Here is a 1,004,859-nt window from a genome sequence, read left to right as displayed (position 1 = left end):
GAGGGAGCCAGAAAAAATCTTGATCAAATATTTGGTGGACCATAAGAATATGTTTAGTATGAACCTCGAAAATCTTGTGGAGGGAACCAACAAAATGATGAAATAGTCGGATAGATTCGGATATTTAAAATTTTCAGGTTGCCATAAATTGAACTACAACAATCAACATTAATCGTTTTGAGCGTGGTCGATTTGTTTGATTATTTCGACTGATATATTGTCAAGATATGAAAGTGAATTCCACAAACACTTTTGGAATTTTCACAATGTGAAATGCCTTTAACAGCATACATTTCTAATCAATAGTCTCCAAAATAATTCGAGTTAAATCAGTGATCCCATCCATCTAGAGAGAAAGTACATATCCAATTGGTACTTACATTGTTTACTTCTTTAGTAAAACTATACCTAATACAGCTTTATGCATACTTTTAGAAATTAAAATGATGCATGCCAATAAGTGGGGAAAGTCCAGCAATTCAAACTAAATAGTACCCGTAAATGGAAGCAAATTGCAAATTCATTCAAATCGTCAGTTAATACAAATTCATCTAATGAATATGCATATACTCCATTCACATTTATTTTCTCAAGTTTTTGTAACTAGAACGGAGTAAGGTTGGCACTCATGAAATGTCGTTAATGTCATAACGCCTTTGCCACAACTAATATAAATTTTTATTCCTAAAATGCCGAAAGTGATTGAAAAAAGAGACAGGGTTTCAGGAAGTGTTATTTAGAATTCAGGTCCGCTCATTCAAATAATTATACCCTGATATTCTAAAATCCACAATACGTCAGACGGTAGCGAACATATTCAATGTAAGAGAATTTATATAATGTTTCATCTGAATCTAGACGACTTATATTTCAGCAGAATATTTCCACAATCAGAAAGATTATGAATGAAGAGGATGACAAAGAATTTCCTTCTATTGGGAGACCCAAAAAGTGGTAGCATTTGAGAATTTTATATTTGAGTGAATAAATGCAAAAAGTTTACTTCAGGATTTTCGATGAATGTCATTGTAGAATAAGTTGCCAAAAATTTATTTTTCATTTGACTTGTCCTATACATTGTAAATGTCTTAAGGTACCAATAAATACCTAATTATTATTATTATTATATCAATGTATTAAGATGAACAGCCACAAATACGCGCCAGTTGTCCTGTTAATTGTTCATTCATGTGAAATTATTGTACAAAGGTGAAGTTCATCTTGACTTGAAACTTTCTTTAATTCCTTTTACTTATATTGATGCAAGATGATTTTTGTTGAAGAATTTAACATTCTTGTAATTATCTGTTAATTCCTTCGAGACATACCCATTCCCAACCACTGCATCATATGCATTTCATCTTCGGGTTAATATTTTTGAAATCTACAACGTATTCAAACTTTAGCCATAGAAGATAACGAACATCAATTCTCCTCAAGCTAGTGCATATTATGATATTTTACTGACCTCTTGTATTTTCCATGCAAATAACTGGATTTGGTATGGCAATCAGTTTGTATAAACTTCAATTATGTTCGTCACATATTTTCCGAAGAGATTCGACATTATGATAAAATACATAATAACAGAAACTTTTACGTAGAACGGGCAACATAGCGTTGATTTAAAACCTCAATGTTTTGACAAGAGTCACAACCCAACATTTTCGTACTATACAGAGTGAAATGTGTCAAATTTCCATGGCTAACAGAGTGCTAAAACTAAAGTGAATGGAGTAAAGAAATTATTTGACATCAATTTCAGTTTCCTGTTAAATTATTATTTACTACATTCCTTTGGTTGACTTTGTTTGAAATTAGTGAAACATGTATGTAAAAGCTAATATTGTACCATCTTTTAATTATTTTCAATTGCCCCAGTTCAAAACAGTAAAGCTCTAGAAATTCGAATAGGTACGCAATTTCCGGATGTTTTCCATCTCAGATTGCGCCCATTATCAAGCGTGCTGGTCCGGTTTTATTTGTTCTAATCCTTCGGCAGTAATTCAGACTTATCGACAATTTTATTGTGAAAAACCTTCCATTTGTTGGGCGAAAAAGCAGAAAAACACACTCGCAATCGTAAAAACCAAACGACCGATAAATTCAAATTACAAACTCCACTCGCAATATTGTGCAGCCATTGTCTTGAATTTTTATTTTTCGAACAACTTCGCAGGACCTTGATGGCTGGATTATCCAGATGGAACATCGTGGGATGAAGGCTGATGAAAACGTTCATATTGAAGGCGCGTGTAGGTCGTTTCTTCAGTACCTATAATTAGTGTTCGTCTCTGCTGTTGACAGATTCGAAAATTAAATATATTTTGTAATTTTTAACTGCTTCGGACATTGGACGATAACACTGATATTTTTCTCAAGATGACATTATGACATAAACTTATTTTTTGACATGAGCCTAATCAAATGCATAGATATGGAGTCTCTATCTCTATGTTCAAATGCTACGAATGCGTTGTGATGTATATACGTAATACACATATCTATTGGTTTTTGAATTCTTTCATCCATGATTCGTTTATTTATTCTGCTATGCTCCATTCACTTTTATTCTAGCAGTCGGTTGCCCATGGAAATTTGACACATTTTACTCTGTATAGTACGAAAATGTGGGGTTATGAAGCTTGTCAAAACATTTTTGGGTTTTAAATCAACGCTTTGTTGCCCGTTCTACGTAAAAGTTTCTGTTATTAAGTATTCTATCACAATGTCAAATCTCTTCGGAAAATATGTGACGAACATAATTGAAGTTTATACAAACTGATTGAAGGCCTACCAAATCCAGTTATTTGCATGGAAACTACAAGAGATCAGTATAACATCATAATATGCACTAGCTTGAGGAGAGTTAATGTTCGTTATCTTCTTTGGCTAAAGTTGGAATACGTTACATCAGTTGCAGATTTTAAAAATATTAACCCGAAGATGAAATGCAGTGATTGGGAATGGGTATCTCCCGAAGGTATCAACAGATAATTACAAGAATGTTTAATTCTTCAAGGAAAATCACCTTGCATCAATATAAGTAGGAGGAATTAAAGGAAGTTTCAAGTCAAGATGAACTTCACCTTTGAACAAAAATTTCTCATGAATAAACAATTAGCAGGACAACTGGCGCGTATATTTGTGGCTGTTCATCTTAATACATTGATATAATAATAATAATTAGGTATTTATTGCTACCTTGACACATTTACAATGTATTGGACAAGTCAAATGAAAAATAGAAAAATCAATTTTCGGGAACTTATTCTGCATCGAAAATCATGTAGTAAACTTTTCGCATCATTTCACCCAAACATAAAATTCTCAAATGCCACCACTTTTTGGGTCTGCCAATAGAAGGAAATTCTTTGTCATCCTCTTCATTCACAATCTTTCTGATTGTGGAAATATTCAGCTGAAATATAAGTCGTTTAGATTCAGATGGAACATTATATAAATTCTCTTACATTGAATATGTTCGCTACCGTCTGACGTATTGTGGATTTTAGAATATCAGGGTATAACTATTTGAATGAGCGGACTTGAATTCTAAATACATATAGCACTTCCTGAAACACTGTCTCTTTTTTCAATCATTTTCGGAATTTGCGTAATAAAAATTGTTATCAGTTGTGGCAACGGCGTTATGACATTAACGACATTTTATGAGTGCCAACCTCACTCCTTCTAGTTACAAAAACTTGTGAAATGTGAATGGAGTATATAGGTATCTATTTATTTTCACACAGCTTGATAGGTGCATTTTGAATTTAATTTACTGATCTAAACTATCTTGTTTTCAATGGAGAATTCATTTTTGAAAATCTACATTTTCACTGTGGTATGAAGAATCATCATCAGTTAATTTTCATATTTTGAGCCAGTGGTTCAAAATAATCAAGTCACCAAAAGTTAATTTCTCAATGGCATAATATGAACAAGGCAAAGTTTCTTGCGAAACAAATTTTAGGGGTGGGGTTTCCTACCTCTTGCAATTGTAAGGCAACACCAACATTATTTTCATTACCTTCTCGCGCCCATAGAATGTCAATTTGATCACCTTGTAGGATGCCCATGGATCTGAGAATTTAATTCATAGAAATTGAAAAGAATTCTTTTCCTGTCGCAAATGCTAAGTTTTATTCTAAATGGTCGACATATTTCAGAGCAAGTCACAAATTTTTTTTTCTAAAAACATTGACACCCTTGGAATCTCGAAAACCAAGTAGGTTAGAACACCTGAATGAAGGAATAAATATCTTGTTTCTTCCTCATGAATTTATGGTTTAACGATTTAACCCAAGGTCAAACTGTATATTCATATACCCATGGAATGAATGTATCCAAGGGATGCTCACAACGACAATTGATCCCTAAAACCCCTCGGCACGCACGAGCCTTGGGGTAGCGATCCATGTCAGATAAATCCGCACTCGCAGAATCAACCTACAATACCGAAATCAACGCATAACGTCACGAGATACCGAACTGTAAGGATAATCAGGATCCCGTTGCGACGTCGCCGTCAGCGTCGCGTCGTTCTGAGTGATTAGTACGGCCTGTAAACACATCCCGGAGCAGACGACACCTTCGAATCCCCTTTCCGGGCAGTCAACGTCACCCCCCGGGTTCGCACACGTGCGACATTCCCGATTGGATTTCGCCTGGTCCGTTTTTTCGAGACTTGCTTACTTTAATTATATTTCAGCCGGGAGATGCAGCATCCCGCTTATCCAAGAAGTTTGGCGTGGTCCTGTCAGCTGCAATGCCTGATGGAGGCGATGTCGAAATCCTAAGTAGCTGGATTATGTGCGGGAGATGAGATGAATCTTCATAAAAATGGGTCTTTGTCTCGAGGAGATTACAGCACAATTGAGTTGCCAACGAAATGAATTGGGGATGAGTTGGATAGATGACATTCCACGTTGTATGTTAGAAATGTCGCTTATATGTTGGGAGTCCAGGGGGGAAATTTGGAAATCGAGCTGCTCCTTCACCATCTGTTCATTTTCACAATTCAAAGCTACAAAAACCGCCAATATTAGTTTTTCTGAAACATCAGACGGAATACAGCGATATCTACAAGCAACGATGCGAGAGTTGAGAGAGAGGCTTTACAAACATTGAATAATAATAGAGCCCTTGGACCAGTACAGAGACAATGGACCAGACTATGGACCAGTAGGAATAATCTTAGAACATAGATACATGGAATGGCCATTCAGTGCTACAATTGAATGTTTTGTAGTACAAACATTCGATGTTTCTCTGTCTATCGCGACACTAAGGCAGTGGCGTTGAATTGAAAAATTCACATATTTCCTATTTATTCGTACTGAAAATTGATGTGACACTGATGTCCATATCAACTATCTCAAATGTGATTGGCGACACTAAGCAACTATCTCACTCCAGTCTTTGGAATGTTTATTTTCCATTCCATGTATCTATGTTCTAAGGGAATAATAGACGAGATGATAAAATATGGTGATCTATTACTGGAACAGTTAACTCATCATCATCATCATCATTATCATTACCATTGATGTATCCCTTTTCCGAGAATAAATCTACAAAAAGACTCAAAAAAAAAATTATCGCTGCGAACAAACTTTTTCTTAGGGATAATTGCGACTGTATGCCCTCCAGTGTCTGAAGAGACCCAACCGTGACCTACAGATCCTTCACAATCCGGGCATGGATCGTCACCAACCAGATCTGGCCGCCACTGTTCCTTCTCGAGTCTCCATTATAAGAGGATATATTGAAAAATTCTTAGCCTACTAGAGAACCAAACAGAATTTCAATATCAAATGATTTTATTACCCAACATATTCTCCTCTTAACTGGTCACATTTATTACAGCGAACCTGCAACATCTCTAGACCTTTCAAAAAATTGTTTCTTCTGGCTCTGCAAACCAGACCTCCACAGCTTTTATTACCTCCTCGTTAGAAGAAAATTTACGACCTCTTAAACTTTTTTTCAGTTGAGGAAAGAGATGATAGTCGGATGGAGCCAAATCTGGTGTATAAGGGGGGTGTTCTAGTAATTCAAACCCTAAATCACGAATTTTTTGCATAGCAACATGAAATTTGTGTGCAGGGGCGTTGTCCTACAAAAACAAAACACCTTTGTATAGCTTTCCGGGTCTTTTATCTTTAATTTTTTCCCGTAGAGTGGTCAGTAATGTCGAATAGTAATCTCCGGTTATTGTTCTACCTTTATTCAAAAAAACAATCATGTTTACTCCATGCCAATCCCAAAAAACTGAAGCAAGAACTTTTCCAGCAGATCTTTGGACACGAAACTTCTTAGGTTTTGAATAAGAAGAGTGTCGCCATGCCTTCGATTGTTGATTTGTTTCTGGATCGTAGAAATGTACCCAAGTCTCATCTATAGTAACAATTTGGTTTAAGAACTCTACATCGTTTTCAAATCGAGCACAGATCGAACGCGATGATTCTACCCTTGCATGCTTTTGGTCAACATTCATTTTCAAACATTTGGGGATCCATTTTGCAGCAATTTTTCTCATGTCCAAATTGACGTGAACTGTATGATAGAAGCGTTCGTATGAAATATTCAATGCTTCAGATATCCGTTTGGAAAATTTATTTCTTTTGAAGCTTGCAGTTCAATTTTTCACGGTCGTATACGAAGGACATTGATCACCAAGGCTATTAAGCATATCTTCGTAAATCTGCTTTCCTCTTAACCCTTTTAAATACAGGTACTTAATGATGGCTCGATTCTCCGATTTCGATGGACATCTTCTTTCTTTTAATTCATTGCGTAACTATAAAATGACACTTCTAATGAGTTATTGTTCGTTCTATGGTAACGCAATATTTTTTTATGCATGGAACTGGTCTAGGCTAACTAGATATCAATACGTCCTCGTAACTGTGGAACAAAAACAAAAAGAGATAGAGAATATTCTATCTAATTCTCCAACGAAATCTTCGAGACAAAAAATAATAGGAATAAATCAAATAAACCATATATCTCTGCTGACAACAAAGCCCAAATAGTAATTTTATGGCATTTCATATACTACTGAAAATCTACCTCAGTTCGATCCCCTGCGAAAGCTATTCTTTCATTCACCACAGACGAACAGCGTGAAAGACGTACCCCAAAATTACACCCCTTCCACTTCTTGTATCATCCAGATATTTTAACACCTTGCATGGGAAAACACACATCGTATTTCACCAAATCTCCCATATCCGCCGTACGAGAGAGCGAACACGAGGATAGACTTTTATTGTCTGTTCATGAAGACAAGGAAACTGGAAATGATTTGATTATTCTCTTCCGACAGAAGCATATGTTCCATTGTCAACGCAAAATCTTTCTGAGCCTTGGGCTGATTGAATTTTCTTTATATGTGACGTGGAAGATGGAAGGTGGTGGCTGAAGAAATCCTCAGAATTCGAAATCTGAGGTGAATACATCAAGTGCTGGCGTATTTGCCTGTAGTCACTTTGGGGCCTACTTTACATATCATAAGACAGCATAGTTTAGCAGAATCTATCGTTGAAGAGGAATGAGTAATGTTAACAGTGGCCATAATTTCATATAATGTTTCATTAAAACACTCATCAAAAGTGTGACATAAAATATTTATTGAATTATCATTTGAAAATAGAAAATACCTGCGGAAGTTTGTGCAGTATAAGTCCTTAATGGAAATCCTATTGATGGACTGAGCAAATCCCTTGTGGGATATCATATTTACTTTCGTTGGTGAATATCCCCCTTAAATCTGATTCGAAATAGATATCCATAGTATCATGTGTTAACTGGGAGCCTTATATTGAAATCAAGAAAGTGTTAAAATGCGTAATTCTGTTTCGAAAATATCCAGAAAATAATATCCTACTATTTTCCGAAGGATCCCAAGAAATTATCTGCGAAATTTTCGCCTGTTCGATTTTTCAAAGGGTGCATTAAGTCTAACAAATTCTGAAAGAAGCTAACATTTATGCAATTTGTGCTTCTTTCAGAGAAGAGTCGTTAAACTTGGCAGAAGAATGTATATGCTTTCAGGATACGTTTATTCGGTTACTCAACTCGTATTCCTTTCTTAGAACGGAACACATAAAACGAACCGTTTAAAACCTTATACTTAGCCATTTTCCAGCCCCGCTTATAGCTGAAAATGGAGTGTTGACAGAATAAACGGAGTTGTGTTCCAACTCGGATGTTTGATAGGAAACCAATAATATCAGAAAGTTCTGTCGTTCCAATTTAATTCGTGGGAATATAGTGCGGAGTGAACTGGATAATGTTCTATTTTGAACTGGATATGTTGGAGAAGTTAACGAGGTTGGCATCATCCAGACTGTTTGGATATACTCTATACTTCACTTATATCCTATAAACACAAAAAAGCACAGGGTGTTTCATCAATATTACGAACGAATTCAAGAAATCAATCTAGGAGTTGATTGAGCCGGAAAGGTCTAGTAGGCCTTTTTTCGGAAATGCTTTGTTTTAAAAATACTGGGATGTTTTCCAACACAATATGGGACAGCTCTGATTATTTTGAAAGAATTCGGCACAGCTATAGAACGTGAAATAATTATTTCAATGAGCTATTAAAATATCGTATGCAGTTTCGAGAATATCAAGGAATTCGTTATTTTTTTGGATACATTCAACCCTCTGTATCTTGGAAACAATGCATTTCCGGACAAAATCGTAAAAGGCCTTCCTGACTCCAAATAACCCGGAGAACAATATCTAGAATTTGTTCCCAATATTCATGAAATACCCTGTATAATCTGATCAGAATCAAAACAGAGAGATGGAGATGCTTTGATAAAAATAATTACTGTTTCAAAACTACAGTCCTGGAATTCCCGTTCATAAAGAAGAACTTTTTGAAGGAAATCTCAGACCAATTGCAATTTTTTTCAAGAAGAATATATTTCGGAAAATGTGTGAATACTAATCTTTTGTAAAATTTGTAGCGTTTTCGCAGAATCAGACTAACTTCCTGGGAAGTCGAGCAAATTTGAACCATATTGAATGTACCGGAGGCAGTATCAAAATAATCCAAAGGGACTTCTCGAATTGTTAGGATTTTCCACAACAACAATACCACAAGTGCAGCCAATAAATGTGAAATTCATGTACCGCTTCATCAATAATATAATCAGAATTGAAGCCATTAGCATTCACTATGGTAACATAAACATTGAGTAGATTGAATATTATTTCTGACACATTATTTCCAACGTACACACTAGTAATTAATTGGAGCAAGAAATTCTTCCTCTTTCGACAGTGTAAAATTTTTGCCTTGAATTGCCCAATTTTTGGTTCTTCTCAGTTGTCTTTTCTTGGAGCTTGACACATTTTAAGGTATGTTAATCGAGAAATTAAATATGGAAAAAATCTATTTTCAAAGGAGTTAATGATATTTCCATGAAACTCGAAATATGTTTTGACATAATAATACAAGTAGTTATATGATTCAATCAATGCAAGCGATGGATGCGGCAAGATTTGGCAGGTTACCAGCTCACTTGTTTAGCAGAAATCAAAAATTGACTCAAAACTTGGATCGCCTCAGAAGACGAGGCGTTTCTTCGAAATCAACTGTCTGAGAAATGAAAAAAAGTAGTAGCAAGCTGAAGAGAATGCGGTATATTATCTATTTATTCATTTCGTTCTGAAATAAATGCTTTTTTGAACCAAATAAACCGACCCAACTAATTTGTACTCCAAATACTTTCCCGATAAAGTAGTAAGTGGTAAAGTGAATTTTCCCTGGCTGTTTTCGGAAAATAAATTTTTGCAGCACTAGAGAGTCGTAAAAATATAATGTTCCTCACTCATGCGTAAAATAACTTTCCCACACGCGACTGCTTGCCCTAAGTTTGCTTTGGGTCAGAATCGCTTTAACAGAGTATGACCAGAGACAGAGTTTGTCTCTGGTATGACTATAGATTCTAGATTCTTTATTAGAGGAGGAGCGAAAGGTCATCCAACCTATAACACTGTGACTATATTAGTTTTTAACATCAACTTGATTATTGCAAATAGGGAATACTCCATCTGACGAAAACGATGTATTTTTTATGAAATATCTTTGAAACGTCACATTTTGAAATAACCATTTCAACCGTTTCCTAAAAAAAATTATTTTAAGTACTTACTTTAAAATGAAAAATTGAAATGGGTATTTAAAATTTAAAGCGTTTCGTTTCTATTGCACAAGTTGGCAACATCGACTGAAATATGCGTTGATAATAAAGGATAACAAATACACTATCTTGATGAGATAGACAAAGATGGCTGTCTCTGAAGTCTGCGACGAACGAGGAAGGTCGTAAAATTTTATAGGATTTTTATGCCCGGTTGCTGTTGAGGCTCGCCAGTGAGTACGCGCCTTATGATGGCTGTTATTTTATAAGCAAGCCATTGTTCTTCTTATTTTCTAGTAGGCGCTGTTGCCAAATCGTAAACTAGAAGAAGCGATTTAAATTTTAAAACCTCATATTTGAAGAATCAAACTCATAATTATTCAGTTTAAACTTGCATATGCTGTGATAACCTAAATTGAAGAGAATTCCCCATTCATCGTAGTATTCAAGTTTTCAATATTACATCATATTAATTCCAGGCAAAGTCCCGAATCCTTTTTTTTTCCGTAATTGTCGTTTCTTGAGAGCACCGAGACCGTGCCACTTCATCTCTCAAGATTTCATTCCTAATTTTCGCCAACATATTGGTCTGCGCCGTCAATCTCATCTCGCCGGAGAAGTGTCGACAACAACACTCTCAAAAAGTTTTCTTTCATTCCTCTCAACTAATTTGGGAGCACCTAAGTCTCTCCCATTGTTCCCGGGATAAGGGAGGACCTGGAAAGCTGTTATTTATTTTCAGGAAACAATCCCGCTGAAAAAACTTATATGTCGTCCGCAGACGTTGCGACATCAAGCCTGAATTTGAATTCTCCTTTGTTATATTTGGTTTTATTGCTTGTTTTTGGAGGTCTGTTCGTCGGGATCGTTAATTATATTTCGTGTGCTCTCGAGTTTGAGGGAATGCGAGGAAAGTATGAGTGGAAATCCGCGGAAAATTCGCGATGATGCTAGATCGCTTGTTACTTTTATTATCTTCGCCTTTTCGCTCAATTGATCTCGATGATTCCAGGAAAAATGGTCAAGGAAAAAAGTCTTTCTTTGGACCTTAAGAATCTACTGTTAAAATATTTGTCAAAGACTCACCCTGTATATATAGAATGAACTACAATGATGCAAATGTTCCAATTCAGCCTAAAATAGTAAAATGATTCGATTTATCGAACAGAATTCCCCTTTAGGCAAGTTCCAATCTCATTAGATCGGTTTTTCTTATAAACTTTCGTTTTTCATTAAATCATATTACCCTCCACTCTTGCAGAAAATGGGGGCCCCCATTTGGTATATCATCCAACTACTTGGACGTCGCTCATATAGTTCAAGAGCAAGGGTTGAATGCCACACAATGTATTACATTTTCATTGATGTAGCATTGTTCCGCCGTTTCATGTCAACAACTGTCGAATTCCACAAACTGTACTCGAGTCGATTGCATTTGTAATCGTTACATAGCCAATTCCCTTCGAATATTAACTCGATCTATTCAGAGTTAAACATGCTTCAACAAGAGATAGTCGGATACTGTGAAGGATGAGGTGGACCATGAAAGGATTCTGGTACGTCTATTCACACTAAACTGCAGATCATGCATGCCAATTCATTTTGAGAATCAAATGCAAATTATGTGGCGAGGGAATTAAGAAGACAGAGATGGAAGTAAGAAATTGACACCCTCACTATTTTAGAATACTCACTTTCCTTTTATCTTTTTCCATTAATATTCAAGTTATATGAGAGTGACTTAATAATTTTGCACCATTTTCAATGAACCTCTGTACCTATATTCTAGCAAACTATGCGAACGTGATCGCTTTTTACCAATAGGGTTTCCCTATTTTAATCCCTATTTTTTGCTGCATAAAATCACCCTTTTAAATAATGCAGGCGACTTAGGTGTATATGAGATATTAGTAAGCAGTCTTTATGAAAAATGAAAAGAAAATTGCGGCTGAGGTGATGTGATTTCAAATCTGAATATTTTTTAATGAACAAATTAATTCAGATGCATAACATCCACAGATAATTAAATCAACGAATGTTATGATCTGAATCGAACTAACAAACTACCATCGCTCGATGTATTACCAGAATTTTCATTTCGTTGAAGGCGTGATACATTTCTTATAATTTTCAATTCTGAATAAATTTTCTCTCTGCTTTTCTGATAATGAAAATTCCAACACGATAAGTTGTTTCTTGTCTTTCCAATATAATATCGAACGTTATTGAAGAGATATAGAAAAAGCAAGTTAGATGGAACTCCTATTCAAATTATTCAATATTTATGTATGTCGACATTCTAGTTTTCAAACTTAAAAGGGGAGCCTGATCCACTGATCGATTGAATGGGATTTTACATAAGTGTTAATTTATTAACACTTCCTCATCAACCGCACGATCCCCTATTCAGTGAATAATAACCGTGTTGCCTAAATATTTCATGGACATCATTGGCACCCATTATTGAAGCCTGAATAATTCATCCTAGCCAACACACCGAATATATTCATAAAAGAGAAAGCCGTCGGTCCATTGTTTGTTTTAACGAGCTCAGCCATTAAAATATCTGGCAAGAGGAATTTTCCACCAATTTTTCTCTTTTACCCAAACAAACTTCCACAGGATCTTATAATATTGTCGTCGTGAGGCAACTAAGAGGTCCATAATGAAGATTGAAATAGAAATGAACTTCTAAAAAGTACATAAAAATTTACTCAAACACTTGAACTTTGTGGAAGGAAATAGAAATACAATGTAACTAATACGTTTCTATTTTTTGATCCCTAGGTTCACAGGATGATATTGATGGTGTGTTACTTTGTTGCAGGGCCCTTCAGAAAAATATAAAATGGACGAATACCCCTTGAACTGAGGTTTTTTTTCACAATTTGAAGTTTCGTTTGTTAATTATTAGAAATGGTTCCAGAGTGTTTTGAAAAATGCATAATATACATATATTATGCAGAAATTCAATGCAAAAATATGAGATGAATACTATAATAATGAATAATATAATATGAAGAGAAGCAATTTTCGGGCTCTTTAGCCTTCCACTCCGAATTGATAAATCTTACACAGAGTTTCTCTGGAGATACCCATTGCACTCATAAAAAACGCTGAGAAGCCCAGAAATTTCCAATACCCCTTTGGTACCTATATTACATAACTATATACCTAGTCCCTATATATTTTTGTATGAAAAAAGCAAATTCCTATGCAACAGCCACAAATCCATTTATCCGCTCATGTTTTCGCTTGAAAATAAATTACGAAAGATGTAGAGGATAAAGAAGGAATGGGCAGATTCAGCTGGTAGTGGATCCCCTACTCTCAAGAGCTGAAGCTGATATAGCTACTCAAAATCGATGAAAGTCTTCCGAAAAATACATAAATCCTCATTTGGACCATCCGAAGAAGTTCGTATCTATACTTTTCCCACTGGATATTATGGCCGGCTCTCATGTAAATTGATTACAGAGGGAGATCAGTCCGATGTCCTGCTTGAAACATTCCACTCCCTTCCTACGAACCCTATCTTAAAGCCCATTTACCCCATTTCCAAGATATAATACATCAAAACCCCCTTGCTTTCTCTGGAAGGTGAACTTCCTGAACTTTGGTAATCTTTTCTACTTCCCGAAGGATTTACAAGTGCCCTATTCCCTGGTAGTGCTCATTGGGGTTTCTCAGTAATAATAACTTGCGTTGACTGCGATCCTAGAAGAGTTTTACAGAGATTTGAATGCGAAATTCGGAGAGAGAGTGAGAAGATTTTTCCTTTTCAGGTCACAGCAAAACGCAGTATTTCCGATAAGAGATTGCTTCAGATTGCCATCTGCGATGTTTCATTCGATAATAGGCTTACACGCCATCTTGGTGAAACCTACAATATTAAAATATTTTGCTAGTATATATACTGGTGGGTTCATGCAGAATTATTGAGAACTAAGGCTCAGAAACGAACCAAAGTAATGGGCAAAGATTATAGAGTAGAAAGATAGGAAACGCCCTCATATCGCTAGTACTAAAAACCGACTACATTTTGGCCAGTGAAAACACATTTGACAATGAGATGGCGCTGAAAACGTATTATCAATACAGAAAAACTGTTTAATGACAGTTTTCTGTTTTATAATTGGGGGGCGCCAAATTCGAATTCTATTCCTTGTATTGAATTTCAATATTGACCTTGTTGAGACCAGAAAACAAACATCCTGAGCAACAAAACAAAAGGATGGTTTTGTTTTGTGACCAGGATGTTAGTTTTCATCTGAACATTGTTTGGAATCGATTGGTATCAATGAAATACGCTGTTGGATGTGATAAATTTTTATTTGCAATATATAAAAAATTTACAAAAATTTGAAATTATGAACAACGAATAGAACTTTGACTAGGATACAAGAGTACATGGTTATCTGCTATAGGTACGTCAAAGGTGTTTTATCTGTGAAAACGTTTTGAATTAATAAACTGAGTTGAATTTGTATAATTTATATTAGAAATTGATATGAACCAATATTCAATTTACCGTCATAGGTTACACATTTCCGTTACTTACATATTATTTACAAAATTTTCAGAACCACAATTGAAAAAAACCTTACAGAGGTATACAAGACCTGTATTCAAGCCCGTCAGTATAATTTCTTCATGCTTCTTTATAATTTCTTCATGGTATGGTGTATGGTCTCTTCATGACACAAAATATATAAATTGATTGACGAATGAACAAAACACTCACAGAAGGTTTCATAAAACTTTGACTTTCCAAACAACAATTTGACAGTCACCCTATTCCCAAATCGAATTCCATAAAACTTTTGCATTTCTGAATATATTGAAGGCAATTGAGAATCTCTGAATGGACGTATAAAAGTCATAATTTCCCCTAAATGAGCCCTTCATGTAAGGGATGCTTTTGCATACAACAATTTATGTGGATGAACAGTTCTCAATCGACTTGCAGTAAAATGTTCATTGCACATGGTGTAGTCAGCAGTGTTTGCAGGCCTTTACGCCCTGAAAATTTCATCCACTTCGTAGCACTGAAAATAAAAGTCGATGAATGAGTCACATGTTACCAGTTTTAATACTTACATTCCCATTTTCCTTAGTAAAATTCGTTTTATTTGATCCACAGTTCTTCACCATACAATAGTTTTCGAACGATATTCTGAGGTTTTCGCCAAGAAATTAGACAAAATTTCAATAATCAGCTACTAGAACGGGCTTGAAAAACAAAAGGCGATACGAGGTTGTCTATGGATACGAGAATCAAAACATTCAAAAACTGTTTGATCAAAATGGCCATCTGACTCTGACATCTCGCAAAATTTCATATGTCCCTCGAATTAAAATTTTAACCAGTCTAAGGGCCTTAAAAACACATTTTAAACACAGATGGCGCTCACATCACTTTAGCCGCTTCGTTTCCTATCTTTCCACTCTATAATCTTTGGTAATGGGCAGAGGACCGTTACGTCAACGCCATCTGCCAATTAGATTTATCCCTTTTTTAGGTATAATCTCTTAGCAACTGCATAAATGTAACTGTAACGTAAAGGTAATTCTGGCGAATGCAACTTGGTCATTTGCAATACAAAATTGACTTTTAATTTCCAATAATAATAAATCCATATCTTCATACAATATTAGGATAAACTGAAAAATATTGCCACAAATAAGAGTGAACCTAAAAAAATAATTTACTGAAATCAAATATACTGAATACAAAAGATGGAACAAAATTTTTATCTGCACTTCAAAGGATGCAGTTCTGTAAAAACGGTTAGAAAAAATATTACTATAAGTATTACTTATTAGTAAGAATATATACTAATGAAGAATAAAAGTAGGTAAGTTATTCATATATTCGATGGTTTCAATGCCAAACAAACGCCTTTTTCCCATTTACTAACTGATATTCAATGCGAACACTTCATCCATGAAAAAAAATTGTGTCGGATACGAGGGTATCAATAATTTTTTCGTGGCTGGAACGAAACGAAGCAATTTGTTAGCATGATATCCGAATCGTAAAAAGAGCTGACGTTGAAATCTCTATTACATTTTTCACGTCAACGAGAACGGCTTCAGCTAATGGTCGAAATGATGGACCCATATTTTGTTAGCATGCCACTTTCAACCCTATAATATGTCAATTTTGGTTGTGTCGGACGCTAAGGAAATGGAACAAGATATTTTTTCTGAAGATTTGCTCAGTTTTTCTCTATATTTTTATTTATGTGTATAATTCTAGTAAATCAGAAAATTTATAGTTTACTACTACAACTACTAATATAATTTGAACTTTATCATTTCAACTGATCTACTAAGGACATTTTTTTCCTACAGTTATGCTGTCCTCTTCCTCTTATTTCGATCGATTGCTTCCCTAATCCTAAGACCCATGATTACAAGATTTTTTTTTCAATAAATTCAATAATACTATTCGTAGGTATTCGGTTTTTCTTTATCATACCATTCGTGTAACTAGTTAGAGAGAAAGTGGTTTAGAAGGAATTTTTCATGTAGTATTTTTAAGATAATTTTATATTCGCGATACTATTTCCAAATATGATTCCCATGATATCGGATGAAGAGCAAGAAAATTCTCAGCCACAACTATTTCGTTGAATTTTCAATGAACTGAGAAAAAATAAGAAAATATGTTAATACAAAGAATGCCTCTAATCTCCGAAACGAAAGAACTTCTTGCGAAATAAAAGAAAATCCGCATTCATCCTAGCCGCAAATAGGGATTCCAGGTCAACATTTTCCCGACTTGACGTTGAAGCACCGTCCTGAGCACCGCTCAGCTGTAGGGTGTCTATCACTCACCCCCCTATGTTAAGTCGGACGTATGACCTGTCGTTCGGAGTTTCAATGCCCTTGAGCGCTTCAGCGCTTTCTCCTTTTTGCATTCTGCCCACTGAGCACAAACATGTTCAGGGTAAAAACAACACTCTTCAAAGAACAATTCCACGGGAAAATACGTTAACGAAGAGAATGGGCTCTTTAATGATCAATCATTTTTTTTTCGACGGCTGCTGTGTCAGGAGAAGTGCGGCTCAATTACAGTCCCATTTTTTGTGGAGGATTGCGACTTGATGTTGAGTCTTTAAGGTGGGCGATAAGCAGGTTTTCGTCTTTTCTAATATCAACATCAAAGATTATACAAAGGGCTCTTACTATAAAGATGCCGGGAGAATGCAGGAGGTGAATCCTTTTTCGAAAACACTAATATTTCGTGTCGAGGAACATAGGGTCAAATCAAGTCTTTGCAGCCTGAATTGAATTGAGATAAAAAAAGGAGAATACTTTTTGCTTAGATACAGACCAAGTTTCTTGTTTTTCTATATCTATGTTATAGTAACTTTACCACCTGCAGTAATATCCAGGAACTAAGAGGAAAATTTTTCAGAATAATCGACAAGAAAAAGAATCCTGGTTATAACAGAAAAAGAGCTAAATTCTCAGGATGGCTTGAAAAAAATTCACACTCCAATTATCAAGCCCGAGTTCAAAATGAAGCTGCATCCTACATATTACTAATTCTCCATAATCCAGGCATCCCTTTGTTTTGCGGTACAAACTTGGATACACAATTAACACATTGTCAATTAATTTGAAGGTGGAATACAGGCAACTCTCACACGTACGTGTAAACATAGAATACCGAAACTTGTAGTCCTGCAGACGTGCCCTGAATGGAGAACGGTGTTATTCATCAGGACTAACGTTGGCAATCTTCCTATGATGTAGGCCAATGTGTAGCCGCCATTGTGATGTCAGACCGAACATCCACCATGACCAGATATAACCATGATGAGTTCCGGACAGTTACCGCCTCTAATATCTAATATACGTTTGTCAGCCTCAAAAGCGCAGTTTTTTGCACTGAAGGAATTTTAAAGGAAAGTTAACATGTTATACATCGAGCAAATTCGAATTTCCACATATCAGAACGTTAAGGTTACAAAATTTTTATAAATAAGTTATAAAAATTTTGAGCTCGAAACACGGTCACATGAAAAGTTCTACAAAAAAAAAAGATATCCAAATAATTTTTATTTTGAGTGGCCATTTTTCCCCTGAAACAGAGGTGATTATAATTTGGTTACAAAGTTCTTCCATTTGACTTACTTCCCCTCTGACCTAAAACAGTATATTTCTTGAAAATTCATTATTGCAATTGATTCTGCGAAATCAAGCAAAAAAAATTGTCGATTCTTTATACTGTAGAGGACAATAGACCTAAAGGTCGAAGTAGAATGCAAGCTCCCATCAATTCTCCCACATTTTTCTTATTTTTTTTATTTGCCAACCCTGCTTCAAATCAATTATATAAGAAGTGAAGAAATACTTTTTTTAGTTAATATCAATATCAGTATGTACATTTAACCAGGGCTCTGCTTAAAATCGTACTAAATATCCTTAGCACTCATATTAAACTGAGTTCACCAAATATGACGCAAAGATGCAGCAGTTGATCCTTGTCCAAAAACATAATATCGATCCATAAAGCAAAAACCCATGAAGTAATACTGATAGAAACAACATATGTGTCTGAATACAAGATGTAGGCTTCATTGCTGTATATTAGAAATTTTTTAGAAGATAATTATCAAGTACATTAATAATGATAGACTTCAAACTTTTACTTATCTAAAATTTCAAACAGTGTTTTTGAAAGTTCAAATTTGCAAAATGGCGCATGCACCACCAACAAATTTGTTCTAGTTTTGCACAGCAGTTGATTTGATTTGGGACTTCCATTATCTACTTAGTGATAACACCTTTATATAACGGCTATACAGTGGTGGTTTTATAATTCCAGGACTAGAGAAGATCGACGTCACTGTAACTCTCAAAGATACGGATTTTCTAGGTACTTGAAAATTTCAGGCTTAGTTGAGTTCGTTTTTAGACAAAAATATTTCGAAAATTATGAAATCTAACTACATATATGTCACTTTTTTCTGATTTTTTCTGTTCAAATCTATACTTCCTTCATCAACACAATTTTCGATATCTAGATACTAGCAGTACAGGGTGGGCAAAATCCGTTGTCTATTGAGGGAATTTGGAGGACTATGGCAGCTAGAAGAAAATAGATGACACATTCTCGAGCTCTTTTTCAGAAAAACAAAGAATAGTGAAAACCGTTTTTGATTTATTAGCAAAAAATGAAATTTTGACGATTTCGAAAAGTTCTCATAACTTTTTTGTCTTTGAAGTGATAGATCTGAAACTTGAATCACGCCTTTTTCCACGTAGAGTCCACTGACGAGCACTAAATATTTTTTCATTTCGAAACATTAGGCGAACTTTGGTTTTTTCAATGCAAAATTCCATTGTATTTGTTATTTTTGAATTGGAAAAAAAGGTTCTGTCAGTAGAATCTACGTAGAAAAGTGACTAAGAAGGTTCAAGTTTCAGATCTGTAACATCAAACACAAAAAAGTTATGGGAACTTTTCGAAATCGTCAAAATCTCAATTTTTGTTTATAACTCAGGCCGGTTCTGTTTTCAGATTTGGATTAGTCATGAAAAAAGAGCTCGAGAATGTGTCATCCGTTTTATTTTAGCTGCTATAGTTCTCGAGATCCCCTCAGTAGACAACGAATTTTGCCCACCCTGTACTACGAATTCGCAGTTCTGAGTGACATCAGGAATGTTTTATCTTATTATTGAATATCAATAAATTATTCATTGAAATCATGAGTTGAAGCATTTTCTCCGAAGGAAATGGAGTGGGTATTCCAAGTGCCAGTGTTATTTTTATTACTTCATTCAGATTCGCGAAGAGAAAACTAATACAAAAGTAGAATAATCCCACTGAAACCATAGTAGGAATCAAAGAGTCTATCTTCCCTGCAAGGCATTGTGTTTAGGGATCAGATAGAGTGAATAATCTAATTAATAAATATTTTCATGTACAGGGTGGGCAAATTTCGATGTTTTAGCACTACAGCTTTCAAACCAGTGGAGATAGACAAAATCTGATACCCCATTCTCGTTCTCTTTTTCTGAGAAACTAACAAGAGTAGTAGCCATTTTTGGCCACCTTCTTTTGTTTAGGAGTTATAAGCGAAAATTGGAAAAATGGCGATTTCGAAATAAATTTATATCTCCGCTAATACTGATGATAGAGCTCTGAAATTGAAACATTATACAGGCACTTTTTTACGTAGAATCCAGTGGCGTGCTCGCATTTTTAGCAGGATTTTTAATTACGGAGCTATGACCCAAAGTTATGTTTTTTTAAATGGGAACAATAGTTTTATGTGCAATTTTTTGAAAGCTTAATTTTTACTGATTCCAAAAATATATAACATCATATGGTTTGTATCAATATAAATAATAGAAAATGGTCAAAAACATTTTTTCCCAATATTTCTATGGTTTCAACTTTAGACGACCACAGAAAAATAGAGTTTCCTATAACAAAAGCAGTCTCCTTCCGGCAATGTCATTCTTTCTATGCTTTTTCCCAATTTCCACAAAATTTGAATCCAGATATATTTCATAAATTTTCATAATAAAGAAAGGACTTATAGAAGGAGACACTGGTAATCATACGATGCTTCATTTTTCTATGCTCATCAAAAATTGAAACCATAGAAATATTGAGAAAAAAGGTTTTTGACCATTTTCTATTATTTATAATGATACAAACCCTATGATGTTATATATTTTTGAAATCAGTAAAAATTAAGCTTTCAAAAAATTGCACAGAAACCTAGTGTTCCCATTTAAAAAAACATAACTTTGTGTCATAGCTTCGTAATTAAAAATCCTGCTAAAAAGGCGAGCACGCCACTGAATTCTACGTAAAAAAGTGCCTGTGTAATGTTTCAATTTCAGAGCTCTATCATCAGTATTAGCGGAGATATAAAGTTATTTCTATATCGCCATTTTTCCAATTTTTGCTTATAACTCGAAAACAAAAGAAAGTGGCCAAAAATGACTACTTCTATTGTTAGTTTGTCAGAAAAAGAGAACGAGAATGGGGTATCAGATTTTGTCTATCTCCTCTGGTTTAAAAACTGTAGTGCTAAAACATCGAAATTTGCCCACCCTGTACACATATTATGGATGTGTACTAATAATATAGCATAAATTTTATAATCGCCAATCTTGATGTTTGCGCCATATGCATCATCCCATCAGCTCACTCGTTAAACAAAACCGTTCGCCCCCACATGAACCACCACAATAAATAACCAATGTTCTAGTTAACGTGGTATTCGTGTTCCACTAACCAGAAATAAAAATACGCCCTGTGGGTCAACCGTCGTTTAGCGGATTCGTGCACTCGGTTTGCTCGCAACAGGATCGAATAATGCATTGGTATGTAAAATAATAGGGAGCGGGACAAGAAAAGGGATAAGGGGAAAGCCACAGCTTTATGTATAACCACCAGTTGCGTTTCGAGTGGTTCGGATTGATCGGAGTTGACTGATTCCTAGGGGGGTTCATTAGATTTTCATGGATATTGCGGTTTTGAATTTTATTCCCCTTATCCGGCTGTGTCATTTCGACTTCTCGAAAGCGTTTTTTCTTTGTCTCGTTAAGTGGTTTCACTTTGAGGAATTGCTCCTGAGAATCGTTCATAGTATTTTCTTTGGAATTCCGAAGAATATTTATATCTTTTTCATTGCACAATAACTGTTCAGTAATTCGAGAAAAGGAATCAAAATTTCGTAATGACATCTCAATTTGAGGATGTATTGATATCTAGTTAGCCTAGAGAAGTTCCATGCATAAAAAAATATTGCGTTACCATAGCAACGAACAATCACTCATTAGAGAATCAGTGTGGAGTTTGAGGTCAAAAAAGTATACCAGAGTATAAATTGAAAAAAAGAAAGATGTCCACCGAAATTGTGAAATTCGAAAACTTTGAGTATGGAGCTATCATCAAGTACCTGTATTTTAAAGGGTTAAGAGGTAAGCAGATTTACGAAGATATTACGGGATCAATGTCCTTCGTATGCGAACGTGAAAAATTGGACTGCAAGCTTCAAAAGGGGTAAATTTTCCATTGAAGATGATGACCGATCGGAAAGGCCAGTTTCTCTGTCAGTCCCCAAAAATATCGATGCAGATCATGACACGATTTTATCAGACCCTTCGAATTGGGCTAAAACGGATATCTGAAATACTGAATATTTCATACGAAAGCGTTCATCATATAGTTGACGTCAATTTGGACATGAAAAAAATTGCTGCAAAATGGATCCCCAAATGTTTGAATGTTGACCAAAAGCGTACAAGGGTAGAAGCATCGCGTTCGATCTGTGCTCGATTTGAAAACGATGTAAACTTCTTAAACCGAATTGTTACTATGGATGAGACTTGGGTACATTTCTGCGATCCAGAAACAAAGCAACAATCGATGGAATGGTGACCCTCTGGTTCTCCAAGACCTAAGAAGTTTCGTGTCTAAAAATCTGCTAGAAAAGTTCTTGCTTCAGTTTTTTTGGGATTGCCCTGGAGTAATCATGATTGATTTTTTTGATAAGGGTAGAACAATAACCGGAGATTACTATTCGACATTAGTGACCACTCTACGGGAACAAATTGAAGAGAAAAAGCTCGAAAAGCTATTATATATTTTGTTTTTGCAGGACAATGACCCCGCAGACAAATCTCATGTTTCCATGCAAAAAATTCGTGATTTAGGGTTTGAATTACTAGAACACCACCCTTAGTCACCAGATTTGTCTCCATCCGACTTTTATCTCTTTCCTTAACTGAAAAAAATTGAAAAGGTTGTAAATTTTCTTCCAACGAGGAGGTAATAAAAGCTGTATAGGTCTAGTTTGCAGAGCAAGAAGAAGTTTTTTTTTTGAAAGGTCTAGAGACGTTGAAGGTTCGCTGTAATAAATGAATCCAATTAAGAGGAGAATATGTTGAGTAAGAAAATATTTTGAGATTGAAATTTTGTTTGGTTTTATAGCAGGCTGAGAATTTTTCAATATATCCTCGTACATTCAAATAAAAATACATTTCGCGTTCTTCATTACTTGAAGTTTTATTTCTTATTTTTATAGACTTCTTCACGCCATATTTTATGATTTCGAATGTTTATTTTTCCAAGCCCTTCTAAATGAGTGAAATTTCTGGCAATCCCCTTGTGATGGAGTAAGGACGAAACTCGGGAAGTCAGTTCAGCCCCATCTTCTGTACTAACGCTGCCATCGAGACGATTCCATGGCTTGGAAAAATTCGAAACATCCTCGCCGAAAGCCCTTATGCGTGATTTCGTCGCTTCAAGTTCTTACGGAAGAACCTTCCGTCGGCCCATCTAAAAGTTTAGGGCCGGAACGTGAGCCGTTCCTGCTGAATTATTGCGTCTAAAACGCCACCGAGGGGGCGAAAGATTCTTGGGGCCATTCTATTGAATTGTCGAACAGACAAAATCATTCATAATTCCGAACTGTGAGGGGTTGAGCGGAATGCTAATCGTGATTGAGAGACGTGGGCTTCGATCTCGATCGCAGCAAGTTTCACTTTTTTTCTCGCACCGTTGTATTTTTCTTCTGCTGTAGAAGTTTTATCGGGGCTGCGGAGAGAATATGATTCCACCTTGGTGAAGTTGTCGGTGAGGGGCTGAGATAAAAATTAATGGGAAAAATTCAACTATCGGTAGCAGGAAAATTCGAGTCACGGTGTGTGAAGCCATAGGTAAAGTTTCATCGAGAGGGAAGGTAATCGTTGAGATATAACTTGAAGAATTTGATTACTAATGCTGTACTAGACACATATTCACTCACGAGGTATTCGAGGATATATTGAAAAATTCTTAGCCTACTATAGAAACAAACAACATTTCAATGTCGAAATATTTTATAATTCAACATATTCTCCTCTTAATTGGATATTACAGCGAACCTTCAACGTCTCTAGAACTTTCAAAAAAAATGTTTTTTCTTGCTCTGCAAACCAGACCTCCACAGCTTTTATTACCTCCTCTGTGGAAGAAAATTTACTTCTTTTAAACTTTTTTTCAGTTGAGGAAAGAGATGATGTTCGGATGGAGCCAAATCTGGTGAATAAGGGGGTTATTCTAGTAATTCAAACCCTAAATCACAAACTTTTCGCATGGCAACATGAGATTTGTTTGCAGGGGCGTTGTCCTGCACAAACAAAACAGCTTTGGATAGGTTTCCGAGTCTTTTCTCTTCAATTTTTTCTCGTAGATTGGTCAGTATTGTTGAATAGTAATCTCCGGTTATTGTTCTACCCTTATCCAAGAAATCAATCATGATAACTCCATGGCAATCCCAAAAAAACTGAAACAAGAACTTTTCCAGTGGATTTTTGGACACGAAACTTCTTAGGTCTTGGAGAACCAGAGTGTCGCCCATCCATCGATTGATACTTTGTTTCTGTATCGTAGAAATGTACCCTAGTCTCATCCATAGTAACATTTCGGTTTAAGAAGTCTACATCGTTTTCAAATCGAGCAATAATCGAACGCGAGCTTCTACCCTTGCACGCTTTTGGTCAACACTCAAACATTTGGGGATCCATTTTGCAGCAATTTTCCTCATGTCCAAATTGGCGTGAACTATATGATGAACGCGTTCATATGAAATAATCAGTGCTTCAGATATCCGTTTTAGCCCGATTCGATTTTTCACGGTCGCATACGAAGGACATTGATCACCAAGGATATTAAGCATATCTTCGTAAATCTGCCTACCTCTTAACCCTTTGAAATAGAGGTACTTGATGATGGCTCGATACTCCAATTTTTCGATTTTCACAATTTCGGTGGACATCTTCTTTCTTTCAATTTATTGCATAAGTCTAGTTTACTTTTTTGATCTCAAACTTCACACTGACACTTCTAATGAGTTACTGTTCGTTGCTATGATAACGCATTTTTTTTTTGCATGAAACTGGTCTAGACTAACTAGATATCAATACATCCCCGTATAACTAGATTATTTCTTGATGGAAGGGATTCATTAATTTCCAAAGAAATTTATTAGGAAAAATACCAGCCGGGTTGACGTAAAAAACTTCAATCGTTTAGAGTTAGCTTTATATTTGAGGGTATTATTAATTGATTCTGACTATGAATAGACTGCTGTTATCTAGAATATACTTTGATTCCTCTGGAATGGTGCTGTACTCCATTCTAAAGCAAAATAGTATCGGCACGGTAAATGGATGGTGTCGGACTGATGTGGAGTGAGATGAAATCAATATTCTCGTACATTGACTTTTCTAAGCTTCCGCATATACTTCTGCAACTTCACCATAAGTCTAGAATATCGTCAACCATAACCAAATGACTCTGACAATGAGCTATTCAAAAAAAAATTTACCTTATATGAGTTCAACTATTTCAAACCACACCTCCATCACAAAATCTGTTCATCTATTTCAATAGAGGAAGAATAGCAATATATTTTAACAACAATGCATAAATTTCACAAAAAAACCCGAAAATATCAGTGAACAGTTTTGAGTAAATATTTTTATATATGCCTTATTCAGAAATCAATACTTCGTTAATGAAGCCCTTCAATTTCATTCCATCATGTCTCAATAAATTCAATTTTCGTGATCTCACAACTGCTGAAAAGCTTTAGTCCCCCGGACTTAACAAATAGGTAAGTCATTTAATTTACATTTACTCCTCATGAGCTGCACTATAGAATCATAAAGAGAGTGCGAGTCCTGTGTATCCACTACATCCTCAACCTCAGCCGTAGAACCGTACCTATAATAAGGAAAATAAAACATGAAAATATGAAAATATTGAAAGATATTTATTCAGAATTTTTTGGTTCAGAGAATTTTACGTGCCACATAATTTAGTTAATTCACGAGAAAATTGAAATTAAAATTATTTGGTATACATTGTATGGTCGGAAGTAGGAATGTTTTATTTTGTTTGATGTGAACGACTGGGTAAACGTGAGTCGATCTACTTAAGCGAAAAATTCTCAATTGACCTCGGAACCGAAGACCTACATCCTAAACATCACCTGAGGCACCAGAATGAATCATAAATTATTTTCACGAATCCTTGAATTCAAACGTTTCCTTCCTAAACGATAATAAAGGTAATGAAAACCTTCAAAATAACCCCATAAATCCGCGTTTTTAATTTATGGTGTGCCATTTCCCGAGCCGCCATACACAAGCGCCCACGCTCTCAAAAATAATTGTTTCATTGTTCAGAACGACAAAAGAAATACTTTCGTTCATCTATCAATATAAAGTGCTAGCGTTTTTATTTTCGGCAATAATGTGCGATATACTAACCCTCTTGCCGTCGAATGAAACTAGTGGGGGAGAATGTTTTTTTCTGGAACAACAGACGGCGAACCAGCGGAAAGTCCACAATATTCCTGAAATATTATGTGTTGTATTGCCGAAAATCGAGATTAAGTCGGAGAATAGACTACATGTAGTGTGAACAAGGTGGATCGAAAATGTCCAGCTATTTTGCCAGGGGTGATGAAACATCAAAAAAGGCCCAATAACTTCCGAAGTAGGTACCATAATATGTACATTTAAATATTCGGTATTATATGGAAATCCCAAGACTCCTTATTGGATGAGAGTAATCTGCAACTAGTCTTTTTTCACCACTTTTTTGAAATAAACTGCAAAGAAAAATTTCATCCATCATCCCAAAATTAACTTTTTGCTATTCATCAATTCAATAGCTTAACCTAAGACTAGCAGCGGGTTTCATAAAACTTAGATTGTCTTACCAACGATCACTAGATTTCTAAAACAAAATCACATATATTGAAGAAGTAGCAACTGAGAATAATTGAATGGACTTATGAACATCATAATTTGATGCGAGAATGATAATGACTGAATTATTGATTGAAAACGAATTGACGTCTATTCGTCAATCAAGCGTTGATTCCCCGATCAAGCTTTTTAAAACCCGGATTAGTACTTGCTCAGAGTGAGTCTGTTGATATTCAGTTTTTCCTAAATTACTCGAAAACGATTGATTTATCGATGATATATCATACCTTCTATGAAAAGATTTAAAGAACATAATTCCAATATGAATTTTCTGAAAAAAATATAACTGAAATCGTATCACAAAGTAGTTTGACTTATATCAGTAGATAATAACAATATTGAAAAGAAATTCTTTTCATCATATCCATAATCTGACGAAATCTTCACTTCAACCGCAACAATCCTTTCCAATATTGATTTTTCTACCCAGTTTTCTGAGGATCGTGAAAACATTCATCCGGGCGGAAGAACATAATGACATATCCAATTTTTCCGAATACCGGATTTGTGATACGACCATCAGAATAAAGTCTCGAATTTATTACTTCAATTCACCCCCAAAGTATCAACCCCGATTGATATCCTCAATCATGTAACGTACGCTGCCGTCGTTCTTTAGCCACATACCGTTTTAAGAAAATTACAAGTTTATCGGTTTTTCATTTCCCATTCCTCCGAGGCTAGATCGTCTCGAACTCTATAGAGAAAGATATGTTTTTTTCATGATTCGATATTCCTTTCTGAAAATAATATCGCTGTAAATCCGAAATGTTATCTTTATTTTAGAATTGTTAGGATTCTGAATGATTTACCACTTTCTGAACTCAAATATAAAAAAAACATCCTTTGATACAAAACTACAATAAAAAGGGTTCCAAAGGTCATATCAAAAGTGGAATGAGATTAGAAATGAGAGCAATTAAAATTAAAGGGAATTTAATCGATGGATCCTGCATATTTAGATTGAAAATGAATGATAACTACACCTAACCTAACTATTAAGTTAGTTAATTACATAGACATATAGACATGGACTGTGCCTTCCCTATTTATCTATTCATGAAATACGGTCAAAAAAGCGACAGAGAGAAACGCACGTCGGGCATGCAGTTGTCTATTTCTAGAATTTTGATTGGTCCACACCCACCTCTATGTGAACAAAAAAGAGACAGGTAAATGCCGGACGATCATTTCTCTCTTTCTAAAAAAAAACATTTTATGCTGACATTGCTTAGTCCATGTCTCTATGTCTATGGTTAATTACGATAACTATTAAGTTTAGTTGTCATTCATAGTAAGCCCATAGATCTACCTAGTATACTGTATTCACATTTATTTTAGCAGTCGGTTGGCCATGAAATAATTTTCTCAAGTTTTTGTAACTAGAACGGAGTAAGAACAAATAATGAACTAATATCAATTAATATTACAAAAATGCCGAAAGTGTTTGAAAGAGAGAGAAGACAGGGTTTCAGGAAGTGCTATTTAGAATTCAGATCCGCTCATTCAAATAGTTATACCAAGATATTCTAAAATCCACAATACTTCAGACGGTAGCGAACATATTCAATGTAAGAGAAGTTATATAATGTTTCATCTGAATCTATACGATATTTCAGCTGAATATTTCCACAATCAGAAAGATTGTGAATGAAGAGGATGACTAAGAATTTCCTTCTATTGGCAGACCCAAAAAGTGGTGGCATTTGAGAATTTTATATTTGGGTGAATTCATGCGAAACGTTACTACAGGATTTTCAATGAATGTCATCGTAGAAGAAGTTTCCGAAAATTGATTTTTCTATTTTTCATTTGACTTGTCTCATACATTGTAAATGTTTTAAGGTACCAATAAATACCTAATTATTATTATTATATCAATGTATTGAGATGAATAGCCACAAATACGAGCCAGTTGTCCTGTTAATTGTTTATTTATGTGAAATTTGGGTTCAAAGGTGAAGTTTATCTTGACTTGAAACTTTCTTCAATTCGTTTTACTTCCATTGATGCAAGATAATTTTTGTTGAAGAATTTAACATTTTTGTAATTATTTGTTAATTCCTTCGAGATATACCCATTCCCAACCACTGCATCATATGCATTTTATCTTCGGGTTAATATTTTTAAAATCTACAGCTGATGTAACGTATTAAAACTTTAGCCAAAGAAGATATCGAACATTACCTCTCCTCAAGCTAGTGCATATTGTGATATTATACTGATCTCGTGTATTTTCCATGCAAATAACGAGATTTGGTATGCCTTCAATCAATTTTTATAAACCTCAATTACGTTCGTCACATATTTTCCGAAGAGATTCGACATTGTGATTAAGTACGTAATAACAGAAACTTTTACGTACAACGGGCAACATCGCGTTGATTTAAAACCCAAAAATGTTTTGACAAGCGTCATAACCCCACATTTTCGTACTATACAGAGTGAAATGTGTCAAATTTCCATGGCCAACCGACTGCTAAAATAAAATTGAATGGAATATAGGTAGATTCACCTCTGCAGGCTGATTCGCCTTCCTTCTCTCCACTTTTTCGACAAAACAAGAAATGAGAAAAACTGCATTCAAATTTGACAACACCTTAAAATTTTGTACAAAAATCTTCAAATGGAAAATGACATTGCCCCCCGAAAATGAGTGCTTGATCCGCCGCTGTGAATAAGGCTGTAATAAAAAAGGAATTGCTGGAGATCGCAGCAGTAAGTTAATAAAAGGAGACGACACTACTTGAACCGGCTTCTGAAATAACTCGAGAAATAAATTCCGCCAAATACGAGCGACCTTCAAGTGATCTAAACCCTAAAAATGGGTACTTATTTTTCCTCCTTTCGGCCGAGAACTTACACGCCGAGATTATGCTCAGCAAAAGCCGAAAACGACCAAGAAAAATACTCCTTCATAGCTGTCGGAGAGGAATTGAGGGCTCCAGCCAGCCACAGCTACATGGTGGTTAATAAATAATGTAACATTCCATAAATAAACCAATTCCTGAAAGGAGTAGACGGGCTCCACCGAGATTTCGCGTTGCGTCCCTTGTAATATAAATCACTGCATTTGCAACAAGATCATATACCAGTTTGTTTTACGGTTCTCTACATTTTTTATGTGTTTTTTATAGCTCTCTAATTCCCTAAGATGCGGTCGTAAAAATCAGATGTACGCTCGATTTCAACGTTCATTTTCTTCCCTGCGTTGATTGAATTTATTCAGACACGGAAAGCTTTCTCTACCGGAATTGCTCTATGCAACAGATATGTGCTTTAGTTGCGGAGACCAAGAGGGAAATTTGGCATTTATTCGGATTATGATCAACTTTTAATTCTACGCTATTTCTCAGGAGAATTTCTTTTATTCACTACTCCCAATTCAGCTGTGAGGATTGCTTCTCCGGTAGAAACTGCAAATAAAATCTGCTGAAAGGTTCATGCAGTACAAATATTTGATCCAGTCAGCAATTCAAAAATTACCCGCTCAACTCAAGTGGTCTATCTACTATTAGTAGATAGCTGTTCTTTAGTGTTCGTTTCTAAGCGCTCAGAAATTTTCGTGTGGAGCAAGTGTCAACATCTCTCCTGAATGTTTACGATTAATATCTATAAAGATTGGGACGACTTTCTATACTCCATTTCATATTGTATACTACGAAAATGTGGGATTATGACGCTTGTCAAAACATTTTTGGGTTTTAAATCAACGCTATGTTGCCCGTTCTACGTAAACGTTTCTGTTATTACATATTTTATCACAATGTCGAATCTCTTCGGAAAATATGTGACGAAAATAATTGAAGTTTATACAAACTGATTGAAGGCATACCAAATCCAGTTATTTGCATGGAAAATAGAAGAGATCAGTATAGTATCATAATATGCACTAGCTTGAGGAGAGTTAATGTTCGTTATCTTTTTTGGCTGAAGTTTGAATACGTTACATCAGTTGTAGATTTAAAAAATATCAACCCGAAGATGAAATGCATATGATGCAGTGGTTGGGAATGGGTATCTCCCGAAGGAATTAACACATAATTACAAGAATGTTAAATTCTTCAACAAAAATCATCTTGCATCGATATATGTAAAAGGAATTAAAGGAAGTTTCAAGTCAAGATGAACATCACCTTCGAACAAAAATTTCACATGAATAAACAATTAACAGGACAACTGGCGCGTATTTGTGGATGTTCATCTAATACATTGATATAATAATAATAATTAGGTATTTATTGGTACCTTTAGACATTTACAATCTAAAGGACAAGTCAAATGAAAAATAGAAAAATAAATTTTCGGAAACTTATTCTACGATGACATTCATCGAAAATCCTGTAGTAAACTTTTCGCATTAATCCACTCAAACATAAAATTTTTAAATGCCACCACTTTTTTGGGTCTCCCAATAGAAGGAAATTCTTTGTCATCCTCTTCATCATTGTATAAAGACCACAGTCTTTATACAATGTCTTCATTCACAATCTTTCGGATTGTGGAAACAATCAGCTGAAATATGAGTCGTTTAGATTCAGATGAAACATTATATAAATTCTCTTACATTGAATATGTTCCCTACCGTCTCACGTATTGTGGATTTTAGAATATCAGGGTATAACTATTTGAATGAGCGGACCTGAATTCTAAATAGCACTTCCTGAAACCCTGTCTCTTTTTTCAATCACTTTTGCCATTTTCGTAGTAAAAATTGATATTAGTTGTGGCAACGGCGTTATGACATTAACGACATTTCATGAGTGCCAACCTTACTCCGTTCTAGTTTCAAAAACTTGAGAAAATTATTTCATAGCCAACCGACTGTTAAAATAAATGTGAATGGAGTATATATATTGTTCCATTCAAACGAGGAAATTTTCCATCTGTATTCCAGCTCTTCATCGAGGATTCAAAAGAAGTAAAATGGTTCATCGCTTCCTGTTCTTTGCCGCTCCAAAAAAGGAATCCCTAATAAGTGGAAATGAATTTGGGACGACTACTTTATATTCCATCCTGGTTTGTGTTCGTTGTTTTCCGTTGAGATAATCGTGTTTCGAACATTGCTAGAGGGTCGTTTTTTCGGTTATCTGGTAAATTGTTCCACATGCCAGAAGACTGAAATTGTTTCCATTCTTATATGTCGGTCTCTTATATTTTTTTTGCGGTTTCAATTCCGAGAGTGACATAATAGTAAAGGAATATTGTGGATTGTATTTTATATTCTATAGCTAACCGGAAACGATTCCTTTGCCTTGCAGTAAAGATTATAGTTTTTAAATTTCTGGTTTTGAGCGTGAATTTTACCATAATACAGATACCCAAAATGAGGTTCCAATCATCGGCAAAATTTCATTTCGATATTGAAAAATTTTCAACTTGAAAAAAAATTATCTCTGAGAGAATGCTGAATCGTATTATTTCCTCCAAAACATGTTTTTGCAATCAGAAGTAACGTGCCCGACATAGATGGATTATTGTTGAAAAGGAGATATCCAAACCTACATCAGGGGTCATTTATATTCCCTGCAGATTCAACCCAGATTAGATCGCAGTCCTTTCCCAGATCGCTTTCGTTTAGATGTTTTCTAGTTGAATTTTTACCCCCATCCGTTCACAAAATAGAGTATGCTGTTACGTTTTGTTTCTTCGTCCAGGATAAAAAACTCGTTTCCACGAACTATATTTCTTGATAGATATAAAAAAAATTTCATCCACTATGAAACAATAATGAAGAAAATGAAAAACCTCACATTTTTTTATTGAAACCTTTTTGTACCACATATTCTTCTTGGTCAGAATATCAGTATCAATACAATGAAGTATGCTTACATTCTGATAAAGAAAACAACCAATGATAGCATGATATAAAGTGTAATGACATTGTATGAGGAGAAGAATGTCTTTATACAATGATAGTAACATTCCAAAATGTTATAAACGTTTCCAGTAGAAATCAATTTTGTTAAACAATAGTGTATGAAGATTGTTAGTGAATGATTTCACAGTTATCGATAAAAGTCGAGTTCTACAGCAGAACATAATTATTGTGAAAGCCATCAGTTTTATACCAGGAAGATCCATCGAAGAATTTTAACAAACTCGAGGAAATTCATTTAGCTGACATGTAGATATATTATAAAATCATGCACTACTGGTTAGTGGCAGAATCTTTAAGTTCAAAATTCTCTTTTTCATAATAGTTGGGGAGCCGACGATGCTAAATCGGGATTTACTCGAGCATCGCGGAGACCTAGTGTATTTTGAAGATTAGATGGTAGAAAGAAAAAAGGGTTCTATGATGTATGCACTTTCAGCGGTGGGGAAAGCGTCTGCAGGGTCTCAAAGATGTAAAAAAAAATCGTCAGGTGTACATACTCGAGCGTATCAGATTAAGATTCTGTATATGCCCTACGTGTCTCTGATAATGAATTCATACTTATCTGACAGTTTGCGCGGTGGGACTGGCCGTACGGGAGAGTTGAAAATGGTAAAAATAAATTTTTTTAGCGTGTCAGATTTTTGAAGGATATGTTAATTGGGCCCAAAGGAAGCTACTTTTCAAGGGACTGACAATTTGGACGTGACGCAAGGTCACAGCGGTCTTTTGAAAATGTAAAAAAAAATCGTTATCTGTACATACTCGAGCGTGTCAGATTTTCATATAGATGGGGGGGTTTTCTTAATCTGACACTTTGAAGATGATAAAAATGCTTTTTTGTCGAATATTCCCCTGCCACCTCTAATCGTTTTTGTATTCATAACGAAAGTTGTGGATAATAAAATTCTACACAACTTTTGTCTGAAGCAATTTTACATACTCTTAACCGTTCTCGAGTTAAAGGGACATAAGGAGGAGGTTAGCCACACATGCGAAAGGGCAAGGTCAATGTAGAATCCCAGTCTAATGTACATTCATCGCCATATATCTCAAGAACCTTCAAACGTAGAAAAAAATGCATCGGAAGAAATTTGTAGAAAATGTTATGCTCTACAACTTTTATAATGAATGCGAAAAAGATTTGAAGCCCAGGGGAGGAGATAATTCAGAAAAACTGATTTTTGTGACCTTTGTGGCCAATTTTTATTGTTACGGCTTGCTGAAACTGTCAGGATATATTTTTTCCGTTATTCTTGAATCATAAGCTCCAAAATAAGAAAAAACGCCACCGCGCTCGAGAATGTACACGTGACGTTTATTTTTTGCAACTTTGGTGTCCTCCCACACATTTTTGACAAGCTTTAATTGTCAGATTAAGGGAATATATAGTTTTCAACATGTAATTAACCACATATATCTCAATCTGACACGCTTGAGTTTGTACAATGCTCGTTTTTTTTACTATTCTGACAGGCTGTCCTAGACGATTCTCCCTATATATATGTATTGATCTGACACGTTCAAGTAAATACCGAATTTCCCTCTTCGGTTTCCCAACTAGGTATAAGGTTATATTGCAGAAATATCCTATGCAAACTGCTAACTCAACTTAGACGTTGAATGAACGAAATTTTCTTGGGAACTTTGAAATTAATAGTCCCTATAATGCTGAGAGGATTACAGTGGGAACTCTATTTGATGGAGGGATTTTGATTTTATGATACTATCCAGGAACATCCTATAACTGATAGGTATATTAATTTTAAAATATAATATAGGTGGACTGATAGAAATATTATCACGAGTACTTGAAAGCTTGTTGAAAGCTGTAATAAAATCTAAATTGTTGCAAAATCAACAAAATATCGAATGGACATTCTCCACTTTTACACAAATAACAGAAATGAAAAAAGTCTGTATCGATCCATTAAATTATCTATTCGAGAACTTGGGGAATTATTTTGAAAACTCCATTATCAAGAAAGAAAACTTTTCGGCTTTTCCACGGAACGCTGTCGCCATTCAATCTAAGGTTCCTGAGTGATTTATGCCTGCGGCAAAATTGGATTCGATGTACTTTTTTCCGATAAAGATGCACCGCATTGCCGCCGAAAAAATAATGACGCTATCGATGTGCTGAATGCCGGGAAAACCGGAATATTTCCCGTATGAAATATAGCCTATTTCAATAAAGGGGGAGTTTTTAATATCAATTTCTCGTATAAAGGATCCGCGCGCGAGAAAGGTTTTATGCATTCACGAAATTTTCGTCATATCTTGAAGCACAAGAGTTCAGGTAAGAAATATCTTTTTCGGATACGAAAGACGTGCTTAGGGTTCATTCGGTTCTTATACGAATAACAAATTTCGTTTTCTCCGTCTTATCATCGGAAAATTTGCTTCTTACCTTACGAAAGCGCTCTCCTATGTCTGGGTCTGTAATAATTGAAGAAAGTTGTACTCAAATTTACAATTGGAAGGTGTGTTTCTGGATATGACCTCAGATGAGTTGGAAAACACGTTCGGTCAATTTTCCGTATTAGGTATATCTCCATCATTTCTACTTTTGCTATGAAATGTTTCTCTCTGAGAACTTTGTGGAAAACAGACTGGCCTCGTAGTTGAAAGTTGGGGATATTTAAATTTAGAATTTTTGATAGATTCATATTTTATGAAAAAGATTTTCTGGACCACATTTTATTCAGAGCGGGAAAAAAATATGTTTGCAAATCCAAAAAACTATTTTCCTCAGCAAGTCCTAAACAAAGTATCCTTATCTCATTCTTCTTCTATGATGTAGCATAAAACCCAAAGATTATAGAGTAGAGAGATGGGAAACGAGGCGACTAAAGCGATTTAAGCGCCATCTGTGTGTCAAGCGTGTTATTAAGACGCTAGGACTAGTTAAAATATTAATTTGAGTGCCATTCCATTTTGATCGAAGAGGTTTTGAATGTTTTGATTCTCGTACCGCTTTTTGTTTATCTAGCTCGTTCTAGTTGCTGATTATTAAATTTTTTTGTTATATTTCTTGGTGAAAACACCAAAATATTGTTCGAAAATTATTGAATGGTGGACATATGGACAGAAGGTTTTTCCTTCTAGAGGAGGAAATAAGATTTTCGACATAGCTAATGCTCAAATCTCACCTGCTGTCAATTCGACACGGGAAAGTTAGTGAAAAAGCGACAGTTCTAATTGCGTTAAGTGAAATTTAATTTGAATTTAACGTCCGGGTCCGGAGAACTATTTTTATCGCTGAATATATAGAAGAACTGAAAATTAACTCTCATAAACTTAGGAAGTTGGGCAAGTAAGAGATTGTTTCAGATAACCATTTATGAGAGTGCTAAATTTCTTGAGAACCGCTTTTAGGAGGCTATATTCAAGGATAGAGAAGGATAAAGAAGGATCCCGTTTCCATTGTTCGCTAGGAAAGTTTAATTCATTGCACTACTGGTTCAAAGTTCATGCAGTTATCAAGCATAATTATAAGAAATTAACATTTCATAATCATCTTCACGAATTGAATTCAATATCCAATTAGAACCATTAGTTAGGAAAATTCTGTAGTCAAATAAGCTTAAGGGTAATCATTTCGTGGAGAAAATTGTCCCATTTTAATATGACCAATTGTTTTTTTCGTTAAAATTCTTCTTGAGCATATTATTGAGATTAGTGAATATATATTATACCCCTAAATTTTTTAAATTGGTTGCATATTCACTTTCATTAATGTATTATCCTTCGAATACACGGAAAGATATTCTTAGTTATAAAAACTGCTTTATTTCAACAATCTCGGGGTTCAAAGTTTGACTGATACATTTCGTCCTGAAACACTGGCCTGAAAGTAGACTTGGGTGGTCAATGGTAGACAAAATCATTCAATTAGCGTCTATTGATGATAGTATGCCAATTTTCTAGATTAGCTCTCCCCTCGACTGCTGTTTTTTCTCAGAACGTCCCTTCGGTTTGGAGAGCTTTCCGTTCTGTATTTACTGCGTAATTTTTTTTAATTATCCTCTGAAAAATTCTGGATCAAAGTCTCCCTCTGCGTAAATACAATTTTGCTGGTGAAAGTGAATCATTTTTTCCGAAGAAACCCGTGAAATTACCAGTCTGTATTTATTTTTGTAATTCATTTAGGGGGGAATATTTCAATACGAAAGTTAAAGCTAGGATGAGCTAACAGAAAGGGAAATTTAATTATGATGTTTTTTTACGTTAATTGCCGGACTTTTTGGGATAGACAGAAGGATATTACAATTTTGATTCTAATTCACTTATAATTCTGCTAATTTTCAGATAATGAAAGATTTCAAATAAACCGAGCAACCTCGAAATTAACGCCCCAAAAATATTTGTAATACTTCAATAGTTTCAAGTGTACACGTAAACTACTGAAAATAGGGCTGTCAGGATCAACCAAGAAAAAATCAATTTGTGGAATGTTCACTTAATTTAGGATTGAATAATGTCCTGTAGTTTCATATGATATTTTTTTAAATGATGAGATAAAACCTGAAATATACTTTTTTGTAATTTTTGTAATTTTTATCAACATAAAATCAAAAAAATTTTGGAGTCGTTAATGGATGAACTTCTCAGCGCATTCGGCATTTTGCAATTGAGGTAAGCATCATCTGATATTTCCGTGAAGCCCAGAATATGAAAGCAAAGGAAGAATTTCAGCACATTATCTGTGTTTTTTCTCTCCATGACATTAGGATCAAAGATTATAATATTTGATCACAGATCACAGAAACATCTGTGGTCTTTGATTTGGATAATCCAATTCTTGTCAAAAGTTTTTTTTTTCGCTATAATAATTCTGTCCAGGAATATGGCAGATGATGAAGATGATAAACACCGCAAATATATCGAAAAACCGGCAGATATAACGTGAGTACTTGACAGAAGTAACGACTTCATTAATTGAAAAAATTTCGTTCATCAGGAAATCAAAGGAAAATATAGTGAAAGAGATACAACTGCTCGACTGGGAAGTAAGTACCTACCAGAATATTTTTCAGGCTCAACTGAAGAATGAATCCTTTCATTTCAGGATGACAGAGAACACTTTTCCTCAAGATTTTATTATATTCTTTCAATGATACAAATATGTCTATCATTTCATGGTATATTCGGATGTCCTTTGGCCTCTCTCAAGTAAGAATTTAGTTTCTTAATGTTTATGGTTCCAAGCATCTTCCTAATAGCTTCTTTCTATCTCTTTTATTTTTCCCACAAAATTCAATGATCTTAATACAAAACTCACCGGAAAATTATATGCCAACTGAATTTTTCCGGACCATTTTCTATCGAGTGTTCTTATTAAACTCTGGATTCATATGATAGATATGCTGCTGTAAGATCACACTGTATTTATTTATAATTTTCATCAGTGCTTTCCACTGTTTGAATTTGAATACTTATTCATTTTGAAAAACCTCAAACCAATACAGTACAAATACTACAAACACTGATAGTTCATACTTATCACACCAAATATAACATCTATATCGAACATAAATACCCTAACCAACCAATGAACGCTTTTATTTGTACGATGATTAATTCAAAATGAAGGAGTAGTCAGAAGTTTTTTTTTAGTCTGAAGTGAATTTGTGTTTTCGAATTCGCATGTCAGAGAGTGACGACTTTCTTGTTAGTTGAGGTCATATCATATAGCATCGACTTTAATATCAGTTTTCTTGAATAATAGAAGAGTTGAATCTCCTCATTTTCAAATAAAGCGAAAATATTTTCAACATCACTGAAGCTGTTTTTCTTCTTCTGAGGTATGTACTAATTTGGTTCATCTTAGAAGAAGCACTGGTAAGACTACATCAAATATTGCTTCGTGGCATAATTTGATACATATCGATACGATACGACAAGTTGGCGACCTGAGTGCGTGAATTTTAGGCACGTGCCAGTACGTAGTGCACGTAGCAGGAAATTGAGTTATCGGACGGAACCTGTTGATAGAAAATACTCTGTAGAGACAAACGAACGGTCCATCGTTGCTGATTAGTAACCTTTGAACTCCGCAAAATGATCGTTTGGGTTTCGCTTACGGTCATGAGGGTCCTTCTTGAAGCGGATTGCGATGACGATTCGGGCATTTAATGGACGCCTTGGAAACGGCGTCTATCAGAAGTGGAATCACATTACAAGTGTAATCGAATTTCGACATTTAACCCTTAGATGGACGTTGTATGGGATATAATATGATGGGCTTTCCTCAATGGAAGGTATAAGTATAATACACATTTATAGTAATTCATGTTATGAGTGAAATAATCTGATAATTCTCTCATAATAATAATAATAATAATTACAACCAAAGAAATTCAAACAGAAAAAAAAAGAAAACCATTATGTTTCATACAATAACAGAACTTAAAAATTCACTTTTGCTATAGAAACATCTTCCCAACAAGAGTTCTTTAATTTCCCTCTTAAATCTAAAGTAATCAAAATTTTTCAGTCTGTTTGATAGATTATTATAAAGTTTAATCCCACTATACATGGGTATACATATTACATAATCTTCATAATTCAATGATCATTCAAAAAAGCGATAATTCAGAATTCTCAATTATCTCAATCATTCTCAATTATCTCAATTATTCTCAATTATCAAGGAGCAGCATAATGTAACTAAATGCCAACTGCTATAGTATAGTAGTATCATTGATTATTTTGAGGTTGAATACTCAAAGGTAATATACATGTTCAATCATTTATGACCTAGTACTATCATACGCTAAGTATCCATACAAATATCTGCCAATATGAAATTAAAAAGACTTCTTGCATCAAAGTGAGATGATTTAAAAAAAAAAACAAGATACAAGTGATATAGATTAATCGAAATAAATCAATTGCAAGGTACATTTAACAGATGAATCGCAAATAATACTAACTGCAGATGTATTGATCAAAATAGGGAATACTCCTTCTGACGAAAATGATGTATTTTTTATGGAATATCTTTGAAACGTCACATTTTGAAATAACCATTTCATCCGTTTCCCAAAAAAATTATTTTAAGCACTTAAAAATGAAAAATAAAAATAGGTATCTGAAGTTTAAAGCGTTCTGTGAGAATTTTACAAGCTGGCAACATCGACTGAAATATGCCTTGATAATAAAGGACAACAAATGCATTATCTTGATGAGATAGACAAAGATGGCTGTCTATGAAGTCTGCGACGAACGAGGAAGGTCGTAAAATTTTATGGGATTTTTATGGCCGGTTGCAGTTGAAGCTCGCCAGTAAGTACGCGCCTGTAGATCAACAGCTGTTGTTTTATAAACAAGCTGATCGGACATTGTTCTTTTCATTGTTCTTATATGCGTTGTTGCCAAATCTTAAACTCCACACAAAGCGATTCAAATTTTAAATCCCATATTTGAAGGATGATTTTGAATAGTTTCCGCATTGAATTTGAAAAAATCATGAATTAAACTCATACTTATTCAGTTTAAACTTGCATATGCAGGAATAACCCAAATTGAGGAGAATTCCCCATTGATTTTTCATTCTATTCATTAATCGATTGAAATTTTAATTGATTAATCACTAACCGTGTTCTCAGCAATTACCATACCTTTTCATATCACCATTTTCAACAGAATCTGGCGCTGTTAATCGACAAAGTTCAAATTGCTTCAAACGAGACGTCGAAAGCAGATATCGACCATCTTATTTGGTCGATGGGGTCGCCAAACAATTGATTTTCATTTCCGAGTACACATCATAAATATAATTCACCGCTAATGTTCAGTTAATCGATTCACAATGAAGGTTTTGCCCGTTGAAATGATGTACTGAGCAAATGAGTGGTTGGGTTAGGTAGTCGTCGAAAAAAGAATAATCACAAAATCAGATCATGAGAAAAAACTGAAGATTCAGTATCATCCCTTGAGTTTAGAGATATTTAGAGATAGAGGGTAGATATTCGAAGTGAAGTTTGACAAAGTTTCCAGAAGCAGGCTTTGCGTTATCAGAGTCAATCAATGTTATCAGCCATGGGGAAGAGATTCGACGACATTAGGAAGCAAGCATAACATCGAAAAATTAGTTTTGACAAAATTCATCAGGCTCTAACAGTCAGCAATTCACGGTGGGTTATTTGTCACGAATAGGCAACTATCGAAACCAAGATAGGACTTTTGAGCTTCTGGATCTTTTTTCATTTCTTCCTTAAACTTTATGTCTTTTACTATCAGAAAAGTAGTTGTAGTATAAGTGTAAGAAGGTATATTTTTTGTGAGGATATTTCAACTTAGGGTTTTTTCACCCGAATTATGTGTACAGTGTGGAATTCGATGTGATTGAATGGCAGCACTGTATCTGTAAGATTTAAGTCAAGTAAAATAAATATAAATTTTAGGTTCTGCAGTCACTTTTTTATGTAGAATTCAGTGGCGTAGTCAAAGGATGTGTGGATTCGAGTGTCAATTTATTTCATAATATGCTGTAATCAAAGGATAATGAAAGACAATTGTTCCTAATTGATGATCAGAATCGTAAATTCCATAGAATGAGTACTGTTCTATTTTCGAAACACAGGAGCGTCTGCCGCCCGGTAGATCTCAAAACAGGCCGATCTAATGAAGTAGAAAAATCCAACAACGTGTTGTAGACAACGCGGATACAGCTGCGTAAGGGGGTTCAAATGAGTGTGAACATCCATGCCCGTGGTGCGAAAACCGAAAATCTAACTTTTCCGTTCGGTTCGAAAGCTCCATAAACAGGGAATCCTGTCGGCTTTTTGCCCGGTATTATGCTCACGGTATCTCCGATTTCACATACGGTTGAATTCGGGGCTTTTTAACATCGTTTAAATCGCGTTTCCCCGATTTTTGGACAACTTATCTGCTTTAACCAAATAGGGAAAAGCATCCTTCCTTTGGACGACATTCCAAACCCTTGGGATACGCGAATCTGCATATATAGATTCAATTCTATGACTTTGGAAGGTAAGAAGAAGAAATATCAATTCGATGCTGCTGATATACTGTATAAATCCGGAAAGTATCTAATCGATATTCTGAAGTATGTGGTGGAGAATATCATAAAGAGATATTCCATAGTCTACGACAACTTTATGAAAACGGTTAAGGCGGTTAAAAATAATATGTGTCATGTTTGTAAAAGTCCCTTGGTTTTCGAGATATTGGAGATTTTCGAAAATTCGAGAATGGCACTCGTTTTTGAGGCAAGTGTTCAAATGAAGGAATTTATGTTTTGCTGTTTTTTGGGTAGTAGGGGAGACTGGGGAGGGTTGATACGTTTTTTGGAATTTTTATTCTGGAAACTGAATTATATGAAGAAACAGGACTTTTCTTATATTATATGATTCTTCAATTAATCGTTCAACAAAATAAATATATAAGTCTCAAAACATAACCATCTTATTCTATACAGAACGTTGAACACAAAAACATGCAAACTGTCTCAAGCCTCCCCACATATGGGAGGATTGATACGATGTACTGGGAGAGTAATCGAGAGGATTATTAAGCTCAGTAGGTAGGTCAGCAATGATACTGGCTTGCTTTGGTCCCATAGGTGTAGAAAAATCATGAAATGGTCGGTTAGTCACTTCCGCACAAGAAAAGTCGACCTCGTTAAATACATGGGGATTGTACGGATAAATTCCAGTTGTTAAAAATCCCTTTGATATGTTGGATGGTGAAAACGTCTTCATGTAGGCCTATCCAACTAGCTAGGGAATATTTTTTTGAAGATGATTCATGTATCAGGCCTCCCCACGACAAATGTCTCAAACCTCCCCGAAAGCAATTTTTAGAGGGATTTATGTTTTCATCTTATACTCATATATTTTGAAAGGCGAATAAAACTGTAAATTGAGTAGTTTTATGCATATTTTCCAGTGAAATGTTTGTTTATGCCGAAGAATTAATGCATGCTCATAAAACCCTTAGGTAACTTGAGTAAAAACTTACAATTTCTCACCTCGAAACACTCTTCGTTGAATATTTCACAAACAAACTACTGTAAGCCTTACAGATTAACGTCACGCCAAAGAATAGTGTTCACTAGTATAAAACTTTTGAAAACGGCTACAGATCGCGGATATAAGCCTGTATCAAGCCTCCCCATGTATCAATGCTCCCTAGTCTCCCCTATTCCTGGATAGATGCGCTATCGAATGTTTCTTATGATTTTTGGGGCGCTAACGTCCTCTACCATAGGGTATCATATTATCCTTCATTATGCAACACCCTGTATATTTCGAGATTCGTGCATCCATCTTCAAAGATTGATTTTTTCGTTTCGTTTCGTGAAATCTACGTCTACATGCCTTACAACGTGAACTATGAAACAAAACATTCTACACATCTACAGGGGTTCAGTTATTGATGCAAAAGTTCTTGCATTATCGTTGCTTTGTCTTGAAACATGCATGCAATGCTTGCGTGTCATCTTATACTATTACCTCTAAGTCTGTGCTTGAAGTATATTCGTACATAATTATGATAATATAGTTTCTCGATTGTTAGTTTAACCGATGTATTATCGCTTTTACCAACCTTCCAACTTAATGAATATTTCGGAATAATTAGTATCCTTGGCGCAATGGTTATCGTCAAATTATGAGGCTTGAAGATAACCCCAATTTCCGTTATGAGAGCCATTATTGCATTAAACTGCTGCAACGGAAATTATTGCGAAAATAGACAGCGGTCGTAAAATCCAGAGCTCATGTACGGAAAGGAGCAACGTTATCCTGATCCTTTCCCCGACTTCAGCAACAATAAAAGTATTTTACTAAGGATCCGAATGATCCACAGAATTCAGAGTTTAATTTGATTTTGGATTCGGAGAAATTGAATTAATTTGAGGCGATGGTAGAGCCAGAGATCCACTTTCTTCGTGGAAATTACTGCTTCACCGTTACTGATATTCAGCTACATGAAGGACCAGAAATGTTTCGATATACTGAATTCTTCATGTTAAGAAAAGTAGGTACGCCATAAGGCACAGGTCACTTTTTGACAACTTTCATAAAATCCGAAAGACACAGCAGAAATACACATACTCTTGTTTCATAATACTAAAATAAACCTTGTCTTCAAAGTCGTAACAATTTTGGGCATTCATGCCAGAAAACTTGACTTTAACATTCTCCTTTACATCCTAATTATCATATTATAATAATATATTGTATAATCATCGAAGAGCAATTTCAAAGTAATCATATTTATTTTCAGTCATGGAGGTATAGCCTTCTTCATTCCCTACACCCTGTTCACGTTCATCTTGGGATATCCCATACACTTCATGGAAAGTTCGCTGGGACAATACTCTCAACTCGGACCTGTCAAAGTATGGAACTGTGTACCCCTGGCAAGAGGCATTGGAATATCTTGCATCTTCCTCTGCCTTATAGTGGCCTTCTACAACAACGCCTACGCCATCTACGCAGTTATGTACTTCTCCAGATGTTTCGATACGGTTTTACCATGGTCAGATTGCGACGAACCAGAGTACAAGAACATAACCTGCGTTCCCAGGATGGGTTATTTGCATAAAGACCAATATTCACCATCCCAGCATTACTTTTACGATCACGTTTTGCAGTTGGATCTCACGCAACATATTGGACATTATCATTTTGGGAGGTTCATTTGGCAGCAAGCCCTTGCTTTTGTTTATAGTTGGTTCGTGGTTTACATCGGTGTGTTCCAAAACATCAAGAGCCTAGAAAGGATTTTACCAATTTTTATTGGAGTCCCACTGTTTTCCCTCCTAGTTTTGTTTTCCATCGGCTGTCAACTTCACGGAGCTTTTCACGGTTTCAAGCTGCTTTTTTCAGCGTCGAATTTCGTCCATTTGGGGAGGATTTCGACGTGGTGCAAGGCTGCTGAAATGGTTATCATTCAGTTAGGAATTGCGCAAGGGACTTTGATTACGTACGGGTCTTATGCCTACCACAGAAATAAAACCCATAAAGATTCAATGAGGATTGTATATACGAATTATGCAATTTCCATTGGATCTACATGCATCGTTTGGCTATTTTTGGGATCGTTGAGTACTGAAAGGGGTGCTCTGCAAAATCACTACGAATTTGGGGACTTCAGTTACGTGTTCGTTGTGTTCCCCGAGGTTTTGAGTAAACTAAGCGGCGTTAGGCTTTGGAGTATCATTTTATTTTTGTTAATCTTTTTTTCATGCATCAATTCCCAAATAGCCCTGATACAAACTATCGCTTGCAGCATATACGACCAGTTTCCCCAAGTTTTAGAGTTGCGATGTATTCTCAATCTAGCTCTATGCATGCTTTTCGCCAGTTTGGGCGTTCTCTTGTGCTCCAGCACCGGTTGGCTGCTCCTGCAGCCATTTTTCGAAATACCAAACGTTGTCTCCAGGATTCCGATAGCGTCTTTCACGGTCGCTGTTATAGTTCTCATTTACGGAATCAATAAATACTGCGAGGACCTCCATTTTCTGATTAATTATTATCCTTCCTTCCTAATGAGGTTGTTATTTTACGTGGCTCCTTTCCTGATGCTGGGACTGCATCTCGGGACTAACTGGAGACTGTTCGCTCCATTTTCAGACGGTGATTTCTCCCCCTTCAAGTTCCTTCTCTATCTGATACTGATCTGGAAACCTATCGGTTTTTTATATTGGGTCCTTCGGTCAGCTATTAATGGGGAATTGAGGGATTGTTGGAGATCGTTAGAAACATGGGGACCTGGAAACGAGAAGGCGCGATTAGCTAGGGCGTATTTTTCATCGGAGAGTAGGGTTACGCTGTCGATGCCATGGAGAAAGAGGCTACATTATTAGGAATGATTCGAAAAAATTATATTATTTATTTTATCTGTTTATGCAACTCATTTACTTTGGGATGAATAAAGTTTTTGATTGAATTTCAGCTGCAAATTCCGTTTTGACCGGTTTTTTTCATTTTTTCAATCGATAATGAACCGTTGTGAATATGAGACATGATTACCCAATAAAAGCTGTTGTGTTCCTCCAACACTTGAAGAACAGAGATCATCACTCAGAAGAATGAATCCAGTCAAAAGACCCTCCTAGTCAAGAGCAAGACTTTGAACATTATAAATTTCCATTGTAATCTACCACAAAAGTTAGTATTCACAAAAATTAGATAAAGATTATGATTATGATCTAAAACTTGGACTTTCTACATGCACTTTTTTACGTAGAATCCACGGACGAGCTCAAAATATTTTCTCATAGCGAATAATTAGGCGAACTTTCGTTTTTTTTAAATGCAAACTTTTATTGAATTTGTTATTTTTGAATTAGAAAGAAACATGTGAGTAGGTTTTACGTATAGTGTCTAAGAAGGTTCAAGTTTCAGATCTTCAAAGACCAAGAAGTTATGAGAAGTTTTCGAAATCGTCACAATCTAATTTTTCGCTAATAACTCAAAAATGAAGAATCGTGGGAGACTAGGGTTTTCAACATTCTTTGTTTCTCTGAAAAAGAGCTAGGAAATGTGTCATCCGTTTTCTTCTAGCTCTTATAATTCTCGAGATCCTCTTAGTAGACAACGAATTTTACCCATTCTGTACATAGTGTACACGTCCCTAGATTACATACGAAATAATTGGATTTCTTATGAAGGTTGTCATTTGTCTAAAACTCTAAAATCCTGTGAGTATTCCATTTTCGGTGCTGAAAACATTCTTCAGGATACAAGACTTGTAGTGCTTCTGATGATAATATAAATAAATATCGAAATCTTGAGCTTTATAAAAAATACTGCAATTGTCTTATTACTGAATCTTGAAACTTATGTTCCTAGAATAAGGAATATGTGTATAAATAATAGAAACATAGCAATATCTCGGCAAAAATACCAATTCTTTTTCTAAACTGGCCTCATATTTCCGTTGAGACCGGAGACTGGTAATTTAAAACGGAAATTTGAAGTCAATGGCACACACTCTGCCGGTTATTGATGATTTCGAGGTGTTATCGTTATCGAAAACATGCTATTTTTCGTAAGGTAGTAATGGATGAAGTAGGTATCGCAAATAAAAATCACCATGAAAAAACTAAATGAACATGTTATTTACACGTTTTTTCATCTTTCACACTATATTACGAAAAAGACGATTTTCGAATTCATTGAATTGAACTCTATCATCATCATAAGGAATTAATTAAATAATTTCGAAAAAAAAAATTCATATAATGCGGCATCTTCTTCATATGACCGAACTTGGCGAACTCCCAATTTCCAAATAATAATTCTACCTATTTTTAAAGACACATTTTCCACATCCATTTTACCTCACGCCACCACTCCCACCCGCTTTATCTGTAGATAATTAATTATGAAACAGTTATTTCTCAACAATCAGAAAATTCAACGGATTCATAAGGATAGGTGTACATCGTTTGAATATATAATGTTCAAAATTACATCACGTGACGCCTATTCAGCTTGCGTATTGGCATCTTCTAGGCTGATATGAAACTGTTTACAAATAGTGTATCAGAAATAGCCAGAGAGATTGTTCGATGGGTTTTGTTCCACATGATAAAGGAAGTGTGATAAAAAGCGTGGGCTTCTGATTGAATAAATTGATTGATGATAAAAGTTTATTAGTGGCTTGACATCGCCTATCAGCAAGTGAGTGGCACAATAGTGAGTATTTTGCTCTCTGCAAATTGATAAACAGGACAAATTTAATTAATCAGTTTCTGTTCAAGATCACATTGTTTCACTTTGAAAGACGTTCGTTCAACTCAATATTTTAGATTGAATATTGATTTATTTTTGAATTCTCGGAGTTGATAACCTTAAAAAGGGAATGAAATAATCAACAACTTGATTAAGTCTATAACTTGAGCATATACAAATCAGAAATGTAAGGAGTTTGTAACAATGATATAAGGAAGAATTCTAAATAAATAATGATATTAGAAACATAAGAAAGTGAACTCAACCAAGCTCTTTTTTACCGAAGTGAACTATTATTATATTTAAATAAAAAAAAGTCTATATCGAATATCTGCATGATGACTGAAAAGAAGCAAGTAGCATGTGTGTCAGTTATAGATAAAGTTCATTGGTCCCAAGCTCACCAAACTTGCTATCTTGTTATTCATATTATGTCCTTCAATGAAATATGATCATTCTGTTCAAGGTTGTACCTATTTCAAAACAAAATATCGGAACAAGGAGATTTTTTTACGAATTTTTGACCAACATTTTTTTACTGAAGATATTAGCGAATATCTGTGGGTTTTACAGATTGATGCCAAAATTCAATATTGGTCCAAAAGTTTCTAATAACTGTTGGAATGGTCGCGATCATACGTAAATGAAAAAAACTTTGAAACTATGTATAGCAATCAAGTCATATTTCACATTCAAATGTTCGAAACAGTACGTTAGCCTAAAATAAAGGTTGGAATGTGGAAAACCCAACAATCACAACAATCTCATTTCTAAACAAAATTCACATGAATGAAAGAAATGTTGTTTTTTTTTGCCCTTTATTCTTAATTTTTAATTTCTATTCCTATCAACCACGTACGTCAATGGTATGGTATGGAGGGTACTCATCCAAGAAAAAAATGATAACCGGAAAATTTCCACGAAAATTCATGGCATTGAAATATCTGGTATATTCCTTTGAATAATAACAGGAACAAAGGTCATCATATCTCACGGCTCACGGTGGATGTTTAATGAAATTTCTGCAAGGATGAACAGCAGTTAAATGACCGTCAACGTTGGAGCAGTTTCCCAGGGAAATGGCCCTTTTTATGTCGTTAAGCAATGCAAAAGTGCACAGTTGGACTTTGCCGTGAAAACATCTTAAGCATTTGATTTTATTCTCGGACTAATTACATGACAAGATTTACTACTTCGTTTATGTTTGAACGTAATTTCTTTTACTTTTACGAAGCTCCAGTTACTTTGAAATGAGGATGCCAGGTTGCTTCTTCATCCCGAGTATCGTAGATTCTGGTGACTTGGGACGATTGTTGAATTCAATTTGTCATATTTTCAAAACGGTGACCTATTTTTATCTGAAAAAGAGGTTCGAATATGCTTAATGACTCAGACTATTGATTATGATATATACCATGCTTCAGAATTCGGATATAAATTTGGAAAAAAATGAAATATACTTGTCCCAAGTCACCCACCGATTTGGGAGGCTTGGGATACAAGTTAATATATCTATTGATTCCTCAACTCTCAAATGAAATAGGAGACTTGGGACGGTTTATAGTTTTGGAAAATTAGAATTTGTGATGATATAGTTGAAATTCGGTATGGAAATTAAATGCTAAACCCCTATTACAGCGAAAGTAAATATATTGCAACTCAAATGTAAAAAAACTAAATAAAACAAGGGAACTATGATTTCTTTCATTCTTTGGTGATTTATTTGTGGAAATAACGTAAATAATAATATCCTGCGAAAAATCGGCATATTTCCTGCTGCCAATGCGCCGCTTGTATCTTATATCTATTCGGCAATGTCCCAGTACACCCTATGAAACAACAAAATACATGAATGAGATCAGTGTTGCCGTTTGATTTGTAAACAACCTTGTTTCATGAAATATCTAATATCCCAATATCCCACGTATACAGAAAAAAAATTACACATGCACAAAGTGAAACACATGTACAGGACACTAGAAAGTATAGGGGCCATAAAAAAACGCGCTTTTGATCTCCTGAATTTGTTACTTTTTCCTGTCAATTCAAACGCTCTGGTAACGGCAAACTCAACAGGAATTAATCGTTACACTAAACGAAAAGACGCTACACAATTCAATAAGTTTGTCCCTTCACTCATAAATGGTAAGAAACAAAGAAATCTGCAAGGGGGGTAATTGTCCCAAGTTACAGAATTGTCCCAAGGGGATAATTTCAGAACGCCTCAATGTAATACTCTGAAGTCATTATGTTTTTTTCGCACATACGATAACAAAATTTTTCGGTTTGTTGGAAAAATTCTTTTGGCTCGTTAGATCAATTTTTCTGCTTTCTAGCACAAAAATTCGATAGACGACTACGAAATTGCAAATGAGCAAGCTCGAGAAGGACTTTATGTAACTCCTGATATAAAACCCATTCAGAGATATCGTCAACCACCCAGTTTCATTCCCGAAGTGCAGGCATGAACTCCCATTAAAACTAACGCTGCCATATCCGAGAACATTGACTCCTTAAATTTATTAACGTTTACAACGCTCTAACTAGGAGCGTGATGGATTTGCCCCGGAGCATCTTGTACGAAATTACGGCTAAATGTGTAATCAAGCTCCGAACTTAATCATTCCTACTGCAACGTTTCGACAGTCTGAATGTCTACGTATAACTCCCTTATAACTGGGGGTTGACTTTGGAAGCTCCGCCTAGTAATCAAGACGTTTTCAAACTTATGGTTTCTGGTCAACCGACCATACAACTTATTGATAATAATATTGTATGGACTGGTTCAACACGTAGGTAAATAATGAAGTGTGTCCCAGAATTAATGCAAGATTTGAATTTGTTTCCATTCGTGCAATTGAGTGTTAGTAAAAACAAGCAATGTTAACCGTTTGAGATTGGTCTGATTTGTAAAACTTCAACAACTTGTTTTCATCAAATCATTCTTGAATGTGAGATGTTTTGAAGGATCATAACAACAAACATAAACATAAAAATGAGGAATATTAATACTTGAATATTCCGCGAATATCAAATTACTTGATTTACCTGTCTTATCATTCTATACTTTTTCTTCTGAAGTTTCTGAACCCAGGATATTAATTGGGAGTTCTCTATTTCGAATTCTGCTCTAATGAAGTGTTCAACTCTTTTTAATAAACCATTAGAACGATATGAAAGATTGAGTAAGTCGATTTTTCAAATTAAATCTCCTCGAAGTTGTACTATAATTACACTGAGCAAAAAAATTAACGCACATTATGGAAATCACAAATTTATTCTACAACTGAAGGTGTTCTCAATGATAATTATTTTTATCAGAATTATGCATGAATATGTTATCCACTTTCAACGGTTTTCTTCAATACAGATGTTTTTTCCCAGCAGGAATAAAAAAAGATGATATTATCAGATTTTGAATGTATTGGCTCCATTCTAGAATCAGTTTTTCTCGATCAGTTCTAGTAATCAATAGTTTTTCTTTCGTTTGATTTTCTACACTCGATCGCTATGTAACGCGAAACACGCAATTTGACCCAAGAGGAATGTGCCCAAGCGGTAGTTTTGCGAGAAGAAGGGTGGACATACACAAGAATTGCAGAAAGGTTTGGAGTTTCCCATACAAGTGTGTCCAGAATGTTGCAGCGATTCAGCGAGACAGGCATGAATGTCCGAAGACCAGGACAGGGTAGACCACGGGTAACAACTGCCATTCAAGAACGTTACTTGAGAGTTTCTTCGTTGAGACAACGGTTTGCAACCGCTCGCCTCCTTCAAATTCAGCTTGAGCAAACTCATGAGGTTCAAATTAGCACTCAGACAATATGAAATCGCCTCAGAGAATATGATTTAAGGCCTCGTGTCGGGGCAAGAAGCCCAGCTCTTACCCCAGCCCATCGAAGGACGCTTTTGGATTTTGCGAGAGAGTATATCCATTGGGAAGAGGCCGATTGGGAAAGAGTTCTTTTCACAGATGAGTCTAGATTCTGCCTCTACCATTGTGATCGACGTTCCCTTGTATACAGACGTCCACATGAAAGATATGCTCAGTGCAATTTCCTGAATACTACTGGTTTCGGGGGAGGACAGACCTAGTGGTCGTTGATAATGGAGCTATGAATGCTGATAAGTATATGAGGAACATTCTTGAAGAGCATGTAGTGCCATTTGACCCATACATTGGTGAAAATTTCATTTTTATGGACGATAATGCCAGACCTCATCGTGCGCGCATCGTTCAGGAGTACCTTGAAGAGGTTGAAGTCTCTCGAATGGAATGGCCAGCAAGAAGTCCAGATCTCAATCCGATTGAGAAGGTTTGGGACAACCTCAATAGAAGGCTGAGAAGTTCAGAAAATCATCCAGCTACTCTTAATGACTTAGGAATCCAACTCGGAGAAATCTGGGAAGGATTAGATCAGAACATTTTAAGATCACTCATTTTGAGTATGAACCGCCGTTGCCGAGCTGTAATTAATGCAAGGGGTGGAAATACCAAGTATTAAATCACTTATCAGCATTTCAGTATTTTGAAAATTGTTCATTTCTCTTCTTTCACATAAGATTCGGTGAAATCCTGAATTTTTCTTCTATTCAATGTGTCTTGTTTCGTTCAAAACCTTCCCGAGAGAACATAAAAAATAAGTTATAAAGTCAATGTAGAGTTAACTTTAATTAAAATTGAGATTTTCAGAATGTGCGTTAATTTTTTTGCGCAGTGTATTAACCAAAAAGATGCAGAATGCAGGTACAAAACAGGAATTAACGGCAACTACTACCATATTAAGACAACATTCGCACCTGTTTTTGAAAGCCTTTTCGTTTCACAAATATTTGCCACTTCATTTCCATAAAAATCAGTATACAGTGTTCCATCGAATGGCGAAACACGGTAAAATAAACGAGAAATCTGAACGAGCGAGACCTCTCAAATAGATTAGTAAACAAGAATTTATTTATAACACCACTCCAAACCATCAGGCATGTTTATTACTCTGGGGTATTAGGTTCGAAGTGATACCTTGATTTGTACCTATATTTGTGTTCTTTGTATTGATTGCAATACCAACAACTTTCGGAACTTATCTATACCTCTTTGTCATCGATAGTAAGGCTGATTAATTGATTTGATTGAGGTCTTTAAACAGTTCTTATTTTCATATTTTAACCTCTATAGTTACCGACACCCCGTAAATTTTGGTTGTTTGGGTTATAAAGGGTCTATAATCATTTGAACAATATAACATCGTGGAATAAGTTAACAGAATTAGATATATTTCAGAAATATGTTGAACTTTGACATCGAATATCTCGAATTGCAAACATGTTATCCATTTTTAGTTTTATGTGCTGAAGAAGCAAATTATTACCATATGCATGCCTTCTACCGGTACTTTTCAAAATCTTATTCTTCGAAAACCTATACCCTATACTCGCCGACAAAAATCTGTTCCTATATCTAGGAAATGAAGCTTTTCATGATGGTTTCCTGGTGGTAATGGAATCTACTTTGAAATCGAGGAACGACTAAAAATAACTGGAAAATTCTATTATTTTTCCAATGCATGAACATTTTAATTTTTAATGAGGAAAATATATCTACCTACCTTCCCTACTATAGCAAGTGCAAGAATGTAATACATTTTTTGTAGCGATAAAAAATTCTTTAGGGTGGTTTTAACTGAAAGACTGAGATATCGATACATTGTATCAACATTTTTTCAACGAATCAACAAATTAATTGCAGTTTATAATTACTATTCCTTCATTCGGTTATCCATCCTTTACAATTAGGAATTCGAAGTGATATTCTTCCATAATTGGAGTATATAAAGAGCCAACAACTTGTTCACTGGCGGATAACAATAATTATAAACCCATAAGTAAATTGGTAATCAATCTTATCTCTTTAAAGATAACATTTGAAACTTGAACTCATTTGACTGAACAGAAAAGGGGAATTGAAATGAATTACAGATCAGTGTAAAGTGTACAGTGACATCCCAGACCAGTGCAGATTTTTTATTTTTATGAGAAAATATTTGTCATTGTCATCTGAGCTTTATCCCCAGAAGTTTTTGCGGAAATGAATAAAGGTTGGCTTTTTTCTTCAGCAATAGTTAATAATGAATGATACGTCTGATTGTTATTATTGGCACTGTTGATTTTTTTCCACGCAGACATGGCTCCACCAGGTATAGGAAGCTCTACAGCGTCGGAAAATCAGAACGGAAATGGTTATACAAAAGACCATAGGCAAAAAAACCTTGACATTACAATTTTGGATGGTGGATTTGCAACTCAATTGAGTTGTCATACAAACAAGCCAATAGATGGAGATGTTCTGTGGAGTGCTAGGTTTTTGTCGACCGACAAAGAAGCTGTGATAAATGCTCATCTCGATTTTCTCAGAGGTATGTAACAATTTATTGAAAAAAGTAGGAATGTTATCAAATATAGCTTTCTACTTTCCATATTTTAGTAATAAAATATTAATGCAGCGGCTGTGACGCTAAAGAAATCTTGGAAATTTTATAGGTAGACAGTGAGAATGTCTTCGAATATTCTGATATTCAAACTGGCAATTATAAAAAAAATTTCTGCATCCATTCAACGCTTTCGGATTTTTCTGCAATATTGATTCGAAACATATCATTCTTACATTTTGCCTACCTTTATATAATTAAGAATAGGGTTGGGAGTGAAAGTACTATAGAAATTTCCAATATAAAACGTATCACATAGAAATTGCCACATTTCTTGATACAAAATGTAGTGAGCATTTTAGTCGCTAAAGCTCCATTTTCCATGTGATTGTGATACAAAAAAGACAAGCAGAAAAATCTTTGAAAAATTATGTTTATCGCTCGGTTTATCGCCAATTCCCCAGTAAAACAGAGGTTTAATTTCAGCGGGAGCTGACATCATAATGACAAACACATATCAAGCAAGCATAGGGGGTTTCGTAGAACATCTTAAAATGTCAGAAAAAGAAAGCTACGATTTGATTGTCGAATCAGTTCACCTAGCGAAAATAGCTGTAGAGAGGTTTCAACAAGAATTCAACACAAGCAGTAAGTAATAATCAATACCATTTAAAAATCAAAAATAGGACATCATTCAGCTCACAAAAATCTTTAGATTCTATTTTAATCAACTGTGTGTTACTACCCCAAAAATCACTTCCATCGAAAATTTCAGAGAAGCCCTTGATTGTGGGTTCAGTTGGTCCATATGGAGCATCTTTGCATGATGGATCTGAATACACCGGGTCCTATGCTGCCAATACACCAGTGGAAACTATGAAGCAATGGCACTTACCAAGGATTAGGGCGCTTCTTGAAGGTGGCGTCGATCTTCTTGGATTAGAAACCATTCCTTGCAAATCAGAGGCGGAGATGTTGGTGAAGCTTCTGAAGACCGAATGTCCACAGACCAAAGCTTGGCTAACATTCAGTGTTAGAGTGAGTAACTATAGGTATAGGGGGTTTATTAGTATCTGTACAACGAATCAATAATCGAAAATTTCAGCTGATTTCAATACGATTGCCGTAATTAAATGGCTCCAAGATCTTTAATGTCCCGAAATTAATGCAACAAATTTGGTCACAAATTATCAAGAAAAAGTTTGGAGACCCCTATTTTTCATTTTTGCCGGAGGTCCCTTCTTTCGGAGTTACAATCCCTTGAATTTCGACAATTAAAAAAGTCTTTTCCTTTTATCTCAAAGGTCATACGAAAATCACTGAATTTGGTACACAGGAGTTTTATGATATGGGAAATCTCTTGGGCAAAATGAATAAAATCTGTTGTGCCAGAATTGAATCACACCGTTTTTAATAAACATTCAACGAAGGAATAATACTGAAATATATATTTCCAAGGAACTCGAAATAAAAAAAATTATTTTCCAATTTGGAGATTTTACGATTCATAAATAATCCCATTCTCTTTGTTTACGCTCTTTCTGTATTGTCCTTCGTCCTTAATTCCTCGAGCGAATTAGGCATAAAGGTAGCATCGTACACGCAGTTGAACGGGTAAACGATTTTTTATAGGGGCGGTAAAATGTCTGTTTTAATACCTATCCGAAATGTCTTTCAGTCATTTTGATACCTCTGGCAATCGTTCTGCGAATGACATTTTTATCGAGGCATCCTACGTGTAGGTATTAGTATGGAATAAACTTTTTTAACGCCGAATCGTTACATCCAATTTTTATTATTGAAATGAACTTGGATTTGTAAGCTGGTCAAAATAAGGACCTTGAAGGTGTTTTTCGTTGAAACGCAATTTGTTAATGCATAAATTCACTATAATTTTTCAACAAGAACAAGTATATATATTACATTAGTCATGCATGGAAAAATTTTGGTCATTTGCACGTGCAAATTTGTACTTATACCATACGGAATTTTGAGCTTCAAACTACCAAAACTTCAGATTTCAAAATAGGTATGTTAACATATTTTGAAGGTTTGAAACTATTACTCGATTTCTCCTCAGTCATTCGATTTTCATAAATAAAATGACTCGAAACGTATTTGCCAATTACGATAATAAATTGAAAATGTAGCAATTGAAAATCAGTAGATTTAACAGAGTACCCTGCAATATTTGAATGAAAACCTACTGTCGACCAATATTTTCCCAATTTATGGTTTGATACCCACCTATATATTTGATGAATTTTGAGATCATTACTAGTTTTCTAGATACAGGTGTCAAATATGAAAGGTGAAGCTTTCGGCTCAGAATTAATAAAAATTTCGAGAACTCACATACGCCTATATGTATATATACTTTGGTATTATCATTGTGTGAATAGGATTCCTTAATGATAGTACAATGTCGCTGCGCAGGGATCTTTTATCCATTATAATTTTTGTGCTCTCCATAACAGGGTTGAACAAATTAAATTTCAATTCGATTAATTTCGAAGCAACCATCATCAATAATGCGAGTTCTCTGAGCAGACTTGAGAATTCAATTTATATCCTTATGAACTTCCCCAATTTTGATCGAAATTAATTGTCATATTTCTTTATGTAGGGTGATTACGTTTTCAGTTGAAACGCTTTATAATTTTTTTCTTTCTACCCCATCGCATTTATATTCTCATCCTTAACTTTTTTTCAGCCAGATGGAAAATCCATAGCTTTCGGTGAAAATTTCCAGCACACTGCTAAAAGCTGTTATGATCTCAACAGAAATCAATTAGTGGCCGTCGGTATAAATTGTGTGGCGCCCAGATTGGTGGAAACCTTTATTTCCGGCATTAACAGGGGAAGGGAGAGTGATCCAGTGCCTCTGATTGTGTACCCCAATAGCGGAGAAAGCTATAAAGTTGACTTGGGGTAAGTGAAATTTTTTTTATTCAATATGTAGCAACAGGAAAGCTACCAATAGTTTCATCATTATCAAAAAATTTAAAATTCTACCGATATGGAGCTAAACGTTTAGTCATAGACCAATTATTCTACTGTATAGGCTATACATTAAAAGTAACCTGATATTTTTATTTAGGAGAAAATTAACGTACGTTAAAATAAACGCTTAGAGAAAAGTATAGTTCTAAACAATCTTATGTTACAGATGGATAGACAGAGACAAGTGTGAGCCTGTTGAAGTGTACGTCTCCAAATGGTTGGATTTAGGTGTTACTTGGGTTGGTGGTTGTTGTAGAACCTACGCTGTTGATGTAACTAGAATTCATAATGAAGTTCAAAGATGGAAAAGTAAACAAAGGGAGATCAACTGTTCTTCAACAGATTGACCTCAAATCAAGAATGTAATTATAAAGAAATTATAAGTACAAAAATCATTCTCAAATAAAAAAAATGTGGAAAGAAACTAGTCATAACACAGAATTTATTATATGTTGAATGATTGTATATTTTGAAAATACAACTGTTATTTACAGAGTTTATCATTTTATTATCATTTTTTTATCTTGAAATTCTCCTATAGTATTTTCTACAAGTTCCTATTACACATCAAATATCATACTCAATATAAAGAATAAGGTTTGATTTATACCGTTCACTCTTTTTCTTGTGATTACCCTGATAATATTTAGAACACAGCAAACGATATAATTTATTTGAGGATATCTATGAAGTGTCAATCATAAACAATGAAAAATTCAGAAGAAAATCTGACTCAAAAGATTATGCAGATATTTCAGGAAAGACGTGAATCACAATTTACTATTGCTGCATATTTCCTTGCGGTGGCATAGGCATTTGTTGTTGCTGTTGTTGGGGCATCATAGCACCATTTCCTGGCAAATTCCTTACGCCTGGACGAGTTTGCATATGCTTTACCCTCAACCTATCCAATTCATTCACCCTAGATCTAGCATGTTCTAATCTATGCCAAGCCATTTGCAATACTTTTTGTGACGCATATCCAGAACCTTCATGAGGTTGACCAGTTGAGACTTGCGTTAAATAGTTGATTTGATCTGTTAACTTGTTCTCCACTGTGCTGAGAGTTTTCAAGAAAGTTTGAGTATGATTTTCTGCTTGTTTGAGACTGGATTTTTCTTTGCTGAGTTCGACGAAAACTTGACCTGAAATATGAACTTGGTTAAGAAGAAATCAGTGTACTTGAATATGGGAATATTACCAGCGCTGTGAAGACAAGTTATTATGTCTTTTTCTATAGAATCTAACACTTGTATTCTTTCCATTGGGGCCGTCATTTCTACAAAATTAGAATATTCTAAAACAATAACATAAACTTCATAAACACGAACACGACTTTGTTTATTGTTGTGATTGTCAAAATTGATTTAGTAAAAAATCTTAGGTTAATGAAAAGAATGTGACGTTTCTCCGTTTCTCTTTTTCTTTGGGATAAATCATGATGGGAAAGATGTGGTAAGAATTACATATATTTCAGGATAATATCTAAAACATATCGAAATTATGTTTCTTCTCTTATAATTCATAACTTTCAGTCAACAAATACAAAAAAATCAAAGATATTTGAAAAAATAAACAGATTTTAAGGTTACTTTTAGTTGTCAAATATGACAACGAACTTGTAATTATTTTGTGTATTTCTAATTATAAATACATAAGAGGATATTTTTTCTAATTTAGTACCATCACTGTATAATGTAAGTTTGATAATCTTTTGAGGACATAATTTGCATAAAAACATCTAATACTATCAACATTTAAATTTTTCATTCCTTATGATTTTTGAAATGAAATATAAAATTTCATAAATATTGGAATACTCTTCAGTATTTGATTGCATTCATCGTACATACGATATGACCAGCTCCAATAAAATGAAAGTGTCTATGTAAATTTGGACCAAAGCCAAAAATATCCTCAAAATGAACTATGTGCCAAGAATGTGACAGCATTTGAAAATTATTTTTCCTCAAATCATTTCTAGACTTATGAGTAGAGTATGCATAATGCGTTCTCCTTTTTAGGTCCCAAAACTGTGATATCAATTTAATCTGATTTTCCCATCGCTAATTTATATGTAGTTTCATTGAAATTAACCAGAATTCTGGATTAATGGGAGAAGAATATGGCTTCCGAACCTATTGTAGTTCAAGCTATATTCTCATTCAAAGGAACCAATAACGATGAAGTAAGTAAAAACAAATTATAATTATTCTTTAATTCACAGAAGATAACATTATTACTTGGTTGAAAACATAAAAAAACCACAAAATCCTGTTTTAAAGTTACCATTATTGATTGACCTGTTGTCTATATATTCAATTCATGTCTCGCTAACATAAATACATGTTTTGTTTCAGCTTTGTTTCAAGAAAGGGGATATAATAACTGTCACCCAAAAAGATGAGGGATGGTGGGAAGGAACTTTGAATGGTCAAACTGGTTGGTTCCCTAGTAATTATGTGTTCGAATGTGCTGGTAAGTAATTTTTTGTTTGAATTGATGTTTTGTACATTTATATTGGTTACATTCTATTTTAATAGATGCTCCAAAACCAAAAGCACAAAATACTCAGTATAAAAGTGTTGTTTTGAGGGATTTAATAGATTCAGAAAAAGCTCATGTAACTGAACTGGAAGGACTTGTTACAAATTTTTTACAACCCTTAGAAAAAAATTCATTGTAAGTACCTCATAAAACAATAATTAAATAGGTCATTTCAAATATAAATCCTCTGTTCCTTCCACAGATTATCAGGAGATGAATATAAACAATTGACCAGTAATATCAATGAAGTATTAGAAACACACCAAATGCTATTGAATTTATTAGAAAAAGAAGAGTCGAAGCCTGGAAATGATCAAAAAGTTGGTAAACTATTTCTCAATTGGGCACCAAAAATAAAAAATGTTCATCAAACATATTGCTCTTTACATCCCAGGGCTGTTTGTATATTAGATAAATATAAGTGAGTTGATTTGAAATTTCTACCTTGTTTTGTACTTTTTCAAGCTTGATTTCATCACCTGAATGATGTACAGTTTTGCATAATTCATATTTTTGTCAATGATTATCATTTCTTCAGAATCAAGCTTCAGTTGCCACCTAGTGTCATCTGTTCCCATCTTATACCTACTTGTGTTTGTGTTGGCTTAGGAAAGCAGGTCAAATATTTAATTTATTTTTAATCTTTCCAATTATGAATCCAATATCCAATGAAGTCGAATCTAAATTTATTAGCATATTTCATGTATGAATATGAATATTGAAATGATAAATTCAATATACCAATAATAAACTAAAGGGGAAAGTACCTGCTTTAAGTCAGGAGCTTTGGCGCCCTTGTTAGGCGCACCTTTTCATTTGGAAAAAAAAAAATTCCGAAAAAAATTTACACAGTTTTCGAGTTATTAAAATTTTCAAAGAAATTGTTGTGGATACGCTACAGTTGGCAATTTCAAATCTGGTGATGTGAAATTTTGCCAGTTGTTGCCGGAATACTCAATGATTCGAGCACAAATTTTTTATCAATAATAAACCCAACTGTGTGATACAGTTTTCCTCTTCAGAAAAATAGACATTTTGGCAGAATGATAACACTCTTGTTCCTATGAAAATGTTCTCTAGAAAGCATATGATAGGTACCTACATTGAAAGGGTATTTCAGTAGCTTTGTCATTGTTCCAATTCTTGAATAATGCTTACAGAGATGAACTCACAAAATATATGGAATCCAAAGGTGCCACAAGCCCAGGAGTGCTTGTTCTCACAACAATGCTGAGTAAACCTTTCAGAAGACTCGAAAAATACGCGGGAATGTTGCAAGAACTTGAGAGGCATATCGAAGAATTTCACTCAGACAGAGGAGATACTCAAAGATCTGTCGCAATATTCAAAGATATAGCCGTAAGTTTGCGCTGTATCAACTTCAATTAATTATTACAAATCTGTGTACCTTCAACAGTCCACATGCGCCGCTACAAGAAGGCAAAAAGAATTGGAACTTCAAGTATTAACGGGCCCTATACGAAACTGGGAAGGACCAAGTTTATTAACCTTTGGAGAAATTATTTATATGGGGTCTGTTGCTGTTGGACCCCAACACAATGACAAGTATTTTGTACTTTTTCCATCCTGCCTTTTGATTTTGTCTGTTAGTCATAGATTGAGTGCTTTCATCTATGAGGTATGTGAGTTAAATGTACTCTTTAATATGCATACAATAATCAGTTATTGCTAGTTATCGAAGAATGTGGTTTTGTGGTGATGACAAGTTTGTTCCAATGACCAGTGCAATGTTTTCAGGGAAAATTACCTTTGTCTGGTTTGTCAGTAACAAGACTACCAGATAGTGATCAGTATAAGAATGCTTTCGAGATAAGCACAAGTATGACTGAGAAAAAGATTGCTGTTTGTCAGAGTAAGGATGAGGCGAACTACTGGGTGGAACTGCTCAAAAAACAACTGCCAAAAAATTCTAGTACTAGTGAACTCAACCCAAAAGCATCACCTTCCCAGGCTCACTTTGTCCCTCAACCCCCTCCACATGTAAGTAAATTTCATTTAGTAGAATGGACATTATACATCCAAATTAAATTTTCTATTTCTGGTAGAACATATGGATTTATCTTGTCAACATAATAAGTCAATCCCTATATTACTCTTTGAAAACATTTTTGCATAAATCTTTTTCATGTGTAGCAATAGTTCTAAATAATTAACAAATTCTTCATGCTGAAATATATTTCTTCTCAAATAGCTGAATCTACGTGGGTATTGCAACCGTTCCTCTGTAGTGAATTTCAGACCCAAAATAGACTATGAGTTGTTACTACCTCCTGAAGACTACCCCTCAGCAGCTCCCTTCGCCTCTTTAACTCGTTATTTCCGAAAACTCGTGAAAGAAAAGCAGATTAATAGAAGTCTTTTAAAAAAATTACTATATCCAGAATACCTCAATAAATTCAATCTGAACTTGGTGAAGATTCGACACCACCGAACCGAATGTGTGATATTTACCAAAGATGTACATTGTAGAGACAGTATAATTAAGTGTGATAGTGACGAGGATTCTAGTAGTGAAAGTGATAATTTAAAAAATAAAAGAAATAGGAGAGTTAAAAAATCGTTTCAAAAATCATCCTCAGACGACGATAGTTCCGATGGTAGTTCTAGTAACCCTTTTGGTTATATACGGTATTACAACCCCCAAACTGGTTCTACAGCTAACTCCGAAACGCGTTTTGAGAGTTTTGTTGATTATGGTGAACCCACACCTGAGCCTAAGATGGTCGAAGATACAGATAAAAAACAAAGTATTCTTCTCACTTCAATGGCTAAAATCCGACTGAACAAGCAGGATTCAGAGAATTCTGATGCAAGCTCAATGTATTTGTCGAAAGAAAAGACGGCTTTTCATGATCTCACCAATTTAAAAGCAAGCTTGGAAATTGGGAACGATTTAAAAGCACCTCAAGTATATTTTCCCTCTATCAGGCAAAGTTGTCCCACGAAAATGGTGGGGAATAAGTTCAATCAATGCAGTATGACTTTTATTCCAATTCCTTCATATAGTAACAGTGATAACAATCTCACTTACCCTGGAAATAATAATAATAATACTACCGAGAGGATTTCGGAAGCCTCAAGTACAACTACACATTCCTCTAGCTTGGAGCTGCCTGTGAATACCATACCTTTACCGGACCCAATGGTAGCTGAACTCCTATACAATTTCGATCAGTGTGACATAGAGGTTGATGAACATAGAAGCTTAAGACGAAGTCAGAGTAATCGCAATGTAAGCACGTCCAAGTCTGTAGTAGCTCCACCTTCGATGTTCCAGAATGAAACTGAATCGGCATCTGATAAAGTAGAGCCATCTCTAAGTCTGTCTATGAAAAACGTCGGTTTCAGGACGCACAGTATAAATTCGGACAAGCCCAAACGGAGATCTAGCGTTCAAATAAATCCAAGTTCGAACAATTACGCATCCAAGGAGAAAATGAGGCGATGTATAAGTACCCAATTTCTACAGATGTCATCAAACAAGTTCGGAAATTCCAAAACAAGCTCTACTGGTCAAGGTTCTTTGTGCGAGTTTTGCATAGACGGTCTTCATAGTCCACGCTCTTCGGATTCTGGCATGGCACGAAGTTGCACGATGCTATCCCCCGATCTTTCCAATCTCAACGATTTGCCAACTTGTTCCAACGATGGACTCTGCAGTTCGGAAATGCACAATCTGTTTCAGAAGTACAGCGATTTCTCCATGTTGAATTCAGATGCGAGGAACGTGATGTCGCCCACTGAATTCGATGCCGCTGATTTTGAATTGCAGTGTCCTTGCATGTCTCCTTTTGGTTCGACGCCTAGGACTTCTTGTCAGACCTCCATCTCTGAAAATACACCTACCGGATCTCATGATAGTCTCAGAAAATCCGTCACAACTAGCATTAATCTATGTACCGAAGGATCTCCGTCTAGAATTCATTCCAATAGTGTTGAAATCAATACTAGAAACAGCCGAGAAAGTTGCACTTCGAAAAGAGATTCGTTGAGCGTCAAGTCCAGATCTACCGGTAATCTTCTGGATCCAGAGGCTGAATTGGCGAAGGTAGAGCTGGATGAGGATGGTACGCCTATGCTGTATTCGTCTGGTCTATATGCCCATTGGTGGTTGAAGGCAAAGATACCTGCTGAAGTTGTTAAGGGAATTTATATGGACACTCGATCGCCAACTACAGGCAAGGGCGTTTGTTGTGTGATGATATGCTTCTTTAGATTGAAAAAGTGCTAACATGTCTTAACAGTGCTTTTGCCCTTGCCTGTCTTAACAATTTAATGAAAATTCCTTGAAGTGATTCACATAAAATTGATGTAACAACTAAAATATGTAACTGTGTTTGCTTCAATATAATAATGATTATTGGATTATCAGATAGATTTGAACCTTTTTTATTCTTTTTTGTGTTTTAAATTTGCTTTAAGTTATCTACTAGTATTAATTTCATTTCACTGTGAAACAGTGGAGTAATATAAACTCGACTTATTTAATTGTTTTGTAATCAGATGCGTCATTCAATTACCAACCATAAACCTGAAAATGATCGGTTGAAAAATAATGACAATATAAAATTATCTCAAATATTAAGCTCTATTCAGATCATACTTCTCACTTGCAAGTTTGAGGTTCAATAGAGAGTTTATCAATTTTTGTCAACTTTCTTCTGTATAATGATTTTTGATATGTAATCTGCTATAACTGCGATTATTTCGTGGAAGTGTGATTATTGTTCTTCATAGATATGAATTTCCCTCACTGGTATTTATGATCCATTATTTCAATTGCAGATGTCTCCACTAGTAGCAGCGTCAAGCATCCCCAATCGCCAAACAGGAAAAACAAACAATAGGCACACGCCAACACCCCCGCCCCATGGTAACCTAAGCAACCATAGATGCTGGTCAGCTTGTTGTCTAAGACCATCTCCACCTTTGCGCCTTTGCTTAGCAAGAGGTAGCACGGTAAACGGACTGTATAACAGATCGCACAATAAACATTTCTCATTCAACGAAGACAGCCTGATACTAGATGTGATAAATGCTTATTGCATGGTAAAGCCCAGAAACACTGTGAATTCAGGTGAGTTTCAAAGTACAACATTAATCCTTTTTTTCTGTTGAAAAGGGTGGATCTTCAGTAGATTGTTGAGCAAAACTGCCATTTTGCTTTTGGCCAAATCTGTATTCGTGGTTCATAAATAATTTTAATAAGTAGCTTTGGTTAAAAAATTTCTGTCTAACTTTTTTGCAAATATAGTTTTTGTAATACACTTTTCTTCAAATCGGTATTTCCCTTCATAATTGTGCAAAATGAAAATTTTTTAGTTTTGGTGAAAATAACGTGTATTGATTTTGATACGAAGTACATAAAATGCTCTCCAATCATTAGTCCCACCTTTTTCTTGTGAACTGTCGACATTCCTAAACTTTCTTCTGTTTCATCTCGTTTGTGTCGTGAACCTCGATTCGCAGTGGACCTTTTGACTGGTGGTAACGTACAAATGCATGATAAACTTGCACGCGCAAACAGGACCAGCCTGAATCTAGGCCGTTCTTCGTCTTCAACGCAAATAACTCAGCAACCTTTGCAGCCGCGTAACTACAGGCCGCACGCACCTAGAGCCACCACATGGTGCTGCGGTTCCTTCGTAGTTAGGCAGCTGCGAAAAACTCAGCATTTGGAGTGAACGACTCAGCAATAGTTGTTCTCTTGCACTTTTAGTTCGCGAGTCAGAACCCAATCTCACAAATATCGATAAGCGCGGGCTTTGCTTCACGTAGGGGTGTTTCTTTGAAACTAGCGCAGACTGCTGCATTATATTTAGAGTAGGTGGAAAGATTATAACATTTTTGGCGTGAGACAGGGGTTGAAAGTTTTTAAAATCGACTAAGAACAATCAGTTAGTGCGAAAACGCTTTCAAATAATCGTTTCTCGATAACTTCATAAGTGCTATCGAATTGATCACTTGCTACGGGAAGAAATTATTTTTCAAATTATCTCCATTAAACTTAGTATGTACGAATTCGAAATGTTAAAGCCTTATGAAATTTCCAAAAGAATACAGGGTTACCCATTTAAATTGAGGGTATTTCCCTACGTACAATAACAACAAAATAACTCAGTTACGTTTTGCGTCATTTTATGAATATCGTTATTTACTTGGTTCCACATGTTTCAATCCTTAGCAATATAGATTGAAAAAATGGAGTCATCACCAGTAATTTTTCATGATCCGCGACTAAAAATAAAAAGTTTTCAAACCAAACACTGGACAGCAAGTAGATTATTATTTGTTGATGCTTATCGATCGTCTTTTATGGCATTTACAATTCGATATCGTTTCCTGCATGAGAACAAGTATATGAGAACGTATCAGTCAATCATTGAAGATGCTAAATTTGTTTTACTTACCATGGTGTGCTTGATAATGTGCCTTACCTTTGATAGTTAGATGTTTGTAATTTATCTATTTTTATATAACTATTTCAGATGTATGTAAAAGTTTTTATGTATATAAATATATGAGTAATGAACATGCATTGTCATTTTTGAAGTACAGGCTGCCGTATTCCTTTTAGCCTGATCGTACCTTCCCCCGCTATTTTTGTTGTGATTCGTCAACATTTTTATGTTGATATTAACATTCTTGTGCATAATTTGCAGTGAATCTTCTGAATGGAACAAAATTGGATCCAAACAGGACCCTTATAGAGTCCATCCAGCTGCTCCAAAGCAAAGTGAATATCTTAGAATGTAATGTAGCAACTCTATCTCAACAATTACAAGAGGAGCGAAGTGCAAGATGCAACCTACAAACTGTTGTAAAGAATTTTCTTCATCCTAACACCAAAGACTGTGAATTAGGTACAATTGACTCTAAATAATACATAAATGTAGGCTTATATAAACAATTATACATTATCAAATATTATCAGTATGAATAATATATATTTTTCTATTGTATTTGTGTTTTACTCCTTAATTACAAGAAAGAATTGAAACTTTATCACTCCTGAACATTTTAAGAGGATAAAGATAATTGGGTGTTCCAAATTAGAAGAGTAGCAAATGGAACTGCCTCCTGATGGGAAAAATTAGTTATTTCTTTCATCCATTTGTAAATCCTAGTGTAAAGCTTGCAACATCTAATGTGCTTGAAAATACACCACACTCAGAAGTCGATTACCAAGTACATAATTGAATCATTAAATGAAAGACTATGATGATGCATTAAAAATGAGACTTTATTTTAGTCAACATAAATAACAGAATATAGGTTATCTCTGTCCTATAACCTCTAGTAAACTAAAAGTAATGTAAAAATTACTCAACACAAATAAAATAATATTGCTAGTGGAATATTTGTGCTTTCACCTAAAATAAATAAGTGCATTCAAGAGTGGTTTTATCAGATGATGTAGCATCTGGACAAATGAAAAGATAAATATTATTTCCCAAATTTCTATAAAATGATTGGAAATATTTACAATGTTTTCAAATCTTCTAAAAATTATATTTCATCGAAAAAATATCGTATATAATAACTTAAAAATTTATACTAAGAATTGTAAGCCTTATTCCAACAAATCTCATTTGAGATCCTAAAACTGCTAGTGTTTGGGCTGAACCAGACGGATTCAAAAAGTCACTGTTGAGCATTATTAATTACCATTAACATAACTACCTAATTGACATTCTGATATCGATTTTACAAAGAACACGAAGTTTACATGTCTTACATTATATATTAATCTCAGAATGACGAAAAGTTAAGAATGTTACTTTTAAGAATAACACTTTAAAACAGTAATTATTGAAAGAGAAGAAACAGGAAAAGTCTGTCCATTTCAACCCAACATAGAGCAAGTCATTTTGAAGAAGACTTATATCGAATATTTTTCCTAGTATTTCCATCCTTAATTATTGATGTGCTGTTTAGTCAAATCTCAGCCAAGAGTTATAATTGGCCTAAATCATAAATAAATAAATCAATCTCATTATCCAATAGAAAACTGTTATTTGGAACCTTGGGGAATAAATTAAAATATCACAGTTACAAGAATAATATTGTAAACAATAAGTACGAGTTTTAAAATTAAGTCTTATGATATCCCAACATCAAACTCTGCTTTTTCATGTAACTCCCATACATTTGCCTAGCCTGATTCAGAACTGAAATAACATTATGCCTCCTGATCATTTTATCGAAATGCATGGCCATCTCGTTGTAGTCCATACCTTTCTCTATAATATGATCCCTATGCTGAAGCAATACTGTGATACATAAAAACATCAAAAATGGATTACCTCCTCCAAACTCATCAGGGGGAGGAAGAATCGCACTCTTTGCATTTTCCGTTACTTCCTCACAGGAATTGGTCATATCTGCACCGTTAACTTTAATTATATTTTCAATGCTTAAACACTGTGGAGGTTCCTCAGGAGAAGCTCCTACACTTGGTTCTATGGGTACAGACTGTATTTTGGTAACATTGTTTGAAGATTGAGTGTAATTTACAATTCTGATAGGAGTGACGGTTTTCGAAGCAGATACTTCATTAACTATACTAGGAATTTCAGAATTCAAATCTAACTCAGATTTGGGGATTTCACAGGAAGGTAGTTTTTGCGAACTGGGACTAGATTGGTGTAAAGGATTTTCCCAAATGAAGACATCATCACACCTTTTATTCTCAAGAATCTCTTCAGCCTTTTCTAATTGAATGTCTTTGACCTTATTAGTGATATGATTGACCTCTTCTGTTTCTTTTTCTGTCTTATAATCGCTACTGCATTCACTTGGCGATGAATCTATTAAACGATCATTGAAATGATCCCCAAAAACTTTTCTATCCAGATTATCCATTTCTAACCTCAACTCCCTAGTCACGGATGTGGTGAGTGGAAAATATTCATCTGGGCTGTAATCTTCAAACGTGTCATCTCCACTACAAGATGTTGTTGACATACATCTTGATTTCGAAAAATTTGATGAGTTTTGATCTATACTTGATGCATCGGAATCGTCAAGACTTGATTTAGTGAGCGTGATTTTTGGGTTATCTACACTATTGTCATTACCAATTTTGGAAATTTTATCTGATATTTTATTTTTGTTGACTGTAGCGAAATGAAGGAACTCGTTGAAATTTTTTATCAATTTAGGAGGTTTATTTTCGGATTCCTCCTTGGCATGACAAGATTCAAGTTGATCTAAAGAGCAGAATATTTTCGATGTCGCAATTTTTGCTTTGAGCTCTCTGAAGTGGTTCCCTCCCTTTTTCTTATTTTTATTCAAACTACTCATACTGGAAGACAAACTGGAACTGCGAACTTTAGTGTTTGTCTTATAGGTATTTATATGGTTATTTAAAATTACAGCAGAATCAGATTTTTGTTCTAAGGGTGAGACAGATCTTGCCCTCGGTTCAGGTTTAGTCAGGTGGTTCAATGCTTCAGAACCCACTTCATTTGAGCCTTCTAATACTGGAGAGGTTTCACTAGGTTTTGGTGTTTTAGGAGATTTTGGTGTTCTTGATTTTTTTGGTGAATTTTCCTTAATTCTAATGGATAAGGCAGCATCGTCTAAGCTTTGCTGTTTGGGTTTGATCTCACTCAAGTTTTTGGATTTTGTCAGCATTTCATCAAGGCTTTGATTCAATCGTTTAACTTTATCTAGTTTTCTCTTATTTTTGAAACTGTTCAATGACATGGAGGAACTACGCCTTCTTATAGCGCAAACTTTGGAGTAGGCATTCTCACGGGGAGTTTTGACTAAAGGACTTATCGGAGGAGTACTCAATGGGGTTAGTTGAAACTTAACATCAAACAATTTCAATTCAACCGCAGGAGGATCAGCTGGTAGAGAACTCCATAATACTTCCAGCATACGTAATGAGTCCTCAAATGCAAATTCCCTCTTCATCTCCAAAAGGAGCCATCGGTAACAAAATAGTAAATCATCTGCCTGGAAATTCAGTCATACTATACATACTTTAAGGTTCCCATACATTTATTACTTTTTTCTTCATAGAAGTCATAAAAATTCGATACTACAAGCAGGTTGTAAAATTTGATATTATTTCAAAATGGAATTCTGATTTGCATATTGCAAAATCATGTGTGAGCAGCTGGTCCAGCACATTTCAATTTGAAAAAAATACAATTTTGTGCTGAAAAATGTGCTATTTAAATTTTTCTTTGTTTGATATGGTTCTCAAGATATTCCACAAAATGTATGAAATGAGCCAGTCCATCACTTATCAATAAAATTCTTTATCTACTTATTTTCATGAAGAAACGTACGAAAGTGCTGAATTACTTTTTTCTCCACTTTCAAGGGGGGACTTACACAAAAATTCAAACAGGAAAACAAAAATCATAATTTTCAAAAATGTGCTGGCTTATTTATAAATTGCATGAAATATCTTGAGAGCCATACTGAATAGAGAAAAAATTGCAACTGCACAAACAGCAGAAACCTAGCACGGAGAAAAAAATGCGTTAAAATAGCAATGTACATAAATCCAATGAATAATCTCCCTTGCTGAAAAAATTCATAAAGATTAAATTAAGACTCACCTGATGCATTTTAAGGTAATTGTAGAACTCAGGATCATAATACATGATTGCTTCAGACAGATGAGTGAATTTTTGGGTCATAGCTATACCATCTATCATAAAATTTGTTGACAGTCTTTCCATAAGAGCACAAAAGCAAATGTAGGCATGGGCTTCATCATTCATTGTCACCAATAACGGTGATGCAAGGTCACTCATACCTTGGCAATAGCTTACTTTTGGATGATTCAGAGCATATCTGAAACAATGGATTTTGTTAACAAGTTTTAGTTGAAGGAAAACAGGGCATTCTCTAGAAATTTTGAACTTACGTTGTGAGAATATTGAAGAGTGATGCAATGTTCTGATTGTCATCATTGCCAGCATAAAATTCATGATGCCTATCAGTTCTCAGAACGTCTTTTTTTACCATTCCAGTTGTATAAGCCAATTCACCATCCACCGATCCTTGAGCTATGGCAGTTTTCCAAATTTCTCTCAAAGAATAATACTCTAAAGCTTTCTTCTTAATGTAGTCCATTCTTTCTTTGCCAGTCATTCCTTTTGGGTAGACATTGAGGAGATGCTTCCAAACAACTTTTCTGTAAAAAGAAATTAGTAACTTCTTAGTATTTAAAATGATTCCACTTACCTTAGGCTAGGTTCAATACCCCCAAAATAAATACATGATCTCAATTCCTTGGCATTTATTATTTGACCAACTGGATCAAGATACCTCCGAAATTCTGCATCAGACAATGGTGCTTTTGGGATATATTGTAGAGAAGTATTATTTCCAACATCTTCACCGAAGTTAAAAGCACGTTGCATCAAATTGATAGTTTTTCCAACCTTGAAATCACATAATGTTACATGCAATTTATACCAGAATTCATTAATATAAACCTGGTTGAAAATTCCATGTAATCTAGGTTGTTGCTTGATTTCTTGAAGAGGAACCAAGGGTTTGATACGATTTTGAGCAGCAACAGGCTGCCTGATCTCAAAGTCATCTGAACACTCCTCAAATGGCTTCAGATCCACTCGAAGACATAAGCATGGTTCAGTTTTAGATACTAAGGATATGTTTTGAGCCCTAGAAATGAAAAGTTAGACTACAATTAGGATTTATGTTCATTATATTTATTCACTTTCGGTAAATCAATAATTCAACTTTGTAATTCACTCACTTCAAAAATGCTGCGTCCAAATCCCAGTCAGATACCAGCGGCATATAAATTCCATTATCAAATCCGTCATCTATGCGGTAACATATTGCAAAATCTCCCTTTAAATCGAATGCTTTGGCGAGAATACTCTGAAGAACTTCGAATGAAGTTATTTGGGGGTCTACGCTGAATTTCCTGAATTCTACAGGCAAGGAACCCTCGCATTTCTGAGAACATAATAATGTTTAGAAAATTATAGGGAAAAACAAATACAATAATACTCACTTTTACTTTAACTCTGATTGCTTCGCGACTAAAACCAAACATTTCGGGATCAATGAAGATTCTCAAAAAACATTGGGTACAGCGTAACTCAGGCACTCGAAAGGGGGTACTTTTTTCTGAATTTGACCATAATTTTTGCTATGTATGAGTGGTTTTCAATTTCCTTGGATGGACACGACGTAAACCGACAACAGTGACAACTGTTTTGACAACAAATGTCAAAAACTGAAAGATTACAGCTGATAAATAATTTACCTTTGAATGTCAAAGGTGCCAACCGTATATAGAGTGTATCTATATTACCAACACAAGAAAAATAGGTAAAAAATATTTATACAGAATGTCCCGTGTAAATTTTCCTGGAATTAATGGAAGAAATTTCACGATTGACGTGAGAAAAAATTATAGTCTCTATCAAGAAAAAAATTAATACTTGACAACCTTGATAATGCTATGCAAGTATAAAAAGAATTGTGGAAACTACTATACAGAGTGATTTCACGAAGTTCAATCTGATTTTGGAGAGGACAAAATTTTATATTTGAAGGTATTTGAGGTATATATTTGTAATATTGTATCATATGCTATATGCTTGAAAGAAAACTACTTTGAAACTTATTCATATTGGAAGGGGGAAATAAAATCATTTTCCGATTTTCGAAAAAATATTTCCTTCAAGTTTTCGAAGAGCAACTTTTGTACTAATAAATCTCGAAATTTCATCCAGCTCTGTGCAACCGTTCGATCTTGCCGAATTTACAATTGACTTCATCTTTATATGGGAAGTTTAGGACGCGTATCTCCCAGAAAAATCATCGTAAATGAAAATGTGATACATATCCTAAAAAGCAACCCTTCTAGTAATAAATCTGAGAATTTCATCCGTCTAGGTGCAACCGTTCAGTCTTGACGAATTTTTAACTGAACCCATCTTTTTCAGGATTTTTCGAAGGTCAGCTTTCGAGTCGTTTATCTCTTAATAAAAGTAACCGCAGATGAAAATGTGATACATATTCTGAAAGAGCAACTCTTCTAGTAATAAATCGGAGAATTTCATCCGTCTAGGTGTAACCGATCGGTCTTGACGAATTTTGAACTGAAACCATCTTTTTCAGGATTTTTCGAAGGTCAGCTTTCGAGTCGTTGATCTGTCAATAAAAGTAACCGTAGATAAAAATGTGAGACATATTCTGAAAGAGCAACTCTTCTAATAACAAATCTGAGAATTTCATCTGTCTAGGTGCAACCATTCAATCTTGACGAATTTTCAACTGACTCCATCTTTTTGGGAATTTTTTTTCGTAGGTCAAATTTTGACATGCGTATTTCCCAGAAAAATCATCGAAGATGTAAGTGAAACGTTGCGAATCCTTCAAAAAGATTGGCATTCGGTCAAAGTACCAAATTTTTCGAATTGGTATAATATATCTGATATTTTCTGTACCTTTTAAATCGAGCCGATTCGGAAAAGATATTAAAAAAAGTGTTCCTGTTGACCTAGAGAATCTACTGTTAAAATATTTGTACGAGTCAAAGACTCACCCTGTATTTGTAATTAGACGTTAGGTTCTCCACAAATTGTAGCAGTAATGTTGGCAGATCTGATAGAAAAAAATAAGATCTACAGATGAGGAGGAATAGCCCAAAGTGTAGTGAGGTTGGCTTAGTAGGAGAAAACTAACCCCTGTTTTTAAATCACCTTGCCCCTTCAACTGTACAACAACTCCAAGATCGGACTCTACAGAAATTGTACTACAAATTGTTCCCCAGTGTAATCAAAGTTTTCCGACACCAGCCTCCATCAGTATATTTCCCCAGGAAAGCCCAGCTTTCTTCACTTTTCATCTGGATTTTTCCCGGAGTGATTGAGATCGGACCCTTTTCAACTGTCCCCTGCCCCAATGTGCGAGGACAATAACACGAAACCTAGCGCGCGCAATAGGAAAAGGGCGCAATACGTCTATATAACCGGTAGATTTTCCGCAACAAAGCCAGTACGCCGCGCGCGACTTCCTGAGGGTGACGCTTTCCCAGCTGATTTCCCGCTTTGGAGGGGTGAAATACAACGTGCTTCGTGCTATCACGGAGGTCCGCAGAAGTTTCAAAGTATGTTGTATTTCGAATAAGTGCTCTTTTTTGTGTTTAGGCATGTTCTGGGATGTAGTTCGCATGGGGAAAATGGTCAATGAAAAATTCTTCGAGAATACTAGATATTGAAATGGAAATGAAAATGCCCTACACCCTTTCGATTTATCAAAGAATTATTTGGGAGAAATTAATCAGGATTTTTTCCTCCAATACACTTTCGTTTGAAAAATAAGAAAAATGTATGTAGAAGGGCATGTTTTTAAACAATAATAAATAAATAAGAAATATAGGGAGACATTAACATTTTCCATGAACTAGATGGATATCTAGCACTGCAATCAGTGTTACCACATTTGGAATTTTGGGTAATATCAGTCGATGCTCCTTATTTTCAAAAACGAAAGAGTTTGATATACAATAAGGTGAGGTAGTCAGTAGTCAGAAGCAATATCTCAACACTGAAGATGAGACATAAAAATAATGCGATTTGGCTAACCACTCTGTGACTATGCATGTCATTATCGTGAAGATCTGTTTTTCATTCAACTCAAAAACGGGGGAAAAACTTGTACGAAGCTGATGTTTTAAGAACTTTCTCACAGTTATAGTTATTTCAACTATTTTCAGTTCTTATTGGCCCAATGACTGAATAGGAAATTATACCACCAAATACAACTGGAATTCACACTAAAGATGCCTATCTTCAACAGAATTTTATAGATTCTGGCAAAACTAAGAAGGAATTATTTCTTTTCAGTTAAAAATAAGTACAAGCATTTTCAATAAGTGCACAATTGTCAAAAAATATCACAAAATTTTATATCTATCGATAAAAGAAAACACAACTACTGTGAACTGTAGTAAAAAGAGTTTTTCCTGAAATTATCGCTTTCCAACCCTGGAAAGGTAGTTTTTAAATGATTAATCGTTCATTTGAAGCCGCTTATAAAAAAACAAGGATTCACCATCACGACTGATGGTGGTAGATTATTTCATATTTCTCTGAATGCTATTTGTTCAAAAAATTCTATCCATTAGGTTGTTTCCCTAATAATACTTATCTCGAACCGCATTCTGAATTTCAGCGCAGCACCTTCCTAGTCGCAGACAAGTTTCCAGCTATTTTAATGAAATTTTTTTCGTATTCTTTTTCTACGCTCACAGACGTGAGCCACAGCGGATCCCTTCAAACTATCCGGTAATACTTTGAGAAACTAATGAATTTTCCCCTGATCGATTCTCTAATTACGTGGGGAGAATCCTCATGGAAGGGATTCCTGGATATTCTGCCCAGAATTCTTTAATTGGGATTTTCCGTCTGGGACGGAAGTAATTTTCGGTATTTGGGGATGTGATTGGTGTTTAGCATATAGATGACGTGTTCCGAGTAAACGGGGATATGAAATGAGTTTTAGGGGGTTCGAAGGTATTGTTCTTCAGTGGGGTTTGTAGGATTTCATAATTGGCTTTTCATTCGTGATCATTTTCGTCCTACATTCCAAGTTTCGTCATTATGTGAACTCTTCGAATTGAACTGAATTTTACTGTATTTCAATCGAGAAGATTTCCATCAAGCATGGAAAATATGGAACGAATGTTATTCATAGTGTTGTTTCTCTTCTTGACAATTTTAATTCGAGGATGTGGTACATATTTTGATTTTGTATGAACACTGAACTCCGAACTGAGTCATCTTTTTTAAATAAAAACTGTGTAAGATAGGACTACTGTTAATTGTTATCAGTGAATTGAAATGGCAATTTCCTTGTGTCGAGCTATAGTTGCAAAATGGCGAATGCACAGGTTTTCCGTAAATTATCCCAACTTCACATTTCATTGCTGTTTTCTTTTATCTAAATTATTTCAGATATATAACAACCATCGATATAAAAATCATCAAATATCACGATCTAAATCGAACTATCCGACCAACATCCCTCGGAGTACAAACAGAAATGCCATTCAGTCAAGGGTAGAAGTATCTCGTTCGATCTGTGCTCGATTTGAAAACGATGTAAACTTCTTGAACCGAATTGTTACTATGGATGAGACTAGGGTACATATCTACGATCCAGAAACAAAGCAACAATCGATGGAATGGCGACACTCAGGTTCTCCAAGACCTAATAAGTTTGGTGTCCAAAAATCAGCTGGAAAAGTTCTTACTTCAGTTTTTTGGGATTGCCATGGAGTAATCATGATTGATTTTTTGGATAAGGGTAGAATAATAACCGGAGATTACTATTCGACATTACTGACCACTCTTCGGGAAAAAATTAAAGGGAAAAGTCGCGGAAAGCTGTACAAATGTGTAATGTTTTTGCAGGACAACGCCCCTGCACACAAATCTCATGTTGCCATGAAAAAAATTCGTGATTTAAGATTTGAATTACTAGAACACCCCCTTATTCACCAGATTTGGCTCCATCCGATTATCATCTCTTTCTTCAATTGAAAAAAAGTTTAAAAGGTCGTAAATTTTCTTCCAACGAGGATACAATGAAAGCTGTGGAGGTCTGGTTTGCAGAGCACGAAGAAACATTTTGTTTTGAAAGGTCTAGAGAGAAGTTGCAGGTTCGCTGTAATAAATGTATCCAATTAAGAGGAGAATATGTTGAGCAGTAAAATATTTTGACATCGAAATTTTGTTTGGTTTTATAGTAGGCTAAGGGTTTTTCAATATATCCTCGTATACCCCAGCGCCTCCTGGTAGGAAACGAAGTCCTACTCAATTAATTAGCTTTCCTAACACTCACAATAAAGATGACAGCATGTATCCTCTTGATTTTCATTTATTCTTATTCTCGTTTATTATATTTCATCACCTTTGAATTCTTAAGAGATATCGCTTGAATTAACTGAATAGATTTTTTCTGCGACACTTCGATCTTGCAGGCATAATTCCCTGTCGGGAAATCAGAATCAAAAACTCACCACCTTCTATCAGAAGCCGATGTAGAGAATTCCCCAGACGCCGGTCCTATTCCGAATAAGCAGTTAGTCGTAAGTGCGAGACATTTCGACAGGGACTCTTCAGTCAAATTGAAGGGTTTCTGAAGACTGAATGTAGCGTTGGGGACCGGAGAAATTGAGTTGAGAATGGTTCGAATGCGTACTTCAATCAGGAACAGATAAAGGCGCAATCTAAATGAGGAAGTGAGGGCGGAGGGATAAACGAGAAAAAAGTTGATTTTCTTCCGTCTGGATCTCCTCCCCACTCTGGTTTATGAACCAGAAGTCGGCACGCTGAATTGGAAGTATTTATGAGCTTTTTATTCGCCCTATTATTCAAATTCATTCAGTCCTGCTGTTCTGGTGGCGTAAAAATTACCTATTCAATATAGTTTTTGAACTCCTTTTTCTGGAATGACTGATTTCATTCCCCTTATTTTCTGTGGCAAAGATCCTATCGTTTACGATCCCGTCTGATGTATATGAGAGGAATAATCACCAAAAAATAATTTACTACAAAAATTGTTCACTTGTCTTCTGTAGGCAATATTTTATCCTGGCTTCGGAAATAAAGCTCAAACTTACGTTCTCCTGAAGGCGCCAGTTAATAATGTTGATGTGCCTAATGGCCCAACGAATTACTTTTAAAAGTAGATATACATAGTTCGTATTCAATCACTCAAAAATAAGTCACAATTAGTTCGGTTTTTATGAGGAAGTATACATATAATTTTGAAAAACAACTCTCGTAGCCCTCATAGCCTCTGTGGTTTTCCATCGAAGTTCTCTGGAAATCCCATCCTGTTCTTTTTTGTTCCCTTTCTGTAGTCCCAGGAGACTAACGCAGAACGGTCACGAGAATGACGTGAGAAATGGTGGGTTCTTACATTTGACAGAACGTCCGTCCGTTCGATTATTTCGAAGAGAAATGGTAGCTGAATTTTTGTGTTGTTCCTTTTAATTTCGGAAGGGAGTGAATGATTGCGGTATATCTATAAGGTTTACATTGAGAGCTTTATATGATTGAACTAATGAATCTCCTTTCGACGCAAGAAAACAAACGTTTGAATTTTTGTGATTGTATGAAACTGCAGTACCTAGATGAAGAATGCTTTGGGTTATCTAATCTGAAATGCCCTTCCATAGCCATCTCTGCGAAATTTTGGATATTTTTAATGAATATAAGTAGGTAAACATAATTCATTAACTTGTTCAATGTTTACTGATCTCTTGTATTTTCTATGCAAATAACGGTATTTAGTATGACTTCAATCAGTTTGTATAAACTTCAATTATGACCGTCACATATTTTCCGAAGATTCGGCATTGTGATAAAATACGTAATAACAGGAACATAGCATTGATTCAAAACCCAAAAATGTTTTGACAAGCGTCATAACCCCACATTTTCGTACTATACAGAGTGAAATGTGTCAAATTTCCATGGCCAATCGAGTGCTAAAATAAAAGTGAATGGAGTATAGAAAAATTGCTTCTTCGGAATGTGCATCACTTTCGGATCTGTGATGATTTTTCTGGAAGATACGCGATTTGAAAGATGCTTCGAGATCGGTGTAGTTCTCAGAAAAGGAAATAAAATTGCACAGATAAAAAAATCCTGATCCAACATATATTCTATGGATGTATTTTTTCTGAGGAAAGTCTCTTAATCTTTCAAGAGCTACTTGACTTGTTTTCTGTGTTTGCCGAGATGTTTTGATGTCCTTTTGTTCTCTTTCAACATATACCATGAATGCTTAATAGTATTCAGATGTGTGGAACAAGGAGGACATTCTAGTAATCTCATTCTTTCCTACTCTCCAGTACACAATCATCCAAAAAAAACTTGGATTTGTCCACACGCACTAGGGGTGATGTTTGATTCTATATTTCTGTTTCTGAGGATTAAGATTGATACAATCAAAAAATGTTTTAATTTTAAAAGATAATATATGCAAAACAAAGCAAAAATTTAGATCCAAATAACTAGTACAAACAAATGAAACTCAATTCGGAAAATCTACCACAATTCGCACACCTTATCATAAATGAATCCTATGAAACATGATCTCTTTCCAGAAGCCACCTTTATTATCGAAAACCATAAAACACCGTTCAGCCCCTCCAGACACAATTCTCCAGCCCCATTGTGGTCGAATTCCCAATAACATTCGACTTCTGACTTACGTGTTTCGTTTAATCCAATCCCTCACATTAATTTCGCCGAATTGCGAAAGGATGCGGAAGGAAAGTCTCAATGGAAAAGCGTTAGATCCATAAGTCCTCATTCAGTTAAGGTTGTATTTACGATTCGTGATATAGGACCCAACTGAATTATCGGTAGGCAGCCCCTTTCGCAGTTCGATACACATCTTTAGGCTTTTCTGTTAGTTCGTTAGGTATTTTATGTGAGCAGGGCGTGAAACAAGTGTACTGGGATCTCTGGATGGTTCAGATGAGGGTTTGTTTCGTTTATTAAATATATGGGGAATTCGAGGTGAATTTTGAGAGTCTATCTAACAACCAGAAGATAAAACTACATTTGTGTTGTGACTGATATATTGAAAAAATGCAGAGCAATATCAAACACCAGATTGGAAAGTACGAAAATTAATCATTAGCAACTGAAAAATATCATAACTGATATCTGTATTTGTAAGTCAAGTATCATATTATCCAATTGAAAACTCTTACAAACGATACAACAGTAGCAGAAAAAGATTCTATCATTGGAAATAATTTCATATCTTGGGGAGAGTTTTACCTCAAGAATATTATAAAACCGCGAATTCCTTATCTTCTTAAAAGAGCACAGGAGCCAGCCAAAATTTCAAATGAAATATTTAGGAAATCCATTAATCCTCCTCAGCCATAATTTTCAATTCAAGACGAGATGATCAGAGGCCGGCTTATTGCAAGTCTCCGAATTTATATGCCTCCTTAGCCTTCATTAGGGATGACTCACCAGAATATAGAATAAAACTGCCATCTTATTTCATCAAGGTTCAATATCTTCGTGTTCCATTATACGAAAAGCCAGAAACTTCCTCGCTTTCACCCTCGATATAATCGCCCCCCTCTTGTTCTTCGTGAGAGGGTGCATTTAAAATAGACAAGAAGAGATGGATGGAGGATTTGACTGCAGGCTGAACTGAAACTATTTTCTTGTAGTGGGGCTTCAGGGGCGAGCGAAAGCGTGAAATTGATGTAGTAAGTGGACCTTACTACTTAAGGGTGTTCTGCTCCGTTGAATTTTATCGTTTGTATGACTTTTACTGATTTCTTCTTCAGTTGAAGTGAAAAATTGAGGAAAAAAAGAGTATTACTTATTTAAAATGTGTTCCTCGGATGTGGAGTAATTTTTTTTTTCAATTTCGCGTATCATCAGAGCCTTCATACTCATAGGTCATAGGATTGATTTGACCTCATTGCCATTTTTTATTACTAGACCTAGTAAGACAATATACAGAAAATTCGACTGGTGGATATTTTCTACAACAAAGTTCTTTCGTACCATGAAGTGGTAAAGCGGATTTTTATAATTATAGTATGGTGCATAAGGATATTGTCCATGTAGCAATAAGACAATATTGTAATAAAACAGCTTCCATTGAGATTTAGTGTCTGGAATTGTGATACAAAAATTGCCTTTGAAATTACAGCACCTACTTAATCATGAATTCAAGCCATCGATTTTATGTTTCTCTAATCTTGGTTCTTTTTTCAAATTGAATCTGTATTTTATTTTTCACGATAGGCAGATAGACACTATGCAGAAGAAACACATCATCAGGTATTCAGGGTAATCATAATCAATGAAATCATTATAACTAAAATCTAAGAAATAAAATTGAAAAGCACAACCTTTGATGCCTAACATGCTGGGGAACTCTCACCATTGATATTTCTGACTTTAAATCCACACTATGTATTATTAGAGCTACGATTTTCTGGGGAAAACCTTTCATGAAAATTGTCACGTACGATGGAAATTGCCTGTTTCTTTTTTGCGTAGTAAACGAAAATCTGTTGTAGCCGAGGGAACTTCATTGAGCTCCAATAGATTCAATGGAATGCTGCGCAAGTAGTATTTTCGAGGCCGAAGAATATGATGTGAAAGATGAAGGACAATTTGGATTCATGATACGTAGGCCTAAAAGGGATGCTGTTCCCATTTCGCGAGGGTCAGGTTGTCAGGTATACATTCAGAAGTTAGGGATTTGATATTTCAATGAAGATCTCCCCTTTCAGTGAGATACACTTTTCTTCAAATATCTCGTTATTGTTATTGGATAAGTTTGTTATTTTCAAGCATTTTAGTCTGTTATTATGATTCCTCTAGTTTAATCGAACACATATCCTCAGTAATGGTGTAGGTATACATACATATAAAGGGAATTTTGCCATGAGATCAGATTCTGATTCTTTGACCATAAAAATCTTATCTATCATAACTTGATTTTTAACATTCGAAGGCAAGAACAAAACATTGCATTGAGTGCCATTACTTCATTTGAAATTGCTTGAATTCGTTAAATACTCCGATAATTTTTCAGTATAGATCGGATTTACGCGCAATGCACGAGGGTTCCGAATCGAAAACGAAGTTTTCTTCAGTGTATGTATAGGATTATTTGATGGAACGTGAGGAACCCTACGGTTTCGCGTGATCGTGCAACATTCTGTGTATTTTTCGGCCACCCCCAATGTTCGTACAAATTGGGGTGCATTTCATAGAACTTATTAAAAGGGGGGGAAAACGTATGGACCAGCAACTTGTAACTCAGGGGTGGCTGTTTCGAAATGGGCGTTCTTAATGGAATATTTCATGAAAATTTCCTAGTTCTCTACGAGCTAAATTACGGGGGTTGTAACACAAAGAACACAATCAGTTGGAAATGGATTTGAGAATAGGAAAACGAATGTTGATGGGTGTAGAGTTTTTTCCTATTCTGTTCTGATTGATAACTGAATGTTATTGATTTCTGGTAATATAAAATATAAAACACTCAAATTCCTCTGTAACCATCGGACTATATAAGGTTCTAGAAAACCTGCAAAAATTTCTAGGAAGAGAATGAACAAAATGATCACTAATCTGAGTTTTCCTCGACACGTGTTTAGCTATCACAATAGCATCTTCAGGTGGGTGATTCTAAACTTCAGTTTGATTGATAGGAAGTTTTATCAAATTCAAAGGATATCCACAAAAACTTACAGTAGGAGCTTGTCAAGTACATAACATCAACCTTGTACATTTCACCACCTACTTGAAGACGAATATTTTTGAATTTGAACGCACATTATTGTTTTCCTGTGACATACAAATAAGACAGAAAAGTTTACATTTGTTCAGAGCTAAATGGATTTGAGCTCCAGGTCTGAAATTTCTTTCTACATTATTAATTTGTAACTATCCCTCACCATCCATTGAACATAGATACACAGGCTCTTCTACTCCAATAATTACAATGAAAATGTTCGTAAATATTTGCCTTTCTGTATTAAACTGAATATCAGCTCAAACACAAGATTTGTCAACCATATCATCACATCCTACGTGGATTCAATGTCGCCCTGAGTATAATCCAATAAACACGATCTACCCCCATCATCAATCTTCGGGCTGTTCTAACAACAGTTCGATATTAATTAAAGCAGAACTATTTCAATTTTCCCAATGACAATAATGCCCACCTATATCATTTACGTTGATCCAGGGATTTCCCAACAGAACTAATCCTTCTTTTGTGTTGAATTTTCGAAAGCCGCGTCCACGTTTCAGCCGAATGTGGCAAGAATTACGCTTTGTTGGGGATCAAAGGTAATCCTAGCCTGAAGGATCACAATGTGGTAATTTCCTTAAACGCTTACTCGAATTTATGGGATGGGGTCTCTGCTATTATTATATGAGTTTCATACGCCATAGGTATGGCACTGGGATAACTGAACAACCGATTTTCACCACAGAAATCGATATAGATCCAATGATGCCAGAATGATTTTCTCAAATTCAACTTCATGCCCAAGAACATAGCAATTTCGGGAGTGAGTTCTCCTTTATACAAAGTGACACTGAAATTTCATGTTTAGTGAGTAAGTGTATTGTGATTATTACTCCTAATGCATTAGAGAAAGTGAAAAATCGATTACCAATACAGATACCAATACTTAATTGTATCTCATGGCTGAGTACTTAGTACTTATTTTTTTCTAATTAGACTTGGAGCTCAAGAAAGTAAAATAGTATTTGACAATCAACCTCGCATATACTTCTGAGATTATTCTGATGTAGATTAAAATTTAATTTAACACTTCTGAATCCACCTTGAACTCCCTTCTTTCCGAGATATTACCAATAATCACTTTTCCGGTTCATTACCAAGGAATTCCTCGAATTCTCGTTATTGACACGACAATGGAGGGTGGATTTTTCGATCCCCCATTCAGGAGAGTTCGAAAGCAAAAGCCGACTGGGGAATCTCGCCGAATTAATTACCCGCCATAAGCGTCAAGAAGTCAATTTCTCATCACAGATCAACTTCCGAACTTTTCGAATTTTGTCCCCTCCCCTTCGGCGTTCTTGCATTCTTTTTTTTCAGTGCCAACGGACAGGTTTGCCAGATTGTTCGGTTCGGGATATGAGAGTTTTAGCAAGCATAAATTGTGGAAAAATATTGATGCAACAACAGATGAAATCATCGAAAATTACGAAAAAACGAAAATGTACGAGCTATCAGAATTGAAATATCAGCAATTCAACTCATAGTGTTTAAAAAACAATAAAAACTTCCGAAATTGACCGGTTGTGAACTTTTTCAAGGTGGATACAGTTTCCAACACCGTCCGACTTGACGTCATGGCATCCCTTAATAAATAGACTATAGAAGACTTAGTTATTACTCAAAGGGACCTAGAAGTGGAGTTATCTATGCACTCTAAAGTTTTAAACAATGGTAATGACAATAAAATGTAAAGCATTCTCTAGCTGCTCGTACAAAAGTAAAAAATAGATCGTTCTTGTTTTTATTCAAAATTTAAAAGAACTCAGCTCCCACCCGACCAGTCGAATATCAAATATTGATAGAGCTTTTGTGAGTTGTTATGAAATCGCTTATTGACTTAGAAGCTTTTGGAATCCACATTTATATACAGGTGTGTCATACGCTATTTTTATCATACCTGCATCATAACCTCAATACCAATGTTCGAAAACATTTTCAGATCAAGATACTTACATTTAAATACAAATCAGGTATGTAAATGACATCTGACGTCACGTCTTGATGTAATGGGTAGAATAGTAAATGTCATTTACAAGCTTATCTGTCATGTTATATAATACTAAGTTCGAAAAATACACTCCATCGCCTCTCTCTACTCCTATCGTTCTTTTAATCGAATCTTTTCCACTAAACTCAATAAAAAAAACAATAGGAATAGAGAGAGGCGACGGAGTGTGTTTTTCGAACTTAGTAATAGTCGAGAATTCTGCATCAAAATCGATACCAGTTCTCACTTTAAAAATATGGTGAGTATAAATGTTCATATGACCAGTAAAAATGGAGATTCCAATATGATAAATAGTAGGTAATAATTAATTATTAAACAAATAGAATTGTGTAATCAAAATTTACTTGAGTAAGTACATAGTTGTGTACCGTAGATTCGGGTGACTAGGGACGATTGTTGAATTCAACTTGTCATATTTTCAAAACGGTGACCTATTTTTATCTGAAAAAGAAGTTCGAATATGCTTAATGACTCAGACTATTGATTAGGATATATACCATGCTTCAGAATTCGGATATAAATTTTGAAAAAAATAAAATATACTTGTTCCAAGTCACCCACCGAGTTGGGAGGCTTGGGACACAAGTTAAAACCTATTGATTTCTCAACTTTCAAATGAAATGGGTGATTTGGGACGGTGTATGATTTTGAAAAATTAGAATTTGTGATTATATGGTTCAAATTCGGTGAGGAAATTAAATGATAAACCCCTATTACAGCGAAAGTAAATATATTACAACTCAAACGTAAAAAAAGTAAACAAAACAAGAGAACTAGGATTTCTTTCATTCTTTGGTGATTTCTTTGTGGAAATAACGTAAATAATAATATCGTGCGAAAAATCATCATATTTCCTGCTGCCAATGCGCCGCTTGTATATATTCGGCATTGTCCCAAGTCACCCTATGAAACAACAAAATAAATGAATGAGATCCGTGTTGCCGTTTGATTCGTAAACAACCTTGTATCATTAAATATCTAATATCCCACGTATGTAGAAAAAAAATTACACATGCACAAAATGAAACACATTTACAGGACACTAGAAAGTATAAGGGCCATAAAAAAGCGCTTTTACTCTCCTGAATTCGTTAATTTTTCCTGTCAATTCAAATGCTCTGATCACGGCAAACTCAACAGGAATTAATTGTTTAACTAACCGAAAAGACGCTGCACAATCTTATAAATTTGTCCCTTCACTCATAAATGGAAAGAAACAAAGAAATCTGCAAGGGGGTAATTCTCCCAAGTTACAGGACTGTCCAAGTCACCCGAATCTACCGGCATGGTTAGAAATTATTTACTTTTTTGCTAGGGACCACATAAAATTTTCCGGTGGTTCAATTTCATCCACAATAGAATGTATTTGGAGAATCCTCTATCTCCTCGATGTCTAACCAATCCGACAACCCCGCAAGGGAATGTTCGACCTCATCCTATTATCGCGGTAGCAATGATTAATAATGCCGTCATTTACCCAAAACGGCGAGGGCTGAAATGTTTTTACATAAGTGGCTGCAGAGGTAGGCCGAAAAATTCAAATTAATCATACTTCGCAAGCGGCTTTAAATATAATTGAAAAACCTTAACGATATTTTCGTGTCGTGCGTTAAGGTTTGCGTTTCCTCGGACCGCTCTTGGATTTGACAAATGAGGTCTTAGTTTCTGATTGTTGCGAGATTAGGGAAAAGGAAAAATGCTCTAAGAAGCTGCTGATTTTCGCGTGAAATATTAAGGTGGTATTTCCGGAGAATGTTGCCTAATGGATTATAGAAAGAACGCATGTTTTTCAGAGTTACTTTTAATTGAATTTCATACATTTCTTTATGATCGTTTTTTATTCTTATTTAAACCATAATTTGTATTTGTAGCTATTCATGAATACTTATCAGCACTTGGACTTGAGAATGAGTGCTCCAATCTATGTAAAAAACCTTAGGTACAAAAATAAATTACATCTTCTACAAATTCCGTCAAATTTCACTCTACAGGAAACTATTTTCCTTATTGTAACATATCCAGCATTCTCTTTATGATTTTATTTGTTTCTCATTTGTAAACGTCAGTTTCCAAAAACACAATATCAATCAAGAAAGTTTATTTTATCAAGTCACTAACTTGTAAAACTGACAGTTAACTTGCAAAATTTTTACAAGTTAGTAGTATTATTTACATTAGAAAATTTTGTTTTATCGTCATATATGTTGAAAATCATGGTACAATTGTTATTTCCAGTAACACAGATTTTCGATGATGAAAGAGTTGATACTGATAATGATGAACCATCTGTTGACTCAGAAACTGATGAACTCGAGGACTGCAGAACATTTGTACTCTCCTTACTACCAAATAATTTGCTAGACATTTCGATTTTTTTGTTGACCGAATCATCGACATAACTCATCGCAATTTCGGTGCTCTTCCACCCTCCTCCACGCTTTAGTGCTAAAATATCTCCACCCGAATCCGCAACCATAGTGGATCCAGTTCTGGGAAAAGATTGGCCGGTGTATAACTCTGGGTCTTTTAAACCTAAATATTTCGCTCTTTGCTTTGGGACACCACCATTAGTGTGCTGGCCAGCATTGAGGGAAATGCACTTTCCATGTCGGTATGTCAAAAAAAATCTTAGGCTTTCTGTTCCAGGAGGCCGAAGATTCACATATTTTCTGTATAACATGCAGGGCTTGAAGCTGCAGCCATCATCGGTTATGGTGAATCATTTTGTTGTTAAATTTTTGTTTGCCGCAATGTCACAATAACTTATTTTCCCATATCTTCTACATCATTCATGTTTAAGGAGAGAATTTTGTCACATCGACAACATCCAAAAATCCCAAATATTGTTACAATTTTCGCCAGCAACCACTGGTCATCAGGAGCATGTAAAAGAAATTGTTCAGCCTCTTCTTTATTTAATACCTTGGCCTTTTTTGGCGTATAACGCTCATTTTTTCGTTTCAGAAACGCTATTACCTTTTGAAATCTGCAAGTGACAACCAAAAGTCATATTTTTCAATAAATTTCTTAAGGAAAACAAATCTGCGAACAGGGGCATTTTCTTTCATTTCCAAGCAGCTTTTCAGCATAGACCATTTTGCCCATAGAGTATTAGGGCTGAATCTAGCTGATAATTGATTCAAGTAGACCAACAAAACATCTTCAGTTACCCCAATCACACTATTTTTGTTTTGCCACTTTTTGAAGTCGTCGTATTCTCGCTCGTACCTTGAAGCTGATTTTGCAGGTAATAAACTTGAAGCTACATTGTTGGCTGCCTCAATAATTTCTTTTGGTACATTCATTTTCGCTTTCGCCAAAACAAATGTAAAGAAAAATAAACAGACATGTTCATGGCAACGCTTCCATAGCTTACGACATTTGCGACAAATTATTGAGATTTTTTTGGAATTTATCTAACCTTTTTACAAATGAGAAACAAATAAAATATAAAACAATACACGCAAGGTAACGGGTTTTACTGGCTCAAGGAGGTAACTGACTCGCCTGCGGCTCGTCAGTTATATCCTCCATTCGCCAGTAAAAATCCTCTTACCTTGCTAATAATGTTATATACATATACTATATCGTATTAATATATACAGATGATATCACCCGTATTATTTTTACGACGTAGATAGTTCTACCAAACAATGACCCTATCGCCCATTCACAAACAAAAATGAACCGAAAGCAATCTTCAACTGTTGTGTGAGAAAGCGAAAAAATCAGATTATCCTCCGATGCCATCTCATCAGTTCACTTGACAGATCACCGGGAGGAAACTGGAATGGGGAATGACACAATAAATAGATTTTATGAATAGCAAGCGGGCGCCAACAGAAAATTTATTACAAATTGGCCACTGCCGTTTGGAAACGATCGATGTGAGTCGTCTTTTTGGAGAACGGCCAAAGAGGAATTTTATGTACGCTTGAAGCGATATAAATATAAATATTTCACAACCGCAACTCAAGTTCTTAGAGTTCTGCTTCATTCGAATACTTATTTCTGGTGGAACAACGTTTTCGTGGTTCAGTCTGGTAACTTCCGGGGAAGTGAGATTGTTTGAAATTATCAATTACACTTCTGCGTGAAGAGTCTGCCGAATTTCACATTCAGCAATTGAAAAGTACACATATTGTTAGATATGGAATCTTTTCTTTTTGAGGGTTTTTTAACGACTTTTTTCGACTCTCACAAACGCCCAAATGCATGCAAGTTGAGTCTTTGACTCGTACCGTACAAATATTTTAACAATAGATTCTTGAGGACAAAAGAAACACTTTCTTCATATACCATTTTTTCCGATTCGGCCCTGATAAAAAGATATAGCCATTGTGAGTTTTCATTATGAGCTGTGCCACCCCTAGAAAAACAAAAATCACCTTCAGAATAACTAGCTAAATCTGTGAAACTACATATATCTGTGGATCTTCTAACCAGAAAACATCAAATTTCTCGAAAACAGCGCATTATGAGAAAATATGAAGAATACTTTTATTTTACAAGACAAGTATTCATTAAATAGTGTCCAACTTAGTTTAAAGAGTTGGGTTTTTTGAATTTTTAGTATTTTTTATGGTTTACAGGGTTTTCCTAAATTGAACGTACAAACGAAAAGGGGAGATTCCTTAAGTGAGTTTAAGAAAAAAAAGTCCCATAAACATGGGGTCGCAAACGTTTCGTTTTCGAGATAGAGTGTTGAAGTTTGAATTTTTTTCAAGTTTTTTTCTCATAGTATCTACACTTCACAAGATATTCAACTGAAATTTGGCATAGATATTACATTTTAGAGTTCTCACGACGTGACATGGCAATTTCGATAGAAGATCTACAGGGTGATATTTTTTCTGGAACAATGCCACCTGTTCTTCTGCAGAACTTTTTTTTGGTGAGCAACTGTTAATTTGAAAAAATGTAAAAAGAAGCTTTGTTCTTATACTAAACTTTTCGGTCTCTTGTAGTTTTGTCGTATCTACCAACGATTTCGAGAAAAAAAATTGAAAAAAATTCAAACTTCAACACTCTGTATCTCGAAAACGAAACGTTTGCGACCCCATGTTTATGGGACTTTTTTTTCTTAAACTCACTTAAGGAATCTCCCCTTTTCGTTTGTACGTTCAATTTACGAACACCCTGTATAATGGTCATAATGAGAAAACTAGAAGACGTGATATCTTCTGTTCGGAAAAGATTAATCAGATAAATGAAAAACTATCTCCCGAAATTCATTTCATTCGATGAAACCGTTTATGAGATTGGACTAAAAATCAATAAAATCATTTTTTTATGGGTTTTCAACAGCCTGTAGCCTGTATCTTTTAAACCGAGCAGAATCGGGAAAAATAGTATACGAAAAAAGTGTTTTTTTTTTTTACTTCAAAAGAATCTATTATCAAAATATTTGTACAAGTCAAAATCTCACCCTCTGGGATTAAATAGTTTCCTTTCAAATGTGCAGAAATTTTATTGGGTCAGCAGATAAAATTTAAGACTTCCTCAAACAATATTCATCACGCAAAAAGATGTATAAGTTCAGCAGGAATTCGTTCGAAATCTCACACTGCAGCATATTAACCCTGAATATATTCAACTGACGCCCATTCTTGAAAAGCTATTGGATCCGTTTGCCTTATTCTTCGTAGTCGTTCGGAGTTTGTCAAATTAAAAAATTCTCGATTTTATTTTTTCGCCCCTTTTCTAGTGTCGATCATACTGGTGTTCTGTATAGCGATATGGAATGGTGTAGGGAAAAAACAGCTTCCTATCCCATTGGATTATTGGTTTGTTTATCAATAATTCAGACATTCATTGTGGTGATGGCCAGTGATGGCAGAAAATATTCTGATTTGAAAACTGCGTCAATTTGACGCAACTCGTCGAATTACAGTCCATTCAGTCATTCCTCTTCGATATTTTTCATAAATATTATTCCAACAAATGGAAAAAGACGAACCATTCATCACCGACGACGTTATTCCCTTCTTTTCCCTAACCCGATTAGGAGTCAATAAACCCATAAAAGCTATGATGAGGGAGGACTACAAAGAACCGCAGGAGAGGGTGGATCTACGGGAGATAGCGAAAACGAAACGTTTCGGCAAATCCTTTGTGGAGTGCTTGGCCGAAATCGATCTCGAGGAGGGTTATGCCGATGGTTTCGCCTACAATTCGAATTTGAGGATGACCAGACAGAGGAGAAAGGGTGTATTGAAGGTTGTTGGGCCAAGGGATATGTACAGGTATGCTGGTGCGAGATCTATGGATTTAGGGTGGTGGGATGAGGATCCTAAGTTGGATTCTTCGTGGCAAGAGATTAAGAGGTTTCCTAAGCCCACGTCTGAAAGGACTAAGTACTTTGATGGTATGAGGAAAGTTTACAAGTTTTTCAATATGTGAAAGACACTTATTCACTTATTATTAAGGTGAATGCGTTTATTGTATTCTTTATTGAACTCCTTTGATTATAATCAAGGAAATGATATGTATTTTAAGTATCAATTGAAAAATATACAATTTGAAAACTTACTAGTTTTCACTTCTGATATGATATTTAACAAAACGTGTTCCCTTTTGTTCTACTTCGACTGCAGTCTATCTTTTAGATTTGAATTAAATCAAACTGCTCAGAAATACTGAACTTGAACGAGCTTACATCGTTCAAACTAATCCTATTTGCGTTCTTTCACTAAGGCCCGGTACTTTCACGTGCGAATAAATAAATTTATTCGCATTTATTTAAGTCTTATTCGTTAGATTAGTAAAAATGCAGTCTTTTCACTTTCAGATAGTGTTATTCATCGAATAAATCTGTCATTGAAACTTGATCAGAAGAGTTTATTTGTCATAGATCGAATGTCGGTACGTCATTATTGGTTGAATAAAATTTATTCGAAGGTGAAAGTACCGGGCCTAAGTAAAACGACTAAAAACAACCTTCATGCAACTAATTATAACCTCAAATGTCATGGATCAATTGTTATAAATTGATTCGGTCCGTTAAAATAAAAAACTTTCGCTGTTGGTTAGACATCAGTCCTTAATATTTTTTTCACATCGATTTGAGTAACATAACAGAAAACCTGTTTTTCACTGTCCTGATTATATTAGATTTTGTGTTAACTATACATGATGATTCATAACTATTGGGACATAGGCTAAGGACAGATTGTTTAGACCAAAATATGGCGATAGGACCAAATATGCCTCAATAAAATACTGCTGTGGAAAAAGATAGAGGGCGTTAAAGTTGAGTTTTTTATAAGGAGACAGAATAATATTTTCTTTGAAGTTCGAAAGTCCTTTATTAAAAGAATTAGAAAAGGCATAGAAGTCGGAGGAGGCCACGTAGAACATTTAATTCAAGTTTATTCTTTTTATGTTACATTGTTTTTAATTATGCTTTATCGTCGAAATAAAAAAATAAAATAAATAAATCGTTACTTGAAATCCCCTTCCGATGCTCTGAACTGTTCAATTGTATTTTTCTTAAAAACGGACGAAAAAATATACAGTGAAATTATTATATTAGCACTAGCTGACCCGGCAAACGTTGTTTTGCCATATAAATAATTTCCATGTTGTATCATAAAAAAATATAAATTAAAAATTTTGTCTAAAAAATAAAAAAAAATTTAGGGGTGGACTACCCCTAACATTTAGGGGGATGAAAAATAGATGTTGGCCGATTCTCATAGATAGCTGACCCGGCAAACGTTGTTTTGCCATATAAATAATTTCCTAATGATTAAATTACTAAAATGGCTATTAAAAAATAAGGGTTGATCGTATAAGGGTGAAAATTGAGGATTGTATTATATGTATTTTTGTATGCTGTATCATAAAAAAATAGAAATTAAAAATTTTGTCTAAAAAATACAAAAAAAAATTTAGGGGTGGACTACCCCTAACATTTAGGGGGATAAAAAATAGATGTTGGCCGATTCTCATAGATAGCTGACCCGGCAAACGTTGTTTTGCCATATAAATAATTTCCTAATTATTAAATTACTAAAATGGCTATTAAAAAATAAGGGTTGATCGTAGAAGGGTGAAAATTGAGGATTGTATGTATTTTTGTATGTTGTATCATAAAAAAATAGAAATTAAAAATTTTGTCTAAAAAATACAAAAAAAAATTTAGGGGTGGACTACCCCTAACATTTAGGGGGATGAAAAATAGATGTTGGCCGATTCTCATAGATACCGGATAAGCACAAAAAATTTCATCAAAATCGGTCAAGCCGTTTCGGAGGAGTATGGTAACGAAAACTATGACACGAGAATTTTATATATTAGATAAAACGAAAACAAAATTCAACTTTAACGCCCCCTATCTTTTTCCACAGCAATATTTTATTGAGGTATATACACGGTCTTTCACGGGGAACCTCACCCATATTTATACTGTTGAAGGGAAAAGAAATAGCTGAAAATTCAAGACGAAAAACAGTTTTTTGTGAATAACTCAGAAAATATCCACTTTAGGGCAAGGGTGTGATGCATACACTCACATTATTTTTTAACGTAGATTCAATATCTGCCATAAAAAAATGGGGTTCTAATTTGAAAAAAATTGATTTTTCACGATTTTGTCATCCCTAACTTTGAAAGCGATTTTTTCACCCCCTGTATCATGAATCGCGATTTCGATTTTTAAAGTGGATACATCAATCTTACATCTTGAAAAATCCCAAAAATGAAAATTTTCCATCCAAAAACCTCGAAGTTATTCTTGTTTCAGCGGAGCTCTATTTTCGATTTTTTTTTTCGAATTTTCCCGCTCAGAGAGAATTTTCCAACCAAAACTGAAAAATGTTACATCAAAATAACTTGAAATTTTCTAAGGAATCTATTTCTGCAAATGGTGTTCTAATTTGAAAAACGGAAGTTGACGTCATTTCCGGAAAAACCGAGAGGTACTCATGCCTTGAAAATATTTTTGATTTCATCAGCATCGTGAAATACTTATAAGTGCTGAATTTCATGAAAATACGTTCAGAAGTTTCCCATATAAATATGGGTGAGGTTCCTCGTGAAAGACCCTGTATGGTCCTATCGCCATATTTTGGTCCAAACAATCTGCCCCTAGCCTATGTCCCAATATTTATAAATCACCCTCTATAAGCAGAATCTTCTATAGAGACTTCAGTTTCCTGCCTTATAAGAAATGCATTGAATACTTCTTGTGGAAGCTTATTGTGACAATGCTTGTAGTGATAAATAATGTAGATTTTATTGAATGCTTGCGACGTTTAAAGAATGGTGAATTCAGCGTTGAAGTGGTGGCATTACTTGATGAAGATCCGAATCATGTGGACTAACTACTGAACTGATTCAATGGGAATCATTCAAAAGTAAGGCAGTTGAGTGCCTCGTGAACTGAACACTTGGGCATGGAAAAGCTTCATATGTATCGAAAAAATAATCAAAAAGTACTTGGAAACGCATCTCTCTTGATGTCTGGTTGCGCTGAAGAATGGAGTAGGTACGATTTGGTAGGTCACCGAAAATTGGGAACTTTAACACAGCGAGATCTGTAATTTTTCGGAGTAACGTTTGTTATTCCCTTCAAAATTGAATTTAAGTAGCCCCGTGTTGTACGCAAGGGATAAATCTGAATCATTAGCAAATAGCAGTTGTCTGAGCTTGCATAATTCCCTGAATGAAATTCAATGAGAATCAAATTGAGCCTTAGCGTTCCACTCGCTTCAGAAAAATACGTTTTAAATTGCTAAATCCAAAAGCTTCTCCTGCGACCGCTTGTTTTTCAATACAGAACATTACAATTCAAAAACAAATCTGGGAAAGAAGAGGGCCCATTCAGAAATTTGAATATGAAAGCGCGGAATGCGGCCTCTTCATGAGGAAAACTCCCTGCAAAAGGATGTTCTTATTGGATTTAAAACTTACGTCTAACTATATACGTCGGATGACTCCGTCTTAACAAAACAGAACTCGCATCCAGACAATACTTATTAAATTTTTTGTCAGACGGATGGAAGCTTTGTGGTAACCATCTCTACTATGAGCTTTCCCGTCTGGAATTCAATTCCGCTATGCAAACATTATATTTTCCGTATCAGAATTTTCTCATAAGACTGACGAAAAATTCGTTGTTATCGAAAGAAAAAGATGCGGGGAGTATGCCGTAATGAGAAAAGTTCATTCAGTACGCTTTGTGGTGTGTTGCAAGCGGAGAAAATGAAACGTTTCAGACTGCGAATTATTGAATTATAGAAATTTCGACGAAGATTCGACTCGCTACACTTATTAAGCGGACCCTCACCACAGTTTTATCGACTGAAGTAGCTTCGCTCCCTAGGCTTTCTTGATTCTTCGATGGATAATACGATGAAAAAACTTCATTCTATCATGAAAAAGAAAAATAAATTCTAATTTTCGTACGTTAAACCTGTAATTTGACAACTAAGTGATAATACACAAGCATATACCATTAATAGTCATTCGAAAATATAATTTGCTTGATTTGATGTACGAGGAAATATTGAAAAATTCTTTCCCTACTATAGAACCAAACAAAATTTCAATGTCAAAATATTTTATTACTCAACATATTCTTCTCTTGATTGGATACATTTATTACAGCTAACCTGCAACGTCTCTAGACCTTTCAATAAAAAATTTTTCTTCTTGCTCTGCAAACCAGACCTCCACAGCTTTTATTATCTCCTCGTTGGAAGAAAATTTACAACCTTTTAAACTTTTTTTCAGTTGAGGAAAGAGATGATAGTCGGACGGAGCCAAATCTGGTGAATAAGGGGGGTGTTCTGGTAATTCACTAAACACTAACACTAAATCATGAATTTTTCGCATGTCAACATGAGATTTGTGTGCAGAGGCGTTGTCCTGCAAAAACAAAACAACTTTGGACAGCTTTCCGCGTCTTTTCTCTTAATTTTTTTCCCGTAGAGTGGTCAGTAATGTCGAATACTAATTTCCGGTTATTTTTCTACCCTTATACAAAAAATCAATCATGATTACTCCATGGAAATCCCAAAAAACTGAAGCAAGAGCAGTGTGTCGCCATTCCATCGATTGTTGCTTTGTTTCTGGATCGTAGAAATGTACCCAAGTCTCATCCATAGTAACAATTGGATTTAAGAAGTCTACATCGTTTTCAAATCGAGCACAGATCGAACGCGATGCTTCTACTCTTGCACGCTTTTGGTCAACATTCAAACATTTGGGTATCCAGAAATTTTTCTCATGTCCAAATTGACGTGAACTTTATGATGAACGCGTTCGTATGAAATATTCAGTGCTTCAGATATCCTTTTCAGCTCAATTCGACGGTCTGATAAAATCATGTCATGAACTGCATCGATATTTTTGGGTACTGACACAGAAACTGGCCTTCCCAATCGGTCATCATCTTCAATGGAAACTTTACCTCTTTTGAAGCTTGCAGTCCAATTTTTCACGGTCGCATATGAAGGACATCGATCACCAAGGGTATTAGGCATATTTTCGTAAATCTGCTTACCTCTTAACCCTTTTGAATACAGGTACTTGATGATGGCTCGATACTCCAATTTTTCGATTTTCAGAATTTCGATGGACATCTTCTTTCTTTCAATTTATTGCATAACTCTGGTTTACTTTTTCGACCTCAAACTTTACACTGACACTTCTTATGAGTTATTGTTCGTTGGTATGGTAACGCAATTTTTTTTTGTGCATGGAACTGGTCTAGGCTACCTAAATATCAATACATCCTCGTACCTACTTATTTATGTGTTGATTAATTATTGATATTCATATTCATGAACGAATATATAGCTTGCAATAAATTGAAATGCAGGATTCTAATCGTCAATAATATCTTTATATTCCAATAATATTTCAATAATATCTAAAGCATTTCTCACGTTATTTTGACAGACATTCTAAAGACTCAGGGAATATTTTCATCTGTAAATTTGCATCTTGTGAGTAAGAGTGAATTTAATTAGTATCAAACCCTAGAAACATTACTAAAACAAACAGTAATCGAATGACATTATTATTTCTTCTTTTAGAATTGTGCAAAATATCAACATATCAGTTTCATCAAAAGCAACCTGAAAGAAGTTATATTTTTGTACACCCCATATATACGAAGGGATGCATATCAGAGCCCATGTTTATTCACGAAATTTTGACGTTTTAGGTCCAAAAACCATCTCTGCATTATTGCCGCGTATTCATTGGAGTAAATACTTACATTAGGATCAAGCGAAGTTGCTTGTATGGTCCAATATATTCAGTTTCTTGATTTCGTTCAGCATCACTCAGTGAAATAAAAAAATTTCTAGACGTTTTTACTGGGTAGAAATAAAACTACGAAATCATTCAGAAATTATGGTCAGTGAGAAAAATATGACTTGAATAAAAGTTGAAAAGTTTAAAATCGATGAAGAAGTATGTGTCCTACAGAAGCCATACTGTCCACGGATCGAGTGTCCTATTTGCGAGTATCCGGCTAATTAAGTTCCTGAATGATTTATTCACTGAAATTCCTGGCGATCTCAACCGTTCATTAATTCCATATCTCTCCATTAGCCCATTGAATTCCCCTATTTCTGTCAACAATTTTGTTTTATCGGTCCGGAGCGATATTGAGCTGGACGAATAACAGCAACGCTCTGAATCGCAACAATAGTTTCGATACTTAACAATAGTTATGCTATTATATCGGAATAATGCCAAACCAGTGAGTATCGGACAGATACAGCGCTGCGTTGGAAGAGATGAAAACTATTCAACGGAAAATGTTGACGAATTTTCGACTGGATATGAGCCGGTGAAAATCGGGCTTGATTAATTAGGTGTGTTCAATCACGAACGGGTAATCCTTTTTGGAAATGAATGACATTTTGGCTCGTGTCATAGGAACGTATTTATGTGTTCGATAGCTGAAAAACTGCTGCTATTCGAACTGCTGCGGTCAGATTTCCCGAGCTTGTTCGAGCTCTATGTGAATTGGGTGAACAGATAGAGGCAGCTGACATAGTATAGCCATCAGTTTTCATCATAGTGAACGTCATGATACTCGTATATATTTTTATTTAGGGTTCAATACATTCATCCAATATACCCCTTTTTCAGAAATAATATGAAATGTTTCATATTTACCTGGAGAGTTGAATTTTTTATGTAAATGTAATGATAAATTTTCCAAGCGTATACTTATCTGGGAATATAATGAAAGTTTTCTCCTACACAACTTCTGAAATGTTACCAGCATATATGCAACTGCTTGATACAATTTGAGGAAACCAAGACCCGTTATTTGCTTATTCTTCTTCAGATTCACTAATAGTAGTTCCAAGGAGAGAGAAACCATTTTCTAGACCAATTTATGGGTTACAATTTTTTTTTAGTATTCTTTGCATCAATCTTTATCGACATATAATCAAAATCATCTATTGAAGATTGTAGAATCCTCAGAAAAGGATTGATGATCAGGATTTTAGAATGATTACGAAAGGAGTAACCTAATGCATTATATTCTGCATATAGTTTGTTGAGAGTAGAAAGACGTGATATCTGCTTATGCTATTGGTTGGATTCACTAAGGATATCAATGAACTGTTTTGGACTTATTAAGGAAAAACAAATTATCAAAAGAAACTTTTTTAGCGTTGAAGCTCCTTTGGACCTTTTGTAAATAACTTCTTCCGTTGGTTTATTTGACAAACACAACTATTTCTCCATATTCTTTAAGGGTAACACTATACGACTAGAAAGAAGTAAGCATTTGTGGATAATTTCTGATTCATCTAAGGTCTTGAAAGACAAACATTTATCATTGAACTTGAATTTCCTTTCTCAAGAAAAAGCTGCGTAGAATACTTTGGCCATATGAATCATCTGAAAAAAATATTTAACAAAAAAAAAATAAGAAAACAGTCTCTCGCCCCTTAAAAGCTACTCCTGAATCTCAAGAAACACACATAAGTTCCTGATATCATCAAATGTTTATTGTTTAAAAAATTGTTAGTGAATAAATTCATATGCAATGTATCCTGACAATGAAACAAGTTCAATATAACATAACCAGAAATTATCCCTTTTTAAATGCGATCTACAATGAAACGTTTCGGTTGAATGATTCTCATCAGAAGAGAGATGTCTCCAATCGCAAATCTCGATCCTCCCCATAAGAACTGTAATTGGAAGCTGAGCTGGCGTCTGACAGTATTCAATTAGGTATGAAAGCTGAATGTCAATCTTCAGCTCGATTTTATCCCTCTCTCTCATTATTTACGAATTAGAATTTGGCCGTTGATTAGAGGACTTGGAGAGCACAAATTTCAGAGGGCAATTGTTGGTTGTTTTGTTTCTAGGAAACAGACCTCACGTTACTTGTTTTGTAAATTGGTGCAGGAGGGAACAATAGAATTTCAAGCTCAATGCAAATTATGGAGGTTTGTCATGTTTGCCTATGATGAGATTAACCAAAGATTGTTCAGAAATTGTATGATTTCTTTGTTCGTTAACATGATTTCGTTATGGCTTGCAGGAAAATCAACAATGATTGAAGATTTGGATTAGTATAAGAGGAAAATTCAGACAGATATAACCTCAGACCAAACATTATGTTATGCCTATGGATATCACAATATCTTCAGCAGAGAGAGAAAATTCGTTCTCAGTAAACTTCAGAGAGAAATATCAACTGGATAAATTGCATGTGCGAGAATAAAATTTCTACATTTTTCTCCGTATTTCAATAAAGCTAAAAGCCCATTCTTAGATTATATGCATAATATAAAGAACCAAGCACTTTGCAGTGGTGTACTAGATTCGTATAGGCAAATGTTTAGCATACTTTTGTAGTTCAGAACCCCCATCTCGAGGCAGAATATTTGATTTTATGGAAATATACGAGTATGGAGGCTATAAACACGAAGAAATGGCTATTGACCTCTAGATTCAAAACTGAGAAAATCGCAGATTACATGCTGTGGAGTGGCTCACTGAAGAAAAGGAATATATTTTACGCGTAAATATGATACATGAAAATTTGTGCTAGTTATTCATTCTTAAGGTTTATCCACAACTTATTTTGGAATTATTATAATTTCTTCAAAAATTTGTTTCTGTCCACGCCATTAACAGCGAATCAAAAAACTTTGATTGTCAGATCAACGATTTGACAGAACAAAATCACTGAAACTTTTTCATCCCGTAATATACCTATACTTGATAGAAGAATGATTTTTGAGATATAATATTATCAATATTAAAGAATAGCTCTTCAAAAGAAGAAGTAATGGTTTCTATTGAAATGAAAAAAAAAATTCATTTACATTTTTGACTAGCTTTTATAATGCAAACTTTTTAACGTTTTAACTCTCCAGAAATGTATTTGCTTCTTCCAGGTAATAGCGTTAATTTCACATAACCTAGGTATAAGATTCTTCAATGAATGCTATCCATAAGAGACCAAAAATGACTAGTGTAAAGCAGTAAAAAAATTACCAACGCATTCGCCATTTTGTAACACATTTTTGACTCGTTTTTAATTTTCTCAAAAAAGCATAATATTACAGATATTCTCTACGAATTTGATCATCAGCTTTCAAACATGAAATATTTCAGCTAGATTGCTTGCTAACGATTCTTAATCAAATTAGTCGTAAAGAGAGACAATTCAGGTACAGTTTCGAATAAAATAGAATTTGAATGGATACATAGATAATGCAATTATAACAGATATAACTTCGATCGTTATAATCTCTTGAATGCAAATTACGTCCTGCGCTAGCTTTCGAGAACTGGAAGGGTTCAGCTCCTTCCTAATCCAGGAAGCTATGACGCCACCTCAGTTACTAATCCTGAGAAAACTCCTGGGTCGCTAGCGATTTCCGACGTCTTCATCGCAGAAGCCCTAAGAGGATCTTGGCGTCGAGACGTTGAGAAAATTGGATACTGATATCGTGAAGTACGTCTAGTTACTATCAGAAATTTAATCTCGTAGAGATCTTCTTGTGCCCTAACTCGTAACTTGGAATTGGTGCTCACAAAGAACTTGAGTAATTCCTAACTTTAATATCGAGCACTTCAACAACTGTCCCCATAAATTCGATTAAGTCTTTTATTCCAATAGAATAAATGTATTAGTAGTATGAGACTATATGACAAATAAAGAGAATAAAATGATATTTTCATCGTTTCGAGGGTGAAAAAATCATCATAGAAAGATTCAGTGGGATGATGAAAAAATATTCTTGGTTTTTAGATTGTTAGTGTATATAAAACAAATGTTATATATGTATAGAATCGTTCGATATCTTATAGGTCACGTGATCATGAATTAATCATTGGTACCAATTTTTTTTTCGTGAAAAATGATAATTTTATGTTTCAGATTTGGTTGTATGGTTTGAGAATTTTTTATAATAGGTTATTCTGTGTTATTTTATGTATGATTTTATGTTTTTTCTTTTTCAATATGATAACTAACGCATTGTTGTTTATCATTCAATGAAATGCGATCACCAAAATCTTTCGTTGATGAATGACTGAGATTGGCCAATTCTTTTTTCACGTTAGTCATCCCTTTTACCGTTGATATGAGACACCTTTCTCTACTGATGATATTATGAGCAATTTTATTTATTTTCTGATAAAATATGTTGAAAAGGACCAAAGTTAAATTTCAAAAGACATTTCCATCCTAAATTACTTCTGATCTTATAATTTATAACATTCATTGCTACATATAAAGTTTGGTTGTATGTATAGCATATGACACTGAGAAGTTCTACTCAAATATTACTCACTGTGAATTTTGACAAACTCATATCAGCATGCTTGTTTTTGTCAGGGATGGAACAAATTTCATGTCAAGACAAATATTTTAGGCGGAAGATAAATAAGACCAATTTCAGTTTTTCATGATTTTCATTAATAATCTTATTTTCAAGATTACCATTTCAAATATTAAAATGAGAACTGCACTGGTTACATTTCCAGTCTTTGTCTCTTTTCATTATTATATGTGACTTAATATTCCTCATGGAGATAACACTGAAACTGGATTTTATTACAGGTAATCTGGCGTATCTCTTCAATAATTCATAGGAAGGGAAGTCTTCTCACTCGAGGTAGGTTTACGTAGTAAAAATTTACGGCAAGACGTAAAATACAGAATGATGTCGCCTTCGGTGTCTGCCATCTCATACAGAGAAATATACTCGTAAATATTAACTTAATTATTCCTCGTAAACACAAAATGATACTGATTTAATCATCACATCGTATCATACTGATGAATGATGCATGGGGAGGATGGTTCACAGACCATTATATTCAAGGGTCAAATACAACTTTTTGATTGAAAGCCTTTTCAATCGGAAAGAAATGGAATATCGTGTACTTATTCATAACAGATAAGATTATCAACAATCAAGATATGTTGGAAAACTTTACTTTGGCGAATCAAGGTAGGGTTGTTTTTCAAATACCCTTCATTCCTCTTAGGGTACATGACCAATCTCTCACGATTCTCTACACTATTCAAGATACAAACTGACTTGTTCCAAAATCTTTCTACAAAATAGTAGTTAATATTACTTATTTGTCACTCTAACTAACATGGGTTTTTGCGAATTGTATTTTTCTCTTCTTATTTACAACTTGAAATTTGTTTTTTTTTTGACAATAATTAGCAAGTGTGAAAGCATTAGTTTCTCAAGCTTGATTTGTCTTCTTCATTTGATCGATTTGATAATGTATAGAAAAGCTAATCTTTCGGATCGAAATTTTGCTGTGTTAAATTAATTCATCTGGTACAATTTCGATCACGAACATCGGAAATGCCGTGGACTCATCTTCCGCAGAAGCCAGAGAGCGAAAAACGCCCAAATTGTCGACGACAAAACAAGCGGAAACTTTCATGACGAGCCGGGGACTGAGCTGGAATGTGCTGCGGTTTCTGGGAAGGCCGGATTCGATATTAAAAAGTTTTCCCGGAGTTTCCCTCAAAAGGCGGTACTCCCCGAGCACAGAGTCGAAGTTACGAGGCAGATCACGTAGTGCCGTGTGGATGAAATGGAGTTGAATCTAGATTTTGTGTACACAAATATTTCTGAATTATTCATTTTCATTCGATGAAAGTAGGCAGGTTGAATTCGACTGCATCGAGCGCAGATGAATTGGTTTGTCCAATTAAAATTTTGGAACTTGTACCGCATATTAATTGGTAAACGTCTAATAAATAGTGCATATTCCGGCATTTTAACACTCTAGAATGATGAATTCGATAAAATTTCATACGAATTTTGCCATATGGGGAGTCCGGGAGAGTTGAACCACTTTTCACTTTGAAGCCACTTAAGTTGTATCTGTAAATGGTAGCAACTCATTTTTTTGCGTAAAGATATCATGCTCAAATAGATAACCTAACCTAACCTAACCCATGGGAGAATTGAAAAGGGGCGAGAGAGACTTGACCATAAGTTTGTTTTTCCTGAAAAACATTGAAAGAAAACAATTTCCATTGACCAACGATTGTCTATGTCAAGGTTTTCATTATCAGATGTATCAGCGTATGAAATACATATTTTCAATTACAGAGTCACTCTTCCTTATTTCCGAGATGTTTTTCACTATTTTGAACCTTTGTATATTTTTTCATATTCATTTCTATTATTCAATTATCTTTTTTGAAGAAAACTATTATCTAAGCTCAGTGCGGGAAATGTGGCCCATGTTGATTATGTCTCAAGACCATAGCATGGGTCAAGTCTGCCGCACTCCCTTTTAGTCTCTTCAACAGATGTTTTCTTGATACTTTTACAACTATTATTAAAACGGTTCATCGTTTGTTAAACAATATTAATCAATGAAAGAAATAAAACTAAATAACACTACGCACCTATCAAACTTTTTAGACAATGTAACAAAGGAAAATTATTCAATTTCTTACTTCCTAACAACAAAATCAAGTTCAACCCTCTCACTTCCGAACTATTCCGATGGCGGCCAAAATGGAGCCGCCACTAGTTGTGTCTTGTTACAAGTACATCGCAAGCTATTTACGATACCGGTAGCGCGAAATTTGAATTGAAATATTTGAGGTGGTTCAAGTCTCCTACATGAGCAAATCTCCCGGACTCCCTCTAATGTTAATGATCTCAATTTGCGGCATATTCATGAGAATCGTGTTTTTTTTCTTTTAATTTTTTGTAAACGTCAGTATAGATCATCACAACTAATTAATTCAAAATAAAAGTATTGAAAAATACAAGAGTAAATATAAGAGTAATACAACCTTCTGGACTTTTTAATATTTTTGTCGATTCCATGAGAAATTTCAGCTCCATGTGGAAATACAAGAATTTGAGATGGGGAAATCATAATTGCCGTTGATGCGAAAATTCTACTGAAAGTTCCCGTCAAATTTCCTCCATTGTCGGGAATCTTGTCGTTCGGGTCATATAAAATTCACAAAACATTCCGTTTCGCAGCAGGTTCTGATGACTCATTCAACGGCCCTCTTCCAATCATAAATCGACGGCGAGACAGAAGAGAAAAACAAAAATGGCAAAAGGGAAAAGCTGCCTGAGCGTAGCATGCAAATCCCCAAGTGCCATGCATCAGAATAATGTCACGTGGCGCTCCTCGGACTGTGAAAGGGTCAAGAAGTCAGGGGTGGCTGTAGACGTGACTTCAAGGGGGAAGGATTCGGATCCCCATTCATTATTTCGATTTAAAAAGATCTTCGAGATAGGACAGCTGTCAAACGTTCACGTTGAGGTGTGTCGGGCTTGAAGACTAAGCTTTAATCTGAAGAGAATTCTTGGTGAACTATCTTATGATTTCATAAGTGAAAGTGATCATCTCAAAATATTGCTGAGGATTCATTTCGATATGAAAACAAGAGAAATGAATCCTTGGTGAGTGATAAGTTGGTGAGTAAGAAAGCTTCACGAACATATTCATTCAAAAGATTTTCAGTTTACAGTTTACTGAGTTTACAGTGTTTACAGAGAATGCGGAATGAATTATTTTCTCAGCGCTTGCGCCAATTCCAGAAGAATTATAAATCTCTGCGGAATACCGAACTTTCTGACACGTATTGAAAAAAAATGGGCAGTGATAATCGTATGAATTAAACATTCCGGTGTTATTGGTATCCCTGTAGGCTTAGCCCCGAGATGAATATTTCATTAATGCAATTAAAACCGTGCATTCCATTCAGGGGAGCATAAATATCATCTGAACAAGGCTGTCGTTCCAGGGAAATACTCGTAATTAAAGTGGGTTTCAATAATAACTGGGACTTGTGACATCGGTCGTGACCACAGGGGGGGATTTAGGGATCTTTGAGAAAGGATTAATTTAATATAGATCCATGGAGTTCATAATACCACCATAAAAACCTATAGGCCATGAAATTTAAAATATTTTTTATTTGAAGAGATAATTTCCGGTTGTTCGAAAATATTCATGGATGTAATATAAAGATCTTTAGCACCCTATAACTTGCATCTGAGTATTTTCGATATAACTATGAGGAGAAATTTTTTTTCATGGGCCAAATTTAAACTGTGATAGACGGAGAGTCAGTGACTAAAAATCTCTCTGAATTTACAAGTGCTGGTTTGTGGCTTATTCATTCGCCCAAATTAAAAAGTTAACCATGAATATTATAGTACTTCTTTTGGGATATACAAATATGCCATCAGAAAAATTATCGAACATAGGCATGGAAAGTTATTTCGGAAAACAGTTTTGCAAAACAAGAAAAATTCTGTAGATTAGTCTGGTTTCCACTGGTATGGGCACAATTTCTGGCCATTTTTATTTTGGTTACAACTTCCAGTTTTCCCCAAAAACTGCAAACTTGCTAAATGAATAAGTCACAAAATCCAATGACCCGCTTACATGAAACACACTGCACATCTTGGAAACTGTAAGAGCTGGAGCAAAATCGATGAAAAGTTTCTTAGCTCTTTTTCAGAGAAACGAAAAACGGTGAAAACCGTAGCCTCCTACGATTCTTCGTTTTTGAATTAGAAAAAATTGATATTTTGACGATTTCGAAAATTTCTCATAATTTTTTTGGCTTTGAAAATACAGATCCAAAACTTGAAGCTTCTACAGGCACTTTTATACGTAGAATAATCTGAAGCTTCAGATCTGTAACTTCAAAGACGTATAAGTTATAAGAACTTTTTGAAATTGTCATAATCTCATTTTTTACTAATAACTCAAAAACGAACAATCATAGGAGGCAACGTTTTTCACCATTCTTTGTTTCTCTGAAAACGAGTCTCTCTAAAATGTGTCATCTCTAGCTATTCTAGTTTCTGAGAACCTCTCACTGGACATCGAATATGGAACACCCTGTACATAAGCATACTGCATTTTGAATGAATTCAAAAAGGCTAAAAATGTTTATATAATTGTATATTGTAAATAAATTAGAATTATGACCGATGTCAGCTCTGAATGGGGACGTTGCGGGTTAGTCAAAGCCACTTTGTCATCATCTTCTAAAGAGAAATTCGGAAAATTCCTCATATATCGATAACCATTAAATTTAGTTAGGTGTGACACACCGTTATAGATGAGACTTATCTAATCCTCGTTATAATCAATTTTGACCATCCCAAGAAACATTATTACCACAAGTAGAATCTAGTCTAGATGGTGCAATTTTCAACGCTTTAACTGATTTGAGTAGTTGAAATTCTATGAAAAATAAAATATAATAAAATATTCGATGTACCCCTTGAAGTAACAAAGTTTTGTTCAAATTCTGGTATAACAGGAAGTTACTGACTTATGATGAATCGGTATAGGTGATTCTTTCAGCATGGTTGCATCTTCTATCAGTTAAGCCAAGTTTTTAATAATTTCTAGTATAATTAAAAAACTATTGATGAGAATCGATTCAAGACTGCCACACTGTTTGAGCATTCGGTCGACAGTACCTATACAAGTATACGATTTCAAATAACCTCTCACGCTATAGAATTCTGTTGGTCGAGGGAAAAAGTCCCCACAGGCTTGTCTCTGCCTGGGAATCAGAAGGGACGCAGGAATTCCAATACAATTTTTTATTTTCTATTGGGACCATTCAGCGCCGTCATTATTGAGGGTAGAGATATGTGGGGATACCCGATCATTCAAATCCCCGATAGCCGGTGTACTCGGGTGGAAGATATACGAGCTCATATACGGTTTCCGAAAATAAGAGGCCCGACTAAATTCTCCATTTATCTGCTGCATGCCCGACTTGAGTAATCGGTTTAAATTCCGGCATGGAATTGATCTTGCTTTATAAGGAAGTTATGCGAGAATGGAGTGGAGGAGTTTTCACTCTATTTGCTAGCTGATACGGATGAAGCGAACGATAAGGAGAAATCTAAGTGGGACTGTTGAGATTGTGAGATATGTCTTTAAGAAAGCGGATATTTCTCTAGGACCGTTCGCTTTGTGAACATAATTCTCTAGAAATTTGTATTTTTGCTGGTATTTCTCGACTTTCAACATTCGGGGTTAAAATAGGCTTAGCTGTGAGTTATCACAGTTTATTTATTGATTCATAATTGATGCATAAAGTGATCGTAATCTATCCTTTTCCTCAGACACTACAAAAAAACTTCATGGCCCAACCAAATGTCTCTAAACATTGATATATACATACATAGAGATAACATACAGATATAGTTAAACATTACATCTACTCGAAGGTTTTGCTCCTATTTGAGGAATATCATTATGCTTTTTGAACAGACGCAGAATTGGCTCAATTTTTCCATTTCCCTCGACAAATCAGCAAAGAACTGCGAAGAATGAAACGTTCTTCATTGGAATATAGATCAACCTATTCAAGGAACTAATGATCGACTATCTGTCGTGAATAAAGAACGTTTGGGGTCATCAATTCCTGTCTATATTGGCATGATTTATGATTATTTAGTCAAAACTGTAACAGTCGGTTGTTAATCTATTTCTAGAACACTTTGCGACATGAAACTCACTGTCGATTCATGCAGTGATTGAACATTTCATAAAGCGAGCACGCTAGCTATGAACTGAACCCTCTTTCGTTTTTGAATAATTGTACAACTTTACAAAATAGGGGATAATAAATTAAATTCTCCAATTCTGATATCTGTTTTTTGGTCAGTTTACAATAATATTGAATTGAAAAATAACGTATTTCCAAATTTGCTAATTCCAGAAGATATATGTATGTATCTCAGACGTGCATCGTCTGTTTTTTTTTCGTAAACTGAAATTTGCCATATCTTAGGAATTCGGGAATGAGAATTTTCTTGTGAAATCTTTACTCTCTAGTGTTTTTTGATTAAATACAACTAATAAGTGGCATTTAAACATACATTCAAACTCCGTGCCACTCATCTATCTCTCATGGATTTTTTTGGTAATAACAGCTCATATTTTTCCCGGATTATTTTCTGCTTACTTCAGAATACTCCGAGAACTATACCGTCCACCGTTTCAGACAAAACCCTAGAAGACATTCATCAAAACTTTAAAATCCTCATGAACTCTTTCGTCAGTTTTTCGCCTCAACTTTCTGCTATGAAATTTGAAATTCAATTCATTCGTAAACTTAGCACGTCCCCAGAGAACGGAGATAATTTTAACTTTCCGATACCAGAACTTTCCTTTCATCTGCATCAAATGATAATTTATGTTTTATTCGTGAAATGAGAGATAAGTATTTTGAATTGACAGAATTCAGAGGTAATCAAGGAGCAAAAATAATAAACAACTGAATTTACACAATTATTTTATCATTTAACATTCACATATCTGACATCCCTTTCTTAAAATATGATCGATAAAAATATCATACTGTAATCAGTTAAAAGGCTCCGAATTAATTCGAACTTTCATCAATTAGGAGGATTCACATTAGGAGGAAAACTTAAACTTCACGTAAGCGAATACGATCGGCAAAGTAATATTTCACATATATTTGCCAAGAATCGAAAATTTTCATCAGTTCGAAAGACTGAAATGAATTGTTTGAAAAAACCTTCAGAAATGAGGTATTATATTGAGAAATAATACAAACTCTCGAGCGCTGTGGGAATGTCGTTGAAGCAGCTTTTAAATTGAGGAGTTTTCTAGAGCGTGAACACCCATTCGTTAGGTTAGCATACAAACTGCAAATTCATTCAAATTTTTTACACGCGTGAGATTTTAGTGATAAACATAAACGGCTTAGCTTCAAGTGTTTGCTCATTGTGACATCTTGCATGTTCTGCTGAGATAAATATATTCTTTATGTAAGTGTTCTTTCATATATTGGGATATGGAGGATTTTCTGTTTTTTTTAACGAGATGAATTTGAGGAGTTGCATTTTCGCTATAAAAAATAATATACCCAGGAAAAATTTCCCAACAGTTCCAAATAATAACGTTCATTCATGGGTAGTTCTGTGTGAAACTCGAGGTTTCTTCACAAAATTGCCTCAATAGATTTGAAAGTGCAACAGCTTTGGAAATGGAATCTCGATGAGAAGTATATACCTATATTTGATGGGTTCTTTAGTTTGTTTTCAGAATTTCATTTTGTATCTTCTCAATGTTACTATATTATGCATGTACCTATATTTTGCTATATAGTTGAATTTTGTACCCATGTTTTGTAAGATTTCCAATCAGCAATTAATCAACGAAACAAAAATTCAGATCGTTAGACTTTTTTCTCCAGAATCAGAATCAAAATCGACTAAACTAACAACCATTTGTTGTATGAAATCCAGTTGATTGTTTGATAGATAGGAAATGTAGATATACCTAGCGCATTCGCCATTTAGCAGATCCTCATCAACTATCTGGTTGTTTCCCAATTATGACCTAACACACTTCTGACAAACTCTCGTAATAGTGTTGATAGATTTAGAATTCCTTATAATTATTCACAAACGATGTTTAGCTGAGAAAAAGAGAATATCCTCATTTTTTGGAGCATGACCAAGAAATTCGGTAATCTTTCATATCCAACCTCTCACAGAACGATTATTTTCCACCCGGCATATCAAAGAATGGACCCTAAGGGCATGCCGCTTCCGCAAGACATTTTATCTTCGATAACTTTCCGCGAGAGCCTAATAAAATAAAAATTACATTTCTGGACATAAATCGATTCTTATCAGGAACGCTCAAAATGAAAATGGTTCGCGAAGAGCTATTTCCAGGCCCCTTGAAGTTGGTAAATTGGGAAATTTCCTACAATAATTCCATTTCCCCTAATCAGTTCTGCGTGTAGTGGAGCGGCAAGAACGTGGTCTTTAGTCTTTATTGTTATATTATAAATTCGGGCGACTTACGTGATTCATTTACACAGTTTAGGAGTTTTAGGTTCAATGTGAAGGTGTTTTGGGAGGAAGTGATTAATATTCTCGAAAATTTTATCGAAGTTGTTAATTTGTACCTTGATTGTCACCCATTCTGGATTAACAAGAATTATTAGGTACTATGTAAATAAGATCAATTAGGATAAAAATTCCATACCATAAATAATTTGAATGAATCAGATGTATTGAGTTCACGATGTACGTCATAGTTACAAAATAAAAGTGGGGTGGATAATATTGCTATCATAAAGAATTGTGTATTTCCAGAATCAGTTCAGCTGTAAAGCAATTATTTTTCTTTATTTATCTTCACCATGGTAACAGCGAAAAACTCGACATCCATGATAAAAAAAGAGTGATGAAACATCGGAAACCCCTAGAGAAACAAACGGAACACGTACTCTATCAACCTCAAAATAACGGAGCACCTCAAGTCCTAAATAATTGATAACAACCCACATTTATCCGCGAATACCGCTTGAAAATCTAATTTTTTTCTTTCATTTTCTCAAGCGGGATTTATGATGGGTTTGCTGATTTCTTTCAACGAACGTTCGAAACGAAAACACGTAGTTTGTTGAAGCTTGAGAATGTTGAAAATTTCACCATTTGCTTCACCCAAATTGTTCTCAGGCTTATGGCAAAAGAAATTTCAGGTCTATTGAATGTTAGATTTGATTCTCGGAATCCCTGGAAGAATTATAAACAATGATTTTCGAACACAACAAACAATCTGCCAGATATTTTTTTTTCTAAATACTTTACCCGGGCACATTCTGTGGAGTTCAGTATTCCGAGTAAAATTACTCGAATTCCAGGAGTATTTTCAAAGTAATTTCATTATGAATAGTATTGTTACCTAGCAAGTCCCAAAATAAAAAGAGTATTGCCCTTTTTCACCAACGATTCCTAAAGAAATTGTAGCTGCTTTTGCAGAACTCTCACGTAAAGCTGGGTATCATTAAAATTGAGAGATCGTTGATGTAAACAAACATATTATTATATGTATGCCAGACTGTGTTTTCTCCAAGTTTATCATTATAACTCACTCTTAGCACCCTATGAAAAACCCTGCATTATCCAACTAAAATTTTTAGGAAGTATTAAGCTCAAAGAGATCAAATTTCACTTTGAGAGGTCATTTTATCAAATTGTAAACCTGCACATTTTTCACTGAAAAATATTTATTGTGAAACACTCAGCAAAATGGAATATAGAACTGTCCAAATGAACACATCATTTTAATGGGGTAGGGACGCAAATTGCATTTCTAGAATCCTCAGGATTGGCCTCATGCGGAAGTTCAACCTCGAAGTTTTCAACGAAATAATGCGTCATCCATATTAAATTGGACGGAAGGGTCGAAGGGACTCGAATTTCGTCTCCTGAAGCCTTATCTCCTTCGGCAGGTCACTGAATTCCCGGGAACGAAATCGAAATATAAACGAATAACTCGTTGAAAAGGTCAGTTAGGGGGCTGCAAAACGTTTGAGTCTGATTTATCATGATGTTATATGGAATTAAAAATAACCTAACGAATAAGTTTTTGATCTGCTATATACCAGAAAAATCTGCAATATTGTTACCTTACCATTTATACCTACATAGTAAAAGTTGATTTTGTATACAGAGTGAGTCTTTGACTTGCACATATATATTGATAGTTGGATTCTTGAAGCGAAAAACACTTTTTTTATTTTTCCGCTTCGACCCACATAAAAAGTTATAGCCATTTAAAATTTTCGAAATAAGCTATGCCACCTATTATAGATTAAACATCAGGATTCCTTCTGATCCTGTATTTACTGAAACATATAATGTATAATATACAGGGTGAGTCTTCAACTCGTATAAATATTTCAACAGTAGATTCTTGAGGTCGAAAGAAACACTTTTTTCTTTACAATTTTATTCGAATCGGCTCGTTTTACAAGATACAGACTGTTGAAAAAACATAAAAAAATGTTATATTTAGTTCTATTTCACAACGAGTTTTATCGAATGAAATGATTTTCGGAATATACTTCTTCATGTATTTGATGATTTTTTTTCGAACACAAGATATCACCCACGTCTTCTAGTTTTCTCATTATGGCCATTATGTACCATAAAAATACCAAAAATTTGAAGAACCCAACTGTTGATACTAAGTTCGACGCTATCTAATGAATATTTGAACGTTTTGTAAAATAAAAGTATTCCTCATATTTACTCGCAAAATGAGCCGTTTTTGAGTAATTTGATCTCCAAAAATTAAAAAGTGTCTGTGAAATTTGAAAAAATTGTTACTTTGACTGAATACAATTCTGTTTAAAAATCCACAGATGTTTAGTGTCGCAGATTTAGCTAGTTATTCTTAAGGTAGTTTTGTTTTTCCAGGGATGGCACAGCTCATTATGAAAATTTAAAATGGCTATATCCTTTTATCAGGGCCGAATCCGAAAAAATGGTAGAGGAAAAAAGTGTTTTTCTGACCTCAAGAATCTACTGTTAAAATATTTGTATTAGTCCAGGACTCACCCTGTATAATCTAAGGTAACAAGTTCAGTGGTCTGTGGAAAAAAGGTAACACTATATCTTCAGCTAAAGAAAGAAGAAGTCTGTTCAAACTTCCCCAAGATTGCAGAGGCGAATTTCGCACTCAGCCCAAGGAGTAAATAACACAAAATTCAAGGGTAGCGCCTTGAATCTCACAATCAAACCCCAAGAGGGACATCGTCTTTGAGAACGATCCCGTCCGACAAACCCTTTGATTTTGAAAGGAGCGGAAATTCGAAAAGATTGGGCGATCGGTTTCCTACGGAATGAGCCTGCAGAAAATGCAAACAATGCCGGAGAGCAGATTGGAATTGGAGTGACGGAAAATTGCAGGTTTTCCCCGTTCGCTCGGACGCAGTTTTGGCAACAATCCACTGTATTGCGAGAGTGGAGTTGTGAGATGGAATCTGGTATATTCCGCAATTGGGAAGAATTGTTTCGGTAACTGGAAGTTCCGCCAGTTGAGCGAAATGAGTTCTCATGTTTACTAAGCGACATTTAAAAAGGAAAACTGGAAACAACTTTTCGGAAGTGTTCATTCTGTCCACCATTATGTGCTTCCACTTGTGTTTCTATTGATCATATGGGACGATAAACTAGCTTACTTTGTTCCAGCCTGACTGTAGGTCATCTTGGAACACCGCCAGCGAGAGCTTGCAATTTCGAACTCGTGTTCTTGAACGATTTAAACGTGTTGAAGGATGAATAGAGCATCAATTTGTTGAAACCACCTGAGGAGGAGAGCGCCAATCCAAATTTTTTGTTACTTTCGTTGCTATGCACAAGCAAAATGAAATGGGATGGGAGTTTGCATACAAATATTCCATAGCCAATCAAGTGGAGTTTCTTCAGAAAAAAATTGGTAGTGTTATTCTCAGAACGAAGAAATTTTTGTCCTGAATCTCTTCATAGCTGTGTACCAAACATTCTTCTTGAATTTTGTCAGATTTAAAAAAATTTAAACATGCCTCGTTAGGTTCTGAAGATGTAACTTCCTTCTTGAACTCTTTTTCTGTACTTCTCAGAACATAATGTTTGAACTCCAACATTTTCAATAACTGTTATTGCCATTTCATGAAAAAAAGAAAAATAATTTTCAATGAAGGTGGAAATTTCGTCGATAACTCCTTCCAAAAACATAAATCTTCTCACTATCCCCAGAGGAACAAACAGGAAATGGAGAATCATGCACAGACCAGCGAGTAGATACAACGAGAAGGTGCATTTGGGTAATGAATGTAACACAGCCATTCAACCAGTATCCCCTTGCTCTTATGACTCAGCTTGACTATCCCTAGGGATGAACACGAGAACTACGGGGCAATAATATATATATATACTTCTCCGAAATACCAACTGCAGGTAATATATGGATGCATTAGGTTTCAACGTTTATCATCACAGAAAGCTGTTGAATTCGAAGGATAGTTTCTCGAATATTATTACGTAGGTATGGCAGACTTTGGAATGCACTGAAGAGTTTTGTGGTGAAGTATGTTGATTCGAAATTTAATTACAATTGTGTCCAACTACTGTAGACCAATATCAGGTGAGAGTGATATCAAAATAAATTAGAGATCTTCAATTGGAGTATACAGGCTGTCTGTAAACAGATGCGAAGGACTTAGGGAGACGATTCCTCGATGAAAATAAGCAGAGGTACAAATTTTTTTCGAAATCGACCTCCATTCCAAACGATAACGAGTTGGCAGTTTTTAATTTTTTTTACGGGTTCTAAAAAACACTGACTCATAAAACTATACATGATATGAAGCACTAAGTAGATGTTACTCAAACAAATTTTTTAGTTCTTGTAACTTTATTAGTAGGGTTTGAAAACAACAACCCCTTATGATTTTCCTTCAAAAATTGTTTTCATGGGATACATTTTCGAAAATTGAAATTCTCTTATGGTGTCCCATTCAATTTTGGAGAAAAAAGTCTCTAGCCAGATTTCGATACAGTCGATACTTTTCTCGGAATAAATAAAAACTTACAAGCAGTATACGAAGGTCTTTGAGTCAGAGAGTTGATGCATGTATTTTAGCGGGAGGAGGTCATTCTACGGATCACTTATACGATGAAATAGAATGAACAGTGATCAGAACTGCTCATAAGTTTTTATTCATTCCGAGAAAAGTATCGAAATTTTGCAAGAGACTTTTTTCCTCCAGAATTGAATGAGAAATCATAAGAGAATTCTATTTTTCGAAAATAATTTTCGAAGGAAAATCATAAAGGGTTGTTATTTTTAAACCCTAATAATAAAGCTATGAGATCCAAAAAAATTGTGTGAGTAACATCTACTTAGTGTATCATATCATGTATAGTCTTATGACTCAGTGTATTTTAGAACCCGTAAAAGATATTAAAAACTGTCAACCATCGCCTTCCAAAGGCTGTATCTTGAAGAGGAGGTCGATTCCGAAAACAATTCATAGGAACTACCCCCGCTTATTTTCATCGAGGAATCATCTCCTCAGTCCTCAGACACCCTGTATTATGTAATTTCATCCCTGCTCACGAAGCAATATACCGATCCACGAAACGTCAGTTTACGTTTGCAACCATCTCACTCTCGTAATTTGAGTACATACTATGAATCTTCTTTCGTAACAATTCTTTTATTTTCCTCATAATCCAAATTTCTCAATTTTCTATGATTTTTCTTTGAGAGTATTTCTCAAAAATGAATTCTTTTCCATTAGGTATTTTTTTTTCACTATTCAACTATTTTTTGTCTATCAAAAAGAATTAATTATTTAGTCTGAACGCATTCCCATCAATCAGAAAAATATATAACTATTTTGCCACAAATCGTAATCAATGAGTGTTTCCAGATACGCCACGAGTTATTTCCACAGAATTTTCCGCCATATTCGAACAAAATAGAGCCCTATTTGCGGAACATTCCCCACATTTATTTAAAACCGGAATACGACACGGTTATAAATTATTCATATTTCGACCCTGCCCCTTTTCATGCTTTCCACCAGAACCCAGTGATCCAAATTGATTCGACAATCGGGGAATAAAAGAACATCTCCATATCTCGCCCCAGAATCCATCGCTCAATATACACATGCGTTGCTGTCGGAAAAATGTTATTTCACGGCAGGGAGATGGATGAGAGATTTTTTCCAGATTATCGCGATACAATCATCATATTCACGGTTTGAATTCCTAGTATTCCAATATTTAACAGCTCCCAGAAAAAACTGCATAATAATTTGTTCTTCACTGACACTTACATCGCTTGGGCACTTCCCAACCGGTCATAAAATATAGAAATCTAGTAATAAGTTTCCCTTCCAGAATAACAAAATATCATGGACCAAATTCAATTCCGCTGTTTCCCAACTTTATGAGACATATACCGAAATATAGTCCCATATATATTTATGGCAATTCTGTATTCTTTACGAGACCATTTGCGAAGAAGTGGGTCGTAATGGATGGGACTATATTCTGGCGAGTAGGTATTGTTCGAATCATTCAAATGACTCTGTTGAATATGTCTCTCAGAGTCCCAAAATTAAATTTTCATAACAAATCTCTGTATACGACATTTATGACTCGGTATCTGTTGTTTTTATTCGAAGACCAGCATTTCTTCCACTTCGAATCATTCGACCCATTTCATGTAAAGTAGTTTATTCGAAAACTTTGTTTTCTTTCTTTTGTATAAAAATCTTCCTTTATTTTCTGAGGAATGTATGTGCCCTTGTTGGCATTTCTCACTGGGATTTCCAATATCTACGATTCTCCCTTTTCGTGTTCCTCTTATTTTTACAGTCATATTTGCGTTTTTTTTTATTCTCCAGTTTCTATTTCCAAGTTTTTCCTTATTTGCTGTCACGAAAATGTGGGAAATTTTGATGTTGCTGTTCTTATTCCTATTTTTCAGTGTACTCAGATGTTTCTTTCAATAATCGTATTTATATATAATATAATTCAATAATAATAACGGGTACAGAAACCCTTGCTTCTTCTATATGTTTTTTCAAGTCAGGTAGTTCGCCCAATACTACTCTTAACCTATTCCATTATAGAATCATTATTATTCGGAACAGATCAACACAAATCGAAGAAATTATTTTAATGTTGAGAAAAATATAATTCTTCTATCCCTCTTCGAAATATTTACTGCTTTTGTTAATATGGAGGTTTTTGAGTTTGGTGATTTTTCTAGCCGATAGTAAAATATTGTCACTTATTTTATCCTTCTTGCTGTGATCGTGAACCATATCTTTAATTACGTGGATGAGTGTCCCATCTTAATTGGTTTCATTTAATTGATTCGTCATATGAATATTTTTTCTGTGGAATTAATTCTTTTACAATATTTACCACTTTTTCAGGGTGAACTAAGTGTTTCAAATTACCACAAAAATGAAAACGTAGGGATTCAGATCCGAGAATCAATAAATTGGCACACCATATTGACCCAGCGTTCTTTGAACAGTTTCTGCGGTTCCAGCCAACAGCCCAGTATCATTTTCGGGTGGCCTGCCTGCAAAGTTATAATACTTAATCCCACTCCAATTACTATCTAATTGCTCAAAACCATTAACGCCCTTCCCCCGGTAAACCACCCTCGAAACGCACGTAATAGAGGCTCAGACAAAACGACCAGCAAATCAAAATTGACTCTCGCAACAATTCAGCAGGCATTATTCAAATGAGTTCAACATAAATTCGTCCCATTATATATTCATCAATAGAATCAATCAAGGATGACATGTACGAATAGAGCGAGATGGGCGATTTCAATAGCATATAGACGAAGACGCGATGTTTAAGGGGTGGAATGTTCGATGAATAATCATCGGCAGATGTGACGTTGGAGGAAGAGTGGAGAATATGCAAACTTTGGAGAAGTATTCCGCTCTGATTTACTGGCAGATGAAATGTTGGATAGCTGTTTATACAATATACTACACTTCTCTGTATGGGAATTTCTAACTCTCGGAAATATTGACAATTGATTTGCATTACCATTCTAACGTAATTTAAATCAATTCAATTTTCAAAGCAAATAATAAAATAACTTCAAACTATTCAAGAAAAAAATTTGTAATTTTTTCAACATAATATAATTTTCAACAAGGGTTAGCATTAAAAGCATGTATAAATACAATAGAAAAACGGTTGAAGACAATAAATTACATATGTAAGCCAATGTTCATGAAGCGTTCTTGCCTAACTTTAGGAAAGTGGATTAGAGTTCTTCTTGAATCGAAACCATTTTGAAATTATCAATCTTATGAACAGTCAGATAGGCTTGTATGTATAAACGACACTTGCTCTATCCACATCAAGAAGACGTGAATCAGATCTCCATAACATAAGTACCTACCTAATTAGCTGAATTGAATATAAAGATGACTATCCTTATCTGAAAACCAACCATTTCGAGCATTGGTATTGAGGTTATAAAATGTACTTATGATTGAGAAATACTCTACAATAAATGATTATAAGTGTTGTTGAAGCTTTGGTGGCTCATCCAGACTCTTGTATCTTTATAGAATAATACAGGGTCCTTATAAATGATAGTTATATCGCAGTGGCGCCAGAATATCTTCACTTTACATTGAGAAGAGGGAAAACAATAATTGGAACGATTATCAACTCCGAAATTCCATGATATTCGATGGTATTGAGCAGCAAATAATCATTCATAAAGCCCCTTTATATTGTTAGTACTAGTACTGCGTATATCTGTCAAATACTTCCATCAAAATTCACTGAACCAACTGTACCAAATTGCAAGCCCAGTGAAATGAAAAAAGTGGATTTATGTGTTCAACAATATTGAACCAAACGTTGTTCGAATGATTGGAACCAGCATGCCTCACATTCGACTCTGGCCCTGCGATGAATTCATGGCATTCAAATGGTGGAAACTTCCATTTTTAATTTCCCCCATCCACTCAGTTCACACACCCGGCAGTGCGAGAATTTGCATGGATTTTCTACGCCGAATGTTTCGGAATCGTCTAATTTCACGCTCCAGCAATACATCCCGGTGCAGCTAGGTCACCAGGCTCTTTCACTGGGAGGTCAGAGGGCGCAAAGACCCAGGAGTGTTCCACTGAAGTACAAAAAAGTCAAAGGAACCGACTCCAGCGTGCTGTTCTGCGAAGCACGAAGCAGAAAAATCTTGTCTTTCAATGTATTCGTTGGAAATTCGTATTTACCAACAGAAAGAAGTTTACAGTTATCTGCTTGTAGGATTATCACTCCTACTCAGACGTGAGATTCAATGAACATCTATAGTTTGAGTATTTACCTAACTGGTGATTTGCATGAGGTTTCAAATCAGTGAATGTTACATATACCAGGTTGATCAGCTATACTGCAGTCACATTTATTTTAGCAGTCGGTTGGCCATGAAATAATTTTCTCAAGTTTTTGTAACTAGAACGGAGTAAGGTTGGCACTCATGAAATGTCATTAATGTCATATCGCCGTTGCCACAACTAATATCAATTTTTATTACGAAAATGCCGAATGTGATTGAAAAAAGAGACAGGGTTTCAGGAAGTGCTATTTATAAAATTCAGGTACGCTCATTCAAATAGTTATACCCTGATATTCTAAAATCCACAATACGTCAGAGGGTAGCGAATATATTTAATGTAAGAGAATTTATAAATATAATGTTTCATCTGAATCAAAACGAATTATATTTCAGCTGAATATTTCCACAATCAGAAGGATTGTGAATGAAGAGGATGACAAAGAATTTCCTTTTATTGGGAGACCCAAAAAAGTGGTGGCATTTGAGAATTTTATGTTTGAGTGAATTAATGCGAAAAGTTTATTACAGGATTTTCGTCTTAGAATAAGTTCCGAAAATTGATTTTTCTATTTTTCATTTGACTTGTCCTATTATACATTGTAAATGTCTTAAGGTACCAATAAATACCTAATTATTATTATTATATCAATGTATTAAGATGAACAGCCACAAATACGCGCGAGTTGTCCTGTTAATTGTTTATTCATGTGAAATTTTTGTTCAAAGGTGAAGTTCATCTTGACTTGAAACTTCCTTTTACTTATATTGATGCAAGATTATTTTTGTTGGAGAATTTAACATTCTTGTAATTATCTGGTAATTACTTCGGGAGATACCCATTCCCAACCACTGCATCATATGCATTTCATCTTCAGGTTAATATTTTTGAAATCTACAACTGTATAACGTATTCAAACTTTAGCCAAAGAAGAAAACGAACATTATCTCTCCTCGAGCTAGTGCATATTATGATATTAAACTGATCTCTTGTATTTTCCATGCAAATAAATGGATTTGGTCCAATCAGTTTGTATAAACTTCAATTATGTTCGCCACATATTTTCCGAAGAGATTCGACATATTGATAAAATACGTAATAACTGAAACTTTTACGTAGAATGGGCAACATAGCGTTGATTTAAAACCCAAAAATGTTTTGACAAGCGTCATAACCCCACATTTTCGTACTATACAGAGTGAAATGTGTCAAATTTCCATGGCTAACCGACTGCTAAAATAAAAGTGAATGAAGTATAGCTTTCTGTTTTTACTTGTTTTTAAATTTCATTTCACATTTGATAACATATATCATAGCTTGGATTTCTCTGCTTGTCTGGCTTCATAACCGGATGTGATTTCCATTTATCCAACATCTAATTCAATTGAGATTGAGTTCTAGGATATTCCAAAAGATTGTGGCCGAAATGTTGAGGAATCCCCAAAGATTTCCGATTTTAAAGTGTATGTGGAGGTAGTTGATGAGAATCCAAAGCTCTTTGTAGCTGATTCCGAGCGTCTCAATGGAATTGAGGTCTGGTGACCGAGGAGACATGGCTAGATATGGAATTTCTAGAGCTTCATCAATAATTCTCGCATGATCGTCCAAAAATAAGAAATATAGCTCATAAGCAGCATAAAGCAAAGGAAAAATATTGTCAATGACTGGCTCTTTGCATCTGCGCATTCATGGTAGCATCAAACATCAAGAAGTACGTCCATTGAATTATATTTCTCCCTAAATAGTAAATATACCTATCACCTCTGAACTGATGAACTCAGTGAACCCATCTGCGATTTCTGGAAACCAGAGAACCGACTATATCTCGATTATTATGTGACCCATTCGAATAGATCAACGTCTTGAAGTCTTCTACGAGCTGTTTCAATCGGAACTAAATCACCTGAAACGTTCAAAAGCTGGTGTTGCATTCGAAGGCTTCCTGAAGTATTTCCTGAACGGGATTTTCAGGTGGTTGCAAATTGGCGAATGCGCCAGTGTTATAGGTACCTACGTTTTTTACTTGTTCTGAAGTTGGGAATTCCACTATTGTTGGACATGGCCGATAAATTTCGCATCCTCTATTGTGTGAGATTTCTTCATCTTGAATATGGCAAACAGAGCACCTGAGGAAAGAGAATATTACTAAATCAGGATTAAATCAGGATAAATGTTTATCCGGATGGACGACAGCGTATATTCATTCGGCTTTGAGTTGCGGTCTGTCGGCGGTTTGGATTTGAATTGATTCGTTGGCGGTAAGACCGCATCGTTCAGTTTCACTCCCCAAGTTTCATACGTCTGCTGGCCATTTATTCCCCACTCCGGAAAGGTTGTTTTAGTTCGAACTCCTATCTGAAAACGATATTTGAGCACTAATTGGCTAAAAGTTCTGATGGAACGGTCTCGAATTTCATTCCGAAGAAGAAATACAAAAATCGAAATTAGGTAATGAATATCCAGATTGAATTTCATTTGAAGCATTATTAATTGCGAATGGAAAACGAGGAGAGATACACTTGAAGTAATTGATTGAATTGTGAACATAGACATGTGCATAATTTTTACATTTCAATGACGATGTGTTGGGTAAGAAATTTCGATATTTGTTTTCATCCTGAAATGGGTTTTTCAATCAAGCATCATTTCAACAATCAATTCATCAAGTACCTGTATTTTCAAGGGTTAAGAGGTAAGCAGATTTACAAAGATATGCTTAATACTCTTGATGATCAATGTCCTTCGTATGCGATAGTAAAAAATTGGACTGCAAGCTTCAATAGAGCTAAATTTTCCATTGAAGAAGATGACCGATCGGAAAGGCCAGTTTCTGTGTCAGTCCCCGAAAATATCGCTGCAGTTCATGACATGATTTTAGCAGACCGTCGAATTGGGCTGACACGGATATCTGAAGCACTGAATATTTTATACGAAAGCGTTCATGCGTGCAAAAGTAGAAGCATCGCGTTCGATCTGTGCTCGATTTGAAAACGATGTAGACTTCTTAAACCGAATTGTTACTGTGGATGATACTCGGGTACATTTCTACGATCCAGAAACAAAGCAACAATCGATAGAATGGCTACACTCTGGTTCTCCAAGACCTAGGAAGTTTCGTGTCCAAAAATCTGCTGGAAAAGTTCTTGCTTCAGTTTTTTGAGATTGCCATAGAGTACCTAATCATGATTAATTTTTTGGATATCGGTAGAACAATAACCGGAGATAACTATTCGATATTAATGACCACTCTACGGAAATAAATTAAAGAGAAAAGACGCGGTAAGCTATCCAAAGGTGTTTTGTTTTTGCAGGACAACGTCCTGCTCACAAATCTCATGTTGCCATGCGAAAAATTCGTGATTTAGGGTTCGAATTACTAGAAGACCCCTCTCATTCACCAGATCTGGCTCCATCCGACTATCATCTCTTTCCTCAACTGAAAAATATTTTAAAAGGTCGTAAATTTTCTTCCAACGAGGAGGTAATATAAGATGTGGAGGGTATGGGTCTCATTGTATTCAATTACGAGGAGAATATGTTGAGTAATTGAATATTTTGACATTTGAATTTTGTTTAGTTTTATAGTAGGCTAAGAATTTTTCAATATATCCTCGTACATAAGGTACCGTTGGTAGGAGACTCATTTTTTATGAAAAATGGTAGAAATTTTTCCACCAACGGAGAAAGTTGTACATTCAAACACACAGATACGCGATGCAAGCCTCTACTTGCTTAGAGTCGGCCATACAATCTGCAAATTTCAGATGGTTATGTGTCTTTCATACTAGCTGTTGTCTCGATACGTTAATGTGGCCATCATTGTTCCATTGTATTTTATTTTTATAATATCACTAGCCTCCTAAGCTGCACATTTCCTACTAATATCGAGTTTTCCTCCTCCAGAAAAGCAAAAAAAACAAAGTTTGGACGGTACATTCGAAATTACAAACATTCCGCTAGTTTTAAAGATGAAGATTCCTACTGCCTTTTTCATTTTTCATGACTCACTCTGGCGCATCTGGAAGGAAAGATCCAAGTGGTTGCAGCCCTGAAGGGCTGGCTCAGCCTTTACAATCCCGGTCCTATATTAATGATTATAATATACGAGTTTGACTAACGATTGTAGAGTTGGAAGATGCCTATCTTCAGTCAGATAGACTGAGAAGGAAATATTCTCTATACAACGACAGTCCCATACAACGGAATGATTTCATTCAATATAATTATGTGCACCTGATGTATTGGATTAAACCAACGGATTCTCTAATACACTGTTCCGGAATCTCATCGAAATATTTCAATCCAATCTCAAGCATCGGCGAACAGGAACTCCTAGAACTCTCAACGCCGAACAAACTGAGGAACGGGAATCCCTTTGTCCCGTTTACCCTTTAATATGCACAGTAATAACAGCTTCAAAGCCGGCTTATCAATGGAAATAACACATCGGTCCTGATGATATCGATTCCATCCGAGACTTCCTTAATGCCGAGCTAGCTGAACGAGCCTTTCTTATAATAATACGGAAAGGATGCGAGCCATCGTCTTGGGGTCGTACTTTGAATTCGAATTCCCCGGATGATACTCCATGCCGAAGAGATTGTGACATGAAGCAATTTGTTTGGAAATGAGGTGGCATTACCTTTTGTCAGAAGCGAACACTGCACTGAAGCAGCTTTCAGCATGGGCAGGTGAACGACTGAGTTGGTTGAAAAATATAGGGGCCCTTATGAGAAATAGTTTTCAAGGTGCTGTTTCTTTTCGGTGTTGGAAAGTGAACCAACGAGTAATTATGGGACATTTGAAAAAAGTTAATTAAACGAAAATGGTTGCGTAAACGATAGCTAATAGGAAGTTTGAACAAAAATTAACAAGACAATAATGTTTTTCAATTGAAATATTTAACGATTTTTAAGGAATTCCAAATACGCGGTTAATGTTTCGTGGTTGTAAAGACATTGTGGCACAGTAAGTAAAGAGTTTCTTGAGGGGGACCATCAACAAAATAGGTAGCACTTTGAGATTTGGCATATATGAGGGTTTATTGATATCTAGTTAGCCTAGACCAGTTCCATGCATGAAAAATATATTGCGTTACCATAGCAACGAACAATAACTCATTAGAAGTGTTAGTGTGAAGTTTGAGGTCAAAAAAGTTAACCAGAGGTACACAATAAATTAAAAGAAAGAAGATGTTTACCGAAATTGTGAAAATCGAAGCCATCATCAAGTACCTGTATTTAAAAGGGTTAAGAGGTAAGCAGATTTACGAAGATATGCTTTGGTGATCAATGTCCTTCGTATGCGACCGTGAAAAATTGGACTGCAAGCTTCAAAAGAGGTAAATTTTCCATTGATGGTAATCTCTTCTTCTTCTTCTACGTGCGGTGCCCCACCGGGCTGAACTGAGGCCTCGTGACCCATTGTTCGTCCGCTTGTAGTTGGAGAGACTTACACTCTGTGACATGCTGACAAAAATGCCACAAGTCGACAGAGAGGTGTCCCTCTCACCATAGGAGCTGTGGGTGTTCTGTTTCCTAGATGTGTCATCCTTAAGTCCTCAAGGTTGATACAGAAGAACAAAATGTGTTCAACCGTTTCCTCCATGCTCCAGCACCAGCGGCACAGGGAACAGCTAGTCAGTCCCATTCTATTTGATGGTAATGACCGATCGGAAAGGCCAGTTACTGTGACAGTCCCCGAAAATATCGATGCAGTTCATGACAGATCGTCGAATTGGGCTAAAACGGACATCTGAAGCACTGAATATTTCATACGAACGCGTTCATCATATAATTCACCTCAATTTGGACATGGGAAAAATTGCTGAAAATGATCACCAAATGTTTGAAAAACATTGCACCAAAAGCGTGCAAGGGTAGCAGCATCCCTTTCGATCTGTGCTCGATTTGAAAACGATGTAGACCTCTTGAACCGAATTGCTACTATGGACGAAACTTGGGTACATTTCTACGATCCAGAAACAAAGCAACAATCGATGGAATGGCGACACTCTGGTTCTCCAAGACCTAAGAAGTTTTGTGTCCAAAAATCTGCTGGAAAAGTTCTTGCTTCAGGTTTTTGGGATTGCCTTGGAGTAATCATGATTGATTTTCTGGATAAGGGTAGAACAATAACCGGAGATTACTATTCGACATTACTGACCACTCTACGGGAAAAAATTGAAGAGAAAAGTCGCGGAAAGCTATCCAAAGGTGTTTTGTTGACAACGCCCCTGCACACAAATCTCATGTTGCCATGCAAAAAATTCGTGATTTAGGTTTTGAATTATTAGAATAAAAGCTGTAGAGGACTGGTTTGCAGAGCAAGAAGTAACATTTTTTTGAAAGGTCTAGAGACGTTGCAGGTTCGCTGTAATGAATGTAGGTATCCAATTAAGAGGTAACATGTTGGGGAGAATATGTTGACATTCAAATTTTGTTTGGTTCTCTAGTAGGCTAAGAATTTTTCAATATATCCTTGTAATATCATAAAACTCCCAGGTACCGAATTTGGCTATTTGGTAGGTCCGGATTCTGAGATAAAAAGAAAACACTATTATCTGGGGCGAAATGCACCCTCCTGGCTAAAATCAAATAGGAGTCTCCTTCTGTAATCAACTGTCAAAATGGACAGATCTGAAATCCAATATTTCGGCGATCAATTCAAGAAAAATTCGGGGAAGTAGAAAATTCAAATCATTCAAAATCCTGCTCAGTAATTCCCACTCCTAAATGAAAAATAAGGAGAGAATATAAGGGAGGTTCTTGAAAATAACTCATACCGTGGAAAAAACAAACACAACTTCCTCGAACATAAACTTCTTCATTTCTTTCTGGAATTTTCAACAGCTACACTGATAATCTCTTTTCCCCCTTTTTCCACTCAATACAAAAAACATTAAGCGAGAGCGCCATCTGTGGAATGTGGTAGGAGCAAGTTAATTGGAGTTGCGTGTTCCTTAATTAACAAAATAAGATTCTCCTGGTAACTTTTATTTATCTTAATTACACCCGAGATGCTCTCTACTGAATTTTCTTTTACCAGATATAAATTGCGGTCTTTATAGTCTCTGCAACGCTACTTTTACGCATAGCGATTTTGAATAATGCAAAACAGAAATAGGATTTCGTGAAGAAGGTTACTTTGATATTTGCTCGAATGTTTCATTGAAATATAATTAAGGATATTTTTGAGAAACTGTACCTCTATTTCATCAGCGTAAACCTGCTGGTTCGAGAATTAAAATTCACTGATTTGAGTTTTTTCTCTTGAGAATACGAGAGATTTGAGAAAAAACTAAATAAATTCTTCGAAGAAGAATTTATACATCTACATCTTCAATGAAGATTCAATTATTTAAAGAATCACTTGTTTTTATTTTTCGAATTGGAAACTTATGGCACGATAAATGAAAATTATCCATTAATATATTATGTGCAGGAACATCTACCACCCCTTGAACCCCACTGAAAAGAGGCTTTTTTCGGATTTCTCTTGAGAATGTTCCCCGCCTGCAAACATCACTTCTTATTAAAGACGACGAATGCCATGCGTTTTCATCTTTGTGGGGGAAAACCAGGGATGAGGTGGTAGTCCCATAATAAGTCACTGTCATTTTGCTGTAATGTAAAAAAGCTCTTCGTCTCCAGTTTATCACAAGTTTGAGCTGGAAATATGGTGATGGAAGATACTTAATTGCTTACTTACAGCATTTTGGGGACATCGTGTCAGTTTTAATGAGTGTTCATCGTAAAATAAGTGTCTTGTGCGATGTTCACAACGAAGACTCGAGAATTAAATGAAGTGGAATTGCTTTAGCGATTCAATCAACTTCCAATGATAATGAGTGTCAGGTTAGAACTGGAATAAATCTCGATAGAGTTGAGAACGTGTTCTCGATTTTATTCGACTAATATTGATGATATTTTTGTACTCAAAATACCCTCACACAGTGTGTCAATGAAATTTTGGATAGGCAAGAATAGAGTGTGTTTATATCTCATTGCGAATGCTAATAGTAACATAATCAAGGGGTTTAAATCTTCACAGAGACATCCGACTTCGACCGTCTTAGATTGTAGTAATGAAGGAATAAATTACGAAGAAATTTGTTTATTTTGCGATGTTGTACCCTAGATTTTGTTCGTGCTTGATTTCAATAATAAGCCATCTCATATTCCATGTAGAAACAAGGGAATTTCCAGATGTAAGCGCTTATTTTCAGCTAGAACTAGCGTTCCAGCGTTTATGAACCATCAAGAAATTTCCGTCCTCCTGTAGATAATGAAAATAAGAAAACTTTATCGTGCCATTTCATTGAAGCACCTCAAGAACGAGCAAATGGAAAATTCGAGGAAACACTTCATTAGCGACAAATGGCAGTTAGAACACCCCATCAATTTATTTCCCCGTTAATATACACGTTAAGGGCCATATTTGTTTTATATTCAGGGAATGTACTGGAATGCCTCTTCAGCAGTCAAGATTTATTACCCTTGTTCAAAGTTTTCACGCAAGAATCCTTGCAGGCAATTTGAAAATCAAGGAGGGGATTTACTGACCTCCCAATCATTGTCGTATATGATTATTGAAATAATGAAATTTAATAACGGTATGAAACTGAATTATATCCCATAATATATTCCTAAAGGCTTGGTCAGATTTTGAGAAAAGTTTTAAGATTTGGTTTATAAATAACGATACCAAAGGCAAAATGATTCGAAAGGTATTGGGATTTACTTACTGGGAATTAGTTGATTTATTCGATCCATTTTTTCAATATTTTCCTACTGAAGCAGGCAACAAAATCTTCACACATTATCTAACATATTGAACACAGTAAAAAAACAAGGTTTTTGTACAAAGTTCAATTGATATGGACTGAAAATTATGGAATTATGTCTAACCTCTCTGGAACCACTAAAATCATCTGCAGCAATGAGAATTTTGATATAACAATCATGTTTTTGAAATGCAACTAATTAATTTCTATTCCCGATAGCTAGAACATCTCTGGAATACATAAATTATATAGGTTAGGTACCTAATTCTGATAGATCACTGGCGCCGTCTAAACTGTAAATACAACATGATTCAGATGAGTAAACCCATTCTGCTCTAAATTGAAACGGGATCTCATCTCACATAAGTATAAATCTTGAAGAGAATAGGTTTAAATAGCTTTCAATGTCCCTTCTGGGTGTAAGTATCCTACTTTGCAGACTGTAAATACATAAAACAAATTGTGTACTCCACCTAAAGACTACAGGAGTGAGCAAATTGCCCCTAAGGGTAAATTTTAGAAAAATATAACTAACATTCGTGATACCATTACAGCAAATTGCGCTATGTTTTTTGCTTTAGTCCAGAATGTTACTTATGAAATGTGAGTTGGAACGGGGGTCGGAATTCCAATACAAAAAGGGTTTTAGGACTGTTTGTCACAGAATTTCGATTATTCATTGAAATATATGTGTGTACGGGATGTGTGATTGAAACCAGGGCCGGCGCGAGTAATTTTGGCGCCTGAAGCAAAAAAAATTTTGGCGCCCCTGCCAAAAAAAAAATTTTTTCTTCCTTGAATGAGTGCGTAAAAAAAATTAAATTCGAGTGAATGAGGGATATTGAAATGTGCTTTTATATAATACATATTTCACTTGGTGTTTCCAAGGTTTTTGAATGTGATAACACAGCAAAAAAGAAATCTAGTTTATTCATACATAATTAAAAAATATCGTACACATAAACATAATTTACAAAATAACAAAACAAAAAATTAGTTTATTTATAACAAAGCATGAAAAGTAAAACAAAATATCACATTTGTTAATGAGATAGAAACTGTAAAAAAATCGTCATGACATATAAGCATGTTTAAACCTACATACATAAAATATGAAAAAGCACATGGAATTTGTAGAAACTAAATGCATATAGCATTAAAATTTTATTAGGATTAGAACTAAGATAAATCACAGTATTTGTACCTTTCTAGATTTAATCCTGGCAAAATCATCTATAATATTTTCAAAATCTATTTGTGATTTATCAAACTAATTGTGTGTTAAATAGATATTATTGCCAGGCCCGAAAGTTTCTCCTGATGCATCGCGGAGCGCAAATAATTTTTTATAATTTTCAATTTAGAAAAAGAACGTTCTCCACTAGCTACAGTTACCGGCATTGTAATTAGTATCCGAAGAACAATAACTATATTAGGATAATTTTCAGATAGATTACCCCCCTCCAAATAATTCAGCAACTTGATAGGTGACATTTTAGATTCCAACGTGCTGCTCAAAAGAAGCAATTCTGTGCTGAGATTTCTGGGCTCAATGTCATTTCCTAATTGCTCGAAGAGTCCATTGCAATTTTGCATTATGTGCTCTGGTGATTTTGTAGCTAATGCCTTAACGTCATATAAGAATTCAAACAATGAGCTATGTTCTTTCAGTTGTAGGAAGCGTTCATTCAAAGAGTTAATGCAAATATCTAATAAATAATTGAAAAAATCTATCTGAAATTTTTTTCGAGGGTCTGCTATCGGTGTATCTCTTCCTTCATATTGAAAAAGCCTTGTTTTCCTACGAATGCGGACTTCTCTCTCAGATTCGAATTCAGGGTTCATTTCCATATTATCTGCCATTTCTTTAGCAGAGCAAAGCATTTGCTCGAAACCATCAGCTCTCAAATTTGCCAAATATTCTGAGACTTTGTTCAGCTCGCTAACGCAAACATTTATTATCATACCTGGACTTTGCAATTGCTTGGAAACGTTATTGATACGAACTAAAACCTCGTACCAAGTAACTACTAAACAAATGAACTTGAAACATGAAATTTTCAAAGCCAAATTTTTGCTCTTACTTCTGGTATCGCCATCATTCTCATCATTCGCTGCTATTTCACAAAGAGCATCATATATTTCCCCTAACTGATACCTTAGCGGCGTAATAGCATTTATTCTTCTTTCCCATCTAGTGGTACTGAGACCTTTTAGAGTTAGTGCTAAATTGTGTTTTTTCAAAATTCCCCACCTTTTAGTTGAACTAGAAAAAAATACGAAGATTTCTTGGACAATTGAAAAAAATTTGATATTTCACCAGATTTACTAGCTGCATCGTTAATAACTAAATTCAAACTGAGCCGATATGCCGCCCCTCAGACAGTGGCGCCTGAAACAGTCGCTTCACTGTTTCACCCCTAACGCCGGCCCTGATTGAAACACCTTATTAACTTTATTCTGATAGTATGGCCTATTGCTGGTTTTCTTTCATATTAATGGGAATGGAAAATAATAATTCACCAGTTGAACAGCCTACCTTGAATACGCAAAAATCAGACTCTTTTCAATAGTTATTTCTTCAGAAACATTTTGCTTTTGGATAGTTTGAATTATAAATTGGCTGCCACTATGTCGGAGCATTTTCAACCCTTTGAACAAATTTGGCAATTTATCATTATAGAAATAAACATTCTGAATCGATTGATATAAAAATAAAAAAACATTTCGATCTGATGGGAAATTCAGCACCCAATTCCTGATTCAACTATTCACCAAAAATTAATTCTTGCCCTGGTGCTACCTTGAAACTCTGCTGATATGAGCAAAAAACGCATAAAACTCCGTTATAATCGTGCTAGAAAGGAAAAGTCTATATATCACAGTCAAAATGATGAATTGCCACAGACAATCGATAACCAAACTTAGGCTTCTGATATATTAAGAACTGCTTGTATCTCTAGAAAGCAAAAAAATGTTAGAGTCTTATCTAGAAAGAAAATAAGTTTGGGGGAATGTGATTCACGTCAACCCATTTAACAAATCTCGGGAAGTTTTTTCCTGAATCGAATATTCTTTGATATAAAATAACCTCGATCCATATATTTAGTACTTGGTCCCTCCTTAGGTGTTAGTTCTTAGTAACTTTGCGTAAACTCACCATTTCCCATAGAAATTTTTGTTGTAACAAGTTACAACGATACTTCTGGAGTTACTGTAACTGTCTTGTCAAGCACGTCTTGATCTTTCTATTTTGGGGAGTGTGGTTGTAGTGATTATTATTATATTATCAAGTACTATGACTTTACGAAATATGCTGATACAAAAACTTTGGCAGCGGTGGGATTCGAACCCACGCCTCCGAAGAGACTGGTGCCTTAAACCAGCGCCTTAGACCGCTCGGCCACGCTACCGTTGTGGGTAAGGGTGGGATAACCAGCATAGACGCCATCCAAGGACTAATATCTAAATAAGGAAGCGATGCTGAACATGGCATCGCCATTTGGCAATTTTATTCGTCTCTTTCTAAAGTCTTCGTTCTTAGGAGGTCTGCACAAACTAACTAGGTTTGTCCACCCTTTTTTTTCATTTGTCCAGGTACCGTTCCAAAGATACCGGAAAAGAAGTTGTTTCGGTGCATTCTCTGGAGCTGCACCCCCATTTTTAATGGTATAGATCGTTTGTCCAACGTAAGTCCACTTTGTCCACCCAATTTTTTCATTTGTCCATCCACAGAACCATAGAAATCCATCTATGCAAATTTTGGAAAGTGTGAGGTTGGCACCCCCAAATGAAATTTTTTAACTGAACCCAGCTTTTTCAGGATTTTTGGAAGGTAGGCTTTCGAGTCGTTTATCTCTCAATAAAAGTAATCGTAGATATAAATGTCATGCATACTCTGAAAGAACAACTCTTCTAGTAATAAGTCTGAGAATTTCATCCATCTCGGCGCAACCGTTCGGTCATGACGAATTTTTAACTGAACAGTCAGAAGTCAGAAGGTCAGTTTACAGGTCGTTTATCTCTCAATAAAAGTAACCGTAGATAGAAATGTGATACCTATTCTGAAAGAGCAAATCTTCTAGTAATAAATCTGAGAATTTGGCATCTGCAAAATAAATTGTTTGATTCCTATTAGATATTAGTTTTCACTAATGCACCATTAATGGTGGATTATTTTGTGATTTAGAAAGAAACCAAAGTAAGGTTCTAAATTCACAAGAAGTGTGCACAAATCAAGCATCAATTTTATAATTAGATATTGATGGAAAAGTATCAGGAAGGCGCAAAAATGTAGTCGCCCAACGTGGGGCTCGAACCCACGACCCTGAGATTAAGAGTCTCATGCTCTACCGACTGAGCTAGCCGGGCACCTGAGCAATTCATATATTACTTCGTATAAAAGGGTACTGACATATTTTTTTTAATTAAAATAGTTCGAACATGAATGAACCATTTTTCAGAATCAATTATGATTGACCTAATTGAAATATATTAAAATTTTCCAATCAATGATCACAATTTTGGATTGCCAGCAATTTTAATGTGCTCATTAGAGCATGTATTGTCTACACTGATTGTGCCGAAACTTTTCCTAAGTTTTTGTGAATACCCTGCTGAATTGAAGTTAGTAGTTTGTTATTGCAAAACAGAAGGATATCAATTTATATGTAAATTGGTTCAAATTCATTTGTCAGGTTCCAAATTATGTATGTAAAAAAATTATTTAAGTGAGCTCGACATGGAGAGTAAGGGTAGTAAAGCGTGGCGATAAATGGAAAAACCTTGCTCTGCTCGATTGCTACTCGCACTTGGCCTTTTTTCGATCACCATTATCGGACCATTGCCGAACGCCGACGTAGGATTCAATCAGGCCTGTAAACGCTCACAAATCTCTTCCACACGTCGTGTAAACATGAAAGATACAACAAATCGACGAGAACCAATCAACCGAGCTCGTTTTTTCAATTCCCCATAACTTCCCCCAATCAACCATACGTGCGGATAAATATTTAACCGAAGATTAATGTTTCTTGGAGTATATGAGGAGAAAGGCTCTTTTCCTCTGGGGACTGTCCCAGTCACATCCCCTTATACTCTGGAGTCCGACCCCAGACTAGACACCCTCAGACTCCACGGTACTGAAATATTAGCTGCCAGGTCTCTTTCTTGTCTGAGTCACTTTTTTCTTTGCCAAGCCTCGATCACTTTGTGAAAGCGCACACCTTTGGGATTTGGCCGTTCATTAGATGTAAGACAAGACACATTGCCGTGTAGAAATGAAATATCTTCAGGGAGGACGTATTTCGATGTTTTTCACACGAGGACATTGAAGCATTGAAGTTTAAGAGGAATGATTATGAGCAAAGTATTCTGACGCATTCACCAATTCAGGTACTAATGAACTCGCCCTGATCACTTGCTGGGTTTGTAAATTTGCCTACAACTTTTTATATGAAAAATATCTGAATATATGAAAATTCAGATCTATAAAATGGTGAAGGTTTCAGTCACAAGGAACTGAAACCTTCACCTATTCTAATTGATATTAGGAACGATAATTGCTTTTGTTGTTGAGAGAAATTCTGCAAATTAATTCTGTAACTCCGAAATTATCAGATGATTATCATATGAGGGGTTCAGAGCTGAAGTGAATCAAGTCCATTCAGCCTTATTTTGAGATGAATGGCTTAGAAGTTGTTATCACCAATTAATTCAAAAGTAACGTCTTTATTTATTTTATTATTCTTATGTAAGCATATGCTCACATTCTAACTTTTTAAAATCTAAAGAAGTCACATTTGAATTAATGGGTGATAAACAACCTTTAAGCCATTCATCTCAAAATTAGGCTGAATGGACTTGGTTCACTTCAGCTCTGAACCCCCCATATACAGGGTCTTTCACGAGGAACCTCACCCATATTTATACGGGAAACTACTGAACGTATTTTCATGAAATTCAGCACTTATAAGTATTTCACGATGCTGATGAAATCTAAAATATTTTCAAGGCATGAGCACCTCCGGTTTTTCCGGAAATGACGTCAACTTCCGTTTTTCAAATTAGAACACCATTTTTTTATTGCAGAAATAGATTCCTTAGAAAATTTCAAGTTATTTTGATGTAACATTTTTCAGTTTTGGTTGGAAAATTCTCTCTGAGCGGGAAAATTCGAAAAAAAAATCGAAAATAGAGCTCCGCTGAAACAAGAATAACTTCGAGGATTTTGGATGGAAAATTTTCATTTTTGGCATTTTTCAAGATGTAAGATCGATTTTATAACTTAATACGAATTATCACCAAATTAATAGTAAACACAAAATGCTACTGAATAAAGAGGAATTTGGCAGATGTAATTAATGATATCTATCATTAAAAAAAAAGAATGTAAAACATGGTAAGTTTTTGCATATGGTTCATAAGGAATTATTTATTTATCACTGGAGAGAAAACCGATGGCCGATTAGTTGAAATAAAGAGGTTTCCGATACAAATTCGAATCAAAATTCGCCATCTATTTAGGAACAACCTGTAACTTTTTTTTCTTGCATATTAGGGTAGTAAAATCTAAAACATGGTTTAAGTAACAGTTCCTGAAAATTTCATCTTTTTGGCGTGAAGGGAAAAGAAATAGCTGAAAATTCAAGACGAAAAACAGTTTTTTGTGAATAACTCAGAAAATATCCATTTTAGGGCAAGGGTGTGATGCATACACTCACATTATTTTTTAACGTAAATTCAATATCTGCCATAAAAAAATGGGGTTCTAATTTGAAAAAATTGATTTTTCACGATTTTTTTATCCCTAACTTTGAAAGCGATTTTTTCACCCCCTGTATCATGAATCGCGATTTCGATTTTTAAAGTGGATACATCAATCTTACATCTTGAAAAATCCCAAAAATGAAAATTTTCCAGCCAAAAACATCGAAGTTATTCTTGTTTCAGCGGAGCTCTATTTTCGATCTTTTTTCGAATTTTCCGCTCAGAGAGAATTTTCCAAACAAAACTGAAAAATGTTACATCAAAATAACTTGAAATTTTCTAAGGAATCTATTTCTGCAATAGAAAAATGGTGTTCTAATTTGAAAAACGGAAGTTGACGTCATTTCCGGAAAAACCGGAGGTGCTCATGCCTTGAAAATATTTTAGATTTCATCAGCATCGTGAAATACTTGTAAGTGCTGAATTTCATGAAAATACGTTCAGTAGTTTCCCGTATAAATATGGGTGAGGTTCCTCTTGAAAGACCCTGTATATAATTTTAGGAGCAAGTACCGTCATACTTTTATGGCAACTGCAGAAGAAATGGAGAAATAAGTGAGGCAGCCTTTACCGTTAACCCTGACTTCAATTCGTTCGTACAAACGGGCACAAAGAATTGAATTTAACCTCATTTTTGCCATCAACAAATCAAACCCAATCGTTTGAGTGTATTTTCGGTTCAAAATAAGTCATATTCCGCTTCGTGCTACCATTTCGATAAATTTTTTTGACATCCCTTGCACCAGCTTGCACGAGCTAAGTTAATCTTGTTCTGAAGATATTTTTACAATGAAATTTCATTAATTCCTTATCTAAATTTTTCGTGAATTGACCTCTGCAGAAATTTTATATCGATATCCTACAGGATCCTCAATTTTTTTCATCATAATTCGAACATATTCAACCTTTCACATGAGAGGTCAAAAAAATAATCGCATGTTCGAAATCATTCCTACATCTATGAGAATTTCAAGCGAATACGAGTATATCGATCATTCTTTTGGCCTTGCAGGAATCCACTCTCTATGGAAGCCGTTGTTTTGCAGAAATGAAATTATGAGTTTTGAACATCTGCCCTCTGGGACGACCTGCTACGAAACTAGCTGCAATTCGATTTCGAACAAGTTTTTTTTTGGTTTGCCTCGGGACTCTCAGGAACTGGCGGAAACTTTGGAATTTAGTACTTTATCGAGTCTGTGTTTCTGCCGCACCTGTTTTGTTGTGAAATATTGAATCCAGATTTCCATGCGGAAGTAGATTTTAATGTAGGGTTGCAGTTTTTTCGTTTTTTGCATGTTTGAAAACTTGGCACTATTTCCTGAAACTTTTCAGGGTTTTCACTCCCAATCTCTGGAACAAAACCAATTAAAAAAAATTGAAATAAACGATTTGCTCCTGCGTAAATTTTTTGCAGAATCCTCCCAGAATAATAAATTCAAATTGACATTATTTCTCTACCAGAATGCTCCTACGAGACGAATGAGTTGATCTATGAAATTTCATTTCTTCCAAAAAATTGCAATTCTGATATGATGATGATGGTGATATCCTTTTTGAAATTAGTTTGTTATAGGTATATGAAAAATGCTGCAGAATTTTTACAAATGATGTTTAACAAATAAAAAAGCATCCAAGAAAGTTCTATTATTTATATTATAGTGAAATGAAAATCAAGCGATCTGAAGTATTAAATTTTTTTTTTTCAGATACTGTGCACAGCTTGGTAAGTATGGATTCCTCACTGCAACAACATTTTCAACCGAATAATAAAGAGAGTAGGACGTCAAAAACTCTATTTCTGCAAGAGAACGCCTTATCTTCAGAAAGTGGCACATCAAGGACTTGTCCAGAGGGAATATCAAATCCAGATAAAAGGACAAGTAATCAGAACCTACACAGAGGTTGATATGAGTTTTCCACTAATCAGAGCAGCGTACTCTCTAGTTTGAAACCATTGGCGTCGTTAGGAAACTCACACAGTGTTTAAGTGCTACTCTTTTCATGACAGAGGGAAGAAGAGCATGCAGAATATCGCCTATCCTGTCCTAACACGTTTTCACTGTTGCCATAACATTGCGATCGAAGACTTCAAGGGACGAGACATTCAGATCTAGGCCTAATGAACATTCAATTGTAGGTACCAAAGACCCTTAGTCTAATCATGGGGATATGTCTATAGTTTTACATACATAGGTACTTACTACAACGAAGATGGTTTTTGAGGAATTATAACGTACCATCAATCGTAAATGTGATCTCGGTCAAGCAAAGATGATTTTGATCATGGTTGTTGGTGCATCTTTTTGGTCTAGACCTAGATTCAGAAGATGGTCAGCTCACGCTGACGTATAGCTTGTGGAGATGTACAAGATTTATCTCAGGGATCCTATATTCCCCTATCCAAGTTGTGACGATGTACAGGGTGGGCAAATTTCGATGTTTTAGTACTACAGCTTTTAAACCAGAGGAGATAGACAAAATCTGATACCCCATTCTCGTTCTCTTTTTCTGAGAAACTTACAATAGTAATAGTGATTTTTGGCCACTTTCTTTTGTTTTCGAGTTATAAGCAAAAATTGAAAAAATGGCGTTATCGAAATAAATTTATATCTCCGCTAATACTGATGATAGAGCTCTGAAATTGAAACATTATACAGGCACTTTTTTACGTAGAATCCAGTGGCGTGATCGCCTTTTTAGCAGGATTTTTAATTACGAAGCTATCACCCAAAGTTATGTTTTTTTAAATGGGAACACTAGTTTTCTGTGCAATTTTTTGAAAGCTTAATTTTTACTGATTTCAAAAATATATAACATCATATGGTTTGTATCAATATAAATAATAGAAAATGGTCAAAAATCTTTTTTCTCAATATTTCTATGGTTTCAACTTTTGACGAGCACAGAAAAATAGAGTTTCCTATAACGAAAGCAGTCTCCTTCCGGCAATGTCATTCTTTCTATGCTTTTAACCAATTTTCACAAAATTTGAATCAAGATTTATTTAATAAATTTTCATAATAATGGAAAGACTTATAGAAGGAGGCAGTGGTAATCATACGATGCTATATGTTTCTGTGCTCATCAAAAGTTGAAACCATAGAAATATTGAGAAAAAAGGTTTTTGACCATTTTCTATCATTTGTATCGAAACAAACCATATGAATTGAATAGGTCTTTTTTTGCTATAAGCAGAGTTAAGCACTCTCTCCCATTGGTCACCATTTTCAGTATTTACTATAGCCTAGTTTATAGTAATATTAGCTACAACATTGTATTGTGGGGAAATTCAACATGTGCGAATCGCATTTTTATCACGCAAAAGCGTATTGTTCGCATGATGCTCGGTCTGGGGCCGCTGGACTCGTGTAGACCCTCATTTATTAAATATAGAATCCTACCAGTACCTTGTATTTATATATATAATTGTGTGTTATTGATTAAGGAAAATATCCACAAATTAAGTAAGTCTTCCGATTACCATGATTATGGAACAAGGAATGGTGACATTCTGTGCACCACTAAGCATAGAACCACAAAATTTGAAAGTTCCCCGTATTATCAGGGTTCCAAATTGTTCAACCACCTTCCTGTAGAAATGAGATGCCTTGACTGTCGTCGGTTCAAAAAGGCTGTCAAATCCTTATTGTTGAATAAAGGATATTATTGTGTGGCGGAATATTTAAATGACAAATTGTCCTAGAAATTTTATTTTTTATTGATTAACGTTTTTTACTATTAATTGTGTGTTATTGTATATTTGTATTATTTTTATTGTTTGTAATTGTATAATGACGTATCCTATACATATCTATGTGTCAGAAAGGATTCAATATATTATTATTATATTATGACATTATATATTTTTGAAATCAGAAAAAATTAAGCTTTCAAAAAATTGCACAGAAAACTAGTGTTCCCATTTAAAAAAACATAACTTTGGGTAATAGCTTCGTAATTAAAAATCCTGCTGAAAAGGCGAGCACGCCACTGGATTCTACTTAAAAAAGTGCCTGTATAATGTTTCAATTTCAGAGCTCTATCATCAGTATTAGCGGAGAAATAAATTTATTTCAATATCGCCATTTTTCCAATTTTTGCTTATAACTCAAAAACAGAAGAAAGTGGGCCAAAATGACCACTACAATTGTTAGTTTCTCAGAAAAAGAGAACGAGAATGGGGTATCAGATTTTGTCTATCTCCTCTGGTTTAAAAACTGTAGTGCTAAAACATCGAAATTTGCCCACCCTGTACAATGAAAGCAAAAAATAATATTAATGGCCTAGACTATCATACTGATTTCTCGTAGATTTTTTGACCTCCAAGAACAGAAATGTTTATTCATATTATACTGTACAGGGTGGGCAAAATTCGTTGTCTACTGAGGGGATCGCGAGAACTATAGCAGCTAGAAGAAAACGGATGACACACACTTTTTTCATGACTAATCCAAATATTAAAACAGAATTGGCCTATCAATTTTAGATTTCGAGTTATAAACAAAAATTGATATTTTGAGGATTCCGAAAAATTTTCATAACTTTTTTGTCTTCGAAGTTACTTACAAATCTGAAACTTGACCCTTCTTAAGCACTTTCATACGTAGAATCTACTGACAAAATTGTTTTCGCAATCAAAAGTAAGAATTTCAATAAAAGTTTGCATTTAAAAATGAAAGTTCAATTAATGATTCGAAATGAAAAAAATATTTTGCGCTCATCAGTGGATTCTACGTAGAAATACAGAAGAAGGTTTAATTTTCAGATTTGTAGCTTCAAAGACAAAAAAGTTATGAGAACTTTACGAAATTGTCAAACTCAAAAACGAAGTATCGTAGGAGGCTGCGTTTTTCACCATTTTTTGTTTCTCCGAAAATGAACTCGGAAATGTGTCATCGATTTTCTTCTAGCTGCTTAGTTCTCGAGATCCTCTCAGTAGACAACGAATTTTGCCCATCCTGTATACTGAATTGCATACCCTGCTCGCATAACCGTCACACATTAAATCCTCTAAATGATGCAGTTCCAGTGCTGGTTGAACATAATTATGTCGTATGAAATTTTCTGCGTGCCAAAAAATGAGTTTCCCTGGCGGAAATATGACTACACCACTGGACTTATTCCTGGAATCATCGTTGATCCTGCCCTCCTTCTTTTTAGGCGATAGCAGGAAGCTCGTTAAGGAATATCGCCTCGTTGGGGCAGTTGTCAAAGATAAGACGCCTCCTGAAGGTTCCAACTTGATAATTCCGTCACATAAAGCTTTTGCTTTCCTCGGATACGGCCCCTTGGACAGGCAACTATAATTATCAGGAGCGAATTGTTGGATTCCGGTGTGATACCGTTGAAAGGGATAGGGGACAGCACCCTGATTCATTTATCGATTTTGTCTAAAATTGTTCAATAGGAAACCTTTCATTGAAAGTGAAGGCCGATAGAGAGCCAGCAGTTTCGAAAGAATTATCCTTCTAATAATAATAAAGATAACATTCACATTTCCTTCGATTTAGTGAATATCATTTTTTATTAGTTTCGTTGAGAAGATATAAAAAAAAAATTCAATTTGGGGCGTTTTTCATGTTGATACACAAGCTAACTTCTTCCACGGAATCACCCAGTATTTCACAGAAATCTTTGTCGAATAAAATATCATGCAATCATGCACATGAAAAATAAGTTTGTCTGAACATTGTTTAGTTCGCATCTAAGCTATTTTTTACATTCACATGTGGTGGTTAATGAATTCTGATAATATAGAAATAATGATATTTTTGAGATTATCAGAAAGGAAGAGGACAAGAGCAAGTGGTTTGTAGAAAATGTTTTTGCGTTGAAAGTTTTACACTGTTATAGAAAATTCCATTGGAAAAACTAGTGTGCACTGAGTGCATATTCTGAACGCATTACAATAATTCCAATTCGCTATTACAGCAAATTCCATTAGTTAACTAGGGAAATTGGCCATTGAATGCATATCATATACCTACTCGATGCAATAATTTCAAAATATCCTAATCTAGAAATAAATTATCTGGTTGGGGGCCTCTATTATTCAGAAGCTGATTTTACGAAACAATATTGTTCAACGACTCATATTGAATTGTGAATAAACATAACGTTTTAAAGTCAATATCAGTCTGCTGCTCGAACACAAGATACCACCCACGTCTTCCAGCTTTCTCATTATGACTATAAAAATAACAAAATGCAAAGAATCCGACTCTTGAAACTAAGTAGGACGCTATCTAATGGAGATTAGAACGTTTTATAAAATAATGGTATATTTTTTCGTATATAATGCGCAGTTTTCGAGTAGTTTGATGTTCAAAAAATTGAAACGTATCTGTAAAATTTGAGAAATTGGTTACTTTGGCTGAATACAACTGTTTTGAAGATCCACAGATGTGTAGTGTCACAGATTTAGCTAGTTATTTTGAAGGTAATTTTGTTTTCCCAGGGGTGGCACAGCTCATTATGAAAACTTAAAAAGGCTATATATTTTCATCAGGGCCGAATCGAAAAAAATAGTAGATATAGGAAAAAAGTGTTTCTTTTGACCTCAAGAATCTATTGTTAAAATATTTGTACGAGCCAAAGACTCACCCAGTATTTTGCCGTGTTTCGGAGCTCATTCCTGAGCTTGAAGATTGAGAGAATGGAGTCTGTGTGTATTTTTCTCACTGAATCATTAGGTGGGAAAAACGTTAAGGATCAGAAGAGCTTCATCATGAAATATCATAAAAAAATTTAAACGTCCCGATGGGTTGATTTTCTCAAGGTCTGTTGAGCTGCGTCGTTCAGCGCAAACAAGTAGAAACAACACCATCCAGGCGAAAGCCCCGGATAGGAGGCCATTGCTCTGCCAAGCTTGTCCCACTTTAACAACTGAGATATATTCGCCAATCCACAGCCTGCAGCCAAGAAACGTGCCCTTTTAAAATTCCAAAAACGTAACGTGTCCGCACGTGACAAGGTTAATTTTATGAACGTATTGCACAGCGCCTTGAGAAAGAGCAGAACTTTATTGATTTCCACATTTTTTTGTAGTTGTTTTCTTCAGTACCGACGTAAACAGAAATACTCTCAACAAGTCGAAGAAATGATGGTGGATTCATTAATCCGAAGCCAGGACGATGAACTCAGTTGTCCTGATTCGATCTGTATTTTGGTTACAAAGAGGGAAGAGCTACGTGTAAAAAACTTAAACGTTGGTAACGTTGCTATAAAACTAGACTGAAACGACGACTTGAAAAATTCAAACCCTCTTCCAACTATCTGTGTTTATCACGTCCCTGACTTATTCTTCTTTGACCAACTAACATGGAAAGATATGGAGATAAAAAAAGAGATATGGAGAAAAACACTTCTTGGGTTTACTACGCTAGAGTTGGAAACAGCGGAGAAAAGCAAGCGGTTTCACTAAAAGCAATCCAAAAGCAATTGTTTCAGGCCCTTTTGCCCACCGTTACCCAAATTCATCACTCCACAAAATAGATTTCGTACAGAAAATAATACAATACGGCCAAATCGTTCGGCATACAAACGATACCAGATTCACAATGAACTGGTTTCGTTTGAAAAGCCGAGGTAGTTTATTAGATGAATAGCCGCATGCTAGGAATGAATTCGGCAAAGCTCGCGATATAAATTTCTTCGATTAGGCAATTAGGCGAAAAGTTCCGTATAAAGAGGATGGTTCAGTGCCAAAATTCGATTTTGGCCTCGGTTACTTCTTTGTCGGAATCGAACAGAGTTGAGATTTGTTAGTTCGAGTTTTGTGAAGAATTGGGTTGTTGAAGAAGGTTGTTTCAATAACAGGGCCAGTTTATCTATCAAAATTTTCATGAGGATGGCATAGGGAAGCAAGAAGCTGTTTCTTATCGAACACAAGGAAACTTATGATGTTAAAAAGAGAATGGCAGATCTGATTCTTATAATTATCCAGTTTTTTTGCCTCAATTCATAGATTCTCCCACAAGAATTGAATTCACGTCAAGAACATGGACTTTTGACTGAAGCACCTGATCCTCCATCACCTAGTCAGAGGTCACGAATTGGGTCTCTTAAGAAATATATATGTTTGAGTCTTTGCAGCATCAAATTGCACCAAATTTCTTTTGTCCCCTTCGTTTAACTTCTTGAGATATTTTTTCTGATTGGCTGAAATCGATGTTGAATAGTTAAATGTACATAGCTCAACTGCAGGTAGAGCACAACCAGATTATTTCAAATCTCCTTTATGTATAGGGATCCAATTCCTATTGTAGAAAGTACTGGCTGTTTTGTTCGATTGGTTCGATAGGTTTGGAATCACCTGGTACATTTTTTGAATTTTTGGCGAGAATGTCTTACCTACACATCCCACTCGGTTGGTATTTCTATACCAACCAATAGAAACCTTGAATTCAATCCTGGCTCCGTAGATCTCAATAAGGGTGAAACATATCCAAAAAACACCTTATACACTGCACCTCGAAATTCATGAGGAAACCTAATTATTTGAAAACAGTATAGGAAACAGCACATAAGGTCAAATGTTTTTCATAACTGCATATTTCGTTTTAGAAATTATTTCAGTTGTATAGGTATTCAATGTGAAGTGATGTGACATAAAATTGAAGATGATATTTTTGCTACGTGGATCAGAATTTTCAGTTACTCCTCAAATGATTTTCCATAATTTCTATAATTTGGCATCAATGAGTCAGTCTGCTTCCAGTTTCTAATTATTATTATTGATAATGGGCAATACAACACAAAATACCTCTAACGGTGACAAAATCCCAAAGGAACTTCTAGAGAACTCCCAATAATGATTCAACTATTATCAGAATCCAATTCGAAGGCCCAAGTTTAAATGCTTATTATGTTTTCCGAGTTTCTCGAACTTGTTAAATAACCTGCTCTTGCAGACGATACAGTTGATTTATACTGCAGCAATTTGTGTAACCGAGCCATTTTCTAGGTCTGAAGAGTATCCGTTTCTCCTCTCCTCTTCTTTCAGCTGAAGATATAACCCTATCGGGAAAGTTAGTCTGGAACAAAAAGTTAATTAAAGTTCGTGGTTTCCATTATGGCCTCGTATTGGGATCAGTTTCGTTGTTCTGAAAATGACTAATTATTTGAGATTCACTCTTGCTTCCGAGGTACTGAGTATTATTCTTGTTGCATATATTCGTTGCATTCCTTATCATTCACGATGAAAAGTTGGATGAATGTTCGTTTTTCTAATTTCGACACTTTTTAAAATTAATTAACGTTTTGCAAAAAAAATCTGACAGGGACACTTGTATAGACGTTTTTTGGGGTTCTCTTCTTTGGTCGACCACTTCCTCTTTTTCTTTGAAAGCTTGCTATTTAATAAATACAGTTCGCTTGGAAAATTTAATAGCAGATGCTAAGAATTACCTTTAGACACAGAATACCTTCAATTCTATAGCCCAGTTGACGAATTTTTTTGAACGCACCTTGTTTGAGCCAGGGTAGATATATTGTAAACTAAAATAATTTTTATGCCTTTTTCATAACCTTATACTGTTCATCGAGGAATCCACTGGTTCGAGAAAAAAGAAATAAATTCGATTTATGTCCCCTTAAGTGCTATCAGGGAAAACCTACATAAAGCATCATTTCTTTCTACCCTCCCACTCGATTTTTCATAAGTTACACAATATACGTCCATGGGAAAAATATCCCCGGACGTATATATCTCGAAAATGGATGTCCGCCGCCCCTTCCACGGAATCTTCTCGCGGAAAACCTGCTATATTATGTAGGTTAGGGAAAACTTTCAACATCTCAGTCATCCCCACACGAACGTAGTTTATATGATTGTGGAAAGTTTGGACTGGCGTAGTTATTCATCAACTGAAATTTAGTTGGGGTGTGTACAGACGCTACCTTTATTACTCAACTTTGAACGTATAATTTGTTTGGAAGTCATATCGGATGACAGAATTTAATTTGCGAAGTCTGAACCAGCTTTTTAGTCCTTCTCACTGTGAGCTGTCACTGGAGCAGGAGCAGATATGTATGAGCACTATTAGCATACTTTTTCTGGTGTCTGATCCAGCTTTGTCATCATCATCATTATCATTGCTGTATCCCGTTACCGAGAATAAATCTACAAAAAGACTCAAAAACAAAACTACCGGTGCGATCAAATAATTTCTTAGGGCTAATTGCGACTGTGTGCCCTCCTGTCACTGAAGAGACCCAACCGTGACCTACAGATCCTTTCACACTCCGGGCATGGATAGTCACCAACCAGATATGGGCGTCGCTGTATTCTTCTCGAGTCTCCATTATAACTGTGAACCAAAGACGTCCACTGTGATCTGTCTAACGCTAGTTGTTCCTAGTTATGATTGGCATTAACTGATTTTAGGAATTGATGTAGTATATCCTTAAACCGTTTACTGGCCCCCTGGATTCCGAGCTCCCTCTGTGAATTCACCATACAGAGCTCTTTTGGGAAGTCTTGTGTCTTGCATCCTCAGAATGTGGCCGCTCCATCTGAGTCGGGCCCTCGTTACTCGAGTCTCAATTGTTATACAACTCGCGCGTTGCAAGACTTCTGCATTTGAAACTTTGTGGAACCTTCTGATGTGCATTATTTTTCTCAGATGACGTTGCTGCGTCTGTTCAAGCTGTTTAATTTGTCGCCTGTAGGGCGTCCAGCTTTCGCTTCCGCAAAGAAGCGTTGGTAGGACCACTGCTTTGTAAACAGCTGTCTTGGTCTTCAGATTGAGGTCGTGATCTTGAATCACTCTGTCCTTTAGCTTCCAGAATGCCGGTGATGCCGAATTGATATGGTTGTGTATTTCCGTGTCCAGGTTAGCCCTAGTATTTATGAAGCTTCCCAAATATTTGAACTGCTCGACCTGTACTAAAGTTTCATCTTTCAGGCTTTCTGGCGGAGTTAACCTTGGGTTTGTCAATATTTCCAGGTTTGTAAGAAATCAGTTGTATAACCAAGTTACATGCTGGAAAGCATCGCTTTCCACATTTATTAGAAAAATAACTACATAGGTACCTATTGCATATCTGCTCTCGTGTCATCAATGATTTATTGAGTCTCTTCTTGGAAACGAGATGAAACTCTCGTGGGCATCACTAGTTACTGAAGTTTTTTGTAATGATCAAACTGTAGCTGTAAGCATATAACAAAACTGAAATTCTTTTCGAAAGGTATTATTTATTTCTGAAAATGGATCTTCATGGAGTCTCGAATGGTTCAGAGGAGCCCCGTTTCCAGCGAAACAGGCACCCTCCACCAATATTGTCCGTCTATTTGTTTACGTACACCATCCGGAAAAACTTTTCCATCCCTTGTCGTCGCTCTAATCCTCGGGACTCGTATAAATCGTGTTTATCTTCCGCTAAGATTGAATGACTCAGAAGAGAAGGAGCAGGCAGAAGCGAATAAAATAGGATCTTCAAAGGGTATCAGGATGGGAGTAGTAAGGTTTAACAAAAACAGTATTGTAATTAACTGAATTTTAACCTGTAGGTATGCCCCTCCTCTTCATCTTCAATAAGTTTGTTGGATACTGACCTAATGGATAAGAATGCTCTGAAGCAAAAAAAAAAATCATACAATGATATTCTATATGAAGTATCGTAATATTGTGGTACCTAGCGTTCATTTTGAAATTAATTAATATTAATTTCGGAATCCTTCATAAACGACCAGTTTTATAATCAAACTTCGTTCAATTTCAAAGGTTTTTTTACCCTACTGGGCCTACTGACACTAAAGAACGCTTTAAGCTCAGAGGGACTTTAAATTTGATTATAAAAATGAACATTATGAGCTGCACAGAATAATTCCCCTGCGAAGTTACAATCATTTTTAATCACCATACTTCATCAAATCAATATACGTTTATCCCAAAAATTTACGAAACTCGAATCAATAAGACCTTCGCAATGATTTGTCCTACTGTTCAATAACTCAATAAAAAAAATTGCTTTGAAAATTTTGTGTGAAAATAATGACTGTACTTAGACAATTTTAATTTTGATATCTTGTACAGCTGTAAAAAATGAGTTTTGACAATCTACTTTCAACGTCTCGAACAATAAATGCGTTGTTCCACATGCCTCAATGGTACACAAATGTATCCCCATTGAAATCCTGGTCAGAGATGCGATATCAATCTCTCATCCAACCTACATTATGGGACAATCAAAACCGATGAGCACCATCTGTCCGATTGCTTTCTGACCAAGGGATCATCACCTACAGCCCTTAAGGGACGATTTTGCGGTAATGAGGTGATTAGGATTCGGCAGAGAGAAGGTGAGTTTTATTGTATCCTCCGTAGGCGGGACTTGGGAGGTCGTAACCCCAGTTTTTTATGGTGGTTTGAGCCAAATCCCTTGTATCGGCAGTAACCTGATAACCTCCGATTTGTGATGACTTCTTTCATGGTACGCGCGTGATGCATAAGGGATGAGGTGGGTCAGCCCTGTGATATGTTCTTCATGGGAAAATCTCGATATGAATTTTTTTATGAACAGACACAGAAGTGTGGGGAAAAAGGGTTTCACACAGATGCAATACAGGATTGGGCTGATTCAAATCAAATGATGTGAATCACGATATAAATAGTGATTCATATCAGCTGTTTTTTTCGACCAAAATCATGATATAGATCAAGCTTATTTTTTTTCTCCTATATAACGCAATTTCATAACATATTCTTCAAGAAAAAAAATGGAATATCTCCAAAAAAATATCGGAAATGGAAGCCAACTTATACATATATGTTCTTTTTTCCTTCTGTATCAGATTAGAACAAAACCTCCACGACAAAAATGGCATAATTTCCTCCTTCACAATTCTCCACAGACAATGCACCGCATCAAGATATGCACTCACGTCCCCACATTTTAAACAGTAATACCATGGGACTCACAAAGACATTATTAACATCCTCGGAGGCTAGACACGTTCCAACAAGACCGACTTCAAGTGAACTAAAATATTGGTGCTTGCAACATGCTGGGTTTTTCCAGACCAAGTATGCATTTCCACGTGAAGTGGTGACAACCGGGACCTGAGTGCATCTTTGTCTCTTGACAGGCCGTATTTCAAGGTCCCACTGAACTTTCCAGGCTTCAAAACAGCTTTTAACAGCGTCCCGGTGTGCGAACAGCTTCACACCATTTCTGTTTAATTAGAACGTGTGTCGGGATGCACTTATCATAATTGAATTCATGTGAAAATTTACGGTGGTTGATCTATTTGAGAGAGTCTAGACTTGATGCAGTAAGAGAAATATGCAGGGTGAGTCTTTGACTCGTACAATTATATTAACAGTAGATTCTTGAGGCCAAAAAAAACATTTTTTTCCTTTACCTTTTTTTCCGAATCAGCACCTTTCAAAAGATGCAGGTTGTTGAAAAACCATAAAAAAATTCTTAGTTCTATCTCACAGACGGTTTTATTGAACAAAATGAATTTCGGAATATAGTTTTTCATTTATTTCATAAATCGTTTTCGAACCCAACTCTTGAAACTAAGTTGGACGCTATCTAATTAATATTTGAACGTTTTTTAAAATAAAAGGATCTCTTCTTATTTTATCGTATAATGCGCTGTTCCAAGTCCTGCAAATGAAAAAGCCCTTAGAATATCGTTCCTTGAGGGTTTTTAAATACATACACCGAGTTTCAAACCCTTTATTCATTTTAGAGACCTATTTTCGATGTTTTTTTTATTATTAGAAATAGGGGTGACATTTTCACTTCCAAGTCCTGCAAATGAAAAATCTCTTGGAATATCGTTTCTTGAGAGTTTATAAATACATACACCGAATTTCAAACCCTTTATTCATTTTTAAGACCTATTTTCGAATTAGTATTTTGTTGACTCTGAGGAGAGGGGGTGAAATTCACCCTTCTAAGTCCTGCAAATGAAAAAGCTTACGGAATATCGTTCCTTGAGGGTTTATAAATATATACACCAAATTTTAAACCCTTTATTCATTTTTTAGACCTATTTTCGAATTATTTTGTGGACTCTGAGAAGAGGGGGTTAAATTAACCCTTCCAAGTACTGCAAATGAAAAATTTTTTGGAATATCGTTCCTTGAGGGTTTATAAATACATACACCGAATTTCAAACCCTTTATTCATTTCTGAGACCTATTTTCGAAGTTTTTTTTATTATTAGAAATAGGGGTGAAATTCACCCTTCCAAGTCATGCAAATGAAGAACCTCTTGGAATATCGTTCCTTGAGTGTTTATAAATACATACACCGAATTTCAAACCCTTTATTCATTAATAAGACCTATTTTCGATTTATTCAGTGGATTCTGAGGAGAGGGGGTGAAATTCACCCGAGAATTCACCCTTCCAAGTCCTGCAAATTAAAAAGCTCTTAGACTATCGTTCCTTGAGGGTTTGTAAATACATACACCGAATTTCAAACCCGTTATTCATTTTTAAGACCTATTTTCGATTTATTCAGTGGATTCTGAGGAGAGGGGGTGAAATTCACCCTTCCAAGTCCTGCAAATGAAAAAGATCTTGAAATATCGTTCCTTGAGGGTTCGTAAATACATACACCGAATTCCAAACTCTTTATTCATTTTTAAGACCTATTTTCGATTTATTCTGTGGACTCCCAGAGGAGGGGGTGAAATTCACCCGTCCAAGTCCTGCAAATGAAAAAGCTCTTGTAATATCGTTCCTTGAGGGCTTATAAATACATACACCGAATTTCAAACCCTTTATTCATTTTTAATACCTATTTTCGATTTATTCTGTGGACTCTGAGGAGAGGGGGTGAAATTAACCCTTCCAAGTCCTGCAAATGAAAAAGCTCTTGGAATATCGTTCCTTGAGGGTTTATAAATACATACACCAAATTTCAAACCCTTTATTCATTTTTCAGACCTATTTTCGATTATATTTCGAATATCCATTTTATGGCTGGAACTGACACTTCAACATTCTAGGAATAAAAAATCTTTTAAATAGTATTTATCATCTTCTAATGAATAAACACTCTGGGTTTGAAAGAATTCATTCATTTCCGAGACCTAATACCGATTTCAGTATGCACAGTACGCGAAAAAAAAAAGTACCCGACGCCACTGGTCAAAGTGGCTGCTGGAAAGTGGCTGCTTAGTTCACACCGGTTGTTTTCGAGGCTAAATATCTGTAATATTCGAAAAATTGGCTGATGGAACTCTGTTTAAAAGATCCACAGATGTGTAGTGTCATAGATTCAGCTTCTCATTCTGAAAAGAATGTTGTTTCTCCAGGGGGTGGCATAGCTCATTATGAAAACTTGAAGTGGCTTTATCTTTTTATCAGAGCCGAATCGAAAAAAAATGGTAAAGGAAAAAAGTGTTTCTTTTGACCTCAAGAATCTACTGTTAAAACATTTGTACGAGTCAAAGACTCAACTTGAATATGTTGCTTGCGTTATTGATGCTGATAGTGGTCAGTGGATAATATGACATGATTATTCGTATTGATTATTTTATTCTTATGGAATACCGTAATCGTATATTGAGTTCGATGATATTCAGGGATGTACAGGGCGCTCCAAAATCACTTTTTCCTGAAAAAACCAACAGCTCAAGCAGTTGCTTTATCAATTTTATAATTGATGCATTTCATCCATTTCCCCAGTCATATTACTTCTGTCATATAATAATATTACGTTTTTATGTCATTCTTCACCTCAAAGTATAAACGACATACGTTTCTATATGATTCGGCCATCAAAAAGTGGAACACGTATGTCCATGATATATTTTTCCTGATAGCCTCTGCACTACACTTCTGCATAGAACGAACAAGCGCCAATTAATCATACAAAAAGCCGAGTATCTACCTATTTTTCTGGTATGTACATACAAGCCATCCCATTCATCTTTGCTTATGCATGCAAGTGTAGTAATAATAAAGCAAAATTAGGCTTTTTAAATTCCTGAACGGTATGAATTGTTATTACCACGTTCCACATGAGGCTTAATGCGCCATCCATTCATTTCGTTTCAGCAGGCAATATCTGCCTTTCGACGATATAAAAACGTAATTATTCAGGGAATATAGAACCTTTCTCGTTGTGCCGCAGAAACATAAATTTCTACTATGATCAAATTTTTTGCCTTTATTTTCGGCTTTTTCCTGATCGTGAAATGAATATTTATGGGGGCAAAATGGATTTTGATGTTCGTTAGGAATGAATTCATTCGTTTCGAAATCATTGTTCTATCAGTATCGAATTAATATTCTAGCCCATGTTGTAAAGAAGGCGGTTGTTGATATATCGAATAAAATGCGGGAGTGCGGGAGACTTGCTCGGGTAAGAGACTTGAACCACCTCAAATATTTCAATTCAAATCTCGCGCTACCGGTATCGTAAATAGCTTGTGACATACTCGTAACAAGGCAAAACTAGTGGAGGCTCCATTTTGGCCGCCATCAGAACAGTTCAAGAGTGAGAGGGTTGAATGTGATTTTGTAGTTAGGAAGTAAGAAATTGAATAATTTTGTTTGTACACTGTCTGAAAAGTTGAATAGGTGCCTGGTGTTATTTAAATTTATTGCTTCCATTGATTAATATTGTTTCACAAACGATGAGCCTTTTTGATAATAGTTGAAAATGTTTAAGAGAACACAACACATCTTTTGAATAGACTAAAAGGGAGTATGGTAGACTTGACCAATGCTATGGTCGGGTGGTCCAAGTTTCCCGCTGGGCTAAGATAATAGCTTGTTAAAAAAAAAATTAATAATAGAAATAAATATAAAAAATATACAAAGGTTCGAAAAAGTGAAAAAAATCTCGGAAATAAGGGAGAGTGACTTCTGAAATAGAAAATATGTATTTCATACGCTGATACATCTGATGATGAAAACCTTGACATAGACAATCGTTGGTTATTGGAAATTGTTTTCTTTCAATGTTTTTCCTGATAAACAAAATTATGGTCAAGTCTCTCTCGCCTCCTCCCCAACTCTGCCATGGGTTAGGGTGACATGAGCCAATTTTCGGTTCCAAAAAAAGAATTTCTGTACTCAAAATATTCATTTCACCATCACTCCACCATTATATACCATTACCTATTAATTGGGCATGATATCTTCACGCAAGAAAATGAGTTGCTATCATTTACAGATACAACTGAAGTGGCTTCAGAGAGAAGAGGGTTCAACTCTTCCGGACTTCCCATATATTTTTCCCATAGATGCAACTTTCTTTACATTCTTTCGCATAAAATTGTTAAAAAGACAGAAGCATTTTCAAAAAGTTTGTTAATTATTGTTTAAGATTTAAGAGATGTAGTCTTCACAATTCCATAGGCAATTCATATGAATATTTTTGAATCCTCATAATTAGATATGAATGTTACGAAATTGTCAGGTTTAAAAATATAAGTCAACCTTTGTGCTTATTTCTTCACTTACTGATAGATTTCATCGTTTGCAGTGTTACTTTTAAAAGCTGCCTGGTGTATAACAAAAAATATCATAGATGAATTTCAGGTATGAAAAAGACAAACACCGATGGTTTGCATCCAAAGACAAGTTTTCATCGATTAATTTTTGTTCATTTGCTTTAATTATTGATGTGTGGCGGTTATTCAACAAAAAACGTCAGAATGACAATTAATGCAAAGAGCCATAGAATAAATGCAACTGCGTCGGTGTTCCACAAGTTGTTCAAGTGAAAACGGATAGCCTAAGCACAGAGAGTCATACATCTAACTATTAGCTGATTTTTTTCGATACTTTCACCCTCTATAGACGGTGACCTAAACGTAATCGGCTGTAAATGTAAATGAACCCGAATTTATTCACCACTTCCAGCCCTTCGTGCTTCTCTTGGGGCTGGTAGCATTCATCATATTTCTCTGCATTACCATTTCCACGCGTGAATCGAAACTACATTAAGATAAATGCGGACTGATAGCGACAACATTACCGGTTAGTTAACGGTTCATAAACAGCTATAGTCGTTATACTTGCACGTGACATTGGTACTTATCTCCAGGTGAATGTTTAAGGCTTGACTTCACCCAGACTGAGTAGGAGCCTATTCTTCTGTGGATGTCATTAAGAATATCGCTTATTTGAGAAATATCTGATACGTGCAGATCCAAAAGCATAATATTCTCACTAACTATGGGCGAGATCTTATCAAGAATTTAGTTCGACCCGACGCATTCGCCATTTTGCGTTTAATGTGATCAGTGCGTGTTCTCAATTGATGTAGGTATTAATTAATTATCTAAGTATCATACATTTTTTTGAATATTCCTATTGTTGCTCCTTGGAAGATGAAATTAAGTCGCCCTACTATAACATTAACTCGATTAAAGCTATCATCATATTGAAACAAGTATCCAAAGCACTGTTATTATTTTTCTTAAATACTTAGGTTAAGCTATCAGCGATCATATTATGTTGTTGGTTCAAGGTTAGTTTTCATAGATGAAAATTTCGCTTCTACATACTTCAGTGTGCTTTATAAATTTTGTTATTTTTGTTATGGAAAGAAATTTCAGGAAAAGTGGGAAACTTCTCAAGATAAGCCAAAAATTTTTCATTAGGTACCATACTACATTCTCTTTTCATTACTCATTTTTCGGAGGAAATCTGAAGAACAAAATTCAGTTACCATAAAATCCATTGACCCCTAGTCCATAACGTAAATCACTATTACAATCAATTTATTTCTGGAAAAGGTTCGAAAACTGCCTATTCCTCCGAAAACATCCCCCTTTGTGAGAGTCATTGTAGTTAAATTTTACTGTTGAGCGCGATTTTATTCCATTAGATATTATATTCGAAGATGTAGCAGATGAAGGAAATGGAAAAGATATGCATGAATCAAACCATCTCTTATTTTTTATTTGTCAAGGAGTGGGTATTTCTCTAGGGAATACCTCTTCTTTTTTCACGCATCACCCCTTTATGAAACCAGTAAATGGATTCGTAACAACAATCCCATTTGTCGGAGATGAATATCAAACGAATATACATGAATTTCACATATTTATAACAATTTTTTCACCTAGATTTAGATACATATCCCTTTTTTAGATTGACATTTCGGTTGTGCCCTGATAAGGTATATCTACCTGAATTCACAAACCAAAGTGGAGAAGGTTGAATGAAAAAAAATTAAAATTTAAAACTAGAGATAGAGAATTAAAGTGTGCAATATTTGTTCAATTGATACTGCCATTTTTGCTGCAATTCCAAATTACATCCATTTATTAAAATGAAAGGTATTCGAAATATTTAGTTAACTGCATTGAATTTAAATCATTCCTATATAGACAGGATGTGACTGAATAGTTGCGAAAAAATTTAAGGGTTGATTCATTGTCAAAAAATAGTCTTTCATGTATTTTTTTCAACAAAAGTGAGAAATTAAATTGAACGGACATGCAATACTATTTCTTTCTCTAAAAACTGAAAAACCGTTTCTTTTGGCAAGAAATTACAAGAGACTGAAAAATTTTTCAATGGTATTATATAATATAAAAAGGGAAAAGTATCTTCTGAAATAAATTTTGGGCTTGGATTTTTTCACCCCTTGCAATTATAGGCGAACACCACCAAATTTTTGACTTCTAGCTTCCATAGAATGTCAGCTCGATTTATTTTCTTCCAGTTTTCTTTGAAAAAATAAAAATTGGTTCTAGGTGGTAGGTACCATCTTTGAAGAGCTGTATCTAAGCAAGGGTGCCTCAAAAAAAATTATGTGAAAGACCCACACTATTTTTTGACAAGGAATCACCCCTTGAACGTGTTCACAAGTATTTATTCACATCCTGTATTTAATTTTTTACAAAATACCCTTAACATATACATTAACTCCTGAGTAGACATTTCAATGTCCTATTTTTTTGCTGGTCCTGGCCTCTGAGGCACTGAATCCGTCTCTGAATGAAAGCGGAATATAATTTCTTCGATCATTTTATGTCGTGTGCGGGTTTTCATGTAAGCCACTGGTAGCAAACGCCCTCCATAATTTTATCTTTTTGTTTTTATGTATAAATTTCAGGATTTTATTGATGCCAGAGGCAAGAACATTTTAGCCCTCGAATATGATGCGGAATCAATAAGGGCTGATTATATGAATGAATTTCGATAAAAAACTATAAGAACATTCTTTATACTACTTTATGTTTACATGTTAATGGAAATTGAAGGATGAGTTTGCGTGATAAAATGTGACATTGTCATATTATCTTGTGCTGTTTGCTGTTTATCTTATATTATGTTCATTCTTCCTTCTAATATTTCTCTTATTTGCTTTTTTTATTCGCCCAATTTCTGTAGTTGATCTTTGTATATTTATATTTTATTTAATGTAAAATTAAATATTGATCAAAACTTAATAAATAATCAGAAATTAGATCTGGTTAATCAATCTAGACTTATCTAGAGTAAAGATTTCTTTTGGGAAAGATCGGAGGAGTTCATATCAAGTTGATCATTTTTATCTGGTAAATCCCCTTCGTTCGAAAGTTCTTACAGTTTCCAAGTATATCTCGGAGCACTACACTAGTGATATTCAATTAAACCCACTCTTATATTGGATTTCGACGTAAAGGGCCCAATTGTCAAGGGTGGATCGTAATGAAACCTGCCTGAGGGATATCTTCCGGAACTTTTAACGAGTTACTACGAAAGCGTTTTGTGAAGGAATCACAGAAATGCCGGAAGCTGGTTGACTAGCCGCTGTTCAATGGGTGATTGATCACATTTCAAGAATATGATTCCTGCAATTGAATCGTTTCGATAAACTTGATTTGTAGGTATTCCCTCCTCCCTAATTATGAAGTTTCGAAAACTTTGGAAGATTATGTAGGTAACTGGTTTGAATAATCGATATATGAGTTAAAATTATATTATTATCTCACCTAAAACGTGAGGAATAAATACACTAGTAATAGTTCCATATTATTTAAGTAATTCTCTCGTAATCTTTATATTTCACCAACGGAAATGAGTATAATTTCGTGATATTTGATCTATTGTAGTTTGTATTAGAAAAATGAATTGAAAAGAAAATAAAAGTATCATAAGATAATTACAAGTGTTTGTTTCACTTCTGGCAATATTGAATTTTCTTACACTTACCTGGCCCCTCTTGAATCGACCCGTTTTTACAATATAAGTGCACATTTTTGATGCTTGAAAAATATAAGCATAAATATATTCAATACAGAAAGAGCTTATACCCTATACTTGATACCTTATACCTTAGAGAAACTTCGTTATGACAATTGTTACTAAGACGTCTCCTGTGGAATTAACACAGAGATGTTAAGCTTGGATGCTTCAAACTTTGGCCATTAACGAATTGCTGCAGATTTCACCTACAAAGGAGTCTGAGGAGGCCCAATTTGAAGAGTAATCCAAACTGAGTGTTCAGAGCGAAGTCACATCGGATTTATTAGAAGCAATTCGAAACGCACCTCATTAAAATCGAATTCTTTGTATTCTTTCGTTTCATCATACAACTCTAATTATACATTAGTTATACCATGGAGTTTCCTCTTAGAGAAATCATAGAAGACGGCAACTGTGGTAATATTTCTCTTATCTATTATGTATATTGTATGGTTCCACTGAATAGAAATTTTCATACAAGCCAGCTTTTCGTACATTATTCTTCCCTATTACTTACTGTCTAGTTAGTAATACCTTCTTCATTCATCACTCTGGTCTTTTCAAGACGCTTCTCGAAATTCCAACTCATTACGTGGAACCACTAGAATGCATATTTTAGAGGAAAAGGTTCAAAGTGAATCTTCCAGATTTCTATTTTCCCTTCATTCGTCTAGGAGTTATACGAATTTCTCCACGCTTTCCTCTTACTGCCATTATATTTCCCTTGTGATATTAAACGCCGCCTTGAAAATTATCATAGTCCAAAGAAAATTACTTTCTGGCTGAAATTGGGCTGAGGACATTTCAGGCATCTCATTAAGTTTTTAAGGAGATATGGCCATTAGGAGGGGAGTTATATGAAAGGAAGGAAGGAAGGAGCATTCTTATGAATGTTTTTACCAATTTTTGGTAGTTGTTCATAATAATTTGGTGGAAAATTTGAATGTATACAAAAAAATAATTCGGCAAAATGTCTTCAATCAACATCGAAGTATTCTGTTGGAAAAATACACTCAGACAAAGTTCATCGTTCGCTGACAATGTTTTCAGCGATTTTGTCCCTTTATGCCCGTTTTATAACATGACAGACGTGTAACAATCAAGTGGACGCATCCCGAGGGACGCTAGACCCAAAGTGTTTTTATTGCCACAGTTTGCACCCCTTTATTTTCGCAGTATTCCGTTCTTGGTGAAATACCCCATTCTCTAAACTTTCATCACGTACACACTTCACTCCTGAAGCTTGATATCTGATGCGATGATGGGTCTGGATCTTTATAAAATGGAACTATGTGGTTGACGATTTCGATGGAGATATATGGAAAGAAGAATTGTTTTTGGTTGATCAGAGCATTTTCTGGCTGGAGCATATTTTTTCGAAGTACGAGGATTTATTGATATCTAGTTAGCCTAGACCAGTTTAGAAGTGTCAGTGTGAGGTTTGAGGTCAAAAAAGTGAACCAGACTTACGCAATAAATTAAAAGAAAGATGTCCACCGAAATTGTGAAAATCGAAAAATTGGAGTAGCGAGCCATCATCAAGTACCTGTATTCAAAAGGGTTAAGAGGTCAGCAGATGTACGAAGATATGCTTAATACCCTTGGTGATCAATGTCCTTCGTATGCGACCGTGAAAAATTGCAAGCTTCAAAAGAGGTAAATTTTCCATTGAAGTCAGTGTCAGTCCCCGAAAATATCTATGCAGTTCATGACATGATTTTATCAGAACGTCGAAATGGGCTAAAACGGATATCTGAAGCACTGAATATTTCTTACGAACGCGTTCATCACATAGTTCACGTCAATTTGGACATGGGAAAAATTGCTGCAAAATGGATCCCCAAATGTTCGAATGTTGACCAAAAGCGTGCAAGGCTAGAAGCATCGCGTTCTATCTTTGCTCGATTTGAAAACGATGTATACTTCTTCAACCGACTTGTTACTATGGATGACACTTGGGTACATTTCTACGATCCAGAAACAAAGCAGCAATCGATGGAATGGCAACACTCTGGTTCTTCAAGACCTAAGAAGTTTCGTGTCCAAAAATCTGCTGGAAAAGTTCTTTCTTCAGTTTTTTGGGATTGCCATGAAGTAATCATGATTGATTTTTTGGATAAGGGTAGAGCAATAACTGTAGATTGCTTTTCGACATTACTGACCTACTGACTACTCTACGGGAAAAAATTAAAGAGAAAAAACGCGGAAAGCTATCCAAAGGTGTTTTGTTTTTGCAGGAAAACGCCCCTGCACACAAATCTCATGTTGCCATGCAAAAAATTTGTGATTTAGGGTTTGAATTACTAGAACACCCCCCTTATTCACCAGATTTGTCTCCATCTGACTATCATCTCCTTCCTCAACTGAAAAAAAGTTTAAAAGGTCGCAAATTTTTTTTCCAACGAGGAGGTAATGAAATCTGTGGAGGTCTGGTTTGCAGAGCAAGAAAAAACATGTTTTTGAAAGGTCTAGAGACGTTGCAGGTTCGCTGTAATAAATGTATCCAATTAAGAGGAGAATATGTTGAGTATTAAGATATTTTGACATTGAAATTTTGTTTGGTTCTATAATAGGCTAAGAATATTTCAATATATCCTCGTATTGTATTGCATAGAAGAATGGATTATGCACATAAAATATTTTCTGTGGCATCTGATTCCTATTTTCCCATATTCCTGAATATTTCTTATTGAAAATGAACCTGTGAGTTTAATGCGAATACAATTCAATCTTCCTACGAATGAATATAAGAACTGACATAAAACAATACCTGGAGATTATCAGCATGAAAATCTGAGTGAACAAAACAATATTGAACCTATTCCATCACATCGAACACACATCATTAACACATTTAAGCCCTCATGGCACAGTCCATGGGGGAACATAACTTTAACCACGCAAATAGCTCGACAATTCCCTCCACCGTTACGGCCATGTATATTTAACGACTCTCCTCCATGCGATTTCAATTAAATACGCCATTTCCCAACAAAACAGCGTAAAGCCGAAACGTTGCATATTCGTTATCCCGATTATGAAACCCATCGGTGAGCTTTTACATTCTTCTATTCGGCATGGCGGATTTACATTCGAGATTAAATTGTGAAATATCGGCTGCGGAATGCAGCACTTTAACATTTTTACTTCATTTTGGGACTTTATACCCATCGCAGATTTGAGACGGTTGGATGAACGTAAGCCATCCCTATGTATACTGCCACTGCATCCTCGTACTATATCCGCAATGATCTTAGAACTTCAGTCTCGGGCTGGCGAAATGAGATTTTCCACATAATCGGAGTTTTGAGATTCTTATCCCTGTTATTTTCTTGTCGAGCAATAAGGTACGGAGATAGGGGTTGATGTGGACTTTCAGATGGGATTTTACGGTATTTACGCTACATTGTATGTTACATGAAAGTAATTTGAATACTTCTCACGATTACTTCATGATAGCATTATCATTCTTCACAGATTTTATTTCTTTCAATTTAGAGTGAGGATTTCGAGGGTTACATGAGCTGTCCTCAAGAGTAATAAACCGTATGTTGTATGTTACAATATTTAGGTGAATATTTCAGAACATCATGTCCTAAGGTCTTAAATTATTACGTAGAGTGATATTTACACATAGGGCTGTGATTTACACTCACAAGACAGCAACTTACAATACAGGGTGGTGCAGATCGTAACCAAGAAATTTTAACCACGTATTCTACATCAAAAATAAGCTCTAGTTTGTCATATAAACATAAGTCGAGAAATGTTTCCTCTCCGAGATACGGGGTGTTAAAGTTATAGAAACAAAATTGTTTTTTATTAATAACTCTCACACTCCTTGAAATGTTCTTATGAAATTTGAGAAATAGGTTTACAGCGTCAGGGAGCACTTTTTGCATAATATCATTTCTTTTTTATTCTACCAGTGGCGTCCGTACTGCAGCGAGACTGAATATTTTTAGATAAAAAAATGATATGCCACTGGTTTTTCCGACAATAAAAATTACTATTTAAATCCTCATTTAATTTGGAGCAAATTCGGTCTCCTGACTTTTTGCTGTACTAGGCACCATTTCCGGTTAAAAAAATAAAACACATTCTCATGCATGAAGAAATCGCCAGAATTTGATATAGCAAAAATAGTCTTATTATTATTATATACCTACCATATCAAATTTTGGCGATTTCTTCATGCATGAGAATGTGTTTTTTTTTTAACCGGAAACGGTGCCTCGTACAGCAAAAAGTCTAGAGACCGAATTTGCTCCATAACTTTCGAACCACCCCATATTCCCGATGGCCCACACCAGACGCGACGCTCATTTTGAGGGAGTAAATAAAGATATTTCCAAACACTTTTCTTATGGTGTGTGAAGGGTTTTCAAAAGTACAATTCAAAATTATCATCATAGATACAGGGTCTTCGAGAACGAAGATAATTTTTTTTCGGTATTTAGTAATTTTCCTGATTTAAATGAATCTTCAGCCTGTCATCATCTCATCATCTTACTGTATGGGTCACAAACTTCATACACAAGAAATGAACAAATTTGTATTTCGATTAATTTATGAAGATTTCGAGTAATTTCACCAATGAAAACGATAAAATTTATTTACTATATACAGGATTAGAACTATTCAGAGGAATATCGAAAACCGTTGAATATGAAGAGTGTCTTAAATTACAAAAAAATAGTACACCAGTATAAGCTATATAGGATTATGACTACACACCGAATTTCGTGTAGTTATCTCCAAAAACAAATGAGTTATGAAGAAAAAATTATAATCTTGATTTTCAGTTTTTTCGAGTTATCCCAGGAACCATCAGATATTTTGGAACTGTTTACACCTACAAACTCATCCTTGAATAACGCAACTTTTTCGTAATTTAAGCTACCCGGTATTTCGTTTTCGATATCCCTGAAGTCCCCCTCTAAATACAAAATACAAAAAGAAGGAATACTGTATAAAAAGATATACAGTACTCCAAGCGCCTAATCGGACGCATCGGAAGAATGAAATATTAATGGAATCAACAATTCCGAAGGAATTGTCGTCCCAATAACTCAATTCGCCCGTGGTCCTTGATGAATGTTTGCACATTCGATGACTGCGGGAAGTAGTTGAACTTGGGAGCCATGAACTGTTGTAGGAGTCTGCAGAGAAAGTGAGGTTTGGTTCAGTCTTTGCGTGACAGGTGGCGTATCGTGATGAGACATCTCAAAGCGACGTCCCAAGATCGCATAAGACCACCATCCTCCGATCGAGAGATTCAGTGCTATACTGTACTGACGAGGGAAAATGATCCCGAAACCGGTCTACAGTTGCACTTGAGTTTTTCGACTTCTCTGGGATTTCCTATGATAGTTCATGACTAACTCACGTTATTGGGACGACAATTCCTTCGGAATTGTTGATTCCATTAATATTTCATTTTAATCCCCTCTAAATAGTTCTAACCCTGTAAGTGTTTCACGTTTGTGATTCGATGAAATGATGAAACTGATAGAAACTAATTAATACCGAATGGAATTTAACTTTTTTGAAATTTTGCTTACTGTGTTGTCAGATTTGTCTAAATCAAATGACCTTGTTCCGTTTATTTTTTTGTTTTTTTTTTCGAATATCCTATCGAGTGTGAGGAATTTTGATATACAGGGAGCTTTTTTTTTGGGGGAAATGTACGAATATATTCAATAGATTTTATCTTCGGTACTTTTAAGACTGGTATCTGGCGTGAATAGTTAAGAAGTTTCTTCTTCCGTTCGGTCAGTTAACCACACGACCGAACGCTAAAATATTTCACCATTTTCATTAAAAAAAATGGGAAATTTGTAAATAATCATATAATCAGTCACCACTGGTGGAAAATTCAGCCAAATCTTACTAGTTTGAGTCAAAATATAAACATGTATTGAATAAAAAATGAATTGTCCACTGGTACTCGATTTGGGGGACAAAAAATCTGTGGTGTACAAGCAGGGATCGTACTCGTTCTCTCTACTTTCCATACATCCCGGTTAGGGCTGGCTATTTCTGTGAGAACCCCTAATTGCCAGATGATCTTAGTCTATTTCTAAATCTTCGCCTTGTTCGACCTACTACTAATTGGAATGCCTCCTCACACTTTAACGAAGACTGCGTACCACACAAACGCATACATAGGAACGTAATTGTCAAACTTGGGCATTGTAAAGTAAGTTGTATCGTGGTAATTAACAATTAGGGTTTCTCGTGCCTCCTCTTGTATCAGGGCCACGTCGTTGGTTGAATTGAATAACTAATTCGCCCAACAACCACTATATTAGAGCTCAGACCGCGAATGCGACTCCGCAAAACTTTTGATGCGTCCTTGGTTCGAAGATTGGAATATCTTCTTGTTTTCCTCGTCAACTTCCGATCACACAAAACATAAATATTATTTTTCCGTCACCTCCTTGCCATCGAATGATTTGTTTAATGTTGATTCAAATTTAAAGCAAACTATAAGCCTGAAATTGAAAATGAAAATTAAGACTCAATTAACATCATTATCTAGCATAGCATTGAATTCATTGATTCAATTTTTCCATTTTATTTATTTTTCCAGTTTTTCTGATTTTATTGAAATTGTTCCGATTTGAACGATTTTTTAATTTGAACTGTTCGTGTATTTAATACATCTTTATCCTGATTCATAGCTAAAATTAAGTATATTTGTATGAGTTCTTCAGGTGCATCCTACGAACATAAGGTTGTTATACCTTTTTGTGTAGTAATAATGTACCTTCTACAAAATTTTATATTCAAAATTTTTCAAGAAAAAAATACGGAGCATTTTGCCTCTGCCTCCCCCGGTACTGGCACTGACTTGACCTGAGTCATTTATTGTATTTCATACCATAGAGGCTGAAGAATTACAGAACTGTACAAATTTTTACTCATTTTGATGTATTAGTTCCAGCAAAATCAAAACTCCCCTTTAGTGACGTAAAATATACTATGGCATTTTCTTAACTGGCTTTCGGGACACCCTATATGGAGTGAGTCTTTGACTTTCACAAATATTTCAACAATAGATTCTTGAGGTCAAAAAAAACATTGTTTCGTTGACCATTTTTTCTGAATCGGCTTGGTTTAAAAGATACAGGCTGTTGAAAAACCATAAAAAATGTTATTAATAGTTCTATCTCACAAACCGTTCTATCGAATGAAATGAGTTTCGCAATATAGTTTTTCATTTATTTAAAGAATCTTATTCGAACACAAGATATCACCCACGCCTCCCATTTTTCTCATTAGGATTGCCAAAAATTCAAAGAACTCTTGAAACTAAGTTGGACGCTATTTAATGAATATTTGAACGTTTTTTGGAATAAAAGTTTTCGAGTAATTTGATGTTCAAAAACTAAAAAGTATCTGTGAAATTTTAAAAATTGGGTACTTTGGCTGAATACATCTCTGTTTGAAAGATCCACAGTTGTTTGTGTCACAGACTGAGGTAGTATTCTGAAGGTAGATTTGTTTTTCCAGGGGTGGTTGAGCTCATTATGAAAACTTAAAATGGCTATATCTCTTCATGGAGGCCGAATCGAAAAAAATGGTATAGGAAAAAGTATTCCTTTTGACCTCAAGAATCTACTATTAAAATATTTGTACGAGTCATAGACTCACCCTGTATATTTTTCCCCTTCAGTATTATCCAGTAGGACAATATAAAATAAGGAATTTTTTCTCTACAGCTCTGAAAATCTATATCAATATATTATAATTCTGCTTACACTGATCAAATTGATATAATGTTGAACACTTTCTAAGAACTTCTTCTCCTGTTTCAGATTCCCATCAACCTGGATAATTTGGTTTGATTCCCCGAGATAATATAAGTAAGTGATCTTCAGTGCAGGCAATGCATTTTTTAGCATGACTCATTGAAAACGCCATGACATTTATCCACTATGGAGAAATGCTTATAAAGTTACAAACAGCATGACAAAAATTCAATCTTCGACTGAAAATAATTACAAGGAAAGGCAATAATTGAAAAAAAAATGGTTGTCTGATAAGGCGGTTTCAAAAATAATTTTTTTTACACGAACAGAAACTTAAATATTCAGTGTGACATCCTACATTTCCGGCAAAACTCTCCATCTCTGTCGTTTAAACACTCTGCACTATGATTAGGACTAGTTTGATGATGGCCCAAATTTGTACTTTCTCTCCAACCAGAATCGCGCTTGTACCAATTGAAATAAAATGTGCCATGAACCTTCTCACAAAGCGCGTTTGCCGAAATGAAAACTGCCCAAAATAAAACAGCATAAATCCCATCGAAATATATCCCCCCTCGCTCGTATACATGCCTCCAAACGACTCCACCCCCCCAAACTTTGCTCATAGTCTTGACTCGAGAATGCAAAGTGAACTCGTTCCTACATAAATCAACCCGTATCGGTATCGGGCCTTAGGAGAAATATGTTTCGCGAAATTTGAAATTTTACGACGGAAACGATGCAGAAGCACCTGCGACGATCGTCAGGAAGAAACGGTCTCGAAAAATCTCAGCGAGGTCTTGGGGGCCGACGATAATTCAAGAGAAAAGAAAGGCGCAGGAAAGTTATGTCTTCATTCGTTTGAAAGAGGAGATTTCATTGTTTCCACATAAATTTTTTTGGTGTCATTCCTTTATCGGTGGTAGTGATCTGCGCAGTTCTCTCCAAGCGCTGAGTTGTGAGGTCAAAACATAATTTTCACCAGTGACACCTACTTCTTGTCTACAGCCAAAGTCTTTTCTTTCGAATCGATTGGTAAACCTGCTATTTTCATTTGAATTTGAAGTTAAAATTAAGTTGAAAAAAACCAGTTTGCATATAAAGAATATGTATCTTATTCTCATTCTACTCCTGTCGCTATTTGTCGAATATCTCTCCATACAGATATACAAGAACACTCAGTATTCTAAGTCCAAAAATATGGAAAGAAAAACTAGCCTTAGCTTAGATATTAAAATCTTAGAATTATCATTTAGGGTACGAAACCTCGAGTCTACGCTTTTCTCAACTGAAGCGCCCTCTGTGGGATTTTCCTCAAGTGTATCCTCTCCGTACTCGCCCTCTTGCGGAGTTTTCATCCCCTTGTGCTAGGAAGGAAATTCGTTTCTGAGCGACATCTTTGAAAACACATAACAGATACATGCAGTTTCCATCAAGACTCAAATATAGTTCTACCAAATTCCAGACCTCTGGAATGGAAAAAAATCTGTGCTTTGACTGAGATCCAGAATTTTTATAATACGTAAGACTGACAGATTTCTACCTAAGGTGAAGTCTCAAGAACTTTCATAGAAGGAAATGATAACTTCAAGGAAACTTCTCCATTCTGAGATGTTTCAACGCTATCATTATTCTTGGGCTCTATCTGAACAGATTCCAATGAAATGGATTTCTTACATAGGTACTCATTTCGAGAACATTTTCTCATGTTCAAGTTGAAAATAGCAAATCAGGTGGTTTGTTACATCGCTCAAAGTAGGCATCAATAAACTGATATAAATATGACTCTAAAGTAATTGATTCAGTCCTCAATCGAATCTTCTTCGATATTGCTGAGGCTGGTTGGTCAATAATTGGCTGAAATTCCATTTTAAGATTTAAAAGAAGTAGAAGATTTTGCAAATCTTTCTGCTGTGAAATGAAAGGTGTTAAATTGGCAGCAAACGAACCATGGAAGACTCCTTCTTCACGCATAGCCATCTCTCTCGTATTTTTCATTTTGTTTCGCGCCTTCGGTATAAAAATTCATCCCCATTCATCCTCTTGAATTATCCATTTCGGATATTCGTGCAAGCGATGAAATTATCTGCTTCACTTTAGTCATGAATGAATTTTTAATGAAGGGCACAGAAGTTGGGACGAGGAGAAACTGAAAGGAGCAGAAAGTGACGAACTTCTGAGAAGGATGTGACGACTTCTCGCATCAATAGGATTAGCGAGCTTTATATTATTCACCCCTAAGGAAATTTCACTTCAGAAATGAGTCAAGAGGTGGTTTCATCCGATATTCGATCATCATTCTTGTCGAGTCAGCGATCGAGTTTTCTGATAAGCTTTTCTTTTGAAGATTATTTGAGATCGTATTGTTTGATGTGATGCTATAAATGTTAAACTGGAATCGTTGTTTGGAAACTTATGCCTGAATTCCAATAACAAGTTATCCCAGAATCACTTCTCAGTTTTTCTCTATTTCTTTTTCACCATTAACACAGGTGCGTGGAAAAACATCGTTATTATTTAGCGTTGAAAGAATGACAAAACGGCGTTACCTCGTTAGGTTTATTCTAGGTTTTTTACACATAGAAACGATTATTATTGTAACGATTTTAAAATAATGTTTCTGAAATACGAATTCGAAGCATTCAAGTGGATTTTTCTCTAATTCTACCAGATTTACACGTTGAATGTTCACTTTATATGGGAAACTATAGAAGCTACAGACAAAATTTTCCAGTAAATTTTGTTCTGAATAAAACTTCAAGTAAGTCTTCAATAATTCATTAATACAATACGACTAACTCATTTGTATACAGAGTGGCAATATAAAGTTATCTTTTTTTAAATGGAACATCCTATATTTCATTCGACTTCTGAATAGAGCTTATAAGAAGACGAAATTTTCTTTTGTTGTTCCATGAAAATGGTAGCTATATGTATTGTCATTTTATACAATAATGAGTTAATCGTATTGTATGAGTGAGTGAAATATTCCTTCCATGGATATTTCGAAAATATAAACTATAGATACATTAGATAAATGTTGCCAATATTACAGGGTGGTTTTAAATCAATTAAGGGTATTATACACCAAAAAAATAATTAATATTCATCGAGCGTCAAGGTTCAGTCGAAGAGTGAAACTATTTAGTTCAATAAATTGAATATCACCATCGCATCCTCTAATTTATCAATTAGTGGAGAAGACACATGTAAATTAAACGTTGACGAAACGTTTTTTACATCCCATTGAATAAACGTTAAGTAGAAAAGATAGGAAGACGTTTCATATTGGTTGCTTGAGTAACGTGTTGTTGAGTAGTTTCTTGAATCTTGAATGTAAGTTGAGAAGGTACGATATGAAAATGTACCATAGAGATGATTAGAGAAATGGGATTTTGAATGCCAATGTAAAATTTCTTATATCTTGTTGAATATTCAATGAGCAAGAACTCTAATTATATAGATATAATCTTCGTATGTTTGGATTCATGTTTCGAAGTACAAGTTATAAATAAGAGGAACTTCAGATCGGGTAGAAAGTCACTTGGGCTCTAAGTTAAGTTCTCTATTGAATACCAAGCTTTCGTCCATTCGAATCCCACCATAAATTTCGAAAATCTACTTTAAAAACTCGCCAGTTAACACAAATCGAGTTATTAAATTCAACGAGTAACAATGTATTTCTTGGTTTGCATTTTTTACTTTCACTTCACGGTAAAAAGTTTAATGTTAAAGAAAGAAAAAGAAAATTGAGAGCTGAATTTTCAGAGACTCCACTTTATCGATGTACTTTGAGGGAAGCAGAAAAAGAAATAGTTTAGGAGAAACAATTCAATTTGAAATCAACAAGGAGTGAGCTCAACCCAATCGTTTGAGACATTTTTCTGCTGAAAATCCTGAAATTGCAGAAAATGATAACGTCTTTTTCCTCGGAATAGCCGCACAAAACAAAACCATACCAAATTGCAACCCTTATTTCCAATTTTCGTGTTTCCGAAGCTGAATCAACTCCAAAGGCATCATTATCGTACATTTTCCCTGAGCCGAAGTAAAAAATTTCAATTAATTTCACGTCACGGAAATGCGAGCAGAAACAGAACACCGTGAGATCAATTAAATATTATGAAAGAAAGCCATTATTCGAGCCGTGCCTGGAGTACAGCCAGTGATGCATAACAAATATGTTTGCACGTAAGTAGGAGAGTGCGCTAGGTTTCCACTTTCCAGACAGGGAGGTCGGATTTATGGAGCATCCAAAAGAATAAAATTCCAGGATTTATAATATGGATTCAGAAAGAAGGAAAACTTGAAAAGGGACAGAGGAAAAAATTTATTTCGTTTAATATGACTTTACATTTCTTTGGTACTGAAGCAATTATCGATCAGAATTATTTAGAGATGAGTTGAGCATATATCGGTTATTTCCATCAAAATTATCTACGATTTATATGAAAACAAATCAATTGAGCGGCTTTCTTCTGCTCATAATTTATAATATTTCTTGATACGAAGTGCTAAGATTTTTTTCGTCCCAGTGAGAGCAAAAGTCTTCGATAGACAAATCTGAGAGGCTCCCCTCTTTCATGGGTTCGAGAGTCCAAGCTATTGTTCGTCTTCTGACTAAAAAACCTCTTACAACTTCCTTGGGTCACGCATCCCTCAACAAAAGAGATAAGCTGCAAGCTTCATTCATTCATTCATTCATTGCTGTATCCCGTTACCGGGAATAAATCTACAAAAAGATATAAAAAAATGAACATACTTATAATTTGTTAGGGCTAATTGCAACTGTGTGCCCTCCTGTGACTGAAGAGACCAGATCTGGCCGCCGCTGTATTCTTCTCGAGTCTCCATTATAACTGTGCACCATAGACCTCCACTGTGACCTGTCTAACTGCAAGCTTACTGTTCATGGAACCTACATCAGACCTTATGAAATGTAAACAGGAGAATTCCATTCAGAATCAACCTATTTAACAATATTCAGCTATGGAACAAGAAACTCTCAAAGCTCAGATCTATGTATATTTATAGTGAGGTACATAGTTGAAAGTTGCTCACACAATCAGCATTAGTAATAAGCTGCATTATTATTTCTTGAGTTGAGTAAATTGAAGCAAAAGTATGTACAACATCAGAAACAAAAGCAGCAATAATTCTGGATAACACTAATACATATTATTAGGATGAATCAAGAAAAATTATGTGAAAGCAACCTGTAGGCTGATCAGCTGGCGATAGAGAGGTAAATTACAGTTTGTTCTACTGATTATGGAATACGTACGTACATACAGAGTGGGCTTTTTGAAACGAAACACACGAGACAACACAACTTTAATTGTTGAAGAAAGTAATTACCAATAATAATTATTTCGTTGTCTAATGTTGACAATTAACGGTTTCCATCGTAACCACAGAATGAATTAGTCAAATTATTGATGATTTCACATAGCATGGTTAGCGGAATGACTGGTACTGTACGAAATTCAAAATTGAATAACTCGAAAACGAATGCATTAAATGATAAAAAAATTAATCCGCTGAATTCAGAATAAAAAGGCCTTTACTGGCCTTTCAAATGAGGTATCACTCAACCTATCTTTCCTATTCAAAATTTAGAAGTTGTTGTTCTAACACTAAGGGTTGAAGCGATATAGTTGTGAATTTGACCTCAAAAGTTGCCACCCTCGAAACAAAAATCGACGTGTCCGAGCATTTTTTCGAAATAAATTTATTCCGCCCGTTATCTCGTCTGTTTCGTTTTAAAAAGCCCAGCCTGTATAAAGTTAGTACGTCAAGAAGTGCACACCTTGCTGTTCTGTACCATCGGTCAAGTCTCATTAGCTTCTGTAGGCTTCTGAAACGCCACTTGCAAAGCATTTGATCATTTAGCGACCCAACATGCTAGGTTGAAAATCTTTGAATTTTCTTACACTCTCCTAGTCTGAAACATCAAGGTATTTCATCGTAGGATTTTAGTCTTGTCTATCCGAGGCTGTCACTTTGTCAGTTTGACGGCCTTCGTTAAGGCTCATGGCTCAGGTTGAGCAGCCAATTTTAGGTATGTAAAATAAGCCGATTGTAGCCCCGGTACAGATGATCATTTTTCCTTCAGTATACTCTAGATTTGCAGGGCTTTAAAACAAACATCAGTTCCCTGGAGAAATATTCGGTCCAGTTGACTGTCTAGTCAACTAAATTAGGTCTGTTTCATCAGAAATACTGGAAAAACAACTTTTTTTCCGTTTTTAAATAGTTAATTGAAATCTTCATACATTTACAGTTGTTTTTTGTCGTAATCTATTTCGAAGTTTCATCACCCAAATTAATAAGCCAAAAGCATCCATTTTCTGGACCGAATATTTCTCCAGGCGAACTGTACGACTGCACCTATGTATTCTATACAAAGAACCATACTATGATCAGAAATGCCTCGAACTGGATCAAAAGCACATTCGGACGTACAAGCTGAAATTACCCCATAAAAACTACATTCCCCCTTAAGCGAAAACAGTGCGGTAGGTTCTACGTTCGCAGCTCCCAGACACAGGTTGGATTTATGGAGCATCCAAGAAGAATAAAAATCCAGGATTTATAATCCGTATTCATCTGGGAGCACCTCCACACCTACCGGGATGAGAAAGAACGATATCAACGCGGCAACGGAGCCGGTAGATTCTGGATGTTCACAACGGATAGTTTCATCAATTTCTTGAATCGGGCAATTTGGAAAGAGAGCTGGCAATTAATGCCGGATCCGGTTAGATTTATACTTCATTTCCAAGTGTTGTTTGTCGATGTTGCGGAATTCCAGCTTCAGTAACGCTGAAATGAAGATGCATGCTCTTGTCGCTTGGAAATGTTATGCTAAAACCGTGGTTTTCACTATCCTCAATCTTCAGATTTAAATATAATACTGATGGAGATTGATTCTTTCGCATTCAAACTTTTCATTGTTAAATAAGCAACAATTATTATGTTTTTTGTGTGATCATTTACTCCATATTGTTTTTCAAATTACCAGCTTAATAGCAGTGACCAGTGACTCATGTTTGAACTGTCAAAAAGACGTAGAAGGTTTCATCGCAGGTTTCATGTAAGGCTGTACGGGCTTATTCTACCACTGAGAAACCGATCACATCGGGTGTTCCTCAGGGATCAGTGTTGGGACCCATACTCTTCGTTTTATATGTTCCTGATTTGCCTCCACTGATTCGGTCCTTCATCTCAACATTTTCTGACCATACTACACGCTGCCTTCCTCCTCTGCAGGGTGATCTTCTCCAGAGGACCTTGATATCCCCTTTGAACGGTTCCTTGCCTGGATGTTGCCACTAAATGAAAGCAAGTGTTGTGTATTTCACAAGGCAAAAATAATCCAAAATTGTCGACGGATGTTGACTGGGGTCACTGACTCTCCATGTTGACCTGGGAGTTGTTGTAGAATCTGATTTGTGCTAGTCGTACCATGTGGCAGCGTGGAAAGGCGAGACAGGAGGGGTATTTGTTGGCTAAGACCTTCAGGAACACCTTCCAACGTGAAAGGTTTTATATAGAACATATATTCGCCCCATTCTGGAGTATGCTGGACGTCAACCAAGTTTGATGAAATTTTATTAGAATCCGTTCAACGTAGGACGGCCATACCTGCCATACTAAAATCAGCGACCTTCCTATGAGGATAGCCTTCTTGTCTGTCTACTTTTGCTGAGCGTCGGGCCAGGGGTGATCTCATTTTCAAATTTCGTGCTATGAATGGCCGCTTTGGAGAGGAACTCGAAAACATATATCGCCTTTTCACTAATAGTTTGAGAGGCCATCGCTTCAAGCTACAGAAGCAGGCATTCAAATCATTGACTTAACAGATGATAGACAGATGCTTCTTTTCAACAGAGTGTTCAATGTTCAATCAATTGAATCGTCTGCCAACTACAGTTGGCTAAGGCTGAGGAAGCCCCCCAGTTAACGCCTTCCAGAACAGGCTGGATGAAACGTGCATTTTGCTCTGGTCTTATTGTGATTCATTCTTCAAGTCAGAATTCTTCTCTCACGGTTGTTTCTATAGAATTGTTTATTTACTTTTTTTCGGTTAATAGGTTTTATATAACCTCAATCCTAATTATAATTTAAATAAATAAATAAATCTCGGAATTTCACTAAACTCCGACTTCAATCACTAATTCTGACTTCGAATTCGGAATTTAGTGGAGAATATTTAAAAAAAAACAAAAACATATTCAGAAGAATCTTGATTCACTGAATAAAAATCAATTGAATACCTGAATTTGAGTTGTTGCGGTTATTCTATAGATTGGCAGGAAGAAATTATTTCAAAATTTGTTTATGATGAAACCAGTGTGGAAAATCCTTTTTTTTCGTTTTCTGCATAAACAAAGATATATTTTGAAATGAATGTGAGAAAAATTATGTGTTCACGTTAAAAGTGCTACTTACGTTTAGAGACATACACTGTGTAAGTAAATTAGATGGAATTTCAATAGCATATCCTACATTCAAAAATAATGAAAATGTATATATAAATACCACCACAGATATATACAGGCATTCAAAAAAGTCTGTAAGTGAGTCGTTTAAAATTTGTATAATCTGTAAACAAATCAGAGACATGTGAAGAAATCAGTGAAAATTCTATCAAAATTTCTGCGAAATGTGTATTATGTTTAATCCTCTGTTCTTTCTTCATATACCTATGTATTTCTTGCATGTTATTCTCAAATCCTTCCACTGCTATACTAGTTTAAGACAGATATTTGAATATTAGAAACATCTTTTCTTTACACATATTGTCATCACATGGCACATGATTTTGTATGATAAAGTACATCTCACCACGATTAAAGTATTTTCTGTTATGCTACCCCTACGGCAACTTATCCCTTCGTTTACCTGTTAAGTCTCCACGTTTTTTATCTTGCTGGGTATGTCGTACAAGTGGCCTTAGGGTGCGCATGCCGGCGTCGCGGCGCTCTGTCAAACGTGGAGTTTCAGCCAGGGCGTCGCCATACCGCTGAAAACGTTATACGAACAGGTGTTAGACAGTGACCACCGTATTGGGACCTATGAGTTGTCAACACTGATAAAATTTATACGGGAACATCTTGGTATAAATTGGTTTCCCGAGGACATTCCAGTGGAAGTGGTTGAACCTGTCATCCACTATGGGTACCGGTAAGTGATGCGAAGTCGAAGATATTGTTTGAGGTTAATTTTATAACATCGGCTATCCGAAGGAACCACGGTTCTTAAGAGTTTTTTTTTTGCTTGGAATTCTTTTGGTTGATCTGAATCAGTCCGAAAATAGACAGCACATTTTCAGATTCCATGGGTAATCTATTTAAAAGTATGTATCAATGAAATATTTGAGTGCAAAAGAGAATAGGTCTCATTAAGTTGAAAAAAATTTTGCGAATGAATAAAGTTTCGCATGAACTACTTATTCGAACGAAGGTATTGGATGCAAGTTGGTTTGATTTATATTGTTGTGGGAAGATATGTAAATGAAGAATAGGAATAAAAAGCTGAGAAAAAAATGATGAAATCTATAGAAAATTATACAAGTTACTAACCGTAATATACAAAACAGACTCATTGCTCGAGGAATAATTTCATTTTTATACAGGCTAATTTACCCTCTGAATTCTGTATATCTGATTCCTGAAACGAGTGAAAAACTCCTAGAAAAGCATTAGACATGAAACTTTCATTGTAGCTATTGTGAGTTGTGATAAATTTTTCTAAAATATTTCCAATGTGCTTCCTCTTACAATTGAACCAGAATGTTCCACCAATGGTGGTTGTATGTTAAATAAAATCTAAAATTCTCGAACTATCCTAATTTGCATCTTTTTTTATCCACATTTATTTTCACAGATATCCAATTCTTATCTTCTTATCTCATTCTATTCTAAAATTATTCTCATTTTATGTTTAATGCAATCATTTGTATAAGCTGAGAGTCTCAAATATTCGGTGATCATATGGAGAGAGTCATGGCATAGATTATTTTCAAAATGCTTTGCTCTACCAATTGAGCGATTCGTCATATTCAACTGCTTGATTCAAATCGATCGATAAATTATTGAAAAAGCCGAATTTGGAATTTATGTAATTTTTTTGAAGCAACAAGTGCAAATTTGGAACCATCATATCTCATGAGAATTAATATTTATACTCCAAAGCGACCTACCCCAGTTTAGAATGGGAAAAACAACATTTTCAATTCAGGTAGAGAACCACCCGCTCTAGAGGAGAGAAAACTTATGAATTTTATTGCCAGGTAGTCCTGGGACTGGACGAAATTGCTTTCGGGCCTCATTTTATTGCCGAAAATAAATTTGTTCTTTCCTTGTACAGTATAATAATGCCGTTTACCGCAGCCACTACAGTATTAAAAACGATATATTCCTGTGAAGGATATCGGATGACACCTAAATCGGTACCTATGTAGGGGGATTTTACATGCACATCTTATCCCTAAGCCGTAATTGAATTTAAATTGAAAATGGTCGACTTTGAAGTTGAGTGGGAATTATATTAGGAATAATTTAATTCTTTCGATTTGTTTGTATGGATGGTAACGACAAATGGATGTAGATCAATACGAGTTGAATTATACCATTTCGTTGTGTGTGCATCAAATGGTTTGAATATTTTCATGGAATTATTAATGATATTTGTTTTATCCTCCGGAAGAATAACATAACAGAGTTATTTGAATATCCTGATCTACATGAATCTTGAACAAACAGGTGAATACCTATTATAGTGAGTGTTCACATCCATGGCTATTATCGCACTCAAAAATTCCAGTCCTCATCTTCCTTCTCATGGCTATATTTCTCCCAAAATGGTTGTTACCTGTGCCAGAAGGGCAATTTGAAGTCTAAGAAATATAAAAGATATCTAGATATCCCGTATCTCTCACCCAATTAGAAGATACAACTTTATACGTTACAGGTTTCAGCTCACCTGAGCTTAATTAGAATTAATTGCCCTGTTGAGAAAACATTAATGACATTGCGGGAGCTATAGTGGAAAATTTTATGCCAGGAATCTTCCAGAGGGTTGGAATATACTGCGGAAAAACGCGGTGGCATCTGATAATTTTGTTTTATATTGGATATGCGACAAATACTGCAAAAATAGTCCTGGGTCTAGGAGACGTATAGGACCTGAAAAAGTAATGAAGAAACCTGAAAAGTTCTCAGTATATGAATGAATTAAAAAGGTGCAGTAGTGTGGTAATTCTCTCTAACTGAATCCTTCATTCGAAAAAACATGGGAGTTGCTTACCAGCCTATTCGGATATGCCTTCCTTAGAACTAAGGAAAGGTGTCAAGGGAGGAAACAACCTAATTGGCAGACGGCATTCGCCTGACAATGTTATACGACGATATATTGAAAAATTCTTAGTCTACATAGAACCAAACAAAATTTCAATGTCAAAATATTTTATTACTCAACATATTCCCCTCTTAATTGGATACATTTATTGCAGCGAATCTGCAACGTCTCCAGACCTTTACAAAAAAAAGTTTCTTCTTGCTCTGCAAGCCAGACCTAATATATATATAAACAGCTTTTATTACCTCCTCGTTGGAAGAAAATTTACGACCTTTTAAAATTTTTTTCAGTTGACGAAAGAGATGATAGTCGGATGGAGCCAAAACTAGTGAATAAGGGGGGTGTTTTAGTAATTGAAACCCTAAGTCACGAATTTTTTGCATGGCAACATGAGATTTGTGTGCAGGAGCGTTGTCATGCAAAAACAAAACACCTTTGGATAGATTTCCGCATCTTTTCTCTTTAATCTTTTCCCGTAGAGTGGTCAGTAATTTTGAATAGTAATCTCCGATTATTGTTCTATCCTTATCCAAAAAATCAATTATGATTACTCCATGGCAATCCCAAAAAACTGAAGCAAGAACTTTTCTAGCAGATTTTTGGACACGAAACTTCTTAGGTCTTGGAGAACCAGAGTGTCGCCACTCCATCGATTGTTGCTTTGTTTCTGGATCGTAGAAATGTACTTAAGTCTCATCCATAGTAACAATTCGGTTCAAGAAGTCTACATCGTTTTCAAATCGAGCACGGATCAAACGCGATACTTCTATCCTTGCACGCTTTTGGTCAGCATTCAAACGTTTGGGGATCCATTTTGCAGCAATTTTTCTCATGTTCAAATTGACGTGAACCATATGATGAACGCGTTCGTATGAAATATTCAGTGCTTCAGATATCCGTTTTAGACCAATTCGACGGTCTGATAAAATCATGTCATGAACTGCATTGATATTTTCGGGGACTGACACAGGAACTGGCCTTCCCGATCAGTCATCATCTTCAATGGAAAATATAACTCTTTTGAAGCTTGCAGTCTTCAGTCTTCAGGGTTGCATACGAAGGACATTGATCACCAAGGGTATTAAGGATATCTTCCTAAATCTGCTTACCTCTTAACCCTTTTAAATACAGGTGATTGATGATGGCTCGATACCCCAATTTTTCGATTTTTACAATTTCGGTGGACATCTTCTTTCTTTTAATTCATTGCGAAACACTGGTTTACTTTTTGACCTCAAACTTAACACTGACACTTCTAACGAGTTATTGTTCGTTGCTATGGTAACGCAATATTTTTTTTATGCATGGAACTGGTCTAGGCTAACTAGATATCAATACTTCCTTGGTTCAGCCGCCAAATCCTGCGATCCATATTTGTCGAGAAATTTTTATTCATCATCGTGAGTCCTACATCAGTTTTTCCTCCCCATTATCCAATATCCAAGCAATCTTCTCCGATGACCCTTCAAACGGCGACCCCGTGATGGAAAAACTCCATGTTAATCATCCAGATTCATCTCAACAGATTTCCCAAGATATTACCCGAATTGATATCGCACCAGAGCGCCGCATTTTTCGCGAAACGAGCTACGGAACTTTTCATCCACGCAAAATCGTGACCTCGTACAACAGAAGTCGAATATCCCGGAGGAATTTTCTAATACAGTTCCAGGGCCCCAGACTGCATTGTGCTATCTGCGCTTTTCTGGGGGCTAGGTCAATTCATCATTCTGACATATGCATCGCTATTGTGGGCGGCAGTCGGAACGAATGTGTTTTGAATTTTCTATTTAAACTCGAATTTTCGAACGTGAGCTGTGGCAAGGGTGAAGGAAGGCGAGGGCGGGTATGCGGAAAAATCCAGAGTCAATTCTCGGACGTTTAACTGATAGGAATGTATTGGTTCTGTCGGAACATTCAGGATAGAAGGTTTCGGTTGAATGCAGGACGAGTTGAATGTGGTTCAGAATTAAATGACCGAGAAATTATGAAAGTGTAAAGAACAAAATCTTATCTGCATATCTAGGGTTATAGGTAACCTTAGTTATAGTTATCCTACTCCGAGTAGGGTGAGAGTAGGACCTTTCGGGAGACGCTCTGTGATGAAATTCTGAAATTTTCTCTATACATTCTCCTTCTATTCTACTAATAGTAGCGACTGTTTTGAACCGTTCTGGAACCATCCTAAAAGCGAACCAAAACAGATAGAGTAGACAGATCTTGAAAGCGTTTTAGTATCCGACGGTGACATATACAGGGTGAGTCTTTGACTCGTATAAACATTTCAACAGATTCTTGAGGTAAAAAAAAAAATTTTTTTTCCTGTACCACTTTTTACGAATCGGCTTGGTTCAAAAGATACGGGCTGTTGGCTATAGGCTCCCAAGAGGGAAATTCGGAATTCACTCGAGCATGTCCGATTAATATAAGAGGAGATACCCTTGTACTCTGTATAGTAGAGTACCTCTACCAAAAATTTTTACCTGTATAAAGGGGGAATTATCTAGGGCAGTTGTCAGAATAATGAAAAAACGATCATTGTACATACTTGAGCATGTCAGATTAAGCTTGCGAAAAAAACGTCACATGTTCATTCTCGGGTGCGGTGGCTGTATCTTAATTTGAAGCTAATTATTCAAGAATAACGAAAAAATATAATCTGACAGTTTCAGCGGGCCGAAACAAGAAACATTGGCCATACAAGTCACAAAATTCATTTTTTTTGAATTTATATTTCTCCTCTTTTGGGGTTGTTTCCGCATCCACTATAAAAGTTGTGGAGCATAACATTTTCAAGAAATTTTGTTCGAAGCAATTTTTTCTACGTTTAAACATTTTTGAGATATATAGCAATGAATGTACAGGGTGGGCAAAATTCGTTGTCTACTGAGGGGATCTTGAGAACTAAAGCAGCTAGAAGAAAACGAATGACACATCCTCGAGCTCTTTTTTCATGACTAATGCAAATCTGAGAACAGAATCGGCCTATCATTTTTAGATTTCGAGTTATAAACAAAAATTGAGATTTTGACGATTCCGAAAAGATCTCATAACTTTTTTGTCTTCGAAGTTACAGATCTGAAACTTGAACCTTCTTAGGCACTTTCATACTTGACAAAAGATTTTTGCCAATTCAAAAACAACGAATTCAATAAAAGGGCCCATTTAAAAAGAGTTCACCTGATGATTCGAAATGAAAAAATATTTTGAACTCATCAGTGTATTCTACGTAAAAAAGTGCCTGTAGAAGGTTCAAGTTTCGGATTTGTAACTTCAAAGACAAAAAAGTTATGAGAACCTTGTCAAACTCAAAAACGAAGTATCTTAGGAGGCTGCGGTTTAAACCATTCTTTGTTTCTCCGAAAATGAGATAGGAAATGTGTCATCCGTTTTCTTCTAGCTGCTATAGTTGTCGAGATCCTCTCAGTGGACAACGAATTTTGCCCACCCAGTACATTAGACTGGGTTTCTACATTGACCTTTCATATGTCATATTCATGACACTAATGTGTCAGATTAATGAGTCAACACGTCTGCAACACCCAGATTAACCATCTTTATGAAAATCTGACACGCTCGAGTATGTACAAGTAAAGCTGTGACCTTGCGTCACATCCGAATTGTCAGTCTCTTGAAGAGTAGCTTCTTTTGGGTTCAATTAACGTATCCTCTAAAAATCTGACCCGTAGGGCATATACCTACAGTATCTTAATCTGACACGATCGGGTATGTAAACCTGACATCTTTGGAAACCTTCAGACGCTTTCCCTACCGCTGAACTTTCAGTGAAGAAAAAAGGTTTCCATGATGCCTGCACATGCATCCTTTTTTCCTTCTACCATTTATTCTTCAAAATCCACTAGGTTTCCAAGACGCTCGAGTAAATCCCGATTCAGCATCGTCGGGTCCCCAACTAATACAAGTAGGGAAAGAATATTTTGTAGTTCAATGAGCCTACATTGGTCGTATGAAATGATGAAAATGAATCAGGAGCGAGTCCACAAATATCCATGCTTCTCTTCGACCATATACCCCAAACAGCAACGGATCGCACGGGCAGACAATTTGGCCGAAAAACCTTAGCATTCCTGGATGGATGACGAACAAAGAACACCCTTATCATAAATTCTGATATACCCCGAAACTTTCCCGACCAAATTACGGAATTTCCGCCTATTCACGGGCCATTTCTATTAAATCACTCTGAAGTTTTAGCGAGCACATACTGCCCAATATTTCATTCGGTGCTACCCGTTGTCCTGGGCAACGCCGAAGAACATGTTCTGCTGCATCTCGGGCAACTTGGCACGATTTTTTAATTAAGGACTTCCTGCTCACGCACCTGCCGACTAACGGATGCCGCATCCTATTCGAGTTGGGAAAGGTTGGGGATGCTGCGGAAGGATTTGCGAATTGGGGATGATTTGGTTGGGGTATTCCGGTTATTTTTCAGCTTCCACATTGTTCTTCCGCAGGCAGAGTGATTTATTTTTCATGATATGGCTCTGAGCTGGCTTCATCTTTGGGTTTGGGGTAGGGCTCTGGATGTTTGGGATATTCGAAATCGAATATTTCCATCAGCAATAGTACCTACATATGTTGCTATATTAGAAGTGAAAGTATAATTTTTTGAGGTAAATCTGAATGTTTGACGATCGAACGCTTTTTCCGGCACTAGGATTCCGTTTCTCGTCGTTCGGTAAACGCAGTTATCTGGAAAGTATAGCGTTGTGCAGAGGAAAATAACTATATTGCAAATCCGAAGGAGCCACTTTATCTTTCATCAAAAATATTTCAAATTACCTATGTACAGATAAATAAAAAGAACATTATACGGGGCGGGTCTTTGAGCACTACAAATATTTTAATAGTAGATTCTCGAGGCCAAAAGAAACATTGTTTTCCTATACCATTATATCCGTTTCGGCCATGATAAAAAGATAAAGCCATTTTTAGTTTTCATAATAAGCTGCGTCACCCCTGGAAAAACAAAATTACCTTCAGAATAACTATACTCCATTCACATTCATTTTAGCAGTCGGTTGGCCATGGAAATTTGACACATTTCACTCTGTACAGTACACAGTACAAAAATGTGGGATTATGACGCTTGTCAAAACATTTTTGGGTTTTAAATCAACGCTATGTTGCCCGTTCTACGTAAAAGTTTCTGTTATTACGTATTTTATCACAATGTCGAATCTCTTCGAGAAATGTGTGACGAACATAATTGAAGTTTATACCAACTGATTGAAGGCATACCAAATCCAGTTATTTGCATAGAAAATACAAGAGATCAGTATAATATCATAATATGCACTAGCTTGAGGAGAGTTTATGTTCATTATCTTCTTTGGCTAAAGTTTGAATACGTTGCATCAGTTGTGGATTTCAAAATATTAACCCGAAGATGAAATGCATGTGATGCAGTGGTTGGGAATGGGTATCTCCCGAATGAATTAACAGATAATTACAAGAATGTTAAATTCCTCAACAAAAATCATCTTTCATCAATATAAGTAAAAGGAATCAAAAGAAGTTTCAAGTCAAGATGAACTTCACCTTTGAACAAAAATTTCACATGAATAAATAATTATTAGCAAGACAACTGGCACGTATTTGTGGCTGTTCATCTTAATACATTGATATAATAATAATAATTAGGTATTTATTGACACCTTAAGACATTTACAATGTATTCATCGAAAATCCTGTATTAAACTTTTCGCATTAATTCACTCAAACATAAAATTCTCAAATGCCACCACTTTTTCGGGTCTCCCAATAGAAGGAAATTCTTTTTCATCCTCTTCATTCACAATCTTTTCGATTGTAGAAATATTCGGCTGAAATATAAGTCGTTTAGATTCAGATGAAATATTATATAAATTCTCTTACATTGAATATGTTCGCTACCGTCTGACGTATTGAAACCTGAAACCCTGTTTCTTTTTTCAATCACTTTCAGCATTTTCGTAATAAAAATTGATATTAGTTGTGGCAACGGCGTTATGACATTAACGACATTTCATGAGTGCCATCCTTACTCCGTTCTAGTTACAAAAACTTGAGAAAATTATTTCATGGCCAACCGACTGCTAAAATAAATGTGTTCAACTTAATTTCAAGTGTAGGATTCTTTTTGAATTTTTGGTATTTTCATGGTAAGATTGGTGAGTAATGATCATAATGAGAAAGCTGGAAGACGTGGGTGTAATCTTGTTTTCGAAAATGATTCATCAAATAAATGAGAAACTATATTCCGAAATTCATTTCATTCAATAAAACCGTTTGTGACATTTTTTTTATGGTGTATCTTTCAAGCCGAGCCGTTTCGAAAAAAAAGGTAAGGAAAAAAGTGTTTCTTTTGACCTCAAGAATCTACCGTTAAAATATTTGTACGAGTCAAAGACTCACCCTGTATACGCAAAACACATCCACTATCGATTTTCTTGCATCCAATCAGACGTAAAACCCCTAGAACGGATTTTACAAACAATACCAGCTGGTTTTTTCGATAATGGATAATGAATTATTGCAAACATCAATATCCATGACCATCGAAGTAAATTGAAAGTGCAAAATTATGTACGTTCGGACACGTAGAACTGTGGTATTCAACAATGATTGGATTTTCATTCCTCATCGAACAATCATGGATGATATTGTCAGATATTCCGGAACACCACACGTGGTTTTGTTTGCGTTTGAATATTTGAAGAGTTCTTCGATGCAATAGATACCTACTGTCGAATTCCATACAATATACAATCGAATCTGATAGTAAATGCAGCATGAGCTTGTTTACAAGAGATGGAATTGAGTTGTTGCTGTTTCTAGTGGGTAAATTGAAAAAAAAATCTACGATTGATAGAATGAGTGTAATGATAATTTATAACCATGAGAATGATAATATAATTTATCCATCCATATTATGATCCTGATACCCTCATGAGGAGTTTACAGTGTTGATAATTCGAAAAAGTTGCTTTTTTAGTCGGTCTCATGATACCTGATTTTTGTACCTATTTTGTTGATCAATTTCACGTACCGGATCAAAAGAGTATAGTACGAGTACCTATTTATGATAAAGGAAATATGAAAACTTGTTTCCATCAAACTATAAACACTGATTTGAAAGTTTTTCGAGTCATTCATGAATGATTCTTCAAAGCAATTTATACTAAATTATATTCTTCTCGAAACTCCAGCCAAATTTGAACCTTTCTCCATTTATTCGTGTATAGATATGCTTACTTAATATAACTCTCAGACATACGAAAAGATTGCACATACATTCTATCCCCTAAGGACTACATGGGTCCACCTATAAACCATCGGATGATACTTCATCTCATATCTTATTGATACAGGCAGCCTTTAGGAAAAAACCGCAATTCTGGGATAAGACGAAATGAGATACCAAAAGGAGCCGTGCAAGAAGAAGGAAAATGTAACATCCGGGAGTTGTTTGAATCAACATTGATCCTGAGATCTTCACCCTTCGATGAATTCGTGTATTCGAATGGTTGAAATGATATTTGGGGTTATAGTGAAAAATTAATCGCCAGATTTCATATCTTCGAATGAAAATATCATCATATTCCAAAAAAATAGCAAATCGACTTCTTAGAAAATTCCTTTTCATTCATTATTCAGCATTAATCTATGTATTATGATCGTAATTATTTGACTGCCCTCTAGCAAAACATGGTGTTCCTTCTGGAGAATAAACTAAAATTATGTGTATTACTTTGTATTGAATTGAGGCATTTCATTATTTCATTTGTGGTAGCTCTGAATGTTCGGAGATGTGTTACTTATGCATATATCTCGATTAGACTATTCAAAGTAGCAGTGAGCTCATGGGCAAGTAAAGAGAACTTAGGGAGTCTGTTGAACATTTAACAGAATATTCTAGCAGGAAGCAGGTTTATTATTAAATAGAATTGAACAATTCAGCATGTGAACGTCATTTTCGAGCCTCCTACTCTCTGAAAGTACTGAATTGACATTTCGAAAAAAATAATATGTTTACATTGATTGAAGAAGAACTTATTCTTCAGATTAAATTTATATCAATCGAATATTGTTGTAGTTCAACAGGTAACTATATTCAAGGACTGAATTTCAAAACTAGCAAAATTTCTCGATAGAAAATGTAAGAAACGTCAAAACGAGGTACCTTATTGTAGCGTTTTCAAATCCCTTGAGAATACAAAGATAACGTGAATATGTACCATAACTGAATTGCGGAACTAATCTCATTTGGCTGGGACACTCTGTATTTACGTATGAATAATTGATCCCTATTTCTGTTTCAGTATGTAGTCTGGGAAAACCCAGTAGCTATGTGACAGAATTCTCTCCTTAGGGAAATTAAATTGCAATAGTTTCAGTCGGATATTGAGAAATACTAGACCCCGAAGAAGAATATCGCAGAAAATTACAGACTTTTCATTATCAGCGATGGGATAAAAGTCACGTTTTTCGTGTCTATTAGTTCCACGAGATAGTAATGGCCTCTCTCAACGCCTAGGCCGCTCAATAATAGATGGAATTAGGGGCGAATGTATGAAATGTTTGCGTCGAGCCATTCAGTTGTTTATGTAGTTGACGTGGTAGGAATTTTCAAATTCGTTTTGCTCTCTCTGATACATCTTCTATTCACGATATTCGATACCGCGAAAAGAAGAACTGTCAGATATGGAAACAAAATAACAACGGTTATATACAAGGTGACAATTTGAAAACTTGCTAGTCCAATTATGTCACGATAAGGATGGTTTCAGAGAAAATGTCGGAACAGGTCAATTTCTATTCGTAGGGGGACATAATTTGAGCAGAATTGTAAGCCAAAATCTCCTCAACCCTAGGTGTAGGAGCAATCACCCCTAAATTCTCAATAGGGAATAGGGGGTGAGCTATATCTCAATTGAAAGATCACTTGACCCTCTACATGAATACTATGGTTTGCAAATTTTCATTGAGTCCTTTAAGTAGTTACAGGGGCTGACAATTTGAAAACTTGCTAGGCCAATTATGTCTTGACAAGGATGTTTTCAGAGAAAATACCGGAACAGGTCAATTTTTATTCGTAGGGAAACATGTTTCTACCAGAATTGTAAGCCAAATTCTCCTCAATCTTAGGTGTAGGGGTTGTCACACCCAAATTCTTAAAACAAGTGAAAACAACTTTAAGAGTCTAAAGAAATTCATATCATTTCAATCACGTTCATGCCTATATAACCTTTGACAAATACACTCCATAATATGATACATGTTTTTCTATTCATTTCGATATTCCTAATACTCATAAAATCACTAGTCCATCAAGAAACCCTACATTTCCAAACCCACAAACAAGATTATCAATCCGATATATACCTACACAAAGTAATATACCTTTTGTTCACTCGACTAATATATGGTATTATAATAATGAATAACCGGCAGTAACCGTTGAAAATCCATACTCAGTACTTATCGATTTACCATTAGGTACCTCAGAAAAGAACAGTGTAGAAGCCCGATTCCCTATCTATCTCACCTTTTTCCGTGTGCTTTCAATTGATTTTCTTATCTCATTTCCATTCCGAATACCTAACTTATTGTTCGTTGTAAAAGCCCAACACTTTCCTATACTACTTGAACTCGGTCCTATTTTAAATATTCAGTTTATCAGGACATCGAAGAGAACCCAACAGATGCCTATCCTTTCACTCTTGAAAAAGTATCAGGAAAAGTCGAGAATGAATGTAAATGAAAGAATCTGTTGAGAAATAAGGTGCGCTACTTTCGACTCAATAATCTACATACTCATGATATACTCCATTCACGTTTATTTTAGCACGTTTGGCCATGAAATAATTTTCTCAAGTTTTTGTAATTAGAACGAAGTAAGGTTGGCACTCATGGAATGTCGTTAATGTCATAACGCCGTTACCACAACTAATATCAATTTTTATTACGAAAAGTGATTGAAAAAAGAGACAGGGTTTCAGGAAGTGCTAATTAGAATTCAGGTCCGCTCATTCAAATAGTTATACCCTGATATTCTAAAATCCACAATTGTCAGACGGTAGCGAACATATTCAATGTAAGAGAATTTGTATAATGTTTCATCTTAATCTAAACGACTCATATTTCAGCTGATTATTTTCACAATCAGAAAGATTGTGAATGAAGAGGATGACAAAGAATTTTCTTCTATTGGGAGACCCAAAAAAAGTGGTGGCATTTAAAATTTTATGTTTGAGTGAATTAATGTGAAAAGTTTACTACAGGATTTTCGATGAATGTCATAGTAATAGTAGAATAAGTTTCCAAAAATAGATTTTTCTATTTTTCATTTGACTTGTCCTATACCTACATTGTAAATTTCTTAAGGTACCAGTACCGATAAATACCTAATTATTATTATTATTATATCAATGTATTAAGATGAACAGCCACAAATACGCGCCAGTTGTCCTGTTGTTTGTTTATTCATGTGTAATTTTTGTTCAAAGGTGAAGTTCATCTTGACTTGAAACTTCCTTTTATTCCTTTTACTTATATTGATGCAAGATGATTTTTGTTGAAGAATTCAACATTCTTGTAATTATTTGTTAATTCCTTTGGGAGATACCCATTCCCAACCACTGCATCATCTGTATTTCATCTTCGGGTTAATATTTTTGAAATCTACAACGGATGTAACATATTCAAACTTTAGCCAAAGAAGATAACGAACTTTAACTCTCCTCAAGCTAGTGCATATTATGTATACTGATCTCTTATATTTGCAAATAACTGGATTTGGTATGCCTTCAATCAGTTTGTATAAACTTCAATAATGTTCGTCACATATTTTCCGAAGAGATTCGACAATGTGATGAAATACGTAATAACAGAAACTTTAACGTGGAACGGGCAACATAGCGTTGATTTAAAACCCAAAAATGTTTTGACAAGCTTCATAACCCCACATTTTCGTACTATACAGAGTGAAATGTGTTAAATTTCCATGCCCAACCGAGTGCTAAAATAAAAGTGAATGGAGTATAGGATGAAATCATGGTTTTAACTGATTTATATCAATCAAGTGACGATTAAGATGAAGGAGTCGAATCCCGAATGGAATATCAACCGTTCCGATAACATTCTCGAAAGATCCACAAGCCAACTGTCACTCTCCTATCCATCAATTCCTTCCAACCCACTTGTTTTATAGTAATCCGATAAGGGATCTTCAGGACCCCCCTACCGAGCAAAAACCTATTATCGTTTTCTTTCTGTGGTTTTATTGGAAAGTGATTTGGTTCATTGAATTTTATTGCCTTTGTGATACGTTCGATATGTGGTTTATTTGTTCGGTGGGATGTAATGGGGCGACAACCTCTGTTCTTTCGAGAGTTGGGGTTGAAGCACTGGGTTTGAAAATTAGATACTGTCCTGACCTTTACACCACCTTTCTGACTGCGTATTCAGAAGAGGCTTTGGATTGTACATACAGTGTGTCACAGAGTAGGTATGTAAAAAACTTGTACTATGTACTATCTTCCCTTACTACCCTATCATTTTATCACACCTACTCTGCGACACTCTGTTTATTCTGGAAGATGGTTCTTTTTGCCATAGTTTTTTCGTTAACTGTTTTTCCGGATTTGGCTTCATAATCTTAAATTAATCAAATCAGTCAATCCGAAAGCACTGAAATATGTGTGCAGTGTTTTCTATATCTTAATGACGAACTCTAATTAAATCTATTAACTAGTATAAGAAATATCTGCAGCAATCTTCTGGTGAACATTTAGCAATATGTGAGCTAGTATTCAGGAATATGTGAGATTATGCAGCATTATTGATCTTGTCCTCGGTTTCTCTGTTTCCGAACTGATTAGGTTCCCTCATATTGGAGACAAAGGCTTACACTCTCATCAATGCAAGTTACAAAGTAGATTAATGTCACTTCGACCATCACAGTACTGCAGCACTGGTGAGAGCAATTCAATGGTCAAAATATTATTCAGATAATTGACAATATGATATCAATCTGTTCAAAGGGGTTCAGTTGAGTTATGAAGTATTTATGATACAATTCAAATCAGTATGGAATGAACACAACAGAATTTAATTGATAAAAGATATTGAAGGCATATATCTCTCATTCTAGGATTCCTTCGCAGGTAGAAATAAAAAATTGAAAAGGATTTATAAGCTGTTATCCTGATATTATTTTATTCAACAACGTATGTCAGGAACGAAATTATTTCTCAATCATAAAGCTTAATTTCTGTGAGGAAACTTGGGCAAAAGCAATTCATGAAGGATGTTAAAAGGGCTGAAGGAAAATATAACGAGCGATCATGTGATGAAACGAAATTGAATTTTCGTGTTTTTGATATTGTTTTCCTTTCATGAAGTGGAATAGGAAAGGTATTATTTCACCTGGCGGATGGATCTAGAATTCACTCCACGTGAATAAAACAAACAGCCAATACACGAGGAACAAAGGAAAGCAATGAAGAACTGTCTGACAAAGAACCACCTTCCGTAATTAAATTACAGACATGTGGCTGCCGTCATCATGCCTCCAGATAAAGTTCAGCAGCCTCAGAAAGTTAACGGTGAAACCCAATGCTTTAATCTGATTACGCTTTCTGTAGGCTGAAGTTTGGCTGCTCTGCGCTGTTTACTTTTTAATAAAACATTGTGTAGAGTGTCTTCTTCTCCACTCTAAGATCTTTCGATCTATCGGGAAAATAAACTGGTGACTAGGGCAGTTGTTGATGCATTAAATGAAGTTTATGGATTCCAAAATAACATTAGTCATAAGGAAAATAAGAAGGTTTTTCGCGTTCTGCTTTAGGATATTCCAAAAAAAATTACATACAATTTAACCTCTCTACTATATTTGAAAACTTTGAAATTTGAATGAGAAGAATAAGAAGATGGAAGATAGATCGATCATTAATTATGGGTAAGTCAGAGGAGAATATATCTAATTGATATTTCATCCAAAAGTTTTTTCTCGAAATTGGAATCAGAGGAGTGAAGACATATGATACTTCTGCATAAAATGTTTCTTTTTTGGAAAAAATTTGAATGTGCTAGCTATTCTCAATGAATATATTTTATATCCGAAAACATTTCGTTTTTAACGAATGTGTTTGTTGCAAAATGGCGAAAGTGCAGAGAATACGTTCAGATTCTAATACCTATTATTGCTAATTCAACTAAAGTTCATAGAGCAGAGGCGATTATTGGTAGATCAATCGTCAATCTTGATTATGATATAAAAATATTTTATTTCGAATAATTTCCTTCCATTATCATGCTACAAGAAACCATTTTATATAATTATATCAAGATGTTTACAGAAATATTAGGAAAAACTGAAGAAAATGTATTAAAAAATTTGAATGGGCTAGCTATTTTCAATGATTATATTTTATATCCGAAATCATTTCATTTTTAACGAATGTTTTTGTTGCAAAATGGCGAAAGTAAGGAGAATATTAGATTCTAATAGCTATTATTGGTAATTCAACTAAAGTTCATAGAGCAGAGGCTATTCTTGGTAGATCAATCGTCCATCTTGGTAATGATATATAAATATTCTATTTCAAATAATTTCCTGCCAAAATCATGCTACAAAAAAATCATTTTATATAATTATATCAAGATGTTTACAGAAAGATTAAGAAAAACTGACGATAATGTATGCAGTCAACTTTCATGGATACTTAGGTGCGAAATTTTTTTCTGAAAAACAATAGAATTGAAGCAATAAAGAGCAGTGATAAAAAGACGTCCTTTAACTCAAATTAACAAAAAAACAAGTCACAAGAGGAGGAAAATCATCAAGTGTTCTAGATACATGTCAATTAACACTCAATGAGTGTATCATAAATAGGTGAATGGAGATTTTAAATCAACTTCAAGCTCTATCTTGATCCATCTGAATATTTCATTGTTTTAGCGAAACAAATTCAATGTATTATTGGCTGTCACACGCAGAAAACCATATAAAATTAACCCCCAGTTTAATAAAACTTTGATTGCGCGATCAACGATTCGACAGTCACTCGATTTCCAAAACAAGATCACTGAAACCTTTTCATTTCTGGAAATATTCACAAAGTAGCAATAGAGAATCATTGAATTGATGTATATGGATTATAATTTGAAGCTAGAATATAATTCTGAATGCTGATGACTGAATTATAGTTGGGTAGCCGACGATGCTATATCGGGAATTACTATGATGACAATTTCGAAATTTGTCACGAAAATATCAGTGTTGTCTGTGACTGAACCTTAGAATGTACTATTTTCCAACGAGTGAATTTTCGCTTCAGCATGTATCGCTAAACACCTCGCATTAATCGCCATATATCCCAAAAACGTTTAAACGTAGAAAAAATTGCTTGGGACAAAATTTGTAGAAAATCTTATGCTCTACAACTTTTATAATGAATGCGAAAAAGATTTGAAGCCCAGGGAAGGAGATAATTCAAAAAAACTCATTTTTGTGACTCTTATGGCCAATTTTTATTGTTTCGGCTTGCTAAAACTGTCAGATTATATTTTTTCCGTTATTCTTGAATCATTAGCTTCAAAATGAGAAAAAACGCCACCGCGCTCGAGAATGTACACGTGGCTTTTTTTTTGTAACTTTGGCGACCTCCCACACATTTTCGACACGCTTAAATTGTCAGATTAAGAGAATATATACTTTTCAACATGTAATTAACCACATATATCTTAATATGAGACGCTCGAGTATGTACAATGATCGTTTGTTTTTTACTATTCTGACAGGCTGTCCTAGACAATTCCCCCTATATACCGGTCTAATTTTTGGTAGAGGTACTCTACAGCGTCCAAGGTATATCCCCTTATATTAATCTGACACGCTCGAGTAAATCCCGAATTTCCCTCTTCGGCTCCCCAACTATTAACGATTGGAAACAAATTGACGTTTATCTGTAAATCAAGCGTTGATTCCCCGATCAAGCTTTGTGAAACCGGGAGGAAATTGAAGCAGATTTTATCAACTCTATTTGGAAATAGTTGAGCTGAAAAATGGACAAATTTAATGTTATTCCAGGCTTGTTGAAGAATTGATATTACATCATATTTCATAGTTAAAAACTCGGTTAGAGTCCACCAGCACACCCCGACATTAATTCCGCTGAGACCGAAGACGATATCGACGTGGAAAACGGGCAGACGACTTGCTAATCGTCGTTGTACATGCACGGGACATAAACATCCCCTAATTCCTCAATTCCGGATGTCGCGAACGAAACCATTTCGCATTCTATCGACCCAAATTAAAGCCATATCCGTTCGTAACGGCAATTAGGAGGGCCGTTATCAATACATTAGGAAACTGGGTCCGGTGCAGTTTGGCCAACTGAACGAAATTAATTTTTATCGACGGCAGTTTCTCAGACTGGGGCGTAGTGAATCGTGTACGTGCGACATTTTCGGGAGTTCCACTTTCGTATCGCATTAAGGAATAGAAGTTTGGGGCTGGAGGGTACGCTAAAGTTACCATGTGAACTGGGTTAATGAATCTAATTGCTCGGCTTCTTATGTATCCTTATCTGGACGCTTACAAGTTCTATCGATTCGGGAAATTGAGGTTCTTGCGGAGATCTTCTCCGGAAGGATGGAGGTAATTAGGGTGAGCATGTAATGATTTATAGATTGCTGAACTTGTGGTACATTTAAAATTAGTTCCAGGAATTACAGACTTCTTCCAACGTCACATCTCTGTCGATATTTCATCTTTTCATTAATAATTTTCGCTATCTAACAGAAAAAAGAAATGTAAATCTTATTCACCATTCTGCTTTCACTAAAAAATTCTATAATTTGCTCCTTATTTCATTACATCGGGTACAAAATTTACTGGACTTTTTAAGACGTTAATTGGTCAAGATCATGTGATTCCGCATCGCCTTGAATAATATTCATAAAGTCAAGGACAAAATTGTTCGTGTTAATGCTGAGGGTGATCAACGATTATGCTAACATAAATTGAAATTTTTACGAATAAAGTTGGCATATAATTAAGACTTGAGCTCTGTCCCTTCCCATTTTTGGACATTGAATGCGGAGCATTTGAATGAAAATCGGAATAAAAACACCAAAATTATAAAGCGAAATGGCGTTTTTCTTCAATTTCTCCTCATTTTTAAGTGAAGAAACGTAAAAGAAGAACCAGATCAAAAATTTCTACTTTTGTAAAAACAGGCTGAGTCTTTGACTGGAACAAATATTTTAAAAGTAGATTTTTGAGCTCAAAAGAAGCACTTCTTTTTTATACCATTTTTTCTGCTTCGCTTCTAATGAAAAAATATAGCCATTTTAAGTTTTCATAATGAGTTGTGCCACCCCTGAAAAAACAAAATTGCCTTCAGAATAACTAGCTGAATCTGTGATACTACACATCTGTGAAAGAGTTGCATTGGGTTAAAGTCCACAATTTTTTAAATTATACCTACAGATATTTTCTCATTTTTGAACATCAGATTACTCGAAAACGGCGCATTATACGAGAAAATATGATGAATACTTTTATTTAACAAAACGTTCAAATATTTATTGGATAGCTTCAAACTTAGTTTCAAGAGTTGGGTTGTTTGAATTTTTGGTATTTTGATGGTACATAATGGTCATAATAAGAAAACTGGAAGACGAGGGTGATATCTTGTGTTCAAAAAAGATTCATCAAATAAATGAAAAACTATATCCCGAAGTTCATTTCATTCGCTAAAACCTTTTTGAGATAACACTAAAAATTATAGTTTTATGGTTTTTCAACAGCCTATATCTTTCAAACTGAGCCGATGGTTTTTCAACAGCCTATATCTTTCAAACTGAGCCGATTCGGAAAAATTGGCAAGGGAAAAAAGTGTTTATTTTCACCACAAGAATCTATTGTTGAAGTTTTTGTATAAGTCGAAGACTCACCCTGTATAGCATCTTTTACCCATTGAAATTCTCAAAGCTTAAGAAACAATCGATTAAAATTACGTAATTATAAAAAATTGCTGTAGTACTCGCAATTGGTTGCTGCCAGGTAGACAAAATTCCATAGGATTGAATGGCTTTGTAACCGTAAGAACTAGGGAAAATTGATGCCACATTTTCGACCTATTTTCAAAAGATTTTCCTTCTGAATTTTCCATTTGATCTGGATATTCTGGATCCCCTCACACATCGGACACAACGATAAATCCAATTTCCAAGAAGTTCCAAATCGGGCCAGAGAAGGTTATCAAAATTGGTAGACATAAATTGATGGTTTGTTCTTACACCCGCGTTTTCGACGCTAATCCGTCACTGAACACTGAACTAACCCCGTCAAAATTATATCGCCTATGCGGGGGCTACAACTACGTGACCCGCCTCCGAAACAGCCTTCTTGATACGGGAAACTTATAACTCGAAAAATAACCGAATTTATAACTATTCGCCTGTGAAAATGTGGAAGTTTCATTTTTCTGTAAATACCGCGGCTGCCTTTATTACTTTATTGCGACCAGAATGGGAAAAAGCTTGAAAATATACTTTCGTCGTTCAGGGGTTTATACAAACAAACAAGCGTTCGATCGATTCAGAAGTCTCGCCTTTCTGTTTGCTTTCGAATGAAACGGGAGTTGGATATTACCTCCCTGAGAATACCTTATGAAAAAATGTATGGAAAGCAATACGAGAAACGACGGAGAAGCAGAAAATTGTCTCAATTTCACTGAAACAAATGATATAACAAACATCGTTCCATTCATGTTGGTTTTTTTAACTTGATGTTGTCACATCAACTCACTTCAGTTCACCAGCTTTCCGAACATTTTTCGAGTATAAGTATACTCGTATTTATACGGCATTGTAAGATAAGGAAATATCGCTTTTTTTTGTAAAAACATCTTACAACGAATAATTTCAATTCTTAATAAACTTTTTAGGGTTTTCACTCCCAATCTCTGAAACAAAATCAATTAAAAATGAATTTATTAAACGATTTGCTCCTGCGTAAATTCTTGCACTGATTTGTCAGGAGCAAATTAACTAGAAAAAATTGTTGTATGACAATGAACTGAAAATAAATAACGTTCAAATTATAGTTTTTTGTTGTAAAGTTTCGGAGTCTATATCAGACTCCTTCATCAGACGAAAAATCAATTTTCGAAAATCTTCTGAATTGTAGCTTTTCTTCGACAATTAATGTCAACTCCGAAACGTTACAACAAAAAATTATAATTTCAACGTTTTTTATTTTCATTATATTTTTTATGGTTTTTCAACAACCTGTATCTTTTAAACCGAAACGATTCGGAAAAAATGGTAAAGGAAAAAAGTGTCTCAAGAATCAACTGTTCAAATATTAGTACGTGTCAAAGACTCACCATGTATAACTAAATATTATGGGTATGTGTTTTCGTTGAGATCCCCTGCATATGAATTTGTTATATTTATTCTCTGCATATTTATTCTCTGCAATTCTCTAGATCTATGACAGCTAGAAAAAACAGATGAGACATTTCCGAGCTTTTTTTCAGAGAAAGGAAGAATGTTGAAAATCGCAGCCTCCTACGTTGCTTCGTTTTTGAGTTTGACAATTTCGTAAAGTTCTCATAACTTTTTGTCTTCAAAGTTACAAATCTGAAACTTGAACCTTCCACAGGCACTTTTTCACGTAGCACTGACGAGCACAAAATATTTTTTCATTTCGAATCATTAGCTGAACTCTCTTTTTTTTTATTTTTGAATTGGAAAGAAATCTTTTATAAGTAGATTCTACGTATGAAAGTGCCTAAGAAGGTTCAAGTTTCAGATCTGTAACTTCAAAGACAAAAAAGTTATGAGAACTTTTCGGAATCGTCAAAATCACAATTTTTTTTTATAACTTGAAATCTAAAAATGATAGGCCGATTCTGTTTTCATATTTGCATTAATCATAAAAAAGGGCTAGAGAATGTGTCATCCGTTTTCTTCTAGCTGCTATAGTTCTTGAGATCCCCTCAGTAGACAACGAATTTTGCCCACCCTGTACGTATATTCCTAGAGGGATAGATGTATCAACATACAGGGAAAACGATGTAGATATTGTGGAAATTTGGAACGTTTTCCAATTATATTGATGGCGTTCCTTAATTGAGCAGCGTTGACTTCCGAATTAGTCCCCAAATTCGATAACCCTCATTTTATTCCCTGTTCGCAATGTTCGCGAAGAATTAATCCAATTATGCTGACTCGACAACAAATGCATAAAACCCTGATATCGGTCGGTCTGGTGCACTTAATCCTGTTTAAAAGCGAAAAAGCCGAATATAATCAGTGGAACAACAGCCAATTGGGCGGCGTTTCCACGCAAGTCTGGAAGTTCTCATCCCTCAAATGCATTCATTGAATTAAAAAATTAACACAACGCGGTAAACTCCTATCAGCGTCATGCAGGCCAGAAGTGGAATTCGTTTACTGGATATAATTGAATTTGAGAACAGTTTAACTAATGTGATTGTCTGAGTATGGGACGAATTTCATTCAGTTTCGAGGATTATAAATCGAACAGGAAGATTATTCTACAAAATTGTGTTTCACATCAGATAATTATTAAATTCTAAATGCCATACATCAGATAGTTATTAAATTCTGAATGCCCAAATTCACATAATTTCGAGATTTTTGCAAAACGAACATTGAATAATATCTTGAGGTACCATATCCAAGAATGTGATAAATTATTAGGCATGTAATTTGAAGAAACGGAGTTGAAGGTCCATATTCTGTACTTGTATAGGATGGGCCAAATTCGTTGTCTACCGAAGGAATCTCGAGAACTATAGAGGCTAGAAGAAAACTGATAACACATTCTCGAGCTCTTTTTTCTTGACTACTCCAAAACTGAAATCAGATCCAGCCTAACGTTCATAGATTTTGAGTTATGAACGAAAATTGAGAATTTGTCATTTTCAATAAAACTGAATAACTCGCTTATTTAAACTCGTATTCGAAATCTGTTGTAACATTCTACAGGCACTTTTTCTTATTCTCTTATTTTTTTTATTCATGAGGAATTCGAATATGATATTAAATTTTTTGATGCAGCCATTTTCGGGATATGACAGAAATCTCTGATTTTTCAAACGTGAAATATAGTTGAAAGTTCTTTCATCTTGCTGCAATTTTTTGCTGATTTCAAAAATAAATTCTAAATACTTTTTTCTGCTTTTCGATTCACTGATGAATTTTCAATAGGCTGGCGTAACCATAGCGACCGTTGAAAATGCATTATGGTTCGTGAACTCCTCATACAATCTTCTGTGATAGGAATCACCGACTGTCGAATAATTATCTTCTTTTATATATCGATATCGATATTCTTTGAAGAGTGAAAGACTTTCGCCTGATTATTGAAGAAGAAAATTTATGCAATTATCGATTTTTTATTTATGAAGGAAACTCAAAGAGTCAGTTATATAAATAAAATACGATAGTTAACTGTTATAATTTTACAAAAGTAGAATGATGAAAAATAGGTACTTCTGTCAACGGTAATGTTCGAATTGTTAAATAAGCATGCTAAACATCGCGAGAACAAACGATGACAAATTAATCATCGAAATATTTATTCAGCAAACCGTGGTTTCAATCATAGAGCCTCAGGTTCACAAAAGATAATGCATATTCAACGGTTGCTATGGTAAGCCAGCCAACTAATAATTCAACAAAGAATCGAAAAGCAGGAAAAAGTATTAATTTTTTTTTCTTAAGTTGTATACACGTGAATAGCGGCATATGATACATTTTTTGAAATCAGCAAAAAAATTGCAGCAAGATGAAAGAACTTTCGACTATAGTTGATATTATATTTGAAGTGCCTGTAGAATGTAACAACGGATTTCGAATAAGAGTTCAAATAAACGAGTTATTCAGCTTCATTGAAAATGGCAAATTCTCAATTTTCGTTCATAACTCAAAAAAAAGGCTGGATCTGATTTCAGTTTTGGATAAGTCAAGAAAAAAGAGCTAGAGAATGTGTTCAGTTTTCTTCTAGCTGCTATAGTTCTCGAGATCCCTTCAGTAGACAACAAATTTTGCCCACCCTGTCGTAGTACTTCGACTTGTGATGCTCTGAAGTCTTCTCATAATTAATTCAAATTTGCTCAAGCACTTAAGATGTTTGATATTGTGTTTCTCGATATTGTTGCAGTTGCAGAAAATGAGGAGAATGTGATATTAGTTCATGCTATAATCTGCAGACTAAGCAGATTTCATGTTGAGGATAATTTTGAACTGCCGCAGGGTAACATCGATACATTCCTCAGCCTGCGCCTTTAATAACATACGGACTCAAACGCCACTAGAGAATCCAATATAAACTGACAAATTCCACAACTGGAATAAACATCGAACACAAAAGACGAGCATGAGACAACGTGGGTGTCAAGAAATAGAAATTTCGCACGGAACATATGGCGAAACACCCCACAATCTGCTGGGGGTAGCATGTGACAGAGCACGCATGTAGAAAACATATGTAAGGCTGTAGCCAAGGCGAATGTTCAAGCAACCAGTTCTGAATCCTAATAATCTTGAGGTTCGAAATGGAAAATCGATAGGATAACTGTGGTACGGAATTGGATTGAATCAGTGGCAGGGTATGTTGTGTCAGTCCTGAAATGTAGATTGAATCTGCCATCAATCATATATGGGCGTGTATGACAAGGAATATGAGCTGCCTCGTCGAAATTGCATTGCGTTGTTGGTCGGGGAAGGGGATGAATTTATCGGAGATCCGTATAAAGTTGAATTCCGTTAGGGATGGATGGATTGTTCTTGAATTCAGGCGAAAAATTTAGGCCTTGGATGTTCACTGAAATATGTGAATAGTAACATCATGAATATTTCTTATTTTCTTTTGGCTTAATTGAATTCAACCACGAATTCTTCATCAATGTTTCGGTTTTAGTGTGGACGCCGAATTTTAAGAATTGCAGTCGTTTGGGAAAGATGATAACACCCTTGCTCCTGGATACAAGCGCAAGATAGACCAAACTGTTTCTCGATCTGAATCTAAGTAAAGAATATATATAAGACCATAAAAGAGCAACAGGAAAAAGCGAAAATAAAAAAGAGTTTAAGTGAAGAAATAAATTGCGATCATCTCGAACAGGGTTGAGTTTAACAAAAATCTTCTCTTCCTAATCTCCAAATCTAGTTCCTGACGGAAACTCTCGCCATAAACTCATTCGGACTTAAAAATTGGGTCTTTCCTGGGTACATGATCATTCTGGACTGCAGGGAGATGAGATGGCAGATCAGCTGGCCACAGAAGGAGGGACAACTATCTCCACTGGGCCAGAATCATTTGGCATTCTTCCAGACAGTCATCAAGCTGTCAATGGTCAAGAAATTAGAACAAAACAGAAAGCTTGTTTTCTGGTAGTTGCTCAAAAGACAAAGACAGGTCAAGTTATTCCCCTCCTTTTCGACGAAAAGGTTTCTTTCACTTAGGCAATATGGTCTGGGTGAATTGTCACCTGCCCAACATAGGAAGGGAAGCTATTGAAAGAGCTAAACACCTTTGCTATTCTGAGACTGACCATCAAAAAAGACTACGCGCCTCAGCAAGTGGCTTCAGAAACCAGATCGAGTGATGTATGAAGCACCCAGGATCTTTATTGAGATTTTTCTGCCTCAATGCTAAACAGCGGAGTGCATAAGAGATCTATAGATCAAGATGTTTGCTAGGTTTGGATGGCCTTCCTTTCCCTCCTATAATTATATGTATTCTCTAAAATTATCGAATAAACCTCTGAATAGCTCTTGGGGTTATCAGCATATTTGCAGTTTCTATTGCCTAACCATTTTCTGCTACCCACCCAAGCTACCTTTTTTGTTGTCCCTATAGTTTGTTAGGAAAACTTCCAGGCAGGTTCTTACAAAATCGGATACCTACCCTTACTTGATAGTTTCATCAAATCCGAAACATAACCACAAATTGTTAGAGTAGTGTGAGCTAAGTGAGCTTAAGCGTAACTTTAAAGAACCTTCCAAATTCCATAAGGACAATATTCAACTCACTTTAGTTGTTAGTCGTGAAAAAAGAAATTGAGAGAAAAATACTTCGTTTAATCATCATCGAAATGATGATATGTGTACGTCCACCTGAAAAAGCTTCATACAGGCAAGTATCAGTTATGCCAAACGAACTAAAGTAGAGCACATAACCATATTTATATGGGAGGGTTAGTAACAGCGAACATCGTTGTAATATATAGGAAAACTTTGTGTCGAGTTACAAACCCACAATTCACACAGTCAAATGAGCGGAACGCAAACATTCGATTAAAAACCCACCCCTTCCAAAAGTGCATATTTATCATGCACAATATTATTCGATCCGTAAAGATTTGGCAACTCTCGTTGGAAAGTTCGCAAACACGGTTGCCAAGATTTAGGATACATCAAACAAAACAACCTCCCAAGGAAAATCTTTCCCCTATTCCGACCTTAATATTCCAGACATAACTTCCGCCCCTTCAGTCCCCCCATCGCACTTTCCACCTTCATAAATATTCGAAATTATTCGAACGCTTCCGCGAAAAACCTCAGATGGGTCGATGTCGACTGAAGCCATCAGTCCAGCACTTTTCGCCCCAGTAATGGACTTTACGTTTAATTTGTCTTCGACCCCGAGACAATTGGGTGGGCGTCAGTCGCCACATTGCCTGAAAAATGGGACGGTATGGATGGCGCCGTTGGTCTTTTCCAATGAAATAACAAAGCACGCGATTCTGGGGTAGATTGGTTCAGTTTTGGAGTTGCGATGTGGAGATCAACCACTACAGACGGGGTTAAAGCGGAATTTCGCGAGTTGAGGAGAGTGGCCTCGCAGAGAATGGGGTATTTGGTATTTGTCTAGTGATATCAGTGTATTTTTCTAATCGTTGGATTGCTTTTCGAAATGGGGAATTTGGTATGTAGCAAACAGATGATACATTTATCTTATGAAAGAGAGAATGAATGAATGGGTGTATAATATCCTTATCTATTCCCGCATCGACATTTCTACAGAAGTAATTTGAAAACTTTGAATAACGGTTTTCCACAAGGATCAGTTTTAGGACCCCTTCTTTTCAATTTTATACCTGTGTGATATCCATACGACTTCTTCTGAAAAATTCATTTACGCTGATGATATTGCCCTCGCATTCTGTCATTCTGATTTTAGATGCAATAAGAATAATCTATCCACAGATTCAGAAATTTTGAGGAATTACTTTTTCAAGTGGCATTTGCGTCCTAACCCAAATAAAACCGAGGTTTCTTGTTTCCATTTGAATAATCATCAAAAATATAGAAAATTAAGTGTAGTTCTCGGTAATTCTTTTTTGGAACATTACTTCAATCCTAAATATCTAGGAGTTAAGCTAGATTCCTCGTTGATTTTCAAACCCCATTTGGAAAATTTGTGTCTCAAGTTAAAAACTAGGAATAATATCCTTCATAAACTAGCTGGTACTTTATGGGGTGCTGATGCAGCTACTCTTCGAACGGCAGCCCTAGCTCTGGTTTTTTTGGCTGTTGAATATTGTTGCCCCATTTGGGTTAAGAGTGCTCATGAGCAAAATATTGACGCACAGCTGAATCTCTCCATGAGAACTATAACTGGAACTATTAGATCTTAACCTATTCAATGGTTAACAGTTCTTTCAAACATTGCACCACCTCATATTCGTAGACAGACTGCGGTTATGTATTACTGAAAATAATGTCAATAATTTCCCGACTCGTTTCCAATTCTATCCTAAATTCCAGAAAATACAACTAAAGTCGCGTAAACCTTTATGGTCCAACTCTTTTCTTAATTCGAATATAGGGGACAAAGACCTTTGGCAATCTAAATGGAATTCGTGCACTATTTTCAACAAAGAATTTGGTACTGATCCTTCGAATAGAGTTCCTGGTTTTGATCTTCCTAGGAAAATATGGTGTATTCTGAATCGTATAAGAAAAGGTCACGGACGTTGCAATAGTATGCTTTTCAGGTGGAATTCAGTTGAAAGCCCTAGTTGTGAATGTAAGGAACCGAAAGAAACCAATCATCTGGTTAATCATTGCCCGATTTATAAATTGCAGGATGGTTTTAGGGCTATACATGCAGTTTCCGAATCTTTTTTGAATTGGGTTGCGAAGAAGTCTTTCTCATCTGTTCTTAGATTTCAGCATTCTATGAACTCTCCATAACTTCTTATTAAAAAAGTACCTTTGTCATGTGCACCTCTGATAATTCCACAAAATCTTGCGATTTAACTACGAAGAAGAAAAAATTAACCTACGACGATGCTATTTTTGTAGTTATTGGTAGGGGCCAAACAATAATTACAGTAAAATAAAAATTCTTCAATGTGCAAGTGAAGCCTGTAATACCTGGTGATGCAATCAAGTTTGGATGCGTTTATATTGACAGGCGCCCACTCGACAAAACAACAATATAATTGTAAGACTCTATTGTGTAGGTAAACCTTATCCTCAAGCGTCTGAAATAGACATGCACAAATATCGATTTTTCCATCAGGAGAATCCGTAGCCTGCTTACGGATGGATGACTCGTCGATTTTTCAAGTCCACCCACCTAGCTGACCTGGAATGCAACATAAACGCGGAAGCGATGAAGATAAACAAAACAAAAGGGGATTCTCGAAATTTTATGCATACTACGCTTCTACCCACACTCTTTACGATAAAAGAGATCTCTCTTTTGAGATCGCTGCTTACTGGAGCAGCTAACTATAAAAATTCTCCTGAAGGCACGTCATAAATTGAGGAAATTTTCACACCGCTACCGATAATCTTCCGGAATGAGATGAGACTGGGAATTATATTACGCCATCTGGAAATGTTGCTCAGGACATTAAGTTCACACCATTATATCTAAATGCTTTTGAAGAAAAATATCGAAAGCTACAGAAGCAATTGACAAAGATAAATTTCAAACTGCTACCAGAAAATATTCGTTCAACTTACTACCTGGGAAAATTCAGTTTGTGCATTGAGTATTAAACTCAATGGTTTGTGTCACAAGAGATGTTTGTAAATGCGTCCCAAAAAATAACAATTATTTTGAGAGGCAAACAAAAAATCTGCTATAGGTATCTCCTTTGATGACCCACTGAACTTGAGGGCTCTAATTTCTTTGTTAATCAGGAGGTTGTCCTCTGCACTGTTCTCCAAGTTTATTGGAAGGGTCACGAAAATTGCAATATACTGTCGCGTTGGTTTATTACTCCTCTGGTAATGTTGGGTTAGAAGCATTCTCCCCAAATTAAAAATGCTGAAATAAAAAGATTCGTGTGATGCGAATTTTCTCTACTATAAAAGGTAAAATAAAAATGTCCTTATGATCATACAACATGCATCCTCAGGCAAGCTGACCTAAATACTACTCCTTGAATGACAGATGGGAGATAAAACAAAAGCCAGACATATGTGCAAATGGTGGGTAAAATATGAGTTGAGGCAGTCTTTCCTTTCAGTCGCACATTCAGAATAAATAAATAAATTTATTAAGCAAGAAAACCATTTGTGAAAGTTTGGGAAGGTGAAAAATGGAAGCATATAATTCTGTTCCTGGTATAACCTTAAACCCGTTTGCAACAGCCGAGAATTCTCTAGAGAATTTACTCGAGAATTCATGCGCCGTGAATTCTTTACCGTTGCATACGCACTTTCGGTAGAATTCACTGTTCAGTTGCATACAAAATAATCTCTGCCGTTTTCTTACCAAAATTTGGTAGAGAATTCTCCAGAGCAAACTGAAGAAGCAAAACTCCAATTATTGCCTGCCAAATCTAAGGAATATCATGAAAAAGTATGGTTTTAATTTTATGCCAACGTATTCACTAAATTTGAAGAAGAAATATGAAATTTCATCCATTTGGTCGGAGTAGGTAGTATGAAAATTTATAAAACTATAGACATTCAGAAATATACTAAGCCATTGATCGAAATTAGAGAGTCAGATTAATTTTTCAAATATTTTGAAGAATTGTGAGCCGAATACAAAACAAATCAATTATTCAATCACTTTCTAATTACCTACCCAAAGTGAGCTTCTGAACCAGTTGCGAAAACAAGATACGCTAAACGATCCATCATTCAGAAATGCCGCCTGTTACAATGAAAATCGCGAAATTTAATGCTGAACTTCATTAAAACAACCTTATTGCTCTGAACCGCATGTAATATGCTCCTCGATCATAACGCCGTAATGGGATCTATAAATAGGCATTACTCCATGATTTTACAACCCCCAACTTGAAACCTGAGAGCGGAGAAACTGAAATTAATTTATTGAAGAAAATATGTACGTGTGCCTAAGTGCCATTAGAGTGCATTACATCCATAAATTGCGTGCTTTAGCGGCGAAAAAAGCGCTTGAAACGAGCCATAGGGCACATTATGAACATTTAATCATGTTATTTATTGCGTCTGCTGTGTGTATCTCTGAAGTAATTAATGAAATCTTGGATTCTTTCAGGGCAATGTGGAGGACGGAAATTGTGATTCGAAACGCCCCACAAGCTAACAGATTTTACTATGCAAAGACCTTAAAAACGCTTCTGGAGCTACTTTCATGGAAAATACAGCTATGTGTGCCCCCTCATACCTTATGTGTGCCCCTCTCATAACTTATGTGTGCCCCCCCCCATTATATCATTCTGTCTGTGTGCCACTACTTCGCATTACATTTAATTGAAAATAACAAATGACGATATCAATAAATATTGGTTAACGCTAGGCACTTAAATTTTGAATCATTCCGAGAAAAGTATTGATTTTGCAAAAAATTTCAAGCCCTAGTAATGAAGTTCAACATATTACTTGTACTCATATTATGCCCAGCTCTTACTCAGTGTTTCATAATCCGTTGAGAAAATAAAAACCATCAACTCGTCAACATCTTATAGGAGCTGCATCTTCAAAGAATGGATGATTTCCAAAAAAAAATTTATATTAATTTCATCGAGGAATCAAGAATCGAGTCCAAAAAAAATTAGTGGTTAGCCTCACATTCTGCGACATCATAAACGTTCATTAATCCAGACTCCATATCATTTTTACAATATAGCGGTAATATATCATGGTGTCATATTTGGGCCTTTAATTGACATTGGCAAATTACTTCCGAGGCACATTAAGCCTCACATATACTGACCACCTATATAAGCGGAAGTTATGGCTCACATCAACTCAATTGACATTTGATGATAATGGTCATCCCTTAGTATTAGTTTTTTCACAAGTTAAGAGCTTCTTCTTGAATAGATTTTTACATCAACTTTGAAAATATTGGCTGGAATTGATTAAATTTCAGAGATACCCACCCTTTCAAAAAAGCATTGATGATCATTGAAAATGATCTCATTATGAAACAATTTCACAATAATATGAAACGTAATTCCTTTCCATTATTGATATTTGAAGTCATTTGATCTTTCGGTTTTGTCTCTATAAATAAGAAACCATTATAATAATACGACAAATTAAATGACATATAGAATGAAATAGAAATATTATACCTCAAGCCAACAGAAGAGAAAATATTTAAGGAATTCCTTTTCAAAACGCAGAAAAATGCCCACCAAATTCATCATCGATCGAAAACTCATAGGAAGAAAATCCAGCTTAGAATTGCTACTCCCAAACTAAGCTTTGATTCATATACTCAGAGTTAACCTTCGAAATTTCAGGATGGGTTTATCAGGAAAAAAATTTTATTTTCATTTCCATAATCATGGAAACTTAATTTTTTTCTTTCTTATCGTATTCGAGACACAGTGTGTCAATATTCAGAAAAAAGAGATTTTTATGAAATGCTCTCAAAGATTCTGTCAACGAAAAGGGAGCAAGTTAGGTCACTTGATTATGAAAATAAAAATTCTGAGATTTTCCTGATGAATCGAAAGTTGAATGTTTCAGCTTTCAATAAAAACATGTTAATATGATGATTTATGTGAAAGCTTTTGACAAATTATTGATTTAAAGCGCTGGTGTCGAATAAATATATTTGACACCAGTGCATACGCCATTTTGCAACTTATAGTACATTTAACATTGAATAATGCAACTTTAAAATGACATGAAGTTGTACTTTTCAACTGGATTTAGGGTATGCTATCGTTAAGAACTTTTTCAGATATAAACAAAAATTAGGAAGACTTTTTGTTATCAAGGTAAAAGGACCATATTTTTGGTCCTCAGTTTCCTCCTTTGAATGTTGTCAAAAATTAACAATATATACAGACTATATAAGAAATCACTACTAGCAGCATCCATATGAATTTCATATAAATTACATACGCCTATTTCATCGACTTCGCAAGGATTTTCCTTTTCTCATAAAACTTCCTACCATCTTCTGAGGTATTCATTCAACAAACCGTATCCCTGCAATAAATTAGACACGCTACCAAATTGTGGAGTGTTTTACGACTCAATCAACTTTTTACAGCTTCTTTAATCGCTTATAAATTGGAGCTTTCTCTCAAGGTGATTTTCTTATTGAGGCTTAGACCCTTAGGAAATTATAATCTTGGGAGAAGGAAAGGCCTGGAAAAGTTGATACAGTCGCTCGGGATTAAACGACAATGTCTCACAGCAAATTTTTATGGGAATTATCATTTTTTATTCGTAGTCGGTGTTTTTGAGAAGTAGGTTCTGCTTATATCATTGATATTCAAAAATATGTTTTGATTTGTTCAAAATGTTCTGGCTTTTCTATTTTTTCGATGCTGAATGGGTTTTTACACCAGCTTCGTGTAGGCTTAGTGGACTGTGAAGATTAGATGGTAGGAAAAAAGGTACATACTATACTCTTTCATTGTTGCGTTGGGTGTCTAGAGAATGTCAAGAATAAAAAAGTCATTTGGGCATAGGTACCGTTATACTTTCGCTTTGATATGTATAAATAACTGAGAGCCTCATATTCTAAACAAGGTTGAACGTGAAAAAATGGCTTTGGCCAAAATTTTCATGATATACAACTTTCATGATGAGAGCAGAAAAGATTCAAAGCTTTTTCACATGAAGAAAGATATCTCTACTTTATTGTTTTCGGTTACTTCGGCTTGTGAAACTGGTCAGATTATATATTTTTTCTAATTTTGACACAAAAAGTGACACTTTTTAGAACTCATTGACATTTTGAAACGTTTTACTTTTAGTAGCTAGTATTTTTTTTCAATATTTTGACTGTCCTTGACAAATTAACCAATATACAAGGCTAATTTTAGGTATAGGTACGTTACATGCTGCATGGCATCGCCATTTATTGATATGACAAGCCCGAGTGAATCCGAAATTTCTATTTTGGGCTGAAATTGTGTATAATTTTAGGGTCATTGTGCAACAATTCTGATGAGTTTGGCCAAAACCAATTTTTCCAATATTTACGGTGAGAATTTCTCAAAAATAATCAGCATGGTAATGGTATGCTGGATATCCAAGAATTCCATTGAATTTTCATCTTTGGTTCAAGAAGACCTCACACCTGAGTGCTCAAAAACACTTTCGTGCAGCACCTTTTCTCAGAGGAAGCAATTTTCATACTCAAACATCCTGTTTTCAGTCCTGCACCTCCGCTAATTCAAACAATGCAGGTCATATTGAATAGCACTCCATCTGACACGGCTCTTCAATAGCATACTAAAACTTGTTATTTTCAACTGGGTCTCAAACTCCACCGAAACGACTTGCCAAATCGAGTTCCGGAATTTGTACGCGACATAAAATAAATAAACATGGGGGCATGTAATTCCAACAAACCATCGGACGGATGTTTGCGCCGCTGAAATATAATCAGAACTTGTTGAAACTCGTCTTGAACTCCTGTCTGAATAAACAGGGCCGAAATTATTTCCGAATTCCATCCAGGCTCAGCCGAAATAACTAGTTTTCGAAATCCTTCCGACGTTATGGTGCGGACGGAGATTTGGAGGGGACAAGGATGCAAAATTAATAGGACTCCTGGTCTATGAGAAAGTCAAGATTCCGGTGCAAGTTTATGAGGTGCTACTTGGATATTCAAATTACTGAGTTTCCTGTTTGCCGAGGTCGGGTGGCTTGGGAAAAAATCGATTCTGTTCGCATGGAATAATTAGGCTCATAAATGTAGAAGTCGGAAAGATACAAGGGCTTTCCATTTACTTCTGAAAATTCCCAAAAAGATGGGGATGATAGCTAAAGTAGGGAAGAGTTCCTTTGAATTGGACAGCCCATGAACCGGACGCTACAGTTTTCTACTACACTCGATAGTAATTTAGCATCCTTTACGTAAATTCCATTTTCGCAATATCGATGGAGATCTCTTGGAAAATTGCTGACCCTGTGGCTCGCGCCTTGTTGGGAATATGGGATTTACTTAAAGGATGCTAAATTACTATCGAGTGAAGTAAAAAACTTTAGCGTCCGGTTCATGGGCTGTCCAATTCAAAGGAACTCTCCCCTACGTTTCAAAAAACCTTATGCGCCAAATATGCCGAAAGTATTAACTCCTTCAAACTTCAAACCAATCGTCGAATAAAAAGCATAATATTTCAAATTTTCAAACTAGGTATGTGTACCTGTACCCTAACATTACCACACTGGTGTTTCGTTTAATCATCTTAAGCTTCTTATGGTGAGTTTATGCAGAGTTACTAAAAACTAATACCTGAGAAATTGGCATCTGTTACTCTGCATAAACTCACAATTAAGCATTCATGAATTGAGTCTAACCTAAGTCTTCCCTGAATAGACATGGTGTTAAATATGCACCGTTCTGAAATGAAGTGTCCAAAATTGAAACTTTTCTCCAGAAATCGTTGTCTATAAAGATGATCTTTATAGGCTGTTAGTGTAGGGATAGTTAACTTCTATAATTCTATAGTTTTAAATTGTTTTTTCGCCTCTCTTACTCTCCTTTAACTACTACCATAACCTGTCCATGTTTTGGTATATTACGATGAATCAGTTGCTGTCTAATCAAAGCTTGAACCTCTTGCTATCGTATTTTTTCTTCCTTTGCTGATTTGTAGCTTGTATAGCTTGCGGAAAAGATGAAACCATTTGTATAATCTGGAGTAGGGTGGAAAATCAAAAGGAATAGTTTGACCCAGCAGACTTTTCATGAATAATGAACCAATGCAAAAAATTCAAAATTCTCCATTCCACTGGGTTTGTTACATGATTCGCATGATACCTCTCTTTCTCATTCAGGCCAGTTCTTATGGAAGAGAACAAAAAGTCTAGCAGAGTTGTTATGAGCCAATAAGTAAATTCATGTAACTCATATGAACAAGAAAATGATGTGAATTTTTTTGTTCAAAATAAAGCCTACTGCAAAAATTATTCACGATTTCAATTATGTTCTCATTTGGTGATAATTGAAAATCATTTTATCATAAACATTCCTCTTTATAATACAATTTCGGTCGGGTGGCTTGGGAAAAAATCGATTCTGTTCGCATGGAATAATTAGGCTCATAAATGTAGAAGTCGGAAAGATACAAGGGCTTTCCATTTACTTCTGAAAATTCCCAAAAAGATGGGGATGATAGCTAAAGTAGGTACGTTTCAAAAAACCTTATGCGCCAAATATGCCGAAAGTATTAACTCCTTCAAACTTCAAACCAATCGTCGAATAAAAAGCATAATATTTCAAATTTTCATGTAAATAACTGATGATTCAATCTTCTGAGAGAAATTGTACCCTGAAAATATTTTCTCTTGCCTTTTCAGGAACCGATAATGCGTCTGAAGTCCTCAGATGGACCCATATCCATCCATAACGTCAACGATGTACTCAACTCACCGAAGAGGATCAACACCTTGCATAATAGCAACATAACCTCGAACCTAACAACAAATTCTAACCTCACATTCGAAAACTCGAACCGCAATGCTGAAACTACGACTGATCTGACAACGAACAACATCCATAGTTTCCACACCCTGAACAACGTTCACAACGAGGCAGTCAAGGTGCAATGGTCCAAATCTGCACGGGAGAAGCAGCTAGAGCTCAGCAACAACGCGAACAATCAGCAGAGGAATCAGTACACGAATATCAACAACACGCTGGCTGCTTCTCTGAGAAACACCAACCAAGCGAGGAGGGGCAAAACTACTTCTGTCTACTCGGAGTCTTCGCCAGATGATAGCTTTTTCGATTACGAAGGTGAGTACCAGAAATGATCATCTTAGGCTTCAATATGAAACATTGTAGTGCCAAGAAAAAGACTAGGGACTTGGGGCAAGTTTAGCAGACAAGTATAGGTACAACACATACTTAGGCTAAGACTAATTTGTTATTGCATTTCCTTATTGAATTGATTGAGTAGACCAGTCCATTCAAGACGAAAATGTGGGAGGTACATTGGTAATTTATTCTTGTACCATTTCATCATTAAATTCTAATCATTTAAGAGGAGGAATCTGTATGGTGAGCATATGAACTACTGTATTTGCTCTCCGGAGAAATATATCAGTATATTTTAATATCAGAACACGTAAACCAGAAAATTCATACAGAAATAAATTTCTGAAATTTCAACACATGGTGGCCTCTTCGAATGCTTCCAATAAAAGGAAATAGAACCAAGAATGTGCATTTGAGTACGAAGCGCCTCCTGCGGAAACTTGGAAACACGTTTCCCAGGAAATGGAATATTAGGGCTGGTTATAGCATGGATATTATTAGTGTGACATCATATGTGGGGATCGAAATGCCCTAGGCATTTCTGGAACGTACGATGTTATAGTTCGAGGACCCACATAACTCACTGAAGTAATTCAGAGGCTTTGCCATCATCCGGTTCCGTATTTTGGAATTTCGGATATATTATTCCTGGTAACAATATGTGTTCCTAATTTAACAGTAACGAGAGAGTATATATGAAATAATTTGATGAAACGCTGATCTCAGAAAAATCAAAAATTTGAACTGAAACTTTCGGAGTAAAATGTCGTTTTTTTATTAAGTGATTTATTGGCATATTCCTTCGAATATGTGTTAATAACAAGACATGGGTACCCTAACTTTACCACACTGGTGTTTCGTTTAATCATCTTAAGCTTCTTATGGTGAGTTTATGCAAAGTTACTAAAAACGAATACCTGAGAAATTCACATCTGTTACTCTGCACAAACTCACAATTAAGCATTCATAAATTGAGTCTAACCAAAGTCTGTCTGAATAGGCATGGTGTTAAATATGCACCGTTCTGAAATGAGGTGTCCAAAATTGAAACTTTTCTCCAGAAATCGTTGTCTATAAAGATGATCTTTATAGGCTGTTAGTGTAGGGATAGTTAACTTCTATAATTCTATAGTTTTAAATTGTTTTTTCGCCTCTCTTACTCTCCTTTAACTACTACCATAACCTGTCCATGTTTTGGTATATTACGATGAATCAGTTGCTGTCTAATCAAAGCTTGAACCTCTTGCTATCGTATTTTTTCTTCCTTTGCTGATTTGTAGCTTGTATAGCTTGCGGAAAAGATTAAACCATTTGTATAATCTGGAGTAGGGTGGAAAATCAAAAGGAATAATTTGAAGAGAACAAAAAGTCTAGCAGAGTTGTTATGAGCCAATAAGTAAATTCATGTAACTCATATGAACAAGAAAATGATGTGAATTTTTTGTTCAAAATGAAGCCTACTGCAACTACGATTTCAATTATGTTCTCATTTGGTGATAATTGAAAATCATTTTATCATAAACATTCCTCTTTATACAATTTTCAGAAGCAAATCAGAGCGCATCTTCCGTGGATACATCGCCCCAAGATGAAGAAAGAGATTTCGACATCTCCGACTCTGAATCAATCTCAGACGAGAGCAATCTAAATAAACAAAGACGTCACAAAACTGTGATACAGCGAAGGGGTATTGTAAACCCGAATTATCCAGGGTTCCAACACTTCGCCCACGCCCTAGACTATACCATCAAGGTTTCCTCCGACACTGATCTTACTGACGACGACTATGAGTGTGAGCTGGTTGGTACGGAGAATAGGCCGCAGTTTATTGAAAAGAGTGATGGTAAGTCCATTCATACAGGCACAAAATGTTTTCCAATTCAACAACTACTTTTCCTTCATTCACAGATATCAACAACATCAACAATAATAACATTGAAGAAACGGAAGAATTTCAAATAGATAAGATTGACAGCGTCAACCGATTGGACAGCGTTGAAAACATTCAGAAAGTCTTCTATGATAAACCAGTGCTCAATTTAGACTGTGAAAATTTAAACCAGAATTTTTCAGAAAGTAGTTCCAACAACTCGACCCAGGTTAGTGATGAAGACACCATTGAAAAAGTACCTTTTCAAAAGTTTGAGGTCCAACTGAACATAAAAGCGGAGGAAGTAACGTATAAATGTGCTGCCTTCAATGAAATTAACATTAAGAACGCATCCAACGAAGCTCAGCCAAGCAGCCAGGAATTACCGGATATAACCTCAGAAAATATCGTTGGAGATTTCGGAAGGGAAGTTGAAGATGAATTCGGTCGTATAGCCTCAGAAAATACTAGTTTTTTCGCTAACACTGATCCAGAAGACATTCAATTTGACTTCAAGGTAAGCTTCGAGCCTTCTTGGGAACGTGCAGTTGTTCAAGAGATCGAAGAAGCTATTGGAAAGCTCACGGAACTGTTAGACTTCGAACCAACAGCTAACACATACCAGTACGAACCAAATACTGAAGAACCATTCACCAAATGTCAACCGGTCAACCAGAATCACACTGAAGAAAGTGAGGTGACAATCGATAATGAACTTAAAGAAGCTTCGATCTCGGAACATCTGGATGAAACTCCTGATGAGCAACCGGCTGAATACATCGATTTTGAGCCTAAACCACAGGAATTCAAGCTCGAGGAAATAATCGAAGAAACCCTCAACAGGCTATCAGATTGCAAAGAGAATACTCCACCAGTTATCCTTCAAGACTCTGAAATCGTACAAGCCACCATGACGACTGTCGTACAGGATAACAAAATTTTGGAGGGCATCAAAGACAACGCAGATCTGAAGACCAAGATGGCACCCACAGCGACTGGATTGACTGAAAAGAAAGGGAAAATCAGAGATTATGAAAAAATGGAGGTAGAGTCCGAAATAAACGAGTTGAAACGTGATTCTAACAGGCAGTTAGAGGAAATAGAGTGCCAAATCAAGAAGATGAAGTCAGATACCACCTTAAGTCCAAAGAGTGAAGAAGAAATGGAGAAGTTCTGCAAGGAGGACAGAACGAAGGAATTCAAGGAGAAAGAAGTGGACACTGTTGTGAAAAGGAGGGAAAGAAGTGACGGTGTGGTTAGGAGAAGGAAGGATTATAACCAGCAGTTCGGTAGTTTGATTCAGTTTCCAAGGAAGGAAGGTGTTGGCAAACATGCAGCTAATAGGAGATCGGTTCCTGCTGCCAAAGAGAAGAAGAAAACTCATTCAGATCATTTGGGTAAGTTGATCCATTTATAGTACATGACCGAATTCCATCGCAAAACACTCGTCTAATCTGTAATCCCACAGAATTATTCCATTTTCGAAGAAGCAAAACAGAAAGAATGAATTTCCAATTAAACCGAAAAATTTTAGTGGGCGTCTTAAGCGGCCCACAGACGAGCAACTTTGTTGAGAACTATGTTGTCAACGAGCTTGTAAACCATACGAGGTTGAAGGAATATAAACCACCAACCGGTCCACAGACGTTCAACTTGGTTGTCAACACGTCGTGTTGTCAACTAGGTTGCTCGTCTGTAGGCCGCTTTACCCAGAATTATTGCCCATAATCGCAACACTAAAAAAACGTCCGTTTATGGTTATCATGACCATCACTTCCATTCAAGTGCAAGCTATTGTACCATTTTGAGTTCTCCATCGGAATCTCCAAATCCGCATAATGCTTTCCTGGCAGTGTCCATGTCATTAATTTTTTTATCCCCCACATAATCCATTATTCGCTCATAGAACTATTCAACTGCAGATGACAAGTGTAATAAAGGAACACCCCCTGTAGATAGCGAACGAGGAAACTGGGTCAAGAATTCCAGGGAAGTTGTAGGGGGTCTGTAAAGTGCGTCACGAGGATTTTGCGCTAATTGAACTAATGGCCCGAATGGATGTTTGTGTCACTGAGGGGTTCATAAATACACAAGTCTGCTAGCTAATTCGCACCGTTCTGCGTAAGAACAGGGGGAGGGGGTTGTAAAGAGGATGTTATTAAATTTTTTTTCGAGATTGCGTTGAAGTTGTCGGATTTCTATCTGAACTTTCCAACCCAATAATGATGCGTTTTCTTTCTCGTGGTAGTAGAAAATGAATCGATACCGTTTTGCAGGAAATTTTATAATTATACAGAGTGAGTCTTTGACTCGAACAAAAATTTCAACAGAGGTTGCTAAGGCCAAAGGAAACACTTTTTTTCCTTATCATTTTTTCCGAATCGGCTTGGTTTGAAAGATATAGGCTGTTGAAAAACCATAAAAAATTTTATTTTAAGTTCTATCTCACAAACGGTTCTATCAAATGAAACAGATTTAGGAATATCATTTTTCGTTTATTTGATGAATCTTTTTCGAACACAAAATATCATTCACGTCTTCTAGTTTTCTCATTATGACCATTACGTACCATGAAAATACCAAAAATTCAAAGAAACCAACTCTTGACACTGAGTTGGAGGCTGTCTGATGAATATTTGAACGTTCCGTAAAATAAAACTATTCTTCATTTTCACTCTTATAATGCGCCGTTTTCGAGTAATTTGATGTTCAAAAATCAAAAAGTATCTGTGAAATTTCAAAAATTGGGTACATTGGCTGAATACAACTCTGTTTGAAAGATCCACAGATGTGTAGTGTCACAGATTTAGCTAGTTATTCTGTAGGTATTTAAATTTTTTTAGGGGTGGTACAGCTTCCTATGAAAATTCAAAATGGTAGAGGAAAAAAGTGTTTCTCTTGATCTCAAGAATCTATCCTTAAAATATTTGTAAAATTCGAACACTTATACTGTATGTGACCCTAAAAATAAATAGAGAGAGAAAATATTCACACTATGTACTACCAAAAGTGATCAAATGTCCGGAAAAAAATACCAGTTATTGTATTTATGCGGAGTTTCTAAGTAAGAAGATCTAAGAAATAAACCAATCTGATAGCTAAGTGACGTTTATGTGATCGCCGATTGCGAGATTTTTCTCGTGGGTTTATGCAGAGTTACTAAGAACTTAATGCCTAAAAGAACTATCTAATTGACAATGGATTTCTTGTGATCGCCATACATTGATACACCATTACATTGGTTATTTTCTCAGGTCTTAGCTTTCGGGAACTCTTCATGTTAAGAAAAATCGTTATTTGTACCCAAAATATCGGAAAAATGGCGAAAATTTCACGAGAAAAACTGTTTCTTCTGCAACCAGCTTGGAAAGGCAACGTTTCCCTACGTGTTTCACACAATATTTTTCATAACTTTGAATAGGTTGTGACAATTTAGTTCGAATTTAAAGTACCAAAAACATCCATGCGTTCCTAGCAGATTTCTTTTAAATCGTCTAGTGAATTCGCAGATATTTATATTTATTTCACTTCTTTGCTGTGGAAACAATAAGTATTGCTTCATCACAACAGTCGCGAAATATTGTCCTTTTTTCAACTAGAAAAGAAAAAAAATGTAAGTATTTTGCCTACTTTATTAAAGTACTCACAGCTTCCTATCATTCCAAAATATTTTTCATTTCATAATGTATTAGAGCAATAATAAACTCATTAAAAATGTAAAATTCGTAATTTTGAGGTAGTTACTTCACTTAGGACTGGAGAAATTTTCGTAGTCGAACCATGAATTAAACTTTTTTTTTAATGGAAAAATCTAACCGAAAGTAGTGGATTCCGTATAAATTAAGTCACATTCAATAAGAAAGATATAATAAATAACATCTTCCTGAGATTATAAGAAAATAGGAAAAATGGCAGTGTATTTCGTGCTACAACGAATAACCTGTTTTCCCTTCTTCACGTAAATTTGCATTCGCCATATATCAAACTTCACACGTCATTCCGTAAACGAACATCACACTTTTCGTATTAATACGCATTACGGGGATTTTCTACGTCGTAAGTCTCGCGAAAACACCGTGGGGTGTGATGAATGACCCAATTATCGTGAGCTTTCATCTCGCAGTACCTGCTTTCAACCCTCTCCGATATTCCCTGTCCTGCCATTTATAAATTTGAATAAGTGGAAGAGCGTGAGAGTTTCCTCGGTTCGATAATAAAATTACTGAAGGCCAATTCCGCAATATTCGCATCCAAAAGTTACGTCTTTCTGTTGCAGGTAGCTTCGATGTCTATAATATCGAGACTGCCATGCCTAAAATTGATATGGAGGCTATTGAGCTGCACCTCAAGGCTGCCCGTGAGGAAGAAAGAAGGGTAAGTCGATTGGGAATCAAGAAAAGATTCGATAATATGTAGTCATTTATGTACCAAGGACGAAAAAGTGTTTATTACAGTCGAGCCTGCCAATTGATAGCCGAGGCGTAGCCGAGGATAGCAAGCAGACGAGTCAATATAGACAATTTTTTGTCGAGGTGTATATTACATTTCTTCGTCGACCTCACATACCTTTATGAAAGTAAAAAGTAAGACCACGTAGCTAATTCACTGGTAAAATCTAGCGTATTTCGTGAAGAATTCATTTGACAACATCAAATGACAGTTATTGTCACAGATATTTATGTTTTCATCAAATTCTGTGTTCACAAAATTGATTCAATCGCCCCGTGATCTAATATATTGCTTATTGACGAAAGCCGGACGAAAAGTCGATCAGTACGAAAAGTGAATCAGTACGAAAAGTACTCGCCTTCAGAAATAGTCGACGTTTCGTTTGGGAATATGTACGTAAAATGTCATTGTTTGTTCAGGTCGACAAAAAAACTTCTTTTTTGCATCGTCATGTGTTTCAAAAAAGTTTCAAAACTTCCATGAAGAATCTATGAAAAATCGCTTATTCCAGATTAGATTAGACCATAAGAGAATTCAAATTCGAATATGTGAATATGTCATAGACGAATGGATTTAATTAAAAAAAAATTAAATATGCAGAACTAAAAATGAAATTTCACTTCAAGTTTGCATTGAATAGTAGCATAATGATGCTTGTAGATATGTGTGTGAAAATCATAAAATTGTTTTATTTTTAGACTTAGAGAACGACTATAATAAAAACATTACCGCACCGACAGAGGTCATATAGCGCGCAAAAATACCGTACGTTTGTTTTAATCGATTAGCTAGTTAGAAAATGTATGGCTATTATTCAGAAATTTGGATCTTGTATGAAACGATATCAATTTTACGAAAATAATAAAACGATAAAAATATTTATCTGAAAATTTATGCTGTTTCTACAAATTGATGATGCCGGTAGAGAGAATGACTAAAACCCTAATATCTCGAATAATTCGCATTTTTATAATGAACAACTTCCTGTAGTTGCAATTGGCCAAATGACTCATTGATGAAAAATATTCATATTAAACTGCAATTTTGAGAAATATTGCTTCACCAATATTTTATCCAATCATACATAAAAAATATCCCATCCAATTTATATTTGCAGTCTGAATTATATAAAAGATAATTTGAACAAATTTTGAACTCGTGACCTTTAAAGGCAGCATACTTCATGCAACTTCAGTTACACAAGATACACTCATTATTCCAAAATTCAGAGATGAATTCACACAGTGAAAATGATTGTTTTAATAATAAATATTCCTTGCCATAAGATTAAGAATCGGTCACTTCATATTCAAAATTTCGGATACTCCGATTTTTACCACCTACATATATAGGTAGGTACATAGATTAATAAAACAGGAGATAGAGCATCTCGACAAAAACGCGTACACGAAATACTGCCATAAATGTGAATTTGGATATCTTGGGTGGGGGAACTGGACAGGGGCGGATTCAGAACTAGTCACACTGTGAATATTTCAGGTAGTCAGCAATAATTTTATATCGAATGGAAATATGTTTCAATGCAAAGATTTCGAGTATTTTTCTTATGACAACTAATCAAAGGGATGTAGAACTAATATGTAATACCAAAACAACTTATGTAAAAAAGAATTTATTTTGAATACAATGTTACCATACACAAATAGTCAATATGACCCTAACCTTCAAACAGATTATTTGAAATTTTATTCACTAAGCATAAACTGAAAACCAAAAATTACTTTCATGAAAAAAATTCCCTTTAGAATGGTTAATTCTCAGATCAATAGAAGTGGAAGCAGCTGAAGTTTATGGAATTTGTATAATGAGAATCTAAAAGAGTTTGTTCATTGAAGAAATCCTCAAGTCTTCCGTACAGATTTTGCGGAATGAAACAGTAATGTAATACTGTAAACATGAACCAATGATTGTGAAATAGGAAATTATTTCTTATTGTATACAGTAACTCATAAAAGAATCCCTCAATTCTAGATGAAGCATCAATATTTTTTTTTTACGGGCAGTTTTAAATTGAATTAAGTTATATTGCATATAAACTAAAGAGCAGTGTTTTTCAGCAACTCAAATACCTAGTTCAACAACCTGCTTCCCCTTTAAAATTTTTATACCACCTCGAAAGTGCTTTTTGGTGTTGAAGTGCATAATAACCAAGAGTTATTTTACGAAACTGTAAGCTCTAACTCAATAATAATGTAACTTTTAAGCAAAGCTTTCCAAGCTTTCATCTTGAATTTTTCTTTCCAATGAATTAGGAACTGCTTGTAGGGCAGCAACTTTTTTCTTGAAGTACTGACGAATCACTCGTAATCTTAAATCGGTTTTTTGACGTCAATTAGCTGTTTTTTAATTTCTGTTCTCCGCTTGTCTCCTGCAACAATTTTTCAACTGAAGTTTTACTTCGAAATATGAGGTATCCTGATAACAGACATTTTCATTTAATAAATCATAAAAATAATGGGAATATTCGAGCTCTAATTGAATGGTCATTATTGTAATCATAATTACAGTAGTAGCATAATTTTTACATTGAAATACATTTTAGAAATAAAGGAAACTTTTTTGATTTTCACAAAAAGTTCCAAACATGACCTCAGCTCATTTTTATGGATTTTCATTCCTAAGACGAGTTCTATTTGCCATAGCAATTTATAAGGAATTTTGTATACCTCCCTAGGTAGGTATGTACCTCACTTGTTTTATCCTTGAACTACAAGAAGCTTTCATTTCTGCAAATCCTGAACTGGCATTCGTGTTTCTTGATATTGTTCCCATTTTCCTTCCATTTTCCTCAAAAACTTCAGTACTGATAACAGGTTTGGCACAGTATTGGCTATAATACAACATTATTGAAGCAATTAAAATCTCGTTATACTGTTCATCTCGAAACCAGGAAGAATGTTTATACTAAAAAGCATTATATAATAAGAAAAAATCTATTATACTATACATTTCAAGTTCAGAAGTAGTCAGAAATCACTTGCAAAATTCCAAAGAAAGTGATAATCAGACAATAAAGCGAGTTAAATAAGTGGTAAACTACCTATCTTACCTCACTCGAGATGGATTCTTTTTTCAAATTTACGGTAAAAGTCGATTACTTTCATTATACTAAAGTCTGGAGTAGAAATTACAAGAGAAGTGTAAATTGTTTTCAAGACCCAGTGCAACTCTCCAATGCTGTCGTCTGGTTTCATTTCTGGGAAATCTAAAATTGGAATCAATTATTTGATTGTATAAACTCAACATTTCAATGTAGGTGCAAATCATTAGATGGGATTCAAACTTAATTCGACCCTGGCGTGCCTTAACTCCCTCCCCTGATTTCATAAAATCGTGAACTCAAACAAGAATAAAATATCAAAAACTTACCAGAATAATTAAATCGCTTTCCTCTTTCGTGTATAAATTGCACTTTTATTTCAAACACACGTTTTTACGGCACATCGCTGCTTATTTTCCAAAATATTACGACGTGAATGATTGAAATAATATTTTGACAATTACAAATACACACGCCGTCTTAGAAATTTTAGAAGCGATCTGGAGGGGAAAACAAGCGAAAATTCATTTCATTGGTGGTTTTTTGGAGTGGGAATAATTTGAAAAATGAACAGTCTGGAAAATAGCTTATGATCCATCTATTTAATCTATGGGTAGGTATATAATTGAGATTTGATTGTTCTTTTCAAGAAAAACCTGTTAACATTCTGGGAGGAAATGGAGCAATAATAATTTGTGAATGAAACTTGAAAAAAACACACAATCCATTCGCCTTTGAAACGTTTTCAGAATCTATTGGAGACAAATCTATGCAAATTCTTGCAGAGTCGAGTTTTCTACTGGTTCTATTCAAGATGCGTAATGGAAAAACGAGAAAAACAATACGAACTCTAATTTCGTTGCGAGGAAACTGTTCTCAAATTCCATGAGTACGAGAATTCCTGTCGATAATGCATAGCACGCCCATGTGTGGGATCCGACTACATTTCGACAGATATGATGATAGGAAACAACATCAGTGTTGATTCACAAAGCATCTCATACACTAATAAACCAAATATCATACAGCTGTTAGAATGAACGAATGTACGCCCTAATTAGATATATGGAATTTTTTCGGTAGCCCATTCAATCTGATCTGTGTAACTGATCTGACGCACTAGTTCGGATGATCTCATTCCTTCAGTCTGAGTAAATGTAAACAGAGATTTCGCGGATAGGTACATGTTAACTGATTGGGAACGCCGAATTTTTCAGTGTGGGTGGACTTGCTGTGAAACTGTTTTGTATGTATAGTGAAAAGCTGGATTAGGAGCATTGGTATGGAATTTCCGAAACCCTACAAACCAACAAGGGTAGGTGCCTAAATTTTGAAGCAATTTACATTCAACAAACATCAATTTCAACATAATTAAACAAACCATCATCAGGAAATGAGCTCTAATGTATCGTCGATCGTGCTTTCTATTTTGCTAATTTTTTTCAGCATTTGAATAAAATTAGCTGTTAGTTCTGTGAAGCAAAACAAGCAATTGCTTCAAGCAAACTATTCACACAGATAGGTAATACCGGATATGTCTTAGGTCAGGGTTCATGTGCTTTATTTGTAAATTTTCCTGAAACTCATGGTTAATCTGCCAACGAGCGATTTTATTTTTTAATCATGCGACAAGGCCATTTAACATTGGTGAAGAAAAATTTTATGTTGTTCGATAATGAACCCACAATGAAATAAATAGTCTTTAGAATAGTCGGGCCATTTCACATTCCTTATATATACCACATATTGGGAGAGAAAACCTATGCTGAATTCCAACAAATGTCTCTTTGCCTAAACATGTACCCAAAATCAAAATAGATATGCCTCTTGCCAGATTCTTTCCACAAATAAGGAAAAAAATGTAAAGAATGCAACGGCTGAATCGTTTTAATTTTTTTCAACGTTCATTTGAAGATGTGTAACTCTGAACCCATCTTCCAAATTTTGTGCCTGATTTTTACCTTTGGAAGGCGCAATTGTTATGTTAAATCATTGAAGGTTTGATATCCAATGGTTAAATAAGTAACCCAAATTGAATGAAAGTATGAAACAGAATCAACAACATATTGAAAATATGTTTTTATCGTGCTATTTTAAACTTCTCAGATAACATTGCACCTCAAGGAAGATAAGATCACTTTATTCAAGGAGCTTATACAGTGATGTGCCCTATTTATAATATATAACTGAATAATTAAATATTTTTCCAACTCTTGTTACATCAATCAAGAATACTGAACAGTGTAATTGAATTTTGTATATTCCTATAATTCACGACAGTTCATTGATGAACGAACAAGGTGTAAATGAATAGTTGCCATAAAGATCTGTGTCATATAAAAAGATGGAGACCCCTAAAAATGCAACTTTTATTTTTTATTATTACACTATACTTTCCCAGTTGACCTGGCGATTCAGATATTTTTTGTATTAATAAGTACCTAACAAAAGTTGTTCGGAATGTTCAGCTCATGCGTATAGTTTTAATTTTAATTTTTACTGAAAAAAAGTTTTTCCCTTATTGAAATATCATAGGGTTCGAATATGAAGCTGTTATTAATTCATATTTTTTATATTCTAGTGTGGAAAATCATTACCTAAGTGGTTGAATTTCGGGTATCCCCACAATTAGATTAGAAAATTCACTGTTGAAATTGATGCACACAACTTTCAAATGACTAAGTGAGATAAAATACTTTCACCACAATATATCAAGAATTTTTCTTCAAAGTCAAGTCATAGGAACGAATGAATAATCTGAATTAATTAGGAATTAAGTGAAGAGTTTGTGGGGAAAATTAATTATCCGAGAGACTGAACATTTTACATCAAATTTCCTTCATAAGTATCGATATGACAGATTGTTTGGGGAAACTTACCAAATTTTAAACATGTTTTAAATTTCTCGATAATCGCAAGCGTGAGATAATCAAAGTAACTATTGAATAATGGACACTTTTCCAAAATAAATCTTCATTAGCTGAATAAATATTATATGCTTCGATTCAAATTACTCTTGAGCATGTTGGGTTTCAACATGAATATAAAATCAAATTTCTAGGATTTTAATTTTCATTCAGTTTATTCACCGTCGTTCATTTGAAAGTCAAGTGTTTGATTGTTTCTTAGGCTTTCACATAAAACATTAAAGAATAACAATAAATGTTATCAAAGGAGAGGACATGATACAAGCCTCCAGATATAGATGTTACCCTGATCAGTTGTACCTCTGTTATAAAAAGTGACTCAGCCAAAATGATCAATTGTACGAAATTGAAATGGCCGTGGAATCTGCTATTGCTGCTCCAGCCAGGCTCTAGTCAAATTGGCCTATTTAAATCAATCTTCTACAGAAATGATATCTGATCGATGAAGAAATTATTTGTGTTGGCACTTCGCCACAATGAATATCGGGAAAATAGTTGTTCTATTGTGTTATACTGCTACCTCCACTTTTTCATTGAAGTGGCCAAAAAAGCCAGTACCGTAACGAGGAGGTTGCGGATTTATATGCAAAAAACCTCATGATTCTAAGTAGGAATTTTTTAATTATTTCCTTGAAATTAACAACCTATTATTCACTTGAAGAAGTGATTAAAATGCGGGGAAAAGGAAACATCGATATTTCGCGGAGAAATATAGGGTATAGGGTTCTGAGATTTGAAGTGTCAGGAGTGTAAACTTCTTCCATGTATTCATTGATAAAACTTTTCTAGTTGAAGACCCTGTACATGTACTTAATACTCTTGTTCTTGTTCGATAGCTCTAAACCTCATATTTTCGAGAATGTAGGGCTCCGATTTTTCATTAAAAGGGCTCCGATTTTTCATAAAAATGGAATAGGTACTCGTAAATTTACACTCCATTCATTCATGTTTATGTTTCCACACTATATTGTCTAGATTCAACGTAGTACCTATATCGCCACTATCTGCTTTCGCATACAAGTCCGTACCACCGGAAAATAATCATTAATTCTTCATTATTATTGAAATGAAGAAAGAATCGAGGCGCTATTCCACATCATCTATCGAAGTGAATGGCCATATTCAACTCGTCCTGAAAATTTCTTCTCGTCTTCCGAGCAATTCGACAATTGAGACGCGCCTGATGGTTTTCACGGTTTCCCAAGAATTCGGGTTATTGGAAAAAGTGTTCGTGTTTTGGTGCTTAACAGTGCCGACAGGAAATTATGGCATTTGCTTCGATGAAACGGAAGAGACATTATAAGAAGGACACCCTGTATCTGTACGATCTTTACACCCTCACATTTGACAATAATGAGACTTTGGAGAGTATGGATGAAACTGTGAGTTTTCTAGTTTTGTTTTGATATTCGCTGAGAATGTTTGGCGGATTTTTGGAATGAATGGATCCAATAAATATTGAGAATTGCGAAGCAGGCGAAAAAACTAAGGGATTGTTTGAAAGATTGCTCTTCAGTAACTTATAAGTTACCGAAGAAGGCTGTTTTAGCCTGAAGAAGGAAATATAATTCTCGAAACGTTTCTTTTTTGATTAAATTGTACATATATGATTGTCCATTGTGACTGAAAAAAAGCTCCAGAGTGAAACTTTTTATTTTTGAATATAACACGCTAGTGTTCATTCCGTATGTTCTTCCTGAAGTCTTACTTTTAAGATTCCTGCATTCAAATAACTCAACCAGAAAGTGACCTTTGCATCCATATCGACATTTACATCTTAAACTCTTTTTCCTTGCTTATTTGAATGCTTACCCATTCAATAATATTTTCATAACTTTTCCATGTTACCTCATGTACCTACTATCTCACAGGACGGTGCAATATTTTCACAAAAGTTTATGGTTCTGACTTTGCAGAATCATCAAAATTTTCGAGCTCTCAATTTGTTAGCTAAGACCACTACACAAGACATTCTCTAATCTACATGGGAAATAGAAAAACTTATATGCCTTCAGAATTCAGACCTATATTCCCAGTCAGTATTCTATAAATATGATTATTCGCTCTTGTTTACCAAAAGAATACCCTTTTATCTTTCCGTTTTATCTCTTCACGAGATAGGATGTACCTATATCATGAATCAGTTTGTGCCAGGACTTCATCCTTCCATTTACCAAGTGCTTTTTCACAACCGAAAGTCTATGAGTTCCTTCTGTGTTGACTAGTTTCGTCGATTGCCCAAAGCCCTAAACTGACCTAGGACATTCAAAATAATATTTTAATTATAAGCAACGATAGAACAACCAGATCCTAAAATCCATTTCACAATATTTAACTAGTTGCGATATATGTACAACTGTAAAAATTCTACCATTAATTATACGTTTTCATTCAAATATTGAAGGTCAATATACCTTACTCATTAACAGAATCTTTTGAGTAGTTTCTGATTCCTTTAAACATAATTGGTGGATGCGCAAAAATAATATCGGTAGGATATTTTTTTCCAGATAACAGCTTTTTATAGAATCGGATATCAGTTTCATATTCTTTAAACGTTTCATATTATCAGTTATTAGCAATTATTCATCAATTTCCGGATCAACCATTTCCATTTTGCAATATTTAACTAGTCGTGATATATGTAAAACTTTGAAAAATGCTACCATTAATTATACGTTTTCATTCGAATACTGAAGGCCGACTTATCATCAGAATCTTTCATTCCTTCAAGACCAAAGATTATAGACTACTATTACTATTAAGACTACTCAAAGACATTCTTTTGAGTAGTTTCAGGTTCCTTGAAAAACAATTGGTGAATGCGCTAAAGAATAATCGGTAGAATATTTTTTTTACATATAACAGCTTTTTATTAAATCGGATATCAGTTTGATATACTTTTAATGGTTAATTTTGTCAGTTATCGGCAATTATTCATCAATTTCCGGAAGATTTATTTTTATAATTGTGTTTGAGGAGGAATATAGACGTACATATTAAAAAACTTTATTTCTGGTTGGTTGAACTCAAATGGTATCACATTCATCTACAATAATTAGGAGGAAATGGGGAAATACAAAAGAAATAAGTACCAATTCCAACTCCTTTCAAACATAAAACTTTAACGCAAACTTGAATTAACCTTGAGATTAAAGCAGGTGCGATCCCAACTGCTTAATACTTCCATCTCTTTTTAACCTCATAAGTTACGTTCGTCATCTCTCTCATCTCCGCTGAAACAGCTGTCGAGCCTCATCTACGCTACCGGCACAACCGAAATTAAGGCGCATTGCTTCACAAAAGAAAACACTCAGATAAGCCATGTGCTAGTACCATAACAAAGAATTACTCACGTTTGAATTGATAAACTATTAATTGTTCCTAGACGATACCAAATTCTAGTGATAATCATTCAGAAAGTATTGCTCGGTAGTTTTAGTTAGTAAGTTTGAATTGTCATTAGTGCAAGAGATCAAATAATGTTGGACAATTTGTTGGTGAATATCAAGAATCATGCCAACAACCTTGGAGATACTTTGAAGTCGAAATCAAGAAAGATATCTTCCAATTTCAACGCATTCAAGTATCATATAAGAAATAAAAGCAGGTCCACATATTACACAATTACAAGGAAGGAGGAAAACGAATATTACAATGATTACTTGTCTCCAAGAGCTTATTCAATGACAACTTTCAGTGTAAACGATAGTTACAATATGAATTACGAAAATGAGTGGTTTCCGATACCGCTTTCTTTGGAAGACAGCAACAGTATTGTTGATCGTTTCATTAAAGTTATTTCTGTGAACGATACTAGTGATGTAGGTTACTCTCACTGTTTATAGTGACATATCCTTTCACAAACTTTTTATTTTACAGAGGAGGACAGATAGGGAGGAGATCAGAAGAAGACTTGCTATGGGACCAGAGGATGACTATTATTCTGATCGACCAGGGAGAAAGCCTAGTCTCCAAGCACGATTGCAAAGTGGTGAGTTAATTTCCATCAAATCAGTTTGTTCACTAAACGAGTAGTTAGAAAACAGTTTTTTGGCAATATCAATAAATTACTTCAAGTATTTTTTTATCAGGTATGAATCTGCAGATTTGTTTTATGAATGAAGCTTTGTCTGACACAGAAAGTCCTAGCTCTGATTCAGAATGTCCTCTAACTAATCCAAAGCAGCCTAAAGCTCAGAATAAAAATGTTAAAGAAGAAAAGACAACAGTACCCCCACAAAGGCCAGCTACTCTTTCTATTGGGGAGCCATTACATCAAGCACATCATGAACCTACATGTGAAAATGATTTCTTCACCAAACAAGCTAGATTACAGACTGAAGCCAGAATGGCACTTGCTCAAGCCAAAGAAATGGCCAGGATGCAGATGGAGGTGAGGTATTACAGTTATTATCCGGTTTCAATGAAATTTAATTCTTATCTTCCAGATCGAAAAACAGAGACAGAAAAAAAGCCCCATAACTGAAATGGTAAGGCATAGCTTGGAAAAAGTAGGCATTCCATTTCCAGAGGATAAAAGGAGATTATCTCGACAAATTCTGACAGAAATGAATGTAGCTCAGCTACAGGTTATCGTGAATGATCTGCATACCCAAATCGAAACACTCAATGAGAATTTGGTTAAATTCTTGATGCATCGGGATGACTTACACATGGAACAAGATTCAATGCTTGTGGACATTGAAGATTTAACCAGATACTTGTAAGTAGTTATTTTCAGTCTTCTCTCATAATACTTATTATTTTTTCAAATTTACAGGAGTGCCAAAGAACAAATATTGAAAGATCAAACTGGACCTGCATCGAATAATAATGCGACCCCGCCCTCTCCAGCTCCATCTTCCCCCTTAACTGTTTTAAATAACAGTGTTAAGCCACATTTACACAGGATAGCCAGTTTAGTCAAGAAATAACTGAATTCTCAGTGTCACTGTATCTGTACATAAAAATTCTTTTGAGTTATTGGCTGATGTGGAAAGTAAGTAAAATTGTAGGCTCTATAATCGTTATTTAGTCTGAAAAATCGCAACCCTACAGGTGATTCGAATATTATACGTAAACTTATGTGTAAAATAGGAACCAAAAATTATGACTAGTGTGTAGGATTTCTATTTTAATATGTATTGTAATTGTTCCTTATTTTCTCTTGCCTTGAAAAAATGCGAATTATCCGAGTATGTCCTGAAAAACCACTTTAAGTTTATTCCTTGTCTGATGAATTGTGTGTTCAGGTTTTCTATGTGGATTTTCAGCTACCTACTTCTCATCAAAATCTTGAGAAAAAATTTCCATGATTTTATCCATAAGAAACAACAGTATTTAATAGCTCTCTTTTCGGTAATGGTTCTTCAAAGAATTGTTCCTAAATTTTGAGGATGAAAGAATCAAGCATTTTCTCTTTAATGGAGTTTAATGTTGGGCATGTAATGTGCGTGTGATGATGCGTGATATTTTTTTTCAACATATCCTTGTATGTATATCATTTTCTCATAATGGGTAGTGAATAATTTGTACATAGTTTTTGAAAATAATTGTGATGCTTGCAAATGTTTGTGTTCCTTTTCCCTTTTCGATATTTAATGTCTGATAGAATAAAGAGTGACAATAAATATGGCCACTTTTCAGAGAAATTTATGGATAATAGAAAAGAGTAGCCCCTTTGCAACTGGAATCATAATAGCTGGTTTCCAGTTAGGTACTGTATACTCCGGGGCTTGGAGAGCACTGTCATCAGTGAAAATTCTAGGTTATTTTGGGGCAAGCAGATTTTTAACCTCTAAGAAAAGCGTTGCCTCCCCCACGTAACCAATAGAAACCAGCGATTTTCGTTTAAGAGTGCCCTATATGACAAGTTTGACGTTTCGTAACTGTCAGTGCGTCAAGCCCCGGAAATTCGTTGGTTGCTTCAGAGGAAAACGGCCAGGGAGCGGTCTAAATTGGCTCCTGGGGGAAAGCCCTTTATTGCAAAGCTTGCATTTCAAAATCATCCTGCTACCCATGAATTTTCTATCAAAATTTTGACTTCCTATCTCTTTTAAATGGAGACAGATGTAATTAACATTCAAAGACATTTTTTGATTAACATTTTTTTTAAATTGGAAATCAAAGTGAAAAATTTTCAAGGCGTCCATGTTGTTTCCCAGTAAATGATATTTCGGAGAGAAGTTATTCAGGATCTTTTACGATTTCTTTGAAGTTTGGCCTATTTTCAATATCAAATAAATGGAATAAAAGATACTCAAATGGTCTACTTGCCAGAGTTTGCTACTGTTTTTCAACTTCAGACTCAATATTGTATAGAGAACTTCATGTCTCTAGAACAAAAATAAAACTCAATTAAAAGCATGCAAAAGGATTATGATGAGTTTGTCGCTCAGATAGCATCGCCTAGTTTTAGCTAATAATCATATCTCTAATTAGTTCTATACGTTTTCATCTGTACTTGACAGATTTTTTGGCTATTTTGATTGATTGGTCGCTTATCACTTTTAATATCTATCATCTCTGATACAGAATTCTACACTTTCTTGGAAGGAATTAAAATATTACAAAGGTGTACACCAAAGAAAGTTTCTAATAGAAATAACTGATATTCGAACTGAAAAAAAATTACAAATCCTAATTTACTTTCCAGTGATGTACATTTGTTCACTTCATCATATGGTCTACACCAGAATATGGAAAATTGAATTGTATATTTGATTGATGAATCAAAATAGCTTAAAATCTGTTGGTTGTATATTCCCAAAGGCATTCACTGGTAGACACCAATTTGTATTATAATGACTGAAGCTTTTACTGTAAATAAAACGTAATTTTAAAAGTGATGTATGAACTCTGAATATCTTGGCTTAAGAGTTGATATGTTAGTGAAATGTTTGAGATATATACACTATTTTGGTCTATTTGAAGAATTAGATGACTTTTTGCCATGTGTAGAATCTTAGATTATATTCTGAATCAGCTTATTTTTGGTAACATAGAAATTGATGGTACTTAATCGTGATGTGACATATTCTTCTTGAGTTCCCTGTCCATTGATGTAAGCCGTTTGAAAAAACTCAATGCTCATTTCTTTGAAATAATGAAAAATATGCTCAAAAGTTTATATCAGTGCAGCTGACGAATACAAAAGTCATTGAATAGGAATATGCTACAAAATCCAGCCGAGAAGTTATCAAAATAATAAAAATAAAATTTTCTGAATTCCATCTTGGAATGAACTATCTCGAATTTTCCTTGATATTGTTCATAAGTCTAATGATCTGATGAAGTTTCCTCAAATTTTAGTTTTGAAAAATATGATTTTAAAATTTGAACTTTCTGAATGTTAGGGATTCGGATCGCTTTCTATTACGTAACCAATTTTGTTGTATTTTGTGCCATAAGGTTCTTGATTTACACTAACATATTCTTTATATTATTTATTTTGAAGAAGACTGCACTTGTATCCAAAGATGTTATTCCAAATATACTAAACTTCCTCGAAATAAAACAAATTAGTCCACTATAAAATGTAATTTATTAAAACAAACAATTCATCACCTTAGATTATACAGAGCTTGAATAAATTATGAAATGAATGTTTTTTTATTCTCTTTCCACTTTCAGAAATTCGTAACTTCTCACTTAATATATCACAGGGCAATATACATAAATTTCCAAATCGATCAACTAATGCAAAAGAAACAACCCATTTTGTTGAATGATTCTGAAATTCTCCGAAAACAAAATAAAACAAATGAATAGTATGGTTATATTTTACAAGAAAAAATCATATAATTTTTTCACAAAATTACTTTCTTTTTTGACCACCTCCTCCGGCCAAAAGGACAGCAATTCGTATAAAGATGTTTAATGTGTCCATGTATATGGAGAGACACCTGAAAAGAATCCTCTTGTGAATAAGAAATTCGAAACTTTCAATGTAGACCTTGACAACAAATAACTTACGAATTAATTGGATCATACGGTCTTGCACCATACATGTCAGGGGCTGTAGTGTATCTTTCAGCCTGGGCCACGATTCTTTGAGTATCATAAAGTAAAAATCCAGAGAATAGAATAAGTCCACCATACAATGAAATAGAGTACAGTCCTGCTCCCAAAGCGCTCATAGGGGAGAAGAACATACTTCCAATTGAAGACACAAAAACAACACCAAGGCCCATAGCCAAAGGTCCTCCCATGTAGAGAAACTTCTCACTTGGAGCACAGACCTGAATTAAAAATAATTGATGAAAATTCTGGCAAATGTTAAGAACACCACGTTTCATAAAGCTTGATCAGGATATCAATGCTTGTTTGAAATATTCATGTCCATCTATTTTTAATCCATAATTGATTTATGATCAAAACTTTGTGAAATCAGTACAATCTCGTAATTCTCCTTCAAAGTCACTTACTGCAATTGCACTCAATCCACCCACAACACCAGCCGTATACCAGGCAGCTCTTATCAAAAGTGGGCCACCCATAAAGCATAAAGGAGCTAATACAGCTCCCATTGTTGCTGTATGAAGCACCCAAGCTAATTGTTTAACTCCTAGCCCACTGGTATAAGGTATACTTTGGCATAATATACCAGTTCCTACCATCGCTCCCATACTTATTAGAATACCCTAAAATATAATAAGATTTAATGATCTTCTCTAAGCAAATATTTGGCAAACCTTTGACAAAATCCCTACTGACCATAAAACCTCCTCTAGTAACCAACTTCATAATAGTTGGAGATCTAAATGCTGCCATAGCACTTGCTGCTGTTATAAAAACAGAACCTCCAAAATACATGTAAGTAGCTTTTACTCGATCTCTAACATATTGTGGCCATACACTGAAATGTAATGAAAATAATATTTTTCTAATACTATGAAGACTTTAGAACTTACGTCGCATTATCTATAATGCTTGCTCCACTTGAAAGGCCCAATCCATAGTAACAAAGCGCCCCCACGCCCAACACTGAAGCTCCAGCTAAAGCTCCTGCTCCAATTGCGAATGCTGTTTGGAATAAAAATTGTTACAGACTCATCTGCATTTCATAAAATTTAAAACGTACGTTTTCCTGTAGTGGGTTGCATAACCCTTTCTTTCAATGTGGCCCTACGTGCAGCCGCCCTAGCTGCAGCATCCTTTCCTTCGGAAGCATACAATCGGACCATTGTTTGATTCTTTGGTACATTTCTAGCGTAGTGTAATTTTTGAAGAGAGCCAAGTGTTTGGAATGTGGGCCCCCTGCACATTCTGGTGATCATCATTGATGCCATTATGAGGAGATGATGTTTTTCGGGAAATTCTAGAAGAATTTATTGAGGTTAACTTAGGCAATATTGCAATATTTTCCGAAACTTTGTAATAATTGCCTAGATTAATTTAGACTTACCGCTGAAATGACAACTTATCAATTTGAGTGACTGAATTTACAACAATTACAACAATATAATGAATTAATTGATATGATCCAAGACACTTTCTAGTAACTTCGTCTTATTTCTTATTCAAATTTCGTTTGACATTGTTTTGACATAATAAATGTAGCAGTCCAGTATCGGCAAAAATTAAAATTAACGTTCCTCTGTAAAAAATCAGGTTCGGCTCTCGGGATGACTTGAAATATTTATTATGTTATTCCATCATATTTTTCTTTGTGTTCACTTTTGAGTAATTTTTTGATCGATTTCACTCGTCCGCGTCCTTTTATACACTAATTTATAGTTTTCAATAATTGAATAATCTCATAGAAATTAAATGTCTAATATTTCTGTTGGTATGTTTTATTTATTGCATAACAGTTCTTAAAAAAAATTATACTTTTAGTCACATCATCGATTTACATACTGTACATAATAAATAATCAACTTTTATATTTCCCAAGAGAATCATCATAGGTACAGAAACGAGAGTCTAAAGAAAAACTGTTTGAAAGGTTAACAAAAGAATACGGGTCATTATTGTCCATAGAAAAAATTCACAATCCTATCATTCAAGATACAATATATATTTGATAGAAATTCAAAGATAAATTAAGACATTGCAAGTATTCAATATTACATAAGGAAAGTATGTCTATATAAAACAATATATAAAAATAGAAACAAGAGTAATTTACAACAGGATCAATAGGGCACTCTTACAAATTGTCAAAATCCTTGGTTACCCAAGGGCAGGCAATGCATTTTTCAGAAACTTCTAATCGAAGTGGCCTCTACTTGATAGAACCTAGAACCTATGTTCGTGAGCGTTTGCCTGCTACAAAATATATAATTTTCAACCAGGCCATATTAGCTTTTGACCGAAATTAAGAGTAAATACACTTATGAAAAAAGGCACATAGAAGGTGATCGAGTAGTCAAAAAAGGACCATTCTCAATTCGTTTCAACTAACTCTTAATAATAACCAGTAACATGATTCAATTCATGTGAATATCACAAGTAAATATTGAAACACCCAATTAGTCATAATCGCAAAAGTTCGAAAAACAACTTCTCCAATCTGAGATACATATCAGTCTATCACTTCACAGTCCACCTACATAATAAAAAATGTTTTCAGCACTTGTCAGAAGTCCTTATATTTTTTTGCTTGAAATATTCTGGAGCAACTTCCATCAACCAATCACTTTCCATTGTGGTCAATCCTCTTAAAAAACACTTGGATGTCTGAACTATTTCTGTAAAAAGAACTAGTGTGTTCGAAGTTCCATGAAGCACTGAACTAGGATGTATCCAAGCTTTTTGCTTCTTGTGCAGCTGTAAATAAACAATCATTGCAAATGGTGATCATTATAACATTTGTTTTAAGATAATTCCCAACAACTAAGAGAATAGGAAATTGAAAGACAATATAATGGTCAGAAGGAATGTGAGCTTGTTAACAAAGAAACTTACCGTTGAATAATGTCGGTCTCTGATGTTGAACTCTGCTACATTCATGAATAGACCAGCCAAAAGACTCTTTCTTAGAAGCTTCAACTGGTTACTGCACGAATTGATCTCGATATTACATTTCCTACAAATCTCCTTCAACTGAGTTCTGACGTCTTTAACATATAACATATTCCTTAGGTTGAGAAAATGTTCATGGCACCACGCTTTCTTATTACTTTTTCCCGCATTGGAAAACTCCCTAAATATATTTATCAACGTTAAAAGGTCACCTTCTGTTGAATGAAATTTTTGCCGAACTGCTTGTGCTTGTTCTTTCCTTGTGGTCGGATTAAGCAACACTGATTCAGCACTAAGGAAGGAGACTGCTGTTAAAGCTTCTGCAACACATCCAAACTTTTCAGCCGCCAATATAATTTTAGTGAATTTTGGGTCCAATGGGAATTTTGTCATTTTTTGCCCAATTTCAGTCAACTTGCCAGATTCAACATCCTCTACAGCTCCTAATAACTTCAACTCTTCAAAGGCAGCATCGAGAGCTTCTTCAGATGGTTTACTCATGAAATCAAACTTTTTGGCATGAACACCAAGCGCTAGAAGTTGCAGAACCACTGAAGTAAGATTTGCCCTTTGAATTTCTGGTTCAGTCGACATAGACATGCTTTCAAATTGGGATCTGGTATATAGACGATAACAGTAACCCTCAGAATCACGACCTGCTCTTCCTAATCGTTGCCAAGCTTGCTCTTGGGATATCCTTTGTACTTTAAGCATCTCAAGACCAGTGGATGGGTGGAAAGACCTGCAGGAAAATGCATAATTAGATTAACTAATTATATATTATTTTCCCTCCAATGAAACTCAAAAGGAGAATCAAAGGTTATGTTAGAAAATTATTTTCATAAGACTGGTAAAACTGAATGTTAATTCTTGATGAATAAGAATGAAACCTCTTTAAAAAAAAACAGTGAAATAAGGGGATCAAAACATTTGATGTACCTGACTTTAACCATGCCGCTATCAATAATGTAGCGAATTCCACTAATGGTAATACTTGTTTCAGCAATGTTAGTACTGATAATAACTTTTCTATGTCCCTCAGGGACTGACTGAAATACACTCAGCTGCTGCGCTGAAGCCTGAGCTGCATATAGGGTGAAAACTTTAACTGGTGGTCCTTCAACATCTGGATCTTTGGCTAAAATTCTTATCTGTTGTGCTGCTGTTTCAATCTCCTCTTGACCAGTTAAAAATATTAATACGTCATAACTAAAAGAAAATAATTGATGTAAAAGACTGATTTTTATTCTTTCAATATGTCATCTTACTCAGGTGGTGCCTCTCTATGTATTTTGAAGAAAGTAGATACACATGTAGTAGGGTAGTCATCATTTGGGTTGCTCATATAAAATAAAGTAACTGGATAAGTCCTCCCTTCTATATACACTGACTTACAGTTATTGAAATATGAAGTAAAACTTTCTACGTCAATAGTAGCTGACATAATGAGAATCTAAAAGCAAAATTCATGTATAAATAAAACTAAAATTACTAAAATTAAAATTATTACCTTCAAGGGTGTGATATTCCTTTCTTTTCTTTTTTTTTGAGCCTCTTTGACAATACCAAATAAAACATCTGTGTGTATAGTCCGTTCATGAGCTTCATCTAATATAATAAAGGTATAATTCATTAGAAGTTTATCAAACATAGCTTCCCTGAGTAACATTCCATCAGTCATATATTTAATTTTAGTTCTTGCAGAAGTTTTATCTTCAAATCTTACTGTATATCCTACTGTCTCACCAACTTCCATCTGAAATTGTAAAACATAAAAAAAATTCAATGTTTGTTTCACAAACAACTTACACTTTGACAATTTTCCTGGGCCACTCTTTTAGCTAAACTGATCGCAGCAACTCTTCTAGGTTGAGTGACTGCAATACAACCATTTTCTTCCAGCCTAGCAGAATGTATGTATTGAGGAATTTGGGTTGTTTTACCACAACCTGTTTCGGCGACAATTACAAGTGTGTCATTGGATTTTATGAGACCCAACAATCTATTTCTATTTGCAAATATAGGTAATTTTCTTCTCTGTTCAAATAAGTTTATCTTAGGTTTACCAAATTTGATGTTATTACTGGTCCCATTTAGATTGATACCATTTGATCCATTGGTGTTCCCATTTGAATGTGACGAACTTGTGATAGTACAGGGCTTATCAGAAACAGTAGTTAGTTTCAATTTTTTAGGTGGTGGTGATCCACCATTAGTTTTATTGATATTGAAAATAATGGACGGCTTATTTTTCAGCTGGAATTTTGAAACATTTGGTTTGATTTTATTATTCGTAGCACCTCGATTATAAACGGATTCTTCCTCATCCATATTTGTAGTTTGTTGTTTCAATGTTACACGTGTATTCAACAATATCGAGATATATGAAATATTGGAAATATTTCTGTCACTGTGTTTTCATTCAACGCATTCACTACATTTGATTCAACTGAGAAAAAATTGTCACAATAATTATGGAGCCTAATAAATATCGAACAAGTAAACACTTCCAGTCACCACTTTTTGTAACATATTTTGAATTTCAATTTTTAGGTTATTTTCGTCCAATCATAGAAGGAAATACCAAAAGAGTCCTTCTTTTTCTCCGATTCTTTTTATCTTGTTTATTGACCTTCATAAACAAGGCTTTTACATTGAAATTGGAAGACCATCAACATAAAATTAATTACGAAGAGAAATCGCAAATTAAAGAAAAAATTCAGATTTTCTAGTTCATATTTTGTTTTCCTTTCAAAATTATTTCAGACAAACCTGTAACTGAAAACATATACGATGAAGTTTTCATCATTCAATAACTAGTAGTAAAAAATGAATTAAAATAATTAAAACACTAGGATAAATAACATTACAGTAAAATAAACAAATCATTCGTGAAAATACATTCTTCGTCAGGGAAACCAAAACGTTCCGTTCTTCAATTATTCGATTTCTCTAACCGTCAGTTCACTTATTATATACTTTACTGGGTTTTTACTGTTGAGCGTTCAAACAATCCCATATTTATCACAATATGTGATATGTGGGGAGGCCTACCCCAGACGCGGCGCTCTTTTTGAGGGAGTAAATGAAGATATTTTGAAATTTTTTGTGTGTGGTGTATGTCCTAAAACACAATTTAAAATTATTGTCATATGGACAGGGTGTTCGAAAACAAAGATATAGACCAAAGTAACACCATCTATTTGACCTCAAAAATGGAATGTCCAGCTCAGGTTATGATCATAGATTAACTTCATTTCATTTAATCTATAGTTATGATGAGTTTCTTCAGATTACTTTATAGCTCAGAAGCACCCTTTACGAGATAATGGCGAAAAATCGAAAATATGGAGTTTTTATTAAATAGCAATTAATGAAGAAACTAGTTACGTCAGCAATACAGACAGAATTTTTTCGAGTAGACAAGTTGGCTACCCCTACATATGAAAGAAAATTTCAACTCTGGAATATACAGAGTCATCATAATTAATTCTCAAACATCATCTACAAATAATCGTCGAAAACTTTCTTATTTCAATTGGCACACCCGGTATTTCTATATCTCGTTGTGCGTAAAAATTAATTTCGAAACTATCCTCATAAAATTTTCCTACATCTAAACCTGATAGTTTCTGAGCAATTTTCAATTTTTGATTCGAAACTAGTAAACCATTTTCGCCATTATCTCGTAAATGGTCCTTCTAAGGTGTAAAGTGATCTGAAAAAATCATCATAATTTGAGCTTGCCATTCCATTTTTGAAGTCAAATACAGAGTGTTACATTTAAAAAGTGCAACTTTGGTCTATATATCTTTGTTTTCGAAGACCCCGTATGTATGACAATAATTTTAAATTGTGCATTTGAACACCCTACACACACCACAAGAAAAGATTTTCAAAATATCTTTATTTACTCCCTCAAAATGAGCGCCGCGTCTGGGGTGGGCCACCCGGTATAACGAGTACGTATTCAGTGCGGATACCTATCACAATTATTCGAGTTTTTCAACATTCTTCAATGATATTTATGTATGAGCTCAAAGGTTGATTTATTTCAGCTCGAATACCTCAAAGAAACTACATACCCACGTGCTTTCCAATCAATAAAAAACAATTTATTATATGCGTATATTATTTTTCAATAACGATCCAGGAATCGAGGGACTTCGAACATATTACGCTTCATCGGGTTTTTGGGGCGGGTTTTGTTAATTTGCATTGGGTAGTAGCGCAGAGAGTCGCGATTTCGATCTTTTATGCGGTCCATGAAAATCTAAATGGGCCATCAACATGATCGAGCGTTCCACGACTTGCACGATACGGAATGTAATCGCTTTAAAGGGGATTCCCATGCCAAAAAGAGCCAGATTGTTGAGAAGTTCTCGAAGCTTAGCTTAACACAACGTCTCGTTGTATTATACATCGACCTACATTTAGGGGAAGAAAAAAATCCTTTTTTAGTTCAGAAATCAGATTGGAAGAGGCTCAAGAAAGTGATGGAATGGCCGTATTGGTGGAAGTTTTCGATAAGAATAGGTTCCCAAAATGATTCTTATTTAATTTCGAGAATGGAGAAAAAAAAAGGTTTACGAATATATCCCGTGGTAGAATGGCTAGTTAAAGCATAGTTAGTATAGCACCTCCATACAAATGCTTTTTATCTCCGTATGAATTGTAATTCCATAATTTGAAAATTAACTGAAAGTGTTACAAGGAATGTAATTTTATCCAACCCATATCCAAAATTTTATTATTATTAGAAATAATATACAGAAGAATTTGAAACTATGTAGTCAAAACTCTGAAACTACCAAACTGAATGTTTAAGTTTCGAGATTTCCATTATAGGTATAAGCTCATCACAAAATTTTTAATTTCTAGACCCACAAATACATATTATGTGATAACTAGGTATGATCTCTAGTTGCAAAATGGCGAAGGTACCAACGGGTTTAGAAATCTATATAAATTTAACTTCGAAGATAATTCTGGACTATACGACTGGAGCTGAGTCCCTGTTGATAAATTACTTTTCATTTAAAAAACCGTTACTTCCAGAAAGAAATCAATTTTAGGGGTGGCTTGTTGTACCCCTTGCAACAACAAAATTGTTTTTGATTGCCTTCCTGCTTCCATTGAATGACCGCTCCAATTCATTTCTGTCAGCTCTTCTAGGAAAAAAATTAGAAATTGCTTTTCAGGTGCTATATTCAGGGAGACGTATCTAAGCAGGTGAAGCTGTTCGAAATTTTTGTTATGAGAATGACCCACGCGATTTTTTTGATATTTGACATTCTGTATATACTTTTGAGGGAAATCCTGAAACAGTTCCATTGCCATTTTGTTTGACGAGCTTTTGATGAAATTTTGAAGAGAATATTTCAGTGGAGTCCCCCATATGCTTTTTATCTCTGTAATGCAACTTCTGGAATTCCATAACTTGGAAACTAAATGAAAGTGTCTCTTCACAAACCTTTTAGGGCTTTCACTCCCAATCTCTGAAACAAAATCAATTAAAAATGAAATCAACGATTTGCTCCTGCGACAATTCCAGAAGATTTTCAAAAGTAGATTTTTTCGTCTGATGAAGGAGTCTGATATAGACTCCGAAACGTTACGAAGAATTATAATTTCAACGTTATTTATTTTGAGTTCATTGTCAGGCAACAATTTTTTCTAGTTAATTTGCTCCTGACAAATTAGTGCAAGAATTTACGCAGGAGCAAATCGTTGATTTCATTTTTAATTGATTTTGTTTCAGAGATTGGGAGTGAAAGCCCTAAAAGGTTTGTGAAGAGATGCAAAATCCTCTCAAAATAAATTTCAATCGATAAATGAAAGTGTTATAAGGAGTCTCACATAAAAGAGATCTTTAGGGCATAGTGGAATTAAACCCCCAAATCATACTCAGAATTTCATTATTAGAAGTAATTATCCAAAAACTTTGAATTGTGAAACTAATTCAATGACTACATATAATCGCGAAACTCGAAAAATAATCGGAATTCCTGGTTGCAGAATGGCGAAAGCGCCAGTTCATCAGCACTCTATATGTATTTTTCAGGAGAAATCCTGAAACAGATCCTTTGCCATTTTTATTTGCCGGATTTTCGATGGAATTTAAGATTGAACATTTCAATGGTGTCCCACGATATGCTTTTAATCTCCGTAACTTGAATTTTTGGAATTCCGTTACTTGGAAACTAACTAAAAGTGTTATAAGAAGTCTCATTTCAGCAAATCAGACTCAGATTCCATCTTTAGAAATAATGAACCGAAAACTCAAGTGATCGAACTAATTGGTTCTCTGAAATCGCAAAATTTTTATAATTGTAATTTCCGGTTGCAGAATGGCGAAGGCGCTGGATAAACAGCAAACATTATAAATATGTATTTTCCAAGAGAATATTTCAATGATGTCTCTTCATATGCTCTTCATCTCCGTAACATGGCTTTTGGAATTTCATTACTTTAGTAATAATTTTCAGCAGATCTTACTCAGAAAAATTTCCTTATATATTTTAAAATGATGAAACAAATTTTAACGGAACTACTTTGATCTCTGATATCGCAAAACTTGAATAATTGTAATTTTCGGTTGCAGAATGGCGGAGGGTCATTGAAAGGAACATTCAATGTACTTTTCGAGAGGAATACTGAAACAGATCATTGTCATTTTTAAACGACAACTTATTATCAGATTTTAAAGTGAATACTTTAGTGGAGTTGGAAGAGCCGAAGCTAGGATTTTAGCGCCTGTGAGGGACTTTCGAATTACACTTTGTGAAAACTGACTTTGCTACAGAAAAGTACATCTTTTCTATAATTATGAAAAAATCAAACAGTTATTCGATTTCGAAATAATACATATCTACATACATTTCTTAGGTACATAAGTATGTATATAAAACAAAATTTGATGACTAAACGAATATTCGTAAAATTAATTACTCCAAAATAGAATACCGAAAGTAAGATTGAAGCGAGCTGTTGGTTGGGGTTATGGGGTTGATAGATGCGATAGAAATTATAGAAAGAATAATTCACTTGAAGTGGAGCTGGGCTGGACATCTGCCCTTGAATACAGATAATATAGGGGGACCAAAAGCATAATTTTAGCAGTCTACCCAACTGCTGGTTTGAAAATGGAAGAAATTGAGGAGCTTCCATGAGCTGCAGTGGAAGCAAGTACCTCCTGATGAAGTAAAAATGAATATTATTCCACATAGGAAATATGGAAATGGAAATGGAGATCGTAAAGGTCGAGCCGACAAAGTATTGGATCATAATCTTAAAATCTTTTGAATCAAATAGAACCATAATATAACATATATTTTTCAAATGAGGCACAATTCTGATATTGCCATGAATTCTGGGAAATTCTGATCGATATCTTCGGCTGAAGTGAGGATTTTAATGGTCGATTCGACAAAGTATGGGATCATTTTCGTAACAAACGTTTGAGCCTAGGTTTGAGCAATCCAAAACAAATCATCAAATATAGGATAGTGCTCCAGTACAATTGAAGATTTCAAAGTTCGATCCGACAAAGTATGTGATCATTTTCTCAAATACTGTTGTATCAATTAGAACCAAATCTTGGAAGGCCGCATAGTTATCGAAATGAGGTGCATACTGAGAAATTCAGTTCAATACGTACATACAATACAAGAGGCGATTTTCATGGTTGGTCAGATAAACTATGTGTCAGGTCGTTTTTCTTGTATAGAAATAAAATGACCTAAATGAACTTGCTCAGTGTGAAATGTCAGCATTTAGTGAATTCACGTACCATCCTCACCAAACAGAATGTAACGTATGTTATCTCGATATTCAATTCGATATAAGTATTACGCTTCGGAGAGTGAATTTTCCTTGAAAATAATTTCGATTTTCAAACCCATGGCTCTTCTTGATTCGTCCACTTTGAACCCCCGAATAATTTTTCGCTTAGTCATCTAGTTTGAAAAAATTCAATTTGAAAATTGAAAGTTTGTCCTGACAGCCTTCAGCCAAAGATCCCTGTGAAGAGCTGAGTCTTCGAGCAGAGCAACCTTGATGACCTTTGAGGGAGTTTATCACTGTCGACCGCAATTTCTCGTGGGTTTTTTGTTATTTTAGTATATTTTTGCCACTGTCTAGCCATCGAAATACAGTCCATTCTTCTCTACTATCTGAGTTATTGGTCGTAACAGTATGAGAACATTTTTTTGACAACATCTGTCGCGAATATGGCAGAGATGCTACTGCAATTTTACAGTATTTAATGATGGAGATAATATTTGTGTCGAGATGAAGATTCAGAGGTATTTTCTCCTCACATTTTTCAGAGTGTTGCGAAAGTGTTTTTAAATAAGTTTGTCCAAGACCTGGAAGAATCAAGAACAGTCCGAAACATTGGCAAGATTCCTAGTTGAATGAAATAAATCGTCCGAACACCCGAGATTAGTTTTTAATCAATATATGTACAGACACGACATTATAAGGAATTCGATTATCTTCAATTCATCATTTGGGCATCGAACAACCCCATGTTATCCTCATTATATTTTCATAAATCGATCACGCTTGTACGTTTCATAGTGGAATCAGCGAGCTGAATCCGCAGATAGCCACGGAAGATAACCGGATGGTTAACCATGTAAATTTAATTTATTCACGAGGCGATGCATATTATGGTGCGTTTTCTGAACCGTGTTAGCGGCTAAATGCAATATTGCGGTCACCGGATGGCATTAGCTTCAAAACCTTGACCCGGGGGAGTATAAACAGGGTCAGGAGCACTCCATATAGACGACGCCGCTAGTTTTCCAGTTCTTCTGACAGCGTGCGCCGAGCGTCGCGTAGGCCTTGGAATCCGACCGGCCGATCAGTTAACTGTTGCACGGCCTGTGGAAATGCTTCTCGGGAAAGTGACGGAGCTACGGGCTTTTCCGATTCTCGCGTATCCGCTCGTGAACTGACGCGGAGTTCTTCAATTTTCATTTGTGGTTCTCGGGGTGGAACTCTCTTGTGGAATAAATCAGAAGTTTTGGGTTGGAAGGAAATGTAAGGGAAAGGGAGGGGAATGATTGTAAAGTTTCCAGAGATTTGAATGGATTTCCGAGCTTCTTGAAAGGTTCGGTTCCTGTTTTACTAGCCCGGAAAGCCTTGGAATGATTTTCGTTTATCCCCCTGAGAAGTATGAGCTCGAGTATACTCAATAAACAGTGAAAAGTCTTGAAAACACTTCTATACTTTTGGAACCATATATTTATATCATATAGGTGACATGTTTCGGCCTTTTTCGGCCATTATCAAACCATGAATATCTAAAATGTAAGAAACAATGGAAGATTAAAAAGACGCAAATAGAAATGTAAATATAAAATTTGTAGGTTACACATTGGAACGAATAAATAAACAAATGAATAAAAACAACAAAACGAATAAAATTTTTGATGAAATCGAATATCTTGAGTTCAAAACTTTTTTCAAAAAGTCCTACTACGCAATAATTTATTCACATAGGACATGCTCCGGCTCTATAGACTCATCTCCATTTTAATTAAAATATGGAAAAATATCAAATAGTCAACCAAATATTTTGCTTTGAAATTTCAAGTTTTTGAAGAAGTTAAAAGTTATTCGGAATGAATGATAATAGATCCAGGAATTTCTCCTGCAAAAATACTTTATTAGAAATTTATTTCATTTCACTTCATTTGACTATGCTTCTCTAGATACTCCAAATACCCAACAATTTATTTGAAACAGATTCAAATTATTATTGTTCGTAGTGTTTTTGAGGCCATCATATTTGAAAATTGTAAAAGGTTGGCCTTTAAAGGTCGGAAAGGAAGGAAATCTCAGGAAATATCTCACATTCCAATTTTAGTCTTTGAAACATCACACCTCCCTCTACTGAATAAAAACTTTGGAGAGCTGCTCGAATATTCGAAATTAATATTAATTTTATCGAGAATTTCTTGAAAAGTTTTATTACTTTCTTGCAGATCAATTCACATGAGTGAGTGTGTTCATGGGCATAATTTTGAATTAATAGACCATTTTAGGTGGATCAATTGAACATTAAATTATGGTCGGAAATATTCATGAAACATAAAAAACAAGAGCCACTTCGATGCTATACGATCCACTGACCTGCCTAATTAGAGCACTTAATTAAAATGGATGTTTTTTGGGAAAGTTTTTCGTTTCGATATTCTCGCTTCAAAATGAAATAATTCAGAAATTTAAAAGTATTTTGAGACTTATCTAGAGAGAAATAGGGAGAATTAAATTTGGGTACCAGGCAAGTCATTATCAAATAATTGCGTATGCTTAACTTTTGTGTTTCTTCGAGAGAAATTTGTACATTGATTCATGAATATAGAGTAATTTTGTGCTACCTTTTCGGCATGAAGATTTTTGAAGGTAGGGCAATTTCGAAATAACACGTTTTTATCTTTATATTTTGGAAGAAGTAGGTAGACCAGGGCAGATAAAACTAGGTGAATAATATTCCCCACTTCCAGAGGTACCAAGGAATTTTTCCAAGGCGAAAGTTACATTAGGTTTTCTTGTAATAAGTATATGCTCTCTTCAAAATTGATCGAAAATTTTATATGTAAATATAAATAACTTATCCTGCTCCTGCATATGTGAAACAAAAGAGTACAACTTCTGCTAATAAATCTATTTTCCTAATCAACAGGTTAACGAAAGCATATGTAAATACTACTCATATGTATTTAGGATGGTTGTCGATACTTGACTCTTGTCCCCCATTGATATAATACGATAGTACCCATTACCTACTTCAAAATTTCAGGTAACCATTAACGATTCACTTCCACTAAAAACGTCAAGCGTCTATTTTATCCCTCATTTAGGAGATCGTTCTTTCAGCAATTAAGAAATACTGAACCTGTAATGGGGTAAACACTAGCGAGGTAGTAAGTTGACGTTTAAATCCATTATGTAGCACTTTCAACCTGAAAGCAACACCCTACTACAAACTCAGTGGTGTAACGCGACGGATGGTGTGCAGCTTAGACAGATTGCAATTTCCCACCACGAAAATATATCAGTCTCGAGCATCTGAATCAGCTGTTAGTAACATTCAGACACCTGAGAACTCTCTAAGAAAAGTTTCACCCAGCTTCAAGTTTTATCTCTTTTGTGTTTCGCATCGGAAGATTATACGATGCCACTCTCACGATAAATGAGAAGTGAAATTCGGGAAGTTTCCCAAGATTTTTCCTACTTGCTATGTTAATGAGGATTTTCTCTTGACAGTACTTGAGATGGGACTGAAGCAATTACATTTTCACTCAATCGATACGTAGTCAAATCTGAAACGAATTAGGGGATACTTCCGAAAGAATGCGGCTTTTAGACATCAATACTTCCATAATGGATGAATTTCCTAAAGATTATGAAGCACAGAAAGTGGCCTTATGAAAAAAAAAATAGAAAACGTGAAACGTGATAATAGCATACCCACTTTAAACAGTTTCGAGTAAATAGATCATACAGTGTTTGGTGGTAATATCAGTGCTGCTCCTTACTAAAATGTTTCGAATTTACTATCATTGAATTTCAAAATTGATCCCCTTTATTAAGAACCTGTATCATCGTGCATTCCAAAAAGTTCGTAGTCAATATGCTATGGAATTCTTCCCTTGAATCAATTCATGCTCCTAAAATGTGATTATTGATGACATTAACCTGTTCATCGTAATATTTTGTTCAGAGGCTTTTTTCAAGGAAAAGTTACTAGCAGATTCGACAATGAGCTCTTTCATTGTGCGAAAGGCATTTTTTTTTCATTGAGTTAGATTACAAGAATCCGAAAAATCTGAATCGATTAGAAAAATGCTCGGTGGAAATTTCATAATTTTCATACGTCACAGACATGAATCACGAAGGGGTTGAGGTATTCGGATGTTTTGTCTTCTTTCGATTAGGTAAAGGTAAAAGGCTTTTATTTCTTTCAGTATTATAAAAAATTCCCTTGACGACAAATTTTTTGGAACACACGTTATATACCGATATGAAAAATATCACATCAAATACGACCAACCTATTGACTTATGCAATCTGTTTCAATTCTGAAAAAGCGTTAATTTTTCAAGCGAGTCATATAACTTCAGTTAAATGCAGAAAATGATAATTTAGGAACTCTAGCCAATTATCAACAACGTTTGAAAGCATGTGTAACTTCTGTAAACAGCCATTCACACAGCCATAACTCTATAAATAAATCCATTAGGATCGGTCAAAATCCCATGAAATTTCATTCCATTTGTCTGATTGGATTACTTGCTCCAGGGTCCCTAGATATGGGATTTATATCGACCCACTTTTTGTGTATATATTCTGAAATCAAATAAAACCCAGAATATGCGATTCTCTCCAGCATTTCGGTGAGGCTGAGATAGTGGTCACATGGTTCAATAAATTTAGAGCTTCCAGTGTGAGGAAACTTTCAGTCCTTGCAAAGAATGGTTTTGTTGATTACTTGAAATTCAAGGATGGGAATCTGAAAAATCAGCGTTTTATTCTTGAAGTACTTATTACAGTTTAAGACAAGCAGATTCCAAAAAAAGTAATAGATATAAATTTCAGACACTTGTTGGAAATGGTAACACTCTCGTCTGCCTGCTGTCAATGCTTTTTCTAAGAAATCACAGGGTATGAAAGGCTGGTGAGATGGATTGTGAAAGTAGCTCTAAGCTCTTTGGATCTCGCAACTTTATTGTCAGAACCCTTGGAAATTGAAAACTTTTTCTTCTCAAATGACTTTCCGAACGATTTGAAGTGTAGTGAAAAATGAAAAAAAAAAAAATCATCGACCGGAGCACCTGAAATTGAACGGTTGTATGGCTGACACTGATGCGTATTGAGTTCGCTCCCTCTTCTCTTGTTACGTGAATGATATAGAATACCTAATCCCTTACAAAAATACAAACCTATATGCATTCCGCTCTCAAGAATGTCTTTGATATGATGCCTCTTTCCTCGTTTTCCTCACAGTAACACGGGTTCAGTTTGAATCGAAAGCAGTTCAATTTCAAGTTTTTCACCGTGGATGTAGACATCTGAAAGGATGAGCAAACGATCTGCTTACCTCCGAATCGAATCCAATATATCCGTCGAAAATATCACTCGCTTCTTTTAGGCGAAATGGGTTATTTGAGCTGAGTGTGTGAAAATGTTTGAAACAAGCGAAAATACGGGACGGGCGGTTGTCGAAATGTATTTTCCTTTCGTTTTAGTTGGGATGGAAACTCATATGTCCATGGATGCAGCACTCCATAATCGTATACCGAGCCAACGTTTTTTATTTCATCTTTTTTTTAGTTAGAATGAACATTTCTCGGTACATTTCAACGCTAGTGTCACCTAACTGAAACCTAACTACCACTGCTCATAAGTTATCATTATTATTAGAAAATATGAATAAGGGATAAGGTATATGTCTTTAAACTAAAGAAGACCTACACAACTGAAATTTTGATCTCTCAAAAAGCTTCATACATTTTGTTTGGAGGGTGCTTTCCCAACTCCAACTTCTCAAGAAAAATTCTAATTAGAGTTCTAAGCTTTTCAGGTATTTTAGTTGAGTATAGACATCTACCAAAAACCATCTTGAAAATAACTGAGCTGTAAGCTGACACCCCAGTGATATTAAATCTCAGACAGCTGACACTCCACTAAATACACCTAAAAATGGTTTTCTAGAACTTCGTAAAAAAAAACTGGGTTATTTTTATATCAAATATAAAAAGATCCCATTTTGGATAATCATAAAAACAATAAATTCTAGTTCTTATGACAGACTGCACACTCTTTCTTAGTCGATACTTATACCAACAACTGCGATTTTACAATTATTTATAAAGACCCTGTATAAAATGCAGTTTGCAAGAAAAATTGATATTTTATTCCATTTTTTTTCAATAAAATGGTTTGTTATGACAGATGTAGGCACCCAATAAATTTATAATATAAATCAATGCAAACTCAAAGTCTTACTACGTATTGTTTATATATTCCAGGTATTGATTAGACAATTCTTTTGATGACTTCGAATCCTTTGTTGTGGCTTTTATGCCTCCGAAACATGTTCCTAATCAATACGTGGAATAAATAAATAATGTGGAGTAAGACTTGGAGATTACATTGACTTACCTATATGCATACATCTTCACTTGGAGAATATGGACTTTTTCGCGAGATTAAGCGAGTGTTGCTTCCATAAATGGCACATTGTCTTTTAGGCAATATGGAGAAAAATCAAGAATCCTAACAAACACTAGAAGAGAACCTTTTGAAAAATTCATTATTTCGAGGCTATAGGAAAATGGATTTATTGTGAAATTTCGAAAAACCTTTGTCATTTTTATAGCTGGTGACTTTTTCAATTGGCTAACCGTTCAACCCTGTTTTAGGGAGAATGCTGAAATATCGATTAAAATTTATTCTGGGAGGATTCTGCATTTCTTAATAAACTTTTTAGGGTTTTTACTCCCAATCTCTGAAACAAAATCAATTAAAAATGAAATCGATGATTTGCTCCTGCGTAAATTCTTGCACTAATTTGTCAGGAGCAAATTAACTAGAAAAAAATTGTTGACTGAAAATGAACTGAAAATAAATAAAGTTGAAATTATAAGGAGTCTATATCAGACTCCTTCATCAGACGAAAAATCTATTTTTGAAAATCTTCTGAATTGTGGCTTTTGTTTGACATCAATTGTCAATACATAGAAATAGAGACTGCATAGAAACGTTGATTCATTAAATTTTGAAATTACCGGATGACAGCTCCTTCTTTAGTAAATTGATCCAAATATGATCTATTCCTACCGAACAATTTGCCAAATTATTATCTTGATCTAATAGAATACACGTAGACTCTTTGATCTTTCGTTTGTAATGGTCTGGCTCCGTTGAAACCTTCAGTGACCCTTTCTCTGACCTCAAAAGCAATTGACCTTCAAACTCGAACCACATAGAATAATAAGAGTCACGCCAAATCATACCTTCACGTTCTTCTTCTCTAGATGGGGTATGTAAATGAAGAGCAAAAAAAAACCGGTTGTTTTATTCCACTATTACATTGAAAAAGCCAGAACCCTACGGCTTCAAGTCGACGGGCGGTGGAAAGCGAGGAAATAATTAACGAATAACAAAGATCTTATTGCATACAGAACAGAACAATAATATGAATTCTTTGAATATATATTGTGGGGCAAAGTATGAAAGAGGAAAATTCGCTTTCAAAGGTAATGAAGCAAACGCAATCGAGTTGTGTTCATCCTTTTGTTTACTGCCTCTTGGTTTTGTCTTGGAAATATGACGGAAATTCCGGCAAAAATGAGGAAATGAGAATAATTATTGCACAAAGTGTGCAAGGCGGAATCCAATTATAGAATTTGGACGTAATTTAATTCCCAGGTTATCCGCAGAGAATTACTTCTAGTGAAGGATTTGTGTGCCTTATAATCAATTAAATTGTCAAATGCTCATTAATTTTTATCTGAAATTTGTTTTTCACGTTTGATATCTATGAACCAAGAAGGAGAAACATACCTACGAGCTGTATACTTAAATGACTTCTTGAGGTTTATCATCACGTAGATGAGAAGAACTACTGAAATACGTTCTATGTGAGAACTGAACAGGTGAGTTTCTGATTATTCTGTACAAGAAAAAATTGGAAAATCGACCATCGCCTTTGACCTTGGATAACTCACGATATCGAAGGATATAACTTATTCAAAAACTAATATTAGCTCCATTTGGTCTTGAATACTTAATTTTCAATTTCAAGGAGTACCTGGTCCAATTTACAAAATTATACTTCGCTACCTCTACTGAAACATATTCCAAGGCTTTCCTGTACATATATTTCTGATGGGGAATTTTGCCAACCTGTGAATAAAGGGTTGTTTGCGTAATTGTATCCTGCAACAATCCCGGATAGATAAGGATTAGATATTTATAAACGCTTCGCTTTCAGGAATGGCAGGAGTGGCCCCAAAATTGCTTGTATGAATCTGTTTGGTTTGTGTGATTAACCCTCATAATCTTCGTGGATAGCGGAGGCCGGAATGTGCAGTATTCTGATAATATGACGTGAAATGTTCACCTCGTATACCGAATAGAACATCTGTGAGTGCTTAGGTTGGTAGTTCCAGAGGAATGCTTTTTATCGAAAATGCAGGTGAGTCCAATCAATTTGTCTGCCATAAGTTACAACTTTTCCCAACTTAACGTTAACTCTGACCTAACCTTATAATGGGCGAAAAAATTCAACGTCAATGGCCATTCCATGCATTTATTTATGTTCCAAGGGTCTGGTACATCATTTGAAATATTTGTCGATTATCTTCACTTAAATTTGTTCCGTTTTATAAATGGCAAAAATCGCCTTTGCAAATATAAGGTGGATGATATCATTACAGAAGTTATAAGTGGAATGAAAATATACCTATTAATTCCACTTGGTTAACGTATTTCACTCATTCCACAATTTGCAATTGCAGCCTAGATATTTCCTCAGCTTTTGGCGTTCTGTTTCATACCCACGCATTCCATCAGTTCAGAATTTCGACACTCTCGAGGATTTCGTGTGCTGAAAGCCTCATTTAACTAGTTATACAATTAGAGCTTTCTACAATAGTTATACCTACGCATCGAATTCCTAAAATTCACTATAAAATAATTGAAATTTTTGGCACACTTGGATCTGTCCGATAATGATCCTTTCAGTTCTTGGATGATTGATTTCGTGTGTTGAAAATCGAGAATTCATATACTCTGCAACCATAGAGGCAGGATTCATTAAAATCGAAATATCTATTGCCCAATACATTTTCACAACAGAGCCTTGGTTTTACAGTAGCTTTATTTGAATGAGTCATAGACATAGAGACATGGACTGAGCAATGTCAGCATTGAATTGGCTTTTTTTATAGAAAGAGAGAAATGATCGTCGGGAATTTACCTGTCTCTTTTTTGTTCACATAGAGGTGACACAGACCAATCAAAATTCTAGAAGGAGACAACTGAATTCCCGACGTGCGTTTCTCTCTGTCATTTTTTTCGACCGTATTTCATGCATAGATAGAAAGTGAAGGCACAGTCCATGTCTATATGTCTATGGAATGAGTTATCATTTTTGTGGATTGGTCACAGATAGCTTGGCTTGTTTGATTCATAAAACACATAGTCCAAATTTTGGAGAAGAAGAAATATCAATGTAGATGCACTGCTGTGTATTCGGCCTTGTTTCCCTGGATCGTTCTTTATCAACTTTTCTGCAGTCATCCTCAAACAAAGGCAACAGAATTTCTGCAAATCCTTTATTATCAAGTATTAATAATAGTTCCATATGTTGCATCACCTGTTTGAATTGCACTACAGGCTTTGGGCTTATTAAGATACTCTTCAGCAGATGCAATATTGTATGCTATATGTGTCCCTAGTTTCCCATAAGTTTCTGAATAGGTATTCTAGGACAAAGGCTTACTCCGTCGTTGCCATAAAGTTAATTTGTATGCTTCAAAACATCAAGAATAACTATCTGAAATTGTAGAAATTGTATTCGTATGACAAGATAGTTGGACAAACAACTTTTCACTTTGGATTATTCGATTTAAGTGGACACATTCAAACGAATAGAGATAATTCATTAAACTAGGTCTTCATAAATAATTGTAACATCGTAGATGGCTATCAATTACTCTGTTCTGCTTCTTACTTTAGGGTTTCGACCTATATAAAGTAGAATTTTAAAATGAACGTCTACTCTGATGCTACGATTATCAAAAAAGACCTTATATCAAAATATTCAACAAAATATATTACTTATTCGAATGTGACAAAAAATTTCAGGAACAACCATTAAAATGATGGAATCTCCCCATTTTTCGTGCCTTCACAAATGCGGACATGAATTATAAAACTTTTAATCCGCTATATCTCCATATTCGCTCCGAAAAAATACGAAAACACAGGAACATTTTTTCCACGACTTAATTTCCTGGATCATCCTCAGTTCTGCTCCAGATATATGACATACTGAGGCCTCGCTTTCCCTTGTATCCAAGCAACAAAGCGGCCTGAAAAGATTGACACTCACAAGAAGGGTTTTTCAAAGGGAAAATACGAATAATCGGAATGGGATATTTCCACCAAAATTGCGGCTGTCTGGTCACTTTCTTGCTTCGATGTCTTATTCGTATTTATGTCTCAGCATTCAGGAATATTCGTCCTGAAATAGGACAAGCGTTTGTTGAATTGTACAACACGGACAGCGGGTTTCATAAAACTTTGATTGTGCGATCAACGATTTGACCGTCACTTGATTTCTAAAATGAACTCACTGACACCTTTTCATTGCTGAATATATTGAAGAAGTAGCAATTGAGAATAATTTAATGGACGTATAAACATCATAATTTGATGCGAGAATGATATTCTGAATGATCATGACTGAATTAACGATTGAAAACAAATTGACGTCTGTTGGTCGATCAAGCATTGATTCCCTGATCAAGCTTTATGAAACCCGAGGCGAGTGTAACAATTTTTTTTCGAGATTGAAATTGTCTGCAAAAATCTCATACATTATCTGAGTTAGAATTGTTATAGGTACATTCTTCTTTGCAGAAGTGTCAAAATATTAAAATCTACTTGAGTATTTCCCAAATTTCTCGATTGAGTTGAAGTAAAAGTTTAGAGTTGAGAGAAACGGTGAAGAATATAACTTTTCATTCACAATGATGTAAAAAATATAAGGAGGTAGGTAACGTCTTCCATGTGTAAAGCGGGTTACTGGATTTTGTAACTCATTCATTGAGCTAAATTTGAAAATTAAAAATCAATAATCTTTTCGCTTTTGGAATATGGGGACATAATTCTTCTGAAGCTTCAGAAAAATTTCCCAAATTATACATCCCACCAACCCGTTTCACAACCCTAAAAACCAACAGTAGAGCCAAATATTTTTGGAGACCTGTTACCTTTAGAATGAACTTTTCCTTTTTTTCCACAAAATAACCATGTTTCGAAACAATTGTGAATGTAACTGGACTGTCATTTGTTGATTTCTGTTAATTTCTCTCTTTCTTAATTTTTTTTCACGGGCTATCCAAATATTCTATCGAATAAATGCATGGAACATTTTTCCATTTTTTCTAAACCTTCATTCAATTCTCTATTTGAATAAATGAAAATTATGGTAATTTTATATTTCTCCCAAGAATTTTTTACATATCTTTTCAAAATTATCTTAATTCAATCTGATCCTTCTAAAAATAGATCCATATGTGGTGTAAGTAAGATTCTTGATGTCAACCTGAATAGAATATTTGACATCTAGGGCTTATTGAACCATATGGATATATTATCCAATTTCAAATTTTCTAACGGAAATTCTGAAAGAAATCGAAATCATAATAATATATTTGAATTGAGAATTAATTGATCATTCATAAAATATGAATATTATGCAAGAAAAATTTCTTGTCCCATTTTGAGGTGTTTTAATAATTTTTACATATTTATTTCTCTACATTATCAGTTTCAAGAGGAACATACTAACGCGAAACAGTATTATTCGAAAAACATTTATTAACATTCAACAACATGCTGACAATTCAAAGGACAGTGTTACTCAAAAATTAGATCTTCGAGCGTACTGTTTGTATCGTTTTGTAATTTTTTCATCTTTGAAATAAAAATAGATTCTTACGGATAGCCTCTGAATGGTATTTTGCTTGTTGAGACCCATATTTAAATACAGAAAATCATCAAGTTTATAACTATCTCGACAACAAATTATAATGGATATCGTTATATACAGGAAGAGGAAAAGATTAAAGTATCATTTTTCATTTGAAGATATCCAGAGCGAACTATATTTATACCAAGAAACTCGTGCCGTGAATAAGTTATACCTTGATGAAGTCTTTCATCCATGCGAAGGGAAATTTATTTTCATTCCAGCCTGTTATTGAGAACGAACCTTGAGATTTGAAGACCCGTATACATATTTTATTTTTGATGTCTAACGTTCGATGTTCCTTCATCTCTGGAGACTATTCACTAGAGATAACCAATATTCATAATACTAAGCCAACCTTTCCCTATCGATATTATAATAATTCTGCACTTCCATAACTTTTGTTTTTCGGTCAAATTCAATAATGTTTTTCAACTTTCACGAAATATATCTATACATATTTTGGTATATTACATTTTTGATGAAGTACCGTATAGCATAGACTTTGAAGGAGTTGTCAAAATGTAACAATATAATTACTTAGTTGTTTCAGACAACTAGTGGCTCACAGTATGGTTCTCTCTCATATAATTTTGTTCTGAGGTTCATCCATGATAAACAGAATGTTTATTTTCATTTCGCCGTTCTCAAAGTACATAAAACTATAATAGTACATAATATTGGTTTTGCAAAACTTGAATGTTAATTGAATACACGTCTCCTATGCAGAAATAATTTAGGGAGCTATCCTGATACTTCGGTTAGATAAATGTCTTTTGGTTGTCTTGCTGAAATAAAGACATGTCTGGGGGTTTTGTTGACCTTGACATTAACAACAACGAAACGGGAAGCGTCCTCAAAACGCATATATCTTACGAGTGACATTTATGCGATAAAAGAAGTTTTTCAGCTCGTAATACGAACAGTAAAAAAAGGGGGTGGTGGTGAGTTGTGCTCTCAGTTGATTTTCTTGCCAAAAGAAATTTATTCTCTTATATTCTTCTTATTCGACGGTTTCTGTGCCAAGATAGATAATTCATTTTCCGGTGCGGAAATTTTTCTAAAAAGGAATGAGGTGACTTTAATTCGGTGGATTCCAATTCATCTCAAGCTGATCCACAGGTAGAATGCTTCGTGTTGGCATTTCTTGGTTTATTAAATCATTTAATATTTCACAATTGAGCTTATTTTTTTCTCATATTGTCAACAGATAAATTAATAAATAGGAACCTCTTCAAATGAAGGTGAGATTACACGGGTCAACACCAAATTTGACTTTGACTGCAAAGCATAAAATTTCGATAGTTTAGATCCTAATTAGACGAAAAAAAAATATATGGCATGAAAAAGTTTGCTTCTGTGTTTAGGAGACTGATTCAACGATAGCATTTACAATAAAAACAAGCAAAATGGGGAGCCCATGGCTTGTCTTGATTCCAAACAGGAAAGCCAAAATATGCTTCATAGGCTTCAGAGAGAACGTGAGATGTCTTTATTAATACGTATTTCAAGTCACGAATTATGATAAATTGACCACATATAAAACGAAATGCATCAGCATCGTATTTACACTTTCTTGACGATATTTGAAGTTTGTCTGGGCTAGTAAACAACACCTGATCGTTGTTTATGACTCGAGTGCCCTCTAGCGGCACCTTGTAAACGTAAACACCCCACTCTCATCGGACGGTCTTTTTGAATTATTAAAAATTATAAAAAAAATGAAGAACGACTATTAATACTATAACTATCACAAAAGCAAACTTTATAACAAAAAAAGTTATTTTTTTTTTCGTCTTTGTGCATAATTAACCAGAAAATCCTAATATAAACGTTAGGACAAAGAACAAAAATTTTTTTGTAGAGTCGTGTTATTCAAGGGTGTCACAATATATTGTATTATTTTTTAATTTTCTGAAAAGGATGATAAGAAAACCCATATATTCCTTCTCATGACAGAACATTGTAGGATAATTAGCTTACGCACGAGAATGATTCTAAATATTTCCTTTATTGTTTGAGGAATATTCAGTTTATTCATATCTTTCGATATTTTTGGCTGGAAAACGCAGAAGCGTTTTCTACAAACAACTCTTACTAAGACTCTCTCTGAAATATCCCTGATTCCCTGATTCTTCTAGCTTTAGAACTGCTAGAAGTGGCGTATACGAGTCTCCCAAGTTTGTCTCATTTGTCATCCCTTCAGTCGTATAATTGGACTCCTATGGGGGTTTATCCAGAAGGATGCCATTTTCTAGAGGTACTTGCAATTCATCTTGGGAAGCATCCATTTTTAATTCGTTCGATGTTCGATGTAGAACCCTAATGGAAAAGGATACGAGGGGTAGCTTAGGTATCCAAACTCAAATGGAGATAGAGGGAGTGATCATATTGAAGAATGAATGAGTGCATGATTGGATAGAGCAGTCCTCACGTTTCAGCCCTTGAAATAAAAAAGTAATGGATGTTTTATACGTTTTGAACAGTCGTTAGGTCCTCATCATCAGTCAGGTGTAAATAGAACTCGGTGTTTCATTATTATTGTTCCTCAGTTTTAGAAAAAGCTTATATAAAGGATTACCTATACGACCTACCATTATTTTTGGATAATTATTCCACATTAAAAACTCCTTTATCAATTCTATCCCAAAGAGTAGGACATACGAGACTGGGCCTGAAATAAAACATCTTTCTCCGAAAATACACGGACAAATTTCCGACTGATTAGCGATACGGGGTGGATAAAATGAAATATAGCCCACATAATTTCAAACGACTGGATTTGAAAGGGTCAACGAAAAATTAGGGATTGGCAAAGACAAACAAAAAATAGAGCGTGAAATCGTGGGGTATCCATTAGCTTTGTTTCATATCGCTTGATTATTTCTGACGGGGAAGTTTACCCGTATTTCGGTTTCACGGGGCGGAACAATAGTTTTTGTGAGGTTTTGATCGATTATTCGTCAGGGTCACACGTGTTTTGGTAGTTTGTGTTCTTTTCCTCCTTTTCTTATTCCCACACAGCACAAGAATGGGACTTTTTTAAGCTCTCTTGAGAAAGAATGTAAAGGTCTCTGGAAAGTGTTATCATTTGAATCCTAATCAAAATTGAATCTAATTTTGTATGCAACACGTGAGTTATAAATGTTTTTTCATGAGAAGAAATAAACTTACTCTCGTACTCTTCCATATTGAAATTATTCAGAGCAGATTCACGAGAAAATTTCGAAAACACCCAATAATATAGGTACATAATACCTTCTTAGTATCAGGATCTATGATATCTAGTTAGCCTAGACCAGTTCCATGCATAAAAAAAATATTGCTTTACCATAGCAACGAACAATAACTCATTAGAAGTGTCAGTGTGAAGTTTGAGGTCAAAAAGTAAACCAGAGTTACGCAATAAATTAAAAAGAAGAAGATGTCCACCGAAATTGTGAACATCGAAAAATTGGAGTATCGAGCCATCATCAAGTACCTGTATATAAAATGGTTAAGAGGTAAGCAGACTTACGAAAATAAGCTTAATACCCTTCGTGATCAATGTCCTATGTATGCGACCATGAAAAATTGGACTGCAAGCTTCAAAAGAGGTAAATTTTCCATTAAAGATGATGACCGATCGGCCAGTTTCTGTGTCAGTCCCCGAAAATATCGATGCAGTTCATGACATGATTTCATCAGACCGTCGAATTGGGCTGAAACGGATATCTGAAGCACTGAATATTTCATACGAGCGCGTTCATCATATAGTTCACGCCAATTTGGACATGAGAAGAATTGCTGCAAAATGGATCCCCAAATGTTTGAAGGTTGACCAAAAGCGTGCAAGGGTAGAATCATTGCGTTCGATCTGTGCTCGATTTGAAAACGATGTAGGCTTCTTAAACAGAATTGTTACAATGGATGAGACTTGGGTACATTTCTACTACCTAGCAGGCCCGGATCTAGGGGGGGGCAAGCGGGGCGCTTGCCCCGGGCGCCAGCTCAAGGGGGCGCCAAAATCAACCAGAGGTTAAAATTTTTTTACTTTTGATTTTCTCGGAAAAAATTAATTTTCTAGTTCTAAAATGGAAAGTGTAGAATGGAAACATGATATATCATCACTATGCCTAAAATCAATGAGGGATCAATTAACTGCATATTATTCAGTCATCTACGAATGACCGCCACACTTGGGTGAAATAGGTTGAAAGATCTGATATGTTCACACTGCGTCGCAAGCAGTAATTTCTTTGCCTGCCGACTCATCGCCTTCTCATCTTGAAGTAAGGGCCAAAATTTCCGATTTTCTATAGACAATAACTTGAAAACTAATCCTTTCAGCATAATTCTGGTTTCATATTCGTAATCTATGCCTTAGTAAAAACACCAATTTTGGTGGAAATCGGTAAGATTGAAATTTTTTCAAATTTTCCATAGATTCACCGAGTTTTTCACCATAATATGAGCCCCCCTTTAACTTTGTTACTAAGAGAGGTACAAAAAAATGTCTTATACAAAAGTTTCACGAAATTGAGTGTTTTAAAATTTTGTCACAAAATGAAATATATACAGAGTTGGGTATTTTTGAAAAATATTTTTGGTCTCTGATCAAAACCGACTTCATTCTGTACACTAATTCGAGGGCGTAGAACACGAATATGCAAACAGATATTTAAAAAAAAATCATTTTTCAAGTTATGGTCGATGGAAAATCGGAAATTTTGGACCTTCGCGGAAAAATTCATAAAATCTGAACTGTTCGTGATAGATGAATGAAGTGTGGATTTTTATATTTGCAAAGAACCAATTCAGCACCAAAAAAACAGCATATGACTAGTTCCATTTTTTCTAGCTGCTACAGCTCCTCAAAGTTGACCAATATTTCCGAAATTTTGCACTAAAAGTGATTTATTTCTCAAAATACAGATCCTCCAAAAATCTAATTGCATATTCGTGATCTTCGACCTTGAATTAATATGTAAAATGATCCGGGTCGACATATATAGCTAAAAAAATAAATTTTTGTTCGGAATAATTTCGTTCATGAAGCGCGGGTTAAAACGATAGACGAGGGCGGGTTGCAAACGACATTCTTGTAAATACAAACTTTTTTATTTTTCGAACGATGGCAACCCGAGTCATTTTTTTTACTAATTCGAGGTCGTAGATTACGAATATGCAATTTTTGGGAGTATTTTGGGAAAAGAATAACTTTTAAAGGAATAATGAGAAAAAATATCTTCTGATGGAACAATGGGAAAAAAATAAGAGTGATTTTTTTCCCAAAGTACTCATCTTAGGAAAAATCGAATTGCATAATCTATACGACCTCGAACTAGTGAAAAAAATAACTCGGGTTGAAAGCGATGACGAATATGCAATTAGATTTTTCCTACGAACCTTAGAAGGGGGGGGGGCGCCATCATGAATTTTTGCCCCGGTCAGAAAAAATCGTAGATCCGGGCCTGCTACCTAGAAACAAAGCAAAAATCGATGGAATGGCGACACTCTGGTTCTCCAAGACCTAAGAAGTTTCGTGTCCAAAAATCTGCTGGAAAGGTTCTTGCTTCAGTTTTTTGGGATTGCGCCATGAAGTTATCATGATTGATTTTTTGGCTGAGGGTAGAACAATAACCGGAGATTACTATTCGACATTACTAACCACTCTACGAGAAAAAATTATCAAAGAGAAAAGACGCGGAAAGCTATCCAAAGGTGTTTTGTTTCTGCAGGACAATGCCCCTGCACACAAATCTCATGTTGCCATGCAAAAAATTCTTGATTTAAGGTTTTAATAAATAGAACACCCCCCTTATTCACCAGTTTTGGCTGCATCCGACTATTATCTCTTTCCCAACTGTAAAAAAGTTTAAAAGGTCGTAAGTTTTCTTCCAACGAGAAGGTAATGAAAGCTGTGGAGGTCTGGTTTGCAGAGCAAGAAGAAACTTTTTTTTTGAAAGGTCTAGAGACGTTGCAGGTTCGCTGTAATAAATGTATCCAATTAAGAGGAGAATATGTTGAGTAATTAAATATTATGACATTGATATTTTGTTTGGTTCTATAGGAGGCCAAGAATTTTTCATTATATCCTCGTATATACCTTAAAATCATTATTAGAAATAGAGTTTTACGTATAATTTTTTTCCCCTCATTACAAAGAGACTCCAATTAGATCTCGAAATTAATTCAAATGTAAAATGGAAATTTTTCTCTTTAGAGAAATGTGGAAAAAAATGTGGAAAATGCGATAACCTGAAACTTGGGTATCAATTCAATGGGTACTTCGTACTCGACATCAAAGAAAAATATTCTTGTCATCCTCCACAACACGATGCTCATCACTGTTCCTGCACTCATCACGCAAACCTGTTCATGCTCAGAATCGTAAATATACAGCTCATAGCTGCAGCCTTTGTGGATTTTACCACTGCGGAAGATCCATTCTGGCCGGATGGAAACGGAAGCTATCACAGAGGGATTTCCGGAATTCCCGTTACACTTCGTCATTCACGGCAGTATTTCGTACTGGAAATACCTGCGATCAACTTCAACTCAACAGTGAGGTAGAGTATAGGACAGAGGCTCATCGGCATCAGATGGAAAATGTGAAAATTCAATGGGGATTGGCCTACTCGTAGAGATCTCAGAGGTATATAATCTGTCAGACCTTGTAGTTGTCCATTTTCGTAGATTGTGCGATGTATCTCGGACGTGATACATTGTGCTACATTTTAATTAAAGGAAAAATGAATTGACAACAGATTTTAGTCCATTCAAGAATGATTGACGTCCCAGTAGGCCTTGAAAGTCCAGATGCATCTTAATATCTGGTCAATAAAGATCTTCAATAATTTCTGTAGTAACAGGTAAATGTATTTTTTAATACTGGAAAGAAAACTACCATATACTCTGCACTATCGAAGCTATTCACTATTCATCTTTGTTGTCCAAGATAACATAAGCTTCCATCTATTATCTATTAGTTAGTCTACCTTGGAGTATTGCAAATTATTCACAAACGTCTATAACTAAAAAGTAAATTCAGCAATACTTTGTATATTATTGTGTCATGTTTCCTTAACATTTTATGACTGAAGATGATCCAGATCATCGAACAATTTGATCGACAGACTGATTACAACTCAATCGATTTCCTGCTGTCAAAATTTCCCCAGCACTGTTTTATGGGATCATAAATTGTGAACTGAAAACGTTATAATCTAATTTCGTACCACCCGATGAGACGGCAAAGTTGCTGATTTTGATAAATGGGATATTTAACTGGAGTTGATGCAATCTTGAGATATTCCGGTATCTTCTGGAGCTAGATACACACCTTGATTTGGATGGATGGCTAAAAGCAATATTTATCATTAAATTCTTCATAAGGATAATATACACAGTGTTGGTGGAATGGAAAGGTTAACTTACTGTTTGTGGTAAGCCCACGTGTAGCTAGGACCTAGATTAATTAACAGGATAAATTTAGACTGGTGTAACTAATGGAATGAATAATTGATTGATGGCTTCAGTGAAATGAGTTGATCGTTAATTGATGATAATTTCATTTGATGTGGATACAATGGGCTTCGAACTATCGGTTCTCTTTGACCCTTTTTTGTATTGTTCATTAGTCAACAATACAGATTATGTCATACCATTCCAACAAAATTACATAATATCATTTCTCCACAATAACCTTATCCAGTTATTATAGAATAACTGAAAATGAAAATCCTGAAGGTCCATGCAGCCATGCTTATTTCAATTTCATTTTAACACAATTGAATTTTATAAAAACTGAAGAACTAAATTACAATATTTTCATTAACGATGAGTTTTTTCCTTTACACCTGTTCAACAACTATCCTATACACCTCCTTCAGATGGATGAAGGTGATACTTATCTTGATAATGGTTGTCTGCAAACTGAAATAAATCCCATACCATGCTATGAATTTCTGAAATAGATTGAATTGATGTGAGATCCATACGCGCAAAAGGAACTGAATTACACGATTCTTACTTACGTTTTCACATCTATACTCCATTCACTTTCATGAAAGCTCTCGGTTGGCCATGAAATAATTTTCTTACCTTTTTGTAACAAGAAGAGAGAGGTTGGCACTCATGAAATGTCGTTAATGTACTAACAACGTTGCCACAACTAATATTAATTAATATTGCTATAAGACCGAAAGTGATTGCTATTTGGAGTGCTATTTAGAATTGAGGGCCGCTCAATCAAATAATAACCCTGATATTCCAGAATCTACAATATATCAAACGCTATCGAACATACCCATTCAATGTAGTAAATTTATATTATGTTCAATATGAATCTAAACGACACATATTTTGGTTGAATGTTTCCTAAATCAGAAGATTGTGAATTTAGAGGATGACAAAGAATTTTCTTCTATTAGGACACCCAGAAAGGTGGTGGCATTTTGGGACTTCATTTTTTAAATAGACCTGCAACATTCTTGTACTTATCCATTACCTACCACTACATCAGATGCATTTAGTTTTCGTTTGTTCGATTTTTTTGAATTCAACAACTGATGAAACGTCTTCAACCTTTATCTAAAGAAGATAATCCACATTAACTCTTCTAAAGCAACTGCACATTATGTGTCAATAATATAATTTTCTCTCATAGCAAAAATAAATATAAATATGTATTTGAGAACTGATTTTTTGTACTTTTCATGAAACTAACTAGATTAAGAATCCCTCCAATCAGTTTGTATAAACGTTAATGATTGTGTTCATCATAGATTTTCGAATTCATTCATTTTGTGATGTAAATTCACATTGTGAGAAACAAGTGATAACTGAGACCTTCAAGAATGGACAACATAGCGATGATTTAAAACCCAAAAATGTTTTGACAAGTGTCATAACCTCACACATTCGAACTATACGGAGTGGAATGTGTCAAATTTCCATAGCCAACCGAGTGCTTTAAAAAATTGAATGGTGTGTACACGTGTAGTAAAAATCATCTATTCAGTTCCTAATTTAGATTCAAAGACATTCTTCTTTCTCAGAATTGTCAGGCTGATTTCGTGCAGAGTGGAAATTTTTCAAGTAGGTACACCTACACCACCTAATACTGTATTTGCGTGCTGCTCGGCGCATATAAAATTAATCTCGAAATAGATTGATTCGAATTCAAATTCACCACTGCGATTGGAATGATTGTGAATCTAGGTGGAATGAAATAAAATAAGGCTATTAATTTAAAATATTACATTTTACAACATTTTCTCCTTGCATATAAATTTGTGAAGGGTGAAAGAAAGGTCAATGTCTTCAATGGGAGAAACATTTTATTCAAATCACCAAAACATTTTGTATTGGTCGAGGCAAATGAGGGAGTTATTTCTTCATAGAAGTTGAATATTAATTATAATAATCGGCATTAATCCAGACACATAAAACCTTTTGATTTGAATATCGACAAGAAATTGAACTAGCCAAACGCTATCATTCCAGATTGCCAACGGAAAGACCACTCTAACGAAGAGGTTTAGATGATGACAAGGATGTCAGTCTCATTCATACACGATTCTATGAAAAACGACTCGGAATTGATGAACTACAATATTGTTGTCTTCTACTGTTGACGATTCTGCAATACTAGTCTACTATCATGCCGTAGAGTTTTCTGAATCTAGTAGGACTGCACATGAAGATCGTCAGAATAATGAGAGTTAGATCGGTTCGAGAGATGTTTAACTCCTAGGAATGTTGTGCGGTGAGAGTACTGATCCAGACAATATTGATACAAGAGGTGTATTCCTAAATGCTCTACAAATTTCAACCCAATCTGTTTGAAATAACATTTGTGTACGTGTTGACTATATTATTGTTGGAGAAGTACATATATTCCAGAGCTGTACAACAAATAGAGTGACATGGGGATATTCATTCACTATACCACATAAGTTTGTCTGATTGCCAGTTGTATATTCGAGTAGCCTTCGGAATTTTGAAGATTGACATTCTGTGTCTCAATACTTCATGTCCCCAAAATCGCAATATGTATCAGCAACAAATTTCTCAGAAAAAGTTACTAGCAGAAATGTATCTCAAAAATAACGAGGTATTGTTTGTAGAAATATTGTACATACCTACCTACTTATTTTAGTTATATTAGATTAGATAAATAAATCACAATAAGAACCCGAATATGTATGTTTATGTGTTTATTAATATTCATATCGAATTGATATGGCCCATACTTGATGAGAATCCATAATTGAACGAAAGAAACCCAAATGATTTTCATTAGGATCTCAGGTTTCAGAATTCTTTATGATTAAAGAAGACGCTGAGATCCACCTATTTGATGAGAACAGTTCGCACATCGTCTGCTGACAGATTCAAAAACATTTTTAAAAATTAAAGGATATAATCGTGTATTTGATGAAATTTTTGAATAATTTTAGCCCTCAGTTGTTCCAAATGACAATAAGGCCAATCTCCGTTCAACAAAATCTCCCATTCTCTTTCGCACAAAAGGTAGCGTAATGCATTAGTCTTTTGGAATCCTAAACCAAATAAGTTTTTCGTGTGGGTGGAGTTGAAAACTGGGGAGAAATTGATTTTCTCAACTCGAATATCAGTTTTCACGACCTCCCTAAGATTTTCCCTGGAAAAACGATCATGTTTCTTTGCAAGTCGTGTCATCGTTAAAACTATTCGTGTCGATTATGAACTTGTCGCAAACTTCCGTTCACATTTTTCTCGATTTTCCGGATAATTTAGCGTAGGAAGGAATTGAGACGATGGCATGGTGATAATGACTGACCTTCTGGAGGTTGCGGGTGATCGCTTGTCAAGATCGAATTGAAATATTCATTGAGGCTGCACGTCTCGTGACTGGATGCTCCTTGAATTTTGGATGCGGACGAAGAAGTTCCCCCTTCAAGGAATTTATTGATGGCACCCATGTGACTTTATGAGAATCTATATCCAGTTAGTGAAGATGTTAAGGAGTTCGGTTGAATTCGATCCGGTGAAATCCATGAAATTATTGGAAAAAGCATGAGGCATCTTAAGATCTTGAGCTAGGTGACAAAGCCAAGTTAAAATTTTTTATTCATGTGCCAAATCCTACAAGAAAACACGACGTCGTTCTAAAGAAAATCAATTCGGTCGAGAAATAATTCAATTGACATACTTAAAATATACTTTAGGGTTTATCCAAGCTTGAAATTATAAAAAACCAACGCCTGCTATTGCTCCTAGTTGATTTTCATTCCACACAACAGAGAACCTCACCTGAAGATTACGTAAATTACAAAAAATCATAAATTTGACAATTGTTACTAACTTTTCAACAACAAGATTGGAATGTCTGACTAAATGTGTTGAAAAACAAATCATACATATAAGTATGACACAATGTACTACGTAAATCATCATTTTCGTGTACAATATTAGCTCCCCCAAACATAATTAACCACACACAGTAACGAGTTATTATTTTATAACATTCACTATAAAAAACATTGTGCTGTAATGAAATTACTGTGGCAAACCCCTAGAGCGGGCGTATGTAAAATGAAAACGCTCAAAATCAACAAATTCAATCTTCATGAGGGCCGAGCATTCAATATTGAAACACTCTTCTCCTTTTTAAAATATTCATGGGAACTTAAACAGAACAAAACCTGATGGAAGGGTTTATGAAGTGGGGTGAGTAATCAGATAATTTCGGCTAACGTTGCACAGAAACGAGCAGTGGGTTTGACCCACTTAACAACACGCGTTTCAACCGAATTTTTGGGTAAAAAATAGGGAGTAATGTGGGTAAGGAACTGTTTGATGAAACAACGTTCTCAAACGGTTGGATATGCATCATTTCTAGATATTTCATTTCAAATTTATGAAATATTCATTCAGATCAATAGATTGAAGAAGTTGCAGATATTCTTGAGAGCCATTGAGAGGTATTAATAATATTGTAACGAACCTAGGCCGAAACTGTCACTTCATTTGCGAGCGAACTTTGACAATCTAGAATAGGGTACCTGGAAAGCTCCGGAAAGAAGTCTGTAGGAATATAAGAATATTCATTCATTACTGTATCCCGTTACCGTGAACAAATCTACAAAAATACTCAAAAACCAGACTATCGCTGAGATCAAACTTATAATTTCTTAGGGCTAATTGCGACTGTGTGCCCTCCTGTGACTGAAGAGACCAAACCGTGACTTACAGATCCTTCCTACACTCTGGGCATGGATAGTCACCAACCAGATCTGGCCGCCGCTGTATTCTTGTCGAGTCTCCATTATAACTGTTGGCCAAAGACCTCCACTGTTATCTAACTGCTATCTAAGTTGTTCCCAGTTATGATTGGCATAAACTGATTTTAGGGATTGATGCAGTATATCCTTAAACCGCTTATACTGGCCTCCTGGTTTCCGAGCTCCCTCTATCAATTCGCCTTACAGAGCTATTTTGTGGAGTTTTGTTTCTTGCATCCTCAGAATGTGGCCGCTCCATCTGAGTCGGGCCCTTGTTACTTGAGTCTCAATTCTTATACAACTCGCACATTGCAAGACTTCTGCATTTTAAACTTTGTGGAACCATCTGATGTGCATTATTTGTCTTAGATGACATTGTTACGTTTGTTCAAGCTGTTTAATGTGTCGCCTGTAGGGAGTCCAGCTCTTATTTCCGTAAAGAAGCGTTGGGAAGACCACTGCTTTGTAAACAGCTGTCTTGGTCTTCACATTGAGGTCGTGATTTTGAAATACTCTATCCTTTAGCTTCCAGAATGTCCGTAATGCCGAATTGATATGGTTGTGTATTTCCATGTCCAGGTTAGCCCTAGTATTTATGAAGCTTTCCAAGTATTTGAACTGCTCGACCCGTTCTAGAGTTTCATTCGCCAGGCTGATATGTTTGAAGGCTTTCTGGCGGACTTACCAGGATTTAGGTTTTGCCGATACTGAGTCCAAGGCCTAAAGCTTCGTATACATGTTTATAGGTGTCCAGCATTATCTGTAGATCCGCGCAGTCGTCTGCATATTGAAGTTCCGTGATAAACTTTGTAGTACGGGTTCTTGCTTTAAGGCGCTCCAGATTAAACAGGCCTCCCTGGCCTCCATCAAATCTTAATCTCAATCCAACACCTCTTACAGGCATACTCTGGCCAGCAATTATCGAGAGAGCTATGGCGAAAATATTGAACAGTAGAGGCGCTAACACGGACCCTTGTTTTATTTCAGAGTTGATTAAAAAATGGTAGGTTGTAGAGCCTTTATGCTGTATTCTAGCGGTGTTGTTTGTATGGGGGCTTTTACACACTGCTAAGAATTTCTCGGATACTTCATGACGTCATATGATTTTCCATAGCGCTCTCCGATTCACCGAGTCGAAGGACTTACTTGAATCCATATAGGCTGTATAGATAGAGTATAAGAATATAAGAAATAAGCGACGCTCCGAAACAGGGTCAGTACAGTAAAAGATAGCGGTGAGCAGTTAACGAGTGGAAATAAATAAATGTGGAAATAATTCCAGTGGTTGTGTGAATAAATTATATTGATGAAATCCTAATTCTTCTATTCCAATATAAATGATAAAGAAATCTCTGAAGAACAAAAATAATTATAAGCGAAAAACATAACAATTCAGTAAAAAATTTGGACGAAGTTCATTTCTTTTCCTTTTCCTCCAATATAAATTTTCTCCCCGTAAAGCAATACTCCGCGAATCAGAATCGGAGAAACGAACCGCGAAACGGAAGAGAATAAATTTTAATAAAGCAACCCGAAGAAATGAGCATACCCCCATGAGCATACACCTACATCTCACCTTCGGAACAGGTGAGTCGAGTAAATTCCCTCACATTCCGAAGAAAATCTCCTAATCCGCTTTCCACTCTGCATACCCATTTCGGTCCATTCAAACGCGGATAAGCCTCACGTCATTTTAGTATGCTCGTCCCCCTCTGGCGCTTTTTCCTTGGCGGCAACAGCGGCTTCTAAACCGAAAACAAACAGCTCGCCCTTAAAAAATGAACAATGCGGAGTAATGTAGCAGCTGAAAATTCGTCTGGCGCCAAGCCATTGAAGTGGAAATTCAGATTTCGGAGGATCATTTATTGCATTTTTCAAGTTCTAATTTCGTCCGTCGCCATAAAAATGAAATTAGTGCTGTTTTTTAATACCTTTTACCTTGGTCGTTTCGCAAGCTGGTGTTATAAAATTTTTCGCTCCATTCGTTCAATTTGGATTGATCGAAACTCTTGGTAGTTCAGTGATTCTCCGGAAATATTGGCAATGTGTTACTTTTTGCCGCTTTTAAGTATCTGAGACGTCAAAGTAGGAAATTATTTCATGACATTGTGAAGAGTGAATAATTCATACCTTAGAGTCATTCGGGGTAACTGAGCGAAGAGGGTAAGTGTGCGCAGTGTGTATATCTCGACTATGAAATGTATGAAAGAAGGGTTAATTTGGGTGAAGCATAGGCTCAGAATCGCCAAATTAGTTTTTCATAGGAGTGCGCCGTGCGACGTTTAGTTAACTTTTTATTTGGAATCAATCAAATTTACTAGTTTTCTTGTTAATTTCTAGCATCTCTGCAAATTCTGCCAGGTCCAAGTTCCGAGTCCGACAATGTTAAACAATATTTTATTCGATCATGCGCATATTAATCTAAATATATAATAAAAAATTTCAGGTTCTCTTAGCTGCTCTACTCTATAAGAACAATACAAATTTTGGCTTACTGGGGAAAGTGTGCGCGGGTAAGTGTGCGCATAGATTCATTTATGGGCATTAGTTCATTGAAGATGAAATGACGACATTGTTGATTTTCTTGGTTGAAACTCGATCAATATTGTCCTATTTGTTCAGAAAAATATGAAGAGCTACCAACAGCGGAATGTATCAAGTGTTTTGTTCACCAGGAATGTTGGCACGAACAATAATGCAGTGCTTGTAAAAAGGCGCTTCCATATTGACAATAAACAGAATTTCTCTGATATTGTAACATTTTGATGACATTATTTTCTAACTTGTTTTGATTGTGCGATTCTCTAAGCAATGCGTTCACTTACCCCGTGAGGGTGCGCACACTTACCCGCAATGCATGTGAACGCATTCCGACTTTCAATATCAAATTTTTTTTCGGAAGAAAAAACGTTTTGGTTCGTTTGCTTCTTGATGTTTTTTTATAAACTAGAAAATGCTCTATCTTATGAATATGTTTTAATTTTCCTAGCTTGAACATTTGAAACAGGGTATGGTTGGAAACGCAAAAGTGCGCACAGTTGCCCCGAATGACTCTAATAATTTACTATTTCGTGATGAAATACTCGAACAAGTCAATTTAATGTAAATAATGCATCTTTTTATGTAAAATTGAGGGGGTAGTTGAGTTGTTTCAAAGAGTCACCCTGACTTATCGCTCCAGAAATAGATAAAAGATGCTGGGGATGATTTGGTAATTGATGGGGTTTTCCATCAACTTTTTTAAATACAGAAATGGAAGGGTTGAACTTATCGAATTCGAATCTTAATGTTTTATGTAGGTACTTTGCTAATAGAAGTTTTTGAAGTGTCATCGTAAACATGCTTTTGTCGTAGACTGGTAATTGATTGTATCAATTACATGTTCTGATAGTTTCTCAGTTACTATGTTGTTGATGTTTTCGATAGAGCTGGAAGAAAGACAAATATTTCTCGATAAAGAGGGTGTACTGAAGAGAACTGACTTGAATGCCATGTTATAAATAAAAAATGTCTCTGTCTTCTTGACTCATCGAATGGGACACGTTCGCGGATCTAATATCTACTGCATTCTTGAAGCACGACGTGTGACGAGTTTTATTGACATAAGATACACTGCGCGCTTGAAATATTGTCATTCCATGCGTTACTTGAGTTGAGTCGACATTCAGGAGTGAGAGGTAACACGAAACGATGTATTATTTCCTCTGCATGGTGGTATATATCCATTATTGAAACTTTCTAGTGAGGTCTAGCTCTGATGATAATAATAATAATAATTTATTCAACCTTTCAGATACCACAGAGATATATAGGAAATGTCAATTGAGTACAATATAAGTAATATACAACCACTAGTTCAGTTCATCTGCAAACAATTCCTTCAAGTCATAATAACCCTTGGAACATAACATCTCTTTGATCTCTTTCTTGAATATCCTTTCATTCAATGACTTAAACCTATTCGGTAAATGGTTATAGAAAGCAATTCCGGAATATTTGGCAATTGAGTGCCTTGGTAAACATATCATATTTCCGTACCTTGTTCCATAGCTGTGGAAATCGGAACACTTCGGGAGAAGATTAATATTTGATCGCACATACAAAAGGCAATTCAGAATGTGAAGACAGGGTAGTGTAAGTATTTGAAAGTTCTTGAATATCGGCCTGCATGAATCTCTAGGTTTCAGGCCGAATAAGAGAATAATCTTTTTTTGAGTGATAAACACCCTGCTGCACTCCGACGATCCGCCCCACAGGATGGTATTGTAATTAAGGTGACTGTAAACTGGAAAATAATATATATATTCAAAAGGGTTTCAGTAGAGACAGACCCCTTCAGTCGATGCAGGGCGTAATACGAACTATTAAGCTTTCGGCACAAAAAGTCCACCTGATAATTCCACGTCAAAAACCTATCAACGCGCAGTCCCAGAAACTTGACATTTTCCACGGTGAGAAGAGAATTCCCCGCAACACTCAGTATAAGTGGGCTGGATCCACCGAAATCACGGTTTAGAAACTTAATAATTTGAGTTTTCGCCAAGTTTACAACAAGCGAGTTTCTGCGACACCAGTCAAGGAATCGCTCAATGAATTCTTCACATATTTGCTTCAGTTCTTCAATACTTTTCGCCCTGACCCCTAAAGAAGCATTATCTGCGAACAGCACCAGAACATATTCAACCAGACAGTACGGTAAATCATTAATAAATAATAAAAATAGGAAGAGTCCCAGAACTGACCCCTGAGTAACACCTAATTTTGTGAAATATTCCTCGGATATGCAATCGTTAAGGTCGAAGAATATAGTGCGATCAGACAGGTAATTGGAGATCCAATCAAGGAAAACATCCCTGAATCCGATCTAGTACAATTTATCGATGATAAACTTGTGTTGCAAACAGTCGAAGGCAAGTGAGAGGTCCATTAAGATCAAAACTTTGATCAGTATCTACAGTTCTTCGATGGAATGATGATTCCGTTTGTATATTGAACGATGTTTAGCGAAAAAACAGAGATTTTATATTCAAAATGTGATCATGAAAGCGCATGAAGAGGCGTACACATTTCAGGTGCATCCAGATGCCAGATTGGAGAGCATCCAACTTTTCCTCGTTCTCCCTTATCACCTCCAGTTCATTATCAGGAAGAATATCTAACACCATTCCATATACCTCCAATCAGCTCCAACCAGAATGAACTTTTTTCAAATGGTGCAATCCAGATAACGACTCAGGATGGAAAGAATAGCTCTCGAATTCAACAGCTGATTGATCAATACCAATTCATCCAGTCGTTCGAATTCATTTTCCATTCCATTCTCAAAATCGGGAGATTAATAGTTGGTCAGATAACGTTCAGTCTAGCGGCGATTTCGCATTATACCGACTAAAAGGCCGTCGACGACGCGTGAGGACTATTAACGAAGAAATGTTGCGATCGACGTTTTGTATGATTTATGCTGCCGCTGAAATGGAATTGAAGTTCGTAGGCATGAGATATTGTACGTCCTCGTCAGGAAATTCCACCATCCCAGGGGAACTCCCACATGAAATATTCAACCCCGTGGCAGTCGTAACTCCAAATTTTCTAGGAGTATTTGTTCGGTTTATTGAGGCCTGAAAACTCTCCGCTAGAGTAGAATGCATCGTTGACCTTTGCATGATTGGAAGTGGGGTGATTTGGTACTCAATTCGTGTATTTTGGTAACGTGCAATCTTCTGAAAGGAATGAATAATTGTCTAGGGAGTATTGTGTCGTTCAACCTCGAGCAGAAACGAGATTTGTTCAGTGTTGTCTGATGCATATGTCGAAAAACATTGATTACAGATCCAGTTGAGAGTGGCACGTTGAACAGATTAGTGAAGACACTCCCTCAAGCTCGTCTCATGCGTTTTCTTAGTGTTGTTCTACACACACAATTGACAATTTGACGAAATAATCTTGAAACTGCAGGTTTTGGATCTGCCTCCCCTATACCTTCATGTGGGGAAATGCAGCTGGCTGGAAGCAATAAGAATATCCCTTAATGGGAATCTCCTACCTGGAAACTGGGTTGGACATATGAGGATATTCAATCAACTGGACTACGATTTCGAAAAGCTTCTTAAACGGTCATAGTCCTAGTGCAATAAGTTTCGTAAATCGTGTGGACAAAAAGTCATCCACATGGTTTACTGAGGGATCAAAATCAGAGAGGGGCTCCGGCATTGGCGTATATGGACCTAAATTGAGTGTTTCTGAAGCCTTGGAAAGTGAACCCTCAGTTTTACAGACCGATACACTGGCTGTTACGTATAGCACTCATGAGCTCAGAAGTGTCTTAAAATGAACCTCAAAGGGAAGTATATCACCACGCCAGCCAAGCCACGCTGAGGTCCCTCTGGAATCACACTGCCAGAGACCTTTGCTGACATGGAAGTGCCGTAATATCATGAAGCAACTAGCAAGGGGTAAAAAAGTAAAAACTCTACTATGAGTACCACAGTATTTTGGTGTTGAAAGAAATGAAAAGCCGATGAACTTGCAAAAAAAACATCAAGGTTACACCTGCTGGACCTGAACCTTTCTGTGGGCTTGGAAGTACTATTTGTACAATATAAGAAAGTCAGCAGATGAGTTTTTTTTGCTCTGTGGATCAGAAAGTGTCCAGTTCTGGCTAGCCTAAGAACCATTCATATGGGGAAACCGGTCCTGGATACTCACGAGGTTACGGCCAAGGATCTTAAGGATGTTGTCGGTTTTATCAACACCAGTGACGACCTACTTGGGTTCCTATGAATAACTAGGGTGAAGAAAAAAAGATTTACATGGTCGCAGTTCCCTGAAAGCTTACCGAGCCACAAAGACACCGGTTCAACTAATAATAATAATAATAATTCTGTTTCTGTTTCTGAGGATATAGGTTGATTTGACTTCCAGATTCATTTTCTGAATTATGAGATTGGCATTATATTGGCTGGTTCAAGAGTCAACAATGAAATTCTGCTGTAATGTTGAGTTATTCTGGAACAAAATGGTCAATCGACGATACTCCTGCAGCATCCACGAATAGCATTGAACTATATCTATATTATCGTGAATTTTTTTGATAAAATTATACATTTTCAGTCACTACATACCCTGGAAGACATTAAGACAAATAAAATTTGAATTCTATGTTTATAATTGAATACATTAACTTATCTCAGCGCATTAGGCGCACCACAAAGGAATTCGCAAATTTAATATAATATTCCGTGGCATTATTCAGACGACACTCCAATCTCCTGGGCTTTTCCATAATGTAATCGGGACTAGACAAGAATTATTCATGGACTTAAATCAGGATGAGACCTGCCTGTTTTCGCCCATACGTACACACAAGGGATTTTGTGGATATGTCTATACCATCTACCTTCAACAAATTTCGAATTGACTACTCCAAAGAGATGATCGTTCGAGCAAGAAGGGTGTAATTTCGAGATGCTGGAGGCAATCCGTAGTCAAACTCTGTTCTCTGTGCTCGGATTATATTGTACGTATGTAGGGGTCCAAAATTTTATTTTAATTACGTAGATCTATTGGTAGCTCGGTGCTGGAGCTCAGCACAGGAAAATCTCAATAGCAGAGAATTGCAGGGAATATTTGATGTAAGTTCTCACTTATTATGACCATATACTCTATCGTCCTTAAACGGTACAGTGAGAAAAATAACTACAGGGTGTTTACTGAAGGTTCGTCGAAAATGCAGGTGATTCCTTGTCCGAAAAATTAATATTTTGTGAAGAAACATATAAACCCTTTTCTAGACATGACACATGGCGAAAAAGAAACTTGAGATGAAAATAGAAGCATGAGATTTTTGGTTGAGAATATGTTTTCCTTGGAAATTATATTTATTTATACGTTTCCACTAGAGTGTATTGTTGATAAGCCCAGTCCTTTCAATTTTCTAAATTCTCGTCATTAAATTACCTCTGGAAGATTAATATGATTTTTGAATGCGTACTCTTGGGACGAACAGATAATAAAAACGTTTCATTCAACAAGTTTAACGTCAAAATATACCGACCGGTTAGGTGCAGTATACGTTATGCTGTTATGAATTTGCAACCTCCGATAAAATTGAAATTATGAAACAGATTGGGTCTTTGTTGAGATTCATCAATATTGATGATACCGCAGGCATCAAATCGAAAATAGTTATATCATCAACCTGTTCTAGTATAATAAAATTGGATTTCAATTCCGCAGAGTCATTTAAATACTCATAGTTTTTGTTGATTGAATGAAAGTTTTAATATTGGAACATTTATTTTGCAGGATCTAGAGGAAAGGAATATCTTTGATCATGTGGATAGTATACCAAGGACGAGTAGAAAGGTAAATAATAATATTTATATGATATTGTTTAAGAGCAAATGAGCGATATTCGGACAATGTTTTCGGAGTTAAAGCATCTTCAAATTTTTTCTTAATATTAGAAAAAGTACCGAGCAAACTTTACGTACTAATTTCCAAAACAATCGGATCTGTTTTTTCAAAATATCTGGAAAATGTGAAAAGTTAGAGACAGGCAGAAAATCTAACATTAATACTTAACCTATTTTTCCATTTATATTCGTCAAAACTCACCGACAAATCAGATGGAAAGCATAAATCTTCTGAAATCTGTTTTTATAGGATATTATCCAGAAAACTCTGTCTCGAAATGAACATTATTCTGCTGCAGCGTACGCCCTATTTCCTAAAGGAAGACATTAACTTGGGCTATTGGACTGACGAGTTTCACTATCAAGAAACAATACCTCATTTATCTATCCCCTTCCTTCTTTCCAACGAAGGATTTTCCGAAAATCTAATCAGCAGTCCCAGAGAAACTCGTATGTCCGGTCAACACTTTCGCGATTTTCCCTTGAGGTTCTCACGGTAAAGTTCATAATCCGATTGTCCTGGGAGCTGGTAGAAAATTGATGAGGCAGAGGCGTTGGAGGGGTTGACGGGATAATAAAATTTTCATTGGTTTCCGCGTTAGACTGGTTTCATGTCGGAACATTCCACATAATGAGTGATGATAGAAAAGAGGTGAAAATTGATAGGTAATATGGACAATCATATTATGTCCTGATTCTCCGTCGGTACCGAAGTACCCCTCAGAAGCTTTTGTAGCTCGTACGAGTTCGGAGAACCCGTTGTGTGCTGTGTAGGCTTCGTTACTGTGTCCTGCAGATCTCACACACTTTTTATGGAGGATGATCATGATTCCCCCATTATTTTCTCTATAGGAACCCAAATCTGATCGATGAGTGTGAGATTGGTAAATCGATGTGGCCATACATCATCCACTACAATCTATGTGATGGAATAATTAAATATCATGGTTTCGAGTACTCATGAATCGGAAGTGCACATGTTAAAAATGCTCGATGCAGCTGTTCGGTCTTGACGATTATTCAATTGATTCCATCTTTTTGGAAATTTTTCGATAGTCACCTTTCGCGTGGATTATCTCTCAATAAAAATAACCGTAAATGGAAATGTGATACATATTCTGAAAGAGCAACTCTTCTAGTAATAAATCTGAAAATTTCATGGAGCTCGATGCAGCCGTTCGGTCTTGACGATCATTTAATTGATTCCATCTTTTTGGAAGTTTTTCTTCGATAGTCACCTTTCTAGTGGATTATCTCTCAATAACAATAACCGCAGATGGAATTATGATAAAAATTCTGAAGGGGCAACTCTTCTAGTAAAAAATCTGAAAATTTTATGGAGCTCGATGCAGGCGTTCGGTCTTGACGATTATTTAATTGATTCCTTCTTTTTGGAAATTCTTACGTATAATCACAATTATTGAAATTTGCAAATAAAAGCTCCAAGGTTATCTTCAAAAATAAATATATTTTCGACGTTTTCAAATTTTTCAGCAACTTTGTATTGACTGTACTACTTATTCTATTCACTAACGCCATCTATTAAAGAGTTTGGTCTGAGAGCAGCGGTTGAATCTTGAATAAAAACTGTAAATCATTCGCGGACTTCGTATTAAGTTCCATGCTTCAAGTTCGCGGACCATGTTTTGGCTTCTGCGGACCACTGGTGGTCCACGGACCACTAGTTGGGAACCACTGCTCTAAGGAAATTCACGAGATAACATCGATAAGAAAGGGGATAATATAATTTCCTCCCAAACTGACTGAAACAGACTCGAAAATTGTTTAAAAATTTAATGATAAACATTTATATCCCTTCTGATATCTACTCTACAGTCCTACATTTTGGCTTCAATTCAGGTGGTTTGATACTCAATTGTATATTTAATAAATTGTTCCCAAGGCTGAAAGCACTTTCTCTTATTGTTATGCTTGGGTGATGAAATTTATCTAAAATCACATCACAAAATTATAATATAGAGACTTGCAAGATTTGCATACTAATAAATGTGAAATGACATATATGGAGGAGTAAAGTGTCCTAGTACTCATTAGACCGAATCCTACAGCACAATATCCTTTGTTGGCTTCCTTGAAATGTCGAGACAGGATGTGAGATTGTCTAGAACCCCCGCGTTAATGACCCATATAGGACGACAGTCAGCTTGACAACAATTCGATTCTTAATTCACTATACAGAGTTGAATCGGTACATTTTTTCATCAGGAGTATGAAATATGCTCCCAGTATTTTCATAAACATGGAAAAATGGAAATTTTCGAAATTTTTCAGGCTCCATTTGCTTCCATACATGTTGTACAAACGCGATTCAAATATCTGTGTCTGAATTATTTTATCTTTGTCTTCCAAACAATTTGGCTCTGTTTGATAGATTTTAGTTGTGAGGTTTATCCATAGGAAGAAATCAATGTTGTACAAATGATATGGGTTTTTGTTCGAGCTTATATTGATGATATTCTTTCACAAAATTCCAGACGTTTGTCTGTCAGCATCATTTCAACTCTTGCACGGGCTTCGATTTTCAAGGATGGTACTTCAAATTGTGGAAAATTATTGATACAAATTATCTGCTGACACTAGAGTCTTCTCATTTCGATAAATGAGACAAAACTCTTTTCCCTTGTTATCATCATAAACTTCACAGGTTGATATGTGGGAGAGAAACGATAAAAGAGAAATTTTTGAAGAACAACCATTTTTTATGAGTATCAACACTTCCTAATTATGTTTGATCGATGAGATACAATTCGTTTCTCTCGTTAACCTCATAAACTTCAGTTTCGAACTGGATAATCCACATTTCCATTTTTCATTATCATCCGAACAGTCAATTTCCCCATTGAATCACTTGGAATTGAGTTGGAGCTTTGAGGGTTTATGTAAGGTCATAAATTTTTGATAAGTTTCAGCTGAATGTCCTCGTCCTATGAATGCTCGATTTGTCAGTTTTTTCATTAATTTTCGATTTCAGGAATACCTACTTAATTTTTATATCTTTATTCAAAGTAACCAGAATTTTATATAGGGTGTTACATTACTGATTTCAAATCAGTTGGATATTTAAATCCCTTGATATTTTTTCATTTTTGGAAGCTGAAATCATTGCACACATTTACTTTTCTTGATATGGCATTAAACTGAAACCCATGTTTAGGATGCAAAAGTCTCAGAAGTTTGATATTGAAAAAGCCTTAATGAAAAAATTTAAATGAAACTGATTATAAGTATAAAAATTTAAAAGAAAAAATCTGCACGCTATATCTGTTGAGCATAATTAGATATTCTGATTTCTGGTAGCTCTATATTTCAATATTTTGCCCAGTATTTTGTGATGAAAAAAATACAACACTGATGACTAGAATACCTACTCTATGAAAACATCATGGACCACTGGACCAGGTCAAATCTTAGTCATTATCGCGGGAAAATTTTCAGCTGCTTCTACACTCATGTTTTTTCATATTGCGTGTTCAAAAAGTTCATCTACATAGAAAAAGGAAGGTATCTTGATATCCTTGGATAAAGAATCTGGGATGAAAAACGTCTACCCTCTAGAAATTTCAAGATTAGGTAAATTTAATCTGCCTGAGCCTGTTTATTGGGCTTAGGTGGAATTAACAGGTGAATGGATTCAATCAATCTAGAGCTCGCTCCGTATAAAGGAATGAAGATACTGCGGCGTTTCTGAAATATGTACCAGACATTATCCCGTGAATTCTTTATTATCTTGAGGTTTCGTCCCAGACTTAGTTACAAGTTTCAGAATTAATCACAGTTTCTGGCAGTTTAATACAACATTTTTTGCATCTATTTTGATGGACAATTAAATAGACGCAGTTGAGATTTTATTGAAGAATCTATAGGTAGTTGGGTTATTGAATCAATTATGATATGGAGAGAATTATTCAAATCTTTGGTGCGTGATCATGATCTGCCTAAAATATTCAAATTGTACCATTGAAAAATTTATTTTTGATAGCTGGTTGATTCATTTTGAACAATTAGGGTCTCTTGTAATTCCTTTCTTAAATTCAATAGTTTCTGAGAAAAAAAAGATTCATCAACAGAAACCTAGCGTGAATCGTAACGGCTGGAATCTTGGAAATTATATTTACTAAGTAGGCGGATATCATGCTGACATTATAGAAAGAACACCACCTTTAATTTAATATACGCTGGAAATTTCAGCTCAGAACGGAGGCACAAGTTATAATAGGATGAATAGAACTGATGATACCTAGTGCATTATCGGAACCTATTCATATTCATCGCTCGCAATATAAAGCGAAATAAAATGCTTCTCATATTGCTCCGCTTTTGAATTCGATGCAGAAAGACGAAACAATTTGCCGTTTTTATATAAGGAATATGGTAAACTCTATCATGACGTTCGAGAATCAACTGAAAACTGCTGCCATATGTGATGAAAGAATTGGAGTCAGACCACTATCTCTTGAAAATTCAATACTCTATGTTATGGAATTCGTGGAAATTCATACAATTGTTTTCAAAAATTTTTTCAATATATTCTCCATTCGGCGACGTATGAAAATTGAAGATTTATATAATAATATTAGACAACCGGTTGTGAGAAAATGAAAACAAAATATCAGTATAGCCAGGATGAGTTTGGTTCGTCCATAGAGGAAGATCGCAGATTAAACCTCTTCCTACATAAACCGTTCATAATTTTAAGTTTTATTTATCTGGAGCAGAATGGCGAATGCGCCAGTACACACCTTGATTTCGTTATGATATCTTTTAACTGGCTGTTCGTGGCGTGCTCAAAAAAGGGCATTTAAATACATGTATGTAAAGCTAGTTATCCTAAGAATATAATTCGTCCTTGGAATATGAAAAAATCGTGCAAATGACGAGAACTCCATGAATAATGAATGATTATTCAGTAGGATTTTTTATGAAGTACTTTTAAAGGAAATCTTCGTCGAAACAATCAGTTTGGAGAGTTTATGACATATTGAGCAACATCCTATTAAACACCCTTCTTTTCACCCTGTTATTCCATTATCTGATCATATTGTCAAAATTATGAACTCTTACCGACTGATAAAAATATTATCCTTATCTGTATACAGAGTCGAAATATATTTTGTATGTCGAAGTCAACAGAAGTACGTCGTTCAACTCATATGCTATAAATTCATAATGCAGAAAGGGTGGGATGACAGAGCGAGAAAAGGTATAAAGCAATGCAAGCGTCAGTGGAACTATTCAAATGCAGGCGGGCAAGGAGATGTACCCTGCATTTACTGGTAATTGACAAGACCAAAAGATGGGGGAATGTGAATATTTTACAGTCTGCTTCGTTATGAAATGTAGAGGGATGATATGAGAGAATATTTTATTGCGCTTTTAGTTCATTCATCTAGGCTATCTAGAGGCAACTTCGAGCGAGATGTTAGTGTAGAAAAATGAAGATTCTTATTTTTGCTGTTAAGTGTTGCTGTATAGATATGCTTTAGTCTGTTGGATAATCCATTTTTTCTCTGCTGAGAAAATTTAACAGATTTCATCAGAAACATTCTTAGGATTCAGTTAAAGATGTTGAATTTGGATAAAGTTACTGAAAAATCCAGTCCAATTGAAAGGTGTTTCTTTCAGTTCATTATTTTAAACAATAATTATTCAAAATTGGGCACAATAAAACAAGAATCTACTGGTGAGCATGAGCCCTTTGACAAAAATACTGCTAGTTTTGTCCTTAATACCTACTCAATTCAATAGTTGAAAATCGAAGAACCAGTTTGAATTCCTTAAACCATTCGAGCTAAACTTGTTCACATGAGAGTATGTCACGTTTTTTAACCACTTGAAAGGAATGAGCACCTCCGTTTGCTTGTTCTGATTTTCTCGATTCATAAGTGTTCTCTTGAGTTTCATCCAGTGGACCAGCATTATTTGAGTTAATAGTTTATACTCTGAATTAATTTCCAACTTTGATTGGATTTGGACGTATTTGGAATTATGTCGCTATAATGTCACCATGATGATGGAGAACTGTTTGGTCTGGTTGCTAATTGGAAATCTCTCCAACTACGCGACAATTGCGATGATTATTTGCACCATATCATATTATGGCCCTAATTGCCTCGATTTTGGTGTATCTATATGTCACATTATGGCCAATTCGTAGACAGAAACTTAATTCAATCAGAACAATAATTTTCAAATCCATTCGATTGTCCTGAATGTTAATTATATAATTCTTCATTTTATTTAATAACTATTGTATTCCCTAGTGTAATTTTGAAACATTAGTATCAATCATTCAAATATATTACTGCTGTGTGGCTTCTAGTATATAAGGACAGGTTAATTCAGCCTTGGATAACCTAGAACTACTTCAACTTAGAAGGGTGTTTAACCAACATTGAAGTTTGGATGGCCACGTCAGCGTATGGATTTTCATTCAAGTCCTATTATAGTACTAATATTTTCTTTAACTCGCCCATACAATGAAAAGGAATATGGGTAAGGACTGAGTTGGAAGGTCATAATCCTCGCTCCAACCCTGCATCGGCCTTAACCCAATAAAAATTCCTCATTTATAACACTCTACTTTCATGTCAAAGTCGATGTAGTACAGGATGACGTGAGTGTCATGGCCATATCATGAATGCCCTACCTAGGAAATTGATTAGAGTCGAGAAACGATCGTTCGCTTAGGTTAGGACGGATGCATCAGTCCCAACCCAACTGTCCGTAGTCGCTATAATGGATAAGTGGACACTAGATTTTTTCCAGAAGCTCCCACCCTGAGAGCTTCTATCAATTATGCTAGTAACATCTGGGGGTAAGTGTTGGAAGGCGTACACTAATGAGGTAACACTTGGATGTAAAGTGCCCAGAGCAAATTATGGAGAAAATCGTTACGAGGAATCATTGAGAAGATCTTAAGATGTGATTTCAGCTGGAAATTGATGGGGTGAATACGGAAACTGATCAATTTTTCAATCTGAATGAAAAATGGTTCATGGAATGGAAAATGAAAATCAGCTGCAATAGAAAATTCTTCCTGTCCAACTGTTTTTCATAAAAAATATTTAGGTTCATTCGATGCTCATCGTATTGGATACTCTAAATTGACTAGAGTGGTCAAAAAAATACAGCCTTCATAGAAAACAATACAAAATCAACTCAGATCAACAATTTCATTCGTGAAAAAATTTTCAAATTCAAGATATTTGATATGGAAGAAATTACAAACTTTCCTGTCTGTGTTTAAATTATCGAATGCATTCAAAAGAAATACATAGGGGGGGTAGGAAATCATTTGAAATCTTTTTTTCTGTTTCATAAGATTTTCCATTTTCGTCTTTTTCAGAATCCTGAGGAAGATCCAAAAATGGGACATTATCGAATACAGAACAATGTTCAATTAATATAAGTTATTTCTTACAACCCTTATTTTGTTTTCATTATGATCGTAACATAGCAGTTGGTTTTGAAATACTCTGGGTTGATCTTAGTGAAAGATTTCGAATTAAATATTACAGAATTTCAAAATTGACGCCCACTACCATCTTAGAGCCATTTATGAAGATACTATAGATCTTTAGTTCCTTGAAGAATAATACCAATTATCCATCAAAATTCTGGCATATATAGAATAAAAAATTATATTAGGGCAATCTAAAACCAGCAAATAGCTTCCTTCCTTTTTTAACATTTTTGCACTTGATACCAAGGTTATCTATAACAGATTTCATTCACATGAATTCAAGAAATTTCCTTCGGAAAATGTAGTTCCATACCATATCCTTCGAGTTCTGAGTTGATTAAGTTTACAGCCCGAACAAATATATCGTTTTTGATTGCACGAAACATAGGCGTAAGGAATCAAAACCAGACATGCGAAATCCTCTATAAATAGATCTGAATATTCTGAATTAATGCAGTCGATAATTGAAAGTACAACATTATCTTTGAACTGTCTAAAGCAAAGCCATGAATGTTTATGGAGTTCAGATGAAATTTAATTAACAAAATTTATAATCAAACTGGATTAGCTCTTAAAATATCGATACCTACAGTATGCTGCGGTGTAATTTGTAAATTAAGAATTTTTATGTCTAAAATGAGCTAGAGTTCTAAATCCAAAAAGGCATATTTTTTCCTTTCCCTAAAAATTAGGGCATTTGATCACTGCAATGGGTTATTGGGAGAAGAAAATTTGTGTGATGTTTCCTGAAAGTAAAATAGTTGAGTGTTCATTGAACAATTATACCTACTCCACAGAAAAATAAAGGATGAAAAATTTGATTCTTCACAAATAGTGCTCGCTATATATCAAAATTTGGTATGAAATTTTAGTGTCATAAATTATGGAAAATTAAATGCTCAATTTCATATTTCGATAAGGTATATTTTTTGTTGTAGCCAACAGTTTTGTTACAATAGATCGAAAATTTTTCACCATTTTTTCAATATATCAAATTTTCTAGTTAATCTAGAATAGGTCTCATCACAAGTTATCCTCATGTTCTTAAATATTTTTAATTTCTCAAATATTTTTAATTTCTCAAATTACCATAATTCATCAGTCACTAGTATAAAAAAAACTCCTACGAGCAGGATCTTATTTTTCTAGTTTGTGCTGAGTTAGCTCAGATGCACAGACTAGAAAAATACGAGAATATATTATTTTTTTTATAAATTATGGTGCAAGGACATGGAGCCTAATGCATTGTCGAGAAACGGAGATGATGTATGTATATATAGAACAAAACTCGATTTGGTTCTTTTCACCGAAGAGAGTCTGATGCTGAAAAATATCGCTCTATCTGCTTTGCTTTAGCAGCCAGAGGGTTATATGATTTATAACTGGGAAACTGAACCTGGGAAGCATGAAAACATGGAATGCAGAAACAATGTGCCTACAGGCTATACATGCTGCAAGCCACATAGTGGGTTTTACTTAGGTTCTTCCGGTCTTCTGGAATGAAGTTTCCAGCGTATTATGATTAAGCCTCGGAATACAGTACAAATTCGTAGTGTTAGTAATCGGGTCACTCATTTATCACTTCAGTGTTTCAGTCGTCCATATGCATGGATTTAAATACCTTCAACCTAATAATGCAATACCGAAAATCTGTGAAGTTAACCTGCATCTCTGACGGAAACATATAAAACTTTCCAATCTTTTCAATAAATGTCTATTATTCGAAAACAAATTGGTTATGATGTCTGTTACTCCTCGACAGTTAATGGTGTGCATTTTAAACATCTGTTAATTCCGAATTCATTCCCTTCGATAACTTTTTATTCCAGAATACGTCATCATTAAGGATAATGGAATTTGTAATTATTAATTTTCCATTCGTAGTTGCAGAAGATCTATCCATTTTCGATCGAAACCGAATGTGAATCCATTTTTCAAGGTGCACCCCTGCCAGACCTCCCTTCACAGTTCTATTAAACAAAGGTTTCCAAGTTTACCTACTATATTACGTCAATCTGCCTTATGGATCTGTATTTTCATCTAAATATATTATAAAACACATAATGAATAATGTCAGCTCGATTCACCTACTGGAAACTCGACTTGAAGCTGAATAATAATTGAATATTATGTTCGGATCCGTTCGTAATTGGAATTATATCATTAATATTCAGCACGTTGATTCGTGTGGAACGATATTCCTATAGAAACCAGACGGCTGGGTGGTATGCAGACAAGAGAATCCAATCAGACGTTTATTAGGTCTTTCGTATTAAAGTATGGGTTTTTCGATAAAGCATTTTTCTTATTCTGAATTTTTCATTAGGTTTAATCGTCCTGACTTAAGGATATCAAATAAAAAAATTTCAATTGGAATTACTTTTCAGAGATTGCAGAAAGAAACGTCCTTTTAATAGTATCAAATTGGACAGTGTCGTGTTTTTTAAATTATTCATGAAAGATTCGAGTTCTTCAACTGAAAGCAGCTCTAAACTCACTTTTCTCTTATTCCTGGCGAAAATTGAAAAGGCAAAGAATATTTCGTCTTTTTTTAGCTAATAATTAAGTTTTTGTTTATGTTGCATGTTGGGTAGACCATTAGGTTACTACCTAATGATGCTTTCGTTATTTTCTCGATACCTTCTATGTTGTGGCAAATTACGATATTCTAAAAAATTCCGTTACACTTTGAAATTCCGCTTCACACCGCTGGTAAAAAATGCAACATCGGCGGAGAAACGTCGAAGTTATAGCTAGAATTTTAAGAAAGAAAATGTAGTTGTTTCATGAAATAACGATATAAGAATGTACCGTAGATTCGGATGACTTGGGACGATTGTTGAATTCAACTTGTGATATTTTCGAAACGGTGACTTATTTTTATCTGAAAACGAGATTCAAATATGCTTAAGGACTCAGACTATTGATTAGGATATATACCATGCTTCAGAATTGGGATCTAAATTTTGAAAAAAATAAAATATACTTGTCCCAATTCCATCCAACCATCGATTTGGGAGACTTGGGACGCAAGTTAAAATCTATTGATTTCACAACTCTCAAACGAAATAGGTGACTTGGGACGGTGTATAGTTTTGAAAAATTAGAATTTGTGATTATATAGTTGAAGTTCGGTAAAGAAATTAAATGATAAACCCCTATTACAGCGAAAGTAAATATAGTGCCACTCAAATGTAAAGAAACTAAACAAAACAAGGGAACTTTGATTTATCTCATTCTTTGGTGATTTCTTTGTGGAAATAACGTAAATAATAATATCCTGCGAAAAATCGACATATTTCCTGCTGCCAATGCGCCGCTTGTATCTGTTCGGCGTTGTCCCAAGTCACCCTATGAAACAACAAAATAAATGAACAAGATCCGTGTTGCCGTTTGATATGTAAACAACCTTGTTTCATTACATATCTAATATCCCAATATCCCACGTATCCAGAAAAAAAATTACTCATGAACAAAGTGAAACACATGTACAGGACACTAGAAAGTATAAGGGACATAAAAAAAGCGCTTCTACACTCCTGAATTCGTCAATTTTTTCCTGTCAATTCAAACGCTCTGGTCACGGCAAACTCAACAGGAATTAATTGTTAATCTAACCGAAAAAAGCTACACAATCTTAAAAATTTGTCCCTTCACTCATAAATAGTAAGAAACAAAGAAATCTGCAAGGGGGTAATTGTCCCAAGTTACAGGACTGTCCCAAGTCACCCGAATCAACCGGTAATCAATTCTTTATTCTTTAATGAGGTCTTCTGATGTCATTAACCTGTAATGATTACAATATTTCAAATATCATCTACGAACAAGCATAAACAAAGTTCCAATTACTGACCTGTAATGGAATCAATGCTATTTCTTCTACAATAGGTCCTTTCGTTTGCATAAAAAAGGGTAGCACTTTTCTACACTCGATTTTAGTATTCGTTTGCTGATTGAATTAACACCAGTGTAGAAGAGGTGTAGAGTTTATCTATCTTTTTTTGACTATGTGTAGATAAACTACACTTCCTCTACACTAATGTGAATCAAATCGAGTGTAGAAAAGTGCTACACTCTTTATGCAAACGAAAGGACCTTAACTGTGAATCAAATACAATGAATCAAAATTTAATATTAAATGATAATTATGTCAGTCCAACGCACTCTATAAGCTCTATAACAAAGTTCACAAAAAATAATAATACAATGGTGGTTTTCAAGTTTAAAGATTTATTTTTACAAAGATCTTTTCATAGCAACGCATTGTATCCGAGAAATGGCAAAGATGTCCCGAATTGTAACAATTCACCCGGATCAAAAAAACTTTTGTAAGGCACTCTACGCTTCCAAAGTTCGTCGCCTAGTAACTGAAATTTTTGGCTGCCTTACATTAACGTAACGTAACAAAGAGGTGGCATACAGACAAAGGATCATGCTTTGCATCTCCAGTTGAAAATTCAACACCACGAAAGTAATGTGGCTGTTCTATCTAGTCAAACTTGGGCAATTTTTTTGCTGCACACTGCATTTTCAAATTATAAAACATACTGTGAATTATATTCTCAGATATACTATTGTTTCTTCGAATGAAAATCCCAAGATAGGAAAGAATACAATTGTGTGTTTCACTTTTCTATGTATACGCCACTGTCTCCCCCTAATTGGTAGTGGCGTTGTGTTCCTCATATATCCTCTTTTGCAGAAATCATTGAGGGAACTGGGCCTCAAGCGAATTTGGTCTGCCGTGCGGTCTTCCAATAGCAGCTCGAGCTCGACCTGCGATCACGATGCCGCCGCCGAAACCCCCTTGGAGGGTGTGAAGGCCGCCCCCAACTGCTCGCTTCCGCTCCTACAGGTAATTCACCAGACAGTTAGCCGTTTTCGCATGCATTCTTCGGAACATTTATTAATTTGTTGGAATTCACAGGGGCAATTCAGTCCCTGAATTTATGAGAATTAACGCGAACATCTTTGTGCGCTCAGAATTGTTAAATGGAGAAACATTGTTGATCATTTTGGGGGCATTAAGTTTTCGCACTCGGTTTCCGACCTTTTTTGAGATAATGGATGCCCAATAGGACTAATAGATATTTATGTTTTTTAAATTCAATCAAATGCGAGATCAGGGTAAGGTAATAAATCTTAATCCGTGAGCTATTTTTGGCTTTCATAATTACGGAATTTATTTTTTTGCTGACCGCAAGAGGAAATCACATTTCACGTACTAATTTTTGAACGAAAAGTCGACTTTTTTTGTATGCTAATATTTTTCCTCCGCAGACACTTTTCGTTCATAAACTCTTTTCGTCCTCTGTCGTCGCTATGATACGCAGCAAACGTATCATTTCGTGAATCCACGATTTAATAAAAACGTTGTTGCCTGTCATTTGCTATTGTCAAATTAATTCTCTATGAAATCAGCTAGATTTTATGAGTAGTTTTCCTCCAGATCTGACGAAATTGGCAACTACAAACAGATGAGTACAGGGTGGGCAAAATTCGTTGTCTACTGAGAGGATCTCGAGAACTATGGCAGTTAGAAGAAAACGAATGACACATTCTCGAGCTCTTTTTCAGAGAAACAAAGAATGGTGAAAACCATTTTTGAGATATTAGCAAAAAATGAAATTTTGATGATTTCGAAAAGTTCTCATAACTTTTTTGTCTTTGAAGTTACAGATCTGAAACCTGAACCTTCTATAGGCCTTTTTTTACGTAGAATTCACTAACGAGCACCAAAAATTTTTTCATTTCGAAACATAAGGCAAACTTTAGTTTTTTTAATGCAAACTTTCATTGAATTTGTTATTTTTTAATTGGAAAAGAAGCTTCTTCTGTAAGAAGAATATACGTATAAAAGTGACTAAGATGGTTCAAGTTTCAGATCTGTAACACAAAAATGTTATGAGAACTTTTCGAAATCGTCAAAATCCCAATTTTTGTTCATGACTCAAAATCTAGAAATGATAGGCCGATTTTGTTTTCAGATTTGGATTTATCATGAAAAAAGAGCTCGAGAATGTGTCATCCGTTTTCTTCTAGCTGCTATAGTTCTCGAGATCCCCTCAGTAGGCAACGAATTTTGACCACCCTGTACTCACTTTTATAAAAGGATGTGAAGTCGACCTAAAAATGTGATTTGAATATGCACCTGGTCAAAAAACTGTCCATGGTCTCGCCTGCTCAAAAAAGAACCACCCACCTCTTGCATAATAAAACTAATAATTATTATTTTCGATCAAGTTTGGGGTACTCATTCTGGTTCGTAAAAAATATATTTCATCACTGTTATATTTATAGAATAAATGATCACCGTGGCATTTTTTAATCTTGAGGAATCGTATTCATACAATGAAAACGCCTTTTGTTAATTCTCCAAATTTTTTAAAATTCCAAGCAGATAGATTCACTTCTCATCTTGAAACCGTACACGCTGTATCTCGACAACTATTCATATACGACTTCTTGGTGCTTATCAAAACTTTTGGCAGGAAGATCTAAAATCTACAACATACCAAAAATTCAGGAAATATAACTGAGAGCTATTTTCCACGATGATTACAAAAAATTTTTTTGGAAATTGGGGAATAAAACAAGATCTAATTCAATAATTACATAATTTTCATTTCTTCACATCGAGACCACGAAAATTTCCAGCTACATTTTCAGTACGAGATTGAAGTTTGCAGAAACTAATTAGAAACACAAACAAAACGTCCAGACAAATTTATCTAAAAAAAAAATTGTATAATTGCTAAACTTTCTGTGCGACTAACTACCAGAAACGGAAACTTTTACAAAATACCGTGGAGATATCTCGGGGTGAAATATGTACTGGGGTTGGAAAATTGTAGCTACAGGTTTTCCTGTTACGACCGGTGGTAAACAAAACTCTAATAGTTTAACTTTCGCCGTTGCTGGGATACCAGCAGGAGCGAGGGGACACGTTGCGATGGTGAAAAAAAAGGACGGGAGGGCAATATTCCCTAAATTACCACGGTGCATTTGGCGAAAGTAGTTATGTCCCCAGGTAAGAAGAATCGTGTGATATTCATGCGGAAGAGATCGAATGGGGTGTTTGTTGGAGGTAATGGAAACCTGAAAATTCTAGAACGTTGAGTGGGGGGTAGGGCAATATTAGCATCCATTTCAATAAAATTGGGTGCACATGGAAGGGAATGTGGGTCACGAGCGATGGAATTTCGGCTGAAACTTAAAGGGTTTTGGCATTCATGGAATGAAATGGGAAAAAATATTGAATCTCATCAATTTTGATAAGATATACATCACCCTGTTGAGTCTTGGACGTATATACCAGAGACAAACTCTGTATATACTAAGAACGAAACCGTAGTTCATTTATATCTGAAGAATGTGAGTAGTTACGATGATGTATTGATATCTAGTTAGCCTAGACCAGTACCATATGCATAAAAAAAATTGCGTTATCATTGCAACGAACAATAACACAATAGAAGTGTCTGTGTGAAGTTTGAGTTGAAAACTTTCCACCGAAATTGTGAAAATCGAAAAATTGGAGTATCGAGTCATCATCAAGTACCTTTATTTAAAAGTGTTAAGAGGTAATAAGCAGATTTACGAAGATATGCTTAATACCCTTGGTGATCAATGTCCTTCGTATGCGACCGTGAAAATTTGGACTGCAAGCTTCAAAAGAGGTAAACTTTCCTTTGAAGATGATGACCGATCGGGAAGGCCAGTTTCTGTGTCAGTCCCCGAAAATATCGATGCAGTTCGTGACATGATTTTATCAGACCGTCGAATTGGGCTAAAACGGTTATCTGAAGCACTGAATATTTCATACGAACGCGTTCATCATATATCTACCTAGTTCACGTCAATTTGGACATGGGAAAAATTGCTGCAAAATGGATACCCAAATGTTTGAATGTTGACCAAAAGCGTGCAAGGGTAAAAGGATCGCGTTCGATCTGTGCTCGATTTAAAAACGATGTAGACTTCTTCTTAAACCGAATTGTTACTATGGATGAGACTTGGGTACATTTCTACGATCCAGAAACAAAGCAATAATCGATGGAATGGCGACACTCTGGTTCTCCAAGACCTAAGAAGTTTCGTGTCCAAATATCTGCTGGAAAAGTTCTTGCTTCAGTTTTTTGGGATTGCCATGGAGTAATCATGATTGATTTTTTAGATAAGGGTGGAACGATAACCGGAGATAACTATTCGATATTACTGATCACTCTACGGGAAAAAATTAAAGAGAAAAGACGCGGAAAGCTATCCAAAGGTGTTTTGTTTTTGCAGGACAACGCCCCTGCACAGAAATCTCATATTGAAATGCAAAAAATTCGTGATTTAGGGTTTGAATTACTAGAACACCCCCCTTATTATTTACCAGATTTGGCTCCATCCGACTATCATCTCTTTCCTCAACTGAAAAAAAGGTGGAAAGGTCGTAAATTTTCTTCCAAGGAAGAGGTAATAAAAGCTGCGCAGAAGACACATTTCTTTTGAAAGGTCTAGAGACGTTTCAGGTTCGCTGTAATAAATGTATCCAAATAAGAGGAGAATATGTTGAGTAATAAAATATTTTGACATCGAAATTTTGCATAGTAGTATTATTCAATACATATATCCTCGTATTTTAACTGTAAAATGAGGATAACCCTTCTCCTACTTTGATATAGCCTTCATTCACTTCTTTTTTTTTATAACAGTGATGAGCAGCTAGTGGGATTTGCGTCTGATAAAACTCCATTTCTGTAGCAAATTCAATCCATTTATGTTTGACAATTTCAGAGAATAAACGAGGATATGTCCTGCAGCCAATCCATAAGCATTTTCGATATATTAACAGTTCAGGTAGAGCGAAAGTTCACAGTACAACATTCTCTCCAACTCTCCTAAATTAGCGGCTAAACAGTCTCGATATAGAACATCTGTATCAAAACCACCCAACCGCTGCTATTGCCGAACTAAGTTTCCATAACCACAAAGTAAAACTAATTCCACCAACTTGGGGACTTGTTACGACCATTCCAATTCGAGCCCTGCACCAGTCCGGAGAATGAGGAAAATTCAAATTCAGTATCCCAATATGAGTGCCATCCTGAAATAAACATCGGTTTGTGGTTCGCATCTTTTATGGCGAAAAGAATATTTCGGTCAGGTTAGCTAGCAAGTCAAATGGGTTCAAGACGTTATATGGTTATAAAAGTGACTAAGAGAGAAAGAGAAAAAGCGTGTTAACAGGGTTTTTCGAAATGAATCTTGCATAATTTAAGTTCGATTCGAATGTTCATCACTGTATGGGATATGGACATATTCTAAAAAATGCAGATTTCAAAGGGTCAAACATGACGTTTTTGACGACCAATGGTACAATATGTAGCCCATTGTGAACTGAATATTAGCATTTAGTCGGAGTATACATAAAAGCTCAAACAAATCGACGCAGTAGATGAATCCTTCTCATAATTACTTAATTCTAGAGTTTCGACTACTTTTCCTTATGAAACATGAGAAAAGTAGGAGAGAACACGAAATTAGTTTTCTTATTTATTTTCCCCCACGAAACCAAACCATGGTTTCATAAGAGGCACGTGAATAACACAAAATTCGTAAATCAAAGGAAGCAAAGTGAAAACGTTTTCACTCAGCAAACCATGAAGAATGATATTCAGTTTCAGTGGGCGTAAATTTATCTTTCCTTGACATGTGATATCAATGATTCTTTGAAGGTTCGGGATGGGGAAATGAAAGGATACGAGTTTCTATGGTAACTATGAATGGACCCGTATTCGATAAAGTTAATTGAAAATCCTATAAACGGATATCAATGATTTCCACACGAATCAAATTTAAGTTTTTTTATACACCAAAAATAACTGGTTAGCTTGGATATCCCCAATCGAGCAATCTCTGGTCTACCCTAACAAAAAGGTTGGTTTGTTCTCTTTCGTTGGTAGTGAATTAAAGATTCATAAATTTTGACCTCTTTTGAAACACCTTAATGAAATTGTTTTTAGATTTTCAAACATTCACTCTTGCTCTCGAAACTGAAAAGGCTATAGGGCACACAAATACCACCAATACTTCACAGAACAAAATATCCATGTTTCCATTTCTAACGTAGTATTAAAGATTGAAATATCTGAGTCCAAATATACTCGCATTTTCAAAAATTCATATATACTATTTAACAGTAGATTATTGTGGTCAAAAGAAACACTTTTTTTCTATACCATTTTCCCGATTGGGCCCTGATAAAATGATATAGCCATTTTAAATTTTCATAATCAGCTGTGCCACCCCTGGAGAAACAAAATTACCTTCAAAATAACTAGCTAAATTTGTGATACTACACATCTGTGGATCTTTCAAACAGTATTAAGTCAAAGTAACCCAATTTTTCAAATTCCACAGATACTTTTTTATTTTTGAACATTAAATTACACGAAAACGGCTCATTATGCGAGAGAATATGAGGAATACTTTTATTTTATAAAACGGACAAATATTCATTAGATATCGTTTAACTTAGATTCATGAGTTGGGTTTTTTGAATTTTTGGTTTTTTATGGTACGTACCCAATGGTCACAATGAGAAAGCTGGAATACGTGTGTGTTCGAAAAATATTCATCAAATAAATAAAGAACTATATTTCGAAATTCATTTCATTCGATAAAACCGTTTGTGGGAACTAAAAAATAATTTTTTTTTATGATTATTCAACTATCTGTATCTGTTGAACCGAGTCGATTTATGAAAACTGGTAAAGGAAAAAAGTGTCTTTTCAGTTCAAGAATCTACTATTAAAAAATTATATATACGAGTCAAAGACTCACACTGTTTACATGGTGGGCAGAATTCGTTCTCTACTGAGGGGATCTCGAGAATGGATGACATATTCTGGAGTTGTTTTTCCTGTGTAAACCAAATCTGAAAACAGAATCGCCTTATCACTTCTAGATTTTGAGTTATGAGCAAAAATTGAGGAATCGCCATTTTCAATAATACTGAAATAGGTCTTGGTTCAACTCCTTCTCGAAAACCATTATGACATTCTAGAGACATCTTTTTATCAGTAATTTGAACATGATTTCATTAAATTTTTCGATTTGGCCATTTCCAAGATTCTGATATTTCAAACGCGAACTATGGTTGACAGTTCTTTCATCTTGCTGATTTCCAAAATGTATCATATGAGGGGTTGAGAGCTGAAGTGAACCAAGTCCATTCAGCCTAGGTTCGAGATGAATGGCTTAGAAGTTGTTTATCACCCATTAATTCAGAAGTGACTTCTTCAGATTTTAAAAGGTTAGAATGTAAGCATATGCTTACATAAGAATAATAATAAATAAAGAAGTCACTTTCGAATTAATTGGTGATAAACAACTTCTAAGCCATTCATCTCAAAATTAGGCTCAATGGACTTGGTTCACTTCAGCACTGAACCCCTCATATTTAACTTTTCACCTAAATATTTTATGAAAACAAAATATGAACATTTTCTGCTGTTTCACTATTGAATAATACGACAATAAGTATGCGTTATCATAACGACTATTAAATATATGCATTTGTATTTTGATGATTCGATACTCTATGATAGGAATTACCGATTATGGAATCACTTTTTCTATGCATCATCTATTTCTACTTCAGCATTATTGAAAATTGCAGTTTCTCAACATTTTTTCAGAACTTAGGAAAAAAAACTCTAGAATGTGTCATTCGTTTTCTTTTAGATCCCCTCAGTAAAAACGAATTTTCCCACCCTGTACAATCATAGTGACAAGCCCAATTGAAAGAAATCTGGCTCTTTTGGAAACACCCTTTCTTTGCCAGTTGACTTAAGGCCCCGGAATTTCCTATCGTGGCACCCCATCCACAAATAGTCCCAATCATCACAATACCCGGTAGAAGCAGCGTTCAAATCAGGAATAACAGTGGGACTTCCCGCTAATTGAAAATACAACAAAGCGTCACGAAATGGCCCATGTCCCCTGAATTACGGAGATCGTTCCGAAACCTCCTCAATCATAACCGTGGGGTACCTTGCTCCGCTCCCTTCCTTGTCGAAACTGTTGAAGCCCATCTTTTTCTGACAATGTGCCATTGTTCCAGGTATGGCCCAGCAGCGATTCACCCCGAGGAGAGGCAGACGGCCAGAGTTTCGTGTTTCCGGCCTGTGCTGAGGATGCAACCTCTCCCACCTCGCACTGTGGTGACATAAATCACCACAACGATTCCGGAATTGAATCGATACAGGTGGGATTTGGTTTATGAGCTCATCTGGTTCCGAATTTTCGGACACGGAAAAATATGAGACGTATCAGGAGGGGAATGTTTTCAAAATGATATAGTGCGTCCTTTTTCGGGAAGCTCCTGATGATTAGTATCGGATCTTTATAGATGATTATGAGGGCGAGTAGCAGTAGGCTTTGAATTATTGTTCGAATGTCGGATCTCTCGATCCTTCTAGTTATTTTACAGGGTGTTCTCAAAGGTGAGGCTTTTTTTGACAGAAGGTACGTAGGTAGACGGAAATACAACCCCTAGAAGTTCGAAAAAATTTCATTGAATTTCAAGTACGTTCCTGTACGTGTGACTGGACAATGAACGCTTCAGTACCGAGATGCATCAGGTCACTTTTGAGAGAATCATAATTTTTGAAAGTGCTTATATTAGTTATGTTGTAAAAGTGCTATGATGTTTCTCCATTTCATCCCATTTTTACGACGATTATTGTTCGATCAAGAAGATTGTGATGCCCATTGTGAAAATATTCGTGAATAATTTAGAGGAATTTTATTGGCGAGATTTTGAAGTATTATTCTATTTTTTACACTCGTGTCCTAAGTCTCTACTGTCAGTTGGTATCGAAACCCAGGCAGCATGCGTACGTCTAAATGACGTACTCAATTCGTGATTTCCTGACGGTAGTCGTCATCGACGCGAAAATGACGTCCTATGAACGTCATTGAAGGTGCGTTATAAAGACGTTCTTCACGTGACGTCAATAATGACGTACTCAATTGGTGGTCCTGACGGTGGAAGTCATCGACGCAAAAATGACGTACTATGAACGTCATTGAAGGCGACGTTATCAAGACGAAATTTTAAATTGAGTAGTGGAATTAATGTCTGAGATTTAAATATCAATGAATATATTAATGTTCTGTCTGCATGCCGTTAATATATTCATTGTTATCAAGACGTTTTCACGTGATGTCAATATGACGTCAATAATGGCCTACTCAATTGGTGATTTCCTGACGTACTATGAACGTCATTGAAGGTGGCGTTATAAAGACGTCTTCACGTGACGGTACTGCATAGTTCTCAGTTTGCGTGCCAGTACTGCCAGTATTGAATAAGGGTCCGTCAATTACAAACGTTACTTCACCGGAGAAGGGGACTGTTCCGATATTGCTGGTTTTACTGGCTCGCAATCGAATAACAATAGAACTCGAACGACTGGGCCAATAGGCATCGTCTCTGAAATACTGACAGTACTGTTCAGGAATATCAGAAAAGGCGGAAGAAGCAATGTTTTTCTGACGAGGTCAAACGAGACCGAAACCATGGTCAGCATCTGCTCTTCTTCGATGGAGCGTAATCTATTTGGTGGCCCTGACTATGGCATATTGGCTAGCTCATTCAGATCGTAACTCCTGTCGAATTCGTATCGGCGGGTGGTATGCATCTGAATCAATTCTTATTATATTCATTGCCTTCCTCTTAAGGCGTTATCCCTTTCATAAGACGTCAAAATAACGTCATACACTGACGCCAAAATAACGTCATACACTGACGTCAAAATATCTTCATACACTGATGTCATAATGACGCTGACATTTGACCGTCATCTAGACTTCAAAAAGACGTAAACTTTGAGTTCTATACTTCTATATGACGTCTGACATGACCTTTAAGGTACGTCATTATGACGTACGCTTGCTGCCTGGGAATGGACCATTTCATAAGATTGTGTTAATAAATTACTAAAAGAAAAGTGATAACAATTCGACAATTCTAAGTTTCCATTTTCATTACCACGTAAATATCGAACGAGTCAATATCTCAAACGAAACCACGTGGTCGAATCAGGATATAAGTTTTTTCCCACTGCTATGCAATAATTCAGCTGACAAACGGTCTAGGGTCGTATTAGGATCTATTTCAGTAATCATTTACATTTTTTTTTTCAACTTTGTCATTTTGAAAGTTGTGTTTAGGTGATTTTTAGTGAAACGCTTCATTTTGACCAGTTCTACTTTCTTGAAAGAAAGCCTCACCAGCAATTACACCCTGCATATTCTCAAGTCTCTTTGAAATTTTGCGAAACTAATTTCAAAAGTGGCAAAAATGAGAATATTTTGACGCCTACTGCAATATTACAATAACTTATAAAGTTCAAATAGGTGCGTTTATACAGGTTGTCCTGAATAACACGAAAGATATCGTCAATATTTGAGTTTGAAAGCCCTGCCTGAACTCTTGATCCTATTATAATAATAAAAAAACTTATATTTAATATTTTCAAAATATATAACTACTAGACTATAGAGTTTTCGAGTGAAAATACTTTTTAACAATTTTTACAGGCATCTCCTCTACCAGCTTGTTCATCTACCACGCCATCACATTCACCCACCCCTAGCATAAGAAGGCCAAGTACTGCTCTCCTACATCCTGACCACGCTCGATTTCTACGACTTCATCCACTGACTTCGCCCGAGCAGACTTCGGTAGAAGATATAACGGATTGTCATAACCACCTGTCACCATCTTCCTCGACTACTTCTTCCCTGAATTCTGTAGCAGCAGCAGCCAACACTGCGTCAGTCCAGATGAGTGGTGCTAGGCATAGTGATCCCTTGGACTTTGGTAAAAGATAGATTCATTATGAAAAATATTCTGGCAAAACGATTATATATAGTTTTCATAAATGTATAAATTTAATTTGTTCTGGGCGAAGACAAGAAAGAAAGTTTGCAACCTCTCATCTCCCTGATGATATACTGTTCATTTTACAGGAAGGAGGAGATCCTCAACTATGACAACCAGATACTCCCTCTTCGATGCTCTGGACCTAGAATACGCCCTTCTCAGAGCGGCAGCCAGAGGCAGTGTCGGACCCTATTCCCTGAGTGAAAGCCTCCACAAACTAACGTTCACCCAAAGCCTAGCTTTTCCGGCCCTCGCTCGAGGTTTGGCTGGAAAAAGAAGACGTTCCTACCAGAGCAGCAATACAAGACCTCTGAACTCAGCAGAAGGAGGTCTGAACGCTTTCGCGAAAGTTGTGACCGCTCTGGTTCTCGTACTCGTTAGTGTTTTAGTGTTCGCGGTTGTGTATAAGTTTGTGAGAACATGAGGGTTGCTTCTTGCCCCAGGAGGGGCAAGGAATCCGCGATTTACCCTGAGGAACTCCACAAGCAAACCTTTCACGGTCGGAAATCATGGCTAGCGGAGAACAGAGATGCAGGGAAAACTACAGCACACTTAATTTTGCTCATAAGAACTGCTTTCATTCGGTGTGCGAGTAAAACGTTATAAAAAAAGTTAATTGATCTGTATGGAGGATTGTCTCTCTTAGAAGAATGATTATTGGAGTAAAGATAAGAATTATTCTTCTTTGGTTACTCGTATCGAGTATAATGGCGAGGTAACTACACTAGATCGACATGGTAATGTGAACGAAAAGAAGTAAAGTTCAACTTTGCATCCAGTTCAACCGTGTGGAAGTCAGACAAGTCTGTCTTCGTTCAGACACAAAGTTCACAGGCGGTATTTGCCTTTGGCCTGCTCTAAAAGACTAAAGTCTATTGATTGTGTTAGATTTGTACAGGCTTAGTTACATTGCAGTTTACGTTGTGTTTGCCTGTACTTGGATTTATATCAGGGTTGTCTGTGTTATCTAGGTCTACTACGTAGACTTTCTTCCTCTCCTATTCGGTCGAACGCTAGGAGACTAGGAAATAAGTTTGTCTATCTCGCCATTTCACCAGATACGTCTAATCGAGTCTTCTCCAACTTCTGCAGGAACTATGGAAGACGATCCGAACGAAAATCACAGAAGGGAAATCACACAATATCAGTGATTATTAGTACATATCATTGCAATGTAATATACTGAAACACAATTGTCACACAAATGTCGATGAGTGACTCATTTACTCTGAATAATTCCTGAAACATCCGAGTTATCGATATTGATGTTTTCTAAACTTTTCTGCGCCTTCTTATTCTGTTGCTTGTGAATATTTCAATGTTTTCTGGCACGAAACCTTTAACTTTTTATTAGCCTGCAGACGATAATAAAGAAATCAAACAAGGGTGTGTAGTTAGACCAAAAGTTGGTGGAACCCTCATGATGATTAAAAACCCTGGTATTTGTAGGTACATTTTTCTCGACAAGAGCCGATTTTTATCAAAAATTATTGGGTGAAAAATTTTTTTCGACTGGGCAATATGATGAACTTGAAACTCTTTTCTCAGTTACGAACTGAGATCAGAATATCGAATATGGAACGGAAATTCCATACCATAACTATTGTCACCGTGGAGAGTTAGTTGAAAAAAAGTGAGAAATTTTAGACGTAATAGTTAGGTGAACAGGGAAATATTGGTAGTTTGATGAAGTGTTGAGTAAATCACATGAATCCTAAAGTGTAGATTTTAATATTCAATTTGTCTCCTGTTTGTTGATGCATCAACAAGTCGTGCTCATTGTTCTTTCTAAATATGGCTGATTCTATCAACTACTTAGTTTCTTTTGAAAAAATCGCATGTATGTATCTATTTTCGTTCCATATTGTATGTACCTATGAAACAAAATGAGATGATCACCAGGTTTTTTGATCATCTTGGTCAAGTTTTTCAACTCATTTGTAGGTAATGCAATTCATTCATGTAAATGTGGACACGTTCAATCTCGTTTCATAAATATATAACAGCGCATGCTTGATAATGAAAAACAAGTTATTTTACCAGTGCACAATGCCTGTTAAGTGGAATTAATGCAAATTGACCTATGGATTCATACAATTTCATTACTAAATGCAGGCTGAAAAAGCTTTGTTTTGAACTCATGACTCTGGACGATGAATGATGATTATGACAAAGTATAATACGAATATCCAATTCTAAACTATAACTGAAATTTTTTGGGAATCCTCATCATACCGATTCGCATATAAAAAAATCACAAACACTCAAATTATTTTTCAAGTTTTTATTATTAACTGCCAAATATCTTGAGCAATAATTTTTGAGGAATTATATAGCAAATTTGACATCTTTCATTAACAGGAATTTCCTTATAAAATTCACGCTCTCTGAGGACCAAATTTTCAATTTTTGACCTGATTCATGAAACTGTATTGAAAAACTTTCTGGTGACTTCATCACGCTGGAATGTCGAATAATTTCAGGGTATTTATTACGAACACTTGGAACCTCTTTTGTACTCTAATGGAGATGGATAGGAGCGTTGTTTCAAAATGGATAATTCAAAACACCTCGAGACCTCGAGGTAATTCTTGAAAACTTTCAAAATTCAAATTTCAGACCATCAATCTTTTCATAGCTTCCAGTAATCTTCTGAAAATTTGTTCCATCAATCTTCCCGAGCGAAGTAAATCGATTCTTGTTGGGTTACGGAGTTTGAAAGTCACACGCACTACCAAATTTATTAACCTGAATTGCTGTTTCCATTGATCCAGAAGGAATTCTGTCTCTCAACTTTTTTAATTTCGATTCGAATATTTGAAGTCGAAATATTTGTTAATAATGCCGAATTCATCATTTGATTGATGAATTTTTCTTTTTTGAAAATAATACACAGTGATATGTGATATTAATTTTATATCATGATTGAGGGCCATTTAATTTCTTCAGCATCTTTCAAGTTATGATCATTTATTCATATAATATGTTCCTTAGGTATATTGTATACTTATGTTTTCCTTACATAAGTCGACCAATTTATAGAAATCAAGAAATGTAATCCAATTTTCATTATTTGAGTTTCAGTTTTCCGAATTTTATTTTTATCATTCCCCATTCTTTTCAATCCCAATCAATTCATAACATGTATTTCAATGCGCATGAATTTTTAGCAATTGAAAGAAATCTTGTTTGAACTATTCACTATCAAGATTCATTAATCGATTCACTCGAAATTAGAGTTGTTCGAGTACATTATTCTATAATTTGGAGCTGATATCGATAACTCTTTTAACTTCTCTTCATTGTACTTGGTGCATACTTCATACTGAAATCACGGCCTACATGCTTAGGATTCAAACCTGAGTCTGTGAATCTTTCATATAGTAAAAAAAAGTATTATATTATGAGGAATATTATGTAAATAAAATGTAGTTCTATATTTTCTCAGCTTGAAGCTTGAATATGAACCGTTGTTGAAGTGTTACTACTGTTACTGTTATGAAGTTAGTACTGTAGTTTTCCTACAAAAATTTGGGAGAGAAATATTCGAGGAATTGTATCCTATTTGACATGAAGCATCTACGTACACTATTGACTTTTTGATTGAGTTTTTGGCGATACATATTTAATTTTTTTCAGCTATACATCCCTTCACAAGTGATGAAAACTCACTTCAACCAGTCTACTGACTAATGATGATATTGCATTTCTTATATACATAGCATTTACTAACATTTATGAGCTGAGTTTTTATACGCATACAAGACGTTTTTGCTTATTAAGTATACTAATATTTTCGGACATAATTTTCTGAATCTGATTTGTAAATAAAAGCGTTCAAGAAGATTGTGTTTCTTATCGAAATCGAATTCTTTATCCACTTACCCTATTCATCGAATGAACATAAATATTTGATAAACCTTCACCATTACTTTTATGATAACGCTGTTATAGGTAGGTAGACAAAATTTTTACTGTCTTCGCAATATACATTCAGGAAATATTTTTCTTCTTCTTCAAACATAATGATATTTTAGATAAATTCAAATAAAAAAGATTTTTATCACTAATAATGGGCTATAGTAGGATAGGAAGCGAAAACTTAACTATTGACTATACTTCTTTGTTTCAGTTTCAGTTATGAAAATTGACAATCAAAAAATATATCAGTGGAGTAGGTTTGCAGGATGTAAACGAATAAAGTACGAAGAATAATATAGTAATAGACTTTATTATCAGTTATAATGCTTCTAGAAATATTTCAACAAAAAATAGTTGTATCTAAACTTTTATAACTGATACTGGAGTATAATATGATTTCAGAACTCCAATCAGTTTCCAAATTATAAACATCTCGATACACATTGTCGAAAAAAAGCAGAGAGGAATAATTTCGTTTTGACTATATGAACCTGAAGTTATGATTAATTTTTTCAACACTTAAGCAATCATGTTTTAAACAATCATGGCTTAGTTGGATGTAGAGACTTTTATCAACAGGATTACGTTCTGCACAATTATTTTCATGGAAATAACTAACAAAACCACTCCAATATCAAATGAATGGATTTCTGCTGACAAACATACTTCGGATAAACTAATCAAAGTTACAGAACAATAACAATACCTACTGAGGAAAAAAAATACTGGAAACAAACCTCAAAAATTTCTTACGTGTTGATTGTCCACTGTTGCATTCTGATTACGAAGGAATTCTCTATAATATGTGTTACGAAGATACAAGGAAATTTCGATAAATATTTATTAACAAGATAGGATATCGTCTAAAAATCTACTCGCTGTATATTCCCCCATTCGACATGATGTTTATTTCACACATGAAGAATTGAAATTTAGGCCACTTTGAAGAAGACTTTATTTTTCGGTTTGAATTTCTGTGCTGTATAACTCTAAATCAACAAAGAGTTCTGTTGTTGCTGTATTGTTTCAATTAGAGTATTTTCCTTTTATTATAGATTGGGCGATAATGGAATGGAAATGATTTTATAAATTATATAAAAAATATAAATGGTGATTCAACAAAATGCATGTCCTAAGTCTTTTCCAATATTATAAATATCTGGATTATTTTTGTCCAGCTTGAAGGAGCCATTTAAATGAGCAGGAAACTTATTTTTGGTTTGAGCTTTTATGGAACAAGAATATAGGATACGAAAATATTTGTCCTGATGAATCATCAACTGGAAAATTTGGCAAATTAAAATAATTGTGGCCTTGACAGCATTCCCGAGAAATTAGAGTGAAGTGATTGCCAAAAAACTTTTTTCTGGAAAAAGGAGCACAACTTTCTTTTCCCATCTGGTAAATGAAAGTTTGTTTATTATGCTCAAACCTTTTGTTCATGACAGAAGTACTGCAATATCCGGAAACACATTTTTCCGGAATTATTGATTGTTTATTGAAAAGTAGCGATCTTTTTTCGACAGACAACGTAATACATAAAAGATACCAGGTGAAATTCATTATTCGTTACAGGATTTGACTCGTTCCTTTCTTATTGTTCGTTTACAGAGATGGCGCTGCTTAGATATTCTAACTTGTGCAGTAGGCAGAAGAACATTTTTTTCATAATGAAAGTTTTAGTTGAGCCAGCCATGCAGAAGAGGATGAGAATTTTATTTACAGTATCCACATTGATTTCAGGTATTCGATATGCGTATCAGTTTTTCCCTTATATTTTAGGGTTTTCCGGCTGTAAGTGCTTGAACGTATATGTATATCCATTCTGGTTGGAAGCGCTTTTGAACCTTTTAACTCTCAGGACCTGGTGGAAGATCAATTCGAATTCTAAGGATCACACTCCTGCAACAACTGGGCATCTTCCGAATCCTTCAGATCTGACAAACCATTGGATTCCAAATCTCCCCCGGAATCATGCCCGTTGCACTCGATTACTGTCTTTTCATCTGATTTCGAGGTATCGTGCGATTCGTCTTCTTCGTTCAGGGTTTCCATTGTGCCAACGCCCATAATTGGAGAGACGGGGGCTGTCGGTGGGGTGACTTTTCCGGCTTTTCCCAGAAGGTAATAAGTCATGAGTTGTCCCTTTCCCTTCACAGCGACCAGACCGCGCTGTTCGAATTGATAACCGAAGGATTTCAGGATGTCGCATGTTTCTTCTGTTACCTGAAAAATTATATCATCAATTTAAGACGTATAAGGGAGGTTTCAAAAAAATGTTGTAATCAATCTTAAAATGTTTTTCTTCTCACAATGGTATGATTCATTACAGTGTGTTTGCAAAGCTGAGAGAGTTTTGGCAGAAGAAAGAACCTCAAAATGAATCATTTCACAAAAAACTGTCTCTATAGACTTTAAAAGACGGCTGAGATTTCCAGATATCAGACCTCAAAGTATACTCCATTCACATTTATTTTAGCAGTCGGTTGGCCATGAAAAAGTTTTCTAAAGTTTTTGTAAATAGAACGGAGTAAGGTTGGCACTCATGAAATGTCGTTAATGTCATAACGCCGTTGCCACAACAAATATCAATTTTTATTACGAAAATGCCGTGATTGAAAAAAGAGACAGAAAGATTGTGAATAAAGAGGATGACAAAGAATTTCTTTCTATTGGTAGACCCAAAAAAGTGGTGGCATTTGAGAATTTTATGTTTGAGCGAATTAATGCGAAAAGTTCAATACAGAATTTTCGATGAATGTCATCGTAGAATAAGTTCCCGAAAATTGATTTTTCTATTTTTCATTTGACTTGTCCTATACATTGTAAATGTCGTAAGGAACCAATAAATATCTAATTATTATTATTATATCAATGTATTAAGATGAACACCCACAAATACGCGCCAGTTGTCCTGTTGATTGTTTATTCATGTGAAATTTTTGTTCAAAGGTGAAGTTCCTCTTGACTTGAAACTTCCTTTAATTCCTTTTACTTATATTGATGCAAAATGATTTTTGTTGAAGAATTCAACATTCTTGTAATTATCTGTTAATTCCTTCGGGAGATACCCATTCCCAACCACTGCGTCATATGCATTTCATCTTCGGGTTAATATTTTTGAAATCTACAACTGATGTAACGTATTTAAACTTCAGCCAAAGAAGATAACGAACATTAACTCTCCTCAAGCTAGTGCATATTATAATATTATACTGATCTCTTGTATTTTCCATGCAAATAACTGGATTTGCTATGCCTTCAATCAGTTGGTATAAGCTTCAATTATGTTCGTCACATATTTTGCGAAGAGATTCGACATTGTAATAAAATACTTAATAACAGAAACTTTTACGTAGAACGGGAAACATAGCGTGGATTTAAAACCCAAAAATGTTTTGACAAGCTTCATAACCCCACATTTTCGTACCTACTATTCAGAATGAAATGTGTCAAATTTCCATGGCCAACCGAGTGCTAAAATAAGAGTGAATGGAGTATACACGGGACTACTTTTCCACAGAAACTTCAGTGACACTACGCCTAATTAATGGTAGCTCCCACTGTTTCGATTGCTGATATTTCTTTAAATTTCGTGAATTTGTTTAAAAATTCAAATCTTGAACTTGACATGATTCTGGTTTTTGGTGAGTGCAACCAAACGCGATCGGTTGTTTGATAGAACCCTAGGAGCATCTCAAATGTCATAAAGCGAGAAAAAAAAATTCTGGTCTTGGTTAATCATGCCTCCCAAAATAAGTAAAATGTAAAATAATGGCGATACCGCTAGTGATCATACCAGTTTCTTTTCACGGACTCACCTGGATGCATCCTGCTTTGCCTGTACTCTCCATTCTGGAAGCCACATTGACAGTATTACCCCAGATATCATAGTGCGGTTTTCGAGCTCCAATAACTCCCGCAGTTATAGGACCATGGTTTATGCCGAGTTTCAGAACGAAATGATTGAAACTCTGTTCGTTGATGCTTTGCAGTGCTTTCTTGAGTTCCAGAGCGAATTCTACCAGAAGTGCCAGATGAGCCCACCGAACTGTTACTGGATCTTCAGGCTGCAAAAAAATGTAGTGCCGGATGTAAAGTTTTTGATTCACCAACGAAATGATAGCTGTAAAACTTGTCACTCATGCAAAGAAATAAATTTCGCATTCGCCATTTTGCAACGAAAATTTCGAGAGAGAACTTTCAGTCTTTTCTTGTTTTTCCTCAATTGAAGAAAATGATCATGGTGAATCAATTTCAACAGAATGTTTCAAAAAGTGTCTTTTTCATGAATCATCAGTTTTCGTTCACCATTGAGGAGAAAATCTAACCCTGATTGGCCTGATTCGAAATTTTGTTATTATTATTCGAGAAATGTGCAACGTGGTTCAGAAAATCAGAGTCATAACGGAACAGAAGATGATTTTGATCTTTATTCCGATGCAAAAAGTTCTTATCAAGGATGCTAAGGAACATAAGTAACAAAATCCTTTCCAATATCCTCAAAATTTTCCACAAATGAGATGAAAATGTTCCCATACCACTATTATAGTTCAATTTCAATGAGATACTTTGTTTTTATGATCGGTTTTCATCACTATTGTTTCATTATCTGGAAGCATTTTCATTTGGAAGTCGCCTTAACTATTGCACTGTCCTTTTTTCTGAAAATACTCATTAAGTTTTAAACGAATAACATTCCTACTGCAGAGCAGGAATATCTCCTTTCTCTGTTGGTCTGAGTATTGGTCTTTCAGAAGGAGTTGTGCAAATATCGGTTTGACTAACATCAAAGCGAAAGTCGAAGTCTGGCGGAAATAACGAGTCGATATTTGTCTGCATTATTTATTTTTTCCAAGCGGTCCTTGGAGGAATTATATATTGTTCAGGACAATTGTGTGCACTTCTCTTTTCAGTCGAATTGACAGTATATAACAAAAGGATATAGATTAACACTACGTTAAATGGCGAACTTTTCGCCATTCGTTACCTAATTCGATGCTTCACAAAAATCTGTTTTTTGATGCAAATATGATATTCTTCGCAATGTTATTGGAGAATAAGTTATGTTCCTATGATTAATTATTTTTTCTTCAGTTATCATCATTTCTTCGAACCAGTTTTGATGAAGGAGTTGTATTATTTACTTTTTCGTTTTCTGCTTTTTTTTTTCGTTTCAGATAAAATTTCGAGATGATAGAATATAGAGAAATTTTTATGCCAATGAAAAATAAGCCTTTAAGTCTTGAAAGCTTATTCTGTAAACAAATTTCGCATCACTAACACTCCACTACTCACGTATGTACATAATTTCTCCCTGAAAATAAATGCGATGGTAAACAGCATGCATTTAGGAAGCGATGGATTATCTAGAAGTGTCTGAACATACTTTCACTTTTCTGGAGGGATTTAGGCCGCTAGCTGCCATATAGGTTGATCCAATTGTCTTGATCTTTATAATGTCTTGGAATTGAGGTAGCTCAAGTAACTGAAAATAAACCATAAGAAATATAAGAATAAAATCAATTAATGCTTATTTGCAAGAGAAGTTTCTATCACTATTTATATGGCAAGGATGGCACATTGTCTTCTGCATTGCAATTTTCATAATTTATCGTATACAGGGTGATTCATAACTATGGGCACATAGGCTAAGGGCAGATTGTTTGGACCAAAATATGGCGATAGGACCAAATATACCTCAATAAAATATTGCTGAGGAATAAGTTAGAGGGCGTTAAAGTTAAATTTTTTATGAGGGGACAGCATAATATTTTCTTCGAAGTTCGAAAGTCCTTTATTAAAAGAATTAGAAAAGGCATAGAAGTCGGGGGAGGCCACGTAGAACATTTAATTTAAGTTCTTTTTATGTTACATTGTTTTTAATTATGTTTTATCGTTGAAATTAATAAATAAAATAAATAAATAAAATGAATGGGAAAAATAAATAAATCGTTACTTCAAATCCCCTTCCGATGCTCTGAACTGTTCAATTGTGTGTTTCTTAAAAACGGACGAAAAAATATACAGTGAAATTATTAGTAAAAAATGAAAAAAAATTCAACTTTAACGCCCTCTATCTTTTTCCACAGCAATATTTTATCGAGGTATATTTGGTCCTATCGCCATGTTTTGGTCCAAACAATCTGCCCTTAGCATATGTCCCAATAGTTATGAATTACCCTGTATATTCAAAGATTTACTGAACTTACCGCATCAAAATCCGATATCACTTCGTTCAGAAAACGAAGGCATTCTAATCCTTGATTATTTACCGTTTCCTCAGAATAAAAATCTGAAAATAAATTTGTTACATAAAAATATCAATCTTTCAATGAGAAAACTGTTTCAGTACGATCAATATCTTCATTAATTGTCATTTATCGTGATGAATATGTATATTTGAGTGATCTACCAGCTGAACTACACTCACAATCCATCAGAAATGGAAAAGTTAACAGAATACCATACAGAATTGCGTCATATTTCTTCATATCTTTCGAAGAATTCTAAACTATATTAATTTTTCCTAGTTATCTGCAGACAAGTTTGTTTTCTGAGTATTGAATGTCACAATCTAGGATAACATTTCTGACTGGAAACTTCCTCTAGCTGGAATTCCAAAAACTGCGAGGTCAAGAACAGTACTGTGGATTGGAACAGTCAAAACTTTCGAAATGAATCATGTTCTCCTAATTGGAAAAGTTCGAGCTTCATTATATCAAAACTTCTCCAGTTATCTCAAGTAGAGCACAATTCTATCACCATTATGAAATACACCACAGTGCTGATGAGTTCAAATAGATTTATGGCGCAAGATATTGCATTTCAATAGTTGGATTGCACTTCTCTTGATTGAGGTTGACTCTCAGCAAATAAAATGCAAAGTTAATTTCTGAAATTAATTTATCAAAAGGGTACAAAATTCAGAAAGGAAAACCTGAGGAAGCCTCAGTGTTAGCGAAACAATAATTGATCAAATAGGCAATAAGATAAGATACTAAACCACTCTAAACTTAATACAACTTCAGGAACTGAGTATATATACCTTCACCAACCTGAAGATGCTTGTGTAATAAATAACTTATCCTAGTGAAAATTTTGTCAGTTAGTGTTTGATGTAAATGCTATACACATTGAATACATTTTGTATGTATGGATGATACTCTTACTTATGACGATTGAATTCGAAGAAAACGGTCTCTCACTGAAATGATGTCGATAATTTTTCTTCATCTCTCATAACTACCAATCAATGAATTTTGCAGAACCTCGATAGAAGTGAAAAATGTTCAAATTTCGTACAACTTACCTGAAAAATTCGGCATAGAAGCAAACAGGACTCCTACTTCGCTGTAGCTCTGTGAATAGAGCTCATCATGTTGTCTTCGCTTGTTGCCCAGAAAATGAGCTGCCACATGTGGCGGCAGAATATTGTAGACCAACGCTTCGTTCCTTCTTCTCATATCCTCGGCACATGTACTCTCCTCCTCCACCTCCATTCTCCATAAAAATAAAACCCTCGCAACCTGCTCCATCTGCAATTTCCGACCGTAGAAAATTGAACTATTCGTCTGGATTTCCGATGATGGAAAACTCATCGAGCTTTATAGTTCGCATTGAGATCATTTCATTTTCAGAAATTGGAAATAGTGGAATCCGGAAGTCCACACATATACAATGTTATACAAATTCCAGTTTTTTGAAGAAGGGGATATAGAAAAATTTTCATAGAATCAGACTTAAAAATTTTTCGGACTAAAATTACCTGATTTGATTATCAAAACTTATTTCTACATTTTCAACGGCCTCTAATGGAATATAAATTAACCCTGCGTTAGTCGCGCCCTCTTTTAGATCGTATTCACTCGCGTGGTCTACAAGTGTAGACCATATTATTTATTTCAACTTTAAATATTACGTTGATATATTTCAAAGATTATCTATGATGATATCGTTTATTTGACCACTTGTTATTCATATAATTGAAACTTTGTGATAAAATAATGCTTCTCTTTGAGAGGAAATCGAGAAAACTTCAATGTCTCAGATTTCAACATTTTTTCGTTCGAATAGGTATGGTCTACAATCGTAGACCACGCGAGTAATGTAGGGTTAATGAAAGATCGAACAAACATGCATCTACTAAAACTGTAAATATTTTTCCTTGAACAACCAATATTTCCAATATTTGTACAAAATTCCATAGTTATACTCTTTTTTTTTTTCAAATGAACCATTGTCCAAAACTATATTGAAATAACACTCACATGTTTAACTAGGAAAGACAATGTAATTCCAACAACCAGAATATATGACGATATTGTATATTTTCCATCATTGGGACTGAAAAAGAAAATAAAAATCACAATAATATCCGAAATTCTTCTTCGATTATCTCATATACAGTGTTCCAGAATGAATGGAACGAGTCATAGTAGAGATATTGCCTGCTCCCAATGAAGTTGGGATTTTTCTCCTGAAAAATAACAGTTTTTCCTACAGGTTGTTGTATTGCTATATTCCAAGAAAAAGTTATCATAAAACATGCAGCGTGCCATTAATTCAACACCACTTCTTATTCACAGCATCCAATAGTTATCATGAGGAGTGTTTCATTCTGGGGCACCCTGTATATTTCTGTGGTAAAACGATGCATCTATATTCACAAATGAAGTGATTCTCACCTGCTCCAATCTCGCATATCGAATTCGCAGTCCAATTGTTCTCCAAGTACAAAAATATTGATCAGACTTTGAGCGATTGCGGTAACTAACATAAAAATGATTTTCGTTATGTATGAGAGGCAGGCAGGTAAGGACATCCCTATAAGGACCAGAACAGTGAAGTAGCTGAAGTAAGATGGATAAAGGCAGTATTGATCGATTTCTTCGGTGTAAGTACAATTGGGGTATTGTACTTCGTTATTGAGACAAGATAACTGCAAATGAACATTATAATGAGAGACTAATAAGAATCGGGAGGTTTCTAAAACCTTTGTCATCAGTCTCAGCTAATTAGGCTAATGTAATTTAAATATTTCTATGAAAGTAATGATATTTGAAATTACTTTTTCGATATACAGGTTGTAAATGAATAGTTGCGAAAAAATTTAAGGGTTGTCCGAAAATAGAGTTTTTTTCTTTGCTTACATATAGCCTCCTAAAGTTGGTACCTGAAAAGCCATTCTCAAATTTTATTCTCGTTACAATAGCGAGTGTCAGATTCAGTGTTTTGTATCTAAGAAAATGCTGTTTAAAAAAATTAATATGAAAGATCTTTACTATATTTTGACAAAGAATCACGGCTTCTATACTTTCGCAACTATTCATTTACTCCCTAAGTATATCGTATTTATGCCAAAGGAACTCTACAAACTTTTCATTGGAGAATAGGGACCATTTGTGTGAGATCATAATAATAGTGTTACCATTTTTAATTAAAAGGTTTTGGTGCAGAAAATTGGCAGTAACAAGTAACAATTAACTTCTCAACTTTATAATCAAATATATATATATGGATATCTCAAGCAGCAAAAATAGTTGATTGGATAGGGTGAAATATTGGAAAAATGCTTATAAGATCGCAGTGGGCTTTTAGTTATTCACCGCGTCACAATTATTAAAATTATGTAACCTTTTGCTTTCAAAACCGTAAAAATTATTGAAATCTACGAAAAGAGAATATTTCGTCGACCACTGCGATAGTACCTACAGTCATTTATACAAATCCTCCTTCAACTGATTAAGTGGTATACTCACCGAATCCGAAAGGTTGAAGATTCCTAATAATACAATTATATATAATGTTAAAATTTTCCTCTTGAATATTGATTGCCGGAATATAAAAGAGCACCATTCCTGAAACAAATTATCTTAAGTATTCTTAGCGTTTAATTGAACTAGATATTCATTACGAATAATGCCCAGATGAAGGAAATTAATTAAGTAATTTTTTCGAGGTCAATAATGGAGGATTAAGTAGGTATGTTTTTAACGGAGCATTAAATTTCAACGGACTTTTCTGCAACTGGCCGTAAGTTATCAAATGAAAATTATACATATTCAATAATTCTCTAACTCGTGATTTATCTTCGAATATTTTTCTCCTACTTATATCTTTGTTCACTCTTCATCTCTTGCTAAAAATATTCCTTCTCATGCTGTCAACTGAAAGCCAGAAATGTTTTGACTAACAATTATTAAAATGGTAATGACCATGAATAATGTTAGGATAAAAACAATTATTTTAGAGAAGTGCGCATTTCGGTGATTTGAATACTGAAGATGAATATTGTAGTTCACAGAAATCGAGAGGACAGCAGAATGATAATCTGTTCCATTTTGATCTTTTTCAAACGAAATTAATTCAGATACATAACACCCCCTGACATGAAGTGAACGAATGTTACTACCAACTACTAGCAAACTACCATTACTCAAAGAATTATCACAAATGCCATCCCGTCCAGGAAAATTTAATGCTGACCATTCCCACCAATAGGACTGCTAGGATCTAAATAGAAATTTATATCGTAACATTTATTGATTTCACATCAGCGGGTCTTATAGTCTGAAATAATTTTGTTTATTATTCACCTGCTTTTATCTTGAAAGCTCTATCTTTTTTTTTATTTCATGGCCGGGGCAACGTAACTACCATGAATTCGAACATTTCCACGCTGTCTCCCTGCTTGATTACCGCAATATGCTGTTCCTGCTTTCTAAGAATTCGAGAAAGAGGATACATACTGCTATCGTAATTCTGTGATTTATGAATAATAGAGTTGGGCAGTATTCCACATGTAGTGTGACCTTGAGAACAGAACTCAAGTCGTCGTTAACATTTCGTGATGGGTCTTGTGGACAAGTTGATTTGAAGTAACATAAGGTGTTCCCACAACTGCGCTCATTTCCTCAAATCTCCAAAACCTTCTTGTTCAGAATAACATAAAATGATCAAATGCCTAGAGACCGAATCGTATTCGGATTGGCTACTGAATAAATCAGAATTAGCCCGCGAAATTCCTAGTCCCAAGCGAAAGCAGCAAGCAGGATCAGTTTTCATTTCGTAAGTAACGATCCCTCACCATCTCGAATCACGAAGCTTGCTTGATCCTTTCACGCCAGGAAACTCAACTGGCAATTTTCCTTTAATTCCATATAAGATAGCGAAGACTAGATGAAATTTCAGCCGAATGGAGTTCTATTTCGCTTTAAGTGTATTTTTTTTCAGGCTATAGAGATGAAAATGCTTTTTTTATCGTTTCAACCTGATGAACTATGAATTCGGCGCTGTTATCGACCTGAGAGTAGATTGAATCTAAATATTTTATCATCAGTAGGTATTTTTTCGATGGGAGGTGTCCTGATTCAAGGACGTGATTCTAGAGGTCGGAATATCAAAAAATGTTTTTTTGAGCCTACATCCCTAAATGCACCCCTGAAGAGCGTCTTGGAATGAGAATCTATTTTATTACAATTATTCACTTACACAAATCCGGCCATCCTATACATTGCACAGAGGTCATACAATGCAGATTTCTTCAGTTGATATCATTGTTCCTAATTAATGTGTGAAAATATTTCAGAAGAAATTAACTTCGTGTGGTGATAATGATGGGAATTTGTCACCACTATACACTAGTGTTTCCCGCAAATCTGACAATTGCAGAGATCCCATTCAGCAATGTCGAATATTTCTACTTTATTTTTGTTTATTAGTTATTAGTTTTGAGAACTCTGTGTGGAACTCAAGTTGCATCAGCTTTCTTAATGAATCATTGCAGGGTCTTTATAAATTATCATATCATCGTGAAGGGGTTTTGAAATTCTATACGATAATTAGAACAAAACTCCTAATTAGTAAGGTGCAGTACAGAATAATTCAAAACAAACTTCAATGTTACAATAATTTATAAGGACCTAAAGACCTCGCATAAAGAATACTCACCAAAATTCTACACCCTTCTCCTAGACAGAGGACTATCAGCAGAAGGTAAACAAAATTCTCCAAAGGAAAGATAATGTTGATGAAAACAAACCTGTGGAAAAAAGTTACATAGAAAAGATCTGATGTATTCATATTGATGTCATGTCATTCATTAATCATTCTGCTCTAACTCCTCTTTTCGATCACGAAATTTTGGTATACGATATCTAATAATAATTGGTTCTGAGAAAAAAATCAATCTGCAATATCAAAGTAATCACGATGAAGTTTTTAGGGGTGGCATTATACTGTAGCTTCACGCGATTCAAAATTTACATACAGTGCGAGTCTCTAACTTGGAATGAAATTCAGGTGAAGGTGCACATGCCAATCTTTTAGTGAATAAATCAAGAATATCTTAAAGCCACTCCTCAGAATCCTTGCAAATTATTCGTTAAAACACGCTTTAGCACCGCTACATTCAATATGTAAATGGCAAGCAATGACGCAAAATTTTGTATCTTTTATTCTTTACTGATTTCGGAGTATATCCCGAAGAGCAAAGTCCAGAATACAGGCATTACTGATAAATAATTCCCAATATTCAGTGCGCAATTTGATAATTGACTCAATGAATAGAGCAAAAATCAAGGGAATAACTTTCTCAATCTCTTTCATTCATTATACGGTCCTTGCAATTCTATAGCTCATCTCTTTTATGGAAAAGATGGGAATGGCCTTCACTACTGATAAACTCTTTCCAATGTTCTCTATAAAATTTCATGTCGAAAATTCCGAACCAATGACCATCTCGATCCTCGGAAAATCGACGTTTTCATTCGAGAAAACTCTAGCGGAGTCCGTGAAAGTTTTGATTCACGAATCTCAGCTGGAGGCTTTTGTGAGATGGTCGGAGAACTGGAAAACTACAAGTACCCTTTATTGTTCAGGTTTTGAGTGTGAAGAGCACCGAAGACTCGCTGAATTGCGAAATAAAGGCAGGAAACCGGAAAGCCAGTTCGTTATGTTCATGAAAATAAATAGAAGCAGAGATTTTTTCGAAAGTTGGCACCGATATCGTGTCCTGGTTGGCGTTATTGTGGTTGTATTTCTTCAGTATCTGTGTATATAGTTATTGGAAGAGTTATGACACAGGAATTTTTCGACTCAATGGTGCAGCGTAGATGAAACGAGAAGTAGATTTCTTGGAAAGTGAAACTAGGTATTTAGAAAATTGATCGGACAGCTCAATTATGTTCTTGAGGACGTCATCGATGAAATTGTTTTTTTTTTTATGGAAGATATATTTGAAGAGTGGTTTCGAAAGATCTCCAAACAGGAGCGTTGGAAGGATCTGATTTTGGAACATTGAACACAAGTTCTGTGGCATTCTCTTATGCTATTCACCTCAAAATATCCTTCAATTGGAGAATATTTAATTCCCTACCAGGATGAAAGACATTTCTTCTTCTAATTTTTCGACATTACTTTCGCAATAGCTTCTTCGATCAAAAACAAGAATGCCCAGTTACTCCTAAATAAACACTATATACAGAGCGACTCTTTGACTCGTACAAATATTTTAACAGTTAACAGATTCTTGAGGTTGATAGAAACCCTTTTTTCCCTTACCATTTTTTCCGAGTCGGCTCGGTTTAAAAGATACAGGCTGTTGAAAAACCTTAGAAAAATGTTATTTTAGTTCTGTCTCACAAACGGTTCTATCAGATGGGTACCAGATATCACTCACGTTTTCCAGTTTTTTATAATCATTACGTACCCAAACTCTTGAAACTAAGTTGGACATTATCTAATGAATATTTGAACGTTTTGTAAAATAAGAATATTCTCCATATTTTCTCGTATAATGCTCCGTTTTCGAGTACTTTGATGTTCAAAAATTTGTACTTTGACTTAATACCACCCTGTTTGGAAAGATCCACAGATGTGTAGGGTCACAGATTTAGCTGGTTATTCTGAAGGTAATTTTGTTTTTCTAGGGGTGTCATAGCTCATTATGAAAACTTTAAATGGCCATATATTTTTAAAAGGGCGGAATCGGAAAAAGTGGTATAGGGAAAGGAAAAGTGTTTCTTTTGACCTCGAGAAACTACTGTTAAAATATTCGTACGAGTCCTAGACTCACCCTGTAGATGGATTCAAATCTTGCCCTGTTTTTATCACAATAACTAACCACAACATACCAAACAGCTAAAAGATAAAGCGTAATTGACTCACCTTGGCAAAACGAGAATCATTGAAATGATCATTGTCAACTTAATGAAGAAAAACAAAACGTATATCATTCTTGGCGGAGAACCCACTGTGCGAAGATAAGTTTCTTCTTTGTGAGGATCCGTGAATCTTAAGCTTGTAGGCTTCGTACTTTTCACTAGTTCTCTGAAATTCTTCAAGATAAATTTGATTCGATTCAACTAAAAGAAATGCTACCTGTGCCCGTCTCTTGTCACTAGCTCTTTCTTGAGCCTTTCTTTTATGTCTGCAGAGTTTTGTCTCTCTCTGTTTATATTGTTCTCCTGGAACATTTTTCATTTACTTATTTCAGCAATGAAATCTGATAATGGAGAAAAAATAATTCACTATGATTAAATTCGAATTATGATTTGGTATCCCTGAATGAATACTGAATGAGATTCCTATTCATTTAAAACATTCGATTAGTCACCATGAATTTGTTGAAAATTTCTCTAAATTGTTTCGAAAAAGAATCTATGTAAATCAGAAATTGACAATGGTATTTAGTGGTTCTCCAAATTATTCATATGCATTCTGGTAGTTTTGACCTCGAAATAACACAATGATCTAGTCAAGTACCTACTTTTTTTTTCAGTTTTCAGTGATGATCGACAAGATGTAGATGTGAAATGTTAAAAATGTAATTTTCTCTGATTCGATGCAATTTATCCTCAAAGATGTTCTTGAATTAAAAATTGTGCTCATTTGCGAAAACATTGGAATCCGGGTCTCCAGGTACTGGATGAATTTCTTAATTAACAATCTAAATATATGTAGCAGATACACTAATCATGTAGTAATGTATATGTAGGGTTCAATTAGGTTGGTCGAGAATTATCTGGAGTGTTTGAGTTGGAGCCACATAATATTAGTTTGTTCAACAAGCGTGGAATGGTACTAATTTTCCACGAGTATCACGTTGACAGCTTAATAACAATCGTGTACATTCAACCACCATTGTCAAGTAGACCGAACATACCATAAAGATATCATTACATAACTGGTAATGTAATCAGAAACAAAGAACGAAGCTCACTATCAATACCATCATAGACGTATAAATAGAGGATTCAATCAACTTTCTTTCTGTTGATTAATTACACACAATTATATTCCTTCCGGGTAAATTAGTTTGAAAATAAAAAATTCTCACCTCAGTTTCCACGTCCGAGTTGATCTGAAAAAGAAACAAGGGGATTAATTCCAGGATCGGGTCAAAACAGGAACAAACTCACTTTTAATTTATCCTCTTTCTTCTCTAACGACAGCTCCGAAATTACGCAACTGTCCTCTTCAGGAATCACAGTTTTTCCATTCTGAACGTCCGACTTGGGGGGCTGAAACTAAGAACAGAAAAAAGTTGGAGAGCCGAATGAATAACGAGAAAACTTTAGGAATGAAAAACCGGAAAAAAAATTGGCCTCGATGGAACAAAGAACTCGACTCACCGGTTTCAGTACTTTACCAATGAAATATGTTTTGAGACCTGCTATTCGTAGTGCTTCCTCTCTCTTCTCCCCGTATCCAGGCTCAACCTCGAATTCGCCGTTTAGGAACGACAGGGTTGTTGCAGAAATATGGACCCGACTGAAAAATTAAAGATAAAATAGGTCCAGATTTTCCTGATATCGCAACAAGAATTGTACAGTAGAGGACGCCTGAAATGACGATATTTTCGTGGTAAATTAGGGACAGACAGATTAGTTTTCATTCCAAATAGGTTATAATTCATAAATATAGGGTTTCAATCTTAAACTGGATAGGAACCGGCTTAAAAAGAAACGGAATCGAGTCAAATATCAATATTTTGTGATTGTCTCGATCTGTCTGCTAATAAAGGATAAAAAATTGATAATAATACATAATTCGTCACTTCGAAAGAAGATGAAACAAAACAGAGACAACACCTATCAAGAATGTACAAGAGACATAGGGAAATCAGAGTTGTCAGGTAAAAACAGTTTCTGCTATCTGCTCTTTCGTGGTAATGGTGGGCGAAATTATCGAGTTCAGATCAACAAGTAGAGGGATGAACATGAATCTTAACCTGCATCCCAACTGCTATAATTAGAATAAAATTACCTCGCACGCAAACCTCCGGATACAACACTAACTGCAATTGCAACGGTTATTGGCGACGTCTAAGTGCGATGAACTTCGTGAATCCATTGGACAAAAGTCGTCTTTATATGGTTCAGGAAGGATCCAAATAAGAAAGAGGTACATGTATTCGGGTATGTGGAGTATGTAAGGATATCTATACCCCTGAGACACTATACCCCTATTTTACATCAGGCTGAGATACTAGCTGTATATATTTGTGCTGAAGAATATCTCAAAATAAACTAAAAAAAAATCTAAACTGCTTCTTCATAGGTTCCGGGCATTTTGCCTATTAACCAGTTGACTCTTATGGTTTCTGGACTCTCACACGATCATAGTTGTGTTGATAGTTGTATGCTGCCTATATCGTTTATAGGTTAAGCTTTTTTTGGTTACATTTGAATCCTTAACTGATCTCTCGGTCTTCGTTGATAGGTTCTTGACCTTGTAGCTTCTTCTGTTGGATCGTAGTCGACTAATCTTCGTAGTTCCTCATTTGAATGTTGTTTGGCTTTGTCGAATATCCTTTCCGCCTTTCTCTTCATAAATTCTGTAACTGGTTCCCATTCCAAGTCTTTGTAGATTTGTTTGTTCCTAATAAACCAGGGTACATCCATCTCCATTCTTATGAGTTTATTCTCAATGGCCTGTATTCTCTTGATGTGGGTCTTGGCTGCGAAGCCCCATGCCGCCGATCCATATGTGAGTTGTGGTCGCGCGATAGTTTTAATCATCGTCAACTTGATGTTCTTATTCATATGACTTCTTCTGCCTATGAGTGGATAAAGTCTACTCATTGCGGATTTTGTTTTATCAACTGCACATTTGATGTGGTTTTTCCATGTTAGTCCTCTGTCAAGCTTCACTCCTAGGTATGTTGCTTGATTTTCCCATTCAACTTCTTCTCCATCAACTTCAAGGTTTTTTCCATCCTCAATCTTCTCTTTTGCAGTAATATTGCTTGAGTCTTTCTTCCATTGATTTGGATTTTCCATTTGATGCACCATTTGAGTAATTCATCTATGGCTTCCTGCAGTCTCTGGTGTATGATCTCTGGACGTCGATGTCTGAACGCTATTCCTGTGTCATCTGCGTACAAGGTGAGTATAATTCTAGCATTCTTCGGGATATCATGAACGTATATTACGTAAAGAGGAGGTCCAAGTACCGATCCTTGAGGCACTCCCGCTTCCAATTGTCTGGTTTGAGAGGTTGCTCCATCTATCTTCACATAAAAGTTTCTATTCCTCAGATAGTTCCTTATAATCTTGCACAGCTTGGTCGAATATCGTGCTTTTTTCGTCTTGTAGATTAGGCCGTCATGCCATACTGTATCGAAAGCTCTCTCGATATCCATCAGAACTAATCCTGTGACCTGTTTGGTCTGCATTCCTTCGTCTCATAGAATACGTCACCGAAGGAATGCAGAGTAACATCAGCAACAGGCCAGAGGTAATAACGTCCCTCTCCCATGAGGGCTAGAACACAATGGTATCGAAGGAATTTAAAACGCCGATGAACTTGCGGAAAGGGCATTTTCTGGACCCGAACCATTTGGTGGAATTAGAAAACACTAATGTCGAAAGATATAGGTACTCTTTAGAGGAATATTCCTGGATTTGGATAGCAAGATTTAACATCATATTGATCTCATAACGAAGCCAAATATGAATCTTACTGAATTTTATCACTAGAATATTTATATAATTTTAGATGTTGGTAATAGCTTGGTCTGTTAAATCGTTATATCTGGAATAATAAAATCATTCCTATTTTGTATAACTGCACAAATATATATCCTCCAACTAGTCATTACCATGATTCCAAATCTCCCTGCATCCATAAAATATATTCCAACTCGGCCTATATTTTCTTCTTCATGTTATTCCCGATTCAGTTTGCTCTGATTTCAAACCTGTAATCATCTCACTGCAATCCCAGGAAATTAATGAAATTATAAAACCGAATTATTATCCCCCAGCATCCAAATCAAAGCACGAACCTGTCAATCAGCCGAATCGTGTCGTAATCCCATTATGTATAATTAAAATTGTTCCCCACCAATACCCAAATTTGACACGAAACGAAAATGGGTAGAGAATCGTTAATTGACTAATCAGTTTCGTAATTCAGCTTAGTTTCGTGTTCCAGTTGAATCTTTCTGTTCGTATAGTCTTCTGTCGAGTAAATTGAGAGGGGGAAGTTATAGATCCGCCACTCCTGAGGGATTAGCAAAGATTTCTTGTTGTGATTCATGATGGTGAAGTTGAGAGGGGCTTCCGAATGGTGGGCCTTTTCGGCAAGTGAAACGTTGAATCTATAGAATTTCTGTATCAACTTATACCTCACTATAATTGTATGGTCTTGCGAAGGAATAATGAAACTCCAAGCTGCAGCCATATTTCATAAGTAACTAGTTCTCCAAAGTTCAACTGAAAAGGAATCCCTAGGAGTATTGCTTTCTCGAATAAAACCGTGAATAATTGAATGGAAATGAGGATTAAATTAGCATAACCCATCAAATAAAAATTTTACAATCAACGCTCAAGGTTCACGTTGGTAGTTTCACTTATGATTGATAAAAAAATTGCCATTCTGCTCCCGATAAGATTATTTTTTGCCAAAAAAAGATCAGAATCGTAATCATATCCGCATTTAGAAAAAAGTTCGTAGGAAAAAAATAGGTGTTCCCAATCCATGCTTAAAGTGTCATTGCCGTGATTGAAGATCCATTATTGACTGCCTATCAAACATTCATATATCACTTGTGATTTATGAGCCACTATTTACCTGCTGGTCTGATAAATTTTACGGTGAAAATCATAGACAGTCGCTTTGAATTTAACTGGGAATAACAGTCATTATAATATGCTCATTGTCAACATTTCCTCCTCGCAATTCTATTTAATTACACGGCAGGATTGTTTACAGTTTTCAGGATCAGAAAAGGCAGAACGAGAGGGCATGATTAAATCATTCATCCAATTAATGGAGCAATATTCGCAGTTCAGAACCTTCCCAATTAAGAAAAACATGAAATGTGTACTCATAACCTGGGGATTTTCTGCATTGCTGGCCGATGTGATCAACTGGAAAGAGCGCATTTTCTCGTTGTGTACATATCCAATATCAAAACAGTGGACAAACAGAACGCCCTGATGCTCTCGTCCCTACATCCATCACATTAAACAATGGGTGCTGTCGTTGATTATGGCGTGAAATGAAGTTGTTGTGATTTTATGGGAGAACGCGGGATTGGACAAATTCGGAAGAATGAATACGATGAGATATCACGTTGACAAGAAACGTATTTCTCGCGATGGGGCGATGAATGGAGTAAAGAATGGACCATTTTCTATCATTCCTCATAAAGCTGGAGCATTGTGCTTTCGACTTTCGATGGATGCTCATTGTCAGAAATGGAAATAATAAGAGTCGGCATCCTGCTGGAGAAGTTTGACGCATATTTAAAGCTAGCTGTGCCCACCATCTACTTCGCAGGATGAGTTTTATTTATAGTTTTGCATTTATCGAGTCAATGGCTCACAGATCATTTCGGAGAGAAATAGATTGGTAGAAGAGGGTTGATTGAAATGCCACCACCCTCCCCAGACTTGGCATCTTTGGTTTTTTTCTCTGGAAACATTCAAAGTCGGTTGTATACCTATAAAACACAGCCTCGAGATGTATAAGAATTGAAAGTGAGAATAAGTACAGCATGTCTAGAATTTCAAGTTGATGTTGTCTGAAATGTAAGGCAACAGGGTTTTGATGCCCTGGTTGATTGGAGCCAGTACAAAATGCCCCCCCACTAACCAAAAAACACCTTTCTTCAATTTTTTCAGGGGAAACTGAGATATTAAGGGTAGTACCTTCTCAAATTGACACACTGTATATTTCCAGGGCACGATTTACAATATTTACATAGAGAGGTACTCAAAAGCACCTATATTTAAATTTCCACAGGCCCTAGTTTGACTTCTCTATAAATTACACGAACGTATCAATAAGCAAAGCTACTAAATAAGAAAAATTTTCCGGAGCAACCTTTTTTCAATCTTTATGAAGAAATATTCTGAAATGTACTGAATTATTGTAGATATACTACACCTTTCTTGTAGATCGTAGTACTTCGCAGACGCCTGGATGTAAGCGGAATCTGTGTGAGAATGTTGTTGGAAATTTCATACAGTGAGTGGAACTTATGGCCCTCCTACATTCTGAGAGCAATGGAATATTCTTTTCGAATTAAGGAACTGGAAAAAATTCTAGTATAAAAGGTATCAGGGAAATGGATGGGAGAGTCCATAGTTAAGGGAATTGGAAAGATTCCAAAAGATACATAAAAAACCTTTGAGTAAACTTGAATTCGAATGAAAACTTGGGTGGTTCGTATTATTGTCCAATGCTCGATGTTGATATATGGTTACATTCAAAGTAACGCGAAAATATTTGATGTTTATCAGCTCATTTTAACAAATGGTGATCACCAAACACATCATAAGGGTATTTCATACTATTAATACAGTCCATTCATCAGTATTTTATCCTGGAAATAATCGATTCAGATTTTATAAAAACGCAATACGAAAATCGTCGGTTTTGTCGATAAACTGATGAATTCACCTACTTTTCATTACGATAAAAAATATGAATTGAGCCAAAACGATTCTCACTTAACTAAAACTCGTTATGGTGTTTACTATCTTGATGAATGGATCCATTTCTAGAGGAAAAGTTCCAGTTGCATTTCATCGTAAGAAACGCGAATATCTTCCTCTTTCAGAGGAGTTGCAACTATTTTTCGTTGCTGGCCCATTTCATTTCCAAGAACTCACATCTACCCACGCTGAGGTTTGAGAGCAACCGTTCCCATTTACGTTCATATTTTATGCACGAACTTTAAGAGATAACCAATTTCCTTCCTCGATCCTCTCCATACAAAGAGTAAGTCAAACCCTTTATCCCTCAATTTTGCCCCATTCAAGTTAATAATTCCCGCAGGATTCGAACTTACCCAGCCATACCGCTGCTTTCCATTTTGTTGGCCAGTTCCACGTCTTTGGAATAGACGTCGAACTGCCACTGCCTTTGGCCTAATACTCCGGCTAGTACGGCGCCCGTATGGATTCCTACCCTCATGTCCACGGGGGAGTTAGCCGTCTGCTGGACGTATCTGGAAATATGAGAAATATTGTGGGAGAAACCGACAAATATACGATTTACACTAAGGGAGACAATTAGGAGGATATTGCACTAATCAGAAAGAAGGCGTCAGAATCAGAGGAATGGTGTCAATGGTGAATCTATGAATGGAAACATCTTCAAAGACTGCAATTATTTCAGGGTATTGTTTGAAATGAATGAATATCAGAAAGATATCATATGTTGGGGACAAATTTATCACAACTCGTACATCTGTGCAGAAACAGCTCTGATGGGGGGGTACAATAGACCTTAAGGTCGCAGTGAAATGCAACCCCCTTACCAAACTATAAACAATGCAGAAGGAGAGCGATATATGAGTGGTTGGGGTATATGTTTACCTAATTATCTCGGCTCAGCACTAAGTGAAGGATCCTATTCGTTAAGAGAAACAGAAACAAATTGCTAGGATTTCAACTTACTTGATTGCCTTCACCATCGAAAGCCCCATATGAACACATAAAACTGCATGATCTGGACGTTCCCTAGGTGCTCCACTGATACAGTAATAGCAGTCACCGAGAATTTTGATCCTTAGTTGATGATATTTCTGTAAAAAAATTCCTTAGTTCAGTATGATAGAAAATGTGCAGATATCAGACTTCACAAGGAGAGTTTCCAAAAGAAATTCAAAAGCTTACCTCAGCCAGTTTGTCGAATCTTGCGAACAGCTCGTTCAACATTTTCACAAGTTCCTGAGCTGAATAAGTCGAAGAGATTGCTGTGAATCCAACAATATCAGCGTATAGAATGCTGAAAGAAAAAGATCAATACACTTGATGCTATCTTTATAGTTGAATCTGTATGATGTTTAGGATATACTGTTTTATGGCCATGAAGTGAGGACGTGTGATATAGGAGGAGTGTCCAGAAGAGAGATCATTTTATCGCTTTTAAATTTTATAAGAGGAAACGTAAAAAGTCTTAGAAGGAGTGCGTGTTTCTTTGACCTCAAGTTTCTGCACGACATACCTGATCCTACATTTTTGAGCATCACTGAAACCCTTTGTGAATGCTACATATGTATATGCTTAGTAATAAAAAGTTATTCATTTCGGTCATTTATTCGTTAATGGTCGTGAAAAAAAAAGAATGACTATGTACGAGGATGTATTGATATCTAGTTAGCCTAGACCAGTTCCATGCATAAAAAAATATTGCGTTACCATAACAACGAACAATAACTCATTAGAATTGTCAGTTTGAAGTTTGAGGTGAAAAAAGTAAACCAGAGTTACCCAATAAATTCAAAGAAAGAAAATGTCCACCGAAATTGTGAAAATCGAAAAATTGGAGTATCGAGCCATCATCAAGTACCTGTATTTAAAAGGGTTAAGAGGTAAGCAGATTTACGAAGATATGCTTACGGCCGGTTTCATAATCAAACCTAAAGTCCCTTTAATTTCAAAGCTTCCTTTAACCCTACTAAAATTGACAGTTAGGGAAGCTTTAAACTTAAAGTGACTTTAAATTTGATTATGAGACTGGATCCTTGGTGATCAATGTCCTTCGTATGCGACCGTGAAAAATTGGACTGTAAGCTTCAAAAGAGGTAAAAGATGATGACCGATCGGTAAGGCCAGTTTCTGTGTCAGTCCCCGAAAATATCGATGCAGTTCATGACATGATTTTATCAGATCGTCGAATTAGGCTGAAACGGATATCTGAAGAACTGAATATTTCATACGAACGTGTTCATCATAAAGTTCACGTTAATTTGGACATGAGAAAAATTGCTGCAAAATGGATCCGCAAATGTTTGAATGTTGACCAAAAGCGTGCAAGGGTAGAAGCATCGCGATCGATCTGTGCTCGATTTGAAAACGATGTAGACTTCTTAAACCGAATTGTTACTATGGATGAGACTTGGGTACATTTCTACGATCCAGAAACAAAGCAACAAACGATGGAATGGCGACACTCAGGTTCTCCAAGACCTAAAAGTTTTGGGTCCAAAAATCTGCTGGAAAAGTTCTTGCTGTTTTTTGGGATTGCCATAGAGTAATCATGATTGATTTTTTGGATAAGGGTGAAATAATAACTAGAGATTAAAATCAAAGAGAATAGACTCGGAAAGCTATCCGAAGGTGTTTTGTTTTTGCAGGACAACGCCCCTGTACACAAATCTCATGTTGCCATGCAAAAAATTCGTTGTTTAGGGTTTGAATTACTAGAAAATCCCACTTATTCACCAGATTTGGCTCAATCCAACTATCATCTCTTTCCTCAAGCAAAAAAAAGTTTAAAAGGTCGTAAATTTCCTTCCAACGAGGAGGTGATGAAAGCTGTTGAGGTCTGGTTTGCAGAGCAAGAAGAAATGTATTTTTTGAAAGGTCTAGAGACTTTGCAGGTTCGCTGTAATAAACGTATTCAATTAAGAGGTGAATATGTTGAGTAATAAAATATTTTCACTTTGAAATTTTGTTTGCTTCTATAGTAGGCTAAGAATTATTCAATATATCCTCGTATGTATATGCTTAGCAATAAAAAGTTATTCATTTCGGTCATTTATTCGTTAGTGGTCGTGAAAAAAGTGTATAAAAGTATTGGGACTATGTATTAACCCTTGTATGCTACTTGTCTAATGATTCAACTCTCTCGTGTATGAATGGGCATCATTACATTTTCTAATGAGATCCAGTAGGTACGTTTTATGAACGTAATAAACAAACAGCGTCTGGACCACATAAAATGTCTTTTTCCCAATTCTCCAGTCGATTTTCTTTTTTGGGACAACAGAGTTTTATTGAAGAGTATCGCTCACAACTTGGCACTCGAAACAAAAATATTCTTGTAGCAGTTTCATAATTTATTATATTCCAAAAATCTGACAGATAATATATCCCTTAAATCCCCTCTCTGACATAATATAATAATCATCAATCATTTCTTGCTCCCGCTCCAAAAACCAAACCGCTTCATTTCTTCAGCACTTTCTCAGCAGTACGGAAAATCGATATGAAGCTTGCAACATACCGAGCAAAAAATCTCTCGCTGAATAAATTCATCTCAGATGAAAAAACTATTCAGCAAGCTCGTTGCTTCTGAACCTATTCCGAATTCCCAGGGATCCACCAAATTTGATGCGCGAATTTTCAGTTTTACGGTGACGGAAACGTTCCGGTCTCGATATGATTTTTTATCTCTTTTTCCGGCTCCGGAGCCAGGAAATCAGGTGGAATTAATGGGGTTTTTATGAGATGAATTGCGGTATCGGGAAAGGTTTCGTCGTTTGGGAATATCTTATTATGATAATAGTGTAATAAATAGGAATATTGACGAGATATATATGCTTATAGAATATTGGGCTAGGAAATTCTTTCTCGGGCTCTCAACGACCAAGATAATTGAAAATAAAGGTTTTGATGACAAGCGTATGAATGATAATTTTCCACTCGGAAGATAAGTGTCGAAGAAGTAGAGTTTCATGTCGGACATGAGGCCAATTTTAAGTTAAAAGGAAAACGGTTTAGTTTAGATAATAACTCGCCCATAAGAGCTTATATATCAATTCAATATTCGAAGATAATTGATTCGGCGTTGTAGGAATTAGCAGGCTCTTGAGTTTTAACCGGCTAATTCAATTAGTTCAGAAAAATGCAAGGTTAGCGCGTCGTGGAATAATCGGGGAAACACCCACGAGAGGTGGAGAGGAAATTTGGGTTTTTGGTCTAAGAAGGGGAATGATAAAAAGGAACCAAAAAAAAAAGAAGGGAGTTAGTGGGGAGTTGTTAGTCGAAGAAAATATACGTCGGGAAGACGGAACTAGAATCCGGGATTCTAATAGGGTAGATTTGGAAGTCCGAGAGTAGATTCGGCAGTTCGAGAAATTTAGAAGTATTTTTTCGGAGTTAGGTCTCAAAAAGGGAGACGGGTACAAGCTATTCGGGGAATAGTGTAAGATAATTAGTACCGTGGTTAAAGTCAGTTCAGGGCGTAACATTGTTTTTATTTGTGGTATAGATCGGATATAGGATTTTTCAATATTTCGGATAGAGTCGAAACGAAGAGCGTTAATAGTTGACGACGGTAAAGTGCGGGAAGTGCGGTTGAGTGTAATTGAGAATTCGCCGTTCTGTGCGAGGAAAGTCTGGTGATCGAAAAGTTCACCAGCAACCCCAGGCGAACGACGGTCGCTGGTCGCAGAAAAAGGTAGAAGGTTCCAATTTTTGTTTGTCCAGAGTCCTGAAAGCTCCTCTAAAAATTCATCTGATTTTTGATCATATTCTTATTGTTGAATTTTTAATCCAAGATTTTGTTGATGAAATTTTAATGATTATTGCTTTGCGCACTTTGCATGTGTGAAAGTAGTTGAGATTTTATTTTGGTCGTCATCGACCAAATACATGCTTGTAAAGAAGTATTCAAATTTCTGCAATAGATTTATTTGTTAAATTTCACCAGAGTTTCATTTAAATTGTCTCCCCAGAAAATATAGAAAAACATCAAAGTCCTGTCCTTCGCGCGACGGGCCGAATCCACCATTTTTGCCTTTAAAAGGCCTTCAATTTTGTGTGTTAACATCTTAAAAATAATCACCCCTTGTTCAGTGGAAAGCCGCTCTTCCATTGATTCCAGATAAGGGGTGTTTTATTTCACTGGTGACAGCGGTGGGATGATGTTAGTTGATTTTTCTGGGGTGGAATACTAAATTTTTTCTTTTATTTGAGAAGTTTGGAATTTAAAGTTTTTGGTTGTTTCTAGATCGAGTTAATCTAAAGGGAGAATTGTGTTTTAAGAATTTTTGCGGTTGATTAAGGGTTTTCGTGGAATATATGATGTTTTGATTATATCAATGAATTTGAGGACTTTCAGATGAAGGAACTGTGAGTTATTTTATTGCCAAGGATAATTAAAGTTTTCGTCGGTTTCAGTTCATTTTAACAGGAATTTCGTGAAAAGTGAAAGGTACAGTTGCCAACAGAATTTTTTTTTCTCTTTAAAGTTTAGCTGCGGAGATATTGGGGAAAGTTGAGTAGAGTTGGAAAAAGTTATTTACTCTTCAGTGAGTTGGATAAGAATTTTATTTGAAAATCGGAGGTATTTATCAAGTTTTCAATCGGCCTATAATTCAAAATTTTATTTGCGAAAAGCATTGGCGTTCAATAATTTTGAAAGATTTGATTGATCGGTTATTTTTTTAACACAAAGCGGAATCGGAAATTAGTTTGTTTCTTTCAAAAAATTTTTGCGAAATTATGATTTTAGTTAACGCGAATATGGAAAATTAAGAACTTTTTTTGTGTTGTTTTGTCAGAAGGTTAACACGGAATTAAAAGTGAAATCTTTCTATTAAATAGTTCATTTTTCCAATTTGGACGTTAGAATATTTCGGAATTTCGGTAATTTTAATTTAATTGTTTAAAATCAAGTGAACGTCGGGATAATTTGGAATTTTAAGTCGGTTTGATTCAATTTTTCTAATTGATTTGATTTACAGAATAATTCGGAATTTAGGACAAAATAGGGTTGCAGAATTTTTTTTTCAGGAATTGTTTATTGAATATTATTTTCTGTTGAGATATAATTTTTTTTTTCAGGGCGCTATTAATTTTTCGAGATATTAGTTACGGTCAGGATATTTTTTTTGTGATATTATATTTTTTTTCCAGGACGTTTCCATTGAAGGTTTTTCTTGAATAGTGAGATTATTTGGTGTGTAGAGTTTGACTAATTCTATCGTTTGTGCGCAGCATATTTTTATTTCGAAAAAGGGAAACTTGATTTTCAGTATCTTTGCGGAATTTAAAGATAGTTTTCAGATTTACTTGTTTTTGAGGTTATTTGGTAAGTGTCGAAAATGTTGCCGGCGGCAACTGCTAGTAACACCACCCCTACTGTGGCGGCAAAAAGTTCTGTGCAACCCCCTTTCATGTATTCGTTGGGGATGATCGCGACCACTCTTGATGGGTTCTCCGGTAAAGATGTGAATAGATATTTTGATAAATTAGAATTACGCGCAAAATTAGATGATTGGAGTGAGGAAGATACTCTCATCTTACTAAAACTTAAGCTTGTGGGTGATGCCTACAATTTTTTCAAATCGGATCCTACCTTCAATTCTTTAACTTATACCGATTTAAAAAATAGATTCATACAAAAATTCACTACAGATAGATTGCCGGGCGAATACCAATGGAACTTGAGTCGTTGTTTTCAAAGACAGGACGAGGATGTGTCCTCGTTTTGTACTAGATTGCGCACAATAGGGGCTAATTTGTTGATCGAGGATCTGGCCGGAGCAAAGGATGAGGAGGAGCCTGGAATACGGAAGAAAAATAAGGATTTAATTTTAAATCAATTCAAAATTGGTCTGAGAAAGGATGTCATGAAAGAAACCGGAATTTTATTGTTGAAGGAAAAGGATTTGGATTTGAAAAAGGCCGAAGAATTAGTGCGGTTGCAGGAAACAACCAATAGGATGTTGCAGGGGAGGTTAACAAATATGAGGATATCAACAGTTGACACTGGAACGGTGTGTCAATTGTGCGAAAAGGAGGGACATTCGGCGAAGGAATGTAGAAGTACCTGGCGAAGTCAGGGAAAATCAGTGAAAAATATTGGAAGGAAGTGCTTTTCTTGCGGCCAAATGGGACATTTTGCGAGGGAATGCCGGAATAGCAGGAAAATGGAACAACGGACACAAGGATCGTGTTATAACTGCAACCAGCAGGGACATTGGGCAAGGGAATGCACCAAGGAAAATTCATTTAAACGAAAAGAACAGAGGCAGAATTTCGGAAATGGGACATGGAGGAGAGAGGAAGTAAATACACCTGGTGGGCGACGTATGGACGGGGATAGGGATACAAGGTATTTCAGCAATAGCGAAACACTTGAATTATCAGGAATTAACATTTCTACCGGCGCGATTCCGAAGCAATCGCGATCGCCGTCTAGTTTTCGATTGGAAAATTCAAAGGAGGATGGGCAAAATCCAGTTTTACAGGTCGACGGACATGTAAAGAAACTGAATCAGGTCGAGGAAAATATACGGAAGGGTATTAACAATATTAGAATAGTGGTACCAGGTATATATGGTCGAACGTCAGGGGATATACCTAATGTTGTAAGGCTGAGGGTAAATGGTATTATTAGTTATTGTATGGTAGATACGGGAGCCGCAGTGACGCTGATAGGAAAGGGGCTGGTATCGAAGGAGGATATAGACTGTGAAGAAATGGACAGTTATCATTTGACGAGTATAACAGGGCAACTTTTGAGAACATGGGGTGTGGCCGAGGTGGCCATAGGACCCGAAAATGGATTATGGGGGACGGCCTGGAGGGCCGTGGTGTGTGATAATTCCACATTAGGGGATGTTCAGGTGATTTTGGGAAGAGATTTTATGCATGCTAACCAGGTGCATATCGATTATGTTCATGGCCCTTTCATAACAATTAGAGGACAAATTTTCAAGTTATTATCGAGAGAGATGATTGATAACTTAGAGAATCCGGACCTAGCAGGGGTAGGTCACATGGGTGGTGATGGGTCGGCGAACCTAGAGTCGTTGGTAGAAATTCCGATAAGGGAAAGGGATAGCGCGGTTAAGAAGGAAATTAAGGAGAATAGCGTCGAAAGGGAAATCGCTATGGAACAGCGCGAAGAACAGATTTCGAAGGCTAAAGTAGGAGTTGTGAATCACAGTACACAAACGAGTTTCATGATAGGAGCTGTTGAAGGAATTCGAAAGAAATCAAAAAATAGTAATCGTGATACTAGGAAGAAAACGAGAGATGATTACAAGAAACAGGGAAAAGGGGACACACAAAGGTATAATGAAATAAGCAGTTCAAGAATATACAGGAATGAAGAGGGGTATCAAGGTGAGAATAGACCCAGGGGGTCGAAGTCGACTAAACGGGTGTCATGGGACATCGATGCAGAGGAATGTCGGATGGCAAAATTTAAATTAAGGGACCTGGTATATTTAGAAGAGGTATCTGAAGAATTGGGTAAAAATTGGTTAGGGCCGTACAGGATAATTGAAGTCTTTGATTCGGTAACCTGTAGGATACGAAAATGTGGAGGTTGGGAGGAACGAATTGTCGATGTAAATAGGCTGAAACCTTATGTCGCTAAGGTTCGGCAAAAGTGCTCCGAAGGAGATCTGCTAGGAAGGGACGAAAGATTTAGGGACATCTGTGAGACAGATGCGGAAATGGGGAAAACTAAGAGGTTTCATCCTATGTTGGTACCACAGGGGTATCAGACACATAATTCAGACATGGAATTAGAGAGCAGTGATGAAGACAGGGGAGAACCAGAAAGGATTGCAAGGAGGTCTACCCGGATAAGGCGTCCCACTAATATGTGGAGTAACCTAATTGGATAGGAGTCAGAGAACAGGTTTAGGGTAGTGACAGGAAAATATGTGAGGTTGACCTGTCAGGAGAGTTGAATCGACTCCTGCCCTTTCGCAGATTCCAGGGGCTCTCACTGACCCGGAGAGCCACAACCTGAAGAGGGTCCGTTTTTTTGTTTTTTTTTTGGGTAGTGGCAGGACATTTTGGCTGACAGTCCTGAAAAAGGAATAATCGACCTTTCCCAGTCCACAGATTATAGGTAGAATAATAAGTAGGTCCGGTAATAATGAGTCATAGTGAGGGAACTATGACCGGTATAAAGAAGGGTTTCTTAAATTTTTTTTTATGGCGTCGGATGGGCGCTAGGGCTGAGTAATCTCCGGAGAAACCCTAAGTCATTATATAGAAGTTAGTTTATTTTGATTCAGATTGAAATCATTTAGGTAGCGGTCTTTACTCTATTTCAAGCATGGAAGTTTTGGGGGAAATGTTGTGAAATATACGTATTTTGAGTTAAGCTGGACCTAAAGTCATTATGAGGGAATAGATTTCATAGAAGCAATGTACTATGTGTTTCTGTTAGGACATTCATGTTGGAAGTGAAATTAACGATAAGAGGGTAATTCTGATTTGCTTACTAATGATATTGAGTAATAATGAAGTACATATATCGGAAAGAGATAAATTGTCTGATAGAAATAATCCTGGTCGGAAAAGGATTATGAGGAAGCGTTGTGGTCGCCCTTCAATGTGAGCACAACGTTCTGCATGCCATTTAAGATAAGATTTGAGTTTCGCTGAACTAGTTATGATAGGTCTTTTATGATGATTGTTTTCACCATGATTGTATTGCATGCTTATGGGAGATGAGTCGTTGTTGTATGTTTTTGCATGCGTTTTTTTTGTTGTTGTTATTTCTTGTAATAAGGTTGGTTTGGTTTTCATCCAAACCAAGGAATCTTTGAAGACAATCCAGGGCAGGTTTTCAACTAGAAGGAAGGTAAATCATCAGATCATCATCAGTGGATTAACCTCTGAATGGTGGTTGACCTTAGTTACCAGGTGGCGACGACGATAGTGAACCAAAGTGCGGCTAATAGACCGGAAATTACGGCAATTTCATTGGCAATGTTGATAAACTTTAAGAACTCGAAAAGGTTTGCGCCAATCAACTAGAAAGTTCGGAAATCTAGTGCGGCAAGTGGGACGATGTCGGTACTTATATAAGCCTGGAAGTTCATGACCCTGAGATGGTAATTGTCATTATTAGAACGACGATGGTTCAGCCTAGAAGGAAGGTTCTTCGAGAGATGCGAGTAGAAGGTATCCAGAAGAGACTTCGATAAGGGACGACGGGGCATCAACTGTCCACCATATACCTTGAAGATCAAGAAGCAATGGAGTAAGCTTAGTGTATTGCGAATAATCCAATACATCACTCAGTAGAGAGTTTTACCAAGGGCGAGAAAGTGCGAGCAAATCCAACTTCGAAAGTACGATGCCAAAAACGTTGAAGAAGAACCATCTCCAGGGTTACGTCCATTTTACCCATAGTGATACCACACTGGACTGAAATACATAGCCGGTAAACGAGGTGCAAAGTAATGTGCCGCGTCAAGAATTCTGAACTGAACAGAAGAGTGTATGTTCAGATAACCATACGAAATGGACACTAGCACGGGTTTAACAGTGGCGTTTCGTGTAAAGAAACTTTTTCCACCTGAGGTAACTTTTGGTGTTTCCACCTGAAGAGTTATTCCTTATGATTTCAAGGATATCTGTGGTTGTATGAGAATGATCGCGATAGTGAATTTGAAATCCGATAAGTGGACCTTAAAGACTCCATGCTGGAGAAGTGAAGAGGTGGACTCCAAGAACTTGATTGATGAACTTTGAATTTTGCTGTTTTGACATGTCATGTTTTCAAATCCTAATGATACTAATGTTTGATTTTGATTGATTTTGTTTATGTTGAGTAGATAAGTTCTATAGTTGTAAAGGAAATTTTTCTTTTGCTTGTGAATTATGCTTAAATGCTTGGTACATTTAGTAAAGGATGTTTGAGCTTTTTGGTTGGGAGACGATGGACTAGTGGACCAGTGAAAGTCATGATAGGAATAGGGAAAAGTTATGGCATCCAATGCCAAAACTTTTTTTAAGGGGGGAGTATTGTAATAAATAGGAATATTGACGAGATATATATGCTTATAGAATATTGGGCTAGGAAATTCTTTCTCGGGCTCTCAACGACCAAGATAATTGAAAATAAAGGTTTTGATGACAAGCGTATGAATGATAATTTTCCACTCGGAAGATAAGTGTCGAAGAAGTAGAGTTTCATGTCGGACATGAGGCCAATTTTAAGTTAAAAGGAAAACGGTTTAGTTTAGATAATAACTCGCCCATAAGAGCTTATATATCAATTCAATATTCGAAGATAATTGATTCGGCGTTGTAGGAATTAGCAGGCTCTTGAGTTTTAACCGGCTAATTCAATTAGTTCAGAAAAATGCAAGGTTAGCGCGTCGTGGAATAATCGGGGAAACACCCACGAGAGGTGGAGAGGAAATTTGGGTTTTTGGTCTAAGAAGGGGAATGATAAAAAGGAACCAAAAAAAAAAGAAGGGAGTTAGTGGGGAGTTGTTAGTCGAAGAAAATATACGTCGGGAAGACGGAACTAGAATCCGGGATTCTAATAGGGTAGATTTGGAAGTCCGAGAGTAGATTCGGCAGTTCGAGAAATTTAGAAGTATTTTTTCGGAGTTAGGTCTCAAAAAGGGAGACGGGTACAAGCTATTCGGGGAATAGTGTAAGATAATTAGTACCGTGGTTAAAGTCAGTTCAGGGCGTAACATTGTTTTTATTTGTGGTATAGATCGGATATAGGATTTTTCAATATTTCGGATAGAGTCGAAACGAAGAGCGTTAATAGTTGACGACGGTAAAGTGCGGGAAGTGCGGTTGAGTGTAATTGAGAATTCGCCGTTCTGTGCGAGGAAAGTCTGGTGATCGAAAAGTTCACCAGCAACCCCAGGCGAACGACGGTCGCTGGTCGCAGAAAAAGGTAGAAGGTTCCAATTTTTGTTTGTCCAGAGTCCTGAAAGCTCCTCTAAAAATTCATCTGATTTTTGATCATATTCTTATTGTTGAATTTTTAATCCAAGATTTTGTTGATGAAATTTTAATGATTATTGCTTTGCGCACTTTGCATGTGTGAAAGTAGTTGAGATTTTATTTTGGTCGTCATCGACCAAATACATGCTTGTAAAGAAGTATTCAAATTTCTGCAATAGATTTATTTGTTAAATTTCACCAGAGTTTCATTTAAATTGTCTCCCCAGAAAATATAGAAAAACATCAAAGTCCTGTCCTTCGCGCGACGGGCCGAATCCACCATTTTTGCCTTTAAAAGGCCTTCAATTTTGTGTGTTAACATCTTAAAAATAATCACCCCTTGTTCAGTGGAAAGCCGCTCTTCCATTGATTCCAGATAAGGGGTGTTTTATTTCAATAGCCTCGTGGAATCGCTTCTCGTCGAAACATTTGAGAAATCTTCAATTCAATTGTCATATCTTCACATATAAAATTCGATGCTCAATCATGCTATCCTCCAACCTATTACAGATAGAAATCCCCTTCCTGACTTCGCCCCCACAAGTCCTTCAGTATAATGTCCTATATATCTTTATTAACTTATATTAGACAACCGAAAATGAATGGTGTTCTGTATCTTCTTTCACTAGATTATCTCAATGAAAACTCGAGTTATTTCAAGTTATTATAATCAATTGAATAATTGAATTACTTTCCTACGAATTGGAGATATATACGACATTAAACTTCTTTTTCTTAATACATATTGTATTATTCCTTTAAAAAATAAATGATAAAATGTTTCTTCAATGTTTGTAGATTTGAAATGAGAAGGGGATTTTCGACGATAAATTTGAAAATCAAGCAAGAGAGACTTGACAAGGCGGCAATATTGTGGACTCATTTGTTGGGAAGCCCAAGAAGGAAATTCTGGATTTACTCGAGTGTGTGAGATTCATATAAGGGGAGAAACCTTGGACCCTGTAGAGTACCTCAAACAAAAATTAGACCAGTATATGGGGGGGAATTTTCTTGTATAGCCTGTCAGAATAGTAAAAAAACGATCATTGTATATACTCTAGCGTGTCATATTAAGATATATGTGGTTAATTTTATGTTGAAAAGTATATATTCTTTTAATCTGATAATTTGAGCGTGACGGTAGTGTGTGGGAGGGTGTCAAACTTGCAAAAAAAAGTCACGAGTACGTTCTCGAGCACGGTGATTTTTTTCTTAATTTGAAGCTAATGATTTCGAACAAATATGATTTGACAGTTTCAACAAGCCGAAACAATAAAAATTTACTATAAATGTCACAAAAATTAGTTTTTTTTAATTATCTTCTCTCCTGGACTTCAAATTGCTTTGGCGTTTATCATAAAATTTGTAGAGCAATTTTTTATACGTTTGAATGATTTTGAGATATATGGCGATGGATATACATTAGACTGGGTTTCTACATTGACTGGCCTTTTGCATGTGTGGCTAAGCTCCTCGCCCTTATCACCCTCTAGCTCGAAAATGGTTAAGAGTATGAAAAATTGCTTCAGACAAAAGTGGTATTGAATTATCTACAAATTTCATACTAAATACAGAAACGATTGGACGTACAGGAAGGGGAATCTTTTAAAAAAATGCCTTGTTATCCTCTTCAAACTGTCAGATTAAGACAACCCCCCCTGATTAATGTCAGATTAATTAAAAAAAAATTTTTTACCTCTTCCATACGGCCAGCCCCACCACGCAAACTGTCAGAAAACATGATTTATTATCAGAAACGTAGGGCATATGCAGTATCCTAATCTGATACGCTCAAGTATGTACACCTGACGATGTTTTTTACATCTATGAAAACCTGCAGACGGTTTCCCCACCGCTGAAAGTGCATTCATTATAGATCCTTTTTTTTTTCTACGATCTAATCAAAAGCTACTAGGTCTCCACGACGCTCGAGTAAATCCCGATTTAGCATCGGCTCCTCAACTACATCAAATACAAAGATGGTATTCCACAGTATCATGAGAAATGTTTTTCAGGAACCTGGAAATTTGAGCCATCAATTTGTTTTCCCGAATTCATATGCATGGGCTCCTACGGAAATATCGTGAGTATATCTGACCGAAAATTAGTCCTGAAGTCTGAAAATTGTATCGTAGTGACAAGGTATGCAAATATATGTAAATGTTGATGGTTTCAATCGATGGAAGGGTGGTATGAAATCCCGTGTAGCAGGCAAACTCTATGTCAGACAGAAACGATATTTTATGTCGGAAGGGGCTAAACCATAAACAAATAATTCCTCCTCATCCTATGGGAAGGGTTTCCTGAGGGGTATGAATTCATTATTATTTCAGGTGAAGGGGTTTACGATCATAGTAAATCTGAGGGACACGCATCTTTTTTTGATCCTTGAATGAAAAAAGAACACGCCGTAAATTTGGCCAATCTTCTCATTCTTTACTTCCTTCCATTTTTCACAATGCTCCAGATGTAATAAATTTTGTTATGTCTTCCCTTCCCGATTCAGCGATTTGAGAAGTCTTCTCTTTTATTTCTGATACCGAAGATACTAATATCTTATCAATTAAAATAAATATCCACAATCGCGTACATCCTTTTTTCCTCGAACGTTTCACTGCCTGCTTCCAAAATGCGGCTCAATAATCGATGAAATAAAAACCGAAACAGACTTCTTAATGATGTTCCTTTACCAATAAACCACCCACGCAGCAGTATCCAAGGAAAAAACTTGTCAGTTGTTACATAAATTTCTCCAGAGTAACTTTAATATTTCTTTTCAGGCCTCAAGAATACGTGCCTGAACATTCAGCTAGAGAATTCATTTTCCCAATGGAATTCGACAAAGGAGGACATCCACAAAAGGGATTACTGAGTGAAATTCTTTCCGAATCTGAAAGAAGTGCACACAATTCCTTCGTTATTCTCATTTTATGCGAATTCCAACTCCCTATGGGAAATTGTCCATAGACAATCTGTTGGGCATTTTTAATGCTTTGTAATAGAGATTTTAATTTCCCTGCAAATGCAATCTTTTTGTTTTACCAATACCTATTTTCAATTTGTTTTCAATCTTTAGCACAGAATGCTGTAAACGGCTGTCTATATTCCAATTCAATTCGAATAATGGGGTATTTTCCTAAAACTCAAAAAAAGAATTAAAAATTATTTTTGGAAACCATTTTCCATTGGTTAGTGACCACATAAAAGGTTCCACTTAAAATTCAGTAGGAAAAAAAATATAGCCTTTGAAAAAAAAAATTGTGAGAGCTTGTGACGTAGAATGCCTTGACTAGAGTCTATTAATTTTTGTGAATTCGACAACATCGGAACTGATCAAGAGGATATTATATAGAACTTGGAACATAAATGCATTTATGTATTTATGTTCCAAGATACAGAATTATATCTTCCTGAAACCGATGACAGTTTCTGACATTGTTTTAAACGTTCTTGTCAGATTGTTATAACTTGTGGAAATGGAGTCGAAGTTTTCAAAAGCAAGCAGTGAAAATTTACCACCTGTAAACTTCTTCATATTGATGACTTTAGGAACCTATAAAATATATCAGCAATGCCTTCTTTCATCAACAATAACAGCCCAAGGAAGATCGAATATTAACTGACAATAAACAACCATAGACTCATTAATATATTATCAAGTCTATGGAGATCAGAAAACATTGATGAGAGTCATTGATGGCAATACACAACCATAGACGCAATAATATATGGAGATCAGAAAATTTGATGAGAAACATTGATGAGTGTTCCAACGATGCCGGATTGTAAAAGTGACGTAGAATGTCTCTGGGAGAATGCCTCCGCGATGTGAATTTCCGTAATTAAAAACAGGCAAAATACAACTGTTAAAATAGAAAAAAAATACTTTTCCATATATTTGAGATATGAGGATTTCGTTGATATATATTTTGAAATTTAGGAAAATACCCCATTGAATACTCGTATATGATCGGAGATTTCAATCGAAGAACGAAAATGCAGTTGGCTGTTGTATTTCTTTCCTACACGGGGAAGACTTCAAAATTGCCTCCAGTATAGAAACCCCACACCAGTATTTATAGGAGTCCAATAGCATACGGAGAAGTAGAACCATTTACAGAGTTCGACGAATGCTAGGGAATCGATTTTGTCAGGTGTGCCCAGAAATATTGCTTCAAATGTTCAACCAGCTGATGAAAACACAAGAATTCCTAGTGAAATGGAAAAACGGTGGTGATATACCAAGAAAAAAATAAAGACCTAAGCCAATCTTATAGATTCAGACTAAGCTGACAAATAAATATCATCAGAAAGTTGTATGAGAGACTGATCCTGAATTCTCCAGACAAGGAACCAGACGAAAACGATATTATTTCATCAATCCAGCACGGTTTACGAAGAGAAAAGTCCACCAAATCAACAAGCTTATGGTGGATAATCCAACTGATTCATACATTTTGTATTACTAGATATTTTCGAAATATTTTTCTTCAAGTCTCATCTCCCATAGCCCCCGAATCACTCGTTGTGAGTGCTCTCAAAAGTCGCGAATTCGAGATATTTTGGACCGATTTATGATTCGTGAAAATTTTTATTTGTGTCAGTTTCACGACGTCTTCGGTTCGATTATTTTTCATCGGGATTTCATGAATAACAAGTAGAAAACATCCCTCCTGAATTTTTCCCTAATAGACATGTCCAAATACTTCAATATAGCGCGATTCCAATTCCATCTATCTACGTCTCCAATCTCCAACTCTCCGAACCTGCTTCCCAGTCGGCAGAAGTTTTTCGTCCCGGATTCGACTTATTCAGTCGAAAATGATCTGGAATATTTCTCGCAGAAATCGATAAAATACCAAGACGAGGGCGTATAAATACAGGTTCGACTCGATGGTGCAGGAAATGTGAAGGTATAACCATTTTACGGTCAAGGATTCTACGATTAGGATCAATGAAGGAGGTTCCAGCATTCATTCATGAAAATTGGCCATACGATGCCTGGATGAAGGTGGAAAGTTTATACACAGCGTGGACGATGATTTTTTTATGAGAAATGTTTCTGTTAACATATTGATACATAAGGGAGTGAGCTGAAGCTGGTGAGTGAAGCTGGACAGATGATGATTTGGACAGTAGGGTGCTTTCAGACAAATTTATGGTTTCTTGCCTTTTATTCTCACCTTATTTTAATATCGAATACAAGAAATCCAGTGAAATTTGCCTTTTCATCTTTCTTCTATTGAAACATAACAGTACTCTCCTGGATGAATTGTTATCAATGAAATTTTATTCAAAGTAACAATGTGATGATAGTATTCTATAATTCTGGAAGCATCACAGTGTGTGATGTGATAATCACCTTATTATCGGTAATAATTTATTGTATATTGTCTAACTAGGCAGAAATAATGTTTTCGATTGAGTATGAAAGCCTACACGTGGAAATTTAATATACCTACCATGTGAGTCTAACACAATACGTAGGTACTGTATTGGGTCATATATCAGTCAGGAATAAAATTAATATTTACAATTATTGATTAATGTTTTTTAATTCGCAAATGGAAACGCAAAAACCTGTCAATTCATTCTTTATTACCCTCATTTTCTGGGAAGGAAATTGAGTGTTTTTCTTCCAACCCTTAACTGCAATCTCATCCAGTCATATTTTGGCTCGTTTAAAATCTACTCGAAAATAGAATCCCACCTTAATTTTTTTTTTTTTGATTTTGTGGTTATCAGGAGAAAAATATTCAATTTCCGTGTCAAAAAGTTAGTAGGATCGGAAATGAATTAACATGTTTCATCATCTCAATTTTAAATTATGAGTTGAGAACCTATTAATACAATTGTTTTTGGTGTTTCTTCTGATACCCCAAAATTAAAAAAAATATGGTGGTATTATCCATTTCCCCGTATTGGGTTGTGGCTTAGGGGTTGGAGAAAAACACTCCTTTTTATTGCCAGAAGATGAGAGTAATTAAAATCAATTGATGGGTTTCATCGTTTTCATTTTTAGTTATTGGTTGAAGAAATGTCAATTTCAATCCAGACTTATGTCCAACCCTGTATTTTTGATACAGTTCATAACCGAAAAAGGCGGATTCGAATGGGCATATTCCTTTCATATGATAGAGTGAGTGCTAGATAGAATGTTTGTCAATCACTTCCATTCTGGCATGGATATAAAACCACATTTATCTTTGAACTACAAGCATAATGTCTTCATCGGGAATTCAAAACATCTTGCCATGAGACTCATCACGTACATACTTATCTACGTAATGCACTTACACATGACTAATACGAGGAGCTACATAAACACAGAAGTTCGATAAGGGTTCTTTATGAGAGTGAATATGCCCCATAACGGAATTTATGTAGTAACATAATAGCTACTCAAGCACATAGCTAGTCCATCTATTTCCTGATAAGTACTTAGTTAGGTTAGCGGTGAGTATATTGCTGACAAACTCGGTGACGTAGAAACAAAATCACAGAGAGGTGATTTATGACCGATGAGATTAATATTAGGTGAAAAAAACACGAATTCTTTCAGAAATCGTTGTATTGTTACATTTTTCTTCGATAAATGTACATCGGCGAAAGACGAGTTGAACAATCTTTGTACAAAATGATATTCTGTATCGAGTATTCATACTTTCACCTACGGGAAAATAAAATGAGTAGAATTCCACAAGAGTGTGAGAATTTCATAATCTTCGAGTGGAAAAATAGACGAAATAATGCTGGGAGTTGAAACTTTCAATCTTTTAAAAGCTGAATGGATAGCCTTAAGCTATCAATTCATCACTTTCGATATATGGATGATTATGGAGGTTTATTATTTTCCATTCTCTACTGATGTTTGATCATTTATATCAGACCAAATTGAGTAGAGATAGAAGATCAACCTGCTGATATAAAAGTATTATGTAAAGAAATTATCTTGATGTATTTGATAGGACAGACAAACATGCACACAAAATAGATACATGTCTTAACACCCATCGCTGTGGGTTGATCAGCTGTTCTCACATTATTGTAACTAAAGTATTGATAGTTTTACGACCATGAGGTTAATTATGTTTTCCTCCAGCCCTTCATTTGGTGGATGATCTAAACCTAAGCCAAATGGGTACAGTGTTTCCGTGATTAATGTTACTTACCTCACGTTCTCATGTCGACTCATATATATCTTCTTGAACTGGCTATCAGCACGATCCAAATCCTGCCGCATTTGTACAGCAACGTGTTCGGGCAGCACAGATAACAGGAGTTGTTCCTGTGAAAATAAATTATATAGATTTAAAAAACATCAAACAGTAATACGTAGACATCCCTAGATAAAGAATAATTTATACATATGGTTTTTTGTTGAGATGTGGAGCTAGTTGACATATTATCGATAACTTCATCATGAAAATAAGCATAATACAAGCATTCTGCGTTAATCGCAATGAAAACATGATCTTTTTGCAAATATGATGCAAAATGGCGAAAGCGCAACAGCCCTCTTTCGAAGTAGTAATATGAAAACCTCCAGAAATTATTTACGACAATACAGTTTACGAATATTTTTGGATCAGACTGAAAATAAAATATAGATTAGGCATTTCAGACGTGAAGGTTTGTGGCTTTTCCCATTTGTTTTAGGATAATAGGTTTTGAGGTAATCCATATTCCTCCTGTATTCATTCAGTCTAAATTCTTCCTTTGAAACAGACGATTCAGCATTCGATAATACTATTATGTAACTCGCATGTCCTATCTAAAATCCTCAAGTAATTGAAAGGAAACTTTCTACAACTTTAATACAACACTGCTCTCTTTAAACCACTTGTCACAGTAGGAAAGTTTCAAATTCACACATTCGTTTGTGCATATTTACACTCAATTATAGATATCGTTTAAAGAAATAATAATTCTTCAAAAGGAACATACTGGGCATAATTCCTTTCAAATCTTTCATAAGACTCAATTATAATCGGAGGTACCTATTATTTTGCAAGAGACGAAAAAGAATAGGTTTGCATCGAATTGTTTTATTATCAGCATAATTATTGTCAGAATATTTCATAACAATATTACCTCCTCATCCTTAGAGCTCAGTTTTTGTTGTTCTGAATCAATTATGTTATGAAAACGCTTTGGTTGTTCGACAATAAAGGAGAATTGAATTCATTTACTGTTAAAAGAAGATAACGCTGTGAGTTGTTTGAATGGGAACAATTCATTCAATGGTCCCTTGGATTGAAGCGATTAAAATGGATGCTGTACTTAGTGAAAATAATATCACTAACGGTGGGTTTCACAAAACATTGATTTGCTGAAAGTCTCTCGATTTCCAGAACGAAATAACTATATCGCTTTCATTTATAGAAGAAGAAGCAATTGGGAATCATATAAAAATCAAATTCAATGCGAGAATGAATGAATTATCGATTGAAATCTAATTGACGTATATACGTCCACTGAGCCTTGTTCAGACTAGGCTAGTAGTATTCAAACAACATTATTCATTCATTAAAATGTAAATAACTTTCGGCAGAGGCTTATCAGCATCTGAAGAAAATATTGAAGCATCTCACCTGTTCGGCACTTTGCTCCTCAATCACGAGCTTAACTTCTAAGGATTGACGCGTCTCAAGGAAAGCTGTGCGTTTCTGTTTGTCTTCGATGACGTACCAGGTTAATCCTAGAATTATGGCGGTGAGAAGCAGCAGGAAATTCGAAGCGTACTGCAACAAAAAATATATTGAAGAATGAGATTTTCCTTTACTAAAAATATATAGTTCATTAATTTGCTGCGTTTTTCAAGCACATTTTTCATCATGTGATTAGAATTTAGTTCAGAAAATACAAAGTGGAGTCTAAGTGTACAAAAAAGTTGCTATTTCTACCAATTTTCAATCGATACATTTTCTTTTCTCTCAGGAGAGAACTACCATCCCAGCGTTTAATGAACCAGTCATAAACCGTGAAAGGGTATCTAATGAGGGAGTAAACATTTTATCACTCATAAAATTCAGCTGTCACACTACCGTTTTTCCCAGAATTTATCCCATCCATACATTTTGTAAGAAAATGGCAAGATATACTTGGATCTCACAAACAAGGGATGCAATTTGATGAACAATGTTCAGTGGAAAGAAAACAAAAGTAAATCGTCGGAAGAAGCGAGGTCATGACAATTAAATAAGATGTGATCACAACGCCATCATATTTCCTTTGGATTTTCAGGGAAAGCCGAAGAAAAATATACGCCATGAGACAGAGCTCTGAGCGGAAGCAGAGAGCTCTCGTCAGTTCATAAATGTTTAGGTGACTGAGAAGCTTAACATGAGAATAATAGGCTCGGTTACCATGTCAACGGAGCCTATAGGATGAGTGCGAAGAGAGGAGCTGGATTTTTCTCATTGCAATTCTCCTTAACAACCCAATTTTCTCGACGTCAGTGTGCTAGGATTGAAAATAACTCTCTATTGTAATTTTGATAATGTATTGAAAGAAATGAGGAGTTGAGAAACAAAATATGACTGACTGGGGGGCTCCCTTTTCCAAAATAGCATGTTATTTGAAAACCAATTCAGAAACAAATAGTTTTTCAGCAGGGAGATATTCATAATTATGATAAGAAAAAATTTCACACTTTTCTACATGGAATAAGATGATGTATAATAGGTTTTGTGAGGTGAGATCAAGGATACTATTCGAGATAGAATCAAGATGTCTAGTTGAAAACAGTTTCAAAAATGGAAATTTTATTGCTCCTAAAACTTTGAACTAGAATTTTATTGCGAATGAATGTAAATGTGATTCAGTTGATGCAAGTTCTGAAGTACCCGAAGCATAAAGAATCTCTTTCGTCGTCGATTGAAACATAGTAGGTATTGAACTCTGTAAATTCACCTCAGCATTCACTCCTTTTATTGAAATGACATTCTTATTTACTCTACCTGAAGATTAAGTTTTCCATTGTCGACTCCATCATGATATTAAAACATAACATTACAAAAAAGTTTGTTCCGTAGAAAATGGAATCATGAGAACTGGACTTTTCCCCAAGAGGTGGAAAACTGCCAAAGTCATTGTGTTAAAAACAACTGCAGAAGATAAGAAATTTCAGCAAAACAGTCCACTACCATTGAAAGAGTAATAACCAAGAGGACCAGAGAAGAAAATGAATTCTTAAATCTCTTACCTACATAGCAATGTGGTTTCAGAAAAGAACACTCGGCAAAACTACAATTATGGACGCCAATAGAATATGTACCTATATAACAGAAGGATTCCAAAATAGGCAAGCAATAGAAAGAGTATGGCATAAGCAAAGATATTACATAATATCTTTGGGCATAAGGGATTGTTATACAGAATAGCAGATGTGCAGGTTATTCGATGAAATTGTTGAAATTATTGAGAAACTAGAAGGATTTCCCCGGGAATCAGTACTTTATATGCATGACATACCAAAGACTCAAAGTAATCTTCTGGCAGATCACGCAGATCACAACAAAATAGCAGTCCAATATCGCAATGTTATGAGTTATACAACGAAGACTTCAAGAAGCTGTCGATGAAATAAACGACTGGGCATAAAGTGCCAAATGAATCACTTTGGAAATTGATGAAGAAAATGGAGTGGAAAAACGGAGTGAAGTATTCAAGGATCACTCTAGACAAACATCTGACTTGGGTGAGAGATGTAGAGCAAGCTGTCGCCAAGCTTCAGCTGACCAGTGGATCAGTTGCTTGGGGATTCGCGTTAGAAAGACATGCCGAGAGAATTCAGACAACAGAAAACAAGCTGTTACGCAATAAATGTACACTAGTTTGATGGAACAGACAGGTCTATCTAGATTTGAAATGGAAAAGAATCACGGAAAACCAGATACCAACTGAAGAGGGATCAAAATAAATACAAAAACGTATTTTATAAACTCAATGGGAAGTTGAATTCTTCACTTCATTATTGAATGAGATGGAATATTGCACATTGCGGGTAGTTGGATACAAATTTTCGACCCTATAGCTTGTATATTACACTTTGTGTTCTGGCGCCATCATTGAAAAGTAATTTTTTAGTTTTTCAGCGCAACAAAAAAAGAATCCGGTCAAGTTTACGGCTGAATACAACTTCCAAATAGTCAATTCCCCACAATTGAAGTTTTAATGAGGGTCCCGGATTCAATACCTTTGTGATTGAAATGTGCACTGGAATACTGGAAATTGAACACTCTTTAATCAAACGGGCTTCTATCAGGACCGTGCTGTGAAAATAAACTTTCAGTATCAAACGCACTATGTCTTTGCCAGATTGAATTTTCAGAGAATCTACTCGGAAAAGAGCATGAACAAGACGATTCCCTGAAAATTTCGGGTCTCAAAAACATATAGACGACTTACCGATTCAAGTTTATTCAATGCAATTTCCACGTATTTCTCGACAGGAAAATAAGTTCATGCTTTGATCTCATCTCATTATTATGTTCTTACGCTCTTCTACTTATAAATAATTCAAGTAGCTTTTCTTGGTAATTCTAATACATACTATGTACTTCTATCAAATGTTCACTACCAGGAATTTATAGTTTAGACTCAGAAGGTGACTAATTACCTCATTACTATAGCTTAATAAGATCATGATTTTATATGGAAAGCCATTTGTTCGAAATCCTGTTGGTTAATTTTGCATCGAAAAGCATAAAGGATAAACTGAAAGGAGTGCACGACTGACAGGTACAATATTAATACAACCACTTTGGTATTTCAAACTATTTAGCAGGTTTTCATTTTAACTACACGCCTACAACTACAAAAACCATGGTCATCTGGTGATGCTCTGGGTCCATTAAAATAATTTATAAATTTCTGGAATTCTCGACAATTTCGCTTCAATATTCATTGTACAAAATTTTTGATTGCTCATTTAGAATCATGTAGACACTTGGAGTCACAATATATTTTTCTCATACGTACACAGGTCACCTAAGGAAAATTTCATACTGTAGCTGTATTGTTGTGCTTAGTAACAACCCATTTCGGTAAACTCTGTAATCAGATTAGAACCGCAATGGAAATGTGATGAACCCAGGCGTTTCCTCTCAGAATTTACCCTTGTTGACCTACGTGATCCACATATTGATTTTTAGCTTAGCTGGAACTCTGGAATTCAATATTTACAAGGAGTGAGAAACCGGAAAACTTACTCCATTCATCGTATTCTTTCCAGTTTCCATCCCAGTCTATGAGAGCGAGAGTCTTTTCAAAAGATATTCTCCCATCTAACACAAAACTTCCCTAGTTCATCATTTATCGTCATTGACCACAACTTTGGACTTTGGAAAAACGTTTTGTAGAATGGAATTCTTTCGATGAAACTTCGAATGTCGTGTAATATCGGTCAGAGACTCCACATTCTTCTGATTTTCTCAAGTATAATCCATTCAGTATGTGTAATCATGTCGTCGTTTTTTTTGTGTTGCATGTATAACTAGTGGCTCGCGAAGAATTATTTGATCACATGTGGCAGAGAAACGAAAAAAAATTGATCGAAATAATCGGTTTTTAACCAGAGGAAAAATTTTGTGAGACATATTATTTTGTTCATCGGAAAATCTTTGAGATTATTCGCTAGGTGGGAAATAAATCTGACAAAATGCTCTTGAATGACGACAAATTCAACAATGAAATCTTGGCGAAAAAAGATAATTCTTCTTAATTTATATCAAGGGAAAACTTGTCAGCAATCAAGCGTTAAGCAAAAATTATGACCTCTGGTAAAAGCCACGGGAATATTAAAATCGTCCCAGGAATAGCCTTTTGCATTAATTAATCTGAGTTAGGTTAGGGTTTGTGAGCACGAAGTCGGTGAGGTAATCCTGAGGTTAACGTCGCAAGGAGAATGAAATGGAAAACGAATTTATGATGATTCGGGTAGAATTATGTTGCCATTCCAGATATTGATATCATGGTTGGTAGGACAGCAAAATTATTGTAATTGGCTAGGTAACTACTGGCTATTTATCTTCATTCATCAATAATCAATAGTTTCGGCCAATGTATTTCATTTGGTTTGCAGATTAGAGCAACAAGAATGTTGACTCTGGAGTTAATCACCTTCAATTTGAAAATAAGAGAATAATACTTATCTCATTCAATTACACACACCATCACCATGTTTATCACAGGGTGTGGAGATGCTTATTCTTGGAAAGTTTTTTTAACAATAAATGGAAGTATATACACTGCACTGAATTTTAATGAAAGTTAACTCTACATTGACTCTATAACTTATTTTTTATGTTCTCTCGGGAAGGTCTTGAACGAAACAAGACACATTAAATGGAAGAAAAATTCAGGATTTCATCGAATCTTATGCGAAAGAAGAGAAATGAACAATTTTCAAAATACTGAAATGTTGATAAGTGATTTAATACTTGGTATTTCCACCCCTTGCGTTAATTACAGCTCGGCAACGACGGTTCATACTCAAAATGAGTGATCTTGAAATGTTCTGATCTAATCCTTCCCAGATTTCTCCGAGTTGGATTCCTAAGTCATTAAGAGTGGCTGGATGATTTTCTCAACTTCTCAACCTTCTATTGAGGTTGTCCCAAATCTGCTCAATCGGATTGAGATCTGGACTTCTTGCTGGCCATTCCATTCGAGGGACTTCAACCTCTTCAAGGTACTCCTGAACGATGTTCGCACGATGGGGTCTGGCATTATCGTCCATAAAAATGGAATTTTCACCAATGTATGGGGCAAATGGCACTACATGCTCTTCAAGAATGTTCCTTATATACTTATCAGCATTCATAGCTCCATTATCAACGACCACTAGGTCTGTGCGAGCAGTAAAAGACATTCCACCCCATACCATAATCGATCCTCCCCCGAAACCAGTAGTATTCAGGAAATTGCACTGAGCATATCTTTCATGTAGACGTCTGTATATAAGGGAACGTCGATCACAATGGTAGAGGCAGAATCTAGACTCATCTGTGAAGAGAACTCTTTCCCAATCGGCCTCTTCCCAATGGATATGCTCTCTCGCAAAATCCAAACGCGCCCTTCGATGGGCTGGGGTAAGAGCTGGGCCTCTTGCCGCGACACGAGGCCTTAAATCATATTCTCTGAGGCGATTTCTTATTGTCTGAGTGCTAATTTGCACCTCATGAGTTTGCTCAAGCTGAATTTGAAGGAGGCGAGCGGTTGCAAACCGTTGTCTCAACGAAGAAACTCTCAAGTAACGTTCTTGAATGGCAGTTGTTACCCGTGGTCTACCCTGTCCTGGTCTTCGAACATTCATACCTGTCTCACAGAATCGCTGCAACATTCTGGACACACTTGTATGGGAAACTCCAAACCTTTCTGCAATTCTTGTGTATGTCCACCCTTCTTCTCGCAAAACTACCGCTTGGGCACATATTCCTCTTGGGTCAAATTGCGTGTTAACATATTCAAAACTTGAGACTACGTCTCACTAAAATATAGTGTGTTTACTAAGGGTGCAGCAAGAATACACGAGGTGATTTATTGCCAAAAAAAAGCAAATTTTTTTTCAGAAAATGGGGTTTAATCTGCTCAGCTTCCTTCTAAACTATGGGGTTGAAAAGTAGATATCAACATTTAACATGTTAGACATGCAGGCGGATTAAAGCTTAGACGGAAATATATCAATGTTCATAAGAATATCTCAATTGAAACAAAAGCATTTTAAACGACATCTTGTCAACAAAAATTTCATTAGAAATTGACGAATACCGACAACAATAAATGAAAGATGAAAGAGAAGAGGAGATGAGCTAAAACAGCAAACTGATCCAAATAAATCTGGATCATGTTGCGGTCTTTTCACATGTCCTCAGACCACTTCTCATCATTATAGACATCAATGGTATAACACGAATTGCAGGGACGTCGAGAAAATCACATGTAATAACAATGAAGACCAGATATTCCCTTAATTGGAGTGTAGCAGCTGGACCGACGTGGGATCTCTGTATACTCTCGTCATTAATTCCGATAGACGAGACGTAACTAGTAATTCTTGCAGTTAATTAACAACTTAATCAATTTGCTTTCTGTGGTGAATGTTAGATGTTCGTATCTTGTGGTGAAGTGAATTGCGGGAAAACTAAGTGGGTTTAAATGGAAGATTATGCTTCGTTCTCTTGGTAGAAGTTGGAAGTTTGGCATTATTGGACTTAGTAAGATTCTTTGGATTGAAGAGGTCTGCTTTTGATGGTAGTTGCTGCGAATTTGTAGCTATTCTCTTCAAACGTATCTGACCAATTACTCCAGGAGCAATCTCGAGAGATAGCACTGAGTATTGTTCGGAGAAACGAAAGGAAAATGTCATAATGGAATTTGATAGGGCTATTCGAAATGTTTTGTCGTCAAGTATACCTACTATAGAATTTTGAATGTCGATATTCAGTGTGTTCTTACGTGGTTCTTAGCTCCATCTCAATTAACTGTGAAATTAACGTCCTGGATTGTTGTTACATGGGATTATTATCAAATTATGAAGATGGTTTTCACCAACGTGAAAAAAGTTCATTTATCGAAATTCTCGTCAGAAATAGTCGAGTAGAAATATTTTGTTGATAAATATTTCAGCAGCTTCAGTATCGAGTATCTTTTTAAAGTACTGTTTCGAGATGTGCTAACGTAACCGTGAAAAGGGTAGTGTAGTGTTCAAAGAAAAAAGGTAGAGGTCGATCAAAGAAGAGAACTTCAGAGTTAAGGAATCATCATGCCTTTATAGTTCAATCGAATTTTAACAAAAGTTACAACAAGATGGAGCAAGGGCATACTCAGCTGCAGAATCCCTCTAACCACTCTATTGTAAGAATGTTCTTCAGGTTCAGATCAAAAGCCTCAATACTGAACATGAATTTTCTTCGAGATCGTGTGATCTTAAACCGTATGATTTTTTTCTAAAGCTTCGTTCGAAAATTTTAATTTTTTTAATACGTTTTGCTGATATGGACCATCTGTGAGGACTATTGAAAAAATTCATAAAATCAATGATAAACCTTCCAAAAATAAATAATCTTCGAAAATGTGTGTGAACATTTTCAGCATCTACTTCTATTATACAGGGTGATTCATAACTATTGGGACATAGATTGTTTGGACCAAAATATGGCGATAGGACCAAACATACCTCAATAAAATATTGGAGTGGAAAAAGATAGAGGGCGTTAAAGTTGAATTTTTTTTTCGTTTTTTGCTAATAATTTCACTGTTAATTTTTCATCCGTTTTTATGAAAACACAATTGAACAGTTCAGAGCATCGGAAGGGGATTTGAAGTAACGATTTATTTATTTAATATATTTATTTCGACGATAAAGCATAATTAAAAAGAATGTAACATAAAAAGAATAAACCTAAATTAAATGTTCTACGTAGCCTCCTCCGACTTCTATGCCTTTTCTAATTCTTTCAATAAACGACTTTCGAACTTCGAAGAAAATATAAGTCTATCCCCTTATAAAGAATTCAACTTTAACGCCTCCTATCTTTTTCCACAGCAATATTTTATTGAGGTATATTTGGTCCTATCGCTATATTTTGGTTCAAACAATCTGCCCTTAGCATATGTCCCAATAGTTATGAATCAGCCTGTATAGAATTGTCAAACCCGAAAATCGTTCTGAAGAAAATCATATAATTCAGTTCCTTCAGTTTAATTATACAAAAAAGCGGAAACTTCCAGAGAATTCGAGAAATCGCGAATATCCAGAAATTCTTGGTCGACAATCCTATAATGAAAGTTCTCAGTGAAGGAAGAGTCGATAATCCTCGCCAGATAAAAGTTGGTATTATTCCCTTCCGAAGAATTCATCACTTTGATTGCTCCACGAGAAAGCACCATTTCATCATCGATTTTTACGACGAATACTAACCTGGTCATTTCGCATTCCGATGGAGCATTAAAATAGCGAAATGCATTTGTCGTGTAGAACGGAAATTAAACATTCTGACGCTATCGACTTTGAAATTAACTGTTCGAATGCTCCAATATTGCTCTGCCATAGACAGTCAATTCAGGATGAAAGGGAAAGACTGCTGGTGATAATCTGTCAGTGTATAAACGTTCGTGAAGAACTTTTTCGGACTGAATAATGAAGGATATTGAATTTCAATGTATAAGTCTTTAGAATTTTTTGAGATTTCTTCCTATGTATGTGGAAAGGAGAAATTTTAAAGATTTTTTCATGACGCTCCAATGTTAAACGTAACAGTTGAATAAGCAAATTGTAGACTTTATTTTCATGTGTCTACAATTAGATATGCTGTCCACTCACCTGTTCAAAAGTGTTGTAGTTGATTCCAGAAGACCCATAGAGAATAATTCCATAGGAAACACTGGTTCCGATGCTGAACATGATGCAGTACCGCAATCTTAACGGTAGGGTGATGTAGATCAGGAAATTGAGAAGAAGAACCCATTCCAAGCTGTGCCTCGAGAAGAAGAAAAACTGTGCGTTCGCCAGATGCCAGCATACGTGTGGAATGACTCCCCAGAAGAGATTATTGTTGTAACCCTTCCTGCAGAGCACCAACAGGAAGAAGTGGAGTAGTAACATTCCCACTAATCCTGACAGTTCGACAACATCCTCGTCACCAATAACAAAAAGCACATTCAAACCGCTCAGGATGGCTCCAACTATAAAACTCTCTAAACCGGTTCGTTTCTGTCGAAGACTGAAGTTTTCATACAGGCATTCTAGGGATGGGTCTTTGAAATAACTAAAAATTAATAATCTTCTCCCGGTTTTTGCAACTGTCTGCGCCACCTTCGCACTTAGTTCTTCCATATTGATTGTCTTTTTCGTTTACGAAGGATTGAATTTTCGTTCAGATTTGGCTGAGGAACTACATGGTGTTTCGAATATTGAATTCTGAAGGAAATAATTAGATATTATCATTCTTTCACTGTCGAAAATTTCATCCTAATTCCTGTGTCAACTCTAGAAATACTAAAAGCGAATGTTATTTTTATATTTTTACATGAAAATTCGAAAATTGCCGGATCAGAAATCAATCTTATGATCTGATTTAGATGACCTTCTTCAAAGACTGCCTTTCTATTTATACAAGGTAAATTGGAAACGCGACCAATATTTCTTGGGATGATGAACACAAAGAATTAATAACACTCAAAATGTGCCCAAAAATGATCTTTCATTCCTATATATCTATCGAATTGATGCCAAGATGCATCCAAATTTTGGTCTTAATTTGAAGGATCAAAACATGCAGTTAGGCTATACTTGTTCTTTGGATTTACTAAGAGTAGTTCTCAAGGGGAGAGCTACACTTTTCTGGATATAAATTTTCTTTTAACCACATTTTCAAGATAATGTACGTATTGGTACATGAAGTCAAATTTTTGAAGCTTTTCCTTTAAAAGAGGAACTCTTAATATATCAACCAAAAGCTAATTAGCATCTTCAGGTGGAGGTTAACAAGGAATTTACCTTCTCCCAGATGCTATTGTGCGAATGCGAGAAACGTGTAGTGGTTTAAAAAATCATATTCGTGAAAACTAAACAGTTCCATTATGGATTTTCATGGAGTATCGGCCACATCAATTCAGTAATTTATTCCAACTTCCATTCAGAATTTCAGCCTACACAATACACATCGATACGCGATGAAATAAAACAAAGCTTCGAGTAAAACTAGGCTGACCCAAAATTGACAGCATTTTTCATGAAATATACACCATTAATCATTCTTGCTCTCTTTATCTCTTTGTAGCATAGTAACCCCTGATGCATCATTAGTTATTTTTTCGCTTCGATGTTTAAAATCCTGGAATGCGTAGCAATAGTTTCTACGCGTCCATTACTTACTTTTCCCAGTAATCGTTTATCTTTCATGATTTGTTCCCATACCAAATTGACGAGACGTCAAGTAAATTTTATCTTTTACGCGGGTGACCCATCTCAATCCTTCTGACGTAATCATTCTGACTTTATCCTAGTTATATAGTTATTCCAGTACCCTGTTGGCTTTCATTCTGTACTGCTATGTTATATTGTCCTTGACTGGTTAGTATATTCTTCTGAGAATTCTTCTCTCAGTAATTTTGTGTCAGTCCTAACTCTGTTTCGCTTTCACATGTTCCACATATGACTGCCATCATAGTCCTCATAACTGAATGTTGAATTCTGTTTTTTTTTGTCATACAATGAGAAACATCTCTAGATTTCAATATTGCACAGCAGCAGTTATTATGTTTATTCTGTTGTGAAGCTTTTGAATTGAGAGAGGTTATCGTAGATCCCAAATATGCAAACTCATCAACTCTTTTCAAATTAAAAAGGTTCGTTGTTACATTTTCCGTTATGTTCTTATTGTATTTATTCGTTTTCTCTTCATTGATTGGTAGACCAAATAGCTGCATTTTCCAGTTCAAATCCTACCGCTTTCTGATCAGACATCGGAGATAAAAAAGAATAAGACTAACTTAGATGGCTGTAGAGTAAAAGAGATATACAGTGCTTCTAAATTCATGTGATTTCAGAGCCAAAAGAAAGGCTATAATTACTTTTCTTTCAAGTCACAACCCTTTAAAGTTAGGGCAAAATAATCGATTTTATTCGATATTGACTGTACCTACAAAATAACACACCAAGAATGACGAAGCATAGTGTAGGAAGACCACAAACAAGATGGCTTGATGAAATTAAACAGCATTCAAGAAACAGTTGGTTTCAGATAGAACAGGGCAGTGGTTAGGAAAGGCTGACGAAGAAGAAAAAGAGATGAAGAAACTCCAACCTAATAAACTGGATACTCAAAACCAAATATGTATTTAACGTAATGCTGTCGTCTTATTGATTCTTCAAAATAACGAAGTGAAGTCAACTTATGATGCTCATCTTCAAAGCTCCCCTTTTTCTGAACCGTCCATAAAAAGTGGAGATTTATCGATGAAACCATGAAAGATGAGGTAAGTCCTGTAATAAATCGTGTGGAAGGCGATTAGGTTTCAAGTTACCTCAACGCATATATCTGCACCCAGCACGCTACGATTACAGCTTACCGTTGAATGCACTCTTCCCATTCTTGGTGGAAACTTCATTAGAGGCTACATTTTCTAATTACGACGGAAATATTCCAGGACCCCTGCTCAAATTCGATATTGTGTCCATCGAATTTCTCGTCGTATTGAATTAACTGAATTTTCATGTCACCTGCTCATCGATCGCTGTCATGTTTAATTACCATCTTGTGGTGTGTTTTTATCGATCTCTTTTCGGCATGACAATGTCAATGGTTCAAGGGAAAAATGTATATGGACAAGTCGTAATATAAAGTGAAGGTGTACTTTGTTTACATTTCGAATTGGGATGATGATGAAAGACTAAAATGGAAATCAATGATAATTTATAATTCATTACATTTCATTTGTAAACGCCTTTATTCTATGAATGTTGTTGATGGTTATTGACAAGTTATTACTCTAGGTATCTTATATTCATGAACTGTGATTTTGGTTTCATAATGAATATGATCAAATCAAGAATATGTCAATAATAATAAGATTTCAATCTTGCTGTATTCTAGTACGTATTTCTTTGATTACAGCAAGGGTATGACATTTTGTGATATTTAGAAACATGATTGGGATATTTTGTTCGAAATAAAAGTGAAGCTGACCAAAATTGCACTCCATCGAAAGAAATTTTTGAGTAGGAATATTTACTTATGACGCGCATTCGCCATTCTGCACCCATTTTTAGCGAACGTTGGAAACTACCCCGATTCAGATCTAATTCGATATTAAATCTAAAGGAGAGGTATTTGATTTCTTTGAGCATTTGGCGATTGAGTGAAGCAAAGTTGTCAAAACAGCCAAATACAACATTTCTCCTCATGTTGTTTTTCATATTGAAAGATTGATAAAAAACAAATGCATTAGGCCAATTCTTATTAATTCAAAAGAACCAACTGAACCAAAATGTTGAATTTTTTGTCAGGTTACTTTTTATAACCTAATACGTTAATTCTCCTCGTTCAAACAAGCATTATCCTCATACACACAAGAAAATTAGGTATACTGAAGACTATTTATCCAAGGTAATTCAGTCGTAACAGCTCATAATCTGCTTTCTGCTTCTCTACTAATTTCGCACAAACGTTTCTATTGTTTGAGGCAGCCAAACGTTGAATTTCTCCCAGCTATTTTCTTATCACAACTGAGCAGCGGATTCTCTGAGCGTATAAATGATTGATATCTTCATTAGGACCCAGACGAAATGTTCTGGTTATGTTGCTGACTTATGAATGCAGATATATTAATAATGGGTTTCTTCAAATGATTTATACCCGCTATGAATATCAACCACCTTATTAATTTGTATGAGGGACCTTCATCACCGAACATTGAAAAAACTATTATGTAGCTGACTCTGATTATTTCAGATGTCGTTACCCACAGTTCGGTAATGAAGTTATAATTGAAAAAACCATGAGATTGACGATGACGATTTTTCTATAATTTTTCCCCCCCACCTCCTTTTTTTCAGCTCAAATTGTCATATTTTCGGAATATACAATGCATATCAATCAGATATCCAATCACAATTTTTTTGAGACATATAGTTATGAATTCATCACTCGAAAAATTCTGAAAAATTCACCGAAATTGAACATCATTTCAAACTGAATAAAAAAACTGATAACGACATAACATTGTCTGATATATCTTGAGGATAAAATAATTAATTATAAACTGATACATAAATTGGAACATTTTTTTTTCAAATTTAATGACAGAATTGTAGTTTATCCTCCTTTTTGAATTAATGTTAGTTGTAGGTGAAGATCCATCTCCAAAATCATAAAGTAGGGGTCCCACAAGACTCCATTCTTGGTCCAATTTATAATGTTCGATTTTCGTCTTTCCACTTGGATCTTTTTATATCGACCAACTAAGGCTTTTGCCGATGCTAAGACCTCAGCTCTACCTTGGTACCAACAAATAGAGACTCTTATACTAAGGCGAAAATCCCCATGCTCAATGCTCAATTATCTGTTTTGGTGCTTATCATCTGAACATATAGATTTGTCCCTTTTGATATCGGATCTATCTACATTTTAACTACGTAGTTGATAGAGTTCAAAGCGCCTTATCTAACCCAAAAGATATTTTTCAAGTGTGAAGATGCTACGTGTGTTTTTTCCATGACAGAGCTTGCTGGCTCTTGCGAGAAATCGGATAGTGACTTCGATGAGCAAGCTGTGAACGAGTGATGAGTCATTTCAGTCATTCTATTGAGTGGTATATGGTATATGTGACAGTGACATACTGTGCTTTTAACAAATGTTCCAGCTCTAATCTCTCGGGACACTTAAACCAATATAAATATTCTTTAGACTCTATAAGTAAGATTCCAGAATTTTCAGAGCTTGACATATTCCTTCGTTTGGCGTTTCTCAAAATTGGAACTCTTTTCGTGCTCATATAATTCTTGATTCAACTGTGAATAATTTATGCCTATGATTAAGTTCACATCTTTGTTCTATTATTCCCACACTAAAGTTCCATTGGGGTTGAATTGGCAGATGTTACCAATATTCTGAATTATTTGTTTCTCTTATGTCAGAAGATCTACAACACTAAAATCCATACAGATATGTAAATATGGTGATGGAAAATTGAGCTTTTTGTTGAAATTTACAACATTTTTGCGTCTTCTTTCTGGATAAGTTGGAAGTAATTTTTAAAATAAGTCAAAAACGCGATATATAGTATGTATGTGTATTTATCTACGTATTAACTTCAAGGACTTATTGGAAAATAATTGAAAAATGTTTGGTCAAAAATTACGATTCTTCAGAAATGATAAGCAGACCCTAACCCACACACGTTGTCACCTTCTTATACAATGCCAACTGGCTCGTAATATTCACATTTTTTTCATAGTATTATTTTGCTTTTCTACTAAATTGTTTCATTAGTTCCTGGAGTTGACTCTTCGTTTTTACTTTTAGTAAATAAAACTTTGACAGTGAAAAAATTTATCAAACTTCATTCAATTATTTAACCGAGGGAAAAAAACTTGTCAACATCAACTAGCCTTGCCGTCAAACATCTCAAATTAACCCTTGAGCGCGAGCGTCTTCATAACACAAAATCACACGTGAAGTTCGTCACATAACCTAACGTTTCTTACGGTCATATCGATTGAACTTCCGGATTCTCAGACGCGGACACCCCTTGCGTATCCCGGATTCAAAGCTCACTGCTACTGGGAATCTCCCTCACCCGGAGCTTTACGGTGCAGTGCTGAGGGTCCTGCGCAAAGGGCGCACTGACACGGAGGCGCTTTTATGCATCCTCAAGTTGGTAAGTCCTCTGGGGTGGCGAATAAGTCTTTGTCGGGTTCGGGTTCTGCTGATTATGATGAAGATTGAAATTTGCCGAAAACGGTCGATCGGCGAAATTTAATTAGATGGATGGATTTGGAGGGATACAACCCGAAAATACAGAGAAGCGTTTTCACCCTAGAGGAGGGTATGATTGAGTTTGGATCGTGGTATCAGAATCTGGTCTATAAATAGCAGCTGGGATTATTATGGTCCAGTGAAGAATCTTCACGTAATTAGTTTTTACACTTTTCTTTCAACGGAAGTAATTCTAACACCCCTTTGGATTCTTGCCGAATAGCAATTGAAATCAATTTCTGAATGGCCAACGAAAATTTCATGAGATTATATGTATGGGAAAAAACGAAATCTGAATTGATATCGCTTATCACCAACATCGGTCTCTCAATAACTTCCTTTCTACCTAGGATTGGGGCCTTTATATCCTCTCGACCTATTTGTTTCCACACTTTTTAAGACGCACACTTCAATTGGACCTCTTCGGTAGACCTATAGGAAGTTCATTCAGGGGCAAGAACATAAAATACACAAAGAAAAATGTGCTACACTTCAACGTAAGTATGTCTTTGTGAATTGAGTGGTTTACCAGTAAAATTCTCACGAGACAGTGACAGCTCATTCAGTGAGCAGCTTGTCATAGTACAAGATCGAAGTGACAAGGAAAATTGATTAAAATTATTCTTCCAGCCTAGTTCCAGAGATGTTCCATTGAGTTTAGAAAAGGTCTAGCACCTGACCGGTCCATAAGTGTTATTCCAAGCACATTAAAATAATTTATGGGTATTATAGTACTATGAGCTTCAGTGTTCCTGGTCGGATCTGAAAACAATTCAAGTTCTTCGAAATTGTAGCAGTGGACATGAAGGAGAAATTCTTGATAGCGGTGCACAGCATATGCCTGTCTGTTTTTTATATAATGCCATCGATTAATAATGTTATCTGATATCTTCAGAGATATCGACAAAGTGTTGATTAAGATAGATTGCTCCTCTTCTGAAAACGTGTCACACGTGAGAGATTTCTTCAACCATGACTCCTTTAGTTCTTCCTCAATAACACTTTTTTTTCGCAAAAGGGTACGAACACTGACAAATTTGTCACCTACTATAACAAAGTATGCATCTGTAGACCTAGATGCATTATTGGAGGATTATGTATTTCTGCTTCGAATTCCTAACTCCCCTACGTAATTTTCCTGTACAATATTTCAATCACCGAAATACGAAATGAACTATACACTCGTTAATATTTGTGAAATGAAGAATAAGTCATGAATGGAATGAGTGCTACAACGAAATATTTAAAATTTAGAGGTCATACTCTGAGGCTGGCAAAATTTACTGCAACATCAAGAACATTTGAAGCTTGGCGTCTTTATTGAACACTCGAATAAAAATAAAAATTTACGAGAAAAGTATTCTTCCACTTCAATTCCCCCAACTCTTTGAATATTTCAAGTGTCTATGTAGCATTTGGCCAAATTCCATTATACAGTATTACATTCATTCGTTATTTTGTAACGTCACTATAATCATTTGAACCTTACGCGAGATATCGTTTTAAATTACCATTGCGTCTTGCGTCTAGGAAAAATATGAATCAGATTCCAACATATGTGAATCTTTCATGGTTCTTCTTCATTCTTCCTCATTCGTAGCGTGATGCCATACTGTATATACAATAAAAGCAATAATATGAACAGGTAATAGAGTAGGTATGGATTTGAAATTGTCTGATTCTCCAAAAACCAATAATGTAGCAGGTTCATTCAGTCTGTAGACAGAGTATTCCTGTTTCAAAGAGCTCATTCGGGATTCCTAGTTTTCGAAGAAATTACTCTATTTTACTATGACGGTCGATAGAGATCTTGGTAGTGAAAAGTTTTAAACATTTTGAGAATGCACTTCTTATCATTCTGTGACTGTGGTGCTAACTCACAAGTCGGTTGTGCCAAATCTAAGTCTTTCGTTGCTCCTGGGTCCAGATTACCCTAAGCTGTATTCATTTTTTTCCAAAAAAAAGTAGACGACAGATGACAATTCATGGTTATTTTGAATGGAAAGTTGTGTGTCTATCAACATACTGAATTTTAGGATCTACTCGTACTATTGGCCAGATAAATCACATAGAAAGAGAAATTTTGTGTTTTGCATATTCTTTGCAGAGAAACATTATGCTCCTTGACAAATTTTCTGCTTTTATCCTATTTTTACTTTATCTATTTGCGATCAAGTACCTATATCATCCAATACAAGTGTCCCAGTCCAATAAGTAGTGTTGTTCGAGCTGCTTCTATGATGAACTTCCGCTCGAATACACTGTACCTACATATTGAATAGGCTGTACACTCCGGTAATGATTCAGCTATAATTCTTCCGCTGTAAAAATGTTCCTCAGCCTAGAGGCAACCACAAATCCACCCCAGTTAATGGAATCTCGGGTTCAAATATACATTTTCCATCTTCGCTTGAATCCCTTATAGGTGCAAATAGAGTTTGAAATTCCCATTTAGCGAGAACTCGATAGGATTTTGCGTATGATGCTCAGGATTCGCTCAGGATATGAATCTTGATGTTGACCCATTTCGAATGGAAAATTTTGATTTGGAGTTTTGCAGACTATCAAGTCACGGAAGGGTAAAAATATCACAGATATAATTTTTCAAGTTCCTCCTATTCAGATATTCGTTATGCTCATGTAGAGCATTGGAAATTGATAAAGAGATGAAAATCAGATGAGCCAAGCAACCGCATTGTCTCGACAAATATTTGAATCAAACTTGTCCATACGATATGTGTAGGAAATATTGATATCATCTGCATATAAAAGTTTCGGACTCATTGGTACATCCTCAGTTCATCGATCCCAAAACCATCCAAGATGTTTGAAACGCCTCTTGTTCATATTAGATTGTATCGAACGTTGAAATTCTGCAGTTCACTAGATAGACATATTGTGGAGAATATCACTAAAGATATTGTAGAATCTCAGAATTACGTTCAAACACAGAACATAAACCTATATAATTCCTCAGCTCACGGCGGATAAATATTTTGAACCCACTTTAGTTCATATTAAATTAGTCACGATGTACTGACTCATTTTCAAGAAGTTGTTTCCGGAAAAAGCGATCTTGATATCAAAATATCAATATGTGTATACCTTATCAAATAAAAAATAGTACTACTGAACTTTTGTGCTTTCTATCGTCAAAAAATTATATGCCCTCTTGATTCATTCTCACCTCCGAAGATTTTCAATGAAAATGCATTTTTTTGTGATCGCATTGAGCTTTTTTCAGCAAAATCATACATATTGAAAGAGATATTGGAAAGAATGAGAAACTGCATCACTGTTGAAATTGACTTCGAAAAATTCATTGACTTGCGATGGAACCACTAATTTCATTGTAGGTATTCATACTCGATTTTTGGATAGATGGACACAAAGAAGACACATTAACAACGAATTATTTATTTTTCAGCAACGGTTGGTCAATGAACATATTTTCCATGCTACATATAAAAATAATAACCTAAAATTGCTTCAGAATCTAAGCTCTGTTCACACCCTTCGAATACTTTTTATCACAAGTTGATATTTTTTTCTTATTTTGTAACAATTTTTCTCACATCATCTATTCACAATAGAAATTTTCTATATACTCTAAGCTCTTTTTCATTTTCCAATCAACAAATAGCGTTTCGGACATTCTATTTCTATACGACCTCAATCCGGTTTTCACAAGCAAGAAGCTGGCTGAATTCGAATTCAATATAAAATTAAAACTTAAAGTAAACCGGTTCCTTTGTCTTTACAGAGGATGGAAAGTGAGCAACATTTTATGGGTTTTCTTCTGTTCCTTCTGTTCGATATCCATATTGTTTTTGGTCGATGAAATATTTCTCTTCGGACATCAACTGCATGAACCAGGGCCGGTTATCGAAGTTTCCTGCTGTTCCTCCATATTCTTTCGGTAGAAGATCAGGGGATATGAAAGCATGCAAGGAAGAGAGATCATTCCCATGCAGATATATCTGGAAGGAGCAAAAATGTTTAAAGTAACCCGAACTACCCTAAATTCTAATCGATCAACGAAAATTATGATTTCCCAATTCCCAAGTTCTGCATATTATAATAAGGGTGCATGGAATAGTACTTATTTTACACAAATATGATGATTGAAAAATGTTCAAGTGACCAATGTATGAATACTGCATAATTTCTTCAATACGATCTTTTAAATCGTTTCTTCTATACTCTGTCTCATTATTATGAGTAATGTAATATTTTAAACTATTAGTTAAGATCCTATAGATTCACACACTTTCACAAAAAAACATCTTCTCCTCATCTATTTATTTATCAGCCCTTAAGATCAGTTTATTGGGTCTCCAAAAAATAATTGTTGAATTGAATTATATCCATTGAACTTCGGCAATTCAATTCTCATAGTTTATCCAACAATTTCGTTTGTTTTCTTCTCAGATTGAAAATAAATATTCCTGGAAAATCCAGCATATTTTTATTCTATAAACGATGAATCATTTTGCATTGGGAATGAAGAGAATATATAAAGTAGCAAGAAATTCAGAGAGAATATAAATTAAATTTACATTACAGCGTAAGGTTGTTTTTGAAGAATTTATTTTTCCTTGATTGGTGGAAAAAATCTCAGAATACTCCTCTAAATTGTATGGAAAAATGAGTACGGTATCCACAAAAGTGTGCTATTCCATGCAATACAGTATTGAATACAATCTCCATAACATTTTTATGTTATGAAGAAGGAAATATGTGAATATAATACGAGAGTAGAACATAGGAAGACTTGTTGCTGTATTATCAAACTCTTGCAGATTATAATAAAAAAATTAAATTCTCAAAACAACAACGATTATTATCTTTGTTGTTCTCTATTCTGAAAGAGTCTGCTTATCAGGAACAATTATGATCTGGACTGAGTAATCTTCATCTACATTTTTCTTGAAATAATAGGAAAATTGTGAATGAAATCGTCTCAGACCCTTCGAAACGAATATCTTCGTTCCCATCGATCAAACGTGGAATTCAAAGGACTGAAATGCAAAGCACTGAAAAAAGATGTGGAGTCAGCAGAAAAATCGAACCTACCCTCTTCCTTATCTTCTCCTTCAGGAACGGCTTCAAAACGGTCATGACGGCATCGAAGTAGAAAGGTTCGTTCACAATGTGGAATCCCTTGAATCTCAATGGAAAAGTTTCCTGTACGAGTTCCACGGTTTTCTTCGCATAATAGGGGGTGAAAAACTTCGCGTGCTGCAGGCTCAAACCTGCCATGTCCAGGATGACGACAACACCGGAAACCTGCGTTTCTTGTTCCCTAACTATATGTTCCAGGGCTAGTATGTTAGAACGGAATACTTCTTCGATAGTGACGCGTGTTGCATCGAAATAGTCTGAAAATGTTCATCATGATTCAATGAAAGAGATGCAACAGTACTGTAAATTAATGCGTTCATATTCAGACTCCTCAGTGTCAGCAAACGAATAGATAATTATGACATTTACTTTAATGGAATGTGATAGTAGAAGCAAATTGAGCAGGAGTTTCTCAATAACTTGGTGAAGAGCAAGCAGAGAAGTGCTCCTCATGAATAGGTATATTATTTTTTTGAAATCTTCTCATTCTAATCTGAATGAATATTCCTAATTCGAAAGGAAATTGTGTTTTCCTGAAGTGAAAATATATCATAGATAAGATCTATTACACATACCTACACGTAAAATATATATTCTTCTGCCATCCTTGTCCCTCTCAGGCAGCATTACTTGAGCTTGCAATTCGAACACCTTTTCATTTTCTGATGGCAGTGAATATCCAAAGAGTTCGGGGCATTTCAATTTCATGAGGTAGTATCTTTGAATCTAAAAAAACCTGAAATCAAACAATTTCCCTCGTAGAGTTCAAGAAATTCTCACCATCGTGAAAGCCTTTTTACTGTCGAATTTCCTCGCCCTCAGAAATCGAAGTAGAAATTCATCTTCCTTAGGTACATTCAAATTTGTATCATCTGTGGAGTTAATTGTTTGTCGAAATACATAAAACAACGAAAATCAACAAATACCCACTTAATATCATGGATCGAAGTGAAGATAGTTCCTTTTTGTAATTTTCAGGGGTTTCATTGAGTTCTTCTTCAGCCTTTCTCTGACATTCGATGTCTAAGACTCCTGAATCCTGTCCAGTATTGCCAGATATCCATTCTGAGTTAGATTTCGCCATTTTTGTTGGGAAAACCTGACAAAAAGGAACAGTGAAGCTTATTAGAATAGCTTTATCCCGAAAATAAATGTTCTGATCACAAAATTAGTATCTATAAATTAGAATATCACTTTACCAGCTCTTCAGTTCACTTCGCTCATCCGATGAAGAATAAATTCATAAAATGAATTCAAAACCTTGACATGATGATAAATATCTGTTTTAGAACAAAACAAACTCAGCATGAAATTGTCGGAGACTCACTGTATTGTATTTCTTAAGACAGGTCTGATAAATCTTTTGTTTTTCGACGAGAAAAAGATTAGTTTTGTGTTCAACTCTTTGGTACTTATGGCTGGATCTTCATTGTTGAAAATACATAAATTATCAGGACTAGAGTTAATACCACAAGCTATAAGATATATTTCTGCCTGGCATATTTATCTGGACATGAATTAGACTACACGCAATGCTGCCTATGGACTTATCTTGTGAATAACTTGGCCATCAAATACATGCCAATGATTCTCTTTCATTGCCTTAGTTGACACAGCAGTGGTAAAAAATTTTCCTTTTCATCTTATGTTTAGATTTGACTATTTAAAAGGAAATTATTCTTCATGCGATTGACTACTTCATAATCAATAATCTTTTGCACTTATCAATCCTGAAAAACGTTCAGTAACAGAGGGAAAGTAGTGAAATCTTTTTGCTCTTGAACTTTTTAGAATTTTGAATATGACTCAAATTATTAAGCATTAAAATATTAATATAAAACTCGAAATGCTTGATTGAGTTTCTCAGAATCATAAGCATGATCAATTGTCTATGTGGAGCTATCTATGACTCTAACAGGCTCTTAGGATATTGAGAAAGTTTTCAATATGAATTTTCGCAGTTTCAGCAGATGCTATAATGTTTTATTTTATAAAGCCTCATCTATATCTGAAATTATACTCACTTTTTGAAATAAGTCTTCACAAAAAAATCCACATGTCGTTCATTGAATGGCAAATGTCAGGTGATTGTTAAAGAGCAGACAAACTGTCGGATATCGACTTCAATTTCAACCCTGTGCAAGATTGCGCGTAGAGCCGATGCGCAAAACCGAAATTTAACCCTTGGGAGCAATTGATTTTCGTCGTAGGCACACAATTCTAACAATAATATTTCTGATACAGTCACGTCAGAACAATTTTTAATCTCTTCCTCGAATACGATTTCCAAATCAATCAATAAGATTATTTTTGAACTAAGTTCACCTTCACCCACCTGAAGATGATATTGTGATAGCGAAACACGTGTCGTATGGAAAACGTATAATCTGTTTCAAGTTCAATTATGGATTTTCATCAAGTATCGGCCACATCAATTAAATATTCAAAGAATATTTTTATTGAAAGGTTTAAGGGATAAGAAATTTTTTTGATTTAAAAGCTTGTATTTTTCATTTATGCATTTGATTTCCAATTTCTCAAAAAAAAATCTTTTTCCTATGTATTTCAGATCGCTGCAACTGCTGAAAGAACGGCGTGCGATATTTTTTCCAGCTGAATAAGACCTGTTCAGGAAAGAATTGAATAGTTACTTATTTTGAGTGTTTTTATTATCGAACCTATAAATTACAAATCTTTCATTGGAATCATCTATGTGGAATCACAATAAGTACAGTCTTAAGTTTATTGTACATCTGTTACTTATTATAATGAAATTTTCTAGTCGAATGGTGCGTTTATAGCTTTTCTGGTCTCTTCATCCAGTTTGGCCTCCTCTTTCTCGTCAGAATAGCCGAGACGTTTCAATTCTCTCAAGACTTTCACCTCCTTCCTCACAGTGACATACCAGTCGTAAAAACTGTTATATTCCTCTAGTTCTCCCCCATACCTTTTCGGTAGATATTTCGGATCGATATGTTTGTGCAATTCTTCGTAATTTCTTCCGTGGATGTGCAATCTTTGGCGCATTTTGTCGCTGGTAAGTAATGGTTTGAAAATGTTGTATCCCATGTCGAACAGCCAGTTCTGATTCACAATATGGAAAGCGTGAACCTTCATGGGAAAGGATGTCTGAAAATGAAGAAATGGTGAAATAATTCTCGAAAACATTCATAAATCATGAGATTGGACTAAGTTGCTCCAGTATTCTTGGGAATTTAGATTCAAGGTGTCCTTTTTAATTTCGACGTAAAATTAAATCGCTATCGGAATTCTCCCCCGATTCCTTGCATCGTCCAAACACCAAAAAAAGTCAATAGAAACATTCATCTAGACATTATCTGATAGATCATTATCCCTCGATAACAAATGCCCCAAATTCTTCCTAGTTCGAGCGAGAATTTAATTTGTGAATACTGAATTCAAGAACCTCCGCAGAAATATTTGGTGGATTTTCAAATAGATATATTGTCTTCAATTTCATGAACGATTTCCTGATAAACTCACCGTCATTATTTCCATCATTTTGTAAGCAATACTAGGGGTTAAGTACCAAGCTTGACCGAGGGAAACCCCTTCAAGATCCCAAATACAAATACCCCCAAGGATCTGATTCATTGGCTCTAAAGCCCCTACTTCCATAATAAGAAGACTGGCTTGGAAAAGTTCTGTGACCGTAACACTTTCTGGATCCCAATTACCTGAAAGAATCGAATTGCAAAAGAAAAAGAATCGATTGGTGATGGGATGATATTGAAGAGAGGATTATGATTCATGATGATGAAGGTGAGTGAGATGAAGATTGTGATACTTAAACTAGAAAACTTACACAAGGCGATGGAACTCTCAGTTGATATATCTGCGTCTTGAGCATGCAAACTCAAATAAAATTAGTAAGGCAATCAATGTACTTACATGTTAATTAACGATTAGTATCATAAAAACACCATGATAGAATTTCAAACAGCTATAAAAAATTTATTTCAAACCAAACCGAAGAATTCGAGAAATGCTCATTCTCGAAGTGAACTACAGATTCAAACAACCTGGAGTAACAAAAGTGTACACAAAATATCACAATAGCATCGGAATCGTTTATCGAACACCCTGGGTCCTGACAGTGTAGGCGTTGTTTTTTTTAAGAATTTTCTTCGACCGCGTATCCTTGTGTCTTCATCTCCCACACGATCTGCTTGTCTTTCTGGAATCCGACGAACCATTCTTTTTGTGGGTAGTCTGGATGCACCCCACCATACCTTTTCGGTAGGAATTTCGGATCTATGTGTTTATGGAGGCTTTCTCTGTCCTCGCCATGGAAGAATATCCTGGATTTCATCCTTTCGTTTATGAAGGGCTTGAAGATGTTGAACACCATGTCGAACACCCAGGATTGATTGACTATATGCATGGCGTGAACTTTAACTGGGAAGGATGTCTGAAAAAAAATGTTGCATTGAATAATTTTCGAGTATAAAACCAAGTTTTCAATTTACGGAAAGAATTAAACTACAGAAGTGGGTGAAATGTAGGTACGATAGTTTTTGTTTTGATTGTCTAATCTGAAAAGTATTTGAAAGTCCTCCATTTCTTCTCATCCGATTTATATTTTAGGAAACCAAAAATGGATATACGAATACGATATCGCATATTTCTTCCAGTGAGGTTAACTCTGAAGAATTCCTTACTTATTTTCCTTTCAATTGGAAAATAACTAGAAGAAAAAATGGTATTGTAGCTGATTTCCAGTAAATAAAGCAGGGCAACATATTCAGTCACTGTCTGAAAAATGCTTTGATGAATGGCATTTAATTTACAGGCTTCCAATATTTCGTAAGAGGACATATTCATAACATACATTTAAGATGATTTTTCATCCAATTTACCATAGTGAAAGTTTCTCCTTTGCTGTAACCTATTATAAATGTCCATTTCCAGTACAGTTTTTCTTGCACCGATGCAATAGTAAGAAATTATTGAGACTAGTGGTCACCTATTACGAAACAGAATGCAATTTGGACCACGTACTAGGATGAGGGCATACTCTTCCGTCATTCGAGGCGTTTGGAAAGTAGGAAAATGTTGTAGATTTACAAAATAGATCGTAGAATGAGATCCAGCATCGGAACGTTAATTTATGTTCTGTTCGAATTATACATAAATTATATGGAGAATCATATAAGACTCTATATTTTCTGCTTACCGTTGCTGATAGGAAGGTACGCATATTCATTTGAAAATATTACTCACCACCATGATCTGAATCATCTTGTTGGCCACACTAGGCGTCATGTACCAAGCCTGATTAACTGTCAATCCTCCTAGATCGAAGATACATATACCCCCCATGATTTGAGCACGAGGTTCCAAAATTGCCAATTCCAAGACCACAAGAGTGGCCTGGAATATTTCATCAACGGTTATTTTTTCAGGGTCCCATTCACCTGTCGGATCATAAACCAAATTAAAAGGGTAACGTTAGTGTCGCCACTTCTATATTTTAACGTGCCACAAGATGCAGTTTTGTTAAACAAACTCGATATGTGTTCACTGCTTAAGAATGCGAAAATTCTCCTATGTTATTTCAAATTTGTTTCTACTACCTCTATAATTCGATCGTATTTGATTAAAAGTATACAGGCATTTCAGCTAGCGGACACATACATCGAAGCTACGAATACAATGTGCAAAATCAACTTATTGTTAGATCGGTTAGACAACAAGCAAATCTACAATACTTCAAAATACATACTCAAAACATACGTAAAAGCATTCGACAAAACTATACTTACAAATTGTGTGTGTAAAGGTTTGAGTGACAACTTCTTAAAGTTGTGTATAAGTGTAACTGGATAAGTTTTATTGGCGCCATTGTTGCTGAAAATCCTCAATGAAACTTCTTGGTAAAAATAACTGATATTGAAATTTGATTGTGGAATGAAAAACTGGATGAAAATGGCTATTCCAAATAGGGATTATGTTGGAACTGCGATGAAATGAAGATTGTTACCTGTTTGATCTCTGTTGTTAAATAATCATTAGATACTTGGCGTTTGAGAGTCTTCTGTGTCACAAAAGATTCAATTTTTAACAATAACTTCAGGACTTTTCAAGGGATTCACCTATAGGCCGATTACAGGCGTGGGTGGAAAAAGTCTGATAGTAATTGCCAGAAATTTTTTCAGAACCGTTATATTCCGCAATTCAGACATCTTCGACTGTAGTATTTGTTTACGAGTTTGATGTATGTGTGTGTTCATGGAGGTGTGTAATGATGTTTTAATGTATAAAGTTATGGCTTGAGTAGTGTCTTATATGTGATAATTTACAATTCAGCACAACAGAAATACCATGGAAAGATTCGATTCCTTTTCATGTGTATCTCAGTCTACTGTGTTCATATTCATATGATTCATCTCAAGAATGTAGAAATCTAAATAAATATTTTCACGATTACATAAAACTAGACTGAATTTGCTATTTATCTTGAGACGATTCACAATATTCGTTCTGAATTCTGATTTCATCTTACCCATTCTATAAAGCAATATCCTTCTTCCTGTCTGTTCTCTGTAAGGTGGTACTGTAATTATTTCATCGTGTCCCAAAATTTCAAGATTTTCTAAGGAGATTCCTTCGAAAAAATCCTTGTTGTTTTCTTTGAATTCGTAGTAATTGCATAACTGAAAAATATTTTACAATATCACTTGGAATAAGAGACTCCTTTGTCAGTTTTCCTCACCAGTTTGTGGGCCCCTTCTATACTGAAATTACGACATCTCAAAAAACGGAGCAAATACACATCATCTGTTCTGTGTGGTGTACATTCACCTCTTTCTGAAAATGAAATTGTTGATATTGGTATGGAAAAGCCAAAATTACAGATATCCTGATTACAGATATTATGTACTGATAAATTTATTATATATGGCTATTGTCATAATTACTTTACGTTAAAATGAAGCGTTACATTATCACATTCTACCCATTTTTGTTGGAAAAAAATCATAAGCATTTATCAGGTGAAATTTTATGAAAAAGAGTCCAATGGGTATTGAATCTTAAGATCGTGGAAGCTGTCGAATCAATATCTGGTACCATAGGGAGCTCATCCCTTAGGTTCATTTTTGAATCAAAATATTTTTTCCCAAATATGAATTGGTTGTTCCATTATACCATGAAAAAATTCGTCACTAACGAAAAACCTGCTGGGATACAACCTAAGTTAATTAGTATGGTTAATAAATACTTCCATATGAGTCATCAGTAACCGTTTGGTTTTCAGTTCAACCCCTGCTCAGTGAACCATTATTCTATGTATAATTAATATTATTTTGTGCATTTCAAAGACGAAAGAGATAAGGTGAAAATAGATTCTAGTTTTCCTTTTTAGCAGTTGAATATAATTCTCCAGAAATTGTTCTCATGGTGACATAACAAACAGCACCTACTCTAGATGTACCGTTCCAGACATGTAATCAAGTAACATTTTTGATTTTCTAGGTTGATCAAATGATTTATTGATGTCTTATTTGTGAGTCGATATTATTTTTCAATTGTTACGTAAAAAACCAATTGAAATCGTTGAAACTTATTATGAAAAAGAAAATAATACAAGAAACACGGCTCAAAACTGACACACTAACCATCTATAACTATGAGATATGTATCAATTTACTGAAAAACAAATTCAAAAGAAGCTCTACGAAATATGAGGATATGAAGTTCACAGGACATCTATAAATAGATCACCGTTGACGCATTACAAATAATGCAATGCACCTAATAGAAAAGAACAGTGATAGACTTTTTGGTCATTTTTTTCATTCAATCTACATGGATAACTACATATTCTCATTATGATATGTTATCATCAACTCATTTCCGCAAATTTCCGACAAGTTGATGATAACCATAAGTTTGTAATCCACTGCAAAAACAAAATGACACATAGAAATAATTTAAAACTTACAAATGATTTCTGGGAATGGAAATTACTGATGGAGAAAAACAAGCTCTATTGTTTTATGTGAAAAAACTTGACTATTGTTTGGGAGGTATAGACAATTACCAAAAGCCTTGATGTTTCCATTATATTTTAGCGTCCCCATGCTTATTTATAACTGAAAAACTATTTGAATTGTTACTGACTGGGTAATTGTTTAAAATCACAGCTAATAAATATTGTTGTATCACTCGCTAGTTCGATGTTAATCCTAATTGTTAACTACGAGTAGTTTGCCTTGTATTCTCAGCACAACAATGCAGTTGATCCTTTTGAATTGATAAAAAATTTCGAGATGTAGAAAAAAGGTAAAATTAAATATTAGAATCACTTTCCAATGCCGATGCATACGGGATGAAAGATTTATCGACTAACAGCCGTTTTCAATGAACCTATCTATCCATCGTTTCACTTACTGACGATAGAGAAACCATTCTAAAATATACCTACAGATAGGTCATAGAAACGAAATCAGATGGTTTTTCCAGCTTCAGTAACTGAAACAATGGATAGATAGGTTTATTGAAAACGTTACTGAAAATTCAAAGTGTAGAAAAGGCGATAATGCAGTTGAACATAACATCATCGTTCCGTAGTAAACTAGCGTTTTACCTCTATTGATAAACACAGGAATGAAGGACCAATTAAATGTTTACGATGAGTGCAAATCATCGAAGTTTGCTTGCTCGTTACATAGTGTATCCATGAAAAATAGCTCAGCATCAACAAATATCAGAGAATCGTTGTATTTTTAACCTCCGGGGTGTAAAAACCTTTTGGCTACCGAAATTATATAACGGAATTATTGAAATAAGACCGATGAGTTCATTAATACATACAATGAAAAAAGTGATCGTCTAATCGATTTCTTCGACGGTACAACACAATACAAGAGAATTGCCATGCTTTCACTTGTTCGAAATTTGGTGTAGGTACAAATTGCAGTCATCTGAATGTTATGTAATCTGCCCAGAACATGTTCTTTCGCTGATGTTGGGAACAGTGTTGCAACGTTCTAATAAACTAATCAAGCGCAGTATTTTATCAGTGTGTATCTCATAATTATACGCCTAAAGCAACAAACAAGGACGTCAGAACGTATTAATCTATTACAGTTGATAGTGTACTATTATCTGTTGTTCTTATTTGATTCTTCCAAAGGGGATGAGAAAAATATATACTCCGTTTTTGAGCTCCTTCCAAAAAAGTTTCAAAACCTGAATCCCTATTTCTGGTATACGAAAATTCTTCAATCCCCTAAGTAAATCTTTCCCAATTCGTTTGACCAATTCGTATATGCGTTAGTTTTTTATCAAGTTAGTTTCCATTTAATAATTTTACTATTTTCAGCCAGCCTTGGAAATTCTCATGATAGTGTCAGAAATTTTCACCTTTATGACTCGTTTACCCACTATCAAAAATGACCCTGAAGTGCACATACTGTCTTTTTATGGTCGGAAAGTTTAGCGAGCAAGTGCTTTTTTAAATGTGGACTTACCGAATATCATATCCCTGAATTCTTGTATTACTTGATCTCGAGTTTCCGGATTTTCTCTTATATTCTCTTTGGCCCAGTCCAAAACGTGTTGGGGAGGCTCACCAAGGTCAAGCTGTGACTTGACCTCATTGTCGTCATTGCTACCAGACGGCATGTCTGTACTCTGCAAGAAGAAATTAAATAAAGAAACATCGACTTACTGAGTTATCATTATGAAAGATCCTCATAATGCCTACTACAGGTAGTAGTAAAAAATTAAACATCGTCCTAATATTTCTTTCAAAATTTGTTATCATGGCCCCAAAATGATGAAGATGCTTTTGTAAGATTTTTAACTATTCAGTAGCTTGTTATACAACTTTGTCAGGTCAATAATCCAAGTTCTCACGAGGAAGTAAATGTGAGTATAAAGTTCAAATTGGGTACTTTATAACATTAATTTTAGACAAAAGACTTTTTATAGGAAATTCCTGAAATTCTCTTATGTTCAACAAACAAATTAATGCTTCATAGTTCCATGAATTCTCACACGAAAAGAACATTTGTAAATTGAATATATTCAAATACAAACCGGATTTTTTATCGGAAATCAAATGAAATTTCAGAAAACAAACAACTACAGGTATACGATTCCCAACAAGAAATTGGGCTCATTATTGTTTGTGATTTATATTAATATGAATCGAAAAAAAAATCTCATTTTTCATGGGTTAAATTTGAAACTCCGCACTTCCAAAGTATCAAGGAAAAACCTTCAAGGTTTTCCAACCTAAAGATATTCCTTATTTTTCAGACTGTGAATACTGCAAATAATCAATAGATGGAATTGAGGACATAATTTGAACATTTTCAATTTAACAAATAATAATGCTTTTCTGTACTCTGAACCATGTAGGTAAATATTTTACAATCATCAACCATGTGAAGGACCATTCTTATCGATTTCAATTCTGGCAGAATTCTCAACAGAAAGAAATACCTGCAAAGAAACAATTTAACAGATGGAAATTCCATTCACTATTCGGAAACTTTGATAGACCAATCCATAAAATTCCCCGCATATTCTAAGCCATCCTCACTGTAAAACATTTAAAATAATCAGACCAAAAGAAACCGAATGATTAGTTTCCACTCTGATTGAAATCAATATAAATATGGGAAAAGAAAATAGAACACAACTGACAGGCAAATATCTGAATGACACTCTTCGCAATTTCCGTTCATAATTCGGACCCAAAAGCCAAAACAAATGAACATAAAAGATTGTTATACAACATGAGAAGAAGAAGGCACAATGAACACAAATTATACCATCATTCAGTTTATAGTCGATTGTTGTTGCTTCAGCGACTATCCTCATTTTGGAGTCTTCATCTTCTTCAACATCTTGTTAGATGTTGCTAGATCTCAGAGTTTTCCGCTAATAATATCTTTATAAAAGATTACCTAATTAATTATTGATTGATCTCTGCGAAGAGGGAAAGTCTTTGGTTTTATTGCAGAGAACTGGTTTTTCTGAATAAATAGAAATCCTCAAGTTACATTCAACTTCCTCAAGTGTAAATCAGGTATGACTGAATCGATTATTGCAGTATGAAATAACTGATTTGAGCTAGGAAGTATCCTTAGAATAACATTAAATTAAATCGATTCCAGTATCAGATACCAAAAAACAGTTTTCCACGAGGAAGCGGGAAACACGGTGAAAAAGTATCATAAAATTGTCCGAATGGTTTTTTCGATATCCTTGAATTGCATGTAAAAGCATTCATGAAATGTAGGTGAATGTGAATCAGTGAGAAATAACTCAGGTTTGTTCGGGAGAGCCTAGACAATCACATTCTTCATTCAATATGAGCAATTTCTTATAAGAGTTTGTGATATTTATTGTGAAGATTCGTTGGTGAAATCAGAAATTTCTAGGGATGTAGTGTCATGCCGGTGAGCTGAATAGGTAAACATTAATGAAGATCTGTTGGCTTATAAAATTGGGTTAGACTCAAGATGAAAGGATAGCAATTGACTAATATATCTTCTCAGTTCATTATAATAATTTATTCAATGGATTCCTAATATGAATATTGCTGGGAGCTGTACATGTACCAATCTGATGAAATAATTGTAAATTAAATTGATATTTTTTACATTTCAGTCATTCCATTGAAAATATAAAACTCTTTTGTAGGTTTAGAAATATCAACATATATTATCAGTTTTGCCTCCTTCCAAATCAAGATAACATGAGGAAACCCATTGAAAAATTAATTCCCATTGTTTGAAAAAATTCCATGGTGAATAAGATAAAGAAATTTTTTTGCTTATTGTTGATGAAGATTTTTATCGAATTCTCACGAAAAAATTAGATTTTTGATAAATAAGTAGTCAAGTAATTTACATGAAAATGTCACTGAAACGAGATGAACCACTACATCATATTGGCATTATCAGATCGATAGGGGTAAGAGCAGGATTTAAAAAAAATCGAATCATTTTGGATATTAATTTAGACTTGGATAACTCATTTCCACTTCCAAAATGAAATGGTGCAAAAGCACTCATTTTAAACACTCTTATCGGTGAATAAGTAATAGGTGAATGATATGTAACAATTTTCATGTCGAACCTACATCAGCTCTTCAGCATAGAAAATATCCAAAACATTATGAACAGTGTAACCACTATATCTCCTTTCTATTCTTACCATCGTGTTTACTCTCTGTTGATAAATATGAACGCACTCCGCAATAGCAAATGATGAACTGATTATCAGAAGTTATTGATATTGAATTGATGTCGAAGTTCAAGTGTTTGATGAAAAAGTCTACTCTGTTTATGACAATCATTCAGTGCATCAAAAGTAGGTCTAATTCTCAACAAATTTTCATGAAATTTTGATAGAGTAGTCCAATATGATGCATTGTAATATAAAAACACAACAACACAACAAGTAAGGAATAAAAGATGTAATGAAATGAGATGAGAATATGAATTCTAGATATTCGCTTTCTGAAAATTTCGGAGTTGATACACAACGATTTCAAAGAGGAGGATCCATCATAGTCAATCCCTGAACTCAAATGATTCTTCAGTAATGCAAGAAAATTGCTTCGCAGGCAGAAATTACATGTTTTCGGAAACAATTGATTGATACCTCAGTGATTGGGACTTAATCACAATATGAGGTGAAAGTGAACAGGCTATTTCACAATAGGCCAATGGTAAATCAGACAGTTCATGATTATACCTCTATTGTTACTCTTGGTGCTTCAAGTTTCACAGACAAAAATTTATTCAACGCTTCTTCATGATCTGAAAATTATTTTGTGAAGTCGAGAAAATTCTTGCCCTAATCGATCAACGTTTCAAAGAAAGAACTTCTGTGGTTATATGAAAAACAAACAACAAAAACAAACGAAAACCATACTTTGCATATCACTATTAGCCAAACATGTGTTCTTAGAATTCAGACTTGACATAGGGGTATTGAATTGGAAAATGAATTTTAAAATCTAGTTTCAAACTTTGGAAATAATGAAATTATCATTATAGATATTCCTTATATTGCTTTCCTGAATCGGTATTTGGTGAAACCTGTTTGGGATACAGTCTACGCTACAATTACCTATATTCTGACACATATTATGTCTCTTCGCTCTACTATGAAAGTGTTTTCGTGTTTTCCCTACTCCATAAATAATTCGAAGAAATATATAACAAAATGAAAGATCTTCCTCGAGAAAGTAGTGAAAACCTGCACATCCAACAATACCATTACGAAAGAAAGGCATCTATACAATCGAACAACTTGCACTCTTTTTTTTTTCAAGAAAACGTGGAATCGTTAACACATTCTGTAAAGTACAATTATTGGAATCGATGTGGAAAAAGCCTCATCACATGACCTCTATCTGTTAAAATACGTTCTTTGTCCCTAAACCAGACCGATACAATTCACAATTTATTGAAACTAACCCAGTTTCTTTCCCATAAATGCATTCTGCTGGGTCAGCCGTTCGTGTCATTGTCAACAACTAATTTTATTGCTTTCATTATCATGGTCTCGATGGAAATATGTCGAGGAATAGCTGCATTCGTTGAAAAACTGATGGAAACATCAAATTTTATCATGATGATGATAAAATTAAACTAAACATTACTTTACTCATTATTCTACTCCAAGAGTTATCTTGAATATTCGTCTATGAATTCAGGAAAGAATTTGATCATTTACCACAAAAAATATTTTTCTGCTGTTGTTGATATGACTCATCATATATGGTCCGAAATCTATGGAAATGGAAGAGATCAGTTTTCTTATTTTTATACTTCCTAAAGGATATTCTATGGAAAGAGTCAACCACCAAGCTGAAAGACTTCAAGATAAAGATATGGAGAACCATAAGACTAACGAAAGAAGCTGGAAAATTTGCAGATGGTCAAAATAATATGGAAAAAAATATCATACCATGAGAATAATCGAAAATTCCTTTATAATTAGAGTGTATGTTCCTGGCTCTTGAGGATTATTAATAATTATATGTTATTCGTACTCTATTCCAAACGAAAGAGGCTTTGAATATTTCATTGACGTCAACACAAGGAATTTTCTTCTAATTTTGAGCAACAATGATTTCCGTGTTAGTTTCAAATAGAATAGCAATAAACGGAGCTTGATTTGTAGGTTGTTCAAAAGGAAAAAAACTCATTTGTATACATAAAGGTGTTGCGTTCTTTCCAAAGATATCTATTGTTATACATATTTGAAATGTTAACCTGACCTTGAATAATATTCGCAGCATTTCGGGAAGGCAAGATTTTTTTCAGAATCCTTCACTAATACAAATTAGTGCAAGAATTTACGCAGAAGCAAATCGTTGATTTCATTTTTAATTGATTTTGTTTCAGAGATTGGGAGTGAAAACCCTAAAAAGTTTATGAAGAAATGATTAGACTTATTTTCAGATAAATACTTTTTCACTTTCGAAGGATACTAACCCCTGAACCAAATCGTTTCAACAAATTGATACAGGAAAAACCAATAAATGAGAGCTATTTCAAATGAAAGTTATTATTAAGGTGGGCATTCTGAGTTCCGATAATCATTAAAAAAACTTTTTTTTGTTTCCAAACACAGTGATCAAACTCAATTATTTCATTTATGGATCTACACTTGATTTCGCCTTGACGACCCTTATTATTAGCAAACTCCATGATCAATCATGAAAGAGAAGTTTGCACTCTGTGCATCTAGTGTCCCATTCCAATAAAAAAAGCCCATCAATAATATCCTAGTCTACACGTCTTAATAACTACTTTCGATTCATACTCACATTGTTGCGTGACAGAAAATAAATTGACGACATTCAGCGGTACTTTTTATGTAATTTAATTCATTTGAGTCAAACCTTTTACTGCTGATCATGCTAACCTAAATAAAAGCATGGTTATCCTTCACACTGCAAAGGTATCGGTTGGGATCAATGTACGAAGATCTACTGTTATGATTCATATATTTCGAAACAGTCTTTCGCAAATGATTTTCGGTAGGTATCTCTACCTTTAGCAAAAAAAATGTTCGAGGTTAGCCGGTCTGATTACTCTGAGATTCAGATGAAAGTGTTTAGATAATATTTGGTAGAACTAGAACAATTTCTCCATTGATATCGCCGATAAAATCATTTGGAAAGCTATTGAGAACAATTTTTTGCAGTCGTTATGCGTTGGTGGTTATGTATGAGTGTATGCAAAACTATAGTGTTATGATTAATACTAGGACATTAATAATATCCCAAAATTTAGGAATTGAGAGGAATTTAATGGTAAATTTCATCAAGTTTTATGCTGCGAGTTCCGTTCATACAAATTTCCTTGTAGATTATCCGTTTGTATAGCTTGTTTTTTGTAGGAGATTTATTGAACGTAGGATATTAAATTTAATATTCAATTTATTATGATCAATGCATAAGGAAACGTGCAAGAAATGGAAGTAAATGTGATTTTTTTAAAACTATCTTATCCACTAATACACTGCGCAAAAAAATTAACGCACATTCTGAAAATCTCAATTTTAATTAAAGTTAACTCCACATTGACTTTATAACTTATTATTTATGTTCTCTCGGGAAGGTTCTGAACGAAACAAGACACGTTAAATGGAAGAAAAATTCAGGATTTCACCGAATCTTATGTGAAAGAAGAGAAATGAACAATTTTCAAAATACTGAAATGCTGATAAGTGATTTGATACTCGGTATTTCCACCCCTTGCGTTAATTACAGCTCGGCAACGACGGTTCATACTCAAAATGAGTGATCTTAAAAAGTTCTGATCTAATCCTTCCCAGATTTCTCCGAGTTGGATTCCTAAGTCATTAAGAGTAGCTGGATGATTTTCTGAACTTCTCAGCCTTCCATTGGGGTTGTCCCAAACCTGCTCAATCGGATTGAGATCTGGACTTCTTCCTGGCCATTCCATTTGAGAGACTTCAACCTCTTCAAGGTACTCCTGAACGATGCGCGCACGATGGGGTCTGGCATTATCGTCCATAAAAATGAAATTTTCACCAATGTATGGGGCAAATGGCACTACATGCTCTTCAAGAATGTTCCTTATATACTTATCAGCATTCATAGCTCCATTATCAACGACCACTAGGTCTGTGCGAGCAGTCAAAGATATTCCACCCCATACCATAATCGATCCTCCCCCGAAACCAGTAGTATTCAGGACCCGTGGTCTTCCCTGTCCTGGTCTTCGGACATTTATACTTGTCTCCCTGAATCGCTGCAACATTCTGGACACACTTGTATGGGAAACTCCAAATCTTTCTGCAATTCTTGTGTATGTCCACCCTTCTTCTCGCAAAACTACAGCTTGGGCACATTCCTCTTGGGTCAAATTGCATGTTTCGCGTTGCATAGCGATCGAGTGTAGAAAATCAAACGAAAGAAAAACTATTGATCACTAGAATTGATCGATTGATTGACAACTGATTTTAGAATGGGGCCAATACATTCAAAATCTGATATCATCTTTTTTTTATTCCTGCTGGGAAAAAACATCTGTATTGAAGAAAACCGTTGAAAGTGGATAACATATGCATGCATAATTCTGATAAAAATAATTATCATTGACAAATAAGCGCTCAGAAAACATCTCTATGAAAAATAAACAAATTTTTTGACTGTTCGATATCCGCATGTTTATAAAACGAACATCTACATGCTTAATGATAATAATTAGTTTCTATATCGTCCTTCATTCCAAAGATCCATTTTTGTATATATGTTGGCCTGAGTCTGAGAAAGGGCTTTTACAATACAATTTCCTTTGGAGAGAAATGTTCATTCATAAGATTCTACCAATAAATAAACGCAGCAAATATTTGCTGCGGTGAAAAAGATCCTCTGAATGAAGATAACGAGAGAGTAGATCAGTGCATTGACTTCGATAAGTCATTGTTTACTTCTTCTTTCTACTTCACAACGCTCAAGTTATCCCAAATTATACACGAATGCATTTATCACATGAATCATTCCGATATCCAAACTCATATGAATATAATAGGTTTTGCTTGCAACGCATAATATCAAACGAGGAGCTCTGTGACGAAAGTTTTCAAACGGAAAGATTTTATTTTTAATCAAAAACTGTATCATTTCTTCAAGATTCTTTTAGTAAAATCAATCAGCAACCTTGTTCTTATTCCTTCCAAATTCTCTACACTCCATCGGTTTGATTGTGACACAATCGTCTTTCATAAAACATTAGCATATCAATTCTTTCTTGCCCAACCACCAACACCTCACAATAATCCCGAAGCAATGATTCAACTCCTGCATCAAAGAAAACCCGCTCAAATGGATTAATCCTGCAGAGATACTATAACGTAAGCCACAAACTCACCTATCGTCGATACACTACACCGAAAAAAGTTTTATTCTCGCGTCTACCAAGCGCGTGAATTCAAAACTGACTAAGCGTTCTGTTGGATTGTCCACCAACCATCAACCGTCTATTTCAAGCAAGTTATGCAAGGTGCTGCTAGCTTGTGTTGCGTATTTTTACTCTGCCGATGGTACGCTTGGTTGAGTGATGGTAGTGTGAATGGTGGAGGAATAGAAGAGCAGGAATACAATGCACACACGCTTCGTATATTAGCAATTTGTGGATACAGATCAACACCTTCAAACCTTCGATATACTCATACATGGGATTGAAAGGATGCGTGAAACCTGTCGATTCTAAACCTTATTTTAGGTCCTAATTCATACCAAATACTGTAAAGAGTAGAAGAGTTGTGCTGTTACAACTTACGATGCGGAGAATTAATGATGATGAGTATCTTCATCAGATTTTCATAATTCAGAAGAAAAGGCTGATTATGAATGGTCATAATGAGAAAACTAGAAGACGTGGGTGATATCTTGTGTTGGAAAAAGATTCATCAAATAAATGAAAAACTATATTCCGAAATTAATTTTATTCGACGAAATCGTTTTGGGAACTAAAAATAGCATTCTTTCATGGTTATTCAACAGCCTGTATCTTTTAACCCGAGCCGATTCAAAATAAATAGTATTGAAAAAAGTGTTTCTTTTGACCTCAAGAATCTACTGTAATAATATTTGTGTTATATTTGTACGAGTCGAAGACTCATACAAGACATACATATATTCAGAAATGAGGTGAACCGCCTTTGAATCCCCCGTAATACGTCTTCTTGAAGAGCTTTTTACTACTAATTTTCATTGGGAGTTTTGTCTCAGTCAATTAACACTTGTTCTGTTCTGAGTTGAAAAAGATCGAACAAAACTTCAATAAAACATCGGAAATCGAATTCAGCAGAATGATACTGAATGTCGATAAATCTCCATGATGATTATTCCTATTAATTCCTCACTCGTTCAATGTGATGAAACAGGTTTCTCATATAGAAAAAATGGGACAGATAGTTTGCAATATCATTACAAATTCAGAATTTTCTACCAAAATAACTCCTCATTTGCTGTTATAATGTAGCTCAACCGAATTATATTATCATAAATTGCTTCCTTGATCGATTTGATATGAAATTCCTTTTTTTTTCCGTGAAGTTTTGAACAGAATTATACCTAAGAAAGAAGGACACGATATGAAATATAATTAAGTTTCAGTCTACGACTATTCATTGGAAACAAGTCATCCTACCAATAGGTATAACATTGTTCATCGATTTTCTTAGAAATTCCAGGAAGAAATCGATTCAAGGTTTCAAATTTAGGAATATGGATCGAGTGGCACATCATTGCAAAGATTATTTCGAATTGAATATTTATTGACCAAAACCAACTGAATCGTATAATATCGAGGATGATTTGTAAAGGCTTACTTATCCCGAATATATAAAGTAATTAATTATAAAATGAATTCATATTTCATTAAATAGTCTCAAGGCACTTTCCTAGAGGTGCCACACTCCGATCTACAAAATTACAATTAGGTACAAATTAAAGCAGTTTTCATTATCACTATGTACATTATCGAAATGAAAATAACTACTCGTATATTCTGTAACGTTCCATTAGTTTCAACTAATTGAAGATCAAGTTTTCTACAAGATCAATTTGAAATTGTTGTATGAGTAAAACTTACATAATGTCAGAACACAGTGAAGCGTAGATATGTTCGCTCTAAAAAAAAATAATTATTACGTCTCATTAGTCTTTACGGTCAATTTCAGTCCATTCAAGTAATGACAGAAGAATTACCCCATTCTTAAATCACTATTACAACGGAGAACATGATGATGGATTATGAAAATGATAATGTTTATCGTTTTTGCAGAAATAATGTTCTCAATGTATTCATCAGATTGTAGCCTTGACACATCTTGTATTATGAACTGTTACTTTTACGAAAAGGAATTAAAATTTCTACAACTCTTGTGGATCCGTCATTAGTTCTGGTAGTATTAGAAGTATTTCTTCCGGCTTCTAATTTCACGATGAATGGAACTGAAAAGAATATATAGTTTTTAGAACAGATACTGATGATTTTTTTTTAACATTTTATGAATTACTTCCCCTATGATATGAAACATAAGGACTGAAAATGAAAATTGGAGTGCGTAGAAATTTCTTCTGCGTTGTAGTAATTGCACACTATTCGTCAGGGACAATTTTTGAACAATTCGTAATGAGTGGTAGAAATAATTGATAAAATGTTTCAAAAAAAATTCATACCTATCGAATTCTATAGTTTTTTATTTTTATTTTTTCATTATTGTGAGGTCGATCGCGAACGCTTTTAGTGTTCTATTTTCTCTGAACAGTATCTTTTTTTGAAACTCAAATGAGATTTTACCATATTTTGCTCAACTGTTTATCTTATCTACAGTTTTGATATTTTGAAGTGTGTATATGTGTGTCATTAACCTGAAAATAACTAAGTATATAATAAGCTATATAATTTAAATTCAATGAATTGAAACTATGTCATTCCTATAATAGAAAATGAATTGATAAAAACCAACCAATGACCAAATCATCCTCACCAACGAAAAGTCTATCTATGCATTATTTCTGAAAGAAAAAGTCAAGATGGCCGGTTTAAACAACTTAACTTCACTATCGCAGATCGCTGTCGTCTTCATATGTAATACCCTTCGGTTAAACATACTCGTAGAAGCATAATTTGGAATGAAATCGACCATTTCGATCATTTCCCACACAATAGTTAATTTCGGATAAAAGAATTTTGTGCGTTCATATTCACAGCCCTCCTTAAGAGCGCCCACTTCTAGGAAGAACATTTATAAAACAATAATACTCAAATGAGGAGATTTCAAGATTTCAAATTCTATACATATCTTGAAGTATTTTCAAATCTGCAGTTATGATTAATGAAGATGAGGAGACACAGCTTTTCTTGCCTCCTAAGACGAGACGCCACTGTTAGAATTACACAAATCGTCCGTCAAGCGCCTTGAGTTTCTTATCGTATGGAACACCTTCAGTGTTTTCTGTATTGTTAGTTGCAAATACGTGACGCCGCAGGATAATGATAATTAAAGTTTAGGTAGTGTTTAGTTCATTGATATTTCGTATTTACCTGTTTCGGAAAACTTCTGGTTGACGTATTTCAGTATTCCAAGTAAAATGAGCAATAATTTACTGGCATATCATCATAACAATAACACTACTCGATAATTTAAATTTAATTTCCCAACTATGGGTCTATTGCTATTTGTTAAACCAACGAATAACGATTAAATATAACGTAGTTTTTGAATAGAATATTAGCTAAAAATTCTTTGGAAATATGCCAAGTGGTAATTTTCTGAGACCTTCATTTGAATTCAGACGCATGCATGCAACAAAACCATAATATGGTTTTCTGAAAGTTTCAAGTTACTGAAGTAGCTTCGAGAACAATTTCACAAAACTTCTTCAACGATTGAACAATACGGATGAGAAATAATCCTAACCCTTCCCTTAAGCATGAGTGGTGCTAATATTGAATTCATAACGTCTCGGAATAACGATTGCAAATCGATCATAAGGGATTTTCCTTTTAAGGAAACACTAAAAGCAGTTTTTCGTTCCGGGAAATGGCCTTCATGAATTATTAAACCGCAATAATCCACGAAAAGATATCAGAGGCAATGATCGACGTCTAATAAGTGAAATATGATTGGATTTCCTAGTCTTCAAAATACTTGTGCTCCGAGTGTTATATGCAAAGAAACTGATTTTTTTCAAAGCAAAGGGTTGAGTTGTTTTTATGGTAGAATGATGTTTGGTTAAATCAATTGGTTGAATGAAGCAGTAAAATTTATAATTTTTATCAATGAGTTCAAACTTTTTGAAAGATCGTATCTTGAGGAAATATTTTGAGAAGGATTTCGTGATATCTCATACTCATACTTCACAAAGAAGTCGTCAAACAAGGAACAAAATAAAAAAAAAGGAGAAGTCTACCCTTGAAGTTTCCCAAATTGTGAGAATCAATAAGATCCGGTTTCTTTTACCGGTTTTGTACCGGTCTTGAACCAAAAAGAAATGAGAATAAATATGAAGAAATATTCTCTGGAACGAGATCATAACTTTCTTCTTTATTTCTGATTAAAAAACAGGCAAACTCCAGAAAACAACTTTAATATTATGAATATTGTGTTGTTTTGATATAAAATAGGTAAATACATTAACTCTCGGATGTATTTCAATACAGATCAATTGTGAATAGATGAACTCACAGTGGGCGTAAATATCAAATGATTTCCTATACCTACCTATCTCTCATCCTTCGAAATCTATTCATCATTGTTTTGTTGACAACTGCTAAACTGGGTTTTATCAGGAGCAAACACAAGCGCTTTGAGACTAATACTATATGCTCAAACTAGTGCTTAAAGTTCTGCTGGAATAGTGATGTTCTACGGTTATCATTAAGTGCGATTGAGAAAGCTGAGGAAACTACAAGAGAAAACAAATTCTGCAGTAGAAAATACTCAAATATTAATGTGACACCAAATCAATAGGTGTTTCAATATTGAAAAAAACTTCATCTAGCTTTTTTTTTAATTTCATGGGGTAAAGCAACATTTCATGTTTCGAATAACTCAAATTTAATTTATTTCTATTTTGCGATTCCGAGAACTCAAACATTCAATATTCAATCTAAATACGAAGGAACCGACAAGGAGTTAAATATTCCTTTTATGTGTTGAGCACAACTCCCAAACATGCATTTGAACTCTTGTATTTCAGAAATGAGTAGTACGACTGATTGACTGCTAAACAAAAACGTTCACAGAGAGATATAAGAGACAACTGTTGTCAAATCTATGTCTATGTCTGCTCTATCATAATGATATAGACATTAGGGGCGTTGGTTTTTGACCTCAAACCTGGTCAGACTGCTCAGAATCTTTAATTCTCAGATGAAGCGTATACAATCTATTGGACATTGTTCTATTGTTTGTTTTTTCACAGGATGTTTCACTCATAGGATCTCACATTTTCCAAGAAATTTTAAAACAAAAAATTGATGTGAACGTGAATCCGAAACGGCCTTATTACAGGGTGTCGGAACGAATGCATTCCATTATGTTGCCTACATTTTGGATAATTACTCAAGTACTCAAATAACATATAAAGGACCGGTTGTACAGTCCGCAGTCATGAAAAATTCAAGGCTAAAAGCAGTCCAGGTTCATTCTTCTTTACATATGTGCAAAATGCAAACATATTCAACTCCATGTTTTTGCGAAAAGTTTAAATTGTACTCAACACAAGTAGTCATTGCTTTTGCAAAAAATATTGACATTCTGTATTCATATAGTTTCGGTGTTTAATGCAACAGCAGTTTTTCTATTTAATTGATGAGCTTGATGGACATTCATGATCAAACTAGAGACTGAATTACACGATCTTCACTAGAATAGATATTTTACTGATAGCGAAAAACGAGTAGGGAAATCACTCAGCAGTTTTTCCGTTCACTGATTTAAAGACCACTCGAGACCCATAAAAATTTTGATGAATATTCTTTGTTTGGTAAGTTTCATCAGACTTAAAACCTAATGGTTATTAAAACTCAGCCAGTTGATAACAAAATAGAGTCCCAGATGCAGCCGGTTTGATATTGCCATAACACGTCATGTTCAAGATGCAAAATGGCGTATGCGACGAAAAAATGTAGTTATTTGGCAAACAAGTTAATACCTATTGAAATGTTCAATCAGTTTTGGAGCTTTAAACTTTATAGGTGATCCCATTAGATTTGAATTTATTTTTGCTCCAAAGAACCTTGCAGTAGAACCCTGAATATAGATTATCGGAGATGCAGATAGCATGGGTTGGGTGCAATATAATATGATTATTTATTTATGTCCTCCTCTTCAATTCACAATCCCTTTATAAGTGATGGAACGTGTATCTATATATGAAAATTTTTCGACTTCTCTGGCTTGGGATTCAGGATTTATCATGTAATGCTGTTGATGGCTAAAAAGAAAATGTACTCGATTTGTATCATTTTTTTTATCTTAATATTCTTAACAATTCGAAACGTGCACTGTGAAAATGTCCATCAAGCCTATAACTTTTCTTTGTTTTCGGTTTCAGAGGTTGTTCATTTGGAGTGAAATACAAAGAATTCAATGTTCTATTTCCAGAGTTGACGTAACAGTGAAATCCTTCCCCAAACCTCCAAATATTGGGCTAAGGCTGACGCACACTCCTAGAAACCACCCGGAGAGATAGATAAATTGCAAGGCGAAATAGCAACCCTTCATTCCGACGAACCAAATCGATGTGAAATCTCATTTCCGCTCAACTCAAGAATAGGTACGACAATCACTGCTCCATCCACATGAGCGGCTACACCTTCACTAAAAACGGTATTGTCCGGTGCGATGTCAGCATACGGCATACACACGAGGGGGCATATTTATTATGACACAAATCATAATCTAAAAACATATGAGACGTTTGTAATCGGTAGTGATGGCCAGGCATGTTTTTGCGGTATCAACACATAGCGGATGACGGTGTCATTGAAGACTAGCCTTGCGCTGAGTTTGTGTTATCATTCACAGAAGTGCCTGACTTACCTACTTCTTGTTGAGTTGGTCCAGTGGTTGAACAGTTGTAGGGGATAATTGAGTTGTATTTCCAGTGAGCGAAATCTCAGGACAATGAGTCAGGACGAGAACAAGAGCTACATCGAATATGTCAAGATTCCACCAGAACGTAAGTATTATTTTTTTTGAGTTGCTTTAAGAAGCAGACGTTGTTATATTAAAAAATTTTTTTTTCTTTCCTTGGTATCAGATACTGATTGGAAATGGCATTAGGAAAATAAAATTTTATCGTGTGGTGAACGTGAAATTCTCGAAATTGTCCTTGTGATTGTAATAGTTTACAATTCTAATGTAACCGCAATTTATGAATATTGTAATTTCTCTTTGGTCGGTGTGATTTATTCAATTCACATTGGCATATACTTCTATTCACTTTTCATTCATGTTTCTTTAGTGGGTAAAAATTTAAGAAACACGACAGCTGATTCGTTAGTGCCTCATTGTTGAAATTAATTACTAAAGGGTATGTAACAATTCTGAACGATTGTTTTCTTGTTTTTTTTTATACCTATTAAACGAAATCTCAACTATGGCAGTTTGTCTGTTTTCTTCTTCTATATGAGAAACTCTTGAATCTAATTGATAGCCGTTCAATACAATCAAATCAAAATCATAATTTTCAATCCTGAAACATCATGTTAGAAAACAAATAATCGTAACAAAATCGCAGCTCAGTTAGAATGAGTCGTCTCAAACTTGAAAATAAAATGTTCCACATTGTTTTGAAAACAGATATATTCGGCGAATTGTGAATATCCTTCAGAAACACAGTCAAGTTTTGATAGGAGTCCTATAATAATGTAAGTATAGTGTTTATTTAGAAGTAAAATGCATGTTGTACTTCGATTTGACATGTCCAGCTCAATTATTGTGAATGAAGAGTGTTAAGTTGAATAAATTTTCGACTCCTGGAAGAATTCCACTCGGAATGAGCATCATATTCAGATTTAATTACACAAGGTGAATAGGAAATGTCGAGCAATATTTCTGCGGACCTAGACGAATTGTTCAATAAGTTTTTCAAGATTATATGTACATATCAAACTCTTTTTGCAACTTTTTCTCGAGAAAAAGATTCAATGATAGATAAATATTGATCTTTGATTGTTTTCCTTTCAAAAATATAACTAACTAACCAAAGTTGTCTGTACTAGTGTTCGCCAATAGTGCTAGGGGTGATATAGAACCAAAAATTACGAAATCAGTAAGTGATTTCAGGCATAAGTATATTTCAAAAATATATTTATTCGTTTTCTTTTCTACCTAGCAGTGGTCGACAATTTTGGTTTAACCTGTTGAGGTTTTACAAAAATTACTAAATAATACTATCTTGATGCATGTCATCTGAAGAAACAGCTAATAAAAATCTAATATATTTTCAAGTTACTCGTCCCTTAAAAACTACCCTCAGTAAATCTGAGGAACGAAAGCATCATAAGAAATTAACGTGTCTTGGTATCCACAAATAAATGAATAACATTCAATATTTGGGAATTAGCCTATTGCTACAAGATTTTTGAGCATTGTGAGGATTTGGTTTAAAAAAGGAATACACAATGAAACACTCATTTGAACCATTGACGTAACACTTCGCTATTTCAACAACTGATATAATGTATAATAAGTTTGCTCAGCACATAGTCAATCTTAGTAAAATAAAATGGATATATCATTCTAATTAAAAGCTGGGTAGCTGAGTAATCCATCTAGCGTTTGTATGGATACAAAAGGTCTTAGACAGTACTTTTTACTCTTATACAGGGTGGGCCATCCATAACTTTTCACACCGAATTTTGAGCTTTGGGATGGAATTAAGAAAAAACGCTCGGACAGGTAAATTTTGTTGAAAGGGTGACAAATAAGGGTTTTCAAATGAGTTTGATATCACTACCCCTTTAGCCGCAACCCCTAACAGCTCTCATTTTTGAAAAAGGAAAACGTTCGAGCAGCACCTTGTTGGAAAGGCAATTCAATTTCCTGCATGAGTGTATTTCTTTTTCATCGCTTTATTATTATACAGAGTGACTCAGTATTCATCAATAACTTTCACATGCCGAATTTGGATCTTTGATATGGAAAAAACGCTCGGACGGGTCAAAAAATTAATTCTAATAGGAATATTATAATATAGGAAAAACCGATTAACGTGTGGTCATTTTCAAGTGTGGTGTAGCACACTTAATAAGCGGTTTTTTCGAGATAACTTCAATGCAACTGAATAAATCATTCATATTTCATATTCTGCAGGTACTTAGGTACATATTTTTGGTGGAAGCAATGCGAGCTTCGTGTATATATAGATAATTTTTTCCTAGAGTTCGTTCCACCTACATGTCTGAAATAAACATTAATATTTTTATTGATTCGAAAGTAATAAAACAACACCCATGCTCTTCACGGATTTCAATTCCAATTTGCATCGTTGCAAGTGAAGAATAGAATAATTATATGGACATTCTGTTTAGGAGCATTCAAAATTGGGAATGAGTATGATCATTTATATCGAAGACGAATTTATCTTATAATTCATTCAAACTAATTGAATAAAACAATGAGTATAGTTCATAACATTATTTAGAATTATATGGGTTTTCTAAGAACAGAGTTGATAACAGCAGTTTTTTGATAGGTCAAGGATTGTTCCTGCATTTATGAGTAACTTCTAACATCTGTTCATCAATCCGTAAACATTGATTGACCGAAACCTTTGTTGATTTAGTTTATGATACCCTTAAACCCTTCACGGTAGAGATATACCACTAGCAGTTCTAGTCCTTCCCCTCTAGCCTTGAGTATTAACCTTTGAATACTCAAAGCCTCTAGGTACTCTCTACTGCAACAAAAATCAAATGTACCTATCGCATGCTACAAACAGGTAACGTAACATAGATGCAAAGAAGCTAACATGCCAATCTATCAGATTGTCATATGTATTCTAAGATTTGATAGACAGACGAATAGCTTCATATACAATCAAAGATGTCGAACCAGCAACCAATGTATATCTGGTCTCCTATAATTCTTACAAGAAGTAGTAGGTACCATTTATATAATGACTCACTATTAGCTATTTTACATCCACCTGTTATGTCGCATGAATCGAATGCATGCCACTTTTATGCGATCCATGACTTGACAATACTAAGTACTATTAATTGTTCATCTTACAATCATGTTTTGTCCAGGCTTCATTTGCAAATGATTGAGTACTTACCAACATCGCTTCTGGAACTTTTACTGCAACGAGCTAGATGAAATTTAGAGGCTCATTACTAAAAGAGTTGCTATCTTTAGAATATATATGACATTTAGATCTACATTTTTTTCTGTGAGATACGCTTGTGAAAATTTAACCTTACCTAGCTCGATGAAATTTCGAGATTCATTATCCGAATAGTTGCTCTTTGAGAATTTGAGAGAAATACCTGTTCTCTCGAATCTCGAAAAATGATTTTTTTCCCCTTTCAAATAATAATAAGTTTCAGAGTAGTTTTCGTTCAAAGATAAACCCTATATTCAAATTGGCGTTTTTTTTCCAACAAAAACATTACAGAATTTCAAGTACAAAATTATGCCCCCCCTCAAAATCACTCCTGGAACCGCCACTGGTGCATGGTACATGTGTGGAATATGTCTAAAGAGAAGACAGTTCACCTTTTACTTTCACGACTCTGGCACCTGTAATGGCTGTAATCCACAAAATTCGAATTTTTTAAGGACTTCAATCAATTGTGTATTTTATCCCACAGAGCATTATAATTTTACTCATATCAATTCCACCAAAATAAAACAGGTATTCTATTCAGTTGCTCCGATATTGTGTTATCGAATTATTATGCATGTCCAGTAGGGTATGAAGAGAATACAATTTTTGAATATCAATGTTAATTGATGAATCTGGTGGCCTTTTCAGTGAAAAAAATTGGATTGAAATGGAGACATGGACTACTTTCGGAGGAATGTATGAGGTCAATAATATATGATGTTTTGCATATCTTTCGAAATAAACTTTTTTACATTCAGTAGCTTATCGAGAATTAGATAATTCATGCACAGTGCTTATGTGGTTTTAATTTCATGACTGATTAAAATGATCTGATGATTCACACCGACAAATCAAAGTGCAACTTGACTGAATCATTTGTTAGATTCATATTAGCACTGATTCAATCTTTAGTGAAAATTTTGATTTCCTTCAATGATGATTCATTTCCAAAATATACCTCTGTTCTTTCTAATATCTACATAACATCCAAAAATTCTTGAAGTGTTATCTTCTGACGATCCGTCAAATAAAGTCCTCGTCAATAAGGGCTATGGAAAAATGATAGATAGCTGATATTTTTCACGGGAGCTCGCTGTTTAGAAACTCATGAATTATGCCCATTTGACTCCACTCAAAAGAACTCTGACTTTTGATGCAAGTCCTCTTCTGGTTTTTGTGTGTACAGAATTGAAATGACTCATCCAGAATTGAATTGAGTGTTCATGAATATTTTCATCGGAAATTTTTGAGTTAAGAAGACTTCCATTCTAAATAAAAAAGTCCAACAGCTGGAAAGAGCAGAGAGAGGAAACATTAAAGATGGAGTACAAAACTGACATTTTCAAGAAAAAGCTGGATACATGAAAAATAATACATATACTTATACCTATACTTATTTTGAGAGAGCGTCAAAATATTCAAAGGAAATAAATTGAAATACATGTATGGTAAACTTGTATGTTTTCATTTCATTATAACATTTTTCTCATACAATATTCATTAGTTATTTTGGTTTAGATGAATTAGAAAATCAAGATATATAATAGAACTAACCGAATTCCTACCTCCTTTTTGAGAAATGATCGAAATCCAAAACTCAACTCTAGTCACGAGAATATGAAAATGTATTATAAACAGTTAACTTTATGTGGTGATCATGAACAGTTTTCTATATATTTATAATTATATTGAGTTTAGGTCAATAATGTGAAGCCCATTGAAAGATTGAACTAAAGATTATATGGTGGATGCGGGCTCTATTTTTTTCAGTGCAGTTCATGGACTTTAAAACTTAATAAATCCATAAACAATTTGTCATGTATCAAAGTCTGAGAGTGCTAATATTCCTCAATTTAATCAAAGTTACTCTAGCGATCAGTCAATCACTATCCAATTGTAACATACAATCCATCAATGCTACTTTTTATCTAATTATCTAATCAGATATAATTAAATTATAATAGATATATATTAATCTACCAATGATCTCTTATATTTAATGGAACTGAAAACTGTCATTAAAATTCTTACTTCCGATCAAGTGTAGTTTTTGGTCAATATTAAAGAAAAGTGATTTCCTATATATTGTGAATAAACGCCTGATAAGTTAAAAATCCGAATAAGAAACTATACAATGTGGGGCAGAAAAAAGGTTAAGGAAGTGGAGGAAGAGGAAAAGCCAGTTGTTGTCATTACAAGCAAACCAGTTCCTCCAGAATGTGAGTAAAGAAGATTCGAAGGATAATTCATAGTCGTTTATAGAACTATAGAGTATAGAATAATACATCTTGTTGGCGATTTCACCATTTTGTTTGAATGTTTTCTTTGTTCCCAATTCTCATTACCAAATAAATTAATTAACAAGTAATCCATTGAAAATTTGAACTTTCGTCAGATTAATCCAGATGCAAACTGCTATATAGAGTTAACAATATCTATCTTTATTTACTTATTTCCTATGAAATTACAGATCGATGAATTGATATTGAACTCGCAAAGAAGAAATACAATATTCATCATTGAGTATATCGTATCGGTATAATAATGTGAGTATGTTGTACACAAAAAAGGGAGGCTACACCTAATAAATAGGCTTTTGAAAACGAATCAGACAAGATAGAAGATATCCAGACATGTCAATAGTTGATTCGAGAGGGACCACTTTTGCGATCAAATTAGCAATCATATATCTTCAACCATTAGCGTTACAGTTACAACCCCTAAATTTTGACAAGGTGAGATGGTGTAAATTATACTTCATTTGAAAAGCAATTTTATACTGGGTTGAGCAAATTTGCTTTATTTTCCGTTCAATCCATTCGTTTTCGAAATGTTCACATTAGTTTTTTGAATAGAATTGGTTTTCCCATGCAAGCATGAGAGTTAACGATTATCATCGAAACCTAAGAATAAATAAGAGAAAATTCAATGGATTCGCGCATCATGCTAACTGAAATGACCAGTAGTTACTGTACATAAAGTAAGTCAAGTGTGGGTGGGTTCTGTGTTACTGTAAAAAATTTAAATGTGTAATTATACTGAATAAAAATAGGGGGGGGGGGGGACTGTACTGAAGATAGAAAAAGGCTTTTCAAATGAGATATCACCTTCCCTTCCCTTCCCAACACTGGTTGGTGTTGTAACACTAGGTGTTGGAGCTATATATGTAGCTGTGAATTGGATCTTAAAAGTTCTCCAATTCGAATACAAAATCGACATGACCGGGAATTTGTTCGAAATAAATTCATTCATTTTGTTATCTCGTCTGTTTCGTTTTGAAAAGTCCACTCAGTATGTTCGACTATATTTGCTTCCATAAAATCATCATGACTACTTACCTCAAAAAGCTTTCATTTCCCATCGGAGAAATTTCCGTCTACGCATGTCACTTGGAAATTAATTTCAATACGATCAAACTGCGCATGCACATGCACGTGCATACCGTTCCCTTCAAAGCGTGAATAGCTAGCTTACAATGTTTACCCCATTGATGGATAGGGGTAGTAGTTTGTTTATTTGTGCAAATGAAAGAACCTTCGTCGCAATTGTAGAATAGTCAAAATTCTCTTTGGTCATGATCAAAAAATACTATAATTTTCAATGAAGATTCGCAACAGAAATCCTGAAAAATATGAATGATTAGAAGTCTTACTTTCAACTCAAAGAATGCCTCTTGAAAAATGCCCTATGCCCTGATATCACCTGAACACTGCATATTGACGTCAAACCATCCACGCCTGTGTAAAAAAAACCTGTTCAAACGCGACCTTGAACATATTCCAAGTTCATCAGCATCGTCTTAGTACCCACCTAATAGTTACACACAAATATAGATTTCATTCGAATTCTATTGACGTCTTTTTCCATTTGAATTGGGTATTTCCTCCCAAACTCAGTTATCAGAAAAGCGATTCAAAAATTGTGGAAAAATTGGGTTTTCAGGTCTGTTTTTGGGATATACCATGTTTTTCAGAGAAAACTTCATATTTGGACTATTTTAGTGTTCAAATCTGAATATGATTATTTTTTGTACAAATATTCAACAACTATATGATTTAGTGAAAAGATTGTCCCCTAATCGATGTTATAAAAACACATATGACCAATACCTAATTAAAATACATAATAAACCTGAGGATCATGATTTTTAATAGGAGGATTAACAAAGTAGGTATAACTTTTTGTGATAATGAAAAACCAATTTTAGTTTGAAGTAGGAAGGTTTCAAATATATCCACTTATCGTTCAACTCTTTTGGAGTATGGGTAGATATATGCATGTGGTTTGAATGGAGAGAGAAAAGATCATTGAACAATATTTTATTTTACTGATTTTCGATTCAGTAACAACTGAAGATCGTGTTATGGGAATAAAATTCCTTCACCACTCTGCCATGATACAAATCGAAGTACAATTATGGGATTGAAAGAAATCTTTTATATTCTCTATACGTTATGTTTTTTAAGTAACACGAAAAACATAATTGCAAGGAAATTATTCTTGATTCTATTATTTACATAAGGTACTTAGAAAATTAGTAATAAGGCAAGCGGCTCTTATGTTGGGTTTACGCAGAGCTCCTAGGAGCTGAGACCTAAAAAAAGAATCATCTATTCGTCAGATGGTTTCTTCAGTAGGAATTAGTTCTTAGTAACTCTGCAGGAACCCACCATAAGAGTCGCTTGACACTTCACTAAATTTTGTACTTATTTCAGTACTGAATATATTGAATATTAACAAATCACATATGAGCAAAGTTAAATCAACATTTTGGTGCTGAAATATGTATTCAATTCAGCATAGTGGCTAGAGACTCTTACACTTCAAAATAGTCAGAATGCACAGTTCACACCAACGCAAAGGATCGACGTTAGTCCCACAGCATCATTGGTACATAGTGCACACAATGCCATCTTCAAACATCATTATATCTATTTATATTAGATCCATCAACATCATTATTAATTTATGGGAAAAAAACAGAATCTCATTTTACGAGTTCCGTTGAGGAGTATTATATCCCAATAACTTCAAGTCGACCTTCATCTCTTTTTCTGATGAAATTCGACTGGTTTAGAAGGTGAGCAGGAAAATTTTGGGGCTAATCTATCATTAAATTCATGAAAAGAAAAAATCGTGTTTGCTCGTATGAATCGATACAGAGTTATTCTTATTGTGATTACTATTGTAAAATGTCTTCGGAAAATCAAGATGGTCATTACTGATTTGATAAATACCTACTTATAGCCAAAACAGTTTGTAAAAAATGAAAATGTCGAAAAAAGTCTACTTCGTGACGTCTGTAGTTTAGCGTTAAAACCTTTAGGCGATAGTTTGTAGTCAAGAGAATGCATTTTTTGTATAATATACCTACAGATTAGGTTAATTTCTGCTCCCTAAATTTTAACATTTTAGAGAAAAATGTTGTGATTGAATGCTGCGAAATTATTCTGAATATTGACAAGTCATGTAGTCATGAATCTTTGACGACCCAAAACAGGGGGCATTCCTGGCAAAAATCTGAAATAAGGCTCAAGGCTTCCCTGATATTATTATCTCCAGAATGAGATCAAATTTTGTTGTAAATTAATCCATGGGGCACAAAATTTACCGTGTTTCTCGGATAACTGTATTGTGACTCATTTATTGAACAAAACCAATCGTATTTTTCAAGATATAGCCGAAGTGATTACAGTAACACCAAATGCAAAGAAAAACTAATCGCCGATTTTACTGGTATTGCAAATCGAAGGATATAGAAACAATTCCTAACCGTTTTTTTTTTCGAAAATGGCAAAATTTATCTAGAGTAGGTATTCCATTTTTTTGTCATATTTTCCTTATCATCCTAAATCAATTACCAATTCAAATATATGAATGTTATAGTTCTTATCTCACATTCTGCTTCAAGCGATTTCATCTAAATAACCCTGAGGAAATTTTAAGTCGAAATTCCTGAAATATATGCATAGTTCATTAAATATGTAGGTACCTACTTGATGTCAAATGTGATGATAGGGATTATTTGACATACATCCAGTACTTATTGGATCTTATACCATATGGATCAATTTTATTTCCTCAGGTCATTTTGAATAAAATGGCTTGAAAAATATGTAAAACTGCCAATACATTTATACCCATAATCGAATTGAGTATTGTTGAAGCATTATTAGTATATAGTGCAAAAAAATTTTTGACGTTTTCTGGAAAAACCAGAATAATGCAGAAATGGATGGTCATTCTATCGTTCAATTGGATTCAGCGATTTGAATCCAAGTGAAACACTCCTGTAAATATTGCAATGGTATTCGAAGAATCAATGGGTGTAGAACTCATTATACAAATGTTGAAAGAAAATATCGAAAACACCTTTTTTCATTCCTGAAGATATCCTTTCGCATAACTTGAGAAGTTATGGTAGTTTACTCGATCTTCGTGTCAGAAATCACCATCAGTCAAAAAATTCAACAAATATTCCAACCTCTTAAATTGTTCAACGGACTTTGAACTATCTCACAACCATTTCCGTAATAAAAAAGTATTCATCTTCTTTTTCATAATCATGTTACTCCCGTGATGAATATCGTGATCATTCATGAAGTTTTCTTCAACGTCTATCAATTCTACTGACGAAAAAGTTAGTGGTCATGACTAATCCATCTTCTAGTTAACTACCTGAGTAGAACAATTAGATAGATACCTTATGACACACATACATGTAATATACACAATTCCACTTCCATTAACAATGCCTACGGCTATTTTTTGCAGTATCGACGTAATGACTATCGATCTTTCCAATGAGTTGAGAAAGAAGATCCAAAATACTCAGTTCTATTTGGGCTCCTCTACCGGTTCCAGACTCACATTGTAGCGAGATAATTTTCTCAGTTCGCACTGTTCGTTCTTATTCTTCTATCTTAGTTGTGATCCACAGGTGAGGATATAAGAACTCTTCTTTATTCATAGGCTTCGTTTGTAATTCATTGAGTGTGAAGGTTAACTAGACATTATTCCTTTATCAAAAGTAGGTATATTTCTGATAGGTTGAATTTATTTGAAGCAATTATTCAAAACACATCATTATTTTTTCATTTTCCTTATTAGGCTTGTTTCGGTTATAATCTTCTTAACAGCTATTCATATAGAAAGAATGTTTGAATGATATGACATTGACAAAAAAGTATCAAAAAATTAGTTACAGCAAACTACCAATTATTTAGGAAATTGAAGTAGTCCTGGGAAAATGATATTCGTCAAAATCTAATTTGTCTAACTTGTCGAGAAGGAAGAATTGATGATTTTTCATTGGGATCCAAATGAAGCTCAAGAGAAACTCGAAATATTGAGCTTCTAATACTGTAAAACATTTATATTAATGAAGTTTTTAGTATAACTCCATTTAGAAATTTGTGATCTGGTGGTAACTGTCCAATGATTTCATCGACATTTTTCTGGTTGGCAATAACGAATTTAACATTAACCGGATTTATGTGTAAAGGACTTCAGATAATTTGATGTTTACCTGTTACAAGCACGTTGAGTTAATTTCATCTTATCACATACAGTACAGTCACAAAGTTGTTAAAATACTCAAGGAGTAATCAAGTATCTCCTATACGTTCAGATATACGTTATAGCTCTGATAGGATTGGGTCTCTTAACTGAGTGAATTAGAGAGGTGATTGGGTTTTCAACAACTTCCTTGTTTATTATCCCGGAATAGAAAAGAGTTTAAAATATAGCGCGGCGGCCAGCAATCTAAATCACAGTTCTTAATTCCAAATGCAGCGTTCTTGGTTGTCTAAATCAACTCTGCTCAGTTTTGAAATTTTTGCCATTCAGATGTATTTTTTCGAAATAATAATTTCTATATCACCATACTGCTTTTTTGTGTGTCAAGATCGCAAAGAACTCAAATTCATCGGTTTTTCATGGTGAAATATTCTACATAGAATGAACCAACATGCCGGATACCATATGAATGAACACTCGTAACCCAAAAAAAGGACCACAGCTTTTAATACTTTTTTAACATCTATTGGTACATTACGTGTAGAATATTTTACTACGAAAACACCGATGTATTTTCTCAGAGCAGCCACTAGCTGTTCTATGAAATGTTTCAATATTACCCATGCATTCACTCTAGTATCAAATCTCCTACTCCTCAAATTCATCAATATCCAGTCCTGTAATTCGTAATCTTCGCTAAAATTTGGCAGAAAATTTATAGAAGTTTTACTATGCCGCAATTTCCTGCAAAAACTTATTCGGTTCAACTATTTCATCCTATAAAAACTTAATACACTTGATTCTCGTGAAGAGAAGATTTTGAATGGTTATGGGAAAAATAATAAAAATTAATTCAGATGCATACAACCGGCAGATATGCATATACACAAGTGTTCTGTATCTGAATTGAACTAGATAATTTCTCATTGTCGGGACTACTAAATGGAGAACGTTCCTCCCAAGAAGAGCAGATGCTGACCATGGTTTCGGTATCATTCGACCTCGTCAGAGCAACACAGCCTCTTCTCCGATGAAAAAACGCTAGGAATTGCCGGACTCTAATTAAATACTGGTAGAAGCTTCTGAGTATTATTGAGTAGTACTCGAGCGCCATCCAGTATGAAACTAGATCCGGTTCAATCTCTCCCAGATCGAAACCCAGACGATGACAATGGCATATGTTCCATATTTTCTCTAAGGCCTTATCATTCTTTCCTTATGATGTGAAAAATGTTTGCAGAGAGGCCATTTCATAACTAAAGCTATTAGCAAAACGCACTGATTATGCGAAAACCGAACAATTTTCTCTTGATGCTAATGTTCATCAGTCCTTATTTAGGTTATTCAATATTCAAATATTGAGTAACCTACTGGTACTGCTTTATTGTGTAGAAACCTTTTTCTTCATTTGGCAACATTCTTATTGGTTATAGGAAGAGAACATTTTTGCTACAGTTGTTGTCAAAAATCACGTATCGAGCTTGCATGAATAAATAATCAATTTAGAATAATTGCTGTTTTAGGGAACATTTCCTAGAAAGTGGAAAAACTCCATAATGATAGTTATTTGATGATTCTTGTGTCATTAAGATTCTATTCGCTTATTCAAGAAAAGTAAACAAACCGGCTCGATATACTATTCATTCTATTGCATCAAAATTAGGAATATTTCAAAATCCAGAATAAACGACTATGAATGTGTCTAAAAAAGTTTCAGCCAATCGGCTTTTAAACCCAGAACGCTGTGTTGTTATTAGATTGAGCACTAATTTTCATGTTCCAAAACACTTCGTCACAAATTGTAATACATAAGGACATGACTCCTTTTCTCTAATTAAACTGTTATGATATTAATGAATTTAGTTGAAATAATTTGAGATTTAAATAGGTGGAAATGTCAATGGGTCCTTTGTACATATAATTTTCCACTTGACAATTTACCATCCTGATAAACTAGACAACTAAAAATGTGAACTACGTAAGCTTTCGAATCGAAAACTAATGATTGAGAAATTGGTATAGCTAGAAAAACAATTCTATTACGAGACATTCGAAAGAGGACCTGTTTGCTTATCATTATGGCATCCACGATAATTTGTGTTAATTTTTTCATTAATGAAGAATTTCAACAGAGAGGATAACCTTCCCACGTTTTAATAGATGAAAAAGAATGCGTTATCAAATAAAGCCAATATCTATCTCACTCCCAATGCACCTTTCCGCTTTGGGTTGCAATGTATGAATGGAAAATCTTGATATGTTAGATATCTGCCACCGCCCACCTGTTGCTAGTTCAACCTGCTATATCAATGAATTCCCTTTATATAGAATAAGAAAAATCATTAGAAGCAATAATCGAAAATATCATTGACTGTGAATTTAACAACCCTCCTGAATTTCCCTATTATATGATGGACGCCTTCGAATTTTCTGTTCTGAATACATTGTGAAGAATTTCTGAAACGAACACAGCGGTGATGTTTTATTTGAAGGCAATGAACATTCATGTTTCATCTTAAAATCAACTTGTTTGATTTAGTTTTGCAATGATTATCTGTATTCTGTCTGGATGCTTATCGAAATGGAGCTGATGTGCTAACACGAAGTTCATCTCACTGGAAAATAGCTGTTTTTGTTTCGTGTCTGCTTCCAAGTCAGTCCAAAACAATTACCTCCACTTTATGAAAAAAATACATATCTCATATCATTTTGAACCCAATTAGTTGTACAATGCTCTATCGTGCTGCAAATTACTGCTCTAGATACACCCACTACCGGCAAAACGAATCAGATCCCAGTGATCTACCTTGAGTTTTCAAGGTCAGAAAAGATCGAAATTTAATGTAATTTCACTTCATGCAATGTGGAATTTCCTGCAGAGTAACATTAGAGATCAGTTCTATCAATTAAGTAGCCAACGCATGCGCTCATTGAGGAACTGTTGATGACTTCTTGTGAACTTCTTACCGAGTTCTACCTATTTAGTGGTCAGTAATACAGGTGTCTTTCACCAGAACGTGTTAAAATTTCTTGTGTGTTGTTGATAATAAATAAACAGTGAAGATGCCGAGTAAGTAGATCTGTTAACCAATATATCTCGTTAATTTTCGAATGGGATGAGATTATGCTAAAAAATGGGGCGAGTTCTTGAAAATTCTAGTTCCAAATGAATCAAATTTCAATTTAGTACAATATGCCGGGAAAGTCTTCTTAATTAAGCAAATAATCCTACGGCGTCATTCATGATTTCTTTACATATATCACATCAGTTTTGAATTCAAGAATTTCTTAAAAAAAATAAGGAGGCGTAGCATATTTTCGACTTATTGATGTATCTTTGAATCTTTGTCAAAATTCATAGCATTATTTAGAGGTCAGTTCAATTTATGGTTCATTCCCCTGGACTATTCCTGTTTGACGTTATCAAAATTCCGTCGACTTCGACTATAAGGGGGTATATATTGTTTTGGGGAATTACACATATTTCTTTCAATTTTGAGAGGGTAATCAAAATTCGTATATTTTTATCATTTGAAAGATTGAGCACTAGTATGATATGAACTTTCCTCTATTTCTTGGAAAATTGCATCAATTTTTGAAAAACCGTTTGGGGCATTACTATGAAAGCGTAGACATATATCACTAAAGTAAGCAGCGATTTTGTAGGTAGTTAGTAAATGCCCAGTATCACGAAAATCGTAAGACTTTTTCTGCGAAATTATGATATTGTATATTCTGAATCTAGATATTCTAACCTTGTACAAAATTCACTAAGCACTCCGTATACATATTTACAAAATAAACTTTTTTGTCGATGGTATGATTATTCACCAAATGGGAAGAATGCTCATGAAAAAAGATAAGTACCTACCTATCTTTCATGAATGAAAAAAATAATAAACGATAAATAAATGATGACCATGGATTCTGAGCCGAATTATATCGATACTCAGATTGAAATTATCGTGAAAATTGAACGAGACATATCATGAAACCTTTAAATCGCATTGTCGCTTCATTTCAAGCATTCCATGATCATTGATAATATCGATTACCTACTCCTTTGCCTGATTTTTAGCACACAAGTACCATTATAGGTAGCAGTGAATGTATTACCTGGACTTTATGTTCTTTTTTATATACATAATGGCAGAATTCTGTGATAAGAGTTATTGGAAAGTTATGAATTTATACAGGGTGATTTATAACTATTGGGACATGGGCTAAGGGCAGATTGTTTGTACCAAAATATGGCGATAGGACCAAATATACCTCAATAAAATATTGCTGTGGAAAAAGATAGAGGGCGTTCAAGTTGAATTTCTTTTCGTTTTTTTCTAATAATTTCACTGTATATTTTTTCATCCGTTTTTAAGAAAAACACAATTGAACAGTTCAGAGCACCGGAAGGAGATTTGAAGCAACGATTTCTTTATTTTATTCATTTATTTTGACGATAAAGCATAATTAAAAACAATGTATAACATAAAAGGAATAAACTTAAATTAAATGTTCTACGTAGCCTCCTCCGACTTCTATGCCTTTTGTGATTCCTTCAATAAAGGATTTTCGAACTTCGAAGAAAATATTATTCTATCTCCTTATAAAAAATTCAACTTTAACGCCCTCTATCTTTTTCCACAGCAATATTTTATTGAGGTATATTGGGTCCTATCGCCATATTTAGGCCCAAACAATCTGCCCTTAGGCTATGTCCCAATAGTTATGAATCACCCTGTATTAATAAAATACACACTTTTAGTCTCCTACCTAAAATAAGGACAGGTCTGATTCTTAATTCCTATTTGTTTCAATCGACGTCCCTACACAGGGTTCATCAACCCGGAAATGAAATTCGACCAAATTTTATCTATTGCAAGCGTAGGTGTCAATCATTTCTTTAAATACTATTCCAACGCCTTTTTGCATCACTTTTCAGTGAATTACGTGAGTGATTGCTGCCGAAAAGTTAAAATCTTTATCTTGCAAACACACTTAATATTGAAGGTGAGTCAGAATTCATCCAAACAACTTCTTCATCGATCGTTCTTGGGATCGAGGTTGCAATAAAAAATATTAAATTCGGAATTTTCAATATCGGAAATGACAGTGAGGTAATCCACTTCGTATAAGAAGCAGTCGACCTTAATTCAAAAAATTTATAGAGGAGGAGAAAATTCTCAATTGCGACGAATCAATATAACACAATTTCTGCATTTAAGGATCGTTTTAAAGTTGATGTTTGTTGATTATAAGTTATAGAATGTATTACAATTCCAAAAAAAAACATACACATTGCTCTTTGTACAAATCAATAATTAGAAATCAATCTCGTCTTTAACATGTATTTTGAAATTCATTCCACTGAGAAAACAACATCGCTTATTGACCTTGTAGATCCAAATGGATTTTGTCCTTTTTTCTCATTATAAACATAATTAAAATGCAGGGATAACAGTTATTATAGTGCTTTTGAGGAAAAACTAACACGTGGCTTATTTGATATATGATTATGAACCCGATTTTTAAGTACCGAACTCGATATCCTGTATCTTACTAGTGTTTTATTTCCATTTAATGATTCCCAAATCGATTGGATATATAGGGTGTTTCTTTATCCATGCAAACAACTCGGAATTAAATGGGATCATTAAAAAAATGGGTCATTGGCGTCGATTGGAGAAATATCCATCTTCTAAAATGATACTGATGTAGACGAAAAATTCTATTGAGATTTTTTTCAGTTGCACCAACCATGTTGTCTGATATGGATGAGATTCCGGTTGTAAGGTTCGGAGAAGTGACGCTGGAAGTGGAATTACAAGATTTGAAACCAGAAGCCCAAGAAATTGCTAGAAAAGAGCTCAGGGAAACACCGGACGTCTCAAGAGAAGCTGTGAAGGAGCTTCGTGATTTATTGAAAGGTATGTGTCATAACCTCATGGTCTTCACCTTTATTTTTCAAACAACATTCATCTCCCGAACTAGGGAGTCGCTCCCTTGTGATTATATATTTGTGAAATTCCAAAAAATGGTGTAATCAATTATTTTTTTAAATATTGAATTGATGTGGCCGATTCTTGATGAAAATTATCTATGAGTGAACTGAAGATAAACTGTATGATTTTCGAGAGAATGAGTTGTTAAGCCACTACACGTGTTTCGCTGTTAGAATAACATCTTCAGGTGGGTGATGGTAAACTGAAATATTTGGTACCGAACGTTCGGCAAGATTTTTAAATGTTTTGCATACCAACTTAGCGCAAATTCCATTCATAGCTCTTGCTCTTCAGAATGCAGGTTTGTTCCTTGTTCTATTACGGAAGTATATTTGGAATTACGATGTATGTTTTTGCTTTAAAGATGCTCAGTAATAGTTAACTGTGACTTGATTTGATTAACCATTTCGATTTTCTCAAGATTCATCACCATTTTGATGTTCTCTTTCAGAGGAAAAAGACTTATTTGTGCCACTCGATAACGATGCCTGGCTCATCCGATTTTTACGGCCTTGCAAATTCTATCCCGAGAGTGCTAGAGATCTGGTAAGTTACCTCCGTCATATCTATGGAATACCTATAATTAGAACCTGTTTGGAACTTCATTTCGACTCTGTATTTGTTGGAAACACTGAATAAACATGAGCTGAAGCATTAACCTATTCTTCATCTCTAGATCTAGATTTTTAATCTATCAGATCCCTACTAGTCGGTATATGGCCAAAAAACTGAAGTAAATATAAAAAACGAATTATTCGCGATGTTTAATTATGAGCCTTGAAATGTTAACATTGAAAAACTTGCTCAGGTAATATCGAAATTCTTGGCCTTATAATTGTGGCATCATCTCCATATTTGTATATCATTGGAATTATAATTGCCTAAATATTTATAATCTCAATTGATTCAGAGCAGAAAGCTATTTCCTATAGAATCCATTTTCACATTCTCAGGGCTCATGTCTGGAAAAGAGATTTAATTAGGGGTTTTTCACTATTATAATGTTATACAACAGAATGAAACTCAATTTCTTTTCGCAATCACTAATTCCCAACATTGATGATGATAAAAGTGTACTCCAAATATCATTCTGTCGTTTTTTTTTTGTAGATCAAGAGGTACTACAGCTTCAAAGTGAAGCATGCTGATATGTATGATGGATTGATGCCTAGTAAAGAAACCAACATTTTCAAAGCCAATATTCTCACAGTCTTACCAAACAGAGATCAATGTGGAAGAAGAATCTTAGTTATTGAATTAGGAAGTAAGTGAAGTGAAAATATATATGATTATTGTTTTCCATTACATAACGATTTCACTTCTGTGCTACAGAAGGCAATTATACGAGATTTAAAAGATACCCGATTGCATGTTCTTCATATTCAAAAGTTACAAATTCAGTCGATTTTGTACGGCCGGTTTATTCATCACCAAAAATCGATGTTTTGACAGGTGTTTTATGGTCCAGTGGGCACTAATCAATAATTTCAAGTTATATTTCCACCTAGACACCCCAGGCAGTTGTCTGATGGTACTTTTTTTCAATATAAGAATGTCAAAACTCATAGGTACACTGAACAATTTCGTAACCATGTAGGTGGTTCAAATACACTGTAGACTGTAGTATATAGGAACAAATTAACGCCTTCCTCTACTGTGTTTGAAATAGTCGAAAAAATTAAAGATAACCAATTTATTTTCAGAAAAATGGGATACTAGTAAAGTATCGCTCGATGAAGTATTCAAGGGCTGTGTATTATTCTTGGAACTTGCTATGCTAGAACCTGAATCCCAAGTAGCTGGAGCTGTAGTTATCTTTGACATGGATGGCCTTAGCTTAGCACAAACAACCAAATTCACACCATCCTTCGCTAAACGTATCGTTGATTGGCTACAGGTAAATAGGATTGAAAATATACATCTTTGTTTTTCACTTGTTGGGGATAAGTCATCTTCGCTGAGAGATAAAAACAATTGTATTTTGAAATCTTCTACCATTCCTCTATTATTGCTCATCGAATTTTACTCGAAAATCTCTATATTGGATTTAATCGAAATGAAACAAACTCTTATTTCATTTTGACTGTTTGTACCATCAGGACAGTGTACCTCTGAGGGTCAAAAACATCCACATCGTCAATCAACCTTACATCTTCAAGATGGTCTTCGCACTTTTCAAACCTTTCTTGAGGGAAAAATTGCGGGGCAGAATTATCTTCCATGGAACTGATAGAAAATCTCTTCATAAATATATGGATCCATCCACCTTACCCCTGTGCTACGGTGGTACCAGAGATTTACCAAGAGTAACAGGAGACCAATGGTTACAGCTCCTCGTCAAATGTGATAAAGAATATGCTGGTGAGTGTTTATTTTTATCGAGAGGAGAAAAGCGAATATTTTTACCCGATTTTGACCTTCGAGAACATTATCCTATTATTTTTTACGGAGCCATTAATTAAATACCTTTCTACTCATGGAAATACACTGAGTACCTAATTAATACTATGTTTATTTTTCAGCAATTAACTCCTACGGTTACAACAAGAAACAAGAGAAGTGAAGAAATTTTTTCAGTCATTCAAATATATTTTATAGTTTAAAAATAGTGTGGTGATGTAATTGTTATTTATTCTATTTCTTTTCATAGTTTTATGTCTTTTGTAAAAATCATATATTTCGAACAATAAGTTTATTGTTTATAATATAAGAGATGAATTTCTTAAATATCGTTTGATTCAACCTGAAATGTGTTTAACCTCATTTTTTCCGTTTCTGCAGAAGCAGCATTCAACGGGACAAACTATATTATTGTCTCCAGATGTTGCATTTCTAATGTAACACAAGCTGATTGGAAGAATGCAAAAACTTAAAAATACACATTGATATCATTTTGGAATATGAAGTGATGGTTGAGGCTTCTCTGAAAACTGATTGACTGACTTCGACTTTCGTCAAAAGTTATTCCAAAATTATTCCACCAACGAATGCTGCGCTGTAATATATACAGGATTGGAGTATGAAACCAAATTAATATCTGTGAAACGAAAAGGATGATATTCATGAATTTTTGCAGACAAATACAACGACGCATAAGTTATTTTATCGGGTTATATTTTGTAAAACCTTAGATCGAATTCTTACAGACGCAGTTGAGAGAAAAAGAGCAATAAATTACTTCAGGGAACAATGAAATATTTGTTAGAGTTGTTAGTATTATTTGGCTGTCACTTTAAGAAATATATAGTGATAAGGTGTTAATCATAATTAAATCAATCAGCTTTTGGAAATTACGAATTTCTCTAACCTAAAAATGAATGATGTACAAGAAATATTTATACGCCTCTAACTATAACATAATTTATATATCTTTTCATCAGGAAATAAATAAAAATTTATGAACGAAATTTCCCTATCTTTTCTTCGCTAACTTTTCAGAAAGTTTTGAATAATAAATAACAACACTCAACAACAACACTGAACAACCATTTATCTCCCTAGCTAGAAGTTCTCAAACTTGAGAAAAATTGAGAAGAAATAGGTGTTAGAATCATGTGACCTATATGATGAAAATCCAAAATTAAGCTGAAGAAATTCAATTTTCACTATGATAAGTTTTATATACTACTATATGCGTTATTACTTCCGCCCTCTAGAAGAAGTTATGTGTAGCATGTGAAGTGCTAAAATTCTTGTTTTAGTGAAAATCATGTGATTCAGTTAAGTCAAAAATTTAATTTTTTTCAGGCAGAGCATATGTGACTAGTAAGCTTTATTCAAACTTGCAACTTTTTGTTTGTTCGTAACTACATCACGAAACATTATACATACGTTGAATAGTGGTTGATTCTGCTAACATTTTTCCGGAACCATTTTCTAAAGGGAGGAATGTTTCGAATGGAAATAGTGGAATTATAATTTCTAGAAGAATGGGTAGGATTATCAGAAAGCAACGATTAATTTCACATAGATACATATTTCCATAAAAAATAATATTTGTTACAAAATTCTTTATTTCCTAATATAAAGGATCTTATATGTGTTTGAATTTCCTATAGCTTAATTCCATAAATTTACACTCAAATTATGTAAACAAAATCAGTCTTTTCCATCTCCGTCCTCCACTTTCTCTTTCACGTAGCCGTAAATGTTGCAGGCTGAAAAATAAGAGAACAGCCGTTTAATTCTTCTCTTTTCCTCTTACTCAACATTTGAAAACATCAAACAGGTTCAGTTATAAATGGCGAATTTCTAACTCTACTTATGTCAACTGTCCCAACACCAAGTCGTTGACCCTGAAAACACTATTATGTTTTCATTCTCAATTATCGGAAACTCTGACATGGAAAGATGTACAGAATACCTATTGTGCTCTACATGAAAACTGGATTGGAAAAAAAATTTTCAAGTAGCTGATTGTCATGGAAATTGTTTCTGAGAAATAATATTTTATGTACCAGATTTTTTCACATTAGAAACCCTTCACTTACGTTCGAATCGTTTTTCGGCGTAGACGAGCATGTCAGAGAAAAGGCTACCAGGAAAATCTGGAATATTAGCTATTCCACCGTAATATGGAGGAAGACATTTGGCAGAGATTTGTTCGCACAAGGGTTTGAGGTTTGAACCGTGGAAGAATAGCTGAAAACAAAAATTTGTGAAAAAATATAATTTCAATATTGTCTCATCCATAAAATATTTCAATTTCAAGAATGATTCTAAAGAGTAAGCATTTGTTTTTTAGAATCTACTACGTACCCTCTGTCTCAGTTTTTCTCCCACGAATGGTTTGAATAATGCCCAAAGCACATTGAAAACAAAAGGTTGATTGATCACATGGATAGCCTTCAATCTCACTGGAGCACATTCCTGAAATAAAATAAAATAAATGATATTATCTAAAAAATTGGACAGAGGTAGAAAACCCAACATCAAGCGCATCTTTTGAATAAGACGAAACGAAGTTTCTTGTTAGTGCTTCTCATTAAGAATTAGTAATAACGTTATCAATGAGATTTGAACTATTATTGATATGAAATTACAAAAAATATTTTGCATTATTTTAGTGAATGTGTAGAAATGTTCTGTTAGATGCTATTTAGAGAGTTTTAAAGGATATGTTGCAAAAGGGGTGACTCCTTCTCCAAAAATAGTGTAGGGACTTCTATATGAATTTTTTTTGAGCAGCCCCTGCCTAATCAGGGGCTGTATCTAAATACAGCTCCCTGGAAATGGCACCTGAAAGAGGTAATACAGAAAATTTTGGTGGTGTTCCCCTATAATTGCAAGGGGTAGAAAAAGACACCCCTAAAATAACCATTCGAATTTTTCGTATCTATTCATTTATGCCCTTCTCAATGGAAAGATACCATTAATGAATGAAATCTCTAATAGAAAAACGTAATTTCCACTTACTTGAACCCAATCGACCATCATCTTGGCGAGAGACGGTGAAAACACATAGACATGTGACAAGCTCAAGCCCTTCATATTCAAAATGACATGCACACCGCAAACTTGTGTTCTTGGTTCGATCATGGCCAGCTCAATTGATAACATCACTGCCCTGAACAGGTCATCTAGACTTACTTCTTTCGGATTCCACTTCGCTGAAAGTTAAATAAGAACTTCAAACAAGAAGGAAGGAAAATTACACTGAATGAACTCCAATATTAGGTTTTGCTAACCAATAGACAATTCAATAAGTTGTCCGTTTTAATTAATTAATTAATTGAGTTTGTTAGTATATGAGACGTTAGATAACTCCTCAACTAACACTCATCAAGACAACACCTGATTAATAGATATACATTAGCCGTAAATCTTGTTTTTTTGACATTGATATGTAGTTGAAGCTAAGGTCATTGTCAAGACTTTATTTGTTTTATTTTTAATCTTTACGAGTGTGAATATTGATTCCATGAAGAAGGTGTTCGTCCATGCACCAGCAAATAACATTGTTTTCTGATCTTGTCAATTTTGAATAAGAAGCGATGACGATTTTAGCACATCCATAAATTCACTGAATTAGGATTCAGTCAACACAGTCGTAAAAGTGTTATCGTTACAATCCATCTGGACCTTCACCCTTGTATCCTTTCATTTGGTGATGTAAATGCTGTTGTTTTATTATAAATGTTTCAGGAATATGGATAAATCTGTAGGGATGAAACTAACTGCGCCACTGATAAAAACTGACCTAGCATCACGGATATGAAAACACTTCCTACATAAACAAAACTGTACCACGATGATTGCTACTGTTAATTGAGATCACGCTCGTCCTCTTTTTCGTTATCAATCAGGTTGACCCCTACGGAAATGACCTAATATTCAACCATATAAGAAATAGCATATAAATTAGGATTACCTATTATTTGAAATGAAAATTTGCATTTGACATTAACCTGATATTCGTTGATTGAGGGCAAATTTAATCGAGTTCCATTTCATTGAAAAACTCTTGGATTGATTTTTCAGAAAAAGTATGATTGACCCGATTGGATTTGACTGAATCCGAATGCTTGAGATAAATGGTGATCCGGCCAATGATTTCGGAGTTATGGGTAACTGAATATTTTTTATTTTTTCGTTAGTTAATCCGTGAAATTTTGACTCACTTCCAACGTTGACTATCATTATTCTCGATCCTGTTGCAGATCTCGTAGGTAAAAATTGAAAAACTTCTCTGTCGAAAACATGTCGTAGAGGTGAAGGATATAAATTCGCCGACCATTTCGGATATTTCGCCTTGAATGTGTAGAATTTCTTCATCTGAAAAAGAAATGAAGTTTAAAAAGTTATCACAGGAAATCTGAATAATTGTCTGTCTAAGAAACTCACTAATCTGAAGGCACTATTTGGATAATACTTGCAGGGCCTCAAAAACTTGATTAAAAACTGTTCATCTTCTACCGGTAGGTTCAATCCAGGCTCATCTGAAATCAATACATATAATGAAGAAAATTTATTCCTGCTCCGAATTTTTGTTATTTTTATCTTTCTACTTAGCAAGTGATATTTACCCTTTATCATTTGTCTTATGGCTTTCAAAGCTTCCTGAACATTTTCTGGTGTCTCACGTAGATCTTTAATAGCCCGATTTTTGTATTCTTCATCTAATTCTTCCAAATCTAATCTAAGGGTATATTCCTTACTCAGTCGGAGGAAAGGGATGTCATCTTCCCCTATCTCCATTTTGAATTCACTCATATCGAAATTTTATCTGTAAACAATATCAATTAATTCCAAGAGTTTGCTTGATGTTCAAATATCAGATTATATAGAAATTTTAGGTTATTATACTATCCTTGAATGGACTTAGGTGCCCCTTAAATCTAAGGAGTAAAATGATTCGTAGCTCGCGAAATATTTTCCATCCAACTATGAATCACTAAAAATGAATCAATATACAATTATTCTGTCGTGATTTTTAATAACAGGTAATGTTGCTACAGCAAGATCTGACGGTTTCTAATGATAAAATAACACACCGCTGTATGGTAAGGTGATTTTCCGCCTCCGCAAAACGAAATATACGGATTTGTTTCTATCATTCTTCTGAAAACGATTTGCTTCTATGCCCATAAACCATTTTCCTACCCTCTCAATATGCAATATAATTATGGAAATTCAAATAATACAAAAGCCTTGATTGAATGATTGAGGAGCCCCTAAGGAATAATTTCTCCATTTAATAAATAAAAAAGTAAACAACTTTCAATTTTCAATTGTTGGGAAATAACCCAACATTTCAATATCCTGGAAAATACAATTCCATGGTGATTGGATAAGCAAGAATATTTTTGTAGGATTAAATTCACCGGAACAATCTTTAAGCAAAAAGTTACAAGAAGGAACTGAACTAATTGATATAATCAGACGAAAGATTAAAATCGTTGTAGATGGATAAATATGAGTGATCATTTCAACGAACCTGATGATTGTTATAATGGTCGGATGCATCAACTAATCCGTAAATTCACGGCGTAAAGATTATATGGATACTATTGGTGGGAAATTACGAAAAAGTTTACTTTATTCAAATTGTTCACTACCTACTCTTTCATCATTTTATTTCATCGAGTTTAATTCATTGGCGTTGAGAGGAATATTGTGACTGTATAAGATTGTTGTGTTTGTTAGATTGGTTATTTGTTACTTCCAAAATAATTTTTTCATTTTTCAAGAGCAACCAAAAAGTTTTCTCGTTTCATATTGTTTTTAACAAATCGAAAACTACTATCGTGAAAGAATTGGATATGATTGAATAAAATTTATGATTTTATCTAAGTGTTTTGAAGCAGAATATTAATAACAAATTGGAAAACCTTTTTTTAACTGTTATTAAGATAAATTTTTGAAGGAGTGATATAGAGCTATGAAAATTTTCACATCCCAAAGCATACTAACTACTATTACATAAATTCAATCCCGTTTTTCAAAGTATTCACTAATAAGAAAAAATTCAAGTTAAATCTAGGGATCTGACTTGATGATTTATACTCAGATAGTTTCAAAAGTGCTCAACTCAACAAAGAGCTGATCGTGCATCCTTAACTCGTATTTTAAAACATCTCAGCAGAATACGAATACTTCAAAAGTTACCTTAGGAAGTAGCAGATCGGTAACCGACTCATAAAAAACACTCGCAACTATTATTGTTTCAACCGGCCGCATAGAATAACTAAAATGGACTGAGATGAATCGATAAGACACAACCAAGCGAACCCACGGTCATTCACAATCACTTCTTACAAACCACAAACACGTATATTTGCTCATTGAATCGTCTTTTGGTTTTCCACCAATCTCGATGTTAGCGAAAACACCAAGATACTTATGAAATCCCTAAATAGAAAGACCACGTTCTGATGGACCAACTGCCTTTCCGTCCTTTAAATTTTAGGTGTTGGAAGCTGCATCCGAGTTTCTTGCGGTGTGGTAATTCCTGACGACCCAGATATTTTTTGTAATCTTTAGGTAGACGACCTTGATCCTCTCATTTGGTATGCATAGTGAAATTTTCGGAACGAATTCTCTTAGTCTCTTAGGGATATACTATGAATCACGTGATATTTTGGGAAATTATTTTTGGCATTGGAAAGTTTTCTTTTGTTTGGTTGGATCGAGGAAACATAGGAATATTAGTTTATTTGGAAAATTAATCCTGGTGTATTTTTATATTCATTCAGGTCAAGAAAATCTTGCTTTCTTTCAAAGATAATTATATTTGATTATCCTACAACCCTACATGAATAACAGTAATAGTATAATATTCATATACAGGGTGTCTGTAAACAAATTCGAATGACTTAGGGATATTCTTCGACGAAAATAAGCAGGGGTAGTTCTTATAAATTTTTTTCGAAATCGTCCCACCCTCCTAGATACAGCTTTTGGAAGGTGATGACGAGTTGAAAAATTTTTAATTTTTTTTACGGGTTCTAAAAAACACGGAGTCATAAAACGATACATAATATGAAGCACTAAGTAGATGTTACTCAAACAATTTTTTTAGATCTCATAACTTTATCATCAGGGATTCAAAATAACAACCCCTTATGATTTTCCTTCAAAAATTGTTTTCGTGGGATAGATCCATCTATCTAGCCATCTAATTCTGGAGAAAAAAGTCTGTTTCAAAATTTCGATACAGTCGATACTTTTCTGGGAATTAATAATTTTGAAAATTTTTGAAGGAAAATCTAAAGGGGTTTTTATTTTCAGCCCCTAATAATAAAGTTATGAAATCTTAAAGAATTGCGTGAGTAACTTCTACTTAGTGCTTTATATTATGTGTAGTATCATGACGTAATATAACAAAATCAGGTTTTCACAGCCATTCCAGAAATGACCTTATGTTCACCAAAATTTTATTCCAAAATTATTGAAACAAACTTTATGAGATTTGGTACAAAAATTAAGTACCAATGTTTCTGCAAGGTCAGCTTTCATTGCCCCATTTCGATGTTAAAAGTTGAGGAAAAAATATATCATACAACAAATTCTGTTTTAATTTACTATTCTACCCCAATTTTTGCTTCAAACATCCTCTTTTGGAATTGAGATTTCGTTTACTTTGAACTAATGTACATGTTAGAGTTTGGATGTTTAGTTATACATATATTATATGATATTTCGTACTCACATGAAAAAATTACAAAAACACTTCAATCTATTTCAAGGATCACACAAGAATAAATTCTGATAACAAAAAAAATAAGGACTTGAATCCACGATAAATTTTATCTTCGTTGCAAATAATTTACATGCGTAGCAAGGTGATTTTCAATAACCGTTATTGAATGATATTTATGCGTGATATTTTCTTTGTATTCAAAAACATATTGGTATTGGTATTGGGTATAGTTTCGATACAGACTAAAGTTAATCTTAGAGTCCTTAACAAAGAAAGCTAAAGTGAATAAAAGTTGATGCGAAATTCAACTATTCATAAGACAGACACAAAACGAGAGCGCGAAGATTTCTTCTATTTCAAGCCAAAAGCCAAAGTTACACTGATTAAGGACACACAATTTTATTGTAAGAAATCACTTTATCGGAAATTCTGAAAAACAGAAAAAATTATGAGAATATTTTGAAAACTACGTAATTCATATCAATTGTGTGAAAATAATTAATATGCGCGATCATTCTTTTCCGACTTCTAAGAGGAATCCAGCAATGTAGATTTATCTTTCCCATGGTATTGTTAACCAAACATGAGTTGTTCATTGGTCCTTATAATTGGAATATAGCATTCTAATGTTCTCTCTCCATCTGAAATATTTCTGAAACATCTAGGAATAGATATTTCTTGGAATTGTTCATTTGAATTGGGTCGAAATTTAATATATTTTTGGATTATGGTGACAAATTTCGCTTAAGTAGAAGATTACTGAATAAATAGGTATTTCACCTTTCATCTCCTGTTAGATTAATAGAGCAAACCTGCGAAGACTAGCAATGATTATAGAAGTTGAAATTTTTTTAACGACTATTAATTCTGCTTGAAATATTTATCGTTATTGTGTCAAGGAAAATTAAGTTTTGTTATGAAATGAGAAGTATTTACATGTTAGAGTTTTATCGAGTCGATAGTTATGAAAGAAGAAATCAGAATAATATATTAGTTTTCAATCGATACTTTATAGGTGATTGATAAAAATCTGGCGAAGATTCTCTTCAGAATTTCTGTCGTCATTAAAAGAGGAGGATTGAAAGGTTATTCCTATTAAATTTCAGTTACCGCATAAACGGTTATTATAATTAGAACTCATTGAGATAAATTCGTTCACTTTGTCCTGTATTATTAGGTACGTGTAGTATATTATAGTATTATATAGAAAATTCTTCATCCTATACAAAATTTTTTGTGTGAATCTACAATCAATTCAATAGTACGTGCATCCATGATGAGTTTGGCTTCTTTCTCCCAATTCGAATATCTTTTATATTCCTTTATGTTTAAAATTTCTGATAAATTGTGTTTTTTCGAGTCAAAACACATAAATGAACATATTTTAATCTTCTCATACCTAAACAATATTTTTTCACTGCAACAAATTACTGTTATATACATCTTTGTTTCGTAGCAATAATCGAGACTAGATGAATATTTTACGTGAAATTCATGATTCTCAACATAATTAAAAAACAGAAATTTGACAAGGCGAATGGAAACCAATGGTCGCATTCAGCGGACGAAACAGTTGCGCAACTGTTACCAAACGCTAGCGTAAACGTTCGGTGACATATGCGCTACATTCTCAACACGTTCTGGAGCGGACGCCACTTTTGGGAGCGGATTTGATTTGTGCTAGGTAGCGGTAGCGGAAAGGAGCGAAAGTTGGACTTGAACTGAGTAGGTAGTTGTTATTTAGTGTGGAAGATGCACGAGCTTGAGTTTGTTGAGGAAAATGAAATGAAAATTGATGGAAGGTAATAAAGAAGGATGTTAAATAAGTTATAGGAAATATACTAGAGCAACAAAGTAATTCGTCAGAATTGTAGGTTATGTTTTTCACAAAAAAAACTGACTTAACCAGCACAAGGTTAACGAAACTTAAAAAATCCGTTTGTTTACGTCTTTCCTAAAGACTTCTCAACTAATCAGCTGATAGTGACAGCTCGTTGGACTGCCTTATCCTATCTCGGCTTGCCAGCGAACGTTCAACATGTTCCCGACCGCTACCGCTACCGATGGGTAGCAGAAGCGTTTTGCGCTCCGTCCGCTGAATGCGACCAATGATCTTATAAGAGGTACATTGCCTCAACTCTCCCTTGGCGAATAAGGGTAAATAAATAGTTTCAAACTCATTTCTCAGAGAAGCGTTGAAGGGCATGTTTAGAGTTTGACTCTACTGAAATTACTGACCTATAATAATAATAATATTCTGAATGTTTCTGTGTAGAAATGAAAAGAAATTGAATAAAGGAAATTAAGCATATTAAATAGAGTTAAGTGAAAAATGCTTCCACTTGCAGGGTAGCAGCACTTGTTAGGTAAGCATGCTAGTGAAGCGTCTATTTATTAATACCTTTTACTCAATATTAAGAAATATTCCTCCCAACGAAAAAATAGAGAGCTAGGATAGATCCTGGACATTTTTGTTCTTAAAAGTACCTATATTTCCTGAAGAGATCCCTCTCATTCTACGCTTTTCAAGAATTACTCACCAAAAAATCCACTATCTCCAAGAAAACAAATCGACAACCTAGATCTGGACACTCTGTGACTTCGCATATGGAACAGAACAACGAACTCAAAGCTACGTACGACTGGATTGTGTTTCAATAATACCCGTTGCATATAATAGAACAACTGCCATAACCTATTGACATCCAGCGGTTATATGAATAAATTATTATTTTTCGGACAGGATCCGATGTTCAATGAAAGCCAAATGGGTCATTTGCAACGTTTTATTGTTATCTATAGGTAATAGGTTTCGAGAAGGATTATCAGACACTTAACATTATGCATAATGTAAAGAGGACGCTCTTGAAATATCGCTCTATTTACGTTTCGGCTACATATGACCGTCAGAAAAAACATATATATTACTTTAATCAGTTCAATACTGGACGATGATTCATGGGGTGAGTCACCTTCTTTGGATGATCTGATTTCAACAATCCACATAATCAAATACACAAAAACCACGTATTTATCGAAAAAATCTTCACTACCCACAATTTATCCAACCTTGTATTGATTTTGTAATGGGCAAGTTTCCTAAAGCTCCAAAATCGAATTTAAGATTATTTATGGAAACCCTTTTCCATAAGTTATCCAACACCTGAAAAATTCGCTTCAAAATTCAGAATTTTCAGAAATACACCCTTCGAAACTTAGTAAACATTCGAATATGTGAAAGCTTGTGACGTAGAATGCCTTCACTAAAGTCTAGTAATTTTTGTTAATTTGACAACAGTGGAACCGATCAAGAAGATATCCACAGATTGCATAAAATTGTTTCTGTAATCCATAGACATAGAGACATGGACTGTGCCTTCCCTTTATATCTATGCATGAAATACGGTCAAAAAAAGTGACAGAGAGAAAAACACGTCGGGAATGCAGTTGTCTTTTTCTAGAATTTTGATTGGTCTACACTCACCTCTATGTGAACAAAAAAGAGAAAGGTATATCCCGACGAGCTTTTCTCTCTTTCTAATAAATAGCCAATTTCATGCTGGCATTGCTCAGTCCATGTCTCTATGTCTATGCTGTAATCCGTGTCTATACCTCATAGACATAGAGTCTATATGTCTATGCTATACCTTCTCAAAATCATAGACATAGATATGTCTATGCTCAAAATCGATGACATTTTCTGTCATTGTGTGTTTTTCTTGTCAAATGTGATGACAAAACTTGATATTCATTGTGATATGTTGATTAAAAACATAGACATATAGACATGGACTGTGCCTTCCCTTTCTATCGCATGAAATACGGTTAAAAAAATGACAGAGAGAAACGCACGTCGGGAATGCAGTTGTCTCTTTCTAGAATTTTGATTGGTCTACACTCTCACCTCTATGTGAACAAAATAGAGACAGGTAAATTCCCGACGATCATTTCTCTCTTTCTATAAAAAAAGCCAATTTCATGCTGACATTGCTCAGTCCATGTCTCTATGTCTATGATTAAAAAACTTTTATGACCATTATTGATTCGATGAGCGTTGCCGGATTGTGAAAATGACGTAGAATGTTCATAAGAGAGCACTTCTGAAATCAGAATTTTCGAAAGTGAATACAGACAAAATGCAGTATGTTAAAATTCGAAAAAAATATATTTTGATATATTTGAGGTGTAAAGATTTTAATAACATATATTTTGAAATTTAGGAAAATACCCCATTACCTATAGCTGATATTTCGAGATTTTTTTCAGAAAAAATAAAATTAAAAATTGATGTTTATCCTTAAGTGATCAGAAACTAATCAAGGAAATATGTATAATCTTTTCTTATACAGCGTGGTCTACGGAAAACTGTTTTTTGGTGAATGTCGGGAATGATATCTAAATGGCCCGAAATCAACAATTTAATATGGGCCAAGGTTCTCGTTTCTCAGATAAAGGTTGATTTATTGATTTAGGCTGAACTTTTGATTATTACAGCTATGCCATAACTGAAGAACTATCCAACAATTTTGTTTTCTAATTTGGCAGTTATTGTCTCATATGACACTAACCAAAAAGGTGCAGACTAGAAATATAAAATACGATTAAGAAGTGGAATTATATTCTGTGAAAATATAATCAATAAAGAAGCATGCCGTTAACTTATTTATTGATTATAAAATACGATCCCGAGAAATATCTGTTCAGGTGCAATTGTACTGAAAACATTCATTGATGCAATCTGCAATAACTATGAGGATTAAATGAAAAGTGTTCTTATTTGAGATTAGCCAAGAACGACACGCAACAAAATTTCCTTTTTTGTTTTAGGTGTAATCGATGATAAAGCTGCTGACACAGTTGAAATTTGAAAATATGAGACTGCTGATATCCCTAAAGCTACAATTACAGATACTAGTACGATCATGCATCCTCACTGAGAACGATTTATTCTTGTTTTACTGAAAGAAAATAAAATAAATAAATCTGTGAAATTGTGACTTATTACAGAGCCTTGATCACTAAAAAATACTTCGAATATTCAAAGCAAGATTCCAAGCCATTAAAATTTCGAAATAAACCTTGGATAACCCTGAAGAAAAACGCATGATACGAAGTAGGCATGGGTAGATTGCGAAATATTAATCAAATTATACGTTTCGGGATAAACTTGTTCAAAACATCAAGTGTATCACCAGGAAAATAAATTCACAACTGGTAAACCAACGTTTAGGTGTAGAAGGTTGTTAAATATGTGAATGTACTACATATTAATGTAGAAATATGAAGCTGGTCGATTTTTTTTCAATTCTTAGTGCAATAGTTCCTCAAAATGTTCCAACATGTTTGTTCGAGAGAGAGATGCTGTTGCTTCTCTACATATTTTTCGGGCCATTACTGAGAAAAATGAAACATGAACTCGACACTGCCGTTACAACTATAAAGATTTCAAAAATTTGCGTCTAGAAAACAAAAGCTGCATAAAAACCTATCTAGTCATACAAAAAAGTATGGGTTGATCCTGGTGGGTTATCGTAAGATCCTCAAACCAAGATGTAAGGTCCTAGGAGGTGTGAGAAAATATCGTCACTTGGAACAATATGAACTACCACATGGGCGCCCGCAGGGGGGAGCCAGGGGGGGCCACGGCCCCCCCTGAGATTCTGATAGACACCGTTAGAGAAATTCTTCTTTCAGTAAAACTAATCGTAGATGATATTTTGCCCCCCCTGAGAAAAATTGAGAAAAATTTCTGCGGGCGCCCATGAACTACCAACAAAAAATAAAAAGAACTTCTACGAAATGTAAAACTGTTGAAATCCTAATTTGAAATTGTTTATTTTGCAAACAGCAGGCTTGTGCTCGGATGTGCGTGACTCTTGAGATTTGAACTACACCATTATGAGTATTGAACCCAATATACTCAATGACTACACAGAGTATTTACTATTTAGATTCTAATTGTTTTCAACTCCTCTACAACTACTAGTTCGCACACATTTTTATGTATTTTAGGTTGCCTGCTTTATATACAAAATCCAATAATCTGGAAGACTCGTTTGATTTCAATACGAAACCAAGCGACGAAACTGCTTCTCTTGGATTATGACAGAATTTCCCTGTAAAGAGAATGTGAACGGAAAGAAAGTAAAAAAATTTTTTACCGAGTTGGAACCACTTTTATTGAACTCGGGTCGTCAAAATACATACATAAAAGAGAAATTGTTATGAATAAAAAATCGCACTTCGTTAAAGACCTCACTAAAGTTAGAACCTGAACCTTACCTGTAAGACAAACTTATGTCGCAATGAAAATTAAGAATTAAACTCGGAGTTCTAATATAAATTGTGGTTTTTCGATTCCATTATTTCATAACTCGTTTTTATTAGGTACAACTATTATTTCAACCTATTCAACTCGTTAATATCATTAAAATTCCTCAGGTTAAAACTTGCTATATTTGCTTCTTTCGAAATAACACTGGGACATTAGTCTGGAAATATTTTCCTACTCAAACCCCTTGAAAATAATGAATTTATAAGTTATTTTATTGGAGTTAAAAAAAACCTTGGATCCTTCTGATCGCAATGTACTATATATAAGTACTTCTTGTGGATATTATTCCAGAATATTCTCTTGGATTTTAGAAACTAGGAAGGGTTAATGAGGCACCTCTCAACATTTTATTTCTTTAATCACTCTCTAACAAATAAATAAATATCTTCAAAGGACGATTTCATTTGAAGCCTTCCATCAATTCTTCACCTATGTGTATTATTGTAATGATACTTAACAGTCTTTTACCACTTAAAAATTTATACTGCTAGGAAAACTTTTAATTCTTCTTCTTGAGGCCCCATGTATTCCATTTCTTGTAGTACTCCCTGTGACTTTCGATGCAAGGGAACCAATCCTTTCCTGAGTAATCGATTTTTGGCAGGTCACCTTTGTAATCTTGAGGCAAATGAGAAGCTGGAATGTGCTTTTGGAGGCTCTTCATGTCACTTCCGTGGAAGAAAATCTACAGAGGACCATCGAATCAGTGAATTATCGAAATTGCAAAACGATCAAGCATCGCTAGGAATATTTTTCGTCTATGAGCCACTTACCCTGTTCTTCAATTTCTCCCTGATGAAGGGGCTGAAGATCTTCCACACCATCTTGAAGATGAAAGGTTGTTTCACCATGTGTACTTCCTTCAGTCTCATTGGCATAGCATCTTGTATGAAACCTAGTAATTTCATACTGAAGACTGGGTTGAGGGCAGCAACTTGCTTCATTCCCAAACCATCGAAATCCATGATGACAACACATCCTCTCACTTGTCCCTCTTGCTCTAGGGTGGCTGCTATGTGGATGAGGTAGAAGAGTCGGAACAGCTGATCAGAGGTGACTTTCGATGTATTCCAAGTACCTGCATTGAAAAATTTGGTTTTTGCATGGAAATTATCAATCAAAATTGGACTAATAACACTAATCTTAAATACTAATGGAAAAGTATATCTCATTCCAGTTTCAGCTAAACAAATTGTCGTCATATCATTCAATAAAATGATCAAAATTTCATTTTTCGCAGATTTTTGTTGTAGTCATCATTTTGCACTGATCGATTTTTCAATTGCACCAGTTTGTCATGTACTCTCTGCTATTCAAAGTTTTTTCTTCTCTTGTGGAAAGGAAAATGAGCTTCAATATTATTATTGTTATCATAAATGTGTATACTGAGTATCCTCAGACTTCAGCAAAGGGTATATCAACTCAAGAAATCTTAACTTCACGCGAAAGTAAATCTGAATTTTATTATTTCATATTATTTTTGAGGTCATCAAAAAATATACTCTCAATTTTCATTAACATATCTATGAATGCATAATAATTATTCACTCTGCTGGTGATTTATTATCAATATCAAGTGAACCGCATCCAATGAGTAGGTGGTAATAATCAAAATACTTGTTATTCGTGATCACTCATCATTACTCGGAGGTATATATACAGTACAGAGTTCAAAGTCCGAAAGGAAAAAAAATAAGTTTTTTACGATTGAAACAATTCAAAATAATAGTATTCATTTGCGAATTATCTCATATATTCTTAAGTCAAATTGAGAATTCATATCTAGAGTGTTGATGAAGCTTGAAAGTATCGAATGGAAATCCGTATAGTAGCATGCTTTTAAAATTGAATAGATATAATACGAAATATTCGAAATGAGGAAAATTGTTGATAAAATTGGATGAAATTTTCGCTATCTGACCTTGTGCAGAAAATCACTTATAATTTCATTGATGCATGGAGTGTTCTACATTAAATTTCGAAGCGTCTCTTTTTCGACGTTTTTTGCAGTTTTTTTTTCAATTCACGGTTATTAGGCGTGGTTCAGTTGTTCATTTTGGAATGTTGAATTGTCAAATCAAAAACACGAATGAAAAAGTGTTTTATCCGTTCTGGGATGTCCTTTATTTCTATGTATTCTTTTACTCACCTCCACAATTCACTATCATAACTCTTCTCCCTTTGTGGTCCACATTTTTCAATACATTGACGACATTGTGGTTCATGAAAGCATCTTTTTCGTCGTCAGGCATTAAATTTTCCAAAGATGCCTTATATTTTTCTCTGAAGTCTGCAACACGTTTCATCTGAAAATAAATTTGACCCTCATAATTTGATTGTAGAAGGTATTTTGTAGCGTGTATATCCATATGGATTATTTTTCGACTTTTGAATTATACAAAAGGGTGAAGTCGATAAAAAGTCGACACGAGTTGTCATCTCAAAAAATTTCAAAGATAGGAAATGAAGAAATGCAAGAATAGAAAAGAATGAGTCAGACTTCAAATAAACAAAAAATTAACTGAACTTCTACGTGATCGACTCTGAGGGCTCCGCCGACGGTTAGAGATAAATGTAATATTTAATCTAATCCAAACAGAATATTATCTCAAGTGGGGATCTGTTTTCGAATATGTAGTTATTCAATTCCTCAATAACCTTAAACCTTATCATTCCTATTGTCAGTGTCGAACTATTTCAGTTATGTACTTTGTGCATTGAATTCATTATTCTATTGGAATTCCGATTTTTGTCATTTATTTGTATGGATTATATGCAATCCTCTCATGAATCAAGAAATCTAAGAATATCAGTTGAATTTCGGCTTTGAGCTTCTAATAGATATAGGTAAATGAAATGAAACGAAGAATATCTCGACGAGTTTCATTCAATCTATCTAAACTAGAGTGAAAAATTAGTAGTAATACTGTGGATCAAGGAAATTGGAAGCAACAAATCAACGCCATATCTAAAATTTTCAGATCTTTCTCCTGCCGATATGTAATTTTTCGAATTAAAATGCACTTCATTAATTTCGTTACTATCAATGTGAATAATTTAAGTGAGACAGTTTTATAGTTGTTTTGTCTTTCGATTACTGGTACATTAACGTTGATAAGTGTATGTTACTAACCAGTGTAATTCTGAAAAACTCGATTTTGAAATACGATCTTCATTGTCGAATATTTTCCCAAGAATATCCGGTATATTATCATGAATTGGATTCTTCCATCCATATCACCTCATGTAATAGTGCTATCGTTTAAAATAATGTCTTTTTTATCTGGAGCGTCTACAATATTCAATTAAACGGACAAATGATTCTATTGAGAAAATAAGGTAATCAGTGTTGCTTCAGATAACTCCTGATAATAAAATCGAATGTTTTCTTTCTAGGATTCGGACTCTAAAATGAGAATTTTTTGTAAGAGGTTCTTCAATCTGACCAGCCTTTACGAGACAGGAATCCTTTTGGTATTTTGGGCAGACTTTTTTAAAGAAATGAGTTATGAGCTAGCGGATCAGCCGATGAAGCTAACCATAGAGTAATGGAGGACCCAATGTCAAACACGAAATTATCTTTATCATTGAATACCATTCATCGTAATTGAATAGCAAACAGTCCTTGTACTTACCAGTTCATAGGCACTTTTGGCGTAGAATTTACAAGGTCTAAGGAAGATCATCAAGGTGGCATCATCGGTATCGAAGAAAATCGTGTCATCGTTGGCCAATAGCTCCCTCAGCTCCTGAAGAGCTGCAGCAACCACTTCGGGAGTTTCTCTCAGCTCTTCTTTGGCGATTTTTTTTCCCTCCTCACTGAGAGGTGACAGATCGAGGTTGAATGGTTCTGGAGCCATTTCTGGGAAAGAAATCAATATATTTAATATGGATAGAATACCTAACATAAGACCAAAAGAATAAATGATTTTCAACAACAATTATTCACTGGGGAATTGATTATTTTTTGAAAATCAAGTGAACATTTTTTATGTCTGGGTGAAATTTTCCCAGCTGAGTATAATGACCTAAAAATAAAACATCCATCATTGTAGTTGTTCGGCAGAATTTCTATTCTTATATTCACTGAATCGGTGACAGCTGTCAAAGTGAAAAATTTCCTGTTTCTGATTGAGATCCATTGATTCCATTTGAATTTTGATGGTGGTGAAAATTATTGAAAGAATAATCGAATTGAATGTTTTCATTTTTTTGTAATAAACTGCTCATGTTTTTCGGATTCAAAAAAATCAACAAATATGAGTTGATTTATTCGTTTACAAGGCTGAATCTCGAATATTAAATATAATCATAATTCTATTGTACTTTCATCAATTTCTTCGTGTAATCTAATTCATTACGTTCCCACGTTAAAATGATGATAAACAAAGATATACAGGGTGAATCAACAGAGCTCGAAGGGTCAATAACTCTTAGAAATTTTGTGTTAGGGGAATGTTTAAACTTTGGCGGGATCGATATTCTCTAGTTGAAACCATTTGAAATCTAAATTCGTCAGAAAAATTAGCCTTAGTCTAAAGGTCACACATAAAAATTAGGTCAGTAGTGGGATATGTCGAAATCAGCATTCCATGAAGATTCAGAATATGATATAGAAATGAGGTATTCCTTATACAAACCAATTCTATTTGAAAAGTGAAAACAATTTTTGTGAATTTCCAGGAAAATGCAACTTGAAATGGTTAAGGTGCTGCATGATACAGACAACTATATTCCTCCATCTCATGTTCAATGGTAGTATCCTTGTTTTTATCGTAATATTTTTTTATTATGCATTATTCGTAATTAGAGAATGATATATTTATGACAAACTGATCAATAATATCTTCTTGCATTGTTTGAAGAGAAACTTTCTGTGTCGTCACGATAGTTTCCCTTGCATAACATCAAATTTTCTGTAAGAAAACCTTTTTATTTCCATTTTGTTATGACATACAAAAGAATTATATGGGTTGAACAATATTCTATATCTATCAAATTATCAATATTGCTAAATTTTATCTATCCTGTACCTAAACTTAAAATGGAATATCTAGAATTGAAAACAAACTGTTCCTCTGTTTTTCGCACTATTATTGTTTAAGGTTCCGTTCATTTTATAATAAAAGTTGAAATTTTTATCCTTCTTGTTATCCAAATAACATTTCGGTTTTATTAATCTACCTGGGGAATATTTTGATGAAAAGGGTGACTCGTTACAAAATTATAACTGATACAAAAATGATGATCTTAGCTGTAACTGTCAACTTACTCGGAATTTCAATTTCTGTATCTCTCGGGCACTCACTTGTCACTGGATTAGGCTCGTGCAACAGAGTGGAAAATTTAGGTTTTTGAGATCCTTTATATCTTTATTTATTATCATTAAATTTATCCGTTGACTTGGGACAAAGGTCAGACTGAGAAGTTACTGATTTCAAACTGCACTATCTCTCTAAACAAAAGTAGGGAACCATTGAAAGGAGTACCTCACGTATCGAACAGTTCAGTGAATGATATAATTTTCAAAGTACAAAGTGGCATCCTTTCCTCGGAATTATGATTCATTATGGTTCATTATATTGTTTTAAATGTTGAAATAAATTTGCGATATCGCTTAGACCAGTTCCCAAACTGTAAGATAAACACTGGCGGCTGCGACAAATTTTTTTCGAGTTGTTAATGGACGTGATTGAGAATTGGTTTTACGATAGGAAGATGAGTATCGGTGCATGAAAATAATTATGCAGATTTTTACGATCGCGACAAACTTTGCACAAGCAATGTTATATGGGCATCGAAAAATATAAGTAGGTATCTACTTACTCATGTCAGTCGTTTAAGATTAAAATATTTTTCTATTCGTGTACCTCTAATTTGATATTAATGTTAATCTTAGTCTCATTCAGAAATCACTTCTTCAGCTCTGTTTCTGAGATGGTTTCATATCATCTCTTCATTGTTTAAAATAATTTCATACATACGACAAATCTCGGTTTCTCTGGGAGTTTTCATTTTTGGAGTTTTCATTTTTGGAGTTTTCTTGTGACAACTCTGAGCATTTTGTTACATTTTTGGAGGTTGGTATTAAAATGAAGAATTTAATCAAGAAATTTTTTTGCACATTATAAATCTTTCATTGAGACTATGGAACATTTTTTTGAGCCTACAGAAGTTTTCAAATATTGGGTAGTTCATACGAGACAGTAAGAAGATGATAAATAGATTTTCTAAAATCACATGGTTGCCAGTTTATTCAGTAATGAATGGCAGTTTTGGCAAGTTTTCCTTAATATACAGAGTAGTCAGAATTTTTGAAGATAATTAATTGACTGCAAGAGCAAACTGTATATTCCATGAGTTTATTTAAGTAGATAGTTGTAAGATCGATTGGAAATTGGAATGCTCAATCAATAATATCTATATATAAACCTGTCATACTTATGATAATCTCACAATTGCTACTTGTGAATGCACACTAGTTACTGAATAACATCTTATCTCTTCATTGTTTTCACTCATTTTAGTCACTAAATACTGACGAATTCTTATCAGAAAAAATTCTCTTTGAAAAAAGGTCGGAAACTGAATTCAATTCAATGGAACCTTTTGAGGGTATCAATTTTGATTGTCGGCCATGGACTTATCGAATATAATGAGCTGCATAAAATCCTATTGTCTGGAATAAATGATAGGAATTTTTTTGTTGAAGTCATTTTCGAAAAAGGAAAATCCAAAACAAAATCAGCATGGCCTACATTATTGGAAAATAAAGTTTCCTTAAACCTGTTAGAAACAGTGTCCTCACAAGGTTTCAAGGCTTTTTTGTCTAAAAACGAAAAACAACTGGTTTTTCATTTAAACGGTTCCTAATGAGGAGTATTTAAGGTTGACACAATCTTCTTCACGAATAAACAAGAAATTCAATGGGACCATTGAAAATTACTTTCTCATTATACTAGATCTGGTTCGGAATACTTAATTGTTTTCATATTCCCAACTTTTATTTTTTATTGCGAATCTGTGACAGATTTGTTACGCCAATAATATGATTACCTACTGGTAAGGCATTTTCTGTGTCAATCAGTTTATATACCAAACAAATTTCCTTTTGCTTCATCAGATCCATAAGTTTAGTTATCATATGACAACACGAAAGCATTCAAGAATGGTACTATTCTTAATACTACTTCTGGAAGTTGTTTATTTAAAATGCGTGATCATTTCAATTTTGTGATAACTGAGTTAATTGGAAGATGAGTAAATTATTATTATTTTCTGCACATAATGATGGACAATGATAGGATAAAGGTTCATTTTGATGTTTTATTTAGGATTCATTAAATGTGATTGTACTCGCTATTTCAACTAGGAATTCAAGCATGAGTTTTTTGAACTCGATTATTAATTTTCATGCATGAAAAAGTGACGTATTGACTTTCAACATTGGAAAATTCCTAATGATATGGATATAATGAAATGGATACCTACACATTTTGTAGAAGTTTGGTGTCTAAGGTGCCAGAAGTTTGATGAGTACGAAAATATTAAATAACAAAAAATTAACGTGATTTATCGATTGAAGGTCTCAATACTTTCACGTCCAGAAGGTACCAAAAAAGCGGTAAACAGAGAAATATCGAAATTAAGGAAAAATTATTGCCTTTAATTTGGTTCATTTTCATCTAAATAAACCATCCAGCAGACAAATGCGGAAAAATAAATTATTTAATAATATTTAAATCAAACTGAAGTTCCTCCTTAATGACTGAAGTTTTTCCACACCTACACTGGAATTATTTTCCATATATATGAGTCTCTCTAAGAATGCTAGATGCAGCACTAGTTTTTCCTGAAATGTGTAGCATATTATGAGAATTGATTGATTTTGGCGTGATTGAAAATATTCTATTCACTATTCACAGTGTTGCAACTGTGTTTTAACTTCTATTGGATTAAAACAGAAGTTATTTCATCTTTCGTAACTGAAGAGAAATCTCTGTAACGTCTAAAACTGAAAAATTATAAAACCAATCTGCCAAAAGATTCATCTTCACAGAAACGATTCATTTCAAAATAAAGTACCTATGAGGAATAGCTTCATTTTCACATTTTCTGACTCAACTACTTCAAATGGTTTCCTTTTCATACTTTATTCCAAAGGTTTCTTTTCAAATATCAATATCGAATGCATAGGATGCATTCAATAAGGGACATATGGCTATTTCTACTTGATCAAAACTAATCAATAATCTTTTGGTTTCATTAGAGATAATCGGATAATTCCATTCTGAAGGGCAGATAATTTTCAAACAATTCGATCTTGAAAGTCTATCCTCTTGCCTCATGGCTTGCATTTCATTTGATCTCATTCGAGAAACAATTTCCCAGTTCTGTTGAATGAAATAAAAATATGCTAGGAATTAGGTGCAACATAACTCCTTGAAGTTATTTCGTATTATACTCAGAAATTTAAGTATTGATTTTCAAAGTAGTTATGATATTGAACAATTAAACAATCAAAATGTTATTTTCATTAATTATGAAAAACATAGGTATAATAAATGAATATCAAATATATTCCAGGAAAAAATTCATGTTTTTTAAGAAAATTAGCTTTCAGTTACAGAAGGTCCTTTAATTTTTTTTCATGTTTTGTAAGTGGCTTTGCTTCACTTACTTTGTCAGAGATATGGTTTTATATAATTAATACAAAAAAAGACAGAAAAATTGTTTACTGCTTTTATTGTCTTTTTATTATCAGTACAATAAATTACTTTATACACTTAAGGGAATGAAGGGATACTTTTAATCCCTGAAGGTTTATCATATTGAAAATTCCTTTGAAATATTGTGTTACTCGACCCATATTACCATGTCAACTGGCACCTGCTAGTTGGCTACATTTCGGATTGGTCAATCAGTCCTTTTCTACCCTTATCTATAGGGTAGGCTGATTTCGGCATCATATAATATATCAAGCACTTATCTAGTGCTTTTAGGAAACCTATTCGTCGTGTATTTGTTGCCATCTTTGATACGATCACTCGACCCGATTATATACATATATAAACTCGAAAGCGTCCTTTTTCTTCATTACGCTTTCCTCCAAGAGATGTCGCGACTAGTTCATAATTGCCCTACTCTACTATAGATGTCCTAAATATCGAAATGCCATATTTGTTTGGTTATTACCAAAGCATAAACAAATTATCACTCGCTCGTCAAGTCGTTGTCAAATGTAGTGTAGATTAAACGTATCCAGTGAATTACTACATTTTATGGTGAAGGTCGGTGTTGAATTCATCACAAAATGAAAGACGCCGATTTTGCTGAATTCTTACAGTCGAATCAAATCGATGGCTTGCTTAGCTTCTTGTACAGTGTAAGTTAAATTAAATCTGTTTGATCATTTAACCTGAAATTTTTTTTTATATATTTTTGTGTATTTTACCTGTTCAACCAGTTTGAATTTTCATTGAAAAAGCCGATAACAGAGAATACCATTGGAGACTGTATGGTAAACATTCATTCGGGAAACGTATCAACAAAGAAACTCATTGGATTGAATTCAAAATCTTGATTTGTGGTTAACAAAATTTGATTATTTTATTCCTTGTCGCATACAGAACTATATTTAGAAATGTCTCAAAACTAGTTTTACGAATGCATCGCAATTATGATAGAAATGAAATACCCAGTCTTTATTTCTCCTATTGATTTCCAATCTATTTCTAGCTTTTTCAAATTTCCTATCCATACAGTTGGATATAATGTACTTTACGAATCGAAAAATTGGAACAAGGTCGTCAACAGAAAATCGAAACCGGTAGGTAAATAATTCTAACAGAACAGAAGACCGCTCTATTCGTTTCCCTTGAATATAAAATTGTGGGAGCAGCAAAATAGATATGTATCGGTTTTATAGAGAAGGCATGCCGATTAGTGTTACTTCTCTATAAATAATCAAATTGTAATAGGGTGGATATCATGATGTACATAAGAGTTATTTGACAAAAAACGAATATAGGACCAAAAGAATCATCTTATACGCCCTCTAGATTTATAACAATTGTTTCGTTCAATTGATCACTCGATTGTATAAAAAGTAGATTTTTCGAAAATGCGCGCGTAACCCATGCGTATTATTTGAAGATGATACAAAGGTTCTAGGTTCAGTCCCTGCTCGTACGTAACTTTTTTTGGAAAGAAATAGAACAGAATAATATCAATCGTGGGCGTCGAATAATTTTCAAGTGGAGAGTCCTCCTCTGAAAATGTTCATGCAGTTCGGGGGTTGCCAATGCACATGAAAGTGTTCATTAAGGATCAATTTGCAGTCTCATCATTGTATGTCAGCACGTGTTTGCTAATGAGCCATTAGAATCAAAAACAAGGAAACCGCATGCCAAATCTTCTCAAATTGATAGGTATTTAACTATAATAATATGCCAGTAATATTATTTTAATTGTCGATATGGAACAATAATTATACTAACGTAGCAACTTTAATGTTGACAACCACAAATCACTGAGATAAACATATCTATAAGGATATTGTTCATTCGTGAACATAACAATTCGATACACATTTTTATGCAAAAATAATTAGACAGTACACATGAAATACTTCATTCTATTTCCTCCCTGAAAAGGCACATAAATAGAATACTCATCCGTAACGATGAGTGAGCGATGAGCTATTTTGACAATAATTCCAAAGGAGTATTTGATATAACCATAGACATAACCTGGGTTTAGTCTATGGTTATAACCCAGAAAAGTTTCGAATTCTTTGTTTCTCCCCAGTGAAACATAGCATGTATCGTGGAGGCTAAAGAAACGTTACCTAAAATCAATTATGTATTTGAAGCCATATAGAAATCAAATTCACGAAGATATAATCTATATTCATACTCTGCAATTTGGATACTTCCAAATTGCACATACAGATATCAAATTCACTAAAATATAATAAGGATATTCCAAATTGCGAGGTTGTAAGAACGGCTCTGATGTGGGACACAATAGACCTTGAGGTTGCAGTGAAATGTAACCCCATATCAAAAGATAACCATCCCAGATTGCTTGATTTTGGCTGTATCTCGTAAATCTAGGTTCTAGGCTAGATGGACAAAAATGTTTCTGGTCCAAAGCATTTTTGCGTTGTCTAGCGATGGCGAGTCATTCTGATTCCAGATGCTCTGGAGTTTCACCCTTCTCCCAATCTACACTCGTCGTCAGACCCCTTCTAATTAGGTGTTTCCTGAGGTGATAATGACCTGTGACTGTGAGGACTCCAGTCAGAAGGTGTAACATATTTTTGCTAAGATTCAGATAATTCTTAGATCTCTCCCAAGTTCCAATTTTGAAAGATTCCTCCAGAGTTATTCCTTTCGGTTTTTTCCTTCTCCTGAAATTGTACGTTTTCCTATATCGCCGGAAGGTTCCTGGCCAATGAAAGGAGGTTGTGCTACTTCCTTGGCAAGTGTATTGGCCTCTTCATTTCCTTTGGTTCCACAGTGACCCTGCATCCAGGCTTAACAGACCTTATTGTTATTGTTGCCTAAGTCGTTGAGTTTCCTTCGACACTCATATATTTTTTTGATCACAGCCTAGCTGGCATGATGTATTGCTATCACATTTCTCAGAACTTCTGTGTAGGTTTATTCCCACACATCTTTCGATTGCAAATATTTTTCCAGGAAGACGCTTGAACAGCAGCCTAGCGATAGTGAGAATCTATGGTACCAACCTCCTATACTCTTTAGTCCTTCATCAGTCCCTGTTGTGTTTTTCGAGCCTTCTGTATAACATTTATTATTTCTTATGGGGATTTGGAGGACGGGTTACCTTTCCTGGTCTTACTTTATACTTAGCATCGTATTGATTGGGATTCCTTCTCAAACAAAAATTTTTTTGAGCAAACCTATCCCTAATGATAGCACCTGAAGAGCAATGTTTAATTTTTTCTTAAATACCAGAAAACTGACAAATGGAATTGAGTAGAAATTCTATGAGAGCGAGAAGGTAAGGAAAAAAAATTGGCTGTGGTCCTCTGTAATTTCGTGGGCCACTCCTAAAATTTATTCCGCAAGAAATTTTTTGCCAAAAGTACTTGAAGGTTTTCGAGAAAAAAAAAATTTATCAGCAGAGGTATGCAGCGTGTGTCTCATGGGATATAATAGGGAATACTCCTTCTGACGAAAATGATACATATATTTTTTATGAGGTATCTTAGAAACGTCACATTTTGAAATAACCATTCCAACCGTTTCCCAAAAAATATTTTAAGTACTTAAAAATGAAAAATAAAGAAGGGGATTTAAAATTTAAAGCGTTTCGTTTCTATTGCACAAGTTGGCAACATCGACTGAAACATGCGTTGGTAAAAAAGGACTACAAATACACTATCTTGATGAGATAGACAAAGATGGCTGTCTATGAAGTCTGCGACGAACGAGGAAGGTCGTAAAATTTTATGGGATTTTTACGGCCTGTTGCTGTAGAGGCTCGCCAGTGAGTACGCGCCTTATGTTAACTTTAAATCAACAGCTGTTATTTTCGTGTTCTAATAGGCGCTGTTGCCAAATGGTAAACTAGAAACGAAGTGATTTAAATTTTAAAACCTAATATTTGAAGAATGATTTTGAATAGTTTCCGCTGTGCATTTGAAAAATTCATGAATGAAACTCATAATTATTCAATTTAAACTTGCATATGCTGTGATAACCCAAACACTTTTTTTGATTGACTACACTCTCCCACAGAATTTCTGAACAATTTCATTGTGCAGGTTTTCCTGAAACCTAAATAATCATTATATTTCGAGGATATTTTATCATAAAACAATTTATTTCAATTTTTTATTCCTCTCGTTTCAGATCGAATGGAGAGACCCTTGGATAATAGGTTTAGTATTTTTCCATTTAACGATATTTCTCACAGCAATCCGTACGAGACGGCACGGGACGTTCCAAGCTCTTCTGTTTTTCGTTCTATGTGAGTAATATTTTATGCGAAAAAAAATTCATTCCTTTCGTAATCGATTGTGATCTGGTGATTCTCCCGGAACATTAAATTTCGATTTTTCCGTAGAACATAATGGCCACCGACTGTCGATAACTATTTTCGGCGTATTCTATGGAAATTGTGTGAATATTATAATAACGCATTTCCTGGTTGTGGCTCGTTATTATTCGGTTTTTCAAACTGAATCTTGTCAATGCCAGTGTTTATACTCTAATCATAAAATACAGAAAGTATTGAATTTGTCGATGAATTCTTTTTCGTATGACAAATAACTTTTGGTTTATTATACTCAGTGTGAATAGAAGGAATAATTGTGAATTAGAATTTCTTTAGGAATGAAAGATCGATAAAACAAGAACTCCTTCCTCTCTTAAGAGGAAGTACATAGTACATTCGAGATCAAGACGATCGACATTGGTTGCTTTACGGATGCAAATCCGAAAATGTGTCACATATATTTGAGCAATATCCAGAATTACGTACTGAGTACTGAGAAGAAATTACCACGTGACTGGTAAAATTAGGAATATTGAATAATTTTCAGTTATTCCTGAATTTCAGCGTAATTTTGGCATATATCTCTATGGAAATCTTTGCAATATATAAACAATCGAATCGCCGATGTCACCCCGTCGTTATTTTTATCGAAATATGTCGATAAACCATCGAAAAATTATTGTGAAAACAAGTTTTATTGACACTAAAGTTCAAGTTTTTTTTCTCATAAAAAAACAACTAAATGGAAAAAAAACAGACGGGGTGACATGAAGACGTCCTTCAACTTCACGTAAAAAATTGAAAGCGTAAATTAGGAACTAGTGAATCTCGTTGGTCGACAGCCGGGATTTTCGAGATATCTCAGAAACCATCAGAGATATTTGGGAACTGTTTAAACCCACCCACTCAGCCTTGAATAACGCAACTTTTTCGTAATTTAAGCTACCCTGTATTTCTAACGGTTTTCGATATCCCTGTAGTCCCCCTCTAAATAGTTCTAACCCTGTATAGAGGTGGCTTTTTTAAAGCTCTTGTAATGACATTTGTTTGTGGAAAAAATTATTGGATTTTTGTTAATCTTTATTTTTCTAAATCCTACGCTTTGCGTGCAGATAATTAAATCTACTATTTTGCCTTGCATTGAACGGGATGTAACTTGGACGGGAACAGGTTTTGAAAAAAAAGTGATATATTAAAGATCCTCCCTGATTTTGGTTAAGAAATCACCCTTTAAAATTTTTCGCTTCAATTAATTGTCTTTCCATGAACATTTCTTATGAAAAAATTAAATACGACCGAGAGACGGTAGAGTTCGTCTAAAATGGAATCTCTTATAAATTGTGTAATTCAATAGGAACGTATTCAAGAGGAACATTCATAATTTGCATAACGCCTTGTTGTTGTGAGAGTAGAAATATCAAGGTTGTCTACGTTTCGTGAGTTCAGAACTACAGCACTAAATATTTGTATTCTCCCGTGATTTTTTATATAAAAGCAGAAAAAAAATCGGTATCTGCAAGGAAACTGGTTTAAAATATTTTTATTATATTCCTGAATATCAGAAATATACGACCTTTGCGCGACGCGTCAGTGTAAATCGAAAACATTTCCCATTATCTAGGTAGAAATGCTTTTTCCTCAATACGAAAACGTTAATTATAGCGCTCTGCATGTTTATGTAAATGTGCGTTGTACTTGTTAACCAATGTGCAGAAAAAAATCAATTTGATCTTTGGAATCTTCAGCTGATATTCCTTTCTGTAGTTATTGCTTGTAAATGCAATGTAAACTATTTGGAAATCCCCTAAATTAAAATAATCATCCCCTAAATTGAAATCATCATAGGTCAACTGCCAAGGCCTTCGGTTATAGAATTCCTAGAGTATAAACTTAATTAAAAATAAGGATCATGTGGAACATGAAATAAAAATGTTTTCCCATTATTTTCTTTTATTGACCTTTTCTTTTGTTTTGACTAATTGGAATCTTTCTCTTACAGTGTTATTAGTTTATTTCTCTGAAAGTATCAACAAATTGGCCTCTACGAATTGGAGGATTTTTTCCAGGCAACAGTATTTTGACAGTAATGGCCTGTTTATATCAATAGTTTTTTCGATGCCTATCCTCCTCAATTGTATGATGATGGTGGTAAGTTATTTGACTCTCTTTTTCAAATTTTTGTAGTTCTACCTGTTATTTTACACGTCCACATCAAGGACTGTTCAGGAATTTTCATCATATGTTCTGAAGAAATTTTAACAATTTCAGGGTTATATGCATAAGCGGACTAGATAATAAGTATGTATTTAAGGATCCAATATTCATTGATGTCGTAAAAATCTCGGTTTTGGAGATAAAAATAATCACGTTGAACTCGTTATTTTAGATAGTGCCACGTAGGATAACAGATAAAAGCTCATGTAATAGTTATCAGCAGAACATGATCTCTGCATCTTGTTCGAAAACATTGCCAAAAAAAGATGGATTTTGTTTGATCTTTTCATTCTGAATCATTTTAACTCATAATCCAGAGGGTATTTTTATACGTAGTCATGTGATCATTTGAAAGATATCTGTTCCATATTTTTTCCTCAAAACTGGAATATTTTCTATTCGGAATTGAATTCTCGGGGGTTATTTCACTATCTGTCAAATGATCTCATGATGGATTATCTCAGTAAAAATCAAGCATTCTGTCGAACATTTACAGTGCTTAAGCGAGTATGTTCAATAAAAATTGAAATCTTAGCAAATCATCTACTCTTTGGCCAGAACTTTCGACTTGAATGCGTTCTACCGAGAGTATGTTAGAATTTGGAAATTGCTACTTTTTTTCAAAGTTTTTGAGCAGTTTGTTGATTGTGCGAGAGAGAATGCCTATTTTTCGAATATACTCGCTAATATGTTTGGTTAAGGTGATCTCAAAATACATGTGTATGTTTCTTACAAAAAAACTGGAAATTCCTCCACTAAGATCTATCAGTTATTTTTTCACACATATCTTTCCACTCTCCAATATAAAAATAAAGTTCATTTGAAGAAACTATACATGTGTCGCTATAGCCCTTTCTTGAGATATTTTGTGAATTTTACTACCAAATAAGAAACTCTAAAGAAGGACAAAAAATCTTTCTCTTCACTAAATCTTGGTGTGAATTCCCCATTTTAGTTCAGCTGAACATTTTGAACGAAACTTTTACATGTGGAATTCCTTAGAAGTGTTAATCTAAGAAGGAATTATTTATAAAATTATAAATAATCTGTTTCTTCAGTCTGAATTGATACAGATGGAGTTTATTAGCTCCGATTATATCGGCATTTCTTTTAAAAACTGTAATAACTAAAGATTAGAACATAATTACAGATATATTAATTAGTCTTTATCGGAAATCGCGAGTGACCAAAAGTGATTCTGAATATAAGTATTAACAGATTCATTGACCCCATTCAATAGATATATCAAATATTATATCATTCGATTTCGCCTTTCGAAAATCTATACTCCAAAGGATCTATTCGTTATAGACGGGCCTCTGATGAATCGTTGAAAATATTGAACCAGCAAAATTTTCAAGTTTAATGGGTTCATTATCATCGAGCTGAGACAATTGCCTTAGTTCACACATTACATTATGAACGATAAACAATTTTATCGAGGTTACTATAGGGTCATTGCTCATTAATTTCTAGAATAAGCAATGGAGTACGAGCAATCAGAATGCAAATTTTCTATATCAAAATGTTTTATCTAATTTTTAACATCGTGTGGAATTTTGGAATCGGTAAACACGCCTTGAATTCATGTTTTTGGTTCTATAATTAAATGATTTTGTTGCTATGTTGAAAAAGTGAAAAGAAATACGTTTACCATTTGATAAGATCTTTTTGAAAACGAATTGTTTTTTATAGTTCATGGTTGAATATCTTCAATTTGATTGTGAACTTCTCTGTCATGTGATCTCTAATAATTTTTTCAGGGAACATGGCTTTACCACTCTACGGAACTTATGACGTCACTTAAAGTAGCACAGATGAAGGATAGACTGAAGAAGCAGCAGCTGGAAGAGCAGCATCGAGAGAAATTGAAAAGTAAATGATCTGCAGTGCAATCGCGATATCCAATTAATTTTTTTATTTCCATTTCATGACATAGTGTGTTTTTGTTATCGTCCTGCTTTTAGAATTTTCATTTACCAACACTGTTATTTCCAGTTTTGATGTGTACGAAGCTTATTTCAGCTTTCTAGTCAGTATGCAATTGGAGATTTTTTACGAATATTAGATTATACACGAATATTATATTTGATGAGACTGAGAAATTGTTGGTGATTTGTGAGAATATGATGATGTCATTCTGTACATATATACTTTGAAAGAGATGAGTGCCTACAGGAGAATTAAAGATTTTTGTCGAGATTTGTTTTTTTTTTTTCGTGTTGCCAAGACATTGAATAGATATAGGTTAAGGTTATAGGTTGAATAAACCTTCCTGAGAATCCCTAATCACACTAAATGTAATCTATTACGAGTGTTTCGATATCTTAATAGCTTCTGCAGGTGAGATAGAAAACGAGAGATTTGCAGCATCATCTTTGGAGTTTCTACAAAATCATTGAAGGTTTCTATTGTAAAGTGGGACTAAATCTCTTCATCACCATTATATGAGTAAATTGAATTTTCGCGATTATTTTGTCAAAATTTGGCAGCGACAAATTAAATTCAATAGGTACTTATATAATAGATTTTTTGGTATGCTAAATTTTTTGTGATAACGAAATTATACTGAATTCTATAGTGATAGAGATAATTTTGAGGGACTTTCACAAAATTATTGCTAAGTCGTTAGTATGGAATGGAATAAGATTTCTATGCAAAGGTAAGATTCCAAAAATCTTTCAGAGTAAAAACGGGTGCACTACAAAGCGTTACGTAGAAACAATCTCAAGAAGAGGGGATGAATGGTTTTGAGCATCCGACAATTTCTTCAGTGGCTGTGATCTTTCAGTTTTTTAAAGCTCCCTCTTTTCACAAAGTGACTAATTTCTGAGCTTTTTTATTTTAGGTCGAGCATCCTGCAACGGTCTAGCATCAATAATGATGTTTACATTTGGCTTCATCGGGATGTAGAAAACGCTCGTAAAATCCGATCCTTATCTCGCTAAGGGTGAACTGCATTTCATTCGGGTAAATAAAGCTGTTCTTATATGATGGACACAAATTTGTTTCAAAATTATAATGAGTTGAGGGGTTTTTCAATGAAAAAAGATATATCAGAAAACTTTATTAGCACATCGGAGTATACGTCTCCGTTATATACAATGGAGAACACAGTAAACAATATCGGATACTTTGTGCAAAATATTTCTCTCACTCAAGAAAGAGATAATACCATAGCTGGTCTACAAGTACAAGTAGGTAACTTCTACTGGTAGAGGACGGTAAGCGAAAGGACGGTGCATGAAAAACAAAGAAGTAAAATTAAATATAGATGAAAAATTCTGGAACAATATCAAAAATATCGCGTGCAATATGCCATAGGTTACAATTATTCTTGAAAATAAAAAATAATTATTTGAAGTACAGCTTTCTGTTATAATTTTATGTCGATTATTTCTCTTTTGATAATCAATTTCTGATGACTAACAAATTATAAAATAGCTGCTGGAAGCAAATGAGTGATACTAGTAAGAGATAAATAAATTTTGTGATTTTTTTGGCCTACAGTGAGACTGATCATACGTTTTTTATCACATAGTTCACTTTAATGATTAGATTTATCTATCGTTTCAGATATTTCAGAGAAAAAGTTACATTGCTGCTATAACATAAAATTTACAACAATTTTTCTGGCACATGATTACATTTTTTAAATCCTGATTTCTAAGCTATAGCTGGTTTATCTATGGGTTGTTCAATCGATGTGCTCTTATATGACAACTGTAAGAATTTGTGCTTTCATTATCATAGGGCAGACATAACATATACATACAAGAATAGTGAAGGAATTGATTATACCCCGTTACATCTGGCTTCTTTGAATAACCTAAAAACATTGGCAGTGGTCGAGGATATAATCAATAGTATTTCCAAAGTAATAACACTACTCGATTGTGATTCATATTGATGTTTGTTAGAGCCTCGGTTTTCATACTTTGATAACAATTCAACTTCAGTTAACAACGCAATTGCTACTTATAAAATTATCGAATGCCGATTTGGATCATATTTTATTCTGTCCAATCTCTTCGTCATTTTACAAATAGTCAAGAAGTTTCACACTCATTCAACAATACATAAGATGGGATTCTCCTTACCCTCAACAGCATCATAAGAACAACATCACATCAATCACATAATTTAGTCAAGGTTTCTACGAAAACGCTCAGTGCTATATATCATCTTAAAGATACTTTCACAACTAATTTGATTAGATCTTGAGACCTCCATCAATTTCTCAACAAACTCGGCCAAAACTTTTATCTCAAACATTCATCAAACATAACAATTAGAATAGGAGTCTAAAGATAAACATGTGCTGCTTTCGAGAGAACATAGACTTATCTATATAAGACCTAATTCAAACCAGACCTATCACAATCTTTTCAACCTAACACCCTGCTGAAAAAGTAAGGGTAATATGAACGCCTCTGCGCGCTCGTCAGTTTTCTCCTTCTGTTTGGGCGATTGGGAGGAAAGGGCTCGGAATTTAATGGCTCAGAAGTGGGACTCCCCATTTCCGAGGTTTTGTTTTCAATCACTTCATCAGTTATCGTTTCTATTTCCCCCAGAAGAGATTTCGACATTATCTCTTCCTTTCCCCAGGCTGATTCTGCTTTTTCTACGTCGGAAACAGTTTGTACAGCCTCGCTGTCATTGTTTCTCGAGCTGTTTTTGTTGAGTAGGTCTATTTTGGGGTCGATAAGAACGTCAGCCGATGTACTTGATGCTGATTCGGGTTTATTTGGGACAGTAGAAGATTTATCATCCGGAAATTTATCATTCCTTTCAGACAATGCGACTTTATCTTGCTGGGACGTTTCATTATGCCGTTCTGAAAAAGTTGTCGTTGATTCATTGTGACGGCAGTTTTTTCTGCCGAGTTTCTCGTCCAGGAACTTGGTCGTTACAATGAAAACGTCGCTGGAATTCGTGTCTTCCTTTTTTTGCATTTGTATTTCTACGTGTTTGCTCTGCCCGTCGAATTCAACACGGTTATTTCCTTCCACGTCCTGATTGAGCTGGTCAACCGGGTTTTCATCAAGGAATTCCCTTTCATCCTCATCAATTATCGGCAATTCCTTTCGATGGGTCCTGTTGAGCTTGACTAATGGACCCCCTGATGCGATTACTGGAAACATTTCGACTTCTTTGTTCAGATCCTGATACAGTTCCTCATGGTTTGCGTTCTGGGCGTCGAATTGTTCGTCCTTCTTTTTTCGCTGTTCTTTTTCGGAAAGGTAGTTGATTTTTTTCGGGTCGGATTTTTTGTAGTGTTGAATTTTTGATTTTCTGTCGAATTTCTTGGGGGATTTGTTCGTGACTTGCGTAGAGTCTGGTGGTGCTTCCTTGTAATAGGCGACTGTTGTGAAAGAATTCGTTATTTCCGGCGTTATGGTGCTGCTAGATGACGGTGAAACTGTTGTAGTTGAGGAAGAAGATGATTCGTTCTTCGATAGAGCAGGAATCGAAGCTTTTGTGGCCTTACCTTCATCTATGCCAGTGTCGTTAAGCTCTATGATGTCAAACATAGTTCCTGAAAGAAATAAGTTGAAATGGATATGTATTCAATCATTTTGTCATAAAACGAAATTCTATACGTAGATGGACTATTAAATTTAATAACTATCTGTATGTAGATGCAAATAGCTGCAAGAGAGTTTGTTCACGAATGAATAAATGAATTACTCGTACTCCTATAGTTTCTAGCCCAAAGAAAGATTCTTTAGTAAACTGCCACCAAGTTCAGGTTCAGAGCTTACCATTCTCAATTATGCTGAACAGTTGGCCTTGGCTGATAGCGCTTGGATACTCCCCTATGTCTTCGCTTTGAGTCTCAACCCCCTTAGAGTCCACGTTCAAGGTGGCATTTTCAGGAGTCATCATTGTCGACTGGTCGTCTTCTGGCATGTGTTCATCGTCAATTTGGGAAGCATCAAATATCGATAGTATTGAAGGCTTCTCTGCTTGAGAATCTGATCTTAGGTGACTCGTTCCTTTGAAGATGACTGTTGATGATTCATCTTCTTTGCTCATGGTAGAAGCCTAACCAAGAATTGAAAAACTATATTGGTTTAATTGATTCATGGAAATCATTTAAATAGAAAGTCTTGTATGATATGTAGAAACGATATATAATTTTATTTGCGAGAATTTATACCGGGCGTCTCGCTTGGAGCAGAATAAACTTCGAAGGTGAATAGAATACACGTAGGAGATTCTGAATACACCATATTTGATATAGGATGATTTCACGCATTTCTTTCGTGCACGAAATATGATTAAAGATCTATATTCTTCCGGTATCCTATAAAATCAAAGTTCTAGCACTTCGTAGACAGCCAAACCATTATTCTTCATTTCACCATGCTGTTACTTTTGCCCCTGTAGATAATTGAGACGTGAATTCGCGAGAAATCTCGCTGTAGAGGCTAAAGACCTTATCCTATATTTGCTCTCATAACCTGCCAGAAAGATAAGCTGATTATGAAAGTTTCGAATCTCTGCGGTTCGAAAGTTTAGGATCGGACCACGAGGATGAAAGGATTATCGTATAATATTTGAACTCGCAGGTTCACGAAATTAGTCCCCGTCTAAATATACGAGGCAAGGGATGCTCGGTTTCAATTTCGAAAGGCAAATTAACGAAACGATCCGAAGTGTTCTGAAGTTTATCTCGCCTTTGGTTATAAAGGAGCGATATAGCTGTGACATTCATCTGAAGGGTATAATGAGTGTATAATTGAAAGAAGCTTTTCGTAATTTGTTCTTTTGATATTCGGTAATGAGCTTTTTGAATCGAGCTCAGAAAAAACACCGTTTTGAATGAAATGTTATAACTACCGCGTTAAAAATGGTTCTATATAGGCTCACAGAATGCTCCCTAAACTCGATATATTGACTAAGTGGATACGGGGAATTTTTCCAAAAACACCTTGTAGCAGACAGAAAGCTTGCCCATTTCTGTTCTGCGCCTGCTGGAAGGATGATTACACTGATTACGTACTGGGTGGCAAGGTCAAGGGAGAACTGGGTTCATTAGCAGTGGCGTACCATTGACAATGAGTCTGCATAAGTACTTATAATGAAAATAACTTGAAATGGGACTCTCCTTCGATATTTCAACGGTGGTAAAGTTCATTGTCGGGAAACAATTTTTTCTAGTTGATTTGCTACTGACAAATTAGTGCAAGAATTTACGCAGGAGCAAATCGTTTATTTCATTTTTTAATTTATTTTGTTTCGGAGATTGGGAGTGAAAACCCTAAAAAGTTTCAGGAAATAGTAGAGGGTCTGTTGAAGTTGGACAATCAATCATACTGCTTTTTTTGAATGAAATCCTGCCTAGCCTAACCCAACCGAATAAAATTATTTGTTACTAGAATTGTGATAAAATGTCTCCCAATAGTTGAGGGGCTCAAGAGGGAAATTCGGGATTTACTCGTGCGTGTCAGATTAATATAAAGGAAGATACCTTGGGCCCTGTAGAGAACCTCTACCAAAAATTAGACCTGTATATAGGGGGAATTGCGTAGGACAGCCTGACAGAATAGAAAAAAAACGATCTTTGTACATACTCGAGCGTGTACAACAAAACAATACAAAACAAGTTTTCTTGAATTATCTCCTCTCCTGGGCTTCAAATTGTTTTCGTATTTATTATAAAAGTTTTCTAACTCGAAAACTGATAAGAGTGTAAAAAATTGCTTCAAACAAGAATTGTAAAGAATTTTATCACCGTAGTTTCGGGTGACTTGGGACGATTGTTGAATTGAACTTATGTTCAATTTTCATGTCATGTCATATTTTCAAAACAGTGACCTATTTTTATCTGAAAAAGAGGTTCGAATATGCTTAATGACTCAGACTATTGATTAGGACATATATCATGCTTCCGAATTCGGATATAAACTTTGAAAAAAACATACATGTCCCAAGTCACCCACCGATTTGGGAGGCTTGGGACACCAGTTAAAATCTATTGATTTCTCAACTCTCAAATGAAATAGGTGACTTGGGACGGTGTATTGCTTTGAAAAAGTAGAATTTGAAATTCGGAAGGGAAATTAAATGATAAACGCCTATTACAGCGAAAGTAAATATATTGCAACTCAAATGTAACAAAACTAAACAAAACAAGGGAACTTTGATTTCTTTCATTCTTTGGTGATTTCTTCGTGGAATTAACGTGAATAATAATATCCTGCGAAAAATCGACATATTTACTGCTGCCAATGAGCCGCTTATTCGGCATTGTCCCAAGTCACCCATGAAACAACAAAATAAATGAATGAGATCCGTGTTGCCGTTTGCTTTGTAAACAACCTTGTTTCATGACATATCCAATATCCCAATATCTCACGTATCCAGAAAAAAAATTTACACATGCACAAAGTGAAACACATGTATCTACAGGACACTAGAAAGTATAAGGGCCGTAAAAAAGCGCGCTTTTACTCCCCTGTATTCGTTAATTTTCCTTGTAAATTTAAACGCTCTGGTCATGGCAAACTCAACAGGAATTAATTGTTAAACTAACCGAAAAGACGCTACACAATCTTATAAGTTTGCCCCTTCACTCATAAATGGTAAGAAACAAAGAAATCTGCAAGGGGGGTATTAGTCCCAAGCATTGAACTAAAGAAAGAAATGGAAGGGACCCGCAGTTCAGCAAATCGGTCGAAAGTGTGTCCAAAAGTGTGGGAGAGAGAAAGACTATTGGTGGGTATCCCTTCTCTCTCTTTTAGATGTTTTGTTTACATCAATCAGCTGACGGTTTTGTTGATTATTCAGTTTAAATTAGTTTTTGGGATGATTTCGGTTGTGTTCAATTGGAAAGAGATCTAAAAGTGTTCAGAATGCTAAAACTCACGATTAATATTCGCTTGAAACTTGAAAAAACTCAAATAAATCGGGGAATCTCCGAATCCCACTCGAAAACCTTTAAGTATCTGGATTTTCGGTTTCTGAGAAATATGGATCTAGTGAAGGGACAGATTACCTTTACCTGGCCACCCGAGGGAATTAAAAGGGTTGAAACTTTCTGAAAAGACCTCTTTCGATATTAACTGGACAGTTAAAAAAAAATCAAAGTAAGTAATCTTCAGAATTGAAGTTGTTTGTAAATTTGTGGTATAAAGTTTTAGAGAAAGTATTTTATAGGTTTTTGTGTTTCTCAAATCATTGTTGTCCCCATCAATATCAGTACTGTTTGCAGTCACGCAAAATTGGTAAATTTCAGACTCTTGTTACAACGATGGTTGTAACAAGTTGCTAAAGGATGCTCCAATGAGCCGAACAAAAATGAGCCAAAGAGTTTCCACAGGTAGGTCTATTTTAAATATTTTCATTATGAGATCCCTTTTTGCGACTTCTAAAGCATTATATGTTACTTTATTTTAGGTTTCCTTTTAAACGCCCAGATATTTTGGAACTTTGAATTACTGCTGTAGGAAGGGAAAATTGGTATCCCTCAAAGTATAGTAGAATATGTGAAGATTACCTTCATAATCCAAGTTATACAAGAAAAATATTGAAACTTGATGCTGTACCAAGTGTATTCAATAATATCCCAAGACATTCAAGGATCATGGAATACTTACAGTTTCATCACTCTTCATATACAACTCACTGTGTTATGTGCATCAGAACTGGAAGAACTTTCCGACCAATTCTATAAATCATGCATATGAAACAAGAAATAAAGACTCCTTGCAGATTCCAGTGCACCATCTGAAGCGCATACACCAGGGCATGGACTTCTGCGGCCCCAAACTATATAATAAATTTTCTTCTGAGTTTCATGACAAGTCCAAGATGAACTTTAGGAGAGAAGTGAAAAGGTTGCTTTTAAATGAAACTATATATTCTATAGAAGTTCTTATCGAGAAAGAATATGTGATGAGATTTGTTTTTTATTTTTATTGTGTTTGTATGCATGTTGTTACCACTGTGATATTTTATATTTGTTTATTACTGTCGGCACCATTTGTAATATTAATTGCAAACGAAGATCCCTCTAACCTAATCTAATCCGATGAGAAGCAGAGCACATGTAAGTTTTCGAGTGAATTTAAATTATTTGAAATCAATAATTTTCTTTTTCATTGTAGACTATTACTGAAGATATATGTAAACTATTTTATATATTGTATATAATAAAAATATAGAAAGAATTGACAACGCTCCTTAATTAACTTAAAATTCAGTATAGTAGAAGGAAAATATGTATGTTCAACATGTAGATTAAAACTTTGATGAATTTCACATGATTACATTCTTTCATAATATACTAATCTAGTTAAAATGAACAAATTTCTGTTCTTTTCATACAAAAAAAGACTTATTAAATTCCGTCTACACTGCTCTGAAAAATATGATCAACGTCGCAAAATTAACTCAGAAAACGTCTTGAATTGATGAAAAATATGATTCCAATCATCACAGTTCGAGAAACGGGTCCAAAATTTCAGATATCCCCATCTCATTGTTGCAGGTGTTTGGCAAAAAAATTATTAAATTCCTTCTACAATACTATGAAAAATATAATTCACATCGCATAGAGGTTATCTATGATCGCATAATCAACTCAGAAAAAGTCCTGATTTGATAAAAAATACGATTCAAATCAGAAAAACGAAACGTCAAAAATTTAAATTCAAACTTTAATAGGTTATCTCCCCTTGCGCAAGAACAGAGAGAGAAAGATATACATCCAATTGTCTATTTCAGTCGGCCTCACTTTTGCTGACCCGAGAGTCCCTTCCATTTCTTTCTTTAGTTCAATGGTCCCAAGTTACAGGACTGTCTCAAGTCACCCGAATCTACCGGTATCTACAACTCAAAAAAATGCATTGTTATCATCTTCAAACGGTCATATTAAGAAAACCGCCCTGATTAGTGTCAAATTAATGGGTCAACACGTCTGCAACACCGAGATTCATGATGATACTTAATATTGGAAGTCCCACGACAAAAATAATAGTTCCGGATCATAATTCAAGTAAACCCCGCACCGAAAGCCGCAGAAAAAACTCATCCCAGAATTTAAAAGTTCGTATAAAAAGTTATCGCATACAGCATGCATGAAAAAAGACGATCCCTCACCTCATCGTCGTAACTCGAACCTGTGGAGACGTGCATTGCGGGTATCGGTTCCGTAACGTCCAATTTCCTGTAATAAATTGTGGTTTCGGAAGGACTTAGCGTATCTTCGGTCTCCCGCCTGTGCCTCGTGGACATCTCGTAGCCATCCACCGTGTTTGACGTCCACATCCATGATCTGCGAGAAAACGTTCAGAAAAATGCCACAAGTTCGTTGTGAAATGCAGAGGGGACGTAAGTTTCATGCCTCGTCTAGTTTTCGAGAGAGTTCGTATGTTGGCAAGGCAAAAAATTGAAGACGAGCTTTTTTTTATAAAGTTAGAAACAAAAAAACTAGCCGAAAATGGTCTGAAATGTAGTCTCGATGTAATTGATGAAGTGTTCCTTGTGAATAATCATATTCGTCCATCGGGCCTTGAACACTGTTACTTCCAAAGGAAAAGAGCAAGATGCTACTTAATTTCAACAAGATCTATGGGAATATGAGTCAAAGACTCACCCTATATACTCGTATTGTATAGTACTAACTTTTTTATAGAAGATATAATTTGCAGCAACAATTTTCATAACAGGGATTTCCGATTTCTAAAAGCATTAGTCTCAGCTTTCATAAAAAACTAAACTGTTTTTTTACCTCGTTGTCTTCGACTCCTGTGAAGAATCGTCAACAGAGGGGTCGGTCACCTCCGTTGTCGCTGTCACTGGAACACCGGAAACTTTGGGGGAAACCTTATCGTCAAAGTCATCCTCGTTCGAGATAGCACAAGTAAGCTGCTTCAGGATTTCTTCTCGGTCCTGGAAAAAGTTAGAGGAGTTTCGAACAAGTATTTGAGTTCTGTAATGAGTTTTACGTAAGTGGTAGTCAGGATTGGGCTGCGATTGAAACAGTCTGCGAGGGATGTCTTAATTTATCTTTTTCTCCTTATATTTTTAATTGAGTGAAAAATGGTCTGTAAATCTCACTTCTTGAGTTCCTAACTGATTAATGCTGGAGATTTCAGAAGAGAACGTTGGAATTTCAGGCTGAACTTCGAATTTTTCTTGTGAAAATAAAGCTTAAAAATACCGAACAAGGCAAGAATTTCCGATGGAATTCCTTCTCTGCACCAGGCTCATCATAATTAGAAATTCTCCGTTAATCTTTATAGATCGTTGTTTGCAGATTGTAATACCACACCTTGAAATCCAGGTTTAATATCGGATGGGTCCTCCTCTCGCTCATTCATGGTGCTCTTCCTCTATAGACATTGTGACAATGTCACATCATATCAATGCACATTTAAGGAATGTTTTGCGAAATGTCCGTCAAAGCTTCGGCGAGCTGTTGTGATGTCTGCGGTGGGTTAGGTGAGCAGTGTGATTGCTGTGACATTGCAGACCAGACTAATGTCTGGACGAGCGTTATCCTTGATTTTTGCCCCTCAAATTAAAGAAGAACAACCTATTACGCATTCTTCACCAGAAACCATCCTGCAGGTAGCTTGCCGGCATGAGCGAAAGTGGTAGTGCGTGCCAAAACTGCCAAATTATACGTAGCAAAGAATATCGACTAAATGCAATCTAAATTCTACTAATAGAATTAACCTCTGCCCAACTGTTGTTGCTGGAAAGTCCGTTAAAATTCAATTTTCCATTAAATCTTAATTGACATTCCTGCCACTAGGCCTCAGATTCATAAATTTACGTTCTTGAAGAAAATGATACGAAACTACTTCACATTATCATCAATGTGCAAATATTGAATACTCGCAATTCTATGTAACTCCTCCAGCCTCAACAACACACAAAAACATCACAGTGGCGCGGAATGAAGCAGCGGAAGAAATGAAGATTTATAATACAGCAATTGGCACAACTGAACCGTACTCACCGCGTTTCCTTTACACGTGATTCGTTTGGTGCCGTCCAGGCCGCAATCAGATGTCAATTCCAGGGCCATTTGTTCGGGAATGTACAGGACGGTCAGGGAAGGCAGCTCTGTCAGGAGACAACCTTTCTGGCCCAGGGCCCACGAGGGAACTGAAACAGATTCATGGGGGTGAAGAAGATTGACGTATGTGTATGTTATTCCAAAGGTGAAAACTTTGTCCGTTTGCCTTGTCTCCTCCTTCCTATATCTTCTAAAACAACAAGGCAGAAGGCTCTATTGTAGCAAAGATTATAATCTTTGTATTGTAGGTTATGATACATTACAGAAAAGAAAAGAGTACTGTACAAGTATACAGCACGAAGGATGAATATTAATGGAAACAACAATTCCGAAAGAATTGTCGTTCCAATAATGTAGGTTAGTCATGAACTAACATAGGAGGTCCCAGAGAACATCCAAGTGTAACTGTAGACCAGTTTCGAGATCATTCTCCCTCGTCAGTAGTGTCAGTATACTCCATTCACTTTTATTATAGCACTCGGTTGGCCATGGAAATTTGACACCTTTCACTCTGTATAGTACGAATATTTGGGGTTATGAAGCTTGTCAAAACATTTTTGGGTTTTAAATCGACGCTATGTTACCCGTTCTACGTAAAAGTTTCTGTTATTACGTATTTTATCACAATGTCGAATCTCTTCGGAAAATATGTGTCGAACATAATTGAAGTTTATACAAACTCATTGAAGGCATACTAAATCCAGTTATTTGCATGGATAATACAAGAGATCAATATATTATATTATCATAATATGCACTAGCTTGAGGAGAGTTAATGTTCGTTATCTTCTTTGGCTTAAGTTTGAATACGTACATCAGTTGTAGATTTCAAAAAGATTAACCCGAAGATTAAATGCATATGATGCAGTGGTTGGGAATAGGTATCTCCCGAAGGAATTAACAGATAATTACAAGTATGTAAAATTCTTCAACGAAAATCATCTTGAATCAATATAAGTAAAAGAAATTAAAGGAAGTTTCAAGTCAAGATGAACTTCACCTTTGAACAAAAATTTCACATGAACAAACAATCAACAGGACCACTTGCGCGTATTTGTGGCTGTTCATCTTAATACATTGATATAATGATAATAATAATAATAATTAGGTATTTATTGGTACCTCAAGACATTCATAATGTAGGTATAGGACAGGTCAAATGAAAAATTAATTTTCGGGAACTTATATTCTACGATGACATTCATCGAAAATCCTGTAGTAAACTTTTCGCATACTCGCACTTAAACATAAAATTCTCAAATGCCAGCACTTTTTTGGGTCTCCCAATACAAGGAAATTCTTTGTCATCCTCTTCATTCACAATCTTTTTGATTGTGGAAATACTCAGCTGAATTATAAGTCGCTTAGATTCAGATGAAACCTTATATAAATTCTCTCACATTGAATATGTTCGCTACCGACTGACGTATTGTGGATTTTAGAATATCAGGGTATAACTATTTGAATTAGCGGGCCTGAATTCTAAATAGCACTCCTGAAACTCTCTCTCTTTTTCCGATCACTTTCGGCATTTTCGTAATAAAAATTGATATTAGTTGTGGCAACGGCGTCATGACATTAACGACATTTCATGAGTGCCAGCCTTATTCCGTTCTAGTTACAAAAACTTAAGAAAATTATTTCATGGCCAACCGACTGCTAAAATAAATGTGAATGGAGTATACAGTAGAGCACTGAATCTGCTGGTAGTCTTAAGCGATCTCGGGGCGTCGTTTTGAGATATCTCATCATTCTCATCACGATGCGCCCGCTGTCACGCAAAGACTGAACCAAACCTCACTTTCTCTACAGATTTCTATAACAGTTCATCGCTCCCAAGTCACAAATACACTTGGATGTTTCGACTTCTCTGGGACCTCCTATGATACATGAACGCAATAAAACTAGCGCTATATCGAAAATGGTGCACCCTCCAATTTCTATCATCCCTGTACTAGTCGACAGGTTTGGTTAACTTTTTGAAAAGAGAACCGCTCTGTAGGTAATCTAAAATTACTCGAGAGTGCGGTTAATTGTTGGTTTATATATCAAAAGCATTTCTTCTGAAGAATAAAAGTCATCAAAAAACGTATTTTGATGAGAAAATTTGAGAAAAACTGATGACAAAAACATATCATCGAAAAAAAGTTAATCTGAAGAAAGAGGCATCTTTCGATAAACCGATTGGCGATCATTTATCGCCCCTTCCTAGAGGTTCAAGCACCTTTAACAAGCAGTTTCAGACATGAGAAAATCAAAGACTACTCAATTTTTAGCTTTGTATCATCCCTAAAAATATTGCTCGACATTTCCGATCCACCTTGTATAGAGCAAACCTTTTACTCACAATGTACGTCATGGAATCCCCATTACAAAATAAAATTATTCACGCACGTGTCAACACTAGAAAGCATAGTCCCTGTCGACCCTTGTAACTTCTGGTTGACACATTCCCGGCAATTTCAATTGCAAAGTTTTATCTGCCAATTAGTGGAATGTTATGCGCCGAAGTTGGTAACTTTGCAGCGCTGGAAGTCAACTTATCGTAAAAATACGAATGCAATTATGTAGTTTCGAGATGTACCTACCTACTCGCTATGCGAAGTGCATCGCAAATTTCAAACGTTTAAGCTACTTTCAACTTCGTTCATTTTCCACTCTAAGTTCTCAACTTTAGTTCAATCCCTTAGGTGGGACAAATAATATGGTTTATCGGGGATGTTTTCTGTCTATATTAGCTATGATTTCTCTCGTTGTGCTGAAGTTTCTATCGATATATACCGGGTAGTCCATATTAAACAACCAGATATTTCTGCATGAGTTTTTTTGGGATTTAAACCGGGTCTATTTTGATTTGTATTTTATTTTTTATGCGTCCTTTCGCCTAGGTTATTTCCTTCAGACCTTTGTCTGGAGATGCTTCGTTTCATAGTTACAGGGCGTTGAATGTAAACCACATAAATACCTCGATATTTTTGAAACGGCTTGAGATATTTGAACGAGATTTCACAAAAATTGATTGAAGGAAAGAGGTCACTTCTTCACGTTGAATACCTCATCTTCAGCAATTACTGTGGCGTACGTATAGGCATTAAAAAAAAATAGTACTCTTGTGCCTTTTTCTAAAATTGAATAAGGATGAACCACTTTTCAGTGAAAAAATTAAAACCCTTTGTTATTCAGGAAAAAATACTCGTGTAGAGTAATCGAACAGTGAATTCTGTTGCATCTAAAGCTTTTCAAATGTCAGAAAGGTTTAAAAATAACTGATTACTTTTCGGCTCCTACAGAAGAAAATACAAAACATAACTTCCAATTCGGATTAACATAAATATAAATCCTAATAACGTATAAATCAATTAATAAGAGTAACAATAACTTCATTTTACTCCATAGAAAAAACAACGCTTCAAGTTGTTACGGGAAATATTAAAGCCCACAGGCGACTTGTAAGTTCCAAACTTGAAGCCCTCTTAGTTTTTGAGCTCCGTATATCTGCAAATTTTCCAGCAACTCCAAATATAGTCGAGCCCTAGGCGTTCTTGGATATCTGGGGATCTCTCCAACTTTAAACTTCAGCCGAACTTTCAGACTAGTGACTCGAGTTATACGAAAAGTTTATCCACATCATTAAACGTTAATTTTGTAAAGAGACCATAGGAGAATTCCAATGATGCGAATGGTTTGCAGTTTAATGGTCGACATTTGGAGTAAGGGGTTCAGTCACAGAATCAGTCGAAAGCATTTCTGAATTTAAATTGAGTAAGGCAATGAAGGTTTACTGAAAATTATTTGAGATAATGATGCATAGTTTCATTTCGATGAATCACTATTAAACTCTTTATTTTTATCGCGACGATTTCTCAGAATGAGATCAAACAGCTCGAGCACTGTCTCCTTAAATTTTTCCTGCCTTCAACTTATTGACATTTAGCAGAATTTTTTCGAATATTTCTCTCAAACGAATGATTGTCATTCTCTTAAACTTTGTGTTGAAATCATGTTAGATTATGTGTTAACCAAAAAGTATTGAAGGAAGTTTCAGTTTTTTGCTAATTGAAGGAAATAATAATTCTTGAAGTTCATAGTGACAATGCTCCAAATGGCTGAAGACAAGCATTCCTCTTTAAAGCCATAAGAAAAGAACAAAGAATTGGAGGCATTACTTGATGAAAATCAATTTGTACTCAATTATTCAGTCACTCTAAATTCATATTTAGCTTATTGAATTGGACTACAAAATCTTCTGTAGTAATTTTGAATTGATAAGTTTTTCTTAAAATCATGAATTCTTCCTCCTTTCTGAAAATAATTATAGCTACCAATTTCATGTAATAAAAAATCTATGCGAACTGAAATCCACCAAACAGAAAACTAAATAAATGAAAGAAAGACGCTACGGGATCTGAGATTTTCGTATTTTTCTACCCACAAAATGTCTCTCAGTGTCAGAACACATCTGATACCATCTTGGACTGTATTGGAAGCGGACAAAAGAAAAAAATCTGTTTCGTAATTACATCCGTAACTCACCTGGAAGTTCGCAGATGAAAGAGGCAGCTTCCGGACCGCCGCAAGAATAAGGTTTCCACAAAAAATCAGCTGTCGGATCCATGGTGACACATAGGGGTTCTCCACCCACTGGGATCGACTCGAACCAGTGACCTTCATTGCTCAGCATCCTGGAATCCCTGTTGGGAATGCTAGCTGTTAATCGATGTATCGACGGTGAAATATTGCGTGTCGCATCAGGGCTTTCTCATCGCAATTTATGATTTAAAAAATTGGGATGGCAAGAAAATACCTTTCGCAATTTCCCAATCGTTTGAACTTCTTCTGTGCTGTATTTCTATAATTTGGTTGAATCTAATCAGTATTGAATATCAAGAAAAATGTCCTTTCTGTTAAATTACAGAAAATTCTGATTAGAGTTTCCTTTTGGATGGGGTTGTGCCTTAGAGATTAAAGAAAAACGCTCAATTTTATTCCCAGGGCATGAAATCGATTAAAAATAAATTTACGGGCTTCAGTGTTTTCAGTTTGAGTTATTGGTTGAAGAAATATCAATTTTATTCCAGACTTATGTCCAACCATGTTTATAAAGATACATTACTTCAATACTAATAGTTGAAATGATTTTCAGACAGGGATAATGTTCATTATACATTATGCAGTGAGTGAAAATCGACTCACAAACTTATATCTTAGATATTGACCACTTTATAGTAATATTCCCTAACAGCATTTGATTATGAATTTTTTGAAGGGTTGTTGAGTTTTTTTTAAATAGCAACCCTAACTTTTTGTTCCTGAACAAGATATATTTATATTTTCTTCACTTACATTGAATTTATGTAGATACTGTTCCTCGATTCGAATCAAGTTAAAGGTACTTACGACCACATGAATTCTGTATTCTCCGTCTTCTTAGAAAGTCCAATCCACACGTTGTCTGTTATGTCCAATTCTTTCAGGTAAGCTCTTATAGCGTCATATTGGGACGAAGTATCAGCTGCAATGAGAAAAAAGACTATAAAATTTCTAAATAGATTACCTCGTTCAATATGGAGTTTCTCATGATGAGTTGGTTTAAAAACTGATCAAAAGTCTTTGTTACTTTAATTTCAATTCAATCTGAGTTACAAAATGGCGAAGGCACTGCCTCAAAACAATAATTATTGATGACACGAGTTCCTCTAATAAGTAAGTATAGAAAAAATTATCTAACGATTAAATTCTAGTATATATTTTCATTATTTTCACCTGTATTAGGCAAATTTGTCTTTATGTTCCAGGGGAAATTGCAAAATGGCGAATGAACTGGTGCATTGAATAAGACATTTCCTGTAAACGGTACATTATATCTAATACACAGAAAGATATGTGAGGATGTATGAAAAATAGACTAGGATAACAATGGATTGCACTGTAAATAGTACGAGATTTCAAAAAAAGTTCGCAGCTTCGACGAAGGATTGTCACACGGTTACCCTTTTGTTAAAAGCCGATCTAGCCTCTTTCAACGGGGCGTAAGTTATCCTTTGTTTCTTCAAGCTCCCCCAAATTGAAGTTCACCTCGCAATACGGAAGAACTTTACGGGAGGAGATGAAACCGCTATAGAATCCTGTAAATGATTCATGGCAAGCAACCCATTCCCTTTGTCCTTAATTCTTTTCATCCTCGTATGTAGTGGTTATACTTGCCTTGATCTCCGAATTGATGGTTCTTTTAGTGAGAAGCACTTTTTCGTATATATTCCGTCTGGGCCCAGAGCATTTTTGTTTTACAGTAATGAGATTTTATTGAAAACCGTATCTCGCCTCCATTGTTCTGTCTTACGTTTGGTGTATGGAAGACCTAGTTGAGATAATAGGACAGATATTTTTACGCAGATACGAAGGTGGAATATGATTCAGCGGAAACAATCAGTTGAGATGGATGCGACCTTTTCGACGGAAATTGAAATTCTGGCGTAAGAGGTTGGAGCTAAATTGCAGAAATAAGGCATTTTTGAAAAGCTACTTTAAGAGACATTGATTGACAAGAATTTTATGAACAAGAGATGAAGAAGCGTTTCACATCGCTGAGTAAAGAAAAATTCGATTCTACAATCAAAGCGGACTTGATGAATATACCCCCACATGATCAACAACCTCGATAACTCATGATCTTTAGGACTTCAAGAAGAAAAGAGCAGACAAACATATTTTTGAGTTCTGCTCTTTTCGATTTGAAAAATGCCAAACTAAATAATAGGTTTGTATTAAAAAAAAAAAATATTAATCTGCTCCATAATTCGAAAATTGAATTGAAATTTGTCCATAGATTCTACCCTAAAAAGTACCTGTAGAAAGTTCAAGTTTCAGATCTCTAACTTCATAGATATGACAATCGTGAGATCATAAGAGACTGCAGGGTTCACAATTCTTTCTTTGGAAAAGAGCTCGGAAACGTATGTATTTTGCTCTTTCTCTGCTAGATACCGAGATAACCTCACTAGAGGTTAGAGTTACTCATAGACATAGACACCCTATAATCGAAGAAACTGAAAAATATTTCTTTTTTTGATTGGTATTACAAATATTGTACGTTTTCCAGATTTGGTGGTGATAATATGAAGATAAAGTAGAGTGTTTTCCTCACGCAAGAGTTTTATTTCAGATTGGAGAAATCACGATAAATAAGAACTTGTATCTGGTCCCTCTCTTTCGTCATTTCGAAATCACACTTCAAATTGTCCATCATCAATTATTTCACAACAACAGAGAACTTGAATTTTTTCAATCTAGGGTGTATGCGTCGTTTCGAATTGAAAATTCGAGATAATCAATAACGTCAAAGTCGGAGAAAGGCTCCATAAAAAATCCGCTCAAATTATCTTCATCTCAAGCTTATTCTTCCGATGGACGATCTTCATCTTCGAGATAACAAAAACACGGAATTCCCATCGCTGAAAGTTCAACAAAAAAGTACGTGCCTTCATCAGCGGAACTCTTTCTCGAAGCTCCCTCAGTTTCAAGGATTTGTGGGACCATATCCAATTTTACTGAGCCCGACCAGGTTGGCTCAAAGTAATGTCGCCGGACGTCAAAGCGAACAAAAAGTTTGATTCCCTTTCAGCATTCCGCCGAATCGTGAAATGATAAATTGGTCGACAATTTCACCGGGTCTTTTTCGGCTTTTCGTAAATTGTACTAGTCAACTCGAGCAACGGGGATTTAATGAAAGGATTACGGATTTATGGCAGAGAATAGCTAATGAGAATTGGTCTACATTGTCATAATGGCGGGGAAACAGATGGTGTCGATTTCTACTCGATGGATTATTTTAATTCTTCGGTTATCTGCGCATTTCCAATTTCCAGAAGGCAGCCATAAATTCGTTATTTTGTGTCAGCCAACTGTCATGAATTCGGAGGGCGGAAACAGCCAAGCTGCTGATTTATTCGATTCTTTCAGATTTTAACTCCAGGAAAACGGATATTACGCAGCAACGGAATCTTGAATTTCAAGATACATTTACACTTTGTCGAAAAAACTTCAGATTCAGAGAGAGTGGATCAATTTCCATGAACTTCTATATAAACTACACCTCTTATAAAATAGTAATAATAATATCCTGTAAATTTTCTGATTTCTGACAAAAAAATATAAATATCAAAGCAGTTGCTGCTCAAAAGAAAAGGAGATATTAATCCTTCACACTTTTTTTTTCAGTGGAAATCACCCGTTCAATATATATGTATATATATCCTCGATACATATATTATCAGATTTTGAATGTATTGGCTCCATTCTAAAATCAGTTGTTCTCGATCAATTCTAGTGATCAATAGTTTTTCTTTCGTTTGATTTTCTACACTCGATCGCTATGGAACGCGAAACACGCAATTTGACCCAAGAGGAATGTGCCTAAGCGGTAGTTTTGCGAGAAGAAGGGTGGACATACACAAGAATTGCCGAAAGGTATGGAGTTTCCCATACAAGTGTGTCCAGAATGTTGCAGCGATTCAGGGAGACAGGTATGAATGTCCGAAGACCAGGACAGGGTAGACCACGGGTAACAACTGCCATTCAAGAACGTTACTTGAGAGTTTCTTCGTTGAGACAACGGTTTGCAACCACTCGCCTCCTTCAAATTCAGCTTGAACAAACTCATGTGGTGCAAATTAGCACTCAGACAATAAGAAATCGCCTCAGAGAATATGATTTAAGGCCTCGTGTCGCGGCAAGAGGCCCAGCTCTTACCCCAGCCCATCGAAGGGCGCGTTTGGATTTTGCGAGAGAGCATATCCATTGGGAAAAGGCCGATTGGGAAAGAGTTCTCTTCACAGATGAGTCTAGATTCTGCCTCTACCATTGTGATCGACGTTCCCTTGTATACAGACGTCCATGTGAAATATCTTTGACTGCTCGCACAGACCTAGTGGTCATTGATAATGGAGCTATGAATGCTTATGAGTATATAAGGAACATTCTTGGAAAGCATGTAATGCCATTTGCCCCATACATTGGTGAAAATTTCATTTTTATGGACGATAATGCCAGACCCCATCGTGCGCGCATCGTTCAGGAGTACCTTGAAGAGGTTGAAGTCTCTCGAATGGAATGGCCAGCAAGAAGTCCAGATCTCAATCTGATTGAGCAGGTTTGGGACAAAATCAATAGAAGGCTGAGAAGTTCAGAAAATCATCCAGCTACTCTTAATGACTTAGGATTCCAACTCGGACAAATCTGGGAAGGATTAGATCAGAACATTTTAAGATCACTCATTTTGAGTATGAACCGTCGTTGCCGAGCTGTAATTAACGCAAGGGGTGGAAATACCAAGTATTAAATCCCTGATCAGCATTTCAGTATTTTGAAAATTGTTCATTTCTCTTCTTTCACATAAGATTCGGTAAAATCCTGAATTTTTCTTCCATTTAATGTGTCTTGTTTCGTTCAAAACCTTCCCGAGAGAACATAAAAAATAAGTCAATGTAGAGTTAACTTTCATTTAAATTGAGATTTTCAAAATTTGCGCAGTGTATATTGGAAGGTAAAAAATAATCACTCTTGTGTTTTCCTTCTCGTGGACCTTATTTTCGATTGAAATCTTAAGTGCTGAAAAAATCAGCCAGTAAATCATCTAAGTATATAAAAAGACAATACTGAATAGGCTAACAGTTGGTGAAAACTCATAACCGAACTGAAGAAATTGAATTACGCGATGTTCTCAGAAAATCACAAAATTCAGGAATTGTATAAAGACATGTTGCACTTTCTTCATAGAAATTCTGGTTGAAATCCATAACCAGATGTGAAAACTACATCGACTGTTATCCTATGCCATTGCAACAGAGTTCATTCAATAATTCATGGAATAAAATATAACGGCTACAGAGAAGCTCGAGATCGTTTCCAGTTCACTACGAATTTTTATGAATATTTGAGTTTGTTTGCTTCCAGAACTATCGACCAGCGGCTATGAAATAAACTTGTACCACAAGGTACATCCTACTTCATCGGACGACCTAATGGTTAAAGTGTTTTTTGTTTTTGTTGGATTTTTTTCCACTTTATTTCACTAAATTGTCTCCAATAACTGGGAAATATATTCTTGTAGTTGAATATATATGAGGGCTGGAATGTTTATAACTATGGAATGGATTTATATCTCAATATACATATGTATTACCTATAGATAATATAATCAAACAAATGTAGAAAGATTCATTCTTTATTCTTCAAAATATAGACTCAAAATTGGGGATATGGAAAATGAAACTACATTTTCTCTACTTGGGCTCTATTCTCCATATCCTTCATTTCGAGTTTATATTGCCAGTATCAAAGAATGAAGCTATTTGTTTTTGTATGATTTTCTATCATTTTAGAGGTATTATCTCCGGAATGTGTTTTATCTTTACACCTTAATAAAGCCTCTGAAAATACATACAAATAATAACAACAGGTTTAAAAGGAAGGAATAGTTGTATAACAAAAAGACCTGCATCAGGTGTAGTTTCACCTGAACTGAAAAAAAATTCAATATGCTAAAAATAAACAGCCTCTTGAAGATTGGATGGTTATGCTTTCTCGTTCAATTGAAAAACGCAAACTTTCTGGAGCATGTACATCAGGATGCAAATCGTCAGGATTGGCCCTAAACTCCTGGAGAGGGTTCTCAGAAACTGACTCCCTCAGTGCTGCGTCATCTCAACTCCAGTTATACCCTCGAAGCACGACGTTCTCCCCCAAAATAACAACAATACAACACAGATAACTCAACCAGCGTCCCTTTCGACCAAATAATATTATTTTGGGATGATAAGAGCCAGCCGACAGCTGCCTGAAGTTTAATTAAGGAACTGTGCAACTGTCAAGGAGGGAAATTTAGTATATTGTATATTTTTGCAGCGTAAGCGCAGTCCCCTTCTTCCCTGTCGGTTCGCGATTCTTGACGCTTTCTGATGGCCTTTTAATATGATGAATGACAGGTATAAGTCCCTGCCAGAAAATCCGTTTCCATTTCTCAGACGTCAAGTGTAACGGCCAATAGGTTATGGAGATGACTTCGCAGATGTGATTTGTTATTTATTGTCCCTTGTCTTCCAGTCTGTCATCGTCAATTGTTTTTATGAATTGAAAAACTTGAATTTCGCAGAGGTCGATCGATAAATGAAGTGGACTACAGATCGATCTCCTTTCCTGTCCTCTGGTACAGGGGAAAACTCCTTAATTTTACTTCGCAACTGAATATAAAAATTGAGCTCTGCAACAAAATAGTAAAAACTATAGACATTAATTATGGGCTTTAATTTTACTAGCTTTGACATGTGGAGTTCAAATGATATCTGCTCGAATGAAAATATCAAAAAATCAATAGTGATCGAGTCGACATTCATCAAATTCTAATTTTCCTCGAAAATCCTAAACTCAGGAATATCTGCTATACCCCCAATAAAAGTAAACGGTTAAAAATTCAATATCAAAAGAATATAGCCCATTGATTTTTCCCATTTTCCCAAGTTTATTGTGTAAAGGCATCGAAGGAAATGAGGAGAACTCTATTGGCCATTTTCCAATTTCTAGGGGTGAAATAAATATTTATGAAACATTCGAATGGATCTTGGCCGAATCAGCACATGCGACGGGAGAATTTTACATAAAGTGTAGTCGTTTCTTTATTGGATTCCTCTAGCCGGCATTTTATTCAGTCGCCACGTTCCTTCTGCAATTTTCACCCCGCGTGTGCTGGATATATGCGTCATATAGATTCGCGAAATCAGAAAAGATTGGATAGGGAAGTGGCATGTGGGGGCTGAATTGTGATATTAGGTTATTTGATCATTTTGGGGAACTTTGGAAAAGGATGTTTCTGCTCTGTGTAGGCAGGTGAGTATTGAATCTATCAGTATGAGAGAAATAAAGCCAGCAGATATACAGGGTGAGTCTTTGACTCGTAGAAATATTTTAACAGAAGATTCTTGAGGTCAAGAGAAACACTTTTTTTCTATACCTTTGTTTTCGATTCAGCCCTGATAAAAAGCTATAACCATTTCAAGATTCATAGTAAGCTGTGCCACCCCTGGAAAAACAAAGTTACTTTTAGAACAAATAGCTTAATCTGTGACACTACACATATGTGGATCTTTCAAACAAGTACCCAATTTTTCGAATTTCACACATACTTTTTAAATTATGAACATCAAATTACTCGAAAACTGCGCATTTCACGAGAAAATATGATGAATCTTTTTATTTTACAAAACGTTACATAATTCATTGGATAGAGTCTAACTTAGGTTCATGAGTTGGGTTCTTTGAATTTTTGGTATGGTCATAATGAGAAAACTAGAAAATATGGGTGATATCTTGTGTTCGAAAAAAATCAATAAAATAAATGAAAAACTATATCCCAAAATTCATTCCTTTCGATAAAACCGTTTGGGAAATAGAACTCATTTTTTCATTTTTTTATTATTTTTTCATGGTTTTCAACAGCCTGTATCTTTCAACCCGAGCCGATTCGGAAAAAATGGTAAAGGATAATAGTGTTTCTTATGACCGCAAGAATCAACTGTTGAAATATTTGTTCGAGTCAAAGACTCATAAACTCATAAATGTTCCATACAAAACATTCTCCCAGAATATAGGCAAAAAATTATGCAATTGGGTATCTTATCGGGAATATACTTGGAAGTTTTCGCTAGACGATAGTCACCATATTCAGATTCTTCTGAAGTAGTGAAGTGGATCATATTAGCCTCAAGAATCTGCGTATATTTTGACGTCACACCAGAAGATGTAGCAAAGACACTACCCTAAATGGGGAACAGCTGCAAAGCACAGTAAGTGCAGGGAACCAAGAACCGAACCCTGATGGACTCCTTGGTCGAAAACTTGAAACACTGAATTGTCTTCGTTCAAGAATCTTAGAACATGTGGTGCAACATGAGAAGAAGCAAAAATGAGATTTCGGCTAAAAAACTCTGAATGCGTACAGGGTGGGCAAACTAGGTTGTCTACTGAGGGGATCTCGAGAACTGTAAGAGCTAGAAGAAAACGGAAGAGACAGTTCCTAGCTCTTTTTCAGGGAAACAAAGAATGGTGAAAACCGTAACCGTTTTCGAGTTATTAGCAAAAAATGAGATTTCGACGATTTCGAAAAGTTTCCATAACTTTTTTGTCTTTCAAGTTACAGATCTGAAACTTGAACCTTCTTCAGGCAATCTTTTACGTAGAATCCACTATTACTACTACTAGTTAAATATTTTTTGATTTGGAATCATTAGGCGAACTTCCATTCTTGAATTGGAAAAATCGTCAGTCGCCAGTAGATTTTACGTATGAGAGTGTCTAGGAATATTCAAGTTTCAGATCTGTAACTTCAAAGACAAAAAAGTTATGAGCCCTTTACGAAATCGTCAAAATTTTTCGCTTATAACTCAAAAACGAAAAACCGTAGGAGGCTACGTTTTTCACCATTCCTCGTTTCTCTGAAAAAGAACTAGGAAATGTGTCATTCGTTTTCTTCTAGTTTTTATAGTTTTCGAGATCCCCTCAGTAGGCAACGAATTTGGCACATCCTGTACGTGGTTCAAGTGTTGGATTTTTCCCAGTGATCTCTGTTAGATCTTTTCTAGATCTTCATTCGAAAGCTTCTCTTGTGCATCAAACTTCTTTTTTAGTGTAAACTTAGCCGACCTATCACTTCTCAATCCAGATATTCTGTCAATCAACTATTTTAGATAGTGATCATAGTTAAGCCTACTCTGAATTAATCATATATAAACATAAAGTAAAAAAATGGATCATTATGCAGCATGTAGCCTAGAATCTAGATAATATACATCCTCATGAAATGCTCCAGCGAAATGTTACTTGAAGCTTTCGTGCCATTATTCTCAAGCTTTTCCTTTTCCAGACTCATACACACTCAAAAAAGGACGACGAAACTGGGAGTTCCGCACGTCGTCAGGCAGAGCGCATTTTTTGCCCGGAACGAGAGATTTAAATGCTTCAAGCCTCCGGCTGATTTCTCCCGAACAATACGCTTTTTCATGTTTATGCCTCCGCGGAATGCAGCCATTACTAATGAGAATTTGATTCTATGTCAAGTGCACTACGGAAGTCCTGGTCCATGCCCGTTTCCAGAGCGATCTCGTTGGAAGCGGGATACTTGGCCGTTATTCCTCGATGGCGGTTCAACTTCCAAGTCAATTCTTGTAATTGGCTCGGGTTCAACTACACTCATATGATCATTATTTTCGCGAAATAGTCGGCGGTGGCGTTCTCCTGAAAATATTCGGATGCCATGCCGTGTTGTTATCTCCGCCTAATAAAAATAGGCGAAGCGCTGCAGAATCCCAATTTATTATACGCCATTTCCTGGGGAATCTTCTCGTATGTTTGGCGCGAGAGAAAGCCCAGCCATCGGACTTGCTCGGCTACTAGATTTTATTGCTGCCACCCTCAACCTCTGCGTCACTGAGTATATTGAGGCCATGTAGAGCAAAAATGTCGCATTTTCAAAAATGCATAGTTTCAATAAGCCACCTAGCAGTAGGAATGTAAACGACGTTTTTTCGAAAACCATCGATTTTTCGGATAAAGCACTTTTGATTCGAAAAATATCGATGTTTCAGTTGAAAAACATGAATGTTTTCAGTTGAAAAGCACGAATGTTTCAGTTGAGGAACATTCATGTTTCAGTTGAAAAACATCTTTGTTTCAATCGAAAAACACCTCTGATAACACCTTTCTCAATAGATGATATATCTATTGGAAGCAACCAGCGATTTAAAGAAACTGATTTCAATTCTACAAAATAATTGGACGTCAGAGCCTTATAGCAGCAGTCGCTTATGGAAAAAGAAGAAGATTTTTTCGAAAAATGTCCCTACAATTCTGTACTAACTTCAGTCTCGAAAACGAAATTAATAGCAGTACTTCAATAGGTACATGATCTAGAAACTCCTCCACAAGTTTTAGATAGAAAAAAGGTAGAAGGGCAGAAAAAAAGACAAAAACTAAAATAATTGGTAACAGGTTGAAAAAATTTGTTTCAATCTTGTACAACCCCCTGTTCTATAAAATTTTTAATTTTTTCCTTAAGAGAAACGTTAAGAAACAGAATCAAATCTGCTGAATAATGGGGGTGTTCTAGTAATTCAAACCCTGAGTCAAGAATTTTTTGCATGGCAACATGAGATTTGTGTGCAGGGGCGTTGTCCTGCAAAAACATCTTTGGATAGCTTTCCGGGATTTTCTCTTTAATTTTTTCCCGTAGAGTGGTCAGTAATGTCGATTAGTACTCTCCGGTTATTGTTGTACCCTTATCCAAAAAATCAATCATGATTACTCCATAGCAATCCCAAAAAACTTTTCCTGCAGATTTTTGGACAAGAAAATTCTTAGGTCTTGGAGAACCAGAGTGTCGCCATTCAATCGATTGTTGCTTTGTTTCTGGATCGTAGAAATCTACCCAAGTCTTATCCATAGTAACAATTCGGTTCAAGAAGTTTACATCGTTTTCAAATCGAGCACAGATCGAACGCGATGCTCCTACCCTTGCACTCTTTTGGTCAACATTCAAACATTTGGGCATCCATTTTGCAGCAATTTTTCTCATGTCCAAATTGAAGTGAACTATATGATGAACGCTTTCATATCATACGTTCGTATGAAATATTCAGTGCTTCAGATATCCGTCGGTCTGATAAAATCATGTCATGAACTGCATCGATATTTTCGGGGACTGACACAGAAACTGTCCTTCCCGATCGGTCATCATCTTCAATGGAAAATTTACCTCTTTTGGAGCTTGCAGTCCAATTTTTCACGGTCGACTAAGAAGGACATTGATCACCAAGGGTATTAAGCATATCTTCGTAAATTTGCTTAACTCTTAGCCCTTTTAAATACAGTTACTTGATGATGGCTCGATACTCCTATTTTTCGATTTTGACAGTTTCCGTGGACATCTTCTTTCTCTTAATTCATTGCGTAACTCTGGTTTACTTTTTTGACCTCAAAGTTCACACTGACACTTCTAATGAGTTATTGTTCGTTGCTATGGTAACGCAATTTTTTTTTAATGCATGGAACTGGTCTAGGCTAACTAGATATCATCAATACATCCTCGTACCATTTACGCACAAAGTTATTGATGGATTTTCTTCCAGAGATTGGAAGTGAAAGAAAAAACGAAGTTTTTTGTTTCGACCTGGAACGAACATATTCGTTGACCGGGTTCCAGATCGAAAAAAATTGTTCCTAGTACGATTTCTGCCCATTCTCATGAGTATTTTCCGAAATATAAAAATATTCATATTTCGCGAACCTCACATTTGAGATGAACATTTCAGAGTCCGCAAATGTTTTTTATATCGGAGGTGACCTATGGTTTTTATGATCGATCGAGGTTGAGGAAGGTACGACACAACTTCCTAGTAAGTTTTCCTCATGGTTATTTTCCGAAATATAAAAAAATATGTTTCGCGAACCTCACATTTCAGGTAAAAATTTCAGAGTCCGCAAAAATATTTTATATCGGTGGTGACCTATGGTTTTCATTATCGATCGTGAATGAGACAGGTAGACTTATGCTTAATTTTGAGGTGAAAATTTCTAAGTCCATGATCTGATTTGCTCCTGACAAATTTGTGCAAGAATTTATGCAGATTGGGCCTGTTCCGATATTGCTGGTTTTACTGGCCAGCAATCGAATAACAATAGAAATCGAACGACTGGGCCAATAGGCATCGTCCCTGAAATACTGACAGTACTGTTCAGGAATATCGGAACAGACGGATGCAGTGTTCACCCAGATTGAATTTCAATCGATATGTGAAGACAATGTGAAGACGAGATTTTTATATCACTGATCAATTTTCAAACCTGAACAATTGGAAAAACATTCTTGAGAGCCGAATTTTCTTCGGAAATTGTTGATTGTTACCTCAATTATTGAGATTCGACCAAAATATAAGATGAACAGTTTTTCGTACAATATGTCACTGGTTAATAAGTATCTTTATACTTAATTTTTTTCCTATTTCTCGATGTTAACAGTATCACAGACAAAAATTCATTCAATGTTAACCTTTTGTTCTTAAGAAATGTAGGAGGGGAGAACTAAAGCCGGTCCTGATATAACCCTTAAAACGTCCCACTTTCATAATTTTGACGTTTCTGTCCGGCGCATCTTTCATGATAATCAGTAAAATCGATCGCTTGAATAAATCTCAATTAAACCAGGCATTGTCCCAATCAATTACAAACAACCCAATATACAAGAAAATTACTGCAATCCGGAGTCACAATAACTTAGGAGATTAAATAGCCATCTAATTCATTTGTAAACGGAACGTGCATGGGCGAACCAATTATAACATCCAGCCCGGAATATACGATCACGGTTTCGGTAGCAATAGAGTCATTAGTAAACGTTCGATGTAACAGAAAGAACTTTATATCAAGTGTAAATTACCGCAAAGAAAACCGCCCGGAAACTTTCAGTTCCTCCAGCTTATTTGTGAGGGTTTGGGTAAATGCGGAAGGTGGTAATGGCTCCAGATCTGGGTATGTCGGAAGAGTTTTAGTGTGGGAAAATTGGGAGGTCCGGACTCGTTCAATTGATCCTTGAAAACAATATATTTTCGAAAACTCGATCATTATCCTTCTTAATCTACGAGTGAACTCCCTCGTCAATTCTCTCCTCATCTGGCTCCGACTAATCTATCTAGCCTGCTTGATCCCCAGATACTTGTATGTATCTGCTATCTTTAATGCTTCTATTTCTGCACATTCCTTGAGTCTTCCATTTTCGCTCTGGTTGTATAGAGAAGACGATATTTCTCCAGTCCAAACATCATTTCGATATCTTCGGAGAATTCTCCTTTTTTAAGCAACTATTCTACTGTCGTGCTTCATGACAAATCATTAGTCAGTTTCAATATAGGGGACAAAGGATACGGGTTTATGCAGAAGCATAGTGATCTTGGAAAATTCTGCGTCTTATTCGATAGCTTCAGTTGTGATGGAGCCATATGTAGCCAATTGTGGTCCAAACAGCAGAAATCTGATCAAAGCAATAAATATCTACGCTTGCTCAGCACTGAGCTACTCCTTCGGTGTCATCTCTTGCACCACTTCCGATTAAGCACCCCTACAGAGAAAATAAGAACAATGCAGACGTAACATCATCAACAGCACTGTGAAAGATTAAAATAAAGGACAGAAGGCGGAAGGGATTGTTGATATTGAAGGACTTCCAGAATATTTCCTGACCAAGACTGTTTCATCAAAACTTCATCGATATTTTGTGGTGCTGATAATTCTATTCTGTCAAAGGATAACTTAGAAATCGTCTCTGCAGAAAGAAAAATGCTGAAACTGTTTGGCAAACCTTTGCGTGGGAGAATTTGGTTGACTTCCGGAAAGTAGTTTCCCAGGACAGAGGCCTTATCATTATTGGAATCCAGAATCAATTAATATCAACTAAAAACTATATGAAATATATCGCCAGGAATGCCTCAGTGACCATAGCTGTTGTTATGACTAAAATATACATACATGAAACCATCCAAAACATCACCGAATGGTAGAAGTTGGCGAGCAAGGAGTATAAGTACCATTCGAGTTCTGTAATGGAGAATAATCATCACAGCTCTTTTGGGATCGCACGTTTCTCACAGACTGGAAAAACAGTCACAAGAGATCTGATCTCATATTGCTAAATGAGGATGGGAATAAGGCTCTATTCATCTATGTTGAGATTCCAACATATGAACATGTGAAGTTTGAGGTCAAAAAAGTAAACCAGAGAAAGAAGATATCCACCGAAATTGTGAAAATCGAAAAATTGGAGTATCGAGATATCATCAAGTACCTGTAGTTAAAAGAGTTAACAGGTATGCAGATTTACGAAGATATGCTAAATACTCTTGGTGATCTATGTCATTCGTATGCGACCGTGAAAAATTGGACTGCAAGCTTCAAAAGAGGTAAATTTTCCATTGAACATGATAACTGATCGGAAAGGCCAGTTTCTGTTCAGTCCCCGAAAATATCGATGCAGTTCATGACATGATTTAATCAGACCGTCGAATTGGGCTAAAACGGATACCTATCTGAAACACTGAATATTTCATACGAACGCTTTCATCATATAGTTCACGTCAATTTGGACATGAGAAAAATTGCTGAAAAATGGATCCACAAATGTTTGAATGTTGACCAAAAGCGTGCAAGGGTAGAAGCATCGCGTTCGATCTGTGCTCGATTTGAAAACGATGTAGACTTCTTAAACCGAATTGTTACAGTAGATGAGACTTGGGTACATTTCTACGATCCAGAAACAAAGCAACTATTGATGGAATGTTCTCCAAGACCTGAGTTTTGTATCCAAAAATCTGCTGGAAAAGTTCTTGCTTCAGTTTTTTGATATTGTCACGGAGTAATCATGATTGATTTTTTGGATAAGGGTAGGATAACGGGAGATTACTATTCGACATTACTGACCACTCTACAGGAAAAAATTAAAGAGAAAAGACGCGGAAAGCTATCCAAAGGTGTTTTGTTTTTGCCCCTGCACACAAATCTCATGTTGCCCTGCAAAAAATTCGTGATTTAGGTTTTGAATTACGGACATCCCCCTTTTTCACTAGATTTGGCTCCATCCGACTATCATCTCTTTCCTCAACTGAAAAAAAGTTTAAGCGGTCGCAAATTTTCTTTCAATAAGGAGGTAATGAAAGCTGTGGAGGTCTGGTTTGCAGAGCACGAAGAAACATTTTTTCTGAAAGGTCTAGGAACCTTGCAATAATATATCCTATTAAGAGAAAAATATTTTGAGTAATAAAATATTTTGACATTGAAATTTCGTTTGGTTCTATAGTAGGCTAGGAATTCTTGAATATATCCTCGTACATTCAAAATTTATTAGGTACCCTCTAACAATTAATCTCCGTTTCAAATTTTAGATGACAGGGAAAATTTCACAATTTCGGAATGAATAGAATTTCGAGCCAAAATGTGTTGAAAAAACATATGTTCGTTATTCGATAATTGGACGCCATGAATATGAATAGGAGGGCGATGTCAGAAGTGCTCTATATTATTAGGAAATCTCGTTTTTGGGAAGGTGAGAGACCCCAACATTCATCGGCCTCGAGTTCATACTTCAGTACAAAAGGACGTTCCCATTCGACAGAAAACTTCATGTCAGAGGCGAAGCCCCATTTCACATCTGAAAGGATACCCTGAAACTTTAACGAGGACTGGGTAGACTGAATGTGTCCGACAGAAGTTCGTGGCGAAGGAACCTCACCGTGCAATCTATTTTCAGTTCGGAAAAACCTATTTTTCGTGTCAATAGATTGGAAGATGGGCAGCCGATCGTTCAAATTGGATCAGACTTGACCTGAAAATTATTCATTTTGTGAAGCGAATGAGGTTTTCTCAACAAGACGTGACTGGAGTCAGTTTCTGATGTTGTATATCGCACAAGAAATTTCGTAGAAGATGAGGAGAATTTGTTCTCGAGAATCTGGGCTAGTAAAATCTTCAGCTGATGAGGGTGGAACTAGGGAATAATAAAAATAGGTATCTAAACGGCTTGGATTGAGAGTAAATTGTGAACTTTTCCATTCACTTGGGTGCTAAATTTCGTTTTCTCTTTCGACTATATTTTTGTCTGATTTCTGTGTTGGAATTTAGATCAAAATATAATCACAATTAGTTCAATATTGCCTCACAGATGAAGGGGTTTTGTTTTTCCTTCTAAATGTCATATAACATAAAAAAATTCTGTTGATTAGTTTGATTTCATACTAGGGGGTGTTATGTAGGTATCTGAAATAATTTCGTTTATTATTATTCACTTGCCTTACTCTTGAAGGCGTTATCCATTTTATGATTTCCATATCCAAGACAACGGTTACTGAATGAATTCGAACGTTTACGCTCTATCTCTCTGCTTGATTTCTTCAATCTGGAATTTGCGCCAATGGGTATATTCTGCTATCTTCACTTTGAGAGTTGAGAGGGTTAATTGATTTGGATCTCGTTTCTTGATCATTTTCGTCGAGGTGGAAGTTGTGTTGCACCCGATCCATGAAATGTCGATCTTAATCATAAGAAGAGTTGCTCTTTCAGAAGATGTATCACATAAAGCTCTACGATGATCGATGATATTTCTGTGAGATATACGACCTTCGAAAAATTTCGAAAAGTCAGCTGGAACTTCCTCAAGGCCGAACGGTTACACCGAGGTCAATGAAATTTCGATATTTATTACTAGAAAAGTCGCTCTTTCAGAATATGTATATCTACATTCGAATTCATGATGCTTTTTCTGGGAGATGCGCGTGCCGATTAGTCAAGACCGAACGCTTGCGCCGAGATGGTTGAAATTCTCAGATTTATTACTAGAAGAGCTGCTCTTTCAGAATATGTTTCACATTTTCATCTACGGATACTTTTAGTGAGAGATAAACGACTCGAAAGCTGACCTTCGAAAAATCCTGAAAAAGCTGGGTTCAGTTAAAAATTCGTCAAGACCAAACGGTTGCGCCGAGAAGGATGAAATTCTCAGATTCATTACTAGAAGAGTTGCTCTTTCAGAATATTTATCACACTTTCATCTGCGGTTATTTTCATTGAGGTATAAATGATTCGAAAGCTGACCTTCGAAAAATCCTGAAAAAGATGGGATCAGTTAAAAATTCGTCAAGACCGAACGGTTGCGCCGAGATGGATAAAATTCTCAGATTTATTACTAGAAGAGTTGCTCTTTTAGAATATTTATCACATTTCCATACACGGTTACATTTATTGAGAGATAAACTACTCGAAAACTGACCTTCGAAAATTCCTGAAAAAGCTGAGTTCAGAAAAATTCTTCAAGACCGAACAGTTGCACCTAGATAGATGAAATTCCCAGATTTATTACTTAAAGAGTTGCTCTTTCAGAATATTCATCACATTTCCATCTAGGGTTACTTTTATTGAGAGATGAACGACTCGAAAGTTGCACCCAAATTGGTGAAAGTAAGAGATCAAGAGAAACTCTGGATCATCTGGTTGGAAAATGTCCTTGCTAGCCAACGAAAAATAAGCTTCCTTGAAGGAACTGTGCCGAAGTTCATTAGAACTGTCGAACTAGACCACCAACCAGTGGCTGTGAATGACGTAACAACACCCCAATATGGAGTGAAATCCCCAATGAAACAATCTACAAAGCACATATATATAATCTCTTCCACACCTTGTGAATAATGACCAATAATTTCCATTAGAACTTTTTCACAAAAGCCTTCTACATGTTACAACAGTTTTAGACTCTGGAATATCAAATATAACTGAATATGCACCTCAGAAACACTACAAAGTACCTACTTCGTATTACATTCCACCGAAAATCGGCATCAGAGATATCCAGAATGTCCGTTCCCTCGAAAGATATATAAGACGACGCTGGACATCGACCCTCAACTCCCCATAACTCACGGTCTCATCGATCCTGCCCAAATAATAAATAGGGATGCGGTCAGACCTATCGGCCTCACCGATACAATTCGTCGCGCTCATTCAGCTCACGAAACCACGTTCCTGCGGATTGCCAGATATCGAATCATTCCTAAATGGCTAGCTATGAAAGAAGCAGGTATTCTTTCATCATTTATTTCAATCGGTCTTGTGCCGCTCCCACGAAAGCAGCGAAATTCGATTAAGAGGAGTTGATACCACGGGACTTTCTCGCCATCCGTATGTACAGGGTGGGCAAAATTCGATGGGATTGAATGGCAGCTCTGTAACCGTAAGAACTATGGAAAAATGGATGGCACGTCTTCGACCCCGATCTTCAAAAGATTGTTTATGACCAAAACCGCATCCCTCCATCTTCTTTTGTTTTCCAGTTATATATGAAAACTCATTTTTCGGCTCTTCGTACTGGTGCCTCTATTTCGTATCAGTGATATTACATTCTAGAGACACTTTTTCAAGTAGAATGCAGTTACGTAGTCAAAGATTCTTTTGTGTCCACCATTTAAGTGATATAGTGATAACTTTTATTTTTTCAAATATAAACCCTGCGTTTTTTTACATATTCAAGTCCCATATTTTTTCTGATTCAGAATATATAAATACGTCGTGTCTCTGATTGTTCTCCCAATAAAAAAAAACTCAAAAACTAGTTAGGTCTAGTTGGCAGGTTATTTCATTGATAATATGATAATGAACTTTATGCTCCTAAATTATGTCATGTTATTAAATGACACAGGCTTAGCCTTTAGTGGATTTCCTTAGGTTTATTATTCAGATATTAGAATTGTAACAACCTTGTAGATTTCAAAGAATGAACCTCATTATTATTACCATTATGTGAGACTTTGAAGATCACTTTCATTCCGGATAGTTGACAGGATGAAAAATTTTCCAATATGGAATGAAAATTTTATAAACCTGGATATTCAACTGAATATGTTCTTAAACCTTTTGAACTAGTAGATAATCTAAATACCAGTATCACAGCCTTTTAAACACCTTCACAAATAAGGCTGTGCCACTACTAGGTTAATTGGTAAATATGAAGTAGTCATGGAAATCATTTCCTCATTTCCCGAGCATCTTCACGAATATCCGGAATGAAAGTAATCTCCAAAATCTCTCATAACCTGAAACAACATACTAGCATAAAGTTCATTATCATATTATCAATGAAAATGACCAGCTAACTTGACCGAACCAGTTTCTGAGTTTTTTTATTGAAAGAACAATTAGATATACGACTTATATTACATATTCTGAATCAGCAAAAAATATGGGACTGGAATATGTGAAAATAACACATGGTTAATATTTAAAAAAAATGAAAGTAATCACTATAATATCACTGAAGTGGCCGACTGAAAAAAATCTTTGACTACGCCACTGCATTCTAAATGAAAAAGTGTCTGTAGAATGTAACAATTGTTTTTCGATATCACTGATACTTTACGAAATAGAGGCACCAGTACGAAGAGCCGAAAAATGAGTTTTCAGTTATAACTTGAAAACAAAAGAAGATAGAGGGATGCGGTTTTGGCCAATAACAATCTTTTGAAAATCGAGGTAGGAAACGTGCCATCCATTTTTCCCTAGCTCTCACAGTTACAGAGCTGCCATTCAATCCCATCGAATGTTGTCCACTCTGTACAGGGTGGGCAAAATTCGTTGTCTACTGAGAGGATCTCGAGAACTATAAGAGCTGGAAGAAAACGGATGACACATTTCCACGTTCTTTTTTAGATAAACAGAGAATGGTGAAAACCGTAGCCTCCTACTCTTCTTCGTTTTTGATTTTTTTGATTTATAAGCGAAAAATGAGATTTTGACGATTTCGCAGAGTTCTCATAACTTTTTTGTATTTGAAGCTACCGATCTGAAACTTAAACCTTCTACAGGCACTTTTTTACGTAGAATCCACTGAGGAGCTCAAATAATTTTATTCATTAGAAAAATGTCTTTTGTCAGTAGATTCTACGTATAAAAGCGCCGTTCAATTTCAGAACTTTTCTAAATCTAATTCTTTCAATATTCTTATCTCGAGGTTGTATAAAATTAACAAATAAATTCAACACTTTTTAATTTTTTCAAGGCATATCTATCGTTTTTCAGTATGGCATAATCGAACACTACTGAAAGACACGACGAATTCAGCAGGAGGTTCCTCTAAATGCCCATCTTCCACAATAAACGTCCCATATCATTCCGCTCACGTTTCTCCGCATGGAGCATTTACAAAGCAATGGACAGTTATGAAAGAAGCCTAGATATTTTCATCATTCCCTCTAACCGCTCCTCTGTCGCTCTGAACGAAGCAGGAAAATTCATCAGGGAAATTCCATTAATCAAGAAAGAGGACAGGCCTAAGAACTAGGTGTTTTAAATTAGAGGATCTGAGTAACATGACGCTGATCCGGGATTTCGGATTTGTAGAGGCTTCAGACGGAAGAAAAGAGTAATTACTATAAATCTTCGGTCCGAATCTCTAGGAATTTTCCATTCATAGGAGATAATTTCTGAGGATCGTGGGTATTATGAGATATTTTCAGGTGGTTTGTACTTTTTGGACTTTATTATGAAACGAAAGTGATTGCAATTTTCAGCCTTCCCTCGTAGATTACATAAAAGCATGCCCCAGAATCAGCCATTCAATACATTAGGTCACAGGCTCTCCGATATCCCAATATTTACTTTGGGACACAAACCGAATGTAACCGTTCGAAGTGAAAAATATCATTTACCAACCCTCTTCAAAGCGCCCTCAAAAGAATATGTCTGCCTACCCTAAAAGCCGTTGTTCAAACTCCGCGCCACTTTTCCGAATCGTAACCGTTCCATTTTGGGATCGAAAAACGTTCGGCAGGACTTTACAAATATTATGCCAATATTTCACGCTCCTGTCCCTGTTCTCCGGAACTATAAGCCGCTATTGTTTGTTCGAACTTCGAAACATAATTTATCGGAATGTTTTTCTGTTATCCGCGTCTGTTTTTTTCTACACGGCCTGCTGGGATGCTTTCCGAGGTGATGTATGAAGAAAGATATTCGAAAAAGTCTTGAAGGATGAGGATAGTGGTTACTTCTGAAATAAGGAGCCAACTGATCGCTCAATTAATCTATGGGTAATATGTCCCCTGATAATACTTGTTAACAAGAATAATCTGATCCATCTTTGACTGATTTAATGTAGGTTCTGGTTATGTCATAAATTTTCAACATCCATGTTAGGATGAAAACTGGAAACTTCAAATTGATGTTACTCCATTAATTTGACATGAACCTGTCAAATTGTCCATATCCATCATTACGTCGTTAAAAACACCAAAGTTGTAAGAATACAGTCATTCGGGGTAACTGAGCGCAGAGGGTAAGTGTGCGCAGTGCGTATATCTCGACTATGCAATGTATGAAAGAGGGGTTCATTTGGGTGAAGCAAGGGCGCAGAATCGCCAAATTAGTTTTTCATAGCAGTGCGCCGTGCGACGTTTCGTTAACTTTTTATTTGCAATCAATCAAATCCACTAGTTTTCTTGTTAATTTTGAGCATCTCTGCAAATTCTGCCAGGTCCAAGTTCCGAGCCCGACAGTAATAAGCAATATTTTATTCGATCATGCGCATATTATTCTAAATATATAATAAAAAATTTTAGGTTCCTTTAGCTGCTCAACTCTATAAGAACGTCAATTCAAATTTTGGCTTACTGAGGAAAGTGTGCGCGGGTAAGTGTGCGCATAGATTCATTATATGGGCATTTGTTCAGTGAGGAATAAATTATGACATTGTTGATTTTCTTGGTGAAGACCCGATCACTATTGTCCTATTTGTTCAGAAAAATATGAATAGCCACCAACAGGGGAATGTATCAAGTGTTGTGTGTTCACCAGGAATGGTGGCACGAACATATAGTGCTTGTAAAAAGGCGCTTCTGTATCGACAATGAACAGCATTTCTCTAATATTGTAACATTTTGATGAGATTATTTTGTAATTTGTTTTGATTGTGTTGTTCACTAAGCACTGCGTTTACTTACCCCGTGAGGGTGCGCACACTTACTCGCAATACGGGGCATGTGAAACGTTTTTGTTTGTTTGCTTTTTAATGCTTTTTTATAGATTGGAAAATTATCTATTCTATGAATATTTTTCAATTTTCCTAGCTTCAACATTTGAAACAGGGTATGGCTTGAAAGGCAAAAGTGCGCACAGTTTGCCCGAATGACTCTAATCATAATTAAAAGACAGCTGCTATTTTCGCAGTAATACTAGCTGTCTTTGGTTTGTGATTGCTCAGATATTATGAAAATTACGATATTGTGGAATTTTCATAATTCTCATAATTCATGGAGGCTCGACATCAACGAGAAATTTGGACCTACCCTCTAATGAATACTCAACAAGGTGGCATAAATGATTCCTAAGGGTTGCGCAGGATTCAAAGTTTCAACAAAGGGCCGTACTCTTTGAACGTTTGTTCGCTAATTACAAAACCGATCATAAACAAGTAAGAGGGGCAGTGTGGGGTGCTCCCCTTCATACACTTTCGATAGGCGGGCTGTTTCAATATTAACATTGTCCTACCTTGCAGGAATTACACACCCCGCAGTACATGTGATTAGCAGATCGATATTTCATGGGGTATAACGCACCCATGCGCGACTGTATTTATTATTTCACGATTGATATGAGTTTTACGTTCGATATGGATTTTAATTAATAAATACGTTGTTGATACCATAGCAAATAATGAAAGCTATTGTTAATAGTTGGTGTATATTAGATTTTGTTTGGAATGATTAATAGAATACCTGAATCTATACTACAATTACCCATACCTACATATTTCAGTCAACCAACCAATTAGCTCTTATCGTCCCCAATAATCCTCCATTCAGGGTGGAATTTAAACGACGATAATATCCGTTGGTTCACGAATAACTTCACAGGCAATTTTCATTCAATACCTCTATTCTTCCATAATTTACACCTCACCCTCACGATACACCAAGGTCTTCAAATGACCCCGAAGGACGAAATCGCAGGGATTTAGATAAGGAGAGCGTGCAGCCGAAAAAATTGGTCCACCACGCCTTCTCCTCCCATTTGGGAACAAATGGTCTCGGACATTTCGTTGATAGTAGGGAGGAGCTCCATCTAGTACTAACGACATTCTGTCTGACACTCAAAGGGACAATTTCTTGTCGTTGGGGTCGAAGAAAATGTAGGAAATCTTCATCCGACATTCTTGATGGTAGAAAAAATGCCACAATAAGCTTACCAAGGACAAGCCCAATCCAAACGTTTAAGGAAAGTCTTTGCTGGAAATTTGTTCTCACAAAATTAAATTCTTTACTACCCTTAAAAAATTTAGGTATGGGTGAAACTTGAAAACAAAAGGTCTGTGCAGTGGTAAGTGTGTGGGTCATATCATTAGAGGATGTTCTGTAAAGGAGATACATTTTTCAGATAAACAGAAACATTATTTCCTTGCACGTCCCACATCCGGGCTTACACTTTCCTAATCTGGATTTGCGACTTCCCAAACCGTCCAAGATTCAGTGCTTCGAAGGAAATGAAAAAACCGGTAATATTTAGGTGGAAAGGTAACGCCGACCGGCTAAAATGGGATTTCATTGTGGCAAGCTCCGTGTCCGCATTCATTCTACTACACCGCCTCAGGAAATCTTCGAATGAGCTTCTCCAATATGACGATCCTCTTGTTGGAAACGCGTTCCCTTTCAGGATGAGCAATTCCAGAGGCATTCAATACTTGACAGTGATACTCCAACCAATTCGCGTGCAGCGAAATGAACTTTCATACGAGTATAAGTTATAGGTTAAACAAACTTCAATTTATGTGATTTGACAATGAGATGCATTCAATATTTTCGATTATAGATGGTTTTCTAATGAGAACGCCATACTGCAAAATGCAATAAGATGCAGGTTGTTTGGATTATGAATACCTATATGTATTTTCATTGAAAGTATAACTACACTTTGCGAGTCCATTCCTTGGTCCCAGTTTTCCTTGACTTTCTCACACAAGTCGACTGATATTCAAGCGATTTCACGTTCAATGTTGGCTCTGAGCTCAGCCACAAATTCAGACACCAATTTGAGCAAGTCCGTCGCTTTGAATGGTCTAGACTCTTCTCTTCAACTTAGTTAATACATAATCTAACTATAGACATATTAATAATACTAACCCCCGGTTTCATAAAGCTCGATCGGGGAATCAACGCTTGATTGACAGATAAACGTCAATTTGTGTTCAATCAATAATTCAGCCATAAGAATTCGGAATTCAATTCTCGAATCAAATTATGATCTATATACATCTATTCAATGATTCTAAATTGCCTCTGGTTCAATATATGTAGGAATGAAAAAGTTTTAGTGATTTCGTTTTTGAAATCCAGTGACTGTCAAATCGTTGATCGGGCAGTAAGAGTTTTATGAAACCCGCTGTATGTCTATGAATCTAAGCTATTCAACGAAGTAACAAAGGTTTTGTATGAAATTCAAAGCGATATAATCTGAATATTATGGACTGAAGTACCACCACAATCATCTGGCATGTGAAAATAAATAGAGTTCATTTATTTATTGTTCAGCTTCAAAGCGTCTGGCAAGAGTTTTGGCCCATGCAAAGTGTCTGTCACTCATAATATAACTTCAGAATAATATTTTTTAAAATATATATAAAAATCAGTCATGTAAAAATAAGTTAAGTAACACTTATTTTTAGTTACCTTTGCCACCTGGTATCTGCCCAGGTGTCACTAGGTAAGCTCCACCAGTTCGCACGTATTCAAAGCGCATGAGACTCTGAGATCTTACTCTATATATTATGATAGAGTGAAGCAGTGCTAAGAACGTAAAATAATGGGGGAGTCTGGGCATAAAATGTTGCTATCACAATTGAAACAGTAGTTGAACGATTTTCAGATAACGATTAAGACTTTATTCCAGAATATATCACTCTATGTTATTAATATTATAAGCTGCTGAGTTTCGAGCTTAATGCTTCGCTACACTTCGATTTTCATCGCCATATATCCAATTTATCTCGAGCAATTCATTATGGGAAACAAAGAACGAACCTCGCGAGTCTTACGTCAGAAACCGTCACCAACGCCCGAACATCATCGACAGTAATTCGAGACTACACAGTCAATAACATTAAGTTACGGCATGATCAAAAGAAGGTGAATTGGTGCGTTAAGGCGTTCCCTCTGATCTCGAGAATACGAAACTCGGCTAACTCATATTAAATCTCAGTACATAAACAATCCAGAACTGGATGGAAAGGTGAGTAGCTCCAAACTTTATCCCTGTCCTCATGAGACACCCTCAAGGTGTCAGACTCAAGACGGGGGCATATTTATCCAGAGCCGCATTTAGGAAATGGGGACAAGTTGAACTGGGAGTTGTCGTGGATTTTGAGTGACATTTTGAGTGATTATTATATGGTTTTTTGTAATCGATATCCTAAATTACTCTCCAAGAAATACTCGTCATATATATTCCTGTTATCTAATGCAAATTTGTTAGAATCCTTGAAATTTTGATGCCATCTAATGTCGAAATTTACTTTGAAAATATAATTTCAATTTTCTATTATAAAAATTGGAGTTGATGAGGGAGCAGCTGACTTTGACAGGACCGCCATTTTGCCTGAGGGACACACAAGTGTTGGTTGAGTTTATGTTTTAGTGAATTTTCGGAAAAAATGTCTTTCAGATAGCGGTGGTTCTGTCAATTGAGCTTCATCTTGTCATCTCCTACGTCATCACCCTTCAATTCGTCTTGGTGGTAAGAGCGTCGGCTCAGTATTGCAACCTCAAAGTAGTGAGTTCGATCCCGGGCTAGGGAAGAAATTTTCTAGTCGATACGGATACTGGCCACCATTCACTGTTAGGTTAAAATTAACAGTGCTATGCCTAAGGAGGCGTAAGGACACAGTAACAAAGCCTACACAGAACACAACTGGTTCTCCGAACTCGTACATGTTAGGTATGTGGATAATTTCCCTTGAATTTTTCATAATTATTGAACTGCCCTTTCAAACCATTCAACGAAATTTCTTCCCGAACGAAATGTTTCTTTATTTTCCAATTAATAATTTTAATGGAAATGCGAATTGCTCATAGGTCCTACCCATAAAACAACTCGCTATTCACTAAATTGTGTATTACAACGTTTCAGTAGTTAATTCGATTTTGAATCCTGAGGGATCGAATTCATAATTGACGAGTTAACCTGAAACTGGCGCAGGGCACGGGATGTGGATTAAACCTTTGTCTAAATTGAGAGTAGAGCGTTACATAATTGAAAATAAATCAAATTTAGCGTTGCGGTAAACAAAATGGTAAGGGAAATGATTAGAAGCGTTCGTGTTCTAGATTCATTATCATATTTCATGAGTCTGAAGGAAGTGTTGTTGTGTTACCAATTATGTTCTCAAAGGGACATTCTTCAAGCCGTGTAATTTTCAATGGCTTTTCCGGAATGGATTCTGTCGTAACTATTGTCTGGATGATGAGTTTCTCAGGGCCACATCCTAGTACACACACAAACCTAATCAAATAGCTTTAGATGAACATTAATTCCCTTTTCGGAGTTCCTGTAGGTAATTCTTGAGATGTCACGATTCACATAGTAAGTATTAATTTTTTCAACGATGATCGGTTTGAAATCTTGCTGGATTTTTTCATCGCTAAACTAAAAATTGTTAACAAGGTATACAGAGTGAGTGGGAAGTAAGGGACAAAATTCATATCTTCGGTATTTACTGTTTGTACAAAGGCAGTGCAACGTGGTTTCCTCGGAGAAAACTTATCTTCATCTACCAGCTATTCTTTTCACTAGGAAGAATAGCAAACCTACCAGAGTAGCTGCTAGTCGGAGACAGAGTTCGCTGTTATCTAGGGTGGTAGCGATAACGAAGAAGTCAAAATCAAGTTATGTAGGTACTAGTTTATTCACACCTTCGGAAACTGATTATATAAACAACGGAAATATGTGTAGGTGTATGAAATATGAGCGAATCGATCAGCAAACATACATTCTGGAAATTCAATCCGATCACGAGCACTTTATAAAGTTTATACCGGGTACAGTGAAAATCAAAGGTTGTTCAATAAAATGCGCCAACCAGAACTGACGAAATGGATACTAAGGGTGACCTCGCGAAGTGAAATGACTATATACGGTATCGGGATGTAATTAATTGTATTTCTCCAGAAATGAAAGAAACACAGCCAGGGCGGATCTACTCGAGACTTTTATTCACTACCCCAAGGGCTACGCTCCATGACTGATAGCGAAGAAAAGGTCTATTTTTAGCGCAACTACGGGATTTCACTAACGACGAGCGGTATCTCTCATTCTCTACCCCAAGGGCTTACGCACCATGACTGATAGAAAAGAAGAGATTTAGATGCCAACACTTATGACACGGAACGCGAACAGGGGGGTTGACGGGACACTCTCTTCACTACCCCAAGGGCTTACGCACCATGACTGATAGCGAAGGGAAAAGTCAGACTCGCGAAACAGGGTAAAGTACGATAAAAGATAACAGAAAGCGATACAGTACAGCACTGTCAAAGAAGTAACCGGTGTAGGTCTAATAAAGAAACTGAACGGTAAAGACGGGGACCTACCTCCTTTATTTCAGGCACTCGCGGAAAACAAACGAAAACTAAGAATCAATTCCTAAGAGCTTGTCGTGCACACAATTAAAATCAAATCGCAGAGAAAAGAGAGTACAGAGCGTAAAAGAGACTAAAGAGTAAAAGTGTCAAAGTGAAAGAGACCGTCGCGGGGGAAAACCTGCTTTTATAGGCAAATCCCCCCACACGTTAAAAATCTGAAAATTCCAGAATGCGACGAGAGTGAAAAACGTCGTCAGCTCCGGTTTATCGCATATCAACATCAGAAAAATGTCAAAATCTTCAACGGCATGCAAGAAAAACAACGTTAAACACAGATAAACGGTTTTTTACATTTACTCTGCTTATCGGAATGAATGTACTGAATATTTGAGAATTAAATATTTTCAAAGGGGGAAATGTGAAATGAAAGGAATGCACTAAAATGAACTCCAATTTTTACAGAAAACTGGAGATCATTACAGCAGGAACTCAAAAACACCAATTTTTATTCCATTTACTTTTTATGTCATGATGGAATAATCTCATTTATGACCTCTACGTTAACTATTAACCATGTCAGTCATCTTTCCTTGGGTACTCTATATTGAATAGTTAATTATGATCAATTTTTCGTCCCGCGTGGGAAAAGTGCCACCAAGCAATTCAGAAACGAGTCATTACAAATCTGAATGATAAAAATTCAGTGAAGTAATACTCAGCTGCCACTTTTTCTGGCCGTATTCAACGTTTTCGTTTTAAATTTAAAGAGCAATCCTTTTCGCAACGAAAGAAACTCACTGAATTCGCTGGCACTGTGACAGTTCAATTTTTTGGCTTTGGAGTTTCTTGAGCGAGTCAAATGAACTGCCTATGGGGCTAGACATCATCACCGCTCTACTAAAGGTCTCCGACGAAGAGAAGCAAAACAGAGCCAGAAGGTTTTTGTTTGAAGTCCTTTCTTTCTGTTTTAACGGAGAAAAGAATAACTTGTTGTGGGTTAATGAAGCAGAACTCCGATGTTTGAACATCGGAGCATGTTTCAGGGTGAATAATTATGAGAACAAATGAAAGAGAAAACATGTTTTCGTTGTTGATTCAAGTGGAAATGTTCGTATTATTTGATTCGAAAGGATTAACGATGTGCTTGTCATTCCAGTTGCTGTTTTATTCTTTTGTTTCTTTTCTATATGCTATGTTTTGAGTTCTCTTTTTCCTGACCAATTAGTTAGAATACGTAGTTCCTATTCCACATTCAAATTTCTTCAGTTGCTCTTGAAATGCCAAGATATGGAATGAAATTATTTCACAAAAAAACTCTGTTGTGTGTTGCCTTCGTTTTTTTTTATGTAATCTAGATTTTCCTTTCGACATGTAGGTAGGGGCAAGGAACAAATGAAGATTCCCGTCGCATACAGGTTTCTGCAATAGACTGTCATTGTCATGTCTTCCCTTTGTTTCTCGATAATTGCGAATCTACAGTCGTTCAAGATTCAATCAATTAATTGGGCCTATCTGAGGCACCGACACTGTATACAAGGGGGACCAATGGAATTACCGAAAAGTTTCTGATGGAATCCACTATGCTAATCACATTGATACCACGTGTTGGGAATTTACCTGCCTGATTAGTACCTACATCCCCTGAATGGGGTTACGACACTAATGCGATGTAATCTCATTGGATTTCTCTCTTAATTTGTTATACGAGGTGTCTCAGTGATCTCATGATAGATACGAGTGAAAGTTAGAGGGTAGACGTGCTGACACGTGTAAATATTATTTTGTGATTTTCGTTGCAGGTATTGTGTAGTTATTGCATGAGATTTTTTGTGATGAAGTAAAGTGAACCAAAGTGTACCTTCGGATATTTTAAAAATTTTAACTCCTCTTTTTCGAATGAAACAGTTTCAATGTCGAATAACTTTGAGTGAATATGAGTGAGCTATGAGTGATTGAAGAAAACTCATAGCTCACCTTCAGACTCAACACGGCAGGTTGATTAGGGTTAAAATTTTGTGTTTAAAAATTTTAATTGCTTACTAATTTGTTATGGGATCCACAAATTTGAAAACTAAATTTTAAACTGTTTCATTATACACTGCGCAAAAAAATTAACGCACATTATGGAAATCTCAAATTTATTCTACAACTGAAGGTGTTCTCAATGATAATTATTTTTATCAGAATTATGCATGCATATGTTATCCACTTTCAACGGTTTTCTTCAGTACAGATGTGGTTTCCCAGCAGGAATAAAAAAAGATGATGTTATCAGATTTTGAATGTATCGGCTACATTCTAAAATCAGTTGTTCTCGATCAATTCTAGTGATCAATAGTTTTTCTTTCGTTTGATTTTCTACACTCGATCGCTATGCAACGCGAAACACGCAATTTGACCCAAAAGAGGAATCTGCCCAAGCGGTAGTTTTGCGAGAAGAAGCGTGGACTCGTGGACATACACAAGAATTGCAGAATGGTTTGGAGTTTCCCATACAAGTGTGTCCAGAATGTTGCAGCGATTCAGGGAGACAGGTATGAATGTCCGAAGACCAGGACAGGGTAGACCACGGGTAACAACTGCCATTCAAGAACGTTACTTTCTTCGTTGAGACAACGGTTTGCAACCGCTCGCCTCCTTCAGATTCAGCTTGAGCGAATTCATGAGGTGCAAATTAGCACTCAGACAATAAGAAATCGCCTCAGAGAATATAATTTAAGGCCTCGTGTCGCGGCAAGAGGCCCAGCTCTTACCCCAGCCCATCGAAGGGCGCGTTTGGATTTTGCGAGAGGCCTATTGGGAAAGAGTTCTCTTCACAGATGAGTCTAGATTCTGCCTCTACCATTGTGATCGACGTTCCCTTGCATACAGACGTCCACATGAAAGATATGCTCAGTGCAATTTCCTGAATACTACTGGTTTCGGGGGAGGATCGATTATGGTATGGGGTGTAATATCTTTGACTGCTCGCACAGACCTAGTGGTCGTTGATAATGGAGCTATGAATGCTGATAAGTATATAAGGAACATTCTTGTAGTGCCATTTGCCCCATACATTGGTGAAAATTCCATTTTTATGGACGATAATGCCAGACCCCATCGTGCGCGCATCGTTCAGGAGTACCTTGAAGAGGTTGAAGTCTCTCGAATGGAATGGCTAGCAAGAAGTCCAGATCTCAATCCGATTAAGCAGGTTTGGGACAACCTCAATAGAAGGCTGTGAAGTTCAGAAAATCATCCACCTACTCTTAATGACTTAGGAATCCAACTCGGAGAAATCTTGGAAGGATTACATCAGAACATTTTAGGATCACTCATTTTGAGTATGAACCGTCGTTGCCCAGCTGTAATTAACGCAAGGGGTGGAAATACATAACATGTATTAAATCTCTTATCAGCATTCCAGTATTTTGAAAATTGTTCATTTCTCTTCTTTCACATAAGATTCGGTGAAATCCTTCCATTTAATTTGTCTTGTTTCGTTCAAAACCTTCCCGAGAGAACATAAAAAATAATTTATGTAGAGTGAACATTCATTAAAATTGAGATTTTCAGAATGTGCGTTAGTTTTTTTGCGCAGTGTAGTTTATTTCAAATAAGATGCACTATCTTTGCTATGGTAAAACTGCCACAAACCAAAAATTCTACTGAGCAAGCTAAGATACAAAATCAACGATGTCTGCTTTCTGCAATATTCCGGTTAAAAAGGAGGAAAAAGTTTTGACTCAGTGAACATCAAAAGAGAGGAAGCTTGGCTTGATCGCTTTCAGGGACGCCTCCTCCTAAAAAGATTCAAAGTTCTCGCCTCCTATTCAAAGCGATGGTTGCACCATTGAAATGTCAGCGCGTCAACTTTTGTGTCGTTTACATGTTCTGATGCTGATTCCAGATTCGAACCTTCTGGGACACACGTTTCCTGTTCTCGTAGCTTTCCGTTTTTAGGATGCATTAAAATTGAGAAGTGAATGAATTTGTTGATAACCAGGGTTGCTATAAATATGAATTCTTTTAATTGTTTCTTGAGAGAAGTCGCTTCACTTCGAAATCTAGCTCGAATCTTCAGGTTCTTCCCTGGCTCATTTTCGACACAAGAAATCGAGATTTTCGAAATCGAGTTTTTGTACAAGGGTGGGAGCCTTGGCAACGCTGGTTTTAGAACCGGAGATCTTAATTGGATCGCAGGCATATAGCAGGAGATATCGTATCTTGGGGTGAGTCTTTGACTCGTATAAATATTTTAACAGTAGATAGCGTCCAACATAGTTCTAAGAGTTCGGCTCTTTGAATTTTTGGTATTTTTACGGTACGTAATCGTCATAATGAGAGAACTGGAAGAGGTAGGTGATATCTTGTGTTAGAAAAAGATTCATCAAATAAATGAAAAACTATACTTCGAATTTCATTTCATTCGTTAAAACATTTTTTATCACTTTTCAGCAGCCTTTATCTTTTAAACCGAGCTGATTCGGAAAAAATGGTAAAGGAAAAAAGGGTTTCTTTTGACATCAAGAATGTTCCGTTGAAATACACTGCGCAAAAAAATTAACGCACATTCTGAAAATCTCAATTTTAATGAAAGTTAACTCTACATTGACTTTATAACTTATTTTTAATGTTCCCTCGGGAAGGTTTTGAACGAAACAAGACACATTAAATGGAAGAAAAATTCAGGATTTCGCCGAATCTTATGTGAAAGATGAGAAATGAACAATTTTCAAAATACTGAAATGCTGATAAGTGATCTAATACTTGGTATTTCCACCCCTTGCGTTAATTACAGCTCGGCAACGACGGTTCATACTCAAAATGAGTGATCTTAAAATGTTCTGATCTAATCCTTCCCAGATTTTTCCGAGTTGGATTCCTAAGTCATTAAGAGTAGCTGGATGATATTATTAACTTCTCAGCCTTCTATTGAGGTTGTCCAAACCTGCTCAATCGGATTGAGATCTGGACTTCTTGCTGGCCATTCTATTCGAGAGACTTCAACCTCTTCGAGGTACTCCTGAACGATGCGCGCACGATGGGGTCTGGCATTATCGTCCATAAAAATGAAATTTTCACCAATGTATGGGGCAAATGGCACTACATGCTCTTGAAGAATGTTCCTTATATACTTATCAGCATTCATAGCTCCATCATCAACGACCACTAGGTCTGTGCGAGCAGTCAAAGATATTCCACCCCATAACATAATCGATCCTCCCCCGAAACCAGTAGTATTCAGGAAATTGCACTGAGCATATCTTTCATGTTGACGTCTGTATTCAAGGGAACGTCGATCATAATGGTAGAGGCAGAATCTAGACTCATCTGTGAAGAGAACTCTTTCCCAATCGGCCTCTTTCCAATGGATATGCTCTCTCGCAAAATCCAAACGCGCCCTTCGATGGGCTGGGGTAAGAGCTGGGCCTCTTGCCGCGACACGAGGCCTTAAATCATATTCTCTGAGGCGATTTCTTATTGTCTGAGTGCTAATTTGCACCTCGTGAGTTTGCTCAAGCTGAATTTAAAGGTGGCGAGCGGTTGCAAACCGTTGTCTCAACGAAGAAACTCTCAAGTAACGTTCTTGAATGGCAGTTGTTACCCCTGGTCTACCCTGTCCTGGTCTTCGGACATTCATACCTGTCTCCCTGAATCGCTGCAACATTCTGGACACACTTGTATGGGAAACTCTAAACCTTTCTGCAATTCTCGTGTATGTCCACCCTTCTTCTCGCAAAACTACTGCTTGGGCACAAGCGTTGCATAGCGATCGAGTGTAGAAAAAAAAAAACGAAAGAAAAACTATTGATCACTAGAATTGATCGAGAACAACTGATTTTGGAATGGAGCCAATACATTCAAAATCTGATAATATCATCTTTTTTTATTCCTGCCGGGAAAAAACATCTGTATTGAAGAAAACCGTTGAAAGTGGATAACATATGCATGCATAATTCTGATAAAAATAATTATCATTGAGAACACCTTCAGTTGTAGAATGAATTTGAAATTTCCATAATGTGCGTTAATTTTTTTGCGTATTTCTTCGAGTCAAAGAACCTCCTTGTATAGAACGGACGAGTTCTGTGCAGTTCGTGGACAGTTCTCTAACTGTTCTTAAATTCAAACCTGAATGAAGCTATAAACGCTCTCTCAGATGCCCCACAGAACTACAAACCAACACCTTGTACGTCTGTTGCTGACTGCACATAGAATGGACCATTAAAACAGTAACAAGAGATGTTCCCTTCAACGAATCCGATTCCGACGAAACACAAGAAAGTTAAAACAAACAGATAAATCCCTCATACAAGCGCGGCATCCTCATCATCCTCTTCATCTTCCTCCAACTCTTTAGTCGCGATTTCGAACTCCTCGAAGGAAGAAAGGAAAAGGAATAATTGACAATTGGGATAAATTCGAGGATGGAAAAGACGTAACGCTTGAAGGAATACCATTCTGGACGACAAATAAAACGTTATTACAACTCTGTACAGGTTGAATACAAACTAAAAGGGATGAGAGGATTGAATCGAAAGGGCGTAATTGAATTCCCTGAATTCTGGGAGTCTTAAGTTTACACAAACTGAATTTGACGGCGCTGTTCTGCCATCTCGGAAGGTTGTTTCTTTACGAGGAGGAAGTTGTCGCGAAACGTGGGTGTATGGAGTTTGTAGTGACGCGGAGTATGACAAGCGTACTGGAGTATCACCGGAATTATAATCCAATCTGAAATGGAACTCGAAAATTGAATTTTCCAATCCAGCTTAGTGAGACTAGGTTGTAAGGGCAATCTGATCTGTTATAATCTAGTATCGAGGAAATACTCTGCGCAAAAAAATTAACGCACATTATGGAAATCTCAAATTTATTCTACAACTGAAGGTGTTCTCAATGATAATTATTTTTATCAGAATTATGCATGCATATGTTATCCACTTTCAACGGTTTTCTTCAATTCAGATGTTTTTTCCCAGCAGGAATGAAAAACGATGATATTATCAGATTTGAATGTATTGGCTCCATTCTAAAATCAGTTGTTCTCGATCAATTCTAGTGATCAATAGTTTTTCTTTCATTTAATTTTCCACACTCGATCGCTATGCAACGCGAAACACGCAATTTGACCCAAGAGGAATGTGCCCAAGCGGTAGTTTTGCGAGAAGAAGGGTGGACATACACAAGAATTGCAGAAAGGTTTAGAGTTTCCCATACAAGTGTGTCCAGAATGTTGCAGCGATTCAGGGAGGCAGGTATGAATGTCCGAAGACCAGGACAGAGTAGACCACGGGTAACAACTGCCTTTCAAGAACGTTACTTGAGAGTTTCTTAGTTGAGACAACGGTTTGCAACCGCTCGCCTCCTTCAAATTCAGCTTGAGCAAACTCATGAGGTGCGAATTAGCACTCAGACAATAAGAAATCGCCTCAGAGAATATGATTTAAGGCCTCGTGTCGCGGCAAGAGGCCCAGCTCTTACCCCAGCCCATCGAAGGGCGCGTTTGGATTTTGCGAGAGAGCATATTCATTGGGAAGAGGCCTATTGGGAAAGAGTTCTCTTCACAGATGAGTCTAGATTCTGCCTCTACCATTGTGATCGACGTTCCCTTGTATACAGACGTCCACATGAAAGATATGCTCAGTGCAATTTCCTGAATACTACTGGTTTCGGAGGAGGATCGATTATGGTATGGGGTGGAATCCAACTCGGAGAAATCTGGGAAGGATTAGATCAGAACATTCTAAGATCACTCATTTTCAGTATGAACCGTCGTTGCCGAGCTGTAAATAATGCAAGGGGTGGGAATACCAAGTATTAAATCACTTATCAGCATTTCAGTATTTTGAAAATTGTTCATCTCTCTTCTGTCACATAAGATTCGGTGAAATCCTGAATTTTTCTTCCATTTAATGTGTCTTGTTTCGTTCAAAACCTTCCCGGGAGAACATAAAAAATAAGTTATAAAGTCAGTGTAGAGTTAACTTTCATTAAAATTGAGATTTTCCGAATGTGCGTTAATTTTTTTGCGCAGTGTAGTTAAGTAAGGACGTAGTATACAGAATTTGATTTCCTCAGCTTGAATTTCTAGATTAATTATTTCCTTTGAAAGAAAGATCCAATATATCACAGGAACTTGGTGAATTCTGTTTTTTGTGGTAGAATTATCCCGTGAGAAACAGTCTTTTTCATACAATATTAACAGATAATTTGCAAATACAGACGTTCGGTGAATGCTTCTGAGAGGTTTCTCAAACCGTTGCGTAATAGATATAGGTCAACTCTAACGACGGTTATGGATGTATCTGGAAATATTGAAAAATTTCAATATTATAATCGGCAGCATTTGGAGCATTAAATCCATACGTACTTAGGAAATGCGAGATGCAGATTGCATTTACTACATGACCAGGAAATGAATACGTTGAATGAAAAATTTTGTTCTTGTATGCAGAAAAATCATTGTCCACATAGCTACTGATTTCTGTTGTGAAATTGCATGTTTTAAACACAAATCATACAAAACCTACTTATCAGAATTTATAATCCAACATTCTTGAGGCGATATGAGGGACTAGACAATCCATGTTTATCAATCTCTTCATACAAGGAATATAACGGTAGATTCGGGTGACTTGGGACAGTCCTGTAACTTGGGACAATTACCTCCCTTGCAGATTTCTTTGTTTCTTACCATTTATGAGTGATGGGACAAACTTATAAGATTGTGTAGCGTTTTTTCGGTTAGTTTAACTATTAATTCCTGTTGAGTTTGCGTGACCAGAGCGTTTGAATTGACAGGAAAAATTAACGAACGCGTTTTTTTATGGCCCTTATACTTTCTAGTGTCCTGTACATGTGTTTCACTTTGTGCATGTGTAATTTGTTTCTGGATATTAGATATGTCATGAAACAAGGTTGTTTACAAATCCAACGGCAACACGGATCTCATTCATTTTTTTTGTTTTTTCTTAGGGTGACTTGGGACAATGCCGAATAGATACAAGCGGCGCATTGGCAGCAGGAAATATGCCGATTTTTTGCAGGATATTATTATTTACGTTTTTTCCACAAATGAATCACCAAAATATGAGAGAAATCAAAGTTCTATTGTTTTGTTTAGTTTTTTTACATTTGAGTTGCAATATGTTTACTTTCGCTGTAATAGGGATTTATCATTTAATTTCCTTACCGAATTTCAAATATATAACCACAAATTCTAATTTTTCAAAACTGTACACCGTCCCAAGTCACCTATTTCATTTGAGAGTTGAGAAATCAATAGATTTTAACTGGTGTCTCAAGCCTCCCAAATCGGTGGGTGACTTGGAACAAGCATATTTTATTTTTTTCAAAATTTATATCCGAATTCTGAAGCATGGTATATATCCTAATCAATAGTCTGAGTCATTAAGCATATTCGAACATCTTTTTCAGATAAAAATATATCACCGTTTTGAAAATATGACAAGTTGAATTCAACAATCGTCTCAAGTCACCCGAATCTACGGTACATCTAGTGTTGTAGGTACAGGAAAACCTTTTTCCGGTGATTCTGTAAATATATCTCACGTTTCTGTGTATAAATATTTTGGAAGGACTCATTTCAAAATATGTTCCATTGTTTTTGCTAAGATGTAGGTATTGGCTTAACTTATGTTTTCTCAAGAAAAGATGATCAATCATCGAACTAACAACGAAACATATCAATTTTTTTAACTGATTATCGAAATTGAAAATGATCTCTCGCTTTCGCCCTAGAGATATTGAAATTGTATACCGTACCTCATTTCAGATAAAGTCAATTTTCGTTATCCCATCAGTTAGATTCAATCTCGGCTGAAAATTCATTCCAACGAATCCAATCAACAAAATTCACCGGAAATACGTCTCGAACATGTTGCTGGAAGTAATCATATTTTTATTACGTTTTTCTCGGCTCGCTATCATACGGTCGTAGGGCCGATGTGAAAAATCTCGGAAAATCACATTTCCAGACGTGTCTTTCCCGAGTATGCCGAATAAGGAACAGGATTAGATTAAATCGTCGTATTTCTCCCCGGGTTGAAACCAAGAAATATGTGATATCGTAATTTGGTATTCAACAGACCTGGGGTCTGGACTTTCTGGAGTCTAGTGAAAGATGTTTCGGTGGAGAGCTAGGGATGATGCAGGGTCGCATTTCACATGATTCATTGACATTCAAAATGACAACAATTTTAAATCCATGAAGGGTCCTCATATATTTTGTCTGTTCCAAATGATTGGTAATGGAATTTTTCGTCTTCCTACTCTTTTTTTCTGGGAAGAATCTAAGAAAGTCAGAGAAACTGTAGACTAACAGTTTGTATATATTTATCTGGTGAAAACCATCCATGTAAATAAGAGTGAGATATGTCGAGGGCAATTGGAATATTGATTGTTTCTTCAAAATATATTAATATTTTCACAAGTATCAGAGATAGCTGAGCAGACTTTCACAAAATAACTTATTCCTGAGCTGGTGAACTGAATTCTCAATAAGAAGGTATTAATAACATGTTTGAAAGTTGAAAGCTTTAGGAGGACCATTTCTGAGAAAAAGAAGGTTTCATTATGAGATGTATCGTGATAGGCTCTTATCACAATTTGACGAATATAATTCCATTTGTCCCTTCAAAATTTTGCCAAACTGATACAAAATACAGGTTATGATTTAGGGGATCTAACTCCCCAGGGTGCATTTTGCTAGGTAATTATATGAAATTTTTGTATGATTCTAGTCTAATTGTCTAGCGTCATGTCCTGAAAAATATAAAATTTGAATCACTAAGGACAACTTGTACAATATCATTGTACATTGTCATAATACAACGACAACATAGCAAAGAGGCAATCAGATGTTCAATTTTTCATGCGAAGTTGAGTTGTATGAATATCTCCAATTGGAAACAGTGCCAACCCTGCAGCAGCAGTAGCGTAACTGCGTATTTGCATACATAAATTACGACTCTAATGTGGTATCCTGAGCCACATGCTTGTATGCTATGTATCCCAAAATGTAAGGTCACAACACTGAATGAGATTCCATGACGACTAGTATAAGTCAGAGTATGCTTTTTCAGGTTTTGTCCACTATTCTTCCGGAGATTTAAGAGAAAATTTGGGAGCTTCGAATTCATTGATCTGATTTCTCCGAGATGAAATTAGCTTGGAAAGTAGAGAAAGAATGTGGTTAAATTTTCACGAAATATTTCGGAAACTGGTGTTTCTGATTGTAATTTTAGATCGACTCGAAGAGAAAAATGTGGCTCGGTAATATATTCAATAAAAAACCTAAGGTCTGAAATTATCAAATTCAATTTTCACTATCTTAGTTATGAAGAAGAAGTTCAACGAGTAGAAATTTATTTTTCGATATAACACCTATAAGGATTATTTGATATTTTCTTAAGAATGAAAGAGTAGATCGAACAAGAAGAGAATTTACAGAAATCAAATGAGCTTCACCAAAGACAATAACTAGAGTTTAGCAAATTGCTCTCTTAAATGAAAACTCCGCCGTTAAATAAATAAGTAAGACAAAACTGTAGTTTCACTCGAATTTTTATCATCCATAACTTTTCCTTGGAGCTGCATGCAAAACTAACTTTTTGTACTGAAGATACAGGGGTTTTTCTCCACTATATATTCTATTCTATGCTGGGATGACAAAAGGTCTGAACAATTAATCACTCTCATGCTATCGCGACGATTTGAATGAGAATCTATCTTTGTAAAGTCGTCCAACAAGAAACATGTTCTGCTCCTTCGTTTCTAAAGTTTGCCCATTTATGTCATCACAATGTATTCAAGGATTTCCAAGATATAATTCAATTCAATTTTGTTCCAACTCATTCATAGTTGAAAACTGTACAGGTTGATTATGGATAAAGTGTTTCATTGATTTTAACCTATTTACTCTGTCACTTTCTTGTTAGAGAATTACTGGGGATTCGTCTTGGAAAGGAACGTTCTCGCTGAAATTTTGCCTGTTACGCAACTGTTTTTTACCCTGACAAGTTCTCATTAGAATTTCTGAGGGGCTTCTCAGAAAGTTTGGAAAATCTGGAGTTACATCACTAATATTCAGCTCACTTATATGAATACAGGCGATTCTCTGACGAATTTCATAGAATAAGCACGAAAAGATTTTAACTTATTTATTTTCATTAGATCCTTTGTTTGTTTGTTAATCTATTTCGAATTTCGTATTTTGGGCTAGACCTGTTGAAATTGAATTCTAAATATGTCTGAAGTATAGAGAACTGAAAGTCTTATTGATTATCGCTTGAGATGCATCTAAAAATTGAAGAAAATTCTTTGAAATTTTCGCCGATAGATGCATAAGACTAAAATGAGCTATATTTTTGCCGTTGTTCTTCATGCTAAACCGCGATTCGAAAAATTATGCAGGAAACAACAAAACAGCATCCAAACGAAATGAAGCTCCAGCTGTAACACCCCACGTTAATTTGGTTGAATAAATTAAGGCTCAACACGCTCATTGGCAGGTCGCGGGGCCAGTTGTAGAATTAGACTAGCACGAGCTGGGTTTTCTAAATTCGGTGCAGACTTGCAAATTTGTCCCGAACTTGTCACAAAATCACATTAGACCTAATTGATGAGCTACATCGAGACATGGGTCGATGGGATAGGGATGAATTGAATTAGGCAAACGCAGAATCATGACGTTGAATCGAAGGCAACCATGAGATATTCCCAAATATCTGTGTTCTCCCCAGAAAAAAATTTGTATTTGGACACCTAGTTGAAGTAGAACAATCGCAAAAACCCTTTTTCAGTACTTTTTTGTATTGGGAGTATAAAATGCATTGGTGCGTTTCAAAAAATTGTTCTGACTATCATTAATAATGCTCCATAATAGTGAAATGTCTAACCAATATAGGTCCGATGCAAATAAACTGGGAAATCTACTCCACAGGCTAATATAAGAAATATTTCTAGCCTGATCAGATTGTTCGGCGTTACAAGGCTCACATCAGAGCAGAACTTGAATATTATTCTCATGTGTGTATACTTCATTCACTTTTATTTTAGCAGTCGGTTGGCCATGGAAATTTGACACATTTCCCTCTGTATAGTACGAAAATGTGGGGTTATGAAGCTTGTCAAAACATTTTTGGGTTTTAAATCAACGCTATGTTGCCCGTTCTACGTTAAAGTTTCTGTTATTACGTATTTTATCACAATGTCGAATCTCTTCGGAAAATATGTGACGAACATAATTGAAGTTTATACAAACTGATTGAAGGCATACCAAATCCAGTTATTTGCATGGAAAATACAAGAGATCAGTATAATATCATAATATGCATTAGCTTGAGGAGAGTTAATGTTCGTTATCTTCTTTGGCTTACATCATTTGTAGATTTCAAAAATGTTAACCCAAAGATTAAATGCATATGATGCAGTGGTTGGGAATGGGTATCTCTCGAAGGAATTAACAGATAATTACAAGAATGTTAAATTCTCTTGCTTGCATCTTGCATCAATATAAGTAAAAGGAATTGAAGGAAGTTTCAAGTTAAGATGAACTTCACCTTTGAACAAAAATTTCACATGAATAAACAAGTAACAGGGCAACTTGCGCGTGTTTGTGGCTATTCATCTTAATATGTTGATGTAATAATAATAATTAGGTATTTATTGGTACCTTAAGACATTTACATTGTATAGGACAAGTCAAATGAAAAATAGAAAAATCCATTTTGGGGAACTTATTCTACGATGACATTTATCCAAAAATCCTGTAGAAAACTTTTTTGGGTCTCCCAATAGAGGGAAATTCTTTGTCATCCTCTTCATTCACAATCTTTCTGATTGTGGAAATATTCAGCTGAAATGTAAGTCGTTTAGATTCAGTTGAAACATTATATAAATTCTCTTACATTGAATATGTTCGCTACCGTCTGACGTATTGTGGATTTTAGAATATCAGGGTATAACTATTTGAATGAGCGGACCTGAATTCTAAATAGCACTTCCTGAAACCCTGTCTCTTTTTTCAGTCACTTTCAGCATTTTCGTAATAAAAATTGATATTAGTTGTGGCAACAGCGTTATGACATTAACGACATTTCATGAGTGCCAACCTTACTTCGTTCTAGTTACAAAAACTTGAGGAAATTATTTCATGGCCAACCGACTGCTGAAATAAATTTGAATGAAGTATAGCTCAACGACGAAACAATCCTTGGAACTCTCCATCTAGGAGAGGAGCAGTACGACTGATTTACTATGTACTACTCAACTTTAGCAGCCAGTCTACAACCGTTGGAACTTTGAAGGAATAATGTGTCCGTTTTATAGATAATATCACAGTTGATGCTCTGCAGCTCGGCTCACTTATAGAAAATGATGCAGGCAGATTCTTACGCAGCAGTAGGGCAGCATATCATGCTACAATTGGCAACTCATAGAACTTATGTTTACCAGAAATCCTTCTTTCACCGCATTTGAAAATTGTGGAACACACAGTTTGTAATCTGCAGCTGTTTGAAATGAGGATGCCATGTTGTTTTAGGGTCGCAATTAGGTGATATAAGTGTCCCCTTGGACTAGCGGATAAACACTATGGACGATCCTTGTTTTTCTTGAGCTCTTGAATTCCATAGAAAGCACGCTATGTTCAATTATACATCCGATTTTCCAATCGGTCAAACACACGCGATCTCCAACTTTTTCCATATTGCTCCTATTTTTGTGTGTACCTACGTCCTGCATTGAATAAAGGCCCGGAACTCGTCTCAATAACTCAACCAACTGGGACCACATATCAGGCGGCTAACAGCCCCATTATTTTTGGTCCGATTCGCCAGATGCTCCGCGACTCTATTTTTTCCCCTTTCCGAAATCTCGGCGGTAACATTACGGCTAACTTTTCATTCTCCCATAGTCGTTAGCTAATATTTCAGCTATTCGGGTAGAAGTTGAACGTGGTCCCGGTTGACTTCTATTAAAAACTTTGATTCATACGTTCCATGGAAACGGGAATTGGCTGATTATTGCGGCGAGGTCCAATTTATGACGCTTGCAAGATGTGCAAAAGCGCCTTTGTTCAATTTCAAAATATCATGCACGATCATACAAGGATGCCTGGAGAGCTATAGTTGGCATATTAAACTAAACTGCTCCACAAGAGTTAGGGATATCGTATTCAATCGTTTTTAAAAGTATGTAATCTTCGAGAAAATCGCTTTAAAATCATTTAAAACTCAATAACAACTTGAATCGATCCAATAAAAATCAATATGAGACATTTCGTCAATCTGGTCAGTTTATCAACGGCTTCGATTTGAAACGAGTTTTCTGAAAATGCCAAGACGTAAATTAATAAACGCTGAGGCTAATAAGGCTATCGGAATGCTACAGGGTGGCCTAACTCAGGATGTTGTAGCGGAAAGGCTCCAAGTCAATGTGATATCTCGACTTTGGAATAGGTTCAGGGAGACAGGTTCCGTGTTGGAAAGACCAAGGCTTGGTGGGCGACGAAAATCAACATCTGCTCAGTATAGTTTCATCACCGTTTCGGCGAGAAGAAACCCTACATCTACGTGTAGAATGCTACGGAATACTCTTCAAAATGCAGTTGGGCTCCAAGTTTCCATCGAAATCATCAGACGACGTCTGAGAGAGGTGAATCTAGGTTCTAGACGTCCATTAAGAGGAGTCCCATTAACACGTGACCATAAGTGTCAAAGACTGGAATGGGCAAGGCAACATACTAATTGGAACGATCAATGGCGTAGTGTCCTTTTCACTGATGAATTCAGATATGGACGATTTTCAGATTCTCGAAGAATAAGAGTATATATGGACAATCCCACGCATACCCCGTAATCGTCGCTATGTCCAAGAAGTCTATCCATTCCGAGGGGGTAGTGTTATGGTAAGGGCCGGGATATATTTCAACCGGCGCACAGATCTACACATTTGTCCTGGGAATATGACCGCCTTACACTATAGGGGGCATGTCATTGACAATGTTGAGCCAAATTTTCACGCTGCTATTGGTGAAACTTTTCAATTTCTAGAGGATAACGCTAGACCGTGCAGCCATAGTTGAGAATGCGCGCAAGGAACTTGGTATTCCACATTTACCAATACCTCCGCACTCACCAGATTTGATTCATAGAACATGAATGGGATATGCTCCAAAGAAGATTAGATAATCATCAACCTACCCTAGAATCCTTAAATGATCTGAGAGACCTTCTGCCCCGTTTATGGAACCAAATTCCTCAAGAAATGTTCAACAACCTTGTGTGTAGTATGCAAAGAAGATGTCACGCTGTTATTGATGCCCGTGGAGGCCATACATTGTATTGATAGTTTTAAAATGCTTGAATTCTCTGGGAATAGAATTTCGTTATTTTACTCGATTTTTCTTAACCACCCTGTATACTCTGCAGACCTACAGACTAAAATTAATTTGCAACTTGAAATCATATTAATATTGATTTTCATCACAAAAATCATATTCAAACTATATTTTTTTGCAATTTAAGTCAATATCCCTAACTCATGTGGAGCAGTTTAGTTACAAGGATAAAAGTTATATTTGATGAATGAACGAGCAATAACTCTTTAGAATCGTAGGTTCATGTTGGAAAGATAAACTGAAGCTGCCAATGAGGTTTGAAAAGAAAGGTGTTCCCGGAAATTTTCGTTAAAAAGTTTTGAGTACTAGCCATCATTGAGTATCAACTGGGTTTGAAATCCAGGCAGATTCACGAAGATACGTGTAATACTCTTATAAGACTGTGAATATTGGAATGTATGAAATGGAGGTACTTTTAGTCTTCAAAGCCTAAGAGATTGCATGGGGATTGTCAAGGTATCATTTATGAATATGATTTCCCTGTTTGATTATCATAATATACGATTCTTGCAATCTGATAGTTTGGGCAATGGGTAATATGCTATCATCTTCGTTCTTAGATTAATTGAGTTGGTCTTCGTTTCCTGTCAGATGGCGCAAAGGTGTATTCCTTCAATAGTGAAGGCAGGCATAGGCCTGCCATGAATTCGTACTATTTTCGTCGAGGTATGAGTTGTGTTGCTCTGACGAGATAAAATCGGACTGAATCCATGGTCAGCATCTACTATTTCTCGACAAATGGTATTTCTATTAATACTTTCAGTGATGGTGGTTTGCTAGTTCGATTCAGATCTTAAAGATTTGATGATTTTATATATCAGCCAGTGTTATGTGTCTGAATCAATTTCGTTGATCAGGACTAATAATGATAGATAGTCAATTATCTAGAAATAGAACTTCTATTTCTAAAACCCTTGATCCGAAAAATCTTTGTGAATTTTCATCCAACCAAGAGGTGATATAAGATAATGGGTCTTATGCATAAAGAAGAGTATTTGCTTTTACTATAATACTGTCTTTGTCAGTTGCTTATAAAATGTATAAGTTCCTTTCAATAAACTGAAGTAAAAGCATTTACAACTTCTTTATGCATATGGCCAATTATAATACGATATAATACGATAAACAGTGGCATTTGCAATAGGATTCCTATCGAACAGAATCCTAACGATTTTCGAATAAAAATAAAAGCCAGACTCCTTCGATATGATCTACATATTCAGTTTTACATTTTCCATAATTTATTTTGAGAGAAATACATAGCCCCACTTTTCAAAAAGTCCTCCAAGTTTTTCCACACGAATCTTGACGCATACTGCAGATTTCCACTCAGCTCCACAACATGAAAGATAGCATATTATTTCAGGAATGTATGAGGTCTCATTCAAGATAAATCACGGAAACTGTTATAATTATCTGCGTTTCCTACGTATCATCTCATCGTGCATCTGGCGTTTCGTTTACAAAGGGGCGAATATATGCAAGCGGTCGTTGATAACATGCCATCCACCAACTACAATTCGCTGATCACAAAGAGAATATATATGCTCACGGTTCTCGTATCAGAACACGTCAGAGGTAGACACAAAATCTAATTCCAATTCCTGAAACCCCATCCCTCCACGTATAAATAATATTTAACGTGGCTCTGGTGTCAGCATAGGGGTGCGAGTATTATGTTGGTGTATCGTGCTACTTTGAAATGAGTAGAGACAAATCTGGGGAAGTTTTGAGACACGAACTCCTGAACTGAAACTACAGGCAAATCTGGATAAATTAGTTATTTGTTAATTCGCTGAATACAACCTGAATTCAGTATCATGTTTGAAGTGGAAGAAAACGAGGGAAGATCAGTATATAACACAGTTTTATCAAATTGATCTGAAGAGTTTATGATCATTCAATTCATGATTTGCAGCAAAAAATCCTTTAACGGTTGTTCTCCAGTTGCATTGTCATCATCTTTGTCGATAGAAATAATTCAATATTTACATGTGTAAGGTTCAAAATCATGCTTACTGACAGGTGGTACTTTCTCCTCTGTTCATGAGGTGTTGAAGGGAGTATACAGAACCCTTTTGTTGTTAATTGAAAAAATCGAGACAAAATCCAGACAATATATATCGGAAAACCACCCTTTTACCACCACCTCAATGAAAATTATGATTTTTTTCAAGAATAGATTGGTCCCATCAATTTCAACTCTTTTATTTCTCTCGGCTCTTAGTGTTCTAGCTTAAAGAAAATGAACTAAGGCCTAATTGATGGAAAGTCCATAAAGGTTTGATGCCCCATCAAAATTTAAAACTGTTGCTTTTGAAGGGAAAAATGGAGGATAAACATTTTGATGGAGAAGCAACCTCTAATGGACTTTTCTCCAACTGGACGTAAGTCATATTTACTCGTAAAAAAGTAGCAACTTTCATTGCTCATCAACAAGTTCTAGATAGTTCTTTAGAACCTTTGTATCATTTTCCAATTATCCAAAACCGGAAGTTCAATAGTACCCACTTTGTAGACTGAAAGAATGTTCTCATTTCGGCTAAATAGAATCAGCCGAATGAAAATTCCGTTACAATTTTTCCGGTATGAAAAAACACGTTTTTCCGAATTATCAACCATCACAGCGTCACGGCGTAATTGAGCTAACAGGAAAATTGGGACCGCATACCTGCCAAAGCCGTTACTGACGGATAATTCTCTTCGTTAGTATAGGTATACCCATTTTGATAAAATCAATATCGACGTTCCCTGCCACTCGCTCTTCAGCCGTTTTCATCTAATTTTGCATCACAATCGAACGGAGTTTTTTTTTTCTCGCATATTGGTCCTTCGAGCCGGAATTACAAGCATGGAGGGGGATCTTTTGAATTTTAGATTCGGGTTCTTTCTGCGTTTCGTGTCGAATATTAGACCGAGGGCGATAATCCAGTCAATAATGGAAATTATTTCTGTTTTCTGAAGGTTCGAAGCATGTTTCTTGGAATAAATTTCTGCTTTGATATTTCACAATATAGTTATAATTATCATCTTCTCTACATGAAGACATCAAGTAACATGTGACCTCGACGAAAAGAAAAACGTTATTTGATTATTGTACCATCGAACTAAACTGCTCCACAAGAGTTAGGGATATCGTATTCAATCGTTTTTAAAAGTATGTAATCTTCGAGAAAATCGCTGTAAAAGCATTTAAAACTCAATAACAACTTGAATCGATCCAATAAAAATTAGTAAGAGACATTTCGTCAATCTGGTCGCCTTTTTTCTGAACTTTGGTTCTTTGCATATGCTTCATGAATGTTCTTATTTTGAAACGAGTTTTCTGAAAATGCCAAGACGTAAATTAACAACCGCTGAGGCTAATAGGGCTATCGGAATGCTACAGGGTGGCCTAACTCAGGTTGTTGTAGCAGAAAGGTTCCAAGTCAGCCAAAGTGTGATATCCCGACTTTGGAATAGGTTCGGGGAGACAGGTTCCGTGTTGGAAAGATCAAGGCTTGGTGGGCGACGAAAAACAACACCTACTCAGGATCGTTTCATCACCGTTTCGGCGAGAAGAAACCCTACATCTACGAGTAGAATACTACGGAATACTCTTCAAAATGCAGATGGGGTCCAAGTTTCCATCGAAACCATCAGACGACGTTTGAGAGAGGCGAATCTAGGTTCTAGACGTCCATTAAGAGGAGTTCCATCAACACGTGACCATAAGCTTCAAAGACTGGAATGGGCAAGGCAACATATCAATTGGAACGATCAATGGCGTAGTGTCCTTTTCACTGATGAATCCAGATATGGACGATTTTCAGATTCTCGAAGAATAAGGGTATGGACAATCCCACGCATACCCCGTAATCGTCGCTATGTCCAAGAAGTCCATCCGTTCCGAGGGGGTAGTGTTATGGTATGGGCCGGGATATGTTTCAACGAGCGCACAGATCTACACATTTGTCCTGGGAATATGACCGCCTTACACTATAGGAAGCATGTCATTGACAATGTTGTGTCCAATTTTCACGCTGCTATTGGTGAAACTTTTCAATTTCTAGACGATAACGCTAGACCCCACCGTCCAGCCAAAGTTGAGAATGCGCGCGAGGAACTTGGTATTCCACATTTACCAATACCTCCGCACTCACCAGATTTGAATTGCATAGAACATGCATGGGATATGCTCCAAAGAAGATTAGATAATCATCAACCTACCCCAGAATCCTTAAATGATCTGAGAGAGCTTCTGCCCCGTTTATGGAACCAAATTCCTGGGATAAAATTTCGTTATTTTACTCGATTTTTCTTAACCACCCCGTATACGCTGCAGACCTACAGGCTAAAATTAATTTGCAACTTGAAATCATATTTATATGAATTTTCATCACAAAAATCTTATTTTAACTATATTTTTTTGCAATTTAAGTCAATATCCCTAACTGATATGGAGCAGTTTATTTAGTCGCCATAATTTTACATTATGCGCAAAATCAGCAATAGTCAGCATAATTGAATTGTGGAACTCATCAAATAGGATCAAGTGCACTCACTACCTAACTTTCATAATGTCCATCTTTCGAAAATGGAAACTGGAGTGATCAGCTTTCGAATAATGGTCTTAGCCGCAAATAGGACCCTGAGCAGGACTCGTGTAATATCTCGTAAAGTTTTACGACGTAATCGAGCTTTTCTGGCATCGGATAGTCGCTGCTGAAGTTCATAACAACACCAGGACGACGCCCCGTTTGCTGTCCTGAGAGGTTCTAAAACTGTGACACACTGTGTCTAATTAGATCTCTGAATGTTCGTTATAGCTTCTTCGACAAGATACGTCTCTTGAATTCTAGCAAAACAACAATAAGTGTCTCGGAGAGCTTTAATTATTTCTGCTTTCGGGATTTCCGAGAAACAATTCGAGCAGAGATGGAAAAACTTGCCAGGCGAAAAATCTGGTGTAGCGTTTTCGTTCGTTTCATTTTTGTCATTGAGTATCAGTTCTCAACTTCTTCGAACTGAGGAGTTAATGAGCAAAAAGAGTAAATATGAATTTTCGGAGCATTCCATATTTTTCAAGAACAATATACCTATTTCATCTGACTCTAATATTTGGCCTGATAATTGTTCAAAACCATACTACACACCACACTGTGACACACTTTGGACGAATTGTTCTCCCATGAATCATTTTGATAATAATGTTCAACATTCAGGATCTTGTAACATCCCATGTTTACTTACTCTCATTTATGTCAGCTATCGTCCTATCATAACAGAATCAATGCATCATTATGACAGCCAAAATGGTATGCTATTCATATCTTTCACTCTTTATCCGGGGACTGTTGAAGTGATCTTTTTATTTCTCAGAAAAATTGTAGATTTTCACCTTTTTCTTACGACCGGTTTCATAATCAAACCTAAAGTCGCTTTAATTTTAAAGCTTCCTTTAACGTCCAGTTTCATAATCAAATAAGTCACTTTAAGCTTAAAGCTTCCTTTACTGTCATTATTAGTAGGGTTAAAGGAAGCTTTGATTATGAAACCGGCCGTTATCCTACTAAAAATGACAGTAAAGGAAGCTTTAAGCTTAAAGTGACTTCAAATTTTATTATGAAACTGGACGTAAGTCTTTCAGAAGCTGAACTCAACCTTTGCATATTACTCAATATAATGATAGGAATAAATGGCTGGTTAGTTATCCACTTAATTTCGCAAGATTAAATAAGTTGCTACCTGATTAAAAAAAAGGATTTTATACAGAGTATTGCGGAATAATATAAGGGGTTATTTCTTGTCAAAAAATAATGTGGGGTCTTTCATTTAAATTATTTTTTCGTCGACCTAAACAAAAATGAAATTTTACTTACTAATTTCGGAAAAAAAAGTCGACTATTTTTGAGGTCAGGTAAGTACTTTTCGTCCGCATTCACTTTTCGTCTGCTCTATTCCCCGCTTAGTTACAGATGCTAGAGTGGCGATTTAAACAATTTCGAGAGCCAGGATTTGATGAAACCATAAGTGCATGAAAATAACATTTGCACTCAGATTAGTTCTCTAAGAAATCTGCTACATTTTAAGAGTGAATTAAGAAAATGGTTTGAAAATTAGTATTCATTATAATGAAGAATGGATAATGATAGTGATATGAGACATGAGAGATTGGCAACTGTCTATATTGTCTCGCCTGCTTGCTAGCCTCTGCTATGCCTTAGCTATCAACTTGCAGGCTCGACTGTAATAGACAGTCCTTGGTACATGAATATCTATTTGGAGCAGCCCATGCTCAGTTATAGCCCCCTAAAGATATCACCCTGAAAAGCAATTTTAAATTTTTTTTCTTTAGAAACTTGAGAACTAACAAGAAATAAATTGATAACATATTTGATGGGAGCAAGAAGGCAATCAGAAGAATATTTCGGTTGTGTTCTCCTATAATGTCTGTAAAATATCCGCCTACTAGGTGAATTTAAGTTAGTAAGATCATTTCAGCCCCATGTTACGTATCTGTTGAAGATTTTTTTCCTTAAAAACCGCTATTTTTAGTACGAAATTGCACTAGAGCATATTTTTCGACAATTAATCAAGTTATCAAGATGAATAGGGAAAAAAGTATCTAGTGAATCAAATTTTAGAAGTGAATTAGGAGAAAATTCATTCAGATTAAATTTATGTTCTCATAAAATGTCTGCTTAATTTTATCCCTGTCAGTTTTTATGTTTTTGGTAAATATTAAAAACTGCCTTTAAGGTGGCATCTTCATGATTCTATCTTTAAGCAGGGGCTGCTCAAAAACTGTTGGTTGACAAAGAATCGCCCCTTAAATTTTTTCGCAACTATTAGTTTACACCCTATATCTGCAAATGCAACTATCCGTTGTGAAGAAAATGAAAGACAAAAAATGTAGTCGGAATTTAACCATATTTTTCCCGTGGAACGTGCAAGAAAGATATCGGACTCATAAATGATGGATGAGAGAATTACTTCTCTACTACGTTCACTATCCTAAGCCCAAATCGATAAAACATGGATGATTAAGCTGTGGGATTGAACGACTTCGTGGAAGGAGGTAAAATATTGATCACTATCCACTGATGAATATTTCATCAGGCTCTTAAAGTTGCACCGAATTTGTTCGATTTTATGGCGACATTTCATAAGTTATAAAATGGACCGAATGACCCTTTCGTATTTCTCACGACGGCCAGGAATATAAATAATATGCATTAACTTCAAGTCGATACAGCCCTTCTGAATTAAGGGATAAATAAATTATAAAAATATATTAAACATTTATAGTGAATGTACTGAAATAGAGTGAATAAAAAAATAAATTTCAATCTCTGGGAGACTTCATTAACCAGATGAACATAACACTCACTACTCCCAAAAGATTTACCACATGAATAGAAAACCTCAACAACGAGAGTGACTCATCAAAAATTTGTGAGTAAATATGGGTAAAATTTTCAATTAACCCAATGATTTCAGTAGACCGTATGGCCAATTCAATAATGGATTTCCCCTGCATATACCTGCAGGACAAGGTCTAGTATCGATCCTGATGGATAAATTTCCTGGACCTGAGTGTAGATAGGTATAATTGAAGTTGATTGCGAACCGGCACGATGGTAAACATATATTGTCGAAGGAATTGAAGTCAACCGGGTTTGGTTTATTAACTAGGCAGCCAGGTCACACACCATTGAGTGGACTGACTATGGATTCTATAAATATATCAGAAGCCACGTGGTAAGAAAAGGCTTTGTTTCGTTGATCCTAGAATTGATCGAATGCGATTTGCTTTTGTACTGTTTTCATTCAAAACGAAAATGTTCAATTCTTGTACAAAATTAGGTATGCAGAAGGTTGAGGTGGGAAGTCGAACTTTTCAGCTGCAGGAATTCTTATCATTTGATGACTAAAATCACATGAATTCAACTTTATTGGTGAGCTGCTTACTGGAACGTTCCACCATAATTTTTATTTTATGAACTATGCTCCAATAGCTCTGTCAATTGGATGCATATTTGATCAGCCTTATAAAATCATCGACTTGGTAGAGAAACTAACAATTTTTGAATTATATTGAATATAGATATGTCCATGAACTCTAAAATTTCACACAAACCAGGTCTATTTCTAGTTAAAAAAGTATTATTTGCTAAAACACAGCATGACAAACTGATCAAATCTACATGAAAAGTTGCTGTTTTGGAAATGAGAATTGTCCTGCTGAAGCAATTATCTACAAACCCCAGTAAAAAACCCTTTCTCTTCGTGTCTCTTCGTGGATCATAAGAATTGAAACTGTTAAGGCAATAAACTGCAATATTTGATATTGAAAGCGTCTCGCTCTTCAAAAGTGCTTCTTTTGTCGAAAAAAATATCTGTAAGTTTAGTGTCCTGAAGTGTAAATAATGAAAATGGACTAGTAGGAAATCTAAATCGAGAATATAAGTTCTGCATTTCATTTTGGTCGTCATCAACGAATTGAGTTATGGGGTACTGATGACGGCAAATAAGCCAGAAACCGGTCTACCTACTACTTTTTCGATTGATGGCGACACGTTCCATATAGTTCACTTCTCAATTTAGATTTCATACTAGAAAAAAATATCATTAGATTCTTCTCCAAGTAACCAGAAACTCAAACGCCAATTCAAAAATGATGCGAAAACTATATAGCCATACAACCAATTATTAAGCTGTTGATTTATTGTATTTTCTGCTTCCCTACATTCACAACTAGGGCTTCCAACTGAATCTATCTGAAAAGCATACTGCATTGCAGAGTCCGCCATGACGATTCAAAATACACAATATTTTTCAGAAAATAAAAACCAGGAACTCTATTCGAGGGATCAGTAACACTAACTAGATCTTTGTTGAAAATAGTGCAAGTATTCCATTCAAACTGCCAAATGTCCTTGTTCCTTTCATTCAAATTAACAGAAGAATCAGAATATGAATTTTTGCGCGACTTCAGTCTTGGAATCGTATAGTTTGGAGTATGGGACAGAATTGGAAATGAATTGGGAAAGGAGAATGCACAGATTTGGCTGTGCATAAGTTTTTGACACATTATTATTTAGCATCATTAACCCAAGCGGGGCAACAACATTCATCAGCTGAAAAAGCCAAAGATATAGCTGCCATTCGAAGAGTAGTTGCATCAGCACCCCAAGGTCCATATCTTCAGCCAAAAAACAATACAATGAAATAGAAATAATCTGCCATTTCAAAGGGAGGGGGTGAGCATGTCTACAACCCTCCCAAACTGAAATCCGTATTTTCGTCATTTTAATTGGGGGCACAAAACTTTTATCCAACAGTACATTTCGATGCAAAACAAGTACAGAATTTGGAGGGCTGGAGACAAGGACCTAGCACCCCATGAAGTGCCAGCAGGAAATTATTCCCCATTAATTGCATCCACATGAAAATTCAAAAGGAATGGAGGTCGAAGCTCAAATACAAATTCCTTCGTCCGCGAGAATGTTGCAAATCATCCCCGGTTTTTCCTGGTCGATAATCTGTCGCTGAGGTCGGAATTGATGTGAAAAAAATAGCTAATGGGAAGAATCAATCAATCCAGTACCGAGTGTCCCCTCAAAGGAGCATTCATCACGCGTGTTTTCCACGCTGAGAACAGCGCGTTAGAAACAGTGAGTGATCCATCCCCCATCGCCACTCAAACGACGGGAGGCTGATAGACAATATCTCGGCAAAGTCCTGGATCTCCATCATTTATCACGGCTTTTGTGAGAGCCGGTTCCCGGTCTTCCCGGAAATCGTCTATTATTGCATCCCGGAAATTATGGAGCAACGATAAGTCTGCGGATTGCTTGACATTTTAATCGCGGAATTCATTGATAGTTGATGCTCAGTGGGGTCCTGAATTGAAGGCAGCCATAAATCACCGTAATAAGATTAGGTTTGTGCTATCAATTTCGGGAGGAATCTATAGAGAGGGGGACTGCTAATGGCAATTAATTTCGTTCGCCATCCACCAGGTGTAACTACGCTCATTTTCGTTGTTCTTTGATTGCCCAATGAATTTGACCAAATTGGGGTAGAGGGAGTAATCAACAGGTTGTTTTCGATAGACAGCTGATGCTGAAGAGTGAGAACTAGCATCTATCAGCAGAGGGAATTTCACTGTATACACATTTATTGGAGTAGTCAACTGGCTATTGAAATTTGACACATTTCACACTGTATATATGAGACCATGAAGCTCGTCAAAACATTTTTGGGTTTTAAATCAGCGCTATATGTATTGCTCGTTCCACGTAGTCTCAAGTCTCAATAATTATGTATTTTAACACAATACGAAATTAATTACTTCGCAAAATATGAATTCAAAAATATGTGATGAACATAATTGACGTTCATAAAAACTGACTGAAGGGATACCTCATCTATACTCCATTCACATTTATTTTAGCAGTCGGTTGGCCATGAAATAATTTTCTCAAGTTTTAGTAGAACGGAGTATGGTTGGCACTCATGAAATGTCGTTAATGTCATAACGCCGTTGCCACAACTAATATCAATTTTTATTACGAAAATGCCGAAAGTGATTGAAAAAAGAGACAAGGTTTCAGGAAGTACTATTTAGAATTCAGGTCGGCTCATTCAAATAGTTATACCCTGATATACTAAAATCCACAATACGTCAGACGGTAGCGAACATATTCAATGTAAGAGAATTTATATAATGTTTCATCTGAATCTAAACGACTTATATTTCAACTGAATATATCTACAATCAGAAAGATTGTGAATGAAGAGGATAACAAAGAATTTCCTTCGATTGGAAGACCCAAAAAAGTGGTGACATTTGAGAATTTTATGTTTAAGTGAATTAATGCGAAAAGTTTACTACATGATTTTCGATGAATTTCATCGTAGAATAAGTTCCCGAAAATTGATTTTTTAATTTTTCATTTGACTTGTCCTATACATTGTAAATGTGTTAAGGTACCAATAAATAACTTATTATTATTATCATATCAGTGTACTGAGATGAACAGCCACAAATACGCGCCAGTTGTCCTTTTAATTGTTTATTCATGTGAAATTTTTGTTCAAAGGAGAAGTTCCTCTTGACTTCAATTCCTTTTACTTCCATTGATGCAAGATGATTTTTATGAATTTAAAATTCTTGTAATTATCTGTTAATTCCTTCAGGAGATACCCATTCCCAACCACTGCATCTATATGCATTTCATCTTCGGGTTAATATTTTTGAAATCTACAACTGATGTAACGTATTCAAACTTCAGCCAAAGAATATAACGAACATTAACTCTCCTCAAGCTAGTGCATAATATGATTTTATACTGATCTCTTGTATTTTCCATGCAAATAACTGGATTTGGTATGCCTTCAATTAGTTTGTATAAACTTCAATTAGGTTCGTCACATATTTTCCGAAGAGATTCGATATTGTGATCAAATACGTAATAATAGAAACTTTTACGTAGAACGGGGAACATAGCGTTGATTTAAAACCCAAAAATGTTTTGACAAGCGTCATAACCCCACATTTTCGAACTATACAGAGTGAAATGTGTCAAATTTCCATGGCCAACCGAGTGCTAAAATAAAAGTGAATGGAGTATAGTTATTTCCATGAAAAGTACTAGAGATCAGTTTTCAAGTATATTTATTTATACTTGAAAGAATATTCAATTATTGACACATAGCATGCAGTTGCTTGAGAAGGTTGGTCTCAAGAATGTAATCCTGGCTGCAATGACTTTCGTTCAGATAAAGTTTTGCGTTTCTTTTGTATTCATATAATCCATTGATTTTGAACTTTTGAAAAGTGATGTCTTACCCTTCAAATTCTAAATGATCTTCAGCATAATTTCCACTAGCGTGTTGAAACAGAAGTGTTCATTTTCCAAATTATAATTCCGAATTTTTCGTTGCTGATCTTTTAGAAATTAAAATCTTCAACTGCCACCATCTGGAAGGAATCATCCTCTTCGGTCATTACTTTCTTGATTGTGGAAACATGTAGTTGATATATAAGTACTTCAGATTCAGATGGAACACAATATTAAATGGAAATAAAACAGAATATCCAATGTCTGTCGCTCACAAATTTATTAAAACTACCGGTTTCGCGATGACTAATTGCATCCCATCTTCAGGTTCTCACAAAAATGTCATTTTGTTACTTGGGACGACAACCAATACAAACAATAAAATACAAACCTAAAAATACCAAAAACGATATTGTGAGCGTCAGATTACAACTTAATCAGGATTATATGTTAAAAGACCTCAATAATTCATCTTTGATTATTACAAAATGGTGGTAGGTGACGCCGTAGCAGCAAAATTAACACAAAAATGCAGCGCCATCTACGCCTCGATATTGAAGCGAACTACTAAACAGAAATATAAATTAACTTACATCGAATACGTTATTAAATGTTAAGTAATTCAAAATGAACATAATTTGATTTCACACCTCCAATATTTTGTTGACGAGATTGCAAAATTCCGCTTGGATATGTATCTAGACCCCCATTCCCATTCCAACCCTGTCGGCTCGCCTGTTTTTCCCTATTCATCAAGATCACTGACCCTGATACAAATCTGCTTCCATTTCATGTTTGCGGGTTCGAATGAAAAAGCAAACGCTCGAATTTCCAATCATTTCTCCAATCAATTCACTAAGAAATGAGACATGTTCCAACTTCCATTCGCTATTGAAATTGAATATCCGTTTCTTCGATCAGTTTTCTCGAAACTAACAAAGATGGGAGAACTCCGCGAAATTGATACCATTTGTTGGATTAAGAGAGTTAGATTGCTAAAAACGAACGATTGTATTTGGGAATGTTATCCTGGTCCATCAATTTCCAATTATGAAATCGAGCAAGAAACATTGTGAAATTTTCAAAGTTCGCATTTCGATAAATGTGGATTCTCTACTACTGTCTTTCGATGAAAAAGAGAAACAGTCTTATTGAAGTGACTACATATTCAGTAACTTCACTTACCAGACAATGAAAAATGACGATGAGAATGTATTGAAACAAACTGAACATATTTATCGTTGAAGAAATGTTGAAACAATAATTCTCATCGAAGGAATTGAAAAAATTCTTGGTAGTAGCATTGTTTCGTTGATCACGACATTATGCTATTCTAATAATTCTTGAATAATCATGAGTTCTCAGACTCTCCCAAGTTACTCACCTCACTTTCATCAGATATTCAAATTAATCGAGGGTAACTCACCTGTAATGAAAAATAATAGAATCAGTTGATATTCTTGCATAATGAATATTCAAGGCCTTAAAACCAACAGTAATGGTTACTATGAGAACACTAAAATAATACAGTTACAGCATTTTCCCCTACTTCTCGTGAACGATTCAACACTCAGCGTTCATCGCAACGTTAGAGGCAGTTCATGTTTTTTTTTTCTGAATTTTCGTTTCGAAGCGTCCGAAATTAAATGGGACAATATTTCCTGGCGATTTTTTCTCTGTTTTTTGAAACGACTCGATTAAATTTTACTCCGGACTTTCCCGATAATATTCGACTTGTACGTTGAAATTGGGTCAGGGCTTAATTAAAAGCAAATATTTAGATTAGAATGAACGAAAACATTTGCATTCTCTCCATAGGAGTTCTGCACTTAAAACCTGAAATGGTTCCGATACTTTTAATTGGGGCGAGTTTTTAAAGCTGATGCAGTTTTATGGGGGATCATTAGGAGAAATCGTTCGGATTCTGTTTAACGAAATTCGAATGGAAAGGAAATTATTGCTTGCCAGATAAATGTTTGGTCGACAGAGGGGAATTCATGTGGGTAGATTTGAAAAAGAATTGGATAAATGTTGGAATCTGTTCTGAGTGATATCACAGGAAAAATGGACAGATCGATTCATTAATTATTGACTAGTTTTGATGTTTCTTGAATATTTTGGTTTAATCGTGCTGAATTCCAATTGAAAGTATCTATACTTTTCCGATAATAGTCTTCTCAGTGTTTTCATGATTAATGAACCGAATAGTATCAATTTAGATACTCATCGAGTGAAAACAAACATTTCCTGTATACTCTGACATATTCTGTTTGTGTTATAAAAAATATGACATTGTTAAATTCACAATATTTATTATTTACAATAAATTTAATCGCTTTCAAACATTTAACCATCTGCATTCACAGTTTTAATATTTATGAAAATGATATAGCTTCTGCGATACCATTTTTAAGGTTTTTGTTGTTTGCGTATATTAGCTATACAGGGTGAGTCTTTGACTCGTTCAAATATTGTAGAAGTGGATTCTTGACGTCAAAAGAAACACTTTTTTCCTTCATCATTTTTTCCGATTCGGCTCAGTTTAAAAGCTACGGGCTGTTGAAAAACCGTAAAAAAATGATATTTTTAGTTCCATCTCACAAACGGTTTAATCGAATGAAATGAATTTCGGAATATAGTTTTTCATTTATTTGATTAATCTTTTTCGAACACAAGATACCACCTACGTCTTCCAGTTTTTTCATTTGACCACGACGTACACAATAAGAATACCAAAAATTCAGAGAACCCAACTCTTGAAACTCAGTTGGACACTTTCTAATGAATATTTGAACGTTTTGTAAAATAAAAGTATTCTTCACATTTTCGCGTTTAATGCACCGTTTTCGAGTAAATCGATATTCAAAAAATTGGATACATTATACTTTGGCTAAATGCAATTCTGTTTAAAAGATCAACGGATGTGTAGTGTTATAGATTTAGCTTGTTATTCTGAAGGAAATTTTGTTTCTCCAGGGGTGGCATAGGCATTATTAAAATTTAAAATGGCTATATTTTTTTATCAGGGCCGAATCGAAGTCCATTATATTATATATATCATCCATTTTTCCCTTGCTCTTACGGTCACAGATCTGCCATTTATTCCCATGGAATTTTCCACACCCTGCCCTCGTAAATTGAATTGCCATATCTCTGTGATGATGAAATTCAATGATTTTTCATTCAAATCTTTGCCCTACCCTTCTACGGGTATTATTCCTCTTCACGCAGAAAACAGCATCCGATGTACAAGCGTATTCATCTCATCAATTCCACAAAGCATCCCTAATGAGCGAACTCTGTCCGTGTTGCCCGAAGCGCTTATGATGGGGGCGTTGATTCAAAAATTGTCATGATTCGATTCACAGCGAACGCACTGATGAGAGGGAACGAGGTATTTACATTTGAATCAGGACCGAAGCCTTGATCTTGATGGGCAGAGTGTGTTCACAATCGATTTCGTATGTGAAGGTTTGAATCTAATCCTAACCTAAACCTTTGCACGAATTTTTATCTGAATCAGGAAATTCGAAATTTCAGAGAAAAATCACGTCATTCGCCCTATACATGAAGGGGTACTGTCAGTAGTCCCAGAGACGACGACCATTGGCATCATTATATCTTTAAAATTTTGTCCTAAATTTGGAATTAATTGAGGTATGAAGAAGCTGTTTACGAAGATATAATATTGAAACATTTTTAGCCTACTATAGAACCAAACAAAATTTTAATGTCAAAATATTTTATTACTCAACATATTCTCCTCTTAATTGGATACATTTATTATATCGAACCTGCAACGTCTCTAGACCAATCAAAAAAAATTGTTTCTTCTTACTCTGCAAACCAGACCTCCACAGCTTTTATTACCTCCACGTTGGAAGAAAATTTAGGATCTTTCGAACTTTGTTTCAGTTGAGGAAATAGATGATAGTCGGATTAAGCCAAATCTGGTGAATAAGGGGGGTGTTCTAGTAATGCGAACCATGAATCACGAATATTTTGCATGGCAACATGAGATTTGTGTGCAAGGGCGTTGTCCTGCGGAAACAAAACACCTTTGGATAGCTTTCCGCGTCTTTTCTCTAAAATTTTTTCCCGTTCAGTGGTCAGTAATCTCGGGTTATTGTTCTACCCTTATCCAAAAAATCAATCATGATTACTCCATGGCAATCCCAAAAAACTGTATCATGAACTTTTCCAGCAGATTTTCTCGTCACGAAACTTCTTAGGTCTTGGAGAACCAGACTGTTGCCATTCCATCGATTGTATGCCCAAGTCTCATCCATAGTAACTATTCGGTTTAAGAAGTCTACATCGTTTTCAAATCGAGCACAAATCGAACGCGATGCACGCTTAGGGTCAACATTCAAACATTTAAGGATCCATTTTGCAGCAATTTTTCTCATGCCAAATTGACGTGAACTATATGATAAACGCGTTCGTATGAAATATTCAGTGCTTCAGATATTCGTTTTAGTCCAATTCGACGGTCTGATAAAATCATGTCATGAACTGCATCGATATTATCGGAGACTGACCCAAAAACTGGCCTTCCCGATCGGTCATCATCTTCAATGGAGAATTTACCTCTTTTGAAGTCCAATTTTTCACGGTCGCATACGAAGGACATTGATCACCAAGGGTATTAAGCAAATCTTCGTAAATCTGCGTACCTCTTAACCCTTTTAAATAAAGGTACTTGATGATGGCTCGATACTGCAATTTTTCTATTTTCACAATTTCGGCTGACATCTTCTTTCTTTTAATTTATTGCGTAACTCTGGTTTACTTTTTTGACCCCAAACTTCACACTGACACTTCTAATAATTTATTGTACGTTGCTATGGTAGCGCAATTTTTTTTAAGCGTGATGGAACTAATCTAGGGTAACTAGATATCAATACATCCTCGTATATGCTCCTGATTGAGAATATGTTATTAGTTGTAGTTGAAAATCATGCAAAATGTCATGATTTCTTATGAGGGTCGATTATTTGAAGAGCTCTAGCTCAGACTAGACACATTTTTCTAGAACGAATTATTTAAATTTCCCCCATTATATTTGATCGTATATAACACTTATTTTTGGTCACCCTGTACAATGTACAATCAAACATGTTTCTTTGATACGACACATAAGCTATTGAATCAATTTCAGGATTGAGTCTAGCCAAAACGCAATATCAACTTCTTTGATATCATATAAATTTTTTATTTTTTGAAGCATTTATTTCACTTGGGAAACTATTATACTCGTAATGACTTCACCCATTGCATCTTCAACCATTCTAGAATGCCCGTAACATCTCAAGTTCCGGTAGCCGGTTTAATATTCTAATCCATGAAAGTTACTACGAACATACTGGAGCATTTAACTATGGTTAGTTTGATCCAACGAGCAATTACTTTGTCAACATGTGGTTATAAACTTCGCGATTTACTGTTGTTTAATTTAGGACGCGCTATCTACTGTCGTAAGACCACTAGGGGCGCGTTCCTTCGCATTAATTTTGCTCAGGAACATCCGAAATGGAGTTTATTAAAAAGGCGGGACGAACAGGTGAAGGCGAATTTTAATTTCGAGCGTAGATCACTTTGATGTTCTTCGTTCAGCTGAAGCAGCAGAGGCAATGAAAATCCGTGCTCGAGTTCAGTGAGAAGGCTAATTTCATCTGACTAAATGTCAAATGGGTTATTTTTCTCCCATCTTGTTTCAGATCCAGGAAATTTAGGTCCATGACTTCTTTCTCCATCTGAAACGATAATTATTGTCGAATATTTTATAGAGTAATCATTCTTTTGCTGGAGTCTGTACCTTATGAAAAGACAGGAAGACAGAAATGTAATATTGGACCAAATACACTGCGCAAAAAAATTAACGCACATTATGGAAATCTCAAATTTATTCTACAACTGAAGGTGTTCTCAATGATAATTATTTTCATCAGAATTTTCACTTTCAACGGTTTTCTTCAATACAGATGTTTTTTCCCAGCAGAAATAAAAAAAGATGATATTATCAGATTTTGAATGTATTGGCTCCATTCTAAAATCAGTTGTTCTCGATCAATTCTAGTGATCAATAGTTTTTCTTTCGTTTGATTTTCTACACTCGATCGCTATGCAACGCGAAACACGCAATTTGACCCAAGAGGAATGTGCCCAAGCGGTAGTTTTGCGAGAAGAAGGACATACACAAGAATTGCAGAAAGGTTTGGACTTTCCCATACAAGTGTGTCCAGAATGTTGCAGCGATTCAGGGAGACAGGTATGAATGTCCGAAGACCAGGACAGGGTAGACCACGGGTAACAACTGCCATTCAAGAACGTTACTTAACCCATCAAAGTTACTTGAGAGTTTCTTCGTTGAGACAACGGTTTGCAACCGCTCGCCTCCTTCAAATTCAGCTTGAGCAAACTCATGCGCTGCAAATTAGCACTCAGACAATAAGAAATCGCCTCAGAGAATATGATGGCCTCGTGTCGCGGCAAGAGGCCCAGCTCTTACACCAGCCCATCGAAGGGCGCGTTTGGATTTTGCGAGGGAGCATATCTATTGGGAAGAGGCCGATTTGGAAAGAATTCTCTTCACAGATGAGTCTAGATTCTGCCTCTACCATTGTGACACAGACGTCCACATGAAAGATATTCTCAGTGCAATTTCCTGAATACTATTGGTTTCGGGGGAGGATCGATTATGGTATGGGGTGGAATATCTTTGACTGCTCGCACAGGCCTAGTGGTCGTTGATAATGGAGCTATGAATGCTGATAAGTATATAAGGAACATTCTTGAAGAGCATGTAGTGCCATTTGCCCCATACATTGGTGAAAATTTCATTTTTATGGACGATAATGCCAGACCCCATCGTGCGCGCATCGTTCAGGAGTACCTTGAAGAGGTTGAAATCTCTCGAATGGAATGGCCAGCGAGAAGTCCAGATCTCAATCCGATTGAGCAGGTTTGGGACAACCTCAATAGAAGGCTGAGAAGTTCAGAAAATCATCCAGCTACTCTTAATGACTTAGGAATCCAACTCAGAGAAATCTGGGAAGGATTAAATCAGAACATTTTAAGATCACTCACTTTGAGTATGAACCGTCGTTGCCGAGCTGTAATTAACGCAAGGGGTGGAAATATCAAGTATTAAATCACTTATCAGCATTTCAGTATTTTGAAAATTGTTCATTTCTCTTCTTTCACATAAGATTCGGTGAAATCCTGAATTTTTCTTCCATTTAATGTGTCTTGTTTCGTTCAAAACCTTCCCGAGAGAACATTAAAATAAGTTATAAAGTCAATCTAGATTTAACTTTCATAAAAATTGAGATTTTCAGAATGTGCGTTAATTTTTTTTGCGCAGTGTATATGTTGCTTCTTTGATTCTTCAGATTCACCAAAAGTAGTGTTCAAGGAACGAGTTACCCATTTCTGGACCTTTTTTACCGATTTCTTTCAATGGTACGTATGATCATGCAGCTTGTTTTTGAAAAAGTGATATATCATCAAAAATGAGAATGTTACAACCCTCAGGAAGCTCCTAGTTTTATCTCCTTAACTTCCAAGGATTTTAAATTCTGTACATGATTTGTGATTCTTAAGCATGAAACACTTCGTACCTAAGAAATTTTCTTTATGGAAAAAGCTGAAGTGATAAAATATTTATGGTTTTTCACGACGATCAATATTCCGCAAAGAAAAATCTATATTATCTATTAAAAAAATTTTGGTGAGCTCGAAATCAAACTCCATCCATATTTCATCCGTTCAGTTCGAAAAGTTATTTCCATGATTTCATATTTCCATGAATTCGTTAAAAATTTCCGAGTTGAATTTCGGCGGAAATACACAAGCAAGATTCCCACAATCAATTTCGCGTTTCATTACCCCTCATTTGTGGGGAATTATTTTTTCTTCTCATTCGAAACTTCGATGAATTTTCTCGAATTCGCAGCGTGCTGTGGAAATTGGGTAGTCGACTGTGATAATTTCAGGTCCAATGCAGGCCAATTTGGATACATTCATCCGGATCTAGGCGGCTTTCAGATTCATAATCTTCTGCATCAATGCCGTCATGGACTGGGACTGGCGGGATTAATTGAGAGAGATTCTGATTGAATTCGAGGTTCAATGGGACATCCTGTGTTTCAATTAGTATTAACGGAACATTTCTCGAAATAGAAAAAGATGTCCGTTAAGTGACTGAACAAAAGAAAGAATAATCATTTTACTCATTCAGTTATGTCTTCACTTGAGACCTTATCCATTTGTTTTTGTGCTAATTTACTAATGAATTCATTAATTCTGAAGATAACAGAGTGAAACATGAGTCAAACAATAGAAACTGGAAGATCCAATATCTGATTTTGGCTGATCCTTTCCCCATCTCTTATTTCGAATGGATAAAATAATGCCATTCCTTTCATAAATTTCAAGGGCCAAGAAACAATTTTCCATTTCAGTTTTTCCACTTTCAATCCTTTATCACCGTTTTATCGGGCTATGGGGAAAATTGTTCGTGGAGCCTCACTACAAAATTTCAGGTACGTGGCATATAACGACTTATCAAGATTCCAACTCATGAAACTCAAGCCCCCTTTACCTGTCCGCTGACTAGCATCGATATTAAATATTGATTCTGCAGTTCTCTAGTTGGTTCATGTTAGTTTGACCGCGATGTCCTGGGGAGTAGTTACGTGTTGTGAGGGTTCTCTTGGGGAGTGGTTTTATGATATCAGGCGAACGTAACTGTCTATCTGCCTCTGTTGCTTTTCGTTGTAGATTCTAGTACAACTATTTCGTTCTCAAATAACGAAGTCGGGTATATCCTTCTTTGCCGAACTTGTTTCTTTCTGTTTTATAATGAATAACCAGTTCCTCCTCCTATACAGGGTAGGCCATCCTAGCTTTCCACCCCGAATTTTGAGCTTCGGGATGGAATAACGAAAAAACGCTCATACAGGTCAAATTTTGTTGAAATGGGGACAAATAAGGGTGTTCAAATGAGTTTAATATCACTACCCCGCTAAGTGGTGTGTCGACCACATTCCAGCACCAGCTGAATAGTTCCTTTGAATTTGTTGAATTCTCAAGGAGTGTTGTCTTACCTGATGGTATGTCTTGGTGTCACTGGATGTCACTTCATTGTTCACCAACGTTTCTCATGCTCTCGTGGTGCAGATTATAAAGAAAACTTGTCAAACGATCTCAGCCTACACTTGCTTAGACAGGTGAACTTTTCTGACGTTGGTTGACTTCTTGTTTGAGACGAGCTATTTTGTGTTCGATGGCACACCGTATCAACAGGTTGAGGGCACAACTATGGGTGGGTAATGCGAGTCCCATTTTAGCATCCTTTGTGATGAACGACTTGGTCACGGTGGTGATGTCCCAGCACAAATATGATATTAGAGACATTAAGAATAGTGAGAAGACAGCTTTGTGTTCCCATTATTTCAAAGATGAACACAAACTTGATTTTTCTAATGTAAAAATATTAGATAATGGGCCTGTTCCGATATTGCTGCTAGTACTGGCCCGCAATCGAATAACAATAGAACTCGAACGACTGGGCCAATAGGCATCGTTTCTGAAATACTGACAGTACTGTTCAGGAATATCGGAACAGACGGAATGAGCAACATTTTAAGAAAAGAAACATCTTGGAGATGATACACATTAACATCAATAAATCTGTGAATTTTAGGTCTTATACTGAACACCTAAGCAGATTGTACAATTCCATCCTGACTAAATATGTACACGAATTTGAGATGAGTTAATCGTTGTGGTTGTAATATAAAAAATTGGTGTTCCGTGGTTGGTAGCTGACAATTCATGACTGGGCCCCTTTGAGGTTAATATTTTCTGTAACCCTTGATTCTGTAATTTTCTAACGTTGTTTGGTTTGGATGTGCTTTTATATGATGAATTTTATGAGTGATGACTGATGTTACTTTTTAATTTATGTTAAATGCTTTTTAAAACTCTAATTTATAGAGGTAATTTTTATACTATTGTTGTGTATGTATAGTTGTGTAGTCATTCTTAATGTTTTCAGGCTTGATGAAGTAGATGAAAATCTACGAAACGTCGCCAAATATAGTCTAAGAGATTTTCAGTGTTTGTCTTTGTTCCCACTAAAGGATTTCTTTTTGGTGTATTTTGTATGTTGATATTTTTCACTATCTACTTTTATAGATCATAGGCAAAGGTTTACGGAAGCTTAGCATCACGACACTTGCATTACGAAAGATATATCCAATCGATATTCAAATAAAGTGAAGAGAAAGATAATGAAGGACAGTGGTTACCACAAAATAATATAAACATGAGGAAGTAAAAGGGAAATAGACTCTATGATCAAAAATGTGGAAATGAATATCTTGGAGGAAATATAAAATGGAGCATTTAAACACAGCAATATAAAATATCAATAGAAAACTATTAAGACACAGATATTTCTATATTGTTTCAAGGTCTAATAATACCACCATCAAAGCTTGCGTTGGTCAGCAATGAGGAGGCACTGTGTCACCCTGTGATCTGGTTTCCTTCCTGCTCACCATAGTTTCTGTATCCACCAATTTCTGCTCCTAATACCATGAAGTGTTTCCTGAAGCGACAGTGTAAAGAAGTCAGTGAGACGTTGGATTATACAGAAGCATATGTAGAAGAACTATGCTCTTGAAGAGGATATCTATTTCAAAGAATAAATGAAATTGCATTATATTTGAGGTAAGAATATGCGAGATAAAAAGGAAGATGAGAAATATCCATATGAGGTCTCAACGTGTAGCTGTAAACTTGACAATAAAGAATTGAAGATTGTGAAATTAATTGAATTTTCTTCACTGAGAAGTGTAAAGAATGTCAAGAAAAATCCATATTTCAGATGACGAAATGACTCCCCATATATATCCCAAGCCCCATCCCTCAGAAATTCTGGAAGCTTTCCATTTCATAATCGCATATAATTCGAAATTGCCCTGCTGAACGTGCCTGGAATCCATCCAAAAACCTGCTTCTGATGTTGGGGCTGAATCGGGGCACACAGGTCTTTGATAATGATTCTGGATTGTTTAATTATCAAGGAATCGAAGGGAAATGAAGACTTCTTGGAAATTAACGATGTCTTTTTGCCCAAAAGTCGGGATCGAAGAAGCCGAAAAAGTAAACTTCAGTCGACGATCGCGCAATATTTCTTCGCGTTTCCGACAGAAGCCGTTTTTGCGAAAGTTTTCAATCAATTATACCTTCATCTGGGAACGAATTCTAGTTGGGGCCACTACTGCTGTTCCTTTGATATAGACCGACAAGAGTAATTAAAAAAGGTTTTTGCGATACGCCTCTGTTTCTCCCGCATATTCGCAGACTGGTTTTCTGCATCAGTTTACAATTTTTTGCTTTCCCGAGGGAAATTAATCGGGATTGATGATTTTTCGTCGAACTTTAATCTCGGGAACGCGGATGATATGAAAAAGTCACTCTGAAATAGTACTGAAATTTGGTCTCTACCTAATCTGAAGATGGTTCATTTCCTTCTGGTATCATATTCATATTGGATAACAGGAACTAGGAATTCATTGGTGAAGATCAACAAACCAAAGCTAATATGCCAACGTTTCTCAAAAATATATTTGTTTCTTCAGGGCTACAAAAAAATTCAGATAGGTACACACCGACAAAGAGATTGACAAAAACTGCAGGGTCAACACGATGTAAAAAAGACAAAATCATTTAATCAGTATGATTTTAGTAAAATATAATCAATAATCTATCCTTAATTTCGGTCAATAATCATCAAGTACAAAAAAATCTAATGAAATCTGAGATAAGTCAAAAAAACAAACAAAACAAATAACAACACTTGATACAATGATACAACAGTAAAATTCACCTAAAATACAACAATATACTACAAAGAAACCTACCAGAGCTATAATTATAAGTTGTCTAAGCTGAGTTCTCGAAATTTTTGATGTATCACTAACTGTTTATGAATGGTATTCATAACTTGTGAAAAACATAATTATAGCTCTGGTAGGTTTTTTTGTAGTATATTGTTTTAGGTATTTCAAGTGAATTTCACTGTAGTATCATTGTATCAAGTGTTGTTAGTTGTTTTGTTTGTTTTTTTTTATTTTTATCTTATCTCAGATTTCATTAGATTTTGTTGTACTTGATGATTATTGACCGAAATTAAGAATAAATTATTGATGTTATTTTACTAAACTCATACTGACTAAATGATTTTGTCTTTTTTATATAGTGTTGAGTTTAGTGTAGTTTTTGTCAAGCTCTTTGTCGGTGTATATCTGAATTTTTTCAATTTTTTGTAGCTCTGAAAAGCAAATGTATTTTTGCGAAACGTTGGCATATTAGCTATGGTTTGTTGATCTCTATCTGTTATCCAATATGAATTTGATCTCTATTTTCAAACTACTTCGTAGATCCAGACGGAACATCTCTTAGAAATGAAAGCTGCTCGAATTCAGGATAATAGTTTTCCAACCGTCGGAAAACGATTAATCTGCACATTTAGATTAATTTTTTCATTCATTTGTTTGGGAAAGAAACGGGATACGTCTCACAGTATAATTCTCATCAAAGAGAAGTTTCTGCATAGTTCCTATTGTTCCTCGAGGAAACAAAATATGAAATCATCGATGTCAAATCAGATAGGTCAAATTATCCACTCAAATTAAAAAAACAATAAATCATTATAAATTCTCCCTTATTTCCAATTCATTCTCATAATCCCCAGTTATCCTATAATGTATGACAAATTATTTGGTCCAAATATTTTAAAGCGTGAATTCTGGAACACCCTGTAAAAAAATTTCATGCCATTTGAGATCCACCTTTAATTATGAAATATCCTCTATGTATCACAAATTTCCCAATTGTAATTCAAGAGGAGTGACTCATAAAAATGATGGCTCTATGATGAAACTAATTTTCCTGATAAATTTTCCATTCCTGTCGATATTGCGTTAAAACCTGTGACAGTGGCAGAACGAATTCAATATTCTGGGAAAGTCATCCTGGGACATCGCAAACGAGAATTTATTCAAAAATAAATGACATCACTAACGTATTATCTGACCAGACAATTTCTGCTCTATGCTCTATTTCCATGAACCGTGGTTGATATTGAATATCGAACGTCAATTTCTGAGGCCACCAGGGAGTTCCACATGATGTTGATTTTCGGTTGATTCTAATGATTATTCACGAGGTGGAAGAAAATTCATCAAAATTTGACGGTTGATTCGGATAATCAATATTTATTAGTTATGTTAACATGTTCACCATATGATTAAAACAATTTTTCATTTTCAAATTACCCATTGGATTTGTTTCAATTATTCCTAAAATTTATAGCATTCTAATGTGACCATGTTGCCGATATACACTAAAAAACCGAGCTATACATAATGACAAATTCAAATATTCCTTCCAATTCATGGAACCATTCTCGTTGTTTATGAGCAAAGAGAACAAAGGGAAATAGATTCCAATTAAACAGGAATTTAGCTACCACATATATACGAGTACAATGTGGAAATTGAATCGCAGAGTGAATTAGTTGTCAAATTGCATTCAATTTTTCCTCTTGATGTTGAATCCTGACTCATATTCACGAAATTAATATCGAGATATTACATTCATTATGAATAGAGCAATGACTTTTTCAGATCACAATGCACAGCACACTGTGATACTCTCATATCATATTTTCTTTGTCATAGTTGAAATAATTATCTGTTATACCATAGAGAAAGTCTCTGTGTTATACAGGATGGGTATTTGACTTGTAAAAATATTCTAACAGTAGATTCTTGAGGTAAAAAAAAAACACTTTTTTCCTATTCGGTCCTGATAAAAAGATATAGCCATTTCAAATTTTCATTATGAGTTGTAGAATATATCATTTTCAGGGTGGTTTCGAAGGTATTTATTCGGTGACCGATTCTTTTTTGAGATGGGTTACAAATTTCAAAATTATTTAATGAGTAATATAAAATTCAATACCCCTCTCGTTTTTTTCTTTCTTTTTTGTTTTCAGATTATTCTTCGTCAACCATCATAGTAGAAAGAATGGGAGGAAGTTTTTGGATTTTGTCATATGAAGAAGATGTCCTTCAATATAATAATTTCAGCTTATTCTTTACACAAATACATCATCATTACACATATACGGGAAAACAGAGAGTTTTTTCTGAGGTTTTTATCTCTGTTTTTTCATGTATCATACGAAGGTAGATATATTATGAGGTCTGCCACCCCTGAAAATACATAATTACCTTCAGAATAACTAGCTAAATCTGTTCACTACACATCTGTGGATCTTTTAAACAGAGTTGTATTCAGAGCCGAAGTACCCAATTTTTCAAATTTCACGCATAATTTTTAAAGATAAAATTACTTGAAAACGGCGCAATATACGAGAAAATGTGAAGAATACTTTTGTTTCAAAAAACGTTCAAATATTCATTAGAAATTGAAGTTTCAAGAGTTGGGTTCTTAGAATTTTGGTATTTTTATGGTACGTAATGGTCAAAATGAGAAAACTCGTATCTATTGAAGTGAGGTTAAATGCCTGTAAACAGAAACGTCACATGGTACGTCATCGTCGAGGTTTTTTGGAGCGGGCCACAACAAGAAAATTACCAGTTATCGGTCCATTAATTTTATCGAATAGATAAAATTACGATGAATGAAGCTCAGAAACCGTGTATAATACGACATGTGGGCTCCCCTACTACTAAAATAACAATCCGTTGTGCATATTCTGCTTCATATGTATATAGCCCAATCCTTTATATCCCTTCTTCTTCTTCCGCCATGCCTGATTGCGATACATGTACGGGAAGCATCTCTTCTAGATCCCCGGGATTGAAATGCAGTGGTTGCGGGAAATTTTTTCATGCCAAATGCGTGAACCTTTCTAAAGGTGACGTTCCTCGCTTTCAAATGCCTGGGGTTTCTTGGAACTGCGGTGGATGCAGGAGCGGGGGAGATGTGCATAAGCGGCGATCGCTCGCCTTTCCTGTGCATAATGTTGTGGAGGCCTCCCCAGACTCGCTCAGCGTGCTGCAGAATATTCAATCAGAAATGAAGTCCCTTGTTGCTAAATATGAAACTCTTCTTGAATCCGTCAACTTCTGTAGTGACTCCGTCTCTTCGTTTGAGCGCAGCATGTCTGCGATTGATCGAATGATGGTCGATATGGAGCGGATAACCAGAGAAAATATGCAGCTGAAATCTACCGTGAAGGATTTACAGGAGCGCATGGAGGTATTGGAGCAACAGAGTAGAGTCAACAACTTGGAGATCTGTGGTGTTCCCGAGAAGGCCAATGAGAACGTTTCTCATATCATTTCAAGGGTTGCAGAGGTTATTGGTTGTCCCATTAACTCATCCGATGTGGATAGTTTTTACAGAGTCCCAACATTTGACATTTCTAGACCAAAGCCTATCGTGGTTAAGTTCACATCGAAACAGAAGCGGGATGATTTTCTCGGAGCATCTAAGACCAAACGTCGTCAGTCACTGCAACCTAACAAGGGCTTGAAGATTGAGAATATCTCTGATAATTTATATATTAATGAACACTTGACTCCAAAAAACAAGAAACTTCTGAAAAAGACCAAAGAGGTAACACGCAGCAAAAACTATAAGTTTGCTTGGACACGCAATGGTTTCATCTTCGTTAGAAAGGATGATAGGTCGAGGGTCGTTAGGGTCTCTAGTGAAGAGGATCTATCTAAGATCGTATAAGTCCTCTGAGTTGTAGTCGGTTTTGTATTTGTTAGTTCATTTTCTTTCTGTTTTTTGTTTTCTTTTCATGGGTCTTTCTGTATATTATCAAAATGTACGTGGTACAAAATCTAAATTGTCAGTACTCAACAGAAATTCATCTATGAGTGAATATGATATAATTTGTCTAACGGAAACTTGGCTCGATGATAATATCTTAGACTCTGAGGTACTAAATAACTCCTATAAAGTCTACCGGCGAGATAGAAGGTCTATCTCGTCGCTCAAGAGTAGGGGGGGTGGTGTTCTGGTGGCAGTCTCGAATAATCTCACGAGTTTTTCTGAGAGCTCCTGGTGCTCAGAAGCTGAGGACATTTGGGTAACTATAGTTCCTGATCGGGGTAGCAAAGCTAGAGTTCACATTGGATGTGCCTACATCCCACCGAGAGACATGGTGGCTTTAAATTCCTTTACAAGTAGCCTATGTGATATAGTTAATAATAATAATTGTAACGATACCTTTGTTATCTGCGGCGACTTCAACTTGCCAGAAATAAAGTGGAATATGAACCCACTAAATTCCTTCTGTATCCCAAGTAATGCTAGAGATCCCTGTTCGGCTTCCTTCGTGGACGCCATTTCCCTCTCGGGCTTGAATCAGTTCAACAGCTTTGTCAATGTCTCCGGCAATACACTTGACTTAGTTCTTAATAACAATTTCAATATAACCGATTTTCAACTCTCTGAATTCCCTCTAGTTCCTGAAGATCCAAGTCATAATACTTTACAGTTTAATATAAATGTTCCTGTTCAACATAAGAAATGTTTGGGTAATTCACGCAATCGAAATTTCAACCGTGCTGACTTTGGTGCGATAAATGAAGCTCTTGGTGCCATTGATTGGACACGCGAGTTGTCTTACCAAGATCTAGATACTGCTGTGGATAGATTCTATGAGATTTTGGATGATATATTTGATAGTTCAGTCCCTTCCTATCCCAAATACTGCAGAAAATATCCAACTTGGTACTCCCTAGCTTCTATCAAAACCATAAGGGAAAAGAAAAAATTTCATAAGCGGTGGAAGATGTATGCCAACTCGTTGGATTACGCTACATTCAGGCTTTTGAGATCTAGAGCCAGGCATCTGATCTCAGAGGATTACAAAAAGTATTTGGCGAGTGTGGAGGGTAGCATTGTGGATGATCCGAAGTTTTTCTGGCGATATGTGGGGAATAAGAAGGGTTCTCCTTGTTTGCCTGATTCTGTCGGTACACCCAGTGGTGTCTCGACTAACCCGCAGGAAATTTGTAATAAGTTCTCTGATTATTTTGCCTCAGTTTTTCTTCCTTCCTCGGCTATAACCTATAATGAACCTTCTGAAGGGGTTCCTCTGCATTTATCTAATTTCAATATTGAGCGCGATGATATCCGCACTAAGATCACGTCCATGCGTAATGGGAGTCCTGGCCCTGATGGTATTCCTTCCTCTTTCCTGAAAAATTGTTGCGATTTGATTGTTGAACCTCTATTTATTTTATTCAACAAGTCTTTAAAGGATGGTTGCTTCCCTTATAAATGGAAAGTTAGCAGTATCACCCCTATATTCAAATCAGGGAATAAAAATCTTGTTGAGAACTACAGACCCATTTCTAAACTCTGCGCGATTGGTAAGTTGTTTGAGAGCATCGTGACGGATTTCCTTTATTTTGATTTCAAGAATATATTGAACACCGAACAACATGGTTTCATGAAAAATCGCTCAGTGGAGACTAATATGTCCCTATATGTGGAATATATCTTGGAGAATATGGATTCTGGACTTTCGGTTGGGGCTGTCTATACCGACTTCAGCAAGGCTTTCGATAGAATTGACCACTCCATAATGATTTCTAAGCTTGCTGGGTTTGGTGTGTGTGGGAGTCTTCTCCGGTGGTTTGGGTCCTATTTGACTAATAGACATCAGCGTGTTTGTTTGGGTGGTTTCAGATCTGAAGCGGTTCATATCACATCTGGTGTACCTCAGGGGTCCCACTTAGGCCCATTACTTTTTTTGCTTTTTATTAATGACGTTATTAGATGTTTTAAATTTTGCAGAGTTCTTCTTTATGCCGATGATCTAAAGATGTTTCATTCTATTTCCTGTCCTAACGACACAGTACGTATTCAAGAAGATTTAAATCGATTTGCTGATTTTTGCAAGGAAAACAAGCTTCTTCTAAACCTATCTAAATGCTGCTCTATTACCTTCTCCAGAAAACCCGTCTCTGTGCCAGTTACATACCGAATTTTCGGTGAGCCTATTTCTAACGTCAACTCCGTGAAAGATCTGGGTATCACGTTGGACTCCAAATTGCTCTTCGATCAACATATCTTTAATATTTCGAAAAGGGCCAATCGGATGCTAGGTTTCATATTTCGAACAACATTTGAATTCCGGAGTGCCGACGTGGCTCGCACTCTTTTCCTGGCCTACGTCAACAGCATCTTATGTTTTGGGTCTGTTGTGTGGAATCCGCGCTATGGGATTTATATAGATAGACTTGAGGGTGTTCAGAGGAGGTTCGTGAGACATTGCCAGAGACGATTCTTCCCTCTTGTGAATGATACATCCGAAGTTTATCGGAAATTAAACTTTATTCCTCTTGAGCATCGCAGAAGGATAGCTGATGCAATGTTCACTTACAAACTGGTGAACAACAAAATCGATTGTACTCATTTGTCCAACTATGTAAGGTTGGTCGTTCCCTCTTATAACACTCGACACACGGATACATTTTTTACTGACTTTGCGAGTACTTACTATTTTCTTAACTCTCCAATTCACAGATTAATGAAAACATTTAATGAGCTGTCTAAAGTCACTAACATTGATATATTTTCTGACTCTGCCTCTAGGTTTCGGTCCACTCTTCTTGGTTATTTTCGCCGTTGCAACTGCAGTCGTAGTACCGGTTTGTTGAGGTCGCTCAGATGAATTCCTATGTATACCACACTGTTTTGTATAATTTTTGAATAATAATATCATTTTCTGTTTAATCATCGATTTATGTGTTCGATTTAGGGCTTGATGTTCATATGTGGATGAAATTTTTTTTTTTCTGTAACACTGAATTGTGGACACTGCTTTGGGTTCGTCCCGTTTGTGTCCCAAATTAATAAATAAAAAAATAAATAAATAATAATAAAAAAATATCATGATGAACCATTCCATCCTTAATCAACTAAAATTAGCGGCATCATTTCGAGGAAATCTATTCGCTCAAACTGATCGATTATTTTCAACCTCAAGAGATTCACCGCATTCACCTCATCTCTCAATATTGTCTTATTGTGGGTACCAAGCAACCCTATCCTAAATTAATATCATCAGTTACCACCATCCCTCACTAACCCCAGTTCCTTATCTCGTCGCATAATCAGGGCAGGAATGTTACCCAACTCCCGTGTAACATGCCAGAGTAGCTGTATCAATTGTCTGTCGGAATCGATAATTCACTCAGAAGGTGGGACAGGTGCCACATAAACATTATCGGAAGAGACAAAACCCGAAGCTTCGGTTACTAAATTATTCAGCGTAGTTTATCCTAGTCGATCCTATATCGGTTAGGAATTGACATCTTCAGCTGATAGATTTCGAATGAAATCGAGGGTTCAGTCACGGAAGGAGCAGTTTCTTTACAGGAATTCCATTCACTGTATGAATATACTGCTCCACAAAAGTTGAGGAAGTTTGGAAATTTCGAGACTGTTTCGAAAGTTTTCTTTTTTCTCATCAATTTTTTTAACACTAGAAATCTGAATGTTCACTCATTTACCTAACTCTTGCTTTTGCCCATTTCTTCATATGTGTCACAGTTTCAGGTGAAAATTCATTTTTAGTAGGTATTTGTAGTATAAAATCACTCAAAAAATTTAAAAAATAAGGGTTTCGTCTGGGTTTCGATCTGGAACCAAAAAATACCAAATAGTATGATACTCTTTGACAATTCCCAGTAGCGTGTGCCAGTATGCAATGAGAGTCCATCAATTCCAAACAGTTTTCCATCGGAGAAGAAGCTGTGTTGCTCTGACGAGGTCAAATGAGACCGAAACCATGGTCAGCATCTACTTTTCTTCGATGGAACGTTCTCCATTTATTGGCCCTGACTATGGCAAATTGGCTAGCTCGATTCAGATCGTAACACGAGTTGATATTAATATCAGCGGGTGGCAGAGACCTCTGGCGGGTGGAATGCGTTGCTCGGAGTGATTCGTTCTAACAATTTTTTTTTCGCCATATCCCACAAACGTATGGTCGGCAGAACAACCATTGCAATACGCCCATATCTCTTGTTTTCGAGGTATTTTTGACTACTTCTTCAGAAACAAGCTGAGTATCATCAAAAAACTTTATAGAAGCATTCCTGCGAGGTTAAAATAACAGAATTCAAACAATCAATAACTTGATATTAATAATTAAATTATATGGACATACGAGGATGTATTGATATTTAGTTAGCCTAGACCAGTTCCATGCATAAAAAAAAATATTGCGTTACCATAGCAACGAACAATAACCCATTAGAAGTGTCACTGTGAAGTTTGAGGTCAAAAAAGTAAACCAGAGTTACGCAATAAATTGAAAGAAAGATGTCCACCGAAATTGTGAAAATCGAAAAATTGGAGTATCGAGCCATCATCAAATACCGTATTTAAAAGGGTTAAGAGGTGAGCAGATTTACGATGATATATGCTTAATACCCTTGGTGTTTAATGTCCTTCGTATCCGACCGTGAAGAATTGGACTGCAGGCTTTAAAAGAGGTCAATTTTCCATTGAAGATGATGACCGATCGGGAAGGCCAGTTTCTGTGTCAGTCCCAGAAAATATCGATGCAGTTCATGACATGATTTTATCAGACCGTCCAATTGGGCTAAAACGTATATCTGAAGCACTGAATATTTCATACGAAGGCGTTCATCATATAGTTCACGTCAATTTGGACATGAGGAAAATTGCTGCAAAATGGAATCCCAAAAGCGTGCAAGGGTAGAAGCATCGGTTCGATCTGTGATCGATTTGATGTAGACTTGTTAAACCGAATTGTTACTATGGTTGAGGCTTGGGTACATTTCTACGATCCAGAAACAAAGCAGCAATCGATGGAATGGCGACACTCTGGATCTCCAAGACCTAAGAAGTTTCGTCAAAGAGGAAACCTCTTTGGTTTCGTGTCCAAAAATCTGCTGAAAAAGTTCTTGCTTCAGTTTTTCGGGATTGCCATGGAGTAATGATGATTGATTTTTTGGATAAGGGTAGAACAATAGCCTCAGATTACTATTCGACATTACTGACCACTCTATGGAAAAAAATTAAAGAGAAGAGACGCGAAAAGCTATCCAAAGGTGTTTTGTTTGTTCATCTCTTTCCTCAATCAAAGTTTACGAGGTCGTAAATTTTCTTCCAACAAGGAGGTAATAAAAGCTGTGGAGGTCTGGTTTGCAGAGCAAGAAGAAACATTTTTTTTTGAAAGGTCTAGAGACGTTGCAGGTTCGCTGTAATAAATGTATACAATTTAGAGGATATGTTGAGTAATAAAATATTTTGACATTGAAATGTTATTTGGTTCTATAGAAGGCTGAAAATTTTTCAATATATACTCGTATGTAGGAATAGGCAATATGTATGTGTTGCAATGTTGGGATTGAATCGATAAAACACTTTGGGTCCATTTATTTGAGGAAGTTGATTCGAACCCTCTCAACAACACCGAGAATACAAAAGATTTGAACCTCCAAACGTCATATAATTCTCTTGCAAGCCTCACGTATTCATATAGCAGTTGCGAAAATGGCTCAAACGTGCTTCAAGAGATAATTCGCTATCACATGAAATCACGAGATCCTTAACCACAGTCTCTCTATATTTATTTCAATTCCTCAAGAAAGAAGGCCTCCTTGACAGCGCGATTCAATTCGGGAAATAATCATGAATTTACAATCTTATAACCATGCATAAGTTTTTGGAACCAGCATGTGAAAAGCTAGCAGCCTAGAGCAATGGCTCTTCTAACAATAAGATTTATTCCTCACATATACACCATTGAGCCCTATGAAAACTTGGAGTAGCGTGTGCTTCTGATTGCTGAAATGAATAATTGAAATTTGAGTGCATCGTTTTAAGGCAACATTACAAATCAAACCCGTCACGCTGGAATGTAATCCATGTAACCCGCTTTTAATGAACGAAAATTATGCTTCCGACCATTCGCCATCAACGCCACGTGTTACACACAGCTAATTGGTTTTTTATTTTGGCGTTTAACACAGACATCAACTTTGATAATGAGTTTCATTTAGGGTTTTATCTAATACGGCACGCAGCACTAGTAGACAGTTTCAATTTAACGAGCATACTGGGTTATTCGAATTTTTTGTGTAACGGATTTATAATGAGCCTTAGGAATTATGGCCGACGAAAATTCTCTAACAAATTTTGTGAAATCAAGGACAGAATAGTGTTCCTATGGCCCAGTTACAAATCTATAATTAGAACATATGACTGGCCATTCATAATTCTTATTGGAGCTCCATCAGCCTACATTGGAGATCGATTAATCAAAAGTGTTCACGTATTTTAGCCCACAAACACGATGCCAGCAGGGATCGAACTGGATACATCCATTTTTCAGGATGTTATAGGTGCAGTATATCCTGTCAGAGGAGACATATATTATATAGGGCTGTTAGTGTGGCTCTTTCATGCGAAAAGTGGATGCAATTCGCCACCAAATGATTATTTAATGCGAGCTACTCGACGAACAACAGAATGTGATAAATTATTTATGTGACTGAATTGCACCCTAATACATTTTTGAGGGTTTTTCCGGAGGAGACGTTCAGTTCTCTGTTTCACTGAGGTGGTTGGAAGTCTTCTTTCATAATTTGAGAGAAGCTATAGGAGTGAATTTGCATGTCACCATTTTAGTTGAAACTCAATTCTTTGAGTCTTTCAGTGAATCGACAAGTATCAACATCAACATATCGTAGGAATTTTCAGAAGAAATTTGCATAATGATTCATTTCAGATCAATAAATATCGATCGATAATTATTATTATTATTTTTTGGACATATTGGTTTATCAGGAGGCGGTCATTTTTGAAGCACCAGATAACAGATTCAGAAAGAATGAAGAACAGTTTGATTTGAGTTGACATAATAATATTAACCCATAATAACCTAGTGTTACACATATGTAACGCAAATTTCACTGGCAAATCTATTTTATTTCTCAGTAACTGTAGCTATTAGCGTTACATATATGTAACGCCATTTTTCTCAAACAAAAACTATACAATTTTCGAACAGAAATTGAGTTGTTTTTGTCTTGTACACTCTATAAAGAATATTTATTCAATTAGAATAGTGATCATAACTCAGGTTATTAAGGGTTAATATGAATTTCATTCTACTCAATGTATTCTTAGAGTCTAAATATCATGTTCTCATAATGTAGCTGCTACATCTTTTATGACATTGATAAACTGTAACTCTTCCTACAAGGTCTTCATAAATGATTGAAACATAGCAGTTTGCCTAAAATTACTACGTGCTTGTGGCTTTTTACTGAATGATGAGTTTATTTATTTATTTATTGCCCATTTAGGATAAAAACAGTAAGAATTTACCAACTTAATCCACTTAATATTATAATAGAAAGAACTCGTCGAAATCAAAGAAAAAATTCTACTAACAAGACATGAAAAACTGTTTCAAGAGTTTTTTGAACCTGACATATCTATCCGAGAAAATGTCTATGCCACTATTTAATTCAAGACTGTTATAAGTAGTCTGAAGGCGACGCAGATGTTCACAGCTACTTGCCCTGTATTGATGTTGAAAGTGTGAAGTTTTCAGGATCTGTTATTGTAACCATGGTTAATGTTTCTCTGACAGCTTAGAATGAAGTCATTAATTTATCACTTTGTTAATCGAGTCTAGTGATTGTACGATAAAATGTCTAGATAATATAAATAATAACTTAATTATTTACTTTGACTGTGGCATACCTACATATTAGGGTGATATTGTTTTCATTTTTCAAAAAACTTGTTAAAGTTCAGTTGTTTAGATTTTTTATGGTATATGATTTAAAATGAATTGGTCGATTTTCATACATAATCATATCTATACTTCATTCAAATTTATTTTAGCAGTCGGTTGGCCATGAAATAATTTTCTCAAGTTTTTGTAACTAGAACGGAGTAAGGTTGGCACTCATGAAATGTCGTCAATGTCATAACGCCGTTGCCACAACTAATATCAATTTTTATTACGAAAATTCGGAAATGCCGAAAGTTATTGAAAAAAGAGACAGGGTTTCAGGAAGTGCTATTTAGAATTCAGGTCCGCTCATTCAAATAGTTATACCCTGATATTCTAAAATCCACAATATGTCAGATGGTGGCGAACATATTCAATGTAAGAGAATTTATATAATGTTTCATCTGAATCTAAACGACTTATATTTCTGCTGGATATTTCCACAATCAGAAAGATTGTGAATGAAGAGGATGACAAAGAATTTCCTTCTATTGGGAGACCCAAAAAAGTGGTGGCATTTGAGAATTTTATGTTTGAGTGAATTAATGCGAAAAGTTTACTACAGGATTTTCGATAAATGTCATCGGAGGATAAGGCTCCAAAAATGGATTTTTCTATTTTTCATTTGACTTGTCCTATACAATGTAAATGTCTCAAGGTACTAGTAAATACCTAATTATTATTATTACATCAATTTATTAAGATGAATAGCCACAAATACGCGCAAGTTGCCCTGTTACTTGTTTATTCATGTGAAATTTTTGTTCAACGGTGAAGTTGTATCTTAACTTGAAACTTCCTTCAATTCCTTTTACTTATATTGATGCAAGATGATTTTTGTTGAAGAATTTAACATTCTTGTAATTATCTGTTAATTCCTTCGAGAGATACCGATTTCCAACCACTGCATCATATGCATTTCATCTTCGGGTTAATATTTTTGAAATCTACAAATGATGTAAGCCAAAGAAGATAACGAATATTAACTCTCCTCAAGCTAGTGCATATTATGATATTATACCGATCTCTTGTATTTTTCATGCAAATAACTGGAGTTGGTATACCTTCAATCAGTTTGTATAAACTTTAATTATGTTAGTCACATATTTTCCGAAGAGGTTCGACATTGTGATAAAATACGTAATAACAGAAACTTTTACGTAGAAAGGGCAACATAGCGTTGATTTAAAACCCAAAAATGTTTTGACAAGCTTCATAACCCCACATTTTCGTACTATACAGAGTGAAATGTGTCAAATTTCCATGGCCAACCGACTGCTAAAATAAAATTGAATGAAGTATAGTTAGTCTCAACCAGTTCCATGCATACAAAAATTACCATAGCAACGAACAATAACTCATTAGAAGTGTCAGTGTGAAGTTTGAGGTCAAAAAAGTAAACCAGAGCTACGCAATAAATTGAAAGAAAGAAGATGTCCACTGAAATGTGAAAATCGAAAAATTGGAGTATCGAGTCATCATCAAGTACCTGTATTGAAAAGGGTTAAGAGGTAAGCAGATTTAGGAAGATATGCTTAATACCCTTGGTGATCAATGTCCTTCGTATGTGACTGCATAAGCTTCAAAAGAGGTAAATTTTCCATTGAAGATGATGACCGATCGGGAAGGCCAGTTTCTTTGTCAGTCCCCGAAAAAAATCGATGCAGTTCATAACAAGATTTTATCAGACCGTCGAATTTGGCTAAAATGGAAAAATTGCTGCAAAATGGATCCCCAAATGTTTGAATATTGACCAAAAGCGTGCAAGGGTAGAAGCATCGCGTTCGAATTGTGCTCGATTTGATGTAGACTTCTTAATCCCAATTGTTACTATGGATGAGACTTGCGTACATTTCTACGATCCAGAAACAGAGCAACAATCGATGGAATCGCGACACTCTGGTTCTCCAAGACCTAAGAAGTTTCGTGTCGAAAAATATTCTGGAAAAGTCCTTGCTTCAGTTTTTTGGCATTGCCATGTAGTAATCGTGATTGATTTCTTCGAAACAATAACCGGAGATTACTATTCGACATTACTGACCACTCTACGGGAAAAAATTAAAGGAAAAAGACTCGGAAAGCTATCCAAAGGTGTTTTGTTTCTGCAGGACAACGTCCCTGCACACAAATCTTATGTTGCCATGCAAAAAATTCGTGATTTAGGGTTTGAATTACCAGAATACCCCTCTCATTCACCAGATTGGGCTCCATCCGACTATTATCTCTTTCCTCAACTGAAAAAAAGCTTAAAAGGTCGTAAATTTTCTGCCAACGAGGTGGTAATGAAAGCTGTGGAGGTCTGGTTTGCAGAGCAAGAAGAAACATTTTTTTTGAAAGGTCTAGAGACGTTGCAGGTTCGCTGTAATAAATGTATACAATTGAGAGGAGAATATGTTGGGTAATAAAATATTTTGACATTGAAATTTTGTTTGGTTCTATAGTAGGCTAAAAATTTTTCAATATATACTCGTACTTGAATAATTTCTAGATGTTTGTAAATGATTTTGTGCATGAATATTATTATTTATGTACAAGTTCGGGATTCGAAGTGAATATAATGTGTCAGTTTTGAATCACAAATATTAGTCTCAGTTCGCCTTTTTCAACGATTCATTTTTTGCCACTCTACCCACTCACGTTTCCAGGCCATGTAGGCGCTGCCTCCAAACTTCGGAAGTTACAATTTGACGTGAAACTTGAGCACTTCAACAACCGCAGAATTCACATCATTGTTTCAGCTCTTCCGAAATCTCCAGGCAACGATCCTACCACCGAGCGCAAGAACAATACCTCCATCAGGATCGGTATAATAGATTCCCCAGACACAACCGACTGAAATGGAATAATTGCTCTCTTGAAATACGGGTTGTTACAAATTATTGTTGCGGAATTAACATGTGGGGTGGCGGATCGAAACCCCAAATCATGACCAATTTGAATCCGGATCCTGTGGGACAAACACGTAGAGGAAGTTCTCCAGGACCGACGTTCCTAATGACACCAGCTTGTTCTCTGTGGCCGTAGGGAGATGTGCAGGGATACATACAGCGTTGCAGAAATATACTTATACAAAGTGACAAACAAAAAACATCCAATATTAATGGATATACGGGTATTAGAAATAAGTGGATAAGTGGATTTTGGATAGGGAAATGAATTATAGAAAGAGATGTCTGAGTGAGATGATTCACAGAAATTTGGACCACACAGTAAATAAAAGTGATATACATTAGGTCTTAGTTCACTTCATTGTAATTTGCAGAATATTTACGGAAAATTTCAAGGTGAGAACAGTTGAGTAGACCATATGTACCGTGTGTTTTTATTGCTTTCAATTTGTTATTGGGTAATTGGAATGCTACGAGGATATGTATATTAAAAAATTCTTAGCCTACTATAGAACCAAACAAAATTTCAATGCCAGAATATTTTATTACTCAACATATTCTCCTCTTAATTGGATACATTTATTACAGTGAACCTGCAACGTCTCTAGACCTTTAAAAAAATATGTTTCTTCTTGCTGTGCAAACCAGAAATCCACAGCTTTTATTACCTCCTCGTTGGAAGAAAATTTACGACCTTTTATACTACTTTTTTTCAGTTGAGGAAAGAGACGTTAGTCGGATTTAGCCAAATCTGGTGAATAAGGGGGGTGTTCTAGTAATTCAAACCCTAAATCACGAATCTCTTGCATGGCAACATGAGATTTGTGTGCAGGGGCGTTGTCCTGCAAAAACAAAATACTTTTGGACGGCTTTCCGCGTCTTTTCTCTTTAATTTTTTCCCGTAGAGTGGTCAGTAATGTCGCATAGTGATCACCGATTATTGTTCTACCCTTATCTAAAAAATCAATCATGATTACTCCATGGAAATCCCAAAAAACTGAAGCAAGAACTTTTCCAGCAGACTTTTGGACACGAAACTTCTTAGGTGTTGGAGAAATAGAGTGTCGCCATTCCATCGATTGTTGCTTTGTTTGTGGTTCGTAAAAATGTACATAAGTGTCATCCATAGTAACAATTCGGTTTAAGAAGTCTACATCGTTTTAAATCGAGTACAGACCGAACGCGATGCTTCTACCCTTGCACGCTTTTGGTCAACATTCAAACATTTGGGGATCCATTTTGCAGCAATTCTTCTCATGTCCAAATTGAAGTGAAGTTAATGATGAACGCGTTTCAGCGTTGAATGAACTGTCATGAACTGCATCGATATTTTCGGGGACTGACACAGAAACTGGCCTTCCCGATCGGTCATCATCTTCTATGGAAAATTTACCTCTTTTGAAGCTTGCAGTCCAATTTTTCACGGTCGCATAGGAAGGACATTGACCACCAAATGTATTATAACATATCTTCGTAAATCTGCTCACCTCTTAACCCTTTTAAATACAGGTACTTGATGACGGCTCGATATTAAAATTTTTCGATTTTCACAATTTCCGTGGACATTTTCTCAAACTTCACACTGATACTTCTCATAACTCATTAGTTATTGTTCGTTGCTATGGTAATGCAATATTTTTGTTATGCATGGAACTGGTCTAGGCTAACTAGATATCAATACATCCTCGTATTATGATTTATATACATTGTAGTCGTTAACTTATTTGATTATTCGTTTTTTTATTCATGTTGATTTCATACCTGACGAACAATTTCGTTCATGTTTATTGCATTAGAACAATTCTGAATTGAGGTGAGCCCTCCCTAAACTTTGTTGTTGGCTGTTGTGCTGCTATCTCTTTATTGCATATTTTAGCCTTTTGATGAAGTCTAAATATACAGACGAAACGTTATCAACAATTCGTTTTTGTTAGTTAGGAATATATTCATCAGAATAGGGAAGGATCCGTTCTGCATCCATAGCTGCAGATTGATTTCTGTGTTATCGTTTGTTCTCACTTTGTTGTTATAAATTCATAGAGGGTCTTCTTAACTAACTATGAATTGTAACGGTTAAAGCTGAATGGAGAACATCTAAACCTACCTAACTCAATAAACTCACGAAAATAAAGTTCCATATAAAGTTTCACCATTGTGGGTATACCTATTTCCTCCGAATCCAATACCACATAAATTCCTCCAAATTTAATCAACGAAATAATTCCGAACGTTAGATCTAATGCATCTATGCCGGACATTTCGAAGTCTGAACCCATAAAGCAAATCCACGCTGATGAAACTTTTTACGACCGAAACTTTGTACTGAATGTCGTCTCCGAAACTGTGGGGAGAGGCGTCCCTATAAAAAATCTGATCTTTACAACTATGAGGACGACAACATCGTATATTTAGACATCGGGCGTAAAACTCCACAAAAGATATAGCATAGTTGAGATGAAGTCTGCATGGACGACAACGAGACTTTTCAAAATGAATAAGTCAAAAGTAGGATTTACGATCAGCAATTTTAAAGGGGTCATTTAAGGGGTCTCCAGAAATGCCATAAATTTGAATGGGGGTGTATGGTGTAGTTTGACAAATGTAGCCTTGATAAGGATCAAGTCACAGACTCGTGTCTCAGTCAAAGATATTTCGAACTGATATTTACTGGAATTTGACTGAATCCGTAAATGAATGAGTTGGCAAATAATTCGATGTTGTCTTATTGAGAATCCAGTGAGAGTAGAAGCAATAGGGTCTTTTCTCCAAGCATCCCCCACTTCATAAATCCAACAGTCATCTCCATACAATACTACTACCATCATTCATCCACAAACAAAAATTTGGATTCATCAATCAAGGCAAGCGTATTCCTTTCCTGGTTTCACTGTATTCATTCTCTGCGCCATGTTAGTCAGTTACCTTGTTGTTCAGGCGTGAGAGATAACTCGAAATAAGGACAGTATGAGAGAGATTGAGATTAGTACAGTATAAAACTTCGCAGACTGCGAAAATGTGTTACGCGTAAGAACGTGCCTAGTCTCGTGAAGAGATAAGGTCCTTCGAAGCCAAAATTTGAAGCTCAGATATTCATACATATGTTGAGCATTTTCAAACAATCTTTGTCTAGTTATCCACATTGAATAAAAAGTTTTGGAGCTTGATTTGGACATTTTAATACTCCTTTCTAGATCTTCACTTATGTGTTTGTTTTTACCTGGACATCATCTGGCCCTTCTTATTAGAACAATAACTCATTAGAATTGTCAGTGTGAAGTTTGAGGTCAAAAAAGTAAACCAGAGTTACGCAATAAATTAAAAGAAAGAAGATGTCCACCGAAATTGTGAAAATCCAAAAATTTGAGTATCGAGCCATCATCAGGTACCTGTATTTGAATGGGTTAAGAAGTGCGCAGATTTACGAAGATATGCTTAATACCCTTGGTGATCAATGTCCTTCGTATGTAATATGCGAACGTGAAAAATTGAACTGCAAACTTCAAAAGAGGTAAATTTTCCATTGAAGATGATGACCGATCGGGAAGGCCAGTTTCTGTGTCAGTCTCCGAAAATATCGATGCAGTTCATGAGATGATTTTGTCAGGCCGTCGAATTGGGTAAAACGAATATCTGAAGTACTGAATATTTGATACGAACGTTCATCATATACCTAGTTCACGTCAATTTGGACATGAGAAAAATTGCGTAAAATGTTTGAATGTTGACCAAAAGCGTGCAAGGGTAGAAGCATCGCGTTCGATCTGTGCTCGATTTGAAAACGATGTAGACTTCTTAAACCGAATTTTTACTATGGATGAGACTTGGGTACATTTCTACCATCCAGAAACAAAGCAAAAATCGATGGAATGGCGACACTCTGGTTCTCCAAGACCTAAGAAGTTTCGGGTCCAAAAATCTGCTGGAAAAGTTCTTGCTTCAGTTTTTTGGGATTGTCATGGAGTAATCATAATTGAGTTTTTGGATAACGGTAGAACAATAACCGGAGATTACTATTCGACATTACTGACCACTCTACGGGAAAAAATTGAAGAGAAAAGACGCGGAAAGCTATCCAAATGTGTTTTGTTTTTGCAGCACAACACCCCTACACACAAATCTCATGTTGCCATGCAAAAAATTCGTGATTAAGGGTTTAAATTACTAGAACACCCATCTTATTCACCAGATGGCTCCATCCAACTATCATCTCTTTCCTCAACTGAAAAAAAGTTTAAAACGTCGTAAATTTTCTTCCAACGAGGAGGTAATAAAAGAAGAGTAAAAAGATATATATTTTTTTAAAGGTCTAGAGACGTTACAGGTTCGCTGTAATAAATGTATTCAATTAAGAGGAGAATATGTTGAGTAATAAAATATTTTGTCGTTGAAGATTGAAATTTTGTTTGGTTCTATAGTAGGCTAAGAATTTTTCAATATATCCTCGCATGAGTGCTGGCTCTGAACATGCAGTCAGTGAGGAGTGTGGTGACTCAATCCAATCTTTTCGTGAGAACAGAGAAAAGGCCTTCAAAAATTCACAAGGCCGATAATGATGGCTTTCTTGGAGTTAACCCCTCATTGTCGGACGCAAATTTGTGCGCGAAGAGTGAATGCGGAGGAAAATAGATTATCCCGTCAGCGTCAGGACGAACGCAAGCCAGTAACGATGTACGCATTAACCGAGGCTGACGCGCTAATGATATCCAGACCACTTACCGGTAACTAGGTTAGCATGGTGGAATTGGCACACTGCATCCGCCTCATACCAAGATATACGGTCTCGGAAGTATCTGTAAAACACCGGAAAATCCTCTTCCGGTAGCATCCATGTGTTGCTGATGTTCACCTGTAAAAAGCACCATTAGACTCTTTAGGATTAGCTTCAGAATGATTGGAAGTTTATAGGGAGCTAAAAGATAGATAAATGCTCCATATATTTTCGGTTGTTCCTATCAACGTGATGAACAATATATACAGGATGTTGATACGTAGGATTCACGATTCTCAGATGTATATAATATAAAATTACTAATATTTATTGAAGACTCTGGAAATCAGTCCCATTCAGACATGACAAATTAATATGTGATCACTGAGGATAGCCAACCTTTACAGATGTGAATGAGCAATGGTTAGAATTGTCTGGACCTTATGAGAGTAACACATATTTGCGATGAAATATTGGCTTAAATATTGCGGAAATACCTTCGTTAACACCCTTCATGGAAAGGGATTACTTCTGTCGATCAAGCCTGGGGGGCCATAGGTCCGAGAGAGAAGGTGACATCTCCCAAAATCCACGTGTAGGGAAGTAGGTGGAATCAGAAAATATAAGAGCACATTTTGAGCTCGGTAAAGGTGTAAATTGAATCTTTAAATCTCTTACCAACAAAGCTACAAGATATCTGTAAGCAGGAGTACCCCAGGTGTCAGCACTAGAGCCCATACTTCACGATATTTATATCAGTGATGTACTAAAGAATCCAACAAATATGCTCGCATAATACAAAAATGACATAGGACAGCAGTCCGACAAGAAGCTTCCGATAAAATACACTATTGGTGAATTAAGTAAAAAATCAAACTTAAATGATAAAAGAATCAAGCAATACTATTTCAAAAAAGAAAACTGGGAATTACTACCAATTTAGAAATTCAAGGAGGTGTAATGGAGTGGTGAGACAAATTGAAATATCTAGGGATCACACTAGACAAAGGTCTGACTTCGAAAAGCCAAATGAAGCGAGCGAGCGACAAAACCAAAGCAGCGAGAACCTGGCTTTATCTACTAATAGGTAGAAAGAGCGATATATCGAAAAAAAGACAAAATTGAAAAAAGTCAAAGCTGTCGCCGGGCCTCAGTAGCCTATGGAGTCGCTGCAAAAAGCCATGTCAGGAAAATTCAGACCACAGAAAACAAGCTGCTACGATGTGCAGTAGGTCTGTAGTCTCATAATCACTATGATTTAAACCATGGTCAGCATCTACTCTTCTTTGATGCAACCTTCTCCCCTACGTTGTCCTGATGATGACAAATTGACTAGTTCAATTCAGATCGTAACACTTGTTCATATTCATATCAGTGGGTGGTATGCATCTGAATCAATTCATATTATTGGATGCAATATTTTAATTTTGACTTCAACTCCCTCAATTTGAATACCAAAAGTACGATTTCCATTAAACTTCGTCGTCACAACTCAATATAGTTAAAACAATATTGAATCATAATCGAGAAGGATAATTATGTCTGTTCTAGAAGCTCCTCTTCTTATCTTCCCATTACGAAACGCAATAGTCGTTTCGTGGAACTTCGTTGCGTGCTTTCAAGGAAATCGCACCTAGTTTGGGGAGTTTCCACATACGACTTCTGAAAGGAATAATCGATAGAGGTGTCTGTTTCCATTTCTGATCGTATTTCAGAAATAGGATATACCGTACTCTTGAATTTCATGCGTATTGCGGGATTATAATTGTTGTTGGATGATGATCACAACATTGTTTATTGGCAGAGAAAATTGAGCAACTCCGAAGATGAAAACATTTCAACTGAAATATATACAAAAATCGGAATATTATTTCTATAATAATAGTCATGAAGACCTCTATTCAACAACATAAATTATAAACAAAATAACTACAGATTTTTGAAAGAGGCGAGGTTCAGTGTAGGGTGAATCAATGCTTGAGTTTCATCGGATCATATAAACAGCTCAAATGTTGGAAATAATTCTTATACAGATTTGTGATCACCTCTTTTATTCTATTTAATAAAGAATAATATGTCTCAGTCGAGTGAGACTAGAATCTAAGCTATGTGAAGCTGGCACCCCCAAATGCGAATTTTGAAACAAAAATTTCAGGGTCGTTTGTTTGAAGAGTTGCTCTTTCAGAATATGTATCACATATCCATCTACGGTTACATTTATTGAGAGATTTACGACTCGAAAGCTGATCTTCGAAAAATCCTGAAAAAGATGGGTTCAGTTAAAAATTCGTCAAAACCGAACGGTTGCACCTAGATGGATGAAATTATCAGCTTTATTACTAAAAGAGTTGCTCTTTCAGAATATGTATCACATTTCATTCTACGGTTACTTTTATTGAGAGATAAACGACTCGAAAAATCCTGAAAAAGCTGGATTCAGTTAAAAATTCGTCAAGACCGAACGGTTGCACCTAGATGGATGATATTCTCAGATTTATTACTAGAAGAGTTGCTCTTTCAGAATATATATCACATTTTCATTCACGATAACTTTTTTTGAGAGTACACAGTTTTCATAATCATGTTGTTAGTTGAAGCTTTTCCTCTCAATTTTCGAATTGAATGTTTAGTGATTTAGAAAAATATATTAGGTACATTCCATTTCTTCAGTTATCATGCAACCAACAGATAGGGCTGGATGAATATATATTCCAGCAATTTACTGCAATAATTCCTCGCTGATTCTGTATCATCAATATTCATTTCCCTCACCATCCCACAAATACAGGATGTCTTCCTGCTTTCAGCGTGGAAGTAAGGAAAAAGACCTGATACATGGAAGCCATTAGCGTATCTTTCGGTGGATCATTAGGGTGTAAAGATATACGGGCGCTACGTCAGAGTCGTCCTCTATCTTAGCAGAGGGAACGTATAATTAGAAGCATATTTTAATGTTTTGCACCCATTTCTCGACAATTTTAATAGAGTCTAAAACGCGGCCGTATTTCACACCGTATTATCATGTCGGGCATCTGGAATGGGGCCGACTAAATCTGGTGAAACCAGAAGTAATGAATGGCAGATTGCGATACGGTATAATTCGGGATGGGAATTCGGAGAGTGGATGACTCGAAATCGGGAAAATGTGTGGAACTAGAGGAGTGGCGAAGAATTTGTACCCAAAATTCTCAAGATAAACCAGTCGTATGCACACAGCTCAAAGGTCGAGTTGATATTTCAAGAATATTGAACAATAACTCGAAATAAATAATACTAAAATGAATTGTACATTTTCTAGGGTGCCCTATTTATAAAAAAATATAAGTAGTCATTCCTCCCTATTTTTGGTTTCAAGTCAGCCTGTGCCAGTTTTGGGTTCCACAAAGCTAAGCATCTTTACATCATCATGAGAAGGTACAAGAGAAGATCTTTCAGTACTTCTTGCGAGGGTAAAAAAAATGTCCAATCCGATCTAAGTGGAGGGTTTCAGTATTCAGTTATTCGAAGAAACTCCAAGGCCAACCTAGGAAACAACGTGTGGAAATGCATGCAGCAGACTTTGAATGTATGCAGATTGTAAGAAACTTTCAATATGCTCTGAACCGATTGATATTTCCCGCAATTTCTTGGGGTTTCACACGATTCTCTCCTCTTTGACCGATTATATACTATCCCCAGTTTCAGGAAGTAACAGCTTCCCAAAAATACTTCAGTAGACATCAATATTTCATTCACGTAAATATTCGAGTATGCCCATAAAATTGGATAGCTCTTTCTATGAAGAAGTGAACCATCTGTTTCAAGATTGATGTTCCCAAATATGAAACAGCAATATCCTTATTATATAGCTGATAAATTACCAGAGGTTGAACGTATAATCATCACTGAATAACTCCATCATCTCTCCTTCTTTAAAATGAGCTCCTGGGGCAACCTCAACAAAAAGAAAGGGAATTCATCAACATATTTGAATATCGAATACGGATTTTCGGAAACTTATTTAGATTTTATAGCAGGAAGCAGTTTACCAAGTAGGAAATTCAGACTCCGGGACATCCGATCCTCGCAGAATTAACATATCGAAAGGATTTTCAGGTATGGTGAATAAAGCGGAGCCAATTTCGGTTTTATCGTAAAGTTCAAGAAAACATTGTAGGATTTCGTATACGTCAATTATTTCTTTTGCGGGCGGATGCATCCAATACGAAAGGTAATCCTTGGTAAACTGAAAAACAACGTTATTGGATATTCAAAGTGATAGGCAAACGTATATATTATAATGTTTGAGCTCAGGCAGGAGGGGGATTTATTGTTGACAAGGGTATTGAATTGTTTTCCCAAGCTTATGGCTTCAAACAGGTAGATATAAGTGAAAACTTCAGTGGTTCATGAGTCGATTCTTATTTCATGAAAAACTGTGATAGACTTGAGCGAGGAATACCGTTAATTTGAAGGTGAACATTTTTTTCAACGGAAAGTAGAACTGGTCAAAATGAAGTGTTTCACCAAAAATCACCCATACAAAACTTTCAAAATGACAAAGTTAAAAAAAAAATCGAAAATGATTACTACCGTTATTTTAAATAGCTTGCGACATATCTACTCGTACCAAGGAACAACTAGTGGCGGCTCCATTTTGGCCGCCATCAAAACAGTTCGGGAGTGAGAGGGTTCAACGTGATGTTGTTTTTAGGAAGTAAGGAATTGAATAATTATGGTTTGTTACATTGTCTGAAAAGTTTTATAGGTGCGTGGTGTTATTTAGTTTTATTGCTTTCATTATAAGATATTGTTTTACAAACGATGAGACTTTTCAATAAGAGTTGTAAAAGTTTAAAGAAAACATCTGTTAAATGGGCTAGAAGGGAGTGCTGGAGACCTAACCCATGCAATATGGTCGGGAGACATAATAAGTTGTCCAAGTTGCTTAGAGCTTAGATAATAGTTTGCTTCAAAAAAAAGGAAATTGAATAATAGAAATACACTGCGCAAAAAAATTAACGCACATTATGGAAATCTCAAATTTATTCTACAGCTGAAGGTGTTCTCAATGATAATAATTTTTATCAGAATTATGCATGCATATGTTATCCACATTCAACGGTTTTCTTCAATATAGATGTTTTTTCCCAGCAGGAATAAAAAAAGATGTATGGCTCCATTCTAAAATCTAGTGATCAATAGTTTTTCTTTCGTTTTATTTTCTACACTCGATCGCTATGCAACGCGAAACACGCAATTCGACCCAAGAGGAATGTGCCCAAGCGGTAGTTTTGCGAGAAGAAGGGTGGACATACACAAGAATTGCGGAAAGGTTTGGACTTCCCCATACAAGTGTGTCCAGAATGTTGCAGCGATTCAGGGAGACAGGTATGAATGTCCGAAGACCAGGACAGGGTAGACCACGGGTAACAACTGCCATTCAAGAACGTTACTTGAGAGTTTCTTCGTTGAGACAACGGTTTGCAACCACTCGCCTCCTTCAAATTCAGCTTGAACAAACTCATGTGGTGCAAATTAGCACTCAGACAATAAGAAATCGCCTCAGAGAATATGATTTAAGGCCTCGTGTCGCGGCAAGAGGCCCAGCTCTTACCCCAGCCCATCGAAGGGCGCGTTTGGATTTTGCGAGAGAGCATATCCATTGGGAAGAGGCCGATTGGGACAGAGTTCTCTTCACAGATGAGTCTAAATTCTGCCTCTACCATTGTGATCGAAGTCCACATGTATACAGACGTCCACATGAAAGATATGCTCAGTGCAATTTCCTGAATACTACTGGTTTCGAGGGAGGATTGATTATGGTATGGGGTGGAATATCTTTGACTGCTCGCACAGACCTAGTGGTCGTTGGTAATGGAGCTATGAATGCTGATAAGTATATAAGGAACATTCTTGAAGAGCATGTAGTGCCATTGGCCCCATACATTGGTGAAAATTTCATTTTTATGGACGATAATGCCAGACCCCATCGTGCACGCATCGTTCAGGAGTACCTTGAAGAGGTTGAAGTCTCTCGAATGGAATGGCCAGCAAGAAGTCAAGATCTCAATCCGATTGAGCAGGTTTGGGACAACCTCAATAGAAGGCTGACAAGTTCAGAAAATCATCCAGCTACTCTTAATGACTTAGGAATCCAACTCGGAGAAATCTGGGAAGGATCAGATCAGAACATTTTAAGATCACTCATTTTGAGTATGAACCGTCGTTGCCGAGCTGTAATTAACGCAAGGGGTGGAAATACCAAGTATTAAATCACTTATCAGCATTTCAGTATTTTGAAAATTGTTCATTTCTTTTCTTTCACATAAGATTCGGTGAAATCCTGAATTTTTCTTCCATTTAATTTGTCTTATTTCGTTCAAAACCTTCCCGATAGAACATAAAAAATAAGTTATAAAGTCAATGTAGAGTTAACTTCCATTAAAATTGAGATTTTCAGAATGTGCGTTAATTTTTTTGCGCAGTCTAAATATAAAAAATAGGGTTCTAAAAAGTAAAAAACATCTCGGAAATAATTGTGAGAGTGACTCTGAAATAGCAATTTTATGCGCTGATACATCTGATTATGAAAACCTTGACATAGACAATCGTTGGTCTTTGGAAATTGTTTTCTTTCAATGTTTTTCCTGATAAACAAACTTATGGTCAAGTCTCTCTCGCCCCCTGTTCAACTCTCCCATGGGTTAGAGAGACATGAGCCAATTTTCGGTTCCTAAAAAAAGAATTGCAGTACTCAAAATATTCATCTCACCTTCACTCTACTATTATCTATCGTTACCTATTTGAGCATTATATCTTCACGCAAAAAAAAAATGAGTTGCTACCATTCACAGATACAATTCAAGTGGCTTCAGAGTGAAAAGGAGTTCAACTCTCCCGGAGTCCCCATACTGTTTGAAGGTCAGAACGTCAGAACTAAGATGTTTTTAGACATCTTAATCAGAACTACCTAAAAATCTATAAATTTTGCTATACTATATGTGTCAGACTGACTGATGTAGTATAGGTATCTCTTATAAATTGGTGAGGAGACTGCTTTTGGCTGTGTATTAGTTCGCAGCTGTCAATCCATTCAATTCACAATAAACACAAACCACCTCATCATGATTAATGCTACTCAAAAATTGATGATACGGAGAAACAACTTGCAAAAATTTAATTGGAAAGTCCTCAAGGACTCGGAGCAACTGTGCTGATACCAACAAGGGAAATACAACCCTAGCAAGCTCCGAGGTAGATGTGTAATTGGATGGTACTCATCCCTCCTGAAATTCGCCGAAACTGAGACCTCGAACAAAACGGGACTCCTCCGAAGATGATCCCCATCGAGCGACTGACGTGTCAGAATTACCGAGTGGAATGAACCGACAAGATAACGCGAATTCTGAATCTCAGCAAACCGAATCTGAAAGGAAATTCCTGCATATTCAACAATGGAACACCGGCAAGAACCGCACCTAAATAAAAGGAATAAATCAACCTGATTTCAACGGGGTAGAAATCATAATAAGCGAAAGCTCAGCGTGCTCGACACCGTCCTGAGAGCTCTCAATCCCCCGATGCTGAACAGAGGTCGGGGCTCAAGTGTCTCCGTTAATTGACGATGCGTTCGCTGGAGATCTTGAGGCCCGAGGAGGGGGGAAAGTCAAAAGAAAACGTTAAGCCTTCAGATTCAGACGGTCCGACATAATTGCTTCGACATTAGGGACTTGATTAATCATCCTGCGGATTTACATTTTCCTTTATTGCTAACAATTTATGGGAAAGGGTGATTATTCCCGGTGCCCTGGACCGTTTTGCAGCTCTCGGAATGGATGGAAGTCGGAATGGGATTCAGGTATTTTTATTGCGGCGTCCTTGTGGAAGATTCCGGCTCGAAAGAGGAAATATTGAAATTGTACGTGACCTATAAGAGATTCCGCTGGTTTTCTGTGAAAAACGTCCCTCGGCAATGCTTGCGATGAATCCCGATTCGGATTAATTTGTTTCAACATTGGTTGATGTTATCCATCCGGGGAGGGGTTGACCCTGATACTGTTTCAGTGGGGTATTCGGACGCCCGCAGGGTACCTCAATACGAGTGGCGCTCTTTCTGGGGATTAACGGCTACTTAATGATAGGAGAATGAAATAGTTTCAGAGCTTCCATCATCTTTTCATAAAGCAAAATCCCATTCCTATGGAGTACTCAGTATCTCAGCGAGGTTAGGTACGAGAACTTTGAACCGAAAATATCTGTAATTGAGCCAAATGTTCAACATAATTCAAGGGATTATTATTTCTTTTTTTAATTAATCTAAGCATAACAATTTGACAGTCCTTCTGTTTCTGCAATGGAATTACTTGTTCATCCATGAATGCATTACAGAAGTAGCAATAAGAAAATCATTAAACTTCAATAAATCATAATCTGATACTCGTATCTTATTTTGAATGCTCATAGCTTATAGTCTAGTCACCATATTGATTTAATACGTTATTTATCTTTTTCTTTCTGGTGTTGCGGAATAGATATGTAGCGAAAATGCATGCATGCATTGCTGTATCCCGTAACCGAGAATAAATCTGCAAAAAAACTCAAAAAAAAAACTACCGGTGCGGACAGACTTATAATTTCTAGGACTAATTGCGACTGTGTCATGTGTGCCCTCTTGTGACTGAAGAGTCCCAACCGTGATATTTCCACACTCCGGGCATGGATAGTCACCAATCAAATCTGGCCGCCGCTGTATCCTTCTCGAGTCTCCATTATAACTGTATACCAAAGTCGTCCACTGTGACCTGTCTAACGTTAGTTGTTCCCAGTTATGATTGGCATTAACTGATTTTAGGGATTGATGTAGTATATCCTCAAACTGCTTATACTGACCTCCTGGTTTCCAGGCTCCCTCTGTGAATTCGCCATACAGAGCTATTTTGAGGAGTCTTGTGTCTTGCATCCTCAGAATGTGCCCGCTCCACCTGAGTCGGGTCCTAGTTACTTGAGTCTCAATTGTTATACAACTCGCGCGCTGCAAGACTTCTGCATTCGAAACTTTGTGGAACCATCTGAGATGTTGCGTTTTGTTCAAGCTTTTTAATATGTCGCCTGTAGGGCGTCCAGTTCTCGCTTCCGTAAGGAAGCGTTGGGATGACCACTGCTTTGTTAACAGCTGTCTTGGTCAGATTGAGGTCGTGATTTTGAAATACTCTGTCCTTTAGCTTCCAAAATGCCCGTGATACCGAATTGATACGGTAAGCCCTAGTATTTATGAAGCTTCACAAGTATTTGAACTGCTCGACCTGTTCTAGAGTTTCATCCTCTAGGCTGATATCTGTTTGAAGGCTTTCTGGCAGACCTACCAGGATTTTGTTTTTGTCGATATGATGTATCTGAACACAGACCATTTTAAACTGAAGTGTTGCTGAAGGATGTCTCTCAACATTCCATTTTCTTTTTTCCTCAATTATCATGAACATAATTTGAGACGCAATGAATAAGAGTATGGTGTTTTGTAGATTTTTCTTGAAATTCCTTAACCTTTAAGATATCAACAGACGACATATTTCGCAGTTCTGATTTTTCATATTTATATAATGAAATCATCTGTTCGTTTTACATATAACTGTCTGCCTGATGAATTTCTTCTACTCTGATCTGTATTTTATATCGAAGTCTAAGTGGAAAAGAAACTGACGCACCACTAATCGGGTCTTAATGAAAATGGCGATCTGTTACAACAGAAACGTTTGTTATCCACTACTCCGAAGATTTATCGTGTTTTTCCCTGCTTCAAGAGAAATATGCCTTACAGAAAAACAACAGGTGGGATAGCAATATTCCTATTGTTCAATTGTAATAAATTTTCGCACGAAGCCTCCATCCCAAAGATAACGTCGGAATCGAGAAAATATTTTTGTCGACACTCTGCAATTCCATAAGATTCAACGAGTTCCGAATAAATAGGCTTTTTGCTGATTTCATTATCGACAATATTCGAGCGGAAACACTTTGTGCTAGTTTTCAAGGAGCACACTATTTTTCTTTTTCTCAATGGTATCATGTCAAAGAGTTAGCTCTTCTTCTGTAGGTACATACTATATTCAAAACACGAAGTTGATTGCGGATAAAGGAGACATAAGACAAGTATTTTTCTATTCTCGTATTCTTGTATCAATAAGTACAATTTTAATTCATGTCTCATATCCAGGGTATCATTGCAGAAATTCAACAACTTATCTCTATCAGCTATAGTTTACAAAAATTTTGTGGGTCTGGTTCAATTGTTATATGATATCGTACACAAAAATTGTACTGAGCTTTGAACCACCATGTACAGTAAGTAAATGAATAGGTTAGCGATGAGATCCGACACAAGATAGAAAAGGTCTTCTTTTATATTGCTCCAGTGTGTATTGGAGACAATCCAAAACCACTAAGCGATAAAGAAATTTCCTACAGACCCAACAAAAATGACATCAACGTGCCGTGAATCTAAATAAGAGCTCAGAAAAATGTTTCCACATCGACATTAAGCGCCGTCGATGATCCATAATATCAGAAATATGGAATTGGATGCCCTCCATCGACTGAAAAATTGCTAAGCGGCTAGAAGCTCCAAGAATAAGATGGATATCCCGCAAAAACTATCCCCCAGTTATTTATTTCATCATTTTCCAGGCCGACAGCAAACAGATTACCAGGGGAAACAAACTTTCAGTAGGAAACCCAACTCGTTAAGCCTATAGGTATTTTTGAAAGGTTTAGTCACGTTCCTCACCGGCTCAGAAAGACGCCGGAGAAGTTTTTTCAACTTTCTCCCAAGATCCATTACATTTATGGGGCAACCTTCATTTAGAAGGCTGCTTTTCTCTGCCTTTTTTATTGTGTGTGCATTTTACGATCTCCAGGCCAGCTTGCCACGCCTGGGAAAGGGGAGAAATTAGGATGAAAGTTTCACGTGCTCCTAATTGCGAGATTTTGTTGGCTCCGCAATAGGCTGTTTCAATATTTGGCTCTTCGCAGCTGAAAGGGTGGTGATGTTTTTTTGTACATGCGAGAAATCCGCAATTTCCTTGGTTTTTTGTCTTTAACGATTTTAACATCAAGATGATTACCGATTGTATATAAGATGAACGAACCTCAGTTTGCTTTTTCTATTTTTATTCCGACTGATTCAGAGATTTTTTCAACCAATAGATAACTCTAGTGAACGATTCTAGGAAAGGGATGCTAGGCTTCTTCTCCAAACAATTTTTAACTGGTTAGCGCCATCATATTCAGACACTGGCATTGTCAGACTGAAGTACTGTTAACATTTATGGATATTCTCCATGCGAGTCTGAGTGGAGAAGAAATTTCCTATTGAGAATGGAATTCGTTTTCAAGCTTTCAATTATTGATCATTCTAGAAGAGTTTCTAGATTCAATCATTGTAGAAACCTTTTTTGAGTCTATAAATATTGAAGGAACTTAAGACAAGTCATGCTGGTTGTAACAGCATACTCTTCGAATAGAATTCTGCTGTGAGAACAAGATGTAGGTAAGCGTTGCACTGACGAGTAAACTAGGTACCTATTGTTTCAAGATACTCCGTCAATCACTATGAAAAAGAAATTTATTCTCTATAAAGAAGAAGGTATTCAACATAAAAATAACAGCTTATTCTTCTAACAAATTGATTACGAGGATATATTGAAAAATTCTTAGCCTACTATAGAACCAAACAAAATTTCAATGTCAAATTTGGATACTTTTATTACAGCGAAGGAGAGAGATGATAGTCGAATGGAGCCAAATCTGGTTAATAAGGGGGGTGTTCTAGTAATTCAAACAAGATCAAAGAGATTTGTGTGCAGGGGCGTTGTCCTGCAAAAACAAAACACCTTTGGATAGCTTTCCGCGTCTTTTCTTTTCAATTTTTTTCCGTACAGTAATCTCCGGTTATTGTTCTATCCTTATCAGAAAAATCAATCATGATTGCTCCATGGCAATCCCAAATAACTGAAGTCTTTTCCAGCAGATTTTTGGACACGAAACTTTTAGGTCTTAGAGAACCAGAGTGTCGCCATTCTATCAATAGTTGCTTTGTTTCTGGATCGTAGAAATGTACCCAATTCTCATCCATAGTAACAATTCGGTTGAAGAAGTCTACATCGTTTTCAAATCGAGCACAGATCGAACGTTATGCTTCTACCCTTGCACGTTTTTGGTCTTCATTCAAACATTTGGGGATGCATTTTGCAGCAATTTTAATCATGTCCAAATTGACGTGAACTATATGATGAACGCTTTCGTATGAAATATTCAGTGCTTCAGATATCCTCTTTTGCCCAATTCGACGGTCTGATAAAATCATGTAATGAACTGCATCGAAATTTTCGGGGACAGAAACTAGCCTTCCCGATCGGTCATCATCTTCAATGGAAAATTTACCTCTTTTGAAGCTTGTAGTCCAATTTTTCACGGTCGCATACGAAGGACATTGATCACCAAGGGTATTAAGAATATCATCGTAAATCTGCTTACCTCTTAACCCTTTTAAAAACAGGTACTTGTTGATGGCTCGATACTCCAATTTTTCGATTTTCACAATTTCGGTGCACATCTTTCTTTCAATTTATTGCGTAGATCTGGTTTACTTTTTTAACCTCAAACTTCACACTGACACTTCTTATGAGTTATTGTTCGTTGCTATGGTAACGCAATATTTTTTGTATGCATGGAACTGGTCTAGGATAACAAGATATTAATACACCCTCGTATTTTATGCTAAGGTCTTAATCTTTGTTCTCCCAAAAATACGAAATTGAGATGATATAATAGTTTCAAAATTGCGACTTGTTACGTGCTCACGATAGATTACACATACAGAAAATTTTTAGTCTACTTCAATTCTTTTTCGCAGGAGCTGGAGCTCATCATATTTCTCGATTTCTTTTCATAATTATATCTTTCTGGATCTTTAAATTTTCCTACCTTCTCAACTTTTACAACTTATTATGTCTTATCGATACATCCGAAAGCAAGCGAAACAAATTAGTCATGGAAAGATACAAAAAACATCTTTCCAAAACACAATGGAGCAGAACGGAAGGAAAAAGATTCAACCTGCTGCCAGCTAACCCCATCAATAAATTCAGGGATCACTTTCCAACCACACCACTCAAATAACTTGACCTCTGCCTTGTGCTTCGAACACATATACCCATTAGTGCCGAAATTAAACGTGAAGAGAAATAAATATAACTCTCTACAATGGCCATTGTGTAGTTCCAGTTCATAGCTGCCATTCCATTCTATCCCGTTTGAGTTTTCCCCGTAGATTAATAAATTCGTTGTCCACATTAATTGGTTATGGAGTAGAAGCCCAACGAGCGGAGTGGTTACATGGAGTAGTTGAGAGATTGGTCGGCTACGGCGGAGTTGCTCTTGATTTAAATTTAATTAATGTTTTTATATTCATACTGTTGCTACGAATCGGGAACGATAGAATGGGGGGTCTTGAAATATTAAATTAGTTTTTTGCTCTTTGATTCATCAGACTCATCAGAGAGCGACACTCGGTGGATTAGTTTCCCGAGGGAAATTGTGTTTGTTGGCGGAGCAGAAAGAAGTTTCACTGCCTTCTGGGGTACATCAAGTTTTTCGGAAACTGCCTGTAGCCCTTCAATTAGAGCTTATTTCAGGACTTTGTTAGCAAGTTGAAACTGGTGACTGACAATCTATTAATATAGAGCTGATAAAAAAATGATGTCAATAAGTACAGGAGAATGATAAAATGTCATATTGATCATACGTCTTCGACAATATGATTATAGCTTTCTGAATGGTACAAACTCAAATTAAGTGCTTAAAACTCCAGATAATACCAAAATCATTCTGTTCCAAAAGAAAGTGACTTTATGTTTTTATTTTGAAAGTTAGAAGAAGACTGAGAAGGAAATATCTTCTCAGTCCCGTCACCGTAGCCAAATATAGCTTTCTGGATGGTGCAAACTCCAATTAAGTGCCTAAAAGTCCAGAAAATACCAAAATCTTTCTGTTCTGTAAGAATGTGACTGTTTTTTCTCTCTGACAACTGTCATCAAAGCAAACAACAAAACATAGGTACATCATTCAATACGCAACAATGAGCTTATCGCTGAGTATTTAATAGTAGCCTTTTTTCAGGAGCATGCTGCTGAACAACCCTTTCTGCGGGTGCAGGTGTTGCTCAGTGGATCTTCTGGGGCTAGAAACAGGTCAGTGGTCACTGGATTGAGACCAGTTTCAATTGTATACCATCCCCGGTTGGATCTGATATTTTGGACTTCCACATATGCACCTGTAGAGAATCAATACTAATAGTTGAAGAATTGTCGTGTGAGCAACAAATATCATACTCATATATGCATATGATATAATTTACTTCAATATTGAATCTATGGAATGAAGGTAATAAGTGATCAATCTGCAAGTATACCCTTAGAGGGTGCTTTTCTGCAGCGGCTTCTGTTTGTAGCAAACTTGCCAAGTTGAAGTTGGCTTTGGAAATGACCTTCTCACACAAGTGTAGTCGAAGTTTATTCAGCTATTGTTGCTGGCACCTGAGTAGACAGTAGCAATGCATTGGGCGCCGCAGTAACTTTTATCAGCTGTGGCATTGAAGTCCATGAAAATAGGCTCTTTTTCTACCTATTTTTCCTAGGCTATTATTACTTCGCGTGGGAGCATTTCCACCAAAAGATGTGATGCCGATGTGCTACTAAACAAATTGATGGGTTTCTGTTCGCCAAACCCAAAAGTTCTCCTCTCTTCCAACCTACTGGAACAACATCTACCGACTCGATGAAAATTACGCCAAAACGAAAAGTAGAGAATTTCAATTCGACTCGAAAACTACCGACATGCATGCAATCCAGAAAGGGAGTCGAGCCATCGAAGTACTCGATAATTGCTACACGGACACGTCCGCCACTTTGATACATTTAATTTGGATTTCCACCCTCCGAAAGTGTGATTTAGACCGTCGAGAATGTTCCTGACTCAACGATGTTCAGGGAAGTGAGACCGCAAACCTAACTCCTGTGATATATTAGGGAGAATATAGGAGATGAGAATTTGAAACGTGATACAGAGTTTGTAGAACGTATCCATCTTTTACGTGTAAGCTCCTAAATCCCCGAAATTAGTGTTTCTAAATTCAGCCAGGACCATCATTATTCATTATAGTCTCTCCTTATACGCTCCTCGTGGATACTTTAGCTGAGTTGCTAAATGACTTAGCAATTTGCCTTGCCGTTTCGCCTTCTAAGTTTGATGTTTCGTAAAAATGAATAATGGAAGGTAAATTATATGAGCGAGGAGAAGTCGAACTTCCTCAGTGTTGATATTGATTTTTAACGTTTTGCTTTCGATAATTTCCTCTTTAGGTACAATAATAGGGTAAAAACAATTTGTTGGTCAAAATATTGGGCAAGAATCAAGGAATATCGATTCTTCAAAGTGCACAAGAAGAAAACTGTAACAACTCGTGTAGTTGCGACAAAAATTTAAGTGGTGATACTTTGTCAAAAAAAGTTAGGGTCTCTCATAATATTGATTTTTTTTGAGCAAGCTTGATAAAGCTCCCGAAAGATTTAACCTGAAAAGTAATTTTTAATTATTTCTTAGAAACCAAAACCTGATATTAATTAAATTAATCAGTGGTTCTATAAGAGCTAGATTGCACTTTAATTGAAAGGGGTAGAAATGCCTCCCCAAAAATTTGGTTCGCAAGAAACTTTTTCCTCATTCATATTAGACACATTAGGTCCTTTCGTTTGCGTGTCACTTTTCTACACTCGATTTTAGTATTCGTTTGCTGATTGAATTTACACCATTGTAGAGGAGGTGTAGTTTACCTACACATAGTCAAATGTCACTTCCTCTGCACTGGTGTAAATCAAATCGACTGGAAAAAATTGCAACACTTTTTATGCAAACGGAAGGACCTATTGTGTATTTCCTGAAACTTTTTAGGGTTTTCACTCCCAATCTCTGAGAAAAAATCAATTAAAAAAGTGAAATAAACGATTTGCTCCTGAGTCCTGAATAAATTCTTGCACTAATTTGTCAAACAAAAGATACAATTCAGAAGATTTTCGAAAATTGATTTTCGTCTGATGAAGGAGTCTGATATAGACTCCGAAACGTTACAATATAAAATTATAATTTCAAAGTTCTTTATTTTCTAGTTCATTTTCAGGCAACAATTTTTTCTAGTTGATTTGCTCCTGACAAATTAGTGCAAGAATTTACGCAGAAGCAAATCATTTATTTCACTTTCTTACTTGATTCTGTTTCAGAGATTGGTAGTGAAAACCCTAAAAAGTTTCAGGAAATGCAGAATCCTCCCAGGATGAATTTCAATCGATATCTATTATGTATTCCTGGAAGTTTAAGGGAAAATATGAAAAAATCTGGGTGATTTCAAAACCTAGAAGTTTTCAATTTCAATAAGCTTTTATGACTTGAAATCCCCACTTTTCTCGTTTACAATCTGAAAATCAGGAACTGACGTTCATTACGCGAAACTGATCCATTCTTTCGAGGCTTGAAAACGAAATTAACAGCCCCTTTACCTTCCCATCACAGGCTGGATGTGAGACACTTCCCCACCGAATAAAAGACGCTACACCATCCCTAATTCAATTTGAGGGCCGTTATACAATATCCTTCCATTGAATTGACTCTGCCAGGATTTTTCTCCGGTGTTAAATTACCTCCGCAGTCTTAAGTAGTGTTGTGAGGTAATTTCCCCCCCTTCTTTTAGCGATTTTCGGCGCTCCCGGACTGAGGAATAATCCCTCAGTCGGACTACACGTAGGTCAAAATACTCAAAGCTACTCAGCCCTTAATGCTCAGGTTGTTTTTGTATTTCACATTGTGTTGTTCCAACGCAGGATGAAGTGGGGCTTTCAAGCCAGTATTTCTCTTGGGTAAGGAGGAGATTAATCTTTGGATGGTTTTATCATTGAGAGGTACTTGGTGACCTGGATATCATTATTTTTGGCTTTTACGAGTGGGGAAGACAAGGGGATAGATTTGATGTTCCTTTCCGGTTTATTTATTTATCATTCTTGAGTTGAAGGAAATGAAATCTAAGTACCTAATCTTCATTGATCTGCTATGAAAAGAAAACGTTCAAGCTAAGAAAAGGATGCTACAAACTGCAATGATTATTTTCTTTTGGGATAAAACTCGATGAAATTTTAATGGCAGCTCTTTAACTGTAAGAGATAGGGAGAAATGGATCGCCAAGAACCAATTCTTGGTCTTCATTTGAATTGCATCTGGATGGCTTTGCTGTTATTTATAAAATAATACCAAGTGTGTGCTATCGTTGTACTTCAAATAGAAGGACACTTTACTATCTAAATGAGCGAGATATTACCTGTATACAGTGTGAATCTTTGACTCGTACCAGAAAGCTTTCAAACATATATCAGCCTGGAGAATGAAACTCTAGAACAGGTCGAGCAATACTTGGAAAGCTTCATAAATACTAGGGCTAACCTAGACACGGAAATACACAACCGTATCAATTCTAACCTAACCTAACTTAACCTAGACACGGAAATACACAACCGTATCAATTCGACATCACGGGCATTCTGGAAGCTAAAGGACAGAGTGTTTCAAAATCACGATCTCAATCTGAAGACCAAGAGAGCTGTTTTTAAAGCAGTGATCCTCCCAACGCTTCTTCACAGAAGCGAAAGCTGGACGCCCTACAGGCGACATATTAAACAGCTTGAACAGACGCAACAACGTCATCTAAGACAAATAATGCACATCAGATGATTCCACAAAGTTTCGAATGCAGAAGTCTTGCAACGCGCGAGTTGTACAACAATTGAGACTCAAGTAACGAGGGCCCGACTCAGATGAAGCGGCCACATTCTGAGGATGCAAGACACAAGACTCCCCAAAGTAGCTCTGTATGGCGAATTCACAGAGGGAACCTGGAAACCAGGAGGCCATTATAAGCGGTTTAAGGATATACTACATCAATCCCTAAAATCAGTTAATGCCAATCATAACTGGGAACAACTAGCGTTAGACTGGTCACAGTGTAGGTCTTACGTACACTGTTATAATGGAGACTCGAGAAGGATACAGCGGCGCCCAGATCTGGTTGGTGACTATCCATGCCCGGAGTGTGGAAGGACCTGTAGGTCACGGTTGGGTCTCTTCAGTCACAGAAGGGCACACAGTCGGAATTAGCCCCGTTCTTTTTTTTGATCTTTTTGTAGATTTATTCCCACCAGTAACGGGATGCAGCAATAAATGAATGAATTTTAAAGAGTAGTATCCAGCCAAAGAACACAATTTTTCAAATTTCACAAATACCTTTCAATTTTAAACATCAAATTACTCGAAAACGGCGCATTATACGAAAAAATTTTAGGAATAATTTTAGTTTACAAAACTTTCAAATATTCATTAAAAAGCGTCCAACTTTGTTTCAAGGGTTGGATTCTTTGAATAATGGTATTTTTATGGTACGTTATGGTCATATTGAGAAAACTGGCAGACGTTGGTGATATCTTGTATTCGAAAATGATTCATCAAATAAATGAAGAACTATAATCCGAAATTCATTTCATTTGATAAAACCGTTTGAGAGATAGAACTAAAAATATAATTTTTTATGGTTGTTCAACAGCCTGTATCTTTTAAAACGAGACGATTCGAAAAAAATGTTGAGAGAAAAAAGTGTTTCTTTTGACCTCAGAAATCTACTGCTAAAATACTTGTACGAGTCAAAGACTCACCCTGCATATAATAACTTGGAAAATGGTTCGAAAGCCCTTCAGTATGATTAGTAGATCTAACTGTGATACATTCTAAGAGGGCAACTTTCATAATAATACTCGAAATTTCATCGAATTCGGTGGAACCGTTCGGTCTTGACGATTTTTTCAACTGAACCCAGCTTCTTGGAAATTTGCATAAGTCAACAATCACTTATAAAGACCCTATACTTCGCTCATCGATATTCTGACGAAACACGGTTGACTCCAAAGATTTTGATAGTTTTTGGATAAGCTTTAAAGAATTCCTTGGGAAAGGCATGAAATTTTCGTCCTTCCATGGAACTCCAAACAGGTCCATAACACCAATTTGGAAACATGCCTGAAACCTCATCGGCAGTGAACAGAATTGCTCAAACACAAAGCCCTAAACGCAGTTTGCGACAGCCCAAACTCAATAACAGCAATCATATATTTCGATCGGAATTCGACTTTTGCATCGAAATTACACGTATCCTTCCAAACAAACACCCATCTATCATGCGTCCATGATAATACGGGCGCCAAAATGACTCTCGTGCAAATTCTTCCTAATTGTCCAATAAATTACAGTTTCCACAAAACAATGGCCGCCGCCCAGAAAGGGCACACAACCCGAAGCGTTAACTTGACTGGAATACAACAATCGCGTCCATGGAAATTTATTGGCGGGAAAGTATCGCAGGTCCGTGTACATCAACAGTTTCCGTCATACGAACGACTTTTATTTCCCGAATTTTATGAATTCCGCCAGGCCGAACGTGTATCGGGGGAGGTTTTTCAATAACGGGCCGATGGGGTGGATCCTGCGAGTTTCCGTGATTTGAATACGATGTTTGAATGGGTGAAAATTAGGTCGCGGAGCGATGAATAAAATAATTAATCGAAAAGCGCGTCTATACGGTCGAATGGGGATTTGCGGGGCTTCCAATTTCGGAACGAGCGCTTTGATTTCGTTAGTTTTTCTGGTTTTGGGCGGAATGACGTTTTTCGATTAAATCTCGTTAACGAAATCGATCGAAAGTGTTTCAGGTCATTATTTTTATTGATGCCCATTTGGTTCGAGTAGAAATAAAGGGTGTTTCAAATTGCGCGGTTTTTTTCAAGAATAAATAAATATAGATGGCGCACCGAATTCGTCTGGGTATTATAGCATTTATAACATTTATAAAAATGGCTTGATACACGATTCGACAACGCGTTCAAATTGTTGAATTATTTCATGAAAATCAGAGTTCTGAGAAAAGTATTTTTAGAAAATTTCGTGAATTTTATGGTTTATATAATTGTCCATCTGAAAGCACTGTTGGTCGAATTATTAAAAAATTTCAAGAGACCGGTTCGTTGATAATCGAATTTTTGTGGCCTGAGCCCTGGATTAATGAATATGGATCAAGAGGATATTTGGTTTTAACAGAATGGCGCCACACCTCACTTTGCAAATGACAATCGATTTATTGAGACAATAATTTCCTGGACGAATAATCTCCAGAAACGGTGATGTCAATTGGCCACTAAGATCATGTGATTTGACACCATTGGACTGGAAGAATAATCCACAATCGATTCCTGAACTAAAGGATGAAATTATTCGTGTCATTAGTGAAATAAAGCCTCAGTTATGTCAAATTTTCATTGAAAATTTTAACAAAAGATTGGACGTCTGTAGAGCTGCAAGAGGAGGCCATTTGGCAGATATTATTTTTCGTACATAAATGTCATAACCTATACTTCAATTACCAATAAAAATTTCTGAAAATGAATGCAAATTATGTGTTTTATTTATTGTTAAAAAAAAAACGCGAAATTTGAAACACCCTTTAGTTTCATTGGGACATACGAGGATATATTGAAAAATTCTTACTCTACTATAGAACCAAACAAAATTTCAATGTCAAAATATTTTATTACTCAACATATTCTCCTCTTAATCGTATACATTTATTACAGCGAACCTGCAACGTCTCTTCTGTTTCTTCTTGCTCTGCAAACCAGACCTCCACAGCTTTTATTAACTCCTCGTTGGTAGAGAATTTATGACTTTTTAAATTTTTTTTCAGTTGAGGAAAGAGATGATAGTCGGATGGTGCCAAATCTGGTGAATAACGGGGGTGTTCTAGTAATTCAAACCCTAAATCACGAATTTTTTGCATGGCAACATGAGATTTGTGTGCAGGAGCGTTGTCCTGCAAAAACAAAACACCTTTGGATAGCTTTCCGCGTCTTTTCTCTTTAATTTTTTCCCATAGAGTGGTCAGTAATGTCTGTGTAATCTCTGGATATTGTTATACCCTTATTCAAAAAATCAATCATGATTACTCCATGGCAATCCCAAAAAACTGAAGCAAGAACATTTCCAGCAGATTTTTGGACACGAAAATTCTTAGGTCTTGGAGAACCAGAGTGTCGCCATTCCATCGATTGTTGCTTTGTTTCTGGATCGTAGAAATGTACCCAAGTCTCATCCATTTCAACCAATTCGGTTTAAGGATTCTACATAGTTTTCAAATCGAGCACAGATCAAACGCGATGCTTCTACCCTTGCACGCTTCTGGTCAACATTCAAACATTTGGGGATCCATTTTGCAGCAATTTTTCTCATGTCCAAATTGACGTGAACCATATGATGAAAGCGTTCGTATGAAATATTCAGTGCTCCAGATAATCATAATCATAATCATAATCATCTTAATTTATATTGTAGCTGCATTTGCAGATGTTCACGTCAAACAAATATAAAAAAACAGAATATATAGATACAAACACTGCATTGCAAACAACCAACTGCATTAGAAGTCTAAAAAGATCATTGACCCTGCCTCATACATTCATCAAAATATTAATTAACTGAATATAATGCCTTGGACAACAGAAATGTCCTCAAGCTTGACTTGAATTTTTCATAGGGCAGGCAGCTGATATCTCCCGGTAAGGCATTCATAATTTTTTTGCCAATAAAACTCGGCGATTGTTCGAATTTCCGCAATCTATGCACATCTAACGCTAGCTTGTTTTTATACCTCGTATTATAGTCGTGGAAATCGGAATTTTTCTTAAACTCGTACAATTTAGCCTTCATATACAGGGCAACCTTATAAATGTATATTGACGGAAAAGTCATGACTTTATGCTTCCTGAAATATACAGGATTCGGCATACGGTAGTCCCAACATCAACCGAAGTATTCTCTTTTGTAACCTAAAAACCCTTCCACTATCCACACTAGTGCCCCACAAAATCATCCGTTTTAGCCCAATTCGACGGTCTGATAAAATCATGTCAAGAACTGCATCGATATTTTCGGGGACTAACACAGAAACTGGCCTTCCCTATCGGTCATAATCTTCAATGGAAAATTTAACTCTTTTGAAGCTTGCAGTCCAATTTTTCACGGTCGCATACGAAGGACATTGATCACCGAGGGTATTAAGCATATCTTCGTAAATCTTCTTACCTCTTAACCCATTTAAATACAGGTTTTTGATGATGGCTCGATACTCCAATTTTTCGATTTTCACAATTTCAGTGGACTGGTGGATCTGGTTTACTTTTTTGACCTCAAACTTCACACTGACACTTCTAATGAGTTATTGTTCGTTGCTATGGTGAAGCAATATTTTTTTTTATGCCTGGAACTGCTCTAGGTTAACTAGATATCGATACATCCTCGTATCTTGATCATATATCTTCCCTGCATAGGTTCGGTGATGAGATCTGCTTCAAAATTAATGCGACTCGGTATAACAGTCAAGTTCCGACAATTATAATTCCTCGAAAAAGAGAAATGAGAATTCCCCAAAGGAAAAGTCCCTTTGATCACAGTTCCCAACTTCCGCTTCCTGTATTCACTATCCTGGCTGCAATAAACAGTACGATACCACCAATAAAACCGTGACCCGCATATTTCCCCACTGTATTCGCAATAATTCACGGAACCGACAAACAGGAGATGCGCACGAAAATAAAGTCGATGTTTGTCTTGGTCTCCGGCAAAACTACTTCGTCGTCAACAAATCGGGATTGTTAAAAATTGTCGCAGTCTTTGTCATCCCGGATTATTTCCCCTGGCACCGCCGACACCACCCATTCACCCTGTTTGCGTAAGTTCCGGATGCAAATTCCGCCTCCCTGTCGAGGTCTTTCAAGTTTGACTACATTGCTAGAATTGTGAAGCCAGTTACCTGCATCTGAATTTTGGACCAGAAATTATGCGTTTTTGTTTTTTCAATATATTTCAGGAATATTTCATTCAAGAAGCTTATCTGATCAGATACCTGAGTATTTTTAGGTGATATCCTTGTTTTTTCATAAATGAATGGTTGAATAAAGAGTTCAATAGTTTCAAAAATTCAAGTAATTCAGTAAATTAGAGTATAAAGAAGTATTGTAGAGTAGTGTAGTGTAAAGTAGAGTAGTGTAGAGTAGAGTCGTGTAGTGTAGAGTATAATAGAGTAGTGTAGTGTAGAGTATAATAGAGTAGTGTAGTGTAGAGTAGAGTAGTGTAGTATAAAATAGAGTGAAACAGAGAGGAGCAGAGTGGAGAAGAGCAGAATGGACTATAGTAGATTAGAGCAAAGCAGAGTAGAGTAGAATGAGGTATACTCCATTCATATTTATATTAGCAGTCGGTTGGCAATGAAATAATTCTCTCAAGTTTTTGTTACTAGGACGGAGTAAGGTTGGCACTCATGAAATATCGTTAACTAGCTGACCCGGCAAACCTAGTTTTGCCATTTAAATTATTTCTAGGGTAGATAATAATAACTAACTCATCGTGATTGCTCGATTGGTCGTAAGAAAAAGGAATGCCTTTTTTTCTGTTCTATACAATTTTTTTTGGGATTATTTTGTTATATAAACCTTGCTCTAACAATAATAAACACAACAAAAAAAGAATTATCCAATGTGGTGCGATCGTTTGAACAAAAAGCATTTTGAAGTAAACCATAGATCCTCTTTTATTAATATAGATGTCATAACGCCGTTACCACAACTAATATCAATTTTTATCACGAAAATGCTATGTAGAATTCAGGTCCGCTGGTTCGAATAGTTATATACCCTGATATTCTAAAATCCACAATACGTCAGACTGTAGCGGACATATTCAATGTAAATTATATAATGTTTCATCTGAATCTAAACGACTTATATTATATTTCAGCTGAATGTTTCAACAATCAGAAAGATTGTGAATGAAGAGGATGACGAAGAATTTCCTTCTATTGGGAGACCCAAAAAAGGGGTGGCAGTTGAGAATTTTATGTTTGAGAGAATTAATGCGAAAAGTACTACAGGATTTTCGATGAATGTCATCGTAGAATAAGTTCCCGAAATTTGATTTTTCTATTTTCCATTTGACTTGTGCTATACATTTTAAAAGTCTTAAGGTACCAATAAATAACTAATTAATATTATTATATCAATGTATTAAGATGAACAGCCACAAATACGCGCCAGTTGTCCTGTTAATTGTTTATTCATGTGAAATTTTCGTTCAAAGGTGAAGTTTATCTTGACTTGAGACTTCTTTTAAGTCCTTTTAGTTATATTGATGCAAGATGATTTTTGTTGAAGAACATTCTTGTAATTATCTGTTAATTCCTTCGAGAGATACCCATTCCCGACCACTGCATCATATTCATTTCATCTTCGGGTTGATACTTTTGAAATCTACAACTGATGTAACGTATTGAAACTTTAGCCAAAGAAGATAACGAACATTAACTCTCCTCAAGCTAGTGCATATTATGATATTATACTGATCTTTTGTATTTTCTATGCAAACAACTGGATTTGGTATGCCTTCAATCAGTTTGTATAAACTTCAATTATGTTCGTCACATATTTTCCGAAGAGATTCGACATTGTGATAAAATACGTAATAACAGAAACTTTTACGTAGAACGGGCAACATAGGGTTGATTTAAAACCCAAAAATGTTTTAACAAGATTCATAACCCCACATTTTCGTACTATACAGAGTGAAATGTGTCAAATTTCCATGGCCAACCGAGTGATAAAATAAAAGTGAATGGAGTATAGAGTACAATTGAATGATGTAGAGTAGAGTAGAATGGAGTGGAGTAGGGTAGAACAGACTAGAGTACAGAAGTAAAGCTAAGTGAAGAAAATTCGGCCCACCTATTTTTTTAAATATGGTCGTTCTTTTGATTCATCGATTCTGTTAGATTACAGGAGAATAGGAGATTGCTTTCTGAGTATTTTCAGCGTTTATATTTACAAAGTACCATACAGAAACAGAAAAGAGATTGCTCCATTCTTCATTATTTATACAGCGAGTTTCAAAAGGTTTGCATGAATGCATATTCATATCCACATCGACCTAAGGAGTATCTTTATTTCCTGTGTCGAGACGAAGAAATATTCAATATCCGATAAATTTGCCGACATTCTGATTCAGACGTTTCACTCTTCTATTTTCCCTATTTTCCCGAAACTGAATTCTTCATGTTGTTTCCCGATACAACTGGAATGTCGAAGCACCCGTCCCTCCTTTCGTTTGTTATTCAACAAGAACAAACCCAGCCAGTCCCATATGAAATCTCGAACTTATTGCCGTACAGTACACTTTGAAAGCAGGAGGAAAAACTGGAGAAAATAGAAGCTTATATTCCCTTATTGGAAGCAGGTATGCATTCCCTATACTGCCTGCTTGTTGGAATGGAAAGAATCTGTTTTTACCCGGAAGGTGGCTGTTTCCACGTGAGAGAATAAAATATGAGGCTACAGTTTTGTTTCCATATATGTAGTCTGTATTTTACATTTAGTATGTTTCAATAAATACATGCTCATTGATGAGGAATGTCGAAACAATTCACTTGGAATCGATTTCGAACTGTACCTGATAACAAAAACCGAAATATCATTATCAACCTGCATCATTTATGACTACGTTGATATTTTCATCTATGCCGGTCGCCAGATATAACCATTCAACAAAAAATATAAATTTTTTTGGCGATTCATGATATTATTCCCTTTGATAAATAATGAGATTAGGTTCATTGCATCCAAAGTGAATTTTCGTTTTTTATCTCATTTGAGAATGGACGGTGAGAAGGTTTTTCATTATGATAATAATTTTGATTGACGTGAGCAAAATGTCGAAATGCCAAATGAGAAAATTCATTTATTTCTGTTGGAAATCTAAACCTAATTAATTGATACGACGAAAATTTTTTATTGTGGACAAATTCGGGGTTGGTTTGGTATATAAAGACCAAAAGTCTGTGCTACAGTTATTGAGAATAATATTCACTGCGTAGCTTCCCTCAGTATGTCATGTGCAACCTCAATGAATTCCTCTGGAGAATTATATAGGTATTATGTATGTAGATTTAAAATCTACATGAACTACGTTTCTCTTCGAGAATGTTGCGGATAAGTTATGTACGACAGACAAAGCTTCTAAAAAATTCATAATCTCCAATTTTAGACCGAAGAAGTTTGCGTGACAGATAAATTATTGAAAGCTGGAGAAATGTCATAAAATGTTCAATAATGCATGTTCAAAAGAGCTGTATGTCAACGCATTCGATGGAATTTTTTAATCGTAATATGCTTGTATTACAGATTGGGCAATTTCGAGCACCAAGAGTGCAATTATTTTCACGTTCATTTTTCCGTATCTCGAACCATTATACACAATATTTATATACAAAAAATTGAAAAGCATGAAGAAATAAGCTGCACAGCATTATTGTTTCATCACTGAGACAATCCGTCCTTTTGTTAACTTTGATGGAGATAATTGATGCGGTATCACTCACCATTAGGCATGATCTACAATAATTCAACATGATTAACTCGATAATTAAATGCTCAGAAGCGTGCATCAGAAGTAATGGACAAACATTTCCAGACATAAACGTTGTATTAAAACTTGAACTATTAATTTTGCTGTTTCTTTTTGGTTTTTCAATTAAACACCCTGTCAATCCGAAACGAAGCTGTTTTGGCCGATAGTTCATTTCGAAAAATGTGGTTATTTTTGTACTAATGGTTAACGTGTGGCGGTTCATTTCGGAACACCTTGTATATTTTATTTTCCAATAGAAAAACTAAGAAATCTGTTTGGCTAGGAGAGGAGCAATAAACTCAGCCATTGGGATAGGGGTGAGACAAAACAAAATTCTCTCCAAACGGAGACTGGCGACGCCCATGCATAGAAATTCAGCAGTTATATTTTGTATACAGCTGCGTTCTGGAGTTAGAAGGCCTGCTGCGATGTCAACAGTTTTTGAAGTAAGTATCTATATAAAAACACCTTGTTCTAAGTTATATGTTGAGCCTAGAAGTTGAATTTGTAGCTCTAAGAAATCTAAATTTTTAATTGTACTACGTATAATTTGTTCCATTTTTTTGTTTTACGATTTCTCGACAACCAAACTTCAAACAGTCAGGAACTATCACGGTCCACACACTTTCCTGTCCAACTTTTTCAGTGCAAATTTTTATATACCCGTTGAACATCGATTGGATAAAAATGTAATATTGTATGATGGCTCATTCAAGATGTTGCCGTATTTGAACACGCAGGAATCATATTAAAACGGACACAAGAGTTTCATAAGCTCCTCTTGCCTATCCAGATTTACGATTTATTTTATAAGCCTCCAGCAGCGTTCCTCCTACACTTTTTTCCCATATTATGACATGGTGGGCTCGGACTAAAGACTCTTATTGCAGACCGAAAATTGCTCTTTCAGGAACATTAGTATGCAACGAGGAGTCTACATCACTCACTGGATTTCAGCCCATAGAATCGTTAAAAGGTTTCTCCACCATTAAATCTGACCATTAGTGTTCGTTCCTTTCGCCTACAATTTATATCCTCTTTCATCTAGGCTGCGACGAGGTCAATCTGCCCTTGGAGAATCCCATTCCGATTTTCAACAGACCAGTTTGTCAGAGGAGATTTGGATGAGAGCTTTCTTCCAACAGGAAGTTTTTATGTTCGGTATTATCAGCTTCGGAGTTATTGGATTTATGGTCCTGAAATGAGGAAGTTTTATCCTGAAGATTCGTTGGTTAAGGAAAGAGCACTTTGAAGTGAAACGCTGGGTTTGTTGTGTGTTGCCTAACAGGATCATAAGTGAAGTGAATCAGAGGAATCTGTAAGTTTTTGGTGTCATTTTTCGATTTTTTTATGGAAAATACCCCAAATTACACAGTAAATTCCCCTTTGCATTGGAATTGAAAATACATGACTGCATTTTAAATGACTCCAACAAACTTATCCTTTCGATCAAGCGATCAAGCTCATTGAATATCATGCTCTAGGTTTGAATTTCCATATGGACAATTTTATCGATGAATTCTTTCCTTCCACTACCACTTTCCGCCAAATTTTCTCTTCAATTAGCGGTACAATAAATCGTTGTCTTCGCGTCTAACATTCAACCTGGATTGAAAGCTTTCTTTCATCATGTGGAATCATTAATCAAAGCGCACTTCCGATCTGCAACTCCAAGAAGTACGGGAACTCTGACAAGAGAACTAATGAAATATGGTCTGACAAAAAGCAGAGCTTATTTTTGGGGTGAAACAAAAAGTCTTTGCACTTCTCGAGAAGGGTTCATTAACACTGTTTCTCCTGGAAGTTTCCGTTGAAGCCAGAGGCATCCAGAAGGCTCATCAGATGAATTCAGAATAGAGTAGACTAGACCTTAGACAAACTATAAAAGCTGGATCAAATAATTCCAATATTAATACATTGTGCCACTTCAAAAAGAGCCAATTTACAGTTTGGCAGTTTTTTTGTTGGGATTCATGTATTTCATTACTGGGAGGAAGAAACCTTAATCGTTAGCTTTGAACACCAACATTGAAGCATTTACCTATAAAAAATATCTAATTTCTCATATAATTATGGTTAGTAGATCATATTTTCAATCTGAAAGAGGCCAAATTGTAAAAACGCCACTATCATGTCACAGTGGCATTAACAAGACCACCATCAATAATTGAGTATCCACTTCGATCTGAAATAATTGTTCCGAAGTACCTTGAACTCAAAACTTCCAAGTGGGCTGAAGAAACTTCTACTAATTAAGTAACAAGGAATCAATAAATGTTGCCTAATGAAATTACTTCGTCGTTCTGTAAAGATAAAGTCTCGATATGCCTCTTTGTGCAAGGTCCACCACCAAATAGCTTTCCGCAGAGTTTCATTTACTTTGCAAAATCTAGCTATCGAATATTGCGGAGTACCTAAAATAAGATCCTCCTTTGGATCACTCATTTTAATTGAAGACAAAATTCTCGGGGAAATTCTAAATTGGCCGGGCATTAATCAAACTGAACCAACAAAGTTTGTTAACGTGAGTTTTCAGAAAATAATGGCTTAATTTCATTTTATGAGCTGAATGCTGCCCTCGGTGAACACGTTTCCTTCGTTACAGGAAGACCTTTCAGAAAGGAGATATTTCCCTCTTCGAAAAGTTCGAGATCAATTAATATACACTTTCAATAATAGAAAACTGAGTCCTCGAAAGGGATGATGAAAGAGGGATGGGGAAGTGTAAGGTTTTTTTAGGGAAATCATTTATTAGTCAATGCAAATTTTTCTTGGACTGAATATAAGCCTTGGATTTTAGATATTCATCAAATGTCACCTTTAAATGACCATTTCCAACTTAAAATGACCATTATCAGGGATATTTGTATACTTCTTTATTGCTTGGAACTTTTCTTATTCCATTGAAATAAGAAAAAGATAGATAGATTTCTTTCACGAATTACTTCGCACTTTCTGCAATTGAAGTATTCTCTGTTAATTTTGCACCTGAAATATCCCCAAGCTCAACAATATCATTCAACTTTGAGAGTTCTTCGATGATGGATTAAATTCCTTGGTATGTCTTATACTTCCTTGAAACCTCTAGGGTGCCATAGCTACGAGTGAAATTTCAAAAAGAAATATGAAGACATGATTTCAAAAGTAGTTTCGCTCTGAGTAAAGTTGTGCAAGCCTTTTTGAGTACCTCACCTTCAAATATTTGTATTGTAATTCTTGAATTTTTAGCCGAACAAGGTCTTCAAATGTGACTCATTAAACAAAAATCTGTGGTCAGATTCAATTATATCCCCTCACCCGGTCTGTCCAGTTGAACTTTCAAAAGAAAAGAGCTGGGACTATAAAATTTTGAGGGGCAGATAGAGGACAGAAGTATTACAACGTACTAATATGTATCAATTATTAATTCATTAATTATTCAATCTTTAAAGTTCGAATGCGCCGGTTAAGTTCGTCAATGGCGTAATCAGACAGATGGTTTCGGAGTTGTAGGTGTAACTCGATAAAAAGTTTGTAGAGTACTGATACAAGGACTTCAGCAAAATTTCGAGAAGATCTAATCGATTCTGGATCTCAGCAACTATTCGGTATACTAATTTTGTAGGAAACTACCATAATTATTTCAGTGTCAAGTATTGAAGTATCTAATCTATTCTTTCAGCGATACATTAACAACAGAACATTCCAAAAATGTAATCTTCACGTCTTTAAATGACTTTTCAAATGATAGACTTCTTTGGTCGATAAGGGATGAAGTGAGGGAGAAAAATCCAAGTAAGGGTCCAAAAAGTTTTGAAGAAATAACACTGGATATTTCTTCGTGAGTGCTACCTGATTTCTTTTCGGTAAATCAATTAATTCATGTTAACATAAAATATAAAAAGATATTTCGAGCGAAAGAAAGAAATTATAAATGGCCATCGAAGTCAATTCACGGTACAAATTGAAAAAACCGCATCGAATTAGTAGTCCGAATGGGAGATAAGTATTCGTCATATTTCACAAATCATTTTAAAGCATGACAACTATCTTACATCTCATCTTATTCCTGAGTTCACAACTAGTGCTAAACAACAATGCCTTCAATATTTCAAAACATCCCTTGAAACCAACAGAGGCGGTACAAACTTCAACCATCTGCGTTTGCATAAAAAAACAGTTTTTCATTATTTTTCCATATTAATAAGGATAATTTATCGAAAACCATCAAAATCACCAAATTATACATACCGCCCTAGCAGAAGCAGCGCTGAAAATCGTCAGAAACGTTAAAACCGCGAAGGTAAACATGGGGAGACGGTGATTAGTCATCGAATAACTATCACCCTTCCAGTCGTATCGGAGTCGCGTGCTCTACTGGCTCTAAGTGGGATTCCTGCCCCAAGTAGAGGCGCGTCAGCAGGAAAAGCGATGAGTTGAAGCTCGCGCAAAGCTCATGTTGATCGGAGCTTTGGGCGCGAAATGGCGAATGCGCTGCCATAGATCGGTAAAGAAGGGAACAATAATGAGTTCCCTTGAATATGGAATGTTTTAGAAATGTGCGGCAGATGGCCGGAGAAGCTCTGAAAAGTTTGATAAAGTCACTGTAGAATTCTCATATTTCTCATGAAGATTCTAATTCGCAAATTAATCTTATATTAAGAATCACGTACTACCAAGGCACATTTGCCTGAATTGCCAACACTTACATGATTTTCCACAGAATTCTTTGTCATTTAAGTCAATTCGTGGTGGCATACGAATTTTGTAATATTGTAGATATACAATTTCATGAAAGATTCAAAAATAAAAGGTGCAGTTACCACCTTGAGAAGAAGTTATGTCAAAGACGTTCGTTTAAATGAAATAAAAATTTTTACGACTTGTGGGATTCAACGAGTAACAAATTCAAAACTTATAGGTACGCATAAAGTGATCCATTTTATTATGATTTTTCTAACACATACGAGTTTTGCTGCATTCTTAATGATAATTCATTTTTCATTTTGGAGATTTGTTAAATTTAGATTTAATCCTAACTGGAAATGGAAACTGGAAACCTTCCTCAGAGTGCAGAATTTCTATTTGAATTCATTGATGATAACAGCTTTGCAAGTGCCACTCTTTCTGGTATTAAATATGCACAAAAGTTATGGAATGATGAAATAGCAGTTGATTTTATTGAAATTGTGATGATTTTTCAAATACACTTCAATGCTGATACAATAAGTCATATTGATCAATCTTTCCAGGTTCTCGAAGCAGCAGTTACAAGAAGCCTAATATATCCTTTTCTCATTGAATTGCGGACACCGCAGAATGAAGATAAATGGTCTCATCAGATTCACTATTGTTTCTCCAGAGTCAGCTAAGAAAGAGTCAGATGTAAATCTGCAAAAATGTCTTAAATGAAGACTTCCCTTTTATTAGCTGCCTTTTGACGTGGATGTACTAAACTTTTTTTTCCATTGATCGCTTAATATATTTTTTGCTGATTTATTTAACAGAGAACCTTGATGAACGGAAATAATACTAAATTTTTTAGCCTCGAATTTCTGAAACATGTTTCTGTGGAAAACTGTTGAGCAGTTAACAATGACTTGTAAAATCAATGAAAATGTCTAAGCGCCTTCGCCATTTTTGTGATTTATATACTCAACATCCCCGAAATGTATAAATTCTAAGAAAATCATATCAGATTTAAACACTCGAATAATACAAAATGTCTCGTTAGATTTTGCTTCGAAGAGGAATCTCAACCTAAGCCTTATATTCCGAGCATTACGAAAAACTTTTTTCATACCTCGTAGATTAGAAAATCGATCTGTATGTAACTTCTTTTGATCAATATTTCGAAAAACAAAGTTATCAGCAAGGACAATACGAACATTTCATCAATGAACCGAAAGATCATTTTCAAAAACTTCAATATGGCGCAGTCGCTGACCAAAATATAATTCCGCCAAAATAGCAGGTGAAATTGATGTTTAGATAGAGAAAGCAACAATCTGCGCGATCTAACATCCATCCTGCCCGATTTCACAGGAAAAACGATGTAGTGTATGAATTTAAGAGCTTTCCGAAGCTTATTCGCGGGCAATATAACATGTTCAGGCATGTAGAAATTGACGGCTTTTTCTGAGGAAAGTCATGATGTGCTCGACGTTGCTGAAAATCCGGTTATGGAGCGAATATCCATCGGGGGATACTGGGCTGGGGGTGGAAAAATGCGGATTTTTCCCTAGTTTCATGTCGCCTTGAGTTTTCAAACAGAGATATGGGATAAAAGCTGTTGATACACTTGCTTCAGGAAGTTTCTGAAGTGGAAAGGTAAACCTTTATCAATACTCTCCCTCGGGGGTAGAAAATTTATTAACTCTTCTCATAGTAAGTAGAGAACTCTTAGGAGTTCAATATTTCATCGCATGATTCGTATGATGAAATTCCCAATGAGAAAATTATTCTTTTGAAAAATTAACAATATTTTAGTAGATAATGACGGTATATGTGTTCGTAATCAATATTTTCAAAAATTAAAGATGCAATTCTACTATAAGTTCATTGATTCCATTCTCAGAAATGTTGTAATTTGTTATCTCTTGTCAGGAGATCGTTCACCCTGTTTTGTATTTGGATTCTCAGTTTCAAATATATCGCAATATTCACCTTGACTCGAAAGAAACTATACTAGAGTATGCAGTATTTCGAAAATATTTATTCACGATATCTCTGTCAAAAATAGAACGTTAAATGAAAGAATTTTGATTTCACAATTATTATAGATGAAAAAGACATGTGACATATAGATACTAGATATTTATCTCCTCTTCCAGATATATTCTATACATATTCCATAGTAACGAGCAATAGTTCACTGAAAAAGGTTTCCTCTGAGTCTCTAACAGCAAACACTAATTTATTGTACGGTTTGATATACATATGTGAATTCAACTTTCAACAAAAATATTTTTCTTCAGCAGTTCTTTAGAAAAGTCCAAAGCACTACATTAGCATTTGGAAGTGGATGAAGAGAGTTTGATTTAACGATTTCCATTAAAAACACATTCAATACCAGAATAAACGAGAAAACTCTTACCTAAGTGTCCCGGGAAAGCTCTCAAATGAAGACATTGCGTTTTAAACCTTAATAACCAAAAAATAATCAGTGGTGAAGCAAAGCGTAGGATTTATAAGAATAAGACACCTTTATAAAACTTCTTAATTTCTCATTCTCAATTGCTTCGAAGACAATGAAAATTCGCAAAGCAGTTAAGTTTTGTAGAATCAACTACCAACTCCCCTATTTTCCAAAATTGTCTACACAACAGAGAACCCTCCACAATTAATGAGGAAAAAAAAAGAAATGATGTCAATTATATCATAGATTTGCGAATATCTCAGTCAAAATGACATGATAGCATATCATGTGACAGGTTTGCGAATGAGAATGCAAAATTATCTAATATAGAAGAAGTGAAAGAGAAGTTAAGTAAAATTTAGAGATTTTGAATCCTTCCGAAGGACAGAAGGTAAGAATTAATTGGGGAATAATTTATTTAGTTATTTATATTTAATAAATTCTCAAAAAATTTTATGAAGAAATTCATGCATGGCTCATCGAACATACATTATAAAAAATATTCAAATCTGTATAAGTACATAAGTACATCCTCTTCTCAACAGAGGACTATGAAATATTCCACGTGTTCCGAAAATACGGGAAAGAAATGATTATCAATAATTTGTATGAAGATAATTCTAGGCTTATCAATAAGAATCAACATTATCAAGAGATTAGTGTCCCACTAGAAAATTTTGATATACATATTCTCCCATGATGAATAATATTCATTTGTACTTTTCAGGAATTTGATAAAACTGTACAGGGTGGGCAAAATTCGTTGTCTACTGAGAGGATCTCGAGAACTATAACAGCTCATTTTCGGAGAAACAAAGAATGGTGAAAACCGCAGCCTCCTACGATACTTCGTTTTTGAGTTTGACAACTTCGTAAAGTTCTCATATCTTTTTTGTCCTTGAAATTACAAATCTGAAACTTGAACCTTCTACTGGCACTTTTTCACGTAGAATCCACTGATGAGCTCAAAATATTTGTTCATTTCGAATCAGTAGGTGAACTTTAATTTTTTTAAATGCAAACTTTTATTGAATTTGTTGTTCTTGAATTGAAAAAAAATCTTTGGTCAGTAGATTCTACGTATGAAAGTGCCTAAGAAGGTTTAAGTTTCAGATTTGTAACTTCAAAGACAAAAAGGTAATTAGAACTTCTCGGAATCTTCAAAATCTCAATTTTTGTTTGTAACTCGAAATCTAAAAATGATAGGCCGATTCTGTACTCAGATTTGGATAAGTCATGAAAAAAGAGCTCGAGAATGTGTCGTCCGTTTTCTTCTAGCTGCTATAGTTCTCGAGATCCCCTCAGTAGACAACGAATATTGCCCACCCTGTACTGGTTATTTTATTTCATATATCTCTCTTTTTTTACAAAAAAGCCCCTTGTTCCCCTAATTATGGTCCGAGATTACTTTCAATGAAACGCCTATTCATAGAAACTATAATGTTTCCCAAACGTCTGTAATTTTCGAATTTTGAGTCTGACCTAGTCTTATACGATTTAGTCAAAAATTGGTCCGTCCATTCAGTCGTTAAGGTTTATATAATAGATTTGTGATTTACAGTTTAGTTTGAGGACTCTAAGGTGCCGATTAAGTTCTTTAATTGGCAGAATCTGATGGATGGTGTCGGAGCTACATATATATCTGAATTTTTTCCCAATAGGTTGGATGTAGGAAAATATCCATCTTATTGAACTGAAGCTCAGTAACTAGTTGTTCAGTAACGCTAGAAAGCTATGTACAAAATGGGAATCATCTCCCTGAATGAAATACATATATACGAAAAAAATAAGAGGTGCCAATTGAGAAAAAAATTAAATCTGCTGAACCAGAAATAAAGTTTAATATTATTCGTTTTCCCATAAAAAAACTACCTCTTCATAATAACTAATCGAAAAGTTTTAAAAATTTCATTTCTCGAAAATTACCCCTCCACGCCTAATACGCTCCTGTACACCTCACCTACACAGAATTTCCATTTTTTTTTCAGCCGACTCACGCATTATCAGACGACGACCGATAGTGGAAGCCTCTAACAAGGACGGAGCAACAACACGGAAACCTTGGCGCGCTGTTCGAATTTGAAAACATGTCAGTCAGAATTTTGGCGCCGAGCGAAGTCGATCGCCTACAGTGCCGAGTGGCGGTAGCTCAGAAGTGGTGCGAGACGTCCCCACGTGTTTTCGACATTCACCTACCGTGTGCGATAATTTCGTCGACGCGATAACGGATCAGCGTCGGAATGCACGTCGACGCCAAAAAAAACAGGGATGAGGAAGAGGAGGAGAGCAGCCCCCCTGCGCCACCGGACGGGGGATGGGGTTGGATGGTGGTGTTCGGGTCCTTCATGATACATCTAGTCAGTAAGTGTCAAAAATTTCGAATACCTATTGGCAAGGTCAATAAGTGTCACTTGTGGGAGTATTGATAATTCGGGAAAATTGGGAGCAACTTCGGTTAGTTTAACTGAGGGGGCCTGGGGGTTGTTCCAATCAGTCCATCGGGCAAAACAAGTGGTATTTCGGTTAGCATATTGCACAAAACACTAAAATGAGCATGAGATTCTATCGTTTCTATGTGAAAAGAAGCTTAGTCTAACACCAAGTATCCATTTTTTCAAAATATATCAGTGTTTTTCATCAGAATACAACTAACTTCCATCACTTGTATTGGGTGCATGTTAAACACCTCAATTATACATGAAAAGTTGCGTAAATCTCTGTATAAAATTCGAACATTGTTAACCCTCTGTTAACTCACTCTGCAAATGGTACAAATTCTTTCATCTTATGTACGATACATCAGTCTGCAATTTTCATCCCAAATCCCAAAATGTTTTTCTAAGATCGAATTCAAAACCGTATCGCTTCAACCCTTAGTGTTACAACCCCAACCTCTATATTTTGAATAGGGAAGATAGGGATAGGTGTAGTTCATTTGAAAGGCCTTTCTAATCTGAGTACTTTGAATCCATTCGTTTTTGGGATATCCAAATTTTGTACAGAATAAGTCATTTCATTAAACATGCTGTGTGAATCAATCAAATTTTCACTAATTTATTCTATTATTTCGACGATAATCGTAAACTGCCAAGGATCAGACATCGAAATATTACTGTTTGCATCTTTTATTAGCAATTAAGGTAAAAATAGTTAATTCATTGGCGAAAGAAATGAAGGAAATGAAATAATTCCCTCATTTTTCAAAAATAACCAATGCGGGAACCTTAAAACAGATCTTTCAACGAAATTGCAGAATAAACATGTGATATTTCGATTGATTTACTCAGCATACTGATTTACTGAATATTTTTTCATCTGCCTGAAAATTTATCCAAGGTGTTTCTCTGAGATGCAACCCGTATTTAGAGATCCAATGCCATTCTTGCGAAAGTTCCCAAAATAAAGTCCTAACATTGACCCATTATTTGTGACCCGATTCCTCGAAACTTTGCTTTGGGATCTCAAGATTCCTAGACTATAAACTCTCAGATGATTTAACCATTGAAAGCCTAATTATGAATAATAGTTCAGAATCTGTAAAAATCTGGGTATATACCCAGATGAATATTCATGTCTTAAAAGCGGTCACGAATTCAGCATCTTAGTCCTGAAAATTATATCAAATTTCATACAAAAGTTCATTATAATTTCCCTAACTTTAGCTATTCCAATTCAACATTGAAAGAAAAAATATCAGACTACATAACTGCTTATCTGTACCAAGTTATTGGTACAGATTTCTCAAAGCCATATGATTATTTTCTCTTAAGTATAAGAGGGAAGTATCCCAAGTTACTACTCTGTAATAAGCTGGATTTTTTATCGCACTTCATCGTTGTTTCCAAGAAGAAACCTGCATGGAAAAGGGAGATCAATAAAACTTTATTTTTCACTATTCGAAATAACGAGCCAAAATGTCCAGAAAGTAAATGCATCGCTTGATCAAAACCAAACATTTCATTCATCATTTGTATAACAAATCAGTTAATAAGCACAAATGACCACAAAATGTCCATGTTCTGGTTCAAATAAGAACATTTGTTGATAACAAAATATATAAGCTGAAAGGAAATATAAACAAAATGTACCCTGAAAGAAAAATGAGGACCGAAAAATTTGATTTTATGAGAATAAATGTCATAAAAATGTGTTCATTGTGTTCTAACAATTTTTTTTATCTGATGAAAATGCCGTAATTTCATAGAAATCACTAAATAAAATTTATCAGAGATGACCTCATAATGGAGTAATGTCGCATACTGATTCGTTTCCGCAGTATAAAAAATATACAAATTCATGTATGCAAATTGTGATGACGTTTGCCGGTGCAAATTAATTGATAATTCGAAAACTCCATGTAGAGCTCTGGTCGAACGATGTGGCATTTCAAGAAATTCCAACATTGACCTGATATAAAACTGCGAATCTACCTGTTTACACTGCAGTCTGTTCGATAAATAGGTTTATTTCGAGTTGCGAAGGTGAGCTTAAGCATATTTCACACCTTTATTGTAACGATAATTCCATTAGGTAATAGAATGTATTCTCGGGGGAAATCAAAGCTGAAGGTGAAGAGTAAGTTACCATACAAAAATTTAAAAATATGTATCTATGGTATATTACTCCACTCCAGATATTGCTCACACTCTATGAGTTATAGATTCTTCAATCTCCGCTCCAGTAAAAATTGTGTCTCGCGAATAGATTATGCCTTTTTGGCTAGAAGAATCAATAAAAAATCCCTATTTCCCTGTCAAACTTGCTCTGGAAGATCGCCCTGTTCATTGTGAAATTCCGTTTAAAACTTTTTTGCCTTATATTAAAACGTATCTACATAATCAATCTTCTAACTCGTGCTAAGACTTCTGTCTCTAAGTTGAGTGGAGAGAAGGTTCAATAATATCATTGGTTAATTGTCGTTTTCAGAATTCCTGAGTAAATAATCTCATTGAATTTTTATCTTCATTGCAATATCCTCAAACAAACATTGCGCTTTTGCTTGTATAGAAAGCCAACCGTCAATCAGTTGTATCTTTCAATGAAATTATCTCACATTTCGAGATAGTAACTAAGACCAGATCAGTACTGATTATACAGAAGATGAGTATCATGGTTTTTGGACCACTTCACTCGGCGAAAAAGTTATTTGACAATATCCACGTGATTTAAGTACACTTGGTGAAACAAAAATTCCACGAATTCAATCTTTAACTCTGAATCTTAGGTAAACTTGGCTTAATCACACTTTAAGTTATTGAAAGATATGTGTTCATAATTTCACGAATGATCTAATCTTGATCAAAATGGGACAGTAAACTGATGCAACTCTCGGCACTTTGCATAGTCGGCGCGTATGATGACTTCTTTCAGCCAGAAACTCAACAGACGCAATCACATCAACCTGGAGCCAATTAGGCTGGAACTGATTACATCTTCCGGTTTATCCCTCTTGAAATCGACACCGACATCCCATTACGTTCCGATATCCCTAGGCGATTTCCTGGATAAAATTGGATCTGCAGATAGACCTTACCGAAATGTATCTTTGAAATTTCGTCATTTCCAATCTATTGAATTTTATCAACATCGATTACAGTTTTCGTCGTTGGAATCTTTCCATTTATTCGTCGGAAAATCGTGAAAATGCCATAGAAACCCTGAAAAAGCAATCTAAAAACTGTTCAGCGCAGCCATATCAATTTTTATCAACCTCTTCAGTAACAGATCTCAAGAATTGACCTTGACCATTGAAATAAGAAAAAATTCAAACTCCTCATATTTTTCAATAAAAGCTTTCAAGGCAAGTGTCAAGAAACGAATAAAAAATTTTACTTTCATAGGAGAGTTCTGTGGGTTCTGTGGGTGACACCCTTGACTCCAATCCACCTTTTTTGAGGGTTTAATTTTTTTTTTTTAAGAGATGGTTTAGAATGTTAACATAAGTCTCCTATAGAGCTACGGAATGTTTCTATCCTTTGTTCTATTTTCTGAGGCTGGGAAATTTATTTCGACGAATTATCTGCTCATTCAATGAGAGTAACTGATAAGGCTTATCTTCCAGTGAAAATTGAATGTTTATGCATAATAGTAGCTTAACGAACTTGCTCAATTTATTATCTAGACCATTGATGTGGCTTCTGTTGATGATGTGCAATATGATGATAGGAGTAACTTTTATCGGAGAGTGTGACAGCAGCAGTCGGCATCAAAATATTATGTGCATGTACTAGAATCGAAATCACTCTGATATTCCCTGTGATTACTCACATTATTAGGGTCATATTACTCTCATATATTTCAATTCTGACTCATTCAGAGGATTCAAACGTGAAAGAAAAAAGGTTTATACTGGAAAGAAATGAACTATGTATATAAATAAAATTTCAACAGCTTGAGCCTATATAGGAAAAGACGTATATCCAATACATATATCCCAGATGAAAAATATTAAAATGTTAAAATTTGTCCAGGGTGTTAAAAAGGGCAGTATGACATTTGGTTTGTAACAAATGTATTACGAAAAAAATATGTTTGTGTTTGTAAGCATATTGTCACAATGACCATTTATGTTTATGTTTCCTATATACACTCAACTTATGAAATGATTGAACGTAACATCGTTAATTCGATATAAAGGAACGGAAAGAGTTATATAATCCTTTATAATCAAGGTAACCATATCATTACAATTCCCGATAAGCTTAATTTCAAACTATTGTATCTACATATAAATACTTTGCAAATTTCGTGAAAATTCTCTTTCGGGATTAAAATATGAAAGTGGATTGTAGGATTATACTGAACTATGTTGTATTGTACGTATATGGAAAAAGTTACGCAATTGATAAACCCTTTTTCCTCAAACACTATGTTATCGAAGACGATTGGCATGAGAATGTGTGTATGAAAAGATTAATTCAAGAATGAATATACCCATATGAATATTGAAGTTTTCATGGACTTATCCAAAAGGAGAATCTCAATACTCATTGATATTGAATTGAGAAATATCAATTCACCCTTCTTCACAATTTTTCATAATTATAATAAAGGAACTTGTCATTGATATTCCTATCTGATTTGTGATTTCCCAGGTCTGGGCACTTTATTGACCCAAAAAGTATACAAAGGCTTGGCGATAATCATTTGCCGGCGATCTGGGTCAAACCACTGCGGAACTTTTATTAACTTGTTGGATAAGAAGGGGAATACATATTCTAACCTTATATCAGGTATTGAATTTGTAAGATGGAAAAGACGATAAGATCAGCAACTGGTAAGATAGGAAGCCAGGTGCTAAGTTTGTTTTTTTTTTAAATTCTTTGTTAATATGGAGGAAGATGTTATGGACAAAATATCAATGTTATTATAATAAGTAAACAATTTCTACACACATATTCAGAGAAAAAAAACATCTTTTCAACGATGTGCTGAATCAAGTACACAAACAAGGCTTATTTTTCATAATTATTCATTTTTAAGACGAGTCACCTTTATGCCTCAGCATCAGTAACATTGTTTCTGATATTACTTCCTTAGATTTTCTCGCCTGAGTTATTATATACTAACTTTGGAGCTCAGGGTGCTGGAACAGAGATTAATACGGACCCTGAAGCTCTTCATCCAGACCTGAGACAAACAAATTGGCTGGGCCATAGCTCATCATCTAGTTTGCCGAAACCGAACATTAATTATGTGAGCTTTCATGTACTTGATTCGATTAAATCCGCTGCATACTCTGAGTCAATTTGCAACTATTGAAGGGATTGAGGACGGGTCTGGAGAAAAGCCGAATTATAATCACGGATGTCTGATTTGAGAAATTATTTCTTAGAGCCCATGTTTGATTAAGACTATAATTGGAATGATTAAAAAATAACAGACCGACTGTGAACTGAAAAGGATAAAACAAGGTCTATAAAATCGATAGAATACTATGACATAATAAAAATAAGTCAGGAAAACCTGTAGAATCATCTAGTGCCTTTTTTCAAGTTCAGTTTTGTTCAAGATGTATGAAATTGGCTAATTGATTCTTGTTATTAACTAAAAATTAATTAAAAAAGCTGGCGTAGAAATGTTTCTTCCACCGAGAAATTGGCAAAACCGTTGTTTGAGAACCATAAAATTTGAAAATAGATTTTTGTCACTCACTCGGCTTTAACGTTGCAGAAAATGGAATCTAACTTTTATTCCTACCACCAACAGAGCATTTTAACTATTCAGTATTATTGTTCCAAGCTAATAATTGTGAGCTTAACGAATAAGAATTACCCAAAATGCAAATAAGAACCTCCCCTTCATATTCATGATAACAGCGGAATCTGTTTCTACAGAATTATTAATTTTGTATACATAGCAATGGAATATCTCAGTATGCAAATAAATTTGGCAAAGCCCTCAACATTTACTAAGGCTAGGTTTCATTAGGAATGAAGAGATTATTTTCGTTGCAGATGTGGCATTGTGCAACTACCTCTTCAATTTCCCTCGTCAATTATTCATTGTGTGCATTCAAAACAACAAAAGAGTTGGGGAATTAATTTTGAAACGAATAATTTAATATATACCAGAAACTTCCCTACAAAGTGGAGCCATTAACGATGATTTTGGATCCTTGTTTTCAATACTGAATGTTTGGAATGAGGAATGAGAAGATATCATAAAAAGTTCGGTTTTTCAAACATTTTTGATCTGATCAACTGTCAACTTGATGAATGCCCATATTCGAATATTTCGTACTCTTGATCGATAACTCAATTTACCTACACATATGTCAGTGTAAAATTGTTAGTGCGAACTATTCAAACTCAGATAATTAATTTAAGGGTAGAAACGAAGGTCCTTTTCCCTGGAATGTATCTCGCGTTAACTGTTAACTCGAAATTAAAAAGCGAAACGTGGTTACACCAAACTTTCGCAGGGAAAAGGTCGTCTGTCTCTGCCATTTTCCCGCGTCAAAAGACCAGAGGATTTCCAGTTCATTCCGTTCAGGATGTTCTCCCTAGGTCGTCCCTTTTAAGAGGTCACCGAAAATAGCTCCTACCGAATATTCAGGCTTTAATTAAACGGTACGCTTCTCACTATAGAAGGATTGAGTATAACAGAGAGGGACATGAGATTTATCGTATCGCGAAAAGATAAATCATTGATAATACGGAATTTTTGTTATTTCGAAGATGTAGAAGAAAAAGAATACAAGACCATCTTGGAATTCTGCATTTTTCTTCTGTTATGCTTATTTATTACCCTAGTGAAAAATAAATGTTTTGCAGCATATTCCGTGATATTTTTATATTCCGTATTCATTTCAGACCAGCCTTAATGAACAAATTCGTAGAGATACAAAGAATTGCCATTTATAGACCAAAAAGCATCTTTTATTGAAACGAGTGGGGGTGTCATTGAATGGTTTCCAATTTTCGAAGAATGATACTTCAGAAAGTATTTTAAGGATAAGGGGCTATTTCCGTCCAGCAATGTTGTTGACTCTTTCAGTAAAAGTGAATCGTATCATCGTTGCAGGAGAAATCAGATTTAGAACGAGATTCTTTTTGAAGGTAATTGACTTGGTTAGAAAGGTCGGACAAGAATACATCATTTCATCAGTTTCTGAGTTCTTTCAGAATGATTGGTGCATTTTTGAGGTGCGGGGCAAAAAAAAATCGAAATGAATGCATTTTTGTGGGTTAGTACTTCCGAATGAACGGGCGTTTCGGAAACCTAAATGGAATGTGTAGGCAGATTATCACTTCCTATTACATGTGTGCTCTAGAATTTTTTTCATTGAAAGAAAACAGGAAATGTTTCAATTCTACTAAGAAGCGAACGCTCTCTATATGGCAAACTGCGAATGCACTAGTAATGATTCCACTGAATCTGTAGATATCAGTTCTCAATTTTCAGATAACATAAACCCACAAGATATTATCATCGAATTCAGAAAGATTCAAACATTTGGACTATTTTTAACACGAAATTATTGCTCTTCCTACATCGGTTAAGAATTCTACAACATTGACTCATTGACAACTTGTATTTATTTCCTCAATATTGTCGTCAATTTGTGCAATTCCATCGATCAATGTCAAATAAAAAATGCTGAACTATTTACGGAACACTGAGAACCGAATCATAAAAATTTATAACCCATTGTGAACCACTTCACTACACTGCAAATGGCTATTGCCATTAGCCAGGTATCATCAGTGAGGCTGACTTTACCTACTTCGAATTCCATACAGGTAGCACTAAGACCATGGTGAGTATAGCGAAAAAAATCTGGTGTAAAATTAAATCATTCAGTTTATGAACATGGAGGGCGAATGCATAGTTCAATTTTTAGGAGAAGGATAATTTTAATATGAATATATGTACTGATGACAGTATGAATATCCGCCTACTAGGTAAATATAAAATTTCGATGATAATCCAAGCCTAGACGAGACTCATGCTACGTGATACATTATATTCGGAAATTTCGACATTTGTAATCCAATTTCCAGATTTCTACTCTATTGATCAACCATCATAATATTTCTATTTTGTGATCTCAATTAAACCTTTGAGTCCAATCTCCGACGAACAACAAAGCTGATCAAAGGAACCGCACTATGAATAATCTAATTATTCTCCTTTTGCATTTGTCTTCAAATAAATTTCATAACAAACAACAATAAAACATATTTAAAGTTTAATTCAATGAAGCTCTATTGATCAACTGAAATTACCATAAGAATATTTTTTTCAATGCTTGAATAATAAGTATTATTCACTCTGAAAATAAACTGGAATTTACGAGTAGGTATATTCATTCATTTTCATGTTTAATGAATCAAGGAAATCAACCACAAATAAATAAAAATTGTTTAAAAACAGCAAAGTCGTAACAAATTCAAAAAGGTATCAGAGTGGTTCGGAAGTTATCAAAAAAAAACTGAATTATGGGAGTACTATTTGGAGGAGCATATCCTGCATATCTCACATAGGTAGGAAAAAAAAATTAACGCATTCCTGACTTGTCTTCATTCACACCTGAGAAAGAGTGCTGGGACACCATGTATACATGAGCTTGATAAGATCGAATTATAATTATATCCCAACTTTGGCGGCACCTAAATGTGGCGGAAACGACAAAAGAAACATTTCTCAGAGTTGCATTATATTTCGAATTCTTGGAAATAGGAACAATGACAACAAGGAGGCTGGCGATGATCCAGAAACTTCAGAGCTCTCGTCCTTAAGAGGAGCAATGTATCATAGCGTAGTGACGTCTTCAATCTTCGTAGAAGATTTATACCCTGAAAATTACCTTTGAAGGTGTACACCCTTGTATAGAAGGATGTGCGGCAAAAATAAAAAAACCTTTCACCACTTATATTCCCAACATTTTTCCCACACAATATTGGAAAAAAGAAAAACTAAAATGGAAAAATTATTTTTGCAGAATCAGTCTAATTGATCGTCTTTTAATAAAAAAGGAGACATAAAATAGAAGCAGATACTGGTCGCACACAGAAAAAAATGACTAAATAAAAAGAAGAATAAAAAGACTATAAAATTTTACAGTGAAATTCGGACTGAAGTAACAGTTCACAGGAGCAATTCTTCATTCGTGTTGTCACTGAGAGTGAACTTCAATTATCCAAAAAGTACCTGAACAAATACCGGAAATATGTTTGAGTGCAGTGAGTGGTCCCTCAACAAAAACTTTTGTTGTTTCGAATTGTTTTACCTATTTGAAATAAAGACCTCAATTCAATGACTCTAAAAGTGCAATTTAACCTTGATAAAAACAAAACAGCACACGCGTAAAAAAAAAACAAATTTTTAAAATGAAAATAAATTTTATGTATATATTCACACCATGTTAAATGTTAATTTTCTGTACGGTTCTCTAGGTATTGTGAAGTTTTTATCAATATGTAATTTGACTCTTATGCACCCGATTGATGACTTCTAAAAAGTTTAACAATGCACCTATAACATGCGGTTTGAATACCAGGATCGTACTCCAGATATTCAAAAAATCCCAAGAAGTTTATGAAACGGCCCATAACAGAACGATTTATTTTATATTCTGTTGAAATAGAAAAATTAGGCTTAGTGAAACTTTGATTGTCCAATCAAAGATTTAAGCGTCCAGTATGAAGTCGGTTTTACATTTGTGAATAAATTGAAAAAGTAACAATTGGGAAGGGAAATGGACATATATCGATCATAATTTGATACAAGAATGATAAGAACTGGATAACGTCAATCCTTTGATATATTTTTTATTCTCTTTCAATAAAATCGATATTATTCTGCTCCAATAGTGATATTTTACGTCTCATACGATGTGAAATTCATAAATTAATATGCATGTATTCGTTAAAACTAACATCCTCTCAATTTCATCTAAATTATCTCCAACCACAATTTGATTAAGTAGCTTGATATTGTTATAGTTTTGACGTTTTTTTTTTATAGATGATGGCGTCACTTACTCTTTTGGAATATTTTACGATGAGTTCTTGGATTATTTCAACGAAGGCAAAAGTAAAACGTCGTGGATTCTATCGACCTTAGTTGGAGTAACATTATGCTCAGGTAAGATTGATCTATATCGATTGAAATTTATTCTGGGAGGATTCTGCACTTCTTAATAAACTTTTTAGGGTTTTCACTCCCAATCTCCGAAACAAAATCAATTAAAAATGAAATAAATGATTTGCTCCTGACAAATTAGTGCAAGAATTTACGAATTAATGCAACACATAGTTTATAGGTATACGAGTTTCTTCTATGAGTAGTTAACATTTTCATACGAACAATTCATGTATTTCTAGCCAATACGAGACAACTTCACGAAATACCTAGATATACATTCGAAAATACACCGTTAAAATTGAGTAAATATTAATTTCGCAAATCAAATTATGCAAGTATTCATCCTTTGTATTCCTCGTTTTATTTGAAAAAGGAATCCACAATAAAATTCACTCAATCCCATGTTGTTGTCAAGGTCCACTAGCGAGGTTTGTTGATCATAATGCATATGTAAATATTCTTGATAAGATAAACAAATGCTTGCTTCTGCTCCGAACTCGTAGATGTTAATGAGAATACAAATAAACAAGATATGTCTTATTCAGAAGTAATATCGCGAGATCACGTTTTGGTTAGTCACCGCTCTTTGTAGTTGCAGATAAAGAAGAAGAGTGCTGCTAAGTAATAGACTGCTCTATTCTTTGTTTTTTGAATCTATGGAATCTAATTGACTCTGAAAATAACGTTTTGAAGGTTCTTGCAATACGGGAACTCATCTGGCGAATGAGTTCTAGGATTTTTTAGCATTTTTCAAGATTTTTAGATAGTATTTTGTTTTATTTTCTAGTCATGCGGGGAGAAAACACTTTTGCACAAGACTTCTTATTAGGGTTTTCCTATACTGAGTTTTATTTCAGTCGGATCAATATTCTCTCAAATATTGAAAAAAAATCCATATTCATGTCCTTGGCTCTTTCCTTTGTAGGATGGAGTCCAGATCTAGAGTGTTTACGAAAAGACAGAATTGATTTTGGCACAGAATTCGTCATCAATGGGTTGAACCCATAGACTTATAATACATGGACTCATTGTCACGTGACTTTTCAGTAGATCGAGGGGTTGTATGCATTAGAGAGAGAAGGGCTTATGCGTTTTGATCGAACAAGAAAGAGATGAACTGATTCCGTGTGGGCAATGTCAAAATCATATGATGGATATTAACGCAGACGTTGCCCACAAGGTGTTCATACGTTGATTATTATTCTCATTACATCTATTTTTGACTAAAACTCACATATTTTTTGACATAATTGATTTCGAAGGAATGCTATGGAATTTCTGTGTGTCTTCTCGGAAGCTTGTTTAAAATTTATTGAAGAAAATTTTCGCATAAACTTGTGTTCTATCATAGACATAGAGACGTGGACTGAGCAATGCCAGCATGAAATTGGCTATTTATTAGAAAGAGAGAAAAGCTCGTCGGGATATACCTTTCTCTTTTTTGTTCACATAGAGGTGAGTGTAGACCAATCAAAATTCTAGAAAAAGACAACTGCATTCCCGACGTGTTTTTCTCTCTGTCACTTTTTTTGACCGTATTTCATGCATAGATATAAAGGGAAGGCACAGTCCATGTCTCTATGTCTATGTGTTCTATAACCTTTTGACAGCTTGCCCACAAACTCTCCATCTTATTCAACCAACCGACTTCTCTCTCACATGCGGAGTCCATGTTATTTATAAGTCTATGGTTGAACCCAATCGTTTGAGACCATAGTCGGTTCGAAATTAATTGATAGGTATTTGGTCAAAAAGGTAACGCTTTCAATCCTAGGAATAAGTGCTCAAAAATCTCTAGTAAACAATGCGCACACATTTGACCATTGAATCTGAAGTTAGCCTTTCTTGGCAAGGAAACAGAAATGAAGTTGAATCTCTTATTGTGATACCTACGCAGGACGTACATAACCTAAAAAATTATGAATTATGTTGCACTTCTCAGCAAAAATCACTTTTTTCTTTCTTCATTTTATTTTAAATTTTCAGGACCACTATCGAGTTCTCTAGTCAACAAATACGGCTGCAGGCCAGTGACAATTGGAGGGGCCATATTTGGAAGTATTTGCCTTATCGTGTCATGTTTGGCGAGGAACGTCAATTTCCTGATCCTAACCATCGGCGTGGGTGCTGGAATCGGTTTCGGCTTGATATATCTACCAGCAATCGTCAGCGTGACGACCTACTTCGAGAAAAAGAGGTCCTTAGCCACCGGTATCGCGGTGTGCGGATCTGGTTTCGGCACCTTCGTTTTCGCCCCCCTCATCACCTATCTCTTGCACGAGTTCGGATGGAGAGGATCCATACTCATCATAAGCGGCATTGTCCTGGAGTGCATGATCTTCGGGTCGCTCTTCAGACCCCTCGAGTACGACGAGGTCAAAGAAGTCGACAGCGAGAACAATCGCCTCCAGCTCAAGGCCACGGAGGGTAGAGTAGACATTCACGTGTCCGACCACGACCTTCGCCATTTCCCAAAGTCCACGGCAAACGGCAAAATGCACAGGCCGCATAGCGTGGCTCACTTCTCCCTGCCCAAAACCAGCTCACACAGGCACGAACAAAATGGGCATGCCAATAACCAAGGGAAATTTCAGAGTAAGAGTGGAGCTAGATTGGCGTTCAGCCAGCCCATGCTTGCAGCCAACTCCAGGACATCCTACGGGAGTCAACACTTCCGCAAACACGGCCCCTTGGACCGACCGGATGTCTTTTACCAAGGCAGCTTACTAAACATCCCTTCCTACAGGTCCAAACTGGACCTGAAGAACCGCACTGGTGAGGAGTCGGCGTTTCTGGAGAGGAAATCGAGCATATGCTATAAAAAACGAAAGTACGAGGCTGAAGAAGAAAAGGAGACCACTTTGTGCGGTATCCAATGTTCCGCCGAGACAAAGGAGACGATGGAGGAGATGCTGGACTTCTCCCTGTTCACAGACGTGATCTTCATTCTCTTCACCATAAGTAACTTCCTGACCAGTATCGGCTTCAACATTCCGTACGTATTTTTGGTGTCGCGGGCGAAGTCCGTTGGTTTGACTGCCGAAGATGGGAGTATGTTGCTGTCCATCATCGGTATAGCGAACACGATAGGGAGGATTGTTCTGGGATACATCTCGGATAAACCGTGGGTCAACCGACTTTACGTCTACAACTGGTCCCTCACCATATGTGGAATAGGTAAGTTGAAGCTATTCGTTTGTGATCCTCATGTTCATCAATGTCCTTGCAACTATAAAAACACAGAAACTACTTCTTCAGAGTCTTTCTACTTTCCTTTTATTCTATTCTATTTTATTCGTTACCTACAAGTCATGATCGTAAGGACACAATTAATACGCATTTTCAATTTCAGCGACGATGTGCTGTGCTTTCTGCAACGATTTCGTCACCTTGGCAATCTACGCCAGTGTTTTTGGGTCCACCATTGGAGTGTACGTTGGACTAACATCTGTCATTCTCGTGGATCTTTTAGGCTTAGACAAACTGACCAATGCCTTCGGGCTTCTCCTGCTCTTCCAAGGAATTGCATCACTTGTAGGTCCACCATTAGGAGGTAAGATAAAGATATATAGAATATAACTATAATTTTCCTATTAAGAGATGTGTGTACATCATGAAGAAGCTAATTTTCTGCGATTATAAAGGAATTTTCCACCATAATCGTAAAAAATAACTTTTTGTAACTTATTTCTTGCAATACTTAGTGAATTTCAAGAATTTTTTTTTATCTCTTACAGGTGCACTGTATGATATATTGCTGTCATACGACTATGCTTTCTACTTGTCGGGTGCCACAATAGCCCTTAGTGGCACAATGCTCTTCGTCATTCCAGCAGTTCAAAGGTACCTAGCGAATAAAACGAAGAAACGCCTTGCAGTACCTGTGGAAATATAGCCATTACTGTCTTCCTATGACAGTGTTCATAGTTACACAACTATATGAAACAGGGTTGATCCCCACAACATATCTTCGAAAATGGTTCGCCAATGGCCAGCTAAACGATGATTTTCGTAATTTTGTTCGAATTTAATCTTCATTCGATCATTTCAGATATTATTCAATTCTGACTTTTCTATTTTTTAAACTTGCATCGGGTTTTTGAAGATTCTGTTGGGCGCATTGTAGAACCAGAGGACTTGAACGTTACCATTTATGTGCCATTTTGAAATATTTATAGTACGGTATTATTGTCTGCAGTGCAGACTGTCAGTAAGAATTTGAAATGTGATTCAAGTTATTTATTTACGATTCTAGCCATTAAGATGTAAATATTAATTCAATAAAATGTTGATTATGTGGTATACGGCACTAATTTGTGATGTTTACTTCGCCGAGAATTGAGAGAACGATTTTTATGTTTCGAACAAACTGATAATGAATTCCAGTATTTGTTCGAGTTGAAGAACGTGAATGCTATCTTTAGATAATATTATACCTAATAATTATCTATATTTAATTAAATCATTGAATTGTTAATATATCTCTCCCTCAGATATTACACAACAATAGCTCTCGATTGGAATTACATTAAATAGTTAATCAGAAAATTTCAACAAATAGAACTTCATAATCTTCGAGGCCTCTTGACATGCCTTGCAAACTCAAATATTGGATACAATCACTTTATATTGTACGTTTAATGTGATACACTTCAAACAATATCATTAGAAATAGGTAAACATAGATAATATATTATATAAGGAGATATAAGAATGGTATATATTCTTGATATAAACTTTTACACTTCCTATATCAAGTGCATTTTTCACGACTGATATTCTAGTTTTTTCTCGGAAATTTTATTTATTGATAATTTTGAAGTTTTCACATTTATATTATATATGTATATATAGGTACTTTACCCAATTTTTTTTAAGATTCACAGTTTGAATAGTTCATTTGTAGCTATTTTAAAGGAAATTTCAGTACCAAATGATAATTTCTACTCTTAACTTACTGTAAAAATACTGTTTTATTAAACTCGTAAAATGTTTTTGGTTTCATTCTATCCTCTTTTAGTTATTGAGTCCAAAGTTTCGAATCATAGTTGGAAAGGAAAAGATTTTTTCATGAATGATTTTGAAAGTTTTATTTTAACAAGAAAAAATATCGTTTTTTTACGACAGGGTTCTTACAAATAATAGAAACATCGCAGTGGCCTTTCGAAGTTAACAGCTAATTTTATTTTTGTTTTCTCTGTTTTTAGTCCAAAAAAATATGTTTCCAATACTTGCAAAAGGAGAATATTTTGACGTTCACGATATTACAACTATTTATATAGATCCTGCATCAAAACTTTCTCATCAAACTAAATTATTCAATTATTTCAGTTGAGTCAAAATGCTTTTTATGTACAATTCACTTTCATTTGAAATATATAAAGATCCCTATTATATCAATAAGAATAAAATAAACTTTTTTATAAATATTAGAGTAGATGTATGTACAACATTATACATATTACATATATGTTACAAACATTAGGTATCTATAAGTGTCTACTTCCGACTCGGGCATCTGAGTAATTTTCACTCATAGATCTTATGAAGATGATGATGATGACACCTCAAATACTGACAACATTAGGGAAATTTACTTCCTCCCTCAGAATGGAACAAGCTTCTTTGAAATATTTTTCTGCTTGCTGAGTGATGCTCTGTAATCACAACTCATTCGTCATTTCTTCATTTGATTATGGTTCATGTCATATTCCATAAAGAAGTCAGTTTAATTTTTTCCCAAATAAATACACAAATATTTTCTGGGAGTTGATGATGTTGAAAAAGCTCATATTATGGAAAATTTTCAGGTGTTCATAAGATTATTAATTTTTTACAATTTTCACAAAATAGGTATATGCAGTAATTTTGGAGCCTCATTTCCAATACTCAATGAAATAATTTTACTAAGAAACCAACATGTAGTTATCTTCGCAACGTTTATAGAATCTCAATATTCTCAATATACTCACCTTATCGGGAAAATTCGTTTTGGACAATGTGCTGCGTCTATATTTCTCCTTCAAACTAATAAACATCTCGTATGATAGCAGTCCTTTCATTTTGTTATCTCCAAGTTTCAAGTTTTCCATTAAATTCAATAATTCCTCGCATATTCTTGACTTCAAGTCGAGAAGTTGAGATTCGATATCTGAAAATTGGGAGGATTTTGAATAATTAGACCTTGGAAAGGATTAGATAGAAATCATCACTATTTGCTCTAGTCCTTAAAATGAACAATGTTCATGATATACCAAGTAAAACATTGCAAATTTTCAGGGATTATGCGTAGGTATCTACTCATGATTTTCGAAAACAGGATTTCCGATAAACCTTGCACAATATGACGAAAACCGTGCCGAAATATTTATTTTCTTGGGATATATTGCCATCTCGACATATTCCACATGGTTATAGTTAGACAAGAATGTTATAGTGATAGTGGTTAACTAAAAACTGGTGGAATCATTTTTCTCTCGGAATTGTTTTTGAAAAACTGTATTTCTGAAAGAATCATTTATCAGTAGATAATGATTTTTGAATTAGTCTTCATTTGACACTCAAAAATCCAAGATTTTTTTCTAACACCATGCACCTACATAATGCCATAAATTATAAATGCAATAGAGTCAAAGTGAAAAGAGAATTGTGAAAATACAATGATTTCCCTTGCGGATTGTTTCAATTCTAAATAATAAAACACACAATGAATATCTTCTTGGCTAGGGTCAGTGGAAAGCTATAAATATAAATGTGGGCAGTTGAGATAGTTGAGTGTTTATATTTTCATGTTTACTTCATATCGAAATAACAGTATCTCTCTTACGTCTCATCATTATAATCTTAGAGACGAATCATTTCCAGACAAGGTCCTGAAGGACCTTTACGACTCCGAATAACTGAGAGATTATTAATCATCCGAATTTCTTGGCAAGGCTTATGAAACCCTGTATGGAAGATACGCTGCAAAAAAAGATCAGGCATACCTACTCGAAAGTGTCAGTTTAACATATATATTTAATTAATTATTATAGAGATACATTTGGGAAAATCTGACAATTTGAGCGTGAGGAATGGGTTTCTGAGATTGAGGTCGATGAGTAGGAGACGCTTATGTCGAATCTATGGAGGGTAAAAACTACCCTCCATAGTCAAAGGGGAAATATAGTCAGTTCAATGCTTCTCAGAGACATTGTGGGATATTTAGGTTATCTACCAAAATCTGAAACGCTCAAGTATACCCATTTTTTTTGGACCACATGTAGACGGACGGACCTCAGATAAACTTTTTCTTCTTTCTATCATCTAAACTTCCTATCAACTAATATTCCACGACGCTCGAGTAAATCTCCATTTATAGCATAGGTCGATTTATTCGCTTTTTTTTTCATTTCTGTTCTAATGATTCTTACCTCTTAATTTATACTTCTCATGGTGACCAATAATCCAAACTATCCTATACTTCAAATCCACAGCGATTTCATGGTTAGCATGCACAAGTCTTGCCAGTTTAAGATGCAAGAATTTCAACATAGTCTCAAGATCTTCGTCGTCGAAAGAACGGAGAACGGATCCAAGAGCGCAAATCAAATTAGCCACTTCCTGTTTGGCAACTTCAGTTCCGCAATCTTCGCAAACCCAGTTTGACTTGATTGTCAACGGATTTTGAGGTAAAACGTTTCCTCTGCATTTTTTACACAAAATACCGGACATATAAGTGCCAAACTCTGTCGGGTCCAAACATCTCGGACATTTGCAGGTGAAATGTTTAGTTTTCGCCAGATTGAATTGTCTTGTTGGTGTGCTCCAGATGAGCCTGACGTAAGAATGAAATAGTTCTTGACCTTTCCTAATAGGTACGCTCGCCCTGACCATCATAACTTTGTTTTGGTCGAATGCATGCGTCAAATTTGGCACACAAGAATGGTTAACGAGGCCAGCTAACGGGTATAATCCACGAAAATTTGCCTCCTTCACATCGGTCTCTATGAGAACTTCAAAGGCGTTAGCATCCATCACACAACAAACAAGCCTAATGTAATCTTCTTCCTTCTCTTCGAAGCAGAGACCAATATCTTTCAATTTGTCTACCTCAATGCCGTGTTTAGAACCTTTGTGATGTTTCAGTTGTGCTATCACGGCTCTATCATCGTCGCCAAGAGAAAGACAACGTAGTGGGGTCAAGTTTTGGAATAGTTCCCTATCAATTTCATCCACATTACCACGTTTGTTCCTGATGAGTTCGCATTCAGATTGGTGCTTCTGGTAGCAAACGTTAGAGCAAACTGGCAAGCCGCATTTTTTTGCACATAGTTGAGCATCATTGTGCTTGCAGCACACCACACAGAACAAGAAATCCGTTGGTTTTATTCTTGGTCCATCTATAACAGGATAATCTCGGAATACTTCTTCACCACATGCAATATCTCTGTTGGCAAATACTCCAATTTCTCCAAGAGGAGATTCGCCCAAAGACCAAGCAGAATTTTCATTTCGTAAACCTTTGCGTCTCAAAAAATTGTCTATAACTTCACTCACAGTGGTCACAGTTCTTTCGAAAATCATATCGATAATTCGGAGTAGCAGTTCGTATATGAAATGCGAGTATATCTACCTTTCAACGTGCACGATTTATTTTTACTAATCAAAGGCGGTTTGTTACCTCCCACTTGTTCTTCAAATGCTAATCACCACTGGAATCGATATGAATGTCTACCTACTTAGATTTATTTTTAGGTAGAACGAATTCTTTTAATCAGGTGAAATAACTGCCGATTTTTATAGGGCTGAGGTGCAGACTTGAACTGACTCCGATCTACATCGTCTACCCAATTGTTGATTCCAAATTCAACGGCTTCCAAACTTTTTTGGAGACCGTTAGTATTTTGTCATACTTACATAAATTCAGCTTCATTGTGTTTACATCGCAACTGCAATAGTTAACAATACACCCACAATAAGTGTATATCATTCATGAACGACCGCAGAAATGAGTAATTTCCCATTAGTAAATAAATGAGAATTGATAAAACAATCCCTAGAAAAGAAGGGGTCCAGAATTATTCATTGCATTTGCATATTATACAGTGTATGAGAGAAAACTAGACATTGCAGAACTATTAGTGATACAATCAGTATTCCAGTAATTTTTGGCGTATGCCCATGTTACTTGTATGTAAACGCTGAAAATAAGAATCTAGGATTAAAGTTATCAACTGCAATTGATAACTGCAGTCGCTTTCCGGTCAGTCTATAGCTTAGCCCCTCTAGCTATGGCTTAGGGGTCTTGCGTTGTAGGTTGTATTACATAATCTACCATTTCTGGGCCTTTGACGAAAAGTTTCAATGGCAAAGTACCGTGGTAGTAAACATAATATCACACTTTGGCTGATATTGAATCCATTGGCCATTTGCACTTGTGTTCGACCACCACTTGTACAGGGCTTCGTTAGCATCGTCATCGGAAATTTGTTTTGGCAGAACGAAAATTCAATTTTTGATTGCGTAGAACCGTTTGATCTTATTGAAACCGAAATAGAAGCTGACTGAAGAGAAAATCATCAAAATATGTGCATTTCCGAATTCCGACACACATGGGCAAAAAATGATTGAACCTTATGAAGACTTAATTCACGAAGAACGACGTCTCTATAATCGTTTATGTAATCGAAAAAAATATTGATGATACCTTGAATATTCAATCCAATACTCAATGACCAGAGGTATACAACACACAATACACAGTAAGTGTATTGTGTGTATTTCGCAATTTGGATCTGCCCGTTTCACTATTCATTTTTATTTGGTTATTTTTGGTGGAAAGTCCTTGTAACAAATTAACATTGGTGCAAGTTTAAATAATTTTTTTAACTATGAGAAATATGAAAAATAGAGAAAAAAAATTTTGTGTTGCTGAACACAATGCCCTAACTTAGTACAAGGACATGTTGTCTTTACACAATAGTTAATTAAGATCTACTCACTCACTGAGAATTTCAAAATTAAAGTACACCTTTTCTTTTGAAAGCTTTTATTTTGATGAGGTACAACTTAATTATGTACTCCAATTAAACAGGGGACCTCATGAAATTCCATTTTTGTGAACTCATATTCATGAACTCTTATACATATATAAAGGTCTCCTTGTCAATACTTTTTATTAACACAATGGTACTTATTTACAGAAAATGTCAATGATGCATAAATTTTCTAAGAAGTATAACAATTTTTCTCCACCAACCCATAAAAATGTCCGTTTGGTGGAGTTCAAAGAGTACCCTTTTCACTACCCTTCTCATGTTCTAGTAACTTCACTGCAAGTTTAAATAATTCAGGATCATGTCGCTTGGGTGCTTCAACAAACGTATCTGAAACAGGTAAATTACACAAATTTCTCCTTATCATCAAATCTCTTCTAGCTGACAGAGCTCTTCTGTATGGTCCAACACTGGTTAAAAGTGTCCTTCTCAAGTTCATTTTCTCCAAGTTGGCCACTTGAATTTCTGCTAGAGGGTCTGTCACTAATATTTCCTTATTTCCTTCATCTCTAACTTCAACTGATGTATTATCCATTTCCGTTACACCATTTTTCTCGTCGTTATCTACCTTCATTTTCATCTTTTCTATCAATTCTGCTTCTTCATGTTCCCTAAAGATTTCCTTGACAAAATCTTCTCCTGCTAATTCGACAGAAATTCCCAAGTGATATAAAACATTGTGACTTTCCCATCTTTTTTTGGCTGAACTCAGTGGCTTCACCCTTGGACGAGACTCGGCTACCAAACTTGCCCAATCTACCCCTAGAGCGTCCCCAATTCCTTTCACTCTGGACTCTTCTTCCAATTCATCTTCTGAAATCTCTTCAAAGTCCAAATCCATATTTTCCTCATCAATCGAGTTCTCTTTGGATAATCGATTTGCTGGGGAGCGGGAGGGAGATTGAGACTTTTGGGATGCTGCTGAAGTTTGCTCTTTGGGAGAGGACGTTTCTGCGTTTTCTGGGACTGCAGTTTCCTCTTCTGGCACCTCAGTAACCTCCTGTGCAAACAGACAATTGTTCGATATAGATTCACAATAGATAAGTTATTCCAATAACAAATGTTACTATTTCTTTCTCTTGTATGTACACAGATGTATAAAGTCAGTAAAATGAGAAATCAAAAAAGGATAGGGGCAAAAAACTGCTCAGAACATTAAATTCAATATTTAAAGCAATGTTAATGATTCGGTCTGCTAGTATTAATATTAAAAATGGGACACCAATCAAGAGCTGATACAAAGACCCTGCATAGTAATTGAAACTTACCTCCACTCTATTCAAAATTTCATCAGCATCATCACTAATTTCACTTAAATCGTCTTCAAGAACAGGCTCCAAGCAGATCTTCTTAGCTTCGGTGGGACTTTCAAGAGGTTGTTCTGCAGGTCTCTTAAGCGAAGCATCTTTCTCTTCACTCTCAGAATGCACCTTAACTTCAGAGTTAGGCTCAGATTCAGGCTCCTTCACCTGTACAGATTCTTTCTTTTCAACTGGTTCTTTCTTATCTATTGGATCTTTTTTATCTGTTGGATCTTTCTTATCTGTTACATCTTTCTTATCTGTTACATCTTTCTTCTCTGTTGATTCTTTATGATCACGTTCAGTTTTTGAAGTTTCATTGCGTCCATGGGAGTCATGGGAAGAATCTTTCTTAGACTGAGTTTCATGTGAGGCTTCACTTCTTGGAAGGGAATGATTCCTTTCACTTCTTTCCGCTCTTGCAGCTGTATCGCTTCTACTATGAGGTTCTGCTCTCAAAAGGTCCTTTCTTCTATCTAAATCTCCTGAAATAAAAGAAAAAAATCACTTTAAATTATATTATTTGTTATAAACTTGCCTTCCCTACTGTGAGATGCAACACTTCTAGGCCTTGAATGATCCCTTGATTCCCTCCAATCAGCTGCTGGCCACCGTCTCCTTTCTTCTGGCCACGCCTCCATGGATCTGCTAGCATTGTAGAGACGCCATTCCTCTTCTGTGGCATGTTTCATATCAATATCCCAATTATCTCTTGCTTCCCATTCTTGTCTTCTACTCCACTCTAATTCAGCATACTCAGGATCCCATTCCCTAGTTTTCAATGTTGGTGAATGCCTATCATCACGAGCATATCGGTGGTGATCTAAACCTCTTTCCCTACAAAGTTTGATAGAAAGAACATTTGAAAAATTTTTTTCAATTTAGGTTCACTGTTTGGCAGATCGCAGATGCCATCAAAAGGGGGCACAATATAACCTCAATAGGAGCCTATACCCATAGAAAAAATAACTTACCTTTCTAAATCTCTTTCATCTCTAATATCCCACATTTCTCTCCTAGAACGACGATCATCCACATAATCTCTTGGTAAATGATCTTCCCTTGGAGGTTCGTAATGTTCTTCCATCTCTAAATATCTTCGCTCCTCTAGTCTAGCTCGATCATAAGGACTTCCATAGTCCTTATCATCTAATCTCCTATCTACTTCATGAAGCCTAGCATAATCAGCTTCCCTATCATGTTCAAGCTCCCTTCCTCTTTCATAACTTCGTTCAGTCGAGTGGGTATATGTTCTTTCATAATCTCTTCTGTCCAAGTCCCGATCAAGTCTTTCTGGCCGATCCAAAGATGATTTTCGCAATAATCTACTATCATTGGGGGTTCGCTCGCGTCTTCCATCACGATCTCTCCTATCTCTCTCAGATGAATGACCTTTTCTAGAAGATTGAGATATACGTTCTTTAGTTATTGGAATGAGACGATCAGCTCTATCATTTGGTTTATCAAGTCCGCGGTCATCTCTACGGCTCCTCTCTCTGGCCCTCCTTTCTTCCTCTTCTTTTGCTGCCAGCTTCTTCAGTCTTTCACGTTCTCGCTGCCTTTCTTGGCATCTAGCTAATGCTTCTTCTCTTTCCTTCTCTCTAGCTAATCTCCGTTCTCTTTCACGTTCTCTTTCCCGCTCTCTCTCTCGGGAATCTCTTCTATCTTTTCGACTTTTTGGGTCACTGCGGTCTTTCTGCCTCATTCTATAACGAAAATTCAAATCACACAATCATTTTTCAATTATCAGTTCAATTTTTTCTGAACAATCTTGGATAAAAATACTCACCTATCTCTATCATCCTTCTTTGGAATTCTATGATCATCCTTAGACACAGGGCTTCGATGTTCTCTTCTAGAAACACTAGCACTATTACTTCCTTTAGATTTACTTGGCGATGTTTTTCTGTCTTTAGAATGACCTGATTCTGGTGTCTCTCTTTTCCTCACATCCTTGCTACTTCGAGTTTCACCTCTATTGTCCCGTTTAGGAGATCTATCTTTCTTCTTTGAGTCTTTTTCCCTTTCCTTCTCTTTAGCTCGTTCACGTTCTCTTAGCTTCTCCTTCTCTCTTTCTTTCTCTTTTTCCCTTTCTTTCTCTTTTTCACGTTCCTTCTCACGTTCTTTCTCCCGCTCTCTTTCTTTTTCCCGTTCTTTCTCCCTGTCTTTGTCCTTCAACTTTGGTGATGGTGTTCTATGTTTTTCCTTTACAATGGATCGGTTGGGAAGTTGTGGAGATTTTACTTCTGATGTTGCAGCTTTTGATGGTACAAAAGTTTTAGTTTTAGGTGGAGGAGTTTGTGACTGTTTGCGCACACGTACAGGAGTTGGCGATTTTAAAGTAACTTTTGGCACTTTAGTTGCTGCTACTTTTTTATCTTTATCATTATGAGTGGGTTTCAATGCAACTTTTTTGGCCTTTTTGTGTTTCCTTTCCTCTGAGGATGTTGAGCTTTCTCTTTTAGTTTTCTTTTTATTAATTTTCTTTCTTCGAGTTTCAGCTGAAGAGGAGGATGAAGAAGAGTCATCACTACTAGAGGATGATTCCGTTGAAGATGAGGAACTTTCAGTTGATGGGCTGCTATCTTTTTTGATTTTTTTATCTTTTTTTCTTGCTTTTTCCATCTTCATCTGCAATTCTAATTCTCTTTGTAATTCAGCTCTACGCTTTTCTAGGTCATCAGGGTCGGCGTCCTCTAATTGCTCAGCATTCCAGTCCCAATCTTCATCGGGTTCTCCAGGATGTAGCCTCTTGTGAGCATCCTTACTATGCTTCCTCTTTTCGCTTTGTGTTTTTGCTGCTCTTTGTTTGGAAGGACTGGTTAAAGTATGTGTAACTGAATATTTACAACTTTTGCCGTAGGGGCACGTACCGTTCTGAGCCCAATGATGACAATACTCCTTAGTATGAATAGTACTAGCTTTGGTGCCTAAACGTTCAAAAACGCTAGGCCTATTTTTAGAAGTAGATAACGCTTTACTTTTAGTAGAAAGAGTTGACGTTATTTTTCGTTTTTGTAATTTAGACATTTTCAACGATGAATCTCAAGATTGCAGGGGAAATTAATGTACATACGCCCAACGTTCTGGATACCATATTTATAATGCTTGTTGAACTTTTTTATATCATCTCTTGAAACAATAAATTCCGTCCAATTCTATTTCTTTGAGAAAATAAAACAATTTGATATAACGAAGCATACAACACTGGCGTTAAGATTATCAAAATGCAAAATATAAATAGATTAACCTCTCAAAGCGCAAACATATATATATGTCAAATGTCAAGTCAAAGAGGAACGTCAAGTAAAGTAAATGTCAAATTGTGTGTGAGTTTGCAGAGGAGCGACTAGAAAGAGCATTGAAATCCAACGTTGCCACATTGTGCGCAATTTTTGATTGACATTGACAGCACAGAGAGCTTGATAGACGTCAAAGTATGTAAACATAACCAGAGACAACCTTTCTCTATGAACATAACACATAATTTGAATATTATTTCACTTTTAACAGAGAGACTCTGCTTTTAGTTATTATAAGTACATTGCAATAGCATTATTTTTGTTTTAAAGTTAGTGGTGTTATTCCTAGTGATTCTTTCGCTAACAGTGTTAGATTTACGTTTGTAATGGTAATTAAAGTATTCAATAAATTGGGCAAGTCGCACAGTATTTTAGCAGGAAGTGCCATTATCTTGTTATGTTGTTGGATGTGGAGGCCGAAGAAACAGGGATAGTGTTAGTTTTTTCGTATTCGTGAAGGAATTTCTCTTTCAGCATCAGGAGCTTCACAAAAATGACTTAAGGATACGACAAAAATGCTTGGACGTTATTATTAATTAAGAGCTGACATGTACTTGTAATATTTTTAAATTCATTATATTTATGCTGTTTATTTTTTCACTAGTTATATTTTGATACTGTTAATATTTTGTACCGATATTTTTATACAGTTCCCATTTATATGTATAGTGAATACACCTTTTAAATAAAACTACACCTTTTCAAGAAAATTTATTACAACTAAATTACATGAACATTATGATATATACAACAATAAGACGGCGCCATAGGGTGGACATGGTCATAACAACTCCAGGAAAAATAAGAAAAAATCCAGCTCAATTTTTTATTTCATTACAAAATAACTTATGAAATATATTACAACAGCCACAATTTTTCAAATATTTTTGTTATTTTTTTGTATCTACAACTTAAGCAGTACTGCTGCCCACCACATCTCCTGAAACTAGAATACATATAGTTTTCACAAAAAAAATTATCAGAATATGTTTTTCCCATAAAATTTTGAAAGATTTTTACTTTCAGCCACTTTCCCTCATTTTTTCCAGAACTATTCAACATCAGTGAATAAAAGCATCTTGATAGAGTTAATATCCATCTTAAAATAGAAATAAACAGCATAGAGAAAGCTAAATACTAAATTTAACTTCAGAATCAGTTAAATTGCAAGGGCACAATAACTTGCCTCTTTTGTTTTGTAGTAAATACAACCTCGTACAGTACAGGAGCAGTGCTGAAATATGCTTGGACATTCCAGACAAACCTGCTTTGTATGTCTATTTCATCTTTCCAATCTTCAGATCATCAACTATAGATAACATTCCCTCAATTTGATAGGGTTGTCCTTGCAGAGTCGATGTTTGTTGAGTCCTGAGAGAGAATGTTTATTGTATCATTTGTAACTGCTTTCTTTCCACATAAAATCAGATGGTTGGCATATAACACTTGCTCACCCTCTAGAATACCTCCACCACAGCCCTCTTAAGCCTTAAGAGGGCTGTGCCTCCACTATCGGGTGTTGCATGTGAATATTTGAAAATTCGAAGAACATTTTGCCAGATCTGAAAATTTTTTAAAAACAAACAGTTACTAACCTTAATCTTTTACTCCTCAAAATATAACCAAAAGATGAATAATACTTACAATACAGCCAAGAATTAACGAAAGAGCTTTCAGTTGATGAATTGGTTTGATTTTCACATTTTGATAAACAAAAACCAGTAAACTTTGTTTGGGGAACAGCTGATTATAGCGAATGCAGCGCCAATATCTTATGACATAAATGTCATTCGTGAATTTACATTTCGCACGGCATGGCAACGTTGGATTTCAATGCTCTTTCTAGTCGCTCCTGTTTGCAGTACTTGCACAGATTTCTTTTCTTTGCTCTAATCAGAAGAAATAGTTCTAACATTCCGTAGACCTAATGTTTGTAAAACATAACAAAAAAGTAAACATAACCAAAAAGTTTAAACTTCACAAACTTAGTTCAAACAATTCAGATAAAAATGATTAGATTATCGATTATCTAAATATCTGATTCTTTGAAGAATTCGAGAGTACCTGAACATCTAGGCAGTAATATACTGCCTGCCTTTTTCGTTTCATTTCATTGAGTTGAGTAAATAAAACAGAAATATCTAATAAGAATGTCCAAGAAACAGCTCTTGTTACTATCGTCATCCACTGTACATGGCTTTTCCTACCTAGAATATGCTGCCACAGATATAAAGGAATTCCTTCAAAAGTAAATTATTCTTCATTGTCAATATAAGATTTAGGTAATCATTATTTTCACATATTTTCAGAAATCAAATAAAAGAGGTACTTTTCATACCTTATGCATTGAAAGATCACGGATCCTATTTGGAAAAGGTGAAAAATGTTTTCACAAAATGGGGTAAACTATTGGAAAATATTTGAATCATAGTTATTTCTCTGAAAAATGTTATAGGATTCAATATGACTGGAATACACGAATCTAAAAACCCCTTCGAAGCTGTAAAATCAGCCAAATCAGTGTTTGTGGGAGGTGGAAACACTTTCCTATTGCTGAAAACTTTATATGACCATAAACTTATTGATTTGATTAGATCAAGAGTAATGAATGAAGGACTTATCTATATGGGGACTAGTGCAGGTAGTTAGAAAGAAATTATCATTGGTAAATATACCTAATTGACTAATTAAATTAATGACTAGGAACAAACATTGCAACTAAAAGCATCCATACTACAAATGATATGCCTATCGTTTATCCACCTAGTTTTGATGCTCTAAATTTAGTACCATTTAATATCAATCCACATTATGTGGATCCTGAAGCAAACTCAAAACATAAGGGCGAAACAAGAGAAGAAAGGATATTGCAGTTTCTGGAAACAGAGCACGGTGAGGTTGTCCTAGGTCTAAGAGAGGGTTCTACTTTGTTGATAGAGGGTAACAAAGCTGTTCTCAAAGGCTTAGTGGGAGCTAGGTTATTCGTTAAGTGAGTAGTTATACAGTTTCATAATCTATTGATAATTTCCAAATTTACTTTTAGGGGACAAAAACCCCAAGAACTAGAAGTTGGCACTGATTTGAGTTATCTTATGGATGAGAAAGAATGTCTTCCAGAATGCTGCCCAAAGAAGAAAGTATGTAAATAGTATTTCTTCAAACATTTTATAAATGGTAATTCACTGTGCAATTTGTTTAATTTTTCTAATTATAAATAAACTGTACTTTGGTTCCAAGAAATTTTGTCATTGGTTGTTACCAATATTACACACTCCTTGTGTCCAAATGGCATTTCCTTGTTTGTTGATTGCACTCAGAAAAATCAAGTGAAAGTTATCAAAGCAGACTAAATTAGTATGATCATATAAGGACAATTTATCTTTACACAATGACTGTAGTCTCTTGTTGTCTGCTTAAAAAGGAAATATGGTTTAACAGATGTGGTCCTGCAAATGGAATATTCAACGGCAGTTTTTTTGAATGTTGTAGGAGTTATCTTCGATCTGAATATGGGAAAAATCAGTGTGATTCCATTCAGGAGATATAGAGTTTACTTTTCATTCAAAAATATGTAAAATAGCCTCTACCTAAATCAGAATCAATAGTACTCCTACAGATACAACATATTATATCATATGGAAATTTTTCGTTATCCTGTCACCTATTGAAATAAGAGCCAAGAGAATGCAACTGACGAGCTAAATTTTTCTCCTAATTTTATATAATTATACCGACTAAAATAAATAAATGAAAAAAATATAAGATTGCCATTTTTCCCAGCTTGTATCAACCTCCTCTGTCAGCCTGAAGCTATCCACAATATCGCCCTGCTAGCCTTATTCCAATCCTCTCCTATAGGATAGATATTTTTTCACTGGAACACAAACAGCACAAAGCTCCAGAGGCAGGAGGCAGTGTTCACTCAATTACAAATAAAACTTTAATAATATATTATGTAATTTACTTTTTTACCTATCAACTAAACAAACAAAAAATCACATATAATCAATATAATATTCAAATCACATATAATCATCCCAGAAAAACTGAAATTTGAGTTTTGAGATATAGATATATCTAAAAACGAAAATTGCTATTAAGTCTTTGTATTAAAATCCACAGAACACTGATAGGTATACGTTGAAATCTATTCAGGCGGCCCTAATAAAGTAAACCAGGAAGTGTATCAGGAAACATTATAACTGGAGTTATGTAAGGCTAACCAAATGTCAAAAGTATTTTCTTATATTTACATCTACATTTCGTGAACAAAAATCTTCGATTATTCAAGATTAAAATAGCATTACTCGTTCCAAACAAGATTTTCCCTGAGATAACAAGGTACAAGGTACATCTATAACAACTTCCGTTGTTCCAGAGATAATAATTCGTTTTGGTCCCCGGTATAATCCGCTTCTAATTAAATGAAGCACAATTCATTTCACATCAGAATTATCTTCCCCCTGCATAGTTAAACAGACACACCAAGTTGCGTAAATTATACCTTCACTTTTTTCATGGAATAACGCAAGGAATAGGAAGTGCCACTGTTATTGAATTTATGTAAAAGCAATTGGTGGTACTTATCTTCCTACGGAGAACTGGATTATCTAAATATAACCGCAAATTTTTCAACTCCTTTTAATAAAGTTTATACAATTGTTATGATAATGCATATTGAATTCAGGCCGCCTGCACTTATTTTCGTATTGTGTAATGATATTTGGAGATATCTCGAATTTTTTGTTAGAACTTCATGAAGAGCAATAGAGAATAATAAGAGTAGAAGAGTGATATTTTTCTTTCGATTATGCACTGTAGTGCATAATTATTGTACCACAATTCTTTTCACATAACTGGGAAAACATATCACGACCAAATCCAGAATGTTATTAAGACCTTTGAAATTATTTTGAGAGCTGGGAAAGTGAATTTCTCGTAAAAAAATTTCCCCCCTCCAAACAAATCATCATTTTTACCTATAATGAAATTTTTATTTTCATTTTATATCACATCGAAACATTGATTTTCGAAATTGACTTCGCGTACGCCAATGGTTTCATCATTCTTCTCTCATTTCACCTGAGGAAATGAATAGGTGATCACTCTCTTCCGCCAGAGGACACTTATCGAGCTTCTTCGGACGTAATAAATAATATGTTAACAAACATACTCGTATCGGATGAAGATTTCATACAACTTGCATTGCCCTAGGACGATGAAGAATTCGGAGATCTTGGAGATTTCGCTCATGATTTATTCAAATTTAAGTGGAAATGCAACCGAAGATCGTGTCAACTATTATGAATCAATAAGGCAATTTCGTGGTGTCAGTGGAAAGTATTTTCGTTGAAAGTGAATAGCGATTTTGTAACAATTCTATAAAGTTGAATATTAAACACTTTCCTGTTTTAGAATATTTGTCTTGTTGTGTTTTATTATTACAGATAGTGAAATTTGGTTGGTTTAGTATTTGTATGGTTGGTTCCGCAAATATATGCTAGCGTATGTTGGTTTTATTAGAAATTTACATTTAACTGACATATTTCATCGTCTTCATATTTAACAGACATACATGCAAATATGAAATACAAAGATGAGGTATGCTCTAAGCCACTCCTATCGAGATTTTCGCACCAAAAGCAAAGCAAAAAAAATTTGTAGCCTACATTTTTTTCTGCATTCATGAAAGGATTTGCAACCTTTAAAATTTTCCATAACTTGACCCTTTATTATTTTATTTACCTTCAGATCTCCTTCAAATAAACATTAACCTGTCAGCGAGTATCTCTAAAATCTAAAAAGCTTTTATCTGATGTACTGTTTTCAGTGAGCTTCCCTGGATTTATATTTGTATTGAATTTCAACCTTTTCTAGTAGAATCAGAGATAATAGGAATGTAGTAAGAATACTCTGTCTGAAGTTTACGCGCTTTATGTAGGTACATTATATGACATAGGTTTAGAACTGTAAACACGAATTAGAAATTTCCGAACAAAATTTTATATTTTCCAATATTCTTATACTCATAATCGAGAAAAAAATTCCATATAAGCATATTTCAACTTGCACCTTATCGAATCGGAATTGAAGAAATTGTCTTAAATTTCACACTATGTTAGTTTACCATATTTAAGAATTCTTCAAAATATTCAGACTTTCATTATTTTAAATCAAGTAAAATATGTGATTAGAATGTGCCGAAAAGCGAATAGGTATTCGATATGCCTAACAAAGAGACTTACTATCTGCCATATTGCATATATAATAATAATATCGGGCATTTGGGCATTATATTAAACCAAATCAATTGTTTAGAAAAGCCTAATACTGAATTCGAATTTTCATTATGTAGGTGCTATATCAATTAAATGCAGAGTTCTACAGGGTGTGTAAAGAGAAACGCAGAAAATTCTTCGTTATTTACTATTTTGTAGAATAGGTCACGCAACTTTTAATGTATAACATGGGGATTTCACAATCAATGGTGGTTTATATTGTCCGTATATATATTTGTTTTTTTTAATGGAAACCATAACTTTTTGTAGTAGAAATGGATGGACGTTTTGTTGTTGAGGATAATTTGGTTATTAATGGGGTTTTTTAATTAACCTCTTTTTATAGGAATGAAATGGTTGAACTTTTTTCATGTAAGTATTTTGAGGTCAATGACAAACTCTTCATATGTGACTGATGAGTGTATGTCATTGTCTCCAAGAGGCCCAACACAATTAGTTCAAACTTTTCATCCCTTTTTTTATTATAGGATTATATCAATGACTAAATTATTCTCCACAATAAAAGGTCTATCCATTTCTGGTAAGAAAAGTGGGGGTTTCCTTAAAAACCCAACTATCCTCCCCCTCTAGTAGAAGGTGAATGACAAGTTTCTAAATTTATGATTAAAATTGACCTGTTCCAGCATTTTTCCACAAAATACACGGAAGATGAGAATTGTGTGCATTTCTTTTACTCACTCTGTATATCAACCATCATTGAAGCAATTTATAAACAACAATTTTATGAACTTTCACGAGTCTCCTCAAATTTTGAATTTTGTATTTCCTATACCTATTTTGTATTGAATTTATCTGACCAATATCTACATGATTAATCCGAAAGCTCAATAATTTCAACGAAAACGTAATTTTTTGTTGATTTTTGACGAAAAATTTTCGAGGAAACAATAAATTTTTGTTCTGAAAGCGAAATGTTAAGGAATTATATTCCTGGCTATTTTTTATACCTCTAGAACCCAGAACCCCATAGACGATCCCACAAGTGGAAGGTGGATGTAATGACACATGTAATTTCAAAAATATGTCTAATGTGTAATTTTTTTCTATTCGCCAATCGTTAATCTCATTCCCTGGCGAATATTAGATCGAGCTAAAAAAGTCTGAGGTAGAAACTTGAAACAGCACTTAGTACATATGCATATTCTTGTATACTTCATGTAGAAACATAAGTAGATATCTTCCGCTGAACAATCTCGATCTCTAGTGGGGAAGCCAACAATATTCGCGACTTCTTCAGCGACGTCGTCCCCAGAGAAAGAAGAGGGATCCGATTATCTTCGGTCAGGAGGCAAGAAAGACAATAGAGGGAGGTTAGTAAAAGAAAGTCATAATCCAGAAAAACGTCAGTTTGAACTCGGTTTGACTCAAATGATGTTGCTAACGGACAATCGCGGTGCTAAGATGAAAATTAACAGATCTCTTCTGGGATGTGTTCTCCTGGTGATGTGTGTGGATGCTGCAATTGCGCAGGCAGCCGTCTCGTCTACCGTAAGTGAATCAATGTCTCTACTACAGTGTACAGGCCGTTTCATTTTATACGGAAATATACCCTAAATTGAACAAGTTGTTTCCAACTATTAATCATAAACGAATTCAAATAAATATCAACAGAAATCAAAATTTATAATAAATAATAACGTGATGACTGCATCGTTTCAGCGAAATTTGGACTGAGTTAATATGAAAATTGAAAGAGAATTGGGAATAACGAGTAACTTTTCGGATTTCAGCGTATCTTTCGTGCGATAGAATCTTATTTTCACTTCCTACACTCTAAAACATCGATAAGCCGAATTGGTTCAATAAGTACTTGTTTTATTATGTTTTTCTCATTTTTCTCACATTCGCACATATCCACTGAGATAATTAGTTATATGAGCATTCGTTAAGCAATTGCTTGAGGGGTTTATGGAAATGCCTTATTTTTTATTTAATGAGTACTTTTGAAGGAGTCTCGTTGCAATAATGAAAGGTTTATTATCAATGTTTTCGTAAATATGACAGATTAAGGATAAGGAATCGAAGATATTATCATTGAAATATAACTCGATAGGGTACCTATCAGAATAGTTAACAACGGACGAATTTTCCATTCTTTCTGGATCTGAAACATTATCCTAAAATCAACAAAACAAAAAGACAAATTCCCTACACTGAATAACGTAAACATTTCCGATTTTGATTCTATTTTTTGATTAGCTTGTTAATATTTAGAAAAGACGTTAAATAATCGAATCCTTAACAGAACGAACTTATATAATACCCACGCTGCTTCAACCAGCCAATTCAAAAAGACAAGCTTTCAATAGAGAAGTCAATATATCATAGAATTTGACATGTTTCAATATCTTCACAATGAACAAACCTATTGTGAGAAAGTCATTTATAGAAATTCTCACATATTGTTATAACGTTGAGAATTGTATTGTACGAAATGAAGTAGGATGATGCACATTGCTCAATTTCGTCAAATTTAATGGAATGAGGAAAAGGGTGTAGTTACATGTATTCCCTTGGTTCACATTTATATATAGGTATTTTATATTGTAAAGCAATTTTGAAATTTCCAGTAGGAACACACAGCTTCCAAAATATTATTAGTTATTCAGAGATTACCTCGGAATAATATGTAATATGATGAACCTTTCAGCTTTGTTGAACAAAATAATACTTGGGGAAACTTTTCATAAAAATTATAATAGGGTAGTTGAAAAATTCCGACATTATCATGTATATTACTTCGAAATGGCAATATCTCTCCTATAAGTATCTAAGTGAGATAAAATATACATATTTTCTTAATCTCTAATCCACAGCTTCAAAACGCGAAAAGTTTTAGCTAAATCAATGCTGTAGTTCTTGTGAAACGCCTGAAAAAATGATCAGACAATTCAGTTACAATTTCATCCTAATTAAAATATATAACACACTTTGACGAGCTTTGTATTAGGAAGGATATTTTCTAAAAGCCTGATATTATGTACCACAAAATGTACAGATCGAACAATTGAATTTTTCATGTTGATGTTGAAAATAGAGAAATAAAATGGTGAAAAATCATATTTATTATGATTATTTAATGATCAGATTTGGATAATTGTGATTCACGTTTTCAATATAATTCAAATAAAACGGATTTTGTTTAACAAATGAAAAAATCATGAGGTATATTGTTTTTATTCGTATTCTACGGAGTTGTATCAGTGAAAACATTTTTTAATTGAAGAATTTTATATCACGGTCCATATTCCAGAGTCACCTATTAAGATGGAACATAAAACTGATGAAATATTTTAGTTTTCTCCCAAAAATTGGCTTTTAAATGTTTTGCAACGATTACACGCCTCATCTACTTACGATGGCTTCATAAAGATTGAATTGGAACTTCATCACATATTAATTAGAGCATCAAAAGGTCTGAAAATCATTCAACTCTTTCAAATAACACAACAATATTGCAAATTCTTCCATTGTTAATTTGTAAAACTACAATATAAGATAAAGTATTCCATTATACTGAAGAGATGAAAATTTATGAGTAGAAACTTGTTACCTAGAATAATGATGAGGTGGTAATTGTGTGCGCATCTTTTCGGTTCAATGTTTTTGTAGGTAATTAGAGTGTGAATACCCATAAAAATTTTATGTTCCATCGGGAAATTTTTGGGAAAATTGATGCGTGAAAATATATTTAGTTTTCAATGTGAACTGATGTTTCTCTGTTCAATTGAAAGATAATGACGCCCAATATCCATATTGTATACCTATATAGGTACATCATTTCAACATACAAATTTTCTGAAAAAATTAAGGAAAATCAAATGCTCAATTTCTTTTTGAATGAGGTCGCTCCATTCTTGCAGAACCTTTTTTGGATTACCTAGAATATTTTTAAGAGGTTCATCTGTACTTTCAAGATATTGCAAAAATGTTTGAAGAGAATAAAGTGAAGGAAAAGAAGCAGGCCTTCAGCATTATACCTATATAGGTATCACATCAATTTATTTTCTGGCGATTCAGTCAGCTAACTCATCGGAGTTTCTTGAGAATATGAGACCTTTTGCCACTCTTCGATCCTGTTTTAGAACTCTTAATTTTGGGAGAAACCCTGTCTCTTTGAATTTTTTCACGAAACGCAATATTTTTGAGAAAAATCTAAAAATTTCAGATTTTCCTCAAAAATCTTGGTTTCATAAGAAAACTGCAAGAGACAAGAAAGTTTTTCAATTGAATGGGCTTTCTAACGGTTTAAAAATCAAGGAATTCAAATACGCGGTTTATGTTTAGTGGTTTCAAAGGAATTGTGGACCGGTAAAAAGTGTTTTCAGGGCTCCATCCCCAAAAAAGGTAGAACTATGTGATTTCGCTCATCACGAAACTCCTGTGTTCAGTGATTTAGTGATGATTGGATTCTGAGATAAAAAGAAAAGAATATTTTTAGGGGCGGAATAGGGGACCTCCTGGCGAAGATCAAAAATAGTGGTCTCCTAATTTTTTTTCAAGAATTCATTTATTCTCGAGAGTTTCTCCTGCAGTCATGTTGCAAATGAAACGGAAAGTCTAAAGACAGAGTAAATAACTTCATTCGTCTGAAATTTATCGACTTTACCATTTGGGGAATATTCCGCCAACTTCGAGACTTTCTTCTTGTGATACCACTCATTATATCAGTGACGACAAAACGAAGGAACCGACATCGACTTGCTGGAAGTAGAAATCTCCGTATCTCAGCATCTTCATCATCTGATAACAGCCAGTGGAGAAAGTTACCCAAGATTCTCTAGGTCAAGTGTGAATACCATCCTCTTGTCTGCAGATGCCAGGGCGGCGACCTTCAATATCCGAGAATCCGCAAATATCGATGAATATTAATTTTTTTTCACTTTTTTTGTGTACAGATTCACTTTCACCCATATCATCTTGTTGCCTCATCTTTGATCTTTCATTACGCGTACGTGAAGCGACGATTTCTAAATTCTCGACTCATCTTCGGCCGATGATGGTCGTTTGAAAAAATTTCCGGGTCATCTTAACGGCCGTAATTATACATAACTAGGTTCGGTGTTATTTATGGTGATGGGTAATCAAAATGGATGGGACTATATGGAGATTGTGGTGATTTGAAAGTGCTTGGGATGAATCGAAAATATTATTATGCAATTATTGAGAGAATTTTTCATGATTTATATGTTTGGGATGGTTGTTAACCTTTGCCGGTAATCTTCTGATTGCTATAATAGTCATTATCTCATTTGCTAGCTGAAACAGTAGGACAATGAATTAAAGATCTCATGATTGAAAAGATAAAAGAAGTTAAATTTATCAATATTTGAAACTCCAGAAATGCTCTTATTCGATTTAGTTTTGATTCCGATCCTTCGTAAATTTCTTGGAATTCAAAATTTCATACTCTTCATGAAGCCCTTACAAAAGTTTTAAATGGTATGAAGAGGGATGGAGTTACTTTATGCATTAATTTTTTAAATCAGATTTGGGTTAAACATTCTACTCGGATGACAAAGAAATCACCCATATAACGAGCCACAACACAATGGAATTAATATTTTTATACATTCATCAACTGGACGTAGATGTTTACAAGGATTACCAGCCAAAAAAAAATAAAGCTCCAAATTTATATCAGAAAATATCGAATGAATTATGTAAAATTCCTAATAAGCTGTAGCTGAAATTATTAGTACCTATAGGTAGGTCCATTGAATATCGAAGTAGCCTCAAAATTCATATTTTTTGTAGAAAAATGCACGAACAGGTCGATTTTTATTTCAAACATTTGACCCAGCAAACCTAGTTTTGCCATTTAAATTATTTCTAGGGTAGATAATAATAACTAACTCATCGTGATTGCTCGATTAGTCGTGAGAAAAAGGAATTCTTTTTTTTCTGTTCTGTACAATTTTTTTTGGGAATATCTTGTTATATAAACCTTGCCCTAACAATAATAAACACAACAAAAAAAGAATTGTCCAATTTGGTGCGATCGTTTGAACAATAAAGCATTTTGAAGTAAACCATAGATCCTCTTTTATTAATATAGATTGCGCAACTTTGATGGCCAATTTTCCTGCCAGAAATGTTTAGACCTTTTGTTGATAGGGATGATTTGACATCGATTACTCCTTAAGTGTCCTTGATCTCCAAGCACATAAAAAAGTAAAAATTTGAAATCATTAAATTCAACAATTTCTTCCCTATAGTAAAAGATGGATGAAAAACCCTATCAATCACCAAATTATTCTCAGCAACAAAAGGTCAATTCATTTTTGCCTTCTACACAACGATGAATAAATTTACCATTCTTTAGCTCGAACAGGTCAGCAAGTATCTGCTTAAGACGACCTATTCTTTTTCACGTCTACCAGAGGACTCTCCATCTCTCAAGTATGCGACAGAATGAAGAATGTTACTTAAAGTTGATCCATTCCCATTTCTTGTTGTTCTCACAATCAAATAAAGCTTCCTTCAAGGAAAGCAACAACTGTTACTCATATTTTTATAATGATATCACAAATTATCTTATGATGACTGATAAATGAAGAAATAAACTGAATATTGTTCCCGATCAAAGTCTAAAAACATCTTTATATTGACCAAATTCAGGATAGAAGTGATCTACTCAAATTCTTGAAGAAGTATATTCGGACACTAGAAGTTGGGAGATCCTGTATATGAACATATCCATTGTAGGTCATTTCAAACCAGAAAAAATGAATGAATCTCGATGTGTTCGATGCGAACGCGTCCGAAACAATTGCACAACAACCATTCAATGTGCATTCCTGAGCAACAACGCGAATTGCATTCTCAAAAAGGTTGCGTAAAATGAAATGAGTATGTAAATTTTTCCTGGTCGGTAGCGGCTCTGATGGAAAATGCTCCTCCTATCAATTAAGCATCTCTCACGATTTCGTTCGATATACTCAATTGCGTTGTGCGCCAAGTTTAGTGCCTCAATTCCCTATTTATGACTACAATTAGCCAAGTGCAGGAAAACACCAGCCAACTACTACTGGTGGTCACAGTGTTCTACCTCTTTAATTGATATCCAGTGGTGCTGTTGAGGAAATGTCGGGATAAGTTGCAGGAAGTTCCTCCATTCCACGGATTTCAGGAAATAATATAACACTCTTTTTTTCTACTTTCTACTATTGTGGTCAATTATCGATAATTTTTTGTAATTTCTGATTACTCCAAATTGGGGGGTCTTTGACTCCTACAAATATTTTAACAGGAAATTTTTGAAGTCAAAAGAAACACTCTTTTCTTTACTTTTTTTCGGAATCGGATCTGTTTGAAAGATATAGCCATTTTAAATTTTCATAATAAGCTGTGTCACCCCTGGAAAAACAAAATTACCTTCAGAATAACAAGCTAAATATGTGTCACTACACATCTGTGGACCTTTCAGAGTTGCATTTAATTACCCAATTTTCCAGATTTCACAGATACCTTTCAATTTTTGAACATCAAATTAGTCGAAAACGGCGCATTATACGAGAAAATTTGAAGAATACTTTTCTTTATGGTTTTTCAACAGCCTTTCAAACCGAGCCGATAATGGTAAAGGAAGAAATTGCTTCTTTTGACCTCAAGAATCTACTATTATGGGATAAAGACTCACCCTGTATTGTTGAAAGTCATTTATCAAAAGATATATCGCATATATTATCAATCAAACATGGGAGCTGAATTATTGTAACCAGGCATTGTTTTCTTTTTTAATTGATTAGTATAATTTTCAGCAACCACTGCATAATGCTTTTCCTAAGGTCGTCATAATAATGATGGCATTCATCTTCTATTGTTTTTGAGTGCAATATACATACAGAGAAATTGTGTTTGTCTTTTATCAAATAGTGAAACGAATTTTTTATCATAAAATACCATAAGATTAATTTCTCTATCTTGTGAGTTGTGAGGTATTTCAATCTACTCACTCAAACCAACATTGCGTTCCCTATCATAATTTTCATTATGCTTCTGAATGAATCATCTTCAGCTTTCGTAATTTCTTTTGGCATCTTCGACTTTTCATAACATTACGTATCGAATGCGTATGGCAACCTGTTCGAAGAGCTCGAGAAAAATCTCATATTTTCCTACATATAATTTTTTTCCATCTCATACAATTTAAAGTGAAATCCCTTGAAAATTCTAGTTGTAATTTTTTATTGGTTGGAAGGAATAACATGACCATTGAGTTTTCTTTAAACTTCTGTCTAAATTGGCCAATTACAGTGCTCACCTCAAAAGATCAGAGTAATCTATACCGATCACAGAATTGCCTTCGATAACGAAATTATTGCAAATGTATCACCTCAATAATTTATATCTGTCATCTTCAAGTCTTCAAGAGCCATTAATATAAAAGGCGGAGATGGGTTACACAACATCGTCGGGCAAAAATATCCGGACCATATTTCCAGCGACCTTTTAACATTTGAGATTCTTATTGGAATCCAACATACCGATTAAATATTGCAAATCCCTAGATCGTTATTACAAGAAGTTTACTTTCACCGATGGACAGTGAGCTCCAAATAGAAGATCTTGTAAAAATATGCGAATGCAGAAGTGCAACAGTCGCTATATTAAATAGGGACGTGTTGCAAAACTAGTCGCTCGCCTTAGGGAAGTAGGTATGTTCTATAGAAGTGACTGGAGTTATTGGTTAATCGCATCAAGAACACGGGGATCTTGGTTTGTCCAGTTTCGAAACAGTTATTAGATACTCAGGTATAAATGGGCCATCTGAAAAACTTGATTCTGCTTTGTTTAATCAGATTTTACACAAGAAACTGAATTCTACACTTTTATTCATCATTCGTGAATGTTCTTCAGCGCCTTTGTAAATTATTCTAACATTGCAATCGGCTTCAATTTTGAAATTATATAATATTTAGTTCTAAACCATTCAGTTAGGATCTCAACAGATTTATTCAAAGCAAAGTGCGATGTTACAATCATTTATGAAGATTCTGTATTTAAAATCATTCACTTTTATATTATTATGCATGGTGAATCCTTATGTACATGTATAAAACGAATATGTACGTTCAGTTTCAACGTTGATAATGATTCAGGAGGATAATTGTTCTCTAGAGAAAGCTAGTTAAAAGTCAAATCTAGGTAACCCCAGAAAACATCAATATAATAGCTGTCAATCTCCAATGTAGAGATTACTTCCACATTGAGATATTACTCTTCACGTTATGGAGTTTCCACTCTTTTCAGCATTTAAAATGAGTGGATTGAAGCCAAAAGAAGGTCACAATCGGAAGGCATCGGATTTGTGTTCCAAATTTCATTAATTCATTTACAAAAGTTTTAGACTAAGACTTGGTAAAAGCCTAAACAGCTAGAGGGCTGTTCATTGAAGGAAAACGTAAAATATATTACTGGAAGAATTTTTTCGTGTTTCAATACCATGGTATTTTGGAATAATCATGTCGATGAGACAGACCCATATACTGGGAATTCAAAAAGTCTGAAGAAAAAACTCACTCTAAATACGAAAAGTTACCACCTTCTGAAATTAATATAATATACAGCCTTGCGTTAGATCATTATTGTCTAGAAATCTTCAATAACAATTTTCTGAAACATATTATGTATATAATAACCAAATGGAAGGTTATCTGAAGAAATAAAGCAATTGTGTGAGAACATCTCTCAACACTGACGAATACTTCGAGTTCGTGTGTATTCATTAGAGAAGAAATCCGAATAAAATCGTGCAATATAGATTATTTTTCCGGTATTTGAATTTCACGCAAAAAACTCGTAATCGAAATTGATCGATTAAATCGTTCCGATGTTTGAAAGTATATTACAGATTTCTTTCACAATGAACAAGAAACGGTTGAATTCGTTTCGATGATTATTTTTTGACGGAAACCAGTCAATTGATTTTAATACTCTGCATTCAACATAAAAATATTTCGTTTTTTTCAGCCTGCGGAAGCTCAAAGAAGACAGCTATCATTACAACAGCAGTCCAACATACTGAGCGACATTCAACAACATCAACACAGGTTTGACCTCAGACAAAACCCATTCAACACCGCCTTCAGTCTGAACCTCCAGCAACTCCAAAACCAGCCTTGGGTGAACCAGCAAATCCAATTTCCCGGACAAAATTTGGATCAAAGGCAGTACCTTCAAAAGCAACCTCTAATTCATTCTCAACTTCTCCAGCAGCAGATACAAAATCAGAACCCAGCGTTCCCACAGACTGCTTTGGGTAGTTCTGTCTTGCAGAATCCACTTTTATCATCACCGAATATTCCTATCTTCCAAACTCCCAATAATCCAAGCGTTCCACATGTTCAGCACCATACGCAGACCAGTTTCACTCCTAATTTCAATCAACAACCCAACAATTTTCCAACTGCTCAACTACAAGCAAGACCTACCTCAGAGCCCGTTTTTACTAGACCAACTACAACAGTTAACCCTGAAAAAGAAAAGGAGAGGTTGAAGCAATTAAAAGAGAAACAGGCTATCATTGACAAACACAACCAGTTCATTGAGAAGCAATATGAAAAATCACTGAAAAAGGCTCAAGAAGATCATGTGGAGTGGGTTGAAAAACAGAAAGAAAAAAAGGCGAAATTATATCAAAAACTATACAAGCTACCTAAGAACCAAGAGACTAGTTACTCTCACGCTATTCCCAGGTACATCTACCCTGAAGAAGCGCATCTTTTCGAATTAGCAGTGAAGAAATACTACGAAGAACATCCAACAACAACCACGACAACGACTAGTACAACCACCGAAACTCCAGATGATTCAGAAGAAGAAGAGGAAGATAAAATCGATAGATCTTCCACTAAGAAGACCACTTTTCTACCAACTGTTGTACCTGCGTCAAATCCAATTCAAACCCTAGATGACTTGAACACTTTGAAGAAACAATATCGGGAGAAACAAATAGGAAAAGACGACCTTTTAGCACAACTTCGATTAGCTATTGCCAATGAAGGTGATAACGATTTAACCAAAAACATTTCATCCAGAGAAATTTCTTTAGGAGGCAAAAGGGTTCAAGTTATCTCAACCACGGATTCAAAATTATTCGAAAAGTCCAAACCTCAAGAAATCACTCTGCCAAATGGCCAAACCGTTGAAGTGATCAGAACTAGCGACCCTAGTATGGTACCCGGAAATAATCCATTGAAACCAGATGAAATCACGCTCCCAAGTGGCCAGAAAGTACAAGTCATCAGAACGACTGACCCAAATTTGATTCCACAAGATTCTATTAAATCCCAAGAGATCACTTTACCAAACGGCCAAAGAGTTGAAATCATAAGAACCACTGACCCTAAATTGGTACCTGGAGGAACGCCATTAGAGCCAGGAAGTGATTTGGAGAAATTGGTGTTATCGAGGACAACTACCACAACAACTATTAAGCCACCGAAGGTGTTCTTCGATGAAATCGCTAAAGACGTCATTCCCAAAGGTTCAAACTTCGAACTGCTCAAAACCGGCGCTTCTGGTGGCTTGGAACAAATTGAATCTCCTTCAAATTTGCCTGATAAGAAGAAAGTCACTTTCGTTCTTTTAGAGGAGCAAGCTGACGGTACTCTGAAGGTTCAAGGGATTAAAGGAACTGGGAAAGATAAACCTGAAGTAGATGTAGATTCTATTCTGAAGAAAATCAGAAATGGCGAGATTAAACTTCCTACTTCATCACCGAAACCTGAATCGACTACCACTGCCCCATCCACAACACCCGTTCCTTCAACAACTCAAGCCTCTTTTGGAGCCAAGTTGGTTACGGAAGAATCAAGCACTCCCAAAGTTAGTGTCCTGCCTAATTCTTTTGCAACGTCTGAAGACGAATCCCCAGTGGTCAAGACTAAAATGGGTACAGAGTTCGTTTCAACATCCACGGCTTCTTCAACATATTACACCGATGACTTCAGTAGATTCTCATCTTCACTTCCAACTGATTCACCGACAACAGCTAGATCGTCAAGACAACCTCACATTCTCAACCATGGCAGCACTGCTCCTCCGAACGATTTGGTGCGACAAGAATCTTCGAGTTCAGCTCAGAATTCCCAGAATTCCATCTTCTCCAACTCCTTCAGCTCGTCGAGAGGAACTACGTTCCTTCCAAGAACGACAACTCCGTCCTACCCTTCTGAAATCATCCCAAGCATTTCAGAAACTGTAACGCCAGTTTCCGATCAACCATCCAGAAAATACTCCAAGGAACCTTCGCCTGAGCTTGTCGATATTCTGAAGAAACAAGGCCTATTCGCCATGGCCAAATTTTTGAAACAGAGTGGACTGGATACGATCCTGAATGAGACCGGTCCTTATACGATATTCGTTCCTAATGATAAGGCCTTCAGGACTCTTCTAGTTCAGTTGGGAGGTCCAGAGAGGGCAGAACAGAAATTCAAGGATAATCCTCGTCTTTTGAGTGGGGTGAGTAACAAAAAATCTTTTACGTTTCCGATGATTTCTCCAGTTCTTCCTCAATTTTATTTTTCTCACTTCCATGAAATTTTGATGGTTACTAACTCAAATTATTTCCTATATCCTTCACAAAAGTTCATATTCCTTTTTTCAAATTCAGATTTCTCCATGTGTTTATTTTTTTTCAGTTATTGTTGCATCATGTAATACCTGGTGCTTTTACAATAGCGTCCCTGCAAGATGAAATGACTGGGGTGTCCCTAGCAGGAACTCAATTAAGAGTGAATCAATATAATATGCAAGATGCCGAATGGAACGATATCAAAGTAAGTCGATCACGCAATTTTTCGTGTCGCCGAAAGAATATCGTTGTCTTGAGTTGACAGACAACATAATTGAAGTGGTTCGTGAACCGTCCGTTACAGAAATCATTATTAATTGCGATTTTCTCGAAATCGCTTTTTGTTGATCGAAAAAAGTTTCGAAATATTTTAATTGAAATCGTTTACACATCCAGCGTTTCCTAATAGTGAAACAATTAAACTTTTCACTCTGGAATTCAACAAAAAAGGTTGCAATTTGATGTAGATCACCAACCAGTAAAATGAAATTCATAGCATTTATAAAATCCAAGTAACCGATTTCCTGTTACCATTACTCTGTTTTTTTGCAATAGAGGAAGTGATAAATGTGAAACAGAGACTAATTTTTCTTCGTTCTATGGAGAACCAAGTAATTCTTATATTTTAAATCTTGATTGCTGTCTTGTCTAGGTACAATTTCATTTATTGCAATTAATAAGAAAGAGAAAGTTACTTAACAACTTGTGACGTTATAGTCTTGTCTACACAACGTCGAAAGATGTACTCAACCTAATATCACTGTTCACTTTATTAGAAAAGAGAAATGAACTGATAAAAGGTTACATTAAATTTGCCGGCACTGAAAGTGATTGAATAAAATTCTACTTCTTGTTCGAAAAAATAGTTATGTGGCCTAAAATGCTTTCGGTTTCCTTTCACAAAACTTGTGAGCACATTATATGTGTACACAAATATTAATTAATGTACAAAATATAAAAGTATATTGTATATTAGGTATAGTTTATGCACATCGCTTCAGACCAACTCATAGCGTTTGTCTTTGGAAATTAAATGTCTATCAACAGAAATGAGATTATTATGTTGGAATGAGCGCGTTTCTTGCTGAGTTGACATACATTTTTTGCAAGTATAAAATGATAGGTACTACTCAATTGGTGGTTTGGACACCAACTGACCGTAAAAATCATCGATTCTGTGGCAAACTGAACCAATCCACTGAATAATACTCCTCAACAGGCGAGAAATGGTCAATAACAATCACGAAATCGTAATAAAGGACACGCCGGATAATTTTTTAAATACATCGTTGTTGCATCTTCGAAACAATCAGACACGACAATAAAAAAATAATTGCTGTTATTATCCAAATACCTATCATTTAAATTATCGAGTACATTAATCGACTTTCCCATAAACTTCTAATGTGAAACATTCTAGTATATTTCTGCTCTGATTGACCGGCTTATTCAGTTGAGCATTGCTGAAGATGCAGAAACGGTTCATTCTTCATTTTACTTAATTAATTTAACTGCGGTTTAGATTTTCGAAGAAGAATGAATGAGTGTGAAATCGGAACAATTACATGGCAATTAGTTTGAACTGTGGTTTTGTTGCGTTTCTTTATTGATTTATTCCATCGAAAATTATGACATATCGTCTCCCTAGCTATCTTTTGGGGGCCAGGCCGCTGAAAATACATACAGAATTAAATTTGGCAATTGACAAATCACAATATTTTTTCATCAAATCGAGATTTCATTCAACTAATTTTCTTCGTCTTGGTTTCTATCTGTAGGGGATTGAATCGGACACTGTTTCATATTGGGTGGCGCTCTGGGTAAATGTATAGTACCCAGTAGCACTTGCCAATATTGAATAAAGTTCCATCAATTCCAAACGTTCTCCATCGTAGAAAAATGCTATGTTGCTCTGATGACGTCAAATGAGACCGAAACCATGGCAAGCATCTGCTTTTCTTCGATGGAGCGTGCTCCATTTGGGCCTTGACGATGGCAAATTGGCTAGTTCAATTCAGATCGTAACACTTGATGATATTCATATCGGCGGGTGGTATACATCTGAATTTATCCTTATTACTAATTTTCCAGTTAACCACCATCAACGGAGCCAAAGTCCTAGATGACAAAAAAGACATAGAGATCCCACAGGGTATGGCACATGCGGTGGACAGGGTAATGTTCCCCCTTCCTGTTGGAGATATTGTACAGACGCTTCAATCGGATAGGGAGAGACGTTTCACAAATTTCCTTAGAGCGCTTTTCGCTGGAGGATTAGCGGATTCTCTCCAAGGTGAGTCCATTTTTCTGAACAAAAAAATTTTTAAGATACAGTGGTGTCGCGTTTATGGGTGTTAAATTCCACGAACACAATTTTATGAGAGTGATTATTCGAGGAGGTATTGATATCTAGTTAGCCTAGACCAGTTCCACGAATAAAAAAAAATTTCGTTACCATAGCAACGAACAATAACTCATTAGAAGTGTCAGTGTGAAGTTTGAGCTCAAAAAAGTAAACCAGAGCTACGCAATAAATTGAAAGAAAGAAGATGTCCATCGATATTGTGAGAACCCAAAAATTGGAGTATCGGGCCAACATCAAGTACCTACATTTAAAAGGGTTAAGAGATAAGCAGATTTACGAAGATATGCTTAATACCCTTGGTGATCAATGTCCTTCGTATGCGACCGTGAAAAATTGGACTGTAAGCTTCAAAAGAGGTAAATTTTCAATTGAAGATGATGATCGATCGGTAAGGCCAGTTTCTGCGTCAGTCCCCGAAAATATCGATGCAGTTCATGACATGATTTTATCAGACCGTTGAATTGGGCTAAAACGGATATCTGAAGCACTAAATATTTCATACGAACGCGTTCATCATATATTTCACGTCAATTTGGACATGAGAAAAATTGGTGCAAAATGGATCCCCAAATGTTTGAATGTTGACCGAAAGCGTGCAAGGGTAGAAGCATCGCGTTCGATCTGTGCTCGATTTGAAAACGATGTTGACTTCTTAAACCGATTTGTTACTATGGATGAGGCTTGTGTACATTTCTACGATCCAGAAACAAAGCAACAATCGATGGAATGGCGACACTCTAGTTCTCCAAGTCCTAAGAAGTTATAGCTGTCCAAAAATCTGCTGGAAAAGTTCTTGCTTCAGTTTTTTGGGATTTCCATGGAGTAATCATGATTGATTTTTTTCATGAGGGTAGAACAATAACCGGAGATTACTATTCGACATTACTGACCACTCTACTGGAAAAAATGAAAAATAAAAGACGCGGAAAGTTATCCAAAGGTGTTTTGTTTTTGCAGGACAACATCCCTGCACACAAATCCCATGTTGCCATGCAAAAAATTCGTGATTTAGGGTTTGAATTGCTACTTTAATCAACTGAAAAAATGTTCAAAAGAACGTAAATTTTCTGCTATCGAGAAGGTAATAAAAGCTCGAAAATGCATGACTTTTTTAAGGGGCGTGTAAAATTTGAGTATGATGGTGGTACATGGTGATATTCGCCAAAGACTCGATGGTTCAACAAAAAATTATACTACAATTTTTTACCAAACCAAAATATCTACATATCTATGTTTCAATAGATCATTTGAAATGGAAATCATCTGAGTTCATGTTGAAATTCAACGAAAGTTGAAAATCTTCACCCAGTTCAATTAAAAGCTCTCCGTGAAATTTCAGCTAGTTAAATAATAAAACAATCAACATAAATTAACCATTGAACCACTGCACTAACGCAATGATCCTGGGAACTTCAACTCCGTCGCGTAGGCTAAAAGTTTTATTGATGTCATCCAATTATCCACGCATCTGAAATAGTCTGATCATGAAATGGATATTTCGCCAATAGCTAAGTTGTATCGATTCGGCTGTCTTAGTGTGAGAACTGTTTCTGTAACGATTTCGTAATGTTGAACATGTTCAGTGAACCGTCTTTCGGAAGGAAATTGATGTGAAATTGTTTGCATCTTTCATCGTTTACTCTATAAAAAACCGCAGACAGGTATTACCAAACAGAACAACAATTTGGTTTTTCTGGTCTGATAGATGTAATGAGCATTTTTTCAATGGAGGTTGTTTTTGTGTAAATAAATGCGAAAAAATTTAGAACTTGATCCCTCTATGAAAATATGTAAGGCTATTTCATATATGAATTTTTTGAAATCACTCAATTTTTCAAGATACAGCTCTGGTGTGTATTTCATTGTTTGCCTAGTACAAATAAATATTCCATTTGAAAAGTGAAGTGAAAATCAATTTTAGTGATTTATTATATCTCTAGGTATCTATATCTGGATATTTCCAAAAAACGACAATGGTAATTTTTAATCGTTGAACGTTGAATTCAAAAATTTGGGCCTACCTGACCTACGAAAAGATTTCTATATATTTTTTGTGTTCTTCAGAAAACTGGGTAGCTCAACAATCAAACTAATTCAAATATTCCACCAGAAAATATTCAGCAATGCGTAATTTTGAGAAAATTCATGGGAGACTTCAACGTGCGACCAAGCGCGAAACCCTTATACCGTCATCGCTTTAGAAATCAGATAAATAGTCAGATTTTCGTATAATTTATACCAGAATTTTTACGACTCCTGGTTTCTACGAAAATTTTCTTTCTTTTCAAGGCACCAAGACCTTCACACTTTTCGCTCCAACCGACAAAGCTTTCGTGGGACTTTCCAGCGAAGATCTTGGCAGAATGATATCGGACAAAAAACTAGCGAGAGAATTGGTACTGCGACATTTGATAGCGGGAACCTTGTACACCAACGGTATGAGGTATTTCCAGATCAAAGAAAGTCTACAACCCGACAGACAGATCACAATTAATAAGCAATCAGGTGAGTACCATACAACATATTTTTTTCTTGTTCCCCGCAAAATGATACCGATGGTTTTCGAAATATAGAATGTGTCATCAGTAGGTGAACAACTTATATACCGAGTGGACTTTTCATTCCAGAGGAAGAAGTTCTAAGATCAAATTTCCTTATCGCTTAAACCCTTAGTGTTAGGTACAACCCAAACACCTATATTTCGAATAGGGAATAAGATGAGTTAAGTGATCCCTCATTTGAAAGGTGTCTTTCTATTCTGAGTTCAGCAAATTTCCTAATTTTTGAATACTGTTTGTTTTCTCTTCAAGCATGGACTGCAAATCAATCGAATTTTCACTCATTTGTCGTGAAATTTCGATAATACATCTGCTTCTGTTGATTAACAAACTACGTATTTTTACTTGTAAATAAAAGAAACAAACAGTAATATTTTGATGTTTGGTGTATGGAAGTTAACGATTATCATCGTATATTTTTAATGCATTAGTTTCAATCACTTCCTCGTCGTGGATTTTATCTTGGTTTTTGTGTAACGGAGAGATCGATATCAAATGATTGTAGCCCAGCTCTTGCTTTTCCATCTATCTATATACCATAAGCGACAAATTGCATGATGTTGAAGTGGAACAACAATGAATGATGATAACTCTTCCCCAATGCAGATCTAGATTCAGACATCGCGAAAGCCTATTTTTATCTGCCATCGCTGATTTCCTTTCACTTGATCCAAAATTCGTCCTTTCTTTTTGAAGAATCGAAAATGAGATGCAATTAAACTTTGCGGATACGATAAAATCGATCCAATTGTCCGATGATTGCGACACGATATTCGAATGTGTTTAAACGGTTTCAAAGGATAGGATTCTCGAGTGGTTAGTGCAACTTCTCTAATAATAAAACGTGATTTTATGTTACTAAGCTCTGAAAATGATACGGTGTATCATCAAACGGTAGATATGATGTTTGGGATGGTATAGGTATGTGTTATTGTTTGTTCACAGCGGATTATCTCCATGAGGTTTCGAAAATTTCAATTTGCCAACAAATATGTAAGCTCACGCTTTCCTCAGTATTTAAAACATTAAGTTGGGAATTCGACTCCTTTCCTACGCTATAACTTTCTGTATTCGTCCAAGAACACTACATTTTACAACTATACAGCGTCATAATTTTCTTAAGGTTTAATTCAGAATCGGCATAAAGGCAGAATCCTTGTTTTTCACCGTATTTTTTAGTATCCTAAATGGTAAAGATCGATTTAACTTATTATTAGGAAATGTTATCGATATTTCCAGATCCTTTCGCACTCGAACTTAAAACAGATTATACGATTTTCACAAAATGAGTTTTTAAACTACAACACATGTTTCGCACCTTCCATATTTCATCCCCTAGAATCGAGCGAGATTGATGAAATGTCGAGATTTATTACTAGAAGAGCAGCTCTTTCAGGATAGGTATCACATTTAGATCTACGAAGATTTCTTTGGGTAATATACGAGTGTCGAAAGTTGATTTTCGAAAATTCCCGAAAAAGATGGGGCAATTAAAAAAGACCGAACAGTGGCACCGAAGTCGATGAAATTCCGAAGTTTACTACTAGAAGAGTTGCTCTTTTAGAATATGAATCACATTTTCGATTGAAATTAAGAAATCTGAGTAATTTTTTCAATTTAAAAAATAATTAGATGAACTTTTGATAAAGTCGATAAGTTTTTCGCAGATAGACAAATTATTTCTTCTTGTGTTTTTGTTTCCAATCAAAGTTTGAGTTAGGAAATTATAATCCTCATAAGATAGTTAGGCACACTAGGTGTATGATTAATTAATTTGTATTTCGGAATTTCCTGAATAGTTATCCATCAGCGCCTGTTCGAACGCTAAGTACTAGTAATGCTTCATGAATGTTTGTAATGTAGGGAAATCTTTAAATATATCGATGGTCACGAGTATGTGTACCTACTTCTTAACGAAAAGGTATGTAATGTAAGTAGATGCAGGTCAGACAAGGAACTCGCATCTCGGTAGAAAGTGAATTTCTGTCGAGATGAGAAAGTGAAGAGCGAAAATCATCTTAGCGACTGAACTGTGTGAATTAACGTATTATGATGGCGTTGCTCACGGCTGGTGCGCTAATAGAAGACGATCCCATTATGTCAGTGTGAAAGATGAAAGTGAAAACGCCTCAAGAACGTTCAACACCTGAAACAATGCAAGGTAGTTCTTTTATACCAAGCTGCTAGTTATAAAAAACGGGTACTATTATCAGATCGATGAGATTGTCCTATTAAATTCAGCTTCTACGAAAAAAAAAATACGTTGGCAAACGAATAGATATCGCTTTTATCCTATTCAATATTTAGTTAATGATATCATAACTTAAAAAATCGTACCAAGCATGTCTTTGTTAAAATTTTTTCAGCTTGACTATAGAAATATTCCATGGAAATTCAATCATTCGAAAGCGTAGTGTGAAATAGATATCTAATAGTATATCGAATAATCTGGCAAGGATAAAATCGTTAGCTACATTGTCACGAATCTCAAAAAGGACCATAATTTTGCAAGAGATTGCAAATTAAATGATTCCATATATCATCTCTGCACTGAGCGTTTATAAAACGATGATACAATTACAAGGAAATGATACAATTCTTCATTTCGTGCTATTCGAAGTGAGTAATTGCTCCTTTCATTGTTTGTTTGGAATATTTACATAATGGTGCGATGGATCATTAATAAATAGTGAAAGTAAATAGGACTTGGTACAGTTCCCTCCGTTCTTCACACAGCTATCACATTTTTATTCCATTTGCCGAAACCGCCTATCGATGTCGTCTAGATTTGATCAGTTAACACAAATAGTAATTTGGTCTTCCATTTATCATCTCCTCTAGATCAAGAAGACCAACAGCTAGGGAGAAATAAAGTCTTAATAATATCGAAAAACAAACATATTACAGTTACTTTTTTATGTAGAATTTAGTGGCATCGAAGGGCACAAAAATAACGAATTGATCTCATACGTTGTCCAATCTTTCCTATGGGTGTATAACTGTATAATGAATGTTGAGATGATAGTTTTCCAGTAATGATTTCAGTGTAAAATGATTTCAGTGTAAAGTAGTTTCAAACGTTTAAAATCTTTAATACTCAACAAAAGAAAGTAAATAGAACAATTCTCCAGATGCAGGAATTTGTATCACAAACTGCCTGTAGAATCACTGTTTGAAATTCAGCCAGAGATAACACACGTTGTGTAGTCGGATTTAAAGATTATATAGGAAACTAGTACCTAATTAAGTATTATTCAAGGCGAATGAAATTGGGGTAAATTATAAAATCATAACAACGATGCTTGGCACTTCACAGGAAATGGAGTAACAGCCATTATTCCAAGCATAGCCCGGAGCTTTACGAAGTAATGAACTTGATATGTATCATCAAGTGGTTGTATATTAGGTATTGTGCGGAGGACTAAGAGAAGTTGAGTTGATGGGTCATGCTTTCACATTCAAGATTGATTAACTTTTTCCTTCCGAAGAAAGATATCTCGTATACACCCACTGTAGAAGCGGATAGCAAACGAGGAAAAGTCACCATAAGTTCTTCGATGAACAGTGAAAATTTCTCTTGAGGATGATGATTCATTATGTAGAATCCGCTGGGATATTGTTGATGATTAAACTGATTAGCAATCAGTTAACAATGCTTGATTTTATCCTATACAATTCTTCAAGTCTAATGATAAAACATCGTCTAGTAAAAGTATAGGTGTAATTATCCAATTCCATCAGAAATATAACTTTTGATCAACATGGTATACTGGTATCTTTCTATATATGCACTAGGCAAATCGAATTTGAGATCCCTTGTATAATGTGTGTAATGGAAAACATTTCAAATCATAAAAATATGAAGGAATTGCCGTTTCCACACCCCAAATAAATGTCTTTATTTTGGTGACTTGGATATGAAAATATTCCGGATATAACAGCATCGCTAGTCACAAAGGAAATATGCTAAAAGTAAAATAACACTCCTTTGATCTATAAAAACTATTGAGGTGATTAATACAGTTTCCTTTTACGGTTCTTTTTATTTGCAGGAAAACTCAAGATCAACAACAACTATCTCGCAACCCAGAACATTCCAGCGACAAACGGAGTTATCCACGCGATAGATACGCTATTGTGAAACCACCCTTAGAAAAACATACCAGGATTATCAGGAAATCCTCATTTTGGCCATTCACCAGTGAAATTGAAATATTATTCTTTCAAGTATAAGGCTGATGAAAATGTAGATACCAAACTTCCCAATGGGTTCTGAAGAGGAATAACCATGTATAGAAACGAAACTATTAATTTAATATGTATAGGTATTATTATAAATTATGCTATAAGTATTTAATTATTGCTTAGATTTTAAGATCAGTTTATGGAATTCCAATGTCATTTATCGAATCTTACTTTAAATATCATTTCTTAGATACATAATAATATAGTCTGTATACTTCATAACAGATATCCATGAATGCTGAATGCCTCTGTTGTTTTCCGAATTGAACTTGTAAATAAATATTCTTTTATTATTGTACGTTTGGAATTATATCTTCCCTATAACGAACGCCAAAGTAATAACGCGAAACTTCGCGTTTCGCGTTTCGTTCAAGTATTGCAACCCATAAAGCTGGTGAGCTGCCGAAAGACATATTTTGCCAATATTTCTAAAAATATGGATCCAGTTTGACTCATTACATAAAGAAAGGGTCTTGCATAGAGAAAGGAGTCTTGTCTCTGAGTCTCTGACTCATTATGACTTGTCTCCACTTTCCTCTTGGATACTATATACGCCAGTACGCCACTGCCACAGTACAGTCCACAGTACAGTCATTTGGTGTTCTGTGGTCATTGAACTTTCTTTAGTTCAATGTCTGTGGTGCACTCCACAGAACATCAAGATATTAGTGTTCTGTGGTCGCTGCCAAACACAATAAAAAAAGAAGAAGAAGAAGTGTTCTGTGGTGCGCTCCTTACGTTAGATCACAGAACAACGTTAGATTCCCATAGAGTTCAATGAATCAAAAAGAAACTTTTTGAAGAAGAAGAATCTTGTTTATGAATACCACAGAAACATAGATGTAGCAAGGTCACAGAATAAGAAGAAAGAGAGATTTAATCACAGATTTCACAATGTTGTCGTATTATTTCTATGGTTCAATCTGACAGTTCACAAATAATAACAAAGTGAAATAATTTTTCATTCTTTTGTTTTTGGAAATTTGTGACTGTCTTATGTGTTTCAAAAATTTCAAGTTGAAGATACCCCATAATATAAATCATGGAAAATAAAGCTCTGACTCACAACACTGGTGATTATTCAGATGAAAATATTGATAACAAGTGTGTGCAGGATATCCTGAATACTTTCAAAGATTTGAGGGAGTATTCTCAGGATGTTGAAAAACAATTGTCTGCTGTACGCCAAGAATCTCTGGTGGATCACATCGCAGAAAGTAAAAATATAGCACATTTACACCGACAGATATCTAGCTGTGATGATATCCTTAAGCGTATGGAAAGCATGTTGATGAACTTCCAGAGTGATCTGGGAAATATAAGCTCTGAAATAGTATCCCTCCAACGTAAATCTATTACTATGAGCCAAGAACTAAGTAACAGACAAAGTATAAGAGGACAATTGAGCCAGTTTATAGACGATATGATGGTTCCAGAAACCCTAATAACGTCTATCATGGATTTGTCTGTTACTGACAAGAACTTCTTGAGTCAACTTCAACTGTTGAACCATAAATTAGGATTTGTTAAAGAACAGGGTTTCAAAGAATCAATATCTTGTCTGGATGTTCGGGATATTCTTGAGAAGTTAAAAATAAAAGCAATGTCAAAAATTCGTGAGTACTTATTGGAGCAGATTTATAAATTCAGGAAACCCTTAGGGAACTACCAAGTACCCCAGAACAATATGCTGAAATATAAATATTTCTATGAATTTATTTTGTCCAATGAGAGAAATGTGGCACAGGAGATTTATAAGGAATATGTAGATACAATGAGCAAAATTTATTTCTCATACTTCAAATCCTACAATAATAGAATAATGAAATTACAATATGAAGAGTGTGTTACAAAAGATGACCTCATGGGAATTGAGGACACAGCATCTAGAGGTATATTCAATAAATCTTTGAGGAATAAAGGTACTATTTTCACAATAGGAAGTAGGGGTGTTGTTTTAGCACAACAGCTTGAAGCTCCTATCATAGTACCACATGCTCAAGTGAAAAACAAAGTGAGAAAGAAATTACTGAATATAACTAAAAACTAATTTGACTTCTTTTTTCAGTTTCCTTACGAGGCATTATTTAGAAGTGAGCAATATGCTCTAGTTGACAATGCTTGTAGGGAGTATTTATTCATTTGTGAGTTTTTTATGTTGAAGGGGCAACAAGCTTTAGAAGCTTTCAATGAAATTATGGGAAAGACAACAGGTCTGATCAGGGTAAGGGAACCCTTCATTTAGTGGTTATTATATTCTCCTTTGTTTAATACTCCTATACAAAGTTGAAGCTTCAATAAGTTGAACCTATTATTAAATAGGGAGAAAAATTGTAGCTAATAGCTATAAGGCCTATAAGATGATATCACGGAATGGTCTACTTTTAGTAGACTTACTAATCTACATCATTTTCTTGCAGAAAAATGTTGAATCTTATGTGGATACTTGCTATGACTCCATAGCATTGTTCTTATGTTATCATCTTATTTTACGTTACAAAATAATGTGTCATAAAAGGTGTGTCCCTGCTTTGGATTACTACTGGGAAAATTTAGAAAAATGTTTGTTGGCGAGATTTGAATATGTTTGCCATCTTAATATTCAAAGTATTAGAGATTGCGATCCTTCCAAATTCCAGCCAGAAATGGGACCTCACTACGTGAGTATTATTTGTAGCTCTTGATTCATTGGTTAAGAATTAAATTTAATATGTTGTGTCGTCAAAGATTCAAAAACTATTATTCAATCAATGATTTATATGTTTGACATCATACCATTTAATGTTAAGAACCTCAAAACTAAACTTTAACTCTTCACCTTATAACCTATCCTGCTTTAACACTTTACTGAATGCTATTTTTTTACTAGATCACAAGACGCTATGCAGAATTTAGCGCCGCTTTGGTGGGAATTAGCGAAAACTTTCCAAATGAACTGATAAATAGACTTTTAGCAGAGCTGCAAGAAGAAGTCGAGCTATTTATTTTGCGAATGGCAGGGATATTCCCCCAAAGAAAAGAACAGCTAATTTTCCTCATCAATAATTATGATATGATTTTAAATATAATTTTGGAACATACCAGAGATAATTCTAAGGAAGTTGAAACTTTCAAACAAAGATTATCTGCTAAAAGTGGTGAGTATGTCGAAGAAATTCTGAGTCCCTACTTTGGAAGCATGATAGAACATGTTAGAGAAGCGGAAGGTTTTCTACATAAAGGAAAAGTAGATCAGTACAAGGCTCTGGAATCAAGAGTTGGTGGAATAGTTCAACATTTCTCCCAAAGCTGGAAAAAATCACTAGAAGAACTAAACAGAGAAGTGCTGATTTCATTTCCCAACCTTGTCACAGGATCTAGCCTGCTTCAGTTGGCCTTAACTCAGTTAGTTCAGTATTATCACAGATTTCATAAGTTATTACCCCAAAGTGCTAGGTCCCAGTTAGTGAATATACACAATATTATGATAGAAATGAAAAAATATAAGATTAATTATTGAAAAAACATACTTGTTGTGAGTCGGATGAAAAAGGTACTTCAATTTTACATTCCAAAATTTATATTGATGGTGCAATATCATGAAATTGAATAATATATATTATTTATTAAAGTTAAAAGCAGTATAAGGTATCTTTCATTTCTTCCTGAAAAGACATCACACCTAAGGAAATACCCTAAATAATGAAGAAAAGTTGAGAATGAATTGAAGTGAAATCAATTCGTCACTACACTGTAACATAACATACACAGCCTCTAAAATAACATGTTCAAAAAAATTCGTTGTCTAGTAGGCTGCGCCTCAAAGGCACGTAATTTTCCGTAATTCGCAGTTACGTTGCCACATCGATGATAATTCAGATATTTGCAGAATATAAAACATGTTCCACAGTATATTTGACAAAGATATTTTTTGAACACACATTAATTCCAAATTATGGTTAAGAGAAAAAAACCTTAATTTACTTATGACTCATATTTAATATGTCCCTCAAAATATTTACAATGACTTTCATAACAGCAAATCTATTAATTTTGTCATCAGCCTCAACACACAACTCGATATATTTGAACAAATCGTGACCTCTTATCGAATTGGGAGGAGAATGCAATAATCCTCCTTTCATCATTGGCCACGGTGTTTTAGATGAAAGTAGTAGCTGAAAAAATAATTGCTTAATTCTCCCTACCACAATCAGAATCAAACTACACACTTTACAAACACTGTATATATTGTGATCACTAAGCTGATACGAACAGATGTCATCAGTAGAAAATGCGTATGGTTCATCTTCAAAATTCCTACTTCGGTGATGGTTTTTTATATTGAATTTTTCCATACCTAAAACATAACGAAGATATGGCAAAGAAAAAGGTAAAAGCTATGATGATTTAACATAATTCTAATGAGCATGATATATCCAAAATAGCTCTCATAAATGAAAAATTTTATATAAATCAAAGAACCATAGAGCAATCTTTTATTTTCAGTTATCTGTTAAAATTTAATGCTCCATTAAAATGTTAACCCTCAATTATTCCCTTTGAAAATGACAGTTTTCAATTTTCATGGATTATTAAATCTTAATGGGCATTCCTGCAACTAAAAAAAATATCAACTCACTATCATTCCTCATTTGTAAAATGCCATTCTCCAAATCAATGAAATAAACATTCAAATTATGATCAACAACTATGTTATCCGGCGAGATATCTGTCAAGTAAAGACTAAAAGTTTGATGTGCTGTTGTGAAATCTTCTGCAGCATTTATAATACCAACAGCTATGGTAGCTCTTTCAATCCAAGAATATTTCTCAACATAATTCAAATTAACACCACAATAACTCTGTACAATCATTCGTCCACAGGCCCCAAAATACTTTGGAACAGGCCAGCCTTTTTCATGTTTGAACACTTTCAGTAATAGTGGTTCAACATTCACTTGTTTAATCGTCCAAATTTGTTCTAAAGTTAGACCTTTTTGGTAAAGATATTCTAGTAAGTACTCTGCTGTTTCTAAATTACACACATGAAAGTCTTTAACATTCACATTGTCTTTTTTATAAAATGTATCTAAAACACTATTCACTAAAAAGTCTCTATATTTACTTGTACTTAAGGTTTTAACCATAGTCAACACTTTCACTAGCTCCTCATCTTGTCCCAACTTTTTCAAAACCACTTCTGAGTCTTTGAATTTACCATAAAATACATTTTTTACACTGAAAAGGTTATTGAATACCCTGTCAAACGAAGAGAAATCCAACTCTATTTCAGAATTGTTCATACTATCACACATATTGGTTCCATAACAGAGTGGACATTTATCTACTTCACACTTTTCTATCAGAGGATGTTTAAACATGGACACAATATATAAAATGATGGCTAGGAAGCAGCCAAGTGCTGGGTAAAGTTTGAATGCCATCACTGGATACATTCAATTCTTAATTCCTTTCTGTAGAGCCTTCTGCCTGAATGAATAGAGTTCTTTCACCCATTTTTCCATTCTTGTTTCTTCATTCATAAATAACTGTAAAAAATAAATATACATAAGCACAAAAAAGTTTGTGAAAACAATCAAAAATGCCTTAAGGATATTTTAAAATCTTCCTTAAGCTCAGAAGCCAAAATACTTAAAATGGAAATCAACCCTACATTGCTATGAAATATGCTATCAGGTTCAACTGGTTCTACTTCTGGAACTTTAATTGTTTGCTTCTGAAGATCTATAACAATATTATCCATCTTTTTATTCGTACTAGATTGAAACTGTTTTTGAGTGAATCCATCATTATTTATTTCATCTATAACAGCACTATCAACTGAGATATCCAGTTTTTCCAGGCACTTTTGCTTTAGGTGTGAAAAATCTTTATCTTTAAAAGTAGTTTTCATGGGCTCTTTAGCTTTCACTGATTTTTTCAATGTCTGTGAACTGTCTGAAGAGCTGGAAGATGATCTTTTTTTTGATTTACCAACATATTCACGAATGAATGATTTGGATCTAGATCTTCTTGATTTATGGGAGTCTCTTGACTTGGATCTTTTGTATCTATCTCTTCCTCTAGATGATGACCTTCGTTTGTCTCTTGAAGCAGAATTTCTATATTCTCTTGAGTGAGACCTTCTTCTTTCTCTTGAGTTGGATCTCTTATAGTCTCTAGATGGTGACCTTTTACGATCTCTTGAATAAGAACGATGTCTTCTGGAGCTAGATCTTTCACTTGAATGTGATCTTCTTGAACTTGATTTATGGGACTTGTAAGATCTAAAATGTTCAACAAAATACTTGTATTTCCTACTTATTACTGATCACCATGCTCAGAGATATGAAATTACTGTACTGATGATAGTATAACTTACGAGTTCTTAGAGTACCGTTCACGACTTCTACTTCTAGTTTTGTATTTATCTACTTTTTTGTCTCTTTTCCTTCTACTTCTTGAATCATCTGAACTAGATGATGATCTGCAGGAAAATATTAATGAACATCAATTGTGTTTCTTGGTATATCATTCAAGAGTTTGGTCACTCCTTCTAAACATGTCAATGAAAAATTATATAAATGGAAGATAATATTATCTAGAAAATAGGTAACAGTTTAGAGTGCCTAGTGCCAATACTCAGTTGTATCCTAAAGAATGAAGACCCGTCTTACCTGTGCCTACGTTTACTTTTACTGCTGTACTTTTCTGTATCTGAATCGCTGGAATACTTACCCATCTTGGATTTATCTACTAATTATAAAAAAGTTATTTCACAACGAAATTATATTTCAAAGAGGGTTTGAATTTGATTTTCTACCTTTCTTGAAGATCGAGTGAAGTATATCCCCCGAATTCCTCGAAAATTTATATCATACTAGTCACACGCTCGCGACCTGATAATGAAGAGGTTTGAAAATTACAAATAATTTCAGCATTTAACATTACAAATGAATCGAACGGCGTACCAAAAACTTCGATTTTTTGAGAGAACGGGTAGATTTGACAGTTTTTGGCAGATTTGTCCCTGGTTTTTGGTTATATGAACACAGACAGATGCAGAGACAAAACCTGTCTCAGGACAGATGTATCAAAATCCAAAAAAGTATCTGAAGATGAGATTACAGAACAGATCTATTGATTCAGTCGTATAATATTGCCTCTCACAGGATTACCTAGCTCAAAAGATAAGAGAAAATATTGTGGTTTATAGTATTCATTATTTTGTTGGGGGGCCAATTAATTAGGGTTTGAAATTTTGGGAAATGTCTATGGTTACACGATATTTATTTGTTTTGATGTTTGACAGATTGACGTTTATTCCAGAACAAAGTACTGAGGTGCTTTATTGATCAATAAACAATTTTTTTGGCGTATTGAATAAATTATTTGCCATAATGACTATATTAATTACACCGTTTAGTGATAAGAAAGGAGATAAACTTATTGTGCCACTGGTTTCTGCTGATCAATTGGCACTAAGTACAGAGGTGAGACAAGCCCACCCATTATATTTTTCATTTCATCAATACGAATGAATATATCTTGCACTTGCCAGAAATCAACATTCAATTCCTTTCAACATTTCGAACATTTCTGGAGATACATTGCATTTTGAAAACTTCCTATGGGTTTTCGTTTCCACTATCTGAAACACAATTCGAGGAATATATGAATGTAAAAGATTCTTGTTTTTATATCTCGTGTTTCAGATATTGGAAGAGAAAAGTACCTGCAGTTTAATTAAATGAAACTTTAAAATATTCGTTCAGGTATATTTCGAGTAACAGAATTTATTTCAATGCAAAAGCAATGTATAAATATTGTTCATATTCAAAAATTCACTGATGCATTATTTGAATATTAATTTTCTAGCACCATGTTTTATTCACACATATCATTTCATCCTTAACAATATTTCAGGGAAAACCAGACTATTTTTATATTTTTTACCTCAATAGATTAATAGCGAGTTTTTTTCTTCTACTGGCTCAGCTTATTAGTGAGATTCAATAATTTCTGCTCCTATTAGAAAGTAAAATTACTCACTATTGTTTGTTAATTGCAAAAAAGGTCATTACCAAGTTTGTCTAGAAATTTCTTAATCAAATTATTGGTCTGAATCTTCAAGAGAGAACTTGCTGTATTACTATGCATTCTCAAGAATAACAATTACAGAATCATTAATGAGAGATGAAAAAACCCAGAATGAAATACATATTATCAATTCTAACTCACAAATCAATATTTTGTGCTAAATTCCTCAATTTTGATGAAGGCAGGGAGAATTGTAAAGAAGAAAAAAAATATTATCCCAAGATATTCATATTCACATTGAATATTAAATATAATAATATTAAAGTTTAATACTCAACGATAAAGATTCACTATTGAGATTAATGCTACCAAGAGATCTGGAAATCTCATATGAAATTTTTTAAACCTATTCACATTTTTATTTGAATTCCTTTTTTTTTGGATAAAGGCTGCCAAAAAAGAAGCTGAGGCCCAGAATGGCAACATTGTTTTCCTGAATGCTAGAGCTCGCCGAGTTTCAAACTCGACTGTGTTGGGCCTGTTGTTTGCTGCTTTGATCGTTGTGAGCATTGGCATCATCAGTGGCTTGTATTTCTATCGACAGTTCATTCATCAAAAGTTCATTCATCGACAGTATATCAACATCCCACGATATAATGGAACTCTTAGAATTGGAAGCCAAAAGTAAGTCTTACAAGCCTTCACTTGCAACTCAAAATAAATATATATAAAAGGCGAATAACCCTAAAAAGTATTCAACATTTCAGATTTGTAAATACTTTCGAAAATGTGATAATATTTGAGGTTTTCCATTTGAAATAGGCGAGTTGATATTCATTAGCAGTGTTACTGGTCATCTGCCTAATTTTCAAACAATACAGTAATACATTTATAACAATAATAACATTATATGTATATTTTTCTGTAAATGTCTGAAGGGCACACCCACTGGGACACCTGTTTATTGAATTTGAATAATCAATGATCACTTTGACTCTAGCTTCTAGAACATTTCTGCTTTTTTATTTCTCCAATTAAGTAATGGAATATTTGTAGCGCCTACGTCTCAGATTCAGAACTCCCCTTCTATCAAAAGCTGATTGGAGACCGTTTTTCCAACAATGAACTTCAAGAGGCTTTGGAAATCGATTTGGTCAATGATTTCGAGAAAATCGATGTTCCCGACTTCAGCGATGGCCGGAAAGGACGCTTCATTCACGATTTCAACTCTAATACTACAGGTATCATAGATGTTACTGCTCGAAGGTGTTTCGTGATGCCCTTAAACAGAGGACATGTTCTACCGCCAAAAACTTTATATGATCTGATTGTGAAGATGTGGGATGGATACTACAAAGTTGATACTCAAGTTGTGAAAGAGACCATGCATGTTGTTTTGCCCCCAATTAAGGATACAAAGAGCATTGGCAACTACATCGCAGAGGAGTGTGAGGGTATGCCGATTTACAAATTGGAGAAGTATGTTGGAAGAGGTGAGTTGACAAATTTTTTAACACATCCTTCAATTTGAGATTTATTCAGTACTTTTACAGCAATATGAAAGAATCAAAAAATGCTTTTTGTTTTCAAAATTCAAAATAATAATAAAAAATTTAAAGCCTTGTTTTCATACATGATTTGAATAGTTGATTTCTCATTGAACCTTTATTTTATAGTGGTGAAGAGGTCGGCCGAATTGAAATCAGAAGCAAAGTTTGCCCAATTCTCTGGTAAGGGAATAACCGAAATTGACATTGTCAATTTCAGCGATGTTGAAAAATTCGAAAAAGGTGGACTTTAATTCAACTTGTAGATTCACATGAGTATGTATTTAGATGCATATCGTAATATTGTGGCCACTGAGCTTTTATTACAAATAAATTTATATATAAATGTTTTAATTGTTGACGTAGTTCATATTATAGAAATGGTATTGATATTGTACAAAATACTGAGCTCTATATTCTTGCATGTGATCTTGAAATTTAAGCTATGAAAATATATTAACAAAATTATCGTGTGTTTATGTGATAATCAAGTTTACTTTTTTGGATAAATTATATCAATTTCAAATGTTATAACTGAAAGAAAATCTTTCAAATCAATAGTAGTCTCTTATGCTTGGAATTTTCAATTAGGAAATATAATTTTAAACTTTGCTCATTAACAAGTTAAATATTTTATGTTTTATTCCGAATGGGTGCTTTATTCATAATTCCACTTATTGAGATGATGTTTATTGAATTGTTCTTCGTCATTATAAAAATGAATATATTGATAGTAATATTTCTTTTTCTATTATTTTCCCCTACAAAACAATCCCTCTTTTATATGAGCATGTTCAGGAAATTTCAGGTATTTGTGTAGTAGCTTGAACCCGCGGCTTGGCTTGTGTAATATTTCATTGTAAAAAGACATAATCACGTCATTACCATTAGTCCAAATAGAAATGATTATTGGTGGTTTCAGTTAAAAAGAATATTTTCATATTGCGAACGATAAAAATTTACAAAGCGTCGTTACTTGGAAAATGCGATATGCTGAATATTCAATAAACAAGAGCTTCCGAACGTTTCACCCTGCATGATTGGGAGTGGAAACATGAAGTGATTATTTTGAAAGTACATCGAATAAAATGCAATAATTTATTATATAACTCAAGAAATTCATGTATACAAATGAAATAAATTTTTTGTTCATAATATTCAATACATTTTATAAAACACTTTGGTTGGAATGTACAGTAAACAAAATAAAAAAGAACTAGATAATATTTTTAAAGTTGTTGAACAAATAAACTGACAAGACACTCATACGAAGACTAGCAGCAATTTCTAATGAAATCGTTTATAATTTTCAAATGAATCAATGTCCTTAAAGTCTAGTGCGTGAAAAATTAAACGCGATTATCACAATTTCAATAAATAGTATTTTTCAAAATACAATTCCGCATAATTATTAAGGCTCTCAATCGAAATTCGTACATAAGTAGATGTTTGGTCTGTCTGGCAGAAGCAAATAACTGAAATTCAATCGAAATTTCATACATGGATAAGACTTTTAACAGATCATTTGAAAGCTTTTGAATGGGGATGATTAAATAAACATGGAAGGGTATCAGTTTTCTGAAGTACTTTTGGATTCACTACTAGATGCTTATTACAATATACTTACTTACATCTATATAATATAAACAAAAACAAGCAGTTAAATATACATGCTAGTGTGTGACAATTCAGTCTCAAATCTAGGACAATTATTAGTCAAATAAAAAATAGAATAAGATATAATATGCCATACAATAAAAAAAAATTATTTCTTATTAGAGGTATAAATTCACAGGGCTTAAGATATTCAATAGAACAATTTTTATTATTATTTGAAAAACCAAAACACCTAACTGAGAGAAAATGAACTTTCATACACTTTTTCACTGAAAAAACAAAATATACTCAACTTGGAAGTCCAATCCTGCACTTCAACTGACGTGGGAAATTAGGCACCACTTCACTCAGAAGGACTCAAATCTTTCTCCAATTCACCCTCATTTAGTAGTTGAACTAACAACTCATGTACTGGTCTAAAAGCCTTACGACATCCTGAATTTGTAAGTAATAAATAATCATACATATCATGATGACTGATTGATCCATCAGGTAAAACAAAACCACCATCTATTCTTATGAATTCTATCTTTGGTTTGCACAATAATTTTTCACGTAGTAAATCATTCACTTTATTTAATTTGTCTCTAATTAAATTCGGATATTGACCTCTAGGGAGAAGAGTCTGCAAAAAATTGTCAAAAGATTTGGTAAGGTTATTAACTCGTGCCATAATAACTGCAACATACTTATACAAGTAACAGTATACTTTTTCTATATTCCTTGAAAATATTTCAGACACATAGCCATACTTACAGGAACTACAACATAGACATCGGGCAGTTTTTCTCTGATTATTTCAATCAATTCTAATATACCCTCACAAATTTCATCTGCTGAATTTCGATGATTATTTGTTCCAACATGTAGAACAACCACCTAGAAAAGGCTGCATTTTTAAAGTGAATTTCTGGCTATAAACCAGTACCTTGGGCTTGATGTGGTCTAATTCCCCATTCTTCAAACGCCACAAAACATTTTCTATTTTATCCCTGTGAATAGCAAAATTCAAACAATGCAAAGGGGCAAATAATTCGTTCCAAGCTTCACAATGCTGTAGAGCCTGTATTACTGAATCGCCTATAAAAATAACGTCAGCATCCTTTTCCCTTGTTTCTGAGAGGAAACGATTGTGCTGTAAAATGGAAATGTTGAATTCATTAAATTATAACCTGGAATTTACTTACAATACTTATCCATCTATTATCCCCCTCAGTATCTTCTACGGCAGTTGGTATTTTGCAAGGATTCATTTTCCGATTTTGGTTACCCCGATTTTTTTCTGCTATGGGAAAACAAATTATTTCAAAAGATTTTTTGTAAAATTGGATTAAGTACGGTACTGAATTCTATAGCATCATGATCTATGTTCTCTCCATAGACCTAAGCCACAGATTACAGAGTAGAACCTAAGACTCTCTGGTCAGAGATCACAGATTACAGAGCCAGAGAATTGAACTCTATGAGAATAGAGTTCAATGATTCTCTGACCCATAGACAAAGACATAGACAAAAAATCAGAGATATATCTCTGCAAAAAATATGCTCTGACCTAAGCACAGAACACTAATATAACATAATATAATATAATATAATATATAACATAATATACATACTTTGTCTATGCTAATATACCTAAGTTTGTCTATGGACCTCTTTCCTTTTCTCTATGTTTGGTTAGGAGCAGAGATATAGAAGGGGGGAGATTGAGCTTCGACCACTGCGCATCCTATTTTCATGGGACAAAAGTGGGTCCGCCATTTGTCAGGTCATAGCACGGTATTATGATCACGGTCTAACAATTTAGTGAATATTCTTGTCATTTAGCTGCCATTGCCTGCTGTCAAGTCAAAAGAATGTAAACAATAATAACAAATATGAACGTATTTTTGGTGATATTCAGCGGATTCGTGTGGTTTTATTAGCTTTTTTCGCTGAATAGCAGGATATTTACGATGGCTTACTTCACAATTATAGGTAAGTTCCAAATTATATCAATTTTTGAATATCTTTGATAGGTTTACAAATTTTTTAAACTTGTTTCAGTATTTCTCCTTCAAAATTGATGAAAAGACTCATCGAATTGAAAAAACTCCATATAGAAGGTAATACAATTAAGTCTCTTAAAAATAAAATACAACACATGAAAGAAGTGATGGACTTTTTGAGACAAGATCAACGTATTTCTGAAAATGCTGCCCATCATTGGGAGAAATCTTTTGATTCAGTGCCACATTGATGAAGAGACATTTAAAAAATGTAGAGAATGATACTGTGACCCTAAAAGTTCCAGTCTTGAGGGAATTGTAATATTCTTCAAAAATCAAGGTAAGATGAGATAATTTAATATGAAACTGAGATGATTTTATTTTTTGTTTGTTTCAGAGGGACTTCATGTACCATCATATGGAATTATAACGATATGTCAATCAGGAATTTGATGATTTCAACTGAAAATAGAGTTTCAAGAGATGAAAATTTTCTCGAAGCATTTGCAACAATTCAATCCCAAAAATTTTATGATCGAGTTGATGATTTGTTCCCTTCCTTGAAAGAACATTTTTTATATTCTTCAGTGATTGGAAGACATTATGGCTTTCTCTTAGTGAAAAATATTGCCAGATCTCATTTTAAAATTAGAATATTCAATCTGTAAAAAGTTTATACTGAAAAATTCAAGGTTCTGCAATTAGAAGACTTCATCAGTTGATTTTATGCAGCAATCGATACTGGATATACAATATTGTATAAATAAAATGAATAGAAAAATGTTTTTTTCTTGCAATATTTAATGCCTGTAGCTACTGAAAAATTTATCGACTTGTTAGCTTTCATCATATCATGTCTTACTTCCAATAAAAAATATCAGATCAATTTATCCACTTTGTGCAAAAAATTTATTGTCCTTCAGATAGACAAAATCGTGTTTCCTTAGAAACAGAAAATAAAAATTAAAACTTAAAAGCAGAGTTCCAGAATTGCATCTCGAAGGAAAGTGGGCGAGCAATTTTTCAGGGTACTTTCCTCTGATCGTAATTAGGGAACAGTAGTGAAAAGAAGCGATTCTGGAACAAACCAAATATTGGTGACGCTTCGAAGTCTATATATATCAAACTACCCCATAAGACCAAATTGCTAGAATCTTCGAAATCATGGATTTTATTTTGAAAACGTTACCTATTTAGAAAAGACGAAAAGACAATTAAATTAAAATTCATCGTTGGTTACAAACGCTTGAATATAATTCAAAAGGATTCATTGGTTTAGATGATATGTTCAATATTTGGACATCTCATTATATTCACCAGAATACATAAAACAAAAAATTTTTTCCTTCGTTGACATTTTTGGTATTCATTTTGTATTGTACTGAATAAATAAGAAACGAATTGACCGAAATCACATAATTTCAAGTACTGTTATCAACGAAATCATAACATTCAAATTCTGAATTTTACGTCCCCCTGTATATAACTCTTGCCACATGCTATCACTTTTAGGCGGTGCTGTATATATTTCCTGACAAATGGCGGCCTTCAATTTTAGCCAGTTCGCGCAGCTTGAAGCTCAATCTCCCCCCTTCTATTTACGCTTTCTTTTTGACCGTTTGAGCAGCTCCTGGGCAGCTCCGGTGCATCTCACTCGAGCACCGACGCGTTCTTTTTGATTGGGGCGTGAAGCACCGGAGCAGCTCGCGTTCCCTTCCCCTGCCCCCTCTTGCACCAACCGAAATGCTGGTGCACGTCGAGGGCTTGAAGCCCGTAAACAAACTTTTTGGTTATGTTTACATATGTCAACAAATATTAGAAGTCGTGTATTGTTGAAATTTGTGGATTAATACTATAAAAAGGCTGTAATACACCTTATGGACCACCTAAGATTGATTTTTTCGTCAATTGAAGCTGTCAGTTAGTTTTTTTGTTGAGTAAATGAATAAAGAATCAATGTTAGATGGAATTAGAACTGAATGATTTTGAATGAAGATAGGATTCGTTCTTTCAGGTTTGAAGAGTGAACTAATCATTTTTTTCATGAATGCATAATTTTTAGAGATCGATCAAATGAATAAACGACAAGCTTTAGTTTAGTAGCGCCCATCAGTGAAAATGTAGCATTTCTTTTCAAATAAGTTGATATTTCACGTACTTGAATGCAATTTTTGTAAAATCAGAACACTCTTTACCTACTTTTACCAAAGAGGATTATTAACGAAGCTTTAAGAGATGAAATCATTGTTAAATAATTTTTTCAAGTTTTATATCTACAGACATATCCAGTATTTCGTATATTTTTACTCTCCATAGCAAAGAAAGGGTAATGTTTACCCGGTAAATCAAGTTTTGCAACCAAATATATGGCAATAGATTTCGAAAAAATAGTGAAACTTATTAATAATCAACGACTTTAACGTCAAACTGAAAACAAATAATCCAAAGAACCGCGAATCCGGACTTGTCTCTTGTCATTTTGCTCAACAGCTGATCATCCAACTCGCTGCGCGCAGTTGGCGCACTAATAACCGTTTTATTTGGAACAGCTCAGGGGCGAGAAGCCCGGAGCTGTACCGGTGCATGAAGCACCAAAAAGAAAGCGCCTTATATCTCTGGTTAGGAGAGGAGAGGCCTCTTTGTTTGGATCTTTGCATAGACATTTTAGTCTATGGATCTTTGATTTCAAACACAGAACACAAATAAAGATCACAAAAACATAATTGATTACAATATTTGCAAGATTCGAATGAAAAAGTTGGAATAAAAAAGTTGCTTTCCTATAATGTCTACTTATTATTGTAGACTATGTTTTGTGAGTTGCAAACCGGAAGAAACATTACTTTTTTCTCAACATGTAACAGATATAATACAGTTTTGTATTCCTGAGGTGGTAATAAGGTGGTAATTAATTTTTTATGTTCTGCTTGCCAAATAATAATAATTTTTAGAATATTAAACTGGTTAACAACCCTGTATTGTGTCCAGAATGTTATAATAAATTGGAGCAGATGCTTAACTTTAAAAAGAAATGTTTGGAAGTTCAAAATCACTTTGAAAAAATAATAGCGAATGATGGAATATGTGATGATGAAGGCTTGAGTGATTTTATCCACAAAGAAGAAACTCGATTAATACCAACTAATCTGGAAGAAGGTTCTCAGCAAATGGATGATAGTCTTTCTGTTCAAGAAGGTACTGAACTTCCATTGAATACACATGTGCCTTTGTCAGGAAAAAACTGTAATCCATATGTGATTTTATCTGAACCACCTTTCAACCCTATAAAAAGTATCACTATTAAACCTAATACCACTTCTAAGTGTAAATCCTCAAAAAAGTCCAAAATAGTTAAAAATACAGTGGAAGTACGATTTGATAAAAATTCTTGTAAAACTTGTAGCCTATCTTTGAACAGCTTAAATGAACTTATTCATCACTTATATACTAACCACCAAAAGAATGAGGAATTGTATTCGTGCTTGATATGTAGGTTCAAATCAAAAAACACATCATTAATCCTTCAACATTACCAGAATTTTCACCCTCATTGTAAAGATCTGAATGCATCTTGTTTCTTTTGTTTGACTGATAAGAAGACTTTCAAGGAATTAAATAATCATATGACTAAAAAACATAATACTCATTGTAAATGGGGAAGATATTTTTGTAATTCATGTGACTTTGTCTCTAGAAGTTTTATTAATTTTAGGAAGCACTATTTTCAAAGTCATGATCTTATATGTAATTATTGTTTAAGATACTGTGGGACTGTTTCAAATTTGAATAGACATTTGAGAAAACATTTAGCTAGGTAAACTTTGTAGTTAACTTTGTTTCAACTGATTTAACACCTTTTATAAGAACTATACATTGAATCAAATAAATTTTAAATATACTTTTTCTTTCTTGCTGTTGAGTTTCTGACAAATTAATCGGTGCCTTATTTCTCATTGTAGACCTATAGAATATACTGTAATTTGGGGATAAGATGACTATGTTTTCTAGAAAATAATTTGTGTGAAAATACAGGGTGTGGCGTAATGAATGGATAATATGGAGCCTGCAGGTAGAGGACTCTATGGCGGTTCAGAAAAATATATTTTACGTTTAGTAAAAGTGCCTTGGTTTTCGAGATTTTCGAAAATTCAAGAAAATCACACCCTTAGCCACTCCTTTTGCAGGCAAGACTCCAAATGAAGGGATGTTTTCAAACTGTTTTTTGGATAGTATTCCTGGATAGATGCGCTATCGAATGTAAATTATTTTTTTTGAGGCGCATGAATAGTTTTTCATAAATAAAAGAATTAACTCAAATTTTTCGTTTTGCTTATTTTTTTTCCTAAGTTCAACCCAGCGTAGTGTGAAAAATAATATGGTTACTTGAGTGCCAAAGCGAGAGAAAACATGTCTGTTTCACTGAGATTCTGAAATGGTATAACTCACTCTATTTTCAGCATTAAATACAAAATAAATTTCTATTACAATGAGTCAAGGCAGAGTTTGACGTAAGCCTTTTTCTGTAATTTTTAGCAACTGAAATGAGACTTGCAAGCAGAATAAAGCAATTATTCATAAGAAGTTGTAGAGCATCTAGTACAGCTCCTGATGCACACTTTGAACACTTTTTGTAAAACTCGATTGAATTAAACAATATTTTAAAATTGTTTTTTTCCCTCGTATTCTTTCATTATTAAGCCCTATAGTTATAAAGTTAATAGTTGTTAAGCGAATTTCAAGTAACGAAGTGAATTTTAGCACTTTTGTAATTAAGAAAAATAGCTGAAAATTAGTCAATTTTTATTACTTTGAATCAAGACCGTTGTTACAAAAATGCTGAAATTTAATGCATAACTTGAAAATATTGATTTCACAACGTTGGGGTTCAATAATAAAAGAAAACGAGAAAAAATAACAATTTTAAAATATCGTTTCATTGAATAAAGTTTTACAAATCACGAATGATGCTTAAATTGACCACCATGAGTTCTGATACATACTCTATAGTCTACACTTTCTAATAAATCATATCTATTGCATAGATATCAACAATTTCAAAATGAGTATCGTTTCATTGAATTAAATATCACAAAAGAATCTCTAAGAGGCCATTATGAGCTTCAGTAAATGCTCTATACCTTCTTATAGACGATTGCTTCATTCTGCTTGCATTTCTCATTTTAGATGCTAAAAATTTTAGAAAACACTGTTTACATTAAACTAGGCCTCAACTGATTGCAATAGGAATTTATTTTGTATCAAATGCTGAGAATACAGAGAGTTATACCATTTCGGAATCTCAATGAAACTGGCATGTTTTTTCTTGCATTGGCTCTTAGGTAACCATATTATTTTTTACACCGCGCTAGTTTGAACTTATGAAAAAAAATAAGCAAAACGAAAAATTTGAGTTAATTCTTTTATTTATGAAAAACTATTCATGCGCCTCAAAAAAAATAATTTACATTCGATAGCGCATCTATCCAGGAATACTATCCAAAAAACAGTTTGAAAACATCCCTTCATTTGGAGTCTTGCCTGCAAAAAGAGTGGCGAAGGGTGTAATTCTCTTGAATTTTCGAAAATCTCCAATATCTCGAAAACTAAGGCACTTTTACTAAACGTAAAATATATTTTTCTGAACCGCCATAGAGTCCTCTACACCCTGGCTCAATATTATCCATTCATTACGCCACACCCTGTATACATCTCTTCCTTCATTATTCTTCTGTATCTGTGGAAAGTCCGTGCCATTTTTTTTTAATTAAATATTTTTGTGTCGCAAATGTTCTTAGCTCTATAATAACCACTTATTCTTACTTTGAAACTCTCCATATTGTGTTCTCAAATTAAATAGATTATGGAACAACTTAATGGAGATGAAGAGCATTTTTCGAAATTGTAGGTGGTGTAAACTGCCTGATGTGAACAAAGTTCAATTTTTGAGTTGAACATATTGCAGGATAGTTTTATGTCCGAGTGTAAATATAAGTTGCTTTCAAACGCCGCACTTAGTCGGTATACATATACAAATTAATGTTGTCACCACTGAGATTGAGTGGTAAGGTAAGGGAGGAGCGGATTTAGAGGTTCTGGAAAAAGGTCTTTTTGTCCAAACCGCTGCGTCTCGCCGATCGCGAAAGAAATCAAGCGAAAATCGACCATCCCTGGTAACAATCTTGGCCTTGGAGGCCTATGGGAAACAACTTAAAAAAAGATTGAGAAAAGTGAGATGTCTGATGTTAACCAGATGTACAAACATTAAAATTATAAATTTTAAATGTCAAATATCAATCAAGACATCAGCGTCGAAAATTCTGCAATAGCAATGCGTGCTGAATCAGGGCATGTAATAAAAGAATATTGTTTTGAATATATTTACTTGTCAGAAAATTCACCACAGTTTATTATTAAAAGGAGGCCAACCCAAAAGCCTCTGGTTTGAATTCTTCCAAAGACTTGAGTACTAATGTAGCGTCTTTGGTCTGCTCTTTGTCCAAATTTGGATCAGGCACCATCACCACTTGCATTCCAGCAGCTTTTGCCCCCTGTACGCCATTGGGCGAATCTTCAAAAACTAAACAATCTTCGGGTTTTGGTTTGTTGGGAAAACGAGAGGCACACACCAAAAAAATATCCGGAGCTGGTTTTCCCTTCTTGACTTCAGGATCAGAACTGCCAAGAACTATATGATTGAATAGTTTGAAAAATTCCTTGTGATTCTGAGTTTTCAGGTCGAAGCTCTGCTGTCCAGAAGATGTTGCCACTGCTATAGGTATATTTTTCTTGTGCAAATGTTCCACTAGTTTTTTAGCTCCTACAAAGTCGATAAATTTATTTTTGTGTACTTCTTGATGAATTATTATACATCATTTTAAGCTTTGATAAAACGCTTTTTGTATATTTTTATTTAGTTTCGACAACTTTCGAATTTTCGCAATAAATCAATGTACAATGAAACTTTAAATAATATTTGAAGGGGCCGGGTAGTTTTTCAGATAACTTGAGGAATTTTCGTGCAAGACTGCAGATGTAAAAAATTAACGATACTCGTTAATAATTTCATTAGCTTAAATTGACGAGCACGGCCATACTCGGACAGCAAAGACATTTTAAGTGATTTGTCGCTGAAGTCATATTCGTCATTTAAAAATAAAAGGGTTATTGCGTTTTTGAAATCTTTACATATGTATCTTGGAACGAAAACTATGAAGATTTTCGGGAGGTGATAATGATATGAGATCATAATTTTTTGTTTGTGCTCAATTCCAAAAGATATTAATGAAACAGAAATAAATGCAGAATGTATGAAATGATTCGGTAATACCTGGCATCTTCTCATTCTTGCTAAGGAGGGCGTTCAGTTCCTTATCTTTGATTTCCTGAAACTTTTCAGCCGTGATAGGAAGTTTGAAAGTTTCAATGAATTTCTCGTTGACTTTGTCTGTATTGAGTCCCATTATTTTAGATTTGAAATCTTTCGGCATTTTGATCTTGAATTCTCTCAGTAAAATGTTCTCGTAAGCTTTTGTATATAAAATTTCTGTGTCTAAAAAAGTAATTGTTTTTTTTCGAACAACATTTTATTCTTACTGTTTCTACTCGAGTCTATCTTCTCCTTATTTAGAATAAGTAAGGGGTCATTTGAAAAAATTGTTCTATCATGAGAGTTAACGCAGAAACAAGGTAGCAAAAATTGAAGGACTGAAATCACAGTATACTTGCGACATAATTGACAAATTTTAGTTAGGAGAAAGACTGCGGTGACAACATTTTGTGAATAATTTACGTGAATTTTGACTCATGAGATGAAATTTTTATTGCCTGCAGATTCCTCTTTGATATTATATTGGAGGATCGCGACTGGATTCGTGGCGTTCGCCTTATTCAGTTCTTTATCGTAACAATTTTTACATTCCTTGTTGATCTGAGTGAAAAAAATAGAGTGAATTACTTTATGAAGATTTTTTCAATAAAACAGATGTGCATCGGCAGGTCCATATTATTGGAATCATGTGATCATCAATACATTCCAACACGACAAATTTTGGAAACTGTCACATCTTCAGATTGAAATAAATGAAAGTTCGAATGTGATTCACTTCACTTTCTCCTAATAACATTCTGTCATTGAGTAAGAGTGAGAGCTGCATGGTCAAAGATAACGTTTCAACTTTTTCGACTCACCCAATAGGGTACCATCCATATCAAAGATGATTGTTGTGACTTTTTTAAACTTAGATTTATGTTTCGTGCAAGACTGTGAGCAAGGCATTATGAAATCATTAGTTTAAGACTGCCTACAATGGTTTGATTGCTACGAATTCATGACTGAAATTTTTCATGACAATTTTTTTTTGACATTGTCAAATTGATTGTTTTCAAGATAACAATTTCCTCATTGTTTCGAACATAGTATAGGTAAGGTGCATATTTTTGCTATCCGTACGTTTGTTGTTTTTCAGGCACATATGAAACATAGCCGGTTTAGTTTGATCTTCATTCCTTCTTCATTCCTGTATCTAAGAATTATCTAAAGGTTCATTATTGATTTTCGATTGCTATATGTTTCAAATTCATAGTGAACTGAAAAAGCTTCGAAATATTTCTTGTTGGAAACCTGTCAAATATGGTTGATCAGATCATCTAACGTTTTGTGAACGAACCAAAGTTGTTGGTTTAATGTAATACGCTTACATTTTGTGAGTAGGTATTTATACTGTTAGTATTGAGTGAGTAAAAACATTTAGACATATTTAGAAAACTGTTTAAAAAAAATAGAAAATTTTGTAACATCAGTGTCTCAAAATATCTGAACTTCCTCAACTTTTGTGAAGTACTATATTCAATGCGAGTACTTTTACTAATATCAACAGTTCATATTCCGAGAGATGTGGACACATTTTATGGAATTTAATGAGCGAAAAATTCGTATTTTGTTCACAAAAAAAATTATTAACCTGGTAATAAAGGCACATTGTGCATGCGACTGTAGGATAATTTAATAAAAAGAGCTCTGAACTGCTCTAGATCCAGAGGTAAGTTCATTTCTCTTATCGCTATCTTGCACGTTTCGGTCTGAGGAGTTCCCACAATCTTGTTCATTACCTCGGAAGTATAGACTTTGCCGAAGGACCTGGCAATGTCGCTAATCGCTTGTTTATAATAAGTTTCTGTGTCTGGAAAAAAGAAAAGCGTATCAATACCTGGCATGAAGTTGCAATGCGGAGAAAGTGCAGCCATTTCAGCATCTTTTTGTGATTGAAATTCTTCGTATGTACAAGGTAATCCTAGTTCATCCACAAAGAATTTGTTGATTGTATCTGTATCGCAACCGAGAATTTTCATTTGGTAGTCCTTGTGAAAAGTCATTTCGTATCGGTTCATAATATTTTCGTAAGCCTTCTCGTAGAGAATTTCTGTATCTAAAAGTTTATTAGAACAAATGAACTATCATTGAAGTATCCACGAATTGAAAAGAAAACCTTTCCTTTCAGCTAGTGGCATAATTATTAATTGTTATAAGGTTCTGCAAAAATGAATTTGCTAGATGATATTATTATTAGTATATTGCAGAGAAACAATAAAAAATATTCCATATTTCTTTTTCCAACATAAGTTACGCCACTGGAAAGATGTGGCATTTTATTTTCTATTCTGTGGTTCCGCCATGAAACTTCGAACCTCATAAAATTAAACTATCATATTTTACTCTCTGGCTTCATATTCATATTGTATGATAGTATATTTAAAATTGTTTGATATTAACTCACCTAAAAGAAGTCCATCCATGTCGAAAATAACGTTTTTAATACATTTGAATGACTTTTCCAGAGAAGGCATTTTGAATATCTATCGACTTGACCGTCTGTTTATAGAAATATGACAATATTGATTGCGACTGAACCAACTGATCTCAGACTGAAATCTTCAAAAGTGATTACGGTGAGGATTATTGTGGTAGGCTAGGCTAGGAGTCTTTGGAAGATAAGAGAGCACTGCTCTTTCTTACGCAACATAAATATTATTCGATTCCTTAATAACTCAAACTGAGAGTAGGCAACCAGAGTTACACTAGGTTGTTATGTGTGTTATCAGGCATGAGGGTCTGAAAAGAATCATTACAGGAATGGGTTAGCTTTTATATACCCTATTGATTCGAATAGCGATCAGATTGCAATCTGATTCTGTTCATGAACAGAAGTTCTTCTCTTTATTTTTCTCTACCTACTCCTATTTTAATTTTCCATTTTGTAATCTGAATGTGTTGAGTTGACTAGTTTCTTTTTAGCATCGATTTAATCGGTATCAACCCAATGTGGGCCAGATTTGAGTTCGGTATTTCAACTAGTTATGAGGCGATTGTTTGGTAATCAGTTATTGTTTTTTTTCCACGACAAAACATAAGCTTTCAATTTTGGCGATAACATAAAGTGTGTCCAATGATCCCCTTCGTCTAAGAGAACAGATGCGTGAGCTGAGCCGATGAACTTTCGCACCTGTATCATTAGGGACGTCGGCCCCTATCCTCAACTTCTTCGCTTCTCAAATTCGAACCTGTCAACGAAGGGGCAAATGCGCGCAGGCTCCTCGCTTAAAAATTCCTTCGAATTTTTCGTTTCCGATCATTCGACTCGCGCATGTCCCTTCTGCATCCGAGCTTCGAAATTTACTGAATCGCTTCCGAACTTCATTGACCGTCGAACCGGCTTTACCGCGTGAGAATCCGCAGACCGGTGCGATCTGTATGTATATGAGTGAACGTAATGTGAGAAATTCTACGGGACCGTTCGGTGGCATAGATGTGCCTTTTTCATGTAATGAGTATTAGTGAATGAACGATTAGTTTGAAATCGAATTTTCGAAATACAGATATTTACCTGTAAGCTGGTAATTATGGCTGTGATCTTCAAAACAAAATCGGTTATACGTCAAATGCAGGGTATTATTTTGTTATGGGTGCTGTTTGAAGTTGAGTTTGCCAATTCTAATCCAACGGGGTGCGATAAGGTGGGCAAGGAATTAGAAGACAGAGGATTAAATATTGGATCCGCACTACGGCCAGAAACAGGTGAGTTTTCTTGGACGTTCTCGCCGTTTTTGCGCTTTTATTACAAAATTTGGGAATTTTTTCTACGATTCGTAGAAACGGCTCCTTCACTTTACCTTTTTCCTGATCCCATTGGACCATACATCATAATGTATTGTCATTTAAACAATTATGTAGGTACTAGATTTCCATGTCAGCCTCGATGTCAGCTGAGATTTAATTACCAATGACTAAACGATCAAATTTTTTCGCACTCTCCCAATTGAGATTGTTTCAGAACGGAATCCCAGGAATGAAATGAAAAGAAATGTGTATTTACTTCAAATGGAGGTATGAAAAACTGAATATGTAACATGAAAGTTTAATAGTGTTATGAATATTTTCAAACGTATTCATGTGCGGAGTATAATAATCGTGCATATGTATGTATTTTTTATGTGCAAAATTGTTGGGAAATTACTAAAACGTCTACATCGATTGAATCGCCAATAATAACAATGCCAATCATAGTTTTCGAAAATGGGAAAATAATACAACTGCATCTGGTATAGCCTTCGTTCTTCCTCATTTTGAATAAGTGCTTATTCGGAATAATTCTTATTTTTGAATAGTGAAATTTTGAATACGGTCAAAAACACTATAGCCATAGAATTTATTCCTCGGAAATTGTCGATTTTTATTTGAAAAGGACCATGAATCGATGAGGATTTCACTTTCCCCTCATATTTTTGAATGGAGATTGTGTTAAAACAGAAATATGATTATGATTATTCATTTTTTCATGTTTTGCTCCTCAATTTTTACCTTCAGAATAAGTGGAAATGGGTGTAAAGCTAGGAGGACTGTTGTTGGATGTTATTCGATTTTTTTATCAAATTCCATTTAGCTACTCCCAGAAGTTCACCAGTAAAAGCCTGAACTGTCGATGGAGGGCCTTTTTTTATTTGTTTGAAATTTACATGCCTCGGAAATGTAAGGTGTGAATACTTCAGAGGGTGTAATAATTTTCCTGAATGGTAATAATGAACTGATTTGAGAGTGAAAATAGTGTGAAATGAGAAAAACCAAGAGGAATGCCTAATAAACTACCTCATGTTCGTTTTCCCCTCGGTTTTACCTCATTTGGTTGACGTGGAAAAATGGGGAAAGCACTTCTTTTCTCCCGAAAAAACCGAGGAAGAAACAACTCATTTTCCCAATGTTTCGAGAAACACACAGATCCGATCAACATGATAATTAGTGCCTGTTTGCTGTGTGGCGCTAAAATAACGAATAAAAGATACGTTCGAAATTTGACTAAGTACATACCATATAATATGGCTGATAGTTCCTGGGAAAAAAATTTAAGTCACAAAGACTTAAAATGACGTGTGATAAGAAATGTCATATTTATCCTCTTTCCCGGGGGGGTAGACATTGTCACTTCTGTATTTATTTGCCCTCTCAAACATAATGGATCCAAATCCGCAATAATTTCTTTTCTAAAGCCTTGTTTCCACGTTCTTACCTTCGAAGTCTATAAATAATGCCGTCAATGGCTGTCTTAGGGCGCACGCGGGGGGTTTTTGGAAACTTAACACCGCAATGAAAAGAACGAGGGAATTGTTTGCGTTTGGGACGAGAGGCCGAGGTGGGACCACCTATTTTCCGATGCGAAACAGTGTGAAATTTTCGATAAATCGGTCTAGGCGCCAGGACTATCGGTCCTGTACCTTTTTGGTCCTACCGATCCGGTGTGCGCGCTTAATTTATGGCCTCTCGTTAAAAAGAACATTCTTATGGTAATGAGTCAATTTCGGCATATCCGATGGCTTTTCTCCGAGGATTTTTTTGTGCCGGCCTCGAAGGAATCAGCTTCTTCTAGTAGGGGGAAGGAAATTGAATTAACCTTCGACGATGATGGTGTCTGCAAGTTTGTATCGAAGTGAAAACAATGATTGGATGATTTTGTATCTCAATGGATTTATACAGGGCGAGTCATCAGAAGATTCCTGAGGTCAAAAGAAATAGTATTTTCCTGTACCATTCTTTCCAATTCGGCTCGATTGAAAAGATACAGGCTTTTGGAAATCCATAAAAAAAATTATTTTGATTTATATCTCACAAACGATTTTATGGAATGGAATGATTAGCGGAACATAATTTTTCATTGATATGATGAATCGAGTTATGAATCTTCTTCGAACACCAAATCTTCGAGTTTTTCCATTATGATCCTTACATACCAGAAATTTAAACAACCCAAATCTTGAAATTAAGTTGAAGTATTTGATCATTTTGGATAATAAGAGTATTCTCAAGTTTTTGTCGTATTAATGCGCCGTTTCGAGTAATTTGATATTAAAAATGAAAAATATTTATGAAATTCGAAAAATTGGGTACTTTTGCTCAATGCAACTCTGTGTCATAGATTAAGCTTGTTATTCTGAAGAGAATTTTGTTTTTACGGGGTTCTGATGATCATGACAACTCAAAATGGCCGTATCTTTTTTAATCTGGGTCGGAAATCGTAAAGGAAAAAGTGTTGCTTTTGACCTACTGTTAAGATATAGGTACAAGTAAACTCACCCTGTATAGCAATATCGGTAGCAAAATTTATGAAATTGTATGACTCCTTGGTACTTAGGACTCGACTTAGGAGCTGTAGGATTTTCGAAAACAGAGCTTTTTCGGGTATAGATTCATATGGAGTTTTCTCCCTATTTTTCAACATAGAATATGCTATTAATTTTTTTTCAATATCTCAAGCCAATGAATCTATGATTTATTTTACGGACATTTCACTCTGATAATCTTCGAAATGCTATTGTGGCTAAGTGCACTGCACTGCTTCCAACAATGACGGATTCATCCCCACGTCGAGACCTGTCCTTCACTAACTACAACAATAACTAAAAGGTTAGCGGTTTCCAAAATGTTTGCAATACAGGAAATCCTCCGCCGATGAATACACAGAATGTTTTCTGAATTTTGTCATAATGCTGGGGCGTTGTCCGTTATTATCTAGCAACCCTCTGCCGTCTCTTCAAAAATAAATCCCCAGGCAGATGTACGTGTCACTTCACACCCCTCATTCATCACGGGAGGCTCCGAGAGCATAATTGATTGTTCACTATTGAATAAAATCTACCCAGGCGTTGGATTCGTCGATGATGATTTTCTCGCATCGCGTTCGTGGGTCCATCATGACTCAACGCCTCTTCAAGCCTCATAGGAACTAACCACTAATCCATTCCTGTTTGAGTTATCGCTTCATTCTCATAAATTGAGTTATGAGGGAGTATAAAAAAGTCACATTTTCAGAACGCCTTATTTCATTTCCCTCTTCAAATAAGAATAAGTTCCAAAGTAGTTTTCTCTCAAACTTTAGCTTATATTACAAAGATATACCTATTTTATATCAACAGAAAACTTACACAATTTCAAATATGAAATTATGTCCCCTTGTTTTTGTTTGCTTCTCAGTGGTCCTGTCGAAGTTAGCTGATCCGAAATGCGTCGTTGAGAAGGCTCTCGAGTAAGCTTTAGAATTTTCAAGGTTAACTTTCTGTGTCAAAACGTTGCGCTTAGCATGTACCAGAACATTCGCAGAACGTAAAATATGTTAACATCCCAGTGACATTAGCTTCTAGTGAAATCAATTGAAGGTCCTATTAAGATTTTAATCCTACATTATTCCCTTCAAAAACGACAGAAATGAAAGAGAACGACAAAATTATATACAGCCTTTTTTTTCAACTGAAGGTAGAAGTCGAGGTAGAACTGGTCGAAATGAAGCGTTTCACCAAAAATCACCTATACAAAACTTTCAAAATGACAAAGTTAAAAAAAAAATTGAAAATTAATACTGAACTAGATCATAATACGACCCTAGACCGTTTGTTAGCTGAATTCGACGTGTGGTTTCGTTTAGGATATTGGCTCGTTCGATATTTACGTGGTAATGAAAATGGAAGCTTAGGATTGCCGAATTGTTGTTATTATTTTTTAGTGACCTACACGATTTTATGAAATGGCTCATTTCGATACCAACTGACATAGGTTACTTAGGTCACAAGTGTAAAAAATGGAATAATACTCACCAATCTCACCAATAAAATTCGTCTGAATTATTCACGAATTTTTTCAAAATGGGCATCACAAGCTTCTTGTTCGAACATTCCCACAATCGTCGTAGAAATGGGCGTAATGGGGAAACATCACAGCACTTTTTCAACATAACTAACATAAGCACTTTCAAGAAACTGCCTCGATTTTCTACATTTTTACTCAAAATTGCACGATACAACAATTATGATTCTCTCAAAAGTGACCTGATGCATCTAATCAGATAAACTTGGTACTGAACCATTCATTGTCCATCAGCCATATGCTAATGTACAATCCTGTACTTAAAATTCAATGAAATTTTGTCTTCTAGGGGTTGTATCTCAGACAATTTTTGGTTAACCGACTTATTTTGGTAAGCTTTACCTTCTGTCAAAAAAAGCCTCACTTTTTAAAACACCCTGTATAGTAGGAGCTTAGTACTTATCACGTTCGAACATAGAAAATAAACCTTCAAAATTCCATAGCCAACTTGACGACGAATTTTTTTGAACGCACGTTATCTGCGTGGTTTCAATTTTCATTGTCTGAACGAGAAGCTTGACTCTGGTGAATTGCATCAAATATTTCACCAATCCACCGTGACGTTACTGTTTGAAAGCATTATACGCGGTCGAACAAATCTTTATGCGATTCCATTCAATTCGAAATTTATGCTGAAAAGCACTTGCCTCAATAATTGATTATACACTACTGAATAAAATCAATTCACTGCAGAGAGACCCTTCAAAGCCGCCTCTATTCAATGTAACCATTATCAAGCGATGCCATTGAAGTGGTTTCCACCCTTTTCCGCTTCCTTTTTTTTTTTTCATAATTTTGATCCTATTCATCGTGATCCATTCACGAATTGAATAACGTTATCGTATTTTTCGGCCGAAAGTGTTTACACAGCCGAATTTGTTCATCTGGGGTGTTTCCACGGGAAAAAGGAAACCTGGTGGAAACGTGGTTTTGTACGCTTGTTCATTTTTCGTCTTATTTCATTTTTTTTTTATTGGTAGTATGGAAATCGTGGAAAGCGAGCAATATAAAATGTGCCATATAATATATCAAATTTGTTATTCTATGAGTATTCTCAAATTTCTATCATTGAAATGCCCTTTAGACTTTAGAAACTGAAGCTAAAGTTTAGCCACAGATCCTTTCGCAACAAGTTAATAAAATAAGGGTAAGTCTTTTACTTGTACAGGGTGGGCAAAATTGGTGATACCTGAATTACAACTTTTTCAACCCAACGAGGAAAATGCATGGCACAATACGGTCGTCTTTTTTCCAGAAACTAATAATGCCATCAACTGCATTCCTCTATTTTCTTTTTATAGGTCAAAATTAAAATTTCAACTTTGATAATTACCTCCGTTTCTGTTTAAGCTAGGACGTTGAAATGAAAACATAAAACAGACACTTTTTTGATAGCAATCCAGTGGCGTACTATGATTTTTTCCAACAGGTATATTTGCTGAGCTATAACACAAAGATGTATTTTTTCTTATGAAAACAGTAGTTCGAAATGGCTTAGAAAGACTGAGGGTGATGTATAATATACTTTTGACAAAATGGCGATTCTTTTTAAGTTATTTTAAACTACTGTTTTCATGAGAAAAAACACAACTTTATGTTATAGCTCAACAAATAATCCTGTAGGAAAAAATCATAGTACGCCACTGGATTGTTAGCAAAAAAGTGTCTGTATTGTGCGAGGTATTGTGTCTTCATTTCAACATCCTAGCACGGAGATAATGACCAAAGTTGAAATCGTCCGAAGTTAAATTTTGGCCTATATCTCAAAAACAAAAGAAGATAGAGGAATACAGTTGATGGTATCATAAGTTTCTCGAAAAAGGACCACATGAATGGTACATTCATTCTTCTCTATCTCGTTGGGTTAAAAAGTTGTAGCTCAGGTATCACCAATTTTGCGTACCCTGTTCATATATTTTAATAGTAATAGGTCAAAGAAAACACTTTTCGCCTTTTTCATTTTTTACAATTCAGTCTTGATATAAAGATATGTCATATTAAACTTTTTTTGAGCTATGCCACCCCTGGAAACCTGACACGAGACCTGACACTGAAGTTTTTCCAAGTATTTAATATACTTACCATTTTAATCTTCAAAATAAGGTACCAACATATGTTTTAAAAATAAGCATAAAATCAGTTTTTCCGGTCCATTTGGTCAATGAAGTCCAAAGAAAAATGAATAAATGGGTTACGGCAATTTCGTTGGCGAAAAATATGTAATCATTTATTATCGTTGTTTATCTCATTTCGTACAGTTAGTTACCAGATTCAAACGTAAGCCATTTAACCTTCCATTTCATATCATAAATAACATTTTCTCTGAACGTTCAAACGATCTTCTTTGACAAGTTAACAAACTATAATGACAGCAAGATTCCCTTCAGAATAACAAGCTTGATCTATGACACCCCACATCTGTAATGTATTATGTTTCATTTAATTCTGTGGATTTTTGAACAGAGCTGCATTAGGCCAAATAACCCAATTTTTCGAATTTCGCAGATATTTTTGAATATCAATATCAAATTAGGTAGGTGCATTATTCGAGAACACTTTTATTTTAAACTTACTTTTCTGAGTTGTGTTCTTCGAATTTGTGGTATTTTTATGATCTATATGTAATGGTCAAAATGAAGAAACTAAAAAGTTTGGGTGGAATTTTTTGTTCGGAGAATTCCTCCACTTGAAAAATACAGTCAAGCCCTGTATAACGTAAATGTATCTATTCACCTCGAAATGAAACGAAAGAACAAAATTGTTCCTTTTCATATTGAATATCGCGAAAAATTATTCGGAGGATAATTCTGGGGAGTATCACCTTGAAGAGTCCTGCTTATTTCTTCTGGGTACCAATTTTCGTGCAGATCAAACGAATCGAGTTACTAAGGGGAGATGGCATTCCTTTGATGAAGCTTTTAATGAACGAATTCAGTGTAGGAAGTGACGGATTAAAATCAAAGGACCAATTCGCAGGCGACATCTGAGAGATCGTTTGAGGACAGATAAATGGAGACTGGATCATTCCTTGGAGTTATTAACACTCCTCTGACAGTGGGGATTCATTTATACCTTTTTTTAGGTTACTCGACGATTACTTCTGAGGATAGCCGACATAAGTGTTCCTAAAAAGTAACGACTCGTTAGAAAAGCTATATGGTCAATATGGTCATTCCTTTAATTCATGAACTTATTCCTCACATTCATTAGTCAACTCTGTGTTTATCATGTCTCGCAATTTCAACCCATGGACGTCGCAGCATGATGTCAGAATACCCTCGAGTATATTAAAAATATATCTGCATCTACTGGACGCGTTGGTTTTCCATCATTACGATTTTTGATTCTTTATTTATTGACAGTTGAAAAGAGAGACTATTTCAAAAATTTGTTCATCCACGGTCCATGCATTTTTCTATAACCTAATCGTCATCACAAATACTAGGACTACATCATACAGGGTGTTGTGACCATTCAACATCAGGTGGTCTGGTGTAAAAAATATTTCACCATGATAATCGTATCTATTTGAATACACGTCGTCAGAATGTTTGTTATCGAGGGTGGGAAGTCCTTAGAAAAATCAAAATTGGGATTTGAATTGATGAGTCAGTTGTAATACATTTGTAATGAATTCTAGTCCAAATTCCAATTCGCTATCACAATTATTTCAAAAGTTACAAGTGGGTGTTGCAGCTTCAGATTGAACACCTAACTCAAGAATTCCAAGTGTGATAAAATTCGGACCTGGTAGAATGAATTGTAAATTGTAATAAAAATGTAAAACAAGGTAATATGCTTCCGGTTTTGGTAGCAGGTGAATTTAGCTGATGTAAACACTTGAACAAAGACCGCTATAAATAAATTTTTGTAACGGTATCTATATCGATCAAGTTTCCACAAGTATCTAAATTGACCGGCGTGAATCTAGCAGCCAGAATGTAGCAGCCAGTTTCCGAATATACCCGAACGACCAGTGGCGTCGTAAAAATATATTCCCGTGTCGTTATTTTCGAGAAGAAATATTTTCTCTCAATAGATTTGAACTGAGAGAACCAACCTTCTGTTACACGATATATAGAAATTCTTGTAGATACTTCTTTAAGGAGGTGATTTGGTATTCGTTGGCATCTGGAAACGCATAAAGGATATACATAATCGGACTTCAATGAAATAAAATATATTTATATTAAATAGGAGGACGGGGAGCAGCCAGCATCAAAATCACCTAATGAATTACTCGAAAAACAAGGAATATATGGTGTAAAGAAAATCTCTTCGGTGCCGTCGAAGCGGGTGAAACTACCCCCTAAAATACTGAAAAATAATTTTCAATATGAAGGCGACGAGAAGCCAGCTTCAAACTCACAAGATAAATTACTCTGGTAATAAGGAATATATGGTGTAAAAGAAAATCTCTTCGGTGCCGTCGAACTGGGTGAAACTACCCCCGAAAATACTCAAAAATTATTTTCGATATCAAGGCGAAGAGAAGCCAGCTTCAAATTCACATGATAAATTACTCTGGTAATGAGGAATATATGGTGTAAAGGAAAATCTCTTCGGTGCCGTCGAACTGGGTGAAACTACCCCCTAAAATACTGAAAAATAATTTTCAATATGAAGGCGACGAGAAGCCAGCTTCAAACTCACATGATAGATTACTCTGGTAATGAGGAATATATGGTGTAAAGGAAAATCTCTTCGGTGCCGTCGAACTGGGTGAAACTACCCCCTAAAATACTGAAAAATAATTTTCAATATGAAGGCGACGAGAAGCCAGCTTCAAACTCACATGATAAATTACTCTGGTAATGAGGAATATATGATGTAAAGGAAAATCTTTTCGGTGCCGTCGAACTGGGTGAAACTACCCCCTAAAATACTGAAAAATAATTTTCAATATGAAGGCGACGAGAAGCCAGCTTCAAACTCTCAAGATAAATTACTCTGGTAATAAGGAATATATGGTGTAAAAGAAAATCTCTTCGGTGCCGTCGAACTGGGTGAAACTACCCCCGAAAATACTCAAAAATTATTTTCGATATCAAGGCGAAGAGAAGCCAGCTTCAAATTCACATGATAAATTACTCTGGTAATGAGGAATATATGGTGTAAAGGAAAATCTCTTCGGTGCCGTCGAACTGGGTGAAACTACCCCCGAAAATACTCAAAAATTATTTTCGATATGAAGGCGACGAGAAGCCAGCTTCAAATTCACATGATAAATTACTCTGGTAATGAGGAATATATGGTGTAAAGGAAAATCTCTTCGGTGCCGTCGAACTGGGTGAAACTACCCCCTAAAATACTGAAAAATAATTTTCAATATGAAGGCGACGAGAAGCCAGCTTCAAACTCATATGATAAATTACTCTGGTAATGAGGAATATATGGTGTAAAGGAAAATATCTTCGGTACCGTCGAACTGGGTGAAACTACCCCCTAAAATACTGAAAAATAATTTTCAATATGAAGGCGACGAGAAGCCAGCTTCAAACTCACATGATAAATTACTCTGGTAATGAGGAATATATGATGTAAAGGAAAATCTTTTCGGTGCCGTCGAACTGGGTGAAACTACCCCCGAAAATACTCAAAAATTATTTTCTATATAAAGGCGACTAGAAGCCAGCTTCAAATCCACATGATGAATTTCTCTGGTAATGAGGAATATATGATGTAAAGGAAAATCTCTTCGGTGCCGTCGAACTGGGTGAAACTACCCCCGAAAATACTCAAAAATTATTTTCTATATGAAGGCGACGAGAAGCCAGCTTCAAATTTACATGATAAATTACTCTGGTAATGAGGAATATATGATGTAAAGGAAAATCTCTTCGGTGCCGTCGAACTGGGTGAAACTACCCCCGAAAATACTCAAAAATTATTTTCTATATGAAGGCGACTAGAAGCCAGCTTCAAATCCACATGATAAATTACTCTGGTAATGAGAAATATATGGTGTAAAGGAAAATCTCTTCGGTGCCGTCGAACTGGGTGAAACTACCCCCGAAAATACTAAAAAATTATTTTCGATATGAAGGCGACGAGAAGCCAGCTTCAAACTCACATGATAAATTATTCTGGTAATAAGGAATATATGTTGTAAAGGAAAATCTCTTCGGTGCCGTCGAACAGGGTGAAACTACCCCCGAAAATACTCAAAAATTATTTTCGATATGAAGGCGACGAGAAGCCAGCTTCAAACACACATGATAAATTACTTTGGTAATGAGGAATATATGGTGTAAAGGAAAATCTCTTCGGTGCCGTCGAACTGGGTGAAACTACCCCCGAAAATACTAAAAAATTATTTTCGATACGAAGGCGAGGAGAGGCCAGCTTCAAACTCACATGATAAATTACTCTGATAATGAGCAATATATGGTATGAAGGAAAATCTTTTCGGTGCCGTCGAACTGGGTGAAACTACCCCCTATAATACTGAAAAATAATTTTCAATATGAAGGCGACGAGAAGCCAGCTTCAAACTCACATGATAAATTACTCTGGTAATGAGGAATATATGGTGTAAAGGAAAATCTCTTCGGTGCCGTCGAACTGGGTGAAACTACCCCCGAAAATACTCAAAAATTATTTTCGATATCAAGGCGAAGAGAAGCCAGCTTCAAATTCACATGATAAATTACTCTGGTAATGAGGAATATATGGTGTAAAGGAAAATCTCTTCGGTGCCGTCGAACTGGGTGAAACTACCCCCGAAAATACTCAAAAATTATTTTCGATATGAAGGCGACGAGAAGCCAGCTTCAAATTCACATGATAAATTACTCTGGTAATGAGGAATATATGGTGTAAAGGAAAATCTCTTCGGTGCCGTCGAACTGGGTGAAACTACCCCCTAAAATACTGAAAAATAATTTTCAATATGAAGGCTACGAGAAGCCAGCTTCAAACTCACATGATAAATTACTCTGGTAATGAGGAATATATGATGTAAAGGAAAATCTTTTCGGTGCCGTCAAACTGGGTGAAACTACCCCCGAAAATACTCAAAAATTATTTTCTATATAAAGGCGACTAGAAGCCAGCTTCAAATCCACATGATGAATTTCTCTGGTAATGAGGAATATATGAGGTAAAGGAAAATTTCTTCGGTGCCGTCGAACTGGGTGAAACTACCCCCGAAAATACTCAAAAATTATTTTCTATATGAAGGCGACGAGAAGCCAGCTTCAAATTTACATGATAAATTACTCTGGTAATGAGGAATATATGATGTAAAGGAAAATCTCTTCGGTGCCGTCGAACTGGGTGAAACTACCCCCGAAAATACTCAAAAATTATTTTCTATATGAAGGCGACTAGAAGCCAGCTTCAAATCCACATGATAAATTACTCTGGTAATGAGAAATATATGGTGTAAAGGAAAATCTCTTCGGTTCCGTCGAACTGGGTGAAACTACCCCCGAAAATACTCAAAAATTATTTTCGATATGAAGGCGACGAGAAGCCAGCTTCAAACACACATGATAAATTACTTTGGTAATGAGGAATATATGGTGTAAAGGAAAATCTCTTCGGTGCCGTCGAACTGGGTGAAACTACCCCCGAAAATACTAAAAAATTATTTTCGATACGAAGGCGACGAGAGGCCAGCTTCAAACTCACATGATGAATTACTCTGGTAATGAGGAATATATGGTGTAAAGGAAAATCTCTTCGGTGCCGTCGAACTGGGTGAAACTACCCCCGAAAATACTCAAAAATCATTTTCGATATGAAGGCGACGAGAAGCCAGCTTCAAATTCACATGATAAATTACTCTGGTAATGAGGAATATATGGTGTAAAGGAAAATCTCTTCGGTGCCGTCGAACTGGGTGAAACTATCCCCGAAAATACTAAAAAATTATTTTCGATACGAAGGCGACGAGAGGCCAGCTTCAAACTCACATGATAAATTACTCTGATAATGAGCAATATATGGTTTGAAGGAAAATCTTTTCGGTGCCGTCGAACTGGGTGAAACTACCCCCTAAAATACTGAAAAATAATTTTCAATATGAAGGTGACGAGAAGCCAGCTTCAAACTCACAAGATAAATTACTCTGGTAATAAGGAATATATGGTGTAAAAGAAAATCTCTTCGGTGCCGTCGAACTGGGTGAAACTACCCCCGAAAATACTCAAAAATTATTTTCGATATCAAGGCGAAGAGAAGCCAACTTCAAATTCACATGGTAAATTACTCTAGTAATGAGGAATATATGGTGTAAAGGAAAATCTCTTCGGTGCCGTCGAACTGGGTGAAACTACCCCCGAAAATACTCAAAAATTATTTTCGATATGAAGGCGACGAGAAGCCAGCTTCAAATTCACATGATAAATTACTCTGGTAATGAGGAATATATGGTGTAAAGGAAAATCTCTTCGGTGCCGTCGAACTGGGTGAAACTACCCCCTAAAATACTGAAAAATAATTTTCAATATGAAGGCGACGAGAAGCCAGCTTCAAACTCACATGATAAATTACTCTGGTAATAAGGAATATATGGTGTAAAAGAAAATCTCTTCGGTGCCGTCGAACTGGGTGAAACTACCCCCGAAAATACTAAAAAATTATTTTCGATACGAAGGCGACGAGAGGCCAGCTTCAAACACACATGATAAATTACTTTGGTAATGAGGAATATATGGTGTAAAGGAAAATCTCTTCGGTGCCGTCGAACTGGGTGAAACTACCCCCGAAAATACTCAAAAATTATTTTCGATATCAAGGCGAAGAGAAGCCAGCTTCAAATTCACATGATGAATTACTCTGGTAATGAGGAATATATGGTGTAAAGGAAAATCTCTTCGGTGCCGTCGAACTGGGTGAAACTACCCCCGAAAATACTCAAAAATCATTTTCGATATGAAGGCGACGAGAAGCCAGCTTCAAACTCACATGATAAATTACTCTGGTAATGAGGAATATATGATGTAAAGGAAAATCTTTTCGGTGCCGTCGAACTGGGTGAAACTACCCCCGAAAATACTCAAAAATTATTTTCTATATAAAGGCGACTAGAAGCCAGCTTCAAATCCACATGATGAATTTCTCTGGTAATGAGGAATATATGATGTAAAGGAAAATCTCTTCGGTGCCGTCGAACTGGGTGAAACTACCCCCGAAAATACTCAAAAATTATTTTCTATATGAAGGCGACGAGAAGCCAGCTTCAAATTTACATGATAAATTACTCTGGTAATGAGGAATATATGATGTAGAGGAAAATCTCTTCGGTGCCGTCGAACTGGGTGAAACTACCCCCGAAAATACTCAAAAATTATTTTCTATATGAAGGCGACTAGAAGCCAGCTTCAAATCCACATGATAAATTACTCTGGTAATGAGAAATATATGGTGTAAAGGAAAATCTCTTCGGTTCCGTCGAACTGGGTGAAACTACCCCCGAAAATACTCAAAAATTATTTTCGATATGAAGGCGACGAGAAGCCAGCTTCAAACTCACATGATAAATTACTTTGGTAATGAGGAATATATGGTGTAAAGGAAAATCTCTTCGGTGCCGTCGAACTGGGTGAAACTACCCCCGAAAATACTAAAAAATTATTTTCGATATGAAGGCGACGAGAAGCCAGCTTCAAACTCACATGATAAATTATTCTGGTAATAAGGAATATATGTTGTAAAGGAAAATCTCTTCGGTGCCGTCGAACTGGGTGAAACTACCCCCGAAAATACTCAAAAATTATTTTCGATATGAAGGCGACGAGAAGCCAGCTTCAAACACACATGATAAATTACTTTGGTAATGAGGAATATATGGTGTAAAGGAAAATCTCTTCGGTGCCGTCGAACTGGGTGAAACTACCCCCGAAAATGCTAAAAAATTATTTTCGATACGAAGGCGACGAGAGGCCAGCTTCAAACTCACATGATAAATTACTCTGATAATGAGCAATATATGGTATGAAGGAAAATCTCTTCGGTGCCGTCGAACTGGGTGAAACTTCCCCCCGAAAATACTTAAAAATTATTTTCAACATGAAGGCGACGAGAAGCCATCTTCAAACTCACATGATAAATAACTGTAGTAATGTGTAATATTTGGTGTAAAGGAAATTCACCATATATTCCTCATTACCAGAGTAATTTATCATGTGATATTGAAGCTGGCTTCTCGTCGCCTTCTTATTGAAAATAATTTTTTAGTATTTTCGGGGGTAGTTTCACCTAGTTCGACGGCACCGAAGAGATTTTCCTTTACACCATATATTCCTCATTTCCAGAGTAATTTATCATGTGAGTTTGAAGCTGGCTTCTCGTCGCCTTCATATTGAAAATAATTTTTTAGTATTTTAGGGGGTAGTTTCACCCACTTCGACGGCACCGAAGAGATTTTCCTTCACACCATATATTGCTCATTACCAGAGTAATTTATCATGTGAATTTGAAGCTGGCTTCTCGTCGTCTTCATATCGAAAATAATTTTTAAATATTTTCGGGGGTAGTTTCACCCACTTCGACAGCACCGAAGAGATTTTCCTTCACACCATATATTCCTCATTACCAGAGTAATTTATCATGTGAGTTTGAAGCTGGCTTCTCGTCGCCTTCATATTGAAAATAGTTTTTTAGTATTTTCGGGGGTAGTTTCACCCACTTCGACAGCACCGAAGAGATTTTCCTTCACACCATATATTCCTTATTACCAGAGTAATTTATCATGTGAGTTTGAAGCTGGCTTCTCGTCGCCTTCATGTTGAAAATAATTTTTTAGTATTTTCGGGGGTAGTTTCACCCACTTCGACAGCACCGAAGAGATTTTCCTTCACACCATATATTCCTCATTACCAGAGTAATTTATCATGTGAATTTGAAGCTGGCTTATCGTCGCCTTCATATCGAAAATAATTTTTTAGTATTTTCGGGGGTAGTTTCACCCACTTCGACAGCACCGAAGAGATTTTCCTTCACACCATATATTCCTTATTACCAGAGTAATTTATCATGTGAGTTTGAAGCTGGCTTCTCGTCGCCTTCATGTTGAAAATAATTTTTTAGTATTTTCGGGGGTAGTTTCACCCACTTCGACAGCACCGAAGAGATTTTCCTTCACACCATATATTCCTCATTACCAGAGTAATTTATCATGTGAATTTGAAGCTGGCTTATCGTCGCCTTCATATCGAAAATAATTTTTTAGTATTTTCGGGGGTAGTTTCACCCATTTCGACGGCACCGAAGAGATTTTTCTTTACACCATATATTCCTCATTACCAGAGTAATTTATCATGTGAATTTGAAGCTGGCTTCTCGTCGCCTTCATATCGAAAATAATTTTTAAGTATTTTCGGGGGTAGTTTCACCCACTTCGACGGCACCGAAGAGATTTTCCTTTACACCATATATTCCTCATTACCAGAGTAATTTATCATGTGAGTTTGAAGCTGGCTTCTCATCGCCTCCATATTGAAAATTATTTTTCAGTATTTTAGGGGGTAGTTTCACCCACTTCGACGGCACCGAAGAGATTTTTCTTTACACTATATATTCCTCATTACCAGAGTAATTTATCATGTGAGTTTGAAGCTGGCTTCTCGTCGCCTCCATATTGAAAATTATTTTTCAGTATTTTAGGGGGTAGTTCCACCCACTTCGACGGCACCGAAGAGATTTTCCTTTACACTATATATTCCTCATTACCAAAGTAATTTATCATGTGAGTTTGAAGCTGGCTTCTCGTCGGCTTCATATCGAAAATAATTTTTTTGTATTTTCGGGGGTAGTTTCACCCAGTTCGACGGCACCGAAGAGATTTTTCTTTACACCATATATTCCTCATTACCACAGTAATTTATCATGTGGATTTAAAGCTGGCTTCTCGTCGCCTTCATATCGAAAATAATTTTTAAGTATTTTCGGGGGTAGTTTCACCCACTTCGACGGCACCGAAGAGATTTTCCTTTACACCATATATTCCTCATTACCAGAGTAATTTATCATGTGAATTTGAAGCTGGCTTCTCGTCGCCTTCATATCGAAAATAATTTTTGAGTATTTTCGGGGGTAGTTTCACCCACTTCGACGGCACCGAAGAGATTTTCCTTTACACCATATATTCCTCATTACCAGAGTAATTTATCATGTGAGTTTGAAGCTGGCTTCTCGTCGCCTCCATATTGAAAATTATTTTTCAGTATTTTAGGGGGTAGTTTCACCCGCTTCGACGGCACCGAAGAGATTTTCCTTTTCACCATATATTCCTTGTTTTTTGAGTAATTCATCAGGTGATTTTGATGCTGGCTTCTCCCCGTCCTCCTATTTAATATAAATATATTTTATTTCATTGAAGTCCGATTATATCCTTTATGCGTTTCCAGATGCCAACGAATACCAAATCACTTCCTTAAGTAAGTATCTACAAGAATTTCTATATATCGTGTAACAGAAGGACTCTTGGTTCTCTCAGTTCAAATCTATTGAGAGAAAATATTTCTTCTCGAAAATAACGACACGGGAATATATTCTTACGACGCCACTGGTCGTTCGGGTATATTCGGAAACTGGCTGCTACATTTTGGCTGCTAGCTTCACGCCGGTTCTAAATTGTGAAGTTTTCTTGATGGGTAAAATTTTTTTTGGGTTGAATTCCGAGGGTTCATCATTGGGAATAATAAACCATAATAAATTCTGTATCTGGACGAATGGAGAAAAAATATGTAACCGAATCGGAAAATAAGGAAACATATGCCCCGTTAATTATAGAAACGGATGTTGGGTGCACGTGCACATCGTTGTTTCGAGTCTACCCTTGTTCCTTTTAGCGTTTAGCGGCCGTAAAAAAATAAACGGTGGTACACCTTGTCGATGTCAGAAGGCTATTTACGAAGTTATGGCGGACGAAACGGTGTTTTATACTCCAATTCTCATGTTTTATGATTCGGACGTTCAAGTTCTGACCAGAATTTTCGTCTAAATTAAATTCTGTACAGGGTGGGCAAGACTCGTTGAGTCTCTAAAAGTTCTTGAACTATGGTGGGTTTATGCAGTTTAACTAAGAACTAGGACTTGAGAATAAAACCAACCTTACTGCATAAACAAACAATGAGTTGTTCTGGGTTTTTCAGGTTGTTTTGAAGAGCTCATTTTACCAAACTCCTACAAATTTTTAATGGGCTTCAACTCCAGAGGACAAGCAGGTTATTTTAAAGCTCCTGTGAGGCACAAGATTGACCAAGATTGATAATGATTTTCCGTTTCTCAGCTGTTAAATTTAAGAAGACATTGTGTCAAATAGCGTTTACGAAAATAAGCCCATTTTGGGCTGAGAATTTCGATGAAGGCTTTTCATATTTGCAGCTTACTTATCGCGTCTTCATGGTTTTTTATAAAATGGTGAAATTAATGTTTCCTACAGGAGAAAATGGACATGGGGGCTCGCAGTGGGGATAATGATCCAGTTTCTCCTGTAGGAAACATTAATTTCACCATTTTATCCCCACTGCGAGCCCCCATGTCTTCACCATATGAAGGAATGCTTGCACAAAACATTGTATCCTGCTATACGCGGATTCCTTTTGTGAAAGGGCCATTGTTGATTTCCGTGAACGGTCTAGAACTGAGAATGAAACGTTGCAACTCGGGAGATTAAAAAAACCACAATAGGATTACCACCTGAAATTGTGAGAGGAGAGGAAAGAGACATCTTTAGTGTACTTCAGACACGTTGATGGCGAGTGAAAAGATGCCGGATACCGTTATTGGGCTCCATTCAACAAATCCATCGGCTCCATAAGCGATAAAAGGCTGATACTACCACATATGCAGCGAGATACAGACTGGTTTCGGAACCTGATGAATGTCGATGAGATGAGAATTGCAGAAAGAATCTCGTTTGTTTCTTATTGGTCTTCTTCTGAAATGGTTTTAAGCTCAAAAGGAATCCTATCCATAATAAAATTGTCTTATTTTAATTCTTCAAAAAATTATTAATATGAATATGAACCTGGATCATGTCTAGGTATTAGCGTTTCATGATGCCAGCATGATTCAGTGAATACACTAAAGGAATCACCCTGCCAAAACTGGAAACATAATGTCATTTCGGTTGCATAAAAAGTGTAGCAATTTTCTACACTCGATTTTAGTATCCGTTTGCTGATTGAATTTACGTGCATGTAGAGGAGGTGTAGTTTATCTACATCTCCTTTTGACCATGTATAGATAAACTACACTTCCTCCACACTGGTGTAAATCAAATCGAGTGTAGAAAAGTGCTTCACTTTTTATGCAAATGAACCTATGTACCTATAGTACAATTCATAAAAAAAATTGAAATTCATTATACCAGGTCCTTATTTTATTACGCTTGTAACTTTTATTGTGATAGCGAACTGGGATTTACTTTACATCTCTTTTTTCGTATGACTCACCCTTTATGTATAAGGAAAAGTTCTAGTTTTCAATTGGACCAGAACATATTATATACGGATTTTGAACAGCCATCCGACAAATGAATATCAATCTCTCTGAAAGGATTAGTAAATAAAGAATGAGCTTTTTCATTCCGATCGTGTGCTAATTGCTTCGTCAATAAACAATTCGAGCGGGTAAAGAAGTATTTATTCCTCCATAAATATTCTTCTTTCATTGAATTCATGCTTCATCGCTCGGGTCTAAAGTAAAAACGAATTTATGGTTACTGTTTCTCGTGAGTGTTCAAAAAGGTGTTCAGCTTTTTTTTATTTGAAGGGGGTAGACTTTTACGTGTCCTTTTATGGTTTATTTTATTGATTCGGAAACTGTATATAGGTATAATCCTGGTCTCATCTAAGTAAAAATTGGTAGAACATGCTTGTTATTTGGTGACGAGTAGATATTATTGAATTTCAGGTGAGCACAGCTTCTCTATTTCTTTTTGTCATTTCCTTGAACAATATTCACCAGGCCTTTGCATTGTGTCAAAATAGCATGATGAATCCATTGTTTGCAACGAAATGGAGTGTATCTTTATTAGAATTCATAAGTTTAACCATTAAGTATATCCCTACAATGGGGTTAATGAAAAGAAACCTTTTATCTATGTATCATAAGGATGGTTTGTTTCCATTTGATTCACGTAATCCAAGGTCCTCCAATCCGTTATGAAGAGTGTTCCAAAACCAAATACGGCTGGCATTGAATTCAAGTACATATCATTACAAAAGATTCGATTAAAAAAATCTTGTTTTTTTAATTAGCTCATTTTGCTCCGATAATTGATGATTCCAGTTGCGAATCCATAACAATAAATAATAGCGTTATCAGGTCTTCAAAACCACTAAGCCATTATCCAATTTCATTGTCTATTGTTAATTTTCTCTGGCTATGAACCGAGGAGCTATTAATTCTAAAGGTTTCAGTCATTTACATATCTCAATAAGCTGGTTCACTTCGTAGCAACATGCAGCCATATTGTTCCGTCGTTTTGAAGAATGAAGATATAAATTTGACGTACGCTGCTGGTCGATTTAATGCGCTCATTGTTTCTCGATCGTTTCCAGTCTCTTGATTAATGGCTTTTCTTAATGGAAACAGTTAGATCGAGAGCAGGTGGGCATCAAATATCGTTACGAACGAATGGTGATTAGCGTCGGTGGTTGTACTCTTCGTTCTGCAGAATCGTCCATTCTAACATGACTGGACGTTATTGTTTGATTTGAAATTTCTAGAAAACCAATCTAGGTAATGGAATAAGATTTGATAAAAGAGTCGAGGGAGCTTCACAACTTGTGATTGTATTGAACATGTCTGGTCTGCAATGTCACAGCAATTACACCGCTTACATGACCCACTGCAGACATTACAACTGCTAGTCAATACTTTGACGGATAGTTGGCCTAACATTCCCCAAACTTTCATTGATAATCTCATTGACACAATGCCGAATGAAGTAAGAGCAAAACAAAGAGGCAAAGGAGTCCTCACCTGATATTAAACCTCAACTGTTGCCATTTCAGGCTGTTTAACCGTATGTTTTTGAACAGTGTATCTCGGTAGATGTTATCTCTTTAGGGATGACTTCTTAGAAGAAGCATGGAGAGTTCACCGAAGCTGCCTAAGTGAAACATGCTGAAATTTTAGCAGACGAAATGTGGCATGATCCGCAAAAAACTTCGTTTGTTCTTGTTTTTTTTCCGGATTGTGTACTGTTCTGCGTTAATTGGTGTTTACAAAATAATGTCGTTTAGAATTACGTCTGAGATAAGGGGAACTTTGTTCTTAATTTGACCTCGTTTTTTTCAAGTGGATAGTTGTTGGAATATGAATATATATGACGTAGGTATACAATGATTGATAGCATTTGGAGTAGTTTTAAGATCCAAAGCTCGGCTCTGTCCTTGGATCTTCGTCATGAAATGGATCTGTTTTTCTTCAGGATAATGAATGGTAAAAATAGCCGACTGGAGTTTAGGCTGAGCTCCTATTTGTATCATAAAAAGGGACGTTTTTCTGATGAGACGTTGAGCTATGCTTGTTCGGAATTCACGATAAAAATCTGGAAATGAATTGAAGAAAATAAAATTTTCTACTCAAAGTGTAGTCGAAATTTTTACTGACGTTTTTGAGGCTTTATTCAACCAATGGTGATCAAACTTACTAACCTGCTGGGAATCAGTTTGACAGCAGAGAATGGTATCTTGTCCTTTTTTCCATATTTGCATTCGAAGGATGAATATGCCGTTACATCATTCTGCCAACAACTCCAGTTGCATGATTGGATGAGACACAAAACAATGATTAACGATCTCAATTTATCATGACACACACTATAGACCTGTCAGTATAATTCAATAAAAATCCTCAACATCCTCATTGACGGGGTCACAAATCCTCGAACACGTCTCAACATATGGCAGATGATCTCCTCTCTGTGTGAACACAAATAATGATTATTATAATGAAAGACGATGATAATAAATTTAACCGTCGGATCTCTTGATTGAATTACTGGTTCCACCCTCTGGCCAGACAGGAAATGAGAATTTACGGGCAAAATATCCCTTTTGTTCGTTAGACGCAACCCTTATTTTGTGGGAAGATCCTCCTTTATAATGTCTCAACAAAGAAGAAACGCAAATGAAGAATAACATCAGGCAAATTAGGTTTTCAATTTTCAATAGAGCATTTTTCCTAAAAGGAAGTTAAAAAATCAATATTGCAGCTAACTGAGTGATTTTGAATAGAATGAGGCCAGTATTTCTATTCGATGATGAAAAAACATGCATTTCCAATGAATGATTTTTGCAAGTTTCAATTTTATAGAGATCAGAATTAATAAAAAAGATCATCAGAAGTTTCTTCATCAACAATCCCGATAGGGATCATAAGTCAACCTTAAAAATCCTTTTTTAATTTTCACTGAACTCCAAAAAGTCAAATGTTTCGGTAAATGCGTATGTAGACAAAATGGCGTCTTCCAAAGATCAATTGGTCGGAGAATTTTCTCTCCCAATTTCTCCAATTACGTTTTCTGAAGAGTTTCGCATCATCAGCACTCATGTTTCGAAGTTTCAACTTCTTCCACTTCATACATCAATAGGTAATCAAAACTTTCGTGTTGGAATGTAGATCACAACATTCTATATCCTGAAACAAATTTTATAAAGTCGTTGAAGGCGTTGTTACCTTTCCATCTGTGGAATAGGGAATACTCCTTTTGACGAAAATGATGTATTTTTTATGAAATATCTTTGAAACGTCACATTTTGAAATAACCATTTCAACCGTTTCCCAAAAAAAAATTATTTTAAGCACTTAAAAATGAAACATAAGAATGGGTATCTAAAGTTTAAAGCGTTTTGTGAGAATTGCACAAGCTGGCAACATCGACTGAAATATGCCTTGATAATAAAGGACAACAAATGCATTATCTTGAAGAGATAGACGAAGATGGCTGTCTATGAAGACTGCGACGAACGAGGAAGGTCGTAAAATTTTATGGGATTTTCATGGCCGGTTGCAGTTGAAGCTCGTCAGTAGATCAAGCTCGCCTGTAGATCAACAGCTGTTATTTTATGAACATGCCTGACAAACTGATGGGACATTGTTCTTTTCATTGTCTTGTAGACGCTGTTGCCAAATCGTAAACTCCGCACAAAGCGATTTAAATTTTAAAACCCCATATTTGAAGATGATTTTGAATAGTTTTCGCGGTGAGTTTGAAAAAATCATGAATGAAACTCATAATTATTCAGTTCAAACTTGCATATGCAGTGATAACACAAATTGAGGAGAATTCCCCATTTGGAGGACCATCTCTCGATCAATAATAATAGATTTGTCGACATCTTTCACTCTTTTCCTTCCTTCCGCAATATCTGCATGGAGTGAAACACGAAACTCTCAATCAGAAGACGTGAAAGAGCAACGAAAGCTGCCCAAGACATCAAGCGGTCTCATGATTATAGATTACCCATGAAGCGTTCACGAACACGGCAATTTTACACTTGACCGTAGATCTCGCAGATTAATTTTCAGAGCCATTGTTATCACGGTATGTCAGGCATGGCTAGGAACTCAATAACTGCAGGAATATCGGAATTAATGCATTGTCCTCCACGTAATGCCAACGAAGGACACTTCGCATTTTTTCTTTTTCATCCAAGAATAACTAAAACCGATTGAATTCGTGGAATGATTTTTTTTTTATTAACCTGCAGCATAATGTAGACAATTCCCAGCTTATAGCCACAAATCGGTGGCTTTCTGGAAGGTTAAACTTGAGTTGCGGTCTTGTAGTAGTCCTGTAGCTGTTCTGTAGCTTGCCTTATAAGTTCCCCTCAGTGTAGTTCAAATGTTCAGGCCATCTTTGGCTTTGCGTTTGATCTTGGTAAACCTCTATAAAAATAGAACATGATTTTTAACGAAATAAGGATGGCGTTGATTCTAAGTTGTTCCTCATGTGAAATTTTCAGCGCTTTATCATTCCATTTATAATAATAATGCTTTATCAGCCATTATTAAAATTCATAAGAAAAAATTTGACAACCGCTAGGAAAATTTAGTTTCTGAAAAGACCCTAGATGAAAAATGAGCATCAAAACATTCTGCATTTTTTCCCATCAAGAATGCAATCAAAATTTTACGAATATTATTTCTCATTTTGTTTCTTACCGTGGAACGAAGATTATTATAAGAAATTCTTCATAGTTCATGTCCATGTATTATTATAACAAAATCTCTAGGTGAGTAATTTCGATTTTAACTACTTGGCAGCTTTGGTTCCGCCGTTTAGGGGCTGTACAATAAACAATGGTTATTTTCGAATTTTTCACCGGTAAATATATCATTATTAACACACGGATTTTATGGGCAGAACATGCTTCAGTTGGAGTTATGCTGCTTTGCTGCTTCAGGTTCGCAAACATCAGTTCAGTTTATTGTTATTGTAAAGTGCATGGAAAGAAATGAAAATTTTTCATAGCTGGGATGGAGAGGTGGTTTTTGTAATGTTCCTCCTAATTCAAACTGTTTCGGTGACAAGGTAGAGAAGAAGAGGGTGAGTTATTTATGTACCAAGGACTAAGGACTAAAGCTGTCTATTGTAGTCTAGCCTGCAAATTGGCCATTTCGAATGCATGATAATTTTGATGCAACTTGTCACGCATAAACATGAAAATTCAAAGGGAGTACTATGGCCCTTTTCATTGGTTGCAAGAGGAAGATCTGTGGTATCTGCTCTACTTATCAAGAAGTTCCTCAAATATTTAATGAAGATACCAAATAGGAGTGCAGATAAAGATATCATTTTCCTCTTCCATTTACATTGGCGGCGAATAAGTTCATTAGAGGCATCTTCTCGCTTACTTTGTGTGCTCTTCATAATACTTAGCCCACCGGATTTTTGACACTCCGAGTGATATAATCTCCGCTCTTGACAGCGACAAAGGAAAAGAGCGCCTACATCAAATGAGTAATCGGTAATTTAGTAGCTGTAAATGTTAATTTGGGCACGGAGCGGCAAGATTGAAGTTCGAAAAAGGAAATTATGGTGTTGATTTCTGTCCTTACCGCGTGCGCTGCCCAGGCACATTAAGATCTACAACGTTTTAAATTACGGTGGATCCAGGAGAAAGATGGGTGTATGATGTATGTACAAGATAGATCCGCTTGCAGACGGGGGCAAACACCATGGCGGTTCTTTTTGTCCTAAGTTGTTTGATCGCCTGTTTTGGTCTTTGTATTATTGTTATCATCACCCACGATTTGGAGTTGTACTAGATTGTAGATAAAGGAACCTTCTTGGACTGCCAACATGACAAAGTTTTATGCGCAAGAAGCTAATTGCACTTCTTCAGTGGCGTATGGTGATTCGTGGACCACCAGTGGTCCGCAGAAGCCAAAATATGGTCCGCGAACTCAGAACATGGAACTTAATTCGAAGTTCGCAATGATTTACAGTTTTTTATTTAAGATTTAGCGGTACAGTCAATACAAACTTGCTGAAAAATTTGAGAACGTCGCAAATATATTCATTTCTGAAGATAACCTTCGAGCTTTAATTTGCAAACTTAAATAATCGTCAAGACCGAACGGCTGCATGGAGCTCCATAATAAGTTCAGATTTATTACCATACTCCATTCACTTTTATTTGAGCACTCGGTTGGCCATGGAAATTTGACACATTTCACTCTGTATAATACGAAAATGTGGGGTTATGACGCTTGTCAAAACATTTTTGGGTTTTAAATTAACGCTATGTTGCCCGTTCTACGTAAAATTTTCTGTTATTACGTATTTTATCACAATGTCGAATCTCTTCGGAAAATATGTGACGAACATAATTGAAGTTCATACAAACTGATTGAAGGCATACCAAATCCAGTTATATGCTTGGAAAATACAAGAGATCAGTATAATATCATAATATGCACTAGCTTGAGGAGAGTTAATGTTCGTTATCTTCTTTGGCTAAAGTTTGAATACGATACACCAGTTGTAGATTTCAAAAATATTAACCCGAAGATGAAATGCATATGATGCAGTGGTTGGGAATGGGTATCTCCCGAAGGAATTAACAGATAATTCCAAGAAAGTTAAATTCTTCAACAAAAATCATCTTGCATCAATATAAGTAAAAGGAATTAAAGGAAGTTTCAAGTCAAGATGAACTTCACCTTTGAACAAAAATTTCACATAAATAAACAATTAACAGGACAACTGGAGCGTATTTTTGGCAGTTCATCTTAATACATTGATATAATAATCATAATTAGGTATTTATTGGTACCTTAAGACATTCACAATGTATAGGACAAGTCAAATGAAAAATAGAAAAATCAATTTTCGGGAACTTATTCTACGATGACATTTATCCTGTAGTAAACTTTTCGCATTAATTCACTCAAACATAAAATTCTCAAATGACACCACTTTTTTGGGTGTCCCAACAGAAGTAAATTCTTTGTCATCCCCTTCATTCACAATCTTTCTGATTGTGGAAATATTCAGCTGAAATATAAGTCATTTAGATTCAGATGAAACAATATATAAATTTTCTTACATTGAATATAGTCGCTACCGTCTGACGTATTGTGGATTTTAGGATATCAGGGTATAACTATTTTAATGAGCGGACCAGAATTCTAAATAGCACTTTCTGAAACCCTGTCTCTTTTTTCAATCTCTTTCGGCATTTTTTTACTAAAAATTGATATTAGTTGTGGCAACGAAGTTATGACATTAAAGACATTTCATGAGTGCTAGTTACAAAAACTTGAGAAAATTATTTCATGGCCAACCGACTGCTAAAATAAATGTGAATGAAGTATAGAAGTGTTGCTCTTTCAGAATATGTATCACATTTCCATCTACGGTTATTGTTATTGACAGATAATCCACTCCAAAGGTGACTATCGAAAAATTTCCAAAAAGATGTAATCAATTAAATCAGACAAGACCGAGCGGCTGCATCGATATCCAAAAAATTTTCAGATTTATTACAGGTAGTGCTTGCTACTTGCTGATAAACTATCGTTTCAACTTATTGATGATCCCGCTCGAGATTGTTGGAAATCAATTCACCCTGTACATATAACCCGAAATTTGAGCAACAAGAAGTAGAGGTTTCTATTGTTCTCCATAAAATGGATTTACTGGAAACCCATGACAGAAATTGAACCCAATAAGGAATTGAGCTAACGTGAAAAAGTCCATTAAACTCTTTTTAAACTACACGAAAGTAGATGCAAAGTTCAATTCTCTAGTCGAGTTCTCGCTTCGTCTCAACTTCAGCCCATTTCCGAATGGAAATCGAGGTATAAAACTCTAAACTTCTCTTCGGGAGTGCTTTCTTCCAATTCTCCACACACATGTTCTTCTACTACATTCTGTTTATTCTCACTGCGCCTTCTTCCTCTATTTTCGTTCGGAACTAATTAACATAATTTTCCACCTCGTTCGTCCCCCAATATTTCTCGTAAATATTTATGCCCGCCCGTTCGTTGATTTCACGTAGGACCGTGAGAGCCAGCCAGCTCTTCTGCTCCTGATATCGTTAATTTTCGGAAGGAAAAACAAACGGAAGGTGAAACCGCCGATTGACTTGTGGATTCTTTAACCTTTGCGGAGGCGAGAAGTGGGGAAAGTTTCAGGAGTTTCCAGAACGGTCGGGTGGTTTTTCCGAGGGATTAATCCCGACTTATACCGTTTGTTTGTTGACGTATGAAACCCGAAACGGGTTCAGAAGTTTGGCGGAGTTTTGAACAGGTCGAGGCTGCAAGAGATATTTGCATTCACTCTCCTCCACTCTGGAAGATTTAAGGAGTCGTTTCAGGATGGTTTTGAGTAATACTTCAGCAATATGAAGGAGGAAAAATCAACTTCTAAAACAAGGAAAACGTAGAACGCCAGGATCGGCTTTTGGCTCTGGGATATAGCACACTTCCACAAGTAGATTTCTTCTTTATAAGTGAATAGGTAGATCTAATGCTCTCGCTATGAACCAGAGGACTTATTAAAGCAGAAAAAAATTCGTCATAAATGAAAACCTGAAATTTCTAGAACCGGAAACTGTTTTTCTGACACTTTATAGACCTTAGAATTATCTTCCTGAGAAAATTCGAAATTTTCTCGAGAAAAATTGTTGTGAAAAAGATTTAGTTAATTGTTTGATAAGGGGTTTACAGCTCACTGCCACTTTGAGGTCTATTGTGCCCCTCATCAGAGCACTTCATATGAGGTGGTTATACAGGGTGTGTACATATATCTTAACAGAAGATTTCTGCGCCATTTTCGAGTACATAATTTGATATTCAAAATATGTATCTGTGAAATTCGAAAAATTGGCCGATGTGTAGCGTCATAGATTTAGCTCGTTATTCTGAAGGAAATTTTGTTGCCATCATTGTGTTTTATATGTGTAATCCTGGCAATGAAAGAGAATGAAAAAAAGGGTTAAATGAGTTATATTTGAATCTGGTTACTCTTGTAAGAAATGAGATAAATAACAATAACAAATGATTACATATTGGAGATGTATACAGAGTTAATAAGGGTGGTTGCTAGCTGAGATAAAATACAAATCAAAAGCAGAATATGTCTTTTTATGCAGGCTGAATCGAAAAAAATGAAGAAGGAAAAATGTTTTGGCCTCAAGAATTCACTGTTAAATAAATGTACAAATCAACGACTCATACTATATAGAGGTAAATGAATTTAATTTTTTTCTTTTATTCCAGGTAAGATTCCACATCTACGAAATGCTGTTTATGCTGATTAAACTTGTGAGTACCTACCTACTTCCAGTAACGAAAATAAATCTGCTATTTTCTCCGAAACTATTGAGCATATCCTAAACTGTTAGTTTATTGATTATTTCACAACATATTGTAGAAATTGTGATTTATGTGAAATCTGCATACCGAAAGTTTTTCTGGTGTTTCCTTGATAGAAATTGATTTATTGATCGTATACATAATGTTCATTAAAGATGCGGCAATATTACAGGAGATTATTTCCAGTTAGGTAGTATTTGCATTACTTGTAAGTTTAATTGAAACAAAGATACGTTTTTAGTAGGTATTTAATTGATCGCCAGAAAAAACTTGGCGAATCTCTACTGGTCTGATAGCAGAAAGAGGGTTCCAAGGGGAAAAAAACAGGGAACTAACCTTCCTTCCGTACAAGCTTCGTGTTATTACCTCGCTGATATAGAAGACACAAGGCACTCCACCCAAAGTTGCTCAATATCACTCTGGTTTAATTGATAGATGATTTCACTACAGATGACAAATTGTGCGATAAATGCGGAAATATAACAGAGGATTACCTTAGTTTTACGAGAAAAACTTTCGGCGCGTTCGACAATGAAATTGTTACTGTCGTGATTAACAGTCGGACAGTTTATTTTCTGTTCGCGAGGCGTCGCCACCAACTGGGACAAAACCCGAGTCAGGCAGCCTAACATTTTTTTCTTAAAAACGTAATTTTACATTGGAAAAGATGCAGAATCATTTTCCACGCTAACTGCATGCAGGTTTCATGGCAGACGTAGTTTAAGTTGAAAAGCGCCGGAAATTTCGATTCTTCCAAATTTTCTGGTGGGATTAGACCCTCACGTTGAAGTTCTCAGTCTTTCCACTGTAATGAAATAACCGTTAGTCCGCATTGCTTGCAAACGAAGGAGCCGCCAAAATCACAAAGGCTTCCTCTGCGGATCGATATCACAAAACGGAATAAATTACTTCGGTTAGAGACTTTCCCGATTGTTGGACGGCCCCAGAAGTTCGAGGAATGTATGAATAAAATACATCGGGGGCAACATCGAATACAGTATCGCTCGCGATCGTTCCAAACTTCAGACGGAGCATTTTCCGAACAGCCATACTCTAATTACGCCCGGATTCGGGGAAATTTCCTCGGACGGGAAAATTGATGCATATGGAACTTTTCCGGCTGAGTCGTCAATAAATTTTGCCCGAGTGAATGATCGTTTAACCGTTGGGGTGGATGATAGGAACCACCAGCCCCAGAAATGTAGCAACAATTCGATTTGTTACGAGCTACGCGGGTAGATATTATTTGAAAATATCTGGGCCAGGGGCAAAACGTGAAATTTCCCGAATTGAAAAATGATGCAATTTGTTTGTAGAAATTCATGAAATGATGAAAATTCAATGAGTTTCAAACAAGTCAAAAATTCATTTTTCTCTGAATTCGTGGTTTCGTGATTTACAGTAAAATTTTGCAACGAGTTTTCTTGAATATTTATTCATGGTTGAATGATCTATAGAATTCTGACAAAGGACTTTTTGCATTGAAATAAAAAAAGGAACCACAAGTCCACACTGTGGTCTTTTGAATCTTATGTACAGGCTGGGCAAAATTTGTTGTCTACTGAGTGGATCTCGAGAACCATAGCAGCTAGAAGAAAACGGATGACACGTCATTCTCGAGCTCTTTTTTCATGACAAATTCAAATCTGAAAACAGAATCTCAGTAGAAAACGAATTTTGCCCATCCTGTACACACATATGCTTTTATAAGGCGAGTTCCAATATTGCTGTCAATAGAACCGGAACTTCCAGGCCAATAGTCATTGTCTCTGGCAATACTAGCAGTAATGTTCGTTAATATCGGAACTATACCCCATAGTTTGGTTAGAACTCTTTTCATTTTGCTTAATTTCAAATTCAAAACTCTACAGCAATCTTTGTCATAGGTACCTAAATTAGTAGAATTTTTATTTGAGACCCGGAATTTGATGATGGGATATGTGACGAACGAAAGATTATCATTTTTAAACCAGCTGTCAATGTGGTGATACGTTTGTTTACTTTCATCTGAAATTTGTTTGCTTATAACTGCTTTGAATGTCCTTAGCTTTATTGACAATCTGAGTAAGTGTATTCAGTCGTAACGCCAGTAAAATATTATATGAAAAACAATAATTTGATGTTGTTAATAAATTCAGAAAAATCAATGATATAACCTAGACAGTAATGATTTAAAATGTTTAAGTGTTTCATGAATTGATCTCAGATTGTATAGAACGTTAGCTAAAGGCTTAATTTTGGCTACCTTAAAGTTTATTGATGAATTTGTAGAGAATATAGGTAGATCTATAAAGTTTGAGTCTCTAACTTGGAATAATTTCACTAAATCAGAAACAGTTTTTTTTTCAAATATGGTCAGACAGGTCGATTGTTATTTTAATTTAAGATATGACGTTATCGACCTTTTTTTTATTGAATTCAATGATTTCATTCCAAGTTGGGATGATTTAAACATACACCAACCAAATCACCCTCCGGAAAATGGAAAATTGGAGATATTATGTTGTTCTGTGTCCTTTTCTCAACTCAATCTTGCTTGGAACGTGTAGTCGTATTATGGTTGTTCGTGTGAACATTATCTGACGCTAAGTTTTTTTAAAAAATTTTTTTTTTTCAGTTCGACATAAGCATACTTTCCTCTATTATTCTTACTAGTATTGTAATACTGAACTTTTTACCTGGTAAACTAATTCTTCACTTGCGTACGAAAAAATACGTTGAAAACCCTCTGAAATTTTCGCAGTCTAAGCTTTCCCCCTGCATCGCCTGCAATAATAATTCAAAAGCGTCGGTTCCATCAAGAAGTTTACCCAACAAAACACGCCTCAACTAGAAACCGACAGAAGAACCTCGCCTTGAGCCTAACGACCTGCTAAGGAGAGATAAAAGGGCCTCCTGGTAGCTGGAGACGCATATCTCAAACGGTGACAATATACTCGGACGACAAATCAGAAAATTTCGGCATATTTATTTCCCCATTCAGGGATTCCTTCGGCACACAGTAGATGTGCGACGTTGATAAAGCGGTCAAGAATGCACAGGTTCTTTCCGGGGATTAGCCCTTGTATATACAGGACGTTCCCGCTCAGGTGTGGTCCCCGCTAAGTGCAGACGAAAAAGGTTAATGGTTCGGAGCTGAAGAATTTCTACCCCCCTATTAGTAATAATGCCATTATGGCATCGACCTCTGGGTCCCATGCCGTATGTAAGTTTTACTTCGTTCTGCCTCCACGTTTCTCGTCCGGACTGGTTTTAATGAAGCTCGAACAGTATATGAGACAGCAATGATGATTGGTTCTCCGGAGATTAAGAGAAATTCCAAGGAGAAAAATTATGTGTTTTGGAAATTACTTCTACCTCATACCTATATCATGTGATCCACTTGGTTGTACAGGGTGTAAATGAATAGTTGGGAAAAATATTAAAGAATGTGATTCCTTGTTAAAAAAGTCGAAAAATAGTGTGGGTCATTCGTATTATTTTTTTAGCTGCCCCTTCACTCACTCCTAAGTGAGCACCTGAAAAGGAATTTCTGGAAGAAACCAGAGAAATGACAGAAATTAAATTGAGCAGACATTCTATGGGAGTGAGAAGCCATTCAAAAAAATTTTGCTGCTTTAGGGAGCTGAATCTAAGCAGGGAGGATTCCTTGTCAAAAAGTAGCGTGGGTCTTCCACATAATTTTTTTTAGCAGTCCCTACTTAAACACAGCTAATGCTACTTTTGGCAAGAAATTACAAGAGACCCTATTTGTTCAAAATAAATCAAATTATTAAGAATTTATTTTTCAATGGTATAAAATGAATACGAAAAATTCTTGAGAAACAAAGTTTAGGGGAGGCTTTTCTGCATTTTAGTTCTTGCAATTATGTATAAGGAACCACAATCAAAATTTCTCTTGATTGCCTTTTGGTTCGAATGATGTCTTCTCAATTTCATGTTTGTTAGTTTTGTGGTTTCCGGAAAAAAAATATTTTTCAGAACTTGAACACCAAAAATATTTTTGTCCTGGAAATTATGAACGAGATAGGATCGTCTGTCCTCTTTTGGAAATTATGACAACGATATCTGCAGAACAGAAAGACGCTTTCAAGACTCTGAAACGTCCCTTTTAAGCGTTGATTGATGAAGACATGGACATATTTCTTTGTTGAAGGAATATAAAGGAAATTGGCTGGTGCAACTATACGGATAGGGCAAGAGCATTAGATGCTGACAAACAGCCCCCCCTCGTACATATTTCTCTCAAATACGTTATTGTAACCAAATTTAGCGCAGTGTTTCCTTTGTTAGAAACCGTGTTGTCGAACATTCATGTCTTGTGCATTGTTTATTATTCCTAACATGCCCGGTAAAATGTCATTTTACCTGTTTTATTAGTTGTGTCCGTGGTGTAAGATCCATAAAGATAATTTCTCACTTTTATGGTCGCAGTCGTTTCGTGGAAGAAATCTTAATTCGTACAAAACGGCTTACGGTTGGCGAGGGGCTTTTGTCAGGAGATTGAACGACAGATCCCGCTCCTGTTTGAGCCTGTCGGACACGGCTTTCAGATCTGCAGATTGAAGATTGAATGAACCAGTCGTTCACGATCTTTATCACTTGCGTTTTTTGTGTGTATTTTATGAATTAGTGAAGCCGCATCATTGGAAGTTTGCGATTTTGAAATATAATGATATCAGGAGAACTTTCTTTATACCTTCTGTATACAGAGTGTAAATGAATATAGTTGCGAAAAAATTTGATGGTTGAATCCTTGCTGAAAAAAAGCGTGGGTACTTCATATTAATTTTCTTTTATTAAGCAGCCCTTGCTCAGATACAGTTTTCTTCCAGATGACACATGAAAAGCAATTTTTTTAGAACCAGAAATCTTATGGAAATGAAATTGAACAGATTTTCTATGGCGGCAAGAAGGAAATCGGAAAAAAATTGGGTGGTGCTCCCCCATAATTGCAACGGGCAGAAATAGCCACCTTAGAATTTGTTTCGTAAGAATCTTTATTCCTTATTGCAGTTACACTGTCATTCTTTCTTATCCCCGTCCAAAAAGATAACTAGGCCACATCCACATGGCCATCATATCCTAGAGGGATTTCCCTTGAAATTTTCGAAATGTTAGACCTAACTCATCCTGTAATAAACCCCTTCGATAATAATAATTCCAAATCCGTTTATGAACGATCATAATTAGCGAGCCTCCAAGTAGAACTTCAATGGCTGCATCCTCCCAGACGTGAAAATTTATTATGCATCAGGTGGAGACACGCATATCTGGCGTTATTCGCATAAAATCGTGAAATCGATTAGATAGAGTGCGTTAACGACCTTCTTCTTCGTTAAATATCACGTTCAAACGAGCCCGTACTAATATCAATATCATCAGGTTGCCACCCGACCAGTTCTCGACTCGTCTTTGCATATATTCATGTAGTTTTATGTATGAAAAGTATTCCGAGTGCATCTCTAGTGGACCTAGCAACATTCTGGAATTTCTGTATTATGTAGATTTTATGAGGCTAATTATTCTCTCAATGAAAAATTCGTACCAGTACTTGTTGAGTAATGAGCTTAATTAGATATCTTTTGCAGCATGATATTAAATCATAAATACTTTGTAAAAGCTCTGATTCATTGAAATGTTTTGAATGTAACAATTTTTGTAGCTAAAAACATTAACTGAAATTCATTCGAATTTCTCATTTTCCATGTGGATTTTATTGGTTCAAACTGCGATATCTTGAGAAGGTTATATTTTCCGCAGTAATAACTTATCCTCACTTTGGTTATGCCATATTTTTCATTAGATTTCATTTTCCTAAGCGGAATGAATCAATGTTACCTAGACGAATCTGTAGACAGCATTTCTTCGAAGAGAAACTTGTAAATAAAAAAAAAAATTACCAAAAAATTGTGTACCTACTTAAACTTTCGAACAAAGTAATTTCTCAGACTGTTAACTGAGCCCAGAATTGGGCAAAATGAATAGGTACCTACTTTACTTTAATGAAAACACAAATTATAAAATATTATACAGGGTGTCTGTAAACAAATGCGAAGGACTTAGGGAGATGATTCATCCATGAAAATAAGCAGGGGTAGTTCCTATAAATTTTTTTTCAGAATCGACTCCCCTTTCAAGACACAGCCTTGGAAGGCGATAACGAGTTGACAGTTTTTAATTTTTTTACGGGTTCTAAAAAACACTGAGTCATAAAACTATACATAATATGAAGCACTAAGTAAATGTTACCCTCTCAATTTTTTTAGCTTTTATAACATCATTATTAGGGGTTGAAAATAACAACCCCTTATGATTTTCCTTCAAAAATTATTTCGTGGGATGGATTTTCGAAAAATTTAATTCTCTTATGGTTTCCCATTCAATTCTGGAGAAAAAAGTCTCTTGCAAAATTTCGATACAATCGATACTTTTCTCGGAATGAATAAAATACATTACATAGCCTTGTGGCGTCAATCTGTCTCATAAATAAAAACTTACAAGCAGTTCTGATCACTGTTCATTCCATTTCATCGTAAAAGTATTCCATATAATTACCTCCCGCTAAAATATTTACATACATCAACTCTCTGCCTCATAGACCTTCGTATACTGCTTTTTATTTATTCCGAAAAAAGTATCGACTGTATCGAAATTTTGCAGAAGACTTTTTTTCGAAAATCTATTCGACGAAAAAAATTTTTTAAGGGAAATCATCAGGGGTTGTTATTTTCCCCTAATAATAAAGCTATGAAATCTGAAAAAATTGTGTGAGTAACATCTACTTAGTGCTTCATATTATGTATAGTTTAATGACTCAGTGTTTTTTAGAAACCGTAAAAAAATGGAAAACTGTCAACTCGTCATCGCCTTCCAAAGGCTGTATCTTGGAAGGGAGGTCGATTTCGAAGCAATTTATAGGAACTACCCCTGCTTATTTTCATCGAGGAATCATCTCCCTAAGTCCTTCGCATTTGTTTACAGACACCCTGTATAATATCATACGAAATACGTTTGATTGTTCGAGAATAACAAGGACTATTGACAAAATAGTTGACAATTTGACGTATAGTGCAGTATATGTGCAGCGTTGCAAAGTTTCAAAATTGACATTTTAAGCAGAAAAAAGTTTGCATTTTGCTATCGAAGTTTTTCTGCAGACTCGTCCATTGATATGATCGCTAAATAGCAGTCTAAATTGGAATTTAAATTACAGCGAAATCGAAAAAAAATGTCGCAACGGGGAGATCTGATCCTCAGAGCGTTCACCCCGTAATCTGTCATCTGCGAAATCCAAACGACAGACGGGGTATTTTGTCCTTCAGCCTTGTCGACTTTGTAGATGGCGCGGTGGCGTTAGCCGTTTCCCTCTTTGTCGGACGGAAACGTGATGGATTTCCGTGGATATCTAAATCCTCCTAATCCAATGAAAACAACTTGACTAATTACTAGGGGTTAACTCGTTTAGACGGATGAGTTCCTGCTCATAAACACTGAGATGCTGGCACTAGTTAGCGACTGTGAGACTGATTGCCAAGCTCCACTCTTTTAGGATGCTGGCCTGAGATATTTCATGCTCTGCTACGATTGATACTTCCGCATCACCAATTTGTGAGTGGATAATGAGAGGTGGTAATTCGTGATCGTTATTCTGTTAATAATAAACTAACCGAAAAGTTGGGAAGAATAATAATTCGAAATGATCAAAATAGCCTTATGAATCCTAGAATAAATTCTTCATTATTAAGAGTGGTCAGTTCAAAAAGAGAAAATGAATATCTTACGTTAGAAGACCACTAATTTATATGGGGGTTTTCATTATGATTCAACTCAATCAGTTCGTTATCTCGGAGAAAGTCAGAAATTTGTTTATTCGTCAAACGAAAAAAAATTGTTTCATTGAAGAACAAATATTCATTCATGTTATTAACTTTCCGATGTGAAATCATCTCTTCTATGAATTTCCACATGAAAGAATTTCTCGATAAATCTCGCCATTGGCTACAATTCGTATCCTTGTTAAACTGAAAAAAGACGTTCGTTAAATGCGGCCATCTTTTCGACGAAAGTAGAAACTATTGTAATATTCGTAACTTCTACTTATCGTTCAAGTGTTCTGGCAACATCCCCACATTCTGGAAGTCTTTCCCCCTTCACGCTTTATACGGATGACAAGAAAGTCTCGTGGTATAAACTCATCTTATCTATTCCACGTTGATTTTCTGATCATGTAGGTTCTCAAAAATGAAAGGAAAATAGATATGTTTTCCGACGATGTATTCATTTTTTCTCAATTATACAGGATGATTCACAGCGGTGGTCTATTAGACGTTTATACAAAAAGTGATCACAATTCTGTGCTGAAAATTTGCAATACAGTAGATTTGGGTGACTTGGGACGATTGTGGAATTCAACTCGTCATATTTTGAAAACGGTGATCTATTTTTATCTGAAAAAGAGGTTCGAATATCCTAATGACTCAGACTATTGATGAGGATGTATACCATGCTTCAGAATTCGGATATAAATTTTGTAAAAAATAAAATATACTTGTCCCAAGTCACCCACCGATTTGGGAGGACACAAGTTAAAATCTATTGATTTCTCAACTCTCAAATGAAATAGGTGACTTGGGACGGTGTATAGTTCTGAAAAATTAGAATTTGTGATTATTTAGTTGAAATTCGGTAAGGAAATCAAATGATGAACCCCTATTACAGCGAAAGTAAATACCTATATTGCAACTCAAATGTGAAAAAAAGGAACAGAACAAGGGAACTTTGATTTCTTTCATTCTTTAGTGATTTCTTTGTGGAAATAACGTAAATAATAATATCCTGCGAAAAATCGGCATATTTCCTGCTGCCAATGCGCCGCTTGTATCTATTCGGCATTGTCCCAAGTCACCCTATGAAACAACAAAATAAATGAATGAGATCCGTGTTGCCGTTTGATTTGTAAACAACCTTGTTTCATGACATATCTAATATCCCAATATCCCACGTATCCAGAAAAAAAAATTACACATGCACAAAGTGATGTACAGGACACCAGAAAGTATAAGTGTCATAAAAAACGCGCTTTTACTCTCATGAATTCATTAATTTTCCTGTCAATTCAAACGCTCTGGTCATGGCAAACTCAACAGGAATTAATTGTTGAACTAACCGAAAAGACGCTACACCATCTCATAAGTTTGTCCCTTCACTCATAAATGGTAAGAAACAATGAAATCTGCAAGGGGGATAATTGTCCCAAGTTACAGAACTGTCCCAGGTCACCCGAATCTACCGGTACATTATTCCCAAAATCATCGATATTTTCCAACTTTAACTTTCCAAAACCAAATTAAGACGCGCTTTATATTCTCACCATCACGAATTGTTGTCAAAGTGAACGAATCATTGTGACATTTCCACCATCTTAATCATGGAAATAAGGCTGCTTTGACATTTTGAAATCGTACATGTAAAACACCAAATTTCCAATGTTCCAACAAACCAATTCCTTTTCCTTTTACTCCCAGCTCTTCTCTCCATCGCTGGGTGCATTCCTAACCTGTTGTGCCTCCTCAGTTGTCAGTTTGGCGTCGGGACAGACGAGAGGCGTAAAGGCACGAAAAAGGACGTACCGAAAATACTATACCGATCTTTCAACTCGCCTCGTTCTCAGGACAGGACTTTCACGAGCCGCGGGCGAGCGTTTGGAGGGTTTCGACGTTCTTTTGTACTCCTCAGCGCGGTGGCGTCACCAGAGCGGCCACTCGGATGGGCTGCCGCGAATACAATAACATTTCGAGTACGCTATTTGGCCGTGCTTCGGCCTCGCAAAGAGATCGCTTTGAACGTTTCAATTCAAAGGCTCTCTGTGAGGGACACACAAGTTGGGGAAATTATGTCGTTTGAGCCTCTGGGGGTTGGTGTTTTTTAAATGGATGTAAACTTGGAAGCGTTCTTTTCCGTGAACGGAAATGCAGGCTGGGAATTCTTCGATAATTCTATCAGAATGGACCTCCTGAAGGGCTTATTACATGCGTCCGATTCCAGAAAAGAAACTATGCTATTTTGGCATCGATTGTACCTCTAAAAGCCTAAAAAACTGACACATCATTTCCGGAAAGAATTGAAATTAACAATATTTGGGAAATTTACTTCAACTGTTTGTAACCCAACTTTTCCGGATATGAGTTCATATAAAGTTTTCGTCTCATTTTTCGACATACCATTAATTTTTCATTGCATTGTTCGTTATTTACAAGGAGAATTTCTCAGTTGCCTCTCGTACCTAGAAATCGGGTGCAGGAATTCTTGTCCACTTGTATCCACTAAACATAATCTGGTCGAGCCGATTCCAGTCCAAGAAACCACTTCTCGAATCGAGTTAAACCTTTGGCGTAGGTGGCCCTGCCCAGTTTTGTAGTCTGGCCTACTGCGACACCTTCAATGATACTAATTACTCGAAATGGTTGTTTTAATTGGGAGCTTCACCCTTTCAATGCACAATAAGATTATTGCAAAGTAGTTATCATCGGTATATACCTACTAATTTATATGGTAACTCAACTCCCTCGAACCATATCAATCGTGTTAAGTTAACGTTCTAATTACTAGTCACCCTTTATTTCAATGAAATAATAAGGCGTCTTCAATGGAGAACTACCACACAAGTGCAAGAAAATATAATAATTATCTTTTTATATTCTGGGAGACTGTTCAATATTTGGAGCTGTTTCATATTTTAGTGGGTTTGTACTGAATGTCCTAGGTTCTGGAGTGTTCTTCTTCTTCTCCTTTCAGATTTCTTTGTTTCTTACCATTTATGAGTGAAGGGACAAACTTATAAGATTGTGTAGCGTCTTGTCGGTTAGTTAAAGAATTAATTCCTGTTGAGTTTGCCGTGACCATAGCGTTTCAATTGACAGGAAAAATTAACGAATGCAGGAGATTGAAAGCGCCTTTTTTTTTGACCCTTATATTTTCTAGTGTCCTGTACATGTGTTTCACTTTGTGCATGTGTATTTTTTTTCTGGATACTTGGGATATTAGATATGTCATGAAAGTTCCCTTGTTTTGTTTAGTTTTTTTACATTTTACATTTTTTCCTTTATTTACTTTCAAAACTATACACCGTCCCAAGTCACCTATTTCATTTGAGAGTTGAGAAATCAATAGATTTTAACTTGTGTCCCAAGCCTCCCAAATCGGTGGGCGACTTGGGGCAAGTATATTTTATTTTTTTTTCAAAATTTATATCCGAATTCTGAAGCATGGTATATTATATCCTAATCAATAGTCATATTCAAACCTCTTCTTCAGATGAAAGATTGAAATAATAAAAATGATAAACCAATACCTCTGGACTGCCTGAATTATTTCACTGAAAAAGATTTCATTTTGAATTAGTTGAATATCTTTTTAACAACTTTTAACAAGGAATTTGATATTTTGTATGCGTGATATATCAAGAATTATCGATGACGTCACATCTCAAATCTGTACAACATTTTCTTCATCAAAAAAAAGCGCCAATCAAAATACTAATTGCCCTATTCTGGCATATTTTCAACAAAAAAACTGTCTTTGATTCACCGAATTCATTCCAAGTTAGAGACTCGCTCTGTATATAGAAATTGACTGATAGAAAGGTTGTTTTCATTGATGTAGAAACTCGCAAAAGTCTTCATCATCTCTGATTTCTGCCCGTAGATGAAGTGATTTGGAAACCAGAAGGAGACTCATTTATTGACTTATTCGATCGTACACTTTCTCCCTGCGAATGTGAAGTATGTTCTTTCACGACACTTGACGATAAGTCGTGATCAACAAATAAGCTCGTAGAAAGAGTCGTGACTTTGGTACGTATAAGGAAATTTGTTCTGTACTTTCTACTTACATATTGTCCTATTCTCCCCAATAGATCGAAGGATTATATTAGCATCTGTCACTGGAGCAAATTTCAATTTCACGATTTCACGAGTTCAAATTTGAATTTGTTGTTTCAACCAATTGAGAAAGGTGTAGATAGTTTCGATCAGAGCATTTATCGAATATGACAAAAAAGCTGTTTATGGTTTTTAAAATATTCAAATCAAGTAGGGGAGACTAGGGAGCATTGATACATGGGGAGGCTTGATACAAGCTTATATCCGCGATCTGTAGCCGTTTTCAAAAGTATTATACTAGTGAACACTATTCTTTGGCAGAGGGCATTGCGTGACGTTAATATGTAAGGCTAACAGTAGTTTGTTTGTGAAATATTCAACGAAGAGTGTTTCGAGGTGAGAAATTGTAAGTTTTTACTCAAGTTACCTAAGGGTTTTATGATCATGCATTAATTCTTCAGCATAAACAAACATTTCACTGGGAAATATGCATAAAACTACTCAATTTACAGTTTTATTCGCTTTTCAAAATATATGGGTATAAGATGAAAACATAAATCACTTTAAAAATTGCTTTCAGGGAGGTTTGAGACATTTGTCGTGGAGAGGCCTGATACATGTATAATCTTCAAAAAATATTCCGTAGCTAGTTGGATAGGCCTACATGAAGGCGTCTTCACCCAACATATCAAAGGGATTTTTAAAAACCGTACAATCCCCATGTATTTAACGAGGCCGACTTTTCTTGTGTGGAAGTGACTAACTGACAATTTCCTGATTTTTCTACACCTATAGGACCAAAGCAAGCCAGTATCATTGCTGACCTACCTACTGAGCTGAATAATCCTCTCGATTACTCTCCCAGTACATCGTATCAATCCTCCCATATGTGGGGAGGCTTGAGACAGTTTGCATGTTTTTGTGTTCAACGTTCTGTACAGAATAAGATGTTTATGTTTTGCGACTTCTATATTTATTTTGTTGAACGATGAATTGAAGAATTATATAATATAAGAAAAGTCCTGCTTCTTCATATAATTCAGTTTCCAGAATAAAAATTCCAAAAAACGTATCAACCCTCCCCAGTCTCCCCTAATAAATAAACTTTTATGCATCAATAATGAATTCATTTTCATATTTTTATGGGAATTCAGATTCCAAGGGATTTGATTGCTATCAAGATGATTTTTTGAAATTTTTCGGGGCCATATGATTAATATTTATGCCATACCAATGCATTCGTTGGATTCAACACAGTCGAAACCTATTCTTCTTCATTCTCGAGTTTCAACTCTCACATTCTCGAAGAAGATGCAACTCAAATTATATGGAATCAAAACAGGGTGATATATAATGTAAATATTAGTTCGAAACGCTAACAATGTAGATAGACGACTTGAGTCCATGCTGTTTATATATTTATTCAATTACTGGCTCTTCCGATAATCAGAGTTCTTGAACATCTTCTATAAATAAACCTTCAGGAGATAAAAAATCATTCTTCTATATGGCGAAGAAAAATCATCGGAAATAAGAAACCTCTCTTCCAAGACTCATTGAGAAACGTTGAAAATTTCATCCAACTGTCCGTTTCTTCAAAGGATAAGAACAATTTAAATTCTCTTACTATTCTGTTCAAAATTGAAAATAATTTTTTTTCAATGAAGGCAGGATTTTCACGCAGACAGGTGCAGTAATATGAAGATGGGTAAGGTGGGTCTATACAACCTTCCTAAGGACTACGATTCAAAAACAGATAACTAATCACTGACTATCCAAACCTGTAAGGAAATAAAAATTCATTTCATTAAACATCCCCTTAGTAAAAAAATAAATTATTTTCTTTGTATGACCGGCATATCTAGGAGCAATTTTATAGGGTTTTGATTTCCGTCGGAGATTCGGTTTTCCAGCGAGTACTACCCTTAAGATTCTGAACCAACGGTTATTCACCCTATTTGAAGATGGTGATCATGTGACCGCCGAATAAAAAGATTTGCTCGAACGAAATTGCATTCTACAGCACGCAAGATTGTTTCCGTTCATCAAACTCTGGTAACGAAATCCATTTCCTCGATGTGAGTACCCCATTGTTCCATCCGAATGAGCCGATATCAAGTTGAAAGAATTCGATTAGCTTGCTATCCAAGAAACGTCATTCAGGAATCGTGCCATTCAGATATGGGAGGAAATTAACACCGTTTTATCAATCAGTGAGATCGTTCTTGGAGTGATCGCAACTTTGTATTATTATGATGATGATGACGTATCGAATTTCTCCCAGAATGGTCCAGGAATCGTCGGAGTCTGTTTAGATGACGCTTTTTATTCGATAAAATATTATGATTTGGTGATCATCGGCACACACTGTTTATAAACTCAGTTTTGATATGGTTTCGGTTCTTGCAAACGCTACTGAACAAATAAGGTTTGTTGTTTGACACCTGAAATATACTGAGAGAAAGTGAAATAAGAAAAGTTAAATATGTCATGTGACACCTCTTTTGGAAGGTCTTTCAGTCCTCTTTTCGTCATAAGTATCTATATTTCGGAATTTCTCTCTACCACTCAAAAAAAAGGAAATATCGAAATGGTGTTTTCCTTTTCGAAATACACTTGGTATTTTTTGGAATCACCTAATGGAGGTTTTTCGAAACAAAATCATTTTTCCAATTTTTTCCTACAAATAGATGAAAAGATAATGAAGAATTGAAATTGTTGCTGATTCCTGGCCATTCACTATACAGGTTGAAAAATTATCGTTTGTTGAATTGAAAAAGTTAATACATTCAAAATGAAGAGTGTATGTATATAATTTCAATTAGTGACTGTTCAAATTTCTGATTTATGTGTATTCATTTGCGGAAATGTCTTTTGAAGCGAATATCTCACTGCTCTTTTGTAAGTAGGGGCCATTATTGATATTCCTCAATTTTCATTTATAGCTTCCTTAGAGCATGTATTATTACCAAGAAATTTAGGGGGTCAGAATTTACGACACCACGATCCCTAGACTTGACGCCTTTAGATTTTTTCTCTGGGAACATTTTGAGTCAGTTGTGTATAAAACAGAGCCCCGAGATGTAGAAGTACTTACTTAAAATTGCATAATATTGTATTGGACTTGTAGAGATGATAACTGCGCCATCTTGAATATATTATACTTTAACTCGTACAAATATCTCAAGAGCAGATTCTTGATTTCAAAAGAAACATTTTTTCGTTTACCATTTTTTCCGATAAAAAGATATAGTCATTTTAAGTTTTCTTCATGAGCTGTGTCACCCTTGGAAAAACCAAATTACCTTCAGAATAACTAGCTGAAGCTGCGACACTTAAAATCTGTGGATCTTTTAAACAGAGTTGTATTCAGCCAAAGTACCCAATTCTTCAAACTCCACAGATATCTTTTAATTTTTGAACATCAAATTACTCGAAAACGGCGTCTTTCACGATAAAATATGAAGAATACTTTTATTTTACAAAACGTTCAAATATTCATTAAATAGTGTCCAATTTAATTCCAAGAGTTGTTTTTTTTTTTAATTTTTGGTCTTTTCATAATACGTATTGGCCATAATGAGAAAACAGGAAGGCGTGGGTGATATCTTGTGTTCGAAAAAGATGCATCAAATAAATGAAAAACAGTATTCCGAAATTCATTTCATTCGATAAAACTGTTTGTGAGATATAACTAAAAATTACATTTTATATAGTTTTTCAAAAGCCTGTATCTTTTGAACCGAGCCGATTCGGAAAAAATACTAAAGGAAAAAAGGGTTTCTTTTGTTCTCAAGAATCTACTGTTAAAATATTTGTACGAGTCAAAGACTCACCCTTTATAGGCGATTTTTTGTGAACTGATTATTTCTACCTTCTGCCAAAAAAGAAACCCTTTGTCTTTATGGATATTTTGAACTGAACGAAGTTTCACTTAGTGCCTACTGATTTCTCTTCGAAACTTGGGGAATCGATGGCTCATTGGATGTTGGCGTAGAGTCTGAAAACGAGCCCTTTTCTAGCATTAAACACCCTTCCATTTCCCTGCTGTTTACGCGTCAACCGAATGGCATACATGTATTGAATTTCTGACAGTTCCCGACTGAAACTGATGTCCGTCCACATAATCGAAAAATATAGGTACGCGTGTGCTTTTCACGCCTGGCATACGAACGAGGGGCCAATCGAAAAATGGCGGACCGGGAATGCAAATAGATACCGCGAATTTCGCGAAAATCCTTGACCCCACGTTTGTTTTGGCCGGTGCCGAATGCACATTCCCCATCTGAATGAGAATGGGAAAATTAACTTTGCCTCTTCAGCGTTGGCAGAAGTGGAATCCGCACCACCTAATAGCAAGTCGGGATCCAATAAATATTTGTTTATATCCAGCAACTCCTCCTTGTCGAGTGAGTTATCAACTTGGAGCAGATGGCGAACACTGTTCGAACAAAGAATTTTGCTTTACAAGACCGTAAAGATGTCGGATAAAGGACTTATGCATGTCGTTATTCTTGTTGTCCTTTTTTGCGTTACATCGCGGGAATCCGTTCCATTTGAGATCTTGTTCAGCAGCCACGTCTTCGGAGGTTTCAGGTTGGTTACAGCAGTCCTTGGAGAACATATACGAAGTGAAGAGGATTAGGAACTTTTCAAGTATTTCCCTCCACACTATGGAGTTTCATGCTGATTGTAAAAGAATAGTTACCAAAAAATGATTCGGATTCCTTGCTTAGATAGATACAGCTCCCTAAAGATGGCACCTGAAAAGGTGACAAATAAACTGCTCCTCAAGAGTTAGGGATATCGTATTCAATCGTTTTTAAAAGTATGTAATCTTCGAGAAAATCGCTTTAAAATCATTTAAAACTCAATAACAACTTGAATCGATCCAATAAAAATCAGTATGAGACATTTCGTCGATCTGGTCGACTTTTTTCTGAAGTTTGGTTCTTTGCATATCCTTCATGAATGTTCTTATTTTGAAATGAAGTCAGTTTATCAGCGGCTTCGATTTGAAACGAGTTTTCTGAAAATGCCAAGACGTAAATTAACAAACGCTGAGACTAATAGGGCTATCGGAATGCTACAGGATGGCCTTAAGGTTGTTGTAGCGGAAAAGCTAGTCAGCCAAAGTTTGATATCTCGACTTTGGAATAGGTTCAGGGAGACAGGTTCCGTGTTGGAAAGACCAAGGCTTGGTGGGCGACGAAAAACAACACCTGCTCAGGATCGTTTCATCACCGTTTTGGCGAGAAGAAACCCTACATCTACGTGTAGAATGCTACGGAATACTCTTCAAAATGCAGATGGGGTCCAAGTTTCCATCGAAACCATCTGACGACGTTTGAGAGAGGTGAATCTAGATTCTAGACGCCCATTAAGAGGAGTTCCATTAACACGTGACCATAAGCGTCAAATACTGGAATGGGCAAGGCAACATATCAATGGCGTAGTGTCCTTTTCCCTGATGAATCCAGATATGAACAATTTTCAGATTCTCGAAGAATAAGGGTATGGACAATCCCACGCATACCCCGTAATCGTCGCTATGTCCAAGAAGTCCATCCATTCCGAGGGGGTAGTGTTATGGTATGGGCCGGGATATGTTTCAACGGGCGCACAGATCTACACATTTGTCCTGGGAATATGACCGCTTTACACTATAGGGAGCATGTCATTGACAATGTTGTGCCAATTTTTCACGCTGCTATTGGGGATACTTTTCAATTTCTAGACGATAACGCTAGTGCAGCCATAGTTGAGAATGCGCGCGAGGAGCTTGGTATTCCACATTTACCAATACCTCCGCACTCACCAGATTTGAATTGCATAGAACATGCATGGGATATGCTCCAAAGAAGATTAGATAATCATCAACCTACCCCAGAATCCTTAAATGATTTGAGAGAGCTTCTGCCCCGTTTATGGAACCAAATTCCTCAAGAAATATTCAACAACCTCGTGTGTAGTATGTAAAGAAGATGTTAAGCTGTTATTGATGCCCGTGGAGGCCATACATTGTATTGCTTTTTTAAAATGCTTGAATTCTCTGGAAATAACATTTCGATATTTTATTCGAATTTTTATTAACCACCCTGTATACGCTGCAGACCTACAGGCTAAAATAATTTGCAACCTAACAAAAATGGTTTTGAAAAAATTGATTTTGTTACTGACGCGCGGTCGTTTGGACGCTCTGTATATCAAACTTGACTGCAACTGTTATCCTGCTATCTCATCAATCGTTAATAAATCAATTATTACCATGGCTTCGATTTCTACTACTGTCATCTGGTCATAACTTTCCTCCTGTCAACATTCTCTGTTAAATTACGAATCAATTAATTCAAAAGATTGATCAGCAATTGTGACACCGAATATTTCACTCGGGAAGGAGCACAGACTGTACAAACAAGTCAGCGAACCGACAAATAGTGGTAGCTTCCTAACGCTGTTCGTTTGTTATCACTGCCATCTATTTGTTATCCTCCCCCAACCAAAGGCAAGAATCCCCTCTGCTTTTGCACTCATGTGCTCTCAAAACGACGATTTTTCAGCCGCCCTTGGCCCTTTAGGTATACCAACTGTTAATATGTGATGACATTTTCGAAAAGGTTATTGAGTGAACTTGATGGATAATTTCTCAGTTGCGAACATCTGTTTTGAAATGTGCTTCTTGTTACAACTGGCTTTGGTGGATTGGAAAATGCACTTTTGGAATTGTCAAATTCACGTTTTGAAACCTGAAAGTTGAAATAAAAGTTTTGAAGTTTCCTTTAGTTTCATTTTTAGTAGGCCCCAAGAAGGCTTTAAAATAAAAGGGACTGTAATATTGGGGTAGCCAATCAAGAACGATGTGTTGGAAGTTTGTAGAACATCACAAACGAAAATAAAACCCCCTTGTTCGATCAACTCCGATCGTGTTGAACCACAACCGGTAGATAGCCTTTTCGACATAAAAGCACTTCAAAAAGGAGAATCCCCTATGGGCTTCAAGCTTCAAGTTGCTGGAGCCTGAATAATTTTTTTTCTATTGTAAAAAAACATTTGCCTACTCAATTTCTAATTCTTATTTTGTTTCAGGTGAGTCTGACTTTGGAGATGTGTGAAATAACGTCCACAATACTCACAGTAAGTTGAAATAATCATAAAAACGTATATTTAATGATATTCAGTGAGAATATGAACTGAGGAACTGTAGATTCTTCAATATGGTGAACGGTGAACCGAAAAAAACTTAATTTCGTTAAAATTAACGGAATTTGTTCGGTCTACTTCAAATGCAAATGTCGAAACGATCATATTCTTTCACATATTTGATCTTTTCCCCAGCAAAATCTGATAAAAACTCTTTCAATTTTTTACACGGTGACTCTCATCATGGACGACTCTTACAAAACGAAGGTAATGCATCAAAGTCCGATTAAAACGACGTGAGAGACATTATTCTTAATCCAAACGACTCACGCAACACATTCTGGCTAATGTAGCCACCCTATTTCGCTCGCGAGTATCTAGATAAGTCGCATGCCATTTGAAAAATGGCGATTTCTGAGAGACTAATTAATTTTATTCATAAGAAATAATCTGCTCGACACGGCTTATGGCTGTAATCTAGGGAAAATCAGGCATGAAAGTCTGTATGCAGATGGTGAATGATTTCTTCTTGGGAATTTTTTAGATTTTAGGAAAAAATTTCAAATTGTGCTTCGTTAAAACAAGTTAGAATATGAGTAAGCCACATCGAACATATTTTTGTACTATACTTAAACGTCCATCTTCAGTGTCTATGAGGAAAGTATATTAAGAACTTAATGATATTTCCCTGAGCTCTTTTAGAATAGGGAATACTCCTTCCTACATTTTGAAATAACCATTTCAACCGTTTCTCAAAAAAAAATTATTTCAAGCACTTAAAAATAAAAAATAAAAATGGGTATTTAAAGTTCAAAGCGTTTTGTGAGAATTGCGCAAGCTGGCAACATCGACTGAAATATGCCTTGATAATAAAGGACAACAAATGCATTATCTTGATGAGATAGACAAAGATGGCTGTCTATGAAGTCTGCGACGAACAAGGAAGGTCGTAAAATTTTATGGGATTTTTATGGCCGGTTGCAGTTGTGGCTCGCCAGTAAGTACGCGCCTGTGGATCAACAGCTATTATTTTATAAACAAGCTGATCGGACATTGTTCATTTCATTGTCTTGTATGCGCTGTTGCCAAATCGTAAACTCCGCACAAAGCGATTTAAATTTTAAAACCCCATATTTGAAGGATGATTTTGAATAGTTTCCGCGGTGAATTTGAAAAAGTCATGAATGAAACTCATAATTATTCAGTTTAAACTTGCATATGCAGTGATAACCCAAATTGAGGAGAATTCCCCATTGTCCTGCTTGAATTAAAATTGAATCAATTCAATAATTTTGCCCCTCACTGTATAGTGATTATATTGTAATCTCTGAAATGATCAATAATCCGAGATCTCTATTACCAAATTTTAATTTCATAAATTATTCCGTCAAAGTAAATTGAATAATTATGCACAATCAAGGGAAAATTATTCGCCGAATGCTAGGTAATTAGTTTTGGCATAATTATTATTCTGACATAGAGGGCTTCAATGTTCAGTTGATGAATTGAATGAAAATTTCGACAAACGAAAATGGAATTTTTTTTTACGAATTTTGTGAGAATTTATCTTTAATTCTTTTGATGCAGAAATGACGTTTTTTTTTTTGTCGACGATTGAAGATTGTTGATCTGCTAGAACAGTTCCAAGAAAATTTTATCGAAGATCCGAAACATCATTATTCCATCTGGAAACTTGTAATTCCCCTTATCAAAGGAAATTTGTCAATAATTTTACAAACGTTCACTTTTTATCTTAATTGGTGTATCGCTCCCGATTGATCAAATTATGTACAACACGCTTGGATTTGGACAAAGATTCCGCGAATACGATGAGTAATAACTTAATTAACTAATCAAGGAAACGAATCATTAACCCGAAAAATATGGCAGAAGGTCAAAAATGAGGACATCTTGTGCGTTCTTAATAATGGAAACAAAAATAGCTTTCATGGATGTATAATTTGAAATGCGATGTTTGCCTTCTACATTTTTGCCAACGATAAATTAATAATTCTTCTCATGCAGTAGGTACCATTGTCTGAAATTTTGGTTGTTAACCACTGTCCGCGCGTGCTTCCAAGTTGAAGGCGCTTATGCAGGTTTATCATACGATATTTTTAATCATACCTGCATCATAACCATGTGCAAAATGAAGTTTAGGGACTCTTGTAGAGGCAAATTCAAGCTTTTGAATATAATGACTGTATATGCCTTGTACATTTATGAATGTCTTTTGTTTGTATTCAAGAATAGAGATAAGTTCCAAAACGATGTCAATCATAGCTATTCCACGAGAAACAGAGATCTTTTCTATCCATATCATAGGTTAACTATGAGTGAAAAGGGACCATACTATATGTGTATCCGAGTTTTTAATAAATTGCCGCATCACATTAAGTGTGTAGAAGGTGTATTTAAGTTTAAGAATTTAATTAAGAGAATTTTGATAGAACTGGAACCTTATAGTCTAGAAGATTATTTTGGTTCTGACAATTTGTACTAAATTGTAAGTACTGATTTTTGACGTCATTTCATCTTTTATGTAATGTTTTATATAAAACTTGAAATAAAGAAGATTTATCTATCTATCTATCTATCATAACATCAATAACAATGCTTGGAATGATTTTCAGATCAGGATGTATAACTTGATATACAAGGGTGAGTCTTTGACTCGTACAAATAAGTAGATTCTTGAAGTACCTAGAAACACTTTTTTCCTATACAATTTTTTCCAATTCGGCCCTGATAAAAATATATAGCCATTTTAAGTTTTCATAATGAGCTGTGCCATCCCCAAAAATAAAATTACCTTCAGAATAACTAGCTAAGTCTGTGACACTTCACATCTGTGGATCTTTTAAACAGAGTTGTAATCAACCAAAGTACCCAAAGTTTTCAAATTTCACAGATACTTGGGTGATATCTTGTATTCGAAAAAGTTTCATAGCATGAATAAAAAACTATATTCCGAAATTCATTTCATTCGATAAAACCGTTTGTGAGATAGAACTGAAAATAACTTTTTTTAAAGGTTTTTCAACAGCCTGTACTTTTTAAACCGAGCTAATTCGGAAAAATGGTGAAGAAAAAGAGTGTTTCTTTCGACCTCATGAATCTACTGTTAAAATATTTGTACGATTCAAAGACTCACCCTGTATGTTTGTTTACCCATCCCATAAAGAATAATTGTGAAAAAAAAACAGGATTTCAATAAAAAAAAATTTGAGACACTTTCTGACATCAAGGGTAAATTGAAAAAGCTAGGAATCTCAGCATGTCAAGAACAAAAAATTGTGTTTAATTTACTCAATCCATTTCAAGTTATAGGCTCGCACTGTAGATGTTCATATGGAGCGTGAAAACGCATATTTCCAAACTAAACGTAGTATTCAAATATTAATCAAAACCAAATTTGAACATGCAATATATACTTGAAATAATAAGTAGTTGTTTCATATTTTTGAATCAATTTTAAACATAATAATAATAAATTTACGCTGTTTCGCTACTTAGCAACCTTCAGGACAAGACGTGTTAATCTGGAGAACTGACCCGCTTTTTAGTTCTCAGAAGAAAGATTATGATGCAGGTGTGATTATGCATTTTCGATTCAATTCAAGTATTGCGTTAATTTCGGGACTCGCTGTATGTCTGTATGGATTTGGGGCGAATGCCAACCACGAAATTGGCCTTTATTCACAACTTGTTTGCCCTAAGGTTGGGTCTGGGTATTCGCTGTGTGCATGCGAGGCAAATTAAATATCGAGTTCGTAGCCACAGTCTAATAACGGATTAGGATGTCGAAGGAAGGCGGATGGACAACCCCCACAATAGCAACATAATGCCGCCGCCGTGTTAGATCAGATTATATGTAATTCTCCTCCTTCCATAATTCAGGGGACCCACTTGCTTTCTGAAAGTAATTTGGCTCTGCTAAATTATATGCCGTGTGCTGTGACAGATGAATAGGAAAACTATCATTATGTGTTATTTAAGAAGGCACAATAGCGTTTATTTATATTGTTTCATCCCAAAAACACGATCATTGAATGTAAGGTCCTTTCACACTATCCGGTTTTTACCGTCAGGTTTTTACTTGACGCTTTATTAGTCATCAGGTTTTATCCGTACGTTACAGAGGAAGCCGTTACATACAAGATAACCTTAAATAAACACTGCTTCCATTTGCATATTTGTTGGCAATGAAAGAGCCAATGAAGATATTCGAAAAAATCGATGTTTGCATTGTTTGCATTGTTTGCATCGTCGACATGGCGTCGAAGATACATTGTTTGAATACCGACAAATTGATCTTTCATCGTTCACGATCGTACTAGGAAAGTGAACTAGCTGATAGCGGATCAAATGCAATAACAATTATTGAAATTATACACAAAACAGTAATCATAACATATTATTATTTCGCAGAATTAGAGGCAGACGATATGATATTGATATATTACCATGTATATCAGCTTCCAAAAAAATTCTCTCAATGATGAATAATATGAATGTTGTTGTGTGTAGACCCCAGAAATACGATCCGGCATTCAGATGTTAATTATACCATATGACAGGAGTCATTTTTTCCAACATGCTGACATTTTTCAATTCTAACAGGAGTCACATTTCTCTTATCTACCCCCAACTTGGTAGCATTGTTACCAACCGTTAATTAACGACTGGTAGATATTTATTTATCTAATAAGCCTATAATTGATCTTGAAAAATTGTCATGACCTTCGTCATCAGCCTTGGAATAACCCACATGCAAAATTATCGATCATAAAAGCGTTTTTGATATACCTACTCGTTCATTTTTCCTTTCCCCTTCAAAAGTTCAATGATACTCTATCTAGTGGCCCACACATGAATTTTCGGGTAAAGGTGAAAGTAAAAGAGTATCATAATAGATATATAGTTCATATGCAGGAGGATGACGCCAAATACATTCACAAAGTATTTTTGATGTCATTTATGCACTTCAGAGAATGAAAAGATACTTTGCCTCTCATTTGAGGGAGAAAGGTGGCACTTTTAATACCTCAGGAATAAAAAGCAACGCTTTCAATAGTTGGGGAGCCGAAGAGGGAAATTTGGGATTTACTCGAGCGTGTCAGATTAATATAAGGGGACATACCTTGGACAGTGTAGAGTATCTCTACCAAAAATTAGATCTGTACATAGGGGGAATTGTCTAGGACGGCCTGTCAGAATAGTAAAAAAAACGATCATTGTACATACTCGAGCGTGTCAGATTAAGATATATGTGGTTAATCACATGTTGAAAAATATATATGTATTCTCTTAATCTGACAATTCAAGCGTGTCGAAAATGTGTGGGAGGGCGCCAAAGTTGCAAAAAAAAAACGTCACGTGTACATTCTTGAGAGCGTTGGCGTTTTTTCTTATTTTGAAGCTAATGATTCAAGACTAACGGAAAAAATATAATTTGACAGTTTTAGCAAGCCGAAACAATAAAAATTGGCCATAAAGGTCACAAAAATCAGTTTTTTTGAATTATCTCCTTCCATGGGCTTCAAATCTTTTTCGCATTCATTATAAAAGTTGTAGAGCATAACATTGCCTACAAACTTTGTCGTGAGCAATTTTTTCTACGTTCAAACGTTTTTGAGATATATGGCGATTAATGCGAGGTGTTTAACGATACATGCTGAAGCGAAAATTCACTCGTTGGAAAATAGTACATTCTAAGGTTCAGTCACAGACAATACCAAAATTTTCGTGACTAATTTCGAAATTGTCATCATAAAAATACCTTGTCATCTTGACAATTAGATGAATGTAGATTAGACTGGGATTCTACATTGACCTTACATTTCGCATGTGTAGCTAAGCTTCTCGACGTTGTCGCCCTCTAACTGGAGAACGGTTAAGAGATGTAAAATTGCTTCAGACAAAAGTTGTGTAGAATTTTATTATCTACAACTTTCATAATGAATACAAAAACGATTAGAGGTACAGGCAGGGAAATATTCGCAAAAAAAAGAATTTTTATCATCTTCAAAGTGTCCCATTAAGAAAATCCCCCGTGATTAGTGTCAGTTTAATGGGTCAACACTTTTAGAACACCGAGATTAACCATCTGTATCAAAATCTGACACGCTCGAGTATGTACAAGTAACGATTTTTTTTTTACATTTTCAAAGGACCGCTGTGACCTTGAGTCACGTCCAAATTGTCAGTCCCTTGAAAAGTAGGTTCCTTTGGGTCCAATTAACATATCGTCCAAAAATCTGACACGCTGAAAAATAAAAAATTTCTACCATTTTCAACTCTTCAGTACGGCCAGTCCCACCGCGCAAACTGTCAGATAAGCATGAATTCATTATCAGAGACACGTAGGGCATATACAATATCTTAATCTGACACGCTCGAGTATGTACACCTGACGATTTTTTCTTTACATCTTTGAGACCCTGCGGACGCTTTCCCCACCGCTGAATGTGCATACATCATAGAACCTTTTTTTTTCTATCATCTAATCTTCAAAATCCACTAGGTCTCCACGATGCTCGAGTAAATCCCGATTTAGCATCGTCGGCTCCCCAACTACAAGGCTCATTATTTTTCGATTTCGACCACCCATTAGTCAGTAGAGTTAACATTTTGAAACTACGTACACGAAAGTACTGTCTATCTTTATTTTCTTCATCATTTTATTCACAGATTCTCCAGTCAACTCCTAAATACTTATTATTTATTATTAGGTGATATAAATTGTGAACTCTTCCTGAATCTACACCATTTTGTTCAAAATCTCATCCTCTAGTCTTATATTTTTTAATGTTTTTCTTGAATACTGAAACGTGTCTGGAATATTTCTTATCGCGGGTGTCAAGGAGTCGCCAATTTCTTCGACTTCTCTATTAGGCATTATCGCTTACAAGAGGGAGATGCCTCTCAAGTGGCCACAACATCTGTTTTTTGAGAACTCGCCGATTATCGGCTTCTTCCATGGCTGCTCAGCAGACCCTGCTATCGATTGATAAATATAAGTAATTAGGTGGCGTTGAAACATTCGCATTCCTCGGATGTTTGCCTGGGCGCATTCTCTCCCACGATGTGCGGTCAACCACTCCGGTCCAGACAAGGACAGCATCCCGGGTTACAGGGACGGCTCAGGGGGGTTGGGCCATGCCCGAACAAAACCAGTTCGCCGAAGCTCGCGGAGGTGTGAGTTATGTTGATGGGTTTATGATTCATTATTCATATTCGTGATATGGGAACGTTCCCGTGTCTTATTAATACGTTGTTAACTCGATGGGTATTCTTGAAAAGGATGAACGTTTCACACAGAGCTTCGTTATTCCGAAAGTTTGAATTATTTTAACTGTAACTGCACCAAAATTGGAAGGAAAGATCATCATGGTCGTTAAACCATCGCTTCACGTTTTTGGATGATGAAGATTTGCGAATCTGAGGGAAAATGAGCTGTGTTGATTTCTTAACGACATTTGAACAAAACATTAGGAGTAACGTCCAGTTTCATAATCGAATTTAACGTCACTTTAAGCTTAAAGCTTCCTTTACGGCCGGTTTCATAATCAAACCTAAAGTTCCTTTAATTTTAAAGATTCCTTTAACCCTACTAACGTCCAGTTTCATAATCAAATTGAAAGTCACTTTAAGCTTAAAGGTTCCTTTAGTGTTTAGTAGGATTAAAGGAAGTTTTAAAATTAAAGCGACTTTAGGTTTGATTATGAAACCGGCCGTAAGAATGACAGTAAAGGAAGCTTAAATTGACGTTTAATTCGGAGGCTTCATTTTGGATTTCGCACCATTAGGGCAGCTGTCATTATGACAGCATTGCCATTTTTTGACAGATGAAAACGAAAGAAAAAGGTGGACAACTTTTTCGGACCTCGTGAAGCACCTTATTGTCAGCTTGTGTGAAATTCTTGAGAAAGTCGAGCTATAGGATATGTTTGTAATGCGAAATCGAGCAAATTAATATCACTCCTGCAGCCCAGGCTCTCGAGGTTTTTTATTCCACGTTGTTCTCTGGAATTAGGAATTTATCAAATGACTTAACTTTATATTTTGCATGAATACTTGGACCTAAAAACGCATAATGTTTAGTTAACACAAGCGCAAGAAGAAAGACAAATGTCGTATCTTTCCTGAAGAATCTTCATAACAATAAGAAATAATTCGCTAATATGAATATCAACAAGTGTTATGCTCTGAATTGGACTAGCCAATTTTCCATCGTCAGAGCCACTAACTGGAGAACGTTCCACGCAAGAAAAGCAGATGCTGACCATAGTTTCGGTCTCATTTGATTTCGTCAGAGCAACACATCTTCTTCTCCGATAGAAAAACGTTTGGAATCATAGATAGAAGTTAATCTATATTTGGAATTGATGGACTCTTATTGAATACTGACAGACGCTACAGATTATTATCGAGTAGTACTCGAGCGCCACCCAGTATGAAACGAGATCCCCTCCAGATCGAAACCCAGACGAAGACAATAGCATATGTCTCATATTTCCTCTAATTCAGAACACCGGCTTGCTTATTGCAAGCAACATGCGTGTAAAGAATTGAGGAGTTGGGAACACGTTCAGTTCACGGCAGAAATTATGCCATGGTAAAAAATTACTCTTCATAACTTTTTTAAATTGATTGTGAAACAAGGTTTATGTTGCTGCCCCTCAGTTAATTCGGAAACCCAAAGAGAACATCTGATTCTATGGAATAGACCTCCAGATGCCCGAAAATGTAACGAAAACTTCCAACTAAAGAGCAAAAGCTTGCAGAGTGGCCGTGGATGCCATTTGGTTGAATGCCTATTCTTGCCTATTTCGTTGTGTTGTCTTGGGCACTCCCATAGGATCTTTGAATCGATGACGTGCTCTGATTGCAGCCTCAATGTCGAAATGTATTGTTAGGTGACATTTCCAATAGCTTCTTTCTCAATTTATTTCCACACATCTTGCAAATATTTCTGCTGCCTAAATATACCAAGGGGATACTAATAATATTCTATGATTTCTCGCAGAAAAAGGGTGTGTAAGGTAAACAGAAATTTCAGGCAATCGGCCGCATTGCTTCGGCCAGCGTTCCTCATTTCCTCGTAACCGCTGCGATCCCCCCCCCCCCATCACATTCCTGGCATGTCCGCACTGGTCCCACCAGTCCATTCTTGTCCGACCGCAACCGCCACCTACCTGTGAGTTCCTAGACGACAAACTGACCGGAATATGACCCTTCCGAATGCAAATTCCTATCCGATACCGCCTATTTATACGGTGGGCCCGTTTATATCGAATACGGTATTTTCAGACCATTGCTTTATTTAGTGGTCCGGCACGAACGAACGGTTCCCTTTCTGTCGTCCTTCGGGAACTGACAAAGACGTCCAGACGCTCCTTATTTCGGGCGATTAATCACGTCTGCCGAGACGAACACGGTCCAAGAATAACCGTGTGTACATAGCGAGGAAAAACCCTTTGATTTCACGCTGATTTGTGTTGGGACGCCCCGTTTCATTTCGATCTGTGGAAGTTGACTGTTCAATCAATGTTCTGGAGAGTGTGACAGATTATATATTGGTACGAAATTCAGGGAAGATTAGAGACGTTTATAATTGAATCTACAATGAGGCAATCCCGGGTTTTTAGATTTGAAGAAACAAATCTTTTATTCTATGTACAAGGTGAGCCTTTGACTCAACAGTAGATTCTTGGGTTCAAAACAAACACTTTTTTTCCTTACCACTTTTTCCGAATCGTCTCGGTTTAAAAGATACAGACTGTTGAAAAAAATGTATTTTTAGTTGTATCTCACAAACGGTTCCATCGAACGAATAAAGTTTTTCATTTATTTGATGACTCCGTTTTGAACACAAGATATGACCCACGTCTTCTAGTTTTTTATTATACCTAACCATAACGTGCCATAAAAATACCAAAAATTCAAAGAACTCAACTATTGAAACTAAGTTGAACGCCATCTTATGAATATTTGACGTTCTGTAAAATAGAAGTATTCTTCATATTTTCCCATATAATACGCCGTTTTCGAGTAATTTGATGTGAAATTCAGAAATTGGGTACATTAACCGAATGCAACTATTTTTGAAAGATCCACAGATGGTAGTGTCATAGATTTAGCTAGTTATTCTGAAAGTAATTTTGTTTTTCCAGGGGTGCCACAACTTATTTTGAAAACTTAAACTGGCCCTTTCTTTCAACCAGGGCGAAAAAAATGGTTTAGAAAAAATGTTTCTTTTGACCTCAAGAATCTACTGTTTAAATATTTATACGAGTAAAAGATATACCCTATATACACAATGATTTTTCATATTTCATGTTTGGTGGAAGAAATGTAAAACCGTTTTTTGTCTGTGCAGCTGTACCTACCAATAAAAACTCAACATTGAAGCTTTATCATCATAAACCGAATTAACCAACTGGCCCAATGTTGGATTTACGCAGAATTCAGGCCACCTGGACTATCAGATGGGTTTCACTGCCAATTAGATTCGTTCTTAGGGACGCTGCGTAAACCCTTCATAATATCTTCAAAATGGTGCCATTCAGAGGTACGATTCCACAGCAAATTTCAGAATTCATCCAGATAAATTCTACGCTCCCAGACACCCGAACCTTGGCGTCTGAGTCCGGAAGGACCAATAATGAATGCAGGACGAAATCGGGGATATACAATAAGAACGGAGCAGGGGGTAGACCCCGTGAAACAAATAAAATTGCTACGTTCACCGTCAATAAATTTCGGTTGACCGTAAAAGAATCACTTAGGTCTTTATGACCTGCCTCGGAATCCCCGATTGCGTCTACCTGTGCGCGAGAAAACTCGGCGTTTTGGGAAAAAGGCGGAAAGGTATCAGAGCTTGCGGACTGGATTGTTGAGTAATCCGGTGAGTTGATTTTCTCCAGGAACGAGGGTTTTTCTTCTCCGGAGATTCGGTTCAGATCGTTCGAGTGCATGACTTCGCCTTCTCTCCTTTATGGGTTGTAGACACACTTGATATGGTTGAATATGACCAGAAATACTAGATAAATGAAAATTTCAAGTAGATAGTTGGTACAGACCATAAAATATTCTCTTTTTCCATAAATGAAAAATGCAAAATTCCTGAAAGGAAAGATTTCTGAGATCTTTAAATAGCCATCATTTAGTTATCACTTCGATAACTTTAACTAATGGATAAACTGTCGTTAATTTTGTGTGCGTTTCTGAGATCACTCTCATTATTTTGACTACTGTTAATTAGATAACTTTGGTTTTCTAGAGATTTATCCATCTGGCCCTGTTTTGGAGAAAATGATTTTTTATTTGTTTTTTCACTTTTCATTTTCGAGTTGACTTCGCAGAGCTCTCTAGAGTGCAATTTTCTATTAAATCATCAACTGTTTGGTTTTCTAGAATCTTCAAAACGAATTCTATGCACTCCTTATCCTAGAATAATAATATAACATCCTAATTTTAAGGCAGAGTAGCAATTAGGTCATTTTTGGGGGGTCTAACCCCTCTCTCATTTTTTACCCAAAAAATCGAGGTTTTCGAAATAATTTTTTTGTGCTAGGTTGGAAGCCTAGGCAACGCTGATTATAAAACCGGAAATCCCAATTGGATCAGTGGAATATAACAGGAGATATCTCGGATTGAAATTTGCAATTTTAAAAAAATGCCATTTCCAAGATGAAAATCTAAACGAAGGGAGATAGGCTTTAGAAATTGCTCGCAATAGATTCAGCGTGTTCGAAAAGCCATATTTGCTCACCTACTTTCGGATATCTTACACTGTTTACATGAAAATCAAATTTTTAATTTCGTAATTTTTCAACTTTCGAGTTAGGTATCTATCGAAAAAATCATAGTAGATTCAAACGTGATACATACTAGGAACTAAAAAGGCAACCTTCTCGACATTTCATTCACCTCAGTGCAATCGTTTTGTCTTGAGGAAGTTTTAACTGAACCCAACTTTTTGGAAATTTTTCGAAGGTCAACTTGCGAGTAGTTTTTCTTCCAAGATAATTATCGTGGATCTAAATGTGATACATATTCTGATAGAGCAATTCTTTCAGTAATAAATCTGAGAAGTTTATCCATTTCGGCGCAACCGTTTGGTCTTGAGGAAGTTTTAACTGAACCCAACTTTTTGGGAATTTTTCGAAGGTCAGCTTCCGAGTAGTTTTTCTTCCATGATAATTATCTCAGATCTAAATGTGATACATATTCTGATAGAGCTATTTTTCTAGTTATAAATCTGAAAAGTGCACTCATCTCGGCGTAACCGTTCGGTCTTGACTAATTCCCAAGTGAAATTTGCAATTTTTGAAAAATGCCTTTTCAAAAATGAAAATCTGAACGAAGGGAGATGGGCTTTCGTTACTGAACGCTATAGATTCGTCTTCGAAAACCTATATTTGCAAACTTTTTCGTTGATTTTGAATGAAGAATCAATTTTAGCAATGAAAAGTAATCACTTTTCATCCTTCTTATTCTCATGTTGAAGTTCCATGAGCGAAATTTAATCAGTATAAAAATATTGATATTTCTTTTTAGTTGCTCAGAGAACTTCAATTTCCAGAAATTTTTAGGTGAACGACGTGGAAACCGCGCTAAAAAATGGTACGAGAGGACGCGGGTAAGAAGAAACCACTTAATTAACGGTTTCTCAAATTCCTCGTCCCAAAATGGTAAATCCACCAAAGGTAATGTATGCGTTGGGGAAGTGCGGGACTGGTAAGGACTGGTTTTGCACCAGTCAATTGGACGAAATCACGATAGCTCTCTTCCTTCAAGCATGCAGCTTGAATAAGGCTATATTTTCACGATACATCCACTGTTTAATTGAATTAATTCTCTGTAAACAACTCTGAATGAGTGAAGAAGTTTTTACACAGCTAAGCCTATTGGCTGCTGTAGTTTCTGCAGACATACCATATAAACACAATTGAATGTTTGCTTCTTCAAGTTGAATACATATTTCATGCTTTCACAAGATACTAAGGACTAGATTATTACTGATGTTATGTTCTTTGTGTTTTTTTCCCATAGAGCTAGGGAAAGAATCCACTCTCCAAAAATAAAACTTTAAATTGATAATGAATACACCTAATATATACCAATTTTTTGAAATATCAGAAACCTAAATGTTCACTCACTTCTCTAACTCATTATTTTGCCCATTTCTTTATATTATGTTTCACATTTTAGGTAAAAATTGATTTTCAGTATATGTAGTCCACTCAAAAAATTTAAAAATAAAGGTCAGCAAAAAGTATGGCCTCTTCGAACATCAACCACATCCTGACAACGCCTTTGGATACTTCGTTCAAGTAGACTCAATCAATTTCTCTCCAGTTGCGATAAAAGCCGAGTTCTCAAAGTGGAGTTGAGGTGGTTGATGAAATTCCAAACATCTTTGTAACTGATGAATAATAAATATCCTAAAACTATCATCATCATCATCAAATTCCTTGAGATACCAGATAAAGCGAAGGCTTAGCACTGTTACCGACCGCAAGGCGGCCTGCAGTATCAAAAGCCTCGATTATGACGCTTTACCGGGTGTAGCACTTTCCCTGGTCGTCATCATCAGCAGCATCGAATGGACGCGTATCGAATTCTGTAAATTCCTGCGTTTTTCTCCTTTTGTGGTAACGGCTGAAAAGCGCAGCTACCTGATTGATTTGTCTTTGGCAATAATGGAGCTATTAAAGGTTGTCCTGGCAAGATTTATGAGCGATATTGTGACGCGGCACGAAAATCCCAACTCTTTTGACACATCCTTCAATGCGGTTTTGACTTCGTGTGGAGTCTTCTCAAACGGCGCATGAAGGTACCGCAAACAGCTCGGGTTGTAATTGTAATCGATTCGTTTTTTAACCAGGTCTCTACAGACCGCCAAGTGGATCTTTATGGTGGTTGAAACGATCGTAATATCAATAAAGGTTGCTCGTCTGGTGTATAAAATTTGAAATTTTCGACTAAAACGCACACAATTCCATGTTGATAAGAATTCAGAGTGAATAATGAGAAATGGTTTAGAATTGTACTGGTATATTATGATAAGAATATTCATGAATATGCTCTCTGGTTTCCTTCTAATTGCCATTCGTAATGAGCACCTACTTGGTTTTTTATCAAATTATACTTGGATCACGAGTTTATCGAAGCAATATCAGATAAAAACATCGAAGTTTGATACTGCTTGAAACTCAAAAAGACATTTGAATAATCTCTGTATCTATAAGAAATGATATTACCATATTATGAAGAAATGAAGAATACAGATAACAAGTCGATTTGGAATTCTCTGTCTGGAATGGTTGAGATTTCAACATATACAGGGTGTAAATGAATATTCAAGTGTGGGTCGAATATTATTGCAGGGTTGGCAAACGTTTTTGAACTCGTCCATTGATGTAGATAGGTATATCCATGATACCAAGATCTGTCATCAGATGTCCATTACATAACTGGTTGTATACCGGTGTGAACCTAGCAGACCGTTTCCAGCAGACCGTTCGACGGAAACACCCGAACGCGGTGACCAGTGGCGTACAGCCAAAATTTTATAACACGGAAACTATTCGCCGGAGCATAACTATATTTGGAATGTAGGATCTTTATATCGATGTGATTACCCACAAAAAAAATCAGCGACTCGCATAGGGATCCAGGGGGTGATTCGTCATCCCTTATATTTCGAAATTCGATAACACGGAAACTATTCGCCGGAGCATAACCATATTTGGAATGTAGGATCTTTATATCGATGTGATTACCCACAAAAAAAATCAGCAACTCGCATAGGGATCCAGGGGGTGTTTCGTCATCCCCTAAATTTCAAAATTGTATAACGCGGAAACTATTCGCCGGAGCATAACCATATTTGGAATGTAGGATCTTTATATCGATGTGATTACCCACAAAAAAAATCAGCGACTCCCATAGGGATCCAGGGGGTGATTCGTCATCCCTTATATTTCGAAATTCGAGAACACGGAAACTATTCGCCGGAGCATAACCATATTTGGAATGTAGGATCTCTATATCAATGTGATTAACCACAAAAAAAATGAACGACTCGCATAGGGATCCAGGGGGGTTTCGTCATCCCCTAAATTTCAAAATTTTATAACGCGGAAACTATTCGCCGGAGCATAACCATATTTGGAATGTAGGATCTCTATATCGATGTGATTAACCACAAAAAAAATCAGCGACTCGCATAGGGATCCAGGGGGTGATTCGTCATCCCCTAAACTTCAGAATTTTATAACACGGAAACTATTCGCCGGAGCATAACCATATTTGGAATGTAGGATCTCTATATCGATGCGATTAACCACAAAAAAAATCAGCGACTCGCATAGGGATCCAGGGGGTGATTCGTCATCCCTTATATTTCGAAATTCGATAACACGGAAACTATTCGCCGGAGCATAACCATATTTGGAATGTAGGATCTCTATATCAATGTGATTAACCACAAAAAAAATCAGCGACTCGCATAGGGATCCAGGGGGTGTTTCGTCATCCCCTAAACTTCAAAATTTTATAACGCGGAAACTATTCGCCGGAGCATAACCATATTTGGAATGTAGGATCTCTATATCGATGTGATTAACCACAAAAAAAATCAGCGACTCGCATTGGGATCCAGGGGGTGATTCGTCATCCCTTATATTTCGAAATTCGATAACGCGGAAACTATTCGCCGGAGCATAACCATATTTGGAATGTAGGATCTCTATATCGATGCGATTAACCACAAAAAAAATCAGCGACTCGCATAGGGATCCAGGGGGTGATTCGTCATCCCTTATATTTCGAAATTCGATAACACGGAAACTATTCGCCGGAGCATAACCATATTTGGAATGTAGGATCTCTATATCAATGTGATTAACCACAAAAAAAATCAGCGACTCGCATAGGGATCCAGGGGGTGTTTCGTCATCCCCTAAACTTCAAAATTTTATAACGCGGAAACTATTCGCCGGAGCATAACCATATTTGGAATGTAGGATCTCTATATCGATGCGATTAACCACAAAAAAAATCAGCGACTCGCATTGGGATCCAGGGGGTGATTCGTCATCCCTTATATTTCGAAATTCGATAACACGGAAACTATTCGCCGGAGCATAACCATATTTGGAATGTAGGATCTCTATATCAATGTGATTAACCACAAAAAAAATCAGCGACTCGCATAGGGATCCAGGGGGTGTTTCGTCATCCCCTAAACTTCAAAATTTTATAACGCGGAAACTATTCGCCGGAGCATAACCATATTTGGAATGTAGGATCTCTATATCGATGCGATTAACCACAAAAAAAATCAGCGACTCGCATTGGGATCCAGGGGGTGATTCGTCATCCCTTATATTTCGAAATTCGATAACACGGAAACTATTCGCCGGAGCATAACCATATTTGGAATGTAGGATCTCTATATCGATGCGATTAACCACAAAAAAAATCAGCGACTCGCATAGGGATCCAGGGGGTGATTCGTCATCCCTTATATTTCGAAATTCGATAACACGGAAACTATTCGCCGGAGCATAACCATATTTGGAATGTAGGATCTCTATATCAATGTGATTAACCACAAAAAAAATCAGCGACTCGCATAGGGATCCAGGGGGTGATTCGTCATCCCCTAAACTTCAAAATTTTATAACACGGAAACTATTCGCCGGAGCATAACCATATTTGGAATGTAGGATCTCTATATCGATGCGATTAACCACAAAAAAAATCAGCGACTCGCATTGGGATCCAGGGGGTGATTCGTCATCCCTTATATTTCGAAATTCGATAACACGGAAACTATTCGCCGGAGCATAACCATATTTGGAATGTAGGATCTCTATATCGATGCGATTAACCACAAAAAAAATCAGCGACTCGCATAGGGATCCAGGGGGTGATTCGTCATCCCTTATATTTCGAAATTCGATAACACGGAAACTATTCGCCGGAGCATAACCATATTTGGAATGTAGGATCTCTATATCAATGTGATTAACCACAAAAAAAATCAGCGACTCGCATAGGGATCCAGGGGGTGTTTCGTCATCCCCTAAACTTCAAAATTTTATAACGCGGAAACTATTCGCCGGAGCATAACCATATTTGGAATGTAGGATCTCTATATCGATGCGATTAACCACAAAAAAAATCAGCGACTCGCATTGGGATCCAGGGGGTGATTCGTCATCCCTTATATTTCGAAATTCGATAACACGGAAACTATTCGCCGGAGCATAACCATATTTGGAATGTAGGATCTCTATATCAATGTGATTAACCACAAAAAAAATCAGCGACTCGCATAGGGATCCAGGGGGTGTTTCGTCATCCCCTAAACTTCAAAATTTTATAACGCGGAAACTATTCGCCGGAGCATAACCATATTTGGAATGTAGGATCTCTATATCGATGCGATTAACCACAAAAAAAATCAGCGACTCGCATTGGGATCCAGGGGGTGATTCGTCATCCCTTATATTTCGAAATTCGATAACGCGGAAACTATTCGCCGGAGCATAACCATATTTGGAATGTAGGATCTCTATATCGATGCGATTAACCACAAAAAAAATCAGCGACTCGCATAGGGATCCAGGGGGTGATTCGTCATCCCTTATATTTCGAAATTCGATAACACGGAAACTATTCGCCGGAGCATAACCATATTTGGAATGTAGGATCTCTATATCAATGTGATTAACCACAAAAAAAATCAGCGACTCGCATAGGGATCCAGGGGGTGTTTCGTCATCCCCTAAACTTCAAAATTTTATAACGCGGAAACTATTCGCCGGAGCATAACCATATTTGGAATGTAGGATCTCTATATCGATGCGATTAACCACAAAAAAAATCAGCGACTCGCATTGGGATCCAGGGGGTGATTCGTCATCCCTTATATTTCGAAATTCGATAACACGGAAACTATTCGCCGGAGCATAACCATATTTGGAATGTAGGATCTCTATATCAATGTGATTAACCACAAAAAAAATCAGCGACTCGCATAGGGATCCAGGGGGTGTTTCGTCATCCCCTAAACTTCAAAATTTTATAACGCGGAAACTATTCGCCGGAGCATAACTATATTTGGAATGTAGGATCTCTATATCGATGTGATTAACCACAAAAAAAAATCAGCGACTCGCATTGGGATCCAGGGGGTGATTCGTCATCCCTTATATTTCGAAATTCGATAACACGGAAACTATTCGCCGGAGCATAACCATATTTGGAATGTAGGATCTTTATATCGATGTGATTACCCACAAGAAAAATCAGCGACTCGCATAGGGATCCAGGGGGTGTTTCGTCATCCCTTATATTTCGAAATTCGAGAACACGGAAACTATTCGCCGGAGCATAACCATATTTGGAATGTAGGATCTCTATATCAATGTGATTAACCACAAAAAAAATGAACGACTCGCATAGGGATCCAGGGGGGTTTCGTCATCCCCTAAATTTCAGAATTTTATAACGCGGAAACTATTCGCCGGAGCATAACCATATTTGGAATGTAGGATCTCTATATCGATGCGATTAACCACAAAAAAAATCAGCGACTCGCATAGGGATCCAGGGGGTGATTCGTCATCCCTTATATTTCGAAATTCGATAACACGGAAACTATTCGCCGGAGCATAACCATATTTGGTATGTAGGATCGTTATATCGATGTGATCAATCACACAAAAAATCAGCGATATAAAGATCTGAAATTCCAAATATGGTTATGCTCCGGCGAATAGTTTCCGTGTTATCGAATTTCGAAATATACGGGATTACGAATCACCCCCTGGATCCCTATGCGAGTCGCTGATTTTTTTTGTGGTTAATCACATCGATATAGAGATCCTACATTCCAAATATGGTTATGCTCCGGCGAATAGTTTCCGCGTTATAAAATTCTGAAGTTTAGGGGATGACGAAACAACCCCTGGATCCCTATGCGAGTCGCTGATTTTTTTTGTGGGTAATCACATCGATATAAAGATCCTACATTCCAAATATGGTTATGCTCCGGCGAATAGTTTCCGCGTTATAAAATTCTGAAGTTTAGGGGATGACGAAACACCCCCTGGATCCCTATGCGAGTTGCTGATTTTTTTTTGTGGGTAATCACATCGATATAAAGATCCCACATTCCAAATATGGTTATGCTCCGGCGAATAGTTTCCGCGTTATAAAATTTTGAAGTTTAGGGGATGACGAAACACCCCCTGGATCCCTATGCGAGTCGCTGATTTTTTTTGTGGGTAATCACATCGATATAAAGATCCTACATTCCAAATATGGTTATGCTCCGGCGAATAGTTTCCGCGTTATAAAATTCTGAAGTTTAGGGGATGACGAAACAACCCCTGGATCCCTATGCGAGTCGCTGATTTTTTTTGTGGGTAATCACATCGATATAAAGATCCTACATTCCAAATATGGTTATGCTCCGGCGAATAGTTTCCGCGTTATAAAATTCTGAAGTTTAGGGGATGACGAAACAACCCCTGGATCCCTATGCGAGTCGCTGATTTTTTTTGTGGGTAATCACATCGATATAAAGATCCTACATTCCAAATATGGTTATGCTCCGGCGAATAGTTTCCGCGTTATAAAATTTTGAAGTTTAGGGGATGACGAAACACCCCCTGGATCCCTATGCGAGTCGCTGATTTTTTTTGTGGTTAATCACATTGATATAGAGATCCTACATTCCAAATATGGTTATGCTCCGGCGAATAGTTTCCGCGTTATAAAATTCTGAAGTTTAGGGGATGACGAATCACCCCCTGGATCCCTATGCGAGTCGCTGATTTTTTTTGTGGGTAATCACATCGATATAAAGATCCTACATTCCAAATATGGTTATGCTCCGGCGAATAGTTTCCGTGTTATAAAATTTTGGCTGTACGCCACTGGTCACCGCGTTCGGGTGTTTCCGTCGAACGGTCTGCTGGAAACGGTCTGCTAGGTTCACACCGGTTGGTTGTATTCAGATATAATTATCCTGATCTGAATATCATCTCTCTGTGATCTATATTTTCTCACATCATTTGGAATGCTCCTAATTTCTACACAGTGCTATCCTCAAATCAAAAATTTCAGTAGGGATATACCAAACTCGTCATTTATCAATTGAACTCCTGCATATTAAACTTTATTTGATCAAATGCAAAAAAGAGAACTTTGAGACGTCTCATACGTGCATTTTAGGACTTCCATGAAGTGTAACTTCATGTAACTATTCGAAGGTGCTCTGTTTATACGAAGTATCTTCATATTTTGAATCATATCCTGAAATTCATAAACGTCAAATTCATGCAAAAGCTCCATTTCAAAATTTAGTTATTTTAAATAATGAATCTACTGAAATGATCTCAGTGAGAAATATAGATTTTGGAATTGCCCTACTCCTTGGAAAGTTTTTTAAAGCTGGCAATTTTCTCGGCGTTTTTCAACTTGAACATGGTAGTTAACGACCAGTAACGTACTCCGGAACGATGTGTATACATCCAACATTCCAATAACTTCCGGAAAGCAAATTTCCGCTAGATCATACATCGTCAGTTCATTATTGCTTGTTTACCGGTCTAATTCGACAAGCGTGTTGTCAGTGCGTGAAATGTTTCGTTTCTATCGTAATTATAGACCTGGAAATGAAAACAAACACGCCGAAACAGAACCCGATTTGTGGCCTGGCTCTGATACATACCATATCCTGCCCGAAGATCCATAGTGACAATTGAGAAATTAATGAGGTACATGGTATGATGTCATGTTTACTCACCGCCGAAATTCGGCTAAAAGTCTACTTTTAATCCCAATGTAGTGCTCGCTTATCGCTATCCACCGTTTTGGTGCAATTATTTTAAGCCATTAAACCATAGTTATTCCCAGAATAACCCCCCGTTGAAACATATCCCGGCCCATACCATAACACTACCCTCTCGGAATGGATTGACTTCTTGAACATAGCGAAGATTACGGGGTATACGTTGGATTGTCCTTACCCTTATTCTTCGAGAATCTGAAAATCGTCCATATCTGGATTCAGTGAAAAGGACACTACGCCTTTGATCGTTCCAATTGATATGTTGCCTTGCCCATTCCAGTCTTTGACGCTTATGGTCACGTGTTAATGGACGTCTAGAACCAAGATTCACCTCTCTCAAACGTTGTCTGATGGTTTCGATGGAAACTTGGACCCCATCTGCATTTTGAAGAGTATTCCGGAGCATTCTACACGTAGATGTAGGATTTCTTCTCGCCGAAACGGTGATGAAACGATCCTGAGCAGGTGTTGTTATTCGTCGCCCACCAAGCCTTGGTCTTTCCAACACGGAACCTGTCTCCCTAAACCTACTCCAAAGTCGAGATATCACACTTTGGCTGACTTGGAGCCTTTCCGCTACAACAACCTGAGTTAGGCCACCTTGTAGCATTCCGATAGCCCTATTAGCCTCAGCGTTTGTTAATTTACGTCTTGGCATTTTCAGAAAACTCGTTTCAAATCGAAGCCGTTGATAAACTGACTTCATTTCAAAATAAGAACATTCATGAAGGATATGCAAAGAACCAAACTTCAGAAAAAGGCGATCAGATTGACGAAATGTTTCATACTGATTTTATTGGATCGATTCAAGTTGTTATTGAGTTTTAAATGATTTTACAGCGATTTTCTCGAAGACTACGTACTTTTAAAAACGATTGAATACGATATCCCTAACTCTTGTGGAGCAGTTTATTTTTCGAATACCTAGGATGTCGTTGTTGTTTTTTTGGACTGCCCCCGTACGTCATTTACGAGTTTATCCTATCGATAACCGTGACAACCTGAGAATCCCATTAAGAGGCGATAAAAGATTTTCGATAGGAACAGTGTTTTATAATGTCGTTGTCACATATTGGGCACATTGTTTGATGAGCCCAACAGAAAATAAACAAGCAAACCGTCAGAGGACAGGCGATCCATAAAGCTGGGATTGTGACTTATCGCACGATCGTCATCAGTAAAGAGCGATAAACCTGATTTTTATGACTCGTTGAATCGACGAGAGATATAGAGTTGTCCAACAAAGTAACGCGCTATTATAAGCTTACGAGAGCGACATATTGAATCGAATGAAAAATTCTCATGAAGGCATAGTGACTGCATTCTTGGGATGCATAACGCGGTTTATTTCACGGTCAATAGGTGGATTGGAACATTGGAACAAATTTCTGAAGATCTGTCGCTAGCCAGACATTTTCACAGGTTATGGGACCAGGGATATGCAGATTTCAAGAAACTGACAATAATCCTCCCATGGGCCTTCCAAGTCACACAATCTTGCTTAGTATTCATTTGGGCGGCAATTGTAGAGAATCTGTCGTTTGAACCACAACACCTACGGTGAACAAATAAGGTTATCAGAATGACGCAACTGAAATCCCTTTTTATTTACAATCTCCTACATTAAAACATCAGGTTACTGTGAGAAGAATGTCCCGCTTATTTTTATCTTACCAAACTAAGTTTTACGATAAGACTATTAAACAACTTATTTATATGTAGATTGGTGGATTACAAATAAACAAAACAGGAAAAGGTTCATGACGGGTTTAAGTACCTCAACAAGCGTGCTGGGATGACGGTGGTTCTATTCTTCATCGATATTCATCAGGCACACTTGCGAATAAGTTGGCAATGGAGGCGCCTAATTTCCTGCTATTTTCGCGGATGTCTCATCAGAAAAGGGTCATGAATCACAATTTCACGGCTTTAATGACTCATCGATGTCTTCCGTTTAAGGACTATCAGTGTCTGGAAGTTTCACAGAATCCCCGAATGATTAATTTACCCATAAATAGAGCTATGAATGTGTGAAGCACGTTTGGACAAAAAAGATTAACGCAGCGATGTTTCATTATTTGAGTTACAGTGACTCGAAAAGTGATCTCATATTATTTATCGTATTGAGATGAGTTTGAAAGAATTGATGGAAATCTAACTTAAGCTACATAAATCCAAATCTGTCAGGAAGGCCTCAGAATTTGAGTTTTGAGAAACAAAAAAGAAATAAAAGAAAAATAAGTACTCTTTTTACTCAGCACTCCCCATAAGTTAGTTTATCATGATGAAAATTCGACAATATTCACCACACTTTGAAAATAGCAGGAATAGAAGATGTCTGTGAATTTAAAACCTAAAAAGTAGGTGTTAAAACGAAATTTTCTGGGAAAGAACTAATGAAATACATATTGCAGTAATGGTATTCCTACGTCCCATGATTTTTTAAACACATGATTCCATACACCTTTCCGCTACCTTCAATGATGACGGTCGACCATTATCATTCATAATTAATGCATGAAAATATTCGGAAGCCCCCTCATACATCCGTCCACTGGATGACTTTCAAGGAACATCGCATTAACAATGGACGAGGTAAGAGCGTGTGGTCCAACAAAAATGTCGCTGAGGTAACACCTGCCATCCTGCATAAAATACGGGTTTGGATTCGGACTCGATTGCTGCTTGTTTCTGTTGGGATAAATCAAATTCCTACACTCCTTCGACTGTATTTTATTTAAACGGGGACCCACAGCTTTCTCTCGGACTTTTGTCCGGAGATGATATATCGATATAGTTTCGAAAGACGATTATCCAATGATAGATGATAGGAATTCTTGAACTATTAACTTAATAACTCCCGAGATATCTCAAATTCTTTGACTCCCAACAGGAAGAATGTAAAGCATCATTATCGGCAACGCACTTCTGTTTGCATAAACTCGTGTGAGTAGATATACGATGATGTATTGATATCTAGTTAGCCTAGTTCCATGCATAAAAAAATATTGCGTTACCATAGCAATACAATAACTCATTAGAAGTGTCAGTGTGGAGTTGAGGTCAAAAAAGTAAACCAGAGTTACGCGATAAATTATAAGGAAGAAGATGTCCACCGAAATTGTGAAAATCGAAAAATTGGAGTATTGAGCCATCATCAAGTAGCTGTATTTAAAAGGGTTAAGAGGTAAGCATATTTACGAAGATATACTTTTAATACCCTTGGTGATCAATGTCCTTCGTATGCGACAGTGAAAAATTGGATCAATGTCCTTCGTATGCGACAGTGAAAAATTGGACTGCAAGATTCAAAAGAGGTGAATTTTCCTTTGAAGATGATGACCGATCGGGAAGGCCAGTTTCTGTGTCAGTCCCCGAAAATATCGAAGCAGTTCATGACATGATTTTATCAGACCGTCGAATTGGGCTAAAACGGATATCTGAAGCACTGAATATTTCATACGAACGCGTTCATCATATTGTTGACGTCCATTTGGACATGAGAAAAATTGCTGCATAATGGATGACCAAATGTTTGAATGTTGACCAAAAGCGTGCAAGGGTAGAAGCATAGCGTTCGATCTGTGCTCGATTTGTTAACCGAATTGTTACTATGGAAGAGACCTGGGTACATTTCTACGATCCAGAAACGAAGCAACAATCGATGGAATGGCGACACTCTGGTTCTCCAAGACCTAAGAAGTTTCGTGTCCAATAATCTGCTGGAAAAGTTCTTGCTTCAGTTTTTTGGGATTGCCATGGAGTAATCATGATCGATTTTTTGAATAAGGGTAGAACAATAACCGGAGATTACTATTCGACATAACTGACCACAGGAAAAAATTGAAGAGAAAAGACGCGGAAAGCTATCCAAAAATATTTTGTTTTTGCAGGACAACGCCCCTGCACACAAATCTCATGTTGCCATGCAAAAAATTCGTGATTTAGGGTTTGAATTACTAGAACACCCCCCTTATTCACCAGATTTGGCTCCATCCGACTATCATCTCTTTCCTCAACTGAAAGAAAGTTTAAAAAGTCGTAAATTTTCTTCCAAAGAGGAGGTAATAAAAGCTGTGGAGGTCTGGTTTGCAGAGCAAGAAGAAACATTTCTTTTGAAAGGTCTAGAGACGTTGCAGGTTCGCTGTAAAAATGTATCCAATTAAGAGAAGAAAATGTTGAGTAATAAAATATTTTGACATTGAAATTTTGTTTGGTTCTATAGTAGGCTAAGAATTTTTCAATATATCCTCGTATATGTAGATTATTCAAATTTTAACCTGGTTTCCGGGACTTTATATAAATAACTGTGTTCAGGAAAGGAATTAAAGAATTATTTGTCAGAAAAATAGTACGAGGGGAGCGTCAAAATGTAAATTATTGTGGCCATTTGGGCAGGACCCTCATGATAGTACTTGGACCGTTCATTCCTGTGCCAGCTCCTTTTGATATTTTATTAACCAATTGCAAGATCCAAAAAGTATCTGGATCTCAGTTAAAAACTCATTGGCTTCTTATTCTTCTATCTGCATTCGCTGGAGAGCTCTTCCGAAAAGGTCCAAGGGGTGAGATCTGGATATCCAGCTGACTATCCCATATTTTCGAAAAATATTCCCTGTTTTCCATACATTGTTGACAGTCGAGAATTATTGATGTTAGTCAGGTCAGAGGTCAAGTAACTCAAACACCCAAAGTACTAATAATTCGAATACCGAATATCGAACGATATAGAGTGCAGAACAATCGAATGAATAACACTGAAAATGACATCATCCACTTTGAACGGTCTCGATCGAATTAAGCTCATTTTCCACTTAAGATCTCAATGAAAGTGGGTACGGCTCCTCAGTTCGATCTTTTGTCGTGGCCAGGCGGTCGGCATGAAGTCATTAAACCGAAATTATGCGTGGTAAAATATAATGGCCACGGTAAATAAAGAACGCTTATTGATTTTTCAAATATGGACCACACAAGTACACCTCCATTGGAGTGGGCTTCTTGCAGGCGGCCCTAAGATGATGTTTGGACGTATTTCTAGGGGGGAGAGGGGGGAAGAAATGGATTCGGAATGCCTTCGGCTCAGAATGAGTTAATTAGATGACGGTTCTCTTGGATATAATTATGGATGTTGCTCCTATGAGCCAGGTTATTTCGATTAATTTCTTTGTGAGTCACTGTTTTATTCATATCAAACGAAAGTGAAACAGGAATTGATATATCATCAGTGAGACTACATTTTTATATAAAATCATTTCAATTTCAAAACTATTTGCTTAGACGTGTTTTTTTTTTAATTTTGGACTCTAAGAATACCAGGACATTCTGCACTTGTTTAAGGAATAACGATATTTTATGATCAACTCTGTTATTTTGAGGAAGCTTCAAGATTTTCACTTAATAATCACTTGAAACTACCTTAAAATCTACCGGAATTATTGGATTTGAATTGATTGAAAATAGAGAAGTGAACCACTAATTTATATAAGTCTGAGTATCTTCCTAGGTTTTGAACGAAACAAGACACATTAAATGGAGGAAAAATTCAGGATTTCACCGAATCTAATGTGAAAGAAGAGAAATGAACAATTTTCCAAATACTGAAATGCTGATAAGTGATTTAATACTTGGTATTTCCAACCCTTGCGTTCATACTCAAAATGAGTGACCTCAAAATGTTCTGATCTAATCCTTCCCAGATTTCTCCGAGTTGGATTCCTAAGTCATTAAGAGTAGCTGGATGATTTTCTGAACTTCTCAGCCTTCTATTGAGGTTGTCCCAAACCTGCTCAATCGGATTGAGATCTGGATTTCTTGCTGGCCATTCCATTCGAGAGATTTCAACCTCTTCAAGGTACTCCTGAACGATGCGCGCACGATGGGGTCTGGCATTATCGTCCATAAAAATGAAATTTTCACCAATGTATGGGGCAAATGGCACTACATGCTCTTCAAGAATGTTCCTTATATACTTTTCAGCATTCATAGCTCCACTATCAAAAACCACTAGGTCTGTGCGAGCAGTCAAAGATATTCCACCCCATACCATAATCGATCCTCCCCCGAAACCAGTAGTATTCAGGAAATTGCACTGAGCATATCTTTCATGTGGACGTCTGTATACAAGGGAACGTCGATCACAATGGTAGAGGCAGAATCTAGACTCATCTGTGAAGAGAACTCTTTCCCAATCGGCCTCTTCCCAATGGATATGCTCTCTCGCAAAATCCAAACGCGCCCTTCGATGGGCTGGGGTAAGAGCTGGGCCTCTTGCCGCGACACGAGGCCTTAAGTCATATTCTCTGAGGCGATTTCTTATTGTCTGAGTGCTAATTTGCACCTCATGAGTTTGCTCAAGCTGAATTTGAAGGAGGCGAGCGGTTACAAACCGTTGTCCCTACGAAGAAACTCTCGAGTAACGTTCTTGAATGGCAGTTGTTACCCGTGGTCTACCCTGTCCTGGTCTTCGGACATTTATACCTGTCCCCCTGAATCGCTGCAACATTCTGGACACACTTGTATGGGAAACTCCAAACCTTTCTGCAATTCTTGTGTATGTCCACGCTTCTTCTCGCAAAACTACCGCTTAGGCAAATTCCTCTTGGGTCAAATTGCGTGTTTCGCGTTGCATAGCGATCGAGTTTAGAAAATCAAACCAAAGAAAAACTATTGATCACTAGAATTGATCGAGAACAACTGATTTTAGAATGGAGCCAATACATTCAAAATCTGATAATATCATCTTTTTTTGTTCCTGCTGGGAAAAAACATCTGTATTGAAGAAAACCGTTGAAAGTGGATAACATCCCAATAAACACATACACGTGTATTATACGTTTATATGTGGTGGGGGGCGTTGATTCAAGGTTACTCGTTGAATTTTGTAACGTTATTTCGAAACCTAAATTCCACCATAGGTTGATTTCACATATAATCAACGTTTATGATCAAGCTGGTTACTGAATCCACTAACATGAAACGTTGTTATTGTAGTGCACCCTCAACGTGTATTCAATAGGAAGTGAGAAACATTGAATTAACGTTGAATACGATACCATTCAACAACTCGTTACTGTAGTCACCAATATGCAACGTTTCTTTAGCGAACTTCCTCAACGTATATTCAATAGGAAATAAATAACATGACATCAACGTTGTATACGAAATCATTCAACAACTAGTTACTGTAGTCACCAATATGTAACGTTTCTTTAGCGTACTTCCTCAACGTGTATTCAATAGGAAGAAAATAACATTACATCAACGTTGTATACAAAATCATTCAACAACTCGTTACTGTAGTCACCAATATGTAACGTTTCTTTGGCGTACTTCCTCAACGTATATTCAATAGGAAATAAATAACATTTCATCAACGTTGTATACGAAATCATTCAACAACTCGTTACTGCATTCACGAATATTAAACGTGGATATGTGGTGTTTTCTCAAAGTATATTCTATTAAAGCAACGAACATCCCCTTCTTGTAGCCACTATTATAGAACGTTTCCTTGTTTTGCCAAGTAGTATATATCGAAAAAAAATGAGTGTCCTGTATTTGGCATTTTAAGAGCAATAGTGATCACTTTTTTATAATGGATTGAGTATGTTCTACCAGTTACCATTAGTTATGAGATCTGCTTATAATTTGAATCAATTCAAGAGACTGGTAATGGTAATAAAGAATATGTATCGAGCGGATGACTGTTGATGTAGATATATTGTAAATATAATTTTATGAACTTTGTAGCCTTAAGCTTATGGAATATTCACTACTACTACAATAATAACTATAGGGTGCAGTGGTCTCGTGGGCAGCGATGTAGGGTAGGACGCCAGAGGTAGCAGGTTCGAATCCCGGCGGTGATGGATGTTTGCGGTTGTGTCGATAAACCTAGTGTGGGAAAAGATATAATGTTGGCTAATGGGAACTATAACAAGACTAGTGGGGGCTGGGCAGAAAAAAAATAAATATTTATTTTAGAATCAACATATGAATTTCGTATTGTAGTAACGTTATTTCAATCGAATGGCAACGTTATATTCTCGTAGAATTTCCATTCCAAAAAGATTGTCCGCTACGTTACTGTACCACTAGAACGAAACGTATTTCCTAACGACATTTTGCCGGTTTCTCAACGTAGCGTTACTTGAAGAACTCAACGTTACTTCCACGTATCTGTGTTTATTGGGATTGATTTCCATAATGTGCGTTAATTTTTTTGCGCAGTGTATTATTATAAAAAGAGTGTTAAAAAAACGCCAAGTAGACTATGGAAATGGGAAGGTTGATATCCAAATTCATTTTTGAAACGAGATGTGCGAAAACATTTTCGAGATTTAATTTCTGATTTGAGGTAATGATAGTTAGCGTGAATAAGAAACAGTAAAAGTATATTTCTGAAATGAATTAAAATATTCAATTCAGTTTGGACTTCTACCTGAAAATCAACGCAAAATTATCTAAATTAATTATCTCTTTATTCCCATAATTAACGCTTGGCTAATTAATGATTTTATCTCACGCTTCAATACCGCCGCTGTTAAATCATTCATTCACGTCGTCGAAACATACACATTAATAGTCGAGTTGATATTTTTGCATAATGCGGCTGATTTGAATTAATAAACGGGCATTTATTATTCGTTATAGTAGGTGCGGAAGGTGTAGGTATATTACAAGTTTTATTGAAGTATCGAGTGACAGATTGAGGATTATAATTATCTTATTCGCGGTTCAATTATTAAAGCTGCCTAGAATCCGTAAAATTCAATGAATTTTTGTAGGTATACACCGTTTTTTATTGAAGAATTTGTTGAGAGAAATTCACAAGATGTTGGTTATTCTTGTTGACAGTATTGTACCTACAAATGCAGTCCTCAATAGTTTTCGGTTCATATATTTTGTAGTTTTCAGCTACTGACACTAAGTCCGGATTTACGTTTTCTCTGTCCATAAGCAAAATACAAGCTACTTGCCTCTCTTGTGTATCACCTTCTTCATCATTTTCATCTTCAACTTCTAACGTTTCCATAATCTCTATGCGTGATACATCCTCAAACGATCGTTTCTCTACTGGCATCGGTTTTCTCCTCACCAGCTCTATTTATACACGATGTTTTCTCCCTCAAAGAGTATCGGATTTCAAACAAAGGTTTATCATTTCAGCGACACGCCTTCACTTTGCTCTCATTTCCTTGCGAATGCATCGAAGTTGAAAAGACGTTCCTTAGCAATTTCAACTTTTATCGTAAACGCCCGGTATTCGATACGGACGTTCATGAAAATTGGAATAGGAAGTGGAACATGTTTCTTGGATGCTGACTTCGTAATAAAATTTTTATGAGTGCCTTTTATATCCAGGCTGGAGTTCGTAGTTGTAGCGGAGACACTTCGGCATGTCGCGAAATTTGGATTCTCCGATGGACAATGTTGATTCTGTTGTTCTGTCGATTTTCATTCGAAAATTGTGTGAATTATTTAAGCCTATTCCCAAGCCGTTGTTTATGTTGAAATAGAGTCGTTTCAAGGGAATTTAATATACATAAATGATGAAACTTCTTCAGGTAATGTTTCTCGTTCGTAATCTTACTCAAAGTTCATTTCACATTACATAGCCACAAAAGTATCTACCTGCATTGAAACTACAGCACAGAATGGCGAATGCGCCTAATATAATTTCCATATTTGTCTAGAAATTGATTGCGTTATTCGCCAATTATATAATGAGTTAGCTCAATCAAGCGGATAGATTTTTATAAACTAATCATCAAATTTTGACGTCTTCAAAAGGATCTGACCCATTGAATTCTCATATCCCTAGGTTATAATACGAATTTCTGGACAAAAACTGAGCAAACCTTATTGAAAAACCAGTTAAACGTATTTGCTTGATACAGTTAATTTGCATGAATAATACATATAGGTACATATTTTTTGATTCCTGGTACTTTTTTTGCTCAGTGGTATTACTAGGTCCTTATATTAGTTTCATCAAAATTGGAGAACTCTCAACGAGGCGTTAAGCAGAAAAAGGTAAAATCCATTCAGTCATTCTTTCTCGGGGGATAGAATATAAATGAACTGTATGGGAATGTATTAAATATTCCAGTAACGTGCCATAAAAATCGTATATTCCAATAGCAATGTAAATTTTGTTTCTTTTTGTTACTAAATAATATTCAGGCATTCTTTACTGTGGGGACTGTCTTTTTCCACAATGGAATTGTTTGATAAACGCACTTTGATTTGATGAATTGCTGCAAGAGATAAATTGATAGAATTCAGTTCAAGAAGATTTGTATAGCCCCGTATGAATTTAATGATAGAGGAATTATTGAGTAGAATATTCGGAATGTGTACAGAAAAGATAGTTTCGAAATTTCTGACAACCCTTACCTAAGAAGGGGTGCATATTCAATTCCAGATTTCTTTATGAAAATACTTCCTGCATTTTTGCCGTATCTTTAGTAAACTTCCTGAAGAAGCTCACTCACGGTATTTCACAATTACGAGTAGCTATAAATCGATCATTTCATTATAATATGTTTGTTTTATTACTTCATACAATTCCGCTTCTGCGCCCATAAAATATACTGCGATAAAATCAATTTCTCCTGTTGCATTCATCATCAAGGGGATACCAGTTGAGAGGTAAACAACGTTATAGTTTATTGGATACAGCCTAAAGCTTTTAAGACTATCCCTCATTTCGCTACCCCAGAGCTTTAAAGTCTCATTTATTTTCCTAATCCCGCTGTCCGAATTTTGAATATGACTCGTTTTCGGAGTGCGATGTCTAACAGAAAAGGAATAGCGCGATGAGGGCATTCTCATCCCCTAAATCAGAAGAATTCCCAGCCGAAAATATATTGTAGGGGTAGACGTCCAGCCTGGCGTATCTCCCTTTGACAAATAGGGGTGATATTTCAGTGTTTATCGATTATGTTCCTTTCGGTAAGGGTTTTTTGCGGAACTGTTGAGTTTGGCAAATGGATGTCATGGATCAGGTTCTTATGCTCGTTAAATTTGCCCACTCACTGTTTTCAGTCAATTAAACTCCAATGTGAAGTCTATCGATAATGGTGTTCGAAATAATTGAGACTTAACTGCATTTTTAGAATCAGAATGAAATTTTCATTGCTCCATCAGGCAGATTTATATCTAGTTGCATAATAAAGTATAATTGCAGATATATTTCAGGTTTGATGAGACACTCTAACTACAATACTATTTTACTGAACAGTAGCACTGCACTCTATAGAGGTACCTAATTTAGGTAGCTGTGATAGTAGTACCTATGCCTGAAAATAGGTTATTAGAAGCTCTGCAGAAAATCCTAAGCCAAAGAAACAACTACCTGCCAATATGGGTGTTAATGAGTATACAATAAATCCTTCAAATCTCTGACTTTCGCTGAGGAGCACGTACTTCCTTTATAATATGGATGAGTATTAAGGGTAAAAGCGCAAATGGGTTTTGTTTACAGATGTGTTACAAGATATTTCCTTATACTTATAGCTTTTATTTTTTGAAGCAATGTCTATAGATGGGCTTTGATTTTTATTATCTCTCCTGTCATTTATCGGATAATAATACTGGACAAAATGAAGTGCCGAAACCAGTCAATTGATTTTTAATAACTACCTATAGTCTTTATAATGCCTGTTAAGCCCTGTGTGATCGGAGAATACCAGAAAAACTAATTAATTACTATTAAAGTTTATTAATTTTTCTAAAAGCTCTCACTTATCATCTTGTTTAGTGAATTTTTCAGGAAATAGCCAAAAAAAAATGGCATCGTTATCGTGAATCAGATGAAAATGAAAATTAAGTTTGTTTTGCTAAAAATTTTCTTTACGATAGGTAATTCCATTCACCACATTATCTGCGAAGATATGAAAATGATGAAATCAGTTTTTTTAATGCAGTTCTAGAATTGAGAATAGCAAACTTTTTTGAAATATTATAGCAAAGCCAAGGATTCACAAGTCGTTGAAGTACACACAAATTATCTCATCAAAAAAAGAAGAATGTGCAGTATCGATATTTTTATTCCACATCTATTCCGAAAGGAATGCAAGTACAGGAAATTATTCTTTAGCTGGCACAGTCCCATCAACCTCTTGTCTACTTGTTTATATAACAGTAGGTACAAAAGCGTGAAGGTATTTTGCACGGTAGAGTCCGAGTTGACAAATTAAGTTAAAAAGAGTGTGCGCGCGCAGTCCCTGTCGGAAAAACGAAAAATTATAATAAGATGGCGATTTTAAGAGAGAGTCACGAGAAGGTTGATTATTATAATTTGGAAAATAAAGAAAAAATCAAAATCTGGTGTTTCAATATCCTACCGGCCAGACAACTCAAGGAAAGAAATTAAGGAAACAACCCTTTTCACAACACTACTAATCTGAGATGATTTAATTCGTTTCTTCATTATGTTCAAAATAAATGTTGTCACGGGTTTCCACAGGGTTCATTTCTGGGTCAATTCAGACTATTCATTCATCGAAATTATTACTAGAAGGTGGCTGGGTTTCGGCTGTGAAACTTCTTCCGATGATTAAACCTTCTTAGTGGCAGACTGACAGTTATTTCAATAAGACAATTGTTTGGGCCAACAGAAAAAGGTAGTACAACACTCCAGCTCACTAATACCAACAAATAGAGGCACCTCCCTCTACTATAACGTGTGTTACGTTCCACTAATTTGGCATCTCAGGTATTTGTACACCGCGTCCTGAAGATGTGGAATTTACTACCTGGTGGAACTTTTGTACCTTTTGTGTTTGGTCGAGCGAATAATGTCTCACCGTCTGCAGTCGTCCACAAAGCCGAACTCGCTCGCTCGTGAATAAGTCAACAATGGGACGCCATTTTCAATTAGATTCTCATCCAGAATGAAGTTAAGTGGGCTGTGATCGCTGTGAATGATCAATAAGCCCAAAGCCTCCGGATATGTTACACATTTGTCGATAAAAACCCTACGATGAAAGGGATTACGCACGCCTTTGTTGGTTATTTTCGATACCGCCAGGAATAATTTCGAACGTAAACTCCGAGACTAATCGATTGATCTCGGGGTTTGGGTTGCTTAGACGGTGGATACAGATGTTTTTTTTTTATATTGTTGAAAATCTCGATACGATATCGAGATGGATGCTTTGATCCTTTGATGCGGTTCGGTTGTTTGGGAATCGGCTACGCGAATATCGACGTGAATGAGACGTCTAGCTGACGTGAAAGATCTTGAACATACCTTTGTAACACCTCACCTCGAAACACATTATCTCTGGGGAATAAAACTCTCAGGAGGAGGAGATTCCTGAAATTCGAAGGACTCATCGACCGAACTTATATTTTTACTTTGCATCGATTCTGTATTTACATTATAATAATCAAATTCTCATTCTCCCTTCCTTTAAAATTCGTCTATGGATTTTATAGGTTATTATATTCTGTGCTTGAAAGTAATGCTTAGATTCTTCTATAACATTCTTTATGGTTATCTTTCTAATTTGATAAAACTTCCGAGCAAGCATTTCGGATTATGCGATAATATTTTAAAAAAATTTTTAGAGAAAAAGGGATATTTAGGTATATAAGTTCTTCATTAGGCGAAAAATGCTAAGCACGCATAGAATATCAACATTCAAAGTTCCATAGTCACCTTGACTACGAATGAATTATGGCAATTTTGATACACCAAATGGAATTATTCCTCTTATTCTTTTTATTCTCATCATAAAGCATAGAAATCCAGAGTGAAACATTTTTCTGTGGAATTACTAGTAGGTTCAGGCTGCATTTGATAGTTATCAATGAAATTATTTTGCCTATTTCAAAAAGTATATGAGCATGTTTTGGGGGCACTTTTGAATAAACGGTGATAAAATATGCTAACTGATCCGGAAACTCATCATGTAGATTTGTAGTTTGGAAGCCAATGCCAAACAAGCCTTATCGGAGGCACTTGAGATCGCAAACACGTGAAGACCGGATGTGTAGGAAGATAATTTATTCTGCAAAGGGGAGAGAGAACCCAAGGCAGAGATGTATTGATTTTTCGTGGAGATTGATGGTGTTGCCGCGAAATAGATTCTATGACCGAACTATAAGAAGAGAAAGACGAACTATATATCCATTCAATTTGAATGGTCGATGTAATGCAATTGAAGAGTCCTTGATGTCGTAAAAGATCAGTAATTTCAAGAAAACTAGATATTTGCACCACATCTTTATAGGTAGTGATTTTTCTCGATCTATATTTTATGTTTGTATATGTAAAAATTTAGACGCGAGTCACTGATTTTCCTGAAGCAACTAGAAGCAAGGGGTTAACAATACTCAGTCATATATTATATAATTTTATTATTTTTCTCCCATAATTATCCCCATTTTACCAATTCTTCAGAATTCACCAAATTATGGAGTATTTTCCTCTCATAATACAGAACGGTCTCTATTTTGTATGGAGATTTAAAAATAGTTAAATATCTGTGTAAGATAAGAATATGATTGAAGGGATTATACAGAGCCTTGCACAATTTCTCGTTGCTCTATAAATATTTTACTTGGAATATTATTCTGGGAGATTAATTGGGAAGCATGTATACAGAACTACGTTCGAAAATGGATGCGTGCTTTCAAGAAATAGAACATATCGGTACCACAGTTTGTTTCCCAAGATTTCATATGTGGAAATTCGAAAAGATTGAGGCATTTATCTTATTCCAGATTGACAAATCTGCCCGATAACCTGGCAGATGAAGCCGTTCCACCTAAAGATAATATTGGCGAATCCAAAAATCTAGACGCCCTCTGCCGACTGAATTACGAAACTACTTTGTCAGTACTGCAAAGTCAAAACAAGTTTTGTTCCTCATGTTTTTTCTTATCTCACGTTGTCCAACAAAGTATTATAATTATTATTTGGAGAAGTTATATTGGGATTATTGTCTGGGTTTCTGAATAGAAATATTGATTCCGAAAAAATATTGGAAAAGGTATTTATACCAGTGCTTTCAACTGGCAGGAGTTAGGTTAAACGATTTTTCTTTGTGAGAGTTTTCTGCTAAATTCAATTGACGATTTAGAAATAAAATTTCATAAATTTCATACTTCCAAATGAATGCTTTTTCTCATCTGTAGAACTTGTTCCATGAGCCGAATCATATTTATGTCTCTTGAGATTTCAGTATGAGGAATACCTCTATATCATAGCATGGAATTGAAAAACTTTAAATAGAAACTTCACAATCTCATTATATGCTACCTCAACATTATCAGCTAGGTTTAGTTCAAGAAAGAATCTGTGAAATAATAGGATTTTTTGTCTAGGTACAGTGGATCACCAATATCATCGCTCGATTTTATTCCACAATTCATTCCTTTCAAATGAAGTAGGTATTTCCAAAAAATGTTGATCTTTCTTCACGAAACTAAATCAATCAATTCACTTCCGATATTTCCGATAAATATCTTGATTTACAAGAAAAACTCTGTTAGGCCGTACAAATCTCGAAAAGAGTACTGACAAACGTCAAAGTTTGTTTTCATTTCGCAGCGCCCTCAACGGTAATTGGATTCGCGAATAGCTCCAGCTGCTCGATCTTTTTCATTCGAGCAGCCAGATAGTTCAAGATATAAATGTCATATGATGTCAATTATCCGCAAATGTGGAAGCCTTTTCTTTGGCAATTCTTTGAAATAGCCAACCAACATATTTTAATTTCCATTACTGCTATTCCACCATTTAATTGGTTCGATGTAATTTCATTAGAATGACAGAATGCCGGTGGAGTATCGGCGGCAAGTGACATTTGAGTGACGCATCTCTCTTGTCGGTACCGGGTTGAAATTCATCCAACTGCGATAAATCACCGTTCGAACGGTGAGCGTGTCCTCACAAGAATCCGCAGGAAAGAACCTATTTATTCAAAGGCCATTAGAACGTCTGGCATGAACCTCCTGGTCAGAGGCAGGTTCGAAATTCTTGAATGAATCATCGGCATCTCGATGCTGCGGTTTTCTTTAATTTATAAGGACCAGTGTTGACCACTTTACCCAGTCGCCACGGTGAAATAAGATACTATTAATAGATAGGCACCTACCTTGAATATTAAATTTTCGATAAGGATCCGATTGGCGAATTCGATTCCAATATTGTTTGACACGTTCGGCTACTTTAGGAATTTTAATCAGCGAAGTTGCTTCGTCGTCTGCAGGAAAATATCGAGAAAGTTCCGAACATACCCCTTTTATAACTCTTCGGAAGTTTCGTGAATTCATTTCTTCAAAGAATTATATTAATTCCATCTGCCTGTCATTCTGGAACAGGAAGGAAATAGAGTTCAGTCTGCAATTATCTTAGAATATGTCCTAAGGCAATTATTATTTACGAAAAAATCAGTAGAAGTGGACACTTCATATGAACTCCATACAGATCTGTGTTCGATTCACTGAACTATAATTTGAGTATAGTTCAGTGGTTCGATTAGACTTATGTTAAGATGTTTTTAGACATCTTAACTTATGTATAATTTCAAACTGAAACATCAAAAAACACAGACTCATATTTTTTTGTATATAGGTCCGCTGTTCAAAATGCATTCAATAAAAGTTATTACTCTTCAATGCTTGCTGTTGACGAAGGTCAACTAGGTTATTTAGTGATTGTAGTAAATTAATCAATCGATTGACGATTATTTCTCACACATGTACGACTGATGAACAGTCTGGGGTGCGAGAAGGCCATCGATGCAGGGTCGCCCTTATTTTTTTGTGAGAACTTAGTAGTAATATACTTTATAGTAGGTATGTATACGTTATTCTGTTGGAAAAAGATTAAATTTTATGCTTGTAAGCTAGTACATATATCAGTTAAAATACTCAAAATGAGAAGTCTTTTTTTATTCAGTCCTGCTTTGCAATAATTCGATATTTTGGAAATAACTAACCTTGATGAAAATCCATGAATTAGAATGGAATGTCCTCATATCTGGGCAGCCCATAGTAGGCGAATGAAAAAACTATTCCCCATATAAATACTTGATATTTAAAGTGATTTTCATTCATCCTCAACACGTTTCGAGCTAATACAGCTCATCTTCAGCAGCAGATCACAGAAGTGAAGCTAAAAACGAGAAAACCATGAAGAAATATTACGCTTTTTCTTCTGTGGTTGAGTGTTTTTGTGTTTTCTCCATGATTTTCTCATTTTCAGCTTCACTTGTGTGACTTGCTCCTGATGATGAGCTGCATTAGCTCTAAACATGTTGAGTATTAATTAAAACTAACTAAGTACATATTTATATTTCGAATTGTGAACCATGAACTGAAAATTTAATTACATGATCCCCACTAACATGAGTTATTCAACCACGTGTTTAACTATCACAGTACCATTTTCAGGGTGAAGGACGTGAAGGTAAAAAAAATTATATAATTCAGTTTTAAGTTTGATAACCAACCTCTTGTGAAATATGCAGCGAGTTTTGGATCAGTTCATAAGCGTAAACTCCTGTATTCGTTCAGTTCGCTTCAGTATCTAACCATCAACTTGAGTTGTGATGCAATTATTGATATGTTAATGTTATTATTACAACGCCTCCGTATAAGTTTTAACGCGGATGTTGAACCCCGCGAATTGTGAAAAACCAGAATTCAAGGTTTCATCAAAAAGGCAAGGTTCAACAGTCTGTCTTGAGACGGTACGAGTTCTCATAATTATCATTCTCGTCGGATTTTTTTTCGAAAATTATTTACGGTCTGGACAGTTTATTTAACCACCATTTTTGTTTTCAGGTCCGATTTGTGGCGCAAACTCGTGTTGCGGAGAAGCTGTGGAGAATAATTTGAAGCAGTACAATCGGTTGTACCTGGATAAATATTTGAGGGGATCGATTAACAAGGTGTCATCTCTGATAGAGACGAGAGCTAAGAAGTTTGATGGTAAGGCGTTGCATAATCTTCATCTATTTGTTGTGTAAATAACCTTTCTTTTCAGTCTGCGCATAAAAGTTCTCAAAATATCGATTCAAATATCTTACCTCTTCACTGAAATCACCTACTGACACCTCATTTAACTGGCAATTACAAATTATCTGTTTGAACTGGAAATTATGTTTGATTGTTAGTTCAAACTAAAACTTATTTACAATTGCTAGCTAGTTCAAACTGGCAATTATGATATTTTTATAATATTAGCAACTTTCACAGCTATGCTGAATTATCTCTTTAACGAAACTAAACAAATCTATATTTAGAGATTCAATATTAGTTTGATAGTCATACAAATCTAGAAGATATCTTCAGTTTAGCACCTTTGCTTCTCCATAATAACAGAAATCATCATTTTCCTATCCCTTCGTTTCAGAATTTTTCAAGGACATGATGAGCAACTCCAAGAGGGAATTCCACGACATGTTCGAACGCACTTACGGCAAGATCTACCTCCAGAACTCGGACGTTTTCAGCGACTTCTTCAGCGAGCTGGAGACCTATTACAAGAAGGGCTCGGTGAGACTTTCAGAAACGATGGACAACTTCTTCGGAATCCTGTACCAGCGCATGTTCACGGTCATAAACAGCCAGTACGATTTGGACGACAAGTACCTGGAGTGCGTCTCTGAGCATATGACGGAGATGAAACCCTTCGGAGACATACCGCATAAGCTGGGAGTCCAGTTAAGGAGGTCCTTCGTGGCCACCAGGACCTTTTACAAGTCGCTGGTGCAGGGCGCGCTCATAGCTGACAACCTGAGGGAGATAGTGTTGGACGAGGAATGCGCCACGGAGCTGACCAAGATGCAGCACTGCGGAATTTGCACCTCGATGAGCCTGAACCCTTGCGCTGACTATTGCACCAGCACATTGGAGAACTGCCTGAGGTACCATACCAGCTTCAGCAAGGATTGGGATAAATATATTGGTAATTATGAACTTTCCTTTCATTATGAATTTTTCTCTTTGTTTTCAGCATGAGTTTGTGTCCTTCTCAGATACCCTAGGTCTTAGTACCTTCTTAATTTATCGGATAATGGCTGAAAACTTTTCAAATTTATATGTTTGCTTATCCTCTCAAGCATACGATACAAGCTAAGCAATACTTTTAAAAATACAAATAAAGAACCTAATATTTGAAAATTTCATAGCTCGCCAAATTTTTTTAATGGTCATAAGTTGCGTCATGAACTTCAACTCAAAGTATGGAGACCACCATGTTTGTAATCTCTATTTAAGCTACAGGTCAATTTTTCGACATTTTCATTCTTTTTTTTCTCATTCAGTTCTCAATAAGCAACATTCTCTATCATCTATTGACCGAACGTTAACTAAATACTTTTAAAAAAACAGGTTAATCGAAAAAGTTGTTCAATCAACAACACTGCTCTGGGGACTCATGTTGGCGAGCTTTAAATCGAAAAAGTTTGGATGGCAAACAAGGGTGTCGGGGACTATAGAAAATGTCGCCAAACGTGACATTTCCTCGGAAGCCTAATCGTCAACATCACCCATGCAAAGAATGTGGATTTTAATTGCCATGAAACTGGCAATATTCATTTCGCCTCGAAAAAATGCGCTCGGGAATCTTAATTGCTCTTGATGAGGTTTGAAATGAATAAATTCCCGATTTAAATTACCGTATTCCGATAACGGCGTGAGTACAAGGAGTCCGATGGAAAATGACATTCAAAAGATCGTTGCTAGATTCGTTTAGGATGTCTGCTATTGCTCGTAATTAAAAACTATGAAGCATGGTTTGAGCTAGCAAAACGTGAAATTTTGGATTGGACATTTTCAAAGTCCTATTTCTTTAATAGATACACAGGAATTCATGCTGGTGTCTGTGGACCAATTTTCATGACAAAACGCATGTCGATATCTATCACCATCACTTATACTTCATTCAATTTTATTTTAGCAGTCGGTTGGCCATGGAAATTTGACACATTTCACTCTGTATAGTACGAAAATGTGGGGTTATGAAGCTTGTCAAAACATTTTTGGGTTTTAAATCAACGCTATGTTGCCCGTTCTACGTAAAAGTTTCTGTTATTACGTATATTATCACAATGTCGAATCTCTTCGGAAAATATGTGACGAACATAATTGAAGTTTATACAAACTGATTGAAGGCATACCAAATCCAGTTATTTGCATGGAAAATACAAGAGATCAGTATAATACCATAATATGCACTAGCTTGAGGAGAGTAAATGTTCGTTATCTTCTTTGGCTCACATCATTTGTAGATTTCAAAAATATTAACCCGAAGATGAAATGCATATGATGCAGTGGTTGGAAATAAGTATCTCCCGAAGTAATTAACAGATAATTACAAGAATGATGAATTCTTCAACAAAAATCATGTTGCATCAATATGAGTAAAAGGAATTGAAGGAACTTTCAAGTTGAGATGCAACTTCACCGTTGAACAAAAATTTTACATGAATAAACAAGTAACAGGGCAACTTGCGCGTATTTGTGGCTATTCATCTTAATAACTTGATGTAATAATAATAATTAGGTATTTATTAGTACCTTAAGACATTTACATTGTATAGGACAAGTCAAATGAAAAATAGAAAAATCCATTTTAGGGAACTTATTCTCCGATGACATTTATCGAAAATCCTGTAGTAAACTTTTCGCATTAATTCACTCAAACATGAAATTCTCAAATGCCACCACTTTTTTGGGTCTCCCAATAGGAGGAAATTCTCGATCATCCTCTTCATTCACAATCTTTCTGATTGTGGAAATATCCAGCTGAAATTTAAGTCGTTTAGATTCAGATGAAACATTATATAAATTCTCTTACATTGATTTGTTCGCTAGCGTCTGACGTATTATGGATTTTAGAATATCAGGGTATAACTATTTGAATGAGCGGACCTGAATTCTAAATAGCAGTTCCTGAAAACCTGTCTCATTTTTCAATCACTTTCGGCATTTTCGTAATAAAAATTGATATTAGTTGTGGCAACGGCGTTATGACATTAACGACATTTCATGAGTGCCAACCTAACTTCGTTCTAGTTACAAAAACTTGAGAAAATTATTTCATGGCCAACCGACTGCTTAAATAAATTTGAATGCAGTATAGTTACCGGGTGTTCTTCGACAATGTGCATATTCGAAATATTTTCTTCTGTTGAAAATTTTCCAATTTTGTGGATACATTCTCTGGAAAACTACTCGGAATTGAACGACATTAATTATTTTCCGTTAACCGATATTTCATCAGCTGGGTATGAAAAAATTTCGCGAATTGAGAACTATTTTAAAAACAAAGCATTCTTGATATTTTTTCGAAGTAATGTTCGACAAATGTTTTCATACACATATCTGATGATCGGTTCGCAGAAAATGAAATTAATGTCGTTCAAGTCTGAGTGTAAAGTTTGTCCGAGAATGTTTCTACATCAAAAACGATTTTATCGATTGGAATGATGTAGATTTTAACCTAGATGCAACATTTAAACACTCTTTTTTTTCAGATGGCCTCGATAAGGTGGCCGACCGATTGCTAGGCCCTTTCAACATCGAAGGGGTCGTAGAACCCCTGAACATCAAGATCTCAGAGGCAGTCATGAACTTCCAAGAGAGCGGAGCCGAGGTATCCAAGAAAATCCACGCTCTTTGCGGGACGCCCACGTTGAGCAGGAGGAAGAGAAAAACAGACGCCGAGGCGCCTCTGGTGGAAAACCCGAACTTCGAGTTGAACTACGGACCCATGAAGATCGCAGGAGGCGGAAAGAAAAAGCACAAGAAGACGGAGAAGATGGATAACACGCCGTCTCTGAAAAAACTAATAATGGATATAAAGACGGTAAGTGGATGATTAGGGATTTATCGAATGCAATGATTTTCGGAATATGATTTTTCACTGATGTGATGAATCTTCTCCGAGCACAAAATTCCACCTACATCTGCCAGTTTCTTCAAAACTATAGGTTTGTTCGTAAAGTGGTTTGCAACGGTTGTGAACTGTACAGAGTAAGCGCAATTCCATTTTAGGGTAGGGAAAATCCATTTGTGCTTGCTCACAGTTCACAACCGTTGTGAACCACTCTACGAACAAGCATATTGAATTCATATGGTTGAAGGGAGGTGAACTAATTTGCGCTACTCCACGTGGCTGCCAATACAAAAACCTCGAATATTTTCATACTTTAGTGACAATAAAAAAAAATTTGTTCCAGAAAATAAGAGAAACTAGGCAGTTCTGGATGCACCTACCTTACCAGTACTGCAATAACGAGACCATAGCTTCCCCGCCTAGCGCCAACGGTCAATGTTGGAATGGCACAGCGATTGGAAGCTACGAAAAGTCGCCACCTAAAGCGACGCAGTTCCAATCGCCGATAATAAGCGAGCAGAACTTCACCCTTCAAGTCTACTTCGACAAGCTTAGGAAGGCGCATCAAGGCGAAGAAGTCGAATTGATAGACGATTCCGAGGAGCCCTTGGCCGGCAGCGGCTCTGGATCGGGCGACCACATCGACGAGGAGGAAGAAGAGGATATAACGCCAAAGGTGAAGGTCAACGATAACAATGCCGACGTGGTACCACATGAGGGCGGTTCCTCAGCGGCGGTACCGCCAACGACGACTTCCAAAAAGCCTGAGGTGGTTCGACCCAAGGGTGGCTCGTCGGACGCAACTTCCAACACGATGTCTCTTACGAGAGCTCTAATTCAGTACTTTGTACCAATTATTCTTGTTTGGTTCGGTGGTACCCTTACAGAATTTCTGTGATAATCTTCTTCAGTGCTTCTTGTGCTATGGACCTCATTTGATAAAATGACTTACTTCTACACAAGTTGAAGAACAAACCAAAAATAGACTGAATTAAAGTAACTTGGGACATTTGGAACGTTAGATTATTCCAAGGTATTTTGTACCGAATTTGTCTAGAAACTGGCTATGTTGGATACGAAAGGTTGAATGGTTTCAACAAACAAGTTTTACTTCTGTGAACTTTAAAAATAACCTTCTTGGCTCTGAGGTCCCTATAGGATCAACACAAATCGTTACTGTCTCAATAGTATAATTATTTCTTTGAAAAATAATGTACTTTTACGTAATATTCATTTCAATCCTATAATATAGAAATCAGCTGAATTGATTTTATATTCATGAGCATCATTTCATAAATTCACTTTTATGAACATAGTTGATTTCTAGACTCTCAAAAATTCCTAGTCATTTCATACGCAACCTTTTGTTTGGAGCGATACCTAGAGCAATGTTCCAAATTTCCCCTAAATATTTTGATGCATTTATTTTTAATAGCTTATTACTGATTGATGAGTATTTCTTAAGATCTGTTTTCATTGTGGAGCTGCAGATGAAGTAAGTGCCATATATTTTTGTAGAGAATTTGAGCTTCTGAAATTTATATTTTAGAGAGAATGTGAGACAAGATTAATGAGTCTCTAGAAAGAGTTGAAATTTTAATGTGGGATTATGGACTATTGTGGAAACAGAAGCTTTTTTCATATTCTATTGTGTACATTCCGCAGCTCAACTTTTGTACCTCAATAATTGATATTGTCAAAAAAATGAAGGTCATTCATGGTTGTTTGAATAAAGCTGCACCAATTGTTGCACATGGCCTTTAAATGACTCACTCAATTGTGTGCCAGTGTATAGCAAATTACGTACTTATTTGCTTAGGAATAACCATCCCCAATCTACAATGAGATTCCACTAACTTTATTGATTTCAAATCATGAAAAAACTGGTTCTAATCAGCGAGCTATCATCATGATGAAGATATTAGGAAAATATGTAGAAATCTGAAATACTTAGTTATTTGAATTTACTCGATACCACTTTATGGAATCGCTTTATAAAATCAGTTATACGATAAATATAAGATATTGATTATATGTTCATTAGAATTAACTGAATAATTGCTTATTTTATATGGGACAGCAATGTTATACGTATACAGTGTTTATATTTATTTATGCATAAATTTATTTGTGATAAATTTAAATATTTTAATTATATGTTCTAAAGGTGCTTAGTATTAAGAAATAATTGCATTATTTGTCTTGTGTATCATAGTCATCAATTTATGTTAAAATCACCCTCTTGTTGGCATCCTCTTTTTGTTCATATAAATTTTAGTATGGAGCCCTCAAAAAATTCAATTGCGATAAAATCATGGCTTATTTCAATATGAGTTCTAAATAGATCTAAACTTTGTGTGATTGTATATATTGTAACAGAGTTTACCTTGCTTCTCATTTCTTTCATTGGTAATTAATTGAGGGAGGAAATGTATCTGATTTACATTACTATGAATTATTATTTTCATTTCCTTATATGAAGTGCTTGAGGAAGTGAGAACTTATCTAATTCATTTATTTTGAATTGGAAAATGTATATTTTGTAAATATTGTACTGACCTGCAACCATTTAATGTCAAATAAAACATGAGAAATCAAATCTTATATTGTGTATGAATTTTTTTGTATTGTGTTCATTTACCTTTGATGTGTCAGGATTATGAGTAATTTTCATTACAAATTATTTAGAAAGAATATCAAAATATAAATCAGTTTTCAAATTAAGTAGTAATATATTTATATATGAACATCTCATTGGGTGTTTTCACAATGAATGCACTACATGTGATTTGTACTTTCTATAATTTATTGTGTGAAAAAAAGTCAACATTTTATCGTGAATATTCTGAATTATCAATTTGCATAAATTGGTCTTGTCTTAAGATATACAAACGCTACAATGAATAGAAAAACTCCTACCAGTGTTGGAATTACAATAGTTTTAATTTGTTTCTGAGCATCCTGAAACTCCTTCCGTCTCAATTTTTTTTCCCTGGCTGTCTCTTTGGTCTTTCCTGCTTTCTGTTTCATTTCCTTTGAATTAAACCTGAGAAGAATTAATGAACTGTTCCATAATACATAGCAGAATGAATTAAAAATATTTTATAGGTGCTTGTTAATTGAGCCAATATATCACGAAAAGCTTTCGAGGAAAAATTAGGACCTACCTTGCTCCGGTACTTTTTTTGATTTAGAACATATGCTCAAAACGTGACGTGACGATGTTAATAATCAAATAGTTTATCCAGTTTCTAGAGAAATACAGTTTATCAACAAAATCAACAAGTAGTTGTCAATACGTCATGCCACGTAAATAAAACATTTACGCTATCATTGATTGGATCTACTAAAGAATTTTCATCAAAGAGGAACTCTTTGTTTTCATCGATTGAAATGTAGTATTCATATAATCTACTCACTTAAGGTGTTCAAAGATCAAGAGCAAAGGTTAATCTTTGGAGTATCTGAACAAAGATTATATATCTATAATCTTTGATATCTGAAGTTTCCAAAGTGAATCTTTCTTGATAAGAAATATTAAGAATATTTCAGGAGTCAAAACACAGATCAATAAAAATCAATAAAAATGTTTTTTATTGATCTGAGAGTCAAAACAACAAAGCGCATGAAAAAGACAAATTACTCTGTGAACCAAGTCAGAAATGACATTTTTTGTTTGTTGATAAATCAGAGTTCAAGTCGCTTTCTTGAGGAATTTTCATCAGGATATTTTCTTGGATAATTAAGATAATGAAACGAATATTTTGATAACTAGCAAATGAATAGGATCCGCTTACCATGTCATGGATTCCCATTGCAGGTTGTGTGGAGAATTGTCTTTAGAACTGCTCCCAATTTTAGAAGATTTAGAGCTTCCCAATAAAATATTCGAATTATATCATATAAAAGTCAATTTGGAGGATCAATTACCTACTGTAGTATGCCATAAGTGTTGGGATATGGTACACAGTGCTTGGTTGAACTATTTGAGGGTCCAGAAAGCTCAAGAACATTTAAATGAATTATTAGAATCATTAGTTAATGTAGATCCTATTTGTCAAGAGGAAGACAATGTTGATTTCTCAACAGAGACATCAAAACTCATTGATTGTGTTATTACAAATGATCCACTACCACTAGTGAAAAATGAAAATCAAATACAAGCTGAAAAAAATATTAAACCAGCTAAAGTTCGAGTTAGTATTCAAGATTGTGATCTCAGAGATTAGTTACAAATTTTTCTTTTACAGACAAGAAGATCATCACAAAAGAAAAAGGATTCAGTAGAACCTGAAGAATTATCAGAATTGAGCATAATTGAGTTCAAAGAAGATGGAAGTTGTGTTCCAAAAGAAGACTTATTCGAATGGAGTTCATATCCTTGGATTTGTTGTGATTGTCAGCAAACTTTCAGATCTTCAGAAGAACTTAAAAATCATTTTTCTGCAGATCATAACCAAGTACCCAAGTATTCTTGTGCAGATTGCCAAAAAATTTACACTAAATATATTGTTTTTCTTAATCATGTTAAACTTCATCATGTAACTCTGAGATATTGCTGTGATGTATGCCATAAATGGTATCCTACAGTAAATGCTGTTGAGAAACATCGTGTCGAACACAAAGATGAAACACAATATGTTTGTTTGAGTTGTGGAAAAACATTTAGAATGCAGTCTGCTTTAGCACTCCATTCCAGATCCCATCTCCCAGCTGAAATAAAAAATAAATACCAGTGTGATGAATGTCCCAAACGTTTTGGGACAAAACCAAACCTCATGGCTCATAAAAGAATTCATTCAGGAGTAAAAGATTATACTTGTGATCAATGTGGTAAAAGTTTCTTTCAGAAAGGAAATTTAGACAACCATGTTCTGACTCATACTGCAGCAAGACCTTTCCATTGCAACACCTGCAATAAATCATTTAAAACATTAGTTAGGCTCAAAAAACATTCTTCTGTACACTCAGGATTGAAACCCCATAAATGTGACATTTGTGGACGACAGTTTAGAGAACGGGGAACCTTAAAGGAGCATCATAGAATTCATACAGGGGCAATGCCCTTCACATGTGAGTTTTGTGGAAAGAACTTCCGATTCAAAGGTGTCTTAACCACACATAGGAGGCAACATACAGGTGAACGTCCATATTCTTGCCACGAGTGCCAGCATCATTTCACAAACTGGCCCAATTACAACAAACATATGAAAAGAAGACACGGTATAAATACCAGTGTTACAGTCAGAAAACCACAAAGTATTCCACCTACAGGTATGCCAAATAGAAACCCTCCAGGTACAGTTTTAGCACAACCTATAAGCATTCCTGAGTCACAAGAAACGACTTTTGTTGAACAGCATCAAACAACTTTTTTTCCAGTATTAGGATTATACAATATAGCTGAAGACCTATTACAGCAACAAAGAGTTTAGTGAAAATTGAATCATCACAAACATTTGAGAAGTGCATTTAATTCAGTTTTCAAAGGAATAATCTTGCTATTTTACTAAGGCTGAGATAAACCAAGGTTTAACAACTATTTTTCAATGAGGAATTCTCTCTAATTACGCCATTGAGGTGATTTGAGAAACATAGTGGTTCCTTGAAAATCACCAGCAACAAGACATTCTTTGACAGTTGTAAGTGCCCCTTCCATCTCATTCGCAAGACCTACCTCTCTATCTTAGGACCAGTTCATATCCATGAAGAGAACACAGTTTAAGGGGCTCTGTTGCCATTTTTGTACAAGAAAGGATATTTAAAAAATGAATTTGGACAGTTTCAGCAACACCAACTTGATTGCTTTTACCATTGATCCTACTTTTTTTTTCATGATTAATTAATTAATTAAGAAATCATTGAATTGATAGGAAGAATCAGTGGGTTCAATGGTTCTGACTATTCACTAATTAATGCTTAGACTAAATTCATCATCATGAACCTCATACTGAAGAATGTACTTCAACTTCTGTGTTGAAATACTCAATATGAATAGCAAAAATTGAATATTGATAGTAGCTAATTTCAGGAAACTCTGTCCCGTCTATCACATAATATATTCTTTTGGAAGAGTCTGATGGTAGATCGTAAGCTACATTATAGTTAGGTTCAAGTTCCTATAGCTCACTTCAATAATTGAAGGCTATATTAATTGCAATAGATCAACAATGTTGAAATTGTCCGGAAGCAACTTGTAAAATCTAAACCCTGTTTTGAAACACAAGTATTTTAAGATAGAAGTATAATATATTTCGTTTCCTCAAGAACTAATGAACGGGAAGTGATCATTTGATTGCTAAGATAATAACTCAATGTTTCACAAAGTATATTTACTTCATTCTATACAATAAGAAACAAGTTGATTATGAAAAATATTTCATAGATACAATTTCTTCATAAAAATACTCTGATTTAAATGCATTAATATATTAATATCTTGATTTCCATTATGTGAAATAAATAACAAGTAAAACAACAATAATGACTGTTATGACCATTCCTGCGATTAAAATCACCTTATCTTCTGATGATCTTTTTTCAATCAATTTTATGGTATGATTACTCAAACCAAGTGTACTTGCCATATCTAAAAGTTTTGTGCGAGCCCCTTTGAGAGTGAGCCTTTGTGATCTTAAAGATTCTAAGGCATTAACACCTGTATTCAACATTTCATCTATTCCTCTATGAGAATTTTGTAAAGAGCTTTGGTGCTGAATAGAGTAGTCCATATTTATAGTTGTAACATCTGGATTTGGCTCAAATTTTCTATGGAATAGTTGCTCTCGTTCATTAGCAGCAGCTTCCCTTCTCGCTCTTTTTTGTTTGGCAACAGCGAGAGCTGCTTGTAAATGCCTGCTATCATATTTCAGTTGATCACAACGCATTTTAACATTTTGTCTCTGGTCAAGTGGTATCTTGAAGAGGTAAACATCTAGTTTTTCACAGTTACTGAAAATTTGAATAATTTGATGTGATATAAACAGAAAGCAATAAAGTTAACTCACCTCACCTATTTATTAAGTTAATTTTTTCCTGTATATCTTCTTCTATTTCAATTGCATTAGAAATATTATTTTCTAGGCTACGGAATGTTTGTTGTGTTTGTAATATTAACAGATTGGTCTGGTTATATAAATTATCCATTTTTCCATCAAATAAGATAAAAAAACGTAGAAAACCTTTTTCATATGTATGAAAATCTTCGAACCTCAAATTACAGATCCATAGACTTAATAAAAAATAGAAATTCCTTCTTCTATGTTCACTGCACGACGACGCACGTTAGAAAGAAGAACAAGATCTATAATTTCAATCTATGGCTCGAATGCAAGATTTCCAATTTGACATATTTGATTTCACCAATTTGAAATTTTTAAATTAGATATTAAATCACCATTCCGGGGTAGAAAATTATCCGCTCAATATGAATCGTCCTCCGCCAAATTATGTTACAGGAACAAATTGTGTGGGTATGTATTTTGTTCATCATGAAATAAAGGATTGTCTAATTTGCCATTTTCAGTTGATGAGGATCATCAATATACGGTTCCGATAAAAATGATCAAAACTCAGATTGATATGCCATTATGGGAGAAGTCTGAAGCATATTTGGTAATTCTGCGTACCCAACATTAAAATAACCCCTGAATGTTAATTCCATTCACAGGAATATTTAGGTTTCGTACTTGCCATAAACCAAGCTATTGAGGGAAAGAGTAATGATGAAGGCAGTAAAAATTGCTCAGAACAAGTTAATAATATTGATATAATGCTCGATAACATCAGTAGATTGATTGATGAAACTCCTCCTATTGATCAACCTCAAAGATTCGGCAACCAGGCTTTCAGAACATTCTATCAAAAACTCAAGGATGTTAGTATGAAAATCATTCATGAAAGCTTGTCATTGCCATCACTACTTGCAGGATCTCTTCAACCTCCTCCAAAAAGCACTCCCTGAAAGATTATATAGATCTGTACCAGAAATAATGGTGTACTTACTAGAAGGGTTTGGAAATTCCACTAGAATTGATTATGGAACTGGTCATGAAATTTCCTTCGTCATGTTTTTATGTTGCCTCTTCAAAATAGGATTCTTTACTGATACAGATAAAGTATCTACTGGATGCAAATTATTTACTAAGTGAGAAATTTTTGTGCTAACTTTATAACAATTACATAATTATCTAAAATATTATTTTTCTACCATAGTAATAATTATTTAATTTGCTGTTTTAGGTACCTTGATATTTGCAGGAAGTTACAGCAGACCTATAGAATGGAACCAGCAGGTAGCCATGGGGTGTGGAGCTTAGATGACTATCAGTTTGTACCATTTATTTGGGGCAGTTCACAATTGATTGGTGAGATTTAATGTTTTGAAGCTAATGAACATACTATATTTATGCACTCTTAGGACATCCTAAAATTGAGCCTCCTGCATTCCTGAAAAAAAACATCGTTGACCAATATGCTGACCAATATATGTTCTTGGCTTGTATCAGATATATAAATCAAGTTAAGACAGGTCCATTCTCAGAGCATTCAAATCAACTTTGGAATGTAAGTGGAGTTCCATCTTGGAATAGAGTGAATGGAGGACTAGTCAAAATGTACAAGGCAGAGGTGAATCATCAAAACCTTTATTCTCCAGAAACTATAAATGATAATCTGCTTCTTAGGTTTTGGCAAAGTTTCCAGTTGTTCAGCATATTGTGTTTGGTACACTTCTACCTTTGTCAGTGGCAGACCCAAACGCAGCAGTCAGGAAAATGAAGAGCACCCTAGCTCTTGCACCCAAAGAGATTGATCAGCTTGTGTTCCAACCTCCAAAGACTCCAAGTGGTGATCAAGCATCCAATGAAGAGGAGGAAGAGGAGACAGAAAGTATTAAGTCAGAGGAGGCTCCAAGCTCTCCTGTGCAGCGAATCAAATTTGCATCATCTTCTAGTGTGATGTCTAAAGCATCCACAACTCCAGCAAAGGATACTAAGAAGGGAATACATTTCAAAGAAACTTAATTCAGTGGATATTTTACTTGTATAATACATTTGATTTTTATGGATTTTATTTAATAAAATATTGATGTTTCAATGTTTAGATTCATTATTACCTGCGATCTCTTAAATTTTTCTTTCAATATTCTAGTTGAAAGAGAGAATATTAGCTTCCTCTTTAATATTTCTTGCTGAAAAGGAGCCAGATTTCCCATATTCGCATTGTTAAATTAAAGAATATAAATGTTTGCCATCTACCTACGAGGTTGGTCTCTTTACATTCTAGTTTTAGAACTAATAGGTAAGAGTCTCTAACAGAGACAACTTCTGGTCTCTAATAACTCTCAGAGGCTTTGGTAACTCCGCACAAACTCATCATTACAACCTTTGGAAAAACTCGAATAGGAAATTTTTGGATAGAAATTGAATTGAAACATTGATTAAAATATATGTACTTATGTATATTTAAAAAGATGTCCTCTTTGGATTGATATTCCTTCAATGCCAAGATTATTTTTTATTTTTGCAGCCAAGAACATTTAAAAATTGAAGATAATGAATTTTTTTTATTTCTATGGTTGAATTGTTGATGATAATGTTATTTTGTGGCTCCCCGTACTTCTTTAAAGTTCGATTTCCCGCATATTCGACTAAAAAATTATGTCGTGAAGTGAATTATGAAATAGATGCTCTTTGAGAGTTTGTGGTTTAATTTGTGAAAAAAAGATAACACCTATGTACCTATCATTAGTTTCAGTTCCAGTTCGACTTCAAACTGTGAGTTATGTTTTCATAGTAATCTTTGTTAATTGAACATGAATTTTGATTCATTCATCAGGAATTATTCCAAAGTAGTTTTTCCACTTTAGATTTTTTCATTCATAGCTGCCCTAGGAAATCACTTGAACCTTTGAGGGTCTTGACGGTTTTTCAACTGGCCCCATCTTTTTGGGAATATTTGGAAGGGGAAGTTTCGACACGCGTATCTACAAGAAAAATCATCGTCAATCTAAATGTGATCCATATTCTGAAAGAGCAACTCTTCTAGTAATAAATCTCAAAATTTCATCGATCTCAGTGCAACTATTCAGTCTTGACTAATTTTTAACTGACCCATCATTTTTCGGAAATTTTCGGACACGCGTATCTCCCAGAAAAATCATTTTAGATCTAAGGTTGTCTTTGGATCTAAGTGTGACACTTAGTCTTAAAGAGCTAAACTCTTCTAGTATTAATAAATCTCGAACTTTAATCTATCTCGTTGCAATCGTTCGATCTTGACGAATTTTTACCGTACCCCATATTTCAGCCCAAAAGTTTTTCATCTTTTTGAACTCGAATGAGCACTAGTTCACAAAACACCCTCTTCATGGAAACGGTTTCTCCTAAATGATCTCCTGAATTAAATTTGTAAGGACTCTTCTTATGCTTCTTCAGAATTTTCCTCACGCTAGATTAACATAATCCTGGATCTCTTCCAGCAACAAAATATCATTGTCGCATCAAATAATGATCTATATAACTATTCAATGATTCCAATTGCTACTTCTTCAATATATTCAGAAATAAAGAGGTTTCAATGATTTCATTTTGTAAATCGAGTGATTGTCAAATCGCTGATCGAGCAGTCAAAGTTTTGTGGGACCCGCTGTAAACGTTAAAACAACGACTGAGTCTAGGAAAATGACAATCATGCATAAATAAACCCACAATCTTAATTTTAGTTTCGCATAAATTAAATTATTATTCTGTTTCGAAAAGAAAACATACATATATTCGTAGGGAATTTATTGATATACATAAATACAAATAAATTATATACTCGATTACATAGGAACTGAGGAGAAGTCTTGAACAGGAATGCAATAGAAATTTTCAACATTCACATATCTATGTATGTATAGATTACAGTAAATGAATTAAATTACTAAAATTTTCATTGCTAAGATTGGAAAATATTTCCACATGGAGTAGATTCTTCAGGATTAGTTTTTCGAAATCCAGTCGTCTTCGAATTAATCCTTACGTGTTTTGAATTTGAAATTGTGATGTTTCTACTACTAGGATTACATTTGCATCTTTGAGTTCTCCCTCGCCCTTCCTTTTCTTCAGCATGATGTTTGTCATCGTCCCTCGACGTATTTTCTTTGGAGGAATTAACACAAACGTTGTTTCCGTTGTATTGGAATTTTCTTTCGGTGTCTTCCTGGCCGAAATTGAATTTTCCGTTATTTCCAGTGTACTTAACTTGACCGGCACCACTTTGAATGTCCACCCTACAGTTATCACCCACAATGTTGATTTTTCCCTCGTTCCTTTGAATTTTGACTCTTATATTGTTTCCAACTAACATCAGTTGTTCCGTGTTTTCGAAAAGTCTGATTTTCAGATCGTTGCCCACGTAATTTTTCATCGTATTTTCGCGGTCTACCTCTACTAACATATTTAAGGTTGTCACTGATCGTATTCGATTGATACACTGAACGAAAAATTATCTCTCGGAAGTCCTCCCGATTAGGTTCTTCACATATTCCGATTGTTTTCGCTATACTCGGAATTGAAGAGAGGGGTTAATGAATGAGCAGCTGATGTAATAACCGCCGCTCAGGGGAACCACCATCAGGTCTTAGTAGAATTTCGATCCTTTGGTGTTAATCACCTCACGAGTGCCAGATATCACGATTATATACTTATATAATTATATCATATTATAAACGTTGGATCTCTGCATAATATCAGCTTATACTCGTTGGAATGGAAAATTGCGAAACTACACGAAAGCGACCTTTGTACCCCCACAACTGCGGTAGGAATCCCGAAGACTACCGCAGTTACGCATATTGTAATATGTTTTTTTTTTTTGAAAGAGAAAGTGGAATCATTTCTCTGAATATGATTTTCACTGACTAGGAGTTTTCTTCACACGTTTTTCACCACCAAAATAGCCTTTTGAGCTGTGTGAAGAAAATACCAACGTAGCATTGTAATTGATTTTTATTTCCTAAGAAAACCTGTACTGCATTTGTGTTGAAACTTTAAAAAATTAACTAACTAAAGTCTGTTTCTCGGTGGATGATCTATTAGATGTTTATAGAGAACTAATCTCATTTTTGTGCTGAAACTTTGCTTGCTGGGGTGAACTTTCTGCCTGAAATATTTTCAGACCTCTTCAACTTCTGGTTATACCGGAAACAGGCTACTACTTTCTGACTTCAAATGACACACCTAGTATATCTTCGCATCGTGAGATAGCTGATTTAATGCCAACGTTTTATAAGTTAGTGGGATTCTTATGAATTAATAGTGAAAACGGGAGTTCCCTAATTATTTATTTATTTCTGCTAGGGACCAGGGGACGTTTTTTTCGAAAAAATTCCATTCTGACATAATGTTTAATACTATACTTCATTCAAATTTATTTTAGCAGTCGGTTGGCCATGAAATAATTTTCTCAAGTTTTTGTAACTAGAACGAAGTTAGGTTGGCACTCATGAAATGTCGTTAATGTCATAACGCCGTTGCCACAACTAATATCAATTTTTATTACGAAAATGGCGAAAGTGATCGAAAAAAGAGGCAGAGTTTCAGGAAGTGCTATTTAGAATTCAGGTCCGCTCATTCAAATAGTTATGCCCTGATATTCTAAAATCCACAATACGTCAGACGGTAGCGAACATATTCAATGTAAGAAAATGTATATAATGTTTCATCTGAATTTAAACGACTTATATTTCAGTTGGATATTTCCACAATCAGAAAGATTGTGAATGAAGAGGATGATTAAGAATTTCCTTCTATTGGGAGACCCAAAAAAGTGGTGGCATTTGAGAATTTTATGTTTGAGTGGAATTAATGCGACAAGTTTACTACAGGATTTTCGATAAATGTCATCGGAGAATAAGTTCCCTAAAATGGATTTTTCTATTTTTCATTTGACTTGTCCTATACAATGTAAATGCCTTAAGGTACTGATAAATACCTAATTATTATTATTACATCAATGTATTAAGATGAATAGCCACAAATACGCTCAAGTTGCCCTGTTACTTGTTTATTCATGTGAAATTTTTGTTCAAAGCTGAAGTTCATCTTAACTTGAAATTTCCTTCAATTCCTTTCACTTATATTGATGCAAGATGATTCTTGTTGAAGAATTCATCATTCTTGTAATTATCTGTTGAATCCTTCGGGAGATACCCATTCCCAACCACTGCATCATATGCATTTCATCTTCGGGTTAATATTTTTGAAATCTATAAATGATGTAAGCCAAAGAAGATAACGAACATTAACTCTCCTCAAGCTAGTGCATAATATGATATTATACTGATCTCTTGTATTTTCCATGCAAATAACTGGATTTGGTATGCCTTCAATCAGTTTGTATAAACTTCAATTATATTCGTCACATATTTTCCGAAGAGATTCGACATTGTGATAAAATACGTAATAACAGAAACTTTCACGTAGAAAGGGCAACATAGCGTTGATTTAAAACCCAAAAATGCTTTGACAAGCTTCATAACCCCACATTTTCATACTATACAGAGTGAAATGTGTCAAATTTCCATGGCCAACCGACTGCTAAAATAAAAGTGAATGAAGTATATGTAGTATTATGAACACTATTTGCTGTTTGGATCGAGAATGTACAGGGAGTTTATGTGAAGATCGTCAAGTTCAACAAATCGAATTAATCGGAACTCGAGATTTTCAAATATCAACCTGCATTTTTCATTACTTTTATTACGTATAAAACATAGTGGTTTCCTGAAAATAAACAATATGGATAATTAAATTTAATTCTTTCATAATTCACATGCTTGTGGTTGCTAATCAGCATTTTCTGTGAGTCACCGTAAAACGTTTTGTCAGAAGTTGTATCAAAGAGTGCATCAGGCTCTGGTTTAGGTTTGATTCTGTAAATGGCCTTTGAGAGGCCCCCAAAAATTGCCGTAGTGCACGGTATTTCACGTGCCCATGGCGGGGTATTGGTTTAAGTTTTCAACTAGCAATAATCGCACCTCGGCAGAACCTCATCGGTTACGATATTGCCTCTGCGCAAAGCTAAAGGTCCTTAATTTTGTAACGCTATATGAAACAGCCTGTAGAGATCCTATGAGTAATATGCAAGAACAGTTTAGAAGTTCCCGAATTGAAAGTTTGAACAGATAAGACCGAAACTAATTTTTTTGGATTGGCCACTCACTATTATCTGTCATCTACTATCGGAATGGAATGAAATGTATGAAGAGATATAAGGATTTGTTTATTTATTGAAAAATGCGTATGTGCCGCCATCTTCAATTCCTACGAAGTATCCGTCAGTTGGAAAAATAGCTAGTAGATGTCATTACACTTCGTGTAAAGGATTTATTGATTAAAACCATGGACTAGTTGAACATAATCTATTTTAATTCACAATCACAATTCGATGAATTTTCTCTTCATGAATGATTAATACTTTAATTTCGTAATTGTCTCAAATCGTTGAGATCTCAAATATTTTATTAATAAAGTGCGCTTGATATGTCTTGATGATTGAATGAATTGAAGGATATATAGAGCGGACTTTCAATGATGTTCTTGTGTTGATGTAGGAAATTTTGAAAATTTTTAAGTGAATGTGGTTTTCGTTACATTTCATTTTCACGTTCGATATGTATGATTTACTCATTTCAAAATGAAGCATTTGGCTTCATACAAATTCCAGAATGATGTTTCGTTTCAAAAAAAAAATTCCTTCTTGCTTTCCGCTATCTCATCGGTAGATTATTTTTTCAGTACAAAGGCACCACAAATCTGTTCTAAGCACAATTGCTTCTCAAATTAATCGGAGTGAATAGCGAAATCATCACAATTCACCATGAAATATTGTTCATCTCATGAAATACTCTATAGATGGTGCTGAAGTATCTAAATATTGATAAAGGTATATTATTTAAGTAATTTCACCTATGAAAACGATAACATTTATTTATTACATATAAGATCCCTGCTTTCGTAGTGTTTCACGTTTTGAAAAATTCATTTGAACTTGTAAAATTAATGAATACCCAATGAAATTAAATTTTTTTGAAATTTTGGTTACTGTGTTGTCTGAATATTGAGATTTGACTGGATTAATTGAGTTTTTTCCTAATGTCATATCAAATTTAAGGAATTTTTATATACAGGATGTTTTTTTAAGTTGGAACTTATTTATCAATCTTTCTTAGATCGGACCTGAAAAAAAATTCAGATGCGATGCCAGTATAAACAGAGTTGACTTTAAAAACTATGAATTTTATCCGATATTCAAATTGCTCAACAATTTTCAAGGCTTGATCAACGCTTGTATTGTTTTTTTTGAGAAATAACCAATTTCTTGATAAAGTAATGCAATAAATATTGAATTCTAGAACCGTCTGGAATGTACCTCCTTAGCCTTAAAAGACGGCTAATGGGGGATTATCGAAACTAACATTGGCGATTCAACGAATTTAGAGATTTAGTGAAGTAGTATATATTAAATTTCTGTGTATGTAAAGAGCGAAAAGAAATTGGAAAATTTAATCAGCCAAAAACATTCTACTTGTGTTTCACCTCTGCGATCTACCCTAATCAAATGATATCAAACGATGACGTACAGGGTCGCCTCCTCACCAACCCGTCCAAAAATTTCCCCGTTATTTTACACCCACTCAATCTTTGCGTCAGAGAAAACCCGTCCTTCGGCGATGGGTAGGTGTATATGCTTGTCCTTATCTATAGACAAAGATTTTCTGCGGATTAGGGGCGGCAGTATTCGTTTACGCAACAGCTTTCCCGGCTCTACTTGGCATTCTTGGCAAAATCAATTCATTGCCGTTCTGGAAGGAACTAAAAGGTTGCGGTATTTATTTTGGGTAGGATAAACGAGTCATTGGATAGGGAAGAGTAATCAGATAGTTAGGACTTGATGAAGGAAAATTAGGTTTGAGTTAGTTTGTTTTTTTTGTTGATAGGCGTGTCTACCCTGAAAACACAAATCACAACGCTCTCTTGGAAAGAATCACCTTATGATAAAGGTTTGTCTGTATTCAAACCAAAACTTTATCGTAGGAGCGTGGATGACAAATATGTAATTTGGTTCCTAAAAACAAACTCACATCGGAGCTTTCAGCTATCCGAAGATGACGATGATCCAAGTACGGCAAACGGCATTCTGTCGACCCTGTGTAGAACGCATAAATGAGAGGTTAATTCAATATTTATCATAATCTGAAAAAAAAGCAATGAAAAATTCTTGAAGATAAAACTGATTTGTATTTGTGACACATCGCTCTGTCAACCACATGAGCCAGGCTCGGCATATTCAAAGCTGCCGTATCTGTGTGTGAACCTCTAGTCTAGTGTCGACCGATCTATACATACTCCTTGATATAGGAGTATACATACGGGGTGATTCATAACTATTGAGACATAGGCTAAGGGCAGATTGTTTGGACCAAAATATGGCGATAGGACCAAATCCACCTCAATAAAATATTGCTGTGGAAAAAGATAGAAGGCGTTAAAGTTGAATTTTTTTTTCGTTTTTTGCTAATAATTTCACTGTATATTTTTTCATCCGTTTTTAAGAAAAACACAATTGAACAGTTCAGAGCATCGGAAGGGGATTTGAAGTAACGATTTATTTATTTTATTCATTCATTTCGACGATAAAGCATAATTAAAAACAATGTAACATAAAAAGAATAAACTTAAATTGAATGTTCTACGTGGCCTACTCCGACTTCTATGCCTTTTCTAATTCAACTTTAACGCCCTCTATCTTTTTCCACAGCAATATTTTATTGAGGTATATTTGGTGCTATCGCCATATTTTGGTCCAAACAATCTACCCTTAGCCTATGTCCCAATAGTTATGAATCACCCTGTATATCTAACAAGTCAATTGAAGTGGACGTGGGAATTCGATTCCTTTTCTTGAAAAGACACTCCTGTTTTAGAGCTCCTTGTAAATTCCGACTGTGACACATAAATTTGTAGTTTTTATATGTATGACTCCTGATCGTTGGAGAGCAAAGAGGAGGACTTTGTTTAAAAGCACATACATTTGAAATTAGATGATTCCCTCAAACTTTTTGTTTTATTTTGTTCGAAAAGCTGAGAAAATACCAAACGTCTTATATTATTTGTGCCACGATTAGTATCTTTGTAGACAAATCGAATTACCAACCATTTTACATCATTGTTCGAATATCAGATTGGACAATGACTACGAACGAAAACTAGTTTTAGAGAATTCAGTTTCCCATCTTCTCAACAACTTACCGCCTGAACCTCGGTACCGTTTTCCGTTTACGCTGTCATGTACACCAAAGAGGCGAGTCCAGGTCACGATATGAACTCGGGTACATTCAAATAAATAACCTGCAACACACTTCATTATGCTGTACAAGAAATTTGTTCTCCTTTTCTACACCTTCGCCACCTGTGGCCAAATAGAGCATTCATTTTTCGATGTTTCAAATAAAATTTTTGATATCTCGATCTGTAGCAAGATATGAATCACTTGAATTTATTCTCCAACCATTATTCGTCATGCTTACCTAAGATTTTTCGAATAAATCCACCTAGGGAAAGCATCCTCTGGTACACAGAGGTTATGTGAGGAAATTTTGATTTTGATAATAAAAATTGTGTAAGATGAATGCTGCAAAAAAAACAGGTTGATGGTTGATGTACAATTACATAAACTGTTTGATTGACAAAATATTTTTCTGTTTTTTATTGGCGGGATCACGGAAGAACTCTCTTAAATGTTCTTCCGATTTCTGATGGTGTTTTTTGTTTCTGCTAAGAATTAAGTTGAGTTCAGTTTCATTTTCCATTTTTATTTTCATTTTCCATTTGATCAGGTGAAAGGTTTGCTTAGTACCGAATGTTTTCCGATGTTTCTTCAGGGTGAGGTGTCAGATCGACAAGATCATTGCTTCATATGCTTATGTTCATCTTTGTATTGTATTGTATTCATCATATTGGTGAATCAGAAGTATCCGTTTGACAGGGATCTATATAAGACTTGTGCAGATTAGGTATTACATCCGTCTAACTGGCGATAGAGGGCGCAAGCTCTATATTTCTTGAAACCCCTCTATTTGAATTAATTACGAGTATGTGAAACATGGCGCCCAAAAAACAGGGACGTTACATTTGCTTCGGCAGATTTTTGTGTATGAAGACTATGAAGTAAGAACTGGTCAACCTCACTACTGGTAGGTTATGTTTGTACTGTGAGATATCGAATAATAATCCTGCTATTTCTATTTCGATGCACAGAATGGAATTCCTTTGAACGCACTTGATCTTCCATTTATATGGAAGCTTCGCAAACTTCAATCTGTTCGTGAGAGGATATACTTTTCGTTCCAATCCGGTTCTCAACAATGTTAGGTGGTCATTCGCCTGAAGAATCGAACGGTTCATGTCCAGCCGCCCTGGTTAATTGTGTGACTTATCATCTTCAGTATTTGCCTTCTCAATTCGGCATTGCTCCATTCAGTAACCGTTGAATGAAGTTTCGTTTATTTGTCGATCGCCAAAATAAGACGATGACAGATTCTCGTATTGGTTTACTATTATTACTAATAATGAAACTCAAGAATCGGGGCCAAAAAAAGTAAATATACCAGTGAGTCAGGTGGAATTTGATATAAAACGTTGAAAATTGGTAGACATTTTTTTTTTTTTAGAAATAATAAACTTTTGATAGTCGTGGACAAAGTCTAGTATTCCATTCGCATATTATAGCTTATAATAACTTGGATGGCCAATATGCTTGTTGAATATAACTACCATCCTTCCTTCTGATTCCGACTGAATAAACTCATAATTATAAAAGATAACACATATGTACTTTCTTTAGTTTTCAATATGGTATTTATTATTATGAATCTGAAATATCGACCATTTCGGTATAGGATGGTCAATCATTCGACCATTTGAAAATTCGAGAAAACTGAAAAATCCAGCAAAATTTTCCTGGAGGAGCTGGGATTTGAACCCAGGACTTTCAGCATGCGAAGCAGACACTCTACCACTGAGTTACACCCCCTCACAATGAACAATTTTAGTTACTTATTTGTAGTTACTTATTAGAGGATGCACATTTCTTATTGGTTCAGTCGAGGTTCAAAATGAAATAAAGACCATGCTCAGCCCTTCTATTTTCTTATCTGAAAATTAATGGGCCACAATGTCTTTGGAACCATCAAATATAACAGCGTATTTGAATTCCTTGGAAATTGTTAAACCGCCTTTTTGTGAAGTTTGGTTCTTTGCATGTGCTTCATGAATGTTCTTATTTTGAAATGAAGTCAGTTTATCAGGCTTCGATTTGAAACGAGTTTTCTGAAAATGCCAAGACGTAAATCAACAAACGCTGAGGCTAATAGGGCTATCGGAATGTTACAGGGTGGCCTAACTCAGGTTGTTGTAGCGGAAAGGCTCCAAGTCAGCCAAAGTGTGATATCTCGAATTTGGAATAGGTTCAGGGAGACAAGTTCCATGTTGGAAAGACCAAGGCTTGGTGGGCGACGAAAAACAACACCTGCTCAGGATCGTTTCGTCACTGTTTCGGCGAGAAGAAACCCTACATCTACGTGTAGAATGCTACGAAATATTCTTCAAAATGTAAATGGGGTCCAGGTTTAAATCGAAACCATCAGACGACGTTTGAGAGAGGTGAATCTAGGTTCTAGACGTCTATTAAAAGAGGAGTTCCATTAACACGTGACCATAAGCGTCAAAGACTGGAATGGGCAATGCAACATATCAATTGGAACGATCAATGGCGTAGTGTCCTTTTCACTGATGAATCCAGATATATGGACGATTTTCAGATTCTCGAAGAATAAGGGTATGGACAATCCTACGCATACCCCGTAATCCTCGCTATGTCCAAGAAGTCAATCCATTCCGAGGGGGTAGTGTTATGGTATGGCCGGGATATGTTTCAACGGGCGCACAGATCTACACATTTGTCCTGGGAATATGACCTCCTTACACTATAGGGAGCATGTCATTGACAATGTTGTGCCAAATTTTCAAGGTGCTATTGGTGAAACTTAATTTCTAGACGATATCGCTAGACCGCACAGTGCAGTCATAGATGAGAATGCGCGCGAGGAGCTTAGTATTCCACATTTACCAATACCTCCTCCGCACTCACCAGATTTGAATTGCATAGAACATGCATGGGATATGCTCCAAAGAAGATAAGGTAATCATCAACCTAACCCAGAATCCTTAAATGATCTGAGAGAGCTTCTGCCCCGTTTATGGAACCAAATTCCTCAAGAAATGTTCAACAACCCCGTGTGTAGTATGCAAAGAAGATGTCAAGCTGTTATTGATGCCCGTGGAGGCCATACATGGTATTGATAGTCTTAAAATGCTTGAATTCTCTGGGAATAAAATTTCGTTATTTTACTCGATTTTTCTTAACCACCCTGTATACGCTGCAGACCTACAGGCTTAAATTAATTTGCAATTTGAAATCATATTAATATGAATTTTTATCACTGTTGGAAAAATATTAAACACAACCTAATATATAATATTCTGTAGTCATCATGTTTCATAGTAACCACATAATTCTGTTAATTGAGTTAGCTATGAATCGGAATAGTTGAACGTGTGTCATTTGTGTGCAATATACGTTTTTCATTAATCAATTCTATTTTCTTGGTGTATTTAATTTCCTCAGGTTATGGGCCGTACCATACACCAAGCTTAGAACCGTGATTGATATAATATTGCAGACGAAATAAAAAGTGAACCGTAAAAATTTTTCACCATGAGTATGTCTAATCTACAAATTTCAAAGCTCGCCGGTAGAGAAAACTATACGACCTGGAAGTTTGCAGTCAGATCATACTTGGAGCACGAAGAATTGTGGGATTGTGTTGATCCTGGAGGTCAAGATGTGAAGAAAGACTTAAAAGCCAAGACCAAGATAATTTTGCTGGTAGAACCAATCAACTTCGTTCATATTGAAAATGCATCGTAGAGAAAACTATACGACCTGGAAGTTTGCAGTCAGATCATACTTGGAGCACGAAGAATTGTGGGATTGTGTTGATCCTGGAGGTCAAGATGTGAAGAAAGACTTAAAAGCCAAGACCAAGATAATTTTGCTGGTAGAACCAATCAACTTCGTTCATATTGAAAATGCATCGACATCTCGAGAAGTTTGGTTGAACTTGCAAAATGCTTTCGAGGACTCAGGGCTGTCAAGAAAAGTCGGCTTGCTGAAGGACCTAATCAACACAACGTTAGATAATTGTACCAGTGTCGAGGAATACGTAAACAAAATTATGAGCACAGCTTATAAGTTACGTAATATTGGTTTTGAAGTCGGAGACGAGTGGCTTGGAACTCTCATGTTGGCAGGCTTACCGGATAATTATAAGCCAATGATAATGGGCTTAGAAAGTTCAAGCATTAAAATTTCGTCAGATTTTGTCAAGACAAAATTGTTACAAGAGGTTAAAGTGTCAGAATCCACAGCATTTCTCACAAAACACAGAAAAAACGACACAAACTCACAAAACAGCAAATCGAAAGGAAAAGGCCCACGTTGCTATGGTTGCAATAAATATGGACATTATAAAAGTCAATGCCGAAAGAATAATAATCAAAATAATTTTGCAGCTATTTTTTCAGCTTACAGCTCATTGAATTCAGATGATTGGTATATAGACTCAGGGGCAACAATGCATATGACAAAACGCTCAGACTGGATGTACGATTTAGAGTCACCTCCGATTCAGAAGATAATGGTGGCGAATAACAGTGCAGTCTCCGTGCAGAACATGGGTAAAGTAAACATTCAGACCAATGTATGTAAGGATGCACATCAAATCCAGGTGAGGAATGTTTTGTTTATTCCTGAGCTAAGTGCAAACCTGTTATCGGTCAGTCAGTTGACAAAGAATGGATGTAATCTGGAATTCACTGATGAGGGTTGTAACATTTATAATGCCAATAGAGTACTTATTGCAACTGCAAAATTGTCTGATAACATGTACAAACTCAATATAGCAACTGGTAACGCATATGTTACTACTGTTGAAAGTAAGACAGACTTGATTACATGGCATAAAAGAATGGGTCACTTAAATATTGCTGATGTCAAGAGGTTAGAGTCATGTGCTGAAGGTGTAAAAATAAGTAGCAAGGCAATTGATTCAGTATGTATACCATGTTGCGAAGCGAAACAAACCAGATTTCCATTTCCACCGTCAAATTCAAGAGCAAATGCATTGCTAGAGATAATTCACACTGATCTTTGTGGTCCGATGGAGACATCTTCCGCTGGAGGTGGGAAGTACTTCATAACCTTTGTAGATGATTTTTCTAGAAAAGTGTATGTTTATTTTCTAAAAAATAAGATGGATATTAAATCTGTGTTTATAAAGTTCAAAGAAGAGGTAGAAAATGAACTAGAAAAGAAAATTAAGATTTTAAGGAGCGATAACGGGAAAGAATTTTGTAATAAAGAATTTTCTGATTTTCTAGCAGCCTCTGGAATCAAGCATCAAACCAGCACTCCATACACGCCTGAGCAAAATGGGCTAGCGGAACGGATGAACAGAACGTTGGTCGAGCGTGCTAAATGTATGCTGTTTGAAGCTGATCTGAAGAAAACGTATTGGGCTGAGGCGGTTGCTACAGCAGCTTATATCATTAACCGATCACCATCACGTGTTTTGAATGAGGTAACACCATATGAAAAATGGACTGGTAAGAAACCGAACCTTTCACATTTGAAGATTTTTGGCTGTAAGGCTATGGTACATGTTCCTAAGCATAATCGTTCAAAATGGGACCGTAAATCACGTGGATTAATTTTTTTGGGTTACTGCGAAAATACAAAGGGATACAGATTATTTGACCCAGTTGGTAAAAAGATTATAATCAGCAGGGATGTAATTTTCATCGAGAAAACGGAGATAGCGAAAAATATAGCACAGGAACCTATATCAGAACCACCCCTTGCTTCAATCACTCTTAGTTCCAACAATAGTACATTGGAACGCGAAGATGTTTCACAAAATAGCACTATGGCAACCACTAGTGATGAATCTTTTGCCAGCAGTATTGGGACTGACGATCCTACATATTATCCAACTACAAGTGATCATGATAGCGATGTTGATGATTTCCAGAGAGATTATAATTTGAGATCACAACAAAGGAATAATATGGAGGGCAATAATTTTATGTGTGTTACACAGTTTTCAGATCCATTGACTGAGAAAGAAGCTTTATCAAGCACTAATGCTAAAGAATGGAAAGAAGCAATGGATGAAGAGTATAAGTGTTTATTAGAAAATGATACGTGGGAGTTGACTAATCTCCCATCAAATAAACATCCAATACCATGCAAATGGGTTTTTAAAACTAAAACAGATGAAAATGGTCAGATAGTAAAGTACAAAGCAAGGCTTGTGATAAAAGGATGTTCACAAAAATTTGGAATTGACTACAAGGAGGTTTTTTCACCTGTTGTCAGACTTGCATCATTGAGATATTTATTTGCCTTATCTGTTAAATATAATTTGGATATATGGCAAATGGATGCTGTGTCTGCTTTTCTTCAAGGTGACATAGAAGAGGAGATTTATATGTTGCAGCCTCCTATGTACTGCATTGGTGAACAAGTATGTCGCTTAAAGAAATCACTTTATGGTTTGAAACAGGCTAGCAGGCAATGGAATAAGAAGCTTGATTTCACATTGAAAGAAATGGGACTAGAACAGTCGAAGCAGGATCTTTGCATTTATTATAAAATCAAAGACAAAGACAACATGGTTTTTCTAGCCATATATGTTGATGATTTGATTTTATTCACTAATAATGAGGAGTCGAAATGTTACATAAAAGGAGAATTGCATAAAAAATTCAAAATGAAGGATCTTGGAGAGATACGTTACTGTATAGGAATACATGTTGAACGAGATAGAGAGAAAGGCATAATTTATTTAGATCAGAAAAAATATATACAACAAGTATTAGAAAAATATGGAATGTCAGATTGTAAATCTGTGAAAACTCCAATGGATTTGAATTCCAAGTTACAAAAATCAGAGGAAACAAAAATTTTACATGATATTCCATATCAGGAGATAATCGGATGCTTGTTATACATTTCTCAAATTACAAGGCCTGACATAAGTTTTGTTATTAATATGTTGAGCAAATATAATAACAAGCCTGAAATGAAGCATTGGATTGCACTTAAGAGAATTATGCGTTACTTGAAAGGCACTCAGGATTGTAGACTGAGTTATAAGCAAAACTTGGAGGAGACTATGACCCATGGATACTGTGATGCAGACTGGGCCAGCTCAGAAGATGACCGGCGTTCCTGTACAGGTTACACATTTCTGTTTCAGGGAGGAGCAATTAGCTGGAATTCAAGGCGTCAGCCTACTGTCGCTCTATCTACAACAGAGGCTGAATACATGTCTTTGTCGTCTTGTGTACAAGAAGCTTTGTGGTTAAAGCAATTTCAAGAAAGTTTTTGGCCACAACTCAAGGATGAGGCCATGATTATTTACAGTGATAATCAAAGTTCTATAAAACTTTCAGGTTGTGACTACTACCACGCCAGGACCAAACACATAGATGTGAGGCACCATTTTGTTCGTGACAGAGTACTTGGAGGGGCCATTGATGTTCGCTACATACAGACGGATGCGATGGTTGCTGATGCACTCACTAAAGTCACCTCACACCCTAAATTGGTTTATTGTTCTTCGAAGATGGGGTTATGTTTAAGGGAGGATGTTGGAAAAATATTAAACACAACCTAATATATAATATTCTGTAGTCATCATGTTTCATAGTAACCACATAATTCTGTTAATTGAGTTAGCTATGAATCGGAATAGTTGAACGTGTGTCATTTGTGTGCAATATACGTTTTTCATTAATCAATTCTATTTTCTTGGTGTATTTAATTTCCTCAATCACAAAAATCTTATTTTAACTATACTTTTTTGCAATTGAAGTCAATATCCCTAACTCATGTGGAGCAGTTTATGTTTTGTAAATGGACTCTATATTTTTTTGGTAGACGAGGGAAAAAACACTCTCTAACTCCATATGTGAGATGCTGTTTCGAGATAATGACTTTATGACAGTATCCGATACTTTAATGAAATTGTAAACATAGATCGAATAAAAAATAATTAAGAATAAACATTTTTCTGAAACCGTACGTGTTTATTTTTTCGACCGTTGAGGTCAATAAACACTTTTTTCACTCTCGAAATAACCGCATTGTAAAGAGCGTCTCGACGCTCACTAGTCTATTTATAACGCGTGTAACGATCGACGTACGACGTCAAGACGAAGCATGCAGATTTTCGTGCAATACGGACGTCCGAAGTTAATAGCAACGTCGTCCCAACATAATCAGGAATTCAAAATATAACAATCGCAAAGTGAGCGCGGATAAACCCGAAGATCAATACCGCAGGATTGAAATTGCGCGCGGCTCTAACCATATCGTCATTTGTCAAGTTCCCTCCCGTGCGGGGGTGTGAGGCGTCTAAGGGTCGCTCTTCCCTCCTATTCCATTCGCCCTTTCGTGTAAACTCTTTCATGCTGACGGGGAAAAAGGCACATCGAGGGATTTTTTCTTGCTGCATTGTACGTTACATAATGAAAATTTCCTTGTTTTCAGTGTAGGGAAAACATTTGAGAGTTTCTGGGATTTGAGGAATTTACGTCCATTTATTCTTTTGGGGTGTCGTAGATATAATAAGAGTTCAAGTGTTTTTCGATGAGAGTGCTAGATTAGGGAATACTCCTTCTGACGTAAATGATATATATCTTTTATGGAATATCTTTGAAACGTCACATTTTGAAATAACCATTTCAACCGTTTCCCAAAAAAATATTTTAAGCACTTAAAAATGAAAAATAAAAATGGGTATTTAAAATTTAAAGCGTTTCATTTCAATTGCACAAGTTGGCAACATCGACTGAAATATGCCTTGATAATAAAGGACAACAAATGCATTATCTTGATGAGATAGACAAAGATGGCTGTCTATGAAGTCTGCGACGAACGAAGAAGGTCGTAAAATTTTATGGGATTTTTATGGCGGGTTGCAGTTGAGGCTCGCCAGTAAGTACGTGCCTGTAAATCAACAGCTGTTATTTTGTAAACAAGCTGATCGGGCATTGTTCTTTTTATTTTCTAGTAGGCGTTGTTGCCAAATCGTAAACTTGAAACCAAGCTATTTAAATTTCAAAACCCCATATTTGAAGAATGATTTTGAATAGTTTCCGCGGTGCATTTAAAAAAATCATGAATGAAACTCATAATTATTCAGTTTTAACTTGCATATGCAGTGATAACCCAAATCGAGGAGAATTCCCCTTTGTCCTAAATATGCCAAAATTTTAATGGGGAATTGACAATAAGTGCCAGAAGACAGAACACCCAGTATCAATGAATTGGAAATAATTTCTACGAATCACTTTGTTTGAGTCAGGATAAAAAAAATCAATTAGGGATCGTCTGTTTTCACAAATAAGAACACGATAATCGTGTTGTGGATTATTTTCGGATGTGGAATCAAGAAGGCCCACGAAAAGCTTAGCACTTTCCTCACCTTGGCGAGCCTCAACAGCAACCGGCCATAAAAATCCCATAAAATTTTATGACCTTCCTCGTTCGCCGCAGACTTCATAGACAGCCATCCTTGTCTATCTCATCAGGATAGTGTATTTGTTGTCCTTTATTATCAACGGATATTTAAGTCGATGTTGCCAACTTGTGCAATAGAAACGAAACGCTTTAAATTTTAAATACCCATTTTTATTCTTCATTTTTAAGTACCTACTTAAAATAATTTTTTTGGGAAACGGTTAAAATGGTTTTTTCAAAATGTGACATTTCAAAGATATTTCATAAAGAATACATCATTTTCGTTAGAAGGAGTATTCCCTATTAGTCTCTGTCCAATCTACTATTAACAGGAAGGTAATGTACGACCACAGATCATGTAATTCAGTTTCCTCAATACTTTGAACAGTTTTGTTTAATCGATTAATCGCCGGGATACTTTTTGCGGAATAATTTGGCAGAGATGCAAATATTTTTAAGGAATAATAAACTTCTCCATACAACGGTGTTTAATGAATTAATCTTCTACGAATTTCCAATTATCATAATGTGCTAATTGTAATGAGGTTCACTGGTTCAGTGAATAAAGAGTATTTTATTGGATTGTTCGACATGATACCTGATGAGGATATAAGACGTAACAGACTTTGCGTGGAGTATCGTTAGTTGCAGCTAAAGATACTTGAAGGGGTTCAGACTCCCACTGCTATGCATGTTGCTGATGAAACTGTGTTCATTTTTCATAATTTCTCTCGTTTAAAAATTAGTTTCGATATTTTTTCTCACATTACAATAATTTCGAGTAAATTATTCTGATGAATTTACAATCATATTTTATATCATATTCTCTTCTTACGAACAAACCTTCTTCGTTTTGGACTCCAAAAATAATCAGGTATTGAGGGTTATTTTTCGATATTCAACAGCTCTTCAGATACCTGCCTCAAAATTAAAATTTTCCCATTCTTAATGGTCGAAAGCTTTTTGATATATCCCACAATTCAGACAATTTTTGAAGTGTTTGACAAGAATATTCATTCTGAAATGGCCTCAATACTTTGAACCTTTTCGGTTCTCTTTAATCATTTTCGAAAACTGTTGTATAACTGTTGGGCTAGAGCATTGTCGTGATTTTCCAAACGAAAGCAATTTATACCATACTGAATAATAAAAGTTCAATCAAATGACATGAATTGAAACTGGCTCCTGATAACTTTTGAGGGAAATATGGGTAGAAGGGAACATTGCAAAAATGTTCTACGTAGCCACCTCATTTATGTGAACATCCATGTTAAAAATGTCACCGAACTCATAATTCGCTATGCAACGTGCGCAATTCATCATTTAACCAATTTATTCTGCTCCTCCATCATGCAGTGGTGGTTTTCCTGGATCATAAATTAACGAATGACCTCATGATTTATAGTCGAAAGCAATCATCACCAAAATAATTAGTCGCATATCCATCGCGATAGCCGGGCATGCCCATGTTGGACTTCCCCAGTCACCAGACAGATTTAAGTCGAGAAATTCCAACTGTTGCCCGATTATAATCCGTCAATAGAGAACAGAATGATGCTCTAAATTTAGTAGTGACGCATCCGATCCGGTTGTGAACCCAAACGTAACCTTCACGTATCATCCACGTTTATAAACACCAGAGGTCGCGGCAGGATTCATCGTCACGACGCATATTTTGATAACTTACCACTGTCACACATGCTGTTCAGCCACAATTTAGAGTTCTTTAAACTGTGGTTCAGTCTTTCATGTGTATAGGTATATAGATGCACAGGTGGCTAGACGAAAGCGAAACAGAGTCGCAATCATGTTCAACATACAGGAGTCGTATATTTTTTTTTAGTTGCGAACACTATTTTCGTTGACCAGAGCTAATTTTAACGATTGGATGCACAGCTTTAAACATGCCAGGCCGTTGAATCATTCTGAGTTGTTTGAATGAGATGCAATTTGCTTTTTTGCTTTGGATGCGTTTTCAGGTTTGTTTCATATGAAAACGATGCAGTGAAAAGTATTTTCTCACTTTAAAATAAAACGTTGTGTATGTGTGTATGTACTTTGACGTGTATAAATCATACGGTAAATACGAATATAAATTTAGTTTGCACACTATATGTTCTTTCTCTTTTCATTTAGTAGCAGGAACGTCAATTATTATCATTTAATGGTCCATTGAAATTTTAATCCTCGATTTAACGGTGTATACAGAGTGAGTCTTCGATTCGTACAAATATTTCAACAGTAGATTCTTGAGGTCAAAAGAAACACTTTATTCTTGAACCATTTTTTCCGAATCAGCTCGGTTTAAAAGATACAGGCTGTTGAAAAACCATAAAAAAATGTTATTTTCGCTCTATCTCACAAACGGTTTTATCGAATGAAATACTGTTGAAATATTTCTACGAGTCAAAGACTCAACCTGTACACACCGTGTAATGGAGGTTTAAATATTTAATGGAGCATTAATTTATAATTGACGTTCCTGCAACTGTACGATTGTATGATTGCTACTGAAATGTTTCACAGCAAGCAAGTATGAGAGTGCAGAGTACCTAATGTAGTATTGTTTCAGAATACGCATCCTAAATGAACCTAAAACCTTGATGGTAAACCGACCCACGCGACTGGGAAATGCAACGAGTAGGTACAATCGAATATAGCGTTTTATGGCAATTAAGAAAAACGATGGATTTTTGAGAGGAGAGGTGATGACTTGGGAATATAGGAAATGTACTTAACAATACGCAATTAATTCGTGAATACCCATAATCCGTAATCATCTATTCTTCGGAATTCGAGTTGGTCGTTGAATCTATCAGATCATTGAAATCATTACAGTATATTTATGTAATGGGATTTTTTATTCGTTTTGTGAAAACCACAAATAAAAATTTCATTTTAATTTATGGCAATAATTTGTTCATTGGAATATCGCTGACTGTAAGTCTCTTTAGTCTTTAGTTTGAAGATTTCTCAGTTTTCTTAGTAGGCCCATTGAGAATCAATTCAATGGTAGGGCCAAAGGAGCTTCAACATTATAGGAGGATATATTGAAAAATTCTTAGCCTTTTCTATAGAACCAAACAGAATTTCAATATCAAAATATTTTATTACTCAGCATATTCTCCTCTTAATTGGATACATTTATTACAGTGAACCTGCAACGTCTCTAGACCTTTCAAAAAAAATGTTTCTTCTTGCTCTGCAAACCAGACCTCCACAGCTTTTATTGCCTCCTCGTTGAAAGAAAATTGACGACCTTTTAAACTATTTTCCAGTTGAGGAAAGATGATAGTCGGATGGAGCCAAATCTGGCGAATAACGGGGGTGCTGTAGTAATTCAAACCCTAAATCACGAATTTTTTGCATGGCAACATGAGTTTTGTGTGCAGGGGCGTTGTCCTGCAAGAACAAAACACCTTTGGATTGCTTTCCGCGTGTTTTCTCCTTAATTTTTTCCCGTAGAGTGGTCAGTAATGTCGAATAGTAATCTCCGTTTATTGTTCTACCCTTATGCAAAAAATCAATCATGATTACCCCTTTTTAATCCCAAAAAACTGAAGCAAGAACTTTTCCAGCAGATTTTTGGACACGAAATTTCTTAGGTCTTGGAGAACCAGAGTGTCGCTATTCCATCGATTGTTGCTTTGTTTCGGTTTAAAAAGTCCACATCGTTTTCAAATCGAGCACAGATCGAACGCGATGCTTCTACCCTTGCACGCTTTTGGTCAACATTCAAACATTTGGGGATTCATTTTGCAGCAATTTTTCTCATGTCCATATTGACGTGAACTATATGATAAACGCATTCGTATGAAATATTCAGTGCTTCAGATATCCGTTTTAGCCCAATTCGACGGTCTGATAAAATCATGTCATAAACTGCATCGATATTTTCGGGGACTGACACAGAAACTGGCCTTCTCGATCGGTCATCATCTTCAATGGAAAATTTTCCCATTTTCAAACTTGCAGTCCAATTTTTCACGGTCGCATACGAAAGACATTGATCACCAAGGGTATTTAGCATATCTTCGTAAATCTGCCTACCTCTTAACCCTTTTAAATACAGGTACTTGTTGATGGCTCGATACTCCAATTTTTCGATTTTTACAATTTCGGAGAACATCTTCTTTCTTTTAATTTATAGCGTAACTCTGGTTTACTTTTTTGACCTCAAACTTCACACTGACACATCTAATGAGTTATTGTTCGTTGTTATGGTAACGCAATATTTTTTTTATGCATGGAACTGGTCTAGGATAACTAGATATCAATACATCCTCGTATATATTCGCTATCACAGAAGCATCTTCAGGTGGGTGAAGATGAAGTGGTTAAACAAATCATGTTAGTGAAAATCATATGTTCCTGTTTATAATAGTTCAGTTATATGGATTTTCCGCAAATATCGGCCACATCAATTGAATAACAGCTCACTTTTCATACGAATGGTGAAGATCTCTCAAACCGTTCATCTCAGTTGTCCACGTAAAATATGAGAATACTGCTTAAAACAACACACCCATCCGATGGGGTCACCGAGATATCGCCTGAAATACAATTTTGTCCCATAACCACTAGGTTGAGAACGAGAACGAAATAGACTTCCGTTTAACAGTATCATACCAACTACAATAATAGATTAGACCGATGTGGAAGAACGGTACTTTTAATGAGATTTGTACAGATGCGACGATGTACCACGTACAGGTCAACTGGAACGAAAATACCGAAGTACCTACCAGATACGATAATTATTGGGCAGAGGCATTGCAGTTTATTCCACAAATTTCATGTCATCCACAGAACATGCCATCATTACTCATTTATGGTCAAGAGGATATGGATTCGAACTGATCAATCACTCTCTTGAATGATACGATGTTTGCCCATGTTTGTTTACAAGAGTTTCCTCCTTTTATTATGGAACAGAGAATGAATAGAACTCGTAAACATTCAGATCTCTAGGACCTCAAACTTTCAGAGTGAAAATATGTTTTTCACAATAGACATCTTTTGATTGTTTGTTCTGAAAATAAAGGTACACGAAAACAAAATTAGTAAGTAAATAAATAAAATAGTAAGAATCTGTTATGGAAAAATGAACAGTGCACCTGATTTACGGACAAGGAAACTTTATAAAAGATCTTGGAAATAATCCAGCTCTAGTCCTTTGGGTTGATAACTTCATACGGTCATCTCGAGGTTGTTCACACAGTGAAATACCCCCCTAAAGCGATCTGCAGAAAGGCGATGGTACCAGTCAGGTGAAATGATTACATAATTGTCTTTAATTAAATCTTGCCGTATTAAACGACCGCTAAGGAATCTAACCTGTTTATGGGGAAGATTTCCTTTATTCCTCCATAATGATCGTGAACTGGAAGATGGGTGTTTCACAGAGATATCCGACTGTGAATCTCCTGGACAATTACGTACGAGTTGCATTGCTTATCAGGTTTATAGATGCCAAATGGTTTCAATTCCTCGGACTTGTGAAGATGAAATTCGAAAAAGTATATCATATATTGTATCACATGTTCCCCCTCAGTCTTCCCTCAGCCAATCTCAAATTAAAAACGATTTTTTGAAAGTGTTTCTAAAGCCTAATAAGCTGTATAATTTTCTGCCATCCACCTCTTTTAGTTTTGTCAGTGTAGATCGTGATAAGTGCTCTACAATTTTCTCACGATAAATCGATATTTCTTGTCTATCCTAGAATGATTATATGATCGTTTTTTACACTGAAACCTTCCGTAAGAAATTTTCTACACGATGGTGAAAACCCCATCAGAATATGACATGTAAAAATAATTTTTTTATGGTTTTTCGACAGCCTGTATCTTTAAACCTAGCCGATTCGGAAAAACTGGTAAAGGAAAAAAGTGTTTCTTTTGACCTCAATAATCTGCTGTTAAAATATTTGTACTAGTCGAAGACTCACCCTGCTTTCAGCTATATTTATATTCAGTACCGTAGATTCGGGTGACTTGGGACGATTGTTGAATTCAACTTGTCATATTTTCAAAACGGTGACCTATTTTTATCTGAAAAAGAGGTTCGAATATGCTTAAAAACTCAGAATATTGATTAGGATATATACCATGGTTCAGAATTCGGATATAAATTTCGAAAAAAATAAAATATACTTGTCCCAAGTCACCCACCGATTTGGGAGGTTTGGGACACAAGTTAAAATCTGTTGATTTTTCAACTCTCAAATGAAATAGGTAACTTGGGACGGTGTATAGTTTTGAAAAATTAGAATTTGTAATGATATAGTTGAAATTCGGTAAGGAAATTAAATGATAAATCCCTATGACAACGATAGTAAATATATTGCAACTCAAGTGTAAAAAAATTAAACAAAACAAGAGATCTTTGATTTGTTTAATTCTTTGGTGATTTCTTTGTGAAAATAACGTAAATAATAATATCCTGCGAAAAATCGGCATATTTCCTGCTGCCAATGCGCCGCTTGTATCTATTCGGCATTGTCCCAAGTCACCCTATGAAACAACAAAATAAATGAATGAGATCCGTCTTGCCGTTTGATTTGTAAACCACCTTGTTTCATGACATATCTAATATCCCGATATCCCACGTATCCAGAAAAAAAAATACACATGCACAAAGTGAAACACATGTACAGGACACTAGAAAGTATAAGGGCCTTAAAAAAACGCCATAAAAAAACACAATCTTTTAAGTTTGTCCCTTCACTCATAAATGGTAAGAAACAAAGAAATCTTCAAGGGGGGTAATTGTCATAAGTTACAGGACTGTCCCAAGTCACCCGAATCTACCGGTATATCAGTTTGTTTGAGAATTGACGCATAATTTTCATTTAACATTTTTTTTTCTTCAGTACGTATGCCAAAATCGATGGATACTTTTTAACGTTTTAATAAAAAAAAAATTACTCAGAGCAATAGGAAAATGCCGCATAATATGTTGTCGATGTCGATTTAACTCGAATGTTACGTTCTACATCTGATCCGAACTAACGACTAACCATCATTCAGGGTATCAACAGAAAGACCACTCTCATCGAAGAAGATGCTGACTATGGTTTTGAACTCGTTCTCATCAGAGCAATACAAGTCTTTGGAAATGGAACGAAATTGATAGATTATACCTTTTCGTCTTATATTTGCCCAAAAACTTTAGAAATCCAGTGAAATGTGGCGAAGTAGTACAAAATCGTTTGAAAAATGTTGGACCTTTCATCGGTCGCCCTAGTCAACACAAGAGTCCTAAAGGGAGAAGAAAAACCATATATGTTATCACCGAGCACAGAGTCGGACCTCAAAGAAGCATTACCATACTGCTTTTTCGATAAAAACAAATACTCTTGGTCTTTTCACTACCTACCAAGGGCTGAGCCTCTTAACATTTCTTTAATTCAAAATGCCAACTAAGTATTCAGTCTGTATCTAACGTAAGACCAGACAATATTAGCTCCCGATGGGAGAAAATTGTGCACCTCTAGTTCATCATGATCTTGTGGTAGAAAGCCTCTAGTAAGTGACAAAATGCTCTGAATCCATGTCGATCCTCATCGCCTGATTTACATTTTCCAATACTTGAAAAACGAAACTCAATCAAGAGAACGATTAAACCGGCTGCAAGTCCAAACGACCATGTTCGTAACATCTTATTATAACTTCCCGAAGAAGTAGTTGGACCGATTGCATTTCATCTACTTTCACCTATAGGTAGAAAATCGTGGCGACGAGCGGGCGATGTCGTCGGGGACGAAATGAAATTAGAAATTAAACGAAATGACCCATCGTCCTACTTCTTCGACCCGATGGTTTCAAGAACTTATACCTTTTGTTACACATTTATAAACGCAGCGTCGTCGTTGAACGATTGTTGCTCGGCATTCGGGGCAGAACGTTGCGTTGTGAAAACGTTTTCGTTCAAGAGAAACGAGCGTTGATTCAGGCCAAATTGTGCCGGGTAATAGATCATTTCAATAATAATGCAACACTCACCTTCAGCCTCTTCCACTAAAAACTGAATAATATAATTTACACTAACATGAGTGAATAGGGAGTAAACCCTGAACAATTTTTAGGGTTAGGTTCTTCTAACTGTAAGGAAACACCACCAAAATTTTTTAATTGCCATCTCGCTTCCATGCAATTTTTGCTCAATTTAATTTCTATCAGTTTTTTCTGGTTTCTAAGAAAAAATTCATTCAGTTATCACCGTGGGGTAAAAGTGAATGATAACAAAAACTGCAAAATAGATATATGCATACGATACTAAAAATTCCTATGAAGAGAAAGTTATACAGGGTGTCCGTAAACAAATGCGAAGGACTTGAGGAGATGAATCCTCGATGAAAATAAGCAGGGGTAGTCCCTATAAAATTTTTTCGAAATCGACTTCCCTTCCAAGATATAGCCTCTGGAAGGCGATGACGAGTTGACAGTTTTTAATTTTTTTTACGGGTTCTAAAAAACACTGAGTCATAAAACTATACATAATATGAAGCACTAAGTAGATGTTACTCAGCCAATTTTTAAGATCTCATTACCTTTTTATTAGGGGTTGAAAATAACAACCCCTTATGATTTTCCTTCAAAAATTGTTTTCGTGGGAAACATTTTCGAAAACTAAAATTCTCTTATGGTTTTCCATTCAATTCTGGAGAAAAAAAATCTCTTGCAAAATTTCGATACAGTAGATACTTTTATCGGAATAAATAAAAACAAGCAGTATACGAAGGTATACGAGAAAGAGAGTTGATGCATGTATTTTAGCGGGAGGTAGTCATTCTATGGAACACTTATACGATGAAATGGAATGAACACTGATCAGAACAGCTTGTAAGATTTTATTTATTCCGAGAAAATTATGGACTGTATCGTAATTTTACAAGAGACTTTTTTCTCCAGAATTGAATATTGAATGGGAAACGAGAATTTTATTTTTCGAAAATCTGTGTTGAGTAAAATCTACTTAGTGCTTCATATTATGTGAAGTTTTATAAATCAGTGTTTTTTATAACCCGTAAACAAAATTAAAAACTGCCAACTCGTCATCGCCTTCCAAAGGTTGTATCTTGGAAGGGTCGATTTCGAAAAAAATTTATAGGAACTACCCCTGCTTATTTTCATCGAGGAATCATCTTCCTTAGTTCTTCGCATTTGTTTACAGACACCCTGTATAGGATATCTATTACATACATGTAACATATTCTTTCCTATCAGAACGTGAAAACGAGGAATTAAAGGACCCTATTTTCGGATCAGCCTGAATGAAAAAAGTCAATTTAATTCGATTAATATTGGGAAAGCTCATACAGGATAAAAAGAATCCTCAATTCTCATCAGGGAACACAGACTGTTCGGTGTAAACTTAATCGAATTGAAAATTTCTTAGTTCGTCCCTGCTATAAAGCATAAAACGAAAAATTATATAATATTTTTGTTATATTTTATGATTCCCGTGACATTAGGGAATCATGCTCGCAATACGTTTTGTATAGGGTGTCCCATATTCGATGTCCAGTAAGAGAATCTCGGAAACTAGAGGAGCTAGAGCAAAAACCGATGACACGTTTCAGAGAAACAAAGAATGATGAATACTGCATCTTCCTACGATCCTTCGTTTTTGAGTTATTAACAAAAATTGAGATTTTGACTACATATTTCGAATAGTTGTCATAACTTTTTTTTCTTCGAAGTTACATATCTGAAACTTAAACTTCTACATTCGTAGAATCTACTGACAAACGATTTTTTCCCCAATTCAAGAATAACAAATTCAATAATAGTTCGCATTAAAAAAAAACGAAAGTTTCCTGATAATTTGAAATCTAGAACAATAAAATTCTTTTTTAGCTCGACAGTGGATTCTAAAAAGTGTTTCAGATTTGTTATGAGAACTTTTCGAAATCGTCAAAATCTCATTTTTTGCTAATACCTCAAAAACGAAGGATCCAAGGAGGCTACGGTTTTCACCATTCTCAGTTTCCCTGAAAAATGCTTTGAAATGCTTGAAAAGTTTTCTTCCAACTATTCTAGTTTCCAAGATCTCCTCACTGGACATCAAATTCGGGACACCCTGTACATTCTCGAAATTGTTAGAAATTCTGAACTAAAAGCTGCTTTTTTCATCCCTGCCAACAGCCAATCGACATTTTTTTCCGGGAGGTCAAAACTTACAACATACCAAAAATTCAGGAAATAAAAGTGAAATCCTTTTTCTATATTCAAATGGTGCGAGGTTCTTCGGTACAGAAAAACTCCTAGTTTTAGTTTCCAATTTGAAAAAATTTTTTTTCGCATTAGAATTGTACGTTGGTGGATGAAAAATAAAATATATCGAGATGAAATTTTGTTGAACTTTGTAAAATAAAGTAACTCAATGTATCAAAGAGAAAGCAATATTTAATTTCATTACTTTAGGATTCATAAATGACAAATACAAAATAAACAAACTTTTCTGGTTTACATTATATCTATTGGAATTTCAAGAGGAAATTTCAATGGAAATGTTTCATGAATAGACTGAATTTCAGAGTATGTGGAAATTCGACAAAATCATAATTCAAGATCGGGAACGTTATTATTTATTACATCCTGTGGGAGAATCCAGGGAATTTTCCATGCTGGAACAAATTGTATCGAGTATTTATAAATTGTACCGGAATGAAATGCATTCCGATATGCGAGGAAATACTTGCGCTTTATTTTTAGATTAATGAGATCCTTTATTTTTAAACAATCTTCCCAGAACTGGGGATTTAAACTAGCGTTTATACTAGCACCTGAAGTATCGATCAAAACGCCGTTGCGTGTCAAAAGAAGTATTCAATATGCGAAGGACAAAACACGAAAAATATATACTTATTTTTGTAGAAGGACACATCTTCCCTTATCCAACATATTGGCATATGTAAGAAGATAAAAATTAACGCAGCATAGATCTATCAGTGTTATACATAAAGAGGTTAGGCAATGTAATTGAGGAATAGAACCAATATCCTTTTATTTCCTCAGATTTTTTTATTTGTAAATATACTACAGTTTCCAAGCTATAAGCCAAAAATAAATTTTTCAAATAAACTATAATGAATTCTGATATTTTCCATAATGTGGCCACAACCTTTCTCTAAACCAGACAAAAATTTTAAACATGAAAATGTACAAATAGTCAATCAATTGCATTGCTGCGCCATATTGAATTTATTTGACAGCTCGTTGAAGTAATCGAGTACTCCATTGTTGAAATTAACCTCTCTATAGACACTCTTCAACTCGATAGAAAAGTATCAACATCAGTCCTAGAGATGAAAGTGATAGGCGTTGTGTTCCATTTGCGGTATTTTTAAGTGTTCGCAATCTTTCACCAGAACTATCACTTCCTCATCATAAACAGTACTGAAATATCGCCTGATAGATATTTCCAACACACAACCTCTGCCATATCACCTGTCTCCAAATTGAATTTGCACTGACAAGATCGAATGCAACGTGCAATTTTCGACTGAACATGTACACCTCAGGAGGGAGAACATAATAATCAGAGCGGAAAACTTATGGTTTCGTATGTAAATTGTATCGAATATCTTTCGATACACGTACATTCTGGCCATGTTAGTGTTCATTTGTCGATTATCCAATCACGACCTCCTGAACTCTGGAGGATAAAAGACACGATTTAAGTGTATTCGCATTACGCTAAATCAGTTTGTCACGAACTGTGTTCAGTTCGTTGTTACTGCTCCAATGATAGGAATGATTTCGAGGTGATTTGCAGAATAAAATTCCACCTACTTACATGTTTATTTTCTTTCTCCTCAAAAGATTTTTTTGGAATTCGTGTGTTTCTTTGGATTAAGCAACTTGAAATGAATGTGCATTCTTGTCGAGGAAAATTAGAAACCTTTGGTAGTTTCATTTGTCATCAATTCCAATATAAAAACAACTCTATTGGGTGTAAATGAGTATTTTTGAAAATTTTAAGGGTTGATTCCTTGTTGAAAAATAGTGAGGTAGTTACTCGTGTATTTTTTTTAGCAGTATAGGAGATATACTATATTTTTTTGGGCATTTACATTTTTATGATATTTTTTTGGGCATTTACATTTTTATGGAACTGTTTTCTGAAATATTTTTGCTTTACTTTCAAATTTGCAACTCTATAAAGAGTTCATTGGTAGAGCCACGAGATAGGATAATGGATATTATCTATTGGAAATCAATTATTCAATTCTCTTCACTGTGTTTTTCTGTTCTGTTTCCATCTTGGTGAGAGTATTGGGAATTAGCTAATCAATCTTCTGTTTAATTAATATATTGAATAGGAAAACTTTGGAATCGAACAGGGACAAAAACATTATGACTTGAACAATTTACATTAAAGCAGATGCCTCATGCTTTCCAGTATTCTCTACAAAACAACTGGAAATAAATGAATATATTCGGTATAAGAATTGAGTACCTCTCCTTCTAGCATTTGGCTTCAATCAATTGATTCTAAGAGTTCTTCATCAATTATTACAATGCATTATAAATTGCAACTGATATTATTCACAGTTTACGTTACTTCATGAACAGACAAACTGAATGTTTTTGTTTCATTTAAAACTCACGAAATAAACGAAAAATTTTAAGAACATTAAAAACACATATCAGTTCAAAACTATTTGTAAGTTTTTTCAGGGTCATTACCGTTAAAACCAATTTTTGTCATTGGTCATTGATTGTTCGATTAAAATACTCGTTCTCATGTGATGAGAATTAATTAGCCATTCTACTCATTGGAGCTGAAACAATTAACTTAAGATTTTCTTGCAAGTTATACTCGAATCCATGCAATAACGATTGAGCAAAACTTGTCCTGGTGCCTTTCCGAAGGTCTCGTACAGTAGAGGTCATCAGTCTCACAGAAATACAGCAAGTAATAGCCTATTCGTAATAACAAAGTGGAATGATATGCATTTATTATAGACAATTTACACAGTACTAGAAATCACACTGGGTTCCTCTAAACACATAACGTTTCTTCGAATATGTTGTACATGGTGTCCCAGAATGAATGAATAATCCTGAAACACCACAAAGGAGAGCTTTTGTGTGCCCTGAAAAAATATGTCAAAAAATATTTCCCTTGCAGAAAAGTCTTCTTTTTTGGTGTAATGCGCTCTTATTTTCAGAGTTTACAAACGAATCAAACCCATCATTTTTTTAGTGGAATAAAATACATACAGGGTGTAAAAGAATAGTCCGTCTCTCTTTGGTCGAGATTAATTGTTGATTGTTGCAATTTAATCATCATGAACGATAAATTTTTTCAATCATTATTAGCTGAATAAAAAAAAATTGTTTGGAAATTTTTCACTTTCAGTTGAATTCATCATATCATTTCAAAGTTGGAAGTTGCTCTAAATCACATACTCCATAATATGTATAATTTTCATTCCTGCTAATTCAAGGTGATTCACATAAATTAAAACTAACGTTTTGAATTCTTTATTCTGCTTCTGTTCGAGAATATATTGGCAACGTACTTGAGATGGCCTTCGAATTCTTGCTGTCGTGATGTTTGATGAATAAATAATAACTTTCAATTTACTCAAAGATCGGAGTACCTATTAGTACGTCCACGACTACGACAGATGGCGCCACCAATTTTATTGTAGATAGCAATTGTCACGATAAGATGCGCACAAGTTTCCACTTGTTCTTTTTAATTTGTCTTCAACATCCTCGGTAGTATAGTGGTCAGTATCCCCGCCTGTCACGCGGGAGACCGGGGTTCGATTCCCCGCCGGGGAGGAAATTTTTTTAATCTTTTTTCTCTTCTTTTTTCGTTACTGAACTGGTCCTGCTAGAAAAATCAATAGAAATACGAAAATCATGACGCGCTCATGAAACATACTATTTCCATTCGAAGTACAGGGGTAACACCCAAGAAGATTTTTTCAACGATCAAAGTATGTAATATGTAAAGATTATATATTTTATATATTAGTCAGATTAATCGCAATATGGCCATCCACATAAAATTCTCTTCAAAGTCAGTGAAATCGTGAGGGCAAAGCCAAAAACTATATGTGTCCGTTAACTAAAATTCCATTTAAATTCATCAACACATTTTAGTATACCACAATCATATTCTTATTAACGATATCAACGAAAAAAAGAATAAAAAAATAATATAAAAAATAAGTTTTCCCTTACTGATACAATAAAAGCTATATCTGAGCAAATATTGAATGAAAACCGAATTTTTCTAAAACACGAGCAACAACCTTCCTTCAACTGCATACATATTTCAGTCGATACCTATCTAGATTTAGAATCTAGAAAAATCACCATCTAGAAAAAATCTAGAGGTGATAAATCGGGTGGTCAAGCAGTCCAAAGCATTGTAAACTTCACCATATCCACCTTCGGACCTTCGTAGACTGATAGTAAAAATTTTCATCAATTTCTTTTCGTATCAGTCAAACGAGAAGTAATTGGCACAGATGTTATTGAATATTCATGAAAATAAAATATAAAATTATGTAAAAATCATTACAACTCAAGTAAAATGTTAGTTGTAGAAACCGCTACATTTTTTTGAGCACTTAATAATTAATGATTTCTGTTAGTAGTTTTTCTTTCTCTTCAGTGTTTGGTGATCAATATAACAAATTTGAAAATCCTCTGAAAATTTAAAAAAATTAAATGGCGAATTAAAAAAATTTTGATATTTATATAAGGGGAGAAGTAAAAGTAGTTATGAAATAATTATGGATTAAATTTATAGCACGCCATGTTCATCTCCAACGTTTCAATAGTGGCGAATGAAAGTTAGAAAGAATTGGAAAGTTTAGAAAACAGACATCATTTTTTTTACAAAATCAACAATATCCTATACCTATACATATAGTAATAGAATGGTATAGTATAGTAACAGTGGTATAGCGTTTTGTAATAAAATTATTTGCATCTTCGATTGATACCAGCACTTCAAACGGTGAAGCGTTCTGAATAAAGTCACTGGTTATTTTTCAGATTTTTTTTTTTTTAACTAAACAATCAATATCCTCGGTAGTATAGTGGTCAGTATCCCCGCCTGTCACGCGGGAGACCGGGGTTCGATTCCCCGCCGGGGAGGAAAACTTTTTAATTTTTTTTCAATTAGATTTTGTTATTTCACTGCCGTTTTACGAAGAAACTGATAAAAATTTGAAAATAATATAGATCCCCCATGATTTTCAACATTTTTTTCAATAGTTAAAGTTTTTTTTGAGATAATCATTCTTATAATAATAATATATTAATCTGCAATACGGTATTCTACAATTAATTCTCTATTACAAGTTCATAAAAAAAATATGGAAATTTTTTAACCGACTTGACCCCAACATGTGGACCAAATGCTAATACTGTCACCCTGATGTTTAAATGTTTCATTATTTCACCAAATATTCCAAGGGATATCACTAACATACAATTTAGGTAAACTAAGTGAAAGGTAAAAAAAATTTAAAATATATTTTTCGATAGCGAATTTTCCCAAAAATAATACAAAACCATCAATTAAACTAGACCTAATGTCGAGGAAGCAGACCATTTTTTTTATAGGTACAGCAGTGAACTGCACACAAATTTCAATCAGTTAAATAATCTGGCAATTAATTTCAATATCGATTCAATTATTTTGTAAATTGATTGTTCTTTCCTTGCACTTTTTCCATATATAAGAAGTCTGATTCGATATCTAAAAAAAATCTAGTTGTGGTAGGTATATGTAGGTAATGTTACAAAAAATCTATTTTAAAAATGTTCCCTGAAAAGAGAAATATGAATACTTTCTATGAATGAGAATGCAACTCTCTAGACTACAGATACAAATAGGTATTCTTATCCTGTAGATCCCAACAGAGACGTTATCAAATCACTGGTGGTGCTGATGAATTTAATCAGGTTTTGTCGATTCTTGTGTCCCGTCTGCATATCTCAAGAGTGAGCTCACTCAAGGTAAACTGGTACTTAATAAAACGATACGAATGCACGGCTCCATTGCCGTACTCTGACCGTATAAACTGGTCAACAATAATAATCGACGTCAAGTTGACTTTACAATTTTTTAATGGCTACATTAAATTTGCTGGTAATCCTCAGTTCGACCTACCACAATGATCCAGTCGTTGAACCTACTAAATCCTCCATTCATTGTATCTAAACAGGATAAATACGACCTAATCTTTGAAGTTTCTCCTGTATAGGTAAAATGATATGATTTCAAACGATTTCGTCTTCAAGAACGGAATTTTTCAAATATTTCATTTTCTCAGTCTGAAAATGCCACATAAGTCACTTTTCATTCTTGAATATATTGAAGAAGTATCCATTGATGAGGTTTTATACAATGGACGTATGTTGATCATAATTTGATGCAAGAATGATATCCGAAATGTCCAATACTGAATTATTGAAAGCAAACAAATCTATCCATCAAGAAAGGGTTGATTCACCGGTCAAGCTTAGTGTGTAACAGGGCAATAGTTCGTTCTAAACAATGATAAGCCTGCTCTATCTTCTATGATCAATGTAGAATAGTAAATAAAGCACAAGAACGTGGAGTGATTATTTACATTGTCTCAGAATGTTCAGTAGTGCGAAAAAGTCTTCGGTTGAGTTATCCTGGAATCTAAGATCATTAATATTCCCGACCAGTTACCACTCAATGTCCACACAGTTTTCTGCCTCGAAATATTTATGGAACTCACCCCTTTCAAATAAGGCCCTTTACTTCAAGATCGTTAGTAAATAAGGATCAATACGAGCTAAGTTAATAAGGTATTTCATTTTGGGCAACTAATAAGGTTTTCTTTCATAGATAAAACCTTCATCATCGAAAGAGGATAACTTCAATAAAAGATAAACAATCTCTTGTCCGATATCCGGACAAATCCACGAAACAGACAACGCAACATCAATTGTCTCAACAGACCATTATGCAAAGACAGATTGGTTAACGTTATTCATATACATATGCCTACAACAATTATCGAAACAATGACGAACCAGTTCCACGAAATATCCATTGCTCAACGACTGGCCGGAATACCAGATCACCTAATGAACAAAGAACCATTACAGGTTCTAGTTCCATTACCTTCAGGTGGCCGACTCCCTGACCACTCGCAGAAGAGAGAGAATATCACAAAATGTGGGAGCTGTAGCCCGACAACGCAGCTTCTGTTCGCAAAGGTCGGAGCCATACTGATTGACGCAGAAAATGACAACCCAAGAGTTAATTCTCATTGCTATGTTATAACGAATTTACCTAATCGTTTTTTTATTCGGATTTCTATTCAAAATGATAGAACCCCAATCTTTATCTATCATGTAAAGACATGATACACCCTGTTCAAAGGGACAGGGTGACAATTTGATAACTTGCCAGTCCAATTATGTCACGAAAAGGATGATTTCAGAGAAAGTGCAACAGGTCAATTTCTATTCGTAGGGGGACATATTTTGAGCAGAATTGTAAGCCCTAGGTGTAGGAGCTATCACGCCTAAATTCTGAATAGGGAATAGGGGGTGAGCTATACCTCAATTAAAAGATCACTTGACCCTCTACATGAATACTATGGTTTGCAAATTTTCATTGGGTCCTTGAAGTAGTTACTGACAATTTGAAAACTTGCCAGGAAAATTATGTCTCGACAATGATGTTTTCAGAGAAAATGCCGGGACAGGTCAATTTTTATTCGGAGGTGGACATGTTTCTAGCAGAATTGTAAGCCAAAATCTCCTCAATCTTAGGTGTAGGGGTTGTCACCCTAAATTTTTAATAGGGAATACAGGGTGAGCTATACCTCAATTGGAAGACAATAGTATTATGTAGAGGGACATGAACTTTGAAGAATTTTGGGGTGATAGTCCTCACACCTAGGTTTGAGGAGATTTCGGCTTACAATTTTGCTCAAAATATGTCCCCCTCCTTTTAAAAACTGACCTGTTTCGGCTTTTTCTTTGAAAACATCCTTGTCGGTACATAACTGGCCTGGCAAGTTTTCAAATTGTCACCTCCTGTAACTACTTCAAGGAATTGATAAAAATTTGCAAACCATAGTATTCATGTAGAGGGACAAGTCATCTTTCAATTGAGGTAAATCTCGTCCCCTATTCCCTATTGAGAATTTAGGTGTGATAGCTCCTACATTGGCCTGGCAAGTTTTTAAATTATCACCCTGTATTTCACATCTCCTCTGTAAAGTCGTCTGTGATAATTTTGAAGAATCGTAACTCCCAAACGATCAGTTATAATTATTATATATTGGCATAGTAGAAATGTCAACTGATGGCAACAGATTTTTTTCGAAAAGTTTCTTCAATTTATCACCATTATACCAAGATAAAAAGCCGGTACGGCGTAAACGCCCTGTAGATTTCCACACTTCCAATTACCACAACTATAATCTTTTACAAATATTTCGGTAGTCCAAGGATCGGTTTAGTGAATGAATCGTAAAATTATTCAATCAGAAATAGATCTGACGTTGCGACGCGCGCGTCGTTCTACGAATTTAGATTCGCTTGTAGCACCGGCATATTTCCTGTATGATTCGGCATTCTGCGATCAGCATGCAAAAGATGACCGAATGTGGTGGTGTGTCCAAGAGGTCTATCCCGTTCGAGACATGACTAAGCTGCGTTTGCAGAGAATGATTCAGATGAAGAGGTCGATGCGTTCTTGAATTCCTGAAATAGCTCGCTGTTGACGGGATATGACCCATCTTGTAAACATTTTTTTTTGAGGAACGCATTGAATGAATTTTTACCAGGTGTAGAACTTGCAATAACCATCAATATCTCATTGAATGCATGCGGAGGACTTGGACGTAGGTATATAATGTTCTTCAACCTTAGCAATAGACAAGCCCTTGGTGAAGCGTTGCAAAATCTCGAATATGTGAAGTTTTCCGAAGAAATAGAGATTTCCCGAACCTCTAAAGCAGCTGATTTTACCCCTGTTGCCTCTTCCACTCTGTGCTTACGAAAAGAGTATATTCAGACAATGAAAGAAATTTCAGACAGTTTCTAATCTGTGCCAAAAGTTAAATGCGAAAATAATAATGCATTGAAGGATAAATAAAAGCAAAAACTGGAACTATACTTGAACTGGAATAGGGCAGTGGTGGAAAACACTGTAAATTAACAATCATGATATGAAAATGTGATAAATGGGGTGTTTCACCTATTATGCCATTCTTTGATACAAAAAGTTTTAATAACGAACAAAAGCCTGTTAATGTTCTCGAGAAATGCCTTATCGTGGTAATGCTCCACCCTTAGGGGAGCATAAAAATAGCGAGCGATAGAGTATCTATTTGGTTTTTTTCTTATAAGACATATTAATCCTTTTCTTGACAAGCGATCGTTTTGATAATCCTGTTAATTTCTGTGAGACATGCAAGCTACCTTCCTATTTATGAAGGGTTTTCGTTATTGCTTTCATGTATCGATGGAGGAAGTAATATAAAAAATTAATAGAGTAGAATAATAATGTTAGTGTATAATGAGTTTCTGAAAAATTGCTCAATATGTGTTCAACAAAAAATATGAGGATACTGACTTCTATTCCTATATCTATGGGTTGAACACAATAAATCATAGTTAATAAAGCAGAGCTGCCTTCATTATCGATCGTGGGTGAAGCAGTTCAATTAGATATCTCAGCTTCTAAAGAAAATTTAAAAATATGGCAAAAAAATCTTACATCTTAATTCTGCTGATTACTGTATTTTTGAAAGTATCAAATACTTTATATGTTCATTGAACCTACTGTAATGTTCGGAATATAACAATCAGCTTCATTTTGCCATTTCTTACAAGTAGCGAAATATTGCGTACAATGTTCGATATTTAAGGAAAGCTGGAAAGAAAGAAAAGACGGAGATTAGGCAGTTCAAACAATAAAAATTATCATCTTGAACTTGAGATTTCCAAATAGTTTCACGTCATTCGATAACGTAAACAATGGAAAATTACTCATAAAAACCCAAGTTTAGATTTATACCAAGGCGAATTCTTGAGGATTTCAATTATATACGGTGTGAAGAATACCAATCATTCAACAGAAGATAATTTCGGATAATGACATTCGCTAGAATGACTGGTGAAGATAATTTCAGAATGTATTTTCATCAATTTTTCCGTAAACAAATATTTGAGATCATAATAGTTAAATTTACGTACGTTAACTCCGATGATAGTGATGCAATCAGTGGTAAGTACGTGATAGTGATTTCGAACAGATTCATAAATTTTCTTACACGGTTTATGAGCAACCAAACTGTTGTAATAAATTCATTGATACTGGGTGATATTTGTTCACAATATCATTCGGTTTCGCAGAAATTACATTTTCCTTAGTTTTCAGCTCATTACAATATGATGAATTGATAAGATTTAAAATGGTAACATAAAAATTCGGCTATATATTTCCTAAAGTAATAATGAAATTTGGAAACAGGTTTGTCCCATATAATATCTTCTTATTTATACTCTAGACGTAGATGAAGAAGTAATTCAGGGTGTGTGAAGATGCGACAAAAAGCCTGTTTGGTTTTGAATATATGTGGCGTCAAAAAATAGCACCCCTTTTGAGATTAAGGGTGTCGAGAATTTCCGTTAAAACTTTCGATATATCAATAGTCTTATTCTAAATGAAAAAAAAGTTCATAAGCCTACTCTTTGTAACATACGACACTAATGTTTTCTAATTTTTCAGGTCGTTTCCTTACAGAGGGTTAGGTTTGAAGAATAAGACTAAGGTATATTTTTTCCACAAACTCTCCAACTTTCGAGAGAATCAGGATTTCAAGTGCATGCTTACGAGAAGTTGGGGTAGTTTTGAGTGATGCTTATCCCTGAAAACACCACTCAAACAAACAGTAGGCAGATCACTTTTTATTTAGAACAATGAGAGACTACTAACATGTCTGAAATTTTGAAAAAATATCTCTCGCCCTTTCAATTTTATCAACGAGAACCTCCTAATTTTGTCATATATTTGAACGCATCTGCGTAGGGCAATATTGTACAGGGTGGCAAAATTCGTTGTCTACAGAGAGGATCTCGAGAACTATAGCAGCTAGAAAAAAACGGATGACACACTTCCGAGCTCTTTTTCGGAGTAAAGAAAATGGTGAAAACCGCAGCCTCCTACGATACTTCGTTTTCGAGTTTGACACCTCCGTTTTCATAACTTTTTTGTCTTTGAAGTTACAAACTTGAACCTTCTACAGGTTTTTTTTTTTACGTAGACTCCACTGATGAGCTCAAAATATTTTTTCATTTCGAATCATCAATTGAACTTTCATTTTTTTAAATGCAAACTTTTATTGAATTTGTTATTCTTTAATTGGACAAAAATCTTTTGTCTCTTGATTATACTTATGGAAGTGCCTAAGAAGGTTCGAGTTTCAGATCTGTAACTTCAAAGACAAAAAAGTTATGAGAACTTTTCGGAATCGTCAAAATCTCGATTTTTGTTTATGACTCGAAATCTTAAAATGATAGGCTAATTCTGTTTTCAGATTTGAATTAGTCATGAAAAAAGAGCTCGAGAATGTGTCAACCGTTTTCTTCTAGCTGCTATAGTTCTCGAGATCCCCTCAGTAGACAACGAATTTTGCCCACCCTGTACAGTCAGAGTCACAGATCTATGATTCCATCTGGGTGAACCTAAACGCTGTAGAGGAATTGATGTACGGAGATTATTGAGAAATAAGCTCGCTAACTTTCCAGCCAAGGTAGTATACTCTGTGTGCGCTGAACCTTGTCCCGCCTGCCGTTTGTTCTGTTTTCATTCTGTCCGAACGGATTCCTTGCCACTGAAGGTGTGGACGCCGCCTTATCCACTCGGATCGTGTGCACCAAAGCACGGCCATGTTTTCCTTGCACAATCAGATCACGACATAACGGATTTCTTGCAAAATTCACAATTTCCTCCCACCTGTAGCATTGGCGCAATGGTGTGCTAATTGATGTCTGTAGACATGGAACGAGATGCAGATGAACATTCGAATTCAGATTTAGGCTCATGCCCAACCTCGACATCCATAATTCGTTCCATATTCGGAGAATTTGACCATGAGCATCGATATACTGATAATATATTTGCAGACATCGAGGAGGTGAAAAAAAACTCCTAAATTGCCAAAATTTTTATGAATTTTCGATTTCGAAGAACAGATTAATGAAAATACCATTTGTCAATTGAAGCTACTTCAGATAACTGCCATAGGGCACTTGTTACAAAATCGCTTACTAAATGACAACTTCTCTCCCAGTTGTTTTCTCCATTCGATCTATTTTGAGAAAAATACAATTATTTTCAGCATATGTCTCAAGAGTAGAATGAATCCTTGAAACTCCAAATATCTCCGAATCCTTCCATAATGATACAACACTTTTTCCCTCAAACTAAAACTGATCCCCATGATGAAAAATGAGAGTGCTATAAAATAAAAAAATCCTGAATTTAGATGGGGAAATATTTCTTCGATCATATCCTGCATATCAACCGAAACTATATTTCGAAGATGAACTCCAAACAGCTACTGTACATACATAAATGCTCAGTTCAATTGTACGATCTCATTGGTGGAATTGTTCAACTTTGTTACGGTGAAAGCTGAACAGTCTACCTTATATGGTTGCATCTGTCAGATTTATTTATAACTCGCCCAAGGCAATCACTTCGGTTCAACTAACTTTGTCCATGCAAACTGGCTATTTAATGACGATATGTTTGTATACAAGTTGGTATCAACTTGTACGCATTTATGCGTAAGTCTATTGTACGATTTAGTGATGTAAATGATATCAAATCACTTGAGGAAAAACTGTCTTAACTATACGTTGTGAAAACTTATCGATTTCCATGAGAGAAGTGGTAAACTGAGGGTTCTTCGAGCTTAGTGGTCCCAACCTATTACTCCACATTTCTAGAAACTCATTTTCTGATCTGATACACAAGGAATGAAAAAGAGTTAAATGAAGGATGAAATATTATTATTTACTTTTTTTGACTTAAGTTCCATATCTATTAATGTGTTTTCATGACAGTATACCATTGGGAAAAATGAATCGAACAAAATTTTGAATAGATTCCTCAAAAAGTGAAATTTTTGATTTACAGTATAATATACTCTGCAATAATATTATAATATTATGTACACGGAAAAAAAAGTAATCTTAAATCAAGAATCAAGATATTCTTGGAATATTGTAGTTGTTTTGAGTATATATTGAATTGCAACGAGTAAAAAGGGAAATTCGGTATATTTGGTGTTAATTTATATCTCACAGAAAACATATACTTCATTGAAAAATAAAATATTTCATCCAAGTATATATTTTTTTTTGATCGGAGTAATAGAGTCCTATTAATCCAAGAGTACTCTAATATTTCCTGTAACTATATGACATCTTTACTTCGAAAATATAATATTCTCAAATCGAGAAATTGCTTATACTCATTCCATATAATTCTTTCAAGAAGTTGGTTTTCTCATGACGATTGTACGATCTTGATGATTCTTATACCAACCTATAGATATAAGAAAATTTTCATAACTCAACAATAAAAATATTAGTGACAAAATTTCTGGATTAGAGATAATATAAAAATCAGTTGATGAACACATTAGCTGATAATAATTTTGAAATATAAAAAGAATTCATGGGCGAAATTGCCAATAATTGCCTAATGGAATCGAATTCCTTGCGAGAAAGTTTTGTTCAAAATTTGATCTGGTGTATCTACCATAAGTTTATGTATATAGGCATGCTCTAAGTTTATATATTTTTTTATATTTTTGTGCGCTCAGCCGCATACTTTCGAAACGCTATCGCTAGTAGGAAAAATAAATAACAGCCATATCAACAAAATCCATCTAATACTTAGATGATAGTTGTCAAAAAGTTATTGCCGAAATTTGAAAAAGATGCAAAAAATGCATCAGGAAAACATAGGAAAAATTTTGATAAAGAGTCATGATTTTGATTTCTACCCTGCTCCGTAATGAATTGAAAACTCTCAAAATATAGGTAAAGACTGGCTAAATTGGTCATCGAAAAAATATTTACTATAGAATATTTGAGTTGGATTATAAAGGTATGCCTAGAAATTTTTTGGGTAGGAAAACGATCTAACACGGATCGACAAATTTGGAATAAATATTCTGAAAAATATAAGGATTCTCGAAATTTTTTACCATTTCTATTCCTTCTTCTACATATTTTTATTCACTAGATCCAATTATATGATTGCGCGATATACTAACAAGCAATTATCCTCTGTATATAGAGGACCAATGAAAACCTCTCTATCCACCTGCAAACAGTTCTATCGGAATCCAAGTATATGAATTTCTTCATCTATTAGTTCCAAGTATATATAATTCAATAATATACTAAAAAGCGCCCCCTGGCTAGTTCGTAAAAAGAGATATCACTTTCGCTGTGTTAATACCGCCGAACGTTCTGTTAAGGCAAGCACGTTCAAGAAATGTTTTTACTAATTAGTTGAAGTAAATAATGGAGTGAAATATGGAAAACTTATTGAGGGGTTGGGGATGCTCGGACAGCATGATCCGAATATTTCAAGGTAAGTTTATGATATTTAAAGAATCTGAATTTCTGAAGCCTATACTTTTTACATTTTGTTTGATGCTTTATGAATTTTTGGTGCACATCTTCTTCATTCGCAACACCTTAATTCTGAATAATTATTTTCAAAAGTAGCTATCCTCTGAAATTAGATGTAAACTTCCTTAATATTATGTTAAATATGTAATCATTCGTTCAATACAACCTAGGTTTTTTAATTTTTCAATGAGAAATCCTGCTGGTTCATACAACATACAATTTTGAAATATTAACGTTTTTTCCTATAAGGTGAATAGAACTTTTTTTCGAAGAAAAAGGTTTTTATGTAACTTAATAACACAAGGAAAAATTGATTCATTGTTCATGCTATGGTGATTTTTTTTTCAAAAGGGCCTATAATGAATAAATCCGATTTTTACTTCTTCTTTTTATGTAGAGTTCTGGAGATATTGGACAAATCAATGGAGAACAAAGAAACAAAGCGTCACAAAGGAGAAAAACTGTCCAGTCCTATTTACTGATTTAGGAGGGTCTGTACTAGAACCAAAAAGTTTCTGTTTTGTTGAATATGAGATGCATCTTCAATTTTCTTCTGCACGTAAGGATTTCGATATATTTTTTAAATTATTTCATGTATTAAATGTGCACTATCCTAGTACATACCACTTATACAGTTCTGTGTTTTCGACATTGTTACGAAATCAAATGTTATTCCTCCTCATATATATATTAGAGTTTATGTATAGTACTGAATGTCTTATTCATTATGTGATTATTGTATGTAGGTACCTTGTTCAATGTTTTTCGATGTTGAAAAATATTATACCAGTTTATTTATTTTTGTTAGTCTATATTTATTTCATTTTCGTTTTGTTGATATTCATTTTGAATGTGCAATAAATTTATTTTACTCATATATATCTTTTTTGTTAAGGAGAATCTTCATTCTATAATCAAAGCAATAGTCAACTACCAAATAGTTCAATAATTAAGTCCTCAAAACAAGCATGGAGTTGATTTTCAGCTGATAAAATAATCTGGTTGATTCAAGTATGAAGTTCATTTGTGTCAAATCTAGTAATAACTGAAATGAAGAAATCTGACCTTTTAACAAGAAAATGTTCTGAATTCAAAATAAATATTGGAAATGATTCAAAGTGAAAATGTAAATATATTGGACGGATAGTTGTATTTATTTCTTGGGAATACACCGAGAGATAAATTTGAAGTTAATATTTACTTCACAAAAATGTATTATTTCCTCAAAACCAGTAATATATCAATTTTGATTTGATAATATGATATACTTGTTTCAACACTTTTGCAAAGTTGGTTTGAGTAGAAAAGCCACGTTCATTCAAGTATTCAGTCTCCTCCCTTCAACCGGACAAATCACTAAGATCAAGAGGTTTAATAATTCATTCTGAAAATTTTCTACACTCATATGAAATATTTCAAATTCTCATTTCAAAATGAGTACTATACTCTCAAGAAATATATAAATTTTCTTGAGTTAATATTATCTGTTTTATTAGATTCAAGTATATTATTTACTCACCCGAAAAACTCAATATATTTGAATTTTGAGAATAAAGTGTACTTGACTCAACTCTATTATATTCTTGCTTATATATAAATCTATCCTTTACTTCAGACAAATATGATCCATTTGGTTGAAGAAAAGATTTTTTTGCGTGTACTATAAATAGCACAGACCCACTGTGCTAATTTTGTGTGATTTTCTTACCTGTAACAAGGGTGAGCCAATTCTGATAATGAATGGAAAAGAATGAACGAATCATTGATAATCTAATCTCCATGGCAGACAAAACATCATTCAACAAAATCTCAATGAATAACTTCTACTGTCTGTTAAAGTGTGTGAGAGATACCTCATCGTGTTTCACTGTCAACTGTGTGATGAAGAAAGGCTTATTGTTCTGCTGAACTGAATATTAATCTAGAAAAGCCAACTCAGCAATTTTCCGTTTAAATAAACATAGTGTGCTTACAATTTCAATCGATCTTGCAAAACTTAGACCTGAAATACTAAATTACTGTTTGATGAACTTGTGTCATTCTTATTCTTATAAGACACACACAATCCTTTCAAGAAGAAACTTCTTCAGTGCTTTACAAATGCCCCCCAAATTATCATCATTTCATTATAGATATTCGTCTCAATTTAGAAGGTGCAAGCTGTCAAAATTCAAAGAATTTTTTATACCTAATGTGTCTTTTACTCATTCATGTGATACAGTTCAATAATTTCTTATGGAAACTGAAACAATTTTATTTTCGCCCTTAACAACAACGCGAAATGGAAATATTTAAATTAGAGCAAATGATGAATCTATTATTTGTGCAATCAGTTGAAACTATCTATGGAATTTCGAAACTTAATACTTATTCTATCATTATTCGGTGAATTTGAACATCGTAGAATGCCAAAGGAAGCATACTTGTATGTTTATTGGTACCAAATCAATTCCTCATTATCCGATAGACAACGAGACAATATTGGAGCTTCTACTGTCAGTTATGCGTCATCATTGGCTCAATGTCGTTGAAATGGAAAGTTTTTCATGATTATTTATACACGTTATTTATGTGAGTACACTTTTGTCAATCCCAGTTCCACTTGAAGTTGTGTGATTCACAATTATTCAAGGTGGTTAGGCTGATTACCTACTGTTATTACCTGTATCATCGAATGATTGATTTCTAATAATTAGAAGGTAACTGTCGATTGCGAATTGTTGAATATTTCTGATTTGTTTATTTGTGGTCTGTGGCAAAACTAAAGATGGCACCTGGAAAGTAATTTTTTTCTTGGAAACCAGAAAACTGACGGAAACTATATTTCGTCCAATCGGGCTTTTCAAATGACCAGCCCTTTGCTATATTTTCTGAGATTTTCCTCGAATTAATCGAAGAATTTCCACAAGTTAAGGGCATTTCAACGAAAACTCAATGTATAAAATTTCTATAGACATCAGTAGATCACTCTGATTGCCAGGAACAAAAATAATACCGAGAGCAGTTCATCGGGGCTGCTTTCACATTCTTCGGAGCAGAGTTCCAATTCACAATCTACATCGTTATTGTACTTCCACACAGAACGAAAAGAGGCGTTCGTGAGCGACTGAATCAAAGAGAGAGTTCAATGGGACTTGGTTACATAAATATCATGTAACAATCAATTTTTCTGCTCGACTGGATACGAACGTAGCCTTCTTGCTTTGACTTCTTCCGGAAAACGAAAAAAATAACCCATCGATTGGCTCTTTTTTTATTTACCAATCGTGCTCTCAAAAAACAACGTGTTGAACCCTCATGAAGGTTTCATATTGTACGTTCTGGGACTAATATGTAACTGTTTCAAAAACGCAATAAGAGTCCTACTAGTTGGGGAGCCCACGATGCTAAATCAGGAATTACTGGAGACCTAGTGGATTTTGAATATAAGATGGTGGAAAGAAAAAAAGATTCTATGATGTATGCATTTTTCAGCGTTGAGAAAAGCGTCTACAGTTTTTCAAAGATTAAAAAAAAATTGCCTCAGTAACTACGCCACTGGTTAATGAATTAGAAATGAGAACTCGAAATTTTCACTATGATTCATCTAGAATAGTATGTTTTGCTTTTTTCCTATATGGATTTCACGGGAAAAAAATGTTTCCTTGCTAGTGGATAGGTACACGCTGCTGATCAGGAACTTCGAACCGAACACTGACCTGAATCTGCATCCGAAGTCATTTTTTTGAGTCATTCGTATTTGTTGAATCATGCGGAAAAGTATATCTGGTTGAATGACACACATACATCTATTGACTGATGATGAGAAGATAAAATGAATTCAAGGAACAAACATTCGAAGTAAACCTAACCAAATTCATCTTTGTTATGTATCCTGGAGAACAAAAAAAACCATGCTTTATGGCTTCAGTGTTAAAGAGGATGCGGATGATTAGATGAGTAAACATTTAAGGGGGTGATCTCTTGTAAAAAATAGTCTGGGTCTTTCATATTACTTTTGGTGGTGTTCTCCTATAATTTCAAAAGATAGAAAAAGCCGCAAAAAACTTTTTTCTTATTCATATTATACCATTTCAAAATTAATTTTTGATAGCTTTATTCATTCTGAACTAATGAGGTTCAATTTATTGCTTAACGTAGCAGTTTTTGAAAAAAAAAATTATCAGCAGGTACCGAGAGTCATGTAGGCTGTAGCTCACAGCTCATGCTGACAATACTGGTGTTTTCTGGGTTTTAAGATGAAATTTAAAAATTTCTTTTCAGTTGCCATCCTAAGGGATTTGTGTATAAGCAAGGACTGCCCAAAAAAAAAAGTTATATGAAAGACCCACACCATTTCTTGACAAGGAATCACCCTTTGAATTTTTTGCAGCTATTCATTTACACCCTATTTACGGCTCATAACAAGGAAAACAACATATGTTTTGCTATAAAAGATACATATCATCAGTAGGGTGCAGGAATGTTCTCACAATTAGAATAAATTCATAAATTCCGATACTGTTATGACTAATTTCACGCAGAAACCCTCTGATACGCCACTGCTTCGGGCTACTCGGGGACACCGAATATTTTGCACGTTACCAAAATCAACCGGAGTGTGCCCTTGATAAAATAATATGTATTTAAAACGCAGAGAGATGGTTCCATTTACAGGAGGCAACAAATAGGACTGCGGCGACACACCGAGAGGGGTACGTAGGTATCGGCTGTTCCTATCCAGGTAGAAATCGACGGTTGGAGTTCACATTCATTCTTTTATTTTCGGATATCCGGTCTGTTCGTCGAGTTCCGTCTACATCCGGCAAACGATCCAATAATAGTGCCACAGACGATTTGATTCTTGGTATAATTTAGGGCCCTGGAATTCAAGGCCTTCCTGACTTCCAAATTGATTCACGCGAATTATTCACCGAAAAACTTATGATTTCAGATAATTTTATCTACTCGGGAAAATAAATGTGATTTGAACGAAATGTGTCATAAAAAGATGAAAACATCAACAGTTTTACAATGTTTTATACAACGACAGGAGCCCAATGCATAACACGAGTATCTTTGTTGAATACTTTCTTGGATTCTGCCGATGTTATACGTAAAATTTTTGTTGCAACAAACTTCTCGAATGACATACAAATTTTTTTGGAGAAATTAAGTTTTTGGTCTCAATGTTGGTATATCTACGTGAAAGTGGTAAAGATCAGGTAAATCTGCGCTCATTGGTTCTCAAAATTTCAAGAACACTTCAAAAATCTTAGTCTGCGTAAAATCTTTCGATGGCAAATGATCACAGAACTATTTATTGCTGGGTATTTGAAAACGATTGAAACATCGCCGTGTGCTTTTGTTAACTACTAGCACTACCAAAAATTATTTGAATGAATTGTATTAATTCGGAATTTTCGTTGAAAAAATTCATCCATGATAATGTTGTTACAAAAAGACTACCCAGATTTCACGATATGTCGCAACTCTTTAGTATCTTTCACTACAAATAGAGTTACCGAATAAAAGCTGCAGTATCAGCCATGCATCAACTTGGAATAATATTGTGCAATCTCATAATCTTCTGAATGCAACCCAATATACAGGGCGAGTCTTTGACTCGTACAAATATTTTAACAGTAGATTCTTGAGGTCAAAATAAACACTTTTTTCCTTTACCATGTTTTCCGAATCAGCTCGGTTTAAAAGATACAGGGTGTTGAAAAACCATAAAAAAATGTTGTTTTTAGTTCTCACAAACGGTTTTATTGAATGAAATGAATTTCGGAGTATAGTTTTTCATTTATTTGATGAATCTTTTTCGAATACAAGATATCACCCAAATACCAAAAATTCAAAGAACCCAACTTTTGAAACTGAGTTGGACGCTACCTAATAAATATTTGAACGTTTCGTAAAATAAAAGTGTTCTTCATATTTTTTCATATGATGTGCCGTTTTCGAGAAATTTGATATTCAAAAATTAAAAAGTATCTGTGAAATTAAAGAATTGGGTACTTTGGCTGAATATAACTCTGTTTGAAAGATCTACAGATGTGTACTGCCGTAGATTTAGCTTGTCATTCTGAAGGGAATTTTGTTTTTTACAGGGGTGGCACAGCTCATTATGAAAACTAAAAATGGCTATATCTTTTATCAGGTCAGAATCGGAAAAATGGTATGGGAAAAAAGTGTTTCTTTTGACCCCAAGAATCTACTGTTGAAATATTTGTACGAGTCAAAGACACCCTGTAGAAGAAAAACCTACTTTCCTCGGTCAAGTTCTATGCCAACTTGGTATATATGAGCAACTTTTCGAAATAACTGGAGTAATTTGGAAAATAACAATAATCTTCTGAATTTTTCGAAATTCTAAAAATTTCCAGTGAATTTCACCCGAGTTACTTTGACAATCAGATATGGAAAAACGCAGCAAACAATATAATCTACGATAAAATCATCGATTCCTCTCTTATCGTAACCACACAAATATGATTCACACTTTTTGTCATTACTATAATATGCCCCTTTTCTGGTTAGGTCATGCTCAAGCCCAGATTAAATGATTAAGAGGACAGCTCATTCTATGAATAACTGTGACCACTATAAACGCTCAATTTGTAGGTAATTCATCCAGTAGGCCATATTTAGCAAATTGTATGGGCTCCGATCTGTAGAGGTGTATCAGATTATGCTCTATTTGGAAATGATCCATTAAACCTTAGTACATATTTCCATATTGAGGTTGTGCATAGGCATGAATGAGCAGATCATCCAACAGTTTTTTGAGAATAGGTGGAATGATTTAGTTTCCGGAAAACATAGTGGAATAAGAATAATAATACGATAGACCAAGAAATTAGAGATGTATTGAAATGAAAGGTACATGTGGATCATTCCAAAATTCCACATCTCCGAGAGAATCATGGAATTGCAATATACTTTCTATGTTAATATCGTTACTATTTATTGTAATCGATAAAGTTGTTATTTTTCGCGATATATTTTTTATTCTTCATCATTGAAATCGATATGTAGGTACACAAGAGAAAATCATGGATTATACTTATGTTAATGGGCTTTGAACCACAGAAACAAACCAATTTCGTCGGATTATGTAGAATAGTCGAAATTGTTCCCTCTGAATTGTCCAAATAGATCCGGATGATCTATGATTCATTAACAACATTACGCTCACATCGATTGAGATTTATAATTACAGAGCGAAATTCCGCGTTGTTATTGGATCTAATGAATCACTACCCATCACATGCACATTAAAATCAACCGGAATTGAATCAGGAGGAATTCTGTTTGCACGTTCGAAGGCCGACAATGTTTCCGTGGCCTGCACTACGTATTTGCATCGAACGTTGAATGATTCTCAAAATTACAATTAATCCGATTCAATTTTGAAGCATATTTAATTAACCGTTCATTTTCTAACCAATTTTTTTCGAAACTTCGTTTTTGAGGCATCACAACTTCAATCTAAATTCAATTCTGTGATTGACATTCACGTATCAAATTTCATCCTCAATGATAGATTGATAATTCGAAAAAATAAATTTCAAATTTTGAATTGCAAATAATATATTTTGTTTGGATAAAAGCCGCGAGAATTTTGATTCGAGAACGAATCAAAATTTTAACAGCCACAAAAAAGAAAATTAATGTAGATGTAGAAAGATTAACTAATTTTTTTTTGGGGGGATAAAAGTTATAGGAAGCACCTTTATAAGTAATTTTTTTTAGAAAATCATATGATAAAATGCGTTCTCTTACTTGGTGTCGTATTTTTATTCTAAGTTATTAATGATAAATTGCTTTTTATTTTCAAGTTTAACACCCTATATTCCCACGACTTACATTTCATTGAAACATTTTTAGAGAAAGCACGGAAATTTTTGTTTCGTTCCATATCTATTGAACGTTGACTGTACTGATGAAATAAATAGATGGATCCTGAATTTTTCGTTGCAAAATTTACATTTTGGGGTGACAACTTCACAAGGCTCCCTGATTTGTTTTACACTTATTTAATCGCGAAATTCAAAATCGATATACCTTCTTGATCAACTTCATTTTGTTCCAGCAAAACACAACAACGCTCTTCAATCCTTTAACCAGCAATTTCTCTTTTGTTCTGAGGCAACATTCACAACAACGAAGCATACGCCATCGCCAGGAGTTAGTTACGCTTTCCTCTCTTGTCAATAATACATCATTATTAACAATCCAGTAGACTACTCTACTCCACAACCTTTCACTTATCGTCATTATTTGGTTACAGATATTACACGTTCCAATGCCTTCTGATCTATTGAGGGATCTGTTCCTAAGTCAATACATCCTCCAGGTTTACCTGGGTGTCATCTTCGAGGGTTCTCCAATAAAAGGTGTTAATAGATTCTTGAGTACTGTTTGTATACCTACTGGGAATGACACTATACTGTGAAAGTATGAATGGAGTAGGTAGTAGAAGGTAAGTAGAAGAGCTACAGCTCATTTTTAAATCAGTACAAAATAACTACATAATAAAGGGGAATATCCCAAATTGAATACATCGCTCTACAGGTGTTCCCTAAAGATACACCAAAAAAACAGGAGGTGATTCCTTGTCGGAAAATATTAATAATACTTGAGAAATAGTCTGTAAAAATTAGAAACTTTTCTCAGGTTTTCGTTGATATAATTGAAAAGCAAGAATTATTACGTTACAAATTACAATATACAAAAATTCACAGTAAAACATAAGGGTAGATCATAAAACTCTTGTGTACCAATATAAGCTGGGATAAAAAGAGACTTCTTTTGCACCTACAATTCAGGAATAGCCTTTAAAATAATCAACTCAAAAAACCGACAATTTGAACTATTTGGTTATAATCGACTACTCGACGATAGAATCAATTACAACCAAGCGAATAAACATCCTCTGGATGAACACAATATTTGCAGGAAGAAAAAGGGCCCATGCATTTATCACACGCTATATACATTCGAATGGGTGGGTAATCGGAAGGGTCAGTTTATAAGGGGGGATCGAAACTTATTGTATGATTCAATCATAGGGGCTTTCGACAAAGGAATGACTCACGGAGGAATTGCTACCCTATTCTGGGATCATGTTGGTGGCCCTGATTAAATGATTAACAACATCGAGTTAGCAACAGCTCCTTGCGACGACGACTAGTTGATCGCCACTTGTAACAGTGAGGTTATGTTTTGATAAATTCAGCGATATGAGGTTAATTTACATTTCGATTATACTAATTACTTCGCGGTTTAATGGAGAAAATGTGGAGAAAGAATGATTCAACTTCAAAATGTGATGAATCATTATGCCTATTATTTACTGACATTGACATTAATGAGTTGCGGTTTTAGCGAAACGGTTTTCCTTACGCATGGAAAAGAGCGACAATAAAATCGCTCTTTTAGTTCCACTAGTGCAAAAAAAGCAAGTCGGAAATAAGAATTTTATCCATTTGCACCCCCAAAATCCTCCAACAGATTCTATTTATTATTATTATAAATATTTCTCATTTCTGAAGTGAAATAATAGGTGACGAATAATTTGTAGAATTTATTGATTTATGTATCTATTTTATTTTTCTTTCGAATGAAGTGAGTATACTTGAGAGGTGGGAAAAATAATGGAAGTTGTCGGATAAATCCTAAAATACTTTGAGTCGCCATCGCATTCTTTCAGTAAAAAACAATCCCAGTTTTCAACCCCCAAAACTGGTGGTTGATTGTTGTACTGTAGTATTTTACCTCATCTAGCAACCCAGCCCAAATAGGCAAATAGGAATTCTATCAGATCTTTCACATAGGTACAGGAAAAATGAAAATTATCGGTGCTTATTCAGAAAACGCGATGTTGTCGAAAACTGGTGAAGAATCCTATGTCCAAGAAGAACAGTGAACAGTAGTAGTCTACAGTAGCCAAGAAGACACGTCATGGACCGGAAAGATTGAAAATCATCGTCTCATTCTCATGGTCGTTTGTAGCTCGGTTTAAGGGGTGACATACGTGACGCGGGGACGTCGAAGTGAGGTGGGCGGAAGGCCATCTGTCAGGGGGAATGAAGAATGCACGTGCCATTGAGTCATCCAGCAGGATGGTTGATTCAGAGAGATGAGACTGTTGAGTCTCAGTCGATGCGTTCTTTGCTTCGGCGTTAAATGCGCGCGGTATGCCCTCAACTTACAACGATGCTCGAGTAGCGTCTGCGGAGGGCTAAAGGTGAACATGCACCATAGGATCTAATGGTCGGCGATCTTACTATCTCAGCTATAATCTTTGATAGTTGAAGAATAACGAGGTTTTGATTGAAAAGCAAGGCAGTGCAAGCCAACTCTTTCTTGAAAAATAACCAACCTAGTCTCAGGAAGCATGTTATTGGATCGGTTCTGTGCCTGTAGCCGTTGAACATTCAGTCATGATAGCGTTGATGCAATAGACAATTTTCCAATAATTCATAATATAACGAAAAATTCAATCAACTAAAAAAGTCGCATTCCAGAAAATTTTGGATACATTCTCTGGATTACCTACTTGAAAAAAGGGTAATTGTGTAAATAATCTAGTAGCAATAGTGAAAATAAATTAGTTATGAAGAACTCAAACTACATATGTTCAATACAATATAAATATGGACAAAACCCGAATGAGCCATATCCAACAATACGACGAAAATGATGTAATTTTGATGAAATATCTTTGAAACGTCACATTTTGAAACAACCATTTCAAGCGTTTCACAAAAAAATTATTGTAAGCACTTAAAAATGAAAAATAAAAATGGTTATTTAAAATTTAAAGCGTTTCATTTCAATTGCACGAGTTGGCAACATCGACTGAAATATGCCTCAATAAAGGACAACAAATACATTATCTTGATGAGATAGACAAAGATGAAGTCTATGAAGTCTGCGACGAATGAGGAAGGTCGTAAAATTTTATGGGATTTTTATGGCCGGTTGCTGTTGAGGCTCGCCAGGGATTACGCGCCTTATGATGGCTGTACATCAACAGCTGTTATTTTATAAACAAGCCATTGTCCTCTTTATTTTCTAGTAGGCGCTGTTGCCAAATCGTGAACTAGAAACGAAGCGATTTAAATTTTAAAACCTCATCTCCTCAATTTGGGTTATTACTGCAGATGCAAGTTTAAACTGAATAATTATGAGTTTCATTCATGATTTTTTCAAATGCACCGCGGAAACTATTCGAAATCATTCTTCAAATATAAGGTTTTGAAATTTAAATTATGGGATTTTTATAGCCGGTTGCCATTGAACTCTAAAAGAACTGGAACGGCATCTCGATGCAGGCCAACTGAGGGGGAAGACTGAAAGGGAAGATGTGGAGCAATCTATCTCTCTCTGCGCTCTGTCAATTGGTTTATAACGATGTAGAGAAAAACAACCCGGGGCGTTGAAGTCATTGAACTGTAGAAATTCTTTTAGAGTTCAATGCCGGTTGCAGTTGAGGCTCGCCAGTAAGTACGCGCCTGTAAATCAACAGCTGTTATTTTATAAACAAGCTGATAGGGCATTGTTCTTTTTATTTTCTAGTAGGCGCTGTTGCCAAATCGTACATTTGAAACCGATTTAAATTTCAAAACTCCATATTTGAAGAATGATTTTGAATAGTTTCCGCGGTGCATTTGAAAAAATCATGAATGAAACTCATAATTATTCAGTTTAAACTTGCATATGCAGTGATAACCCAAATTGAGGAGTTGACAGTATCTTAGGATGTACTGAAGCGTATGGAGACCTTTATGTTGCCGCTATCTACGGTGAGAGGCGATCACGTAGGCTTGTTACGCGGTTGCGTACATCAGCTAGTCAATGGTCTACAAAGTGATGAACTTGGGACTTGCAAGGCTTGGAACTGTAGTAGCAGAGTTCAAATCGGGATGTTTTCACTCTAATCACTTGAGGCTGGTGACGTAGAGCGTAGATCTGCAACAGCGCGCGAAAAGTTCAACCTCGACGTTCATCCGTTCACCGAATGATTAATTTCGAATGGAAACCGATGAAATCGTTATTATTTGGAACGTTGCGTGTCTCGTTGTTTGTGTTTCATTCCTATATTCGACTCGGTTGTCCGCTGCTCTCGTATAATTCGTTCGATTATTCGAGTATACAGAAGATGAAGAAATATCTTGATGAAATTCTCATCAAGTAGGCTATGAAATTTAGATAGTTTACGTTTTGCAGTTTATCTGGAAGTCCAACAGAAAACGTCGACTCTCCAAATTCCAGAGCCTACATACTCAATGACAAATTTTTTTCAACGCTCTTTGCGATGTTTATTGCAAATTGAAAAAAGGAAACGTCCATTATTATTTATCCTCGTGATATTTTAATACTCGTGAAAAATAATATTATATGGATATAATATTTATTCTTATATATTCTTAAAAGAAAAAGGTTATCAAAAATTAATACATATATGTATACATATTGACATTTTTATGTGAAAGAAAATTTTGAAATACAAAGATTGTATTGTATTCTTTGCCCCACTATCTTCTTAATTTGTTGCGAAAAAATCTCTTGAATGATCTTTGGATATCTTTATTTTCGGGTGACTTATTTATTTGTATTTAACAATATGTATATGTACATACAGATACGTATGTATCTGAATAAAAATTTCGAAGCTAATTTTATTTTCATAAATATCATTCGGAAGGTGTCCTTCGGTTATATTAAATATTTGGAAAAATTTCACTCAATCAATATAGACCTCACCTCAGTAATATCATTTTATTTTTTTATTTTGGATGTTGCTTCAAGGTCTGAGAAATAATATGGTCCATTCACTCTGTTCAGCATACATAAATCAATTTTGCCAACTGCGATTAATTTGCGCAAATGAGTTATTTTTATAACATAACTTCGGATTTATAAATCTGTTTGGAATACATAGTACGTATCAAGAGTTGTGAACTCGTTTTGATAATGAAGGCGGAAAATGGAGAAACTAAGCTATTTTTATATTGGCCTTCAATTTTATTGTGAGAGAGAGTTCTACTTGGACAGAACTTACATGTAGAAAAATGAGATAATGATTCGCATAATGAAGCAAAAAGCCACGCTGCGAACAGGATTCGAACCTGTGCGGGCAGAGCCCATTTGATTTCGAGTCAAACTCCTTAACCACTCGGACATCGCAGCTGTTGGAATATTCAGGAAAATCATTGTTGTCTTCCAAAACGGTGAGGGTGGAAAAATGAATGAACATTTACATCTTCATAAAACATTTTGTAACGAAAAAAATTAATCAAATTCCATTCAATTCAGCATTTTATTAGTTATTAATTACTTTCAAGTTCATGAATTGGAATAAGTGACTTCCTTCACTATTTTTTTGCCATTTTGATGATTTTGCTATGAACTTTTAACAATGGGTTTTCCCAAAAGAAGTGGTTGACATTGAAATCACAGAAATACCCATTTTAGTACAGTTTTGATAAGTTTTATTTCATTTTACTCTGCAGCACATTTATCTTATATGTTTAATTTTTGATTGAATATTTTTCTATCAATATATTTTCAATTTTTTTTTATTTGGAGAATAAGAAAAACTTCCATTTTCTGAATGAGTATTATTTTGTTTGCCTCGCCCAAAAACTTGGAACCTATCTCCCATTTCATTTCTTATTTCCCAGAGAAATTGTACTATGAAATAAATCGTGTTCAGGAAGCAATTTTTTTGGATACTATTTTTTTTAATCCCGCGTCGTATTGAAACTTTAATAAGAGTACTAATAATTCAAATATTGTTTTTAATTTGTCCATTAATAGGAATATGATTTTCGATAATAATTAGGTATTTATTTCACCTCAATTTCATAAACAAAAATAGGATTTCCCCATATATGGATTCGGTCTTCGAATTATCTCATATTTAATATGCCATTGCTAGGCTGAGAAAGAAACAGCAATAACATAATGGGTTCTCACGATTTTGTTGAATTCCTTGAACAAAGGATGCGATTCTTCCATTCTTCGCTAGGGAATAATCTGAAATTGTTTTCACGCGTTCATATCCACCTGTGATCTCAATATTATCTCGTATGTATGCACAGAGATTAGATAGGTAGATATTTTTACATGTTCCAATGTACCATTCTGACGTTCCTTTTGTTATACGAATTCCGATAAATAAAATACACACGCTTAAATTCCTATATATCGACAATAAATTGTCGAATAAAGCTCTCACTTCAGTGGGTCAACTGGTATTGAAATTATTACAATAATAAAAAATTTTAACCATAAAATATGGTCGGCAGACGCGAAGAAGGAAGAATATTTTAATACATTTTTCGAAATCCACTTGACTTCGAAAATTTCAAGGAAGAGGATTTTTTGTGACCAGATTTTAAGATGGGTCTGGATTTTCTGATCACAGAAGATCTTTATTGATTTCTGTAGTTTCAATCACAGAATTGGAATATACGAATATATCCTAGGAGAGTGTTTGAAAGGAAGAAAATATTCGAATTTAGCATATTAAGCAGCATTCAAAATTGATACAATTATGTTTCCAATTTGTTCGATTGTATTAAGAACATAAACGGCAGTACAAAATTCAAATTAGCTGTGTTCAGTGCATAGATTCACAAATAGGTCAATAGATCATTGTTTTTCCACAATAACAACCTGAATTCCGCAACTTATGGGCCAACTCAATTTCGATTTTCCATAGCCATCAGAGATCATCATTCTTGAATGGACTATACGTCGACGCATTTCCACGACCTTTCCTGCAGTTTGTTCTTCAGACGTCATACGTCAACAATAATGACGCATTACGTCGACACAGGACCGTCTGGCCGAAAAGGAGGATGAATGGCCTTAGATTTGGCACGGTGTACCCGCTGAAAAAGCGGACCTGAACACTCGTGCTATCGTTTCCCGTTGTTGCGACCTTGCCGCGTTGCGCTATCGACTGATATTTACGAAGTTTTGCAGAAAATTCATGACAGGAGAAATTTTTTCATGAGAAAGAATTCACATTATTAAAATTTTTCCTCATTTAACGCAGAACTTATTCGGATGTATCTGAATAACTGATAGTTTAACATCTCTTACAAATACTACCGTATACGATAGTATTTTTAAAGGATGTGTGATCTGATTTTTCTAGTGTTCTTGTGAGAGTATTCGCAACAAAAATACTGACCGTTGAATAACGAAACAATATTTCCTGTCTGGATAGGTATCGTTGGAGGAACTATATTTGGAAATATTCGACTTTAAAAATATTCTACACTTATCACTTGCTTGCTAACGTACGAAAGGTCGATCCAAACCCTTTTTTTTGTGTGTAAAATTCATATTTCTATCAAAAATCGATTTCGTTATGAACTGAGCCATCCAAAAGCGTGAATAAGGGAGGAATGAGATAGTCATTTATATGAGGAGAGGAGAAACGTTTTCACTGTTCGAAATATACGACTGGAACAATCGAATGTAGATTCGGATGACGAAACAAATTCCTCTCGTGTCGTAATTAAGGATTTTGGGTCATTCACCTCGGCAACGTTGTGGAGCCATCGAATTATTTCTGAACGATGGATGTATGTGCTCACCTGAATCGAATCGTGACAAGCCGTATATTTCGTCAGGTTCACCGAATGTCCTTTTTTGGTATAGTCTGGCCTTCTCCAGATGATGCTTCGTTTTTTATGAAAATTTAATTCTTTCAGGAAAATAAATACATATCCAGATTGAAATCAATAAAGAAAAATCAGTATTTCATATTGATATACTAGTTAGATGACGTTTGCACTAACTGGATTTTTGGATATATTGGGAAAAAAATGTCTGGACAATAATCAAGCAGCTTTAAGTTACTCCTATATCTGAATGGGAGACCGTACTGGTTTCGAATCTGATCAAATGGCTTTGAAAGCTTCTGACTTCACTTCAATTTGCCTTAGACTTCAAATATCATTATGAATTCAATATGACAAAAAATTTCAAACATTTCGAAAATATAGATGTCATTTCTTTGTGGAATTTTAGCGAATCCCCTAAATTTTTTGCCACCAAAATCTTTCAATCGATGTCAAAAACCGAGAAGATCTCATGCAAGAAATTATTTTAATAATTAATATTTTATATATATTTTTTTGTTAATCTGTAAGTTAGGTAACATGTTTTGTATATTAATTTTTGTTATCCTTTTAATGTGGACCAGCATATTAAGGTCCTATGTTTTGATTACGAAAGAGGGGCGGTTTGTTTTTCGTCCTTAAACCTAACCTATAAAAATTTTGCTAGTTTCACCATTTTTATTTATAGATATTTATTTTATTTCGAATGTTCTTTCCAATATAAATGAAATCTAGACTAATAAATTATCCGAACCGGAATTCCTACGTTAACTGGTACACCAAATATTGACCAGTATTTGAAAACATCCGTTCAATGGGAACAAAAAATTTGTGGGACACATATTCAGATAATGAGCTTCTGTGGAATTCCCTCTATTGTCGATGTCGTTCTTTCTACCTGGTTGACCCCAACGGACAAGATTCAACAAAGGCCACAAATCTACCTGAATGAGTGGTAGACTCTTGTGAAGTCGAGACTTTACGGGTGTAGGTTCATTCTAAACGTGGCATATTTTTGTTGGTAATTTTATACCTCTGTGGCTTGATGGCCATTTAACACCACTTCAACACGTACTTATATACTCAGTTACGCAGGAGATAATATATATGAAGAAGTGAATGAAAAAATAGTATTATTCTTTCCGCTGAATGAACGAAGTCTGGTACATATTTACATTTTGAATTAAACAATACTTTTGGTGACTAGAGTTACGAGAAAATAATCTATCAATGAAATTTTACTCTGAAATACTTATCTCACGATTTCGTTTATATTTTCGATATATTATTATGTTACTAGTCTTCCATTAGTCTCAACAAAAATGTAGGTCATCGGTCTACAGTTCTAGTGTTTTTGGTTTAGTAGATTTTAAAACTACCCTAACTTCTAACAAAATGAAAATTTTCTGCTGAAAATCTTGGAGTGTGTGTCAAGAAAGGTCTAATCTTAGACCACTTAATTCAACATCCCAAATACTAAAATTTCCATTCAGCAGTTAAATAAGTTTATTATAGTTTTAATTCATATGTTCATTCAACATATAGCAAAAATTCAGGAGCTGATTCACATCAGAACATATGTTTTATATTTTCTATTCTCTCAGGACGTTTTTCTTCGTCGGATTTAGAGCATTAGACCAAAAGTAACTGTTTTTGTCAAACACTCCGAGGTTTCATGAAATGAGAAGTTGGTGGTGCTATACTAACCTCCAAAAACATCTACCCAAAACAAACGGTAGGTGAATGACATCTGGATTCTAAAATAATTTTTTCCCAGGTAGATACAAAAAAAAGTTTATTAATAATCAAAGAATAAAAAAAATTATTTCTTTTTTCCACTTCATTTGAGCTTCGATGTTAGACTTGAAATCGAACAGGCAATAAGTAATCTGAACCACGAATAACGTTACGAGGTCTATTTCTTGTTCAAAACGTAGTTCATTGCACATTGGTATGTATTCTACATTTTCCTAACCTGTTAGTTAAATATCAACTGGTTAGTATGATGTGATGTAAGCTTGTATGCAAGGACGACGCCGATGCTTGGGGCAACTTTGAGCTGAACGCCATAGATACTATGACTTCCGGAAAAAAGTGACGTCATGAGGTGAAAGTTACGGTAGAGTTCTACATTCGACGTTCCGAGACTACAGGATGAATAAAATCAATTCAATAATCGATGCATTGTTCATCCAGAGTATCTATAGACACTGATTTCCAGTGACTGTTAATCAACGATTATACAAAACATGGGGGGCAATCAACTATAAAAATATTGAGTATAGTTGGCAAATTGGCTAAGGTTTCTATGAAAATAAATTTTTCTAATCGATCATGTTTTTATAAAGAATTTAGGAGACATGGAAGCACACCGAGCATGCTGTGTATCTTATGTGTGTTGAATTTCATAGAAAACGATCATTTGGTGGATATAAGTATATAAATACCATATTTTCATGTATCCTCCAGAAATGTTCATATGAACTTACCCAACGGCTTAAAATTCAGCCGTGGATTGATCGGAGGGGTCCTATATAGAATGGCCAGCCAGATATCCAGATCTGTACCCTCTAGACCACTAAAAATCCTACCATGTACTATGGATCCTCTATAACTTTCATTTGGTGTTTTGCTGAACTGATATTTTTCAGATTTTCCTGATGTTTTTATCCAGTTATTTACAACTTTTAGCGACCTGACAAGTTTTTCGTCTCTACACATGCTGCTGGAGCCTAATACATACATGTATAGCCTTCGGGACCACATAACCCTGAATAAATGTGATTTCTGTGGCAGTGCAGTTGCGACTTTACCAGAGTTAATGTGTCCTCGGTAGTATAGTGGTCAGTATCCCCGCCTGTCACGCGGGAGACCGGGGTTCGATTCCCCGCCGGGGAGGATAATTTTTTTTCAAAAACCCCAAAAAACAGTAATACAATATTGTCTGCCCATTTCCTCATCAATATTCCACAATCACCCTAATACGACAATCAACATGGTTCATTCATGTAGTGTGAGTACATAAAAAAAATTAAAAATAAATAAAAAGCACCATTTTTATTTATATATTCAAGTAAAATTGTATTTTTCTGCAAACATAGACCAATGCACTTAGACGTAATTGTATGAAAAAAATTGATTGCTATTGAATTCAATGATGCAAAATAATTGCGGAAAATGCTTTGTAGAAATTGTAGTAATGTTATTTCTTTTAGAACATATGTGTATATTGAATGTATTATGACCGATGAAACATTAACATAAAAAAATAATCTGGATCATTCTGAAATGTTGTCGTGCTGCATTTTACCAATTGGCGAAGAAGTTTTCAACATCCTCGGTAGTATAGTGGTCAGTATCCCCGCCTGTCACGCGGGAGACCGGGGTTCGATTCCCCGCCGGGGAGGAAAACTTTTTAATTTTTTTTATGTTAGTTTTTGTTATTTCGCTGCCGTTCTGCGAAGAAACCGATAAAAATTTGAAATTAATGATGATCTCCCATGATTACCAAGAATTTTCATTCAAAGTACTCAATAGGTAAAATTTTTTTGAAATAACCATACTCGATAATATATAAATCAACAATACGGTAATCTACTTTAAGAGAGAAATTTTTTTTTATAATTTTTAATGCATTAATCGCAATTATAACCTAATTCAAATACTATAATTTGTCAAATTGGTTTCAAGGCGTTAATTTCGTTTCATCTCAAAATTCATTCCGACAGAAACACTTACAATACTAGAAATTTTTTATTTTATTCGACATCAAAAATATTAAATAAAAAAATAAATTGATAAAGCTAGACTATTCTGCGAAAACTTCAATTTATATAATATATCAGCTCAATTTTGTGACATAAACACCTTCATCCAAAAGTCAGACATTCCAAGATTACAGGCAGTCACTCCAGTTTTATTCACATAATTAATAATTAATTTCATGATATCCTTTTGAAATAAATAAGCGTTCATCAAAATTTATGGTTAACTGCATATCGAATTTTTTAAAGACTGTGACGTCTATCTGAAAGCATCCGACCATGCTCATGCCGCGGTTATTTTTCACCAATAACTGTCAGATATAAAACATTCTTTATCGATTCCCACTTCTGAAATGGACTGAAAATTGAAAGAAGAAAATGAAAAGGAGATCAAAATTGTGTTCAAGTTTTATTCTAACAAATTTATCCATTTGACACAAGATGCCTGAATTATACTGGGGGAGCATATGACTTGTACATATATTTGAACAGTAGATTCTCGAGATCAAAGAAACACTTTTATCCTTTATCTGTATCTCTTAAAGAGATACAGACACTTAAAGTTTTCATAATGAGCAATGCCACCCCTGGAAGAACAAAATTTCCTTCAGAATAACAAGCTAAATCTATGACACTGCACATCTTTGGATCTTTTAAACATAGTTGCATTCAAGAATTTTCTGTTAAAATATAATACAAATTCAAGACTCACCCTGTATACGTGAAGAAATTTTCTGTAGTGAAAAAGTGCGAAAGTTGAAAATTTTGATTCAGAATTTAATAACTGCAGTTATAGCAATTCTTAACACGTTCTAATTATCTTCATACATATTGATTTTTCCAAAATGTCAACCTATTATACTTAGATAAATCATTTTTGGATTATCCCTCACTAGAAATAGAGAAGTGAGATATTCTCTTCATAAATTTGCAATTCCAATTTCGAATAGGTTGTAACGTGTTCTTGGAATTTTACTTCCTTGTTCGATAACCTTGAGTAGAATGTGATACCGGTTTTTCAATATTCAGAACTATATCTTCTATCCGTATATCTAAACGAGTTTTTATTATTAATAGCAAAGAATTTAAACGCCGATTTTAGGATATTATTGGCTAGGCGTTTCCTTCTATACTTACTAACCATATAATAGTTCCGTAATCAAATCAAGGATTTTGCTTCGAAATCAGTTTTAACGTTGTGCAACAAAACTATACAAGCATTCACATACATACATATGTCGTAATTGTGTATTATGTCTTCGTGTTATAGATGCTTTGTTATTTTATCAGTAATATAAATTCAACATCCTTTCACTTTCCAATCAATCTTTTGATACGGAATTAATGGTACCAAATTCGGTCATATTTCTCATTGCTGATGATCCGAACTGCCGTAGAGTTGCATGCATTAAACACCGAAAAATGTCGGTTCTCTAACGAATTCATATTCAAACGTGAGGTACTAAAATGAGATGACAGTAACAAAGTGTGCAGAACATCGGCGCTTGCCCCATAAACATGTTCTCACAAAGCCTGTTTTTGATATGCAACAAAACGGTTGGTCTACAGGTGCATTCCAAGGTAAAGCAGTGTATCCCATTCTCGCGCCACGACAAATCATGTCGGAAGTCCAACAGAGTTGAACGATCAGAGATTAGACGAGTACCTACCTGCTTACAAATAGTTAGGAACAGCTTCATATTCTGAATAATAAAAGCGTTGATCCGAAGATATTCAAGCAAGATGATAAATGTGGTTGATCTTTGAGCATCGACAATTTGTTTCGCGATCGAAATTATTACTTTAGATTATGTAGGTACAATCGACCTTGAGTTCAGGGTGCATTGAAACAATTTGACGTTCTGAATATGAATAAGTTTCAATTTGATTCTGATCATCGGTAGGAATATGCCAATACAGCCAACAAAGAGTGGCGGGTTCCTACACAGGAGGCTACTTGAATTCACCTGCCCTACAACTCCCTCAGAATGTGCAGGTGTTACATATATTACTGAATTTCAACGCACCTGTCTCACCGATCTCTTACCATTTCAACGGTTGTCGTTACGCCCATCGGCGTTTTCTCGGACACATCTACTTCTACAAACGTATTTCACTTGGCCAATATGTTTCGATGGGAAACGATGTAAAATCAACGACATCGGCATCGAACGGTATGCAAACGGTGCTCTGCCGTTACTTTATACGGCATCACTGTATACTAGAAGTTTGAATGGAAACATCGACTTGAGTTTAGTTTAGAGCGACAGAGTATTGACATCGAAAAAAAAATTTCAATGAATTACACATGCCTTCTTAGGTTTTAGCTCTTAGTAACGCTGCATAAACTTACTATTAATCTAACGCTTGGTGTTCAAGTAGTTGGTACAAAATTTTTTTGGAAAACTATCTACTGTATCCCCTTAAAGCAGTGGTTCCCAACTAGTGGTTCGTGGACCACCAGTGGTCCTCAGAAGCCAAAATATAGTCCGCGAACTTAGAACATGGAATCGCGAATGATTTACAGTTTTTTATTTAAGATTTTACCGCTGCTCTCAGACCAAACTGTTTAATAGATGGCGTTTGTGAATAGAATCAGTAATAGGTACATTCAATAAAAACTTGCTGAAAAATTTGAGAACGTCGCACATATATTCATTTTTGAAGATATCCTTCGAGATTCTATTTGCAAATTTCAATTGTGATTATACGTAAAAATGTTCAAAAAAATGAAATCAATAAAATAATAGTCAAAACCGAACGGCTGCATCGAACTCAATAAAATTTTCAGATTAATTACTAGAAGAGTTGCTCTTTCAGAATATGTATCACATTCCCACCTACGGTTATTGTTATTGAGAGATAATCCACTCCAAATATGACTATCGAAAAATTTCCAAATACACTACGCAAAAAAATTAACGCACATTATGGAAATCTCAAATTTATTCTACAACTGAAGGTGTTCTGAATGATAATTATTTTTATCAGAATTATGCATGCATAGGTTATCCCCTTTCAATGGTTTTTTTCAATACAGATGTTTTTTCCCAGCAGGAAATAAAAAAAGATGATATTATCAGATTTTGAATGTATTGGCTCCATTCTAAAATCAGTTGTTCTCGATCAATTCTAGTGATCAATAGTTTTTCTTTCGTTTGATTTTCTACACTCGATCGCTATGCAACGCGAAACGAGGAATGTGACCAAGCGGTAGTTTTGCGAGAAGAAGGGTGGACATACACAAGAATTGCAGAAAGGTTTGGAGTTTCCCATAAAAGTGTGTCCAGAATGTTGCATCGATTCAAGGAGACAGGTATGAATGTCCGAAGACCAGGACAGGGTAGACCACGGGTAACAACTGCCATTCAAGAACGTTACTTGAGAGTTTCTTCGTTGAGACAACGGTTTGCAACCGCTCGCCTCCTTCAAATTCAGCTTGAGCAAACGCATGAGGTGCAAATTAGCACTCAGACAATAAGGAGACAGCATATCCATTGGTAAGAAGCCGATTGGGAAAGAGTTCTCTTTACAGATGAGTCTAGATTCTGCCTCTACCATTGTGATCGACGTTCCCTTGTATACAGACGTCCACATGAATGATATGCTCAGTGCAATTTCCTGAATACTACTGGTTTCGGGGGAGGATCGATTATGGTATGGGGTGGAATATCTTTGACTGCTCGCACAGTCCTAGTGGTCGTTGATAATGGAGCTATGAATGCTGATAAGTATATAAGGAACATTCTTGAAGAGCATGTAGTGCCATTTGCCCCACACATTGGTGAAAATTTCATTTTTATGGACGATAATGCCAGACCCCATCGTGCGCGCATCGTTCAGGAGTACCTTGAAGAGGTTGAAGTCTCTCGAATGGAATAGCCAGCAAGAAGTCCAGATCTCAATCCGATTGAGCAGATTTGGGACAACCTCAATAGAAGGCTGAGAAGTTCAGAAAATCATACAGCTACTCTTAATGACTTAGGAATCCAACTCGGAGAAATCTGGGAAGGATTAGATCAGAACATTTTAAGATCACTCATTTTGAGTATGAACCGTTGCCGAGCTGTAATTAACGCAAGGGGTAGAAATACCAAGTATTAAATCACTTATCAGTGACATTTAATGTGTCTTGTTTCGTTCAAAACCTTCCCGAGAGAACATAAAAAATAAGTTATAAAGTCCATGTAGAGTTAACTTTCATTAAAATTGAGATTTTCAGAATGTGCGTTAATTTTTTTGCGCAGTGTAGATGGAAACAATTAAATAATCGTCAAGACCGAACTGCTGAACACAAAAGAGACAGGTAATAGCCCGACGATCATTTCTCTCTCTCTATAAAATAGTCAATTTCATACTGGTATTGCTCAGTCCATGTCACTATGTCTATGAACAAGAATATGATGTCCAAAACACAGTTTTAGACATCTTAGACAAGAAAAACAAACAATGACACAAAATGTAATCTTTTTTAACATAGACATATAGACATGTCTCTATATCTATGGTTTTTAAGAAGGTATAGACACAGATTACCGAAATTTTTTGTAAACTGGATATCTATAGAATTCTATATCTTCTTGATCGGTTCCACTGTTGTCGAATTAACAAAAATTACTAGACTTTAGTAAAGGCATTCTACTTCACAAGCTTTTCGAATGTGTATTTCGATAGTGTATTTCTGAATATTGAAGCAAATCTTTTACGTGTTGGATATTGGATAACTAATGAAAAAGGGTTTCCATAAATAACCTTAAATTCAATTTTGGAGTTTTAGGAAACTTGCCCATTATAAAAATATACCTTTTCTAGTTTCAAATAGTCACAGTTTATTTAACTCGGCAAACAGAGACAGAAGTGATGAAATTTTCAATTCATCCGAATCAGATTAATTATTGTACTGAAGATATCTGCGTTCACGGTAGATGAAATCGGATTTAGAGGTCGTGTAAAGGATGCAGAGACCGGTCGATCAGCAACAATGGCTGTTAAAAGATATCCATACTACAATTCAAATAACAAAAGCGAAGATACCCCCTCTAGCCGCAAAACCTGTCTCGACTCGACGGATTCTTGTCAGACAGTGGCCTTTTGAACGTCGCCAGAATACTGAATTTCGCGATTTCACGGCGATTTCATACTATTGATTTTACTTGTTTTCGATTCGTGTCCTTGAAAGTTATTCCACATCCTTCTGAGAATATCGGCTTGATACATTTTGATAAATGAAGAATAGGCGCCAAATCTTTACTGACCTAGTAGATACGAATGCGATTTGAAGGTTCTATATGACGAATTCATATTCACTCTCGAAACATGAGGTGAAAATGTCGGAAATAATCTTTGGAAGTCTTAATATTTGAACGAAAATAATTCCAGCCTATACGACTCGCCCTAAATTATTTCGATAAATAAAATTAGCTATCAGAAATCAATTTTTCAAGGGTATAGGTTATTACCCTGAAGAGGAAAAAACAAATTTTGGGGGTGGTTTTTATACCCCTTGCCAATATGGAGGTTACAATTTTTTTTATTGCCTTTTCGGTCCTTTGGAATGTCTGCTCAATTTAACTCCTGTCAGGTGTATGGTTTCTGAAAAAAATTGCTTTTCAAGTGCAATCGTAAGGGACCTGCATCTAAGCAGAGGCTGCTCAAAAAAAAAAAATGTATGGAAGACCCACACTATTTCTGGCAAGGAACTACCTATTAAATTTTTTCGTAACCATTCATTTACATCGTGTTGGAAAATGATAATTGGAAATCACATTTGTGAAACATTTTACTAGTTAACTTGTGGCCCTTATATTCGGTGTTTCGAAAGAGTAGCTATACTAGAAAATTTAACCTAAAAGTTGGTTTGAAAGTACTTGAGAAATAAAAATGAACACAAATGTCATCTTTCAAAACATATTAAATGCAAAAATTTTTCACAATGTTGCCAGTAGTTTCGACATAATCGTAAAAAATGTGTTAAAAAAAATGTTTTCAACATTTTTTTATTAGAGATTGACGCCGTAACAGAAATTTTTTTGCCGTGTTTTACCTATACCTACTAAAACGGGGTCACTTTCTTTGAATCAACTAAAAAACTGTTTTTTTTATCAGTTTGGGTTTCCTATTCAGATCGTGATCCATTAATTTTTCTAGATCCAACTGATACCCATAGAATGTCCCACAATGATGAACGTAGCACTCTCTTTCGTATGACATCTCGAAAGCACCTATTAACTTCATTATTTCCTTCGTGGATTCTAAACGGATCTTTGTACTACATTCGAAGGCAGTCAATTTGCGTAAAACCATTTTAGAGCGTACCTCTATTATAACTGTTTCATTAACTACTAACTCCATACGAATCTAAAACAACGTATATTCCGAAGCCACTTCCAAGAACTTGGTGAGGTCATTTCGTATTTTTATTGTTATCTCGTTTGGGTCTCGTAACAATCTTCATAAAAATGAAAACGAGGCATCTGGGAAATTTGTCAACCGCGAAGAAATCGGTTCACAGAGATAATTAGATGTAAAACGATTTTTGAGCTATTTCCATCATTTCAATTATCTATTGAAAATTTTTCATCAGTGTTTTCAAGGCAGCAGTAGAAACGTTATAGTTGAATCAGATTCTTCTCTAGTTGGGGAGCCGACGATGCTAAATCGGGATTTACTCGAGCGTCGTGGAGACCTTGTGGATTTTGAAGATTAGATGGTAGAAAGAAAAAAAGGTTCTATGATGTATGCACATTCAGCGGTGGGGAAAGCGTCTGCAGGGTCTCAAAGATGTAAAAAAAAATCGTGAGATGTAAAGGGTGTTTCAAATTGCGCGGTTTTTTTTAAGAATAAATAAAATATAGATGGCGCACTGAATTCGTCTGGGTATTTTGACATTTAAAAAGTGTGATGTATGACATTTATAAAAATGGCTTCGTACACGATACAACAACGCGTTCAAATTGTTAAATTATTTTATGAAAATCAGCGTACTGTGAAAAGTGTTTTTATTTGAATTTTATGGTTTACATAATCGTCCATATGAAAGCACTGTTGGTCGAATTATTAAAAAATTTCAAGAGACCGATTCGGTGATAATCGAATTTTTGTTGCCTGAATTAATAAATATTGATCTAGAGGACATTTGCTTTCAACAGGATGGCGCTACACCTCATTTTGCAAATGACACAATTGATTTGATACCGTTGGACTATTTTCTTTGGGGTTATGTGGAAAGCCAGGTCTATAGAATAATCCACAATCGATTCCTGAACTAAAGGATGAAATTATTCGTGTCATTTGTGATATAGAGCCTCAATTATGTCAAAATATCATTGAAAATGTTAACAAAAGAGTGGACGTCTGTAGAGCTGCAAGAGGAAGCCATTTGTCAGATATTATTTTTGGTACATAAATGTCATAAATGATACTTCAATTACCTATAAAATGTTTTTGAAAATTAATGCAAATTATGTGTTTTATTTATTCTTAAAAAAAACCGCGTAATTTGAAACACCCTTTACATACTCGAGCGTGTCAGATTAAGATACTGTATATGCCCTACGTGTCTCTGATAATGAATTCATGCTTATCTGACAGTTTGCGCGGTGGGAATGGCCGTACGGAAGAGTTGAAACTGTTAAAAAAATTTCAGCGTGTCAGATTTTTGGAGGATATGTTAATTGGACCCAAAAGAAGCTACTCTCCAAGGGACTGAAAATTTGGACGTGACGCAAGGTCACAGCGGTCCTTTGAAAATGTGAAAAAAAAATCGTTACTTGTACATACTCGAACGTGTCAGATTTTCATAGATGGTTAATCTCGGTGTTGTTAACGTGTTGACCCATTAATCTGACACTAATCAGGGGGGTTTTCTTAATCTAACACTTTGAAGATGATAAAAAAATTATTTTTTCGAATATTTCCCTGCCTGTACCTCTAATCGTTTTTGTATTCATTATGAAAGTTGTAGATAATAAAATTCTACACAACTTTTGTCTGAAGCAATTTTACATACTCTTTACCGTTCTCGAGTTAGAGGGCGATAAGGGCGAGAAGCTTAGCCACACGTGCGAAAGGGCAAGGTCAATGTAGAATCCCAGTCTAATCTACATTCATCCAATTGTCAAAATGACAAGGTATTTCTATGATGACAATTTCGAAATTAGTCACGAAAATTTTGGTGTTGTCTGTGACTGAACCTTAGAATGTACTATTTTCCAACGAGTGAATTTTCGCTTCCGCATGTATCGCTAAACACCTCGCCTTAATCGCCATATATCTCAAAAACGTTTGAACGTAGAAAAAATTGCTTGGGATAAAATTTGTAAAAAATGTTATTCTCTACAACTTTTATAATGAATGCGAAAAAGATTTGAAGCCGAGGGAAGGAGATAATCCAAAACAAACTTATTTTTGTGACCTTTATGGCCAATTTTTATTGTTTCGGCTTGCTTAAACCGTCAGATCACATTTTTTCCGTTTTTCTTGAATCATTAGCTTCAAAATAAGAAAAAACGCTACCGCGCTCGAGAATGTACATGTGACGTTTTCTTTTTGCAACTTTGGCGCCCTCCCACACATTTTCGACATGCTTAAATTGTCAGATTAAAAGAATATATACTTTTTAACATGTATCACATATATGTATCACATATATCTGACACGCTCGAGTATGTACAATGATCGTTTTTTTTTACTATTCCGACAGGCTGTCCTAGACAATTCCCTTATATACAGGTCTAATTTTTGGTAGAGGTACTCTACAGGGTCCAAGGTATGTCCCCTTATATTAATCTGACACTCTCGAGTAAATCCCGAATTTCCCTCTTCGACTCCCCAACTATCAGGCGAAGGGTTAACTGCAATTCAGGTTGTTTCTCTTTTTTCTACACTTCAGAGTCGTCAGATTGTTTAGTTTTATTTGTGAACTTTCCAATTGCGTAAAACCGTTTGATCTCATTGAAAACGAAATACAGAATGAAAAATATGTTCCTATTTCTAATATGAAATGATTAAATCTCATAAACACTTGCTTCACGATCAATATCCCTGTTGACGCGAGCAGTTTACTTTTTTCCCAATTCATTGTTGCTTCCATTTATCAACCAAACCCCCCCGTGTACCAAATCGAGAGTCATTGTTTGTCGGATAATCGAACACTGAACAGAGTACGTGGATACGCCTCTGAATAGGAAGATCGCCGTCTGTCCCTCCGCGCTCTAGGACCTGCAGCCAGAAGCTGGCCGACGAACGCCACAACGATTCTCGAATGGATTTACGGGCGTAGAAGGTGTTCATCGAACCGGGTCGTTGACCACGATGGCCCGAGCGCTGAACCGGGATCTACCATCTACTCCACAATCATCGGCGCACGACAAAAATGCCGATTTCTGCAACAAGACGCGACCATTCCGCGGTGTGCACCAGGACCTGGGTGGTTCCATTCGGCATCTTGGGGGAGGTGAAGGTCTATGCATAAAGGGGGAGTTTTGAAGGTTGGCACCACTCGAAACAACTGAGAATTGAGTGGTATGTAACGTGCGTTCAAAAAAATTCGTCGTCAAGTAGGCTATGGAATTTCAAACGTCGATATTGCGTATCTAAACGTAGTTCTTAGCTTGTGCTCTATTATTATTACAGGTTAGCTGTCAAGTTAGCGTTTTGGATTGTTGTTAAATTAAAATTACCAGCAAATAATAAAGATGGTTTTTACCGACGTACAAAAAGCATTCATTATTGAATCCTACTTCAGAAATGGGGAGAAAATAGAAGGCGAGTGGAAATATTCTGTTGAGAAATGTCTCAGCGACTTCAGGATCGAGTATCCCAACGTTGCTGTAGATTACCAATCTTTCCAGAGTACTGTTTCGCGATGTGTGAGCGTTTTTCGTGAAACAGGTAGCGTTCAAAGAAAAAAAGGAAGTGGTCGACCAAAGAAGAGAACACCTGAGTTAATCGAAAATGTTGAGAATGTGATGACAGAAGCTCCACGAACCTCTGTTCGGGTTTTATCCCAACTAGCTGGAGTCTCTGTTGGTACATGTCACACAATTTTGAAAGAAGACATCAATTTGTATCCTTATAGATTGACATGTTATCAGAAGATTGAAGAAGTTGATTACCCTCGTAGAATGGCCTTCTGTCAGTGGTTTCTGAACGAATTCATCGATAACCTGAATAAAGTTTTCTTCTCCGACGAAGCCTGGTTTCATCTTTCTGGATATGTCAACTCCCAAAATATGAGAATGTGGAGCAGTCAAAAACCGGAAAATTTTTACATTGAGACACCACTTCATTCTCAGAAAATTGGAGTTTGGTGTGCTATCAGTCAGAGAAGAATTGTTGGACCTATTTTCTTTGACGGAACTTTAACAGCAGAACGCTATAAAGAGGATATTATCATGCCTTTTATAGCTGAATTAAATTTCGAAGAATGGTCATATAGTTATTTTCAACAAGATGGAGCCAGAGCACACACAGCTGTAGAAACATTGGCTACACTAAGGAATATTTTTCAGGATCGACTCATTAGCCTCAATACTGAAAATGAATTTCCTCCAAGATCGTGTGATCTTACACCATGTGATTTCTTCTTATGGCCTCATTTGAAGAATTCTATCTTCCAATCACCTATTTCTAATCTGGACGAACTCAAGACTAGGATCATTAAAAAAATTCATCTAATTAACGATGATCCTTTTATATTGAATAATGTCTTTGAATCTCTCAAAAGAAGATGTGAGAAGTGTTTGGAGCAAAGAGGAGGACATTTCCAACAGCTACTCTAATTATATAGAACTCTTAAACGTGAAACTTATTGTAATGAAAATCCTATAATTCAGTTCCTTCAGTTATGGCAGAGACTGCCTCTGGTTATGGATTTTCACTGTCAGCGTCAATTCAATATTTTATTCATTGAGAAATAAACATATTCTGAGGTTCTTAGTGTGATTTATTTCTATTACCTACTGTTATAGGTACAACCTTTTCACATAATTGTAAGTACAAAAACCATAATACTCGATTCGTTCAAGATTCATGTCTTTGACTTATGAACTCAGGTTAATTTTTCCAATCGCCTCAGATTATTTGGATTCTTGTAATCTAATTCAATGAAAAAATGCTAATAAATCATTATTGAATGTGCAAGTTTTCTGAGAAATTGCCTTTTCATACAAAATTACGATAAATAGGTTAATGTCATCAATGTTTACATTTGGCTGTGATGACTGATGACTGATGAGTGTGATGTAAGGAAAGAATTACGTTCAGTCACAGAAAATCAACCTACAAAATTCCATAGCCTACTTGACGACGAATTTTTTTGAACGCACGTTACAATAATAATTGTGCATTAACCATGGGTAATGATACAATCTATGATCAAAAGAAGTTGAATGAACCACTATTTTCATCTTACAACATAGATTTATTTATAGATTCGATTTTCTTGACCCTGAACTGACATCTATGTTTTATATTTCTATGATCTATGTCAAATTCGGGTTTTTGTGTTTGGTGGCATTTGAACGACATCTATGTTTTATATTTCTATGATCTATGTCAAATTCGGGAATTCGGGTTTATGTGTTTGGTGACATTGAAACGACAGGATTTTTTTGAGCAAACACTTTGATAGTCGAAATTGATTCCTCTTCCGCAAACACTTTGTTTGAAATTTCGCTTTGCGAACGAAATTTTGCCAACTTAAATGTTGAAGAAGGCCTTTGGCGCTTATCCTTATCAAAAGGCAGAGAATAAGTGTGGTACAAGGAGTTCAAAAGTGTTCGTGAATAGTTCGAAGATCTTCCTCGTTCTGAACGGCCTTCGACGTTAACTACCGCAAAAGACATCATGATTGGAAAATAGCGCTTGAAAATGGTTATCGGATTATGTAAACATCTCGTAAGAAAAGGCCCAGCATATTTTATGCATGAAACGCGTCAAAACACAGGTTATGCGGAAAGTGCTGAATTTTCTTCGAAAATATTTTTGATCATCGGCTGAAGAGTTGATTTGGGAATTTTTGGGAGGCAAGAAGGTTGAGCTGAATTTTGGAATGGTGTGCCACGATTCTACCTCACGGTGAAGAAAAAACGAGTTGAAGTACGTAGTCCTCGTATACAAAACCTATGTATTTCTCAGAAAAAAGTTCAAGACATAATTTGTGGAAAATTTTCTCCACTTCATTACTGTATATGAATATTTTTGTCGTAAAATGAATGGGAGAGGAGATATGGTAAAAAAACTGCTCATGGCGTCATTTTTTCAATATGCCAGCGAAGATACTAGGAGGAAAAATTTTAATTCAAAAACAGCACATGGAAGTCTATGATTATACAGCCAAAAAAATTTTCAGGTGAAACAACGAAGACTAATTTGTGTTTGAGTTTTGAATATCCCCCTAAGTCCCTTGAGCAACTGGCGAAATCAATCATTACTTATATCAAGAACGACACTTCCAAATTAATTTACAAATCATCGACATTCATGTGGATAGCCTGCAGTAAAAAAAAAGGTAAGGATCAACTTTCCGTTCCATACTGAATGTGACTCATGAAATTATAAACATCAAATTCAGTCTTCATTATGAATATCTTTTTTGTACCGATTTTCGAACGAAACTAGGACGCCTATTCTACGGAGAGTGGGGCAGGTCAAGAACACTGAACTGACGAGCTTAGATAATCATTTCCAAATGGAAAATGATCTACGTCAGCTATTCGAGCTGATTCATTCGTGTACTTTTCATAACGTATACAAAACCATTCAGGGTAGCGTCTGTGAATCATTTCCGTTACTGATAATGTCGCTTAATTCAAGAATATGATTAGATATTTCCTTTAGATGCGTAACTAACAACTTTGAAATCGATTAAATGCATTCCATTCAACTCCGTAAGTAATAACTAGGGCATATAATTTCGGACTCAATGCAATCCAAACATTCTTACACGATGTGTTTAGTGATTCCTCATACGAGGAAAATTTTGTCTAAAAAAGATAACTACTGTTTCTATTCTCGACTTTGGAAACAAATGATTGTTCCGAAATAATTTGCAGAAGCCATTCCTATATGTAGCCCAAGCTTTTTGATTCAACCATAATAGCAAACCCAAAGATTTTTTTTATTCAAATCGTCTGGTCTCGATTTTATCTACCATAACCTGGAAGTGCAGCATATTCTACATTTTCTCTTGTATTTGTATCCCAGTCTGAGCAACAAAACCAAAGGAAATTCGTAAACTTGATGAGAATGGTGATTGTCCTCATACAGACATTTTTACGACTATTTATTGACGTCATGCCATATATGTGATTTATTTTATCTGATGTGGCGGGTTCAAGGAAAGTTATGACTAATAATTGAGACATTTGTTATCGCAACCTGATATGTATAACTTCATTTGTAATTTATAAATTGTTCAAATGAAAAATTGCCTGAAAATTTGATGGAACATACTCAAATAGATTTAAATGAGGGGTTTAACCTGCTAGGATAACTCTCTTGCTTCATTTTCAAGCCTGCTTGCAATGTGAGAGAGTGGAAATGTCTCTGTCTAAACTGATAAAAGCCAAACTGGAATGGCATTGGATACATCAGACCACTTTGATATCATATCGCAAGATAACAAATTAATAATTCTATTTTGCAGAATACTGAACAAAGGAAACCATTGTCGGAAATAAACACATGAAGGAGATTTAAAAATTTATTTTCAAATTATATTTAGCATATTTAAGTTTTTTATATACAAGAATAAAATTAACTCTTAAAACAGAGCCATAAAACAGATATATACATTTTTATACAGTAGTCTTCTTAAAACCACGAATTCCATGGAAATTTTTCAATATAGTAGGTACGTTTCCAAAATCTTGGAATGTTTTTTATCTCATGAAAATTGCCCAACGTTCATGGAAAAAATCGAGGTTTTTCAACTCCTCAATCCTTTTGATGTGATTTTGATTTATAAAAATAGAAGTGATTGAATTTTCCTATCAATTTCTATCACAACGTGAAACTTGTACCTGACATTCGACTAATTTCAAAAATTCATTTAGGTATCACAACATAATAAACGTACCGAAATTTGAAAAACATGTAAAATGGGCATGTAAAATCTTGGATTGCTTGTTCGTTGTACGTAGAGATCTCTCGGGTTCTTCTTCCAATGGCAACAGCAGTCTGCGACCCTTCACCGTCTCTGATTCCTCTTACCATCATCCTTCGAGAAGTGGCAGTGATGAAAATTACCTAGTTAATCGATTCTTTCGATTACACCGTCATGGCCAAAAATGGTCGTTGCTGGATTGCATCGCCCACGTCTTTCGCCTGCGTTGAGCATAGATCTGGCGTGCTCATTGACCTGTTGAGTTTTCCATTGCTATCTTGTTGCTGCTGCATACTAAAACTGAATATCGATACCAAAGATGTAATTCTGTCAATTTCCATAGCCGACTGACCATTCGGGCAATCACCCTGGCTCGAACTCCTCTCCGCCTGCAACTCTCTACTAACAGAATTCGAAAGAACCGTTGCCTCGTCCACAAACACATCGTCGTCATCTTCTTGTCTACTCCGCTTGGGCAGGATGGACTGCACTGCTTCTTCAGTTTCCCATTCGGTCACAGCACGCCTACGTTTCAAACAAGTCGAATTGCTACGTTCTTTCAACACGGCCGAACTTTTGTCCAGATCTAAATACGTTAGTTCGGACGTCTGGTAAGGCGGATGGTTCTCCTTATCTTGGTTTTCGGCGCACTTCGCACAAGGTTGTTGTATAAAATCCGAACTTGGTTCACTAGGGGTTTCTGCAGGGCCGACAGGATCAACACCAGCTTCTTCGGCGGTTAATCCAATTAAATCCTCCGTCGGGACCGGACGGGGTTGCACAGGGGCGGGGGAGTGATAGGTGACCATATTGTAGGCTTCTTCCATGAAGATATAGCGCGCTTTTTGAAGCACTGTAGCCACCAACAGATTTTTATGTAAACTCACGCCACCGCGATGCGATCTCGATTGGGCTATTTTCGTTAAAGATATCCCAATCAGTCTTTGCGCTTCACTCGCCATGTTTTCACTATAGGTATACATTAATTAACAGCACCGTTTCAAACTTGTTACGTACAACGCGCGTCAAAATCACAATTGACTCACTCCAATCGATTCGTGGCAGAACTGACTAAATTGTGGCGTCTCTGCGTGACTGGCATATACTTATAGCCTTTTTTCGTGACGTCACAACCTACTTTCAACGTGTCGTCGACCAATCAGCGCGCGGCCTTGCCGAAAACAACCGCGAACGTACGAACGACCGTAGGCGATACGAACGATACACATTGAGCTCATTATTCCGATATATTTGCTTTATTATAAGCTTTATGAGCCCTGTATGTAATGCTGTTTCAAGCGGAAGTCGCCGCCACAAAAACTACGTCTTGCGTACGCAAGCACTCGAGATTTCTTTGTTTGATAACGCGTGTCGTTTTATCTTCGTTTATATGTGGGTGTTACACCTCCGTTAACTTGGAAAAATTCAGTTTCGATTTAACAGGTTAAGGAAATTTTCGGAGATAATTCTTTTCATTTTTATTTCATATATGTATATCACAAAAAATCAATAATTTTTTTTTCCATATTTCATTGAAGAAAGTAATTGAATTGAATGAAAATTCATGAAGTAGATGCTGAAGCGGTCGCTGAAGCTTTTTTCTAAAAATGAACAAATAAGTATGTAGGAACATTTCAACACAGGTATTTAGCATCTCGGAAACCAAAAAGTTGAGAATTGTTCACTATTTAGTGAAAACATCTACAAAACTATCGACTAAATGCAAGCTTATTAATTGTAGAATACTCATGGTATTGATATTTTATGGCATTTATAATTAATCTTGGGCGATTCCACCATTTTGAGTTGTCAAATACCACTCTGATGATTAGAAGATATTTCACATAACTGTCTAAATTGCATATTGAACTCTATCTTACTTAATATATACTCAACAATCACCTACTGTTGATGGAAGTATATTTCGACTCTAAACGATTTCACCATTTCTTCTTACACTGTCATTCAGTTTCTACCTGCTTTGAAGCGTCTTTCAACATGAACAGATCTTCAGAGTAGTTTTTTCGCAACAGGAAATCTCATTCTTACTCAATTGAACCTAATCTAATTTTTGGTTTTTGACCTTTTTTTTACATATCCCAACAGTGGGGGAACGCATTGATTTTAAAATTAGAAATATATACTATACATTTTGCGCATCCACCAAAATGTAATTACATAAAAATATTGAATAAAGTAATACAGATGAGACTTGTTCGATATATTTCGTGTCCTGTGACAGGGGCGGAAATATTCAAATATGTCTTGTGCTTTTTTCAGGAGGAATTTTTCTGTTGCGAATTTTTAGAAAAGATAGCTCAACAATTCCGATTATTGTTGTCCATTGTTGAAAAACGATGAATAAAGCAATGGTTATTCAGTTGGCGTACAAAAAATTCAGTAATTTTTTTTTATTTGTAAAATTTCAATATAAAAAATACATTGTTTTCTGTATCACGTTTTTATACCAAGTTGAATTAATATGTATATGTCCACTCAAAACTAAATCCATATTTACATATACATCGACAGTTTCAAACAGACATATTGACAAGACAATTTAGCTGCTGAGTAGTCAACTATAAAATATGGTAACAATTTACCAGTAGAAAATGACAAAAATTTATGAATCATGATAATATGATTTACCCTTTTCAATTTTCTTAAATTTCACGATTGACAGACAAGAGTGATTGAAGGTCATAGTGGCTAAAGAGAAGATGTAAAATCCATTCAAGAATTATTGGTATCGAAGCAGGCCTCGAAAGTCCAGGTGCATATTAATGACAAAATACCTCTTTGTAAACTGTTATGGAAGACCATGTATTTTCAATGATAAAGTAAAATATATGAATATAAAAACCTAGTAGAGTATTTGAAATGAAGAAATCCTCATATTCAGAACAAATGCATTACGATTAAAATTGATACAATTATTGTATCAATATCAATGATAATGGACTAGAGGAAATCTAAATTGAGAAGTGAAAGCTGGAAAACCGGTCTGCCTGCTACACTTTTGATCGATCACAGCATGTTTCCTGCAGTTCACTTCTCAATTTAGATTTCCACTTGTCCATCATTGTTGTTATCATTACAGGTCCTTTTTCCAGGAAGTTAAGACTTCATTTATTGTACCAATCGATTAAACCAAGTACAGAAACAGTACAAAATTCAAATACCCTGGATCAGTTCACAAATTTCCATGTAATAGGTCTATGTTCAATGTGTATTCCAAATACAAACTCTAATTCTGCAACTTAAAATCTTCATAATCAACATATTTTATATTTTACACAGCCGCACGAGATGTTAATAATTCTTGAGTGGAGTATGGCAGAATTTCTGCTTATTTGATAGAGAAAATTACTATCTCTTGAAATGAAAATTCACTATATGATATGATATTATCAGTACATATTCTGCAAGTGTAAGCAATCTGTATAATAGTTTCAAAGGAAACTGAATATTTGACAAAGCATACTTTGAATGAATATTCACACAAATTGAGTCAAAATGATTTAATTGAATACATCAACCTGTTGTTTCCTGTTCAAATTCTTGACTGAAATATGCTGTCGCAAGCTAACTTCCCAAGTAAAAAAGGGAAACTCAGTTATATACTATATGCCATCTTGAGCAACTTTTCAGTTGCACAAATGAAATTGAGACTCTCAAAGTCAACTTTTTTTTACATCAATATACCAATGCAAAAACAAAAAGTTTACAGAATTAGATACAGAGAAAAACAATTTTGAATGATTCAATCTAAGTTTTTCAAAGTTCTTCATGAATATTATTCTTACCCCTTTCTTTAGGAAAAGCCCAAAAAGATGAAGAAAAATTATGTACATCACGTTCCCTCTTAACAAAAGCTGTATAAGATGATATACAATTACCTATGAAATGATTTGATTGTCCTAAAATTGCTAGATCTACATGAGGATTATTCTCAGGGTATTTGAATACTTCAATATTCATTCGTTTTAAAGCTTCATTCAGATCATTGACCATATGATTACTATCTGAAGCTACAAAAACTGACCTTATTACTCTACCTTCACTTCCAGAGTTATTTATTGCCTTGATAACCCTTTTCAATTGTCTAATTATCGTTTCTTTGGTAGGAAAACACATATCCTGAGTAGCTCTCCCTTTCTCATTTCGATATCCCAAACACTGCGGTGCAGCAAACAAGTTTGGACTCTCTTTGATATGTTCACAAGCTCTGACCCAGTCGATTCCATTCCTTAGGTGTATCCCAACAAAAGCACCTTTAGGGAGAGAATTTTTAATGAAATTTTGAGCTTTTGAAGATATGGCATCACTCCATTCTAAATATTTATGAAGTATCCTATTTTCCTCCTGAACTGGAAATGTAGCAGGAGCACCTGTGAAGGCTAAAACTTGCCATTTATTTGGAGGATACTTCCTATTCCATTCACTAACTATGTTGTGATGATGAACATCATAATGAAGAGGACCATAAAATTCTGAATCAATAAAATTTATGGAATATGTATCCCAAAATGGCCCAAATGGATTTCCTTCTTTAGCATTACATGATGATTTATCATCACCACCTAAAAGTAAATTACAATAAAAATAAATTCAGAACAAGCTAAAATAGCAATACCTCTAGCTGAATAACAAAAAGAAATCCTTTTGCTAGAAGGCCATTCAAAAGGAGCTATATTAGACATAAATTCTTCCATGGTTATAACCTTGTGAAACTTTCTCAGAGTTTCTACTTTAAAATATTTATCAAAAGGAACTTGAATTGATCTTGGTTCACCATAACGGTATTCCACCCAAGGTGGTAACACTAAGGTTCGATTGAGAGCATGGGCAAAGCCAAGAGCTCCCAGGAAGTGATCTGCCTGGTTTCCAAATCTACCTAAAAATATTTATCAATGAATAAGAATGAATTCTAAACAGAAGAGTAGAATTACCCATGCAAGGACAGTATACTATGTATCCCAAAGGATCTACATCAACTTCGGACAATACAGTATTGTCATACAATAAAAATAACGTTAAAAATGTGGTTAATTCAATATTCATTTTCTGGAATTTTGAATTCAATAAAGTTAGTTCGTCACTATGCAACCGTATTATAGAGAATCAATTTAGGTAATAATATTTAACTTTATACAATGGCATAACTGAAGAGATTAAGGAAAAACGCAATGTTTATACTTGTGAGTACAACACAAACAATTTTTCAAATTAAAGAAAACCACAGACCACGGATTACATATACACCACAGAACACTAAAAGAAAGATTAACTTCGATTGGAGTCCCATCTATGATTATCAATGTTGCCCACAGATCTGAGATGTTGCCCAGAGATATAGAATATCTTAGAAATAGATATATATCTCTGGCATACACTCACGATTTGCCCTTAAAACTAATTATAATGGATTAATCATTATAAAACGCCAGGGTAATCAGATCAGAATTGATCAAAAAAACCAAGAAGCTGGAGAGCGCCGTGAAAATGCAGATATGGGCAACACATCATAGTGATCCACCCAACTAACCTTGTATGTGAGGTTGCAGATCCTGGCTGTCAGGCGCAAAAATATGATTGTGTAAGAGCAGCAAAATTATTATTTTTTCGTTGAAACCAAGTTTGGATTTGGAATCAGGGACCCCGAATTATGTAGAAAACATGTATAGCACTTCAATATCTGAAAAATTTATTTTGATAAAAAAAATATCCCTAAAAAATAGTAAAAATACTTTTTTCATCGCATCGTTTTGAAATTTAGAACATAGTTCTATTAAAGCTTGCTATATGAGAAACTTCAATCGGTTCTTTTTCAAGTGAATTATTTTTCCTTTTACGTCCTTCTGAATCCCAGGAAAAAAAAAACAGGAGAAATAATTCTTCTCGTCAAAACTAGGCTCGTCGAATCTGTTATCTGTGCTTCGTCGTATAATTCCCACATATTATCTTCAATTCCGGTACGAAACCATATCAATTATTGTTTTTTTTAACAGGCTGAACATCGGTCGAAGGGATACAAGTATTGCCCAGTTATTAACAAACTGTCTACGAGAAGTCAGAAGTCATTCAGTTATCTTCTATTTTTATAAATATAAGCATATTTGTATTATTCATATTTACGTTAGAAATTGTATCTCTCTATTATTTACACTATTAGTTTTTCATTTATCTACAAAAACTGTATTTCACGAAATAAAAAAAGCAAAAAACTAATGTTTTCTTCTTGAAATGACCCGAGTGATGACTACTATTTGTAAAAATGACATATCAGAAACACAAGGCAGGCACCCTGAAAATTCTGAAATTGATTATATTTTCGTAGTTTCATTCCTCAAGAATAACAATATTCGGATTTTGGATGAGGAGAGCAAGGAAGTAAAAGGAGAGCGCCGTTAAAATTCCGATGTAGGCAACACACAATACGTCTTCATGTGTGTTTGGTTGCCTACCTCATAGATCAGGCGCTGCTCCGGATACCTCTTCACTCTCATATGATCCTAATAAAAAAACAAATTTTCCGAGACTCATACCTCCAAAATGACACAAAAATCGGATTTTGTATCAGGATCACAGGAAAGTGAGAAGGTTTTTGGAGTATCGGGAGAGCGCCGTTAAAATTCCGAGGCAGGCAACACACAATACATCTTCATGAAAATTTGGTTGCCTACCATATTGATCAGGCGCTGCTCCTGATACCTCTCCGCTCACCTGTAATCCTAATACAAAATTATTAAAATTTTCCGAGATGCATACCTCAAGAATGGCACAAAAATCGGATTTTGTATCAGGATCACAGGAAAGTGAGAAGGTATTCGGAGTATCAGGAGAGCCGTTAAAATTCCGAGGTAGGCAACACACAATACATCTTCATGTATGTTTGGTTGCCTACACTAAGCAGATCCGGCGCTGCTCCAGATGCCTCTTCACTCTGCTGTGGTCCTAATAACAATGAAAATTTTCAAGATTCCGAATTTTTGTCATTCTTGAGGTATAAATCTCGAAAACATTGGATTTTGTATTAGGATCACAGGAGCGTTAGGAGGTATTGGAAGCAGATCCTGATCATTAGGGTAGGCAACCAAACATACATGAAGATGTATTGTGTGTCGCCTACCTCGAAATTTTAACGGCGCTCCCCTGATACTCCGAATACCTTCTCGCTTTCCTGTGATCCTGATACAAAATCCGATTTTTGTGTCATTTAGGAGGTATGAGTCTCGGAAAATATGTTTTTTTATTAGGATCATATGAGAGCGGAGAGGTATCCGGAGCAGCGCCTGATCTATAAGGTAGGCAACCAAACATACATGAAGATTGTTCTTAGGTTATCGTCCGTTTAGTTAGATGAAATGAAAGAATATTGGGATTCTTGGACTAACTTTCTTTATTGTTCTTCAATACAACGCCGACGTTTCGAAACGACGTTGTTCGTCCAAGAATCCCAATATTCTTTCATTTCATACATGAAGATGTATTGTGTGTTGCCTATCTTGGAATTTTAACGATGCTCTTCTGGTACTCTGGATACCCCCTCGCTCTGCTGTGATCCTGATACAGAATTCGATTTTTGTATTCTTATTTATATTTATAAAACATAGGATAATGAGGGAACAGTTTGAAACAGATATAAGAAATTTGGGCATAACCACCAAGTGTTGTTCATCTATGCTCTTTTTCACCGTACTGCTAACTCTATAATCTTCATCATAGACTTAGTAAGCATTGAACCAAAGAGGAACTTCCTCTTTGATTGAACTGCATTGAACTCTATGATTTCCATAGAATTCAATGTTAATAATTATCTATGAAGAGAACATAAAGCACAGAACACTAAATAAATAAAGTATCTTCTTCTTGACAGTTCACTGTTTTTTTACAGATTCCTCTTTGGTTTTTTTATAACCGTAACCTAAGGAGCAATGGTAGTATGAGAAGACCTGAAGAGCAAGAAGAAGAATCTTGCTCTATGTACAGATGTCAGTCACTGACAGATGTATATTCGTGCTCTGTAGTGCAGATGTCAGATTGAATCTTTGACATCCATAGTGACATCTTATCTGTGACTTATTTCGTAACCAAAATATTAGAAAAAAATTGGCAAAATGAATAATTCTTTAACGAATTTAATTCGTTCTAGTCGCACAATAAGCAGAATATTAGTTTCAAAATATTCTTCTCTTTCTGAAGATCAAGTAACACATACAGGCCAGGTCAATATCCAAACAGATTTAATAACTGCTTATGTATTTCATATTTTTTTCAGAAATGGGATAAGGATGATTATAGGATGGTGAGATTCATCAATAGTCCGAAACAAGTAAATCCAAATATAGCCATGAAATTAATTGCTGAAGTACCCCCCAAAAAGGTCCAGAGTCGAGTAGTTTCTTGTGATGGGGGTGGTGGTCCTACAGGTCATCCCCAAGTCTTTATCAATCTTGTAAGATAAGGAGTCATTCAATTGTAATTTACATTATCATTTTTAAAATTTGTAGGATAAACCAGGAAATCATTCTTGTGGGTATTGTGGTCTCAGATTCGAATTGGAACATGATCATTGATATATAAATGATAAAGGCCACTTGGTAGAACTTCTAAATAGGAACTGATTTGAATCATCATTAAAGATTTCACTTATTCACTTCAAATTGTTTTATTACGTTTTCAACATTTCTTGAAATAAGAGAAAGTTTCAGGAAAATCTGCCTTTTATTGTGTTGTGAACACAGGGTTTCGTACATATGATACAATAGAAAAGAGATAAAAAACTCTCCTCTGTGTGTTGTGAGAAAACCTTGAGAATCAAGCATTTCATTACTTAAAAAACGCTTGAGCTATACATATCCTTTGAAAAATGTTACTTGAAGAATTATTTCTGCAATACCTCATATACCAAATCGTATTGGGCAAAACCCTAGAAGTGTTTTATTTGCGAGCCAGTTTATTTTATGCATTTTTTTATTATTATACGCATACTTACAATATCATATAAAAATATTCAAAGCAGAAAGTAAAATGGAACAAGTAAAGAGGACTAATTTTCTCTATGACAATAACACTGTTCTGTGGTTACAACTTTTTGTGACGAAATCTCAGCTGAACGAAATGAAATGTTTGAGAAATTGTGCGTATCAATGTGATTAAACATGTTTTGCTGAGAACAAATCTCAAATTTTACAGTAATGGATGTATATTAATTTGCTCAAAGTTGGAGATTTATTTAGTAATATTCTTTATAGAATGTTGAATCCAGAAGTTTGGAATTTTCAAGCACCAGCATCAGTTTTTCAGAGCCATAAAGTTGAGCGAGATATTTGTCTCAAAAAAATACGACAATTCAATTTCGTACATTCGGTTAGAGAATCAAGTGATGATTAAACATGAAGTTAACAACTTGCTTATTATAGGTTACCGTGATATTACCTGATATCTTGAGCGTTCCTGATAGTTTTGGATTAAATTTAACCAACTGTGATTATTACAGAGTCAATTCTCTGACCATTGATGAATTGGTAAAACCAGACTTTTTGAAGAATTTTTTAAATTGTGGTATGTTTGTTAATGGAGTTTCTGATTTTCTTTATACATTTCCCCTTTTTCAGGTAATGTTAATTTGTTGAGTGTAAATACCAGTATTGATTGTGACGATTGTATTGCTATTACAACTTGCGGAAAACTAATTCTTCATTTGAACAAGTTGACTTTTCAGACTTTGGGGCTGGAGGGGAAGGTGTCACATTTTCATAAACTATCAAAAGGCAAATATAGTAAGTAGTCTTATACATTGTACAAATCTTTATCCTTCATAATGTTGGAGGTGTAATTCCACCGAGTAGTTGTAGTGATCACAAAAATGTTTTATATTTTTCTTCAAAATTTTGAGTATAGTAGTAACATTGTTGTGTCAAAAGATGAATATGGTTAAAAGATAAGGTCATCACTGATTGAAAAATGACATATAATTTGGAAGAAATAGATCTGATTAAATAGAAGGAAAGAATTTAATAAAATAGGTAATGAAGAAATATGACATAATAATAATTTAGTACAACGTTATAACAATAATACAAGTACAAAGAAACATCAATTGTGTTAGCAATAATACTGGAGCAATGATAGTAAAACAATAATTTTTCAGACAATGCCGAAATATCGTCAGGTGACATGTCTCCAGACGTTGGCTTTGAGAAGTGTTGGAAATATGGTCACATTCCTAGCTCCTAAAATGGTAGCAGAATTCAAACTGATCAATGATTCCCAACAAATACCACAATTGCTCCAAATTAAGTTAGATTTCCTGAATGATCATTTGGTTTCTCATGTCCCTTTCTATTTAATAGATAAAATGGCTGTGGAAGTTTTAAAAGCTGTGAAAAGTTTGATAGATGAAACCAAAAAGAGTTATTATGCGCGTACCAATATGTCCAAATTTTTGATAGAAATGAATGTTGTTGTTAATTTAACGGAAGTAGTATTAAATAGTAGATTAAGGGAAATAGATTTTTCTAAATGGCCGAAGATAATGAGATATGTCCTTTATAAGAATTTATACAAAATGACAGGACTGGAAGTGTTAAATTTAGGTTCCTGTCTGGAAGGATGGAAATCTTATGAACATGATCGAAATATTTTGCATGGTATCAGTAATATGGGGAATTTACGTTTTTTGTGTCTTTGTTTTGATTGTACTGATCAGATCATTCAAGTTTTATCGGACAATTGCCCCCACTTGCAGTGCCTTGATGTTACATCTTCTAGATCTGTGACTGATAGAAGTATTCACTGTTTGTTAAAGTGCAAAAAATTGAAGGAGTTGCAACTCCATCATACCTCCATCACAAATGAAGGCCTTGCTCATCTTCTGAATGGCCTTCCTAACATACAGGAGATTGGAAAATGTGATGAGTTCGGAGATGTTGTCAAGCACTTGTATCATGAGTTGAATGCAACAGGTCCATTTGCTTTGAAGAAAATTCAGACAAGGGATTTATCAAATGAAAATTTGAAACTTTTTGTTGATATGTTTCCTAATATCGAGTGTATAAGTTTGTTTTATCTTTCAAATCAAGTAGCGGACTTTACAATATTTTCCTCTTTGGAACACCTGAAGGAATTAAAGCTGTTATCATGTGCATTTTATGGTGATTATTTGAAGCAACTGCTGGAAGTTAAAGGCACCAATATCGAAATTTTACATTTGGAACATGTTGAAGAAATTGATTACGATGTTTTGGTGCACATCAGTCAGTTTTGTCCATTCTTGAAAAGTTTGGTTATCTATAATTGTGATTTTCTATCTGATAACATTCTCCCTATTATCAATTCAAATACTTCTCCATTTCAATACTTGGAACGGTTGTTTTGGATGGTAGATGGCGCCCTGTCACACTTGGAATACATATTGTCAAATGCCTTCAACATAAAAAATATCCACTTGGGTTCTTCTACAGGTATAAACCATTCTTCAATGGTTAAAATATTGAATAAAAACCCCATGACGAATTTGGAAGAGCTCAGAATTCTATTCAGTAATGATATGAGTATGGAAACAGTTGATTTATTATTATCAAAATGTACAAATTTGAAAGTTCTATCAGAACTTGAAAGTTGGCAGGGTATATCTGTTGAGGAATTGAAATCTTTCAGAAGTCATATCATAAAAAAAAATTTTGATTTAGATATACGACCAACTTTATCCCGTTACTCATATCAGTGAATTACGTTAAAAAAATGCAAAAATATTATTACTACATATTGAAATGTATCTATTATTATTTGGTGCTCCATATTACTCTTTTGGTTATCATCTATCTATTTTTTTATTCAATTTGTAGAATAATGAAAAAACAGAACTTTTTCAATTATGTTATGTGATACTTATACAATAATTAATCATCGGTGTGCAAACTGATATTTTACTGCTTTGTGTTGTAAAATATATTCTGTGGAATAAACGGTATTTGATTGAATCTAATAGATCTCCTTCAGTTGATAGAAAATAGTTTTTAGTTTGTCACTTATCGAGACGGTAGTTTTTCAATGCGCATCAATAAACAATTGTTTTTATTTTCATCAATAGTCAAGAACGAATTTTTAAATAAGAAAGATAATAATTATAAGTTTTCTTCTCTATTGGTTAATACCAATGTAGTGTCCACTAGAAGTATCTAGTGAACCTATTTTTTTTTTTTTTAAATTCAATGTGAATGGCTGGTGTCTAAAATATTCTCTTCTCGATCGTTATACCGGAAATTGAGCTAAACTAGATTTTTTTTCAGTTGTCAGTATAGATCTGAAATCAGACTCTTTGAAACCAGGAAAAGCATTTTACGAAAGAGTGAAAAATTGCCTGCAAAAATTAAAAGCAGATGTAATTCTTCAGTGGGAACCACCAAATGAAGACATTTGCCCATCATCGATTTCAAAATACTTTTTTGATCTGGGGTACAATGTGAAACTTTGTAAAATCAAAAAGGATTCCGAGACAATTTTTGATGTGAAAGTACCTGTTGTCGAGAATTTTGATAAATTGAACCAATATGAAACTGCAAAATTTGTTGAATGGCTGGGAATGGTAATGATAAACGGATCCATGGAAGAACAATCTTCCTATATTTCCACTTATGCCACACCAGAACCATCAATCGATGTTGGACAAATTAAAATTTTAAGGTGGAGAGGCTTTTTCAATGTTAGTAAAGTGATTCACATGTTACAAGAGGTTGAGTAAGTAATGAAAAAGGAAAATATTATTTCATTTTTATAGAAACCCATCTTATCAATTACAGGTCCAAATATTGCAAAGGCCAGTTTTTTAAAGCTATATACTTCCAAGGTTTTTCAGATTCTCCAGTTGTATGGGGATTGAACGAACATCATTTCTATACTAATGGTGACAATGGTGGAATTGTTATAATGAAAAAGGATGAATTTTTTCTATGTTGCCAAAAGTGTTCTAATAAATATTATAAGTAATGTTTTTTTTTTTCAATTTCATGAACTGAGTTCTGAATATCTCAACTTCGTGGGCTTAGAAAAATGGAAAGTACTTTCAATATTGGATCATGAATGGAATACAGCACAGTTAATTTTTTTGTTCCAGTTTGATGCTATAGATTCAAATATTTGGATAAAAAAATCTGTTCAAATAAGAAAATGATTGAACTGGTATTGCTGATATTGGATGTTCGTGCAACAGTATCCATTCCATTTTAGTGCCTATTCACAATGAACATAAGAAACCCTTGTTGTTTTTGTTTTTACATGTCCATTGTGTGGCACAGAGCTCTAGCGAATCGCCGATTAAGGAGTAATTGGTAGATCTGAATCATTCTCAATCGACCTTGCACTTGGAAAACTCCAGAATGAAAATAATGTTTTCTCAAAAAAAAAAAAGTTTTCTATCAAACTATGAAGTTTGGTTCTGTAAGCGGACAGCATTTCCAAGAAGTTGGCTTACCTTAATAGAGCCACACAAAAAATGCTTGACAGATCCAAAGATATAGAGATTCTCTGCAATTTGTGTATCGAGGCTCTATATATATCTACGGCTACGGGGCCATCTAGAGTGATTGAGAATCGCTAGCTCTACGTGGTCTTCCACTAGTTCCTAGCACAGAACAGACCCATCTTGACTTACTTTATGGTTCCTAGTTCTACTTCACATAGGCTGTGGTCCGTATATACACTTTGGTTACTTCTGGTTAGTAAGTGGGCGGTCCGTATATGTCGAATTCCTGACAATTTGGTTCAATATCAGTCACCAGAGTAACCGCTCTGGTAACTTGCGGTTACCAAATGTGTATATACGGACCATACGCATAGCTCCCTACTGCCTAGGTGTACCAAAGAGAAATATTTGGTGTTACTCTGTAATCTAAACTAATCCATGCTATGCTCGGCTGTTTCATTTTTCTTAAGACTATGGGGAGTCCCTGTCCTCCACAAACAAACTGAAAAGGGATAAATAAAATACAAAATTTGAACTTAAATGGTCTTAACCTATAATCATAGACCTAGTTGATGTTCGATGTTCTGTGCCACAAAAAAAATCGCATTCTTCATTCAATTAAATTGATACTATTCAATTATCTATCGATATTTATATAATTATAGTTATATAAATAAACTCTAAGACTAAATTTCTCGCTGGAACAACTTCTTCTGTTCAAAGTTGCAAATTTTGGCTTATTGGGGAACAAATTTTTCCGAGGTTGCCATTCTGTTCAAGTTGAAAGTTTACTGCAATGGTGGATGTTTTTTATTTATCTAATAAATGAAAATTCTTAATTCAATTCATACGATTTTGAAAGATAAGCACATCAATATGCAAGGCCAGTTCGCAATTAATTTTCTTGAAAATTAACTCAATTTTACTCTATCAATCGTTATCAGATTCCTTAATTCTACGTCATCGTTAGTGAGGAAGGAATGAGTAGAATCTAGAATCTATTTCCTAATGTGAGGTAACGTTTTTCTATCACAATGAAATTCTTCATAGGATGTACATGAGATGAAAGTTCAAACTTGAGATTAATCTTTTTCGACGAAAACTTTGATCAGAATAAAGGTTAAAAAACTGTCAAGTGTTACACTAATTTCATATTGGAAAACATAACAATGAATCAAACTGTTGACCAAGTGCCTGGGTTCCACCAATTATCAGTTACAGGTAAAGTAGTGAGTTTATCCTAATGTAAATAATCAAACCAAAAATATTGCAGTGGAAAGTGCCCATCTTCGAGGAAATGTTCTATTTAAACCATGTCCTTATGTAGAAATAATAGTTGACGAAGATATATCCTATAAAACTGAACCAACTAGAAATACATCTCAACCAAAGTGGAATGAAAAATTAACACTTCTAGTGAAACCACATTCTAAAATAAATTTCTGTGTATTGGATAAGAATAACTTCAGAAAAGATACAGTAATTGGAGAAAAGAAATTGGATTTACTACAGCTATTGAAGATTTTCAATGGTAGATGTGATAATTTGGAACTAACTATAGATTTATATAATGAAAATAAGCAAGGGGAGGGTGCTTCTAAAGTAGGAGAGCTAGTTTGTTTTTTTCAAGGATTGGTTGTTGATCTTTCTAAGTATATGAGACAGGGAAGCAGCAACATCCCTCTAACACCAAGCAATAGTGATGTTGATTTGCAGCGAAATGTAATTCTACTTCTCAGTGGTATCAAAGCAAAGATTCGTACAATTGGCTCAGAAAATGTAGTGCCATCTCGACCTAGTTTTGAGAGACCTCCACCAGTTCCAGCTGCTAGTATTGCAGCTATTCCAATGACTTCAACTTCAAGCATTCCAAATGGTATGTTTTCTGTTTGTATCAAGGAATTTCAGCTGAAATAACATTTTTAGGTTCTATTGGACCACCTGCTACTGTACCTCAGAGTAATGTTAATCAGATAGAGCCATCTGCAAGTAGACATGAGGATCCTTTGCCACCTGGTTGGGAAATGAGATTTGATACTTATGGAAGGAGATACTATGTTGATCATAATACAAAGTGAGTAAGGCTCCTTATCCCAGCATGTTTCATATCTAAATTTCTTATTAATTGAGCAAAGTTGCTTGCATGAATATTAAAATTGTTACTATAAACCTATAATATTCATCTACTCTTAATTGATTTCAAATATGAATCAAATTGTGTGTGTCGGTATGATTGTTCAAAGAATTTATCACATTTTGGAGAGTTCCCACTATGTTTCAATTTATCTCAGATCCACATCATGGGAGAGACCTCAGCCTCTGCCGCCAGGTTGGGAAACAAGAAGGGATTCCAGAGGAAGAGTTTATTATGTTGATCATAATACTCGAACTACTACATGGCAGTGGCCAAATTCTGAAAGATTACAACATTATCAACAATGGCAAGGAGAAAGACAGCATATTGTCTCACAAGGTGGAAATATATTCTTACACATTTGCAATATGTACTGATGATACTAATTTTTAAGGAAACCAAAGATTTTTGTATCCACAACATCCTGCTGGTCCTGTGCCTGGACCTTCTACAGCAATTGCAGAAGAAGATGATGGTTTAGGACCCCTGCCCCCTGATTGGGAAAGAAGAGTGCAACCAGAAGGTAATCATCAATCTCATTACTATAAAATGTAATAACTATTTTTTCAGGTCGAGTGTACTTTGTGAATCATAAAAATAGAACAACACAATGGGAAGATCCAAGGACCCAAGGACAAGAAATCAGTGAACTAGATGACTACAATCTGCCAGATGGATGGGAAATCAGGTATACAGAGGACAATAAAAGGTACTTCGTTGATCACAATACCAAAACAACAACATTTGAAGACCCTAGGCCAGGTGCACCCAAAGGCCCCAAAGGTGTATATGGTGTCCCAAGAGCTTATGAAAGATCTTTCAAGTGGAAGATCAGCCAGTTTAGGTGAGAAAGAAGCCTTCACTACCTAGAGTTTAACTAAATCAATTTATATTATCTGCCTTTATCAATTACTCTGACAAAAAAATTTCTATTGCTTTAGATATTTTGAGAAACCGGTTTTATGATCTACAGAGAATATGCTGATTGCTATTAAGATTAGCTTGGAAAATTTTTTGAAATTAATACTTGATTTTATCTCTTGAAGAATTGTTTCATGGTTCAATATATTTCTTTCAGATTCTTATGCCAAAGCAATGCTCTACCGAGCCATATAAAAATTCAAGTCACCCGTCAAACTCTCTTCGAAGACTCTTTCCACACTATAATGCGTTTACCGGCTTACGAGCTCCGTCGTAGGTTGTATATAATATTCAAAGGCGAGGAAGGTTTGGATTACGGCGGTGTTAGCCGTGAATGGTTCTTTTTGGTGTCCCACGAGGCTCTTAATCCGATGTACTGTTTGTTTGAGTATGCAAACAAGAATAACTACAGTTTACAGATCAATCCAGCTTCTTATGTGAACCCAGAACATCTAACGTTCTTCAAATTCATTGGCAGATTCATTGCCATGGCGTTGTATCACGGTAGATTCATCTATTCCGGATTCACAATGCCATTTTACAAGAGGATGTTGGGTAAAAAGTTAGTAATGAAGGATATCGAAAGTATCGACCCAGAGTTTTATAATAGCTTGGTGTGGATAAAGGAAAACAACATTGAGGATTGTAGTTTGGAATTATACCACAGTGTCGATTTTGAGGTGCTAGGTCAGGTGAGAATTGATTTATCTACTATGACATAGAAATCTGAAATATGATACCAATTTTTTTTTGCAAATTATACAATGATTTGTATTCATTTTTGGCCTCAAATTCGCAAATTACAGACATGGAAAAACTGTTGTTAACAAGTATGTATCTGCTCCTGCATAGCTTATAGGGGCTTGTTATGTTCCACTTTCCAATTTAGTGTTTCATTAAAAGTTTAATCCATTATTCCCTGTAAAAGTGACAGTTTTGAATTTAAATATGGCATTAAATCTCAATGCAACTGGGCCTGTCTTAAATCTATGGATCTTCTGATCTACTTTGGAGGTGGATCTCCTTGTAATTTTGTTGTGAGAATTTTTTATCTTGAAATAGGAAGGACGGTGGGATAGAGATTTCATACTCATCAATCTTTCAGGTAATCCACCATGAACTCATAAAAAATGGCGACAAAGAGAAGGTAACGGAAGCTAACAAGGAGAACTACTTGATGTTGATGACAGAATGGAGGATGACTAGGGGAATAGAACAGCAAACTCAAGCATTTTTAGATGGATTCAATGAAGTTGTGCCTATAGAATGGTTGAAATATTTTGATGAGAGGGAGTTGGAGCTGCTGCTATGTGGTATGCAGGAAATAGATGTTGAAGATTGGCAGAGACATACTATTTACAGGCATTACACTAGAAGCAGTAAGCCAATACAGTGGTTCTGGCAGGTTTGTTATTTTGATAAATGTAGTAAATAAAATAGACGGTGAATAAAATTGGACTGGCAGAAGTAGTAATAGCCCAGTTTCGTTCTTATTTGAGCTCATCAGTATCACATAATTCAACCAACCACTAAATAAAGCTACTCAATAGTAGATCCCTATCGACATTTTTTGTTTAATAAACTATGTTTCTTTGCATTTTCAGTTTGTCAAGCAATCGGATAACGAAAAAAGAGCAAGACTTCTACAGTTTGTTACTGGAACCTGCAGAGTTCCCGTAGGTGGTTTTGCAGAGTTAATGGGTTCCAATGGACCACAACGATTCTGTATAGAAAAAGTAGGCAAAGAATCTTGGCTACCTAGGTCGCATACATGTTTCAACAGATTAGATTTACCCCCATATAAAAGCTATGAACAATTGGTAGAAAAATTAACGTATGCTATTGAAGAAACCGATACGTTTGGCCAAGAGTAATGGAAACCTCATATATATATGTGACTGTACCTGAGATAGAAAGTCTGGATTCCCAAATTATTTAAAAGAGGTTTTTATAATATATTGCAATTATTATCAGATGTAGTAATTATTGTGCAATTTATATATTGAAAATTGTATATTTTTGTGATATATGGAAATGATAAGGCCTTTGTGGGATTATGTTTATTGCTTTTATTGAATTATTATGAGATTAACCATAGTATCTTTTATTTTCAGTTAACTCATATTTGATTTATTCTTAATTTGTCTATTAGGCCTTAATGAAAAAAATTCATTGAGTATTGACCTTCATACATGATATATAAAAGTAATGAAAAGGATCTTAACATCTGATTACTTCAAGAAGGAATAAAAACACATTCCACTATTCTGGAGGTATATATCAAAATGTAGATAATTTTTCCTTTGCTACCAAAAAGTATCATTTACGAGTATTTTCCTATCGTTCAATCAAAAAATGTATAGGAAATTAATAATTTTATTCATCTATCAACATTATAAAGTCTTTCATTTGAAATTTGATGGACTTACCACATGAGGAATTTCAGATAATTCAGATGACAGTTATTCATCTAGTTGTTTCACCTAGCAAATTATTTTCATAGCCTTAGGGATTTATAGTGATTACATTCCATCAATCTTCTATGAGTTTGTCGGTAAATTATCCTAAATTAAGTGTCCCCAACTTTTTTGTTTTCCTAATTGAACACTTATTGTGAAATGTTATGTATATAAAATTGCTTGTAAATACGCCAAATAAAATTTGTTTAGAATAATGATGTAAACAATTTCATTCATACCCAAGTGGTAGGTAAAACTACACCATGGCATCATCCAGGAAATTTCCAATATTCATATTGTATTTAGTAGTCAATCAACAGAATAATTTTCTTTGCGATTTATCTCTCACTACCTCATATCTCCATCATTTTTGAAAAACGTCGAAGAACATTTAAAACCAAATTGCTTCCTACAAAATCGTCTGTATCTATCACATTTTGCACTTACAAGGAATAAACTGAATCACTCTTGAACTACTAAAAATTAGCTATATTAAATATATCGCTACAGAATCAAATATCATACATTCTGATTATTTATATTACTTGAAAAACCGTTCATATAAAGACCATGGATTAGAATAAGGTAATGGTACAACATTAGAGGCATCCTTCTGTTGAATATTAACAAAATTCTCTATTACTTCCTCCTTGCCACTAGCATCTATTCTTTTAATAATGGTATGCTCTTTGTCACCAATTCTCTTGGTTATCGTTGTTTCCTGATTTCCCTGGTTATCATGAATTGTTTTATGAATCTCCATCGACTGAAAAATTGAGAATTCATGAATAAGAATAAATCTAATGCAATGACAATTGAAAATCTTTGCTATCTCAGATATTATTACTTACACCATCTGGATTCATGACTGTTTTAGTACTAATGCTCTTTCCAAAAAATTTGGTTGTAATACTAGGGTGCTCCTCTTTTTTTTTCTGATAATCACCATTAACTAAGGAATCCAAATCATTAATATTTATCTCACTCTCTTTCAACTCTTTATCAGACTTATCAATAAGATGTTTTTGTGTTGGACGTGCAAACCCTGGTTTGAGGAACTGATTTCTTAAATCTCCATCTTGTCCGTCCTCAATAAGAGGAGGCATATCACTTCTATCAAAAAATTCTATTTCTCCACGGCCCGGAATATCTGCAAATATAATTCCAAAACTCTTCCTTCGAATATTCGCATGATATTACTTTTACCTCCAAAAAATGAGTCGCTTCCTCCGAATTGAAATATATCGAATTCTCCCATGATTTTATTCATTTGCTCTTCAAAATAACGATGCATCTCTAGTGTACTCGAAAATATATCATACCTTGAATCAATATAATTTTCTGGATCTCTGAAAAAAGAAGAATAATGATAAAATAAGCTTAAAACATTATTAAAATTAGGTACCTTATATCTTGTTCGTGACGACCTGATCTGGAATCTTCGAATTTAGGCAAGCCTAAAAACGAACGGAAATGCCTGAAGAATTCATCCATAGTGGCTTTAGTTTATGTTGGAAAATTTCATAATGAAATATTTTTCTTGTTTCAACTGAATTTTGACGAATGATAATGAATGACAGGCCACCGTAATGAAATTCATAGAAACTGAGCACACAGAATATCAAACTCTTTATTTTCGTAATTAAGAACATACAAGAATAACATTTAATTAAAAAGCTTAGTGTGGGTCTGGTAATTAGAGAATTTTTAGCTTTACAAGAAAGTTCGAATACATAACAATCCCTTCCATATTTCTGAAATTAACAATAAAGTTCATTATGAAAAATATATAAGAAAATTCAATATTTCCATAATGAACTACAAAAAAAGGTTTAGAATGTTCTCAGAAATTAACTTGTAAAACGCAGAATAGTTCATCTCAGAATATGAATTTTTTTGTTTGATTTTTGTCAGTCAGCTTCAGTTACCCCAAAGGTATCTTTGAGAAGTCTTGCATAATTGTTTTGGGGAAAATGCTCATTTTCAGCTACATATACGTAAGGCAATCTCAATACCCAGTAGGAGGACTGAGATAACTTAAGGGGTCCATCAAGCGTAGGGACAAAAATCGGAGCATTAGACCCAGGTTGAACCTGAAAAATACGATCTCATCAATTATTTCGAAAATGGGTAAATATATCAAAAAGTACATATGCAATAAATGTTATTTATGAACAATTTAGAAAAACAGCACATTGACAATGTGGAACTCACTCTTGGATTCAAGGTACAATGCACGGGTGCTTTGGGTGTAACTATGTGAATTCTCATTAGCTGAGCAATTTTAGCAGCTCGACAAGCACATTGAAAATATAAAGGCATATCTGACTCAGCAATCTTATGGCCTGTATCCTTCACCATACTCCCTGGTGTAGCTTTCAGAATTTTATCAGGAGATGCTAACATAAACTTGTGTCCTTGAGGGCATTCATATTCCATACCAATGAATACTTTCACTGTAAACTGGGGTAAGCTTCCCGTTGAGCGCCCCCTACGTCCTCTGGTGGAAGATCTACTTAATTGGGGCCACATATTTGCTTTGGCTTTTGTGTACACTGTCACATCCCAAGGTAGGAGGTAATTTGTTGAACTAAGGAAACCAGGATGATGGGATTCCGATAATCCTATGTTATGACTATATAAAGAGGATAATCCTATAGAAACTAGAGACCAGCTTGAAAATGCTGGAAGTAAACCAGATGGAGAGGTCAGTGTTAACATTCCTGGTAGATATTCCGTAGTACTAGGCTGTGTTTCTGAATCACAACTTTGAATATCTGGAGAGGTACATTCACTACGGTCAGAGAGAACCGTTGGCCGTTCCTCAGCTGAGTCTACCAAACAAGCAGCTTTGAATTCTTTGGTTGAAGGTTCAAATACAGGAAATGAAATCCTTTCTAACTTTGAGCAATAACACTCTTTAGCTACTTGTTGGTAAAACAAATAATTTGCTTGTTTAGCATTGTATGGATCTTCCCTGGAACCAATTTTCCTTCCACAGTCACAAGCAGCTGAAAAGCAGAAAATTAAATATATATTTAAACGAAGTCAATTTAAGATTAATAAGTGTTTATCCTTATCCAACAAAAACTACTTCACACTATCATCAGCAGTCATCAGTTTTAATTTAAGTTTTCAGTTGAGGTATAGATCTAATAACCTCACCTTTATAAATAAATCCACTCATGTGTTCTTGATCACTGTCGTGCTTAGGTAATTTGCATGGATTGCCTGTTAGTGATGGTGCCTCACATTGCTGTCTTCCATTTGTCCAATGCTCTAAACAATCACTCTGTAACTGTTTGGCAAATTTTGGATACAAAGCACCTCTAGCTTGTGCACGAAATAGATTCATAGCCATTGCCAAACGCGCCTCATGTTCAGCTTTTCCGTAATGTGAAGGTAAGCCCTCCTGATATTTTGCCAAAGCTATAGGTAGCACTTTCATACATCTCTGCTCAGAAAATTTGGTTTCTACATTGAGATGGGCCGAAAATTTGGTGATTATCAGACGTTCATACATGATTTTTGTAACATCAACCCAACTACTAAGAATAGGCAACTGAAAAATTTACTTTGAAGGTTTTATTCAGGAATTTTATTTTGTCTCACCTCAAAATGAGAAGCTACATGAGAGGTATGCCTTGGATTGACTGGGTCATTAAAGCCTTTTGTTCTGGCTTGTTTGATATGCTCTTTCAACATATGTTTAAAACTATGTTCATTTTCTACTTGTGTTGAGAAGGGTGCAGTCATTTTAATTGCTCCTCCTGGCTCACAATCCGCTATAAGACCTTTCAACATTTCTCCTTTAGCATCTATTACTGGTGTTTTAGAAACATATACAAATTCCTGATTCAAGGGCAAGGCAAAAATTGGACTACAAAGATGACAAATTGAAAATTATTCTAGTAGTTTTATGATATCAATTAATAATTGATAAAAAACTCACTATGGTGCAGATAATATTCGTGTTTTTTTCAAAATGTGATATATTTTATCTTCCATATTATGTTCCAATTTCTTTACATTTGTGGCACCTTTGGGACACTTTTCAAAATAAAACAACAATCTTGGAATACAGGTCCTGCCATTTTTAGACCAGTCTTTGCTGATATCCAAATGTTCAAAATATTTTGAAGCCTTAGTAGATAATTTTTGGCTTAAAACATTTTTTTTTATTAAATTTATTCATTATAATTTCCAAAAGTACATACCCCAGTGTGTTCAGTGCTTTAAAATATTGGATATAATTAGTATCAAAAGATGAACCAGGATGGGATAAAATAACTATATGGCTGACATAAAATAGAAATAGCATTATTTTCGCAATATTTGTTTTAACCTCATCATAGGCTGAAAGAAAGTCATATTCATCATTTTTATATCTTTCACTCACTCTTATTGATTCATAGTTTTTCAAAATACAGTCCGTATCCAAAAGAGTGTGCGCATGGAGATAAACAATTTGGTTTTCTTCATCATAATATCCCTCGATAGTGTACTACGAAATGAATTAATACAATATTAATTTAATTGAGGTTCATATTAAACTTACCAATAAATCTGAATTTTTTCTATGAGTATCAGATGAGAACATTCTACCTAGTTCCTTAACTTTAAATCCATACGAACTGAAGGCAGTTTTTCCTATAATAGATACTACAACAATTTTGTCTGAATCTGAACTTGGAATCTCCCTGAAATGAAAAATTGTTACATATTAAAATTAAATTAATGAGAGATTATAATTACTTTAAGAAGTCCAAATTAGGAACTAAAAATGATTGTCTCATGGCTATTTTTTTTTCGAAAATATTTAAAGTGTATCCGTTTTTAAATGTTTACAATTTTTTACACAATACATAGAAATATCACGACAGAACACAGAATATATCAATGACATCGATGGTGCCGCTTGAAGTTTCCGAAAATACAACAAATCTTTTTCTTTTTTAGTTCGTTTAGAGGTAGATATAAAGTTGATCAGTCCTGTCAAATTTCCGAAATAAATAAGATTTTGTAAACAAATATTGTTAGATCAATAAAATAAAGGTTTACTCCGTTCATTAAGGTAATTTAAATGGCTTATTTTCACTACAGATGTGGTGAAAGAATAACTTTATCTAATGAAAACTGCACAGCCGAAAGAAATGACAGTGATTTTGATCATGGATTGGTTATAACAGCAGAACCCCTGCAAAATGATGTTTTATTCGAGATAAAAATTGATAGAAAGGTGGAAGAAATAATAGGTAGCAAGTACTATGAATGAATGAGATTATTTTAGGTCAATTCCTGGTCAGGAGGCTTAGAGATAGGCGTTGTTGAATGCGATATATCAAACTTTGAGTTTCCTTCATGTGCTGCAAGAATTTCTAGAGGATGGGTTAGTTAACAAAATTCTTGTTTGATTCCAATATTTACTCAATCCAATTTCAAACTCTTTAGATTATGTCGTCTACATCTGTTTTCCATAATGGCGAATGTCTCATAGAAGGTTATGGAACCGATTTAGTGAAGTTAAATCAAGATGATAGAGTTGGTTTAATGAGAACTGCAGAAGTGAGCAATGTTCTGTTTGGTGATTATGAAATATATGACATCTAATTCTTCAGGGGGACTTAATTTTTTATATAAATGGGGAATCTCAGGGAGTAGCTGCTGAAGGTCTTCCAAGAAATGTCTATGGTATTGTAGACCTTTATGGAAAATGTGTACAAGTTACAATAACCAGCCCTCTATTTCGAGAACATAACAATGATGACTGTCTGAGTGGTAGCTCTATGTTAGCTATAGATAATGATATTTTAAATGTTACATTAGGAGGAGATTTAAGTGAACTCAGTTTGAGTAGTAGTAACAGTTTGGATATAAGGATGGACATGAATGTTAGGTAGTATAGTAAAATCTTTAGCTTCCAGAAGGTTTTTTCAATTCTGTTGTAGTTTAAGTTTGCCAGAAGAAAGTCCTAGACAGGATAGACTTCGCTTTCATGATAAGTGTGGATCTCTTGTTAAATTATCAAACGGAAATAGAACTGCAGAAAGAAGACGACCATTAGATGAATTTAATAATGCTGTGGTTATGACACACAGAGCTTTGAGGGATTCAGAGCTCTTTGAAATTCGTATAGACCGTTTGGTTGACAAATGGAGTGGTAGTATTGAGGTATTTTAATCCAATAATATAATTGTTCAAGTATGGTATACCATCAGTACCAGTAAGGCTACTAGGTTGCAATAGTTATATAATTTATATTTCGTAATACATTTTTTGATATTATTAGTTTTGTTACATTTGAGTTCTGGTATAATGTTGCATACAGCAAATTTAGTTGAAAAAATATTGCAGAAAATTAATTGTGTCATTTATTTCAATTACAGTTAGTGATATATGAAAATAATTTGGTATTGATAAATTCTTGAGGTTGAAATAAATAAATAAGGGAATACCATATCAGAATCTTTATTTATAATACTATAATTCAGGTTTCATACCGAGATATGTTGTAGATGGGAATTACCACTCATAATCCATCCACATTGGTTTTTCCTGCTACTATGACTAATTTGAGAAGTGGAACAATTATGATGTCTGGCTGTGGAATATTAACAAATGGAAAAGGTACTAGAAGAGAATATGGTGACTATAATTTGGACGAATTGAGTGAAGGAGATAGAGTAGGGATGATGCGTAAACCAAATGGTGATTTGCATTATTTCATTAATGGTTTGGATCAGGGTATAGCTGCTCAAAGAGTTCCTCCTGTGGTATGGGGAGTGATAGATTTGTATGGAATGACAATTAAGGTGTGTTAGTTTTGGAAAAATACGTACTAGTGTCCTATATACTAATATACAAAATGAGTCTTCTACAAAATGGGTCATTTGACGAAATTTTTGTGAGGGAGATATATAACTAGTATTTGTACTAATGTATTTGTAGAGAAAATACTTCTACTTCTAGATAATGGAATAATAATTATTTTATTAGTTGTACATATTGAATTAGGTAATGCACCTGTTTATGTAGTTCTGAATAAAAAGTTATATTTTCATTTCAGGTATCAATAGTGGAGAGGGATGAACGAGAGGAACAAAACCTCATGACCCGAAAAAACACAAGAGATCAACAAATTCTTCTCCCGGAACCTCACCCTTTACCCGACTATTATGAACATCTTACTTTCCATCCTAACTGTGGAGCACATGCCTCAGTGATAAATAATGGACGAACAGCTCACAGACCTAATGCTGTTGATGATTTCAACAATGGTGTTGTTTTGACATCTCGACAGTTGAAAGTCGGCGAACTGTTTGAGGTTAGATTGGATAGAATGAATACAAAGTGGGCAGGTGAACGAATATTTTTAATTCACAAGGGATTCCCCAATTTTTCAGATGTTCAAAATTTTAGGTAGCATCGAGATAGGTGTTACTACACACAGTCCTTCGGATCTCGAATTTCCTTTCACAATGACAAATGTGAGATCAGGGACTTGGATGATGACAGGAAGTGGAATAATGCACAATGGAACAATAGTGCTGGAACAGTATGGTGTGAATTTAGATCGGTTACAAGTTGGTGATAGGGTAGGTGTATCTAGAAAAGAAAATGGTTGTTTGCACTTTTTTGTGAATGGAAACGACCAAGGCATAGCTGCTACAAATGTTCCGGAAAAAATATTTGGTGTTATAGGTTTGTTACTCGAAACTACGTTCTGCTAATTGATTAAAAATTCGATTCTTTCTATAGATCTATATGGACAAGCTGTCGAAGCATCCATTGTCGACATATATGATTATGGTTCTCCTGATACGTTGAATTCTAGTATTTCAAATACCACAATTTATAGGTACGCAACTTGGGGTTTGATATTGGTAACTTTTACCCACTGATTTAAATGTTTTAGTGATCTACGTTTTCATCATGTTCATGGAAAAAATGCTAGAATTGTGAACAATGGATTAACGGCACTCCGTCCAAGGCATTTAGCGGAATTCAATGATGCCATAGTTTTTTCAAATCGACCTCTAAGAGATGATGAGTTATTTGAAATTTGCATTGATAATATTGTTGATAGGTGGTCAGGAAGTATTGAATTGGGTGAGAAATTGGTTTATATTCTATTTCAGCCAGAGTTGACAATTTAGTACATATATGTAATACACACACAGCCCTCGCAGAGCCACCTATCTTGGATGTCACCCACACCCACATACAAAATTCCATCGAACTTCGTCCCAGTTATTTGAGAAACTACCCTACAAATCGACTGCAACCCTACCTTGAGGACCCAATTCTGAACCTAGATCATAGGGTACCTTACCTTAATGCACCAACAAAATTTCATTAAATCCCAAGCTCTTGAAATACCAATACGTTAACTTGACTTCAATTCCACCTATTGTGAGTGTAGAAAATTCCAAACACAAAATTTTATCAAAATCGTCCCAGCCGGTTGAAAAGTTGTGTTACACAACTTCAAATGGGCTAAATTATCGTGAATCTAAACAATCCGAGGCTTCACCCAAAGCCAGTAACAAAATTTCATCAAAATCGTTCCAGCCATTCAAGAAAGTAAGGTTAATCTCGACTACAACATCATTTTCCATTAGGAGTAACTGCCATTAGACCTGATGATCTGGAGCTTCCTAGCACAGCCACCGATTTAAGCAGAGACACCTGGCTTCTCAGTGGTTCATCCATTATGGAGAATGGAAAGACGGTGAAAAATAACTATCCCTGCGATTTGGATGCTATAGGTTCAGGAATAACACTTGGAGTAATGCGAACATCTGATAAAAAATTGATATTTTATCGAAATGGGGTTCCCCAAGGGGAAGCTTGCACTGTTACACCTCCCACTCTATTTGCCGTGGTTGATTTATATGGACAGTGTTCTCAGGTTAGCATACCTTGTGCATCGCCGGTAGCTCCTTTGGCTTCAACAGCCCAAGACATCTGTCCGAGATCTGATACTTCAGCTTCTCTCCAGGTATAAGTGATCAATTCTGATACGATTTGAAGTAAATTTCTCAAATTTAATTTCTTCCAGGCCATAAATTATCTCCAACAACCAGTTGAAACAGATCTCCATCATTTTTCAGAGTGTCACGATAAAAATGTATCTCTGGGTGATAATAACAGGCTCGCGACTAGAACAAAAGATTGTTGCAACTGTATTGTATTCAGCGCCACACCCCTAGTACAAGATGAACTATATGAGGTATCAATAGTGAACCTCTTACCTCACTTTGCTGGAACATTGTGCGTTGGAGTGACCTCTGTGTCACCGGCAGCTATAACTAATTTACCAAAAGATTGCTGTTATATAACAGGTAACAATTTCAATCAACAAAAGGACCCTGCATCATTTGAATGGAAAATGGCTTTTTGAACTCCCCGAATTTTTGCTTTGTTCTTGATTTCGATCTCCCTGGCAAGTGTTCGTTTCGTGGACACCCAAAAAATCATATATCTAGTTTTTGGATACAAGATCACATACTTCTAATTTTTTTGACTTGATTTTTGGCCTCAAATGTTTTGAAATATTCTGAATGGAAAATTTCACTTTCAATTTCTGTTAACCTGTATATCACAAAGTAGACATACGTTTTTTGGGCACATGAACACTTTTGCCAGAGAGATCAAAATAGTACCTTGAATTCAGGAAATTTAATGGAAAGCCATTTTCTTTGAATTGGCCATGTTTCCTTGATTTCTCTAATGCCTTTCAGGAAATGAACTGAAGTACAAAAACAAACTTATTCAGCTTTTCTCCCCAAGTTTGAACTGGTTGAATGTTGGTGATCATATTGGTCTTTTGAAAACCCAAGATAACATAAGGATATTCCTCAATGGGGAAGAGATTTATCTCCAAATGCCTCAGCTTACTGACCCACTTTATGTTGTTTTCAATTTACGTGGTTCCTGTTCAGCAATTGCTGTTGTTAGTCATAAAATTTCTGCACCCCTAAACACACTGAAACTTCAAGACAGCCTTGAGCTGAATGTTGATCCGTCACAGAGTAGTGGCAATACCATAGAGTTAAAGGAAAATGGGACGGATTTGAAAACTGAGATTTCTTACGAATTCCATGACAATCACGGAAGGAATATCGAACTGTTGAATGGGAAGACTTCAGCCAGAAGAGTAGCTTCATATAATCAAGGAATAGTTATTGTGCAACCTTCACTGAACTATAATTCTATCGTGAAAGTAACTATCGAACAGATCGATACCAAATGGCAGTCCTCTTTGATCGTGGGTTTGGCCAGTGGTACTCCAGAAAAGCTAAATTTGCTTTCAAATGCTCTATGTTTAAAAACACCCTGTTGTATAGTGGCTAATGATTGGATATTCATCAATGGAACAAAAGTGAGTTTTCAAAAATAACCTATGGACTCTTGGTTCAAAATAGAGAATTTCCATTGCCATTTGAAAGATTAAGGTCAAATAATATGTGTGAAGATATGTTTTGAAAAAACTCAAATTAAACGAACTAATTTTTTCAGACTAGATCAAATTTTGGTCAATGCCTGAACAATCTAAAAGTCGGTGATGTGGTTTCAGTGGGACTCAATGAAATGGGCCATTTTAAATTGATAGTTAATGATGAGGAAGAATCACTGCCTTGTATTTTTCCAAATGGACAACCAATACATGCAGTATTTGACTTATATGGACAGTGTAATCAAGTAAGTGGGTGTAGGTACAGCAAAATCAGTGAAAAATGGCTAAATAATCAGTGTTAGGATATATGTAGTATATTATTCAACGAGCATATTATGATGGCTATTATTTACGCGGAGTCAATTTTGGTAAAATATCCAAGTTAATAAAAGCCATAATATGCGAGTGGAATATTGTACTTGATCTAGGATTGTGAAAAGATTATTTTCAAAATACCTCATCTAGTCAGAAATAAATGTTTGCCAAACAATAAGTGAATAGTAACATTATCTTCATTTATTCTGATGCTGACGGAGAATATCCCTGATGAAAAGTATTTTTTCTTCAGATCAAAATATTCAATGTTGAAGTGCAATCTAATACATTACCAAAGACGGTGGACTGCGAGAAAGCCGATTTAGAAAACTGCGAGAAAGAAAGGTCTGACAATAATATGAATCTGCCAATTGCATCAGCCAGTGTAAATAATATAGTAACAACGGTACCGAGAAGTCAACCTTCTAGTCCCTTGAAAAATATCAAATGCATTTATAAGGAGGAATGTGAAAAGTTTCGAAGGAGGATTCTTTTGCCAGGTTTGTCATTAAATCTGTAAAAAACTTCTAGATACTGAAGAAGGGGTGATTATTTTCAGATAATTTCTTCTTATTAGAGGAAGCTGTATGTTATTGTCAGAATTGCTATAGGTTGAGAATACCAACTGGGGAAAAAGACGACAGCATCATTGGTATATTTTCTTTTCATGGATCCATAACATACAAACATATAACGTTCTGAATTTCAGGTTGGGTAAAGTTTCCCCTGTGCAGCCTTACCAACATTCCCGCTGATAAATGGCATACGGCCTACTATCCAACCAAATTGGGCAACATTAGAACAATATTGGAAAAGGGGCAGCCCCTTACCAAAGGTAGGTTTGTAATAAGGCTGTAACATGGCTGATGTGATGAATATGGAGTTGAATTAAACAGTTATTTAAAAGCACACCCATAAGTGGCACGAAAAGTTAGGGTTGACTTAAAGGCGACTGCAGTTACAAACGAATTCAGGGGTTGGTGTGATGGGGAGCAGTTAGGGGTGAACCCCTCCAAGACCCTGATTGTCCCCTTTACCAGGAGAAGGAAATTTCAAATCCTTCCTCCAACTCTCTACGGTAAGACCATTCCACTCGTAGAGGAAGCCAAATATCTAGGCATTACCCTGGATAGGAAGCTTCTATGGAACTCCCATGTGGAAAAAGTCGTCCACAAAGCCAGGCACTCCCTATGGGCCTGCCAAAGGATCTGTGGAAGGACATGGGGGATAGCGCCGAAGCAGCTCCGCTGGCTATACGTCACGGTGATCAGACCATTGGTCACCTATGGCTGTGTCGCCTGGTGGTCCTGCACTGAACGCGTTCTAACCCAAAACAAACTTACCAAACTCCAAAGAACGGCTTGCCTCATGATTTCGGGGGCATTCCGCTCTACTCCAACTTCGTCCATGGAGATGCTATTAGACCTCCCTCCCCTTCACATTTTTGTCCAGGGAGAGGCAAGACTAGCAACCCACAGGCTCCACCACCTCACCGTGAACGAGCCTGACAAACTCACTTTCGTGCCCAGTCGTCTGTCGGCCCAACTGGAGGCTGACGTGGTGATGGGCATGAGAACTGATCAAATAATCACAAGAACCAGCACGGAGGGAACATTCGTTTCTGTGATTCCAAGCAGGGACGAATGGCTCCATCACAAGGATTTCTATTTACAAGGACCTTGCTGGTTTACTGATGGCTCCAGAACCAGTCAGGGATCTGGAGCCGGAGTCTACAGCCGTAGACCGCTGACCAAACTCAGTGCTAGTCTGGGAAAGTCGGCGACAGCTTTTCAGGCAGAAATCTTCGCCATTGATCTGTGCGCAGGCCATTTACTTGACAGTGGCTGGGCGGGCAGATCGATAAAAATCCTTACGGATAGTCAAGCTGCGATCAAATCTCTCGCGGCTGACAAATGCAACTCGGCACAGGTATTTGAGTGCAGATCTAAACTCACCAAATTGGGAAGTTTGAACAGACTGCAACTGATTTGGATACCTGGACACTCTGGCTTCAGTGGCAACGATGTATCGGATGCTCTGGCCAGAGAAAGCGCGACATCAACGCTTATTGGCCCGGAACCTAGCATAGGAATTCCCAATTCCTTAATCAGGGACCGAAACAACAGCTGGATAAGGCAAAAGGTCCTAGAGTACTGGCGCAACCGACCTGGATTGCGTCACTCGCATAGGGCTATTTCAGTGCCTCCCAGCCCATACACCAGTCGCTGGCTAGAATTTTCTAGAACTAATCTGAGATCCATAATAGCGGTTTTTACAGGACACTGCAGACTCAGAGCCCACCTCAAAAAACTCAAGATCGTCAACGACCCACTCTGCAGACTCTGCTTAGAGGAAGACGAAACAATTGAGCATATCCTCTGTGACTGCCCGGCGGCAGACAGGGTCAGACTCGGAGTTTTCGGCTCTCCGAAGATGATCCTAGAGGAACTCAAGAATCACTCCCCCTCCGACATCATCTCCTTTTTGGGTAGGATGGGACTAGAGGGAGAGATTTAGCTCTTTGAGCATGCTTGTGTGCTACAATAGACCGTTGGTCGCGGTGGCAGGTTTGGGTTAGTCCGTCCAACACACCCAGCAATCAGTAATCAGTACAAACGAATGACGGAGACGAATTTGTCATTATGAACAAACCATTTTAGGCATTATAGTCCATTCAAGAATAATCCAAATAAGTCCAAAATTAATATCTGGTCACGTTTTAAAAGTTCAGTATTTTGGTTATGAATTTTGTTTTTTAACAATACTGTATTGTTTATTTCCATTTATTTTAGGACAAGCTCAATGGGGCAGTCTCGTTTGTCAAAAAGAAGATGACGTGCAAGTTGTGTTTTATCCTTCCATGCAGAGTTTCTACATTCCAGGCCATAGTATAGGTAATAAATTGGCATATGCCGCTTTTCAGCTACTAGTCAAACCAGGTGCTTACTCTATCAATCGAGAGCCCGCTGAATGGAATACTAAAGAAACTGGTGCTATCAAATTACAATGTTTATTGATTAGACTTGCGGCGTAAAAATTTACGATGAAGGATATGAAGATATATTTAAATTCCTGTTGATTTTACTCAGTAATGAGTTTTCCCTACTATATTAGGATCTAGTTGAAACATGATACTGGAAGCAGTACCATCTTGCAAAGATTGCTTTCTGTGTTTAGGTTTCAAGAATAGAATGAAAATATTATGTGTAAAAACTCCACATGTCCATATAGAGGATAATCAGAATGATTTGTTTTCTCAAATTTGTACTGTGATAATAAATGTAAAAAAAATTTACTTTGGCGGAATAATTTTACAAGAAGAACTCTTGTATGACTATTAATAGAAGTGTTTATATTTCCGGTCATTTATGACTATTCCAGTGAGTGTTTATTATGGAAATGAAGAAAAATAATCCAACATACTATATAAAATATTTATTCAGTAATTGAATATAATAATATTGAAGTATAATTGATGATCATAAGGACACTTTCTTCGCTAACACTAAAAAAAAGCAAAACTTCAGATTACATGGATAAAATTAAAAGCAATAGAATAAAAAAGAATAATTTTCAGACTAAATTCTCTCATGATAATCATATTGAATCATTTGTCCCTACGTAATTTGTCATCATGTAAAAGTTTATGAAAACTGAAGAATCTAAGAAAATGAGAGTACTCACATTCATTGTAACAAAAATGTACTTCTCCATCTGAAAATGCACAGGTATCTGTAAAAAATAGACAAATTTTAGAATGCAATCTGAAGAAACCAAAGCAATTAGAAGTAATAATTTAAATTCAGTGAGAGAGTTCAATATTAATTGAACATCATGGTGAATCATCGAACTAATTGTCATCATTTTATGTATAGAAGAAGGTTAATTTTGCATTACATAAATTATCAAAACATTTTCACTTACTTTTTTTCAATGTCGATTATTTTGGATTCGCAAGGTATCTGTAAAACGAGAAAATCATATTAAAACAAATAAAATTTTATAATGTATAAATTAGTTGTCTTATATAGTTCAGTTAAATTCTCAAAATTAATAATCATCGACAATCATTTGTCCCTACATATTTATCATCATAAACAAAGAAAGCTACTTCCAAAAACAGAATTACATTTAATCACAATGAAATAAAACTCACCTACTGAATAAATCACCCTGACTCCCAACATATAGTTTCAGTCGTGAAGATTCACTGAAATGAAAAAATATAAATTAAAGCATGTTGTAATTTGTGTAAATTTTTAAATATGTAAGTTCTGCTATTCAGCCAAATTCTCGAAATAATAATCACATTGAATCATTTGTCCCTACATAATTATCATCATTATAAACTCAAATTTATTGTTAAATTATTATTATTAAAAAAAAAAACAGTTTCACTTACATTTCTTTCTTCCACAACGATTTTTTGTGTTTGCAAGGTATCTGTAAATGAGAAATTTATATTGAAACAAATTAAATTTCATTAACTATCAATTAATTTTCGCATTTAGTTCAGTTTAATTCTCAAATTTAATAATCATTAAATATCATTTGTCCCTACATAATTATCATCATTATAAACTCCAATTTATGGTTAAATTATTATTATTAAAAAAAAAACAGTTTCACTTACATTTCTCTCTTCCACAACGATTTTTTGTATTTGCAAGGTATCTGTAAATGAGAAATTTATATTGAAACAAATTAAATTTAATTATCTATCAATTAATTTTCGCATCTAGTTCAGTTTAATTCTCAAATTTAATAATCATTAAATATCATTTGTCCCTACATATTTATCATCATGAACAAAAAAAGCTAGATTCAAATTCAGAATAACATTTGATCATGATATAAAACTCACCTACTGCCCAGAATTATTCATAATATATCGTTTTTATTATATATGTCTCTAATTCAGACCAACAGAATAAAAGTCTAAAAAAGACAAAAATTATCAAAATCTACCCTTGAGTATATAGCATTAGATTATCTCACCTTTACATAAAAACGTTAACCACCCTGAGTTGCTTCCTTCTAAATTGTTGATCTGACTTCTATCCAGGATTCATATCCCCCCACACTTGTTAAATACATCATGAGATAATTTCCCCATTTTACAGATTTGAATTATTGATTATTAAAACAATCTGTTAATTTGGGAGGTTTATTAAAAGAAAATATAAAATACTTAAATACTATATAATAGTAATATTAATCACTTAAAAACATTCTAATGTTTAATGAAAGCAAAATCAATCACATCTACACAATCATTCGTTACAAGTAGTTCATCTCAAAACCGCTCATCTTCCTTCAACTGAAACAAAAATAGATTCAATCAGTATTTCAGCTGATGTGAATTTTTTCATTCAACTTACTGTAAGAACTGAGATCAATCTCATCAGGTAGTTCTGTAATGTTCACATCGAAACGGTCCTGCACTTCATTTAAGATTTTGGCATCGCTCTCTTCCGAGACAAAAGTAATAGCTAATCCTTTGGTACCAAAACGGCCTGCTCTAGCTACTCTGTGAAGGTAGGTATCCGAATCTTCAGGCATATCATAGTTGAAAACAATGTTTACTCTTTCAATATCCATACCCCTTCCAAACAGATTGGTGGCGACTAATATACGCTGGAACATAGATAAAACCGTCAAGAAACGCGGCTACATATTTAAATTCCAAAAAATATTCATTCAATTTTCAGTTAAACCCTTTAAAGATAAATCATAATTAATCATACACATGTGTCATCATAAAAAATTCCACAAAATCAGACAATGAAATATTTCACTGATCCAATAAAGAAATAAATTCGTAAATAATAGCTTGAACTCACTTTCTGAAAATCTTTAAACTGTTGATAACGTGAAAGTCTCTCCTCTTGCGACATGTTTCTGTGAATGCCAATTGCGGGGAAGTTTTGTTCAGTCAATAACTGGGCAAGAGCAACACATCTTTGAACAGATTTAACGAAAATAACAACCTGCAAAAGAAATGTATCATACCTCTGAAAACATTTACAATTAAAGATAGAATATTCAGTGAATCAATCAGGGAGAGAGTTCAAATGAAATTGAACATCATGGTGAATCATCGAACAGGTGTCATCACTTTGAAAATTGTCCCCATAACTGCTGTTAAAATATTGGAACTTATCTCACCTGGTTGAATTCCAATACGTCAAGAAGTTCAAAGAGCTTCTTATTCTTTTCATTTTCTTTCAATTTTACATAATGCTGTTGCAAACCGTGCAAAGTTAGTTTGGCTTCATCATCAACATAAACTTCCATAGGCTAAAAAGTATGAAAGGTTAAATTTTAAAATTCTTGAGACCTACCTTCAAAAGCTCGGTCAAGCAACTTCAAGAAAAGGTAGAAAACTCCCATTCACTATTCTGTTTATTCGGTAAAAAAACCCCTGCAGATTTTACAGAACCCGGAAGATATTTTGCAGAGTAGTTGATTTGGTAGTATCCAAGAAACAGGAATTTCAATGACTAATTATTACATTTGGAGGTAGAAACAAATTTTGGCCTAGAGGGGAACTTCAAGCAGGCAGACAAAATTCAATGCTTTAGTAGGTAAACTCCACAACACATCAATTTTATTCGCAAACTCCCACTGGGAGTGCACATTAGAAGTTTCAGAGAATTATCTAATGGACCTTTTTGAAATGTTGTACAAACATTCATTTCTCTGTAATAATATAATGGACTATCCCTGTGCGACACTTTGGATAAAAAAATAATGAGAAATTAAGAAAAAGGTAATACAAATATCAAATGAAATAATATGTTTTTTAACAGAGTAAGATTGTTCAAACTAAGTACCATAAAATTAAAAACCAACGGTGATAAATGCAGAGATTCATATTGAGCATCTGCCTAAGACAACTTTTACTATCCCAGGTTTCCTAAATAAATCATTGAATTCTGCTTACCTTGTAGATGAACCAAAACAAATCAATGGAAGAATTGAGAAAGAGAATGGGAGTTTCTAGGATCGAATATCCAGCAATTTTTTCATCTTCAATTCAAAAATTTCTTCTCACGCAAAAGGAAGAGTGGATATTCGAATTTTTGAAATGAAATGAATTGAAAAACTGAAAAACCACTGCAGTTGCGAAAGATCCTTGAGTAAGTCCCATCGAACATACAGTAGCTGTTGGTTCTGCTAATCTTGTTTCCATGTGCTCAAAAACAACCAACCAAAGGATTGGGAAATCAGGGTGATCAACATAGCATGGTCCAAATTTGATCACTGAGTTAATTGGGCACGAAATGGGATCCATTTATCCATTTGCGATGAAACAAAATACATTCAAGGCTTGCTTAATAAAATCCCTAGGAACAATGATCGCTTAAGTTTTCTCAGCATCTGATTCAATTTTAAACATGGATCTGTCAAGAATTTTCGCGAGGAATGTTGGACCCCCACAACTGAAAAAGTATCATCCTTTCTTCATCCTTCTTTGTAGCCCATCCCAACCAATGCCTGCATCGTTGGGCTACAGTGCTCTAAGCCCTCACTCGGTTTAGTATCCTGATAGCGATTTTCGGAAAATTTTAAGCACTGTAGCTCGACCAAAACATACACGAAATGAACTGAACAAGATCAAAACTCTGATCCTCCCCCACTCTTTTCACGATTTCAAGCACGAGTATTTCTCAATCAAAGTTGGTGATGTTTTTCATTCAAGTAGCCACAGCAACGTAAACAGGTGAAGAATAAAAATTTTCAATTACATCTTGCATAAATTTTTTGCACACTGGTCGGATTTCTTTGCTCAAAGTTGCACTGAACATCATAACTTGCTTGCCATGAGGTGTGTTTCTGTAAATTTCTTGAACGTCACGCCTCATATCTAAAAAGAAAAACTCATTAAAACACTAAATAACATTACACAAATATTGTAGTAGTACAGACTGTACCAAAATGAAAGCTAATTCTTTATAATTACCTAAGAGCTCCAACATTTTATCACACTCATCAAGAATGAAATGCTTTAAATGCTTCAAATTCAACTTTTTAGAACGAACCAAAGCTAAAATTCTTCCAGGAGTACCAACAACAATGTGAGGGCAGTTGTTCTTCAACAATTCTTCGTCCTTTTGAATTGGCAATCCCCCAAAGAACACGCCAACCTTAATAGTTGGCATATATTTACTAAATCTTTCATACTCTTTACTGATTTGGAAGGCCAGCTCTCTAGTATGGCACATTACTAGTACATAAACTACATTTTCTGTTGGCTCAAGCTGCTGAAGAGTAGCCAATACAAACACGGCAGTTTTACCCATACCAGATTTAGCCTGGCATAGAATATCCATGCCAAGAACGGCTTGAGGAATACATTCATGTTGAACTGCAATGAAAATTAATAATGAAGTAACGTGAAACAATATCAATTTCATCTTTGAACCTACCTTCTGAGGGATGTTCAAAACCACAGTCAACAATGGCACGCAAAATTTCTGGTTTCAACAAGAAATCTCTGAAACCTGAACTATGTATAGATACGTAAGTACCCTTAACACCTTTTTTTGGTTCTGCAGCAGCTACTGCCTCAGAAGTATTTTGTTCAGTTTGTTCTTCATCTTCGTAATCGAGAAGATCGTCAGCGTCGGCCATTTTTATCTAGAAATTGGTAACGGAAATTAAATTAGGAAAAACCGCCATTGGATACGTAGAAACAAAATAGAGTCGTAGAACAGTAATAAAAGTTGATTACTTCAGAGTATAAGTTGAATAATTTGAAATATTGAAGAGATTGCAATAATAATTTAAGATAAATACTTACATGTGATTTATCAGATAGTCAATTGAACTTAAGCGTCCCAAATCCAGTTTACAACGTAGAAGCGGTATTCACAAATGGCGTCCGGCTTTGCAACGTCTGCCGTCGAATGTCAATGGCCACAGAACTCAAAATTTATCTTTTTCTACAATCCTGAGAAATGGTGAGACTTTCGGAAAAAAGATAAGAAAAAATTTAATAATAACATTTTAAATTATTGCGTTGATTGAATCGACGATTGTTATGATAATATTTTTTCTTTTGCCATGCGTTCCAACCTACATTTTGTTTTTCTTGCACTAGTGCGAGAAAGATATTTTTTCCGTACTATTGCGGTAGTAGTGACACTTTTGAAACTGAAATGAGTGAAGGAAAATGAGAAAAAGGTTGTAAATAAACTCATGTGCCAAAGACAACCGTTGTCTCTGCCGGCGCCGACCAGTGAACTCTAAAAGATCTTTCTTTAGTTAGAGTTTCTTTTTATTTTTGAGTTCACTGGCGCCGTTAGACAGATTACAAATTAGTAATTCTGTCAAAGGTCAAAGGTGGTCGCGTGCAGGAAAGTAACACTTCCCGCACTTGTTAGGAAAATAACTATTACTACCAACTACCTACTTATTTTCTTTCGCGATTGCATTCAAGATGAACCTATGATAATTAAAAAATAACCGGTGTTTGAATGAAACAAAATCTTAATATGAACAATTTATTCATTTGCTATTGAAATTCCACTACATATTTAATGAAAATAGCATTGAACATGTTTTGAAACCTTTATGTAATATTAAAATTTATGTTCTTCATTATCTTATATAAAAAATACAGTTTTGATGTTTCAACCTACATCTAATTAAAAATATAATCATCATTTATTGTGAATGATTGAATCAACTGAATAATATTAGCAGTTTGATTTACTGATATAGGAGCTCCTGTTTATAGGTTCTTTCTCACATCGTGAAAACCACGTTAATCCATTTAACCCCATACTCGAACAGTTTGGTCCCAGCTACAACTGGCCATACCAATACCATTAGCAGCAACAGATATAGAAGTGATACGGTTTTCATGACCTGAGAGTGTACCATTATGCTGGTTCTTCAAAGTATCCCACATATGAACGTTATGATCATCGGACCCACACATCAAAATCCTACCGCTCAAAGATAGAGCACAACATGTGAAGGCACTATTTGGGGATGGTGGCTTATAAAGTGCAATTTGTTGATCTGCCCTGATGTCGAACATCCTTGCTGATTTATCTTCGGAGCCTGTCACGAAGGCAAAGCCGCTAGGATGGAACTGAAAATGGATAGATTCCTTTAATACCATATCATAAATTAACGATAATAAATATAGTGAATCAGTAGGAAACAAAATGAGAATGCTTAGTTATTTGGCGGAGGCAGGTGGAAAAGAAGGAGAAGAAGAGAAAGAAGTTTCACGTCTATGATTATACAAGCAAAGAAAATAATACTTCCATTTTTTTTCGATGTTCAGTTCTATGCTACCAGGATAGTATTAGCCCTATTTTTTTAATTTCCGAAATTCTCAAATAATATAATATATGAGGTTAGTAAACAAGACATCTGAAAGATGAAAATAAATCGTATATCCTATATGGTTGCGCTCAAAGATTATGGAGTTAACTGTAATATCTGGTTAACTCTATAATCTTTGGTTGCGCTAGTACCAAAAATAACATATCTCCAAAACGGCTCATTTGCGGACACATGTTTTATGAAATTTTTCACTTATTTTGAGGCCTATAATCAGCTCTCAAAATATTGAAACTATGTTTTTTAATACCCGGTATACATAATAATTTTATATCTGAGATAAAAGGTCTTACACAAACTGAATTGACGTCAGCTTCATGGCCAAAAAATGTTTGTTTTGGTTGTTTCTGATCTCTCAAATCCCACAGCCTGCATGTTTTGTCAACGCTTCCAGTAACAAACATGTTACTTCCTTCTGGTCCTAGACTGATCGACACAACATCACCATTGTGAGCTATCACGTCCGATAATTTCCTTCCAGTTTCCAAGTCCCACTGACATCTGAAGGAAAATTTTAAAACTCAGTTTACAAGAAATTCTATGAATAATAATCTTTGATACGCTAGCCCTATAAGTCTCGTTACACAAATTCCATGCAAAATTTAATCACATTGCAGATGTGCAGAAGTTACAATTACGCTGAAAAAAAATAATGAATAGAGCTTACAGTTTCATGTCACCAGATCCAGTTATGATATGTTTATCGTCAATGAATCTGCAAGAACTCAGGAAACCGTCATAACCAGCTAACTCCCTTACCATTTTGGCCACCCCTGAGCTGTCCCTGTTGTTCAAATCGTAAACTGTACACATATTATCCATGCCACCGCAGGCTGCAAACGAGCATAAAATAAAAAAGTTATATTTTCACCATTTTCATCACCAAAAGTTCCATACTCAAATAACGGACCGCAATGGACGATATCATCTACTATAATAGCCCTCGTCGTTTGTGCATTGATGAACCGATTCCACCAAAACGTAAATATTGAAGAGAAAAAAAATCGAAAATTCAAGTTGTCCTCACCTACGAAGTTTCCTGAAAAAGCGTAGGCCACACTCATCACCCAAGCAGAACGCAAAGGTATGATCTGCATTTTGTTTCCTGTGTAAGTGTCCCAGATTATCAATTTACCATCAAGAGAACCAGTGACGCAATGTCGACTATCACCACTATAGTGGACAGAATTAACCTTGTTCAAATGGCCCTTCATGAGCTTCTTGGTGCTGATTTTGACCTTCGGGGCATCAGAAACACCCTCGCACTCTTTTTCAAGAGATGTGTCTGCCACCTTATTTTGCGCTTCCTAGAAAAATTTTCATTTAACGGCGTCGGTTACATAAGAAAATAAATGTTTATATTCAAGATTAGATGGATTAATCCCGATAGGTAAATCTATAAAGACGTTTTTTATGGTTTTCTATTCAATAGCTTGCTGGTAAGTGACAAAACTCTACCGGTAAAGCGGTACGTATACTGACACGTATACGTACGTATACTGTATAGCGTATGTATTGGGATGAAAGAGGCAAGAATGCTTGATCGACAAAGTGTTATAGAAGTGGAATCAGAAAAATATTTCCATTTGCGACTCCTAGTTTGGAGGAAACTTGTTAGAATGGGTATTACATAATGAAAAAATACATCGGAAAAGAAATCACAACAACTATTATAGTTGTTGATGATTTGACGGCGTGTTTAAATTTAAAAATGAATTATTAATTACTCATTTGGTCACTTAACAGTGTAAGGTATACTTCTCTTAACATTTTCATTAGGCATGTTGTTTTGTCATCCCTTTCCATTGGAAATAAATACCACCTAAATTGTCATTATACTTTGCCTTTATCTAGAATTAATAAAAAGGGGTGGAATTTTCAAACCATTGGGCGAAGTATGACAGAAAAATGAGGGTCAGATGCATACCTCTGAAGAGGAGTAAAAAAATTATCCTCAACCATAATTTTGCAATGATCAGAACCTACTTGATCAACATGAGTAAATTATTTTAGGCGATATTCGTAAAGAAACAATATGTCTCTGCTTGTAACGACCAAGATATTACAGTGACAAGCACAAAAATTATTTTTCGACGATAATAACTCATTTGACCTACCTTGAGATTATTATAAAGGTCCTCCAGCTCTTTACGCAAAGCTAAGAGCTCTGGATCATTTTTTGGCGGCATTTTATTGGTGGAACACTCTATCGGGAATTTGCGATGTTACTGAAAACAATATTTCATCTAATGTATTAATCATGTTAGGTTAATTCAATTAGTCCAATCCTATGTCAATGAAATAGCTATTTAGCTGGATACCATACATGTTTTTCCTGGGTTAATATACCAGGAGAAGCCGATATCGTGATATCGATTAAACTTAAACTCCGATAGGGCTAGGCGGCTTCTTTGGAATTCATCGCTGCATCCGCATGAAAAACTTTGAAAATGGGTTAGCGGGTTTTTCTGGATGCATTTCCACCTGTTTTGATGACATTCATATGGTGATCACGTTTCTTTATAGAAATACATTCCAGTTAACATTTGTCAAGTGTCAATTTAATGAATTTATCGGAAAAACGACGAAATGTTGAAGGGAAGAAATGTTGTGTTTTGAACCTGTCCTTCATCATTCGCAAATGCGAAATGATGTTGCCCAAAATGCAATATTAAAAATGTTCACACAGCATGTTTAACAAAATGACCAATTATGTTCACGATTTAAATTCGAATATTTCAAAAACGATTGGATTTGATGAAAAAAATCAAATATGCTGAACTCGCAATATAGAAAGGCCTTTCAAATCAGTGAACACTTACCCCATCAATCCCTTTTCAAAATATAGGCATTGTATAAAGACAATGATATAGGGGATGGGGTTATAACACTGAAAAAGAGTTAAAGCGATAGGGTTTTGAATTTGATCTTAGAATTTGTCCCCCTCTGGAATCAAAATTCGACGTATCCGAGCATTCCGAGCGTTTTTATATAATTCGGTTCTGTCAACCGCTATTTCGTTTTCAATGGCTCACTATGTATAGTTTGCTCTATGTAGTCATATAAAAAAATACCTACTGGTGTTTTATCAGTTTTATGTCATTATGACTTCACAGTAATGGCTTCATTGTCTACCGTATTCGATATAGTGAAATTTAAAAAAATAGCTAATACTTGTTCCATCAAAAATAGTTAAATAAGAAAAATCATCTATTGCAGCAGCAAAAAATTTAGGTACCTATATACATGAAAGCATTGAGTACTCAAAGATAAAAGATAGTTATTTGAAATGATGCATTCCGTACGAGAGGTATGGTCTTATAATTTTTCTTGGTTGAAATTCATTCGAATGATTTTTTTAATTGCTCTTGTTGCTGTATGATAAGATTGGGGATTTCATGTACATATTATAATACCGGGTACCGGGTAAACCAAGACTGTATGATTATAGTTTTTCGAACTAGAAGTGATGAATTATATTCAGTACAAGGTATCAGTTATTTTAAAATTAGTGCATAATTGCAAATAATTATTATTTTCCTGTTGTAACATTATATAGCGAGGTATTTTGAAATTTGACTCCGAACTGGGAATTTCTTAGAAGATCATAATGAATCGATAAGATAAGCTTGGATGTTTAATATCATTGCTTTGATTATTATTGAAGAAATAAACACTATTTTATAGCGAATTCAAGTAAAAATAAGCCATAAATATTTTTTTTCGTTTTACATGAATAGTGTCGAATATGATCATTATTATGAGATTAATTTATTGACATATATTTTCAAGTCAGGTACCTACTTTTTTGTGCAGTTGACGTGAATAAATCGAAAATTTGATTGAAATGGTTTGTCAAAATAAACTTGATGAAAATGAAAGCTGTTTATATAAAATAATAAAGGAGCAACTAGAAGAAAGAAAATTCAAATTCTTAGTTTGGCCCCTTTCATATAAGAAAGATTTGATACTAATTTTTCATTAGTGAAAGTTCAGGTTTCAAATATAAGATCAAATTTCGGTATAAATAGTTAGGTACGGGTAGTTAATTTGGAAAAATACAATTCAATCAGATAACAAGGACAATAAGGAGGAAGATAATTATTTTTGATTATTTAAATTTATTCTCCAAATCAAGACCAAAAATACAAACTTTATGTTTTTGGAGTTTTTTGAAAATATCACTCTGTTTCGTCACATTTTCAGTGTTTCATTATTGTACAGTTTTTTTTTTTTTTTCAGAGGAACAAAGAATGGTGAAAACCATAGCCCCCTACGGTTCTTCGTTTTTGAGTTATTAACAAAATATGAGATTTTGACAATTTCGAAAAGTTCTCATAACTTTTTTGTCTTTGAAGTTACAGATCTGAAACTTGAATCTTTTGCAGGCACTTTTTTATGTAGAATCCACTGACGAGCACAAAATATTTTTTCAGTTCGAATCATCAGGCGAACTTTCTTAAATGCAAACTTTTATTGAATTTGTTATTATTAAATTGGAGAAAAATCTTTTGTCAGTAGATTACATGTATTAAAGTGCCTAAGAAGGTTCAAGTTTCAGATCTGTAACTTCAAAGACAAAAAAATTATGACTACTTTTCGAAATCGTCAAAATCTCAATTTTTGTTTATTACTTAAAATATAGAAATGATAGGCTAGTTCTGTCTTCAGATTTGGATTAGTCCGGAATTTTTTCCAGACATTCGTCATCCGTTTTCTTCTACCCTCAGTAGACAGCGAATTTTGCCCACCCTGCCCACCGAGTGTTGATGCAAATGAGAAGTATTGTACTTCGCATTGTTAATATTATCTTATTACCTATATTTTTTCCTTAGGAACATATATATTTTCCTATCGCTCTATAATTGGGTTCATTTAATTTTTTTCGCATCAATAATCATCGCATCAAATCATTTAATTCAGTTTCCCTTGTTCTCTCGAATGAACTGAGTATAAACAAATAAAAACAATACCTATCCAATTAACGGTCGCCAATTTCACTTTACAGAACAAGGAGTTTCAGATGAAAAAGAAGTAAACGAAAGAGAAGTTGTCGATTTGTCCATTCCTGCCCCGGATTTTATGTTGGAGAAACCAATTTTTCGCCCGAATAATTTTTCTCCAGTTAGCTTTTATATTATCCTTCCCAGCAATTTTGACTGCAAAGCGAATGCTAAGCTTGAACAGATAACATGACTCGCTTCAAGCATCTCACCTTGATGGTTTGCGTTATCGTAGGTGTGAAAGAAGAGTGCACATTTATTCAGCAGTAGCCGTTAAGTGATTATTTTGTTTCAGTGTGCAGAGGACAGCACTGCGAAAAAATTGCAGGTGGTGAAAAATGCGAAGAAGACGACTCTCTCGAAAAAATTACGGAAGACGATTTGGTCTTGGGTGAGATTTTAATAACAAATACCTACTAAAAATATTGGAACGTCTGGTATATGGATCTTTTTTTTGTCCCATGATTCGATAACTAATCGAACAAATGTTTAGAAAAATATGGATACCGACTAATTTAAAATCCGTGCTTGGCTAGTTTTTTAGGAAAATTTTTTGAAATTTTTTCGAGGATCACTAGCGTGATATTATATCACAATTTGAACACATACACTTTTAGTGTATTTATTTTTCTAAGGTTTGAAAAACTTTAATAATGTGTACTTGAGAACCTTTCATCAGTTTGGAGATGATTTAAAATGAAAAACCTTTGAAATCGAACAAAATGTTGAAGTCTACTGAAAAAATTCTCTAAAAAATATAGAAACATTTTCCTTCTTTCTTCTACCTTCTGGCGCCCAAAATTTTTAAGAAAATAATAAATTTATGAAATTTGGTTCAAGAATTGAGTGCCCCTCAGGCCTCTGATCTTTGGCTCCTATCGACGATCTTTAAAAGTTGTCAATTGTAGACAAAAACATAATAAACCAAAAAATGTTTCGACATTTTTGGTGCTGTACTCATTTACCACAACAATTGTCTAGATTAGAAATTAGTGCAGTAAAAAATAAAAGATGCCTCTTTCATGAAGAAACAATGTTGAACAATTGTAAAATTTGCTGAGTTGCCTCTGGAAAACTCGTTGCTGATGATATAATTCTAGGATAACGAAAATCTGGCAACGTTGCTTTGTCGGAGCATACAAGAAACTGGTCCTTCGCATGGGATTGAGTTTGAGTTTGACATTCAGCTCATGCTCTTCGTTGAAGGTACGAGGGCTTTTGTTGAATTTGTGCCATAGTATGATCAGGAAAACATAACCTTCAAGTGTTTTCAATTTTCTTGTTAGTATTATATATTAGGAGTAGAATCATGAGGGTTTCAGCCTCTTTGCTAGTGTTAGCATCAATATTTTCATTCATCTACGCCGATTTGGAAAAAGGTGAGGTCTTATATTCATGCCATTATTAAAATGCAAAATAGTAATTTTTCTGGAAATTAATCCATTAAAGCCATATTTATATATTCATCGAGTTGTCCACTTTAAAAACCTTCCTTATTCATGTTGGAGAATATATTCGATAACATGCAGTTTTTCCAGTAAATTTTGACATATATTTTTTTTTCATTTTCCTTCAATTGGATCCGAATTGAGGGTGCATTGAACTTCGATGCATCCGATAATTTATTTAAGGCCACATGTGTACACAAACTGAAATAATTACACCAGATCAAGACCGGAAGCTGAATTTAGCCGGATAAACAAATTTTTCCGATGGTTCATTCGTAGTTCATCTCTTATCAGGCTGTGTGGGCAAAGAAGTCGTCTTTTTAAAGATAATCGCGACAAAATTCACGAAACCGTGTTAGTTATAGGGTCAGAAGAGATATTTTATGTAGGCGAACCTTGCATGAGATAAATCCACTTTATTATTCTCCGATTTTGTCGGTGATGTAAGGAACATCTGTTCATACGTTCGTCGTCAAGTCAATTGGGCAATGAAATCTGTTTTTGAGATCATAATTGTTTTTATTTTAAAATAGGCCATATAGCGAAGAGTTCGTTGAAATCGATTCAAAAGGTTCTTTCAATCGGCCTCTGCTGATTAAAATTGTTATACTTCTATTATTGGAATGATGGTGATAATCCTAGACACTCAGATTATTAGAAATTACTTAAAATCTCTAAAAGAAAAACATTCTCAAAAATTAAAGCCCCCTGAAATATTCACAGTGAACGTGAAGGTTTCAAAAAGCAGATAAAAAAGTTCAATAGTTACTGTATGAATGAATATTAAGAGCGGCAAATTCTGCATGAAAAAATAATGACATTTGCTGTATAACTTTGGTCCGCAAATGCTTCATTTTCTGGCAAACGGGGTGTTGAAGTTTTTCTTAAAAATTGACAAGCAATAAAGAATTTTATGTTCATTGGCGGCGCGGATACGGGTTATGATCTTTTTTCTTTCTTTATATGGTACGCCACTTAGATAAATCTAACTCATTTTCTAATTGTCCGTTCAATTTGTGACAAAAATTCTTTCATGCTTTTTTTCGTATGGGACGCCTTTTTATCTTAAAAATTTAATATCATATTTAGCATCGCTTCTAGATAATGATTCGAACTTATTGAAGTATATATTGAAAAATACGCGTTATATTACTAGTATTTTTTTTTTATAAAAATGATGCCCCTCTCGAAAAAGGGATGGGAAATTTCTTCTCCCAAATTGAAAGAGGAATTCAAAAATGATCTTCAGTTTTAGATATCCCAGTGGCGTATCATTGTTTATATTCAAAAAGTGGGATAAGTACTGGTTTAAGCTCCAATGCAATCTATTGCACAAAATTTATATAGCAACCTTTAATTTTTTTTCATGCATATAGAATCAACTCCTGAAGTCGCACCTATTCTCTAACTCAACATTCTAACATACTGTATATAGTTCAGATATTAGAAATATGACGATAATGCATACTTCACAGTTTAATTGTATAAACGCAAGAAAAAACAAGAATATAAAAAAATCGATGTTCTTCCGGTCCTTTCGAAGCTCTGTATCTTCATTTCATACAAAAAATTACCGAACTATTGAAAAGAATTCATCGTGCTTCAACTACAGCCCAATTTCTGTAAGCGCTTTTCAGTGGCATTGAACTCCGAACGAAATTTTCCACACTTCAATTAGACCTCTAATTGAACTGCATCAATTGGACTCATTCACGAAGTGTAACATTCCAACTCGGATCTGATTGATTTACCAATGCTTCCTTCTTTTCAGATGACATCCTCGTCTACACAGTGGCAACTGAAGAAACAGATGGCTTTCAAAGATACAAACTTTCCGCTGACGAATTCGGCATAAAGCCCGTAGTTCTGGGATTCGGTAAAGAATGGAAGGGCGGAGATATGTCAGGGCCAGGGGGTGCCTGGAAAATAAACCTCCTGAAAACAGCCCTGCGAGAGCACAAAGATCAAAACAAGATCGCCCTGTTCACAGATGCGTACGATGTTATATTCTTGAGGAAACCCGAAGACATCGTGAGGAAATTCAAGGAAACAGGGGCAAAAGTACTTTTCTCAGCAGAGGTGTTCCTTTGGCCCGACCTCAAGTTGAAGGATAAATATCCGGTTGTCGAGGAAGGAAAGAGATTTTTGAATTCCGGAATGTACATCGGTTACGTCGATCAACTTCTGGAGCTTTTGGACCGGGAGGAAGTCAAAGATACGGACGACGATCAGCTGTTTTTCACCAAGGCTTATCTCGACGAGGAATTCAGGAAGAAGATCGAGATGAAGCTGGACCATAAGAGTGAAATCTTCATGAACTTAAATGGAGCTGAAAGTAAGTTCACTAAATTGAATTCTGTGTATCAAAAACTATTCAGCTTCACATACTTTCAAAGTAGTATTCAAGTGCAAAGTTTCAAATGGATTGGATCTATATTTTCGGAAATTTTGGGATTTTTTTTGGGGGCCAAGCAGACGTGGTTGAGTACAGTGCCCGGATGGGTGAACGCTCTAGTTATGAATTTGAGCGGACGTGCAAAAGCTCCTGTCCTATGTTAGTACCTACTTTCCAGATTTTTTTTAAAGCAAACTCTTGTCTTCGAATAAAGAGTATATCGACTTTCACATTTTTATTCCTTTTTGTTGAAAAAATCAAATAATTCGAAAATGAAGGAATCTGATTCAACTCAACGAAATAATTCAGGCAGTTTGAAAATGTTTATATTTTTTTTCAAACCAAAAAATGAATCTAGAATACATGGGTGGAACAAGATGGATACTAAAAATTTCATCGATTTTCTTTGACGTGTTCCAATAAAATTGAGGAAATTTAGATGATGTAGGTACGTGCTAACATTTCCGATCTCAATTTTTTTCAATTAATTGTTCTTCAGCTACCGTAAATAATTTGCGGAAGAAATCATGTTTTATGACGAGGTACCGAAAGGTTCGTTTTTTTTAATTATTTTACGCTCGAACAATATCGAGAATACATGTACAAATACTGACTTGGTAGTTGCGGTCGAAACAATACGATTGATTGATAAAACAGAGAAATTCAACTTTCTCTCTGGTTAATTATTTTCTTTCGAACATTTCGTTCTTGTTTATTTTTTCATTTCGAAAAGCACAGAGGCCAGAACAAGAATGTATTCACTAACACTCTGTATATAGCGGCGAGTGAGGAAAAATGATGAATCGAATATTGAAACGAATTCTTCGTAAATTATGCATTATCTATAATTATTGAAGTCGTCATAATCTCAAAATTGCCACTTTTCAATTTTACCTAATTTAAATTATTTATTGATAGTCGTAATTTGGAAAGTATTTGACAATAAAAATTGCATATATACCACATACATATCTTCATTCGCAGGAAAATGATATCTATTTATATCCGTTTGCAACTGATATCTCCTATTTCAAGGAAAATTATTTTCTGGTGAATAAAAAACGATGAATTGATATTATTATATCAATTCAATCAATATTTATTTTTCGAATTTCGTTTCAACTACCCGAAAGGTATTTTTTTCTGGTGTGAAGAATGCGGAATAACCCTAAAATTTTCCTGAATTTGTAGTTTTGATGAATTTTCAAAAAAGAATATATTTAAATAGAAGTAGTAGCTGATATTTCAGCTAGGTAGGTACCTACTGAATTACTCGCTACTGGACTAAACTAATAGGCAATAGCGTAATGAGAACAAGTCTTTAAGTGCGCATATACTTCATCACCTCTATGGGAATCAGCAAGAGATTGTCGTCATACAATAACTTAAGCGGAAGTAACACCTCAAGAATCTCCATTCAAAAACGGCATTCACTAGTTCCTAATTTACGCTTTCAATTTCTTACGTGGAGTCTTGATTTTTTTTAAATTGAAGTTAAAGGACGTCTTGGCGTTACCCCGTCTCTTTTTTTCACTTTAGTTGTTTTTTTATGAGAAAAAAAAATTGAACTTGAGGGTCAATAAAACTTGTTTTTCGACGGTTTTTCGACATATTTCGATAAAAATAACGACGGGGTTTCAATTGTTTATATATTGCAAAGATTTTCATAGCGATATATGCCAAAATTACGTTAAAATTCAGGAATAACTGAAAATTATTCAATATTCCTAATATTACCTCTCACGTGGTAATTTCTACTTTTCAACTGACTCAGTACGTAATTCAGGCTATTGCTCAAAGATGTGACACATTTTCGTATTTGGGGTAGCATCCGTAAAGCAAACATAGTCGATCGCCTTGATCTCGAATCGTATGTACTACTTCCCCTTAACTATATTCAAGATGGATTATTTTAGTTGGAATTTTCGCCATGTATGTGGCAACTGAGAAATTGTAACCGTTCCCCCAAAATTCCAGATGAAGTCGAAATAGTCGAGACAGAATCGAAGGAGCATCACAAGTACAAGCTGAAGAATCTAATAACCCATACGGAACCCATGATTGTCCATGGAAACGGACCCTCCAAAAGCACTGCACTGAATTACATCGGAAATTACCTGCCAAACGGCTGGAATCCCAATGACGGCTGCGTCAGTTGCAAAGTTGGCCAGTTCGACCTATCCTCCAAGGAGGAGGACCTGCCTTATGTCCTGCTGGCCCTGTTCATCGAGTATCCTACTCCCTTCTTGGAGGAGCAGCTACTGAAAGCGGCCAGTTTGGAATACCCGAAATCGAGGATGCATCTATTCATACACAATGCGGTAAGATCGTTGAATGTGTTTATGAAGATTTTGTAGCGTTTAAAAATAGATTTATGGGTGAATGATGTAAACAACGAATGCGGACATTCCCTGAATGTAGACCGAACACATAAGCTCTATGACTTCAGAGCAATAATAAGAAGCATTATAATATACACTGCGCAAAAAAATTAACGCACATTCTGAAAATCTCAATTTTAATGAAAGTTAACTCTACATTGACTTTATAACTTATTTTTTATGTTCTCTCGGGAAGGTTTTGAACGAAACAAGACACATTAAATGGAAGAAAAATTCAGGATTTCACCGAATCCTATGTGAAAGAAGAGAAATGAACAATTTTCAAAATACTGAAATGCTGATAAGTGATTTGATACTTGGTATTTCCACCCCTTGCGTTGATTACAGCTCGGCATGTTCTGATCTAATCCTTCCCAGATTTCTCCGAGTTGGATTCCTAAGTCATTAAGAGCAGCTGAATGATTTTCTGAACTTCTCAGCCTTCTATTGAGGTTGTCCCAAACCTGCTCAATCGGATTGAGATCTGTACTTCTTGCTGGTCATTCCATTCGAGAGACTTCAACCTCTTCAAGGTACTCTTGAACGATGCGCGCACGATGGGGTCTGGCATTATCGTCAATAAAAATAAAATTTTCACCAATGTATGGGGCATATGGCACTACATGCTCTTCAAGAATGTTCCTTATATACTTATCAGCATTCATAGCTCCATTATCAACGACCACTAGGTCTGTGCGAGCAGTCAAAGATATTCCACCCCATACCATAATCGATCCTCCCCCGAAACCAGTAGTATTCCGGAAATTGCACTGAGCATATCTCTCATGTGGACGTCTGTATACAAGGAAACGTCGATCACAATGGTAGAGGCAGAATCTAGACTCATCTGTGAAGAGAACTCTTTCCCAATCGGCCTCTTCCCAATGGATATGCTCTCTCGCAAAATCCAAACGCGAGTGGTTGCAAACCGTTGTCTCAACGAAGAAACTCTCAAGTAACGTTCTTGAATGGTAGTTGTTACCCGTGGTCTACCCTGTCCTGGTCTTCGGACATTCATACCTGTCTCCCTGAATAGTTGCAACATTCTGGACACACTTGTATGGGAAACTCCAAACCTTTCTGCAATTCTTGTGTATGTCCACCCTTCTTCTCGCAAAACTACCGCTTGGGCACATTCCTCTTGGGTCAAATTGCGTGTTTCGCGTTGCATAGCGATCGAGTGTAGAAAATCAAACGAAAGAAAAACTATTGATCCTAGAATTGATCGAGAACAGCTGATTTTAGAATGGAGCCAATACATTCAAAATCTGATAATATAATCTTTTTTTATTCCTGCTGGGAAAAAACATCTGTATTGAAGAAAACCGTTGAAAGTGGATAACATATGCATGCATAATCCTGATAAAAATAATTATCATTGAGAACACCTTCAGTTGTAGAATAAATTTGAGATTTCCATAATGTGCGTTAATTTTTTTGCGCAGTGTAGTTATTTAATCAACTAGGTTATTAATGAAAGCGATTAATGATTGAGGTATTTTAACATCTGTAGTTGTGATATTTTGAGTAAATCACATTGATATCATTCCCTATTTTATCTGTTAAAGAATGTGTGGAGCTGATGGAAGCTGGAGTTGTAGTACATAGATAAATTTATTACTCTCATCTAACCATCATAATTTTTCTGCAACCTCCACAATTCATCTCTTCTCAATTTACCCGCTAGGTACTACGAAAATCAATGCGACATACAAATGAAAAAATTATTTGGGAAGCTGCTGAATACTTCTATGTTCGATTACCCATGACAATAATGCATTAATAGGAAATTAACCAATAAAAGGGTTCATTAACAGCTAATTCCGTGTACGTTAAACAGTGCTATTATTAAGAGGTCGTCGGAAAAGTAATTTAAGGCTCAGTCGGCTCAGTGATAAGAATATCCTTCTACTGCTATGATAGAAGACTATTCTCGTTTCACTTTCTTTGAGTGAATAATGAAATTCTGATTTTATTACCATATCTGATAGAGTAATAAAGTTATTAGGAACAGTATGATCTCCTATAAAGCGAGCAATTAAGGTAAATTGTCGGTTCGGTGACAATAGTTGTCAAGGTAAAAAATAAGGATTCACAATAAAAATTCAATGTTATACATTAGCACCAGGTAAAAAGGGTCTCACCAATTATGAACTACCTTTCCACGTACACAATCAATAACACAATAAATGGCAAATGGCTGATAAAACCTTTGCATACAAGCCTAGATTAGACTTATCGCATGATTCTTGGTGGTATGTTGGTTTTAATTGAATATCCATGGAAGGAAGAACGATAATTGATTAATTTCAAAGTTTATTATATGTAGTTGTTCGCTCAATGTCGAAGGACTCGATTTTCAAAGACGTAGTATATTATTTCGGATAATAATTTATAGAAAACTCTAAGAGTAATTCAAATACATTGAAAGTATTCATGCTCATCAATTCGAAAATTTTCTATCCTTTTCTGTTTTATTTTCCATACAGCTTCACAAAATTTGGTAGATTTAATAGAGGTTTTCCGGTTATAATCGGGCTGATTAGCTGCTTTCATAAGAGGCCCTGGAAATTAGGAATCTTCTGATTTCAATTTGCATACCAGAAATTCCATTTGAAATATTATACCTAGTGTATAAAGTCAACGAAATAAAAGTTCTAGCAACTTTCAAAAGGCCACTTGCCAGGAGAGGAGCACAAACTACTATCATTGGTCCCGAACTTTCCTGTGGTATAGGCAAACGTGCCTACAGAAAAGAGTTTCAGGAGAAGCAAAAAACTTAGAGAATCTTCTGGGTTGGATCATTCCAAAAAGATTCTTCAAAACTTTCATTACGAGATCTACGGAGTATCTGGACCTTCGCAAGAATATGCTATATCTCGTCACTCGATTCTTGGGTGAAGGAAGTTTACCTTCACCCTCCTGATCCTGAAGATGCTATTGTGATAGCGAAACACGTGTCATGGTTCAAAACTCATTTTGTATAATCTGTTTCTAGTTCAATTATTGATTTTCATCAAGTATCGGCCACATCAATTCAATATTCCTATTTTTCCTTTATTTATAGGCGAAATACCATACTGACCACGTCGACACGTTCCTAGAAGCATATGGTACACAGTATAAGAGCGTAAAGAAGATAATACCTGACGATGCAACCACAGAATGGGCTGCCAGAGATCTGGCAATGTGAGTCGAAAATCTCCGAACCAAAACGAAAAAATTATTCATCTTTTTGTTTCTGTAGGGATCAATGTTTGGCTAAGGAATGCGATTTCCTCTTCGTGGTGGATTCCATCGCACATTTGGACAACCCGCACACCCTGAAGCTGTTGATCGCTCAGAACAGAACTGTTTTGGCCCCTATTATGGTCAGGCACAATAAGGTTTGGAGCAATTTCTGGGGGGAGCTGACCAAAGACGGGTTCTATGCCAGATCTAACGATTACATGGATATCGTCCAAAATGACAAGAGGTAGGTGGTTCTGTTCGTGTATTTTTTTTAGCTCATCCTACTCAGGAAACCTGTATGCGTGGTAGGTTATAGTTAGGTTTTTCATTATTTGATGGAATGAAGAGAATTACTTAATTTTATCCCACTTTTTTATTATAAATAGGATTTCCTACATAAGAAAGATTACATGACAGACCCACAGTATCATAAATCCATAAGGATATCTTTTGATCTTTTGTTCGAAAAAGATTCATCAAATGAACGGAACACCATATTCCGAAATTCATTTCATTCGATATAGCCGTTTGTAAGATATAACTAAAAATAACATTTTTCATGGTTTTTCAACAGCTTTCTTTTAAACCTAGCCGATTCGGAAAAAATGGTTAAGGAAAAAGGGTTTCTTTCAACCTCTAGAATCTACTGTTGAAATATTTGTACGAGTCAAAGACTGAAACTAGATAAATTGTTCGCAAAAAATTATTACCAAACGAATATTCAATAAACTTGACATATAGGTATAAACCGAGAGAACAAGCAGGTTTTAGATCTGGTTATGGAAAAAATCTTCAGGTAGTGAAAATCAGTACACATCTACACATTTATTTTTTGTAATATTTAATCGAATGCTATACTGAAATCTGTTTTGAAAGATCTTCTATCCAGCGAATACATATTGTCGGCCGTGCATTCGTATACTCCTGCGTCCATCTGAGTGGCAGGATCTATCTCCAATTTACTTTTTATTCTGTCAGTCCCGATCGTCCATTCGTGAATCTGGAATTTCACCCCATTTACATCAACCGTAAATAGTACCAATGAGGTTGGAATTAGAATGACCTTTTCAACATTCACTATTCCTCACTTTCATACTCACATTGAGATACATATGGGTGAATATTTCACTGCCATCCTTGTACCATGTGATGATAGGCCTTGGGTTACCCCTTGCCACACAAATAAAGGCTATCTTGTGTCCTAGTACGTATTCATAGTCGAAGTGTGAAGCAAGGGTTATTTTTGCACCCTGTATAAAGTAAAATTGGTTATTTGTAAGGAAAGCAAGTTGGAGAAGAAATTACTGTCACTTTTTACTTTTGGAGAGGCGGAGTAATATTCCCTCTCTTAGTCTTTTAAGGATGGTCATATAAATGAGGTCATATAAATGAGGATACTTTAGAATAGTTTATGAAAAATAAAAAAATTCTCCTCTTTCTTCTTCCTATAACGAGTTGGTATCAATATATTTGAGATTGATGAAGTAAGTACATAAACCCAACTGAAGGTGATTTCATATAAACGAAACTCGTGCATTGGTTTCAAAATTTGTGTGCTGAATGTCGAGAATAATTTTCTTATTTTGAGTTTTATCACTTTTCTTCAACCTTCATCGATGTGAGCTTTTATGTTTTGAAATTTTCACTATTATAGGTATCACATATCATATTAGATTGACTGTCATCAAGAAGAATTGTACACAAGTATGAAAAGTTTGCCTTAAAGTATACATCAATCTAAGGATTTCAGGGATTGTCTGGTACTTTCCTATCAAAGAAATAGATAATAAATAACCTACTTACGTTGTTGTTGTTATAATACTGGTCGGATTCCGGGTCCCTGTACTTTCCGGTGATGGGCAGACCTATTTGGAACTGAATAAGAACGTGAGTTGCATTCAACCGATTTCACCCATCTCACCTTTGATTTGGTCCTGCTCCTGGCCCTCCCTCTCCTCCCTAATGCCAAATCTGCCGAGAATACGACAAGAAGCAGGCAGAGCAGGCAGGTTTTCATTTCGATCACAGCCAGAAAACGGACTTGGACAAAATGCAACAACACTTCTTTCTGACCCACAACAAGGTTCCCCCTAAAGCTAAGCAGGAGTACTGTGCGGATCTCAATTATTTAAATTGATATGATTTGGCAAAATGATGAAAGGTAGTTTATGGGTCTATATTAAATAATAGGACGCGTTCTATAAAAAGGTTTGTGTATTGATGAATTATATAGTTGTAAAAATTTCCGCATCGGATATTGACAAAATTCCTTCAAGACCTTCGGGATTTTCATATTGTGAGAATGTCTGTCGTATACGTTTCATTTAATTTCGAATGTTTTTTTATGGAATGGTATGAAATTCTTGTGTTTGTGTTTAACTGACCTATGAATGAACGCCCAGTATACCTAATTGTTTGAAATACTGCCGAGTCAAGTCTTTGTGACACAGTATATAGAATTTGCTCTTATGGAGAATATGAAGAAGTAAGAGCATTAGCGAAATCTCACTTTAGAAACTTGAGATTTCCTCTTTATGAAACTAATAAACCAAAGAACTGTATGAAATACCTCATGCGGAAGAATCTATATTGGAGAAACCAAACGCCTTCTACAAATAAAAGAGCACAAAATAGAGAAAACGACGAATGAATAAAACTCCTCGAACGTGCTTGATAATAGACTATAAGGTTAAATGAGAGTTTTAAGTTGAAGTTAAAAGAAGTGACGAAACAAGATAATCATCGATAAGACAACAAAACAAGAAATAATGGTTGAAAACATTTGAAATATTTGATTTTTTACCAGGTTGTTTCTATTGTCCTTGAAAGAATAAAACCTTTGATAATTTTTTTAATCAAAATGGAAAATATAACATTTCAATAAAAATAAACTTTCTTTCATAATGATATAATACGTAATTTAACGAGTAATCAAGCAGTAATTCTTTCAGAATGATCATGGTTGGTAAAAACGTTATTTTCAAATTCTCAATAAGCAACCATGACATAATCTGTGCGGAAACCTCTAGAATCAATAGAGTATTTGTTGTTTGCCTGACATTCGTAATAACCAGCGTCCTTTTGTGTGGTAGGATCTATCTCCATTTTGCTTTTGAGTGTATCGTTACCGATTGACCATTCGTGAACCTATAAAGAAAAAATTGACGAAGACATAAAAAAGCATATACGAAAAATTTCTGAACCTGGAAAAATTTGTGGGCGTAAAGTTCTATGCCGTCCTTGAACCAAGTTATTTCTGGTCTTGGCAATCCTGAAAGAATGATTTCTGTTAGCGTCTCCTAGATTATTTATCGATATGATTTCATTTTTCTGTCTTTAATTTGAAAGATTATGGTTCTCACCTTGAGCCATGCAGAAAAAGGTTATTTTTCTGCCTAACATATAATCCAACTCGAAGTGGCTAGCCTTGATGATCCTTGCTCCCTATGAAAATCATTACAAAATCTCAATGTAATTCTTAACCGTTTTAAAGACAATTGCGTCAAAGTTTTAATACATTTATAACGTTGCAATTTATGCATCTTGAAATACTGAGTTGGCTGAGATGGCTAAACAAATAGGATTCTTTCGAATAATAGTACTCGTATTGGCCTATTTGGCCATTTTTCACGATTTTTTTAAATAAAATTTTCACACCCTGTCTTCTGGTTGACGGGATTACTGTGTCCAGCTTCTGGATTTTCGAAAATGGAGATCAATGTTCCAAGATTCCCTGACACCAATATCGAGAAAAATTCAGTGATTCAAGTCATTTTTTTCCAACCAGATGGTGCAACATCACCAATACTTCTGTCATACTCGGCAAAACTATGAATTTTTGTTCAAAAAGTTATGATTTAACACTTTTGAAATTATTTTTGTAGGGATATTCGAGTTCGTAGGTCTATGCCAATAAATATCGAACTAGAGAAACCCTTCGAAATTCAGATTCATAGCGTATATAACCTGATTTATTGTAGAAATCATTGAAAACAGGGTGCATCAAATTCATTATTACAAATAATGATATGGGTATTCGAATAATTAAAGTTGTTGATTGAACTATGATTGTCGTGAATTGTACAGGGTGGGCAAAATTGGTGATACCTAAACTAAAACTTTTTAACCCAACGAGATAGAGAAAAATGAATGTACCATTCATGTCGTACTTTTTCGAGAAACTAATAATGCCATCTACTGCATTCCTCTATCTTCTTTTGTTTTTGAGTTATAGGCCAAAATTTATATTCGGGCGATTTCAACTTTGGCCATTATCTCCGTTTCTGTTTGTGCAAGGATGTTGAAATGAACACATTATACAGACACTTTTTTGATAGCAATCCAGTGGCGTACTATGATTTTTTCCTACAGGTTCATTTGCTGAGCTATAACATAAAGTTGTGTTTTTTCTTATGAAAACAGTAGTTTAAAATGACTTAGAAAGAATCGCCGTTTTTTTACCGTTTCAGAAATATATTACACATCACCCTAAGTCTTTCTAGGTCATTTTAAACTACCTACTGTTTTCATAAGAAAAAATTAATCTTTATGTTATAGCTCAGCAAATATACCTGTTGGAAAAAATCATAGTACGCCACTGGATAGCTTGAAAAAAGTGTCAGTATAATGTTTTCGTTTCAACATCCTAGCTTAAACAGAAACGGGGATAATGACCAAAGTTGAAATTTTAATTTTGACCTATAACTCGAAAACAAAAGAAGATAGGGGAATGCAGTTTGTGACATTATCAGTTTCTCGAAAAATGACGACCGTAATGTGCCATGCATTTTCCTCTATCTCGTTGGGTTGAAAGAGTTGTATTGCAGGTATTACTAATTTTGCCCACCCAAGAAGTTTTTCTCGAATTTATCGTATTTTATTCGATTTTCAGAACATGTATGTATATTCCTTGTTGAGAAACCAAATACCTACATGATCAGAGATGATGAGTGTGAAAAAGTTTTTTAATCAGTAACATCGATTATTATTCTAATGGTAGAATAGAAAATCTGACATAGTATGCAGATGCATTTAATGATTATAGACAATAAGGCAGTAACGCCCTGAACAATAGATAAAAAAGTGATAAAAAATTAATCTCAATCAACACTCACGTCCTTGTTTTCGTAATACGTCACAGATGCTGGATGCCTGTGCCTAACAATAATTGGCGAATTGAATATCCTCCCCCTCCTGCTCTGCTTCGCTGAAAATTTTCAAAATGCACTTGGACGATCTTCGATCAAAATACGCAGTAATATACCTCCCCTTCCTCCAACCCTGGCCCCGAGGCATGTGGTCAGGTACGGAAGGGCGCAGACCAAGAACAACACCCTCTTGCTCACCATACCGGCCGATCGTGTACTACGTTTGTCAGGAAGGTTCATTGTTTTAAATTGAAGATTGGTGACTTTGTCCTCCAAAACATTCGATATTGTTTTTCATTGTCCCTTGGAAGTAATTTGTGCTTAATAGGGCTATTACCGACGAAGGAGTTGGCACTTGAGATTCAACATAGGGTTAGGGAAGTGGAGTACTTTGTTTAGACCGCGTATTGAGATTTGCAGGTCAAGTTTACCAGGTTAAAGAACAATATATTCTATTAGATATTAGATGGTCGAATTATCTCAGGAATGAAATATCTTTCTTTTATTTCTTTCTCCTACTGCTGAAGTTTCATCAAGATGTTTCACGTGTCATGAAAATAAGAAAATGAGTTTTCTAAGGAACCATTTAGTAAATAATAATATTTTCTCCTTTCCAGATTTGTGTTTATTATCATTACCATTATCAATGGTAAGCACTACATGAATTAAGACAATACTTAACTGCCATATTCCTTTCACGATTTTTCTGGATACTAAAGATCTTATACAGTGCGCAAAAAAATTAACGCACATTATGGAAATCTCAAATGTATTCTATAACTGAAGGTGTTCTCAATGATAATTATTTTTATCAGAATTATGCATGCATATGTTTTCAACTTTCAACGGTTTTCTTCAATACAGATGTTTTTTCCCAGCAGGAATAAAAAAAATGATATTATCAGATTTCGAATGTATTGGCTCCATTCTAAAATCCGTTGTTCTCGATCAATTCTAGTGATCAATAGTTTTTCTTTCGTTTGATTTTCTACACTCGATCGCTATGCAACGCGAAACACGCAATTTGACCCAAGAGGAATGTGCCCAAGCAATAGTTTTGCGAGAAGAAGGGTGGACATACACAAGAATTGCAGAAAGGTTTGGAGTTTCCCATACAAGTGTGTCCAGAATGTTGCAGCAATTCAGGGAGACAGGTATGAATGTCCGAAGACCAGGACAGGGTAGACCACGGGTAACAACTGCCATTCAAGAACGTTACTTGAGAGTTTCTTCGTTGAGACAACGGTGTGCAACCGCTTGCCTCCTTCAAATTCAGCTTGAGCAAACTCATGAGGTGCAAATTAGCACTCAGACAATAAGAAATCGCCTCAGAGAATATGATTTAAGGCCTCGTGTCAAGGCAAGAGGCCCAGCTCTTAGCCCAGCCCATCGAAGGGCGCGTTTGGATTTTGCGAGAGAGCATATCCATTGGGAAGAGGCCGATTGGGAAAGAGTTCTCTCTTCACAGATGAGTTTAGATTCTGCCTCTACCATTGTGATCGACGTCCCCTTGTATACAGACGTCCACATGAAAGATATGCTCAGTGCAATTTCCTGAATACTACTGGTTTCGGGGGAGGATCGATTATGGTATGGGGTGGAATATCTTTGACTGCTCGCACAGACCTAGTGGTAGTTGATAATGGAGCTATAATGCTGATAAGTATATAAGGAACATTCTTGAAGAGCATGTAGTGCCATTTTCCCCATACATTGGTGAAAATTTCATTTTTATGGACGATAATGCCAGACCCCATCGTGCGCGCATCGTTCAGGAGTACCTCGAAGAGGTTGAAGTCTCTCGAATGGAATGGCCAGCAAGAAGTCCAGATCTCAATCCGATTGAGCAGGTTTGGGACAACCTCAGTAGAAGGCTGAGAAGTTCAGAAAATCATCCAGCTACTCTTAATGACTTAGGAATCCAACTCGGAGAAATCTGGGAAGGATTAGATCAGAACATTTTAAGATCACTCATTTTGAGTATGAACCGTCGTTGCCGAGCTGTAATTAACGCAAGGGGTAGAAATACCAAATATTAAATCACTTATCAGCATTTCAGTATTTTGAAAATTGTTCATTTCTCTTCTTTCACATAAGATTCGGTGAAATCCTGAATTTTTCTTCCATTTGATGTTTCTTGTTTCGTTCAAAACCTTCCCGAGAGAACATAAAAATAAGTTATAAAGTCAATGTAGAGTTAACTTTCATTAAAATTGAGATTTTCAGAATGTGTTAATTTTTTTGCGCAGTGTATATATCTTTTTCGCAACTACTCAGCCTGAAATTCTACTCGATGATTCAATGAGGATGTATCAGATTAAGATGTGAATTTATAACAATATGTATTTCTCTTTACAGAGGACTATGGGTAGTACCTTTCATAAACAGTGTTTACCTTATAAATGCGAAATTGCTGAAAAGGTTCGACAGAAAAACACTGAAATATTCGAAAGACAAACTGGACGCCGACATGGCTTTTTGCGCCAACCTGAGGGATCTTGGAGTTTTCATGTTCGCCTCTAACAGGCTGGATTTTGGTCATTTGGTCAATCCCGAAACCTTCGATACTACCAGAACCGAGCCCGATATGTACCAAATCATGGACAACCAAAGAGACTGGGAGAGTAGATACATCCATCCTGACTACCCTGAGAACCTTAACCCAGAGAAGAAACCGTTACAAGTAAGCATGTGTTTATCATTCAGTTGAAATATGATTGATGAAATAAAACATCGATATTTTTATTATATACAATTCAAGTTTATAATTTTTATCATAATGTTTCACTTTTTTTAAATCATAGCAATCATATAGCTCTGAGAGGTGTTTCACTGTCAAACCTTTTCTTTGTTGATGATTTGTCGTTGCCTCAGACTATCTGTGAATATTTCATTACAATTCCTAAATTTTATATTGTGTTATTTTCATAAATCAAGATGGGTTTATTTTTTTTTCTGTCTCATCGAAAGATTTGGATTTATTTTTGTTCATTTTTTGCGAATCTCTTCAAATTGGTGACTACTTAATTTTTTACCAATGAATCTTTGAATTGTCGAATCTATTCTATATTTTTATAGCATTCCAAATAGCCTAATCATTTGTTTCTTCAAATCAATTTTTACGTGAACGGTAAACGCATCTTTTGGCTGCTTTTTGCTCGGAGCTTCTTTAACTTTCCTTACCTCAGAAATATCTGGCAAAACTTTTAAATTTTGACGTAAAAAATATCGATGCATCGTTATTTTGCGATTATGAACATCGAGAATGATGCTTCATTCTGATTTCCAAATGTTTCAGCCTTGTCCAGACGTCTACTGGTTCCCAGTGGTGACCAGAAGGTTCTGCAAGAGCTTGATCAACATGATGGAAACTTTCGGTAAATGGTCGGCGGGCAAGAATGAAGACAACCGTCTAGAAGGGGGCTACGAAGCTGTGCCCACAAGGGACATCCACATGAACCAAGTGGGCTGGGATCGCCATTGGCTCTTCTTCTTGCAACAATATGTACGACCGTTACAAGAACACGTCTTCATAGGTTACACCCACGATCCACCTAGGTCCTTGATGAACTTCGTGGTGAGGTACAAACCCGATGAGCAGCCTTCTTTGAGGCCACATCACGACAGTTCGACTTATACCATTAATTTAGCTTTGAATGAGGCTGATGTCGATTACGAAGGAGGTGGCTGTAGGTTTATAAGGTATAATTGCAGCGTGACCAAAACGAAACCTGGATGGCTTTTGATGCATCCTGGAAGACTGACGCATTACCATGAGGGTCTTCTTGTGACGAAGGGTATAAGATACATTATGATTTCTTTCGTTGACCCATAGATTGAATGAAGAACTGATAATTTTTAAAGAAAATTTAGAGATCAAATCGAATGTGGCTAACCTGGAGGCAGCAAGTTTGAGATCCTATCAGATCGTAGAATAACACAATCATATAATATTCCCAAAACTACTCAACCATTGCCATCGTTTCTGATGATAAGTTTAGCAAATTCTTATCGTTATATGTACAAAATTTTTGTAAATTTATTATTTTCAGTTGAAGTTTATGGTCACATTTGAAATGGAGTTTCTCATTTAATAACAATGGTTTTCTTCTGTAAAAAAAATTTATATAATGTTCCTAGATCGTATATTTCTTCGTTTTTTTTGTGTTAATGTTCGTTCGATTCTGATTGGAGGAAAATTCATCCCCCTGATAAGATGAATGATCGAATATTCAAATAATTACTAATGTGTTCGTTTATGTGTATTTTTTTCGAAGCTTAAACATGAAATAATTTTATTTATAGTGCTACCTAAGATCAAATATCTTTTTTAATGTGCAATTTTATATAAATTCAATGGAAATATATTTTTGTAAATATGAATTTTGTTTTAATACACCACTCCACTTCCAAAATCTGCAGATAGTGGACTTCTTTCCAATCCTAACAATGGAATTGGCCATATTTCAGGTGATTCTTGTGTGGAAGGTTTTGATAGGAATGGGCATTTTTGGGCGGTGTCAAGAGAATACTTTCACTACAATGAGTTTTATGAACTGCTATACTACATCATTCAATGAAGTTTTTTTACTTTAATCGAATATTTTTTCAAATGGTATGTAAAAAAGTTAGTTTTGGAATAATTGGCATAATTTTAGTTTTTTTTTTGTTTTGTCATGAATTTTCATCAGGTAGCAATTATACATATTCAATTCAGGTAACTTTGGGAACAACAAAAGTTTGTGTTCAACTGTTTATTATTTACTGGAATAAAAAAATTATGAAAATCGTTGAAAATTGTTGATAATGTAAGAAACTTCTGATAAACTTTGAACGGCACCCTCTTACTGAATATCTAAATTGTAATAATCTTGTGGACTTCTTTTGAATTATATAATATTTTATTCCTTCTTTATTGACATATGGATATGAGATAGAGGAAAATTTATTTTTTTATTGTGTAGGTAGGTATAGCTAGTTATGAACAATCGGCTGTTCTAGTACCGAAAAGCAGGAACTCATTCATAAAAATTATTGGTTTTCATCTAAATTTTGTGACAAGTCCTTAATTATTACCTAACCGAATTTTAAATATCCTCAAATCTTCTGGGAAAAATTGAAGGACCTGGCAACCTAGCCTGAACCGTAACAGGCTATTGAATGACTATCGCCGAAAATCACCGCACGTAGCTACGCTCCTGGAAAAAGGATAGCGTATGGCATGTGCCGCGCACAGGAAGAAGACAGCAAAGGCGCGGTGCTTAGCATGCGTAAAACAGCCGAAACGTCCACATGTTCAGGTTACATCCTTCCTTGTGAACGGATTCGTGAAAAAAAAATAGTCAGGGGCGATTGGTTGCAGTTGTCAGTTTGTTCGCAAACGTTCGCGAAACAGATTGCGGATGTCCGACATAAACAAAACCAATTCGACATCACGTCTATGTTCAAAAACGTGTGGGAGATGCTGTGTACTGTGATGTGAATCGAAACGAAAGAATATGGGATATTAAGACATTGATGATCATTATAACTTGAAATAATTGTAGTGAAGGTACGGGAAATTTTGAGGTTATATTAACAGGTTGAACTTTTCAAATTCATTTCAAGTCGAAAACTGGGAATTAATTTTACTATGACTTATTTTTAATTGGAATAACATTTTAATCTGAAATTCAGACAATTCAAACATGTGATAAGGAAATACCGCACTTTCCTAACAGTTTTCCTACCTCAATAAATTTTTGATGCACACAAGCGAACGAATTAAAAATAACACAGAATAAACACCGTAATCAGTTGTTTTGAACTAAATGGAATTTTTCACTAGATTCTTCATCGTTTGATCCATTTCGGTAGATTTTCCGAATCAGATGTTCCATTTCATTCAGTCAACTAACTCTATCACTATATTTTCGGAAAAGAGAAAAGAAGACAAAAATTGCATTCATAAACAGCAGTTAGTTATAATGATATTATACATTAGATATATTATAAAATAATGAATGAGAAAAGGGCCATTTTTTTGCGATTTATTAGAAGGAGTTATCATATTTATTATTACTGCTAAATTGCTTATTTATTTTTGATATTTGAACCTTTTCATTCAAAGTCTAGAGACAAAATTAACTACAGGGCGTTTACGTAAAGTGTAATAAATAATACATGGGGTCAAACATGCATCCCTTTATTCCCATTATTCTGAACAAAAAATTAGGTAATATGCCTTAAGTTTGTTTGAGTATTACTTTCAGGGGTAACAAGCCCTTGAAACTTCTCGCAAGATCCATATTTGCAGCTTAAAACCTGGCATTATTTCAAACCTTGGGTGCTTGTCAAAAAAATTTTGTTTCTGTTTTAATGCTCTAAAATCAACCGTTAAGAAAACCACATGAAACTGTAGAAAACACTGGGGCATTTCTAAATATTTTTGTAATATTTTTGACCTTTACTAAGGTAAATATCCTGTATGTTTGTCGATGATAATGAGAATTCATAGATCTTATTCAAACATTTGGAGATGATTCGGTAGTACAAGCAAGAAAGCCACAAAATTTATAAATAGAGATCACCACTTAGCTCTACAAACACTTGATTATAACAAGAAATAAACACTCCACAAACACAGCTCTGACTAATAGTTCATCAAAGAACATCGATAATCTGGAAGCTTTCCTGTTTTCTGGGCCAACTGTAAAAGTAATTCTAAACATCAGGAAAAATTCTCAGTTAGAGTAGTAGGGAGGATCCACATTGAAAAATGCAATGAAAAGAACAGATGAGAAATTATAAAACTTCTTTTAGCTTCGATCATTGAAAATACACGAAAATAAAGAATTGTGATTGATGATAGAACAAAATATTGCTACAATTCGTTATATGTATCTATGATGATTCAAAACGCTGACTGATAGATGAAAAATTTGGAAATTCATATATATATATAATCATTTTGCTCCGAAAATACATTCTAAATGGTTATTGAATTAAAATATATAGGTAATACTCTCGAATTTTTCCAATTTCAACTGAATAATTAAGTTTTCCCTGACAATTCGAATAGAAAAATATCTGATTATTGTTGTCAAAGTACTGACAAATTCCGTTACACCATTTGAATTAATTCCTGAAATAGAAAACGATAAATATATAATAAAACTTAACAAGTGTTTGCATGCGAAAAAGACGTTTTTAAGAGAGAGGAGCATTAACGAAATTATTCCACATGCAAAGTAGAGAGAAAGTACGATGTGTGGTGAGCCCAACCTCTTCTAATTTAAGGGTACAATATAACATTAATAACAGGTTTTTATTCATAGAATAATTCATAACCACTGTTGGAACGAAGGACCATTTTACACGATTAAATTCACAACCCCCTTACATAAGCATTGTCATTGATATCATTGGGTGCATAGGGAATCAATTTTTCATACACACTTCTGGAATATTTGTGTTTTCAAACAAGTCCTAGTCTTTCTGCAGGATACGAATTATTATCAAGTTCAACACACATATGCCAAAAAAATTGTAACTTTAAAATTATGATTCTGGAGGTAGAAATATGAGAAGAACTACTTACGTTGAATAATATTCATTGGTTTTTGAATTCGCCAAAGTGTTTGGTACTACCGAAAAATATTTTTTACCAGTAGAGGGGATAAATGGAGGGATTACTCAAAATTTCTGCGCTAATTTTCAAAATATGAGATTATCCAAATATTTTTTCTCAAAAAAAAAGATGCGTTATGAAGAAGTATTCTCCGGGAAAAAGGTTTTATAATCTAAGGCAATATATCGCAAAAAATTCAGTAAACCTTCATCACTTTAGCATAATGAATTTTATCTATCTCTTCCAAATTTCGACAAAATAATCGCTCATAGTGAACAAGCTTCAACTTCCAAGGGGGTAAATTTTAAGACAAAGGATGATATGAAGATTTTTTTAAGCATCACGCTGAAATATTTCAACGAATTCTTTATGTCGTTAACAATAGGAATGGATTTACCCAAGCCTAAAAATAGATATGGAATAAAACAGATTATCTTTAAAATGCACTATGAGGCACTATGACCTTGTACTACTCGTACCTATCAATTTGGTTCTGGTGAATTTGTAACGACTATGTACATATGTATATTGTACTTGCCATGATTCAGTGCATTCGAGAGAGAATTTTTTACGTATAATTCATACAAATTTCCAAACGAAAAATTACAAACTGACGGTCTCAATGAATTTTCAAGAATAATTAAAATAGAACTGATGTACAACTCATTTATGTACAGTTGGACTAAAAAAATGCCTAATTCAAACGAAAATTACTCCCTCAACGGACAAAATTCATTATACAGCAGCAACTGCATAACAGATATAAAACTTCGTGTTGCCCATAGATAAGAACCCTCCTTATTTTCGTGGAGAAATAATTCTCTCTTCTCGTCCATATTTGTTTCGTTTTATTGACTTGTAAATCTTCCATAGCAGTAATGACTTATTTTTCTCTTCCTTACAGACTTAAGCGGAGATGGGAAGTTATTTTCTCTGCTTTGGAATATTCCGACTACTTCTACCATGCATTTTAGCGATATGTAAGTATTTCAACTTTCGACAAGGGTATCTCTCAAGAAAATCATCGTAGAGCTCAATTTGATACATATCCTCAAAGGACGAGAACCATCCTCAAATATGCTCACTATCTGTAACACGATGACTTCCAGAGTTCCAAATGAGATCATCGCGTTTATTAGATGGACTAAAGCTACATTCACAATCAATTCACGGGCCGAAGTGCACTTCGGCACGGAAGCTTAGCAGATGGCGTTCTCCGTTACCATTCACAATGAAATTCAAGACCAAATTTCTTGCAAGTCGCAAACTATCACTTCGGCAAGGAATTTCGTGCCGGCTATAGATGATGCTGATGCTTATGTTTTGATCAGTTACATTTTTGATTCATTTGAGTATATGGTTCCAAGATTATTGCGAATGGTAAATTTCGTGCCGAAGTGCACTTCGGCCCGCGAATTGATTGTGAATGCAGCTTTAAATATATGATAATAAGGAAATATTTTCGAGCCAAGGCATTCCCTAGTTCCCAATAATGGTTTCAATAGATCGACTTTTCTCTCAACTCAACCAAAACAATTAACAACGCCCATACAAACAACTGTTTCAAATCTCTGGTTAATTAATTATTGTCAGGTCACTATGGAAGCGTTCATGTATATGTAGAAGAAAGTGATCCAAGGAGACTACGAATTGTATCCATTGATAATTCAGTTGATGACCTCACACTCTGTGGCATTTAACTCACTATTCTAGTATTTGATAGCGAAGTGAACCGATTGAGGTTCTCAATTAATACTCAAGGTATCTCATCAGCGTGGAAATTGAATTATTATTGTTGTTATTTCTTGGAATATGCTGAACAGGAAGCAGTTGAACAATTATCGAAAAAAATGGTTTTCAATTGTTTTTGAACAGGCTGAAAAGTATGTATGCTGGCATACCTACAAGGGTGTCCATATAGTTGTTTGAAATAGCTCAGGAATTAAAAGTTATTATGTCGAACTTCCTCAAAATATCCACGCCACTAATGGAAATAAGTTATAATTTGACTAACCAAAAGACCACGCATTTCACTCAAAAATCATCTGCATAGACATATTCAAAATGAGATTGACTAGATTTAGTATCGACTAGTTTTAATCTCAATGTGGCAATGTGGGTAAAATGATACAATCAAATCATACAAAATGAATTTCACTTTAAAAAAAAATTATTACATCCATTCAATTCAATGGCTTTTATCCTATTTTAAAGTTTGATATGTACAAACATCATCTTCTTCTTCGTTTCATAGAACATCGAATCAGAAAATTTATGTTTCTTGCTGTGTTGAAATGTTGAAAAGTGTATCATCGATGATGTCACGGCTTATATTGGAAACTAAACGATTCAACTACTTGGACACTAGAATAATTTTTCTTTATCTTTTCGTTGATAACGAAAAGATCGTTAGTCAGTGAAATGTTTATTCGCCTACACTGACGAACAATCGATAATAAATATCCATCTTTATAGATAATGTAAAGCGCATACTAAGGTTTCACCCTAAAATATAATATGTAGATATCTATTGATTTTTTTTGTTGACTTCAAATTGACAAATTTTTCCATTTTATCTTGCAACAGCGGAAAAAATATTCAATTTTATCAAAAATAATGGACAAAATCAATATTCAGGTACTTTTTCTACTAGTTTTCAACCACGAAAAATTTCAAATTGATTGATTGACTGGTTTACCTACATTTTCATTTCAAAAATTTATGTATTTCTCATTCGATATAAAACGTGAAAAAAAAATTTGCTATCATGGAAATGATAAAAATACTTTTCAGTCGTCAAATAGGCAGTAAATTTCGGATTAAGCCGAACCAAATAATAATGAAACGATCTGATGCTTATAAAACTAAACCGAATAAATTATCTGGTACATAAATAAATCAGACTTATTATCCGTGAAGACAGTGGCGGCTCGTGGTCATGAGAGCTGAGGAGGCTAATAGTTTTCGAGGAGTGTTGGAACAAACTCTTATCAGTCAATAAAGTATACTTCTTCAATATAATGAAAAGTTGCCAGTTCTAAGACTAATTTTCAATGCAAGGGGATGCTTATATGCTCCTTTGACTTGTTATGCCTTTCGATAGAACGCGGTATATTTTTCAAATCTGAAAACCTTGTTTTGAACCATGAAGTATATTCTGTTTGATGAGAAAATAGTAAATATGGCCAGCAAAATAATTTTTCCCGTTTGATCGATCCAGTTAACCAATCACATTTATCGTACCAAACAACACTGAAACCTCTATTCTGACGATTTTCGGTAGACTTTAGTGTAATTAAATTTGGTGGAGGTCTTGTAAAGGTTTTAACAACGTGTACAGTTGATTCTCAATATTCAATTCCATTTTATTTTTTGATCCGTATCAGTACTTACCCCTAACGCCCTAACAGAACAACCTATCTTAACAAGAATATATCACAAATTTCCCGAAGTTCCAGTTCTCCACGAAGTCGTTACATTCAAATTGAAAATTGAAATCATAACAACTACCGCCGGACAACGCCCCTACCGCCGGAGATCATGCGAATATAGTCGAAGACGGCACGAAAGAATCGATGGAGAACAGGGGAGCTGTGCCTCCTCTGGTACATTTTACGGGCGAATGTGGTACAGTAAGTCAGCTGAATTCTTGTTCGGCTAGTATGTGAGTCCAGAGAACGTATGCGTGAGTTACACTACCAACGGAAGCAGCAGGCCCAACAGCCTCCGTCCGAAATCCGAATAGGCAGTCCCTTAGACAAAAGAAGACTTTTGTCTAAGGGCAGTCCTAGGAAATATTCACATTCGACGCGGCGGACGCGTACGCGGCCGGTGGATTATATGATTGTTATGCTGGATTTTTATGAGCGGAGGACCGAAAAATGAACAAATTTTTATCTGAATATCTAGTTCAGGTGTTCGGAAAATTTATATAGAAATTACTTTCTGAAAAAAAGAACATGCCCAAAATGAATGTATTTTAGCTCTAAGCTTTATGAGGAGGCTTAGCCTCCCTTGCCTCCTCTGACGAGCCGCCCTTGCGTGAAGATAATCGAGCTGTATGAATGAATTGACGTATGTATTTATTCATAATTTCTTAAATTTATCGTGAAATAACAATCTTTTGATGTTCTTATATGTATAAACACAACTTTTTATTTCTGGTAATATTTGAAAAATATTATACACCACTTATGTTAAAAAGAAAAAGTTATATTTTTCGTTTGGACACAAAAGAAAAGTTCCAAACTTTCAACTATATATTTGGAATCCCACAAATTTACCTCAAAATGAATCTCCTTTTTCTCCCATTTCCCGCTGACAGGGGTACTAAACGAGTGTCTGAATTTCAGTCGTATAACTGCAATCGTACACCAAGTGTTCACGCTCCAATTCTCAAATATGCTGAAAGGTGAACTCCTTCCCAGGGTTTAGTGGCATTTAGTTGTAGATAGGTACACGTGCGAAAGTCTCAGTTGTTATATTCATTTCATTTTTACTACCCGCATCATGTCATATTTTGAAGTGATGAGTTCAGTAAACAAAAAAAGGTGCTTAATTTTTTAACTTCACGAGAAATGAAGGATTTTTTGACCTCAACTTCAACCATATTCAGTATAAAACAATCACTCAAATTGAATACCTATTAATAATAAAAATTGAAATTATAATCTGGACTCTACATTCGTTACCTACCGATTATTATTATTAACTACATCTACTAGATTACCATCTATATAGATAACATTCATTTAGTATAAACAAAGTCACTTTGTTTTTCAGTAAACATGAAATCTATTCAAATTGACCTCATCCCAATCTTAAAAAAAACCTCAAATTGAAATTAAATTTAGGACATTCGTCAGTAGTTAATCTAGATAACTTTTGGTATAATAAATAAAGAGGGTTTTGTGAATACTTTCACTATAAGGTTTCAAAGGGGTATGATTCTTCTGGGATGATTTTTTAAAGTCCCCCAATATTCTTATTATCAAAATGATTATACCGCCCCATGGATGTTATTCAAATTGGTGTCCAAGTTCAAAAACCTTTCATAGGAAAAGGAAACAACACAAAACGAATATTTCATGTAGGTACTTCCTTTTTATTCACGAATACATTTGGTTAATGATTGATAAAACCTTGCGTGACGAGACTTACAAACACCAATAATAATTAGTAAACAGCAATGGATTCGGGTATCCAGACGACAAATTCAATGCAAATCTTCTAATTCGAGGGATAATAACGAATAATTTCACTATCAAGAGATTGTACCTATTTGATTCGCTATTTTTGGTATGTTATTAGGTATAAACGTATCTAACGGTTCTGTCACAGCATATTTAAATGCTTTTTTTGTACGTAGAGCTCTAAATGTGTATTTCACCTGCTAGACTCTCTCATAGTATAGGCACTAGCCTATAGCAGAATACGAGGGAGAAGTACAAAAGAAGTGATATGGCCAAAGCAAACCTGTGGGATTTTTTTTTCAATTATAAAAGTCATGTGCTAGGTTATCTTTCCTAATTAAAGCCGACTATTGGGTGAAAAATGTCGTATTTTCCGACGTGTTGTCCTATATTCAGGACATTTTCCAAATACTAGGACGAGTTCACAGTTTTGATTTGTTAGAAGTTCTCATCTAGTACCAGGAAATATCAAGCATTGAAATATAGAGTACCTACCAGATTATATTGAAATATAGAGTACTGGTGGTACTCTATATATAGAGTACCTTCATATTTTCTTTGGCTTCAATCTAGATTTATGACTTTAAGAGAGCTGCAAATTATCCGACGGTTCTGTAAAATGAATAATTATCCACCAAGATGAGCCTCAACCGAAATACATAAACTTAATCTTAATACTTCTCAGAAACGCCTCGTATAAATAAATCTGCCTGGGTTCCGGTAAAACCAATTTCATTGTCTTCCAAATTGTTTCGGTCTAATCAAAACTGCGGTTTTCAACTGGCGAAAAATAGTGCGAGGCATGTCGAGATGGAGTGATGGGTAAAGCATGACAGAAGACCAATTTTTGGCGTGACCGGGTCAGAAATTGAAGGTGTGCTCATCGCTCCAAATAATTAGTCTAAAATGAAGGTCACACACTGAGTGGATTACACATAATACCTAGATTTGGCGTTCTTATTGTCCGGATTTTAATGGTTTATTAGTGGGTTGCGCCCATCACAAAGTGTAATGGATTTTCCCTCCCCATTTCTTCTTCATGTTCTCGAGAATAGCTTCCACGCAACATGAAAGCGAATTTTTTGCCTCAAATGTAACAGAAATTTTAAAAAGGTGTTTAGTATCCTTCATGGCATACTTGTTGATAATGTTTGAGTAATTTATTGTTTCACATCACAAAACGGCACCCTTGTTGATTTTTAGGAGAATATCCGATTGAAACCGGATATCACGATAGCGATTATTTAAGGTTGTGAGTTCCGATCAATAGGCGCCAAACCGATAACGTGATTTTGTCGTCGTTAAAGGAAAATCGAGAGCTTTTATTGACTTCCTGGGAATGAAAGGTAACGACTTCGAACAATAAGAAACTATAGAAGAGTTTAGTGTAAAAGCACCTGAATTCAACTGAATGAGTCGAAAGATATTCAAATCTTATCGTAATCTTTGTTTTGATAATTCATTCAGTACGAAGTGCATTTGTTATTATGTTTCTACATCGTAGAGATTATTTTTCAGTATGGTGAATAAACAAAGTTTAAAAAATTATCTATTTTTTCTTCATTATACAGAGTATATATATAAATTCTTTTGATACAGAGCATTACAATCTTTGAAGGCAAATAATAATTATGCAGTTTTAGCAGAGGTTAGCGAAACGGAGTACCATACAATTTGGTGTATGATACAAGAGCTTAGGGAAAAACCTCAGTAAAAAAAACCTTTCTCCCCATGAGTATAGTTAATTGTAAGAAATGAAATTGTTCACGAAATAAGCTGAAATATTTTATATTGAGGGGCATCTCGCACTGCAAAAATTGATTATTTCTTCAACAAAAAGGAAAATCCAGAAAGTCTTCTCCAAGATACCAGAAACTTTTATCTGAAATAGATAGAAAACAAAAGCAGAAAAAGGTAAAATAATAAAATTAGATTCAATATATCAGATTGACCTTAAATTGACAACCCAATTCAAAAAAAGATTCGGGAACTGCATGTATAGCTCTAAAACCATCCTGAAATTTATAAATCGGTTGATTAACCAGATGATTTATGGCTTCTTCTGGTTCCCCGCATTCACAACTAGGGCTTTCAACTGAATGGGGACTTTACTCAATTTGGGTTATCACAGCATATTCAAGTTTAAACTGAATAATTATGAGTTTCATCCATGAATTTTTCAAATGCACCGCGCAAATTATTCGAAATCATTCTTCAAATATGAGGTTTTAAAATTTAAATCGCTTCGTTTCTAGTTTACGATTTGGCAACAGCGCCTACTAGAAAATAAAAAGAACAATGGCTTGTTTATAAAATAACAGGTGTTGATAAGGCTCGTACTCACTGGCGAGCCTCAACAGAAACCGATTAAAAAATCCCATAAAATTTTACAACCTTATCCTCGTTCTTCGCAGACTTCATAAACAGCCATCTTTGTCTATCTCATCAAGATAGTGTATTTGTTGTCCTTTATTATCAACGCATGTTTCAGTCGATGTTGCCAATTTGTGCAAAAGAAACGAAACGCTTTAATTAAATTAACCCATTTTAATTTTTCATTTTTAAGTTCTTAAGATAATTTTTTTAGGAAACAATTGAAATGGTTATTTCAAAATGTGACATTTCAAAGATATAACAAAAATACATCATTTTCGTAAGAAGGAGTATTCCCTATTCCACCTGAAAAGCATACTATTGTCCCAGGATTAATGGAACTAGGAACTTTTCGTTTTATTTGTGGGTACTACTCATATTCAATAATCAATCCTAATGTTGAGGAAACGAATAGTCGAAAACTCGTAACTTTCTGCGGAAAGTTGACGATTTTTCGAGGTTCTACTTAAAGCCTGTTGTCAATTTCTTCAGTCAGGTTTCAGATAGGTCACTAGATTATAAATAAGGGATGAGTTTTCAGCACTTGAAGACATGTGCATGAGGTATTGATCAGACCGAAAGGGGAATGCATTGGATTGCTAGATGAGTTCCCCCTTGCACAAGTCACCCTAAATTTCCTGTGCAGTTATTTGGCGTGACATCGCAACAAATTTCTGCCTTGATATTCCCTCACATAATATCAGGAGATTTCGTAGATGTGAAATTATGTTGCATGCATTATCTAGCCTGCTTAAAAATTTAAGTGGACAAATTGAGTACATTTAATAATATACACGATTTTTCATAAACATTGCGAACAAATTGATATTCTTTTCTGAGTTATTTGGAGTCGGAAAAGCCCTTTAGGACTAACGTCCGGAATTGCTTCGTTTCCAAGATACAAGGGAGTTTAATGTATTCCTAATAAATAACAATTTCTTCCATATTTTCGAAACGCCTCGTGTTATTTGAACGAGCATTGGTGACATGGTACCTCATCAAGTTTATTCTTTCAAGTTGAATACCTCGTCTTCAGCAATTCGCATTTTTTCTGATTTTGCATGCATGAGGCCACTGTGGTACCTTCTCGAACTGTATGTAGTTAGTGGGATTTTGCGAATTAGGCTAGTCATGAAAAGTAGATTTTTCTCAAATATTTCCAGTGACAAGTGACAAGAAACGATCTGAAGGTTAGGTACTTTATTTTTGCAGACGATTTTGCGATTCTTGTAGTTTGAGTTTGTAATAGTTTGCCAATGATATGGAAATTCTCTTGAAATAGTCAATTGTATGAACCATAACCAAATGATTAAAATCACCCAATTTTAAAAGGAAAGTGGGGTCAATTTTCCCGGTGAATATTACCCCCGAGGATTGAGGTGATGCGTCAAACAGCGCGCCCTTAAAATTTCCCCGTAACGTTTTATTACCTTCTACGCTGTACTGATTTCATTCTCCAATCTCCAAACAAAGGCCCGGTCTTCACACCCCCCAATTAGATAGCGGGTTATTGACAGCTTTACTATATCGGTCAGGTGACTTAGAACGCCTCGTCCTCGCTGAATGATGGGCTTGGCCCATTCTTGATTGATTCAGGGATACTCTGGAATGGAATCTACCGAAGGCTCTGTGCTGGAAGGGTATAATAATAATAAAGGGAATTGTATTGGGAATGGACTAAAGTGAGGCAGATAGGATAGTTGAGCAATTCTTTTTTTTTGTAATCACATTCTACTTGGTGGGTAATGGGGTCTCTTTCCACTTAAAACGGTTGAATTGAAGGGGGCACGTTTTATCGGAAAATAATGTGTTTTGATAGGGGACTCCATGCAGCGACGTACTTAATTTGTTGGCACAACATCTTTCAACAGAATTGGGAGATATAATCAGTGGCGTAATTGATGAAAACAATTCTGTTACATTCTATAACAAAAACAGAAACATTCAAAGAAGAATTTATATCGCGGAAAAAAACTAGACGAAAAATTGATATGAGTTTTTTTTGGTCCAAAACTTTTCAAAAATTTCTCCAAAGACAGATTAACCTTTCGAGCCATTTCACAATACAGAATTTTCTTTTCGAAACACGAATTGTTGCAACACCCCACAGTTATACTCATTTTTAAATATCACCTAAGATGTATAAAAAAAATTGGTGAGAAGAGTGAGGCATTCTGAAAGCATGAAGACGATCATTAATTAATACAAATTCATCGGCAAGAAGTAATAGTTTTGACAGATCAGATTCAATCAAAGATACTAACATCTGAATCATTATTATCTACACTTCGTATTGTAAGATTCAATTCACTTCGTTTGAAAAGGGAAAAGTAGGATCAAGTTTGAAGAAAAATCCACATATCCATTAGATAAGAAAATGTATATTGAGATTTCACAAACGACTAATTTTTATTCTAATATCCGTACCAAACCAACCAGTTTCCGATCTTGTTCAAAAATTTCCTGAACCACTGCAATTCTATAAAAATAACGAAAATCATATTATTGAAACACTCTTTTTCGACCGAAGCACATTGAAAATCAAAGAATACGAGAGGCACCTAAAATGGAGAAAAATAAGCTTATAGAAATTACTTTCAATAACAATTTGAAGTCCTGAGATCCAATTTTTGTAGTTGGCTATTGTTACAGAGAGATAGAACTTTTTTACCATGAGAGTTGGTGTGTGATATATGACAGAAATTTTTAGAACTACTATGAAAATATGATATCATGCTCTGTGTGATATATTATGGCGTTTATTTCTACGAATAACATGCCACATTGGGGATAAATATAAAGCTTCACGATCAATGTGTTTGGTAGCGGAATGGAGTCTAGTTATTTGTATCACGAAAAAGGTCTTTCGGATCAGTTTTCAACCCTATGCCCTATTTCACAGAAATCGATGGAGATAATTCGAAAGCCGAGCCAAAATTTTCCACGTTCGGTTTTATTGTTTGGTGAACTGATGAAAACCTTCTCGTTTTACAGAAGCTCGTATACCTATTATTATACAGAACTTCAGAGCATAATTGTATTGAGTTTCATTAGAAATTCTCTCGAACAAATTAAATCACAACATCATTGTTATTATGTACATAAATCTTGTGGCACAAAGTGATTTTTTCATATTTACTTATTTCTTAAAAAAAAAAATTCTCCAAGTCTCCCTGACTTCGGGAAGGTGATTTCGAAAGTGGCTAAGGCCCAATAGTACCAAGTTGATATTGGGTTACGACGAAGCAATGCACTTTGTGTCCTCTTGTTCATTATTTATATCGATGATGAGCGAATACATTAGTAGGCACTGTAGATAATCATTAAATTTCCAATAAATCGATTATACTGTTGATATTGACTGTAATGACACCCACATTGAAGTGCTATCCAACTTATAGTTAAAGTTGTCTATTTCAACTGAATGTGTGTGCTTCACATTCACACGATGAGAAATTGGTTCGAGAACCAGGGACGGCTTTCTAAATAAGCTAGCTGGACTATGCCTCGGACTATGCCTTCAACAATAAATTTCAGATGAATTGAAAACTTCTTGTAAAGGATTATTAATTGTTGTTATTACAAGATCTTTCTATTTCGAGTACCTAACTAGCTCTTCTGTATAGAGAGCTGAAGATTTCACTGAGCAGAGGCAGGCAACAAAGAGAATTTTAGCATATTCAGAAAACATTTATGACGTAATCATCTCTGAACCTGAAAACCCCGACATATCGAGTTTGAATAAATTTTGACTGGAATTTCAAATTGAGACAACAAATTCGTAATCTAAAACCCAGAATATTCCCACATACCAATTTTGAATCGAATCGAATTATAAATACGAATCTTATCCGCCATCGAATCAAAAAAAAATCATATTACCCAACCTCATACATATTTCGAATCGAATGAAAACATCACATACCTCTTCGCCATATTGTTTTCTTACTAGCGAATGGCAAAATTATCATGTCTAATTTGACACAAACTAACTGTGAACAAGCTTAGAGATCTTGTAAAACAAATCGGGTGCAAAGCCAAAATTCTCCTTAGTTCAAAGGTGCCGCGCTCTTGATTATTTATTAGGGAAAAAATGAGGCACAAGCAAACACTCGAAGCTCGTTATCTCAACGGCATGCATGGAAGTTACACGAGAAATGCATTACGACTGCTGTCCCTTTTCACATATTTTATGTTTTATGAGAGAGTGGCCTCTTTCATTTAGGGTGTAGACTTTATATTTTTATACGATGATTGGCAGGATTAGCATACACTAGAAGTGTTGAAGATCGTGAAGATTTAGATTGATGGGATTGCAGAGGCGGGGCCTACCACAGTATAATAATAAAAACCAGTACTCATTAATATTTATGCGAAATGCTTAGGTCAGTGATGTACACATAATTATATGAATCCACCTCTGAAAAACAAGAGATTTCTGGTGAATTAGGAGAAATGTAAACTGAATTTTATGCTTAAAATTGAAATGATTCCTTTTAACAGCATAATTCTGATTGATAATAACATCGACAAAATGATGAATGGATTCATTTAAATCTATTTACTGAATATGGAAGCTTTACATTGTTTTAATATACATAAAAATAATGTAGGTACATATATCCAAAAATGCATGAGAAGTATGATCCTACATAACAATGTCCAAATAATTTGTTCATTTCTCTTAAATCTTCTATTATCAACAATTCATTACTTCTTCATTTTAATTTCGATCAATTAAATTTATTAATATTCTCAATTTTGTATTCAATAAAAATGATGTTTTTCAGCCGTTATATTCCGGCCAAGTGTCCTCTCAGGCTTATACCTGCTGTTCCTATGCTACTTCCCATTTGTTCCTGTGCCAACGGCATCGACGATGTCTGGTCACACAGGGATATATCTGAAGATCATGATGGTAGTTTCCATACTCACTTCCCTGACGCAGGCAGCATTTCAGATCTATGTGGTGTCGGATCCTCCATATGGACACCTGTTAGAGGTGAGTTCTTCGAAGTTAGATACACATATATAATAGGTATTATGAGGCTATAGGCAATAAGGTGACCCTTCTATGGGTGGCAGGGCATTGTGGTATACCGAAGGGAATAAAAATGCCCATGAATTTGAGTAAAGGTAATCAGGGTTAACACCTGCTGGAACTGTATCCTTTTGTTGGTGAAGATCATTTGTCAGCCGTCTAACAACGGGAGGTTAACAATAAAAAACCTATATGTTGGGGGACACTCCTGGACTTGCATAGGTATAAAAGACTCTTGGGCACTTTCACTGATCTACTCCAGAAAAAGCTCCTGAATCTCTAGTAATTATTGCTGACGGTACACTGTTGGTACAGATATTTATGGTAGAATCAGCAGATGATCCAGATTTTTGAAGATCTGAGCAACAAACCGCTGTTTGCATAGTATGCAAGTGTCCAAAGCTGGTCTACAGACTATATATCTGTGAAATTGGAAAAATTTGTTACATTGGCTGAATTGAAAGATCCACAGATGTGTAGTGTCATAGATTTTGCTTGTTATTCTGAAGGAATTTTTGTTTTTCTAGGGGTGGCATAGCTCATCCTGAAAACTCGATCGTGCTATATCTTTTTATGTAGGCCGAATAGGAAAAAAGGCTAAAAAAAACAGTGTGCCTTTCGACGTCAAGAATCTACTGTTGAAATATATGTACACGCTAAGAGCTTAGAGTATTCAACCTTGTAACAATGGGGGTTAATTCAATCGTTCAAGTCGAAGACGCATCCTATATATGTAGGACATAATTCTAATTAAGGTCGATTCATATTATACGTTCCGCTCAGTTCAGGCCGGCGGAAGGATCATTAGCCGTTGACGGAGGTTGCGTTCATATTATCAGTCACGATCGTCTCAGTCACCTTCCGCTTCGTGTGTCGTGAATCTTCGGTTGCATTCGAATCGGCCAGCACTTGACACATGAAGCCTTTCATTTCGATCAAAACAGTACAACAAGGACCCTAAAAAATATTGTTAAATAATCAGTATTATTATTTTCTTTGTGTCTCTTTCGTGCCCTATCTCATAGGACGTAAACTTTTGCTGCAATTACGCCTGAATGAATGTTGTGCTTTTGCATTATTGTTAGACGAAGATGAAGAGGAACAAAAAGTCGGTAAAAGGATTGGGTGTCTAACCAATATTTGAAAAGAGAAAAGTTGAAGGTGAATATTGGACATTATAAAAAAAATTGGTCCACCCATCATGGCTATTTTAGAATGAACAGGAAATCATTTCTATTATACAGGGTGATTCATATTGGGACATAGGCTAAGGGCAGGTTGTTTGGACCAAAATATGGCGATAGGACCAAATATACCTCAATAAAATATTGCTGTAGAAAAAGATAGAGGGCGTTAAAGTTGAATTTTTTATAAGGGGGGAGAATAATATTTTCTTCAAAGTTTTAATGTCCTTTATTGAAAGAATTAGAAAAGGCATAGAAGTAGGGGGAGGACACGTAGAACACTTAATTTAAGTTTATTCATTTTATGTTACATTGTTTTTAATTATGCTTTATCGTCGAAATAAATAAATTAAATAAATAAGTCGTTACTTCAAATCCCCTTCATCGGAAGCATCGGCTCTGAACTGTTCAATTGAGTTTTTTTTAAAAACGGATGAAAAAATATACAGTGAAATTATTAGCAAAAAACGAAAAAAAACTTTAACGCCGTCTATCTTTTTTGCACAGCAATATTTTATTGAGGTATAATTGGTCCTATCGCCATATTTTGGTCCAAACAATCTGCCCTTAGCCTATGTCCCAATAGTTATGAAACATCCTGTATACTGTGAAAAATGTCGCAAATAATAGACAAGAAAAGTTCAAAGAAGCTTTCACGACAAAGGAAAACCCTCGATTGACTGAGCTGAACTGAGCGGTTGCTTATTCATATTATACGTTCAGTCTCGTTCAGTCCAACCACGCCCTTCAGGCCATCCGCAAAATATTCTCTGGAAGAATACCGTCGGACGGCCGTAAGCGTGCCGATAGGTGCTGAAGGGTCGGAGACGGATAGTATGAATTAGTCCATATAAAACACATTGAAAGATATTTTGGCTGAGCTGAACTGAACCGAGACGGACGGATAATATGAACTGACCTTTAATCTTCTTTGATTTGTATCCGTAGAGCTGCGATTTATTAGAGAGGATACTTAGGACGATTGGTTTGGTGAGGCTGGATCATCTTCCCATTCTCGAAATCATCACCTGGACCTACCCAGAACCCCTCATGCTGCTCACTTCGATAGCCACCTTCTGGAGCTGCAAGAAATTGGTGCAAGAGAATATTGACGATCTGGAGTCCTTAGCGACGTTACCGAAAAAGAACGTAAAGCACAAGTACTTATCACTCCTGACCTCCATAGGTAAGTTGACATTCCCTCATCCTCCAACTGAATATACATTACAGTTTGTTGCAGGCAGATATGGTGTGTTAGTTTCCATGTGTTTCGCAGCTATCATAGTGCCATCCGTGTTTGGCGGTTTATATTTCTTAGTTTTCCTATCTAGTGCGACGTGGTGGGCGTGTTACAAGAAACTCGAAAGAAAATTTGCTATATTGATAAGGTGCTTGATGGTTGTTGTTTTCGTACATATGATGGCGCTCTACGCTTACCAAACGCAATGGCCACAAGAGTTACTTCCACCCAAAGAACTGATACCCAGGTATGTCATTTAAAAAAACATCTCTCCCAACATCACGAGTTATTTTTTCAGGTTATTTGGTTTGATACCAATATTTTCATTCACATGCGAGGATCCAAGAGATATTATATGGGTGCAACATTTATGGGATGCCTACGCTTATCCATTAGCACTCTATCTATTTTATGCCATATCCATATTTGAAACGAAATTATTGATGAAACCCCAGGTAAATATTCCAACATGAATTTCATATTGATTGCTAATTGAACATAAGCTGAATGAAGCTTGACCCCAATAACTCAAAAATTCAAATGCGATGAACACTTTTCAATTCAAGAGTTGGCATACCACACTTCTCTTGGATGAATTCCGATCCGAATTGTATAAAAAGATTTTTCATCACCACATTGCGCTTCACAGAGTGCTAATAGTTCTCAGCTGAATTACTAACATTTTTAGATACAGAAGAAGCAGGGAACCTTCTCCAGATTGGAGAGTAACTTCTCAGGCTCAGGTTTCCGCAGACAGCTTTCTCAGCGTCGTTCAGCAAGACGCTTAATGCGCTCTAGCACCACCACCAATCGGTGGCAGAGTGCCACACGAAAAGTTCGCGTAAGGGTTTGTTAAGAAACGTAGAATGTCACTACTGAATGTTCACTTTTCGTTCCTTCACCATTGGCAGCATTGCTTTTCCGGTACGCCTAAATCTAATGAAAATGTCATAGACGATAGTAGAGCTCGGCTTTCAGAACTTCGTTTAGGAAAATGAGCGAACAGCCCTTTAGATAATCAAAACTAAATACCTGCTCCACTTTGGCCAAGAAAATCCCATCAGCGAGTCTTCCTAGTGATGAGATGATAAAGAAAACCAGCATCAAGAAAACATTCAATACGATGCTAAGAAAGAGGAGGAAAAGGATATTCCACACAAATCCTCAAAAAAACAGCGTGCGTGTTCAGATATTCTCTTCACGCAGTGTTGGGTGCTATAAAACGGGTAGATTTATCATTTGGAGAAGCTCTCAATCTCTTAGAACATAGATACATGTATCTATGTTCTAAGCTCAATCTTGGATCACTCTATGGACAATAAGACAACAATAAACAACACCTCTTTCTATCCGAAAACATTTCCAAAATACCAAATCTCAATTTATCTTTTATTAATGAAGGCTAAACTTTCCCAACCTATAATTTAGGCAACCAAATCGTTAGATTTTCAAGGCGTACTGTGAAAATAATATGTACATCGTCAACTCTAGCACTACGTTGAGGACATTAAATGTAGCATGAAGACGTCATACATTTAGAAATATCGAATATGTTGCGTACAAATGTGGTCATATCGTCACTTTCTCATTAGAGGCCATTCTACACGTTCGTTTTACACTTGTCATTGATTATGTGTATTTCTTCGACATTTGCTTTTTAACTTTTGTTCGAATTTTTGCTGATGCTTGGCTTTTGGTGGTTTTTCTAGGTTTCGATACGCAGGCTCGCGTCTAAAGAACAAACTGAACACACTCCCGTATGTATTCACATTTTTTTTATTTTTTTTTACCAAATCGCAAAATCATAGAAACGTGAAATACTTAATCTCGGGAGAACCACGAGAATACCTACTATCTAAAGTTTATTTTATGCTTTCCACTAACTTTCTGTAAGATATGCTGAATTCCATTTCATTGAAAATTTCCATACCATATTTCTTCCGTGAGTTCACTTCTAATTTTCCATTTTTTTCAAATGATTTTGCGATGGCAATTTGAAATTCAATCTAATTATGTACGGGATGGTGAGATTAAAGGAATTTAGCTGAATGGCATTTTCACATTTTTCTCGAAGAGCTTGCTGATTCAAATCAAAATTATTTGTTCATAATGAAATAATTTTCTAGTTGATGAAGGGAATGAGCCCATCTAGAAGATATGGATCGGGCAGTCAAAAACCATCTTTAATACAAGATTCTGTAGGGAGTGTAACAGTACCAACTGACGCTACAGAAGATATTCCTATGGATCAACTAGGTATGGACTAGATCCTAAGCTTATTGCTATTAATATAAGAAAGAACTAATGTCTAAAGAAAATTAAAAGTATTAAACATACATTGTACACTATCATCATATCATCAATCGGCATCCATTCACAAACATACATATTTCCACTAAGTCATTTCATTCAGCATTAAAAGGAGGTTCGCTTGGGTGTTTTGCTTTGTAGACATTTGTGTTTTAATCTTATATTGGCTCATTTTAAGATGTTGCAGAGGAGGAATACAAGCCAACAGCTTGTGAAAAAATAATGTTTTTCCTCGAGGCAGTCCTACAAGTCATCATTAGATCCTCGTATATCGGAACCAACATCATCATGATGGTGAGTCTTAGGCCCGGTACTTTCACATGCGAATAAATAAATTTATTCGCATTTATTTAGTCGTATTCGTAAGATTAGTAAAAATGCAGTCTTTTCACTTTCAGATAGTGTTATTCATCGAATAAATCTGTCATTGAAACTTAATTGGAAGAGTTTATTTGTCATAGATCGAATGTCGGTACGTCATTATTGGTTGAATAAAATTTATTCGAAGGTGAAAGTACCGGGCCTTAGTTTGTTTTCAATTGATCTATATTCTTTTCATCCTTAACTGTTGTAGACGTGGAGCATAACATATCTGAGCTGGTTAACTTTCGTCCTTCTCCTATGGGCCAACCTGCTTTGGCTGGTTCCTAACCAAAGGAAAGCCATGCTGAGATCTAGTCCTTTTCTGGTGTTATACGCTTGGTTCCTCCTCATATCAGCATACATCTTCTGTATGAATCTTACAAATTCAGAGTTGCCTTCAGAAGTTCAAGGGGTCAACCTCAAACAAATAGGATTTGAAAAGATAAGGGTTCTTCCTTTTGATTCTCTGGCTGTGAAATGCCTCTTCACTGGGATGTTTTGGATAACTCTGCGTCAGTACATGCAGGAGAGGATCGCAGAGAGACAGAGCTCGGCTCTGGCTGATATGGTGGCTCCTCTTCAGGTGTCAGTTGGAGCAGCAGCAGGTGAAGTTTTGATCAAAAACATTTTAGAAACGTTTTCATCGAGACATTTCCAGGAGTTGAGAAGCAGGCAGAAACTTCAACTTTAGACAGATTTGGACAGTGGTTCAAAACCTTCTTAGCATCAATTTGGATATGGATAGTCGCTATAACACTTTTCTTTGTAGCTATAACAGGGCAAAGAATGACGGGCTTCAGAATAGTTTACATGGCCCTTTTCCTCATCTTTGTTGTTACATTCCAAGTGAGTAAACATACACCCAACTATTCAACTAGCTAAAAAAATTTCCATTTTTCAGTTATCATTCAAAATATGGAAGAAAATCATGTTTGGCTTCTGGCTTACAGTGATTATTTACTCGATGTTGATGCTAATTATGGTTTACACCTACCAGTTCGATAATATCCCCCAATATTGGACGGCCATAGGCGTATCTACCGAAGGGTGAGTAAAAAATGTCCTATCCCATACAATCCCTTCACGATTTTTTTTTCCAGGCAAGCCGATATAGGCTTGGAGTCTTACGAAACAAAACAACTTTTCGTCAGGTTGGTAACACCGACGTTCTTTATCATCATCACTGTGATCCAAGTACATTATTTCCACAAGGATTTCATGAAGATTTACGAAGATGCTTTCGATGAAACCAGATCGAATACGGAGATAAAAGACGATGAAAGCGAGAGACCCAGAGAGGATGGAGGTACTTCGGTGAAATTCAACGTTAGTGATCTGAGTGAGTCTGCGTTCAACTAAGGTAGTTGTACCTCCGTTTATCATGGTCTTATTCTGCAGATACATACCCCATTGAATCTGGCAACAAAAAAACGAAGATTCTGAACTGTATAAAGTATTACTGGAACCTACTGTTCCTGTTCCTAGAGATACACATGGTGAAATTTGTGCTGTTAGTGGGAATTCTAGCGTGTATAGTTCAACCTTGTGCTTTGGACTTAGTGGTCATCGTTCTGTTAGTTATCGGTACCGTTGTTGGCAAAAGAATGCAGCCTGTTGCCATCTATTCCTGTTCAGTATTCTTATCCATACTTTTACTGGCAAGGATGGTGTACCAAATTAAACACTTCAAATCCACCAATTGGGAAGTTTCTTGCTCGGTAAGTGACATCATAACCCAGAACTGATTCCTTCAACTTTATTGAATTGTTTGTAATAATTTTGACTATACCATTTCAAGTTGAAGAGATTGTTTCGTCTGGGTATAACACTTGTAATATTTTTTTAGGAACCAAACGGTACCAATGAGACTGTTAACGATGCTGAATGGCTAGGATTCACAAAAGTGGGAAAAGGAAAATCCCTGATGTACTTCATCAGATGGGACATCATATACATCATCGTCGCCACTTTGTGGACTACTGTAAAAATAAGACAGTTGAATCTCCGAAGGAGAATGGGAATACCACACGCCAGAGTGGACGTTATGTTCCCCAGCATAACACGAGCAGACGCAGATAAAGATTTGAGTAATTTCTGCAAATATATGCTGAACTATGGGTTCTACAAATTTGGGGTGGAGGTATATGAACGATTGAAATATCTGGGAATGTGAGAATTAAATGTTTTAATCTTTCCATAGGTGTGCCTTATTATGACAGTGGCCCTTATAGGATTCAGGATGGATTTGTACGCACTTTTATACGCCTTCTGGTTGTGCGGACTGTTCACTTTGAGACGTGAAACACTTTCGAAAATTTGGAACGTCTTCATCACCTTCATAGCCATCTTAATTCCCTTCCAGTACTGTATGGTAGTGGGTCTTCCACCGTCACTTTGCATAGGTAATGTTCAGTTATCAAGAACTAGTTTAGAACTCAGATACTCATGAATGAGTTCATAAAGCAGAGTTTATTTTTTCTGGCCTATGAAACATGTATGAAAAGAATCATACTTATTCTAAAGTAACTTACGAGGATATATTGAAAAATTCTTAGCCAACAAAATTTCAATGTCAAAAAATTTTATTGCCCAACATATTCTCCTTTTAATTGGATACATTTATTATAGCGAACCTGCAACGTCTCTATACCTTTCAAAAAAAATATTTCTTCTTGCTCTGTAAACCAGACCTCCACAGCTTTTATTACCTCCTCGTTGAAAGATAGTTCACGATCTTTTAAACTTTTTTTCAGTTGAGGAAAGAGATAATAGTCGGATGGAGCCAAATCTGGTGTAAAATGGGGGTGTTCTAGTAATTCAAACCCTAAATCACGAATTTTTTGCATAGCAACAGAAGATTTGTGCGCAGAGGCAAAAACAAAAGACCCTTGGATAGCTTTCCGCGTCTTTTCTCTCAAATTTTATCCCGTAGAGTGGTCAGTAATGTCGAATAGTAATCTCCGGTTATTGTTCTACTCTTATTCAAAAAATCAATCATAATTACTTCATGGCAATCCCAAAAAACTGCAGCAAGAACTTTTCCAGCAGATTTTTGGACACGAAACGTCTTATAGGTCTTGGAGAACCAGAGTGTCGCCATTTCATCGATTGTTGCTTTGTTTCTGGATCGTATAAATGTACCCAAGTCTCATCCCTAGTAACAATTCGGTTTAAGAAGTCTACATATAATAGTTTTTAAATCGAGCACAGATCGAACGCGATGCTTCTACCCTTGCACGCTTCTGGTCAACATTCAAACATTTGGGGATACATTTTGTAGAAATTGTGAACTATATGATGAAAGCGTTCGTATGAAATATTCAGTTCTTCAGATATCCGTTTTTGCCCAATTTTACGGTCTGATAAAATCATGTCATGAACTGCATCGATATTTTCGGGAACTGACCCAGAAACTGGCCTTCCCGATCGGTCATCATCTTCAATGGAAAATTTACCTTTTTTGAAGCTTGCAGTCCAATTTTTCACGGTCGCATACGAAGGACATTGATCACCAAGGGTATTAAGCATATCTTCGTAAATCTGCTTACCTCTTAACCCTTTTAAATACAGGTACTTGATGATGGCTCGATACTCCAATTTTTCGATTTTCACAATTTCGGTGGACATCTTCTTTATTTGAATTAACTAGATATCAATACATCCTTGTAGTATTTACATATTCATGAGCACTTTCTTAATTCCAAATATTCTCTTTGAAGTGTTCCCTTGGGATACCAGTAACATACTACACAAGTTCCAAGAATGGGCCTTCCTTATGGATACATTGAACGCATTACCAGCTAAAAAACTGATTTGCGATTACCTGCTGCTGCTTCTCGCATGTCGTCAAGCTTTAGGATTCAAAAAAGAAGATCAGCAAAGGACGATGGGTCTTGTGTACCCTGGAGGATCAAATGAAGTGATTATACAACATTCGGAAGAGCCAAACTTCGAGAATCCAGTCCCTGACTTCATAACGTATTGTCGGTAATATATGAGGTTAAATATCACTTTTCTGAAATACTAAAGCGGTTGTTTGCAGATCTTACTTGGACGTATTCAAGAGAGCTGTTCTTTTGAGTATGCTGTGGATAACTTTAGCGGTGCTTTTCTTAGCAGGCACTAACCGAGTCAACATATTCTCCATAGGTTATCTCATTGGGGCTTTCGTTTTCCTTTGGCAAGGTACTGACTTGTACCTTTGGCCGATACCTAAGATACTGAAGAGGTGAGGATAAAACATAATTAACTCCTCTTATATGGTCATTCGAAAATATTTTTATGGCATGGCCTAACCTCTAGAATGCTCCAAAAAATGTTTTGAAAAAATATTAGACCATACAAATTGTGGTAAAATTGAATTTCCACTGATGATATTGATAGCCCGTTGTTCTGTCTACCCTCTAGAATTGACGTGTTTCAATTCTTCCTGATATATAATTCCGTTGATGCCAAATTGTTCATTATTGCTTCAATCTTTCCATTTTCCACACAGATGGAACTACCTATTGGCCTACAACGTATCGGTCATCACCATCAAAGCTCTCCTTCAGATTCTTGGATGCCTCTTCATGGAAGAACTAACGGACAACGTGTGTTGGCCAGTCCAACTGTTCGCCATCGGTTGCGTCAACAAGTTCCAGGCTAATTCGGTCCTGGTATCGGATGACTTGGATCCGAAATGTACCGTTCCCAGGGAGTACATAGGGTTGGTTTGGGACGGCCTTAGCTTCGCCTTCTTGATAATGCAGAGGAGGGTATTCCACAGTTACAACTTCTTCCACATGATTGACGAGGCAAAAGCCAGTACGATCCTGGCATCGAGAGGTGGGTTTGTATGTTGTATGAAGAAAGGTTGTGGATTAATTTATTGACGTTAGGTGCTGAACTAATCGAGGAACTCAGAGTTAAACGTATGCAAGAACAAGAGGATAACGAGAGGAAGGTTTTGGAGAAGATAAAATCCAAAATGGATAGAATCAAGGCTTCACAGCAGAAGATACAGGGTGCTTCGTACAAGGAAGCCTCAACCCATTTCCAAGGTATACTTTTCTTATTATCTCCCTCAACTAGATCTTGGATTTTCTAAAGGAATTAATTATGATTAAAACAGAACCACTTGTTGAATGTTTCCATTCATTTTCCACATCACTACTTTTCGTGTTTTCATAAAACACGTTCTCCAATGCCTTATAAAATAAAGGCTCGAATACGAGGCTGTCTAAGATCAATTTTTTCATACCATTATGTGGAATTGTAGCTGTTTTTTCTTAATTCTTGATGAAAATCCTTGATTAGACTGAAACACATGATTTCATTTGAATAATGAGTTTTCACCATTACACGTGTTTAGCTATAGCCACTTCAGGTGTTTGAAGATTATAATTACCTTCTAATTCGGAAGGTTGATTACAATATAGAGTCCTAGATTCATCATCGAAATTATCAATATCTGTTTTTGATAATGTGTTGAATTCGCCTACATTTATGAATTTTTTTCAGGTTTTTCGAATAAATGATAAATTCGATTTTCTGATTCTGAATTTTTTTTTTTAATAGAAGACCTTATTTGTGGATCTACTTGATCACTGCTTGCGAATAACACTGCTCGAACAATTTTTTCAAAAATGATATCTCAAAGAAAAATCTTATTCTAATGAGTGAAAAGTAAAATCTTGAATGGCTGTTGTTTTAGTCGAATAGATCAGCGTCCAAAACCCCTCGGTACAAATTTTCAGCTCAATATTGACTACCTACGTCAATTAACCTGTAGTAGGCTCATCTCATGGAATAATCGTTGGACTCTAAAATATACCTATAGAGGAAAGCTGACGAGCCATAGGATGATGTGTTATATAAAATAGGGTTTTCTGTGTTTGATTTGAAATATATCCTGTGAATGAATGGTATTTTTTCACTAAGGGCTTCGTATAATTGAGTTGGTTACATATAAGCTTCATAAAATAAGGTCTTCTATTTTGTCTTCCATCGATATCACTATGGTGGACGCCAGCTGGTCTATAGAATCAATTTTTTTGAATAGCAGATTTCATTAGATCGATCTCTCGACCGAAATCCGTCTTATTTTCTTCAAATAACAATTTTATACAGAAGATGGCAAGCCACCTCTTGCTAGATCATCTTCGATGTCTTCGGCAGATACACAAACAACCCCAGCAGGCTATCATACTCCAATAGATGACGAGGACGAGGAACTGGACGAAATCGCCCCCCTCACCCCTCGTAGTTCTCTCCTCCAGCACCAAGCCCCACCTTCCCCTTATTCCGCAGTTATGACTGTCTCCCTCGAAGCCTACCTCGATCCTCAGGGCATATCCTTCAGCTCACCCCCGAATTCGGAACTCAACCCAAGACCTCCTTCCCCGGATGACAGTTTTCCAGTTTTCTCTCCCCCACCCTACGACGCCGCCCCCACCTACGCGGAAGCTGTCGAGCTGCCCAGGAGCGCGCAAAGACAAAGCAGCATCGGCCCACCCTGGATGCAGGGGAGCTGCGTGACCCCCCGCCATAGCATAAGTTACTCGTCGAGGTCAGCGTTGAGCCATCAAGAATGTAATTTGGAATCCAATACTGCCTGACTTAGATCCGTTTCACTTTTTCTCCCGTTGATTTTGCGTGTAAACTGCTTCGTTCTGAACGAAATATTATTTGAGATAATTCTGTATATAGTGAGAAACGTTTTCTACGACCTGAAAAATAAAAATCTAATGAGCTCGTCCAGCGTCCTTTCAAATATACTTTCACGGAAAGAATGAAACAAATGTCATTCTCGAACTCCTGTCCTTTGTCTCAGAATTACTATTTGCAAGTCAAAATTCCTACTTGCAAGTCAGGATTCCGACTTGTATATCAGAATTTCGACTTGAGAATCAGGATTCTGACTTACATCCCAGAATTTCGACTTGCAACTCAGAAGTCTTAATCTTATCTTAGAATTCCTATTTGCAAAAGTCAAAATTCCTACTTGCAAGTCAGGATTTCGACATGTATCTCAGTATTTCGACTTGCAAGTCAGCATTCAGACTTGCATCTCAGAATTTCGAAATACTTTTTTGTAGAACTTCAATACTTTCGTACAAATAAGCTGCGATAAGATGTTAGAGAGTATGCTTCATAATGTTTCCGCATTGGTTCATTATGAAATGTAAATGAAATGATAATGTAATAAAAGTATGGAAGCAATTTTTCAGGTTATAATGAAGCTTCAGCAAGAGATTGTATAGTTATAGGAATAAAAAAATCGTGAGCTACTGAAAAGATTTCAATACCGTTGGTTCCTCCTTCAGTCAATTTTATAAATATGTATAATACACTTTTTTGTAGATCATCTTTTTCTCTTTATTCTTCTGTTTTTTTTATTATATAATCGGAGATATTTATGAGATATTGTTAGTTTTGTTTCATTAAGAGGTTTTTTATTTTGTGAATATTATTTTGACATTTTGCTTGTAGAGCAAACTGGACAGAGACGAATCAGAAGAAGAGTTCCAGAGACATATAAAGATGGTAAAAATTTCAATATGCGTTGGGTTCTGGTTTGGACATTTCTTCAGCTGCTACTATCATTCATTCGTTCAAATGCTTTCATAATGGTGTTTTACTTACAATTACAGATAACTAACATTTCCTCTTAATACCTTCAAGGCAAACAAATAAAGCAGTGTTTTTTTAACAGTTCCCAGGAGAAAGCATCTACGAGATTCCTACTGTATATACTTTTTTTTGTCAGCTTATGTGTGAAACAACATGCAAAACTTACATACTTACCACATCACCATAAATAGTGTCGTTAGCACCTTGATGTTGAGCATTTGTGTATAACTTTTTTGCTGAAACATCACTTTTTTCACAGCTGTACGTTCTGGTGACTACTACATGTTCGATGATCTTCACGTAGAAGATCTCGATCCTTTGGAGGCCCTACCAAAAACAACGCTTGCAGACAACGTTGTTGATGAGGAAGAACCAGATGATGGAAGGTACACAGTGGGAGAGGTATGTTGTTATTATCAATCGAATGCTTTTCTGCCTGTGATGAAGAATGCCCTGATTGAAATATCCAGCTCATCACACCTATCAATCATCTCATTCCATTTAGTACATCTTCCGAAGAAATACGTCATAGTAGAATCATCATCCACTAGAAGGGTTTTCAATATATCGACTCGGAAAATACATATAGTTGGTTTCATTCATTTTTGTCGAATTTATCGCTGTTTAAATTTTACAAGTTTTCCAGTGGTCAGAAAATATTCGAAATTATTTGTGTTCCACATCTAATAATAAAATCGAAATAGTTCTGAAGAAAAAACACCTATATCGGAAACCTATACAAATTGAAGTGTGTAGTGTTATTTTTTTCGTGATTTTTCTTGAGCAGAATCAACAAACAATTTGATTGGTAGAACTTTTCTTATTATCCCATATACCTACTATTCAATAAACGATTGTCTGAAGGCATGATTGTTTCAGAGAAGAAACGTGTAAATTGTATCACCTTTTTCGAATATACATTGGATACTCTATTCTTTTCTTAAAATAGAAACGTAGTTTATTGTGCTTGTCTTCCATTCACTCAATTCATTGAAACTTTTAGTCAGGAAAGGTGTTACTGGGATTTCATCAGAACTTCAAGCATGTAAGCATAAAAGTTACTGGGGAAAGATGGTTCACAGAAAGTGTTCGAAAAGCTTTTTTATTTATCTCAAGAAGAACAATAAAAATAGACCAACAAAATAATGAAAAAAAATGAACTTTCTAAACTGTATTCTGTAGTGCAGAAACCTGAAATTATCATATTTATGAGATCTTTAAATATTTTCTTTCACTCAACATACAATTGGAAATGAGAAACTTATGTTCCAAAATTCACATAAATGACAGTTATGCTATCCTAAATATTGGCAAGAAAAAAATTACACGTAACACTACTTAACACCCAAATATTCCATGAGCTGAAAACTGACCTATTGAAGAGGTGGAAGTAAACCTTGTTTATTGTAGTTCTTGAGCACTGCAATGAAGTCTGACATCGGACAAACAGTACGCAGAGCTTCGTTGAATGCAGATCTAAGGAGGCAAAGATCGTTGAAATCTACGACTTCTTTGAAATCGCGTTTGTCAGAGCCAGCTTCGAGAGTGAGTTACTAACATTGAATTAGTGTCGCTTGACTAAAAAAAAAATGCTACAAAAATTGCTGTATTTTTCTGCACTTCCTCTTTTGTCGTTTCCCAGCATGTTTGTTTTATCTATTTGCTTTTCGTTCATTGTTTTAGATATTGCACTCATTGTTTCTATACCATACATAGTTGATATTCTCATGCTTCTTTCTATCTGATTGGTGGATTCTTCTCTATTCTTCAGTATTTTGAATCTCTTCTGTTCTGAGTGATTATAATTATACGAAACCATAGTCAAAAACTGTGAATAATATTGCTCAATTGGTGCTTTATGTCAACTATTAACATCATTGATGTTTGTAAATAGCATTTCAAGCAACATATTCTGTGTTATTGATTTTTGGCGGCATTGATCACACACAGTCAAATTCTGGAGAGAAAGTATACCTTACTATTTCAAAGGAATGAAATATTTTGAATGGAGAAAATGTTTTGAGGTTTTCCAGAATTGAATATGTTAAGGCCCTTACAGGGACAATCAATGATCGTCAGTCTATTTCCTGACGATTCCCTACTTGTGTACTGAGTTGAAGAGAATTCCAGTCATTCACTGGTTAATTTTGTGGATGGGCAACTCAGTAAAATGACGAAGAATTAGAGATGCATTGTAGCATTTTGATTCGAAACAGATTTGGAGGTTTGCTTCATCATCTGAACTTGTAAATCAAGTTCATGAGGAGGGGATTAATCATTGGGTTCCATATTCAGTGAAGTTTTACTGATCACGAAGTAAATGTTTCATATTGTCTGCTTTAAATTTATCCTCTCCAAAACGCTATTAATAATCAAGCAGAAATCTTCAAACACTACACAAAAACGGAAGTAACTCCAACCTCCTCTTCTATAGCGATTTAACTCTAACACATAGGTCCAAAACGATTTCATTCTTCATCTCAATAATTATACAGGTGGATGAGCCGGCGAAGTCAGTGAAAATCCAGGAAGATCCTATTCCGAGCACCAGTCAGGACGGCACAAGCGAGCTGATGGAACCCGGTAAGTTTGAGCCATTTTTTTACTCTCGAAATGAATGTTGAATTTTCAGATTCCGAAGCACAAACAACGGAAGATAAGAGAAGTCTGTGGGGTAAAATTAAGGATTTCTTCGCTTTCCTTTATTATTTCGTGGACAGCGTGATGATAAGCTGTACGAAATTCCTGAATAGTTACACGAAGGACTATCGCTATGTCATAAGGGTTTTGAGGAGGGAGAAGAAGAACCTGAAGGTGAGACAGAGAAACTTCGTCAACGGACTCTTGATTGATTATTCTGCTTGTAGGAAACAACGGATTACTCTGTTGGTCGAAGAGTTGGATCCAGCCAAGTTTGGGAACCAACAGGCTCATTCCACGAGTTGATTGCCGTTCAAAGGTGAGTTTCTGGTTTTGAACACTTTGCCATTTTTTTTATTTCGTCCGACTAAAAGATACTACCTTCTATTCCTAGAGGAGACGATCTAGATTCATCTATTCTACTACCTACATCGGCGATTGGTTCGGGATCCTTAAGTCCATCAGATTCATACAGAAAGTCTATAGTATTGAAAAGGTCTGTTTCGGAAAAGGCCATCTCTATTCAAATTCCTTTGATCTTCCGAGCCCTCTCTCTTTCGCAATCTACAGTGTGTTCACCTTAGATGCGTCAAAAATGGAGGAGGTGATTTTTTGACAGAAAATATTAATATTTCGTGAAGAAACCTGGGGTTTGAAATACAACCTTTCTGAGATATGGGGTATCAAATAAGAGAACTTTTTTAGGATTTTCTTGATAAAATCGAAAGGGTATTCTAAAAATAAATGATGTCATACCCCTACTCTTTAGGTCCTTTCGTTTGCATAAAAAGTGTAGCACTTTTCTACACTCGATTTTAGTATTCGTTTGCTGATTGAATTTACACCAGTGTAGAGGAGGTGTAGTTTATCTACATCTCCTTTGGACTATGTGAAGATAAACTACACTTCCTCTACACTGGTGTAAATTAAATCGAGTGTAGAAAAGTGCTACACTTTTTATGCAAACGAAAGGACCTTTTGTATAGCATAGTACACTGTTAGAATATAATAGGTCAGTGTTTTAAACTCTTTCAGAGCATTTTGATTGGAAACCGTTCAAATCATTAAACCAAGAGTTATTTTTTTGACAAACAATCCAGTTTTCACAGAATGATGTTTTCAGTTTGGGTGGTTTTTAAGAAGTGGTAACCACTTAAAACAATAAGCGGATGGCCTTCTAATTTCATCAACGGAAACGTGAGAAAAATCCCCATATATTTCACACCCCGTATCTCAAAAGAGTTGCATATTTGTTCCCATGTTTTTCACGAAATATTATATGTTCGGATAAGAAATCACCTCCTGCATTTTATTTTCATCACTTCTATTTATTTTTGCACATTCACGAACAGTATTTACTGATTTTTGTCTCAAGAAAACTTAAAAGATGACAATATCTTGAAAAATTATCTTATTTTCACGAATAGTTTCACATGATCCAATTGATCATCAAAAAAACATCCATTATGAATATGTTCTAAAATCTCCGACCTCTGAGTGTGTTTCAAATAAGGGATGTAAAATTTAGATTGCACATTTGAACACTAACAATTTTTGAAGTGGAATGTGTTAGATTGTGTTTTGTATGCATGCTGTCCCCGTTGTATTATACTTTTACTATCCAATAAATTGCTGGCGTAACGAGATGAATATAAAGAAACTTAGAGAAAATATGAAATAAACTTGCTATAACTAAGTTTCTGCCAGATCTTCTTCTTAAATTGATGCATTTATAATTTTTATTTGAATCAATATATTCAGGTCAACTTCCCTTCAACAACTGGATACAAAGCAAACTTCAAGCTCTGACAGTGATACAAAAGCGTTAGCATCTGACATACCCCAGTCATCAGAATTGGGCAGGTATAAAATACAGTTTAACAAAATAATAAAAAAGCTAACATAAAGTAAAGCAGAAATTTCACTCACATTCGAAAACTAGAAAGCAATGCTTTATAAGACTAAAAACATTATGGAAAATTGAAAAAAAAAAAACATACTAATCCATTTACAGAGAGAACGTTTAGAGTATGAATTGTTTTCTGTCCATAGTCCAACTCAATATCAAGGATATAATCTCATTTTTTATATTTTTACGAAAACTTCGTAAACTCTCCTTCTGATATTGTTGGATTATGTGACAATTAATAGGAATGACAAGTAGTGTAGTGGCTGTATGTTGGCTGTAGGCGCAAGACGAGTGTACTCACAGTACCGGAAATTCGTATACTAGCACCGAGTTTGGAACGTGGACTAGACTCATCGTCCTCTAGCAAAAGGTAATGGAGCACTCGTGTATTAGGCCTCTGCATGGCTTTCTTTCCGCTTAATCAAATGAAGTCCAGTGGATTGAATGACGATAAAGAACATATACAAACAGATCTGGGCAAAACTTCGCAGAATGACACACAATGATTCAGGTCATCTGGAAAATTTTGAAACGAGATTTATGACAGAAAAAAATAAATTATAAGAAAGCTGAAACCCGAAAGCAATGGATGAAAAGCACGAGAAGCAAAAACTAGATGTACCATTAGTGGAGTCTTCCACTGCTAATATTTCCACTGGACCCTAACCACTTTTCCATATCTCCACCAAACATAGCGAATTTTGACTGAGTTGCTTACTCGTTAGCATAAAAAGTTATTATTTAAAGCAAGCAGATACTACATTAACTCTATATTTGCATGGAAATCTTCAAATTTTGATTGAACACAATCTTTCCATAGGTATATAATTTCCATAAGGCACGCAGAATAAGAGAACAAGGATCAAAACAACTCTACTATACTTTATACATTTCTCTATTCCATTTTTAACTAAACTTATTTCAGCATGATTGTTATTAGAGTGTTGGTTAGCAACTGACTGATCTGAAGCTAATACCACCTTATTTTTTGCAGCAAATCCATATCACTATTCAAAATAATGGAAGAAGAAGAAGCTGAAATGTCCTCCTACGACCAGCCTTCCGTTCTGAGACTACTGCTGGCAATGTGGTACATACTAACGAGTAAATCTGAACTGATGTGCTATCTGACCATATTCTTGAACCAAATCGAGTCTGCAACATTTTTGTCGCTACCCCTACCTCTTATGGTGTTCCTATGGGGTACCCTGACGATTCCTAGGCCTACCAAGACCTTTTGGGTGACAATTATCGCATATACGGAGGTCAGTTTTACTTGTACCTCTTTCGATTTATTATAATTTTGTAATCTTTTATTTCTAGGTTATCGTGCTTATTAAATGCATGTTTCAATTCGATATCATACCATGGAATAGGAAAGCAGAAGTTGTATCTGATCCTTTATACCCACCAAGGATAATTGGAATAGAAAGGAAAGCCAATTATGCACTTTGGGACCTGCTGCTCCTATTAGTTGTTTTCTTTCATAGGTGAGAGTTAGCAGTCTATACCAATAAAGGTTTATTAGAAACACAGTCCAGGTGAATATGTTATTAGAGAATAAAATACGAATTCTTCCAGGTTTATGCTGAAATCAATGGGTCTTTGGCAGGCAACGATTTCTAGTACTCCAAAAACCGAAGATGGTTTTTATAGAATGGATGATGAGGGAAATCTGATGAAAATCGAGGACAAACATCATAAGACCAAAGCTTTGAGGTAAAATTCCAATTCTCAGATTTTTTCTGTTAGATTGAATCGAGTTTTCAGCAAAGAGTTATTCTCAAATTTCTGAGTTTTCGAGTAAATGGTGATGACTAAATGATGATGGCAAAAACTATCACCTGTTCATAGATCTCGTTGAACATATATACCATATGACTTTTGTTCATAAATTCAAATTGAGGTTTTCGGGCTTACCTCAAGAATAATTTGACATATCTGAATACCTGCGTGACAAGGGTAGTGCTAGTTACTTATCTTTGGATTCTTTCAACATTTTCACAGATGATCAAGGATGCCTTGAAGGTCTGACTGTCAATAGGGATACCTATAAATTACAAGAGGCAGTCAAGGATATAAAAATTGAAATTTATTATCGTCTCCTACATCAGCTAGTCGAAAACCATACATTAACAAATACCTCAGGCTATTATAAGTAGAAGTCTTGGGATTATATTACGTTGCACAGCGACTTTAAGATATGTTGGGTACCCATTAGAGCTGTTTATCATAAATACCACAGTTTGGAACCACAATTTCCCTCATACCTTTTTCCTCTGAACCCTAATCCCATTCCTTTTGTTTGTAGACTGAAGCAGCTGACAGAAAAAGCCAAAAAAACTTCTATGTCGTCTCAGATTAAGGAGAGAGACATTGAAGCGAGAGAAGATACATCTCATAAGAAACAGACGCGATTTTACAAATTCTTTCGCGGGTTACGATTTACACGTTTCGCATCCCCCTCTTCAACTTCAGGGTAAAATCGGACCCACCTCACGCCCTTTGCAGACATTACGTTTTATTTTATCGAATACCACTCTCTAAAGGTATTGTCACATGTCTATGTCATCTTATGACCAAATATATTCAAGCTACAGCACTAAAACACAGAATACAAACATGAGAAACTTTATACCTATTACTTGTTAAAATGTTAGCTTTGTTAAATATGTATGTACAAGCACGCATTGAATTGTAGCACGTAGGTTGTATGATGACTTTAGGTTTGGACGATAGCTATACGCTATACATACCTTACGTTTCTTCTAACGTACGATTTTTTATCCGTATGCTCAACTTCGTAGCGTCTGCAGAGGGCTTTAAACGTGCCGCATCAACTGCACTTTCTATATCTCTCACCGTTTCAGTATCCATTATTCCGAACAAGAGGAGACGATAATCGATGATGGTTCGGCCATAGAAAGCATCAGAACTCGAGAAGATGATCTTCCCGACGGAGAAGATATCAACAGTCTTGTGAGAATAACTTCGAGCAAAGTGGACGCGGAAGATAATTTTCCAGAGACGCTGAAATTAGCGTAAGTGTTTCGTAGGGGAACAAAGTTATCCCCTATACGATGTTATCGTTTTCATAACTGGAGTAACTATACCCTTTTTACAGGCTTGTAAAATACACGGAGACGTTCAAGGTATTCTTCTCTCAATTGATTCAACCAACATCAAGAGTTTCCGCAGATGTTTATTCTTACATGTTCCTCTGCGATTTCTTCAACTTCTTCGTTCTTCTGTTGGGGTACACTTCATTTGGGGTAAGAATTCTGTCATACAGTATAAGACTCTAATCTAATTGAATAATGCTAGTTGGCACTGGTTGGCATACTATACAGAGTGAGAGTGTGAGTTATTACTACACAATAGAGAGGAACAGTGGAATTTTGATGACCAAATCGCGTACTTAAACTCAAGTTGGGGCCAAAAAGACAATAGTTAATTTACTCTTAGTTTCTGATCTACAAAAATACATTTGAATTCATAGTACATCACCATTTTGTGTATAAGTCAAACCAAAAGGTGCATATTTTGAAGCTAGGTTGTAATGGAGCATGAAGAACCTTTTTAAATTTGACTGTTACTTCCATTTATCGAAGAACAAATTTGACTTTTACTTTCCAGACAAATCAAGGAGAAGGTGGAGGAGTGACCACCTACCTAGAAGACAACAAAATACCTGTCTTGTTCCTCCTCATGTTGATCATCCAATTCATGTTGATAATTATCGACAGAGGAATTTATCTGAGGAAGAATCTCATCGCCAAAATCATATTCCAATATTTCCTCATAATATTTTTGCACATATGGTTGTTCGTCCTTTACCCAACGATTACAGAAAGGTAACATAGCCATATCCTGAAATTGAGATATCTAAACGAACATTTTTCTGCAGATCTTTCAACTCAGTGTTGGCGCCGCAGCTCTATTACATTGTGAAATGTTTCTATCTCTTGCTCTCCGCCTATCAGATACGCTGCGGATACCCGACAAGAATTCTTGGAAATTTCCTGTGCAAGGGTTACAATTATGTGAACATGTTCCTGTTCAAGGCTTTCCTAGCTGTGCCCTTCTTATTCGAACTGAGGACAGTTATGGATTGGATGTGGACAGATACGTCGATGACAGTTTTCGACTGGATCAAAATGGAGGATATTTTCGCCCACATTTTCCAGCTAAAGGTGATGAGCTTTTTGTGAGATAATGCTTCTAATGCAAGATAGGCTTCTTCTACATTTTTCGGGTGTAGTATGAATACAGTACAGTTCCAACTTGAATCTTTTTTCTTCTCCAGTGTCAAAGGTACGTGGAAGCGGAGTATCCACAGCCACGAGGAGAGAAGAAAAAGAGTTTCGTGAAATATTTCATGGGTGGTGCCATCTTGTTGATAATAATAGGTATAATATGGTTTCCACTCGTGTTCTTCTCCCTTGGCAATGCTGTCGGCAAACCAAACATTCCATTCGACGTAACCATGGACCTGAGGATTGGTCCATACGATCCGGTCTATCAGATGTCAGCGCAGGATAACAACATATTTCAGTGAGCAAAATTTCATATTACTTGATGATATTCGACCGAAACTGTATGATTTAAATGTAAATTCTCATATAGGTTCAACGAAGCACAATACCAAGATATGCTCGATGCATACGGAACAAATAGACAAGCCGTTACATTCATATCAAATTATGAAGCCGACGATATAGCAGCAATTAAACTTAGCACAGACTCCGCTAATGTGTGGACAATTTCACCTCCGGATCGCTTGAGGATGATCGATGAAGTAAACTCCAGTGAGTATCGGGGAAATTAGTAAAAGATGCATGTGCTGAAGAGAACCGTTTTACTCAACACCATTATTAGTCATTCGGGGCAACTGTGCGCACTTTTGCCTTCCAAGCCATTCCCTGTTTAAAATGTTGAAGCTAGGAATATTAAAACATATTCATAACATAGAGAATTTTCTAATCTATAAAAAACATCAAAAAGCAAACAAACAAAAACGTTTTCTTTCCGCAAAAAAAAATTTAATGGTGAAAGTCGGAGTGCGTTCAAATGCCCCGTATTGCGGGTAAGTGTGCGCACCCTCACGGGGTGAGTGAACGCAGTGCTTAGTGAACCACACAATCAAAACAAATTACAAAATAATGTCATCAAAATGTTACAATATTAGAGAAATGCTGTTTATTGTCAATACAGAAGCGAATTTTTACAAGCACTGCATTATTGTTCGTGCCACCATTCTTGTTAAACATAACACTTGATACATTCCTCTGTTGGTGGCTCTTCATATTTTTCTGAACAAATAGAACAATATTGATCTAGTCTTAACCAAGAAAATTAACAATGTCATAATTTATTCTTCACTGAACTAATACTAATGCCCATATAATGAATCTATGCGCACACTTACCCGCGCACACTTTCCCCAGTAAGCCAAAATTTGAATTGACGTTCTTATAGAGTTGAGCAGCTAAGAGAACCTGAAATTTTTCATTATATATTTGGATTAATATGCGCATGATCGAATAAATTATTGTTTAACACTGTCGGACTCTGAACTTAGACCTGGCAGAATTTGCAGAGATGCTAAAAATTAACAAGAAAAGTAGTGAATTTGATTGATTGCAAATAAAAAGTTAACGAAACGTCGCACGGCGCAATCCTATGAAAAACTAATTTGGCGCCCTTGCAGCTTGCTTCGCCCAAATGAACCCCTCTTTCATACATTGCATAGTCGAGATATACGCACTGCGCACACTTACCCTCTACGCTCAGTTACCCCGAATGACTCTATATACTGCAGTGACGGCTCGTGCCCATAAGGTGTGGGTCGGCCAGACCCAGGATATACAGGGGAATATCCTGAAATAAAATTAATATCTATTTTTTCAACCAATAACTGAAAATGAAAACGCGGAATCAGACCATAATATCTGTTTTTCTAAAATTAAATATTGATATAATATATTTTTTGTCGATTAAGTTTCTGAAGATAAGTTGGATAGGGTTGCGGCTGAGGGATGGAAAAAAATATTCAATTTTATTTCCCAAAAATAAATGCAATCAGAAATGACATGTTTTTCAGCATCTTGATGTTAAGTTATTGGTTGAGAAACTACTCATTGATAGAAGAAGAAGGTAATTGAAAAGCAATTGGTGGGTTTCAGTGTCTTCATTTTGAGTGGTTGATTAATATTGAAGAAATATTAATTTTATTCCAGACTTATGCCTCATCCTGTAGATATAGTCTGATTTATTTTTATACAACAGTGTATAAAAGTTTCGTTTTCAATGCGATATAAAGGCTTGTTTTTGGAGAAAGAATGTACTATACTTCTTTGTTTTTGCCCAGCTTTTGAATAATAGTTTTATTCTTCTTCGGTGTCTCTCTGTAAATACCGATAACAAATTTATTACAACACAAAACGTCAATACGAATCAAAATTTTAAGTTCACTGAAACACATCTACAATTTTGATTTTAAGTGAAAATGTACTAATTTTTCCTTTCTTTATTTCACCATTCTTCCTTCTACTGTCACATGATCTTGTGACAGGATGAAAGTTTGTTTCGATTTGCTACTACTCCAATTATTCAACAATTAAAGAAATTTAGAATCCACTCAGATTGTCAAAATTTACGAAATGAATCGTCTTCGATTCATAAACTGATAAACACGTGCACCCCTTTCTCTTATTCTACGACACTGACCACAGATTACAGAGTAGAATAGATCTGACACTCACGTTCTACGATGCAAAATACAGTTTATCCCGCCCTCAGCGCCCCCATGCGGCTGCCACCCAACTAACCGGGAGAAATGTCGGTATAACTGGAAACTGCAATCGCATGGCGCGAAATTTAAATTAGCCCATTCACTGGTATTTTAGACGTCGATAGTATAATATGGATTATTAGGGCGAATTTTAAGGAGAAATAAAACTTGTCATGAAAAATATACATATATTGATATACCCAGCACAGGAAAAAAAATATGGAAATACATAAGCTATAATTATGGCAATGAATATATGAGCAGAGGTAAAATGTCAATAGGGTCACATATCTTCGTAAGACAATAATTATAATAAACAGTAATAATATTAATAAAGAATGATCACGCCTAAACAGGGAGGCAATGAATAAAATAATGAGGATAAATTCAGATGCATACCACCCGACGATATGAATATCGACAAGCTGGCTAGCTCAATTCAGATCGTAACACTTGTCGATATTCATATCGTCGGGTGGTATGCATCTGAATTTATCCTCATCAGTAATAATATTGTTCATAGGAAATGAGGTCGAAATTATTATATGTTCAGAAATCTTCAACATTATCCAAAAAGGACACAATGTTTGTTGGGAGTCGGCAATAGAAATCAAAAACAGCATGCCAAAGCTTAGAATGCATGAATAATTCGGAAAAGAAAAAATTAGTTGCCCAAAGACCTATGTGGATTTCATATTTTCCTGCAGGAAAGATTTCAAAGTCTCTAAACAACGACTCCCTGTTTTATCTTCCTCACAGTTAGATCACCAGGAATGCACCGACATGAAATTATTAATAACTAAAGTTTTGAATGATGAAATAAAGTGTTCAACATTTGGGTTAGTATTCCTTACTCCATGTGCTCTAGTGTACCCAAAAAAGTTTACTGAACAATCTTGATTGAAAGCCCCAGTGAGAATATATTTAAAGTGATAATCATTGAACAGTTTTTGAGTAAGGTAAAGGAATGCGTTCAATGTTGTCACTATATTCTTCAAAGTGGGCACCACAATGGATCTTTTCTTTCGAGGGCAATAAAATGAAATATGTACTGTTGAAAATTTGTATCGCCTGCTCCCAAACAACATTGTGTTCTGTTTGAATACTAACCGTCTTCTTTAAGAGTTTCGCAGTGGATGTCCAAGCTCTGGATACATTCAATGAATCAAATAACTCATCCAAGAATAGTTATAACGTCAGCAGTGTCGATAGCCTCTCTGTGAAGCTGAAGCGGATGCTTGATTTCTAAAAAGGAAAATAGTAAATTTTGGTATTATTATGTTTCAAAAAATACTTACCCCATTGAGAAATGAGCTTCATCATTGACCCCACGGAGTGGCTTAATAACTGACTACACAGTTTGACTTTCATTTCCATTAACACAATTTTTAAAGGGTTTGGTTGGATTGGTTTAAGTATAAACGATTAATGTTATAATTACGTGGTTCTTTGAATCAAATATTTCTTACAAGAAAATTGATTTCCTGATAAAACTGTCGAGTTCAATAAATGGGTATTTTTAATTTACTCTCGTATAAGATCTCGTTTGTAAACAAGAATTTGCATTAAAGCATATTGACATTGACACTGTTGGCGTTCACAAATCCAATATGTCAGAATACAGTAATCTGTGGAGAATATGATATATATTTTCGTATGCAGTGCCACATAGCGATTGATTGCAGAACTAAAAACCGTATTTGGGGTGGGGGTAAGGAAGTGTCAAGCCCCTGACACTGACCTAATTCAATTCATAATATGGGAACAGCGATGCGGATGCGATTCTTATATCCCCACTCCGAGGCTCGGCCGGCCGGCCTACGCGTATTCAAGAAGCTTCGAAATCACCGTGCCCTTATAAATTCACTAGGAATTACGAATTTTTATGGTCAAAAAATCACTAAACTACTCTTATACGGTCGGAATACCCTTTTTCAAAAATTAACTATTCATTTAATAATAAAAAAATCTAACTATAATTAGGGATATATTATATTTTCATTGACTAAAACTACTCTTAAAAGGTGCGAATACGCTCTTTTCTAAAATAGACATAATATTTTTTAATGATTAACTATTCATTTGATAATATAATATCTTAAAATAGACAATGAGGAAATCTAGAAATATGACAACTAAACGACCAAACCATAGCAAGGTAGGCCCAACTCGTGCTGGCCGACCGTGTATGTATCTAGCAGCGACGTAATACGATGTTCAACTTGGTGATAACTGCGTGCGACGTAGGTGCTGTATAGTACAATAACTTGAAGCGTTTCGCTAGGCTACTGCCGGCTGGCCGACCTAGCGTGTAGCGTGTTTATCGTAAGGAAAGAGAACTTCGAAATAAACTAACTCAGGGCGACAGGGGCGTCACGTTGATCGAAATAAGTTGTCGTACGTATTACTAGGGAATTAATCGAGAATTTAATATCGAAATTAATCATTTGGAATAAGTTTTGAAGAATAAAATAATTATAATTATTTTCCATTTCTCGATTATTTTTGGGTCGGCCCGGCCGACCCTGCATACCCGGACGAGCCGTCATTGATATACTGATAAGACTGACACACTCTATCTTCGCAACATCTGAACAACTTTTATTCATCAAATCTGACACTTGATTATGAAACTGGCTGAAGAAAGAAAGTATTGAAATCACCTCCATTTCCAGATTTCCCAATCACCGTCAGATTGAATTATAAAGTCTCCCATAAAACGAGTAAATCCGAAGATTCTGGTATACTGACCAACTTCGTTCAAATATCTATACCACCAAGTCTGCCTGACGGTAGCAGAAATCCAGCAAGAGTGCACTTATCCGAGATGTTAGAAACAGATGGAAATACCACCATTCCTGTCTTATTGATAGAAATCTTGCCCAAATTCCTGAAAGTCACCAATAATGGATTGGTGAAACCAGTCGGCTCTCTGATGGAGCACATTGTTGAGGGTGAGTAGGCTTTGAGGTTCTAACTTGAGCATATGTTCGATTTGAGTGAGTTCTACACAATCGGTCCAAAGTCCTTCAACAAAAATTGAAACTGCTAATTTTCTTTTAGGTGACACAGCAAATTTATATCGAAATGCCAGTTTGATCTTACATCATGTACCAACAGAAGGTCCACAAAGTGACTGGTGGAAATTCAGTGAGACCTGTAATGATTCCGATTACAGAAGATATCTTTCAAAACTACCTTTCAATGACAATTGTAAAAATATAGTACTCTACACATTCAATGATAAAATATTCCCTGCCAGTCTAAGTATCATCACAGGAGGAGGGTAAGTTTATCTATTTTTTCATAGAAACTCCTCAATCCACAATATTATCCAAGCCTATTTATGTATATACAGGGTCAGTCTTTTACAGAAGATAACAGAAGTTATTTTAGCAGGAGATTCCTGAAGTCAAAAGAAACACTTCTTCTTTCTTCCATTTTTTCCAATTCGGCTCAATTGAAAATATACAGGTTGTTCAGATCCATAAAAAATTTTGAGTTACATCTTACATTGGAATGATTTTTTTCGGGATTAGTGTTTCGTGGATGTGATGAATCTTCTACGAGCACAAAATTCCACTCACATCTTCCATTATGACTATAACAAACCATAAAAAATTAAAGAACCCAACCCTTAAATCTAAGTTGAATGCTCACTGACGAATTTTCGACTATTTTGGAAAATAAAAGTATTCTTCATATTCTTCAGAGCTTTTGCACGCTACTTAGAAATAGAATTTGGGAGGAAAAAATTTGATTTGTTGAGGGCCAAATGTATCTCGTAAGACCAAATTCAAGACACGACGTTTGATCAAATCTTTGGTTTGATGATGCTCCGGTCGCATAATTCATTCATCTTCGTAACGTGTTCAAAACAGGTTCTCTCTCTCTCCCTCTCTCGAAACAATTTGATACAATCTGTATAGATCGCTTATGATACCCCATGTTATATACATATACCCTGCACACCATCTTCATCCCACAAACAATATTTTTCCACTTCTCCTTCTCCTATGACACCACTCGATGTGTAGAACTCTCAATTTATTATGGATGCCTCTTGCGCGTTTTGCAGTATCATCGGTCTATACACCACTTTCGTCCTCTTGATATTCCACTACATTAGGGGTGTCTTCATGGGACAATGCTTCCAAATCATGTATGAGGATCTTCCTTACATCGATCGTATACTCCAACTGCTATACGATATCTATCTGGTCAGGGAATCCAATGAGTTCGTATTAGAGGAAGATCTATTTGCCAAACTGATCTTCTTGTTCCGTTCGCCAGAAACCCTCATCAAATGGACGAGGCCGGTTGAAGAAGGCAACCCAGAAGATGAGGAAAACGAATGAATTCTGAATATTTCCTAATCACATTTCAAAGAGTTCTTCCTTTCGTTTTATAAGGTATATCAAAGAAGTACGAGTATGACATATCTATATTCGCTGGACCAGAGTGTGATTCTTTGCATAATGCAGTTAATTTTTTTTATTTATTCCACCCTAAACAAATGTTCCACTGATAACTTTTTTAGTTTTCATATTTATAATTTTCGATAAAATTTTGTTAACGATCTTGAGGGTCGAAAGGCATATTATATAAGTCCAGTTAATTAAAAATGTTGTAAATACTGTGTATTCCTATGGTAACAGGAGCCTAGTCATATTTTTATAAGTATGTAGATTTTGAGATATTATTCATATTATTGGAGATTTTTATACGAGAAATGATTCGATATTCATCCTACAGTGCTCTTAGATTCCATAAGACTTACTTTATTCGAAATTATAATTTATTAATAACATTTTTATCTGCTCTCTCAACATATTTCTTGATTTTGTTGAATGTATTGTGCAGTTAATATATTAACTGAGGATTTTTGACTAAATATTCTATTCTAATTCCACATTATTTCCGATTACAACCATTCTATTTCGAATAATATACTGCTATCCACAACTTTTTACTTGTTGAATTTTCAAAATTTGTTATGTTTGTTTTTACGATGCGAGAGGTATTTGGAAGGTGCTTGTTTTCTTTCAGTGATTAAGATTTACATTGAACATTCAAAAGTTTTTTGATTCTATCGGTAGAATTTCATTGTTAGCAAATGAAAGCTTTGCATATTTTTGCACCAGAAAATATTTTGGTAAAAATTTCATATATTTTTAAAATGATGTTGTATCGATGTGTGTTTCTATTCAATAAACTTTTTGTATAAATGTGATAATACCCTTATTTTTTCCCATGTTACCTTTATGTTTCCAATTAATTACCTATATAAGGACAAAAGTCAAGAGATTCACTATAGTTTCATTTCTTTAAAAATGAAATGTTTCAATTTCAATCGTAGGATCCTTGGACTCTACATGCTGTATTTCTTCTTTGCCTTCAAAATAATGAGAGGCGTTATAACGAGAAATTTCCAGAAAATTCAAGAGGTTTGGTACGAAGACATACCGAATCCAGATAGAATATACATAATGCTGAATTATATCTACTACTTACGATCTTGTAGACTGTACGACTGGGAAGAAATCATGTATTCTAAGCTCATATTCTTAATACGTTCCAAGGAGCTCGTGATCAAAATGACCAGGTTTTATGGCGATCCTTATGATCCCAACTTCATATTTCAGCCGCCTCATCAAAGTGAGTACCTAGTGTATTAAAATATCATCTTGATTAGTAACGAAGTTCATAATTTCACGAATTGATTTGACACATTAACGGCCGGTTTAACAAAACTTTTTTCGATTGACCGTATAGACTCTTTTTTTCACTTTTTCGAGCTGATGAGCTGAATCCCACCCTGTATCGGTCACTGAAGAGACAACTGACATTGACAAGGTTGTCCTCAAAGATTATAGAGTAGTACTCTATAATCTTTGGTTGTCCTTTTACATCTTTTAGGTTAAGTAGGCGTACAGTGAACATTGAACTAAAGAAACTTTAGTTCAATGACAGTGAATTGTCAAACTTGGGATGTTTGAGGAGGAAGGATTGAGAAATACGAAATACAAGTAACAGTAAACGAAGAAAGCCATAAAAGCTTTGTTTCTTGCACAATTTATGTCTTGAGCAATGTTTTAAATCCGAACAATATGGCTATGTACAAAGGTTTTCGTGTATTCGAAAAATCCAAGCCTCCAAGTCCTCACAGTATCCTCCTGGAACGAAAAGGAAAAGAAGAGACTTTGCTCTTCGAGTCTCAAGCAGTTGCTGTACTGTCTGCCCAAGAAACTGAAGCTGTTAAGAAACAATATACGAAGATTTTAGATGGTTATGGATGCTTGGGAGTTCTTCAACTTTATTGTGGAGAAACAACAGCTCTGTACCTGGTGATAATTACTAGTTGTTTTTCAGTGGGAAAAATAGGGGAGTCTGAAATTTTTCGTATTACTCAAACGCAGTTCGTTCCTTTGAATTACCAACAAGGGGATGATAAAATTGGGGAGGTGAGAAAACTACTTAACTCTGGCACTTTCTACTTCACTCATTCTTCTGGATCTAATCCACCCCTTGATCTCACACTATGCGAACAGAGAAGACAGAAAACCAATACAACCGATCATCGTTTCTTTTGGAACCGCATGTTACATGTACATCTGGTTCGCTTCAGTGTTGAATGTTCATCCTGGTTGGTTAAAGTAATGTGTGGATCGGTAGAAATAAGGACAGTTTATGTAGGACATAGAAAAGCTTTAGCAGCTGTTATTTCACGATTGAGTTGTGAGAGGGCAGGTACAAGGTTCAATGTAAGAGGTACTAATGATGAAGGCCATGTTGCGAATTTTGTGGAAACTGAACAAGTCATTTATTTGGAAAATGAAATAAGTTCATATCTTCAAACAAGAGGTTCAGTACCATTGTTTTGGGAACAACCAGGGGTTCAAGTAGGTTCTCACAAGGTGAGAATGTCTAGAGGTTATGAAGCTTGTAAATCAGCTTTTGACAGACATATGAATATAATTAAAGAACGCTATGGTAAGCAAGCCATCATAAACTTACTAGGAACAAGTCTTATTGGAAGCAAAGAAGGAGAGGCTACTTTAAGTCAGGAATTTCAAAAACATCATAGAGAATCGGCTCATACAGATATTCCCCATATAGTTTTTGATTATCATCAAGAAGTCAGGGGTGGCAATCTGGCAAGTTTACAAAAATTAAAAGCAAAAGTTGATCAGTACCTGCAAGATTTTTCCTACTACTATACTAACAATGGAGTGATTTACAACCTTCAAACTGGCACTGTACGAACAAACTGCTTAGATTGCTTGGACAGAACAAATTGCGTCCAAACTTTTCTTGGCCTAGAAATTTTAGCTAAACAGTTGCAGTCCATGCAACTAGTAGATAAAAAGCAGACTATATCAAGATTTGAGGAAGTCTTCAGACAAATGTGGATTAATAATGGAAATGAAATAAGTAAGATTTATGCTGGCACTGGAGCTATACAGGGTGGATCTAAACTTATGGATGGGGCTAGGTCCGCTGCTAGAACAATACAGAATAATTTACTCGATAACTCTAAACAAGAGGCTATAGATATTTTATTGATGGGGTCAACCCTCTCTTCAGAACTATCTGACAGGGCACGAACCTTACTTCCTTATAACACTTTACATGCTCCCCCTCATGTTTTAAGAGAAATGTGTAGACGTTATGTTGAATACACAGAACCTATCAAATTGAGAATTTCTGTTGGAACTTACAATGTGAATGGTGGAAAGCACTTCCGTAGTGTTGTCTTCAAAGATATACAACTATCGGATTGGCTCCTGGATGCCCACAAAGGTTCTGTTCTTGTAGATACTAACCCTGACGAGAAAGATTTATTGAGACCTGTAGATATATTCGCTGTTGGATTTGAAGAGATTGTTGACCTGAATGCTTCCAATATTGTCAATGCAAGCTCAGAAAATGCTAAATCTTGGGCTGTTGAACTGCAAAAAGTATTATCTAGGGATGTACCATATGTACTTCTCACTTACCAACAATTAGTGGGGGTTTGTTTATATGTTTATGTACGTCCAGAACATGTTCCTTATATTCGCGATGTGGCAGTGGATTCTGTTAAAACTGGCATGGGTGGACACACTGGAAACAAAGGTGCAGCAGCGATCCGCCTTGTGCTCCATGCTACCTCTCTATGTTTTGTTTGCGCTCATTTTGCTGCAGGCCAGAGTCAGGTAAATGAAAGGAATGCCGATTACAATGAAATTACCAGAAAAATAAACTTCCCCATGAGTCGTTCTCTCAACTCCCACGAGTACCTCTTCTGGTGTGGTGATTTCAACTACCGTATTGATTTAGATAAGGATGAGCTGAAGGATCTTATTAAAATGGAAGATTATGAAACTATTCTTCAGTCTGATCAGTTGAGGAAACAGCAAAATGATGGTAATGTTTTCAAAAATTTTATTGAAGGTGATATAAACTTCCCACCGACATATAAATACGATTTGTTTAGTGATGATTATGACACCAGTGAAAAATGTCGGGCTCCAGCTTGGACAGATAGAGTCCTTTGGAAGAGAAAGCCAATAACAGAAGCTGGAAGTCCAGTTAATATTTCATATGGAAAGTTGGTGCACTATGGAAGAGCAGAATTGAAGCAAAGTGATCATAGACCAGTTATTGCAATTATAGACATAGAAGGACGAAAAGTGAATGAGTCTTTACGAGATCAAGTATTTTACCAAGTGATAGCCGATATGGGTCCACCAGATGGTACTCTAATCGTTACTTATGAAGGTGCCAACCATGATATGGAAAACACGGTTTTTGATGATAATTTGGTTATGATTCTCCTTGAACAATTTTCTCAAATTGGAGAAACTATTCTGGTAAGATTTGTTGGGGACACTATGTGGGTAACTTTCAGAGAAGGTCAGTCTGTTCTCCAGATGCTCAAAAAAACCAATGGTAAGATTCAAGTTCAGGATTATGAGTTAGCACTCCGGCTCAAAACACCAAACTGGGTTCAGCAAGCTAAAGATGAAATTGGATTGTGTTCAACTAATACAGTTCCTCTCTACATATCGCCAACGCAAGCAGAGTACAATTGCTTAGGGATTCCTGAAGTACGAAGAAGTGCCAGACCTTGTCCTCCTAACAGACCTCCACCCCCAAATAAATCCCCTCAAGCCCCCAAGAAAAACTTACCAATAGCTGGAGTTATAAGTATTCCTACAAGAACTGTTCCCGCACCAGTTCAATCACAAACAAGTCAAAAACTTGAGGATACAGGTATCTATGAGGAAATAACTGATGATTATGCTGACAGTATCCCAGAGCCTGTAGGTCCTCCCCCGCCCCCTCCAAGACCTGAACTAGCCAATGAGAAGCCTCCGCCACCTGTACCTGCTAGGTCAGCTCCGCCCCCACCTCTACCAGCCAGGCCAAGGTCTTAAAAATAGTTCAGTGTTGTATAAGCCTAATCATTAACATCAGATGATGTTGATATGCAACACTCTAGTCAAACTTAATTTCAGTATTGTAATTGTCATTCCTATATTTTAATTTTCTTGCCTTTATCTGTGAATTAATTTGGCTGTTATAGATTTTACTTCATTTGATACATATAGGAGTGTCAAATGTTAATCTTTTTGTACATTCCATCTAGCAATATTATAGATATTTAAGAAAATAGTGGGGCACAAGGCAGTTTCTGAAAAGTTTTTGGTTCTTGTTATGGTTATATTTACCATTCTGACTGGGGGAAATTATGTACAGTGTTCAGTCTTATACTTCTTCTAAGTTTCTTGACAGTTCAATTTCATTATAGATGAAATACTTTGATAAGAAATGCAATGATTGTAGTGTGATTGTTACGAAATTTTATCCTCTGTTGTATTTAGAAGATGTTTATATATGTATATTTCATGTTATATTATTATGTGCATATAATTATAAGAATTATTGATTTTGATGATAAAAGATGTGAAGGCTGCTTGCATGTAGAACAAAATAATATATCGCATACCTACTAAATACTCCAATTTAAGAAAAGCCAGTTTATTATATTAGTGTAATCTTATAGAACAATAAATAGTTGTATCATTTTTGCCTAGTTTTATTTCTACAATTATTGGTTAATAACAGTGATTTGGGTTGATAAATATGAATAACGTTCGTTTAGAAAAATTCGTCAATCAGTTGATATTCTTTATTTGAGCTCAGCTTCCATTGTTAAATATTTTAGTTATCTATAAGTTTTGATAAAACTGCAAGTAAGCGTTTTTTTAACGAATTCTAGAATAGCGATTTATGATTTTTTTGATTGCAGGTTCTGTGGTAGCTCCTAGGAATTTGGGAAATAAGGAAGCATATTTCGATTAAGTATATGTTTTATATGTATATATATATATTTTAGAAAATAAATTTTTTTCTTTTTGATTGGGGTATATTGTGAGTTTGATCGTACAATAGTCATTATATGGATAATAAAACAAAAATATTCAAATCTCTGACAATTTCAACATATATTCATCAATTGCATCAAATTTTTCAGCTGCACTATTCTCTAAATTAAAGTTTAAATGCCTCATACCATCTACATACAACATGGCTTCATGGTAGCTCTTTGGAAAGACTGGATTTACAGGTTGTGAGGACTTCAATGTGAAATGAAGTGTGTTTGTTTTGGTGGCTTTACCTTGCATAGGGTCTGAAGCAATAGCAGTGACAATAATTTGGCCATAAAAATCTTTAGTATGAACAACCCTAGCGTACATTTGCAACAGGGCATTTACGGCAATTGGTCTATGAAAACTGATATCACTTATGTGTTTAATGGCTGGTCTTTGTCTAAAAAATTGATATCCCAAAACCCAGGCAAGCTCAGTGGCGTGCCTCATTATGAACCCGCCAAATATTGTATTATAAAAGTTTCTGTCTTCCGGTTGGCAGAATATAGTGTTAGATATTCTACATTTTTCCATTGGTACGAAATTGTCAGTGGATTCATGGACAATGCCTTGAGAGAGTCGTTTTCTATTATTTATGTATAAATCATGAATTATCTGCTGTTCTTCAGCTGTTGGGACCTTCAAAGATATATGCGTGGTTGAGGCTTTGGATCTTCCCGCTTTTCTTGCTTCACCATCTTGGATTATTCTTTTCTCCATGTCGTTCAAAGGTTTCAACGGATTTATAGGTACCGACTCTTTTCCTGTAGCGTTTCTTGCAACCATCAGAAATAGGGCACGGGTTATTTTATGCCAGCTACCTTCAAAATATTGTTCAAGTTTAACAACAACTTCCATTGACGATTTCCCTACCCAACTAACAAAACCTGAGAGTTTTATATCTTGATTATGCTGAAACAAATAAAAATTAAAATAATATTCCTGGCAATATTTCCGAGCGTTACTCTTCTTTGATATGTTGTGTAATCGATGCGATCACAGTGGGCAGTTACTAGAATAAATGGTGATGCAACATCTTTCGGTACTGTAGGTGCATCAATGTATTTGTAGCCTATGTAAACTGAAACACATTTCTGTATGAGATTTTGCATAACAGATCTAAACAAATAAAGGAATCACTTATTGCAGAATATAGAAATGAAAATTAAAACAGCAATGTCAAAATTTCCCGATAAAATCCAGAGTTTTAATCCACCTGCGAATATGTCCATGTCTTCGAGTAATCGTCCAATTCTCACACGACCCAGAAAAGTAATATACTTTTCTTGTAAATTTTCATCTGTAGAAAGAGGAATTACCCCTTCCAAGAAACTGTCCTCAATACTTCTTGGAGGTAAGTCTTCGAACTTCGGAACATATTTCAATAAATCACTTCTATCAGGAGGAGTTGGTTGATAGCCATGGTCAACACCCAATAGCTTAGACCTCTGTTTCTTCACTATTGAAAAATTGATTGCATATTATATTGTTGCTAATGGTAAATGTACTCACATTCTTGCACTGTCGGTAATTTCGTTTTCGAAGAATAATTTTTGAATCCACTACTGCAAACCACGAGCATTGTTCAGAGGAAATCTTCATAATATCTTTACTTACCATACTTTTCTATAAAGATTATGATAGTAATTTTTCATCATTCAAATGATCAAATAATTTTTGTCATTCCCTGACAATTCGAGACTACACGCCAAAGAAAAAAAAATATGTCAAGATTGGGGATCATTTGAAATTAATTACACTATATTTTCTCTGGATACAAGAAACAATTTTTTTTAAATGAAAGAAAGCCATAGTTCAAAATAAAATATATATTTTTTCTCAAAACATCAACAAATCAAACTCGCATATATAAGATCAATTATATAATAAAAATGAACAAACAAATTAAAACCATTTAATTAAGTTCTTTTGTAGCTAATAGTAGTAGTGGCTGCTGAAAAAAATAAACTAATACGTTCGTCACATTCCCCCTACCCCAACTTATTCAAGAAAGAAACCTCCAAATTCTATTTTAGAGGAAATCTAAATGTATATTCGTATAGAGCTCTTAACACCATCTATCAAAAATATACACCACATATTCTTTTCCCACTTTTTACTTATGTGGAAAAATCCCCATTTTTTCAATCCTCAATTTTAATCACAATTTTGGATGACTAATTGGAGCAGTTATATGAAGAGTAAGCAATGAAGAAATAAGTTTTATATCATAAAAACCTCTGTTTACTTCAGCGCCCACCACACCCATTTTTGCTAAGTATAGGTAAAACGAGCTGAGATATGAATAATTTTGAGGTTAGGTTCCCATAGACCCACAGGATGCCTCATTCAAATGAAAGTTGACTGCTTGTTTGCTTGCCTCGGCAAGTGCAAAAGTGTAGGCCCCATTAGGATGGCAGACAAAATCGCCGAAATGTTGCAAAAATCATATAACTCTATAATCTTTGATCCTGTTGCATTATTATCCATGCTCTTAGGTAAGATGATGCTATATGATATTTTTCATCCATTTTTAAAAATATAATCGGCGGCAAAGTCAAAAGTGGATGTTAAAATAAAGTGATTTGGTCGTACTTAAATTCGAGTAAAATCATATGGAACTATGAAATTCATACATAAAATAAAAATATATGCATTCAACTAATAAAGATGATAAAGATAATATGGAACTATAAAATACATTCATAAAATAAAAATATGTGCATTCAATTAATAAAGATGTGTAAATCCTGAAACAACAATTGAACTATATGAGTAAAGTGGCAACAATCTTTCAACACAAATTATCATCACATATAAAGCCCACTCAAATCTTTGTAATACTGCTTATCACTAAAAAGTGCAATTAGTTTTTCCCTTATAATTTACTGACCAAATTTGATTTATATTTCTCTATTAGGTCCCCTACCTTACTTCCATGGTCACCAGACATAACCAAATCAAAATGCCTCTTACCATCAACATACAGCATTGCTTCATGGTAACTCTTAGGATACACTTGCTTAACCCTATCTGGGGATTCGAAAGTGAAATGGAAAGTATTTGTTTTAGATGCTTGACCCTTAACTGGATCCAAGACCTTAACAAACACAATTATTTGATAAAAATTGAGATGAGAATAATTCACAACAGCTTCCATCTGAATCAAAGAATTTACAGCTATGGCTGTGTCAAAACTGATATCACTAATGCTCCTGAGGTAGGGACGATATTTGCTGTACTGAAAACCTAAGATCCAAGCTAGTTCCGTGGCATTTCTCATGATGAAACCACCAAATACTGTATTGTGCAAGTTTCTGTCTTCAGGATGGGAAAAAATCACATTAGAGATTGTACATTTCTCCATAGCTACCAATCCCCCAGGAAATTTAGTACTGGTTGCAGATAAATCGTCCTCTTTGACAGTGGACATGTAAAGGTCATGAATCATCTGTTGTTCTTCTGCTGTAGGAACAACCTTTGATACATGTTCTTGCATGTTCTTCCTCCTTCGGTTTTTTCTTGATACCCCACTTTCGAGCATTTGTTTCTCATAGTCATTGCAAGGAACAAGCTGATTGACAACTGCAGCTTTTTTGCAAGTAGCATCTCTAGCAGCAATTAGAAACAAGGCTCTGGTTATTTTATGCCATGTACCATGTTGCATCTGTTCAAGCCAAACAACCACTTCCATGGAAGACCTTCCAACCCAGCTGACATGACCAGACAATTTTATATCTTCATTTGGCTATAAGAATATGAGATATTAGTGAATATAATAACCACAATAAAATATGTTCACCTTAGGAACAAAATCTGTAAAGTCAATTTGATCTACAGCAGCTGTGACAAGAGTATATGGAGAAGCAATATCATCTGGCAATGTTGGTGCATAAATATGCTTGTAGGCAACCAAAACTGCAATATAAAGGAAACATTTGAAGTAATAAAAATCTAGCAATCTAGACCTCAATACAGTTTTATTCAAATTATAGAGATATTCCTTCCCAACTTTTGGGGAAGATGTTCTTAAGGGTGTTTTCTAGGTCTAGGTCTATAATTATAATGATATTCAGATATGAATGGGGATAAACTGAACTAAGCATTTGATTGGAAATGAAAGTTCTAATTTTCACCTGCAAAAATGTCCATATCTTCTAGAAGCCTGCCAATCCTGACATGTCCCAAAAATGTGATGTACTTCTCTTGAAGAATGTCATTTGAAGATAGTGGTATTGTACCCTCCAAAAAGCTGTCCTGCATACTTCTAGGAGGCAAGTCTTCCTGTTTAGGGAGATACTTGGTCAAGTAACTCCTATCAGTTGGAACAGGCTTGTAGCCATGGTCAATTCCCAACTTTTTAGTTTCCTTCGATTTCACTGATGTAAAAAGTCGAAAATAATTCATTTCTGCGAAAAACTACACACTGTACTACTCACAGTCTTGTATTGTAGGTAAAATTAAATTAGATGTATTAGACAGAGGCCTCATAGGTAATCTGCTAGAAATTGTGGAGTTATTAGTGCAGATAAACAGTAATTTCAACTTGAAGGTGAAACTCCAAACAATCCTCACCTATCGGTTTTGGCCTTGATCAGGTCCTGATAAATTAATTTTGTTAAGTTCACTAAACTTCTACGATACATTACCGAATTGATAACGAGATACTTCAATAAAGCGAAAATCTCAATATACTTTGAAAAATGTAATTTCTGATAATACTTCAACAAGTAAGGTCAATCGATCAAAAATTACTCGGTCTCAAAAGGAGCGAAGTTCAAAAGAATAGGTTAGGTTAGGATTGGAAAACAGGGACGGGACAGGGATGATGTCATTGATTGAACTTTGCATTCGGAAAGGTGTATTTGTACAATATTGAATGTTGAACCTTCAATATTACAAAAAATTAATGTTGGACTGATGTTGCCAATCGGCGATGATGAACATCTATTGAGTACTCAATTAGGTACTACCAGAGACAACCAATGGGTTGTCTCTGGTACTACTTACTTACATGATTTTAATTTAACTGAGTTTAGTTTTTTACCACTATACACGAATAAACACGCTGTGTAAACAAGTTAGGTCTTGTTTAAACAGCGTGTTCACTAAAACTAGATGAGAAACGTCTGTAAAAGTGTAAATCTACAAGGAAAAATATTGTCCAACATGACAATAAATTGGGAAACGAATTGAAAAAACCGACAAGAATCGCTCGTGGTTATATTACATTTGTTATCGTTATTTGAATAGGGAACCTTAAATTTTAGTTAGGGAAGTAGGAACAATTTCAAATTATGGAAATTAGGAATTTATTTCTCCATTTCCTTTTTTTTTTTTTGATGAGTTTGAAAATCGAATTTACGACATTTCATCATTTGTCGGCAGCTCAACATATATTTAATTTTTAAAATCAACATATTGTAATTACCTGCCAGTCAAATATTACGTCCGAATTAATGCAATAAATAAGTTATCTCGTCCTCAACTGCAACGTTGAAGTGGGTCATTAAACAATTATTATTCAACCCGAGAGAAAGTGTTTAAATCGGACAATGATATGGCTGGAACTGGTAAACATCGCCAATAAAGTTCAAAATGCCACTTTCATCTGGTGGAAATAGTTTGGACATTTTTTACCATTGGTCATCAGCAACGGTGCTGTTGATTTGTACCCCCCAAAAAACTCATCGGAAAACTGAAGAGAGGAGAGATACGGGTCTCTGGTATATGTAAACCGAGTTTGAGCTTACTCAATTCTGTTACATTCTAATCATTTTTGCAGACAAGTTAGCTCGTGGAACTGTTGGTGTTAAGAATGTACGGCAAATTATTGTTTGTTGTTGCCTTCTGTGTTGTTGTGGTTCTTGGTGAAGCGGTTAGTTCTTATTTTATTTTAGTTGTAACACAAAAAATATTGTATATTCTTGTCTCCCGATCTTATTATACAGACGCGAAACAAGAAGCCAAATAAGAAATCCTGTATACGTTTCTTTTTCTCTATTGATCACCACGGAATTTTGCGTGGCTATAGTATTTATACGAGAAGACACTTTCATTGGTTTTGGAAGAGATTGACAATATTTCTTTTTTCCAATCAGGGATTGAAAAAAATGCTGGAACAAAAGTCCAACGTACATTTTCATAACATAATTTTTTAATTATTGCCATTTTAAATCATGGCACATCAGGACTAAATTAAATGTCTCTAAGGATTAACTTATTAGGTTTGAAGTACCACAAAGATATGCTTTTTATTTACTCCCAGACTATTCGCATTCAGAACTTGAATTACTTTTAATATTTAATATTCTTCATTGTAGTGATGAAGATGATCCAGATTTTTCTCTTCAAAAATATTTTTCTTATTTTGTCCAAGTTTGTTGTAACTCAATACCTATACTGTTCAAACGAAATTGAAAACATTTAATTGATCTTACAGAAAAACAGAAAATGCAACATTCCACCAACAGCACCCAAAAAGATAGAAAAAGTCATTAATCAATGTCAGGATGAGATCAAAGTTGCCATCCTTGCAGGTGAGGTTTTAGTTTGATCATTTTCATCCACTCCGATTGCTAAAATGTTGTCCATTTTTTTCCAGAGGCCCTACAAGCGGCTAGCATAATTGATTCCCCTAAAAAGAGGTCCAAAAGGGAAACTTTCACTGAAGAAGAGAAGCGCATTGCTGGGGTGAGTGATTATGCTTTACTTTATCAACGAATATTCTGAATTTTTAAGGTTGGTCCGTAATTGATCAGACTGAATTCCAAAAAATCGCAACCTCAAATTCGAAGGTGTACTTTATATACTTTATACCATTTTATCCACTAAAAATATTTTCCTCCTCAATGAGTCGGCTCTACTGCAAAAAATAATAAATATTTTTCCTCAATTTTTAAACTTTTAAAGTAGAGGTAGAAGATGTGCAGATGTCATAAAGTAGAAACCTACATTTGATTTTATGATTTGTATCAAATTAAATTAATTTATGTCCTGTAGTTTCAAGTTCTTTGCCGGATTCTGCATCAGATTCTCAAAATGTGTTATACAAAAGTAGATATATATAGAATGTAAGTTTCAACTCTCCAAAGATCAGATAAACCAGACACCTTTGGCTATAGATGGCCTTTGCGCAGTTATTTCCATAAGGAAAAGTTTCATAAAACAAAAAATACCCCGTAACGGTTTTTCTACTACAGGAAAATTGATCAAACAAGATCTAAAAATTGAGTGCGAAACGACAATAAAATTCCGAAAATATCTTTGGAAAATGTTTCCATAAACTACCCAGCTAGAAAGGTATCTAGCTTAGCATGGCAATCTTCTGCGTTTTTGAAAAAGGTTTCTATTCGAAACCACCTAGCTATCTGGAATAATTAACCTGATACCTATAAATCTTTATTTCCCATATGCTCCTAATTATATACAATTTGGTGGAAAGGAAAGTAAGCAGGATTGCCACTTCCGATAGAATTGAATTAATTGATGCATCAGATCAAATTTTCTCCATACGCTTAAATGGCCGATACATATATCCACTATAATTGGGTGAAAAGGTGAAATTTTCAAATGAGAAAGAGTGCAAAGGTGTAACCTTTAACGAACCGACCTGGAATGTTTATTTGTACGCGTGCATATGAGTTTTGGAGGTATGATATAATTTTTCGTTTTCATCGATTAGAAATGAAAAAATATTTGAAAATGAGGAAAATCTAAAGACACTTTTACCTACAATCAAATTTCACTAGGCAAATCATTTTTCAGACGAAATTAAGAACGAAACAAAACCAAATTTTCTTCCTGAGTGAATGAATAAATAAGCTTTTATTCCTAAAGGTATAAAAGCTTATATTATATACTATACTTACGTACTACATACATGAAATGGAACAGTACAACAGATAACTTTGTGCAAATGAAAGTACCTCTAGCATCTTTATCTGCATGTTATTGTTAAATCAAATTAAATACTTTCTATATAGAACTGATTGAGATTGACTCAATAGAAAACAAGAAGAAAAAAGGGATTCTGATGAAGTTTCGTAATGAGTACATTATAAATGTTAAGATTATTGCAACATTCGACGACCTTGTAGAATGTAGACTATAATAATTTCTGAATAAAAATTGTTATACATACATTACATACAGGGTGAATCTTTGACTTGTGCATATATATTTAAACAGAAGATTCATAAGGTCAAAAGAAACACATAGTACATACCATCAAAAATACAAGAAAAACAAAGAACCCAACCCTTTGAAAATAGGTTGAACAAATAATGAATTTTAGACCATTTTCGAAAATAAGAGTATTCTTCATATTTTCTCGTCTTCGAGTAATTTGATATTCATGCAGAAATGAAAAATATCTGTGAAATTTTAAAAATTGGATACTTTGGCTGAATGCAACTTGAATGATCCACAGATCTGTATTGTCATAGATCTTGCTTGTTGTTCTGAAGAAAATTTTGATTTCACAGGGGTGGCATAGCTCATTATGAATAATTAAAATAGCTATATACAGGGTGTTAAAAAAAAAGTCACCCCGCCTCTTCTTCTCTTCTCGATATTTTCTAAAAATAACGACGTTAATAACATTAAAAATAACGAATTCTTCAACCACTTTAATGGACTGCGTTCTTTTTCAGTGTCTGCTCCACTGCGTCTACAGAAAAATGAAAGCTGTAAGTATTCCTCCTTTGTTCAACAATTTCCTTACAATCAAAGAAATATGTAACAATTATTCAACCACCATTATCATAATTCACCTTGATAAGATTAGCCAATTCAGGTATGATATACTAATCGGTACATATCGTTTTATGAATAAGCATTACATAATATCCCGTTGTGTTATACAATATCTACACCTCTTCCTCACTGGCAGAAGTTGGATATATTATAGGAACGTTGAATAAATTCATACAAATTTGATATTATTGCGAGTTACTTTCCGGCATGTGTCACAACCATATTACAAGACATTTGGATCGTGCTTTTTTTTAATGGAGGATCACTTAACTTATCAGCAGAAGGACTCAATTAAAATGCTGTCTCTGGGTGCAGTGGACTGCTATTTTGTGAAATTTAAGAAATTCTTCACAAGAAATAAATGATACAAAACTAAATGGTAACAAGGGTAATTCACATTCACAGCCTAGTGTGAAATTGATCACTTTGAAAAAAATTTGTAATGGACACTTCAATATATGCTTGCCAAATAGCCAAATTAGGATCATCAAACCAGATGAACAAAATGATACTTCTGTTCCATACTGGCCAGTTGATGTCACTAACAAGAATAATATTTAATGAATAATACGTAATGTTGACCGATTATCCTCAATTAACTTACTTTTCAGGTGAACGACAAAGGTTTCCCAACAGTTGAAGGCCTGGTTTCGTTATATACCGAAGGAATCGAAGACAAAGAATACATTTTAGCAACTCTTCAGTCCGTGAACGTCTGTCTCGCAAAGGCGCAGAAGGAGTTTATTACAACACCACAGTCATTAGAAGGTTGGTTGACTTTACACCCATCTTTATGCTGTTATTTGTTATGAAATAACTGAGGAAAGACATAATTTGACAGCGTTACAGGAAGTTACCTCCTAATCATTCTTCTACTAGCTTAATCCAACTTCCAAATCACACTATGAGTCTGTTATCTGTGATCACACACTACCTATAGCTACATCATATGTAACTTAGCCAGCAATCTTTTGCTAGAAAGTTGGGAGAATTTTCTGTTAAATCCACATTTATTTTTGCTTTCTTATCCTGTTGTAAATAACTTCAATCAATTTTATTTTCTCATCAATTTTTTCTGATTCTAGAGCAAGGAAAAACATGTGAAATCGCCTACGATGTCTTCGACTGTGTGTCCGAAAAAATCGGGGAGTTCTGTGGACAAACTCCTTGAAATGAATAAGAGCGCTAGCTATTACCAGCCAAATCTTACCATTTCTTGTAATTTATACATTATCAAATCATTTTATCATTATCATTGCTAGTCATTTCACATCATATAACTATGTATTTCTTTTTTACTCTTTCGAAACTGATGGAATTCTGTTATATTTGTTGATCTGTTTATAGTTTTGAAAATATTGTTCTAGAAAATAAAATAGTTTCGAGTATTTTTTCGATTTAAGTTGTTCATCCTGTTGTCAATCCTAAACAAATGAAACCATTTGGAACTTCCAATAATTATTGAAAAAGCTCATTCTTGGAGTTTTTTTTTTGGACATTTTTGAAGAATTTTGAATAAACTTATCAAGAGTGTCTTTAAATGGAGACCATTGAAAAGCAGACGGAGTGCCATGAGAGATTTTTTTTGTTTCTTGAAATTTTGAATGAAGTCAGCATTCCAGCCAAACTGACCAAATCATTTTCAGGAACGTTAAGGTCCATGTCCATTTTTGACAGAAAAGTTAGGGTTGATATTGAAAACAACTCATTGTTGTTGCAACAACTACGCCTCCACTCCCCTCACGTAGATACATGATAAACTCAGCAATTACACAAGAAAATCGTAATTTAAAGTAAAAATTGACCTGTTCTAGCATTCTCCTACGAAAGAATAAATACCAAAAATAAGAATATGTATAGTTGTTACTTTTTACCCCCTCTGTAGGTATTCAAGCTGAGTCTCTGATCGAACATATATTTAAACAGTGGATTGTTGAGCTTAAGAGAAACACTTTTTCCGTACCATTTTTTTCCGAATCGACTTGTTTGAAGTGGTTCGACGTTCAACTTTCGACAAACATATCTCTCAGAAAAATCAAGTTAGGTCTAAATAAGATACATATTCTAAAAGAGCAACCCCTTCTTGAAGTGAATATTAAAAAAAATATTTCACTCAAGTTCTCTAAGAAGGGAGCCATAGTCACCCCCATTGAAACTACCCGTGCTTAAAGCTTCAGCGATATGAAGATCAAACCATGTTTTCCATAAACGGATAAACCTATCGAACATTTCTGCACAAATAATAAATTATAAAAAATACATTTAAGAAAATTAATTAGGTACCTTTCAAAACCTATCATTTAATAAACTAATAAGCAGCACAAGCCCGGTATTACTTAAATCTCATACCTACCCGTTTTCTGTAATTTTTGGTTATTGACCACTTCTCCAGAGCGTATATGATCCACCACAAACCTTGGCAATTAATTGTTAAACTTAAATCTGTTAACGAGACAATCACAGTAAAAGGAAACAGATATTCAACAGTGCATTATTCAGTAAATTATTCGTTATGACACCCAAATTAATGAACTATGTGGAAGTTGAAAAGAGGAAAGTAATAATGTTACTCTGGAAACAATGGGTCTGATCTTAATAAGCGATATTTTTGTCATAAATCCTTTACTTGATACGATCCAAGGATGGCAGCGATTTTGTTTCGGTAATGATTGTGATCATATCGCCGTCAATCATATTTTGCGAAATGATATTTGTATTCACTTTAAAAGATGCTGGGAGAAATGGATACATAACCTACAGCAGAGATATGGATATCTCTCACCTATGCATGGTCAGGTAGTATGCGAAGATTATTGTCAAAAAAGTGTTGAACAGGCAGTTGTCTCTGGTGAAACAAACTATGAATATTGACTGAAATTTGGAGGACCTGTTATTGAAGTAATATGTTATACGTTTTTCGCTCGGACTTTCACGAGTTTTCATCAAAAACTTCTTCAACAACAACAACAATACTGTGCTTTATTTCACAAATGGCCATCGACCGAAGTCCTTCAGCCCGTATTGACAATTTGTAAATATATTATATCTACAATACTTAGTAAATCATTGGGTGGCAATTATTATGAAATTGAGCAGAAAAAAAAAAGAAAAAAAAATAAAACTTCTTCTTTTCAAATGGAATTCATATTTTTGTAGTGTGTATTATGATTCTGTTTCTGAAAATGAAGATTGCCCAAGACGTGATATGGGGTGTTTGAATTTAGAATAATTTTGAGATGAAGGCGTATATGCATATGAAAAACAAAATATACAGAATTCAGTGGAGAAAGCGAAAAATTGCGGTAATCTCTAGGCTCCCTAGTGGGCCTTTCTAGATCCTTATATACCTACATGACATACCTACCTATTTTTCATCAACTTCTTTCTTACCATCCGTTTTCTTTTCTTGAGCCATAGGAAAAGCAATTCTAATTTCACATCAGCAATAACGGAGAAAACATATGAGGAAAAGCTTTGGACGACAATTTGAAGGATTTGAATCCTTATCAAAAAACTCCCCCTCCAAGTCAAAATGGATGAGCCAGATTGGGCTCAAAAATGAAGTAAAATCCACAATTCAAGAGATTTGCCACTTAGCGAAACCTCATGATTAGCGATATCCTGTAACACCTATAAAATTATAGGCGTTCTCTAGTTGGTGAATTATGTTAATTGTTTAGCGAGTTTTAGGTCTGCCTCACATTGTTTTCAATATAAAATCTTGAAGTTCACCTTGATGCACACGATACACCTAGTAGGCTAGGGAAAAATAATGAATTGAATGTGCAGACAATAAGTCGACACGATTTGAATCTGGCAGTTTAGAGAGGTCACTGCTTCTACGCGTTCCATTCAATATGATCAATGAACACGCGATATCAATGAAGATATATTACTTAATGGGACATCATCACTCATACGTTATCTACCTATAAATCTTATCAATCGTGTTTTTTTTTTCTAATTATTGAACTTATTATGATACTTAGAACTCTCTAAAAAATTTTATACATTTTAAATCGGAAGAAAACAGAGGTAAACACATTCAGAAGATGATATTTCTTTTTACACGCAGAAACGTGAAACGTTGATACACCACTAAATCCATGTTGAGCTGAATAGGAAAAAATGCTATTGCCGTTAGAAATCCGTTGAACAATGAGTCCGTATCATGGGTGCAGTAGTGAAAATGGCTTCTGCAGCCAAAATTGTGGCTTTTCTACTGCACCCTTCAAAGTCTCAAACGTCCACAAGGAGGTGTTATCACACAGGTTGATTTCGAAGAATTTCGAGGCATTCTATTTACTATTTACCAAGTTACTCGTACAGCTGTAGTGTGTAAACATTACATAAACATAAAAGTAAATGATTTTGACAATGTTTCGGCAAAGCTCCACTAACATTCAACATAAAATCACGACTATCTTTGGAGAAATGTAAATGAATAGTTGCGAAAAAATTCCAGTAGACAAAAACTGCTTTTTAGGTGGTATCTGAGTAGGTTCTGCTCGAAAAAAAATTTATATGAAAGACCAACGTTATTTTTGGACATGGAATCATCCCTTGAATTTTTCCGCAATACTTCATTCACAACCTGTATAGAAGAAGGTGCAGAATAATACAGCATGTTTTACTCGAGATACCTTGTATATGTAGATGATTTTCAGTGTCAATATCAAGGTGTTTTCCCGGAAACTAATTGAATTGTTACCCCTGATTTACTATCCATAATTTCGAAAATCGAAAATGACTAATTAAACCATCTGATAATCATAAACTACAATAAATTATAATGTGGGAATTTCCCCATAATTGAAGAAGATAAATGATGCCCATTCAAAATTATACCAAAGGACTTTCATCTGTATCCTCTTCCAAATCTAACCCACCAATCTCATCTCCACAAGTTCGAGATATTTGAGGTCCCTTCTTAATTACCACCAGCATGTCCCATTGCAAGGGCATCTGGGATCTTTACGGTCGTTGATTTTCCAATAAAACAATAGAACGGTGTTCGGCTTTCATTATAACACCAATTAATAAACATTTGGATGGCTGTATGAGGATGGGAACTCGAAGATTAATAAATGAATATGCGAAACACCCCACTTTTTTCATCTCAAAATCAGCGTAGTATATAAGTTTTTATCTGGATTTTTTCGAGCCAGAAATCGAGTGAGTGTTACTTGGGTTTCGATTGAAGATGAGGGAATATGTGAGTATGCTTGTGTTCGGCTTATCGGAAACTGATGGATTACGAATTCGTGTTTTGAGGGTGGAAGTGAGGTGTTTAGTGTGAAGTTCGAAAAAAATTCGATCGTGATGCCTATAGCTGAGCTTGTGCTATTGTACATCGTGGACCATAAAGAGAAAACATCTTTAAAATGATATAATAATATAAATTAAACACAAAAACGAAATCAACCTCAAAAGTTTAAAATTATATAGGCGCAGGTTGTCTCTGTATAAGCGGTTTAAACTTAATTTCATATTCTATCATTTCCGAGAAGAAGTTTTATTTTTTGCTCGATACCGAAGTCCGTATATTTATATAGTAACAAAATTTAAAATTCATGTTCAAAACCTTTTTCTATCGTTTCTTCCCAGTTAGTGGCACTTACATCAGATATTGGTTGCACGAAAAAAGTACATACACTATGAGCAATCGTTTTCAACTATATTCCAAAAAAAATTTAAAAAACATACTTAAGTCATTCATGTATATTATTTTTCCGAAATACTGAAAACTTGAAGAAATCGGGTAAAAGTTCTACTATAACATAAAAACATTTGATTTTTAACAAATGTATCATGACAAATAAAACCTTCAATTTTGTTACCATATGGTCACACTGACCATAACTTTATGATTATGTTTTCAAGATACACTTATGAAATAACAAAAAGCAACATCACATAAGAAAGGCATGGAACGAGCAATATGTTTGAATTTGTTTGTAGCCATATGGTCACATGACCATTTATGGTAATGTTTTCGAGATACATGCACTTAATTATGATATGGAAAAACCATCGTCAATTCGCATGAGAAAGGCATGAAACGTGTTAGTTTCTTCATTGTAATGAACATTATGGTTACAATTCCCGATAAAGTGTTAACAAGCAAATTTATTGATACATATTGTACAATGGCGAATTGTTCGAGTCGAACAATAAGAATTTATTTAAATTTTCCAATGATATCTAAATCAGTTTTCCATTTCAGAGATGTCGATGGATCTCGATCATAGCAGTTGTCATTATATGGATAAACGAAGCACATTCTGGCGACAACGATTATAATGTTATTCACAACGATGGGTCTTACCAATTTGGAGGGGATTCCCCCGATTCTTATCACTACGCAGAAGCTAACAGACAAAATACCGTTCGAGGAGAATTTGGCGGTAGAAACCCAAAAACAGGTGAATAGATTCGAAGCTGTTCGAACCAAAAATTAAGCATTCACAGCAGAGAAAAAAAACGCCTAATAAATTTTCACGCATAAAAGTTCATTTAAAGACAGCCCCTGTTGTTCCAAGCCTAGTAGAGGGTGCTTGGAGACTTCTCAATTACCAACCTACATGATAAGTTGCGTAATTTGTCCTGTTTGAACAATTGTCCACTAAATAGTTTATACCGAAGATACCTATGAATATTGGGCGTAACTTTTCACACTCTTAATATTTCTGGCTCAATAAGATTTATCTTCTTGTACCCCATCTGTAATCCTTTCGTTATTGAGTCAGTTTTGACTCAATAACGTTCGCAACACAGATATCATTTACTTAGTCAAATTAAGATCATGAACACGATGTTTTTTGAGTATAGTTGCTCCCATAGAGCCATGCTCATTGAATTAATTTCAAGCCTATTTTAGTCTATATTCTTATCTTAGTATTGCAATTTCGTATTAACGCTATCAAAATGGTATCAAAAGGTTTTCTTTTCATCCAGTAGATCATTTCCAGATATCCTTAGCAGCGACGCATCCTTGGAACTCAATTTATATCATATTAAAATTTCAGGCGATATAGATACGACAATTTACACAGCTGGACCCAGAGGCTTTCGACCACGAGGTAAGAACGTTGTTAGAAAGTACGATCTCAACCAGAGTGGTCCAAGACCTGTTGGAAGTCCAGATGACCCTTACTACGATCCGTATGAAGACCCAAGTTACAACTTCGGGTTCAAGACAAGAACGCACTCCAGAGAAGAAAACGCTAATAGAGTTGGCGATGTCACTGGAAGGTATTCTTACGTTGATGATATAGGGGAAAGACACAATGTCGAATATATTGCGGGTAAAAGAACAGGGTTTCATGTCAAAACTCCTTTTCCTGATTCTAACCCCAGAGCATATGGCCCCTTATACTTCAGAGGAAGAGGAAAACCAATTCCAAGGGGAAGGACTTCAATTCAAAGGGGTCTTGACGGTAGCTATAGGTAATACATTTTTCATAGTACACCTCAGAAACTGTTGTGGAAGGTTTAAACAAATAGAATCTTGATTAAAATCTTCTCTGCAGATTTGTATCTGCAGGACCAGATCAAAGGCGTACGGAAGTTAGTGATGCAACAGGTCACGTGAGAGGATCTTACACGTATTTGGATGAAAAAGGTGTCCAACACTCTGTTCATTATATAGCAGGTCCAGAAACTGGTTACAGAGTGCTGAAGAATGTGAAAGGACCTCATCTTCCAACTGTATTCCCATTCGGAAGACCTGACATAATATCGCCGGATTTCTACGATGACTACAACAAAGACATAGGAGATGTTGGGGATATATTTGGTACCTCTGGATCAGGAAGTGGAGGTTCTTCAACTTCTGGAGGACAACCAGGGGGCTCTGGTGGAATAAAGCCAGGAAGTCAATTAGGAGGTAAACTAAAATATCAATGTTTTATCAATATCTTGTCATCTAGATTGGATGCTTCCCTTCAGGTTCCGATCCGATTGTTAAGAAATATTAACTTCCCTGACAAATATCATTGTGTTACCTACCTCTCAAAGTTTTCGTTCATTTTTGGAGATCAAATTCGGTAAAAAGAGTGATGATTACCAACAACTCCGGGAGAAGAATTAAGCAATTCTTGTAATGAAAGTTACATCAGCTTAGAGCTTGGTTTTCCGTAATAGACAACAAATTTTAAAAATTGCTTTTCTTATTTATTCTTTTTTACTTGTACTATTATAAGACCGAAAAATTTTCAGGTGGAATAGACGTCAGCAAAGACGATTTCGACAAATTCGGAGGTGAAGATCCGGGCAGACCATCTAGACCTAAACCATCTAATGGTGGTTACGACAGTTATGATGATTACGATTTATTCGGTGAAGGGGTTAAGCCTGGATCTTCAACAACTACACCAAGACCGGCTGGTGGTGATGGAAAAGTACCAACCATCGCAGGATATCCCACTAGTACAACACCAACACCAGGCGAAGTCGCGGGAACAACAACATCTGGATATGTTCCTACAACCTCTGGCTACGGGGGAAGTTCGGACAAACCAAGCTATGATGGTTATCCTACCGGTACTGCGGAAGGTGGATATCCAGGTGACACTGGCAGACCTGAGAAACCCCTTTCAGAATATGGACCCCCAGGCTTTGGAAAACCTAGCTCAGGAGGAAAACCTGGAGGATATAGACCCAGCACTTCTGGCGGCTACGGTTCTAATGAGATCGACGATGATTTTGGTCTTTTCGGTAGTCCGTCTGGGCATGGAATCAAACCCCCTGGTAAACCGAATTATGGCTTTCAAGTCGGTGGAGGAGTTGATGGAGGGTCATGTGAAAAATGTCATGGTACTATTGTGACGAACGTGGGAGACAAAACTTTCACAGTTCCACCTGGGGTCTCTGTAAGGGCACACGTACAAGCAATAGACTTAATACCGTATGAATCTAAAATACCATCTCCAGGAGCCCAGATGAGGGCAGACATGTCAAATCTGAGAACCGAAGAGCTCAACGCTGAGGAAGATACAATCGTAGCAGATAAGCAAAAAACGGAATCATCAACTGAAGGCACCACGCAGTCTACACAAGCACAGGTTACGCAATCTACAGAAACAACTACGACTTCTAGATAGTGAAAAATAATATTATTTATTCCTACATTGAATGTGTATATCTGTATATAATGGTTAAACGATAAGTAAATCAATTATGCAACCTGATTCATTTCCATAACCTTATTTGGCCGGACATAAGGGTCAGCGGCATGAATTCATGCATCGTTAGAACTAATACCTAAGAAAGGGACCAATCTAATCTTAGATTGCTGCTTTCTTAGCTGTTTGTGCTTAGCAGAGACAACTATCTATAGTTCTTAGTAACGCTGCATAACACACATACAAAAAGCTTGTATACAAAGATTATAGAGTTAACTCTAAAACATTTCCTTGTTTGCTCCTTCTCAACAGTCTAACGGTTAGGTTCAAAGAGGAACTCTTTGGTTAGGTTATAACAAAAACGTAATAACCTGATGAAGCGATATATAATTGTTATAAAATTATTAAAATCTTTTGTGAAAGTTGTCGTTTAACTTTCCTTTCACTGCTTGACTAGGTCCAGAAGATAGCTATTTGGTGTCGGCACGCTTGCCGCTGCAGTCGATCATTTACTGCCTTCTAGATAATTCCACAGCCAAAGTTGACCTCTAGTGCTTGAAAACACTGTCCGAAGAACTCCCCGAAAAGCCCAATCCGCCGGTACGCAATGGAACATATCTAGGCATCCATACTTGGAAACTCTCTGCCACCAAATGCTTTCCCAGATAGCTTTGCCCTGCAGACCTTCAAGTGTATTATTTAAACTTATTTCTATCCATGGTACTTTCTTTATTAAGGTAAGTTTGTACCTTGGTACAGACTGGTTAAAACTACCAAGGCAAGCGGAAACTTTTTCATAAAAAAACAAATCAATTCATTATTTATGAAATATTTATTGTATGTTTATATGTACAATTCAATAAATCTTTACACATTTTTCCATCCATCTAAAATCTGTGATCTTATCTCAAAACAACAACTTTTTCTGTTTTATTCAACTCAATTTGAGGAACCAGAATCTCTTTCATATTATTATCCACCTCTTTAATAGCCAATTCACATTGCAATCTCAATACGTGGTCCTCGTCACCAAAATGCAGAAACTTTAATGTTCTATAAACAACAAGGATATCGTCTTTCAATATTGAGAGCATATCTTTGCCCAGCCCCACAAGCAGTTGTCTGATGACGAAGACGGCTGCACGTCTAGGTTCTTTATGTTTGTCCGAGTTCAGGATGCCATTGACGCACACTAAAATCTGAAAAAGATTTGGTTCATAGTTCTAGAAGGAATTTATAAACGTGATATTTCATAGCTCATCCAAACATTTTCAAAACACTTACCTCGGTGACAATTGATCCCAACTTATAACCTAGGACTTTGCAAATTTCTCCCAGATTCGAAAGTGCAGATGTCCTCACAAAATGATCTTCGTCTTTTGTGCCACATAGAAAAGTATTCAAAAGTAATGCCTTATAATGTGGAGCCATTTCACCTGAAAGATAACAACATATTATTCAGAAACTAACAATTTTCTTCAAGAGAATTACCTAGTTTTGTTGAAACTTTGACCAATACTTCTCCAACTTTCAAACGCATTTCTGTGGCATCAGGACCAAATTCCTCAGTGGGAAAGTCTCGATATTCTTCACATAATGTATTCAAGACCATGCTTGTGCTCTCTGTTCCGAGATCAGCAAAGCTAGCAAGCCCATTGATAGCAGCTAGGTATATATAAGTATCTCGATGTGCCAGTCTTTCCTATAGAAAATTTAAATAATCCAAAAAGCATTTCAGAAGACCCAGGCTCTACATTTCATCTCAGGGATGTTATTTGAACTGTTGTACTTTGTGCTGTTACTTATGAAAGGAAGTCTACACCATAACTGCTATACCTATCTACTGGCTTGTAGATTAGTTTATCTACTCTTTTCTCATTTACATGAAAGGAATTATGACAACTAAAACCTTTCCAGATAACTACTTCTTCCTTCACGTTTATTGATGATATACATATTCTCATTTGCTTACCTTGAAAATGGTAAAAATAAATTGTTTCCTCTCAACAGCTTGTGGATGTCTTGAAATTATCATTTTTTTCAGCATAATCAATCCATGACCTTGAGTTTCAATATTTTCAGAGAGAACAAACTGGACGTTCTCCTCTACTTCATCAACTTCTGTTGGTATTGATTGTTCAACTTCGTGTTCTTCCAGAATTGGATTGAGTAATTTTTTCAACTCATCATTATTTGTTTCATCATGAAGGAGCTTTACAGTATTCCGGAACTCAGAACCTTTCAAACTGCAACTTTTTCCATTGAAAACTTGTTGTAAAACAATGGCAATTGTGAATATTGATTGATAATCATCATGCTCTGGGTTATTATGAGCACCTGTTTGAATTGCATTTTTAAATAACTCATTGAAATAATTGAGTAGTTCTTCAGGAATATTTTCTCTGAAATATTTTTTCACTGTGTCACTGGATGCTAATAAATTCAACATTTCGAAGACAGCAAGTTTCCTTTCGAAAGTAGACAAATATCCTTCATCTTCCGCAACTAACAATGAAACATCCGGAAAGTATTTCTTAGAATCCACCAGACAGCTCAATAGAAATGTGAAGTATAGGTTCTTCAAATCAGATTCATGCTTAAATAGTGATAGAATACTTCTTGCACTCAGGAGAATGTCATATTTCAAATTTTTTTCATCAAAACTGATTTTAAGATTATTTTTATCTGCCCTTATATCCAACTTGTATAGAGGACTATAATATTCACTTCTTCCCATATCAAATAATAAATTTTCTAATAGCTGGAAACTTTCAGATTTATCAATATCATTGAAATATTCTATGAGAATACTTCGTAAATCTTTAAGCAATAACGAATTGCTATCTTCCAGGAACATATAAATATTGAAGAGAATACCAACATAATTTTTGATGAGTTTCATGGGTAATTTGTCAATGCTATTCAAGAATGCATAAGATATAACCTTAATTCCATTTTTTAAAGTAAATGGGAGTATATGTTTTTTTGTTGAGGAAATACCAGAGTTTCTGACTAATTCTTTGAATGGAAACAGTAATGTCTCTAGAATAATACATCCTTTTACTATATCACTTTTATAAGTATGTTTCAGAATTTCTCCAAAAAGAAATATTTCTCCTTTATCCCCTTCATTGCGGAGTAAAAAATTAATTTGCGGTAGTATCCTCAACTCAAAATCTTCAGTTTGTGAAGTCATACTGACTAAACGTCCAAGAACAACTACTGGTTTATCTGAGGACTCTTTTGTTTGAATTCCATTCATCAAAATAAGTAAAGCTCTAATACCGTTTTCATGTGTCAAAGTAATATTCAGATTTGAAACAATTACCTCAGTGAACCATCTTGGGTTGGAAGGTTTCATAAGCTTTGAAAGAGACAAAATAAATGGTGGTAGCAAAACTTTTTTACGGATTACTGATAAAATCTCCTGGCAATGACTCTGAGTAACAATAACTTCATCATAAAAATCATTTGTCATTACAAAGGTACCATGTTCTTTATCTGAAGGCTTTTTAACTGGACAATAACCTAACTGAAATAGCCCAACAAGCAGTTGTGATAAATATGATTGGAATAAGTGGCCATGAAGTGATGTACGGAATGTATGAAAATATAACCCTAGAACACTTGCTTTCAGCATATGGAATTTATCTACTACTGCTATGTCAACTTTTCGAAGTGGCTTATAAAATGGCAAACTAGGCAATATGTTCTGAGATATTCCAATGTCTATCATATTCTCAACACATTTGCATAATAATCTAATGTCTTGCCCATTGATCATAAAATTTTTCGCCAATTGTTCTTTCAACAACTTTAAATAGTAAAAACTGATACACATAAACTTCCACTCGGGAGTTAGCTTAGGATTTACAGCCTCCTCTCTGAAGTCTTCAGAAACAGAATCCCAAATTTCTTCATATGTAAGATGCAATTCTTTCAAAAGATCATCTGTTTTCTCTTCGCAGAAGTCTAGTTCATCTAAAAGAAGAGGAAGTTTGGGTAGTAGTATCAAAATGATTTGTAATTATAATATGGTAACAATATCAATGTAGGTACTGAAATGATGTGGCGGTAATCTGCAAAATTACAGATGTGGCTGATACTTAATGAATATCGAGATGAATATCCATAATTGAACCCAAAACTGAATTACATGATTTTCACCAGCATCCAACACGAGTTGTATAACCACGAGACGTGTTAATATAATAATATTATATACGTACCAGTAGAAGTTCTGTTAGCGGTATTTAATGTCTTCATCAGGTTCACGATACATTTAGCTCTAATTGGTAAACAATCCATTTTTCCGTTTTTCACTTATATATTCTAGTGTAATTAACGTGTAAAATTATAAAATATTAAAGCCAGAGAAAGTTGTCCCTGATTACAGCAGAACACTAATATACAGAGATGTCTCTGTTAACGAAGAGGTTAATCTTTAACTTAACCTAAATCAGAGACATGACAACTTGACCACCGAGTAACCATAGAGTTAATCGATTTTCATTATCATATTGGACTCTTAAATCTATGTTATTAGATAAAGAAAGTAATCACTCCAGTTCAATGATGAAAGAGGAACATAGACTCTTATGACCCCTCTGAAGAGGATTTTTGAAAAGATGGACCGTCTTTTGTCTTTTAGTTTGTCTATATCTTTTCATTCCACGCTTGGGCTCGATCGTCAGTCATGTGTCCAGTCTCAAAAATAGTATTCATCAAAGATTATAGAGTTAGGTATAACTTTGGTATTCATTTTATTCTGCACGTCAGAAAAAAAAACACTTAAATAACAAAGTTCTTAACTCATTATTATTATAAAAATGAGATTACATTTATTGTATTTTCAAAGATTCCTATGCAACAAATTGAAAAATTGTGTCTGGAATTATTAGAAAAACAAATATTTATTGTTACTTTTGGTTGTTTACATGTGAACAAAAAATTAAATAAATTGCAAAAATTCATAAAAATAACCCCCCACGAAGGGCGAGGACTAAATGCAAAACAGAACCTCCTTGGACCTTGTAATCTTGGGCAGTTTTCTCATCATTCCTAGAAAAGATAGAATGACTTCACACATTTGAAATGGTACTATAATAGTTAGAAATAAAGGAGTTTACTACATCTCCAATTATTACTGATTATATGCTGAGAATTATGTTATAAAAGTTTTTCAACATTCGACTAAATTAGAACACAAATTTTATGAGTTTTCAGAAGGGTTCCATTACATGAAGGTGTGATAGGATGAAAAAATAAAAACATATTTTTGTACAAGGATTTTAGGATCAAACATAAAGGCATAAAGTTTTCTCACATTTGTTTTCCTGAAAAAATTAGTCTTTGCTGTTGAGGTGGTATTCCCTCCTTCTCTTCAACTCTTTCTTTGATTCTTTCAACTTTATCTGTAGGTTCGATATCAATTTCAATTTCTTTACCAGTGAGGGTCTATAAAAGAAAATTAGAATTTAAAATATTCAGAAATATTTGGTTCGTGAAGTCTCGTGAAAAAATTCAACGACATCTGTAAAATTGAATAAAATACCTTCACTTTGATGAGCATTTTGAAAAATTTAAAATAATACTCTTTTTAAGAGAACCTGATTCTTTGGGTCAAGATTATTTATCCACGAACAAGCGGAACTGTCAGGAAAGTCTTATAATTATAGGTTATGTTATGGCCAGAGACTCTATGGTTATGGCTGGTTATGGTCCACAAAAATACACAAATTTTCTTTATGATCAGAACTCTGTGCACAGAACACATATTTGATGTTCTTGCAGAACACTAACATCTCAGATTAATTTTTTTGTTTGTTTTTTATTGATCTGAGACTAATATCAAAGAAGATTCCTCTTTGTTAATATCACTCTGTACACATATTTTTTAGTACAGATCATACTGGTACAGATGATCAAGAAAGATCAGAGATATATCTCTGAGAAAGATGTATGTAGTTCTCATAATAAAATGAGACATTATATGGTTTTTCATCGTTAGTTTGTTGTCAAACTGAAAATAATACCCCCTTTCTACCCTCCATAACCATATAACAATCTCAAACGTTGAATAAATCTTTATTCAAAGATCACAAAACATTCAACTAAATTTTTTCACATAGACTAATAAAAATTATCATATTATTAATCTATGTTCTCGTACCATGTACAGGGCCGTACTCAAAATATTTATTCACAAACATTATGAAATGTGATTTCAAATATGTTGCAATGAAGCTGTCTCAAATTTTCCCTACTATATGAGTTGAGAATTGAATCAGAAACATTTAAAATCCATAAGAAATAAGTGGCACAGCCCTCTTAACACATAGCCATGATGAGGGGAAGTTTGGCAACACAGGGAAAGGCCTAGAATTTCTAGTTCTCGTATCGTGCTTGCCGGCGTCGTGTTGTTTGTAGGTTATGTGTAGTTTTTGGTTTTTTGTTTTTAGTGCTTGAAAGTGCTGTGAATTGTGTGCCGAAGGAGAAAAAAGTCTATGAGTGAAGTGAATTGTATGCTGAGGAAAAAATTCTATGAGTGAAGTGAATTGTTCGATAAAAAGATTGAAAAGAAATGAAGTGAACTTTCGTTTGGTAAAGTACCTAACGTTTTTGAACTCGATTTTGCTTGTAGGATCGATTTCGTATCATACCTAATAAATGTTGTAAATCTAGGAGCAAGGCAATAATAAATCTTCAGAAAATGATTATGTTAGTATATTCTTCTCCAAAAATTCCAAAATAAATAAATACATACAGTGCATTTTGCGAAATTCATTTTGATACTAACGATATGGTGCATTGTGAAATTTTATCAAATTTAATATTATAAGCTGATAGCATTTCGAGACAGTCACCACTGAAACATTTATCTATGCCAAAGAAATGTCCACAATTGAAAGAATGTGGAGTTTTTGAAAAAGTCATCAAATGTATCATGTATCCAAATTTTTCTTGCTACATATCAAAAACAGACTTGGTAGAAATAGAAGTCGTAGTATTGAATTAGAATTTAATATTGGTGATGTTTCACGGACTTGCAGTTGTGAAAGTGATTTGAAAAAGTGTTTTGTATCCACTTCGCTCAACTTTTGTTTACATATTCAATTGAATAATCATGTGAAAAATATAAACTATCAAACCCTTTCCAACTCTCTAGTAAAAAAAGAAAGCAACACTTCTCGATCGTGATAATTTATTGACATTACCTAAAAAATAGAGAATTGGATTAAATGGGAATACGATAGTTCTTCAAGATTCCCCTCTGTCGATTGTAATTATTTATGTAGGTATTTGAATTTCATATTTATATTTTGAGTTAAATATTGGTGTGGACAATTCTATTTCAGTTTTGTTTTTTTGTGTGAGAAAATTTATTCAACGTACAGTTCTTCTCAGTTTTTGCTCATACCTCCTTAACTGTTAACTCATTTATAATATTTGGACTCATGAGTTCATTTACACAATTTTGTGGGAAAAGATGACACCACACCTTTTTGTTGGTTCTTGATGAACGATAAATAGGGTTTAAAATATAAATAATAATATAATAATATAAATACAATAATTGTATTTATCATTCATTCTTGGTGCTATTATAAAGATCAAATTATTTTCATTAACTGGTTCTCGAATCATAATATGATCAGTCAATCCAATTCTTTGACCAAGTATGGCTTAGGATAGTGTCTTATAGATATTTTATTAAATTTGAAACATCCTATGTCGATTTTTAGAGTACTAATTGAAATGTATTCGAAAATCGCGCTCCTATAGCGCACTCACTGCGGCCTAAAGTCGGCCTTCCGCACCAAGCTATTTGCGGTGTTGCGACATAGTGTTCATGGCTCTGTGTTTAAGAGGGCTGTGTAAGTGGTGTACTAAGTACTTTCTATGTAAATTATTTCCTAATTAACGTTCTCTTGACAATTGGTATGGAGATTTAGCATCTTGTGAAATAACGAAACAAAAATATTCACCGAAATTTAATTTGTGGCTTAATCTTATCTTTTCATGAGAATGAATGAGAATTGAAGCGAAAGAATAAGAAGAAGTATACTTCAACACTGAAGACATTTATTTTATTTTCAACAGTTACATAAACGAACAGAAAGTCTATCACATTGGAAGACTAAATAATGTTTCTATCAAAACAATATAATTTTAAACATTTTCCAAAATCCAATACTGTTCAGTAGTTATTATCTAAAACTTATTTGTACATTTTTTTGTATAAAATATATTCATGAGCGAATTGGCAAAACGTTTTGTTTGATGATTATTTTATTGAATATTTTTCTAAAATGGACATCGTTAAATAATCATTGAAATACGCCAAAGAAATTAATATACTTTGGTTATCTCAATAATATTCACTACTATATTCTAAGGGCCAACTTATGCATATTATCCACATCAACAACAAACCTTATTGTATAAATGGTCTTATGTATACATCAAAATTTGGACATACATGTAGTATCGATGATGTGTGAATCATCTATTTATTTCAATGGATAAAAATGTTCCGGCTGAGTACCTAAATTTGACGTATGTACGTACGTGAAGTTTCACGTTCCTCTTCAATTTTATCCCCATTTTGGAAAAAATGTAGTAAAGTCTTGGCAATATTGAACTGGACATTCAATTCGTTATGTTTTCATTTGTTGTGAAATGTTTTAAGGAGTAAATTCGAGAATAATATGAAACATATCTTCATAATACATAACTCATTCTGAATTTTACCACGGGAAGAAAATGTTATTGGTTTTGACTTTTGAGCTTTATTAGATGATCAATCAATGGCCAGCGAAACATTTCTTCTTTTGATATTGAATTGATGTGGCCGATAAAACAAATTATGCAATTTTTACAAAATGAGTTTTGTGAAAATCGTATAATCTGTTTCAAATTTCCTCTTTTATTCTGAAGCATGTATAGTTATTATATTTTAATGCTTTCAACACTTATGAATGAAATCTTTTAATTCACTTTTATCATTCGTCTTTTTCTCAACAATGTGTGATCGTGACGTATTCCAATTCAATAACTTTCACATCAATCAAATCATTCATTTTGACGATTTGTGAAAATTTTCGATTCGTTTTGTTTTTTCACTCATTTTATCAAATTCCAATATTTGGAGCCCAATTTGAATTAGCTTATTTATGTATAACTCAAAATCTGTTCATTTCAATAGAGGAACAATTCGAATATAATTAAGATCAAGAAATGTTGAAAAGTGACTATATCCACGATTTCATACCTAATGGATTTCTGAGACATCATATTTTGCTCACGATGTGAGGTTGAAATTCTTGAGGATGTAATCATTTATAACTGATGAAGAATGTAATTTTTTTTAGAACTGAAATTTCCGATTCCTAAATATATGCATTAGGTAATTGATGAGAGAAATATTACTTCAATAATCATCTGATTTCGATCGGTTCCGTTAAACCAATTTGTATCATTCGTTTCATTTCCTTGATTTCAATCCTTAGCAAAAAACAGACTTAACTTGATTAGATTTTTAACCATCGGCAAGGCTTGGGGTTACCCATCCATATTTATCATGTGTCTTAACTAGAGATCTGAAACTTTCTTCTGCAGTTCTTCTACTAAAAACCTTCTGGCCCTTGTTTTTCCTCTGGATCCTTCCTTGACCCTTGACGACGCTAGCTGCAAACTGCATGATGACAGCTTCGACAGTGTACGCGCTAGCCCATCCCCTAGGTGTTAGCAGCTCCATGCAGATGGCACCTCCTTCCATCACGAACCCCTTTTCTATCCTTGGCGAGATTACCCTCATAAATGGTGGAGCAAAAGGAAAATTGTCAGGGAAAATAATGTGTAACAAAATATAACCTATATTCAGTTCTCTCATATCATTCCCGAGTTCACTCTCACTATCAATTTTGAAAACTTTGACATGCCACTCGAAGAGGTTATCCTCCACCAGCTCCACCGTGAATACTGGGTCAGTTTTGGAATTCTGCGACCTTTGGAGATCGCGAAATTCCTTCATCAGTCTTTTGGCACGAACGCTCTTGGGTTGGGGCAGTTCATCTCCCTTTTTGCTTCCCGATTTGAACGCTTGGGATGGCTGCTGTGCAGCGGGAGTCACTTGGTCCCTGCAACCTCTGAGAAGCCGTCTGGCAGGGGACCCGCTCCCAGATGTCCCCGCGGCTTTGCTAGGTCCTTCACCCTCTCTGTTTCGCGAGGACTTGAAGATCTTGCGGAACATGGCCGCAACCTTTTCTCTGGGACGTCCGTTCATTATTATCGATCGCTTTGATGAGGGGATGGCTACGAATCAATCCATCGGATCTGAAAATTCGATATGTCCTAATTCTTGAATTTTTTCAGGTTTCATTGAAACAGCCACATGTGAATATTCATCAGGAGAGTGAAATAGAGGAATGGGTATCTTGTTGATTTATGGTAGAACACTCAGACAGCGAAATGTAGGAAATAACGAGTTTTCTTCAATTCAAATATTGAATTGATGTGGCCGATACTTGATGAAAATCCATAATTGAACTTGAAACAGATTAAACGATTTTTACAAAATGAGTTTTTAAACCACGACACGTGTTTCGCTCTCACAAGAGCATCTTCAGGTGGGTTCTTTACCTTCGTAAACACCCTACATGATAGGGTTCGATACAAGTGTAGCGATTGAGTCATTTTCGTGAATCCACGACCACGATTTAACAGAAACCCAAGTGCCTGTGATAATAACTCTCATTTGCTGTTGTAAAATTAATTCTTTAAGGAATATTTTACGCGTGAATTGAGAACGTGGTTCAAATTTTAGTGTATAGAAGTTAGTTTTACTGTCTGAAATTAAATAATTGTCTGCATACCGTTAAAATTTTTCAAATTTCAATATAAGAGTGTTTAGTGATAGCTATATGGGATATGAAGTGACACTCCTCCTGAGCTGGGGGGACTTGGCAACTACGGCGACATAGCCGAGGCGTGTAATTACTTTCATAAAGGTATGTGAGGTCGACGAAAATAAGTTACATGCATCTCGGCAAAAAACTGTATATTGTCTCGCCTTGTGGCTCAACAATAATAGAAAGTTCTCTTACCAACATTGAAATGTATAAGTTTGAAAGTAAATAGAGTGAGGAACTTAAGGGGATACTGCATAGCCCCTGAATTCTGGTCTGTATTCTGTAGTGCAGAAACATGAAATGATCACATATGAGATCTTCAAATATTCTCTTTCACTCAATATACAATTGGAAATGAGAAACTTACGTTCCAAAATTCACATGAATGACAGTTATGCTATCCTAAATATTGGGAAGGAAAAAATTACACGTAATAGGTACTATGTAATAATGTGTAACTATTGTAACTCAACTAAATTATCAACATTATCACTGGAAAAGTAAATAATTGGCAAGTATAGCAAGGGCAAACGAATACCCTATACAAAAAATAAGGAATTCTAAAAATGTGGAACTAGTGTGCAACAATAAGAGAAAATATTTGGAACAATCGCACTGAAAACAATGTAATTTGAAAGTTTTCGACAGCATTTTTTCTTTTAATTGATTGATTTTTCATTTAATCTGGTATAATGGGAATTTCAAACTATACAAACTAGGTATACCGCATCTTGTTTGTGAAAATAATCACGTTTTGTGATCATGCTCAATATTAATACGGTTAAGAATTCAGAAGTAGGTGAACAGATGAACTATAATAACAACGGCTAGGTTTATTCTCATTATTTTATTATATAGGGAACTTGGACGGAATGCATTAATTGATTAATATTTGAAGACTACGCAGATTCACACACGTGGGTTGGAGAAAATACTTCTTTTCAATATAGGTATCTGAAGGAATGATGTTTATGTACACAGATTCCCATAAAATTGAATTCGAAACTTGTTCGGGATTACATTATGTCACTGAAATATCGTTACATTGGCTCGACCTTCACTGAATATCAAGCGATAAAATATTACTCCTATTATACACCCATAGGGGTAAGAGAGGAGGCAAATGATGAATGAACAAAAGGAGAGTGAAAACGCACAATTGAATATCTTATGCCTTTCAACCGAATATTTCATAACATTTCTTCGGAAATAAAAGGAAAGTTGAATATTGTTACCTTCAAAACATATTTATATTCGAGTGCACAATATTCTGGAAATAATTTAGCACTATTACTCAATAAGTAGAATGAAGAACTGTCTTTTGTCCTAACGGAGGTATCTCAGAGTTAACTATTTATTAGCATACAAAGATCATTCTTTCTTATTCCTTGACAATTAATCAATTACCCGGTCAATTCAACAGCTCATTACGCGTAGGCTGGTAGACTTATTAGGATAGGATCAGGGTCTTATAATCATCTCATGAATATTTTCACTTCGTTGATTTCTATTGACAAGGCGAGACACATCAGGAAAAATTAAATACGCGAGTGCCAAGTGGTAAAAAACAGAAGTGAGATGTAAAAATAACATACCTTTGTGAATGACACCCATTGACACCCAGATTTTATTTTGGTTCGAGGCGAGTAGGTGTGGGGAAAACAGTGTTTCATGAAGCTGCTTCAGTATTATTTGACGCATTGCTCGTTTCTCTATGGGCAGAGGAAAATCGATTTTCCAAGTATCCCTCTGACGGCATCCTCGCCTCACACTAACCCTATTGTGCACTTCAAATAAATATCGATAGTTGGGGTGATCAACAAACTAAAATAGTGATTCCAATAACGCGATTAGATATTTTGAAAGGATTTCGTAGGTTCAGAAAATGGTCCAAAGGGGTGGTTGTAGGGAAAGCGAAATCATAGCCCTAAGATCTCGCCTGGATTTATTATGAAGGGTAACATCGTTTTCGTCCTTGTACGATGACTATTTCAACGTGGTTGATATAGGTGTTCTGGTATTATATTAATATGAATATGCATATCTGAAATTTAATTGGTAATATCTGAAAGAAAAAAAAGTTTTCAACCCTCGACCTAGAATCCATTATTGTATATCAATTTTCATTACACGAGAATACGGCAATAATTGAGCTGAAGTCAAAATTGGGTTTTTTATGGTGTGATTTTAGAGCATAGGATCGTTTCAAAATGTTTTATTTTTTACGATTCTTGATTTTGAACCTGAAGAATGATAGACTGGAGAAAAAGGCTAGGAGGATTGCTATTCGATAGCATTTTTTTTGTAAAAAATTTTATGAATTATATTCTGGAGTAGTTTTAATTTCACTATATCTTTCTGATCAAAATTTTAAGTGATTTGTCGTTTTTTCTCTAATCATAACAGAGCAGTTACCAACCTACTGAACTGAATAAAACGACATTTGTTCCCAGGCGTAAGAGCACAAAAACATGTGCACATCTAATACTTCCATGAATTAAAATGAAACGTCGGGAAATATACTTTATTTTCCATATTCAATTCACAAAAAAATTCATAAAGAAAAAACCCGACAATGTTATATTGAACGGATGGCAAATTATATTGGTAAAACATTTATGGAAAACGAAATGCACATCTAAATTCGAGTTGATCGAGATTTATTTCTCGAAAATGATATGTTCTTAATCAGCCTGGAGGGCACCACATGGTATATTCAACTACACTGAGATTTTATCTGATCAACTCGTTTTTCATAAGGAACTTAGTTTCGAATTTGGAATTCATGGGTTCTGAAAGAACCGATGATGACGACAATCATCTTAAATTTGAAAGAAAATAATTTTAAAAATTTTGCGGTATCACTAGTATTTAGTTCGTACGAGTCCCAAAGAAAATCACTCATTTTGGAACAATAATTAAAACAAATCGATGAACCTAATTATGTACATAAATATCTACATAAAAAATAATATGGCACCAATATGATTCTAAAATTAAAATCACAATATCTTCACACCAATATAATGTGGAATAAAATCACTAACAAATGGCCCTGTATAGAGCTGCCTCGCTTGAATGAAGAAAGGATCAATAACAACTCATTATTATATCTACTAAAATGTCATTGTTGTCAGAAATTATGTGAACACTGGCAAATCAAATAAACAACAGGCATCAATGAAAAATGTAATCATGTTGCGTTATTCTTCGAAGATAAGTCTTTGTACCTAGGTTTGATCATTCAACAAATATATAAAATTAAGGAAATGAATATAAAATGAAGTTAAAATCAATCGACATCAGTAAGTTCACTTAGATAAATTCCCCATTTGGAATGCAAATATATAAGAAAAAACTGATTCAATTCTTTACACGTATTAGTAACCGCAATAAATAAATATATATACTTATGTACATAAATAAATCGATATAAACTTTTGAAATCTAATCAAATATACTCGCTCACATAAAGATCTGTGATGTTCTAGTAGAAAATATATAATATATGGATTTAAAATCATCTACATATTTATTTGTTTTCTCAACTCTCTTAACCTAAATAATGTTTAATATGAAGGCTTTTTTATACTCTATGATAACTAGAGGCATTACCAAAAAATTATGGGTAGGGATAAATATTTGGAAACCCTGTACAATTGAGAATTCTAATATTTCCTTCACAATAAACAATGAACTGGAAAATTTTCGCCCACGAGTACCAGTCTTGAGATAATATCCTGTTGAATCAAACACGAAATTCATCCTTGTATTCCACTCATAAAGAATAAAACAAAAACATGTATCATACTCTGCATCTGAACTATGAGCTAATTAAACGCGAGAGAAGGATGACGCAAATAACAAAATTATGGAGTTTTTTATCGTTTGTGATTAATATTTACACAACGAACTGAATGAGTATTTTGTTTTTTCGCCAATTATTGAACTCTTTTGAAGTATACATGGTAATCAAAATTTGACTAGGAGTTCGGCAAAGTGTATGCCAGTTATTGAAATTTTTTTCAGCATATTTGGAGGAAGGTACTTTGTTCTCTGCAGCAACCATGCAAAGTTTAATTAAAACTTCCAGTAGCTAATTGGAAGAAAACTGATTATTGAAACCAATCAACAGTAAGGGTAACTCCATTTCGTGAAGTATGAAAAGTGTATAATAAATTGCAGGTAATAAAGCTACCTTTTCAGGTACCTCGTTGAGGAAATTTTACTAATTTCCGAGACATCACTCGTGGGCATATTGCAGGCACCTATAACATGAAAAATACTTATTCTTATCTGCCCCTCTACCCTAAACGTCATAACGTACGCCTGTGTAGTGACAATTTTGCATTTGGTCTAGAATTCCTCCTGCAGGAAAAAGTCTTCCGGTTTACCCTTAACTTAAAGTTTAAACAGTCGCCGTTTTCATCCGGCTTATTTACATTATCACAATGATTAGATTCTGGATTAGCACTACCGCATTTTTTATCCGACTTGGACACACGATCCAGCTGCTGGTGAACCACGACGTCGACCACGTGAGGATGATCTTTGGTAGGACTGGCTCCTGAACAGGCTGAGTTGGTGCCGTCTTCGAGCTGGTCCTCGAGGTAGCTGGCGGAGTTCTCTTTGGAGGAGTCGTCAGCGTCCTTGTCGTCGCTGGCGCAGTTCTCGATCGATATCACGCTGTGTCTGTTGTTTTTTACGACGGCCGTTTCGTCCTTTGAGTCCTTCTTCAGCGCGTTCTCGTGTGTCCAGATGATGACTACTCAATCGCCACGATTGTGGCCCGTTCTTAAGGGATCCGAGTTGTGGCGGTAGAAGAACACCTGGAGAAGGATCAGGATGTCGACGGATACCTGAATCGTGCCGCATATGCAGAATTGTATCGGTGCGTCACGTAAGATGAAGTATAGGGTTTTGAATACGTCGCCGAACGTCCACATTACGACCATGCCGACGCTGAAAAGACATTTTGATGTCGTGAATTTCATACAGGGGCCATCTACAAGGTTCAAGGAAATATACAGTCGCAGATTCTTCGAAGGTATGCGGAAGTTTCACAAATTGTCATATTTCCAACGTTGAAAAAGGTTCTTCGACTGATTTTTATTTTTGAGGCTGTTTCCCGTATCATTTCTAACAGTTGGGCAGCCCAAGAGAGAAATTCTGGATTTACTTGAGCGTGTCAGATTAATACAAGGGGAGATACCCTATACCCTGTAGTGTACCTCTACTCTGTGTATGGATGGAATTGTCTAGGACAGCCTGTCAGAATAGTAAGAAAAAAGGATCATTGTACGTATTCGAGCGTGAGATATCCTTGGTTAATTATATGTTGAAAAGTGCACATTCTGTTAATCAGCTCGGGCTTTGCGAAAATGAGTGGGATGGCGCCAAACTTGCAAAAAAAAATGTACATTCTCGATCGCGATGGCTTTTATTCTTATTTTGAAGCTAATGATTCTAGAATAATGAAAATATAATCTGACAGTTCCAGCAAGCTGAAACAATAAAAATTGTCCATAAAGGTCACAGAAATAATTTTTTTTTATTTTCGCCTCTTCTGGGCTTAAAATCGTTTTCGCAGTCATTATGGAAGTTGTAGAGTATAACATTTTCTACAAATTTCGTCCGAAGCGATTTTTTTTACGTCCAAACGTTTTTGAGATATATGGCGATGAATATGCCTTCGACTGAGATTCTACATTGACCTTGCCCTTTTGCATACATAGCAAAGCTCCTCGCTCTCATCACTCTCTAGCTCAAAAACGGTTTAGAATAAGTAAAATTCATAATGATTACAAAAACGATTAGAGGTACACGAAGGGAGTCATTCAAAGAAAATGCATTATTATAATCTTCAAACTGATATCTTCTGCTGCATAGTGTCAGATTAATGAGTCAACACGTCTTCAACACCGAGATTAACCTGTATGAAAATCTGACATGCTCGAGTATGTACAAGTACCGATTTTTTTTGCATTTTGAAAGGACCGCTTTGACCTTGCGTTACGTCCGAATTATCAGTCTCTTAAAAAGTAGCTTCCGAGGCCTTGACCAAGTTCTTCCTGATTTCTGGCATTTCCCATCCCCTTTCCAAAGATTTGATGTTATCTCAAGCATCTAAAACCCCCAGATATAACTTCATCTTGTAAAACCTGCCTTTTCTATCGTTAAATTTGACATTCAGTTAAATAACTTTCATGCTTTCATTCACAGGATTGATGATGGAACGAAACTTCAGCACTGGTAAAGTAAGATAGCAAATGACACTCAATACTCTGCTGAATGATGCAGACTTGCTGATCGTTTCAAAATTCAGAGAAAAACTTATTGTTTTCGGGAGATAATTGTTATACTACTTTCGAAATCCAACCCTCGCAGAAACAATGCTCATCTTACCTCATCCCTTCCGTAGATTTATTGTTAAAGTTCTTCATCAGTTGAGGCGTGCCCAGCATGGCCTCAGTGAACACCGCGAGGAATCCAATGGCCTCAACGAAGACCAAATGGTCGATGAGAAAATACATCAAGACCGAAATCAAGATGGTGAACACCAGCATGCAATCTATGTACGATTGGAAGTCGGACCAATTCCAAAAATGCCGCAGCTCCAAATCTGAAACGTAAAACGTGGGAAATAACGATATGGATTGGGGGGCTCGACACCATCTAGAGACAGACCCATACATGCTTCATGACTCCCAATGACATTGATGTCTAGCAATACGTATGCAATACAATATGCTGCAGGAAAATAAACAGCCCTTTTTCCATTACTGGTAATGGATAATCTTCATCGGGCTTGTACTAGATAAAACATTTTTTAACCTACATTTGAAGTTTTCCATTACCGCAATGATCTCAAAATGATGATGTAATGTAACGTGCAGATTGTCCCAAATTCGATGTGAAGTGAGTGAAGTCTGAACAAATGGTGAAACGATTTATTGTTTTCGAGGACAAAGAGTAATGATGGAAATCTTGTCATTCCTGAAATTTCGACTCCACACTGTGATATATCCGCAGATCCCGAAATACGAGATGAAAAAGTGTCATCAGTCTCATTCTTAGATAGTACTTGGGATCACCTTCCGCACAAAAATCTAGTACCAACCAACAACGCCATCACTTGGCGAAGCCGGGAACAGTTAGTAAATTCTTGTTGAGTTTCTTTTTAATTTTTCAGGTTGGATGGATGTAAACTCGTGAGAATGAATTCACAATTGATACTACAAAACACCAGATCAGTTGCAATAGCTCATTATCGCGTATACGGATCACATAAAAAATCATACACCTACAAGAAATGAGTTTCTTGTAATTTTTTTTAATTAAGTAGTCATCAAGTGTCACTGAACCATATTGTGTGTGTGTAATATGCAAACATACACCTACCCACGTGGTATGTAGAACAATATTGAAAATTTTATTCTAAAAATTCCACGTTACCGAAACTGCAGAAATAAAATCGAAAAAAAAGTGATATAGAACAAATTTCCTCTGATTGGAATGATTAAACTAGTAGGTTTCTTTACGAATTGACGATTTTCTGATGAAAACGTTCACCTAAGGTTTCACATTTCATGGCTAATTTTCGTTAAATGAAAGACCTATTTTCATTCAGTGAAGAATTATTCCAAGGCCTATGCATGAAAATGCAAAAAAATAGTATATAATTTCTTCTAGGAATTATTTCAGATAAGTTAGAGGTTTTAGAAAAAAACGAGCCTTCCTTTGCATATCAAATCATTAATTTCAATCTACTGGATATCTCGAACATTCAAATCAATTGAGCGATTGTAATATACGCCTCTATTTCCCAATTTCAAAACAAATCAGCGCTTATCTCCGAGGGCAATGAAACTAACCATAAATAATAATCCCGCATACATGATAGTTGTGGATTATGGAAAGTTAAGCGTGAAAATGAGATGAACTCTGTAACAAAGGATCAAACATCACCGTGATCCATCATGCAAGATAGAAATTCTGATGTGGACCGCCAAAACGGAAATGATCGTTTGGTGAGTGAATAATGAGTAGTTCAGTAATGAGGGACGTGGAACTCATATTAGAGAAAAGGTACAGTAACTAGTAACATACAGAGTTCAGTCCGGACAATAAAGGAGCAGAAGGATTAGGAGTGTTCAGAAAGAATGACAGCTTGACTCATTAGTTGTGAATGAAGCCAGACCAATTACTTCGAAAACTTTGAGCTGCTTTGAATCATTACGGTTATTCACTCAAATGGTTTTCAACAGTTTCAGAACTGGGATAAACATAATATCACTTTCGATTAATAACAATCTCAATAGTGAACTATAAGAAAGCACCTGTGTACAAATATGGCGCGTTCAAGCCGAATTGAATAAATTTATACATTTCAATAATGGCGTACGAGATAAGTTCCCTGGAATGATATTCAACCCCCTCCAAGTACAACCCCTTAAATTCTCCAACAAGAAATAGCTTTAAATACATAGTAACAGTAACAAAATTAGTATGGAATAATGAAATTACGCTTTCTCTATCAACGTTAACAAAGACGATAACTTTCAGCAAGGAAATTTTTTTAGCTATTTCTATCATTTTGGATTATTTTGTAAAACGTTTCGGCTAGTATTGTCAGCCGCATTCAGGTCTTGTTAACCGAAGAAGTAATTTATTCTACACTTGATTCGGAAAAACTGCCAACTTCACAAATGGACCTTCTTTGGAGCAGCCACGTGGTGGTCTTGGTAACTTCTGATAAAAGAAGTTTAGATTTTTGTTCAGAACTCGTTTCGGTTAACGAATATCATAAATGAATCGCTACAAACGAATAATAAACTGAATTCACCTGCCGATATATCAACAATCTAAATCGAAAGCAAAACATATCAACAGAAATACAATTTCTTCGAGAAAGATTGGATGTTGACCATTGTTTTAGTCTCATTCGACCTCACAAAAGAAACACAACTCATACCACGACGAAAATGATTCAATTGATGACCCCTTCAGTCGATGTCAGTTGGCAGACATCATAGGAATACACCCAGCGACATCTGACAGGTAACAGAGGGACCAACTTAATTCACTTTCGTCGAGGTTTGAGGTATGTTGCTTGGACGAGGTCAAATAAGACCGAAACCATAGTCAGCATCTACTCTTTGTCGACAAAATGGTATTTATCCATACTTTCAGTGAGGTGGGTTGCTAGTACGATTGAGATTGTAACATATGTAACAGCCGGTGTCTGAATTGGTTTCGTAAAATAAAATTTTCGAGCTTATCCCGCCCCAAAAACAAACATTTGTATTTTTCTGATGATTTCGAGAGAATAGTTCGAAATTTTCTTCTCGAAATCGGTAGCAAATACGACAAAACTACAAGAGACCACGAAGTTTAAAACAACAAAGCTTCTTTTCGCATTTTCTCGAAGTAAGTAAGTAAGACTTACTACCGAAATCGGCATGTCTCATGCTGTGAACTATCAATTATAATATTTATGCCAAATTTCAGTTGAATATCTTGTGTGGTGTAGATAATACAAGAGAAAAACTTGAGAAAAAAATTCTAACTTTAACACCCTGTTTCTCAGAAACGAATCATTTGAGGTCCCATGTTTATGAAACATTTTGTTCCTAAAATTATTTAAGAACCTCTTCGTTTGTATCTCCAATTCAGGAACAGCCTGTATACGTATTGTTCATTTTGAAAAATCACATTTGTCAAAGTAATATTCACGCACTATCGTATAGCCAGATAACATACGAAAACTTCTGTGTGACACATTTTTTTCCATCATGCTCTTCAGCTGAATAATTCAGCCGCTCCGGTACTTTTGACTCTGTATTATGCGATACGAATATACAACGACGCTACGACGAAATTCGATAACTATCTCTCACATGTATATGCCAGTGTCATGCCATGAAAGAATAAATCGAATAGAAAATATAAACCCCGCAGTACGAAAGGCGTCATTGGTACATGATCGCGACAGAGCCAAAAGTTAAGTATGCTAAATTGAAGAGGATCCCCAAGGGTCCTCAAGTTCTCGCTCAATTCAGGTCAATAAGGGAAAAAACTGACGATGTTGTTCCCATCCCGAATCCATTGTCGGTGCCACGTACAATAATGCAGATAAATGAACACCTTTGAAGCTATTTCATAAGGGCGAATCGATCCAATGACGCAACATCCATGTGTAGAGGTGGCTTTACGGCATCAAACCGGCCAACCTGATTTCAGCAACGAATTGAACCGACAACCCCGACCTTTCCAAAAGGGGTGGATCGGGGGTGGCGATTGAACGTTGGGGATTCTACCTTTTATGTCAAGGATTTTTTCGCGAAGCCAACAGTAAGGATGGTATTTCTCATGCTACGGTTAGAGAGCACTGCCAGTTGAGCTAATGAAGGGGTGTGTAATTATTCACCTGTTACCATTGAAAGATTGTTATGAATTTCATGTTTAAATCAAACTACGAACTACAATTCCAAGTTTTTTTTAATATGAATTTCTTACCTTGATTAGTCACCAGTATTCGAGTTTTTTCTTCATCATGCAAATCAACTGAAAATCATTATTTTTAAGGGAAATAACTTTTTAAGTTTTTGAATCCTTATTTGACTGAGTAGGTTTTCGATGAAAACTCATTTTCAATTTGATAAAAGTGAAACATCAACCGTTTTTCTCCACTTTTCCAGCAATCATTTCAGTTTCGAAAGAATTACTTTCCAGCACTAGGGCGGCAAAGTGGTTTTTCCCGGAAAGATATATTTCCCGCTCCATTAAGGTAGAGTTATCATTTCGAACTGAAAGAGTTGCGTGAAAATGGATAAAAAAATGCAAGTTCATAAAAATAATGTTTCCAACTCAAGCGTAGTATTTTTGCCGCCCTCGTTAGGAAAATATATAAAAAATTCGAAAACTCGCTTTCGAAACATCAGTTTTCGCGCAATCGATCGCTTTACAAGGACTGGCCCTATGACAAAACTGCCGTTCCCATTTAACCTAAATTTCGGGAATCGATTAGTTTGGAAATTGGCAAATTTTATGATATTCCTATATCAGCGGATAAACGTTTTCTTCCGTGTGTTTGGTACCGACAATGGAAAGTAATTTGGGTTAACAATTTTGAAATATTTTTATTTTGATATTTCAGGTTGGGAAAAAATATGGAAATTTTACTGGAGAAAGTTTAAAAGCTAATTCTGGAAAAGAATATCTGATGGCGCATATACTCATGTTAATCATTCTTATGCTCATTGAATTGCCAAGATGTTTGCAGATTGTATTGTATTGTAACCACTAAAGCTGAATTGAGTCAGAAGCGAATGACCGTCACAAAATACCGAATGCTGTAATGTATTCGAATTACGATAAAATAAATATTTAACGACGACATAACTGCAGAATAAATCTTGATAAGAATATTGACCTAGTCCAACAGCCGCACTTTCTTGTAGTATGAATGTTGGAAATAAAAAATTCGTTTGATGACTAAATAAAATTGAAGCAACTTATTGTAAGTTTGAAAATATGGTAATTTTGTCATTATGAAATAACACTGTTTCACAATTCTCTTCCGAGCGACCTTTTCAATCAAATTAGCTTCTGAACCTTTCAAAAAATATTACTTGATACAAATGGCAATGCTCTCGTAAAAACGTTCCCAAGATGCGTTAGTGAAATAAAAGGAAAATAAGCATCGCTAGCTTGCAAATTACCACAAATAGTTCGAGATGTTCTTGGCGCTTTAGTCTGTAGCTGCATGAAACGAGCTACTTCCCCTGGTTTGGCTGCCAAAAGACAAAATACAAATGAGGAGCTGAACAAACATCTAAGGATTTCAGAAACATCACATTCAAATAATGCAACAGAAAAATATTGCGACGAGAAGACAGATAAAAAAATCAAGCATATTTAACACCAAATAAATAAATATGCATAAAAAATATCAAATAATTCAATATTTTCTTTGAAGAGAAATATGTTTTTGGGAGTTAAACACTTAATTTTCCGGCAACTTGAAATATTATTATATGATTAAAAATATAACATGTATTCATTTCTTGAAATCGAAAATACTGATATAAATAAATGCTGATTAATTCAATTATTAAATTTTTCTCATGAGTTAACATAAACACTGGTATTGTTTATATTCAGTAATTCTTGATTTGAATGAATTTATCACTTAATTGAATGAGTATTCAATATAATCAACAGTTAAATACACAGTAATTACCCAATGGGATCTATTATTGGGATCCTCTATTTGAGTATAACAGTGATAACAAATGGCTCAAGGAAATAGATAAAATTATCTCAGAAATGATAGAAGTTTTAATAGTATTGAGTGCTATGACAATACAATTCTTCAACTCATTATATAAAAGAATAAGATTGATTACCAACAATAAGGAAAAGTACGAGATTTAAGTTGGGATGATTCTTATTACTCACCTGTGAATATTCGCTGCCTTGCTTGCACCAACTGATTCCTGTTTCTCACCCTAACACATAGGTGAATCATTGAAAACATTGCTAAATTCATTATAACACTCTGTATGAGTAAAGGATACTCAAAATGTTTTCCAAACCTGAGAAAACGAATTAATTCACAAAAAATTAATTCAACGATTAGAACTCACTCACCAAAACATTATCCTTAGTGTATTTGCTATGAGGAGGGCCAAACATACTAGTAATGAAAACCCCTCTGTATCTTGAGTTCTTTTAATTTGCCTGTATTGCGGAATATAGGGAACGACACCTCCCACAATTATTGCTCCCGCACTAACCCAACCAACTACATGACCCACAGTTAATGATAATTCATCAGATATAACCCAATCCATCTTTATTTTGCTTAGGCACAACTTTTCACCCTAAGAACTCAATTCATACTTTAAGACTTGGCTCGGTTCTTCTCCCATCCATAATCAACCTAGACGTCAAAATTAGTCTAACCTACAAATTTATGAATGACGTTCAGCTGTGGGGAAACAAAGAAGATATCTTTTTCTACTTCAATGGCCTCAGCATAGCCGACGTCAAATATATGAAACTATTTCAGCACAAATATCGTTTCCCAAAAAAAAAAATAATAATTTTGTCCAGTTTCATTTCATTAAAAAATAATCGTTTTCTTTGTTTGTATCAAAGAGGTTAATCTTTGGTTGTATGTTGACAACTACAAGTAGGGTTAGGTTTTTCAAATAATTTTAAATTTAAGGATAAAGAATTTTTCTAATGATTAGGAAAGAAATAATTTATTGAAAATCAGGTAACAGCAACTAGAATATGTTTGCTAGAATAACTTTAAATGCTATAAGGAATAAGCCGAAGATAAGATCATGGGGTATATTAGATCAACACTTTTGTCGCAGAGATAAGAGCGATAAACATAGCTCCATAGTGAAAGCGGCTGATTCAGGTTCAGAAATTGGGGTTGATGTGAAGCCTTTAGGTGAAAAAGTTAGAGAAACCACTAAGACTGCTTCGTACATGGGAGTTATTTTGTTGGGTGTAGCTGTAACTGGTTCTTTATTTTATGCTGTCTTTAGCGAGTTATTTTCAAGTAAAAGTCCGAACAATGTATATACAAATGCAGTGAAGAAATGTTTGTCAGACACAAGAGTAGAAGATAAGTTAGGGTATCCAATTGCTGCTTATGGTGAAGAAACAAGAAGAGGGAGACGTCAGCATCCTACACATGTTGTATATAAACGTAATGGAAAACAGTGTATTCGAATGAAGTTCTATTTGAAGGGATCAGCTCACAAAGGAACTGTCCAATTGGAAATGGTAGAAGTAAGTGAAATTGGCCTATAAGTGATCAAATTCACTTAAATCTGTGTTTTCAGGATGATTCTGGAAAGTATGAATATCGATACCTTTTTGTTCAAGTAGAAGACCTCTTTCAGACAACTATTATCCTTGAGGATAATCGCAATAAGCACGAACACATTTCAAAGGAAGGCCTCACTTTGAATTTCAATGAATTGATTAAATGAGGAAGAGATTCAAACTAGTAAAATGTTATTTTTCAGTCTATTTTATTCGGTTTCTTTTCATAATACAAAACTAGACGATTTTCAAAGATATAATTCATGATTTTTTTGGCTATGCATTGGATTACTATATATATTACGTAATATTGGACCCAAGCCCACTTTATTATTTGCAGAAAATGAGGATCATAGTAAAACTGCTGTTCATTGAATTTGATCTTTAGATTGAGCATGAAATGATTTTTATCCTTCGATTCTTGAATCACCAACATATTTGAAACTGTTGTTGTTACTGAAAAAAGAAATAAAATGTTCTGAAGCAAAAAATTTGTTGTTTTTTCTACTGTAGAAGGAGAATAAAATGCACTTAAAACACTTTTAAATGATATTTTTACTCACTGTTTTTTCGCTTCTGGTTCTGAATTATATTCTCAATTTTAAAATTCTTCAGAATATGCTCTTCTTTCACTGAGGAGTAATTGAAAGCTGTATTGATCTTTTTACTGGAACATTGTAAAGGATAGAATTGTTCCACATTCAAATTTCCTACTAGTGTTAAATTGGAAAACATTTTTGGCATTTGCTGCTGCAGAATAATGTCTGATATCATTTCCAAAGGACATGAAGGTGTCTGAAATAAAATGTTTGAGAAGGGATACCTCAAATAATTGAATAGTTTTACATGTAATTTAAGATAGAGAGGAAGCATCAGTGTGAAGGAAAATATTTCCATATTCCCTGGAAGGTTTATCTTTAACCCTAGAAATAATTCGTCAATTATTTTATCATTGTTATAATCTATTTCTCGAACCTGTAAAAAATCCTTTTAGATAACAAATATAATAATATATTAAGAGTATATATCTACTTTTATTTGTGAACATGATGAAAAGCTTTTGAAATATTTCATCAATTCTGGATAAGAACTGCAAACTATAGGAAGAGTTATGTTATTTGTTGAAGCTGCAAATATGTATTTTCCTTGAAATCTTACATCTGGAAATTCATAAAAGATGTCTCGTTTCATCCAAAAGCCTGAAAGTTTGATGTAAAATTATTCAAATTGATGATAATTTCATTTTGTTGATGTTGATCACACCTTTGCTTTGGTAAGCTAAAATAAAAGGAAGAATTATAGACAAAGCAGTTGTTGTGATGAAAATTAATGTTCCTTTCGACAGAAGGCGAACTTTATATTTCGTTTTTATGCACTTTGTGTAGACTTGTATCAAAACCATAATAGGAAGATAAATAGTAAATTATTCTACCTTAGAGAATATTTTGAAATTTGGGTGTATGTACGTAGGTTGTCATGACAACAGAATTAGTGCCATCTAGGTATGGAAGTAATAAGTCTTTGGTCCGGTTGGTCCTTCAGTTCGGGCATTATAAATTTGTAGAAAAACAACTGGACAGAAACCATCTAGCTGTTATCTACATCTACACGTTATTATCTATCATTTACCCCAGGAATTTAGAAAGAATGGTGCATTACTATTTTTAGAGATTTATCCTGATTTTCGCAGTTATCCGTCCGTATTAAAAACCGTTTTGTATATTTTTAAATTCTCTACTGAAGCTATATTAACTTTGATACAATTCTTTAAAATATATTTTTTTTTAAATAAAAAAGTTTTAATACACCAGGTACAATGACTTATCGTTATCGTTATCTCAATGAGAACGTCTGGTTTAATTATTGAATAAAGAATTACTTTTATTCAAAGGGTTGATAAACCACAGCCATATTCAAAGTACTATAGACGGCTGTGGTTGAAACCACGAGCTTCTTATCGAACTTCTCCAGCTATATAAGTCAACATTATGCAGTCATCAATTATGAGCGGTGTTATTCATCACACCTAATTCCTTCATACGAGCAATACAGGAGTGATAAGAATTTGTATTAATCAGAGGCATCATTCAATTAACCGGAGAGTTCAAAAACAGAATGAATCATTCAGAACACCTCACATCAGTCTCAAAGTAGAAGCAACCGCCACAGAATCTACTACGTAATGACGCTGTTTGTGCAATCATCAGGACTGTACTTCGAATATTTATCGACGAATAAGAACTTTAATTGTAAAATACTTTATTCATTGCCCATCTAGCACACTACCTATATTGGATTGAGAAAGTACTCAGAAAGTTTTTTGAGGTCTTGGATCTCGTCACCTACTAGATGGCGAGCATTTTTCTGCAAACGAGCGAATACCGTTGATATAAATTTTGTGCCTTACTTTTTACTAACTCTGTATTCGAGAAATGTTTACCCCTTCTAGTGCTATCGGGTAAAAACAGATAAGATTGTTGTTGTTGGTAGGGAGAGTGTTTAACAAGAAATGGACGTAACTTCTTATAATTTTTCATGTGGAAATCTCTCGCTACGGAGCTGTCCAACGCGACCTCTCTCTCCTCCCAAGCAATATCCCATAGCTGGACCAGGTCGGAGATTAGCAGAGTCGCAACCACAACAATCCACACCCGCCACAAATTAGTGGGCTTCGACTGAGCCTATTCTCAATGAAAATGAAATTTCACGATTGAACATCGCTACTGGCAATAATTATTTGGTCATCAAACCTGATATATCTCGGGTTTTCGCTAGCGGAGACTGGGTTAAGGTCGCAAGTGGTCGGTAGTTTGTTTTGGAGCACCGCGTCTTTTTTTTTTTTCAATTTGGTGCGTGAAAATGGGGAGAGCGGATTCGGTGAACAGATGCAGTTGGTGTTCGGGTTTCAGAGCCAGATTCTGGACCGATAGGGATTCCCCATCAAACCCATGGCCAAAGCCACAAGGAGCAGGTGGGTTCGATTGAAGTAAAATATAAAAATAGCTGATGTTTACTTTATGGGATACCTACATTGTTGAGAAACGATTATAAATAAAAACAGATATCTGACGAATGTCCATTTCCATTTTCCACATGTCTTATTTTCAACGATTTCACAAAGTTTCATCTTTAAAATAGAATAAGCCTTGGAAAAGGAGAAATTTGTCTCCGAAACATCGGCGAGTTTTGAAATGAAGATTTGAAAGGAATATAATTGTCCAAATTCCCGCAATCACTGTTCTAATTAATAATAGATAGATATAATATTCGAGTGTCTAAAAATCATGTTATTTCAAAAATACCTTTATTGGTTGCAGTATAGATGCAGAATGTGACATTGAAAACGAAACAGCGGAGGTCGGCAGAACCGTATTATACAGGGTGTTAGTGATAAGTGCGACAAACTTCAGGTGGTGATTCTGCATGAAAAAATAATGTCATTATGCTATATAACTTTTTTCCGCAAATGCTTCGTTTTCTGTGATACGGGGTGTTAAAGTTTTATTTAAAAAGTGACTATTTACTTGAAACCGGTCGAGATATGCGAATGAAATTTGGTGGGTTTCATGAGGTAGTTATTAGGTACGCATTTTCTGACATACAATTAGGAATTTTATGTTCATCATTGGCGCGTATACGGGTAATGATCTCAATTTTTCTTGAGAAAAAAATGGTACTCTTCTGAGATATTTCAAACTAACAATCATATTTGAATTCTTCTTTTAATTCGTGACAAAAAATCTCTTCACCTTCTTTTTTCGTATGTGGCGCCGTCTTTATGCAAAAAAAAACATCTTAACGCGTATCTTTCATTTCTTTAATACATTATCAAAAACTATCCAATACAATAATATTAAACCAGAACATTAACAGAAAATAACATAACAATAACGTTATACTCGTATATAGCATAATGTCATTATTTTTCATGCAGAATCCTGAAGTTTGTCGCACTTATTCACTAACACTCTGTATAAAAACGCTCGGACACGTCGATTTTTGATTCCAAGGCGATAACTTTTACAATCAAATTCGAAACCGTATCGCTTCAACCTTACTACCCAAATCCCTATATTTTGAATAGAGAATGATGTAAGTGATACCTTATCTGCCTTTCTATTCTGAGTTTTGAGAAGTATTTATGTTTTTCATTCCATATTCCATCCAACCGTTTTTGAGATGAACATTGAATGAATTCATTTCTTGAAATTTCATGAAAATTCATGTAGACGTTGAAGAGTTATGCCGATTGAAAGTTTTGGATAAAATATAGGTACATAAAACATTGTGTAGATATCTTTCAAACGAATATAGTTAGACTATTTCGAAGACTGATTCAGACCCCCCAAAATGTCCTGCATCTACGAGGAATGTATGTATAAGAAAAAGATGAATAATCCGGATATGTTTTAGATGAAACTGACAGAGCTGCTCTCTCAGAGGAACCACCTAAAGAAGATATTCTCATCGTGAGAGAAATCGATCCATGCTTAGAGGAAAATGGGATCAACCATTACACCGACAAATATGACCTCATGAGAAGGAAAGTTGAACCTAAATTGGTGGTGCGAAGAGGACAATCCTTCAAATTGATCTTGAAACTGAGCAGAAAATATGACCATGAAAGAGATGGGATTTCATTCATATTCACTGCTGATGGTAAGATCTATGACTCTTTCCTGATATGTTAGAACTATTTTCAGTGTTATCAATGTACCAAGAATATTTCTACCATCCTCTTCTTTTTCAATAGATGAAGACAAGAATAGCTACGGACAAAAAACCTTAATAGCTGCTCCACTTCTGAGGAAAGCCGACAAGTCTTTCATATGGAACGCCGTGGTAGAGCACGAAGGTGAATCCTCTGTCTCTGTGAACATCTTCACGGATCCAGAAGCAGCCGTTGGAAGGTGGAAGTTAGACGTGGATACTAAAATCATAGACGGAGGAGCATATTGCTACAGTTGGGAGAAGGAAATATACATGCTATTCAATCCTTGGTGCAAAAAGGATAGGGTTTATTTAAGTTCGGAGGAGTGGAGAACTGAAGCCGTATTGAACGATACTGGAATAATTTGGAGGGGTACTTTCAACCGGATGAAACCGGTGATTTGGAAATACGATCAGTTCGACACCAACATCCTTGATTGTTCTTTATATGTCTTGCACGAGGTAGGACTGGTAAGAGGTAGGAAAAATCAACTCTGTTTTATCCTCTTTTATCCTCACCTACGATGTTTTTTCTTATTCAAGGTGCGAAGAGGTCTGATCCAGTGAAGGTGGCCAGAGCTTTGGCAGCAGCTGTCAACTCGGCAGATGATGATGGAGTCATCATGGGGAATTGGAGTGAAGACTTCAGCGGTGGAACATCACCAACCAAGTGGATCGGCAGTAAAGAAATCCTCAGGAAGTATTATAAGAAGAAGAAGCCAGTTAAATTCGGGCAGTGTTGGGTTTTCTCCGGAGTTCTGACCACAAGTAAGTGAGCAGTTTTTACAAGAACAACAAGATGCGGTAGAAATTATTTGATTAAATTAGGCAGAAATGAAATCAACTAGGGTTACAGCTGATCAAAATTTGATTCACAGATATTATTAGGTATTTAGGTTGTCTGGAAAACACTTTCGTGGCATTTGAAAGATAAAATCTGTGAGATTTTGAGTAAATTGCACATGTGACATATAGGGGATAAATAGTGTACAGAAATTGTCACATAGTTGGGAGATTTTACGGTATATTCCAATGAATTCAAATCTCAGAGTAAAATAAGACATTCCTATTGAGTTGAAATGATTGAATAGAAGGCGTAGGTTTATGCATAAATGTAACGTTCATAATGATATATATTATGCAAGCTTTTATGGCTTCTTGAATCATTCATACTTGAGATAACTCATAGAAAAGTAGCATATTACAGAGCACTGCATGAACATCGCATGAAGTATCTCGAAAACCTTCATCATTTGTATGGAACAGACGCCTATATTCATAATGAGTCATCCATATAAATGGAAAATTCTATAGATAGATGCAGAAAATAAAGGACATTTCGTCCTTGATTCACCAAAATCGATTGGTTTGAAGTTATAGGCCGTTAAAAATAATGATAACTAGACCGTTTCGCTAGAAACCAATCAACAAAGTATTCTCTGCTCGTTTATTACACTTGAATTGCTTTGTTGTGTTACATGAATTCTTTGATAAGCAAATTCGTTTTTAGATCATAAAGAATTTTATGCAATCTGTACTGGTGGAGAATGAAAGAAAAGGAGCTTCTTAAATTCTGATATCCATTCATCTCAAAAGAATCACAATCATCCAATTTTGAATAATTCACTTCAAAGTGGAGTAGTGATGAGTCAGAATATTTCAGATTGTTCTGTCCAAAAATAAATTTTATTCAATTCACCTCTAATAAATATATGGACCCGCACAATGTAATATTTTTTCAATATTGAAATAATACCTTCTGAAATAGGTAGAATCAACCTTAAATTTTTCGTAACTATTTCCACTCTGCATAAAAATGCGATATTGGAAAAAAACTTTGTAGCATACATTTTCCTTCAGTTTGTAGAGCCCTTGGTTTGCCAACCAGGACAGTCACCAACTATTCTTCTGCACACGACACTCAAGGATCCCTCACTGTGGACTACTTCTTGAATCAAGATGGCGACATGGTTGAAGACCTTAATTCCGATTCCGTCTGGACCTTTCATGTTTGGAACGAAGTGTGGATGTGCAGATCAGATGTGGACGAGAAGTTCGACGGCTGGCAAGTCATAGATGCAACTCCACAGGAGCAAAGCGAGGACATTTACCAAGTGGGACCAGCATCCGTTGGTGCCATCAAGCATGGCGATGTTCTGAAGCCGTATGACAATGGTTTTGTTTTTGCAGAAGTGAATGCAGATAAGGTAAAAAAAGTGCATGAAACCAAACTTTGTGCCTATGGAATTTAGTCTTAGGATACCAATTTTAATTTTTTTCAGGTGTATTGGCGATATACTGGTCCAAATAAACCTTTGAAACTGCTTCGAAAAGATACGCAATCCATTGGTAAGCTTATTTGTACCAAAGCTCCTGGTGTTTTCGAGATGCTGGATATAACCTACATTTACAAACACCCAGAAAAGACTTTCAAAGAACGCCACACCATGCTGAAAGCTTTGCAGCAATCTCGTAACATATTCGCCAGATATTACCTCAACGAAGATTTCAACGATATACATTTCGATTTCCTCCTCAAGGATGATATAAAGATAGGAGAACCCTTCAGTGTGAATCTCGTGATGACCAACAGAAACGAAACCAAAGATTACAAAGTCAGAGTATTATTAAGGGTAGATGTCACGGATTATACTGGAAGTATTGGAGAAATAGTTCAAAGGAGAAATTTCGACGTGAATGTCAAAGCCAAGTCATTACACGAGGTGTCTTTGGAGGTGAATTACCAACAATACGCAAAGAAGTTGATGGATCAAGCTACATTCAAAATATTGTGTTTTGCGAATGTTGAAGACACTAACTTTGAGTATTACGCTGAAGATGATTTCAGAGTTAGGAAACCCGATGTCAAATTCTCCATTCCTGAGAAGATAATCGAAGGAAAGGAGGCGACAGTAGTGGTTTTCTTGGAGAATTCTTTGCCAGTGCCATTAAAGAAGGGGGAATTCACAGTTGAAGCACCTGGGCTCAATAGGCCTGTCAGAATAAAGGTTAAATCGGCAGTAGCTCCAGGTGAGAAAGCTGTGGGGGAATTCAAGTTCACTCCTTCGAGGAGTGGTGTATACAGTATTGCTGCCAAATTCGTTTGCAGAGAGATGGACGATTGCGATGGGTATAAGGTCATTAAAGTGCAATATTCCCCAGTGGACATTAATGTTACAGGATAAAAGATAATACTACATCTTATTTTTTTATTTAAATACTGCCATTCTATGTAAACTCGATTTTTTTTTAATTCTTATTCATGTTCGACTGATGTTATTTGATTTTATTAATAAATTTCACTAAATTAACGATTATTTCGGAAATTACCTTCCCTTTTTCGAAATTTTTCTGTTGTGAATGCGAAATCAGAAGTTTGCAGGACTCTCAATCGATCAACAACTGCTCCCTCATATTTATAAGGAAAGCTAGGTTGATTTTCTTGGATTCATTTGTAATAATTGATTCAAATTTTGAAGTGGCCATCTATTGAACACTATACTGAACTGTACACTCATGAACAAAATTCTTGATACTTATCAACTTGAGCAGAAATCTGTCAAAGCACCGATAGAAAATATTATGTTTGCCTTATAGCTCATAGATGACGCTACATGTTTTAAAACTAAATTTCACATGATTCCTTCGAAAGTTTCCAAAAATTTGTACCACAATGTGAAAAGCAAGTGAAGGTGAAACTTTTACGCTCTTGTTCGAATTTATACCTATTTATTTAGGTACTGTACTCGCTAAAGCTGCTTTGTTATTAATTTCCTAATTCCTATATTTCCAAACATGCGGATACAGAGAAAGGGTGTTTCACGCAAAGTGTCCGCTAGATGTATGCAAATATCCGAATGAGGTTTTTTCTGAAAATATGTGTATCCTAATGAGTGGCCGGAAGCTATTGCACTAAAATGGACACCCTTATATTTTATATCTTTTTTGCATAAAATTTTAACTACGGTTTATTTCAACTTCCCCACACCAAAACCTCAAGCTTCTGGAGATATTTAATTCATTCGCCTCACATTTGATTTAACAATATAGTCTTCAATGAATTATTAGATATAATTTCTCAACAATATTCAGATTTAGATATTGACTGTAAAACATTGTTTGATAGAGGTTTGGAAAATTCTGCATCTCATCTAATGATCTATTAAAACTGAACTTTTTCATTTTAGAGTCAATTTTCAGCTTTACCGATAAACATTCTGATCAACTTAAACATTAATTTGAGTGCATTGTATGAGGTAGTAGAAATTATATCAATTCATTCGAGACTACATATCTTCACGTCAAAACTGTGCTAAATCCTTTAAGATCCTTGTAATTTAAGGGAAAGGAAGTTCAAATAAACAGTATGGTTGAAATTTTCTGTAGAATCGGAATATGTATTAAGATAAAGGGTTTCCCATGTCAAATAAATGAGGTCCCGGTATGGAAGTATAGTCTTCATGTGGACATTTTGCCTTAAGCAACCTGTACAAGGCAATTAGAATCAGTAATGCTATAGTCTATAGTAGTGTAGTAGGTACTTGTAAGATAACGTTTGGAAGGTTCCTCTGAACTTAAGCATTCAATCAAAATCAATTTCATAATATAAGGAGTTGGTATATTCATTCATTTCTTTTCCTTCTAAAATATGTAGTTCACATGGTAGCTTAAAACTGATTATCTCTGCGAGATTCCGTGAAATCGCTCAGAGCCAATAATTCCGCCAGTTTCTCACACGTCTTTTTTCGCCTCAATGCCACTCAGGCTTAGACCTGCAGGTATCAGTTATCAAGATGACAAAAAACTATAACGGACGTCCCATTATATACGGATTCGCTGAGAACATCAGAAGGCAGCTCCAGAGATGATACGTCTGGGTATATTAAGAAGATAGGGGGCGTAGATGGAAAACAAGAGAAGGTGCGAGCGGCTCCGGTATAATTACAGGGCTTGCTGCGATATGATGAATTAGTTGTTGTCCCTCAGTTCTCAAATCACGCATTGAGGATTCAGAACCGCACTGGGTTTTTATGCTTAGTGGTAATGATAGAGTGTCTGTGTAAAAGTATGGATGATTCGATGTTTGTGTATCTGTCATGTATTATTGGCTTATGAAATGGGCGAAAGAAAAAAATCTGGCGTTCTTGAGGTTTCTCACCAAGATGCGTCCTGTTTTTTCGCCATATGTTGATATACCACTGGTATATGAAAAAAATCGGTTGATGATATTTATTAACGTTTTGTCTAGGTTCGTTGGTGTTCTTGGAAGTAGAAAAGATTAGGAGAAACTTTTTTCATGGGCAAAAAGTTGGGTCGAGTTTCACCTTCGAGATGTTTTTCAGCTAACTGCATCTATGTTTTTTCAGGACGAACAGGACGCACCAGGATCAAAATATTCTACAATAATTTGAGAATACATTACCGTATCAAATAATCATGAAGGTTTCTTTTCCATAGCGATAACATTTTGTCTTATATATACACTTTATCGCAATATTCTCATTAATACCTTGAGTTATAAATGTGAGTAGGTACCTGATTATTTTTTTCTATGAACGATTTTGTATTTTTACTTATTATTAGGTTAAGTGTGGTTAACCTGCCTGAAATAGCAACAGTAAGCAAGACTTCTTCAGAACTACAGCATAGTAGAGAAATGAATAAAATGAAGATGCCTCCACCTTTGGAAGTCTGTAGGTCTGTAAAAAGTTCCTTCTACTACAAACACCATAAAATCAAGGTTTGATATTCAGTGGAATCTCCCCTAGCTCTTACTCTAGTCGGCATTGTTTCAATGAGGTTATCAATGAAAGTTTGAGGAATTTTTTTGCCAAATGTCCTTCAAAGCATTGACGAGTTATTGAAATGTCCGCGATGGGTCAGATAAGCGGTGTCATTGTTGTGACATTGCAGACCAAACATGTTCAATACAATTTTGGTCTGGAGAGGTAGCGGGCCATTCTATTCAGTTACTGTTCGGCTTTATCGTGAACCACCACCGAAAAGAGTCGTTAGCGTCAATAAATGTTTATTATACCGTTGACTCCGTTCTCGCCACACCAACAGTCGGCCATCAAACTCATACAGACGAAATCTGTTCTCATGTTCGAAAGCCTAGGAACAATTTACCTACACACCGCTGCACCCTACTCAATGTGAAGAAAGGTTTTCCGTCGTACAGTTAACCAATCTTGTTTGACAGTTGTAGTTCTTGCTCTTCCAGCCCCATTAGTAGGTACATATATGCTGCACTTCCACTAGTATGATAGCGCTTCTACGCTCTACTAAACTTTGTGGAACCCGGTTAGCAATTTCTTGCTGAGAAACCTTCTCTCAACTAACACAATAAGTTTGATGTTCTTTTATCCTCGTGACAATTAATCCACAATTGATACTACACAACACGAGATGAGTTGGAAGAGCTTATTATAGCTTATACAGTATACTGACCACAAAAAAATATTATCATACACCTGCAAGAAATGAGAAATATTCTTACGTACGCCTCTCCTTATGGTATGCACACCAACAGTTATTGAGGTCAAAAGAAACACTTTTTTGCTTTACCATTTTTTCCGATTCGGCTCTGATACAAAGATTTTAAGTTTGCATAATGAGCTGTGCCATCCCTGGAAAAAAACAAAATTAGCTTCAGAATAGCCAGCTAAATCTATGATATTACACATCTGTGAATCTTGTAACTGTTTACAAGTAATTTGATGTCCAAATATTAAAAAGTATCTGTGAAATTTGAAAAATTGGGTGTTTTGGCTCAAAAAACTCTGTTTTAAAGATCCAGAGATGTGTAGTGTCACAGACTTAGCTAGTTATTCTGAAGGTAATTTTATGTTTCCAGGGTTGGCTCAGCTCATTATGAAAAATTAAAATGGCTATATCTTTTATCAGAGCCGAATCGGAAAAAATGGTAAAGGAAAAAATGTTTCTTTTGACTTCACGAATCTATTGTTGAAATATTTGTACGAGTCAGAAATTCACCCTGTAGATTTACTGAAAAATATAAATTTTCCACCAATATGATCTTTACGTAATATACTTTTCCGTGCGGAAAAGTGTAGCTTGATCTGTTTATACAAGCTGGCTGGAAAAAATATTTATACCTTAATATTTCACTTGCTTCTATCGTGAGGTAAGAATTTTTTTCTACAAGCGTGCGCGTTCAACCTTTTTCCCGCACGCATTCCAAGTTGCAAAGAGTCACTTTCCCAAAACGTGCGGGAAAAACGCCCGCTATTTCTTTCCCGCACGCATTTGCGTGCGGAAATGGATTAGCAGGGGTTTTTCCCGCACGCAAATATTATAGAGTTAATTAAATTCTATCATGTTTCTATGCATAGAACGTCAACGATGAGAAACCCAAAGTAATGACATGCAGAATTACGTCTGTCATTATATATCAATTAATCAAATGAGATATGATCTGTTTCGTGAAATGGATATATTTCAAGCGCTTGTAGAAAAAATATTGTTCCTAACTCTTGCGTAAAGTGTCTTGCCCGCACTCAACTGCTTACCCGAACTCTGCTTCGCATCGTTCGGGCAACGGCAGTTTCGTGCGGGCAAGTATCACTTTCCGCACTTGATAGGAAAATAACTATTCAATACATCCTCGTGAATGGTTCCAAATGTACAAAACAGTTCTAACAAAAGTTAAAACCTCAACCTCGGCGGGTCGAGAAGTCTTGTCCACGCACGGTCCATCGTCCAGCATCCGCGTCGATCCGTAATATATTCAGTCCGGTGAAAAAATGAATTATACATTCCGGTAATTGCCTTCCTTTAGTTTACACTTAAGTAATGATTTCGACACTAAACGTTGAAAGAGGCCGCTCTCGCATGGGACGTAATGGCCGGCCCGGTTATTTATAACGTGAACACGAAAACCGAACGCGATGATAATTAGATGCTGAAACTAATTAACTGGCTGTAAGGCGAGCCAGCTCGGACTCTGAGGTGTGAAACAAAGAAACCGCCCGCCTGGGGCTAGGCCCCTCATCCCGGCCGATGGAAGCGTTTTCCTGCGCTAATTGTATCAACTAATATAATATTGTGAAGATCGCCTTGATGCCGAGAGATGAATCCTACGGCCTCTCAGCGATTTCACACTCAATAGCACGTTTTAATGGAGCCTTAAATCATCGTTTCCGAGAATCGCTAGCTTCTTGCACGGCTTGTGCGATTTTGCGACCAAATTTAACGTTCATATCTATATAGGTACCTACCTGATTCTGATATAAATTAGATAATTTTTTTTCAAATAAATCAGACATACATTGCGAGTCTCCGTACAAATATTTCAACAGTAGATTCTTGGGGTCGAAAGAAACACATTTTTCCTATACTAATTTTTCTGATTCGGGCCTGACAAAAAGATATAGCCATTTCAAGCTTTCATAATGAGCTGTTCCACCCCTGGAAAAACAGAATTACCTTCAGACATTGAGGGTTCAATACTCAATGCTTCAGAGTACTAGATTGCAGCGGGTTTCATAAAACTTTGATTGTCCGATCAACGATTCGACAATGACTCGATTTCTAAAACGAAATCACTGAAACCTTTGCATTTCTGAATACACTGCGCAAAAAAATTAACGCACATTATGGAAATCTCAAATTTATTCTACAACTGAAGGTGTTCTCAATGATAATTATTTTTATCAGAATTATGCATGCATATGTTATCCACTTTCAACGGTTTTCTTCAATACAGATGTTTTTTCCCAGCAGGAATAAAAAAAGATGATATTATCAGATTTTGAATGTATTGGCTCCATTCTAAAATCAGTTGTTCTCGATCAATTCTAGTGATCAATAGTTTTTCTATCGTTTGATTTTCTACACTCGATCGCTATGCAACGCGAAACAAGCAATTCGACCCAAGAGGAATGTGCCCAAGCGGTAGTTTTGCGAGAAGAAGGGTGGACATACACAAGAATTGCAGAAAGGTTTGGAGTTTCCCCTACAAGTGTGTCCAGAATGTTGCAGCGATTCAGGGAGACAGGTATGAATGTCCGAAGACCAGGACAGGGTAGACCACGGGTAACAACTGCCATTCAAGAACGTTACTTGAGAGTTTCTTCGTTGAGACAACGGTTTGCAACCGCTCGCCTCCTTCAAATTCAGCTTGAGCAAACTCATGAGGTGCAAATTAGCACTCAGACAATAAGAAATCGCCTCAGAGAATATGATTTAAGGCCTCGTGTCGCGGCAAGAGGCCCAGCTCTTACCCCAGCCCACCGAAGGGCGCGTTTGGATTTTGCGAGAGAGCATATCCATTGGGAAGAGGCCGATTGGGAAAGAGTTCTCTTCACAGATGAGTCTAGATTCTGCCTCTACCATTGTGATCGACGTTCCCTTGTATACAGACGTCCACATGAAAGATATGCTCAGTGCAATTTCCTGAATACTACTGGTTTCGGGGGAGGATCGATTATGGTTTGGGGTGGAATATATTTGACTGCTCGCACAGACCTAGTGGTCGTTGATAATGGAGCTATGAATGCTGATAAGTATATAAGGAACATTCTTGAAGATCATGTAGTGCCATTTGCCCCATACATTGGTGAAAATTTCATTTTTATGGACGATAATGCCAGACCCCATCGTGCGCGTGGAATGGCCAGCAAGAAGTCCAGATCTCAATCCGATTGAGCAGGTTTGGGACAACCTCAATAGAAGGCTGAGAAGTTCAGAAAATCATCCAGCTACTTAGGAATCCAACTCGGAGAAATCTGGGAAGGACTAGATCAGAACATTTTAAGATCACTCATTTTGAGTATGAACCGTCATTGCCGAGCTGTAATTAACGCAATGGGTGGAAATACCAAGTATTAAATCACTTATCAGCATTTCAGTATTTTGAAAATTGTTCATTTCTCTTCTTTCACATAAGGTTCGGTGAAATCCTGAATTTTTCTTCCATTTAATGTGTCTTCTTTCGTTCAAAACCTTCCCGAGAGAACATAAAAAATAAGTTATAAAGTCAATGTAGACTTTCATTAAAATTGAGATTTTCAGAATGTGCGTTAATTTTTTTGCGCAGTGTATATTGAAGGAGTAGCTATTGTGAATCATTGAATGGGCGTATAAAGATCACAATTTGATGAGAAAATGATGTTCATGACTGAATTATCGATTGAAAACAAATTGACGTCTATTCGTCAATCAAGCTTTATAAAATCCGGGGTCAATTTCTGACATTACACATCTGTGGATCTTTTAAACAGAGTTGTATTCAGCCAAATTACCAAATTGTTCAAATTCCACAGATACTTTTTAATTTTTGGACATCAAATTACTGGAAAACGGCGAATTATAAGAGAAAATATGACATGTATTTTGAACGGAATGTTCAAATATTCATTAGATAACGTCCATAACGTCCAATTTAGTTTCAAGAGTTCAAGACGTGGGTGATATCTTGTGTTCGAAAAAGATTAATCAAATAAATGAAAAACTTTATTCCGAAATTTATTTTATTTGATGAAACCATTTGTGAGATAGAACTATAAATAATTTTTTATGGTTTTTCAACAGCCTGTATCTTTTAAACATTCAATCCGAGCCGATTCGAAAAGAATGATAAAGGAAAAAAGTGTTTCTTTCAACTTCAGGAATCTACTGTTAAAATATACGAGTCAAAGACTCTCCCTGTATAGGGTTAGGTTAGGTTAGAGGATTAACCATTTCATATCTAAAATTATAAAAGACTTAAGAAAAACACATCAATGACAAAATCATGTTCAGTAATATAAGATCAATCCATTTCTAGACAAAAGTTAGGGATGCCATCTAGAAAAAAACTATACACTTGTAGCAGATACATGACTCTCCTCAATTATACATAAAAAGTTATGTAATTTAAAATAAAAATAGTGAATACCAAAGATTTGTATCATGTGTGTTATTCTTACTCATTCTGTATAAAAAGAGGGCAGTTTGAAAAGTCGCTGAATACCAAAATTTTCTGCAAATTATTTGTCCCTTTTCTTTTCGCACACAGATTCCCCATGCCTGCCGCATCCCACAATAACGGCACTTTATCCAGTACACCCTTATTACGTACACAACAGGGGTGGAAAGGCTGTAGTACAGCTTTCTACATGCGGAGATTAACTGCATTATGTGATGCGTATGCCGCTTATTAAATGTTGATCTCCAAACCTAATCTCCCTAATTTAAGGGGTGTTCTCCACCCCGGATTACTCACTTTATAAATCCCCCAAGGGGTGGCGAGAGATGACACTGTATGATTGTTCTATTTGCTCGTTGACTCTATAATCGTGTTTGAAATGGTGGATTTCGACGAAGCCAAGTGGAGAGATCCTGTATATCAAGAAATATTTTCTTTGGATGGCGTTCTGACACCCTGTGATGAGCTTTTAGATACCGGGAGATACTCGAGGTAATCCTGAATCACCTTATGTAAATTGTACTCCAAAACTTGTCTGAACCGCCTCTATGTTAAAAATTTTACTCTTGTATTTTACCTAGTTCTCGCAATTTATTACTGATAAAAATGTACCTACTTACGCCATTTTGGTGGACTGGTGTTATAACATTATCTGAATGACTTCTTGAATAAGAGGTCTTTTTATATTCTAAAAGTCTAAAAGTTAAAGTTCGAGTAGTGAGTATTTATGTTATAGTCGGTAACTCTCATTTTGGCTTTCAATTTTAGTAGAACCGAAATGGACAGCTTGTCCCCTATTATTGTCGAATATTGTCTATTTTTCTGGAACGGTTTTTCCATTTGTTTTGTACGATATATCACATAGTGAGCAGCAATAGACGCAAGATCAAATTTGCTAGGCTTGCTAACACACTCATTGAGTTTTAAATTGCTGCCATTGAAATTAGTAGAAAACTAAGACTGTAAAAGGACATGAGTCTGAAGAAGAAGCTTAAAAAGATGAAGAAGACTTATAAGAAAATCAAAACTTATGATGAAGAGGAGGAAGCCGAAGATGATGCAGAAAATAATTGTTTTTGCTTGTTTCTTCCTGTGATCTTTGACAATATCAAATCAAAAGGGAATTGCATTTAGGGTTTCGAATGAACAGGAAAGTCTCACGAAGCTTGAGTTGGTGGAGAGTTTAAATACTTCTGCCACAATCGAGATAAAATAAATTTGATTTCCCCTATAATTGCACGGGGCAGAAAAAGCCACCTCTAAAATTGTTTTCCCAAGAAAGTTTTTTTTCTTATTCATATTGTTTATATACTCATATAAAGTAACGGTTTTTGAGGAAAAAAATCATCAACAGGTACATATTATATTTTCTATTAAGACTAGAAATAATAATTAATTTTTTCTTGTAATTTGCTGTGTTCTATAAGAGCTTACCATTTTCTAATTACGCCTAGACGAATTCAGTACACCATTTGAGCTCTTTCAGGGCTCTCAACTTTGAGGCATTATCTGCCATTATCACAGAACTTCAATATGCAGACGACTACCAGGACTACACACTTATCGCTAGCAGCTTAAAGGATCTACAGATAATGTTGGACACCTTTAAACATATATACGAATCTTTGGGCCTTAGATTCAATATTGACAAAAACTAAAATCCTGGTAAGTTCGCCAGAAAGCGTTCAAATAGATATCAGCCTGGAGGATGAAACTCTAGAACAGGTCGAGCAGTTCAAATACTTGGGAAGCTTCATAAATACTAAGGCTAACCTGGACATGGAAATGCACAACCGTATCAATTCGGCATCGCGGGCATTCTGGAAGCTAAAGGACAGAGTATTTCAAAATCATGACCTCAAGGCAGCTTTTTACAAAGCAGTGGTCCTCCCAACGCTTCTTTACACAAGCAAAAGCTGGACACCCTACAGGCGACATATTAAACACCTCGAACAAACGCAACAATGTCATCCAAGACAAATAATGCACATCAGATAGTTCCACAACGTTTCAAATGCAGAAGTGTTGCAGCGCGCGAGTTGTATAACAATTGAGACTCAAGTAACGAGGGCTTGACTCAGATGGAGCGGCCACATTCTGAGGATGCAAGGCACAGGACTCCCCAAAATAGCTCTGTATGGCGAATTCACAGAGGGTTTTTAAGAATATACAGCACCAATCCCTAAAATCTGTTAATGCCAATCATAACTGGAAACAACTAGCGTTAGATAAATCACAGTGGAAGCCTTTGGTCCACAGTTATAATGGAGTCTCGAAAAGAATACAGCCGCGGCCAGATCTGGTTGGTGACTATCCATGCCTGGAGTGTGGAAGGATCTGTAGATCACGGCTGGATCTTTTCAGTCACAGGAGGGCAGACAGTCGCAAGTAGCCCTAAGAAATTAGGCTCTGATACCACAGATTTTTTTATTTTTTTTTATTTTTTTTATTTTCTTTCTTCTTTTGTTTTCTTCTTTTTTGTCTTTTTCAATCTTTTTATGGGTTTATTCTCGGTAACGGGATACAGCAATGAATGAATGAATGAGTATCGGCCATCGAAAAAGTTTCTCAACTCAGCACCATCCATCTCCGTAATATTTCCCTGAACCGGCCCTTACCCCTTAAAAACAGACAGACAGATAATCGCGTTTTCCATGTGCAACGGATATGATCGATCGGGCGTAAAGGGTGACAACCCCGCCACCCTCGTGTACTCGAAACTCATCCCCGTTGTCACCCGGTCGTGTTTCGCTGTGTAAATAAGCGATCTATTTAATGCTAATGATGGCAAATCGCAGCGGAGGGGCGGCCACGGATACTTTTGTTTGGACATGTGGCAGCGTTATTAATTGTACCATCCGATCCATTTGTCTCGTTGTTTTCTGCGCGTATAAATTATGCGATATTAATCTACGAATTTCAATGAGGCACAGAATGGTGCATTCTGCGAATTATCTTCGCTAGATAAATTATGACAGAGGGGTGACGTTTTTAGCTGTGGAAAAACTACCAGTCATTTGTCAGTGAGTGTGTGGTGCGAATTGGCATTCTGTCGTAAGATTATTTGATTCGAACGTGTTGCTGTTGCTCATCCGTGGTTTTGATCACTTTGAAATACGCAGGGGAAAAATTGTAAATCTACAAATCTGATGTTATCTACTGAGTTGCACTGAATATCACCAGTATTTGGCATGCTCTTCTCCTCCAAAAGGCAGTTCTGTTGTTTGTCCAACTAAACTAACAAAAATCCGCAGACACTGAAGCACTCGGGATAGTTTGGCTCTTTCTGAATACCCTTCTTATCGTAAACAGGGTGAGTCTCTGACTAGTACAAATATTTTAACAGTAGATTCTTGAGGTCTAAAGAAACACGTTTTTCCTATAAGTACCATTAAGTATTTCTGATATTCGGCCCTGATAAAAAGATATGGCCATTTTAAGTTTTCATAATTGGCTAGGCCATCTCTGAAAAAACAAAATTATCTTCAGAATAACTAGCTAAATTTGACACTACACATCTGTGGATCTCTTAAACATAGTTGTATTCAGTCAGAGTATGGGGACTCGTGAAGCCACACAACTGTAAATGGTAGCAACTCATTTTTTTCGTGAAGATATCATGCTCAAATAGGTAACGATAGATAACAGTAGAGTGATGGTGAGATTAACATTTCGAGTACAGCAATTTCTTTTTAGAAACCGAAAATTGGCTCATGTCTCTCTAACCTATGGGAGTATTGAACAAGGGACCTAAGAGACTTGACCATAAGCTTGTTTATCAGGAAAAACATTAAAAGAAAACGATTTCCAATGACCAACGATTGTCTATGTCAAGGTTTTCATCATCAGATGTATCAGCGTATGAAATACATATTTTCTCACTAATTTCCGAGGTTCTTTTTACTTTTTTGAACCTTTTTATATTTTTTTATATTTATTTCTATTATTCAATTTTATTACTAAAAAAAAACTATTATCTGAACTCAGTGCGGGAATTTTGGACCAATGGTTATGTCCTGAGCATAGCATGAGTCCAGTCTCCCCCACCCCCTTTTAGTCTATTCAACATACATATGTTTTTTTGAGACTTTTACAACTATTATTAAAAAGGCTCATCGTTTGTAAGACAATATTAATCAATGAAAGCAATAAAACTAAATAACACCACGCACATATTAAACTATTCAAACAGTGTTACAAATAAAAATTATTCAATTTCTTACTTCCTAACAACAAAATCCTGTTCAACCCTCTCACTCCCGAACTTTTCTGATGGCGGCAAAAATGGAGCCGCCACTAGTTATGCCTTGTTACGAGTATGTCGCAAGCTATTCACGATACCGGTAGCGCGAAATTTGAATTGAAATATTTGAGGTGGTTCAAGTCTCCTACCTGAGCAAGTCTCCCGAACTCAAATAACATCAAATTACTCGAAAACGGCGCGTTACGAGAACATATAAAAAATACTTCTATTTCACAAACCGTTTAAATATTCATTAGATAGCGTCCAACTTAGTTTCAAGAGTTGGGTTTTTTGAATTTTTGGTATTTTTTATGGTACGAAAACGCGTGAAAAGTTTCAATTTTTGACGCCTTATATATCAGAAGCGGTGCCCATGTTTCTTCACAAAATGGTTATGTTTTGGACAAGGAAACACCTCCTGCATTTCAGTCGCATCTTCACTGATCTTGTTTTTAAATAAAAGTATTTTATGCCAAGATAATGACCTATAATTTTTTTTGCTAGTAAAACTGTAAAAGACTTTATCGTCAAAGCCCTCCCCCTTCGTGACTTCAGATTAATTCCATTAGAGTATTCCAACACCCGGAGGTTTATTTTTGGCAAAAATAATAAACCTGAAAAGGAAACAGGAATCGTGATATATTGAGATGTCGTGACTGAAAAAGCTGAAATATGCTTTTCCCGATATGTGTATCATAAAAAGTCACGGCGATAATGACGTACCTACACACCGCGTCTTTTCTGCGTCAAATGCTATCGAATATCTAATAAATATACAGAAACCAAAAAATCAGGTACAATTAGAGGACGGCATTCCTGAATACCAGCCATTGCAATGACACGCTATAATTCCCGTGGAACAAATATACCTATAATTTGACCAATCGCGGGGAATGCCACAATGTAATCTTTAACAATGTAATCTACCGATTTTGATTTACGGCGCCAAGTTTCGCCTCCTTTGATCTTGATAAAATCATATTTTATACTTTCAAGACTCGCGGTAATTAGCTTTGAAAGAGAGCGATTTTAGTTGTGATTGTGAGGCCGCCTATATTCTTGTAATTCTACGTCACGAGTTGCCCTCAATAGCGGTTAGGTTGCGCAAAAATTTCACAACTCCTATTATGCCAAAGTAGGGAATAGTTCCAATAATCCGACCCTAATAAGGGATTTTCTTCAACCACATTTCAAATATAGGAGCATACAATCAATTTTCAGATTCAGATGTAGAAGTCAACAACATTTATCGAAAAATCTTACTCTCAGAAGATTATTCATTACCAGTTCTAGATACAAGATTAATTATTTAAATCCTAGACAACGCTTTTGAACACAGACTAACCTTTGTGTTCTTTGAATCGCACCTAATAAAATACTAATTTTAATACCTCATTTGAAAGGTATTTTTATACTGATTTCAGCACAGTAATTGTTTTTTCATTTTATGCATTAGTTCTCGAAATATTCTTAACTAAGTATTTGAAAATGAAGTGGTGTTTTCATGGCACTTGTAGTGTTTTTTTTGTGAAAAATCGACATTTTGAGCTTCAAAACAACCATTACTGTGGCTTCCTTCCTCCAATCCACTGACATAGAAATCTTTAATCAAGATGTCGAACAAACAAAGCGTATTGCGAAGGAGCTCAATCTTGCTGAAACTCAATATAAATTATCTTCGATATAATTTGCAGTATTTCCAATAACATGCGGTAACACTTGATCGATAGAAATATCCAAAAAGAGATATGTACGTATTTGGACTTTTTGGAGATTTCTATCGATCAAGTGTTACCGCATGTTTTTGGAAATACTGCAAATTATATCGAAGATAATTTAGATTGAGTTTGAGCAAGATTGAGCTCCTTCGCAATACGCTTTGTTTGTTCGACATCTTGATTAAAGATTTCTATGTCAGTGGATTGGAGGGAGGAAGCCACAGTCATGGTTATTTTGAAGCTCAAAATGTCGATTTTTCAGAAAAAAACACTACAAGTGCCATGAAAACACCACTTCATTTTCAAATACTTAGTTAAGAATATTTCGAGAATAAAATGAAAAAACAATTACTGTGCTGAAATCAGTATAAAAATACCTTTCAAATGAGGTATCACTCACCCCATCTTCCCTATTCAAAAATTGGGGATGAGGGTTGTAGTAGCAAGGGTTGAAGCGCTATGCGTCCGTAACCTACATCTTAAGTTGTCCCCCTCGAAACAGAAATCGACCTGTCCTAACATTTCTATCGAAAAAATTTATTTCGTCTGTAATCTTGTCTGTTTCGTTTTCAAATGGCCACCCTGTATAAGTCGTTTAGATGAAACATTATATACCTAAATTCACTTACATTGACTATGTTCGCTACAGTGTCTGATATATCTATTGAAGATATTAGAATATCAGGGTTACCTACTATTTGAATGAGCGGACCTGAATTCTAAATAGTACTTCCTGTAGACCTGTCTTTTCTCTTTTTCAATCACATTCGGCATTTTTGTATTATCAATTGATATTAGTTCTGGCAACAGCGTTATGACATTAACGACATTTCATGAGTGCTAGCCTTACTCCCTTCTAGTAACAAAAACTTGAGAAAATTATTTAATGGCCAACCGAGTACTAAAATAAAAGTGAATGAAGTATTTTTTGACTCAAATTTCTAGCGTTTTCACAGCTGATGAGATGTCGAAATCACTATACAGCGCAAATTGAGGTAGTAAATGAGAGATTAAAGCCCTTTTGGTTGACATCTAAGGGCGGTACATCTATAAATAAAGCATCTGTGCATTTCGAATTGCCACTTTATATTAAGTCGCTTATAAAACAGGTGCGAGCACGGAATGATTAAGCCATTAGGGGAACTGAACATCGATTCGTAAGGAAAGATCGAGCATACGATTAAATATTTGATTAAAATAACCGGCTGTCTTCTGAGGAGTTTCCAAGACAGAATTCTCGATAAAAATCGATTTCGAACACGGCTATATTGCTCACACTGTGATATACATCGATATCTGAATTGATTATATTTAATTTTTTTTATATTTATATTCCGAAAGAGCAAATCTTCTGGTAATAAATCTAAAAATTTTATGGAGCTCGATGTAGCCGTTCGGTCTTGACGTTTTTTAATGGATTCCATCTTTCTGGAAATTTTTACGTATAATCACAATTGAAATTTGCAAATAAAAGCTAGAAGGTTAGCTTAAAAAATGAATATACACTGCGCAAAAAAATTAACGCACATTATGGAAATCTCAAATTTATTCTACAACTGAAGGTGTTCTCAATGATAATTATTTTTATCAAAATTATGCATGCATATGTTATCCACTTTCAACGGTTTCCTTCAATACAGATGTTTTTTCCCAGCAGGAATAAAAAAAGATGATATTATCAGATTTTGAATGTATTGGCTCCATTCTAAAATCAGTTGTTCTCGATCAATTCTAGTGATCAATAGTTTTTCTATCGTTTGATTTTCTACACTCGATCGCTATGCAACGCGAAACACGCAATTTGACCCAAGAGGAATGTGCCCAAGCTGTAGTTTTACGAGAAGAAGGGTGGACATACACAAGAATTGCAGAAAGGTTAGGAGTTTCCCATACAAGTGTGTCCAGAATGTTGCAGCGATTCTGGGAGACAGGTATGAATGTCCGAAGACTAGGACAGGGTAGACCACGGGTCACAACTGCCATTCAAGAACGTTACTTGAGAGTTTCTTCGTTGAGACAACGGTTTGCAACCGCTCACCTCCTT

The 1,004,859-nt window shown here is 35.4% G+C and overlaps 59 protein-coding genes, 6 long non-coding RNA genes and 9 other non-coding genes across 118 annotated transcripts; 35 read left to right on the top strand and 39 right to left on the bottom strand.

Annotated features, from left to right (window-relative positions):
• Positions 1-37,652: 37,652 nt before the first annotated feature.
• On the top strand, positions 37,653-45,771 carry LOC123311493 (sodium- and chloride-dependent neutral and basic amino acid transporter B(0+)-like). 2 transcript variants are annotated; one of them, XM_044895511.1, is made up of 4 exons: positions 37,653-37,752; positions 37,808-37,856; positions 37,916-38,019; positions 44,104-45,771. In XM_044895511.1, the coding sequence occupies exons 1-4, from the start codon at positions 37,694-37,696 to the stop codon at positions 45,686-45,688; spliced, it is 1,797 nt and encodes a 598-aa protein (XP_044751446.1). In that variant the 5' UTR covers positions 37,653-37,693; the 3' UTR covers positions 45,689-45,771. The 2 variants fall into 2 exon arrangements, with proteins under 2 accessions (XP_044751446.1, XP_044751447.1); XM_044895512.1 differs by lacking the exon at positions 37,916-38,019 and having other exon boundaries at positions 37,687-37,752.
• Positions 45,772-47,359: 1,588 nt separating this feature from the next.
• Positions 47,360-57,487, top strand: LOC123310840 (homocysteine S-methyltransferase 1-like). 3 transcript variants are annotated; one of them, XM_044894519.1, is made up of 6 exons: positions 47,360-47,510; positions 53,741-53,974; positions 54,473-54,634; positions 54,762-55,024; positions 56,700-56,917; positions 57,156-57,487. In XM_044894519.1, exons 2-6 carry the CDS (start codon positions 53,743-53,745, stop codon positions 57,334-57,336), a joined length of 1,056 nt encoding a protein of 351 aa, XP_044750454.1. In that variant the 5' UTR covers positions 47,360-47,510; positions 53,741-53,742; the 3' UTR covers positions 57,337-57,487. The 3 variants fall into 3 exon arrangements, with proteins under 3 accessions (XP_044750454.1, XP_044750453.1, XP_044750452.1); XM_044894518.1 differs by having other exon boundaries at positions 47,364-47,525; XM_044894517.1 differs by lacking the exon at positions 47,360-47,510 and adding an exon at positions 53,498-53,656.
• Positions 57,410-58,352, bottom strand: LOC123310841 (mediator of RNA polymerase II transcription subunit 11). The gene is made up of 2 exons (XM_044894520.1): positions 58,191-58,352; positions 57,410-58,134 (listed from the first exon to the last, which is right to left on the bottom strand). Exons 1-2 carry the CDS (start codon positions 58,264-58,266, stop codon positions 57,770-57,772), a joined length of 441 nt encoding a protein of 146 aa, XP_044750455.1. The 5' UTR covers positions 58,267-58,352; the 3' UTR covers positions 57,410-57,769.
• Positions 58,353-58,476: 124 nt separating this feature from the next.
• Positions 58,477-64,548, top strand: LOC123310839. Its single transcript, XM_044894516.1, has 10 exons — positions 58,477-58,686; positions 59,014-59,177; positions 59,350-59,467; positions 59,533-59,671; positions 59,739-59,957; positions 60,697-60,895; positions 60,954-61,175; positions 61,295-61,537; positions 61,749-63,735; positions 64,343-64,548. The coding sequence occupies exons 2-10, from the start codon at positions 59,115-59,117 to the stop codon at positions 64,402-64,404; spliced, it is 3,252 nt and encodes a 1,083-aa protein (XP_044750451.1). The 5' UTR covers positions 58,477-58,686; positions 59,014-59,114; the 3' UTR covers positions 64,405-64,548.
• Positions 64,549-66,779: 2,231 nt separating this feature from the next.
• LOC123311411 (TBC1 domain family member 25) lies at positions 66,780-71,787 on the bottom strand. Of its 2 annotated transcripts, XM_044895332.1 has the most exons (7): positions 71,571-71,787; positions 71,307-71,512; positions 71,023-71,212; positions 70,769-70,968; positions 70,449-70,718; positions 70,138-70,375; positions 66,780-69,523 (listed from the first exon to the last, which is right to left on the bottom strand). In XM_044895332.1, the coding sequence occupies exons 1-7, from the start codon at positions 71,610-71,612 to the stop codon at positions 67,652-67,654; spliced, it is 3,018 nt and encodes a 1,005-aa protein (XP_044751267.1). In that variant the 5' UTR covers positions 71,613-71,787; the 3' UTR covers positions 66,780-67,651. The 2 variants fall into 2 exon arrangements, with proteins under 2 accessions (XP_044751267.1, XP_044751266.1); XM_044895331.1 differs by having other exon boundaries at positions 70,769-71,212.
• Positions 71,788-130,226: 58,439 nt separating this feature from the next.
• On the bottom strand, positions 130,227-130,308 carry Trnal-aag. The gene has a single exon. It is a non-coding gene; the product is annotated as a tRNA-Leu (tRNA).
• An 885-nt stretch (positions 130,309-131,193) lies between these two features.
• On the bottom strand, positions 131,194-131,266 carry Trnak-cuu. Its single transcript has one exon. It is a non-coding gene; the product is annotated as a tRNA-Lys (tRNA).
• A 40,352-nt stretch (positions 131,267-171,618) lies between these two features.
• Positions 171,619-227,106, top strand: LOC123312405 (general transcriptional corepressor trfA). 3 transcript variants are annotated; one of them, XR_006537621.1, is made up of 10 exons: positions 197,902-197,928; positions 206,733-207,171; positions 208,739-209,035; positions 209,101-210,459; positions 213,339-213,436; positions 223,382-223,493; positions 223,594-223,895; positions 223,951-224,225; positions 224,283-224,501; positions 225,149-227,106. XR_006537621.1 is itself a non-coding variant. In XM_044896803.1 (9 exons), the coding sequence occupies exons 2-9, from the start codon at positions 206,742-206,744 to the stop codon at positions 224,434-224,436; spliced, it is 3,027 nt and encodes a 1,008-aa protein (XP_044752738.1). In that variant the 5' UTR covers positions 171,619-171,770; positions 206,733-206,741; the 3' UTR covers positions 224,437-227,106. The 3 variants fall into 3 exon arrangements, 2 of the variants coding, with proteins under 2 accessions (XP_044752738.1, XP_044752737.1); XM_044896803.1 differs by lacking the exon at positions 197,902-197,928 and adding an exon at positions 171,619-171,770 and having other exon boundaries at positions 224,283-227,106; XM_044896802.1 differs by having other exon boundaries at positions 224,283-227,106.
• Positions 227,027-229,070, bottom strand: LOC123312408 (growth hormone-inducible transmembrane protein-like). The gene is made up of 7 exons (XM_044896805.1): positions 228,909-229,070; positions 228,585-228,821; positions 228,415-228,526; positions 228,218-228,359; positions 227,929-228,144; positions 227,477-227,742; positions 227,027-227,406 (listed from the first exon to the last, which is right to left on the bottom strand). Exons 2-7 carry the CDS (start codon positions 228,790-228,792, stop codon positions 227,319-227,321), a joined length of 1,032 nt encoding a protein of 343 aa, XP_044752740.1. The 5' UTR covers positions 228,793-228,821; positions 228,909-229,070; the 3' UTR covers positions 227,027-227,318.
• A 213-nt stretch (positions 229,071-229,283) lies between these two features.
• On the bottom strand, positions 229,284-233,027 carry LOC123312406 (ATP-dependent RNA helicase DHX33-like). The gene is made up of 6 exons (XM_044896804.1): positions 232,280-233,027; positions 231,981-232,226; positions 231,739-231,923; positions 231,410-231,679; positions 230,414-231,212; positions 229,284-230,275 (listed from the first exon to the last, which is right to left on the bottom strand). The coding sequence occupies exons 1-6, from the start codon at positions 232,799-232,801 to the stop codon at positions 230,075-230,077; spliced, it is 2,223 nt and encodes a 740-aa protein (XP_044752739.1). The 5' UTR covers positions 232,802-233,027; the 3' UTR covers positions 229,284-230,074.
• A 6,280-nt stretch (positions 233,028-239,307) lies between these two features.
• On the top strand, positions 239,308-294,624 carry LOC123311393. 3 transcript variants are annotated; one of them, XM_044895301.1, is made up of 7 exons: positions 239,308-239,518; positions 246,483-246,686; positions 270,806-270,865; positions 283,101-283,253; positions 290,514-290,657; positions 292,997-293,279; positions 293,429-294,624. In XM_044895301.1, the coding sequence occupies exons 2-7, from the start codon at positions 246,681-246,683 to the stop codon at positions 293,764-293,766; spliced, it is 984 nt and encodes a 327-aa protein (XP_044751236.1). In that variant the 5' UTR covers positions 239,308-239,518; positions 246,483-246,680; the 3' UTR covers positions 293,767-294,624. The 3 variants fall into 3 exon arrangements, with proteins under 3 accessions (XP_044751236.1, XP_044751235.1, XP_044751237.1); XM_044895300.1 differs by having other exon boundaries at positions 239,308-239,588; XM_044895302.1 differs by lacking the exons at positions 239,308-239,518; positions 246,483-246,686 and adding an exon at positions 270,228-270,233.
• Positions 294,625-297,554: 2,930 nt separating this feature from the next.
• On the bottom strand, positions 297,555-353,445 carry LOC123312147 (adenylate cyclase type 3). Its single transcript, XM_044896399.1, has 21 exons — positions 353,301-353,445; positions 347,511-348,107; positions 338,776-338,925; positions 337,354-337,469; positions 319,400-319,511; positions 319,181-319,308; positions 318,571-318,729; positions 312,899-313,037; positions 312,686-312,793; positions 312,604-312,627; positions 311,646-311,731; positions 311,433-311,594; positions 309,216-309,306; positions 307,025-307,123; positions 305,951-306,204; positions 305,534-305,609; positions 304,576-304,801; positions 303,476-303,558; positions 302,653-302,751; positions 301,085-301,333; positions 297,555-299,489 (listed from the first exon to the last, which is right to left on the bottom strand). The coding sequence occupies exons 2-21, from the start codon at positions 348,021-348,023 to the stop codon at positions 299,151-299,153; spliced, it is 3,213 nt and encodes a 1,070-aa protein (XP_044752334.1). The 5' UTR covers positions 348,024-348,107; positions 353,301-353,445; the 3' UTR covers positions 297,555-299,150.
• A 3,623-nt stretch (positions 353,446-357,068) lies between these two features.
• On the bottom strand, positions 357,069-360,953 carry LOC123311605 (alpha-tocopherol transfer protein-like). The gene is made up of 6 exons (XM_044895655.1): positions 360,816-360,953; positions 359,722-359,890; positions 359,572-359,663; positions 359,367-359,517; positions 358,744-359,048; positions 357,069-357,647 (listed from the first exon to the last, which is right to left on the bottom strand). The coding sequence occupies exons 2-6, from the start codon at positions 359,873-359,875 to the stop codon at positions 357,453-357,455; spliced, it is 897 nt and encodes a 298-aa protein (XP_044751590.1). The 5' UTR covers positions 359,876-359,890; positions 360,816-360,953; the 3' UTR covers positions 357,069-357,452.
• Positions 360,954-361,445: 492 nt separating this feature from the next.
• LOC123310653 (clavesin-1-like) lies at positions 361,446-376,356 on the bottom strand. Of its 3 annotated transcripts, none has more exons than XM_044894201.1 (6): positions 376,194-376,356; positions 368,289-368,451; positions 365,528-365,622; positions 365,318-365,468; positions 362,296-362,489; positions 361,446-361,920 (listed from the first exon to the last, which is right to left on the bottom strand). In XM_044894201.1, the coding sequence occupies exons 2-6, from the start codon at positions 368,440-368,442 to the stop codon at positions 361,570-361,572; spliced, it is 945 nt and encodes a 314-aa protein (XP_044750136.1). In that variant the 5' UTR covers positions 368,443-368,451; positions 376,194-376,356; the 3' UTR covers positions 361,446-361,569. The 3 variants fall into 3 exon arrangements, with proteins under 3 accessions (XP_044750136.1, XP_044750135.1, XP_044750138.1); XM_044894200.1 differs by lacking the exon at positions 376,194-376,356 and adding an exon at positions 370,990-371,138; XM_044894203.1 differs by lacking the exons at positions 361,446-361,920; positions 362,296-362,489; positions 376,194-376,356 and adding exons at positions 362,744-363,223; positions 364,036-364,229; positions 370,990-371,139.
• Positions 376,357-382,776: 6,420 nt separating this feature from the next.
• On the top strand, positions 382,777-402,423 carry LOC123310650 (clavesin-1). 4 transcript variants are annotated; one of them, XM_044894193.1, is made up of 7 exons: positions 382,777-383,023; positions 399,442-399,621; positions 400,148-400,242; positions 400,807-400,960; positions 401,400-401,593; positions 401,796-402,057; positions 402,219-402,423. In XM_044894193.1, exons 1-7 carry the CDS (start codon positions 382,969-382,971, stop codon positions 402,257-402,259), a joined length of 981 nt encoding a protein of 326 aa, XP_044750128.1. In that variant the 5' UTR covers positions 382,777-382,968; the 3' UTR covers positions 402,260-402,423. The 4 variants fall into 4 exon arrangements, with proteins under 4 accessions (XP_044750128.1, XP_044750127.1, XP_044750130.1 ...); XM_044894192.1 differs by lacking the exon at positions 382,777-383,023 and adding an exon at positions 388,207-388,398; XM_044894195.1 differs by lacking the exon at positions 382,777-383,023 and adding an exon at positions 392,971-393,119.
• Positions 402,424-402,653: 230 nt separating this feature from the next.
• Positions 402,654-412,531, bottom strand: LOC123310651 (alpha-tocopherol transfer protein-like). Of its 4 annotated transcripts, none has more exons than XM_044894196.1 (8): positions 412,378-412,531; positions 406,722-406,921; positions 406,540-406,634; positions 406,317-406,470; positions 405,112-405,305; positions 404,455-404,565; positions 404,187-404,337; positions 402,654-402,733 (listed from the first exon to the last, which is right to left on the bottom strand). In XM_044894196.1, exons 2-8 carry the CDS (start codon positions 406,906-406,908, stop codon positions 402,669-402,671), a joined length of 957 nt encoding a protein of 318 aa, XP_044750131.1. In that variant the 5' UTR covers positions 406,909-406,921; positions 412,378-412,531; the 3' UTR covers positions 402,654-402,668. The 4 variants fall into 4 exon arrangements, with proteins under 4 accessions (XP_044750131.1, XP_044750133.1, XP_044750132.1 ...); XM_044894198.1 differs by lacking the exon at positions 412,378-412,531 and adding an exon at positions 409,847-409,867; XM_044894197.1 differs by lacking the exon at positions 412,378-412,531 and adding an exon at positions 408,304-408,453.
• A 136-nt stretch (positions 412,532-412,667) lies between these two features.
• Positions 412,668-414,703, top strand: LOC123310654. Its single transcript, XR_006537390.1, has 2 exons — positions 412,668-412,800; positions 414,665-414,703. It is a non-coding gene; the product is annotated as an uncharacterized LOC123310654 (long non-coding RNA).
• A 1,809-nt stretch (positions 414,704-416,512) lies between these two features.
• Positions 416,513-422,746, bottom strand: LOC123311645 (retinaldehyde-binding protein 1). 2 transcript variants are annotated; one of them, XM_044895714.1, is made up of 5 exons: positions 422,613-422,746; positions 419,807-420,033; positions 418,321-418,477; positions 416,945-417,249; positions 416,513-416,856 (listed from the first exon to the last, which is right to left on the bottom strand). In XM_044895714.1, exons 2-5 carry the CDS (start codon positions 420,029-420,031, stop codon positions 416,671-416,673), a joined length of 873 nt encoding a protein of 290 aa, XP_044751649.1. In that variant the 5' UTR covers positions 420,032-420,033; positions 422,613-422,746; the 3' UTR covers positions 416,513-416,670. The 2 variants fall into 2 exon arrangements, with proteins under 2 accessions (XP_044751649.1, XP_044751648.1); XM_044895713.1 differs by lacking the exon at positions 422,613-422,746 and adding an exon at positions 421,444-421,608.
• Positions 422,747-425,365: 2,619 nt separating this feature from the next.
• LOC123312002 (transmembrane protein 18) lies at positions 425,366-433,614 on the top strand. Its single transcript, XM_044896170.1, has 4 exons — positions 425,366-425,556; positions 429,056-429,173; positions 431,200-431,348; positions 433,178-433,614. The coding sequence occupies exons 1-4, from the start codon at positions 425,485-425,487 to the stop codon at positions 433,295-433,297; spliced, it is 459 nt and encodes a 152-aa protein (XP_044752105.1). The 5' UTR covers positions 425,366-425,484; the 3' UTR covers positions 433,298-433,614.
• An 854-nt stretch (positions 433,615-434,468) lies between these two features.
• Positions 434,469-567,301, bottom strand: LOC123311595. The gene is made up of 9 exons (XM_044895648.1): positions 567,187-567,301; positions 536,343-536,472; positions 449,848-449,962; positions 448,984-449,141; positions 444,391-444,539; positions 443,155-443,315; positions 442,524-442,698; positions 437,180-437,462; positions 434,469-436,953 (listed from the first exon to the last, which is right to left on the bottom strand). Exons 1-9 carry the CDS (start codon positions 567,265-567,267, stop codon positions 435,803-435,805), a joined length of 2,403 nt encoding a protein of 800 aa, XP_044751583.1. The 5' UTR covers positions 567,268-567,301; the 3' UTR covers positions 434,469-435,802.
• LOC123311596 lies at positions 440,051-441,592 on the top strand. The gene is made up of 3 exons (XR_006537503.1): positions 440,051-440,509; positions 440,580-440,742; positions 440,820-441,592. It is a non-coding gene; the product is annotated as an uncharacterized LOC123311596 (long non-coding RNA).
• Positions 567,302-572,079: 4,778 nt separating the features above from the next.
• On the top strand, positions 572,080-587,658 carry LOC123311087 (monocarboxylate transporter 9). Its single transcript, XM_044894863.1, has 5 exons — positions 572,080-572,434; positions 582,545-582,664; positions 584,651-585,841; positions 586,017-586,217; positions 586,402-587,658. Exons 1-5 carry the CDS (start codon positions 572,314-572,316, stop codon positions 586,557-586,559), a joined length of 1,791 nt encoding a protein of 596 aa, XP_044750798.1. The 5' UTR covers positions 572,080-572,313; the 3' UTR covers positions 586,560-587,658.
• Positions 587,523-591,512, bottom strand: LOC123311088 (SET domain-containing protein SmydA-8-like). Its single transcript, XM_044894864.1, has 3 exons — positions 590,077-591,512; positions 588,637-588,815; positions 587,523-588,321 (listed from the first exon to the last, which is right to left on the bottom strand). The coding sequence occupies exons 1-3, from the start codon at positions 591,227-591,229 to the stop codon at positions 588,232-588,234; spliced, it is 1,422 nt and encodes a 473-aa protein (XP_044750799.1). The 5' UTR covers positions 591,230-591,512; the 3' UTR covers positions 587,523-588,231.
• Positions 591,513-592,677: 1,165 nt separating this feature from the next.
• Positions 592,678-597,282, bottom strand: LOC123311244 (zinc finger CCCH domain-containing protein 13-like). 2 transcript variants are annotated; one of them, XM_044895093.1, is made up of 5 exons: positions 595,792-597,282; positions 594,977-595,708; positions 594,541-594,839; positions 593,970-594,487; positions 592,678-593,701 (listed from the first exon to the last, which is right to left on the bottom strand). In XM_044895093.1, the coding sequence occupies exons 1-5, from the start codon at positions 597,030-597,032 to the stop codon at positions 592,931-592,933; spliced, it is 3,561 nt and encodes a 1,186-aa protein (XP_044751028.1). In that variant the 5' UTR covers positions 597,033-597,282; the 3' UTR covers positions 592,678-592,930. The 2 variants fall into 2 exon arrangements, with proteins under 2 accessions (XP_044751028.1, XP_044751029.1); XM_044895094.1 differs by having other exon boundaries at positions 594,550-594,839.
• A 1,980-nt stretch (positions 597,283-599,262) lies between these two features.
• Positions 599,263-600,544, top strand: LOC123311302 (probable alpha-aspartyl dipeptidase). Its single transcript, XM_044895188.1, has 5 exons — positions 599,263-599,552; positions 599,614-599,705; positions 599,760-599,945; positions 600,008-600,293; positions 600,348-600,544. The coding sequence occupies exons 1-5, from the start codon at positions 599,455-599,457 to the stop codon at positions 600,451-600,453; spliced, it is 768 nt and encodes a 255-aa protein (XP_044751123.1). The 5' UTR covers positions 599,263-599,454; the 3' UTR covers positions 600,454-600,544.
• Positions 600,545-604,784: 4,240 nt separating this feature from the next.
• LOC123312170 lies at positions 604,785-625,601 on the top strand. The gene is made up of 6 exons (XM_044896430.1): positions 604,785-605,091; positions 613,579-616,071; positions 616,251-616,388; positions 618,275-618,476; positions 620,838-621,053; positions 625,159-625,601. Exons 1-6 carry the CDS (start codon positions 604,972-604,974, stop codon positions 625,245-625,247), a joined length of 3,258 nt encoding a protein of 1,085 aa, XP_044752365.1. The 5' UTR covers positions 604,785-604,971; the 3' UTR covers positions 625,248-625,601.
• Positions 625,602-626,271: 670 nt separating this feature from the next.
• On the top strand, positions 626,272-628,974 carry LOC123311942 (vacuolar protein sorting-associated protein 52 homolog). Its single transcript, XM_044896078.1, has 4 exons — positions 626,272-627,365; positions 627,420-627,575; positions 627,772-628,011; positions 628,221-628,974. The coding sequence occupies exons 1-4, from the start codon at positions 626,394-626,396 to the stop codon at positions 628,848-628,850; spliced, it is 1,998 nt and encodes a 665-aa protein (XP_044752013.1). The 5' UTR covers positions 626,272-626,393; the 3' UTR covers positions 628,851-628,974.
• A 335-nt stretch (positions 628,975-629,309) lies between these two features.
• On the bottom strand, positions 629,310-632,380 carry LOC123310815 (serine/Arginine-related protein 53-like). Of its 3 annotated transcripts, none has more exons than XM_044894483.1 (5): positions 632,157-632,380; positions 632,011-632,089; positions 631,716-631,820; positions 631,008-631,620; positions 630,599-630,882 (listed from the first exon to the last, which is right to left on the bottom strand). In XM_044894483.1, exons 2-5 carry the CDS (start codon positions 632,073-632,075, stop codon positions 630,790-630,792), a joined length of 876 nt encoding a protein of 291 aa, XP_044750418.1. In that variant the 5' UTR covers positions 632,076-632,089; positions 632,157-632,380; the 3' UTR covers positions 630,599-630,789. The 3 variants fall into 3 exon arrangements, with proteins under 3 accessions (XP_044750417.1, XP_044750418.1, XP_044750419.1); XM_044894484.1 differs by having other exon boundaries at positions 632,011-632,086; XM_044894482.1 differs by lacking the exons at positions 631,008-631,620; positions 631,716-631,820; positions 632,011-632,089 and adding exons at positions 629,310-629,508; positions 629,563-629,690 and having other exon boundaries at positions 629,973-630,882; positions 632,157-632,378.
• Positions 632,381-632,636: 256 nt separating this feature from the next.
• LOC123310816 (integral membrane protein 2C) lies at positions 632,637-635,659 on the top strand. The gene is made up of 4 exons (XM_044894485.1): positions 632,637-632,826; positions 633,822-634,057; positions 634,430-634,866; positions 635,050-635,659. The coding sequence occupies exons 1-4, from the start codon at positions 632,734-632,736 to the stop codon at positions 635,172-635,174; spliced, it is 891 nt and encodes a 296-aa protein (XP_044750420.1). The 5' UTR covers positions 632,637-632,733; the 3' UTR covers positions 635,175-635,659.
• A 345-nt stretch (positions 635,660-636,004) lies between these two features.
• On the bottom strand, positions 636,005-637,929 carry LOC123310817 (platelet-activating factor acetylhydrolase IB subunit beta homolog). Its single transcript, XM_044894487.1, has 4 exons — positions 637,725-637,929; positions 637,466-637,672; positions 637,294-637,416; positions 636,005-637,162 (listed from the first exon to the last, which is right to left on the bottom strand). The coding sequence occupies exons 1-4, from the start codon at positions 637,788-637,790 to the stop codon at positions 636,881-636,883; spliced, it is 678 nt and encodes a 225-aa protein (XP_044750422.1). The 5' UTR covers positions 637,791-637,929; the 3' UTR covers positions 636,005-636,880.
• Positions 637,930-638,227: 298 nt separating this feature from the next.
• On the top strand, positions 638,228-639,308 carry LOC123311587. The gene is made up of 3 exons (XR_006537502.1): positions 638,228-638,514; positions 638,584-638,865; positions 638,923-639,308. It is a non-coding gene; the product is annotated as an uncharacterized LOC123311587 (long non-coding RNA).
• Positions 639,309-641,183: 1,875 nt separating this feature from the next.
• On the top strand, positions 641,184-642,436 carry LOC123312148 (zinc finger protein 18-like). Of its 2 annotated transcripts, none has more exons than XM_044896401.1 (2): positions 641,184-641,415; positions 641,477-642,436. In XM_044896401.1, the coding sequence occupies exons 1-2, from the start codon at positions 641,311-641,313 to the stop codon at positions 642,341-642,343; spliced, it is 972 nt and encodes a 323-aa protein (XP_044752336.1). In that variant the 5' UTR covers positions 641,184-641,310; the 3' UTR covers positions 642,344-642,436. The 2 variants fall into 2 exon arrangements, with proteins under 2 accessions (XP_044752336.1, XP_044752335.1); XM_044896400.1 differs by having other exon boundaries at positions 641,186-641,418.
• Positions 642,437-644,888: 2,452 nt separating this feature from the next.
• On the bottom strand, positions 644,889-648,579 carry LOC123311966 (pseudouridine-5'-phosphatase-like). Of its 4 annotated transcripts, none has more exons than XM_044896110.1 (3): positions 648,299-648,579; positions 647,486-647,704; positions 644,889-645,342 (listed from the first exon to the last, which is right to left on the bottom strand). In XM_044896110.1, exons 1-3 carry the CDS (start codon positions 648,366-648,368, stop codon positions 644,936-644,938), a joined length of 696 nt encoding a protein of 231 aa, XP_044752045.1. In that variant the 5' UTR covers positions 648,369-648,579; the 3' UTR covers positions 644,889-644,935. The 4 variants fall into 4 exon arrangements, with proteins under 4 accessions (XP_044752045.1, XP_044752043.1, XP_044752044.1 ...); XM_044896108.1 differs by lacking the exon at positions 647,486-647,704 and adding an exon at positions 645,853-646,074; XM_044896109.1 differs by lacking the exon at positions 647,486-647,704 and adding an exon at positions 647,732-647,950 and having other exon boundaries at positions 648,299-648,566.
• A 618-nt stretch (positions 648,580-649,197) lies between these two features.
• On the top strand, positions 649,198-741,874 carry LOC123311963 (glypican-6). Its single transcript, XM_044896103.1, has 5 exons — positions 649,198-649,596; positions 735,211-735,357; positions 735,782-736,336; positions 738,909-739,240; positions 739,614-741,874. Exons 1-5 carry the CDS (start codon positions 649,422-649,424, stop codon positions 740,166-740,168), a joined length of 1,764 nt encoding a protein of 587 aa, XP_044752038.1. The 5' UTR covers positions 649,198-649,421; the 3' UTR covers positions 740,169-741,874.
• Positions 741,875-742,932: 1,058 nt separating this feature from the next.
• Positions 742,933-745,283, top strand: LOC123311964 (gastrula zinc finger protein XlCGF26.1-like). Its single transcript, XM_044896105.1, has 2 exons — positions 742,933-743,466; positions 743,521-745,283. The coding sequence occupies exons 1-2, from the start codon at positions 743,074-743,076 to the stop codon at positions 744,703-744,705; spliced, it is 1,578 nt and encodes a 525-aa protein (XP_044752040.1). The 5' UTR covers positions 742,933-743,073; the 3' UTR covers positions 744,706-745,283.
• Positions 745,284-745,581: 298 nt separating this feature from the next.
• LOC123311967 (probable Golgi SNAP receptor complex member 2) lies at positions 745,582-746,514 on the bottom strand. The gene is made up of 2 exons (XM_044896111.1): positions 746,283-746,514; positions 745,582-746,221 (listed from the first exon to the last, which is right to left on the bottom strand). The coding sequence occupies exons 1-2, from the start codon at positions 746,414-746,416 to the stop codon at positions 745,720-745,722; spliced, it is 636 nt and encodes a 211-aa protein (XP_044752046.1). The 5' UTR covers positions 746,417-746,514; the 3' UTR covers positions 745,582-745,719.
• A 66-nt stretch (positions 746,515-746,580) lies between these two features.
• On the top strand, positions 746,581-748,366 carry LOC123311965 (serine/threonine-protein phosphatase 2A activator). Its single transcript, XM_044896106.1, has 7 exons — positions 746,581-746,742; positions 746,796-746,884; positions 746,940-747,146; positions 747,199-747,416; positions 747,512-747,636; positions 747,690-747,898; positions 747,955-748,366. The coding sequence occupies exons 1-7, from the start codon at positions 746,697-746,699 to the stop codon at positions 748,291-748,293; spliced, it is 1,233 nt and encodes a 410-aa protein (XP_044752041.1). The 5' UTR covers positions 746,581-746,696; the 3' UTR covers positions 748,294-748,366.
• A 1,676-nt stretch (positions 748,367-750,042) lies between these two features.
• On the bottom strand, positions 750,043-750,836 carry LOC123311968. Its single transcript, XM_044896112.1, has one exon. The coding sequence runs from the start codon at positions 750,710-750,712 to the stop codon at positions 750,212-750,214; it is 501 nt and encodes a 166-aa protein (XP_044752047.1). The 5' UTR covers positions 750,713-750,836; the 3' UTR covers positions 750,043-750,211.
• Positions 750,837-753,198: 2,362 nt separating this feature from the next.
• LOC123312624 lies at positions 753,199-753,338 on the bottom strand. Its single transcript, XR_006537661.1, has one exon. It is a non-coding gene; the product is annotated as a U4 spliceosomal RNA (small nuclear RNA).
• A 4,940-nt stretch (positions 753,339-758,278) lies between these two features.
• On the bottom strand, positions 758,279-758,350 carry Trnaa-cgc. Its single transcript has one exon. It is a non-coding gene; the product is annotated as a tRNA-Ala (tRNA).
• Positions 758,351-779,694: 21,344 nt separating this feature from the next.
• Positions 779,695-779,766, top strand: Trnad-guc. The gene has a single exon. It is a non-coding gene; the product is annotated as a tRNA-Asp (tRNA).
• A 1,257-nt stretch (positions 779,767-781,023) lies between these two features.
• Positions 781,024-781,095, top strand: Trnad-guc. The gene has a single exon. It is a non-coding gene; the product is annotated as a tRNA-Asp (tRNA).
• A 22,664-nt stretch (positions 781,096-803,759) lies between these two features.
• Positions 803,760-803,841, bottom strand: Trnas-cga. Its single transcript has one exon. It is a non-coding gene; the product is annotated as a tRNA-Ser (tRNA).
• A 5,276-nt stretch (positions 803,842-809,117) lies between these two features.
• Trnad-guc lies at positions 809,118-809,189 on the top strand. Its single transcript has one exon. It is a non-coding gene; the product is annotated as a tRNA-Asp (tRNA).
• A 436-nt stretch (positions 809,190-809,625) lies between these two features.
• On the top strand, positions 809,626-809,697 carry Trnad-guc. The gene has a single exon. It is a non-coding gene; the product is annotated as a tRNA-Asp (tRNA).
• Positions 809,698-821,713: 12,016 nt separating this feature from the next.
• On the top strand, positions 821,714-830,381 carry LOC123311217. The gene is made up of 3 exons (XR_006537428.1): positions 821,714-822,154; positions 822,408-822,566; positions 830,174-830,381. It is a non-coding gene; the product is annotated as an uncharacterized LOC123311217 (long non-coding RNA).
• LOC123311216 lies at positions 823,748-825,254 on the bottom strand. The gene has a single exon (XM_044895047.1). The coding sequence runs from the start codon at positions 825,143-825,145 to the stop codon at positions 824,327-824,329; it is 819 nt and encodes a 272-aa protein (XP_044750982.1). The 5' UTR covers positions 825,146-825,254; the 3' UTR covers positions 823,748-824,326.
• Positions 827,771-829,402, bottom strand: LOC123311215 (GDP-fucose protein O-fucosyltransferase 1). Its single transcript, XM_044895046.1, has 3 exons — positions 829,115-829,402; positions 828,799-829,059; positions 827,771-828,745 (listed from the first exon to the last, which is right to left on the bottom strand). Exons 1-3 carry the CDS (start codon positions 829,224-829,226, stop codon positions 827,940-827,942), a joined length of 1,179 nt encoding a protein of 392 aa, XP_044750981.1. The 5' UTR covers positions 829,227-829,402; the 3' UTR covers positions 827,771-827,939.
• A 1,856-nt stretch (positions 830,382-832,237) lies between the features above and the next one.
• On the top strand, positions 832,238-832,821 carry LOC123311482 (probable NADH dehydrogenase [ubiquinone] iron-sulfur protein 6, mitochondrial). Its single transcript, XM_044895497.1, has 3 exons — positions 832,238-832,390; positions 832,444-832,620; positions 832,676-832,821. The coding sequence occupies exons 1-3, from the start codon at positions 832,283-832,285 to the stop codon at positions 832,739-832,741; spliced, it is 351 nt and encodes a 116-aa protein (XP_044751432.1). The 5' UTR covers positions 832,238-832,282; the 3' UTR covers positions 832,742-832,821.
• A 413-nt stretch (positions 832,822-833,234) lies between these two features.
• Positions 833,235-837,159, top strand: LOC123312224 (ribonuclease P protein subunit p40-like). Of its 5 annotated transcripts, none has more exons than XM_044896544.1 (6): positions 833,235-833,359; positions 833,420-833,534; positions 833,588-833,729; positions 833,783-833,947; positions 836,459-836,906; positions 836,969-837,159. In XM_044896544.1, the coding sequence occupies exons 2-6, from the start codon at positions 833,421-833,423 to the stop codon at positions 837,153-837,155; spliced, it is 1,056 nt and encodes a 351-aa protein (XP_044752479.1). In that variant the 5' UTR covers positions 833,235-833,359; position 833,420; the 3' UTR covers positions 837,156-837,159. The 5 variants fall into 5 exon arrangements, with proteins under 5 accessions (XP_044752479.1, XP_044752475.1, XP_044752477.1 ...); XM_044896543.1 differs by having other exon boundaries at positions 833,276-833,304; XM_044896542.1 differs by having other exon boundaries at positions 833,244-833,534.
• Positions 837,160-837,176: 17 nt separating this feature from the next.
• Positions 837,177-837,787, bottom strand: LOC123312227. Its single transcript, XR_006537589.1, has 2 exons — positions 837,640-837,787; positions 837,177-837,580 (listed from the first exon to the last, which is right to left on the bottom strand). It is a non-coding gene; the product is annotated as an uncharacterized LOC123312227 (long non-coding RNA).
• A 471-nt stretch (positions 837,788-838,258) lies between these two features.
• On the top strand, positions 838,259-843,359 carry LOC123312222 (E3 ubiquitin-protein ligase Su(dx)). The gene is made up of 9 exons (XM_044896538.1): positions 838,259-838,851; positions 838,904-839,506; positions 839,557-839,704; positions 839,922-840,103; positions 840,159-840,287; positions 840,335-840,608; positions 840,843-841,377; positions 841,791-842,090; positions 842,290-843,359. The coding sequence occupies exons 1-9, from the start codon at positions 838,800-838,802 to the stop codon at positions 842,557-842,559; spliced, it is 2,493 nt and encodes an 830-aa protein (XP_044752473.1). The 5' UTR covers positions 838,259-838,799; the 3' UTR covers positions 842,560-843,359.
• Positions 843,360-843,612: 253 nt separating this feature from the next.
• On the bottom strand, positions 843,613-844,730 carry LOC123312226. The gene is made up of 4 exons (XM_044896545.1): positions 844,550-844,730; positions 844,351-844,493; positions 843,996-844,294; positions 843,613-843,910 (listed from the first exon to the last, which is right to left on the bottom strand). Exons 1-4 carry the CDS (start codon positions 844,636-844,638, stop codon positions 843,686-843,688), a joined length of 756 nt encoding a protein of 251 aa, XP_044752480.1. The 5' UTR covers positions 844,639-844,730; the 3' UTR covers positions 843,613-843,685.
• A 28-nt stretch (positions 844,731-844,758) lies between these two features.
• LOC123312223 (protein SMG8) lies at positions 844,759-848,036 on the bottom strand. The gene is made up of 8 exons (XM_044896539.1): positions 847,900-848,036; positions 847,703-847,844; positions 847,362-847,648; positions 847,097-847,306; positions 846,757-847,024; positions 846,310-846,706; positions 845,359-846,155; positions 844,759-845,237 (listed from the first exon to the last, which is right to left on the bottom strand). The coding sequence occupies exons 1-8, from the start codon at positions 847,938-847,940 to the stop codon at positions 845,055-845,057; spliced, it is 2,325 nt and encodes a 774-aa protein (XP_044752474.1). The 5' UTR covers positions 847,941-848,036; the 3' UTR covers positions 844,759-845,054.
• A 97-nt stretch (positions 848,037-848,133) lies between these two features.
• Positions 848,134-857,211, top strand: LOC123310766 (neuralized-like protein 4). The gene is made up of 18 exons (XM_044894411.1): positions 848,134-848,383; positions 848,435-848,533; positions 848,596-848,709; positions 848,763-849,040; positions 849,093-849,315; positions 849,660-849,956; positions 850,211-850,502; positions 850,564-850,845; positions 850,903-851,002; positions 851,060-851,253; positions 851,766-852,145; positions 852,206-852,488; positions 852,888-853,528; positions 853,666-853,848; positions 854,172-854,418; positions 854,478-854,570; positions 854,628-854,753; positions 856,711-857,211. Exons 1-18 carry the CDS (start codon positions 848,228-848,230, stop codon positions 856,950-856,952), a joined length of 4,230 nt encoding a protein of 1,409 aa, XP_044750346.1. The 5' UTR covers positions 848,134-848,227; the 3' UTR covers positions 856,953-857,211.
• A 127-nt stretch (positions 857,212-857,338) lies between these two features.
• LOC123310769 lies at positions 857,339-858,479 on the bottom strand. The gene is made up of 4 exons (XR_006537401.1): positions 858,321-858,479; positions 858,075-858,128; positions 857,843-857,880; positions 857,339-857,650 (listed from the first exon to the last, which is right to left on the bottom strand). It is a non-coding gene; the product is annotated as an uncharacterized LOC123310769 (long non-coding RNA).
• Positions 858,480-859,101: 622 nt separating this feature from the next.
• LOC123310767 (ATP-dependent RNA helicase WM6) lies at positions 859,102-862,873 on the bottom strand. Its single transcript, XM_044894412.1, has 8 exons — positions 862,725-862,873; positions 862,351-862,561; positions 861,885-862,289; positions 861,670-861,788; positions 860,087-860,218; positions 859,762-859,908; positions 859,300-859,555; positions 859,102-859,238 (listed from the first exon to the last, which is right to left on the bottom strand). The coding sequence occupies exons 2-8, from the start codon at positions 862,553-862,555 to the stop codon at positions 859,225-859,227; spliced, it is 1,278 nt and encodes a 425-aa protein (XP_044750347.1). The 5' UTR covers positions 862,556-862,561; positions 862,725-862,873; the 3' UTR covers positions 859,102-859,224.
• A 542-nt stretch (positions 862,874-863,415) lies between these two features.
• Positions 863,416-877,803, bottom strand: LOC123310932 (guanine nucleotide-binding protein subunit beta-2). The gene is made up of 6 exons (XM_044894647.1): positions 877,652-877,803; positions 866,398-866,508; positions 865,308-865,587; positions 864,948-865,113; positions 864,574-864,781; positions 863,416-864,023 (listed from the first exon to the last, which is right to left on the bottom strand). Exons 2-6 carry the CDS (start codon positions 866,467-866,469, stop codon positions 863,700-863,702), a joined length of 1,050 nt encoding a protein of 349 aa, XP_044750582.1. The 5' UTR covers positions 866,470-866,508; positions 877,652-877,803; the 3' UTR covers positions 863,416-863,699.
• On the top strand, positions 869,364-887,812 carry LOC123310931 (procollagen-lysine,2-oxoglutarate 5-dioxygenase). Of its 2 annotated transcripts, XM_044894645.1 has the most exons (8): positions 869,364-869,518; positions 869,579-869,674; positions 872,503-873,066; positions 875,104-875,447; positions 878,575-878,696; positions 878,755-878,982; positions 886,244-886,568; positions 887,184-887,812. In XM_044894645.1, exons 1-8 carry the CDS (start codon positions 869,473-869,475, stop codon positions 887,718-887,720), a joined length of 2,262 nt encoding a protein of 753 aa, XP_044750580.1. In that variant the 5' UTR covers positions 869,364-869,472; the 3' UTR covers positions 887,721-887,812. The 2 variants fall into 2 exon arrangements, with proteins under 2 accessions (XP_044750580.1, XP_044750581.1); XM_044894646.1 differs by lacking the exons at positions 869,364-869,518; positions 869,579-869,674 and adding an exon at positions 870,444-870,662.
• Positions 879,571-881,053, bottom strand: LOC123310934 (immunoglobulin domain-containing protein oig-4-like). Its single transcript, XM_044894649.1, has 4 exons — positions 880,660-881,053; positions 880,542-880,613; positions 879,839-879,988; positions 879,571-879,738 (listed from the first exon to the last, which is right to left on the bottom strand). Exons 1-4 carry the CDS (start codon positions 880,753-880,755, stop codon positions 879,580-879,582), a joined length of 477 nt encoding a protein of 158 aa, XP_044750584.1. The 5' UTR covers positions 880,756-881,053; the 3' UTR covers positions 879,571-879,579.
• LOC123310933 (immunoglobulin domain-containing protein oig-4-like) lies at positions 881,576-884,661 on the bottom strand. Its single transcript, XM_044894648.1, has 5 exons — positions 884,002-884,661; positions 883,853-883,944; positions 882,101-882,182; positions 881,942-882,009; positions 881,576-881,885 (listed from the first exon to the last, which is right to left on the bottom strand). The coding sequence occupies exons 1-5, from the start codon at positions 884,123-884,125 to the stop codon at positions 881,727-881,729; spliced, it is 525 nt and encodes a 174-aa protein (XP_044750583.1). The 5' UTR covers positions 884,126-884,661; the 3' UTR covers positions 881,576-881,726.
• Positions 887,813-889,243: 1,431 nt separating the features above from the next.
• On the top strand, positions 889,244-938,539 carry LOC123311077 (piezo-type mechanosensitive ion channel component). 10 transcript variants are annotated; one of them, XM_044894842.1, is made up of 41 exons: positions 889,244-889,436; positions 892,399-892,474; positions 903,850-904,061; positions 906,233-906,470; positions 906,525-906,771; positions 906,823-906,979; positions 907,213-907,365; positions 908,651-908,780; positions 909,013-909,128; positions 909,409-909,802; positions 909,856-910,043; positions 910,099-910,244; positions 910,298-910,536; positions 910,596-910,915; positions 911,044-911,337; positions 911,398-911,599; positions 912,917-913,184; positions 913,240-913,425; positions 913,693-914,024; positions 914,078-914,239; positions 916,671-916,724; positions 917,071-917,213; positions 918,222-918,356; positions 919,307-919,394; positions 919,444-919,625; positions 919,679-919,770; positions 921,213-921,314; positions 921,641-921,730; positions 922,355-922,625; positions 922,684-922,850; positions 922,942-923,079; positions 924,231-924,401; positions 924,485-924,632; positions 924,997-925,214; positions 925,268-925,553; positions 925,667-925,914; positions 925,987-926,168; positions 930,829-931,107; positions 931,217-931,439; positions 933,513-933,811; positions 938,451-938,539. In XM_044894842.1, the coding sequence occupies exons 2-41, from the start codon at positions 892,411-892,413 to the stop codon at positions 938,501-938,503; spliced, it is 7,617 nt and encodes a 2,538-aa protein (XP_044750777.1). In that variant the 5' UTR covers positions 889,244-889,436; positions 892,399-892,410; the 3' UTR covers positions 938,504-938,539. The 10 variants fall into 10 exon arrangements, with proteins under 10 accessions (XP_044750777.1, XP_044750778.1, XP_044750784.1 ...); XM_044894843.1 differs by having other exon boundaries at positions 889,245-889,436; positions 909,022-909,128; XM_044894849.1 differs by lacking the exon at positions 907,213-907,365 and adding an exon at positions 908,234-908,281 and having other exon boundaries at positions 889,245-889,436; positions 909,022-909,128; positions 938,451-938,538.
• On the top strand, positions 934,129-938,226 carry LOC123311079 (synaptojanin-1). The gene has a single exon (XM_044894853.1). The coding sequence runs from the start codon at positions 934,264-934,266 to the stop codon at positions 937,573-937,575; it is 3,312 nt and encodes a 1,103-aa protein (XP_044750788.1). The 5' UTR covers positions 934,129-934,263; the 3' UTR covers positions 937,576-938,226.
• Positions 937,974-940,310, bottom strand: LOC123311082 (acyl-coenzyme A thioesterase 9, mitochondrial-like). The gene is made up of 5 exons (XM_044894858.1): positions 940,189-940,310; positions 940,084-940,136; positions 939,788-940,030; positions 939,537-939,652; positions 937,974-939,483 (listed from the first exon to the last, which is right to left on the bottom strand). The coding sequence occupies exons 1-5, from the start codon at positions 940,227-940,229 to the stop codon at positions 938,623-938,625; spliced, it is 1,314 nt and encodes a 437-aa protein (XP_044750793.1). The 5' UTR covers positions 940,230-940,310; the 3' UTR covers positions 937,974-938,622.
• Positions 940,311-940,385: 75 nt separating this feature from the next.
• Positions 940,386-946,467, bottom strand: LOC123311080 (acyl-coenzyme A thioesterase 9, mitochondrial-like). Of its 4 annotated transcripts, none has more exons than XM_044894854.1 (5): positions 943,147-943,744; positions 943,011-943,072; positions 942,708-942,950; positions 942,374-942,489; positions 940,386-942,319 (listed from the first exon to the last, which is right to left on the bottom strand). In XM_044894854.1, exons 1-5 carry the CDS (start codon positions 943,215-943,217, stop codon positions 941,450-941,452), a joined length of 1,362 nt encoding a protein of 453 aa, XP_044750789.1. In that variant the 5' UTR covers positions 943,218-943,744; the 3' UTR covers positions 940,386-941,449. The 4 variants fall into 4 exon arrangements, with proteins under 4 accessions (XP_044750789.1, XP_044750790.1, XP_044750791.1 ...); XM_044894855.1 differs by having other exon boundaries at positions 943,011-943,069; positions 943,147-943,743; XM_044894856.1 differs by lacking the exons at positions 943,011-943,072; positions 943,147-943,744 and adding an exon at positions 946,443-946,467 and having other exon boundaries at positions 942,708-942,980.
• Positions 944,016-948,716, top strand: LOC123311083 (general odorant-binding protein 70). The gene is made up of 6 exons (XM_044894859.1): positions 944,016-944,449; positions 945,014-945,110; positions 945,176-945,264; positions 947,226-947,261; positions 947,940-948,096; positions 948,414-948,716. Exons 1-6 carry the CDS (start codon positions 944,390-944,392, stop codon positions 948,497-948,499), a joined length of 525 nt encoding a protein of 174 aa, XP_044750794.1. The 5' UTR covers positions 944,016-944,389; the 3' UTR covers positions 948,500-948,716.
• A 3,612-nt stretch (positions 948,717-952,328) lies between these two features.
• On the top strand, positions 952,329-956,515 carry LOC123311213. The gene is made up of 5 exons (XM_044895044.1): positions 952,329-952,543; positions 953,555-953,753; positions 954,357-954,777; positions 954,861-955,216; positions 955,549-956,515. Exons 1-5 carry the CDS (start codon positions 952,532-952,534, stop codon positions 956,430-956,432), a joined length of 1,872 nt encoding a protein of 623 aa, XP_044750979.1. The 5' UTR covers positions 952,329-952,531; the 3' UTR covers positions 956,433-956,515.
• Positions 956,516-957,266: 751 nt separating this feature from the next.
• LOC123311212 lies at positions 957,267-960,881 on the bottom strand. Its single transcript, XM_044895042.1, has 5 exons — positions 960,683-960,881; positions 958,426-960,434; positions 957,945-958,155; positions 957,738-957,889; positions 957,267-957,652 (listed from the first exon to the last, which is right to left on the bottom strand). The coding sequence occupies exons 1-5, from the start codon at positions 960,759-960,761 to the stop codon at positions 957,356-957,358; spliced, it is 2,748 nt and encodes a 915-aa protein (XP_044750977.1). The 5' UTR covers positions 960,762-960,881; the 3' UTR covers positions 957,267-957,355.
• A 466-nt stretch (positions 960,882-961,347) lies between these two features.
• LOC123311214 (NEDD8) lies at positions 961,348-962,168 on the bottom strand. Its single transcript, XM_044895045.1, has 3 exons — positions 962,008-962,168; positions 961,780-961,910; positions 961,348-961,514 (listed from the first exon to the last, which is right to left on the bottom strand). Exons 1-3 carry the CDS (start codon positions 962,023-962,025, stop codon positions 961,424-961,426), a joined length of 240 nt encoding a protein of 79 aa, XP_044750980.1. The 5' UTR covers positions 962,026-962,168; the 3' UTR covers positions 961,348-961,423.
• A 2,356-nt stretch (positions 962,169-964,524) lies between these two features.
• On the bottom strand, positions 964,525-969,185 carry LOC123312287 (ubiquitin-conjugating enzyme E2Q-like protein 1). 3 transcript variants are annotated; one of them, XM_044896638.1, is made up of 2 exons: positions 968,962-969,185; positions 964,525-966,791 (listed from the first exon to the last, which is right to left on the bottom strand). In XM_044896638.1, the coding sequence occupies exon 2, from the start codon at positions 966,739-966,741 to the stop codon at positions 965,995-965,997; it is 747 nt and encodes a 248-aa protein (XP_044752573.1). In that variant the 5' UTR covers positions 966,742-966,791; positions 968,962-969,185; the 3' UTR covers positions 964,525-965,994. The 3 variants fall into 3 exon arrangements, with proteins under 3 accessions (XP_044752573.1, XP_044752574.1, XP_044752575.1); XM_044896639.1 differs by lacking the exon at positions 968,962-969,185 and adding an exon at positions 968,774-968,894; XM_044896640.1 differs by lacking the exon at positions 968,962-969,185 and adding an exon at positions 968,602-968,730.
• A 1,120-nt stretch (positions 969,186-970,305) lies between these two features.
• LOC123311241 (solute carrier family 66 member 2) lies at positions 970,306-980,335 on the bottom strand. Of its 2 annotated transcripts, XM_044895089.1 has the most exons (5): positions 980,021-980,335; positions 979,829-979,965; positions 979,090-979,161; positions 973,772-973,988; positions 970,306-972,328 (listed from the first exon to the last, which is right to left on the bottom strand). In XM_044895089.1, exons 1-5 carry the CDS (start codon positions 980,221-980,223, stop codon positions 972,136-972,138), a joined length of 822 nt encoding a protein of 273 aa, XP_044751024.1. In that variant the 5' UTR covers positions 980,224-980,335; the 3' UTR covers positions 970,306-972,135. The 2 variants fall into 2 exon arrangements, with proteins under 2 accessions (XP_044751024.1, XP_044751025.1); XM_044895090.1 differs by lacking the exon at positions 979,090-979,161 and having other exon boundaries at positions 980,021-980,334.
• A 207-nt stretch (positions 980,336-980,542) lies between these two features.
• LOC123311099 (mitochondrial import inner membrane translocase subunit Tim21) lies at positions 980,543-981,518 on the top strand. The gene is made up of 2 exons (XM_044894875.1): positions 980,543-981,178; positions 981,232-981,518. The coding sequence occupies exons 1-2, from the start codon at positions 980,669-980,671 to the stop codon at positions 981,379-981,381; spliced, it is 660 nt and encodes a 219-aa protein (XP_044750810.1). The 5' UTR covers positions 980,543-980,668; the 3' UTR covers positions 981,382-981,518.
• LOC123311098 (transmembrane protein 231-like) lies at positions 981,407-982,676 on the bottom strand. The gene is made up of 5 exons (XM_044894874.1): positions 982,478-982,676; positions 982,247-982,413; positions 982,061-982,189; positions 981,778-982,009; positions 981,407-981,670 (listed from the first exon to the last, which is right to left on the bottom strand). The coding sequence occupies exons 1-5, from the start codon at positions 982,614-982,616 to the stop codon at positions 981,414-981,416; spliced, it is 924 nt and encodes a 307-aa protein (XP_044750809.1). The 5' UTR covers positions 982,617-982,676; the 3' UTR covers positions 981,407-981,413.
• Positions 982,677-983,815: 1,139 nt separating this feature from the next.
• On the top strand, positions 983,816-989,231 carry LOC123312067 (annulin). Its single transcript, XM_044896262.1, has 6 exons — positions 983,816-984,185; positions 985,628-985,873; positions 985,968-986,402; positions 986,468-986,692; positions 987,785-988,131; positions 988,207-989,231. Exons 1-6 carry the CDS (start codon positions 984,074-984,076, stop codon positions 989,107-989,109), a joined length of 2,268 nt encoding a protein of 755 aa, XP_044752197.1. The 5' UTR covers positions 983,816-984,073; the 3' UTR covers positions 989,110-989,231.
• The last annotated feature ends 15,628 nt before the right edge of the window (positions 989,232-1,004,859 follow it).

Source organism: Coccinella septempunctata, chromosome 4 (assembly GCF_907165205.1).
Source record: "Coccinella septempunctata chromosome 4, icCocSept1.1, whole genome shotgun sequence".
In the NCBI taxonomy this organism is placed as follows: domain Eukaryota; kingdom Metazoa; phylum Arthropoda; class Insecta; order Coleoptera; family Coccinellidae; genus Coccinella; species Coccinella septempunctata.
Note: the sequence above shows the minus strand (reverse complement) of the source record. Positions and strands in the feature narration are given on the sequence as shown.

Coding starts and splice junctions, on each gene's coding strand:
- LOC123311241 (XM_044895089.1), bottom strand. CDS start 980,223: ATGGATTGGGTTATATCTGATGAATTATCATTAACTGTGGGTCATGTA. Junction 979,162..979,828: donor AAGGCAGCGAATATTCACAG/GTGAGTAATAAG, acceptor GTCTTTTGGCAG/CCAAACCAGGGGAAGTAGCT. Junction 973,989..979,089: donor AACATCTCGAACTATTTGTG/GTAATTTGCAAG, acceptor TTTACGTTTCAG/ATTTGGAGCTGCGGCATTTT.
- LOC123312406 (XM_044896804.1), bottom strand. CDS start 232,801: ATGGATGAGGAAGAATCCGTTTATAATCGAGGTGCTACGAATAATAAA. Junction 232,227..232,279: donor CCCAGGAAAATTGTCAAAGT/GTAAGTTGTTTG, acceptor TTACAATTTCAG/ATGGAAGTTGGTGAGACAGT. Junction 230,276..230,413: donor GAGACCGACATTATTCAACG/GTAAGTTTCTTT, acceptor GTTTATTTACAG/CTGCACAAGAAGCAAAAAGC.
- LOC123311965 (XM_044896106.1), top strand. CDS start 746,697: ATGAATCGTCCTCCGCCAAATTATGTTACAGGAACAAATTGTGTGG. Junction 747,637..747,689: donor GGGCAGTTCACAATTGATTG/GTGAGATTTAAT, acceptor ATGCACTCTTAG/GACATCCTAAAATTGAGCCT. Junction 747,899..747,954: donor TCAAAATGTACAAGGCAGAG/GTGAATCATCAA, acceptor TCTGCTTCTTAG/GTTTTGGCAAAGTTTCCAGT.
- LOC123312408 (XM_044896805.1), bottom strand. CDS start 228,792: ATGGCATCAATGATGATCACCAGAATGTGCAGGGGGCCCACATTCCAA. Junction 228,527..228,584: donor GCAACCCACTACAGGAAAAC/GTACGTTTTAAA, acceptor TATTCCAAACAG/CATTCGCAATTGGAGCAGGA. Junction 228,145..228,217: donor TTACTAGAGGAGGTTTTATG/GTCAGTAGGGAT, acceptor ATTATATTTTAG/GGTATTCTAATAAGTATGGG.
- LOC123312223 (XM_044896539.1), bottom strand. CDS start 847,940: ATGAGACAATCATTTTTAGTTCCTAATTTGGACTTCTTAAA. Junction 847,307..847,361: donor AAAGCACTGAACACACTGGG/GTATGTACTTTT, acceptor AAATGTTTTAAG/CCAAAAATTATCTACTAAGG. Junction 846,156..846,309: donor GAGTGGATTTATTTATAAAG/GTGAGGTTATTA, acceptor TCTGCTTTTCAG/CTGCTTGTGACTGTGGAAGG.
- LOC123311244 (XM_044895093.1), bottom strand. CDS start 597,032: ATGTCTAAATTACAAAAACGAAAAATAACGTCAACTCTTTCTACTAAA. Junction 594,840..594,976: donor GATGAAAGAGATTTAGAAAG/GTAAGTTATTTT, acceptor CAAACTTTGTAG/GGAAAGAGGTTTAGATCACC. Junction 594,488..594,540: donor TGCATCTCACAGTAGGGAAG/GCAAGTTTATAA, acceptor CTTTTATTTCAG/GAGATTTAGATAGAAGAAAG.
- LOC123312067 (XM_044896262.1), top strand. CDS start 984,074: ATGGGGAGAGCGGATTCGGTGAACAGATGCAGTTGGTGTTCGGGTTTC. Junction 984,186..985,627: donor GCCAAAGCCACAAGGAGCAG/GTGGGTTCGATT, acceptor GATATGTTTTAG/ATGAAACTGACAGAGCTGCT. Junction 988,132..988,206: donor CAGAAGTGAATGCAGATAAG/GTAAAAAAAGTG, acceptor AATTTTTTTCAG/GTGTATTGGCGATATACTGG.
- LOC123311482 (XM_044895497.1), top strand. CDS start 832,283: ATGAATAATTCTTTAACGAATTTAATTCGTTCTAGTCGCACAATAAGC. Junction 832,391..832,443: donor AAGTAACACATACAGGCCAG/GTCAATATCCAA, acceptor TATTTTTTTCAG/AAATGGGATAAGGATGATTA. Junction 832,621..832,675: donor CCCAAGTCTTTATCAATCTT/GTAAGATAAGGA, acceptor TAAAATTTGTAG/GATAAACCAGGAAATCATTC.
- LOC123310839 (XM_044894516.1), top strand. CDS start 59,115: ATGGCTTCCGAACCTATTGTAGTTCAAGCTATATTCTCATTCAAAGGA. Junction 59,468..59,532: donor TTATGTGTTCGAATGTGCTG/GTAAGTAATTTT, acceptor CTATTTTAATAG/ATGCTCCAAAACCAAAAGCA. Junction 59,958..60,696: donor TGTATATTAGATAAATATAA/GTGAGTTGATTT, acceptor TAATGCTTACAG/AGATGAACTCACAAAATATA.
- LOC123310815 (XM_044894482.1), bottom strand. CDS start 630,789: ATGTATCCAGTGATGGCATTCAAACTTTACCCAGCACTTGGCTGCTTC. Junction 629,691..629,972: donor TTTACAAATGAGGAATGATA/GTGAGTTGATAT, acceptor GTTATGTTTTAG/GTATGGAAAAATTCAATATA. Junction 629,509..629,562: donor ATATATACAGTGTTTGTAAA/GTGTGTAGTTTG, acceptor TTATTTTTTCAG/CTACTACTTTCATCTAAAAC.
- LOC123310933 (XM_044894648.1), bottom strand. CDS start 884,125: ATGAACCTTCCTGACAAACGTAGTACACGATCGGCCGGTATGGTGAGC. Junction 882,183..883,852: donor CGTATTACGAAAACAAGGAC/GTGAGTGTTGAT, acceptor TGATTTTCATAG/GGAGCAAGGATCATCAAGGC. Junction 882,010..882,100: donor CTTTTTCTGCATGGCTCAAG/GTGAGAACCATA, acceptor TCATTCTTTCAG/GATTGCCAAGACCAGAAATA.
- LOC123311099 (XM_044894875.1), top strand. CDS start 980,669: ATGTTTGCTAGAATAACTTTAAATGCTATAAGGAATAAGCCGAAGATA. Junction 981,179..981,231: donor TCCAATTGGAAATGGTAGAA/GTAAGTGAAATT, acceptor CTGTGTTTTCAG/GATGATTCTGGAAAGTATGA.
- LOC123310932 (XM_044894647.1), bottom strand. CDS start 866,469: ATGCCGCCAAAAAATGATCCAGAGCTCTTAGCTTTGCGTAAAGAGCTG. Junction 865,588..866,397: donor ACCTTTATAATAATCTCAAG/GTAGGTCAAATG, acceptor AAATTTTTCTAG/GAAGCGCAAAATAAGGTGGC. Junction 864,782..864,947: donor GGATCTGGTGACATGAAACT/GTAAGCTCTATT, acceptor ATTTTCCTTCAG/ATGTCAGTGGGACTTGGAAA.
- LOC123311393 (XM_044895301.1), top strand. Junction 290,658..292,996: donor CCGGAATTGAATCGATACAG/GTGGGATTTGGT, acceptor CAATTTTTACAG/GCATCTCCTCTACCAGCTTG. Junction 293,280..293,428: donor TAGTGATCCCTTGGACTTTG/GTAAAAGATAGA, acceptor TTCATTTTACAG/GAAGGAGGAGATCCTCAACT.
- LOC123312170 (XM_044896430.1), top strand. CDS start 604,972: ATGATGTTGCTAACGGACAATCGCGGTGCTAAGATGAAAATTAACAGA. Junction 616,072..616,250: donor ATCCTCGTCTTTTGAGTGGG/GTGAGTAACAAA, acceptor ATTTTTTTTCAG/TTATTGTTGCATCATGTAAT. Junction 618,477..620,837: donor ATTAGCGGATTCTCTCCAAG/GTGAGTCCATTT, acceptor TTTCTTTTCAAG/GCACCAAGACCTTCACACTT.
- LOC123310931 (XM_044894645.1), top strand. CDS start 869,473: ATGACTCGCTTCAAGCATCTCACCTTGATGGTTTGCGTTATCGTAG. Junction 869,675..872,502: donor GGAAGACGATTTGGTCTTGG/GTGAGATTTTAA, acceptor CCTTCTTTTCAG/ATGACATCCTCGTCTACACA. Junction 886,569..887,183: donor CAGAGAAGAAACCGTTACAA/GTAAGCATGTGT, acceptor CAAATGTTTCAG/CCTTGTCCAGACGTCTACTG.
- LOC123312147 (XM_044896399.1), bottom strand. CDS start 348,023: ATGGAAGAACTAAGTGCGAAGGTGGCGCAGACAGTTGCAAAAACCGGG. Junction 306,205..307,024: donor TCTTCAACCTTTCGGATTCG/GTGAGTATACCA, acceptor GTTCATTTGCAG/TTATCTTGTCTCAATAACGA. Junction 302,752..303,475: donor TGATATCGGATTTTGATGCG/GTAAGTTCAGTA, acceptor GTTTATTTTCAG/TTACTTGAGCTACCTCAATT.
- LOC123311088 (XM_044894864.1), bottom strand. CDS start 591,229: ATGATTTTCGAAAGAACTGTGACCACTGTGAGTGAAGTTATAGACAAT. Junction 588,816..590,076: donor TGAGAAGTATAAATTAAGAG/GTAAGAATCATT, acceptor CCCAATTTTCAG/ATATCGAATCTCAACTTCTC. Junction 588,322..588,636: donor AAACGAATTTTCCCGATAAG/GTGAGTATATTG, acceptor TTGTGATTACAG/AGCATCACTCAGCAAGCAGA.
- LOC123311215 (XM_044895046.1), bottom strand. CDS start 829,226: ATGAATATTGAATTAACCACATTTTTAACGTTATTTTTATTGTATGAC. Junction 829,060..829,114: donor AGTATACTGTCCTTGCATGG/GTAATTCTACTC, acceptor AAATATTTTTAG/GTAGATTTGGAAACCAGGCA. Junction 828,746..828,798: donor TTTTTGTTATTCAGCTAGAG/GTATTGCTATTT, acceptor ATTTACTTTTAG/GTGGTGATGATAAATCATCA.
- LOC123312222 (XM_044896538.1), top strand. CDS start 838,800: ATGAATCAAACTGTTGACCAAGTGCCTGGGTTCCACCAATTATCAGTT. Junction 839,705..839,921: donor TATGTTGATCATAATACAAA/GTGAGTAAGGCT, acceptor AATTTATCTCAG/ATCCACATCATGGGAGAGAC. Junction 841,378..841,790: donor ATTTTGAGGTGCTAGGTCAG/GTGAGAATTGAT, acceptor TCAATCTTTCAG/GTAATCCACCATGAACTCAT.
- LOC123311964 (XM_044896105.1), top strand. CDS start 743,074: ATGGATTCCCATTGCAGGTTGTGTGGAGAATTGTCTTTAGAACTGCTC. Junction 743,467..743,520: donor TTAAACCAGCTAAAGTTCGA/GTTAGTATTCAA, acceptor TTTCTTTTACAG/ACAAGAAGATCATCACAAAA.
- LOC123312226 (XM_044896545.1), bottom strand. CDS start 844,638: ATGGATGAATTCTTCAGGCATTTCCGTTCGTTTTTAGGCTTGCCTAAA. Junction 844,494..844,549: donor CGTCACGAACAAGATATAAG/GTACCTAATTTT, acceptor TTCTTTTTTCAG/AGATCCAGAAAATTATATTG. Junction 843,911..843,995: donor CAGTCATGAATCCAGATGGT/GTAAGTAATAAT, acceptor TCAATTTTTCAG/TCGATGGAGATTCATAAAAC.
- LOC123311083 (XM_044894859.1), top strand. CDS start 944,390: ATGTACGGCAAATTATTGTTTGTTGTTGCCTTCTGTGTTGTTGTGGTT. Junction 944,450..945,013: donor TTGTGGTTCTTGGTGAAGCG/GTTAGTTCTTAT, acceptor TTGATCTTACAG/AAAAACAGAAAATGCAACAT. Junction 947,262..947,939: donor TCTACAGAAAAATGAAAGCT/GTAAGTATTCCT, acceptor CTTACTTTTCAG/GTGAACGACAAAGGTTTCCC.
- LOC123310767 (XM_044894412.1), bottom strand. CDS start 862,555: ATGGCCGACGCTGACGATCTTCTCGATTACGAAGATGAAGAACAAACT. Junction 860,219..861,669: donor GCAAAAAATTTATGCAAGAT/GTAATTGAAAAT, acceptor CATACTTTTTAG/CCTATGGAAGTTTATGTTGA. Junction 859,556..859,761: donor AGTTTAAAGATTTTCAGAAA/GTGAGTTCAAGC, acceptor TCTATGTTCCAG/CGTATATTAGTCGCCACCAA.
- LOC123311080 (XM_044894854.1), bottom strand. CDS start 943,217: ATGTATCGTAGAAGTTTAGTGAACTTAACAAAATTAATTTATCAGGAC. Junction 942,951..943,010: donor TTTACCTACAATACAAGACT/GTGAGTAGTACA, acceptor TTTTTACATCAG/TGAAATCGAAGGAAACTAAA. Junction 942,490..942,707: donor AGATATGGACATTTTTGCAG/GTGAAAATTAGA, acceptor TTTATATTGCAG/TTTTGGTTGCCTACAAGCAT.
- LOC123310816 (XM_044894485.1), top strand. CDS start 632,734: ATGACTATATTAATTACACCGTTTAGTGATAAGAAAGGAGATAAACTT. Junction 632,827..633,821: donor AATTGGCACTAAGTACAGAG/GTGAGACAAGCC, acceptor TTTTGGATAAAG/GCTGCCAAAAAAGAAGCTGA. Junction 634,867..635,049: donor GGAGAAGTATGTTGGAAGAG/GTGAGTTGACAA, acceptor TTTATTTTATAG/TGGTGAAGAGGTCGGCCGAA.
- LOC123311098 (XM_044894874.1), bottom strand. CDS start 982,616: ATGGTTTTGATACAAGTCTACACAAAGTGCATAAAAACGAAATATAAA. Junction 982,190..982,246: donor CATCATGTTCACAAATAAAA/GTAGATATATAC, acceptor GATTTTTTACAG/GTTCGAGAAATAGATTATAA. Junction 981,671..981,777: donor GAACCAGAAGCGAAAAAACA/GTGAGTAAAAAT, acceptor TTCTTTTTTCAG/TAACAACAACAGTTTCAAAT.
- LOC123311963 (XM_044896103.1), top strand. CDS start 649,422: ATGGCTGTGATCTTCAAAACAAAATCGGTTATACGTCAAATGCAGGGT. Junction 735,358..735,781: donor GAGAGCTAAGAAGTTTGATG/GTAAGGCGTTGC, acceptor CCTTCGTTTCAG/AATTTTTCAAGGACATGATG. Junction 736,337..738,908: donor GGATTGGGATAAATATATTG/GTAATTATGAAC, acceptor CTTTTTTTTCAG/ATGGCCTCGATAAGGTGGCC.
- LOC123311493 (XM_044895511.1), top strand. CDS start 37,694: ATGGCAGATGATGAAGATGATAAACACCGCAAATATATCGAAAAACCG. Junction 37,753..37,807: donor GAAAAACCGGCAGATATAAC/GTGAGTACTTGA, acceptor TTCGTTCATCAG/GAAATCAAAGGAAAATATAG. Junction 38,020..44,103: donor TGTCCTTTGGCCTCTCTCAA/GTAAGAATTTAG, acceptor ATTTATTTTCAG/TCATGGAGGTATAGCCTTCT.
- LOC123311214 (XM_044895045.1), bottom strand. Junction 961,515..961,779: donor ATTTTTTCAGGAAAACAAAT/GTGAGAAAACTT, acceptor TATCTTTTCTAG/GAATGATGAGAAAACTGCCC.
- LOC123310840 (XM_044894517.1), top strand. Junction 53,975..54,472: donor TCATCTCGATTTTCTCAGAG/GTATGTAACAAT, acceptor GTTTAATTTCAG/CGGGAGCTGACATCATAATG. Junction 54,635..54,761: donor ACAAGAATTCAACACAAGCA/GTAAGTAATAAT, acceptor CGAAAATTTCAG/AGAAGCCCTTGATTGTGGGT.
- LOC123310766 (XM_044894411.1), top strand. CDS start 848,228: ATGGCTTATTTTCACTACAGATGTGGTGAAAGAATAACTTTATCTAAT. Junction 848,384..848,434: donor AGATAAAAATTGATAGAAAG/GTGGAAGAAATA, acceptor AGATTATTTTAG/GTCAATTCCTGGTCAGGAGG. Junction 853,529..853,665: donor TATTCATCAATGGAACAAAA/GTGAGTTTTCAA, acceptor TAATTTTTTCAG/ACTAGATCAAATTTTGGTCA.
- LOC123311605 (XM_044895655.1), bottom strand. CDS start 359,875: ATGGCGAAATCTAACTCAGAATGGATATCTGGCAATACTGGACAGGAT. Junction 359,664..359,721: donor ACTTCGATCCATGATATTAA/GTGGGTATTTGT, acceptor TTAACTCCACAG/ATGATACAAATTTGAATGTA. Junction 359,049..359,366: donor AATATATATTTTACGTGTAG/GTATGTGTAATA, acceptor GAACATTTTCAG/ACTATTTCGATGCAACACGC.
- LOC123311077 (XM_044894842.1), top strand. CDS start 892,411: ATGGGAAGTTATTTTCTCTGCTTTGGAATATTCCGACTACTTCTACCA. Junction 913,185..913,239: donor GACTTCATAACGTATTGTCG/GTAATATATGAG, acceptor GGTTGTTTGCAG/ATCTTACTTGGACGTATTCA. Junction 914,025..914,077: donor TACGATCCTGGCATCGAGAG/GTGGGTTTGTAT, acceptor TATTGACGTTAG/GTGCTGAACTAATCGAGGAA.
- LOC123312148 (XM_044896400.1), top strand. CDS start 641,311: ATGTCTACTTATTATTGTAGACTATGTTTTGTGAGTTGCAAACCGGAA. Junction 641,419..641,476: donor AGTTTTGTATTCCTGAGGTG/GTAATAAGGTGG, acceptor AATAATTTTTAG/AATATTAAACTGGTTAACAA.
- LOC123311216 (XM_044895047.1), bottom strand. CDS start 825,145: ATGTATACCTATAGTGAAAACATGGCGAGTGAAGCGCAAAGACTGATT.
- LOC123311595 (XM_044895648.1), bottom strand. CDS start 567,267: ATGACTAATCACCGTCTCCCCATGTTTACCTTCGCGGTTTTAACGTTT. Junction 437,463..442,523: donor GTTCGAGTTACGACGATGAG/GTGAGGGATCGT, acceptor ATTCTTGGTTAG/GCTTCTACCATGAGCAAAGA. Junction 436,954..437,179: donor GTTCAGCATAATTGAGAATG/GTAAGCTCTGAA, acceptor TATTTCTTTCAG/GAACTATGTTTGACATCATA.
- LOC123312405 (XM_044896802.1), top strand. Junction 213,437..223,381: donor CCCGTGAGGAAGAAAGAAGG/GTAAGTCGATTG, acceptor TTTATTTTACAG/AGGAGGACAGATAGGGAGGA. Junction 224,226..224,282: donor GAAGATTTAACCAGATACTT/GTAAGTAGTTAT, acceptor TCAAATTTACAG/GAGTGCCAAAGAACAAATAT.
- LOC123311212 (XM_044895042.1), bottom strand. CDS start 960,761: ATGGATTGTTTACCAATTAGAGCTAAATGTATCGTGAACCTGATGAAG. Junction 960,435..960,682: donor CGCTAACAGAACTTCTACTG/GTACGTATATAA, acceptor CTCTTCTTTTAG/ATGAACTAGACTTCTGCGAA. Junction 957,890..957,944: donor CAAAGTTTCAACAAAACTAG/GTAATTCTCTTG, acceptor GTTATCTTTCAG/GTGAAATGGCTCCACATTAT.
- LOC123312002 (XM_044896170.1), top strand. CDS start 425,485: ATGAAAGACGCCGATTTTGCTGAATTCTTACAGTCGAATCAAATCGAT. Junction 429,174..431,199: donor TCTTCTGTTTTTCGTTCTAT/GTGAGTAATATT, acceptor TTTCTCTTACAG/TGTTATTAGTTTATTTCTCT. Junction 431,349..433,177: donor TCAATTGTATGATGATGGTG/GTAAGTTATTTG, acceptor TAATTTTTTCAG/GGAACATGGCTTTACCACTC.
- LOC123310651 (XM_044894196.1), bottom strand. CDS start 406,908: ATGAGTGAATTCAAAATGGAGATAGGGGAAGATGACATCCCTTTCCTC. Junction 404,566..405,111: donor TGATGGTCGATTGGGTTCAA/GTAAGTGGAAAT, acceptor ATTTTATTTCAG/GAATGTGCTCCAGTGAGATT. Junction 402,734..404,186: donor CGCCGAAAAACGATTCGAAC/GTAAGTGAAGGG, acceptor TTCGTTTCACAG/ATATTAATTTGGTTTCATAC.
- LOC123311942 (XM_044896078.1), top strand. CDS start 626,394: ATGGAAAATAAAGCTCTGACTCACAACACTGGTGATTATTCAGATGAA. Junction 627,366..627,419: donor ATGCTCAAGTGAAAAACAAA/GTGAGAAAGAAA, acceptor TTCTTTTTTCAG/TTTCCTTACGAGGCATTATT. Junction 628,012..628,220: donor CAGAAATGGGACCTCACTAC/GTGAGTATTATT, acceptor TTTTTTTACTAG/ATCACAAGACGCTATGCAGA.
- LOC123310841 (XM_044894520.1), bottom strand. CDS start 58,266: ATGACGGCCCCAATGGAAAGAATACAAGTGTTAGATTCTATAGAAAAA. Junction 58,135..58,190: donor AACTTGTCTTCACAGCGCTG/GTAATATTCCCA, acceptor TTCATATTTCAG/GTCAAGTTTTCGTCGAACTC.
- LOC123312287 (XM_044896638.1), bottom strand. CDS start 966,741: ATGAACGGACGTCCCAGAGAAAAGGTTGCGGCCATGTTCCGCAAGATC.
- LOC123311967 (XM_044896111.1), bottom strand. CDS start 746,416: ATGGATAATTTATATAACCAGACCAATCTGTTAATATTACAAACACAA. Junction 746,222..746,282: donor AAAATTAACTTAATAAATAG/GTGAGGTGAGTT, acceptor TCAAATTTTCAG/TAACTGTGAAAAACTAGATG.
- LOC123312224 (XM_044896540.1), top strand. CDS start 834,322: ATGCCGAAATATCGTCAGGTGACATGTCTCCAGACGTTGGCTTTGAGA.
- LOC123310650 (XM_044894192.1), top strand. CDS start 388,314: ATGTGGGGCAGAAAAAAGGTTAAGGAAGTGGAGGAAGAGGAAAAGCCA. Junction 400,243..400,806: donor CCGAGAGTGCTAGAGATCTG/GTAAGTTACCTC, acceptor TTTTTTTTGTAG/ATCAAGAGGTACTACAGCTT. Junction 400,961..401,399: donor CTTAGTTATTGAATTAGGAA/GTAAGTGAAGTG, acceptor ATTTATTTTCAG/AAAAATGGGATACTAGTAAA.
- LOC123310817 (XM_044894487.1), bottom strand. CDS start 637,790: ATGAATCCTTGCAAAATACCAACTGCCGTAGAAGATACTGAGGGGGAT. Junction 637,673..637,724: donor ATAATAGATGGATAAGTATT/GTAAGTAAATTC, acceptor TCCATTTTACAG/CACAATCGTTTCCTCTCAGA. Junction 637,163..637,293: donor ATGTCTATGTTGTAGTTCCT/GTAAGTATGGCT, acceptor AATTTTTTGCAG/ACTCTTCTCCCTAGAGGTCA.
- LOC123311302 (XM_044895188.1), top strand. CDS start 599,455: ATGTCCAAGAAACAGCTCTTGTTACTATCGTCATCCACTGTACATGGC. Junction 599,706..599,759: donor AAATGTTTTCACAAAATGGG/GTAAACTATTGG, acceptor AAAATGTTATAG/GATTCAATATGACTGGAATA. Junction 600,294..600,347: donor GGAGCTAGGTTATTCGTTAA/GTGAGTAGTTAT, acceptor ATTTACTTTTAG/GGGACAAAAACCCCAAGAAC.
- LOC123311087 (XM_044894863.1), top strand. CDS start 572,314: ATGCACGTCGACGCCAAAAAAAACAGGGATGAGGAAGAGGAGGAGAGC. Junction 585,842..586,016: donor CCTCACCATATGTGGAATAG/GTAAGTTGAAGC, acceptor TTTCAATTTCAG/CGACGATGTGCTGTGCTTTC. Junction 586,218..586,401: donor TGTAGGTCCACCATTAGGAG/GTAAGATAAAGA, acceptor TATCTCTTACAG/GTGCACTGTATGATATATTG.
- LOC123311645 (XM_044895714.1), bottom strand. CDS start 420,031: ATGGCTCCAGAACCATTCAACCTCGATCTGTCACCTCTCAGTGAGGAG. Junction 418,478..419,806: donor CCAAAAGTGCCTATGAACTG/GTAAGTACAAGG, acceptor ATTTATTTTCAG/ATGAAACGTGTTGCAGACTT. Junction 416,857..416,944: donor GGGAGAAATTGAAGAACAGG/GTAAGTGGCTCA, acceptor GGTCCTCTGTAG/ATTTTCTTCCACGGAAGTGA.
- LOC123311966 (XM_044896107.1), bottom strand. CDS start 646,800: ATGCCTTGCTCACAGTCTTGCACGAAACATAAATCTAAGTTTAAAAAA. Junction 646,075..646,712: donor TATGGATGGTACCCTATTGG/GTGAGTCGAAAA, acceptor TTACTTTTTTAG/ACACAGAAATTTTATATACA. Junction 645,343..645,852: donor CAAGAATGAGAAGATGCCAG/GTATTACCGAAT, acceptor TCGACTTTGTAG/GAGCTAAAAAACTAGTGGAA.
- LOC123310653 (XM_044894200.1), bottom strand. Junction 365,623..368,288: donor ATTCAGGGATATGATATTCG/GTAAGTCCACAT, acceptor TTTCATTTTCAG/AAAGAGGTGAATGTACACCA. Junction 365,469..365,527: donor TAGAAGGGGCCCACAAACTG/GTGAGGAAAACT, acceptor AATATTTTTCAG/TTATGCAATTACTACGAATT.
- LOC123311079 (XM_044894853.1), top strand. CDS start 934,264: ATGGCTATGTACAAAGGTTTTCGTGTATTCGAAAAATCCAAGCCTCCA.
- LOC123311968 (XM_044896112.1), bottom strand. CDS start 750,712: ATGTTAGTAGAGGTAGACCGCGAAAATACGATGAAAAATTACGTGGGC.
- LOC123311082 (XM_044894858.1), bottom strand. CDS start 940,229: ATGATGAAAAATTACTATCATAATCTTTATAGAAAAGTATG. Junction 940,137..940,188: donor AATCTTTATAGAAAAGTATG/GTAAGTAAAGAT, acceptor CGTGGTTTGCAG/TAGTGGATTCAAAAATTATT. Junction 940,031..940,083: donor ATTACCGACAGTGCAAGAAT/GTGAGTACATTT, acceptor ATTTTTCAATAG/TGAAGAAACAGAGGTCTAAG.
- LOC123311411 (XM_044895331.1), bottom strand. CDS start 71,612: ATGTTTGGTTTTAGTCGCGAAGCAATCAGAGTTAAAGTAAAA. Junction 70,719..70,768: donor GGTATTGAACCTAGCCTAAG/GTAAGTGGAATC, acceptor TTCTTTTTACAG/AAAAGTTGTTTGGAAGCATC. Junction 70,376..70,448: donor CTCTTCAATATTCTCACAAC/GTAAGTTCAAAA, acceptor CCATTGTTTCAG/ATATGCTCTGAATCATCCAA.
- LOC123310934 (XM_044894649.1), bottom strand. CDS start 880,755: ATGAAAACCTGCCTGCTCTGCCTGCTTCTTGTCGTATTCTCGGCAGAT. Junction 880,614..880,659: donor GGAGCAGGACCAAATCAAAG/GTGAGATGGGTG, acceptor GTTCTTATTCAG/TTCCAAATAGGTCTGCCCAT. Junction 879,739..879,838: donor TCACCCATATGTATCTCAAT/GTGAGTATGAAA, acceptor GTGAAATTCCAG/ATTCACGAATGGACGATCGG.
- LOC123311213 (XM_044895044.1), top strand. Junction 953,754..954,356: donor CGGTAGAAACCCAAAAACAG/GTGAATAGATTC, acceptor TTAAAATTTCAG/GCGATATAGATACGACAATT. Junction 955,217..955,548: donor GCCAGGAAGTCAATTAGGAG/GTAAACTAAAAT, acceptor AAAAATTTTCAG/GTGGAATAGACGTCAGCAAA.